The sequence below is a fragment of the Carettochelys insculpta genome, chromosome 6 (genome assembly GCF_033958435.1).
Source record: "Carettochelys insculpta isolate YL-2023 chromosome 6, ASM3395843v1, whole genome shotgun sequence".
Taxonomy (NCBI): domain Eukaryota; kingdom Metazoa; phylum Chordata; order Testudines; family Carettochelyidae; genus Carettochelys; species Carettochelys insculpta.
The window spans coordinates 68,854,577-69,897,249 of NC_134142.1; the positions used below are offsets into that span (position 1 = coordinate 68,854,577).

Genomic DNA, 1,042,673 nt, shown 5'->3' on the forward strand with positions numbered 1-1,042,673 from the left:
ACCATGACAGACCTATCATGACTGGGCCAGAGACATTCTTCTATCACTCAGTTGGTCCACCTACTTTTGAACCTCAAAGCTTCTGAAAATTTCAAGCTCCCCAATTAGGATACACCCCTTCTCAGACCTCCTAACGCAGAAGAGGGGAAGAATCATGCTATCTCATAGCCTGGTGTTTGGACGGGCATTGGAAATAGAGCACTCCTGTTCAGGACCCGTTCAGGCGATCCTTACCCAAAGTAGGCCAGATTCGACTGCGCGTTTTCTACCTAGCTAAATATCAATGCTCCTCTAGCTGCGTGCAGTATAATCAAGCCTCTCTAGGCACTGCAGCTATTTCATTTTAGATTGTCTCCTGGCTTCTCTTCAGATTATATGTATCTTACGTTTCTTCAAGTTAAATGCATTTAGCTGTCTTGCTGCCTAATTTTCCAAAGAGATTAAATCTTTCCGAATGTCTCACGAGCCTCCATCATCTACCACACTAACATAAAGTGTCACTCTGAAAAGTGATTCTGAAACAAGGCATCTTGAGAGACTACCTTTGTCTCCCAGTCACTAGAGATCAGATCTGCATAGTTTACAACAGGGATGGAATAGACTATCTAGTTACATGATAAGCATCTGCAGGCTGGCTGGTTCAGGCAGGTTGGCTCAGCTTCTGTTCCCACTCCCCGCCCCTGCAGCTCTGCATTTGTCCCCACCAAGGGGATCAAACTCTCTCCTCCCCCTCCTGCCCCTGGATGCTCTATATTTAAAATGCTGAGTCTGAATGCAGGCTGTTTCAATGTCTGTCTCTCCTGCGGGGATCAGGCACTCTCCTCCCTCCTGCCACTATGTACTTAAACGCAGATCAGCAAGGGAGGGGGCAGGTGCATGAAAGCCTGATCCCTACGCTGGGGACAGAAGCTGAGCCGCAGGGTCGGGGGGTGATTAACCAAGTAACTGACAGAAATTTTGGTCCTCAGTTACCAGATTACTTGCTCTTTGACATCCCTAGTTTGCAAATAGAAATGTTTTTTCTAACCACCAGTCCAGCAAGTTCAGCCTGGAATCTGACCATCAAGCTGGCAATTCTTTCCATGAGACCCCTGGGCTAAACAGAGTAAAAAAGTACCATCTTCTTTGCGTTACTGAAAACAGCAGCTATGACTCTGACTACTATTGAGGGGCAGACAGATTGACTGAAGTGTTCAAAGCATTTTACAAAGCATGGCAGGCACCTCCCCACGTAACAGATGGGGACAATGAGGTGCAGAGAAAGGACCCAGTCATGCTCGCCCAGTGACAGAGCTGGGAAGCAAATCCACTACTCCTCAGGCATCGGTCCCTGTCTTACCCACTAGCCAGTATTCAGACAGCCTGTCAGCCACCTGGGACAAAGAAGGACTAGCAGAGCTGTGCAGAGGAGGCATCAGAAACCAAGGACTAAGATCAGAGCTGCAGTCAGTAGCTGGACGCTGGAGACAAGCAGGAGGGCAGGCACAACATCCCACAAGCAGGATGCAGGCAAAGTGAGCTTCAAGATGAGCAGGAAACAGAGGCAAAGCACAGCACATTGTGCCTGTGGCAAGAACAAGGCAGCACAGGGATGAGTACTAAATAACCAGCATGCAACTGCTGCTATCTTAAGAGCCGGCCTGCTGGCCCTTCCAGCCAGTTAGGGAGTGTGGCCAATTGAGTGGCCTGTACTAATGAAGTTGCCTGGAGTTGCTCTGCTGCAGCTCCCCGCACCCCAGAGTAGAACCACACTTCAGTGTTACCAGCAGCTTGCGCCCACTGTCTGCCTTTTCCTCCATATGTAAAATAGCATTGCTCTTGATACCAGTGCATGGGATATTCACTGCTCGCTCTTGACTCCGAGAAGTAGCTGTGAGCTCCGAGTGTTTCCTATTACTCATGTAGTCTGAGAGCAGTAGCAGTGTTAGTCTTTTGCTTTGCAAAACAAAGCAAGCAGTCCTGTAGCACTTTAACGCCTAACAATGTTATTTATTAGGGCATGAGCTTTTGTGCAGCTTTCTCTCAGTTCTGCTCCAGAATTTGAAGAAGTGGGTCTTTCCCACCAACACTCACCACCTAATAAATAATATTGTTAGTCTTTAAAGTGCTAGAGGACTGCTGGTGTTGTTTCCCTATTACTTAGCTGGTTTTTACTCCATGAATGACTTTGCCCCTTGACCTATGATTATTTATTTTCTGCTATAGTCATTTATAAAAGACCTTTTCAAAAGGTGCTTGAAAATGGAGGGAGAACACAGTCTGTTTCAGGCAGCACCCTTATCTGTTTTCATTAGCCCTTCTAATGCAGGTGCTGACTGTATTCTCACATGCAAAATCATTAGCAATTAAAACCACTTGGTGGGGTAAAACTTTAACCCAGCACCTCAGCAGGGCTGAAGGTGAGGGTAGGTGTGCAGTAAAGCACAGAAATGAGTGCAAAGGGAACACAGGACTTGTTCTCTTTGGATTCAGCTCAAGCATAAAGTGTTTGCTAGTGCTTGCGATGTGGTTGTTCAGCTGACAGGAAGTTGCAGGTGGCTTCTGAAGAGAGAAAGGCCACCGCCCCCCCCCGACTCCCCAGTCAGCAAGTTCTGCTGGAAGCAGAGTGGAGCCTCAATGTAGTAATCTTACTGTAGCTATTGCTTAGGTTAGGAGAAGGGGCTGGGTGCCAGGAAACAATAGTGTCTGTTTTCTGAAGCTAATTTGAGGCACCATTGTCAGCTGCAGAGTAAGGCACAAGGGATCCCTCTCTGGCTGCACTGGAGTGTGGCCACATCTGCTTAGGATCATTAGCATTAAAGCTGGGAGACTATGCTGAGGTAACATCTTCCTGGGCTGCTGCTCTAAACTTCCACAGCACATGACAAGCTGCTGGCAAACAATAATCAGACACTCACTCGCTTTTCCTAAGAGTGTTATTACCTCCCTTGCATCTCTCCTACCCTCCAGTGTACGTAGCAGGTATTCTCAGCCCAAGGCAAGGCATAGGCTGCTAGCATCTTTGCTCTGCTTAATTCATGGGTGTCCAACCTTTTGGTTTGCCTGGGCTGCACTGAGTGAAGAGGAATTGTCTTGGGCCGCATATAAAATATATAATATAGTTAATGTATATAAATCACATAATAATGTTAAAAGTTTACGATCTTGTGGGGCCGCATTACTAGCTGTCCAGGGCCGCATGTGGCCCGTGGGTTGGACACGCCTGGCTTAATTCATCTTCCTAGTGGTTCTCAGTCTTACTGTAGGGCAAAGGCCTTCTCTGTCCACCCACCCAGCCAGGCTCAGCTCACTGCAGGCCTTCTTCAGCACTCCTATTCAGCCGTCTGTGGTGGCTATTTGTAAGCCCCGCTGCTGGGCACAGATCTCTTGAGCGTTCTTCCCGCCCATTCATCCATCTCCACCATTCCTAGTTCCACTGCAGAACAAGAGCCAGTTTGGAGTTGCTTTTCCTGCCCCTCCTGTGGAAGGGCTTTCTATCTCCTGACCTGCTTGCTGACCACCTGGCTCAGCTACATCTGTGGTAATGGAGTTTGGAATCTCCATTTTCATCTGAGCCCCAGTATAAACATGACCTTCATCTTCTTAACTAAGTGACCCGCTTTGTCCGGTCCATCGAGCCCAGATCATGGCCACCCGAGGCAACTCTTTCCCCCATGCAAGCAAACAGCTCAACAAAGTTTTCCAAGCAAACTGTACATGCCACTTTTAATTTCAGGGCCAAATCCTGCAATTCTCCCCGATAAGGTGGAAACTCCATAGGACAAAGAAGTGAAATATGGAAACTCGAGTCTTTGAATTGCTATTGGTGCGGTAAGTTTGGATCAAGGAGCTGTGGCCTGGATGGAGGCCCGCTTTTGGCTAGAGAAGGACATCTTGACAGTGATGTGATGTGGAAGGGGAGTCTTTGTGCTTGAAAACAAAGGCTGCTCTATACCAGCACTGAGTGCCTTTGGGCTGATTTGGAAGTCTGGGTTGCATGGAAATGTGCAAGCAAAACGAGAGTAGGAAATGAAACGGGAAAAAGACACCCAAAAGTATTTTGGCGGAAGGGCTGGATTTTGAAACACTTGTGATCATACCTGCCCTTTAAGCTAGACAGCGGTCTTTCATGTGTGCTAAATATATCAGAGAACGTCACTGCAATTCCTGTGTAATATAGCTAGCCTCAGCAAGCATACTGTACCAAGAAACTGAGTGGTTTCTGGGCCACTTCATACATGATAATAAGGTTAAACCCTTCAGCAAGCCTGGTCCTAACACACATCATCTCAGCCCTAGCAGCAACCACCAAGCGACCAAACTGACATGATCCATGAACTCACTATGAGCAGCACCTGAAGAATCTTCCTATGCTGGCAGCCACGCCTGCCTGGGTTAAACTGCCTGTACTGAACTTTTTGGCATAGTGCTAGAGGAGGAACAGTAAGAGGAAGTAGCCCAAGTGACTTTGTTTCTGTTTCCTCTGTCTTCTGCCATTTGGCAAATGATGACAGAGCAGGTGGAGGTGGCTTGAGTCATTGTCAGTTAAAAAAAAAGATCTGATTTCTTTATAACTGCATGGAGGGAAAAAACTCATTTACTTGTCTGAGGGAGAGGAGAAAAAGTACTGCTTGAGATGTGATACAATGCTCAGCGCCATAATTCCCACCCCCCCCGCCCACAACTTCAGGGGGTTTGGATTCAAAGACAGAAGCTAGTTGCTGCATTCAGATCTGGATTTGAAGCTGAATTCCTGCTTCCCAAGGTTCCACTGAGATGGTGGGAGATACTTGGTTCTGGGTCATCTCTAACTGCAAGGCACAGAAGTCCTTGACAATCAGCGTGCTTGACTGCTGCATTGGTTCCTGTGGACAAACACAGCAGCTGGCTCTGGCTGGTTTTGTCTAATTTAATCTGGGGTGAATTTTAGGGCTCAGGGAAATGAGAAATTGGATACAGCAATAAAGAGTGCAGGCCATTTGCTGTATGAGGATCTCCAGATTGTTCTCTCTATGATCTGTTCTTCTTACCCCAGGTTCTCCAAAATAGCTTTGTGCTTCAGTCGAGACATCCAACTCCCCAGTTATTCCAGTCTTGGATATTCCTCTGAAAAGAGACTGACAGTCATGTTATTTTGTGCTGCAGTTTTGTGGCTGAGCCCAAAGGAGATACAATGGATTAAATCTGATTTCTGTGTTGAATGCCCTTCAGTCTCCATCCCCAGCCCAATTTGCGCCGTTGATGCATTCGTTATTAAAATCTGCATTTTTCAATCCGTTTTAATCATTGCACTTCACCTTTGAAATTAGGGCATCAGCTGAAAAGCGAGAGGAGTAATCTACTAACTTTGCACTCCTTGAGGGTGGCATCCAGTCCCTCCTTTCAGTGAAAACATACTGCAGTAAGGCTTGGTAAGTCCTGACTCTACACCAGAGTTTCATCCGCTCCCCCGACTCGGCCTGTCCAAGAGAAGTGTGGACAGTTTGGCTGGACAGGCTGAATAAGAGAGGCCATTTAAACTCAGTCCAGCACACGTAGAATGGTTTTATTGGTGTTGGTTTTTGGTTTTGTTTTACAGTATGTGCCTAGAATGATTTTGCGGGCTTGACATATGCAATTGGTTGATCAATGTTCATTCTTTCAGAGAATGAATGCACTAAAACTCAGCACTCGTTTTGACTGCCACAGCCATAGTTTTGACTTAATCCATTCGAGTGTGTCTGCGGTTTCTCTACCAATTTTCAAATGTTGCCAGCCTCCAAGAGAATTAAGCAAAGCTGACAAGGAAAACTGATGAGCCAGAGACTGAGGATCTTACTCTCCACTGGCTGTCACATTGTGGAGGCAATTGTAGCTGTACAAAGTCAGTTCTAAGTGGATATAAAACACAACAAATGAGAATGATCCAGCGGTGGCATTTCTTATCTACTTGGCTTTCCCCTTCCTCATGTGTAACTCTGCGTGGGGCCAGGCAGTGGGGTAGCAGGCCTTAAGGGTAGCTAGAGCTTGCAGGAGTTGTGTAAGCTGGCCCCCAAAAGAGTTCAGTGCAGAGCTGCTGTGGGGGTGACAGTTAGGAACCAAAGAGAGCGTCTTTATTGCCTATTCCTTGGTCAGTTTAGACATGGCGAAAAGGGCCCAGACACTCTGGTCTGGCTGAGCTGTGTTTGGTGCAATGCCAGAGAGGCTTCAGCAAGGTGACTTTGAGTCTTATTTCTGACTCCCTGAGCTGGTAACCAGCCCATGTAACTTCTGGTCCTTCACGCAATTTAAAAACAACAAGAAGTCCTGTGGCACCATATAGACTAACAGATGTTTTGGAGCATAAGCTTTTGTCGGCAAAGACCCACTTCCTCAGATGCCCACAAAAGCTTATGCTCCAAAATATGTTAGTCTATAAGGTGCCCCAGGACCTCTTGTTGTCTTTGAAGATACAGACTAACACGGCTACCTCTCTGATACACACAATTTAAAGAAGTCTCAGGACAGTTCTATTTTAGGGCAGCTACCTATGGCCCAAAGTGGCATTACAGTAGCAGGAGATCAAATGCACTAAGTGGTAGATCTCGAACCAAACACATTTTTCTCTGGGCATATCTCCTATGTTGGGTTTGGCTTCAGTAGCTCTTTGCAGACTGGAGATTGCCTTACGCTGGGGCAAGCCCAGGTCGACGGTTCAGTTTAGAGTTGCCTTATAGATTTACCAGGACAGCTAGTTCTAAAAAGGGACAACCCTGGGAAAACCTGGATAGGCAGCCCTTGTTAAACTGGGTTTGTGCACCTCTTGTGTTGTGCCCTCAGAACTACGTAGAGAAGACTTCACAAGCTGGCGGAGCTCGTCCAGAGAGTTCCAAGTCCCATTGAGGCATGTAATGTAAATTCATTGCTGCCTTGCACTGTAAGTGGTGTGTTTCTGACTCTGCGTGGAACCTGACCTCTGCATAAGCAGCAGTGAAAACACGATGTGCTGTGGGGAGGGGAGGCTTACAGGAAGCATTGGTAAACAATGTGACTAATTTCAAACGTCCTTACCTGAGAAGTGGAATGTTTTGGAGAGCTCTCTTAAGAGATCTTGGTGGCTCTCAGCCTACTTGCAATAGTCCTAGAGTGCTTCCCACCTTGGCACCGAAGTGATTTGGTGCTTGTTGTTACTGTTCATCATTGTGAAAAAAAATATATCAATTTTAAATGATGAGACATTGGGAGATAGGATGACTTAAGGGACTGGTAAGATCTGAGAGAGCTTTTCAGCTCTAGAGCTGAGTTCTGGTCCTGCCCAGGTCCTACAGAGGCTGTTCAGTAGCCCTTGCCAAGTGGTCTTAATGTCTAGAACCTAGTCTACACAAAAATTAGGTCAGCTTAACTCCATCGCTCAGTGGCTAGTGTAGGTGAGCCAGCCTAATCTCCTGCATAGCCATCACCAGGGCAATGGTAGCATTTTTCTCTTGACCTACTGCCTCTCTGAGAGGTGGATTACCTTTGCCCATAGCAGTGTCTCACTGGTTTAAGTAGTGACTACACTGAAATGCTACGACATTGCTGTTACAGTGGCAACTGTGCCACTGTAGTGTTTTAAGTGCAGACATACTCTTACAGCCCACATCACAGGGCTCTCTGGGACAGTCACTGCTAATTGGCCTCTTGCTGGACTGTCTCAGCAGAGAGAGAGAGGAACGAATGGGTCATGGGGATTCAGTTCCTCTTTCATCACTGAGGGGGCTCGCCAGCTCCAGTAAAGGTGGAAGAGGGAAGCTTGCATTCCTTCTTCACATGCTGTACATGTCCTAGAGATAGGGTGAGCATATCTCCTCCACCCAAATATGAGACAAAGGGAATGATGCTGTCCCAGACAAAATGGGACAGATGGTCACCCTACCTGGGAGTCAGGAGGTGGCTGACCTATGGGCACTGCCACCCTTCCAGAGAAGCCCCTGGCTTCCACCAACTGAGGGGGGCCCCCGGGCTGCTGCTCCAGCTCCCCCAGTGGAGGGTAGCTGGGGGGAGCAGCCACAGCACAGGTCTGGCTCTGGCTCCCCCAGCCTGGGGGAGGGCGGCCACGGCACTACAGGGGACCCGGTAAAAGCAGGCAACAGCCACAGGAAAATACGAGGCAATTCGCCCCTTTGACAAAATAAATCGGGACACTATCCGGGCATCCCAAATACAGGACTGTCCCACTGGAACTGGGACCATATGGCCACCCTAGCTAAAGATACAGGACATCAGTCCCTGGGGATGTCTAGCCAGCATCCCTCAGCAGTACCTAAATGTATAAAATGGTGATATCATGAAAGAACATTGCTAATACAGCAAAGTGGTCATGGTAGGGTTAACTAGCTGATCCAGAGCATTATAGGATGGAACCACGCACCTTCTCTCTCCCTCCCTCCAAATGGAGCCAAGGGATGTTTTTCTCCACCACGGCACCGTGATGCAGCCAAACGAGGCAGCAAGTTTCCAGTCTGCAGTCCAGTGAGCGAGGTGCTCAGCTGAGTGAGCGCTATACAGAAGCCCAGACTGCTAGACACAACTACCTACGAAGGAAGGCCCGTGTTTCAGAATTTCCCTCAGGCCGTTCCAGCAACTGAAACTTACAAAAAAAGACAATCCCCTGACTGAAGTTAAATGTTTGCAGAAAGGCATTTCTCTGTCCCCGCCAGGACTGCATGGGTAGTAGGTCCTGTAAAAAAGAATTCTCACCCCAGCCCCAGCCCCAGCCCTTTCACTGTAGGGGACCAGCCTGACTCATTCCCTTTTGTTAGCACTATATGGATGGGAATGTTAACAAATTCTTAATAAGGCCCTTCTGGACAGAATCAGCTTTTCATGTTGGCAGGATGCTGAAGAAGCCGGTGGCTTGCCTCTGTGTTTCCCAGGCCCGGCGCCAGCAGGGGCTAATGGGACAGCTGCCCAGGAGCCCAGACCATTTAGGAGGGCCCGGGAGGCCCCAGCCCCCACTAACAGCACAGTGGGGCTCAGGCAGGCTTCCTGCCTGTCTTTGCTCCACACCACGCCCAGAAGCAGTTGCCACCATCTGACTGGCCCAGTGGAGAGGGTCTCCCTGCGTTGCCCCCTCCCCAAGTGCCGCCTCTGCAGCACCCATTGGCTGGGAACTGTAGCAGTAGCGCCTGCAGGCAGCAGCACTCAGAGACCCTCTAGCCACTCCATCCCACCTTCCGGGAGCCACTGCCCGAGGGGTGCACCGGTTGCTTTCAGGAACTAACCAAAGTAAGGGTGACCCCCCAACCCCCTCCTGCACTCCATTCCCCCACCCAGCCCAGACCCTCCATCCAAACTCCCTCTGCGAGCCTGTACCATTCACCGCCTCCCACACCCTGCGCCCCCACCATCTGGCCCGGCTTGGTGAGACGAGTGGAGGTGGGCTAGAGTAAAAGAGAGAGGGAAGGCAGACGGACTGAGTGGGCATGGGGCCTCAGAGACAGGGGGGGACAGGGGCATGGCCTCAGGGAAGGGATGGGACGGCGGGCAGGGTAAAAGGCTTTGGGCCAAAGTGTTTAGATAATTGGCAATCCTAGCAGGTGGGCACCCGACCACCCCCCCGGCCATGCCAGAAGACTGCGCACAGCAAGTGCAGACAGCCGCTTGCTACGCACCAGCCAGTGCAGGCACAGCATCGTCCAGATTTCAAGTGGACTGAGTCTGCACAGGCTCGGCTTGGGCACGCGGGCGGGTGGGGGTGGGGGGGCATTGGCTGTTCTGCCCAGAGGCCGGGAAGTGCTGTTGGCTGTGGTGTCATTGCCGGGCTCACTAGTGAAGGCACGGCAATATAGGTCACCCCCCAAAAAATTATGCCATCGGGTGCTATTTTGCTTCCAGTTTCCTGTCAGCCCATTTGCCCGTGAGACCTTTGGTAGAATGAGTTGCCTTGTCTTCCACTGGTGTGGCTTAAACCTCAGTAAGTTCCTGGTGGAATGCAGTGCCGGGTTTTGCCATAGCCTCTGCGGCAGAGTCTGGGCGTCTCCTTCGCTGTGCCGGTGTCTCGTTGGAACTCACCACCCCAGGCGATGCGACGTGTGTCTCAGGTACCTGGTAGGTTTGGCTTCACTGATGCGGTTAAATTAAACAAAGAAGCATAACGACAGAAGCAGCAGTAGGAAGGACTGATTTCCCCTGCACGTCTTATGCCTCATGCCAAGTACAGCGTGAGCACAGGAGGCAGACAGATTACGAGCAGCGGGTTGTGGCTACTCCCCTGGCTGCTGATCCTAACGGGTGGTCGCACTGCTCCGTGCTCTGAAAACAAGGGAGACGATGCCCCTGGCAGGTTGCACTGGTTTAAAATGCCTTCTCGATGCCCCAGTTGATCTGTTTAGCGCTCGGCAGATGAGGAGGAGTCACTGTGGTTCTGTAACTAGGCCCATTTGTGACGTTGAGCCTAGTTACACAACCGGTACTGTTCATATCACAGTAATGGCCATTAACTGAAGCCCAGTATGACATATGGCGGCCAGTTCAACGCCATAGCAATGGCCAGACAAATATGTCTGCACGATAAAGTCAATGCTCTCTGTCTCCCCAGCTCTTACCACCCACCAGCTTGCTCTGACTCTAGCAGTCCCTCAGACCCAGACACCCTACCGCTGTTTCGCAAGCAGTGACCTCCCGCTGCGCCACCGGAGCTGGAAAGCCCTGGGGACAACAGCAGGGGAGGTATGAAGAATAAAGGAGGTGGATGGAGCCCATTACTGGCTCTCAGTGCTCTGCATTCGGTTGACAGGAGGGAGGTTCACACAAAGCTTGTTTGGTTTGCCTGAGAAGACACTTGGTGCGTCAGAGCCCGGTGAGGCACAGCAGCAAAGTACAAGCACTTGCCTGCTTCGACACTCCTGGCTCCCACAGGCTAACTGCGCCCTCCTTCTTCCAGTACAGCACTGCATCACAAAGCCAGGCAGGCCTCAGAGAACTGCATGTCCTGGGTGTTGTTAACCGCACTTCCCCTGCTGGTTTATTTTGCTCCTGTGCTGAAACAGAGGCTTGGCTGGCAGAGCGAGGAGGAGGGGTGGTGCTTTCTAAAACACAACAGCTTTGGGCAGGTGAGGCAGCTTTGCTGGCTCAGCTTGCCGCATGCTGGTTCTTTATGGTGAGTAGTCACAGGGTTTGTGCAGGCCTGTTGAGGGGGGGTGGGGCAAAGGGGACTCCCACTGCCCCTGCTAGTACAGGAGCAGGGACAACCAGAGCCCTAGGCCCTTTAAATCGCCTCCAGAGCAACATGCAGCATGCTACGGGCAGCTCACAGGGCGGGCTGCAGAGTGGGCTGGGCAGCCACCAAAGCCTCCCGGCAGTTGTCCCAGCCCCACCCTTTTCGCCTGAGGCCCCGCCCCTTCTGAAAGTGCAGCGCCACCCCCCACGCACCTTGCCCAGAGCCTGGCAAGTCCGTCTCCCCTACCCCTTGCCATTCTGCACCCTCCCAGCTGCAGAGGTGCAAGTGCAATGAAGCAACTACTCTGCTGTAGCACTTCAGTGAAGAGGCTACCTACTCTGACAAGGGCTTCTCCTGTCAGTGGAGGTACTCCACCTCCCCAAGAGGAAGGAGCTAGGTCAACAGGAGACGTTCTCCTGTCAATGTAGGCCTGTCTGCACCAAGAGTTAGGCAGCATAACTGTGTCATGCAGGGAAGTGGGTTAGACCAAGGTAAATTGCTAATGATAAAGCTATTAAAAAAGTAACTTGGAGCTTCTTTTCTATACATAGGCGTCCCATACCAGAAAAGATAACCTGCCCACCTAGTCTGGCGGCTCTTGCCTCCCAAAATGGCCTATGATGGGGACTCCCCAGGAGGACCTCAAACCTTCACCGAGTCTCTCCTGCAATATTATCCCCTGGGGACGGTTAAGAAAACAAACTCTGCATTGGTCTTCCCCACCTCCAGATTATAGATTCCCGAATTACATCGTGCCATCTGATTGGCTGAGCTGTTGATGTAAAATTTTTGTGTTAATGATCTCCTATAGGGTATTTTTAGCGATGCTTCTATAACTGCCAGCTGAGACTGCAGCAATGCACTGTGCACTTTAAATGCATCTGGAGGCGCTGCAGGACTCTGGGACTCATTTCCCATCTCTGCTCTGAACCAAAATAGCCCACATTTCATAGAATCATAGGGCTGGAAGGGACCTCAGGAGGTCATCTAGTCCAGCCCCCTGCTTCAAGCAGGATAAATTTGGTGGCCTTCAGGGTAAGCTACAAAAGATAGCTATCTGAGAAGGTTTTTGGAGAGAGCTGTGGGTGGCTTTCTGGAGCCAAGAAGGGATGGAAACAAGGATCAGAGCGGTAGCCGTGTTAGCCTGTTTCTTCGAGAACAACAAGTCCTGTGGCACCTTATAGACTAAGTCCTGTGATGATATCAGTGGTGTAGACATGTGAGCAGAGTTGGCAGCGGGATTTGTTGCAGGGATTGGCTCCAGTCTTAGAGTTACTGTTTTGTAGGTGAGGACAGGCCTGCCTCCCAAGGTCTGTGAGAGCAAAGGATCATTGTTCAGGATGGGTTGCAGATCGCTGATGATGCGTTGGTTTTTATGTGCTTATGAACTGAATTGCTGCTGAGACTGTTAATAGCATGTTAGGGCACCTAAAGTCCTGGGTTGCCCTTTTTTTTTTTAGTTATGACAAATAGACATAAAAGACCAGATGCATCCATCATACAGTCTGTTAGAACTACTGATTGGCTCATCATAAGCTGAAACAAGATCACAAGAATAGCAGTGTGGTGTTGTGGTTACAGTAAAGGACTAGGTATAACCATTGCAGTCTGTTCCACATTGGGCCACTGTCTCCAGGGCCTCCACTCCCACTCGGTAAAATGTGGGGACATGACGCCCCCTCTTCAAAACACCTTGAGATCCTTATTTAGAAAGTATGATAGAATGGTGTTCATTAATTTTTACCATTGGGTGTTTAAAATTTCACGACATGAGCTAATCTTCAGCGGCCTTAGGCGAGACTACCTTTGACACAAAAAGGCCGTACACAGTACTTAGAGAAAGTTACATCACACTTCAGCTGCACTTGAGGCACTGGTTAAGTTACAGGAAATTTTAGAAAAAATAAGGATATAAAATTACTTTTAAAAACTTCCAGATGCAGCTGGAGTTAGCCAAGAATCCAGAGAAGAAAAGCCAAAGGCCAGCTGACTAGATCGCATTAACTCATGAGCAAATCTGGTGTTCTTTGTTCACAGCCACTGCACTTTTGGATGACATTCACCACAGGGCAAAGGAGCATCAAAAGAACTGTGCACTACAGTAGACCTCCCGAGATATGTGCACTCAAGAACTCTACCTTGGGGTTAACGCAACTCAGTGTCAGGGAGCAGGTGCCTACTGCTGGTCAGTTTCTCTGCTCTTGTCAGTGGCAGCAGCCCAGAGTCAGGCTTTCAGCTGCTGCTACTGACAGAAGCGGAGAAACTGACCAGGGCAGCTGCCCCGATCAGTTTCCCACCTCTGCAAGAGGAGGGGAGCTAGGAGTCAGACTGCCACCTGGTCCCCAGCTCCCCTCCACCCACTAGAGCCAGGAAACTGACCAGGGCACCAGCCCTGGTCAGTTTCCTGGCTTTCCCCCCCACCAAGTCGTGTGGGAAATTTCACTCAAGCGGGAGTTGTGAGAACACAACCCCCGCATAAGCTGGGGAGAGGGGGCTGCTGTACTCGTGTCTTTCATAAGCCCTTTCTTTGATGCTTAAATGCAACCAAAACCTGCTGCATAGACTTTGGGCCTGGCCCTCTATGCAGGTGTGATGCTCAAGCCTCGTGCACTGGTTTGCATTTGCCAGTCACCAGTCCACTGAAGTGGGCTACACCTCTCTCAGCTGGGCACGCGCATGCTGGCATGCCGAGGAGAATACCTCCTTTTAAGAAAAGCTGCATTTGAAAATGAAAGTGTGTGTTGGGAGGAGGGGGCCGGGGGGAATCTTTTTCAGTAGCGTGCTCCAAGATGGCTGTCAGCACTACTGTGCAGCTGAGCTATCATCTGTAACAAGACCAGGACTCTGAATTTAAATATATAGCTGCAAAGCGTTCTTGAGAAACGAGGGGTCCTTTTAAAGGTGGCACAGAACGCCTGAAAAAACAAGGAGTGTTTGGCACATAACTGACCTGACTGTAAAATTACCATTTTTAGAATTTCAGGAGCTGCAGAGACTATAAACAGTTCTGCAAAGGCACCTCCGTCCATGCCTGCTGTACAAGCTGCTACTCCAGTCCCGAGCCCGTGCAGCTCTGCCAGGACATCTTAATCCCGAGCTGCAGCATTTCCTGCTATTTGGCCTCCGTATATTCCTACCAAAGCAGCTCTTTTTTCACTGTCTCTGCCTTCCTGGCCTGCCTTTCCCCATCGCTAATGCATGGACATCAGTCATGAGCTACAGCAGGGGTGAGCAGGGGTGTTACGCTGGGCCCCTCTTTTCGTCCCCCCCCCACTCCTCCCCCGCCAACCTGTCTACTGTAATCCAAACCGACAGAAATTTCAGTTGTTCATCTGAAAAAGTCTAAGAAAATAATTAGGTAGAATGTAAAAACTTTATTAAATCAGTATATCAATGTGAATACACATACATAAAAACAGTAATATTCTTCCACATTTTTAAAGAGATGAATGAGCTTGAGACTCAGCAGCCAATTGTGCTGCACCCCACTTATGAATTTTTACCCTCCCCCCACTTTGTGTACTCCAATCTACAGGCCCCTCTGTGATTCCAATTCTTTCCCATCTATAAACTGTTAATCATTCTGAACTATTTATGGGTTTTGCATCTTAAACCAGGTTTGAACTGAACTCTTCAGAGGTGAAAGCATAATGCCTTACCAAGTGTGCCAACCAATCCTGTCTCTAGCCTAACAATATTTTAATCACAAAATCCAACCTCAAAACCCACAGCATTTTCAGTTAATGTATTGCATCACCACACAACTGAAAACAACTCTTTTTTTTTCAACCACCCTTGTTTTGTTTAATGTGAATCATAAACCATGGAACTTAACCGATGGAAAAGACCTTGACACACATCCTCTCTCACTTATGCTTGTGTACATCTGGAGCAATTCCACTTTCTTTAGTGCCCTTGTTCCAAGTGCAAATAATAAACACACAGTCTAACAGAGCAGAATCTGGCCTGTAAGGCCTTAGAGACCTGCTAGTATCCATGCAAAATGCCTAGTATGGGTTTGGTAGCGAGAAAATATTCTTTTGCTCAGTTCATTTTAAATGTTCTAAGTGACTGAGTTTTCACCTCTTCCCCAGAAGACTATTCCGCTGCCTAATAATAGCTTTCACAATTAGCTTCTCTTTCCTGATATTCATCCTACGTCTTCCTTTGTTTGGTTTTATCTTAGTTCTGGTCATGCCCTTTGGTTCACCGGATGCAGCATATAATAATCATAATATTTTGTTCTTTTGGAGCTCGGTGGGTCTTAGCGAACATTAATTAATCTGACTGCACAAGCATCCTGGGAGGTGGGTGAATATTGTTTTGTGCTATTTGTTTTACTGATGGGAAACCTGAGAGCCAGAGAGGTTAAGTTCATGCAGGAAGGTTGAAGCAAAGCAAAGAAATGGATCTTGAGCTTCTGACTGCCAGTCCTGAGCTACAACCACAGGGTCATCCATCCTCCTCCCATGGTGTTCTCTCCCTTGTGGAATCTTTGGACATTTCACAACCCGACAGAATAAATACTGACCCCTCCCAGCCTCAGTGGCATCTGGCTACAGCTATGCTAGGACAATAGGTGACGTCCAAGGAACATGCTCCATGTTTGGATTGCTTAAGGGCTCGAGGGAAGGACTGAAAATTAAGGGCCGGATATGACCTGGGGTAAAGCCGAGTTTCTCTAGCTTTAAATCAATGTGACTAAAAGCACAACTGGGCTCCACAAGCCTGAATCTCCTCTCACTTATGTGTGTATAAAGGAGAAGTATCTCCCCAGAAGAAAATGGAATGACACCAGTGTATGGGAGAGGAGAAACGGGCCCCTGATTATGGCTGTGAAAGTGGGGAACCATGCCTTCCTTTGCACTTTGCACCAAGGCCAGGAAGAGGCCCTAGACCATGCTAATACACACAGCACACCAGTAGGGGCAGATTGCTGGGCCATATCCCCACCTGCTTCTGAACCACTGGGGAGTATGTGCAGAACCCTTCCAAGGGCATTGCAGTGGGTGAGTTCCTCCTGTGAACTGGGAAGCTCTCAGGCACATTATGCCTGCATGAAGTGCCCCAGGGCAGTGCCTCTCCAGCACAGGACTATGCCTAAATGGTAGAGATCAAGTTCCCAATGGGGCTTGATTGCCACCCCCATATATGGGAGGTTAGGCTGGACATGATTTGTGAAATGTAAGAATTTCTGAACCTTCCTATTTGGGGTTTTGCAAAATTAGAGCCCACAGATGCTTTTTCCTCTCTTGCAAAGTAAACCCACGTTTTTCTCAAGGCTGACTCACTGTTAAAACAAAATGTTTTTCTAACTAAAGGGAAGTCTGCACTATGTGTTAGAGATAAAAGAACCTCCTCCAAACCAGGCGGGTGTCCTACATATGATATATTGTGCTGTTTCTTTTTGTAACAGAATCTCTCTCTCCCGCTCCTCCTTGTTCTCAGTCCTTTGTATGTATTTTGTACTCATCACAACTGTGGCTCTATTTTTCACCCTGCTTTTCCGGATCATTTCTCTCTGCCCCTCTCTCTGCCCATTTATTCATCATTTCCTCTACTGCAAAGCAACCCAGTAACATTTGCATTTCATTTTAACTTTCAATTCCTTGGTATAGAAATGGTTCAAAAAAAGACAAACAAACTCACCAATCCTTAATGTACAAACACAACGAAGCTGATGGAATTATTTTGCATTGTACAGGAGGATGGATTTAAGTGAAGTGAAAGTAAATTACACAAAGAAACTGTTGGCTTGAATAACAGAAAACAGCCTCACTGAGTATTGTCAGACTGAGGAATAGTTAATTTTCTCAAGGGAAATGGTTGAATCCTGTCACATGGAATTTTAAAACTAGTCAAGGAGTTTTGCTTTTTACTGTAGTATAGTGACAAGTCTGCATCCTCTCCTCACACAAGAGACTAGGGCTACGTCTACACGTGAAGCCAACATCGAAATAGCTTATTTCGATGTAGCAACATCGAAATAGGCTATTTCGATGAATAACGTCTACACGTCCTCCAGGGCTGGCAACGTCGATGTTCAACTTCGACGTTGCGCGGCACCACATCGAAATAGGCGCTGCGAGGGTACGTCTACACGCCAAAGTAGCACACATCGAAATAAGGGTGCCAGGCACAGCTGCAGACAGGGTCACAGGGTGGACTCAACAGCAAGCCGCTCCCTTAAAGGGCCCCTCCCAGACACAGTTGCACTAAACAACACAAGATACACAGAGCTGACAACTGGTTGCAGACCCTGTGCCTGCAGCATGGATCCCCAGCTGCCGCAGAAGCAGCCAGAAGCCCTGGGCTAAGGGCTGCTGCCCACGGTGACCATAGAGCCCCGCAGGGGCTGGAGAGAGAGCATCTCTCAACCCCCCAGCTGATGGCCGCCATGGAGGACCCAGCAATTTCGACGTTGCGGGATGCGGATCGTCTACACGGTCCCTACTTCGACGTTGAACGTCGAAGTAGGGCGCTATTCCGATCCCCTCATGAGGTTAGCGACTTCGACGTCTCGCCGCCTAACGTCGAAGTTAACTTCGAAATAGCGCCCGACGCATGTAGCCGCGACGGGCGCTATTTCGAAGTTAGTGCCGCTACTTTGAAGTAGCGTGCACGTGTAGACACAGCTTAGGTGAGTCAAGTAGGTTTTTGTCATGGTAAGTATGATTTTTTACTTAGTAAGAGGTACGCCACAGATAGAGAAGACTGTGATCTTAAAGATGGGTCAGAGTTTTGCTGAAGGTGGAAAAAAAAGTTGTTTGTAAGGCTGACATAAAGGTTGATTCCATGAATTAGATGCAAAACAGAAACAAACCAACTGATGAGGTCAAGCAGAGTTTCAGCTTAAAAGGTGGCCTACCTTCCATTCATCACCAGAGGGGAGCTGTCCTCCGGATTCTATATTAATTCTTTTAAAAATACTTAACAATTGAGTTTAATATGAAAAACACAGCAGTGGAGGAAATGCACATAGATATTCTTAAGTGTCCTGTGGGAAAAGTGGTACATGGTGGATATACAGGAGGTCTGCCCCTGGGAAACTTTTGTCAGCATATAATAAAGCAGATGCTTATCCTGGAGAAGACAAGACTTGTGGTTAAGGCACTGGACTGGGCCTCAGCAGATCTGGATTCAGGTCCTAGCTCTGTCACAAAATTCTCTGCGATCTTGGACATCTCCCAGGGTGTGAATCTCACTTTGCTCTGGCCCATGTATACAAAAGGGCTGGAGCAATATAGTCTAGAGGCCCTAAATCTACATGCCTCATATAATTGGAGCAGGATTCCCCTGGCACTGCAGAAATCATCCGTGGAGGGCCTTAGGGCTATCCAAGTTAAACCAAGGGCCTCTTTGGGTAGATCCCAAAGTGTTACAGCACAGAGCGTCACCTTAATCCTTCTGCACCTCACTCCCCCAATAGGAAAACGGATACTTCCTCTCGCTCTCTTTAAGATCGTAAGCTCTGTGGAGCAGGGACAGTGCTTTTGTATTACTTCTGAGCAGTTCCTAACATCATGGCCTCTCACCTTGGCTGGGTCCTGTAGGCGCTGTTATAATACAAGCGTAAATTAATAATAATCTGGTACCATGTACAAGCTCAGTTCTACCAAACACCAGCGTGGGGAGAAGCAGCAGCCTAGCGCACTTTTTGGCAGCAGTGAAGAAATGATAACCTTCTGGAACGTGTGCTGGAAAGGACTTACTTTATTTAGTTTCTCTCCATCTCAGCGGCAGGGCTCTGGCTAAAATATTTTTAGAACGGGCAGGCAAGATGGGCCCTGAGGGCTGGATCCGGCCTGTGGCTGGCCCCTAGGGCTGCAGAGGGGAAAGAGCTTCTGGTACTGCCCCATCCCCTCAGGAAATTCTCTCAGCTCCTATTAGCTGGAAACTAGCCAATGGGAGATGAAAAACTGGGCTGTATTGCCCCACCCCAAGTAAAATCTCTCAGCTCCTGTTGGCTGGATGTACAAAACTGACCAACAGGAAATGAGAGATTTTGCTGAGGGTAAGGACAGTGCAACACAATTTCTTAGCTCCGATTGGCCAGTTTCTGGCCAATCGGAGCTGAGAGATTTTGCTGGGGGTTGGGAGCAGGACGCCCTCTCCCCAGCATAGAGAGCCACATGGAACAGCTTTTGGGCTGGGGCTGCTGGCTGTCAGGGAAGCCTGCCTGAGAGTGTTGGTGGCCAGGAGCTGCTTAGATGAGCACCTTCTGGACAGAGTCTGTTTCTGGCACCATACGCCAATTTCTTCCCAGATCCTGCATCCCCCTCGAACTCCTTCCCCAGGCCAGAATCCTCTCCGTTCACTACACTGCATGCACTGCAAAGGACGGATAGTAAATGAGGCAGAGGAGTACAAGACCAGAAATGATATTCTCTTGTCTTGAGAGTATATTTTTGCACAGGGTACAGGAACCTTTAGGCCATCCTTGCTTGAAAGACACATGGCTGGTCTACACAAACACTTCATTTATAGTAGGCTGGGATGTAAATCTACCTCGCAGTAGCCTATCAGGTGCCAGTGTCTGTGAGGATTCCGTGGCTGCACACTAAAAGTTCTGTAAGAGCCTTCATCCGCCACACTGCCCCCCCTCCCGCCCCCCCCCGGCCGCTTGGAAACAGGAGTAGATCAAAAAGCACTTGGGAACTTGTAGTGCATGAGCAGGGGCCACACAGACACTTCACACAGGGTAGATTTCACAGCAGCCTGCTGTTAACTAATTAGACAGGTCCAAAGACTCTGTTAAGACCTGTGGTCATTACAGTAAACCCTCCATCTAATGGACTAACAGGGGGAGAAGATTCGTAGAATCATAGAGCAATAGAGCTGGAAGAGACCTAAAAAAGCCTTAGAGTCCAGCCCCCTGCCCTAGGCAGGACCAAACCCATCAGATCAGCCCAGCCAGGGCTTTGTCGAGGTGCGACTTAAACACCTCCAGGGATGGAGACTCCACTGCTTCCCTGGGTTGACCATTCCAACGCTTCACCACCCTCCTAGTGAAAAAGTTTTTCCTCATGTTCAACCTGGACCTTTCCAACCACAACTTGAGACCATTGTTCCGTGTTCTGCCATCCGTGACCGCTGTGAACAGCCTCTTTGCAGCCTCCCTTCAGTAAGCTGAAGGCTGTTATCAAGTCCCCCCTCAGTCTTCTCTTCTGCAGACTAAACAGTCCCAATTCCCTCAGCCTTTCTTCATAAGTCATATGCTCCAGCCCCCTAATTATTTTGGTTGCCCTCCGCTGGACCCTCTCCAGTGTATCCACATCACTCCTATAAATGGGGGCCCAGAACTGGACACAGTACTCCAGATGCGGCCTCACCAAAGCTGAATAAAGAGGAACAATCACTTCTCTGGATCTATTGGCAACGCTCTTCTTGATAGGTTGTCCGCTATCACTGAACGTCCATTATATGTGAGGGTTTACCTGCCCACCCACCCCTGCCAGGCTCCCCCAGCCCCAGTCTTCCCCCCCAAAAAAACCCAACCCCTGCCACTCTCCAGAGGAGCTACTGGACCCCGCCGTGTCACTGGAGGTGCTTAGCAGTGCAGCTGGCGGTGTTCCGCTGCGCAGCTGGAGCCACTTTGTTGCATGCAGCTGGATTGGCCACTGCATGGCTTGGCGGAGCCATCGCCGGAGCCCCCGGGTACACATGGAGGCTCTGACAGAGGAGGTGGCAGCTCCTCCAGGTTGCACCAGCAGTAAGTCTTTTAATTTTGTGTGTGTGGGGGGATTTTACGGATCCCAGCAGACTTCAGGAGCAATGGGGGGTGGGGGGGCAGCGGAAGAGCTTTGTTCCCAAAGTCTGCTAAATGGGGGTCTGTAAAAGGGTTTAGTGTACTGCCATAGGCCTCATGGAACAGATGGGTTTAGTCACATTGAGAATCTAATATCCTAGAGTGATTCAGCCCTTTCCAGGCTCAGGTTTTATGGCACTTAACCACTCTGCACAGCTTCTTTTGTATTCCAGACCTTCACAAATGGCAGTCTAAATTCTGCTCAGAAAAGTGTCATTTTTGCTACCCAAGTACCTCAGTCATTACAACTCAGTTATTCAGCAAAAACAACATGGAATTTACACCAGTGTACATCAGTGTATTACACAGTGTATCTACACCAGTGACATCATCACAGGACCTAACACCACCTATACCATCAGGGGCCCCGTTAACCTGCACATCTACTAATATAATATATGCCATCATGTGCCAGCAATGCCCCACTGCAATTTACATTGGCCAAACTGGATGGTCTCTCCGTAAAAGAATAAATGGATATAACTCAGTCATCAGGAACAGTAATGTACAGGGGCCTGTGGGTGAACACTTCAGTCTCCCTGGACACTCAGTGGCAGGTTTAAGGGTGACAGTTCTGAAACAAAAGAATTTTAAAAATCAAATGGAGAGAGAAATCTCTGAGCTGCAATTCATTTGCAAATTTGACTCCATTAACCATGGATTAAACAGAGACTGGGAGTGGCTCGTAGCTTACAAAGGCAGTTTCTCTGCTCCAGGTGCTAATAGCTCCCCATTAGACTCTGACAAAGGCTCACATCCTCCTGTCTGATCTGACTTGTTTTTTCCTCTTCTGATAAATACTGTTGATACTGGGCCATTTCCACCTTGCTGAATAGACCTTGTCAGCTCTGGCCCTCCCTCTTACTGGGACCTCACTCTTTAAATACCCCTCTGAACCTCCCCCCCCCAACTCATGCATCTGATGAAGCTGGTCTTTGCCCACGAAAGCTTATGCTCCAAAATATCTGTTAATCTATAAGGTGCCACAAGACTTCTTGTTGTTCAAGGAGTTTAGTGGCACCTTAAAGACTATTTAATTATGGCATAAGCTTTCGTGAGCTGCAACTCACTTCATCAGATGCATATACTGAAAGAAAAAGGAAGAGCTAGTAAGGATACAGAGATTGGAGCATTAGAACAGAGCTATTTTGTTCAGGGTGGTTTTGGAGAAGAAGGTGAGAGAACCTAAAGTGGAAAATTACTTATTGCAATGAGAGCCATTCTCAGTCCCTATTCAGACCCAGTAGTGTTGTGAACTCTTAATATGATAACAAAACAAAACAGCAGTCATGTACCACTTCAAAGACTAACAAAATGATGTATTAAGTGAAGAGCTTTCGTGGGAGTGACCCATTTCTTCAGCACTGTAGCATTTCCAGTCTAGACTCAGATATGCAGTACAGAGGTCCAAAAAATTACAATATAAACTGACAAATTAAGTACATGAACTGAAAGAGAGGGATGGGGCTTGTTAGTGCCTTGCCTGAGATCATTACAAACATCGAAGGAAGGTAAGCAATCCTTGTAATGCAAGAGTAGGAATGTATTGGAGGGGTAGCCGTATTAGTCTGGATCTGTAACAGCAACGAAGGGTCCAGTGGCACCTTCCAGACTAACAGAAAAGTTTTGAGCATGAGCTTTCGTGAGCACAGACTCACTTCATCAGATGCTGGTCTTGGACCAGGTCTATTCAGCAAGTCTTGGACCAGCATCTGATGAAGTGAGTCTGTGCTTATGAAAGAAGCTCATGCTCAAAACTTTTCTGTTAGTCTATAAGAGTAGGAATGGTGTCCCTGACCTCTGTTTGCCAGAGGCTGGAGATGGATGGCAGGAGACAAGTCACTTGATCATTGTCTTCGGTCCACCCGCCATCTGGGGCACCTGGCACTGGCTACTGTCGGCAGACAAGATGCTGGGCTAGATCGACCTTTGGTCTGACCCAGTAATGGACATTCTTATGTTCGTATGAGATAATTGTTGTCTTTGTTCGTACCAAGTGTTAATGTGTCAACTTTGAATAAGAAGCCCAGTTCACAAATCTCCCTATGTAATCTATTTTTAAAGTCTCCTTGTTCTAGGACATATTTTCTCAGGTCTTTAACAGAATAGCCCACACCATTGAAATGCTCACTGACCCGCTTATGTGTATTGGGATTCCTGATGTCTGCTCTGTGTCCATTCATTCTTTAGTGAAGTGTTTGCCCGGTTTGTCCAATGGTTGGTAGCAGAGGGGCTACCAACACCAACAAACAGCATGACACAATATTGTGGCTTGGCAGCCAGCGATGTTCAAAACTTCCAAAAGACAAATATCCACTTTGTGATAGAGAATGAGCAAATGTTTAATCAAAACCAGCTGTCTTAGCTGTGCAGTTGTTCTCTACAATATGAAAAAAGCCATAATTTGGCTCAGCAGATCTGTTCCTCAGTTTTGATTTGCCTCTCACACTGGTGTAAATCAGGAGCAGTCCCCAACCGAGTCAGTGGAGTTACACTGGTGTAAAACTTCTGTCAATGAACTACAATGCAGGTGTGTATTCAGACACAGCTGCTGAGGTTAGTGATAAAACTAAGGTGTTTTTTTTTACAACTGTTTACTCCTCTAAGCTCTGCTGAGTCAACCCAGCCCTGGGGAGTGAACTGGAGCCTGTTTCCCAGTACATAATAAGAGGCAAGAGCTGATTGGGAATTTATCTTCTCAACTCTTTTTTTAATGGAAAAATGCAGTTTTTGCTAACTAGGACTATTCCATAGGGCAAGTTTGATATTGCTGAAGGTTTTTTTAAATATCTTTGTGGGGAAAAGCCTCATCAAATATTTTTATCTCTGGTTGTGCAGATTCAGACTGAGTATTTTGTTTGCTGAACAAGATGTAAAAATTTCATTTCAGGTTGATTCAACATTAATCTGTTCGCTTGAGTTGCTGCCTCATGGGAATTACAATTCAGATGCATCATTATGCCCATTCTACAGGCCAGCCTCCTAAATGGACTAAGTCTCCCATGATGCACTGTGGTCAGGTATTGTTCATGATGCATTGTGATGGAAGTCAGTACAGTAAACCCTTGAGTTACTGCAACCCCCACGTAACTCAAATTTTCATGCCAGTCAGGGAGGAGAAGGGAACCAGGCTTCCAGGAGCTGGTAAACTGACCAGCCCACTAGGCCAACTGTGGCAGCCTGGTTCCCAGCTCCCTGCTGCTTGCAGGACCTGGGAAACTGACCAGCTCATGACTGGTCAGTTTCCCGGTTCCCACCAGTGCAGGGTAGCCAGGAATCGGGCTGCTGCTTGGTTCCCAGATCCCTGCTGTTTGGTGGACCCAAGAAAGTGACCAGCCATGTGCTGGTCAGTTTCCCGGGTCCTGCAAAGGACGGGGCGCTGGGATCTAGGCAGCAGCCTGGCTCCTGACTCTCCTCCACTTGCTTGAGCCAGGAAACCGACCAGCCCACCATGGCTGATCAGTTTCCTGGCTGCTTCTCCCTGCCTTCCCCCAGCCACGCAGCTGCCAGTGGCACTGCTGGCGGAAGGCAGGGAGAAGGGGCTCTGAGCCTGCCTAGCTGCTCACAGATGCGGGCAGCTAGACAGGCTGAGAGTGGCAGAGCAGCTTCAAGGCATGCTTAACTCACATTAAAGTGAGTTATGCACAAAATGAAGCTGCGTATTTTGAGGGTTTACTGTAGCACTTTGGACTGGAAGTTATGAGTCTGAGTTTCATGTAGGGACTTGATCTCACATCCAGTGCTGACACTGCAGTGTAGGGTACTGTGTATGTATGTAGCACTGTGCAAAATACCATTCACTGGATATGTCAAACCTGCAGTGATTTTGCTATTGAAGCTGGATGTAGTCCATTGCTGAGTGCCTGAGAGTTCCATACAGGCACTGCACTTCTGATGTCTAACTTATTGCTTTGGGATCTCTAGAGTTATGAGAACTGCTTATAAACAAGCCACATTTCTCCTGTGGCCAGGTTGCCTTCACAGAGCAGCTCCAGTGTGATCTATTCCTCATCCAGTTCACTTAGTCACATCTTGGAAACAAAGCTTGAATGAGAAAAGTAATTTGAGAGGAGGAGGAAAGAAAAGCAATGCCCATGGAGCTTGGCTGAGGACTCACATCCCCCACGTGAAGAACCAGGCAGCAGACTTCCAGTATTCCAGATGATGTAATGTTAGTTTAAAGGCAGCACACACCTCTGCCTCTGTGGGCTGATGAGCAGAGCAGGCAGAGGCAAGTATACACACAGTCATTTCCAAGGCCGCTAGCTAGAAATGGACCTCTGTGTATATACATAGCAGTAACCACAAACCGTATCTGTCTGCTTAATGCTGCAAAGGAACGTTCTGCTTTTTTAAACCAAATAATTCCATTTTGCCTGTGGGTTGCGAGGAAATAGGAGAAGATGGAAGCAGGAGTCAGCTTGTTCGTCATGGAGGAAATAGCATACATTTTGTAATGGATGTATTATATATTACATCTTCTGAAGAGAATATAAAACCTAGACCCTGAGCTCTTGTGGTCATTTAAGATATGCTGGTGCTTTTTTTGCAAGAGTAGCAGAGCTCGTCCTGTTGTCATGTCCAAATTCCAACACAGGTAATTATATTACACCACTCTAAATTCCCTCTTCAGTTTCAGTCTGATATAATATTAACCAACTCCTATCCTCGCCTGTTTGGTAGTGTTGCTGTTTGGCAGCATCGTGGTTGCTGTGTTCCATCCCAGAGGATGCTCATTTCACTTGTTGACTAGCAAGTATGTAAAGGGTTCAGTTGTTTCTGTAGAGTGTGGCAGTAGCAACCATTATAACTCTACTTGCAGTGCAACCTCCAGAACAATGCCCCTGAAATAAGAACATAAGAATGGCCACACTGGGTCAGAGCAAAGGTCCATCCAGCCCAGTATCCTGTCTGCCAACAGTGGCCAATGCCTGATGCCCCAGAGGGACTGAATAGAACAGGCAGTCATTGAATGAGCCCTTTTCTGTCATTCATTCCTCCCCTCTCACAAACAGAGGCTAGGGACACCATTCCTACCTACCCTGGCTAATAGCAACTGACGGACCTAATTGCTATGAATTCATCTAGTTCCTGTTCAATTCCTGGTCTTAAAAAATAATTTTTTTCTGCTCTGATTTTTTTCCACTTAGGTCTTAAGACCGTGTTCATTTTTCTAAGACCATATGAGTGACACTTATGAGCCATGCTTGAGACTAATCATACACCCATGTGTAGTACCCAGAGGCACTGAGACCCCATCTGGGGTGAGTGAAGTCTCTGCTCTACAGCCTCACTTGAGAGCCAGCTGACCTTCAGCTCATGTGGTAGAGTGCAGGGCTTTAGACCCTATGCTCACAGGTTCTATTCCCTGGTGCCAGCAACCCAGGTCCATCAGCGTTACATATGTAACCCAGAAGCACTGAGACCATTGACAAGGGAGGGTGAAGACTGCTCTACAGCCTGGGCTGGGAATGAGTTACAAACCAGCTGACTCATAGCTAAGGCTGTACAGCAGACTTCACTGTGCCTCAGGATACATCCATGTCCCATATAAGTGGATGGTAGTGACTCTTGCTTAATTCATGTACATTCACATGTGTTCCAGTGACTGTGGATGAATTTGGTGAATGCCACGTAGGAGCTAAATGGAGTTTAACCAACTGTTGCATATGCTGTAGTTTCACCTGAGCTCACAGGAGCCTTCCTGGCTTGGAGGAGCCAAACTAGAGGGCTTCCTTCAAGAAGCATTTCAGTGCCCTCCAGGGTGAGATAGGTGCTTCACTCACAGCTGTGCTTAGTCTGGGCTGATGTCATCTTCAGCATCCAGACTGGAGTCTAGAGGGTAAGAAGATATTTACATGCAGGGCCAGGAGTAAATAGCAAAAGGATGGTGAACAAGAAAGCACTGACTGAGGCAGGGGGTGAGCAAACTTTTTACATTGGACCCCACTTTTTGGCCCTGCAATTAGCTGCCCCCCCCCCCCACAGCTGTCTAATGTAATCCAAAATACCCTTTTGGCACATGTAAGTATGTGGAATGTAAAAACTTTATTGATTGGTATATAAAGGTGAACACCCCCACGAAAGCTCATTACCCAGTAAGTCATTTTGTTAGTCTCTAAAGTGCTACATTGCTGCTGCTTTGTTTTGTTAAAACACAAAAACAGTAACAGTTCAACATTTTTAATGAGATGGATGAGCCTGAGACCCAGCAACCAATCGTGCTGCATCCCTCTTACAAAATTTCACTCCCCCCCTTGACTAAAGAACACCCCCCTCCCTCTCTCTCAACTAAAGAACACTGCTGAGGCTGCAGATGCATTTCCATAAAAGCTGGACACAGAGGAGAGAGAGTGGAGAAGCTTTCCCATCTTCTGAAGTGCTAGAGGGACTGGCTGCCTTACTTACATAATTTCTGAAGTGCTAGAGGGACTGGCTGCCTTACTTACATAAGCCCTTGTGTGAACACCATAATCACCTGGGGGGGTGGAGGGAGTGATCAGGGTCTAGAATCCATAGAAATGATTTTTAACCCTTAACAGTGTCTTAAGTTGCCCAACGCACATATAAAAATAATGGTATACTTGTGGTGTAGTGATCCCCTGGGTTTGGAAGCTGCCAGAAATGCCATTCCTCCAAGTTAGAGTAAGAAAGGCCAGACTGTACAAGTTACCACAAAATATTTTAAGTTGTTTGCTTACGAGCCTTAACTAATTTTTCAGGGGTCTATCACTTCTTGACCCGGCCCAGCATGTGAGATGAAAGAGACTGGTGTGGTATGTGATATGATGTTAAGGGAACAGAAAGCAAAGCCTTCTTCACTGGGAGCCTGCAACTCTGAAATGTTCTGTCCCCCCCACAGACAGCACCAGAGCACATTAGCAATATCCTTCAAATGGAGTTCTGCTTGGAAAAGTGGTTCTGTTAAAGCATTTATGGCAAAGTCCCATGAAATGTCAGAGGTATGAACTCAAGAGAACACAACAGACAATAGCATTATACAGAAATTATTCTTGAAAGTGATAGGGTTGACTAGAGTATCGCACTAATTCTAGAGAGTTTATGAAATCTCTCAGGAAATAACCGTATACCGTTTACAGAGAGTTAGCACAAGTATAACTGATAAGAAATTTAGTAAACAATTTCATTGATGTTCAAGAAAGCACAGACTCTGCAGCTCACTTTCTCTGCTCTGTTGGCTCAGCAGGGGTAACTGGAGCAAAAAAAAAGTAAAATCTGCCTTCTGTCACGACTGTCAACACAGCTGAGTGTAACTCTGTGCAAGGAGCCGATGTGTTGAGTGAGATGGCACCATTTTTAACACTATATTTTAAAAGTAAAGCTGCGCTTTCAGGGTGAGGCTCACAACATTCATGTTTCCTTTGTAGTGGGATTTTGTTTGAGAAGAAATTTTAAACGTTGTTGGCAAATATATAGTACCTTTGGGGGAATGGATGATTATCACAGTGTCACAGACATTAATGATTGAAAAGGCCTAATTCATCGTCTAACCCTGAAAGGTGACTGGAGAGAGAGGTTACTAGTAGAGTTCCTCAAGGACTGTCCTTGGGCCCATTCTTATTTAAGATTTTTGTTAATGAACGTGGTACAACAGGGGTGCTGTTAAAGTGTGCAGATGACACAAGGGTGGGCAGTATTGCCAATATGGCAGAGGCCTCAGGTATCATACAAGAAGTTCTGGCCAACTTTGAAAACTGGCATAACAGAAATGGGATGTAATTTCAGAAGTGCAGGGCCTTGTGTGGCACTATGGGCTAACAGCAAGAATATTTTCAGGTAAGCCAGGGATATATTAGTTGGAAGTGCCAGAGGACGGGACAGACCTGGATGAGGTCAAGGACAAGACTGAGCCACCAAGGTGATGGAGCTGTGAAAAAAGGTTAAAACAATCCTGGGAATCATCAGGCAAGGTATTTCTGGTAGAGACAGGGAGATGTTATTACCATTATACAAGGATCTGGTGAGCCCTCATTTGACATATTATGTGCAGTTCTGATTTCCTCTCTTTAAGAAAGATGAATTCAAGCTGGAACAGGTGCAGAGAGAATTGCTGCCAGGGGGATCAAAGGAATGGAGCGCCTACCGTACGAGAAGAGACTTAAGGAACACGGCCTTTGTAGCTTAACAAAACACTGAGAGGACCTATGTTTGCTCTGTTTAAGTACATCAGAGGCATGGGCAGTGGGTGATGGTGCAGCTACAGAAAGCAAGTTCTGCCCCTTCTCCCCACCTCTGCCACAATCGTCCCATCTCTCCTGCTGCTGCCCCCAAGCATGCCTGACCCCAGCTCTCCTTGGCAGCTGGGGAGCCAGGCCCAGAGCCTTCCCTTTGGGAAGGCAATGACTTTGCTTGCTTGCATTACCCACCTCCCATGACCAGAAGGGTAACACCAGGGAGGGAGAGGAGTTATTTAATGGTCAGTGTCGGCGCGAGAACAAATAGATACAAATGATCCCTCAGGAAGTCTGGGTTTGAAATCAGAGGGAAGACATTCTGGAAAGCCTTCCAAGGGAAGCAGTGATGCAAAGGACGACCTGAGTTAAGTTCAGGGAGGAGATGATATTGCCAAATTGTCTACAGTGGCATATGGCCCATTCACAATGGCCATTAGTAAATACACCACTGGCCTTCAGCCTGGGCAAACTGGGCCCCAGCCCAGGTGCAGTAGGCTGGGGTGTGGGGAGGAGGAAGATGGTTGATGCAAGGGGCTCGGGTTTCTCCTTGCCTACAGTTGCTGGACTCCTCTCTTCTCCAGCCCATTCCCTGCGCTGCGCCGGTGGGCATCTCCCCAGCCCCAGCTCCTCTGATCCCTCTCCCACTCATTCTGCTGCCGGTTGGCTGAGGGCTCTGGCTCTGCCCCCACCCCAGGCAGCTCAGAGTGGCATGGCATTGGTGGGGGTGGCAGCCCCGGAGCGCAGCAGAGCAGAGCAGAGCCTGCCCCCGCCCCCAGCCTGGGTCTCCAGCGGGTGCCAGGCCAGGGCCAGGAAAAGCAAAACTTCCAGAAGAGTGAGGCGGGTAGAGGGGAGTCAGGTCAACTGGAAGGTGGGACTTAAAGCCACAGTGCAATCAGAGGCTTTCACACTACCCTTGTGCGCGTGCACACACACACACACACACTGACGCTGGCTTTCTCACACACACACTTCCTCTGTCTCGCACATTGTTACATGCACACTGTCACACGCACACTCCGGCACACACAGACACAAACACACTTGTATTACTATTGTTATTTACTCCTTGGGACTTCCTGTCAACACGCTGGTGGTGTCTCAGGAATGGCTAGGGGTTGTGGGAGGGTGATTGGCTTTGGCAGGATGCAGGCCCCATGAGCCAGCATGAAGCCTGCCTTGAGCCACAGGCCAAATGCCAGGAACCACAACCCACCGCAGCCACACAGAAGTGAGTGTGGCAAGACACCATCTATCAGGCCACCTTTGCATTTGCGGTTCTGTGGAGCCTAGCCTAGGGATTTGCTAGTTGCAGCAGTTACTCCCTGTGATGTTATCTAATTTAAACATGACCACGTGGAGCGTTTTCGCAAGCACTGTTATTTATGAGCATCAGGCTCTTGTGCAAAATGTGGCACGTTAGATGTCTATGAAAAGGTTGTGATTTGCTGGATACAATTACGCAACTTGTAGGCATTCATCATTTTTGTTCTTAAAGTTATGGGTAGCGGCTCTATACTTGCATTTTTGTGTTTTTCAGCAGCGTGGGGCACGGGTCACTTGCTCGCCTGAACTAGAGTGAACTGTGGATTCTCTGTAACCCAGCCAGCCGTTATGGGCCCATTACAGGAACAGGTGACAAGCCCCTTCTGGCCTTCACGTCTATTAATCTAACACTCCCCTCCACAGCAGTGACTATTATTCCCTATCTTATTATTAGTCCCTCGTTCTTTAAGTAGGAAGCAATGCAGCCCAGTCATTTCAACAGAGCCTAGAGATGAGGCTGTGTAGTGTTCTAGCCCTGGTCCTCTGGACTTTGAGCAAGACACATGCTCACTCTGCCCCTCTAGTCCAGGTAAGAAAAGGGAGACCATGACGCACGCCTACCTGTCCAGGCTTGTTGAGGGGACAATAGGGAACTGTCTACAAACACTGATGAGTTTAATATTTATAACAGCTAAAGGTGCCTTAGGTCACTTTGAGCTGCGCTGCTTTGCAATGGGAGTAGCTCAAAACGCAGAAGGGAACTCCTAATGTGTGGCAGCAGAGTCCCCGGGAATACGTAGTGTGTGGGAGATTACTGTGGAGCACCTTTACTCCCCAGCTTGCTGGGCGCTGAATGTTAACGCAGACCAGCCCTCAGATAGCCGTTTTAAAGCACAATGAACTGCTTAGCCTGTACTTTAATCTAGCTGACTTTTAAACGTCGGCTCTTTTTGTTTGGCTCCTGTGCCAGCCTTACATTGGGCTCCTATGTGAGTACAGAAACCTACAGCCAATTCAGGAGCAAGGTCGTGTGATGGGACACCAGTCTCAGGTATATTAGTGGCGTTCAGCTCACTCCTTCATGTAAAGCTTTCAAAGCTGTGATTCCCCTCTTATGGGCCTGAGTCAAATCCCCCTGCAGTGCATGTAAAATCCTGACATGCTGATTGGGCAGCATTTTGCAGTCTCCTTGCCCAGATGTAAATGACTACATAAGGTGCCACACTTGGAGGGTCAGAACTAGAGGGCTGGGCTCCAGGACCAAGTGGGCTCCAAAAAAGAAAGAGAGCAGGGTCCTTTCTGTTGCCGTCCCTTTGACAGATGACAACACTGATGTTATGAGACAAGACTGGCCTCATTAGTGCATCTGCTCCTGGTGACTGTGTGAGGTACCCAGATGGGCACAATTCCTGCCCACTCCTTTCCCCAGCATAGGAACACGGGACTCTGAAAGCCATGGCTGCAGAAAGTTGTGACGCCAAACAGAGGGGCCCAACGACCAAGCATGAAACGTGTTTAGCTGGGCCAGGCTGGCAATAACAGTTTCCTGACCTGACTCATTGCGTAACACCACAACTGAAGCTGGTAGCAAGACAGTTAAGTTTGGTGTCCACTTCAAACCCAGTGGTGTGACACCACCCGAAATGCATTCCTTCCCAGCACAAAGAGATGGTTCCTCCCAGCTCTTGACCTTTCTGCACATAGGTCCCCAAAAATCTCTTCCTGATAGATTCCAGTTCCACCAGACTTTTTACTCCTCTTCTCCTACCACATCTGGTTGCTACGGTATGTAGAAACCTGATTTCATTTCTGTGTCATACCCTTTAAATTCGTTAGTCCCAGCCTTTCTATGCTCCCAGTGTTCTAGAGTGAAGCACAGAAGGACTGAATTAGGAAGTGGGCATAGACTAAATCCCCAGTCTGATCTCTCCTTACCACTCACCGATTGGCCCCCGAGACCCTTTCTGCTGTACCATTGTAGACACACTCAACATTTAGGACTAAATGTTAAATTTCAGGGTGCACTCACACAGGGGATCATGGGTTTCTAAGCCATCCACCTCCTACTCTCGTCCAATGTCAGTGTGTGGTGGGCGGGGGCGTGGAGGGAGAAAGGAAGAGAAGAGAACATGTGTGCGTGTGTGTGTGTGTGTGGGAGAGAGAGAGAGAGAGAGAGCAGTCTCCACAGGACACTGTTTCTCTCCTTTGCTCCAAGTTGACTCTCTCCTCTCGCCCTGTCCATATTCCAGCCTGTATAGTAAAAGGCTAGTGACGATAACTTCCCCCACAAAGGAAGAGGGAATCAGGGACCAAATTGTGACCTGTCTGGAGCAGCAAAACCATATGCAGTCCTTTCTTGGGACTTGTGTTAGCACCACGATGTAACTACAAACATAGCGCGGTCTGGCTGCTGACTTCCACTGGGGCTCATCTCTAGAGTGGCTGTTCAGATTGGATAAACACTAGAAATTTGGATGCTTCTGAAAACATACGCAAAGTAGCTAAACCGCCTCAATTTGCAAAACTGGGCTGGCAAGCTCAAGAATATGCTGTCTCTCAACATTTTGGGTATTTCCTAGTCAGGCCAGAAATATCACAAGACAAAGCTTCTCTTTAAGCACTTTCACTTCCTCCAGACAGACCCAAAAAGTGCAGAGGCAACAGGAAAATGAACCAACGGGGGTTTGGGGTGGGGTGGGGTGGAGAGAGAGAACATTGCATTACATCTTCAAAACTTCAGAAAAGAGTTAGATGTTTAGGTCAAGATGGCTGAAAGGCAGCATCAGCGTTGACACTTGGGAGAACCTTGCCCAGGACCGTCCCCAGTGGAAAGCGGTCATCTGTGACGGGCGTGATGCAATTTGAGAGGTCCCCGCTGCAGTGCAGAAGACAAGAGGCTGAGCAGGAGAAAACAGCAGTAAAAACTGCCCTGCGCCCCTCCAACGGCTACCAGCACCGGCACCTTCCGTGATAAGCTCTGAGGTTCCAGAACTGGGCTGATCAGCCATCGATGGACTCACAAACAGGAGGGTGCGATGAAGATGTTCTACTCATTATCGAGTGGCTGCAAATCTTTCACCTGTCTGGTGTGAACAGAGTTCTCAGGGTTCATTCCACTCGTGTTCCCTACAGTGGGCAGGCCAGTAACGGACTCCAGACAGATTGCAAGATGGAGACTGCCCATCTCAGCAGAGAGGCCTCAGACTAAATGAGCCAAGGAGCCTGAACTTCTCTTCCTGTCCTAGAGGTGCTCCCTCTTGGGCAGCATTGTGGCACGTGGCCCCAGTCTATGTTCTCCATTTCTAACAGTCTCCAGGACTGTCAGCCCTTCTCTCTAGCACTAACTTCGCTTGTATGCAGAGACTTTCAGGAAATGGGTTGATCTGAGTCATAAGCCCAGGTTTTGGGGACCCTTCTTCCAGCAGAACTGCATGACCCATTCCCTGTGCTTTCTCTACCCCAACTAAAGTTTGTTCTCACCCATTTCTTTCTCTGCAGCTAATTAGTAAGTCCTAGCCAGCATGCTGTCTGGAGCTGGCAGTTCCCTTAATCTCTCTGTTGCTAGGGCACACCGACACGCACCAGCGGTACTAGGTCCAGCGTGATGTGGGGGATTGTGGTGAGAAAGCGCTGATCAAACAGAGTCTGATTAAAAAAAGAAAACTCCGGCCCTTTTCCCCGAGGCTGAAAAGTTCACAATGGGGGAAAGCCCCTGGAGAATGATAAGGCCTGAAGGAGCTCATTAAACTGAGGCAAGCTGAGCTGACTTATCTTATCGTCCCCCAGCATGGACAGCTCTTTTATCAAAGTGGGAGAGTAGAATAATGCCTTGATGAACCGCTCTGCACAAAAAAAAAAAAAGTAATTATTTTTCTGAGGGTTTTTTGTAATGCATCTGTTTAAATATTTCTGAAAAAGTGAATTGAAACCCTGGTGAAAAGTACCAGACTCACAGCGTTGGCAACTGCAGGCCTTGGGTTTGGCATTTAGAGGTGTCATAACCTGTACCAGTTCTAGCCAATCAAAGCAGCCTGTTTCATAGGGAAAAAAACCCCAGGAATATATAAATATTTAACTCTCAGCAATTTGAAGTGCGGAGATGGTTAGGGTCAGGTCTGAATTCAAAGTAAAGGTTTCAGGTTGTGGGGGAAGTATTCTTTTATGAATTAGATCTAGTTCAGCCAGATATTATTTCACTCAGGTTTAAGGAGGTAAAAAGATCTGCACATTACAAGAGGGTGCTGCCTTGGGCAAGCAGTACTTAAAAGTAAGCCCTAAGAGAAGAAGGCTGCAAGACACTACGATACCTCTCACCCTGTCATGTACTCCCCACTGGAATTCTTCCTCCCTCTGCTAGAATGCCTCCAAGGGCCCCCTGCCACTGTATAGCATTTCTGCCACCTCCAGCTTGCTGCCCCCAATGGAGCCGGTAGCATAAAAGGCACCGGATTGTCCTGATGGAAAAGCAATCCAACGCTGCGAATAGTTACATTAATGCGTCATACACAGAGCCCTTCTTCCCTTAGTACTTCCACCCCTGTCGACAACTCATGTTTCGATTCAGTGGGGTAGCCGTGTTAGTCTGCAGCTTTACAAAAACCAAGCAGTCCTGTAACACCTTAACAGCTAACCATTTTATTTATTAAGTAATGAGCTGTCATTGAAGCGGATCTTGCCTAATAAATACAATTGTTAGTCTTTTTAAGGTGCTACAGGACTGCTTGTTTTTTGTTTTGTTTTTGTTTTTTTTTGGTTTTTTGTTTTTTGTGGTTTTTTTGGTCTCAGTTCACAACTGTGCAGCCACCCAGCTGTTTGGGAAGGTGAGACACGCAAACCTCTGGCTTTGCCTAGAACACATACAATTACGTATTTCACCCAGATACTTTCCCTTTAGGTCTTTAATGTGCAAATCCCTTTTGGTTAATCCCTCGCCCCTCCCATTCTGTGTAGTCCCTCCAAACCCCCAGCAGTAGCAGCAAGCAGGGTCCCTTGTTGAATAGAGAGGACAACATTTTCTACCCAGCAGCCCAGCCTGAGAACAAAACCTGACTGTCTGATCTTTCAGGTCTCAGAAGATCTCTGTGCAGGCTGGTGTAAGACAAGCCATTCCATGCGAGGGCTTTCCTCTGAAAAGGGAGTGGATGGTGGAAAGTGCAAGCCATCGGCTCCTACCCCTTGCTGACTTGGCCAAGCCTATGCTACAAATGCTTGCCAGCATAGCCAGGTCAGCCAGAGGTGGGGTTAGGTGTGATTTGTGACTAACATAGCTGCACTTTTGCTGGTGTCCCTTATTTTAGTTGGTCAGGGACAGGCTTGCTGATGGTGGGGGGCACAAGGGGCCCCTGAGAAACACTGCAGTAGTGAGGGAGTGGGTGTGGCTGTGACGGAGTGGTGGGGGCAGCACCTCAGCCTGAGGGCTGACTTCCCTTGGCCCTGCCCCTTTTGCTCTTGGCCCCGCCCCTTCCAGAGTGCAGTGCCAGGGCCTCCTCCCACCTTGCCCCCGGGGCCTGCAGCAGCTGTTGGGGGCTGCTGGCCGGGGAGTGAGGCTAGAATGAGCTGTGCCAGCCAATGTGCAGCTTAACTGGTATAAGCTGCGTCCACACTGTGTTCCAGTAAAGTGCACCTAGCGCAGGCCTGAGAAAGCTGGAAATGCCACCAGGGAGAGATTCCACTCACTAGGGACCCTTTAATTAGTGCTGGTCCTTCTCAGACATATGTACATGTATGTATGCGTGTGAGTGCATGTATAGACACCAGCACATTCATTCAACACACATTCATGCTCCCTCTCATGCTGACTGGGGCAAATTCAAGCTCAATGACAATTTAGTTACTTACCGAGATAAAAACTTGGAATAAAGAGTGGGATGACTAAGGTCGTTCAGAGGTGGCTCTCAGCCACCAACCCAGCGTACATACTGGGACTGCATTTCCATTGCCCCGGCTTCAGGAAGTGTAATGATTTACATTGGTGTAAAGTGCATGTTAAAGGCCTCTAGTCTGCTTTGGATGTGTTTTACACCCACTCTGTATCCCACTTTCCGCTGGGGTAAGTCACACAAGATGCAGAACAACGGAGAAGCAGACCTATTGTATTTGAAGTTTGATCCCTGTTGCACCCATTTGTAAGTAGTATCTAGTCCTGATGTATTGGTGGGCTGCTCCATAATGCAAAGCTGTCTCTGCTTTCTTCCTCACTTTTCCATCACAAGCCTTTTGTGATTCCCACTAGCCTGAAAAAACGTCTTCCATGCACTCCATCACATGCCAGAAATTGTGGCTGAGAGGTAGTTTATGCGCCAATCTGTTCTGGTACATGGGTTGTATGTACTCCTTCCTAGGTTCCCCCCCGTGTATTGTGCCTTCCAATAGCAGAGGGAACATTTGCAGCGTTGGTTGGAATGGCACCAGAAACTGCATACTCTTTTTCTGCCCATTGATTAGCAAGGGGAGCTTGCTCTGCTGCCTTCTTGTTGCTGGAATTCTTGGACACAAGAGCCTTGTCTACACTAAAAAGCATTTGCTGGCAAATCCTCCCAGCAGGGATGCAGCTTATGCCAGCAAGAGTGCTTTTGCTGATCCAGCTAATAACAGTTTCCCAACTGAAATAAACACTGGGACTTTTTCCTGGCATCGCTGTGGCTACACGAGGGCTTTTTTCAGCATAGCTATGTTGGTGAGAGGTTGATTTTTTTCGCACTTCTACTGCAGCGGTGCCAGAAAAACTTTTAACTGTAGGCCAAGCCCTAGCAGAGTTTCTTCTGGGGACTTATTCCAATCAGAGCCATCATCTGTTGAAGAAGGGCCTAAGGCTCCACATTAATAGAGTGGCATAGGACAGTACCATGAAATTGGTTTGGCGGGAGTTTTACTGAGGGAGGGGGTGATAGGTCTCTGGTCGCTGTATTATAACTGAAGGCCTGCAGGCACACGCACACCCAGCGTTCACTGGCCACCATACGCAGAGGTGAGACCTCTTTGCCTAAAGGATATTTTTAGTGTAAGCAAAAGTCCCAGTTTTTTGTCTCCTGTGGACAGCTACAGGTTGAAACTCCAAAATCTGCAATTCTCTTGTCTGGCAACGGATGTGATCTGGCAGGACCACAGATGTTCCAATCAGAGAATCTCAGGGGTGGGGAACAGCGAGGGGCAGCTAGACCAGTGTCCAGAACCCAGGGCAGGGCAGCCACAACTGGGCTGGCGGCAAGGCGGTGAGAGGCAGGGCAGCAGCAGCCTGGGAGCTTAGCAAGAGAGGGCATCCCAGGAGCAGTGGCCAGGGCTGGGGAGACGGCAACCCAGTCCGGGGAGTGGCAGCTCGCAGGGGCTCTTGGCAAGGTGGGTGGAAAGCCGCAGCGCAGGGAAGCTGCAGCTGGGGAGTGGGTGCCTGGGGCCAGGAACCAGCAGCTGGGAAGCCATTGCCAAGTCCAGGAAATGGCAGCTGGCCGGTGAGCCACAAATGAGAAGCCTGGTGGAGGCGGCGGGAGGGCCAGGAAGCTGCAGGTGATAGCTTGAGGAGAGCGCAGGAGTAGGGGCTAGTACACCAGCAGGGAGGTACTGACCTCCAGAAAAATCCCTGGTCCAGGACCACTCTGGTCCCAAGAGTGCTAGGCCTGGGAGGTTCAACCTGTACTGTCCAGCAAGCAGCCAATGTAGTAACATCTGGAACTAGACACAGATAATGTCGCTTGAAGCAACATTTATGTCTCCTTGGATTTCCAAGCAGCAATCAGGAGTCAGCTGGCCCCCAAAACATTGTACCCAAGAGACCTTCCATGGAGTTTCAGGGAAGGTGTGGCACTACTCTTCACTTTCTTGCCTCCTGCTCTTCAGCCTTCAGGCTTTTGTGCTGTTCTCACACACAAGCAGAGGGGATGGTCTGGTCCTATATTCATTTTCACTTCCAGCTGCTATCATAATACGGGGCCATGTGCCCCACACACTGCTGGATATAAAGCTCTCTCTCATTATCCATAGGATGCCCACCTATCTGAGTGTCCTGCAGGACACAATTATCATACTGAAATTTCATGATGCTGAGGTGTGATGTCAGGCTGCCGAGAGCCCTGAGGCTCTGGTTTCCTGAAGGAGTGCTTTCTTCAGATGGTCTGCGGCTGTGTTTTGGCCTCCAGCCTTAATCTGGCAGCATGCTCATTGAGGTCAAGAAGAACGACCAGCATGAGGACTTTAGGATCTGAGGTGCCTAGCAGACACCTAAACAAATGCTCCGATTTTCAAATGTACTGAACAACCAATGGCACTGACTGACTTCGTTATCTTCACTGACTTCCATGAAAGCTGTTATAGGCTTAGCACTTTTGAACTACCAGAGAAGAAGCTGCCCTTAGGGAATCCCTCCACGTTTTATTCTGAAACCAACAGGGTCTTGAACAGGATTTGGAAAGTTCCTGGCCCAGTTTTGCTCTCATGAACATCAATAGCAAAATTCCCACAAACATCAGTAATACAGAGATGGATCTTTAGTGAATCGTGGGCTGTGGAAGCAAAGTCCAGAGGTGGCATTCTGTAGGTGGTATTAGTTAGACCAATAATGGAATATTTTTCTGTTGTCTACACTTTAAAAAGGCTGTTGACAAATTGGAAGGGGTTCAGAAAAAAGCAATGAAAATAACTTGAGGTCTGGAAAACCCTTATTATTGTGAGAGACTAAAGAAGCTCAGTCTATTTAGTTTATCCAAGTGAAGACTAAGAGGTGACTTGACCATGGTCTGTCAGTAGCTACTTGAGGAAGAGATTTTTATTTTTATTTTAGTAGTAGAAGGCTCTTTAATCTAGGAAAAGCATCATAAAGCCCACTGTTGGAAGTTGAAGCTAGACAAAAGCAGTCTAGAAATGACACATTTTTTTAAAGTGAAGGTAATTAGTCATTGGAACAATTTGTTTATGGGTACAGTGAATCAGGATGGGATACTTTGTTAAAAAATAAGCTATAGCTCAAGCAGAGATTGTGACTTCGATGCTGTAATTAATTGCTATGTGAAATTCTATGGCCTGTGTTAAGCAGGAAGTAAAACTGGCTGGAGCAGCTGCTGTGGGGCCTGGAATTGTGTCAGAAGCAAGGAACTGGGGCCAGAGATGCTGAAACAAGCTCTGGGAGGAACCTGCAAACCCTCCTTCCCATCCTGAGACAGGGCCTTGATGGCCAAGCCTCCACACCTCCCTTTCCCTCCTATCCCACTGCTTCTCCCTGCATACCATACGATTTAGCTCACAAGCTTGTTTTCAGAAGCTGTCAATAACTGTGGGCACATGTTGCAATCTTTGGCTTTGCTGGCCATAGTCAGTCTTTGACCAAGATGGATGAAAATTTAGGAACATTCTTGCATTTCTGTCATCATATCATCTGTGGCTGAAATGGCAGCTGCTGCTGCAAAGGACACAGGAATTCTAGGAAGAATGTGGATGGGAAGGCAGAGGACTCATAGCTAGGCAAAGAGCCAGGTACTTCTACTTTTCCACTGAGAATCCACTCCTGGCACTCCCTTGTTGCATGCCTTCGGTATCACCTTGTGTTCCAGCTATTAAATTGAAGTGAATCATGCCTGCCTGTAAAGAACTGCAGCACCCTCTCAAATTCACCTCCTCCTTGGCGAGAGAGAGAGAGAGAGAGAGAGAGAGAGAGAGAGAGACAACTTCTTCAGCTCTCGCAGGCTCATCAAGCTCCTTAAAAAGAGCCCCCTTAAAAAGAACACCAACAGATTTCCTGTTGTTGCAATGAATTACGCCAGCATCTTCATTAGTAAGGAGGAACCTTTTGGTATCACAGTGTAGCTAGAAAAAATGCGATAGATTAAGCAGAGCTAGAATTTCTCCTGGCACGAGTTTAGCATGATTATGCCACTTGTGAAAAGTGACGCTATAAATGATTTCAGATGAGCTCCCCAAACACACAAAACCAAACAATGCTCCCAATTCCACCATCTCCTCATTGGCACTGTTGGCCGGCTGAGAAGGGAGTCAGCAACCGTGAAGCCAAGGAAAAAGCCAGGGCGGGGGCTGGGGAGAAAGATCTGAACACTCCTACTTCATCATATCTAAAATCCACATCTGGCTTAGAATGCTGCAAAGGACTGTGTGTTAAACAGCTACTAATTAGCAGAGGGGGACGTTAATTAATATAGACTAGCTACATAGGTAGCCAAACAGTGATTGAGAAGGTAGAAGCAAAGAGTGTCATTTTGATTTTCCTTATGCTCGTGGAATTACCTCAACTGACACTGAAATCAGAGGCATTACACTGGTGTAACAATGAGGCAAACTCAGAATCAGACCCCCCCCCGCCCCTTTCTTCTGGGGGAAGCAGAACCCTTGACACTAATACCAGTGAGCTCCAACCAAACCGTAGTGATCCTGAAGACAGAAGCAAGAGCTACTGAAGGAGCCAAGGCTTGTGGCTGTGGAGATTTTGCTGATTCCCTCTTTGAACGAAGACAGTACGGGCTACTCCTTTCATAAGAAACTGCAGAGGATAGTACCACAGGGTCATTGCAGGCATGGCCCTGCTTTGTGGTGGTACAGAACTATACTGTCACAAGGGAACTCCAAAGGAAAGCAAGGCTAATCTTAGATTTCTTTTTTCTTTTTTTCCCTAAATGTGGCTGGCCCTTTCTGTTGTGGAGATGTGTTGCCATAGCCTTGAAAAGTAAATCAATGTAAACCAGTCACTAGTGTTGAAAGTCTGCCACTGTGATTATTCGCAAAGTTCAGATATTACCTACAGTCTCCCATATAGCCATCCAAAGTTGAATTTTGTGGCTCACGTAATCCAGAGAGGTGCTTTCTTCCCTTTTGGTTGGAACCACAGATCAGTATGGAGCAAGAGGCAGGCAGTTGCTGACAGTGCTAAGGCTACTGCAAGCTCTTTCCCAGCCACTGGCAAATAGGAGAGCGGCTGGCTGTGCTGTTTTATTTCTGAATTTTCTGCCAGGTCATTTGTTAGTGCTCTTTTTGCAAGCCTTTTAAAGCAGTTTAATTTGAGTTCCTCGCACAAGCTGAGGGAAAAACCAGCACCCCACATAGAAAAGGGCACAAGCAGGAGGGACAGACATTATTTTTCAGCTTCTAAAGACAGTTTTTGCAAACAACAGAATAAAAATAGAAAAAGCTGAAGCCCATTTAAAAGCAGTGGCTGACCTAGCAGCCCTGGAAAAAGAAGCAGAAAGCAAACAGTGAAATTCTGAAGCCTGTTGATGCTGCATCATAATTTATTGCAGGTTCCAAATTGTGAAACCTCTCAGCAATGTGGGACAGATGTTATGGCAAGGAAAATAAAACAAACAGACAACAGGATGGGAAATGTAGAGGAGATGAAGTGACACCATGTGGTAATCCCTATGGGAAAACTGCATACAGCTTTCCAAGAGACTGTACTGGTGAGCAATTATGAGTCTAAGCAAGTCATATACATAAGGCCACTAGAGGTCTATAATCAATTCTGTCCAATGTCTGCAGTGAGGTGTGTCTCAGGGGCATAGGCTGGGGCTTGGTGGGTAGGGGGGGATATTTCCATCCCACTGTCTTTTAAATGAGCCCTTCACTAACTCTCTGTTCAGAGCTATGTGTACCAAATGAAGTTTTGATAGCACCCACTCTCCTATGGCAGTATAGCAAAGGTAACAACAAGAGGATAATTAATTCAGCAGGAGGAATTCCCACATGCAAAGGTCTTAACCCAACAGCAGAGGGAAGGTGTTAAGCACAAGGACAGAGGTGCCAAAGCTTCTGCTTGCATTTGCTTTTCTTCACTCAGGCAGCAAAGCAGGGAGGTAAAAATTAAATGTCAGCTATAACTAGTGGTGAGTGAACCTCAGAGAGAGACGCACATTTGGCTAAACAGCCAAAGTTTGGCTGCACATATAAACCAGGCAGGTCTGGTAAACTGGGCTGACACCTTGTGGGGAGCAGCTGTCTTGGTAGACTCCCCATACTTCCTGATTCTGGTCCAGAAGGAAGTGCCATGAGACTAGCCTATCACGGTATTCAGCACTTCCACTCCCTGCCACAACCAGAAGGCAAAGGGTGCTGTGCAAGGCATGAAAAAAGGGAAGGGAACATTTCAGGACTTGGAATCCATTAGAGCACTGATGGAAAGTTCAGGGCAGTTCTTCTTTTGTCTGAACTGTTTTTCCCTTCGCCGACCACAACCTTTCAAGTTCCGGCACCTCAGAGGAGCGGAGGAGAACGAAGGGAGTGGAAAGAGCCAAAAACTATTCAGCAGTGCCCAAAAAAGATCCAGGCGCCGATTTAGACCTGCTGACAGTGGCTGGAGCTCGGAGCCCTTTAAATTGCTGGTAGAGTGCTACGCAGCGCGCTCTGGGTGGTACTAAGGGCTGCAGCCAGGGCCGGAGGTGCACTCTGGGCAGTGCTGAGGGCTGCCCCATCCTCGCCCTTTATGCCTGAGGCCTTGTTCCTTCTGGGAGCCTGGTGCTGGCCTTTCCTCCACCTGGTCCCTGGGCCTGACAAGTCTGTTGCCCCCCGCCCCCGGCCCTGTGCAAAATAGACAGGAAAAATAGCCAATAGCCTTTTGAGAGACAGTGGTTTGAGTAAGAAACTGAGCATCTGGGCTCCTCGGTTTTGTTCTCAGCTCCGTGGCTGACTCGTATGGTCTTAGTTGAGTTGCTTAGCCTCTCAGCCTCAGTGCAATGCTCTGTAAAATATGAATGGCATTTCACCGGGCTTGATGAAGTCGCAGTAACTGCAGCTCTAAAATCCTCTGAGATATTTGCATTTATGTGCCACACAGAGGCCTGGTTATCTGATGAGTGACACCTTCCCTTTAAAATGCCACTTCCACCATACGAGTAATCTCAGTGGGCAGAAGAGAATGGTGGTCAGGACTGTCTGAATGAAAGTCTTGCAGCTGTACGGGAGAAGGAATGGGGGAGGGAAAGTTTGTTTTCTTTATTTGATCTGTTCCACTTCAGTCATCTTTGACCTTGATGAAGATCTAAAAATGTAAGTACTGGGGCCATTCGGAAAGGCAAGAGGAAAAAGCAAAACTAGCTTACGTATCTCTCATAAATCTATCGCACATGTACGGGAAATATATAAAAGCATGAGCAAGCACGGTATATGAAGCAAAATATTATGTGATTCTGCCGAGTTCTGCTGAACTGCAGTAATTCCATGTCATCACAGGGACATCTGTTTATAAAATACAGAGAGTGAAATTCTGGCTCCATTGAAGTCAGAGGCAAAACTCCCATTGACTTCATCAAGGACAGGATTTCACTTATATCATTTGCCCTATTTCTTTAACTCTGTAACTAACAACACCACGCAGCAGAAATCACTTTACAAATCATATTCCCTTTTTGCTCTTTACAGTTTTCGTTTGCTTTTCACAGGCTTCTCATCTAGCTTGGCCTTGCCCTTCTGCCTGCACCCTGAATCCATTTGTGAGAGCGGGGCCTTGAAAGTAGTTTCTGCAAGTATGGTTATACTCTCCCTTGTGAACCGAGCAGGATTTTGCTGAAGCCATTATTAAAATAAAAATTCCACTGTGGGCCTTGGTGTATGGACGTGCAATGCTTGATTTCCTCACACTGCAGTTCCTTACACCAGGGCTGAAGTTGCCCTCACGTTACTTGACGCTGCAGCAGGGAATTTTTGTCAGGCAAAATGGATTCAAGTTAAGAGCTAAAATTCCACTCTTGCAAAATGCTGACGCTTCTACAACACTTTCAAAATAGCGTTGCCTTGCTTGGGGAACTAACTTGCTAGACCACATCCACGTGGGGTGTCATATCCATGCTTATAGAAAACCTTTGACAATTCACCATTTTTAAAAACTGTTGCCTCACGTGAGACAGCGTAGTCTAGCCTGGGCGCTATCTTTCCTTTCACCCCCACAGGCCGACCCTTCTTTGGATGCTAAATATCACCTTCCTACTCCCTGCCGTGGAAAAGGTCAGCCTCCAACATACCCACTGCTTCTTAAAAGGGCTTTTCACCTTACATTGTTCTACAGAGCTCAGTGAGTCACTGGAAAAACTGCATGTGACTGTTCTGTGACACCTCCCCCACAACACACACACACAAGTGTCCTATTCACACGTGCAGGCACACACGGTAAACACACACCCGCAAACTTCCTATTCACACATGTACAGACACACATGATAAATGCACACACATGTACATGCCTTGCACGCGGACCCACTCGCTAGTACACGTTCTAAAACACACGTCTATTTTCTCTCTTTATGGGAGTTTCCACTGCAAGCGGAAGTCTGAGCCATTGGTACAGGAAGAGCACATTCTGCCAACAGTTTGGAAAGAAGAAGTGCTGCCGGTCAGGAGCAAGACAGCTAATTTGAGCTTAGAAGCCTTTATACTGATGTATTTTAAGTCTGCATTTACTGGAAGGGCCCATAACTGAGCTTCCAGAACACAGGAATATCTCAGGCCTGCTCCTGTTTCCATTTAAATCAGTGGCATTAGACCCATCATACATAAAGGGTGTAATACCTATTCCATGACATCTACCAGGCACCCAGCCCTCTTGCTAACAAGCAGCTAGATCTTTTAAAATTGTATGTATACCATTTCCTTCTGTGGAGTTGTACAGGAAGAGACCCAGTAAACACTTGGACAATTCACATTAGCATGGGCATGCTTAGCAAAATGATATGCTTATTTCAGTTGGGTCATGATTCTATGGCAGTTGGAGGCAGACAGCAATGAGGAGATGCCTTCATGACTGTGGGTGAGATGAAGTGCCTCATTGACAGTGCTGAGAAAGACAAGTTTAAGGGGTTTTGCTACTGTGTCACCTACTGGTCCCAGGGCTGTCAGTGCAGCACATTCATGTAGAATAGTACTTCAGCCCTCGCTACACAGAAGTCGCCAACTAAAGTTCAAAAATCAAGGGAAATGCTCCCAGACAAAAGCCTTTATGAAGCTGGAGTTAAGGCTGAATGTATGTATCTGTGACCCATCTGAGCATTGTCTTTAAAAGTGAAGAAGCAAACAGCCTCCCATTTGCCCATTGGCACATTTTTAAAAATTAATTAAATTAAATGAAATTATTTATCGGTGGTGAAGTACTGAAAGTGTGTTTCCAAAAACACAGGCTGTATAACTGGATTCATGGCCATATGTTGCCAGGAGTGAGAGTGACCTACTACATGTCCATGATAGCTGCATGTCCTGGGAGGATGTAGAATCAGTCCAGCTTTTTGTTTAATGGCACTTTGATAACTGGCTGGCATATAAAAAAATCGTAGCACCCAATCCTAGTCACTGCTGAGCGGGCCATTAAGAATGAGGGATGGAGATGAACTGTCTTGCTGTGCTATTTGTCACATCAGGAATTTGTAAAATATATTATTTTTCCCCTGTGGACTTTGTATGACCTTAATGACATATGTAGTTGGCATAATCATTGTAGCTATGGCTACACATTCGCGGTAATACCTCTCTATATCTCCACATTTCTCCTCTAACTATTTCTCCTTATCCTTTCTGGCTGCTTTTCTTACCTCATTGCATTTCACCCTATATTGCTGTTCTGCCATCTCAGAGACATCTCTTCTGATCTTCAACACTTTCTTCTCTTGAACCAGCTTAAACAAAAAAGTGTTCATGAACAGGGAGAAGATTGTGCAGTGATGGGCGAGATACTGCACCGACCTATACAAAGCATAGTTGGACCCAAGTGTCTCATAGAGACTGACTGAAGAACTGAAAGAGATATCTGCACCGAGCATCGAGAGCGCGACTGATATTTTGAAGGAGGAAGTAGAAAAAGCAGTGAAATGACTAAAGAACAACAAGAGCCCTTGTTGGAAATGATAAGATCACAGGAGAGGTGATCAAATACAGTGGAGAAAACATGATTCAGGAAATACACCGTCTGTGTAATATAGCACGGAAAGAAAGGAAGGCGCCTAAGCATTGGACAAGATCAGTGCTAGTGACAATACCCAAGAAAGGAAGTACACTGGAGTGCAAGATCTACAGAATGATTGTCCTAACGAGTCATCTAGGCAAGGTGTTGATGGTGATACTGACTGAGAGACTAAGGTCGCGGACAGAAGAACATCTAGCAGACAAGCAAGCGGGGTTCAGAAAAGATAGAAGTACCATACAGCAGAAATTGACACTAAGACTGATGGCGGAGAAAGCTCAACAAAAGAACAAAAACATTTACACTTGCTTCATTGATTTTTAAAAGGCATTTGACAGTATAGATCAGAAAGTGACTTGGGCAGTGTTGGAGTCATGCAGAGTGGATAGAAGACTGATATGGCTGTTGAAGGATATCAGTGCCAATGCGGAGGCAGCAGTGAGAACATGTGGAGAGTTGGGAAGTTGGTTTAAAACAAGTAGAGGTACGAGACAAGGAGATCCAATATTGCCAAGTATCTTCATCGCATGTCTGGAGAGAGCAATGGACAAGATCAAGGAAGAGGTAGAAGGGGTATCCGTGCATGGGAAAAGAATTAACAACTTAAGGTTCACAGATGATATAGTTATCATTGAGGAAGATGAGGAGAAGCTAGCGAAAACGGTGCAGGTGTTAAACAAAGAAGGGAAGCGGTACGGACTGATTATGAACATCGATAAAACAAAAACAATGGTATTTGGAGATCAGGAAATAGGAAGGAAGATCAGTGTGGATGGTATTGAACTAGAAAATGTAGAAAAGTTCCCATATCTGGGGAGCAACATAACATATGATCTAGACTGTAAGAAGGAAACAGTGACTAGAATAGGGAAAGCAAGAACGAGTCTGAAGGTAATGGACAAGATCTGGAAAAGCAAAGCAATTAGCTTAAGAACGAAGCTGAGTGTCTTAAAAAAATGTGCATTCAGCAGCATGTTGTATGGATGTGAGACATGGGTGATAATGAAAGATTTGAAAAGAGGAATATTGACATTCAAAAGGAGTTATAGAAAGATTCTGAGAATAGGATGGATGCAGAAGGTCACCATTGAGGAATTATATAAAAAGATACGGCCGAAAGAGAACCTGCTGCAGAAGGTTATAAAATGGAAGCTACAGCTATTTGGGCATATCTGCAGAATGAATGACAAATGAAAAATCAAGACCCTGGTATTCAGCATAATGGATGGTTCAAATAGGAGAGGCAGACCCCACAGAGAATGGATAGATGATGTAGTAGATTGGTGCAGAGCTAGTCTACAGAAACTAAGCCACTCTGCACTGGACAGGGAAAGATGGAAGGAAATAGTGAGAGAGGCATCAGACACCAATGGGGGCTGAGCCCACGGTTATTGATGATGATGATGGCTACACAGCAGTTATTTCAAGATAACAAAAGAACTTTGCTAGCATCTACACTACATACACACTATTTAGTGGCAAGTATCAGAGAAGTAGCCATGTTAGTCTGTATCTTCGAGAACAGCAAGAAATCCTGTGGCACCTTATAGACTAACATATTTTGGAGCATAAGCGTTCGTGGGCAAAGACCCCCCACTATTTAGTGGGTGTGTTATTTCGAATTCTGTAACCTTCATTGTAGGAGGACTAACACCTGTTTTAAAATAGGTGCTGTTAAGACAAGAAATATCACTTTTTCAAAATAAACCATAATGGCACCAGTTTGAAAAAAGGCAGTATCCCTGTGTCTACACGAGCCCCTTCCTTTCGAAAGGGGCATGTTAATGAGCGGGTTCAAAAGATGCTAATGAGGTGCTGCAATGAATATGTGGCACCTCATTAGCATAATAGTGGCTGCGGCGATTTGAAAGTGCACCTTTCCGAATTGCGCGCCACCCGTGGAGACGGGACCTTCCGAAAGGACCCTCCCCCCCCATTTTCGAATGCCCTTCTTCCTAACACCAGATAGGAAGAAGGGCTTTCGAAAACTAGGGTGTCCTTTTGGAAGGTCCCGTCTCCACGGGCGGCACGCGATTCGAAAAGCCACACTTTCAATTCGCCGCGGCCAGCATAATGCTAATGAGGCGATGTATATTCACTGCAGTGCCTCATTAGCATCTTTCGAACCTGCTCATTAACATGCCCCTTTTGAAAGGAAGGGGGTCGTGTAGACCCAGTCTATGTGTTTGGACATGCTATTTCAAAACAGCTGAGTTGTATTTCAAAATACAGCCTTGTGTGTAGCTGTGTAATTTCAAAATAAGCTAGTTTGGAATGGATTATTTCAAAATAATGCTGCTGTGTTAACATAGCCTGTGTAAGTAAGATTAAAGCATTCTTGTTTCTGTGGCCCCCTGATAAGATGGTACCACTGTGGAAGAATAATGAAATACAAGCAAATTTCTGTTTTTTCTGAGGACCATTGATATGAAAGACAGAGTTACAGCCATGCAGGTACCTAAACGGTGAATAATCATAATTTTAAATGATTGGGGTTAACTTTAATTTAACATTGAATTCTTTCGGGTCAATGATGATGTGGAATGGAGCTTTAACTGATTTTTTGCTAACTGCATTGTTATGGTAATTATTTTTACTTGTCAATTACTGATATGCACTCTACTCTCAAGAAGATGTTCATCTTCCCAAAGATTTTTTGTGTCTTGCAATCTACTTCTACTATCAAGCACTGCAACTCCATTACCAGCCCTGCTTCCTAACTGGAGATTGCCAGGGAATGATGGTCAGACTAGTCAATTCACACAAAACTTTCCAGAAAGGTAAGTTTTTCCAAAAATCAGCCAACATTTGACACAGAGTTGGCATAAAGATATCATGTGGGACCTGAACCTTGTCTGAATGTGTGGAAACTCAGTTCAATGCAGGAGGAAATGGTGTAAAAAAATAACTGTAAGCAATTTTTGTCTGCTTCTGATCCTGGATCGGCTGTGAGCTGGGAAGGTCTCACGGTATAAAGGGGAACTGTCTTCATGACAGTTTAATATATCCCACTGCCAATGGCCTCAAAGACTGTTTCAGTAGCTGAGGATCGGCCACCTGCCCTTCCCCTGGCCCCAAACTCATTCACAGGGATGAAGGTGATACTGTAAGGTTGCGACATTCGCAAGTTAAATGTTTGTGAAGTCAATTATTTGCAAGGGGCTGCCACTTCCCCGGGGTTCCAGAGCTGGAAGCTCTGGAAGCCACTGCTTCCTCAGGATTGTGGGCTGGGAGCACCGCTAGCTGCCATGTCCCTGGGGCTCTGACGCTAGGAACACCGGCAGCCGCAACTTCCCTGGGGCTCTGGAGCCAGGAGCACCAGCAGCCACTGCTCCCCTGGGGCTCCTAGGGAGGAGTGCCAGTGGCTGCTTCCCCAGGGCTCTGAGATCCAGCCAGGGGCACGGCACGGCCACTGACTAGCTTCGCACGGCTCTGCCACCGGTCTCTGCCTCCCGCCCGGCTGCTGCCCAGAGCTGCCCTGGAGCCCAGCCGGGGTAAAATGAGATATGCCAAATGATATTTGTGAAATGCAACATTCGCAAGCGTTCTCGACACCGAACCCTCACAAATGTTTCGACCCTACTGTATTGGTATCTCTGTGCCAGCTCTGTGCCACCAGAGGGCCCCTACATTGGGTGATCCTCCTGTGGCTGGCTCTGCTGACTTTAGGTGTAGCACAAAACAGGAGAGGGTCTAAGTCACTAACTTCACTGGGGTTGCACTGGATACATGCAGAATTTGGCTTATATTATCCATGCAGACGAAAGAGGCAGAAATGATTGGTTGTATATCAAGTGCATACTGTTATAATCTGCAGTGGAGGATATTTGTTTTCCCTCCCAAACAGAAAATTCTGCTCCCTCATGGACGTACAGTGTAGTCACGGCATCCATCCAGGACTACAGACTGTTTTCCAACAGGTTGTGGCAGGTGGGTAGACAAGTATGTCACAGCTATAGCCATCCATGCAGGCCAAAAGCATTTCTTTGACTAGAAACTGAGCAGGAGAGAGCCCTGGATGTGCTACCAAACTGCAGAAGTGAAGAGCATTACAGAGTTCTGCCAGAAAAGTTGGTCAGTGGGACCAGAAGACGTAGATGATGGAAAATCCTGAAGTATTTTGCAAACCCCACCCCCTAGAAGACAGTAACATCTGGTCTGGAATCATCCAGATTAGGTGAACTTCCATGTTCCTATTCCGCAGGGTTGGCTCAAAACCAGGTTCTCTCCAGGCAGATCAGCTAATGAATTACACAGCCCGTCTCTAAAAATCCAAAAGGGTCATTTCCTTTACCCCTTCTTCCCCTTCACTTTGTAGCTATCAGTTCTACTTTCATCCTCCAGGACTTCCCAGTTGGCTGTCAGTGCCATTATGTAGTGACCACCAGCCAGCATTTTTTTACCAAGGGTTCCCTTGTCTTGGCATTCCACCAGCTACAGTACCTTGCTGTCACCCAATCCTCCTAACAGATTCTTTATGCTCATCATGCAGTGTTGAAGGCTCCAGTTCGGTTCTTCTGCCAGCACCTCATTGTCCCAGCTCAGGATTACCCGTTAGGAGTGTCTTGCCCCATTTCTGACACCTCCCGGCAGAAGCAGAAAGCTGAGAGCACCATTTATTTTGGAGGCCTCTGTTAATCCTCTCTCCCCTCTCTCCCTTGATTTACAATATTGCAGCTGGTTCCAACTTGCGATAGCAGGATGGCCTCTGGGTGACCCTGGATTAGTATAAATATTTTGCTTTTATTGGAAGGAAATGTGACATACATTTGAGATGGAAGTTATCCAGAGACTGCAGACCTGGGAGCCAAGCCTCTGGGAAGCACACGCAGCGGTGGTCTCAAGGTACTATCCTGCCGAATGCTTTAGAAGTCTAAGCCCCCTTTCACCTTATAAAGGGTTGTTTTTAGAGTCAAAAGGATTTGCCTTTCACTGATGGCACAGAAGCAGTTCAAGGTTAGTCCAGCAACACGTCTTGTGCTCAGGCACAGGCAACAAGAGGCTGCCTTGCATTTTTGTATCACTCTGGCCGTGTCTACACTAGCCCCAAACTTCGAAATGGCCATGCAAATGACCATTTCAAAGTTTACTAATGAAGCGCTGAAATGCATATTCAGCACTTCATTAGCATGCGGGCGGCCGCGGCGCTTCGAAATTGACGCGGCTCGTCCCGACGGGGCTCCTTTTCGAAAGGACCCCACCTACTTCGAAGTCTCCTTATTCCCATCTGCTCACAGGAATAAGGGGACTTCGAAGTAGGTGGGGTCCTTTCAAAAAGGAGCTCCGTCGGGACGAGCCGCATGGCGGCGAGCCGCGTCAATTTCGAAGTGCCGCAGCCACCCGCATGCTAATGAGGCGCTGAATATGTATTTCAGCACTTCATTAGTAAACTTCGAAATGGCCATTTCAAAGTTTGGGGCTAGTGTAGACATGGCCTCTGTGCTTCTTAGTAAAAACTGGGGCACACAGAGCTGCACCAGATTTCCATGGCTAAGGAAAATGGAGAATGAAGAATTAGCACTGGAAATGAGTGTAGTATATGAGAATAAAATTGACCTAGGAGCCAAGAAGGCCAGGCCTTATCAAATCTTGGCTCTGCCACTGACTTCCTGTGTCACCTTTGCATATTCACTGCATATGCACATGGGTGGGACTGTCAAAAACACCTCAGTGATTCAGGAACACAAGTCCCCATGCAAGTCACTTAGGAGCGTTTAAGATTCCCACCTTACAACTTTAACTAGTTAGGAGACGACATCTGCCAGACAGCTAGGAATACCAGGCTTAAAGTTATAAGGCAGCTAGTACCTAAAGCTTTAGACCAAAGCTTTAATCAGGTGGTAGGCACACGATTACATGAGTTTACAGTTCTGCTTTTAGCATGGACAGGAGCAATATAGATTGCAACAGAGGCCAGTGACCCGACAACCAGTTGGTGTAGATGGGGCCTGTAGTTCTCTTCCTTATGGTAAGTCTACACTGAGTTATTAGCTACTAATGAGGTGCTGACATGAATATGCAGCACCTCATTAGCATAATGGCAGCCATGCCCGTTATTCAAAAGTGCCGCTTTCAGAACGCATGCCATCCGTGTAGCTGCAGCCTTTCAACTCCCCCCCCGACTTCAAAAGCCCCTTCTTCCTAAAACCAACTAGGCGCTTTCGAATTGTGCATGGCTGCCGCTCATGCTAATGAGGTATTGCATATTCATGTCAGTACCTCATTAGCATCTTCCGAACTGCCTCATTAACATGGCGGGGGGGGGCACGTGTAGACCCAGCTTCAGTATAGCTATTGTCTTGGGCAAGAGCTACAGTAGTGCAGTTGCACCAGTATTTCTGCTGCTCAGTAAGCGTAGCCAATGCCTTATTCATATGAGTTGGAAAAAATCCAGTGGCCGTCCTGATGCCTCAGAGCATCGAATGCCAACAAATATTACGGTGCTTACCGATGGGCAAAGTGGCAGAGGCTTGTTTGTGATAGGCATCCAGAAGTTCATAATTTGAGCCAAATCTCTTGAGTTTGCAAAACTGGACAATATCTCACTTTCATCATCTCATCTTCTGGGATCTCCGCACTCCCCAGGCAGCAAGACTCTTCACAGACAAAGCCTGTGTATCTCAGGTTACCTATCCCTATTCTACATTAAAGACTCAACAGTGGGTAATTTCAAAGTGAACGTCAGTGGCTTGGCCCCCTGTCAAGGCCTAAGAAGAAACAGACCTGTTTACAGGACAACGGTCTTCATACACTAAAGCCGGGGCTTAGCAAAATGTTCAGTGGTGCGTGGACATGCTTTGAAACTGTAGAGACATGCATTGATTTTTTAGGAGTATACACAATTAAAGTTAAACAAACCCCTGACGTTCTTGGTCTTGCTGCCGAGAATCAGCACTTCATTTTCTATTTATGCGCAGAGACAGTCTAAACAGTTCTGTAGGCAGCCACTGACTGCATCATACTGATTCCTGGATGGAAGCCCTTAGAGATGAATGCCTGTCAAAGGAATTAACCCACTCCCCACCGCCAGCGCTCTGCCAGGTGAAGCGCAACAGGAAAGGAAGGTGATGCAACAACCACACTGAGAAATGGACATTTTCATCAGCAAAGACATGTTAAAAAACAAAATAGCATCTGCCACAGCCCAGGTCTCAAAGAATGCGCCTACGTACTTGGTTTAGTTTTTTTATGAAGCAGGATTTAGCCAGTGGGATATATAGAGCCATGGGAATGCGCTGAGCAATACTTCATACACATTTAGCAGAAAGTTGCATCTTGGCAGGGGTTTAGACCAGATCCTTGTGGCACAGACGGAGAGTTATATGGGCCTGTGGAGCCTTGGCACCAGAAATATTCCTGGCTCAGGGCTGGACTCCATCACTACCTGCATGAACTCCCAACCCCCAGTGGCACATTGCCTCCCTGGCTGCTGCCCCTATGTGATTTGAAATGTCCTGGGGGGGGCGCCACCACCCCTGGCAGCTCAGTGGGGTTAAAACAGCTTTTGGCCAAGCGCACACCGTGGCTGCTGGCATGTACGGCCCTGTGGCTGGGGTGCTGTTGTCCTCTGTGCACTGTTCCCAGAATCAAGTGCAGCACGTCACAGAGACCCTGTCCTCCAACCCCTCAAGCTGTGTCCTAACTCGTGTTCCTGCTATTTTTTTCCATCTATGGGCGGAATAAATTGTGTTATGTGCACCCAGGTATGTGCAGACGTGCACCACCAGTGGAAATGCACCACCAGTGGAACATGTCCTGATAATCAGCTGCTCAGCACCTAACACTCTCCTGGGCAGCCTCACCCAGTGCTCAGCTTACAGGGAACACTAGTTCTAACACCAATGTGCTGCTGGTGATGACATCAGAGCCCCACCTGGGGCATTTTAAATCACCTGTGGGTGGCAGACAGGGCTGGGAGCTGCATGGGGGGACAGCAACTGGAGACCATGCCCCCCCCAGGAGCCATTGCCAGAGGAAGGTGTTCTAGGTAAGTGTGCCCGAATCCATTCCCCTACACCCCCTTAGTGCCCACCACTTTCTCCAGAACTTGCTCCCTGTTCCTACCCCCTGTTCTGGCCCCAAACATCCTCTCCCCCAGCCCCCAAGCTCCATTTCAGAGCCTGCACCCAGGACCCCCATCCAGTGCCTCAGGCCAGAACCAGCACCCACATTCCCTTCCAGCACCTGTAGGCCAGACCCCATACCTGCACTCAAGCCTCACAGCGTTCTACTCCTTGCCCATCCTGCACTTCAATGCCTTCCCCGAGTCTGCCTCCCTCCTGTTCCCCAATCCCCTGCTCTAGGCCAGAATCTGCACACAGCACCCAAACTCCCTCTGAGCCCATAACCTTCCCCCATCCAAACTCCCACCCAGAGCCCATAACCTTCCCCCATCCAAACTCCCACCCAGAGCCCATAACCCTCCCCCATCCAAACTCCCTCTGAGCCCATAACTCTCCCCCATCCAAACTCCCGCCCAGAGCCCATAACCCTCCCCCATCCAAACTCCCGCCCAGAGCCCATAACCCTCCCCCATCCAAACTCCCGCCCAGAGCCCGTAACCCTCCCCCATCCAAACTCCCTCTGAGCCCATAACCCTCCCCCATCCAAACTCCCTCTGAGCCCATAACTCTCCCCCATCCAAACTCCCGCCCAGAGCCCGTAACCCTCCCCCATCCAAACTCCCTCTGAGCCCATAACCCTCCCCCATCCAAACTCCCTCTGAGCCCATAACTCTCCCCCATCCAAACTCCCGCCCAGAGCCCATAACCCTCCCCCATCCAAACTCCCGCCCAGAGCCCGTAACCCTCCCCCATCCAAACTCCCGCCCAGAGCCCGTAACCCTCCCCCATCCAAACTCCCTCTGAGCCCATAACCCTCCCCCATCCAAACTCCCTCTGAGCCAATAACTCTCCCCCATCCCAACTCCCGCCCAGAGCCCATAACCCTCCCCCATCCAAACTCCCGCCCAGAGCCCATAACCCTCCCCCATCCAAACTCCCGCCCAGAGCCCGTAACCCTCCCCCATCCAAACTCCCTCTGAGCCCATAACCCTCCCCCATCCAAACTCCCTCTGAGCCAATAACTCTCCCCCATCCCAACTCCCGCCCAGAGCCCATAACCCTCCCCCATCCAAACTCCCGCCCAGAGCCCATAACCCTCCCCCATCCAAACTCCCGCCCAGAGCCCATAACCCTCCCCCATCCAAACTCCCGCCCAGAGCCCGTAACCCTCCCCCATCCAAACTCCCTCTGAGCCCATAACCCTCCCCCATCCAAACTCCCTCTGAGCCAATAACTCTCCCCCATCCCAACTCCCGCCCAGAGCCCATAACCCTCCCCCATCCAAACTCCCGCCCAGAGCCCATAACCCTCCCCCATCCAAACTCCCGCCCAGAGCCCATAACCCTCCCCCATCCAAACTCCCGCCCAGAGCCCACAGCCCTCCGCACAACCTAAATTCCCTCCCAGAGCCCATAACCCTCCCCCATCCAAACTCTCAGAGCCTGAGGCAGATGTAGGGAGCGGGGAGAGAGTGAATGGGGGAGGGATGCAGGCTCTGGGATTCCTGGACACCATCAGATGAAGCGGGTCTTTGCCCACAAAAGCTTATGCTCCAAAATATCTTTTAGTCTATAAAGTGCCACAAGACTTCTTGTTGTTCTGGACACCACCAAAATTTTATAGCCCTTTCACTCCCGCCTTGTGGTTCCTTCTATCCTTGTAAGTCTGATACTACCCAGTAAACTGAGACAGAGTAAATTGTTAGGATCAAACCATCGCTAACAAAGAAATTGTGGCTATACTGTTTTGGGCTGTGCTCTCACCTCAGCTCTTGTCACTTACACCAGGGTAGGGTTAGGCAACACACAGGTGGGAAACTGCAAAAGAACACCCAGCTGGTTGCAGTGGCATGAAGGGATTCAGTCAGTGTCGTTCGTCCCTCTGTGTTAGTACAGACCAGGAGCTGGCATGGCTCTAGGGGCTGCTGTGGTGCTGCAGGTGCAATGTGATCTGCATCTCAGGTCCTTGCCACTAATGAGTTTTAAAGAGCACAAGACTAAGTGCATTAGTCCCATTATCATGAATTCCTTGGTCCCATTCAAACGTGTGTAACTACAGTTCACCTGCTGAAACCTTCCCTGAAATTTCAGTTCTACATCATATTTCAATTCTACGTCAAAAGTCAATCCCACGTCTTCTGCCTTTCTACATCAGGTATTTCTTTGGTATCTAGACCAATAGTAGCTAAGCACTTCTCCTAAACCATTAAATATCATTAATTTGGATTGTTAGCTTTAAAAGGTAAATTCATATTGAAAATGGAGAAAAGGAAAACTTTTTCATATGATGAATAGTTAGACCATGGAACTCATTGCCCCAGGAAGTTGTTGAATCCAGCAATTTAGCAGGATTTATAAAAGGACTGGCCATGTATTGGTTATCAAGAATACCCAGCCTATCCTAAGTACCGATAGAATTTGGCAGGGATATTAATCTTATGCTTCAGGGTTTAGGGCAGTCTCTGACTATTAGAGACCAGGATGCGATCTAATATGCAGGGCAGGTTATCTCACAGCTCTCTACTACAGAGTTCTTACACCTTCCTCCACACCACTGAGTGCTGACCACTGTCAGAGACGGGAACTGAAATAGACAGGCCCCGGGGCTGATGTACTAAGGCAATTTCTGTGCCACATTTCATCCCAGAGGTGACTGCACTTCAGTGGTCAGTGAAGTGATTCTTGCCTGCAAATAGCTACGGGGGAAAAAGTGCTAGGTTAATTATGTCAGGGACTGTAACCCTACTATAAAGCCATGAAGCCATTAGAGTTACTAAAATTGCGTTCTGAGTTGGACCCAGTAGAAGGGACTGACAGATACAGTTAAATTAGTTTATTACCTCATTGAGAACAATAGTTGGTGGGAAATTAGTGGCCCATTCCAACCCAGTGGTTAAGGAGGTTAATTGAATTCTGCTGGGCTTCTTTTATGTTGCAGAGCACAAGGCCAGTAACCTACTTTCTCGACAGCAGCAGGTATATGGGGTCTGATTCGCCTTTTACATACTCTAGATTTAATCTGATGTAACTCCATGGACTTTAATGCAGTTACACCTGGCTTATATCTGGAGAGGAATTACAATACAAACCATGTAGTTGTAGCTGTTTCTAGCTCTGGCTCTTGGCAAGACAAAGTGGGGGGTGGGGGGACAAAGTAATATCCTTTACTGGACCAACATCCTGTCCATAGGACAAAGTGGGGCCAGCGTCTCAGACCTTGCACTTTTGGGGGTTCCATGGTGGCTGCCCCAGGTATCCTATGGATGGGAGGGGGCACGTTATCTGGGGCAGGACATTGGCAGTAAGGGCAGGCATCAGCTGCTCCTCCCACACCCCTACACGCCACGAGTGGCAGCCTGCTCTGTGCCATGGCCTCCTGGCTCTCTGAGCCCCACTTCTCTGTGGGCAGCTGGGAGGCCTCTGGGAGACCTCATTGGGCCAGGAGGATGCTGTGGAGTGCTGCATGATGAGCGTGTTTGTGGCTGGGGGGCGTGGGCTGAGGCAGAGGGGAGGAGACCTCCTGCTGCTGCTGCTACTGCTGTCCACTGCCCACCCACTGCCCCAACAAATTTCTGGCCAGCCTGGTCAGGGAGGGGATCCGGGTGGAGAAAGGGTGAGGCCGGTGGGGTGGGGGTGCCCAGGGTGTCACACGTGGGGGGGCTCCACCCTCCCGCCCAGGATGCCCTTGAACATTTGTTGATGAGAGTGAGAAGCTTCTGAGCTCTGTGTGACTCAAAAGCCAGTGGAAGCCAATAAAAGATATTATCTAATCCACTTTGTCTCAGAAAAAGAAACTGCAGCCTGCTGGAGGACGCAAGAACCATTTCACTGCAGTACCGAAAAAGTATCACTGCCTCGGGGTAAACTTTGCTGCTGGTCTTCCTATTTTTACCCAGCCTTGGTCAAATCTGTGACAAGAACCGTTGGCAGGTGCGTTTTGTACATTAAAAATAGACGAGCAAAAATTGGCCAGAGTCCATGTCCATTTAGTTCTCTTGCAAGAAGGCAACACCTCACTCCTGGAGTCTAAATATGCCTGGGCCACTTAAAAGGCAGGAGGATGTGTACATTATTACAAATTAGTGATGGGATTCAGCCACCAAGTTGTGATCCAGAACTAAAATTCCCCAACATTCGGGGGCGTTTGGATGTTGGGGCGGGGGAGTTCTTTCTGAGCTTTACAGAGGCAGGGATCAGCCATGAAATGAGGATCTGGACCTCACGTTCCAAGTTCACATCTATCTGTTATAAATGTCTCTGATACAGTGGAAGAGTTGCTTTCCTTGCAGCAAGGTTTTCCCCTCATGGTTCACATCTAACGCAGAGAACAAGAGGAAATGTGCACACACTGAATGGACCTAGCCTGTGAGACAGAAGGCATGAATCATGAATGAGGAGGCAAGGTACCTTAGAGACTTGGAAGGATATTTGCAGAAGGGCAAGCTGGAAGGGCTCCCTCCTTCCATTCTCTCTGTTTATCAACAGGATATAGATACTTGAAGACTGTGCCCCTCCTGAAACCCTCATTTTCCTTTGCAGAATAATAAGCTAACAGGTCTTAGCCTGCTGCCTGCAGGGAAATGGATTTGTTATGGAAGGAGTGCCCTGCACTAAAACAACAAACAGAAGAATGGCTGTGTTTGTTTTTCTGTGTGCTGGAGGTGAAGGCGCAGCCAGAGTAGGGTTACTTTCACATCCTCTCCAGTTGATAAGGGGCAGAGGAAGGGCTCAGACTTTCACATACAAACATGCACACAGTCAGATCATAACTGGCCTGGAATCTCTGAAACTTTGGTCCCACGCACACACAATGTGCCCTGCATACTGGCCAAATGGGATTTACAGAACTCCCAGGTGTGCCTGGCTCACCCCCTTCAACCCCCTCACCTTCCTCAGATTACCTCATGGATGACTTGCGAGACTCGGGAGGATAATGGGCTAAAGCAGGGGTGTGCAAAGTTGGGGGCAGGGCCCCTCGGGGGGGGAAAAGAAACTTTGTGAGGGGCACAGCACGATGGGCTGCAGGGTCTCAGGCTCATCCACCTCATTACAAATGTTGAAATAAGTTACTGGTTTTATGTTTGTGCATTCACGTTTATATAGCAATTAATAACGTTTTTACAGTCTACAATCTTATTTTTTTACATGCGCTGAAAAGGGTTTTTTTTATATGAACATAACCAACATTTCCATGGGTTTGGATTAGGTTAGGCAGGTGGGGGCTAGGGGGGGACACCTGCTAATTGCAGGGACAAAAAGTGGGGGCTGATGTAAAATGTTTGCTCACCTCTGGGCTAGATGGCTTCCCCTCTTCCCTTCAGCCTGTACTTACAGCAGGTGATCAGACAGCAACACTGCAACTGTGCTGCCTGCTTCTTAGTAATTCAGGGTAGACATGGGAAAGGAGGCTGATTTACCACACCACATTGCCCACTGCTGCATCCTGAAGACAGGAGGTTAGGTAAAAGTAACTACAAGGCTGAGCCAATGCACACCCCTAAAGAGCAGCTCTGCAGAGGTGAGCTCATGGAGGAGGATGTATCTTTATTCTCTGCTGTATAAGTGCCTTCACCTAGGCCATACACACATATCATTTATACTGGTACAGACACTCAGCCACATATGCCCCCATGCATGCCCACCCTCCTACTGGAGAACACACCTGAAGACACTTTTCTGTGCTTAAATACCTGATACATACACATTTATACTCCCAGGTGTATCTACCTCATAACACATGCAGACATTTACGCCTCTTCAGCCACAGCACATACCCAGACGAAGATAGGTCTGTTCCCATGCAGACCCACCCAACACATGCTCACGCCTACCTATATCAGTGCATAGGCTTCTGTACATAGCCAATATGCTCACCCGTGCTCAGACATATGCAAACATGAAATCATTTTGCTGCACCTGTCTATAATGCATTTATTTCTTGAAATAGCTGACCCTTGAAACCTGCAGGGTGATAGCCTATGGCTGCACTGATGCATGGCTTCTTCTGCACCTGACTTGGTAGGGACACTACAAGGATTTACCAGCTAGGATGAACTGATCTACACAGATCACATCTAGGCGTCAGCCCTCCCCAGTGGGAGCCAGGCAGTGAGAGAGCAGCTCTCTTTGAAATGGGCATTATTTCACACACCAGCGTGATGAGTTATCCCAAGCTAAAACATGCCGGGAGCATTTATAGGCCGATGGTAGCGTAGAGGGATGGCTCTCGGAGCACCTGAGAGAGGCTGCGGTTGGCAGCCGCCCCCGCAGTAAGATATGCCCAACGCAGAGCAGCTGGGAGCAACAGAAAGATTCCAGTTACAAAAAGGCGACCTCCTAAAATAACCGGTTTTGCCTCACAAGTGTGTTCTAAAATTAGGAGGCCAGAGCACTACCTGTGATTGTGGAGCAGGAACATTCCCCAGCAGAGAGTGGGTGAGGCTCTTTCTGCAGCTACAATTAGGAGATTATCAATATTACACCTTTTTAAAAACTGGCCTTTCCACTCCAATTACATCACTATGTATATGGCTCCGAAAGGGCCTAGGCTCAATTAAAGCTTAGTCCCAATTTTGCCATTGCTCTGATCTGAGCCTCTCTCTCTCTGCCTGTCTGTATTTACCTTTGAAGGGTGCTTCTGCTGTAATTCCCTTGGGAACAGTTTAGAATGGCTGACTTCTAGGAGGTCTGCCACACCACACCCCAAGTCACACTTCACAAAAGTGCACACCTACAACTTCTGCTTAACAACACATATGCCAATACCTTTGTTGCTGGCAATCTGTCCACCTCGCAAGAGCTGTTAACCGAGCTGAATTTTTCCATGTATATTATGGCAGTGCCAAAAGGAACGACGCACACTGCATCCAATCCATTGTCCCAGGTGCTGTGAGAACAAAGAAGACACAAGTCATGGTACAAGAACCTTGCACAATCCCAGCCCACTGAAATCCCTAGAGAGTGTGGAATGGTTGTATTAGTACAGTGAAGAGGGGTGGCTAAAGCTGTGCATTATCCACTTACTAGGGCAGGATACGGACATAGCCCCAGTTGTACCAGATCCATTGGGCAGCGTGGAAAGCGTGTTTACACTGAAGATGGGCAATATCAGTTCCATTCGGAAGTATGGAGGCTATAGACGGACATATATACTGGATGGTAAATTGTCTTAGCAGGGTAGCTGTGTTAGTCTCTGGTGTCACAAATAACAAACAGTCTTGTAGCATCTTAAAGTCTAATACATTTACTAGGTCATGAGCTTTTGTGGGTACCACTCATCTGAGGAAGTGGGTCTTACCCAGGAAAGCTCATGACCTAATACATTTGTTAGTCTTTAAGGTGATACACGACTGCTTGTTATCTATGGAGGTACATATGGTATATTAGCCAGCAGTTATATGGCTAACCCTTTTTTCCTTTCCGTTCCCTGAATCTATTCGACAGCCTTTACCAGGCTGAGATTAAATTTGCTGCCAGTGATATGATAGGACCTTCTGCAGAATTGCCTCAGCTCACAGTAGCATACAGGTTCACAAGAGCAAAGCAAGCCTTGTTTGGGTTGTGCAAGACACAACTGGAGCTGAGGATGGGTACCCTTGTGTGCCTCCCTCTTTTGGCTAAACGAACTGGGTGCCCCTGCCTTGTACATAGCTACAATCTGACATGAACAGGGAACGTGATGTCAACAAGCAGGGGAGAGTCCAGGTCCTATCTTCATTGACTGCCTGAGGTCATAGTCAGGCCTGACTGTATTTCCATTATACTGCACCCCAACTGAACGACCAAATAGCATTAAGTTGTCTGAACCAGTTCTAAACAGGATTGGCTTCAGTGACCGCCTCACAGCCAGTTGTGGCTCCCAAAATGTGCTTTTGGCTACACCAATGCACACACATCATTAGTTATACGGTTCTTGATAACTCAGCGGTTGAGCCTTTCATAACCACAGACAGCTGAAACCTTTTCTAACCTCAAGGGGATGATTCTTGGCCTGGATTTTTTACAAAGAGCTGCAAAAATCTCAACAGCCCTGAACTTATCAGACATAATTAGAATGTTCTGAGCAGCTTTTCAGCTGCAAATTTCACATCAGACAGTTAGTCATAGTTATCAATTATTTTTAGTATGATCAAAATGGCTAGGCATTTCCATGGCTTATGCAGATAACAGCTACGTGTTTTTGCATGGGCAAATGTAGCCCACAAAACAAGGGAAACACTTAGTTCAGTCTCCCATTAAATAACACTAGTATAGTTCTTCCAGTGCACGTTAAACATACAAGCTACTGCTTGGCAGCAAGAGCCACTGCTGAAATGCAGCCAGCGCTTAAGTAAGGTGCAGCGTCTCTTTAAACGCGCACAGCAAGAGTGCTTAGCAATTTAGAACAGGGGTTTCAAACACCCGGCCTGTGGGCCATGCCCAGCTGGAGCAGTTCCACAATGCAGCCCAGGAGTACCAGTAGGCCAGGAAAGAGGGGGAAAGGGCCTGTATGTTACTGTCCCTAGGCCTCACCCCCTTCTTGCCACCACCCCACCCCTTGCCGCCATGGCAGCCTGCATTCTGGGGATGTGGCCTTGGGGATTATGGAGGCCGGGGCAAGGCAGCAGCAGCTGTTGGTCTCCCCCCCTTGCACTCCCCATAGTGGCAGGAGCTGAGCCGAAGCAGAACGGGTGAGCGCGCCAAGTGCATTCCACTCCCCCCCAGCACCTCCTCCGCGGGGAGTGTGGGGGGACCTGACCTCTGCTGCCACTCTTCACCAGCCCCCTGTCAACCCTGAGGGCGTGCCCCTGGTGGATGGGGTGCCATGGAGGGACGGGCGGTGTTGGGGAGGGGGCCAGTGATGGACAGGGCCTGTGCTGGTACTCCTGGACTGGACTGTGTGACTTTAGTCTCCTTTAGTCCCACCCTCTGTGCCCCTGCTCTCAAGTGGTGCTGCTTGACACCCGAGCTAGCTGGCTGCTGCTGGGTTATGGGCCAAGTCAGCGTGGTGCTTCACCTCAACCCGATAGCCAGCCCACTTCACAGCGGGGATAGCCATGCTAGGCCACTCAAGTGCAGGAAAGCAGTAGAGTGGCTCAGCTTGCTGCAGCAACAGGAAGCTGGGGATCTTGGGACCCAGAAGTCGCAGTGCCTCAGACGAGTGACTGAAGCAACACTGCTTTGCAGTGTGGGTGCTGCCAGCCCAGTCAGATCAACTTGGGTACTCAGGCTGCATCTAAACTGTGAGATACATTCGAATTCAAGGCAGTTAGCGTGATATTACCATGTGACTGTCTTCACTGTAAATACCCTTACCTCCATTTGGGGAGCTCGAAGATTGATACCATAATATTGTCAGTACCTGCTGGGTGGAGAGTCGAACTGGAATTTAGAAGTTCGAATAAAGGCCAGTGTGGAAGTGCCACGTCTTAAAATGGAATTTATTAGCCTCTAGAGGTGTCCCGTAGGTAACCCACAATGCCCCGCAGTGCTCTGCTCTGGCTGCTGCTCTCTTGGTGCGCGGGAACTAGGTAACAGGAAGACCGTGAATTCAAACTGGGACCTGTGGCTGTGGACTCATGTCTGTATGAGAGCCTGAGAAATGTCCTTCTTTGTTATTAGCGCTGTAAACGCATCTACCCATTGCAATAGCCCCAGCACAGAGTTTGTGGTTCTGGCTCTCTACACGTGGTATTTTTTTTCTGCACTGTCTGTGTCAGCCACGGCCCCACCGCACCATGTGGCAGCACGGCTGTTGAGGAGGTCGTGGTAGCATAAGAAGCTGAGAAACTTCTTCTCAGCAGTTTACATTTGTGTGTGCCCCTCCCACAGGCACCACACAGTCAAGGTCTTTCCCGTGCTCAGCCACACCACTTGGGTAGCCCCCAACACAATAAAAGGATGTGTTTGCCGTTCGGTGCTAACCATGCTGCCAAGCAGCACCATGTCCTAGTTTGCGTGCAGTTAGCGCTCCAAGGGCAGGAAAGAATTTTGGGGGCTTGCAGCCATCGTGGGGGAATCTCCCCTGGTGGCTAAGCTTTTTCAGGGCTTAGCGCCACCCCAGGGAGGGGGGAGGAAATCTGTCATGGTAGCTAAGATTTTTGGGGCTTTACTGCCATCCCCCCGGCCCTGTGTTGGCAACTTCTGTGTAGTGACGAGGGAAGACAAAAATCTTTTTTTTTTTTCCCAGCCTTTTCTATCTTATTTCTTCTAACTCTGCACGTCTTCATGCAAGGAAGAGTGGGTGGAGGGCCAGCTGAGAATACAGATTGTGCACAGAAGCTGTATAATGACCTGGGAACCCAAAAACCCTCCCCTCAGCAACTCTTTATCCCAAATCTTTACTAGCTACTCTTCCTTCATGCTTTTCATTTTCCCTTGTTATTTTCAGGGATCAGATGCGATCAAGGGAGAGGGGACAGTCAGTGGACAGCCATTTGAGAAGACACACGCTGATTTTTATAAAATCCTTGATAACTCAGTTACAGAAGAACATGATTTCTGTTAACTTTGCCATCTTTGTTGATGCCCTGCTTTTCCTTCCTTCCGACTGGAAAAATGGATGGTTGCTTACCACGGGAGGCGAATGAAAGCAATGCAGGGTGGGAAGATGTGAAATACCAGCGAAAAAACCCAGAATGCTATGGGGATGAGGGAACTGTGGGATAGATTCCCACACTGCACTGCTGCAACAGTCAGTGTTTGCCGATTAAGCATGGCAGCAATATCAACTTTGTGAGGAGAATGTGGGGAGGGGACGACAGTCAAATTTGAATTTATAAAACCCAGCCTTACAAAACCAATATTAATAAAATTGAATTTATGTCATAGTGTAGACGTAAACTCAGACTGAGATGCCTCAGTTAGGGCTGCAATTAAGACAAACCTCTCTGTATCATGCCGAGTAGTGGCCTAATCCAGCCCTGCCTGTGATAGGCTGAAAGCATCAGGGGGAAGTCTGCCGTATTTGCATGTGGGATTGCATGTGGTCAGTATTATTTGACAGTGCTTATTCATAAATCTGTTAGCCTCGAAGGTCGCTATAGGACTCCTCGTTGCTTTGGCAAATACAGTGTTATTCATAACTGTACACAAACTCAAAAGTGGTTACCACGCTGTGAGGACATTGCAGAACTGTGGCTTATACTGAAATGGTTCTCACCCCACCCTCCCAAGACAACAGGGCAAGGGTTGTTGAGGGGGTGTCTTACTCTGCCGGAAATGACAACTCTTGAACTGACTGACGGAGACATATTGCATGCGTTGTCAGTAAAAAAGTTTAAAGCAACATAGCACTTATAGTTTACTTATTTTTCTTGGCCAAGTGCCCGCCCTGGAGCTGGAAAAACATGGGCTTTGTCTGCTTGTTTAGTCACATAGTTAAAATAAATGCCTGACTAAATGTCAAGCAATTTCCTTAAGAGAGTTTTTTTTCCAAACTATTTTTTCAATCTTGATTTTACTGCTTAAGATGCCTGGAACCATCCAGTTCTGTGTGCGCGCGCACATGCCTTCTGAATTAAGTATAAAGTGCGCATTGCATTCATGAATGACTTGTTCCCTTTGAACAGCTATGCAGTCATTTGTCTACTGGCAATTGGCACAGAGAAAGTCAGCCATGGCTGTGTTGGGTCGTTCCTATTGATTGCTCATTAAAATTCATTCTGACTAATTGGTAGCTGCTTCCCCCTCATTCAGTCCAGCTCAGTCGGGTGATTAGAATTCAGTGCATAAGCAGAATGCCTGTTAATATTCTCCTCGCTCACTGGGAGAAGTCACGCCTCTGTTATTTCCATGCAGGGTTATCTGGGAGGAACAGAAGTTTTCATCTTGCATAGATGCGCTGACTTTGAAACTTTTCACTTAAAGCCAGATACATTCACCCTGCAAACAGTAAAGAAACATATGAATACAGTGATAAGTGCTGACTCCGTGGCTGCAGTACCAGTACCGTGGAAAAATTAGCAGCTGCTCAGCTCCTACCACTTGCTAAGCTCCCTGTTTGCTCCCCACCTGCCACTCGCCCAGCAGCCCTGCTGAACAACTCTTCCCCTCCCATCCAGCTCCTTCCCCGCCACCCGCCCATCACTGCAGCAGAGCAGCTGTTTGGTGGCATTCAGGATGCTCCTGGAGGGAGGAGGAGCTTAACATCAGGATGCTTGGGGGATGTGGAACATTTGCAGGGGCAGTGGCACAGGTCAGACACACACTCACCCACCTAGAGGGAACATTGGCCCTTATTAATACACATATCATAGTTAGAGATGGACAAGTTGGTTTTAACAGGCTACATTGGGCTTTAGGCAATCTTTGTTAGAGCTTGTTTTAGGCCTGGGCAAAGGGTGGAGTTGTGGAAGTAATGCTCAAACAAGAAGCCACTCGCTTGCCAGTGTGGTGATGTAATTTGAGACATAGGCAATGCACTTGTAAAGCAGAACCATCAAAAAAGCGAGGGAGGTTGTTCTTCACTTGATTGTTTTTACTGAGTGAGGATTGGGAGAGTGTCTGAACAGACTAAACACAAAAGAAAACAGGTGTTTACCTTGCAACTTTAGGACCTCAATTGACTGGCAGGGCCTTTAAATGTACATATATTTTAATAATTGCACCTAACCCTGTGGGTGCAAATGTGGGGTTTTCACCTCACATGGAGGTGCCATATACAGAGGCCAGCCAGCTGAACATTTGGCCCTGAACATCACTACCATACTGCTGAACCTCCTGGGATGCTTTGTGTCACTAGAGTGGCGTTTCTGCTGGGACGTATCAGTCCATTGGCAATGTCTTCTAAATGAGGCCCTGGCACCTTTGTAATTGTCCAATTGTGAGTTAGTGGCTGAAAACTGCTGTACATTATTTAATAACCATTCCCTTTAAGCCATCCAGTCACTGCCAGTCCCTCATTCAAGCCCTTCCACACCCACATCTCTTCTGTGTAGCCTCTCACTGTCAATATCCCAACATAGTGAAGTGGAAGACAGGAGATACTGGATCATATTCTGGTCATATTGTTTACTGCATCTGAACTCTGATGTGTAATTTGTTACATAAGCCCTCTGGCCCTAGGACTCCGTATTCTTTGGTGATTATATAACATACTGTGGTGCATTCTAATGAAGATGAATGTTCATGGTTCAGGGGAGTTTTCCTCATCAGATAAGGCATTTTTTAAGGCCCTTTATGTGGCTACAGCCTAGAATTGTTCTTACTGTGCTGGAGAAGAGTTGAAGGGCAACAATACAATTTTGGGAACGCCACTTTGGTCTTTCAGGACCTTAGAGAATTGTCAGAGCCGCAGCATTTTCAAATCCTGCTCTACGGTTGGCATTTAGATCTTGGACTGCAGCTCAAGTGAGCTGGCACGGAGGGGGCCTGAGCGACTAGTGTCATAACAACACGCTGCCTCCAAAGTTTTCCTGGGATTGGTCAGGAAAACATTGCAGTAGATCCAAGAGATGAAAGACAAAAAAGGTCAGTAAAAAAGCTTAAACATACAACTTTCATCTTACTGAGCTGGCTGTCCCGTAAGTGCAGCTATCTTGGGGAAGCAATGGCTGTGGTGACCTTGGACTTCTATGGGCTTGAGAGAGAATGCCACCGGCAGTGTGGGTGGAACTCACGCATGACAATGAATGGGAAACAAGAGGGGCTAAATGATGTAAGACATATGTGTGCTTTGCCCCCTTGCTTAGCCTGTCAACCCATGGTCTAGAATAGTACCTAGTTATCAGAAGGCTGATGTCATTCAGCTTCCAGCTCTGCTTGCCAACTGTCTGGGGAGACATTTGCCACCGTTAAGCCACCCACTTGCTCATTGCTTGGTTTCTGCAGCTGGTTTTGCAACACAGAAGAAAGGCTGGGGCATCAGGTGTTTCACAATAATGAAAAGAAAGTAGAGCTTCAATAGCCTGAGAACTGGTAATGTGTCAGCAAGCCTCTTAAAACAACCACAACAAGAACATAAGAAACCATTCTGCTTGTAACAAGTAGAAATAGGCAATCTTATACTATGGGAATATACAACCAGCTTTGGTGTCACAAGTTATTGTACTCAGTGGGAAACGTCTGTCTTGCAAAATAAAAGGCTCCACCATGATCAGGTCTTGCAGTAATGAGGTGACAGCTTTTCAAATGAGATGGTTCACTCTCGGCCTAGCTGCACATGTGATGAAAAAAAGGTAAGGGCTGGTGTTAAGGCACCTAGGCTCAGTTAGCTAGAGGTTGATTCATAGTCAAAAGTCAAAAGTCACATCATGAAATAACATAGGACTCATCTAGATGAGGGAACCACCAGTTGCCATGATGGCTGCTGCAAGGGGGAGGGTGAGTGTAGATAAATTCATGGAGGCTAGGGCCACTAATGGATGGGAATTGTGTCCCTAGCCACTGTCTGTCGGATGCTGGAAGTGGATGACAGGAGAAGGATCGCTTGATGTCTTCCTGTCCTGTTCACTCCCTCTGGGGCATCAGGCATTGGCCACTGTCGGAAGACAGGATACTGGGCTAGATGGACTGTTGGTCTGACCCAGTATGGCTGTTCTTATACTCATGTGTGCGTGTGTGTTGAACAGGCATATAATGGACTATTCACAGATTCTGCGGCTAGATAGGACCATAGCGGGCATCCAATCTTTATTAATGGTCAGTGATGGCAAATTCACCTTGACTGCAGGTAAACTGGTCCAAAGATTAATTACCTTCCCTGTTAAAAATTTACAATTTGAATGTGTCTAGCTTCAACTTCAAGCAATTGGCTCATGTTATACCTTTCTGTGTGAGATTAAATATCCCCTTGTAAAGTATTTGTTCCCCAAGTAGGCACTTAGCAACTATAATCAAGTCACCTGTTAATTTTTTCTTTGAGCCTGTCACCAGAAGGTGTGTTTTTAAAATCCTTGTGTCTTTCTCATGGTTCTTTTGTGCACCTCTTCCGCTTATAACCCTTATTGAATTTTGGACAGTAGCAATGGACACAGGATACCATCAGTGGTCACACCAGTTCCAAACACAGAGGTAAGGTAATTTCTTTATTCCTACTCAAGTGGCCTTTTGACCAGTGTCAATCTAGGAGCTGATGTTTGGCTGCTTATCCACCATGATCACCACATTGCTTTCAGAGTCACTGCCTCCCATTGTGTAAGTAGAGCCTATGGTTTTTGTTTCCCTATGTATAGATTCACGTTTAACCATCTTACAATACATATTGTTTGCTCTAAATTGATGCTATGCCCTTTGAACTTTGTGTCGTCTGTAAACATCCATGACAGGAGCATGGTATTTTCCACTGGGAAGCATGGGTGGCTTTACAATCCTTCACATTACACTACGGAACAATCTTTTATCCTCCTTCAGGGCTGAGGCTAGAAACAAACGATATTTTTACTTTACATTAGGGCAGGTCTGGAGGTGCGTGTTTTGCTGGCCTCCTTAGATGAAGTGGTGTTGACTAGGGCTGCTGGAGACCAGCTCTTTGAGCAGCTAGCCTCCTGTTCCCAGCCTTTCCTTACAGCAGTGGGAGTGTGGGCTTCTATAAGAAGTTAGCACCCTAGTAAACAAAAATCAGCTCCCTGCAAGGCAGTGACTGGCTGATAGCTATGCAGGAGTCCTCCCCTGCTTTTTGCATTGGAGTCATTTGTTTCTTCTCCTTGGCTGTCAGACTTCTTATTTATTAGAGCTGGATTTCTTGGTGCCTGAAGCGGCCACTGGTTTATTCGCCAAAGCACGTTGTGTCTGCCCTGTACATTTGTTATCCCTCTGACTTAGGTACTGTCAGCAGATTTGGTTGCTGTTGAGGTTAAACTGAAGACACACCTAGCAAAAAGAGACTAATTAACTGATTTCAGTGCTAAGCTGCAGTCCAGCCAGTGAGAGCATACAGAGAGCCCCAGCTGGCAGAGAAGGAAGCTCTGCATAAGGAATTGCTTATGTACAAATTACACTTTCTAGGATGGCAGGAAACCTTGTTTCCATTGCACATTCTTCACCATTGGGAGGCTGTCAGGTCTCTGTGCAATACAGACGTTCCCTGCAGCCCACTGTTTGTGAACCACTGCTTTCCGGTAAGCCACGGATTCTTATGTTTCTGAGTGTGAGGTATGCTCTGGTAGAGAAGATTATTCTGTGGACGCCTCCCTTTCCACTGGTGATGGTCTGAACCACTTCCTGGCCTGTTTGTGGTCATACAACATCCCTGTGGTAAATGCAGCAATTGCTTGTATGGAAAGTAACAGTAGGAAAACATTTATGTTGCTCAGCTTCTTTGAATGGGATTTAGTAGCTGGAAGCAAGGGGAAGGAGCCAGCATTATTAGACCAGCCAGCTTGCTGCATGCTAGCAGTAACAAGCTCATGGCCTACGGTTTGGGAAACATTCTTGGGAAACAGATGAAGAACCTAACTGGCCTTTTCCCCCACCCCCCAGCAGCCTACAGGGTCAGTTATGGCAGTGTCAGTGCAGCCAACCATTGTCACTCTGATGCGGTAGACTTTTACATAGCCATGGCGCAAAGCAAGAGAGAATGAGTCTTGGGGTGGGGCTGCTGGTTCTGCTACCGCTATAGTGAGACCAGCTCAGTGAGAAGTACCAGAGAGGTAGCTGTGTTAGTCTGTATCTTCAAAAACAAGAAGTCCTGTGGCACCTTATAAGCCGTGTCTACACGTGCACGCTACTTCGAAGTAGCGGCACTAACTTCGAAATAGCGCCTGTCATGGCTACACGTGTTGGGCGCTATTTCGATGTTAACATCGACGTTAGGTGGCGAGACGTCGAAGCCGCTAACCCCATGAGGGGATGGGAATAGCGCCCTACTTCGAAGTTGAACGTTGAAGTAGGGCACGTGTAGACGATCCGCGTCCCGCACCATCGAAATAGCGGGGTCCGCCATGGTGGCCATCAGCTGAGGGGTTGAGAGACGCGCTCTCTCCAGCCCCTGCGGGGCTCTATGGTCACCGTGTGCAGCAGCCCTTAGCCCAGGGCTTCTGGCTGCTGCTGCGGCAGCTGGGGATCCATGCTTCATGCACAGGGTCTGCAACCAGTTGTCGGCTCTGTGGATCTTGTGTTGTTTAGTGCAACTGTGTCTGGGAGGGGCCCTTTAAGGGAGCGGCTTGCTGTTGAGTCCGCCCTGTGACCCTGTCTGCAGCTGTGCCTGGAACCCTTATTTCGATATGTGCTACTTTGGCATGTAGACGTTCCCTTGCAGCGCCTATTTCGATGTGGTGCTGCGCAATGTCGAAGTTGAACGTCGACGTTGCCAGCCCTGGAGGACGTGTAGACGTTATTCATCAAAATAGCCTATTTTGATGTCGATACATCGAAATAAGCTACTTCGATGTAGGCTTCACGTGTAGACGTAGCTATTGACTAACAGATATTTTGGAGCATGAGCTTCCATGGCAAAGACCCACTTCATGCATCTGACGAAGTGGGTCTTTGCCCACCAAAGCTTATGCTCCAAAATCTCTCTTAGTCTATAAGGTGCCATAGGACTTCTTGTTGTTTTACCTCAGTGAGGGTTGCCCTAGTGTTCCTTAGCCTCTGGGACTTGACTAATGAAAGTTAGTGGCTAAGCTTGCACAGGCCTTTCACTCAATTTGCTGCATTTCTCTGGCTTTGTGTAGGGCAATAGTTTTCGAATGCCACAGCCGCTCTACGCCAACTTTGCTGGGAGTGTTCTAGGTAGGCAACTGGAGCTAAGACCTTATTGGTTTGGAGGAATGACAAGAAAACCAAAAGCGAGAGGGAGGGACTATGGGACTCCTGTTGCCCAGTTCTTTGACAGTCACAGCTTCAAGCATCTCTGCTGTTGTACCAAACTGGTTGATGGCATCCATTAATACTGTCAGGCTGCCTTTATTTTTTGCCTATCCACCCAACAGAGTTCAACCTGCTGACACCTCGATTGCCTTAGCTCCCAGCCAGTGGGCAGAAAAGGGCAATGGCGGGGCAGACATGCAGCACTGGCGTGGTGGGACAATGGGAGCTGTCACAGAGCTCCCCAGTTGGGAGCCAGAGACTAGGAGATTATGGAATGGGTGGGCAGGCAAATAGGGACGCACAGAACCCCTGGAGAAAGATAGGTAGCCCTGACTGGGGACACATGGAGCCCCTGGCATGAGGAGGAAGGTGGGCATGGGGATATCGGGGAGAGGCACAGCATGTCTGGCACAGTATGGGAGAATGGGGGCGCCAGTATGGGAGGAGGGGACTGAAGGGCACCCAGGAGCCCTGGCGGGTGAGATGCTGATATGTGGCAAAAGAGGAGTGGGAGGCAAGCAATGCCCCCGCAGTGGAAGGAGGCACACAGAGCCTCAAGTGTGAGTGAGGAGATGTGGTGCAGCTTGCAGGGAAATATCCCTGCAATATAGGAGGTAGGCAGCACACAGGGCACTTGTGAGAGGTAAGGTAAAGGTGCAAGGAGCTCTTGCTGTGTGCAATGAGCTTGGCCTACCAAACCAACAAAGTGTTCTACCCTCTAGTTATGGGCCAGCTGAGCAACCAGACTCCCAGAGCGCATGTGCAGGTGGAGTTTTTACTGTAAGAGGCCATACCCCTCTTGGGCTACGAGCCTGGCCGCTGCTAGTGTCTTGAGCTGCAGCCGGGTGGTCCAGCAGAGTCAGGAATGCTTCCTTTTGAAGCAGTGTTGAAGCGATGCCCATGCATGCGAATAGGGGGCACTATTCTGGAGACATTCAGCTGAGATGAAAATCAGAGACACTCGCTAGTTGGAATGATTACAGAGCCCAACACACTACCAGCAAGAGTTGGTTTGTTAACCCCAATATACTGGCCAAATTTCAACTCTGTTATTTATATCCTTCCAGTGTAAAATTGTCCCCGTAGCAGCATTTGTGTATAGACTTCTTCCCTTCTTGTCTTCAACAGCTGTGGGGTGTTGCTAAGCACTGTTAAGTGGCTGCCATGTTCCACCTCAGACCTGGCCGCATTTCAGTGATGGATGAAGGGATCATTGTGAAAAGAATTTTAAAGCACTTTGGAGCCTTTACAGTGGAAGGTGCTATGGAAATGTACAAACAGGCCATTATCTTAACTCTGGCATGAGGTCACAAAGAGGAAAAGGACACTAGCAGGTCATAGGCCCGGGGGCTGTAGTGGGACACAGAAGAAACGGGAGGAAGCTGCCTTTGAGTGATCTAATTTTCTCTCACCCTCTTTCCTCCACAAGTGCTGGAATGAACTGACACATGCTGATCTGGCTCCTGACTGGCTTCCAAAGTTGTTTGCACAGTGTGAGAAGCCTTCAGAAAGTCAGTTTAACTCAGTATGTGCCTTTCTGCATATCTGCTCACAGCGCAGTTTGGAGAGGGGAGGAAAAAAGAAATCACTGAACTACGAATCTATAGTGGTGCCCTTTGCACAATAAATATATCCTGCTGGTTTTTTGTTTCCCCATACTGGAAACAAATCTGTTCTACCGGCCATTCGTTTCTTAGAGGGAACCTGACCCAATTAGTGCAGGAAGTGGTTGGAGGATTTTACTATTGTTCTTCAGGCTACGTCTCAACTGTAGGCTTCTGTCGGGAGCCCCAAGGCCTCCCAACAAAAGTCTGCTGCGTCGGGAGCGTTCTGCCAATATCCCTTCTTTGTTGTGGAACAAGGAAGACAGGGATGTCTCAGCAGAGGGGGTTTTCCGAACCTTTGGCCCCAGGTGGCCAGGCCAAATGTTGGGAGAGGCTTTCCTGACAGAACTGTTGGCAGGAGACACGCAAATGAGTTGTGCAATTGGCGTACCTTTGGCCAACAGTTCTCGGCAATCTAGACATAGCCTCAGAGACAGAAAGGCGGTGGCTGCAGCAGTATAGTTGCAAGACGCGTAGCATGGGATGCAGCAGGAACTGAGTGCATCATGTGTTTGCAGGGCCATGAAATCACAGGAGTAGGGTTAATTGCCTTGCAAAAGCAGGATTCTCCTGCATCGAGCTTGACTGTGACATGCATGCCTTCACTCGCTCTGTGAGGCAGTCGTGCAGAACTGGCTGGTCCCAGCAGGAACACCGGAGAGTTTGTACCTCCAGTTGTTTTGACTTGTGCACCAGCCCGTCTGAGGGGAGCCAGTGCAGAGGGGTCAGCAGGGCTCTGGCCTCAGCTCCCACCATTCGTTTTTGGCCTCTTAATCCCAAGGGGCAGTAGCAGTGAGCAGGTGTGTGTATGTCTCCTAGGGGATGAACAACCAGGGCTGTTTTTCAGGGTGTGCTGAGACCACCACCACACTGAAGGGGAAGTGTAACGATTAAGGTCTGAAAACCACACTGAGGGGAGCTGTCAGAGAGATACAGTGTGTGAAGCCGTATCTTTTAATACCACCCCCCTGCACTTTGCCTGGCTATTAGCTTGCAAACAGCACAGCTTCAACAACCCTGCACACAGTAATGCTCATAAAATACGTTAGCTCCTTAGAAGTATTAAAAAGGTTAGCACCCCCACCCCTCACCATAAGGTTCCTGTAATACAGGAGGAACCAGCTGAACAATCCTTCTCAACCGTTAACATGCGCTTCCCCTCTCTATCCCCCGCCCCCTGCCAAAACAACAAGGGGTTTTAAGCCTAAACAGACCCTGGCTGTTCCTTGGAGACTTGAATGCTTCTCCATGGAATTTTCCCTGCCCTTCAGCCTTTTGTAGTTCTGAAAGGTCCTGAACTCAGGCATGTGACTGTAAGAACCAGCGCCAGCATTAGGCATAACAGACTAAGCAATTGCTTATGGCCCTGAGCTCCTCGGCGGGGTGGGCGGGGGTGGGAGGGAAAGACAGATCCATTTGCCTTTGTTACAAGTGGGGGGGAAGGAGACTGTTCCTGCTTAGGGCCCCCTGGGGGCTGACACTGCTTCCAGGAAGACACTTCTGCATGTGAATCTGCTCCCAAACATTTACAAGCGAGTCACATGAAATGGGTAGATGCTAGCTCAGCAGGACCTTATTGACAAGCAGTGGTGGCAGACAACGTTGTCCAGCTAAAAATCCTCCCTTCAGTTTAAAGCAAAAAAGCCTCCTCGAAGTACTGAACAGGAATATAACAGCCGGGGAGTTTCTCTTCCCCACGAGGCATTTAGGAAATTTTGTGAAGTGACCCATTGAAATGGAAGAAGCAGCTTGGCAGCTGTAGCCAGGACGACTTCCAGAGAAAGGAGTGTGACTGAGCGGGTGTGTATGCCGAGCGCTTGGTCTTCTCCAGCTCGCCCTCCTGACTTGCTCAGTAAGCGGGAAGATAATTTTCCATCCCACTCTTGGCCTCTCCGAGGAGACTGCCAATGGGAGCGTCAGTAAGTGACGTATGGCATGATGGTTTTGTGACGTGGGCGCTTGTCTTTAGGAACTGGGTTGAGGTTATTCACAGTGGTGGATTCCATACAGGGCCCTGGGACTCATGAGTAGGAATCTCAGCCAATTTGGGGCCCCTGGAAAAAAATCTCTCCCACTGCTGCCCTGGTTCTGGAGAAGCTTTCACTCTCTACCACAACGCTGCGGCCAGATCATCTCTGGTGGGGTTGCGGGGGCAAGGCTGTGGGGAAGGGGAAGTATCACAGAGCAGGGCGGTGGGTGGAATGGGGTGGGGCCCTGGGGGAAGAGGAGGAACACAGTGGAATCATGGGTGGACCCAGAAGCACAAGAGTTGGGGCAGGGCCACCCCTACACTGGAGTCTCCCATTTGCTCCATCCCAGGGTCCCAACAGACTTTAATCTGCCTCTGCTATTGTCTCATTTTACAAAGACAACCAAACCCTCAGCAAATGTTGATGACTTTCACTATCAACCTTGGCTGGACTGGAGCAGCCCTCCAGGGAAAACCTCTGTGCACTGCAGCATTTGGTTTTCTCTTTTTGAGCATTGCATGGTGTGTTCAAGGCTGTACCAGAGGAAGCAGAGAAGCGCATGCTGAAAAATGGTGGCCTCCTGGTTTCCTGGAAGCTAAGTGCTTGTGAGGCCACTCAGGACAGATTCAAATGCTGCCCTGCAGATTAGCAGAACACCCATACCTACATTTGTTTCTACAGGTGGTACCTATTTGCACATGCCTTGGTGCACATAACACATAGATGGAAAAGATTAGAGGGAACACTGATCTCCATCTGATACCAAACAGTTTTGCTCCACTCGTGGAGGGGGACAAACCATTCCCAGAAGAGGGCAGTCCAGTTCCAAACCAGATGACTGACCTCTCTAGTAGTGGAGAAATCACTTGCATTATGCATGCAGAGAATCAGGAGACATGAACTTGTAATCCCAGCTCAGGCCACGTCTACCCTACAGCAGTAATAAGTCTACCTCTTCAAGAGCAGAATACTTCCATCAATCTAGCTGCATCGACAGTGGAGGTTAGCTTCCTCTGTGTCACACAGGTAGCAAACGTTTTGTTTCCCTGAGCACTGTAGTTAGGTCGATCTAGTTTTTAGGTGTAGACCAGGTTTGGTCTTGAACAGGTCATGTTTTCTGATTCTGTTTTCCGACGTGTAAAATGGGGAACATGTCTTTAAAATTGGCATTTCAGTCACTTCCTTTCTTATAGGGTGTTGTGAGGTTAGTGAATGTGAGGTGTTTTGAAGATGGAAAAAGCTGAACCATGTATACTAATCTTGCAGGATTCAGCCACGAGTAGTGGGGGACTGCAATCATTGTACACTTTCCCTCTCAGCCCTGAAGTGCTATAAGCCTACAGTTACATTTCCCTGAGATACACGATACAGGTTAAGAGGATTCTAAAGCACATCATAGGAGCACGAGCTGCTGAACTGCTGTATTTTAGTCAGGGCAACAGGTGGATTCAAGAGTTCCCTGGAGATTTTCATGGCTATTTTAAGACTAACTAAACTCCCACACTTGAGAGTGGGTCTTCCCAGTTGGGAAACCTATTGGCAAAGCTGTAGTGGGTAAGATGGGGATGCATGCACTGCCTCTGCCTGAAGTGTGCTTATTTTAGAGCACCAATCCGGCACCTTTCTCTAGAGTGTTAGCTAAATTAACCAGAACCAAGACAGAATTTTCATACATCTAAATATACTGTGGCTGCTCGTGTACAAAGAATAAGAACGACATTCAAAGTCACCCAGTTCTGAGGTAAAAGAAGAAGCAATTTCATAAAGTTCTTCATAGGAATTTAAAGAAATCACATTTGGAAAAATGTGTGTTATGCCTCTCTCCAGCTGGGACATACTCTTCTTTAGATGGATTGTTCTAGCTTGATGGTATCTGCGGTGGAACCAGGGAAGCCATTTTTCAAGATACTGGTCCTCACTCTTATGGCTTGCAATACAGGACTGGAGCCTTCCCAGCTGGCATCTAGATGGTCCTTTCCCTCTGAAACACACAATGGAGAAGAACTACGAATCACTGTGTGCACTTGGATCATGGCTGGATGGTAGCACTTCTCCTAGTGGAAAGACAAGACATACTGTGCACTTCAGCAAATTAAAAATCAGTTTTACCCAGGAAAGCAAAAGACATTGGACTTTGCAGTCACAGCCAGTTTCAGACAGGCTGAAGCTGAATGTATTTAATTTTTACCTTTCAATCAGTGAATAATGATCATGTCTCCAGTAGCCAGACTGGCTGTGCTGAGGCTTTGCAGTCACTGGATTGTTTGGCTTGGGTGGAATAGCACATGCAAAAGTTCTAGAAGTCTAGCTGCGGCTTCTCGTTTGTCTGGTTGGCATTTGCTGCATTTATGATGCTCCTCACAGAAGCAAACTTCCACACTGGGCATCAAGGCGGGAGGGTTAAACTGCCCCTTCCCTGATTCCCCCTTTGTCTATAAACCAAACCTTACCTTGACCCAATCCTTTCAATCATTCTTCACTTGATTACACTAAGGGCCAGCTCCTGAGATGGTGTAAACTGCAATATCTCTATTGAAGTCAGTGAAGCTATGCCAGTTTGCACCTGCTGAGGATCTGGGTCTCTGTATATCAGTCGAAGTCCCAATTTAAGATGCCCCTGAAGAGACCTCTTGCTAAGTGGAATGGGTTACTTCCCTATCATCTACCCAATTTCCGTATTATGGCTTATAGTCCAAAGGTAAACGCTTTAAAATTTGGGGGACCAACAGGGCTCGCAGATGATTTTCCAACATTTGATCAAACTGTGTGAATGGTTACCAAGTACTGGTGCTCACAAACATCTGCATCCACCTCGAAACAGGAACAGTTAAATGGATTGATGGACTTCTCTAAATGTAATTTTCATAAGTATATATTATCATCCTTTGCATCAAATGGTAAGACTTGGTCACAAATGAGAAGCTTTGGAACAGAGCAGAACAAGAACTACTTGACGTTCAAATCAAGATAAGAAAGAGGGGATGGCTAGGACACACTCTCAGAAAACCATCATCCAGCATAGTCAGTCAAGCTCTCAAATGGAACCGCAAGGCAAATGTAAAAAAGGAAGATCTTGAACATGGACAAGATCTAATAAGACTGAAGGACAACAGCTGGGGTACTCCTGGAGTCAGCTAGAAGTTTTGTCCCGAGATGGAGTGAAGTGGAGGAGGCTTACAGATGACCTATGCTCCACCCGGAGTACCAGGCTTTAAATATATATATATATGTATGTATGTATGTATGTATGCATATATTATCTACCAAAATGCAATGAAATATCTAATTTCCCACAGCAGATACTGCCCACTGGAGCACTATCCCTAATGCCTCCTCCCACAGTAGGAGACAACTCAAGAGGTTTCTCCCACTCCCCTTCTCTTTGCAGTGGTAAAGCATATCAGTATCAGAGAAGCCTTTGTCTATGGTTTCTGGCTTGTCCATAACATATGCTGTTAGACACTCTGGTCACCGTGGAATCTAGGGGATGGGTTCTCCAACTTCATTGTAACATGATCCCTTTTATACAACAAAAATGAGGAAATGACTCCAGGAGGAGGGACTGAAGCTCTTCCTCAGAGGGTGGCTGAATCTCTGCAGAGCTCACCTCCTTTGTCCCCTAGGGAGCAAAGTTTGCCACTTCTGTGCTTAACTGGGGTCTTAGAAAACTAATCTCTGTGGCTGATTAGGACTTTGCCTTGTGTCCTTGGCTAAAAATGCCACTCCGCTCAGTGTTCTGCCTGGCTGCTTCCCCTGCAACCCAACACTCAATCCTGTTTCAGTGGAGCTGGACATATATAGCTTATGAAGTTCTTGGAGAGTAAACATGCTATAGAAGAGTAGAGATGTTATATTATTACAAGTAACTGACAGCACTGTTGTCTGTTGGGAACAGATAATCATAATGAGAGCCCTCTTTAAGATCATCTTGATCTATGCTGTAGGCAGATGAAGAGGTGAGAGAATGAACTGGAAGAGGCCCAGCAATTATCAGGACCTAAATATCCCAGGTAATCATGAATCACCAGTCAGATCACGTCCTCCTGTTTGACAGAGGAATTAGACTGAAAAGACCTGTTTGCTGCCAGTAATTGCACTGCAAGGTACCATAGTCCTAGGCAAATATGCACTTCTGATCATTCAGACAAGCTCCATTGTGGGATAAAAAAGCACAGTTCTCTCAAGGACCCTGCAGAGCAGTCAACACCTGCATGAGCCAATCACTATTGTTCTCTATTAACGCTTTGAAGAAAATCAATAAAGCTGAGTGAAAGGAGGCAGGCAAAAGGTAAGCCGATGGATTGACAGGGGCTAGGAGAATACAAGCGCCAGCTGAGGTGGCAGTTCAGAAGGGACCATGTGTCAGACAGGACATACGTCCTTTCTTGTGGCTAATTTGGAGTTTTGAAGTGAAGAGACTCTCCACTTCTTTCTCCTCTCTGTCTGCCTGATGTCATGCTCTGTGACACCCAGACTAAGTCTCAGTGTACACTAGAAACATTTTGCTGGTATAACTAATACCTGTCCACTGCAAACCCTTCTAACGTAGCTGCAGTTTACACAGCAAAGAAGTGTTTTAGCCAATAGATTGGCATAAGCTCTACCACAAAAGAACTTTTCCCCCCAGCATGACTAAGTCTACACAAGGGCTGGTGCCAGTATAGGAATGTCACTAAAAATTACATGCACCCCTCTCCCACTCTACGTAACTGAACTGGCAAAAAATCACTTGTAATGGGTCCTTTTCACGTCTATCTTGGATGTGCCTCAGAAATCAGTGCAGTGGTCTATGGGCCATTTCTAGCTTTGGAAGAGGAATGGCTGCAAATGACTCATCAAAATTGGAGAGAGAAGGTAGGTGAAGTAACATCTTGTATTGGATCAACTGCTGGTGAAAGAGACAGGCCTTTGAGCTTGCACAGAACTCTTCTTCAAGTCTGGGAAAGGTACTCAGGCCTGGTCTACACGAGTGTTATGTGGACACAAGCAGCTTAGATCAACCTAACTCTGTAAGCACCTACACTAAAATGTTGCTCCTACTGATGTAACTCTCCTGTTGTGCCAACAGGTATAGCACTTAGGTCAATACAGCATTAGTGTAGACACTTTGTGGCTTACATTGACTTTTGCTGGTTTTCAGAAGCCAAACCAAATTCTCCTGATTATTTTTGATAAATGGGGAATGTCTAAAAACCCAACAATGAACAACTCATATCTAAATAGCAAACGATATGTGATCCTGAAATGGTGGATAACTTCCTCTTTAATATGTACAGTGCATGATACTGAATCTGTGTTTTGATTGTGTTGCTAATGAAGTCTTGAGTTTGAAAAGGAAGCTTGCAGCATTCCTGCTGTGAAGGGCAACACGCATTTTAAGAAAGAAAACTGAAATTAAACGTGAAGTAAAATTGGCATAATTAAAGTGGGCTTGGGAGTGGAAGTCAGGAAGACAGTCACACAAACACACACATGTAAAGTGTGAGGAAATAGAATATATAAAATGTTTGTGAACATCCAGCAGTAAACATGTATTGCTTTACAATTCATTGTGTGTGTATTTTTCTTAAAACAGGCGTTACAAAAAGTATGGTTTGACATTATTAATTAAGGACCATCTTATAGTCACATGCATTGTGGCTCCTGAATTATTCATTTTTGTCACTCAATTCGACAAAAAAAGGCTCTTCTTGCTATTTTGGTTGCCGACCCCCACCCATGGATAATACCATATTTTTGACTTTTATCATTTTTCTGTGGGAGTTCATTTAAGAGTGTCTTGAGTGCCTGGTTTCACCCACATAATTGTTATTGGGGCACATGTCGTGATAGGCATGTGTAGGACCCAACGATCTTGAAGGGTATGTTGTGGAGGGCATTAATCATTGCGGCAGCAGAGATACGTCTGCAGGTTTAGCATCTATTGTTCTGGCAGACTCTGGCGCACTTTGAGTTGGTCTGTCCTGGATTGTGAAGAGCTTGCTTCAGATGATGAGCTTGACAAAGTTTGACTGCTTGAAGGCCAGAAATTTAGCTCTGACACTATTAATTACAGTTCCCAGACCTGAAGAAGAGCTCTATGCAAGCACAAAACCTTGTCTCTCTCACCAACAGACATTGGTCCAATAAATGATATTACTTCACCCATCTCGTCTCTCTCATATACTGGGCTCCACATGACTCAGCAACACTGAAATCACAAACTTACTGCAGCAGTAGGTTGGGGAAGGGAACAGAAACCTTACAGGATTGTGGCTGCCCCAAAGACTACACTAATAACCCCTTAAGAGCTGCCATGCTAAACCATTCTACTTCATGTCCTTTTCCCATTTGCAAGTTACAGCACCAAAACCCTATCTAATAAAAAAATCCTGCTAGAAAAATTTATGTTTCCATTAACATGCTTCCCTAGCAATGTACTGATGTCTGTTTCTGCAAGAAAGGAGTTAAACAAGCACTATTTTCATAATGAACTTATTCCAACATTCTTCAGCGATGCCATTAAAGAAAACTTGTAATTTCACACAAATCAACTTTGTTTTGGTCCTGGGTATTGTATCTCAACAAGTCTAGTCCAGTAAAGTAAGGTTTTTCTGTCTCCACCTCCCTTTCCGTTTGCTACAAAGAGCCAAAAAAGTTAGAAGATTTTGGAACCATGTTTAACTATCTCACTTTTAGAATGACGCACATCAGGCTTGTTGTGTATAGTTCATTTAAAATGTTGTAGAAAAATTCTACCTTCACCCCAGATTTAGCCTACCAATGTGAATCTGCTGTGACTACTTTGTGAATTCCATAAGCCCCCATTCTCTGCTAAGCTGGTTTGCTAATGGAAATGCCATTGCAACTTCCACCGTGGAGTGAGGACTACTATTCCATAGTCATACTCTTGCAAAGTCCAGCATGCTTCTAGAAGCAACAGTCTTTCACACCAATGAATAGTACACGTAGGGAGCTGTTATTTCTATGGAAATAAAAGTATCCAAGTGTGTATCCTGGCATGGTGAGAGACTGAATCTTTCAAAGCTTTGTAAAGTTGTAACCTGGGTAGCTTAGAATCCGTTTCAGGGCTTTTTCCTTTGCCTCCGTGGTTCAGCTGGTTTAACTGGAACTGAATGATTACAGGACCAGGGTATGACGATGTAACCCCTTCTTGAGGCTACAGGCAATTGCAGGGTATCTGTTGTACATGCAAAGCAACTACAGTTTAAGATTGTCTGGGTGAGGTCTTCGGGAATTTCCCTACTTTATGTAATCTTTTTCTGTGTCTCAACTTTCTTTGTTAGCATGGCCAGGAGGCAAAAGAGCAAGCATGGCCCTTGCTGGTGTTTCTCATTTTCTCCCAGAAAGCAAAGACGGCGATTGCTCAGTGACCTACAACTAGCTCTCAGCTTTCAGATTATCCCATTCCAGGTGGATAACACCTGGAAATGAGGAGGGTTTGGCAACTGGAGGGAGTGAGATAATGCTGGGGTGTGCAAAGTCGGGGGCAGGCCCCCTCGGGGAGGTGTAAAATTTCATAAGGGGGGTTACAGCACAATCGGCTTCTGGGTCTCAGGCTCATCCATATAATTAAAAATGTTGAAATATGTTACTGTTTTTATGTCTGTGTATTCACATTTATATAGTGATTAATAAAGTTTTTATGTTATACATACTTATGTTCTGACACATGCCAAAAGACTTTTTTTTCATATGAACGTAACTGAAATTTCCATCGGTTTGGATTACATAAGACAGGTTGCGGGGACCGCGCTAACTGCAGGGACGAAAATGTTAAAAACATAAACATTTTGCTCACCCCCAAGGATAAGGGATTGGTTCTGTGCTGGGGCACTGCAGAAGTGCTCGGCAGCCAGGAAAATATACACATGCCAGCCCCCCAAATACAGCTTTGCCAAAGCATCTCAACTCTGACTGACAAGCCACCTGTTCTTAGCATCCCCAAGCAATTCTGTTAATTCACCTCAAGCATCACCTGCAGGGTCTTTCTGATTGTAGGCCTGGGCCCTCTCCTGAACAAGTACTACTAGTCATGCTGAAGCAGCAACGGACATTCACAAATGTAGGCTAGGATGAAAACAAAACCACGTTCACTTGTAACTTAAACGAGCTGAAGTCCTGCAATCAATGTCTGTGACACTGGTCCATTGGGCAACATTAAGCTTTAGTGTTAGTCCCAAATGGAAGATGAATATTTCCAACCGCCACACAGGCTGTAGGGGACAGGCACCGTTACTGAAAAATGCAATTACATGGAACTAAAGCAAGGAAGGGAGGCATCATGCCATTGATTGGCAGGAAAGGTGCTGCACGTGGGTAAGACTACAGGTGATATACTGTGTTCAGTGCCGGATAACTCACAACGAGGAAGATGAAGGTAAACTGAAGGGAAGTCAGTAAATGATGAAGCGGCTTAAAGAACTGAGCCAGAGTGTTTAAAATGCTCTTTTTTGGGTTTGTTTGTATTTATGCCTGTTTAACACTAATGTATGCATGCACATGGCAGAAGGGGTATCTTTATTAACTATCCAACCTATCGCCCTTTCTGTTAAAATGTGAGAGGTCTGAATAAAGTTCAGTGAGGGCTCCCCACAGGTTCCCTCCCCCACAAAGAAAAGCCAAGGGAAATTAGCTCTGACAAGGAAGGCAGTATAGTTTAGTGGGTAGGGCTTTGACTGGCGACTCAGAAGCTGTGTTCCATTTGTGGCTATGCCTCTGGCTGGCTGGGTGACTTCAGGCCTGTCACAGTTCGCCCAATGGCAGCATAGGGATAATGATACTGATCTCCTCTGATACGTACTTTGAGCACTACAGATGAAAAGCACTGTGAATTATTATTGCCAGTATTTCTAAGGTAAAAAAAACAAAGACCAAAAGCCACCTCCCAGGCCTTCTTGCATTGTTAAAAAAACTGTTCAAAAGAAAGGGCGGACAGATAAGTATAAAAATAAAACCCTTGGTGGGTCACTTTAACTAGGAGTAGAGGGGCAGGGATGAGAGTGGGGCCTTAAGTTAAGAAAAGGGTGGCTCTCAGGAAAACCACCTGAAGGTGAAGTGAGTTGTTAGATAGATAGCGAGTTGCTGGATAGTCTCCCATTTGAAACTCACTTTGTTTGAAATATTTAAAACTAAATTGTTCAAAGCACTAGCAACCACAGTGTAAGCAACAATTTTGCACTAGCCCTGAGAAGGAGGGCACTGGACAACCTACTAGATTTTATTCATTTTTAATATCTATGATTCTAAGAGAGCTTATTGATCTTTTGGCTAAAAGCAGCTATGCTCGCTATTCTTATCAATAGGATACAGGTAATGCCTCTACTAGGGAGGTGATCTTGCAATCTCGAAGATGCCAGGTCAATACTACAAACCTATATTGGTATAACTATGTTGCTCAGGTGTGTGAAAAATCCACGTCCTTGAGCAACATAGTTGTATCATACCCAACCCCCGCAGCCCATATAGATAGCACTCTGGTAACAGGAGAGCTTCTACTGCCAACATAGCTACTGCCTCTGAGGGTACCTGAAGACAAGCCCTGAGTGATTTCTAAGTCTTTTCCAGCCCTAATTTCTATAATATTAAGCTAGTGAGCAGTTTGCCCAGAAACATACCATGATTTTTGAACTCAAATGAAGTACGTGATATAAACAGTAAGATTATAAGACAGAGAGCTGGCAGTGAAACTTTACAGGTCAGATTTGCCAAGGTGGGAACTGTGAGTAGATTGGGGGAATCTTAGGCCTTGTCTACACTAGAGTAATTCTGCAAGCATTTTACACTGTTGCTCACATCAGCTCAGCTTCACTGGTGATAACAGTGGTGGCAACCCTAGCACAGAGACAGTGGTTCCACCCTATCCTTTGAACCTGCTCTGAAATCCATCTTCTGAGTCCTGACAGTGCTTACTGTCAGTGTTTTGTATTATGGGGGCGGCGTGGGAACAGGCGCAGAAGAAGGGCAAGCACTTTAAGATAGACTTTTTTCTTCCTCTCTTCTGTGTCTCTAACTTTTGTTGATATCTAAAAATGATTATAAGCCGATTAAGATGGTGCTCGTGGGCTACAGCTCTGTCTTACTCCCATTCCTTTCTACATCTGTGCAGGGCTTCAGACTCTCTAAAAGGCTCCCACCCTTCATTACTTTCATTTGCATGGCTAGCAGCAATTAGAAAGGAAAGGCCCAAACACGTCCAGTACTGGGTCTGTTCCACCAATTCCAAGCTGTGGGGTGGGGAGGGTAAAGGGAAGAGAGATAGAGAGAGACCCTTGGGGCAGGATGAGTTCTGAGTGTTTTATCTTATCTTTTACATACTCAGAAAAGAATGTAAGGGCTTGGCATGACTTACAGCTGCAGTGGAGTACAAGGGAACCTGCTAAAATGAGGCTTAACGTTTCCCAGAAATGCCCTTACAAATATTGCCAATACAGAAATTAATGGTACCAAAATTCCCATACCTTGCTGCCTTAGCTTCAAGGAAGAGAGCATTCTGCACTACAATTAGGCCTCATCATCTTCACATAATTCCCCCTACATTTTCTCCTAATCCTCTCTAGTTATTTCTAGTAAAAAGAAATTCCCAGGCACCCAGATTTAATATGCAACATGGAACTAAAGTGGCAAAAGAACACATCTGGCAAATGAAGACAGGCAATGAACCAAAATGTTCCAAAGCAGATGAGCCTTTGGATCCACAGACTCTGGAGAGGGCAAGGGTCTGCTGTAGGAAGCACTGTATAGTGCAATAAGTTTATGAATTTAACAGAACTCTGCTGGGAAAAGTGGGGAAAAGTAAAGGTTTGCTAGCTTTAGCAACACATGGCATGGATGGGTTTGATTCATTCCGGGCCAGCGTGGCTGACGACAGGTAACAGTAAGAAGAACCAATTCAACCATTTCAGATACGTGAGCTTGTCTGAAAGCACCGATGTATGGAAAACAACTGGTTGCCTTCTGGATTAAAGAAAAGCATCAGAAGTCCCTCACAGATGAGTTGACGGGCAATTCAGAAAACTATGACATAACTGTACTTATGTTATTCCTGATCTGATAGCTGTTTGGTCATCAGGGGTGTCTGTTCTCATCTACAACACCTAGTAGTGAAAATCCATGTTACAATCACCAGGCTCCATCTATATTAGGAAAATTTTTAAAACTACTTGAATGTGAAGACTTAATATAGAATATAAGATTAGGTTTATGCAGTTCTGGTCCGCCATCAATGGACTAACAAATAGGTGGGTGACATGAAGACATCCTACTCATTATCAAGTGACTGCTAAGAAGAAGAATTATGCAGGTCTGACTTGCTTGGGTAAGTTAGCAGAGAAAGCCACAATGGTAAATGGTATGTTTTACCCTGGCACAATGTGTCTATATTAGGCATTTGGAGGGCAAATTATCTAATGTAGATGAGCCCTCAATCTGCAGCATTCTTAAAAGGTAACTGAAAGTCTCATATATACCAGTATAACACTGGCATGCATGCAGCACATACCTGTGGGATAGAGTCAGGTCAAAGCTGGCCCCAGATTCTTTTTTCAAAACCCCGACCCCAATTGAAATGTTTCCATGACACTTTTTTTTTTTTTTGGTTAAGAGTGGCAGTGGGAACAGGTTGGTTTTGTTTGCTTTTTCGCAAATAAACATTCCCCGGCAGGGTTCACCGCAACCCAAACATTCCAGTTCTGTGCTAGAGCTTGAGAGTCAGCAAGCGAAAATGAATCATTTATTTTCACTGATCAAGCAGACAGAAATAAAAAAGCACAAAGGGTGAAGAGAAAAAAGGACAATGAACAGCTCCATAAATTGTAATCATAAAGGAGTTGTTTATAACCTGAATAACTGATTGTGAGCCTGTGTCCCTTGAAAATTAATTTTGCCAACTGAGGATTTGCATGAGAAGTATTAAGTCTTAGAGACCATCTACACTTCAGCGCTGTAAACAGACCTACTGCTTGATTCCCATGCTGCTTTCCTCTGCCCTTACACACAGGAGAAGCAGGAGGGGATGGGAAATCAGAAGAAATCCCCCTCACCGCCTTCAAAGCTAGAAAATGTTTTGGAGTTGGGGAAAACCATGGAGACAAATCCCTCATTCTTGGGACAGGACAGTTTTAAAGCTATTTAGAAAGCAACAGGGTGAGTCTTTGTTCAAATCCTCTCAATAGCTTCTTTTCTAAAGAACAGGGAATTTGCTTTCAGTGTACTGCTCATCTCTTGGGTCAAGTCCATAGAAACCAGCAACCAGCACCATAAGAAAACTGAGACAGAAAGTGATAGAGACTAAGTGGGAAATTTTTCTCTAATGTAAGGAAGTCTATTGAGTTCACTACATTAAGGATGAATTCTGCCCAGAGTGGCATTTATCACGTGCGTGTGTATGCAAGTTTGTGTATACAGACACACACACACTTACTTGCTGGATCTCTCTGGAAGACTCACATACAGATAACACTACAGTAAAGGAGTTCTAAGTAAAGGCCTGTCTGGAAAGGATCGTCTGTATAGACTGATCCAGTGATAGATTAGCCTAGCAACTGCACAACGGGGTTTCTCAAAACAGTAAACAGGAAATGGTTAAGTAAGAGCAGGTGGAGCATGCTGACTGCAGGAGCAAAGCAGGAAATAGCTGAGTGTCTGAATGGATGCAAAAGAATGCTCTCCCTCTCAGCCCCTGGGCACTTGCAATACGCTCACTCCTCCTCCACTCCTCCCCTTATCTCCACCAGCCCCGAAGTCATAAAGCTTTCAAGGCAGCAAACACCTTTTGCCTGAGTAATCCGCCCTCCTCAGAATTTCAGAATCAGAGAACACTGCAAGGAGCTGCCTGGAAGGGAGAAGAGAAGGAAGATCCTCTTACTGACAAGTGATAAGTCAGAAACAGCCCGGGGCGTGTGAGAGGCCCAGCTGTGAGGAGCTAGAATGGCATCAGGGGTACAGCCTCAGGTGCTGGGGTCCCAAATGTATTTACTACAATAACGAATCAGAGAGAACCATTTCTGTAGCCCCTTTCATTCCACCGCATGCTCTTTAGCAGCCAGGCTCACTCACTGCTGAAATGCAGTTTCCTCTGGGGTAGAACACAACAGCTGTTCAGTAGCTCACAGCAACACTATTACAACCTCTCATTCCCCTCTTGCACTCAAAGTCTCCTTTGTGCTAAATCTAGCCAAGCAAATTGCTGGAATCAGTTGTCAGGTGAAAGGACTTGCTTTGGGTTACCATATTTGAATTTCAGAAAAGAGGACACCCCTGAGAGGAAATACATGTGTATCAGTATCTACTAACTTACGCTGTATTAATGTGACAAGTATCAAAGAGGTAGCCTTGTTAGCCTGAATCTTCGAGAACAACAAGAAGTCCTTTGGCACCTTATAGACTAACAGATATTTTGGAGCATAAGCTTTCGTGGGCAAAGGCCTGCTTCGTTCAAAGTCTATAAGGTGCCACAGGACTTCTTATTGTATTCACGTGTTACAGTAGATATACGTACTGTATCCCTCTTAGGGGTGTCCTTTCGTTTGAACGTTTAAATATGTTAATCCTAAACCGCGTGTCTTTTTGGCTGGGAGATCTGGAAAGCCAGCTCTACACTAAGGTTGCTAGAGAGGTATATCTGTGGTGCCAGACCTGTGCCACTGTGACTCTGCAGCAGTGACACAAAATACTGTGGCAGAAGTGGTATTTCCATTGCTGTAGCAACACCATGTTTGCAAAGGACAGCAGCTAGGTTGCTTGAAATAGTCTTCTGTTGACCTAGCTTTGTTTATACCCAGAGCTAGGTCAGCATAATGGTGGCAACGCCAGGGTGTGGAATTCTCCCTGAGTACCACTGCTCTGTTGAACTAAATTATTAATCGTGCACCAGGCCTAGAATTCAGTGTGGGTTTTGGCTCAGGAACTTGAAGGGGATCCAATACACAACACGATTCCTTGTGGAGCTCTCAGGCTCTGGGGGGGGAGTGACTGCTGCTGGACCTCTGCAGGGACTGCAGGACACATATCCCTCCTCCACCAGCCAGGTCTGCTGGCTAATGCAGATGGTTGTCATGTCTTCCATGTACATCAATCATGTAGCAATTCTGACCTGGTCTCAATGAATTAAAAGGTCCAGGGTTAGAAAGGGTTTGCAAAAAGAGTCTAAAAGTCAAGTGTAGATAAATCACCCTTACCCAGGGCCATCCCTAGGGGGGAGCAGTGTGTGGAGCAGCTTCCCCCAACCTGCCCAAAGCATGGGATACCTGGGGTGCCTGAGACACAGGGCAACCTCCCCTCTGCAAGTCCCCACCTCGGTTCTGCTCTGCCCATGCTTCACCCCCACTCCAACCCTTCCCTCCAAACCCTACCCCTGCTCTGCCCCATCCACCCCCACTCCAGCACTTCCCCCAAACTCCACCCCCACTCTGTCCCTTCTGAGCAACATGAGCTGGGGATTACTGGGGGGCCTGGCATGGGGCAGTAAAGTGGAGTGCAGCGGGCTGGGAGATGGTTGGCAGGATGGAGCTGCTGCTCCAGCTCCTGTTGCAGTGGTGAGCATGGGGAGAGGGGCAACCCCTGCTGCCATACTGCTCCAGGCCCCACCAGGTTATCCTCCAAGCCTTCCTGGGCCCAGCAGGTCCTTTCCATAGAACGGTTGAAGCAGTCACTGCACGGCCCCCCAAAGTGTGGGACCTGGGGTGGCTGCCCCGAATCATCCTGTGGATGCGACCAGCTCCACCCTGGTCTATTGGGAACCCAGGCTTTGACTTCACCAGCTTAGGCCTTGTCCACTTAAAACGTTCGCTCAACCAAAACATCCTTCTAGTGCAGTTTACACCACCAAAAATGTTCTTTTGCTAATATAGCTTGTACCTGATCCCCAAAGGGACTAAACGCTCCTGGCAAAAGCTCATTTTTGAGGTATACCTGCATCTACCCTAGGCCTTTTGCTAGTTCAGAAATGTCACAAAAATATCAAACCCTCTAATGCTCATTGCTACACTGGCAAAACTTTTAAGTATAGCTGAGCCCGACGCTTTGGCCACACTAGTCTTTTCAAACATGCTAGTCAGCACTTGCAACCCAACACCTTCTAACATCAAGCCCTTTAATCACACAAATGATGGTCTGCCAAACATTTGGCTCTGGCTCACCACAGCCCAGCAGGACCCTTGGGCAGGTTCCCTGGGTGCACACACTGCTCAAAGCAGCTGGCTGCTGGGGCCAGTGTGCATGTCTCTGTACGGCATGTGCCCCTTGGTGGGAGGGGAGCAATGGGTCCCCACATGCTGCATGTGCCCACAAGCACTGCTCTTGCAGCTCCCATTGGCTGGAAACTACGAAACCGTAAAAAAGGTGCTGGGAGTGAGGGCAGGACACGTAGTCCCCAAGTCCCCCCAAAGCATGCACTGTCCAAAGATGCTCACACTGGCCCCAGCAGCTGGCCACTTGGAGTGGCTCTGGCCAGAGCCTGCACCTGGTATCCCAGTCCCCTGCCCCAGCTCACAACCCCCTCCTGCACCCAAACTCCCTCCCTGACCCTGCTCTCCCTCCTGCAACCCAAACCCCTACTGAGAGCTCCCTCCTGTACCCGACCTCCATCCCACACCCCGTGCCCCTTCCATGAATATTGGAGAAAAGCACAGCTCCCACCCCCTGAAATGAGTAGTGCCCTCCCCCGCCTTAAATCTTAACCTAGAAAAGGGTTCTGGAGATTTCAAAGCTAGTTCATCTTTCTCAGTCTCCAGTGGGCAGCAGTCCTCGGCACAATGCCCTGCACAGCACTTACCCCCATGCTATACCCTCCCACTCCTGCCCTGTGGACAAACAGAGAACTTTGGTCACAAGAGGTGTCAGTCTGGCACCTCCCAATGCAGCTCCTCCTTGAGGCAGGTCTGACTGGCACCCTTCAGGTGCTGCATTAATTTAACACATGCTAGAGTGCACACAGGACTCAGCCCACCAGTTAGCTTGACAAGGGCACTTCCGGGGACTCAAAACTGGACAGTGACTGTTGGGAAAAATGATACCGGAGCAGTGTGAATGTGAGCAACACAGGGAGGTTAACTGAGCTTTTGCGAATTAAACAGAAATAGGGAAAAACGTGTCCCCCCCTGCTCCCTTGGCCACTGCTTGCTTCCCACCACCCTCATCCACCTCTCCTCTCTTATTCGCACACTAAGGTTGTCCAAAAAAATTACAAGAACGAAGACCCCTGACATAATTATAGTTTGCTGGGACAAAAATCACAGCCGGCAACAGTAATTTCTCTAACACTGGAGACAAACACAGGATGCAGCACAGAAAGCTAATCACTGTATTTTCACTAGGCCCTGAGTCTAATCTGTCATCAGTTGAGAGGCCACTGACTCCAGCCACACACTTGAATCTGAGCTCCTTGACCTACCCCACATTCTAGAAAAAGGCACTGGTGGAGGGATGGTTTGTTTCTATCCCTTTCTTGACCTCTGCCACAGTGATACTATAACTTCAGTGTATTGCTTATCTCTACTCTGTACTTACTATCAGACCCCCTCAAAGGCATGCTTGAAGGGGCTCAAGTGTTTGTTTTCATCTTACATGCAGAACTGGGAGTGGTGGAGTGACAGTGATTGCATTGCAAAACTGTAATTTGGGCCCGGCAACTTCAACGAGATTAATCATGAGAATGTAGTGTAGCTACCTCCTTCTAACACAATTGGTTCCCCAGCCCCTTCTGGGTGATAGGACATCTTTGTGCTTTATTTGCCTTATAATCTGCTTCTGTATAGTAGATTGGCTACAGAAACTAAGCCACTGTGCACTGGAGAGGGAAAGATGGAAGGGAATAGCAAGGGAGGCATCAGATACTAACGGGTGCTGGCCCCATGGTTGTTGATGATGATGATGAAGAATAGAACATGGACATCCAGATGTCTAAACAGTAAGAAAGAGGCAGGAGGGCACAAACCAGGACAGAGAGAAGCCAGGCAGATGGAGGAAGAGATGGTGGGTACTGACTAGGTTAAAAATAAATTGCTGGTAGAGACTACACAGGTCAGCAGGGATGGAACAAGGCTACTTATTTCAGGTTTGGTAAATATAAAATATGTACCAAATGGTTTTCAGTGAACATAGAGACCAATTTTGGGTTTGCTATGAGAGTGCAAATGGACTATACATCTGTGCAGGGGGCCAGCTCGGAATCACCAGTAAACATGTGGATATCACCATATGGCATAGTGTCAAGGCCTTTAAACTATAATACTCATGGGCCACAAGAGGGAACTGATTATGTCTATTTCCAAGCCATGCCATTGTGCTATAAGGGCATGAGTGAGCAGATGTATCCAACTTTCATATTTGTGCCCATCATCTGTAGCCTATTTGTATTATCAAGTACACAGGCTGTGCTGGAAGAGATTGACTATGAGGATTATGTTGTCCTGAGCCATGTAATGGGAAGAAACAAGGTGAGAGTTTTATGGCATCACATCTGGTGTCCTGAGACAACACACTTGAAATGACTGCCACCATGCAGCTGTGGCTGTTTGGTGTTTGTGTCAGTTCTTTTTAGGGCGTCATACATGCTATCTATGTACAGGCTGAATTCCAGTCTGAGATTCGTCACATGTGTACAACAAGTTTATGTACGGCAACTTTGTGCTGTGCATCTTTCAGTGACGGGGAGAATAGAGAGCAGAATGTGGTGTCTTGGAGTTGAAGAGAGTGACTCCCACAGGCAAGACACAGCAAAGTATGGAGATTCACTAGAATAAAAGACAGAAGATGAACACAGGTTTGCAGCCTACAGTTTATTCACCCACAAGGTTAGGGTGAGGCAAAGGAGTACGGGGTGAGTGTTACAGTTACGGAAGAGTAGGAGGTGGCAGTAGTGGAAGTTGGGGGAAGGAAAGTTTGACTAGGATTTAATGTCAAACAGGGCTAACATGGAGGCTTTACAGTGAAATTCAAATACAGGAAGTGACTAAGTAGCTGCGGGGTAGCGTTCAAGTTAGATTGGGTGGGATGATATTGGCTCTGAAGGGCTGACAGAATGATAACACTTGTTTTTTTGTCTCTAAACTGAACTATGACTGTGAAGAAATGAGCAGATGGCAGTCAGAGACTGTTCAGTCCTAAATTATACCTGCATTGAACAGACACTCTATCTGCACTAACATGGGATCAGTTTTACAGTTGTTTTCTGACTCTAACAAACCTCTATAGAGTCTGCTCTTGTGACTCAGTGGGGCTTCTTTGTGATATCTTTTGGAGCAATGTGCCGGCTAACAAAAATTATTATAAACTCCCAGGGGGTACTTTACTCTTCTGATTTTGGATAGTTTGCAGACAGGTGCAAGATAGGAACTCAGTGTGAATGACTTCTGGGTGTGGCAGGGTGTAACAAAAACTTCTCACTCTGTAGAAGACTGTGTGTATAACAGTATTTTATGGTTGGCTCCAACTACTAATGTGTCTTTACAAAACCTAAGCAATTCTGTAGCACCTTAAAGATTAACAATTTTATTTATTAGGTAATTAGATTTCATTGGTAAGACCCACTTCAGCTCATTACCTAATAAATAAAATTGTTAGTTTTTAAGGTGTTACAGGACTGCTTGCTTTTTGTGAAGCTACAGACTAACACGGCTACCCCACTGGGACCAATGTACCTGTTTGGCATGAAGGCCCTTCCCACCCCCCAAATGTTTTTGGCCTATATGCAGTTGATATTTTTATTTCCAAATTAAGACCTAAAAATTGCCCCCAAAGATCCACAACATACTCAAACATCTGTGCGCAGACAGCTCTGATATACATTAGAGTGAGACTGGTTACTGTCCAGCCTTCATTCTCCCACTCCGGATGCATGGATCCACTAAAATTATGGCATAAATACAAATTTTACAGCATATGCACTTTCAGTCAAAGATGGTATCAAAATCTGAGAACTCAAGTTTGCCAGCAAGTGTATTGGCAAGGAGGGAGAGGAAGGTGGAGGTGGCAGACAAAAAAACGTGATGGAGTAAAGTCCTTTTCATCCCTAAATGTGAGGAGTGTTTGATTATATGGTTTTTGTTTAAATCAAGGGAAGTTTGAGAACAACCCGTCACCTTGTACTTTTGTACCTGCTCAGAAAACCCCAGAATTGTTCTTGTGCACTGGGTTAGTTTAGTCTGTCTATTCCATCTTCAAAGGGGTTTTCGGGGGTAGAAGCTGAGGAAGTGTGAGAACTGTGAAAGTTAACCCTATTCTCATTAAATCTTTGTCCTCGCCGGGGCAAGCATGCAAGTGAAGAGAATAGACGATATGCATGAGCAGCTGAGCATTTGTGACCTCATGACCTTTGAGTGTTGTATTCTGGGAAATGTATTCTTCAATTGATATGCTTTTTATTCATTTGTCTTTTCCTGTCTCCTTCTGTGACACCCTTGTATTTTCTTTGGTGCTCCTATGTTGTGGTCTCAAGAAAACACAGATATCGCTGGACTGAGCATTCAGAGAAAACCTTTAATTAAATGTTTGGAAATAGCCCCCAGTAATGCACAGGGTTGGGAAAGCAAACAGAACCATGTTCATTCCTACCCAGCCGTCCTTTCTCAGCCCTGCTGTGGCTTTTGCAGCAGTGCTCCTGTTCACTCATCTCAGCTGTTCCCAAACCATTGCAATGTGAACACAGTGGTACTGGGAGGAATGTAACAACTGATCCATAGCATATTGATCCTACTGGGTGCTCGGGTGTAGTGCACGCTCAAGTTAATCAGCCAAGCATTTTATCCCACTTGCAGTCTTAGAGAATATTTCCTCGTTTGTGACCATAAGCCAAGTCTCAATGTCCGTACTGAGACAAAACCTCAACAGAATTGCACAAATTAGCCATACACGAGAGTGGAGAGAAAAAGCAGGGCCCCAGGGAGTGTTGGAGGATGGTGGAAGGGCAGGGGCAGATGCTTACTGAGCTGAGCCGGCTCTTTGTTGGGCCCTTCAAATCAGGCCTGTGCTAACACCCATTGTAGTTAATGGAAAGACTCACAGTGACATTACTGGGCTTTGGGTCATGATCTTGATCGGAATCTTTAAGGTACTCAGTGAAAGGTTCTCCCATTGGGCTCCCTATTGCAGTTGTCTTTTATTCTAAAATTTGCATCTGCAGAAAAGACTTCCTAAAGTTCATTTAGTTTTTAATGATGGTGGGAAGTCAAGGAAGATGTGTCAGTGAGTGTGAAGATGACAGATAGATCAAAGAGGGGAAAGAACACACCTCCCTTGTTCATCCACTGCCATATACACCGCTCTGTCATTGCTGATGCCTCCGGTTGAGACCATTCTGGTCCTATTGGAATGAGGTCATCGATGCAAAGAAGCATGGCACACAGTGATTACGTAACAGGAATGGACTAGTCTGGGTGTGATTTGTGGGAAAGTGTGTTTTGTTTTTCCTCGTACTGTCATAAGTGAGACTTCTGCTCCCATTTTAACAAGAGCTGGCATGAGCTAATGCAGCTGCACAGATTTTGTTTTACTTTACTTATTAAATGTTTCTGGGCACAGATTAACTTGCTTTGTTCAGATTTATTACTGTTTCACCTGCCTTGAAATGGTAGCTGCAGGCCTTCTGATGAATGGATTGGCAGGTTGAATAGTTCTGACGTTGCATTTGTATTCTCTCCTAATAGCTGTTGTGTAACTCCTTACACCAAATACCTCACAGCAAATCCCAAAAGGTATTCCTCTCTTCTCCCTGCTGCAGTAACAGAACAGGGAGAATAGTTATTTTCTTCTGTTCTATGAGGGAAGGACACCAGCAACATAAAAGTTGTGCTCAGTCCATTGTGTCATTGTGCCTTTTCAAGAGGCTGAGTTTTCATGGAGACGGTTACATTGTGTGGTGATTTTCATTATACAGGTACCAAAATTGCTTAGGCATCTCAATGGCACTGATCATGGAACTACTCAGTGAGGTTGACGGCAATGTAAAAGCCGTTCTCCCACCAGCCATGAATACCATGGGGCAGGCACTGTGACAGATCCTTGCTTCCCCAAGTCTTTGTGTTCTGCTCTCCACAAAGTCACCTCATTATCTGTCTTCCAATCCCTTCTCAAAAGTCTTCTTTGCTGTGATGACCAAATACAAAAAACTTGACACTGACGAGGCTCCTGTCATCCAGAGACTACCGCATATCCTGCTGACTAATAATCTCTCACCGTTCATTTACACTACCCTCTCTGAATCCATCTGTTGTCTCATACTTAGACTGTTCTGTGTTTGTACAGCACCTAGAACAAAGGGGTGCTGGTCCATAATTAGTACTATGGTAATACAAATAATAAATAGCAAAGTATAATAATCTCTTTTTGATTTGATTAATAATCAGGTGAAAAACAATGTTCAGCCCCTCAGATCAGACCCCGGTCTTTAATAATATTGTGGGCGCTCAAGCCAATGTTTCTGATAAATGTTCTCCACAGTGTTTTCTTGGGAACGGATGGCTTGAAGTGGGCACAAAGAGGGAAAAAGTCATGTATTTTTGAAGTTCTTTTAACTAGTTTCTCCTGTCCTTATACCAAACAGAGAAGAGGATATGTGTATACAGTATTTGTGTATATAGGATACATGTATGTGTTATTTATGTACTTTATAAATACCATCAGCATAGACAAGAAAACAGAGGAAAGAAAAAAATAAAATAAACTAGGCCTTAAATAATCTGGAGGGAGAGGCTGAAAGACAGGGGCCACAATAACTGTGAGAAGAATGCCAAAAGTTAATCCCTGGTATAATACATTGGAGGCCAGATTCACGTGGTCAGAGGAGCTGCTCTTGTAAGATTTATGTGAGTTTTTTTTCTCTGTGAACTTCAAGGTAGACCTCAACTAGTGACTGCTGCATTCCTCACAACTCCCTAGCACAACCCACTGCTGCCTTTCCAAACTGCCCTCTCATTATCCAATAGCACATTTTTTCCACAGCATTAGGTGCTTGTTTTTACATGCTTGCTGCAGTACGAGGCTTTTTTTTTCTTAAACTAACTATAAAAACACCTGCATTTTATTAAGGCTCAGGAGCAGCATTCAGCCTCTCCTTTTTCACAGATGGTGTTGCCATTAGTCAGGTTAACCCTTTGTCAGTCGTATTTGCTCTGGAGGTGAAATTTTTGAAGCCTGCATAACCTGAGTGTATGTGACAATCTACACTGATTTGGGAGGAAAGGAATCCATGTCAGTCCTGAGGCCTCTCTGCAGCCGCCAATCCAGATTAAGTAGTTTGGAGTAGCACCCTCAAAATCCCCCATTCAGTTCCCTATCTTCCCCAACCCAGAGGCATATCCAGGAGCATGGGAGGGGTGCAGAACAGCCAGTACCTAGCTTCTACCCTAGTGTCCTCTTTTGCACAGGGAGCACAGCAGAGGTTCTAGTCAAAAGTGCTCTCTGCCAGCATATGTCACTCACCAGTGCGGAATTTTCTTGCCAATCCTCCTAGTTCAACAGGGAGAGTTCCCAATTTTCGCATAGAAAATTGGAAGAAGAAATGGGAAAACTTTAATGGCTCTTCCCATTTTCTGTCCTGTAGTTTAAAGAATGTGACAATTGAAAACTTAAAAGATTTAAGACCTTCTCAGAGCGTTTATTTTATCTAGTTCTGTTTCAAGTTACACAGGAGCTATCAGATTCCAGTGTCCTAAAGTGATTTTTAAGTGTTCCCCTTTCTTCCCCACCCACTATAAAAATTAACAGAGAGGAAGCCACTATAAAAATTAAGTCTTCATATCTCTGATATGCCAGTATGTTTGCTTGTACAAAGGCAAGTGTGGACTGTGGTGTGTTTCACAAGCAATCCCATAGCACCTTAAAGACTAACAAATTATTTATTAGCTTTTGTGGGTAAGACCCACTTCATCAAATTGGTGCATATAATTAAAATCCAGGGGTTATATAGCAGGAATTGGGAAAGGAAGGAGAAGGGGAAAAAGGCGGGGTGGAAGAGTCACCTATCATTATTAGCACGAGTGGAAGAAGTTAAAAAAATAAGTGTTTAGTGAAGCTACATACCCTCTGAGACTGTGGTACGTTTGATATCCATTAAAGAAATGTCCACATTCTCAGAAGTTTCTAGGGTCACTGATTAGCCACTCATAGGTAGTTCTGATGATGTACTGTTTCTGATTTGTGTCTTCACGAGAGATGGTGCCTGGAGAGTTGCATGTCTAGCATTTTGGAAACCATTTCAGCTACTCTAGTGTTCTTGGTCATTGAGCTCATTGATAAATCATCATCATCATTATCTTAACAGGGCCTGATCCAGTAAAGTCATATGTCTTTAATTCCATAAAGACAGAAAGAATTCCATAAATTATAGTGCCTTGTTCCCTGGGGCTCTGCAACTTGTGGCAGCAGCTCCTGCTGCAGGGGAGCTCCCCTGTGGAGCAGTTGCCTCATTCCCCAGCACCCTATGGTGGCAGCCCCCACTGCCAGCAAGCTCTGTCATGGGGCCGTTGCCTTGTTCCCTGGTGCCCTACACTTAGGGGAGGCAGCTCCCACTGACAGGACGCCCCTGCACAGGTCAGCTCTCTCATTCCCTGGCCTCCCACGCCTCAGTGAGGCAGCTCCTGCTTCATTTTCTGGTCACCCCTGCTGGGAGGCTTTGGAACACCCCCACCACCAGGGGTTCTGGAACTCCCATCCTCCATTCCCCTTTGTCCCAGGTGGAGACATTGGAGGCTGCAAACCCTCCCATCCCTGGTGCCTCACCCTGGAGCAGCAGCCGCCATCATCAAGGAGCCCTGACGTGGGACAGCAGCCCCTCTACCATCTCTGGAGGCAAGTGTCCCATATTTGCCATAGGGCAGTGTGGTCACCCCACCTAAGATAACAAATAAGCAATCAAGTAGCACTTTAAAGACTAACAAAATAATTTATTAGTTGATTGAGCTTTTGTGGGGCAGACCCACTTCCACTCATCATCTAATAAATCATTTTGTTCATCTTTAAAGTGCTACATCGCTACTGGTTTGTTTCGTTAGAATACAGACTCACACAGCTACGTCTCTGCTACTATCTAAGATAGACAGAATTTTATTTTGTTTATATGCTGATTTGGTCATTTACATTAATTCACACCTAGAGCCAAATACGCAAAAATCTGCACCGAAAAACTGTGCCTACAAAATACACATACATATCCACTATGAATAGTCTCAGAGGGGTAGCTGTGTTAGTCTGTAGCTTCATAAACAACATCATGTAGACCCTCAAGAGACTAATGTAAATATGTGTTAGAATGTGCATACCAACTCTTTAAAGCTTGGTCTATACTAGGGAAATAAGTCAATTTCAGATATGCAACCCTAGCTACAGCAGGGATTCCCAGCCTACGGGCTGGGACCCAAACATGGGTCACGACTAGATTTGTTAAGGGTCGCCAGGAGCACGGAGCTGCATGTGGCTCTTAAAGGAGCCATTTGCAGTTCCTCAACGCTGCCACTTCCAGAAGCTCTCTCTATCAATTGATAAGCAATTATGCATTACAAAGACAGCTTCTCCACCTTTGATATTCATAGCCATCCCAATCAAGCCACCTCACAGACTTTTGCAGTAAGTAATTTTCATCCCCCTTTCCCTGCTTTTGCCCTGCTTCTGTTCTATGGAGCTGATTTGTCATTTTCATTTTTTGTTTGTATCTCTCCCCAGCCTCTGAGTGTGACCCCCAGCCTGAGTGTGACTCCGCCATCCTGAGTGTAATCAGCCCAGCCCCTAAATGTAACTGCCCCCCAGTCCCTCCAACCTCTGAGTGTGGGGTTTAAGCTGGGGGAACTGGTGGTGAGCAGTTTGGGGATGAGGATTTTCTCCCACTACAACTCAGATCATCTATAATAATACAATAATAATTAACTATAATAAAAGTAGTATTATGTTATTGTTATTATTAATGCATTTTCCCTTTTCCTATGAAATTACTACTACAAATATATGAACATGAGCGGACGCAATCTTATATTCTTGCTGCAGTTGCAAAATTAGCTAGTTATGGCACTGCTCCTCCATTTTTGAATTGCCTTGGGTCACTAAGTCTTCCTGATTTGTTAAAATGGGCCCGTCTGGCAAAGATTGGGAACCACTGAGCTACAGCATTTTCTAGAATTGACTTACTTCCCTAGTGTAGTCTGAGCCTCTTTAGTCTCACATCGAAGTTCCTTACTCAGTGCAATAGCATGGAGTACAGGGGTTTACGGCCGAGCCCAAGGAGCTCGATTTTGCTGTGTCTTCGCCAGACATGCAAAACTGAACTCTAGAAAATCGACTGCAGTGCGCCAATCTTCCGGTAAGTATAGATGTGCCCTTAGGCTATGGCTATACTAGTATTTCCTCTTTTGAAAGAGGCATGCAAACAAGGTGCAGATTTACATATCTTGCAACTCACTTGCATATTCTTCTTTTGAAAGAGCTTTTTTCAAAAGAAGAAAAGCAGTGTAGATGCGGCTCTTTCAAAAGTAATCCCCATTTTCGAAAAAACCCTTCTTCCTATTTCTTTTTTTAGGAAGAAGGGTTCTTTCGAAGATGGGGTTTACTTTTGAAAGAGGCACGTCTATGCTTCTTATCTTCTTTTGAAAGAAGAATATGCAAATGAGGTACCAGATATGTAAATCTGTGCCTCATCTGCATTTTCAACTTCCCTCCTTTACACGCCTCGTTGAGGAATGCTAGTATAGGCATAGCCTTAGAGTTTGCTCAAAGACAAGTTGAGAATGCAGGATTAGCAGGCACAATTTTAAGAAGGGGGAATTTTCAATATCTGGGTCATGATCCACGAGTGCCTCATTTTCAATGCAGTATAAATACATACAAATTAGAAATTTAAACCACTTTCTGAAATGTATGTAAATAACCTTTCAACATTCTTTTTAAAGTAAATCTGTATAAATCTAACATTCAGTTGAGTTTAAACAATTTTACTGGCAGAGAAACTGTTTATATCACATTTGCTCATAAACTGTGGTTTGGAAAGATTATCTGAGATACCAAATTGGAGAATTATATGGCATTACCACTAATTTACACACAAATGTAAATTGAATTCCTCATGCAGTGTATGAAGCTGTATTACACATTTTAACTTATTAACTCAGTGTTTATATAGCCACCTAAACAGATTTGTTTTCCTTCACAGTCATTTTCAAAGAGTCCCTTAATCAGATGCACAACCAGAGATATAAACCACGGGCTGGCATAGGTCTGAAGGAGACTCATGGTCATGCTTCACAGGTGGCCCATATAACATGTACTTTATCATTCTGATGTTATATTTGTTGAGAAATGAGGCATTCTCTGGAATACCTGGAAAAATGCAACATTTCTTGAGTTCATTTCTTCTAGTGTTGCCAGGCATCCCGTTTCTAACTGAAACATTTGATTGAAAAAGGCCTCTGGTGGCTCCGGTCAGCACTGCTGGCTGGGCCATTAAAAGTCCAGTCAGCTGCACAGAGGAGCTAAAGCAGGCTCCCTGCCTGCTCTGGCTCCATGTGGATCCTGAAAGTTATAGGCACGTCCAGCTTCTAGACATAGGGGCCACCAAGGGTCTCCACATGCTACCTCTATCTGGAGCACCATGCGCACAGCTTCCATGGGCTGGGAACTGTGACCAGCGGGACGTGAGGAGGCGGCACCGAGCTGCAGGCAGTACACAGAGCCCATAGGAACCAGAAGGACATACCAGCTACTTCCTGGGAGCTGTCTGAGGTAAGTGCTGCCGGAAGCCGGTACCCCTCACCTTCTCTCACCCCCCAATTTCCTGTCCCAGCCCCGAGCCCCCTCCACCCTTCCAACACCCTCAACCTCAGCCTGGAGCACCCTCTTGTACACAAATCCTCATCTCTAGCTTCACCCCAGAGCCTGCACTCACAGGCAGAGCCCGCACTCCTGCACCCCAAGCTCATGCACCAGCCCAGTGAAAATGAGTGATGGTTAAGGAAAGCAAGCAATGGCGAAAGGGAGAGTGAGTGAGGTCTGGACCTCACAAGGGGCTGAGCAGGGCAAGTGTGTTTGGTTTTGTGAAATTGGAAAGTTGGGATTCTTAATTTCTTCATGGGCGCTGCGGAAACATTTCCCGACACAGGTATCATATAGTTAGAGTTAGTATCTTTTTATCATAGAATCTAGCAATGGAAAAGCCTTATAGCATTCGATCTAATCTCTTTCCTGACATTACACAAGTGTTTCCTATCCTATGTCTGGTACAGGTTTGTCTAATTTGAAGGTCTCAAGAGATCATGCTTCCATCACCTCCTTTGGGACATTATTCCATAGTTTAATGGCATTAAAGGTAAGCAAATTTTCTTTTTCTTAATCTGATGCCATTACTCTTATGCCACTTAACCTCTTCTCTTAAAATCTATACACAGGAATGCTCTACTATTTAATTAAAATCCATCAAGTGGAACTGTGGTCTCATTGCAATCACTATTAACCACTGGCTAGAATTTACTTTCCCTTTGCCTTACAAAATACTTGCACGTCTACCGCATCTTTCATCAGAAGAAAGCAATGTTCTTTAGAAACATTAAGTCTCATGTCATGATTTGAGTTAGGTGTTAGCTATATGTTATATATGACTACACAGAGTTATGGAGAAGTCGATATATGGCTTGAACTAGGTCATAGAGTGAGTCAGTGGCATCAGCTGGAACACAATGCACAAAGTCCCCATGCCCAGTTCCCGCTGTAAATACATGTCCTGAAAACGTCAGACCTTTGTCATGTGGTATATGGTTTGGCCAAATCTGATTTGCGCTGCTCACATTCTTGAAAAATGACTAACGACCATTCAAGTTAATTAAAAAAGAAAGAAAATCTGAAAAGTTGTATCTGTTTCTTCTGCAGTTTCCCCTTTGAGGCTGACTTTAAAAAACACAATAGATATTGGCAAGCTCAAATAAACTAAAATAGGGAAAAAACCAACCAGCATATCTTGAGTGATTACTCAGCTGGGGTCCATTGACAGGAAATGCAGCTGTGTGACTAATAGGCCTGACTTTCTCTTGGCTTCCTTCCCTCTTCTCCAAGTTCTTGTTTACAGCCCTGCCCTGATGCGGACAAACGCACATGCACATAGCGTCTTTGCAAGAGGCAACGGCAGTAAATCTTACCAAGATTGAGGACTGTATCCCCCACCTATTCTTTTCAGCCTTCCAGGCTCTTGACTCACACACTATATCTTCCCCTGCTCTGCTCAGCACGTGTCTAGCAGGTCTTTGGTCGTGCGGGAGGGGAAGGAGTATGTGAACCACATTTATAACATTTAACTCTGGAACTCATAAAGGAAGGGCTAATTCCAGCTAGGAATCCAGGGGCCTCCTCAGATTTATGCCTTTTTTTTTTTAATGGCCATTGTGCACTCATAATCCATGGTGACTTTGCTGTAAGCACAAACTCTTGTGAGACTTGATAGTGTGTTCCCATGGAAAATGTAGCTTAAAGTGTTTACATTTGGTCTAGGTTGCAGGTGAGCACTAGTGTGCTTCTGTGGGAAAGAGATGGGTCAGAAACTGAACAACAGTTTAGAACTCTCTTGAACTTTGGGGGGAGGGGAGATCTGGATCTCAGTATACCGTACGAGCAGGCCTTTGTCTTTGCAATGTGCTGAACTAACACCCTGGCCGTGCTGTTTAACAGTAAGTTACAAGAGTGCCTCTGATACCGAAGGGTAAACAAGTGGGATCCTGCTGTCTTGTCAGAAAGAAATGGGAGCTGCATGTGTTAAAGGACTTCACTATTAGGGCCTGCAAGGAGTGAAGCCATGTAATGGAGAGCATGTGTGAGGTAACTGAGTCTGCCAGCTTGCCATGCTACTCTCTAAATCCAGCCAATTATTTCTGAACAGTTTGCTCACTGGTGTGGGGGGTGGGGGACTGCACTGTTGTGAACAGAACTTTACGTGCAAGTAAGAGGCTAACTGGTGTAATCTTAACCCGATTGAAGTCAATGGGAGTTTTGCGACTGACTTCAGTGGGGCTTTTATTCAAGGACTCTGTCTGTTTGCCTTACCAATGAGAATTAGCCCACTGACTTCACTGGGTGTCATATGGCAGCCCTTGACCAGGGCACCCTCTTGTATTAAACTGCAGCACAAGCAACGTGGCTGCCTCAGTTTCCCCTTCAGTGTTTTCCTGAAAATAGTGCAAAAGGTTTTTCTTTAGGAGCTCATTTATTACACAACAAAGTTATTCTTCCAAAGAGTTCACATACAGCTCCAGCATCTCTCACCCCACCCACCTCTCACATACCCCAGCGTGCAAATCTCTCTGGCTCTCCCACTCAGAAGTACAGCAGGCATCTCCCTCTGTCGCTCTCAGCCTTCCCTTTTAGCCCACTTCTGCCTTCTGTGGCCTGGGTTCTCTGCTTCAGGAAAGTCAGCAAGCCTGCCTCTTCCTCTGCTGGCTTCCTGGCAATTCCTCCATCTAACCATCTTCTGCTTCCTGCTGGTCCCCCCTCCAGGGCACCACACTGTAGCTTTTTCAGTCTCTCTCCTGCGCTGAGAAAACTCTCACCTTCCCTTTCCTGTCCACCATCAGGGACCACTAAGGCAGCTCTCACCTGCTGCTGCTTTCTGACTGACTGCATAAGCACTCTAAGGCACCTCTGATTCTCCTGGTCTCCCTCACACATCATTGGGCCCATGTTTTAAGCCCAGTCTGGATGAGCTGCTGAGTCAAAAGTGTACTGGCCTTTCCCCTCTTCTCCCTTTTCCTGAATGAGTTAAAAAAGCAGGATTTTGCTCGAAGTCTGACGACTGTATGTAGCAAGACAGCTTATCAAATGGTGGTGGATTTTGGAGACTGGAAAGCAAATGAAAGCACTCAAGGAACTGCTCTTCAGAGAGCATTAGTTCCAAGGAATCCAGAACAAGAGGCAGGGCTCACTGTATTTTTACCATGCAAATTCATTGTGTGCCTCTCTTCACTTTGGGAAGCAGAAAGAACATTGGTTAAAAGGGCTATTGTTGAGGGGCTAAATTAAAGAAGGTAGGTGGAACACTTGGTAAGCTTTGGATGGAGGCTGCTAGAGAAATGTAGAGTGTTATTAAAATCTCGCAAAGTTGTACTGCTGTTCTTCAGAGGGACAAACTGGGTGGCTTATGGCACAAAACGGAAACGCCAATAATTGCTGCACACATAAAGCCACCATTTCCCTTTAATTTCAACTGCACGTACAGGCATCCACAGGCTCACCAACAGCACAGGGAGGAGGGTGGGGCAGTTGTCCCTAGGCCCAGCATTTCAAAGGGACCTGGGGCTTCAACTGCCTCCGCTGCTACTTTGGCAGTGACAGTGGCCAGAGCTCCAGTCCCCTTTGAACTGCTATGGCAATGCTGCTCCGGCTTGCATGCAGCTTGGGGAGAGCTGGGGGGAAGCAGTGACGTGATCTGGGCAGTGCTGACAGATGACTGTTCCTGGCCCCGCCTCTTACAGGGCGCGGGGCTGGGCCCACCTTGCCCCAGGGCGGCAGTTGGCACTGCTGGACATCCATGAAGTATTCTGGGATCGCTGAGGATAAAAGATATTATACACAGGAGCAAGTTAATATAGCCTACCTGATCTGAATAGAAACTCCCATCGTCCTTTAATTTCTTCTTGGACTTGTTGATCTAAGCAGACTGCAACTGCAGGTCTCTCTAGGGTTGCCAAGCATCTGGTTTCTGCCTAGCTGGAAAGGAACCTTGGTAGCTCAGATCAGCACCACTGACCAGGACAGTAAAAGTCAAATGGCAGTGCAGTGGGGTAAACAAGCTGCCTGCTCAGCTCCATGCAGCTCCTGAAATCTCTAACTGGCTCCCACACACAGGCATGGACAGTCACAAGGGCTCTGAGTACTGTCCCCATCACAAGCACCAAGTCTGTAGGTGGCATTGGCATAGGAGCTGCCTGAGGTAAGCACTGTTCAGCTGGAGCCCGCACCCCATACTTCTGCCCAACCCTTGCCCCAGCCGTGTCTCCCACATGTGCCGAACCCCTTGACTCCAGCCCAGAGCCCCCTCCTACGCCCCAAACCTCTTCTCCTCAGCCTCACTGCAGAGCCTACTCCCCCAGCCTCAGTCCTCACCTCCCCACGCCCTTCCCCAGCCCACAGCCCCTTCCCACACATTCTGTGGGATCATGGCAGACTGTTTTCGGAAAAGCTGGCAGAATGAAAATCCGAGGATGGGAACAATTACAGTGCACACTAGAGCAGGAGTGTGCAAAGTAGGGGGCAGACCCCCACGAAGGGACATGAAATTTAATAAGGCGCGCACAGTACGATCAGCTGCTGGGTCTCAGGCTCTTCCACTTCATTAAAATGTTGCAATATGTTACTGTTTTTATGTCTGTGTTTCACATTTATACACCGATTAATAAAGATTTTACATTCTACCTACTTATTTTCTTACACGTGCCAAAAGGGGTTTATTTTTCATATGAACATAATCAAAATTTCTGTCAGGTTGGATTACATTAGCTAGGTTGGGGGACCCTGCTAATCGCATAGATGAAAAGTGGGGCCTGACGTAAAAAGTTTGCTCACCCCTGCATTAGAGTGTGCCTGTTTTCACCAAGTAGTCATGTTCCACTACACTCTGATGGTCAACATGTGGCTGCCAGCATTTTGGCTATATTAACATAGTTCTGAACTCAGATTCATGAGTTCCATGTGCTGAAACCCACTGGACAGTAGAAAGAGTTTTTCTAGGACTTCAGACCCACCCTGCTTTCATTTTCTACTCCCACACACCCTCTTCCCTAAAATGCCTCTCCCCATCTTTAACTTAAGGAATTCAAACAGAAGCAATTTAACCCGCATGTTAACACCTCCACATTTCTCCCATATAATATGAGGTGCACTTTAAGACCATTTGTTGATTTGTTTCCATCCCTGCTCTAAAATCCTGATTACTGAATTAAGCAGAAATAAAAACGAAAAACCAAAACAACAGAAAACCTCACTGAGTTGCCTTCTGGTCAAAATGGGGATATCAGGACTACTGGAGATAATTTTAGCTGTCCTCTACATATATTGCTTTGGCCAGGAGTTGAACCCAGTCTCATGTGTGGGAGGCAGGAATTTTGCCACTGAGCAACCAACACTCTAATTTTAGTTTTTCTGCAGCTGCACTGAAAGCAGCATTAGCACGAGGCCTAAATGAGGTACCTGTGCCTTTGATTTGCTGTTGATCTTGTGAGAGTTGTTTACTTTCTCCGAGCCAAAGGCATCCTCAGTGTGACTCCAGTGACTTACATGGGGGATGAGTGAGCTCCCGTACCTCAGTTTCCCCACATGTAGCACAGGCACAGTAATACTCTGCCATCTCATGGGTGGATGTGAGGGTTCACTGATGTTTGTGAAGACCTTTGAAATCCTGGGATGAAAGGTGCAATATTAGTGCCAAGTTATCTACGCCACTCCTCCATTTTTAGTGACACTCCCTTGCTGTGCTGCTCCTGTACCTCACATTCCTGAATTAAGCTTGCTTGAGGGATTTTATCCCATTTTAGTTTAAAATCATTATTTGCTTCCTTAGAAAAGATGCTGGAATGCACCTTTAAACATTGCACATTTCTAATGTCCAGAGAGCTTGGACCTGAGGCAATTACCTTCACCAGACCCTCCTCCACAGTTCTCTAGTACATATAGAGATGAAGATTAGAACTGTCTACGTGAATCTTTTGGATGGGTAGATGTGTCTCCCCACCCTTTGGCCATACTAATCACTGGATGTATTTCAGCATTTTGCAGACTAGGGCTACATCTACATGAAAGGCTTTTCCCAGCAAAACTAGGCTTTTTTCAGGAAAAACTGTGGAGCGTCTACATGCAAAATGCGCTTTGTCACCAGTTTGTCGAGAAAACCCAGCACATCCGCTGGCAGCTTTATACCTCTCCCCGTTCAGGTGTAACACCTCTCTCAACAGTCTTCTGTAAAAAAGCAGTCATGTAGATGCTCCGGGGCCCTTTTGTCGACAGGCAGGGCTTCCGGTTCACCAGGCAGCCCTGTTTGCAGAGCTTCCGGTCAGCGGTTCTGTTGAGAGAGGACTAGGCAGTCTGGCTGCTCTCTGTTGACAGAGCGGATTGCTCTTTCCATCTGCTTTTATGTGTAGACGCAATCTGCCACCAGAAGTTTTGCTGGGAAATCCCTTCCAACAGTGACGTCTGTTGACAGAGGCTTCTTGTGTAGACATGGCTAGGTTGTTCTAAACTAAGGAAATCATTGTGCTTGGGCTGTGCTATTGCAAAGGGTGCAAAAGAGAATTTTTGAGTCCATTCCAGCAAGGCATTGTCCAGTGCAGAACACTTGAGTTCTAAATGCTGATACCCTTGGTAGCCTTGCAACAGGGTGACCATATCTTCCTGTCCCAAATACAGGACAGGGAGATATGGAGGGGAGGGGCGGCTCCACCAAGCCCCAGGGAGCTGGAGAGGAGGAGGCAGCCATCAGCCCTCCCCAGGAACCACAAGGAAGGGTCAGCTGCCACCCTCCCCCCTCAGCCCTGGGGAAGCTGCAGCCGCCAGTGCTCCCCGAGCCCTGGGGAAGCAGCAGGGACATGGCAGCCACCCAGGCTCCCTCACTTTGCCGAGGCTCAGAGAACTCCTGCACCTGCACAGCTGCTTGCAGAAGAGGTCGGCTGCGGGGAGGGCCCAAATCCAGGACAATTAGTCCCTTTTAAAAAATAAGTCGGGATGCCTTTTTGGCATCCCAAATACGGGACAGACAGTCACCCTAATTTGTGAACATAACCCCTTTCAGTTTCCTCAGTTCAGAAGGGGGAGAACAATAGTCTCCTATTTCACAGGGGTTCTGTCATCTTCATTTCTTCAGCGTTTCAACAACATTTTGCTCGTGCGAAGTGTTACTTAGGATGCATTTTACTATTTCATTGCAAATGGGAAGAGATATGATGGTCTGGAATTCCTGATGTGCTGCTATACTCGGCAATTAGTAAGAGCTAGTGCACATTTCTGCTATCTTTTATACTAGTTAATTACACAGCATAAGCAGAATTCATGTACAGCCTTCCCCTGCTGCTGCCTTCCAGTTACGGAATGGAGGGTGATGGGATTTGAAAAGCAGGTATCAGCTATGCAAATGGAAGTGAGGAAGCTGCTGTTGGAAGCTTTGAAATAAATCTGTTCTATACAAACTCACCTGCTTACTCGGAGCAGCTTTATGTCTGGGTGACAGGGCTCCTCATTTACAGTGTGACCAAGCAATAACTCCTAAACTTCACAAATGGCAAATACATTAAAGCACATGCTAGACACGATGGCCATGTGTACTCAATGTAACCCTTTAATTTCTCACTCTCTTTCAGTGAAACACAGAGGCAGAAAGAAAACACCACAGTAAAGGCCACATGAAACAATCAGTTGGAGAACAAGGTTGTAAAAATTGGCAGCTGATAGAAAATATTGCGATGAATGATCATTTTCACTAGGGCAAAGTATACTGGGCCTCATTTACAGTAGTCCTATTGTGGCTTTGTGCTAGAGAATTTTCAGAGTACCAAGATGCCAGCAGATATATAGTTGGCATAGCTGGCTCTGTGTCACCCTTGAGAGAAGTCCTTGGGACAGGAGGCTGGGGACATTCCTCGGAAGGAAGGAGATACTCTGGGATATTCTTTTATCCCCATCTAATCACATTTAGCAGGATGGTCCATAAGGGCAGCTGGTAGTTGAGGACAACATTGGGTAGCTCTTGAATTGCTGCAATCTGTGCTACTTCTATTATTCCCTCAGTCATTGAGGGAGCTCACTTTAAGTATAGGGATGAATCAGGCACACCACCTCCAGCATTCGTCAGTTCAGGTACTACTGCTCACAAGGCAGGCCAGACCTGCTAATTATGGATGGTCAGAGTTGGCAGTATCGCCCCTTGCCCACGCAATCAAACTGGGATAATTACAATAATTCAGCAACAAAAATATCTGAATGTGTTGCCAAGCTGGATAAAGTGCAAGGTGTTGTCATCTTGATGCGGCAAGAGATCTTTCCAGGAAAGGCATTTGCACCAGGTTCAGCTGGAAATCTACTGGGCAGAAGATTGTTTCTTGTATGTTTTCGCTCTATCATGATGGAGGTGGTCTTGCCATTTTAAGGCCAAGAACTGTGAGGTTCACCCGCACGTAGTCAAAACACCCAAGAGGCCAAGGCTACGAGTTCCTCAAAGAGGTCAGTTTTTATATAGTAAAGCAAACAGTTGGCCTAATCAAGTTTTTTTTCCCCTAAGGCTCTTGGCATCTGGCCCTGTTATTTGCAATCTTTAATTTGTACTGTGGCTTCCTTTTCCTTACTCCATTCTCACTCAGCTGCAGAAATGTTCAATTTTCCCACACGCTTACCTCTTGATTCCACCTCTTTATGGAGTGTATTTTGAACCAAAATGCACCTCTCTCCCACACAACATTGCTGTTACCTCACTGTTTATTCTTGTAAATTACTGCCTCAACACAAGGTTATGGAAAAAAAAAAGGTAAAGCCCAAATTCATCTCTGGAGGAAACTCAATGCCAGTCAGAGTTACCTCCAGGGATGAATTTTATCTTACACTTACAGGAATGAACTGTCTGTCACTGTGGTGAGCCCTCTCCTGAGTTATTTGTTCAATTGTGTCCCTGACTGGGTGTTTTTGTCACAGTTCAGCAGCCTGGTCCTAGGTTAAAGCAAGGTATAATACAGTTCCCCCATTTGGAGGGTAGACTCAAAAAAAAAAAGTCACTGTTACGAGTGGGTTTTTCTTGTCTCCAAAGCAAACGGAGGAAGAGGATAGCTCTTTTCACAATTAAAACAGCTCCACAATTCAGGGAAATTAATCCTTTCATAATTTCTAAGATGCAACAGATGAAGCCAACATATATAAATCAACTTTTCAATGAAAATCACAGCAAAATCCAAATGAAAACAAATACCAATACAGCATTAACTTGCTAGCAAGACAGAAACCGGATGGCACATAGATTCATAAAGAGATAGGAACTCATCTTGTTCTAGGCCAAGTCTGAATGTAGTCCAAGCTGTTAATAACCAAAAGGTGTCGTGCAGTGGGCAGTTGTGGCCTCTGTGAAATGAGTGGGTGGGCTCAGTCCAGCTCCTGATGGACAGGTGTCATTACCCCAAGTAGCACTAATTGTTCCCCTTGTCAGTCTCCACAAAGAGACCATGGATTGAATGGGCTGAGCCAAACAGTTTGGGAAACTTAGAGAATAAACAAGTATCAGAGAGGTAGCCATGTTAATCTGTATCTTCGAGAACAACAAGAAGTCCTGTGGCACCTTATAGACTAACAGATATTTTGGAGCATAAGCTTTCGTGGGCAAAGCATAAGCTTTCGTGATGCATCTGATGAAGCGGGTCTTTGCCCACGATAGCTTATGCTCCAAAATATCTGTTAGTCTATAAGGTGCCACAGGACTTATCTTATAGCTGTTCTGGGCTAGCAAAGATTTGGTTTATCAGAGCAGTCAGATACTCTAGTACTTTCACCAGTACTAAATTCACTACAAGAGAAAATAGTTTTTCTCAGGTTTTCTTAAAATTTTTCACAGTATAGAACACATCCAACGTTCAACACTGGAACAGACCCTCAGCAGGTGTAAGCCAGCATACAGCGAAGCCAATGGAGCGTCACAGATTTGCACTAGCTAAAGATTTGGCCAGTTGACTTTTGGAGCCAACTCCCCTTCTGTTTGGAATGAAAAGCCCAAATGCTGAGAAACTGAGAGAAATTAAATCTGTACATCATGTTCATGTGCAAAAGCACTAAGGAGTGTCTCCTCACTGGATGGAAGCTGGCATAATAGAGCCGTTATTAGAACTATGCTACAGTAAAATAAGTTGGGTGAGTCAACCAGCAGTGCTTCTAATCTCTACTGGCTGCCTTTGCCGTCCCTAGGCTCCCCATCTATTTTTATTTCTCCTTTTTTAAAACATACTTTATGGTTTACAAGCAATAAATCTAAGGATCTCTGGTCTCCTGTGCATTCTCTTTCAAACAGGCTATTCAGAAGTCAGGATTTAGGATATGGGCCACTGGGCTTTGGATTCGGACTGAAGGAATAGAGCAGCACCAGGGAGCGGAGCAATGACAGCAGAGTGCAAGGAGCATGAGAGTAATTGCCATTTGCAGGACTATGGCAAGTCAGCAGGAGACTGGCAGTAAGTGCAAAAAAGTGTGACAAGAACTCCATGAGAACAGCATTGCTTGGAAATGCACAGCACTGGCTGCAGCTGGCAGGAGTGTGGTACGCTCTGGCAGAGCATGGGGTGGCCTTCCAGGAACGGAGCACTGAATTTCAGTCCACAGGAGCACAGCAGTGGCTGCAGCCTTCCTGTAGACTGTGCTGTGTTCTGGGACTAAAACTTGCCCCTAACTCCCTTACTCCTGAGCCCCGTTCAAGGGCATAGGGCCTTTATTTCTCCTTGGCAAGACATGAGAAGTTAGAACCAAAATTCTAAGAGGGTTTGTAGGGAGCAGCTGGATAGAAACATTTACTGTAGGTCATGGGTCAGATTTTCCAGGCATCTGCTAGGATTTGGCATGTATCTACAGATAGCCCTGTGTTTTAGGTATGGCAGTCCTACCCCATCTCTGGTCAGTTTGTAAGTGGTGACTGACTAGGGTTTGCTTCTCTCAGCTCCTATTTTAGCTTCTGTCTAGAAGATGTGCAGAAAAGGGAGAGCCGGATAAAGGAAAGGTGTTCTGTGCGCAGTACTCTTCCTGAACCGGACACTGATATGGATTCTCTGAAGAATCTGTCAGCAGAATGAACAGAGTGAGGAAGGAGAAAGGATGAGCCCAGCTCTCTGCAACTCCCAAAGAACTTTTCTTTTACAGAAATTTCAAGATAAAAATAGAAGGGTTTGCGGCTTGTGTGTCAATCAGACTAAAAGAGAGTTGTGAAAGCCTGAGAGGCTTTGTAGGGAAGAACACAAAAGGTTGGGTTGTGCTGGAAGCCATACCATCTTCTTGGCTCTGCAAATTTGGGGCCCGAAAATCTCACTTTTCATGCAGCATGTTGGTGCTTCTGGGCCCTGGCTGAATCAGGAGTTCAGAAGCAGTTACTAATGTGAACTAAATCTGCTTTTTCAGACCAAATTCATCATGACAAGAAATGCTCTCCCACAGATAGGCAGCAGCGCATTAGCCCTGTTTTCTCTTTCTGTAAACTGAGACAGAGAGCTTAAACTGTGATTTGCTCAACATCTCATAAGGGGTGCATCTACACTAGGAACTAACTTCGAAGTTAGCTACAATGTTAGGCACCACTTCGAAGTAGCCAGCAGAGAGTCTACATGCATTTTCCCTTACTTTGAATTAACTTTGAAGTATGGAGCCCAACTTCAAAATCCTTACTCTTCCCGGGAATGAAGTAGTGCCCTACCTCGAAGTTTAACTTCAAAGTCAAGTGTGTGTAGACAGTCAACTTCAAAGTTATTTTTGTAGTGTAGACACAGCCATAAGGAGTCAGTGATGGAGTTGAGAACAGAGGCTGAGTGACACTAGAACATCACCCACCTCCTCCTTTCTGGATTCATCCAAATTTTTCCTGCCAGTCTGCATGGAAAAGTCTTTCACTTAATCTGAATCCATTTGCTCTGTCCTATGGGGTGTGTGTTGCTCATTACAAAGCGCTGCAATAAGAGGTTTATAAGAGTCATGTCCTCCCTTAGGGCCATTGATCAGGAGTTGTTCTGACAATGCAAAGCTTTTTATCTTCTGTTTCACTGGCTGGGTGTGCAAGCATTCTGCTGCAAAACATATGGGTTAAGCTCTGGAATCAGGAAGAACATTCCTGCTTCATCATGCCATGGAGTTGAATTAGATCGCTAATATACCAGCTGTTATTTTTCTAATTTATCTCCAGACTCCTTAAATACTTTCACTACAAACACATGCATCACTAGTTACCTGAAGTTCTTACATGCCAGGAAACATCTGTTAACTCAGTACTGAGAGGGCTGGAATATTACACTGGCTAGGAGCTACAGAGATAGGATGCTAGCACACAGCAGGCTCTCTTGTTTCAGGCCTACACGCTTCAGGGAGCAAGGGAGAAGGGGAAAGGGTTTTAATTTCAGACCTTCACTTTCTAGGTGCCCCCAAAGGACATACACATTTCCTACATAGAGTTCAGTCTGTTTGCAATTAAGTCCCTCTCTTTGCTTATTTCCGGAGAGATTAACAATAACAAAATCAACTTAATCTTGGACTTTTTAAGATAAACAAGGCCACTGTTTCCTGGAGTATAAAAATACTGATCACGTTTATGGATCCTGGAAGGCTGAATTTGCCTTGTGAACTTTTTATGTTGAACAAATGTTAAGTTACAAAGAGATAAGAAACAGCTGGGTCTCCATTTTTAGAACTGAAGAGAGTTTTCAAAGAGATTATCTTTGCATTTCAATTTTAATCAAATTTAGTGCTAGTGAAAAGGGACAGATGTTAAATCCTGGAGACTGCAAACCTCTGTTCATATAGAGAATTGATAAGGGAAGGGCAGTAACAGTGCAAACCTCACCCCTCAACTTGCACTAACAAGGAATCAGCTTCTAAACTTGAATGGTTGGCTCAGTTTTCATTATAGTTCAGTGTTTGTACTTTCTGTTGAATGCTAGTAAGGTGCCCACTATATGTAAACCTACAGGGAAAACGTGAATCTGGTTTTTGTGACATGGATACATATTCTCACGAACTTGATTGAATCTACTCATTTTATAGTGGGATCTAAATTGCCATCAGCTGTCAACAACTTTTAGTCAATACCAACCTGGATAGGACGTAAATTGGTGATCTACATCTGATAGCTTCTGCCTCTTGTTATCGGCCCCTGAACTGCTCAAGTCCTTCCTCATTTGCAGAGATTATCCAGACTGTAATGACAATAATTCATATGTTCTTCTAGTGATTGCACAGCTGTGATTTGAAATGGAGTTTAACCACCAACGCTGCTTGTTAGTTTGAGGATAGTAGGCAGTTAGATAAAGATAATACAAACTTGAGGACTAAATTCAGCTCTGATGTGGATGTAACTCCCACTGAATGGATGAAAATGGTGCCCATTTGTGCTAAATCCGAATTTTGTCATTGGACTGGACTAAAGGCTTAAGCCAGCACCTACTCCTTCATCTTGAAAATTCAATCATAGTACATATGTTTCATAAATTCAATTACTAGTTTGGAGAACTTTTGAGATTCCAGACAATCATGTCCTTCTGATTACCGACTTGCTTTTCCCACTTCTGAATTCTCACATAATTTTAGAGTGTTCATATTGAGAGCAGATGCAGCCAGAAACCAGCTGATTCTGCTCCTGGTTAAATCAGTGTAAATGTGAAGTCAGTTAGCTGAAGTCTGTAGGATAAAGCCAGTGTAAACAAGAGAAGAATCAGGGCTATAGGCCAGATCCCCAGCTTCTTTAAATTACTATCATTCTACGGAAGCCAATGGAACTCCATGAGGATCTGGCTTTTAATCTCTAAGTACAGATGTTTGTGAGAGATCAATTGTTAAAAATCATGTGAGAAGGACTTACAAAATGTGCTTATAGTTGTAGGCCAGTACAAACACTTTGAAGACCAGTACTGTTTTCAAAGCGCAGCTTCCAGGCAAATAATCAAAATGAGCCATCATAAAATTCGTATAGCAGCTCTGGTCTCCCAGGTAAGGGACTGATTGGTGGAAGATTTGACAGCTGAGTGAGGTAAATCGGATTAAGGCACTACGCATAGTGTGGGAGAGTGAGATTCTGGCAGATTTTGTAGTTGGGAGGGATTATTGGGTACCAGGGTGCAGGAGATTTAAATGTGTGTTTGTGGACTGGGTATCCACTTGACAGGGCTGGAATAGCTGGGATGCTGCAGGTTAGAATTAGGATGCATTAGCTGAGCAGCGGGGTGGGGGTAGAGGGAAGCCCAGAACTAGAAGAGGATTGCTGTTTGAACTGGTAGAACTACACAGAAGAAGCCTGTACAAGGCCCGTCCATGCTCCACCTGACTCTGGCTGGTCATTAGTGACTCACTGAGTGAACACTGAATGCCCCTCCTCCCAAATATGGAAAAATATTCAGATGGGTGATGCAGGGAGAGAAGATTACGGTGCACCTGATACCCCTTCAAACAAATGGGAGCATTTACTGTTGGATAATGCATTTCTTGGGATTCTTACAGGGCTGTTAAAGAGGAAAGAAGAGGGGAAAGGGAAGATGGAATAAAAAATAAGGTTTATATAAAAACAGAATATGAAAGAAGTGGCTTATGCCACTGAGCTCTGCTGTTCCGCACTTTCTACAAAGCAGGACAGTGGTACCTGGAAGTAATAGTGAAGTGTACAAGGGGGAAAGACTGCTTCTTGCCACAGCACACCTCCCATGAAGATAGAAGGATCCCTCCATGACAGCATTGATTCCTTTGGCTACCTAAAGAGCAGGGTTCAAGCTTGCAATCCTTGCTGAAAAGAGCAGTCCCCTGGAAGTCAATGGGACTATTCAAATGACTAGTCATGGGAGTTAGGGTTGCAGGACTGGCCCCTCATTTGAGTGGAATAACTCCCAACACAGGAAGCTGTCCTTACCCCTTAGCTAATCTGCCGAGGACCTAACAAAAGCTCTGTTATGCTGCATAGAAAAGAGCCATATATAGAAGTCAGAAAATAATGAGTGCTCTTGGAAAAGCAGGTCAAGAAGTGATTTTTTTAAATCTGTTCTTGGAAACAGATGATGCTCTTGACCCCTTTTGGCTCTCAGCCATGCAAACAGCAACTTGAAGAGGCTGGGGTCCCTCCCCTCACCCCAACCGAATGACAGGAACCCATAAATCTATCACTGAGAGATTCAAGTCTCTGAACTCTGTTCTTCAAAGGCAGCACATTTCCAAGAGATTTGTTTAAAAAAATCGGCCCGTGCTTCAAACACGATTTCACAAAAATTACAGTACCAAGCAGGGAGAACCCTGCCTACCTGGCCTACTACTTTGGTCAGCAGCCAGACCATGTTGGGCTGTGAACTTTCCAGCCCTCACAAACTAAACAGAGTCAGGCCAGGTATGTGGCTGGAAGAATTCCACAGAAAATGAAGGGTGTAGCAGAAAGTGGTGTTGATGACTCAGCTGGGGACCATCTCGAGAATATTTCTCAACTCTCTTGTGGAGAAATAAGCTCTAGTGACCCCAGGATAGCACATTTCTGAGTCTGCTTGCTGCTGAAAATACTACTGGGGACAAATTGGGTGGGGTTGACGATGGCCAGAACACCTGGCTTTTAAGAACTAAACAAATAACAAGCAGTCATGTAGTGCCTTAGAGACTAAAACATGTATTAGGTCATGAGCTTTTGTGGGTAAGACCCACTTCCTCAGATGAATGGAGTAGAATAAATAGAATCCAGGGTTTATATAGCAGGGAGACAGGGGGAGAGAAGGAAAAAAGTGGGGATTACACCTCACAAATAGGACCAGTTGATAAAGCAAATTAAGTAGAACATGTCCCATTTGTTAGTCTCTGAGGTGGTATAGGACTGCTCGTTATTTGTGAAGCTACAGACTATCACGGCTACCTCTCCAAGAGCTAGACAGTACATACACTCAGTTCAAAGTGGCTACAAAACAACCATCAAATGGCAACAACTTTCAGGTGCTACTAGAGCTGGACAAGTGATCAAGCAGTCAAAGTTTCCATATGCCATTATCAGTCCTCAAGAAAAACTAAGCAGAATAAACATAAAAGTGCAAAGGAGAGGTTTTCATGCTCTCAGACTCTTAAGTCAACAGGTTTTTGCAGGGAACGCTGCTTGAACATGGGCACCAATGATTTCAGTCAGGTTTCTGCAGAATATAGTCAGAGGAAGATAAAGGGGACCATTACTGCCCCTTTTCACTCCACTCCCACATTTGTGTGAGGTGTACCCCTCTGGCTCCTGACCACTGCCCTGAGAGATGGGACTGTGATGGGAGGTGTCCCAACCACCATGTGGCCCAGATGCGATATGGCAAACAAAGGAATGGATGACCCTAAGCCTTCTCTATCTTGTTGCTACCTACTCTCGGATCCGGCCTCCCATCTTCCACCCTCTCCTCATTCTATTTCTTTGGCCCATGCTACACCCCCCTTAATTCTCTCCCTTACCACTCATCTCTATTTACCCACAATGCCTTCATTCCCTCTTTCCCTGCTATCGACCCACATTCTCTCCTCCTACTCCTCTGAGCCAATCCCCCCTCATTTTCCTGCACTCTCACAAGGCCCACACACCCAACACAGCTCCAGCGTTCCCACACCTTCCTTCTCTCTCTGCTCTGACCAATGTTCCCTCTATTTTTTTCTATCCGTGGGCAAAATAAATTTTGTTATGGGCACCAAGGCCTATGCAGATGTGCACCACCACATTAGCACATGCCGCCGGCTGTGAGCGCTCTGGTAACCAGTTGGGCGGCAGCTGAATCTCTCCTGCGTGCCCACCCAAGCCATCAGCTTATAGAGAGCACTGGCTCTGACGCCCTCGTTCTCTACCCGTCCACCAAAAAGTTAAAATCACCTGAAAGTGTATGAGCAGCTCATATGGGGTCGGAGATGTGTCAGTTCAACCAAATGACCCAACAACTTGTTTTCCTTTGCCCACACTCAGTTCCATTGTGCAGGACACCCGATTACGTCATCTGTCTACCAGACTCTTTCATCTTCCCTCTGTTTAGAAGTGGTATCAAGGAAATCAACACTGACTACAGTTACATCAGAACCTGCAGGTGGAGTTTAGAGCACTTTAAAATGCCAGTCTCCTAAGGAGCCTCTGTGGAGTGCAGGCAGAGAGCAAGGAGCATGCACGACACCCATTCTCTGAATGACCACAGCATGCTGCCTTCCACCACCCCACTGCCTGGAAGCAATCTTGCTTCAACATAAGCCACATCTTGCTGCCCATGCACATGTGTGTCTTTCAGGCACATCAGTTTGGCATGTTCTAACCTTGAGTTCCAAACTTCACCCTTAATTTTTTTTCCAGTATGAGTTCCCCAAAGTGCAGTAGCTGAGAGGGAGATCGGTGCTATAATTTGAGACTCAGGTGTGCACAAAATGTCAGACAAATGAGAACTGTAAAATGCTTTTATTTGGGGGGAGGGCTGTACCCCTAGCTCCAATGACCCCAAATTTGGACCACTGAGACTGCACCCTCAGTAGGCACAGAAAATCCAAGTTAGCATGTAGATTTCAGAGTACTTAGAACAGTTCATCTTTAACAAGAAAGCCACACAATTTTAACTACTGGCGAGCAGGGACTGCTACAGTCAACCCAAGTTTTTATTTACAGCGTGATATGCTTTTGGGTAGCTAAAAAGGGGTCTGTCTTAAGAGTACATTTACTTGAAACATGGGAAATGACTGCATAGCAGGGAAGCCCAAATATTTTCAATGAAACATATTGTATAGAGTAATAGATACCTTGTTACTGTGACTGTCCTTAAGTCAACAACTTCACAAAACAGTAGAGCTCAAAATATATCTTCATATTTTTGTGAACGACAGTAAAACCTTGCTAATGCCAAAACTCCAAACAAACACAAAACCAAAGTTCTTTCCCCACTTCCTAGCAAGGATCTGAGGTCAAATTGTGGCTAGTCCTCATATGAGTATGCAAAAATTCTTCCTCTTCTACAGCTCCCTTGCAAGGGCAGTCCCACATTCTCCTATCCCTGTTCCCCTAAATATAATCAATTCAATACACATGCCTATGCAACAAAATTCCCTCTCTGCCTGCCCACCTCCCTCAAGTTCAAAATTTCATATTTGCAATACTTCCGCTTTCTCCAGCTCTGGCTCAGTGCAGCTTGAGCCACCAGTATTTGAGGAAAGGTGAACAAGCTGATTTTTTTGGAACATAGCCTAAACTTAACAGGCTCAGACTATACAATGTATAGGTGAGTGCATGAGAGATCTTCAGTTTCCCATCCAAGCCTCCTGCTCCTGAAGTGGAACTCACATGCTCGACTCATTCACAGTAATTGGTTTGTACCACCTTTTTATCTGTTGTATCCAAGACTCTTTTCACACAAGGAAATGGGTTAAAAACTCATTCTTGTTCAATACTGAAGCTGAGATTCTCTGTCATTGGACCAAAAGCATGATTGTTTTAACAAATGGGCTTTTGTAAACACCCTCCAGATCATCTGTGCTCCAGTTGTTAAAGTCTCATCAGGTTCCCACTGGACTCATGGGTATTGCTTGACACTCAGCAAAAGCCAGAACTATTTTTTCCTACGGTTAGCTGGTTGGAAGACTGTGCTGTTTCCTTACAGATATAGACAGACCCAGTGATTCAGACATTCTTTACCCCAAACAATACCACTGCGATATGCTCTAGCTGGAACCAATTGTGAAAGCCATGCAGAAACTTCAGTTGACTCAAGTTGTGTTTGCCTTTAACCACACAAGTGCTCAGGATGCCACATTTGGTCCCCAAGCAATTCCAGATGTTCTCCAAGATCCTACAGCTATTTTGGAAAATTGTAGTGAGGTAAACCAGGCTGTCTCAGAGATGACTAGTCTGATCCACCGAGACAACTGCATTCAAGAGAGATAAGCCGTGTCTACACGTGCATGCTACTTCGAAGTAGCGGCACTAACTTCGAAATAGCGCCTGTCACGGCTACACGTGTTGGGCACTATTTCGATGTTAACATCGACGTTAGGCGGCGAGACGTCGAAGCCGCTAACCCCATGAGGGGATGGGAATAGCGCCCTACTTCGAAGTTGAACATCGAAGTAGGGCACGTGTAGCCGATCCGCGTCCCGCAACATCGAAATAGTGGGGTCCGCCATGGCGGCCATCAGCTGAGGGGTTGAGAGACGCTCTCTCTCCAGCCCCTGCAGGGCTCTATGGTCACCGTGTTCAGCAGCCCTTAGCCCAGGGCTTCTGGCTGCTGCTGCTGCAGCTGGGGATCCATGCTGCATGCACAGGGTCTGCAACCAGTCGTCGGCTCTGTGGATCTTGTGTTGTTTAGTGCAACTGTGTCTGGGAGGGGCCCTTTAAGGGAGCGGCTTGCTGTTGAGTCTGCCCTGTGACCCTGTCTGCAGCTGTGCCTGGCACCCTTATTTCGATGTGTGCTACTTTGGCGTGTAGACGTTCCCTCGCAGCGCCTATTTTGATGTGGTGCTGCGCAACATCGATGTTGAACGTCGACGTTGCCAGCCCTGGAGGACGTGTAGACATTATTCATCGAAATAGCCTATTTCGATGTCGCTACATCGAAATAAGCTCCTTCGATGTAGGCTTCACGTGTAGACGTAGCCATAGTGTGGCTTCCAGATTCCATGGTGAAAATCTCAGGTGCTGGACATTTGCAGTGGCAGATCCTTAACTGTGCAGCACCCTACCAAAAGAGATCAGGAGACACCCAAATCTTTCTATCCTTAGACACCTTTCTTCCTGAAAGACCACACTGTTCTCAGTAACAGTAGATGACACTGCCTCTCCTGAAGACAAACAAAAGCAGTTCTATTTAGACAAACGTATAAATGATGGAAGGTTAAGAACTTGGTGTTATCAGCCACTTTTGCTGCTATTTTTTAATTTGTACATGTGGCCTCTGGCGTGTGTGATGATAGGTTCACTAAAAATGCCTAGACAAAGAAAAACAGCTTGGATGTGTGTGTTATATTAAGCCACTCGTGATTTTGCAGCTGGCACTGCTCCTCATATAAGTGGGAGCAGCGCTTCTAAATTTCAGAAGGGGATCAAACTGCAGTCAAGTATTTCAAGCTGTATTTCTCCTGTGTGATCTCTCCCTTCCTCCTAACTACCTCTCCTCCCCCAATCCTGAACATTCTTTGCTTCTTTGGTTATACTGAAGAAAACATCTGTAAGTGTATCTGTTCAAGGTGAAAGATTTTGGCAACAACTATTTTTCATTGCTTGGCTTAGAGGAAAATAGGATGAGGGCTCCCCCCTCCTCAGTGAAGAGTAAGGGAAATTAGATCTGAATGCAGACAGGCCAAACAGACCGCTGCCCCACCTGCCCCATTAAGGGAAAATGGAATTGTTTTGCCAGGGGATTAAACTATCTTGCAGAGACTGCAGGGGAGTAACTAGGAGTAATGGAATTAAACAAATATAAAAGGACTATTTAGATGAATATCAGACACATCTTCCAGACAGTGAAATGTGTTAGGTCAGTCATACTCTCCCACAGGAAATGGCAGACACCCTATCACTTAGGATATTTTAAACTACGCTTGGAATAACACTAAAAAAATATACAAACAGAACATCCCTGCACTAGCAGGAGATGGGCTGGATGATAAGGCAGATGCTTTCAATGTTTAGATGCTACAATACTGAAGAGAACTGGGGTTCCTTAGAGAGCAAAGAGAAAAGAGTTGATTTATTATTACTGATTTATATAGTGACTTTGCCAAGCTGTATGCTGTGTGCTTGTGCAGCCGCTCAGGAGAAATTCAAATGCCGCCCAGTTGATTAGTAGAACACCCACAGCTAGGTTTTGTGTTTCTGCTGGTATTGAACATTTGCACATGCCTCAGTGCTCATAAAAATTATTCCGCACCTGGATGGAAAAAATCCACACGGGGTGGAAAAGATTAGCAGGAGTATTGATTGCCTTTCTCAAGCATTGAAGTGCTTTACAGATCTACAGATAACAATGCACAGGCACAAGCTGGAGTTCTGCCTGGCAAGCAGTCATTAATTTCTCTTCTAAGTTTCAGTGCAATCTGCAGCACTCAGTAAGGCAGGGCTTATCTACACTGCCTCTTTACTGGGCTGTAACTTTCTCACTCAGGGGTGTGAAAAAACATGCATGCACACACCCCCGAGCGCAGCAAGCTACCAGGCTGTAAAGCACCAGCGTAAACAGGCTGCCAGTGCTCTTAGCTGCTCCCCTTACAGAGAATGTGAGGAGAGTTCTTTCCCAGCACTGGTGCTGTGACCACACTGCTGCATTACAGCATTACTGTACGGTATTTGAAGCTTAGAGTGCCCACAGAGCCATAGATGCCACCAGTGGCTCCTTCTGAGATCAGCTGCGGACAGAGAGGAGGAGAGATGGAATCATTTCTGGGCACACTGCTGCTCGATTCTGTGGATGGCACCAGATTCCATGCTTGCTTACATGTTCTGCAACTGGATAAAGGACCCATTCATTCATCACTGAATTGCAGCCACCTCTGGGGTGTAATGTGGTAGCTGTTTATAGCACACAGAGGCTACGTCTACACTAGCCAAAAACTTCGAAATGGCCATGCAAATGGCCATTTCAAAGTTTACTAATGAAGCGCTGAAATACATATTCAGCACCTCATTAGCATGTGGGCAGCCGCGGCACTTCGAAATTGACGCGGCTTGCCACCGCGCAGCTCGTCCAGAGGGGGCTCCTTTTTGAGAGGACCCCGGCTACTTCGAAATCCCCTTATTCCTATCAATTTTGAACTGCTGCGGCTGCCTGCATGTTAATGAGGCGCTGAATATGTATTTCAGCACTTCATTAGTAAACTTCGAAATGGCCATTTGCATGGCCATTTCGAAGTTTTTGGCTGGCGTAGACACAGCCAGAGACACTAAGTGGTATCTGGTTGGAAGTGAAGCAGAAGAGCAGGTTTAATGATTTACGAGACACCTGAACAAGAAAGATCAGCAGTCCCAAACTGCTGAATTTTAAAGGTAAATTAAAGGCCAGAGTAGAACTCAGGGACAAATCTAGACTTCACTCCCCTCCCACAGCCATTACCTGCCTGTCCAACTGACCTCAGAACGGTCAACTTTCATATCCCACAAAGCTCAGCTTTTGCCATAAATGATATTCTGTTGTATTAATCAGGCACATGTTCCCCAAATTAGAACCAAACTAGTGTCTTTCAAAATCTCCTAGCTGAACAGGGAAATAGGTTAAACACCTAGCATCTGTCTGACAACTGTCATCAGAACTGGCATAGCAGATCACTGACAGGTGAAGCTGCAATGTCATGGACATGTGGCAATACATATACCCAGCTGCCTCTATGATCCTGCTTCCCTTCTCTGTCAGCCCTTGTCCCTGATCTGGGCAGGCCTCAAATTCATATTACAGCCTCAAATGCTGCTAATGCTATCAATGTTTGAAAAAAGAGCTCATCTTGAAAGAAGACAAAAAATCAGCTCCCGTCCCAGTATCACAGCTGTCTACTCTTTCCCACCATGTGTTCCTGAAATCTGGGGCTGTTCCAAATGCTAAATGCACTGGAAAGCATATTCTTGGTCCAGCTGTGATCTGATCATGAAGCATTGGCTGTGGGTGAATCAGAAACCAACCAACAGGCAGGCAAACAATGTTTGCCTTGTTACAGCCTCGGTGTGACCATCGCTCACAGCTCGCGCCCCCCCCAACGCAATCAAACCAGTTTGCACAACACTGGGGAAGGCTTACGTAACATACCCGGAGTGTTCCTTTCCTGCCAGCCCTGCTCTGAACTGCAGCTATTGTCTGTTCTGAACAGCATGCTGTGTTGTAAAATACACGGCCTAGGGCTTGTTATAACTTCTTTGGAAGTAGAAGAGCAGCAAACCAGCCACTGATCTGATATTTACAAGCTGCTATGGCAGCAGCGCCTAGAACCACTGTCACTTCTGGAGTCCCAAGGACTTGGAAGCCTCCTAGGAAGCTGGTGTTTATCTGCTCACCAGAGTACTGAGCACATTGAGAAGATGCACAACTCCTGGAAACCAGACAGTGTCTGGTGGCATAGTTCTGCTGTTGTTTTAGACATTATATATTGTGCCGTTAAATAATTATTATTGAAAAAACAAAAGCATCCAGCCACATCCCTCAGTTATTCTCATCTGGCTTCAAAATCCAAGCAGGGCTAGGCCAATTCTTGGGAACAGGTGCTGCAAGATGTGGGCTTAGTGGTTCAGTAGGAGTCATGCTTCTGAGACAATAATGAATCATTGGTGCTAGGAGGCGGGAGATGCTGTCCTCTGGGTGAGACTGAGGCCCTCACCACATAAAGACAATACAAATTCATATGCATTTTACACAACCTCATGAGACAAATTTAACCTTGTGGTCCTGGCCAGATTGTTACTGTTTATAATGTGGCCACATATAGAGTTCCCAATCAAAGACTGAGGACCTACTGAGTTAAGTGCTGTGTGTGACTACCCACCCGCACAAACACAATGAAAAGTCTGTCCCCAGCACATTCTGCCAACCAAAATCTCCCCCGCCACTCCAACTTTGTTGAAATACCAGATCAGCTGTCAGCTGTTATGTTGTCCTAGATAGGTGACTGCACTTCAGAGGTGGATAAAACCTCAGGTGTATGCTCTGAGTACTGGGATAAATTTCTAAATCACTCCAGGATCCTTTGAGATGAAAAGATACTACAAAATGCATGACAAGTATCAGAGAGGTAGACATGTTAGTCTGTAGCTTTGAGAACAGCAAAAAGTCTTGTGGCACCTTATAAACTAACAGATATTTTGGTGCATAAGCCTTCGTGGGCAAAGACCCGCTTCATCAGATGCATGAGTCAGATGATGAAGCGGGTCTTTGCCCACAAAAGCTTATGCTCCAAAATATCTGTTAGTCTATAAGGTGCCACAGGACTTTTTGTTGTTCTACAAAATGCATGGAATTTGTTAACAAATGATAAAATAAAATAAAAAGGATAGATTTATACCCTGCCTTTGGGCAGCTCAGGCTATGTTGAGGACAGACATATTAAATATTCTGTACAAGTTTCACTTCACTCACTATCAGAATAGTCACTTGACTTACAAGACAGACAAGACGATAAGAACCCCATCGCAGAACAGACATGGGTCAGGCAGTGAACAAGGATATTTCTGTTCATGAGATTTCTAGGCCAGTGCTGCAGATCTGGCACTTGGAATATGCTTCAACTAAGTTTTCACAATGAATAAGTTTTCAAACTATGTGAGACTTATCCAAAATGAACCTACTGCTACAGTTCAAGTTTGTATCAGTGTTTCCATCCTTATCATATTTTCAGTCAGAAACTTTCATATTGTTTCTGACATATTTGAGACTTAGGCCTAAATCTTCCAGTCTGTCCAAGATGCAGTAGGAGTGGGATCTTCCTACATGGATCACATTGCAAGGTTTGAACTTAAATTATTAAACCCACCATTGTAAGGAGATAAAAATTAAAATATCTATACCTATAATGATATTTTAGCATTGTGATGAAAAAATGGTGTAAGTAACCAAGGAAGAAAATAACCTACACAATGGTACATGAGTGGGGAGAAAAAACTGCATTCTGCAAAGGTAAGTGCTGTTCTTGTTCTTTACTTGTTGCACTGAATCCAGGAACTTTCTTTTGAATAATTTTGTGCATGTGTTTAAGTGCATGTGCATGAGAGAGGGAGAGTGAATTAGCTTGGAATGTTGTAAGGATGTATGCCAACATCTTAGCATCTGGAAAACAGACATGAGGACTATATTTAGTGCACAATGACTTGCAATAATTTCGGGGGGGTGTGTGAAAATGAAGTAAATTTGAAGTTGGCAGTCATGTAAAAGCATTATAATGAAAAAAAAGAACCAGGCTGGAAAAGGAGTAAGGTAAAATCAAAGGGTTACATGTTGTTATAAGGACTGCTGGAAAGCGAGTCACTGTACAGAGTTAACAGACATTTACAAATATGCTACAAATAATGCATAGCTCAGTATAAATACTGAACTATGCTTGGTCCTGCTGTAAGGGCAGAGAAATGGACTTGATGACCTCTTGAGGTCCCTTCCAGTTCTACTATTCTATGATCCTAAAAATAACCACCCAAAAACAAATCTAAAAAATATTCCCAGCATAGAATAGTTAGTGCATTGATCTATGATGCACATGTACTTCTCCTTTCTCTGGTAAAAACTGTAAATGTGTTCCTTCACTCAGACTTCAGAAACTTTTTACATAAAGTAACTGCATCTACAGGGATTCTGCATGGGAATATTATGCTGAGCTGAGAATGCTTTGGACATTCTTTGTTAGGTATGTATATATTACTGTGCACTCTCCTGGGCATACTTATAAATAGATTACTAATGTAGTTACACACTGCCTTTTATAGAGACATACTCGAGATGAAAATGGCATAAATATTTTCTAAAGTCCCTACCCATATTACTTATAAACTGTGGAATGATTAAAACAAAGAATTTTATAATCAAGTTCCCATTTCTACCATTTATGCAGTTCATTTATTTTTCATGGGTAACTGGACTTTGGACCTAAGTAATTTTCACCCTATTTCTAGTCAGTTTCACTTTCTAGTTCTCTGGTCCTTGTCTTCATCTCTGAAGGGAAAAGTTTAAATAAAAAATGAAAACTGTTTTCACCAGCCAGAAAAAAGACATGAAATAATACTTATTCCTTTGTGGTTTTGTGTAACTTGCACTCTACAACAATTCTCACTTCACAAAGGCAGTGTAAAAGCTAAAGTAGATTACATTATAGACCCAATAATATAAAGGGGTCTTACTGTGAATAGGAATCAGACCCACAAAAACTGAATGATCCACCTGGGGACCAAATTAAGCTAAGTGACCATGTCATTTATTCCATTCTATAATCGCATTGCACAGGTACAATGACTGCACAAGGTATGCAACAGCAGAGAGTCAGGCATGGTGAGTATAGATGTGACACCTCAAACACCAGTGCAAGTGAAAAGCATTGCCTCTAAAGTTCAGGTGAGCACAGCAGCCATTTAGTGGCACTGGAGAGACAACATAGCAGTTTTGGCTGCTTTAGCCTGCAGTATTCTGCTTGTGTACAACATGTACTGTGTCACTTTTTAAGGAAAACTTTTAATTTTAGATAATCCAAGCACAACACCCAGATTTACAGATACCTTTTCTTACCACGTGGTTTGAACCGGGATGCGAATTTTCTGGGTCATTATAGGGGCTCTTTTGCATACTTGGCTTAATCGAATTCTTGGGTACCCCGCCCCCGCCCCTCTACTCTCTGATTTGCTCACCTTGATAATTTTTTTTCTGATTAGTCAACCTTGATTACTATGTTTGGTTCTCTGTGCCTTAAATATTGAGTCTGTTCTGGTATGGCTATGGTCTGAAGAAGTGGGCCTGTCCCATGAAAGCTCACCTAATAAATTATTTTGTTAGTCTTTAAAGTGCTACTTTACTGCTTTTTTCTTTTCTTAACCTGTGTACCACATCAACCTTTATTTCAAACATTAGCTTGAATAAAAAATGTTTACATAAAAATACGCTCCCTCCTGTCTTATTTGTCAGCTTTTTCTAGTGTGTATGCTTTTGAGATGGTAAGCCTGGATTGATCGGAGACTGGCACTCTCCATCTGTCTTCAATACAACTTCAAAATTCAAAGGAACGTGAATATTCATTTATTTGCAAATATCAAAGCAGGTAGTCTTTTTATTTTCTTTAACATCTTTATAAAAATTTCAAGACGGTGAAAGGTGTCGGAGTGACAATTCTGAACATGGATGCCTTCTGTTTATGCATGCAACACATATCACTTAGGCAGCAGCACTACATATGCTGCCCTGACAATGCCCTCAGCCCTGACCCAGAGAGCTGCTTCTCGGACTGAAAGGGGAGTAATATCGCCATGACCCATTTAATCCTTTCCATCTCTGCTGAATCTGCCAGCCATGCTGCCAGCGTTGTGACGTGCATGTCTGTTTGGAAGTAGAGCAAGACCAAACCAACCCACTTCACAGAAGCCACAAAACAATAACTAAAATACGTGCCTTGTATTATGCTGCCAACTATATGGAATGCCCCCCATACCCTTCAACATACACACATTTAACAGAGCTGACTAACACATGGAGAAGAATTGGTATAGGATAACAAGAGGTCTATCTTTAGAACTATAAATATCCCAAAATGCTGGGCATGGGGGAGCAGGCATTAGGGTAGTGCTTGTACCTTTGTGTTTGCAAATGAGCAGGGGAGCACAAGGGACATCCCAGGCAAGTAGAGAAACGTGTGATAGTAAAGGATAGGTCTGGGGAAGTTGCTGGGCCTTAAAAGTAAATGGGGAGGGTGAGGCAATGGGCATGGGAGTGCAGTGGGCAAGGGAGATGTTTGGAGTAGTCACCAAACCACAGAGTAGGTACGGCCGTTAGGGTAGGGGCGGAAAGTGGAAGAATTGCCACTGGGTATAAGTGTGCACCTCTGTGGGAAGAGTGAGAGACTGGAGTCATGGAACTGACTGGCATGGTGCCCAGCCCACAGAAGACTAAGTGAGTGTGTTGGTATTTTGCCCTAGTAGGAAAACTCTTCACTGCTCCAAAGACTGTTTTCTTTCGATAGCAGTGCCTCTATCTTGAGGTGCTTTAGGCTAGGTCTACACAATGCCTTAAGATTGAAATAAGCTAGTTTATTTCGAGTAGATTTCAAAATAGGCAATTCCGGCACGCGGTGCTGTCTAAACAGTGCCACGTGCCGAAATATAGCACTATTTTGAGGCATCCCAATACTCCTTATGCAATAAGGTATACAGGGATGCCAGAATAGCGCTCTTGAAAACTGTTTCGCGATAACGGCCGCGTGGCATAGCCATGGACAGCTATTTTGGGATACCAAAATATCCCAAAATAGTGCCCACCATCTATACATAGCCTTAGAGACAACATAGCCCCCTCTGTTCTCCACAGATTTCCTCATTAGGCTGGCAGAGACAAACTGTGGGTGGAGGGAACTCCCTTATCCCAGACTCCAAGGTCAATGAGACCTAAATTTCAAGTATTGCAAATTAAGGCTGGTAAAGAGAAGGACAGTGATGTCTGGTTTGATTTCTGTTACCACAGCCTTCTTGTTTTAACCTCTGAGGTACTCTTAGAACCAGGACTCCTGTCCAAAAACAGTCTGCTGAAGTCAGCAGAAGAAGAGGATTTACTGTAATCAGTGCTGCAGCATTCCTTGGTGAGTCAGGCCAGCTCCCAAACTGTTTCCTAAGAGATGTATACAGCCCCAGCTGGGTGCTCTTTGTAGTTCTGGCAGAGGTCAGCTCTGTCTCTTTGCACTCTTAGTTGAAAGCCACAAATCAAAGCAGCAAATGTAGTCCAAACAATTCCCTGTACTGTTCCAGAAGCAATTAAGAGCAGTTTGCTTTGTATACTGCACCCAGGTGTGAGTGAGCAAATACTACCCACACAGAGCAGGCAGAGCAGGGCCACAAGAACAAAAATCCCTTTGCTGGGGATGTGACGTAGGCAGTCCAGCAGCAGGCCAAAACACTGGAGAATGCACTGCAGGGAATAAGCCGAGCACCAGGAAGCATTTTGTAGAAGGCACACTAACAGACCTCTCCCAACTCTTGAATGAGGCAGCCTCTTTATTATGAGCAGTCAGAACTCCACTTAATTTCAAATGATTTTGCTGGGAGTTTGGATTTTACGTATTCAGTCATCATGTGACTGGCCTGAAGAGATGGAAGCAATGGTGATTTGTGAGGCAGGCTCGAGTGGGGGTGGGAAGGGGGAACTGGGCACATGTTCCCCCTCAGCCTGGAGAAGGGCCAGAACAACCCCTTTCTATCCCCTCCCTGCCCCTTCCTTCAGAAGCACCACATTACTTGCAGTGAGTGTGGGGGCAGGTGCTGGGGGGAGGGGAGAAGATGGTGCATGTGACCCCTTGTGCACTCCTCACTCATCAAGGGGACCTTTGTAAAGTGAACCATCTCTTTTTAAACACAGCACTTCTTGACAAATAACCTTTGGCTGTCCCCATGTTCTTGTGTTCCAGATCCTCCACAGGGGCCGCAAAAAGGGACATACACATACAATTACTTAATGGAAATAGATAATAGCACACGACTGTATCTCTCACCAAGGTTCAAAGGCAAATGTGCCATGAATTCCACATGTGCTCAGTGAACCAGCAGTGACAGTAGAACTATGGCTAGGATTCTGCTGGACTTTCAAATAAGAAACCCCACACTGACAACCAGCACTAACTGCTCATACAGGTCAAGAACTGAGCAGATCAGCACCTGGATACAGGATTTTCTTCATGCATTTTCTCTGGGCCAGCGACAAGGCACTATATGGATTACTCTCCAGCTACCTGGCACCTTTATACCGTCACTGAAACTTGTGCAAAATATCACCATGCTGGTCTGGGAGCCCTTTACATAGGTATAAACAAATACATAAGATGAAAGAGAATGAAAAATCAGGCCTTGTGGAGAAGCCTATGCTGCTGAGCCTCTGCCTGTTTTGTAGCTAGCTGACTTTAGTCCCCAGGTACATTAATCCTCCCCTTCCATATGCCACGTGTTCCTTGAGAAAAAAATTAAAGCAAACCTAAGCAATTATGTTTAGTTAGTGCTGGCCAGAAAAGCAGAGCTGAAGAATCCCCACTCTGGCACAGCCGAAGCCTCCTGTACAATAGAAAACTTACCTGTTACTGACAAAGGGTGTCAATGGTAAATACAGGTGCCAGCCACAACTTAGCTGTAAGGTGAAGGGTTACCCAGGACTTCTGAAATGGTGCTGAGCAGTTCTGCTATGCTTAAACTGAAACCCCTCTTCACCACTAGCTGACATCTGTACCAGCTGCTGGCATCCATTGTCAGTAATGGTGAATTTTTGTAATGTAGAGGAGACTTGTGTGTACGTAAAAGAGACTAACTTTACTTCAGCAGGCATAGGATAACTTGCCATCCTAACATGGAAGAAAAACAGAAAGCCACCTGTGCACACTCCACATTAACTGCTGATAGTGGGCCACATCCCCCATGACTGAACAGACCTTGTCAGCTCTGGCCTCCCCTGGATTGAGACTCCTCCCCTTTTTGTAAGCTCATATATTTAAACCCTCCTCTGGGACCCCCACACTCATGCATCCAACGAAGAGTGTCTTTACCCACAAAAGCTTATGCTCCAAATTATCCGTTAGTCTGTAACAGGACTTCTTGCTGTTTTTGAAGATACAGGGTAACTTGGGTACCCCTCTGTTACTTGCCACCTACACACGTACTCCTACGCTTTAGGGTTGCCAAGTGTCAGGCTTTCAACCAGCATCTCCGGTCAAAAAGGCAATGTGTCCCTTTGGCTCCTAAGCTGAGGGATGCGTTTGTGGGGGGCCTCCATGCACTTCCTGACCCCACAAATCAGGTCCCATTGGCCAGAAGCTGCAGCCAATGAGAGCTGAGGGGTGGTGAGTGAAGCAGAGGCAGCATGCACTACACAGAGCTGCCTGGCTGTGCCTCCGCCTAAGAATTGAGGGACATGCTGCTGCTTCTGGGGAGCCCCCACAAAGTAAGCACACCCAAGATCATGCTCTCTGCAACCCTCCCATACCCCAACCATGAGCCTCCTCCACGACCTCAACTCTGTACCCGAGCTCAGAACCCCTACTACACTGACGTTCCCTCCTGGACCTGCATCCCACACCCCTGCCCCTGCCTGGACCCCCTCCTGCACTCTGAACCCTTCGTTTCTGACCTCATCCCAGAACCTGCACCCTGACCCACAACACATAGCCCTTCCTACACCCCAACCCTCGCCTCAGTCTGGAGCCCTCAAACATCACCCCCAACAAAAGCTCATTTCTGGCCCCACTGCAGAGTCCACACCCCAGCCAGTGGCCTCACCCTTTCCTACACCCTAATCCCCTGCCCCAACCAGGTGAACATGAGTGAGCAAGTGAGGGTGGAGGAGAGCAAAAGAGGGAGGGGGCGGAGTAGGCTGGGGTCGAGACCTCAGAGAAGGGGTAGGGTGGGGCAAGGCTGCCCAGTTTTGTGCAATTAGAAAGTTGGCAAAACACACATTCTCTCTCTCTCTCTCTCTCTCTCTCTCTCTCCGACTGAACACCTCAGCCTCTCCTGAAAGGACCAAACTGTAACCTTTCGTGGTGATTTTTCAGGCTAATGGAGTCAGCTAAATGTGGGGATCTGGTTTAGTAAGGCTAAAGAGAAGCTTGCTGCAGCTGAGCTGTATTTAGAATGGTGGAAACATTAATCCGCCTCGTTTAAAAAATGTTCTTCCTTTATTGTATGTCCCACATAAATAGCACGCGTCCCTCACCTTATCCTCAGAATGGTTTCTATTTTCCAGCTATTTGGCATGACATGCTCTGAGCATGAATCCAACTGCCTGCAAACAATCTGCTCAAGGTAGTTTGAGAACTTATCAGGAGCATCTTTTGGTGTATTTTACAGGAAATTCCTCTAGCATCTTACACTGCAGTCAGATTACCTAAAACACAGAGAACTAACCTATGGGCCACATTCGTCCCTGAAAGTTACACCAGCAATGAAGAGTATCAGAGAGGTAACTGAGTTAGCCTGTATCTTCAAAAACAACAAGTAGTCCTGCGGCACCTTATAGACTAACAGATAATTTGGAGCATAAACTTTTGTGGGCAAAGAGCTGCTTCTTCAGATACACGATGTGGTCTTTGCCCACGAAAGCTTATGCTCCAAATTATCTGTTACTCTATAAGGTGCCACAGGACTTCTTGTTGTTACCAGTGATGAAGACTGGCCCCATATGTTTATTATGGCTCATTATCAACTTCTGTATAGTGATGGGACTTTCAAGAATATGGTGATTATGAAAAGCCTAAAATTAGCTGTAGTAATTTAAATGGGCACAATTCTCCACTCTGTTTGAACTCCACTTGGATGGCATGGGAGGAGGACAGGGTAGAGGGGTAGCCGAGTTGGTCTTATTTTCAAAAAACAACCAGAAGTCCCATGGCACCTTACAGACCAACAGATATTTTGGAGCAAAAGTTTTCAAAAGCTTATGCTCCAAAATATCTGTTAGTCTATAAGGTGCCACAGGACTTCTTGTTGTTATTAAGGATGCTAGTTGTAGTTCTCGGACTCTTAGGGGCCTCACTGTGATCCAAATGAGGACAACAGGGAAGCAGGGACTTTATGCTAGGGGAGGTTAGAACACAGTGAACTCTGCTCCATCCTTCCTCTTCTTGCTCCTGCTGCTGGGGAGTGGGTGAGGAAATGGACAGCTGGTGATTCATGTTCACCTATGCAGGAAGGCTTCCCTCTGGCTAGCTGGGGCTGCTTTAAAGGCATTTTATGCATGGCCAGTGGGTATAATAGGCAGGGGAAGGCCATGTCTTCCCAAACTGCCAGCCTGGCCTCACTGAGGCTGGGGACATGCTGTCAGAAATCTGGGGCCACATGCTACCCCTTCCCCATGCTCCAGCTGGGGCCAAGGAAGACTAAAGCCACATGCTGCCTTGGGGCCAGCGAACACTAAAGCCACACGCTGCCTGCTTTTGGGCCCCTGCAGCCCCTTGTGCTCTGGGCTGGGCCAGGAAGGCTGAATTTTCATGCCATCTGCCTTCCCCCCATGTTCTTGGGCTGAGGTGGGGGGGCGAGGGGGAGCCATGCACTGCCCGCTGGGGGGAGGTGGCCTGCCCTTACAGCAGGGGAGTGCTTGGCTCCCATAGGGCCCTGGGCAGCAGGGCAGAGCTTCGAGCTGCAGGGCCTGGAGGCTTGCCCCCACCCACAGCTCTAGGTTCACCTGCTGCTCGTGATTTTATGCTTTTACATGGCCTTAGTGGACCGAAGTGTCCCATCCCAATGTTCTCATTAACTAACCAATGCTAGGTTTTTCTGTTAAAGCATTTCAATTTCTTATCATATTACACCTTTGAACTGACTCTCAAACAATTAATCCTTCAGGCCCTTTGCTCGTGGACAGCAGGAGTCACACTTGTCTGAGGCCTCAGCTGAAAGGAAGTTAACTGGGTTCCTTAACTCGGTCCTTAATCTAATCACAAAATCATGACACAATGTGGCATACTTGAGCACCATATGCAGTTTCCTCTCAAGAGAGACCCAGAACCGCATAGCAGAGCTGCTGCTAACTAAGCCACTGCACCTCAGAGTTGGACAGGTGGGATTCCAGTAAGAAATAGCAGGGCAGGGTGCACGTCAGGACTGAGGCTTGCTGGTGAAGCAGCCTGGCGGGGGGGGGCAAAACTGACAGAGCAGCAGGGAGGTGCAGCATGGTATTAAAGCCGCAGTAGCAGAGCTGTGTGAGGAGGAAGTTTGTGCTGCCTCTGCAAAGGTCGTGGCTGGCTACAGCCAACAACACTCTCAATCTTTTACTTTCCTGCATGCCAGACATCTAAACATGTTGAGAAAAACAAGAAGCAAAACAATAGGTGACTGTAGTGCGAATAATAAAGGCTTGACTTCCCTCTTGGAACTTGACTGCTGTTCATAAACTGCTCCAGCTGCGCTCTCACGGTTTGGGATGTCAGCAGAGCTTCTCAAGTGAATTACAGCCTTCTATTCATTATGGAGCCATCTACTGTATCCTTTCATATGCTGTATTGTAAAAACCAGGGGGGGTGCTGTATAGTAAGGACAGTGTTATAGTTTCTCATCTAGAGGAGTGGGATCTGTAATGGTGTGATTCCATTATGGTGGATTTTTTTTTTTAATGTTTTACAATGCATGTCATGGTGGGAGGTGCTGGTTTCACAGACTTGCAGAACAAAGTCTGCTGTTTATTCCAAGAGCAGGTACAGTGCAGCTGGCATGAAACTGCCCTGTCCCCCAAGATGCCCTCATACAGCTATGGGCAGATTTCTGGCGGACTAAGGCTACGTCTACACGTGCCCCAAACTTCAAAATCGCCACGCAAATGGCCATTTCGAAGTTTACTAATGAAGTGCTGAAATGCATATTCAGCGCTTCATTAGCATGCGGGCGGCCACGGCGCTTCGAAATTGATGCGGCTCGCCACCGCGCGGCTCGTCCCAACGGAGCTCCTTTTTGAAAAGACCCTGCCTACTTCGAAGTCCCCTTATTCCTATGAGCAGATGGGAATAAGGGGACTTTGAAGTAGGCGGGGTCCTTTCGAAAAGGAGCTGTGCGGCGGCGAGCTGCATCAATTTCAAAGCGCCGCGGCCGCCCGCATGCTAATGAAGCACTGAATATGCATTTCAGCACTTCATTAGTAAACTTCAAAATGGCCATTTGCGTGGCCATTTCGAAGTTTGGGGCTAGCGTAGACACAGCCTAAGTGTTTTTCATTAATGTAACAGAAAGATAATTTGGCTACGAAGAACTGACTGAAAGGCAAAGGGCCAAATTCATCCCTCAGGCATGTTGTTTGACTTCAGTGACATTACCCGAAAGGTTAAATATGGCCCTGTATATTCAACCAAAGTGCATCTCTCTGTTCATGCCAGGCCTGCTCCATGCCTCATGAATCCTGTGCTAATCAGCTTTAATTTACCACATTTTGTTTCTCTTTAACATTAATGTAAGAAGCTTAACAAGAATTTGCCTAAGCTTTGGCTATAAGGGTACCTGCTGCAGGTTCGTTTGTTTTTTAAATGTGAAATTATTTATTTTAATGTCTATACAACAACAACAAAAGGAAGCCAGGTTGTGGCTGCCCCTTATGTTGGTATGTAAACCATCTTCACTTCCATCTAGCACTGCCATGTAGGGCACAGCCAGGACTGCAGCTCCCTGTACACAGAGACTGTCTCCCCACTGATCTCTGTATGTGCTAGTCACCTCATAAGGGGCAGGGAAGAGCTGTGGTCATATCCCCCTCTCCCATTCATTCAATCAGCCGGCAGTCTGTGCTCCCATGACTGGGGCTGTGTCTGCTTTGTGGAGAGGCTTTAGGGCTGTCAGCTGAGCATCTTTCACCAGCCCCAAATTCTGTTTCAAGTGAAAAAAATATATTCATATATTGCTTCCTTGTTTCTTTGAGTGTCGAGGTGGGAAAGCAATTATAGCACCAAGGTTCTTGAGAGGGCTCCTTGGAGCCTTGACTAAAACATTTTCATCCAAAGATATAGGGAAAGGGAGATAGGGCTCTGACAGAATTCAGCCCCACTCTCAATACCACTAAATTCCCCCAGAGACTCAAAATAATTCTTTAAAAGATATTTTTTTTTGCCTTTTTAGTGGGCCATATTGTACCAAGCAGTTGGCATTAAACTCATCCCAGGGGAAGACATCTGCAGACTCTCTTTCCAAGCCTTCAACTCCACTCCTTTAACAAACGATACTCAGTGGGGCCTGCATTATATTAACAACAAACTTGGTAGCTGCTTCAGGAACAAAGCATAAGATCTACTCGAAAATGGCAGCTTTACACTGGTTCGTTAGCTGGATGGAACTGCCTCCCCCTTTTATTTTTTATTTTTTAATTAAAAATGTTTTTTATTTCAATATGGAAAGAAATAAGTAATCCCCCTCCCTCCTTCCTTTCTATGAGCAGGCACAGCCCTGGAGCACTGGAATTTATCACATCCCCTTTGCTAGGGGGCACTGTCATAGGTTTCTGAAAATACTGGCAGTACACGAGTTACATTAACTATCTGAGATCCCATCAATAAATGTCAGGGTGAAAATCCTGTCACATATCGATTACGGTTATTCTATATATGGGGTCATATTTCCAGACATTATACAGATAAAAATTTCACTGTTTCAACCAAAAGAATTAAACGTAATAAGGAAGACAACTGAAAACTTCCAGTGCCCATCACCTTTGATTTCCTAAAGAAAAGACATACTGAGATGAGCAGCATGACCCAAGGAAATGGCCTTCCAAGGCAGAGATCTGCATAAGTGTCCAGTCTGTCACCCGCTGTTTGGAAGAAAGAGTCACTCTTGACCACATCACACCAGGAACTTTTGAATTAAGCTTGGCCTATTCAAGGCAGTTCCAAAAAGAAAAACCTATTTAATTGACAGCGCAGGTTTTGTTTTTATTATTAAGACAATTTGTCAAAGAGGAGAGTCAGAAGAGGAAGCTGTAGATTTTGCAGAGCCAAATATTTACATTGTCTAATAAGGACTAAAATATCATATTGAGCCTTCACGCTATAGTCAGAAAGGAAGTCAGATTATAGCACCTTTCACATTTTTTAAGACTGATTTGTTCAGTGTGTTAGATATTGCTAGAGATACAGTGGTTGACTTGCCCATAGAAGGGATTAAAAACAAGTTTATCTTCCTTATAGAGATTTAACCTCTTAAATTTGGTACTCTCTGATCTGGACCATGGATGCTGCTGGACAAGAGGAGTCCTGGGGCTGAGGACAAACCAGCATCTGCAGGGCAGGGACTTGGGCCATAGTAGTGACCGGCAGCATGGCCAAGGCCAGAGATGGAGCCCCTGCTTGCTGGAGCCCTGTGGCAGCTCCAGAAGTGCAGGGTGCCCGGAGTCCCAGAGGAGCAGGAGGTTGGGTCTGCCTGGAGCAGAAGTCCTGGGCCTCCCCGGGTCCAGCAAATTCTCTCATTCGGAACTGGAATTAGGTTGTGACCAGGCAGGTGCAGCCTGTAACACTGTAGCACTTTCTTAGCTCATATTCTAGGACATGGCCCCTGTTCCAGATCATCCACATATCATAAACATGAATGCATTCAAAACTTGGTCCTCATAAACGATGACAGTTACAGATGAAGTGAGGGTCAGAAGAGTGACTCTTCCTAATAGCATTCACACAGTTCAATGGATATTTGCTCCCACGACCAATTTGAGTTATCAGGTGAGATCTCACTGACGCGACCCTCTACTGAACGTGTGGATGGGAAAAATTTGCCTTAAATCCAGTATGTTTGGTTACCTCAACAATCATCTTCACGGGTTTAAGACATCCATGCACTTAGGTTTGGGGAAAGAGGCAGCTTGCAAGGGCCAGGGGGAACCCCCATATGCAATGTTACATCAAACGATGGAGTGGGATATGGCAGAGAGGAGAAAGATTGCGTTAAAAGGCTTAGCAGCTGAGAGAAGGCCAGGGAAGTTGGATGCCAGAGGTATTGGAAGCTGGAATGGGATGGGGGAAATCTAGCACAAACAAAAAAGGAGCTTATAGAGGTTTTCATCAAAAAGGGCTATTAAGCCATGCAGAACCCAGGTATACGGGGATGAGTGGCTGGACTAAGCCATTTTCCAGGTATTTGTAGAGCTGGGCTGGCAGTATACTATTAGTTTCAGCTGGGATGTTTTGGGAGAAATTAAACAAACTGTAGTTGGAGTATAACTCGAGACCAGGGAGTTACCCACGGACCCCCTCCTCCAAAGGCAGGATCACAATTCACTTGCTTGCAGAGTGTAGAACTGCCCTACCAAAAGCAGTATTGTGCCTGACATGTTGGGTGATGGCACAGTGGGCTGTGAAGGTGTGGACAGAGGAGCATGTTGCTGACCTGCAGATGACCTGGACTGGGACGTGTGTGAGGGAAGCTGCAGAAGATGCTTGTGCATTGTGTAACGTGTCATCAGCGGCAGAGGAGGCACCTTTATGAAGTCATAGCATGTCAATATGCATCAAGGAATCCATGATGAAACGTGTTGCAAGGTTATGGGAGTCCCCTCATTCTGTCAGCGACGGCAATACAAAGTTGAGGCAATTTGTGGGAAGGTTTTGGGTGTTCAGTATAGAATGCCAGGATGTGTGTGACATCTAGAGAATGACGCACTCACTGCCTGTTAGCAGCATGGGGTTGGGGAAGAACATGGGCAGAAAGATATCCTGATTAACAGGAAATTGAGAGTCCACTATGGGGAGCAAAGTAGGGTGCAGACACAGCTGGACAATATCTTTGTAAAACACAACATGCAGGGTCTTAGGCAAAAGCACCCTTAGATCATAGACCCTGCTAGCAGAAGTTATGGGCACTAGGAAAACCATCTTCTATGTGAGGGGGCAAGTGGCCGTGGATTCAGATGGAGGGCCCATGAGCTTGTTTAAAACTAAATTAAGGTCCCACTGGGAAACTGGTTGCGGTACCTGCAGCAAAAGCCTGTCTAATCCCTTAACGAAGTATCTGACTGCTGGTTTAGCAACCAGCAATCGACCCTTCACGACTGGATGACTGGCAGAGATGGCTTCCAGGTGTATTCTTACAGATGATGTTGCGAGACCCTTTTGCTTGAGGGAGGATAGGTAGTCCAGGGCAGCAGTAGAGAAGCCTGCCATGGAAGTACACCCACTGTGGGGAACAAATCAAAACATGTTTCCATGTTGCCAAGTAAGAGGCACGGGAGAAACATTCCTATTCTCCATTAAGATCTCCCTTACTGGGACTGATCACTGGAGATCCAAGGGATTCAACCATGGAGTTTCCAGGCCATGAGATGGAGGGACCCCAGGCTGGCATGTAGGAGCATGACATGTTCCTGAGTGAGGAGGTTTCACTCAGGTGTGCCCCCCGCCCCAAATATCTCTGAGGCACTAGTGAACCAACACCATTGTGGGTTGTGGCCTGACCAAGGGAACTCCCGCATAGACTACCTGAGGTTGAAGCCACCACTGTAATGACTGGAAAACAAGCAGTGGGAGGGTCACAACAGTGTCCAAAGAGTCGCTACTGGATCTGTGCGCTTGTGCTAACCACACCTGCAGGGCTCTGAGGTGCAGCCCGGCACTCTGGACTATGCATGTGCACACAGCCGTGTGTTGTAACAGTCTCATCCAATTCCTTGCTGTTGTCATTGACAGAGGGACTTGATGATGCCTTTTATGGCCTGGAACCAGGTCTTGGCCAGAGAAGCCCTAGTTAATGTGGAATCTCTGAGGGTACTCATGAACTCTAACTTTTGTATAGGTCTCAAAGTGGATTTGAGTAAAATCAGAGAAAGCCCCATTCTTAGGGACATGGGAGGGATCAGGGCCACATGCTCTTTGACCTTTTCTCATGATTTGGTCTTGATAAGTCATCCAGGCATTCTGTGAATGCTCAGGGGGCTGTTGAGCATCTGAACAGGAGCATCGTGAATTGGTAGTGCTTGTTCCCTACCAGAAAGTGGAGAAACCTTTGGTGGGCCACAATGATGGCACCTTTCATGTCAAGAATGGCATACCAGTTCCCCAGATCCAAGAAAGGAATGATGGAAAGTAGGGACATCATCCAGAATCTCACCTTCTTTATGAAATAATTGAGGTTTCAGAGGTCTAGGTTAGGGTTAAGCCCCCTCTTGGCTTTGGGAATAAGGAAATAACAGAGTAAAAAACACCCTGTCTCTGAACTCCTGAGGAACCACTTCTGTTGCTTCTATTCTATTGCTTCTACAGGAGCAATTGCACCTACTGTAAAAGCGACAGGGAACGAGGTGGGAGAGTAGAGGGCACAGAACTGGATAAAGAATCCTGAGTCCAGTGTACTCAGAATCCAGGGATTCAAAGTAATCTGGGTCCAGGCATGGTAGAAATGGGACAGCTGGCTCACATATGGGTAAGGATCTGGGAGAGTAGCTGGTACTCCATCCTTGGGTGCACCTTCAAAATGGACCTTGAACTCTGTTGCTGTTTCATGGAGCCCTGCCCTTGGTCAGTGGAGGAATGAGACTGCTGTCTTCTACTATTCATATCCCTAATGACATTCTCCCTGGGTGGTCCAGCATAAAAATTTTCCAGGGGCTAGGGCACAGAAGGTTTTCTCTGGGGCACAGATGTGTGAATCCCCAGAGAGACTTGAGTGTGGCCCTCAAGTCCTTCAAACTGACTTAGGCAATAACGGACTCTGTCTGCCAGCCCCTCTGCCTCCGTGCAAACAAATGCTGGAGACTCACCAGAGCTGCTGCCAGGGCCAGAAGAGCTGCTGGAGTGGCTGGGGCTGGAGGGACCACTACAGGGCTGGGGCTACCAGGGCCAGAGGAACTGGTGAGGGGCTGCGGCATGGAGCAGGAGCTCTCCTCCTCCTGCCCCATGTGCGTGGAGTATGTCAGCGCCCGGCCGCCGCTGTGCGCAGCGGTGCTGAGCAGAGCAGCAGCCATGGTGTCGGAGGCTGCTGCCTACTGGCAGGCTGTGGGTGGCCATGCTCTACCTTCGCACAGGCAGCTCGGAGCCAGGGGCTGGAGGAGCCACAATGCTGAGAGCTGCAGGAGATGGAAGGAGCCAGGCCAGCATTCAGCTGCATTCCTGGTAATTAGGAGAGGGAGATGGAGGTGTGAGGGGAAGAATGGGGCAGGGGCAGAGGACAGGACTGAGTGATGGGTGGGGAAGGTCAGTGCATCGTCCTACAGTACAACCATTTGGAAATAATGGTCTTGTGGCATTAATGGACACCGCTTCCCCCATTAGTCCATTTAATCGAGGGTTTACTGTATCGAGGAAAATTAAAAAGACTGCTACACTGGTACTTGCAAAGCAAAAGCAAGTAGCTCTGATGACTGTCACTGTCAGTAAGAGGGAACTGAGCAGTCGGCAGAGGAATATACACCACTGTACTGGCACCACTCCAAGGGGTCCCACAGCCAACACATTGGTACCAATAGGGAAAAAACTTCTGACAATTCTGCACATGGTGCCCACATACACCTATCAGAATGGACACGAGCAAGCACCAAAGAACCATCACGTATTTGGGTTGGTTGCTGGGTAAGATTATTTGAACCAATGGGTTTTAGGAATGAATAGGCCCTTTTCTCTATGCCTGTGTGCAATTCATTCAGTGCTTTGGAGTTTCATAGATTTTTATTTAATGGTTAAACAAAAGCATAGCTGTTCACCTTGAAATGGTTCAAATTACATAATTTTGACACAATATTTAGATTTGCTTAAAAGGGGAGTTACAAAGTCAAACATGACGAGATATGTTTGCATGAGAAGTGAAAAAAGTTGAATGAAAACAGGCTTGTTTTACAGTGCATTAAACGTTCTGCTGCAGTGTTGAGTTTCCAACATATGAACATAGGACGAGGCTCAGGAAGAAGGAGAAAGTGAAGCTGACTAAAACCAGAAAAGGAAATGGTGCAGAGCTGCATGAATAACTGATTTTTGTGCTCAGTGGCTGGTGGCATGGGGAAGGAGAGGAAGTGTTCCAGATAACCCAAAAACCAAACCAAAAAATATGAAAAAAAATATTGGGTCAAATATATTTAGTCTGACCTGAAATAAGTTGTGGTGCTATCCCTTTGTACCCTGGGCTTACAGCACCCAGCTGGGCTGTGAGGAATCGAGATTCAAGTCCCTCCTGTGGAACAGGGACTTGAATCCAGATGTTCTGCTCTCCCACACAAGTGCAGTTAGAGCACTTTAAATCCAAATGCCCAGCTGCTTGTCCCTTATCTGAAGGGCACCTGAATGCCCTGATGAATCTAGTGCCTCAAAAAGTAAAGAGGTTTTGTTTCAAAAGTCTGGAAGCCATTTGTTTTCATTTTTCCAAACTTGTCTTCCCCCAGCAAAAACAAAATTTGCCAAAAATCTACACAAACTCACTGAATATATTTTGATCACCCCCAAAATCACATTTTTCAGTGGAAAAAAGAGTTTAGCCCTCCAATTTCTCCCAGGTCTAAATCCAAGCAGTCTATGTTCCATATGAGATAGTCACAAAAACTGAGATGTCACCAATGGGCTAAGCATCTCAGATTTTCTTCTTTGATCACAGGATTGCTTATTTCAGTCACCCAGATGAAGCAGAGTCTCTGTTCACATGCTTTTTAGAACTTTTCAGGAAACACCATTAACTTCAGATTTATCCAGAAAGTCCCTGCTGTAGTAATAAGAAATGCCCCTTCTGGTCAGAGAGTTACCAGAGTTAGGCTCAAGAAGACTATTACATGATCTTAATGATGAGAGCACATATCAGCAATTTTCATAGTGAAGGATCCTAAAGCAATATGGGATCACTCAGCTATACTGAAGTGCAGCCATCACTTAAGTGAATGCAACTGCAGTTGAATGGGTATAGTAATGCTACAGTATCTCAAACAGAAAGTTAAACACTTCAATCTACAGGAGGATTCTGAACAGGCAGGACAGTCACCCAAATTAGAGCGTGGCCAGACAGTGCAAAGAGCAAATAGCGTACTGGCATTTTTAGAGTGCAAAGTAGTTAAGAGACTTTTTTAAACAGCTAATCTGAGACAGGAGCGCTGTGCTGCTGGAGGTGCTAATGACTCTGTGACTATTGGGTCAATACTGAATCAAAGGGAAAATCACCACCAACTGAGTTACCAATACTCTTCCTGTAGCCCCTAGGAGTTTAACTGGCAACACCTGTCATGTTGAAGGCCCAATGTTGCCTAGCTATCAGTGTAGGACAAGATCAAGATCATACAGTCAGAGATGGTATGTGTTCAACAAGTTTCAACAAAGGTATTCATTGCAAGAAAAATGCACTTTAAAACGATTTGCCTATCCTGGCCTAAACAATGACTACACCCATCTTGGCACATTCTCAGGAATGGAGCTGCCATGTCAGAAACCAAACTTGGCTCCTCACTCCAGTTATTTTCTTTGGCTTTGATGTGTATTAAGGTGGATGCTAGGGGTTATAGAAACAGGGAGATGGAGGAGTCAATGGGAGGACTTGCCTGAGAGGCAAAGAAATGGGAGCCATCAACATGCTACCAGTCCAGCCCCATCCAATCTGCCCACAATGTGCTGCTGCACAGACTTTGCAGCAAAGCTGGCAGATTTGGCACTGACATGGTGTGGAATAGTCAGCAGATACTGAAAACAGAGCCAAAAGAACAAAGAAGGGCTTTATAGTGCAAGGCAACACCGAAAACCATGTGTCCCAGCCAGCCCCCATGCATAGAGTGTTTGCTGGAGTACATAGTAGAGTACATTCCTCTCATCTGAGTACATGACAGTTTTATATACCAGGTACATGGGGAATTTTTCTTAACCCGTTCATTGCTGTAATACAAACATTCAAGGAACACGTGACAAGAAAAGGGGGATCATTTCTACCCTTTATCTCTCTCTCTCTCTCTCTCTCTCACACACACACACACACACACAACTTAACTGCAATCAGCTGGACAACACATGTCTGCTGGATACCAGAATTTGGCCATATTTAAAAAAGAGCGTTCTTATCTATGATGTTAACAACTGCGATAATTAGACATGAATAGATTTAAATTGAATGTACTTTTCACCCCGATGTTGTTTATTTGCAGCACTCAGCTTGTCTTATGTAGTGACACTAGATGAGCTGTGAGGTCTTTTTGTTTTCAGTTTGGGTAGGATCATTTAATTTTCTTCCCCACAACCTAAAATGCAGAACCTATGAATTCAGTTTGTCGCACCCTCTCTCCACCTGTTACCTCTGTTAGTGATGATCTTACTGGTTTTGATGTACAGACCTATGTTCTTCTGAATCCTGCCACCCACTCATCAGGGTGTAACTTAACTTCCTCTCTGAATTTGGAAGTTCTCCATCCCCCTTTGCTCCTTCCTGGCAAGGGTCACCAGGGCAGCTTGGAAGGAAAATTCTAAGCACAGAATCATCATTTTAATCATCACTTGCCAAATAGTTGAAGACTTCCAAAAATAAAAACACAAATATATTTAACAGTAATTATATTGAAGAGGAGATATAAAGAAGGTTAAACACTATTTTCAAAGTCACCAGGCAGGTAACACCCATACATTTCCCCAGTCATGGGCCCTGTGGTAGTAAATGTAAAATAAAGCGTCCTTTTGGCACACAAACTTTGTAGGGCCCCTTGATGACCTGTGAACACAACATCCTCTGTGCAGCAGTCAGTAATGTGGCTGGCTGGGTTCAATACAGCCCAAAAGATTCTCAAGCAGGGTAAGCTGCTTAATTCCCCTGCAGATTTAATAAGCATCAGGTAACAAAATCCCTAAACACTTTACTCTCTGGCTTGAGGGCATAGTTCAGCGAAGAGAGGATCTTCCAAACAATATCCCTGACTAACTAAAAGACATTGCACTCACAAGTCTGTGAAGGATCTTCAGGTTCAAAGATGGCTCTGGACTCCTCTTGCACCACAGAGGGGCTGCTGGCAAGTGACTTCTTCATGCAGGAGTCAGGCTGCTTCTGATACCAGGACTTCCCCTCACCAGAAAGGAGTGCAGACCTCAGAGTGAAGACTACAGAAGTGTACTAAAATCCAATCTCTAGTCTCCTACTCCAGGTCTCAGACACACTCACACCAGGCAGCCAGCCAGCCCTGGCCTAGCAGAAACAGCAGTGGTGCCTGATCTCACCTAAGGGGCTGGAGGGCTAACTCAGCCTGGCTGGGGTAAGTTTTCCCCAACAGCGGAAAAAAAAAAAAAAAAAACCACTTTCAAACTGGAGAGGAGAAAATCTTGGAGAGGGAAAGGGCCGAGCCAGGGTCTGCAACATGTGGCTCTTTAACGGCTTCTTTGTGACGCCTGATGCTATAATTGCAAAGTTAAAAAAAACCCTCAAGATTATTTTTGATAAACTGTCCTGCAATAAACATGTTTTGCATTACAAATCATTGTGTGTGCGCACCGTTCTTAAAATAGGGGTTACAAAAAGTGTGGTCTGAGGTTATTTATTAAGGACCATCTCGTATTCACATGCATTGTGGCTCTTTAATTATTGAATTTTTAACTGAATTTTTTAAAAGATAGCTCTTCTTGATATTTTGGTTACTGACCTCTGGGCTAAGCTGAGAGATCTTGCTTTCTGGTCCCTGGAGGCCAGTGTGGGGAATCCTGTAAGCAGATTTAGGACTACTCACCAGTCTCCCAGACAGACAGTCCTGTGCTTTCCCTTGCTGGCTTCAAACTGCTTCAAAATGGCTTCTCCTGTCTCCTAAGCTCCTAAGGAAGGGCGTCTCATTCCCTGTTGGTTGCCAAGCAGGCTCTGAATCATCCTTGCCCTGCCCTTCCCTTCCCTTCCCCTCCGCAGACCAGAAACAGTGCACCTCTCCCTGAGTTCCCAATACATCCCAGGAATCTAGGTATGCTCGGTGACAGATTTCAAGTACATTCAGTCTTAAAGCACAGGAGCAGAGCCCAGGAGACATAGGTTCTGTGCTCACAAGTGGTTTGGTACAGGACTTTGTGCAAGCCACTGCATTTCTCTGTGCCTCAGGTTCTTAATCTGTAAAATGGGGATAATTCCTCCTTAATAAAGAGCTTTTAGATCTATTGTGAAAAGTGCCACGTAAGTGTCAGGTGGAAGTCTGAAATCAATGGGCAGACCCAGGTATCTAAGACATCCACAGTGTCTTTGAGGGACTGAGCCTTAGTGTTGCAAAATATTTTGGATCACTGAAAGGCAGTTTTTCCAAGAAAAGTAAATTACTGTTTTTTCTGATGCATTAACCCAGGATGGTAAATTTCTAACCCAATGATGATACAATAAAACTTTAATTACTAAAGATTTACTACAGCATCTTTCATAAACAAACATTTTACAAAGCACAAATTCTTAGCCCTTGTATGAAGTGTTTTTATGTTCTAAGTATCTGATGAAACCCTATTTAATTAACCTCCTCAGACCTCCTCCTTATTTACACATTTAACATGAGGAGAAACATAGGTGGGGAATGCCTGTGTGTTAGAGACAGGACTAGATTCAAGAATTCTTGATTCCCATTCTCATGCTCAAATATGCCAAACAAAGCTTAGCTTCTTGACAGATACCCAAGATTTGAAATCAGGTGGACAGACTCGAAGGGTGTTGACAGATGCTTGTAGAGAGAGGGAAGTCTGATGTGAGATGTGTGTATTGTGAGGGTAGCAAAGAATCACTGAGCAAGGCTTTTGCATGCCTGTGAAGGGGTTATATAACAGGGAGGGTGATTTTTGGAGGTGGTTGAGAATAGGCGCAGAAGTAGTCTTTGTACACATGAACAGTCAGGCACTTACTGGAATATTCTGCACATGCTAGATGTGTTACAGCATTGGAGGTGTGGACAGATGAAGATTTCAGATAAAATGGAGCTGAAGGGAACCGGCGGCAAATATGCTGGGTGACCACATGTTTCTAGCTTCAAGTGCAGGATTTCCTCACCTTATGAATAATTTTCCTGGTAATACTAGCAATTATTACTTAACAGTGCAGTCCCTAAAGGGCCAAATGTTTATTAGCCGGTCTTTTCTTGCAGGGGCTTTTAGGCCAAATTTATAGTTTCCCTGCACCTTGGGCAGTCAGTTAGCCCGGTGAAACCTGGATATAAAAGCTACCAAGTAAATCCATTGGATTTTACGCCCACATTCACAGATTCCAGGACAAGAGGGACCATTGTGGTCATCTAGCCTGACTGCTTGTATAACACAGGCTGTGTTCAACGCTCAGCTTCCGGCATAGGCAGCTGCCCAGGAGAAATTCAGGTATCACCCAGCTGAACGGCAGAGTACCCACAACCACCAGCATGTGTTTCTATTGGTGGTGCACAGCCACACATGCCTTGGTACATATAACACAACTTATTCTGCCTGTGAATGGAAAAAAATGGAGGTAACTCTGAAAACACTGGGATGGATAATCAGCTGAACAGCTCTGAACAGAAGCTTCCAAAAGGGCTAATTCAATCCATTGAGCACATTCCCCCTCGCGGCAACTCCGGAGCGTTAAACTTCAAAGTGCCAGCTCGCGCATGGCCACGGCTCACCCGCCGGAACTTCAAAGTGCCTGGGCAACCTCCAACTCCCTTTACTCCTCAAAATTTTGAGGAGTAAAGGGACTTCGAAGTACCCCGGGCACTTGGAAGTACTGGTGGGTGAGCCATGGCTGCACATGAGCCGGCACTTTGAAGTTTAATGCTTCGGAGTTGCTGCGGGGGGGCGGAGTTTGCTTAATGAAGTGCTGCACATGCAGCGCAGTGCTTCGTTAATAAACTCCCAACACCCTACTTACCATCCTCCCTTTGAAGTGGGGAGCTAGTGTAGACATGCCCTTTGTGTCCCTTAACTTCCCTTACAATTTTCTACAACTCCCAGCTTCTGATATATTCTTCACTGGCAAATTCCCTTTTCTTCCATTTTTATGTATTTTATTTTACAGCTACCTACATTTTCCATATAGACAACATTGTTTTTTAATCCAATGGTCTTTGCCCACATCTAATCACTGCATAGAGCACAAGGCACCATAGGATCAGGCCCTCTTCATTTACAAAACCTCCTTTCAAGCTACCTTATTGAACACCAATTTTCTGGCTTATGAGGAGTTCTGAAGTTATACCTGATACTTATTCCTCATCCTGGGCTTGTGCCATCATGCTCATCTCCAAAGCCAGATATCAGATACCACAAGCAGACAGTTACAAAGTCAGGTGAAGTGCAAGCAAGAAGTATACGCAAACATCAGAGCAACAGATCTTGTTTCCAAGCTAATGCTTCCAGCTATAAAAAGTGAGAACTGCAGAAAGTGAGATACATTTACAAAATTGTCTCTGAAAACTCCCCTTTTTAGCATTTTCCCGCAAACCAAATGGTAGTTCTTTAAAAAGTATATTACCTATGAGATCCTTACAAAGACATCGCATGGGAATGTTTCCTTTTTTTAATGATACAAGGGGTCATTTTTTTGGACGACACATGGACTCCATATGGAAAAATATACACTTCATAAAACTGTATTGTACAGACAAGACCCTCTATGCCCCAGCATTGCTTATTCATCATAATTTCTTCTTTCTGCTGCTCTGTAATGGATTACCTCTTGGAAATAACTTTTTAATTCTCAAATGGAAGCATTATCCATTTTTATAAGCTTGTTCAATACCTGTACTTTTTAAGAAAGACATGATCGAGCACACATACGATTTAGCATTCAGCACCATCCTTCTTGAAGCAGTGCTGTCTTGGCTTAAAGATCTATTGGGGCAAATGGAAAGGCCCAGAGTTGGGTCATATCCTTCCCCTTAAAGCAATCCCAATGGACCACGGTGGGAGGTTGCTCTCTGCCAACAGAACTCTCAATTGTAGGCCCCCTTTCCAACGCTGGCTTTCCAAAAGGCTTTGACCCCCTCCTGACAGGTGCAGATCTAGACACAGTATCTGAGTCTTGAGCTTTCAGGACCTCCGTCTGGAATTAATGTAATAGACTGTACATGGAAAGACCTGAAGTCTCCAGTTGGTCCTATACACAGCAGCTCACCCATTAAACAAGTCATTGTGAACACTTCACCCCAATGCTACTGACTCTCCTTCAAAGCTTTCAGTGAGGTGGATTTGAAGCATCTTATGGTCAAGGCCGGGGGCCTGAGCTTCAGTACTCCCTTAGGCAAATCTGACTGTCTTCAAAACACTTCAATCTGCCTTTTTGCAACGGCTCTCCACCATTATCATAAAATACAATATATATAACAAACTGCTCACAGTCTATTGTGCAATACAAATAGGGGAATGTTAGGTAAGAGATAATCTGTATGTTTACTGTATACCACCATAGCGTGCATCTACACTACAGCTCTGTTTCGAAAGAACGTCTTTTGCAAGAGAACATCAAAAGCTGCTCTTTCGAAATGGAGCCTCCACACACATCAGTGGGGACTGAAGTTTCGATCTGTTATTTCGAAAGGCCCCCCCAGCACAATTTTGAAAAAGAGAGTCCACACACACCAGGGTGCTCTGTCGAAAGAGCAGGGGCAGGAAGTGCCATGGACAGGGTCACATGAAGGACAAGCCCTTCTGGGGCTGCCTCCCACCACCCACCGTCCCCTTAAAGGCCCCCCCACCCCCAGACCTGTCTCCAGGCAGAGAAGAGAGAGAGAGAGCGCAGAGTGGAAATCTTGGGCCCTCATGGACCCCGAGCAGCAGCACCCCAGCATTGAGGCCATGGCCTGCGCACTGGTTGTGGTCCTGGCCACTGTGCTGCAGCGGCTCCAGGTGGCCGCTCTGCTAGTTGCTCTCCCGGAGGCCATCCTCAGGGTGCGATGTCCCCAGCCAGTCCCCTGGGTCACCCACCGCCTGTGGAGCTTCCCCACAAGCAGTGACTGGTGGGAGCGGCTGGTGCTGGAGGACTAGGGTGATGACGAGTGGCTACAGAACTTCAGGATGACCAAGGGGACATTCCTGGAGCTGTGCCACTGGCTTGCCCCAGTCCTCCACCACCGGGACACCCGCATGAGGCCGGCACTCCTCCTACAGAAAAGGGTGGCCTTCATCCTATGGAAGCCAGCTACCCTGGACAGTTACTGATCCATTGGTCACCAGTTTGGGGTGGGCAAGGCCACCGTTGGGGCTGTTCCCATCGAGGTAAGCTATGGCCAGGTCACACGCACACTGCGTGCGGGGAGCAGGGGGCAGGGAGTGCCCTAGCAAGGGGCCCTATTGGGGAGTGGTGGGGGCATCCCCCACCGGTGACAAGGGTGGGGAGTGGTCGGGGGTGGGTGTGCAGGATGCAGCCCAGGCCACACTTATGAGCGCACCCTCTCACCGCCCCACAGGTTGTCCGTGCCATCAACAAGGTGCTCCTGCAGCAGTTGATCCATGTCAGGGACCTGGACGACACTATGCGGGGCTTCCAGGAGCTGGGCTTCCCCAACTGCTTCAGAGCCCTGGATGGCACCCACATCGCCATCAGGACCCCGGAGCACAGTCGTAGGGCCTATGTGAACTGGAAGGGCTACCACTCCATGGTCCTGAAGGTGCTCGTCAATGCCAAAGGCCGGTTCCAGGACATCTGTGTGGGCTGGTCTGGCCGCGCCCATGATGCCAGGGTTTTCAGGAACTCAGGACTGGGACGCAGCATGGCCGAGGGGACCTTCCTCCCGCAGCAGGAGCTGCCCATCAGGGATGCAACAATGCCACCGTACATCATGGCAGATGCGGCCTACCCCCTGCAGCCCTGGCTCATGAGGCCATACACGGGGCACACCCAGCCAAGCCAGGACCATTTTAACGAGTGGCTGAACCGGGCCCGCAATACTGTGGAGCGGGCGTTCAGCCGCCTGAAAGGGCGCTTCAGGTGCCTCCACATGAGGCTGGAGGTGGGCCTGGCCAACGTCCCGGCAGTGGTCAGGGCCTGCTGCACCCTGCACAACCTCGTTGAGGCAAGAACGAGCCCCACATGCAGGCGTGGGCTGCTCAGACGGGGCACGGGTACGAGCAGCCCCCTGCTGCCCTGTGCCACCTGGCCCAGCAGGATGGGGTGTGTGTCTGGGAGGCCCTGTGCCAGGCCTTTGAGCGTGGCGCATGGTGAACCCCCCCACCTGCACACACACACATCACCATCCTACACACGCACGCACACATACCACCACACTGCACACACCCCTCCCCACCACACATGCACAGGGGACACGGGGTGGAACACAAAAATAAACATTTTATATAAATAACAAAGCGAGTCTTCTTGACAACTATTTACAGGGAGGTGAAATGGGTGGTGGGGGCAGGGGGTAAGTATTTACAGGGGCGGAGAGGCTCCGGGTGGGTTCCCAGGAGTGGGGCAGCTTAGCGCTCCTGGGGGCTCGATGGGCATGATCCCCGTTGCCCATGCCTTGCCCACCCCACCCCCACCCTCCCCTTATCCGGGGGCCCCACTGGGGCTGGGCTGGAGCCGGTGCCACAGGCAGGTAGGGACACACCTGGGGCAAGGCCTCTGCGGGCTGTGCGGGGTCGGCAGGCGGGAGCAGGGGATGGGAGCCACAGCCTCCCCCTGGCCGGCCCTCGCCAGCAGCATGTGGGCCAGCTGGACGAGGTTGGCTGGGGACAGGTGGGTTGGGATCAGGGCAGCAAGGTCAGGTATTGGGGGCGGTGTTCACTGCAGGTGGTGGGTTCGAAGGGTGGACCGGGGAGTCGAGGGAGGCTGGAATTGGGGAGGCCGAGTGGGGGGGGGGGGGTTGAAGCAGGAGAGGTGTGGGGGCAGGTGGGTGATGGGCGGACGGGGGATGGTGAAGTTGGGGCAGGAGGGGCGGTTGCAAGAGTGGGTGGCAATGGGGCGGCGGTCGGGGCCTGGCAGCCTGCCACGGGCTGGGTCAGGGTGTCGAGGTTGGCCGTCACCCAATACCAGGCCTGTCGCTCCATCTCCAGCCACTCCCGCAGCACGCTGGAAAGGTCCCGCAGTGCTGCGGTGTGAGCAGCCTCCCCTGTATCCTCCTCCCCTCCCAGGTGGCGCTGGTGGACAGCCCGGCGGCGGGGTCCAGGTAGGTCCCCCTCACCCTCGGTGGTGGGGCTGGTCCGGCCACTGGCTACGAGCTGTGGAGACAAAAGGGGAGAGCGGGGGGAAGGCCATGAGTCCCAAGCACTGAACCTTGTGCCCCCACCATTCCCCACCAGGTGCCTTGTGATGCCTATGTCCCGGGGTTCCCTGCGTGGCTGCCAAGGGCACAGGCTGCCCCACGCTGCCTCCACAGCCACAAGTCTGTGGTGCTGTCCCACCCACGTGGTGCTGAGCGCTGCGTGTTGCCCCCCCCGGGCCCGGGGCATGCAGCTGTCTAGAGTCCACAGGCCCCGGGGTGGTCGGCACATGGGGGGGCTGCGGCAACCCTGGGTGAGACTGGATGTCCCCTCCTCAGTCCCAGGGTGGCTGGTGTGTGGGCCACCTACTTGTGAGTCCCTCCAGGAAGTCGGGTGTGGTACGGACACATGGGGCCTGGCTGGGATGTAGATGACGAGGGCCCCCTCGATTGAGCCCTCATCTTCGGTGGTGGTGTCCAGCCTCCGTGGGCGCCTGGTGCTGGGCGTGGGTCCAGGATGGTTCTCCTCTGTCCCCGTCTCCTGCTCTGCTGCCAGGACCATTGTGTTCAGCAGCACGGCCGGGGGTCCCGCCTCCTTGGGCCCAAGGAGGTGGTCCAGATCTTCATAGTAGGGGCAGCTGGTGGACGCTGCCCCTGACAGCCCGGCTGTGTCCTGGACCCTACAGTATCCCTGGCGCAGCTCCTTCACCTTAGACCTCACCTGGTCCGGGGGCTGGGTGGGGTGACCCCGGCCGGTGAGGCCTGTGGCGAGGTGCTGGAACGCCGCCGTGTTCCTGCGCCAGACCCCCGTCTGGTGCAGGATGTCTTCATCTTCCCAGAGGAAAAGGAGGTCCCGCACCTCAGCGTAGGTCCAGGAGGGGGCCCGGTGCTTGGGGGCTGGCTCTCCTCCTGGGAGGACTCCGGGGTGGGCGGGGGTCGTGGGCGCTGGCCATGGTGCTGAGGCGGGCTCAGCGCTGGCTGGAGCATTGTGACAGGGAGCAGCTGTGCAGCAGCGTGGGCTCCCCATTGCCTGCACGCTCTCAGCTTCCTGCCTGAGGGCTTCCAGGAGCCTGTGTCCTGAAACGCGGCTGGATGCTAGAACCATAAAGCTCCGCTTGTGCTGGGAGTGGCGCCGCCGCCTGCCAGCTGATTGCAGCCAAGGAGGACTCGCTCTTTCGAAAGAGCGGGCTGCAGGGCGTCTACACATGCACTCTTTCGAAATAATCTTTTGAAGGAGGGTGCTCTTCCCATCCCGGGATGGGAGGCCTGACTTTGAAAGAACGGGGGAGTTCTTTCAAAGTTAATTTCGAAAGAGCGCCGTGTGTGTAGATGCTCCGCGGGTTCCTTTGAAAGAACTCGCTCTTTCAATCTGGATTTCGAATGTACTTGCTAGTGCAGACGCACCCATAACGAGGACAGAATAGGCAGACAAAAAAAACAGGCGGGAAAAAAGGATGCTTGTCTAATGTGTCAGAATTAAACAACTGCCTTCACATCGCACTAGAATATTTTCTGAATCACTTTCCACTTGGCAAGCATTGATTCCCCCACTCCCATGTTTCAACTGGCATTGAAATGATCAGACTTAGCAGTTTTCCCTAAACATCAACAACTTATGTGAGACTGGATTCTGACCAGACACCTCTGGTTTGAGCATTAAGCCCTGGTAAAGGGTTTGTTAGTTAATTGCTAGAGCAAAATCAGCCAAAGGAGCATAAAACAGTGTGGCTTTGAGAGCTTCACACATGTGATGGCTAAGAGCTCCTCCCTCTTGATAATGCAGCAATGGAACAGCAGATATGCTGTGCACAAAACAGTTATTTAGAATCCATGGGGGAAAAATCCTTTGAACTAATCAAGCTACTGCTCCTCCAGGCTGAGAAGAGAGATTGTGTGATTGTTATTTCTATTTTTAAATACTTTGGATATGCTCAGACACCATGGTGATAGGGGCCATTTAAGTACCCAGTGAGGGAGAGGAATTTTCCCATCAGATAACTTTAAAGTTGGTAGTCTGAACTGAAAAATGTTACAGCATCCATTGAGACAAAGAATTTGAGTAATTTTCCAAATGTGTCATTAAAAAGCATGAGGAACACTGAAATAATAAACAAGGCCTTGCAGCCACTTTTATACCAAATACTGGACTTAATTCAGAGAGATGTGCATGCACTACTCTCGCTGATTTAATCTGAAGAAGTGGGTCTTACTTGAGAACCCTCTTTACTTAATAAATAAAATTGTTAGTTGTTAAGGTGCTACAGGACTGCTTGTTTGTTTGTTTTGACTTAATATAAGTTGTCTGTGTCCATTGTTTATCCCTCTCACCCCCAATCACACAGATTTTGCTTATTTGATTTTAAAAGGACTCTTGGAAGAAATCTCTCTAATATTCAAGTTTCAAATAAACTTTACCATAGAAAGATTAAAAAAGTCTTTTAAAGATTCTGAGTTCTGCTGCAGTCTTCCGATCTGTATGATGTATTTAATGACATTGATCAACCACATAGGGAAACTGTGATGTTTAACTGATGTTTCCAAAGTGGTCCAAGAACTTAAGGTGAAAGACACTTTGGAAGAGAAGATGGTCATGTGAAGCTTCAATGAAAGTGAAAAGGGATTTTGAAATATTCAGAGGATTAATCCAAGATTAACTGGAGGGTACAGGTGCATATGATTTCTTTTCTTCTTCCTCATTCTTCTACTCAAGGTATTGTGTGGGTGGGTGTGTGTTTGTGTGTGTGTTACTAATTTGCACATGAGGAGGACGGAGGTTTATGCTTTCCCTCATCAGCTTCATCTGGACTAAAATCCACCTTTGTGAGAGTGCTTGTATAAATTTACAAGGTGAAAAAGGAGAACCATCTCAAAGGTCCTATGCACGTAAAGATATGCAAGATAAAGCAATGGTCCATGCCACAGTAAAGCTACCAACAAGTCTTGAAAGAAAAGTGAAAAAAAAAATTCAAGAAAAGTGGAAAAAAAGAGTCAATCCTGAGACAATAGAAAAAAATTTCCATCAGGTTCCTCTATTTGATAGCCACTCCCACTCTGTCACTGAACGTACACTGCACTTTTCAGATGAAAATCATAGGCTATGTCTATACTACGAGATAAATTCAAACTTATTAATATTGATACTGTAACACTGGATTTTATAAATTTGAATTTGACTATCCTCACCTCCCCACGTGCTCCTCACAAAGTTGACTTATTGCTGCCACACTCAGCAAATATCAACTGTTGCAGCAGTGCATTTTGGGAACCTAACCCATGGTTCCCTCATCCCTGTAGCATTCTGGGTATGTTTGCTGGTATCTGACATCATCTTCCCACACTGCATTGCCCTCATTCCCCTCCCGTGGTAAGCAACTATCCATTTTTCCAGTCAGAAGGAAGGAAAAGTAGGGCATCAACAAAGATGAGAAAGGTAGCAGGTATCAGAGAGGTAGCTGAGTTAGTCTGTATCTTTAAAAACAACAAGAAGTCCTGTGGCACCTTAGAGACTAACAGATTGTGGAGCATAAACTTTCGTTGGCAAAGACCTGCTTTGTCAAATGCATGAGTCGGGGGAGTTCCACAGGAGGGTTTAAAGAGGGAGTCTCAGTCAAGGGGAGGGTCAGCATTGACAAGGTCTGTTTAGTCATGGAGGATGTGGCCCATTATCAGCAGTCTTTCTTCCGTACCTGAATTATCAAGGATTTAATAAAAATCATCCAGCATGTGCCTTCCCACCTGGCCATCCACTGACTGTCCCTCCTCCCTTGATTACATCTGATCCCTGAAAATAACACAGAGGCAATGAAAAGCATGATGGAAGAGTAGCTAGTAAAGATTTGGGAAAAAGAGTTGCTGAGGGGAGGGTTTTTGGGTTCCCAGGTCATTATACAGCTTCTGTGCACAGTCTGTATTCTCAACTGGCCCTTCACCCACTCTTCCCTGCATGAAGGGGTGCAAAGTGAGAAGAAAGAGGATAGAAAAGGCTAGAAAAAATATTTTTGTCTTCCCTCTTCACTACACAGAAATTGTCAACATGGTGGGATGGCAGCAACACCCCGAAAATCTTAGCCATGGGGGAAACTTCCCCCAATAGCAAGTAGCCCCCCCAGTTCTTTGTTGGGGTGGGGGGTCTCAGGGTGGGCCAGCTGAAGTAGTCCCCCCAGCAGCAGCAAGTCCCCCAAAAGCTTGGCTGCCAGGGGAGACTTCCCCCGGCAGCATAAAGGCCCTGAAAATATTGTTGGTGGGGGGCCAGTTGAAGTAGTCCTGCCATTCAGCAGAAAGCCCTCAAAAATCTTAGCTGCCAGGGGAGATTTCCCCTCAGCGGCTGCAAGCCCCTGAAATTCTTTCCCACCCTTGAAGCCCACACTGCGCACAAGCCAGGACATGGTGCTGCCTGGCAGCATGGTCAGCACTGAACATCAGTCATGTCCTTTTATTGGGTTGGGGGCTATCCACGTGATGTGGTTGAGACCCCAATGGCATGGCGCCTGGGGGCAGGGGGTGGGCATGCACAAATGTAAACCGCTGAGAAGAAGTTTCTTGGCCACTTATGCAAGCACAACCTCCACAATAGCCTTTGCTTCCACGAGGTGTGGTGGGGCAGCAGCTGGCACAGGCAGCACAGAAAAAACAACAGGTGTACAGTGACAGACCCACTAACTCCGTGCTGCGGCTATTTGTAATGGGTAGATGCACTCACAGCCTTAATAGCAAAGGAAGAAAGACATTTCTCAGGCTCTCATACAAACACGACTCCACAGCCACAGGCTTCCTGGTCCTGATTTGGAATTCACAGTCTTCCTATTACCTAATTCTGATGCATCTGGAGGGCAGCGGCAAGAGCTGAGCATTGTGGGGAACATAAGGGACACCTCTGGAGGCTAATAAATTTGACTTGCAGACATCCACACTGGCCCTTATTCAAACTTTAAAATTTGAACTTGACACTACCCCCAATAGGTACTGATATTATGGTATCAATATTAGCGCTCCCAAAATTGAGCTAATGGTATTTACAGTGAAGAAAGTCACATGGTGATATCGAGCTAACTGCCTTAAGTTCGAATTTATCTCATATTACAGATGTAGCCTCAGTCTGCTTTACAGATTATTAAAGGAGACGTCACACCCCATCAGTTGGATATTCAGAATTTTGCAGCTTGAAAACCTAAAAGCACAGGAGTTATTTGTCCTGCCCAAGGACGCAAAACAGAACGTTGATTGTGCTCCTTTACTGTGAAGTAAGGGACTGAGGTTTCTGATCCAAACACAAGTTTAAGAATTAAAATCCATTCACCGAAGCATTTTCTGGCATTTTTCTTGTTTTCAAACAAGAGCATTTCCTACTCCTGCTCGATCTCATTATGAAGTCATAATGTAGCATCTGTAATTCACACTGTAGGCTAAGAGATAGTTTGGAGCATAAGCTTTTGTGGGCAAAGACCCTCTTTGTCAGGTGCATGAGTGCTCATGCATCCGATGAAGTAGGTCTTTGCCCACAAAAGCTTATGCTCCAAAATACCTGTTAGTCTATAAGGTGCCACAAGACTTCCTGTTGCTCTCGAAGCTACAGACTAACACGGCTACCTCTCTGATACTTGTCACCTCTAATGTACTATTACCTATGAGCCACTAGTATAAAAATGACATGTTGACGTTCTATCTAAGCGTCTTAAAGCATGTTACCAACATTTGTGAATGAAGAGATTTGCCTAGAGTTACCATATGATTCAGTGACAGATCCAGAGCAGAACCTGACTTCCAGTCTTATGACTTCCAGTCTAAAATACATATCTCAATTCCCAAGATACTTTTAAGGTTTTACAAACATGAGAAAAGGGAGACTGGGGGGAGGTGTGCTAGTGTTTGCTCTTTCTCTTCTGGGCTGTTGGGAGGTGAAGTGGTTCCTCCTGTTACATGTCTTTCAGTATGGGGAAAGGAAGGGCCAGGGCTGGGGGAGAGGAGGGGTGCCACACAGCCTTGTTTTCGTCTGGTCTCTTTTTTCTTGTTTTGCGCCAAACTTTCCTGGCTCAAGCTGACAAAGCAGAAAACATTCCTGAAATGGAGGTTCTGCTCATTCTGCCTGCGACCGAAGCTGCGACGGCTCAGAATCATTGCACACGAACATGGCTGCAAACAGTCCGCAAAATTTTAATAGACTGCAGAAGTCTGAACTCAAAGATTTTCCAGTTGTGCTGCTGTAAGCTCCCTTTTTAAGCTGGCCAAAGAGTGACAGTCCCTCCTGCAAAGCTCTGCTCTCACATAAAGCAGAGTTTGACATTGCTTTTTGGACATCTAAGAAATGCCAGGGCTGTGAACAAGTGATCTAACACTCCTTTATCCTCACTGCGAAGTGTCATAAAGAGGTGAGACTTGTGTTTGGAGGCTCTCTCGTCCCACATTGCTGCCAATCCCTGTGAAGAAAGGCGGCACGCCTTGGAGCTGAAATCCTGCTTAGCTCTGTGTCCAGCCTACTGTACAGAACACATGCCATACCCTGATCCTGTTGCAAAGGATGAACAACAGCAATTCAACAGAGCAAGCGTTTGATGTAATGGATTCCACTCAGGCACGATACGGACCCTACAAAGTCCTGTGAGGGAGAATCCTGCAATTTACAAATCTGTACTGTTTCTCCTTACAGGAATGTTTTACTGCCAGTAATTAACTGAACCCCAAGCCACCACTTCAAAGTTTATCACAGGTGGCAATATACACCTGGGTGAGAGCTGGTCAGTGACTTTGGCTAGACTCCCATTCAATGTCATCGGGAGTGAGGAGAACCAGACTCGGTGTCCCCAGTCTCAGTGTTCCGGCTGTCACCACAAGAAGATACTTGTTCATTACGTAACTGCTAACTTAGCTGCTCTGACCCAGAAGAAATGGCAGGAGGAAAAAAGTTTCTCAAAATTTAGGGTATTTGTTCACTATACCTGGCTGAACCAGGGCTGGCCAGTGGCGTGCGCTCCACTCCCAGATTCAATTCCTGGGCCTGGTTTCTCACTCCCAAGCTGGCAGGGTCTGGGTGTTGCAGTGGTCAAGCTCAGGGGAAAATACAGAATTTGCAAAACCAAAACAGGCCCATCAAGTCTGGCGTTAACAGAAGCCACTGCTTTGTGCTTTAGAGGAAAGCAAACTAAACAAAGCAAAAACCAGAAGTCCTGCCATAATGCACCCAGCCTAGCATGCAGTAACTGAGGAAGCAGCATCTCATGTTATTTACAGCAAACTCTGCTGGTCAATGAGACAGACTCTAAAGGGAACCCTGCTTCCAGTTCGCCTTTCTGTAACAGATTAGAGGTTATTAACCATTGGGGAAGGCAGGAGGGGATATCCCTAGGAATTGAGAGGGTGCCCCACAGGGCGTAATGAGATAAGACAAGTGTCCAAGGTAAGTTCTCGCTGGTCTGTTTTGAAAAGTTCCTTCCTCTTCCCCCTGCCCACACAGGCTCCAGTTATGACAGATACATTTTTCTTAATCAGCAGTGTGCAGCCAGTCAAAGACAAGGCAGCTGAGTTTGGGCACAGGGAGGGCAAAGAGCTCAGGGAGAGTTCAGTATACGAAGGGTTAAAAAGCATTCCCACTTCAGCTTGGCGCCAGAGTATAGATTACTTCCTTCAACAACAGCAAGTCATTATGGGGGGATTGTCTTCTTTCGTCTGCAGCTGAGGGGCTCTCTCTTGCAGAAAGCACAGCAGGAATAATCCAGCAAGGTCAGAGAAAGGGTCAGGGATCAGAGGGCAGGACAGGTCAACACTAGGTACCCAGAACTCTGAGCCAGTGGAGTGAGGGAAAGGTCTGTTTCTGTCTTCCACAAGCCCCCTGTTAGAAACTTAAGATGCACTTTGGGAGCAAGTTGAGTCACGTTAACCTGGAGTAGCAAGCAGGAGGCACGTCTGCCCCACGGTTCCCAAGTGCAAAAGGAGGGAGGGAGGGGAATGGGAAGACAAAATGCATTATGTTGACTGGTTTGATGGTGTTTTGTTCTGTATGTGATGGACAAGTCCAGATGCATTGGGAAGAAAAAGAAACATGCTGTCTTCTTCTGCTGCGAGTGTTGCGCATGCACAAATTGTGCTTAGATACGCAGAGGAGGGAACCTGGATGAACGACGCAATGAAGGGAAAATGGGCAAGCTAAAGGGAAATCTCATTTCTAGAATTTAACCCACAAACACATTTTTCCAATCCAGGAGAAAGAACAATGCACAGCAATTAGAGAAAGGGGCTGGCAGCCAGTCAAGGGCTCTTCAGTTTTATTCCCTGCTCTGCCACAGATTTACTCAGCTTGATTCTTCTCTTACATAAACATCCTTCAGGATTAGCTCTGCTGAAGCAAACGGACTCACAGACCCTGTGACACACAAAAAGAGGAGAATCAGGCCCGAGATAATGCTTCCAGTCACAGAGTTGAAAGTGCCTCCCCTTGACTGCTTAGTCAAAGCAGGAGTCAGGGTGAACCGGTGTGGAGAGAAGCTGCATTTAGATAGCCTAGGAATAGCAGGGCCAGAAAGAACTATTACTACAGAGTCCTACCTGCATCTGGAAACCTCTAAAAAGAATCCCCCTTAAATCTTCACAACAGTCCTGTTCTTTCTCCACCATGAAAGGCATTACACTTCCTTACGTGGCAGTAAGTTCAGACTTCCCTGCTCTTCACCTCCATCCAAACATCATACGGGTTGAATTTTCTAGTCTGTGACATTCAACTAATTTAAAATTAAGCAAAGTGAGCTTGCCCAACCCACTGAAGGGCTTCAGTTCTACTACAGCTACATTCTCACAAAACAAAATAATAAAGAGGTGCACATGCATGCACACACATACACAAGATCAGAAAAAAACCTCCACATCTTATCTTAAATACACACACTTCTGAGCCTATTAGAGGAGAGAACAAACAGAAAGGAACTCATAATTTGCCCTATGAGATTAGGTCTATCCAATCTAAAATCCTGTCTCTAGCAGTTTAGGAGTTAAGAAAAAAAAAAAAAAAGAGGCAATGGGGATAGAGAGCGATTCCCTTCTTTCTTTTGCCTTTGACAGCAGCACAGTCAACTCTCACACAAGACCCTTTCTCCCACAAATGCTGGCTTCCCTTTCTCACTCTGATCTCACTATGGATTCTGGCCTGTAACTGGCAATCTAGCAATAGGCAAAAACTGATATTTGGCTCTGGAATGAAACTTTTTAAAAGTTTAGGATTGTTTGCATGAGGGGTTTTGATTGAAACCATTAGTGAAATAAGTAATGAAATGCAAAGTCTGGATCCAGAGCTGCACTTCCAAGAATTCAAGTGTCTGGATCAGGGTTCACCTCTGGTAGACAGATAAACAGAAAGCAAGGGGTAGGGAGGAAAAACACACCAAACGGGGAATAAAAGACATCCTACAACAAAGCTCTAACTCCTTTGAGAAGTTGTGATGTCAAGTTACAAAATTCTTCCCCTACTTATGACTACATAGAGTCTGGTTAGGAAGTTTTCCACAAGCCCCCATGTGTGAAAGGCTGGGGTGAGGGGAAGAGAGAAAGAAAGACTTCATTGCTGTTACAGACAGACAATGTACTGTGAGTCTCTTCTTATCATATTTGGCTTCTGAAGAAAGACTTTCCTTTTCCTCTTCCCTATGTGTCATCAGACCTGAGACTAACTCTTTTGCAAGAGAAGAAAGCTGGTTGTTGTCTCTGGGCCAAAAGGTTGCACAGGTTAGAAAAAAACCTGGTGCTAAATTCTCCCGTGCAGGCACGACTCCATTTTTATACACGTAAATCTTGGCTTTGAAGATGGCATGTTTTTAATGACCCCTTCTGCATAATGGCTGGGCTTTTTGTTGAAACTGGGTCACACTGTTACCTTTTCCTCCTTGCTGGGACTATTTGCTGTGTCAGTTTGTGTTGCCTGTGCGCACACACCTCCTCTCAGCCAGAGGCTAGAGTTGGAAAGTGTTACTGGCTTTGCCTCAATCTCCTTTGGCAGGATCTACCCTTGAAGCAATGAAGCAATTTTTGTGATGGTAAGGAGGCCGAGCTGCCACAGAGGGACACAGAGCTGCTCCAGTCCTCACAACTAACTGGATAACAGAGCTGCTCTGTCCCTCACAGCCACAGGGACATCCCTTTCAGACATCAGAGCTGCCCCATTCTGCCGCACAGTGAGGACACTGGGCTTCTCTCTTCAGCAGCCACAGGGACACAGAGCAGCCCTGCCCCTTGCTACCATGGAGATACCAAGCTGCCAGTACAGAATCCTTACATTTCTGACAGCTTTTCTGCCTCTGGAATAGTTCTGGATGTGCACGTGAATGTAATGTCTTCCCTTGCCCTTCACCTCTCCCCACCAACTCCCTCACAAATACCTCAGCTCTTCTGATAAGGCTAAAAAGGCAGAATTTAGCAAGACAAAGAGAAAGGCACCAGGAAGACCATAAAGAATTTGCTAAGCTCTGGGGTCCTCAACCTGTTGGGACTCCTGAGGCACAGTTCTATTCCAGAACACAGTCTGACTCTGATCTCAGAGAAAAGGCCTTTAAATGTCAGTACAAGGTCCCCACCCATTTCCACATGAGCGACATCTCTGTCCAGCCTTATTTATTACCCTGATTAGACTGTACATGGTTTAGTGTGCACTTAGACTGGAGTTACTCAGCCTCTTAAACCTACACTGCAAGAAGAAGGGAAACCAAAGTTCCGTTTCCATGATGCTGTCCCTTTCTGCTGAGTTTGAACTCTCTGGCCGTATAATTACCTGAGCTGAAGGAGGGGTTGCTGTCTTGTCCCTGACCTTGGGAATAAATGTCGGTCTTTTGTCACCCCCATTAGAACATCCTTTGTCTGTCCTGCTGCCCTCTTACCCTTGGACTGGTTGCATACCTGCTAAAACAAATAAGTGAAGGGCTCAAGTTACAGCTCAAAACCCAAGAGCTGATCAAAGATCTTCACAGTCCAGAGGATGAGATAGGGGCCTACTAGGACTGCCATTGCATTTTTTTGCAACAACACCTCAATTAGCTCAAACCCAAAGACCTCATGGCTCCAGAAATTCCTATATGGGAATATGGGCCTGATAACAAAACAAAGTTAAGAACCTGGATAAAAATAACTCCCCAGCAACCACAAATGAGAGGAGCCACTTAAGTGCTAGTGTGTACGTTAATAATACTAACATCCTATTTTTCATCTTCAGATCTAAGTGATGTACAAAAGAAGGCAGTGTCACTACCCCCATTTTACATATGTGGAAACTGAGACACAATGGGGTGAAGAGATTGCTCTTCTGGGTTGTGTTGGGTAATGAAGAGAACTGAAAACAGACCTGCCCAACCCACAGTCTCCTGAATCCCTTTCCAGTTGCTCTATCCACTAGACAATACTCTTGCTCTGTTAAATTTTAGAGTCCTGGTTGTTCCGTGCACACTTCCCTAACCCCTCTCTCTTCGATTATATAATGCAGAGCTGTTGGCAGTTCCAGCCTCTCGAAATGAAGCTGCAGCAGATTGTCCTAAATTAGTAATGGAATTAAATGCCAAATGCACTCAGAGTAAGTTCATCCTACGGGGATCAAGCTATGCACTGCAGGGGCAGCAGAAAGAACTCACTGTTGCTGGCACTGGTGCAACTCCATTGCTGGTAGTGAGAATGCTATTCTACACTGGATGCCAGCAGCTACCAGTGTTTTGATCACCATGCAATTTGGACATGCTCACAAATGACTAAATGACACAGCAGCTGCCTGGAGCCCTGCATGCATTAAAGCTGCCACTATTTGTGTCACCAGTGGCATTGCCACTGTAGTAGTACCAAGGAGCAATTTAATGAACGGAGCCAGTGTCTGTGTGAAGTTATCTCCTTCCGTTCCTTGTTTGACACTAGCTTCTGCTCTGGCCCATCAGCTGACAGATGAACAGCCTGGAACCAGTTTTTTAAACTAATTTCATGGGCATGTAACTCTGAGTGTCACTGAAACCATAAGGAAAGGTTTGCTTTGGGCTGCTTGGATGCACAACAGCCCTCTGCTGCTCCTAGTTTATTTTGCTTTCACGATTTCCTTCTATAGTCCCTCATTTCTGTTCTGTTAATGGGCATCTCTTTCCTCTTCCCCCTCTTTCTCTCCCTCCATTTGTGTAAGTCTCATTCCTACACTCACAAGCAGCAGGTCCATGTCCACCATTTTATTGTCAGGACCATCAATAATGGAGGAGCAAAGCAGGCAGCTTCCCCAGGGAGCCCAGTGATTTAAAGGTCCTGGGGCTCCTGGTCACTGCTGCCACTACAGCGGACCCTTTAATTTGCCATCAGAGCCCTGGTCATGCTGAAAAGCTGGCACTAGGAGGCTGACCCTGAGCGCTGCTTCTTCTTTCCCCACCTAGGGCCTAGCGAAGTCCGTTGGACACTTTGTTTATTGTAGATTTGTCCCTGACTAGCTTGGCATCACATCCTAATTTATCATCCAGTTTCCTTCCTCCACACTCCCACAAGGCCACTGCATTTCATTTGCAATTGCAAAGAATTACTTGAACTTTGCAAACAGGGATGATAGTTTGGTCTTGGTGCATTTTTGTACACCAGCCTTTGAACTCTTTTTACGTGTTCACCATTTACAGCAACAGAAATGGAGAACAGAGCCTGAAGTACTGCACAAGCTGCCTGTCCGTTTGCTTTCATTGGCAGTAGATGCTCCAGCGCAACATGTTCATCTGGGAAGCTGTAAGCTGGGGTCAGGGAAAACTGCTGGCCCCATTTGGCTGTACAGACATTGGCAATCGTAGTTACAAGTCAGGCTTGGCCCCCTATAGCAGGCAGCAGACATGTACAATTGAAAAATCTCAAAATATTTTTGGTCCATTCGCACTTATCAAATATCACATCCTAAAACCAGAAATTTGTGTAGGATCCCATCCAAAAAGAAAGGGATTTCAAAAATAAACCCAACCCTACCCTTACAGCAGACAGAATTTCTGGCCTTTTTTGAGAAGTTTCATGCAACTCCCAAAGTTTATTCCTCCCTCCCTATGCAGTCTGGCCAGAAAGAAAAAGAGTGAAAAGCAGATTTCTGGGTACAACTGAAAACCACGAAATGTCCTCTATGTATATGCTTTGTAGTACAACCATAGGTTTTGTTGTTGTTGTTGTTGTTGTTGTTGTTGTTGTTGTTGTCTGGAGATATAAGAAACTGGCAGTTGGTGATTCTGAAAGACTATGAACTACAAAGTTCGGGGCTGAGGTGGGTGTGGGCCAAGCTGAGGTTTTCCACTGTGCTGTACCAGATGGGTTAGAGGAGAATGCATCTCTTGAGACCTAGAAAGGTGGATTCTGAAGCAAAGTTCAGTGAACATTCCCCATCTCCAACACAGTAATTAAGGTGGTTTCAAATACCCAGTTTATCTGAGCTAGAGGATTTTGTTATGCTAGAATCTGTACTAACGATCATGGCTGTAAATACACTGTGACTCTCAGGTCCTGTCAAGCCAAGCTTTATTTTGCTAGGCCAGCTCATTCTCTTCAATTAAGTTTCCTTCAGATCCTTAAAAAGCAATCTTCAGCTAGATAATTTCTGTAAGTGAACCTTCTTATACACAGTCCCACCCTTTGCAGATTCTTACTTCAAAGCCTATACAAACAGCCATTCCTTCTCCAAATCAGTCACTTGTACCAGTAATTCTCCTCACAAGATTTTCTGGCTCACCTTCACCTCAGAGCCTCAGCCTGCCAGTGCTTCCTGGTTTCCTTCTTGTCCATTTGGTTTTCTGAAGCAGTTCCCTCTCAGCAGTAATGCCAGTGGCAATACATTTGCAGTAGTGCCCGAGGATTTCCACTTCCTGGAGTTCCCGCTACGTGATACAATGCCCTCCCCTGTTTCCTTCTGCCCTCTTTTCTAAGAGTCAGATAATTAAGGTTCACCTCTTTCCTCAGGTGTGTGAGAGGTGGGGATGGGGGTGGGGGTTAATCAGGCAGCCAGGCCAGCTTCCAGACTCCGCAAAGGAATATTATCCCTTACTCCAAGTGATTTTAAATATAACTCAGTACAAAATATAAGCAGGGGCTAGTATGATTAAAAGCACAACACCTGATACGGTTAAATGCAAGGACTGTCATGTTTAAAACCATGTTAGCTTGCTGTGGTTATCCCAAATGTTAACAAGACTAGTTGACACAAATTTTAAGTGAGACTATCCTTCTCTGCACTAAGTGCTTAGCACAGTGTTAGTTACACATTATCATATAATCTAGTTTGTCAGGGTAGACATCTCCAGACAAGTTTAAACATGTGCTGACTGGCCACGGTTAACCCTATATTACTCTTTAGAGACAACCATGACCAGAGTAATATTTTTAAACATGATTATCACTGATTATAGTAAAGCAAAGTAGTGTTTAATACTGTCTTAGTTATAGGTCTCTGCACTGCACAGCTCATGCAAATTATCTACACTTATTACTCTTCTCAAGTTTGTCTTGCTCGAGTGAGAGCAGCCACACTGCAAAATAACACAAGAGATGTTGTGTATATACTGGAATGGCATCCACTTGTTTGTGGCACAAAGATTTCTGGGAGCATATCCCCTGGTTCTTTGCACTACAGCACAATAGGAAATTTTGGAAGAACTTTTTTGGGCCAAACTTTGACCCCTAGCTTATGCCTCCATCAGTGTCACAATATCCACACTGCTATTTTTATCATGCTAGCATGAGCTCTGCTACCACAAGTTTATCTAACCAGGCTGGCAGGCTGCTGCATCGTAGATATACCCATAGTTTATACATTTTCTAACACGATTTCTCCCAGTATAGAAAAGGCCTCAGATAAGATCACAAAATGAGTAGGTATTTTAGTCCTAGGACTTTAAACTGGAAATGCTAATTTAAAAAAAACTGGACAGACTACCCTAGCTCAGGCTTCCCAAGTGCTGAGTAGCATGGAATGATTTACTCCCTGTGTTTTACATATGACATTCCTATTAATAAACCCAAGAATGTAAACTAAACAGTAATAAGTCACCCAGACGAGATGGCATTCACCCAAGAGTTCTCAAAGAACGCAAATGTAAAATTGCAGAACTAATAACTGTTGTTTGTAACCTAGCCTTTAAATTAGCTTTTATAGCAAATGACTGGAGGATAGCTAATATGTTACCAATCTTTAAAAAGGGCTCAAGAGGTGATCCTGGCAATTACAGACTGGTAAGTTTATCTTCAGTACTGGGCAAATTGATTGAAACTATAATCAAGAAGAGAACCGTCAGACTCACAGATGAAAATAATTTGTTGGAGAAGAGTCAAGATGGTTTTTGTAAAGGGAAATCATGCCTCACCAATCTACTAGAATTCTTCGAGGTAGTTGAAAAGGATGTGGACAAGGGTGGTCTAGTGCACATAATGGTCTATTTAAGTTACACGTAAGTTATATTTTTAAATGAAATCTAACTCAATATCAATATCAACAGGACTACAGTGCTTAAAACCATATCACCCGATCAATTTTAAATACAAGAACTGCTTAAAACGACGTCACATTGCTGTGGTTATTCCAAGTATTAAAAGATTAGCTAGCACAATATTTAGTGAGACTATCCTTTGCATTAAGTGCGATAAATTAAGAGACAGCATTTTTGACAGTCTTCTGACCAACGAATACAGCAACAAAACTTGCTATGTAGCCTTAGGCAAGTCACCAAATAGCTTGTCACCTCTGTTTACTCATCTAAAATAGTAATAATAGTACTAACTAGCACTGTGGAAAAAGAGTGATGAATCGGGCAAACATCTGCACTAAGAAATAAAGTTGAATTTATTAAAGTTGGCTTTTTACCGCTAGAATTTATAAAATCGAAGATGTGTGTCTGTAAATGTCCAGAAAGTCAACACGGCATGTCTCCATTGCCTTACCTACATTCGACTTTATCAGCAATACATTGTGGGATTTTGTGTCACTGGATTATGGAAAAAAATGTGCCGCAAGTGCTTGTGGGTGTCCAATGTCATCATCTCAGAGTGCAATGCTCCCCCCCCGCCTCACCCCGGAAAACAAATGGCCAGCCCAAGGAATTTCGCACAATTTTTTGCGCCATTTTTCCCAAAGCTTACCTAGGTTACTAGCATGGATCCTGAACAGCTTAGGGTTGTTGCACAGTGTATTATGGCTGCTTCCTGAAGTGTCGTACAGTATATAATTAGACAAAGCTAGTGGGAGGATGAGATGGATGCAGATGATTTGGATGATGTTCAAGAACTGGAGAACAGGAATGCAGAGCTGCTGGCTGCCCTGGATGCATTGCTTGCAGTAGAGCACCAGTTCTGGAGATGTGAAACCAGCATGCACTGGTGGGACCACATCGTTTTGGAGGTCTAAGATGACCAGCAAGGGTTGCAGAACTTCCACATGTGCAAGGCCACTTTCACGGAAATTTGTGATTTTCTGTCCCCCGCCCTGAAGTGCAGTGATACCAGAATGAGACCTGCTTTGACAGGCTTAAACCTGTCTTAGCCACCCCGTTTCCCCCACCTACTTCGCAGGAGAGTTCCAAGCTGCCGCTGCTGACTCCCGCTGCTCCTTCATTGGGCCAACTCCTTCTCTGCCTGGCTCCCTCCAGCCCTCCTACTCCCATCCTCCACCTGCAGTGTGGGCAGTTCCTTGCCCTGCAGGCTTAAACTGTACTCGGTTTAATTGGTTTTAGGGCATGATCCCTCCTGTCAGCTGTTAAACCAATTAAATTGAGTTCCATTTCAGCACCACAGGGCAGGGACTGGGAGCTGAGGAGTCGTCAAGTGGCTGCTTAATAGCCTAGTTGACAACACTAAGACAATCTAATCACAACCCATAGGTTGGGAATCCCTGCCTGAGAATGAATGGGTCTCTGTTTGACTATCACTGCAATTTCTGTTTTCCAAGGCCACTTTTGGCTTCTGATGGATGACAATCAATCAACCTCTGCAGAACATAAGCTATTATTTACACAGACCATTTATTTGCAGACATGTTAAGGTCTTGACTGCTTACGGATGGCGGTGGGTGGGAAGGGTTTGAAACAAAACCCTATAAACTGTAAAGCAAATTAAAAACTTTTTTGGCAGCTAATGGCCTGCTGGGGATGCTGTTCATCCCTGTAAACTGTGAAGTGCAGAAAAAAAAATTCCTTGGTGGCTCACGGAAGGCTCAGGGCAGGAGGAGTAACCCTGTAAACTGTAGCGCACAGAGAAAAACTTACTTGGAGGAGCTTCATAAATCCTGTGCAAGGATTGCAAAGAGACATCGGCCTCCTAAGAATAACAGAGAGTGAAAAAGAAAATATGCTCATACTGTGTGAGCACAGGGCTGGAAAATGTGCCAAAATACTGGATGGTGCCATGATACCAGATTACTTACTGGTTGCCCAGCATGGCAAGGTGTACTATTGTGGAAGCTGCAATAAATCAGACCTCCCCAAAAACCTTGTTCAAAAAACAAAAGAGTACCTGGCTGAGCCCTTTATGAAAATCCCCAAAAAGGATAAGCACTCCATCCCCAGAAATATTAACAAGCTGTTCTAAGGGGCATAAATCCAACATGCAGTTTAAAAAATATTCTCAGCAGAAATAAACCTATACCCCAACCCCACCACAATCCACTCGCAACATTCTAAAAAAACATACTCACCAGAAAAGCCCTCAAAAGCATTGATGGACCCTGGAGTGTCAGGTGTCGACAAGGGGACTGGCTCCAGGGTGACAAAAAGCTACAGGCTGGTACGAGCAGCTTCCTCAAATGACTGCTGACTGTTGGCATCCTCCTCTTCATCCGCCTCCACCTCCTGCTCCCCCTCTCGACTGTCACTGGAGACCTGAGGAAAGTCTCCTGAAGTGTCTGTGCTAGCCTTGGGGACCAGGGTTGAGTCCCTCCCAAGAATGGCATCGAGCGGCTCATAGTAGTGACACGTCTTGGGAGATGACCCAGATTGCCCATTGGCATCTCAGATTCTGTGATAATTCTGTCAGAGCTCCTTTATTTGGACCCGTCATTGCTGAGTGGCCTGGGCATACCCTTTATCAATCATGCCCTGCAAAATCTTTTCATAAATGTCCACATTTCGTTTGTTGATTCTCAGTCTGCTTAGCACTGATTCTTCACCCCACACAGAAATGAGATCCAGGATCTCGTTATAGCTCCATGCTGGAACTCTTCTGCGACCCTGAGAACTAAGATCAGAAGAACCCTGAGTAGTCATGATGGCTGGATGTGGTGGCGAGATGCGATGTGATAGATGGTTCCTGAGGTGCACTCCACACTATCCACACTGGTCAGAAAGAAAATGAATTCAAATTCCTGGGATTCCTGTTACCTATTTCCTGTAAACCTGGAGAGCAGCAGGGGTGGAAGTGGCCAGAACAGACACCTGTGGGTCATTGTGGGATACCTGTGAGCCTCCTCTGGAGGGAAATAAAATTGATGTAAAGCAACACTGTTTCCACACTAGCATTAATTCAACCGTTTAAATTCAAACTTGGTGTTATGCTGCATCAGAAAGTCGATGCAAGAATGTTGACTTTAGAGCTCCTTAAAATTGACGTAATGGTATTTGCAGTGAAGCCAGTCACATTGTAAAAGCAAGCTAAGTGCCTTAAAATTGATTTTATGATGTAATGTAGACATAGGCTTTGTCGTGAAACCAGCTACCATTTCAGCTCTGGCGTTCCCCTTTAATGAGACCCCCTCTTTAAATCCTCCTCTGAAACCCCCACTCATGCATCTGACAAAGCGGGTCTTTGCCCACGAAACCTTATGCTCCAAAATATCTGTTAGTCTATGAGGTGCCACAGGACGTCTTGTTGTTTTTGAAGATACAGACTAACATGTCTACCTCTCCGATACATTTCATTTTAGACACCTACCAAATTCCTTCAATTTTGTATTTTTGCAAAACTGAGTAAAATGATTCTTTTCATTTTCATTTTGACACAATTTTTCTGCCTACTCCCCTTCACTTGAAAATGATTCAATTTCTGGTAAAAAAATCTGAAGAAAACATTCATAAAATTTAGCATATACTTACTGACATTACAAGAGTGTTTGCATTTGAAATAAAATGCAATCTCATGCTCTCTCCCAGTTCAAATATTTAACTGCAAACATTTTAAACGCTTCTTGAACCTCACAGGGGACAGTGTTGCTTAATTAGTCTTTATATAGTGCTTTCAAAATACTTGGATAGAGATGATTAGATGTGCAAAATAAAATAATCAAGTCTCTATATTTTCTCACAGCAGGTCCTATAGGACCTAGGAATCTGGTCACTGAAGACCTGTCAAACTGGCAAGGGACTACAGGGTCAAGTGGGTACAGCCATAGCACTGCAATTTCTCATTCTTCAGAAGCTCTTGTCAGCCCCTGTCAAGTGATTTGTACAATCCAGCATATTTTCCCTCTGACTGGGGAACATGGGATCCAGTGATGAGCCCCCACTCATGTGCTTGCTTTCTGTATAGGAACCCTGTAGTCTTTGGAGATCTGGCCTTGCTAATGCTTTCAGCTGCAATGGGCTGTTGAGAAGCTAAGGAAAAACGAAGAAAAAAATCTGCAGATGAAAGTCTGAGCCAGTGTTTTCCTTTCCAAAGTGCTGTTACATTCCTGTAGGCCTGTGGCTTCCTGCATCCTGCTGGAGTTTTTCTTTTCTTTTTTTCTTTTTTTAAATCCTCTCTGTGATATCTTAAGAGGCAAATGTCCAGTACTAACAGGAGGCCTTTTGTTCTCTTTATTTCTAAGTGGACTTTAACCCAGTTACCACAGACTGACTCACTGTATAAACAAACAAAATAAAAGCTCTTCTGTTACGTCCCTCTGGACAGGTCAGAGACGCGTTATGCTCTGTTTCTCTCTCCACTTCTGGAAGTGTCACTGGGTCCAGCCTTACATTGCAATAATAAGGACATGATTTTTGCTGTTCTTTTTAAATATGGCCTGGTAATTCTGACAAGCTGGTATCCCTCAAGTGCTGGGTTTTGGTTGGCAAAACGAAGGCACGAGGCATATATCTTTGGGTAATGGGATGAAACTAAGGAAAGTAAATGTAGGCTATCACAGAACAGTCAGTTACTGGGCTAACTGGACCTCTAACCTGGTCTCCTCAAGCACACACCCTACGACTGCGGTGTCCAGTACACTGTCTGTTCGTCACATGTAGTGAACTGGACAGAGCGGTGTGGCAAAGCGGCTCGTTAGAGCCACACATGTGGAGCGGCCTCTGTCCCTCCACACAAGTGCCCCACGACTTGGCCAGTAGCAGAAGCAGTGCCTCCTGAGGCTCGCTCAGGCCCATGGGATAGTTTGCGCAGCTGGGCGAGTCACCAGCAGTTTGCACGTAGATTGACTAGTTGGAGGTGGCGTGTGGGGGGAACTAGCTGGGGTGTGCATGTGTGGCGATTGTTAAATTTCATTTGGACACCACTGCCCTATGAAGTCTCAGACCTCGAACTTCTTCCTTTGCTGGGAATGGAATGGAATTAGACCAAGCCTTGGCTGCAGTCCCCAGCAGCTAGCTGTGATTATCTTAGCATGTTCTTGCTAAGTTCCATACCTGTAGTCCTTTCCCTTCCAGGAGCTAAGACAAGTGGTGTCCAGTCACCAGACACCCTTCTTAAAGTATTGTGTATTTAGAGGTCAAACATCCCCAAGAAAACAAACTGTAAATCAGTAAGCAGTCTCTATGCACGCCAGCTTTCCCTATGGTTTACTCGCCCTGGGAAGCTGGGGAAAGACCCAGCTGATTTCAGAGACCCTGCAGTTCAAGTGCCTGTGTTCCATGCCCAGGTGTATCACATTCACAATTCCCTCACTCTTCCCAGATGGCCTTTCGAACTGTTTACTGTTTCTTTGATCTCTAGGCTCTCAGCTTGGCAAAACTGCAGTGTAACATTGGGAAGGAGCAAGGAAATTGGCCATTATCTTGTAACTGACCCTCAAGCATTGGAAGGTTGCTGATCCAGAGCCATTCTATTACTTTTCTGCTTGTTTATCATCAGCATCTCTATTAAGATAGACCATTTCATTCACACAGAAAAATCACATCACTACCGCTAACAACCTCACTGACCAGCTTACACACAGTGTTCATACAATTATCACATCTCTGTATTCTTAGATCATAACATAGTAGCTCCACATCTGTCATACTGTCAGACAGTAGATCACATGCCAGTGGAAGTGATGGGATGCCTATTTGAAACTGACCCTAGTCCTGCAAGGAGGGAACCAATGTGGTGTGTAACTCCTGGTGGGAAGGAGTAGCTGACCAAATGCTTATGGTCTGGGTGGGATTTTGGAGACGTGGCAGTTTAACACCACTTTGGAGATTTTATGTTCCTAACACAACTAATAGCCCCTTGAGGGCTGCTCTGAGTTGTGCCAAGGGCCATTCTGGCTGCTGGTGATTGTTAGAGTACAGTGATACTCAGGCCATTCCCCTTTCCCCAGGCTCTGTCCCTTGTGCTATGAGTGGAGAAAGGAGTGGCACAGAGCCAGCTGTGCTGCCTTCATGCCACCTGGGGATTCCTCCACACCAGGGTTGTCCACGGATGATTGATGGCTTTAGAGTCCCTTCACCCCACCTGAACACCACATTTACACCTGTGCATAGTGAATGGAAAGTGGGTGTAGACTGTTACCATTGTGATCTGATAGCATTTTGCACCCAATTTGAACTCACTATGCCCACATGCACATGACATCCTGGCTACGTCTACATGTGAAGCCTACATCGAAGTAGCTTATTTCGATGTAGCAACATCGAAATAGGCTATTTCGATGAATAACGTCTACACGTCCTCCAGGGCTGGCAACGTCGATGTTCAACTTCGACGTTGGGCAGCACCACATCGAAATAGGCGCTGCGAGGGAATGTCTACACGCCAAAGTAGCACACATCGAAATAAGGGTGCCAGGCACAGCTGCAGACAGGGTCACAGGGCGGACTCAACAGCAAGCCGCTCCCTTAAAGGGCCCCTCCCAGACACAGTTGCACTAAACAACACAAGATCCACAGAGCCGACAACTGGTTGCAGACCCTGTGCATGCAGCATGGATCCCCAGCTGCTGCAGCAGCAGCCAGAAGCCCTGGGCTAAGGGCTGCTGCACACGATGACCATAGAGCCCCACAGGGACTGGAGAGAGAGCGTCTCTCAACCCCTCAGCTGATGGCCACCATGGTGGACCCCGCAATTTCGAAGTTGTGGGACGCGCAATGACTACACGGTCCCTACTTCGACGTTGAACGTCAAAGTAGGGCGCTATCCCCATCTCCTGATGAGGATAGCGACTTCGACGTCTCGCTGCCTAACGTCGAAGTTAACTTCGAAATAGCGCCCGACGCGTGTAGCTGTGATGGGCGCTATTTCGACGTTAGTGCCGCTACTTCGAAGTAGCGCGCACGTGTACACACGGCTCCTAAGATGCATAGGGCAGTGAAAAACCACCTTTACACTGCTCTGGTCTTGATGGTATTTTGAGTACTTCTTCCTTCCCACACTGTCCTAGAGAAGCCTGAGGAATACTCTAACTGGCCTGTAAGAGCCATAAGAGGCAGAAAACATAGGCCAGGACTGGCATAATGTAGAAGAGGACTACTCCACCCTCCCCTTTCCTTGCTATGATGGTAGCATGGAATCTATATGGCATATAATTCCTTATGTTGGCTCTGTGTCACTGCAGGATTAAACCTGTGTCGCAGAGCTCCTCCCTAGGTAATTTGAACCAGTTTTGCAGCCACGGTATATGGACAGTTTGACTTGAAAAACTGCACTGTGCCTGCAGATCTGACCTAGTATCTCACCTTGGAGGACATGGAAGGCACAGCGATATCTGAGATTCACATGGCCGCTTCTGTAAGACAGTTTCCATAGGAATCTACTTTAATTTCCTGTCTATATCCAATTTTATTCAGAGTTTTGAACCATAAATGTGGGTGTGTAGGGCGTCAGTGACTAGCAGAGGCAAAAACACCTGTGTTCTTGCAGACACACCTAAATTGTAAGCACCATTAATGTCATGTGACTATAGAAATGTCAGCCTCTTCATGTTGCCTGCAGAGCTGTCATATTAGTAGAACTTTGTGGTAAACGAATGCCTTACTCACTTGGAAATCTTTCAGATAATGCATGGTAGATGCTAAACAAGTACCTTTTCACATAAGGGTCTGGTGAAGTTTTTTTTCATCATGAGATAAGTTGTAGGATAGAAATATACTGGACCCTGCTACAGCCCACCAAATTAGTTATGGGTTCTTGTGTAGCTATCTGTTGTACGTATTTCTTGTAATACAAGTCACAGAAGCCGCTCACTGGTAAAGGGAATGCAACTTGAAGTCATCAGTTAGATCAGCAAATGTTTTGTTTTTTTTTAAGCAGGTTTGCCTATAATACATTTAGTGATACTAGGGTTTACAGACCTACAGTCAATGACTGTGTGCTCTCTGGAGGATGTCCCAGGATGTCCTGTACTTCTGCTAGTGGAAAAAATACTTATGTTGTATCACTTCCTGCCAATCAGCTTCATCAACAGAAGGAGATTTTGTAAAATGTTTTAATCAGCCTCAGAAATGGGGTTCTGATGTTTCTCCTTTATGTTGTTTTCTCTCTGTGCTTCTCTCAGTTTGGACAAGGGTATCTTGACTATTTTGACTATCGACTTCTCAGCTTTTACTGTCTGGATCTTAGGCATGACAGAGAGAGAGAGAGAATGAAAATAAAGGGCACACATGAGAGGCTCAGGAAATGTGAGTACCATAGCAAATGTGTGTGTGTAGTAGAGTGTGTGTTGGTACTGCACAACAAAAATGAGGTGTAACAAGTATATGAGTGAGAGTGAGAACATGCAAAAGGATTCTGTTGGGGGAGAGAGAACTTGATCCTGTCACAAATGCTTCATCGTGTTTGACATCTACTTCACCTCTTCCTTTAGTTCTGTATATGCAAGAAAAGGCCTAACTATCACACTGGGAGCTTCCAATATCTTATACTGGGCGAAAACCAGCAGTAAATGGTGGTTTCAGTTACTCACTGGGTTGATTAAAAATGGGAGTAAGTGTTGCAGAAATGTAACCTGTAACCACAAGTTTGGTAGTCTGTGGGGATCAATTTTATCACTGAAGCTAATGAGAATGTATCTCTTTATATTGGCGCAGAATTTGACTCTTGGGATGGATCAAACATAAATCCGAACAACTATGAGCATTGCTTTAATTTACACATGATACTCAACTGGCCCCTTGCTAAGCAAGTTGCTCTCAGTTTGCAGTCCGACTGAATACCAAATCATTACAAATTTCTTCACTTTACCATCTCATTAAAAGCCACTTTTTGACTAATTCACACCCACTGTGCAGTTTATATTGTATTTATATCACTGGTCAATTTGGATTTTCTAAGAGTTATACCTGCTAACATCTGACTGCATGTAGCTGAATTCAGCCTACTATGTGCTCAGTTATGAAGTCTGAAATGGTTTGAATGAGCAAACTTAAGTAGCAATCTAGGAAACCATAGGGGAGTAAGCTTAATTCCTTATAAATACCACAGACACTTGCTTCAAGCTAATCAGGCAAATTGCAGCTTCTTTCTTGTCTGATTCTCATATGCAACTGGGGAAGTTTGGATAGCATAGGGCTTACAGCCAGCCGATGTGCTATTTTCTCTGCATGTACACAGGGGTCAGGAGATGGGGAGTGTCCTTTCTGCTATTATTAACTAGACAATGGGGCTGTAACTGTAAAGCCCACAAAAAAAAAAAGAATAAACCTATTGTGTCTCTGGCTCGTTTCCCACATTTCAAAGACCACGAAGCCGTAGCAGCAGCATCTTTGCCCCTGGGTTACTGAGGAGGCAGACTCTTATGCTTACTAAAGGATGCTTTTCCCATATAAAACAAAAAAGGCACACCCATACAAAGCCACGACGTGCATATTTAAAGCTTCTGCTGCTGCAAGGTCAAACACATTAAAAACAACAACAAAACATTGGTCCTGCAATGTTAGTAGAGACCCACTTGCCCATCTCTCCCATTCCAACCCTTACTCTTCTTTCAGTAGTGTGAGGCCCGGGGTTTACAGTATGATTAACCGGGAACCAATGAGATTTCTGCTGTCCCTCCTTCCAGTTGGCTTAACTGCTGAGAAAGAGCCTGGTTCTGCAGGGAGGCCGGCAGCAGCGCTTGAATAGCCTCTAAAGCATTCATTATCTCGCTCTTAATTACATGGCAGACATACTGCTGCCTCTGCCTGCATGGGAACATTGCATCACATTAATCAGCAGAGAGCTGTACCAGGATGAAAGGGGCCCCTTGTCTATGCTCTTTGCGGTGGAAAAAGGGGTGGGGGGTAGAGAAAGGGAAGGAGAATATTTATCAAGCCCCAATGGAGGAAATGCACAGCAGGTGGATCCAAATCCAGTCCCAGGCCAGTTCAGCACATTAGCTTGCCTCTACCCTATCCCTGTATTGGCTTCCATCACAACTTACCAACCCTACTTGTAATGAGTTCCTTTTGCTCATACATAATGATGGATCAACAGCCCTGGAACCTAAAATCTTCCAGCCACAGAACAGGTACAGCAAAAACAGCAGCAGGACATGTTTCTCCTCACACCTCTAGGAACGAGTGGGAAGGAAACTCTCCCCAGCCTATTCAGTCCATGAGCCACTGTGATCAGCCTGCCAAGAAAGATAGTGATTTGGGCCAGGTATGGTGGAGATTCTGGTAATACTGACATCTGTCCTTTGGGACTTCAAAAGATCTGCCCCGCATGCCTTACAAGAAAACTCTCATCTCACATGGACACTGGAACAAACATCAGATGATAACTTAAGAGAGGCTGTCAACTTAGATCAGATTCAAACTGATACCTAACCTACCAAACTAATACCATGTCCCATTAGCTATTATTGAACCATTCTATTCAATGTATTATTTTTAAGTGAAGTCTTGAAATTTGAGAGGACCTAACTATTTGTATGGTTGGTAGGACATTTACAAGAGTCCTGCATTTATACAGTGGGTGAGAAATTGCTTTGCGCTGACTCCAAGGGAGGTCTAAGGTATCTACATTTGCAGACATTTCAACCAGTTAAAACTGGGAGGAGTCCTGTGAAATACCAGAGTCAGAGTGGAATACCAAGTGGCATGCTCAGGCTGTGCTGTCTATTGATCTACGTTGACATGATGAGGATCAGGTCAAAATGGTTTCCATCCCTCAGGAAAATAAGGGAAGGTAACAAAAAGTGTTTTAACATACAGTACTTTGCATCCATTGATTTCTCTTGCTCGCTTCAGAATAAAAGAACTTCTTTTACTTCAGAACTGCCCTCTTTGTTTTTAAAATGCTACTGAAATTTGCACTAGCCTTCTCTGTTCTCTTTATAGTCCTCTTCCACTTTTCATATGTTGCACTAATCTCTGGCCAGTTACTTCACAGTCTCACCCCTGGTGGTGAGAACCTCCTTTTTTCTTCCTTGTCTAATTCTCTTCCTTTTTCTCTTTTCTGCTATTATTCTATTTTCAGTATTATATTTATAATAAAACACACTACTGAAATTGTATTAATGATAAAAAGAAAATTAGTTATTTGATTATAACCCTCAACATTGCTACTGCTAACAGGCACCTTTGAAACGCAATGGGTGGATGGATAGCATATGTACATGAGATAGGAGAGGTAAGTGATTTTCTTGACTATTTTACTGAAAAGCATTTGAGATGCAGTTTGTATTAATGATGCTGGACTAAACCAAGGCTATGTTATACTTATTTTCCTTAGGGCATATGCAATTGGGCAGATCTAGTATCCTATGAGAATTTTTTCCAAGGGCTCACTAGTGATTTCTATTTTCAAGGGAATCACCAGTGATTCCCCACCCTCCCACTACAGATGTGCTAATAGGAAAATTCCAATAGGCAAGACATCATTCAGTCCATTTCTAAGCCTGATGGATCCTCCTTTTGTCAGACAAAAGCTTTCTATCCCTCTAAGCCTTTAATTTATGCAAAAAACCTATAGAAAAGTTGATATCCTTGGCAAGCACGCTGAGAAAGCAACTTGTCCCTGCTTCCAAACAGGCTAGGCAGGGGTCATTTTAGCCTGTTTAAATTGCCCTTCTGTTCACGTTAATAGTCTCTTATTCGCAGAAAGTGTAAACAATGTTGTTTACCGCTCCCTATTCTATGGGAGCACTCAGTTGCTGAAGGAAAACTGTTCATAGTGCAAAGAGATTTGTTTGCTGATGGTGGGATGAGCATTTCTCAGAGTGTGGGGAAATATAACAAACCTGTAAAAGTGAAGCATCACTCAAGGATTCAACCACACAAAACAGGGTTTGCCAAAAGGCTTCAGCCAGTCTAGGGAGCTGGGAAAGTTGATATATAACGGGGAGAGGTCTGAGCAAACCGTCAGCATGCAGACCTCTGAAAACAAAGCATCAAGTTCCTTGGTAAGTCTGTTTATGTGCTCCATTTGCCGTTCTTGCAGATCTTTGCTGTAGGATAAAGGATCACAGTTTGGTATCTTCTGCTGAAACCTGAAGCGAAGTTAACCTCCGTAGGAAAAGCAGGGTGCTGTAGTGGAGTAAGACCAGGACTGGGAGCCAGGAATTCCTGAATTCTAATCCTGCCTCTCTGCTAGCTTGTCATGTGACTATCTGTAATATACTGTTTCCTAAAAGTAATGGCAGTAACAAAAACAGGATGTGGTTAGGATTCATGCCACTAGCATTTCTAAGGTGTTTGTAAAACATCAATCTCTGTGTACTGAAGGGGCACAGTTACTAACTTTTCTTCCATTGTATCAGTAAAAAGACATTACCAATTCCAGTGGTATTACCCATTAAAATTATACAGAATAACCACTCCAACAGTAATATCTTACTAGGTAGAAGCTAAAAAACCACAAAACCAAACCAAACTGCTTATTGTACAAAGTTTTAAAATGAACATGTTACAGTGAAAAGTGACTGACTTCAAATTATGAAAGTCCTCAATCCACATAACAGGTGCAGCAGAGACAGTGACAAAGAAAGCTTCTCCCATCCTAGCTTAGTGAGAACTGTCTCCATTCTGTACATAAAAAGACCCACTGCTAGGCGAAGGTAGGTGTACGTGGGAAACTTTACTGACTTCAATGGCAATTGTACCCACCTCATGCTAGGGTATGCATTTGGTCCACCCTCAAAATAAATGATTTTATGTTTTCAGTATTGTAGCCCTTTGAGAGAAACAAGGTGGGTAAGATGATATCTTTTATTGGACCAGCTTCTGTTGTACTCAAAAGCTTCTGTCTCTTACCCACATAAGTTGGTCCAATAAAAGCTATCACTCTCAACTAAGAACCATCTGCTTTATAGGCACAGCGGCTGATTTTAAAAAGGCCTAGAAACAGGTTAGCATAAGGAATGCTTGCACCATCATTGCCATGCTCCAGCTGTTCACAGGCAGAAGACTCCAAAAGCCAGAATCTGTAAAAGGCCACATCATTAAAACCATCATTGCTTCTGGTTCTTTTGTTGGGCAGTCTCAGAGGAGAGGCTAAGAAACAAATGGACTGCGGACTGCAGTCTGTACTCTAGACCTATGATTACCCTAGCGAGTTTTGTCAACAACCTTCTGCCTCTCCCAGATGAGGAACAGCACCTTTTGTTGACAGGTTCAGTCAACAGAAAAGCTGTGTGGACACTCTGGGGTGGTCTTCTCTCTACAGATAGTGCGTCCGGGAGAATGGGCAACCCTCTCTGCTGTGCCTCCGGGTGTCTGTTTTGTCGAGAGAATGGCCAGGCAGTCCGGCCACTGTTGACAGAGTGGAGCACTCTTCCAACTGGCTTTTGTGTGTAACCATACTCTGTCGACAAAAATTTTGCCGTCAAATCTCTTTCAACAGTGACTTCTGTCAACAGGTCACTATAGTGTAACCATAGCCGAAAAGTTATCCCTTCAGGCAGGGTAATGTGAGGGGCATAGGAGTTTGCGAAGATGTTACCTGAGATATACCTATAATGTAGATAAATGGGAGACAACAGCCTCCAGGCTATCCATTCAGTACCTTTCACCTACAGCAGATTCACACAAAAATTAAAAGCTCATTTGAAACATAGCTGGAAATATCGAATCCTGTTCAGTTAGGACAAGATATTCACATTTACAGCGATGGACAATAAAACCCAGCGAAGAAGAATTACATTTCTTAAAATGTACTTCTGTAGCAGTATTCCAGTTCTGAAGAAGTGGGTTTGCCCCATGGAAACTCAGCACCTACTAAATTCTGTAGCAGAAGGAGATAAGGAGGATTTGCAGTGCAGGTTTGCTGCAATAACTATGGAAGGGCCTGGACCAACCTATCCCCACACACCCAGTTATAAAGAACTGGCTAAGATCATTATGTCCTTTTCTCTGTCCACAGAGAAATGGCTTACTGGAACAACCCAGTAATGAAATCACTCTTTTAGCTTAATTAATAGAGGCCACATTTGATGCCAAAGGTCACAGACTCAATCCTTACCAATGACCTCAGTGCAAAAACACCCTTAGACTCTAGCAATACTTGGGTCTAGATCTGCTTTATGTAGCTACAAAGTTTTTAGCATGGGCCAGTCCAAAACCCAGACCCCAAAATCCTCGTATGCTCAAATCCAGAAAGAAATCTAAACAAAGAGTAGGCACACCTCCAACATTCTTAGTTAGTTACCATAAGTAAATTTCATCAATTGAAAGCTTAAATCAGATTTATAAAAAAGAGAAAAGAGGAGGAAATGATAGACAAGTAGTAAGTATGAAAAATGGTTAATGCCACACGAAGTTTCCTGAAGAGGAAAATGCATCCAATTCATGAATCAGCAGGTAAAAATATTTTGCATATGATTCAGTACACATCATTTACATAATCTTTTTCCAAAATTTAATCCAACCAGTTGCCAGATTTAAAATGGTTAAGTATAACCAGACGGCAAGAGTTTGGCCTGTATACATTACACAGCGTACTTTTTGGGATTACCTTATCAACAGTGCAAATAAATTGGTTTAGCATATTTAGACCACCCACAATTGTCTGAATAATATTCATTTTTAATTTATGGTCTGCTAAATCACTAAACCTGCAGCAGTTGCATGTCTGTCTGCAAACAAACAGCAATTGCTAAATCTATTTCCACCAGTTATTATTACTTATTGTTATTTGTTAAGCATCAGCAGTGTGGTAAATTGTATGCAAGATACAAATGCAGATGGAACTAGGGTCCTTGCACATGGCATAGAAGGGGAAAACTTGAGACAATCCATTGTCTATGCTTATGTCGACTTTTTGGATTTTTGAATAATTAAAGATGCAAATAAACTGGTGAGGATAATGAGAGAGCGTGTGTGTGTGTGTTTGTGTGTGTGTGTTTTATGGTCTCTGGGTATATGTGCATGCACACACAGGAAAATGCTCAAGTCCTCAGAAGTATGAGAGGAAAACATGGATTCACTTCTTAGGGATGTGTCTACCAAAATATTAATAAGGAGAAGGTTGGAATGTAGTTGTACATAATTCATTGCTCCTAGGACAGAGGGGGAGAGGGAAGAATGGAAAAACAGTTCATAAAGATGCCAATAGTTTCTAAACAGAAACATCTGTTGATGTCTTAAAAACAGTCAGGCCGTCAGCAAGCCCAGCAACAGGAAAGCCTGTAGTTGATCACTCTTACCCTCAGTGAGAACTGTGAGCTCTTGCCCTTGGGATCAATATAGAGCTTCAGGACAACTTACACAATGTATCACATACAGATCCTTTCATAAAAGGGAAGGAGGAGGGGGAGAGAAATACTTCTCATATTCAGGGAAGGCAAATGATTATTTGCAATGGAAATGTTCAGGAAAAGTTGCAAAAGAGCAAGCGAACTTGCAGAGGGCAAAAAAAGACCTGGTAGTTAATTCAGTCTCCGCCGAAAGGGCTAGGGCACTGTATTTCCCAGTTTTTCAGTATGGTATCTCAGATCTCATTTTAAATCTCAAGTGATGTTGCTTTTTCCAGTCCCCCTTGGCAGAGCATCCCAAAAATCTCACAAATTTTCACTGCCTTCTACATTACTGCGTCTCCCTTCATGATATTTCAACTTTGTTTTCTTTTATCCCTCTTGATATTCACCACTATCCTGGGACATCTCAGTTGCAAACAATAGTTTGGCCTTCCTTAATGCAGCTCATTCCCTCGCCTTCCTAACAAGGCTACCTCTCTATGACTATTCACCATGCAAGCCTTCCCTTCTATATTTGAAGTACTGTAAATTACAGTATCTGTGTCCCTTTGCTGAGGCCCGAACACAGGGACTCAGCTCTGCTAGGTCCCAAAAAGCCCACTAGAATGGAGATCAGAACCACTCCACCTCAGCAAAGAGGCCAGGTGCTAAAGCCTCTGCACATCAGAGTTCGGAGCTGTTCCTAATCCCTCCAAATCCACACACTGCTCCCTGAACCCCAGTAGCTGGCAGCTAGTCACTTACCGTAACATGCTAAAACTTCAGCTGATTAATGCCTAGTAAAGGAAACTATTCACCAAGCAATTAAAACTTTAATCAAAATTTTAACCAGAAAGTTCATAAAACACCATTTTTGTTTCAAAACCAGCATTCCAACAGCCCATATTAAGCATGGGGAGTGGGCAACAATACACACAGGAATATTTGAGATAATAGAGCCTTCTGTTTCAAAGTTAATGGTGGCTGAAAAAAACGACAAGATTTTTATTTTACATTTCAAAAAGGGCTAAAGTTTGAGTCCTTAGCTTTTCAGAAGCATTTCTCTTGCACATTTGAAAAAAAATCTCAGTTAAATGCTTCCCTTCCCTTAAACTGAGCACAGTCATTTTCATACCATTTGCCTTTCTACAAAAAGTTGGAGGAGAGGCGGGGGGTGGTGGGATTTCAACATATGGCTTAGATTGGAATTCTCACTGCAGTATTAACCATGGAGACACAACCAGCTCCTCCATCACCGCAACAGAGAGGGAGCAGGCAAAGCTGGAGGAGTGTGGCTAAAGCAATCAGATGTTCAAACAAAGAATTCTGCAGTCACAAATCCAAGATTTTTCTTATTTGAACTTATTTAGATTCTGCATCCCAAATTCCCACTTGGACCTTAGTGCTTCATTTTCACCACTGAATGTTAAGTTCCTTCAGTGTTCAAGGATGCTCGCTCCCAAGATGGCTATTTGCCAGCTTGACAAGCTTCTCCCCATTTTTTTGTTAGAAGAGGAAGGGATTGTCAGCACTTGAAGCTCCATTGATCAGTTGCGGTAAGATCATCCCCTGACTTCATTTTTCTCTCTGAACAAGTCCTGATCCAAGGAAAACTACACCAATGGATGATTGCTTGTTAGGCAGTGAACTTCTTTACTCAACCAATTTTGGAATCAACTACTTGTACACAGTACTGACTGGGATCTGGCCAAGGGTTCAGACAATGGTGCTGGAGTTGCAGCTACACTCCCAGGCTTGAAGTAGTAATAACAAACACCAAATACTGTACATGGTCTCCACAGTTTCCATTATCAGCACCCCCTAGTATAAAAATTGTTTCAACTTCCCTGGTTCCAGAAGGCAGAGGTAAAAACACTGGACTCAGCCTTATCACACAATGCTGTTCAAAACATTGACGAAAAAGCATCACTGCCAGTTTTGGCCTTCCTTTGAGGGCAGGCAGCATGGCTTTAGCTTTGTGTGAGAGGCAGAGGGTCATGTCAAAGTCTAAGAAGGAACAAAATGGTTCAAGCTGCTTCTAGCTTCCTGCTATTCCCACTGCTAGCCTCCTACTGTTCACAACCAGCTGCTTATAACCAGTCTGGGCTCCCGAAGACCCTATTTCTCCACAGCACTACTGGCAGTGCACAAGCAAGAACCGTCTACAAGCAATGGTGGAGGAAAGGGACCTTTTATCTTAGTATTAAGCCTCTTAGAAATGGAACTGAGGCTCCACTCAGATTTTATTTCACAGTCGGGCAGATTTAACACTGTCCATTGGATCAAAGATATAATGCACTCTTTCTTAATTCTCACTGAGCCCTTCATTGCTCTCTAAAGGGCAGAAGGGCTGCTGCACTATCTTCTTATGTCAGTCATTACATACAAGGAACCAAGAAGTTCACCAAGGACCAAAAGCCAGTTTAGACTCCATCACCCCTCCCAGAGTGCAACTTCTGACTCTTCTAATGCCCCTTTACTCCCCTCTCCTTCAATGCTCTAAGGCCACATCTACACTACAGTGATCTTTTGAAAGATGATCTTCTGGAAGATCTTGCGAAAGAGTGCGTCCACACACAAAACGCGGATCAAAAGAGCAACCTGCTCTTTTGAAAGAGCACAACCACACAGCCCCCGCTCTTTCAAAAGAACAGACAAAGGACTGAAAAATCCTGCACCATGAGGATCGCTCTTTTGAACAAAGGGCCCCTGGAGCATCTACACATACTTTTTTTCTAACAACTCTTTTGGAAAAAAGCACTGTTCCTCATCTGTGAGAGGAAGAGGGCCTCTGGAAGAAGCACTGCATACTTTCAAAAGGAATTTGAGAGTGCATTTTGTGTGTGGACGCTCCACTTGTCCTTTTGGAAGACAGCCTGATTTTCTGAAAGGACTTGCTAGTGTAGACACGGCCTAAAGGAAGCAGCACGGCTGTTGACATACAACCCCTTTCTGTAATGACTAGTGCAAAAAGGGCAGCTCCACATTGGCACTGATCCTGCCTTCATCTCACTGCATTCATTGTCCATGAGAAGAGAAGCTCGAATAGAAGGGAGTTTGGAGTGCAATAGGGCAATAAAATTAATAACTGCTCTGAGGTTCTTTCATGATCAGTTGAGTGTGCATGAATCTAAGGAGGACCTTCTCTTAACAATGTGTGGTGCTGACAGAGACAGTCGTGGAACAGAAAAGGTTACTTTGAGGTAAAAGTGAAATATTATGAAAAACAGACCTACCAAATGTTGCTTTACACACACAGATCCACTAGCATGGACACAAAAAGATCTCTATGTGTACATACTGTCCCACTGACATCAATCCGGGATTTACCATTCCCTTCAATGGGCAGAAGATCAAGCCCTGGACAAGAGAAGGGGAGGACTACTGTCCGGAACTTTTTACTTTGAAGCAATCGATCCAAAAACTTGCTAATGAAACGAGCAATTTATCTTAACAGGTTTGAAATAATTTAGCTACTTAGAGATGCCAACAGGCCTGAACTTTACAGGATCTGATTGCAACAGATTTGTCTTCATTTCATATTCCGCAAGTTGCAACTATTCCCAAAATTACTTCATGCCAGCATAATGTTGGCATATTATGACATAGGACTTTGACAAGACACTCTTAGATCTTCTTGTGATTTTGTTGTATTGTGATATGATGTCACTGTAATATTGCACATCCATGTCATGACAATTTTGTCATGATGCTATGGTGGGATGAGACAATATAATGGATTTATTTTAAAGAATAAACTGCTGCAAGTGTGAACCCTAAATAAGTCTAAACATTGTGGTACAATTGGCAGGACCTCCTTGAACGTAAGGGGCATTTCAATCTTTTATCTTTGCCTAAGGAGGTATTAAACAAAACTGAGCCAAACATTAAAATGCCCTCAAATGTATTACTTATTCAAACTTATTCATGCCACTTAATAAGCATGGGCTGATCACAAATATGATTATTTAATTACAGCTGTTTTTCACACTGGGTCTGTTATAACTGATCAGGCAAATCACGCAATATTGTTTCTCTTTCCTGAGTGGATGATGACTCAAGAATTCCAACGTGAATTCTCTCATGTGACTTTAAAATACAGTTTCCACAGATGTCCATGCACGTGATTGTGAAATTTGTTTTCTATGGGCAGTCATGTCAATAAAACTTGATTGCTCAGATGTTTGTATTAAGCTAATTAAATATTAATAGAAAATGTTGTGCAGTATCTGTACATGTTTTTCATGTAGTTTCCAAAGTAGCATGCCCAAAGCAAAGCTCCCTGAACACACTGACAGGAGTTGAGGTGGTAAGGCCTTTCCTGCAAACAACATCACAACTAAAGTACATTTGGTGTTTCAATAAGCAGCCAGGCAGATGGACTTTTTTGGGCAACACAGCTGTGTTGGTAATCAAAGCCCTGCTATATACAAGTGAAGGTGAGGTGATAGCTGCTAATGTCAGAACAAAGGAGAACACCAAGTGATTATCCAGAGAAATGAAGCTATTCTATATTTTATACTCTGTAACAGTTTGTCCTGGAGGATCCCAAAGCAGTTTACAAACTAAATAAAGGAATCATAACATCCATCACTGAAATACTGCCATTTCTGTGCTGGAATGCAACAGCTGTTTAATAATGCACAGCAACACCACACAACAGTTTAGGATACGAAGTGGAAAAATAATAGCATATCAAATTGAAAACTGCATGGGGCATTTATGGAGTAGAATGTTATTCTTCAAACTAATGTTTGAATGGTTAACAGTTGGGAAAAAGTGCTCGGGGATCTCTAGTCACCAGATGTGGTCAAGACTCTAGTTTGACAGCTCCTCTGAAACCTGACACCTCCATCCACTCAGTGGCCCCCAAACAATGTAGAAGAGAAAAGACAAATGAGTCGGAATAGATCAACCTGTGCCATCCAACGTATGGCGTGGAAAGGTTGTGCCTGGTACCACAAACTCTGACAACCTGAGCAATTTGTGTTGGAGCCACAGAGAAAGGCAAAAGAAAAACCAGTGTAGTTAAAAAACAAACCAAAGAAAAATAGCAAAATCCCTGGACCCTGATTTCCACTTCTCAAAGTGCAAGTGGCTTCTCTTGGTTCCTCCTGTGTTGTTGGTGCTCTTCATAAAAACAGCCATAACGAGTCAGATGCAAGGTATCTGGCCTAGTAGTATCCTATCTCCCAACAGCCAGGTAGGCCCAGAGGGAATGAACAGACCAGGTAATCAACTGATCCATCCCCTGTCACCCATTCCCAGACTGACAAACTGAGGCTTGCATGGTTTAGACTTCAAGTCTCAGCTAAGTCTTTGTAAAAATTTCTAGTTGTCTTCGATTCATGCTTGCAGCTCCCTAGTAGCATTAATGGTAAATACACACTGAGGAGAGAATGGACCCCTTAGAACAAGACATGACATTATAGATGATTGGATGAGACTGGTAGTTGGATGGGGAGTCTTTAATCACTACAGGTCATTGATTTACACCTAAATCAGGCCAGCATATTAACCAAAAGGTGCTACCACCTAATGACCATTAGGCAGCCTATCTGAAATGATTTGGGTGTTTAGCCCCACTGTGACAGATGCGTATACGTTATTGGACCACCACCACAACTGGCACTAACTGCCTCACCCCTTAATGGCTGTTTCTGAACTGACTAACTGGGCTCAGGCAACATCTCCTTGTCCCCTAGATATGGTCCCTCCACAATTTAGAATTGAGACAGGTTAGCAAGCCAAGGAGGAAAAGCTTGCCCTGCTGTTCTGCTGATAAACAGAGGAATGCATCAGCTTCCAATGCAGTCAGGGCAGCATTAAAGTTACTTAAAAAATTAAATGGGAAAATGTAAGAATGTTGATGTTCCTGAGAAGGGAAGTGAGACTTGCGTCCTTTGTAAAAACAGCAAGATTCATGTGTCTGTAGCTTCAGCAATGCTCATTTTTTTTTCAGTTTAAAAGTATCCCCAGAAGCAGCCGCTTTCATTTGCCTGTCACAAGCTTTCCTAGGGGGCATGGGAAAATAAGCCTATTGTGTCTGAGGGCCTTGAAAGGGAAAGGAGCTTTGTGGGGAGGAAGGGGTGAGAGAGCAGAGTTAGATCTCAGCTTGAAGGATGGAATTAAACAGAAAACAAACACACATCACCCCTCTCCAACAGACACACACATATACCCCCACCCCTTAAACTCCTAGTGAACTCTGAAATCCAAGACTGGGCTGGTTCAGGAGCCTCTGTGTGTGTGTGCGCGCACGAGAGAGAGAGAGAGAGAGAGAGAGAGAGAGAGAGAGAGAGAGAGGGTGTGTGTGTGCGTGTGTGTGTGTGAGAGAGAGAGAGGTGGGGGGTGCCCTCAGGAAAAAAAGAGTTGTCAAAAGCCCAGGCCAGCATCTGGCTTTTTTGTTTCTGTTGAGGATTTTATAAATATTTGGAAAGTTGCGTGGGGTATGGGGGAGGGAGGCGAGATAACTTTTGGGCCCACACAGCACTGCAGTTTTCAAGGCCTGCTTTTCATTAGCATTGCCTAGCAACCTACTCATCTGCTGCAAATCTCATCACGCCTCAGCAAAACATCTGCAGCATGCTACTCTTCTCATTTAATAGCAAAGCTGCCATAATCTTTCTTCCTTTTCCTTTTTTAAATAGAAGATAATTCTAATACTAATAATAAGAATCCAGCACTGCTCTTCCTGCTACCCTACCCTAATCAACTCTCACTCATCCAGAATGTTGCTGCCTTCCCAAGTATGACGTGTTCTGACTTACAAGTACCAACTGCAAAGGGAAGCTTGAGTCCAGTTTACTTTTCCTGCCATGCATGATAGAAGAGAGGACTGTATTGCAAGCTGTGTGCCGAGAAAGGGAGGTGGTGAGACAGGAATCAGAGCAGCTTAAGCCAACCTCTGACTTCAGATGCTGTAACTGAGACTCCCCAGCAAGCAGGAGAGAACTGGTTTCATCTGGTGTGGCATGTATGCACAACGGAGCCCCATATCTGCTTTTGAACTTGACTGTCTGTTGTGCTGTAGCTGATGTGTTCTACTCCAAGACAGATGCAAAACAAGGCAATGCTGTGGAATCTCCCTGGGCTTTGCTCATCATGTAACTACTGAAAATGTCACCCCTTAGTAGGGGGAAGTGGTCAAACAAAATAACACTTGTCCTAAGCATGTGCCCCGAAATCAAACCCAGCTCAAAAATTTCCATGTTTGTTTGTTTTTAAATATCTGACATTTGAGATAAGTTCCCCTGCCTTCTTTTCAAGCATCTCTGCACTTTCAGATTCCAAAAGGAAGCACTAAGATACCACAAAAAAGACCACACTCTCAGTATTCCTGAGCGGGCCAGAAGCAAAAAGACCCTGAAATCTTATAGGAAAACCTGTTCTCAAGAGATTTTTGCAGATGAAAGAGAGGCAGATACACAAGGTCCATACCCGCCTCCCATCACCCTCTCTCTCCTTTCACCTGTTGGATACTTTTTAATTCCCCCTCCTCCCAAAACAATGAAGTTCAAAGGCGCTATTTTGAGGATCACTCCACATGTCCTGATAGCCTGCCTAACATGCTCTCAGTTTTTTCTGCATCCTTACTTGTAAATCTTGAGCTAACCTATGACTGCTACATCACCCTCACCCTCACGCTCACCCTCACCCTGCTGCATGTGGAATCTTCCAGAATAACAATCGCCATGTTTGGACTGATCCAATAATTTTAATTGTTTCCTTTTTCCCTTGGAGCTGTCTGAAATTTCCGCAGGCTCAAGGCAGCATTTCTTGCATCAGATATTATAAGGGATCTCAAAATCTTTAAACAGGGCTTAAGCTGCTTGGAACAACGGCATATTTGTAGTATTAGATGAAAGTGTGAACAGAATAGGTTTATAGCTGGTGAATAGAAACACAGAGCCTGAGTCGCACCTAGACCCCTCCTTTTGGAAGGGGCATGATAATGAGGGATTTCAGCAGATGTTAATGATGTGCTGCTATGCAAATGCAGCACCTCATTAGCATAACGGCAGCCACACGCGTTTCAAAAGTGCCACCTTTGAAACACACGCTGCCTGTGTAGACAGGGGCCTTTCGAAAGGAACCCCTGACTCCGAAAGCCCCTTCCTTCCCATTTGGTTTTTAGAAGAAGGGGCTTTCGAAGTCCGGGGAGGTCCATTCAAAAGGCCCCTAGCTACACAGGCAGCATGCGTTTTGAAAGCTGCACGTTCGAAATGCATGCGGCCACCATTATGCTAATGAGGTGCTGCATATTCATAGCAGCACCTCATTGGCATCTGCCGACTCCCTCATTACCCTGCCCCTTCTGAAAGAAGGGGGCTAGTGTAGACGTGGCCAGTAGGTATGTCTACACAGCAGCCTTATTTTGAATAATGCTATTCCAAAAGAGCTTATTTAACAATAATGCTGCTACATACAAAATGCATTTCGAAGTAATCCTCCGCTATTTCAGAATACAGTGTCTACACACATTGGCAGTGTCTATACTTGCATTCCTCTTTCAAAAAAAGCATGCAAATGAGGGAAATTGAAAATGCAAACAAGATGCAAATTTACATATTGGTCACCTCATTTGCATATTCTTTCAAAAGAGCTTCTTTCGAAAGAAGAAAAACAGTGTAGATGCAGCTCTTTCGAAAGTAAACCCCATCGTGGAAAGAAGGGCTCTTTCGAAGGTGGGGATTACTTTCGAAAGAGCTGCGTCTACCCTGCATTTCCTCTTTCAAAAGATACTCTTTCAAAAGAACATGCAAATGAGGTGCCAGATCTGTAAATCTGACACCTCATTTGCATTAACAATTTCCTTCATTTGCATGTTTCTTTTGAAAGAGGCATGCAAATGTAGACACCGCCAGCAGAGCCTATTATGAAAGAGACGCCCTACGGCATATTTTGAAGTAGACGCTATTCCCTGTCTGCACAACCTCTATTTTGAAATAGGTTGAAATAGGTGCTTGTGCAATGAGGTTTACCTATTTCGAAATAAGCTAACCACCGTTTCAAAATTATTTCAAAATAGTGTTTGCATTGTGTAGACATTAAGGACTGTTATTTTGAAATAACTTTGCTGTGTAGACATACCCAGAGAGACCTGGACTCAGAGGAATCTAGACTAAAACTGTGTTGCCAGTGAAGAGCAAATAAGTGTGTTTGGGGGAAGGAAGGTTTCTTAAATTGTGGAAGATGCTTCATTGGTTTGAAAGAAGATTGCACATTTTACACTACAGAAGATTCTTCAAACCCTACAAGGAAGTGAGCGCTCAGATCACCAGGTTTATCATGGTAGGAGGCTTACTGTCATCAGCTATTCCAGGCTCTACATGAAAGCAAAGTCCTGCCAGGCAGCCCTGCCAGTAGAACAGTCTAGAGCCAAATCAAAAGGATGGCTGCATAACCCGGAGAGAGAACCCTGAGGAAGCTCAACCAAACTCCGCTATATCCTCTGGCAAGCACTTCAAAAGGTTTCATGGAGCAACGTGCTCACAAGGAGATGAAACAAGACCCTTCACGCACCATTTATTGCACCTCACAGGGAATAACTGCCAGGTTTCGAAAAACACATCCACCTTCTCACTCCAAACAAACTTCAGCAGCGCTACCAGCTTCAGCACTCCTCATGCTGCAATCTTTTCCAGAGTCATCAATCAGGTGAAAGCCATTTTCCCTGTGCACATACTGTGCTCTGAAACCAGTATGGGCTGGCTCTGCTCCCACAACCAACTGGAGACAGGGAAGCGCCAAATACGTTCTATGGGAAAGGAAATACAAACCCCGTCTTGGTTGTTTAATTTGTTTAAAAGTATTTCTTAATCCTCATTGGTTCACTTGTTGACATGGAGTTATATGCTTCATGTTGATGACTCATGTTTAAAGAGACAGCGTCAAGATGAATAACTTGACAGTTTCCTACACCCACAGGAGTGACCCCTTAGATGATTAAAAAGCTATCTGACCTTTCACCACTGAAGCAAGGTTTTGTGGTCATTGAGGGGTGGAGCATTTGGAATTTCTGAGAGGAGCAAATCTAGCCTTGTTTCACCTCCTTTTTCTAGGAACTTGTGCTCCTCCCAGAGTCTGCTCTCGGGTCTTGATCCTTACTCAGGATTAAGAAATAAGGAGTGTGAAATTAGTTCAGCATGGGGTGGGTAAGGAGCAGCATGAAACCAAAGCAGTCTGTACAGGGATGAAGAGCTAGATGCCAAAAGGAGGCAAGTTGGAAGTGCAGTGACATTTGGCAAATTATGTGGACAGCCACTGTTGTCTTCTCCTGCTTCTCCACCGGCTTTGTTTTTGGAGTGAAGCACAGTGATTGCTCTTTAAAATATTTTTCTGTTTTGAATGGTTCTGATAAGTCTGAGAGCCCTATACTAAAAATGGGGAATACCAGTTGAACTGGTAATTCCTCTCAGACCAGGAGAAACAGTACACTATCAGTAAAATGGCAGCTTCCACTGAAAGAAAGCTAGGTGACACACTCAATCTCTCTCTCTCTCTCTCTCTCTCTCTCACACACACACACACACACACATGATATAGCAACTAACCATTTTTGTAGTTTTCCTTTTATTATGCCACTGAGAACAGACTTTCAGAGTATTTTGTAGTTTGAAGGAAAATGTTTGTCAAGTTGGCAGAATATTAGCTAAGAGCAGGAAGGCGCCTGAAGCCAGTTAAACAAGGCTATACAGGTGCTGTTGCTTCAAACTGAGGAAAAAAATAAATGATCACATGACTGAGAAAAATAATCTGATATTTGGGACTCTTACTGCATGCATGTCAAACCACAAGCTTGCTTTAGAGGTGCTGCCCTCCTTTAATTAGCCAAACAGCACTTTGACAATCTTTTGTAAACTGTGGTTTAGAGACATGGCCATATGCAAAACTGAGGTCTGCACAGTTCTTAGAACCAGTAACTATTTGTGTACATTTTGGTAAACTTTTAGACAGCCATGCCAAGGTAAATCTAACATACTAGTGGGTCTGAGCTTTGGAATAGGTTTTACATTCTCCAAAGATTTCACAGTTGTCATTTTAAAAAGTTCCCATCCCCATAAATCAAGACAGTTTCAGTTTCTGGTGTAAAAGTAGCAAGATGAAAAAATTTTAAAAGCTGCCATTATCACAACACAAAGCCTTAGAATAACAGGAGTTGGGTGCAAGCTTGACTAGTATTATCACTAGAAATGGGCCAAACCAAACCCCACATCTGAACATCCCCAAACTTTAGAGAAAATTAGATCTGGGGTAGATACAAATCTAGTCATCACCAAGGAAACAGTCCTCCTGCCAAAAACTGTATGTTTACCACTGCTGTTAGCTTTCTTAACACACTTGAGCTGCGCTTTGTGAATGTATCTAAGCTGCGGCTGGGAGCAAGCATCCCAGTCCAGGCAGACGAAAGTCACACACTCATGAGGCTGGAGCTAGTACACTAAAAATAGCAGAATGGATATTGCTGATCTGGTGGAGAGTCGGGATAGCCACCTGAGCTCAAGCCAACAGGGCCTGAGTTTTAGAGACCAAGCTGCCACCCTAACCACAAAGTTCATACTATTATTTTTAGTGCCCTAGCTCAAGCTTCACCGGCATGAGTTTGTCTATCACCACTGGGAGGCTTGCTCCCAGCTGCAGTGAAGACATACTCAGAGAGATAGATGCAATCTTACAGAGGAAACTCAAAAACTGAAGTTTGAGCTGGCACAGAAATAAGTTTAAATTAACCTTTAAAATTATATGTGGCTCACACAAAGTTGTCCTATTTGTGCTGTGCCTGATCTCCCAAAAGGCACTGTTCTGGGAAGTCAAAGATACCAAAAAAAAACCAAAACCCACCTCAGTGATTGCATGGAAAAGGTTCACAGGGAATTAGATTAGTCACAGGTAGGGTTGCCAACCCTCCAGGATTGTCCCAGAATCTCCAGGAATTAAAGATTAATCTTTAATTAAAAATAATGTCATGTGATGAAACCTCCAGAAATTCATCCAACCAAAACTGGCAACCCTACACAGGAATTGGGATTGTTTTCTTGCTTGTATATCACATGGTTTCAAAATTCCCCCTTATTACATCATTTTATTATATATACTCAAAGCACAGGGTTTTGCACAGAACTTCCTAAGATGTTTGAAAAATAATCTGAATATAAAAACCCCACCACGCAAAGCAATAAGCCAAACCCCCAGAAATTCCATCCTGTGGAAACATTCTGACGCTCATATAAGTAGTAAGTAGGACTGAGACGGTAAGAGATACACAGCACAGACCATTACTGACTGTACTAAACGAGTAAATGATTGAAGTGGAAGGATGTTATCCTCTCTGTGGACCAGTCACCAGAAGGGAATGAAACACACTAGTGCCAGATGGCAGAGGAATGCTGAGCATCAAAAATCCTGGCATCAGTTTGAGTTTCTGGAGGCCAGCGTGCACTCTGCTGGTTATACAGAGACCTCCTCTGTCCCTGCAATCTGTTCATCTCAGCTACTGCCTCTATCCCAGCCACTGACTATCCTCCCTACTCCCATTGTTCCCAGCCTGTACCTGTCCTACTCCACATTGCTGCCAATGCCAAAGTTTTAGTTTCTGTTGACTGCGTACAAAGTGTAGCTTAAAGATCAGCAATGACAAATTTCTCCAAACTCCCTAATTTTTGCCATTACAGAAGAAAGTCACCAAGGTTGGCCAAACTGTGCAGTAGCCACATTTCACTCACCTGCGAGTTGTATCATGGTTTGATACATCGACCCTGTTTCCCCACTAGCTACCCCCCTGCATGACTGGATAGATCCCGTAGCCAACAGGAAGCCCAGATATTCCAAGGTCAGTGGCAGGGTGGACTGATATAAATCACCAACAAAAAAATTAAAGCATGTTACCAAAAAGTTAAGACAGACTGCATTTAGAGTGCACTTAATTTTGGAGTAAACCCCACTGAACTCACTGGCACCTCTTTTTTTTGAGAAAAAAAAAAGTATAGATTTACCCTTGGAAAAAGCTGAGTTCTGCTGAAGTAAAATAGGGAAGATATGTATGGCATCACCATTATGGTCTGTGACCATGACTTTGCAAAATAAAGGGCATGTATTATGCAATATAAATTACAGTGGCAACTGGCAATTTTAGATTTCTCTTACTGCACCCTTTCTGTACTGCATATTTGAGTGACAGATTCTAAACCTAGTTAATTAATTAATTAAACAAGCCTTAAGGATTAGCTCAGATATACCTTTCTTCTAGCAACACCCAACACAGAAAATATCTTGGGAATTTACTTGTCAAATCACACTTATACAGGATGAACCTCTCTAATCCATCATCCTTTGGACTTGATCGGTGCCAAATGAGAGAATTTGCCAAACTAAAGGAGGTCAATAGAGTCCAGCAGCATTACCAACATGTCCATAGCTTATTGGGCTCTCAGAAAACATTTAAGGGTAAATTACAGATAAGCAACAGCACAGAATGCTGAGAGCCAACCTGGTGTCTATAAACAAATTTTATGGGACCGCGTGGAAACTTGACCACACCCATGATAAGTAGATATCCAACTAACTAAAACCATGCTGGATGACAGATGTTGCCTGACAAGAGAGGTTCGACCTGTACTAAACGGCAGACAGAGACTCTTGAAGAATGATGCATTGCAAACTGAATTATTTAAGTTACTAATCACTAGATACACTCAGCTATATCCACTTCTTCATCCACATAATTTTCTCCCAATAAGCAGTTTTCTTTATGATGTTTCATCCTTGGACCTAAGCTCTGAATTGGCTTCTTGCACTTGACATGTTTTCTTTTTTTACCCAAGAATGAATGTCTTCAACATATTCTCATTTAGGGTCTCTCTTATGCCCAAAAAATATGGTAGTTCTGTTGCAAAAGTGTGGGGAATATAGAAAACTGTGTGTGTGATGAATACCGTCTTCCCCTTTTCCTTCCAGTCCACTCCAGTATTCCTTTCAATGCAGCCTCCATCCTTTCCTTAATGTTGTGTGTCTGTCTTTAAGACAATGTCTTAACTAACTCCTCTGCCATGCTTGGGTAAGGTCCACCACCACATATGCACAGAACAAAAAAAATCATAACCAGTTTGTGTCTGTCTTTACACATGTTGGCCATGTCTACACCAGCCAAAAACTTCGAAATGGCCATGCAAATGGCCATTTCGACGTTTACTAATGAAGCGCTGAAATACATATTCAGCACCTTGTTAGCATGCGGGCGGCCACGGCACTTCAAAATTGATGCGGCTTCTTTTTGAAAGGACCCTGCCTACTTCAAAGTCCCCTTATACACATCTGCTCATAGGAATAAGGGGACTTTGAAGTAGGTGGGGTCCTTTCAAAAAGGAGCCCCGTCTGGATGAGCCACGCAGCGGCGAGCTGTGTCAATTTCCAAGTGCCACGGCCGCCCGCATGCTAATGAGGCGCTGAATATGTATTTCAGCGCTTCATTAGTAAATTTCGAAATGTACATTTTCATGGTCATTTCGAAGTTTTTGGCTAGTGTAGACGTAGCCGTTGCCGTTATATTTTAGTTTGCTGAGAAACAAAAATTAAAAGAAAGCCCAGAACTAAAGAAGCAAGAGTGAGTAGTTAGGCTGAACAGACTAGAGCCATTAATTCACTTTATGAGATTGTAAGTGTATATGCAGCATGTTTGTGATGAGATTTAATTGAAACTGTTATTTTAAATGAAAAATTTAGTATTTTATTGATGATTTTTTTAAAAAACCAAAAAAATACAATTTAAATGAAAAAAATCTGATGTTTAATTTTTTTTAAAATCATCGATTTTTATCTATCCTAGTCTGTGGGACTTTATTCTCTACAGATCTTTGCCACATGGCTTCCAACGGCCAATGTAAGGAGTCAGAGTTGGTCCAGCTGTGCATGCATCTCAATGACAGCCCATTCAAAAGGCCATCAGTTTGCAGAAAAGATGCAAGGACTAAGGAATAGTAACTTCATGTTGCTTATGGTAAGATCTGGGTGATCTGCAGCCTTAAAAGTTGCCTATTACCAATTCAAGATTTTTTTGTCTATGTGGCCTTTCAATAATAGCCTAATCAGAAAACAAAATAAAACCAAAATCTGCATCACTTGGCAACCCTGCCACTCCTCCCAATTTGCATTCAATTCAGGCAGTTCCCTTCTTCTCCAGCTCTCAGGGTGCCAGCCAGTGGTCTCTGTAAGCTGAGCATTTAGGCAGCCACCCGGGAGAATTTCAAATGCTGTTCAGATGATTAGTAGTGCACCCACAGTTACTGGCAGCGCACATCTGCACATGCTTCGGTGCACATAACAATTTATTCCACACATGGATGGGAAAAAATTAGAGGGAACATTGGTGCCAGCAAGTGGAGTACTGAGAACACAGGAGAAAGAGACTCTCTACTATCAGTTCTGGCACCACAGGTGTCCCTAGCAGCAGGGAGAAACAACTGGAGAACAAGTATTTCTCAGCCCTAGGGTAGAACATGCTCAGTGATAAGAAAATCTTTTGAGTCTTATAATTTGGCCAAAGTTGGATAGGTGTTCATGAGGACAAGAATAAACTCCTCTCTGGGAGAAGGGAGACTCACCCTTCTCTCCCCAACCCCCCAGCCAAATTCCCAAACCCTCCGCCATGCATGGATGGACCAGCAATAGTAAACAAAATGTCTCTAAGAACTCAGCTTTGGCAAAACAACATATTTCCCCTAAACTCATTCTCAGAAATTGCTGCTGTTTGCAAAAACTAAAACACCAAAACACACCCCTCCCCCCATCCTAACCCACAATCTGAAACAGAGACATGGCATGGAAACCTGCAGCTCAAACAGTAGAAGCTTGGCAAGTTATATAAGCTGCTGAAAACTGGCTCATATCATGGAAAGAGATAGGAAAACTTGACTATAGGTGGTGCTACCAGCTCTGTCTATAATAAATAGCCATTCCATTTCTGGTATCTGTGACAGCAACAGCAAAAACAGAATTGCCCAGAGGAGTCTGAGGGAGATGTAGAGTACCTCTCAGATACAGGAGATTACTGTACTTATTTACGGGCTAAATGTCCCCTGCAGCTTGGAGAGTGGGGCCAGTTCTGCACATACCCTTTGCAGATCATTGCCAGGGCTTTCAGACTAACAATGCCCTCGCCTGTAAGCGCTATTTTTGTCTTTGCAAGTGTGAAGATAAGGATTCTCTCTCCCCATACTCCCCTCTTCCTAATTTTCCTTCTGAAAATGGGACTTTTGGGTTCAAAGGCTATGTCTACACTATGAGATAATACGACTTTAAGTCAGTTAGCCCAATTTTTCCAAGGGCCTGTCCTTGCTGTAAATTCCATTAGCTTGATTTATGGAGCATTAAAATCGACATAATATCGATATCATAATATCATAGTAAGCTGACCGGTGTAGTGTTCAGTTTGAATTAAAAATTCCAAACGAAGAGTAGTGAGGAAGCACCATGTCTTTAAAGTATATTCATTAGCCTCCAGACATGTCCTGTATGTGCCCCACAATGCCCCACAGTTCTCCGCTCTGGTCTCTTCCATCTCCACTGCTCTCAGGTGCGGAGGAATTAGACAACAGGAAGACGGTTTCAATTTGACACTGGAAGCCTATGGCTAGACAGTCATGAGAGGCTGAAAAGTCCTCTCTCTTTTTCTCTGCTATTAGCATGGCTGTGGGGTCTGCGGTTCTGTGTACACCCCTGCTAGCTGCCTTTTTTTTGTGCTATGCTGTGGGTGGGGATCATGCTTGTCTGATAGGACGAGAAACTTCTTTTCAGCCGTTTACATGTTGTGCCAATCCCCATATTTCCTCCCTTCCCTCCCTGAGAGGCACCACGCAGCCTGGAACTTTCCTTCACATGCATCACGGGGAAGCTAGTCTGTAGATAGGGGTTGTGCTTGGATGAGAAACTTCTTTTCAGCCATTTACACTTTGCCCTGACCCCCACATCTCCTCCCTTCTCTTCCACCACTGGTACCATGCGGTTGGGAACTTTCCCACGTGCAGCCACATCACATGGCTTGACCCTGAACCAGTAAAGTGATGTGCTGTGCAAGGTGCCAGGCAGCCAGGGAAAGTCTCCCTGGTCAGTTATGATTTTGGGGTAACAGAAGAAAATACTTTGTCACTAGAATGGCTGTCGTCTGAGAGGAAATTTTTGGATGGGCTTTTGCCAAAGGCTGTAGCCAGGGAGGTCTTTTAGCTGTCTGGCGGAAGTCTCCCTCAGAGGTCATGATTTTCAGGACTGGCTGTAGGTGGGAGTCTCTTAACTGCCTCGGGGATGTCTCCATCAGCAGTCATGATTTTCGGGTGCTGGCTGTAGCCCTAACTGTTTCAGTGATTCATTGCAGTTTCAGTGTAGCACCCGTGTCTACTTAATCATATTCTTCTTCTAAGGGTCTTCTTTTCAAGGAGGCCTAAATCCAGATTCAGGTCCAAACCTAGATCAAAGCCTAGGCACACTGTTCATAGGGGCCGGTGGTGGGTCTTCCTGGGTGGTCATGATTTTCAGGCCTGGCTATAGTCTGGGGTCTTTTAGCTGCCCCACACCGTAACTGTTTCAATGATTCACTGCAGTTTTCAGTGTAGCAGCTGTGTCTACTTAAGAATATTCTTCTTCTGAGGGTCTTCTTTGCCAGGAGGTCTAAATCCAGATCCAAACCTGAAAAGATCCAGTACTTTTGCATCTCGTTTTCAAAAATCTTTTGGTTGGGACAGGTTTACTATTGTCCCCTCCCCTCTTCTCCCCTACTTCTCAATTATAAAAAGCACATCACTTACAAAGGTAAGCGAGACGCTAGTCTGGAAAAAGGGACATTTATTTAACATGGCCAGGGAAAGAGGGGAATGAAATGTGGGAAGATGTCATCAAATACCCACATCTACTTGTGGGGCATTTTTTTGCCATGCCACAACAGTGAAAATAGCCAGACTGCTATGGGGCTCAGGGAACTGTGGGATAGGTTCCCGCAATACACTGCTGCAGCACTCAATTTAAGCTACTAGTGTGTGGCAGCAATAAGTTGATTTTGTGGGGAACAGGTGGAAAGGTGAGGATGCTCAAAATCGAATGGATAAAACCCAGCATTAATAAATCAGTTTTAACAAATTCGATTTTAGCTCATAGTGTAGACGCAGGCAAAGGGAGGGGAGTGAGGGTAATGCAGTCTGGGAGGATGACAGTGGGTGCTATCAGGGCACATTTGGTTAGAAATTCTGTGATGCAGACAACTTAAATGTCTCACTGGGGAAAAGTATCAGAGAGGTAGCCAAGTTAGTCTGTATCTTCAAAAACAACAAGAAGTCCTGTAAAAGCTTATACTCCAAAATATCTGTTAGTCTATAAGGTGCCACAGGACTTCTTGTTGTCATTGGGGAAAGAGACTTCTGCAAAATGGCCATTTGTTTTGAGGGTAATGCATTGTGGGAAGATGATATCACACTCCCACAAGCACTTGTGGGGAATTTTTTCCCACAATGCAGCAGTGAAAAAAACCCAGAATGCAAAGGGGCTCAGGGAACTGTGAGATAGGTTCCCATAGTGCACTGCTGCAACAGTCAAACTTTGCCGATTAACGGGGACACACTAAGTTGACTTTGTGGGCAGGTGCGGACACTATTTGGTTTTATCAGTCAAATTTGTAACAATGGATTTTATAAATTTAGCTTTATTTCTTAGTGTAGACGTACCCTGAGTTGATGTAACAGACCTTAAAGTATCAAACAGCTACAAAACCCTGGTACTACTAGGCAACCTTTCTCCACTATACCTGTTTCCTTCATGCTTGTAAACTGGCAGAGTAAGAAAATGTACAAGGACTTTGGTCTCTCTGCACTTCAAAGACTTGTAAATTGCAATATCCTGCCTGGAGAAAAGAATGGAGTGGAACTGGCTTTGGGTGTGGGGAGGAGAAAGGAAGTGCCTGTGATTTAGAATATAACTGGTATATCCAGCAGGTCTAATTCTTGCCCTATCAGCCTTGACACAATGTGTCCCTTTCCTTCAGCTAGTTTAGATAAACAGGAAAGAAAAAAAAATCACTGTTTGCCAAATGAAAAAGGACCAAACCAGTTAGGAGGAAAATCCTTATTGTCAAATGTTCTAAGGGAGATTTCAAATATACTGTATGAAAACTAGGGGTTTGAAGAATGGCACTGCCACTGCTCCTATGACCTATTCATATAAACACCACCAAAAAGTAGATAGCAGCTTTCTTGAAAATTATGATATAATAAGAATTCTTTGAAGTTCTAAAAGCACATGCTGTCAGAGCCTCTAACTTCTTTGCAAACACTAATTAGTGAGGCCTGTGAAGTTCGTACATATTACTATACCCATTTTGCTGAAAGAGAAAGTGAATCACAGAGGGTTGAAGCAACCAGCCAACATCTCCATGGCATAGCTGAGATTAAAACCCAGAAATCCCACTCCCCGCAGCCTTCCTCTCACCACTGAATTGCATTGCCTTCCTTTATTAAATATTCTTTAATTACACTCGAATGCCTGGACCATATCCAAGAAGTAGATGGAGCCTGGTAAAACAAAGCGTAAGACCTGCTCCTGCCTCTACCTGCCAACCTACTTTCTTGTGGATTTTCTGCTAAAGGTGTGGGTAAGGAAGAATTACTACCACTAAAAAGGGACATTCTGTAGTTGAGGACTGTGAAAAACGCCCCTTATCAATGAGTTTGTCTCTCTGGTCCACAGGTCACAACTGAAAATATAATTCAACCATCACTTCAGAATGATTTCGACTCTCTTGTGTTAGAGAATTCTGTTTAGTAGCTCCCTGAAGAAAATGAGTTAAATTCACTACTGGCGCTAATGAGCACAGCTCCAAAGAAGTCGGGGTAACTCATTTACGCAAGAGGAAAATTTGCCTCAGTGAATTTAATCTTTTATCAAGTATTTGAGCCAGATTTTATCATTTGGATCTTACATATAAATAGGCTGAACAGATTTATTAATTTGGTCTGTTGTCCCACATTTTGTGGAATACATTTTCTCCTTTTATTGGGTTTCTGCCTATTAATAAAATTTAGCAATTTTATAAATTAACTGATTTACTTCCCCCATCCTTCTGAAGTAGATACAGGTTGAACCTTTCTAGTCTGGAACTCTTTCATCCAGCAGCATCTGTAATCCAGCATGGTTTTAGTTAGACAGACAACAATTTATCATGGATGTGGCCAAATTTCCTGTGGTCCCATAAAGTTTGTTTATAGCCCCCAGTCCTGCTTCTGTGTTCTGTGCTGTTATTCAGCTGTAATTTACCCCTAAATGTCTTCTAAGAGTCCAGTAAGCAGTTGAAGTGTTGGAAATGCCATTAGACAATATTGACCTCTGGGGGCCAGCAAATTCTCTTGTTTGGCAATGGTCAGGTCCAAAGGGTGCTGAACTAGAGAGGTTCAACCTGTATTATTAGTTCTAATAATAAGTTAGAGCAGTTAAAGGATTTGTCCAAAGCCATTCCATGAATTGGTAGCAGAGCTATGATAAAAATTCAGGAGCTCCAGGTCTTTATTCATGTCATTTAGCCAACATACCATGCTGCACTCATTTAAGGCAGCTGTGCTGTATGATGCATTCATAGAACCATACAATCATAGAACACTAGACTGGGAGAGACCTTGAGAGGTCATCAAGTCTAGTCCCCTGCCCTCATGGCAGGAACCAGCACCATCTAGACCATCGTCGATAGATGTCTATCTAACCTGCTCTTAAATATCTCCAGTGATGGAGATTCCACAACCTCCCTAGGCAATTTATTCCAGTGTTAACCTCCGTGACAGGGAGTTTTTCCTAACGTTCAACTTCAACCTCCCTTGCTGCAGTTTAATCCCATTGATCCTTGTCCTATCCTCAGAGGCCAAGGAGAACAATTTTTCTCCCTCCTCCTTGTCACCCCCTTTTAAGTACTTGAAAACCGCTATCATGACGCGTCCAAGTCTTCTCTTTTCTAAAGTAAACAAGCCTAGTTCCTTCAGTCTTCCCACATAGCTCATGCTCTTTAGACCTTTAATCATTCTTGTTGCTCTTCACTGGACCTTCTCCAATTTCTCCACATCTTTCTTGAAATGCAGTGACCAGAACTGGACACAATACTCCAATTGAGGCTTAATGAGTGCTGAGTAGAGCAGAAGAATGACTTCCTGTGTCTTGCTCTCAACACTCCTGTTAATGCATCCCAGAATCATGCACTGGTCTTTTAAGAGGTTCATCCATAAAGGACTCACAATTCAGAGGCCTTTGTGAGTGGAAATTGATAGAAATGTATTAATCTGAGGTCCTATTGAACCAAAATTCACACCACAAAGTCATCATTATTATTAATTGGAGAGCTTGTTAGCAGTCTGTGCAGAGGTGCAAAGGACCCTCCCTTTATCATTCTAGCTGGGCCTTCCATAAGCAGGGTTGAGGTATGCTCTTAGAGCAGAGTGAAAAAGTTTCTCTCCCACTGCCTATGCTTTAACTGTTCTGGGGTTAAGAGAGGACTTCCAGGAGCTGTTAAACCAGTACTTTCATTTTCCCTTATCCTTCATTGCCACACACAGCTGGATTCCCACTGGGCTCCTTACATTTCTTCAAGAAGGAGTGGCTGCTGTCTGGGATTCTTGGCTTGTCTCCTCCTGACATCCGCCCCTTGCATCTCTGACCCTATACCTGCTTCCTTTCCTTAAGCTCAATTGACAGCAGTACCTTTGTGGCCACTCCTCTTTGACGCAGTGGCCAACACTGCTCCCAAGGGAGGAGCTTCCCTTGTGAAAGTGGAGGTCAACTAGGTGAGCACTTTCGTTCATGGCCACATAGTCACTCTAAAAATGGAAATAATATGAAAGAATGGAGAGAAAAGAAAATTCAAAGATTAAAATTAAAAGAAAATTCAAAGCCCCAGACAGAAAATGTTTGCCTGGCCGTACAGAGGTTGCTAATTCTGACATTGCACAATCAGTAGGTAGTGTACAAAAAACTGGAGACTGTGGCTCAGAGTCATCCGTTTGTTAATGAATCGGGTTTTGGAAAATAAGCATTGGCACACCATTAAAAATCCCCGCCACATTATTGTAGTAGATTGAACATTTTTCTTCACAAAATCCGACTCCAGAGAGTAACGGAATGGGCTGATGCTCAACACTGAATAGCAGACATTTGTCTGCCATTACAAATTGATTTCTGGTTGGGAGAGGATGAGGGTGGAGAGTTGATCCTGTAGCTGTTTTTTATTAATGCATCATTTGAGACTGGAAATAAGGTTATGCTTTAGTGTTTTGGCTCCTGATAAAAAAGAAAGAGAAACTATGAATTTTGACCAATCTGAGAATTTCAGTTTCTCCCCTCCTGAAAATAACATGACCCATGGCCCATTTTTCAAGCCAAATTTCAATCCTTTCCAGCCAGCTGTCAGGAAACCACAGAAGGTGCTCAAAAGAGCACAAGAAATGGCTGTTTCTAATCTCAAGGAAAAAAAAAGTGAAGGAACAAGGCAGCTACTTATGGCAGAATGTTATTTTTTCTTCAGTCCCTGCCTGCATATTTTCACAACATGTGTACTCTGTTACCCCATCACTTCCCTGTTTTCCTTGGGTAAATATCTCTGCTTTAGCATAAAAAAAGCCCAGAGGTACTACTTGTAAGGGCTGCACTCTCCTGGAAATGTTGTTTTTAAACTGAGCACACACACATCAGATACAATGGACACATTTCAAATTGGGAGTTATTATGGATGCTGCTTTTCGCTTGAACTCTCCAGCTGCTGGAGGGTTCGTAGACAGGATCGTCCTTTGCCAGAGCTTGGGGTTCGTGGTGGGGAAGCATGACAGCCCACTCTGAGAATCCAGAGCATTCGGTTCTTTCCCAGTGCCAAAGATCAATGATGCAGATGGGGCACGTCAAGCCACTCCAACTACTGGGAAGGAAGGAAATCTTCCTGGGTATGGAAAGCACACTCGTGTTGTAAAATCAAATGTAAACCCTCCCCTAATCAAAGAGAAAATAGCTCTGCCACCAAGCTAGCTAGGGGCAACATAGAGGCAGAAAGAGTTACGACTTGATAGCACATTGCTGAGCCCTGATTCATGGCAAAGAACTCACAGATGCCTCTGAGAGACAAAACAAATGTGGCTTTACAGGTCTGGGAAAACCTTGATTTACAAATTCTTTGCAAGGGGGCAATAAATACATTTCTCCCAATACAACAAACACTACGTCATGATTGCCTGCATATCATATAGACAATCTCACCTCTCCACCTGTAGTTAAGTGTGGTCCTCCTGCAGACAGCAGGGTTAGATTACACATGTGATGTACAGGAGGAATAAGCACAGAACTGGGAATTATGATGTTCTGGATCTAATCCTGGTTCTGATACGGACTTTCTCACCCAGATTCCCAGGCCACCTTGCCCAGCCAGCCTGAGTCGCAGGCCGCCCCTTCTCATCATCCCACTTTTGAATCCCTTCTCTTATTCAAGCTTCCTGTCTTGACTGCCAGGTTCCTTCACGATTCTGCCTCTCCCTGTTCATTCACTCTTGTCTTTTAAAACATTACTTTCCTGTCCCCTGTTCCATGAAGAGTGCCGGCCTCAACCACGCACCTACTCCTTACTCCCAGAAGTGTCATACTGTGTTCCAGGTTGCTCTGTCAGGTTTGTGTACTCCTCTTTAACTGATCTCTAAAGCTGCTACCTTCTCCTCTTTCAAATCTCTTCAAGAAACACTTGTGTCACCATGATTCATACAAGAAACTGGCTAACACATGACAGCAGAGCTGAGGAACAGTTGGGGAAAATGGGTATCTACACATTGAAATGACAGAAAATATCAAATATAAATTGATTTGTAAGAAACATACACATCAGATTGTTTCCCTCTTCCCAGCGTTTCATATGCTGTTTGTCTTCTTAGACTGTAAAACAATGGAGTGATTCCATACCACGACTATTTAATAATAATAATAATAATAACAATAAATTTTTCTTCCAATCACATTTGCTTGGAAAAAAACAAAGCTAACACTTCTAGATACTGCAGGGGAGATTCTAGCTGCTGCTGTATGCAGGCTGTAAAGCCAGATCAGCTGGCTACCCAAGTATTCACCTGGTGTGTCAGAATCCTCCTGGCACAGGACTGGTGGAGCTGGCGCTTTGCCATGCCTTTCTACCCCACCACCTGGACATAAAGCATAGAAAGTGTGAAAGTACGTGGCTGAGAATATGGGTGATAGCTGGATACCTCTTGAAGGCAGATGCATGATAGCTCCAGTATTGAGGATGCTCTATCTTGTGCTGGGGGCCAAACTGATTACCCAGCTAATCATAACATTGGAGAGATTAAAGCCACCTTTGCCATCTCCCCTCTGAATCCTGCACGGAGTGGGGCTTGGCTGATACTACAGACTACCTAGAAGTCTTGGTATCTAACAATAGTACTCTACTAGAGACAGAAAAATCCAGCATCATTTGGTTTTTCAAATTTTTGTTATTAGCGCTTAACATTGAAAAGACACAACTGTCTTAAATCAAAATTGACTTCATTCTCTCTCTTATCACAGAACAAAATGAAAAAATCAAAATGTTCCATGTTTGGGAACCAAAGAAGCTCTAAAAAGTTATATAGAGTAGAACCCACAAAGTCTTAAAACAGCTCTCCAGCTCAGAACATGCATTTATGTTTTTATAAAACGCAGTATGCAAAATCTCCAAGCACAGTTAGGAATACAAGCAGCTTACATTTTTATAGGACCATTGATATGGGTCCCACAATGCTTTATAAACTTTACTAACAGATTGAACAAACTAGATCACTTCTGTGGGAAGTATTTTATCCACTGGAAAAGTGCAGCTATCTCTGTAATGAAACATAGCAGTGTTTTATAAGAAAGAAAACCCAGGATCCAATTAAAATTACAGGGTAGATTTAGGACTTGCAGGAGTATGGGGCAACATAGACTATAGGCACCAAATTGAATTTTATTAAAATTAAAAAAGCAATGTAGACAGCTTAGCTAAATAGCAACTAAGGGTAAAAATAATGGGGAGAAAGCTGTAGTATATCTATTTACAAGTATTAGTATCTAACACATTTAAACCCCAAATGGTAGAATACGGCTATGTTTACACCAAGCAAAGTAAGCTGACCCACAGATGCTACAGCAACTGCATAGCTACAATCATCCTATCTGTGCTCAGCTTACTTGGTTATCCCTGAGCAAGGTCAATGGGAGACTTTCTCCCATCGACCTCTCTTATGCCTTGCATCTCGTGAGGAGTACAGGGATTGACTGTGATCCCTAAAAGGTCGATTTTGTGCGTCCCTACTAGCCATGCAAAATTGAACCCCGAAAGATCGACCCTGAGTGGGTCGCTCTTCCTGGATAGTGTATAAGTAGCCTGATAAGTTAACTCCAGGGGTTGAATGTAATTGGGATCATAGCATAAAACTGGGATAAGGGAAACTGTATGTTACAACAATAAAAACTTGTTACTGGTATCAATCAAGAGAATGGACAAAGCAATGGGAAACATACTTCAAGGAACCATTCTGAGATAGCTAGAGGGTATGACTTAGATGATCCAACAGGCTTTTCCATCTACAATTTTGGTGAGTATGTCTGCATTGCAGTTAGCATGGGTGATTGGCAGCTAGGTTAGCCTAATCTCAGTCTTAACAGCCATACTCCAAAACCATACTTGAGTGACTCTGTCTTCACTGGTGCTATAGTCACGTCTACTCCCTCCCAACCCTGCATGTGTCTCTTGGGTTCTATCTGCACTAGAGCCAGAAGGTGTGACTTCCAGTGCAAGCAGACATGCCCATCCTAGTTCTGACCAAGCTAGCAAAAGAGAAGTATAGCTGCAGAGGTGGAAGTGATGGGAGGGGGATTAGGGATAATAGCTGGGTAAGAACCTAGGTTAACTCTTCAGCGCATTTACAATCCAAAAAGCACAATGCCTGGCTGGGATTAATTAAAAAAAGAAAAAACAAAACATTTGTAACATATGCTACCGAGCAGGGCATGCCAGTAAGAAAACACAGCAAGACGAGAACTAGACAACAGATCGCCAAAAGCGGATGTCTGAAATACTGCAATGAAAGTATATGGGCCCAGACTGGAATGCTGCTGCAAGGGCCTGCGGATTTAGAGGATTGCTACTTTTCAGGGTCGTATGTGAGACCTTCCATCAGCATACTTTTTCACTTAAAATTCATGTATTTAGGCTTGAGCAACACAGCCTTGTAATACACAAAGCATGAGTAGCCTAATGAGACCCTTAAAATGGCTTCTTTTTGTCCTTTTCCCAGTCAGTTAAGCTTGGGTCACAGATCACTCTTCTCCAGGCTTGCTGGTCCAATATTTGATCCGCATCCACTCCATCTTCCTGGGCACAGTTAGTCTATAATTTTCTAAGTTGTTCTCTTGTTCTTGGCCCACATGTCCTTGTCTCAAGTGCTTTTCTAATGGAATTTCCTTCATCCTTACTTTGTACAGGCCCATACCACCTCCAACCTCCTCTCTTGCATCTTCTCTCTGATGCCATGGATCTCAGTCTCATGCCTGATAACATCATGCCACACAAGGCACAGCAATGTCACCCCTCTCACCCATCCTCAAACATCTCATTTCAATATCTTCAAGTCTTCTCAGGTGCCTCTCTTTGGTTGCCCAACTCTCTGATCTCCACAGAAAAGCTGGTCTTACTATGGTCTTGCCTGAAATTGACCTCTGAATAAAGGTAGTGGAGGGAATTCAAATATTCAAGGCATCACAAAGCAATTCCCCAAAAGAGTTCTTAGAGTGACCATGTCTACATTTCAAGCAAGCCTTCATGTTCTTTTCCAGCACTGATTTCACAACATTACCTTCCTCCTTTCTGGAAAGGACTAGAGAGAAGAAGGAAAAAAATCCTGAATATGCAACCACAGCTGTTAAGGAACACCCAGAGATTGATAAGACCAATTTGAAAAGGTAAGAGAAAAAATCCTCTCTCAGTCTCACAGCAAACATCACCAAATGCCAGATCGCTCATGCCATAAATGGTAGCTTACTCCACCCTCACAGGACCAAGCAATACTGAAGATGGCTGAGTAACTTGAGTGCTGTGAATCAGTTTTAGAACTTGTAACATAGGAGAAACATTTCTGATTTGTGTGCAGTCATGCCATAGCCATGTCTACATTGCCTGGAAATACCAAGGAATGTTTCCCTTATTTTTGCACGCTATAAAAATTTATTTTCAGAATAGAAATAAGGCTCACCAGACAGTATGCTTCAAGACTATCACAGAGCCTATCATTACTTCTGCAGACATACCCAAGTTGTGCTAACCTACTCCAGAAACACTTTATATCAACCTTTACGATCCCTGACAAAACAAAACAAAACCTAAAACTCTATAACGGCATTGCTCATTGTGCTTTAACCAGGATTTTTCCCAAGTTTAAACTCTGTATCTGAAGCCGTATAGTCTGTACACCAACAAAACGTAGCAGCAGAAATGTAGCACTTTAAATTATTTTGTTAGTCTTTCAAGTGCTACATTTCTGCTGCTTTGCTCTGTATCTGAAGAATTATTTAAAACTAACGCGATCTAATTCAGTTTGCCCATGGCCAGAAGTTTTTCTATCGATGCCTTTTACTGATAACTGCATTTATTAAAGTATCCCTTGCAAGTGCATTTAAATACTACATTACTGCCATTTCAGCCTTCCAGTTCTTAGAATTAAGGTAGTCTCTCCTGCTTGAGTTTAGTTTCTCTACAGTCTACTGTGAGTATTTAGAACAGCACTTGTACACATATCTACAGAGAGCTGACATCATTTGCATCAGTCTCAAAACTCTAAAAAAAGAGACTGAATTTAAAATATGTCTAACTTCAGCTATATTCTTAGACTTAGAACTCTGTGAAACTAGTATTAACTAGTGTAAATCAAACATTGTTCTTACCACCGGTCCCACCCTGCAACTCTTTGCAATCAGGGAATCTAAAATTACCATTTTTACAGCGTCTGCAGCCGAGCCAAGTACAAAACAAGATGAATAGCTGTGACGCACAAGGCAGTGTGTAAAAGTATGCAGCTGGGTCTGTGAACAATATAGGCACTCTGTACTAAAGCTCATCTAATGCCTTTCACAGACCAAAGCAACAACACAAAAAAGGGGGTGGGGGGGAGAGGAAGGAGTGAAAAAATTCCAGTAAGATCACTGAAAACACAGCACAAATCCCAGGCTGCTCTGCTAATGGGCAATTGAAATGACTCACAAAAGGACTAGTAGGGAATTCAATTAATTAGGGACATGGCTGCACTGAGGGAAGGAGGGAAAGAAAAGAATGCTGTGATACAAGAAACTCACTTCTTTCCATTCACTTGAGAAAAGGTCTATAAGAAAATCTCAAGGGAAGAAAAAACTAAGTTCCCCAAGGCAGGGCCCCCTGTTAGGGTACCATTTACAAAGGGAGGCCACAGGAAAATCTTGGATTCATGGAGAGACAAAGGGACAGAACAGCGCATCTCCCGCTCTCTCAGTCCTGTATTTCTAAAGAAAAAGTTCTCAGTGTAAAGGAAGTAAAGGAATAAAATCTGTGAAATCAATCAACTCACGATCTGGACCTGCAGTTGCTAGTACTCATTTACTGAAGAAGTTTGAAGGGAGGAAAGGAAACAGGGAGGGATTCTTTGGCGTATGTTTATTTGATGCTGCTAATGCTCTGCACGCCTGATGTACTCCCCTCTCCTCAAGAAATAATCTGAGGAGGTGGTAGGTTGGGCTGGGAAGAGGGAAGTTGGAATTAAAATGGAGAGAACAGCTGCTTGGCTGGAAGAAGAGAAAAGATGATGTGGGAAAGAAGAGTGAAGTCTGATGGCCAGAGAGATCAACAGAAGTAGAGGAAAAAGGAAAGTGAGAAAAAGGAAGAGGTATGAGGCAATCGGGAGATGAAAGGTGAACTGGGAAAAGGTGCAAGACAGATGGGTGAGAGAGATGAGGAAGAAGGGAAAATAGTGGGAAAAAGAAGAGAGTTAGGGCGGAATGACACATAAAGAAGAATTAGGATATAGTATCACAATCAATTTGCAGTTAAAAATCTGTAATGACTGTTAAACTAAACAGCAGAGTTGATTCAGAGCCCTTTGCTGACAAACACAGAGCACAACCAAAACTTGGAAGCTTAAATTTGCATTAATACTAGAAGTTTAGAAAGTTTTTAAGTACACACATCCTCCAGGCACATATTTAAGTAACACCTAGTGGTGGAGTAATAAGGGAAGAGGACTGGACTGAACTATTGGTAGTTGAGGGGAGCTGGTCAGAAATTTTCCGACAAAACTAAATTGCATCAGAAAATGTCAATTTGTTGGGACAAAATGCTTTGTCAAATCGACTGCAGATCTGACCAACCTTTTGCTGAAACAGGCAGCCTGCCAGAAGAAGCCTGGCAGCCCAGGGAGACTGGGCCTTGGGAACTGCTAGATGTCCTTGCTCTCTAGCACAGATCAAGCCAGCCAAAGGGCCCCTAATTGGAACTGGGACTCCCAGAATCGGCCAGGCTCTTTGTTCCACTTTACTAGCTGTCCAGTAGCTAGTATGAAGTACCGATGGTTACTGTTCGCCTCAATGAACTGATCATCACACCATACAGAGAGCACTCATTAGGCCTCTTGCTCGCAATGTCAATACGCAAGCTAAGGAATGGGTGGCCTGTGGAGGCTTAGTATGCTCACTTTCCTAGGGATCAGGGAAGCACAAGGAAATGGGTGGTGTGCTCCTGTTCGGGGGGTGGTGACAGAATTGCCAGGCCTCTGGGCAAGTGTGTGGGGAGTGGTGGGGGGCACTTGTGCTGTGCTCTGGGAATGGCCAGAGCCTTGGGTGGAAAAGGCAGGGTTATAGGCAGCCAGTCTTGAGCTCTGCCCAGACTGTGCCATACCACTGCCCAGCCTGCCCTTTGTGTGCTGCCAGTGCTCCAGCAGTGGTTTAAAGGGCCAAGGGGCAACTGTCCACCCTGCCCCCCATTAACAGGCCTGTACATCCCCTCCCCACCTTTCAACAGCAGAAAAACATACAAATCAAACCAGAGTTCTCAGCCAGTGAATGGGACTTTAATGTTATCACCATGCTAAAGGAGTTTCAAAGGAGCAAAAGTCTGCGTGAACAGACTATACATATTGAATCAGACCAGGCAGAGAGACAATGTTTTGTACTTAAGATGGGTTGAATGGAGAAGGAGGACACTCACACCAGTTAGGCTATATTAACAGAAATACTTTTCTACTAGAAGAATGGTGGCCACAGAGGGGTATTGCACCAGTTTAAGTTCATTGTTTATTCTACCAATTTAGTTAAATCCGTGAGAAAAGTTAAACACTGACAGAACAGCCTGAGGTAGTTTAGATCTATGCCCCCTCATGACACTACAGAGTGCTGCGCTGTTTAAGATGCCATCTTTTAGCAGAGGCGTAACATGGAGATCCAAACACATGGGATCACTGAAGACCTCACGACTTGTTTGCAAAGGTTAAGTTAACTTTGGTATTCTGGCCAAATCTAAATTTATTCCAGTTTCTAACTGGCTGGGCAGAAATACTCAGGTCAAGGTCAGGGGTTACAGGAATTACACAAAGTGCCCATTCAAAAGCCGTACCTGCTTATAATACAATAAACATCATATAAAAATTATAATACAGCATTTTAAAAGCCAGATGAGTCAGCAAAGCCCTATAGCAAAGTCATGCTAGGTGGCCAGACCCCACTACAAACAATACTCTGTTCTGCATCAAAGCCCATTCTTTACATGCCCTCCCGCTTCAAATGCCTGGTGTGAAACAGACCCAGAAGGTCAACTGCAAATCTGAACTGCCCCCGAAGTTTAATAGGGCTCTATATAATTCTATCTTTTTATTGTGTCTTGATCCAATTACTCCAACAAAAATTACAGGCGAGGCCAACATAACCTTGAGGCTATCTGGATTCATTTTACATCATTTATGTTAGAGGCTTCCCCCCAGCCTATAGATAAAAAATGGTAAATGGAAAAGAATTAGCTTCTCTCCAAAATTAAAATAAATTCCTTGTATCTTTGTAATTAAGTCCCATCCCATATTCAGCCAGCTGAGGGTGGCAAAGAATGACTTTTCTGTATTCCACAATGTCTTTTTCCCTCCATGGCCCTATTCGAAATCCCTTGTATGTATTTAATCACCCATAGCCAAGCCTGGCTAATGAAATGTAGGGCCTTGCCCTGCCCTGCCCCTGTTGCTATTTCTAGTTTGGCTCAGCATGTCCTTTGCTTGATAGTTGCAACAAAACAAATGGGCTTTTCTTCCCCTATGGGGTTTAAAGGTCCTATCGGTGGCTGGTGGTTAGAGTAGGGCCGCTGCAGAATATGGAGTGAATGCTTACAAACACTACTGTGCAAAACGACTGCAAGCACAGAATAGAACACAGCAAAGAAGGCCTAATGGCCTTGCCTTTGCTTTACAGCCTAGCACAGGCTAATGTTCACTCCTGCCCAACTGAGGATATTTTCTGCCTAGAAGATCAGCTTTTAAACAAGGCTAGCCAAACTAGCTACAAGGTTCATTTATGAGGCCTTGATATTGATGGCCCAGTCATGGGTACTTTCCACATCTGAACCTGCTTTTTAAATGTTTTTCTCTTTTGTCCCAGCTGCTCTTGCCTTTTGCCAAGGCAGTAATTTAAAATATGCCTTGCCTTCCTTAGTTTTACCAAATAAGCATGATCCCACCCACAGACCCTTAGGAGACAGGGAGGCTGAGATAGCTCTTTGCCACATGATGTTGCTTGTCGGAATGACTAACAGGAAAATAAGAGGCAGAAATCAGTTTCCAACATGCGACAGTATATGCTAGATGCTATTTTAGCTCATGAAAAGAGGCCTCTGATCTTGTTTGTCTCAATTTTTGCATGCCTACCTTGAAACAACCAGGGTCCAAGTTTCAGAAGTGGTAAATACCCATAAATTCTACTTAAAGCCAATAGGGCAAGGACCATCTTTTCATTCTATATTTATACAGTGCCTAACAAAATGGAGACCTGGTCCATGACTAGGCTCCTATATGCTACTGAAACCCACATAACATAACAAATAAAATTTGCAAATGCTCTGAGGGATCTGAATCAAACCTGTTACTTCAGTTTTATATTCATATAACTCCACTGAAATCAGTGGTACCATAGTACCATAAAACTGGAGTAATACAGCGATAATGTCCAAAATGCCCTGTATTAGGTATTAAAGCTAATCAAAGCAATTAAATAGAAGCAGCTCTTGAAAATTTCTTTCTGAGCTTCTCCCATCCTCGACCCCACCCCCACCATTTGGCACCGGCAGACCTCAAAAGCAATCTTGTGAAAGGAGACACTGGACATAAGAAATATGACTTAAGTCCCTAAAACCAGGTCTCTTATTATTAGCCTCTCTGCATGTGCTGGAACTGACTTCAAAGGAATTAGATCACATTTATGAGTCTGGTTCTTTGTCAGCTTTACTCAAACAGGTTCAAGCTGCAACATTGCACCAAGTGGAAGCAGTAGGCGGTATAGACATTGTTTTGGGGGACATAATGTTAAAAGCATGTTTGCAAGCACTAGAATTCACACAATATTGTCCTGTCATCTTGTATTCAATATTTATCAGAGTTTTTAAAGTCTTCTGTTGGTAAAAGTTTTTAAAAATGATCTTTTCCCACTCTCAATAAGAGAGAGAAACTGTGGGCCATTTTCTACTGTGTTTTTTCCATCACTCTGGCAACAAAAAGGGGCTACAAAACTGCCTTAAACAAACAATGAAAGAGGATTTTCCCTTGGCATTGCCAGGAAATGGGTTTGCTGGGAGCATGGCCACCTGAACTTCAAGCACTCCACTTATCCCACTGATCTAAGGGCTTCTTACAAGGCAGGGTGCACTGGAATAAATTGCCTATGACGGTTGCAGAATCTCCATCACTGGAGATTTTTAAGAAAACGTGAGAGCAAACACCTGTTAGACATGGTCAGAAAATACTTAGTCCTATCTTGAGTATGGAGAGCTGCACTACAAGACCTTTCAAGGACCCTGCTAGTCCCACACTTCTATGATTCTATCTTGATCTGGTCCTGAGTTCTTTCTCTTTGCTAGAGGCCTTGACCAATGCTTGATTGGAAGATTACCAAATGTCATCACAAGGGGCTAAAATCTGAGCTACAGATCTCCATACCCCAGGCACTGGGCAAGAAAGGGACAACAGAAACACAGAAATGTAGAGCTTGAAGGAACCTGCAGAGGTCATCCAGACAGCCCCTGTCATAAAGCAGATCCAAGTAAGTGGAATCCATCTGTGATATGTATCAGAGAGGTAGCCGTGTTAGTCTGTAGCTTCGAGAACAACAAGAAGTCTTGTAGCATCTTACAGACTAACAGATATTTTGGAGCATAAGTTTTCGTGGGTAAAGACCCGCTTCCTTAGGTGGGGGGGTGGTTCCAGAGGGGTATTTAAAGAATGGGGTCCCAGAAAACAGGAGAGGATATGTTTTTGTCTAATCTACTCTTAAAGACCTCCAACAATGAGGTTTCTACAACCTCCCTGGAAGCCTTTCCTGAGCCTAACTACTCTTATAGTTAGATAGTTATTCCTAATATCTAACCTAAATCTCCCTTCTGCATATTAAATCCAGTACTTCTTGTCCTATCTTCTATAGAATAGAACAACTGATCATTATTCCATTTATAACAGCCCTTAACATGTTTGAAGATTAGTAGCAGAGAGGTATCCATGTTAGTCTGTATTCCAACAAAACAAAACAGCAGAAATGTAGCATTTTAAAGACTAACAAAATGATTTATTCGGTGATGAGCTTTCATGGCACAGACCCAAAAGTTTTGTTTTATATTTGAAAATCGATATCAAGTATGTCCCCTCAAACCCTGACTTCTTTTCTCAAGACTAACCACCCCAGTTTTTTAAACTTTCCGCAGAGATAAGGTTTCCCTTTTACTGTTTTTGTTGCTCTCCCCAGACTCTTGTATTTATTCACATCTTTCCTAAAGCGTGACTCCCTGAACTGGACACAATGCTCCAGTTGAGGCTACACATGTGCTGACAATTTCAGGACAATTTACTTTAATTTTTACATATGTCACACCTATTAAAACACCCCAGAATGATATTAGCAATTTTTGCGACTGCATCACATTGCTGACTTATTAAGTTTGTGATTCACTATAGCTTCCAGATCTTATTCAGCAATTTTACCACCTAGCCAGTTATTCCCCCTTTTGTGGATGTGCATGTGATTTGTCCTGCCTAGACATAGTATTTTGTTCTGTCTTTGACTGAATTTCACTTTGTTGGTTTTAGTCGAATTCTCTAATTTGTCAACATCATTTTTAATTCTAGTCCTGTCCTCCAAAGTGCTTGCAATCCCTCCTAGCTTAGTATCATCTGCAAATTTTATAATCAAACTCTCCATTCCATTATCCAAGTAATTAATGAAAATGTTGAATACAGTAGTGCTGAATATTGAGTTCAATATTGAATCTTGAGAGACCTTCTGAATACACCTTTCCAGTTGGACAGTGAACCATTCATAACTACTCTGAGTTTGAGCTTTCAGTCAGTTATGTCTCTTGGTTGGTGTAACTCCTTTTGTCCCTTAGCCCTTCTGATTTTGCCATGACATGCTTGTGCTATTCTTTTGTACTTCTTCACAATTTGTTCATGTTTCCTTTTTTCATAGGGTTCCTTTTTATTTTCAGGTTTTCAGATTATTTAAGAGCTCCTGATAGAGCCATATTGGCCTCTTACTATTTTCCTTCACATTGATAACATTGGCAGTTGTATATTTAATATTAGCTCTTTGAGAAACTGCCAGTTCTCCTGAACTCCTTTGTCCCTTAGATTTTCTTCTCATAGGGCCTTATTATACATTCCCTGAATTCGTTAAGAATGTTATTTTGAAGCCTGTTGTCCTTCGTAATGCTTTCAATCCCTCTTTGCTTAGAATCAAGACATCTATTTTTTCATGACGACTTTCATTCAAATTGTGTCTCAGCTTCAGATTTAGAAACAATTCCTCCCTCTTGGATAGAATCAAGTCTAAAATGGCTGTCCACACCTCCATCTTCTGAAACAAAAAACTGTCCTCAGTGCATTTCAAGAATTTATTAGAAATTTGTGTTTTGCTGTATTACTCCTCCAACAGATGTCTGGGTAGTTAAAGTCCCCCACGACTACCAAGTCTTGTGTTCTGGATAGTTCTTTCATTTGTTATAAAAATGCCTCACCCACCGCCTCTTCCTGATTTGGTGGTCTATAGTAGATACCTAACCTGACATCGTTCCTATTTTTCCCTTTCTATTTTTGCCCAGAGACTTCAACTGGTTTTCTTCTCACCTTCTTCTGGACCTCAGAGCAAGTATGTACATTACTGATATAAAAAACAACACTGCCTTCATTTTACCTTGCCTATTCTTCCTGAACAAGCTATACCTCTCTATACCAATATTCCAGTAATGAAATTTATCCCATTACGTCTCCGTGACATCAGTTAAGGCATTGACTGTTGAATGCTAAGCTGCACCTACCCAGGCAAAACGATAAATTTAACAACCATTAAATCTGACTATGGCTGATCTGACTATGACATAATTTGGCCAGCCAGCATGGATGGGCCAAAGGTCTAAAAATAAAACGTATACTTTTGTACAATTTAGTAGATTGGGCTAACACGTCTGGAGGATTTATTTTTTTATAAAAAGTGTTCTTATAATAAATTTGGCCACTGTCCAGAAAATATATCATAGCCAGTTTTGTCAAAATCAGGTTTAGCTAGGTGTTTTAGTAGTGCAGACACGGTCTTAAAGTACCTCCATTTTCATCTCTTTCTAGCAAAGATTCCTCCATGAGTCCCATTTTGATTTCTTGAGTTTCTCAATTATTTTCTCTGCTGCCTCTTCACTTTGTGTATTTTCTTTCAGCTATTTTCATTGTGTTTCTCTACATACTTATTTCCCTTCTTTTCAACATTATTTTCCCCTGTGAACTCTTCTTGTCCTTGCTTTCCATGTACCCCATCCCTCTGGAACATATTAAGGCCCCAAATTTCTGTCATTCCTAACTTCAACTTCCCCATTCCTTCAACTCACCTCTTCTCTTTCATACTCCAGATTTGATTCGCTCTCTTCTTTTCCACTTCCTTCTTGCCCCCAATGCCCTACCTCTGATTTATCCAACCTGAGTAATGACAGTCAACATAACTAACATTCCCCCTTCAATTTCAACTGGAAATTCCTTCCTTTGCCAACCTAAAAGATCATTGTCAATTGTTGCTGCCAGAGTAGAAGGCCTACTGCATTTCAAGGGCAGGTGAGTGACCACATCTATTTAGTTGGTAAATTGCTTTGGGATCCTCCTGAAAAACTATACAAGCCAGGTCCTCAGCTGCTGTAAACTTATAGAACTGCACTCATTTCAAAGAAGCAACTGTAGAAATGTGGAGTTAAAATGCTGAGCCAGGTAACTTACCATGCAGAAGTGGGTGTGAAATAAGACAGTATAGTCCAGGTGGAACTCTGGGGAAGGACTGGACCCAAACTTAATTAACCGCCTTCTCGCTGTAAAGTAGGCAGGTTGCCAGCCTAGGCTTATGAAGTAAATATTAGCTCAGGCCTAGCCATACCTGCTAACTTGGGTATGAAATACATCATGTTTAGATGTTTTTCTGTGTAAACAGAAGAGCAGCAACACTTGAACTTATCAGCCAGGCAGTAAAGACATGCCACGCTATAATATCTGGGGGTTGGCCTGTCATAGCACTCACAACAATTCCTTAAAGTGAAGTCACTGGCAATACCTTCTGTACAGTGACACCGAGCACTGGGTTATTTGCTGGGCAATGTGCTCTGCAAAAGAAACTACAGGAATTTCTCCATGAACATGCAGTAAAATCCATCGCTGCACTAGTTGCCAGGACAGTATGAGAGAGCATCTCTGAAATGCAATGTAACACAAGAAGGGAAAGTAACAGACAGATAGCTGTGCTAGTCTATATACTATCAGAACAAAAAAGCAGTCCAGTAGCACTTGAAAGACTAACAAAATAATTTATTAGGTGATGAGCTTTCATGGGATAGACCCACTTCTTCAGATCATAGCAAAGTTTCATTTCCCGGGATCTGATAAATACACAGTAGACACTAAAAAGTGTTATTAGAATAATTTCAAGAAACAGTGGCATTTACTCATCTCACAGATTCCCTCACCACATAAGAAAAACGGGTCAGACATTGCTTTGTGACTTGCTCCGAAAGCAGAAAGTTATTTGTAAAGAACTCAAAACTGATAAGAATTCTGTTGGCTCTTTCTGAATAAACGCACCTTTTGAGACGTATTATTTTTACAAAGGCATGCTAGCAACCCAAATATTAATCTGATGTATAATTTATGATAGCCTGGTCAGTTTTGCTTTCTTGTCCCTTTCACGTTCTGGTCTCATGAAACACCACAAGGGTGTTGCAGTGGCATTTCCAGTACTTCATGAAAAGTTTTTAATCCTTAAAAACTGGTTAAAATGACCTTTTAAAAAGTCTGTGCAAATGTGTATATTAATATTCATTCTTTAAAAAAAACCCTTTTGGCCTAAAATAAATTAATCATCTCTCTTTAATCTTTCCAAAAGTGGGACAGCATTCATACCTCATGATCATTTCAAGAAACATCTAAATATGCAAGCTTCTTATTACCTAGTGTCAGCAACTTGGTTAAAGAGCGAAGAATACTGTACAGGTCAGTTTTAACAAACTCTCAGTGAAGCATTGTTTCCTTTTTCTCCCAAGCAAATTGCCCAGATACAGGAGTCTGGTAGATGGGAGCCCCTCTCTGCCATTGCATACCCGTTTGCTTAAATTAAGCCCTTGATGTTTGTCATAATTCAAAAATTCAGCTTCTTCACAGGAGTACAGTTCAAGAGAAACACCCAGCAATGGGGGATGCCTTATAATCTAACTCCTGACTTCTAAACCGAATTTAATTATGTAGGTGGAAATGCAAACACATGAGGGCCCCCCAGCCCTGCTTCTGTCTTCTCTTAGTACCACAATAATGTCTTCAAAGAAAACAAACGCCTCACCACATACGGGCTAGGGCCAAAATAAGCTGCCTCTGCAGATGTAAACACCCGGAAATAAACACATTGTCTCCCCCCTAGCCCCCAATAACATGAGTCAAGCTAAAGGGAAACTGGGCACTGTGCTAGATGCTGCACTTGAAAAGCTTGTCCCTCCAGTCTGGCACAGAATGAACTACTGTTCTTTTTAAAAAATCCCCTGCTCTTAGCAACATTTGTTTTTCTAACTGGTTCCCAGAAACCTCTTGGGGGCTCCAAATGCAGGAAAAGTAATTACTGAATTACCTTGGCCTCAGCCACAATGTCAACCTTGTTAGGCTTGGTCTGTGGAGACAGCCAGATTCAAACAGCTGCTGCTGCTACAGCATTTATTTGATAAGCCTCATAGTTCACTAACATAAACTTGATCCTGCTGACCTGAATGAAGATGAAAAGAATGGGGGGAAGAGGGGCGGAGCAGTCAGATGAGCACATGACTCACTGGCCCAGCAGTATAAGGGCCTCTTTCCCTGCAAGCTTCCATTTCTTCTCTTTCTTGTTTCCCAGCAAGATCTTCAGAGAGTTGGTTTTCCCCCTGCAGTTATGCAAGCAGATGTGGAAGGGGCTAGGATTCCCATGCCATATACAGCTTAACTGACAAGCACAGGATCAATACAGGAATTGTTCTAGCTCTGGTTGCATATGGGGCCTTCCAAAGCGGACAGAATGGCTGCACACACACTTGTTGGCAAGGGGGCATGAATTGAAAGGCTTGCTTACCAACAAAATCCGTTAATTAACAGTAATGGGGGGCGTGGGTAGACATGGGTTGGGAAACACTAAGAGCAACAGATTAGAACAGTTGTGGGAGTGGGAGAGGACATTGACATTTCAGTCTTATTTCCAAATGGGTCTCTTTTACTCGTACAGTAAAGAAAGAGGAAATGAAGTACAGGTCAGTCATGCAGACGCTCATACACTCTTCTCCAGCTGAAGTAGCAGTGCATTGTACCTAAGTGCCAAACTATATTGGGAAGAGACAGAGGAATGAGGGGAATTAGGAGAAAATAATAGGGAAGAATACTCCTAGTGATGTGCTTTGTGTGAAACACACAACACAGACCTGCTGATAGTGGGGAGGAAAACAAAGCCCCAAAAATATCTTGAGTTATGGCTTTCCCCCACAGAGGACTCCCTGCTTACTCTCAGACTCGCTCCCCAAAAAGCAGTGGCCCTTCCCAACATTTCTGAACTTTTACTCCTGTCCCTGTCTACAGGGTGCAGGAGCTTGGCAGCTGCCATCCAGGAAAGGGGTGAGGCCACACTACAGGACTGACCGGATTTGCAAACCCTGCCAGAAATCAGACAGGGAGCATGCCCCTGCATGCTTCCCCTACATCGCCATTGGTGTCAAGCATGTAACTCTCCTGGCTAAAACTAGATTGCTGATTGGCCTGATCTTTTCGCTACACGTAGGGCGTTAGAGCTGCATTACTCGGAAGTCTATGAAAGCACAAGCCTGAATATCTTGGTGTACCTGACTGTTGGCACATCTACTAGACTTTAAAGTGCTACTTGACTGCTTTTTGTTTTGCGATGTGTGTGTGTGTGGTTGCTCTGTAAGGTACGTGTATGGTACTTGGTATGCTGGGAATATGGTTGTGTGAATAGTTCCCTGGTAGGTAACTAGTAACAGAAAAAAACAAAAAAGCAGTCCAGTAGCACTTGAAAGACTAACAAAATAATCTATTAGGTGATGAGTTTTCGTGGGACAGACATACTTCCTCAGACCATAGCCATACCAGAACAGACTCAATATTTAAGGCACAGAGAACCAAAAACAGTAATCAAGGTTGACAAATCAGAAAAATATTATCAAGGGAGCAAATCAGAGAGCAGAGGGGCAGAAACTTGGGGGGGAGGGGAAGACTCCTTGATTAGCTTGATAACTATTTTTGGTTCTCTGTGCTTTAAATATTGAGTCTGTTCTGGTATGGCTATGGTCTGAAGAAGTGGGTCTGTCCCACAAAAGCTCATCACCTAATAAATTATTTTGTTAGTCTTTCAAGTACTACTGGACTGCTTTTTTGTTTTCATAGTATATAGACTAGCATGGCCTTCTCTCTATCACTAGGAACAGATAAGCAGGTTTGGCTAACATCAAAGCCATCCCCAAGCTTTTGTTTAAGCTTGCCAAAAACCTGCAGCACTCTGAACCTTGGTGCATGGGTAAAAATGTTCAAATAATTGTTCCTTTTTACTATTTTTCATATTTCTGCTGCCTCTGGATTTCAGAAACTCTGTTCCTTTTAGGGATGCAGATTGGGAAATGACAAATAACAGGACACAAGCGCTCTCAGTGCAATTCCAGCCCAAGTGGAAATTGAAAACTCACAAGAAAACTTGTCTGAGTGATTTCAATCTGTTGGGGGTAGAGGGCGTCTTTGCTACAATAATAAATAATAATTTTGTAAATTTGAGAGGTCCAGATTAAGTGTGACAGATTATTAAACCTTGAGACCTTCCAATGTTAACCCCTCGCCATCTGGGACCCACAGGATCAGATAGTAGTGCTAAATGTGTTCAGAAAACTGATGACTGTCTGCATGCAGCACATAGTACTTGAGTTCTTTGAAAGCTGTATAACTTTGGTTTAATTTTGGTTGTTGGGTTTAGTGTGGTGCTGGGTGGCATTGGTGGCCTCTGATGTACAGGAGGTCAGACTAGATAATCCCTTCTGGCCTTAAACTCATGTTATGATTCAGATTACTACTGAAAGGGCAGACGGTTCAGCAACTTTTGCTTTTCCATATTTGTCTGTACAGCTCACCAGGATTGGTACCATAAAACTAACAGCCGCTAAGTCAAACAAACAAAAATACCTCACCGGCCCAGGAGCTGGGTGTCTATAGAGGTCTCCACTTCACAAATGTGATAAGATACAATATAGGACAACTAACTGACTTCAACCCAGGCTAAGAAATCTATTGTTTGACTGCTTAGGAGAACAAAAACCTACAAGCACTAGCCTACAAAATCTTGGAAGCAGTCAGTGACTGACAGATACAACCAACCAGGTGAAAATGAAGCCTGGTCTGCCAACTTAGTTTAATTGAAAATTCAACTGAATGACAGAAGAAAGGTAAAATTTGTTCATACGAGCTGCCATATTTCTGAATTCTTCTTTCTCAGGATCCAACCAACCAACCCCCTGTCAAGCAGAAGGATCAGATGGGGGAAAAATCTCATTGTGCAATCTTCTATCCCCATCAAGCAGTGAGATTTTAGAGGAATGGGACAATCTGTGGTATGTTCTCCACATCCAGACCCAGGACCTAAGGGGAAGCCTTCAGACTCTGGGGGCCTTGCAGTTGCTTCATTGCTTACAGATGGTATATTCATCTTGAGCAGGCTTCTTTTAAGGAAGACTTACAAAAATGGAATTTGCAAGATACTGTGATGAGAGATAAAACTCCTCCCCCAATGGAATTCTGTAGATACGACAAATTATGGAATTCTCTTGTGCACTGTTTTTCCCGCTTGCTGTTAATAAAGGCAATGGATTGCTCTGGGTGTTTACACATGCATCACACAGCAGCTTCCCTCCATGACAACCTAAAAATATTCCTCTCTCCAAAACACACAAGTATACCACATGACAGAAGCCGCTTGGGAGAGTTTGTATCTAAGGTTAATGCACTGCTGAAACCATCAAAAAGGAATATATTTGAAGCAGCTAGCTTGAACTGTCTGTTACATACATGAAGCACAATGCGGGGAGCTCAAGTTGATAGCTCACCAGTTTGTTCTGAATAACACTTAACTGTAGGCTGCAACAAGGCGAACAAGAACCACCGGTGGGTGACCTAATGTGCAACTCATTCAGAGCATACCCGAGCGAACATCCATCTGTTCACAATGGATATTTCTGCCTAAAGAAAAAATACCACACTTCAGATTCTTAAAATAAATCCTCCCCGAAGGCGCCACTTCCTCTTCTGTTAACAGTCACCAAACCAGGAGAGTGGCACTCACTCTCAGTCACATGAGTGCATGGGTGTGTGAGAGCATTTAGCTGCAGCAGCTGTACGTACATATGCTAATGTATGCTTGTGTCAGAGACTGAGCTCCTGAGAGTATAATTTCTCTCTCCTGCTTGCTCTAATTTTTTTTAAAGATAATTTTGTGTTAGTGAAAAACAGCAGACTGTGAATTTTGGACACTGAAATCCATTATTTATCCTCAGAATACATACAGTATGGACAACAGCAGTGCAAGAGTCCGTCACATCAGTTCCAGCCAATGCACCTAAGCACTGACCTCTTGGGTACCAGGTGTTCATTCTGCATGGAAGCCCACTGAAGCCACCTGTACTGAGACATAGTCATGACCTTTCTGTTCTATCATAGCCACAGGAATCTCCAGGACCAAGATATGACAGCATCTCTTCCATTATACTGCAGCCAGGGGTCAAGGTGGGCTGGCTCATGGCAATCCCCTACTTCTTTCATTGTTGCATTTTGTGCTCTCAAATTTCAGCTTTCATTTAAATTTAATGCAATGAAGTTCTCTGCTCCAAAACAATCCCTTTAAACCATTTAATTACAGGCACCAAACTCACTCAGACCTCCAGAATAGGAATCCAGTTGTTTGTCAATGAGGGCCAAACCGCTAAAGCTGGCTTACACAGCACTACACATGCTTTATGTTTGGTAAATTAGCTTTAGGAAGAGAATCAAAATTAATTAAAACCACATGAAGATCCACTCCCTCTCCTCCCCCTGAATCCCCCATCAAGAGACAGAGGCCAGTTCAGTCTAATTTAGTCCAATGTTTTTGTTTCCTAAAGTCTCAGTGTTGGGTTTAGTCCATTAATAGGCTGCAGCTGATTTTAATCTAGACGAGCTCAAGTCTTCTCTCCCTTTTGGTTTGAAAAAAGATTAAAAATTGTGTATTATATAAATAGAGGAAAATGAAAAAAGATACCAGAACAAGTAAGAAATCTGCTCTCCATTAGCCATCTTGCTGAACAAGCCCATCATCCAAGTGCAGCTGGGAGTGGAAGTAGGTTGTGCGGAGAAGAAGAAAACATACAAACAACTAAATATTCTGGCGGTATTACACCTAAATGCCCTGGTGATGGTAACTCTGGTAATGACTGACAATAACCACCAGAAAGACAGATATAAGAAAAGACTCCAAAGGTGGGAAACTGGATGACCCAAAGAGTGGTTTGAGCCTTTTTCATCCTGTCACTGGTTAAATTCACATGAAGTTGGTAGAGGCTGAAAGCTTTTATCCTTTGATGTCTTTTTGGGGGCTGCTATGAAGTGTGTTTGTGGTAACAGGCTACCTCCTAGTGGATAGAAGTCAACATAAAAAAGCTGCCACTGTTACTGGAGCTAACTGTCTTCCTTGCAGGCAATCTTAGTAGACAGGCTTAGGGCTGAACAGGGCCTTTGAAGAAGTTAGACAAAATTATCTAGATGCACCGTCTGATAAATTGGGAGATGAGTCAGTATCATGTCTGAATTCTGGATGTTTTTTGACATTTTATCATGAAAGTATGGTGTAATGCAGTGTTTCCCAAACTAATTTGGCCACGGAACACTTTTGGGCTTGGAATATATTGATGGAACACATCCAGGCTGATCTGAGGTGGGAGTGGATTGGAGTGTTTTACACTGAAAAATTGCCACATGGAACGCTCAAACGTTGATTTGAAAGGGTTAGGTTTTTAGATGTCTTATTTTACAAAGATCAAAAAATAACAAGAGAAGATTATTTGAATGAACAACTAATGTCATTATGATAGGACAGTTAGGTACCGTATAATTATGTATAAAAATTAAAAGTTAAGTACAAACCCAAACACAATATCAACACAACAGGTGAAAGAAGGATGGTTCGTGTTGTTCTTTTGTACAAAAATAGAAAGAACACTGTTGCTCAAAAACGGACTGTTCTGCCTTAAAGATTAAAAATCACTTTTGTGAAAAAGAAATGCAAAACAAATTAGGTATGGAAAATATTTTTACACGTTGTGTTTTTATACATTTGTTATTTTTACAGACAACTACTGGAAAATAACATGAGTAACATGTGACAGTTTTTTAAATGGGAAGAGTGTTTTTGCCATCTTTTGATCACAAATCCACTTAATGTTAGGAATGATGCTGGAGAGTTGGATCCTCCTATCAGATGCAGCATCACATGATATCTCTGAACATGACTCATGCTGAAACAATCCAAATTGACTCTGATTGTTTTGGCACAAGTGTCATAATAACTATAATATTATTAATGTGTTATAAATATTAATACCTACAATCTAAGTACTAGTCAAAACCTTAGTATTTTTGAGGCACACATAATTTCATATTTGCATAAAGATTTCAGTCAATTTTAGTTATATAAGAGAAATACCAAGAGTCTGTTATTTTTATTATCTCAGAAGTGTGACATTGAGTGCTAATTTTAAAGGAGCCATTTTAAAATTAAATATAACTCAAACTAATTAAACAATTCACTTACGAAGTTTCAGAAAAAGCATTCTGAACTCAGAATAAGTGCTATAATTTTTGAGACAATATGCTTGTTTGCCATACACAACAAAGGTGTTAGATAACTACTTTAAGTGCAAACTTCATCTCTGCCTTAAGAATGGCACTGCAACAGATATATCTGCATAGAATAATTAAAATACTAGTAAAGAACATGTTTGCCTGGATTACAATCAGTTACTTGAACTCTGTCACACACAAGCATTCCATGCATCTTTGTTAGAGTGCTAACATGCCTGGATGTGTAGCAGTAAATTTTCACTCTGTTCGAAACAGGTATATGTAACTAGAAGGATGTTGTAGGAGATCTCTGTATGTTTTATTTGTGTAGCTTTTCTTGAGTTTGACCAGTAGTGTGTATTTTTGTGTGTGGGTAACTGCGGGAAGGGTGGACAGCTGGGTGAAAGTCTATGACAAAAGAAATCTTCTCTCATTTCCTGCCTGTGTTTCATTCATTAATGAGTGTTCTGGATCATTCTCAAGATTTCTTTATCTGTTGTCTTGTCTGTAACAATGGGCACACTCAGCAGGGGAACTGTTTGCTTGTCTTGAGAGTTTATTCTGCTGGCCCAACTGCAGCTGTGTTGGATACTGAGTGCCTGGCTATAAACAAAGCTATATTTTTGCATGCTTTTTTGGATAACATAAGAGCAAGTCTATGTCCAGATGTGTTTGCTAGAGTGATCTGTTTCTCCTTTCTTTTAATGAATGCATATCTCAACATCGAATAATAAACTGAGATCAGGATTTTCTGTGGCCTTTCTGAATGTGATTTTTGTTGGAGGGAGAACATTAATTAAATGAAGTGAATTCTCCCCTGCCCTGTTCCTTCCTTATGTCATATTCCTACTGATTCCATTAGTATATAGTAGAAGCCTGTGAATCTGTTGCAACCAAATTTCTTCTGAAGCAGAAAATGTCTTTATAACTAGCCTGTGGGTAGAAAAAACACTGTTCCTTCAGGAAAATCATTACATGGTTTGAAGGAAAATGCCATTTACTAGATTGTTTTTTTTCCCCCAAACAGAGCAGCTTGCTGTCGTCTTCACTTTCCAGTGTACCTTGAAAGGTTTCCTCTGGGCAACCAGTTTATTCTTTGTTTTGGGATTAATTGCAAAAAAATTCTCGCTCTCTTCAGGCAGGTTTCAGCAGGGTGCCCCATAACATGCTACTCTGTGGACAGGCCTGGTTCCTTTATAAAATCCCAAAGCAAGTAGCCTTATGCTGTATTCATGTTTTATGTGAGGATAAAAAACAAATTTGTGCTGCTTTCAGCACATACAGCTGAGGCCATTGAAAATTCTTCCATTGTGCCTGTATCTAAATGTAAAAAGCAGATCCCAGCACCATATTACACCTCAGTTACTGAGTTAAAGCCCATATCTGAGAGCGTTGTGTGTGCTTTGGGGCAGAAATGCCTATTAATTTATATTTAAAATAACGCGTGAGTCAGTCTTCCTCTTCTGTTTCATAAAACTGTCTTCTCCAGTGGGGCTGACAGCCACCACAGGCTGGGAGGCACCACTCTGTGCTCCAAAAGCAGTGGAACCTTGGGGTGAAGGAGCAGTTAGCCCTTAGCTCTACCCAGAACAGCACTGGGCCCTCCTCAATAGCCCTCAGAGCCAGGTGGGGTGGTGGAGTTGCACTTCTGCAGCCTTTCATAGGGGCCTGAGGATGTGCAATTGCTCTGCTTGCTCCCCCACATCAACAAGCCCGCTCTTCTCTCTACATTTAAATCCTCCTGCAAGACTCTCCCCAAAAACCCTTCTTCCAAAGAAATGCTTTGAAACTGTACCTTCCAATCACTGGTTATCTGGTATGTTTTATGGCTGCTCAGGAATGCTTATTTGTGTGAGGCTAATCCTGTCAAAAAGTGATGAAGTTGGTCTCTAGAAGGAAAGTCACAAGGTTGTTGCTTCCCTCTGAATTTCCTACCTAGGAAAGCATGGAGGCCTTATCCCAAAAGACGCTTCTCCTGCCCTTGCCAATGATAGGAAGTGGAACGAAAGCATTTCAACAGTAGCTAAAAACATTACTAGGTATACGACACCAAAGAGCTACTCTGAGAAGTAACAATACCAAAGTCAGACCTCTTCTCAATAGATCTGCTCCCTGAATGTAGTCACAAATTTATTTACTGACTTAAGTGGCTATCGGGTTGTGCTACTAATTATTCCAGCTAGCGCTACAGAGCCAACACAGGTAAGAGAGGACAAACTGGATAGGGTGATCATATTCCCCTAGGCTAAATACAGGACACCCTGGAGACGTGGACTGTCCCGGCTAAAAAGGGAAAGATGGTCACTCTGTGTCAGGCAATGGCTGCACCCTTCTTCCCACCCAGACCTCTCATCTCCAGCCTGCTCCTGACCCCCTCCCCCACTGCTAGGCTTTACTTCCCACCCAAACACCAGCCCATTTCTTCACCCTCCCTCCCACCCAGACCCCAAACACCCACCCCCAGCTTGCTCCTGCACCCTCCCTCCCAGCCAGAACTCACACACACGGCCAGGCCCACTGGAGCTGGGGAGACAAATAAACCTGCAGCAGGTTCTTCAGGGCTCAGTGCTGCAGACTCCAGAGGGGCTCTGGCTCTAGGCGCACACCGACAGGGCTCCGGGTTGGTGGGGCTCCTGCCCTGCGGGATGTCGGGCGGGGCCTTGGCCCCACACAGTACAAGGCTTTGGCCCTGGCCCTGGCCCTGTGATGCGGCGAGGGCGGGGGGGAGGGACAGGGGTGGTTCTGCCCTCACACCATGCAGGGCTGTGGCTCCAAGTCTGCAGCAGGGGCCGCCCCAGTAGGACTCCAGCAACAGCTCCATCCCAGCCCTGTGGCAGGCCTCTGGGAAGTGGGTTCCAGCCCCCTGGGAGGTCCAGGGGGCTTCAGCCCCACACCATATGGGGCTCCAGCCCCAGCCCCTTGATGTGGAAAGCACTCAGCTCCGGCGATTGCCACAGCCCCGCACTGTGATGGTCCCAGCTCCCCTGCTCTAGCCCCCACTTTCCTGCCCCCCAGCTCCATCCCCAACCCAACCATGAGCCCGAGCAAGGCTGGGCCTGGCAGTGGCTTCCCAGTGGTGCAGCAGGCAGGGAGCTACATTTTAAAAATGGCAGTGACCTGAAAAAAAGCCCTGCAAGTCTCTGGCCAGCACATGGAAAGGTCAGTGGGGGAGGACCAAATACGGGACAATTAGTCCCATTTAAAAAATAAGTAGGGATGCCTTTTTGGCTCCCTAGATACTGGACTGTTCCACCAAATACAGGACAGATGGTCACCCCAAAACTGGATTGATTTCTGTTACGCACCTTCAACAAAACTGTTTACCAAGGCTATGTCTACACTACAAGATAAATTTGAATGTATTAAAATTGATTTTGCAATGATAGGTTTTATAAATTTAAATTTGAATATCCTCATCTCCCCACAAATTCCCCACAAAGTTGACTTATTGCTGCCGTACAATTGCCAAACATCGACTGTTGCAGCAGTGCATTGTGGAAACCTACCCCACAATTCCCTTACCCCCATAGCATTTCTGGGTATTTTTGCTGACGCAGCACGGGAAAAAAATGCCCCACAATTGGTTGTGGGTATGTGATGTCATCTTCCCACATTGAATTGCCCTCATTCCCCTTCTGTGGCAAGCAAATGGCCATTTTTTCAGAAGGAAAGAAGGAAAAGTAGGGAATCAACAAAGATTGCTAAATTAACTGAAATCTCTTGCTTATATAATTGAATTGCTTTTCATAAGTGAGTTATCAAAGATTTTACAACAAGCAGCAAGGGTCTGCATCTTCTCAGCTGGCCCTCCCTTGATTACAGAAACATGATCCCTGAAAATACTACAGGAACAATGCAAAGGTTAGAGAAGCAGTAGGATAGTAAAGGTTTGGAAAAAAAGAGATTTTTGTGAAGCAGTGTTTTTGGCTTTCTAGTTTATTACACAGAGGTGCCCCACATGGGGGATGGGGCTCACCAAATTTACACACATATAAATGCTTTTGTGCCCTGGCATCACCCAGGAGTCTGTATCTTCTCAGCTGGCCCTCCAGCCACTTTTCCCTGTGTTAAGGGGGCCAAAAACTGAAGAAAGAGAAAGGTAGGATAAAAAATAAATGAAATATAAAAGATTTTACAAAAGCAGCAGGTGTCTGCAATGGGCTTAAACTGCAGCAAGGTGTTTGTGTCTGTCTTTCCTTAACTGGCTCTCCAGCCACATTTCCCTGTGTTCGAGGGCGGGGAGGAGCAAAGCTTGAAGAAAAAGGACAAAAAAAGATTAGGAAAAAGATTTTTTTAGCTTCCCACTTCACTACACAAAGTTGTCTAATGCAGGGGATGGGACTTGCCAAATTTCAACAAGTGGCGTTGCTCAGGTGAAGGGGCCAGCCCCAACTGACTCTTAGGGGGCCTGACCCCCTCATCCCATTGGGGGGTTGGGTTGGGTGGATCAGAGGATGAAGGTCAGTTGACAAGGTCCCTTAAGTGTTGCTCTGGGGTATGGAGTCTGTGGCTGCAGAGCCAGTTGACATGGTTCCCCCCACGGCAGCAAGCCCCTGAAAATCTTAGCTGTCAGGGGAGACTTTCCCTCCGGTGGCAGCAAACCCCTGAAAATTTTTTTTGTGGGCAGGGGGGGCGGGGTCCATGACTTGAAGCCCAGCTGAGATGCTCCCCAGACAGCTGCAAGCCCCAGAAAATCTTAGATGCCAGGGGAGCTGTCCCCTGGGAGGCAACAAGCCCCGGAAAATCTTTTCTGCCTTTGAAGCCCTCACTACATGCAAGCCAGGACATGGTGCTGCCTGCCAGCATGGTCCACACTGAACAGCAGGCATGTCCTTCTGTTGGGTTGGGGCTAGCCATGTGATGTGGTTGGGCACAGGAAAGCTCCCAACTGCATAGCACCTTGGGGGAAAAAGGGGGGGCACCACTGCACAAATGTAAACCACAGAAAAAAAGTGTCTTGGCTTCTTATACAAGTAGGAGTGTCTTCCCCAACAGCCGAGCTGCCACATGGTATGGCAGGGCAGGGCCCAACACTAGCATTGAAAAAAAAATCCAAGTGCTCAGCTTGCAGAAGTAGAGACAGACCCATGAACTCTGTGCAGGGGATATTTTTAATAGGTAGATGCACTCACACTGTTGATAGCAAAGAAAGAAAGATGTTTCTCAGCCTCTCATACAAGCATGACCCTACAGCCACATGCTTCCCGGTGCTGAATTCAAATTTGTGGGCTTCCTGTAACCTAATTCCTGTGCACCTGGACAGCAGCAGAGATGAAAGCAACCAGAGCGAAGCATTGTGGAATATTCTGGGATATATACGGTATACCTCTGGAGGCAAAGGAATTCGATTCAAAGACAGGGCGCTTCAACACTAGACTTCATTCGAACTTTTAAACTCAAACTTGATGCTACGCCCACCCCCTTTAAACAATGTTATCATATTGATCTTAGTGCTCCCTAAAATTGAGCTAATGGTGTTTACAGTGAAGACAGTGACATTGTAGAATTGAGATAACTGCCTTAAATTCAAATTTATCATGTAGTGTAGACACAGCCTAAGTCCTAATCACAAAATAAACCAGTAAAATGTGCATTTAAAACAAAGGCATAACTAAAGGCATAAGCTAAAGCCCATCATGTTGTGAAGTTGATACTAAGGGCATAATCTGGCCTGCAGAACCTTTATTGCTGGTGTTGGTATGTCAGATGGAAAGAACCCTCCTTCTCTCTCAGGCCACGTCTACACTACAGGGATCTGCTGAAAGATGATCTTCCAGAAGATCTCTTCTGGAAGATCTTCTTTCAAAAGAGCATGTCCACACACAAAAAAGAGGATCAAAAGAGCAATCTGCTCTTTCAAAAGAGAGCATCCACACAGCCCCTACTCTTTGAAAAGAATGGGACAGGAATCGAAAAATCTGGCACCATGAGGATGGCTCCTTTGAACAAAGGGACCCCCGAGCATCTATGCACGCTTTTTCCCAATTCGTTTTGGGAATAGTGGAATTTCAAAGCGTGGAGCTTATTTTGACGTGCCCATGTCTATATAGCCAGTCTGTGTTTCGAAAGCAGTACTTTTGAAGCGCAACTGGTCAGTATTATGCTAATGAGGCACGGAATATGCATGTCAGCACCTCATTAACCTGTTCTGAAGTGCCTTATTAACATACCCCTTCCAAAAGGGAGGGGCATGTGTAGACATGGCCTTTGAGGGTTACCAATTTCAAAATTATGTACCTATTATATTGCTATTTCGAAATCTCATGTGCATAGTGTAGATGACAGCTCAGTTATTTTGAAATAATGACTGTTATCTCAAAATAACTGGGTCGTGTAGCCGTAGATCAAGAGATGAAGCGTTTGTTGCAGAGTTGCCAATTACAAAAAATAATTGTAAATTGAACAGTTTTGTTCTGGATTTTCGGAGACCCACTAAATCAAATAATGCCACTTTATCTTCCAGAAAACCACCTAAATTCCAGTAAAGTAACAAAAGATGAGTCTGGACTGACCTTCCATTCCCACACCTCCGTCTGGGTTTTCCATATCCTACTTGCACTTTGAAATTTGACATTTAAAGAAAAGAATAATTAGTTTCCAGAAGGCTAATTCCTTAGGTGGGTGGTCTCAGTTAATTTTTTTCTTTATTTTCCAGGGCAGTTAAGAGTTTTCTTCCATTTCTGTGCTGAATTTTGTGGTTTTATTTTAGAACCACAATGCCCAGAAGAAAACGGTGCATTTTACAAATGTTTCCTATAGTTCTAAATATGAGGAAGATCAATTGCCTCTATAAGTACATTAGCAGTATAATGTAGACATACAATTTGAGCTCTGCTGCAATCCTTTTACTTTGGTCGCTTTTATATACAATGAGTCTATCTTGGCCTGTTTTTACAATACTCCTCAAGTGGAAATAATGAGATTGACTCTTAGCAGGATTCTAAAGTATTTTGGATTCTAGATAGGATTCTGCCAGCTTCTCTTGATAATGCTTTTCACTTTGATGGTAGCATACTACCTTATTTTGGCTTTTTATTGACTAGGTACAGGACTAGGTAAACCTGTTTGTTTTCACTTAAATACCCACATTAAGAGAAGGATGCTGATATGTTCTTCACTTTGCATATTTTTGACATGTTTACTGTTCAGGTGACTTCTGAAACATGTGCAGAATCCTGAGATAATAAGCAATTTACTAAATGATAGCGTTATAAACTTTAGCAAGCAAACACCTCTAACCTATGTATGTGACGCCAAACATTTAGCATGTGAAATGCTGAGCCCAGCTATGCAGTGGGACTGCTATGTGAGCACACTGAGCTTCTGACCCTCAATGCTGACGTATCGCAGACATAAAACAGTGCTTTCCTACAGCCCATATACCTGGAAGGTGAAAGATGCATCCAAGTTAATCCAGAGGTCAGTGCACTTTCCATGTGTGCACATTTTACAAACAAGGGTCTCAAACATTTTATGATCAAAAATTAAGCTAATGGGTGTCATTTGGAAAGCAGCATGAGGACACAGACTGTTCAAACACCTCACGATATAGGACTGCATATTTTGGCTATGTCTACACTACGAGATAAACTCGAATTTGACTATCCTCACCTCCTCTTCACAAAGTCAACTTATTGCTGCCACACTCAACCGCCAAACATTGACTTGCAGCTATGCGCTGTGGGAACCTATCCCACAGTTCCCTCATCCCCATAGCATCCTGGGTATTTTTGCTGGTATTTGACATCATCTTCCCACATTGCATTGCCCTCCCTCCGTTCCCATGGTAAGCAAACGTCCATTTTTCCCGGTGGAAGGAAGGAAAAATAGTGCATCAACACAGATTGCCAAATGCACAGAAACCTTTCCTCTATCAGGCTGTTTCTACACATGCCACTTTCAGCCTGAAATATGCTAAGGAGGGCGGATGCAAATTCCCAGCGCCTTATTAGCATAAGGTCACGTGATCTGGAGTCCGGAAGCATATTTTGGGCTGTTTATTAGCATGCCACTTTGGGAGGAAAGTGGCATGTGTAGAAACAGCTTACTGAATTGCTTTTAAAAACCATAGCTGTAACTGAATTACAAAAGATTTTACAAAAATCATCAGGTGGGTGTCTTCTTGATTCGCCCACCACTGATTGTCCTCCCACCCTGGATTGCATCTGATCCTTCAATATAATATAGAGACAACAAGAAGCATAAAGAAAGAGTGGCTCGTACAGATTCGGAAAAAAGATTGTTGCTAGGGGAGGGATTTTAGGTTCCCAGTCCACTATACAGCTTCTGCGCAATCTGTATTCTCAGCTGGCCCCAAATGCTCTTCCCCACATGAAGGGGTCCAAAGCTGGAAGAAAGAGGCTAGAAAAGGCTAGGTAAAAACAGTTTTTGTCTTCCCTCTTCACTACACAGATGTTGCCAACACAAGAAATCGGGGATGGGGCTCGCCAAATTTCATTGCCATTGTGGGGTGGTTTGGTGTCTGGGAAGTCGAATGGCCAGTTGACATGGTCCCCAAAAATCTTTTTGGGCTGTGGGGTGCAGAGTCTGTGGCTGAAGGACCACTTGGACCATACCCCTCTGGCAGCAGAAAGACCCCCAAAATCTTAGCCACCAGGGGACACTGCCCCCCGGTGGCAGCTAGCCCCTTGGGTCCTTGTTGGGAATGGGGGCATAGGAGAATTTCAGTGGGGGGCCAGTTGAAGTAGTCTCCCTGGGCAGCTGCACACCCCAGCAATTCATAGCTGCCGAGGGAGATTTACCCCTGGTGGCAGAAAGGCCTGAAAAATATTTTTGGTGGGGGAGGGGCAGTTGAAGCAGTCCCCCAGGCAGCTGCAAGCCCCCCATATTCATAGCCGCCAGGAGGGGAATTCCCCCCAGAGGCTGTAAGCTCCCGAAAATCTTTCCCACCCTTGGAGCCCTAACCACATGTAAGCCAGGACATGGTGCCACCTGGTAGCATGGTCAGCACTGAATGGCAGGCATGTCCTTTTATTGAGTTGGGGGCTACCCACATGATGTGGTTAACAGCAGAAAAGACCTGGGCTACATGGTGCCACCTGGGGAGGGAAGGTGCTCACGCACAAATGTAAACTTCTGAGAGGAAGTTTCTCAGCCTCTTATGCAAGCATGACCCTCACCACAGCCTTGCTGCCATGTGGTGTGTCAGGGCAGTGGCTAGCACCAGGCAACGCAGAAAAAAAATACCAAGTGTTGAGACAGAACCACGAACTCCCTACAGGGGCTACTTGTAATGGGTAGATGTGTTCGCAGTGCTAATAGCAAAGAAAGAAAGAAAGAAAGAAAGAAATTTCTCAGGCTCTCCTACAAACATGACCCCACAGCCACAGGTTTCCTAATCCTGATTTCAAATTCATGGTCTTCCTGTTACCTAATTCCTGTGCACCTGGATAGCAGCAGCCAGAGCAGAGGACTGTGGGGCATTGTGGGATACAGACAAGACACCTCTGGAGGCGAATACATTTGATCTTAAGACATGAAGCTTCCACACTGGCCTTTATTCGAACTTTTAAATTTGAACTTGACACTACATCCAGCAAGTTCCGACGATATCATGATATCTGTATTAGTGCTCCCTAAATCAGGCTAATGGCATTTACAGTGAAGACAGTCACATGGTAATATCAAGCTAACTTCTTTACATTCGAATTTATCTCATAGTGTGGACATAGCCTTTGGGGCATAACAAGGCTTCTGCCCCACTATCTAAACCTCTGACCACTATAAAGACAGAGTAACTGGATTAGACTGTGTCTATGCTAAAGCATAAAGTGGATTTTAAGGCACTTAACTCGGTTTTACAATGTGACTGTCTTCACTGAAAATACCATTAGCTCAATTTAATGGAGCGCTAAGGTTGACTTTCTCACCCCCCCACCCCCATTTTGAATTTTCAAGGTCAAATTAATGCTAGCACGGAAACAGCGTAACTTTAAATCAATTTTATTGGCCTCCAAAGGTATCCCACAATGCCCCAAACGTGTCTATTCTGACCACTTTCACCTCTGCTGCTCTCCAGGTGTGCAGGAAGTAGGTAACAGGAAGCCCAGCAATTTGAACTCATTTTCTTTCTGGCCAGTGTGCGGCTCACATCTAGCCATGATCTCTCAGGGTCACAAAAGAGCCCCAGCATGGAACTATCAAGAGAGCCAGGATCTCATCTCTGTGTGGGTGGAAGAGTCTGTGCTGAGTAAACACCAGGGATGCTAAGCAGTACTGGCTGAAAATCAAGCTCCCTCTCACCCACGTGGCTGCTGGAGTGTGCACACCATGTCTGCAGACAGCGAAATGCCCTGTCCTGTGCAGGGTTTCAGTGCTTGAGAGGGCTTCTTCCCTGCACAGGATTTAGCAGGAGAGGCTGAGAATTTTTCTCTGCTTCACATTTTATGGGGCTGCCCACCTCTGCAGGCGGCATTTACATTTTTAAGCTGTCACTGCTGGGAGTGTGATTCATTAGTGACATTAAAAAATAAGGTTACCAAATGTATTTCACCTCCTTTGGTCAGTTCTGGGAGCAAGCCCCTGCTGCCACCCAGCCAGTCATACAGCCTGGCTCATTAGGACTACAGAAGAATTTGACTGGGTGGCGGGGGAACACACTGTTGCCATACAGCCAGCCTGGCTCAGGAATCATTGAGACAGCAGCAGAATGTGACTTGGGGTGTGGGGAGGGGACATATAGAGTAGGTGTGGCTCAGGGGAGGATTTCATAGGAAGGAACACAGTTTGCTTTTTAAAGAACAATAACCTTGTTACCAGATGAGTTCTGGGAGCACCCAGCTGACTGAACCATTTCAACAGGTTGCTCAACTTGTTTTCTGCATTTCACATTTGTACAGGGAAGCTTCCCACCCCAAGGCACCATGGGTTAGTGGGCTAGCCCTAGATCCACCACACCATGTGGCGGCTGGGCTGTGCACTCCATGCTTCCAGACACAGGCATGTCCTGCTCTGCATGGGGTGAAGTCTTCTTCCCTGCAAGAAACTTGTTTCCTCTGCTTCAGATTTTATGGGGCTTCTCCTCCCACAAGGCTCCATCCTCCTGGCGGGCTAGCCCCCTCCTTCCCACCATGTGGCTAATCCCCCTCAATCCCACACCACATGGTGGCTGGCAGTGATGACCATGCCTGCAGACAGCACCATGTTCTGTCCTGCGTGGGGGTTCACTGCATGAGAGGGCTTACCTTCATTGGGACAGACGCGGAATGTGACCGGGGGGACATAAAGCGTACTCTCCTTTCCCAACTTGTGTGGCTCAGGGGAGGATTTCCTATGACCGAATGGAGCTCGGGGGCTCTCTCTCTCCTTTCCCTCTCACACATAGGATGTTGTTAGGGCTAGGGCTTCTTTAGCAGAAGAGGCAAGGGAATCCATTATTTCCTCAACTTTTCTATCTTCTAATGCTTCCTTGACCTTTCCTTCTCTTCTTGAGCCACTATTACTTCTGATGGGTTGATGGCTCCTCCAGCAGCCATTAGACACCAGTGCCCTCTGGGATTCTTTCCTTCTTTTCTATTTAATCTTGGGGATTGATAATGAGTCTGGCGTTAATACTTCCAACAATCTCCTCGCCTCATGTTGGAGACGTCAGTGCAATGGTCTCCCTAGAGCATTCTTTACTTCTTTGTGGTAACGACTCTCAGATTTCTGTCTCTCTCTACTTCAGATTTGGCTACTTTGGCCAGACACACTATCACTGCACTACTACTTTTTCATTGTATCTTCTTTCCTTCAAATAATATGAAGTCTTTCCCTAGTCTCATAAATCCTGTTTGGTGTGTTTTCTCCAGGGGAAGAGACGTTATCTAGTAGAAAGCAACACCCTCTGTCATCCCTTTTCCTCTTTTGAGTCATGCTAACCACTAGACACCTATGCCCTCTGGGATTCCATAGTTTTCATTCTTTCCTTGAGAACAAAATGAAGGTTTTCACTGGTTGTATAGACCCACTTTGTTCCATTTGGGTATCACAGGCTTCAGCTGTTGAAGCGCACCTGTTTGGTGTATTTTCACCAGCAGAAGAGAATTCTGAAAAATGGCTGTTCTCCACTTCACAAATTTCTCCCTCTCTCTAGTTCAAACTTGGCTCCTTCAGCCCCTCTCTCTCTTCACTTGAATTTAATGTCAATGTGAAGTCTCTTAAAAAGAACTTTTGTAAAAGATCTCTTTCTATAAAGATGATTTTCTGTAACAAAATAAAAAAGCCTCCTTCTGTAATGCAGACGACTCAAACAATTTCTCTTATCAGGGAAAGAGACTGCTGAAAAGTGGCCATATGTTTTCAGTGGCGGGGGGAATAAGCGCAATGCACTCTGTGAAGATGTCATCAATCACTTGTGGGGCATTTTTTTCCCATAACACACCAGCAAAAAAAAACCCAGAATGCAACGGTGCTGAAGGAACAGTGGGACAGGTGCTCACAATGCACTGCTCCAACAGACGAACTTTGGTGACTTAGTGGGAATGTATTAAGTCGACTTTGTTAGCAGGTGCAGACACTCAGCTTTGACTTTATCACGTCTAGTTACAAAGTCGACTAATAAATTCGACTTTATTTTGTAGTGTAGATGTAGCCTCAGATAAACCCAAGGCCAGATTAAGACATATACACCATAGAGCAATTCCCCGGCTTTTGTAGTCATATGATGACATCAGAATCTCAGCCTTCATTTAATAAAAAAGTATCTCCCCTTCATGGCTTCAAAGAAAATTTCAAAATTATGGCTTAGTACAACTGATGGTGCACCTACTTTGTGAATCTGCCACGATCCCAAAGCAACAGCTCAGAGACAAGGGAACTGCTCTCTTCATCATGATGGTGAGTTAACAACAACTCTCACTACGCTGAGGGGCCCATCACTGCACTCCAGAGGATTTACATATGTACGCCAAAAGAATGCAGTGGGTCTGGCTCACTCACCCAAAAAGATATACTCCTGATGCTGGGATAGGTATTGGGAGAGTCCTACAGCTCTTGACACTGTGGGTCAGAAGGTAGGTCCCCCGTATTCCAAGCGGTGGACAGTCTATTGAGGTGGGAAGGGGCCACATTCTTGGAGGGAGGGGCGGCAAGGCAGAGTAATGTGGGGGCCTAAACCTTCACATTACCTGAATACGGCCTTGAATAAGTCAGAAGCACTCAGGTACTTGAATCTGAGCTTTGGTGTAAGGCCTGCTCTCTAGATAAATAGTGTGCACAGCTTATGCCCTAAACTATCCATTTTTGCCACCTAGAAAGGGTATGCTACAATACTCCATACTTCCTTGCATTTAAAGGTAGGGTAGCCAAGGGCCATGAAGACTGCATCCTTCCTCTTCAGCCTGATAGCAGAATCTCTTCCTTCCTTTTGCACACAGTAAGAAAAACACTGTTCAAACAATAAGAGTAGGTGCTTTATTATGATGCTGTCTTAGGAGCAGAGCCATGGTCAGTATTATCTTGTACTTTGTTTTGTTTTAAAGGAAACTGTGAATGGTCCTTTGAGTTGCTGGCATTTTAGGGTCAACATTACTTCTACTTCCTTTCTTTTAAAAGTTTTTTTTACCAACAGTATGTGCTACTACGGAAAGGTTGAGTTACACAGGGCCAGTCAACCAAGGTCTTGTGCCTGCAGACTCCAGGAGTAGGCCTGAAGGCAAAATGCCAGTTTAAGGTGCAAACCAGAATAAAAGACGGTTTATATCCTACTTCTCTGTAAACTGGTTCAGCTGCTGCATTTAGACCTCAGTTCTAGTACTTGCCAAACTGAAAAGTTAAAACATTTCTGTAGAATTAAATAGATATCGTGCTTTTTTTCTACAGAAAAAGGTACCAGAACTCAAGCCCCAAACCACTCCCCCATCTTAACTCCCTCCCCCCGCAGCCCTAAAGTGCCCCCCTATAGCTCCCCAGTAGCCACAAACCATTTCCCTAGAGCCCCACCTCCACTCAGCCTGCCTGCACAGCCCCAGCTTAGCACCCTCCCCAATCCACCCACTTCCCCGGCTTAACCCCACACACAGCCCTGGCTCAACACCCTGTGTGATCTTGGCTCAACCCAATCCCCAGCTCACTTAAAAGAAACAGGAGCTCTCTATTTCCCACCAAACAATTAAGCACATGAGTCCACAGTTCAGATTTGATACACGTAACACATAGAGGTATTTTGCAGTCAAGTTTCCCTCTTTCAAGTCAGTACTTGCAATAGGTCCTTTCCCTTTACATCTACTCCCTGGTCTTCAGGTCTTATTCTTCTTTTCTTTTTCTCTCATTTTCCCTCCATAAGGATTGGGACCAAAATCCTTATCCTCTGGTCTATGCCTGGCACATGGCACAGCTTTCATCTCATGGCCTTCATATCCATACATTCTTGAAAAATTCTACTTGCCAAGGACAAATAGTTATTTTGGTGAGTAAGATATTCAATTTTTCATTATCATTGGTCATTGTAGCAAGGGCAGGAGAGTAGATCTTGTGCCTGAGCTGGTATGTTTTCGTTACAGTTATAATTTCTTCCTTCTCACGAAATCTACTCAAGGGCAAGAAGAAGCTTCAAAACTTCAGAGCCTGGAGTGTGCTGACTTACTCTCCACTAGTCTGTCTGATCCACACAGAGATAACCATCTCCTAATCAATGGTCCATCAGCTGACTCCCAACCTGCACCCTCCCATCTGATGCTGTATGTGCTATTTCTTACAAATATCTGGAATATTCCACTGACCCTAAGATTATGTCTACACTAGACATAGCAGTCAACTGCTGATATGCAATTTTAGCTACACAATTGGTGTAGCTAAAATCGACCCGTCAAAGATTGACTACTACGGCTGTCTACATGGAAGAAGGTCGATGGGACCATTTTCTCCCATTGACCTTCCTTAATCCTCAGCCGCTCGCCAGGAGTTCCATGGTCAACTTTGACCCCAGAAAGTGCCATTTTGTGCATGAGCGAAACAAAACTCCGAAACATTGACCCTGAACAGGTCAATCTTTTGAGGCAGGGTAGACCAACTCTAAAAAGTTGTCAGAATCTACGCATTCAGTAACTACATTCTATTCCATTCCTGTACCAGACACTCAACAAGCTGCCAGTGAATTGTTACATACAAGCAGCTACTATTTCAGAGGTATAGGGTAGAATACTTCAAACAGAATGCTTAGTGACATACTGCAAAATGTACTTAAATGCTGTTTCAAAATGTTTCATCTGATTTTATGGATTGAGATAAAGAATAATATATAGACTGGATATGATACTTTTCACCTCAAAACACTTTAGAAATAATTAAGCAATATTACTCCTATGTAACTGACAGATAAACTGAGTCACGTAACGATTAAACAATTTACTTAAGTGCCTATGGTCACACAGCATATCGCCTTTAGAAGTGAGTTGAGAAAGCAGGTCTCCTAATCCTTTGTTTTATGCTCAGTCCACTAGGCCACAATTCCACTGGGCACTACTCCCAACCCTAAGTACCTTCTCCTGCATAGCTACATACAGCTGTTCAAAGTGGAGGGAACACTAACCATTACACTGACATTTTCTGCTCTGATTCAGGTCTAGGCCTCCATTTAAAAGTTCTGCCTGCATAGCTATGCTAGGTAGGAGTGTTAAATGAGAAAAACCACGTAGTTGACACAACTATTCCAACAAAAGCCGTAGTATTGATGCAGTTATGAGGTCAATTTTTTTTTTTTTGGCCAGTATACTGAATTTCATTTGAGGAATTGCTTACAGATAAACTGGCAAAATGCCAATCTACGTAGCTCCTGCACTCAGCTGCTTTTCTGGTACAGTTATTCAGTACCAGTGCAAACAAGGCCTCAGGCAGTCAGGAGACAGGAACCTATACTCTCCTTACATTTTCCCAGCCCCCTTTTTTCAAAAAAAATCCCCTGCAAAAGGCAAACCTCTACTTGTCTCTCCCTCAGCAAGTGGAAGCTCTATTGATCATAGGCATCATTAAGTTTTTCCACTACCTTCAATTCACTTGACACAAGGTTACTGAGGGTTAGTGAGGATCAGTTCTCTAGTTAAAGTAGCTTCCTCACTACTCAAAGAACTACAGGAGGTTATGTACATTCTGTACAGCTGGTGATAAATCGGATTCCCCATTATCTGTTTGCCCCTACATGTTAAAGTAAGGGTGCCAAACTGACAGTATTATAGCCTGAAGTCTGTATATCAGACAAATTAGGAGGCTATGGACACTGAAATATAGGAGAGATGCATAAATCACCTCAGTCAGGACTCCTTTTGCAAGATCTACCTGCGTAAGACAGAAACTGAAATAAGAAAGTAAAGGAAGTTGCAATCTGTTAATGCAACATTGTTAGTTGTAACCCCAGATCTAGATAAATCCATTTACTCTCTGCCATGGGTGGCTTTGATTTGTGCAGATTTAGCTTGTGTGCTGGAGTTTCTGTTGTTTTTGGGAAATACAGCAAGTGGCAGTGCCTCTGCAGATACAGACAGCTAGGACTGGCCATCAGGCTGTCTCCCCATTTCATGTTCAGACTTGATGGAAGAACATAATTCACTGACTTTCCACACAAAGCTCAAGGACAAGTCTGAAGTTGTTTTTACTCCTGGCCACTGCTTGTGACAGTTTCCCTTCAGGAAGTAATGGAAGTGAAGCAGCCTGCCTGATGGCTGCATAGTTTGTTAGTACTCTATACTGCTATGGTGTGAGGGAAGCTCAGTTTCAATTGTTGGTCCATCACTGCCCAGGCCATTAGTCTCTGAAGACTACCCAGGAGAGGGGGAGCGCAAGAAACTTATTTTTCAAGAAACAATCCTTCTGGATGATTAAAAACCCTATTTCACAGATCACAAAAGGAGTCCTATCTTGTCACTCTCAAGTGGAAAAACAGTAGCCATGAAACAAGGCCACAAAGAAGTGGGGAAGTGGGCCTCAAAGTCTGGAAAGATGTGGAACAGCCTTCAGCTCAAATTGTGCCCTGTATGTTGAAGCCTGTGATGTCCTCAGGTGCATCTCTATACTTGGCAGGGGCCAAGTTATAGAACTACATGATCCGCACTTTAACTCTCCTAATCTGGCGTCTCTAGATTTTGTTACTCTCCAGGGCTGTCTACACTACAGATTTTTGTCAACAAACCTAGGGTTTTTGTCGACAAAACTCGCAGAGCATCCACACACAAAATGCATTTTGTTGACAGAAACGGCTGACAAAAAAGCTGTGTAGATACTCCAGAGGGCCCTTTTGTCAACAGAGTGGGTCAAAAGATCTATCTGCTTTTATGTGTTGTTGCAATCTGTTGACAGAAGTTTTGTTGGAACATCTCTTACTAAAGTAATTTCTGTAGACAGATGCTTCTAGTGTAGACGTAGCCTAGGAGTATATGGGATTGATTTTTCAAAAGTGTTGAGCAGCTATATCTCCTATTGACCTCAGTGAGTCTGCTTCTCTGAACGGCAAGTCAAGAAAGCTCTGTATATTTGGAAGAGCTGTAGGAAAATAAAAGGACTATTGTGTGAGAGTATGAACTGTTTAAACGTTGCTAATGGGTGGTACACCAATCCCTCCCTTTTCAAATGTATTTCACCTCATGTTTTGTTTGGTTTTCCTGTTGATGCATCCTGCACCCTCCAGTGCTAAGCTGGCGGGATCCAATTCACCCTTCCTGATGTGTGGAATTTAAAATAAGAGACCTCAGCAATCGGACATCCTCAGCATTTCCAGCTATTGAGCGCAATCATGTGCACTGTGATCCAATTTCAGCGCAGAGGAGAAAAGATATATGCAGAAATATTCTCCCTGCACTGCTACAGGGTAGACAAAAGAAAACTAAACAAACAGGATGTGACTCTCACTAAGGGACCAAGGCAGGCAGGATATGGGCCACAAATAAATGGCTACAATATGTGTGCATGTCTCGCTGTCTGCTTGCTGTAACTGTTCTGTTCACAGCAAAAATACTAAATGGAGTAAGCAAAAGTGAAGACAATTTGGTAATTTGCTAAGACCTTTTCCCTTGAAAATTAATTTAGTGCTAGTAAAAGTTCCACCCTGACATATCTGGTTATAGAAGCGCTCTGTTTATACAGAGAATACATAGAGCCTCGGCAGAAAAAATGTTTACTTCCCCTGCACTGCCCAGACAATGAGTCCGACCCCTAAGGAGAAGGGTGCATTTCTAAGAGTGAATGCTGGATGCTTGGCAATTGGAAAATCACACCACATATTTTGACTTTATTTTTCTGAACAATGCACTCTTCAGTCCTATTCTTTCCAGGGTGTTACAGTCTCACAATAGCATGACTGCATCTACACTAGCAAGTTCTTTCAAAAAACACCAGCCTCTGAAAGAAGCCGCAGAGCCTCAACACACAAAATTCACTCTTTTGATCTGAAATCAAAAGAATGCAGCACATTTTCCTGTGGCCTTTTTCCTCTCCCAGATGAGGAAGAGCACCTTTTTCTGAAAGATACTTTCAGAAAAAAACATGTGTAGATGCTCTGGGAACCCTTTATTCAAAAGTGCAGTCCTCATGGTGCCAGATTTTTCAATCCCTGGCCCATTCTTTCAAAAGAGCAGGGTCTGTGTGGATGCTCTTTATCGAAAGAGTGGATCAATTTTTTGATCCACTTTTTTGTGTATGGAGGTGCTCTTTCAAATGAAGTTTTTTTGGAAGAGATCTTCTGGAAGAACTTCTTCAACAGATTGCTATAGTGTAGACATAGCCTATCAGGGCGAGAAAACAAATCAAAGCAGGGTCATCCAACAAACTTCCACTGGTATCACAACTTTCTATTCAGGATTTCTCTTCAAATACGCAATACTAGGGTCTGTCTCCCAGGGTCCGGCCATCTCTTACACTGGGAAGCTCATCTAACTACAGCAAGCTATCTCAGTCTCTAAGCCTCAAACAGGTATCTCCCACATCAGGAGATGCAGGCTTCTGCTCTCGTTCCTAGCCACCCCTGAACTGGGATAAGCCACCTCCTTTTATCTCTTCTCCCTGCTTGACATCTACTGGAGATGTCAGGGGGAAGGACCAGTTGGATCCATGGGCTTTCATTAATACCCGTCTTTGCCAATATGGGACTTGTCCCATCGCAGCTATGTATTCTGGTCCCAAAGCAGCCAAAATAATGTCAACTTGTGTGATAAGATTTTTTGATCTTTGAGCAGTCCAGTTTGAAATATCAAAAACAATGGGATTTTCACCATATCACTTTGGAGACTATCCACATTCTAAGCCTGTGGTGTCCAATATGCTCCCCATTCACCACATGTGGCAAATGGGTCAGTGGAGAGTGGCAAAATGTGGCTCAGGAGAGCTGCACATGTGGGACACCCCTCTGGCCGCACTGTGCACACACCCCACCACATGGTGGAATAGGTGCCTGGCAGAAGCAGCAGAGGCAGCTCCCCCAGCCTCAGTGGACTCCAGACACAGCGCAGTTTCAGCCCGGGGTGGCTCATGCAGGGTGGCTTCGGTGGGTAATCTGAGGGGAAGGTTACCTGGCTCAGTGGGGGCAGCACCTGGCTGTGGAGAGCCCTGTGGTGATCCATGACATTTCTTTTGGACACCACTGTTCTAAGACAAACTGGGCGGTGAGTTAACATTTAAACTAAACAAAGTCCCTAAAGCTACAAAGGTGCTGTGTATGCAGTTGAAATGCAAATCTTTCTTGAGGATAGGAAAACTTATGGTTGGCAGTTAAAACAGAATGACAACATGGGCTAATCTAGTTTTTAAGCAGCACTACAAAAATGATGGAATGAACAAACACTAAAAATTTAGAACATATTGGTAGCAATCCTACTATATGCATGAGGGAAAAGACCAGATGACAGTATATCTTTCCTACCTCTTACTTTCATGATCTTATGACACGAAAACACAAGTCTACCCCAGCTGAAAAGGATTTTTCAGACTTCCAGTTTCCTGGCTTCATATTCAGGACATTGCTAATTTGAGACTGTTTCAGCCATTAAGCGTATTTGATGACATTCTACAAATCTATAGCACCAAAAAGCTGTAATAATGTAACATCTTCTATGTTAAAACCTGAAAACTGCTGATGTAGCCATATGGGTCCACTAGATCTTGAAATTATTCTCCATCTCATATTTCCGTTCCCAGCAGGATGCACTGACACAAATCATAGATATTAGCTGTCGTCAGTTTGAGACTCATCTGTTATGTCCAAATCCTCTTGGAAGTATAATATGGCAGCATTTACTTCAATATTTTTTTACTGAAAACACATGGGAACAGCTTATTTGGACCAGGAATTCACTACCAATAGAATAATAAGGGAAAGTTTCTCTCTAATCTAATCTGAGGTTGAGAGAATAGTTTTCTTTTGGAAAGTTTGCAGGGCATGTGAATCATGTCTTGTATTTGGACAGGAGGTTGGGGAGTGAAGGAATTTGCAAAATTAAGACCAAGCTCTATAGTCATTTTCATCATTGTAAACCAGGAGTAATCACATTTAGTTCAGACTTACAATGTTCTAAATGAGAATGGATTTGGCCTTCAGTTTTATGGCATGAAAGTACTGAGGAGTCTTACACAGCTGAGAGGGGCAAACAGGGACAATAGAATCAAAATAACACAGAAACTTAGGGTCAGATCATGCTTCCTTCACAAAGATCTGCCCCTGTCATAGATTAGGAAAGGCCCTCCTGGCATGGATCTTATAACCTAGTCCAATAAATGTGAAATGGAGGATCTGTATATGAAGAAAGGGAGAAGTGCATGGCGGGGAGGCAATACAAATTTTCCTCCAGCCCCAAAGACTGGTCACTCTCTGCACTGCAGCACCCTCTTAAAGAAGGATCATCAGGAACAGCGCCAGCGCAGGAGGCTTTACCTCTGTTGAAGAGCTGGACTTCTTATTTTGATTCATTTTCAGTGTTCAAGCCTGAGTGGTTTCCAAAACTACCACTCAAAGTTTATATTAAACAAACATGAATATAGCCTTCAATTTAGAATTTGTAAAAATGTAATAAAAATCTAAATGTTGAGACATTGGCCTTGACTGAACAAAGCACTTAAAGACATGTTTAACTTTTAGTACACAAGGAGTTCCAGGGGCTTCAGTGGGATTGTCAACATGATAAAGTTAAGTACATACTTAAGTACTTTGCTTGACTGAGGCAAAAATTATCTGATTGTGACCTAAAGTTGACAAAAACTGCATTACTAGGTAAAAGCATGATCAAAGTCCAAACAAGTCTAACATCTAATTAGTGTACCACCATAAAGGCTTTATCTTTTCAGTAGGAAGTATTTCACAATCTTGATTTGACAGATTTTCTTATTTCTAATGGATTTAACCTCATCAAGTCCAAAATATCACCTATCTATCTTCAAAATTAAGAAAGGTGTCTCGTCTTCATCTGCTCATTGCCATTTTTACCCAGTTTCACCTTTGAAATAAAAACACTTAGATCCTTCTCCTCTTCAAGAGCCTTGATTTTGTAAACTAACAATTGTTAATGCTTTCTGTTTCTGTTATAGCAAATCTTTCACAATGATCAAATTCCCAATGTCCAATGGGGAATGTAGCAAAAATAATTTAAGTCCACAGAGACCCTAAGAGAGTTAGATCCAGCTTTATCCACCCAGCTGGGCTGGAAATCACTGACTGAACCATACACAAATCTGTTACCATCTCAATAGCAACAAACATGCTAATTCCCATTAATCTGTCTTCCATCCCCTTGAGTCAACAAGCACAATTCTGCTTCATTTTGTAGGTCACATCCACTCTGTTCTGGACAAAGTTCACTATATATTAACAGTTCTTCAAATGAATAATGTCTTTTGATGTAGTAAACTCTTGTGTATCGTTCAGACTCACACAATACAATGCAGACAATGCTGCCCTTTCTCTCAGGATGCTTTTTCTCCCTTTCTAGCCATTAACAAAACATTTCCGTACAAAATAAAATGCACCACCTTTCACCTGATTAGGACCTTTAATTTAGCTTCAATTAGAGCCCATTTCTAGCTTTGTCAGATTCCTGGGCATTTATTTGTAAACTGTGCTAATCAACATGGAGAGAAATTTAGAACAACAACTAAACAAAACGTTACAAGTGACCACAATGCAAATTGAAAGTTCACCCCAACCATCTATTCCAGTCCCACACTCAGCTCAAACTCTTGCTGCCCCAGTGAAGAGGCTGGGACTACAGATAGACTTTACAGCATGTTCTAAATGTCATCCGATCTAGTATCCTGAGGACCAGAGAGGAAAAGGGAGGTCCCATTACTAGATATTAAAACTAAACTATATTAATTATAACAAACACAGTCACATTTAGCTGTTAAAAAATCTAATAATGTTTTCTCTGCCACCCCAAGACCTGTTTACGGAAAAATAAGGTGACAGGATCTAATAAATAAAACCACCAGAAAGAAAATGCCATTTTTATATTTTAAGGGCATGTCTACACTTGAGCATAAAGTCAAATTTGTTAAGGCTGAATTTTTAACAGCTATTATAAAGTCGAATTTGAGTCTCCTAAACTGCTCACAACATCTATTTAGAGTGTCCCCACAGGGTAGCCTAAGTCTGACTGTGGAAGCAGTGCATTGTGGGCACCTATCACACAGTTCCTGCAGAACCATTGCATTTTGGGATTTTGTGGCAGTGTCTTGTGGGGAAAAAAAAAAAAAAGTCACCACAAGTGGTTCTGGGTTTCTGATGGCATCATCCCAGAATGCATTTTCCTCACTTCCCACTTTTGGCTGAAAACAAACAGCATTTTTGCTTGGTTTTATGTTGACTGCCATCCATCATTACAAACGCTAACATAGATACCAAAACACTTCAAAGTTTGTTGCAGTGTTTTGTGTTCAGTTCCCACGCTGAGACACAGGATCTTCTGAAGACACTGCCCATGCAATATCTGCTCATTGCTGCCAAGCACACCTATGGATGTGAGGATCTGGGGAGAAGCATCATGAACTTTCCAGCAGCACTGGAAGCACTGTACAGCATGGAGCACAGGTTCTGGACCCATGAAACCCACTCAGACTGGTGGGATAGCATAATTTTGCAGCCATCGGACAATCAGCAGTGGCTGCGAAACTTCCACATGCATAAGGCCATTTCAAGGAACTTTGTGAAGTGCTGTCTCCCACCCTGAAGCACAGTTATACCAGAATGAGACCTGCTTTGACAATTGAGATGAGTGTGGTGATTGCGCTGAGGAAGTTTGCAAAGTCAGACAACTACCCTTGTCATTGCAGCCTGCTGTATTCTTCATAACATTTGCAAGTTGACAGGGGGAAAGTTTCATGCCCACGTGGGGGCAGAGGCAGAGATCCTGGCAAAAATTAGCAGCAGCCATCCCCAAGGGAAAACAGGAAAGCCCAAAGGCACTGAAAATCAAGGATGCCTTCAAAACCAAGTTTGTGAGTGACCATAAAGAGAGAGTTAACTGCTCCCTCAATCCATGCTGTTTCCTTGCCTTCCATGAAACCCCTCCTCCAACTGCATGACAACCATCACTACCTACCCAACTCTAAAGCATGTTAACCAATAAACAAACCTTGTTTTTATGAAATATAATGTCTTTATTTAGGGGGAAATAATGGCAGAGTGGTGGGTAAAGGGAAAACATAAGGATAATAAGATCATGATTTGTCATAGGTTAGCCTTTTGCTGGGGGGGTGACTTTGTGGGGCTAGAATGCAGGGCTCTCCATGAACTTCCCCACTTTGTTCTGGGTCCACAACGAGAGGAGGAGGTGGAATGTGTGGAGGGAGGAGATATGGAAGTAGGGGCATAGATTGGATAGGGATGCAGAGCCAGAAACAGGGGAGTGGACTGACTGGTTTGGAGGAAGGTCTAAAATGCTGGTGCCTGGAGTGGCTGGAAGGATGCAGTGACCTGTCCAGGGGAGGAAAATGAATGGGATAAAGGTGTCATGTAACAATGGTGCCTGGAGTGGCCTGGGGATACAGGGCTCCTAGAAGGGGGAGGGAATGTGTAAGGATAGACTGACATGTAATGGAGCATGTGTTGGAGGAGGGATTGCAGAGTTCTTTGTCTTTGTTTTCTCAAGCACTGTTTCAGTTAAGGCAGAGGTTGCTGATTGTGATTTCTCAGTCAGCAACTCAATCAACTCAGTCTGCCTGTTCGTTAAGGACAGGAATGAAGCATGCATTCCTGCTTGACAGTCCATCATAGTTTTCCTCCAATCAGTCAGCTCTCCTTTTTCCTTCATTACAACATCAAAATAACTCTCCAATGTTTCATGCCAGGACTTCCTCCTCCTCCTCCACATTTGGGGCACTGGGACTGGGGCCTCTCTGTCATCTAGCAAGACCAAGTCCTGACAAAATAAATGTAGACATATTAATGGCAACTCCACCATGAAGCCATTGAGAATTCCATGCCAGTCCCAAGCCTGGATGAAGGAGGAGGGTTGGTCAGATGTGTGTCAATGCACTGACTGTCAAACAACAATACGAATGAAATCTGATGCCAGTAAAACTAAATGTTAAAAGATGCCAGCTCGGACATCGCCCAGGTAAACAAGGTCCATGATACCAATTGATCGATCGGGGTTGCAGGGAGAAGATTATGCAGCGATGGACGAGATATTGCACCAATTTACACAAAGCACAGTTGGACCAGAGTGTCTCAGAGAGAAGAATTGAAAGAGATATCTCCCCCAAGCATTGAGAGTGAGACTGATATTTCAAAGGAGGAAGTAGAAAAAGCAGTGAAATTACTAAAGAACAACAAGAGCCCTGGAAATGATAAGATCACGGGAGAGATGATCAAATATGGTGGAGAAAGCATGATTCAGGAAATACACCGACTATGTAGTACAGCATGGAAAGAAGGGAAGGCACCTAAGGAATGGACAAGATCTGTGCTAGTGACAAGACCCAAGAAAGGAAGTACATTGGAGTACAAGAAGTATAGAATGATTGCCCTAACAAGTCATCTAGGTAAGGTGTTGATGGTGATGCTGACTGAGAGATTAAGATCGCAGATAGAAGAACATTTAGCAGACAAGCAAGCGGGGTTCAGAAAAGATAGGGGTACCATACAGCAGATATTGGCACTAAGACTGATAGCGAAGAAAGCTTGACAAAAGAACAAAAATGTATACACTTGCTTCGTTGATTGTCAAAAGGCATTTGACAGTATAGATCAGAAAGTGACTTGGGCGGTGTTGGAGTCATATGGAGTGGATAGCAGACTGATAACAGCTGTTGAAAGAGATCAGTGATAATGTAGAGGCAGTGGTGAGAACATGCGGGGAGTTGGGAAGTTGGTTTAAAACAAGTAGAGGTATGAGACAAGGAGATCCAATATTGCCAAGTATCTTCATCACACATCTGGAGAGAGAGATGGACAAGATCAAGGAAGAGGTAAATCAAGGAAGGCATATCTATGCACAGGAAAAGAATTAACAACTTGAGGTTCGTGGATGATATAGTTATCATTGAGGAAGATGAGGAGAAGCTAGTGAAAATGGAGCAGGTGTTAAACAAAGAAAGGAAGTGGTAAGGGCTGATTATGAACATTGATGAAACAAAAACAATGGTATTTGGAGATAAGGAAATAGGAAGGAAGATCAGTGTGGATGGTATTGAACTAGAAAATGTAGAGAACTTTGCATATCTGGGGAGCAACATAACATATGATCTAGACTGTAAGAAGGAAATAGCGACTAGAATAGCGAAAACAAGAGCGAGTTTGAAGGTGATGGATAAGATCTGGAAAAGCAAAGCAATTAGCTTAAGAACGAAGCTGGGTGTCTTGAAAACGTGTGTATTCAGCAGCATGTTGTACAGATATGAGACACAGGTGATAACAAAAGGTTCAAAAAGAAAAATATTAGCTTTCGAAAGGAGTTGTTATAGAAAGATTCTGAGAATAGGATGGATGCAGAAGGTCACCAACAAGGAATTATAAAGGAAGATACAGCCGAAAGAGAACCTGCTGGAGAAGGTTATAAAACAGAAGCTACAACTATTTGGACATCTTTGCAGAATGAACGATGAATGAAAAATCAAGACCCTAGTATTCGGCATAATGGATGGTTTGAATAGGAGAAGCAGACCCCACAGAGAATGGATAGATGATGTAGTAGATTGGTGCAGAGCTAGTCTACGGAAACTAAGCCACTCTGTACTGGACAGGGAAAGATGGAAGGACATAGTGACAGAGGCATCAGACACCAACGGGCGCTGAGCCTACAATTATTGATGTTGATGATATTAATGGCATTGTCAATAGCAACATTTTTATCTTTACTTGGAACAATGACCATACTGACAGAATGAATGGCTGGCTGTCTCTATGGGAGAACATACTGCAACTGCAAGATCACGCTGATCAAGATGACTCTGAAGACTCCAAAAAGCATAATTCCAATCATAACAATTTAAGTTCTTCTGTGGCTGAGGTTTACCTTTTACACCATGGTAAGCTATCTTTGGTTCACGGGAAAAAGTTCTGCCACTTGTTCAAGCCCAGCCTTTGTAAAGCAACACTGAGGGGGCAGTGAGGGCACCACACGCCCCAGCAGACACCAGCCCAGCAGGGAGTGGGTGGCTGCATCACAGTATTCTTAAAGCACAGCCTGGATTTTGAAGTGGCTGCTCCAGGATTTAAAAAAACTTTAAAAGTTACTCCAGGCACACACGTGAACCAGGGGAAGGTCCAACTGCCCACCTGACTGGAGGAGGGGTATTATTGCCTGTTGCTTTGTTTATAGCTGCATCTGGATTTTAACATGGCTGCTCCAGGAGTTAAAAATCATTAAAAGTGAATGCAGGAGCACACATGAACCAGGTGAGGGTCCAACTGCATCCAGGGACATTCTGTTCAGGTACAATATTGGAAAATTTGCAAGAATGCTCTGTGGAGCCATGCTTCCAGATCACTTACTGGTGACTTGGCCCAGTAAGATGTCTTACCATGGAAGCAGGAACAAATCAGGTATCCCAACAAGAGGAGAATCCAAGTGTGCCTGTCTAAGATCTTGAGTGAGATGTCCAAATAGGATCAGCGCTCCATCCCCAGGAATATTAACATGCTATAATAAGGGAAATGGGCATAGACTCTCCATGCCACGACTGCAACATACTATTATCAGAAGGAAAAAAGCATACTTACCAGAAGTGCCCTCTCCAGGATCTGGGTTTGCCTCCGAATCTGCCTCCTGACTTAAGGGAACAGGCCCTAAGTCAAATGGGCTCTGCTTCTACACTCAATTGGACCCCACTGTCAGCCACCTCTTCCAAATCAGGCCACTCTTCACCATCCTCCAGAGGAACACTCTGTAAGGAGGTTGAGTCATCTTCTACGGAAGAGGTTGAGTCTGTCCCCAGAATAGTGTGAAGCTCATCATAGTATCAGCATTTCTGGAGGCCCCAGACCAACCATTTACTTGTTTGCATTTCTGGTAGCTCTGCCTCAGCTTTTTTATCTTTATGTGGAAGTGCTGAGCATCCCTGGTGTAGCCTTTGAAAATCATGCCTTGTGATATTTTAGCATAAATATCAGCAATTCTTTTGCTGGCTTTGAGGTTGAGGAAGATAGCTTTTTCCCCCCCACACTGAGATGAGGTTTGAGATCTCCTGGTGGCCCCATGCTGGGGCCTTTTTGCAATCCTGGGAACTCCTGGCTACAAGTACCTAGGTGTGCTGCAGAGATGCGATCCACATGTCTGCTCACCACACTGGCCAGAAAGGAAAGGAAAGCTAATCAAAATTCCCAAGCTGATGACCACCGCTTCCTATCACCTACTTCCTGCTCACCTGGAAAGCAGCAGAGGTGGAGTCATGACCAGAAAAGACACATCAAAAGGCACTGTGGGGTAGTTTTGGAGGCTAATAAAATCAATTTTAATAATGCTGCCACCTGCACTTTCATAGTTTGATATTGCAAAATTGACTTTTACGAATTACTCCCAGGGAACTCAGCGTTAAATAAGTTGATGTTAGAGCCTCTTAAAATCAACCTGCTGAGCGCTGGGGTATAGATTGATGGTTTATAAATTTGACCTTAGGCCTTTAAATTCAATTTAATCTCCTGGTGTAGACCAGACCTCAGATGAAGATAGATAAGGGTGACCATATTTCTCAATGCTGACTACAGGGCACCTGGTAAAATTACTTGCATTCAAGCAAGATCCATGGCAATCAATCAGAACTATGCAGTACTAATATTCTAATTAATCTTAAGTAGACTGATCCTCCATTAGAAAGAAATACTGTGCTTTCTTGATCTTGGTTCTGAGATGTTACACCCAGACAAGTTGGGAGATACTGGGACACCTTTAACAGGTTTGTCAACCAAAGCTATTTTGCCCAATCACCCACCTGACTGGAAGTGGGGTATTATTGCCTGGGTCCAATCCTTAACAGCCTGTTGCTGGCTGTTGAGGTGATCCCCACCTTTTACTGCCTAGTCTTCAATACTATTCTGGAGATCAGGGAAATTGACAGGAAGGCATACAGGATTCCTCAAGACCACATGCAGAGAAAGGCATCTGATAATGAGCCAAGGATCATACCTCCCCTAGGGCAGGAATTCACACATATGATGTTATCTCTACTGCAAATCAGTGTGGTATGGGAGCCCTTCACTGAGGGACTATCAGCTTAGGGTAGAATTGCGCACCAACCACTTGTGCCTGGTCACTGTATGCTTCCTTAAGAAGTCTACTAGGTTGTTGCTGGCCCTGGAGGTGCAGACTCTGGAGTTGTTCCATGTTGCTAATATCATATCTGGAGCTACTGATTTCTTGGCACAGACAGAATATTCAGACATCCCCTTGCTTATTTATATAGTACACTGCAGACATGTTCTCCATCAAAGGTCTGCAAGAAATAGTGCTGCAGAACAGGTACAAACACTACGACAGATCTCAGCTCCAGGATATTCATATGTAGTTTTAGTAGGCCTGATACATGTGCCTTGCATCTGCAGATGGCTCAGGTGGGCTCTCCAGCCTGTCCATGAAGCATCTGTAATAAGTGTCATAGTTGGAATGGAGGCAAAGAATGGAATACTTTTCCAGCTACTGTATCTAGCTGACATGCATGCTATTGCAGAGTTTGAGATGGTGTTCATGTTCATAGGATGTCTCGATAGAGCACATATAAATAGCTGTGAGGACTGATGGTGAAGTCTGGCAAGCAGTGTCATGAATGTACAAGCTGACATGTGGCCTAAAAGACCCAAAATTGTATGCATCTATTTACTGAATTTGATTTTAGTCTGTTTGCCATTGACAGGAATGTTCAGAATCTGTCCTCTGGCAGACAACCTCTGGTTGACTGAGTGTCTATCATAGCCCCTATAAACTCTGGCATGACAGAATGTGAGAGCTGAATATATGTTGTTCAGAAGAAATTAAAGTTGAAGAAAGGGGAAAAGGAAGTATGTCTCCTCTTGAGACCAGCCTCTGACTAGTCAGTTGTGTAGGTGCTACTAGACTTGGGATTCTCTACCTCCTTAAATGCAGTGCCACTACCGCTTTTCATTTTCTGAACACTCTTTGTGCTGTGGAGCACCTGAAGAGTAGAATCCTAGAGTGGTAACAGTTAGGCCCCACTGTGATAGGTATTTCTTATGGGTCACACAGATGGCTATCTGGAAGTATGCATAAATCAAGTACTGTGAAGCAGTCTCAAGTTTGGAGACCTGGAGGTAACTGTTACAATTCATATATGTGTTCCTTGAGTCTTCTCAGGGGTAGGAGGAATGAGGAAATGTTGGGAATAGACTCCCCTTCACCCAAACTCTGATTGAATCTCTCCTCCAGGTCCTAGAGAAAGCAACTATGCCACTTCTATTTGCAGCAGGCTTTTGTTCAAAGAGTTCAAAGGACAGGAAGGAGGGTGGGATGGATACTGATATTAAAAAAAATTGTAGTCCTGTATACAGGAAGTATAAGAGCACCTAGAGCATAAGTTGCACTGATACATACCTCAAGAACACATGATACACAGGTTGCCTCCAAAGTTGACAGTTCTGAAACATTTTTTTTAGTTAGCTTAGTGATCTCATGTACTTGTGAGCAACTCAGCAGTAACTCTAAATGGCTTTTCAATTGAGCGGAGAAAAGCATAGCCAACGGCTGGAAGCTGAAGCCAGACATATTCAAATGAGAAATAAAGCACAAGTGTTTAACTGATGGTTAAGTCTGGAAAGCAGTGTCATGAATGTGTGGTTCACCACTGGAATAGATGGCCAAGGGAAGTGGTGAATTCTCCGTATCTTGATGCCTTCAAATCAAGACATGCTTTTCTGGAAGGGATGCTTGAGTCATGCACAAATTATTGGGCTAAATACAGGGGTCATAGTGAGAAATTATATGGTCTGTTTCATACAGGAGGTCAGACTGGATGATCTAATGATCTTTTCTGGCCTTAAACACTATGGGCACGTTTACACTAGAATTAACTTCGAAGTTAACCGCGAAGTCAGGCAGTACTTCGAAGCAGCCAGCAGAGTCTACACACATTTTCCCTTACTTCCAAGTCCTTACTCCATTCGATGTTTAACTTTGAAGTAGGGTGCATGTGGATGCTCAAGTTAGAAGTTATTTTTGTAGTGTAGACATGGCCTATGAACATATATAATCCCAAATAAGTAATTTCTCACCCCAGCTTTCATCTCACTCATAAATATTTTGCTTTTTGTTTTGGCACCTTTTCTAAGGAGTGAATTATTTCACTGAGCACTGAGGTAAGCTACCTGGTCATAGGTAAAAAAACATACTAGGTTTGTCCTTTGGGGATGGGGAAGGAAGATGACCATTGTTCTGCCCAGTCATTCTTTTAAATACTGCCCTCTGACTAACAGAAAGGAACCTTGGGTTGGGAGGAAACAGAGACAATTTCACAAGCAACAGAATCTGTATTAATGTTGAACCCTCAGTTATGGTACCTTATCTCTCAGAATGTTACAACTCAGCGTGTGATGGTGTATTTCATATTCTTTATGGAAATACGCTTACGAATATGAATATGCCTATCTCCAATATGTTTTACACAAATTATTTCATGTAAAATATTATTAGAAAGCTTGTAATCTATGTGTATAGTATGTGTGTAGTCTCTTTGTATGCATGTACCATTTCTAGATCTGAAATTAGGAATACTGACAGTGGATTTATTATTGAAGCTTCATGTTAGGAAAAAGCTATTTCCAGCCCATCAGGAACAACAATGAAGAAGCCATATACAGTGCTAATAGAGCCCATTAGCAAGAGACAACTGAGTTGGGGAGAACTGGTCTCCTGCAGATGTGGTACAAAGACATATGTCCACGTCACCTGGTGCTGGAATCCATCTTGAATTTTGTAGTTTTCCACTGAGGTGTTAGGGAATTGAATAAAGGCTTCCCATCCTAGGAAACTTCTATATAGGTAAGAGAAGGAAACAATGATTGTCATTGGCTGGCTTTATAGACTTCCTACTCCTTCTCCCGTTCCTTTGGAAGAAAATATAAAACAAACAAAAAGGCCACTATGAGAGGGGTAGAGGGAACTTCTGGACCCAAGTCCGAAAGGACATCTCAGACCTAAGAAGAATTTTTCTGAAATAAGAACTTGGTTGAGAAATTACGATCTGTAACAAGTTCTCTTAAAGTTTTAGGCTTTAGCTGGTGTGTTTTGTTTTATTTTGCTCAGTAACTTACTTTGATTTGTCTGCTTTACAGCAACCACTTAAATCCTATTTTTTAAACTTAGTAGTACTTGTTTATTATTAAACCCAGTTTAAATAGCTATTACCTTGTGAGGTATGTGGGAGAATAACAACTATGCATCTTTCTCTTTCAAAGATAAAGGGGGCAAAGGATTTATGAGCTTGCTCTTCGTAAAACCTTCATACAGAGCAAGATGGATTTATCTGGGGTCCTGGGCTCTTTGGGGCTGTGCTCCTGGGTGCTGAGGCAACTACTTTGACTGAGCCTTCCCAGAGCCGAGCAGATTTCAGTTTCTGTGTTCCTCCACTGTGGACCATGAGCCCAATTCTGTCTCATCACTGAACGGGACCCCACGGTTATGGCTCAGAACAACAGGATGGTGGCGTGCCTTAGAAGGCAGGCTGACAGTCTCAGTAGTATTTCAACACATCAACTGACAATCTCAAAGGGATCTCTGACTAAACCCATCGCAACATGTCTAAAATATGCAGCATAAAACCAACATCTTCTGATTCAGCTCTTCTTCCTCATTGTGTTCGCTGGTTGAGTCACATTTACCAACTTTACAGACAAACATTTGTTTCGTTTAGCACCACTGAAATCCCACAACTATGGGAGAGGAAGCTAGAGCCTATTTGGACTCACGTACCAGAAACAGAATTGTCAGGTAATCACTACCTAAAATAATTACCAGATTTGTGTGTGAGTCTGAAAGAACCCAAGTTGATTTTCTGATGCTAGGAGGAGTTATGCCACTAATGATTAGAAAAATAATCTTTTAACTTATATACTAGGAAGGGAATACATATAAAAAAGAAACTTTGTGGTGGTGTTATTTTTCTTTTTAACAGAGCTACTTTCCTCACTTTAAGTGCAATGTTATGTTACTTTTGGGGACGGGGGCCTCAGGCAATACAATCTGAATCAAGATTTCAAAAACCTCAACATTTTTGGGATCTTCAGATCCAGGCTTTTGGTTTGTCCAATTACTTAAGCCAGGGCTGTCTGATCTGCAGCCAGCACTGGATTTTGGAGTTACAGTTCAAACCCATGAGCAATCTACCTTATATTATGTCGTAAAACTAAAGTGTTTTTTCTGAGTTTCCCACCCACCCAATATGTGCACATACTCAGATGCACCCCATATTTAGGTTAAGGATGAGGAGGGCTGAAAGCTGTCTTTCTTGCTTAAACCTCTGACTAGCCATCCTTGTTTTCTCATTGTCAAGTTGTATTTCTTTGGAGTGAAAACAGGAATAAAAGAAGGAGTGAATAATTGGATTCTTTTCAACCCTGAACGCTTCAAGTTTACAAAGGCAAAGAAGTTTCTCTCTGCAGTGCCCTTGGGCAGCTTGAGACTCTTCTCAAATGATATAAGGGGTGTGGTTTTTCCTTCATCAGAGCACCGCTGAACAATTTTCTAGGCTTATATTGAGGCCATGAGATCCAAAGAGTCGAGGCAAACAGAGCAGCAATTTGCATCAACAAAGAGGATTTTGATGCACTCCTCCAAATGGGCAGCATTACCATGTTAATAGCCGTTTGCTCTCAGCCCTCTTTTCCTAAGGACACTGGAGACTTTTGCAAATGGAGAACAGTTCCGCTTTCCATTTTAATTGCAATAATAGCTAAAGAAATCTTTAAACTACATCAAATAGCAGCCTGTGAAATCCCTAACTAGCTGCACCGCCTCTCCTACTATTTATTATCCTCTGGCCCATGGAGCAAAAGGAGGCAAAGAGCAGGAACACTCTTCCTGATTTTAGCCTACTTCACATATTCTAATCCCTCAGAGATGTCAATGGGAATTGCTTGTGGAGCTGTTAAATCAAACTTTCACTTGGTTTTTATTCCCCTCTCATCCTTTACAACCAAGGAGCTTCTAGATACATTTCCAATGTCAATTTGTTTATAGCCCCATGGTTAAAAGAGTAATGATGGGACCCCCACCGTTAGAGGAAAGAATCTAGGGCATTTCATTTCAGACAGCTGCTGTTTCTCACCAGTTCCCACACTCATCCCCTTGTTTTCTTGTCAGACTCCCTGAATGTGCTCCCCTTCCTGTCACTGACTGTCAGCACAACAAAGACTCAGAGGAAAAGCTGCCACTGCTACCAGCCAACGTGGGTTAGAATTCATTTGCTAACAGTAGGTTGCATTTCAGCCAGCAGCACAGGTACCCTTTCTCACCAGATATGCCTCAGCTATGGGCCTATTTGTCGTCCACTGCCAGCATCTAATCCTTCTTGAGCAAGAAGCACAGTTCCACCTCTCTCAGTTACTAGCCACTTTTCAGGCAGCACCCTTGTCTCCCCCTGTACTAGTACACCCCACACAAGGTGCCTCTTACCAGTTTCTTCTTGGTGAGCTCGTTAGGTATCCTCCTATCTGACATTCAGTCATTTCCAAAGGTTTTGTCCTTCCTCTGAGTTTTGAGCAGTACCAAGCCCATTTTTCAAAAACAACAAGAAATCCTGCCACAGGACTAACAGATATTTTGGTGCCACAGGACTTCTTGTTGTTTTTGAAGATACAGACTAACTCGGCTACCTGTCTGATACTTAAGCCCATTTTGGTGCTCAGAACACAATCAATGAAACAACAACAGTTTGTGGGCTGAATGTAGAATATACCTTCCCTGGAATAATCCCAGGCAAGTAAATGAGAGACTACTCATTTGAGAAAGTATTCAAACATGTAAAGAAAGAATTCACAAGGAGAGCATTAGTGCTTAAACCCCATTTTTTAATAACACTGAGCTCGTTAAAAGGAACCGAGAAGAACAGAGGTGGGTCACACAGAAGCACAGACTTGGATTTAGAACTAAAGTTCAGACATGAGTCCGGTCTCTGATTAGGAGGTTAACTACTAAATGACATTGTCTGTGGCAAATTACGAAGGTAAGCAAGACGCTGGTTTCCTCCCTATCTTTTAATTACAGTCAAGTCTTCACAGCAATAAGACAGGGAAAATAGTTACAAGCAAACAAATAAGGATTTGAAATTGTAAATGGCTGGTAAAAATCTAATACGTGGCTAAGATAAATAAGAATTTCAAACTGCATTGTAGAGATGTTTAGATTAATTTGGGTTTATCTTTTATCGCCCTTTAAAAAAACATGACTTAACTAGGGCTGCTTTTACCCATAAGCAGAATAGGTACCTGTATAGGGCACCTGAAAATTTGGGGCCCCACTGGGTCTTAATGCCCACCCACCTGCCCTTCCTGTCCCTGTTCTGTGGCTCTTCTTCCTCTGGAGAGGATCTAGCTAACCTGAAAGCGAAAAAGCCTGCCAACTCCTTTGGCAGACACTGAACCTGCAAAAAAGCAATTCAAGTGGTAATGAAGCTATTTGACATGCATTTTTCAACCCCAGGTATATACTGCCAGTTTCTGAATTTACTGTTTCAGTTCTATAGGAACTTAGTTTAAAATTTGCTTTAAAATATTTCATTCATGTGCTGCTGAAGGTTATAAAAGCACATCTCTAAAAAATCATCTCCTCCCCCTTCATTAGGCTGCCAATGGTTATGGGGCACATACATCCTCATGATGTCCCTGGAGTAACATTTTACACCCAGAGACAACGGCAAAAGGGCAAAAAGCAACTACCATATCCTTGCAACACTGCAGTCTAAAAGCCAACTGTGAGAGTGCCCTACTCCACAACCATGGTAAATAACTAGGCCAATTTCTTTCTCTGAAAGGGCCGGATCCAATCAACGGGGAATCCATATTCCTGACCAAGTAAAATAGACTAAAATAAACAAAAATATTCACCAAACACTTCCAAGTTCTTTGGGAGGGAAGGATTTTCTGGGTTAGTGTCTGGGGATGGAAACATCTAAATATGGATCCACTTTGCTAATTATGAACTTTGAAAATACCTGGGACAGACATAAAATAGCCCTTTCTTTTGCTCCATATGGGCCTAAAATATCCACACCCACCCCTGCCAGCTGAAACCCCTTCAGGCCCGCTACCAGTATGGAAGGGGACGGTTGCCCCCAGGCCTCTTTGAAACACTGTGGAGTGATGTGCCGCCCCTCTGCGCACGACTCTCTGAGGGTGGGGGCAGGGCTCACTGCCCTAAGCCACACCCCTTCCATCATTGGCCCCACCCCTTCCAGGGCACAGAGCCGCCCCTCGCTTCGCCCCTTGTCCCAGCGCTGCTCCGCTTAAAGAAGAAAAGTTGGCCCTGACTTCTGTAGCCTTTTTAGGTTATGGATACCAAAGAAGACAGATTAAGCTTCCAGCATGAGCAAAAATACCTTGGATAGATTGTTCAGCTGTTTAGAGAGCAACTAGTGGATCCCACAAACCAGCACACTACTGAGTCAAACTAAAGAAAATGGATACGTTCCAGTGAAAATCATCTGAGTATCCTTCTTCTCTGACTACTGTGTATATCATTAGTATTTATATCGCAATAGGTAGCATCCACAAGCCCCAATCACAGGCCAGGACAACACAGTGCTAGGTTCTCTACAAACAGAACAAAAAGACAGTCTTTGCTTCAAAGAGCTTACAGTCTTAGCTATCACAGATCCAAGCTTATCCTAGGAGAATCCAGCCACCGATAAACGCACCATTGGATCTGGCAGTAATTTATTTATTTTTTTGGGTGGGGAGTGGGATTTAGTCAAATACAAGGGTTATGATGCTTTATTGGATCAGATAAGTCAGTGATCTCCCAATCAATGGAGACTGAGGTATTACAAGACTGAGGTTGTTAAACAATATTAGCTCCACAGCAAGTCAGATTGCTTACATCTGAATGCAAGGGACAGCCACTGTTAAGTCTACCTTAAGAACTCAGAGTGGTATATTGGCTCTGTTAGGAAAACGGATGGAAACCAGTAAGATCAGATCAGCAAAAAAATGGATTCAGTATAGTGAGCAGGAGGTTTATAGATCAACAAATGATCATAGCACTCCATGTCATATAGAATCATGGGTGTGTTTATGGCCAGATGACCGTCACCTGAAGGTGATCAGAACAAAACACCCATAAGAAAGAGGAATGATTATGATCACCTGTGTTTTCTATTCATAGAATCATAGACTCACAGAATGCTAGGACTGGAAGGGACCTTGAGAGGTCATCATGTCCAGCCCCCTGCCCTCATGGCAGGACCAAGTACTGTCTAGACCATCCCTGATAGACATTTATCTAACCTGTTCTTAAATGTCTCCAGAGATGGAGATTCCACAACCTCCCCAGGCAATTTATTCCAGTGTTTGACGACCCTGACATTAGGAACTTTTTCCTAATGTCCAACCTAAACCTCCATTGCTATTACTCTCAACCTAATGGCTAAAAGGGGACAATACGATATTGCATATATTATCAAATTTTAACCTGTATATTTATCTATGAGAAGTCTGTCTACATGCTACTAGAGTACATGGAGGTATGCTACCACAATAATTTGGTTTTACCTTGAGTGAAAACTGAGGCTTGCTTAATGACCTCATTGCACTTTTGCGCTCAGATAGATGGCCATATACACTAACACAATAAACAGCAAGATTGAGACATTCGTGAGTGCAACATTCGTGAATTCAATTATTTGTGAGTGGCTGCCACTTCCCCAGGGCTCTAGATGGGGAGTGTCGTGGTCCTCTGCTTTCCCAGGGCTCTGAGGGATGAGCGCCGGCAGACAGCACTTCCCCAGGGCTCCAGGGCCGGGAGTGCCAGTGGCTGCCACTTCCCTGGGGCTTCGGAAGGGGAGTGCCGGCAGCTGCCACTTCATCGGGGCTCCTAGGGAGGAGGGTTCTGAGAGGGGAGTGCCGGTGGCTGCAAACCCCAGGGCTGCAGGTGGAGCAGTGCAGGGCATGGGTGAGGCCAGGGAATGGGGCTGCGGTACATGTGCTGGAAGTCGGGCAAGAAGGGGCCCCAGCTCCAGCAGCCACAGTGCCCACATGCCCCACACCACAGAGGTGGCTGCTGGCCCCAGCTCGGCCTATATAGAGTAGGGCACGCAACCCTACCTCCAGCCAGGGCCACTGCATGGCCACTAACCAACTCCCCACAGCCCCACCACCGATCTCTGCCTCCCCCCGCTGCTGCCCAGAGCTGCCTGAGAGGCCACCAAGTTCTTCTCCCACAGACAAGGCAAAATGGGATAAAAAGATACTCGCAAAATGTTATTCATGAAATTCAACATTTGCGACAGTTCTCAACACTGAACCCTCACGAATGTTACCACCCTACTGTAATTCAAGACCATACAATGAAAGGAGCAGCAGGACTGTGTTTGTCAGCCATCTTGTTCCAATACATTCTTTTAATTAGTTATCAATGGTACCATTTTAAACAATCGTGATATCTTTTGCTTTCAGCCTACTTAAATCACTCTTTGATTAAAAAACAAAAACAAAAAACTTTGTGATCTTACCTTGAAGAACCAGACCAGAATTTTCAATGGTGTAGAAGAAAGATGAGAATGGAGCAACAGGAGATTTAGCAACCAGGATCTGTAGAAAAACAACAACAAACCCCTAAAATGTATTGATTATAACTCATATTTGTGGATTAATCTTTGGGGGATTTACTTTTCTAAAGCCACTACCATCAATTAAAGTAAAAGTTGCAGCCTGCTACGGAAGGATTATAAAAATGACTATTGATACCTCCCTTCAGTTCTAGGGTAACCAAGATTATTATGAAAAACAAGAACATACCATTTTAAAAGTATTTATGGGTTTTGCAAGAATTTCACGGAAATGCACAGTTCATGGAAACTGCACACTCTATGCCCATTTCTCTATTTCTCACAAGTGTTTGTTATCTCTAGTTAAATATCATGACCTCTCCTGCTCGTGTATCCACTTGTATCCAGAGATATTCAGCTGAGTCAAGGTTGGTGGCAGTACCAATGCTTGGCCTTCTGGAGGGTTTTCTGCAGGAGAACTGCTTTAATCTCCATTGAGGGCTCCACCGAAGCATGTTCTAGCCATTCTATGTTCCATGCCAAAGCCTCTCACCTTTAAGTCTGTGCTGCTGTACTGTGTGTCCACCGACAGCAGGCAGAGTAGAGATGCTTTCTGTTACTGCAAATTTCAGCCTAGTGTTTGACTGTGTGCATTCTCTAATCTGTAATCAGGTTTAGGATGCTTCAAAGCCCAGTTTTAGAGCTATTTTAGCTTCACTGACTGCACATCACTGAAGCGGGGATGGGCTGAGGCAGAGCTCTAATGAAAAACAAGAACAGACTATGCCAACATTTTAACATTATTTATGGGTCTTGCAAGAACTTCAGGGAAATGCACAGTTCATGGAAACTGCACACTCTACCTCCATTTCTCCACTTATAATTAAGGTGGAGAGTTGTACTACAACGTACTAATCACCAAAGCCTGATGTAACACTGTTTTTTGTATTGCTGGTTGAGGATCACTGACTGACAACATACATGGGAAAAATAGAAGAGATTTTAATCACCTCTCTGAAAAGTGCAGTTCCAAGGCTGACTTTAGCAACCACCACCTGGAGGGTGATCAACCCAAACCTGAACTAAAGTTTCCTTCATGGACTCTGAAGAAGAAGTTGACATGTGAACTCTCACTACTTTTTTCCTCCAAAGAAAGGAAAGAAACTGGAAATCATTCTCTCAGCCTTTGGTTTTCAGAGCAGTGATCTCAACCCTCACAGCTCATGGGGCCCCATTAACTGGGCTACTGATCCAATTCATGCTCTAGTTCCCTTTAAAAGTGGTGCTTTATACACTGTGATGTCATGCCCATGTATCTATTATACCTGGTCTGAATACGTTCTATATATATTTTTATATTAATTCCTCTTAGCAACCATAATAAGGCCCTCCTGTTTTAGAGCCCTTCTTAAAGTCCTGAAACCATGTATTTTATAACACCCTACTTTTCTCTCTGTTTCAGGATGTGCAAAAAGCATTGCTGTTGCTCAGTGCCTAATAAATAACATAGCCAGGTACAGAGTTATTTCTCGAAATCTGCCTGTTTATGATACTTGATACAGAAATGGCCTGATGTGAGGATGTATAGCGCACCTACAGCTCCCATTAACTTCAATTGGAGTTGCGGGTTCTGAATATTTCTGAAAGTAAGGAACCAATTCAACGACGTATGTGTAAAGAATAAAGACAAAATGGTTAGAAGCAAATAAAAATAAAATAGATTTTCTAGTGGCTAAGACTCAGCTACAAAACATAGGCAAATATTTTGGCCCAAGGGCCATATCAAGGTATGGACGTTGTATAAAGGGCCATGAATGTGGTGGGACATGATACTGCTTTGGGGAGCTGCCGGGAGAAGAAGCAGCCCCAGCCCCAGTGGGTGCTCATGGGCCAGATTAAAATGGCTAAAGGTTCAGGCCAGGGGTCAGCAACCAAAATACCAAGAGGAGCCATTCTTTTCGAATTTGGTAAAATAAATAAATAAATAAACCAGTAATTCAAGAGCCTCAATGCATGTGAATATGAGATGATACTTAATAAATAACATCAACCCATACCTTTTGTCACCTGTTTTAAGAACAGTGAACACACAACGATTTGTAATGTTCCGAAACTTTTTAAACCTTCTGTTTCCTCACACATTGTGTGTGTGTGTGAGCGTGTGTACCACTGTCTTCCTGACTCTCACTCTTATCTACTTTAATTATGCAATTTTACTTCACTTTTAATTTCAGTTTTCTTAAAATGCATGTTGTCCTTCACCACAGAAATGCTGCAAGCTTCCTTTTCCTTTTCAGAATAAAAACTTTATTTGCAACACGATCAAAACACAGATATGGTATCATACACCACAATCCCTGCACATGTTAAAGGGGGAGTTATCTAATGTTAAGAGATCACCTATCGCTCGCTATTTAGATATGAGTTGTTCATTGTAGGGTTTTTAGACATTCACCATTTATCAAAAATAATCCAGAGGGGTTTTTTAAGCTTTGCAGTTACAGTGTTGGGAGCCACAAAGAAGTCCTTAAAGAGCCGCATGTTGAAGACCCATAGTTTAGGGGATGTGTGTGGGTGGGAGGAATGGGAGGGGCTGCACAATAAGCCACATGTACCCACCAGTATCACTCTCCAGCCCCTACACACACTGTCAGCACTGTGTACCTTCCAGGTAGAACAGGGGCAGTCCTACCCCTCCCCCGCAGTGGTGCGACCCAAGTGCAGTGCAAGCTTCCTTAGGCTGCACCACTCCAAAGGGGGGCTGCCCCCACATTCATTGTAAGTGGTGTGGTGCTTCCACAGAAAGAGGCGGGCAGGGGCAAGAAAGTGCAGAGAGGGTGGGGCACGGGTAGAGTAGCAACAGCAGGAGAGAGGCAGGGGTTGGGCACGGGCACAGCAGAGGTAGGGTTGGGAAAAGTGGCTCGTGCCCTCTCCCTGAATCCCTGCACTAGTCACCTCTGGCTGAAGGGGTTAATGTGGCCCGTGGCCCATAGTTTGGTTTAGTTTAACTTGCTGTAGTTTAACTACAGCCTTAGTTCAAGGTAGATTTCTTATTAATCTTTTTACCTCCAGTCATGGCTGACATTTTCTGAGTCAGAACTTCATACATACAAAGGGCTGTTTCCCCATGTTTTTCTGGATGAAAAATCTTTGCCTAAGCCAGTTCAGGGACTTCAGCCCCTTTGGAGAAAGGTCCCATATTTCTCAGATTGCAAAAGCTTTGACTTCTTGTGACTGTCCTATGACAGATGTCAAGCTGGCTACTTCTCTCACCTTAAGATTTCTCAAAGTTACTGCACTGTCCCCAGACCCAGTATGAGCTCATGCTGTTTTTACCTTCTTCTGGATTTGCATATGCAAATAGAGTTCCTTGTTGATTTGCATATGTAAATAGAGTGTCTGTTTCTTCTGGTCCCACTTTACTTAATTTCACTAGGGACAGACAGATGGCTGCCTTCCTTCCTCTCCAGGGGAAACTTTCTTTCTCGTTTTTTGATCTTTTTGACTTTAAAGCCTAATATTAGTGAGTATCCATAATTTCTCATATAGTGTTAATACATACTTTTTCACAAGTCATCACTAGTGTGCCCCCACCTTGTGTACGATACTTACACGGCCCATTTTTGAAACACTGGACTGGGACAGGGCACCTAACACTCCCTTTTCCATAGTTGGAGTCCCTTGCCATATGGTTCTGGACTGCTCTTAGGTTCACAGTATTGCATGGCACAGTAAAAGCCCAGGAAATCTCTACTGTAGCTGTGCTCTGTCTTATAAGTCAGCACACATCATTCAGATGCCTAAATCCAGTCTCATCATATTCTGAAAAAGGCAGCAAAAAACATCATCCTTTCATCTGGTCTTTAAACCTCACCATTATAATCCGTATTTTCTCCACCTGCAAAGCTAGATTCAATCTTATGATTTTCAGAATCTATATAATGTTTGTTGGTGCTGCAATTTACCCTCACAAGCATGGCACGAAATTAAGATGGGCTCACAAATACAGCATGCACAGCCAAAGGACATAGGGTCAATCACCAGTGCCAATGTTTTGCTTGAGCCCAGCGAGGCCCGTAAAGCCATCTCAGGATGCAATGTAACCTTTGTGACCTGCTCTATGCAGGAAAACTGCAATGCAAGCATTTTCCCCTCCTGCACATTAATTACTTCTCTTATTGTAACAAGCGGCTGGAGAAAGACGTGTCCCAGATCGCATCTGTGATGCACCCTGGTGGTATCAGAATTCCCTTTCCTGTACTTCCTCCCCACATCATGCACTTGGGCGTTCCAGCACTTCTCATTTGAATGGGGAAGGAAGAGAAGGTGTCATTATGTTTGTACTTACCACGCTTCTTGTGATTGCATACTACTAGAGCCTCAAAACAGAGCTCATTCTTATTCATCTGGGCTCAGATGAAACAAAAGAGGGTATGTCAGCTACCAAAGTCTCCAAGCAGCCATTACTGCAACTGGGAATTGAAGATGTCTAGAAATATGCACCTCTTGCCCCCTTTTGTCTAACCATACTTGCTAAGCTGATAACCTGGAAGGGAGGGATTGTAGAGGAGGTGCTCCTGTCACTCTGTTCCATTGTAGGATCATTTTACTCTGGCATAACGTCCAGTATTTGGCTAAGGTGGCTCGTGTCAGTTTAACAAAGCAAGAAACAGTGAAGCAACCGACTCAATAAATTCAATATCGTTATTACAAAAAACAAAACAAATATTCAAAAATATGCCTAGGTCCTAAGGAACTGAACAAAGCTACCACAGGTGAGCATCCTCAGCTTCCATATCTGAAATAAGTAGCAGACTGAGTAGCACTAAATACAATTATCCCTCAAAATGCGCGAATTTGAGTTGTGCTTAACTTACATTAATGCGAGTTAAGCGCAACTCAAAATCCCACTCTCCCCCCAACCGGCCCTGGCTCAACCCTGCCAGCCCGCGCAGCTCCGGCTCGCCCCCCCCCACGTGACTCTGGCTCACCATTCGTCTCACCTTGCCCCACTTCAATCCCCCTGTGCAGCCCCAGTTCAAACACCCTCCACCCCGGTTCACCTCCCCCCGCCCCCACACTGCTCCGGCTTACCATCCCCTGCACATAGCTCTGGATCACACACCCCGCACGCCTCGCTCCAGCTCACCACCCCCACATGGCTCTGGCTCAACCCCCCAAGGGGCCACGCAGCCCTGGCTCACCACTCCCCTGAACCCCTAACCCACCCCAGGCTTCACTCCTCTGTCCCCCTCCCCCAGTCCCAACCCACTGCCAGGCTTGACCCTCCTCTGTCCCCCTCCCCCAGTCCCAGGAGTTACCTTTCAAAAGGAGCTACAGGTGTTCCTTCTGCTTCCCCAGCCACGGAACACATGTTCTGCTGGGCAAAAAAGCTGCACTCCTGACTTATGCAAAATTCAAGTTATGCAAGGGTGCATGGGAACGCGACCCTTGTATAACTTGAGGGACTACTGTATTTCAGTATTTTGGATGCATCCAGTGGATTGTAGGAAACATCCATGGAAAAGGCTAAGTCTAGGCATACCACATGCACCACAGCATGCAGCAGATACTGTTTCCAAGAGCCACCTTTTACCATCTCAATGTCTACAAAAAATATTCAACAAGATGACGGTATGAAGACCCCTCTGGTTTGGGGCCAAACCAGAGAGAAAGGTGGAATTTGTCCAAAGAAAGTTGTGACTGTGGCATGAAAAAACATTTTAACATATAATAAAAGAAAATGCCACATAGCAACAATGGAGCTAAAATACTGAATAATTTATCATCCAAAACCAGATAACCCTAGAGACTCTTTTGAAAATACCAGGGCCTCGAAATAAACAATGGGAGAAATTGCTAGGAATAGTCAAGTGCTTTATACTAAATTCCTACCACAAATGTGCAAAGAAACTACCCCACCAAAAAAGTTGCTCCAAAAGCTGGAGGCCCAATTTTTTAAAAGATATTTAGGCTTTGTTCTGCTCCCCACTGCAATGCCTAGTTGGCTTAGGAGTCTACATGGTGCAGTCATTGGTGTTACAGGGGTGTGATTTCTAAAGCACATAAGTGCATTGTGCATTAATTGGTACGTGCAGAGCATGTATATGTAGACCAACATGTTAGCATGCTTTAGAAATCACACACTCAGAGTGCACCATGTCGTTCAACTTAGACAAGTTCTAAAACTTGAAAGTCAATGGGACTTAGGCTCCTAAGTGTCTGAATCATTTCTAAAAATTAGATTAAATTTCCTAAGTCAGGTGGGTGTTGCAATGCTGAGGGAAGCAATGCTTAGATTTCTTAAAAATGTGGGCCTGCATGGTTACAAAAAGAGATACCCTCAAACACTGATTATGTGAAAGAAACTTTTAATGCAGGTTCCTATTTTGCATTATTTTGGCCAAACAAATCAGTTACACCGACAGCTGATGCCAGACAAAACAGATCCTTCTAGTCCTTTGTCCCTTTTACTTTCCAGACAATGAAACCCATCAATACTTTCCGTACAGTATTCTGGCTTTGAAACCAAAAACTGACTTTTTAATAGCCTCTCATTCCTTCGCATGTCTTCTTGAATAACATATTAGTATTAATGTGCTGGCCCTGTAGAAGCCATAGAATAGCAGGTTTTGACAGCACTTGCTTTTTTTACCTAAAAAGCTGGGGTAAATATTATTATAGCACATTCCAGCGGAAGGCCAGAAAGCTTCATGTTAGGCTTCTCTGCGGGTAGCTTTAACCTACCCACCACCACCCTTTATGCTAAGTTTTCTTAGTTGTTTTTATTTCCTTGAACAGAAAAGCTTTGTCCTTTTGATCAGGAACAGATTTTTTTTTTTCCTGCTAGATTTACCCCCATCTTATCTTTTGTATTCTGTGACTCAGGAGTGACAGGTAGGAAGGGGGAAAACCCAAATGACATGCACACATACTTACACAAAGGATTTTTAATGAATAACAAAATAATAGTTGTGACCACTCCAACATGCATTTTGAAGGCTGTGTGTCTAAAATGCATCAAATGTAGTAGATGTCGGAAATGAGTCTACCTCTGACCAGCACGGCTATTTCATCTGAAACGACCTCAGAAAAATCAGTCTGTTTTGTTAGCCATGAATTCCCAACAGAACTCTCTCACTGCATTACTGACAGCTACATTTGTCTGGAAGAGAGTAGCTGAGAACTGAGAAGGAAACCCATTGAACTGGCAATGTCATTCAACAGGGAAGTGATTATATTTGAAGGTTCAATTAGATGCATGTACTAATAAAACCAGCGCAAAGCAAAACAAATCTTTCCTCTGATTGTGCCAAATGTCTGGGACAGACAATCCTCCTGCCAGAATTCTGCTTATAAGGGATTTAGGAGAACTGTTTTTTCAGCTGCTTCAGGGCCCAGTAAAAGTGAGGAAAACAACTAAGTGGATTTTGCATCAAATAATTCTGACTTTTTTTTTTCTTTCTTGATGCTTGTATCTTCTGTCCCTTGTTGGGTTTCACCTGCTACTTTAATGCATAGGGACTTGTTATGTTCTAGAAATGCAAATCACAATGCTGGAATGAAACAATTAAACATCAGTTGTTACTTTGGGAGTGGTTTACATTTTTTTTAGGCTCTCGACTCAGCTTCAAAGGCCAGTTCCTTAGCACAGATGCTTTGTGCTGCCCCAGAACACTTGGAAAGGTGTCTTAGAGAAGCACTCAAATATACCATCCGAAAGGGGAACCCTTGAATACTTACAGACAGCACAGCTAGTTCTATGCCAGTCACTTCCCATTCACCTCCATAGAGGGAGCATGCTTTAGGACAGAGTAGGACTATTTCCAAGGCAGGAGAAGATAGAACACACTGTGTGCTGCCAGATATTTACCCAGTACCAAAATCCCTGTGGGTCTCAGAGTACAAATGCTTGGATTCTCCACTCAGCAGACCTAGTAGGTGGCCAGCAGAAGGCACTTGATAGGGTCTGTGACACCTCAGCTGTGCCATTTTTTTCTGCATAGACTCTCTAGGGGTCCTGGAAACAACCACGGCTAAGGGAAGTCCTTGGTAGAATTACTGTAACGGTCCCACTTTATTAGGGAACTTGACTAGAACCACTGCAAAAACACTGGGACCTTGTGTAGGTGGTACTAATCTCCACCAAATCCCCTAGAACAGGGGTGAGCAAACTTTTTATGGGGACCCCACTTTTCATCTCTGCAACTAGCAGCCCGCTGACCTGTCTAATGTAATCCAAACTGATGAAAATTTTGGTTACGTTCATATAAAAAAACTCATTCAACGTGCGTAAGAAAATAAGTATGTAAAGTCCTTACTAATCGGTACGTAAATGTGAACACACATTCATAAAAAACAGCAACATATTTCAACATTTGTAATGAGATGGCTGGGCCTGAGACCCAGCAGCCGATCATGGTGCACCTTGCTTATAAAAATGTCACACCTCTCTGAGGGGGTCCACCCCTCACTATGTTGGCCCTGTCCTAGAATGTACCAGTTTGACGTCTTTTCTGCAGAGATGGATGATGATGATGTGAGAGAAGAGGGGAAGCTCACAGAAATTTTTTTGCCTTGAATCTCTTCCTGTATTTTTTTTCTGCCTGAGGGTGTGACATGGGCCAATGAATAACGCATGAAGCAGCATGGTGTACTGAAGTAACTGTAGGATGTATAACTCCTTAGTTATCATAATTACCAAGATCTGAAGTGTGACTTTAAAACAGCCCTGTATTGTATGGTATGGTGATACATCACCCTATCCAGAGCTCTGATATTAATTCAGCCTCCCTGAGACCCAGTGTGCATGGGAAGCATCACTCCTGATATGCCCCTGAAGGGAGTTCAAGACCCTTTCATTCTCCACAATCAGACGACTCTGTTGGTTTGGATGGAAAATCATCATCGTAATAGCTTTGTCACTCCAAACTCTCAGCCAAGATCTGATATTGTCACTTATCTCAAACAGTTCCTTGGGAGTATAGCATGAAGACAGGGGAACCACATTAGGTGATGTTCCACTGTTTGCCCAGGGGCATTTGGGGTCATTCTTCAGCCCCCACTGGGTCTTACTGTCACCAGTCCTTGCCACTCTGTCTCTCACATTATTTTCATTTGAAGTCAGTGCCTAGGGGAAGCTATTTTGGAAGAACCAGATTCTTCACATTCATTGACATTTCCTGCCATTTTGTTACTCTGTAGCCATCCAAAGTGGTATTTTGGGGTCAGATATTTTCAAAGACAAATCTTTTTCTGGACATCAGCCTCTTGAGCAGGGGTGGGCAATGAGTGACGCGGGCTGGCCCACCAATTCCCACAGCTTCTATTGCCCAGAAGTGGCAAACAGGAGCTGCAGGCAGCTGTACCTGCGGGCACTCTGGTAAATAAAGCATCTGGCAGCCAGCCGGGGCCAACCATGGTGAACCACTTCCGGCCTGTGCATCACTTATCGTCACCTCTGCTCCTGGATGACGAAATGTGTCCATGCAGTCACTGGCACGGATCATTCATTTGTTTTTTGCTTCTGCTGTCTACTGAAAGCATCCCACATCAGTGACGGTGCAATCCCATGAGACAGGATTACAATAAACTCTTTGATAACCAGCATTGGCAGAACCGGGAGGTTGCCAGATAATCAAATATTCTGGATAACAGACAAGTATTGGAGGGGTAGCTGAGTTAGTCTGTATCTTCAAAAACAACAAGTAGTCCTGCTGCACCTTACAGACTAAGCGATTGTTGTTCTCGATAATAGAGAGTACTCATGCTGGGTGGGAGAGTGGAGCAGCCTGTCAGCTGCACTCACATGCAGCAGAGAGGGACACAGGGCAGCGCTGAGTAAACTAGCTCCCCCAGGGGCTGGGGCATGGCTCACGCTTCGTACGCAAAGCCCTCTGCTGACACCACTTCTCTGCTCAGCAGACACCAGGCAGGAGGGTGGAGACAGCAGAAGAGCCTGTCAGCTGCACTCACACATGGCATGGAGGGATGCAGGACAGCAGAGAAATCAGTGCTGAGCACTGCCCTGCATCCCTCCATGCTGTGTGCGAATGCAGCCAGAGGGCTCTTCTGCTCTCTCCACACTCCCGCCTGGTGCCTGCTGCCCAGAGCTGCCCAGCTGTGAGTTATGCCAGTTTTTCAAGTGTGCTAATTAATCAAACAGCAGTTAAACAAGAGTTCACTGTAGTGGGCATCACTAGGAGTCAAGTTTAAAGGTCCTTTGATAATTCTACAGTCTTGAGTTCAGCATCAATTTTGGGTGTATAACACAAGCATGACTACACCTGGACACAGGGTCCCACATCTGAGTAACAGACTGGTTCCTCAAACACTGGTTTCGCTTGGACTGGAGGCATGTCAGGTGGAAGGGCACCTTTGTGTTCTATTAGGGGTGGAATTCAGGAATGATGTATGCTAGTATTTTTCAAGTGCTCTCAGGGAAACATTTAAAATGTGCTCAGCATCCTCAAATCTTTCTGACTGGGTGGAAAGCTCTTTAAACTTAAGTGTAGACAAAGCCTCTGTGTCTTTTGCAGGCACACGTCTGCTTTCATGTCAGTCAGCCTTCTTTACAGAGAATCTCTTCACCTAAAAACTGATGATTTTGTGTGCTAATTCTGGTGGCGGATTTGAAAAGATCCTCTCGGGCAAGGTGGTGGGACAGGACCCCACATCTTCTAGGATGCCATGAGCACTATGGAGCACACAGAGGAAGTATGGCAGGTCTTCAGTTGTACCCTGATGCTCTGAAGGGCCTGGGCTTCTGGAATATCTTCCCCCACTTTGTAGACCAATGAAACACCAAGGCACAATCTGCCTAAAATGATTTCCTAGAAAAATGTCATGTCTAATTTGTCCCTGAACTTCAGTGCTAAAACTGGGTTTCATTAAGACCAGGTTAATACGTCACAACTCAATAAAATACTTTATAGGGCAGTTTAATATATCCTGTATCTTCCCTGTGACTATCAATGAACTATCATCTGTCACACGCGGGCCCTTAAAGTATCTGAACTCTTGTGTATGGAGTAGGGGACCAGTACAGATGTTGCAGCTAAAGCCAGCAGTAACTGATGGGAGCATACCAATGCAAGTGCTGATCATACCTGTTACCATTGCTTGTTCTGTATGGAGGCTGCTGAATGGATAGGTATGGACGGCAGAGCTGAGCCCAACAGCGCCAGTCTGAAATGCTTATGCTTGCCCACTCGATCCTTCCTCGAGAGTACTGAGACCTTGTCAGAGTTGCATTTCTTCTTTTGAACTTTGGAGGGAAAATATTCCAGAAGTCCATGCCCTTCAGAGCAGCAGGATACAACTGAAGTCCTGTCATCCTTCCTCTGTGTGCTCCATGGTGCTTTCTTGCTTTACGCAGAGCTGCAGTCAGCAACCCCCAGCATGGGTGCCAAAAGTGGCATGCAAGTCAATTTTTATAGGCATGTGAGACGGGAGCTCAGCATAGCCCCTCCCACCACACAGCCAGGCGCTTGCTCGAAGCCTGCGGATTGACAAAAGACCAGCTAGCGCTACCAACCACCACCTAAAGGGTAAAGCTCTGCATTTTAATTTATGTATTAACAAAGCCATTAAAAGTAGGACTATTAGTGACTTTAAAAAGTATCACTGGCACTCGGACGATACGTAGAGGTGAAAAGGTCAAATTTCGGTGCTCCACCTCAGAAAGGTTGCTGACCCCCGATGCAGAGGATAAAAATGTAAAAAGCACCTAAATGCTGCTTTTCGGAGTGACATAGACACCTAGGAACCCCAGTTTCATTGAAAATCAATGGGGCCTAGTCTCCTACATGCTCAAGTCCCTTTTTGAAAATGGGACTTAGATGGTTAAAAAATTCTGCCCTTGGTCTATAACACACCGGGGCCCTGGATTTTTGGTTCCCAAGCACTACTTAATTGCAATTAATAAATAACATTATTTTCTTCTTGCAGGTGCAGAAATTGGAGTATAAAGGCTTTAAGAAACATGTCTCTGTTCACATGGTAAGCCAATGAGAAAGCCAAAACTAGATCACCTTCCTTCATTATTAATATAATGTATCAAGGGTCTACCACATGCTTAACACTCACCAAACCAAGGAAGAAGTTACAGTATTGCTCCAATTAATTTCCAATCTTAAATGAAAGATGACAACATTACTCACTTACATTCATACCCATCATGGTGACATGAGGTAGTAGGTGAGAGATTACCCAGTGAAGGGATTTAAAGAGAGGAGTGATTCGTTCAGAAGGATGGAAAAGAAAGATGATTTTAGCAACAGCGTCTTGTACAAACTGCAATAGGGCATCCATATGAAATACAGCAGGCAAGAGGAGAGTTTATTGCATTCAAGATGAGAGATGGGGATAGGTGCTATGGATGGAGAAATCAGAACAGATTTAAGAAAACAGAAGAGAAGAAGGAGCAACAGTGAGTGGATGAAGGTTTGAATAACTGAGTGAACTCATGTGGGTGAAGGGAGAACATAGGAATGGAACATAAGATGGAATCATCTGAGGATAAAAGAACTTAACACCATTCCACAAATATTAGATCAAGTCCACTTTTCAAAAGATTAGACCCCCAACCTCCATTAGTTTCTAATTGGAAGCAAAACATATTATTACATATGCAAAATAACACCCCCCCTCCAAAAAAAAAAGCGTTATCAAAAGCAATTTGTTAGTCCAGCTCTTCCTATAATAATGAATCAGATCAAAGGCAATGATTCTACCAAGGGCATCATTTCAGCAGGTGTGGGTGGGGTTGCAGCCCCATGTAGCAGGATGCTCCTTGCTCTTCTTCCTGTTCCTCTGGTTATCAGGGAGTCAGTGGAAAGTACACAGCTTGCATGAATGTCCCCTCTGCCCCTTCCCCTCACCAGCCCATAGTGAGAGGAATGCAGACAAGCTGTGTACTTTCTTCTTGCTCTCTGGCTGTTAGGAGAATGGGAAGAAGAGCAAGCAGCATCCTGGTACGCATGGCTGTAGCACCCCCTCTGCCCTACCAAAATGTCACCCTTGAGCTTTACTAAAGTAAATGATTCCTGCACACACGTGGGTAGGCCTTCTCCCACAGGAGCGTGTCAATACTCACAAAAGTGAAAAAACAAACAAACGAAGGAGAAAGAAATGAAAAACAAGAATCCTCATGAACAAGAGGGTCAGCTCCTGGAGAGAAGATATATTGTAAATCTCAAGTCTTGCCATCCATGGCTGCTTAGCTCCGCCACTGATTCACTGTATGACACTTGGTAAATTACTTAACCTCTGTGCCATGTCTAGGGTCTGGAATAGCAAACTCTGGAATGTGGACAGAAACCGGCAGCAATTTCCCTGTTAAGTGACAGTGTGGAAATCTTCCATCAGCCAAGAAATATGCTAGGGGCTGTATATACCATCACACCACATTCTTCCTCATATATGGGATACAATTAAAAGGTTAAAAGGCAACAATATGAGAGTTCATTTCTCTCCAAAACCAGTTGGGTCAATCCCCTCTTTCCCACTCAGAAGAAACAAGGGCATAAGTTTTGGAACCTGAGTTCTCCACCATGTCCACATGGCTTCATGCAGATATTACCTATCATCAGGATGCTCTCTTTGGACACTGACGAAAAGTAATCTAATTCTCCAAACCTAACACTTTTGAATCTATTTTGTTCACACAAGTGATAGCATTGCATGAGCAAACCTCTCTAAATGGCTCCAGCTCGCGTGATGTGTGATCTGACCGTAGACATCCAGTGAGGGAGTCCTAGCATGAGCAAATGTCCTGCCATTTTGACATGCTTTTGGCTTCAGCCACTATGAAACAATCTCTAACCATCCTTGGATTCCAGAAATCCAGCTTCACTGGAAAGACACCAGAAAGAAAAAGCTCAAATGAACAACAAACATAGCCATAGAAAAACAAACTTTTCCAAGAACATGACCCACCCTTTTCAGTACTGTGACATGCCCCAAATCCTTCACAGTGTACAATGGGCCAAATCCATAAAAATTGTTCTAGATGTCCTGTTTTCTTCGTTTCCTATTTGAGAGTGTAAATAGAAACTTTAAACTTCAGCATCTGCCTTTCACTAGTCTGATGCACTCAGAGATTCACAAACATGTTGTTGGAAGAAAACTGTTCTTAGTGATGGTAAACATTAAATGCCTCTAAGGTTATGTTCTGATAAGCATGCAACATTCCAGGTGTTTTATCCAAATCGTGCATTCAACACCCCAACTTTTAAAACTGGTCTGGAAATCTCACGAAAGCAGTTTGTCTTGAGAGTACTGTCTCTCCTTCACACCAGAAAGACTAACAAAACATAGACGCATCTTATTTTTAAGCTTCTTGTTCCAACCCCCATACAGAATAGAGAACAGATTCAGACCTAGGTCCTCCACGGCTCTTTATGAAACAATGTGTGAGGAAAGCCATGCAGCTCTATCCACACTTCTGATGTGATAAATAACCCAATCCCCATGAAATTCCCTCTTTCAGAGCCACTTCCTGTCTCTGTGCATCATCCCTTATAAACCTACTTTGTAAATTGCAGGTTGATGTCTTTTCCAGGCTTTCCAGGCCATGTAAATTGCATGTTGACCTTTTCCTGGCTTTCCAGTCAATGTAAAGAAGTCTCAAGAGGCCAAAAATATCATAGAAAGACTGATTATGGCAACTCCTTCTGCTGTAATATGGTTCAGGCTTCATAGCCTCTGGTGAACCTCGTACATATAGTGGGGATTCAGGAAGTAAAGCATTTACCAAGTGGGAAAGAACACTTAGGCTGTGGCCACACTTGGCCAAAACTTCAAAATGGCCATGCAAATAGCCATTTGAAGATTACTAATGAGGTGCTGAATTGAATATTCAGCGCCTCATTAGCATTAGGACGCTTCCGACTGCAGCACTTTGAAAGCACACGGCTCGGCACAGCTACACAGGGGTCCTTCTCGAAAGGACCCCGCCCATTTCGAAATCCCCTTATTCCCCTCCGCTGAGAGGAATAAGGGGATTTCGAAAGGAGCGGGGTCCTTTCGAAAAGGACCCCCGTGTAGCCGCACTGAGCCGCACGCTTTCGAAAGCGGCGCTTTTGAAGTGCTGCAGCCGGAAGCGTCCTAATGCTAATGAGGCGCTGAATATTCAATTCAGCGCTTCATTAGTAATCTTCAAAATGGCAATTTCGAAGTTTTGGTCAAGTGTGGCCACAGCCTTAGGGAATTCAGTCTGTCTCAGGTCCTTGGTATGAAAATGAAACAAAAATAAGACAAGGGGGAACTGCTCTGACTGGCAGGAGTGTATGCATGCAGTGTGAGGCTCCTAAGAGTACATGCCCATACGTGGCTGCATACTGCAACTTGCACAGGTCTGAGGTGTCCACTTGCACCGAGAAAAATTAAAAGTACAAAGTTAATGTGGTTTTTTCAGACCCTTCTGAAATGTTTGGTTTGAATTTGGTTCTAGGAACAAAACAAGGGATATACGTTTATCAAATTGATCAATCCAGCTTAAGTTCTGACATAACAAATGCTACCTTACCACAATGAACTTGTGTATTGAATAAGACATGACTACTGTTGAAAAATTGATTCAACTTTGTAATTAATGACTGTATCACAACAAGTACATAGACATAGATTTTACATATGCATACAATTATGTACCTGTACGTAAAGTTAACATGTACCATTACTGGGCTTCTTATTTTCCTCATCTTGGCAAGCCTCATTAATAAGTACGTTTGTCGTTTCTACTGGAGGAAAACATGGCAGGGCCAGGGCGGATGGTCCCCTCAGAGGGAGCCCAAACAAACAGAATGGTCTGCAGGACAATCACAGGCAGCTGGGTGGCAGATGGCTCAGCTTAATCGGGGCCAGCGGACTCCATGACTGGGCTAGTAAGAGGCCTTTAAAAACCCTTCACAGGGGGAAAGGTGGGGAGAAAATGTGAGAAGTGAGCAGAGAGACGCAAGGACACCAGAGTAGTGGGAGAGAGCAGGTTTGAGAGGAGCAGAAGAGAGCAGCAGGAACACCAGAGACCACAGAGGGAGAAGGAGGGGCTTCAGCGGATGAAGAGGGGGGCCTTGCGACTGCTACAGCCTGGAGAAGGTACGAGGGGGAATCGCCTGGGGAAGCGGCCCAGCGAGGACAGCTGCTGTGTCAAGGGCTAAGGGAGTCAGCTCCTCCCACTAGCAGCCACAGAGGGTCCCTGGGCCAGAACCCGGCACGAGTTGGCAGGGGTCAGGTTCCCCCCAGACCACCCCTCACCCGAGTGAGGGCCCAATGGATTGAATAGAGGCCAGAGGCCCAGGAATAGGACTGACTTTGTCACAATATGTGTACTTTCATATGTAAAATCTCCAGTGCAACCTCTCATTCCCTGGTTTTTAACCTCTGACAATCTTCAAGCAGCTAACACATTGCCCTTTTCTTGCATATTTTCAGGATTTTGCTTTCTTTGGGCATCTAAGTGATGAAAATTTAAAAACTATATTGTTGATACATAAGATAAATCACTCCAGAATTCTCCCTGCTCCTTGAAGGTTGTCAAGCATGCACATTTTCTATCTCTCCCCGCGACACACACACACTCACTCACCATCTCTAGACATGACTAAAAACAACAATGTGTTTCATGGTTTCTTGATGAGAAGCCACAAACTAAAATTCCCAGACACTGGCCAGGAAGAAATGGGATTCAACCAAACCCTAGACCACAACATAAATATTTTCACCCACAGTACTGGCTGCAAAAAGCTTTAAGCATGAAACAAAAAAAGTTTTCCAACTTTTTTTTGAGCTCACTCCATCGTTTTCCTAAAAGTAAAGTTCTTGGAGAAGATTACTTTGGAGAAGATCTAACAATAACAATGGCGAACTCACAATAAGAATGAGACAGTAATTTTATTGTATCTTAGGCATCAGTAAAATATACTTCTGGTCCCATTGGACATTGCATAATAAGGACACAATAAAAATCATAATAGATGTTGGGTTTGTGGGGCTGATAAAAGCAAATGTAATCAAACACTTTGGGAGTGCCTTTGGGTTTATGCATTTTGGGAAAAGGTGATAGGCAGTCTTAATTTAATACTGAATTTGAATATTTTCTGTTGTGAGAATTATTAACAACAGAGATGTTATCAAGGCAAATAAACATTGCGTTAAGGGCAAGTTTAGCGGCCTTATGAAAATGGAAAACATCTGCACTGCTGAATGTTCTACATTGGTTGAATAACTTTGGCAAATCATTTCTTTAATAAACATGAAGAGCTTAGGGAGAGTTGAGCTAAATACATTTTTGTTGAACTACTTTGTAATTTTGTTATTTGAGGTAAAGGAAAAAGCTTTCCTTCAATGTAATTCTTTTATGCATGATACAAACAGCAGTTATGTGGTCTTGTAAGACCAGAAGCAGCACCCTAGATTCATTGTGTCTGAAATGTCTTGATAATAAATGTGCCCAGGAGACATTCATCAAAAATGAACCCTCTCTTGTCACTGTATAAATCAAGGGAGACGTAAAGCCTCCTGTCACAGAATTACTGGAAATTATATTTATGTCTAAAATGGTCAGATACTAAACTATGGTGACTGGTACTTTAGAAATTCAGGAAGGCATATCACATAATTTATATACCCTATCTATTTTTTAAACAAATTAAATTGTTGGGCTCTATGCAACCCAGGTGAGGATGGGGGGGAGATATAATCAGTGAAGACTTCTCTTCTAAACTTTCCCTCTCTCACCCTTTACCAAAAAGGCAGATTGTTAGTTACAACACATTAGGCTCCATATAGCTATCAAATTATTGCCTTATTACAGGAATATTAATTAACTCCACTAGTTGAATTGGAAGCCAATTCTACCTATTCACATCTCTTTATAGAATAATACTTTCTCACAATTTTTCCCTCAATTTTCACCGCTGTCCCCTAGTTTTGGTCTTTCCAGTGACTTCAGATAGATGTAAACAAAGGTTTAGAACATCACTGTCTCAGTGCAAGGTAAGAATAATACAAGAAAAATTAGCACAACCTCATTTCTAGTGACATTTAATGGGAGGTCAGATCTAATGAGAGAAACAAATGGAAGCTGAAAAGAATTTAGCTGATTTTCTAAGTTCTTCTGAAGTTTCGTCTCACTCTGGAGAGTTACACACATCAAGCTGTATCAAGTCCAATGGAATTCTGTCCTAGGACAATGAACAGGATGTTTCTCCGGGGGGACATACTGAAGAAGAATCTGGTTAGCGCTATCAGAATATGCCAAAATACAAGGAAAGCCACATTTCACTCTCCTTTCTCCAACTGCCCAAAGAAGGAAAGGCTGAATGGCTGCAGTTATCCAGTGTATTACATCAAAAGCATACCCATCTGGAAACAATGAACTCCACATTAACTGAAGCATATGATATTAATCTTAATATGTATGTAGGCGTCAAATCCACTGGAGGAAAAAGTACAGGCAGAAATAACATGGGTGCAAACTCAGGGACTGGAAGAGTCAGATGACTGATTACATAAGACAGGGTCTTTTAAATTTACATCAAGTAATCTCAAATATTTTGACCATGTGGACCGCATCTTAATTAAAAAACTGTGTCATGGACTTCATGGGATTTCCTGCCCACTCTTGAGTGTACAGGTCATTGTCTTCCCATTTACAATCACATAACATCCAAATGACAACTATAGCAATTAGTACATGGAAATGTAATCCTAGGAAAATAATGTATTTTTAGCTTATATTTAGTGCAGTGTAGTTGGTGGAAATGACAATGACGAGGGTGACCAGATGCCCTGTTTTTAATGAGGCAGTCCTGTACTTAAGCCCCCATAAGAGTGTACTGACAGTTATTTAAAAACAGGCAAATTGTTTTGTGTTTTCTCTCTCTCCCCCTACCATCATGTAGTGGAGGGTCCTGCTGCTGGCCAGATCCCTGCCTGTCAGTGATGAGAGACCAGTGGCTGCTGGTGAGGATGGATATGTTCAATATCTTCTTCAATGATTTAGATAATGCCATAGAGTATGCTCATCAGGGTGGTCAAGTACTGGAATAAATTGCCTAGGGTTGTTGCAGAATCTCCATCATTGAAGATAGTTTAGAACAGGTTGGATAAATATCTTACAGGGGCGATATAGATGGTGCTTGCTACTACCCTGAGGGCAGGGGACTGGACTTGATGACATCCTGAGGTCCCTTCCAGTTCTAGTATTCTATGATTCCCCTTTATGCCTCTACCCATGTATTGCCTCAGGAAGGCATGGCACCAGGTACCAGGATATGCTGGCAGGGAGGATCAGGTTGGTCAGTCACCCCATCCCACATCAGAGAGGCATATGGGAGTGTGTGTGTCATTTCTGCCTCATGTGAACCCTAAAGCCTTAAAGGAAAGAGGTATATAAAAATCATCCAACTACGAAGTATTTCTTTTTCAACAAGGAATCACTCAAGTTGATGTTAATTTGAACGTTTGTACTGCATATTCTGATTGATTTGCTGTTAAACATGTTTGAATATGAGTAATTTTACCAGATCTCATATTCAGTATGGGGAAATGGGGTCACTCTAATGATGACCACCCCACACCATATAACCAACCAACATCCCCACAGGTCACCAGCGACGCCTGTAGACTACTGTTAGCAAAGCACGGCTTTAGGTCACTGCTTTAAGTCCAAACTTGGATTGCAGTTATTAGAGCTGTCAACTCTGTAATATTTAAGAACTGGATACTCCAGCAGGAGTGCCATAATCTCCCTCTCCCTACCTATCCACTCCCATGACACCACCTCTGCCCAACCTAGTCCTTCCCAAAGCTCTGATAATTGCTCCCACTTGAGGAGACTTGAGTGATTCAGGTGAGGCTGGCGCTATTATCCCATAAAGGGCTGGTCACCTTGTGACAGCCCTGTGTGAAATGAGCTAGTGATCTCAATTCAGTTTCAAAGTATTTTTTCCAAACAAAATCACAGCTAAAGGCACAAACTGACATCAGTGACAGGAATTCAGATGCCAAGGATGGAAGAAGCTAAAAAGAATGGACTCCCTTCTCACCCCTAAAGATGGTTCCATGAGGCCAAGAGAACTTGGTATTGCCTGTGTGGTACCTATTCTAAGGAAACACATTGGTACTCAGTCACTAGGACTGTTAATGCAGCATCTTTCACTCACATTCATTTCACTTTAAAAACATTAATGCAAGTGAAATCCCTAGATGACAGAGTGCATTAGAAGATGTGCCCCTATTGTTCTTGGAAAGTGGGGAAATTTGCATTATCTAAATCTCTCATGAATGACTCCAGCCCTTTTTATCGTGTTGGCACTGGGTGAGATGACTCATCCAGCACTCACCTTTCAGGAGATAAAGCCACAATGAGACTGTCTTGCACTACATTGAAATATCTGCCCATCTGAAGCTCAAAATCCTCCCTCTCCATCAATGTGGAGAAGGGTATGTATAGCTTTTTGCCCCTCCCCCAGATGCCACTTGCACAAAGTGGGTTTTGAAATAAAGAAGTTTATTGACTATGAAGGGTAAAATTTAAGAGTTCACAAGACAGAACAGACCAGATTACCACAGCGAATAAACAAAACCCACAAACTGAGTTTAACACACTAGGCCTGCATGTACACTGAGCTGTAGTGCCGGCAGCTTGATGCAGAGGAGGGCTCTCAAAATGCAAATAGTTGATCATTTGCATATGTGTGTGGCTAATTTGCATATTCATACAAGATTGGCCTGCCAAAAGAGACTACTGTTGGCAGAAAGCAAGCAGTGTAGATGTGGTTCTGCTGGCAAAACCCCCCTTTGTTGGCAGCCCCTTACCCCTGATTTTTTCCAGGCATAAGAGGCTGCCAACAAAGGGTTTTTTTTACTGGCAGACCCACATCTACACTGCTTGTTTTCTGGTAGCAGCAGCCTCTGCTGGCAAGGTGAGCTCATGTAAGTATGCAAATGAACTTGTGAATATGCAAATGATAATCCCTTTACATTTTTGAGAGCCCTCCTCTGCATCAAGCTGACGGCACTACCGCTCAGTGTAGATGCAGCCTGGATAGATAAGATATAAATTAGCAGATTCTCACCTTGAGTGATAAACAGGCTGGCTGACTTTTAAGGTACAAGCTGCCTCGGCTTTCCCATGTTTTCATATACAGTCTAAAAATCCTTCTAGCGTAGGACCATTACTTCAACAGTTCAGTCTTTGCTCCTCTGGTGTTCCCAGGTGTGTTCTCTTACGGAGAACGAGGCTCCTCATGATGGCATTATCCCCATTTTATATATTCTGAAAAGTTGTTTTGCTGTGACCTGGGCCAAACAGTTCCCAATGTGTAGGGCTATCTCTGAGAGGTTTCTATTGTCCCCCGTTCCAAGAGTAATCCTTGTGTGTGTTTCTTCAATACACCATTAACATTGTTTGGCCTTTTTACTGTTGGATCTGAAAGGCTGCTTGTGGGTGTTTTGCACAACGTTTCACTAACACACACAGCCAAATTTAATGACTTCACAAAAAACAATATCACATGCAATCTAATGGAATATTAATGTTTAGCAGATCAAGACTTTAAGACTGATGCCTCACAAGGCATACGTTGTACAAAATAGCTCTTAATTACATGACAAAGGTGAGTACTGGGATGTCAGTGTCACACACACTATCATTTTTGTTGGTATAACTCATGTTGCTAAGTTGTGTGAATAAAACACCTCACTCAATTGATATGTTACATTGACAAAAGCACTAACTAGTATGGACAATGCTGTCAGTAGGAGATGCTGTGCTCCCAAAACAGCTACCGCCATTTGTGTGTGTTGGAGGTGGGGAGGGTGTAATCTTACAAGGGTGCAGCAAATAACTCACTAGTGTAGACATGGCTTTGGATCTTCTTAATGTCAAACATGTTTGTGGTAAGACCTGGAGAAGAAAGTAAACCCTAGGTACCAGTGCAGTTGGCAGGGGAGCTGCATAAAGTGTGAGATCTTACTGTCATTTATCGGAAATAGCACAACCAAGAACCTTACTGTTCACCTCTAGAATCCTTCACGTGCCCTCAGGCTCCTTACAGAGCAGGAGACTGTCAGCAGGAACCAGCACAGATAGTAACCTCTCAAAAATCAAAAGGATGGGTGTCGGTACATTGGTGGAACTGACAGCTACTGTGGGCGGGACCTGGCTCCATGCCCCTGGGAGAGGTGAGGCGGGGTGCTGCCTAGGGCAGTGAGCCCTTAGTGCCTCCACACTGCAGCGCTGGACACCCCTGTCCCCGTCACAGCTGTGTGGAGCAGCAGAGCAGCACTGCCAGGGTACGTCAAGACTCCCAGAGTCTCAGGCCCCTTTCAAATGCCAGGCTCCAGGACAATTGCCCCTTTTGCCTGCTCCCATGTTGGTGGGCCTGCGGGACACCAACATTACAAATCTCTTTTCTGTTTCCAGACCAACTAATGCTGGGACAGCGCTCGTGTGTGTACCTGCACCTACAGAGGGAGTCTCCTTTTGTATTCACTGCTGAAATTGGCTGCTCTCATTTCCCTCCTGTACTTTTTAGCTGTTTCATACCCTTGCCAAAGGCCAGGTCTCCTCAAGAAACTTCTGCTGCTATGGTAATGTCAGCTGGGGAGTGAGCTATGTTCTGCAACTTTTCTATGCTGGCTAAGCCCTAATGTACCAAAGTTATATCACCATAAAGCCTCAGATTCTGCCTCTTCACCACCCCTCCCCTGCTTCAATCCCGCCCTACCACCTTACCTTTTCCCCCAGCAGTGGGGCCCAGAAGTTACATGAGGATGAGGGTTTGGTGCTGGTAGCAGCAGGGGTCACCTCTGCTTCCCTCCGGCACTCATCACCTTGGAACTACTGAGGAGAAGTGAGGCACAGAGGGTCAGGAAGAACAGCATAGCGTGGCACTGACACTCCCGCTGCCCGTGTGGTGAGTGCTTTGGTGTGGGGAGAGAGAGGTGACCCCTGCTTCCTCTGCTGCTCAACCAGTGGCCCAAGGTAACCCTGCTATCCAGCCCCCTTCCCCACCCCAAATGGGGTCTGGGCGGCCATCCTAGTTTGTCCTATGGGTGGGACAGCTCTGCACATCATGTTGTTTATACAGAATTCCTTTTTTTTACTTGAACTGTATTGCAGCGACTGTCTATACCAAAGAACAAGACTAATTTAGCAAACCTTTTCAAAAATAATTCAGTCTTCTCCAGGTTCAGATTTCTTAATTAAGTGAGAAGTAAAAAGATTCTGGTAAAGGACAGGAGGCAGTGAAATCTGCCAAGACATTCCATGTGTAAACAATTCTGGCTATTATATGGGTGTCTTGGAGTGATGGTGTTCCAATTATTGATGGGAAAATATGCCCTTAAGCTAATTCCATTTTGTTTTCAGGATGAGATGACAATGAAGTACAGTTCAAGTCAGAAAAGTGCTTCCCTTTAAAAAAAAAGCATGACATGACTCCATATTTATTTTCTCTCAGTGCAAACAAACCCAGTGAACAAGCCAAAGAAATTATTTCTCTAACTGGAAACTCAGCCATGTGTCTGAAAACCAGATAGGGTTTCCTCCAACCACCCCTCCCTTGCTCCTCTCCCTTTTTAAAATGTTATTTTAGTGAATTGTGAATTTAGTTTTTGAAAAAAGTGCTGGATTGACAGCACTGGAGACTGAAGTCCTATGTTTATGATCAAAAGTCCTCTATTATTCCCTTCGTACCTTAGCAATGTGTTCCAGTCCTATCCTGCTCAGACCAAACATGGTAGATGCCTTACAACAAAGACCATACGGCACAGTCCCTTGCATCTAAGAGATGACAAAGTTATTTCACAGATCATGCAATGAGATGGTAAAGCAACAAAACAGTAGGGAAGATTTGGGTAAGGAAGGACAAGTCAATACATTATGCTTATTCAGCAAAGGCTAATACACAGCACAGAAAAGTAAAGGGTTTATTTTTGTTGATACAAAATTTCAATAACAATACACTAATGTCACTGTTGGCTCATGTTTTTTGTAGTCTTGGTGGCAGAAGTAAGTCTTCTGGAGGGATATTAGTGAGAAGGCAGGAACCTTACAGAACATCTTTAAAAAGGATTCCATATACAAATGAGCAGGATGGAAAAAAAAAAGGCCTGAAGATGGACAATGAGAACTGAAGAAAGTATCTCTACTCTCTTTCCAGCTCCTCATTCTGACATCTTGATAAGGTCAGATAAGAGTGGAGGGGCAGACTTTGGAAAGACACAAGAAGAAGCTAAAATTTCAAGTAATGGCAGAAACCCAGGAAAAAAATTTAGAGAGGATTTGGAGAATGATTCAAGAAGGCTGAACCCCTCTAATCCAGCACCCATGGGACCTGACCTGTGCCAAACAAAAGAATTTGCCAGACCATGGGAGGTCAATATTGTCTAGCAGAATTACCAACACTTCCATTGCTTAATGAGCTCTTAGAAGGCCTTTTTGGGGTAAATTATTGGTAAATAATAGCACAGAACACTGACAGCCAGGACTAGAGTCTAAAGAGGATGGAGAGAGTCTGTTCTCAGTAGTGACAGATGGCAGAACCATGAGCAATGGTCTAAAGTTACAGAGGGGGAGGTGTAGGTTGGATATTAGGAAAAACTTTCACCAGGACAGTGGTAAAGCACAGGAATGCATTACCTAGAGAGGTGGTGGAATCTCCATCCCTAGAGGTTTTTAAGTTCCAGCTTGACAAAGTCCTGGCTGGGATGATTTAGTTGGGGTCGATCCTGCTTTAGGCAGGAGGCTGGACTCGTGACCTCCGGAGGTCCCTTCAGCCCTAGGATCCTATGATTCTAAGACTAGTGACTGTAAACAAACTTATGGGACCCCAGGAAACTTGGCCATACCCATGATAAGTGGTTGTCCAGCTAACTAAAATCATGCCAAATTATAGATGTTGACAGATGAGAGAGTTTCAACCTGTAGTAGTTGTGTTTCAGTTCTCTGTGGCTCAGCTTCCTTAGTTGTAAGATTGAAATAATATTGACCTGCAGAGCAGGGGCGTTGTCGAAATTAAGTACGAATGTTTGTACAGTGATTTGAAAATGTCATGCCTTGTGTAAGTGCTAGAGATTAGATCATAAATTCACATCCATCAAAGTTGGCAGTGACCCAAGGGAATTACCAGCTAAAAGCTGTCTGATTGGTCTGTGAGAAGTAACTTGGACATTGCAGTTCAGTTACTAGTGGACGAGTGTCCAAAACACAGCTGTTCCCCTTTCTCGGTGGGTTTCGGCAGGAAGGCTCAGGACTGAATGACTGAACTTGCCTCACACCCTAGAGCTGTTCCCACTCCTTGTCTGGAACGCCCCACATCAGTAGAAGTGGGAGTTGAGAAGTTTGCACAGCTGCTGCCTCTGCTTTCTCTCTTCTGGGAATAAACAGTTTCCAGGGCTCTCAATCTGGCGCCCTTCACCCGCATAAAATTCACTTAACTTTTTCTAAAAAGCGGATTAAGTGGAAGACAGAGTGAAACACACAATTCAATTCTGTTCTACCCCCTTGTAGTGAGGGCCTTTTCCTAGCTCTTTAGGGTCTTATAAATTACTCATCAGTGTGGTCTCTGAGCTCCTGACTAAATGGTCCATAGTTAAGACTGATATAATGTAAACATTTTTCCTGTGTAAAAGCCTCTCAATAACAGGAGTAGCCCATAAATCCAGCTCCATTTAGTGTAGACAGTACTCAGGCAGTGTTTATGTTATGCATACATCCCACACAAGTCCATTAGCAGGGACAGCTCTTTGCAAACAGCAGAAGCATGAACAAACATGTATGTCATCACAGTGGCCTGATGATGTATCACTTCTAGAAACTTGTTCCTGTGCCTTTCACTCTACTTTACTGAATTATTTGCATTTAGAGCTTTAGCTTGTTTAACCCTGCACCACACTGTTATATTAACCATACTTATTTAATTGTTACACAGTACCTTAACACGTGCAACATCATTCTGCTCTCATACAGCTCACTGTATGACTGTATCTAACCTGCAGATAAGTGGAAGTCTTCGGCCTATGAGACTACTAGCTGTGAATCTCACCTGACCCTTTTTTAAGAAGACATAATTGTTTAAAATGCACTTTCACATACTGTGCAATCTTATTATCAAACTTTATAATTAGTCCTTGAGTCCAAATACAATAAAGTTCAAGGGAGACAGGACACAGCCATCGTCTACCTGTCCTAGAGAAAGGATCTACCACAGACAGAAGGTAGTAGGGGTCATAGAACACGTATTAATATTCCCTCAAAGTTTCTAAACTTGCCATTTTTTGAAACTTAAAGACCAGCAGAAACATCTTGCCACACAAAAAGCAAAATGTAAACAGATGGAGACAAGGTGAGCAAAGTAGTATCTTAGTGGGCCAACTTCTATTGGTGATAGAGACAAACTTTTGAGCTTACACAGGGCTCTTCTTCAGTGGCACTGGCAAATCACTTCACTGTTCGTTCTTCCTTGACAGCAATGATTTTGATGAGTATGAGAGAAAAAAGAACCCTCCTGTGAATTAAAAGTAGGGTGACCATATTTCCCTATACCAAATATGGGACATCTGGTAAAATTGCTTGGACTTCAGCAAGTTCAACGGAAATCATCAGACCTAGGCCACACAAATGTTGAAAATAACTTTGTTTACTGAGTAACCCATTAAAAAAGACATACTACTAATAGGTATAGGTAATAACTAATAGGTAAAATAATTTAAAAAACGTATATTTTAACTGAACTGAAGTTAGCCAGAAGTTTATAATGGACAATGCTATGTGCTCACAGTTTCTAATGCAAAAGCTTTCTTCTTGTCTTGCAATGAGTCACACAGCAGTCCCTCGAGTTATGCAAGGGTTACGCTCTCACGCACCCTTGCGTAACTCGAAATTTGCGTAAGTTGTGGGGGGCAGCTTTTTCCCCAGAAGAACGCACATTCTGCAGCCGGGGAAGCAGCAGAAGGACCTGGAGCTCCTTTTGAAAGGTAAGTCCTGGGGTTGGAGGGGGCAGTGGGGAAAGGTTAAGCCTGGTGGTGGGTTAGGGCTGCCATGGAAGTGGGGGAGGTGGAGTTGAGCCAGAGCTGCATGCGGGGGGTGGGGAATGAACTGGAGCTGAGTGTGGGGGGTTTGAACCAGGGCGGGTGGGGGAGGAGGGGTTGAACTGGAGCTGCATGTGGGAGTTTTGAACTGGGGCCAAGGGGTTGAACCGGGGCCACGTGTGGGGGTGGTGAGCTAGAGCCAAGCCGGGATGGTGAGCTGGGCTGTGGGCGGTTGAACCGAGGCTGGGGATGTTGAACTGGGCCACAGGGGGCTGGGTGAGTTAAGCCAGGGCCAGGGGAGCAGAATTCTGAGCTGCGCTTAACTCACACTGACTGGCCGGGCGTGCAGGAATTTACCAGCTATAACCATGCACAGCTGGGAACAGGGCTGTAGCCCCATGGGAGTGGCTTCTGGCTGCCCCAGGGAGCTGGGAACAGGGCTGCCACCCTGCCCTGAAGGGAGGGCTTCCCAGCTGCAGAAGGCAGTTACCCCATGGTGTGTCCTCATTCCCGCAGGTAGCTGCCCTGCAGCGCAGCAGGGATGGGGCGATCTCTCCACAGAGCTCTCCCTGGCTGGAGGGGCAGCTGCCCCAAAGACAGGTGACCAGGTCCCCTTAAAATCTTGAACAAGGAGCAAGTGGGGGGACACACACTACCTCCTCAGCCCAACATACCCTGCATTGCCATATGACAGGGCCCGAGGCTTTCCCTCCTGCTGATTCCTCCACACCTGGCCGGTCAGTACATGCTGAATGTGTTCTCCAGCCAGCACCTGGCACCCACAGCTGTGGCTGTGCTGACTTGGGGAAAGGGCAGTTCAGCAGAGGGTATGAATATGGGTGTGAATATTGTTAAAATAAGTTGGAATGCTTTTCTGACACCTGAAATATGGGATTGTCCCGGTGAAAATGAGACAGATGGTCACCCAACTAAAAGAGCGCAAACAAACCCAATGAGTAAGGAGAGAAATGCTACTACCTAATCTCCAAGAGACATTGCATGTGGCGCTCATAACTGCACTTCAACCCACAAACACGGTTTCTAGAAAGCTACTGTTGATGATGCTAATGCAGAAAAGACCTTTCACACCCGGAAAGTGCGCTTGAGACAAAACAGTGAAGTAAGGTTAAACAGAATCAGTCACTCTACAACTTTAACTTCATTGGAACAACGAAAATGGGAGCAGGAAGGGAAATAGCACAATTCTCAAATAGATATAGACAATAAATGATGTGAAAAGTATTTCCAGGTTCTTATGACGGTTTAGCAAAGGAGAGTGATTTGTCTTGCTGTGCTGTAATAAGGAGTTTTCTTTTCCAGTTATGTAATTGTGCAAGTTCTACAAGCATGGGTAAAATAATCTTCTTGGAAAACTTCTCCCTCTCCTAAACTGAGTGCTACACAGTCTGGTTTAATCAGGTTGTAAGCCTGGTTCCCTAAACCTGCTTTGAGGTCTGGGGACAAATGGGTGTTAAACTGCGATGGCACACTTTGAACTTATGTTCTTCACAACACTGAACCATTAAAGTATAATGTTCACCTAGAAAATGTACTTCCTGTACTTGTGCTGAGCATGATCGCCACCCAGGCTAAATTCAATATTTCTAAAGCCCTACCAAATTCACGGCTGTGAAAAATGCACCATGGACTATGAAATTTGGTGTTTTGTATGCTTTCACCCTATACTGGGTGAAACCAGGGAAACCAGCATTTCTCAAATTTGGGGTCCTGACCCAAATGGGAATTGCAGAGTGGTCAGAAACTTATTTTAGGGGGGTTGCAGTATTGCCACCTTACTTCTGCACTGTTGCCTTCAGAGCTCAATGGCGGGAGAGCAGTGGATATTGGTTGGAGGCTTAGCTTTGAAGCCAGTGCCATGGCAGCAGTGCCATCTTTACTTCCGCAGTGCTACTGGTGTTGGCTCTGTCTTCAGAGCTTGGTTTCCAACCAGCAGCTGCTGTTCTCCAGCCAGCAAGCTCTGAAGACAGCAACATGGCAGCAATTGTGCAGAAATAAGAGTAGTAATACCACAACCTCCCATTATAACAACTATGCAAACCCTGCTGCCAATTCCTTTTTGAGTCATGTCCATTAGAATTTCAGCACTGTGAAATTTTAGATTTAAATAGCCAAAATCACAGAATTTACTATTTTAAAAATCCTATGACCATGGAATTGCGTAAAATGCATAACGAATTTGGTAAGGCCCTAAGTATACTCAATTTCTTTAGAGTTAATCTGAACACTTCACCTCTTACAGAATTATGCCCATCTCTCTAAAATATCCATTATACTCCAGTTCCCTAATACCAGTTTAAAAACAGTATTAACCACACATTGCCCCCTGTGATGGGCACTTATTTCCTCTCTTCTTTGCAAATGCAGTGTGGTTTATTTGCTTTCTCTCTTTCTTACTGAGAAGCAGCCAGCCTGACAATAACGTATCTTACTCCCCTCACTTACTATCAGAACCATGTCAGCAGATTCCTTAGAATGAAATTAGTTAACTTTTTGCTCCAGTGGCTGTAGAACAAAAACGTGTAGGTTCTCTCATATGTTTAATGATCATTTCTCAGTCATTGGCAGAATAAAAAACATTTTAAGAAACAAGGTGCATGAGGTAATATCCATCCAGAAGCTGGTCCAACAAAAGAGATTATCTGACTCACCTTGTCTCTTTCATATCCAGGGACTGACATGGCTACAACCACAGTGCACGTAGACAAGCATATATAAAACCAACCAGAAGTCCTGTGGCACCTTATAGACTAAGAGATATTTTGGAACATCTGACAAAGTGGGTCTTTGCCCATGAATACTTACTGTCCAAAAAATGTGTTAAGTCTATAAGGTGCCACAGGACTTCTTGTTGTTTTTACAGATACAGACTAACATAGCTACCCCTCTGATACAAGCATATCTAAAGTTTGGAAGACTCGCCCCTAAAACTATTTGCAGATCACTTTTTCATTATATATCTCCACCTCTCCAACAAAGATCATGGTCATCAGTCACAGGACTGCAATGCTATTCATACAATAGAAAGCAAATGAGGTTAAGAACAGCTGATCTGTAACCAAGGTCGCCCTGAAAGAAATGTCTGATACCTCTTTGACCCAGGGATGTTATGTGCTTCTTTTTATGAGTCACAGTGGAATTGCAGCTTTTTAACTGAATCAGGAAAACTGCCATGTCACCCACTCTAGCCTGTGAAAGTCCTATCCCCTATCTTACTCCAAAACACATCCTCTTTGCAAGGAGCACAAAAGAAAAGGCATTACTATCACCACCACCTTCCCTCTGAGGATCTTAAAGAGCTTTATGGCATTAATGAAATACGACGTGTCTCACAACTCTCCTGCATGGTATAAAGTAACATAAGAACATAGTAGTTACACACAGATTATCCCAGTGGTTCATCTAGTCCAGGACCCTACCTTTAGCAGAAAAGAAGAAAGTGATAAAATAGCATGTTAGTCTTAAAACCCTGGGTGTGCCAGCTCCTGATAAGAATCCATTGGCCCTGGGGCAATAAATCTCAGAGCCTATTGACTAACACACCCAGATGTGGAGAGACCAGACAGCCGGCTGGTGGGAGCCCACAGCTATGGCAGGACCTCGTGGCAGGACAGAAAGCGGGCCCTAATTTAATTCAAACTGGTTCAAATGTTTTATTTTTATTAAACATCAATTCAACTAAAGCACTCAGGAAAAACGATCTTCATTAAGGAGTCAATTAAGGTCTAAGGAAATATGTTCTACAAGTTTCCATAAGTCCACCAGAATTTCTCTCAGGTGAAAAGAGTAGTATGTTTTACACCTGTTTTGTACATCAGAAAGCAGAACCAACCCCATCTCTTCCTGCACTCCTCTGTGAATCACATTTAAAATGATCAGGATACAACAGGCTTCTCTTTACATTGCCCATAGAGGAACCACTACTCCATGTAGCACAGAAAGTAAAGCAGAACTAGGAAGAACTTGAAGATCAACTGTATTCAGAAATGTGCTTCTGTACAAATTAAATTATGGGTTCCATATTTATTTTTCAATGACTCCAAATTACATGTGCCCACTCAGAGTCAAAAGATGTTTTCCCCCATCTTTCTTTCATACAAATTCAACCTGGAATGTGAGAATCCAGCCAAATTTTCTGCTGCACACTGTACATCATTCCCAGTAATGAAGATGCTGAAATGAGAACTTCACTGATGATGTGCATAGAGGAATCACTCATATTATTTGTATGGGCCCTGGGAGGCTAGTAGAAGGAACCACTGGTTTGTGGTAGTAAAATCAGATGCATTGACTGGGAGACACATGGGGAGCAAATATGAGAAATAAAAAGGTGCAAATTTTACATAGTCATTTTTCCAACAACAACCTGACTTCAAGGAACAGGAACTCAGTAACTTTGGAAGGAGTGGCAGGATCTCTGGAAAGAGTTGTATTGGCATAGCAATGGAACACGCAAACCAAAGAGAGTACAACCACAGACATCCCAAGGGAATACATTACATCATGAGTTTTGCTGGCCTCTCAAAAAGGAAACCTATTTGTGCTAAATTCCAATTTTTCACTGGTTTTCTCAAAAAATAAAAAGGCGATTTTGCAAGCAAAAAATTCCACCACATTTGACAACATTTCGTAGTGAAAATGGTGAGTTCTCTCACTACTGCAAATACGACCCTTGAAAATTTCCACCATGTCTGCTTTTCTGACGTCTGCAGATGGAGACAGGAAAATTTCACTTGCACATAGATGAGAAACTGTAGAATGAATATAAATACTCACAACAGGTGTTTTATTCAGGGCTTGTAGAAAACCAGGCAGTATATAGCACGCAGGGCACATGCCCTACATCACTGAGAAGGTCCTCTAAAGGCAAGACTCCATCTCCAGAACATCAATGCTCTAGACAACAGGGTGTCAAGGCCCTCAAGGAATGCCCCCCACCCAAAAGAACTGGGTGCCAATGCACTCCATTAACCAGGGGAGGAGAACCTTTTTTCCAGTTGGGGGCCATCAAACCACAGAAAAATCAGTTGCGGGAGTCACACACAAATGAGAAACAAAAACCAACCAACCAAAGCTCACTGATCTAGCTCCCAACAAGCTTGGGGCTTTCCCTGGCTGCATGACCAGCTCGTGGCTGTGCTGCAGCCCTGTGGGGCAAGGGTGGTGGGGTGCATGCCGAGGCTCAGGACTTCCCCAGAAGGGTATGAGCAGGTGCTCATGCTCCAGCCCTGGGAAGGGAAGGGTGCCAAGACTTGCAGTGGACCAGATCCAAGCAAGCTGGGGGCTGGCTCCAGTTTGCAGGCCAGAGATTTCCTACCTTGCCATAAACCAGGGGTCAGCAACCACAACAGCAAGAAGAGACTTTTTTCCCCCCCCAAATTTGGTAAAAAAACCTCAGTAATTCAAGAGCCACAATCCACGTGAAAACAAGAGGGTCCTTACTAAATACCATCAAACCATACTTTTTGTAACCCCTTCTTGAAGAACAGCGCACACGCGATTTGTAATGCGATACATGTTTACTGCAGGATGCTCACAGACTTGTTACATATTCTATTTCCTCACACTTTACATGTGTGTGTTTGTACCACTGTCTTCCTGACTTTCACTCCCAAACCCACTTTAATTATACCAATTTTACTTCATGTTTAGTTTCAGTTTTCTTTCTTAGAATACGTGTTCTTCACAGCAGGAATGCCACAAGCTTCCTTTTCCTTTTCAAAATCAAGACTTTATTAGCAATGCAATCAAAACACAGATACAGTATCAGATCCCACAATGCACTGCACATATTAAAGCTGGAGTTATCCAGTGTTTCAAAATCACATATGATTTGCTATTTAAATATGAGTTGGGCTCATTGTTGGCCTTTTAGACCTTCACCATTTATCAATTTTTTTTTAAACTTTGCAATTAGAGCATTGGGAGCCACAAAGAAGTCCTTAAAGTCCCCTGCTATAAACTATAACTCCAGGACAAAGGGTCAGCACTCGCACAGAGCCATCTCTGAACCAACAGGCTGGAAGTCACAGTGAGCCCATCCCCTAAGGCAGTAATTGCCAACTTTTTCAATAACAAGGCATACTTTAAAGTGCTACATTTCTGCTGCTTTGTTTTGTTAGAATACAGACTAACACAGTGACCTCTCTGTTACTATGACCTACTTCACTGAGACAAACAATTCCAGGGCACACCCATTTTCTTCAGCTGAATCAGCGGCTCATAAACATCACATTTACTTACATTTACTATGATTATGGTCTTACTAGGGAGGTTTGCAACACAGAAGTGCACACAAGAAGCTAAACAAGAAAAAAATGCATTAATGTTTCAAATCCACCACAGAATACGCTGTCTTACACAGCAAGAACGGACACTTTTTCAAAATCTGCTCAACGCTATGTTAGGGCTGTTCAGTACACGAGTAACCACTGAAAGCAGGCTCTGCTCCCTGCCAGCCTGCTGGAGCCAGGACATGGCACTGAAGCCACATCCCAGCTCCAACTAGCTGCTCCCTTCCGCTTGCTACAGCAGGGATTAGAGGTGTGCCACTCACCAACTCGTTTGGACTGGGAAGCAGCATTTCAGTTGGCTCTTGGCATGAATGGAGTCCTGCGGGGTTGGCATTTCCCCTCACGGTGGGTCTGTGCAGAGCCACTGTGGGGGCGGAAATTGAGGAACCCCTCACCAGCTGGCGCTCAAGCAGCAAGGCTGCATTGCTACTTGAGTCCCAGCTGGCACGGGGTCGTCAATTTCTTCCCATGGTAGCTCTCTAAAGACCCACAGTGAGGGGAAAGTAATGAAATTTCATGACACACTTGGACTATTCTCATGGCATACCACTGTGCCGCAGCACTCTGCTTGAAAACCACCGCCTAAGGCACAACGTAGGAGGGTCTGGGCACTCAATTGTTTTTTCCCCTGATGAGTTCCTCACCTGTCGTGTATGCAAGTCATGGTACTGCAGTATGAGCCTGGTGTTGACACTGTGACTCCATGTGTTCCCCAGGGCTGCTGTCACATAGCCAGGTTGCCAGTCCTTGCTCTCAGTGGCTCCTGAAACTGGAAAAAAAAAAAAAAAAAAACAAAAAACTTATGAGTCCAATGTGTCATGAGCGCACCAGGGATGGGTTTCATTGAGAAATCTTTGTCATAAATCTTAGCTTATTTCACAAACTAAGCATTCATATGAATAAGAATTCTGTGTTTTCAACTGCACGAACTCTCAACTTTTTCTTAAACGTTCTCTGCTTTGTTGGCATGAGTCTGGTGTAAGTCCCACGCCTGCAGCATATTACCATAGGCTGTCATTATACTGCACAGCAGAGTCTGATTTCCAATGCGCATTACTATATTTTTCTAAGTACATGGTTATGCTCCATGCAGAAAAAACACTGATAGACCTTCAGGTACTGGAAAAGAAAATGGAGACCCAAAATTATATGTATTATGTGTTCACCAGAACAGAACCATGCTCATTCTCTTCTTCATCTCCTACACCCACTTTTCTCTAAGCCTATTGCTTCCATGCAGTCCCAGCTTCTGCAGGTCTGGAGAGAAGGGAGTGGGCCAGCAAAGAGTGGTTATTAAAAGGAATCATGAAGGAGGAGGTTTATGGAGCATAATGTGGAGCAAGGAAAGATAGCACTCATTCCTCTGATTGCAAAATTAAACCCTACCCCACGTTACGAGAAATCTAACTAATTCTATAAACTTGAATTGATGTCAGATGTCTCCAGAAACTAAGTCTACTCTTGCATCAGTACCAGTAATACTAATGAAGACAATGGAGTTACATTAGGGATGAGACTGGTTCCTCCCACTGGAAGTTTGATTTTGGATTCTTCTTATTAGTGTGAGCTCTGTAGAAGCTTTGGTGAAAATGCGTTCAGCATACTCTGAACACATCAGCTATGATGACTCAGGAGAAGGCATTTCAAATAACATAGCATGACCTGACTTGTTCAACTACCATGTCACTTGATATTTTTAATTCCCAAAGAGCCGACTGATCCATCTATAATACTGGCAGATGCCCCACCTCTTTTTCTTTTGAATATCACATGTTCTATCCAAGATGGGGTAATATACAGTTGATCTGAGTTCACTCCAAGTGGTAGATCAGTAAAATAAAGGACAAATTGAAGAGAGCTCAGAGAAGTGCAACAATGATTAAAGGGAGTAGGGAGAGACAGATTATATGAATAGAGAGATGAATTATTGAGATAGTCCAAGAGATTATGACCAAGAGTATTGGGCTGAAGATGAATAAAAGGAAAATTATAATGAATGTCAGGAAATTGTCTGGCAGATTTATTACACAGTGGAAACATTTCCCAAGGACAGCAGTGAAATTCCAATCACTTGAGCCAATGAAAACAAGATTGGGCAAAACCCTGGACAATATACTGCAGGGAGAAATCCTACTCTTGACATCAGGTCACTTTAAGTCTTTTCTTCTTCAGCTTCCAGGCTGGTATAAAAAATAATTAAAACTGTCTTCATGTTCGCAAGCATGGAGCAGAGAGAGCTACTTTACGGGGCCATGCACTATGTCATATTTAAAACTGGGAAACAGAAGTTGGATTGAGAAAAAAAGAGGAGGGTCCTTTATTTGCTCTCCACTCAAGACTCTAGAATAGCTGGATGTTCCTGTTAAAATGATCACCAGTGACATCGCTAACGAGGACAGTGAATTTGTACCCGTAGGGTTCTGAACTAGTACGACACTGAGGTGAAAATGGCAGTTTACACTTCAGCTAGAATTAGTATTTCAGGCTGCCTGCAAACTCAGGACCAAAGACAGCCGCACTTTTACATGTGAAAGGCTTTCTTCACAACTGTGTAGGGCAGAAATGCTGTTGGGGGTGATTTTTTTTAATTTAAATGCGTACTCTGGAAAAATTGGTGAGGTCATCAGGGAAATATTAATGACGAATAATTGCCAGTAACTTGTAAGGTTTTCATAAAGGTTGGCAACTTGCAAATTATGGTAAATATAATACATTTGTTCTTGTATTAAGCAGGCTTTGAGGCAGAAGGACATGGAGTCCATCCTGTGCAGAATAAGTTTTTATGTGCACCAGGAGTAGACACCAAAAACCTTGCTGTGGGTGCTCTGCTAATCAGCTGGGCAGCATCTGAATCTCTCCTGAGCTCACAGCTTGCAGGGAACAAGTCTATGACTCATACACATCAGTGGCATACATTAATATTCTATTGACATCAGTGCACTGACTCTCTCTCTCTAAAACATTTGAAATCAGAGGTCCACACACAACATTTATTACATTTCTTATCAAAGGCAATGGTTAGGTATGAGTTTATACTCTATACTCCTCTGAATTACTTCTCTCTTTGTATACAAATATAGCAACGAAGGGTCCTGTGGCACCTTATAGACTAACAGAAAAGTTTTGAGCATGAGCTTTCGTGAGCAAAGACTCACTTCATCAGATGCTGGCGCAAAGACTCAGAGCAAAGACTCACATCTGATGAAGTGAGTCTTTGCTCACAAAAGCTCATGCTCAAAACTTTTCTGTTAGTCTATAAGGTGCCACAGGACCCTTCCTTGCTGTTACAGATCCAGACTAACATGGCTACCCCCCGATACTATACAAATATAGTATCTTACTTCCACAGCCAACCACCTTCCCAGAACATTATGTGATCTGATTTGAAGACAATTCACAACAGCACTATCCTACTCTGAGGACGGCTTTTCTTTATGCTGATACATGTCAAACTTTCACTTGGAGGCACACCTCCAGAAGCAATAACAGCAAAAGCAAATGGGAAGTTGAAGTGCCAGGAATGCTGTTCTGTTAGTTTAACCAATCTGTATTGAAAAGGTACATGGACTGATAACATTTTCTCTTTCTAGAGCTCCAGTACAGTGACTGAATATGGTTTAATGTCTAGAGCCACAGCACAGGAGGGTTGAGATCCATGCCCAGCTATGCCATTCATTGACCTATTTCGTGACACTGAGCAATTTATTTACTGCATTTCATTAAGACTTGCAAAGTGCTTACAGATCATTGGACAAAACACTCTATATTAGGTCAAAGGGTATTACACAGCTACTGCTTGATGGAAATGATTGGAAAAAGAGGGAGCCTTAAGATTTTCCAGCCCACTCACAGCCATGTAGAATAAGGTGAAGACCTGCATCCAAACTACATTGTCTCTTTTTAAAATCACAGCTAGACATGGGCAAGGGGTCACCTGTGGGTTTTGAACTGACCTGTCAGAGTGACAGGAGCTTTGCACCTCTGGTATTAGTTATTGTGTGACAGAACATTGCAACAGGTCAATGTAAACAGGAAGGCTGAGTTGGGCAATGAAACAGTTAAATGTCTAAGGTCTGAGATAAGCAGAAAATACTACATTTCTCTCCTGGATCCTTGCAGACCCAAAACTCCCACTGATGCCAACGGGAGTTCTGAGGGTGAACGGAAGGCAGGATCAGCTCACAGCAGTTTAAAAGAAGGCAGGCAAGTTAACTGCTGTAGCATCTTTATTTTGTAAAGGAAAAAGCCTACTGTATCAGGCTGTGTCAGCACCTGTCAGGAAGACTGTTTGTGTGACCCACTTTCCAGCAAATTATCTTCCATGCGGTTATTCAAATTTATGACTCTGTTGCAAAGAGGTTATTAAAGTTGAAGCAATTTACAGGGCAGAACTTTTACAGGGTAAAAAGGAATGCTTTGCAGAAAATATATTTATTTTAAAGATACTGTAGGTCTGCTGCAGACTTGTACATTAGGCAACAAACAGGAAGAAAAATTAGCAAGTGGTAAGCTGAGCTGAGAGGGGAAACAGAGCCAACTTTGTAGGAAAGTTCAAGGATGTCGAGCATAGACATTCTTTCCCTCCTCCCTGTACCAAACACCAGAAGACAGAGGACGTTTCAGAGGCAGGAAAGAGGAAATGGATGGAAAATGGATCAAAACTGAAATGCACTGTTGAAAGGATTTTTATCTTTTCTATTATTTCAAAAGTAATTTGATCATTAATGAGCTCATGAAAGGATGCAAACAAATGTTTCTATGGTCACACACACCTCCCTTCCCTGCATTCTCTGCCTCTCCCTCCCATCTCCAGTGCTTTCATATCTGGAGATTTTTCTACCAGATCAACCTGCAGCTGGGCTCAAAGACACCATCAAACTCACAGACGAGAGACAGATAACAGAAGTTGTCATTTTAACTCTAGGTTACTGATCCCAACCCAGCTCCTGTATAATATCAGTTGCAGGTCTCAGTCTACAGCATAAACCCGCTCTGGCAGCTGGTACTGAGTACCTCGCTGGCAACAACAGTAGGAAGACCAATGGCAGACTGGCCATAAAGCATGTTCTGTCTTGTCCTCCTTGAAAGATGGTCCCTCTGGTTCAGGAGTAAGGTGAATTTTGGCCCATAGAAAAAACTGGATGGGTCACACATTGACACAAGTGAAAACAAAGTTTTTTGTGGCTAAAGTCAGTCTATGGCTTTCAACAGCCAGAATAAAAAATAAACAAAGGAATAAAATTCAAAGTGCAACCCAAAATGCTGCATCCAGCAAAATGATGAGGCACATACAACTGAAGTAAGACAACGCTCGTTTGTCCTATGACGTGTCAGTTGTACATGCATCAGTCTCCATGCACTGGCATCTGGTGCGAATTATAACCGTTGGTCAAAATGTATTGTTTTCCTATGAACAAAACTAAAGCTAACCCAAACATCTCTCACCGCCCTGCACATCAGGCATATACTGCAGACTGGTGCAATTTGGCACGGTTTGTGAAACCATACTCTCATTTATCTGTGCTGGTGATAGCAGGAATAAACTGACTCAGAGGTTGCTCCTTCATGCCTGGCTCCAGTGAAAGATTACCACAGATGGACTCTCAGGGACCACCTTCCACAGAAAGGGGAGAGAGCCATACTTTTTGAACTTCTTTTAACGTAACCAAGAAACATAGCTATTTCAGGGAAGGTGGCAGGGGAAGGTAACTATGAAAATCCCTCAAATCTCAAGAATGGGTCCATGTGGTGAAAATGTTTAAGTAATACTCAAGCCAGTATTTTCTAAACAAAGAAGGAAGGCTTCTTGCTTGTTGCAGCCAGAACCTTTAAATGTAAAGGAGGTTCCCCGCAGCCAGAGTGCAACTGCATTCTTGAATTTAAGATAACCTGTCCCTTCCCAGTTCAACTTCTCCGAGCAAATGCATTCTACCCTTCCCCCATTTATATGCAAGTTCTTATCCTTCCTGAAGGGCAAATCACCACCAGCTGTGCCCAGTTCCAATAGCCAGGCTGTTCTGCATTCACTGAATGAAGTCAAACCCTCAGCAACTGGGATTAAAATATTTCCCCATAGCACAAAACATGGGGTCTTTTCACAACATGACCCCGAAAGAAACGGAGGAAAATGGTCTCCAAAGTAGTCAACTCTGCCATCTTTCAGCAACAGAACATTGCCTAAAAATAAAAACTTTGAAAACCACAGAGAACAAATTCACAAATGAATTAATAGGCTGAGCTGAGCAAAAATGGCACGGTCCCAATTAAGAATGAAAGTACTTTCCCTCTGTGCTCAGACAGTGTGGGTTTCCAAAGCAGGAGCTGTGGTTCACTGGCAGAGCATAAAAAAAAGACTTCTCTTCACCTGTACTGTACTTTACTTAGCCTGGATTTTTTGGTGCAGGTCTCTAATGATATCAAAAGAAGCTATTTCTCCCCTCCAGCTTGACCCTATGCAAAAAGGACAGCTATAAAGCTATCTAATGGTGGAAAAACCCAATACCCCAAAAAAGCTATAGAACCTTGCGAGCTTTTACATGAAGTCATTAACCACAGTGCCCTTCTACCTCCCACTCCCCGTCCTCTGCCATTTTAAGCCCTTTGTTTTGCAGTATGTACATTAGTCAGGACGGAGCTTGATTGCCTTGCCATCCAGTAGCGATGATCTCATTCTCTGAGTTGGCTGGCCAAGGTGCATTCCATACCCTTTATGTGACATGCCCTCCTCTGTCAGTCCACACGGAACTAATAGGCAGTGCGTGGGAGTCAAAGACCGACAAACTCACATGCCAGACCAGTAACCATAAACTACAGACACAGCAATAAAAATCCCCTGTCCTTTCACCATTTAAAATTATTTGCACAAGGCAAAATACTGTGGGAGGTATACTAAGGCACTATCAAGATCTAAGCAATAACCAACCACTAAAAATACAGAGGCAAATTTTATCCGTCATTATACGTACAGATCTATTAGAATCAATGGGAAAGGCAGAATGTGGCTCAAGGCATGGGTTTTTGTTTTGTTTTTTTGGGTGCAGGGGAGGAATCTACAAGAGAATAATATATTTACTGACAAAAAAAAAAGCAAGTTTGAGAGATGGTCAGAGAGTGGGGAATTTTCTGCAGAAAATTTCTTCTTTTAATTGAAAACTAAAAATCCTTCCTCTGAAAGTTTTGAGCTTTTGGCTGAAAACATTTTGTTTTTCAGGTGTTCAAGACTTTTCTGTTTTGGGTTTGTTTTTTTTTTTAAATGAAAAGCCAACTTTTTCCACAGAAAGCAAACACGGCAAATTTCTTCATTCAAAATCCAGTTTCAATTAAAAAAATTGAGCAGAGAGCCTTTTAGCACTGCAGATGCTACACAGCTATGGCAGAGCATGCTGCAGTCTATTCTACCTAATGCATGGTCAAGAGAAAAGAGAACTGCCAACTATATGGCAATTGCTGAACATTTACTAGTGATGATGATGAAGGGAATAAGACAAAGCCAGATTTCCACACAGTGGGTGCCATTTGTGGAGCCAGTCCTAGTCACTTGGCATCAGAGAGAGAAAGTGACTTCAACGTCATTTTCTCAGTCTCTTTTATTCACCTTTATTTTCTTATGTGGCAGCTCCTAGAGTCCGCAGCTACATTGTGTGAGATACCATTAAAAAACCAACCTAAAAGAGGGTTCCCACTCTCCCAAAGTTCATAGTCACGTCTGTGATCATGGCTACGTCCACAGTATGAGCTATGGGTACAGCTTCCCCTGCTCTTGCATATGTGCACAAGCTAGCAGTGTAGCCACAATAGCATTAACAGAGGTAGCAGAGGCACAGCTGAACTTGAGCACAAATCTGCCTGAAAATGGAGGACATGTACTCAGCATGGCTCAGATGTGCCTCTGTTGCTATTACCCATGCTACCACAGCGACACTCCAGTGCAAGAAAGACGACACATGACGAGGAAATCACACCGCTTGCTCATAGTGTGGATATAGCCCACTACTGAGGTTTAAGACTCTATGCTCTTGCTGATACTTCCCAACCTAAACTCATAATCCTCGGTAAAGAACAAGGGAAGAGAAACAGAACACACGATAGGCCAGCAAAATTATTTATGAGTAGGATATATTTAATTCTTTTCTATAAGACATCTGAGGCTCTTTAGAAATAAGTTGGGACCTGAATTCAGTGTTAGAATATGGGATGGGTCTTTCACCAAACAAGATAAATGATGTTTTGTTGTTAATTTCATACCTCTCAATGCTCACCAGCATGTCCTTGGCGATCACTATGTTTTGAATTAGGAAATTGCAACTTGTGGCATCAGTGGGTTCAGGTTGATTCCATTTTGTTTTGAAAGTCGGTGAGAGAACAAGTCCTCAAATCAGTACTGAGGCTCCTGTCTGCTGACTTAACAATGGTCTGACTTCTTGCCAATCTACTAGCCCTGAACAAAATGGTTAGCTCTCAGGAGCTCAGTGGAGGAGTGAAGATAGCTGGTGGTTTAGAGCACCTGAAGCAGACCCAGATCTGAGGAATCCAGAGAAACAAGATCCTAGGGAGCTAATGCTTCTTTTCTCCACTTCAAACCTGCTAGTCCTCTTTGACAATACAGTAAATGACAAACCGATCAGATTCCAGGGCTCCAATATGCCCACACTTCTAATGGAATACTTGCAATCAGAAGTACTGGGTTAGTTGACGTGGTGAGGGCGAGCACAAGAGGATACAGTAGGTTGGTCATAGAGGGATTCCTCCTTATTACCAAGAATAAACCATTTATACACTAACTAACCTCCCCTCCCAGCCTTTGTCTGAATAGGCATGGGGAATGCTTTTTTTTCCCCCTAATATTCTACTGGTTTACACCATCTTCTGAATGACCAGGGCTGACCCTCCCACACTGTAACTTTCTCCTTTCTTTCCTTTTTTGCTGCCAAAATCTTCCTGACATCATCCTGTCCCCTAAAAACCACCCCTATTTCTTGTCCTACCATTTAATTCTATCTTTTCAACAGTAAAACTATTTCCCAGTGTGCACAGTCTTCAGAAAGAAAGTCAGAATTTTGTCTTGTCTACACAGAGACAAGATGCACAGATGCCAAATAATCCCTGTCCAACCAGGGCATTTGGCAACACTAAGGCCCTGTGAACTGGAGAATGCTTTTAATTATCATCTAATCAATCATGCTTCAAATTACCACTGGATTTTTTTAAAATGGCCCCTTAAGTTAACTAGACAGATCATGATGATAATCAGAAGTGCATGTAGGGGGTGAAGCATTTGACTGCTAGAATTAATGTGTTCAGGCCCTTAAAGATAGATTAAAGAAGTGAGGTTTAGTACTCATCTGTCAAGACAACTGCAAGCTCCCTGGCACACTGTCCTGAAGACCCACTGTGTATGGCATATGATTTTTCCAATTGAAGAATATTTAATGCTGGTTAATCTCAGCAGCTCAACTGTGTCAACGTCTGCTAGTGTTTTCATGTCATCTGGACATCCCTCTTCTTAAACTTCCCAAAAGAGCTTGTTGCAACTCTCTTCCCTGACAAAGGAAAAGGCAGTTTGAAAAACCTGTGTGTCTATTGTCCCAATAAAGTGTAAAAGAAGGGGAGATGGGCAAAACAAAAAACTTGCCTGGGATTGGCGGGTGGAGAGAAGAGAGACATATTTTGAAATTGCAACAACCGTAAGAAATCCTACGGGATGCTGCTCACTACTCCATGGGCATCTCGTGACGCCACAGTGTGGACTTATAAGAAATCCTAGGTTTATATTTTTTATTAATTATATTTTGGTGAAGAGGTGACAGATTAGGAACCTTAGACTCCAAAGACCTCTGTTTATCCATGGAACTGGTACAGTGCAGGCAGTGGCAGTGCAAACTTCCCATAGTTTTTAGTGCAATCTGGCACTAAAACTCAAGTTTCGTTTGAAAGGCTGTGAGTGAAGTCCATTCCCTATTGCACACTGAATCCTTGGCTTCTCTGTAGAGATGCTCCACAAGATGACCAGTTAGTACCCACTGTGATATGGATGTTTTTAACAGAACCATCTTTCTTCTTGGCAGCAGACTGAGGCTTCCCCAACTCATTTAATGGAGGTTAGCAGAAGTTATCAGCTAGGAAAATTTATTATGGATTGTTGTTAACTGAGCTGGAGTTGAACCTGCAATTTCAATAATCCATTTACCTCCATTTGGGACTATTTCTGCACTGTTCTATCTCTGTAGTTACATTCTCAATAAACAACAATTTCTAAAAGCCTAGAGTGAAACGGTTTCTGATAAAACACAACACTACACTAGGCAACAAAGACTTAACTATTTAAAAAGGCAATGGTAAACTGCACTTGAAAGATGTGCAGTTCTCTATGCAAAACAGGCTAACTTCCTCTGTTTGCTTAATGAGCTCACGTACATCTCTGAAAGTGTGGCCCTAAATGTTTTGAGAACTTATCACATAGTTCAGAATTTTAAAATTTTTTTAAAAAGATGTTACAAAAATTACTGCTGGGCTTAAATAATAAGAATAATCACAGGCGGGAACGAGCTGTATAGTTTGGATCATTATCAACATTCCTTCTAATCTTTTTCATTCATGTGTGAAATAATTTTTATGTGCACCGAGGCATATGCAAATATGCACCACCAGTAGAAACAAAACATAGCTGTGGGCAGTCTGTTAATCAGCTGGGCGGCATTTGAATCTCTCCTGAGCTGCCACACAGCACACAGCTTACAAGGAACACCGATCGGAATACAAACTCTTCCCAATACAGGGGTTGATTGGACCTAGAGGAGTCTCTCTCCAGTCCACAACCTGAAGGCAGGAGTCAGCCAGATGTTTTGGGTCTCGAGTAGTATGCTTGCAGATTAGGGGGTCTTCGCCTTTGGAATTCAAATTTGGCCACTCTTTCAATAATATCCATCGCATACACTACGTTAAGTGAATGTTATACAGGTTGTACTTCCTTGGTCCAGAAAGGCTGGGACCTGATGGGTCCCAAACAAGACAATTTGCCAAACCAGAAGAGGTCCCTGGCAGGTCCATAGTCCCAGCAGACACCATGCCTTGTCCCCACCCCCACATCTTCTGGACTGCTCACCCAACTGCTGCGTGGGTGGCTGGACTTTGGCTTCTGCCAGGCAGACCCACGCTCCTGGCTGTCACGACCTCGGGGCTGTGCTCCCTGGGGCTACTGTGTAGTAGTCAAAAAACTTGGCCCTGGTCCTGCGCTGCTGCAAGGCAGCCAGGAAATCCCAGCCCTGGTGCTGTGCCACTGTGGGGCAGCCAGGGAACTCCGATGCTGCTGTGAGACAGCTGGGGAACGCTGCCCTTGGTCCCCCACTGCTGAGGGGCAGCCACAAAACTCAGCTCCACTCCTGTACTGCTGCAGGACAGCCAGGGAACCCTGGACCTGGACCAGCACTCCTGCAGGGCAGCTGAGGACCCCTGGCCCTGGCCACCACATTACCACAGGACAGCCAGGGAACCCAACTCCTGGTCTGTGCTGCTGCAGGGCAGCCAGGGAATCCCAGCCAAAGTCTGTGCAGCCACAAGGCTGCCAGGGCACTCTGGCCCCAGACCACTGCCAGGGGCTTCACCCCAACCCCCATGCTGCTCCCAGCTGGACTGCCAAGTCTGCTGCCCCTCTTGCCGTTAGGCTCCCGTGCTCTCTGGTCAAGCATGGCCACACATGTTGTCAGACCAGAGAGTGCTGTGTTTTGGAGGTGCGACCTGTAGTTGCACAATTAAGAAGTTAAGCATCAGGAAACACAGAAAGTAAGGTTACACTTGTAAATGTAACTATGCCCCTTGCGTGTACGCAGAACAATAGTCTAAAAAATATAACATTGACCTTAACTGGAGAATGTCCCATCTTGTGTATTCTGCCATCAACATAAATATTCTTAACACAGTTTTTGGTAGAGTGTCCTCGGTTTAAAAAGTGATAGAAAAACTTCACAGGGCAGAACGATTTGTTTCGGCATTACATTAATGTCCTATCCCATGCATTGTATGAGGTTTGCAGGAATAAACCTGCAAACTTTGGCAGCTGGGCAGCTTTTATCTTATGGGATATACAATAAGGGAAGCAAGGGGTCTCTGCAGGACTGTTTCATTCACTGCACACCTTAAATATTTTCTTTTATTGCATAGCTGTGCAGTCACACATACATGGTCTTGTTTAGCTGCACACTTTAAAAGACTAGTAAGAAAATGTAACTGCAAAATATATTGAACATGTACAGATTCTAATGCTGTACATGAGTCAATTCATTCATTTACAAAGCAGAATTTGTGCGTTTTCAAAAGGATGATGATGAAGGATGAACTCGTAGTTAAGATTGATAATAAGGGGTTCTGGAGAAATGATCTGAGGTAAATAGGATGAAATCAATAAGGACAAATGCAAAGTACTCCACTTAGGAAGGAACAGTTAGCTGCACACAAACAAAATGGGAAATGATTGTGTAGGAGCAGTGCAAAAAGGGACCTGGAGATCATGGGGATTACAAGCTAAATATGAGGCAACAGTGTGACACTTGCAAAAAAAAGCAAATGTCATTTTGGGATGTATTAGCAGGAGTGTTGTAAGCAAGACACAAGAAGTCATTCTTCCACTCAACTCTGCACTGATTAGGCCTCAGATGGAGTACCGTGTCCAGTTCCAGATGCTACATTTCTGAACATATGTGGACAAATTGGAAGAAGTCCAGAGAAGAGCAACAAAATTATTAAATGTCTAAAAATCATGACATATGAGGGAAGACTGAAAGAACAGGGTTTGTTTAGTCTGGAAAAGAGAAGACTGAGCGGGGACATGATAGCAGCTTTCAAGTTCCTAGAAGGTTGTTACCAGGATGAGAGAGAAAAATTATTCTCCTTAACCTTTGAGGATAGGGCAAAAAGCAAAGGGCTTAAATTATAGCTAGGGAGGTTTAGATTGGACATTACAAAAAACTTCCGAACAGGGTGTTTAAGCACGGGAATAAATTTCTAAGGAGGTTGTGGACTCTCTATGATGGGAGATTTTTTAGTGCATGTTAGACAAACACCTGTCAGGCATGGTCTGGACGGTGCTTGGTCCTGCCAAGAGTGCAGGAGATTGGACCTGACGATCTCTCGAGGGTCCTTCCTGTTCTATGATTCAGTTCAGCTCATAGCCTTTCCAGGAGAACTTGAACAAATCACCTCATTTCTCTGTGACATAGGTCTTCATCTATAAAATAGGGATGACAATATTTGCGTTTTCCCATCCTGTCGTCTTTGCATAGACTATAAAGTGATAGGTATAGGGGTGACCTCTTTCATAGCACAATGGAGTTGTGACCTTAACAGAGGGTAGAAGGCATTATAACAACAGTCATGCTCAAAAATATAAGAATCGCTTTTATCATACACCTACCAAATAAATTAATCTTTGGACAGAACTTAAACCTGGAAATTTTTAACCTGAGAAGATGAGTGTTTCACTGACAGGCCACAGAGGACTAGAATGGAAACACTTATGCAGCCTTAATTGCAATTCCTGTTATAATGCAAAAAATATCCCATGCCAAGTATTTAACTGCACTCTGCATCATCCACCTAAGAAGGACCCATGGCTGCTCAGAAGAGAACAATTCATCTCCATCTGAATCCAACTGCTCATTTGACTGCACTGAACTTCACTCTCCTGAGGTGTGTTCCATTTTTAAACACAAGTGAAATAAAAAGTTACAAAATGTCACTTTTAAGGCTTGAATCAGAGAGGGGCTGAAGCCCCAACAGGCCAGCCTGAGTCAGAAAATTCAAATAGAAGGGGAGGGTGGGAGAGAGAGAGTATGCACCAGAGAGTGAAGAATTGCTGGCTTCAAATAGCAACATTGTCCAAAGGAGTGAAAGGGAACAGATGGCCACAGAGAATGCAGCCTCAAAGCTCAGAAGAAAAGAGCTATACTGACAGATCTTGCTGTTTCCCATTCAAGCATGAACACTCTGGCATGGAGAGTTAAGACGATACAAGGAATGACCTCTGTTCCCAGCAACTCACTATGGGCAACTGGCCTGTGAAGATCTCTGAGAAAAACTACATGAGAGAGAGGGAGACAGACAAACAGATATGGCAACAAGCCCAGTTTTCAGCCACCAGAAAAAAAAATCACCAAGAAACAAGAAACAAAAAAACCCCAGAAGGGCTAGAAACAGCTGCCTTTTCCTGGCTCCAATGCAGAGTATTAGAAGGAATTTTTCCAGCTTTTCTCATCTTCCTTTTCAGAGCAAGCTTTTTGGAAGGATTAGCCTCAAGCTGCTGGTCTTTGCCCTGATTTGAGGTGAAAAAAAGGACAGATCAGAACTTGTCTTGCTCCATGAAACCAGCTTCGTTTAATCACTAGGCCCTCCCTTCCAGCTAATTCATAGCCACTTTATAAACATTTAAGCGCAAAGCAATAATGTTAATGCTTCGGTCTTGCATGCAGCACTGAAGGGAAATTTCAAGTAGTGGCTCCCACATTAAGTGTAACTTCATCCCTTGCTCAGGGAGTGGTACTTGCTTGCATAGCACTCAGCAGTTACACCATCATATATAAAAGCAGGGAGAGTTAACACTCACTGTGGGAAATAGCTCATAATGCCCTGTGCTTTGTTTGTGGTGATTCTTAATTACAATACAGTAAACCCTCGAGAAGCGCAATTTTGATGTGCACTTAGCTCATATTAACGCGAGTTAAGTGCAAATCAAAACTACTGCCACCCCCCCCAACCGCCAGCTCCCGGTTTCCCCAGCTGGGAGAGCCCAGCCAGCACACTGCTGCTGGCAGCACATTTTCTGCCAGCTGGGAAAAACCGTGGTGCAAGCAGCCGTGTGCCCCGCCCCTAGGAGAAGCCGGGGACTGCGTGGCTGCCCCCACCCAGCTGCCCACTCCCCTAGCTAGAGGAATTCAGGGAATCTCGCCATTCCCCCTCCCCAATTTACGCAAAAACTGATTTACACAGAGGTTGCCCAGGATGCAACCATCGCGTAAATCAAGGGCTTACTGGATTGCACCAGCAGTTGCTTTCATTTAATGGTACTGTGTATTTAATATTCGAGAGTGACCTGAGCTGAGAAGTTCATCTTATACCCACATCAAAAATTCAGAGAGAGGCCCAAGCCATAAAGTTTAAACTTTCCTAAAGCCTAAGAGGGTGTGGCACAGATCTGCATTTCTAGTATGAGCATCTCTCTAATTTATATAACTCCTGATATTTTTCAGGGCATCATGTAAACATTAACCATTAAATACTCGTGATTCACTTGCAAGGCGGGGAAGTAAGTAAGCACCACCTCAATTTAAATTTCCTCCTTTGCAATAATAAAGGGAAAGGATAATAGAAAAATTGTGGTGACCACATATTAGATGTCACAGCAAAGAACTGCAAGTGCTGCACAAATCACCCATGCTAACTGTGCCTTTGTTTCACCATCTGTGAAATGAGTTATAATATTTATGATATATTAGAGGGGTGTGGAAAGGGATTCTTCAATAAAGTCAGTGAACACTTTGAAGTCCTTGTTTACAGCAATCCAATTTACTGATCGCCACCAGCGCCCTGTGCCGCATGCTCCAGGCAGTGCTGAGAACTGGCTGTCTCAGTCCCACCCCTTCCACCTGTATCCCTGCCCCTTCTGGGAGCTCAAAGATGCGCCCGCCCCTTTGCTCAGGGCCCATCAGTTCTGTTGGCCACCCTGTCTATAGGCTATCTGCACAGTATCACATTTACTTTGCTAGAAGTGATACACTGATCAGTTATAAATGTGCGACTCAGAATAGCAATTATTTGTCCGGTAAAAAGAGTCAAATATTAAAAGTAAAAAGACATTATTTTGATTAACTCAAACAAAATCCAATCCATTTTTCTTTATCTTTGGTTTCTTTAGAATGCAAATCCCAAGACCATGATAATTAAACGGTTATTTCAAATGCTGATTGGCTAAGTATGAATAGTTGGCCCGTCAATTTGCCATCCTTCCCTGTGTTTCTCTGCGAAATGACTGTGTTCAATAGATCTTGTTTTATTTTAGTTGTGTGTGTGTGTGTGTTTCTTTGTCTTACTCATGCTGATGCAGGGAGCAATGTTCACAAATTGGATCTGCCTTCCAATTTTCAGGACAGGTGGCTCCCAGTATATTCCCACACATTCCAAGTATTTTTAAATGTTCCACATCTGTTGTCTAAAACAATTTAAGTTCTCTGCAAGAACCGTGGGAGATGAAAAAATGAAAGATGTATAACATGTTAAATTAGCACTTATGCCGCACATGAGTTCTCCATCATCTCCACAAGAAGACAGATCTCATAAAAGAGCTCACCCACCCTTTATTATGCTATACATTTACTGAAAATTCCTACAGAGCAGCAGATAGCATTTGTCTCTTTATGACACTGATCACACATATATCCATGATCACTGTCATAAGATGACTTTTCACGTTGCCTGCTACTCTACAGAAATTTTTAGAAATGTATATATGCCACATAAAGTGCACTACAAACTTTACTGACTGAAGAAACCACTGTGTGTGTAAATATACACATGTTCTGGGTGGGATTTTTCAAAGATTGTCTGTGTTGGTCTAACTCTGTCCCCATTAAAGTTAACGATAACATACCTACACAACCCTTCTCTCACCAGTGAAATGGGGCCACTACTCAGTGTCTCTTTGGCACCCCCAAAACTGGAGCTGTTAAAGTAGCCCCAGCTGTGAGCAAACTCTTCCTAAGCAAATGTTGGTTTTCCCTAAAAACAAAAAGCCCTCACAACCACTACAGACTTTCTTATCAAAGGAGAAAAAAAATCAACATTTGGTGATAGTTTATTCAGAGCTGTTTTAGATGACTGGGCAAAGAAAGGTTAGTGGATAGCTATCACAGAACATCATAAGTTTGTAATAATTTGGCAGTCCTTTTGATCTATTCTCTCCTGGATTTGCCATGCTAACCAAATTCATTGGCTTATTTATCCCTAGGAATGAAAGTAACAAGTTTCATACAGGTACTGTTGTATTGAACCCCACTCACAGATGGGGGTGGGGGTTTGTGGGTTATAATATGACAGCACTTGAAAGAAATTTGAGTGTCGGACATTCAGGACAGGTCTTGGGGATGGGGGGTGTTCAGGAATCAGGGCAGGGTTTTGGGTTGCAGGGGGTGCAGGAGTCCCGGAAGGAGGTTCAGAGGTTTGGGAAGCTCAAGGTAGGATGTAGGGGATGCAGGGGTCTAGGCATGGGTGGGGGGGCTCAGGGCAGGAAGTGTGGGGGTGCAGGAGCCAGGGCAGGTAGTTGAAGAGTATGGTAGGGCTTAGCGCAGGGGATTGGGGTGTGGAGGGGCTCAGGAAAGGGGGCTCGGTGTTTGGGAGTGGGGAGTCTGGGGCTGCCTGCAGCGGTGGAGACCACACTGACCAGCTGCCCAAGCATCAGGACTGGAGCCTAGTAGCACTCTGGCCATGTCACCCAGTGTGCCAGCAGCATCCAGAGCCCCCTGTCTCTTACAGGTGCACTGCAGCAGAGTGCACCACCTGACTTTCACCTTTGTTTACTCCTCTCCCAATGACGAGTACACATTTGAATAGTATTTAAAAAACTATGCAAGTTACCCGGGGGATTAAGAGGGAAAGGTCAGGTGAGTAAATATGTATGCTCCCGTATGCCACACAATTAGCACTATTGAGATGCCACATCCTACGTCTGCACAAGTGCAGATGTTGGACAGACATCTCTGCTGCCACTTTCCTTGTGCTTGCTCTGCCAAAAATATTTTCCCTGAACTGGGATACAGTCTTTCCTGGAGGCAAGATGCACTAGAGTTTCCAGGCTTAGCTAGCTCAGTTCCTGGTGCTGGCAAATGTGACATGCTGCATGTCATGTGCCTGTAGGGATTCAGACTTAAAACTTGTAAAGACTAAGCCTGTCTGAAATCCTGACACCTGTTCTCATTTTGGCAGACACTACGTTTGAACACACGGCATGAGGAGAAAAGTCCCAGAAGTACTGGAGGGGAGAGAAAGCTCAGTGGTCTGAGTATTGGCCTGCTAAACACAGCGTTGTGAATTCATCCTTTGAGGGGGCCATTTAGGGATCTGGGGCAAATAGATTTAAAAAAAATTGTCAGGGAGGATGTGCTGTGAGGGCAGGGGACTGGACTCGATGACCTCTGAAGGTCCCTTCTACTTCTATGAGATAGGTATATCTCCATACTGAGCTAGTACAGTCATTTTAAAGTCCTCAATATATTTGTTTTAAAAAAAACAGCCCTCTGTAGACAAGATGTTAGAAATGGGAATGTTGTGGGAAGACTGTGCTTCTCAGACATAGCAGAAAGCTCACTGTGGAGGTGACAGAGCTTCCTGGGGAAGGAGGCACCATCCAAGATCACGGATCAACTCACACAGGAATTAACAACCTTCACAAACCTCATCACCTTCTGTTCCAAGTGGCTGGGGGATTTCTCTAACAAGAACAGAGTGGAGTATATATTTACAACACAAATGAAACACTACGCTCCATCCACACTTGTCTTCTGGGGTAAAGGATGAAAGAGAATGAACCATGCATTACAGTTGTTAGTCACTTTGCTTAATAAACTAGGACACTATGCAATAAGAAAGGAAGGGGATGGGAACCCAATGTAATAGAATCAGATAAAATCAAACTAATCTATCTAGAAGGTGTTGAAAAGCAGATGTATTTATGTTAAATGAGGGCTGACAACAGAGGAAACACTGCATTATGCCATCCTAACTTAGAGCAATTGCAGAGTGAGATGACACTTAACGCCATATTATACTGTTTGACTGTGCTACTCCCAAAACTAGACTGGCTGTTCAGCAACCTCTGACCCCAGTAGTACCATGAAAAGGCTGGTGATGATGTTTCCTAAGAATGCAAGACGTCTCTGCCTTTACAATATTCATGTTCTACATACACCAGGTAAGGTGCCAAGAGCAAAAAAACAGAGCTGACAAGCCAAGCTGTATATGTGATGCCCTGAATCAACTAAAGTTGGAAGGCACCAGAGTGAGATGATGGCTAGAAGTGTAATCACGGACTGCTGGCATCATATGGAGTGTTCTACATAATACATTTGTTGGAAAAAACAGCACCTCAACCCTCCTTAGCAGAAGCACAGTGACCTCATCATTCTTTCTTAGTATGAACAACACCGCCAGATTTCTAATTTTTGTGAAGGAGCACTGTGCCCAAGTTCACACTATGTCTAAAGAGTAACACAATGGCAAAAACACATAGAATATGGACCCAATGGGTACCTGCAATGCACCAGTACTGCTGTTAAACAACTTCTGCAGCTATCGAAGCTGCCTTTTGCTGAGATTTGACTACATTTCTCTTAAAACAGCTCAAAGTTCTTCACACTGGCTAGAATTGTACACTGAGATAACTTGATTAAAAAGGGAGTGGTGTAACTCCCGTGGTATCCCAAATATGCTTTCCAAGTGGAACTCATGGCATGGTATGAGCCCATGATGTGAGAAAATACTTGAGCAAAATTTCAGATAAAGAGTAGAACTATGGCATGAAGCCAGCTGAGGGATGGTGAGCTATATACTACTGTGGACATAAACTATACCTGAGTTTTCCTTTTTAGGGCCCTACTTGAAATCTTGTCCAGCTCAAAGCTCTCAAAAAGTTATTAATATCGATAGACATTTATGCTTTTATAGATAGTAGGTGAGATCAGTTTGGGGTTTCAGCTTGCTTCCTCCAGGCACATGTCATCATTGCCAAAACTACCATCATTCTTAATTTTTGTGTTGGCCAACTCAGAGAGACCCATGTTTGAATTCCCCCAGTCTTACGCATCTTGGCTTCCATTTGCCCTATCTTTTGTCTCTCGTGTCTATTTAGATGGAAAATCCCTTGGGGGTAGAAATTGTCCATTATTGTGTGTTCACGTAGTGCCTGGCACAATGGCACCCTAGTGTCAGCTGGAAAAGAAAGTTACTCACCTTATGCAGTAATGATGGTTCTGTGAGATGCGTGTACCTGTGGGTGCTCCACTGTGGGTGTAGATGCATCCTAGCGCTGGCACTCAGAGATTCTTCTATAGCTGTAGTTTCCTGCACTGTGCATATGAAGTACTGCCTTTTCATGCTATCTGGCATTCCTTCTCTACCTTAGCAAATAGAGCAGGATGCTCAATAGTGGGGGAAGGAGGGAGGGAAGTGGAGCCCCCCACAGGGGGGACTCATCTTAAAGAACCATTGTTACTGCACAAGGTGAGTAACTTCCTTTTCTTCTTCGAGTAGTGACCCCATGTGTGCTCCACTCTGGGTGACTATAAAGCAGTAGTCAAACTTTGGAGATGGGTTTGGAACCCAGTACCGATTAGAAATGACGCAACTGCTTGACTCACTTGAATGGAGGAAGCAACTGAAGATGAAAGAGCATGCAAAGAGATGAAAGAGTTGTGCAAATGTGTTGTTCGAAGACTGCGTCACTGTCTTGCCTTTGTCTGTAAGGGATCCATTCTTGAGAAAGGCGGTGGTGGAAGATATAGCCCTGGTAGAATGGGCAGTACCAGCACCCGGAAGATCTTTCTGGTGAAGAGCGTAACAGGTGTGTGTGCAAGTGGGGATCCACTTGGACAGCCCTTGAGAAAAAATGGGATGGCCCCTGGATCATTCTGCAAAGGACAGCAAGAGCCAAGGAGACTTGTGCCATGGCTTCATGCAATCATTGTTGAAGGATAACATCTGATGAAAGTCCAGGGTATGCCACACCACATCAGTGTCTGGTTTCGGGAAGAATGCAGGCAAGTGAATAGGTTTATGGATATGAAATGAAAATGGAACCTTAGGGAGGAGCTTAGGATGAGGGTGAAGGGTGACCCTATCCTTGGTAAACACCATATAAGGAGGTTCAGCCATCAGAACAGCAAGCTCCATGACGTTCCTGGCAGATGTGATGGCAACTAAAAACAAGATCTTCATCGACTGATGGAGCCATGAACATGTCGCCAGGGGTCCAAAGGGTGGCTTCATGAGGTGGTGAGTACAAGGTTAAGGTCCCATATAGGGACCAAAGGATGTACTGATGGAAAAGCATTTTGCAGACCAGTCTAAAAGTGTTTGGTGATAGGCTGGGTGAGGAAGGAGATCCGATCCTCCGCTCAGTGGAACACTGTCAATGCTGTGGCTTGCATCCTGACAGCCCTGAGGGTTAGACTTGACTCACACACGTGCAGGAGGTAGTCAAGGAGGACAGGAAGGGGTCAGTGCGAAGAGGCACAGGGTGATTCACACCCAACCACTGGGAGCACTGCATTCACTTGTAGAGGTAGGGTTTGCAGGTTGACGCCTGTCTGCTGTTAACAAGATCCCTTTTCACCCCCCTCAGAGCATGCGATTTTGGCATGCTGGACATATGAAGGAGCCATGTGTGGAGACACAGCCTGAGTGGATCAGAGTGAAGGGTGTTGCCGAAGTCCTGGGACAGAAGGTTGCAACAGAAAAGGTAACTTGGACAAGAACAGCTAATGGTAGAATAATAACTAACTAACAAACTAAACTAACTCCTCTTTGTTTCAGCCAGAGAGAGTGAAGCTCCATCTGCTGCTGAGGACAGTAGAGCAGTACCTAAAGGGGCCCACGCTGTGTATGTGCCAGACAGCATGAGGAGGCACTACTGGAAATACGTGGTGCGGAAAACCATGGCTATAGAAGAATCTCTGAATGCCAGCAGGAGGATACACCGACACTCAGAGCAGAGCACCCATGGGGACACCACTCGAAGAAGAACTGTTATAAAATACTGTTAAGCACTGTTAAATAATAAATGGTAAATAATAATATAAACGTGGGTCTAGGTATTATGCTGCGTGTGGGAATATCTGTAACAGAAGAATGATGGGCCAGAAAGAAAAGACAAATATCCAACTGGAAGGATTTTTTTTTTTTTTAAATTCTGCTAGGACCTAAATATTTCAGATCTGTCATTCATTTGCTTTGTGAATTGAGGAGAGTATACAGTATGTGATTGCACTCACTAGAACTCAGTCTTGGAACAATGGCTATAACCCACCACTAGCGAAGTGTTCATCATTGGTTCGTTGAGAGTTTCAGTCATACAGCTGTAAGGTCCTTTGCAGTGTCTACGGGTAAGTAGTTTAGAGACATATGCTAAATAGTGTTTATAAAAGTTCTTTCTCCTCACTGATTGTAACATGTCAATGTATCAGAAGATGCTATAAACACATCACTTTAATTTTTCCATCTTTTTATCAAGGGCTACCTTTTGGTTCCAAACTCCCCCTCCCCAAGTTTCTCTCAGCCTCCTTCTCAACCAGACCCTTCCTCTCACCTCTCCTGGGCATAAGGAACCTGATGAAACTGGAGTCAAATTGAGTTCCTGGTGTTAGAAGTGAAAAAAGTCTGAGGGGAACCCCAGCAAGCTTCAAATGTGCAGCTTTCATTTGTCTCTGCATTGCTCATATGAAGCATTTAACCAGACCTGCTTGGCCCCTATCTCTGTCTTCCTGATTCCTGCAGGTGTCTTGGGTTTCTCACCAGTATCATCACAGAGTAGCATACCCCAAATAAAAAAACACAGTAAGAGACCTAACAAAGAACCACCATGGCTAAACAGCCATGTTAAAAAGGCAGTGAGAGAGAAAAGGGCAGCTTTTAAAAAGTGGAAGTCAAATCCTAGTGAGGAAAATAGAAAGGAACATAAACACTCCCAAATTAACTGTCATAATGTAGTAAGAAAAGCCAAAAAAGAGTTTGAGGAACAGCTAGCCAAAAATTCAAAAAACAATAGTAAAATGTTTTTTAAATACATTAGAAGCAGGAAGCCTGCTAAAAAAGCAGTGGGGCCCTTGGATGATAAAGATATAAAAGGAGCGATCAAGGAAGACAGTGCCATTGCGGAGCGATTAAATGATTTCTTTGCTTCAGTCTTCACGGCTGAAGATGTTACAGAGGTTCCTAAATCTGAGCCAGCCTTTTTAGGCGACAAATCTGAGGAACTCACTCAGATTGAAGTGACATTAGAGGAGGTTTTGGAATTAATTGATAAGCTGAATAGTAACAAGTCCCCAGGACCAGATGGCATTCACCCAAGGGTTCTGAAAGAACTCAAATGTGAAATTGCGGAGTTATTAACAGTGGTTTGTAACCTATCCTTTAAATCCACTTTGGTACCAAATGACTGGAAGACGGCCAATATAACACCAATATTTAAAAAAGGCTCTAGAGGAGATCCTGGCAATTATAGACCGATAAGTTTAACATCAGTACCAGGCAAATTAGTAGAAACACTAGTAAAGAGTAAAATTGCAAGGCACATAGAAGAGCACGAATTGTTGGGCAAAAGTCAGCATGGTTTCTGCAGAGGGAAGTCGTGTCTGTCTAATCTATTAGAATTCTTTGAAGGGGTTAATAAACATGCGGACAAGGGGCACCCAGTGGACATAATATACCTAGATTTCCAGAAAGCCTTTGACACGGTCCCACACCAAAGGCTTTTATGTAAATTAGGTGGTCATGGGATAGGAGGAAAGGTCCTTTCATGGATCGGGAATTGGTTAAAAGACAGAAAACAAAGGGTGGGAATAAATGGTAAATTTTCACAATGGAGGGGGGTAACTAGTGGTGTTCCCCAGGGCTCAGTCCTGGGACCGATCCTGTTCAACTTGTTCATCAATGATCTGGAAAATGAGGTAAGCAGTGAGGTGGCAAAGTTTGCAGATGACACCAAGTTGTTCAGGACAGTCAAAACCAAAAGGGATTGTGAAGAACTACAAAAAGATCTCAGCAAACTGAGTGATTGGGCAGCAAAATGGCAAATGAAATTTAATGTGGGTAAGTGTAAGGTAATGCATGTTGGAAAAAATAACCCAAATTACACGTACTACATGATGGGGTCAAATTTAGCTACGACAGATCAGGAAAGGGATCTTGGAGTTATAGTGGATAGTTCTCTGAAGACATCCACGCAGTGTGCAGCGGCAGTTAGTAAGGCAAATAGGATGTTAGGAATTATTAAAAAAGGGATCGATAATAAGACAAAAGATATCATACTTCCCCTATATAAAACTATGGTACGCCCACATCTCGAGTACTGCGTGCAGATGTGGTCTCCTCACCTCAAAAAAGATATATTGGCATTAGAAAAGGTTCAGAAAAGGGCGACTAAGATGATTAGGGGCTTGGAAAGGGTCCCATATGGGGAGAGGCTAGAGAGACTGGGACTTTTCAGTTTAGAAAAGAGGCGATTGAGGGGCGATATGATAGAGGTATATAAAATCATGAATGGTGTGGAGAAAGTGAATATAGAAAAATTATTTACCTTTTCCCATAATACAAGAACTAGGGGACACCAAATGAAATTGATGGGTAGTGGGTTCAAAACTAATAAAAGGAAATTTTTCTTCACACAGCGCACAGTCAACCTGTGGAACTCCTTGCCCGAGGCGGCTGTGAAGGCCAGGACTCTATTAGGGTTTAAAAAAGAGCTTGATAAATTTTTGCAGGTCAGGTCCATAAATGGCTATTAGCCAAGGATAAAGTATGGTGCCCTAGCCTTCATAACAAGGGCAGGAGATGGATGGCAGGAGATAAATCACTTGTCTTCTGTTCTCCTTCTCTGGGGCGCCTGGCATTGGCCACCGTCGGCAGATGGGATGCTGGGCTTGATGGACCTTTGGTCTGACCCAGTATGGCCATTCTTATGTTCTTATGTTATGTTCTTATGAGGGAGATAGCTTTTCTCCCTCTTCAACACACCTGTTCTCTTTCCTTGCTGCCTCCAGCTCCAGACAGCACTGTCTGAGGGTACAGCAGAAGCAGCACCTGCTGGGGGAAGGACAGAGGAATCAGCTATTCCACAGGACCCTGTGATGGGATACCCCTGAGGCTGTCAACCATCTCTAAGAAGAGATGTCAGGGGAAGTAAAAGAGAGAGCGGTGCCTGTTCACCCCGTTGGGGAAAGTATGAGTGGCAGTGTTGTGATGGAACTGTGTTTTGAAAATGCTGAGTAAAGGTAACAGGCACTTACCATTGGGCCCTAGAAGACCTGGAAATTAATACAGAAACTGCATTTGGTTATGCTTTAGACAGCACATGGAAGAAAACATACAATTTTTCCTACAGGTTCTGAGTTACCATGTAAATCTGATTGTATGCTGGACCTCACACTTTTGGTGGTCCAACGCAGGCCAGTTTGTGTTCAAGCACCTCCTGGACATGAAAGGGAATGCGCCTCGCTACAGCGTCTCTCTTGGTAACAGAGCATGACAGAGATGGAACATCTTTAAAGTGACTGGGGTTATATGTAGGAGCCAACTGTTCCCAACCAGGCCCAAAGAAACAGCTGTCAACTGTAAAAGAACACTGTCTATTGAAGGGAAGACTGTGCAAGTGGCCTTTTGGCAAAGTTGTAGCTACAGCACAGCAATCCACCAAGGAAAGCTGTGTAGATGGAATTTCTGAACAGCCAAACTGTTCACTTTCTTTGGCATTTCCTCTTTCACAAAATCATTTGAGCAGTGCCACCACTGTCTTCAGCAGGCAAAACAGAACCTGGCTGCACAAGAATGGCAAACAACCCAACGTGGTACAGCTAGCAGCTTCTGCTGTGGAAAAAACTATGGTCTAACTGGCCTGCAGACAGAATGGTCTGTTAACCTGGAGATGCAGATGCTTCTCTCTCTAGGTTTGGCTCACATTCATTATTAGGGATTAGCAAAATATGGTGTCTGATCAAGTAAGTTAACAAAACAGAGACAGATGTTAATGCAGTATCTTTGCAGCTTATTTATTGCAATGCAGTTGTCACATACTTCTCCACTGCACTCTAACTATAGCTTCCTCAGGGAAGAGTTCTTGAACAGTGCACAATCAGGTCCACACCATACAGTGATACAGGAGTGTCACATACATTATTCTCTAATCACTACAACTACTAATTTTAAATTAAAAGCAAATGCATTAATTTCCAAGTTACCTTACAGACAATTTTAAGAATTAGCCATTAAATTAGAAGATACCAGCTTGACAGTCTTGGGCCCAGACTGAGAAAATTGCTACCTGGCATAGTGCCTACTGTGGTGAATAACCCCATTAACTACAGAGGCACTATTCATGGAAGAAAGCATTCTGTGTGGTAGTAATTATTTCCGGGATTAGTCCCTTGTGCTGGAAGCAGGGACTTTCCAGGTGTCTGGTTCTACTGGAACAATTTACCTAGGGATGTAGTAAATTCTCCATTGCTTGACGTCTTTAAATCAAGACTAGAGATTTTTTTCTAAGAAGATGCTGCAGCTCAGCCAGAAGTTACAAGCCCAATGCAGAAATGACTAGATTAGTTTCTATGTCCCGTGTTAGGTTGCTCAAAGTAGATGACCACAATAGCCTGTGTTGCCCTTAAAATCTATTAATCTAGTTCTCACTGAAGCCTGGTCCCTGAACCAATTTGTAAAAATATTAAAAAAGTCATCACATACAGGATTTAAACATTGGTTTTATACATGCTCAGTATGAAAAACCCAGTAGTCCTCAATTTAGAACCATGGAATAACATACACACTAAACTAAATTATGCTCTCATTCTCATCCCTGAGAAGGGTGAAATTTAGCACATAATAATGAAGTTGGCATAAAGCTACAGCTAGATAACTTTCACTATTAATTTTCACAGTTGCATACTCATGAATTGGTACAACCATGGCAGTAAAATGCAGAATAACTGAAGAGATTAAAATGCTAATCGCTTTTAACTTGTCTTTTCAAACAATAAACTCCCAGAGCAAATCAAACACGATTAACAACTAAAGTTACAATTTCAAACAATCAAAAGTCAGGAAACAGACAAGTTCTTACTTTGCTCACTTGGCACAGGTGGAGATAACATTACAATATAATGGGTTCATTTCAGCTCTTAGGCAGACAGGCTTGTACCACTATCAGTGTGCAACAGTAATTGTAGGGATGCACTAGTGCAAAACTGGATCTCACAAGCAAAGTGAGTAAGGCTAAGTCTACACTTATGAGGTAAATTCGGATTTAAGGCAGTTAGCTCAATATTACCACGTGAGTGTCTTCACTTTAAATTAACTCAGTTTAGGGAGTACTAATATCAAGATTACACCATCATCGTTACCTGATGGGTATAGCGTCAAGCTTGAATTCAAAAGTTCGATTAGACCAGTGTGGAAGTGCCAAGGCTTAAAATCAAATTTATTAGCCTCCAGAGGTCTCCCATATGTGCCCCACAATGCCCCCCAAGTACTCCGCTCTGGCCACTGCTCTCCAGGTGAGCCAGAATTAGATAACAAGAAGACCGTGAATTTCAAATCGTGACCAGAAAGTCTGTGGCTGTGGGATCATGTTTGTATGAGAGTCTAAGGAATGGCTTTCCTTCTTTGCCATTAGTGCTGAGATTGCGTCTACTCACTACAGTAGCTCCAGCACAAAGTTCTTAGTTCTCTCTCTAGACTTCCTTTTTTCTGCACTGCCTGGTGCCATCCGCTGCCCCACCGCATCACGTGGCAACAAGGCTATTGTGGGGGTTGTGCTTGCATAAGAGGCCGAGAAACTTCTTCTCAGGGGCTTGTATTTGTGCCTGAACCCCTCTCCCTCCCTCACAGGCGCCACACCCAGTCGAGGTCTTTCCTGCACTCAGCCACATCACATGGGAAGTCTTCCCCGGCAGCTAAGATAGTCTGGGGAAGTACTTCAACTGAAACTCCCACTGAACCCCCCCATGCCCCTAGCATGGGACCAGTGGGGCTTGCCGCCGCTGGGGGTGCAGTCTCCCCCAGCAACTAAGACACTCAGCGTCCTGCTGCCATCAGAGGGAAGTCTCCCCCAGCGGCTAAGATACTCAGGGGCTTGCTGCCACTGGGGGGAAGTCTCCCGACAGCTAGGATACTCAGGGGGACTATTTCAACTACTTAAACATTTCAACCATCTCTGCAGCCTCAGAGCACAGCAGCCCTACTGCCAAAAATGTTTTTGGTGGCTTGCTGTCCATTGCAGACACCTGTTGGTTTGATATTTCTGCTGTAAAATCTTTTTCCTAACATTTCCTATGTGTCTTCATGCTTTGACCTTGAAAAAAGACCACAGGGGGAGGGCAAACAGATTCCTGTTTCTGTTATAAGCTCCATGTATGATATTTTACTGCAATCCCCCCATGTTGGCAATGTCTGTGTAATGAAGAAGGAAGTCAAAAATCTTTTTTCCTAGACTTTTCTATCTTCATTCTTCTAACTTTGAGAATACAGTCAGAGTCCCTGTATTATCTTCCGGGATTGGATGCAATCACAGGAGGGGAGACAGAGTGGATTGCCAGTTGAGAACACAGCCTGTGCACAGAAACTTATATTGCACTGGAAAACCAAAGACTCTCCCCCAGCAACTCTCTTTTTTTTCGAAAACTTGCCTATCTTCTCTTTCTGCAGGCTTTTCAGGAGCCCTGTATCATTTTCAGGGATCATATGCAATCACAGGGACACTCAGTGGATGGCCAGTTGAGAATTCAGCAACAGAAGAAAGACATTTCTGTAAAGATTTTTGCCATCTCTGTGGCTGCCCTACTTTTCCTTTCTTCCAATAGGAAAAATGGACATTTGCTTAGCACGGGAGAGGAGTCAGGAAAATGCAATGTAGGAAGATGATGTCAACAACCAGTGAGCACACCCAAGCTGCGTCTACACGTGCACGCTACTTCGAAGTAGCGGCACCAACTTCGAAATAGCGCCCGTCGCGTCTACACGCGTCGGGCGCTATTTCGAAGTTAACTTCGACGTTAGGCGGCGAGACGTCGAAGTCGCTAACCTCATGAGGAGATAGGAATAGCGCCCTACTTCGACGTTCAACGTCGAAGTAGGGACCGTGTAGACGATCCGCGTCCTGCAACGTCGAAATTGCTGGGTCCTCCATGGCGGCCATCAGCTGGGGGGTTGAGAGATGCTCTCTCTCCAGCCCCTGCGGGGCTCTATGGTCACCGTGGGCAGCAGCCCTTAGCCCAGGGCTTCTGGCTGCTTCTGCGGCAGCTGGGGATCTATGCTGCAGGCACAGGGTCTGCAACCAGTTGTCAGCTCTGTGTATCTTGTGTTGTTTAGTGCAACTGTGTCTGGGAGGGGCCCTTTAAGGGAGCGGCTGGCTGTTGAGTCCGCCCTGTGACCCTGTCTGCAGCTGTGCCTGGCATCCCTATTTCGATGTGTGCTACTTTGACGTGTGGACGTTCCCTCACTGCGCCTATTTCGATGTTGGGCTGAGCAACGTCGAAGTTGAACATCGACGTTGCCGGCCCTGGAGGACGTGTAGACGTTATTCATCGAAATAAGCTATTTCGATGTTGGCTGCACGTGTAGACGTAGCCCCAGAATGCTATAAGGGTAAGAGAACTGTGGGATAGGTTCCCACAATACACTACGGCAACAGTTGATGTTAGCCAACTGAGTGTGGCAGCAATAAATTGACTTTGTGAGGAGAATGTGAGGAGGTGAGGATAGTCAAAATCAAATTTATAAATTCCAGACTTACAAAATTTACATTACGAAAGTCATATTTATCTCATAGTGTAGACAGACCCTAAGTTTTGAGACAAGCCTATTCAAGGGGCACATGAAGAGTACGAACAGTATAACCTTGTATACATGTATTTCACTTATTCCCATAGTTCTCTTGTAGTCTGTTTATGAGTGTCCCGGTGCTATGCCCACCTACAATCATCTATTCATACATTGAGTAGACTAAGTGTTGCCAACAGTCCCGGGACCCTTTCTTCATTGGAAAACTGAACTGTCTCCTCCCTCCCACTCCTAGTGGAAGCCCTGTACTGTAGACTGAAGGAGTCCTTATACCAATTAGTGTTTGCAACAGAAATCATATGTTACAAGTTAGATGACCATCCATCCAGTATTGGGTGGGACGGTCCCATATTTGGGATGCCAAAAAGGCAACCTGACATTTTTTAAAAGGGACAAATTGTCCTGTATTTGGGCCCTCCCCGCCGGGCTTTTCTGCCAGCAGCTAATAAATAAATAAATTTATTAGTCTTTAAGATGCTAAAGGAGTGTTTGTTCTTTGAGAAGCTACAAAGTAAGGCTACGTCTACACTATGAAAAAAAGTTGATTAAGGGGCTGGAGCACATGACCTATGAGGAAAGGCTGAGGGATTTGGAATTGTTTAGTTTACAGAAGAGAAGACTGAGGGGTGATTTAATATCAGCCTTCAACTTCCTGAAGGGGAGCTCTAAAGAGGATGGTGAGAAACTGTTCTCAGTGGTGTCAGATAGCAGAACATGGAACAATGATCTGAAGCTAAAGAGGGAGAGGTGTAGGTTGGCTATTACGAAAAACTACTTCACCAGGAGAATGGCGAAGCACTGGAATGTGTTGCCTAGAGAGGTGGTGGATTCACCATCCCTAGAAGTTGTTAAGTCCTGGCTTGACAAGGTGCTGGCTGGGATGACTTAGTTGGGGTTGATTCTACTTGAAGCAGGGGGTTGGACTAGATGACCTCCTGAGGTCCCTTCCAGCCCTATGATTCTATGATAATAAGTTGATTTTTTACCACTAGATTTTATAAAGTTTAAGCCGAGTGTCCACATCTGCTCACAAAGACGACTTAGTGTGTCCCCATTAAATCACAAAAGTTTGACAGCAGCAGTGTATTGTGGGCACTTATCCCAGAGTTCCTTCAGCGCCATTGCATTCTGGGTCTTTTGCTAGTGTGTTATGGGGAAAAAATGTTCTGCAAGTGGTTGTGGATGTGTGATGTCATCTTCACAGACTGCATCGCCCTCATTCTCCCCCTGCCCTTGAAAAAAAAATCCATTTTCCAGAAGCCTCTTTGCGCAATGAGAACAATTGTTTGAGACGTCCACATTACAGAAAGAGGCAGCTTTCACAAAAGCATTTTTTCCAAAAGACTTTAAATTGACATTAAATACAAGTGGAGAGAGAGAGAGAGAGGCTGAAGGAGCCAGGGTTGAACGAGAGAGAGAGAGAGAGAGAGAGAGTTTGTGAGCCTTCACCACACAGAAGCGAAGAACAGCCATTTTTCAGAAGTCTCTTCCCCAGTGAAAATACACCAAACAGGAATGGTTCAATACGGATCTATGTGACTAGTGAAAGACTTCATATGATTTCCAAGGAAAGAAAATACAATGGCTTGAGACTGTAAAGTATGGAGTCCCAGAGAACACTGGTGTCTGATGGTTAGCGTGAATATAAAAGAAAAAGAGGAGGAAGACAGAAGGCATTGGTTTCTAGTGGTTAGCACCTCTTCCCCAGTGAAAATACACCAAACAGGAATCTATGCACGTGTGAAAGACTTATTATTATTCACAAGGGAAGAAGACACAATGGAAAAGTGACAGTCTAGTGGTAGTGTATCTGGTTGAATGAGCCAGGTTTGAAGGGAATGGGGAGGCGGGGGAGAGAGAGAGAGAGAGAGAGAGAAATTTGTGGGTCAATCACCACACAGATGTGACGAATACTCTAGGGAGGCCAATGCACTGACATCTCCAACATGAGGCAGGGAGATCATTAAAGTACTAGCTCCAGACTCATGATAAATCCCCAAGACTAAACAGAAGGAAAGAATCCCAGAGGACACTGGTGTCTAGTGCCTGCTGGAAGGAGTCGTTACTCTGCCAGAAGTAGTAGTGGCTCAAGAAGAGAAGGAAAGGTTAAGGAAGCATTAGAAGACAGAAAAGTTGAGGAAAGCATGAAGGGATTCCCTTGCCCCCTCTGGTAAAGAAGCCATAGCAACTGCCCATGTGAGAGGGGGCAGGAAGAAAGACAGCCCACAAGCTCCATTCCATCATAGGAAATCCCACCCCAGGCCACATGATTTGGGAAGGGAAAGTACTCCATATGTCCCCCCGGTCACATTCCGCGTCTGTCCCAATGAAGGTAAGCCCTCTCATGCAGCGAACCCCCACACAGGACAGAATATGGCACTGTCTACAGACATGGTCTGCACTGTCCAGTCACCATGTAGTGTGGTGAGGTGGGGACTACCCACGTAGAAGGGATGAGGGGGCTAGCCCGCCAGCCACATGATGCTGGGGGGCACCCCCTATAAAATGTGAAGTGGAGAAAAGTTTCTCGGTCTCTTCTGTTAATCTCGTGCAGGGAAGAAGCCCTCTCAAGCGCTGAAACCCCACACAGGACAGGGCATGCTGATGTCTGCAGGCGTGGTCCACACACCCTAAAAGCCATGTGCATGTGTGTGGGACTTGGATTTTCACCCAGCACAGCTGAGCATCCCTGCTGTTTACTCAGCATGGATTCATCTTCTGACACTGAAATGAGATCTTGACCCTTCTGATAGCTCCATGATGGGACCCTTTTGCGACCCCGAGAAATCATGGCTACATGCAATCGCCACATTGGCCAGAAAGAAAATTAATTCAAATTGCTGTTACCTACTTCCAGCACATCTGGAGAGCAGCAGAGGTGAAAGTGGCCAAAACAGACACATTTGTGGCATTGTGGGATACCTCTGGAGGCCAATAAAATCCATTTGAAGTAATTCTGTTTCCACACTAGCATTAATTCAATCTTTTAAAATCAAAGTTGGCATTACACCGCATTGGAAGGGCTAGGCAAGGAAGTCGACCTTAGGGCTCCTTAAAATTGACCTCACGGTATATTTGCAATGAAAACAGTTACATTGTAAGATCACGTTAAGTGCCTCAAAATCAACTTTATGTTTTAGTGTAGACATAGCTAAACATGGCTACCCCTCTAAGTTTAATTAGGCCAGTGATCTTGCCCAAGGTTTAATAACAAAACCACACATTGTTTAGTGGTCATCCTGAAATTTCTGGTTTGCGATTAAGCTACGTATTGGCTGCTAATCTTCAATATTCTAGTTGCATTTGACTTTGCTCAGTTTTTTCCCAAATGAAAGAAGAAATCATTGGAAAGCTCTGGCTATTTTTACAGAATCCCAGTGAGCTAAGGAGTGACTCTTTCACTGTATCTAATTCAGGTCAGTGAGAGGCTCATTGCCTTCAGGAACAACCTAAGAAAAATACGAGCTAATTTACAACATGTAGCTGTGCAGTCAGACAGGAACAACAATTTAGGACATGCTTGTTTGGAAAAAAAAAAAAAAAAGAACAACCACCCTGAACAGGCCAACCAAACCCAGCAGCATATAAAGGACAGTTAAAATATAGCGATACACCAAATTCCTAATGTCAATATTTATACTAACATACCTAATGCCTTCAGAATGACAGAATCCAGAGATAGTCACTGAAGGACTGTGGAAAAAATGGGGACATTACCAATGTGCAGTGTGGTGAGTTCCTTCCCATCCTAAACGTGTTCTCTGGTTCAACTCTAGGAATGTGAACAAGGATCATAATTGTTATAGTGTTATTTTCATTTCCTTCAGCAGAGCATTGGTGTACTTAATATTTAATAACTATCAAACCCTTTTTATAGCTGCTTACTTGTGAATCGGGCTAATACTTTTATAAAAATCACAAATGTTATGGAATTACAATTATTCTTTGGATCATGACTCTTCTAACTCCATCCCTGCCGTGCCTTCCCACAAAAGGAAGCTTTGGGGTTTGTGTGATGGGCTAACAAAGTTTTCTTATCATACATGAATGGGGAGAATACAAATGATACTGTAGGGTGCGAGAAGAGTTTGTAATGGTCTCACAAGAGCAGTCTCACCCCTCTGTGAACCTTCAGAGGAATCCTATACAAAAGCATGCTTGCCAATTCTTCAAGGCTACACGCTGCAAAACAACTCATCCTGCCCCACAACACCTGCGAAACAAGGCTTGCTTGCCAAGACTTCATGACTACACTGGCAGTAGGCCACAAGAGATAGCGATAAAAAACACATGGGCAGCTTTAAGCAATCTTATGTCAATGAGTTCAGCTTTATCAGCTAGTGTTAGAAGGCCTGTTACAGAGCCTCTCCCCGAGTGAAGCTCTGGCGCGTCGCGTCATCCCCCACGGGTGACTGCGGCGTCTCCGGGGCTCCTGTCGCGGGTGTCATGCGCTTTCAATAAAAACAAATATAGCACTCGCCTTCTGGGTGCAGCCTCGTTTCTGGGGAACCTGCGCCTGGTTGGCTACAGATACAAAACTAAACATTCATATACTGTAACATCTTTAAATTAATGTGTGTGAAAATGAAACTGTGGATCTTCAACAAGAGTGTGCTCATGTGCGCGAGACCTGGCATACTAAAAAGTCTTCAAATCACAAGCTTCAGACATTCCTAAACAGATGCCTGAGGTACATCCTTTACATCAAGTGGAAAGACTTTGTCACAAATGAGGAGCTTTGGAACAGAGCAGAACAAGAATCAATTGATGTTGAAATCAAGAGAAAAAAGTGGGGATGTCTAGGCCACAACTCACAGAAAACCACCATCCAGCAGAGTCCATCAAGCTCTCACATGGAACCTGCAAGGAAAATGCAAAAGAGGAAGACCTCGGACAATGTGGAGAAGGTCTACTGAGATTGAAGGACAACAACTGGGGTAGCTCCTGGAAGCCAGCTTGAAGTTTTGTCCCAAGACAGAGTGAAGTGGAGGAGACTTGTAGATTATCAATGCTCCACGCAGAGTACAAGGGTTAAGTAGTAGTGACATCTTTAAAGATCCTTAAGCATTTTACAAAATTATATACTGAAGCCAACATCCATTTATTGAACTGTAGATACTGTACTTTAGGTTGGAATGCCGTTGTTTAAGTTTGACCAACAGTGCTTAGCAGTTTGGGATGAAAGTGCAGTATTATATCGTAACAAGAGCCCCAAGATATCTGCATTCTACTTGCTCGTATCTCAGGTTAAGGTGATGTTGAGTGGCAGGGAGCTGGCACCTGGCTCCAGGCTGCCAGGCACCAGCTCCCTGCCACTCAGAGGTGCAGGAAAACTGACCAGCTACTGCGCTTGTCAGTTTCTCAGCTCCTGTCAGCGATGGCAGCCAAGAGCCTGACTCTTGGCTGCTGCCACCGACAGGAGCGGCTGCTGCCCCGAGAGGAATGGGGAAACCTCTCTTGTCAGGGGCCGCAGTGCAGAGTCAGCTTGACTATAGGCTGCTGCCTCTGACAGGAGCAGTTTCCCAGTCATTGGGAGTGGGGGGGGAGCTGTTGCTTGGTTCCCAGCTCCTCCAACTTGCGCGAAATTTGAGTTACGCGAGGTTGCCCAAGAACACAACCCTTGCGTAACGTGGAGGTCTACTGTATACAGTTGAAATAAATAATTTATGTGAGCAAAATACACAGTGAAATCTATGCTAAAAGTCACTCCTTACCTGTGAATACTTGCCTGGCAAATAAAATTTTGGATACAGCAAAACTTCTACCATATGTATGACAATGAGTAATCCCTAGTGGTAGAAGTCCCTTTTCTGAGATATGTCTATACTTACGGGGGAGGTCAATGAGCCGTGATCGATTGTCCAAAGACTGATTTTGCCACATGCGTGAAGACGTGGTAAAAATCTTTCTTTCTGGGCTTGACCATTGACTCTGGTACTCCACTTTACCATATTGAGTAAGGGACACCAGCATGAGCCCAAAGAGCCCCAATCTACATTAAAGAAGGAAGCCAATACTGATACATCGATTCTAGCTATGCCAATAGCGTGGGCAGAATTGCATATCTGGGATCAACTTTCATCCCTAGTGTAGATGAGGCCCGAGTCTCTGGCAGGCAAAAATTGGCAGTCATTTTTGGAGACTTAGTGCCTATTTTCTCTTCTTTTGATCCTCCACTGTTTACAACTCCTGAGTTTCAGGTTTGAATCCTCTGGAAAAAACTGAGTTTCACCTAGACTGAATCAAAACCAAATAAAACTAAGAAACCACAAATTGGCCCAACTATGCTTGAAATGTCTATGACCTTTAAATGAGCCTTTTGATGAACCTGGTCTGTTTTTGTAACAAACTCCAAATGCTGGCAAGTTTTATGTATCTTTGAGTTTTCTGGAAAGCATCTCAATTCTTTAAATCAGGGGCCAGGGTCTGAGGCCAATACCCCTCTACTCTATTACTGTAGTAAGTGCCATAGATTCTTTAATGTCCAGAAAGGTGTAGGAACTCAGCTTTGCTTCACATCCAAAAAATGGCATCCCTAGCAGCAATACTCCCCCTATTCTATACTGGAGGACAGACACTAGCTCAGTACTGCTTGGTGCATTTGGCCAGGCCTGTGAGACAATTTTTTGCAGTTCTCCCAACCCAAACATAAGCAGTTCCTGCGTACAATTATCACACTCCTAAGTACAGAGCTGGGTTTGGAAGTAATTTGGAAGTAATTAATGTCTGTTTTTTTTTCCAGATACACCTCAAATTTACCTGATTTATTTCACATTAAATATGCATTTGAGATATCTTTGGATCCCACTATCTCCTGTTAGTTGAGACCAGCTGTTTGCATCTTTACACCACCGCAATTAGTTTGCATTAGTTATGTTTTCAAAGCTCTCTTTGCAAGCTAAAAGGCCACATTTTTTTAAAAAAGTTGAGATTCTTTCTTACTTTTCTAGTTCCTACCAATAAATGCAGCCTGAAGTCACAGGCTTCACAGGGACCAAAGGCTGGCTCTGCAGTCACATACATCATTTTCTGCAATATTCTACTTTTCCTTGGAGGTTTCCCATTCATAGCAAAACTGAGCCTGAACCTGCTCATTCTGTTAAATCCAATGGAGCCACAGCCCAATGTGACACTGCAAAATGTGCATGGATTCAGACACCTTTGTATTAAATGGCTTTTGTGGCTCACTTAGCTGTCCTTTAGCATCTAACCTGCAGCAAAAATTCCCTATTACTGTATTTGGTGTCCTGCAGTACAGCAGACATTCTCCTTAAGCATTTTAATCAGTGATGCAATTTCTGAGTACAAAACTGCCTCAAGCAATCCAGTGGAAGATAAACTGCATGAGATCAGCACCAAACCATGCCTCATCCCCAGTGGTGGTGAATCATGCACCTTGTTCAGACCAAACATCTCCTGGATAAAAGGAGGTTTGCAGGGGAGCGGGACAAGGAGTGTTACTGACAGGATGATATCTTTTGGTTGTAGATGCCAATTCAATGCCTGGTGGGGAATAGGGCAGGAAAAGAGAACTTTAAGTTGCTGACCTAAGGGTATGTCTATACTTACCAGAAGATTATCTCATTCAGGGTTTATCTTCTGAGATGTGATTTACTGTGCCTAGTGGGGACGCCCTAAATCAAACCTTCAGAGCTCTACTATCGACCCTGGTACTCTTCACAGTCGCCAGAAGTAAGGGATGTTGACAGGAGACCTTCTCCCATCAATCTTCTAGTCTGTGAACAGCCAGATAAATCAATCTCAGCTACACTATTATCATAGCTGGAATTTGTATCTTAGACCGACTTAGTGGCCCATCATAGACTTAACCTAAGTATGTCCCAGCCTGACTCACCAGCAAGGAAAACAACTTTTTCCAGCCCCTCTCCCCAGCAATTTAGTTTCTAAAGCATGTAAATTACCCTGGATCTCAGCATCATAAACATCTGACTCCGTTCTGTTGCACTTAAAGCCCACTCAGTACTCTAAAGGTGTGGTGTTCAATATACTAGCTACTTGCCACATGTGGCTATTTGGCTGTTTGAGTGTGGCTAGTTGGCTTGAACAACAAAAAAAAAACCCTCAAAAATGGTTGCATTCATTTTTTTTTAAATCAAAACACAAAATATTTCAGAAAATAAAGAAGTTCAGAAGATATTTCTGAAGTCTAAAGTCACTTTCCATTAGTTTGACCCATCTGCTGGACGGAGACCTCTGGCAGCTGGTGGAATACCTTAAATCATCACACATCATCATAAGCTGCAGCTTAACTGGAGTTTTATTCCTGCTTTTGAAAATTTACATTTTATTTTCTTTTTCAGAATAATGTGGCTAGTTCGCTATAGCAGTAGCCACTATAGTGTCTACTACTTCAGAAGTGGTTGGACACCATGGCTCTGCAGTGTGCATGTTGCACAAACATCATTTGTTTTGACTTCTGGAAGAGGTAAAGGAAGGAACCATGTGAGTGGAAAGGAATGTATGCAGTAGGAGTAAGGAGAAATATTGCAGTTGAGATGAAGTGGCGGGGTAGGGCAGGTCACTGGGAGGAAGTGAAATATGAGAGTCAAGCTCGGCCATGGAATAGTGGCAGACTGTCTGGAACTAATAAAGCATGGTAGGAAGCAGACAGGACAGTGAAAGATAACGTGTATCCAGTACTCTGGTTCATGTGGGAAAGGCAAAGTAACGTTTCTCACTTATGTGTCAACCACCATGGGGCAGAGGCCATTTTACATATTTGAAATCTGTGTGGTTTTTTTACTTTGATTAAAATACTGTCAAGATACTAGAATAAGTGCATAGAATGAACACCAACCAACATTTCATTGCATCTCATTTCTGACATACCTGTAAAAGTAAAAGAAATCTCAGACAAAAGCCTATGTAATTTATGGACTCTCACATATGGTTTTCACAGCTTATTCCTGAGATCAAAAGAGTATAGTTTAGTAGTTAAAAAAGAGAAGCTAAAACCAAGACCTTCTGAGTTATATTATAATTTCTACCTCTGATTTACATGTGCCCCTGTACAAGGTATTAACAATTGTGTGTCTCTGTCTGTTCCTCTGCAAAATGGGTAAAATACTACTTCCTTAAAGTATTGCATGGGAGTGTTGTGAGGCTTCATTTGTTAATGTCTACAGAGTGCTTTGAGATCTTTGGATGAACTGTGGTTTATGAGGGGCAAACTCGTATTACTTTGAACTTTCAGACTTCTAGTCAAAAAATAGAATTTTATTCTAGGAGATGTTTATAAACTACCTTAGTAAGGCACTTGTAAAAAAGTAAAATCCCTTAGATTCATGGAAAGAAGTGACAAGTAAGTTTTTAAAATTCCAAGGAGCTGTCTCAATATTGGGCTACCAGATGAGCTGGGTTATGAGCTGGGTTATCTTACTTGTACTTTGTTGTCACCAGGAAAAGCAAATGAAAGGCTTCATTATTTCTCAACCACCTGCCACTTCTGTACGCACCACAGTTTTAATAAGTACAAGAGAAAATGGGGTAATTAAGACTTTACTTCCAAGTAGTCAAAGGAAAGCTGCCCAGCCCAGTTCATGCTTTGTGTGACTCAATCATCTCACCATTCAGGCATGCTAGAACCTGGGATTTATGTTTAGGCCCAACTCTAGAAAAGATGAAAGTCATCAGTACTGTTTACTTGTCAGACTGACTTGGAGCACTTCTTAGTCTTTTGGGTAGATGACAATTCCTGTCCTTTGCTTCTGCTATATCAGCACTAGCCGGTCTCTCCCTAGTTAGATAATAAAGGAGGGAAAATTGTGGTGGCTTCATCTGTAATTCTCTTCTTTTTGCCTTCTGTGGAAGCACTGTGATTTGCAAACATTTAACTACAGGTTCTGTAGAGTAAGCTCTTGATGACGGACTTTGACCAGTAAAGGCATGGGCAAATTCCCCCTCCCTGCACTGGGAAAGATGGCTGTGCCATAACAGAAGGATGGAAATGTCTCCATTGTTTCCTTCCTCTCAGGTCTCCACTAATGGATAGCAGCTTTCCATCAAGGGCTCCTCAGAGAACACAGTAGGAATGCACCCAATCAGCACACACTCCAGTGGTTCAGGCTAAGGCCTGATCATGACCAACATACCTACTTTTTTGGCCACTCTATCCCTCACAACATCTGAGACAAAACTTTCAGCTTCCTGGTTTATGCTGGTGATTAGTGGTATGAACAAGTTTCAAGTAAAACTGTTATAAATGCAAAATGTAGAGTTTAACCCCAAGCAGCCTGGTGGGTTTTTAGAGGCGTGTGGGGTAGTACTTAGAGGATTTGCCAGATATAAGCCTGGTGATCCAGTATTCAGCGACAGCCACATTGGAAAATGAGCACGGAACCAGGACATAACAGGATGTAGACTTGGACACATACTCTGAGTAAGTCCACAGACCAGAGTCATGAGAGGTCCCTGGAGAAAGTCAGAAAACTGTCTAGCTTATGGTGGGGTTGGGTTTTGTTTTGTTTTTTAAATGGAGATATACCTATTTCATAGAACAGGAAGGGACCTTCAGAGGTCATTGAGTCCAGTCTCCTGCACTCACCGCAGGACCTATCATCATCCCTAACAGATATTTTTTAAATATATTTGCCCCAGATCCCTAAATGGCCCTCTCAAGATTGAACTCATAACCCTGTGTTTAGCAGGCCCATGCTCAAACCACCGAGCTCGTTCTTCCCCACAACTTATTTATTTCAATTTATTCAGACTGGATTAGTTTCTAATTCACTCCTGGTACAATTCACTGCTGATTTGATCTGTAAAGACCTTTATATGGTTTTATAGTTTGGGTTCTGGATCACAGAAGTAGTTTATTTCTCTGGTAATTCATCTGAGGGCTCCCAGATTTCTCTGCCAAGAAGCAGGTGCTCTTAGTGCGGAGCCTTTGACCCAGAGAGTCCTTTCTCCGTTTTGTGCACAAAGCAAAGCTTAGCTTTCCTCTGAGAAGAGCCTTCCACAAGCCATGTCAATTTGCTGCACAATGAAGCAATAACCAGGATTTTGAAGGAAAGTACAATTTCCCTCATACTAGTGCATTCCAGTTGCTAACTCACTGCTCACAAATTCTGCACCGTGCCCTGCCCCATCAAGAAGGAGCTTCCATAACTACAGAATTCAAACTTGACACTGTAAAATAACAAAGATTCTACTTTACAGCCTTTCCTGCATTTCATAAAGAACATTCCAAGCACTCAGAAGAGAGATGTTTTTATGCCCCAAACTCCTGTGAGTGAAATGTTGCAGATGAAATCTGCCTGAAGTCCATGTATACACTGAAGTTATTAATCTCTCTTTTCTATATTTGATATAAGCCCAAGGGCACGTGGGATAGTGATCTAATTACCCAACTGAAAGAATCGCCCTTTTCTTTGAAACAAGTTCATAGCTACAAAATTTTGTTCCACCAATGACTTTTTGTTTCATTCAAACAAGGTCATGGAAGAGGCCAATATCTGCCAAGGCCAATAAGGGTTTCATTTACACTCTTGCTAAATGCAAGCAACATAAGAATCTCTTGAGAGCTTTAAGAGGGGTGTGAGACAACAAGCTCGTTATTTACTGGCTCCACAACCCACCATTGCCAGATTTTTTGCTATTTCACATTTTTGGTCACCACAGTGTATTGCTCCACTGTGTGTCTTGAAGGCATGGGTGGGATTTATTAACATGCCCACAGCCTCAGGGGATATGCTCAGGGTTTACCTGACAGATAATTCTTGGGGTTTTTGCATTTGAAGTAGGCTGATGGTGTAAGAGTAACAATTTTATACCTTGTTTATAATGAGTTCTACAAGCCAGTTACTGATTAACTTAATGGGATCTGTTTTATTATTGTCCTTTTTCTCTTTTCTAGTGCACAGGTTTGTGCTTGAAGTGCAGAAGCTATCTAACTGTGGAGATCGTTCGTAGCCTACCACAACATTATTTAGTAACACTGGAGGCTTGCTAGCACAAGGCAGAGATGAGAAAAAACAGACTTGAGTGGCGCTGTTACTCAGGATGTCAGGTCATAAGGCCCAGAGTAGGGACCTGTGTCAGACACACAAGACAGGAACCACTGCTGTGGGATGAGCACAGGGCAGACTTGTTCTCCAGACCCCTCCCCTTTGCACTGGGCCAAGATTAGGGTTGCTTGGGCACAGGGTGCTTCTGCAAGCTGACCGTTCCCCCTTGACTACAACTCAAAATCACATCAAAGAAGAGTGAAGTGTAGCACACCTGTTGAATCAAGAGGCTACATACACATATTTCTAGAAAACTAAGGGACATTTGCTATGTTTGGAGGGTGTTTGGTGACTGCAACAATAACATTTAAGCATGATTGAGAGAGAGGAATTTACAGACATTACAGTGAAATTAAGAACTTCACAATCCAGTTCCCAAAGCATTCAGAGTTTACCATCCAACGTAGCTAAAATAAAAAATGTTAAGTACAGAAAGTGAATTAGTAGACTGAGCAATTTCATTTAAAACAAATGATGGCTGTTGATTAATTGCAGTTAACTCATACAATTAACTCCAACAATTAATCAAGATTAATTGCAGTTTTAATTGCACGGTTAAAAAACAGAATACCAATTGAAATTTATAAAATATTTTGTGGATGTTTCTATATTTCCAAATTAAATTACTTTGATTTAAGCCCACAATATAAAGTCTACACAGCTCACTTCATATTATTACAAATATTTGAATGGTAAAAGTGAAAAAATAAATAGTATTTTTCAATTCACCTCATATAAATACCGTAGTTGAATCTCTTTATTGCTACATAACTGCATTCAAAAATAAAACAATGTAAAACTTTAGAGCCTACAATTTCACTCAGTCCTACTTCTTGCACAGCCAATAACTCAGACAAACAAGTCTGGTTACAATTTGCAGGACATGATGCTGCCCACTTCTTTTTTAAAATGTCACCTGAGAACAAACATTCACATGGCACTGTTATAACTAGTATTGCAATGTATTTACAAGCAATATGTGCTAAACATTCACATGCCCCTTCATGCTTCAGCTACCCTTCCGGAGGACATACATCTATGTTGAAGCCACTTGTTAAAAAAAATTGCATTAATTAAATTTGTGACTGAACTCCACGAGGAAAGAATTACACATCTCCTGCTGTTTTACTTATATTCTGCCTTATATTTCATGTTACAGCAGTCTCAGATTTTGTAAAATGAAAGGAAGGTACCAATTGTAAACTTCTAAAGAGTTTCAGCACTTGATCCAAGGTTAAAGAATCTGGAGAGCTTTCCAAAATCTGAGAGGGATGAAGTGTAGAGCAGAAGTCTTAAAAGTGCAACACTGATGCAGAAACTACAGAACCCAAACCACTAAAAATAAGAATATCAGCCTTCTGATAGTGGCATCTGAAAAGGAACATGCGCTGATTTACACTACTTTGAATCATCATCTAGCAGAACTAGTCATTAACATGGACTTATGTCCTTTGGAACGGTGGGTGACACATGAAGGGACATACGAATCTTCAGCATATCTGGCACATAAATATCTTGCGCACCAGCTATTATTATTATTAATGCCAGTTCTCACTCTGAGATCACATTATCTGCTGGAAATATAAACAAACTTGCTTGACCAACTGGCTGTATAAGAAGTTGGACTGAATGGACTTTTTATCCTCTACAGCTTTACATTTATCTTTTTATTTTTAAATGCAGTTATTTTTTGTATAAAATTCCATATTTCATTATAAAGAGATTGCACTTCAGTACTTGTGTGAGAAAACTGAAAAATATTATTTTTGGTTTTTACAATACACATATTCGTAATAAAATTAAAGTGAGCACTGTGCACTTCCTATTCTGTGTTGTAATTGAAATAAAAATATTTTAAAATGTAGCAAGCATCCAAAATGTTTAAATAAACAGTTTTCTATAATTATTTAATATTTGTAATCTCTTGACATCCCTAAAAAAATACCCCAAAAATCAATACAGCTCAGTAACTACTGCTGAATACCCATCATCCTCACCAAAATGGTCTCCCTCTCCATGGCCCCATCTCTTGCTATCCACTCATCTATTGGTACTTTGCTTCTGCCACAAGGGTGATAACTACTTAACATAAATTTTTATTAGGTATCAGGAATATGTCCTTTTCTGAAAACTGTCTCTTCTTCTCGCCTCTTTTAGTTAAGTGTAAAACTCTCTTCCTTCCAGCATTCCAAGTACTCTGTGGAACAAAATTCTGTGGAATCCTTCTGCACCTGTCAGGCAGATGCAACTGCAATGCACAGACAAGCTAAGTGAGATAAATATTTCAAGAAGGAAAAGTTAACATTCCTTTGACCTATCTTGTGCACCCCAAAAACTCTGGAGGGAGATATAATCCCACCCAGATTATTCCATGAGGTGGTGAAATTTACCACGGACCTGCAGGGCATAGCTGCCACAAATGAACACAAACTAAAGAGATGCAACACTTGGTATTGCCAGGGTGACAGCAGAATTTCCTCAACACATTAGATCTTGTATAAAAAATAATTACAGTAGCTCTTTTGCTAACTTGGCTTCAAATTACCAATGAGGCAAAGGCTACTAGTGAAGACAGGATACCAGATTTGACGGGCCATTGATCCAAACAGATGTAACAATTTGTTCTTTAATATTTTATAATGCTTTTCTGTCCTCTCATATGCTGAGCACTGATTTAATTTGTAAGAAGAATGCCTTCACAGAAGGTCACTAATCACTAATTTTCTGGTTACAGAATTTTGCTAAAAATTCACAAAGGAGCATTCACCTAGAGCAGGGGACCAAACAAAAATAGCAGTGTGTGTCTCTTTTGGCAAATTATGTTACCTGAAAGCCTGGTGCCCTGCCAAGCTAGTGACTAATAAGCACATAGGTTTGCCTTGAGCGTTTAATTGTGTCACAAGCTTAAATCTCAAATTTTGCGCTTCCAGCTAATTTATAGCTCTCACATTTTCAGAAAGCTCTTTCTGCAGGACTCTGACAACTAGCTTCTTCAGAATGGTCTGGGGAGTGTAACAAGGTGGCGAGTGGAGGCTGGAAGAGCAGCAGGATGGCTAGACAGAAGGTGGCAGGATGGATCATGGCAGGACAGAGCAGCAGTGGGATAGGGATGACGTGGTATAAAATGGCTGTGTGAAGAAAGGGTGATAGGGCAAGCGAGTAGAAGTAACATATAGAGATGGTGCAAAAAGAGGTTTGTGGGAAGTGAGAGTTATGCCTTTTTTTCCAAGTGATACTAAGAGTGATTCGGTTTCCCTATTGTGCCTGAGTCAGCAACCCCAGAAAAACAGATGTGCACTGAGTGTGGAATCCCAACTTTTTTTAGAACAATCTTTTCTGTCACAGCCAAAGACCCCAGCAACTGGCTCTCAGGTTTTGGGGGCAGTTACAGAATTTTAATTCCACGACATCCTCAGATTGGAGAGGCACCATCTTTTTTTAAAACTTTTTCTTTGACTATTGAGTTGATAAATAACTGCCCCTTGGGTTTTCCGGCAACTGTGGGATAGCAAATTCACTAAATCGTCATTCTCCTGACATGCTTAGTTAGCAGACTCTGCTTAGCAGCATACAGCAAGACGCCTGTGCTTAGCAGCATACAGCTAGATGCCTGTGCTTAGCAGAGGGGAGCTGAAGATAGTTCCCCCCTCCCCTCCTTGCTTTCTCAATGCAGCTTTTCTGATATCGTTGACCAGATGGACTCTGGATTCTAATAGCTGTGTGAAAAGGAGAAGGGAGGTTTCCTGATGTGCTCAAGCTGAATAGAAAACCCACCTCAGGCTGCAACACGCCAAAAGTTGGCCATTAAAAAAAAAAAAAAAAGAGAGAGAGATGCTTTTTATCAATTGAAGCCACAGAGCATTTCACGCTGGAACTATGTGCAAAAGGATTAAAAATACCAGAACAAAACACACACACAACAGGCCTCCCAGCACTACTGAAGGGGTTTATTTTAGATGAAAGAAGGACTCACATTGCCCCTTGTGAGAGATCATTGTCCCCCTTTCTGCTACAGTGTTCTGTGAAGCTGTGGGAAACAAATGACCCCTGAGCCACAGCACTGCATGTAACTGCAAAAGAAAAGAGAGGGGGTGGGGAGGCAGTGCTGCAGGAGGGCTAAGTCCTTGCTGTCCTGTCTTCCAATGCCATTCCTACTGAGCTGTCCCCATCACAGCAGGTATTTGTCTCACATGCTCCAGAATCTTCAATCGCAGCCTAGTCAGCAGTTGGGTCAGAGTCACAGCGCCTGCAAAAGCAAAACACGCTTCTCTGCTCTTCCTGAGACTCTCTCTATTAACAAATAGCTCTCCTATCTGGCCAGACTTACCAGCTGCTCAAACTTGAGCATCGCAGTGAAAGAACTCCAGTCATTGCCATTTTTAATTTTCATTTAAAGCTGCTGTCAATAAGAAAATGTGTCTCCCATTTCACCAGGCAGGAGTGTGAGGAAAGGACAGCAAAGAGCAAAAGAGGAATGTGTAAACAAATGAGCTGTGTTCTGTGTGGATGAACAAAGGAAAAGTAACAAAGTGAAAGTGATCCAGCCCCGGCAGCCAGAGAGCTTGGGATCTGGGGAGAGTGAGTGAAGAGGAAGTAACGATATGGCCCAGAGGTGCATGTTGCGGGACCGTTTCACATACAGATGCAGCCCTATGATTCTGTGATTCTGTGCACTCCTTGCTTGCTCTTCTCTAGTCCTCTCATTCTTCATTTCTTTGGTTGCTCACTCCTCACACCCTTCAATAATGTCAAAACATGCTATGAAACTTTCAGTGGGCAGTAGCAGGGTCCATACGGCCTGTGAATGTGCAGCAGGCTTGTACGCAATAGAATCACACCACAGCCTGCTGCACACTAAATCTCCATACAGACAGCTCCTGATAGATGTTCATCTGCATGCTTTGCTGCTCGCACTGGCTTGCTCCTCATAGAATAGAGAGTTCAGTTCAAGGTCTCTGCCCTGTTAATCAAAGGCCTCTATGGATTGGGCATCACTACCCAAGTGACAGCCTCCATGCCCTCTGCAGCCCAACAGCTGCTGCATTCCATTGGAACCATTGAAGTGTTGACTAACAGGAAGGCTTGGAGTTCAGCAGGAGGCACACCGCTCACAAACTCTGGAACTCATTCCAGGAACAAATAAAGAATGGCACAAACTAATTGCTTTCAGAGCCTAAGGCAAAACTCATTTCTTCAGTTTAGCTTTCCCTTAATGTCATCACAACCACCAATATAACACTCACAATCAGAGTCAAGCAAACAAGCTCGGAAGGGTACGAGAGTTTCAGATTTCTAACTTTCAGCATTTAGGATGTGCTCAGATACTCTGGTGCTCAAGGGCACAAATATCTTGGGAGAGAGAGAATTTTTAAAAAAAAAGACAACTAACAAATTATTCATATTATTTTCAAAATATAATGCTCTTTAATGATGGATGCTCTTTGACTGCTTTTTACACTTGACTTAATTTTGAATCAGTTTCACTTTCAGGCACAACAACAGTATCTACAAACACATTTGGGAAATGTTTAAATCTAAACAAAAATGGTTTTCAATTACTTCATTCTTAAGTTCACATAAACATTACGCTGCATAGTTAGCTTTTCAATCCTTTTTTTTAACTTAATACACATACAACCCACATTTGAAGTCCAAACTACAGCACTTCCCTTTCAATGAGTTGAATTAAAAATATTCCACTTACATAGCACTTGCTATCAGAGGATTTAATAGCTTGCTACAGTTTTTATTTATTAACAGATCCATTCTTTTATAACAGAAATCTTATAAAACTTGTTTTGCAATTTGAATAGAGATAAATGTGTATATACACACAAGCTGTCTCTACACATGCCCCCTCGTTTTGGAGAGGGCGCGTTAATGAGGCAGTTTGAAAGATGCTAATGAGGCACTGATATGAATATGCAGCTCCACATTAGCATAATGGTGGCCACATGCAATTCGAAAGTGATGCTTTTGGAACACACGCCATCTGTGTAGACAGGCGCCTTTCGAAAGGACCTGCCTGGACTTTGAAAGCCTCATCTTCCTAAAACTGAATAGGAAGAAGGGACTTTCGAAGTCCAGGGAGGTCCTTTCGAAAGGCCTACATTTATACAGGTGGCATGGGTTCCAAAAGCGACACTTTCAAATCGTGTACGACTGCAATTATGCTAATGAGGCACTGCATATTCATATCAGCGCCGCATTAGTACCTTCCGAAATCTCTCATTAACATGCCTCCTCTGAAAATAGAGGGAACTCATGTAGACACAGCTACAATTATCAGTTGGCCGATAGAAATCCTCAAAGTTGTATTGAGAAGAACTGCTATCAGACACTTTCTTAAACTTTGTGGTATTGATTACACATACTGGTTGATGCTTTTCTGTTCTGTCTCACAAACTGATACCATCTGTTAAAGTCATTCACTGTCTCATGTTTAGGTCCATAAGTTCTGGTGTTCATATATTTAGAGGCATCACTTATTTAGTAGTTGTACTATCAAAATGCTACATAATATTAAGCTTTTCTCATTTTCTCAATTATTTTCCTTTTTTTAACACCTTAATTTTGAGTTTATTTTTGACTATTATTGAAGAGGTTTCTCCTTTCCATAGTTTGATAAATACTTTTGATTACAATCAGGTTCAACAGCAGGTTGCCGTCACGGCCTTTCAACAAAGTCCAAAAAGTTCTACCAGACTTCTAAGTAATCTTTTTTCCTTCTTCCCTATAGAACCCCGACTTGAGGAGTTAGTAGCTTGCCATCTCTCTCTCAGATATTCATTATCATCTCCGTTGTATAAGAGTTGGAAAATGGAGATTAAAGAGGTTTGGGCTAGATCCTGCCTTGCACTTTTGTGGCCACACAATGTAAAATAAGGATAAGAAGCCCCCTCCCCCACTGTATGGCCATGTAAGGGCTGTACAGAATTAAGCCCCTGAACAACAGGAACTGTGGGGCTGCTACCGAGACGTTTTCCAGGGAGTGACAACACCCCAAATTGGGGAATAGGCAGAGCCATAGCTGCCTTTATCCTCCACGGGGGAGAGTACGCAACTTTCCTTGAAAAGCTGTAGCAGTTTGTGGTTCATGCACTGCACCATAGAGCTCTAGAAGGGCTCCAGTATTCTCCAGGGACAGCACAGCTCTGCATTTCCCCCCAGTGCAGGATTGTTCCAGTTTCCCGAACAGGTTCAAACTGACACAAGGTCCCTCAGGAAATGTATGGCAAACCAGATCTCCAGATGCCCAGTGCTTTAATTTCAGAATGCTACTGAAAGCGTGTGTGCATGCACTTGAGCTGGTTCATGTATTTATGTATATCAAGTTTACATGCAGTGTTAGAAACCAACACTGCAAACAGCACGGAGTCAGTATCTGAGCCTGGTGAAATGAAAGAGATCATAATATTTAGCATTTATACCATAATCATTTTTGCAAACAATAATTAAACAATTCAGTTTTACTTTCTAGTCAAAGTGAAATGAAAAAACAAACACCACAAAGGCAGAAATAAACAAGATGTTTAGCAGTCTTTAAGTCTTATTAACCTCAGATATCATCAGTAACAGGTAGAAAACTCTTCTCATATTTTATTTTTAGGCTACCAGTGGTCATTTAAATAAGCTAATATGATTGGGAAAGAATTTAAATGATTGGGCAACCTATAAAACATTTGTTGTCTAAAATTAAAAATACCTGGTGAGGGATAGAAAGTGCAGAACGTTTTAGCTAGATATCTACCTCCACATAGTATTCTATATTAAATAATCAACTAGACTAAGCACAGTCTTCAAAAGACACTGGGTCAGAACTATTGGTCCTGTAACTAGACAAATTTGAACTTAAAACTGGCACAATTGGCCCTGGAAGGATCACCACAGGACAAAAGTGATACTAGGGGAGCATAGAGACAATGAAGAGGTCTCAATATAATCTCCCTCTCTGTTGGTTGCATAGCTGTGAAAGGGAAAAATGTTGTTGTGGAAAGCAGCCTGGCTAAGCAGCCCAAATGGTAAACCTATTCTTGGTCACATTTTCAGATGTCATTAGCAGCTACTGCTTGAAATAAGTTAGAACCTCTGTTGTGGGGTTGATGCAATGTGTCGGACATCAGGATAAGGGAGAGAAATAAATAGCCTGCTGACCCATCCAAAGCACGTCCCATGTCTTGAGACTACACAGTCCAGTGTCCGCATTGTTTACTGAGTCCCTGCACTCGGGGCAGTACATCCCAATGGCCAAAGTCATCCTATGTGGTCAGAGTAGCATGGTCCAATGGCCACAGTCACTATGAACTGTGCAGGTCCAAATCCCTCAAGGAGTGTGATGGCCAGAGTATGGGAAACCAGGCAATCCTTCTCTACTGGGTTCTGACCCAGGGCCTTGTCAGTGGCAGACTCACCTGCCACCAGCTTGGCAGGTATCCACATGCAACACACCAAACCTTTTAGCCAGTTCTAACAGCTTTTTCTCCTTGTGGTCTCCTGGGTCTCTTCCAACCCAAGCCTATGGAACCTGCAGTTTCCATGGTCCAGTGATCTCTACACCCAGTGTGACATCCTGTCTGGGTGCCTCAATATAGTCCCATTTGGCCAGCCTCCAAGTCCTGGAGCGCAAATGTTCCACTGTTGAAGCTTGCTGTGCACCTCCTCCTCCTCCAGTGGTCAGCCCAGACTGAGCTACTCTCAGGCCTTTTATGGTCTGGTGCTAGCTGGAGCACACCTAGAAAAGCAGGAAGGGCCTGGCCTCTAACTACTGGTGTGCCAGCATTTCGCTGATACAATCCATCACAAACTCTTAGCCCCCATCCTTGAAGGAAATCTGCATAACACCTTCAAATGCAAGCTGGGAGCATAAGTTCACAACTCTGCTAGACACTAAAAACCATGGACTTACAGTGACACTGCTTTGCAGCTCATTACAATAATTATTAACACACCCTACTGCCTGCTTACCCATAATTGCCTATTTCATTTTAAGAGGTCTGCTAAAGCATGTGTGAGCCTCTTATGCTTGATAATCAGCTCCAACTTGAATTTACCTTAGACATACTGTTTAACCTCTCCAGGCCCAAGAAACTCTGTGAAACTAAAACTAATGGAAGCTGGTCCAATAAAAGATATAATCATCTACCTTGTCTCTCTAAAGTAAATTGGAACACCTCATGAACTGCACACAGAGCAGCCCAATGTCAGGGAAAGGGGAAGGTGATCTGTACGTTTTTGTCATATTCACTCAAATTGAAGTCCAGGCTAGGGAGTCCACCCAATGTGGAAGGTGTCTTCTGGTAGAAGCTTTCAGGAAGCAGGTGGTGGAGCTACAGGATGAGGTAGCCAGGCTTAGGAGTATTCGACTCCATGAGGCATTCCTGGACAGTACTCATGTGGAGACAGCTGAGGTTAAGATAACTGTCCCACCACAAAAGCGCACTGACACATCATCAGTGAAGGTGGAGATGCCTCGGGAGGACACTGGCAGCTGGTCTCTTCTGGCAGCAGGCAGTGCTCCACTCCTGCTCCCAATCCTCCCACTGCAGTACTGGGAAACCATTATGCCATTCTGTATACAGGAGATAAGGAATCACTCCCTACAGCAGAAGCAGAGAAGCCTTGTACCCCAAAGCTGGGAGGTCTGTTGCCATCGCCAAGAGGAAGAAACGAAGGGTAGTGGTGGTTGGAGACTCTTTTCTGAGGGGAACACAGGCACCCATCTCTTGTCCTCACGTCATCCCAGAAGGTATGCTGCCTGCCAGGAGCCCGTGTCCGAGACATTAGGGAGGTGTTATTGAGGATTATCTGGCCTACTGACTACTACCCTATGCTACTCATCCGTGTGGGCATGAATGATGCTGCAAGGTGTAACCTTGAGCAGATCAAGCATGACTACAGGGCTCTGGGAGTATGGGTGAAGGAGCTGGGAGTGCAGGTGGTGTTCTCCTCAATCCTTCCTCTCAAAGGTAGGGGCTCAGGCAGAGGCAGGTGTATCCTGGAGTGAATGCCTGGCTGCAAGGATGGTGTCACCAAGAGCGCTTTGGCATTCTCAATCACAGGATACTGTTCCATGAAGGACTGCTAAGCAGGGATGGAATTCACCTTTTGAGGAGGGAAGGATGTATTTGGATCGAGACTGGCTAGCCTAGTGAGGACAGCTTTAAACTAAGTTCAATGGGGACAGGTGACCAAAGCTCACAGGTTAGTAAAAACCTGGAGACCTGGGAGCTGGGTTAGAAATGAGAGGGATCATGGGCTATAACATAGAAAGAGAGAAATTAGGAAGAACTGGGAGGCAAAAGCAAGTCAGTATCTTAGATGCCTATATACAAATGCAAGAAGCATGGGTAATAAGCAGGAAGAACTTGAAATCCTAATAAACAAACACAACTATGACATGTGACAGAGAGATAGCTATGTTAGTCTGTATTCTATCAAAACAAAAAGCCGTCATGTAGCACTTTAAAGACTAATAAAAGACTAATAAAAATAATTTATTAGCTTTCATGGGACAAACCCACTTCTTCAGATCATAGCCCTACCAGAACAGACTCAACATATATAAAACACAGAGGTCCAAAAATTGTTATCAAGGTTGACAAATCAGTCTGTCCCACGAAAGCTCATCACCTAATAAATTATTTTGTTAGTCTTCAAAGTGCTACATGACTGCGTTTTTGTTTTGCTATAACTATGATGTAATTGGTATCACAGAATCTTGAAGGGATAATACACTTGATTGGAATATTGGTATAGAAGGGTACAACTTAGGAAGGACAGGAAGGGTAAACTGGGAAGAGGTGTTGCCTTATATGTCAAAAATGTGCACATCCAAACTGAAGTAGAGATGGATGTAGAAGACAGACATGTTGAGAGTCTCTGGGTTACGTTAAATGGGGTGACAAAACAAGGGTGATGTCATGATAAGGGTCTACTACAGACCACCTAGCCAGGTAGAAGAGGTGGACGAGACTTTCTCTAAAGTCTGGACATTAACAAAATTATCCAAAACACAGGATTTGGCATTGATGGGGGACTTCAACTATCCCAACACATGTTGGGAAACTCGAGCAGCAAGGCACACACTATCCAGAAAGTTCTTGGACTGCATGGATGACTATTTATTTCAAAAGGTGGAAAAAGCTAATGGGGAGGAAGCAGTTCTCGATTTGATTTTAACAAACAGAGGAACTCACTGAGAATTTGAAAGTGGAAGGTAGCTTGGGAGAAAGCGACCATGAAATCACAGAGTTCATGATTCTAAAAAATATTGAAAGGGAGAACAGCAAAATAGAGACAATGGATTTCAGGAAAGCAAATTTTGGTAAACTCAGAGAGCTGGTAGGTAAGGTTCCCTGGGTAGCAAAATTAAGAGATAAAACAACTGAACAGAGTTGGCAGTTTTTCAAAGGGACATTATTAAGGGCCCAAAAGCAAGTGATACCACTGCAGAGGAAAGATAAAATATATGGTAAAAGACCACCTTAGTTCAGCCAGAAGATCTTGCATAATCTCAAAATCAAAAAGGAATCATATAAAAAGTAGAATTAGGTGAAATTACAAAAGATGAATATAAGCAAACAATACATGTATGCAGGGGCAACATTAGAAAGGTCAAGGCACAGAACAAGCTCAAACTAGCTCGAGATATAAAGGGTAACAAGAAGTCATTCTATAAATATATTAGAAGCAAGAGGAAGACCAAGGACAGGATAGGCCCACTATTCAGTGAGGAGGGAGAAGCAATATCAAGAAACATGGAAATGGCAGAGGTGCTTAATGACTTCTTTGTTTCTGCATTTACCAAGAAGGCCAACGGAGAAAGGCCTAACTTAATGCATGTTAGTGGGAAGGGGGTAGGTGTAGAGGATAAAATACATAAAGAAATATAAAATTTCTTAGAAAAATTAGATGTCTCCAAGTCATCAGGGCCTGACGAAATGCATCCTAGAATACTTAAGGAGCTGATAGTGGAGGTTTCTGAGCCTTTAACTATCATCTTTGAAAACTCCTGGAAGTCGGGAGAGATTCCAGAAGACTGAAAAAGGACAAACATAGTGCCCATCTATAAAAAGAGAAAAGCTTCTGCAGTGAGATGTTGCCAGTGCATTTCAATTACACCTTGCAAGGGCTCTAATATTATCCCACTGATACTGTATTCAGAGCTGAATGGACACTTACAATCAAGTGCGTAAGACTTTGAGGCATATTTCCAGTAGTAGCTAAGGTGAGGCCTGACATCACACACCACGTATGATAGACCAGTTTAGCTGCTTATTCTCTTGTGGTGGACTTATTTAAAACAAACACCAACCTACTACAGAATGAAGTACTTGTCTGAGTTGAAAGCAGCCCAAGGATCTTTTACAGCTTCAGCTGGGAAGTACCTAAGCCAGATACTCTCATTCAATAAGGCTGCATGCTCTTGCACCCTATCTTGGACCTAGTGATAAAGAACAGAGCATAACTTTCACATGGCTGCCCCGTCCTGAGAACTGTCTAGAAAAAGCATATCCTCCTTGCCTCCCACGCTCTTTGTCAGAACTTGGCAGTGGTGAGGTACACAGCTAGAGGGAGACTGGTTGTATTTCCAGGACTTTTGCTTTAAATCCCTAAGGCTATGTCTAGATTACAGCGATTTGTTGACAGAAGTTTTTGTTGGAAGATATTGTCTGACAAAACTTCTGTCAACAGATCACGGCCAAATTGCCAAGCAGATCACAAGGGTGCTCTGTCGACAGAGTGGTTGTACTGCCCGGATGCTCTCTCCACAAAATGGCCAACCAGAAGCACAGCACACAGGGCTCCCCGGTGTCCCAGAAGCCCTGCCTATTGATGGACAGCCTCTCAGAATGTTCAGGCTGGCTTTCTGTTGACAGATCCCAGTCAACAGAGGAACTATGCCTGTTAGGGAATGGAATAGGACTATTGTCACGTGGGGAACGGAATCAGACTGTTGACAAAAGTGTTGCATTCTGCCGATTTACTGTTGATAGAACACGTTGGGAATCCGGACGCTCCCAGGGTTTTGTTGACAAAACCCTCTAGTGTAGATATAGCCTAAAATATTAGTCTGGGATTCTTTCAGAAGGGTTTACAAGACTGTATTGCACCCTTTGGCAAGCTAATCTACAAGGCTTTTATGACAAAAAGTCAGGTAAAGCTATGAAATTAGGTTTCCACCAGGAATGAGTCTCTTCTACAATAGAAATACCAGATGCTAAAAGAGCTAGTCCACAAGGACTAAAAGGTGACCCAGCATTGGGAAAGGGTGTCCTTTCAGGTGGATGAGATAGCAGCAAGGCACCTTCTTCAGGGGTCAGTGATTAAAGATCCACTTTACTATACATTCAGTTAAGAGATGCAGAGAAACCTAAAGGACCTACCTCACACCACTGAGAAGCTGTTTGAAAAGCAGGTGGAATTCTTGATATAGAAGGAACAAACCACACTGGGAGCATATGCACTTCCATATTTGGATGAGGAATTCACTCTGAAGTGTGTCAAAAATAAATCAATGCCACTACTAGGAAACTGGGATCACTAAGGTTCATGTTAAACTACTGAAAGTCCCAGCTTATCATCACTGGAGCACAATAAAACATGCCCTGCCCTGGGAGAGATTCCAGGGCCTCACTAGTTTGGCAAAAAAGACACGTATAAGGCAGCAAGTGACAGCTCAGATATCATGGATTTTTGCCTTAAGGTTACTCCATACTAATTCATTGAACCCTGAGATTTCAGCTGTGTTGATCACAAATGGTTCCATGCAGAGGGACTCTATGGTGAAGGTATTTAGAGCTGATTTTCAGGATCCATGGGAAACTGAGAATATTGCATTTTTATCTTATATGGTATCCACCAGCCTTTAGAGTGGATTATAATAAAACTGTGTTTGCAGTTTCCAAGCCAGCAAGGTGAAAAAATAACTCTTACCACAGAATAAACAAACTATCCACAAGTGAAAAAAGAAACCACTTCAGCCACAAACTAAACAGAAAACTAAAAGGTTTTGAGTTTAAATCCTAAGGAGCCTATAGATGAGCTTGTGCCTCCTGCAGAACATGAGACCATCTCAGCCTCATACTTCTCAACAATGAGGAACCTTCTTTCAGTCCTCTGAAGTCTCAGGCCATTTCTACACAGGCAAGATCTGCCAGAAGAACGGTGTCTTCTTCCAGAAGATCTGGGGAGCGTCTACACAGGCAAGATGCTCTTTCGGATTTCTTCCAGAAGAAGGTGCCCCCTCTTCCGGATTCTGCACTCTGCTTCAGAATCAGGAAGAGGACCTTCTTCCGGAAGAAGCCAGTTGCCAGGGTGAGCCACGGTGGATAGTGCCCCAGCCCTGGCATCATGCCCCAGTGCCCGCCATGGTGAGTGCACGCAAGCCCACACGGCGGCCTCCCCTTGCACCTGTGCATCCTGTGGGTCTGTGGAGGGGGTAACCAGCTGGGGGGACTGAGGCCATGCCACCCAGGTCCCCGATGTGGCACTGACTCCCCCCTCTACCCTCACCCCCTCTCTCTTAACAGCGGTACCATCTGAGGGCTGGGGCAGCCGGACGAGGAGCCCAGGGCCTGCCAGCCCCATCCAGACCAGAAGACCCAGCAGCCCACCAGCTGGGCCCACACCAGTTCCCACTAAGTGGCGGCCACGGGTGTGCCGGACCCACTGCAGCTGCCACAAGGAGGAGGTTGCAGCCTACAGGGAGGCCCTCCGCCACCAGAACACCCTCGCTGAAAGACGGCTGGTCCTTGACAAGGCCGAGCTATGAGCAGATGGAAATAAGGGGACTTCGAAGTAGCCGGGGGTCCTTTCGAAAAGGAGCCCCGTCTGGACAAGCCACGCGGTGGCGAGCCGCGTCAATTTCAAAGTGCCGCAGCCGCCTGCATGCTAATGAGACGCTGAATATGTATTTCAGCGCTTCATTAGTCAACTTCGAAATGGCCATTTGCATGGCCATTTCGAAGTTTTTGGCTAGTGTAGACACGGTGAGGAATGGGCTTTAAAGAGATCTACAGCATTTCTGGAGATGGATGAATGTAAACATCAAACAAAACCGATTCTGGAGAGAATGGGACCCGAGAGTACGGCAATCCTTGAGTGCCGTGTGTGTTTTAACATTGGACTACTACACTTCCAGAAGAAAGGCAAACAAACAAACATTCTACTCTTTTTCCAAAACTGTAAGTGACCATAGGCAGGAAAAGCTATTTGATTCAATCAGTCTGAAAATTGTGCAACACTTGCTGCAAACTTGAATTTCCAACCTTTCCATGGTTACAGAAAGTCCTGTTAAAGAAATCCTAAATCCTGTGCCAATTATATACTCCATACAACCCCCTGAAATGAATGACTGAAATATGCATTTTAAAAACAGTTTTTACAGATCCGTGGCTCTTTTTAAGCTCATGTTGCTGGTGTTCCTCTTACCATGGAATGCTATGTCATGTTTTGCATTTTGACTGAGGCCTTGTTTGATGCACAGTTGGATTGAACTGAATGGCTTTGCCATTTGAAGGCATTCAGATGGTTTGAATTTCTTTTAGGATGATGTTTAAGTTACAGTATTTAAGTAAGTTAACAAAGATGTAATATAAATATTAAAGAACATATATGACAAGAACTGAGAACATTTCCATGGTTTTCTAATGTAGACACTGATTCTTCCAATCTTACCTTCTATTACATTCTCCCAGTCCAAATGTTCAAAGTGGTGGATGGTTTCCATTTTGATCATACTTCCCCCCCAAATTATATTTAAAACACTTAAAACATGTTGTTCATAATATGGGTAATATAAAGTAACATGTATAGGCAAATATGGAAAGTAACCACAAACATAGACTAATTAAGACCTACTGACAATCTAGTAATTCATACAGGATATTCAAAAAACCTTTCAATATTAAGAGCTAGCAATGTACATGGTGAGCCCTGCAAATCCAGACATCCACTTTATATACACAGATATCAGCATCCACAAATGTCAATGTGGATAAATGAAGCTCATTTTTGTGGAATAGTAACAGAGAGGAAGCCGTGCTAGTCTATACAATATCAAAACAAAACGCAGTCAAGTAGCACTTTAAAGACTAGCAAAATAGTTTTTTGCTATTTTGCTAGTCTTTAAAGTGCTACTTGACTGCTTTTTGTTTTGATTTTTGTGGAGATGGCTGTGGATGCCAATACAAGTTTTGTATCTAGAACTCTGCAAATTTGCAGCTACCCACTTTATATCTACAGGTATCTGAAGCCGTGGGTGTCAATGTGAATATCTGTGGCTCATTTTTGTGGACATAGATTCGAATACAAATTTTGTATCCATTCAGGGGTCTATGTATATGGGAAAATAGATTTTAAAAGTGGATTAAGATCTCGAAGAAATTTAAGCACATTGGTAACCAAATTAATTATATGCACTGAAAAAGACAGGTACCTGTTTCTGTAACTGCTGTTCCTTGAGATTTGTTGCTCCTGTCCATGCACCAGTGCCAGAAAATTTTTCCTCCGCAGTATCCATAGAGGACCAGCTCCAGCACCAGTATGGTATGCACGTCACACTATGTAGGGCACCACTGGAACCCTCCCTTCAACAGTCCCTTCTTGCTGGAAACTCCAACAGAGGGGAACATGTGGGATGTTGAATGGAGATGAGCAACACATCTTAAAGAACGCCAGTTACATAAATAGGCAACTGTCTTGTCTTCTTCGAGCGCTTGCTCTTGTCCATTCAACATAGGTGACTCCAAACAGTATCTGTGAAGGCAGGAAGGCATTTAAGGACATGCTGAACCCAGCATCACCTCTGGCCTTCTGTGTGACAGCATAATGGGATGTGAACACATGCACAGAAGACCATGTTGCAGCCTTACAGATGCTCATACCTGTGGTGGCAGCTCAACCCCTACCAAGTGATAGCATATTTTGATACAGAAGGTGATTCACCTGGAAATCCTCTGCAAGGACACCCAATGGCCCTTCGTATACTCAGCTATGCCACATACAACTGGGAGGATTTACAAAATGGTCTATCCACTCAAGGTAAAAGGCAAGAGCCCACCTAACGAGTGGAGATGCCATCCCTCACTCGACCTATGAGACTTAGAGTCAAAGACCAGAAAAAAAATATCCTGATCCATGTGAAAGACTGACACCATCTTGGGTATGAAGGCAGGATGAGGTCTTTGCTGAACCTTATCCTTATAAAGGTGGTAATGTAGGTTCCAATGTGAGACCATGACATTTGGGCACTGTAGCCAGACAGAATCCCCCTGCTCTACTCCATCTTGCCTCTCTTAGGTGCCTCAGAGCACAAAGGATAAAGGGAACAGCACAGTCTTAGATGCCTGGGAGCACAGATGAGCTTATCTCAAGCACAGTCTTTGATGCCTCAAGAGCACAGATGTGCTGCCTCATCATGACCCTGGATGGAAGAATACAGATAAGAGGGCTAACAGGCCCACTGATGACCACAGGGCCTTAAACTGCCCTTGGCTGGTACTGATAATTGACATGCCTGCACATCATCCCAGGAGAGGAATCTCCCACCTATACGAAAAGAATGTCCTGTCTTAATGATTTAGTTAGCTCTATCTTACAAGTGTAAATTAAGTTGCAACTCCCTTGTAAGAACTGGCGTCACAAAGATGAACCAGTACAATTAGCACCTTTAGATAAGGAAGAGTGTATGTGACCCAAGAGGTATAAAGAAGGGTCCAGCAGCCCACTCTAACTGAGCTCCAATTACCTATACCTGCTGGTCGGGTAAGGTTATTGCCTCCCAAGGACCCAGTGGACGCCCTCCTTGTATTCTTCTTCCCAAGGGATTGAGTGAAAGACGCTGGCTACGCCGAAGTCTGAGGACACAGGGGTGAGAATTATACCTGCAATGTATTTTGTGCACATTTAATAGTAAGAGCTCTGTAGGCTGAGGCATTTTGTCCTCAAATGTGTAACTTTCATTTGTAATCTAATTGGTATACCATATGTATCATCCTACTAGTAGTTAAGAAGATAGAGCAATAACCTTGTAACCATTAAGATTTCTTATTTCTGCTTTTAATAAATAGTAACCATTTAAAACTTCAGCCTGACTCCTTCCAGTTACTGTAACTCAGCCAAACACAAAGAACCTTAGCCATTTTGGCTACATCTGCCTGGTCAGTGGTAAGGTGCAGTAAAAGCTGAGCGCTGAGTCATGTCGCCTCCACGGGACAGACTCCTGGGGCCCCCATCAGCCTCCCTGGCTGCCTGCTGTGAAGGGACAGTTTGTCCTACCAGTTAAAGACTCGGGCGAAATAAGCTCTCTGCACCAACCTTTGGGGCATCCGTCAGCCACCCTGGCTGCCCGCTGCGAAAGGACTGCCGGTCCTAGCAGTTAAAGACTCGGATGTAATAAGGCTCACAGACCACTCATTACCCGGCCATCGGCTAACAGGCACTCTCCTGGCTGATGTAATTGCCACTAAAAAGGCCATCTTTGCAGAATAGGGAACGAGGGAGCGGGGGGCCCATGGCTCAACAGGAGGCCTTCTCAATCTAGGGAGGACTAAGCTGAGGTTCTACTAAAGAAAAGAGACTGGGGTGTGAGGGAAGAGCCACTTAAGACCTTTTAGGCATTGAGCTATTGTTTCACACACAAAAACCGAATGACTCTGGATCAGTGGATAAAATCCTGAGATCGCAGCCAGGTGCACCCTGATTGAAGCCAGAGAGAGACCTTCATGCTTCACATGAAGACAGTAATCAAGGATTGTTTGCAGGGGGCCCTGAACAGGATCGACACCTCTGTGAATGGCCCACGCTGAAAACCAAGTCCATTTTGCTGAGTAGGTGAAACTGGTAGATGGTTTCCTGCTGTCCAAGAGAACCCATCTAACTTCCAGAGAACAGGACCTCTCCTCAGGATTCAGCCAGGAAGTTACCATGACATAAGGTAAGGGACAGGAGGAGGTATGGGTGCAGAAGCTGACCATGGTCCTGTGACAACTGATCTGCCTGGATTGAGAGCAGGGGGAAGCTGCTGCACTGAGACACTCATAAGAGTGCCGTACCAGTGCTGATGCAGCCATATGGGAGCAATAAGGATGACATGGGTCGCATCCTGCCTGGTCTTTTGCAGGACCTTGCTGACCAGTGGGAATGGTGGGGAATACATAGAAGAGACCTTTGGAGCAAGAAGGGAGGAAAGCATCCACAAGGGAAACTTTTTTTCTGACCAGTCTGGAGCAGAATTTGAGGCATTTCATGTTTTGCCTGATTGCAAACAGATCCACTCAAGGAGTACCCCACACTTGGAAGTGTAAACCCACTCATAGTGAGATGAGAACTGCTCAGCCAGTTTGCCACAGCATTCTTGGCTTCCAGGAGATGCCAGACTTCCAGGGAGATATTGTGGAGAACACAGAAGTCCCAGAGCCGGATCACCTCTTGGCACAGGGCTGCAGAGTTGGCCCCTCCCTTACTGTTGAAATAAAACACTGGCTGTATTTGTCTGTGAGGACTTGTACCACTCTCCTCAACAGTAGGGAAGGAACGCTTCATAAGATCTCCGCACTGCTCTGAGCTCCTTGATGTTTATGTGATGGCTTGCTTCCTGGAGTGTCCACTGGCACTGCATTTTGAGTGTACCAACGTGGGCGCCCCATCCTTGGTTGGAGGCGTTGGAATTCAGCTCTGTAGAGTGGGGTGGTGTCTGAAAGGGTATGCCTGCTAGGATGTTCTCTGGTACAATCCACCACTTGAGGGTGTGGAGGTAGCGACCACCTGATCTACGGGACACCTGGCCAGTGAACATACTGAGGTTAGCCACAGTTGCAGCAGGCACATCCTGAGACTGGCAAAGCGCACCACTTATGTGCACGCTACCATCTAACTAAGGATGCAAAGGCAGGCTCTGGCCATGGTCAGTAGTGTGGCTGATAGCTATGTTATGAGGGCTTTGAGAGCCTTGTACCTGTTTCACAGGAGGCGCGCTTGACTTATGGTCAAATCTAGGATTGTGCCTACATACCTGATTCTCTGCGCCAGAACTAATGATGACTTTGTCATTTACTAGGAGGGCCAGACACTGATGTGTAGTAAAAGAGCCAGGTTGTCTGGGACCTTGGCCTCGGAGCGCACTTAGCCAGATGGTCACAGAAATAGGGATACACCTGGATCCCTTGACGCCTCAGGTAGACTGCTAAAGCTGACATGCACTTTGTAAAGATCCTGAAAGGCTATAGCCAGGCTGAAGGGGAAAAGTGTAAACTGATAGTGCTAGAAAATGTCTGTACTCCTCAAAGATCATTAAGGCTGCATCACAAGAAGCTAAAATCGATTTCATTAAAATCAATTTATTAACGCTATGTTTTATGAATTCGATTTTGAGTATCCTCACCTTCCCCCAGGCTCCCCATAAAATCAATGTATTGCTGCGACATACAAGTCACCAAAATCGACTGTTGCAACAGTGTATTGCAGGAACCTATCCCACAGTTCTCTAAGTCCTCTAGCATAATGTCTATTTTCACTGGTGCAGCATGGGAAAAAAAATCCCCTGCAAGTGGCTGTGGGTACCTGATGATATTTTCCTACATTTCATTTCCCTCACTCCCCTGCTGTGTTAAGCAAATGTGCCTTTCTCCAGGCGGGATTTGGCTTGCCTGTATAAGAGATGTGCTTTTTATAATTGAGGGGAGGAGAGTATTAGTAAAGTGCTTAGTAAAGGTTAGAAAAAAGATTTCAGGTTTCCCAGCGGACAGGTTTTCAAAACAGGATGCAAAAGCACTGGGTCTTTGGAGGCTGGGATCTGGATTTAGACCTCCTTGCAAAGAAGTTCCTCAGATCAATAATTTTGTCTCAAAGGCCAGAGCCAGCACAGGGCAGCATGAGGCGGGTCCTTCCTGAACTAGGCAAAAGGTGCAGACCCTCTTGGACTTGTGGGGCAAGAAGGATCTACTCCAAGACACCACGATGAAGCACCATAATGCCCAAGCCTATGCCGGATGGCCACCACCCTGGCAGAATGAGGCTACTCCCGACTGCAGCATGGAGGAAGTCCAGGAGAAGGTAAAGGAGCTCTAGCAGGTCTACATCTGGGCCCAGTATGCTGTCTGACACTCCAGGGCAGGACCCACCACCTGCCTCTATCACCAGCAGGCCCAGGCTTGGATCTAGGTTTATACCTGGCAACGACCACCCTCAGAACAAGAATTTTCATCCTTGCAACCACTGCAAAGCCTGGAAATGCACATCTAAGTAGTAGATGTGAGCACAACACTGAAAATGCAACTTATCATAAAATCAGTTATGGTTCAGTTGGTCGATGAAAGCCTGACTTGGAGAACTGTAGTAATTGTAGAGCTACTACATTGCCCTCAATGGCCTTTGGATAAAGCTCAAGCAAAAATTTGTTCTGACTATGGCCAGCCCTGAATATCATGTCCACTAAGGGAGACTTCCCCAAGACGGCTAAAAGACCCCTGATTATAGCCATCCCCTGAAAATCATGTCCGCCAAAGGAGACTTCCTCTCAACTGCTAGAAGATGCCTGGCTATAGCCAGCCCCCAAAATCAAGTCTGCCAAGGGAGATTTCTCCCCAGGTGGCTAAAAGACCCCTGACTTTAGGCAGCCCTGAAAATCATGACCACCAAGGGAGACCTCCGCCAGGCAGTTAAGAGACCCCTGATTATAGCCAGCCCACTGCCTTTGGATAAACCCCATACAAAAAATTTGCTCTGAGAGGACAGTCACTCTAGTGACAAAGTATTTTCTTCCGTTGCCCAAACATTGAGTCCACTGAGGCAGACTTCCCCCAGGAGGATAAAATATCCCGATTATAGCCAGCCCCGAAAATTGTGTCCACCAAGGGAGACATCCCCGCAATGGCTAAAAGACCCCCGACTATAGCCATCCCCCAAAAATCAGGCCTGCTGAGGGAGCTTCCCCCCAGGTGGGCAAAAGACTTCCCCCCCGACAGCTAAAAGACCCCCAACTATAGCCAGCCCTGAAAATCATGTCTGTTGAGAGGGTGGACAAAAGACCTGGGTGGACAAAAGACCCTCAACTATAGCAAGCCCTGAAAATCATGTCTGCCAAGGCAGACTTCACCTGGGCAGACAAAGACCCCAGACTCTAGGGGAAATCATAAAATGTAGCTCCTTTCCTTTTCTTCACTTATGTGACCTTCCTGTTAATTGATTACTCAGCTGACTCTGCATTCTGTGATCGAAGTGTAAGTCACATTGATTTGCGCTTTCCGCATTAAAAGCACCACAAAATATTTTACTTTTGTCAAGACAAGGGCAAGTTTAGGATACATTATATATGAATTGTAAGTAACTTTGGAAAGAAGAGTGAACAAAGGTGAGATTGCAAAGAGCAGAGCTACTTTATTCAGCAAATCCTGAACTAAATTCAGCTCTGGTGTAAAACCATTTGAAATAAGAATCATACCAGAGATTAATTTGAGTCTCTTTATTGTGGAGTTCTCATGAGAATTACATAAACAATATGAATCTTGCAGTGACCAAGTTAAAAAACAGTCCATTTTGAAACAAGACACTAAATAAATCTTGCATTCCTTGCCTCCTCAACACAAGCAGATGAAAGCAAGGAGTACATAGCTATAGCCTCTTTTGAATTATTCCCAATGTCTGTCAAAAATGACAGTGAATGGTTCTTCTCCTTCTCTCTAAAGGATTATGTCAGTGGAGAATGAGAATTCATAAACAATTTACTAGCTGAACCCCTCCAACTGAGTCCTGGAATATTCTCAAATCTGTTTTCCTATGGATTTCTACTGAAAAAATACAGGCCAAAGATATTAAAAGTGACAAATGATTTTGGAGGCTACATTCACACCTTAAAGGAGACCAGTTTTCAGCAAAATGCCAAGCAACCACACTCAAATGAAGATTGGCTTAAGGTTTGTCAAATCACTGGTCTTGTTTAAAAATTTTGGCCAGAATGTGTAGGGAAAATAGCTTCTAGCAACATGAAAAACACAGTGCATATATACATAGATATATAACATTTAACAAGAATGTGATTAGAATATATGTTATAATTAAGGCCCTACCAAATTGACAGCCATGAAAAATGCATCACTAACTGTGAAATCTGGTCTTTTGTGTGCTTTTACTCTATACAAAACAGATTTCACAGAGGAGACCAGCGCTCCTCAAAATGGGGGGTCCTGACACAAAAGGGAGATTCACAGGAATCACAAGATTATTTTAGGGAGTCATGGTATTGCCACCCTTACTTCTAAACTGACTTCAGAACTAGGCAACTGGAAAGCAGTGGCTGTTGGCTGGGTGGTGAGCTTTGAAGATGGCACTCCACTAGCAGTAAGACTGGTAATACCACACTATGACACTCTTCTGCCCAGCTGGCTTCAGAGCAGGGTGACTGGACAGTGGTGACTACTGACTGAGGGCCCAGCTCTGCAGGCAGCAGCATAGAAGTAAGGGGAGCAATACCATACCATGACATTCTTACTGCTTCTCTGCTGGTGGTGGCAGCTCTCCCTTCTGAGCCAAGCTCCTGGCCAGCAGCTGTCAATCTCCAGCTACTTGGCTCTGAAGGCAGTACTGCCAGGATCAGCAATGCAGAAATAAGGAAAGCAACACCAACAACCCCACCACCTCCCATAATCTTGCAACACCTCCACAACTCCTTTTTGGGTCAGGACCCTTACAATTACAACACAATGATTTAAATAGATTTAAACAGCTGACACCATGATAGTAATTATTTTTAAAATCCTGTAACTGTAAAATTGACCTAAATGGGCAGGTATTTGGAATTTCGTAGGGCCCTAGCTATAATGTACTGGCCTTTTGCTTGAACTTACTGTTTTTATTCTTCATTTCTGTGCACCTCCTTGCTTCCTAATTCCACCTGGGATCTTTCTGCTACCATAAAGAGTGCTTAGTTTTTCCAGCTCAAACAGAAATAAGTAGTACAAAAAAAATCTCACAATAAAATACTCTTTGGTGAGACTTACAGCCCAATTTTATAGACAAGAAATGCAAACAAGCATCCACACTTAGCATTACTCATCTGAAACAAGCTTCTAAACCTCTTAAGTTTACCCTGTCACTATATGTAAAACCAATAACTAATATCTAAACTTGGGATGCATGGCTAGATTTTAGGCTCAATTCTTATTTGCAAAGAAGTAATGGTCTGCCTTGAATCCCTACATGGGTTAGCTGGACCCTGGGCTAAATCACACGGGAGTAGATCTTATTTCCACCTTGGAGCAGGTGGGCAGGCAGTAAAAAGGAAGGGGAAGGGTGTGCGCGGAGTATTTGTCCCACCTACTCTACTCACGACAGTGTCTACGCCAATGCAAGAAACGGTATTAACTCTTAAAGCGTTATACTACCATTATCACCCCCCTATCCTGCCAAAGCAGGGACAAATACCATCATATAGATGTGCCTCCAAATCACAATACCTTCTGGGGCTACTCATGTGGCTTATGCCTCATCCCTTTCCCTGGGATATGCCTGTAGTCTGAATATAGCCCTTGCAGCCTCAAGCAGCTTTGACCAAGACACTTAAACCAGATCTAATGCTACAAAAAATCACTGCAGGTTTTGTCACAGCACTGTGTAGCTGGAGAGATCTAGGCTATAAATCTGCATGGATATGAGCTAAAGCTTGACCTGACTTTTAAAATTCAATAGTTTCCATTACCCCAAAATGAGCTGGTCTCCATGCTTGTGATTATTGTATAGCCATGTTGTTGGACACAAAACACCCCCCTGTTCCTTGTTCTGGTAATATCAGAATGCAATTTGTTGGACAGATTCTATAATCCACAGATGAAGACAGTTATAGGTCTTGAGTTTATCCTGCATAAAAACAAGCCCTAATAGTCTAGTTCAGCTCAGACATAACAAACGGAAATGGCTTTAAATTATCCTTCCCTCGAGACATGATTTCATAAGAGAACAAACTCTATATGTGCACAGACAGATTTCCAATGTAAACATGTGGTGGAAGCTAAAAATCTACACTGAGTTTTAGAGCATGAATATAGCAATGGCAGATAGGGGATACAATTTCGAAGTCACCGTTTCTTTCCAATTCACAGCATATATTCTTTTTTGCTGACTACACTTTGAACTCTGAGAAATATATACATCTTTTTATAGTTACTTTTTAACAAGGATATTAATGGTCTCTATTTCATTTTCTTATACACAAGCATGGCTGGGATACAAAATCTACAAAGTTTGTGTGTTAATCACAAGCAGTAGCAAACTCATTTGTGACATCTGACTGCAGACGTAAGTTATCCTCCAATTTTTCAGAGAGGATGGTGTATTTTGCTTTGTTATTTTAGATATTAAATCAGTCAACTTCTGGCAAGAAGACAAAAATAGCATAAATATATACATGCCCCAGCATAAAAACCTAAAAGTAGTTTTAGCATTTTGTTTCTTGATTAACAGTCAGAACAAATAATCAAACTCACCACTAATTTTATTTAAATGTAACACCAGATAGGTTCAAGACACTAATTCTGCTGAAAGAAAACCACTGCCAGCATAAGCCATGTTTTACAGATACTGCATATTTCACAAACCGAAATGTTATTATCCTAGAGTGCTACATTGTCTTATGCATTCATTCACAAAGAAACTGTCTTGCAGACATCATTATTTTAGGGTGTAATCTTATCCGCTTTCCTACATTCAAACAGTATTAAGCCAGGGATAGTACTCAGGGAGACTTTTTTTTTTTTTTAAAGAGGAATCCAGTGTGTTGCAGCACATGGCACTAATGGTTGGTTATTCCCAACCTAATGTTTAGAGCACGATTTGTCCATCACTTTTCTGGGTTTGACCTTTCAACCTGCACCCACTTACTTTTAAGCATGTGCGTAAGTAATTTGCTGAGCAAGGGCCTAAAGCAAGTAGATTTAAATTTAGCCATCTGAGCATGATATGGGACTTCCTGTGCTTAGAACAGTTGAGTCTGTGAAACAAACTGATATTGAACCAAGGTATTTTGCATTAACTCAGGAGTACATTTTCAAAACTGGCCATCTAAATTGAACTAAAGGAATCTTCAAAAGAAACTAACCACCACCACCACCTCCCACAGGCTGACAGGAAAAAAAAATTATGAAAGTAGAAACAAGACAAGGCTCTAAAAACTGCCGTGAAATATTGCAGAGAAATATTGTAAAAGGTGGGATGCAGCATCATAGGATGAAAGGAAAACAAGATAAATGTGTAGGTTTGATTGCAAATATTATCTATCATTAAGAACTGCTGGATTAGAATGTCTATGCGAAGGAAAACCTATTCCTAGAGAACAGCTGACTAGACAAATCACTGGACAGTAGATATGAGCGAATCAATTTTACCATAGACCAAAAAAATGCATCAGACAATCTTTTCCACCTCACTCTTCTATAAAAACCACACACACACACACACACACACACACACACACACACACCCACCCACCCCTCTTTTAAGATATGTGACCTTTACTCATACCTGCCTTGGGAGATGTTGAGGTGCGCTCTGGGGAGGATAAATGGCAGGCATACAGCCTTTACTATGTACTATGCCAATGTTCTGTGAACTGAAGCTGTCAATCAAATGAGATGGTGGGAATCTAGTTTAAGACTTATCAAACTGTACCAACATGCAATGGCAATACGACTACTTCTGAAGTTCCCATCCTCCTAATTTTCAGGCACTTTAAACCACATTCCCCTCTACCCACAGCTAGAAAAAGAGACTAGGGCTTGATCCCTCAATTCCATGATTTAGCCTGAATAGACATGTCTGTTGAAGCCATATTTATATTCTAAAAATAAAGTAGGCTTTTACTAACAACCTTAATTCAAAAAGCTTTCACAGAAAAGCCATCCATATAGGTACATATTCTCTTGTACCTGAGGTCCCTTATGTGTCTATGTAGAATGCATTTATGGACAATGAAAGTTACAGCTGTTACAAACATTCACCTCTGAGGGGGAAAAAACATTCTTTTGAAAGGAAATTGTGGGCTAGAATTTGCTCCTCTTGTGCTTTGAAGAAAGTAACTTGGTATGGTAAGTACGGAAACAAAGTTCAAACTGAGCACTAAATTTCAGATCAACACAAGAAGCTAAGCACAGACCTTTACAAACACTAGCTGGGAGGTTGCTTGAATGGTACAAAATGATTCCCTTTTAAACATTTTCATGTAATTTCACAGCTGGGGAAAGATCCTACATTAGCAACACTGGAGACAAAGTCCTCTCTCTAATCCAGAGAACAGATACAGCATTGGTAGCAGCAGTGAAAGTTTTCCCATCACACTTGCTGTGGAGACAGCACCTCAAGAGGTGAAAACAGTTGAATTTCCTGAGCATTGATAAACCATTGGAAGACACCAGGCAGCCAGATGGAGGAGAAAGACTGGCTATTCCTCTTCAAGCTCATGTTATCAGACTATGTGCAGGAAATAATGGGTGAAATTCTATGTCCCATTACAGGAGTGCAGACTAGGTGACCACAGTGGTCTCTTCTGCCCTATGAGTCTATAAATGAATGAAAATCAGGACTTAGAACTAGTCCTTTATTGTGTAATAGGCTGAAATTAAAACCTATGATCTCAAATTCCTTGAGCTTCAGGGAACTGAGGCCAGAGATGTGAGCTTGCCCATGTACGTCCACTAATTACTGCCTATTTTATCTCAGCATCATATGCCTGTCCTGTTTCCATGTACACAGAAGACAATAATCAAACTAAAAACCTTCAATTCTGGGAGGTTTGACAAAGATGTTTGCAAATTAGGCAGAAAAGGCCTAAGGCAGGCTGAAAAAGTTAAATATTATTATTTCTATTGCATTATAACATTTGGATCCACATTTTGGCTGAAGGTTGGCTCTAGTTTTGAACATACAGTAAAAATATAAAGAGTATTTTGAGAGGACAGAGAGGAAGACGAAGATGAAAAAAGATCATGTTTCCCAAACTCTCATGTTGTAGCTCTCCAGTGCATACAAAATTTCTCTGCTAAAATCATCTTTATTCCTCATCATTTTAACTATGTCATTGCTTTCCTTTCTTGAAACTCCCCTCTAGCTTCCTCTCCATTACTGCATGAAATTCAAGCTTCTTAGCAGTATCTTTAAAGCCCAGCATATATCCAACTCTCCCAACTAATCCACCCTTCTGTCATTGCATCTGACTCCACCCAGATCAGCTGCAGAAATGGCAGCTGCATCTGCCATGCAGTAATTTCTCAAATAAGTATCCCCTGTGCTTTCGTCCATGCCATCCCCTAGGTAAAGTACTTCCTTCCTGAACTTATCTCTACACTCTCACCGTTTTGTGACTCGTTTTTTCCAGTTAATATGAGGAATTTTGCTGACTTACACAGAGTAGCTCAGCCTCTCCCCATTGTATGGGATGTGCTGTCCCAGGCTCACCAAGGAAAGAAGAATACAACTGGTTTCATTTTTCTGAATGGGACCCTTGGCTTTCAGAGGTTTGGGAAATCACAGTCTAATCTAAGAGACAGACAAGCACCGTACCGATCACTCTGCTTACACTCCGTATTCTTTGCCTCCCTCCCTCCCCTTTGCCACAGCTGGTAGTGGAGACAGGCGCTCCACCAGCTCGTTCAGGGCAGGAAGCAGCATTTCAGCTGCCTCCCAGCACAAACAAGTTCCTATGAGTTTGACATTTCCCCTCAGGGTGGCTCTGCAAAGAGCCACTGGGGGCAGGTGGGGAGACTTGACAAACCCTGTGCCAGCTGGGACTCAGGCATCTTTGCTGTTGAGCTCCAGCTGGCATGGAGTCATCTCAAACCCCCCTCCAACCCATGGTGAGGAGAAATTGAGGAAATTTCATGGTACAGTTGGACAGTTTTCACGGCACACCATTGTGCCACTGCACACTGGTTGAAGAGCACTGCCATGGGCCACAGCTCAGGCAGACCACGCTTTTTGATGTCTGGAGCTTGCAATGAATGCCTTGCAGCACAGATGGCGCCCCGATATCTTAATATCTGTTTGTCTGTCTTCAGATTCTAAACTCCTTGCAGGTAGGGTTTGTGACTTTGGACAGTTCTGAGAACATCTTGGGCACTAGCAGAAATAATAATTATGATAATCGTGGGACTTGGATTTCCTCAGACACTGAATTCAAATAGCACCACTGTCACACTGGTAGCTGAAATACTTAAAACCATTCTCCCTAACATGAATAATCACAGAAGCCCCACTATCTGCAATGGGACATATATACACTTTTGCCAATCTCATTAAGAAAAGATTATAAAGATGAGCAGGAAAAGCTGCAACCCCAGGGAAAAAAGGATCCATTATTCCATGAACTGGAACTCAGTCAAAAGGAAGTTGAAATCACCACTTCACTGAGAGAGGTTCTTTGGAAAGGCAGTTATTTTTACAGGAACTGAAGGTATCCAAGAGAATTTTGACAGATGACAGGAACCAAATCCAAAAATGAGATGCTAATTACAATGATATAAAAATGAAAGCCACTGTTCACTGACTCTCCAACCCTTCCTCCAGATGCAGCAAGATCATGAAGCATGCCATTTGCGGGACAGCTATATCTTCTTTCTGAAGGCAGCAGAACCACAGGGGAAGGTTACTGCTAATCTGAATCCTATTTTCAAGGATAGCAGGTTTGGGCATATTGGGAAGAAAACCACTAGCACACAGGTTCCCCACTCTGTAGAGAGAATAATTCCTCTGACTCCCTCCTCATTCATGAGTCTTACTTCCTCCTGTTACATAAGACAGATCTTTCCTTCACTACAAGCTACTTTTTGAACATAAGAAAACTCAGAACAGATGAATGGGAGATTTTTGTTCTGTTTATTAACAGCAGCTTAATGAAAAATCAACTGTTTTAATTTTGACTGAAAGTGGAAAAACACTACCACAGGAAGCTGTCCTTAGGTATAAATAGTTCTGCTGCACGAAACATAAAGACTGTGTTGTGCTATCACATAACAAAGCTAAGGAGACAAGGAGAAGCCATTTCAGAATCTCTCTCTCTCTCTCTGTGGCCTCATCTCCCTAACCCAAAATAAGTGAAATTAAGTCACTCCAAAAATTACATATGGAGGATCACTTATTTTCTGTTCTTTGCTGTATGCTTGCTATATTCAGTGCTTCATTTTAAAGTTTCCATTTAATTGTTTCAAGAATTTTTATATCAGCAATGGAACACCACCCAATATCATGCGCACATTTTCAGTGTTGAGGGATTTCAGACTGATTTATTGGCTTCAACGGGTATTTCATGGCTAAAATCCTAAGGGATGGTACTGATCTGTAGGTTGCCATCAGTGTAGTAAAAGACTAGATTAAAAAAAAAAAGAGTAAAAATATCTCAGGCCAACCTAGTGATGCCCTTTGAAACCATTAGACTCAACTTTTAAACACAGGTATCTAGTGAGGGGTCTAATTTTTTATTGTGTACCTAGATCAGATGTGGGTTTGCATCAACACTAGGGAATATATATCCACAGGCCACTCCTGAGGCATAACTCCTAAAAAAGGTAGTGCAGTGTCAGTTTTATTGCCTCAATGCAGAATTTAATCTTCTACCCTGTTCACACACAGTGAGTGACTGTGATAATATAAAGTCTCCCTCACTTACTTGCTATAGCAAGGAGTTTCTGGAACTTCATACCCAAGCTTTAGCAAGCTTTGTCTCTTTCTACATAAATTATACCAACTGATTTGTGTTACTGGGCAAGCTGCCTCCTTTTCCCCATCTGTAAAATGGAGATAGTATCTTATTCAGCAGCCCCATAGAAATGTTTTGAGAATTTGTGCTTGTATGGTGCTTTGAACATGGAACTCATAGGAAATCTCAACAGCAGGTCAAAAGCTTGTGGTCATAGTGAAGAATTGCCTTACCCATAATGTAATCCACAACACTGATGGTAACGCATACTGATAGCTCAATGGAAGGGGAACTCTGCAGTCTCAATGCCTATATTGGAATTCTCTTGTGGCAGAACAGAACTCCACTATTTTGGGGAAATTAAGCACTAAATCACTAATCACTGTAATAGACCTGAACCTCTTAATCTGGCGACCCTGGGAAACAGTGTGCCAGATTAAAAAATGTGATGGGCCAGAGAGGGTGCTGTGGGATCTTGCCATGAAGAAGGGTGGGAGTGGGGTGCTTACCTGGCACCCTGCTTATGTGGCTCCATGCCCCCCCAACCACTATGGAAGTGGCAGAGACAAGCTACAGGTGAAATACTGAAGTTTGCTGCTGGTCCCCCAGCTGGCAGGGGAAGGGGAACAGCATTGTGCAGAGTCACTTCCTCCTTTGTACCACAGGTGTTCCCAGATTAGGGCCACCTGGCGCATGGAAGTTAAAGTGTACTTTAAAATGGAAGGACTATCTCCCTCTCACTATTACTACTAAACCCTTGTACTCCACATGGAGCATAGGTCATCTACAAGTCTCCTCCACTTCACTCTGTCTTGGGGCAAAACTTCTAGCTGGCTCCAAGAGTTACCCCAGCTGCTGTCCTTCAACATCAGTAGACCTTCTCCAGGTTGTCTGATGTCTTCCTCTTTTGCGTTTGCCTTGCAAGTTCCATGTGAGAGCTTCACGGACTATGTTGGATGAAGGTTTTCTGAGAGTGTGGCCTAGTCATCCTCACTTTTTTCTCTTGATTTCAACGTCAATTGATTCTTGCCCTGCTCTGTTCCAAAGGTCCACATTTGTGATGAAGTCTTGCCATTTGATGTGAAGATGTACCTCCGGCATCTGTTTATGAATGTCTGTAGCTTGTGATTTGAAGAGGTTTTAGTATGTCAGCTCTCCATCCATCCAAGAGCACACTCTTCACATTTGTGTTGAAGATCCACAGCTTCATCTTCACCGATATTATTTGTGAACTCCATATGGGACGGAGAATCTTAAATGCAGCTGTTGCTTTCCCTACCTTGGCTTTGATATTCTTATCTGTTCCTCCATCTATGCCCATAATGCTCCCCATCTAGGTAAACTGCTCCAGATCTTTCAGGTCAACCCCTCCCAGTGTGACAGTGATGTTGCTGGACTGGTTGATCCTCACTGTCTTGGTCTTTCCCTTGTTAATGCTCAGTCCAGTCACTGAGGCAGTTTTGTCTAGTGTTATGACCTTTTCTTTCATGCTTTCATGTTGATGCGAAAGGAGGGTGACATCAGCAAAAATCAATGTCCTCTAGCTGTTTGAAAAGTGTCCACCGAATGCCTTGTTGATGGCCATCTGTTGTCCTGTTCAGTCTATTGCGATCAAGAACAGGAAAGGTTACAATACGCACCCTTGTTGCACTCCTGACAGTATTCTGAAGAATTCTGTCAAGACACCATTGTGAACAACTTGGCATGTTGAGGGCTCATATGGTGAACGAATGAAGTTAATAATTTTGGATGAGATGCCATGGTGCTGCAGCAGTTTCCACGAAGTGTCTCTATCAATGCTGTCAGAGGCTTTTTCAAAGTCTATGAAGGTTATGTACAGGAGCAAATTCCACTCAAGCAACTGTTCTGTGATCACTCTGAGAGCTGCTATTTGGTCAGTACAGGATCTCTCACTTTGGAAGCCAGCCTGCTCTTCCCTGAACTGTCTATCAATTTCTGTCTTCACTCTCTCCAAGAGAATCCCATTGAGCATTTTTCCTAGAACAGACAGTAATGTAATGCTCCTCCAGTTCTTGCATTCCTTCAGGTTTGTCTTTGTTTGCAAGCTTGGTAAGGTAGCCATGTTTCCAGTATTGTGGGATCTCTTCAGTGTCCCAAATTTTCCCAAATCGATTATACATCATGTTGACAGATGTCTCACTACCTGCCTTGATTACTTCTGCAGGAATGTCATCTGGATCAGGTGCTTTTCCACTTTTCAGATAGGCAATGTCTTTTCTGATTTCTTCTTTTGTAGGTCTCCTGATGTTAATTTGCAACAGTATATTTGCAGGTAGTAACTTGGGAGTTTCCATGTGGGCAGGGCAGTTTAGTAGCTCTTCTTTTAGATTACTTGGCACACATCCCTCCTTATCCTGTATTGGCACATCCACTGTATGCTGTGACTCAGCTAGCTTCCATGTGATGTTATAGAGCTCTTTCAAGTTTCTCTGTCCTGCAGCTTGTTCAGCTTGCTGTGCATGGGTTTTCACAAAGTTCTTCTTGTCCCATTTTACAGCCTTTTTAACTTTCTTTGTTGGCTTCTCAATACAGTCTCTCAGCTTCCACCTTTGCTGCTCCTGTTTTGCTGTTGTGGACTACTGCTTTTCTGCCTTTCATTCCTTCACTTTACTCAGAGTTTCTGTTGTGATCTATTCTTTCTGACACCTTGTCCTCTTTCCCAAATCTTTTACCACAGGTTTCTTTTCAGGCTGTTTTGATGTGTTCCCAGATTTGTTCTATGGTAGCATCTTTCAGGACGAGGTTTGCCAGAAGTGCATATCTGTTGGACAGCTCCACTTGGAAACTCGCTCTTGTCTCTAAATCCTTCAGCTTCTCCGTGTTGAATCTCAATCCCCGACAGGTCACTTTGGTAGCCTCTCTCTTGAGCTTGAACTTGAGTTTTACCATGACCAAACGGTGGTCTGAACCTAGATCAGCTCCTTTTCTAGTGCGGAAGTCCTGCATCAATCGTCTGAGAAAACTTCCAATGCAGATGGGATCAATCTCACTAGACTATTATGAATGCAAGTGCTAATTATCTAGGGTATACTTATCCCAATGACAGTCTCTTCACAAGGATCATTTCTTTTAAAGAGCTGACTGACTGGGGAATAAGCCTACGGCATTTGATGAATTCTTTTTACTTTTATTAATACCATTTAGGATAGTAACTCTCTGCCTGGATTGAGGGAGCCAGCCCAAGGCAACTGGACAGCAGACTGGCATACGCCAAGGAGGTAGGAGGTAATCAGAGTTTGCACCCCGGGAGTGTACCTGAGACACCAGAACTAAAGACTGTTTGGATTCTGCCCAAACATAACAGGCTTGAGAGCAAGTGAGATTCACAGGTTGAGTCCAATACAGCAGACTGATACACTCCAAAAATACTTCTAAATTTTGTAGAATAGAGAAACAGGGTAACTTGTGAGCCCTTCACTGGCACCATGTTTGTTATAATTTAGCAGCCACTAGAACCCAACCAGAGGAGCAGAATGTGTGTAACTAGGTCTTGCATGCTTTGTATTCTAAGTAAACATGATTATTTTAACATGCTTGTGTGGTTCCTCTGTATTCTGTTTGCTGCATAAAGAGCACAGGACCACAATATTTCTCCTAAAACTGCATTACACTTTCTTTTTCATTATCTCCTTTCACAGCTCTTGACGACCAAGGAGAGAGAGTGCATATGTAATCCTGACATCTTTCTCCTTTATCATCATGTTCCTGTCTCCTGCATGATTAATTCAGACACATCACTGTCCTGCTCTTGTGGCATCATCAGAAGTGACCATAATTTCAGACATTTAATTGTTGTATCTTTGAATGAGACAGGCAGGAAGATAGGCTGGGTATGTAAAAGAAAGCCATTGTTTACACATATATTCCTTGTTAGCCAGCAATTAGGAAAAAGAAAACATTAAAACCACAGGACAGGTTAACAGAGGCAAATATTAGGGGCTAAATTTTCAGAACTACTAGGCATCCACTACTCCATGTGAAGCCAATGGGAGCTGTGTGTGATGGGCAGTTCTGAAAATCAAACCCTAGGTTTGAAAACATTTGCCAGTGTTTAGTTGCATTTTTTCAAGCACTTGTTGTATGAATGCAGTAAAAAGCAAGATGAATTTAAGACTAGACTTGAGTTACTAATAATCTCTGCAGTAATCCAGTTTTTTTGGCTCAAGGGACTGGTAATGGGATACAGAGCATTTCACTTCTAGGTCATTAGTACAAATATGGCTCAAGTCAAATGACTGGATATTCTGAGAAACAGTGTATTTCACCTTTAGACCACTGGTCTGAATCCAGTACAGATCAGTAGTAACCAAATGTTTTTTGCCATATGACAGCTGTTGAGTGCCCAATGCAAAATGAATGCGTGGTTTCACTGCAGTTGCTAATGTTGCTACAACACAATGAGCCGCCTTGATGACGATCTTGGAAGAAAGGTAGAAGACCGAATGGGTATCTTCTTATTCAAAGAGGAGTCTCCAAATCAAAGCAGAAGTGTACTAGTGTGGTGGTGAGCTGAGGGGAAATCTGATAGTCTCTAAGGTGCTACAGAACACCTCGTTGTTTTTACAGATACAGACAAACACAGCTATCCCTCTCAGATTTTCCAACAATATAGTAAGAGGGAAAAAACTATGGCTACTGACAACTGCATAAGAGCTCTGTTTCCAAGATATACCTGAGGGGCACGGAATGGGAATCCTAGGCACCATACGAAGTCGAAATCACAATGTGCTACTTCAATACTCAGTTTAGTAAGTGCCAACGATGGGCTCTGTATTACAAGCCATAAAAGAAGAGAATGACCTTGCCCTGAGGAATTTACAATCTACACTAGCAGCCAAAACAAGAATGTACTAGATAGTGTTTGACCAACTTTTTGATACCAGAGACTGGCTTGTTGCCTTCCCAGCTGAGTCAGGGAGATCTTAGGGACCGGTGCCAGTCCATGCAACAGTTGTTGAGAAACACTTCATTAAAAGACCCAGAAGAAAGGTGGCAGGTTGAAGTATCTTTCTTTATGGTGTTGTGATGGCTGTTATTGTCACAGGTAAGCACCTGTGAGGTCTCTCTGTGAGGATCTGTAGAAAAGGTTCATGAATGTGATGACCCTGGAGAAATGGAAAGAAGCCAGACACAAAAAGAAGCAGAAAAGGTCAGATATTTGTTTTCTTCAGAAGCTAATTATCGCTAGTAAGAATGAGTGGACCATCATTACGAACCTCTAATATTTATTCTTATATCCTATGTGCATCAGTGTTACCAGAAATTCTCTATTACAATGAAAAGGGGCTGTTTTAAAACAAACTGCAAGTGCAAAATATAAAGTTTATAACAAAAGGCAGCATCAAAGACAGAAAGATATATTTAGTGTTCTAAATAGATAATCAGGTGCTCACAGGAAGTCTGATTTAGGTGGCTAAGGTAAGAAAACCCCACACTGCTTCAAATGCCTGTGACGCAGTCTTTTCCATCTGTGTGTAAATAGGGCAGGTGATATCACTAACACCCTGTACCACTTCACTCTGAAGGTGCCAAAGGAGGAAACCACTCTGTAGAGAGGAAGCGGTAAACTCAGTATAAAGAGGCTGCAGGTTTTCGCGCATATCACTGCTACTAAATTTTAAAACAGCAACATTGCTCTAAGGATTAAACATCTGACACTAAACAACAAGTTCACAAAGGATTTCAATGTGGCTATTCACAGGAGTGAGTGAATAAGGGAAGAGGGATCAAATGTAGGCCCCAATTAAACAGAGTAACTACAATATTGTTTTCCACTACCAGATATATCTGACAAAAAGCAAATCAGGTGTCAGGTGATTTCGGAGGGAACTAAGAAACAATGTTGCACTCAGTTTAAACTACAGCATATGTTATTTAGTTCTTCCCTTCTCTTTTCACAGTACTGTGACATATTGTAAGTGGATTTCTGCCCACATCTTCCCCTCAAATCCTGATGCCCAAGAGGGGGCCAGACAAACTCTAACAGCAGCTGGACTGGCCTGCCAGAGGCCAATCTGCTGTTTCAGGATTGTTAGCTGGCTCTACTGTACTCCCTTAAGGATGAGAGGGGCAAGAGTAGAGCACATATGGCCACTAGCGATGACTTTAAACTACCCAGGGGTTCCCCTACATGTTATATAAGAGGAATTCCCAGGTGACTTTTTAAATGATTTTCCCATCTCCTTAGCAATGCACAAAGGGGACAAAGCCAGGGCACGACCCACAGCAATTGCTAGTCCAGATTAGGCTGTTGCTTCATTGAGTCCATTACTCCAATCCTACGAGTAGCCAAGCTGTTCTCAGGAAGGTGAGGTGGGAGTCTGCTGACCAGAAAGCAAGGCAGGCAGCTCCAGAGACATAAGCATACCATGCTGATGCCATTTTGGTAGGAGCTTACAAAATGTTTAACTGTGGAGGAAAACAGTCAGAAATGTTGCAGGTTTGTGTTATTCTGTTCAAGCAACAGACACTGTAAAATAAACTAGAAATCCCAAACAATAACTGGTACGTGTTCTGCACATAACCTGGGCAGGCTGTGAACTCTCTCTCTCCCTGTCACTATCTCTCACTGACTGATACTAGATAGCTTGGATGCACGGAGGCTTAATCCTAAATTCCAGTTTCACCTATGGCCTCCATTCACAATGTGCTCTAGCAGGAACACACTCATTGCACCGACAGTTCTCTGTAACTGTTGAAGACTAAGTAATATTTCTGTAGAGTCTCTTCTTCAGCCTCGTGCCTGCCTCAAGCGGCAAACAAGGTTTCTACAGCAGGGTGCAGCGGAGCTTATCAAAGATCTTCACAAATGTTAATTAAGCCTCAAAATGCAGCCTGGCAAACTTCCTCCCCTCTGCTCAGTGGTAAAGTAATATTAGCAACCTAATTTTCACTTAGGGAAACTGAATTTTAAAGGGATAAGAGACTTGGCAAAAGTCTTAGAGTAATTTGGTGGTATGAGCTGGGAATTAACAGACCCCAGGAATACTGACAGTCATTAATCGTTAGACAGACTGCCACACTAGTAATCGCTCAGAAATATAGTGTTCACCTTGTGTACATGGTGTTTTTCCATGTTCTGTGTTGGTATTATAAGCTGCCTGAAGTACAATTGCACCAAGATGTTTGAGTGTAAAATTAAAGGGTCCTGTGGAAAAATGGAGCAGACGTACCTGTAACTGATTTTCAAGATGTGTGATCCTGTCGGTATTCTACACTTGGTTACGTGTGAGCAGCAGTCACCTGAGACCAGAAAATTCTGCATGTAATGTCTGTTTGTCCATGCCTGCACCCTGGATCTCCTTGTGCTCAGTACTGAGGGCATATGGGGTAATGCAGACCAACTACCTCTCCACTTCCTTCTCTCCTGTGAACCCAGTCACAATCTGAAGCAGAGTGGAAGGAGGGCAGATAGTGGAATACAGATACGGATCACACATCTCAAAGAATCTCCACTTACAGGTATAAGTAATCTCCATTTCTTCCTCAAGTGCTGGTCGCCGTGTGCATTCCACATGTGGGTGACTGGTAGAAAGTAGTCAGTAGGAGAAAGATGGGTGGATACAGGTGGTTATAGATTCTTGGAATCCTACCATCCCAAAAGGTGTGCCTGAAGAAGATACGTGTGTGAAGGTGTATATGGACTTCAGGTTGTCACCTCACAAACATCCAGCATGAGGACTTGTTAAAGAGATGTTACTGAGACTGCCTGTACCCGAGTGGGGTGAGCCCTCACCCAGGGCCATCCCTATAGGGCTGCGAGACCTCAGATAACTCCCCCACAATGCCCCAGGTGTGAGGCCCATGGCAATAGCCCCATTGCAGACAATGCGACCACCTCGCACCACCCCATCCTGCTCCCTTTCCTGAAGCCCCCTTCCCTGAGAAATGTGAACTGATGGATTACTAGGGGCGTAACACGGGGCAACAGCAGGGGTCTCCCTCACCATGGCACTGGGTGCAACCCAGCAGCATCCTCTGCTCTGCCATGCTGCCCTCGCTCAACCTGCTGCATTCTGTTTCACTGCAGCGGTGGAAAGTAGAGCACTCTGGGGTCAGGGCGTTCTGGTACCTGCTGCGGCAGGGAAGCAGAATGTAGATGCCTGTGAGAAGTCAGCACAGCATTGCTGAGCTAGCTGCTGGGTTGTTCTGGCTAGTGAGGAGGGACAGCGAGGCGAAGTTTGTCATCTCAGTGCAGTGCAGTAACTATCGTTCTTGGAGATGCATGTCCCTATGGGTGTTCCACTGTAGGTGCTGGGCTCATCCCGGCACTACAGATCGGAGACTCTTGAAAGCTGTATCCAGCCGGTCCACACATCTGCAGTCACTTCGTTCATGATCTTTTGACCACACACACGGTCCAGCTCCAACCCGTTCCCAAACTGCTCCAGAATCTGAAAAAACAAACAAGGCAGACACTGCAGTGGGGAGGAGGGTGAGTACTGGAACATCCATGGGGACACACATCTTGAAGAATAGTTACTGCACTGAGGTGAGTAACTTCATTTTTTTTTCTTCGAGTGACGTCCCCGTGGGTGCTCCACTGTAGGTGACTGCCAAGCAGTTCCCCATTAAATAGGAGGACGGAAAGGAAGTCACAGTGTAATTGACGTGGAAAAGACTGCTGAGGCCAGCGCGGTGTCCACAGCTCATTGGTTCTGAAATACATAGTGGCTCATGAAGGTATCTTTAAAGGGAACTCCCTTTAGGAAAGCCGTTGAAGCCACCACTGCTCTCATGGAGTGAGCCCTCAGTTGCACTGGGAAAGGTACATGTCTGAAAATGTAGCTCTGGGCAATGCACGCAGTAATGATGTTAGCCATCCATTGAAATGATAGGGGCTCACCCCAGAGTGCTCCACAAGTGAAACCAGAAGCTGGTCTATTTTCTGGAACGATTTAGACTGGACCATATGAAGGGTGAGTGCTCTGCACATGTCTAGGGTATGTAGTGATGTCTCCCATGGCGACGCATGCGGCTTAGAATAAAAAAACAGATAAAACGATTGGTTCATTGACATGGAAGTCCAAACAAACTTTAAGAATGAAGGCTGGGTGATGTCTTACGGTCAACCCATCCTTGGTGAAGATAATGTATGAAGGCACTGCCATGAAAGCTGATATTTCACTGACTCTACAGGTGAACTTGATAGCAATAAGGAAAACCACCTTCCTAGTCGGTAGTTACAGATAGGTGGCAGCCAAAGGCTCGAAAGGCAGCCCTGTCAATGCCTGGAGTACTAAAGGGAGGGGCCAGCTTCCCTGGGGGGTACATATTTGATAGCCCCTTGAGGAATCTTTTTGTAATGGGATGGGTTAAAACTGAAAAACCTTCAATATGTCCTCTGAAAGCCGTAATTGCCACAAGATGCACTCTCAAAGTGGTAAATGTCAAGACTAAGTCTTTTAAGTGTACTATATAGTACAGGAGAGCATGGAGAGGCGATGAAAGCGGCTCCACCTGCTGTACTGAGCACCAGATTGCGAATCTACACCATTTAGTCTGTGTCTTCAATATGAAATAAATTCAAATTTATTTATATCGATTTTCTAATTTTGGAATTTATAAGTTCAATTTTGACTATCCTCACTTCAAACCTTGCTCCCCACAAAGCCAAATTATTGCTGCCACACACACATTGGCTAACAGCGACTGATGCAGTAGTGCACTGTGGGAAGCCATCCCACAATTCCCTCATCCCTGCAGCATTCTGGGTATGCTCGCTGGTCTTGACGTCATCTTCCCCCATTGCATTTTCCTTGTTCCCCTCCTGATCACTGAAAATATGTCTATCTATTGGAAATAATGCAGAAGACACTCAAAATTACAAGAAAGAATTTTTGGTTTCCCCACACATTATGTTGCCAACACAGGTGCAGCAACTGTATTCTCAACTGGCCACCTCCCTTCACCACAGAAAAAAGAATATTTGGTCTTCCACCAGCGGCAGCAAGCCCAGGTATGGGCCAATGTGGGGGAGGAGGGTTGGTGTCAATGGACGACCAGCTGGGGTGGTCCTCCCCCATGGCAGCAGCAATGCCTCCAGTATCTTAACCATCGGGGGGAGACTTCCCCATGGCAGTAACAAAGCTCCCAGTATCTTAACTGGTGGGGGAGACTTCCCCACAACAGCAGCAAAGCCCAGAATATCTTTCCCACTCTTGGAGCCCTAAACTCTCAACTGGCAGCATGGTCAGCACCAAACAGCAGGCACATCCTTTCATTGGGTTGGGTTAGGGCTACCCACATGATGTGGCTGAGCACAGGAAAAATCCAGACTGTGTGGCACCTCTGGTGGAGGGAAGGCGGTTCACACACAAATGACAACCACTGAGAAGAAGTTTCTCAGCATGTTATGCAAATACAACCCCCAGCACAGTCCTGTTGACACGTGGTGAGGTGTGACAGGGGCTGGTGCCAGGCTGTGCAGAAAAAAACCGCAAGTGTACAGAGAGTTGCAAACTCCCTGCAGGGGCTTTTTGAATGGGTAGATGCACACAGCCCACTAACAATACAGAAAGAAAGAAGACATTTCTCAGGCTGTCATACTAACATGAGCTCACAGCTAAAGGCTTGCTGCTCCCTCTTGGAAAATCAGTCTCCTTCTGTTACCAGAGAGCAGTGGCCAGAGGGTAGCAGTGACTGGGGCACTGTGGTTTACATACAGGACACCTCTGGAGACTAATAAATTTGATTTTAAGACGTGGCACTTCCACACCGGCCTTTAATCGAACTTCTAAATTCGAGCTTGACATTATACCCATCAGTTAACTGCAATATTGTAATCTTGAGATTAGTGCACCCAAAATCAAGCTAATGGTCTGTACAGTGAACACAGTCACATAGTAAACTTTAGTTAACTGAATTAAATTTGAATTTATCTCATAGTGTAGACACAGCTTTAGAAAGGTAAATAGTCTTGGTAGTCTGTTGCCTACTGCAATTCAGAATTTCTCTGACCTCTGCAGAACAGCAGAGTTCAGAGTCATTGAACCAACTAGGAACCAAGCTGTAAGGTGCAGTGTATTAGAAGATGCTGGAGGGTTCCTTGATTCTGTGTTAGAAGGTTCAGTAGATGGGACAGAGGATATGGAGGGTAAGGCGACATTCATTGCAGGAGGGGACAATCAGTGTTGTCAAGCCCAGGTGATGGCCACTAATATGGTTGTCGCATCTGCCTTGACCTTGTGAAGGACTCTGGGGATGAGAACAATGTGGGGGAAAGGAATAGAAAAGAGGGCCCTTCCATGTAATTAAGAATGCATTACCTACCCACCCATGTTCCACTCCTCCTCTGGAGCAATAACGATAGCACTTCTTGTTGCGACAGGTGACAAAGTGATCGATGAGGGGAGTTCCCCAGTATCAGAAAAGAGATCAGACATCTCCACCATGATTTGGTGCAAAGTGTCTGCTCAGCGAGTCTGCAGCAACATTGTTGAGTGCAGGCAAGTAAGAGACCACAAGCCTGATGTCATTCCAAATGCACCAATTCCAAAGTCGGATTGATTCCACAGAGGGAGCATGAGCGCACCCCTCCTGGAGATTGATGTGGTACATTGTCATGACATTGTCTATTAAGATCTTAACTGTGATACCATGGATGTATTGTTGAAAATGTTGGCAAGCTCTAAGAACTTCCCTGGGTTCCAGCAAATTGATATGAAGTAGACAGTCCTGAAGGGACCATCAGCCCTGCATGGAAAGATTGTCCATCTGAGCTTCCCAACCTAGTAGAGATGTGTCCATGTAGGATATCCAGAAGTTTATGTATCAGTAATCGTGACCTTCCTCAAGTGGGATTTCAAGTTCAACAGCCACCCTCTACATGTCACTTGTTACTGCCTGCGGCTATCAGACAGCAATGACAAAGTTAGAGCAATTGTCTGTTTGGATGATCAGTCTGTCAGTACTATTGGTAATTAGTGTACACTGAGTAGACTAGCATATAAAACACAGTGACCACTAAGAAATGTATAAATTATATTTCACCTTCAACCAACTTGTCCTCATCTGTCCCTCTACAATCCAAGTATCAGAGGGGTAGCCGTGTTAGTCTGGATCTGCAAAAGCAATGAGGGGTCCTGTGGCACCTTAGAGACTAACAGAAATGTATGAGCATAAGCATTCATGGGCAAAGACCCACTTCATCTACAATCCAGGTTGACGCTAACACCACTCCATTTTGTTGTAAGCACATTCTTTCCATTGCTGGCCTAAGAGTTTTGTACTGGGGTCAGCCCAGCACGTTTTGTGTCTCCCCACCAGTCATTTGTGGTCTCTGGGGATCCAGTCATTAATTAAATTGTCCACCTATTGCCTTACCTGCTTTGCTTTGTACATTCCTTTCACTAAATTCATCCCGTGTACACCTTCTCATCTCTTCATTCTATATGTGATCACAGAGCAATATCTTATTCCTTTGCCTTTCCATTCCTCACTGGCTAACAGCAATTTTTTCTAGGACTGTAAAGTATCACTGTGTCTTGCATTTGTCAAATACAAAAAAGCACTCATTGGAGATTAATGCTGTATTCAATGTGTTCAACAAAATAGGAAACCACTCAAGGAACATGGACCTTTGGGAAGAAATTAAATGCAATTGTTCAACATGAATGACATTATTCAATGTTCTATGTACAATTATACACAGAGGAGTTGGACAAGGTGACACCTTCTCACCAAAGCTGTTTGCAACAGTATTAGAGTCACTGTTCAAGAAATTCAATGGTGAAGAAGGAACTAGAATTGACCAAGAACAGTAAGCACATCTTGCCTTTGCTGACAATTGTGTAGTACAAGCAAAGGACACAGTGGAACCGGAGAAAAATTGTAGCAGTTGTAAACACTCTCCTGGGACGTTAGGTTGGAAGTGAACATGTCAAAGAGAAAGTGGATGTAGAGTGTGCAGCAGAAGTCATCACTGTAAACGGCAAATTAACTGAGGAGGTCGACAGATATAGTTATCTGAGCCAGCAGCTGAACACCGACAGCTCATAGGAAGGGGAAAGCTGTAGGAGGAAAAAGGCAGGTTGGGCAAGTTTTAACAAAATATAAACATACCTAAGGGATGATGAACTGCCCATGGAAAACAGGAAAGAACTATTTAAGTCTACTGTTCTGCTAGCCACATTACACAGAGCTGAAAGCTGTTCAAGGACAAAAGCAGAGGAAGAAATTTGCATTTAGCAATAATACAGTGCAAAGAAGCTTCAGACATAAATGGGGCCAACTGCAGCCATGTGGTGGTAAGAAGTGAAGAGGCACTCAGTCTGAACCTCCCCTTACACATCTGGCACTGAGTGAAAGCAGCACCAGAGTTGCAGACCAATGGACACTAGTTGTAAAATTTTCAGGCCTCAGATGCACAGCACATATGCTTGTGGGAAATACACAAAGACCAGCACTTGAAGAAGAATGAAACCTTGCAAAAACAGCAGCAAACTGTCCTATACTGTGCATTCCTAAGTAACCAAAAGGCAGAAGCTAAAAGCATTTTAAACATGATTTTGGCTTCAGACTTGTTATAAATAAATGTAATTATTTAAGAAACAGACCCTGCATCATTTACAGTTTTCTCAAATCCAGCTGACAAAACCTAGTCCAGATGTTTTTTGTGAAGGAACAACAACAAGCAACAAAGCCAGGCAAGAAATCGAAAACTTAACAAGTGGAGAAAGCATTAAGATGAAGAGTGGGGGGCAGAGAGAAAGAGGAGGAACCTGCCTGAAATCTGATGATATTTTAAAAGCAACACAATAGTTAAATTATTTTGTGTATAAGACGACACATTTATTAGAGTTTTTCCCTTCAAAGCCACAGGGGTTTGGCTAGCAAAGCCTGAAATTGTTGTTCCATAACCTTTGCTTTTAAATTAAACAAATGACCTCAGATTTTGGAGCAGCTTTCACTCAGGGGAGAGTAGTCCATTTAGAGAGTGCCAGAAACATATTTAATTGATACAAGTCCCAAGAACTCCTCAAATGAGTGCAGGTGTCCTGCACATAGATTTAAAGGAAATTACTAAAAGTTCATGGAGCTTCATCAAAATGTGAGACGTGAAGGGAGGAACATGAAAGGCTCTGTATCAAAAGGGTAAATTCAATTCAGGAGATATTAATCTGATTAGCTAAGAGGTACTGCAAATCGGATATGCTCCATTGTGCACCATATCCAACCTGGACAGATGGAGGAGCTTTTGTGCTCCATTTTCTGACATATAATTAGTTTTTCAGAGGTGATCATGTTACGGATACAAAGTTAAAAAAAGTAATTCAGAAGTAGCATATACAGTACTAGCTTGTAGCAAGAGGCATTGCTAACTTTTATTTCCTTGAGTCACTCTGGAAACTGCCTCCATCAGGAGATGACTTTGCTGTTTGTGTTTCAGCCTGAATGCTCCCTACACCTGCCTGACAGAAAACCAGTCCAGCAACATCCCTAAACAAAGAGCCCTATATAGAGCTTTGAAAACCCAGACTTCCGCAGACTGCCAAACTCAGGCAAATTTTATAAATTACAGCATTTTATCTAAACTATGAGTAACTGTCAGACTCTCTTAGCTCTCCTTCTCTTCTGCCATATGCCCTCCCACCCATCACTGGGAGTTACTAGAATCTTTGAATGTATGTAAACAGAATAAAATCTCCTTTCCAGTCAGGCTCCTCCTTCCTGACTTCTGTTTCAATCTATTGTTTTCACTACCATGACTGCGAATGATGAAGTCATGGACACTGGATTGTGAAATCAGTAAACAATATAGGCAGGCTGGTGGAAAACACTCATTAAATGGTCTCAGAATAAATAAATTTGTTAGTCTTTAAAGTGCTACAGGACTGCTTGTTTCTTATTAAATGGGTAAGTTCCTGTTTGACACGCAGACAACCCATTGGTAAGGAGAGATGCTGGGAAAACAACAAAAAACCCAACTTGTCAAGAAGTGTCAGTGTTTCTTCACAATATTTAGAATCTTATTATGGCACAAAAAAGGAGTCACAGGTCAAATAGATGGGACAATGGTACTTCCAACTCCACAGATGACCACCCAAATTCTAGGTGGCTCCAGATTCTTAAATATATTAATTTACCACTGTTCTCATTGATTTATCTGGGCCGACCATAGTAGGGAGACCTGGAAATCTCAATTTTGCAGATTGCTGCAGGCACTATAGCCACTGTCCTATTGTCTGGAGTGGCACATGAACAAGAATGGCTACCTCAGATCAAACTATCAAAAACAGGGCAGATATCTCAACTAGCGATATGTTCCATAATTAGATTTCCCCCAGCCAGTAACAAATTGTGAATCCCTGGATCACTATAAGAGTCTACTATGGAGTCACAGTCCCCTCAGTCACTCAGACAAACTGTACTTGGTAATAAATTGTCATTACACCAACCGCTCTGCTCCCCCACACACCATACTCAAATTGTTTCCACTCCCAAGAGACCAGTCATTTACCCCAGATCAGCTGGTACCCTGGATCTTATACCAGACCCTTACAGACAATATGGCAATAAATTATTTAAAGGTCTATTAACTGAGAAAAAATAAATCAGGGTTATTTACAGGTTACAGCAAACAAACATCCACACATCAATGAGTGACGATCTAAATCCAAAGAGTGACAGAGTTGTAGTGATATGCCAATTCAAAGAGTCTTACAAGAGGTAGCCCCTGGGAAATTCTGGCTTCAGTTTGGCTCCGGCTCAGTCAGAGTTCAAATGGAAGAGATATGGAAAATTTTCCTGTAACCTTTTGTTTTATTTCCATCCTTCAGGATGAGCTTCCCTACATGTACCATTTCCCAGGTATCATAGGGCCATTAACCAGTCCTTTGTACTGCAACTTTCCCATTTGCTTTTGAGAGTCCTTCTGGACTGGTGGACGACCGTATTCCCTATAAGCTGAGATCTTGAGCAGCCACCCAGGAGAGATTCAGGTGCTGCCCAGCTGATTAGCAGAAAGCCCACAGATGCCCACAGCCAGCAGCATGTGTTTCTATTGCTGGTGCACATCCACATGTCTTGGTGCACATAACAAAACTTACTCTACCCATGGACAATAAACATTAGAGGGAACATTGGTGGGAGAGGGGGCAGATGACTTGTATGCCCAGGTTAACAAATTCAGAGCAAACATTCTCAAAGTTATTAGCAAAGCTTCTTCCAATTTTTCACCATTAATGGTCGGTGCGCTAGCATAGAGCAGCCCTCAGTGTTTTAACCACCATATCCTATAATTCTGCACAAAACAGGATCTAGGTAATGCTATGGTTAAAACCCCTGTGGATGCTGGATCCTTGTTGTAGTAAGATGGAAGGCCTAAGCCCATACAGCACGGGCCTGGTGTGAGGCCTGAGGCCTAGCAACAATGGACAAAACATGGCTCAAAGCAAAGCCAAGTTCTTTTAGTAGAGGCCTGCCTGTTGCTCACAGCTTAGCTCTGCTTTGAGCCATGTTTTATCCATTGTTGCTAGGCTTCAGGCATCACACCAGGCCTGTGCTGGATGGGCTTAGGCCTTCCATCTTACTACATTTGCCTTACCTAGAGCTTGGATCAGTGCTACAATGGAAACATTGCTACAGAGGATAACTTCAGATTTAAAAAGGCTACTGTAGACAAGGCCTTAGTACAGCCATGCTATGAAGATTAATTTATTTTAATCTTTCTATAAATCAAGTGTCCAGCAGTTTGTTGTTTGACTCATTTGTATTAGAGTAAGACAAGCAGCAGACAAATCCAATGCACACCCCGCTACATCCCCAGTCAGTGTGTGTAAGATCAGCTGCTTCACAACCAAAGGGAGGGCTGATAAAATCTGCCCATTTTGACTATAGTAAGAGATGAGCCATTTTGGTTGATTTTTTTTATTTTGGTTGAATTTATCCTTTTAGGAGCAGCCCAGCCCGGGAAAGAAGTTCACTCACATGCCAGAAACACCCCCAGCTCCAATGTCCAAAGAAAGTTAATGGGTTATAAACATGCATGATTTAGGACAATAAATCACAATTACAATAGTAAAGCAGGAAATCCACACACTATAAGCAGAAACACCAATACAGTCATTTTGATTACAAATAAGGGGAAGAGTAAATCATATGGTCTGCCTACAATTAACAAGGAGTCACATTTTCAAACATCCTGCAGTAAATCCAGAGCAAATCCAGCTGGAAACCAAACATGGAAGTGGAACCAGAACACAGGCATGAGACTTTGAAGTCTCTTCCCTCTCCCTCACACACACCCATCAACCCTGGGCCACTCTTGAGTGGTCTCATTTTGGAGAGAGCCATATGCTGTAGGGATTACTGTAGGTCAACTGCCAGCCCTTCACTGGGATGTTTTCTCATGCCAGTAAATCCCTCAAAGCCTACTCCCCTAATGAAAAGAGATCAGTTTCTAGTACTCTATAAACTCCATAGAACACAGGGTCGGATGCTAGTGACATACAAAGCCTCAGTTTTAATTCTATTTCCCTTACCTGACTCTTACCTTATGTGGTATTGCAGGGGTTCTGGGCAAACTGCTTAAAACTGGGCCACTTACAAACCAGGCAAGATTTTCTTTATCAATAAGGCAAACAAAACCAGCCACAAAAGAACATCTGCAGGCCCCACTGGCCAGCCAGAAGCAACACAAGCAAACCCACCAATTCTCCAGCTGCTCCTAATGCCCAAGCAGTAACCCTTCTTAATTCAGGTGAGTGGCTATGAAAGCCTATTTTACCAAATCCACACAGATTCTTTCAGCCCCCAAAGGGATCAGCCACATCTCCAGGTCAACATATAGTTAGACCTTGCACAAAACAGCAGGCTGTGCCAATCCTTTAGCATCTACAATATAAAGGTTTACTAACAAAGAAAAAAGAATAGGGTAAGAGAGAAAGTAGTATATCAGATACATCAATTAAAGCTGTCACTGCTGGCCAGTGGTGTTACATGCCGATTTCTTAAAAGTCTGATTACATCTCATGAGAGACAGGACCCCAGTTCACATAGGCTTAGTTCATGAGGACTGAAGACAAAATGGTCGCTGCCAGAGTCATATTTATAGACTACCATGTTGGGGGCAGGGAACCCTTTTTCCTCCACACAGGCAGTGGAGCATCACTGTCCCAGATTTCTGAGATGTGTATTTGACATTTGAGTCATCATCTCGGCTGGGAGGAGACCATGCCTCCCATTGTGAATCCTTAGCTCTACAGCATTTCTAATACAGATATTGACCTAATATCCATACCTACATTTACAAACATGGCACAGATACACAAATAACAGATAGATTCAGCGCATTACCAGCTTTCATTAGACACCTCACTTGCCCCACTTGACACAAGATTTGGTGCAAATTTAATACAACGGTCACAGAAATGTCTTTCATTTTTAATTTCGTTTTTTAAATTTAAAAATCCAGTAACATCACAGCCTATGTATATACAGAGCCGGGAACAGTACTTCCTGAACATTTTTTAAACAGAATTTAGGTGGTCAGTGAAAGCCAAACTGTTTAGAGTTTAGAAAATATATCTTGACCTTGGGTCCTGTCTTAAGTTAGGAAGTATGATGAGGACTCATCATGGCAAACCCCTCACATGGTAAAAGCATGATATATAAAGGACAGGACCATAGTTTAAATGTGTTCAAAATGTATGCCATAATTCTAAAAACTCAAATCACTTAATTTTCCTTTGGAAGTCTGAAGTGTTTATTAGTTATTAAAAATGTAAACTCTTCAGAATGAAATCATAACAAATCAGGAAAACAGGGCAGCAAATCTTTTATAACATCTTGGTACTTGAGTACAGAGCACCAGGGATATTCTTAAGCCTGAAACAAAGGAGTCTCTGGAAAGCACCCGGTGAAAATTTTTCTACCCGTTCATTCAGAATAATGTGTTTTATTACAACGTTCATTTTTCTGCTGAACAGCCCTGTTCCAATTTGCCATTGGCATGTGTCACTATCCATTTGCTGAAATGCTGCATGAAAATTAGGAGAGCCAGAGATGACCACTTGGATGATCATCAAATCTTACTGCCCATCATACCCATCAGAGGTCCTGTCGTCTGCATGAATACATGCAATGTAACTTCCAACAACAACCGTTCTAACTTGTTCCAGGAACTCTAAGTATGGTATACATCACTTATGGACTTCAGAAAGCTGAGATTTAAAAAGTGAAAGCTTTGTAGCCACTAAAACAAATTGTCAATATCACCAGTCAAAACATACAAAGTAAATATCTTTAAAGAAAACTTCTCTAAGTTCTGGAGCAGCATTGTCTCTTTTCCTTCCATACATTTTTATACAGTAAACTCTTTCATATCCAGCAACCCTGTCCCGGGGTGCCAGACATTCCAATATGCTCTGGGCAGGCACCGTGTGGGGAGCCACTCTGGGAAGGACCCTGCTCTGGGTGGCTCGCACATAGCCGCACCACATGGAGAGCCATTCAGAGAAGCTTGTGCATAACCATGCCATGAGCCACTCTGGTGGGGACGCCTTGGGCAGCTTGAGCATGGCTGAGTCACAAGAGGAGCTGCTCTGGGAGGAGGGAGTTGGATGGGAGAGCGGAGGAGCTATCGGCTGTACACACATGGGATGGAGCAACAGTTAATTGAGAAGTCCAGTTGTTTGACTACCAGGTAAAACAGAGTTTACTGTAAAAATAAATTGAAATACTTTATCATCAATTTGTGTGTACAGTGAAATTGATGTTTATGAGATTTACAGATAAACATCTAATCCTTCCAAGCCCCCCCCACTATTCAGTAAAGGCATTAATCTCCATTAACCTTACTGGGGTCTGTTCCCTCTTCAGTGCTCATATGCAACTCAATTTTAAATGGCATTTTTCCTTTCTCCAAGTGCACATGTAACTCGAAACTGCTTTGGGCTCTTTCCAACGGCAGCTCTGTAAGAGTTGGTTACACAAGTTCCATTAAATTAATGGGACATACTCTCTTCTCCCTGACAAATGTATGTACATAAATCCAGCTAACATTATAAGGCCTATTAAAGGGAGAATATAGTCAAGACATCTTGATGGCTGCATAAATATCTGTCACTGAAAACAAAACAAAACAAAACAAAACAAAAAACAAAACCCACAGGTGTTTCTCTCCTTACTCTCCAAATACACATAGTAATCAGAAAGTTAATGCTCACGGATTCATATCCAAAAAGGTAGACTGTTTATGATTTGCCCTTTTAATAAAAAAGGACTTTAGTTAAATTGGATAATGGCTGACAAATTCTCAGTATTTCACAAGATGCTAAGACAAAACATTTCTTCTGCAGAAGAAACTTGTATAAACCTGTCCGTAAAGTTTTTAAGGTGCTTACAGCCATAATATTAAGAGAGTAATCTAATGCATGTCCAAATGTTAAAACAAAAAGCAGTCAAGTAGCACTTTAAAGACTAGCAAAATAGTTTATTAGGTGAGCTTTCGTGAGACAGTCTCACTTCTTCAGACCATAGCCATACCAGCACATACTCAATATTTAAGGCACAGAGAACCAAAAATAGTAATCAAGGTAGACAAATCAGAAAAAAATCATCAAGGTGAGCAAATCAGAGAGTAGAGGGGCAGAAGGGGGAGGGGGAGGGCGTCAAGAATTAGATTAAGCCAAGTATGTAAACGAGCCCCTATGACCCAGAAAATTCCCATCCATTCAAACCACGTGTTAATGTGTCGAATTTGAATATAAAAGAGAGTTCAGCAGCCTCTCTTTCCAGACTGTTGTGAAAATTCCTCTTCAGTAAGATGCAGACTTTTAAGTCGTTAACAGAATGGCCCACTCCATTAAAATGCTGGCTGACTTGTTTGTGGATCAGGAATGTTTTTATATGTGTTTTGTGCCCATTAACTCTTTGTCTAAGAGGCCGTATCTACACTAGCCCCAAACTTCGAAATGGCCATGTAAATGGCCATTTCAAAGTTTACTAATGAAGCGCTGAAATACATATTCAGCGCCTCATTAGCATGCGGGCGGCCGCGGCACTTCGAAATTGATGCAGCTGGCCGCCGTGCGGCTCGTCCCAACGGGGCTCCTTTTCGAAAGGACCCCACCTACTTCAAAGTCCCCTGATTCCCATCTGCTCACAGGAATAAGGGGACTTCGAAGTAGGTGGGGTCCTTTCGAAAAGGAGCCCCGTCAGGATGAGCCACGTGGCAGCGAGCCGCATCAATTTTGAAGTGTCGCGGCTGCCCACATGCTAATGAGGCGCTGAATATGTATTTCAGTGCTTCACTAGTAAACTTCGAAATGGCCATTTACATGGCCATTTCAAAGTTTGGGGCTAGTGTAGACATAGCCAAAGAGTTTGAAGTCTGTCCAATATACAAAACATCTGGGCATTGTTGGTACATGATGGCATATATGATGTTAGTTGAGGAACATGAGAATGTGCCTGTGATTCTGTGAATAACCTGGTTAGGTCCAGTGATGGTATCTCCAGAATAGATATGTGGACAAAGCTGGCAGTGGGCTTTGTTGTAAGGAAAAGTTCCAGGACTGGTGTTCCTGCAGTATAGACTGTGGTTGTGGGTGAGAATCCTCATAAGGTTGGGAGGTTGTCTGTAGGAGAGAACAGGCCTATCACCTAGAGCCTTCTGGAGTGTGGCATCCTGATTAAGGATAGGTTGTAGGTCTTTAATAATTTGTTGCAGTGGTTTGAGTTGGGGACTGTAGGTAATGACCAGTGGTGTTCTGTTCTTGGCTTTGTTGGGCCTATCTTGGAGTAGCTGGTCTCTGGGTATTCATCTGGCCCTGTCAATTTGCTTTTTTATTTTTCCTGGTGGGTAATTCAGGTTTATGAATATTTGGTAAAGATCTTGTAGTTTTTGGTCTCTGTTAGGAGGATCAGAGCAAAGCAATTGTATGTAAGGGCTTGACTGTAAACAATGGCTCTAGTTAGGTGTGCAGGATGGAAGCTAGAAGCGTGTAGGTAAGTATAGCTATAGCTTCCATCCTGCACACCTAACTAGATCCATCGTTTGCATACTTGGCTTAAGCTAAATCTTGACTCCCCCTCACCCCCCCCCTTCTGCCCCTTACTCTCTGATTTGCTCACCTTGATAATTTTTTACTGATTTGTCCACCTTGATTACTATTTTTTGGTTCTCTGTGCCTTAAATATTGAGTCTGTTCTGGTATGGCTATGGTCTGAAGAAGTGGGTCTGTCCCACCAAAGCTCACCTAATAAATTGTTTTGTTAGTCTTTAAAGTGCTACTCGACTGCTTTTTTGTTTTTTAGAGCATGAAGAAGCGAAGTGATAGTGTGAGGGTCTCCATGAATCAAAGATGAGTCTCTTGCCTTGCCCTCTATACTAAATTTCTTAGCCCAAAGGAAGAAAGGGCCTACTTGGGCAGGGCTCTGTGGTAGCTTCCAACCTTCCACAAATTGGAAGTCCACTGTTGTTCCGTAGTCTAATACAGTTTAAGATCACTGTGATGAGCAAGACTGAAAGGACATTCTAAGTTCACTGTCACACTTATGAATTTAATTTGTGATTGTGCTTGGCATGGTGTGGTAGTTCTCTTCCTCCTAGGGCCATGGCTGCCTGTTGTCATGCCGTGGCTCTCCATGCAGGGCAGTTTCATGTCTCTCCCCTTCAGGGGTGGTCCATAAACAAAACGTAAGGGATCAACACAAATAACCTGGATTAGTAAGGGGAGGAAATGCTGCATCAGGTTAAACAAATATTAGAAGTAGATCAATTTGTGCTTGTTTTAAAGAGAATGAAAGTGAACACCAGTCTCTCCAGAGCCAGCAGAAATCTACAGAGCAAGTCAAGGAATAACTCAACTTTCTCAAGCAAGTTTTAAGTCAGCAATTAGTCAAATGAGACTAAAGAAACCTGACAGTTTCCTCCCTATCTGCCTCCCTTTTCTTATGCCTTTGTATCTCCAAAGAGGGTATCTCCAAAGAGGGCCTTTGTATCTCTTCTTGTCCACAGCAACATGCTCATGACCTTTGCCCAAACAAGATAGGGCATTTGTTTGATCTCTGCAAGATTTTGGTTCTGCAGCTTATCAGAGAGACTTTCAGTTTAGATGGGTCTTCCAGTGGGTTATATCATCATATCCCCTCTATACCACAGTAGGGCTACGTCTATACGGGGATGCTACACCAAAATAGCTTATTTTGATGTAGCAAAATCGAAATAAGCTATTTTGATGAATAGCGTCTACACGTCCTCCAGGGCTGGTGCCGTCGACGTTCAACATTGACGTTGGGCAGCAGTACATCGAAGTAGGCGCTGCAGGGGAGCGTCTACACACCACAGCGGCCCAGATCGAAATAAGGGTGCCAGGAACAGCTGCAGACTGGGTCACAGGGCGGACTAGTACTTCCCGGGCAACAGCAAGCCACTCCCTTAAAGGGCCCCTCCCAGACACATGCAGCCTGCACAGCATGTGATCTGCAGAGCCGCAAGCACGCACACCCTGTGGAAGCAGCATGGACCCCCAGCAGCAGCAGCAGCAGCCGCCGCCGCCAGAGGTCCACACACCCGCCCCTGGAGGAGCAGTGCTTGCCCTGCTTAGTGCCATGCAGGAGGCAGCTGACCATCTTTTATTTGAGGAAGATGAGCTGCCCCCAGGGGAGGAGGAAGCAGCCCCAGACCTTGCTGCCCTCCCAGCCCCGCCCCGCCACACACGCTGCCGGCTGTGGAGCTACCCCACAAGCACGGACTGGTGGGAGTGGCTGGTGCTTGGCGAGTGGGACAACGACCGCCGGCTCCGGAATTTCTGGATGAGCCGGCAGACATTCCTGGAGCTCTGCCAGTGGCTCACCCCTGCCTTACCGCACCAGGACACCTCCATGCGACGTGCCCTCACGGTCGAGAAACGGGTCGGCATCGCTGTCTGGAAGCTGGCCACTCCAGACAGCCACCGATCCATAGGGCAGCAGTTCGGTGTGGGCAAGGCCGCCGTCGGGGCTGTCCTCATGGAGGTAAGAGGACCCGGGGGGGGGGGGGGAAACCAGGGGGGAGCCCGGGGGGGGAGCCCTCAGGGGGAGTGGGGGAGCCCAGGGGTGGAGGGCCAGACACACCCTGCACACCCCTCACCGGTGCTCTCTCATGTCCTTCCCTAGCAGGTCGTCCGCGCAATCAATGCCCTGCTCCTCCACAGGCTCGTGAGGCTTGGGGACCCGAATGCTGCCATCGCGGGGTTTGCCAGACTGGGCTTCCCAAATTGCTTTGGGGCTCTGGATGGGACCCATATCCACATCCGTGCCCCGGAGCACAGCAGAGGATGCTTCCTCAATAGGAGGGGATACCATTCTGTGGTCCTCCAGACCTTGGTGGACAGCCGGGGCCGCTTCCTGGACATTTATGTTGGGTGGCCTGGCAGCACCCACGACGCCCGGGTCTTCAGAAATTTGGGCCTGTGCCGCCAGCTGGAGGCGGGGACCTACACCCCCCAGCGGAAGATCCCTGTGGGGGACACCACCATGCCTCTCTGTGTTGTCGCAGACACGGCGTACCCCCTCCAGCCCTGGCTCATGCACCCTTACACGGGCCATCTCACAGCCAGCCAGGAGCGGTTCAACACGCCCTTGAACCATGCACGCCAGGTGGTCGAGCGCACTTTCGGCCACCTCAAAGGGCGCTGGAAGCGTCTCCTCACCCACCTGGATGCAGGGCTCACCAACATCCCCCAGGTTGTGGGCGCGTGCAGCGCACTCCAGAACCTGATGGAGAGCAAGGGAGAGGCCTTCTTCCAGGGCTGGGCTGTGGAGGCTGGCAGGGCCGACGTCCAGCCACCCGCTGCCCCCAGTCGCCAGGTCGACTCTGAGGGGATCCAGGTCCAGGAGGCCCTGCAGGCCCATTTTGACCAGCTTGCGGGGTGAACGCTGGCAGGGTCAGCTGCGGGTGAGCCACCCACTGCACACCCCCCCATCCTCCAAAACACTCCCTGCCCCCACGCCCACACCACAGAGAACTCAAGAGCACACACCCCCCCACACACTTTTCTTTGAAATAAATGGAAATGTTCTTTCAAACAAAACAGTGCAACCTTATTATTAACAGAAGAAAAGGGGGGAACTATGTACATGGTGGGGCAGCTACTAAAACAGGGGTCCAACAAAAACTATTTACAAATGGGGGAATATGTACAAAGGGCGGGGGGCCACGTCCTCAGCCCCACACCCTAATGTCCAGTGCCCGGTGTTGGGGGGCGCGACCCACATCTCGGCCGGAGCCCTGGTCGAGGCTGGGTGGGGGCCAGGAGAACCAGCAAATACGGCCGGCCGGTGTCCGCAGGCCCATGGTCCCCCTCGGCAGCCGGCCCCAGGGTGGCAGACGGTGGAGGGACAGCAGGTGGAGCGGCGGGCAGAGCGGAGGGGGGGCCCAGGTGCTGCGCAATGCGCTCAAAAGTGCGCATGAAGGCCCCCCAAGCCTCCTGGCACCAGGCCAGCACTCGCTCCTGGAGCTCTAGCTGCCGCTCCTCCACCTGCAGGCGCCGCTCCGACACCTCCAGCTGACGCCGGAGGGTCACGAGCAGCTGGGGGTCTGTGGCTGTCCGCGGGTGGCTCCTCCATCGGCCTCGTCTTGGGGCAGGTCGGTGCTCCGCCGAGGGGCTGGCCTGCTGGGATGGCCCCGGTGGGCTCTCCGGGACCACGGACACCTCGTTGGCGCTCTCCGGGCCCTCCAATGGTGCAGATGCAGAACACGGGGGGCATAAGAGTGGAGACAGCCGTTAGTGTGGGCCCTGACCCATGGCCCTTGTCCCCCCACCCCTCTGCTGCTGGTTCCCCATCCCCGTCCCCCGGAGATGCTGATGATGATGATGGGTGTCCCACCCCCTCCGGGGGACCCTAGGTTCCACTCCCCACATCCCGAGGGATGGGGCATGGCGCTGTCCTGCTGGGGGGCAGGGGCTGATGCACTCTTCTGAGGGACATGCCACTGCTGTCCTTGGGGCCATGGTCATCTGGGCGTGTGGAGGGCCCTGGTCACGTCTCCTGTCCCCGCCCCTTAACCCCAGGGGTGTGCACCGGGGGGGGTTACATACCTGACGGTCCGCTCCCACATCTGGGGGACACCCATTGGGTGGACGCCCTGCTGGAGTTGCAGGACGGGAGGGTGATTCGGAGGCCCCTGTCGCTGGAGGAATCCCCATCTTCCTCCTCCGGTGTCCCAGGGATGGGCTCCTGGGTGGGCCCCTGGGGTGCAGGGCTTACCTCCGGGGCGGACTCTGTCTCCGGGGCCTGCTGGGGCTTGTCGGCCGAGGTGTCAAGAGTGGCCGGGGGTGGGGGGGGGAGGTGTACCGGGGGCCCAGGATGGACCTGAGCTGCCTGTAAAAGGGGCAAGTGGCGGGGGCGGCCCCAAATCGGCTGGCCGCGTCCCGGGCCCAGGCGTAACCCTGCCGCAGCTCCTTGAGTTTACTCCTGACGTGGGCAGGAGTGCGGGCAGGGTGACCCCGGGCAGCCAGGCCCTCGGCCAGCTGAGTGAACGCATCTGCGTTCTGCCTCTTGCTCCCCATTACCTGGAGCACCTCCTCCTCGCCCCAGAGCCCCAGCAGGTCCCGGATCTCGGCCTCCATCCAGGAGAGGCCCCACTGCCTCTTCCCTGGCTAGCTGCCAGCCTGGGAGCCCTGGCTCCCCTTGGGGGGGTGCCCTGGGGGCGCTTGGGGGGCTGGCTGGCTGCCATGGGGTGCAGGATTGTGGCTTGGGGCTGCTGAGGCCTGTGCAGGCTGGGCACATAGCAGTGCTGCTGCCTGCACGAGCTCTCAGCTTCCTGTACAGAAAATAAGGGGGCAGGGAGCTTTAAGGGGCTGCTGCACGCGGCCACCATAGAGCTCAGGGGCTAAAGAGAGTGTCTCTCAACCCCTCAGCTGATGGCCGCCATGGAGGACCCCGCTATTTCGATGTTGCGGGACGCGGATCGTCTACACGTGCCCTAGTTCAACATTCAATGTTGAAGTAGGGCGCTATTCCCATCTCCTGATTGGGATAGCGACTTCGACGTCTCACCGCCTTACGTCGATTTCAACTTCGAAACAGCGCTTGCCACGTGTAGACGCGGCGGGCACTATTTCGAAGTTGGCACAGCTACTTTGAAGTAGCTGGCTCGTGTAGACGCGGCTTAGGAGTGGCTTGATTATTCCTAAACCAGGAATGTCTAGTCTTAATCCTGATCATCTCCACTCATGGGAATGTACAGATTCCTTTGCATCTTGCAGAATAAATAAGCAGTAAAACAAAGAAATGAATTAACTAATAAATTATCTGTATTTTACTTTCTCTTCTGTTCAGAAAACATCCATGCAAACAGATGGCATTTTTTCTAATTATTTTTCACGCAAAACTATTAAGTAACTTTTTTAGAATGTTGTTTACCCTGCACCTTGCTATTCAAGCTTTGCTGCAAATATGGGATAATGTGGTAAAGGAGTGTCTAGGTGGATGGAAAGAGATTAGTGAATTAGTAGTTTCTATTCCTTGAATGGATGTGCATTTCCTTTGAAAATACAGATTTCTGGGACAAATAGTCAAGGAAACCTATTTTAGAATTTGCTTTCCACTGAGATTCAAACATGCAAGCCTCGAATTCACTTTCTCCATGAGTGCCTGTGGTGACACAACCCAATCATGTGAATGTTCGCAAAAGCAATATGGAAAAGATAAACTATGGCCACATGTGAATTTAAGCATGTGAATACTAATCACAGAAAATGTTTTGCAATAGTTAAGCTCTACTTCTAATATGTTTAACCTGATGCAGCATTTCCTCCCTTTACTAATCCAGTTTATTTGTGTTGATCCCTTATGTTTTGTTTATGGACCACCCATGAAGGGGAGAGACATGAAACTGCCCTGCATGGAGAGCCAAGGCATGACAACAGGCAGCCATGGCCCCAAGAGGAAGAGAACTACCACACTATGCCCACCAGCAAAGAGATGCTAAGCAGTGAGCCTCCCTCAACTGTCTCCTTCGATACACTGCAAACTTTAGACAATAGGGGGCTCATAGACACTGGCCCTGGGAGGACAAGCATAAGGTGTTCCAGAGTGCCAGACCCTTGTGTGGCCCTCAGTGGGCCCTCATCCAGATCCCAGTGGAGTAGAAAGGATAAGGCTCCCCTACCAATTGCCCCTCCCACCCACATGCTGAAGGTCCCATGCTCTGACTCCCACAAGCACAGCCTGTCACACACCATCACTCAGACATTTTTTGATTTCAGAGCTGTAAAATGGGCATGATACTTACTTGCATCATAGGGGTGTTGGTAGCTTAGCCCATGCATGTTTTTATAGACATTTGAGCTTGTTAGCTGATAAGAACAATAAAATTGCAAAGTAGTAGTAGTAGTAGTAGTAGTAGTAAGTTGTTTGGTGGTAATACCAAGTAAGTTTGGAGGGTGTCAGTCCAATTCCCCAGTGTCCACAGTGCAAAAACCAACATGACAGCTGAATCTCTTGATGGCAGATTAGAAACATACCAAATGGGTCTGAACTCCTTTTTCACTCTCCGAGTTGGTCAATATAAGGCAAGATAGTGGTAGTTAGTGGAAGAATTTGTAGGACACACTTGCATTTTTGATGCATGTTTTGTCCTGAAGCACCTGAATGAGGTGAGACTATTGACTTTTGAATTTGATTTTTTTTTAATTAAGTGAATTCATGCTGCTGAAAGGTGCTATGGTGACACTCATGCGATTTGAAGATTTCTGTTTATTTCCTGAACAAAAACAAAAGTTCAAAGCAATGGCATCAGAAAATTTAGACACACATCTAACTCCCAATACCATCCATGATAGCTGGATTTATGTACATACATTTGTCAGGGAGAAGAGAGTATGTCCCATTAATTTAATGGAACTTGTGTAACCAACTCTTACAGAGCTGCCGTTGGAAAGAGCCCAAAGCAGTTTCGAGTTACATGTGCACTTGGAGAAAGGAAAAATGCCATTTAAAATTGAGTTGCATATGAGCACTGAAGAGGGAACAGACCCCAGTAAGGTTAATGGAGATTAATGCCTTTACTGAATAGTGGGGGGGGCTTGGAAGGATTAGATGTTTATCTGTAAATCTCATAAACATCAATTTCACTGTACACACAAATTGATGATAAAGTATTTCAATTTATTTTTACAGTAAACTCTGTTTTAACTGGTAGTCAAACAACTGGACTTCTCAATTAACTGTTGCTCTGTCCCATGTGTGTACAGCCGGTAGCTCCTCCGCTCTCCCATCCAGCTCCCGCCTCTCCATATTTCACATATAATAAGGAATCCAGAATATGCTGATGAACTGAAAAAGTGGTGAGTGATACCCTATACTTAAGAGCCCTGCATGGACATAAAACTGGTGTCCACATCCATGTTTGAAAAAAATGATCTGTGTATATCCACATTGGAGGATGTGGATAATGGCAGACACAAAGCAGATATCCAGAAATTTCAGGGTTCTACACACAAAATTTCACATCCACACCTGTATCTGCAAAAATGAGCTTCAGATACCCCTGGATCTGCAGAGCACTAACTATATTGCACAGACTAGGTGACAAAATGCCTCAATTCAATGCTTCCTGTAGAAGACTTTCTACTATTTAGCAGGACCTCTTGAACATCTTTTGAGTAAGTCTGTTCATGAATGTCTAGTCATGGTGCATTCATACATTATTTGAAGAGACTGTACACTTTAAGTAAACTTGATCTTGGGAGATGAGCATTGAGTCAAATGGAAATTAAATTAGAGGTTTCACAGACAGCAACAAGAGAATAGAGGACCAGTGCTTATGTGTCTACACTGGGCAATAAGTATGTACACTAGCCTGGTTCTGACCAGCATCTGATGAAGTGAGTCTGTGCTCACGAAAGCTCATGCTCAAAACTTTTCTGTTAAGTCTATAAGGTGCCACAGGACCCTTCATTGCTCTAGCCTGGTTCTGTTTTCTTTTTAACAACACCTGTCTACAGGCTGTGGAATTCTCCTGTGATCACTGTGAGAACTGGTGTAAGGGCATAGCTGATCAGACCCACCACAAAGTTGCCAAAACTCAGAAGGAAAGTGGAAACCACCTAACTATATCCTGCCAAGTTGAAAATTTGACATCAGCTCAGCAATACTATTTGAGAAACCCACTAGAGGAAAAACCTTGCTTGCGACAGCAGAGGGGGCCTTTAACGCAGCTAAATTCTAAATAGGGAACTAAAGTACAATTTTCTGCTGCATGAGGTATGGGCCCAGATATTCTTGAAATAGCTAGGAACTGCCGTTACCACAGAAGGTGGTGAGTAGGTCTGAATTAGAATTACCTTTTCTTCTCACTGATGGATACACAGAGAAATTAGTGCTATTATTATTGCATGAAAATGTGTAATTATTGCTTCAATTTCTATTCAAAATGCAATGTCCCAAAATTAGTATAGAAAGAAAATGCAGTATTACATGAAAGGTGTTACAAGACATGATGTGCTTGCATTACATCAATGTAATATTGAGCTCTGCAGCTTGAGTCACTGTCCTTGAACAACTTGTGTATAACTCAGGGGACACAAATAAAGTTTATCCTTTTCTGACTTGTGGAAAGGTGTTTCTCTTTTGACTTTTTGATAATTACAATCAACGAACAGGAGCATAGGATAAACCATATCAGATCAAGACAGTGGTCTGCTCCATATGTTGCCTCTCACAATGGCATCAGAGGAAAAGGGAAAACCCTCTAGTGCACAAGGCTAATCATGCATAAGAGATACCACAGAGGAAAATACTAGAAAACTTGACATTGCAAATTTTTGTGGACCCTAGTAAATGTAGTTTTTGGTTAAAATGGAAGATTTTCCCCATTAAATGATGGAAGTTACAAAGGAGTTTAAAAATGTTTTTGAACTCTGGTTATATTGTATGTTATGCTTAATAACCATAATCCCACATGCTCCCATAACCACAATACTATGTGCCTCTGAATACATACAGGACACTGCAAATGACAGTGGGGATTTGTGCCAGTATCAAGCTTCAGTTGTGATAAAATGAAACTCATACCTTCAAACACAGACAAGTTATCAACTGGAGACACTGGGCCTGCTTGGATATCAAGGCCATTGCTCAGCCGTGTGGTAATCTGATTTGTCAAGATAACCTGCAAGTAGGAGAGAAAATTAATTATACCTAATGGAGGGCTACCAGCAGCCCAAAAGAGGACTACAATATACAAAGACAGACAGACATCTCCATACTCTGATCTTCATCAAGTTCATTTCTTCTAAAAATTTGGAGCTACCTGTAATAGCTTGTCAAAAGGATATATAGTAAAAAGCACAGCAAACCAAAGAGATGTTCAAAGTTAATGAAAGACAAAATGCTACCCACCCTGTATACCTAGATTGCCTTTTTTCAAGAGAGACCGTAATGGAGTATTGCCCCAGAGAAGTAGCGTTGCAAGGATTTTCCATTTTCCCCTTTTAGCACCTCCATTTCCCGTCATTCTAGGACCCTGCTAAGTCACCTTTCAAGTTCAGTCCCCTTCTGGGAAAACAAAAGTTCAACTTAAAATCCAAACGTACAAACTAGAGGCCCTGCTGCAGCTCCACTGGCAAGCAGACGTTGGGCTTGAAGAAAGTTCTAGACAGAAGCCAGTCGTAATACACAGCCAAAGTGTATGGGCCAGGCCCCACGCTGGCCGTGGGAGGGGTGGGTCTGGCACGATGCGGGGGAGGCCATGTGGAGGCTGGGCTGGGTCCCGTGCTAGCCAGAAAAGGGGCTGGCACTGTCTGTACGGGGGCTCCATTGGGGGCTGCACTGGCCAGGGAGGAGCTCCATTGGTGGGGCTGGACTGGGCCCCAAGCTGGCTGCAGAAGGGGCTGGGACCGGTACAGTGCAGTGGAAGCTCCATTGTGGGGCTGGGCCAGGCCCTGCACTGGCTGGAGAAGGGGCTGGGACTGGTTCGGTGCAGTGGGAGCTCCACTGGGGGGGGCGTGCCATGCGAGCACTAGGTGGAGGAGAGGCTGGCATGGTGTGGTGGGGGCCTCCATCAGAGCTGAGCTGGGCTGGGCGAGGCTAGGCCCTGCGCTGGTTGAGGGGAAGGGCTGTGCCTGGCACAGTGTGCCAGGGGTGGGGGAGGGGGAGAGACCATGGTAGAACATTGCCCAGATTGGCTGCAACTGACACAGTGGAAGAAGGCACAAGGTTTGCCTAAGGGCTGCTCTAAGTTGCACACAGCTACAATGGCTCCATGAGGCCCTTTTGGCAGCTCGGCAGCACATAGGGTAATGACACCAAAGCACTAACATGATTCCTGTGCCAGGTACAAAGAAGTGGATTGACAAAGAGCTGGCTCCTTACACTTACATTCTGACTGCTTTGTGTCACTACAATGGCATCCAACAACATGGCACAGAAGGGACTGTGGATCTTTTCCAGTTGGAATAATCATAAAAATTATGCCCCATATGCTTGCAGGACTGGGTGTTAAGGTTCATTGTGGAAGTTTTTTACAAAAGAGAAACCTCAGAATTCAGGCTGTCAGGCAACAATCTGGTACACAGCACTAATGTCACTATCATCACAAGACCCCCAGCACAGAGCAAATAGCTCAGACAGCCAACGGAAAACAACCTATTCAAGACAATGGATGAGTCAGGCCCCTAGAAATCAGTTTTGTGATTATATCAGGATAAACCACAATACAAATGGTAAGCCAAAGTCCAAGGCACAAGCTTGATAGAATCTTACAGAAAACTCCAAATAAAGAGAGGCAGATGTAAAAAGGAGGGATTTCACATCAACATTATACAGTTTGAAAGGAAAAACTGCAATGATTAGTTGTAATACTGAACATTAAATAAATATTTGTTATATGTATATATGCATTCCAGCATGGTATGATGTTTTTATTGGTACAAAGTTTGCACTGACCACATTACTCATATGTGTCAAAGGCACCATGAGTGATGCAGTCAAACCAAACCTGGGCCAAGATAAACAAAATATGATGGCCCAGTATACAGTTTATGTCACACATCTGAGAGAAAAGCTACTGTATTTAATTTTTTTCAAATTAGAGGTACCATATTTCATATCCTTCCCTTCCAATGGATTCTATGGGCTTCAAACTGAGAGAAAACAAGTAATTGCATAACTGGGCTCTATCTTTCAGGTTGTTCAGCTCTCCCTATGTCCAGGAACCTTGTGACATTTTTGGATGGAGGATTATAATCATCTTCACTGTTTACTTTATAAACCAGCCATTCTTCCGATTCTGGCTTTCACGGGATTAGAGTTCAGTTTCTCTCTGGACAGATCATGAGGGATCACTCCCCATTTACAGCATCTGTAAAGTGACTGTTAAAATGGTGCATTTTTATTCAAATAATCTGGCCCTGATTTAGGGTGGTAACTAAGCATGTGCTCACATTCCATCGATTTCAATGGTAGTTGAGCATGTGTTTAACTATGTAACATCAAATTCCGCTTCAGGTCCACATGTGCAACCCCAATGCCTGAAAGGTCTACCCTCAGTTATAGCTGTGTATCTCCAATGTCATCAACCAGTCGTACAATTCTGAGTCCCCTACTTTCCCAGTCCGAGCCTGATTTTCAAGGTTGAGTACTCTTGGCTCCCATTGGCTTAAATTCGAATTGTGGGCACTCAGCAAAGGATGGCAGCCTGGCCAAAGTGTCTCAGGCTGGGCAACAAAAATAAATTAAGTCCCAGGAATTAGAGGACATTTCTGAAAATGGAAGTTTTCAAATACAGGCTAATAAGTTTAACACAAAACTCCAAACAACATACCCACACACAACTATCTACTATCAAAACAAAAAAGCGGTAAAGTAGCACTTTAAAGACTAACAAAATAATTCTCAATGTGAGCAATTTTTTTTTCTGATTTGTCAACCTTGATTACTATTTTTGGTTTTCTGTGCTTTAAATATTGAGTCTGTTCTGGTATGGCTCTGGTCTGAGGAAGTGGGTCTGTCCCATGAGAGCTCATCACCTAATAAATTATTTTGTTAGTCTTTAAAGTGCTACTTTACTGATTTTTTGTTTTGATAGTATATAGACTAGCACGGTTTTCTCTCTATAACTATGCACTAGCTATAGTAAGAGGTTTTACCTTCCTAAAATAGGACTTTAGTACAGCAGGTCATCCCATTTGTAACAGTGGCAGTGACATGAGGTTTCTCAGCACACAGACTCATCCAATTCAGTAGCCAGAATGCCATCCCCACTTTATTCTGGCACCAATAGGCCACAACTATTAAATTCCCTCAGTGTCATCTTCACCGGCTCGAAAAGCGCACTTAGTCACCACCTCCTGATCCATATAAATGGTTCACCAGCAACTGCTGACCCTAACAAACAGGTGTGTGAGGGAGTCACCTCAGCCTGAGGAGAAGGAGAGCTTCAGGTAAACAAAGGCTCCATCTACACTTGCTGGGAATTTCAATGGCTTCTATGCAATATTAGGTATGCCAATTACGAATCTAAAATCGATTTTGCAGCTGTCTACATTGGTCCCTGTCTTCACTGCAGAATGTCAGCAGGAGCACCCCTCCCGCCAACATGCCTTAATCCTTGAAGCTCGCAAGGTGTTCTGGGTTTGATATTGATCCCGGAATGTGGCGTTTCACGCATGAGCAAAACAGGGCCCCAGAAGATCAAACCTAAGCATTTGATCTTCCACAGCTCGCGTAGACCTAGCCAAAGGAAGGGCAGTAAGACATGATAGTGGTGTCACACTTAGGCTACGTCTCCACGTGCCCCAAACTTCGAAATGGCCACGCAAATGGCCATTTCGAAGTTTACTAATGAAGCGCTGAAATGCATATTCAGCGCTTCATTAGCATGCGGGCGGCCGCGGCGCTTCGAAATTGACGCGCCTCGCCGCCGCGCGGCTCGTCCCGACAGGGCTCCTTTTCGAAAGGACCCGACCTACTTCGAAGTCCCCTTATTCCTATGAGCTGATAGGAATTCCTATGCAATTCCTAATATTGCATAGAAGCCATTGAAATTCCCATTCCTATGAGCTGATAGGAATAAGGGGACTTCGAAGTAGGCGGGGTCCTTTCGAAAAGGAGCCCCGTCGGGACGAGCCGCGCGGCGGCGAGGCGCGTCAATTTCGAAGCGCCGCAGCCACCCGCATGCTAATGAAGCGTTGAATATGCATTTCAGCGCTTCATTAGTAAACTTCGAAATGGCCATTTGCGTGGCCATTTCGAAGTTTGGGGCACGTGTAGACACGGCTTTAGAGACAAGGAAGAGCACGCACCATACTTCAGGCAAGTCTCACAAAACCTAGTACTGGCCTGCCTAGAAGGGCCAATATATCACAAAGCACCAAAGCTAGACATAAAATGCTGCATACACGTAGAAAGCTGGAAAGGTCAGGATCTCCCTCTCATCTTTTATATCTCTTGCCTGCAAGATGGCACCTCTCACTATATAGTGCTTCCTAACATCAGACTGATTTGGGGAGGGCGAAGTGCCTTCAACTGAATCACCATATAACTTTCTGAGATTCCCTTTGGCAATCTACCATCCAAATATTTATGATGCTTTCCTCTGTTTAATTCATGAGATTTGCCTAGGGTGATCAGATGCCCCATTTTTAAAGGGATAATTCCATGTGTAAGCCCTCCTCCAGGTGTCCCAACTTGGACAAACTGGCCTGTATTTTTTGTCTCCCTCCCCTGACCCATTAGTACTGGTTGGTCCTGCTTGTGGCTGGATCCTTTCTCTCCAACTGCTCGCCCACTGGTGGCAAGTGGGGGTGGATGTGCCTGGCTGGTGGTAGTGAAAAATGCAGTGCATAGGGGGCTGGCTGCTCCTCCTACCAATCCATCAGTAAAGCCCCTGCTGTGTGCCAGCTCTTGGCAAGCAGGGCCCTCTCCCCATCCTGTTTGGGGCACAAATATGCTACAAATCCTGTTTCCCCAACCTGTTTCCAGTTAGCACTTCTGTGAGCTATGACCACAAGCATGGGCAGGTGCCAGATACCAGCTGGTTACATGCTGCCCACTCATCATGCTCCCGCTTCTTGCTGTCCTCTCCCTGTTTTACCCCCTTCCCTCCATCCACTTTCCTGCTGCTCCTCCACCTCTTTTGGCTGGGCATCCTGCTCTCAGTGCTTGGGGGAGAACCAGTCCCTACTCAGAGCCCTCAGCTCAGATCACTAACAGCCTGGCCAGAAGGCTCCTTCTCCCACTGTCTCTGGCTGGACTGGCACCCTGGGGAAAGCCCAACATCCTCCAGCCCAGGGCACTGGCCAGGAGAAGCCAAGCCATACGTGTGCCAGAGCTCTGCACTGTGCTAGGATGGGGAAGTCTCCCTGACTGGCAACTAAGATATGGACTAGTGGGGGACGTGAAGTGATGCAGCCTATTCATGCCCTGAACCTGCAGGCTTTACAGCAGCCCTTGAGGCAGGTACAGTCTTCCTCCACCTTACAAGGGTAATTCATTCCTGAAAAGCCCCTCTTAGGGCAAATTCTCTTAAGTCGAAAATGTAATTACCATTAATTTCAATGGGAAAAAAAGTTATGCGTTCCTGAGCCCCCAAATTTACACCCATTTATGCTAAAACACCACCAAATCCCATTAAATCTGGTGCAAGGGGCAAGGCAGGGCAGAGCAGAGCACGGGGAGGTAGCCCGGCCTGAGCGCAGCTTAGGTTAAGTGGGGAGGGGGCGCTGCCAGGGGCTGGCCACGTGGGGAGCTAGGCAGGCACAGGGGGCCCCCAGCTGGCGAGGGGCAATGCCTCGCTCATGTGGGGCTGCACGGCGGAGAGGCCCCGCCGGTGGCAGCCAAGGAAGCAGCAGCAGGTGAGCCAGGCACTAAATGGGAGGGAGTGCCGCAGACGGCGAGTGGCGCTTGAGGCACAGCTGCGCAGGGCGTACAGCGGCAGCCCCCTAGCCGCTCAGGGGGTGAGCAGCAGCAGCAGCAGCAGCAGCAGCAGGGCTGGGATGGGCTGTGCACCCAGCATCCACATCTCACAGAGCGGCGTGATCTACTGCTGGGACTCGGACAAATCTACCTCCCCGCACCAGACTGCCACCCTCTCGCAGGACGCCGCTGCCCCCCTGCACGGCCTCTTCATCAAGACCAATGCGGCCAACTCCATTCCCTCAGTGCTCGCCTACCAGTGCCACCAGCCTCCAAATCGGTCCTCGTAAATGCGAAGAAATGCCTTGTAAGCTGAAGTAGGGGTATTGAATGAAACTCCTTGTAAAGTCGAATTCTCATAACTCAAATGGGCTTATCTCGAGGTATGACTGTACTTAGCACCCTCTTCACACTTGCTTCTCCCCTAATCTGACCTAGGTCTTGCCCCCAGGGAACATGGGGCTGCTTCATTACCTAGGCACCCTTCCTCTGCTGAATCACCCCTCTGCCATGTGCCCTGAATCCTCTGCAGTCAGGTTGTGTGGGCCCCGATGCACAATGCCTCCTGCCTGTGCTGTAGTCTGGAGACAGGAGGAAGCTGGGTTGTACCAGTCACCAGCGGTAGTCTAGAGGTGTTAGCTGCCTTTCAACCCTGAAGCTCTGCAAAGACACAGGTCAGGTAATCCCACCTCACCTCCCTGACTCCCTTGTCCTTCCTTGCAGCTGGAAGCAGCTCCTGCACCTTCTCTCCTGCTCAGTGCCAAAACACTGCTGCTGGCCACATTGAACTCAGGCAGAAATCTGGGGTGGGTGGGCATGTGACCTTGCGTATACCCTGCACACTTTTTCTCAGGAAGATGCAGTGCCAGGTATCAGGACAGTGCCAGTCCAACAAGTTGTGCCCACCCACACATGGAGGACAGAGTTCCAGGCTGGGAAGTTGAAATCAGTCAGTCCTGCCCACCTCCCCAATATGGTAGAGGTGTATCGGGTTCCCATGTATATGTGGAAGGGTGGGTGTCACACCCCTGTCTGCATGAACCCTAAGCCTTAAAGATAATATAAATAAAATGAATTCTACTAAGCCAGGTTCAGTCCACTTGTTTTAATCTGAATGTTTGTACAACCAATTACCACTGAGCATGATGGAACACAAGTAATTTTACCAGGATCCCAGATTCAGCATAGGGAAATATGGTCCTCTAGATGTGCTGGAATCATAGGCCAAGTGGGTAAAGGAAGAGTCAATACCTTTTGTTGTGGGCTCTCCTAACACATAATGTACTTCAGACCACGCAGCCCTGGCTTCAACTTCAGAGCCATAACTCAAATTACTAGTCCATTATCTTCCAACAGAGCTTTCAATAGGGAGAATTCTGTTATGCCAGATTTTAATGCATGAGAGAACCTATTGTCTGGTATCAATTAACTTCACAAAGCTGGCTCTCTCATTCTTATTAATCATTACAGAGAAAGGCAACAGGAAACACTACCTTGCCTCCTCTAGCCCCAGCTAGCCCTAGACGTATGCAAAAGGTGGTGAGCTGTGTTATATTTATCTCTTCCCTGTTCACAGTAAAATCAAAGTAAGGGGCTTCCCCAGCCAATGACTGTACAAGAACAGAAAACACCCCCTGAAACAAGAACTAAACTAAAAAGGTCAGCTGGATAGGTCAGTGTTGCTGGAAACTTGTCTCACTCTCCTGCTGAGTTCAGTGAACCACTGCTCATTAACCTTTGAACATGGCCAATTTTAACCAGTATGACTAATAGTTTAACAAGTGAAAATTTACAGTTGAGGTAGCAAAACATAAGAGTGCAATGATTACTGAAAAGTTTATTTAGATATAATCAAATGATAGAGCTGTTTCTTGGAAAAGTTTGATCTTCTTAATATCTAAAAAAATACTTTAAAATTTATTTCTCCCATAAGAAAGCTAAGTATTGGTAGCATCATATAAGCATTAGAGTCTATGCTCTTTGGGGTATGATCCACATCTTCCTTCCTGTTGCATGTGTTAAGCACTATGAAGAACTAAGGGTTAAAGAAATAATTAACAATCCTGTATTACAGATAGAGAAACTGAGGGACAACAAAGGCAAAATTTTCAAACTTGCCTAGCGTAAGGTATTTAAGGAATATTTAGGCTTCTAAATCATTTTCCTGCTTTTCAGAGGTGTTGCCACTGTAAACAGGAATATGAGGGATCAAGCTTCAAAAGAGTGTAGCTATATTTATAGATTAATCTTATTTACCTATATAAGTTACCTGAAATGCACATCTATTTCTTACGCTTTGGCAACATTTGCATAGCACATCATAGTAACAGAATCTATCCCAATTTAACTGACTTCAGGAGTGGCTGGTGATTTCAAAACAGATCAGAAAAATTGAAATACTTGTTAGGTGCCTCAGCTCAGGCACTCAAGTTTGAATATGCTGGATTTAGTGAACAGCCTTTGTAAATTTAAAATCCCTGCACAGCCTGGACGTGAGCTGGCCTAGAAACTAAAATACGACTGCTTTTATACGGAAGAATAAGCAATCTATTTTTTGTTTGGTTATTTATATAGTATAATTTCTAAAGTACTCCTCCTGCCCTCCCAAGGACCACACTGAAACTACTAAATCTGACTTTGTCATCCTTGTAAATGCAGTTAAGTAAATAAGTCATTCTCTGTAAACTTGTGGTCTCAGTCTCCTTGTTGGTTTATTGCAAAATTAAAGGGAGTTCAGCACAGAGCCATCAATCAGTAACCAGTGGAGGTATAAAGCCTTTTGGAATGTACTGAGAGGAGGACAAAAAACCCACTCATGAAATGGCTGTTTGTTAAGAGAACAGAATAAAATTTCCCACTTGACATACATCATCATTTAGGAAAACTCTTATTAAAGGCTTCCTGTTGAGCAGGAAGAGCAAGCAGAAAAACAGAAGCAAAAATCTAGAAGGACTCTGTTCTTCACCAAGATGTACGTGTGTGTGTGTTTCTAACTGCACAGACCAGCACTGCAGTCAGAGATCAACTGGTACAAGTAACCGTCACTCTGCAAGGGTGGGATGCTGACTCAGCGTGCTGGGGAGAGGGTACACAAGCTTTTTTAATCCCCAACATTTCAATTTTGTCCCTATTGGGCATATCAGAGTTTAACATTCTCCATTCCAGTCACTAAAGAAGCAACTTTCCTTTTCCCTAGAGCCGAGCTTTTAATATACTGCATTCAAATATAGTCAGTACTATTTACAAAGGACTTAAACAATGATCACCATTGTCTAGGTTCTGATGGAAGGAATGTGCACAAAGCAGAAAAGGAACCAGCCCAAAGCCAGATGGGGCCAGCACCGGGGTTAGAAATGGAAAGACGCAGTGGTGACAAAAGAGAGGTGGGGCACAGCTCAAAGAATGATGAGAACTTCATCCCTCCTGTGGGAATCTGTTAGAGGTTTGTTTGTTTGTTTTTTTTTTTAACTGCAAGGATGACTAGCATTCAACCTCTGTACAAGGGGAGCAGTTGTATCCCAGGTAGTATAGGAGATGGAGAAAGGGGATACTTACTGATGACCCAAAAGTCAAACTAGACCCTGAATTAGCATTTCCTTCGGCTCCAGCCTTTCTTCAGGTACAGTCAGTTTTAGTAGCCACCTGCCACAGAGACTGTTGAAAAATTGCCCATGACCTCAGAAAGACTTACTGTAAATCACCATCCTAGCAGCCTTTCAAAAGAAAAATCAGCACTTTCTTTGGACTGAGGAAACAAGGGGCACAGTTAGAGAAAAGCTGGAGCTGAAGTATCAGAACCACCAAGCCAGGAGTTACTGACAGAACTCAAGAGCTCAGAGTTGGGAGGATGGGAAGTCATGCTGCCAAGAGAGAAACCAGGTTTATGTGACCAACAGCCTCTACCATTCGAAAGACAAGGTGGGTGAGGTGACATTGTGGTAGACCAATTTCTGCAGATGAAAGGGACACGCTTTTGTGCTTATGCCGAGTTTGTCTTCTCCTCTTTGGCATCTGTTCTTATGTCAGAGTTTAGATAGCCCGGAGGAAGTGTGTTTGGGAGAGAACTGTTCTAACGAATTAGGTCCAAATACATGTGCTTATATCCATAGGTGACACAAGGGGACTAGTGGGAATGGTCTGGTGCCCTCAGCAGGAGTATGGCCCCCTCACCAGCAGTGGCTGGGCAAGCAGTACAGTGCAGCCCAGCTCAAGACTCTCCTCCCACTACATCACTTGGGCAGGGAGTGGGGAGGAGAGGCAGGATTCCCCTCGCACTCACCAGTAATGGCTGGGCAAGCAGTGCAGTGCAGCCCAGCTCAAGACTCTCCTCCCACTGCATCACTTGGAGAGAGCAGGGGGAGTAGGGGCAGGATTCTTCTGGGGAAGTGGAGTGAGCTGGGGCCACATTGCTCTGCTTGTCCTGCTGCTGCCAGTGCAACTCCCAGACCCACTAGTCCCCTGAGTTACATGCTTCAGAGGAGGGATAGGAGGCAGGGCAGGGGTAGAGCAAGGACAGAAAGGTGGCAGAGAAAAGGTGGAGCCTGGATTGGAGGAGGGGGACTTGGTGCACTATCTGCCACCTACACCAGTTGCCACTGTCTATATCCTTCATATCCTCAGGAAATGTAAAATCTCTCTTGGCTCCTATGAATCAAATACACAGTGACAAAGCAGACTTTCACCCTGACCAAACCCAGAGCAACAAAAGCACTTCCCTTCACCACAACAGCTCAGTTCACTCCTCCCAGGTGTCCATCTAGTCTTGTACCTAATCCCTGGCCAGCCCCACTAACTCACTAAGGGAGAACTTGTCTCATTTTTTTCCTAGCAGCTACATGGGAATAATACCTACTGAACTATGTCAAAGGGGCACCTTCCAACACAGGCCCCTGACTTATTGTAAAGCTGATACATGACGTACTGGCATTCTTACTGGTCTCTGAGAAGTATATGGGAAAGACACTTCCTATCACAATATGCACACAGGACCAGAAAAGGTACAGCACGCATCAACAAACAATGTCAACACAAATCTTGAAATTCAAAGGACAATCCAAGTTTCTATGATACGGTACTAAATTTTCACAAGATAACTTTATATTGCTGCATTTTGACTCTATATTACTATGTGATGGCACAATGCACTGATGCACCTATGGGAACTACCATCGAAACATTATGCCAAAAAGTCAAAAATAAGAACAGCCAGCTCTGAAAGACCATCAGCCAGAACTAGAAAACTAGACAGCATGGCAAGCCCTTGAAGCCCATGGGACTAATCACATACTCAAAATTAGACACGTGCTTTAGTGTTTTGCTTAATCAAAGCCCAGATTTGAAAGGGCTCCATAAGCAATCCTTTTATTTGCTGTAGTGAGAGCGCTAGATCACAGAGGGAAATGACAGGATGCTATGCTCCTGTCCGAATGAGCAGACAAGCTGCTGTGTTCTGCCCCTGTTGCAGTTACCAGAGGAGTTTAAAGGAGGGGTAGCCAACACGTGCCCTGTGAGCCAGAATGCAGCCCATAGAGCCTTTTCATCTAGCATGCAGAGACGGCAGCGGTGCCATTTTGAAAGCCGGATGTGGGACACGTGGTCAGCAACCTGCAGCTCCAGAGACACATGTGGCTTTTCAAGGAGCCATTTGCAACTCCACATGCTGCCACTGCTGACTCTTCCTTCAGCTCCCTGCCCTGGCATGCTGAAATAATGGAACTCAATTTAATTGGTTAAATGGCTGACAGGGTGGTGGGAAGGATCTGGCTGTTAAACCAATTAAATTGAGTCCCATTACTTCAGCACGCCAGGACAGGGAGCCGCCCATGCTGCAAGTCAGGGAAGGGAGTAGAAGGGCTGCGGGGGGAGCCATGCAGCCATACTGAGGGTGTGGCAGCAGCCCAGCAAAGGTGCAGTTGGGGGGGCAGCAACAGCACACAGAGCTTCTGTGTGAGGTAGGCGGTGAGGTGGCGAGGGGGTGGTTTGGAGGTGAGAGGGGTTAAGCCTGGGTGTTGGCAGGGGGTAGTTTGAAACACTTGCGCTACATTTTACAATATTAATTGAACAATGATGCCTCAAAAATGTGCATGTGGAGAAAATCTGAACCACCCATGTTATTGCAAAGTGACCTGTCTGATGTTTTAATGCAGTTAAGCCTGGGGGTGGGATGGGGGGACAGGCTGGGGCTGAGAGGGGGTTAAACACGGGGACTGGGGGGGCAGGCAGGTGCAGATTTAGGGCTAGATTGTGTTTGGCCCCCAGAACGTGTAAAAAATTGCCACGTGGCCTCCGATGAAACAAGGTTAGCCACTCCGAGTTTAAAGGAATGCATGATAAAGAACGCATTACGCTAGTCTTACCTAAACATGACAAAGGCAGAGTAATTCTAATGAGGCCCACATTCAAGAGAAATGGGTGGATGTTTTTAGAGATGACAAACAACCACCACTCCTGACCAAAGAAAAAGCACAGGCCTCCATGCTGAGAGCTGACAAGAGAGTCACCTACAAATTCAATACCTGTCTCCCCAGAAATGGGGGCAATTCCATGAATTGCAGGCACCCACAAACCAGCAAAAACAACTCAAATATTTCCTTTCCCCAGGAGCACTGGCCCTCTTGCCTTAGCTGAGTTTATCTGTGTGTGTTTTCAGCTGTACCTCATGAAAACAAAAAAAGGCGAATAGACAGTTCAATAGCGAAACAATACATAATGAGTAATGTCTCAAGGAATTGTACTGACACAATGAAGATTTAGCACTCAGGACAGTTTGCCCAAGGCTGCTGGCAGAAACCGATCGTATTAAACTTCCATGATGGAAGATGCAACTACTACTTTGCTATTACCTCTCATCCATCCAAGTTTCTCCGCTCTTCTCCTTCAGTAAGGCAATTCTTAGTGACACTGGCTACTTAGAACCACTGGGCTTCACTGTGTATAAAGAGGAGACGGAGGAAACCCAGGAACTTTTCAGAAACAATACATCCAACTGGCCACTGTTTTTAGCTCCAATTTAGTCTGTTTTATACAGGAAAAGTACAGAGTTATGTAACTCCATTCCAAAAGCCCGCTGGAGGGGTTGAGACTGGATGCAAGTCTGTGCCAAGTGCTTAAAAATAATCACAAAAATTAATGAAAGTTCCACAGGAAGAAACAAAACAAAATATAAAAATATGCAGCTGTCAGGCAGCTACATGTCCTCAACTTGAAACAACCACCACCCAGAGATAGCCTGAGGTCTTTTGCCTTTCCTCTTCTACGCAAGGAATACAGCCAACACAAATGCACCCGTCATTGTGCTTCTCAAGAAGTTCTATGTGCCTGGACAGGCTTCACATCCAATTCTCTGTGCTTCTGCAGCCTGTACCGACCTGTTTGCAGAGATGTGTGCAAGACATTTTCCCATGGGCCAGGGTGACTAAGGTTGCCAACCTGCTTTTACACCATGTCATTTGCTGAGAGCTCTGGGTTAGTTTGAATAGACCTTACTTCTCCTCTGGAAATCTTTGTAGAAGGTCTCAGCTTTCTGAATGAAGCTCTTTCCCTTGAAGTTTTGAGACTACAATAAGGCAACTGATATTGGCCAGACTGGAGTGCAAGAGCCTGCAGTAGGCAGTTCTACTCTGCAGCCAATTGTTCGAATAAAATCTGCTTTATTTTCAAATAAGTAAAAGTAATATGGTAGGTTGAATGTGAAGTTTGTGGCTAATGTACAATTTTCTTAGCAAAAGAGTGCGCTTACAAATCACACTTAAACCACTCCTTATTCCACACAAGTAGCTTTGTTTTAGAAGACTGAACTGCTCAGGAGATGGATAGCAGAGTTGTAACCCTTCAGTGCTAGGACTTCCATTTCAATACCTCTCAGGTTAGTAGTGACTAGAGATGTTCTCTTTGCTACAAAACAGTGTGACTTTTTCCAGCTTACTCCAAGTGATTCTCCTCACTCTCTCCAATTTCACTTTCCTGTGGAATTTCAGAAGACTAGAAATGTTCCAAATGAAACACTAAAAAAACCTGAAAACTCACTTTTGCTTAGATGTTCATGTCTACTAATTTTCACCAGTGGGTTGGGTTAATTCCGGCTCTAGTTGATGTAGTCCAGATCTGGGCATCAAGTGCTCCTGATTTTTTTCCCCATCTCTGCTGATGACTGTCCTTAATAATTCAATAATTTGCATTTTTACAGCACTTAAACATTATTTAATCAGGCCTCTCTACACTCCTATGAAATAAGTAATTACCATTACCTTTATTTTATAGATGAGGAAACTGAGGCTAGGAGAAATTAAGTTACTTGCCCAAGAGCACCGTAAATGAATGTCAAAGCTAGGCTTAGAAGTCAAGTCTGTCTTCCAGACCCCTTCTTTGACCTCTAGATTATCATTTTCTCACAATTCTTTACAACCACAGTGGACTCTGAGCTTCCTTAGGCAAATCACCTCCTCCCTGTGTCATTTTTTCCTACTAGCTACATGGGAATAATACCTACTGAACTATGTCAAAAGGGGCACCTTCCAACACAGGTCTCTGACTTATTGTAAAGCTGATACATGATGTACTGGCATTCTTACTGGTCTCTGAGAAGTGTGTGGGAAAGACACTTCCTATTATAATACGCACACAGGACCAGAAAAGGTACAGCACACATGCTACAGCCCACAATTAGAATAGATTAATTTGCCTCTTTACCGCCTAGGTTCTGGGCTATTCTGGGGACCAATAAGGTCTCTGGCATAAGTCAGAGTAATCTTCAGTCCTACTCTAATTTATAGCAGTTTTCTTCAACTGCCCATGGACAAATTTCCCTTGTGCCTCATTGCCCCTCAGCAGTCTCCTACACCAGGGACTGCAAAGGAAACAGTGTAGAGTTATATACACTGTGCAGTGGGCATCCTTCTTGTGGACAGCAGTGTAAAGAAGGTGCCAAAGCTAGCCCACGGACTAGTTTTGAGATAAATAACTTTGTACAGTAAATGTAAGTACACTCATCAGGTCTACTTTAGGGTAGGAAACTTGGAAGAGGTGTGGGCAGGGCTAGTGTAGTTTCATCTTAATGGCAGGATTTCACACCATACATTCCCAAAATTCACAAATTGCATGCAATCTGTTCTACAATCTAGGGAAGTCAGACATGAACAGCTGACAAGTAATTCTCCACACTTGGGTACACAGACGTAAATTAATCTAACAACAAACATCAGAGAGGTAGCCACGTTAGTCTGTATCTTCAAAAACAAGCGAACCGGGTCTTTGCCCACAAAAGCTTATGCTCCAAAATGTGTGTTAGTCTACAAGGTGTCACAGGACTTGTTGTTGTTTCTAACAACAAAGTACACACAACCGCCTCTTCACAATAAGGCTTCAACACCTATTCAACACCTCTTTTTGTCTCCTGGTTTGGGAATCTCCAAGTTTCTGTGATAGGCAGTAGAACTAAGATAACTGTAGGGAGGTTATCATGTATCTTTGTCACTCTGAGCACTGTTCCATCTCTGCCGAAGCGATTTACAATATTCCAGACCTCTTGGGAGTTTCAAGTCACCATTTTAAAAAGTTAACTTAAAAGATTTTTCTCTCTCTTCCTCAAAATACAAAATTCCCTCAAATCTCAGTGGTGCAAAGGTCAGGCAACACTCATTTCAGCACCAATGATATGCCCAACATGGTGTAATCTGTTAGGGCCTGGAATGGGGACTTCATACCACTGGAACAGGGAATTTCTTCAGCTTTCCACTAGGATAACTAGCATTATTTCCAGCCTAGATTTCAAAGTTCCTTTAATATAAAGTTGTGATATTTTTATGCAAAGAAACACTGTTTAGGTATTTTTCACTCTTTCTAAAGTTTGTACAGTTGAATGGAAATAACTAAGACAGCTAGTTTTGTAAGCAGAAAGATATTAAAATTTAAAGTTCCAGTACAATTTTTAAAATATTGTGAAACAATCCTAAAGCTCTTGTCCAGCAAAATATGTGTCATATGCAGATTGTGTATGAGGTGGTGTGGGTTGAAGGCTTTATCTTCAGAGGGGTGATATGGCTAGTTTCACCATTTATGTATAATGTGTCCATCCCAAATTCCTGGGGCGGGGGGGAAAACAAGTGCCATTGTAACTGGACCATCACATACTCCGTATACGGCCTATACCACACGCAGAAGCATATAGCTGGACAGCTCACAAAAGAGCAGAAGACAGACCTGAGTTTACAGGATTGCTTGACATGCATGTCTTATCTAACATTACCCGGAGGAAAAAACGGAAGTGTCCAAGTTCCCTTTCCTGACAGAAAACAAAAACAAACAAAAAATGGTCTTATTGGTTAAGCTATTCTGGGGTTTCATCAGAGGCACTTTTTTGGTTCTGTGGCTTATTTCTAACTCCCTTTTTAAGAATCACAGTTAGTACTTTCCCAATAATACTGGGACTTGTTTCTTGTAAAAATGACAACCTCCTATTTATTAATTTGCCCAGCAGACAACTAGTCTTTACTGTGGAAATGTAAATTATCCAGACCTCTGAAACTTAGAGCTCAGGATGGAAAGTGAATTTGGAAAATGCAGAGAGTCATTTTTGTGCTGAAAATGCAGCATGACACTTCCTGTCTGGGTTTTCCTCTTGCATAAAAAAATTAAAATAGCAGTTGAGATTGTCTGAGAAACAGCTCAGAACCATCAAAAAGAATGATCCCTACAGTCACTGCTATAAATATATGGATGAAGGACAGTGTGGGTGAGGTGTGCATGGCTATTGACTATACTGTACCACTGAATGTCTAAAGGACGGCAGGTTGCTGGGCTGTTTGAGCCAACACTTCAATGGCAATATGTGAAACTCAACTGAAAGACTGTTAAAAATAAAGCCTTCATCCCACACCACCTCATACACAGTCTGCATATGACACATATTTTGCCAGACAAGAGCCTTAGGATTGTTTTACAAAATTTTAAAAATTGCACTGGAACTTTAAACACACGCAAAAAACTTGATTCAAATTCTACTGATTTCCATGAGAAGGGTCAATAGGAATGATGAGTCTGTCCAGCTGACACATTCAGAATTAATGTATCATGATTGAAAACAACATAAACCTTATTACTTTTATTCAGTACATACCTCTCTGCATACCTATTTTCATTTCTTTTTTTTTCTGTCATTTAAAATTCACTGAAACTACAAGAAGTTTGTGGTCATGAGCTCTAGTAAAGTAACTACGTTGCTTCAGGATTAGGGATACTATCCTTTAGGGTAAGAATTTGTGATGGTGCTAGCCATAGGACCTTTCAGAATTCCAAAGGGAATCCTCATGAAGAATTAAATATAGAGTTAAGTTCTGCTCTAACTCCAATGGAGTTACATAGGATAAACATCTGAGCAGATTTTCACCTATTGACTCTCTTGCTAACTATGTATAATGGCAACAGGAAAAATATCCAGCATTTCCTTGTTAATAGGCTAGGCTTTTGCAGAGTTGCAGGAATGAATCCTCAAGAGCTAACAGCATATTATACCATCTCTTTTGCTTGTTGCTAAACTTGACAGGTTAGTGCTTTTCTTTGGCATCCACTGCATTTGCTTACTCCAAAGTCTACCTCACAAAACCGCAACATAGCTAGATTCAACTAGCAGTCTCTTCTCAGGAGAGGCCCAGTACTGGACTACCAAGAGATGCTGCACATTAGTACTGAGGTACATTGGTTAAGTTGTGTGGTGATACAGGAGCAGAACAGTAATTTATGTTGTAAGACTGGAGAATTGAAGTGCATTGGTGGACCCTCATGAATCCCACATGACTGGAACACCAGCTCATGGTACCTGCCAGAAGGAGCGCAGTGTATTGACAAAGATGTGTGGGAACCCAGCAGTGGGACGCAAGACAGTGCCACAAATCAGGACTGACGTATATTGGCAGAGATGTGTAGGAACTCAGTACTGAAATACCAAGGGGGAGCTGCAGGTTAGACTGAGGCTACATCTACACTACAAGATAAATTTGAATTCAAGGCAGTTAGCTCGATATTAGCACATGACTGTCTTCACTGTAAATACCATTAGCTCGATTTAGGGAGCACTAATATCGATATTACAGTATCATCAGTACCTGCTGCATCAAGTTCAAACTTAAAAGTTTGAATAAAGGCTGGTGTGGAAGCACCATGTCTTAGAATCAAATTTATTAGCCTTCAGAGATGCCCCGTATGTACCTCACAATGCCCCACAGTGCTCTGCTCTGGCCGCTACTCTCCAGGTGCACAGGAATTAGGTAACAAGAAGACTGCAAATTTCCACTTGGGACCAGGAGGCCTGTGACTATTGGGTCATGTTTGCATGAGAGCCTGAGAAATGTCTTTCTTACTTTGCTACTAGCACTAAGAGTGCATCTACCCACTCAAATCGCCCCAGCATGGAGTTCACAGTTCTGTCTATACCCTTGGTATTTTTTTCTGCACTGCCTGGTGCCAGCCTGCTGCCCGACCGCACCACATGGCAGCAAGAGACTGTTGTGGGGGTTGCACTTGCATAACAGGTTGAGAAACTTCTCAGCGGTTTACATTTGTGCATGCCCCCACTCCCTCCCCAACAAGTGAAGTGGGTCTTTGCACTAAAGCCACACAGTCAGGGTCTTTCCCATGCTGAACCACATCATGTGGGTAGTCCCCAGTCCAATAAAGGGATGTGCCTATCGTTCGGTGCCGACAATGCTGTCAGGCTAGCACCGTGTCCTGGCTTGCTCACAATTAGGGCTCCAAGGGCAGGAAAGATTTTCAGGGACTTGCAGGTGCTGGGGGGACTACTTCAACTGGCTCCCCACTGAAATCCTGCCCCCCACTCCCTTGCCCAAACAAGGATTTGGATGGCTAGCTGCTGCCAGGGGGAAGTCTCTCCCGGTGGCTAAGATTTTTGGGGTGTTGCTACTATCCCTGGTGTTGAAAATTTCCATGTAGGGAAGAGGGAAGACAAAAATCTTTTTTTCTAGCCTTTTCTATCCTCTTTCTTCTAACTTTGCACCCCTTCATGCAGAGAAGAGTGAATGGAGGGCCAGTCAAGAATACAGACTGTGCACAGAAGCTGTATAATGAACTGGGAACCGAAAAACCCTCCCCCCAGCAACTCTCTTTTTTCCAAATATTTACCAGCTACTCTTCCTTCATGCTTTTCATTGCCTCTGTGTTATTTTCAGGGATCAGATGCAATCAAGGGAGAGGGGACCATCAGTGGACAGCCAGGTGAGAAGACACACACTAGTTGATTTTTTATGAAATCCTTGATAATTCAGTTATGGAAGAAAGAGATTTCTGTTAACTTTGCCATCTGTGTTGATGCCCTGCGTTTCCTTCCTTCTGTCCAGAAAAATGGACGTTTCCTTACCACAGGAGGGGAATGAATAGCAGCTGCCTGCCTACGCCCAAGTCTAGCTAACATTTATCGTGAAAACTACATTCACATCAAATGTTTGGATACATCCTAACTTTGCAAAATGCCATGTGTGAGATAAGCATTGCAATTTCTGCAGGCATAATGGCAATTGCAATATAAGCTTCAATCTATTCTGTTCTCCTGAGATCACTAAAACAAGAATCAACTAGAAAACGAGTTGTTGGAATTAATAGCATTAAAAAAACCCTCTTGGCTACTCCCCAGAATTATAGAGGACAATCAATTGACTGTAGTTTGTTTTGCTTTTTGCCTGCAAACATTGTCACATTTTGAACAAACCTGACCTGCAGAGTAAACATAATGGCGGTTTCATGCATGTATACAGAGTGGAGCTGTGCCTGTGTTTATCTATAATACAACTCTTTTGTACTGTATATGCAGTGATCAAAGATATACATGCAAATTTATAAGCACATGGACATAAAGGGAAGTCTGATATTTCATCTTTAAAACACTTATTTAGCAGAACATTTTATCTGTATCTCACTGTAGAATTTAAGCCAGTATAAACAGAAGAGCTGATGTGCTGTAGAAAACATTTTGATGCAATAGTATCACAGTACTGTATATTTGGGGGGGGGTTGCTGAAGGTTTTTAAGTACAGTATGGAAGTTCTTATGCATGTATTGGGGTTGGGAAGGGAAAATGGAGAAAATTTGACCCTCTTTATAACTCTCTACTGTAGTGTACTAACCATGGCTGTGAAATGTTGGTTCCCTATTAAAATAATCATGTGTGTGCGCGGAGGGGGTTAATGTAAGGTTTAATGTGTGGTTCTGGTGTGGTGAATTTCTTCTGTGGTTCTCCTGTGGAGGGTGTTTCAGAGAAGTGCCAACTCTTTTGCAAGGCAGGGAAGACTTTGGAAGTTCCAGGGTGGGGAAGGTTATGAAATAACAACAACCAGTATGAAACATACGAGCTAAGAGAAATGTAGCCTGTTAGTCAAAGTAGGAGCAAGGGGCACAATTCCTGGTTTCCAGTCTCAGCTCTGTCACTGATTTATTGTGTGACCCTGTGAAAATTATATCTTGCCTGTGCCATGATTCACTTAGTTGCAATATGCAGATAAAAGTTAGCTATCGTCCAGGATGCTGAAAACTAAATAAATAGGTCCGATTTTGATGTCAAACCAATTTTACACCTATTAGGCTAATTCAGGAATCAGTTGCAGATGTGGGGGTCTCTCTCCACTGCAGAAATGTGTGGGAGTGTGGGAGTGTGGGGGTGTGTGAGAGAGAGAGAGAGACAGAGAGAAATATCTGGTATTTCAGAAAGTAAAGCTCAAATCACATCAAATCAAAACACCCTGGGAGCCTAGGGGAAGCTCAGATTCAGGTGTGAGCTTTGGCTGACCTCTTTAATAGGCTGAACCAAAAATATCAGAGGAAAACTTTCCCAAAATTTGGATGTCTTACTCGAACTCTAAGCTCTGTGGCTCAGGGCCGCTTTATAAGTATTTTGAGAAGTATAAGAAATACTGATGCAGAAACTGAGGCAACCTCAGTTTGAGGAGGATCCTGAAAGCTAGAATGGGGATTTTGCAATGGATTGTTAAATAGTCAGGAATCCACTGGAGCATGGTCACCTGGAAGCATGAACATATTTTACGTGTAAAGAATGAGCTTACAATGCTGACAGACCACAGCAACCAAAGACAGGAGATGCAGGAAAGCATGTCAGCACCAATTTGCAAACATCTACTACAATGTGATTTCAGAAAAGTCGCTTTCTTGTTTAGGTTGACTAATAACAAATGTAAACGAGGAGAACAGAATGACCAGACCTCTGTTCAATTAAGAGAGCATTTTTAGGACGAGACAGGTCATAGACCTTGTTGCTGGAGCCACAGAAAGGGTGCATCATTTCTGGATAATTAATGATGACCTGTGAGTTCCAGGGTCATTCTCAGGTCATCCTCCTTCTCCCAACTAGTCATTTATTCCCAAGAAATATCATGCATAATTGTCTCCCTTGTCAGAAAAAGAAACTGAAGACACTTGAACTACCTGAACCAATCTCTTCAGTTTATTGTCTCTTTTTCAAGTGCCTCTGTTTAACGCTGTTGTATAAATTACAGTTATGTGCTTATCCAGCTCCTTCTCAGTTCTGAGCACAGAAATGCCAGCCAAAAACCTCAGGAGTTCTAATTATGCCATCAACAATTGGTATTTAGATAGAATGAGGCACAAAGACACTATACATAAAATATGGTTAATACAGGTTGAACCTCTCTCATCCAGCACCCTGGAGACCTGACCAGTGTCAGACGAGAAAATTTGACAGACAATGGAAGGTCAATATTGGCTAGCACATTACCAACATGTCCATTGCTTGCTGGGCTCTTAGAAGACATTTAGGGTAAATTACAGCTAAATAACGGCACAGAACACTGAGAGCCAGGGCTGGTGGCTGGAAACAAACTTTTTTGGGACCACGGGAAACTTCACTGCACCCATGATAAGTGGTTGTCTGGCTAACTAAAATCATGCTGGATTACCGAGTTTGCCAGATGAGAGAGTACAAGATTAGAGAGGTTCAACCTGTACTTACTTCGCAACACTCCTGTATGGTAAGCAAGTGCTGAGCAGTAGCATATCCCCACCTCATTGTGCCGGTACATGTGACAGGACTGTCTTGTAATTCCCTGTCAGGCTACTTCTCCACTAGCCCAAAACTTTGAAATGGCCATGCAAATGGCCATTCTGAAGATTACTAATGAAACACTGAAATACATATTCAGTGCTTCATTAGCATGCAGTAGGCATTTGCTGATAGGAATAAGGGGATTTCAAAGTTGGTGGGGTCCTTTCTGGATGAGCTGTGGCAATTTCGAAGTGCCGCGGCCACCCGCATGCTAATGAGGCGCTGAATATGTATTTCAGCACTTCATTAGTAATCTTCGAAATGGCCATTTATATGGCCAGTTCGAAGTTTGGGGCTAGTGTAGACACGGCCTCAGATGTAATAAATTTAAGACTGCTATTACAAACTCCCCTAAATCAAGGAACTGAATATTGTACACTATAGCTAAGATGTGACTTTATTTCTCTTAGAAACTGAAAATTATGCTGCTGTATTTTAAGCTGAAGAGTACAAGACATTTCTAAAGCATTAAGGCCTTGTACCTGAGCCAATCGGAGTATGTTAATTGTCTCTCAGCATTCCATTTAGCCTGTAATAAACAATGGACAAAGAAAAGTAATCCATAATCAAAACATTTTAACTAGGAATACCAAAGAAATGCATACAGTTCCATTAGTTGTTGCCAGATTGCAACTGCTGACTTGAGGATAAATTTAACATGAGCACTATCACATATATTGTGACACATATTGTGACAAAGGATTATTCCAGAAAAATTAATGGACTAAAAAATCCCCTACCTGATACCATCAGTTCTGAATGGTGGATAAACTAAGTAAGAATAGAATACAAACCAACTGACTATCTAAGGCATCTCTGTGTGTGCGTGTGCGTGAATCCAGAGCTGTCAGCTAAGAGAACAACTTTTCCCCATTGGAAAGGGGTGTTGTTTAACTGTCCCCTTTCCATGTAAGGAGAGCGCTGGGGACAAGGAATTGGAGGCTGGTTAGTGCAAAGCTCATGTTTCAGTTCAGAGGGCACCTGGTGAATATTTCCTTGGCTTTAACCTGCATTTCTTTGCACCTCTGGATTTCCTAAGACTTCCATTGAACAAAGCTGGAAAACTCAGACAAAACCAAGGTTGGCCTGCTCTTGAGTTGAGACTATATAACAGATTGTTTTGGAAGAAACAGACATAATCCTTTTTCCTCCTTACCTTTTTATGTCTTTTGGGGATAACCTGCACTCTTCCCTTACCTTTGATGTCTTTGGGTGACTACTAATAGCTCTTTCCTCCACTATAGCTGGCATCTTGGGGTTGAGCTGAGAGGTCTTTCATCTCTGCAAAAATCCCCCATAAACATAACCTGTGAAGCAGGTAGTATATCCCCAACCTCATTCTTTAGTGTAACCAGGATATAGTCTTCTATTCCCTGAGTTTATTGCCTCTCCATTGCCACTGCTGAGAATGCCCTCCCAAGAGGTGCGTTGTAACATGGGGAAGGTAATCCAACATATCCGAGCTTCAGATTCTCAGATATAATAATACCTACTTTAAGAATGTCTGATAAAAGCTGGGGCTAGTAAGACAAAGTATTATCATGTCTTCCTCAGGTTCACCATATTCATTTTGTGTGTCGATAAATCATATTAAAACATAACCAGAATCATGTCTACAAGGAGTCTTTTAGACAGTATATTTATTTACCAGAGAAGTAGCCATGTTAGTCTGTATCTTTGAGAACAAGAAGAAGTCCTGTGGCACCTTATAGACTAACAGATATTTTGGAGCATAAGCTTTCGTGGGCAAAGACCCTCTTCATCAGATGTGTGAGACTTCTTGTTGTTCTCTTATTTAATTACAACTCTCTTTCCTCCACCACCCAAGGATACAAAGGCTTTTACCATTGTTGAATGGTTATGCAGTCTTTGTGTGGTTATAATTTTGACGTACCTTATTATACTATGTATTTCGTGTCACTCTTGTAAGGAAACTATGGAAAAGGGTTTGGCTCAGTATGCTCTCTCTAAATCTTAGTTTACCGCTGGGGTTAGCTATTTCGATTTAGGATCCAGGATGATTTTGGGGGCATGTAGGTGCACACAAAACCAAGAGTTTCTGCTACTGATACATCCTATATCACATATGAAAATCAGAGAGAACTGCTCATTTCCCAGTTCCTGTTACCAGTAGCTTAGTGGTTAACACCTCACCCTGTCATGTGGAAGTCCCAAAAATCAGTTCTCGTATTTCTAGTACTTTGGATTAATGAGCAGCCGGGATTGCTGAGGAATTTTGCTTAATCTCTTAAAGCAATAGGAGTATTTTGCATTATTGAGCAGCATCTCCTCTGGCTAATCCAGCAGCAGAATTCAAAAACTGGCTAAAAAGCCAATTAAGCTTTTTTTTCATTTGACATAACAGAGTTGCAGACTAATCCTAATTGATAAATCAATTACGTAAGAGAATCGGCTGCAAAATGGAAATGTATTTTAACAAAGCTCCTGTTACTGTTGAATTTGTAGTGCAAATAGACCTAATTGCAGCAGAACAAACTTTACCTACCTTAAGGCATATGATGTGGAGTTGTCAAGTTGCATGGTTTTATATTTAATCTTGTGATATATGGTGGCTTTTGTGAAGCACCAGCTCCTAAACTCATTTGATTTTTGCAAGAATCTCAGCTTCCATTTTCTTTAAAATCATTACTTCTCCTGGTGTCAGAGAAGAGCTGGAAAACAAGAACCTTCAAGACTCTGATTGGAAGGCAAAATACCTCCAAATTAATTTATTTAAAAATAATCTCATCTTTAAGCCAATCTGATGATTTTTGGAGGCCTGCATCATGACTTTTGAATATTTGGATTTCGTGATTCTGTGTTAGGTCTCAGATGGAAAAGATGTCTTCCAACCTTGTCTTTAATGTCTTCAAAGAGTTGTGATATTTAAGTAGAATGGCAGTATGATGGGAAAAAATATTTGACATGTTTACTTATTCAAGCACCTTTATAGTAGAACTAACAACTAGCTCTATTCAGGTTCTCTCTCTGCCTGCCATTTTCCTTCCTGGCAGGAATGTTCCTGAATCTAAAGCCAGGTAAATGACATACCCATAGAGATGCAGGAATCCACTGTACTGTATTTCAAGAATCTGAGCTATTGTTAAAACACGAGGTATTGCTGAGTAGAGACAGGCCTGAGCCATGAAGTTCAGATCTGTCTCTCTCTAGAGTTACCCCCCAAGAATTTCATGCAGACCTAAAGAATGCTACCACTGCAAGGTAACAAATGGGGGAAGTTAAGGCATTTCTTTCCTCTGTGTATTATTTTACTCCACAAATATGTATGCTTTCTTCTTTTCAGTAATTCATCTGAGTGTATCTATTTTCAGTGAATGCAACCAAGACTCAGCAAGAAATCTTAAAAGAGATTTGGATTGGCAAGTTAATAAATCATTTATATAACATTCAAAGCAAAGACTAAACCAGGGCATCCCTCCTTCAGAAACATCACCTCATATAACATTTTTCACCTCAGACTTCAGAAATGAAAAGGAAGCCACAATTTTTTCCACAAGCACCAGAAGATATCAAAGAACGTATCTAACAGACCATTCTGAAACTTTGTCCTTGAACAACACACACTGTCAGGCCTGTTTGACCTTGAAAGAGTATGTCTCTCTCACACTGATCATGCTCTAAAGCTTTGTATGTATCTTTAAAAATCTAACACCAAAAGAGATGCAGACACAGACAAAGACTCTGATTCAGGAAAGAACGCACATGCTTAGTTCTAAGCCCTTGCTCAAGATCAACTGATTTCAACGGGTTCAAGTGCTTCCCTGAATCAGGGCCAGCATGAGTTTTTCTTAGAAATTCAAATGGACGATAATAATACATTTTTGGCACCATGCACACAGCTTTACTTAATACCCACAATAGTGGAGGTACTGTTAGACAACAAAATACTGTGGGCAGACCGTGCATCTACCTGTAAGCATAGATTGCACATAAGATATTAAGAGCCCTCCTGGACTGCAAATCACTTGTCAAAAGCTCAAAAAGAAACAAATTATTAAACTAGAACACTTGGCAACAGCAAGGGACTTTGGCATAAGACATTACTGGAAAAGAGAAGAATGACAAAAGTCAATACCTGGCTATAAAGGAAGGACAGACAAGGTTTCATTATACCTAAATGATTCCATATAATCCACTCACACATAGAGTCTAAGTAGAAGATAGCACAGTGAAATCTTCATTAACATAAATCTAAGTAATTACAAATATACTACTGATCTGCAGCTGAGGAAAAGGATATTTAGTGCAAAATGTTGTGGAAGATCAAAGGGGAAGTACAACAACAGTATGATGAATAACTTCTCATCTAACCATACATAAACTGGTCAAATGTCAAAGAAAAAAGGGTTTAGAGAAGCAACTTCTCAAGATCTTAAATGACTGCTTCTCTGGAATAGCAGGGGTGTGCAAAGTGGGGGGGGGTGGTATTTCGTAGAGGGAGGCCCAGCACAATCAGCTGCTGGGTCTCAGGCTCATGCATCCCATATTAAATGTTGAAATATCTTACTGTATGTGTATACACTCATTCCTCATTAAACAAGTACTTTACTTACGAGCACTCACTGAAACAAGGGACACAAATACTTACCTTTGTTCACTAGATGAGTGAACTCCCCCCGACTAATAGGAGCCTAACCCCCTCCCCACAGACCCAACCTGCCTCATCCTGAACCTCCATGGTCCCAACCTGCCTCAGCCTGAAACCTCACCAGCTCCACAGACCCAAGCTGCAGCAGCCTGAACACCGTCCCCCCAACTGGCTCCACAGCCCCAACCTGCCTCAGTCTGAACCTCCCACTCTGGCTCCACAGCCCCAACCCACCTCAGCCTGAATGCCCTGCCCTGCCCGTGGACCCAACCTGCTGCAGCCTGAATCCCCTGCCAGCCCTGCAGACTCAACCCACTGCAGTCTGAACCCCCTGCCAGTCCCGCAGACCCAACCCACAGCAGCCTGAACCCCCCCACCATCCCCATGGACCCAACCCACTACAGCCTCACCCCCTGCCCGCCCCATGGATCCAACTCACCACCAGGTTTTAACCCTCCCTCCCACCCATTGTCCCAAACTGCCCCCAGCCTTTAACCCACCACAACCCCTCGCAACCCAAGGTTCACTTACCTTCAAAAGCAGCGCCACATTCTGCCACTGCTTCACTGAGTTAAGAGCACTTGGAACAAATCAGAGACTTTTACATGTATTTTAATGGGAATTTAGTGTCCCTCTTACAAGTTTGCATCTACAAGCAGAAATTTGGAAACCAATTGTGCTCATATAGCGAGGGATGAGTGTATACCAAATAATAGTTTTTACATTCTACACACTTATTTTCTTACACTTGCCGAAAGGTTTTTTTTAATATGAACATAACCGAAATTTCCATCAATTTGGATTACATTAGACAGGTTGCGTGGGCTGCTAATTGCAGGGACAAAAAGTGGGGCCTGACATAAAAAGTTTGCTCAGCCCTGACCTATAGTATAAGAGGTTCTTCCCTATGTAGTCCCAAGAAATTCAGAAGTTGAAGCACTATAGTCATATCACTAGAAAACTAACCACAACTTCATAGCACCCAGGGAGAAAAACATACAACTAACCTAGCTGCATTAAACTTTAGAAAGAAGAATTTCAAAGAAAGGGAGATTTCAAACTAGACAGAAAGGAAGCTAGTGAAAAAGGCTCTACAATCAAAATTAAACACACATACACACACACACAGTAGTTTTGACACACAGGCTATCTAAAGGCATATTGTAAAAGTCAGTAGACCTAAATGGCAAACTTCAAGGAATCATTTGAGCTAGACAAGTAATTTTCAGAAAATTTAAATCCAAATCTAGTGTAGTACATGGAAAGCAAACTAAGCTTCAAAAGTAAATAGGTAAGAAAGAAATTTTGAAGGCTATGATGGAACTTGAAGAGAAAATATCCAAAGGCACAATAACAAACAAGAAAGTATTAAAACATACTGCATGGAATAAGCCTGAGTGAGGATCCATGAGTCTGCTGTATCACAAGGGAAAACAGGTAGCACTCAAGGAGAATAAGGATCATGCAAAGAAATTAAGTGATTTCTTTGCATCAGTCTTCACCAAGGAGAATGCTGGGGAAATACCTGATTCGGACCTACTTTTTTTGGGAAACAAAGATGACATAATACCAGCAAATATTCTACTGAAAGGAAAGATGCTAGATCAAATGGATATGTGGAGGAACAACAAATTACTAGGAGTGGATAACATACAACCAACACTGACAAAACTTCTGTTGAGTGGCTGGGCCGCTAACAAAAACATGCAATTTCCCATAAAAATCAATTATGATTGAGCTGAAGAATTGGAGGTTAGCAATGCCACACTTCAGAAAAAGAAAACGAAAGCGCTGTAGCGATCATAATGATAATACAGACGAGCCAGTCTTGCTCAGTGCCAATGAAACTGGCTGAAACACTCCCCAATGAGTGCTCTTTTTGTGCAAAAGGTAAACTAAGCCTTTTTTAAAAGTCTAACATCCTTATTCTGCTGCTCTCACTCCTAACTTCTTTATAATCATGAACTCCATCCCTTCACGACCATTTTCACACAAATTGCCTGTTTTATTAAAAATCTGGCAATGGGTTGAGCAGATGACAAACTATTTAGCATAGTCAATACTAGAGTGAATGATGATGTAAATCAGAGGGGCCTAGTATAGCTATATTAGTGGGCAATAGTGACACTCTTTGAAGCTGCTCAGAGTTTTAGAACATGAGAAGAGAGCCCAGACAGATTAGTGGGCAGAGTGCAGAAGGGTTGGTATGAAGTGTACCTTAAATCTTATTCATCTCATGACTATCTCACAAACACACACCTCTCATCCCCCTTGTGGTACATCTCATTTAGATTCTTTACTCTTTGATTGTCAAAAATGTTTTCATGTTAGTTTTCAATGATAGTTTATATCTTTATATAACTGACAGCAGTATTAGCCTGTGGCTTGCTGGTGCAGACAGAACAAGTGTTTGTTGGTAACAATCACATAGCCCACCTTTTTTAAGAAAAAAGGAATGTATGTATTTACATAGAAACACAAACCTTCTAAAATAGTATTTATTCTAAATTCAGCATGTTACTAACAATGAGTGTTCTGCAGCAATAAACCACAGGTATAACTCTCTTGGAAAACATTCTAGAATATAAAGTACATGGTGGCATCACAGAAACAAGGAGCAAAGAATTACAACAAAGATAAGTAAAGAATATCTTGCAGCATCTGTTTTGGAATTGCATCAGTGCATTTTCTGTTAAAAGCATTGTCTGGGGGTGCCAATTGGTCAGATTTCACATGGGTACATCTGTTTTTCTCTCGTTTGTAAATTCGCATAAGGAATGATCGGGTAAGCTACGAAACTGATTTTTGATGCAGTTATTCTGCCACCTACTGTTTGCATTTGTGGATACAGTCAATATTTTAATGCAAGTCTTTTCAACTTTAAATCAATAACCCTAATAAAAACAAATTCATTTTTTCTACAGATGTCATTTTAAAATACAGCTATTTCACACTGTCTGTAAAAAAAACCTCAACACATACTAGTTATTGTCAGAGAAAAGGCCATAAACACAGTAACCTATGCAAAAGAAACCTTTTCCCTTCCTATTTCCCTTTCAGAGTTTAAAGATATCCACTGCCAAAGTCAGCAACAGTAGAAATCCAACATTTAGGTTTTCTTTAAAAAATACAAACAATAATGAAAAACTTTGTTATGATTATGCTAAGATTACCTCACAGAAAACAGTTCTTTAGGGAAAGTCATTCCCCTGTAAGGCTGTGAATACAAACACTGCCAGATAGTGCTGTGAAAGACAGTAGCTTCATTTAAAAAACAAAAAATTGAAACTGACTAATCTAAATGCACTGTCCCAGCTGATGAAGTGCAAATGAAGAGAAATTGCATTAATGGAGAAAGGCAAACTATATTTTCCCAATCCTTTCATTTATAAGAATCTCAGGTGTTGCTAGCAACATAACTAAGGATTTATCACATCTGACAAATTCCCTTTATAACTGGCAAATTACAAACTGTCTACCAGTTAGGCAGAAAAGTATTCAAACCCCAGCAACCTCTGGTGTAAGTTGCCATCATCAATCCACATTAGCCAAGAGAACACACTGCTCATTTTCAGCACGGCAACAAAAAAGGTGACTCCATGACACATAACCTATTGGTCTGGAAAGTATAATCCTCCCTAAGGCAACGGGATTTTTACAGCAGAGGATTTAACAGCATTTTCACTCACCGGGACAGGATGACTGCATCTACACTACAGAGTGCTTTCAAAAGGCAATATTCTGGAAGGCACCTTTCGAAAGAGCGCACAAGCACCCAAAACCGGACCGAGCCGCTCTTTCGAAAGAACAAGCTAGGAAACGCTGCAGACTGGGTTGCATGGCGGATAAGCCTTTCTGGGTCCCAGAGCCAGCCATTCCCTTTACGCTGAGGGCTCCTCTGCCAGGATGGAGCTATGCCAGGATGCCTCAGACCACATGAATCCTATCCAGCTCCCCAGTGGGGACACCATGAACAATGCGATCAGACTGTTGGCCACAATTGTTCTCACCACTCTCCACCTCCCTCCAGAGGCCAACCCCCGTCACAGACCTGCAGGCCCTTGCTATGAGGCACCATCCATGTCCCATCCCTTGTGCCATCCAGCACTTGTGGAGCAACCCCACCAGCGCCAAGTGGTGGGACCGGGTGGTGATGCTTGACTGGGATGATGGTTGATGGCTACAGAACCTCCGCATGAGGAAGGAGATATTCCTGTAGCTGTGCCACTTGCTGGCCCCCACCCTTCAGCATCAGGACATGCGGAAGCGGCCTGCACTCCTTCTGGAGAAAAGAGTGGTGATCTCCATATGGAAGCTGGCCATCCCAGACAGCCACCACTCAGGTGGCCACCAGTTCAGGGTGGGCGGGGACACCACCAGGACTGTCGTACTGCAGGTAAGTGATGCTCAGGTCACACACCCACCCTGGGGAGGGGAGGGGGGATCCTAGGCAAGGGGAACCATCAGGGACTGGGAAGGGGCCCTGGAGGGGACAGGCGAGGGGCTGTGGGAGATGTGGACTGGGGATAGGGGGCTCCAGGGCACCCCAACATGCACTCACAGTGCACACGCCCTCCATCTTATGCAGGTCATCCGAGTGATCAATGCCATCCTCTTGCGTAGAGTCATCCACATCAAGGACCTCGACAATACCATGGAAGGATTTACTGGTCTGGGCTTTTCGAACTGCTTCGGGGCCCTTCATGGGACCCATATCCCCAACCGGACCACAGCGTGGGGCAACATATTAATAGAAAGGGGTACCACTCAGTGGTCCTCCAGGTCCTCAGGGATGCCCAGGGCCACTTCCTGGACATTTGCGTGAGATGGTCCGGGCAGACCCATGATGCCCAGACCTTCCACAACTCCTGGCTGCGCTGCAGACTGCAGAAGGGGACCTATATCTCCCTGCGGTACCTCCACATTGGGGACACCACCATGTCCCTATGCATTGCGGCTGATGACACTTACCCCCTGCACCCATGGCTCATGTATCCCTACACTGGACAAACCAACCCCAAACCAAACCAACCCCACATTGGAGCAGTTTAATGAGTGCCTGAAGTGGACCTAGGGCATGGTGGAGAAGGCCTTCGGCCGGCTGAAGCGGCGCTTCCACTGCCTCCTCACACGGCTGGAGGTCAGCCTGCGGCATGTGCTCGCAGTGTTGGGTGCATGCTGCACTCTCCACAATATTGTGGACAGCAAGCGCCAGCACATTGTGCAGGGGTGGGCCGCCGAGGCAGTAGCCGCATATAAGCACCATCCCATACGCGTCGTGCAGGGGTGGCAGCTGGAGGGACATTGGGTGGGAGCAGCGTGGTGGCGGAGGGAGAGCAGGGGAGGTGGCAGGTGGTGGGACGGGCACCAGGTAACTGTGGGTGAGGGCCTGTAGGGCCCCAGCAACCTCACCCCAGGCCTCACACTGCCACCCCATGCCCACCTCCTCGAGCTCCAGCCACCGCTGGAGCACAGCGTTCTGCTCCTGGATGGCTGCAGTCTGTGAGGCCCAGGGTGTTTGAGTCGCCAGTCATCTACCTGTGGGTCCTTCGAGGACTTTGGGGGTGGCCCGGCTGGAGGGGTCCTGGCTTGAGGAGCTGGAGGGGATCTCAATGACCAGGGCCCCCTCCTTGTCCGAGGATGTCTCTGGCTCCTGGTCACAGGGCCTGGCTGTGGGTCCTGCCTGGCCACTCGGCGCCAGCTGGGCCTCTGCTTCAGGTGCCGCCATGTCTACCATGGCCTCCAGCTTGGCAGCAGCCTTTGGCCCCACCAGCCGGTTGAGTGCCTTGTAGCGAGGGCAGCCAGTGGGCACTGTCACTGAGCAGCCAGCTGCATCCCAGGCCAGGGTGTACAACTGTCGCAGTTCCTTAACTTTCAACAGTACTCAGTCAGATGACCAGGGGGGTTGGGGGTGTTGTTGAAGGAAGGTGGCTCATTGAGTCCTGCTGGCAGCCAGATGACGGCCGCAATATTCCGGTGCCGGACAGTGGTGTGGAGGAGCACCTCCTCCACCCCACACAGCCCCAGCAAGTCTTTAATCTCCCCCTTGCTTCAGGAGGTGGACCTATTTTTTGGCCGTTGGCTGCCTTCCAGGGACCCCTATGGGGGCTCAGAGGGGGACCCCTGTACGCACAGGGGTCCTGAGAGTTGGCCATGGGGCTGGTGGGGTGCCTCATTGGGCTCTAGCATCGCCAGGAGGGCATGCTGCTGCTGGCTCATGCAGCTCCTGCAGCCAGCACCCTCTCAGCTTCCTGCCACGGGGTTTCTGGGTTGCTGTGTGTTTCTACGCTGCCGGACGCACCAACCATAGAGCTCCGCTTGTGCTGGCAGGGGCATTTCCACACGCCAGCTAGCTAGCGCCATAGAGGACTGCTCTTTCAAAAGAGCAGACTGCAGACCGTCTACACTTGCCTGCTTTCAAAAGAGGATTTCAAAAGCAGGGAAAGAGAAAAGCGATTTTGAAAGAAACTATTTTCAAAAGAGCACTTTGTGTGTGTAGATGCTCCCCAGGATCTTTCAAAAGGAGCGAGTGTACATGCAGCCGATTTGTCCCTTTAAAGGAGAAATCCTCTTCTCTCTTATTTACTGCCTACATACAATATATTAATTCAACTAGTTCAAAAACTCTTCTCCCTACAATGTCGTATCAGAGGTTTCCCTACATGATTGAACCATTATAGTCATGGGTGGTCTCCTGTTCAAATACTACCATGGCCTAACTGCTCATTATCTTAAATTGACATGTTCTGTCATTCATTTACAGTCCTACTGAAGGCTTGTTATACCTTTTAATTTTTGGCGAGTATCCATTGCCTTCTACAGTAAACATACACTCCCTCCTTTAGGTTATCTAGGCCTTTGATTTCCTATTGCCTAGTATACATTAGGCAAACTAACATTACCGTCTAAAAAGTGACATTTTCAGCAGCTTAACATCCCTACAATGAAGGGCTTAGAGGAGGATATTTTTGTCTTTTTACTTTTTTGGTCAAGTATACAGATTAACTGTCAAGACAGCATCTCTGCATCCTCCTGACAGAATTCTTCAGGAATTTCTAGAATCTATGGATAAGATAGAATGCCAGAGGAAACCCCAGCCATATGTACAGAATGCAATGTGACCAGCAATGTTTCCAGCAAACTCTCTGGTACAGTAGGAATGCAGTGATGGATTTACTGGCTGGATTTACAAGTTTTATTGTTGTTTGCTTCCTTTTCTTCTAGCAGATTGGGTTCATTACTGAGCCTGATGCCCAAATCTGTATTTTTATTAGCATTTTTAATTTCAGATTTGGAAATAATACCAAGAGTTTCTATATTATGTACAATAATATTCTAGGTATGTAGGTATTTATATAAGCCCCAAAACCACAGTATCAAAGAGACGAAACTTCAGCGAGCTAGGGAAGTATTACTGTTCTTGTTTTTATGGATAGGCATCTTGCCCAAGGTCACCAAGGATGCTTATAACAGAATCAGAGCTAATCCAGACCTCCTCAGTTCCAGTCCAATGCCTTAAGGAGAGCACCCTTCCTTCATTATTAACATTAATAAGCTTGCAAAACATTACTTTCACGAATTCATAAAAAGTTTAATTTCCTAGAACAATGCATTTTAATAGCCTTGAATTTAATGAACGCCTGTCTACTATTCAGAAGTTTTAATGGAATGTCACTGTTTATACACTGAGTACATTTATTCATTCCTGATTTTGTTTTCCTCCATTTTGTGTAAATATCTGTAGTTATGACAAATATTTTTGAGATTACTCAAAGAAATCATGCAGATGTTTTAATTTTTTTCAGTTCACGAATGTCTCGACTGAAATTACAAAAAATAGAAGACAAATACCATTTTTGTCTACACTGTTGGCTTCTAATTAGATTATGTTTTTTTTTTACAGAACAGCTATATACCATATTTTGTTATTTCATGTGACAGTGCAAAGGAGTGCTATTTTCTTTCAGAATCCAACTATGTAATCTTTGCTGCTGTCAACAAGATAAAGAATGGGATTCTCTTACTCTGAAATGCTGGCTCATTTATTGTAGAATAGACTTGATCCAGTCTCACCCTGTGATTTGATCATTTTGTTCTCTGACTGAACCAATCACACTGATGTTTTTAAAACACAAGGAAAGTTCATTTCAGCTTTGAAAACAAAATAAAGCTAAATTCAAACATTTTGTAAGCAGAGGCCAATCCACAGAAATTAGCTGATTTATATTATGACAAAGTAGACTAGTGATTCCAAATATTCAGTGTCTTCAATGTGCTAGTGACATGAGCCCCATATGCTAGATTTCTATGGAGCAGGCATGAAGGCACCCCTGGAGAACAGTCATTCCAGCTTAGTCTGCTACTGGAAGAGGGGCTGAAGAAAAAATGGAAGTCACTTAATTAATAATCCTCTACAATTTCAAAACCCTGTGAGACATTCTGTAACACACCCACACCAGAGAATAGGCTAGACTGCCTTTCCAGGGGTTTCTATTTTTGGTGATTTGGCTGTGACAGAACATAGCTCATATGTCCAGGATAGGCTTCTTTTTGCAGGAATGGGCTTACGCACCATAGCAGCAAAACAACATTTGCACGTAAAGCAAAAGAGCTTAATTGAAAAGCAAATGAGGTAATTTAACTCAGATTTTAAAATTATATAGTAACAGAAGTATCTCATGCATTATATAGCTTTTTGCATATAGACAGATTGCAGCAGGCTTTACAAACCACTCGTAAAGGGACTGCTACTTTATCCACCAGTAAATTGCAGACACCTCTGTAGCTGAATATGACAAATACTTAACAGGAAACAGCAACCTGTCACTACAGTTTTGAAGACGAAGCAAAGCATACCTTTGCTGAACTAAACAGCAGAATTTTAGGCAAGGTGGCATTCAGGTCCTGAATTGGAATTTGTGCATAACACCTAAGCTTTGTGTAAAATTCTATTTACTGACCAGGCCCATTTGCTCCTTAGCCCATGAACTCTAAGAAAAATCACAGCTTACAGTGGCATGGTTCCATATTTAGTACATTATACACCTTACTTTTGGCAAACTCATCAAAGTAAATGAAGTAACTCTTTAATGGATACATCTTAAAGGATCTGAGGACCTTCAAAATAAACTCACATTTCATAATACATATGAAAAAGCGTTTTTTAATTAACATCCTGTTTTGAATACATGACTGATCAGCAGCAGCCTCTGGCAAGAGCCCAAAAGCATCTCAGCACAGCATGCCTAGACACTTTTGGCACTATATCCCCATTTCTCTGTACACCAATAAGAAACCTATTTATTATCTACTCAGCCTGATCTACAGTGCAGTGCAGCCAGAACCTGAAGTTATTTCCTCAAGACTTGAATGAGTCAGGGCATGCAAATGACTCATCCACACAGAGTTTTACAAGTTGCAAGAGGGCTGAACTCTAAGGGCCATCTGAAATGAGGATTGCAACATTTGGAAAGTCAGGGGTTTTCCAGTGGCTGAAAGTATTTGGACATCTTATTTAACTCTAGAGCTTGTGACAGAGCAGAAAAAGCCATCAACCGTTGTTCACCTTTGAGCTGCATGCAGTTAGCAGCCAAAGCAAGCAGAAACAAAGCTACTGAGCCAGACTAACTCTTGGTAGTGCAACGTGGTATAAATTCTATCTCCCTGCACCAGACTCACTTGTTGAGCTGTGAAGATATTTGTCATGAGCAAGAGCAATAGGATATTACCACCTTTCTGTCATTATTTTTGGAGGCCCTAATTAATACACAAACTTAGGCCCCAAATGAAAAAAACTAGTGATCTATTCCAATCTCATTTGTTCAAACTACCAAACACAAACTCATGGACTTGAAGGCTAGAAAGAGCTATCATGACCATCTAGTCTGTCTGACCTCCTGCACATTGGAAGCCACAGAACCTCACACACCCACTCCTGTAATAAAACCATAATCTCTGTCTAAGTTACTGAAGTCCTCAAATGTGAGTTGAAGACAAGAATCTACTATTTTCTCTAATTTAAACCCACAAGTCATCTATGCCCCATGGTGCACTGGATGGCAAAAAAAGCAGTGTCTGTGCCAATATGGTCTGGATGGAAATTCCTTCCCAACCCCAAATATGGCCATCCGTTGGATCCTGAGCATTTCACAAGTTCTACCAGCTAGATACCCAGTTAAGAATTCTCTGTAGTAAGGCAGGTCCTTCCTAGTATCAGCCACTGGAGAGAATTTTGTATGTGGACTCTCCTCTTATTCTTTCAGAACAGCACCTGCTTTTTCTGAAAGGACTTGCTAGTGTAGACGCAGCCATATAGAGAAGTCTTAAGAAATGGATCCCTGACAAAGGAATAGAGACATATCCAGAAGAAAACTCAAGCATCTCAAATGGTAAAAGGTAGAAGAAAGTACGAATAGCCATAATGGGTCAAAGCAAAGGTTGGACAGTGGCTAAAGCCAGATGCCCCAGAGGAAATGAACAAAACAGGCACCCATCAAATAATACATCCCCTGTTGCCCATTCCCAGCTTCTGGCAAACAGACACTAGGGACACCCTCCCTACCCATCCTGAATAACAACCTTTACTGGACCTATCCTCCATGAATTTATCTAGTTCTTTCCTGAACCCTCTGATAGTCTTGGTCTTCACAATGTTCTTTGCAAAGAGTTCCACAGATTGACTATGCATTATGTGAAGATTTACTTCCTTTTGCTTGTTTTAAACCTGTTACCTATGAAATTCATTTGGTGACCCTCTAGTTTAGTGGTGTCCAAGAGAAATTTAATGGATTGCCACAGGCCCCCGCTCCCCCAAGATTACTAACTGGAGCCCGATCGGACTGGACAAGCTGCCTCCACATGCTTGTCCCACCATGTTGTGTGGTTTTCCGGAGCCACTGAGGTGCATTTTGCCACACTCAGATGCCCTCAGCCTCCTTCAGCCATGACACCTTGAGCCTGGAGTCCCCCGACCTCTTCAAGGGACCCTCTGTTAAGTGTGCAGCACGGCACATACCTCAGGGCAGGAGGGGGTGCCTACCCCCAGGCGCAAAGGTGACAGCTTGACCCTAGAAGTGCCACCCCAGAGTGTGCCCAGCATGCCTGAAGATGGCAACCAGTACCCGCCCCCATGGATGGCACTAAGAGCTGCACATGTGTGAGGCTCTGGGCATAGCCAAGCTGCACCCAGCTCACCTGCCACCCACATAGGGACTCCCCCCTGCCTCACACCCCATTCCCTGCCGAGGAGCAGAAAACCCCACCAGCCCCATGCCCAAGGCATCAGGGAAGCCATGCATGGCATGGACCACCTTGCAAGACACATGTGCCACTACTACAGGAACATGCTTGTCCCTTGGGTCATGGGTAGGGGCAGCTGCCCACAGGGGGCATGGGGTAGGGCAACCAGGGCCAAGATGAGGGAATGATCCTCCTCCCTCTCTTCCCCACCCCCAAACCCTTACAGCTGCGGCATCTGAGGGTCGGGAGAGCCCCAGAACACCCTTGGGGTTGGCTAGCCCCATGAAGACCAGGGGCTTCAGAAGCTGGGAGTGAGGGCTGAGACAGCTGGACCAATGCCACCACCAGGATCCAGGCAGGCTTGTAGCTAGAGAGCCTGACACCGCAGCTGGGAGGACAAGGCCACCTCATACACAGCCACCCTCCACCACCCGAGCACCCTACAGGAGCATAAGCTGGCACTCAACAAGGCTGAAATGGCCTGGCAGAAGAACACATGGGCGGAGGTGGTGGGCATGCTCTGAACCATGTGAGGGTCCCCCACAGAGCTGCCAGCTGAGCCTCCCTCCCCACCTAACCCCTGCGCCACCCACCCCGAAGCTCCTGAGACCCTCGATGCCCATCTGCCAGCAGATCTCTCACCTGCCCCCCTATGGAGCCTCATGGCCTGGCTCATGGCCAGAGTGGTCCCGGCTGAGGCAGCCCCTCCCCTCACAAAGGCTGAGCACCCAGCCCCCCAACTCCCCGTGCTCCTGGCCCCCTCCATGCCCTGATGGGGCCCCCACACCTGGGGCGGGAGGGGCTCCCGCAGCCATCAGGGCTTGCAGCCCTCCACTCCCTCCCTCCAATAGCGCCTCCCTTGTCCTTGGCTCCAAGTCTTCCCCCAGATTGCGATGGCCCTCCCTTCAAAACCCTCGCAATGTATATAGTTACTCCCTTCACACATGTAAATAGTTAAATTCAGTTTATATTTTTCTACAGTTTCAATGTTCAGTAAAGTTAGTTGTTTGCAACACCGTCATGTCCCCAGTTATTGTGAGAGGGGGAATGATGAGGGGTGGATAGCGGGAGGAGTCTGTGGGGGGGGCGCCCATGTGAGGGTCACTCCAGATCATGGGTGAAAGCCACCCGGAGGACTTCCCGAATACGGAGCCCATTGTGATAGACCTGGAGGTTCGGGGCCATTGCAGGATGCTTGAATCTGGGGCTGATCTTGGCCATAGAGCCCTGAGGGAAGATTTCCTCCGTGGCCTCCATGAGGTTGAGGAGGGCACAGCAGGCACCCATGACCTGGGGGACATTCTCCACCCTGATATTGAGACATGTGAGGTGGTGTTGCATTCACTCATTCAGTCTCTGTTCATCAGTCAGCCACTCGCAGTCCTGGTGAAGGCAAAAGGCCTCTTGAACACTGAATTTATTCATCTGTTGTAATACATCATTACAAAGAGACCTTTTCACCTTTGGAGCACAAAGCACTGTACAATGGAGGTCAGTATTATCATCTCCTTTTCACAGATTAAGCAACTAACACATAGGGATGGAAGTAACTTGCCCCATGTCACTAACAGGCCAGTATTAAAGCCAAGAATTGAATCTAGGTCACATTTGGGCCCCAGTGCAGTGTTCAGTCCTCTAGGCTGTATTGTAAGGCAATGGTTTCTTGATCACAGCCTTGATTCACTTGGCAATGCAATCTGTTGGAGAACTGACACTAATTAAACAAGTCCCTCTAGTTTAATATACAAGCGAAATCGCTAAGGATCATCATCACAGATGACCTCAGAGATCATATATATCACACAGACTTCCTGGTCTCTGCCCCTTGTGGTTGGTGACAGTCAGACAAAGCACTCAGTGGGCTAAATATCAATTGACAGAATGAATGTCTTTTTCAAGGAAGGCAACTTTCAAACCATGCTGAACCATATACTACTCTGGTCAGACCTAAAGAATCCAACGCTCAGTCCCAATGATTTCATGAATTACAAAACCCTGTCTTTACAGGGACAGCTGCTGAAAGTTGACCACCACCTGAGCTCCATGTACATCTTTCTCAACAATTACAATACTCCTATCTTTGGTGACAACAACAGATGGCCTCCTCAGGGCATTTGACACAGGAAATCTTTCCATACAGAAGCTCTGTATAACTTTCATTTTCTCTAGTACTGTAGATAAGCATAGGGAAACTAGAAACAGTAAACTAAGTATGAGTAAGCTGGTTTCAATGAGTCCTCTCAAACAGATTGGGCAATTTATCTTCTTCCCCAGGATCACATACAGAAACCAGCAAAGCTCAGTCCTATCTCCTCTCTATCATATTTGTATCCAACATGTACATATACACACATAAATATGCATGTATCAGAGACTTCTGAGAGAAGATGTAGCTGGAAAGTCTGTTGTGATATTCCCCCAGACTCTGATATGCTGAAAACACTCATCCCATATCTCTTATTCAATAGATAAGACAAGCGCTATCACACAAATTTCTCAATACCTCAGAGAAATAATCACATGGATGAAGGTCAGCAGGCTTGCGGCAATTTAGGTAAGACAAAGGCAATGCTGGGAAGATCAAAGAAGACACAAAGAAATTAGCCAGAACACTGATTCTTGCCTTCTACTCACGCCACATAACCCATATAATCAAAAGTAATTAATTGTTTCAGAGTTATGTTGGACTCAGCATAGCTTCTGGACAGAGACTACAGCAGCAGCAAACAGTAGCCTTCTTCCACTTTGGTTAATCAAGAGATTATGCTCATTCCTATCAAATAAAGATGTTCTAACTGTGCTTCATGCTCTCATCACCTCTACGATAGACCACGGAAACAATCTCCACATAGAGATAAAGGTGAAAGTTACATAGCAAGTTTAATTTCTACTACAACCCTTCTTATAAAACAGAGAAGACTGGCAAGAACATATCATCCGTGTATACATGACTTAGCTCCCCATTTGTTTCCAAAAATTTGAAGCTTTAGTCCTAGTTTCTAAGGCTCTTAATGAGCTAAAACTCCATTACTTAAAAAAAAAAAAAAAAAATCTGCTACTAAGATACAGACAATGAGTTTGCTACATCTCACAAACTCCAAGATAAAATTGGGACAAAATTTCTGAAGCTGGGCCCCAGTCATAGACTTTCTGCTTCAAGTTTGACTGCTTTTGGAATGCATCGCAAAGCCCATCTTTTTCACAAGAACTCCAAGAGAGCTCACAAATGAATGCATCTTTCTTCAAATAAGTTTCAGTAGAAGTCTGCTGAGTGCAAGAGCAATTCAGACTACAAGAATCCTTTTTGATTAAATTGAATGCTTCCTTTATTTTTTTATTTGTCGTCAAGATATCACAATGATCGGCATATTATACATCCATATCTTGACTCTTTGACACAAACTTGAACTGAAGGGGGGATGTAAAAGATGTCCTTTCCAATCTTTAGTAAGTATTACTTGTTCCACCAGTGCTTTTCCAACGTACACAGACCACAATCAAAAGTAATTAAGTAGCACAAATGAGCCTAATTCAGAAGAACATAACAAAATTAAAGCATGTGCTTATGCCCTATTGACTTCTGTAGAATTACTAGTTCAAAGTGGACCACTTTCCTAAGTGTTTTCCTCGATCGGCACCATTGTTTATTAAAATTAAAAACAATACTGATCTCCTTATTTAAGTATTTTAGGATATTCAAACCAAAAGATTTAATGGTTAATTTACTTTTTATTTTTTGCATTTTCATTCAGCTTGGATCAGCTCTACTGTGGTTAATTTTCTAGACATTTCTAGTCAATTCACTTTCGTATACTTTCACAACATAGAAACACTGTTGTGGCAAACACTCAAAATGCCTATATGGTTAGAGACAAACATTTCAAATAGATTTATTAAACAAGATGGAAATATTTCTACTGGTTTGAGGTTATGCAAATACATATTTTTGCCAATACGGAAGTTAGGGCCATATTAGGAAAGGGCTGGACAACTTTATGACCAAAAGCAACATTGTAGTTAAATACACTGAGAAAGGGTTAATCAAATCTCATGACTGATAGCATAAATGATTGTCCAAGACATGAGGGTTGCATCTCTCCCCACCCATTCTTTTATGTTCTGATGTACAAGGACAGCACAAGGCAGGAGAGGGGCTGTTGCCTTACTCCGAGACAAGGAGGATACAAAATAGTCTGATCTGGTATGTTAAATTCTACTTCCATAGCCTTTACAAACTGAGAAGCAAGCTGTGGCTTTTGTGATGAGTGGGTGGTCATGTTCTAGTTCCTAAGATCCATATTTCTATAGCAGAACCTCCCCCATCCACAGACTCATTGCAATTGGCAATAATTGCTGCCTTTTGTAGCGTCCAACTGATCAAGGTCTGAATAAACTTGAATACCAAACTCCCTGCAATCTCTACAGAGCTGGTCACTGTTTCATAGTGAGGTATACTGGGAAGATGACGACGTGTGAAGGGAGGAAGGCACTGTACCTGAACTGTGAATAAAAATAGGGGACTACAATCTCTGGGTTATTAATCCAACGCCTGTTATCTCAACTAAAATCAAAAGAATATGATTTCTCAACCTGAAGGCCATACCCATTAGGGGAATAAGAAAACATCCACGGGGGGAAAACAGTTCTCCCTTTCTTTATAGCTAGATGAGAGATCCTGAAACCTTATTCTGCAGTTATGTGGATCATGGTTTGGAAAAGTTCAGCCTTTACAGTAGATTATTAGGGTATTCAGTAGAGGAGGGAATAAGCCTATCAGCATATAACACAAACTATAGTATTGGTGTTAGATTAAAATTTGTTTGCCTAAAACACTTTGGAAAGTGAAATATTTTTATAAAACTATTCATAGATGAAAACAATGCTTAAAAACAGGTTTTCTGCATTATGGAATTGTGTTTCAAAGGTTATTCTTCTGAACGTAAGCCAAATACTACAGCACTTTTTAAGTTTGATTTCAAACTTAATACACTGCAGACTTTCAAAACACATATACCTTTAAAGGAAACCATATGGTGAAGGCAGAGTCTTGCTTTTTCCTTAACAGCATGGACTGGTTCAGTCTGAAGCTAAATTTACAGAGGTTCAAAATTGGATTTGTAGATCAAGCAAACATTTTCCATTTATTTAAAAAAAAACATATTCACTTAAAAGTGTGGCTATGGTTAGGTATCTCATCCTTTAAGCATGTCACATTTTTACTTGATATATCTGCACAGTGTGTCTTCAATAGCAGTGCACAAGTGAAAGCAAGCATGTGGTCCTATTAACTCAGCTGTGTCCTATACAGCTACAGAAAAGCAAGATGGATTCTGGGGTGCCGCCACCATAACTGAAAGTCTTCTCAGCTAATTACCAGTTGTTAACTTTGAAAAGGATGCACATGAAATACCTTATTTTCAAACAAAGAGTTTAAAACACAAGTTCTCAAACTGAGGGTTCGGACCCCCTGAAACCACACTTTGGATCCAGCATTTATAATGGTATTAAAAATATAAAGAGTGTTTTTAATTTCTAGGGGAGTTGCAATCAGAAGCTTGTTATGTGAACAGGGTTATCTGTACAAAAGTTTTAGAGCCACTCATTTAGAAGAGAGAAAAAGCGAAACTGCGTGTTTCAATCAGATTTTCCTGTTTTGTTTTTTTTCAAAGTCTCTCCCGATTACCTGTGAAAGACATCATCAATAACTAGGCAGAGTGTCTGACAACTCAGATAAAACTCTGAAACTGAAATGAAAAATTAACTTTTTCCTCAAACCTTTATTACACTAAACTTAGGTAGAATTTGTAACTATAATTGGGAAAAAATTTCAGACTTTTTTTTTTTTTTTTTAAAGTTTATGAAGATTTCCTTATGAGACAGAAAGATGCAGCTGGATTCTTCAGGGCCCAGGAGAGCTTGTGGTGCTGGCAGAAAGAAGAAACATTTTCTGATTTCACTGAACACATTTGTTGCAGAAGATTGCAAAATAAATGCGTATGGGACCCCATCGTGCAATTCTGGAAGTCACTATTCAGAGTATAACACTTCAATTTGAAAATTAACATACTAAAAGTCTAATTCTTATCCGAAAGAAATATAGCAGAACAGTTAAATCTGAATAGATCTGTGAAGTCAGAAAATGGTATTTATTTTGGCCGTGGCCTTTTAAAGTAAAATTAACAAAGGCAAAGACATCTTCATCTAGCACTGCTGCAGTACTCTTAATCCAGCCTTCCTGTGTTTAGACATTGCATTACATGCAGCCTCTATCCATGGGAATTATTTGACACCAATGACTGCTATATATCAAGAATGAGGCACGTGGTAGTACTGGTGCACAAAATTCAAAGGTTACCTATTACAACTATTCATATGTTTGACCCACATTAGCCTTGTCTATAGAGAAAGTGACTAGGAGAGGAGATCTTTGTTTTATTCTTGGCTCTGTCACTGACTCATTGCAATTCTGTTTGGGTACGTCTATGCTGTAGTAGACAGACATGTGGCTGGCCCATGCCAGCTGACTCTAGCTCACAGAGCTTGTGTTAAGGGGATATTCAACTGCAGAGTAAACATTCAGGTTCAGGCTTTAGTCTGAGCTCCCACATCACGGTTTCCTAGGGCCCAGGCTCCCGCAAAGCCCAAACATTTACACAGCAATGAAACAGCCCCTTAGCCTGAGCCCCAGGAGCCCAAGTCTGCTGGTGTGGGCTAGTCATGGCTTTTTAATGACAGTGTATATCGTCACTGCAGCTGAAATTGTAATTTCCAGCTGAGAGAGCTGTATGCCTGCTAGGTTTGATAGAGCCAACATACTAAAAATAGCAGTGTAGCTGCCACAGTGTGGACACCAAGACAGGCTAGCTGCCTTAAATACAATCCCTTCCAAAGACCCTGTGTATGTACTTGGGCAGCTAGCTCTCCCAGCATACTGTGTTGAAGTGACCACACTGCTATTTCTGATGGAGCAAAAAAAAGCTTAATCAAAGCTAGCACAAATATATCTACCCCTGGTGGAAATTATTCACCCAGCTCCACTGAAGACATACCTTGAGTTCCTCTGTGCTTTATTTTTGTGAATAAACATTAACAAGTTTATGACATCAAGGATCATTGAGCAAGGGGCAAATATTGACTGACTTAAAAACAGAGGGAGTATTTTTCTTGACAGACAATAAAACCTCTTGTTCACCAAAATCAGATAGCAAGATTAGCATGTGCTGTTTCATGCATTCAAAATGTCTTCATCAGAAATATCTGATAACTCTGTTACGGCTTTGTATTTAAAAAGTATATCTTTGTCCTTTCAAACTAGTATTCTATAGTAGAGATGAAATTAAAGTGCTTGGTTAAAAAAAAATTATTTGCCACCTGGGACAGATTTCAACACAGAAAGTCAAAATTCACTAATTAGTATGTATTTTTTCTTATTAAATTATTTCTAAACCTCTTGGGAGGTAAAGGATAGAAGCCTATTCATTAGCTACATGACTGTGTTTGGTCAGTGATGAGTTGTGACTTTTCTCTATAACAAAAATACTTTAGGGATGCTGTGAGGCTTAATTTGTTACAGCATGTCAAACACTTAAGACATCCTCAGATGAAAGGCATTTTTAAACTAGGAAGGTACAGCATGTAAAGAAAAACAAAACAGCACAGTTATTACAAAATCTGATCATATGTTGGAAAGTAATGATACAAAACATTGTAGCCAGGCTGCCAAGAGCTTACTGGCAGATCCATTTGGTCGGGCACAGTAGAGGAAGGGTAACTGAAACTACTCGATATCATCTAACTTCCTGTAAGGGCGTATGTTCACCCCTTAAGTCACTTGTGGAAAAAATAAAGCAAAACAGTGCTAACCTTATGTAAACAAAAACATGGTATTAGGATCTGATTCAACTCCCATTAAAATCGATGGGAATCTTTCTATCTACTTCCAGCACAGATGGATTGAGCCTGTGGAGACCATGATTTATGAAATGGTGAAAAGTCATTTTAGATTTCAAAAATTCTTTCACTTTTCACGTTACATATATTTCTAAAAAGGGAAGTGTTTTGTATTTTGTAATATGACAAGCCCATAGCATTCATACAAATGTGCAAAGCCTTTCACCTTTAAGAACTTCAAAGTGTTTTACCTACTGTGGGTCCATTTCTGCAGTTCTCCCTCAGAGAAAACATCCACTGAAAACAATGGATATCTGCCTGAGTAGGGAATGGAGAACTGAGTTTTAATGCAAAAGATCTGCATTTGAGCTAACTATGGACTTTTGTAATATTATGAGAATCCAGTATGCACATGAAAGTTTTCAGTCTCCACCAGAATACAGCTACCTCTAGCTTTGAAGAAAGTAGCTCTTCAACACAACATTACTCAATAATTTAGGGGAGAAAGTAAAAAAAAATATATATTATACACGGGCAAAATGCAGCATAGCTTCCACTTAGGAAATCAGTCAAGAAATCCAGTGCGTATTTTAATTACGGTAACTATTCTGATTGTTGATTTCATAGCACACCAAAACGACAGCATGTAAACTAATCAGGGTTCTCTAGTACTGTGCTATACTGCTGATTCCCAATTTACTGACTTACTAATACCATTTCCAGCAGCACAAAGTGTTTGTCTGGCAATCTCTCTTAGTCTTTCCAGGTACTGGCATGACCATCCTCTTCAGATTCGGAGATATAGCAAGATCAAAGCTTGAGGTTGTGTGTCTGCAGGCAACTTTGACTATGGGGTCAGGGAGCTGGCAGGAAATGACCACCCATGGAATATTGCATTTTTCTGGACAAATGAAAGGTAGTTATGGGAGGAGGTCACACTAAAGCAAAAAATCCCCAATTAGATAGCTGAAGGCGTTTATTTATGAGGAAAGATTTAAAGAAGTAAATATGTATAGCTTTTCTAAATGATAACTTAGAACATGGGAGAAGAGACATGAAAACAGATTAGAGATATTTGAAATGTGTAAGCAGTAAACAGAACTATTTAGGACAATAAAAAGAATTACAACTGGATAAAATGAAGAATGCAAATGTATCATGAAAAACTATAACATTAAATCCATTAGGCTGTGGAAACACCATAATGCACACTTAAATATTAAACCAGTCATTACATTAGGAGATGTACTGTAGAACAGCAGGATGATGGACTAGAAATCTAACTGGTCTCTTCTAGCTTTTAACTTCCAGGAACAGTACTTCCAATAGGGTTGTATGAAACACTGTTTAAGGAGAAATGTGCTATGTTAGTGTATACAGGTCACTAAAAGCAATATAGATCACACAAGTTACTGTACTAAACAAAAAAGCAGTCCTGTAGCACTTTAAAGAGTAACAAAATAATTGATTAGGTGAAGAGCTTTTGTGGGACAGACCCACTTCTTCAGAGCTGAAAATTTCTACAAGTGGGTCTGTCCCACAAAAGCTCATCACCTAACTTTAAAGTGCCTCAAGTTACTGTACTGTACTTACTGTAGAAGTTGATAATTTCACAATTCCAAGAGAAAATGGCTACTGTAAGGACAAATTTAAAAGATTGGAAATATTGAAAGCAATGTTCTTTTGGGATTGAAGATCAAGTGCCTTTCAAAGTGGATGGGAGGCTGCAGACAGGAGAGTTTAAGAGGGAGTTTAACAGGGGGAGGCCTACAATGGTCAGGAAGATCTGCAACACCTGTGCCAGAACTGCTTCTGTTTCCTCCACCTGTGCCTGTAGCCAGACCATAGATGCCTCTACCCAGATCCTGGTGTGGTTTTGCAAGGACTGTGGCTTGCAATTCCCACCTACTGATATCCAGATTGGGGGGAGCATCCAATGTGAAAGGTGCCTGCTGGTGGAATCGCAGGCAGCAGGTGGGAGAGGTGCAGGAGGAGGTGGCTAGGTTGAGGAGTATCCAAATCCATGAACAATTCCTGGATAGTATTCAGTGGAGACAGCTGAGGTAGCTGTCCCAGTACACAAGACAGCTGACACACCACTGGTGGAGGAGGAGATGGCCCAGGGTGGACGCTGGCAGCTGGTTACTTCTGGCAGCAGGCAGTGCTCCACCCCAGCTCCCAACCCTCCCACCATCGTACTAGGAAACCATTATGCTGTACTTGATACACGAGATAAGGAATCACCCCTGACAGCAGAGGAGAAGCCTTGTACCCCCAAGGCTGGTAGGTCAGCTGCCACCACTGTGAGGAGGAAACGTAGAGCGGTGGTGCTTGGCGATTCTCTTCTGAGGGGAACAGAGGCGCTCATCTGTTGCCCTGACATTTCATCTTGGGAGGTATGCTGCCTGCCTGGGGCCCATATCTGAGACGTTACGGGGGTGTTGTCAAGGATTATCCAGCCCTCTGACTGCTACCCCATGCTACTCATCCATGTGGGTACTAAAGATACTGCGAGGTGTTACACTGAGTGGATCAAGAGTGACTACGGGGCTCTGGGAGTATGGGTGAAGGAATTTGGGGTGCAGGTGGTATTCCCTTCAATCCTTTCTGTCAAAGGTAGGGGCCCAGGCAGAGACAGGTGCATCCTAGAGGTGAATGCCTGGCTGCATAAATGGTGTCACCAGGAGGGCTTTAGCTTCCTCAACCACAGGATGCTATTCCAGGAAGGACTGCTAGGCAGAGATGGCATTCACCTTTAGAGGAGAGGGAAGACCCTATTTGGACACAGACCAGCTAACCTAGTGAGGAGGGCTTTAAACTAGGTTCGACGGGGACAAGGGAGCAAAGCCCACGGGTAAGTAGAGAAGATGGAGACCTGGGATATGGGTTGGAAATGGGAGGGAGCACAGGCTATAATAGCAGAGAAAAAGGAGGGTCAGGGCAAAACTGGGAGGCAAGATCAAATCAATATCTTAGATGCCTATATACAAATGCAAGAAGTATGGGTAATAAGCAGGAAGAATGGAAGTGCTAATAAATAAATACAACTATGACATTGTTGACATCACAGAAACTTGATAGGATAATACAGATGATTGGAATGTTGGTATGGAAGGGTACAGCTTGCTCAGGAAGGACAGATGGGAAAAAGGGAGGAGGTGTCGCCTTATATAGTAAAAATGTACACACTTGGACTGAGGTGGAGATGGATATGGGAAACAGATGTGTTGAGAGCCTCTAGATTAAGCTAAAAGGGGTAAAAAAACAATGGTGATGTCCTGCTAGGAGTCTACTACAGGCCATCTACCCAGGTGGAAGAGGTGGATGAGGCTTTTTTTTAAACAACTAACAAAATCATCCAGGGCCCAGGATTTGGTGGTGATGGGGGACGTCAACTATCCAGATATATGTTGGGAAGCTAACAAAGCAACACACAGACTATCCAATAAGTTCTTGAACTGCATTGGAGACAACTTTTTATTTCAGAAGGTTGAAAAACCTACCTGGGGGAAGCTGTCCTAGATTTGATTTTAACAAATAGGGAGGAACTGATTGAGAATCTGAAAGTGGAAGGCAGCTTGGGTGAAAGTGATCATGAAATCACAGAGTTCACAATTTTGAGGACGGGTAGAAGGGAGAACAGCAAGATAGAGACAATGGATTTCAGGAAGGCAGATTTTGGTAAACTCAGAGAGCTGGTAGGTAGGGTCCCGTGGGAAGCAAGACTGAGGGGAAAAACAACGAAGGAGAGTTGGCAGTTTTTTCAAAGGGACATTATTAAGGGCCCAAAAGAAAGCTATCCCACTGTGTAGGAAAGATAGAAAAATATGGCAAAAGACCATCGTGGCTTTACCAGGAGATCTTGAGTGATCTCAAAATAAAAAAGGAATCATATAAAAAATGGAAACTGGACAAATTACAAAGGATGAATATAGGCAAACAACACAGGAATGCAGGGGCAAGATTATTAAGACAAAGGCACAATATGAGCTCAAATTAGCTACGGGCATAAAGGGAAACAAGAAGACTCTTTATAAATACATTAAAAGCAAGAGGAAGACCAAGGATAGGGTAGGCCCATTGCTCAGTGAGGAGGGAGAAACAGGAAACTTGGAAATGGCAGACATGGTCAATGACTTCTTTGTTTCAGTCTTCACTGAGAAGTATGAAGAAGGAATGCCTAACATAGTGAATGCTAGTGGGAAAGGAGTAGGTTTAGAAGATAAAATAAAAAAAGAACAAGTTAAAAATCACTTAGGAAAGTTAGATGTCTGCAAGTCACCAGGGCCTGATGAAATGCATCCTAGAATACTCAAGCAGCTGATGGAGGAGGTATCTGAGCCATTACCTGTCATCTTTGGAAAATCATGGGAGACAGTAGAGATTCCAGAAAACTGGAAAAAGGCAAATATAGTGCTCATCTATAAAAAAGGGAATAAGAATAATGCAGAAAACTACAGATCAGTCAGTTTAACTTCTGCGCCAGGAAAGTAATGGAACAAGTAATTAAGGAAATCATCTGCAAACACTTGGAAGGTAGTAAGCTGATAGGGAACAGCCAGCATGGATTTGCAAAGAACAAATCATGTCAAACCAATCTAATAGCTTTCTCTGATAGAATAATGAGCCTTGTGGATAAGGGAGAAGCAGTGGATGTGATATACCTAGACTTAAGTAAGGCATTTGACACAGTCTCGCATGATATTCTTATCAGTAAACTAGGCAAATACGACTTAGATGAGGCTACTATAAGGTGGGTGCCAAACTGGCTGGATAACTGTACTCAGAGAGTAGTTATTAATGGTTCTCAATCCTGCTGGAAAGGTATAACAACTGGAGTTCTGCAGGGGTCTGTACTGGGACAGGTTCTGTTCAATATCTTCATCAACAATTTAGATGTTGACATAGAAAGTAAGCTTATTAAGTTTGCAGATGATACCAAGTTAGAAGGGGTTGCAACTGCTTTGGAGGATAGGGTCAAAATTCAAAATGATCTGGACAAATGGCAGAAATGGTCTGAAGTAAACAGGATGAAGTTTAATAAAGACAAATGTGAAGTGCTCCACTTAGGAAGGAACGATCAGTTTCACACATACAGAATGGGAAGCAACTGTCTAGGAAGGAGTACGGCTGAAAGGCATCTCGGGGTTATAGTGAACCACAAGTTAAAATATGAGTCAACAGTGTGATGCTGTTGCAAAAAAAGCAAACATGATTCTGAGATGTATTAACAGGTGTGTTGTGAACAAGACACACGAAGTCATTCTTCCTCTCTACTCTACACTGGTTAGGCCTCAGTTGGAGTATTGTGTCCAGTTCTGGGCGCCGCAGTTCAAGAAAGACGTGGAGAAATTGGAAAGGGTCCAGAAAAGAGCAACAAGGATGATCAAAGGTCTAGAGAACATGATCTATGAAGGAAGGCTGAAAGAATTGGGATTGTTTAGTTTGGAAAAAAGAAGACTGAGGGGGGGACATGATAGCAGTTTTCTAAATGGGTGTCATAAGCAGGAGGGAGAAAACTTTTTCTTCTTGGCCTCTGAGGTTAGAACAAGAAGCAATTGGCTTAAACTGCAGCAAGGGAGATTTAGGTTGGACATTAGGAAAAAGTTCTTAACTGTCAGGGTGGTCAAACACTGGAATGAATTGCCTAGGGAGGCTGTGGAATCTCCATCTGTGGAGGTATTTAAGAACAGGTTAGATAAATGTCTATCAGGGATGGTCTAGACAGTACTTGGTCCTGCCATGAGGGCAGGGGGCTGGACTCGATGACCTCTCAAGGTCCCTTCCAGTCCTAGCATTCTATGATTTCAAAGAATACCAGATAGTGTACATAACAACATCTGGATCACTGAACCAGGACAGAGAGGAACAAGACAACTCAAGCAAACATGGAGACGTAGGCATGGGATAATTTGGCCAAGGACTCTTGGAAACTCTCCCCAGCGTACATTTCATGGGATCATTAAAACCCACTCAGGACAAACCTGACCTCCCTTTTAAGGGCTCATTGAAATGACTGATACACATGACTGTACAGTACTTAAGCTACCATAGAATGACAGAGGATTGAGCTGACGATGCCAGGATTTCAACCAGTGGTTCCGGGAAGTCTGAATATATCAAACCTGGTGAATAGACTCTAAAGCCATCCAACCACTAGCACACTGTGTTAGAAATGTGGATGTTCTATAAGGCTTTCTAACTGCAAATTATATCAGGTTAAAAAAAATGTTATTTGAATTCTGGAAGCTAATATGGAAAAGAAATATTTGCTAGCTGTTGAGATGTTTTTCTTGTTACTTCTAGCCCGAGAACTTCTGTGAAGGTACTGATGGAAAAATATTGATAGTAGTTCATGTATCTTTCCATTTTCAGTAAAAAACACTTTCTTTCACATTCTTTTCATGTAATTTTACAAAATGTGCTTTGCAAATTCCCTCTAACCTCTAACATCCTGTGCAGTAGTTCAGCACCATCCATAAGAAAAGCCTCTTTAACTTACCAAGGAGTAATTGGTATCAAGTACAGTACAAAGTATTTTTGGTATAGCTTTGGTGTGCTACTACAACCATTTTCCATCTAAGGCTAAATTTCTAATTAAAAAACTGCTGTCACCTCAAGAAAAACTTTGAAAAATTATATATTTACAAATACTTTTACACATATTTACACTATTATACAAGTCTGGTAAAATTTTTGGTTCAAACTTGTTTTTTAAAACTGATCACACAATACAGAAATATACCAACAACAATTTTAACCCACAAGAGCAGCATATAACCTGGTCTAGTAGTGAGGGTGTTAGCCAGACATTTGAGAAACCCGGGTTCAGTTGCCTGCTCCAACACATACCATGAATAAATCACTTAGGTCGAGAGTGAGGAAGCAGTACACATATCCAGATGGAGAGAAACAGTTGCCAAGGGAACTGTTTAACTGCAAAAAGTGCTGCGTGATTTCAGACATCTACAGAACTCAGCAGGAGATTTCTGAATCACATTAGATCCTAAAATTGGGATTTAGGTGCCTAAGTAACTTTGTAAATCTAGGCCTTAGACTCTGGGCCTCAAATCCCTATCTGCACAATGGGGATTATAGCACTATATCAACAAGTACATTAAAAAATGGAAAGCTACTCAAATACTACTATAATGGGTACCATAGAAATACCTCAAATCTCTGTGTAGATAGATTGATTCTATGAAGAGATTCCTTCTTGTTTTATATTTATGTCAACTAAAGGAAGAATCATATTTACCACTAGCCATAGTAGAACCAGATTATGATTGCTTTACATTCTTTAAATCTCCAGCAAATACACTGAAGCCAGTAGAAATACTCTAGACCTAAACTGGCAAAAATAGTATAAAATGGCCAAGCACGTACAGTTAAGACACTTTACTAGCTATTTGTTACTACCACCACCAGTAGGAAAACAGAACTTAATTCAGAACGTAGAGCTAGATATATACCACCTCTGGGGAAAAGCAACTATAACAACTTTGAAGTAAAGTCTGCATTATACAGAAAAGTGTACTTAATGATTTGTACCATATTTATTTGCCCACTTTACAGACAGGTTATAAGAAATAGTTACTTGGAAGCACTCTGAAGACAGAAAGAGCTGAAAGAGTGATAAGGTTTTAGGGACAAATCATGGTCTGCACTCAAATTGAGAAGCTGAGCTGTGTGTTGATAAGACCCACAAGACCTATGGAAGCAAGAAGTATTCTTGGTTACTGAGGGGCAGTGGAACTGTTATGCTGCCCTGTCTCCTGGTTACATTCAGTCATGCTTCTGCCATGTCTTCCCTTCATGGGGAAGCAAGAGAGGATCTGTGTAATAATAAATCTTCTAATCCTGTGAAACCACGCTGAATCCTTGAGAATCTGCCACAAAATTTTTCACCAAACTGGACTCAGCAATCCTATACATCCATAGTACTTGTTGGGTACAGAAGCTCTGCACAAGTTCCACAGTTGGTCCCCTCTCCTCATACAACAGAACACCTCCCCACCTGTAGCAGGATGTTTGTGTGTAGGATTGCCCTAACACCTCTATTACCAAATATATTAGTCAGAGGCTTTTTTCTTTTTTCAGTAATTGTCTGAAAAATCTGGTATGAAAAACTTGACCGGTAATACTTATGTTATTAGGAGAACAACAACAGCAGGAATCAGTGGCACAAGTCTTTCCTTCCCATTTGCTACCAATTTCTCCTGAATAAGATTTAAGCTATCCAAACTTTCAGTTCTATAGAGAAAAAGCTGTGGAGAAAACTTACACATAACACAATCATTTGGGAACTGGGAAACACCTACTTTAAAAATTCTTCTCAGAATGAAGTTCTTAAAGTGATGGGTGCCAGAGTACAAATAACACAGTCAATAAAAACAGGAACAGGATGAGTTAGCCCTGCAGCTCAGCTGATTCATCACATTGTATTGATGTGTGATGCTTGCTTCATTCAATAAAAACAGGGATGGGACTACATATAAAGTATCACTATTTCCAGGACAATAAATAGAACATGCATTTACATATGTATATTGGGTAGTGACAGAAAGGTAGCTGCGCTAGTCTGTATTCTATCAAAACAAAACAGCAGTCATGTAGCACTTTAAAGACTAACAAAATAATTTATTAGGTGATGAGCTTTCGTGGGACAGAATGTACTTGTATATATATGGGATTTTGCACACACCAGTTTTGGTGCACACAAATGTACAGTAGGGTCTCAACATTCATGAACTTACAGTTCGCAAATTCAGTTATTTGTGAGTGGCCACTTCTCTGGGGCTCCGGAGCACGGAGTGCTGACAGTTGCTGCTCCCCCCCAGGGCCCTGGGCAGGGAGCACCAGCAGCCACCCCTTCTCCCAGGACTCCGGGCAGGAGCGCTGCAGCTGCTGCTTCCCCGGGGGCTCTGGGCAGGAGCCCCAGCAGCCGGGCTCCAGGCAAAGTAGCTGCCATATTCGCAAAATTCAACATCTGTAAGGGTTCTCAACATGGAACCTTCACAAATGTTGAGACCCTCTTATATTTATACCACTGCACACAACTTTCTTTCAAAATCCTGGCCCACAATTCAATATTTACATATCCCCTGCTATTACTGTAGCATTTCACAATCTTGAATTAACATATTCATCCTTACAACACCCCATGAGACACGAAAGTACTAACATCCCCGCTGACACTGGTGATGTGTGAGGGAGGCCAGGGGGGCCACATGAACCCCCCAAATGCCATGTTTGGAAGGGGCAAGGAGCCAGAGCCTCTGGGTGGCCCAAAAGACTAGCAAGGAGATCTGGCACCCAAAGCAGGGGGTTGGTCCCCCTCTTACCATCAGTGGCGGTGGGGAAGCATAGCAAGAGAATACCTCAGTGGTTAGAGCACTGGCCTTGTAAACCTAGGATTCTGAGCTCAGTCATGGAGGGGGCCTTTCAAAGGTATGGGGCAAGTTAGGGAAAAAAAAATCCACCAGTCAGGGATGGTGGTAGGCCTTTCTGTGAAGGCTGAGGACTGGCCTTGATGACCTCTGGAGTTTCCTTCAGTTCTATTATATGATTAAGGTGACCATCTGTCCTGTATGTGGTGGGATGGTCCCGTATCTGGGGGAGTCCCTACTTATTTTTTAAAAGGGACTAATTGTCCCGTATTTGAGCCCTCCCACATTGACCTTTTCCGTCAACAGTTGCGCAGGTGCACCTGCTGGCAGGTGTCACTTCCTCGAGCCTTGGAGAAGCAGGGGGAGCATGGGTGGCTGCCGCTTCCCCCAGGGCTCCAGGGCCAGGAGTGCCAGCAGCTGCCACTCCCCCAAGGCTCCCAGCGGCTGCTGCTTCCCCAGAGCTCCCAGGCAGGGCCAGAGGCTGCCGCCTCCTTCCCAGCTCCCCAGGGCTTGGCGGAGCCAGGAAGAGACACTCCTCAAACCCACCCCCCATATCTCTCTGTCCCATATTTGGGACAGGGAGATATGGTTGCCCTAGATATGACTATGAGCATGGCTCAGCTCCACCAGCTGCCCAACACATCCCTTGGGGATGGGAAAGGATTGCCTCCTGCACTCACCGAGGGGAAGTGGAGCAAAATTGCTGCAGATGAGTATGAAGGGCCAGACCCTTGCTGCTGGTACCAGCCCCCACCTGTAGTCCCCTGGGCCCTGTTGCTCAGGAGAGGCATTTGGGAGAAGTTGCAGGGTGGGGGCTGGAAGAGATGGGGCAGGAGCAGAAAGGGCATTGTCCCGGCCCTACCCCAGTGGCACTTGAGGAGTCATGTGGAGGGAGCAGTCACGTGGCCAGTGTCCCCTGTGGCCTTCCTAAAGAGCCGCCTTTCCCCACTGAGGCATATAATAGGTACATCACTTTAATAATTTACCCATGTCACACAGTAGCATCTGTGGCAGAGCAGGGTCTTGAACCAAGGTCTCCCAAACCCTGAGACAGTGCCTTAAGCACTGAACAGTACTGCTATCACAGTTTACATACAGAAACTGTTTGATTATTGCACGTGTATGTGTGTGTGAATTAGCTGACTCTGCACGTACACAATTCTCTGACTCACAATAGAGCATGTGAAAATGTGCGTCCACGACATGCACGTAATATTAAAAATGTATCCTTATATATCTCTCATGTTCTTCTCCCACATATCTTTCCCTTTTGTAGAAATGGGAGATCAGCTTGTGCAGACAATTTGAGTAAGGTCTAAAATGTGGCAACACAGCTGCTGAGAAAGGACAGACATCTCATAGGTAATGAGAAAACATTAGGGCTCTCCCTGATAGCTCAAGATAAGTAAACCCCAAAGTCTGAAGCTTAAATTTGGTTCACAGGAGTATTTTATAAGTTTAGCTGCTTAGCTGGCTCTGACCCAAACAAAATATTCAGTGATGTTGCAATGTCTAGAGTTATGAAGAGTAAAGTCCTTGATCAACAGAAAAGAACTGCTCAGGCAACAACACTATAAGCTTTTCCACCCACCCCCACCCATGTGAGGCAACCTTGACCTAGAGGGATAAACCTCTAGGGATGAGACAGCAATTCAGTCTCCCACAGCCCATTCAGTCCTTTCCAGAATTCTGCTGAGATAGCCCAATAAGAGGCCTAGCGCCAGCCAAAGTAGGGAAACCTGTTCTTCATAAAATCACTAACTCATTTCACATAATCTACAAAACTGCCATCAGAGGGTAAAAAGCATCAGTCCTTACCAACCTGGGCTTCACTTGAAGCAAAAATCTACAAATGAAGGGTTACTTAATCCTATATGATCCCCACAACCACCCAATCTCTCTTTCCCTTTACATTGTCAATAGCCCTGACCCACATCAGAGAATACAGTTGAAAGGAACTGGTTAATATTAATGCTGTTAAAAATCCCTGTTCAAAGCTTCCACTATACTTCTCATTTTCTCAGTCTCACCCATACCCAAGGTAAATATCAGTTTCATGGACAAGTAGAAAGGTGCCACAAAAGAAATCATTTAAAACAACTGAAAGATTGTTAATGCTTTTTAACTCCAACCCTAAAGCCTGAAACTTGAGTAGAATTAATTTAGTTTCTTTAATGAATTCCTCTGCTTCTGTCATGTGGCTAATTCACCACATTTCCTCCTGCTCTGATTATTAAAGAGAGAAAAACAGCCAGTATAAACATCAAAGAGCAGAGATTACTCGCTTTTGTGGCACTAAGATGTTTTCCAAAGCTGCAGGTACAAAATTACCAGATAACTTCCTGATTCTTTGGTGGAAAGGGCATGAAAAATCTAGCCATAAGCAATCACTCTTTCACACAGCGGCTTTCTGCACACAATTGAGTCTGGAGAGCTAGTACCTGAAGAGGCTGCAAGAAGGGAGTTACAATAGAGAAGGTAACAGATACTCACCTCTTAAAAGTACAAATTGCTCAATAGCTCTTCAGGACACAGTTCTCTCATCCATTTTCCTCAAAAGAAAACATTCCCATTCAGTCAATGGTTAATGGTCTATAATTATCCCAGGGATGTGCACTTTACAAACCAAATATATTGAGTACAATAAATGTGTTACTTCAAACTAAAACAAAATGCTAAATTACTGCTCAACTCTGGTGCAATCCAAACAGACAGACTGCAAGGGAAATAAACGAGTTCTGAAACCTGCTGGGCTACATCAGGCAAAAGGTTCTCTATCACTGGGCACCCAAAATTACTGGGCACTGGAAATTCTAAGTTGTTCTGTGCCTCAGCTCCTCACTGTTAAAATGTGAACAGTTTCTCTATTATGAAATGGTGCATTATTACCTGGAGAAAGGCCCCAATGTTAAATCAATGATGAGGTGGTCCTTTGCAAACAAACAAACTTTTAATTACTAATACCAAAACAGAGTCTTACTCCAAAATGGGAAGTGGCCATTCCTAACATTTCCTTAGTTCCTGCCCATTTAATCCATCTGCTTAAGTCCAAACACTGCAAATTCCATAGGTGATTTAACTGGGTTAAGCCAATCCCCACATCTTCAGCTCAAAGGTGGCAATTCTCTCCTAGCTACTACCAAGAAAAACCCTCCTGGCGTGTCCAGCTGCGAAACAAAAATCATTGATAGAAACAAAACCCTCCTGGGGAAACATATGAAGGTAAGTCCTTGAGAGAGCTCCCAAAGACCCACAGGTGAACGAGGCCTCCAAATCCTCCACTCCTGCCAAGACCAACATTATTCCTTATACACATATGTACCCAGCAGCTCTCTGAGGGCCTGAGCCAAAGCCTAATTAAGTCTATGAGTGTGTTAGAAGATCTCTGATCCGTTTGCTCCCAGGTGATTCTTCTGCTACACCCACACTAGCAAAACATTTAAAATGCTGACCTAGAATCAAGCTAGTTAAGAACACATAGCTAAAAGCGCATAAGTTCGGTAATTTACATGCGATGTAGTATTTGAAAGTGAGATAGCTCTATAGTGCCTGCTTGCACTGATACAGATATTCTGCTGGGTTGAGTAATGAACATGGCTTTGTCCAACTGATGAGTAACTCAGGTTATTAAGCGGCACCTGGGTTGAAATTTAACTCTTCTGCACACAAGGCATGTTATAAGTCTGGAAAACCAGCAATGTTGCAAGAGTAGGAAATCCCCATGCTATTGGCTTGTATAAAAATCAGTCCACAGCGTAAGTCTAGAAACAACAACTATCTAACAGACAGCAAACAACCATAAAATGTTGTCCAAGTGTTCTCAAGGTTTCAGAGCCAAAGACTGAAGTTATTACAGAATCAAGATAACTTTACTACCACACCCCATTGGGCAAATGCCTGCTTGTTGTCATCTGGAAAGAAAAAAAATGAATCAATATTTTCTTAAGCTACACCCTTGAAGTTTCACTCTCCACTCAGCTTTTGTGGGCTGGGTCCATTATAACATGACAATACTGGACAAAACAGCTGAATTAAAATCTTGAACACTTAGAATTGCATTAAAATATTAACTATGATTTTTCTAAATACCAGTGTTGATGCAAACTCTACCCAGACTCTTTGTCTCTGACATCATCTCCAATAACAGACATTCACTATCTGGAATTTAATAGATGATGAATGAGGCAGAGTAGATTCCAGCTTTGTTGCTCTCTTATAGCTGTATGAGATCTGCCAGGTTAATGAGAAGAAAATATATAAGTGTGAGTAAAACCAGTATACCTGACTTACAAGATACGTGGAGTAAGACAGGAATCAGTCACTTTTCTGAACAACCAACACTTTCAACGCACAATACTTACTACAAAAAGGAAACATATTTGATTTGATATTTCACGCCCTTACTTGAAACTGAATGAGTTCTTACCCCCTGTCCTTCCTCATATACGACTTAAACCTCCAGTCACCAGCGTCCCCCCTCACAGTCCCCTTGGCATGCACACCTAGTACTCCAAATCAGCATAAATGACTACTGTTGAGCAACTTAAAATATCTTTCAAAGAGAAAAATCAGCAGTACCCACAGCAGGTCCTATTAGGACAGGGAATGAAAGACCAGAACAAGCCATCAAACCTTATTTATGCACATGGCAGCACTGAGCACCACCCACTAGGCATGTTTGTATTGAGGATGTTCAATGACAGACAAACTCTTCCATTTTCTCACGACCCTGAGTTTACCCATACGCTCACAAGTGACACACACACAGAGAATGAGAGCTAGGAAGGAAGGATGGATGGACTGATAAGTAAATAAATAAATAAAAACTTGGCATCTGTATGCTTCTTACTGTATTTACCACCCCTCCATACATAGGCTATGTGTACACTACTCCCTGCCTTTCAAAATGGGGGTGCTAATGACACACTTTGGGATATGTTAATGAGGCACCACCATGAATATGTAGCACCTCATTAACATAATGGCAGCCATGGTGATTCAAAAGTGTCACTTTCAAATTGTGCGCCGCCTGTGTAGATGGGGGCCTTTGGAAAAGACCGCCCCCCAGGTCTTCGAAAGCCCCTTATTCCTAAAACCAAATAGGAATAAGGGGCTTTCGAAGACTGGGGGGGTCACTTTCGAAAGGCCTCCGTCTACACGGGTAGCGTGCGATTCGAAAGCGGTACTTTCAAATCCCCACAGCTGCCATTATGCTAATGAGGTGCTGAATATTCATGGCAGTGCCTCATTAGCATCCCCCTTTCGAAAGAAGGGGGCTTGTGTAGACACAGCCAAACAGACATGCCTTACTTCCGAAATAGTCCCAGGGGCTTCAAAGAGACTGCTCACAGAGGGCAGTCAGAATGATTTCTAATCCTATAACAACATGAGTACACGTGACAGAACCAGGCCCTAAGCAAACTTATCCACCAGCCAGAGAAAAGGGCCAGATCCAGCACAACTCCTGGTGAAAGTTCACAGGCTTCAGCAGAGTTACACTAGGAATGAACTTGGCTCTCTGGTTATAGCTGAACTTCTCCTATGTTTTCTGTTTCAGTTTCAAATTTATGCAAAAACTTCACATAAATTAAATAAAGAAAATAACCTGAATAGCATATAAATGTTATTGCAAAACTGCCCTCTGTGATGTGAACACCTGCTTTTGGTCCTGTTCAGGTTTCCATTCATGCACTGTATATACAAAAAAGGTGTTTGGGTCACTGAATGAATCAGAATATTGGAACCAAGCCAAACATTACAAAGAAAAGTTAGATTGTGAAATATTATAGGCCCTGTTTAGCAAAAGTTCCCACCAGCTGACCGTATACCCACTGCTTGGTATTGAAGTGCAAAGTATTTCTCTTTGGGAATAATTACCTCCTTGAGTACGAAAGTTCATCTTGACACCAAGCAAGCTAAAGCCCTGGAATGCATTAAATAGAGCTGCTATCTGAGAAGCAAGATGGGCAGAATTTTACTTACAAACCTCTCCCAACATCTCCCTATAAAATCTCAGTTATTTAGCAGCTTAGAGAAATGGCGCAATGTCCTCAAAATGCTGATCACATTGATTACCTTCAAAAGTCCCCAGATAAACCCAGATCATTTCATCTTTACTACCTCTGGCAATGCCATGTCTGATTTGGTTTTGGATCATGTGGCAAAAGCTTTTCAGAATCCACCCTATTCACTTTCATATTAACATGCTCTCACAGAGTGCCTCTTGGTATGACTAACTGGTGTCATGGTATGCACAATATAAAATGAAGTAACTACTTCAACACAAGCACACTAGACTGAAGCTTAGGGAATGTTCTCATTTTCATATTTTACATCTTGCTGGCACTAAGCTGTTCCTGAAACAGCTGTATTACAGTGGACTGGCAGGTCTACTACAGTTAGGCTATGTCTATGCTTGCCCCCTACTTCGAAGGGGGCATGGTAATCAGGCTGATCGGAGAATACTAATGAAGTGCTGCAATGAATATGCAGCACTTCATTAGGCTAATTCTCCCTGTGGCACCTTCAAAGTGTCACACTTTGAAGTGCCAGCATGCCGTAAAGCCACGGGAACTTCTAAGTGCTTGAGCTACTTTAACGTATCTTTACTCCCCAAAACTGAAGGGAATTTGACTCTTTGAAGTTGCTGCCGAGACAACTGGCCTAATGAAGTGCTGCATATTGATCGCAACACTTCATTACTATTCTCCAATCAGCCCAATTACCTAACCCCTTCAAAGTAGGGGGCAAGTGTAGACATACCCTTCGTGTTTAAATAACCTTTGTTTTTAAAACTGGACTTTAAATGCTCTAAAATCTGCATAGTTAACAAAAGGAAAGGGCATTCCTCCTTTACGATTGTTCTCACCACTCCCCATCCTCCAAATACTCACTGCTTCTCTTTTTCACTCTCTGAGTTGAGCACAGACCCGATGGAGAAGGCCACTGGAAAATAAGCTGGAGAGCTGGGTGATGCACACAAACACATGATCAAAAGAGTATGGCCACACACAGAGATTGTGAAATTAACTCTCACAGGAAATATGGACGGTCACAAACTTCATCCCCTTTCACTTCAGGTGCAAGGGACATTTTTTTGACCTGCCTTCTCTAATATAAACAGAGTGGTTTGTGCATGCAAACAACATCACACATACTCAAACAAAACAAAACACTACCGCACATGCAATTTTCCCCTGGGAAGAGAATGAGAGACGCTAGTCATGTCATTCAGTGCACTACTAAAAGGTGCTCAGGTATAATAGTGATGAGTGCTGTTTCACAACCTACATAGACTAGAATGGGGAAACATGCCAGATGTCAGGAAGAACTTCTGAGTGGAACGTAGACTATGGGCAGACCTTCCATGACAATCAACACTGTATTTTTTTCCCCAATTTGAACCCTGTTGATAGGTATTCTCCATCAAGTCTGTGTGTTTCAGAACAAAAGGTGCAGCTGCCACACTATTTTACACCACCATGGTGTTAATCAGCAGCAAACCACATTACACCATAAAGTTATTCTTGCAGCAGACCTTATCCTTGTTAACTGACCAGGAGATCAAAGGACATGGCTATTCTTTGGTTGGGTATCACGGAATGTATCTCTATTTATCAAAACAATTCTTGTATCAAGTCAGTGCCCTCCAGAGAGCAACAAAATACTTCAGAGAATGAGAGTGAGCAAAACCCCATCACAAATGCCCCCCAAAAGTCCAGCAGATGCCACATAGGGAAAACAAGGCCACTTAATGAATTTTGCCGTTGTCATTCAAAGACATCACTGCCTCTCCAGAAGTTCTCTTATTAAGCTGGGAAAAGCAATATATGCCTAATGCCACTAAAAGGGTGTTGCTAGTCATCAATATTTAAAAGCTCCAATGGGGAAAAGTGCTCCTTTTTTTCATGCTGCTGAAGGAACTTGGGCAAACTAAAACATCCTAGCTGGAAATACTGTAATTCACACTCATACAAGGTCTGAAAACAACTCTCTTTTCAGCTCCTGAAAAAAAAAGAATTCTTGTACACACTTCAAAGTCTAATCCCGAGGCTAGATTATAAAAAGGCCCAGAGAGTTTTTATTTGAAAAGCAAGGTGGGTGAGGTAGTATCTTTTATTAGACCAACTTCTATTGGTGAAAAAGAGAAGCTTTCGAGCCTGCACACAGCTCTACTTCAGGTCTACTTTTATGCATCGTAAAAATTGTAGTTAGGTGAACTAAGGTAAATGTAATCAAATTTCATGTTTCGGGGCATAAACTGATTGCTGCAATGATCAGAACAGGTACAGTGTTGGGTCTGACAGATCAAAATAGCATAATGACCCTGTGTACATGTGTTATTTTAGGACAGAGTGGAGAACAGATGTTTAAAGCTCTATCCTAAATTGTATGAAAAGCACTTATTCTCTGTACTTCCTAAAATGCCATTTTAATAATGTATTTTTGTTACTTGAGTATGCCTTATATAGAAGCTGAATCTGAAAATCCACGTAAGTGCTAGGGCATCTGCACTCTTTAGAACAGATGTGTGTTTCAGTTTGTACCTGCCAAAACAGCCTCAGGACAATCCCATGGCCAGCCTCTGCCTACGTGCAGAAGGAGACAAACACAATGGCTACCAGCCCAAGATTAGAAAGATTACAAACATAAAAGTAGTTTGAGTGGTTAATCTGCTACTACAGCCGCAGTTCCTGGGTGTAATAGAGCCCTTACTAATGATGTCAAGGTTGTGCACATGTAGCCACCCAAGACATGGGAATAAAAGCAAACAATTTTTGGCACTGAAATTTACCTCGGAGACTGTTTAGAGCACACAGGTAACTAAGCAATGACTCAAAGAGAGTAGAAGGTTGAGGTCACTCCTCGGCCAGACATAACTTTAGAAAAAACATTTTAACTCTTTGTGTTACTTTCTTGAAGTGGTAGCTCATGGCAATTCCAAAACAACACAGCTGTATCTCTCTTTTAAACCCGAATGTAGGGCATGTGAAAAAGGGTATTTCTGGCCACAGAAACCCTCCTCTACACTAGAGAATTCTACAGAATAAATTCACACAAAAGCTGATTTTCACTGATCAAGTTGAAACTATGCAAGCATCAATGGCAGCCCCGTTGAAGACAAAATAAGTTGTGGTGTCTTTCAGCATTTTTACAACCATCCCAATTAAAGATATGTCTCTGCTATAGGAGACATGCCTACACATTTTTGTACATGACCCCTAATTCCACTAATTAACCACAGAAGAGGTAAATAGGCAAGTGGTATGAAAACTTTCCCTCCTAAATAACCCACTAATGTGTGGAAGGGTGAGAGACTAGGAAAGGGATAAACAGTTACCCTTCGCATGACATACTAATTTCCCTGATAAGCTTTATCTACATCAAAAAATCCTTTCCTCATAAGGCTGTTGTGTTGGTGTGGACAATCTAGATAATGCAAACTGATTAGTCATTAAAGTAGGTTTCAGGTGAGGTTCAGTACTTCTAATGTAACACAGATCATTAACACACAGGAATAGGGACAAAACCACATACACTAACATTCTTGATAAATAGGTAGCTTATGCTAATCTCTCAGTATACATGGAGAAAACATCCTGTCTGATGGAAGTAAAATTGGAAGTATGATGTTTTAGTTGCTGGGCCATGCTTCCTCCAGCTTCCATTGACCAGGAATGGCAAACCGCAGTCGTTGAGAGCAGTCAGCAGCCTGTGGATGCTGAAGTAAATAAAGAGTCTAGCAGCCCACTTAGACAGAGATTGGAACCCTGCAGCTCTGGAGCCACACACAGCTCTTTAAGGAATCATTTGCAGCTCCCTCCCCTGTCACTGCTGAAACAGTAGAACTAAACGTAATTGGTTTAACAGCCGGCAGGGCAGCAGGAGGGCGGCACTACCTCATGTTGGCCAAGCATGAACACTAGTGCCAGTACAATGGGCACCTGTAGTTCAAGCTGTACAAGATCCTCTGCAAGAAGGGTGAGGAGCCACCCTACATGCAGCTGGATGAGCTCATTGGCTGAGATGGGTTAATCCTGGGGATGAGGGTGGGTGGGTTTGGGACCAAGAGGTGTTAAGCCTGGGGATGAGGGGGACAGGTTTGCAGGGTAAAGATTGGGGATGGGGGGGGACAGATTTGGGGGCTGTGGCAGGTAAAGCCTAGAGATGGGGGAGGGGCTAAGGGGGGTAGAGCCTGGGAATGGAGGCAGGTGAGGCATGGAGGGTTGATGCAAATATTGCTCCTTTCTGCTTAAGAGCCATTCCCCCAATTATCTTTGCTACAGAACTTACCAAAACAATCTAAACTAATACTTAGGGACTCTGCAATGAGGGCAGGGGGCTGGACTCGATGATCTCTCAAGGTGCCTTCCAGTCCTAGTATTCTATGGTTCTATGATTCTATGACAATAAACCTAACTCAAGACAGGACGACTCGACAAATGAAAATGTTGGTGAAATATAGAGTCTTAAATCACTGTATTTGATACCACAGTAATAAGTTTGTTCAAAATACAGAAATACATTAAATAGATCTATTGTTTATCAGGTTACTGCTTCAAGTAAGTTGAGGTTGGTATTAACCATTTATCTTTATTCTTTGTAGAAGATGTGGTGACCTATGCAATAAGAGCTGATGGCTGCAATCCACTTCCTAGGAAAGGAAAATCACCAAAAAAAAAAAAAAATCAGTCAGCACCCTTGATAGCAGCATGAGCAGAGAAGTCAAGAATTGATTGTTCCACACAGACTAAATTGTGCTGAACTGCCTTGAGACATACTGACAGGATACTGGGGGAAAAAAAAGTAATGCTGTCCCTTCTGCACTCATTCTGCTGGCAGAGGATTTCAGTGTCTGTCAATTTGGCATCTTTTAATTACTAGAAAATAAAGTCTGGACCTTGGGTAACTTAGATTTATAAAACTGGGGTTTACCTTCTAATCCATTCAAATTTCCATTTCCACAAGTGAAATATAAATAGTTAATTGCCTCTTTAGCCTGTTGATCATGGTCCTTAACTGTCCAAATGGGAGAGCTGATACCCCATTTCTATTGACCCCTGGCCTAGAACTGATTAAACAACTGTATGGATGGGCATTTCATTCATTCCTCACCCAAATGTGGAGGAGGTGGTCAAGTACCAGGAATATATAATTAGAGGATATATAGCCTCTTTTAACAAGCAACTTATAGTAAAAATATTTTTTGAGTCCACTACACCACCAATCTTACTAGTGGAGTCCAAATATTCTTGATAGATGTTTACACAGGTGATATGTAAGAAAAAAAAATCAGTTCCCACATGTGTACCTGACATTTTCATTCCCCACTTACTCAGATGTCTAAAAACTGTGATAAAATGCCACCTATTTTTTTCTTAGAACTAAGTAAACAAGCTACAATAAAGGCATGACTGAGGTAGTGAATGAGGCCATAGAAATTAATAATTAATAGGGTAAGTGTCTAATTTCTCTTTCACAATGCAGGTCTCATTCCTGGTGAACACACCCTGCAAGTACAAAAAGTGTCAGCCACTGCAGAACAAGGAAAGGAATAGGGAGGTATTCCCAAGAGTTCAAACCACTCAAATTTTTTATGTTAGCCTGAAGTCTTCCCTACAGCTTAAATGACTGGTCCCAAACCCAATGCACCATTTAGTTTAATTGATAATGTCTGCTCATGAGAGGCTCAGGTTGACCGTAATTAGAGTGCTGCAGGTGAAAAATTATGAAACCAAATGGCATTTGGTCTCATTACTAAAATAGCCAGGGGTTCTAACAGTCAAGAATGATTGCCATAAAATGAGCAAAGCTACACAGAGTTTGCTGCTAGAACAATCAGTGGTGCTGAAGGTCAGGAGAGAGAGGCATTGGCAGTTTTTTGGGCCTCATACTAAGCCAGCACGGAGCTAAGCAAAGCAGGAAAATGTTGAAACACATTGGCAGATCTGTGTAAAGAAGCCAAAGCTCAAATAGCAAAGGGCTGGTGGGGGGGGGTGTTGTTCTCAGTTCAAAACAGAAAGATTGTTCCCACACATAAATAAACTAATTCCATGTGTGGGTGCTCTTATTCTGGAATAGAAGAGTCTTATTCTAAATTAGCTTAATCCATTTTGGAAGTGGATTTGTTAAAGAAGAATAAAACGTTGCTGGAGTTGAGTGGGTAAAGCCTGAACAGTGCCTTCCTGCACTAGGGTTGTTTGGAGTCAATGTTATTAATCCTTCAATGTCATGAGACCGAAATTCGCTCACTAAAAAGCTTCTTTTGTACTAACTGCATGCCAATATGATAGCATTCCATTATTTCTATTAAGTTAATTGACTTATTTTGGAAAGATCACTTAAGTAGATATGACTCATTCAAACAAACCACTTCTAAAAAAAATGGCTCATGCTGTTAAGATTCACGAGCCCCTTTCCTGTGTGACTGTTGAAAAGTCTGGATTAAAGACAGGGAGGGGAAAGGCATGCAGCACTAGGCCATAACCAATTCAGCCCCCATCAATCAGCCTATTTATAATAGCGTTTGGATGACGTGGTCAGATTTTGAGAATGAATGTTGTTAAATGTGAATTCCTCAACTGATATGTAATAATGTTCCATTTAGACCCCAGCAAACAGTCTAGAAAAGGGAATCTTTATTTGATGCCTATGAAATACATGTGTGTCTGGGTTTTAAAATGAAGTAAATTATCTAAAATTAGAAACTGCTGCTATGCAGCAGTAACCATTTCCAAGTTATTTATCACTCAATGGTATACAGTACAAATGACTAAAAGGCAGAAGCTTTGGAGTCTAGCTTTGTAGGCAAAAAGCTGCCCTTCGAATCACAGTGCCCCGGCTGCCTATACTCCCTCATAACCAATGTTCCCTCTAATTTTTTTTCCATTCATGGGAGGAATGCATTTTGCAATGTCTATTAGGGCACGTGCAGATGCACACCAGCAGTGGAAACACGTGCTGACGGCTGTGAGCACTGCGACTGCTCTGCTAATCAGCTGGGCAGCACCTGAATCTCTCTTCAATGGCCACCCAAGCACACACAACACAGGGAAATACTGCTCTTAACCCTCATCATCATAGACACAAGTTGAGCCAGACCATTGGTCTATCTAATCTGACAGTGAGAAATACCTGAAGATTTAGCGCAAGTATAGAACACTAACAACCCAGGACCTGTTGTGCAATGCCCTGCTTAGGAACAAATTCCTTCCTTATCTCATATTCAGCACTTCACAACTGGCCAGCTAGTTAGTGTGAGGGTATCACAAAAATAGCAGGACACCTTAATCCCTTTTTGGAATCTGGACCAGTTAAGTCATATAGATACAATATAAAAATGGAGTATTTAGGCCAATGGTGGGCAATCTGCGACCCATGGGCAACATGCTGCCACTGGGATGCCACCTGCAGCCCTTGGACCCCCTGCTTACTCCCCTCTCATGCACTGGGGCACTGGAGACCCACACTTCCTATTCTTCCTCCCCTCTCCCAGCACTTTCAGAGCCCCACAAATTGCCTGCTTCACACTCTGTCCCTGCTCCTCTTCCCTCCCCCTGCCCCACCCCCCGGCGCTTGAATGGGCACAAACAGCTGATTTGCAACATTCCAACTCTGGATGGGAGTGGAAGAGCAAGGATGGAGTGCAAATCAGGCAATTTGTGAATCCAAAAGTGCTATGAGGAAAGGGGTGGAGTTGGAAGAGTGGGGATCCACTGCCCCAGTGCATGAGAGGTACGTGGGAGAGGGGGATAAACAGGGAGTCTGTGGGCCAAAGATGGAGCCGCAGACCGCTGAGGCCTACTGAGATAAAAAAGGGCCATTCATGTGGCCCATTGACTCTTTTTGGTTGTGCATCGCTGATTTAGTCTCTGCTTTTCCCAATGTGCACATCATCTAACTCAGAGGTCTGCAATCTGCAGCTCCGGAGCTACATACAGCAATGTAAGGACTACTTTGGGGCTCACAACACTATAATGGCATAGTGGAAAAAAAAAAAAGAAACCTCCCGATTATTTTCACTAAACAGTGAACATCTAAAAGCCCACAGATGAACACCACATCTAAATAGCAAACAATGTGTGATCTTGAAACATTGGCTAACTCCCCCTTTAATATGTGCAGTGCATTGTGGGATCTGATACTGTATCTGGTTTGATTGTGCTGTTAATAAAGTCTTGATTTTGAAAAGGAAAAGGAAGCTTGCGGCATTCCTGCTGTGAAAGGTAACATGCATTTTCAGAAAGAAAACTGAAATTAAACATGAAGTGAAGTATGACGAAACAGAAAAAGTAAAAAGTTTGTGAAGGTCTGCAGCAAACATGTATCATGTTACAAATCATTGTGTCTGTGCTGTTCCTAAAAAAGGGGGTTAGAGAAAGTATGGTTTGACATTATTTATTAAGGACCATCTCATACTCACATACATTGTGGCTCCTGAATTAGTGAGATTTTACCAAATTCAAAAAAAGTGGATCTTCTTGATATTTTGGTTGTCAGCTCCTGATGTAAATCACGTAGATGAGGGGCAGTCACGTCGGTCCTCTGCAGTCCGCAAACATTTTATTCCTTTGCCGTACAATCTTACACAATTTTGGCCAACAGGTTTCAGTTAGCAACAATGGTATGTCTACCACAATAGGGTGCGTTATGGCAGAAAGGGGGGGCTGATTTAAAATTTCCTTCTCCTGTCCTTTCTTATGGGGTAATCAAAACGTGAATTTCTATAAACATTATGCTGTACTTCTATATGGGCACAGTAACACATTATGAGACAGATCGCCAATATCTCCAGGAATCAGGTTTGTAAAATTCATGAACACATGATTATTAAGGGAGATGAAGAAAAACTGTTCAACCATTCTAAATCTGTTACATCATCATGAATGCTTTGGAAATTAAGAATAATATGAAATTTTAAATCAGTTCTGTATGCAGCTTTAAGAGAAACATTGAGGCAGTAGCTCCATATCCTCCCCCTTTACTGGGACCCCAACTCTTTAAACACCCCTCTGAAACCACTCCCCTACTCATGCATCTGATGAAGCGGGTCTTTGCCCACAAAAGCTTATGCTCCAAAATATTTGTTAGTCGATAAGGTGCCACAAGACTTTTTATTGTTCTCTCCCACAGTAATTCTCAGGAATCAGTGGACAAAACAATGTACTTATTTAAAACCCTTGTGCCTATATAGTCATTTCATTGATATGATGGGTATGTATATCAATCACACCACACCACCAGTCACATTACAAAATACAAACCCATCAAGAGACAATGGAAGGCCATCCAGGTCAAAGAGCCAGAGGAAGTGGGTGCAAACCATGATTGCAGGTAGGGCACGTTGACCCCTGTGTGACCTAAGATAAATCTAAAGGAAATAGCCTAATGATAAACATCAAAGACCTAGCACGAGCAGGTAGAAAGCAACAGAATGACTCAGTAAGGGAGACTCAGTGGGTGGTGTTATCTTTATTTTGCAGTTTACATTGCGACAGTTTTTTCTGACCCTTTCAGGGGAGCCCTGAGCAGCTGTTCACCTGCTGCTATCTCTCTCCCATCCCAACATCAGCCCCCACTTCCCCCTCCATAAACACACAAACTGTAATCCTTGACATTTAGGAAACTGGCACCTCAACTGATTTATCATTATAGCTGGCCTACATTTGCCAGAATATATTCTCTCCTGAAATAGGATAGATGTATTTAACAATGAGTATAAGTGTGGTAGTTTGAGTATTACACTCGAAGAAACAGGTTTATACTCTGGAGGGACTGGGCAGCACGTACCATACCATTGTCTCCCTTAACTTCTAAGGATATGCACAACTGGCTGGAATATTACATAGCCTTTGCACCTGCATCACCCTGAATGGTCTACAGGCAGAAATGGAACCTTTCCTAGGACTCTCTTCTTTTGCCCCTGGGGTGAGATTGTTCTGTAACTCAATGCTATGCCGTCCTATGCCTATTTTACAGGCAGACTCATCTCCTTCTGAAGAACTGAAGGGTCTTTTTAAGTTAAATTTCTATCAGCCATATGGTTGCAAAGAAAACCCACTAAATGTGACCATGTGAAAGTCTGCCTCAACAATCCTGAAAGGCTGAGTAAGGGGCCTGAGAATTGCGAGCAGCCCTCATGCTGGTGTAGTGTTAAATCTGTGTTTAATGAGGATTACTTAATAATGTTTCCACTGAAGTATATTTCTGTGGATTGTTTAACAGGAACATAAAATAGTTCTGGGATTTGTGGCTGGCATTAGCTGTGGGAGGCAACGGTAACTAGCACGGTCTCTTTTTTGCTGTTCTGAACCATGTTTGCAACGCTGGTCTTTGTATTTTTGGGCAGGTTTTAGTTCTTTGATCCAGCCCATCCCTAATGCAACTGATTCCTTTTCCTCTCTATCATGTTATCATGCCATGCTTTGGTATCCTTTGGAATTCTTCATTCTAATCCTCACCATACCCTTACTATGTGACCAAAACCGGAACACCATGACCCAAAACCCTCTCCTTTTCTGAAGCTACAAGACCATGATGCTTCATGGGCTATATATCGCGTATATCTCAGTTTAGCTCCTAGGGGACTGGACAAGTACAAATTGCAAGCAGTCTTAACAGGGGCCAGAGACAATTCTGCTCTCAAGCCATATACCAACCAATGATCTCTCCAAGTTCTGGCTAGGGCAAAAATGCCAAGAAGCAGCATGGGGTCACAGCCACTGTTGTACCTCTTCTGTAAATGGAGAACTTCAATCTCCACAGCAGTCAACTTAGCATTATCACCAGCACTTACCAAAATAGAATCCCTCAAAACTCACAAAAAAAAAAAAAGCAAAACCTGAATCTAATCAGTCACCCTAAACGTTTTTCTTGCACTAGGAACACAGTGAAAGATACTAGTATTGATCAAACGCTCAAAGATCTTGTGAAATGCACTAAATCCATAAAAGAAAGAAAGGTTCCTATTATAAAGGTTCTTTCAAATGGCATGTACTTAAAGCAGTTTTATGGCATTGAGCTGACCTCCAAAGGTAACAGTGAACGAGGTTACAAAGTTAATCTGCCTCATTTGTTTACTTTGTCTGATTTACTTAAGACAGGTACCTTGAGTGTCTGAAATACTTTATCTGACCCTGGGAAAGAAAAACTAAAAGTGTGTTGTGCTTTTATTAATAGATAATATGCAAATATCCACGAAACTATCAAACGAACAACAAGAACCTTTGGCCACTGCTTACCAGAAACAAAATTAGCACCGGCTGGCAGGTATTTATCACATCTAAAAACAATTAACTATGCACATCTGGCATATGTTAGCAGAAATGCTATGGCAAGTGTTAAAGAGGGCTGTCTCTCAGTGTTTTTAGGCATCACCTTCAGATTGCCATTAGAATGCAAGCCAGATTCTGAATCATACTCACATATTAGAACATACATAAGAATGGCCATACTGGGTCAGACCAAAGGTCCATCCAGCCCAGTATCCCGTCTGCTGACAGTGGCCAATGCCAGGTGCCCCAGAGAAGGAGAACAGAAGACAATGATCAAGTGATTTATCTCCTGCTATCCATCTCCTGCTCCTGTACTGAAGGCTAGGGCACCATACTTTACCCCTGGCTAATAGCCATTTATGGACCTAACCTGCAAAAATTTATTGAGCTCTTTCTTAAACCCTAATAGAGTCCTGGCCTTCACAGCCTCCTCCGGCAAGGAGTTCCACAGGTTGACTGTGCGCTGTGTGAAGAAAAATTTCCTTTTACTAGTTTTGAATCTACTACCCATCAATTTCATTTGGTGTCCCCTAGTTCTTGTATTATGGGAAAAGGTAAATAATTTTTCTATATTCACTTTCTTCACATCAGTCATGATTTTATATACCTCTATCATATCGCCCCTCAATCGCCTCTTTTCCGGACTGAAAAGTCCCAGTCTCTCTCGCCTCTCCCCATATGGGACCCGTTCCAAACCCCTAATCATCTTGGTCACCCTTTTCTGAACCTTTTCTAATGCCAGTATATCTTTTTTTGAGGTGAGGAGACCACATCTGCACGCAGTACTCCAGATGTGGGCGTACCATAGTTTTATATAGGGGAAGTATGATATCTTTTGTCTTATTATCTATCCCTTTTTTAATTATTCCTAACATCCTATTTGCTTTACTAACTGCCGCTGCACACCGCGTGGATGTCTTCAGAGAACTATCCACTATAACTCCAAGATCCCTTTCCTGATCTGTCATAGCTAAATTTGACCCCATCATGTTGTACGTGTAATGTGGGTTATTTTTTCCAATGTGCATTACCTTATACTTACCCACATTAAATTTCATTTGCCATTTTGCTGCCCAATCACTCAGTTTGCTGAGATCTTTTTGTAGTTCTTCACAATCCCTTTTGGTTTTGACTGTCCTGAACAACTTGGTGTCATCTGCAAACTTTGCCACCTCACTGCTTACCTCATTTTCTAGATCATTGATGAACAAGTTGAACAGGATCGGTCCCAGGACTGACCCCTGGGGAACACCACTAGTTACCCCCTCCATTGTGAAAATTTACCATTTATTCCAACCCTTTGTTTTCTGTCTTTTAACCAATTCCCAATCCATGAAAGGAACTTTCCTCCTATCCCATGACCGCCTAATTTACATAAAAGCTTTTGGTGTGGGACCGTGTCAAAGGCTTTCTGGAAATCTAGGTATATTATGTCCACTGGGTGCCCCTTGTCCGCATGTTTATTAACCCCTTCAAAGAATTCTAATAGATTAGTTAGACACGACTTCCCTCTGCAGAAACCATGCTGACTTTTGCCCAACAATTTGTGCTCTTGTACGTGCCTTGCAATTTTATTCTTTACTATTGTTTCTACTAATTTTCCTGGTACTGATGTTAGACTTATCGGCCTATAATTGTTAGGGTCTCCTCTAGAGCCTTTTTTAAATATTGGCGTTATATTGGCCGTCTTCCAGTCATTGGGTACCGAAGCGGATTTAAAGGATAGGTTACAAACCACTGTTAATAACTCCGCAATTTCACATTTGAGTTCTTTCAGAACCCTTGGGTGAATATCGTCTGGTCCTGGAGACTTGTTACTATTCAGCTTATCAATTAACTCCAAAACCTTCTCTAATGTCACTTCAATCTGGGAGAGTTCCTCAGATTTGTCATCTAAAAAGGCTGGCTCAGATTTAGGAACCTCTGTAACATCCTCAGCCGTGAAGACTAAAGCAAAGAAATCATTTAATCTCTCTGCAATGGCACTGTCTTCCTTGATCGCTCCTTTTATATCTTTATCGTCCAAGGGCCCCACTGCTTTTTTAGCGGGCTTCCTGCTTCTAATGTATTTAAAAAACATTTTACTATCATTTTTTGAATTTTTGGCTAGCTGTTCCTCAAAATCTTTTTTGGCTTTTCTTACTACAGTATGACACTTAATTTGGGAGTGTTTGTGTTCCTTTCTATTTTCCTCACTAGGATTTGACTTCCACTTTTTAAAAGCTGCCCTTTTCTCTCTCACTGCCTTTTTAACATGGCTGCTAAGCCATGGTGGTTCTTTGTTAGGTCTCTCACTGTGTTTTTTTATTTGGGGTATACATTTAAGTTGGGCCTCTAGTATGGTGTCTTTAAACAGTTTCCATGCAGCTTCCAGGGATTTTAGTTTAGTTACTCTACCTTTTAGTTTCTGTTTAACTAGCTTCCTCATTTTAGTGTAATTCCCCTTTTTGAAATTAAATGCCGGAGTGTTTGACCGCTGCGGTGTTCTTCCCAACACAGGAATATTAAAAGTTATTATATTGTGGTCACTATTTCCAAGCAGTCCAGTAACAGTTACCTCTTGGACCAGATCCTGAGTTCCAGTCAGGACTAGATCAAGAATTGACTCTCCCCTTGTGGGTTCCTGTACTAGCTGCTCCAAGAAGCAGTCATTTAAGGCATCAAGAAATTTAATCTCTGAATCCCATCCTGAGGTGACATGTACCCAATCAATATGGGGATACTTGAAATATCCTACTATTACTGTGTTTTTTATTGTGATAGCCTCTCTAATCTCCCTTAACATTTCAGCATCACTATCACTGTCCTGGTTAGGTGGTCGGTAATATATTCCTAATGCCATATTCATATTAGAGGAATGAACTGTTATCCATAATGATTCTATGGAACATTTTGATTCCTTTAGGATTTTTGCTTCATTTGATTCTATATTATCCTTCACATATAGTACCACTCCGCCACCCGCACGACCTGTTCTGTCTTTCCGATATAATTTATATCCCGGTATGATAGTGTCCCACTGATTGTCCTCATTCCACCATGTTTCTGTGACGCCTATTATGTCAACTTCCTCCTTTGATATGAGGTACTCCAGTTCACCCATCTTATTAGACAGACTCCTAGCATTTGTGTAAAAGCACTTTAAAAAACTACCACTATTTATATGTCCGCCTTTCACAGATGCATTGGATTTTTTTATATGCGATAGTTTCACATCTGATCTTGCCCATATATTATTTCCCACGTTCCCTATCTGACTAACTTCTAGGGAATCCCTATCTATGGAGCCTCGTGTAAGAGAAGTCTCCGTCCGATCCAGGTGCTCCCCCGCACCAATTGGCTTTCCCCCACCTCTTAGTTTAAAAACTGCTCTACGACCTTTTTAATGTTTAATGCCAGCAGTCTGGATCCACCTTGATTTAGGTGGAGCCCATCATTCCTGTATAGGCTCCCTCTACCCCAAAAGTGTCCCCAGTTCCTAATAAATCTAAACCCCTCTTCCCTACACCATCGTCTCATCCACGCATTGAGACTCTGAAGTTCTGCCTGTCTATCTGGCCCTGCATGTGGAACTGGAAGCATTTCAGAGAATGCCACCATAGATGTTCTGGATTTCAGTCTCTTTCCTAGTAACCTAAATTTGGCCTCCAGAACATCTCTTCTACCCTTCCCTATGTCATCGGTACCGACATGTACCACAACCACTGGCTCCTCCCCAGCACTGCTCATAAGTCTGTCTAGATGCCTCGAGAGATCCGCAACCTTAGCACCAGGCAGGCAAGTCACCATATGGTTCTCCCAGTCATCACAAACCCAACTATCTATATTTCTAATGATCGAATCCCCCACTACTAAAACCTGCTTCTTCCTAACAGCTGGCGCTCCCTCCCCCAGCGAAGTATCCGCGGCGCGAGAGGATACCATAGCACCCTCTGGAAGGAGGGTCCCAACTATGGGATGGTTTCCCTGTGCTCCCATTGACTGATCTCCTTCCCTGAGCCTTTCATCCTCTGTAACAGCATCAGGACTGTCAGATTGGAGGTGGGACAGCCCTACTATGTCCTGGAAAGTCTCATCAACAAACACCTCTGCCTTCCTTAGCTCCTCCAGTTCAGCCGCCCTGGCCTCCAAAGCACACACTCGGTCTCTGAGGGCCAGCAGCTCCTTCAATTGAGCGCACATATACGCCACCCGCCCACAGGGTAGGTAGTCATACATATTACACTCGACACAATAAACAGGATAGCCCCCACTCTGCTGCTGGGCTTCTGCCTCCATTTCCTACTCTAATTATATATGAGGGTTTAATTAAATGTTTCAGATAGAGGTTGTTATAAAGGATTTAAGTTTAAGGGCAATAGAAATCACTGGATCCCTCCAAGCTCCCCCTCTCAACTCCCCTCTCAAAACTCCCTCCTGTTAGCACTCACCCTGTTCGCAATCACCCGGTCGCAAAGCTCCCTGGTCGCTTGCTAGTGGGGTTTAAGTGCTCGGCCTCCTGATAGCTCCTCCTTCTGCCTACAGCTCAGCCAATCAGCACACGGTGTTTCAATTCAAACCCAATCAAGACTCTCAGCTTCCAACTGCCTGTCTGAGCACACGGCCTTTCAAACAAACACTCAGCTCAGCACTCCAAACAAACACAAGACCAGAACCCCCAAACACAAGCAGCCACTTACCCCAAGGTGCTTTAGTTTGCTCCTTCCTTCTCCTCCTCCAGGAGAGCCTCTCAAAATTCCCTCCTGTTAGCACTCACCCTGTTCACAAGTACCCGGTCGCAAAATTTTTTTATTTTTTTATATTGCAAGTATATTAATTTTATTTATTTTATTAATTTTATTTATTTATATAAATTTTTTTATATTGCAAGTATATTAAGCCATGTCGATGTATTTTTTCTGCCTATTTTATTTTGTACTAACGTTTAAATCAGAAATGTACTCTAATTAAAACCTGGGATCCTGAATTTGGGGGTATTTCACATGTAGATCCTAATCAGAATTTTGTGGCTTAATCACAATTCTCATTTACATTTTATGTACACCATTTAGGAAATGGAAATACATTTCTAAGTACCCATGTATGTTTTATAACTTAGCAGCATCCCCGCATGTATGATAAATGATATTGCTTTTGGTCAGTGAAGTGAGCATTTTTTTTTATAATTTTTTTTTTTTTTTTTTATAAAATGCATGTCAGTTCCCGCAGTTCAATAAGATTAGGTCATATTAAACAGTTTCTTTTTAGCTGTTTACAATTAGATAAGGTTTTGGCATTTTCAATCCTTCTACTTGTAATAGGAATGTTAATGAGGGAGGAGGGGGTGTCACACACTTTGCTTCTTCATCTCCAGGCTGCACTCTCTGCACACTACGGGCTTCTTGCATTCCTCCACTGTCCCCCTTAAGTTGTGTGTGTGACCCTTTCAATGTCAGTGGCTCCCTGTTTCCCCAACTTCTGCCTTCATGCTAGGGGATCTGTGTGCTCCTCTTCCCATCTCCCTCCATACCTACTATCACAGGTTCAGAGTAATTTCTCCTGTATTTCCCTCCATGGTTAGTCCAATAGTCCCAAGTCAGATCTCAGGTCTTTAGTCATCACCTTGTTTTGGGTAGGGAGTGGATCCTTGTAATCAGGAAGTTTAGGGATGCACTGACTACTGCCTGACACTGTAATATACCTAGCAGGCTAGTCTGCCCAAAGGTGAGCTTTGCTTTATCTCAGGCCAGGTCTGCACTAGGGAAATTATATCAAATTTACGAGTGTCTTCACCACAGCACTCAATAGGTCAATTTTAAGGGGTGCTTATGTGACTTTGGTAATGATGAATTCACTGAGAGTGACTCCTAAAAGCTGATTTTTCAGTGTCTACCTACACAAGGGCAAACGGCAGCATTATTAGAATTGATTTTATTAGCCTCTGAAACTATCCCACAATGCCCCTCAAGGTGTCCTTTCTGGACATCACTTCACCTCCACTGCTCTTCAGGTGAGCAGAAAGTAGGTGAAAAGAAGCTGTGGTCATCAGCCTGTGAATTTTGAATTCATTTCCTTTCCTTTCGGACTAGGGTGGCAAGCAGACATCAAGAGCACACCGCTGCAACCCACGTAGTTGCCGTCAGTTCACAAGGTTGAAAAAGAGCCCCAACATGGAGCCATCAGGAGATCCTGGACCTCATCACAGAATGGGGTGGGGAAGAAGTGCTGATCTTTATGCAAAGATATCGCAAGACATGATTCAGAAAGGGTATGCCAGGATGCTCAGCAGTCCCGTGTTAAAATCAAGGAGCTGAGGCAAAATTACTAAAAGTGCAAAGAAGCAAATGGTCAGTCTGGGGCATCTCACCAGAAATGCTGCTATTATGATGAGCTTCCTGATATCCTGGGGACAAACCTAACCACCAGAATACACATGGGCTCCTCAGCAACATGTTGCTCAGCAGGATGATGAAGCGAGGTCTGAGCTGTTGGACAAGGAAGAGGTGGACGACAGTGGGGTGAGTTCAGTGGAGAAGCTGATCCTGCAAGTCAGGACTTGGAGCCCATCCCCTTATCTCAGGAGGCAGCTTTGGAAGCAAACCGGGATGCTGGAGAGGGCACTTCTAGCAAGCATGCTTTTTTCTACAGATGATATTATGGTGCAATCATAGGGAGAGGATCTATTCCCATTTCCCTAAGAACAGCTTTTTAATATTTCTGGTGATGAGGCACTGATACTGTTTGGACATCTCACTGGACGTCTTAAACAGGCACTTTTGGATTCTCCTTATGAGACTTTTGGGAAGACCTGACTTCTTCCTGCTTCCAGAGTAAGACACCTTACTGAGACAAGGCACCAGAAAGCGATCTAGAATCATGGCCTCACAGAGCATTCTTGCAAATTTTCCAGCATTGTGACTGGACAGAAAGGGCAATCTTTCCTTATCCCTTTTTCTTATTCTGAGAAGGCTGATGTCTCCTTTGGAAACCTAAAACACATGGGAAGTTTCATGAGTCAGTAATGATTTTTTGCCTGAGACACAACCCAGCGCAGCGCAAAACTCATACAGACTGACTGGCTTTTAAACCATAGCATGGCAGCCCTCCTGGCTTCCCCACCCACCCTGGCTAGCGGGTGATAGGACCCTGCCCCATTTCTTCCCTTTTTTATGGGAAGAAGGATTCTTTTAAAGATGGGGTTTACTTTCGAAAGAGCAGTGTCTACACTAGTTTTTTTCTTTTGAAAGCAGCTCTTTTGAAATTAGAATATGCAAATGAGGTGCCAGATATGCAAATGTGCATCTCATTTGCATTTTAATTTCCCTCCTTTGCATATCTCTTTTGAAATAGGAATGTAAGTGTAGACACAGCCTGTAGCTTGGAAAAAGAAAGTTTTGTTTATTACTTAACATGCTTTGGGGTCCATGATTTGGTGTTAGGTGTAGTGGTGAGGGATGTCACACAGTTGGAGGTGGTTTTGCATGTAAAAAAAACAGCATGGGTGTGCAACTGCAACGAGGGGTCCTGTGGCACCTTACAGACTAACGTCCTGACGAAGTGGGTGTTTGCCCACGAAAGCTTATACTCATACATTTCTATTAGCCTAAAAGGTGCCACAGGACCCCCGGTTGCTTTTGCAGATCCAGACTAACATGGCTAGCCCCCTGATACGTGACAGCATGGGTGTGGAAGAGATATTAGTTAAGAGCAGGAGATTCAGGACCCTTCACACTCATTCATAACTTTGTTTTCAAGGCATCCCTGATTTTCAGTGCCTCTTTCTGGGCTTTCCTCTTTGTGATTGTGTTCAGATGCTGATAATTACTGGCCAGGAGATCTGCCTCTGTCACCCACAATGGCATGAAATTCTCCCCCTTCGCCTCACAGATGTTATAAAGAATACAGCAGGCCCCAATGACAAGGTAATATTTTCTTCACTGAGGTCTAAACAGGTCAGAAGGCACTTGAATCTGGCTTTTAAATGGCCAAAGACACATTCTACCACCATTCTGTACCTGCTCAGCCTGTAGTTGAAGAGCTCTTCGCCGGGGTCCAGTGTACCTGCATATGGCTTCATGAGTCAAGGGAACAAGAGGTAAGCAGGGTCACCAAGAATCACTGTGGGCATTTCCACATCCCCAATGGTGATTTTCTGGTCTGGGAAGAAAGTTCCACTCTGAACCCTTTTAAACAGACCACAATTCATAAGTATTTGCATGCCACACACCCTTCCTGACCACCCCATGCTGATGTCAGTGAAACGACCTTTGTGATCCACCAACACTTGCAACACAATAGAAGAGTACCCCTTGTGGTTAATATATTCTGAGGCCTGGTGATCCGGTGCCAGGATGGGGATGGGTGTTCCATCTATGGCCTCGCCACAGTTAGGGAAACCCACGGCAGCAAATCTGCCCATTGTGTCCTGCACATTCCCCAGAGTCACTGTCTTTCACAGGAGAAGCTTAGCAATCCACTTGGCTTCCAGTACAAGTCCCACTGTAGATTTGCCCACTCCAAATTGATTTCCCACTGACCAATAGCTGTCTGGTGTTGCAAACTTCCACAGAGCAATTGTCACACGCTTCTCAGCTGCCAAAGCAGGTCTCATTCTGGTATCACTGCACTTCAGGGCAGGAAACAGCAATTCACAAAGATCTATGATAGTGGCCTTATGCATGCTGAAGTTTTGTAGCCACTGCTGATCATCCCATGTCTTCAAAACAATGCAATCCCACCAGTCTGAGCTGGTTTTGCGGGTCCAGAACCTGTGCTCCATGGTGTACAGTGACTCCAGCGTTGCAAACAATTCTGCAGTCCTACTCTCCAGATCTTGACATCTGTCAATGCACCCCACATCAATCCATTCAATTCTCCACAGGCATTAAGTTCAGAATGTACTGCATCACAATGTGGGAAGTCATCATAAAACACCACATCAAACACTGAAGCATCCCCAGATCCATGTTATTCTTTGTAATGGTGGGTGGCAGTTATTGCAAAAGTAAAACGTAAAATTCTCTTGTCCATTTCTTTTCAGCAGGAAGTGAGGGAAATACAGTCTGGGATGACGACATCAGAAACCCAGACCCACTTGCAGTGACTTTTTCCCCACAAGACTCTGGCACACAATCTCAATATGCAATGGGTCTGCAGGAACTGTGGGACAGGCACCCACAGTGCACTGCTGCCACAGTCGAACTTAGGTAATCTGATTGGGAAACACTAAATTAACTTTGTGAACATCACCAGACACAACTTCCACTTTATAAAATCTAGTGTTAAAAAGTCAATTTTAGTAAATTTGACTTTATTCCCAAGTGTAGACATATCCTCAGAGTGCAACAGCCAGTGCATTAGCAAGAACTAACATATACAAATCAGCTGAACCAGAAAGAAGGCCCTGAGCCAGCCTTTGCATCTCTAAAGCCTTTTCTTTGTCTGACTCTCTGAACCATTATATGTCACAAGGGATGGTACATCTGGGGGTGTTCACAACCTAATTCATCTAACTCTTCCTTCAAAATGTTTGGTTCTTGAAGGAGCTGTTGCAGCCCTTCCCCTGGAGTTGCATATAATCCTTGGCTCACAGTGACACATAAATAAAGCACTGTGGTTCCCAAAGATTTTACTTGGGATTATATCATCTGTCACAAAGGTCTTCTCCCCCTTGCTAGACATTGTGTGCTTGTCCCCATTTCCTACTCAGCCTCATCCCAGGGGCTGTATGTGGCCTCCCTGCCTCCCTCCATACCCTATTGTTGTTTCATATTCTCCCCTCCCGCCATGGCAAGGGATGTGTCTGTCCCCATTCCTCCCTTCTCTATGTGCCAAAGGCCCTGTGTGTTCGCTCATCCGCAACTTTCCTAACAACACTGTGGGTTCCTCATTCTTCCCTTCCATCCATCGTTATTATTTCCTTTTTTATTAGGGACATAAGTTACTCAGGGTTCTATGATTTTAAACTGAAAAGATGGGTAGAGCTGAGTTGAGAAGTGTTGTTATGCTGGAAAGTATTAATGCTTGACATTAACTTCGGTCAGGGGCTCTCAACTTTTGCAGACTACTGCATCTCTTTCAGGAGTCTGATTGTATTGCATACCTCAAATTTCACCTCACTTAAAACTACTTGCTTACAAAATCAGACATAAAAATGTAACAGCACACAATTAATGAAAAATTGCTTTCTCTCTCATTTTGTCAGTATTAAACTGTGGCTTATGCCAGCTTCACTAGTGTTATACAGCAAGGAAATACCCTGATAACCTGAGGCATCCATTAGAAGACTGCTCCATATTCCACAAGGTATGCATACCCCTCATTGAGAGCCACAGACCTAATTCTTTGATCCAGGAACAATTGCAGATCTGGTTACAGTTGATATATGTGGGTCTGTGTGCAGTAAACCAATGTTATTTTCTCCAACCAATAATATAATATCTACCAATAAACCAGGTAAAAAAATTAAATGTACTCATCTACATACCAACACCGCTTTTCTCCTGCACCTTTCATCTATTTAAAACCTTATTTAAAACCTCACACTTCTACCATAAACACATAATGCATAGTACATATAACCTGTGCATGTATGTTAATCAGGAACACCTGCCATTGTTGCTGAGGATATAATTAAGGTTTTACAGTTTTACTCTCTGAGAGATTAGTATGTTTTGTTCAACATTGAGTAAAGAAAGGTTACTCACTGTAGTAACGGTGGTTCTTTGAGATGTGTCCCCGTGGGTGCTCCACATTAGGTGTCGGGCTCGCCCAGCGCCGCAGATCGGATCTTCCAAGCAGTTTCTGCCGGACCATGCATGCGCCGGTGCGCGCTGCTCCCTTGCGCGCTCCTGGCCACATGCGTGATCTAGTCCCCGCCAGTTCCTTGACCAAACGCCTCGGATGCTCCTGCAAAACACTAAACTGAGATCCGAAGCGGGGAGGATGGGCGGGTAGTGGACCACCCACGGGGACACATCTTGAAGAACCACCGTTACTACGGTGAGTAACCTTTCTTTCTTCTTCGAGTGCCCCCGTGGGTGCTCCACATTAGGTGACTACCCAGCAGTAACCCAAGATAGGAGGTGGGTAATCGGATTATGTGCAGCTTGTCCTCGAGAGGACCGCTGTCGAGAGACGGGTATCCTCTTGGAATACCCTGTGAAGGGCGTAATGTTTGGCGAAAGTGTCATAGGATGATCAGGTCGCCGCTCTGCAAATGTCTTTTAGCGCAACGCCCTTGAAAAACGCTGTTGATGCCGCCACCGCCCTAGTGGAATGAGCCCTGGGCGTGGCCAGTAAAGGAGTCTTTTTGAGTTCATAGCACATTTTTATGCAGGATACAATGTGCTTCGAGATTCTCTGCAAAGAGAGACCTTCTCCTTTTGATTTGGGAGCGAGAGAGACAAGGAGTCTATCCGTTTTCCGGAAGGACTTGGTCCTGTCTATATAGAAGGCTAGCGCCCTCCTCACGTCCAGGAGGTGTAGGCGCGCCTCTTTGTTAGAGTTATGAGGCTTTGGATAAAACGAGGGTAAAACAATAGGTTCGTTAATATGAAACTCAGAAGAAACTTTAGGAACAAAGGCTGGATGCAGCCGTATGGTTACCGCCTCCTTGGAAAAAACAGTGCAGGCTGCCGTTGCCATAACTGCCGCAAGCTCGCTCACCCTGCGAGCTGACGTGATTGCGAGAAGAAAGATCGTCTTTATCGTAAGGAGGCGGAGGGAAACCGTGGCCAAAGGCTCGAACAGTGCTCCCGTTAGCGCATTAAGCACCAGGTCCAAGTTCCACGAAGGTGGAAGCGGTTTCCGAGGGGGGTATAGGTTTACCAACCCTTTGAGGAACCTGGTAACCATGGGATGGGTGAACACCGTGGGCCCTTCCTCTTCGTGTCTGAACGCCGAAATGGCGGCAAGGTGGACCTTTAACGAGGATAGTGAGAGTCCTCCTCTCTTGAGGTCCAGTAAATACTCTAATATTACAGGTACAGGCACCGAAAGGGGGGCTAGCTGTTTGGTAGAACACCATGCCGTGAAGGGAGTCCATTTCTGCTTATAGGTCTTCCTGGTGGAAGTCCTCCTGCTACTTTCTAGGACTTGTTCCACTTCCTCCGTACATGTGCTCTCTAGGGAGCTGAGCCATGGATTAACCACGCTTGTAGTCGCAGGCCTTGGGGGTGCGAATGCACTATGGACCCCTGGGCTTGCGTGAGCAGATCCGGCGCCACCGGAAGGGGTATTGGTGGACAGTCCGACATGCGCAGGAGTAGGGGGAACCATTGCTGTCGATCCCACGTTGGGACTATCAGGATCATTCGGGCTCCTTCCCTCCTGGCTTTCTGCAAGACTTTGTGGATCAGCACTGTGGCAGGAAAGGCGTAAAGCAGGGGGCCCCTCCAGGAGATCACGAATGCGTCCCCCAGGGACCCCCGTCCTGCCCTGGAGCAGAATCGTGGGCACTTCTTGTTGTGTTGAGTGGCAAACAGGTCTATCTGGGGAAAACCCCATGCATGAAAAATCGGTCGCAGCAGATCGGGACGGATCTGCCACTCGTGCGTCAGTGCGAAACGCCTGCTCAGCTGGTCTGCCTTCACATTGTGAGTGCCTGGTAAGTACGAGGTTTTCAAGGTTATATTGTTGGCGATGCACCAGTTCCACAACCGGACTGCTTCTGCACATAAGGCACGGGACCGAGCTCCTCCTTGCCGATTTATATAAAACATGGTGGAGGTATTGTCTGTACTGATCCCAACTACTTTGCCTTGTATATGGTCTCAAAAGTGTCTGCAGGTGTTGAACACTGCTCTTAGCTCCAGTATATTTATGTGCAGTGACTGCTCCATGGAGGACCACAGCCCTTGCGTCACCTCTTCGCCCATGTGTGCTCCCCACCCTATGAGGGAGGCATCTGTAGTAAGAAAAAACGATATTTGTGGTTGGTGGAAGGGTACCCCTGTTAGCAAGTTCTTGGGGTTTACCCACCATTGCAGGGATTTGCGCACCTCTGTTGTGGGCGACACCACCTTGTGAACGGTGTGTGCTGCCGGTTTGTATACGCTCGCCAGCCAGTGCTGCATGCTGCGCATGTGTAACCTGGCGTTCTGTACTACGAACGTCGCTGCTGCCATGTGGCCCAGCAGCTGTAAGCACGTCAGAACCAGCACCGTAGGGCTGAAGGTGATGACTTGCAAGAGGGAGCCGATGGCCCGAAAGCGTGTCTCTGGTAGATACACTCTCGCTGTAATAGAATTTATGCGTGCCCCTATGAACTCTATGTCCTGTGTGGGGTTTATCTTTGATTTTGCCAGATTGATAACCAGGCCGAGCAAAGAGAACGTGCCTGCTGTGACGCGTATCATGCGTAGTACCTCCTCCTTCGAGGCCCCTTTGAGTAGGCAGTCGTCCAGATACGGGAATATAAATACCCCCTGTCTGTGCAGGTAGGCTGACACCACTGCCAAGGTCTTGGTGAAGACTCTGGGGGCCGAGGAGAGGCCAAACGGTAGGACCTTGTATTGAAAATGTTCTTTGCCTACCATGAACCGGAGGAATCGTCGGTGAGCCGGATGGATAGTTATGTGAAAACACGCGTCTTGTAAGTCGAGGGCTGCGAACCAATCTCCATCGTCTAGTGCCGTAAGGATGGAGGCGATTGTGATCATCCGAAAGCGTTGCTTGCGCAGGTACCGGTTGAGGCCTCAAAGATCTAAGATGGGCCTCCAGCCTCCTGTCTTTTTCTCCGTGAGGAAGTACCTCGAGTAGAACCCTTTCCCTTGCAGTTGCTCCGGCACTCTTTCCACTGCCCCTATGAGCATGAGATGGTCTACCTCCTGCTTGAGCCTCGCTACGTGGGAGGCCTCCTGGAGGTGGGGCCTGGGTGGAGGTCGTGGCGGTGGGAGCGACTGGAAGGGGATGGCGTACCCCGTGGCTATGATCTCCAGCACCCATTTGTCTGTGGTGATCCTTTGCCGCTGGTCATAGAATGGTCGGAGGCGATGGTGGAATAACCGCTTCAGATGACCTTGTGCGATGTTAGTGATGGCGCAGCCCTGGATCTGTGTGTCAAACTTGTGGCCTTTGGCCCTGCCCCGAGGACGCACGGCTCTGTTGGGAACGTCGCCTGGGAGTTCTGTACTGCTGGTGCTGTTGATGTCGCCCTCGCTCGTAACCCCTGTGGTACTGGGGACGCTGTTGCTGGTACTGGTACCGTCTTTGTTGAGGGTAGTACTTTTTCTTTCTGTATGGAGGGGTGTAAATGCCCAGGGTCCTAAGTGTGGCTCTTGAATCTTTACTGGAATGGAGGACCGAGTCAGTTGATTCAGCAAACAGCTTCTGCGAGTCGAAGGGAAGATCGACTATCTTTGCCTGCAGATCCCTCGGTATACCCGAAGTCTGGAGCCAGGACTCCCTTTGCATCACCACTGCCGTAGCTGTGGAGCGTACTGCTGTGTCCGCAACATCCAGGGCGATCTGAACTCCCGTCCTCGAGGCCGCATAGCCTTCTTGCACGATGGCCTTGAGCGCCGGTTTCTTGTCCTCTGGAAGCGAGTCCATGAGGGAAGTTAACCTAGTGTAGTTGTCGAAATTGTGGTTCGCTAGATGTGCTGCATAATTTGCCATTCGCAACAGTAGTGTGGAGGAGGACTAGACCTTTCTGCCGAACAGCTCTAGCTTCTTGGCATCTTTGTCTGTTCCCCGTCTTGAATTGAGATGTCTGATCTTTGTTGCAACGACTCTGCCACCTAGGAATTTGGTTGTGGGTGGCTGAACAGGAACTCCATGCCCTTCGCCAGCATGAAGTATTTCTTGTCCGCTCTCTTGTGGACAGGTGGAATAGTCGCAGGGGTCTGCCATATCGTAGTGGCGGACTCCAAGATTGCTTCGTCAAGCGGTATTGCTATTTTGGAGGAGGCCGGAGGTCTCAGATTTTTGAGGAGCTTATGGTGTTTCTCTTGCACCTCTGCTGTCTGGATGCCTTGCGTGAAGGCCACCCTTTTAAACAGTTCTTGAAACTGAGATCATCCGGAGGATGGACGTCCCCCGGGGCCGTAGCCTCGTCCGGGGAGGAGAGCGAGGAACCACTAGGATACGCCTCTCTGGACCCTTCCGGTTCCTGTTGGGGATGGTACGTCCACTCGCTGGAAGCTTGCAAGGGAAAATCTCGGGGTTCCATAACCAGTTTCCCCTGAGATACTTGAGTCTCTGTCCCCGTTCGCGATTGCCCTCAGGGATACGGGACCCTCTGTGGGGATCTTTCCCTGGTAGACTGCCAGTGGTGTCTATGCCCCGTGGACGACCATGGCAGCATGGGCACTGTTCTTGGGAAGGTGACCTGGACCACTCCCTTGGTGCATACCCCCTGCGTCTGGGGGAGCAAGATCATCGAGAGACCTGGGACACTGGAGAGAGCAATTTGTGATAGTACTCCAGTGGCTCAAACCCCAAGAAGGGTGAACGTGGTCCCAGCCAGAGCGAGGCTGGTTGTAAAAATGGAGAGGGGGCTCCGGGTAGGCTAGGGGGGACCCCTGCCTTCTAGTTGGAGTCTGCAGCATGAGCGGAGGGCTGAGAGAAAGCAACTCTGCAGCCCTGTCTGGAGAGGGGCTGCGGTGCCTTGTTTTCTGTGCAGCCTTCCCCCTCCCTTGAGGGGGTGGCTCCGCCCCCTGACGTGCAGGGGATCTCGGCCCCGTCCGCGCCGAGCTCGGCACGCTCATGGGCGGTGCCACGCGGGCGGTGTCCTCCGGTGCCTGCAGGGTGCATGCCTGCGCGCTCTGCACCGCCGGTTCCCCGGGGGTCGGTGCCGCTGCCTGCGGTGCCGCCGCCTGCGGTGCCGCCAGTACCGGCGCTTGTTTAGCCGCCGCCCTGCCTGCGGTGCGGGGCGGCTGTTTGATCATCCGAGGCTGAGCCGCCTCCACGTGGCTCTCCGTGCTGCCGCCGATCAGCTATTGCTGCGGCTGGGGACTGTGCGCTCCTCCCGTCCCGCTCGCTGTTGCTGCCGGCAGGGATCGGGTTGGGGGAGACTTTCCTCCGTTTTTGCGCTGATGGGGTGAGGGAGGCAGCTTTCCTTTTATGGGCCCCGGAGGGTCCCTCCTGCTGCGGCCGCTCCGGCACGTCTGGCTGGAGGGCCTTGTTGAATAGCAGCATTTTAAGCCGCATCTCCCTGTCCTTCCTTGCTCTGGCTGTTAATTTTGCATAGAAGGAGCATTTCTGCGTGACATGGGACTCCCCAAGGCACCTTATACAGTGACTGTGCCCATCAGACGCTGGCATTGCCTCTCGGCAAGACTCACGTTTCTTGAATCCTGAAGAGGACATTGTTGGTGAGTCTTTTAGTTGTTAATGGGGTACTTAGCACCTTCTCTGTGCTGTTTTCCCCCTCTCGGATAGCCTGCCGCAGCAGGAGGGCTAATGGCCCTAGGCTCCTGGCCTCCAGTGCTCCGCTTGTTACTAGGACTGGACTATATTCCATCCCGCTTGTTGTTTCTTGTTGTTTTGTTTTTTTTTTTTTTTTTGAAAATAACAACTGGTTAACTTAACAATAGCCTAAGAACTTGAAAACTTTAAAGAAAACAGCTAAAAACCATTGAATACACTAACCTGGCCGTAGCCTAGTCGGATTCCGTCTGCAGCCGACGGCGGTTAAGAGGAACTGGCAGGGACCGGATCGCGCACGTGGCCAGGAGCGCGCAAGGGAGCGGCGCGCACCGGCGCATGCGCGGTCCGGCAGATACTGCTTGGAAGATCCGATCTGCAGCGCCGGGCGAGCCCAACACCTAATGTGGAGCACCCCCGGGGACACTCGAAGAAGCAAGTTTCTTGTGAAGATATGGAGTCTATCATATTCAATGGAACTGTTTTATGGCTATTAAGGTTAAGGGGTACCACATAGTATGGGACTTTCTTGCAGTTTATTTTAGACTTAGAGACCTAATATTTAGCCATCCCTGAGTTCATCTAAATGAAGCATTGTTTAAGAGATTATCATACACTATTAGGTGCAGTACAGCGTTTTAAACTTTCTTGTGAAGTAGCTACTAATCAGAAACAAAGTATCATACTAGGTTGGCCAAAAACTTATGTTAGAACCGCATTTACTAAGTTAAACATACATGGCTATATTAGAAGCAACAACAGTCTGACAGTTCAGATTTTATACATTACTCCTCATGTTAGCTCTTCATCTTACAAAATACATAACTGTCCTACTGGTAAACTTTTCTTTAACCAAGAGAGAATGAGATCACTAATCTTTCACCCTTGGAGATTTGAATTCAGATGCTGGAACTGTGAATAAGAGTCAGGTCTTGTCCTTAATGAATCTCTGATACAACATTATCAGTCACAGTCAGAACAGGTTTGGGATATGAACAGTATAGGATTGCTTAGATCAGTACATAATTGGATTAAAAGACCTAGAGTGGGTTCAGAATTGGCACAGTAGGGCCGCGTCTACACATGCACGCTACTTCGAAGTGGCGGCGCCAACTTCGAAATAGCGCCCCTCACGGCTACACGTGTTGGGCACTATTTCGAAGTTGAAATCGACGTTAGGCGGCGAGACGTCAAATTCACTAACCCCATGAGGGGATGGAAATAGCACCCTACTTCGAAGTTGAACGTCAAAGTAGGGCACGTGTAGACGATCCACGTCCCGCAACATCGAAATAGCGGGGTCCGCCATGGTGGCCATCAGCTCAGGGGTTGAGAGACACTCTCTCTCCAGCCCCTGCGGGGCTCTATGGTCACCGTGTGCAGCAGCCCTTAGCCCAGGGCTTCTGGCTGCTGCTGCTGCAGCTGGGGATCCATGCTGCATGCACAGGGTCTGCAACCAGTTGTCGGCTCTGTGGATCTTGTGTTGTTTAGTGCAACTGTGTCTGGGAGGGGCCCTTTAAGGGAGCGGCATGCTGTTGAGTCTGCCCTGTGACTCTGTCTGCAGCTGTGCCTGGCACTCTTATTTCGATGTGTGCTACTTTGGCGGGTAGACGTTCCCTCACAGCGCCTATTTCGATGTGGTGCTGCCCAACGTCGAAGTTGAACGTCGACGTTGCCAGCCCTGGAGGACGTGTAGACGTTATTCATCGAAATAGACTATTTCGATGTAGCATGCACGTGTAGACGTAGCCTAGGTGTTACAAGTTTGGATGCAAGCTTGATAGCAAAGCTGTTAATGAGAGAAGTCCCCTGGGAACACACATACTCTACCTACCACTAGCCATTACAGTATTAATAGTTCCTATGATCGTGGGCATTCAGTTTGCCTTAAAAAAAAAATTAAAAACTCAACCAAACAAAAATACTTGCTTCATCCAGTATTATACTCAGCTTTATGACTTAAAAAACAGAACAAACTCATCTCTTTATATAACAGAAATTTCCTAACACTCATAGGCACAAACTGTTGTTACCCCGGCACTTCAATGTAATGTTTTTAGCACATTTTTTGGACTGAACACAGTAGCGCAACAGTTTTCTGAATTCAGAGCAGCTGTAACCACTGGGATCCAACCCTGTCATATCCACTGTACAACTTGGTTTTTTAACTTTGATTTCTCTGTAGTGTCAGACCAAATAACCAGCAGCTCTAGGATATGAAACGCATTCCACAGGGAGAGAGAGAAGCAGGCACTCTCCTTGTATCACAAAGTCCCCATTTTGTAGAAGAAATTTAGCAGCCTATCCCACGAATATTCATAACATCCTCTGGACATTATTCCTTTGGCCATTTAAAAGCCAGATTCCATAAAAACTAGAATACCAAACCTTGCAAGAACTATCATTGTACAATTTACTTCATCCACACACCAGTCACTAACTGAAAAGCATTTGTAGGACTAATGGGTACGGGAGGAGGAACAGGGAGGGAAGGATGTTAATAAGCACTATGCAAACATAAGATTGATGAAAGTCAAAGAATGTTAACCTTAGTCCTGCAAGCTTCTCTTTTCAATCCCTTAGAAAAGTGGTGGGGAACCTACAGCCTGTGGGCCACATCCAGCCTGTAGCTCGCCTGGATTCAGCTCATGGACTCAGCCTGGAGGGGGGAGGAAATGACTGTGTGCCCTGCAGGGAACCACTTCCTGCAGGCACTGCTCCCCAGCTGCTCCCATGGCTGAGAACTGCAGCCAATGGAAGCAGCAGGGTAAGTGCCTTCAGAGATACATTCCACACAGAGTGCGTAGCTGCACGGAGACACCTGCACCCTCCTGGTAGCTATGTCAGGTAGGTAGCCCAGTCCCCAGCTGCCTCACACAAAACCCCTCTCCACCAGTCCCTGCACTTCTGCCCCGCTCCCATGCCCCCCATCCTACCCAGACTCTGCACCCTCATCCGGCCTGCACATGCACTCTACCTCCCCGGCCCAGACCCCACACCCTTACAGCTAAGCCTGCTCCCCATCAGCTTCCTCTCAGACACTGAACACCTCATTTTTGGCTCCTCCTAAGAGCCTAGGGGGGCCTTCATCAAATCTACTAACCTTGGGCCATCAGAAGAGTTAATCCAGCCCTGGGGTTAAGTCCTCAGCTAGATCTTGAGGAGAGTGTCTTTCTTTTCTCCTTCTCAGTTGGTCAGAGTGTATGTGTGGCCCCCAACTGATTTTTTGGTTTGTAAGTGGTCTCCAGCCCCAGAAAAGTTCTCCAACCTTGCCTTAGAACTCTGTCAATTCACTTTCAACTTCAGTACCTTGACTCTTGAGACTGCCTTCAGCAGGAAAAAAGGGCTACACTAAAAATATACTTTACTTGTACCACCAATGTCACATCACAACTGCATGGCTTTGGATACTGGCTACCCACTTGGGCCAGAAGGACAAAAACATGTCTGGTTGATGTTGTAGAAGAACAAGAGGCAGAAAATTTCATTTGTTCTTTAACTTCATCTAAATAGTTCTCTATTTTGATATATAAAATATATTTAGTGCACACAAGTAAAGTGATATAAGCTGTATACCCGATCCATTGTGTGTTGTTAACACACAATCTAAATTTGATTAAATATTTGTTTAAAATATAACTGTGAGACATGATATAAATTATTAAGACATACATTTGATGTGAAAGGAAGACAATAGACAATTAGTCCAAATCTAATTAACAAAATTCCCATGTGGCTGTACATCAAAAGCTATCTGTTTAAGGTGTTACATATTCTTGGAATTTGCCTTTTATAACAACGTATCAGGTAAGGCAAGTACTTCTGTTTAACCAGAAACTCCAAATAAATGACTTATTAATCTTAAAATATGAGTTACAAGGCAGTTAAAAATGAAGTCTGTCTTTCTGTTGTAGTCCATAAACCAAAGGATCAAAATGCCATTTTGAAGATTCATGAAGAGAAGAGCACACGTCAGAAACATCTGCTGCACAAGCTTGACTACAGAAGAAGAAAGTAGTTGGTTATATCATTACACAGGTCCTAGTTCTGAAAACACAAGTCAATTTATATACAAGTAGAATCCCAATGAATACAATAAAACTACTTGTGTGTAAGTTACTCAAGTATAAAGTGGTTGCAGCATCAGGGACCTAATTTGTTAAATGTATGGAATTTTAACTTTCATCTTTAAATGTTTAGGAAACAAACAGCAATTTATTTTTGAGAAGCAGAGGGAAAACCCAGACTAATTTCAGTTCTAGCCTCAATATGAAAATAAATAGTTCCCTGGCTTATGGTTGTCACTAAGTGCACAATACAGTTCACTAACTGTAGTTCTGTGTTTGCATTACATATTATACTAAATTCTAGCATGCCAAGTGAGGTGCTGAGATAACACAGAGTCAACCTATTATGCCAGCCTCGGCTCCAATTAAACCCTGCCTTGCTGAATAAGGCAATAAGGCCTCCTCCAGCAAAGCACACAAGCAGGGCCACACCCACATGCAGAACATTTAAACACTCAGAACATCTCTGGTAAAACTCATCTTAAGGGACTTGGTATACCACCCAGATGTTCACTCCACTTTCTTAGGGTACAAACCCAAAGTTAGATGAAATTTGCCTCCTCAATGTGAAGGAAGGTATGCACGACTCTTACCCACCTCCTCCAGTTAGAAATTACATAAACTAGGGTTACCATATTTGAATTTTCAAAAAAGAGGACACCCCAGTGAGGGAGTGTGTCTGTATCAGTATCTACCAGCTCATTTATTAATGTACTATATACACTATGGTGTTTCTGTATGCCCCCCCACCCCCCCCCCACACACACAGGGCTTGTCTACACTACCAACCTCCTTCAAAGGAAGGATGGTAATCAGGGTGTTGGGAGTTTATTAATGAAGTGCTGCAAATTCCGCCCCCCCACCCAATGGCAACTTGGAAGTTTTAAACTTCAAAGTACTGGCTCACGTCTAGCCGCAGCTCACCTGCTGGTACTTCGACGTGCAGCACTTCAGTAGTAAACTCCCAACACCCTAATTACCATCCTTCCTTCGGAGGAGGGTAGCAGTGTAGACAAGCCCACAGAGTAGTACATTAACACGTGAGTTGGTAGATACTCACTCTCACTCAGAGGGGTCCTCTTTTCTGAAAGTTCAAATATGATAACCCTACATAAACTGAGTTACATTATAAACAAGAAATAAGTTTATTAACTATGAAAATATGTATTTTAAATGAGTGAAGAGATAGCAAACAGAACAAAGCTGATTACTAAGAAAATAATACAAAGCATGCAATCTAAGCTAAATTTATTAAAAAACATGTCTCAATAATAATTTTTTGCCCTAGATATAGTTTAGGTAGAGTCCATCACAGGCCAAATGCCTTTTTAGCAGTTCTCCCCTAACAATACATGGCCTTCAGTCACAGTTCATTTGTTGTCAGGTATTCTCAAGTATCTCTTTGGGTGTGAAGGCAAGAGGTAAGGCAAGCCGAAGACCTCACTGGTTTCCTTCCCTGCCTTATACAGAATTTCCATAAAGCAGGAAACCCATAATATTGTATGTGGAACAGTTTATCAGACCAAGAAGTTGGTTAGCATATCAGATGACAAGATCACCCAACTCTGTTGTCCAAAAGTCAATAGCAGTATGAAATGTCCCCAGGAAGGTCAAGCAAATTCGAAGTCCATTGTACTAGCTGATGGGCCATTAAGCCTGCTCTGGCTTTTCCATTTTAGTAGCTGAAGCATCAGAATGAGAGTGTCCCAAAGCAGCAACTATGAAATACAGAAGATACAAAGGCCAATATTCCTAACTTCGTATACAAACATGATGCAAATGCCCACAAACGGGATAATCATATTTAGTAACTCATAACCTTCCCAATGATACCATACACAATCCATCTCACTTGTGACATACACACATCATAATTTTATTTTCATAAAGCATATAAATGATACATCACATTCTGTTTTTCAGCAAAGTACTAGGGCATGAGAACCGGTACAAGTTGGTGCTGTATGTGCAAAGAAACCACAGAACAGGAAGCAACAATTGTCTATAAATCATTAATGGGCGGCATCTGAAGTTTTGCATTTAACTCTGGATACTTCAAAACCAGAAAAATGGAGATAAATGAGAAGAGTTCTGAAAGAAGGAGCAGAGAGTAATCTGGAGACTGGAAGCATGAATTAAAAAGGCTAAATATGTGTAACTTGGCTAAACAATGACTAGTAAAGGACACAACAGTCTGCAAGCATTTTGAGGTTGTGAACATTAATGAGAGAAAATAATTTTAGATTGATACCAATATTGCCAACTTTCATGATTTTAGGAGTCTCCAATATTTAGTATTTCCATTGAAGTCCCAGTTCCAGGAGTCATGAAATTAAATAAGAATCACAGTTTTCATTAAAAGCAGAGGAAAAGCGGTGGGAGAGAGGTGAGCCTCCATCCCTTGTGGCTGCACAAAAAGTCACAAAATGGGAACTCCCACAGACTCAAAAACCAGAAGGCAAACAAAAAGGACCTCAAACTTTATTACTTTTTAAAATCTCATTATTAAGCCAGTCTCATGACTTTTGAATGATTGGGGCTAGCAGTGCTGTGAAACCAGGAAGTATAACTAAGAGTAAAGGGATGAATTAAAACCAAGTAAAATATACAATCAGAGAAAAACTTCACAGCATTGAGAGACCTATTAAACTATTGAATACTATACCAGGAATAGTTGTGGAAGCCTTATTGTTTTGGCTATTTAATACTGGTCTAAAGAAAAGTGTTGGAAACTATATGGTAGGAAACATTAGGCTCCACAATAGCATAATTGATTTAATAGAACTCTCTTCTTCCCATGATTCCCCTTCCTTACCCTCTATGAATTTCTTAAATAAAAGCACTGGAAACAGGAGTTGTTTGTAAGGATACTCTAGCTATTTTATTATTCCTGAGATACCACAAAGTTACATTTCTCATGTTGGAGGAATTCAGAGAGGCACTGTTCTTGGTATGTAGATCAGGGCTGTGCAAAATATGGCCCATGGGCTGGACCCGGCCCAGCAAACTGTTGGATCCATGCCCGCCCCACCCCCCGCCCACCTTCTGTGCTCAGCACCCAGAAAGGCCAAATGTAGAGACACGTATGCATCTGTGAACACTGACAGCCCAGGGGAGGAGAGGAAAGGGATCTCAAGCTGCCCCTGCCCCCAACAGCTCCCATTGGTTGGTTTCTGGCCAACAGAAGCTTCCTGTTTGTGGGACAAGTAGCATGTGAAGTAAACCACCGCCCCCCCCCCCAACTCACTGCTCTCAGTGTTCAGTTCAGAGCAACACACATGGCCCCTACAGCTGCTCTGAGCATGTGTGGTGGCATGAAAGGCAAGGACCCTAGTTAAGGTACGTGCTAACTGCTGGCTGGGAGCCACCCAGGTAAGCATCTCCCAGCCACAGCCTGCTTCTGGCACCCCAGCCTCTCCCTTCCCAAACCCTCTGCCCCCAACACCTGTATCCATAACCCATATAATCTAAAACCTCTGCACACATACCCCTTCCTGAACCCTAAACCACCTCTTACACCTCTTCTCCAGGTCAAAACCCCCTTCCAGACCTTGCACCCCAATGTTCTTCCCTGGTCACAACCCAAATCCCTGCACCCCACTCCTGTACCTCTGCCCCAGGTCACACCCCACTCCCAGGCCTACACCCTCCTCTTTCAGGTCAGAATCCTCTCCTTCATCCAAACTTCCTGCCAGATCCCACATGCTCTCCTGCACCCCATTCCTTTACCCCAAGAGTCCTTCTGCACCCAACCTCCCCCGCAGACCCCACACCTCTGCCATTAATATAATGGAAGAGTGTGGCCCTTCACTACTTACCAAATTATTGGTGTGGCTCCCCATCAAAAATTACTGCCCACCCTAATATAGAGCATTAAAGGAGCACTCATCTTTTCAAGAAAGACCACCAAACCTACAGGAAGCAACCAACTGTAATTTCAATTGTAGTGGTTGTTATTTCCAAAACTGAGATGCAGAGTGAAGATCAGGTTTTAAAAACCCACAAATATCCTTAAGGAGTATACTTTATACTGTGAGACTTAAACAGAGGAGAGCATAAATTGCTCAAACTTCTGACTCACTCCAGTTTATTTTGACATTTGATATTGTACGTCTGAAAACTCTCGCACTCTGCAGCATTCCATAGGCTCTCTGTTTATTTTTGTCCTTTTAAAGGACATAGTAGAAATGAGGACAAAAATGGGAGATCTTACGTAAAACAAGGTCACTCCCACACCTTGGCTCTGCAGAGCACACAAATGAAATCTTAATATTTAAAAAAAAATTTTTTTCAGAGAAATGCCTGAACTTTAGTTGGATGCTATTCAAACAGCAGGGAAGGACTAAGTTTTCCGACGGGTCCAGAGACAACAGCCATCTTACCTGGTGCAGTTTTTTGGAAGGTAACTATGGAGTTTTCCTGAACATAGAGGAGAAAATAAGTTGATGTTTTCCACTGTGATCTGTCCCTGTAACTCCATCTTTCTTCCTACTCTCACGCTACGTCTACACTACGGGATAAAATCGAATTTATTTATATTGATTTTCTAATAGTGGAATTTATAAGTTCGATTTTGACCATCCTCACTTCCACTGTGCTCCCCACAAAGCTGAGTCATTGCAGCCACACACAAATTGGCTAACATCAACTGATGCAGTAGTGCATTGTGGGAAGCTACCCCACAGTTCCCTCAGACCTCTAGCATTCTGGGTATGCTCATCGGTCTTGATGTCATCTTCCCCACTGCATTTTCTTCAATCGCCTCCCAATCCCTGAAAATATGTTGATTCCTGGAAATAATGCAGAGAACCTCAAAGTTTAGAAGAACAAATTGTTGGTTTCCCCCCACATTACGTTGCCAACAGAAGTGCAGCAACTGTATTGTCAACTGGTCATCCACCGAGTACCCTCCTCCCATGATTGCATGCATGTGATCCCTGAAAATAATGCAGAGTCCCAGACTGTATTTTAATGTTAGAAGAAAGAGGATAGAAAAGTGCAGGAAAAAAAATTTTGGTTTCCCCCCAGTGTCAGCAAGCCCTGGTATGGGCAAAGTAGGGGTGCAGTGGGGGGTCCAGTTGAAGTAGTCCTTCCCCAGACAGCAAGCCCCTTAACAGCCAGGGGAGACTTTTCCCCAGTGGCAACAAGGCCTGGTATGGGTGAAGGGGTAAGTAGTTGGGGGGCCAGTTGAGATGGTCCTGCCCCACAGTGGCAGGAAAGTCCACAGTATCTGAGCCACCAGGGCAGACTTCACAACAGTAGCAGCAAAGCCCAAAATATCTTTCCTGCCCTTAGAGCCCTAAACACGTGACTGGCAGCATGATCAGCACCAAATGGCAGGTACATCCTTTTATTGGATTGGTTGGGGACTACCCATGTGGTGGGGCTAAGTGCAGGGAAAGACCCAGACTGTGTGGCACCTGCGGGGGAGGGAAGGGGGCTTCCAAACAAATGTCAACCGCTGAGCAGAAGTTTCTCAGCATGTTATGCAAGCATGACCCCCCCGCCCCCAGCAGAGCCTTGTTGACAAGTGGGGCATGGGCTGGAACCAGGCAGCGTGGAAAAAAAATAGCAAGTGTACAGACAGAGCCCCATACTCCCTGCAGGGGCTATCTGAATGGGTAGATGCACTCACAGTGCTAATAGCATAGAAAGAAAGAAGCCATTTCTCAGGCTGTCTTACTAACATGAACCCACAGCTGAAGGCTCCCTGCTCCCGCTTGGAAATTCAGGCTCTTTCTGTTACTGGAGGGCAGCGGCCAGAGCAGAGCACTGAGAGGGGCACTGAGGGTTACGTACAGGGTACCTCTGGAGGCTAATAAATTTGCTTTTAAGATGTGGCACTTCCACACTGGCCTTTAATCAAAGTTCTGAATTCGAGCTTGACGCTATACCCATCAGGTAACTGCAATATTGTAATCTTGAGATTAGTGCATTCAAAGTCGATCTAATGGTATTTACAGTGAAGACAGTCACGTGGTAAAATCGTGCTAACTACTTTAAATTCGATTTTATCTCATAATGGAGATGCAGCCTCTGAAATCCCAAGTTTCATCCAGAAAAAAAGATAGAGAGAATCCACAAAGGGGAATAAAGTGACCAGAAAACCCAGAGTTAGGGCATCTCTGCACCAAGTGTGACGCAAAGTAGTCACAAAGCAGCTAAGGAGCTGGCCTGTACTGTTCCAATTGAGTGAAGTACAAAGTAAACAGAATTTCAAATAATGAAAAATCAGTTAGAATGTTCAGCTCTTTCAGTTTTGATAAACTGCTGGGTAATTAGAAAAAACGATCTATTAAAAAAAAACTAATATAGAATGTGTCACACATCTTACATGACACGTTTCTTTTTGTTTGTTTTTAAAGAACAGACATAGCCCCACACAATATCCTGTAGCCTACGGGAATGCATTGTGAGCTGTAAGCTGTGAAACCATTCATTCTAGTCAAAGCCCTCTGACTGCTGTTAATATTTATATGCACTGCACAGGGCCTTGAGGATGGCAGCTACCCTTTCCTCACTCTATAGACAACATAACAGAGGTTAGACAAAGTTATTTCAAGCAGAGATGAGAATCGAACTCCTGTTTCTTATATGAGAAACCGAAGTCATTTTGCCAATTATCTTAGGACACACAAGCCTATGTAGACCTAAATTAACTCTTTGTCCCCATCTAGTGTTAGCCCATACACAGATTTATGAGCCTACTACTACCTCCACATTCCAGCACTTGTTTTATTTTTCATTCGTAAATTGTGTAGCATATTCTCTTCCCTTATTTTAGATACAGGAAACAAATATCTTCCTCGTAGTGAAGACATGGCCTAAGACATACACTGATCTGAAGTTGGTTGTTCAAAATTAGGACCTTCATTAGTCACTCTCTGCTGAGCCAGTTGATGGATTCTCTAGGGCTCCCTTTCTCACTGTCTTAATCTTCCTTCACAGAAAAAGCCATCAGCTTTCTTCATGGCACTATTCCCTCTTAGCCTTTTCCATACTGCATCAAAAGCACTACTCTAGGAGTCTGTGATTTATACCAGAGGAGTATTCAGAGACTGCATAACCTGGGTCTAGATGTGGGAAGAGGGCAATGGGAAGTAACAACTCCCACTCTGACCCCACAGAGATTCCAAGGAAAAGAAAGTACAAACTGATGGTGCTTCACCTTTTGGATAGAGCGAGCCCCACCTGAAGGGCAGCTGGAGGGGGGTCCCTGATAGCACATTTCTCCAATGAGGAAACATAACAGCCAGGGTGCCACAAACACTACTGGGTTCAGATTTGCAAAGTTCAGATTTTCAAAGGACTAAGATTTAGCCAAACAGCTATCACAGAAGGTTTCTCAAATTATCTTCTTGAAAATCTCAATCCAGAATCCTGGCCTTCGGTGGAACTTTCAATACCGAAAATCTCTGAGAAAAGTCTCATACACGCCACTACAGAGTCAGAGTTAAATTCCACCCACATGTGACAGGGCAATGGGGGAGAACCTTTGCATGGAAGCGTAGGAGAGGTTCCCTTCCACAGTGCTCTCTCACTGCAGGAGTGGCTGATCAGGAGCTCAGATTAAAACTTTACAAATGAATCTCTACACTGAATTTTTCTTTCGTTCGGTTCCAGTATTTCTGAGGTGGGAGTCACTTTAAGTTCCAGTATTTGATTACTGTCCACCCACAGCACAGATTGCTAAATGACATTTGGCTCATAATGATTATTGGTAAATGTATAACTAACTATAAAAATAAACATGACTTGACAGAGGTCCCTGAAAACTACCAAGCAGGCATTAGCTTTCAGTAAGGTGTCTTAAGTATGAAGACCTGTGCTGTGTTAAGCCCCTTGCAATACTACGCTTCAAAATACTGTCTCAGGGCCAAAGTGTGAGAACTCTCCCTGCTCCCAGTTCAGGAGATAAAGTCACCAGGATCAGTAACTACATAATGAACCTCTCTAGTCCATCTCTCCCCCGTCTGGCAATATCCATAATCCAGCATGATTTTAGTGGGCTGGATGACCACTTATCATGGGTATGGCCAAGTTTCCCATGGTCCTACAGCCACTAGTCCTGGCCCTCAGTGTTCTCTGCTGTTATTTAGCGTAATTTACACTCAAATGTCTTCTAAGAGCCCAGTGAGCAGAGGAAGTGCTGGTAATGCAGTTACACAATACAGTAAACTCTGTTTTAACCATATTCAATCAACCAGAATTCTCAAACAACCGGGAGCAACCACCATCCCAGCACCTAGGCTGGCTCCACCAGGTGACTGCACTGCTTGCAGCCACCTCCCTCTCCTACTTCTCTCCTGCCCGTTGGTCACACGTGGAACAGAGGACTCACTCTGAATCCAGCTGCCACCTGAGGAGAGGCACATGCCTGGTGGAACCCCAGCGATGGAACGCCCTTGAGCTGGCAGCCTGGAACAAGGCAGCCCCACCAAGGGGAGGCACTGCATTAGCTAGTGGAGGCTAGGCTGGTGCAGGGTGGGCTGTTTCAGCTATTGCGGGGCTCTGGAGAATCCCACGAGTCCCCCCAAGCATGCGGCTGCTGACAAGCTGAAACCAGAGATGGCGATCCAGTCACTGGAGAGCAACATGCTGACCTCAGGGGGCACAAGCAATGGCAGCAGGAGTGGCATGGTGAAGCCCCACTGCAGGTTGCCCAGGAAAAAGAGTAACTGGCAAAGGAGAAGGGGTGGGACAAGCTGCTGCACTGGCCGAGCCATGAGCTGGAGGAGCTTCTGGCCTGCTGCAAAGCAGCAAAGGAGGAGCCAAACAAGGATACCACTGCACTGCAGCAGGAGCAGGACAACAGTGCCCTGCAGGTAGTCATGCAGCCACATCAGGAACCAGGGCAAGGCACCTCTCCACCATCCGGAACTTTAGAACATCTGGCAATCTCCTGGTCCCAGGGCTGCCAGATACAAAAGAGTTTACTGTATTGAACTCAAGTGGTCGGGCAAACTCTCTTGTTCAGCACTGGTCAGATCCCAAGTGTGCTGGACTAGATAGGTTCAACCTATACTCACTCCAGTGTAAGGTAGCAGTACATTTACTGCTACGTGACTAGAAATTATTCCATGAAGATAAACTTCAAAATAACAAAACAAAAAATCAAACATTACCACCATTCCTTAACTCCTTTTGAGCCAACAACATAAAACCGCAAAACGCTTGGATCAGAAAAATGTGAGGATGCAGGAAAACAAAAGGGAAAAAAACCCTCCCCTACTCACAGATAAGGTCAAGCCACGTTAAAATTCATAGACTCAGAATCATAATGTTAAAAGGGACCACAAGGGTCAGTTAGCCCAGTGGCTCAACCTTTCCAGACCTCTTGCAGGAGTCTGATTTGTCTTCAATACTCAAAGTTACACCTCACTAAAAAACTACTTGCTTACAAAAATCAGACATAAAAATACAAAAGTGTCATAGCATATACTGACTGTAAGAGTGTTTACATTCTCATTTTACCATATAATTATAAAATAAATCACTTGCAATATAAATATTGTACTTTTCAGTGTATAGCATATAGAGCAGTATAAAAAAGTCACTATGAAATTTTAGATTGTATCAGTTCTGATAATGATTTTTATGTAGCCTGTCATAAAACTATGCACATATCTAGATGAGTTGAGGCATGCCCTGGAAGACATTTGCATGTCCCTCCTCCCTTCAAGAAGCATGCATACCTATGGTTGAAAACCACTGATCTAGTCTAACCTTCTGTCAAGATGAATTTGTTGTGTCTAAAACATCCAAGACAAATGGCTATCCAGACTCTTAACGAAAACCTCCAGTGAAGGACCTCCCCCAAATTCCCTAGGCGGATTGTTCCATGGTCTTACTGTTTTTATAGCTTGGAAGTTTTTCCTTAGATTTAATCTAAGGCTGTGTATACACTGAAGAGTTTACAGCAGCATAGTTGTAGTGATGCAGCTGTGCCACTTCAGATCTTCTGTGCAGGTTCCCTATGCCAATGGGTGAGAGCTTTCTCAGTGACATAAACCATCCCACAAACTGTGGTAGCTATGCTGGTAGGAAAAACTCTCTCACCTACAAAGATCTGTGCACACTAACACTTATGCTCACCTGGGTAACGTCACTCATGTGTATGTGTTTGGAGATCATACCCCTAAAGAGCTTTTTTTTTTTCTCCCTTGGAGTCTGGCAAATAGGAATCTAATATTTTATCAGACTTCTTATTTAACTGTCTCTAATACATACTCATTTGCTGAATGACTAATGGTTGGTTGGTTGCTTGCTTTTAAATAGGAGCATCATTTTTTAACTTGCCCTGATAATTAAGTGATGTCATTCACCATGCACTGAAAAACTCAGCAAGCATGCTGCAAAGTACAATGATTTAAAAGACTTAGGTTCTACTCCAACCTCTGCTACTGACATGGTTCCTGGTGGGCATGTCCCTACATGTCTGTCTATGCTATTTCATCATCTGTACAATGGAAATACTAATAAACTGCCTGATGCAATAAGGCTGGAGTCCAAATCTAATTCATTAAGGTTTGTTAAAAGCTCAGTTAAAACTTGCAACAGTACAAAGAAAATATAATCCAATTTGTGTGACAGAACAATCATTTCCAGGATTGCCGTTAAAAGATCCTATTCTATTTATAAAAATTCCCTGGCAATCAAAACTGATAATAAAAGGAAAGTTAATTTTTAAAAAGAGCATGTGTTTAAAATTCCCGGAAGTGAAGCTCTGGAAGATTCACTTTGCAGTTCGGTATTTACTTACTACTGGTAAAGATGCTGAAAAGCAGATCTGAAATCAAAGAGGTGCTTCAGATAGTTTTCTGTGGTGGAGTCTCATTTTGATAAGTTCCTGGCTGATATACAGAGCAAAACAAGCAACAAATTTAGCCAGGCTCAGACAAAGAAAAGAGGGGCAGAAAATCTTTTGAAACAGCTTATTTCTTTGCATCAAAACCATGCTGAACGCAAATAAAGGGTAATAAATACTTTTAAACCTTCTACTCCATGTATTACTGTCACTCAGTTGATGATGTTAAGCACTTTGAGCACCCAAATTCCATGTTTCTTTAAAAAATAATTACTCTTTCCTTTGGAACAAATTTGTCCTAATAAAAAGCCACCGTTAAGGGCCTTCTGCACTGTGAAAGCCCCACTTGCATCCTTAAAAAGATGCTGAAATGCTACAGTGTCATGCGCCAGCCTTCTGAACAGGGACAGATTTCAACTTCTGTAAATGTTCTCCAAATCGCATCCACATATAAAGTTTTACAAGTTCTACTGAAAAGCTTTTAAAACTAATCTTCTTTGTATTGTGATTGCCTCATAAATCAGGTGCATAAATATCAATTTAGGGACCTACCTTTAGGCTGTTATTTTTAATATCCTGGCCACATTTTCCCTAAAACTATTCAGAAACAGAGATCAATATTCCAAAGTGGATAGTCTGGTGTTGTCAAGAAGATAATTCACATGCTATCATTCAACCTGAAAAGATATTCCCAACAGCATCCTTTAAAAAGGTGGCTGAGGAATTCTGTAATAAAAGGAATACAGGACAGTTGGGTGGTACACTGTGAAATAACTGATTTATTTACTATAGTGACTTCCAAAAGAGTGTTCAGGAAATATGAAACTGTCATACCAGCAGTCTCATTAAAATTGAAGAGGCTGACTGGTAACTTGGCACTGTTATTCTGGGAGTCCACATAAAACTGTTATTGATTTTTTTATATACAACATTAGGCTTCTTAAATCAACAGAGCCTGAGTCTCTCTCATCAGTAGTGACTGACACCCAGTTTAGGTACTGTATTAATGAACCTGACCAGAGGCCTTCACTTACTGAGGCAAGTTAAAACTGCTGAGCATATATCAAAATGGAAAGACAAAAGGTAATAAAGTAGGAAGAGAAATTCTATGCTTCTGAGTGACCTAAATTCATCCATATTGCTTCTTCTAAATGTATCAAAAGAGTTTCATGTGGAAAAAGCTGTCTGGCAGACAATCAGAAAGAAACCAAATCTCCCATAAGGCTTTCGTAAACAAGAAGCAAAAGAATGCAGATAGAAACTTGTAAAAAGAATGACAAAATCTGCTAGCTCTATTTGCAGGAGTTTCAAGGAAGGGCAAACACAACAGTCAAGCTCTCTGGAGATGGACAGTGGGCTTTTACATCTGTTTCCTAGGTCTACAGTGATGTTAACAGAAAATGATTTAAAAAGCTATAAAAAAAGGAATGAAGTTTACCTACGCCTCTCTAGGATCATGAGACATTTTTCCACAACATTGTCTGTGCTGCCTTTTACACCTGAGTAATTTGGCAGATTAGAGTGATTTTTTAATGGTTTTATTCATTTTAATTTAATGGTAGCAGTTAAAAATTCAAATGACATTGCATTTCTTATGGAATTTAAAAGGCTCCTCTGCAATCTCCCCATTATAGCTACACCACAAGCATTTCTAATATTTCATCTTTTTGAACAATTTAAAAAGCCACCCTTAAAAAAACATCTCAGTCACAGAAATGGCTGCTTTTCTGTCTCTGCTCTGCCCACAAATGTCTACTTTATCCTAAACTCACACTTTACTGTGTTCCATGGGCAAGTCAGTCTAAAGTTACACACAACTATAGGATCCGATATTGTGCCAACTACAATAACTAGATATAGGAATTTTAGACTATTGGAAAGGGGAGTGTGATGGGTTGAATCACAGGGACTTCTTGGAATTGTCACCCATGTGCAGGTCATATCACTGAGACCACCAATCTGCCCTTGGGGGCACTCCACCACTCTGTCATGCTCGGTCTCCCTCAGCCAAGGTATAGAAATAAGGGCAACAGCTCTCCAGCAGAGAATGCAGGTGCTGGGACCAAGGCCATTGACAAGATCCAGGAAAACAGCCCCCAAAGAGGACCAAAACCCCAAATAAATCTGCCTTATTCTATATTGAAGTCTTGCACAGAGAAAGCCAGTAAGTTTGCTCTCTTTGTCAAAGAAAGAGAGATACCCACAGCAGTTGATATGCATATGCTGAGTTATGCATATTCATATTCTTAAGCTAATTTTCTTAAAGCACGGGGTGCCCTGACATGGAGATTTCTAGATTTTCCACTTGACATACATCACTGGTTGCTAAAATGGTATGTCCCAAGATATCCAACTCATATTTATACTGGTTTGTGCTTCTGAGTTTGCTCTTCCTGGTACCTAATCTTGTTAGAAAAATTATTTTAAGTGTAGTAGATTTCCCAAGCCACCTATACACAGAAGATGGCCACTAAAACTGTACCCCAGTTGTTAACTCTTCTTCAGAGCTATTCCAAATGTGAATAAAGTACAAGTGGGAGGCTGGAGGACACATGGATATGCAGACATCTATATGGAACAAAATCTTTTCACTGCATTTGCTTCACTTATGCTATGTATTTCTCTTATAATGCACTGTTACTGCAGCCATCTGGGTCCCAGGATATTAGAGACACAAGGTAGATGAGGTAATTTTTTGGACCAACTTCTGTCAGTGGGAAATTGATCCAAAAAAAAAATTATTACCTCACCCACCTTGTCACAAATTCAGACCCAAGACAAGCTCTGAGTAAACTCCAGAGTTTGTCTCCCACCAACAGAGGTGGTCCCATAAAAGATACTGCCTCATTCACTTAGTCCCTCTAACGTATTTCTCTCGATATCTGTTAGAATTTCCCAGACACTGCTAATCCCTGACTACAAGGGAACTTGCCCTTCCAGCTACCATCAGTATGACTTACCACTACCATTTCTGATGCTCTGACTTTATTTTATGCCTGTTATCTTTGGAGACATTAGGTTATACTGAATTAATTCTGGACAAAGGAACATAACACTTTCAACTTTTACACAAAGGTACTCAAGGGCTCAGATCCCCAGATGAGCCCAAGGACAACACTGTTCAACTGTGGGCCCGCAGAAGAGCAATAATCACTTTCTGCTGATCAGGCATGTAATAGACATTACAACAGCATACCCCTAAATGTGATCCTGTCATAAATGAATGTGCCCCATTAGAAACCCAAAGCAACTGAACTGCATCATATTATCTAGGCCTAAGAACACAGCATGTGAACATGGTATTAAACAGAACCACAGTTAAGTCCTACCATTAGAAAGCAAGAAATATGACCCTCTGACTACCAGTATATTTTGGACTGATCATCCTTTAACCCATGCTATTATTTGCTTACAAAGTTCAAGTAAATATTACGCTAGGGACTGGGTCGGGGGGTCAAAGCAGTGCTGTGTTCACAAATGCTGCATTTCCAAGAAAGGAAAACCAGATCAATGCAAGCACCTCAAAAATATTTACATTTCATGAACAAACCAGCATACAGGAGTCACCATACACGAAACAAAACTCACGGCTGAGAATGGAACCCACAGTGATTTTTATCAACTCCATAGTAACACACAAATCCACTCATCTGATTATGTGAAAAATCTATTGTGGCCTAAAATTATGTTTTTAAAATTATGAAAACTACTGAACTAATTTGCTTTTAATTAATCTACTAATAGTGTTCTACAATTTGAAAATCTGAGGAAGTTTTAAGTGGTGGAAAGACAGAAAGCATTATTTCTACTTTTACTAGGCAAACAAAAAATTATGGCTAAACTCCAGCAATTTGCTTTTAGGAAGACGATAGTAAAAGTATAACTGACAAGCATCATAAAGATTGTAGACAAGCATCATCCTGTTAAACCTCTTTAAAAACAATATCTTGTTGGAGGTAATGTTTGCTGTTTACTGAAGCTCTGGTTGTTAGGGGTTACTACTCAGATCCCATTCTTCCATGACATCAGCAGCATTTCAAAGGGAACATGCGCCAGTGAGTTTTAGTAATGATTGTAGCCTCCAAGCATTGAAAACCCAGCCAAAATTCATGACACCTGCAGCCCAGCTGAGAAGAAGAAAAATCAAAGAGAAAGGTGCATTGTGTGTGATTTCTGACTTGATTCCTAGTTAATAGTAAAATTGAAAAGACAATAACAAGGGTTTTGTTCCTTGGCTTTCATTTCAATTTACAATGGTCAAAACACAAATCCTGAAAATTTATGAGCAATACAGATGTGTAAAAATTATTTGATCCTCTGGGATGCTTCAATGACTGATACTACAACTATTCAGACAAATTTTAATCTAATTTCAGTGGCATTATACCAAGAATACACTCTCTCTCTCTCACTCTCTCTCTCTCTCTCTCTCAAAATTTTGAAGAACTGTACTAAGGCTGAAAAATCCAGCACCCAAAAGTTAGGAAATGCTAGAATTTAGGTTGCTTGTGCCCCCTTATGAAATGTTTTATAAAACAGTCCTCCATTACAAGATCATATACTATTTTCACAAGATCCTTGGCTCATTCACTGCACGAGATGCCTAGAGCTCACTGAATAAGCAGCTATGCAATATTTTGTTCTTTTCTCATTGTTCTGTGTGTTCCCCCAGTCTGAATTTATTGCAGCCTATAAAAATCCATCTCTGAAAACAGAAATATTAATTTCCTCATGTGTTTTTTCCTACGGTGTTCATCACCACAGGATCCGTGTGCTTCATGAACACTAATTTATTTTCACAAAACTCCTGTGAGGTGATACGGTGGCATTATTATCCCTATTTTATAAATGGGGAACTGAGGAAGAACAACTGTCAGAAATATTCACTAATTTTGGATGCCCAATCTGAGGTACCTAGGACCGATTTTTCAGGGAATTTAGCATTATATAGAATTTCGTATGTTCAAAGCACAGCTCCCATTGTTTGCACTTCCAGCTGTGAGTGCTCAACACTTCTGTAAATCAGATTCTAGCATCTCAAGTCAAGTATCCAGAAAATGAGAAATGCCCAGTCACCACCTGTGAAAATCCTTGTTTATTTGACTTGCCCAGCATCACATAGGAATTCTGTGCCAGAGGCAGGGATAGAATTTAATTCTCTGGAACAACTGTCTCAACCATGAGATCACCCTTCCTTTGCCTTCCTCCAGCCTTGTTCACTACACATCTTCCAACTCCTGGAACAAAGAGACTCACTCTGTCTGACTGCCTCCTTTCTCTACAAATCCTGATTCATCCTCATTAATCATGTTTACAGTAGTGCCTCAGGACCAATCACGCATGGGGCCCCACTGTGCTAGGCACTGTACTGAGAGTAGCAGATGGCCCCTACCCCCAAAGAGAGTGGGTACAGACCCTTCCGCCTCTTTCCTTCCATCCTGCCCTCTACCAGTACCGTATCCCCTCCACCAATGGTTCTTTGTCCCAGTTCAGTTCTTCTCCCCTGGCCAGTCCCTATCTTTTTTATCGCACTCTGCATGAGGATTAATATCAGGGAGTAGCCATGTTAGTCTACATCCACAAAAACAACAAGTCCTGTGGCACCTTATAAACTAACAGAATTATCTGAGCATAAGCTTTCATGGGCATACCTGCATCTGATGAAGTGGGTCTTTGCCCACAAAAGCTAATGCTCCAATAAATCTGTTAGTCTACAAGGTGCCACAGGACTTCTAGTTTTTAGTGTGAGGATTGTGGGAGAGGCATATTATGGTTATGAATATTTTGTCTGCCTCTCTCTGTTATTTGGCTGTTATGGTGTGGTCTGCCATACAATGACAAGGAAATCAATTCCTGCAGGAGTTAACAAGGTCATAGGAAAGGAGTCCCCAGAGAAAAAGGCTAGCCAGCTAACCAACATGAAACAATGACTTGACTGTTCTCTTTGATGGTCTACCTCCACCCTGATGTGCTCATCATGGAAGGGTAAGGCAGTCCCACAGAAAAGAAGAGGCTAAGCTATTTTAAAGAGAGACACTTCCCGAAGCTCATGAGAGATGGTGAAACCGAAGCAGCACCTACAGGGATGTGGAATGCCTTCATGGCCTGCCTCAGCTTAGAGGCAAATGTTAACCTTTAGCTAAGACTTGTTAGGTCCCATGAGTCTTTTATGGTTTTTATTGTTATAACCCTTTTTTTCTCTGAATAGTATTTTCCTTTGGTTAAATAAATACATTGTTTTGAAGCAAATATTCTGAATCACACTGAATTAATCTAACGGTCACAGGTCCTGAAAGGAAGTCTCTGAAAAGTGTCATACTCACCTAGGCCCATTGAGGAAACTGCTGGTAAACAAGTGTGTTGCAGCCCAGAAACCTGGGTCTGTGATCATGGAAATCATAGGATTCCACCATGACTTGAGACTCGAGTGAAGACACAGGGCCTGTCATTTGAGCTTACATTCAGGAAAGGTCAACAAAGGAGGTTGCCAGTTACACTGTAACTGTGACACCCACTCATTCTGAGTCTCTCCCTGACTCCTGTTCCCAGTCTTCTTGCTCAGCCAGTCCCAGTTCTCACCTCCTATGTCCTTCTCTTCTCCTACCACTAGCCTCCAGTCACCCCTACTCCTACTGACTCTCCTCCATGTGTCCCCTCCTCAGGGTTGCCATACACTCTCAGGGCCCAAAACTTCCCCACAAGATCTTTCTCCCAATTTCTTTGCTCACCCTCAAAGTTGTCTCCCTGCCCCACCATCTTCTTCCCTCCCTGGTTCCCAATTCCAATCTCTTTTCCCAGACAGAATCATTTCCACACCATCCTTTCCCCACTTCCCCTCCCTGGCTCCCACTCCCAACCTCCCCACAACACATAGTCCTAGTTTCCCATTCCCTTCCATCCATCAGCCTCCAATCCCAATCTTCTTTTCCCACTCTGTACCCGAGATCTGGTGGTTGTCCTCTCTGAATATGACCCAGGAAGCTTTTTCCTCCACATTGCCTTGGTCCAGCAAAGACGCAGAAGAGACAGGCTCCCTCCTTTCAGTTCTGGGGCCCAAACCCAGATCCAGAGTAAGAGAAATACAATATATTTCTCTGTTGAGTGTTTCTCTGGCATAAATTAAAGCACAAACTAATTTAACCAGATTAAATATCAGCCTTTCCCATGGTTAACAGCCACTTTGCATCACAGTACCAAGGCAAAGCAGATCTGGACCCATTTGAACCAGCCACGAGATCACCACCTCTGCACACAGGGAGCCTCCAGCAGTACAGAGGCAGCACCACTGCTCCTATGTTTCTCTTGGCCCTGTGCCCTACAGAGATGGTGACTGGAGAAAGGCTGTGGAGCACTTTGACTACCCTGAGTTGTCATACCCAACTCTTTGGAGACAAGAAGAGCTGAAATCACTCAAAGCAGCCTTCAGTCTGCTTCAGCTGATGCTGGGGTAATGCCTTGGCAACAACTAGAGCAAAGTCAGAGATACACAACGGTGGTTTAAAGCTGTTTTTTTGACACCTCAGCCACGGCCAAGGATCAAAGCCAACACTAGAGAAAGTCACATGAAAATGAAGTAGGGGCTGCAGGCAGAAAGGAGGTACTGACTCCCACATACACAGAGGGAAAGGAAATAAACAGCAAACATACAAATCAGGAGGGGCACGAATCACATTACAACTAATTTATTTTCATGTCATCTCCTTGTTTCCTGGATACTGTTCCAGCAACACTTATTCATGTATACCACACTAGAGTTACTGCACAGAAGGCGTGGGGTTGGGTGGGGCCAGGATTAAGAAGATAGGTAGGTGGTTTATGAAAGGATCTTTAATGTACGTGAAAAAGCGAAGGAACCTCTGCACAGCACACAGACTGAACCTCAGCTTCTGATGCAAAATACATTATCTAGCCACAAACTTGCTTCAAGGGCATATAGAAAATGCCCTTGATGATGAGAAAATGAGGAAACTTCTTCATCCAAACCACCAATGCGAACATTTTAAAATATGGAATCAACATGTAAAGAATTTAAGGTCAGACTAACTGTAAACATGGCTATGCAAGCAGGTCACAGGATACAATTTTTGATGACAATATTATAGTCTTTGTTTTTTAAAACAAAATCCTCAAAAGCTCATTCAGAATAGACTACATACAAGGAAATTCCTTTAACGAATTGCCATCTGGTTTTATTCTGTGACAACAGGTAAGAATTTTTTACACCTCAAATTGATTTAAAAAAGTCCAATCTTTGCTAGTAAAATAGCCATCATCTTCATATTGCAAGATTAGAACGGCACAGACATTACAGTGCTGGAGCATGCGCCAGAAACAGGCATACCCCAGCATTTTGGTCAAACAGCAATTGTTTCCTTCAGGGAATCTTCTCACTCCAATCCAAACAACTGGACATTGCAAATGGTTGATTTTGCAGCCTAGCACACAGTGTTTATGACTGTCATTTTAAATTAAGCCCTTCAAATCCACAAAGCTTACATGTTAATGAAAACCAAGGTGTACACAAGTGGATTTAGAAAAAGTCACCATTGTAAAATATCTGGAAGTTACAGGGATAATTTTTCGCTAAAAATATTATACCCCCAAATGATGACAGTTATTCTTCCAGCTGGAAATGGAGGGTTTAAACAGATCCATTAATGATCCATTACTGCTTCACCAAAACTACAACTGCACTATTTTGTACTGCCATCCTGTCATCTCTCAAACTAAGCTCTGCCAGTCTGGCTCAGTACCTGGATGAAAGCTCCCCTTCATTGCCACACTGCCCCCAAGTAACAAGCAGATGCTGCAGGAACGGGTGTTGAATATATATATGAGGTACTCTTCAGTGACCCCATGTTCCAGGACAAATTTGAGGGTGCTGGCTTTTTCAGATGAGATAAAACTGATGCCCTGTTTTCATTAGAGAGATGAAAGCCTGAATCCTGTAAACCTATATGAACAAGCTTAACTACAAGTATGAGCAGCAACAGTTAACTGCTCATAAAAGAGGTCATAGAACTGCATAGTGCTATTACATTTATCACCTTTTAGTTTGGTAACCAACATATAACAGACGCATTTAATGTCTTCTGTATTATTCTATTTAATAGCACATAACAAAAATAAAAAGTTATGAAAATGTTTGTAAGTCTGTTGAGTTCTCACAATTTTGCAGAACTTATATTCCATATGCAATTTAGATTTCACATATACTCTGCACATTAATCACGCCAGTACAAACACAACAGAAAGTGAGAATCCACCTTCTGCCTACTTCTTTTTAATACTTACACAAGCGCCATCTCCTCAGATGTTTATATACCCAGCACATAAAGAAAAATGCCTGCTCCCTTATTTAGTCATCTAATAATGGAGCACTTTCAAGACGTGATGTGTTTTAAAAATAAATATACAAATGTTAAAGTTGAATATCAATACTAAAGCCTTCCCATTCACCAGAACTTAAACCCACACCCTCCCCATCCTACTCACCCACCTGCCCTTCCAGAGATAGCATATGAAAAATATATAAGCTTTGCTACACATGGGCAGGCCAACAAATTGAAGTTCTGGAAAAGAATGAGAATGTGTACCAGTGTTGAGGACGCTAAAAATTTCCAGCTTCCAGCTCTTAATTGTTTATTCACTATGCAGGCTGGACAGTGAAGAAGTGAGGTTGCCTTAGTTTAGATAGTTATATGTGGTAGGGTCTTCAGTGATTGTGATGATGCAAACACACATGCTTAAAGAAGGAAACTGCAACTCTCTCGCAGGATTCACTATAAAAACTGAAGAATGAACTCTTAATGAGGCTAGAGTCAGTGCACTGTTTGAATGGTAGATAGTTGGGAAACATGGTGCTCAAATGATGAGTGAAAAGTAAACAAGAAAAAGCACCCTCCTGATTATTTTCTACACACAGTGTTTGTCTTAAAACCCAAAAACAAACAATTCATATCTAAACAGCAAACAGTGTGTGATCTTGAAATGTTGAATAACTTCTCCGATCATCCTCTAGACAAAGAAAAGGTTCAGGAGTGAAAGTCAGGAAGACAGTGGAACAAATACACACAGAAAATGTGAGGAAAGAGTATGTAAAAAGTTTGTGAATGTCCTGCAGAATCGGAATCACACTACAAATCATTGTGTAAGCGCTGTTCTTAAAACAGGGCTTAGAACATGTATGGTTTGATATTATTTATTCAGGACCATCTTGTATTCATATGCATTGAGGCTCTTGAATTGTGGGGTTTTTTTTTTATTAAATTGAAAAAAATGGCTCTTCATGCTATTTTGGTTGCCAACCTCTAGTCTAGACCATCCCCAGTAGATGTCTAGCTAACCTGATTTTAAATATATCTCCAGTGACGGAGATTCCACAACCCCCTCTTGGCAATTTATTCCAGTGTTTAACTACCCTGACAGTTAGGAAGTTATTCCTAATGTCCAACCTAAACATCCCTTCATGAAGTTTAAGACCTTGGCTCCTTGTCCTATCCTCAGAGGACTACGAGAACAATTTGTCCCCCCACTCCTTCTAACCTCTTTTAGGTGCTTGAAAACTGCTATCATGTCCCCTCTATGTCTTCTCTCTTCTAAACTAAACAAGCCCAGTTCTTTTAGTCCTCCCTCATAGCTCATGTTCTCTAGACCTTTAATCATTCTTGGACCTTCTCCAGTTTCTCCACATCTTTCTTGAAATGTGGTTCCCAGAACTGGGCAATACTACAACTAAGGCCTAATGAGCAGTGAATAGAGCAGAATAATGACTTCCAGTGTCTTGCTCTCAACATTCCGGTTAATGCATCCCAGAATCATGTTTGCTTTTTTGAAACAACATCACTCTGTTGACTCATATTTAGCTTGTAGTCCACTATGACCCCTAAATCCCTTTCCGCAGTATTCCTTCCTAGACAGTCGCTTCCCATTTTGTATGTGTGAAGCTGATTGTTTCTTTCTTTTCTAAGTAAGTTTTCACTTACTCTTTTTGTATTTTATCCTCTACACCTACCACCTTCCCACTAGCATGCATTATGTTAGGCATTTCTGCATTGTCTGTCTTGGTGAAAGCTGAAACAAAGAAATCATTAAGCACCTCTGCCATTTCCAAGTTTCCTGATACTGTTTCTCCTTCCTCACTGAGTAGTGGGCCTACCCTGTCCTTGGTCTTCCTCTTGCTTCTAATATATTTATAGAATGACTTCTTGTTACCCTTTATATCTTCTTGTTACCTTTTATATCCCTTTCAGCTTGTTCCATGCCTGGGCCTTTCCAATCTTGCCCCTGCATACATGTATTGTTTGCTTACATTCATCTTTGTAACTTCTCCTAATCTCCACTTTTTATACGACTCCTTTCTGATTTTGAGATTATGCGATCTCCTGGATAAGCCAAGGTGGTCTTTTACCATATTTTATATCTTTCCTATGCAGTGGCATAGCTTGCTTTTAGGCCCTTAATAATGTCCCTTGGAAAAACTGCCAACTCTATTCAGTTGTTTTTTCTCTTAATCTTGCTTCCCATGGGACCTTACCTACCAATTCTGAGTTTACCAAAATTTGGTTTCCTGAAATGCATTGTTTCTCTTTTGCTGTTCTCCCTTTCACTATTTTTTAGAATCATGAACTCTATGATTTCATGGTCACTTTGTCCCAAGCTGCCTTCCACTTTCAAATTCTCTGTGAGTTCCTCCCTATTTGTTAAAATCAAAGCTAGAGCCGCTTTCTCCCCATTGGCTGTTTCCACCTTTTGAAATAAAAAATTGTCATCCATGCAGTCCAAGAACTTTCTGGATAGTCTGTGCCTCACAGTGTTAGTTTCCCAACATACGTCTGGATAGTTGAAGTCTCCCATCACTACCAAGTCCCATGTTTTGGATACTTTTGTTAATTGTTTAGACTTCAGCAAAACTCTTATCCACCTCTTCCACCTGGCTAGGTGGTCTGTAGTAGACCCCTATCGTGACATCCTCCTTGTTTTTTACCTAGTTTAACCTAAACCAGAGACTCTCAACATGTCCGTCTCCTGCATCCATCTCCACCTCAGTTCAACTGTGCACATTTTTGATGTAGAGGACAACACCTTCTCCCTGTTTACCCTGCCTATCAGTCCTAAGTCGTACCCTTCTATACGAATATTCCAATCAAGTGTATTATATCCCACCAAGCTTCTGTGATACCAATTATGTCATGGTTGTATTTGTTTATTAGGATTTTAAGTTCTTCCTGCTTATTACCCACACTTTTTGCATTTGTATATAGGCATCTAAAACACCTATTTGCTCTTGCCTCCCAGTTCTGCCTAGTCCCTCTTTTTTCTCTGCTATTATAGCCCATGATCCACCCCGTTTCCAACCCAAGTCCCAGGTCTCCATGTTTTTTACTTACCTGTGGGCTTCGGTCACCTGTCCCCGTCAAACCTAGTTTAAAGCCCTCCTCACTAGGTTAGCCATTCTTGAACCAAATATGGCCTTGCCATTCCGCAAAAGATGAGCCCCATCCTCGCTTAGCAGTCCTTCTTGGAACAGCATCCCACGATTGAGGAAGCTAAAGCACTCCTGGCTGTACCATCCTTGCAGCCAGGCATTCACCTCCAGACTTCACCTGTCTTTGCCTGGGCCCTTACCTTTGACAAGAAGGACTGAGCAGACCACCTGCGCTCCCAACTCCTTCACCCATACTCCCAGAACCCTGTAGTCATTCCTGATCTGCACAAGGTTACACCCTGAAGTACCATTCATGCCCACATGGATGAGTAGCATGGGGTAGTAGTCAGCAGGCTGGATAATCATTGACAACGCCTCCATAACCTCTTGGATACAGGCTCCTGACAGGCAGCATACCACCCGAGCTGACATATCAGGGGAACAGATGGGTGCTTCTGGGCCTCTCAGAAGAAAGTCTCCCACTACCACTACCCTACGTTTCCCCCTCATACTGGTGGCAGCAGACCTCTCACTCTGCAGGGTACAAGGCTTCTCTGCTTCTGCTGCATGGGGTGATTCCTTGTCTCCTGTATTCAGAACCACAAAACTGATTCCCAGTACCCTGGTGGGAGGGTTGGGAGCAGGAGTGGAGCACTGCCTGCTGCCAGAAGAGACCAGCTGCCAGTGCCCCACCTGAGGCATCTCCTCCACCGATGGATGGTGTGTCAGTACTCTTTTGTGGTGGAACAGCTATCTTAACCTCAGCTGTTGCCACATGAATTTTGTCCAGGAACTGCTTGTGGATTTGGATACTCCTTAGCCTAGCCACCTCCTTCTGTAGCTCTCCCACCTGCTTCCTGAGAGATTCCACCAGAAGGCACCCTCCACATGAGAGGGCACCCCTAGCTTGGAGTTCGGTAAGTGGGAATTGGAAGTCTAAGTCCCCACAAAACCACACCAGTGTCTGAGTAGAGGCATCACTGGCCAGGAGGTTTGTCCTTCATCAGCCTCAGGAGGTCTGTCTGACTACAGGTACAGGTGTAAGAGACAGGAACAGTGCTGGGACAGGTGTTGCAGGTCTTCCTAACCATAGAAGAATCCCCTCTCACACACTCCCCTCTAAAAACTCCCCTGTCTGCAGCCCCCTTGTCCACTTCGCTCCCCTGGTCGCTCTGCCTCTGACTTTTCAAAGCCTTCAAACCTAAGTCAGGCTTTCCACTTCGCTAGCCACACAAGGGAAGGGTGATCCTGAGGCTGATCAAGGGCAATCAAGGGGAAAACGGATCTATCCCTCACAGACACACAACCCAACTGCCACAGTAACAAACTGCAATCATCTGCAGGCAGAATTCAAAACTTCCCCAGTCCCCAATATGCAACAACTGTCCGCAAGCTTAATATAGAGGGTTTATTGAATGTCTTTGGACCTAGACCTCAGGGACCTCGGCCCTGGCCAGGCTCACCCCCAGACAGCTGGGTCTGTTCCTCTCCCAGTGCTCCAGCTGCTCCTTGTCCTCAGTCCAGCCACTCCTCCTTCCAGCGATGCCCCCATGGCCCCTTTCTCATCCTTAGTGTTCCATCCCAAGCAAGTAAGCCACTGTCTCCCACTTCCACCAGCTCTTCTTTTTCCTCCCTAGCTGGGCAGATCCCCAGGCCCTTCTCTCTTCAGCTCATTTTCCCATCATTGGCAGGATCTGGCTGCTCCTGAGCTGGGGGGTGAGGGAGCCCAGGCATTGGCCCAATCTCCAAGCCATTTGCCAGGTCCGGCTGCAAGATTATGTCACACTTAGTCCCCTATACCAAAAAGCCCCTTCCCTTACCTCGCTACACACACAGCACATGGGGAAACTGAGGCATGCACAATGTTCCTGTAAAACACTAAGAGAATCCCCTACTTCATGACAGGGGGTCTCTGAACTTCCTTCAGGATCTCCAGGAGAAGGACTGGTAATGATGGGGGCAGCAGAGTTAAATTTGTATATGCAACATTATAATTACAAAGAAAGATGCCTTTCAAATGCAACCTTCATATTCTTTCAATGTTTTTATATTTATGTTTCCATGATTGTTTGCTGTGATGATTTTTTTAAGCATTAGTGTGCATTTGTCAGACAGCATTTGAACACACTAGTCTGCACAAAGTGTGGTAAATGATTTAGGAGCCCTTGCTTCTCTCACGTCACACTCAAATCTAGCAAGCAGAAGGGTGCCCTCGTCCTTCAAAATGTAACCTCGCTGGACACATGGAGAGAGTCAGGACTCCAATGGAACATTGCTTGCTAAAACTGTAAAATACAAGTAGTCCTAATCTTATCACTTCCTAAAACTGACAGGGCTTTCCTGATCTAAAACTGTCCTCAGGATCAGAACAGAATCCTAGATCCTAAGAGGAAGAAGAAAAGGGCTTTCCTGACTATAATCTGACCAACATTTTCACTAAGTTCTCTCACCTGGCATACATAATAGTGAATGTTTCCTTCCTCAGGACCACTTAAAAAAATCAAACAAACCCCAGCAGTAATTACCTGTTCATACCATGGCTGAAATACAGTTGTCACCAGGTTTCCTTGACCATCATGAATAGACATTTTTCACCAAGGCCAAACTGTGCTCACACAACCACTCCAGAGCAAATTTTATAACCCACTGAAAACAAAGTTCTTTGAAAAATAACATCTGAAGCCATCTGACTTCAGAACAATAATCAAACAGCATGTGCCATTCATACAGGCAAATCAGCTCAGTACAGCACAATGCAACCCAACTAATATAGGAAATTGTTCCAGGACAGTTAGGATGAGAACAATTCATTTCCACATGTATATGCGTATTGGTTCCCCTAACCAATCTCACTGACCCTGACTTATCCTGCCCTATAGCTCTTGCCTGGGCATGCAGCAAGTCAGGATAGGGAGGCAGAGGACACAAATAATCTTCCTTCCCTTCACTGTTCTGTGCCGATTGCCAAGTTCCGAAGCCTTGCCTTCCTTTGATATATATAAGGTAAATATTGATCTCAGCTTCAAAATAGCTCCTCATTCTAAATATCCAGATCCAATTCTAAGCATAGGAGCATCTGTAATACAATTGTTAATATTGGCAGAATGCACTGAGCCCACTTTTTTATTTTTAGAAAGACAACTGTTAATCTTACAAAAGTGTTTTTCCTGAACAGATTTAATTGCCAAAATGTTTTAAAATAGAACAGAAATAACCACCTTTCTTTGTGATTAAGAATTTGGTACTGAATGCCTGTTTAATCAAAAGTAGCTATTCTATCTGTAGTGGGCTTTCTGTAATATGCAAGGATGATGACAACAAGCAATTAACAAAATGGAATAGGAAAGCCAACATCTAACTCATGTAGTTCTGCTCTGCGAACCAGAGGGTGACTGATAATTGCTTTTGATTACTAATATCTTGCTGTATTAGCAAATCAAGTAAGATACGTGCATGAATCAGAAATTGAGATCAAATTCCCTAATATTTCACCTCATATTTTAGCAACTCTAGATCTGATTCCAATTCTGCATCAAGCAAGTTTGGCCTCCATTTTCAATGTCCTCTTCTGTTAGGATAGAATCTTAGATCCAGACATCTACCATACTTCGGAGGAACTCAGATCTGGGACAGGTTCCATTCCTGAACTATGCAATATAGGCTCAACTGTAGGTCAATGACAATGGAAAAAGTGGTAGTTATGTCTGTTGTTTCTCTCTTCCTTCCCTCCCCTTTTGCAAAATATCAGATCCCTTAATCTAATCAGAGCACTGCTTTATTTAGAGTTGTTGAGTGTAAATAGTATTTGGATGAACTTTCATTATTAAGCGAGAAAGTAAGATTTTTAGGTACGGTATAGAGTTGAGGAACAGCTCTCAGCCACAGATAAATAATTAAGAAATTCTGAAAATTAATCACGCTAGCCTGAGAACAAATTGAAAAGAGAAAGGGGAGAAGATTCTGAGCTAAGCTGTCTTTCTGTGCAGTTTTGAGCGAGCGTTGTTATGCCCAGCTGAATAAACAACTAATGGACTGAATCTGCGAACAGCAGCCACTAAAGAGCTTGCTTTAGATTACATAACATATTCACTTTCAGTTCCCCATGAAAAAGAATCACCAATTGACTTGGATCAGCATCAGGACTAGTTCAGCAGAACCATTTCCTTAAATAAACACACTGCCTGTTCTTAGGCAGAGGAGAACAGAATGGCACTCAGTCCATCTGCTATTACTCTACTTTTCCCCTCTCTGCTGGAATATTTGTGTTTAGGAGAACACAGTCTATTGGGACATATAGTCCTGTGCCTTAGTTCTGATGAGGTCAAATTATTTTCTTAGCTTATTCTACCTCCCTAAAGAGGAATTCTTTGTGCAGAAGGTAAAAGTAACAATAGCAGCTTCTCTTTCAATAGTTTCTTTCATCCCAATGAGCCCCAAAACCACTTCACCCACTGTAATACAACAAATCTCTTGGGTGGAACATGACAGCTGTTCAGCAGTTCACAGTTAACAACACACAATAGTTCAGATGGGAAGTGACAAAGAATACTGCTGTCAGCAGTCTTTTCTCCTCTACATCTTATTAGTGATGATTTTAAGGTTCAGCTTCTGGCCCACTCCTGCCCATTTCTTTATACACTCATATGCATCAAGGACCTTGGAGGGAACCAAGTCCTACAACCTTCCAAACAGTATACATTTTGGTTTGAAGCAGCCTAAGGATCATTGTGTATCAGAATAATGCCAAAATGAAGAAGAGGTGGGAAGCAGTACTGAAACACAAGCCAACATGCATATGCAGTTAATTATAAGATAGGGAAGTGTGTGTATATTAGAAGGCAAGGGATGTCCAGCATAATACCACTGGCAAAAGCAATCAATACATGCACATATATTTTATGTGGGACTGCCACTTTAACTGGTAATGGTAGTGGAAGGGAGGGGTATGTGGGACAGTTACCAAATGCCTTATGCAAAGTTTCTGTCACCTGAAATACCAAACTCTAGAAAAACCCTTTCTTTCTCGCACAAAGAGAGTTCAGATTGCATGCTCCCCTTATTACCAAGTCTCTACCTTCCTCTACTCAGGAATCAGAAGAAGATAGTGAAGATAAGGATTTCTGTTTATGCTGTGATGATCCTGAGTCTGTGGCATGATTTTCAGGATCAGATGTCAGATGAACTAAGTAGAAAAAGAGAGGTCAGAATCAGTTGATTGGAAGTTATCAGTCTGGATATGGTACAGGTTGAACCTCTCCAATCAGGAACGCTCTTCTCCGGCAACGTCCATAATCTGGTATGATTTTAGTTAGGTGGATGACCACTTATCATGGGTATGGCCAAGTTTCCTGTGGTCACATAAGGTTTCTTTACAGCCACCAATCTTGGCTCTCAGTGTTCTGTGCTGTTATTTAGCTGTAATTTACTCGTAAGTGTCTTCTAAGAGCCCAATCAGCAGAAGTAGTGTTGGTAATGTGCTAAACAATATTGGCCTCCCATGGTTCGGCAACTTCTCTGGTTTCACGCTGGTTAGGTCCCAAGGGTGCCAAACTAGAGAGGTTCACCCTGTAGTTAAATTCATGTTAGTGGAAGACATAATCCAGGAACATAGTTCAAAGGGATGGAAGGGAGAAGACTAAGGACAGAGCACCAGTGGAGGTCAAGGATAACGCATAAAGGGAGAAGGTGAACCAAGAAGGATGACAATGATGGACTGGGTAAGAAGGTAACAGGAGAACTATTCAAGCACTGAGTCATGGAGGACTATCACATAGAAAGGAGAATGTGACTGAATGTTCAGTGTAGCAGATAGATTGACGAGGCTGGAGTTCAAGGAAGAAGACAAAGTCTCCTAGAATGAGGTCTGTGGCTATGCTGTGGGCATATCCCACACTACCCATAACAGACACATTCAACCTGAATGCCTCTGCAGTTTACTGAAGGCAAGTATAATTCTCCTTACGGTTAAACCCCTGCAACACCAGTCCAAAACCTACAATAAATTCTAGCTCATTTACATGACCCACTCTGATGGAATATTATCCTCCTAGTTAAGATATAAACCACTGCACTTTCCATAACATTCCTTCTTTCAGAGGGTCTTCTCCTTCAATCATCAGCAGTTTCAAGATATGTCACTTAACATGGAAACACTGCAGACAATCACTGAGGGCCAAACGTAGTCAGCTGGTGTACCAAACTGGGCCTGGGGCATCAAAGGAGAACATACATCAAGAAAGGGAACAAAAACAAAAGATACTATTTTTAAAAAATGCCTCCTGTGAATTCTGATGAACCTTTTCAGGATCCCATGTGCTAAACTGAATCTGAGTTCTTCAGATTTTTTTTATTTAGAATTTAAAGGCAGATGGCCATAAAAAGAAATGTAGCATTCAGATATTGATAGTAACTGATCAGATCAGATATAAACAACATCAAAGAGCAAGCTAAATGGAAATATCAGAACACCACATTCATGCTTTCACTCTCCCAAAAGACTTCCCAAGGCAATGATTTACAAATGCAGAGCATAGTGTGATGGTCTGCCAACACAACAGCAGTTCTGTGCTTCACAATCACTTACATGATACTTGTGACACTAGATTCTTTTATGGTCAGGAAGCTGAGGTCATCCCTGACTAGTGTTACAAAGTTCTGAGAGATCTTCTATTTCCACCCAGAATAGTCATCAAAGAGAGGCAACTATATATATTTTTAAATACAAATAAGCCATTACGCATTTAAACCAACAGTCTATCTTAATAATAGCATTATTAGAAACATTATTTGATTTTCACTAGTCAGATGCAGTCACGTGAAAAATCACTTTCATCTGTTAATAATTTCATTAAACCAGAGCTGTCCAATAACTGAGCAAACCTGGGATCTAACATACAGAAGTAAGGGGGGCTTCTTGCCTGCACACTCCTTCACTGGAGCAGGTGGGTGCAAAGGGTAGTGAATGGCAAGACTTTTAATTACATCTCCAAATTGTCCCCCATTCCCCAGTGTAGCTGAGCCAGGGAAGAACAGTATAGGATGGCACTAAAGTACCACTCAGCAAAAGAAAGAAAGAAGCCTGCATAAACCTGTGGCATGTAAGAGTCTCTGAGGGCTTGTCTTACACGCTGCCTCAGGCTGCACCAACTGGGGTGTAAATTCTAATGCACACTAACATGTTGCACATGAACTGACCCAACTAATCCCTGCTAGCAGGCACTGAAGTTCTCCAGCGCATGTAAACATAGCCCTGTTTGAAATGGGTCCATAACAGGCGTCCAACAGGCAGCCCATGGGCCAGAATCTGGCCCACAGAGCCTTTTTGTCTGGCCCATGGGGCCAGCTGGTGCAGAGTCCTGGCAGCTGGAGCGCAGGGTGAGAGGCAGAGCCCCAGCAGGCAGAGTGCCGAGCCACTTCCGGCCCCAGGGGTGGAAGAGCCCACAGCTGGGGCCCAGGGTTGGTGCCAGAGCAATTTGGCCTGCAAGGGGGTTAAGCCTGGGGGTGGTTAGGGGACAACTCGTGGCTGTGGAGGGTTTAAGGCTGGGGGGAATTTGGGGCTGCAGGAATCTTAGACTGGGGCAGTTTGGGGCTGCGGGGAGTTTAAGGCCGGGGGATGGGCAGGAGACAGTCTGGGGGCGATTTGGGGCTGTGAGGGGATCTAAGGCTGGGGGCACTTTGGCACTGCAAGGGGTTTAAGCCTGAGGGAGTGGCTGGTTGGGGCTATTTTGTGTTCTGCCCCCAGGAACTTGCAAGAAAATTTCCATGTGACCCCCAGTGAATAAAGGTTGGACACACCTCTCCATAGCAATGTGCACTAGGGAGATGTCAGGTCCTACCAGCAGGGTACACATGTGGCAATTAGTGTGCCACGTTAACACAATAGAATTACACTGCGGCTGGTTCAGATAAGGCACTATGCAGTCAAGCACTGAGTCACGATTTCCTGGGGCTCAGTTAGTGAAGCACCATCCCTTGCTGTGGGCTGTGCCTAAAGCCACAGTCTTTGCCTTTAACAGTCTCACATTGTATATCAAACAGCATCTCCAGAATGGAAAGAGCAGCTGGAGGGCTGTCCTTGGGACAGTCTCATCTCCAGAAAGTGAATGACAGCTGGAGATACCCTTGGCCTCTACAGAAGAGCCACAGCAAGAGAGTGGTGGTGCTCTACCCCTCATCTGTGGGACTTTGACGCCTCCCAAGAAAGGGTAGCTGGAGGGCTGCCCCAGTTACATAATATAGTTACCATAACTAATCATTTAATACACTTCCATAGCTTTATAAAACAATGGTTTTAGGTTGTTTTTATTGTGTTTCATGTAGTTCAACTGTAAGGCTTTATTGTGCACAGTTATACAGTTTCCTGAAGTTTTTTAAAAGTCAAATGATTACCACAATTTCCAGTGCATCTTCATTGTAACTTAAGGCTTCTTCATCCCCACCCCAGTACTTCTTAGCAGGTTAAAATACTATGTAGACATTGAACAAATACTTGCAAGGTGAGCAAATCTGACCACCGCGCCATAATAAAACCGCCTTTTTTCCCCAACTTTTTTTTTCTTTGAGGGGGGCAGTGTTTCTTCCACAGAATAGTATTGTTGGAGAGTAAAGTATAACAGTGCTAAAAAACAAAGCTTCGTTTCCTAAGTCACATACAGACTTCTTGCAGAAGTTTTCAAGATTTAATAAAGCAGTATGGCAACATTACTGGGCAATTCATTGTGTTTTGCCTGATACCCAAAGCAATCCCATTCTGATTTCAACTACTGGAAAAATGTAGACTCCCATTTAAAATGTTAAGGGAGCCAGCCAGATGGAACATATAACCCTGACTAAAAACCCTCCTGTTCTTCCATTAGCTATAGGCTTTTTTTGAAAAAATCTTTTTTCTTTCTTTTTACTCAGTTTAAAAGAAAATCATCTCTGTTTTAAGGATCACAGTTTGACAAATCTTGAAATTGTTGAAGTTTGAAGGAGAAAGACCTCTGAAAGCATTTTGTTTAAATATTGATAGACTATGATGCATTTGATCATGTAGAACAGACAATAGTGGCTTGAGTGAAGGGCACAGACCACAGAATATCATGCGGAATACTTCCCCATCCATTACGCTTCTCAGCTCTACCAAATGATGATTTGAACAACCTCTCACTATTCCAGAGTGTTACCTGGCTCTGCAAAAGCATCTCAGTCCTGATCTACATCCTGCCTTCCTCTCTGCTACTGGGCTCTCCCGATCCCTATCTCAGCTCTGCCGACACATCTCCATCCAAGCTATGCACCTTCTCCTAGTGTATGGCTCATGAACACACACTGTTCTGCAGCAACCACTAAAATTCAAGGCTCCAGGACTTAATACCAAATAATTTGAGGACTTTAATTTTTATTTACCATCACAGCTGGCATTACGATCCTCTTCCCCGCAACCCAAATATGCTAATACAGCTCCATCCTATCTTGCAGCCTCTCTGATATTTTGATCTTTTTGTCTGAAGCTGTATTTCTCACTATCGCTAACATCAATGCAGCTCAATCAATTGTAATGCTAGTGGAGATGGCATCCCAAACAGATGACATCATTTTAATAACTTAGCCTTTTAAACCTCCTCACAAACGATTAGCAAAACATGGCAGCACAGCCACCATGTATACCTCAGCTGCAATATCTCTCCCACTAGAAGACCAACTGGAAAGCTGCACCAATGCCAGCCACAGTGCGAATTTTACCTAAAGGAAAATTGTGAAATGCAGTATTCTTGAGTAAAAAGTTTCTGATGGGATAGCATTGTATGATAACCCAGTACATGGTGTTATGCTATTTTTCCAGCTGTCAGCCCTGTTTATTTAAATCACAAGCTTTCCTTGGGCAATGCATGTCTTTTACCCCGCATCTAAACAGCATCCCACAAAAACAGGTGCTGATCCTGACTAAGGCCTTCATTCACAGTCAGAAAAACAAACAGTAATAACTGTGTGATACACAAAGGGCTTGTCTACACTACTACCATTCTTCAAAGGAAGGATGGTAATTAGGGTGTTGGGAGTTTACTAATGAAGCGCTACGGTGCACAGGCAGCACTTCATTAAGCAAATTCCCTCCCGCAGCAACTTCGAAGTTTTAAACTTCAAAGTACCAGCATGCATCTTGCCCGAAGTTTAAAACTTCGAAGTTGCCGTAGGGAAGAATTTGCTTAATGAAGTGCTGCCTATGCACCGCAGCACTTCATTAGTAAGCTCCCAAAACCTTAATTACCGTCCTTCCTTCGAAGGAAGGTGGTAGTGTAGACAAGCCCAAAGAGTAATAATTTTTAAGACTTATATAGGAGTGGAACAACTTTGTGCCTTTGAAAATCAGCTTGAGTTTGTTTAGCTAGCTTGTTGTGGTTTTCAAAGAGGGCTTTTAGGGACTGATACATGGTTTAAAGGATGGAAATTGTATTGGAAGACATACAATTTGATCGGGGTTTTATAATTGTTTAATATAAACACAGTAGACCCCCAACTTTCGCAAACTCGACTTAGGTGTTTTTTTATATTAACATGAGTCAAGTCAAGGGGGGGACCCTGCTTCCCTGTGCCCTGCCTTGCCACTTACCCCTGCAGGACCCACCTACCAGCAATTCACTGCTGGCCAGCTTGGGGTCTTCTCAGGAGGCAGCCCTGCCTTGCGGCCGCCTGGGACTGGACCATTGGGTGCGGAGAAGGGCAGGCGCATCAGGCAGGGCGCACAGTGGAACGCTGGAGGGGGCTTGTGGCCCCCCTGCTCCAGCCAGCAGTTCTAGCTCCCAGTGCAGATGGGTGGGGGCTGGATTAGGGGAGGGGTGGGGCTGCCTGCTGCTCCAGCCCGTGGCTCTGGCTTCCCCTGTGGGTCGGAGAGGAGGGATCAGGTTACAGGATGGGGGGGGGGGCAGGGCCACCTCCTACTCCAGCCACCTTACTCTTAGTGCCAAGCAGCCATGGCACCCTGCCACCCCCCAGCCTTCCCCTCCCCACGGAGCCTTTAATGGCTCAGAGACTGCAGCAGCCAGCAAGAACAAAGCATCCCCAGTGCTGCACATGGTGAGAGTGCAGGGGTCACTCCCAGCAGGGGAGAAGAGGGGGCAGCTGCACATGCATATTAACCCAGGAGGCATGGGGGGCACTGGGGCCACCACCTCCTTTTGTGCCTCCTGGAGCTGGGTCTGGCCCAGTGGGCTGGACTGGGGCTGGGAGGGCGGGTACGGAGTGCTGTGTGCTGGCCATCCTAGCTCTGTTGCTGTGGGGGATTCCCTCGGACCCAGCAGCTACTTGGGAGGTGGAGCTGGCAGCCCCGCCCCTACCTCACATTGTGCAAAATTCGAATTATTCCTGGTTCCCCAGCAACGTAATTCTCACACAAGTCAGAGGTTTACTGCACTGTATATAGGCCAAAAGGTTTCAGTCAGAGTCAGGGTCCAACTACATTAGAAGCTGTACAAACACAGAAGATGACACATTTTCTGCCTCCATGAGTTTACAATCTAATTAAAGATAAGAGCACATGGGAGCACGACAAACAACTGGAGTAAAGTATGAAATCATGATGATAAGATTACAAGTTCAAAGGCTTGAAATGTGGAGAACTTGATGGTTTTTTGTCTATTCATTTTCTACTGTGACTGACGAGTGAATAAAATGACATCACTGAAGTAGTATTATTGGAGGACTGGTTGTGACACACTTGCACTGGAGATATGAGTTGACTACCTGTAATACATGTCCTCTTTGGAGTTAAAGAGGCATAAGCAACCCTAAAATACACACAAAGGTCCAAGTTACATTACTAGGACTTCCACGGAGCTATTCATTTATCTATATATCAACAGAATTTTTTAACTATACCCGCTTTCTCAAAAACCAAAAGTGCCAGGGAGTTCAATGGGGCTTACTACAAAATTCTAAGCACTCTAAGCATAGTCTCTTTGATTTTTTTAATCTAAATCAATTATTTAAATCGCCTTGATTTAAATCAATCCATCCTGACAAATGAACTAATACTAAGAGAAAAAAGTTCCCAAATGCACAATGTTCCATGAACTTGAGCACTTGATTGAGGTTTCAGTATACTAGATTACAGCCTGGTGTTACCAGTTAGTCACTAAAAGTTCTTTCTGGAATGGAGCATCACAGGATAGGCTTGGATTCCAAATTTGGCAGACTTAATGTAAGTTACCAGGCTTTGAGTTATTTGGCATTTACACACCTAAAATAGGCTGTTCTCCAAAATCTCATAAACTTGAAAGAACATTGGTCTGTCAAATACACATTACTGTCTGTCTCCACCCAACTGGGCTGCCTTGCCTCTCTGGCTGTCTCTAACCTTTCAGCTATAACCATTTTGTTGGCACTCTTTTGTAATCTCTCAGTTGGAAATGTTTCCATAACCGCCAAAAACTGGAACGAAATTTTATCAGAAGCCAATAAAAACTGGGTGACCAGTGGTTTGGCTTGCAGTCCATAGTTAGGAGGAATCCCATACTGGTCAGGAGAAGACTGGAGAAGATGGACACATGACTTACTAGGCTTTTTCCATCTGTAGTTTCTGTGCTTTTATCATCTGTTTTCACTGTCACAATGTAAAAAATATGCAAACTGGTGAAATATTTGCTCACACAGCATCAAAACAGTTTTCATTGTAGTAAGGAAATCACAGTTAAGCACAATGTTGTCTCTAGTAGGTTAATTATTCTTTTATGTGGTAAATAATCAGTAAGAGAGACAGACTAACAGATCACTCACAAATCTGGTTTAAAACTCATAAGCTCAAATTGCTGGTGTTTCTCTCATTTCAGATCAGAAGCTTGTTGCTATGAAGTTCTAAACAAACTGTCTCATCTGAAACTCATATCACAGCTAAAAGAATTCCTGACCTTATAGAAAACCAAAGGGCAAAGAGTATGCAATTAAGTACAGTGCAGGTAGGTATTTTAGGATACCTTACATTGATTCCAGTTTTGCAGCATTCTGAGGCCTTTTCACAGTATATTCTGAAATATATTTCTGGGCTTCAGAGGAAAAATGGAAGCTGGGGGACAACATCCATCAACTCTCCCACTGTATTTCCAGAAACTCTCCCGGTGCTCATGCCATGTCTAAACTACTCTATCACCACAGATGAAGCCCAGAACTCTACTTTACTAAAGCAAAATGTCTTGTGTCAGAAGGTTCATAGGAGGAAATCTGGGGGTTTGGATGGCTGAATAGGAGACAGTTGATGTTTCTAGCACTAGAGAAGACACAAGAAATGTTCCTAATTCAAGACTGCACTTACATATTTCTTTAAGCACATGTTTAAGTGTCACTGAACTAAATGGGATTTAATCACATGCTTAAGTACTGTCTTGAATGGGAAGTGATTTAAACATGCATTTAAGTGCCTTCCAGCATCAGGACCTTCAGGTGTGTAATAAAAAAACATGAATGTGATGCCTCTGCTGGAATGCATATCAGCAATGCAAACAGTTAATGTAACTATTTAAACGGTCATAACTTGGCTTTCAAGCTTCCACCTTACTCTAGTTCAGGTCTGTGTGTAAGCTCATCTCTTTTACCACCAGAAGTTGATCCAATAAAAGACATCGCTATATCCTCTTTATCTCTTTACTCATTTTTGCCATAGGCAATTTTTGTGAGGCATGAACAGCCCTTAACATAGCACAGAACTGAAACATGAAATGTGGGTTTTACTCTTGGCTGTATTCACCATGTAATCATGAACAAGTCACTTTCTCTCTAAAATGTGGTTAATAATTACTTATCTTACATATTGTCAGGAAGAGTACTTCATTAACATTTGTAATCCTAAACTGTTGAGACCAGCCAGTAAAGGACAAGGTAATATTTTGTATCCTTTCTGAACCTTTTCTTTTCCTAATATGCCCTTTATGCAGTGATTCTCAGGTCTTTTTCTTATGAGATTACAAAGTACAGAGAGCTTTACAACAGTCATCTATCTCAGGACACTATAATAGGAACAAACGTGAAACTGTCACTTTACAATTAAAAGTATCAATATTTATACATATTTTTGTAGTAGAGCTTCTCCATGCCTAAGGAATAGGGAGAGTTAATTTTAGAAATAAATGAGCTCTACTAATCAACTTTATCCTCATAAATTAAACCTAGTAAGGGCATTAACAGTCAAATATTTGTCTTCCTATGAATCACACCTCTGGTAATAATTAATGAGTAGTGACATGGAGGTCACTAAATGCTAAATTTCAGCTTCTCTTACAAATCTAGCAGGGATGACCTTTGCTGTGATTTATGGCACTATCTTCCCCATGCTCTAGGACAGAGGCTGGCAACCTGCAGCTCTGGAGCCACATGTGGCTTTCTAAGGAGTCACTTGCAGCTCTGGACACTGCCGCCACTGACTCCCCTTGTGACAGGCGTGATCTGTCTGTTAAACCCATTACATCTAGTTCCATTATTTCAGCGTGGGAGGGCAGGCAGCTGCCCATGCTGCAGGTAGGGGAAGTGAGCAGGAGGGCTGGGGGGAAGGGAGCCAAGTCTGCCCTTGCAGGAGCAGCACAGCCCCACTGAGGAGGCTGGGGGGAGGCGGCGGCGGCCATGGAGGAGCAGCAGCAGCAGCAGCAGCAGCGTGTGTAGCTTGTCAGCTGAGGCAGATTAATCCTGGGGATGGGGAGGGGGTGGATTTTGGCACTGAGGCAGGTCAAGCTTAGAGATAGGGGGCAGTTTGGGGCTGAGAAGGGTTGAGCCCAAGGATGGAGGATAAAGCTGAGGGATGTGGGGGGGGGAGATGGGTGGGAAAGCCTGGAGATGAGGGTAACTTAGCTTTCTAACTAGTACAAATCATTGTATGTGTGCTGTTCTTACAACAGGGTGACAAAGTATGGTTTGATGTTATTTATTAAGGACTGTCTCATAGTCACATGCATTGTGGCTTTTGAAGAATTGATTTTGTAACTGAATTTGAAAAAATGGTTCTTCTCACTATTTTGGTTGCAGGCCCCTGCTCTGGTAGGTACATAAAGCTTGATCATTCATATATTTAGAATAGCCATGTGCACATACCTGTATTTGTGTGTTACCTGCTACTACTATATTTCCATCTATATACACTGCATTTTCTTTTCTCATTCTATTTATTTTGGCTTTAAATCATCCAGCAAATATTTCACAAGGCAACTAGAAAAGGCAACCTTATTTTGCTCAGCAATGATGGAAAAATAACCCCAAAGCTGCCCCTATCTCACCAGGCTTGCTGTTAACAGAGTACAGCTGGAATGCAGCTGGAACACAGCTGTCACTTGTTATTTCCCAAGTTTGCACTAAAACAATGACAGCTCAATAAAAGGATAATTTCCCCTGAATTACAGAGACATAGATTTGAGACATTATATGCAATTAAAAATTAGCCAAGAACCTGAGGACGACAATAACCACAAGCTTGAAGAGCTTGGAATTTTGGTCGTGGTCTGCTCATATACATCTACTCATGTAGTACACTCTTCCACCAGCTATACAGGTTTAATAACAATAATATTTTGCACATCTCAGTGCATCCTCATCAAACTCCTCAAAATACTTCGCAAACAATAAAACTCAAATACCTGTGAAGGTATCTATTTACCAAAGTGCTGACTGAGACTCAGGGTGGGCTGATTTTGAAAGGTACTGAAATTCAATTTCCAGCAGACTATCAAGCAGCTGGAAGTGGTATCTATAATTCAAAGCCAAGGGTTTGTGAAGTGACAGGTGAACTCAAAGAAGCTTACATCTTTCACTTCTGCCACACAATAAATTTGCATTTTGCATTAAGAAAACAACGTGAAGAAAGTTTATGGCAAACAGGCAGCAGTGAGAGTATGAAGGATCATTCCGAAAAAATACAGAATCATTGTAGGTTTTACCCACACTTTTACTCTGAGAGGAGATGGACAACTATTCCCAGCAGGCCAAATTCATATCTAGAGCAACCCTATTTACTTCAGTAGAGTTACACAAAGAATGAATTTTGTCAACATGCATCTGATTTTAAAAAGCACATTCTCGAATTTATGTAATAAGTTCTTATCCCAGAATTTCACTAAAAGTAGCGAGTAATTGATAACTTTCTAGTTAGATCACAGCAAAAACGTATTTGTTCCAACCACAGTAACACAAGATCCAGACATCAATTCACTAACTTATCATTAATCTGCAAATGTCTTCACATACAAATACAGGTTGAACCTCTCTTGTCCAGCACCCTCGAGACCTGACCGATGCCAGACGAGAGAATTTGCCAGAAAACGGGAGGTCAATGTTGTCCAGCAGCATTACCAACACTTCCACAGCTTACTGGGTTCTTAGAAAACTTTGAAGGGTATATTAAAGCTAAGTAGCAGCATGGGACACTGACAGTCAGGAATGGTGGCAGTAAATAAACTTCATGGGCCTGCCTGAGACTTGGCCACACCCACAAAAAGTGATCATCCAGCAACCTAAAATCATGCTGGAATGCAGATGTTACTGGAAGAAAGAATTCCAGATTAGAGAGGTTCAACCTGCTGGAATTTGGATGTGTAGATTTGCTCTCCCTTAATTATATCTCACTTAGGGCTATTATTCATTATTTTTAAACTATAAAATGTCCAGTATAGTAAAGGTCGGAGAAAAAATTGTTTAGTCACAGAATATTAGGACTGGAAGGGACCTTGAGAGGTCATCGAGTCCAGACCCCTGCCCTCATGGCAGGACCAAGTACTGTTTAGACCATCCCTAATAGACATTTGTCTAACCTGTTCTTAAATAATCTCCACAGATGGAGATTCCACAACCTCCCGAGGCAATTTTTTCCAGTGTCTGACCACCCTGACAATTAGCAACTTTTTCCTAATGTCCAACCTAAACCTCCCTTGCTGCAGTTTAAGCCCATTGCTTCTTGTTCTATCCTCAGAGGCCAAGAACCACCAGTTTTCTCCTTCCTCCTTATGACACCCTTTTAGATACCTGAAAACCGCTATCCTGTCCCCCCTCAATCTTCTCCTTTCCAAACTAAACAAGCGCAGTCCTTTCAGCCTTCATTCATAGGTCATATTCTCTAGACCTTTGATCATTCTTGTTGCTCTTTTCTGGACCCTTTCCAATTTCTCCACATCTTTCTTGAAATGCAGTGCCCTGAACTGGACACAATACTCCAACTGAAGCCTAACCAGCGCAGAGCAGATCGGAAGAATGACTTCTCGTGTCTTCCTCACAACACACCTGTTACTGCATCCCAGAATCATGTTTGCATCACACTGTTGATTCATATTTAGCTTGTGGCCCACTATAAATCCTAGATCCCTTTCTGTCATACTCCTCCCTAGACAGTCGCTTCCCATTCTGTATGTATGAAACTGATTGTTCCTTCCTAAGTGAAGCACTTTGCATTTGTCTTTATTAAACTTCATCCTGTTTACCTCAGGTCATTTCTCCAATTTGACCAGATCATTTTGAATCTTGACCCTATCCTCCAAAGCAGTTGCAACCCCTCCTACATTGGTATCATCTGCAAACTTAATAAGTGTACTCTCTATGCCAATATCTAAATCTATGATAAATCATTAATGAAAATGTTTAATGGCCTATTCTGATCATTCCTCCCACCTAAATTGTCCCCAGCTAATGACTTTCTGGGATATACTACCACAGACAGGTAGAGCACAAATGAGTTAACAACGACAAACAGTACACATATCAATATAAAACATCACATTGCGCACTAAGCTGACTTTTTACAGAGGTAATACTTCAACACTGAAAGCATTTTTGGCACATTTAAGGTCTGAGAAGAATGAACTTTATACTTCAGGAGGATCAGACCTACAAAAAAATGTTTGCTCACCTTAAAAATAGTGCTCCCTTTAATAGTATTAAGCACACCTCTTTTTCAAAGAGATTGATGTTATCCTATTTAACATATGCAAAAAAATTCAGCAACAAAGAGGTGATAATTTGCTCAGGATTAATGACTTACTTAACTTAAACCCTTGTCCTCCAGGCCACCTACACTGGACAAGTCAAAGGGTAGAGACCAGATAAATTTGGTCCCTCTCTCCCTGAGGTAAAAGGGGTTGGCTTAGGGTTAATAACCCTATCCGTAAAAACCCAAAATTACGGAAACACAATCTCATGATTGATGGCAAAACACTAAATTGAATTTAGTAGTTCTCCAGGGCTACGTCTACACGAGAAGCCTACATCGAAGTAGCCTATTTTGATGTGGCGACATCGAAATAGGCTACTTCGATGAATAACGTCTACACGTCCTCCAGGGCTGGCAACATCGATGTTCAACATCGACGTTGCGCAGCACCACATCGAAATAGGCGCTGCGAGGGAACGTCTACACGCCAAAGTAGCACACATCGAAATAAGGGTGCCAGGCACAGCTGCAGACAGAATCACAGGGCGGACTCAACATCAAGCCGCTCCCTTAAAGGGCCCCTCCCAGACACAGTTGCACTAAACAACACAAGATACACAGAGCCGAAAACTGGTTGCAGACCCTGTGCATGCAGCATGGATCCCCAGCTGCCGCAGCAGCAGCCAGAAGCCCTGGGCTAAGGGCTGCTGCACACGGTGACCATAGAGCCCCGCAGGGGCTGGAGAGAGAGCGTCTCTCAACTCCTCAGCTGATGGCCGCCATGGTGGACCCCGCTATTTCGAAGTTGCGGGACGTGCAACAACTACACGGTTCCTATTTCGACGTTGAACGTCGAAGTAGGGCACTATTCCCATCCCCTCATGGGGTTAGCGGCTTCGACGTCTCGCCGCCTAACGTCCATGTTAACATCGAAATAGCGCCCAACACGTGTAGCCGTGACGAGCGCTATTTCAAAGTTAGTGCCGCTACTTCGAAGTAGCGTGCACGTGTAGACACGGCACAGGAGTCCCAAGTCCTCAGTTCTAAACTATAGGGAGGCTACAAACAATTAGGTATGGGACTGACTCCAACTTACAAATTAATAACAAATACTGGATATGCTGAGACATACTGCAAAAACCTTGGGAAGCAAATATAATCTTCAAAGGGAAACAACTTATGTCTGGCCTGAAACTTTCATCCTTTACAAAAAGGTAGGACTATACATTCTAACAGGTACAAAACATTTTCAGGGGGTTTCAAATTTTTTTTTCTAAATAAAAGCAGGATTTTGCTATTTTGAAATGTTCCCCACTATTACTAAAAACCAAAACATAATAATACCATCCTAGTGTATGGAAACCAACAAGTGGAGTATTTGTTTTTTTCTTTTTTTTAAAAAAAAGGTAATATTCACTAGCCTAATTTCCCCATTCAAAATCAAAGAGCTACAAAATGCAAACAACCTACATAAGTGATGAGGAGTAAATTAGATATTTAAAGTCTTTCAGTTTTATTACCTAACACAGGGGTGAGCCAACTTTTTATACCAGGCCCCACTTTTCATCCCTCCAATTAGCAGCCCTCCTCCCACCCCCAGCCTGCACCCTGAGAATGAAATTTCGCATCCCCCCACTTTGCTTGCCCCGATCTAACACAATACTGTTTAACAAATTGTGTGTCTGATTGTGATGGAGTGAGGGGAGTGCCTGTGTGAGACTCAGGCTGGATGTGAGAGACAAGCAGAGCAGCTCCCAGTGGCTAAGGATGACCCTGGGGCTACAACCTAAGCTGGAAGGTAACACCTCAGCCCTGAACAAAGAGGAGGGAGGAGCCGAGCTGGTTTTTGAATCGGGCACGGCAGTTAGAGGCTTGCGGGGAGAGGGAGCTGGAAGGCAGCCAGCCTGAGGAGGGGGAAAGCTACACCCCAGAGGGGCACCCCTCGGGCTCTTCTCCCCAGGACAGATTGGAATGACTGTCTCTAACTGCTGTACTGACGCTTCTATGAGAAGCCAGGCATCTGTTGCCTAATAAACCTCCTGTTGCACCTGCTGAGTGAAAGTCACTCCTGCCAGCAGACGGGATGCAGTGCATGGGGACCCCCAGACCCCATCACACTGATCTAGGAATAATGTTTTGTAAAAATATTAAGCGAGCTCCAAGCAGTAGCTTTTCAGATTTCTAATATGGAAATATTTCTAAGACAAGCCATGATGAGAGCCTTCCTTCCAGTCAAGAGCATGCTCAGTACTTCCAAAAGAAGTAGAGGTGTGTGTTAATAACAGAGCCCATAGGTTGTTCATATTTACATCATGGTTTGGGCTCCTTAAGAATAACGAAGGCATAATTTTCCTCTTTGATATTTCTCCTCCCCCCAAATCTAATACTCAATGTAGTTTGGTGCAGGACAAAATCTGAAACAGAAAAATGCCAAGCCATGCAACTTCTGCTTTTCAAACAGCTGCCCCTTGAGTCTACCTTAGCAAATGAGGCTACATCTACACTATGAAATAAAGTCAAATTAATTGATGTTGACTTTTTAACAATAGATTTTATAAAGTCAAAGATGAAAGTCGACACAGTGTATCTCCATTGCCTAAGCTAGATTGGACTATGCCAGCAATGCACTGTGGGCACCTATCCCACAAGGCCTGCAGACCCTTTGCATTCTAAGTTTTTTTTGCCCATATGTTACAGGGGGGAAAAGTGTGTCACAAGCGCTTGTGGGGGTCTGATGTCATCATTCAAGAATGCAATTCTTCCCACACAACCCCCACCCCAGTGTTGGAAAACAAACGGCCCAAGGAATTTCATGCTATTTTCCCAAAACCTGCCTTTGGCTCATGCCACTACACAGCACTAGCATGGACCCTGAACTGCTTAGAATCATTGCATAGTGTGCTATGGCCACTTCCCAAAGTGTCCTGGAGTATTTTACTAGAGAAAGCCAGCAGAAGGATGAGATGGATGCGGATGATTCAGATGACAATGAAGGACTGGAGACTAGGAATGTGCAGCTGTTGGTTGCACTGCATGCAGTGGAGCACTGGTTCTGGAAACATCAAACCAGCACACTGGTGGGACCGCATTGTTTTGGAGGTGTGGGATCACCAGCAGTGGTTGCAGAACTTCCACATGCAGAAGGCCACTTTCATGGAACTTTGTGATTTGCTGTCCCTCACCCTGAAGCACTGTGATGCCAAAATGAAACCTTCCACAGTTCACAAGCAAGTGTGAATTGCTCTGTGGAAGTTTGCAAAGCCTGACAGCTACCAGTCAATGGGAAATTACTTTGGGGTAGGCAGATCTACAGTTGGAGCCATGGTGATCCAGGTAACCAAGGAATCAATGCCTGTCTTCTGTGGAAAACCATGAGTCTGGGAAACGTGCAGAACATAGTGGATGGCTTTACTGCTATGGAGTTTCCTCAGAGTACATAAACCACAAAAGGTACTTCTCCTTGGTGTTGCAGGTGTTGATGAATCACAAAGGTCATTTCACCAACATCTATATAGGATGGTCGGAAAAGGTGCACAATGTGCACATCTTTAGAAATTCAGGTCTGTACAGAAAGCTCCAGAACAGGACTTTCTTCCCAGTCCAGAAAATCAAGATTGGTGACGTGAAGATGCCCACAGTGATCCTGGGCAACACTGCTTACCCTCTGCTCCCTTGGCTCATAAAGCTATACATAGGCACCCTGGACTGCAGCAAGGAGCACTTCAACTACAGGCTGAGCAAGTGCAGAATGGCAGTAGAACGTACCTTGGGCCATTTAAAAACCAGATGCAGGTGCCTTTTGACCCACCTGGATCTTTACAAAGCCAACATCCTCCCATTGTTTCCATGTGTTGTGTTCTTCATTACATTTGCAAATCAAAGGGGGGAAATTTCATGTCAACCTGGGTGGCAGAGGCTGATGCCATAGACAGTGTTTAAGCACAGCTGGACACAAGGGCAATCAGCAATTCACATACAGAAGCAACAGCAACCAGGGAGGATTTGAAAAATAGCTTTATGAATGAGCAGACAGCCAGATGAAATAGCTGCATTTAACTATTGTGATATCAGCCCCACTCTCTGGAATGATGTGCGTTTGAACTTTATGAAAGCGCCTCCAACTGCATCTCACCCCACGTGAACAAATAAATGACATTATGGTTTTCATAACCAAAATCTTATTTAGGGAGTGAGGGTTAAGGGGTAGGAAACAGAAGGGACTCCTGGCATCCTGTGTGGGACAATCTGAACCTTTTGCTGTGTGGAAAGGTCCTGGGGTTGGACCATCAGACTGTCTTTGCTTTGCTCTTCCCACATTTGGGGCCCCCGATGAGGGGAGGTCGGGCAACACTTAGCAGAGTTCAGGTAACAAGTTGAGAAGGTCACATAATTCGAGTTCTGTGGTGGATGGCCCTCTACAGTTCCAGCAGGGACCACAGGATGATGGTTTGCTCCTTGACAACTGTCAGGAGCTCTGCTGAATCCTTGTTCCTGCACTGGAGCATGCTTTCCCACCACTGCTGGGTCCTCTTTCTGCCAGCAGCAGCTTAGGCTTGCTCCCTCTGTGCCTCTTGAGGCCACACGGCAGGATGAGATCCTGTTTTGATCTTTTCCTGTAGCGCATCACAGTGACTTTGTCTCCCCCATTCACACTGCCTGTTGAAGACAATCAAGGTCAAAATTTAGATATAATTTTCATATGTGACACAACACACTGACCCATACAATGAATGGGTCTTTGCTTGACAATCACTGCCATATTTTTCCCTCAAGGCCACTTTTGGCTTTTTAAGGATGACAATGAATCAATCTCTGAAGAACAGACGCTGCAGACCATTTAATTGTGGACATGGTAATATCCTGATGGCTAAGGGAGAGGGTGGGAGGTTGAAACAAAGCCCTGTAAAATGTAAAGCACAGAAAAAAAATTGTAGGTGGCTTCTCCTAAATCCTGTGCAGGGAAAAAGACATTTAAAGTGGAGAATGCCTCCGCAGGACATGTTGGTGTTTAGAAACAGGACAGCTGCATTGGGGGCGGGAGGGGTGGGAAACGGGTCAAGCCCACCAGCCACATGGCAGGGTGGGTGTGGAGTCAGCCCTGTAAAACGTAAAGCACAGGAAAAAAACCTCTGGCAGCGCCTCATAAAGCCTTCACAGCTGTGTAGTTGTGGGGGAGACGGAAGCTGTCTAACAGTGTGGTGGGAGGGGAGAAGGCAGGAGAGTCCACCAGCTGTGTGGAGGGGGGAAATGGAGAGCCCTCCAGTCACGTAGTGCAGCAGGGCAATTCTAGGAAATTTAAATGGCCAGGGAGCTGTGTGATAATGTTAAGGGGGCAAACTCCAATGAAATGTCCCATGCTTCTTCTAGGTTGCAAAAAGAGACATCAGCCTCCTAAGAATAACAGAGAATGAAAAAGAAAATATGCTCGTATTGCGTGAGCACAGGGCTGGAAAATTTGTCAGAATGCCAGTTTATTTACTGGTTGTCTGTCATAGCAAGGTGTGCTATCATAGAAGCTGGAATAAATCAAGACTTCCCTGAAAACCTTGTGCGAAAAATAAAAGAATACCTGGCTGAGACCTTTATGGAGATCTCCAAAAAGGAAAAGTGATCCACCCCCAGAAATATTAGCAAGCTCTATTAACAAGAAGAAATATTAACAAGGGGCTTAGATCCCCCATACCTAACCTGTAACTGGCTTATAGCAGTTTAAAAAAATATACTCACCAGAAGAGCCCTCTGCAGCATTGCTGGACTCTGGAGCATCAGGTGTTGATGAGGGGACTAGCTCCAGGGTGAGGAACTGCTCCTGGCTGGCAGGATCAGTTCCTCAGGCATCTGCTGACTTGCAGAGTCCTCCTCTTCATTGGCCTCCGCCTCCACCTTACCCTCTCAGCTCTCACTGGAGAGCTGAACATGGTCTCCTGAGGAGTCCATGCAATCCTTGGTGACCAAGGTTGGGTCCTTCCCAAGAATCGCATCAAGCTGCTTGTAGAAGTGGCATGTTTTGGCAGCTATTCCAGATTTCCTGTTGGCTTCTTTCATTTTCTGATACATCTACCTGAGCTCCTTGATTTTGACCTGGGATCGCAGAGCGTCCCCTTTCTCCATCATGTCCTGGGAAATCTTCCCATAAATGTCTTCATTTCTTTTGCTGGTTCACAGTTTGCTCAGCACACATTTGTCACCCTACATAGAAATTAAACCCTGGATCTCCTGATGGCACCCTGAGAACTCTGATCAGAACTATAACCCTGAGAACTCATGATGTTTAGATGTGATGGCTCCTATGGTACACTCCTGAGGAGTGCTATCCATGCTGGTCAGAAAGAAAATGGATTCAAATTCCCAGGCTTCCTATAACCTACTTCCTGCACACCTGGAAAGCAGCAGAGGTGAAGGTGGCCAGAACAGACACATTCTGGGCGTTGCGGGATACCTCTGAGGGCCAATAAAATCGATCTAAAGTAACACTTTCCACATTAGAATTAATTTGGCCTTTTTAAATTTAAATTTGGTGTCATAAGACAGAGAATATCTTATTGACCTTATATAAAACCACGGTATACCTACGCCTTGAATACTGCATACATACCTCATCCTAAAAAAGATATATCGGCATTAGGAAAGGTTCAGAAAAGGGCAACTAAAACGATTAGGGGGTTTTGAATGGGTCCCCTATGAAGCAAGATTAAAGAGATTAGGACTTTTCAGTTTAGAAAAGTGGAGACTAAGGGGGGATATGATAGAAGGTATGTAAAATTAAGAGTTGTGGGGAGAAAGTGAACAAGGAAAAATTATTTACTTGTTCCCATAGTATAAGAACATGGGGACATCGAATGACATCAATGGGCAACAGGTTTAGAACAAATAAAAGCACATTCTTCTTCACACAATGCTCACTCAACCTGTAGAGCTATTTCAAAATGCACTTCTGCGTGTAGCAGCATTATTTTGAAATAAGCTATTCCAGAATATCTTATTTCGGAATAAGGCTGCTGTGTAAACATATCATAACAGTCCATTTGGAATTCCATTCCTAGATACACTGTGCACAGGCCAAAACGCAGCAGAGCATTTATTTTTCATAGTATGACTTCCAGGCCCTGACCTTACCCATAATAAAAGATTGCGTCTTCCATCTAGGAAAACGGTACAGGCATAAAAGTCAGTTTTTAATAATCTGATCTAATGTACAATATGGCTGAGGGCACACACCTGAAAATCTATTTACACATAAATAATACCAGGAACTATTTACAAACCAAGAGGTTGCATGATTGGGCCTTAAATTATTAATAAAACTTTCTTTCTATAAAATGTAACTACTAAATAAGATGCCTTATTATCTTTCTGACAATCTATCAGGACAGGTGCACAGTGTAGCAAGCAGACTCTCCGAAAAGATGAGGAGTTTCTCTCTCTTTGGGCACATTGTGTATCTTTTTCTGGGACTTCGTTTCATGTCAATTCAGTATCCACATGATACTTTATTTTATCAGAGCAAGAGGACCAGAGATACCAGAAAAGCTGACTGCCTCTGAATTCCCTAGCTCTGAAAATTCTCACTGGCTCTTGTGCCTCTGGCTGCAGTTCTTATCTTCATGCCTTGATAGATATCATCCAGCTGTGCTTCCTGTTGTACTTAGAAAGACTAGAAAGGCAGCTCCCAGGTTTACACAGATGCTTGATTCACAGATTTTGAAATATTTTCTTGGATTTTAAATACTATTTTGAAATGTTCTCAACAAACATATATATATATAGAGATATATAGATATATAGCTATAGATATAGATATAGATATATATAGATAGATAGATATAGATATAGATATAGATATATTTTTGGTGGCCATTTAAAGTAGCTCTAAAATTCACTGCAGCTTTCCTTTAACAAATAACCTTAAGAGCTGTTGCTTCCTGCTGTACAAGCTTGAAGGCCGGACATTCAACCCGATTACCAGCACCCTATATAAACACATAAAAACACTCATAAAATGCATTCCTGTTTTAAAAGCAGAGAGATACGAATGAATTAATAGTCTACACTGAAACCACCAAGATATTATTAAAGTTTATTCAACCTACAGGGGTTGTATCAAACCTTAAATCACCCCCAATCTCAATATGCATCAATAGACTCTTGTGTTTTGGCTTGCAACCATTTAAAGTGGTGTAAGTGTCAAGTTCTGCTGCAGAAGCCTGCTGGTCATGCCATGCCATGAATAACAGACTGAAAGCAGGAAAAACAGTTCCTAAATCAAATCCGAGCTCTCGGGAATAAACACATTTCCAAATGATGTAATTATAACAATATGTCACTCTGTTTAAAAAATAATATGACTGAATGAAAAAAGAATTGAATGGGTGGGAAATAATAACAAAAATGACAACAGCATTTTATGCCATATTCTGCCTGTTTCCAATCAGATCAGTCATAAAAAACTGCCCAAGGGAGGGGAAAGGGAGGAGGAGGAGGCGGGCAATCAAGGAAATTTCTGCCCAAGACCATCTTATGTGCACCAAGGTCACATTTGACCTTGTAATACAAATAAAGTAAGCCAAATGCAGTGTATACAGAACCTAGGAAAGAAAGGCTGAAGTAAAGCTCAGATTCATATAAACATACATGGGGGGAACTTCAAGAAAGGCAAACGTTCCATATCCACAAAATAAGTAAATGCCAAGGCATTGGGGATATACTCATAACAATTTATTATTTTATTTTTCCCCATAAACATACTACTCTGGTGAAAGATGTTGGTTTGACAGCATTTAATTTAGTTCCTTCTAGGACATGAGAAGCTCCAGTCCCTACTCTAATCATTTGGTCTGAAATCTAATTTATATGGGTTTAATACTTCACAAATGAACAGACTGTGAATATTTATCTGAGAAATTTAGCTACATATATGGGTGTGAACAAATGGAGTGATACTGCCTCCTAACATAACAGGTTCACACCTGAATCCTCAGTGTGGTTGTAAATCTCATTATCGGCTCCAAAATGAAGCCATTTCGGTCTGTCAAGCATGTATAAAGCCCACTGTGGCTTTGCAGAAATCCATTTATAAGTACATTGTGTATCATTATTTACCCAATTAGCATATGAGTAGAAACTTGGAGACAAATTCGCTTCTGGCAATAACCTCTACCTATCTCAGAGAACTGGAAGAGACCTTGAGAGGTCATTGAGTCCAGTCCCCTGCACTCACAGCAGGACCAATATCACTATTCCTGATAGATTTTTGTTCTTTGCCCCAGACACCTAAATGGCCTCCTCAAGGTTTGAAGTCACAGCCCTGGGTTTACAAGGCCAATGCTTGAATCATCTCCAGTTTCTCTGAAGTCAATGACATTGCATCAGCTTACATTAGTGATGAAGTTATGCCTTGATGGCACCAGCAGGAGATTACACTATTCTTGTTTAGTTTGGTAACAGTCTTGCTGCTCTGAAAAATACAGCAACTTTGGAACATATCTAGCTATAATGAGGAATGAAAGCAGAGGTAAATTCATCTTCTTTCCTGCCCAGTCCCCTCCGTTTTCCAGCTTCTCAGGGAAACCCTTGAAGCTTTGTAAGAAAAAAGCCAGGTGACTATTACTACACTGATCACTCTTTTTATATATCATACCCCTTTCCCCCCAATCCTTCATCTGTCTTTGACCTTTTGGACTGTATGCCCTTCCTGGCAACTGGAATATTTTGCATCCTAACACAATATAAATCAACCAGCAGAACAGGAATGTTTCCCACCTGTGGTTTACATTCCAGGAACCACTCCACAAAGTGCAGAATTTATTTATTTTCCACGCTTTGAGGGGCTTGTCAAGTTAGCTGCCAAATTCAGATTTAATCAGTTGTCCCCATTTGCTTGGCAGCTCCTAATGCAAGAAACTGAAAACTCTTTCACTTGGTTGAGTTCTCTCAATAGCAGAGCTGGCATTTCCTCACACACCTTCATTTAAGTGGAACAATAACAATATCAGGTTCACTTCTGACAACAGCACTAGTGTTTTGTGGTACTGTCAGTCCACCTGTCAAGAGAAGGGCAAACCTGAAAATGTATAGACTTCCCAGGAATGTTTTTTTCTCCACAAAATCCAAGAGAAAAAACAAGACATTGGCTTTTTAAAGCAATCAGCATCCAAGCATATCAGGATACTTTATAATCACAAAAAAGTTAGCATCATAACTCTCCAACCCACACAACGTGTGAGGCAAATCAGAATTATTACTGACATCGTACAGATGACTATACCAAGGTTCAGAGAGGACAAGTGTCTTGTTTAAGGTCACACAATGACCAAGCAAAAAAGTTGAGAACAGAATTCAGGAACCCTGACTCTCTGACCTGCTGGTCTAAATAAAAGGGTCTTATTCATACTGGGAATTAACTGTACCTTTCACACTAATGGAGTTTATCAGATTGAAACAGAGGTAAACTCCATAAGTTTACATCCTGGCTTCTCTTGTTTGCTGTGCTGCTGCTACTATCCCAGTGGCTAAGTCTACTGCAATCATAGGCCTTAACTGTAACATCAAATTAATCAGGAGTGTATTCTGCTGCTTCTAATATACCTTCTCTGGTGTGTCATAGTAATTTTGAAAATGAAGTAGTCATCTGAATAGTGATTGACAGGATCATGTGCACATATAAAGGACAAGATTGCAACTGCCTCTGAATGCGGATGCATAGTGGGGATAGAGAGCGTAAGGCAGCATAGGGACTACTTCCCCAATTTGTTTCCAGGGACACACGCCACCCCAATGCAGGAAAAGCAGAGACAGGACTATGATCCTGCACTTTCCACTCCGGATCAGGCTACACTCCTCTAGGAGACCAAAGTATGTGCACACTTTCTGTACATAATCCCAACCACAATCCCTCCCTGAGCTACTCTCCAGCAGTGCAGCTCCACACTATCTGGCAAGGCAAGTCAGAACTTACCTTATGCAATGCAGTCCTAAGTGTGCAGAGAAATTAACAACCCTTTTTAAAAATTTCTGAGATTCAGGCAAAATTCTCAAGGCTTGGGACAGCAGGAAACATAACTCCATGAATTTAAAAGCAGGTTCAAAACAAACAAGAAATTACAGATCAATAAGTTTAAAGGCGAACTTAAATTGCTTAGGAAGGTTATGGGTTTAAAGGTAACTACAAAGGGTCACAAAAATTAACAAGCACATGAGTAAAACTTCCAAAAGGAAAAACCATCTGCAGGTACTTCGACAAAATGAAATCAGCAGCACTGTATTTTAATTGAATGTGAGAATGATTCCGTTCTTTACATGGGGCAGAATCTCAGCTGCAGTCTTCCTATGGGAAGGATGTGACCTCACAACCAACAACCCTTAGGAAGAGACATCCCTTCCCTTCTGAACGTCCATTCTTGTTCCTTCATAACATTTCCTAATATTTTAACTTCACAATGAAATGACTTATGCTTAGTTTCAACATAAAAATGATTTAAAATTTTTCAAAAAGGCCTTTAACCAAACTAATTAGAATGACTTTTGAGTAACATGAGAATGAAAACTCTGACTATGTCTGCACTAGAAACATCTGTCTACAGAAGTTACTGTCGGAAGAGATGTTCCAACAAAACTTCTGTCGACCATCGCATCTACACATAAAAGCGGATCGATCTTTTGATCCGCTTTGTAGACTGAAGGCCCCCCCAGGAACATCTACAGTAGATGCTCAACTTATGCAGGGGTTGGTGTTCCTGCACAACCCAGCATAAGTCAAAATTCATGCAACTCAGGGGCCCCAGGAAACTGACCAGCACTGCAGTGATGGTCAGTTTCCTGTCTCCTGTGAGTGGTGGGCAGCAGACAGCCTGGCTCTGGGCTGCCTGCCACTCACAGGACAGGAAAAACTGACCAGAACTGATGTGCTGGTCATTTTCCCTGCTCCTATCAGGGGCAGTAGCCTGACTCTTGACTCTGCCGCCATGTTGCTCTCAGGCACAATTCAGGCATAAGGGGCTGGTGACAGACAGGGTTTTTGCCAGCACAGGTACATCTACATGGCCTGGTTACTGCCAGTAGCACCCTCTGCTGGCAGCAAGATCTCATGTGGCTATGCTAATGAGCTGCTGGAATATGCTAATGAGATAATATGCTAATGAGCAGTCATTTACAATTGCAATACTGCTCATTAGCATGAATCTGCTGGCAGGACACCTCTGTGTAGACCAAGCCATACTACAGGGGCAGGCCCTGCTATAGCATGACAAACACAGACTAACCAAAATTAATCTTCCTTTCTCTTAGGATGTGTCTACACATGCCACTTCTTCCGGAAGCAGCATGATAATGAGGCGTGGATGTAAATTTCCCATGCCTCATTAGCATATGAGCATGTGGTTCAGAGTCCAGAAGAAGCTATTCTGGGCTTCAAAATACACGTGCAGATGCACGGCCTGCAGGGATCTTCCTGAAGGAGGGTTTTGAGGAAGAAGGGTTTCTGGAAGGAGGGTTTCCTTCCAGAAGATCCCCACGGGCCACATGTCTGCACATGTATTTTGGAATCCAGAAGAGCTTCTTCTGGGCTCTGAACCAAGTGCCCATATGCTAATGAGGCACAGGAAATTTACATCTGCGCCTCATTAGCATCTTCTAGACGGCTCATTACCATGACACTTCCAGAAGAAATGGCACATGTAGACACAGCCATAGAATAAAAATAATCCTCTTTTAGTAAACAGTTTGTAATTTATAGCAAGTACATTACAAGCAAAATACACACATCTTATAATGCAGGCTCAGGAACCTCGTGTCAAGTTAGAGTCAAAACACACTGTAGTCTCACAGCAACATTATTTTACATCTGTACTGACTATGGTTCATCTCTCTCAAACCCAGGAACGGAATTAGATAAAATTGAAGACACAGCAAAAATCAGTGTCTGGTGGGGGACAGAGCACCTCCTGTCTCTTTCTATAGACTCACACTGACCACTACATGTGTTCAGACAAGCTCTACCAGAGACACAGTTGCTAAAAATGTAGACTTTTAATGATGGAAGGAAAGGATCAAAGCTCTGAGGGCAACTCCCTTGGGAAGGAAAGAACTACATCATATTTATTGCATCTGTCAGGCTTGATGAGCGAGTTGTCTTAATAATAATAATAATAATAATAATAATAATAATAAAACCCTCCAAGAAAGCCAGTTAACATCAAGCGAATCCACAGCTAAGCATAGGTCAGAGCAGCCCTGATGCTGCTTCAACGTTAGGGACTATCCCTAGCAGGCCATGAGAATGGAAAAATATAACCGTAGCTTTGAAGTCACTTTTTCCTCAACCCCCTGATCTTGCTCTGAGTGGAAGGATCTGAGTCTTGGTGGGAAAAAAAGAGATTCCATTAGTCATATTATGAGGCCCAAAAGTATCTTGGTGGTCCCTTAATATGCTTAATAATGTCATGTGAAAATATTGTCCCATTTTAGTGCAATTTTTTAACTACATTTGGTGAATAAGGGCCACAAAGTTCTTCACAACACCAGAGTTTGGAACATTTATATTTTTCCTTTCCATGACTAAAGGATGTTTGCATTTATTAGCAAAAGATGCATTACTACCTGAGAATTCAACCAATGCACTTACCTAAGCTGAAATTTCCTAATTATGGTGTTCCGCCCCACAAACACAACATAACATTTTCTTTGTCCAGTTTTTAAACACAGGGTTCGGATCAGACACTGTCAACAGAAATGCTATCACTATATATTGATTTATTCAAACAAAGCACGTGGCACAGTATCATCTTTAGTGCTTTTCTTATCAACGTGATTTGCCACTAAATTGGACTTCTACCAAATGCTCTCTCTCATCTCCATGAGATGCCTTCTTGTGCACAATATGACATGACAAAAACACAGAGCAACATTTTTAGCAGGTACAAATGTAGGTTGCTTTGTTGACTTCAGTGAAGCTATGCTGATTTACACCAGCTGCGGCCAGATCCTCAGCACACACCACGAGGGAACAGCATATGAGAAAAGATAGGAGACATAAAAGGGCAAATTTACATTTAATTCAGCAACAAATTTATTATTACATAAATTCCTAAGACACCCAGAATCTAAATCTGGGAGAACTTTTTAAGATCAATAGCATATAATCTTGTCTTACATATAGGCAACATATACTCAGGTAACCCCTTCTCAAAAAAGCAAACTTTCTGTCAAGAAAACAGAAGAATGCCAGCCAAAAATTAGTTTAAAAGGTGTGCATTGTAAATAAGGAAGCCACAGTACAGAGGCTATATCTAACCTCAGCTGTTTGTCTTCTAATAGTGAGATGACAATACATTCGCACATAGCAGATGTTCTATAAAGCTGTCATAGGAACCTAAAACATAACATTATTGACGGATGTTTGCAACCCTTACCAAGTAATCCTGAGCTGTATTCTGAATACCCAAGTAAGAATCAGAATTGTGGAATTTTTCCATCCACAGAACATGTTAACCTTTTATCAAATGGTTCTTCCAATTTATCAAAAGAGCCATAGTCGGAGGGAAAAAAGTAAGTAAGTGACACCATTAGCAAGGCCTGTAATGGAATAGCACTGCATTGAGGTGGCTGCATGGATTTGTTCCATCAAGAAGCTGTTTGAAGCCCCATTATTATTCTTTATAGCAGACTACCAAGCTTTTTAAGTCTTCAATATATGACAATGCAGTCACCCCCACGGTGGCACTAGCTGCCAAACTTAGCTCTAATAATAAAGACTGAGTGCTATTGTGAAACACATGAAAAAAATATATAAAAAAATATGGATATACATATCTCATAGAGCTGGAAGGGACCTTGGGCAGTCAAGTCCAGTCCCCTGCCCTCTTGACAGGACCAAGCACTATCTTTTTTTTTTTTAAATCTCTTTGTCCCAGATCCCTAAAATGGCCCCCTCAAGGACTGAGCTCATGATGCTGGGTTTAGCAGGCCAGTGCTCAAACCACTAAGCTATTCCCTCCCCTGCTATGAAAAGATTTACCCCATGCCTCATTTTTTTTAACCTAGTAGGATCAATCTTTTCCATAAATAAGCATCATGAAAGATGAGATGGAAAAACAGAAATGAAAACTGCAACCAGCATGTCTGCAACTTGGGGACCATTTGGTCACCTGCTTTTCACTGGTATCAAAACCCAAAGAGTAAAAAATGAATGCAGAACTGACTGAATAAGACAAAAGGCAAGTGGAGATGTTGCAAGAGAAAAATTAACAAGATTTCAGTGGAAACAAGTAAAAAGGGCAGGATTTGGGTTAAGAGATCTTTTCAAACAAACAAAAATGTTGCACAATGAAAAGCCATTCTTAGTTTCATCTAGATTCATTTACAAAAAGATCTGTTGAGTGAGGGCTCCTTAAAGAGCATGAATACAGAAAGGAAAATATAACATTTTACCCACATTCACAATTCAATGAGGACAGTAAAAGCCTGTTGCTATTAGTCAATTTGCTGAGGTTTTTAATTGTCCTGTACAACTTCTACTCTTACACATGCAGGGACAGCCAAAGCTGAGCCCTGAAGACACTTCAGGATTGTCTGAAGACAAAAATACGAATACATCAAAACATAAATAAAGGGCAGGCATGCAAATAGTTGTCCTGGCATAACGGGCAGATGTAGCAACGTGAGACTGTTTCCAAAATACATAAGGAGAAAGGTGGAAAAATTAAGAGCTTTGGGTAAGAAAGAAAACGGCTTTCCAGCTATGGCATTTGTGATCCGAAAGGGTCTGAATGATAAAAGATATTTGCTTGTACTGATATTGAAAAATTGGACTCAAGGGGAAATGCAAACAGAGCTAAAATGATGTTGCTTTGCACTTCTACAGCACCTTCCTTCTTTAAAATTATTAATGAACTGAGACTTATAATGCTGCTGTTAGATAATGATTTTATGGATAGGAAAACTGAACCATAGAGAGGCTAAATGACTTAACTACACTTATGTAATAAGTCTACAGTAGGAGCCAGACCTGAACCCAATTCTTATATTTCTACTCCCATATCTTAACTGCAAGAACACCCTGACTCACTGTAATTACGAATCCTACAAATGAAACTCTTGCAAGGGTTCTTTTTTTTTTTTAAACAATCCCTAAATATACTGTTTGAACTTTACAGGTAGTTTCTACGGCAGCCCCCAATAGAACCTCTTCCATGGCCAGCGTGGGGCCTGAGCCAGCCCCACACAAACAGAGCCCACCCCACCTCCCACCATACCAGTGTCATCCCTCCCTTGGGCAGCATGGTGCTCAGCCCATCCCCCAACAGAGCTCCTTCCCCAGCCAGCACAGGGCGCAGGCCAGGCATTTTGGATGTGTATTACAAGTGTTTGTCTACAACTTTCTTCCAGCCGAGCTGCAAATAGATCTCTAGTTAATTATTATATTTTTAAACAATTGTAATGCCCAAATTAACAACACAAATAACAAGAATTGTATGGTTGTGAATTGTGAAAGATGCTGCATTTTCATCTGTGGAAGATCAGTTCACCCATTTATCTTCCAAGCAGGTGTAACAGACAGCAAAAATGTAAGCTACTCCCAACAAAGTCTTGCGTCCCAGTCCTGGTGGGACTACCTCCATGACTTATTCAAGTATTAAGCCTACCAGAGGAGGACCAATTAGCACCAAGTGTGCTAACGGTTTTAGGACATTGAAACCTGTCTACTAGGCTCTTGGCTAAGGCCACTGAATTGATTTTCCAGAATGCTGCACAAACAGCAAGTGGTAAATAGAAGGGTAATATTTATATTCTGGGTAGGAACAAAAAAGAACAGATATATGATATTCAATTATTGAAATATCAAGTTAAGATATATTTTCTTTGTGTATAGTGACCCAGGCATCCAATCAGCTTCTTTACACATCTCCCCAGACGACAGAAATGTCTTGTTTGTATTTCTGTCACAGCTTAGCCCAATCCGTCACTCTAGGCAAACACCAATTTTTGGTGAATGGCCCCAACCGCCATGTGCTGTTAAGCCCTTTTGGCCCAAGCAATGACTGATCATTATTTTAGTTCTGGGTTTCTCAGGCATATTCTCTGGTGAAGACCACATACCTGACACCTTTTGGGGGAAAGCATAACTCCCCAGCCTAGCTGTCTTGGACCCCAAAACCAGTCCCACAGCTCTCCCCAGCCATCAAGTGCTTGGACTTGTTCCCCCAGAGTCCATCTGCCTGTAGGAGCTCTTATTTCCTAGTGACACCATTTGTATCAGAACGAAGGGTTGCCATCAGAAAACTTCTTCATGGGGATTAGTGCACAGCAAACCAAGGTATAGCTCTGTAATCTAATACGCACTAAACTGCCATGTGGACCCTTCTACCAGCACACTGTCACTTCTTTAGGGCACTTTGACCTCAGTCTCGATATGGCCAACCCTTCATTCTGATACATTAATCCTCCATAGCAAATGCACTCTATTGCCCTTTGTACAGTAATAAACTGGCCCTCCCAGTTTTTGCCAAAGCTTATATGACATTATTTCATTCTGTGAAGGGTGCAGAAATAGAAAGGCTCTGCTTCCAAAACACTGAAAGAACTCTATGACACCACTGTTAAGAAAATCCAAGAAAACTATAAACATCAATGCAATTGTGAAAACTTAAGCATTGCATTTATTCATGATTTAGTGCAAAGTTATCCTATAGAAGCACACAATGAGGAGCTGCACTGCCATTATCTGGTTACAACAAAGGACTAGGAGTCAAACTCCTGGATTCCATTTCAGCCTGTTACTGATTTAAAATATTACACTATAAAAGTCACTTAACCCATCTTCCATTATTTAACTATAAACAAAGTAAAATAATTGCTTAATTAAAGTCATTGGAAAATTAGAGATCGACTGATGAAAGATGCTGCATATTTATCAAGTGCTGTCACTTGTGCTAATAAAATGAACATATATTTCACAAGAATTTGATTATTTTGTTTTTGAGTGCTACCTCCTTTTCAGTATAATTTGTTGAGGAGAGAATAAGAGCATTAGAGTAACAATGATGAAGTGTGTCACAGCTGGAGTGAGTGGCAATACCCAGCAAAAAGGTACCTAAGACTGTGATTCTCAAAGAGATGTTTGTATCCCTGGTGATATTCAGAAGTATTCCAAAGTATTCCATCAACTCATCTAGATGTTTGCCTAGTTTTACAAGAGGCAACATAAAAATCATGAGAAAAATGACTTGTTTATATTGTACTATATATATATATATATATATATATATATATATATATATATATATATATATATAAAATAGAATTTAATGTTAGTACAATATTTTTATTCCAACAGATTTAATCTGATGGTAAAAATAAGGAAGTAAGCAATTTTTCAGTAAAAGTATGCTGTGGCACTTTTTTACATTTATGTCCACTTTGTAAGCAGTTGTGTTTTAGTGACATGAAACTTAGGGTATGCAAAATAAATCAGACTCCTAAAAGGTACTCAGATTTGGAAAAGTTGAGAACCACTGACCTAAGCATTTTCATTCTTAAGGCCTTTCTTCTGTCATGTATAACTTCAACAAATTTTCTCAGTGAAATCTCTGCTTGGAAGAGATTTTTATTTTTTTTTAAAACAAGAATGAAGATGGTAAAGAAAAATTGCCTTGATTTAAAATGTAGCCATTTGTGGAAAAGCTTGAGGTTGGCTTAAAGTTTTAAAATGCTGGCACTACAACCTGAATCTAGCATCAGATTAATTTGCATGTTCTAATGAAACTGGTAAATTTACCTTCCACTTTTTTCTTATGTGTTCTCTCTCAAATTCCTTTCAGGCAAATATTTTTATATTTCAATATTCACCTTAATGAATATGGGTGATATTTATGCCTTTTGGTACGCTTACTATTTAATTCACTTGCGCCTCGTTTAAAAAAAAAAAAAACCTTAAAGCCTTAAATAATAAGTGCACCAAATAGCATATTATTTTATAAGACAGATATGTCGTAAACATAAATAAATATTTTGGTTGTTTTTTCACATATATTGATCTCATTTACAACACAGTGTGCAAAGTATATGATGGTCACTATATTCATTTTTATTATAAATATTTGAAATGTAAAAATAAAGTATTTTTCAGTGCTCTTAATACAAGTACTATAACACAATCTCTATTACAAAAAATGAAGCTTACTCACCTTGCAGTAACTAGAGTTCTTCAAGGTGTGTCCCCCATAGATGCTCCACTCATGATCTTGGTGCCGTTGGAGTATTTGCCAGCTGTCCCAATGTGAGTCGCACACATGCAGTGCCAATCTCATACACCAGTGAACAATGGATGGTGCATGCACGGCCCATGCCCTCCGTTCCTTCTCTGCATCAGAGGCCACAACTCTGAAGCAGAGGGCAGGTAGTGGAACACCCATAGGAGCACTAATCTTGAATAACTCCAGTTACTGCAAAATGAGTAATCTCTGTTTCCTCACTGTGGGGGCGCCACTCATAGTGACCACAAAGCAGTATGCAGCCAGTTAGTGGGGCTTCAGTTTTATAGAAAAGCTGCTAAGACTGTTCTGCCTACTCATGTGTTAGCTATTGGGCCCCCTGTGAGTTCATAATGCTATATGAAATTGTGCTCTGATGCCCACATGGCTGCTTTACAAATGTCTGCCAGTAGTACACTGTGAAGGTAGGCAGCAGAAGTAGCAACAGCTCTTGTGGAGTGTGCTCCTACAGTTGAGGGAGGTTCTTTGTTCGTTAATTGGTAACATGCAATTGATGATCCATTTGGACAGTCTCTGGGTGGATATTGGCTCAGCCATAAGTGCTGCCATTTCACGACTCAGCGAAGCAAGAGATTCAAATGGTTTATTCATGAAGGCCTGCAGCACTGAAGTTAGATCCCAGGGAGCAACAGAAGGTCCAACATCAGGATGCAGAATCCGGAGTCCTTTAAGGAAGCGCTTGATGGTGAGTGTGCAAAGATGGAAAAACTATCCACTTTTGAGTGAAAAGTTGTAATTGCTACTAAGTGTCCTCTCAGGTAGCTGAGAGTCTGGAATGCTTAAGCTCCAACAGATAGTCCAATATCAATGGGAGAGGAGCCTCACGTGGTCACTGTGTCAGGAGGAGCACCAGGCAGTGAAGCACTTCCACTTCTGTGCGTAAGTGGAGTAAGTTGAAAGTTTTCTGCTGTGCAGTGGGGTGTGCTGTAGTTGTACCAAACATTTCAGTTCTGCATTCAAGAGCCATGCAGGAGCTAAGCCATAAAACAAAATCTGGAGAAACCTGGGTGATATTTTGATTCCATTCCATACATTACGAGATCATGCTGGAGGGGAAGGAGGATTGAAAAACAGATGGACATGAGTGTCAGGAAAGGGAACCATGACTGTCTTCGCCATACTGGGGTTATCAACACGACTGTGGCTACATCTCTACATATTTTCTTTACCACTCTGTATAAAAGATGTATAGGTGGGAGTGTGTACAGGAGACCTTTGTCCCAGATGATGAGGAATATGTCTTCCTGCAAGATGCAACCTATCCCAGCTCAGGAGCAAAAGTGGGCTCATTGGAATTGTGTTGCATGGCAAAGAGGTCTGTGTGTGGATGACCCCATGTGCGGAATATTTGATGTAGAACTATGTCACAGTTCCCATTTGTGATGTTGTGGGAACTTCCTGCTGAGCACATCTGCAGTGGCGTTCAGCATGTCAGGTATGTACAGTGCCAAATCAAGATGTTATGTTGCATACAAAAAGTCCATAGATGTATAGCCTCCACACATAACGCATGGGATCTGGCACCACTTTGCCTATTTATATAGAACATACAGGCCACATTGTCATGACTCTCACATGGGAGTTCTGAAGCTGTTGCAGGAAGTGATTAAATGCATTCTTTATTATGCAGAGCTCTAGGATATTTATTTGAAGGTTCAACTCCATGAAAAATCATTGGCTCTGCACCACTTGGTCCTGTAAAGGTGCTCTCCATCCTAGGTGGGATGCATTTGTAGCAAACTGTAGGGAGGGTTCTCTGTTGCAGAGATTGTCAGCCACTGACCACCATTTAAGGGACTGTTTGACCTGACTGGAGACTATGTACTGGAGAGACTTAGGGTGTTTGTGTGGTTTGAACACTCTTCCTATACAACGTTGTAGGCATCACTTGTGGAGGCATGCAAACAAGTGGTTCCAAGAGTAGTTGAAAGCACTTATGAGTTATCATTTGAGGATTGGCGTAGAGTGTGTGTGTACATTTCAACATTTCAAATTTGCTTTGTGGGCACAGGGAGTTGGTTTGTGCAGCCTGAAGTTTGGCATCTGAATTAAGGATGTTGTCTTTGTTGGTGGTAAAATGGTCTATTCTGGGTGTAGTAAAGGGTACCTGGGCCACTGATATGGGTGGTACAGGTAACTGAATTGCCTCCTTCTGGTGGAGGGAGTATGTATGCCTAGGATGTGTAGGGTAGCTCACGAGTCCATTATATGAACTTGGTTTTTCCTGTGAGCAATTTGTCACCGTCAAAAGCTAAATCCTCTACTGTTGACTAAATCTTGTGAAAAAAGATTGTTTTTAAAAACCATGAGGATCTGTGCATTACAACTTGCTGCTGCCAGGTATCAAGTTGCCATATCTGCAGCATCAAGAGCAGCTTGTGATGCTGTGCAGCTTATCCTTTGTGCTTCAAATACTATGGCCTGGAATTGTGGCCATTTAGCCTCCTGTATATCCTCAAGAAAGTCCATCGGCTTAGTATAGTTTTTACATTTGACCAAAAGCACTGAGTAATTAGCTACACGGAATTGAAGTGTGAAGGATGTGTCTACCTTGCAAACAAATAGGTCAAAGAATTTGCTGTCCTTATTGGAGGGAGTGGAATGGTAGTTGTTTCGTGCATTGCTGGGCAGCATCTATGACACGTGAGTATGGAGACAGATGAAAAAATAGAAATTCAGATCCCCAAGGTCGTACGCTATATTTGCAATCTGCTCTCTTACGTGTTGGTGGAATTGATGCTGGAGTCTGCCATATGTTCTTGGCAGGGTCCAAAATTGGCAGGTTGATGGGAAATGCAATTTTGTAGGCTTGAGCAGTTTGCAGAATGTCCATGAGCTCAAGTTGCTTTTCAGAGACTTATTCTAAAGCTCTTGAGTTCTGTAGCTACCCTTTCAAATGTGTCTTGGAAGAGAGAAAAGTCATTAGCAAAAATAGGTGGCAGTGGCATAATAGCCTCATCCAGTGATGATGAGCAGTTGTTTGGTGAGGATGCATCAGGAGCTGGATCATCCTGGGTTTCTGGTTCTGCATCCTCTATTTCTGTGAATGGTTGGGTCATGATGTGTTGCAGGGATCTGCAGTGTTCCCATCATGGGGTTGGACACTTATGGTGCTTGCTATAGAACCCCATGGGCTCCTGCATGGCCACTGCACAGGACATGGGATTGGAGGTAGCATCCAGGGTGCCCGTATCATGGGTCATTTTGTGGTAGGATGATCACGATGTCGCTCAAGCTAGAAGTGATCAGCTTCTAGTGGATGAGAGATGCTGTCACGAGAATACAGCTCCTGCATCATCTTTCTCATCACTGGAAACTTGCGATCGGAGAGGGGATGGGATGTGGGAGGCAGTTCTCAGAGGAATGCCCATCCCTAAAAGCGGAGACTGCAGGCTTGAGGCTACTGTTCGGTACCCACACAATGTGAATGGTCAGGGTGCTAATGGTACTAGCGCTGGCATGTGAGCTGCCGAGAGCTGCGTCAGTGATGAGAGCAGTGCAGATGGTGTCAGTGCCAAGGCTCCATGAGGGTATATCAGTGCCATGGTAGATTTTTGGCACCAGTTTTGTGTTCAGTACTAAGAGTGCAACTGTAGAACCAGACAGCTTAGGGCCACGGTATGCAATATGTTGGCCGCTCGCCACTTGTGGCGAATACGACACAAAGGTGTGGTGATTCCAGCTCTGGAGAGGCATGCGGCTCTTGAAACCCATAAACGTGGCTCCCCCTAGGGCTGCATATGGAGAGTGCCACCCATCCACCCACTCCGCACATGCAACCCACAGCTTGGAAAGAGAAGCGTATGGCGGTGCCAGCTGCAGCTCTGGCCCTGGTGACAGCAAGTCACCTGCATTGATTTAGTACAGGGACGGTTTAGGGTGCCTGGCTCTGGGGAAGAGGTAGGACATTTATTTAGAGCAGGCTGGGAGTGCCTGGCTCTGGGGGAGCCTGGCTCTGGGGAAGGCTGTTTATTTAGAGTGGGTGGGAGGACTGTGGCAAATATGGAAGGAGGACAACCACAAGTGTGGCAATCTTTGAATTCCTTTTGGACAGCACTGGCTCAGATCCTGTTGCCTCGGTGCTGTGCCTATGTTTGACAGTGGCAGAAGTCTTCTGCACAAGAGCATCATATGTGCTCACCTTCAGCACTCTCAGAACCACTGAGGATGACCTGAGGATCACCACTGAGGTGACTTTTTTTTTCTTGTCGTTTGATCACTGTGAGACAGGGAAGAACTCCTCTTTTCTGAGGCCATTTTGGGCTGGGGAGATCAAGGTGGAGAAGCACATGCCACTTGTCCCAGATCTGATGCTGGTGTGAGACTTTTCCATCAGTATTAACTTGAGACTGAGGTCTCTGTCAAGGCGAGGCTGGGTCTTCAGTTTGCTGCAGTCAGTGCATTTTTGGGCTACATGTGACTCGCCAAGCAGCAGACGCACTCCGAGTGTCTGTCAGACACAGGCGTTGCATATCAGCATGTGGAGCATTGCGCCAAGGGAGAATTTCTTTTCAAGGACGTTAACACAGAAAATGCAACTAACTCACTCACCCTAAACTTTAATACTACAAACTACCTAACTAAAATTATCCTATTGCAGGAAGATTGTAGAGCTCCATCTCAGGCCAGGCACAGTTGAGAAGGAACAGAGTGCAAGCTGTACATGTGCTGTTTCACCATTCAACAATGCACGAGATCGGCACTACACGAGTGGCCCACATGGGGACTGCTGGCAATTCTCCAATCTGGGCACTGGGATGGCACCAAGACCAAGAGTTGAGCACCTGCGAGTGGAGTACCCACAGGGATACCTCTCAAAGCAGCACTGAATTTACAAATATAGACTTATGTACCAAGATAACTCTATTCAAAATTAAAACAATGTAAAACTTTAGAGCTTACGAGTCCACTCAGTCCTACTTCTTGTTCACCCAATCACTCAGACAAACAAGGTGGTGATATTTGTAGTAGATAATGTTGCCTGCTTCTTGTTCAATGTCACCTGAAAGTGAGAACAGGCATTCATGTGGCCCAGTTGCAGCTGACACTGGAAGATATTTACATGACAGATGCCCTGAAGATTCATATGTCCCTTCAGGCTTCAACTACCATTCATACCATGCTGATGATGGTTTTTGCTTGACAGTGGGGGGTGGCAACAGAATTACCATGCCACTGACCCAAGTGTGGGAGCCAGCTCCACACTCCCAGAAGGGGTAGAGCCTTGAGCAAAAGAGGTGGGGCTGGATTAGCCTCCGGCTGCCAGCCCTTCAGCACTGCCTCGAGCACACCAGGTGGGAATCTGGGGCCTCCCATGAAGGATTCCAGAGGCAATTTAAAGGGCCAACAGCCCCAAGCTCTTCTGAATTGCCAGGCCCTTGCGCAGTTGCTCCCTTTGCTCCCCTGCTGCTTGATAATGAACTAAAGCAGTGCAGACCAAGGCATATTCATTTTCATGGTATGAAGAAGTGGGTCTGTCCCACAAAAGCTCACCTAATAAATTATTTTGTTACTCTTTAAAGTGCTACTTGACTGCTCTTTTGTTTTGATAGTGTATAGACTAGCATGGCCCCCTCTCTGTTGCTTTTGTAGTTAACACTTCTTTACAGTCTCCATCTAAACTCAAACTGGTAGATGGATACCACCTCAGTGAAACCAAGTGGTAAGGATGTTAATTCCCTCCACAGGTTTCACGCATTTTAAAATCAATCAGGAGTTCAGTGGCACCTTAAGGTTACCTGTGAAACCTTACACAATTTAAAGGAATGAATGAATAACCTTTATCCACAAAAAATGTCAGTAACAAATGTCTTGCAAGTGCTTTCTCCGACAACATGTGTGTCAGAGAACAAATATAGGGACCTTTGTTTTGTACTTTTTCTTCTTCCCCATAATAAATCCACATAAGCCTTTCCGTAAAAAATGCAAGCAATTTTCAATCCAAGTCAGCTAATTAACTTGACAAGGTTTAAATATGCACTCCACTTGCAAATGACCCACCGACCTCCTTTTTCTTACTCCCTGTATGTAGAAAGGAACCATTAATACATCTAAGCCAAGCACGCTATACCTACATGTCAGTCTTATTGCTTTCACTTCATAATCTCCTGTCAAACATTTCCAACAAAATGACAGGAAAAGAGAAGAAAATGAGATGTGAACTGTGATGTGAGGCAGAAGTACTTCTGATAGTTTAACCAAAGTACAGGAGGTATGCAATAATAAATAAAAGCAGTCTCAGCAATTCATTTTGGAACATGATTTTTATAGTGACTTGCAACATCAAAACTTTAATTTTATAAAAATAATATTGCCTATGCAACCATACACACAATTCCATATATAAGTTTGAAAGCAGCAAGTCCATTAAAAGCCTTCTGTTAAACCCTCTAGAACTATTAAGAGGAATTAGATATTCCCAGTTCATTTTTTGAAAAAAAATGAGGAGCCATGCTCAGCTGGCTTCCCCGTCCTGCCAATCCCATGCCTGGGGCTGCCAAGATGCCAGTACTCAGTACCAGCAAATACTGGCCCAAAAAAAGCAATGGCTATTCCTTTAAAAACAGGTGTAACTACTTTAAGGGAAGTGAAAATTATTCCTGCAAAGTTTCAATAATCTAAGATTGTTTTCAAATGCCTTAAATGCATTTAAACTAAAATGTTATTGATAATACTAATGTTGGTGTCCAGCATAGCTCTGAGGTAGCTGTAAATGAAAATGAAGTAGCATATATTAAAGTATTAGAAGCTGAATTTTAAAACCCCAAATACGACAATTAGAACAACAAATGTTCTCTAAACAGATCATAATTGTTGAAGAAATTGGAAAAAACTTGTCCAAAGGATTGGATTAGTTACAGTAAGTAATCTGGAGCACTGAACTCAGACCAGGATACAAAAGAATTATGGAGAGATTAACGTTGTATAAGCTGTCATAAGGTTTATAAACCTATGACTCAAACTGCATAGTTATGCACAGGGTAAACTGCCTAATCTTCCTGCAGCAGATTTTATGCATAAGGCTATATACCGGATCCTTAGTTTACCAGATGGATCTGCTGCTGTGCACTATTTCTGCCTTTGACAAAGCCAAGCAGATAAGAACTATCATCCAGAACAGGTCCAGAGTCAAAGTAATAAAAAAGGACAAAGACATGAAATGATTATATCTGGGATGAAATCAGTCAAAATTCAAAATGGTATTTGGAAGATATGAAAGTCAACAAGGGGAAAAAAAATTAAGAAATGAGAAGAAAACAACAATTACATTAACAGCTAATCATTTAGGTGACTTCACTGGTAAAGATGATCCTAGGTCAAGTATTTGTTGCAAGGGAACTGATGGGAAAAATGCAAAAAGAGCAAGGAAAGATGTCATTACTATTATTGTATTTAGGGAGCATGTGAAAAGTTTCTGCAATCAGCATCACCTATGTGGTAGTAGAATATTTTAGGGAGCAGGCTGCCAAATCAGAAACTGAACACAGGAACTGGAGAATAAGTTGAACTAAAGGAGCACCGATAGTGACCACACAAACTAAGTCATCCAAACAATGGGATCAATTCTAACCTGCTATTATTAAAAAGAAAAGTGTCAGATCTGTAAATAACAGGCCTGCAATAAACTGCAACAAACTTTGGAACCACAAATGGACAGCAAAACAAATTGGAGAAATATGTTGCATGGTACTTCACATGCCCAAGTGAGTCTCCTAAATCTAGATTACAAGAAAAGACATTCATACACTACCTGTGCAAAATCAAACATTCACTGAACTAGCAGGAGCGGAGGGGAATCTTGACTTTGAGAAGGGAATGGAGCCAATATTGTTTTGCTCGTCCACAGCTCGTCTATTCGGGCGTCCTTTTGAAAGGACCCTGCAAACATTGAAATCACTTTATTCCTATCAGCTGACAGGAATAAGGGGATTTCGCAGTCTGCAGGGTCCTTTCGAAAAGGAACCCCATGTAGCCGAGCCATGTGCAATCGAAAGCAGCACTTTCATTTCAGCACCTCATTAGTATCCTCTGATTGGGCAATTAGCGTGGCCACTTTGAATTTTGGCCAAGTGTGGCCACAGCCACAAGGTGAATTATATGTACCCTTTTTATTAAGCAATGAGCAAGCAAAGAGACCTGTGATTGGTTTTACCGCAAAACCAGCATAAGAACATAGGGGGTGCATCTACACTACGAACTAAGTTCAAAGTTCAAAGTTAACTTCAAAGTTAGGCACTCCATTGAAGTAGCAAGCAGAGAGTCTACACACATTTTCCCTATCTTCAAAGTAGGCAACCGAACTTCAAAGTCCTTACTCCATTTCTGGGAATGGAGTAGTGCCCTACTTCGAAGTTTATCTTCAAAGTCAGGTGTATGCAAACACACTACTTCGAAGTAAGCAACTTCAAAGTTATTTTTGTAGTGTAGACACAGCCAGAATGTAGCATAACAACTCAGACAAATAGTCATTCTAGCCCAGTAACCCATTTATGACAATGGTGAGTACTAGAAGCTTCAGAAGAAGGTATAAAAACCCTGCAGACTAACCAGTACGTGGAAAATAGTTCCTTCCTAACTCCCATCAGTTAATAAGATGGTTTATGTCCTGAAGCATGTGTTTAACTCTACAGGCTCCTTTAAATTCTTTCTACTCTAACTGCAGATGTTTTCCCTAGCCACACACAATGGGAATTCAAAAGGAAGCCATCATAATCAGGCACCCCAATCCCATTGAAATTCACTCGGGCTCTCTGATTCACTTAAATTGTACATTTTCAGAGCATGGAAAAAGCCTCTTCCTTTTTGTTTATGGGCGGCACCTAGCATAGCCAGTCCCTGACCTCAGTCTTCCCTCTAGGCCCTACTGTAGAAAGTAATGAAATAACATCCTTATAGTGAGAGTGTGAATATTTAGGTCTGCATTATCTTAATGTTCAGTAAAAGTGGAATAGTATGATATTTCAAGCAAAAAACCTTAGCTACCTTTAGCATAGCACCATCAAGGCTCTTACTGCTGTTTTAGAAGAAAACAAACTTATCGCTGTTTTAGATCATCTTCAGTATTAGAACTTCTCCTAATTATTCAGCCCAAAGAACAGAGGCCCACTCCCTTCAATTCTTGCGAGCATCACAGGCAGATCTGCTTGTAATTTTCTAAAAGATCCACCATGGCAACTAGGGACAGGTTGTGCTGCTGAAGAAGGAATTTCTTCAAAAGTGAGGTGGTTGGTTACTGATGTAAACAAGAAGGCTTCTAGTGGCACAGAATGCTCAATCTATTTGGGAAGACAGGGAGCTGGAGAATCTGTGGCTAGTTTAACTGAAATTACTAATACATATAATGAAAACAGTATGCCACCTCAGCAACCCCCTGTTTGGAGATCGGCCTGTGCTTCTATTGCTTGTGTGTTTCCCTTTACACTCCTCCTGGGAGAAGTGAGGAAACTGAGCTCAGTCTTCTTGGACCCACCAAACGTGGAAAATCTACATCACCCCCAACGGTGTATGAGGACACTCATTCCCTTATTTTTACTGAATCAGTGATTTCTCATACTGAGTCACAACTGAGAGAAATTACAACTTCCACTGTTGCCATCCAAAATGGAGGTCGCCTTATGAGCTTGGTTTCACAAGACCAAAAGCAACATTTTCATGCTTTTTTTCATCAGATGAAAACTTTTAGGAACAACATGCTTAGTCTGAGGAATGGCCACATTTTGTGCCACTCCATATATAACAAATCCCTCATTACCACAACAGGCAATGAATGCGGAAACAGTTTATTCTCTGTACCCTTCATAAGCGATGTCTCAAAGCCTGGAGTGTGGGACAGAGAGAGCTTGCTGAAAACCAGAGGTAATGGTGTGAATCTGCGTAGGGATAGTCTGTCCAGGAGGGAGTTTGTGGGTTTGCTTTTGTTTGCATAAACCATCAGAAGTGGTGTCAGGAAGCTTGGGGCTGAGAGAAAGACTGTACCTTAAGGGTTGTTCAGAGTGAGTGAAGCTACCAGAAATGCTGGGGCTGGGTGGGAGACTCCTCCCACTGCACTCTTGCACCCTATTAAGTTAGCTATATACTTTTCCTGATGCTTTTCCCTGTGGACCCCATCCTATTCTCCAAGCTAGCCATGACCTATAGAGGGGCAGCGAGAGTCAGGCTGCCATCCCTGACAGGAACAGTTTCCCAGCTCCTGTCAGGGGCGGCAGCCTGGCTCTTGGCTGCTGCTACTGACAGGACTGGGGAAACTGACTGGTGCAGCTGTGCTGGTCAGTTTCCTCTCTCCTGTGAGCAGTGGGCAGTCCAGTTATGCTCTTGGCTGCCTGCCACTGGCAGGAAGCCAGAAACTGACCAGAGCTGCTGTGCTGGTCAGTTTCCTGGCTCCCCTGAGTTACCCAAAATATAACTTATGTGGGGTTACACAAGAATGCAACCTCTGTGTAAGTCGGGGGTCTACTGTATTGTAACTGTAAACAAAGTTCTAACTGTAGCTGCTTCCACTCATTCTTGTATTTCACAAATGCATATCAATTAAAGGTTACATGCACATGGACAAAAGCAAAACAATGATGTTTAAAAAGCTCAATGGCTTGTCAAAGACATTGCATTATTTCTAGGTATACGCAACACCTTTTTGCCCTAGAGACACTGGGTAAGGTCATTCTTCATGGTGGCACAATAGTGGTGGGGGTAGGGGTGGTATCATTTTGCTTGTTACATCAACCATAAAAACACAGTTTTCATAATTTTAGTACAGTAAATCATATTTCTGCATCTATCATTATTGACTTTGGAAATGCAAAAAACCCAATTAACGTGATTACCACCTAATCTCTGGTCTTGTGGTTCATTTCTTTTTATTTTTATTGGTCCAACAACAACAACATTTTTCCAACCACATCTACATTTCTCTCTCATATTTATGACTTACTTTTGAACTTAAAACTCCATGTCTTTTCTGCAGAAGCACTAATGCAGCATTTCTCAGCTATGGCCACAAGCAAGCAGCAGGGACTTTTCTTGCAGCCCCAGCCTCCTAGGTGGTGACAGAGGGCAGAGGAAGCCTGGCCCATCCTATACAGCCACGAATGGAGGCTAGATCCTAACCCCCTCTGGAGACACAAATACTGGAAAGGCAGACTGCTAGTGAATTCTCCACTTCCTCTTCTGTGGCAAGCAAAAGGCTCCAGCCCTGGACTAACCCTCTTTAGTTCCCCCTACTCCCCCCAGCTGCCAACACCCCCCATCCCTTTCCACTGTGGCACTCACTGCCTCTCTCCCTTACCCCATCAGACTTAATTTGTCCTTGGGCTTGCCAGGGCTAAGTAACTCTGCAGTGGGCAGCCCTTGGTGGGGAAAAAACAGGTTAAGAGCTATTTAAAAGCTAGATGCACACAAATCCATGGGCCCAGATTTAATGCATCCAAGGGTCCTGAGGGAATTGGCAGATATCATTGCAGAGCCTGTGGCTATTACCTTTGAAACTCGTGGAGATCAGGAGAGGTCCCAGATGATTGGAAAAAGGCAAATGGTGTGCCCATCTTCCAAAAAAAATAAAAGAAGGACAATCCAGGGAACTATAGACTGGTCAGCCTTACCTCAGTCCCTGAAAAATCAAAGAGGATCCTCAAGGAATCCATTTTGAAGCACTTGGAAGAGGGCAAAGTGATCGAGAGTAGCCAACATGAATTCACCAAGGAGTGACTGGGTCTGTGGACACAGGGAAGTCAATGGATATGATGCACCTTGACTTTAGAAAATCTTTTGATACAATCTCCCACAACATTCTTGCCCATATGTTAAGGAAGCATGGATTGGATACATGGACTGTAAAATGGATAGAAAGCTGGCTAGATGGCTGGGCCCAAAGGATAGTGATCAATGGGTCTTTGCCTGGTTGATGGTCACTTTCAAGTGAAGTGCCCTAAGGATCAGTTCGAGGGCCTCAATTGTTCAGTATCTTTATTAATGACCTGGATGAGGGGATGGGTTGCAACATCAGCAAATCTGCAGATGACACTATGCCAGAGGGAGAGGTAGATACACTGGAGGGTAGGGATATGGTCCAGAGTGACGTTGATAAATTGGAGGATTGGGACAAAACAAATCTGATGAGGTTCAACAAGGACAAGTGCAGAGTCCTGCACTTGGGATGGAAGAATCCCAAGCACTGTTACATGCTAGGGACCACCTGCTTAAGTAGCAGTGTAGCAGAAAAGGACCTGGGGATTACAGTGGATGGATATGAGTCAACCGTGTGCCCTTGTAGCCAAAAAGGCTAACAGCATATGGGGGTGCATTAGAAGAAGCATTTCCAGCAGATCTAGAGAAGATGATATTCCACTCTATGTGGCACTGGCAAGGCCACATCTGGAGTATTGCATCCAGTTCTGGGCTCCACAATATAGAAAGGATGTGGACACTGGAGCAAGTTCAGTGGAGGGCAATGAAAATGATGAGAGAACTGAAGCACAAGACCTATGAGGAGAGGCTGAGAGATCTGGGCTTATTTCGTTTGCAGAAAAGAAGAGCAAGGGGCAATTTGATAGCAGCCTTCAACTTCCTGAAGTGGGGCTCTAAAGAGGGTGCAGAGGGGCTGTTCTTAGTAGGGGTGGATGGCAGAACAAGGAGTTATAGAGGAAAAGGTGTAGGTTGGATATTACGAAAAACTGTTTTGTGGTGAAACACTGGAATGCTTTACCGAGAGAGGTGGTAGAATCTCCGTCCCTAGAGATTTTTAAGTCCTGGCTTGACAAAGTCGTGGCTGGGATGATTTAGTTAGGGTTCATCCTGCTTTAGGCAGGTGGCTGGACTAGATGACCTCTTAAGGTCCCTTCCAGCCGCAGGATTCTATGAGTCTATTTAAAAAGTGATATTAACAAACATACAATCATATTTGTATGCTTGTTAATATCGCTTTTCACAGCAACACATTTACTAGCTAGCATCTCTTACAATTTGCAACTAAAAAAACCAAAATGAACAACAGAAGAGAGAAAAAAGTGGAAAAAAAGTGCAAAAAAGTGCAAAAAGCCTTATTTGGGTTTATATTCTATTGAGGTGCAGTAAAGAATAGAGACAAGTGTACATTATTTTTATTACTGGACTTGTAAAAAATCCCAGCATAAACTGCAATGAATTGGACACACATATGTACATATCGGTCTTTCCTAAACTTATTTAGGAATTTCAATAAAAATGGAAACAGTGGCCACCGAAATATTTGTTGTGTGAACCCCAGTTCTAATGCACATACGTACAGCAACTCACATCAGTAACGTTAATACTTTTTAGTATGCAAAGTGCTTTATTAACATCTAAGCTGTAACTACCTATAATTTTCAATTATATAACACTAACTGTACAGGTTGTACCTCCCTGTGCCAGTACCCTCAAGATCTGAGCAGTCTCTGGACCAAGGGAGGTAAATGTTCTCCAGCTGGCCTTCAGCCCCCAGGCCTGGGCTCTCCTATGACCACCAGCCCCAGACACTTTCCAGATGCAGCCTGTGGCTTGCTGGACCCAGCTGTAAAGCTGCTGGTTTCTAGTTCTCGGCCCTGGACTCCACTCCACAGGTCAAGCCAAAAGACTGCCAGCTTCCTATTCCTAGCTGCAGGCTGCTGGCTTCCCAGCCCATCGCAGTTCTCCGGCTGCAACATGCCACTCCCCAGCCCCAGCTGTGGTCTGCGGTGCCCCAGCTGTTGTCGGTCCCCATCACCAGCACTGCCCAGGCCAAGACTTCTACCCACTGGACTTTGAGCTGTTTTCCAATCCCAGCTGTCCAGCAATATCCATGGCATGGAAGTTGTCAGACCACAGACTCCTGCATTAAGATTGTAGAACAGTAACAGAGAGGTAGCCTTACCAGTCTGTACTCCAACAAAACAAAGCAGAAGAAATGTAGCACTTTAACGACTAAGAAAATGATTTATTTGGTGATGAGCTTTCATGGGACAGACCCTCTTCTTCTGAAGAAGACTATAGCGCTTTCAAACCAGTGGACCAATTCTTTGGGAAGATACTGAAATGTTATTTAAAAAAAAGTAACAACTGATCACTTTCTCCACAGCTGCAAAGTTGCCCAAAAGCCAGCTAATAAAGCCACTAGAGGAATCCCTCAGCACAGAGCCTTTGCCAGTCTTCTTCACCACCACTCCCTGTGAACAATGTAGTGTGGGGTAGCAATCAGAATCATAGAACCGGAAGGAACCTTTGAGAATTCATCAAGTCCAGTCATCTGGACTTATGGAAAAGGTCCCTTTTACTTGGCTAATCCCCAGGGGCCAAAATAGCACTGTCGGCTGCTAGGTAGCTTGCCTATATTAAGATAATCCTCCAATCTGCTCTATTTTATGGCAGGAAGCAGAAGAACCACAGGATTAGGGTGGCACAAATACAGCTGAAGGCTATCTTTGCACAGACCCACAAAATGCACTGAGTGTTCCTCGGTTGTGGCTCATGATATGGTCCAACACATCAAAATTATTAAGCTACTGGGGCAGATCTTCAAACAATGTACATTGGTCACTAATAGAGCTATGAGAATTTTCACCAACTGCAAACATGCCACATATTTTTTAAAAAGATAAGTGAACACACAATACAACTAAAATAGGTCATGAACTTGTATTTTGAAAGCACATAGCACTAATGCAGTATTAGAATTCAAATCTCTGTACACCAGTATACTATCAATAGTTCCTCAGTTGGAAAGATGCATGGAAGATTTTTAATAAAACAAAATGTTACCAAAAATATAAAATAGAAAGGAATTTGAGACATTTTCGACAGCAATTTCTCTACATGCCCCAATTCTAAGTTACCAAGCATGAGAACAATTGTGTTTAGTAACTTAATTAGGGTGTCTGTTTCTCCATTTTTATTTCTTTATGTAGATGCCTTTTTGGAGGAAATAAATGCAATCCTGTACAATTTTCCTGGCATTACTCAACAATTAAAATATTTATGTTCTCAGAACAGGAAGTCGATGAGCAGACTAAAAAATTTTGGCACTCTCATTCTTCTCAGCATAAACACATATAATACAGCTGAATAATTACAGCCATCAACCTGCAAGTGCTTAACTCTGAGCATGGAGTATTACAAGAGCTAAGCAGCTGTATGTTCAAGAAGGTAAGAACGGCCACAATAACCCAGTATCTTGTCTTCCAACAGTGTCCAACAGCAGGTGCCCCAAAAGGAATAAACAGAACAGGTAATCATCAAGTGCTCCCTCTCCCCCGTCACCCATTCCCAGCGTCTGATAAACTAGGAACTCCTCCCTGCCTGTCCTGGCTAATAGCCATTGCTGGGGCTACCCTGTATGAATTTATCTAGCTCTTTTTTGAATCCTCTTATAGTCTTGGCCATCACAAAATCCTCTGGCAAAGAGTTCCAGAAGTTGACTCTGTGTTATGTAAAGAAATGTTTCCTTTTATTTGTTTTAAAACCTGCTACCTATGAAATTCATTTGGTGACCCCTTGTTCTTGTGTAATGAGGAGTAAAAAGCACTTCCTTGTCTACTTTCTCTACACCAGTTATGAATTTATAGACCTCAATCATCTCTTAGTCATGTGTGAAGATTCTGGACTTAGAGCAGAGAACTGAGATATGAGTCTTTTAACATTGCGTACTTCTTCTGAGAGATACTTTCCCTAGCTGTAAAACAGGGACATACCCAAAACAGAGAGGTGTAAGACTTAAATGTTTGTACAGTACTTAGAAATCTTCAAGTATTATTATTATAAATTGAACCTTGCTAATTCTGCAGTCTCTCAGACAGCAAACTCTGTAATCTGGCATGCTTTTAGGTTAGCCAGATGACCATTTATCATGGGTGTGACCAAGTTTCCCATGGTCGCCTAAAGCTTGTTTACAGCTACCAGTCCTGGCTCTCAGTGTTCTGTGCTGTTATTTAGCTGTAATTTACCCCATATGTCTTTTAAGAGTATTTATTTCCAGCCCAGCATTATCTCCAGATCTGAAGAAGGGGGTCTGCCCCACAAAAGCTCATCACAAAATAAAATTATTTTGTTAGTCTTTGAAGTGCTACATGACTGCTTTTTTCTTTTCTAAGAGCCCAGTCAGTGTTGGCAACGCTGCTAGACAATACTGACTTCCCATGGTCCAGCAAATTCTTTCGTTCGGCACCAAGGAGGTCCCAAGGGTGCAGGACTAGACAGCATCAACCTGTACCATATACTTCCTTTATTAATAAACAGATCTTTAAAAATCACGTCCTGTGTACACTACAGCTCTAACTTTGTTAGCCAGAACAGTGAGAAAATACAGCTTTTTCTAGCAAATTGCTAAAATGCTTCACCTATCGTCAATAGACGAGCCCTAACTACAACTGTCTACATGACGAGATATATTCAAATTTCAAGGCTTTAGTTCAATATTAAAATGTGAATGTCTTCACACGTAATACTGTTAACTTGATTTATTATGCCATAATGCCAATTGCAGAATATCGATATTGTGTGACAGATATAGCATATATTTCTAATTTAAAATCTTGAATCAAGGCAAAGGTGGAAGCACCACGTCCTTAATTCGAATTTGTTAGCCTCCAGAAGTGTCCCGTATGTATTCTGCAAAGCAGTGGCCCTCCAAATATGGCCATTTCGTTGTGCGCTGCTGTCAGGTTGAAGGAGGAAAGTCAAAGTAAGTTTGGGTTGCATTTGAATTAAAATTTTAACTGGAATTTAGCAGCCCAGCCCTGCAAATAAAAAGGGCGCCCATTATGAAAAACATCCCTTTGCCCATTGCTGCATCAGTAGACATTGTAGCACATCAGTGGCAGTTATCAGTAGCCCTGTACTGCAAACATGAGCATTCAGGGTAGTGATGTGACTAGCACATCTCAGGCTCGCAAGAGAGCCCCAGCTTGGACCCACGAGAAGATTCTGGACCTCATTGCCATTTGGGGAGACCAACTGGTGACGAAGAAACTTTGGGTGGCCAAGAGAAACACGTCCATCTATGATTAGATGGCACACAACATGCAGTACTGGGTGGAGGTGAAAGAACTCTGTCAGGCTTATCAAAAAGTCAGTGAAGCCAACCAGCAGTTGGGGCAGCTCCACGGACCTGCTGCCATTATCAACAGTTCCACATGCTTATGGGGAGCAACCTCACCACAGAGCCCGGACTCAATTACTACACTTGTTGAGGCCCTAGTATGGAGTTTGGGGTGAGCCCAGAGGAGCAGCATGGCCTGGAGGAAGAGGGCAATGGACAGGAGGAAAGGAGCAACAAGAATGGACAGAGGAAGTTGTTCTGGACAACCCGCAGCACTTCACCATAGAGCTAGAACCGGTCCCCTCCACAGCATTCCCCTCCTTGCTGGGACCCTCCATGCCGACCCCCAAGCCCTCTGGAGCAAGCAGTTCGGGTGAGTCTTTATTCTGCATACCAGAAGCGGGTTGTGAGTGGGTATAGCTATAGGGTTTTGCATAGGTACAGATTTGCTAGCTGTGCTTCTGTGCCATGCACAACAGTGTGTTAATGTTTCGTGGGATGGAGCACTTCTCCTTTTCAGAGATCTCCTCAAAGGACTCATCCAGAAGCTTTTAAATTTTTCATGAGATTCTTGGGCAGGCCTGACTTGTTGCAGCTTCCACAGTAGCACACCTCGCCAAGCCAGGCAACCAGATAGCAATCTGGTGCCATGGCACTACACAGCATTTTAGCACATTTTCCAGACGTTTGGTCACACAGCAGAAGTAGCTGTTCTTTCTCCATAGCTGTGTCTACACGTGCACGCTACTTCGAAGTAGCGGCACTAACTTCGAAATAGCGCCCGTCGCGGCTACACGCGTCAGGCGCTATTTCGAAGTTAACTTCGACGTTAGGCGGCGAGACGTCGAAGTCGCTAACCTCATGAGGGGATCGGAATAGCGCCCTACTTCGACGTTCAACGTCGAAGTAGGGACCGTGTAGACGATCCGCGTCCCGCAACGTCGAAATTGTGGGGTCCTCCATGGCAGCCATCAGCTCGGGGGTTGAGAGACGCTGTCTCTCCAGCCCGTGTGGGGCTCTATGGTCACCGTGTGCAGCAGCCCTTAGCCCAGGGCTTCTGGCTGCTGCTGCTGCAGCAGGGGATTCATGCTGCATGCACAGGGTCTGCAACTCGTTGTCGGCTCTGTGTATCTTGTGCTGTTTAGTGCAAGTGTGTCTGGGAGGGGCCCTTTAAGGGAGCAGCTGGCTGTTGAGTCCGCCCTGTGACCCTGTCTGCAGCTGTGCCTGGCACCCTTATTTCGATGTGTGCTACTGTGGCGTGTAGACGTTCCCTCGCTGCGCCTATTTCGATGTGGTGCTGCGCAACGTCGATGTTGAACATCGACATTGCCAGCCCTGGAGGACGTGTAGACATTATTCATCGAAATAGCCTATTTCGATGTCGCCACATCGAAATAGGCTACTTCGATGTAGGCTTCTCGTGTAGACGTAGCCCAAATGTTAGTTTTAGGAGGGTGATGGCTTCTTTGGCAACCTGTGGAAGCATAGGAATTTGCATTTTTTTTTTGTTTTGTTTTGTTTTTTTTTAACATGCTTCCTGCCCCGTGCATTGGCCTGCAGCAGCCAGCAGGCGCTCCATTCCCCACTCAACAATGCGATTTGCAGACTCGGGGTGGGGGTGGGGTGTTCATCCTGCATGTCCCTTTCCAACCAGCATTTCTTTTCATTTTTCACAAACAACCAGGGCTAAGGCACCGTGGAATAGGCAACCACAATGCAGTGCTCACACTGTCAAACTTGCACAGGGCAATGAGTACGTGGAGATTTGACATGGAGAAAAGGTGGGTTGAATTTCAAGAAGCTCTGTGGATGCTTTATTCAAATTCATAATATCAAAATTAAGTATCCAAACTTATTACATATCGATTCTATCTCGCAGTGTAGACACAGCCTATGTTATAAAGAGTTCAAAAAAAAAAAAACAGTGCTACAGAGCTACCCATTGCCAGCAACCTTTATCATGCTTAAGTCTTCTTACTAGCTAAAAGATAAATGGACACAAATTGGACATCAAGAAAGGTAACATACAAAAACCAGTACAAGAACACTTTAGCCCTCCTAAACACTCAGTAACAGATTTAAATGTAGCCATTCTACCAAAAAAAAAAAAAACTTCAAAACCAGAAAATAAAGAGAAACTGCAAAGTTGCAGTTCATTTGCAAATTTAACACAATCAAATTAACACTGAGTAAGGGCTTAGAATGGTTCTCTCACTACAAACGCCATTCTCCCTCTCTCTCTTTTCTTGTATTCATACTACCCCATCAACTGCTAGGAGAGAGCCATATCCATCTTAACTAAATTGGCCTTTTTAACATTGGTCCTACACTTGATAATTCACTCCCCTCTTTTGATGTGTGAGAGAGTGAGCGTGTGTGTGTGTGCGCACGTGCGCATGCATACACACATACATAAACACACACACTTCCCCAGATCTGGACCCTGAGGCTTGAGGCTACCCTCCCCAGCATTCAGCAGGACAGGAATAGTGGAGCCCCAAACCTTATGGGCTGGAGTCAGGCAAGCTAGGGCTGGATCTGTCAGTTAGGGAGCAGGCAGCACCTCTGTGTGGTGCCACTGCCACTCACCACTGTACCCTCCAGTTAGTGAGGGGGAACAGCGGCAGCACCGATGTGTGGAGACTTTATCCTGCTGCTCTGATTGGGAGAATTCTGGCCAATCAGAGCAGCAGAGGATGGTGCCTGGGAACAGAGTCAGAAGGAGCAGAGCCAGTGGACACAGAGCCATGTGAATCCTATGATGCTGCATAGGTAAGCAACCCCCTACCCCATCGCTCAGACCCCACAACTCTAGACTGCTCCTGCCCAGAACTCCTTCCCACCCTCTCCCACCCCAGCTCCCCATCCCGCTCCTGCCTACTTCCTTAAAGACCCCTCAGCCCTGCCCTGAACCCTCCCTTCCGGATCCTGCATCCCAAACCCTCCCGCATACTTCCTCCTACCTAGACCCCATGCCCTCAGCCTGCTCCTGAATCCCCCTCCTGCCCAGGCCCCCCATCCCCAGCCTGCTCCTGCACCCTCCCTCCCACCCAGACCCCAAACTCCAAGGCCACATGCTGGCAAGAGCCCACAAAATTTACTTACCCTTCCTGCCCCCCTCCCCCACCCCAGACTCTGAGCTGGTATGCAAGAGGAATGAGAGCAGTGTCTTTTTTTGTGTCAGGTGTTTTAGCTGGGAACCACATCAGTGAGAGTGAGGTTTCTTACTCCCTCGTGTGGCCCCGACTCAAAACAAGGTTCCCCACCCCTGCTGTGAAGAAATAAGTTAGTTCTTTTCTCTTTTGTTTTTTTGTTTTTATTCGTTTCTGTTTGTGTTTTGTTGGGTTTTTTTTTTTTGGTTGGTTGGTTTTGCTACTGCTGACAGAGATGTTTCCACAAAGAAAGGTTACTCACCGTAGTAACGGTGGTTCTTCGAGATGTGTCCCCGTGGGTGCTCCACATTAGGTGTCGGGCTCGCCCGGCGCCGCAGATCGGATCTTCCAAGCAGTTTCTGCCGGACCGTGCATGCGCCGGTGTGCACCACTCCCCCGCACACTCCCGGCCACATGCGCGATCGGGTCCCCGCCAGTTCCTTGACCAACCGCCTCGGATGCTCCTGCAAAACACTAAACAGAGATCCGGAGCGGGGAGGATGGGCGGGTAGTGGAGCACCCACGGGGACACATCTCGAAGAACCACCGTTACTACGCTGAGTAACCTTTCTTTCTTCTTCGAGGCTACGTCTACACGTGCCCCAAACTTCGAAATGGCCATGTAAATGGCCATTTCGAAGTTTACTAATGAAGCGCTGACATGCATATTCAGCGCTTCATTAGGATGCGGGCGGCAGCGGCGCTTCGAAATTGACGAGCCTTGCCGCCGCGCGGCGCGTCCAGACGGGGCTCCTTTTCGAAAGGACGCCACCTTCTTCGAAGTCCCCTATGGGAATAAGGGGACTTCGAAGAAGGTGGCGTCCTTTCGAAAAGGAGCCCCGTCTGGACGCGCCGCGCGGCGGCAACGCTCGTCAATTTCGAAGCGCCGCTGCCGCCCGCATCCTAATGAAGCGCTGAATATGCATGTCAGCGCTTCATTAGTAAACTTCGAAATGGCCATTTGCATGGCCATTTCGAAGTTTGGGGCACGTGTAGACACAGCCCGAGTGTCCCCGTGGGTGCTCCACATTAGGTGACTACCCAGCAGTAACCCAAGATAGGAAGTGGGTAATCGGATTATGTGCAGCTTGTCCCCGAGAGGACCGCTGCCGAGAGACGGGTATCCTCTTGGAATACCCTGTGAAGGGCGTAATGTTTGGCGAAGGTGTCACAGGATGACCAGGTCGCCACTCTGCAAATGTCTTTTAGGGCAACGCCCTTGAAAAAAGGCTGTTGATGCTGCCACCGCCCTAGTGGAATGAGCCCTGGGCATGGCCAGTAAAGGAGTCTTTTTGAGTTTGTAGCACATTTTTATGCAAGATACGATGTGCTTCGAGATTCTCTGCGAAGAGAGACATTCTCCTTTTGATTGGGGAGCGATAGAGACTAGGAGTCTATCCGTTCTCCGGAAGGACTTGGTCCTGTCTATATAGAAAGCTAGCGCCTCCTCACGTCCAGGAGGTGTAGGCGCGCCTCTTTGTTAGAGTTATGAGGCTTTGGATAAAACAAGGGTAAACAATAGGTTTGTTAATATGAAACTCAGAAAGAAACTTTAGGAACAAAGGCTGGGTGCAGCCGTATGGTTACCGCCTCCTTGGAAAACACAGCGCAGGGTGGCATTGCCATAACTGCCGCAAGCTCGCTCACCCTGCGAGCTGACGTGATTGCGAGAAGAAAGGTCGTCTTTATCATAAGGAGGCAGAGGGAAACCGTGGCCAAAGGCTCGAACGGTGGTCCCCTTTTCGCATTAAGCACCAGGTCCAAGTTCCACGAAGGTGGAAGTAGTTTCCGAGGGGGGTATAGGTTTACCAGCCCTTTGAGGAACCTGGTAACCATGGGATGGGCGAACACCGTGTGCCCTTCCTCTTCGTGTCTGAACGCCAAAATGGCGGCAGGGTGGACCTTAAACGAGGATAGTGAGAGTCCTCCTCTCTTGAGGTCCAGTAAATACTCTAATATCACAGCCATAGGCACCGAAAGGGGGGCTAGCTGTTTGGTAGAACACCATGCCGTAAAGCGAGTTCATTTCTGTTTGTAGGTCTTCCTGGTGGAAGTCCTCCTGCTACTTTCTAGGACTTGCTGCACTTCCTCCGTACATGTGCTCTCTAGGGAGCTGAGCCATGGATTAACCGCGTTTGTAGTCGCAGGCCTTGGGGGTGCAGATGCACTATGGACCCCTGGGCTTGCGTGAGCAGATCCGGCGCCACCGGAAGGGGCATCGGTGGCCAGTCCGACATGCGCAGGAGTAGGGGGAACCATTGCTGTCGATCCCACGTTGGGACTATCGGGATCATTCAGGCTCCTTCCCTCCTGGCTTTCTGCAACACTTTGTGGATGAGCACTGTGGGAGGGAAAGAGTAAAGCAGGGGGCCCCTCCATGAGATCGCGAAGGCGTCCCTCAGGGACCCCCGCCCAGTCCTGCCCTGGAGCAGAATCGTGGGCACTTCTTGTTGTGCTGAGTAGCAAACAGGTCTATCTGGGGAAAAACCCCATGCATGAAAAATCGGTTGCAGCAGATCGGGACGGATCTGCCACTCGTGCGTGAGTGCGAAACGCCTGCTCAGCTGGTCTGCCTTCACATTGTGAGCGCCTGGTAAGTACGAAGCTTTCAAGGTTATATTGTTGGCGATGCAGCAGTTCCACAACCGGACTGCTTCTGCACATAAGGCACGGGACCGAGCTCCTCCTTGCCGATTTATATAAAACATGGTGGAGGTATTGTCTGTACTGATCCCGACTACTTTGCCTTTTATATGGTCTCGAAAGTGTCTGCAGGCGTTGAACACTGCTCTGAGCTCCAGTATATTTGTGTGCAGTGACTGCTCCGTGGAGGACCACAGCCCTTGCGTCACCTCTTCGCCCATGTGTTCTCCCCACCCTATGAGGGAGGCATCTGTAGTAAGAAAAACCAATATGTGTGGTTGGTGGAAGGGTACCCCTGTTAGCAGGTTCTCGGGGTTTACCCACCATTGCAGGGATTTGCGCACCTCTGTCGTGGGCGACGCCACCCTGTGAACAGTGTGTGCTGCCGGTTTGTATACGCTCACCAGCCAGTGCTGCATGCTGCGCATGTGTAACCTGGCGTTCTGTTCTACGAACGTCGCTGCTGCCATGTGGCCCAGCAGCTGTAAGCACGTCAGAACCGGCACCGTAGGGCTGAAGGTGAAGACTTGCACAAGGGAGCCGACGGCCCGAAAGCGAGTCTCTGGTAGATACGCCCTCGCTGTAATAGCATTTATGCGTGCCCCTACGAACTCTATGTCCTGTGTGGGGTCTATCTTTGATTTTGTCAGATTGATAACCAGGCCGAGCGAAGAGAACGTGCCTGCTGTGACGCATATCATACGTAGTACCTCCTCCTTCGAGGCCCCTTTGAGTAGGCAGTCATCCGGATACTGGAATATAAATACCCCCTGTCTGTGCAGGTAGGCTGACACCACTGCCAAGGTCTTGGTGAAGACTCTGGGGGCTGAGGAGAGGCCAAACGGTAGGACCTTGTATTGAAAATGTTCTTTGCCTACCATGAAAAACCAGAGGAATCGTAGGTGAGCCGGATGAATACTTATGTGAAAATATGCGTCTTATAAGTCGAGGGCTGCGAACCAATCTCCATCGTCTAGTGCCGTAAGGATGGAGGCGATTGTGATCATCCGAAAGCGTTGCTTGCGCAGGTACCGGTTGAGGCCTCGAAAATCTAAGATGGACCTCCCGCCTCCTGTCTTTTTCCCCGTGAGGAAGTACCTCGAGTAGAACCCTCTCCCTTGCAGTTGCTCCGGCACTCTTTCCACTGTCCCTATGAGTATGAGATGGTCTACCTCCTGCTTGAGCCTCGCTACGTGGGAGGCCTCCTGGAGGTGGGGCCTGGGTGGAGGTCATGGCGGTGGGAGCGACTGGAAGGGGATGGCGTACCCCGTGGCTATGATCTCCAGCACCCATTTGTCTGTGGTGATCCTTTGCCGCTGGTCATAGAATGGTCGGAGGCGATGGTGGAATAACCTCTTCGGATGACCTTGCGATGGTAGTGATGGCGCAGCCCTGGATCTGTGTGTCAAACTTGTGGCCTTTGGCCCTGCCCCGAGGACTCACGGCTCTGTTGGGAACGTCGCCTGGGAGTTCTGTACTGCTGGTGCTGTTGATGTCGCCCTTGCTCGTAACCCCTGTGGTACTGGGGACGCTGTTGCTGGTACTGGTACCGCAACATCCAGGGCGATCTGAACTCCCGTCCTCGAGGCCGCGTAGCCTTCTTGCATGATGGCCTTGAGCACTGGTTTCTTGCCCTCTGGAAGCGAGTCCATGAGGGAGGTTAACCTAATGTGGTTGTCGAAATTATGGTTCGCTAGATGCGCTGCGTAATTTGCCATTCGCAACAGTAGAGTGGAGGAGGAGTAGACCTTTCTGCCCAACAGCTCTAGCTTTTTGGCATGTTTGTCTGTTCCCCCACGTTGCGACGACTCCACCACCAAGGAATTTGGTTGTGGGTGGCTGAACAGGAACTCCGTGCCCTTTGTCGGCACGAAGTATTTTTTTTTTTTTAACGCTCTTTGTGGACTGGCGGAATAGTCGCAGGAGTCTGCCATATCATAGTGGCAGACTCCAAGATTGCGTCATCAAGCAGTATTGCTATTTTGGAGGAGGCCGGAGGTCTCAGATTTTTGAGGAGCTTATGGTGTTTCTCTTGCACCTTTGCTGTCTGGATGCCTTGCGTGAAGGCCACCCTCGTAAAACAGCTCTTGGAACTGTTTGAGATCGTCCGGAGGATGGACGTCCCCCGGGGCCGTAGCCTCATCCGGGGAGGAGAGCGAGGAACCGCTGGGGTACGTCTCTCTGGACCCTTCCGGTTCCTGCTGGTGATGGTACACCCTCTCACTAGAGGTTTGCGAGGGAAAATCTCGGGGTTCCATAACCAGTCCCCCCTGAGATGCTTGAGTCTCTGTCCCCGGTCGCAATTGCCCTCGGGGGTACGAGATCGTCTGTGGGGATCTTTCCCTAGTAGATTGCCGATGGTGTCTATGCCCCGCGTGGTAGGTGCGACCATGGCAGTATAGGCACTGTTCTTGGGAAGGTGACCTAGACCACTCCCTTGGTGCATACCCTCTGCGTCTGGGGGAGGGAGATCGTTGAGACACTGGAGAGAGCGATTTTGCATAATAGTCCAGCGGTTCAAACCCCAGGAAGGGTGAAGGTGGTCCCAGCCAGGGTGAGGCTGGTTGCAAAAATGGAGAAGGGGGCTCCGGGTAGGCTAGGGGGGACCCCTGCCTTCTGGTTGGAGTCTGCAACATAAGCAGAGGGCTGTGAGAAAGCAACTCCATAGCCCTGTGCGGAGAGGGGCTGCAATGCCTCCTCTTGTGTGCAGCCTTCCCCCTCCCTTGAGGAGGTAACTCCGCCCCCGACATACAGGGGATCCCGGCCCCGTCCGCACCGAGCTCGGCACCGCACGTGCGGTGTCCTCCGGTGCCTGCAGGCTGCGTGCCTGCGCGCTCTGCACCGCCGGTTCCCCGGGGGTTGGTGCCGCTGCCTGCGGTGCCGCCGGTACCGGCGCTTGTTTAGCCGCCGCCCTGCCTGCGGTGCGGGGCGGCTGGCTGATTATTGGAGGCTGAGCCGCTTCCACGTGGCTCTTCGTGCCGCTGCCGATCAGCTGTTGCTGCGGCTGGGGGCTGCTCGCTCCTCCCGTCCCGCTCGCTATTGTTGCCGGCAGGGATCGGGCTGGGGAGACTCCTCCGTTTTTGCGCTGATGGGGTGAGGGAGGCAGCTTTCCTTTTATGGGCCCCGGAGGGTCCCTCCTGCTGCGGCCGCTCCGGCACGTCTGGCTGGAGGGCCTTATCGAAAAGCAGCATTTTAAGCTGCATCTCCCTGTCTCTCCTTGCTCTGGCTGTTAATTTAGCACAGAAGGAGCATTTCTGTGCAACATGGGACTCCCCAAGGCACCTTATGCATAGACTGTGCCCATCAGACGCTGGCATCACCTCTCGGCAGGACTCACATTTTTTAAATCCTGAAGAGGACATTGTTGGTGAGTCTTTCAGTTGTTAAACGGGTACTTAGCACCTTCTCTGTGCTATTTTCCCCTTCTGATGGCCTGCTGCAGCAGGAGGGCTGATGGCCCTATGCTCCTGGCCTCCGGCGCTTGTTACTGGGACTGGATTGAAGCTGTCCCACTTGTAGTTTGTTTGTTGTTTTTTTTTTGTTTGTTTGTTTTTTTGAAAAATAACAACCGGCTAACTTGCAGTAGCCTAAGTACTTGAAAAACTTTAAAGAAAAAACAGTTAAAGTCATTGAATACGCTACTTGGCCTTAGCCTAGTTCGGATTCCGTCTGCAGCCGACGGCGGTTAAGAGGAACTGGCGGGGACCGGATCGCGCACGTGGCCGGGAGCGCGCGGGGGAGTGGCGCGCACCGGCGCATGCGCGGTCCGGCAGAAACTGCTTGGAAGATCCGATCTGCGGCGCCGGGCAAGCCCGACACCTAATGTGGAGCACCCACGGGGACACTCGAAGAAGAATAATAGTCTTCTGTCTTTTTGCGGGAAATGAAACTCTTCTTCCTGATTTTCAGAATCATGTGTGAACTGATGGCTCAGATAATTCAGAATGGTTTTGCAACTCCTGCAAGCTTGTGGAGATTCTATTCACTGCCGAGACTCCAAATCATAACTTGCTCAGCCACTGAGCATTTGCAGTCACTTCAGACAATACACTCTTCCATCCTTTTCGGCCTGGGAGATGTGCCAGATTTGAGTCATCTCCCAAATCGTAGGTCCACATCACCTGCAGGAAGTAAATGACTTAGCATTAAGAGAACTCTGCCTGCTGTTCAGACAGGATCTCTGACTTCACCAAACCATCTTCATTCTCAGACTTCAGGATGTGAAAGTACTGTAGCACGTTGAGAATTTGGTTTCCTTCACAGTAACAAAAACAATCAAGATACTAGAGCAGTTAAGCCTTGGAGGCCTTGTGACCGCATTCCGTGACATGTTTGATAAATATGGAAATAGTGAAAAGTTCTGACTTGTTAAAAACTTTTAGAATCTATTTAATTCACTCCTTGGCCTGAACATGCAGAGACTGCTGACTCGGCACACCCTGGAAATCTTTACTCACATTCCATCAGACACACATTGATAAGACTGATGGAACAAACAACAGACTCAGGACTCTTCAAGCAATGTTTACCCTGATTCACAAAGTGGGACTCTCCTGTTAATGTTGACATAGCCATTTTTGTGAGAAAATGTATGCAGATGAAAAATGTAAACTAGAATCTGAATGACTAGAGACAACTTTTTAAAAGAGCTCAGGCTGTTTTGGGTTATGAAGCACTACACTCCAAAGTCTATTTAGGGTAACTGAGAAAAATATCAGTAATGACGCTACTGCTGCAAAAGATGAACACTTGGACATTTTTGTTCACAGGTCCTAATTACTGAATGTTACTATTTTTATTCAATTACAGAATTTCATTAGCAAAAGGTCCATGATACATTATAATCAAGTCATATGATAGTTCAACATAGCATATCAAGTCATTTCTGTAATATATTCAGCTTTCAGACTGACCGTACTTGTGTTTTAATATACCTTTCCATCAGATTTATTATCCAATGAAGCTCATATTAAACTGCAAGAAAATTATATTGTTTCAGATGGAAGAAAGACATAATATAAAGAAAAGTCCACTGCCTAAATAGTATAGGTAGTTCGTCGTGTCCGACGATGATGTCTTGAGCTTGCACAGGCTCATCGGTTGTGGACTGCCTACATACCACTCGGTGCAACTACAGTTTTGCTGAAATTTGCAAAGCGCACCACAAGTTGTGCAAAGTAAACCGTCTGAATTGATGAGACATGTATGTTCCATTGGCTGTGCATGTTGGCTTTTAGATGACTTATTAAAACAACAAATATATTTTAGAAATGTGTGTCCATCTCTTTGTCTACCCATGAGTCAGTCTGTTCAAAAATTCCTCCTAAATGATAAGAGCTAGAGCCACCAGACTGGCATGCTACTTCCTCTTTTCAGAGCTTAAAGCAAAGTCTGGGTTCAGCTGTGCCAGGATAAAGAGGATGTGCATGGAATTTGATTGTTTCATATCAAAACAAAAAGGAGTAGTGAGACAGCAGGGTCAGTTATACTTACCCATGACCACAGGGGAACATCAAATACCAGAGAGTTATACTCAGGAGTGACCACACAGGGGCAGCAAGTGCACGCCAGTGATTACATTAGCCAGCAACATGACCACCACCATCCCAACCTACCTCGGCCACCAGCCCTGTCACTCCAGCCTGCCTGTGGGAGCAGTTGCTGACCGCCCCACAGCCCTGGGCTGGCCACAAGGCACCTACATAGACCCCACTGGCACCAGAGAGTGCACGTTCAGACCAGGCTGGCCCAGGGAGAAGCCAGCAGCAATGGTGCACAACCCTGCCCCCTGTCCGAGGGAACAGACAGCAAGGGTGGGAGGTATGAAAGGGTGCTTGCCCGCACTCCCACACACTCCCACCACACACACCAGGAAGCGCTGATGGCCTGTGTGGAACCCAGGTGTCCTCAGTGAGTGCTGGCAGGGAGGCTGCAGACCAGAACAGACTCAACATTTAAGACACAGAGAACCAAATGATTTGTCCTCCTTGCTTACTGTTTTTGGTTCTCTGTGTCTTAAATATTGAGTCTGTTCTGGTCTGGCTATGGTCTGAAGAAGTGGGTCTGTCCCACGAAAGCTCACCTAAGCTGCGTCTACACGTGCACGCTACTTCGAAGTAGCGGCACCAACTTCGACGTTAGGCGGCGAGACGTCGAAGTCGCTAACCTCATGAGGAGAGAGGAATAGCGCCCTACTTCGACGTTCAACGTCGAAGTAGGGACCGTGTAGACGATCCGCGTCCCGCAACGTCGAAATTGCTGGGTCCTCCATGGCGGCCATCAGCTGGGGGGTTGAGAGATGCTCTCTCTCCAGCCCCTGCGGGGCTCTATGGTCACCGTGGGCAGCAGCCCTTAGCCCAGGGCTTCTGGCTGCTTCTGCGGCAGCTGGGGATCTATGCTGCAGGCACAGGGTCTGCAACCAGTTGTCAGCTCTGTGGATCTTGTGTTGTGTAGTGCAACTGTGTCTGGGAGGGGCCCTTTAAGGGAGCGGCTTGCTGTTGAGTCCGCCCTGTGACCCTGTCTGCAGCTGTGCCTGGCATCCCTATTTCGATGTGTGCTACTTTGACGTGTAGACGTTCCCTCGTTGCGCCTATTTCGATGTTGGGCTGAGCAACGTCGAAGTTGAACATCGACGTTGCCGGCCCTGGAGGACGTGTAGATGTTATTCATCGAAATAGACTATTTCGATGTCGCAACATCGAAATAAGCTATTTTGATGTTGGCTGCACGTGTAGACGTAGCCCTAATAAACTATTTTGCTAGTCTTTAAAGTGCTACTTGACTGCTTTTTGTTTTTACATCCTTTAATGTGTCACTTATTGTATGGCTGATTTTATATAAGTACCACAACAAAATTACAATAAAATTTAAACCTGTGAAATAAGTACATTTCTACAAAACATACAAATTGTACATCATTGGGTCCAATTTTGCTGCCATGTTACAGATACACACTTAAAGAGAGCTACACTTTGGGCACCCAAACGTGCAGAGTGGGATTTCTGCTGAGGATAAATGAATGATGCCTTTTAAAACTCTTTCTGTGGAGGCCCAGATGCAGAATACAAAATCAGACAAGATTCAACTATCTGCTCTCCACATGATAATGCAATTCTCTAATTGCTGATTCTTCAGCTGGAATATATCAGAGATCCCATACACAAGTTAAACCCATGGGCTCTGCCCAAAGAATCCTCCCTCAAGAGAACCCATAGGGATGGCAGCCTCACACGGCTAATCACTTCCAGATTGTTCTTGAAGCCTTATAGATACAGTAGCTCCCACAACCGAAGCATAAACATACGCACACCATGGAGAAAAAGGGCAGACACATCTGTCCCATCCCTGCTTCTTCTGTGGCTCACTCCTTCCAGCATGAGTTGGAAGAGAAATGATTGTACTGATTCCTTCCTGCCATCCCACAACGGTTCTGCTGTGTTTATAACTTGTTTGTCCATGTAAGCAGTAAGATTTTGCCCTTCCTGAGCAGAAGAGTAAAGGGTAAACTGAACTCTCCATAAAAAAAAAAATGGCTCAGAATTCTATCTAAAAGTAGGGTGTCAAGTAGTTAGAACAGAATATGACAATCACGAGATTCTGTTCTTATGTGTACTGCAGGAGTACTGCATGACCTTGGTGTCAGTCACTTATTGACTCAGTGCCTCAATACGCCCATTTGTAAAACGGAGATAACGCTGCCAACATGGCATTATAAAATGCTTTGAGATTCCTGGACGAAAGGCATTATATAAGTGCAAAGTATCAATAATGTCAATGATACATTACTACCCCCCACACCCACAAACCTTTGAATAAAGTAAGGGGTTGCGTGTTAGATCTCTTCCCATCTCCCATATCTGTTATCTTCCCTTGACCTCCACCTATATTTATTAATAGAGTATTCAGTATGGGACAAATAGAAAGGTAGTCATGTTAGTATGTATCTGCAAAAACAATGAGGCCTCCGCAAAAACAATAAGAAGTCCTGTGGCACCTTACTGACTAACAGTATATATTGGAACAAAAGAAAGCAGCAGAAATGTAGCACTTTAAAGACTAACAAAATTATTTATTCAGTGATGAACTTTCATGGGGAAGACCCACTTCTTCAGATCAGCTTAATTTCCAATAGAGACTGGCATATGCAAGTACAGAAGACCAAAAGGAAAAAAAAATTGCAATAAAAATTGACATCAAATAGGATAGAAGGAAGAGGGTGAGAGGTGGAGGGATGTTAACTGTCCTGTCCTGCATATATCGGAGCTTTCATGGGCAAATACCCACTTTGTCAGATGCACTGGAGTGGCAATTCCAGAAGCAAGTATAAATACACAGGCACATGACAAGAAGGGACTACTACTCAAGAGGAGGGCCAGAGTTAATGAGGTCAATTCAGTCAGGGAGGATGTGGCCCACTTCTAGCAGCTGATGTGGAGATGTGAACACCAAGAGAAGAGAAACTGCTTTTGTAGTTGGCCAGCCATTTCCAGTCTTTTGTCAAAACTGTATTGATGGTGTCTCATTTGCAAATGAATTGTAGCTCTGCTCTAATGCTACAACAAGGAATCTGTGGCACCTTAAAGTCTAACAGATTTATTTGGGCATAAGGTTTCATGAGAAATCTCCCTTTGTCACTTCATGGGCAAAAATGCACACGATTCCACACTTTTTATTCAGTGTCTCTCTCAGGCTGTCTACACTACAAGATTAATTTGAATTTAATTTGAATTTCTTAATATTGATTTTGTAATGCTGGATTTTATAAATTCAAATTTGACTATCCTCACCTCCCCACGTGCTCCTCACAAAGGCAACTTATTACTATCACACTCAACTGGCAAAGTGTGACTGTTGCAGCAGTGCATTGTGAGACCCTATCCCATAATTTCCTCATCCCTGTAGCATTCTGGGTATTTTCACTGGTATCTGACATCATCTTCCCGCATTGCATTACCCTCATTCGCCTCCTGTGGTAAGCAAACAACCATTTTTCCAGGCAGAAGGAAAGAAAAGTAGGACATCAACAAAGATCTCCAAATTAACAGGAATCCCTTTATTCTATAACTGAATTACTTTCTAAAACTGTCTGGAACTGAATTATCAAGGATTTTATAAAAATCAGCATCTATGTGTCTTCTCAACTGGCTTCCCACTGACTGTCCCCCCTCTCTTGATTGTATCTGATCCCTGAAAATAACACAAGGACAGTGAAAAGCATGAAGAAAAAGCATACAGTGAAGTTTTTGAAACAAGAGGGTTGCTGAGCGGAGGGTTTTTGGGTTCCCAGTTCATTATACAGCTTCTGTGCACAGTCTGTATTCTCATCTGGCCCTGCACACACTCTTGCCTTCATGAAGGGGTCCAAAGTTAGAAGAATGAGGACAGAAAAAGGCAAGGAAAAAAAAGGATTTCTGTCTTCCCTTCACAGAAATTGCCAACACAGGGGATGGATCTCGCCAAACTTCACTGCCATTGTGGGGCAGTTTGGTGCTTGGGAGGTTGAATGCCCAGCTAACATGGTCCCCAAAAATATTTTGGCTTTGGGGTACAGGGTCTGTGGCTCAAGGGCTACTTGAGCCATTCCACCAGGCAGCTGCAAGCCTCTGCAATTCACAGCTGCAGGGGAAGACTTCCCCCCCCAGCGGCAGAAAGGCAGCGAAAATCTTAGTTGGCAAGGGAAACTTCCTCCAGTGAAAGGTAGCTTCCCGGCTCCTTATTGGGGAGGTAGGTATGGGGGAGTTTCAGTGGGGGGCCAGTTGACATATTCTCTCCTGCAGCTGCAAGCCCCTGAAAAATCTTTCCCACCCTTGGAGCCCTAATCGCACACAAGCCAGGACATCGTGCTGCCTGGAAGCATGGTCAGCACCGAATGGCAGGCACATCCTTTTATTGGGTTGGGAGCTAGCCATGTGATGTAGTTCAGTGCAGGAAAAACCCCAACTGCATGACGCCTTGCGCGGGTGGGGGGCACACAAATATAAACTGATCAGAGGAACTTTCTCGGCCTCTTATGCAAGCACAACCCCCACAACAGCCTTGTTGCCACGTGATGCAGCAGGGCAGCAGCTGGTGCCAGGCAGTGCAGAAAAAAATACAAAGTGTATTCCATGCAGGGAATATGTGTAATGGATAGATGCATTCACAGTGCTAATGGCAAAGAAAGAAAGAAAGTTTCTCATCAGCCTCTCATACAAACATGACCCCCCCGCCACAGGCTTGCTGGTCACAATTTGAAATTCACAGTCTTCCTGTTACCTAATTCCTGCACACCTGTAGACCAGTGGCCAAAGCGGAGCAATGAGGGGCATCGTGGGGTACATATGGGACACCTCTGGAAGCTCATAAATTTGATTTTAAGACATGGCACTTCCCTAGTGGCCTTTAATCAAACTTTTAAATTTGAACTTGATGCTACACTCAGCAGGTACCAACTATATTATACCAATATTAGTGCTCCCTAAATCAAGCTAATGGTATTTACAGTGAAAACACAGTCATGTGGTAATATCGAGCTAACTGCCTTAAATTTGAATTTATCTTATGTAGACAGAGCCTCAGATTATTTTACAGCATAGTAGTTTGAGCAAACCTCTAAATACTCTCCTCCTATTGTTTTTACATTAATTCCATTCATATTGCCTCTTGTAGTTTGTGTTTTTACTTATGAAAGATATTTTCAGAAATGCAGACACACCCAACAACACCGAATAGGATTTGGAAGTTTCACAATTCTTCCAAAATATATCCTGTAAACAAGGAACAACAATTGAATCCCAAAGACCTGATTGAAGACATGGAATTTACAAGAGCTTTATATTCTCATGCTTCTGTATTATTTCTAGATAACCAGTTGTATCACCACAGTTGATCATAGCATTCTGGTTGCAAATAAGTTACAAGAGGCTATGAAACTGAAAAATAAAACAAAACAAAAACACAAATAGCTTATTTGTAGGCAAATGTTCCAACAACAAGAGTTCTGTAATCACAGGTCAGCTGGCATGGGCTAGGCATAGGCTCTTATCTGCAGTGTACGCATACCATAAGACTTCTGGTAATGAGCATGTTTGGTTAGATAAGGAGAAATTGCAAGGGACAATACGAGCATATGTGTTTTCAGTTCATTGCTCACTTTGCACTTTAGAGAAGAAGCAAAAAAGCACCTTTATTATTACTCTCCTTCCTCCATCTCTCTGATGCATTTTGAGCATGTGCACATTACTTTACTGCAATAGCACAGAACACAATGATGTTGGGAACCAATCGCAAAGTTATAATTTGTACATATAATCACAACGTAAACGTCGATCCAGTAAAGCTAAAACTTACTTCATATACTCTTGTGGAAAGGGTGTTTGAACAGTTGCAACCGTATATTTCTTCCCTTCATTTATTTTCACATTTTAGTAGCGTTTACCACTTAAATTGAAGTTTGAACATTTTCCAAGTCTCATAAGTCTCATGGAGAATTCTGATTGGTGGATTTACTAGTAAAATGCAAAAAACTGCACTGCTGTTGATGGTAGATGATGCAGAAGATCTACTTATGTATAGTACAATCAGTCCACCTTGCAATTAGTAACAAGGAAGGAAGAAACCAATGAAGTCAAATGAAAATGTAACTTATTGTATCCCTACTGGAGCAGAACGTGAAATAGATTTTTTTTTCATTTGGTGGCTGAAACAAGCAACAAAAACTTATTCGGATTGAATGAACCATTACAAAAATGTTTTGAAATGAACTGTAAAAATTAAATGTCTTTACTTCCCTTCAGCCAAAGACATTTGCCAAATTCAACCCAAACTCTCAAATAGTTATGGTATCCTGAAAATGCATCTCTCTGCAAAGCTAATACTCGCAGAAAAAAATTCAGCTAGTTCTAGTCCCTGTATTACTCTGGAAAATATATTTTCACAGGTCTGATGAACCTAGAATATCATAAGACTTGTTTCATTAAATATCAGTTTAAGAATACATGCAAAGCTGCACCAACTACATTGATATTACAATTAAAAACAGATAGCTGATCTAAGCCAGCTGACAGGGCTTGGGTTAAGAGACTATTTAATTGTGGTACAGATGTTTGGGCTCAGGTGGGAGCCCAGGCTCTAGGACCCTGAGAGGCAGAAGAGGCCCAAAGCTTGGCCTGCAGCTCAATCCAGAACATTTAGCCAGAGGCCCAAGAGCCCACAGGTATCTAATTGCAATACAGACATATCCCCAGTGACACCCACACCTGATACTTGAAAAGGCATCATTCACACTTCAAGCAGCAGAACATAAAGAAATTCAAATGAAATTCCTAGAGCAATGCACAAAGCACATGGCTACGATCAACATAGTTAAACAAAGAACAGATTATCATAAAATAAAGAGTTTTTAAAAGCAACAAACAAAAAGCGTGTCAGTGATGTAGCAGCTGCCTAAGTTTAGAAAATGTCCACTATTCAGGCAAACATGCAGAAATTGTAATAAACCCAACTACTCTGTAAATATGTACAAAGAAAGAAAATGAATGAATGAAGTGTGTAACGTAATTATTCAACAAGCAGAGGTGAGGAAATGTTCATAAACACAGAGATAGAAGCAGCAAACTCAAAAGAATGGCTGATAAAACTATAAAGAAATAGTCTACATATGGCATGCAAAATAGACAGACACATAAGTGAACAACAAAACGATGGAGAACATATTAAACAAAGTATAAAATTTGAAAAGTCGAGGATGCAATTGAAATTCTATTGTTAGGAACACATTCCAGTTTGAGGCATGCATAAATAGTCATTGAGGTACAAAGCATGATAGTAAAATGAGACAGCTTATAGTATTACAGGTTGAACCTCACTAGCCCAGCACCTTCTGGACCTGACTAGTTCCAAACCAGAGAATTTGTTGAACCAGGAGGAGGTCAATATTGTCCAGCAGCATTACCAACTCTTACCAGGGCTCTTTGAAGACATTTAGGGGTAAATTAGAGCTAAATAACAGCACTGAAGCCCAGAGTTGCTGGCTGTAAACAAACTTTATGGGACCACAGGAAAGTTGGCTATACCTGTGATAAGTGGATGTCCAGCTAACTAAAATCATGCTGGACCAGGTATGTTGCTAGACCAAGGAGCACCAGACTAGACAGGTTCAATTGTGCCTCAAGGAGAGCAACTAATTTTGAGTTTACACGCCTGTAGTGCTTGTCTAGTCAAAATGGAATAAATTGATGTGAAACGGCTAACCACATCACAGGGGAGGAAGAAAAGGCAGTTAATGTCAGCTGATGACACACTAGACAAGGTTATAAGAGGATAAGAGTCTTGGTATAATGTGCCACTCAAAAGTGTTGCAAAACATAGTTCTAAGAGTCAAGTAACAACGAACATATAGAGCTCACATAATAAAAGAATTTTGAGATTCAAGGCATCTAATTTATACCAGCAACCTCATACCAAGTTGTGCAGTTTCAACAACTTACATGAGAAAACATCTTCACGGGGATACAGAATGGCTACAGAGCACAAAAAAATTTGAAGATTTGAGGAATGCACTAACATTAGCACTAGTGCTGCAGTTCTTTGCCCTTTGAATGAGACCATGCTCTCCAAATATATTTCAGAATTGTATTTCTGCAAAGTCAAGGGACTGAATAATTGTCTGTAATGTTTGCCGAGAAAGCCATAAAAGTAACAGAGATGTCATATACATGCATAAACTGAAAAAAAATACATACTAGTCTTTGCATATGCCTGTATAAAATTTCATAATTTGCTTTATGGTTGTAGTGTCAAAGCTGAAACTGAACACACATCTGAACTATAAAGGAAATGACCACCAAGGACACAGTAATTACTTTTGGAAATACAAAGACATGTTATTATGGAGTTCCAGCCAGAACATCACCTATTCATTTTAGACGTGATGTCAAGACCATATGTTGTGGTGAATGACACACAATAACACCTTATAAAAATCTGATAAAAGCATCACATGCGGTCCCTCCAAGGACATGGGATGGTCTGGAAAGATTAGCAGCCAAAGATGAAACAATACAGGCTATAAACGTAATGTAAGAAGAAATCAAATCTTTCCACATTGTGTTCATGAAGTCTCTGTGGATGATCAAAACCCGCACAGTAAGTGAATAGCATCTTTTCTAGTTGATATTCATGTGCACATTGTGGGGGGACAGAATGAGCATGTATGTCACTGATAGTCCCAGCACAGCTCAGGAACTCCATGTTCTCAAAGCCAGTAATTATTTCAGTGACATTAGCAATCCTCACTGCCTATTGTGGATAAAACACAGCAGTAATTGCCTCAGAAATCTTTATCGTCAAAGCACACATAGTTGGCTTAGGTGGTTAGCCACTGACCTGTCTGGGACAGGCCAGGGCGAAGCAAAGGGGGCAACTACACTCAGACCTTTTGAAGTGCTGTAAGACTGGAGGTACAGCACAACGGTCTGGGTGGCCCAAAGGGATGATGGCCTTTGTCCCCACCTCTTTTGCTCTTGGTCCCACCCCTTCCTGCATCACTTGTCTGCACTACACCATGCCTGCATGCAACCTGCATTATCTCCTTAAAAAGTCATTTCACTTGATTCCCATGGCAACTTAGTATTCAAAGGCCCTATATCTGTCTTTTGCTGTCAAATACATATTACATTAAAAGTGACAATGGCTGGAACAGGTCATTGTCCCTGAACTAGATCCACAATTTACATTTCCACAAATGGACTTGGGAACGAGATAAGCTCCTCCATAATATGCCACACATTAATTTCTGAAACCAGCACAGGTTAGTGCAACACTGAAAACTATGGGATACGTCCCTGAAAATCTTAGCAACTAATCTGGATTTAGTGCGGTGCCATTGTGGACGCAGCTTCACGGGTATGTCCAAAGTTTGACCTTTTTGTGTGGTTGTTCACACCTGGGCTTAACTAACCCAGGTTCCCATGTCTGGAGAAACTCTGCAGTGAACATATATCTTATATGTCAGTGTTACTCCATAACAAAGCATAATCAAGAAAAGCAGAGCTGATCCTGTGTGCAGTCTCTGTGTTTGAACATTAATAATTTAATTACAACTTAACTTCTTAACTTTTTCATCAATTCATTTTGATTATCTCAAAAATAGTGTGTGCTACTCTCACAAGGTCATTTGGGACAAAAAAGAGATATTTTAAAGGACATTTTTACAAATTATAACAAACTAACAAATTGTCAAGAAAACCATTCTACACTAGAAAAGTGCTATAAGCTTGAGGAAGATAATAGCATTCATATAACAAAGAGACTGAGTCCCTGCCTTAAGCACAATATGAAATCAACCTTAGCTATTACTGATGCCCCCACAACAATGATGGGAATACATTTACATACAGCATGTCTCTCCTATTGGACAATTAACATTTTAACTTGGAAATTTTCTTTCAAAACAGATTTAAATAACCAGGGTGGGGATGGGCGAATTAGATTTAACCAGTAACCTGTCCCCACTTTTCTCCAGACAGTGAGAGGTTAATATTAGACAATCAGAAATGCAAAGTTACTGTGGAATTTCCTCTGAAGAAACTTGCACTGTAGTGTAATGAATCACTTGGGACACAACCTATAGAAAGAACATACTTGCAAAGTGATTCCTGCTAGGAGCCAAAGTTAAGTGTTTCCAGAGGCAAACATCATTGTATTCTCTGTCTCCTGTATTCCCAGCAGAACCGCAAGTTACACTGATCCCAGACTCAAAGTCTGCTCTTCTTGTGTAGTCCTCCCCAAAAATCAGAATCCTCTCTTCCTGTCTTCAAGGGAAAGAGATGGAAAAAAATTAAAGACTTCTAACAGAAGAGGTTCAGTATATCACACATCCTTCAGGAGTCCTTCTGTAACCCTTTTCCATCATGAAACACAAAACCATCCCAATGCCAGAGAAAGATGAAATACTGTAAATTCCATACATTACTCTTCATCAGCATTTATATTGTAGGCATCAGCTTAAATTTAAGTTTCTTATCCATGTCAGAATTTGATACCATCCTAGACTCTGACTTCAAGAAGAACTGGAAAGTTGTCAGATGAAGAGATCACATTACACATTCTCACCCTGGCGCAACTCATTCCCAATTTTTGGGCAACATTTTCAAAACTGAGTACTAAAAGCAAGGCCCCTGAGGTTTTTTTTAAGCACCCAGCAAGCCTAATTTATCAAAGTACTTAATACCAGAGCCTCAAATGAAGCGACTGGGGGCTGCTGAATATTCAGCACTACAGAAAATCAAGTTATAAATTTAAATATGTACATATATATTTGGAGCCTAATTTAGGCACCAAATTTTGAAAGTCTTCGCCTGTGAGAACCTGCAGACAATCCCAAATAAATACCACAAAAATTTTACAGCACATGACACCAAGAGGTAGTCTGTACATTTTAGGAGGCAATTCAGTATCTGTGGCCACTTCGTCCTGCTTTTAGACAATGTGTGAAGAATACTAATATGATGACTGTGAAATGCACACCTGTTCATAACAACAGACTGAGACACTGAGGTTTATTTAATTAAAATTACTGAGCAGCCATCCCATTTTATCATTATTAGTAAATATGCTCTGTAATTATAGGTAGGGCTGGTGATGCTACCTAATAACATTGCCTGACACTTCACCTTGTAAGAACCTGTTTTAGTTGTTCAATATACTGTTAAAATTTAACTTCCAAGCAGAAATTTTCCATGTTGGGTGTCTACTTCAAGCTGAACTTTTCTCTTCCCAACCATTTCCAAGAAGGTGGGGGTAGGGAAAAATAAATTGAGAAGAAATAGATCTGATGAGGAAGCAGAGTGTGGTGGGAAGAACTTGTACTGGCCGGGCAAAGAGCCAAAGAAAAGGAGCCATGATGTGGGTGGGGAGCAGTAAATGAGGTACTGAGCTTGGATGTGGACACAAAGAGAAGGACTATGAGTGGGAGCCAGGGGGGACAGGAAACACGGGTGAGAGAGTGACTGGCCATCAAGAGTAGGTGAAAAATACATTGGACAGGAAGACCAGAACTCGCTAAGGAAGGAGATTAGGACTGGATGGATGAGGACAGGAACCGGATGAGGAGCCAGAGGCACAAGTGATAGAACTTGTACAGTTTAGAAAGGGTCAGAAAGGAGCAACAGGCAGAAGATGTGCCACCTAGACCACAAACCTGGAATGGAATCCTAGATTCCTGTGTCTCACCTTTGCTCTTCTATCAGCAAATACCTGTAAAGCTCTTTGGTTCACACATAGTGGTGGTTCTCAAAACTTTAGCAACCCCAGGGGCCCCATTTTAATTTAAAACTTTTGGGGGCCTCCCTATTCTGCCCTCCACTGAGGTCCAATCCCTGCCCACTCCATCACTACTCGCTCTGTCTCTCCCCCAGCCTCATTCACTCATCAGTCCGGGGGAATGGTGTTGGAGTGTGGGAAGGGGGTGAGGGCTCTGACTGAGGGGTGTGGATGCTGGGGTGTGGCCATTGATGAGCAAGGTACAGGAGCAGGCTCTGGGCTAGGGCAGGGTATTGTGTGGATACAGGCTTTGGGAAGGAGTTTGGGTATGGAGGTGCAGGTTGGACACAGGAGGGAACTCAGGGCTGGGATGTGGGAGGCTCCAGGTGCTGCCCCTGCAGCTCTCACTGGTCGCATTTCCTGGCCAATGGAAGCTGTGGAGCCAGCCCTCACGCAGGGCAGCACACAGACTCCCTGGCTACCCTTGTGCCTAGGGACCTGATATTCACTTCTGGGAGCCTTCCAGAAGCAAGGTAGATAGGGAACCTGCCTTAGTCCAGTGAGGAGGAGGAACTGATTAGCAGAGAGCACAGACTCCCCAGAGCTTGGTTTGAGAAATACTGATGGGATTATAGCCTATTACTGCTATCATTTACTTAAGTCAGAGATCTTTGAGGTTAACCGAAAACAGTGATTCTCAATAGGGGGCATGCACGCAGCTGAGCTGTAAAGTGACTGCTTTTGCAGTCACTCAGAAGAGAGTCAAATGTTTCCCAGCTGATTAGCAAAGGGCCCAGGGCTAAATTTTGTGTTCTGTTGGTGGTGCACATCTGCACTTGCCTCACCACATAAATTTATTCTGCCCATGGATGGAAAAGATTAAAGGGAACATGGATACATATAAGTCTTCCAGTGGGCACATTAGCTCATCTGTCTAGTTTTACCAAAAGATAAATAAAAAGCACTAGCAAAGTCAGCACAAACTAATATTTCACATCATGATTTGTTTAGATTGTGCCTTATGCTATACACAGCAATGTAAGTACAATGCTTATATTCCAATTGATTTATTTTATAAATTATGTGGTAAAAATGAGAAAATAAACAATTTTCAGTAATAGCGTGGCACTTTTGTATTTTTATGCCTGCGTTTGCTACTGCCTAGTATTTAAGAGAGATGAAACTTTAGTTACACAAGACAAATCAGACTCCTGAAAGGGGTACTACAGTGTTCTGGAAAGGTTGAGACACACTCATCTAAAAGGTCTCAACTTTACTGATGCCCCATTTGCCTGTTGCTATGATGATGAAGGGTGGAATTTCTGTCTTTTCACAAGGTTGCTTTTTTAAAATCTGGCAAATTACACAAACGTTATGATTGCAAAGTCAAGCACTCAGGAATAAGGAAACACCAAAACGATAGTTGCCTGTGCAACCTTAATTCCCCACCCCATGTATGTGTATTATCATAGAATCAGAGGGCTGGAAGGGACCTCAGGAAGTCATCTAGTCCAACCCCCTGCTTCAAGTAGAATCAACCCCAACCAAGTCATCTCAGCCAGGACCTTGTCAAGCCAGGACTTAAAAACCGCTAGGGATGGAGAATCCACCACCTCTCTAGGCAACGCATTCCAGTGCTTTACCACCCTCCCGGTGAAGTAGTTTTTCCTAATATCCAACCTACACCTCTCCCTCAGGTCATTGCTCCTTGTTCTGCTATCTGACACCACTGAGAACAGTTTCTCACCATCCTCTTTAGACCTTCATTTCAGGAAGTTAAGGTTGCTATTAAATCACCCCTCAGTCTTCTCTTCTGTAAACTAAACAATCTCAAATCCCTCAGCCTCTCCTCACAGGTCAAGTGCTCCAGACCCTTAATCATTTTGGTTGCCCTCTGCTGAACCTGCTCCAGCACACCCACATCCTTTGTATACTGGGCTGCTCAAAACTGGATGCAATATTCCAAATGTGGCCTCACCAGTGCCGAATAGAGGAGAACCACCACTTTTCTAGATCTGCCCAAAATGCTCCTCCTAATGCACCTCAATATGCCATTAGCCTGCCTGGCTACAAGGGCACACTGTTTACTCATATCCAGCCCTTCATCCACCGTAACCCCTAGGTCCCTTTCCACTGTACTGCTGCTTAGCCAGCCAGTTCCCAGCCTATAACAATTCTTGTGATTCTTCCATCCCAAGTGCAGGAGTCTACATGTCTCCTTGTTGAACCGCATCAGATTTCTTTTGGCCCAATCCTCCAATTTATCCACGTCACTCTGGATCCTCTCTCTACCCTCCAATGAATCTACCTCTCCCCCTAGCTCGGTGTCATCCACAAACTTGATGAGGGTGCAATCCAGTCCCTTATCCAGCTCATTAATAAAGATGTTGGACAACACCGGCCACAGAACCGAGCCTTGCGGTACTACGCTTGAAACCAACTGCAATCCAGATACTGAGCCCTTGACAACTACCTGTTGGGCCTGACTGTCAAGCCAGCTTTCTATCCATCTTATAGTCCATGGATCCCATCCACACTTCCTTAACTTATGGACAAAAATGTTGCAGGAAACTGTATCCAAAGCTTTGCTGAAGTCAAGATGTATCACATCCACTGACTTCCCCATGTCCACAGAGCCTGTTGTCACCTTGTCATAGAAGCTAATCAGATTGGTCAGCCACAACTTGCCCTTGGTGAATCCATATTGGCTACTTCTTCCAAGTGCTCCAAAATGGATTCCTTGAGGATCCCTTCCATTATTTTCTGAAGGACTGAGGTAAGGCTGACCAGTCTATAGTTCCCTGGATTGTCCTCCTTTCCCTTCTCAAAGATGGGCACTACATTTGCCTTTTTCCAGTCATCTGCGATCTCTTTTCCAGTCATCTGGGATCTTATAATCTATTATGATCACATACTATTTCTCCCATGTCCTCATTCTCTGCGCACGACAAATGGAGCTCTGGGATGAATCAGGGTCATATAATGAAGGAGACTTGACTGTAGGAATCCTGTATCTTTTGTTGCAAAAATCTGAAGGGGGCACAGTGCACGAGGCAAAGGACTGCAGTAAAAGAAATGACAGAGTCCTAATTAAGATGGTTGTACCCTGCCCTGAAGGACAGGATCCTATACATTCTTCTACCACAGAATTCCTATCTGATGTTAGGTTAAACCAAAAGTTTTCATAGGTATTCTCTAGTGGTGGGATTTCATTTTCTGGGTTCCATCCCGGGGTCTGATAGCAGAAGTGCTGGACGCTTACAACTGAAAGCAAAGTTAAGAGCAGCTGACTGACATTTTAAATGTTACCTAACACTATGTACTCTGAAAAATCTAGTCCTAGATGTCTCACATTGGGCACCGACATTAATGAATATTTTGGAATTTAATCACTGTGCCTCAGTTCCCCATTTGTAACATGGGGATAATAATACTCCCTCAACACACAGAGATTTTGTGAAAATTAATTCATATTTGTGACACACACAGATTAGAGTGAGGCATAATAGACAAGCTCACAAGGAAATTAATTCTGTCTTCATAGGAAAGTTTGAATATTAGACACCGAATAAGGCACGGGGTCGCTCAATGAACAAGAAGAAAACAAAATACTGATCGGCTGTTCACTAAACATGCACCGTCCATCCTGAGCACTGAGTGAAGAAAAAAAGTCCCACAGGAAACAAACCAAAAACATCTAACATCATGTTATTAAAGACTGTACCATTATGCAAATTTACACAGTGGCACAGGCAAACCAAATTCTGGCACCTCCTAACTTCTCAATGCTTGACTTTGCACCCTTATTAATGCCTTGGGTGTTTTTTACAGCATCTCATCATTCTGGTCTCTAAGCAACTGATGTGGATGTGAATGGCTGACCTCCAGGTAAAAAGCTTAATATTATATTACCAGTTTGCACCGACAGTCAGTCCACAAAGTAAGAACTCAGCTATGTTTCTTTCCTAGGTGAAACACACTTGTATCTTTTCATAAAGTAATCTTCAGTGTTTTCTGTCATTTAGCTTGCCCTCCCATAAGGCATTAAAATTTGACCATCAGCAAATATGGTTGGCACCTGTTAGACTATTCTAAGTGACCTCATTTTCCTTAATCTTTAGCTGGCTAAAGTTACCGTCTCAGGACAAAAGAAAGAATCTAAATATCTAGAGTAATGTTTTAATCAAGAAAGCAAGTGAACAAGGAAATATGTTCCTGATAAAGCAGATATGTTTCACATGCAATAACAGACCACATTTCTTTTCAAACTATCCAAACAACAGAAGCCTCATCTGTAATTCACAACAAAGATTTTCTTGGAAGAGCTACCATTCTATTGTGACATTGTACTCAGAACTGTCCATCATCTTGACTCTATTACAATCTTTTCTCTCATATACACACAGCACAAGGTATATCAGACTGAGCGAGATAATTCTTTGTTTTACACTCCTTATTTATAACACCATCTTGAGAGGTACAATCTGTTTCCTTATGAAGATATATTTCCACTAAACTCACACACTGGTTTGTTATTGAAGGGTTGCTTACGAGTATTGGCCTGCTAATTCTGGTCTGCTAAAGGAGATCATGAGCACTGAACTACTTGTTTTAGAAAAGTTTATAAACAGTTGGTTTGACTAAGAAAAACACACTAAAATAGGATCAGGAGCTTTTAAATTACATACATGAGAAAAAAAAAGTAGATTGCATTTGGACATGACAAAGTTGACAATGTCCCTTTAACTATGACTCAAAGAAGAAACACAAAAAGATGGGTAATCAGAAGAGACGGATCTTTGTCCTGGTTCTGCCACTGACGGTCTACTCTTGGGCTAGTTGTTTAAACTCTCTGTGCCTCACTGACTAATCCATAAAATGGGAATAGGAATTATTCCCCATCTTTCAGGCATTTTGAGAGACTTCATTTGCAATGTTTTGAGATTCTTAGATGAAAGGCACTACTCAAGACCACCTATTAAAGATTTCAGAAAATATAACACTGCTGCTAGGTAAAATATGATTTGTATTATCTGCAGGACAAATTCATTGGGAATGTTTCTATTCAAGAGTTTCATTGACTGCATCATAAACAAAAATTAGGCCAGTGTTCTGGAATTTCCATTACTGTTTGGTGCCTCTCTGCAGTCGACACAAACTTACTTAGCACTCCTATCCCACAGGGACCTGAATGTCTGCCTGAAACAAATATGATCTTCATGCATGGGCTAACAGCATCGCCAGGTGTCTACATAGATACATCTGTTTGTTTATTGGGATTCAAGACAACCTACGATGATTGATAAAACATTTAGCATTTAGAACTTCTGGTGTCAATACTTCACAAGAAACACTTTATTATTCTTGGCAAGAGACTATGGAAACTGGTAAGAAATGGCCAGGATACCTTCATATGTCAGTGAACTGGAATGTTTCAGGGAACAGTTTCTCTTGTAAATTTGTCTGCACCTAGTTTAATCAACAAAATTTGCGGCTGTTAACAGGTTGCGCCTCTATATCCCACACTTTATAAATAAACTTCTTAATCAGTATAGAAGTGCATTCAAAATCCAGTTGTTTTAACTGGACTTTGTACAGAAAATTCATAACTGTAATGAAATTAATCATCAAAAGAAATATCACAACCTTGGGCTAGCTGCAGGAAAACTACGTTCCTCCAGTTTCCAAGGCTGTACAGAGAAGTGTACAATGGGGACAACAGACATACCATGGGTTTCTTGATCTCTGGAAGAATATGCTCCTACCCCTTCTAACACCAACTAAATTTGGAAAAAAAACAGACATGTTTAAGGCACTACACCAAATCAGAGGGAAAACTACACAGATGCATAACTGTGTGGAAAGGGGTATATTTTTTGACTAGCAAAGTTACATCAGTAAAAGCCTTACTGTAGACAATTATATCAGTATGAGACACTTCACCAAGAAGGAATAGCTATAACTGATAAACATTTTTGTACTAGTACAATTGTATCTACTCAAGGGTGAGCTTTTTCAGACACTTTTAATTATGGTGGTGGCATAGATAAAGACACAAATTTTTGAAGTGTACAAAATGCCAAAAGACCTTATCAAAAAGTCATACGTAAAGTCTTTAGAGTTATATAAATAGCATTGGACTGAATTAGAATAGAGTGAATAGAGAGTGACTGAATTACCATATGTTAACAAAAAAAACGAAAATCGTGAGTACAGAGCCAACTGACCAAAAACACCCAAGTACCTGTCTCTAAATAAACACATCCAATGTGCGTGGGTTATTTTGTATCGCCAGGTGAGATGTTTTCATATAGTTGTCAAAGATATTTATGCTGAGAAACACTCTCTCTCACAAAGCAAGTGATGAAAAATGCTCACATGGCAATGGTGGCTTTGTTTAGGCTTTGCAGAGAACTGTTCGGAAACAGTAGGCAACATGCTTTTACAATTGGACTTGTAGAGAAAAGAGATTCAAATAATTTCCATTGGTACAATCCTTTTCTCTTATGTTGCCTTTCATCTCAGTCCATCTTACAAAGTAAAAGATAAAGTAGGCTTCTTTTCTCCAAAGCTATAATATAGTAGCAAATTGATGTTGGTTAATAATTCCAGAATTTATTATTCCCTATCCTATTTCATTGACATGCACATCCCAACATTGAACAATAGGATTTGCATCAGGCAGGAGTCCTTTGTTTCATTTTGACCACCTCCCAACTACTCATGGAAGAGGACATGGTTTAAGACTGATTCCAGTATCAGGTAACAGTCAAATGTCTCCGAAAGACCCCCCGCATCTCCATACTTCATGGGCTAAGCCACACCACCCCCACAGAAAGGCTAAGTTTCATTGTCTCTTTGCTAATGGGCTACTATAGCCCTAAAGCAGGGGTAGGGAAACTTTTTTGGGTTGGGGGTCTGCTGACCCACAGAAAAATCAGTCAGGGGACCTGGCTTCAAAGTGAGGAGAAGGAAAGAAAAACTTCATGCCAACGCTAAGGGGAACTTGCCACAGCAAGCACAGTTTTGTCCATGGAGGCCTAGTGTGCTGGTATCAGTAAAGACTATTTCCTGAGCACTGGCATGGAGGGGATCTGACCGTGACTTAGAATTCTGCTCATGTCCAGGAAGGGAGGGATGGAGTGGGCTGGGGTGCTCTTTGCCTGAGATGGGCCCCATGAGCTTGGTGGAGAGTGGCAGCTTCCTGACACAAGTCTGTAGTAATTTGCTGCCTTGTACCCTTTTTGCAGGATGGGGACAAGTGGCCCCTTGCTGTCCTCCTCAGTTTTAATCAAAGCTCAAGAGTAGCAGGGCTGCCAACTAAAGGATGGTGCAGCTGAGGCACTATGCACTGAGGCCTCAGTGTATGATGCCAACTCCAATCAGTGCACCAGGGCCAAGGTTATGGCTAACAGCTTCAGGAGAGCATGAAGCCAAATATCCCATTCTTTCTTAAACCTAAGCTTAAAAGACTCACAAATCTTTCAGCTCTCACTGACCTGTGCTTTACTGAGGCAGCGTAGGCAACTCCTATGACTGGCACAGACCATTTGCGAGAATCAAGAATTCAAACTCCAAGGACAGGTTTATAACCTGAAGGGGACCACCTGTTCTAACCACTACTGCAAGTAAACTAACTGCAAAGACAAAAGCCAAGGTTACAGCAGGGTTTTTCCGATGCACCATCACTGGTGGCAAGAAGGAACCAAGGGTGGTGGGGAACACACAGCACCCCTTAAACTGCACCACTGAGGCACCACTCCAGCGGTCATTTTGGCACTCCCATGCAGGTACAGCTAAGGAAAAAGCTCTAACACCAATACATGTGGCAAATACACACACCTTTTGCAGAATGGACATAAGCAAGCACTGGAAAAAGAACACAGGCTTACACACCATACTCCTAACAAGGTCTACAAATATGATACATGTATACATAAGGGAAATCATATTCAGTAGATTATAACTTTTCCAGTGATATCTTTCATGAGGTATTTCACATAAAGTGTATTCCAGTTATGTCATATTCCTATTCATAAGAACATTTTTATAAAACATACAAATTGCCCTGTCACTGTAAGTATATCACAAGTTTCTGGAGCAAAAATAAAATTTTAATTCAGTAAGCGTCTCCCAGAATGAAATGCATTGGTATGTTTGTTAATGCTCACACTTTTACTAAAAATGTACTTTCTCTATCCTCTCCCCAACAATTCACAGTGTGAAATAAGTTCTGTATTTAACATCTCTCCAATTTTACTTGAAGCTCTGTAAGCGGCTCTGTCTTTTTCCTCACAATTGCTATGGCAGACTTTAGCAATGTTGAGTTAATACGTTTGACTAAAATCTGCCCATCCATGAATAGTCAGAGAGGTAGCTGTGTTAGTCTATAACTTAACAAAATAAACAGCAATCTTGTAGAACCTTAAAGACTAACAATATTTCCTTGCAACTAAACCCATTGCCAAATCTGTCCACATATTTACACTGGAGATACCATCACTGGACCTAACCATGTCAGTCATGTGATCAGGGGCTCATATTCCTGCACTTCCACTAATGTGATATATGCCACCATGTGCCAGCGATGCCCCTCCGGCATGTATATTGGGCAGACTGGACAATCACTTCACGAAAGAATGATGAGACACAAATCAGACACTGAATAGTAACAGAGAGAGAGCCATGCTAGTCTATATACTATCAAAACATAAAAGCAGCCCAGTAGCACTGTAAAGACTAACAAAATAATTTATTAGGTGATGAGCTTTCATGGGACAGACCCACTTCTTCAGATCATAGCCATACCAGAACATTAGGAATCTGAATACACATAAACCGGTAAGTAAGCATTTCAATTTGGCAGGACTAGCCACCATTGAACCCTTAGTGCTGTGCGTTTTAAAACAAAGACATTTTAACACCTGTTTACAAAGGGAGACATCTGAATTGGATTTCATTTTCAAGTTTGATACCTATCACCACGGATTCAAAGATCTCAATTATTTTATGCATTACAAGGATCATTTCCCCACCTTTGATATTCACAGCAATGGCAGGGGATCCCACTTTACTTAGCAGACACTTGCAGAGGCTTTTTTTCCCCTCCTTCTCCCTCATATCCCCCTTATCTAGCTGATTTGTCAGTTTCTTTTTTTTTTTCTATTCTTTTTTAAAGCCTTCTTCTCGAAGTTATCAGCTAGTCTCCAGATCTGAAGTAGTGGGTCTGTCCCACAAACACTCACCACCTAATGAATAATATTGTTAGTCTTTAAGGTGCTGCAGGACTGCTTGTTTTTGTTTTCAACATCTGTGGTGTCTTTTATATGTGTATGTTGGAGGGACACATTTATGTTAGCAATTGTTTCCAAATGTGTGCTAATGACACAAAGACATTAGAATCTGAGCAAACTGGATTACTCTAGGTAAGAGTGGGAAGAGGAGTTGTCTTGCAAAAAGAGCTTTTGACAGTCACATTGTTAAGAAATGCCCACCAATCTGGGTTTCAAAGAAACCCCCTTAAATCTGCAAAATGAAAGACTCACTAGAAGCAACAGGAACCTCTCTGATACTCCTTGTACAGGTTCAACTTCTCTAATCCAGCACCCTCTCGTCTGGCAAATTCCATAATCCGGCATGATTTCAGTTAACTGTATGACCTCTTATCATGGGTGTACCAAAGTTTTTCACCGTACCGTAAAGCTTGCTTCCAGTCACCAGTCCTGCTCTCAGAGTTCTGTGCTGCTATTTAGCTGTAATTTACCCCTAAACGTCTTTTAAGAACCCAATAAGCATTGAAATTGTTGATAATGTCCTAGACAATATTGACCTCCTGTGGTCTGGCAAATTCTCTCATCCAGCACCAGTCAGATCCTGAGGGTGCTGGATGAGAGAGGTTAAACCTGAACAGTCACGTCTGCAAAGAAACGCAGGGGTGGGCAATAATTTTTGGTTGTGAGAAGGGAACACGCCAAGAATTTGGAAAGTAGTCAAGGACTGCACTCTTCCACGACCTCAGTAGAGGATGTGTGGATTTCAGTATGAAGGTTGGGTGCAGAAGGGAGCTGGGGTTAAGAGACTGAGGCACAGGAGCATGTGTACAGTCTGGAAGGGAGTTTGGATGAAGGAGGTATTGTGACTTAGGGTAGGGGTCTGGAATGCAGGAGGGGGTCCAGGAGTTTGGGTTATGACCTATGGCAGGAGGGGTTTGTGACCCAAGGGCAGGGGACTGGGGTGCAGGTCTGGGAGGGTGTATGGGTCCAAGAGGAGGGGTAGAGAATATGAGTGAACCTCTTCCATGACTGCAGCAGCTCCCACAGCTCCACACTGTTGCACATAAAAATAATTCTGCACACGGACATAAATTAGAGGGAATGCTGATCTCAGGTCGGGATTCTTCCAAGAAGTCTTGCTCCTGCTTTACAGGAAACACTGGTGAGGGAACTCTGATGGATATTCTTCTGAGAGGTACTGTATAGTCATGCTTGCATATCAACCACTGCAAGACATGCCACCCCACCCCCGGCTCCTCAGCCAATTAAAAATAGAGCATAAAAGACCGCAGGCTAAGAACTGATCAGTGGAAGATGTGCTCGCTGGTCAGTATTTGGAATAAAGAAGAATTTATATAGACCCTGGAGGAGCTCCATGTAGGGACGCAGTGCTGTAGGCAGAAATAAAGGAAGCTGTTGGTCAGCTAGAAGGATATGAGGGTGACAACTGTTGCTTACCAGAAGTTTTAAGATGGATTAGGAGAAGGAAGGGTCTTTTGCCACAAAAGGGAGGGATAGAATGATGTGGAGAGTGACGTAATGGAGAGACAGAGAAGCAATGAATCTGGAGTTTGTTTATTTTACTCTTCTGCTTAGAGGCACCATCCCCAGGGGTCTACGAGTTAAAGAAAATATAAATGGAAAATGAATTCTTGACCACATGTAGTAACTGTAGTTCCACAGATTTACTTCCATTGTGTCCTTATAGGTCTTTGGCTCCATCAACAATGATAACCAAAAGGCTGCTTGCATGTGTATTCAATGATATGGGCCCAATGATCATAGCAGACCTCACGAGGTTCCTCAAAGACCACAGACCAGATAAGGATCGAAAGCACCTGCACAGGTTTATTGCAGAGTAAAGTACAACTACAATTATAAAGCAGACTCTACTGAACCATTGAGCTTATGTACCTGCCACAATGGAATGATTCAGGCTATGTCTACACTAGACATAGCAGTTGACCGCTCGTATACCAATTGCATAGCTAAAATCGACTTAGCAGTCAACTGCTACGGCTGCCTACATGGAAGAGGGTTGGTGGGAGCATTTCTCCCATCCACCTTCCTTAATCCTTGCCACATTCATGGAGTTCCAGGGTCAACTTTGACCCCCGGAAAGTACAGTTTTGCACATGCATGAGACAAAACCCCAGAAGATCAACCCTGAGCAACTCCAGGGGGCACCGGAGCTGACACAACAGACACCACTCACAGAATACTTCCCAGAAGCAGTGCTTGGGGAAGGCAAACACACTGGAATGAACACGAGCAAGCACTTGAAGAATACATTTCAATGCACAATACAACAGATTAGGTGAGGAATTAAAAATATAGGTTGAACCTCTCTTGCCAGCAACCCTGGGACCCGAGAGGTGTCAGACAAGAGAATTTGCCAGACTACAGGAGGTCAATATTATCTAGCACACTATCAAGAATTTTAATGCTTACTGGGTTCTTAGTAGACATTTAGGGGTAATTTATAGCTAAATAATAGAACAGAACACTGAGAGCCAGGACTGGTGGCTAGAAAACTTTATGGGACCCTGGGAAACTTGGCCACACCTACAATAAATGGTCATCCTGCTAACTAAAATCATGCCGGATTAAGGAGTTTGCAGGTGAGAGAGTTCCCGATTAAAGAGTTTCAACCTGTTTATCATATCAATACAAAATTTCACTCTTATGGCTCCATTAGGATACTTAACTGTACTTTTTGCAAATACTGAAGGAAAAATAAAAGGCTAATTCTTCTCCATAACCAAACATATTTAGATTCCTTCCTTTATATACAAATAATTAAATCTGGGAAAAGAAATGGTAGTACATCATTTAGGTGGCAAACCACAGTATTTGATATTCGCGTTCAATATTTATGTTAACTGTAATATAGTACTTGCAGCAGTATGCAAAAGAATCCATAGAGAAAAATATACCCCACCAAGTAAATATAAACACTGACCAAACATATAGAAAATGTAATCCCCATGGCCAATTTCCAAACGCAGAATGGGCTACACTTAAATTGTTTTTCTATGGTTTATATCTAGTCACTGCAATTTTCCTCAAAAGTCAACACAGAGAACTTCTTCAGAAGAGTAGAACTTTAAATTCCTTTATTGTCCATTTAAAAAATGTAAAGAAAAAACATTTAAGGTAAGGTTGAAAGATTAGGATCAATACAACATATGTGAACACCAGATTTTGCTGGACTTTCCTTTACATTGTTTGATTATTGCTGTTTGGATAAAAGGCAATTGTGCTTAATTGTAATCTGGGTATTTTAATGGTAAACTGCAATTGCACCGTGGATGTTACCTAACCAGTATTACAAAAATGTTCCAATTTCAGTCATTCCATTGAGTAAACTTTGGCTGAACTACCCTGATCATTATTTCACACAGAATATAATTGCCAAACTTTTCAAACACACACGTACCATACCACACTGTGTAGAATGTCAGCCATTACTTTTAACAAAGACTTCACTAGAATATGTGCTGAGTAAGCAACGTTTTGTTTTAGGTTTAAATAAAGGGGCCGTGATGTGAATTCTAATTTGATACTCTGATGTAAATCACACAAGTTAAATTGTTCCAGAGAGTGGCTAGTTAAGGGGCCTTCTGTAAAACCTTTATACTGGACTCCCCTATAGCGTTTACTCTACCGGCAGGATAAACAGTTCCAAGACTTCTTTGAAATCTGTTTATCATTTAGGCAATTCACTGTTTCTCCCCTTTTGGCACGAATATTCTCTAAATTAAATGAATCATCGTCTCATATGAGATTTTCTAGTAATACTTCTACAAGGTACCTCTTCAAAGACCTCCTACCCCTGCAACAGAAAACAGAAGTTTCATTTGTGGAAGTCTGACTATGTTGTCTAGATATTTTAATAATGGTTTGCGTTCTGCATTTCTGAGAAACAGCTATTATTAACATTTTAACTTGCAGCTGAGATCAGATTAACTCTTGAGATAACAGCATCTGCTTTGGTTCTGATCTTGCTGTAGCATCTGAGCATTTAAATTTGTATATCTGGAGGCAAGGTATTCTGGAAAAAGGGTCTCAGTTCTGAGACTCACTCTTTGATTTCTAAATCTGATAGGGTCAGAGTTCCCTGTAAATTATTTCTGTTTACTAAGTCTTTTTCTGACAGAGCTACTTGAAGTAGTGATAGTTTCGGTAAAGGAGTTATGTATGCTTTCATTAGCACTGTGTATTGCACCTAGATCTCTAAATCTGGGAGAAAGGTGTAATCACAGGAGGGCCTCAGAAAGCCTAACACTATAATCAAGCTCCAAGTCTAAACCTATCACACTTTTGTCTGCACTTGGATGCACATTTACCAGTTCATTTTCTTTACAAACACTTGGTTTATTACCAGTCACAACAAAATCAACTGAATATGCTAAAAACACACACAGAGATTGATGCTGGACAGGGGTGCAGGTTTTTTAAAATTTGACATTCTGAATTAAGCTTTTTTGTTTAATGCTTTTACTTCCATAATTTCACACAATTTTAATGCAGCAAATTGTAACTACTACCAATAAATATGGGGTAGAAATATGGATCTTTGATTTTTATATGCATGAAGGACAAACTCAGAAGTATATTCCATTAGTCACGTTTATATCTGTTCCTCATGCTCTGTGCTCAGTGTATACCTTGACACATTTTTGGGCCTCAATTTCAGGAAGTGCTGAGTACCAATCACCTGAACATAACAGACTTCTTGCTGAGCATCCAAAAATATCTGCATAGTTATGGCAGCTGTATTCAAGCAACGAGAAGTCCTGTGGCACCTTATAGATTAACAAATATATTGGAGCATAAGCTTTCGTGGGCAAATAATGTCTGATGAAGCGGGTCCTCACCCATGAAAGCTTACGCTTTGTTATATATTTGTTAGTTTATAAGGTGCCACAGGACTTCTCGTTGTTTTTGCGCATACAGACTAACACGGCTACCCCTCTGATATTTGTATTCAAACTGAGATTCTTCCTGAGAGTTCCCCAGAGTGCCACTGAAAGCTGAAGTATCAAAATTGCCCTTTCAACAATGAAGCTGATATGTAGCTAATTTTTTTTAACCTTGACAATGTGCTTTAATACTGGTATTACTTCCTCCTCAGTGCAGCTTAAAATGTATGCCGAACATGCATGTTAATAATTTAGAATAAATGATTGCACCTGAGAATTTTTATATTTTTGCTGTCTCTGCATTCTCAACTGGCACCTACAATACCATGAATGCAATATTTTGTGAGTTTCTTTTCAGACACAGAATAGTCTTATGTGGAAACATTTGCTCACATGACCTGTCAGTGACCATCACTAAATTATTTCCCTTGTTCGACCAACCATCTTGCACTAACATCATTGTTGAATTTTGCAGTTCCTCCTTTAGTTTCTCCACTCGCAGTAGCAAGCAAGTGGACCTGCAAGCTTCAACCTGTCTGGAGAAGTCTGTCCAAAGGGATGAATTTCAAGAATTCTTTAAATTGTTCATTTTTGTTGTCTCTGAAGGTAGCATTAAAGGTGCAACTTTCTTATCAATTTCCAGACATTTTTATGACAATCACTGCTTGAACTTTGCCACATTTGGTGTTGATTGCTGAAGAACTGCTGGGATGCCTGGAACAGAGACTTGAATTTTCATCCTGGCTATACTTTGATGACAAACAGTGCTGAAAGTGTCTCACTTACAGGACTGTCAAACTCAATTTTAAGCTGTTCTACTTCAATAGACAGTTTTGCTCATTGGAATCAAAATTTGATCTTGAAAAATCAAAATAACCCATTTTTATGCACTTTATTAGAGGAATTTCTTCTATCTTGCTACTTAATTCTTAACAGTGTTTTACTTCATAAGATTTCTATTGTCACTACGTAACTCCATTCAGTCCTTGTTTCCTGTTGCTTCCCTTCAGCTGTATGCATATAAATGCATATACTGATGATTGGTAATTACTAAAACTCAATTGTGTACTTGAAGTAGTGTAGATCAGCAGGTACTAGTAGCATGACAAGCATTTAGTGAACCTAAAATATGCCTGAAATATAGGATGAGCTTGTAAGCATCTTAAAAATCTGCATGATCAAATGCCCTGTTCTTTTCCAGAAGTTGCAAGCCACGCCCCCTAACAGTTCATAAATCTGTATTGCCCATATTGCAACAATGGATTCAACTCATTAAACTAGTAGTTCTCAACCCACAGGCTACTTGCTGCTCAAGAAGCACACAAATGAGGCCCATGTGATACCCTCAGTGCCATACAGGTAGTTTATATATTGTGAAGATGTGACCCATGTAACAGACATGGGTGGAGGCTAGAGCCCCCCTTTGGGGACAAGAGCTCCTTGCTTCAGTCCTTTTGCTCTCAGCCTTCCCCCTTGGCTGGACCCACAAGCTACCCCATCCCTTAATCAGAGAAGCTTCTAGTGTCCCCCAACCTCAACCAGAGGAGCTGTGGGCCAGTCACAGCCATGCCTCCCCTCCCTTCCAGATCCAAGTTACCCTAGGCCAGGGCTTCCCAACCTATGAGTCGCAATTACATTTGAAAAGGGTCACCGGCTAGGCTGACCAGCTCCCCAGCTGGCTTTTAAAAAACCATTCACATTGAAATGGTACAGCCAACAGGCAGTTAAACCAATCAATTAAATTAAGGACCATTTCAGCCATGCAGAGTAGGGAACTGCCCGCCTGCATGTGAAGAGCTAGGGAGCCAAAGGAGCAACACCAGCTCAGGTGAGGTAGCTAGGACAGGGCAGGGTATTAGGGGTTGGCAGGCTTAAGCCTGGGACAGGGGACTGAGAGCCCGTCAGGGCTCTGCGCTCCTGTCAGCTTCCAGCTGGGATGCCCAGTCTGGCACTGCTGGCCCAGGGCTCCAGGAGTCGGGGGCCTCTGCAGCTGGCACTGCTGGCCCAGACTCTGCACCCCAGCCAGCTTTCAGCTACGGGGGTCAGGGGTCCTGCAGCTAGCACTGTCAGACAGGTCTCCACACCCCAGCCAGCTTCCAACCACAGGGGTAGGGGGTCCTCTCCACACCTGGCCAGGGGCCCCATGGCTGGCACTGCCAGACAGGGCACTGCGCCCCAGCTGGCTTCCAGATGCAGGGGAGCAGGGTGTCCCCTGTGTCTCCCCTAGCTACTTCCAACCCCTGAATGACTCCCAGTCCCTGAGTGTGACTCTTCTAGCCCCCTCCATCCCTGGAATGAGACTCCCCTGGCCCCCTCCAGCTCCTGAGTAACTCCTAGCCCCTGAGTGAGTCTCCCTTAACCCCCTCCAGCCCAAATGTGACTCTTCTAACCAGAGTGTGACACCCCAGCCTCACAAGTGTGAGTCAGCCCTCTCTAGACCGAGTGGGACTCCCCTAGCCCCCTCCAGCCCCAGGTGACTCCTAGCCTCTGAGTGTGACTCCCCTAGACCCCCTCCAGCCCCTGGGTGACTCCTAGCCCCTCAGTGTGACTTTCCCAGCCCCCCTCTAGCCTGAGTGTGACTCCCCTAGTCCCTGACTGCACGGTTTCAGCTGCAGGGGGACCAGTTTGGGGATGAGTGTCTTGACACCACCACAACTTCAATTAACTATAGTAAGTGTAATGTTATATTATTAATATATTTCCCTTTTTCCATGAAATAACTATTACGTATATATAAACATGAAGGAGCAAAATTTTATATTCTCACCTCAGATACAAAATTAACTAGTTATGGCACTGCTCCCGCTCCCCATTTTTGAATTGCCTTAGGTCACCAAGTCTTCCTGAAATGTCAAAGTGTATCCCCACCTGGAAAAGGCTGGGAACCACTGCCCTACAGAAAAGCATCTCTCCAAATGTGTTTTTGATATGCCCCTTGCAGTTTCTGGGGTATCTGAGCTTCCTGGGTTCTTCAATACTCTGCCTGGAGTCCAGGGAGATTACCGAGGAATCTAGGAATCTGAACAGCACCTGCCACCCTGGAACCTGCATGAGGCATCAAAGTAGAAACTTCACTGACCATCTCTGGAACTGTGGATCTGGTAGCCACAGTAGCACCAGGGCTTGCAGAGCCTGCCCTGGCCTATTATACCTGCCACGCATGCATAGAGAACTGTATATGCAGCCAGCAATGGTAAATAAGATGAGAACCACTACAATATATACTTTCCTCTCTCTAATTACCAAGGAGTCTTCCCATTTCCATGCCTTTCTAGGTTGCTAACACTTTTATATCTTTCTTATTGCTTTCTAATAGGCCAAAAGAGCATAAAAGGTGCGTTGATATACTCACGATATTCCTTTTAATTTTATGGAATAAAGCTGTCGGGCTAAGATTGAAATTACAGCCTAACATGTATTTAATATTTTTTGGCACTAGAAATGTTATGTTCAAGTAAATATTTCAGAGTGACAGTTAAAAAATTCAGTACTGACATTGTCAGATGTTGATCAAACACTCAAAAATTACCCAACATTATTAAGGGAGCACTGTTACTATATTTTATCAAAGAGAAAGATATGTGGTGATTTGATCACCATCTATAAGTTACGACATGGGGTACAGAAATCTAAGACACTTCAAAATAGCAGAAATGAGTATAATCAAGAACCAATGGCTAGTAACAGAAATGTGACAAATTCATATTAGTAATAATTAAGCAAAATTTTAACACAGATTAAATATTGGAACATCTTACCAAGTGTAGTGGTGAATTCCCCATAACTGGAAATTTTAAAAAAAAAGATTAGGTGTTTCTTTAAATAATGTACTCTATTGCAATCATAGCTAATGGACTTGAAACTGAAAATAATTTAAGCAGGCCTCTCGAGGTGCCGTCCAGTCCTAGTATTCTATGATTCTATGAAATCTTATGGTCAGTGTTATGCAGTCAGACTACTAGGAAATCACAGTAGTCCCATCTTGCCCTAACACTTACGATTTTATAAGAAAACAGGCCGGGTAAACAAAATCACAACCCAACTGTTCCCTGAGTCAGCACTGAATCCGTGAACTCAAAGCCAGGGAAATCCTAATCATCTGAATTTCTCACAAGTCAAGATTCTAGACATTTTGAATAGTTTAGCATCAAGCAAGTTTCAGATTCCAGGGGCAAATATAGGATAAACTCAAGTGGAAGACTCCACTTGCTCCTGCCTTTGTTCAAGTCCACAAATAGCTCCAAGACCTTTTTTGGTGGTAAAAACACCTGGTGCAGTTTATTTGTATTAGTTTCCACAACCTTTATACACTATAAACCCTCAGCCATAAGCTCCTGAGACAAACAGAAAACAGTATTCCGCTTCTTCCCTTTCCCACTTTCTGCCTCTGTTTCTTCCTATCACCAGACCCTTATCCTAATTAACATCTTAGTTCTCTCCTCCAACCACCAATTAGGCACAGCTCTCCTTAGTGACCTCTGCTGTAGAGCGAACAAGTCTTGTGGCACCTTATAGACTAACAGATATTTTGGAGCATGAGCATTGGTGGGCAAAGACCCACTTCAACAGATGCATGAGTGGGGGTGTGGTTTCAGAGGGGTATTGAATGAGTGGGGTCCCAGTAAGAGGGAGGGCCAGAGCTGACAAGGTCTATGCAGCAAGGTGGAAATGGCCTGGACATTCAGCGGCAGATTTAAGGGTGACAGTTCTGAAACAAAAAAAATTTAAAAATCAAATGGAGAGAGAAACTTATGTGCAAATTTGACTCCATTAACCATGGATTAAACAGGGACTGGGAACAGCTTGCCGCTTACTAAGGCAGTTTCTCTGCTCTGGGTGCTAATATGTCCCCATTAGACTCTGACAAAGGCTAACATCCCCCGTGTGATCTGACTTGTTTTTACCTCTTTTGATAAGTACTGTTGATACTGGGCCATTTCCACCTTGCTGAATAGACCTTGTCAGCTCTGGCCCTCCCTCTTACTGGGACCCCACTCTTTAAATACCCCTCTGAAACCACCCTCCCACTCATGCATCTGATGAAGCAGGTTTTTGCCCACCAATGCTCATGCTCCAAAATATCTGTAAGTCTATAAGGCGCCACAAGGCTTCTTGTTGTTCTCAAAGCTACAGACTAACACAGCTACCTCTCTGATACTCTGCTGTAGAGTAATTTGATTTGCAGTGACCAGAGTGATTCAGCACTTGCTCAGCTTCGGCTGCCCAGCACACTGCCACATCAAGGTTTTAGATATACAGGATTTCCCTGTGATAGACAGCAACGAAGGTTCCTGTGGCACCTTGTGGACTAACAGAAAAGTTTTGAACATGAGCTTTTATGAGCACAGACTCACTTCATCAGATGCTGGTCTTGGAAATCTGCAGGGCCAGGTATAAATAAGCCAGAGCAAGGGTGGGGAAAACAAGGTTAGCTCAGTCAGCAAGGGTGAGGCTTACTACCAGCAGTTGATCTGGAGGTGTGAACACCAAGGGAGGGGAAGCTGCTTCTGTATTTAGCCAGCCATTCACCGTCTTTGTTTAAGCCTGAGCCGAAGGCGTCGAATTTACAGATGAATTGTAGCTCAGAAATTTCTCTTTGGAGTCTGGTCCTGAAATTTTTTTGCTGTAGGATAGCTACTTTTAAGTCTGCTACTGTGTGGCCTGGGAGAGTGAAGTGCTCTCCTATGGGTTTTTGTATATTGCCATTTCTGATATCTGATTTGTGTGCGTTTATTCTTTTACATAGAGACTATTCAGTTTGTCCGATGTATATAGCAGAGGGGCATTGCTGGCACATGATGGCATAAATTATATTGGTAGATGTGCAGCTGAATGAACCCACGATGGCGTGACTGATCTGGTTAGGTCCTGTAATGGTGTTGCTGGTGTAGATATGTGGGCAGAGCTCGCAACAAGGTTTGTTGCACGGATGGGTCCCTGAGTTAGAGTGACTGTGGTGTGGTGTATAGTTGCTGGTTAGGATTTGCTTCAGGTTGGCAGGTTGTCTGTGGGCAAGGACTGGTCTGCCTCCCAAGGCCTGTGAAAGTGGGGGATCATTGTCCAGTATACAACCCATCCTGGTAGTAAGCCTCACCCTTGCTGACTGAGCTAACCTTGTTATCCCTACCCTTGCTCTGGCTTATTTATATCTGGCCCTGCAGATTTCCAAGACCAGCATCTGATGAAGTGAGTCTGTGCTCACGAAAGCTCATGCTCAAAATTTTTCTGTTAGTCCACAAGGTGCCACAGGACCCTTTGTTGCTGTTACAGATCCAGACTAACACGGCTACCCCTCCGATACTGTCATAGACAGAATTTCTCATTAATTCATCTAAAGATCAATCTGCATTCTATATTTAGGCAATATTTCTACTTATGTCTCCAAGAATATACCAACTACTGGCCTTTTATCACATGTCAAGAGATAAGAATTCTGTTATGCCACATTTCAGTCTGCTTAGTGTGTATGTTTCAGGTATACATACCTTCATTATTATGCCTGTTTCTTTCAGATAAAATCTAATGTTCCAGCCTGTGGAAGATTACTTTCTTGCATGTGCATTAAGTATTTGATTACTTAATAAGTGCTTCAGATTTGGAGAATATGATGTGTTTGCACAGACTCATCTGTTATTGGATGAATTTTATGGAAATTATAGACGTTAAAATCTCACCTATATAGAATGTCATCCTTTATCTCTCTAATTGCAAATGTGTACTCCTTTGTCATTTCAAAAGGAATAAAATATGAATTTGGGAAAAAAATGTGTAGGAGTAACATGCTCAATGAAATAGGATATTCACTAGGAGGGACATTTTTCCAAAAACTTGAACCAAAATTTTAGGATTTGTTTTAAAATCTTACAGTATAACAGCAAGCTTTTGTGACTGTATTTTAATTTAAATAAAAACTTTGGCAGGGTCTACAATACAGTGATCTTTCAAAAAATGATCTTCTGGAATATCTTTAGAAAGAGCGTGTCCACACAGAAAAGTGGATTAAAAAGAAAGCAATCTGTTCTTTCAAAAAAAAAAAAAAAAAACCATCTACACAGCCTTCGCTCTTTCAAAAGAACAGGCCAGGGATCAAAAAATCTGGCACCACGAGGCCCACTCTTTAGAACAAAGGGCCCCTGGAGCATCTACATACACTTTTTTCCAAAAGAATCTTTTGAAATAAGGTATTCTTCCTCATTTGGGAGAGGAAAATGGCCTCTGGAAGAAGCGCCACGTTCTTTTTGAAAGGCATTCGAAAGAAAACATTTTGTTGTGGACGCTCCGCTTACTCTTTTGGAACAGGGCCTGATTTTCCAAAAGGACTTGCTAGTGCACATGTGGCCTTTGTGTTTACTTTTTAAACACTGGAAACCTGAAATACAGCAGTATTCCATTAGCTCCTGAGAATAAGGAAATGATATCTTTCAATGGAAAAAGGAAATCAGGCATGTCTAGTATCACTATCTGGGGTGAGTGAAGTGTTAAAATTAATTGGATAAATGGTGAAAGACACTTGTATTTCAAAATTCTTTCTGATTTAATAAGCTCAGTTGTTAAAATAATTACTTTTTAATATGGGGCTGAATACTCGGCCCTAATAGGGCTGCTTTGCATCACATCAGCAGCGTAATAGCTCCTCTAATGGTAATCTTTGAAGCCAGATGAGTATGGGAATCACTGGGACGATGAAGTGCTGACAGACACCTTTTCCCAAGGAGCTAAGTGCAAGAGGCCATAAATTACAGAATCCCTTATATTTCTCTAACTATACTAGGGGCCAAATCAGCTTCCAGTGGCCCTTAAGATTAGGGGAATATAAATTCACATACAGCCAACTATATCTCCCAATTTTGTGTCTCCTACACCATTTACTGCTTGATAAGACCAGAGGATCAAGACCATGATTTTTAATAGTGCCCTTTTAACACAGAAGAGAACAAATGTGTATCTCACAGAATTAGATTTTAATAGGAAGAGAAATATATGAACAAATCCGACTTTGAAATGAGATCGAAACAGCAGCTATTCAAAAGAAAAACCTGAATTTAGTTAACAGCACATGCTACGAAACCAGACAAATATCAGTTCAACAGTTCAAAATTTAAATTCCCCAAATAATCCCAGTAAATACATGAGGCGCCTTCTAATTTTCCATTCTCTGAGCCCTTGCTCTGCAGTACAGAAGCTTGAACCTCTTCCTAATTTTTCTTAGAAAAGTGTGGGTAGATGACTTATCCAAGAAAATGTAGATTTACACATCATAAAATACCACAAAAATTGGTCAGATAAAACAGCAATTTTACATGCACATAACTTTCATTGGTGGGTGAAAAGCTCCCTTTGGTATGTGTGTAGTTATTACAAATACTTAAAGTTTGTAAAGAGTTTAGGAATCCACTTAAATGAAACACAACCACCTTTGTGGTAGAATGGAGATACAATAAACTCTTTCATACCTCGCATTCTATTATCCAGAACTCTCAAAATAACCAGCATGTTAACCATTTTAGTTACATTTTCCCTAAGTACAGTATAGTGAAAGTAAATACGAATGAATACAGTCTAAGTGTACAACGTACAATATTACTGTTGTTGGTACATAAAATATTCTGCACACATTTTTGTTTAATATCTAATTTTGTTTTTCTTTAGTGTTAGGTAGTGCTAGGTATCTCTCTCTATTATCCAGAATATTTGAATATCCGGAAATCTCCCAGTCGCAAGGCTGCCGGATATGAAAGAGCTTATTGTACTACTTAACAGCATACTTCTGCACTGTACAACAGTTAGAAAAGTGACTGAAGACTACACAGAAGTCAAGGAGTTCAAACTTATAGATTACACAAAACTGTTACTGGATTTTTTGTTTTTGGTAGTAAGACAACTTATACTCAATATCATGAAAAATGCTGCTTACACAAGGACAATTTTAGTTTGCTATAAGAACTTTAACTTTGAATTTCCTCTCGCATGTATTTCAATACTTAACATTTCATAACCAGCATTTTATATTTACAAATGGTAAGCCACTACAGCAAAAATCAGACATCTCAGTTCTGTTAAACTCCTCACCGACACAAGACAGAGACTTGTATTCTTTGTCTTTATACTTCTGCCAAAATGTTTGGCCATAAGCATAGCTTTGAAGCACAGTAAGCATCAGACCACATGAATTGTTCATTATTTAATACCTGCACTGCTCTGAGATTCTGACACTTTCTACTTTGACAGTTTAAGGCTTAAAGCCAGTGCTGCAAGGTTGCCGGAGGGAACATTTCTGGGCTAAATCATTTCATATGGCATTACTCCACATCAAGACAATAAAACACTGCTCCCAGGTTTTCCCTGAAGACCAAGTTCATCCTTATTTGTTATTGTGGAGAAAGCACACATCTGTTAGCATTTAATATGACTTACGCAGCATTCGCAAGAGGGCTTTTAAAAAAGGTGATTTTAAAAGCTTTGTCTGCAGCTTGCGACATTCCACTTTCCTTTACCAGATCACTGAAGTCCAACTGTATTTCTGTTGCAGTAACCATGGAAAGAAGTATCTCTACCCTACATAAAGTTTCTACGGACATGAGAAGAATGGTGGAATTTACCTGTAAATTTGTTTTTCCACCCCTTGCCCCCCAAAGTCCTCTATGTCAAAAAGGTAGGTTTCAGTTCTCTTACCAGTGGATGGAGATAGCAAAAAAGAAACTAACTTGTTATTACTCCCCATACAAATGGAGTTGACTGCATCTGCTCACTTGATTACCAAAGCAATAACATTTCTGTTATTTCTAAAGAAATACTTAATTCCCCCCCCCCACAAAAGAATTTCTATACTTCAGCAAAATAAAGTTGAGTGACATTTCTGGACTATGAGACAGAGATCTGGAGATACCAAATTAATAGTTAAGTCCTATAGGTAATACGACAGTCCAGAGTGTGAGAATTTCAGCAAGTACCCACCCCTAAGTGGGCAAAAGGTGAATAACTGAGGGGGGAAAAGAAATATGTTCACCCCATAATTAAAGTTGATTAAATCAAAGAGATTATTTGGACCTCTATGGTTTCACAATCCTAAATTCAAGAAAGAACATGCAAGCCATCAGACTATCAAACCTGGCAATGAAAGCATGCTTATTTGGACAGGCAATAACCTTGGGCTCAGTTGTGAAACATGGTGATTGCTCAACTTCCATGACTTCAGTGGGAATTGTAGGTGAACAGCACATCAGGACTCAGTGCTGCTTCTGTTTTATCATTGGGTTTCATAAGGGAATTAAAATCAAAATCAGAACAGTGATTCAGAACTGCAGACACAACTGGAGCAGATTATTATTGTGAACAGCCATCAGTGCCACTGTGCCTTTGTCTGTTATGCCTACGTTAAGTACTCAGTCTTTTACAGTCTTAGACTATTTTTTAAATGAAATTGTTATAGGTACTCAGCCTTTTGACACCATATTTTATGACAAGAGCAGAACCAGACTATAAATTGACCAAGAACGTGCTGCCTCTTGCTCCTTACAGCTTAATTATAAGTTGCTTTCTGAATATTCTGGCCATTAGTTAGAGCAGCAGTGTCTAATACACTGTCAGTTGGCACAGCAGGGGAACGGGACCGCCAGATGTGTTGAATGCAGCTCAGGGGAGCTGCACATTTGGGGCACCTCTCCCACCACTCCATGCATGCACCCCACCATTTGGCGGGACAGGCATGAGGCGGCAGCGTCAAGGAGGCTTCTCCTACAACCAGCTAGAGATAGGACAGCTCACGTGGGTTGGCTGAGCGGCTTGGGGACTGGGCTGAGCAGCACGGCTGAGCAGCTCAGGCAGCTCAGGGCAGCTCAGGGCAGCGCAGCCAGCTCAGGGCAGCGCAGCTCCAGTAGCGGCCCTAGTGAGTCACTAGCAGTTTGAGGGGAGTAGTTTAGGGTGCCTGACTGGGGGTAGGGGAGGATGCCTGGCTTGGGGAAGAGCAGCACCAGGGGGCCTGTGGCAGCTGGTGAGTTTCTTTTGGATACCACTGAGCTAGAGAATAACAAAGATGAGCAGCGCCCTTCATAACGTGCAAAATCTGCTAACCCTTCCTAGTAATTATGAGCAGAACCTCAGCTGTGCCTTTACACAGACCAAGGAAAACTGAAATATGGGAGATACACATCCAAAATGTAAAGGCCAGGTCCTACGCTGGCTGGGGGCAGCGCCATTGGAGGCGGGCCCCATGCTCAGTGGCATTCCCCGTGCTGGCCAGAAAAGGTGCTGGGGCTGGCACGGTGTGGGAGCAGGGGCTCCACTGAGGGTATGAGCTAGGTCCATTGGGGGCCCTGTCCAGGGGAGGGTTTAAGGCTGGCATAATGCAGGGAAGGGAGGTTTGTTGGGGGGCTGGACCTGGCCCCATACTAGCTGGGGAAGGGGGTGGGGGGACACAGTGTTGGGGGGTGGGATATGGTTGTACCTTGCCCAGACAGATGGGCACAAAAAGAAATTATATCGTATATGATAAGTGTGCATTGAAATAGCCACGATGTTTCACATGCAAGTCACCCTCAAAATTCAAAATCAAATGAGACTTGAAAAAGTCAGTCACAGAGAGGTAGCCATGTTAGTCTCTCTTCACAATACAAAAAAGCAGTCCTGTAGCACACTAAAGACTAACAAAATAAATTAGGTGATGAGCTTTCAAGGGGCAGATCCACTTCTTCAGATCTTTAAACAGCACTGAAAGTGAACTGGCATGACAAATACATAACAGAGAGACAAAGAAATGAAAACTGACAAATCAGCTTGGGGGAGGTGACAAAGGTTGGGGAGAAGGGAGAAGAAAATTACTTACTTGCAAGAGTCCATTAAATTAAGTGACTTGCCTGAGATCACTACAAACCTCAAAGCCAGGGAAGCTGTCTTTGTAACACATAAGGTAATCGCTATCTCTATTAAGACCAAGATGCAAAGTGTCGAATTTGAGAATAAACTTCAGTTCAGATGTCTCCCTTTCTAATCTCATGTTCAAGTCTCTTTGTTGTAGGATGCACAGTCTCAGCTCTTTAATATTATGGTCTACTCCACTGAAATGCTCACTGACAGGTTTGTGTGTATTCAGATTCCCAGTGTCTGACTGTATCCATTCATTCTTTGGCAAAGCCATTGTCTGGTCTGTCCAATATATATAGCAGAGGAGCATTGCTGGCACATATAACTTTACTGGAGGCTCAAGAATATGAGCCACTGATCGTGTAACTGACATGGTTAGGCCCAATGATGGTGTCTCCTGAGTAAGTATGTGGATAAAGTTGGCAATGAGGTTTGTTTCAAGAAAGTTCCAGGATTAGTATTTCTGTATTACGGCATGTGGTTGATAATTTTCCTGTGGTTAAGTGGTTGTCTTGAGGAGAGAACAGGCCTCTCACCCAGACCCTCTCAGAGTGCAGCATCATGTTCCAGTCTAGGTTGTAGGATGCTGATGATGAGCTGCAGGGGTTTGAGTTGGGGGCTATAGGTAATGATAAGTGGTATTCTGTTATTGACTTTCTTGGGCCTATCTAGAAGTAGTTGGTTTCTAGGTATGCATCTAGCCCTGTCAATCTACTTCCCCACCCCACCCCACCCCACCCCACCCCCCCCCCTTTTTTTTTTTTTTTTTTTTTTTTTAACTCCTGGGAGTAATTAAGTTTTACAAACGTTTGGTAGAGATCTTGAAGTTTTTTGTCTCTGTCAGTAGGATCGGAGCAGATGCAGTTGCATCTAAGGGCTTGACTATAAACAATGGATCCTGAATGTATCCCAGATGGAAGCTGGAGGCTTGTACGTAAATGTAGTAGTCAGTGTTCTAGTAGAGAGTGGTACTGATTTGGCCATTAGTGATTTGCACTGTGGTGACCAGGAAAGGGATCTCTCGTGTGGAATGGTCAAAGCTGAGATTGATGAAGTTGTTAAAATCTCTGTGGAATTCTCCTCTCTTTACCATGGGTCCAAATGGTGAAGATGTTATCGATGTAGCATAAGTAAAGAAGAGGTAACAGGGGATGAGAGCCGAGGGAATATTGTTCTAAGTCAGCCATAAAAATGTTAGCATACTGTGGGGCCATGCCAGTGCCCCTGATCTGGAGGTATAAATTGTCCCCAGATCAGAAGTAGTTGTGGGTTAGAACAAAGTTACATAGGTGAGCCACAAGATTTGCCATGGTAACATCTGGGATAGTGTTCCTAATCATTTGTAGTCCATGTTTATGTGGAATATTGCTGTTAAGAGCTTCTACATCCATGGTGGCAAGGATGGCATTAACAGGTAGGTTTCAGATGGTTTGTAATTTCCTCAGGAAGTCAGTGGTATCTTGGAGATAGCTACGAGTGTTGGTAGCATGGGGTTTGAGGAGGGAGTCTACATAGCTGCATAGTCTGGTAGTAAGGGTGACAATACCTGAAATGATAGGGTATCCAGGGTTTCCAGGTTTATGGATTTTGGGAAGCAAATAGAACAATCCAGGTCAGAGCTTAGAAGGCGTGTCTGTGTGAATTTGGTCCCAAGTAGAGGCAGGGAGTTCCTTAAGAAGATGGTGTCTTTTTTTTTTTTTCTGTATTCTACAGTGGGATCAGAGGAAAGAGGTATGTAAAAATCTGGTGTTGGAGAATTGTCTAGCCGCCTCCTGCTCGTGACTACAGCACCCCCTTTGTCATCTGGCTTGATTATAATCTCAGGTTATTTTTGAGACTCTGGACAGCATAGCATTCAGAACGGCTGAGATTGGGCACCACTTGGTGTTGTGGACACACAATGTCAGTTTGTGCACAGTTGTGGAAGCATTGACTATAGAAAACCAAGGTGTTGTTACAACCATCAGGGGGAGTCCACACAATTCTTCTTCTTTTGGTGATGTTAGGGGGAATCTAGTGGGACAGCCTGATGTTCATTGGTGTGTTGGAAATATTCCCTCAGACAAAGACACGAAAGAAGGCTTTGACATCACCACAAAATTGTATCACGTTCGTGGGGTAGGTTGAGCAGAAAATACCCGGGATAAGAGAGATGCTTCTGCTAGGCTAAATCTGTAGCTGGAAAGGTTAACAATATTATCTGGTGAGCTGAGATTGTTACAGTTGTAGTATCCCGTGGTATGAAGTAGTGTAGATAGTTTATTGTCCTTTCTTTTTGTAGGGAGTATAAGTATATATTACAGACTTTTTGTCGTGTATTATTAAAGTCCCTCAATGTGGCATCTTGTGTGGATGTTTGTTTATTGATGAGAGTTTCAAAGTTTGAGAGGTCACTCTTGCTCCTCTCCAGCTTGTTGTTCAGTCTACTGATCAAGTGGTTCCTCAGTTTCTTAGAGAGTGTGTGGCATAGTCTCACTATAATCAGTGTGGTACTTTGATTGCAATGGGCTTTTCCCACTTCCAGTCCCTTGGGTGAGTGCAACTAAAGATTTGACATTCATTAGTTCTTTAGAAATCCAGCATAACACCACTTAGGTATGACAATGAAAGTAAAGCTTATGTCTTTATTGTTTTCCATTAATTCTCTAATTTAAAGAGGCAATTTCTTCGCACAAAACAATTATGCCAGAATAAGGGAGAGAATAAATAGAAGCATGCATAGTTATGCCAGTATACTTCCCCAAGCAGATATTTATTTCAGAATGAAATAGTCTTTTTCCAGGTTAATGTCACTTTGAGACTGGTTTAATTAATGCCAGAAAAAGCTGTTTATTCCAGAGTAAGGGAATCCATGCGGGGGAGTTCCTGTGCTATAACCATTCTGGTATGATTACGTTTGCTCTCCTATAGAAAAGCCTTAAGTGGTAGAAGTTGCAAATTGTAGGACTGAGACCAGGATGGAAGGGGCATTACTTTTCTTCCCAGAAAAATCTTATGTTTGGTCTTGTGGCCTTTATTTTATTTATTTATTTGTTTAAAAAGAAAAAAAAATACAGCCATATGTAAAATTCAAATCTGGATTCTGAACACTTTGAAGCCCACAGGTGTTTATATGCAGGATGTTAGTGCAGGTTCAACACCACATGTGACAAACACCCCAAGCTGATGAAAGACAAATTAACTTATGACAAAAGTGACAGATTGCAGGAAGGAATAAGGCCGCAAACTTCAGTAAAAAGATCCTAGGTGAGAAAGACTTTAGCCGGTGGAGAGCGGAAGAACATTTTCATGCACTATCAGCCCCAACTAAATAGTGGTGGCAGATTTCAACTGTATTTTTCTTTGTATGAAACCAAAAACAACATTAAGTTGATGCTGAAAGCCTTGTGACCAAAGACAAGGCTTTGAACAAAAACATACCTGGTAAAAAACTAAATTGAACAATAGTGTTGAGAAAACTAAGCCAGTCAAGGTGACCTTGTGCTTGATTCTTGCAGCAGATGAAGGCTATAAATCTTTAATTCGTGATGGTGAGCAATATGGTTTGAAGCACAAGCAATTAAGAACAGCTTTCGGTGAAAATTGGAACAAAAATCCAAGTACAGGAATGAGTCTTTGGCAAATTCCACTCTTCCAAAATTGATCCTAAAAAGGGCACTAACCTGAAGGGCACTAGCCAAAAATTTTGGAAAGCTAGGCCCCAACTCAATCAGCCAGATTCTGCCCAGTTCTCTTCCACCCATTTACCAGGCATATATTCACCAGAGTTCTTCTCTTTTATGAAATATGTTGTCACTCCTTGCACAAAGAAGTTTATCTCCACAATCTGCTGTTGAGATATCAATTTTCTATTTTTTTTTCATTCTATTCAGACCACTTTAACTATTATTTTTGGATGATAAGCTCTTCAGGCAGGGTTAACCTCTTACTTTACGTTTTTACAGAACTGTCATGGGGTATGCTACTCACCATTATGGCATCTCTAGTGGCTCATAAACCATTACCTGTCATACTTATGATGCATCGCCTTCTAACTCCAAATATGATTCTGCGACAGGGCTACTGGTCTTGTAATTGGGGAAAGCAACAGACTTGATACATCTTGATTTTAGTAAGACTTTTGACACATCCTGATGACATTCTGCTAAGTCTCTCCACTTGTAATTTAATGAGTGGCAAAACGCATAATTGAGAAGTGGCTGAATATTCCTTACTGCTTTAGAGATATATGAAACCCTAAACCTACAGTGAAACTCTCTTTACATTAATACTGATTTTACATACCGAGCAAGGGAAATGTATTCAGATGGCACTGTACATGTCTCACTCCAAATACTGAGTATACTAAATTTAGTAGATACAGATTCACCACATTTGAAAACTGAGGGGAAAAAAAAGAGAACCAAGGAAATTATAGCTCCATAAACCAAACTTCAACAACTGGAAAGATACTAGAACGAATTAGTGAAACAATGAATTTGTAAGCACCTATAAAATAAGGGTTATAAGGATCAGCCAGCATGGATCTGTCATGAACAAACCATGCCAAACCAACCAAATTTCCTTGGTTAGTAGGATAGGTGGATGGGAGAAAGCAGCAGACTTGACATAACCTGATGTTAGTAAGGCTTCTGATACAGTCCCACATGAACTTCTGCTGAACCAGCTAAGAAAATGTGGTCTAGATTAAATAAATTCAAGATTGGTGCACAACTGGCTAAAAGACCAGCCTCAAAAAAACAGTATCAATGGTTTGTGGTCAAACCAGTAACGCATATCTAATATGGTCTGTTTTGACAACAGGGCCTATAAATTTACCCTAATGGTAAACTCAGTTGTAAAAAGTATGTACAAAGTTCACAGAATGTTCCAACTACCTAGAACAACTAATGTTAAGGAAAAAAAAAAGTACAAAAACCCCAGCTAACTAAATTAATCTAAACCAAAAACTTACTATTGTTCAAAGACTTAAAATTGCACGTTTAAAAACAAGAAATGTAAAGACAAAAGTTCATATGGGAAAATGAGCTTAAAGCTTAAATCAGTAGATAACATAATATTGAAATTAATTATTCTACCCTTCACTCCCTTTTGGGGTCCTATTCTACAGTTTTCCTGACCAAAATGGGCAAAAAAGGGTGAGGATTTACATAATACTGCCAACTCTATCAGCTTCAGCTACATCCCAAACACCACCTGAAATTACAATTACCCTCTCATGCCACTTAAAAACTGGCAGACTTTTGCTTCTAAAATTTGGCTTTAACAATAACAACAGCAATAACATCTCCAGCACACCTCAATTAAGTTCTCTTTTCCTCAAAAAAGACAGTAAACCTACCTTTAATACCATCTACAAGAGTCTCAAACTATGGAGTTTTCCTACTAAAATCTGTCTACAGTTCAAGAAAAAAAAAAAAAGACACTCTACCCCTCCTCCCACATGCATCCCTGTGGATTTACAAATGCTACCAACAGCTACCTAAACGGTAAAGCTCTGCATCTTAATTATTTATTAATGAAACTGTTTTAAGTAAGACTATGAGTGACTTTAAAAAGTGTCTCCAGCACTCGGACTGCACACAGAGGTCAAAAAGTCAAATTTTGGCACTCTGCCTTAGAAAGGTTGATCTGTATATAAAGTGATGCACACTGTTTAATACTGTTTAAGGCTAAATGCAAACTGATTTATGTTTGCCCAACTTCTCTGTCTACATTAATATAACAGATTCTGCAAGGGTCAAGCCTTGCTGGTCGAGCACTATTCAGTATTTTCCAATAATGACTTGGATAACGCAGTGGAGACCATGCTTACAAAATGTATGGAGGACAAGCCAGAGGGGTTGCAAGCATTTTGGAGGACAGCATAAGACTTCAAAACAACCTTAATTAACAGCTTGGAGAATAAGTCTGAAATCAAAAAGATGAAACTCAATAAAAGGAAGCAAAAAAAAAAATCAAATGCACAACTACACAACATGGAATAGGAGGATAGGCAGCAATATTGCTGAAAAGAATCTGAAAGTTATAGCAGATCACAAATTGAAAATGAGTCAACAATGTGATACAAAAAATGATAATGTATTAACACAAATGTCAGATGTCAGACATGAGATGCAACTGTCACACTCTACTGAGCACTGGGTAGGCCTCATCTGGAGTACTATGGCCAATTCTGAGCACTATACTTCAGGAAAGATATTGACAAATTGATGAAATTCCAGCAATAAATGTGACAGTAAGTTTAGAAAACCTGACCTATTAGGAAAGGTTTAAAAAAATGGGCATATTATTGAGAAAAGACGACTGAAGGCGAACCTGACAACAGGATTCAAATATGTTAAGGGCTGTTATAAAGAGGATTGTGATCAATTGTTTTCCCATGTCCACTGAAGGTAGGACAAAAGTAATGGGCTTACTGTGCAGTAAGGGATATTTACATTGATTATGATGAAAAAAATTCTAATAAGGGTTTTAAGCCATGGAATAGGTTTCCAAGAGAGTACAGACTCTCCAGCATTGGAAGTTTTTAAGAACAGGTTGGACAAACATCATTTAGGGAGGAGGTAGGTTTGTTATCCTGCCTCAGAGAAGGGGGCTGGACCTGATAACTTCTCAAATCTCCTTTTCAGATCTATGATTTTCTGATTCTCAGTCTACATCTACACTACAAGATAAATTTGATTTATTACATTTGATTTTGTAATGCTGGGTTTTATAAATTTGAATTTGAGTATTCTTACCTACACACAAAGTTCCCACAAAGTCAAGTTAGTGCTTGCCAAACACCAACTGTTGCAGCAGTGCATTGTGGGAATCTATCACAGTTCCCTCAGCCCTGTAGCATTCTGGGTTTTTTTTTTTGCTGGTGCGGTATGGGAAAAATATGCCATGCAAGTGGTTGTGGGTATGTGATGTCACCTTCCCACACTGCATTGCCCTTGTTCCCCTCCTGTGGAAATCAAATGGCCATTTTTTCAGAAGGAAAGAAGTAAAAGTAGGAAATCCCAGGAAAAAGAAAACCAAATAGGCTGGCATCGGAGGGTGATTGAACCGTGTAAACTGACTGCTCAGCTGCTTTTCCCCCATTGAAAGAACACCTACATTATTACTCCCTTCAGGTGCAAGTTTTGCCTGAAAAGACAACTAGCATGCCAGGCAGGGGACTGTCGTACCCACATGCCAGAATGACTCTGTGCTCTGGGATCACTGAGGTGACTGTACCATCTCAACTGGTCCCTCAGCTACTTCTTCCCCCTTGAAACCACAGTATGGTCTGACATCTTGGCTTCCCAAGAGTTGCTCATTGAAAGAAAGCTACAGACTAACTGTTAATCCAACTTAAAATCACATGCTGTAGATTCAATGGTTGAACTGCAAATAATAATGGAAACAATTCAGTTCACTGAAAACAAACAGAGCTTTCTTGAAAGAGAGCCAGATTTCTGAAGCTTGCTTTGGTACAATGGTTCACTCTATAGGGTAGGGGTGGAAGCTGAGGGACCAGCTGACATGTTCCCTTCAGGGGCTTTCTCCAGCAGGGAGGAGAGCAACGCCAAATATCAATGAATGAGGAGCCCAAGGACTTTCTGCCAGCCACCCCCCCACCGGCATGTACTGTCCCACCAAAAACATAAAGACTGTCTCATGTTGCCTATGAGGGGCCATCTGGGCCTCCCTGCTACCCCACCCCTGCCGAGAGACAGCCAGCCCCCTAAGATATTTCCCACCTTTGGAGCCTTCACCATGTGCAAGCCAGGACATGGTCCTGTCTAGAAGCATGGTCTGCACTGCACCACAGATACATGCTTTTATTGGGTTGGGGGACAGCCACCTCATGTGGTTGGGTGGGGAATAGACCCCCAACTGCTGAAAAGAAGTTTCTCAGCCTCTCATACAAGCATGATCCCCACCCCCACCCCAGCCTAGCCACCATGCGGTGTGGGGGGGCCGAGGCTATATCTCAGCCTCTCCTGCTATATCCTGTGCAGGGAAGAAACCACCATCCCATGCTGGGTCTGTTTATTCATGGATAGATGTAATCCCTGAACTGTGCATAATGAAATGAATTCAGAATAGGCCCAGATACGCACTTAAGTTTTCCAGGCTTCCTGGTGCTGAATTCAAATTTGTGGGCTTCCTGCTACCTACTTCCTGCATACCTGGAAAGCAGTGGAGGTGGAAGCGGCCAGAGCAGACAACCATGCAGCATTGTGGAATACACATGGGACACCTCTGGAGGCCAGTACGCTCATTTTAAATAAATGCTGTTTCCACACTATCATTAATCTAACCTTTTAAATTCGAGCTTAGTGCTACGCCAACTCTCATAGTTGGTGTAATAATATCCACCTGAGCGCCCCCTAAAAATCGACCTAAATGGCATTCACGGTGAACACAGAGACATTGAAAAATTGAGCTAATTGCCTTAAAATTGCCTCTCTCATGTAGTGTAGACATAGCCTCAGATACGAGATTAAGATGTAACAGGAGTATGGTATTTCAACTGTCCAAACTGAACAGAAATTGGTAGAACCAATGCCCTGTTATAACAAATTGTTCAGGATAATACTGCTACTTTGGTTTATAAGTCTTTTATTTTAAGAAAAAAGTGTAAAGAACTACTTGTTTTAAAAGAAACAGGTACATAATTACATAGGATTTACAATCTGATTTTTAAAAAGGTAAAATTTAGGGCCTTTCAAGTTAGAGTGCATTAAAAATTCAAGGTGCTGAAAAGGTCAGCATATGTTATCTTTGTAATCTCTGAAATTTCAAAACTGATGTGAAGATAACCCAAATAAGAGGTTACCAACAGGCTCCCTTTCTGTAGTTTTTGTAAACTATATCAATGACTACTTAAAATGTGCTTATTAAAGTAAATAAAAAGCCTTGAATGTACATGAACAAACATGTATTTAAATGCAAAATGAAATTATTACAGCCTGAGGTTCACTAACCAGGTATTTTTATTTTAACTAAGGAGGAGTAATCTCCTTTTCAGTGATCAAATTGCTAAAGTAAAGAAACTGGTGCATATTTACAAACATAATAGAGTCTGAAATACAACCGAGCTCTTTAAACCAGGCAAGAGCAAAGCAATGTAAAGATCTGAAATATACCCAGAAATGCTGAGACTTTATATCCAGCCTCCCCTCATGCCTTAGTAATGCAGTGTACATACCCCAGGTGCAACTGAGTTCTCTGTTCAATAACCCATGCAATATTTCAGTTTTAATTCTGAATGTCTTATCTTCGATTTTAGATTTAAAAACCACATTTATTTTGGTTGCATACATTTCCATTCACCTCATTCTCAGCACCTTCATCCCCCTTGCAGTACTAAAAAAAAATGATAGTTAAGGAAACCTCTTTGATTTGGGCTCATTTTAAAACTTTGAGGTTATGATTTCTAAAAATGATTGCATATTTCAATTCCTAAGTCCCTATTTAGCCACCCAAACAAGCGGCCTGAATTTTCAAATGTGATGAGCACCCAACTATTGATTTTAATGGCTTTGGATCAGGTCTATGAGGAGTGTTCCACAATCTAACCACAGATTAGTGTTTACACTCACTGTTATCCTCTGAAACCTGTCCCACTGCTTTAATTATTGGAACTTACAACGCCCAAAAGTCAAACACACTAAGTACCACTTAAACATTCAGGAAAAACAGCGCTGCTTCCTTTCAGGTTCACAGACTGCAAATGAATCCATATACCATTTGTTCTGGTTAACTTTGTTATGAAACCTTTTGGGGGTTTAGCCCTGTGGGCACATTGAAATCATAACTAAATAAATCATTTCAGACAACACAAAGAAACAACCTCCACCACTCACACCCAGGCGCCTACAGGGAGAACGGTGTCGCCCAAAGAAGCATACAAACTTATGTTGCTTCAGTTATTAATCCTGAGCCAATTTTATTTTAATCTCAGTAAGTGCTGAGATTTTCAATTCTTTGACAAGTAAATGCATAAACCCTCTGTTCCCCATTCATCCCAAAAAAAAGAGAGAGAGAGAAGAATCAGCCTGAGCCTCCAGAGCTCAAAATCTGATAGTACTAAGGATATTAATTACAGTAAAGACGACTGCATAAATATGATTTAATTATACTTGCTTTCCACATTTGCCTTTCAAAACAAGAGACATGAGAAAAGAAATGTAAGTACATTCCTTAGTGGTGAAGGACAACTAATAACTGATGGCATCAAGAAAGCTGAGGTGTTCATTGTTTCTTTTGCTTCAGTCTTCACTAAAAAGGTTAATTTTGATCAGACATTTACCACAGGTAAAAGTAATGGGCAGGGGGAACAAGTCAGAATAGGAAAAGAACACACTAGTGAATATTTAGGTAGCTGTTCAACTTGGTAGGGCCTGACAAAAATTCACCTTAGGGTACTTAAACTAGCTGAAGCTATCTTGGGACCATTAGAAATTATCTCCAACATCTCAGACGTGCACGAGATTCTTGGGGACTGACAAAGGAGACAGAGTACTTATGGGGGGGGGGAAGAGAGGATCCAGGAAATTATAGTCAGTCTAATTTCAATGCCTGGAAAGATACTGGAAGAAATTATTTAATAATTTATACATAATAGGGTATGAAGTAACTGCCAAAACGGATTTGTCAAAAACAAATCACCCCCAAACCAAATGAACGTCCTTCTTTGTCACAATTGCTGGCCTAATGGATCAGGGGAAAACTGTAGACATTGATCTTGAATTTAGTAAGGCTTTTGAGACTGTCCCATGTGACAGCCTCATAAGCAAAACAGAGAAATGTAGTCTAGATGAAGTTCCTACGAGGTGGGTGCACAACTGGTTGAAAAAACTGTATTAACAGAATTGTTATCAATGGTTCAGTGTCAAAGAGGGAGGACATATATAATCAGATTTTGAAGGTGTCTATCCCAGACCTGTTACTATTTACTATTTTTAATCATGTGGATAATGGAGAGGACAATACACATACAAAATGTGCAGATGACATCAAGCTAGGAGTGGTTGCAAACACTTTGGAGGACAAGTCAAACAAGCAATCATGTAGCATTTTAAAGACTAACAAAATAATTTATTAGGTGATGAGCTTTCGTGGGGCAGGCCCACTTCTTCAAATCTGGAGCTAGCACTGTACCAGAAACAGCATGATGGGTTTCAGAACATACAGCAAAGCTGGTGGCTGACCTATGTAACTTTGTTCTACCCATAATTATTTCCAGTCTGGGGACAACTGATACTTTCAGCTCAGTGGCATTGCTATGGGCACCCGCATGGCTCCACAGAATGCTAACGTTTTTAATGGTCAACTTACAACAACAACATTCCCTCTGCTCTTGTCCCCTATTACCTCTTCTTTATTTATGCTACATGGATGACATCTTTATCATTTGGACCCATGGTAAAGAGACTCTTGAAGAACTCCACAGAGACTTTAACAACCTGCACCAAACCATCAATCTCAGCCTTGACCATTCCACACGAGAGATCCCTTTCCTGGACACCACAGTACAAATCACTTAATAGCCAAATCAATACCAATCTACTGGAAACCCATTGACGCTACACTGACCTGCAAGCCTCCAGCTTCCATCCAGCACACACTGCACAATCCATCATTTATAGTCAAGCCCTTAGATACAATCACATCTGCTCCGATCCTACTGACAGAGACCAAAAACTTCAGGATCTCTACCAAGCATTCATAAAATTTAATTACCCACAGGGAGAAGTTTAAAAAAAAAACAACACAGATTGATAGGGCCAGACGAATACCCAGAACTCAACTACTTCAAGATAGCCCAAAAATATCAACAACAGAATATCACTTGTCATTATTCTTAGACTCCAGCTCAAGCCCCTTCAGCTCATTATCCACAACTTACAACGTACACTGGAATATGATGCTACACTCTGAGAGACCATCAAAACAAAAAGCAGTCAAGTAGCACTTTAAAGACTAGCAAAATAGTTTATTAGGTGAGCTTTCGTGGTCGCACGAAAGCTCACCTAATAAACTATTTTGCTAGTCTTTAAAGTGCTACTTGACTGCTTTTTGTTTTGATAGTGTATAGACTAGCACGGCTTCCTCTCTGTTACTATTCTGAGAGGCCATGGGTGAGAGGCCTGTTCTCTCCTACAGACAACTACCTAATCTCAGGAAAATTCTCACAAGCAACTACAGGCCATACCACAGTAATATTAATCCTGGAACTCTTCCTTGGAACAAACCACATTGCCAACTTTGTCCACATATTTATTCTTGAGACACCATCACTGTACCTAACTATGTTAATTTACAGGATTAGGGACATACTCATGTACCTCAACCTATGTTATATATACCATCATTAGCCAGAAATGCCTCTCTACGATGTATTTTGGACAAACTGGAGAATCACTTCACCAAAGAATGAATGGACACAAAGCAGACAGGAATCTGAATACACATAAACCTGTCAGTGAGTATTTCAATAGAGTGGGCCATACTGTTAAAGACCTGATAATATGTTTTATAACAGAGATTAACAGCACATTACAAAAGGAGGCATCTGAACTGCTATTTATGCTCAAATTTGATCCATTGAGGCTAGGTCTTAATAGAGATAGCAATTACCTCACGCATTACAAAGGCAACTTCTCGATCTTTGATATTCACAGCGATCTCAGGCAGAACACTTGGTCAGTAATTTGCTCCACTCCTCCCCACCCTTTGCCCCCCCTTTTGTCCTATGTATCTGATTTGTCAGTTATTTCTTTTTTTTTTTTTGGCGCAGAGGGAGGGGAATATATCCGTGTTATAAAACTGTCATCCCATTTCCAGTACAGCACTATCTCCAGATCCGAAGAAGAGGGTCTGCCCCCAAAAGCTCATCACCTAATAAATTACTATTATTTTATGATTCTTTAAAGAGCTACATGACTGCTACCTCTCTATTACTTTGGATGACAGTATTAGAATTGAAAATGATCTTCACAAACAGGAATATTGGTCTAAAATTAAATTCAGTCAAGTGCAATGTACTGTATTTAAAAAGCAAGTAATCAAATACACAACTAAAAGTAAGGAATAGCCAACTAGGCAATGGTAGAGCTCAAAAGGATCACAATTTGAGTACGAATCAATGTGATGCAAAAAAAGACTAATATTTTGGGGTGTATTAACATGTGCCTCATAAGTAAATCACATGCAGTAACTGTGCCACTTTATTCAGTACTGATGAGTTCTCAGTTGGAGTATTGTGTCCAGTTTTGCTCACCACGCTTTAGGAAAGATGTAAATAAACTGGACACAGTTCACAGGTCAGCAACAAAAATGATGAAACGTTTAGAAAAATGTATCTGTGAGGAGAGGTTTAAAAAAAAACATGTATATTTTATTTTAATCTTGAGGAAAAAAACATTTAGTGAGCAATACGATAATCCTCTTCAAATATGTTAAGGGCAGTTATAAAGAGGACAGTGATCAATTGTCCTCAACGTAAACTGCAAGTATGACACGAAGTAATCAGGCTTAATCTGCAGCAAGGGAGATTTAGTTTAGATACCGCAGAGCCTCTGTTATGAAATGATCGATCAGTGACATACCTCATTCAGAACATAATCAGCCAAAAACTGTACGGCATGCTACTGCGTTTAACAACCTAACAAATAAGGAAAAGTTTAGGAAAAAAGATTTGAAAAGATATGGAAAATTTGTGCTTCTTTAATTTAAATTAAGACAGTTAAAAGCAGCATTTTTATTCTGACCAGTAAAGTTTCAGAGCTATATTAAGACAATATTCCATTGCAAACTTTTGAAAGAACCACCATAATATTTTGTCCAGTTACAAACATTTCAGAGTTATAAACAACCTCCATTCCCGATGTGTTTGTAACTCTAAGGTTCTACTGTAACAGAGAAAACTGTCTAACTCTAAGGCAGGGACTGCCAGCCTCTGGGTCGGGACCCCCACATGGTCGTGATTAGATTTATTAAGAGTCACCAGAAGCTTGGAGCTGCATGTGACTCTTAAAGAAGCCATTAGCAGCTGCTTAATGCTTCCATATCCAGCAGCTCATCACAAAGACAGCTTCTCCACCTTTGATATTCACAGTCAACACAGGCAAGCCACTTAACAGACTCTTGCAGCAAGTACTTTTCACCCCCTCTTCTTTTGCCTCCCCTTCTGTTCTACGTAGCTGATTTGTTAGTTTTATTTTTTTTGTTTGTATCTCCCCCCAGCTCCTGAGTGTGACTCCCCCAGTCCCCAACCCTCCAGCCCTTGAGTGTGACACCCCCCGAGCCTTCCCAAAGCCCTTGAGTGACTTTCCCCAGCCTTTGAGCGTGACCTTCCCAAGCCCCTGAATGTGACCCCACCCCCAGCTCTTGAGTATGGGGTTTAAGCCAGAGGAGTGAGGGGGGGTGAGCAGTTTGGGGATAAGCGTCTTTTCTCCACCACAACTCAGATCAACTATAATAACTAAAATAAAGTAGTGTTATTTTATTATTAATGTATTTCCTTTTTTCTATGAAATAACTACTATGAATATATAAACGTGAGGGGGCACAATTTTATATTCTTGCCTCAGACACAAAATTAGCTGGTTACAGGACTGCTCCCACTTCCCCCACACCCCCATTATTGAATTGCCTTGGGTCACCAAGTCTTCCTGAATTGTCAAAATGGGTCCCCATCTGGAAGAGGTTGGGAACAGCTGCTCTAGGGAGTTGTAAGAGGTTATGGAATATCATCACTAGATGTTGTTAAGAATGGGATGGGCAAACATGCATCCCTGACCCCAACTCAGGCAGTTCATAGAATCACAGGGCTGGAAGGGACCTCAGGAGGTCATCTAGTCCAGCCCCCTGCTTCAAGCAGGATCAATCTCCACTAAGTCATCCCAGCCACGACCTTGTCAAGCTGGGACTTAAAAGGTCACTCTAAGTGGGTCTCTTCCCTCAGATTCCCCCTCATCCTTTATGGTCCCCAGGTGTGGCCCTGCCCTCTTAATCAGCCAAATGGGAGCACCTGTTCTGGCACAAGGAGCTGAACCTACTTAACTGACTAAAGACAGTGATCCTGTGAAATCGCCATAATTACCTGGACAATAGGTACCACTGAGACGCCTAAGAGAATCCTAGACAACAAACAGACCAATCAGAGAAAAGATGGCCTGTATAACAGGAGGGATGGTGGTGTTCAAAAGAATTACATATTCACAGTGGTTCTCTCTTGGAAACATAAGCTTAGGTTTGCCCAGGTACAGGTTTAGCCAGTTGCTCCTCATCCAAGAGCAGGTTCTGGCAAGTCATTCAGAGAGTTGGTATATGGGGCAGTAAACAGTGTTTAATCTGTAGTGGAAAAGTATCAGGGCTCGAGAAATTCTTTTACATTCATAACTGATGCAGCAAGCCCACTGATGCTGGGGCTATGAAATACCAAGCGTAGTGGTGCCAGTGCTCAGCCCTGGAACAAATTAAACACTGGCTGTACCTGTTCAAAGGCCTAGAATAGTTATTGAGTCCGTTAACTTTCATGGCCACTATATCTTTCTCTTCCAGACTAATCTGGGGTCAATTTTGATTCAGATCACACCAAAGACAATTTTGCCCTTGTTCACATCCTATGCGATCCTCCTTTCAATTAGGGCATGAAAAGGTGGAAGTCATGGCACAATTTAAATCCAAGTATTTAAATAGCAATTTTGCCACACACATTTAAAATGGCAGGACAAAGGTCTGGAGAATATAAAGTCCTGAACTGGCTCCTGTAGAAGATACAATTAGATGTCCCTTGGGTCTTTATCGTCTTTGCTTTTGACTTTCAAACTGCATTCATTGCAATCTGGGCCAAATTTCTCCTCCTTTTGCATTGCTATCCTCAGGCTTTAGCCCAGCAGAACCAATGCAGTTCTTCTACAAAGGGGCTCTCTGTGGAACCCTTGTGTCTCAACACTTAGAATTTTGGGGTGATGGGGAAGGGGTGAAACCGAACAGGTGAGAAGCAGGGAATGGGGCCGGCAAATATGCTGCTACATAGAACCAACAGGCACTTACATATAAAGGTTAGAGGCTGGCCCATTATTTAGGCATTAGGGAGGATTCCCCTCTTTTGCTTAAATCTGACTCAGAGATCCTCGGTCCAAACAAACCACTCAGAGTGCACCCTGGCTATCAGAAATTCTATCTACCTCCAGTATGAAGAGCACATTTGATCATCTCACAAATTCTGCAGCCATGAGCAAATTTGAAAGCATCACTTTTGCCAATACTCAGGGAAAGGTCAAAAAGTTGACTTTGCATTTGTCAAATAATCATGATGAGACTTCCTCATGCTCACTTACGGAAGTAATACACTGAAATGGACCTGTGCTTTAAACTCTGATAGCTTATAGAAGGCAATGATGGATGCATTGTCCAACATTTCTATCTCATCTGTATGTGTGTTTAGTAGAGTTTACTCAGAGGTCACAAATGGTTAACTTCACTTATTTAAACAGCAACTGTCTGAATCCTAACAACCAAATTTGTTGCATTTAATGTAACTTTAAAATATATAGCTTTTCAACTAAATGTAAATAATGAAACCTAGAAGTACAATGATCAGAAAAATAAACTATTTGTAGAATATATATATTTAGAACAGAGTGCCCTTCTTCTAAGGAATACATAGCATGCCTATAGAAATGTGCCTATATAGTAGCTCCCCAAGTTACATGCTCCTCACAAACCCAACGTAACTCAAATTTCACGCAAGTCAGGGGAGATGGGAACCAGGCAGCAGCCTGGCTCCCATCTCCCCATCGCTTGCAGGACCTGGGAAACTGACCAGCACATGGCTGGTCAGTTTACTGGGTCCCACCAGCACAGGGGAGCTGGGCAGACAGACTAGACAGTGCAGTTTCTCCCAGCTGGGAAAAACCACGCCACAGCAGCTCTCTGCCCGCCAGGCTCCTCCAGCTGGGGGAGCCCGGTGGCCAGACAGCCACTGTGGCGAGGCTTCTCCCCTGCTTCCCCTAGCTGAGGGAGCTGGGGGCTGGAACACTTTGGATTTGTAATCTGTAATACAGTTAAGATTGCAACACCCAAACTTTGACACACATCTCTTTTTCTGATATCCAAATGCAAAGCTCATTTAATTATATATGTGCGATTCCATAATTTGAAATTAAATGGAAACTAGAACGTGACAAAATCAGAGGTGAAAGAAAGTTGATGTACCCTGGTGCGCCACTCTGGAAAGAAGGCAGCAGGCTGGAGCAGTCTGGAATAGTAAGGAGAAAAGCACGCTCCTAACTCCCTGCAGGTTGCCATAATAAGCAGCAGGCAGCCAGGCTGGCTAAAAGGGTGGCAGGAACACCTCCCCCACTAGGCAGAGACTGTCCCACCCCCATCACTATTCAGGGAGAAGGCAGGGCTTGCTGCTTGCTGTTCCCCATCCATCGCTGTCCAGGAGCAAAAGGAAAATGTACAGTTTTCCCATAATCCTCTCCCTCCTGGCTGCCAAGGGCAGGTGCAGAGGAGCAAGTGACCCATGCTTTGAACTTTCCCCTTGCTCCCTGACAGTGACAGAAGAGAAAGAACAAGCAAGAAGCAGCATTAGGAGAAGTCAGGTGGCCCCTGTCCCCCAACGCACCCTTGCCTCCTCATGTGTCCTGCATGCCTAGCCCCTTCCCTGATCCCTGCACCACCACACTCACCCCAAACCTCTTCTCTGAGCCCCCTCAAGCCACCAGCTCCTATTCCTGCATCTCTGCATACCCCAGCCTTGAGCCCTCCCACACACTGCAATCCCCTTCCCTCACACTCCACACCACACCTAAATGTCTTATACTTATTGTCATAACATATACACCCCAACTGCCTGCCCAACAGGAGCAATACAGCAGTCCGTGTAAGAAATTTAAGTTACTTCAGTAAGGCCTAAAATTTAGGATTTTTAAATAGCTTGTTTTTTCCAAAATGTAAGACTAATATTATTATTTACACTGCAGCAGCTTTCCAAAGCCTCTGTGAAGATCAAGGCCCCATTGTGGTAGGCACTATCCTGACACATACAGGAAAAAATAAACAAAATACATCACAGCAGAATTTACAATCTAAGACAACAAACAATATACAAAAAGGGTAAATTAAAGGATATACTATGCAATTTTAAAACATACATGTAAGAAAAGTGATTGCCCTCCCCCACTGTCCCTCAATCTAGATATTAAAGTCAGAAGACTTATTATACAAGTCACAAAAAAGTGCTTCCATAATTATTTAAAAAAAGAGAAAAAGCATTCCCCAGCAATGTTCACAACCCTAATATGAATAATTCATTGTCATGCTACATGAAACTCCAAGAGTGAAACTGATTATAAATTGAACCTCTTTAGTCCAGTGCTCTTGGGACCTGACCAGAGAATTTGCTGAACCACAGAAGATAAATATTGTCTAGAAGCATTACTAACGCTTCCACTGCTCACATTTAGGGGTATATTTGAACTAAATAACAGCACAGAAAACTGACAGCCAGACTGGTGGCTGTAAACAAACTTTAGGGGACTATGGGAAACTTGGCCACACCCGTGATAAGTAGATATCCAGCTAATTAAAGTCCTGCTGGACCACAGATGTTGCAGGACCAGAGAGAGTCACACTAAAGAGGTTCAACCTGTACTCTACTTGCATTATCTAAGTTGAGAGAACTGCAATTTAAACTAACAGTATCAATGGTAACAATTAGATTCCTAACATTTTCTTGTTGTAACCTAAGAGAGTATTTACATCATAGTAAAGGGAATTTTTTTTCAACACAGAATCTATTTTAACTTAACAGCACACTAAGAAAGAACAGAAAAAGAAAGAAAAGCCAAGAACTCCCCTCTTCTCAGCATGCTTTAGAAATGAGTGAAGTTAAGCAGCATATAGTTGTGGGGTGCTGATCTGGATCTGAGTTTAACTGACATTCTAGCTCAAAGGAAGACTAATTAAAACATCAGGTACAGGGCGTACAGTTCCAATCCTTAATTATGCCAACTGGAATTTTAGTAAACCTCAGGGCTTTATTAAATACTTTACTTTCAAGATTCCAAATTAGTTCACTTCTTCCACTTCTGAAGGCACCAATGGCAGGAAGGCAGCCTGGAACTAAAATGAAGTGTATGTGTGTTCCAAGGCAGTCCTTGCATATGGATGTGCATTTTAGCCAATTGGCTGGGCAAAGAGGTGCCTTCTGTTGGTGCACATGGAAGCCTCATTCAAAGAGAAAAAAGGACTGTATGTACACAACTAACACTCTACTAAAAAAAGTTTTCTTTAGGTCTCTGCACCACAGAATATGCTGCTTTTGTTTTTGTTTTACTACGTCTCAGTGCCAGTTGCCCTCCTCTCCAGAGCACTTTAGTACCCACAGATATGACACACTCCTCCTCTGTCCAGGGATTAGTCAAACCCAAAAACCAAATCAAAATGTTCCCAATAATATTAACTGTCACTGACCTTTACTATTTTGACACTATTACAATGTGTATCCTTTTGAGGAATGCTGCAATTACAAACTGTCACATAAATACTTGTTAACCAATTACAAGCATCTCCACCTAATTAGTCTCTTATCCAAAACAACTCAATAAAATGAAAGAGCAAACAGCTAAAAAGCTCTGCCCTCTCACACAAAGGCTGTTCTACAACCACTCTTTCAGCTTGGACAAGTTGATATCTACAGCATCACCTTACAAATGATTAGCGCTGGCAGAATGATGGAACACCACCACCAAGACAGAATATCTCTGTGAAATAAATTTGGTAATTTCAGACCAGTGCATAACAGATGGGTGTGTTCATCCCAAAAAATCAACAGCACTGCTTGGAGAAAGAAATGCCAAAGGCATGAATGAACAACAGAGACTGAGTTATCCTCTTATCCCGAGAAGATCAGAGTTGAGCCACAGTGGCAGAACACTATGGGAGAAACTTCTATTGCCACTTCAGTGTTCATGGCTCTTAGTTTAGAATCTTTCACCAGTACTGAAAAGTGGGTAGTTGAAAAGAGATAAAAGACTACATCGTACTGCCAAGAGAACAACACTGAGGGTAGTGCTAAGTAAGTGCTTGGAGTAGCCTCATCCCTGTATTTTACATTCTGATTAACAAAAACACTGAGAGACACGTAAGCCAAAACACTGGCATTCAGACATGGCTAAAACAAGAGAATATGTTGTGCAACACTCTGTTTTATGAAAAAGTTTTATTCCTAAAAGCCCACTGTTAGAAATGTCTGAAACTGTTACTGCTGTAAAGGGTAGAGGCAGAGGGAGTAAGAGCAAGATCAGGAAACAAAGAAAAGAGCACTGGAGAAACTGATGGAAGAAACAGATTATTTTCTTAAAAGGCTGGCAACATTTAAAAAGGAAATGTGCATAAAACTAGCCCCTATATATTTATTGGTTCAAACTGAAAATGTCTTATTTTCAAACAGGTTAATGGGAAGCAAACCAAAGATTCTGAGAAAATCTGTTGGGAATTGAAAAAGATGTTTTGTTATCTTCTAGGGAGCGTCTACCTTAACAAATGCAAAAGCTTTTAAACCACTCGCCTGAAGAAATGTTGCCTGTTTAACAAAAGTCTGCTTCAAGAGCTGAGTTAGCATTAATCTCAGTATTTTCCAAATCAGAACTAAAGCGCCACCTACTGCATCTGTTTAGGAGTTCACGGTTTCTGCTGATGAAACGTCAGTTACACCCACAAAAATCAGCTCTTTCTATGTCAAATAAAATTTTTGATTTGGTATACCCAGTCTCCAGAGGTGGAAAATATACCCAAAAAGGTACTTGAATAAAAAGACGCCTACTGAGAGTGGGAGGTAACTTAAGTACAGGTCACCGATGTCCCTCTGGAAAACTATTTGAGTAAAAGTATGTACGCGTACATCACATTCTTTATTGTATTCAAGTAACCAGAAGTGAAAACAGCGGTGCTTTTCCTCAAGTAACTTTTGGGTATTTTTTCCACCTCTGCCAGTCTCCCTCACCATCCTAAAACATGGCATATATGTCAACAAAGCTCTGAATTCACTCTTCTGAAACAAAGAACTCAAGTTATCTTGATCCAGGTCAGATCTTCAGAATCTCTCACACTCACTTTGCTTCTGTCTCAGCATTTTCCTCTGCTTCACTCCCTCCTCGATCTACTTCTATAGTTGATCATGTGTTATTGGGGCCACTAGGAACAATGCTATCCAGCTTCCCTCCCTCTCTTCCTCCTCCTCTCCAAACCAGGGGACACCTTTGTCACAATGCTCTTTCATCTTCTGAGTTGAGATCATAGAAATTAGAGATGGAAAAGGCCCAAAGTGGAACCATTGAAATGGCAGCAATTGTCAACAAACACAATCTAGTGGTGCTGGAGCTATCACTAAGCAGAAATTTAGAATAAGGAGTATAATATCTCAAATATTCTGGTAATGAGGGTGTCAAACTGTGTTACAAGTGTAATCTATCACCTTAAAATCTCAGAAGTTTTGCTGGTCTGTTGCATGCCTGTAAGTAAACAGGCCTGATCAGAGTCAGTTTGCTGACAGAAAGCCGCAAAGTAAGGTGGAGTGAGTTGTGCCTTGCTACGCTAGGGAGCAGCCTATTTTCACACATGGTTTGAGTTCCTGTATTTTCTCATTCGGAAAGACAAAATAAAGTAACAATTGTATTGCAATCGTCCAGCAACAGTATGTATGTTTTTAATTAAACTTCTCTGTGCTATGTCATGAAACACAGCAACTTTTAGCAAACCATCATCATCAACCACCATTGGCACAGTGCCCAGTGGTCTCCGATGCCTCCCTCACTATTTCTTTCCATCTTTCCTTCTATCTTTCCCTGTCCAGTTCAGAGAGGCTTGGTTTCTGTAGACTAGCTCTACACCAGTCTCTGTGGGGTCTGCCTCTCTTATTCAAACCATCCATTATGCCAAATACCAGGGTCTTGATTTTTTGTTTGTAATTTATTCTGCAGATATGCCAGAACAGCTATAACTTCCGTTGTATAACCTTCTGCGGTAGGTTCTCTTTTGGCTGTATCTTCCTATATAAAACTCCTCCTTGGTGACTTTCTGTATCAATCCTATTCTCAGGATCTTTCTATAACAACTCCTCTTGAATGCCAATATCCTTCTCTTCAAATCTTTTGCTATCACTTATGTCTCAAATCCATACAACATGCTGCTGAATACACATTTTCAAGGTGCTCAGCTTTGTTCCAAAGCTAATCGCTTTGCTTTTCCAGTTCTTATCCATCGCCTTCAAACTCACTTTTGCTTTCACTATTCTAGTCGTTATTTCATTCTTACAATCTAGATCATACATTATGTTGCTCCCCACATGTGAGCTTCTCTACATTCTCTAGTTCAATCCCATCTACACTGATCTTCCTTCCTATTTCCTTATCTCCCAATACCTTTGTTTTTGTTTTAATTGATGTTCATAATCAGTCTGTACTGTTTCCCTTCCTTGTTTAGCTCCTGCACTGTTGTTGTTAGCTTCTTTTCATCTTCTTCAATGATAACTATATCATTTGCAAACCTTAAATTGTTGATTATCATCCCATGCACAGATATCCCTTCTACCATTTCCTTTATCTTCTCCATCACTCTCTCTAGGTGCATGATGAAGATACTCGGCAATATCGGATCTCACTGTCTCATACCTCTACTCATTCTAAACCAACTTCCCATCTCTCTGCATGTTCTCACCGCTGCTTCCGCATTGTCGCTGATATTCTTCAACAACCATATCAGTCTGCTATCCACTCCGTACAACTCCAACACTGCCCAAGCCACATTCGGATCTATGCTGTCAAATGCCTTCTGAAAAATGAACAGTACAGAGTAAGAAATCGAGATATTCTGTAAAGATCTGACAAAGATGCTGGAGGAGATACCAAAGAGATGTGTTGATCATCTGAAGAGATTGGAAGGTGAAGGTCGGAACAGATAAAGGTTGGGAGAGAGTCATGAGAAGGTTTGGATAAGGAGAAAGAAACAAAGAAGGCAAGAACTACTAGAGTTTGCTATGAAGCATGAGAGAATGATCCGCAACATGAGATTCCAGCAAAAGGACTGCAGGAAGTGGACATGGTGATCGAATGATGAGAAGTCAAAGAACATGATAGATATGATCTTGATATGAAGAAGATGGGTAACATCAGTACAGCAGTGCCCAACTTTCCAAGAAGTGGTTATAGACTCAGACCAGAGTCTAGTGATCTGAAACATCAAGATGAAATTCAAGCAAAAGTATAAGACACAGTAAGAAAAGAAGAGACATGGCAAGGCTAGGCAAGGAAGAAACAGAGAATGCATACTGAGCAGCACCCAAAGAGAAGATTAGGAATGCAAAACTTCAAAGTGCCGACATGCCATATAGCGGTGAGCACTTCAAAGTGCCCACCCTACTTTGAAGTGCCTTTACTCCCAAAAGCAGGGGTCATGGCCATAGAGAGGTATTACAGTGAGTGTAAGGCTAGGGAGGGGCATACGATGATCAGGAATATTAATAGGAAGTGGTAGCCGAAGCAGATGGTGACCAAAGACGAGAATGACAAGTTGCCCTTGAATAAGGAAAAGATTAGGCAGCAATGGACGAGACATTGCATGGATCTCTACAAAGCACAGTTGGACCTGTGTGTCTCAGAGGGACTGCTCAAAGAACTGAAAGATATTTCCACCAAGCACCAAGAGCAAGACCGATATTTCGAAGGAGGAAGCAGAAAGAGCAATGAAACAACTAAAGAACAACAAAAGCCCTGGAAATGATAAGATCATAGGAGAGATGATAAAATACGGTGGAGAACGTATGATTCGGGAAATACACCAACTGGCTTTGTCTACGCTGAAACAAATCTTCAAAATGGCCATGCAAATTTCAAAGATTTGGGCTAGTGTAGACACAGCCACTATGTATTACAGCATGAAAGGAAGGGAAGGCACCTAAGGAATGGACAAGATCTGCACTATTGACAATACACAAGAAAGGAAGTGCATTGGAGTGCAAGAACTACAGAATGATTGCCTGAAGTCATGCAGACATGGTGCTGATAAGGATACTGATGGAGAAACTGAGACTGCAGATAGAAGAACTTCTAGCGGTCAAGCATGCAGATTTCAGGAAAGATAGAAGTACCACACAGCAGATATTGGCACTAACACTGATAGGAGAGAAAGCTCGATGAAAGAACAAGAACATCTACAATTGCTTCATTGATTTTTCAGAAGGTATTTGACAGTATAGATCAGAAAGTGACTTGGATGGTATTGGAGTTGTAGGGAGTGGATAGAAAACTGTTAGTAAATCCTGTATTTTAATTGTGATTGTTACACTAGAGTCAATCCCAACCTACTTCCCACAGGATAGGAACACAGATATAAAATTGCAAGGACAATGAAGGTTTTTGCTATCCTCAATACATAACCTTAGAGTTACCTGATACAAAACATGTGGTCGCATGACAGTTTGAGGATTGTATTCTGAAGTTATCCTGGGCAGCCATTCAGGAGACAGAAACCTCCACAATGATGGGTATAAATGTGTTATCGGATATCGTTCCCGTTCAGAATTCATAGCCTTCATTTTACTATTTATCAATGTTGATGGAAACTTGTCCATTCATACCTTGGCAGTATGACTGCAATGCATGATGGCCTTCTGAGGAAGACAGTAAGCTTGAGAACAGATGTTATTCTGCATTCATGGTTAACCTTTAAATCAGAAGATGGATCTTTTGTAAATCAGTTTCTGATTTTTCTTATACAGTAAGGTCTCAGAGTATGCAAGGGTTCAGTTCTGCATGCCCTCGCATAACCCAGAGTTCACATCAGTGAGGGTCTGGCTTTTTCCCTGGCAGAACACTCTGCTGCTTCCCCGGCTGCAGAACGTAAGGTAAGTCCGGGGGGGGGGGGGGGGGGTGCATTTGGGGAGGGTTAAGTCTAGCAGTGGGTTGGAGCCGCGGGAGGCATGCAGGGGAGGGGGCTAAGCCTGGCCTGGGGTGAGTTAGGGATGCAGGAGGGTGAGAGGTGGAGTTGAGTCAGAGCCACACAGTGGGGGGTGGGGGCGAGTCAGAGCCACACGGTGGTGTGGGGGGGGGGAGCCAGAGCCATGCAGGGGGTGGGGGAGAGAGCCAGGGAGGTTGACCCAGAGTCACACCTGAGAAGTGGTGAGCTAGAGCCAGAGGCAGGGATGGCCAGTGAGCAGGAGCTGTGCGTGGATGGTGAGCCGAGAGGGGTTTGAGCCAGGGCCGGTGGGGAGCAAGTTAAGCACAACTGGAAATCGCACTGGCATGTAGAATGAAACACTTCATATTGCTCTACTAAATAACCATTTTGTCACTAACTTTTGGTGTTCTGTGACTTGGGCCTGGTGACAAATCTGAAAACATCAAAACCAGGCCCTCAGCATTTCAACATTTTTCTGAATATTGATTTCTGAGGTCAATCTCATACATGGTTATCAACTAACAGACTGTGCCCAGACTTATAAAATACTAAATGTAACCCTTCCCACTAGTGGATTCCAAAATAAACACCAGGCTCAACACGTGTGATTAAACTAAATTTCATTTCCAAACTAAACACTACACCATGAGCACAATGCAGGGTTTAAGATACCACAAATATTCTGCAGTGGTCATAAGGTACACACAAGCAAACACATGACCAATTTACAACAGGAAATTTGGCAGAGAGGTAAGGAAGGAGCCTGAGGTTTGCTAGTTTCAATGAAAACTGATATAATACAATGCATGCCTGTGAGAAACTGATTCCCCCAGCTCCCACCCCTACAGCCCTGGTGTCTGAAATTGTACACAACTAGGAAGAAGATCCTGCAAAGATTTTAAAAGCACTGAGTGGATAAGTGTTTGGTTTGTCAGCTCAAGCACTTTCCCTGTCACCTATCAGTTGTGTTTTGGTTTTATGACATTGCCAGAAGGCTCACAGATGGAAAATACGTACAGGTCTTGTGAAAAAACACTTCCCCTGAAAAAAACCACCTAATTTCAATTCTCACTAAACAAGGGATGAGAACATCTCAAGCAATGTATTAAATGCATTGTCTTCAATTACATTAAACTTATGAAGATGAACTTAAATGTAACTGAAGTGGCAACCTTTGGAGTGAAGATAGTTGACTATTCTGCACTGGAGTAGAAGACTGACCAAGCTAGTTAATTCAGACTCAATGTGGCTACAGACACTATGCCTGGCACCTCTTGATGCTTTTGCCACAGGAGTGGACTACTGCACACTTTGATCTTCCACTCTTGGATTTTACACAGCTCTATTATTAATGCACCTTTATCTTGATGTGCAGCAAGTTTCGCTATTCTCCTCCTGATCTTACAAGCAGCTCTAACAATTTACCTCAAATCTGACCTCAAATTCTGTTAATCCAGGACTGGTTCTTTCATAGCTCTACCAATAAAGGACAATCCTGATTTATTGCAATCACTCTCTTATTCTTCAAGTCTGGGCCTTTGTGTACAACAACACTCAAACCCTTGAAATGCTGATACCTCTGCAACACACAAATGTTTGAAAAAGTACAGAAAGATGGTTTTAATTTTTTTTTTTTTGTTAGGGAGAAGGTGATTAAAACTCTTACTTCACTTTCTAAATTCTTTTCTGCCAAACAGCAGGCAAAACACCAGCAATCCTTTATACCTCTTTTAGGTCATTTTCCCTTTGAATTTAAAGAGTTGCATGTTGAAAAGTCTCCATCTAGTGGCTACTTTTCCTATGAAAGAGGCATCAGCAATTATCCAAATGTCATTTGGGGCATCAAGTATCTTTGGATAATGAGAAAATTATCAATAATTAACTATGAGGGCATGGAATGTTTCAGATAACAGGAAACTTTGCATAACAATTGTGAATAATTAAGATAAATGTATTTGATTTTATAAGAGGCTAGTAAAAAAACAACCCTCACACCCAATTATGCTAACAATACCCCTAAATGTGAATTCATTTAATCTACAGCAGGCTTTTACAGTATCCCAGGTACATATTTATCACCTGTGCCAATGGTGAAAGTTAATTCAAATTACTATTTCAGTAATGAGGAATTCTACTATTATTTGATAAATGCTAGAACCAGTGGCCACAAGCAGAATCAGACCGTAATAGACAATCTCATGAGAAAAATTGGACGCTGAAATTCTATTAAAAAAACACACCATCTCATTAAGTAACTGAAAACACATGTCAAGAAATGAAATATGGATGAATATGGGATGGGGCTCTCTCTCAACATCAGGAAACTAATCATGGTATGCCTTGAGAGTAAAGCTTATATTCACTGTTTGTGAAACTTTCGTTCTTTTTGCAAATTTCAATCATTTCTACAGTGTCTGATTCACAAAGTAGTTTTAGGTTCTTTAAAAGTTGTAATAAATTTTTAAAAACCAAGTGGATTGTTTTGAGTTACATTTTGTCTTATAGTTCTAACAATTCAAATTCCTTTCCTGTAGTTTAAGATATAAGCAGAAACCCTGGATAAAATTATTTTCCTGTAAGTCATTGCCATCCCATCCATCAATGCACTTGTACAAGCAATACACAGGGGGAAAAAAAGTCATGCAATCAAAATATATGTCATCATCTTAATAATAATAATAATAATAATAATAATAATAATCACCACCACCACAAAGACAGGAAAGTTTTAGGATCACTGATATCTCATGTCTGGGGCCTACCAAATTCATGACTGTGAAAAATGTGTTGTGGACCATAAAATCTGGTATTTTGTGTGCTTTTACACTGTATTGTACAAATTTCACAGGGGAGCCCAGTTTTTTCTTGAATTGGGGGTTCTTATCCTCAACCTCCCCCCCCCACCCCAAGTTTGAGAAATGTTAGGGGAGTAGTGGTATCGCCACCTTTACTTCTGCACAGATTTCAGAGCTTGGAAGTGGGAGAGTGATGGCTGGCTGGGCACCCAGCTCTCAAGACAGCAGTGCAGGTAAAGATGGCAATACCATACCATGCCATCCCTACTTTTATGCTGTTGCTGGCTGCCAATCTCCAGCTGCTCCGCTCTGAAGGCAGAGCTGCCACAAACAGCAGTGCAGAAGTAAGTGGAGCAATGTTGGCATCCCCTCCGACAGTAACTTCGCAGACACCATCCCCAAACTCATTTTTGGGTCAGAATCCCTACAACACCACCACCATGAAATTTCCATTTTAAACAGGTGAAATAATTAAATGAATTGTTTTTCAAATCCTTTGACTGTGAAATTGACCAAGATGAACTGTGACTTTCTTAACATCCTGCTCAAGTTTGATTAATTCTGATGTGGACGCCATTAGTTAAACTCACTGCCCACCCACCATTTTCATCCCACTTCCTGAGGAGATAAAAAAGCAAAAATCTCTAAGCCAAACTCAGCAAAATGCAGCTTTGAAGCAAGCATTTGAATCTGCCGTGGAAGTTTCTGTGCCAAATTCATCGATTGAAAAAAATGGTGCAAATTTGGTAAGAGTATGGATGTAGGTTCCAAAAATTGTCTAACATGCACAAATTTGGTATCCAATGTGTGAGCAAAATGAGTAACTTATACAAAGCGGGAGTGGAAAGGTGCTAGACATTAAGAAAAGTCATTAACTGGATGGCCCAATCCCTGCTTTAACTAACACGCACACCTCATCAAACACTTTCAGGGGTAATTCAGCCTTGGAATAAGTGAGTGTGTAATTTTCATTTAAGTAATTTTGCTTCTATTAAGATATCATTTCACCTTTCTGTAAAAACTGTGAAAAGAAATATTTTCAATGACTGAAGAGATATTTTGGAGGCACAAAGGGCCTTATACTTTGTGGCATCATTTACACCAGTATAAGGAGATTGCAAAATACACATAAATTACAGTAAGCGTTCAAAATTTTGTAATATACAATATAAATCAGAATTATTGAATGCAAAAAAAACCTTCACATAATCAGGGGTTCTAGTTAGGAAACACAGTACACTTTAGTTTCAGTACTCTGTGCTTTGATCCTAAAGTACAGATTTCAAAGTCTGTTAGCAATTCCCACAACTTTAAATAGGCAAGAGGCTTCACTAAGGTGCAGCAAAAAGATGTGACAATTACAATCTAGGACTTTAGCATAAAGCATTTATGTACTGGTCAGACTTTACATAGACTGACAGTTATTCTGTAACCAAGACTTCAGTGTATAAATGATAATTTAGGAAGCTACAGTTTTACTTAGAGCTTTTGATCATGTAATAAAGCATGACAAAAAGTTATCTAGTTTATATATTTAGGAGTCTAAGATTGAATCGTAGCATTTCAGGGAGTTTTGCTTACATAATACATAACACAATTTTATAAACCAGGCATCTTTGCTATGTAGCAAATTACATATTTTCTAATTATTTTTCTTTACCCTTTTTCTCTTTTATATCCAGCTAAACTAACTGGCCTGAAACAAAATGTTTGTATGAGGAGTGAGAGAGATAAGGGATGGGAGCCGAAGTGGAATTAGAATTCTACTGAGACTGAAATGCTTAGAGCTCTGGTACAGTGTACTTTATGCAACAGTATCCAAATTACAGAGCATATATCCAATTACCAAAAACATGAGCCTGTTGGAGTATGCAGGTATTACAAGCTGTCAGCCCTTGGCAGCTCAACGGGCTACCAACTGACCACTGGATGTTATCTAGTATTTCTTGAAAACTACTAAAATACACAGTCCATTTGACAGATGTCACAGAGCTATTTGTATTTTTTACAGTTAAACACAGTATACAAATTATCAATTTGGCTGCCATATAGTTTACTTGTGCAACTATGTAAGGTTAATTTAGCAGGGCGCGCAAGACTATTTTCACACATGGCATGCAAATGAAATTCAAATGCAAGCAAGCAAGGCTCCATAATGTATGCTCAAAACATCTTCATGTCCATTTCATTTCGGCAACCACAAAGCTGGGTAACTGAAAAGGGGTCAGAGCCCACATGGAAATGGATTACAACACTGCTCTGCCAAAGGCTGCATCACCCCTAGACTGCTGGGAAATGTCTTAATGAGTGGTGAACATATGAATGGAGGATCAGATGGATACCATACATATGTCCAGAATGGGAACCTGCAGTGGGAAGGCAGCTGAGAACACTTGGGCCCTGGTGAAGTGAGCAATGAGCACCAAGTGAGCACCAAGGCTGGAACTTTGGCAAAGTTGTAGCAGGCCTTAAAGTACAACGTGATGTATGCCAAGATGCACTGTGATGAAACCAGCAGCCCCTTTCTCCAAATCTAGGGCTGTCTTGCGGGAGAGACAGGCAATCAACATGCCCTCTTCTCTGATAGCAGAAAATTCTGCTTGAGCATCCCAGGGGAGGAGCTCTTGGAACTTAGCCAGGGATATCCAGGAGCTGTAGAAGTACTGACTCAGCACTGCCAGTGATTGGTAATGTGGAGTTGAAGGCTCTGGCCCAAAGACCTTACAGACAAAAAGGTCAAACTTTTTTGGTTCCTTGGCCTTTGGGGTGGGGCCAGGTTGCCCCGTCTCTCCCTGTGAGAGGGTCAGTAGGGGGACATGTGCATCTCCATGGAGGTGCCACTCCAGGGGGCTCCACCACTTACTCAATGGGTACTGCTAAGGTAAACCCTTCCAAAAATTGTGTACACACTAACAACACTTTATCACAGAAAAATGAGCACTGCTGAATTAGCATTATAATTCTGTCTTATTTATGTCTTATAAATAATCCAGGTAACAGTTTTTCAGATTTTTGTTTCCTTCTGGGAACTGATCGCTTCCCTAGTTAAAATCAAATTCACTATTCCCACTCCCCTCTTATATGTTCCTCTAGCAGAGACTGTGGCCTGGATAAATCAGATTACTAAAGCAACTGATAACTTTCCTTTGTAACATTATTAGAGAATATAACTCAAAATAGAGCCCACTCCCTAAGGAGGCTCATTCATGAAAAACCAAAAATAGCATTATTTCCCAAAAGGATCACGAGACAGGCTGATAAGCCTTTTTAAGATTCATGGTGTTACCTCTTCCTGCAGCCCACAGAAGGTGCATTGGGATAGAAGTGATAAGGCACCTCTGTTACCCCTCCAAGACACCCCACTTTCCATTTCTTGCAGACCTCCCAAGGTTCACAAGAATGAAAAATACTATTTCTGCATACCAGAGAAGATACATGGAGGTGGACACTTGAGTAAAGGATTAGAGCAGGGTGGAGTACCTACAATCCATGGCTTGCATGGATATGGCTCCCAAGGCTCAGGATTCCCCCTACCACCACACTGGGGAGCCCACGCTGGCACTCCAACCCCAACTTTTCCATTCAATTCATCTCTACTGACCTACTTGCAAATTGAGACTTTTTCAAAGGCTCCTAACAAAGAATAGTTTCATTGTGAACAAAACATTTCTCTAATCTTGTCCTCAAGAATTGCTGAATCATTTTTACAGGAAAAGTTAGAGGTTCAGTCTGAAGCAGATACCAAACATGCAAAATTTGACCCTGAACAGGTAAAGACTGGCAAAGTTATACATTAATGTAAATAGTGTTTTATACTGATGTCAAACAATTTTAAGAATAGACTACCAACTCTATGAATTTAGCCTTATAGTCCCTACACTAAGTAAAGAGGTGTTCTAGTTTCAGTCAGTGAAATCAAGACACGTTCAAGTTAATAGATTTGTTCAAAACCACTGTGAGCCGAGGGGAAATTACAGTTCTAATCCCAGCTCTGCCAACTTCATACCTGCACATTTGCTTCCTTCCTGCAACTGTATCTGAACCTATGCGAATGTTAGTTTTTAGCAGGATCATTTACACTGTAAAATGGAGAAAAAAACACAATGGGGTGAAAGTTAAAAGCAAATTAAAAAATGACTTTCCAATATAACTTTAAACCACCTCTTTTTATATACTTCATCATGGCATAAAAACAGGAAATACTGCTCTAGTGGTTTTCATTCCTTCTCAATAATATTAAAAACTTTATGAGCTTAAGTATTCCAAAAGGAACACTGCGTAAGGCCATAAACTGCAGAAATGTACATTCTCCAGAGGTTCATAACAAAGAACGCATATTGAAATAGTACTGAAAATGGTAATTACATTTTAAACAGTCGTTTTCAACTAACACGAAGTTGGGCCTTCTGAGAATAATTTTTTAACAACCAACATCAGAATACAAAGGCATCTCAATTTGCTTTTGTAGTGACATATCCAGTAGTAAATCAACTAATTCTTCTTTATTAAAAAAGCTTTTGCACAATACTATGGAACATAGAAATACAATACAAATATGACCAATGTGCCAACAACAAATAATTTAGTGAAAAATTGAAAAATGTAGAAAAAAGTAAGAACCTTGCTCTTCAGTTGACAGATTTCCCCTCAAGCTTAGTTTTCTTACTGTACATAATTATGAAATGGGAAACTGATTCCAAAAAATATTTTCCCAAGGTGAACCCTATATAAAAGTGGGGTATTTTCATTGTAATTATATTTACCAGCTTGTAAAAAATCCAAACAATGTTTGTTTTGAGTACACTAGAAATGGCTAATGAAAAACAAAAACATACGGCTTCAGATACCTGAATAAAAACATTACAAAACATTTATAATGTGAAAGAAAGAAAAAATCATGCAGTTGAATCTAAAATGCTTTACATGATTTCTTAAAGCATTTGTTACAGGAGCTGTTGAAGTGCATTAAAAGGGGTCCATCTACTCCAAAGGAAAATGTATTTGAAAGTCATTAACACACAGTTCAAATGCAGCTCCTGTTGTCCTGTTTTCTAACACAGTTTGATTCCCTGGTTGGTAGGGACGGTGCCAAAATGTGTTCAAAGCATATGCTCAAGATAATATTGTTTTTCATTAGTCCAAGTATGGTTGGCTTTAGCCTTTTGTTAGTCATGTTTTGAGAGCTATATCTCTTAATGATTTAATCTGTAGGAGTCTTTCCACAGAATTAACACAAAACACCATAAATCAAATGCCTCAACACTTTGAATTTATATATCACATGTCAAAAGATCTTTGTGCCCTTAATATTTATTTAACTTCGTAATACAATTATGAAGCAAGCAGGTATTCTTAACCTAGGTTATATTCAGAGAAACTGACACAGTTTAAATAACTTTACAAAGGTCACGCTGGCAACAATGGAAAAGCTGCAAACAGAACCCAATCTTCTGTCTCCCTGACCTGTAATTTAGCTACCTTTAACTCATAATCACAAATAATATTTACTCATCAACTTCTGAGAATCATGAAATTTCAAGCCCTTACAGTTACGAAGATAACCTTCCAAATGCGATTGTAAAGCAACAGTACCTTCTCATCTTCCTGATTCTGAAGAGGTACTCTTGGAAAAAGCTAAGAAGCAGCAGAAGTAACTTCACAACTGCTATTAAGAATCCTACAAGGAATTTATCACAACTCATGTCAAATTAATTAAGCTATGCGTGGCAACAGCAAAGTCAAACACTGGAGTTATTCACCTAGGAGCAGAACTGAAAAACCTGATAGTGAAGAAGCAATAGAGCATCAAAAAGAGAACTCACTTCCTGTGCAACAACCAGATGGCTGGGTTCAGACTAGATTAGAACACTCTATCTAGGCAGCAGCCAGGAGGCTGAGCATGGGGGAGAAGAGACAGAAACCTCCTTCGGCCATCTCAATTCTCCCATAGTTGCTAGACTTCAAATTCATTAAACCACATACCAGAGGTTGATGTAAAAGACCAGATTCTCTAGAGGTTCCAAGGAGAGCACTCTGCTTTCAAGACCAGCATTGGCCAGTAGCTGGTAGAAGAGGAACTGAATTCCTCATTGAGTTCTTACCTGTGAAACTAACTCTTTGAAGCCAAGTTGCACACAATAATTTCTGGGTAAAAGGCCTGGTCCTCTGGCTAGCACATGACTGGTACATTTTTCAAACTGATAGTAAAACTTCTCTGTTTCATCTTCTTCATGCCTCATTAACCAAACAAACATTTGTATAATATAACCTACAGAAACAGTTCTTGGTTTTTAGAGAGACTCAAAAGGGGCATAGTGAGGCAGGAATTTAGAACAACATAGGTTTGTTCAAGAAAAAGATAGTGGACACAACAACAATAAGCAACTGTGATTATTTGTGTAGCATTAATAAGGTGCTCTGTAGACAAGTATGAAAATGCGATCCCACCCAGCTTACAAATCAGACATTGCTCAATTAAAAGTCATTTGAAATTCAGCTTTATTAATACCTCTCTGTACAGTTGGAAATACCAGAACACATGGGTTATTAATGTCACAATAAAGACAAACTACCTAATTTTTCCCAACTATTTCTGCATATTCACATACAGTGGCAGTGTAGTTTGTTTTTAACTCAAACTCTTTCCGGTTTTATTTGGGCCTCCCCAACACACATTATTCAGAGATACGGTTTACAGAGCTGCTGACAAACATGACTGTGAAGTCACTAGAAGGAAAGTAAAGTGTTAAGGATAATACCAAACTTACTGATCGAAATAAAAGGGATGACTTAACATAAAAGGGAAAAGAAGATTCAGGGTTCAGTTTGAAGATCTTCCTCTTGCCCAAAAGAGCCATTTTTATTATGGAGGCATTTAGCTGTAGGAAGCTGAAGGACAACACACATTTATTTGGTTAAAGTACACGAAAGAAGGGGACGGCAAAGAGTCACTGCAGGCATCAAATGATATGTAAAGCTGAATCATTTTTTTGAAAATAAAAGTTTGCAAAACCAGAGAACCAACAGAAATTTTCCACTAATTTTTCAAATTATCACAACAGCAACCAATTGGATTTAAACCATCCCCCAGGATTCATAAAGGGAACAAAAAGCACTATGATTCTGCATGAGGGCCAGAAAGGGAAACTGACCAGACTATTTAAATTATGTGTGCTGAGAAATAAAAATGTAAACCTGGAACAAATAGTGACAAGGAAATTGCCTTTTTTAAACTTCCTATTCTATCAATTTACAATGTCAACCTCAAATGAAATAAAATGTGTTTATGAAAAAAAACGTTTTCAACCAGAGCATTGCTTTATCTCTCATAATTATAGTATATAAAATGTGTAAGAGCCTGATCCCAAAACATCCCACTTTCATTAGCATTATATACATAAATGACAAAGGGAAATCTCTCCATCTTGTTAAATTATTTCACTTTCCCTGTCTATTTGTCCTTAGTGGAAGGGGGACTGCCCCCTCACTTTTTAAGACAAACTAATATGCATTTTTCTTATCAGCAATGTTAACCAATGTCCTCAACATGTGCAGTAGGACAGTTTGCCCAGATTTGAGAAGAGATCGTCCATAGTGTTTAGGACAAAGCACTAGGAGACAGATTCCGTCTGTGCTGTAAGTTAACGGTATTACAATATAATGAATTTCGTTCTAAGTTTCTCAGTTTTCCTTTTTATTTATTAAACAAAATTATTCCTATTATTTGCTTTACAGCTATCATTTAAAAAAATGCTATCATCTAGAGAGAATGGCTCAGCATCCACGTGCATTTTATGAACTGCTACTACTAAACAGCAGGATAGCCCATAGAAATTAACATTTACAGAAGCTGAGCAGAATCAGCTAAATAGAAAAACTACTTAAAAACTTGGCACAAGAAAATCAGTATGATCAGAATTATTCTTACTATAGATTCAAGTCTAAGTTCTCTTTTTGTCATTGGCATAATGATACTACTAGTTTCCAGATTGGTATGAGCATCATATGCACTTCACATAAAAATTAACCTAGGCTGTAAAACACATCAGTCACATACTCTCCCTGGGAAAATTACTCAGAATCACGTAATGCAAGAATGAACATTTCTTTTAATGTAATTAAGTAATGTCTCCAAACCTTGGCATAATATATTCTATGGGATATACACACACAACAGAAACAAAATTCACTCAACCCTAAATCACAAGTGTCTTGGCTTCCACCTTCAAACAGCTAAAAATAAGATGTGGCTTACTTATAAAATGGCTTAAAACACATACTTATATTGAAGCATTCTGTACAAAATGGAAAAGCAAAAGAATACATACAAGAATGCAGTTTGCTGTGGCATACCATACTCAGAAGACTCAGATACATACTCCATGTTAAGTTAAAATAATACATCCAAAGATTCTCTCAAGGTGTTTAGGCTCTGCCATTTTTATGCAGGAAATATTTCTTTTGCATCTGAGAGACTATCACCACTGTTTAAATATTTTAGCATAATAAATATTAATAACCCAGTGACCAACTAGCATAAAACTTTACATATTATTAAAGAATCAATACTAGGTGTACTTGTTTGGATCCAAATGCCCTTTTATACACCATGCTGTTGATTTTCCTTTTTTTAACAGCTTTTATGAACACAATAAAAGCTTTCTATATTAGTTCATATTGCCAATGTATTCTACAAACAGATTTATTTTAATGATTGTGTTTGTATATCAATATCAAATAAAAATGCACTGAAAGAATATTATGTTTATAAAGTAAAGCACTCAAAAGTTATGAATTAATTTAGGCCTCTTATGCACATTATGATAGGACCCCTGCCTCATTTAGAGCTCAATAAGAAACTATTCCAGTGATTTTCAATCTTTTCTCATTTGTGGACACCTACAAAATTTAGAGGTACTGATTTCTTTTGGACGCAGCACACAGGTTGAAAACTAATGAGCTATTCAATATTTTCTTACTTCACTGTTTAATCCATGGCCCCCATTCCTTACCTACTGCACACAACGCACGTGGACAAAAGAGGAACTGAGACAGAGATTAAGGTCAAAAGGTCACTAATTCCAGGTGCCCTAGAAACTGATTTTTCAAATCATACGTTATTTTTGCTGTGTCCACCCCTCTGTCTGGGCAAGGTTCTACTAGGCTCCCCCTGCCACACCATGCAGGGCCTGGCCCACCTCCTTGACAGCCAGCTCCCACCCCACCCCCACACCATGCCAGCACCTGCCCCAGCCAGTGTGGGGCCCAGCCCAGCCCCCTGATAGAGCATGCACACACACGCATGCACACAGCCCTTCAACCACCCAGCACAGGCCCAATAGAGCTCCTTCCACGGCCAGCGCAGGGCCTGGCCCATACACTTCGGATGTGTATTAGAAGTATATATTTATAACCTTCTTCTGGCACAACTTCCGCTAGCAAGAGGAGCTGCAACTGGGTCTCTAGTCGTACTTTATATATTCTAAGTACAGCTTCCATGCTCTTCAGTTGCAGCAGTGAGTGCTTAGTGTTTCTGCAGTTCCAACCCCCAGAGACTCAAAATGGGGCACCCAGAAAATGAGGACCACAATAACAATAATTCTAAGATTTATAAATTAAAAAAAATAGGTTAGACTGTCAATCTAATTTGACCTCCCACATAATAAAAGTTGCAAGACTTCCCGGAATGAATTCTTGTTTAAGCCAGAGGACTTCTTTTAAAAAAAAATACAATTCCTGATTTTAAAACTTGCAGTGGAAAATCCTCCGCAATCTTTTGTAAATTACTCCAAAGGTTAGTTACCCTGAAAGCTCAGTCTTATTCACAGACTGAATTTGGGTAGCTTCAGCTTCAAGCCACTGGACCTCATTACACCTTTATCAGATGGTGGAGCCCTTTCTTACCAAGTTTCAGTTCCACGCAGAGGTGTTTATAGATTGAATCAATCAGCCCTTAATCTTCTCTGTGATAAACTAAATAGATTGGAAGAAATATTTTATAATAAAAAAATCGAGCCCAATCTGTTTGATAATCTTACAGCTTCTCTCTAAACCCTCTCTCATTGGAGTCCTCATTTAACCTTTGACTCCGCTCCATGACTCATTGACCCAGCCTCCTCTCTCCCTGACCCATTTCCAGCTTCCCCATACCACATGTTGATTCTCTCCTCTCCCCTTCACACACTGGTACCTAATCCTGGTCTCCTTGATTAGCTAGGCCCAGTCTCCCCCCTTTGCTTCCATCAATCAAATCACAAGAGGGGAAGGGGTTGAAATTTAATTGATGGGGAGAACACTGAGATTCAGGCCCAGTCCCCCTTCTCACAGTTCCCAGGTTTTTTTGCTCAAAGTTCCTGCTTTGGTCCCTTCACCCTCATCCTAGTGTCTAGCTCCCAGTGCCACTACCACCAATTCTGCCTGTCAGGCCCATCCTCCTTTCCCCTCCAGTCTCAATCTCACCAGATTCCTTGTCTTAGTCTACTAATTTCCCTTTCCCCAGTTTAGTTTTGTCCCGTCTGACTTCAAATCAGAGAGCTTCCTCCTCCAGGCTGTCTGGTTACAAGCAGGGAAATCATTAAGAGCACAAGAGAAACAGGCTCCATGAAGTCCCATGAAGGAGCAGGAACTTCTGGCTCAACATGCTAACCCTGCTCAGTATTGGTGCATGTACAGTCTGGTTATAAATGGTCTCTTTTCAGCTAAAGCTCACAACCAGTACTCATCCTCACCCTTGACTTGTCAGCCACCTCTGACACCATGACTGTGTCTACACTACCCCTCTACTTCAAAGAGTAGGGTGTTGAGAGATTATTAATGAAGTGCTGCGCTGCATATGCAGCACTTCATTAAGCTAATTCTCCCCTGCGGCAATTTCCAAGTGCCGGCTCACTTGTAGCCACGCCTAACCCACCGGTACTTCGAAGTGCCTGGGCAACTTCAAGAAGTAAAGGGATTAAAGTTGCCCAGGCACTTCGAAGTACCAGCAGGTTAGCCACAGCTACACACGAGCTAGCACTTCGAAGTTTAACACTTCAAAGTTGCTGTGGGGGGAATTAGCTTAATGGAGTGCTGCATATGCAGCGCAGATCTTCATTAATAATCTCCCAACACCCTACTTACCATCCTCCCTTCGAAGTAGAGAGGTAGTGTAGACAAGCCCCATGAGTTACATCCTTCTTGAAATCTTGTCCTCTGTCTTGTCTTTTCTGACTCTGCCCCCTTCTGAGTGTCCTCCTCCCTCCTGCTTTCTTCTCCTCCTACAGATTCTTCAGTGTGTCCTTTGGATGATCCTTCTGAGCCTCCTCCACCTTTCTGCAGGGTTTTACAGGATTCTATCCTTGGTCCTGTTCTCTTCCGTCTATTATCTCTGGATAATCTCATTTGCAAACAAATTCAGCTATTATCTCTATACTGACAACCCAGAAATCCACCTTTCTACTACAGAACTATCTTCTGTCCAAAATAAAATTTCAGCTGTCTCTTTGACATCTCATGGTGTTTTAACCCTCAGGTTGGCATGGCTAAAATAGAGCTCTAAGCCTTACATTTGATCTCCTTTCTTCATCACTGTATAGACCAACATCATCCTATCCGTCATAGAGGTTTGTAACCTATGTGTCTTTTATCAATTCCAGTCTCTCTTGGTCCTCAAATCCAGGCTATGTTTACATCTTGTAGAGTCTTCCTGTATTACATTTCTAACATACAACCTTTCATCTGGGCTCTCAATCTTTCATCTGGATTACAGCAACATTGTTCTCACTGGCCTTCAGAAAGAAAATCTTGCCCCACTCGTAACCATTCAAAATGCTGTTACAAAGATAATTTTCCTAGCCCATGACCTGGGCCACTTTGCCCCTTCTCTGAATACATCAACTGAGTCTGCAATAAGCCTGTTCTTCACTTTCAAGTAACTTTACAGCACAGTCCCACCGTACCTATCATCTCTTATTGACTTTGTGTGTTCTTCCATGCCAATCCTGATGCTTTGGAAACACCCTCCATAAATAACTCCTCTCACCCCACCCCTTTAAAACTCCTTTTCCATAATGCCTGTTAAAAAAACTCAACATCATCTGGTCTTCACTGCCTATCAAAACTGAACATTCATTATTCCTTACACTCCCTGTCCATCTGCATCCATCTGACGGATCTTATTTTTTATTTATTGTGACAATGTGCACCAGCATGACAGCTCAGGTCAAAGCCATAGGCCAATGCACTTGTGTCTGAATATCAAAGGAAGTGTTAGTACTTGTTCAGAATAATTCACTCACTTGCTAATAAAAATAAAGAGATTCTGAAGTTTGTGTATTTGCTTAATAGTGTCCAGATGCCTGTTATTACATTACATTTGCATTGCATGTACCCTGTAACAGCTAAAGTTTGACACCTGTTGTACTCTACCATCCAAAACCAATCTTCTTAATATACTAATTTACAGGAGAGTCTCCTGTCTGTTGTGTATTGTAAATTTAAACATTTTTAATGTAACCCAACAAAACTCCAGGCATACATATTCAGACAATAAAAGGACAGCTGTGTTCACCATATAAACTGACATAAAAACTAGTCATTAAGATGGTAGATAGATGCAAGGAGTAAAAGCTATTAGGACTATTTTCACTTAGTCCATTTCTAAAGACAAATATTTTAACCATGATAATTCTACTCTCTGTACAAGATACCAACAGCAATTAGAATAGTAAACTAGCCACTGACCAGTTCATACTGGCATTGAGGTCTACTGGTGTTAAAGTAACATGTTAGTGAATTTTTCATGCTTTTTAAAACAGTTCTGAAGATTTTGACACACTCCATTTACATTTGTGTTTGAAATTGTGAAATTAAAATCTCTCCTAGTCCAAAACTGCAAATGCCAAGTTTACGGACAGAATTCTAAACCTCTGTATTGAAGGCTTTCTAATGGAAACCAAGCAGAACCTGAACTCAAGAAAGGACCAACAGACAGCAGCTATTACACATACATCAAACACTACACCAGCAGTGTGAAACCCCTGGCCCATTGTCTAAATCTGCACAGCATCTTGTCTGGATCTGGACCCCTAGGTTTAAGGCTTCCTTGCCCAGCATCCGGCCTGAGGCAGGACGGGGAGTGGGGAGCCCAGAGCTTAATGGGCTGGGTCAGGCAATGCAGGGCTGGATCCGGACTGCAGGCTCTGCCAGGAGTAGTGGGGGAGAAGGGCAGAAACAGCTCTGCACGGCACTGCTGCTGCTTTCCCCTCCCCTCAGCTAGGGAAACACGGTGCCAGAAATTGTTCATGCAAGGGTCTCCCCACTTCTCCCCTTGGCTGGATTTTGGCCAACAGGAGCAGAGGAGGGAGGTACCTGGGAGTGGCGGTGAGTGCAGAGCCAGTCAAGAGCCTCCACATCTCTCCCATCCCCAATCCCCTTCTGCATCCAATCTCACTCAGACCCCCACCCCATTCCTGCACCCCCACAGCCCAGGCTTCCCTGCCCTCGCAAGTCCACTCCTTCACCCCATCGCCAACCCAGCCTCCCCATCAAAGTCCACTCCGGTGCCCTCTCCTGCCCAGCTCTCTTCCCCCTCCCCATCCACTCCTGCCCACCCCAAGTCTGCTCCAGTCCTCTCCCTTGCTCCCGCACCTTCCCCTGCTCCACCCAAAAGACAATCTACTCCCAGCCTGCTCCTGAACCTTCTCTCCTGGCCATACTCTGCATCCACCCTTGCTCCTGTACCCTCTTTCTTTGCAAACACCCCACCCTCAGCTCCCTCTTGCACACTGAACACTTCATTTTGGCCTCACCCCAGATCCTACAGGGCTCACACAATCTACTAACTCTGGGGCCCAAAAAGAGTTTATCTGGCCTATGGGAAGACTGGAAGCTTGGGCCTCTCTGCCTCATCTCTCCTCCTCCCCTGCCACAGGCCTGGAGTATCAGGAAAGTGAAGTATTTCAGTCAAGGGGTCACATCAGTAAGAGCTGGAGGATCTGGGGGAGTTGCCTCTCACTTGTATGTCCTCGACTGATTTTTCTGTAGCTCAATGGCCCCCAACCCCAAAAACATTCCCAACCCCTGCACAGCAGTTATGATACGCTAAAGAACATTAAATGGTGAAGTTTTCCTTTTTTTTTTTTTTTACACCAACTCTAAATGGTTTACATGGAGTTTAAAAAGCCCAGAGGATGAAACGAACAACTTAAGCATACAATCCATAACTTTTTCATTCGTTCAGTATATCTGTAAATTAATAGAAGCTTCGTGAATATTAATATACTCTCTCCCTGTTTCTAAGCAGGGCCATAAGCGTAGTCTCTGGGTGGCTCACGGCCACTTCCAATTTACCATTTTAACCAACTAAAAATCAAATTTAAAAAAAGAATTAAACATCTTCCAGTATAAGTTTTATAACTTTTTTTTTCTTTGGGCCAGAGAACTGCATCACTTTTTCCCTAAAAATTAATAAAAAGTGTCATTAAATACACACTTACTTGCGTACTTCATATTTTTCCTGGCTTCTTTTTAGCTCTATAAATATCATTGGGTGTGGTAACTTGGGACATTACATTTGCACACAATTTTAAAAGGCACAGATGTAGCATTTTTTTAATTTTATCAAGATATCCAAATGTCTTGATACAATATTTTATAGAATAAACAGAATCCAACTCTTCTTGAGCTAAGAGAGCAGATTCTTCCCCTGACATAGCCATAATTCTGACTGAGATGTCAGCTATACAAATCATAGAAGTTACAGATGTACAAGACCTCACATTTCTGAAGTCACTACTTTAGAAGTTTACTCTCTTATACTTTGACTATTTCCATTGCTGGAGCATTTCTGATATGACTTGGCAACTTTTTTCCATTCTCAAACTGATCTTAATATAAGAAGAAGGTTTTATATATAAGTTCCACTTCTTTCATACAAATCCATTACAACTTGTGATACCACTCTGAGCAATTTCACCCAATCCTGGTACAGTACTAAAACTTTGCAAGAGTGATATTGTAGGCTTACTGATAAGCCTGTGTTGTGGTGCACTGTTGCTAGTTACCTCTGCACTTTAATTCATAAAGGCAGGGCACTACTGCAGATCCCAAACTCACAACCACAACAGTTGGGCCTAGAGGATCCAAATTTCATTTGAGACACCACAAAATATAAATGGAGGCACAGGAAATTGACCATAAATGGGTAAGACGGATCAAAAAGCACTGGAAGTATTGCTGAGGACACAACAACAAAACTTAAAGAACTGAATGAGCTATGTGTAATTGAAACAACACATAACAGACTTACAAAAAAACCTAAAGGAAGTGAAACTCTGAAAAGGAAATGCGAGGGAGAATCTTGTAAACCCATCTCTGAATTCTGCAACAAATACTAAGGAAAACACAATAAAGTCACCAACTGAATATCCAAATAGACTAATCTTTTTCACAAATATGCTTACTACATTTGGCTTGTCCACCATGTTAAAATATCATTTATTTTTCATATTTCTGTCATTTTCATGCTTTTCTGATTTTATGATTTGATACTATGGGTCAGAGATTTTTTTTTTAAAGAGGGAGGAAGAAAAAAAAAACACACAACAACAAACTTACTGGTATTGAAAATTCCTCAGCCACATACTTCAACAAGGATGCTTCTCTAGCCAGAAGATTACTTCTCTCCATCAGGTTGCCTTGAAGTTTCATATCAAACTCCTTTCTGACCACCGAAGCAACAGAGTCAATTATTACAAGCTTAACCTTCTTAGAAATGATTTCTTCTTCCAAAGTCTCAATCCTTTTTAGGGAAAAAAAAAAAAGTGCACAGACTTAGGTGAAGCAGTAACACTAGACAGCAGGGTGTCAATTGTATACGTACTATGGTTAACAAGTACACATTCACAAAAATATTTTATAAACATAAACCTGTTGCAACAAATTCTACTAAAATCTTTACAAATGGCCATGTCCCCCATCGACAGGCAACCTTGCTGGGTGATAGAGATATGGAAGGGGGAAGGAATCCTGCTCCATACCCACTACAATAGCTCAGACTGCCGAAGTGCCTGGATCCCAAAGTACTCCCTTCAGAGTGGAGGTTTGAGGACTCACGTAATACGGATCTACTATCCCCTCCTCTGTCCCATGCAAGCACAGGGGTAATCAGGGAGATATGTGCACAGGGAGATGGTACCAAGTCTTCTTCTCTCACACAGTAGAAACATCCCATTTCTATCAAGGTAGGGCCCCTCTATAGCAACAAGGCTAGGTCCCTTTTGATGTACTGGTAATGTAATATGTGTGTCAAAATATCTTTGGTTAATAATACACTAATAATTCATCCTTTCTGATTGGGCTGTAGGCAGTACATAGAATAAGTACTCTGCCACAACACCATTTGCAGATACACCCAAGAAGAGTAACAAGATGTTCTTGCCTAAGTTCCTCATAAGTTATACAGCCACAAAGCATCCAATTAAGTGCTACTCTAACACTCAAGGCTGAGGCAGAGAGAGATGTTATCACCCAACATCAGACCTGATAGCAGGGAGAGATACCCATCCCACCAGTCCCAGCCCATTCCTGGACCTGCTGTGGAGAGGTATCCCTCCTCCAAGGGTGAAACTAACTAATTTTTTAAACAGGTACTCCACTATTGCAACTCCTCAGAGGTGACTCTAGGGGGAGGTTAGAAACTTGTGTGTGGGGTGGAGTGTGGGAGGCTCAGGGCAGAGGGTTTGGGTGGGTGAGTAGGGGTACAGTTAGGGGAGGGGCTGGGGACTGTGACACAGGAGTCACAGGGTTGGGATTATGAGAGGCTTGGGGTTGGAGAGTAGGGCTGGAGGCATGAGGAGGGGCTCAGGGCTGGGGGGATGTAGGCGTTGCAGGATTCAGGGCAGGAGGATTGATGAATGTTGGAGGTGGACCCTACGGGACCAATGTGGGGGGTTTGCAGCTGCCCAAAGCCGTGACTGCAGTGCTGCTGCTTCCCGTTTGCTGTGCTTAGGTGGGGGGAAAGTGTAGCCCTTGCTGCATTCCCCCTCTGCTCCTCCCCAGGCAGCTAGGAGGGGAAGGAACACAGCAGGGTCTGCACTTTCCCCTTACTCCGTAGTCACAGCAAACATGAAGCAACACATGGGAACCCCACGCCCCCTGCAGCCAAGTGCCCCACCCAGCCAACTTCTTGCCAGAGCGCCGCACTGGAGCGCACCAGCTTACTTTCACCTCTGCCCTCCTCTGACCCCCATCCAGCCCAGCCCCAAGGTGGGGGAACTGTTACCCGTCCCTCAGCCCAAATCCAGCCCCAGCCCCAGGGAGAGGCAGCTCTTCTCCCAGCCCTAGTGCTACCGTGGGGAGTGAGCACGAGAGGGAGGGGGCGCAAGTCCTCTCTTCTCACCATAGCCCTGGAGACAGTATGCACCTGTAACTGCCTATCCCTGGGCTCACTCCAAAGCCCAGTCAGAGCTCATTCCCCACTCTGAACCCCAACCCTCTACCCAAGTCCTGAGGCCTTCATCCCTGGCCCTGGCCCAGACCTTGCAACCCCAACTGGAGCCCTCCCACCGCCACAGCACTTCCATACTGGTACATATAAAAAATTCATTCCGCATGTGTAGGAGAAAGTAGAGGGAATACTAGTCCTTGCCATGTCATAACCTCTCCATGATAATTAACAAGCTAACAGAGCATCATAATTTAAAAGGCTTCCTGGTTGAAAGTCATGAATGGGGCTCCTTTTCTATTTGCAGGAAGACCCCAACATCTCCTTTTCTTCCTCCCACAAAGTGTAGGGATGGAAGGAAGAGCCTCAAGAGCATAGCCAGTCTCCTAGGATTTCGCAACTTATGAAGAAAATGCAGCAGCATCTTTCACATTCAATTCGTTTCTGCTATTTCTGATGTTAAATTACATTTGTATTAAATTTTTGGACCAGTAAAAACTATTTGTTCTTATTTTTAATTTTAAATATTTTTATGTCAATATTTTGTGTTTATTTTAAATTACAAATTGAATTTTTTTTGTTGTGGGGGTTGGATGATGGTAAAGAAGGACGGGCATGAGGGTTTCTCAAAAATCAAAAGTGGGGCATGATGTCAAAAAGTTTGGGAACCACTGCTCCAGAGGAATATTCGGGAGGCACTTCCATGATTTTGCTCACCCTACCCTAAAGTTAGCGAGAGCAAGCCAGGTGCCACTCAGATGCACAAACTCAATACAAGCTGCCTCAGAGTTATGAAGAGATTTCTGCAGACCACATTTTGCTGGCTGGGTATCAGACTTGAATATTCATTGGTCAAATACTAACCAGATATCCCAGAAAACTTCTTCAAAATCTTCAGAATAAAGGGATCAAATACATCCATCAAAACATAGGGTTGCTGATCACATTACACTGATTTTATCTAGTTAGAGTTGCCTAGTTATTCAAAATGTAAAGGCCCAAAGAAATGAACTAGTGTACATAAAGCTTGCAATGTAAAACATATTCATGACAGACCATTCAGCAATTATGGGCATTCCAAAGCAAACAATACCTTTTCAGCACACTGTCACAGGTGAGCTCCGGATAGACGTGAATACTACGGGTCATTGAAAACAACTTTTCTTCTGTGACAAAATAACTAGGGAAACGGTGTTCTGCTATCTCAACCAACCTGTCAAAATCCAAAGGACACATCATGGCAAATTCCGGGCTAACAAGACAGTAACCCAGTAATCTTCCTGTACCAGTCCCACCACCCTGCCCACAAATTCAAAACATACAAAGGAAGAGAGATACTTGATGAACTAAATAAAAGAAGACTGAACATATGCAGATTTAAACTTATTATTTGACTTCCTTTTCCAAGAAGGAAGTACCTTCTAGTGGTTAGAGTGGAGGACTAGAAGTCAGGTGATGAGGAGTGTATTCCCAGCTATGCCACTGAGTCACTACTTAAGTTAGTGAAGACACCACTTCTCTCTGTTAGCTCCTCTATAAATAAAATAAAAGTAGTAACATTTTCTCAAGACAAAGGAGAATTGTGAAATTTAACTAGTATATGCATGTCTATACTACAAAATTCAGCAAACCTAGCTCAGGTAAGCATACATCTGCCACAGTAGTTATATCATGGTACATATCCATATTTTGTTCCTTGTGCAAGAGGTGTGTGTCTTTTCCAGGAGCACTTGCACTAATTATACTGTCAGGATAGGACATTGTGGGATGGTGTCTAAAAGGGATTAACAGTCAGTCAATGTATGCAACACAATGTCTACACTGCCAACGAAGTAACCTAACTACATAGACAATGACTCCATGCATCTTGTGGGGTAGAGTTATTAAGTTAGTGTAGTGGGACATTTATGTCAGCAGGAACAAAGCTGTAGTGTAGACACACGCAGTTAGATCACTGTAAGCTGCCTTGACCTAAATCTGTAGCGCAGACCAGGCTAGAATGAAATACACTTGCCCCCAATTTCAAAGGGGGCATGTTAATCAGGGCGACAGGAGACTACTAACGAAGTGCTACGGTGAATATGCAGCACTTCATTAGGCTAATTCTCCCCCAGCAACTTCGAAGCGTCAAACTTTGAAAAGCAAGCATGCGTGTAGCCGAGGGGGAGAACTAGCCTAATGAAGTGCTGCATATTCATTGCAGCACTTCATTAGTAATCTCCCGTCACCCTGATTAACATGCCCCCTTTGAAGTTGGGGGCAAGTGTAGACAAGCCCTTTGAGATCCTTGTACAAAATTAACCACCTAACTGCAAAGTTTTATTGCTATAGTTCTGCTTATCGATGATATCTGCCTTTAATTAAAATCTGCTGATGATCCAAGATTATCAGCTTTTACGCCACAATCGTGTGGTAAAATCATAAAGCTGAGTTTGTATCATCACAGAAATTTCTTTGGCAACAAGCTCATGTCATAAATCCAGAATAATGACATCACTGTTAACATCCAGCAGACAAAAAGGTGGGACTGGGAGGAAGAGCTCTTCATTCAACAGAAACTTAGTAACAGCAGCACAGATACGGAGAGTTATTGACAAAGTCAAATGTCTTTTCAAGTAGGAGCTGTTTTAAAATTTTGCTTCAACATGAAAAATCTCTCAGATGAAGACCTCTCTGGTTCTGCCAGTTATCTTATTTAAAAAAAAAAAAAAAAAAAACGTGAAAGCCTAAAGCAAAAAAGGAAAATTTATTTTTCAGGCCACAGTGAAAGACGGACAGCTCCAGAACCTAAAATTTTTCAGATTATCCACAAAACAAAGATACAGTACATTCAACCAACCAAGATGTTACCCAAGACTGCTGGCAGGAAATTGTGACTGGGCACTAAGGCAGATCCAACACTATCATCACATTTCACATAGGCCACTGTTTCCCAACTTTTCTGATGCCAGGGCAAACTTCCTAAACAGATATCAGGGACCAGCAGCAGTCCGTGGACCGGTCATTAAAAAAAAATGACTGATATTTGAACAGTTTATTTAAACACTAATATTTTAAATATATTAAATAAAATACATTTTAAAAAATGTATTTATATATATATACACACACACACACACACACACACACACACATTTAGTATATTTAAACATTAAAAAATACTGATACTGAACAGATTTCAAATTATACCAACTTTCAGATAGTATTCATAGAATCATAGAAGAGTAGGACTGGAAGAGACCTCAAGAGGCCGAGTCCAGCCCCCTGCCCTCATGCCAGGACCAAGCACTTTCTAGACCATCCCTGAAAGCCATCTATCTAACCTCCTCTTAAATATCTCCAGTGATGGAGATTCTACCACCTCCCTTGGCAATTCGTTCCAGCGTTTGATCACCCTGACAGGAACTTTTTTCTAATGTCCAACCTGAACCTCCCTGATGTGATTTAAGTCCATTGCCTCTTGTTCTATCCTCAGAGGCAAGGAAGAACAAGTTCCCTCCCTCTGTCTTATGACACCCTTTTAGATACCTGAAAACTGCTATCATGTCCCCCCCTCAATCTTCTCTTTTCCAAACTAAACAAGCCCAATTCTTTCAGCCTTTCTTCATAGGTCATGTTCTCTAGACCTTTGATCATTCTCGTTGCTCTCCTCTGGACCCTCTCCAATTTCTCCACATCCTTCCTGAACTGCGGTGCTCAGAACTGGACACAATACTCCAGCTGAGGCCTAACCAGCGCAGAGTAGAGAGGGAGAATGACTTCTCGTGTCTTGTTCACAACATACCTGTTAATGCATCCTAGAATCATGTTTGCTTTTTTTGCAACAGCATCACATTGTTGACTCATATTTAGCTTGTGGTCCACTATAACCCCTAGATCCCTTTCTGCTGTACTCATTCCTAGGCGGTCCTTTCCCATTCTGTATGTGTGGCACTGATTGTTCCTTCCTAAGTGGAGCACTTTGCATTTGTCCTTATTAAACTTCATCCTGTTTACCTCAGACCACTTCTCCAGTTTATCCGGATCCTTTTGAATTATGACCCTATCCTCCACAGCAGTCGCAACCCCTCCCAGCTTGGTATCATCTGCAAACTTAATAAGTGTACTTTCTATGTCAATGTCTAAATCGTTAATGAAGATATTGAACAGAACCGGTCCTAAAACAGACCCCTGTGGAACCCCACTAGTTATTCTTTTCCAGCAGGATTGAAAACCATTAATAACTACTCTTTGGGTACGGTTATCCAGCCAGTTGTTCACCCACCTTATAGTAGCCCCATCTAAGTTGTATTTGCGTAGTTTGTTGATAAGTATATTATGTGAGACCGTGTCAAATGCTTTACTGAAGTCTAGGTATACCATATCCACCGCTTCTCCCTTATCCACAAGGCTCGTTATTCTATCAAAGAAAGCTATTAGATTGGTTTGACATAATCTGTTTTTAACAAAACCATGCTGGCTGTTCCCTATCACCTTACCACCTTCCAACTGCTTGCAGATGATTTCTTTAATTACCTGCTCCATTATCTTTCCTGGCACAGAAGTTAAGCTGACTGTCCTGTAGTTCCCGGGTTATTCACAGCATAGGGCACCACTACATTTGGGGGACCAGTGTCTACGCAAGTGCATACATTGGTATCCCTATGGATGGTCCTGGGTGACCTGTCCCCTGTTGTTCATTCCCAGCTTTTGGGAAACAGAGGCTAGGGACACCATCCCTGCTAATCCTAGTTAATTGCCATCAATGGACCTATCAACCATAGGCTTATGTAGTTATTTTTTAACCAGGTTATAGTTTTGGCTTTCAGAACAGCCTTTGGCAAGGAGTTCCATCAGGTAGACTGTACGTTGTGTGAGGGGGGGAAAAAATTCCTTTTATTTATTTGAATCCTACACGCCAACGGGCTTAACAGGCTTTAATTAACCAACCGCTAAGTTCATTTGAATAGTAACAGAGAGGGAGCCGTGCTAGTCTATATATTAACAAAATGCAAAAGCAGTCAAGTAGCACTTTAAAGACTAACAAAATAATTTACTGGGTGAGCTTTCATGGGACAAACTCCTCTGCAGCTACCGCAACAGCAGAACTAAATATAATTGGTTTAACAGCTGGCAGAATGGCAGGGGTGATCCAGCCATTAAAGCCAACTCAGTTTAGTTACATTATTTCAGTTGTGGCAGGGTAAGGAGCTGCAGAGAGCCACTCACCCACCCCACTACCCGAGCGGCCAAACCCTTCCAGTGGGTGTGGCTCTGCTCACCCCCTCCCCCACCCCCACCAATGGAACACCTCCATGCCAGCCTTCCTTCTGCTGGGCGAATGTGACTGCCCAGCGTAGGCTCCCCAGCCAAGCCACAGACAGATTGTCCTGGGGGGCCACTGTGGGGCTGAAAGGGGTTAAGCCTGGAGATGGTGGGTTGGGTTTGCAGTATGGGGGTAAAGCTTACGGATGGGGGGGCAGATTTGGGGACTGAAGGCTGAGGTGGATAAAGCTTGGAAATGGGGGGTGGATTTGTGGACCAAAGAGGGTAGAGCCTGGGAATGGTGTTCTGCAAAATTCTTTCAAGTTTAAAAAGGTTCTGTGGCCAAATAAAAATTGGGAAACATTGATGTAGTGTATGTCTGCCCCCCAAAAATTTCCCTGCTAACTCCAAAAAAGAAAGGTTACTCACCGTAGTAACGGTGGTTCTTCGAGATGTGTCCCCGTGGGTGCTCCACATTAGGTGTCGGGCTCGCCCGGCGCCGCAGATCGGATCTTCCAAGCAGTTTCTGCCGGACCGCGCATGCGCCGGTGCGCGCCGCTCCCCCGCGCGCTCCCGGCCATGTGCGCGATCCGGTCCCCGCCAGTTCCTTGACCAACCGCCTCGGATGCTCCTGCAAAACACTAAACAGAGATCCGGAGCGGGGAGGATGGGCGGGTAGTGGAGCACCCACGGGGACACATCTCGAAGAACCACCGTTACTACGGTGAGTAACCTTTCTTTCTTCTTCGAGTGTCCCCGTGGGTGCTCCACATTAGGTGACTACCCAGCAGTAACCCAAGATAGGAGGTGGGTAATCGGATTATGTGCAGCTTGTCCCCGAGAGGACCGCTGCCAAGAGACGGGTATCCTCTTGGAATACCCTGTGAAGGGCGTAATGTTTGGCGAAGGTGTCACAGGATGACCAGGTCGCCACTCTGCAAATGTCTTTTAGCGCAACGCCCTTGAAAAAAGGCTGTTGATGCTGCCACCGCCCTAGTGGAATGAGCCCTGGGCGTGGCCAGTAAAGGAGTCTTTTTGAGTTTGTAGCACATTTTTATGCAAGATACGATGTGCTTAGAGATTCTCTGCGAAGAGAGACATTCTCCTTTTGATTTGGGAGCGATAGAGACTAGGAGCCTATCCGTTCTCCGGAAGGACTTGGTCCTGTCCATATAGAAAGCTAGCGCCTGCTCACGTCCAGGAGGTGTAGGCGCACCTCTTTGTTAGAGTTATGAGGCTTTGGATAAACAAGGGTAACAATAGGTTCGTTAGTATGAAACTCAGAAAGAAACTTTAGGAACAAAGGCTGGATGCAGCCGTATGGTTACCGCCTCCTTGGAAAAACAGCGCAGGGCGGCGTTGCCATAACTGCCTCAAGCTCGCTCACCCTGCGAGCCGACGTGATTGCAAGAAGAAAGGTCGTCTTCGTCATAAGGAGGCGGAGGGAAACCGTGGCCAAAGGCTCAAACGGTGGTCCCCTTTTCGCATTAAGCACCAGGTCCGAGTTCCACAGAGGTGGAAGCGGTTTCTGAGGGGGGTATAGGCTTACCAGCCCTTTGAAGAACCTGGTAACCATGGGATGGGCGAACACCGTGTGCCCTTCCTCTTCGTGTCTGAACACCAAAATGGCGGCCAGGTGGACCTGAAACGAGGATAGCGAGAGTCCTCCTCTCTTGAGGTCCAGTAAATACTCTAATATCACAGCCATAGGCACCGAAAGGGGGCTAGCTGTTTGGTAGAACACCATGCCGTAAAGCGAGTCCATTTCTGCTTGAAGGTCTTCCTGGTGGAAGTCCTCCTGCTACTTTCTAGGACTTGCTGCACTTCCTCCGTACATGTGCTCTCTAGGGAGCTGAGCCATGGATTAACCACGTTTGTAGTCGCAGGCTTTGGGGGTGCGGATGCACTATGGACCCCTGGGCTTGCGTGAGCAGATCCCGTGCCACCGGAGGGGACATCGGTGGCCGGTCCGACATGCGCAGGAATAGGGGGAACCATTGCTGTCGATCCCACGTTGGGACTATCGGGATCATTCAGGTTCCTTCCCTCCTGGCTTTCTGCAACACTTTGTGGATGAGCACTGTGGGAGGGAAAGCGTAAAGCAGGGGGCCCCTCCATGAGATCGCGAAGGCATCCCTCAGGGACCCCCGTCCCAGTCCTGCCCTGGAGCAGAATCGTGGGCACTTCTTGTTGTGCTGAGTAGCAAACAGGGTCTATCTGGGGAAAAACCCCATGCGTGGAAAAATCGGTTGCAGCAGATCGGGACGGATCTGCCACTCGTGCGTGAGTGCGAAACGCCTGCTCAGCTGGTCTGCCTTCACATTGCGAGCGCCTGGTAAGTACGAGGCTTTCAAGGTTACATTGTTGGCGATGCAGCAGTTCCACAACCGGACTGCTTCTATACATAAGGCACGGGACCGAGCTCCTCCTTGCCGATTTATATAAAACATGGTGGAGGTATCGTCTGTACTGATCCCGACTACCTTGCCTTTCAGTTGGTCTCGAAAGTGTCTGCAGGCGTTGAACACTGCTTTGAGCTCCAGTATATTTGTGTGCAGTGACTGCTCCATAGAGGACCACAGCCCTTGCGTCACCTCTTCGCCCATGTGTGCTCCCCACCCTATGAGGGGGGCATCTGTAGTAAGAAAAACCAATACGTGTGGTTGGTGGAAGGGTACCCTTGTAAGCAGGTTCTCGGGGTTTACCCACCATTGCAGGGATTTGCGCACCTCCGTTGTGGGCGACGCCATCCTGTGAACAGTGTGTGCTGCCGGTTTGTATATGCTCGCCAGCCAATGCTGCATGCTGCGCATGTGTAACCTGGCGTTCTGTTCTACGAAACGTTGCTGCTGCCATGTGGCCCAGCGGCTGTAAGCACGTCAGAACCGGCACCATAGGGCTGAAGGTGAAGCCTTGCGCGAGGGAGCCGATGGCCCGAAAGCGAGTCTCTGGTAGATACGCCCTCGCTGTAATAGAATTTATGCGTGCCCCTACGAACTCTATGTCCTGTGCGGGGTCTGTCTTTGATTTTGTCAGATTGATAAGCAGGCCGAGCGAAGAGAACGTGCCTGCTGTGACACATATTATGCGTAGTACCACCTCCTTTGAGGCCCCTTTGAGTAGGCGGTCATTCAGATACTGGAATATAAATACCCCCTGTCTGTGCAGGTAGGCTGACACCACTGCCAAGGTCTTGGTGAAGACTCTGGGGGCTGAGGAGAGCCCAAACGGTAGGACCTTGTAAGTCAAGGGCTGCGAACCAATCTCCATCGTCTAGTGCCGTAAGGATGGAGGCGTTTGTGATCATCCGAAAACGTTGCTTGCGCAGGTACCGGTGAGGCCTCGAAAATCTAAGATGGACCTCCCCGTGAGGAAGTACCTCGAGTAGAACCCTCTCCCTTGCAGTTGCTCCGGCACTCTTTCCACTGCCCCTACGAGCATGAGATGGTCTACCTCCTGCTTGAGCCTCGCTACATGGGAGGTCTCCTGGAGGTGGGGCCCCGGGTGGAGGTCATGGCGGTGGGAGCAACTGGGAGGGGATGGCGTACCCCGTGGCTATGATCTCCAGCACCCATGTGTCTGTGGTGATCCTTTGCCACTGGTTATAAAATGGTCGGATGATGGCCTTGAGCACTGGTTTCGTGCCCTCTGGAAGCGAGTCCATGAGGGAGGTCAACCTAATGTGGTTGTTGAAATTATGGTTCGCTAGATGCGCTGCGTAATTTGCCATTGGCAACAGTAGCGTGGAGGAGGAGTAGACCTTTCTGCCCAACAGCTTTAGCTTTTTGGCATGTTTGTTTCTTCCCCCACGTTGCGACGACTCCACCACCAAAGAATTTGGTTGTGGGTGGCTGAACAGGAACTCCATGCCCTTCGTGGGCACGAAGTATTTATTTATTTTCGCTCTTTTGTGGACAGGCGGAATAGTCGCAGGAGTCTGCCATATCATAGTGGCAGACTCCAAGATTGCGTCATCAGCGGTATGCTATTTTGGAGGAGGCCGGAGGTCTCAGATTTTTGAGGAGCTTATGGTGTTGCTCTTGCACCTTTGCTGTCTGGAAGCCTTGCGTGAAGGCCACCCTCGTAAAACAGCTCTTGGAACTGTTTGAGATCGTCCGGAGGATGGACGCCCCCCGGGGCCGTAGCCTCATCCGGGGAGGAAAGCGAGGAACCGCTGGGGTACGTCTTTCTGGACCCTTCCGGTTCCTGCTGATGATGGTACACCCTCTCACTAGAGGTGTGCGAGGAAAAATCTCGGGGTTCCATAACCAGTCCCCCCTGAGATGCTTAAGTCTCTGTCCCCGGTCACAATTGCCCTCGGGGGTACGAGATCGTTCGTAGGGATCTTTCCCTAGTAGATTGCCGATGGTGTCTATGCCCTGCGTGGTAGGGGCGACCACGGCAGTATAAGCACTGGTCTTGGGAAGGTGACCTAGACCACTCCCTTGGTGCATACGCTTTGCGTCTGGGGGAGGGAGACCGTCGAGACCCTGGAGAGGTGGTCCCAGCCAGGGTGAGGCTGGTTGCAGAAATGGAGAAGGGGGCTCCGGGTAGGCCAAGGGGGAGGGGACCCCTGCCTTCTAGTTGGAGTCTGCAACATAGCGGAGGGCTGTGAGAAAGCAACTACACAGCCCTGTGCGGAGAGGGGCTGCAATGCCTCCTCTTGTGTGCAGTCTTCCCCCTCCCTTGAGGAGGTAACTCCGCCCCTGACATACAGGGGATCCCGGCCCCGTCCGCACCGAGCTCGGCACACTCGAAGTCGGTGCCGCATGTGCAGTGTCCTTCGGTGCCGGCAGGCTGCGTGCCTGCGCGCTCTGCACCGCCGGTTTTCCGGGGGTCGATGGTACCGGCGCTTGTTTAGCCGCCGCCCTGCCTACGGTGCGGGGCGGCTGGCTGATTATCGAAGGGTGAGCCGCTTGCACGTGGCTCTCCGTGCCGCCGCCGATCAGCTGTTGCTGCGGCTGGGGGCTGCTCGCTCCTCCCGTCCCGCTCGTTGTTGCTGCCGGCAGGGATCGGGCTGGGGGGCATACAGGGCATTCCGGCGTCCACACCAAGCTCGGCACGCTCAAGGGCGGTGCCGCACGTGCGGTGTCCTCCAGTGCCGGCAGGCTACGTGCCTGCGCTCTCTGCACCGCCGGTTCCCCAGGGGTCGGTGCCGCTGCCCGCGGTGCCGCTGGTACCAGCGCTTGTTTAGCCGCCGCCCTGCCTGCGGTGCGGGGCGGCTGGCTGATTATCGGAGGCTGAGCTGCTTCCACGTGGCTCTCCGTGCCGCCGCCGATCAGCTGTTGCTGCGGCTGGGGGCTGCTCGCTCCTCCCGTCCCGCTCGCTGTTGCTGCCGGCAGGGATCGGGCTGGGGAGCATACAGGGGATTCCGGCCCCGTCCGCACCGAGCTCGGCACGCTCGAGGGCGATGCCGCATGTGCGGTGTCCTCCGGTGCCGGCAGGCTGCGTGCCTGCGCGCTCTGCACCGCCGGTTCCCCGGGGGTCGGTGCCGCTGCCTGCGGTGCCGCCGGTACCGGCGTTTGCTTAGCCGCCGCCCTGCCTGCGGTGCGGGGCGGCTGGCTGAGTATTGGAGGCTGAGCCGCTTCCACGTGGCTCTCCGTGCCGCCGCCGATCAGCTGTTGCTGCGGCTGGGGGCTGCTTGCTCCTCCCGTCCCGCTCGCTGTTGCTGCCGGCAGGGATCGGGCTGGAGATACTTTCCTCCGTTTCTGCGCTGATGGAGTGAGGGAGGCAGCTTTCCTTTTAAGGGCCCCGGAGGGTCCCTCCTGCTGCGGCCGCTCCGGCGCTTCTGGCTGGAGGGCCTTATCAAGAAGCAGCATTTTTTTTTTTTTTTTTTTTTTTCTCTTGTTTTAAAGCCTGAAGAGGACATTGTTGGTGAGTCTTTGAGTTTTTAAGTGGGTACTTAGCACCTTCTTTGTGCCGTTTTCCCCGTCCGATGGCCTGCCTTAGCAGGAGGGCTGATAGCCCTAGCTCCTGGCCTCCGGCGCTTGTTACTGGGACTGGCTGAGCTGTCCCTCTCCTAGCTTGTTCGTTGTTTTTTTTTTTTTTTTTTTTTTTTTTACAAAATAACAACCGGCTAGCTTATAGTAGCCTAAGTGCCTGAAAAAAACTTTAAGAAAAAACAGATAAAGTCGTTGAATACACTACTTGGCCTTAGCCTAGTTGGATTCCGTCTGCAGCCGACGGCGGTTAAGAGGAACTGGCGGGGACCGGATCGCGCACATGGCCGGGAGCGCGCGGGGGAGCGGCGCGCACCGGCGCATGCGCGGTCCGGCAGAAACTGCTTGGAAGATCCGATCTGCGGCGCCGGGCGAGCCCGACACCTAATGTGGAGCACCCACGGGGACACTCGAAGAAGAACTAATATGCAAAATGGAAAACATTGGGAATGTAGTTTTTAGTTGCAAACTTTATTACATATTATGGAGCCATGTCCAGTGGATAAATCAGAATATCATAGACTTTGCCCTTTAGTTTTCCCATTTGCAAAATAGCTCTCTACCTCACAGAAATGTGATGCTTAATTAACAGACATTTGGAAACCTTCTAGTGCTGTGTGTTTAAAGGTACCAGAGAAACAAAGTACTATTTTAGAAACATATTTCTTACCTTTCAGCACCAAATGCAGACTCTGTGTCAATGTATATAACAGCCCCATCTAGTCCTCCCATGCTGATAGGGAGTGTAGCCAGTACACTCATCATAAGACAAAACTGAGTTTTGCCACACCCCGATGGGCCAGTTACCTAAAAAGAAAAGCATTCACATAGACAGATGTATCACGCATATTGGGGAAAGCGCATAATTCCATTTTGAATTATGGTCCTTGGGCCAGAATAAGCAGTTAGGACTCCAGGTACCCTTCTTCAATATAAAGCACTGTTCCCACTGATATCAATAAGGAGTTTGCACAAAGGTCAGACAGACTATGGCCTCTACTTGATAACTAAACTTGTCATTCTGCATTTGTTTGGTACCTTATTATCACATTCAGCATCACTTGATGAGAAAATACATTGAGTTTTAGTATTATTCCTGCCTTTTGTTTCACTTCCTTACAATTCTTTTTCTATTTCCCTCCCACCCCCATCACTGAGAGTCTTATGTTCTCCCCCCCCACACTGCCTTCCCTTGTGACAACTCCCAGTTCTCTGCACTATGGGCTTCACTCTTATCCCCTTTCCAGCTGTTAAAATGATCAGCAACAAAATTACCGCGGTTATTGAAGTGTCATAACATAATCAAGCTTGAAATCTGAAATTCCAGTGAAATTATAAAGGGAATCAAAGAGTTCACACCCCAAATCCCTGTTTCAATCTAAGCCCACAAATAGTAATTCCGGGAAATTAGTTGACACCCCCCCACATGCACACGTCGGCCGCACCCGTGCAGTTCACTTGACATTTGAGCAGTCCCGTGCCTACTCTGGCTGGTGCCCACCAAGTTGCTGGCTGCACTCTTCTGTCATGGCCAGGGCTTCCACGTGCCCACCTGGTAGTGTTGCCAACAGTCTAATCAAGCAAATCCAAAGACCCATGCTCCCCAACTTGCTCTGCTCTTTCCCTGAGGACATGTCCCTGTCCCATCCCTTCTTCAAGCCCCCACCCCACCCCCGGTTCATTCCATCTCCCCTCCCTCCATCACTGGCTCTCCCCCACCCTCAATAATTTTCATCAGGCTGGGGCAGGGGATTTGGGTTCAGGAAGGGGTGAAGTGTGCAGGCTCTGCAAGGAAGTTGTGGTGTGGGAGGGGTATGGGGGGAGATGCAGACTCTAGAAGGGATTCTGGGCGCAGGATGGGGCTGAGTGCTCTGGGAGAGAGTTTGGGTGCAGGCTCTGGGCAGGGCTGGGGAGATGCGATGCAGAAGTAGGAAGGCTCTTAGATGGGTTTGGGTGTGAGGGGCAGGTTCTGGACTGAGACAGAGGGTTGTAGTATGTTGCATATTATTTACCCTGGGACAACTGAACAGGTTTTCTTTGTTTATTTTTATAGGGTCTTGAGGAGTTAATTCTACTTCGGAGCTACCCAGGAAATTAAACATTCGATTACTTAAGACTGTATTACCCAAGTTTTTGCTTAAATTATTTAGTCAAAAGTTCTGATATTTGACCACAAAAATGCAGTTATGATTTAATTTCTAAACTAAAGTCCAGCAGTGAACTGGAAAAAAGTATCAGAGCCAAAACACTGTAAGTCATTTGCCTCTGGCACTCAAAGAGGACAAGATTTGGCTGCAGAAAATACCACTGAAATCCTCTCATGGTTCATGTATTCAGATTCCAAATTTCCAACCACCATTGCTGTTGCAGAGCATCGAAGGAAGGGCAAAAGCATTAGCCACACCAACTGAGAAACACACGCTCCCAGAAACAGTTTGTGAGGAATTTTCCCAGACTTGAACCTAATGTCTAAAAGCAAAAGTATCCCAAGTGCAACATTCAGGACAACTGTTTCACGACACAAGGAATTCCAGTATATAACTCACAAGGATGCTCATTTGAATAGAGGAGGTGTAAATCCAAGAGACTACAGGTTTGAGGACCATGTGACTTAAAGTATTATAGACTGGGATCTCAACTCTTTCTACACTACACCTCTGTAATGAAGCGGCACCAATAGAGTCAGGATAAACTTACACTAACACCTATATAGATGCTAAATGAAAAAAGTAGCAGTCTCGCCAACTCTTGAGATTTTAATCACAAATCCTGCAATACCACCTGGTGTTTTGCTCTATACTCCAAGATCCTGGAGCCAAGTGATTAAATGAAAGTCTCAGCCTTTTGCTATTTTGGAGAGGATTTTTTAAGCATTGTTTTAGCCTATACTTGTGAAGTAAAGCCTGAAAAAGTGACCCAAATTCTCCCTAAAGATTCAAAACCCAGAAGGCAAATAAAAAGAAACCCACATTTTCTTTCACAAATGTTGCTATTTCAAGTCAGTCTCATAATCTTCAGGGGCCTGACTTGTGATTTTTTTCTTAATGTTTAGGGGGTGGGAGTACTGACAACACAATATAATCACCCTGATACATCAATGCCTCCGAGGCCAGCACACTGTTGTAGCACGGATTCCAAGCACAATTTCAGACTCAGCCAATATAGGGTGACCATAACACCCTGCCCCAAATACAGGGCAGAGAGATATGGGAGAGAGGGGAGCCTCCTCCCGGCTCCACTGAGGTGCAGGAAGCAGGTGGAAGCCACCTCTGCTGCTCCCAGCTCCCCAAGCCTCCGGGAGCCGTGGAGCGGGTGGCAGCCACTGATGGTCCCCCAGCTTCACCAAGGCCCAGGGAGCTGTGAAGCGGGTGGCAGCCACTGATGGTCCCCCAGCTTCACCGAGGCCCAGGGAGCCGTGAAGCGGGTGGCAGCCACTGATGGTCCCCCAGCTTCACCCAGGCCCAGGGAGCTGTGAAGCGGGTGGCAGCCACTGATGGTCCCCCAGCTTCACCCAGGCCCAGGGAGCCATGAAGCGGGTGGCAGCCACTGATGGTCCCCCAGCTTCACCCAGGCCCAGGGAGCCATGAAGCGGGTGGCAGCCAACGATGGTCCCCCAGCTCCTCCAAGCCTCGGGGAGCTAGGAGAGAGGCAGCAGCTGCAGGTACTCCCCCAAGCCTCAGGAAGCTGGGAATGAGGCAGCAGCTGCTGGTGCTCCCCCAGCTTCCCAAAGGTGCAGGGAAGCAGAGCACCAACTTACCCTATTTTTGGTGGGCCTCCTGCTTTCTCCCTCTTCCTGTGGCCTCTACATGCTCTCCAGCCAGCAGCTTTGCCTGCGCACACTGCTGAAGGAAAAGGTCAGCCTGTGGAGGCCGAATATGGGGCACTTAGCCCCTCCTAAAAAAATAAATCGGGACACCTTTCTGGCACCCAAATTCCGGGGCTGTCCCACCCAATACAAGACTCATGGTCACCCTAAGCCAATATATTGTCTCTTTTGCTCACCTGTACTTTGGTATGTCATTTAGTCAGTAATATAATACATCAATTTAATGTACTGTAAGTACCTGCATTTGGCATTCTGATAATTAACTCAACAGGAAAGTGGCTTGAAAGATCTATGAATCATTTAAATATTCATGTCCAGAAGAAATTCTCCAAGCCCACCTTAGGAAAATGTATGCCTCTGGCACAAAGTGGACACATCTTTTGCTATTGCAGAGACTCTTTGTGCATACAGATAAAGGTATATATACAATATGCTGAGGGCTGATTTAGTTACAACTGATCAGGAAAGAGATCTTGGGGTTATCGTGCATAGTTCTCTGAAAACAACCACGCAGTGTGCAATGGCAGTCCAAAAAGCAAATAGGATGTTAGGAGTTATTAAAAAAAGGATAGAAAATAAAGAAGAATATCTTACTGACACTATATAAAACTATGGCATGCCCACATCTGGAATACTGCATACAGATGTGGTCTTCTTACACGAAAAAAGATATTTTGGCATTAGAAAAGGTTCAGAAAAGGACAACTAAAATGAATAGGGGTGTGGAACATGTCCTATGTGAGGCACAGCTAAAGAGAATGAGCAGCAACAAAGGGTCCCGTGGCACCTTATAGACTTATAGTGACCCATAGTCTATAAGGTGCCACAGGACCCTTTGTTGCTGCTACAGATCCAGACTAACACGGCTACCCCTCTGATAGCTAAATAGAATGGGACTTTTCAATTTAGAAAAGAGAATACCCAAGCGGGGGATATGATAGAGGTATATAAAGTCATGAGCGGTGTGGAGAGGGTAAATAAAGAAAAGTTATTTACTTGTTCCCATAATATAAGAACTAGAGAACACCAAACTAAATTAATGGGTAGCAGATTTAAAACTAATAAAAGAAAGTTCTTCTTCACTCAGCTCACAGTTAACCTGTGGAACTCCTTGACAGAGGAGACTGTGAAGGCTAGGACTATAACAGAATTTAAGAAAGAGCTAGATAAATTCATGGAGGTTAGGTCCATAGAAGGCTACTACCCAAGGGTAGGAATGGTGTCCCTAGCCTCTGTTTGTCAAAGGCTGGAGATGGATGACAGGAGACAAGTCACTTGATCATTGTCTTTGGTCCACCCCCTCTGGGGCACCTAGCACTGGCCACTGTCAGCAAAAGGGTTACTGGGCTAGATGGACCTTTGGTCTGACCCAGTAATGGCCATGCTTATGTTCTTACATCAAAAATGAATATAAATGACTTCTGGTCCTAAATTCTATGACTTTGTGACACAGAATTCATAATTTATCTTAACTCAGGCAAAACTGTCATTGACTCAGCAGGCACCACTTGTCTTTCACCTCTTTCTTGAGCAAGGTCAAAGATAGTAACTAGCCAATTCCTGCAAAATCTACTTTCTGCCTATATCCAAAAGTCTTACTTCAGGTAAAGGTATGGCATATATTGGTCAGGTTGAAGGACAATCACTTCATGGCTAAAGATGAGCATCCATGATAATGCTATTAAATCACTAGTCTTTTATATTGATCATGATCAAGTACGGGTACGCAACATGGTGTGAAGCATGTTCGTTCATCTTTGATCCCAGAGCCAGGACAGGCATTTTTTCCTTATCCTCAAAAGCTCACTCACAATTTTCATAGCTCACTCCTGTCACTTCTCCTTCATAATCACAGTACAGATTGGGAGATACCAGTGGCTCCAGTGTTAATTATCTGACAAAAAGTAGCCCTGCAATCTGCTTCTCAAACATTTACACTGCTGTATTCACCCACTGTCCAAGTTCCTGGATGAAAAGCATCTATTTAACCAGATGAGTTATCATGTTTACTTCTAGACAGACAAAATTATTTTAAGGAATTAAGTGCTCAGCCTCTATTGAGGACACCTGCACAGTCTCAAGATCCTATCTAACTCAGTGCTGGTCCTGCCTGCCCAAAGAGCAACTGTTTCATCTTTAGCCAGCTATGAAACATTGCCCTTTTTCCTTAATTCGGGCTAAGCCACAGTTCTGATCACTTTCTGGCTGAAATGTTGGACCACGACCCCTCTTATGGCCAATTAACACGACTAGTATTGAAACCCATATCTGAAAAAAACCTAACTGATTCCTTGAGGGACAAAATAAATTTGCAAGATACCCTCTTAACCAGCTCTGTGGAGATAAACTGTACATCTCTCTATACCTGAAGCAGAAAGAAAACAGATTATTTTTGTATTGTTAAGATCACAGCTCCAACCATGTTATATAAAGCATTTACTGAACTAGAACCACAATAGTTTATGTTGCAAACCTGTTTTCATTCCAGACTGTTTTCAGTCACTTATTACTTTCATACTTCAAAGGTGATTTCTTTTTAAATTTGAGCAAAAACACTTCAGTCGTGTTGAATTACAAGGATGGAAAAATATACTTTTCCCTGTGATAAGATTACAAAAAAAATGTTTTAAAATTATTTGTACAGCTCTACCACCACAATGTCTGATCTAAAATTTGGCAAGGAAAAAGCACATATTGAGTGAAAGGAACTGTCAGTAATCCAGAGAAAATTGGTTTGGACTTGACTGAGCTCTGAGCATCGGAAAATTACATACTGAGTAGTAGGGTTTTTAACTTACTTCAAGTCCATTGTAAAGGAAGCTTACTTAACCACACAGTGAAATATCTAGTCAAATATATTGTTGATTCCTATGCAATTTCAATTGCTTAGGAGACCTCCTTAGCATCTCCTCAGCTTAAAAACTGCAAACGTTGGAGGACGTGTGCATGAGTTGAGGAGAGCAGGCACTTGGATACCTCAGTGATGGGCAGAGCACAAGAAGGTAGGTGATTCCTGAGCAACTTCTAATCCAGTGGTTCAAAATCTTTTCACTAGTGCGGACCTCCAATCACCCCATCAAACCGTTTGTAGACCCCCAAAGCCAATTCTAGCCACTATGTACAATTCATTAAAGGAAAAAAGAAACAACATAGATTTTAAGGCAGCAAACAACAACATTATTGGAAGATATTAATAACTGATTGCAATTTTGCAATTTATTTAAAACCTATTTTCTATTATTTTTATTTATCTTCTTTTTCCCCTCATGGACTCCCTGCAAGACCCTCACAGACCCTCAGGGGCCTGCAGAACCTAGGTTGGGAACCACTGTTCTAATCTAAGTTGCTTACTGGTTTAATGCTTTCCTCAGTCTCTGAATGATTCAAAAAGTACAAGAAGTTTGAGGAATTTTGTGTGTAACTTATATTGCAAAAGAGGGTTACATCTATGGATCTTCTAATGTGAACCTCTCAGTGACATTTAGCCAATTCTGTCACTGCAACACTACAAATGACAAATTGTAGAATTTACATCAATTATTGGCAACTTTTTGTAAGACGGCATAGTTTCTAATTATTGGATAATGATGCTCTACTTTAAAACACTTGCAAGCACATAATGACTATGTTAAAAAAGCTTTAAATTTAAAAGGCAGAAAACAACGTTTACTTTCAATTTTAATACTGTTCTGTTGCGTATACACATTACAACACAGTCCTACCACATTACACTACCACATATTTTACAAATAATAAAATTATACAATATTTTTACAGCCTTAGCTACATGATTCTTCTCATAAGATATTCTTCATCCTCGCATACTTAGATTTTTGTTTGTTGCAATGAGCTATTATATCTTTAGTGATCAGTAAGTAAGCTAAGGTAGGCAGAGGACGAGTGATTTGCCAATATCATGTGGCAGGTCTATGTCATACCAGGAATAGAATTATGATTTCTAATCTAGTGCTCTAACCAGTAGGACATGCTATGGTCCCATTCTATCTGACAAATGTAATTTTGTAATATAAATCCACAAAATTTAACTTTCCTCACTGAAAAGAGTCAGTGAGTAGTGAATTCATAGCACAAAAAATGTGAAACGTTCACCACTTATGATTATTAGGACATGAGGAGAATTTTCAAATTATTTTTTAAGGAGAAAATGTACTCACTGACTAGTCTTAAATCTTCTTCTGTTTTACCTACTTATAACAGTGAAAGCAAAACATATTTAACCTACTGGATGAATGGAGAAGAGTCACACTTACATATTTTAGATAGACAAATCCTTGGGACACAAGCTGTCATTTATTATATGTTTGTATACTGTCAAAATGGACCCCCGTTTGGTTGTGGCCTTGAGACACTACTTCAGTAAAAATATTAATTTTACCTCTGTGAGTGATCCACAGGGCACTCCACCATGCAGGGCTTTATCCAAACCATTTAGGGTAGTGGGTAAGAAGGCTGAGGATGGATTGATAGCTCTTTTCACTTTCATCTCATATGCCTGCAACAGCAAAAAATATACCAAAAAAATGCTTTATTCAGTTAGCAAGGGCAAATTCTGGCATTTGCTTTCCAGAAATCTAATATGATTTAATACTTCCCCACAAGTATACTGTACGAGTCCTAAACTATATTCTCATCCTTCCTTGTGTTCTTTCTCCACTTGCCATCACACATACACTACTTTAAATTTACTTTGTGGTGTCAGAGTGTATTGGATACTTTGAGGTTTTCACACTCCAGCTTTAAACTTCCCCCCACAACATAGCGTCAAATTGTTAAAAAGTGCTTTACAATAAATTTTTGAAAATGAAGCTTTTTTTTTCCCAAGCCCCCCCTTGGCCAACACATGCTGCTTTGGACCTGCCAAACTACTACTTTTGAACAAGTAAATACTAACCCTGTGGTCAACAAAGCTGTGTAAAACTTTCACAGTGAAACTCAAAACCAAGAAATTGGCTGACTTTGAACTTGGCAACTCAAAACCATTTGGGCTCACTAAAAGGCTGATTAAGATTTGCAAACTGTTTGAACAAACCTGGGTCAATACCAAAGCCTATTATAGGGTTTGGTTTTTTTTAAGTTTTGAGAGTCTGATCAAGTGAGTATGGCACCAGACCAGCAGTCAGGACATCGTGGTTCTTCTTCCAGACAATTTAAGATATGAGGCCTGTCATTCGTGCATTTTGTGTCTCAGATTTGCCATGTACTGGACAGGAGATCTTACCAGTTAATATTTAAAAAGAACTTGGAGATCTTCAGCCAAAAAGGTGCTAGAGAGTGGAACTGCACAAAGTATATAAAAAATATCTGTTTTGACCTTTTCAAGGCACAAAACACTGAAAAGCAAAACTGGCTCCATGGATGTCCTGATGGATTTGGGTTCAGATACTGGAAAAAGGAATGCACAGAGTGAAAAGGGATCTGCGCATATTTTTTCTTTAGTACAAAATTATTTTTTTTTAAACTATGACATTTTACACTAGTTGAGGATCAGCCTCATACAGATTTTAATGATAAAGGTGATTATGATAATCTAATCTGATTTCTCGTATAACATAGGCCATAGAATTTCATCCAGTAATTCCTGTATTGAATTTAAGAAATTGTGGTTTTGCTAACATCTTTTAGAAAGACATACAGTCTTGATTTAAAGACTCCTAGTGAAAGCCAATTTACCACATCCCTTAGTAGTCTGTTTACTTTGAAAAATGTTCCATCTTTTTTCCTCATTTGAATTTTTCTGACTTCAGCTTCCAGCCACTGGATCTTGCGATGCTTTTGCAGGCTCAAGTAGAATTTTCTAGTATCAGATATCTTCTCTCTGTGTAGATACTTCTTGGCCACAATCAAATCACCTATTAACCTTCCCTTTGATGAACTCAATAGATCTAGCTCCTTAATTCTCCCACTCTGAGAGACATTTTCCAGACCTCAGACATGTGACGTTTCCAAATCTTCTTCAACTCTAGAATATCTTTGTACTACTATAATTTTGTGCCCAATCTGTATATAACCATGCTGAGACCTCTAAAGCTTTTTTACTCAGACTCATCATTTCTATTCTTTCGTTCCAGGATCACCCTAACCACATCAACACACTGAGTTCCTGTACAGTTGCTTACCCAACCACAACTCCAAATCCTTGGCAGAAGCATTGTTTAATCAGAGACATCCCAAACTTGTTGATAAAAATATTCAATGGGGTGGTCTGAGAACCAGTCCCTATGGGACAATATTAGAAATACCCTCACCACGTGATGATTCCCAGTTCCCTATTGAGATTTATGAGCCAGTTTCAATTCATTTAATATATGTGCAACGTTGACTGTTTAGCACTAATTCTTTAATCTGAATTTTGTGACACCACGTTAAATGGCTTGCAAGTTAATTATATTAGTAATTACTTTTCACAAGGTTGTGAGTGTGATTTCACGTTTATTTGACAAGACTAATGTTTCAAAAATACTTGTACATTGGCATTAATTATATTTCCTTCCTTTGCAAACAGAAGTCCTGTATCAGCCAATAAGCTATTTTTTTCTAGGATCAAAGTTAGGCTAGTCAGGTCATCCCATTTAAACTACTGAATATTGGCTTTCTTCCAATCCTCTGGCATTTCCCCAGTTGCCCAAGAGTTATTAAAAATTCAGACATATTATCTGGACAGATGCTCCTTGACCAGCTCTTAAAAGTGCAGTGAAATTCACCTGGACCTGCACTGCCTTGGCATTCCCTTTTCTCTCCGCCATCTTCCCTTCATGCCAGAAGCAGGCTACTATCATAAGTATATTTTCTTTATGGCTAGGAATATAAAATAGTCTAATTCAGACTTGTTCTCTTAGAGTAGCCAAAAGAATCCAGTGAACGGTAATGCACCCCACTTCTCCTGTCTCTCTTCCTCCACTCCCATCAAACCTCTAATATCAGATGCATTACCTTCATGCCACTTTGTATTCCAGTTTGCCTAGAATGAGAGAAGGTAAGATTCCCCAAAGTGAGCAAAATATAGCTTTTAGTTTTGTGATCACTCTGCTCTTTGACAACCATCATCAGCATCTAAAACCCAAGTTCTGTGGGCATCGATGTTCCTGCCCTTCGCTAATCAATGGTAATTTCAGCTGCGAGACTCAGATTGGAAGCAATTTCTTTAAAATTCTCAAAAGGTAGAAAATAATTCCATATCTCCTTGAGTGGCTCTCAGCAGATGTCACTTACATGCAACTTACTTCCTACTGTAATAACCTGAAGAACTTACTTAATCATTAAAATGCCTAGATAAACTCACTGCATTCTAACAAGAAAGATTTTCTCCTTACACACATCTGAACTAACCGAGAGGTAGCCATGTTAGTCTGTACTCCAACAAACAAAGCAGCAGAAATGTAGCACTTCAAAGACTAACAAAATCATTTATTCGGTGATGAGCTTTTGTGGGACAGACCCACTTGATCAGATCAATTTCATTTCCAATACAGACTGACATTTAGAAGTACAGAGGACCAAAAACAAAAAAAAAATTTGGCAATAAAAACTGACAAATCAAATAAGATTGAAGGAAGAGGGTAAGAGGTTAGGGGGGGAATGTTCATTTTCCTATCTGAGATAATTACGAGCATCAAAGGAAGGGAAGCAGTCCTTGTAATGCATGAGGTAATTGATGTCTCTGTTCACACCACGTGTTAATGTGTCGAATCTGAATATGTACTCCAACTCACAAATCTCCCACTCTAATCTGTTGTTAAATTAGAATTTAACAACAGATGAAAGCGAGAGATTTGTGAGTTAAGAGAACATATTCACATCTCAACTAAGAAATTAATTGTCTTACAGATTTGATTTTAGCAAGGAAAATAAGCATAGCCTGACTTGAGCCTTATAATGGAATTCCACGGTACATGTCTTGGATAGCACACATCTCATTTTATTTGCAACAAACACGTACACCCGTCCCTTGTTTAATGAGTACTTTATTTATGAGTACTCGTTAAAACGAGGAACATACATACCTACCTTTATTCACTTTATGAGTGCACTTCCCCCACTTATATGAGCGGGATCCCTAGCCAGGGAGACCCGCAACCCTGCGGCTGGATCAGCTCCAGCCATGAAGGCCCTGGCTGGGGACAGGGAGACCTGCAGCTGGAGTCTTCTCCCTACCTTCCCTCAGGCATGCAGCTGTTTGACAACCCTTCGGCTGGGGGAAGAGAGGGGGAAGGCTCTCAGCCTGGTTCCTTCCTCTGCAATGGCGGGAACGTGAAACTGACCAGCCATGAGCTGATCAGTTTCCCAGCCCCGCAAGCCATGGGGAGACTGGGACCAGCCTGTCCCTGATTCTGAGCTTCTGCCACACTGGGAGCCAGGAAACTGACCAGCCCTGGTGGTTCCTGGCTCCACTCCCCTTGCAGGAAAATTCGAGTTTTGCAGGGGTTGCACAAACAACCCCTGGGTAACACCAGGGTTTACTGTATTAGACCACCCACCTGCCCTGCAGACCTCACCCTCGGCCAGGTTTTAACAGCCTCCAGCCTTAAACCTGCCCAGCAGCCCCAAACTTCCTCCAGTCTTAGACCCCCCGCCACCAGCAGTCACAAACCACCCCCAGCCTCACAGCCCCCTAGCAGCCCCAAGCCGTCCCAACGCTAACACACCCCCAGCAGCTCCAAACTGCCCCCAACTTTATACCCGCCCCAGCAGCCCCAAACATCCCCCAGCATTAGACTCTCCCTGCAACCCCAAACTTCCCCCAGTGTTAGATGCTGCATCTCTCAAAACTTCAGCCTTAGACACTCCTCCTCCCGCAGCCTCTTCACCAGGGCTGCTAGGCTGAGTGGCTCCCCCAGCCCTTCTGCTCCCAGCAATTAACTCAAGTATTTAGGTTTCAGCACCTAGGTATAAGGTGATTGCTATCCCTAGTCATAGAGATAACTGCTGGAGATGGCAGCTATCACTATTGATAGATATCTGCCTAAGGCAGTAGTGTTAAGAAACTGCAAATGGCTTCTTTAACAGCCACACGCAGCTGGAAACTGCCCAGCTGGCGACCTTCAACAAATCTAATGGGACCCATGTTTGGGTCCCAACCCACAGGTTGGGAATCCCTGCTCTACATACATACACTACATCCTATTTCTGGTGCCAAACTATTCAAATACATCAGAAAAGAACCTAATCTCGACTGGTATATGTCAAGTTACAAGCCCTTGGAACAAATTTGAGACTTTTACATGTCTTTTAATGGGAATTTAGTGTCGCTCTTATGAGTTTTCGCCTACGAGCAGAAATTTGGGAACCAATTGTGCTCGTATAGTGACGGATGAGTGTACTACACTATATCCTTGCTAAATAAGAAGGAAAGCGACTATAACCTGATTTCATAACTGGATCATTGCAAGTATACTTACTGTGTGCATTTTGGGCGCACAGGCTAAGCTGACTTTGCAAAGAAGCTTCTGCACATTCCGATAACTTTGCCCAGTCACTTTCATTAGTTCCAAGAGTGAAAGACACAGAAAGTCCTGAAAGATGATTAAAAGAAACAGAGTTCAATCTGGGGACTGAAATATGGAACCAGATTGTATTCATTTAATATATTTATAAATGATTAGTTTCATATGTCAAATTCTCCCATGGTACAGTTACACTAAGCCTCATGCAGCTCTAAGGAGTCATTTGTGGCTCCAGACGCTGCTGCCACTGACTCCTCTGAAACTCCCTTCCCTGCTGCCACTGAAACAGTAGAACTAAATGTAATTGATTTAACAGCTGGCATGGCAGCGGGGGGATCTATCTGTTAAACCAACTGAATTTAGTTCTATTATTTCAGGGATGGCAAGGAAGGGAGCCACAGAAAGCCCTTCACTCACAAAGTAGCCAGCACGCACACAATGGGTGTGGGGCAAGGGGAGCCAATGGCTATCCAGAAGGAAAGCCAGACAGGTCCTGCAGTTCCTGCATCATGCTCACCTTTCACTGGCTGCAACTGGCCTCTCGTGTTGCCATAGGGTGACCAATGAAATTGGGCCCTTAGGACTAGAGTTCGAGGAGCAGCAGTGGCTATGGTAGTTTTGTCCGCCATGTTGCGTGAGTGCTAACAGGAAGTGCTAACTCAGGCAGAGTTTGTTCAGGTGGGGTTAGGCTGTGGGTCTCTTTGGGTGGATGGGTTAGTCCCAGGTGCCGGTTTGGGACTGAGAGTGGTTAAGCCATATATAAGACTGTTATTACACAGGTCTGCAAAATTCTTTCAAGTTTGAAGAGTTTCTGTGGCCAAATAAAGTTGGGAAGCACTGCCACAGACCAACTCAAATGATTTCTCATCTTCTAATTATCAGACGTAGGAAGATCCTATAACTGGCTCCATATCAGACATCCACTCCCACCACACCAGACAATGTCACAGAACACCAGATTAACAGTTCTGAGCCAAAGAGAAGAGAATGAGAAACATCATTATTAGTTTCATTTTAATATGACCAACTTCACTTTGGATGCATCTACACTAGGAACTAACTTTGAAGTTAGGCACATCATCAAAGTAGCCAGCAGAGAGTCTACACACATTCCCCCCCACCCCCCGCCTTACTTTGAAGTTAACTTTAAAGTACAGAGCCCAACTTCAAAGTCCTTACTCTATTCACAGGAATGGAGTAGTGCCCTACTTCCAAGTTACTTCTGTAGTGTGGACACAGCCTTTGTGTTCTATTGTGTTGCCATATGTGGTTAAACCATTGTCTTGCTCAACCCAAGTTGCACCTGTATTTGATCAGTGAGTGAAGCAATCTCTACACTGCTTAGAATTTTTGGGGATGAAAGGTGATACATAAAGGTGAAGTATGAACTTGCTGGGAAGTCATATTTCCACACACATTCAAGACTACACTGTTACAGGGCAGCAAGCAACACAGGTGTGAAAGTGCCACATAACCCAACATAAAATAAATCTCAAGTGAAAATCTCACCTGACAAGTAGTGATCTGATGCCGACTCAGCCTGTCACAAAGCTCCTGAGATAACCCTGCTCTTCTTAATTTCTTAGTGGCCATGCTCCCACATCTAGTGAACAGAAACACAATCACCAGACAGCAAAACAAACCTAAAAAAGCTACTTGCAATACCCACACAAACAGTAGCAACACAAAACCACAAACACACTCTCTAAAGGACGGAAACATATCACACATTATAAATCTTTGTACTATTGGAGTATATACATGGTCAAAGAGCAACTCCTGTTAAATAAGGATTAATGATAGCCAAATACAAGTCACGCACTTAGGAACAAAAAAAGTAGGTCATACATAAGGAATTGGGGACTGTATCCTTGGAAGCAGTGACTGAAAGATTTGGGTAGAGAGTTATAGAAGATAATTATCTGAACCTAAGCTCCCACTTCAATGCTGTGACTAAAAGGACTGATACAAACCTTGGATGTTTAAGCAGGGGCATAATGAAGCAGAAGTAGGGAGTATATGATACTGCTTCAATTGCTACTGGAATAGTGCGTCCCCAATTCAAGAAGGTTGAGAGGTCAGAAAAGAACAACAACAAAGATTAAAGTATTAGAAAATATGCCTCAGTGAGAGATTTAAGGAGCTTGATTTATTTAGCCTATCAAAAAGAAAGTTAGGGACTGACTTGATCACAGTCTGTAAGTGCCTAAATGAGGAACAGAAATTTGCTAACAGAGGCTCTTCAATCTTGCAGGCAAAGGTATAACACAGTCCAATTGCTGCAAGTTGAAACTCGTCTGTGAATGTAATTAACCACTCTTTCCAGGGCAGCGGTGGATTTTTTACCACCTGTAATTCTCAAATGCAGGTCAGTTGTTTTTCTTTAAGATGTGATCTAGGTCAGCCATAGCCACTGGACTCAAGGCAGGAATAATTCAAGGAAATTTCATGGCCTGCATTATGCACCTCAGACTTGAAGATAAACAATGGTCCCTTCTGGCCCTTAAATCTTGCAATTAACCAGAATATTACAAATATACCATTTTTCATTTCTTTCTACTCTCTCAAGCACAGCATTAAAAAAAAGATACTAGCGTGCCTGGAAATTGAAAAACAGATGCGACAGATCAACTAAACCATCTATATGTCTTCCTACCTACACATATATTAAATCATTTTGTTCTTTCAAATGCAATATCCTGGGAATATTCTTTGTGGATTTGTAAAGAGGACTTCAAAGAGACTGGACCTTCTGAAAGTTTCTCATTTATCATATCAAAACAAAAAGCAGTCAAGTAGCAATTTAAAGACTAGCAAAATAGTTTATTAGGTGAGCTTTCGTGGGACAGACCCATTTCTTCAGACCATGTGGGTCTGTCCCACAAAAGCTCACCTAATAAACTATTTTGCTAGTCTTTAAAGTGCTACTTGACTGCTTTTTGTTTTGATAGTGTATAGACCAGCACAGCTTCCTCTCTGTTACTATTCATTTATCATAGTGAACTTGGTGCACGGCGAGACTACTCTTGGGATTATGTTAGTTTTGTGTGAATACCCATGCAGTGCAGAAATTAATCAATGGAATTCACTGTTCTGTACTTCACTGTAGAGTCTCAGAGCTCACAACATATACATCCAAATGACAAAGATGTAAAAGTGTTATGGAAGAACTACATTCCTCCTGCAGCCACAGAGGACATCTTTACATGTTCAGTGTTCTACAACAAAGGCTGTAAGTGTCCTGGGGACTGAGAAGAGAAAGTTGGTTTTAAAATCAGATTTGCCAGTGGTTAAAAGGACAGTCATGAAAAGAATCAAATTAGTAAATATTTTTTCCTGTTAATGCAACATCCGCATGCTCAGACCATAGCTCCAGAGGACTAAGTGACTTTTGTATATCTCACATACTGCTCTTGCAAAACCCACATGTCAGGTCAGATCTTCTGTTACTCTGCTTTGTCTCAGGAAGACCAGAAAACAATTAGTCACAGAAATACTATCTATAACCCCTGGTGAACGGCATGACAACAGACAACGGGACAAGAGCTGCTGCCATAGCACCCTGAATGAAAAAATAACCCTACTCAGATGGCAGTATAGTTAAAAAAGTCACTTAAGGCTATGGCTACATTACAGAGATGCAGCTGTGCCACCATAGCACTGCTAATGCAGATGCTTTAAGACAACAGGAGAGAGCTCTCCCATAGATTTATTTACTCCAGCCCACTCAGACTGCAGTAGCATGACAGCAGGGGAAACTATCCTGCGGGTATAGCACTGTCCACACTTTGGCTTAGGTCACAAAACTTACATCACTTGGGGGGTGTAACCTACCTTGCTCAGGAAAGGCTTATTCACACCCAAGTGGCATAATTTAAACCAACAGGAACTATAGTGTGTACACAGCCCCCACCCAGTCTAAAGCAGCAGTGGGCAGCCTGTGGCCCTCAGGCTGCATATGGCCCACTGAGGTTTCACCTACAGCCCACAGACCGCCCCCCCCCCATCTACCCTTTTCCCCACGTGTCTTGCGCACTGGGCTACCACACTTCCTACCCCACCCTCTCTGCATTTCCAGAGCGCTATGAAGCCACGGATTTGCACACTGGGCTACCGCACTTCCTACCCCACCCTCTCTACATTTCCAGAGCGCTATGAAGCCACCAATTTGCACTCTGTCCCCTTTCCTCCCAGGGCTGGGGCACCACAAATCACCGGATTCAGAGCCGTTCAAGCTCTGCGAGGGAGGGGGACAAGTGGACCAGACTGTGAATCACAGTTTGTGGCACTCCAAGAGTTCTGAGAGGGAGGGAGAAGAGCAGGTCAGCGCACGGCTTTGATGCCCCAATGCACAAGAGGCACGGGCGGGGGGAGGGGAGGGGGAGGTAGACAAGGGTTACTGCAGGTGAAATCCCAGGGGGCCGCAGGCTGCTGCAGGCCACTTAGGTGAAGGAGGCCACTCATGTGGGCCCCTTACTCCTCTTGGTCGCCCATCGATGGGCTAAAATCTAAACGCAGTTTCCACCAGCAGAGCAACAGCGAATGAGGGGTCCTACCGGTGCCGCAGCAGAGCCGGGGGGGGAGCCAGCTGCTCCCTCTGCCCCCGAGGGAGGAGAGGGATACGAGGCGCCCACACACCCCGCCCTGCCGCCCCCCGCAAGGCCCAGAAAGCGGTAATCAGCGAGTCCCTCCACACACCCCCAGGAGAACAGGCCGGGGAGGGGCGCCCACCTTCTGCCCCGGCCTCACTTCCCCGGGGCACAAGCGAGGGTGCCCCTCCCCCCGGCGGCAGGGGTCCAGAGCACCCCAGCAAAGCCGGGCCTAGCGCCGCCTTCCCGCGCCGAGCGATGTCCCCTCCTCCCCGGCTCCCCCATCCAACTGCCACCACGGCCCCGCGCCCTGACCTGGCAACTTTTTCAAAGTCTCCCACTTCACCAGAGCAGGAGGAGGAGCCGCCGCGCAATATCCATGGCAGCGATTGATCCGTTACCTTAAGCCGCCTACCAATCAGCCGCTGAGGTATGGTTTAGCCAGGCGCGGGGCGTGCCGGGAGGTGTAGTTCTTTGGGAGAGGGTGAGCAGCCGCGCTGCATGGGGTTGGGATGAGGCCTGGAGTTGGCAGAGTTTGCTGCCTGCAGTTAGTGCAGATTCAGATTATAAATGCATATAAAATAATCGTCATGGGTGTACACCAGGTAGCACGTAGCTGTCTCAAACGCTTGGCTAATGGCTTGGCTAATGGCAGACTGACTCATTTGCAAGCTTTCAATTTCATTAATGTCCATTGTGTCCAGTTCTGATGCCGCATTACGGGAGGGATGTGGAGACATTAAAGAGGGTCCAGAGAACAGCAACAAGAATGATCAAAGGTCTAGAGAACATGACCTATGAAGGAAGGCTGAAAGAATTGGGCTTGTTTAGTTTGGAAAAGAGAAGACTGAGGGGGGACATGGTAGCAGTTCTCAGGTTTCTAAAAGGGTGTCATAAGGAGGAGGGAGAACGCTTGTTCTTCTTGGTCTCTGAGGATAGAACAAGAAGCAATGGGCTTAAACTGCAGAAAAGGAGATTTAGGCTGGAGATTAGGAAAAAGTTCCTAACCGTCAGGGTGGTCAAACACTGGATTAAATTGCCTAGGGAGGTTGTGGAATCTCCATCTGTGGAGGTATTTAAGAACAGGTTAGATAAATGTCTATCAGGGATGGTCAAGACAGTACTTGGTCCTGCCATGAGGGCAGGGGGCTGGACTCGATGACCTCTCGAGGTCCCTTCCAGTCCTAGTATTCTATGATTCTATGATTACAACATGAGGGACGAGAACTGTACATTAAACTGTTTGTGAGGAAATTGTCAGATCAACCTTCGGGGAATTCTGTAAACACCCACAAAGAAAATATTCAAGTAGTAGACAAAGGCAAAGGTTGTGTTTAAGGTCCAAGGCAGTGTAGGATTATAACTGATTACACAACATTAAAATGGAACAGTGAACAAAAAAAGGAACAGTGCTTCAGATTATACTAACTGCTTTAAGGAGTCCTCTCTGGAGTTTAAAAAGAAACATGATTCACTACACGATCAGGTAAGTGATTTGTCATCATTTGAGTCTCATCCAATACAGTAAGGTAAAAATAAGTGGTGGAAATCTCCATCAAGCTCCACAGCTACGTCTACACTAGAGTGCTACTTCGAAGTAGCATATTTCGAAGTAGTGACACCAAAATATGCTACTTCAATGTGTTGCATCTACAAGCCTGCTGGGGATGGTGCTGTCGATGTGCAACATCGAAATAGCAATGCGGCACGTCAAAAGGACATCAAATAGGAGCATCTACACACACAAGTGGCCCCTGTTGAAATATGGGGCCAGGAAAGCTTGCAGACGGGGTCACAGGGCAGAGAAGCATATCTGGGGAAACAGCAAGCTGCTCCTTTAAAGGTCTCCTCCCAAACACACTTGGCCTGCACAGCACGAGGCCTGCGGAGCTGCCACAAGCCCCACAGACAGAGTGCCCACAGACATATCCTCCAGCTTGATATCCTGCAGGCCACCACCCATGGAGCAGGCACTGGCAGCTGCGGGGGTCAGGAAGAGAGGTCGGGGCGTGGGTGACCAGGCGCACCCTGCACACCCTCACGGGTGCCTATGCCCCCTCCCGCAGGTGGTCTGCACACTCAATATCCTGCTGCTCCAGAGGGTCATCCGAGTCAAGGACCTGGACGCGGCCATCGTGGGCTTCGCTGCAGTGGGGTTTCCAAATTGCTTCGGGGCACTCGACAGGACCCGCATCCCTATCCACACCCCAGAGCACAGTGGTGGACGATTTATAAACAGGAAGAGCTACCACTTGGTGGTCCTGCAGGCCATGGCGGACAGTCAGGGCCAGTTCCAGGACATCCATGTGAGCTGACCTGGCTGCACCCACGACACCCACATGTTCCGGAACTTGGGCCCATGCCACCGGCTGGAGGTGGGGACCTACATCCCCCAGAGAGAGATCCCGGGGGGGGACACCACTGTGCCCCTCTGCCTGGTGGCAGATGCAGCATATCCACTCCACCCCTGGCTCATGCACCCCTACACAGACCACCTCACTACCAGCAAAGAGCAGTACAACGCCCAGCTGAACCATGCCCAGCAGGTGGTTGAGCAGACCTTTGGGCACAGGCTGGTGGCTCTGCCTCCTGGCCCGCCTGAACGTCAGCCTTCCCAATTTCCCCCGGGTTGTGGGCACCTGCTGCATGCTCCACAACTTTGTGGAGGGCAAATGGGAGGCCTTCATGCCATGGTGGGCAGTTGAGGCCAGCACAGGCTACCCCCAGCCAGCCACCACCCCTAGCCACCAGGCCCACCAGCAAGGGGTCCAGGTCTGGGAGGCCTGGGGCGATATTTTGATGGAGGACCCCAGTGAGCACCACCTCGGCCACCCCCAGCAGGCCTCCTGGACACTGCTCCCACCACCAGCATGCTGCCTCCCCAATAAGCGCACGTTACACAGGGGGTGGGGGGTTGAGAAAAATAAAATTGTAAATATATCGTAAATCATTTGAACTGTGTTGCTATGTATTTTGGGAAAAAACAATTATCATAATTATTTACATGGAGGGGGATAACTATATACATGAGGGGGGTTAATTATTTATAGAATGAGGGGGCACGTGGATAGCCCGGTTGTTGGCCAGTTACTCTGGGGTGGGGGTGGATGGGTGTGACCCCCGCTGGGTCCAGGTCGCAGGCTCCTCTCTTGTCCAGGATCCCCAGCAGAGAGCCTGGAGGACCAGCAGGTACAGCATTCAGCCTCAGCAGGCTCTTTTCCTGGGCAGGCTAGAAAGGGGGGAGCGGTGGGAGGTGGCAGCCAGGCCACTAGCTCCTCGTAGGAGGCAGCCACCCTGTTGAAGGTGGCTGTAAAGGCCTCATAGGCCTCCCAGTGCCAGGTGGGCTCCCGCTCCTCAAAGCGCAGCCACCACTCCTCAATGTGCGCCTGGTGCCAGCAGGCGGCAGCCACCTTGGGGTCCATGCTCGTTCACCTCTGGCTCCAGCAAAGGAGAGCCCATCCCAGTGCCAATTGTGCCCCTGGGTGGTCACGGTCCGTTGACCCGTGGGGGTGGGGGCGCTGTCCAGAACAACTGATGGCACCCTGCTCCCGTGGCCCTCAGATGGTGCATCTGTGGCAACGGGGAAAGAGGAAGGCCACGAGTACTGAGCCCTGCCCCACGGCCCTCACCCCCCATCCCCCTGTGGGCACCAGGTCCCTGTCCCGTCCCCCATCCGTGGATGCGGTAGCTCTGTGGGCAGCCCCTTTGTATGGTTCACCACCCACCCGCTCCTGGGAGCAGGGCACGGCACTGTCCGCAGGAGCGGGTGCTGACAGGCTCTGGTGGCCGTGCCACCGTCCTGGGGCCATAGTCTGCCCGGGCCCTGGCAAGCCAGGGTCTGCTGGGAGTGTGGGGGAGCCCCCAGTCACGTATGGTGCCCCCACCCCATGCCCCAGGGGTGTGTGCCCTGTGGGGTACGTACCTGAGGGTCCACCATCATGGTCAGGGGAAGCCCGTCGGGTGGATGCCCGGCTGGAGCTGTGGGAGGGGAAGTCCAGCACCAGCTCCCTCTCCTCACTCGACCACTCCGATGGCTCTGTGCCTGGCTCCGGCTCTGGCCCGGGGCCTCCAGTCCAGGCTCCAGTTCTGCGTCCTGCTGGGGCTCCTCAGCTGCGGTGTTGAGGATGGTCATTGGGGAGGAGGTATCCCAGGGGCCCAGGATGGCCCTGAGCTCCCAGCAATAGGGGCAGGTAGGGGGGAGTGGCCCCCCGATTGGCTGGCCGAGTCCCACACCTGGGCACAACCCTGCCGCAGCTCCTTAACCTTACTCCTGATGTGGTCAAGAGTACGGGCAGGATGACCCCGGGCCTTCAGGCCCTTAGCCAGACAGGCAAACATGGCTGCGTTCCACCACTTGCTCTCCATTACATGGAGCACCTCCTCCTTGCCCCAGGGCCCCAGCAGGTTGCGGAGCGCAGTGTTGGTCTAGGAGGGGCCTTGCTTCCTGCCCTCCTGGGTGGAGGCTTGAGAGCCCTGTGATGGCTCGGAAGGGGAGCCCTGGGTGCACTCGGGTGGCTACATGGTCGCCATTCCTCTCTGTCAGCTGCTGGGGGTCTGGCTGAGGTGTGCAAGGACAGCACATACAATGGCTGCTGCCCGCACGGTGTCAGCCTCCTGCCACAGGGTTTCCAGGTGTGTGGGGCTTTAAGAGCTGCTGTGTGGACAGACCATAGAGCCCTGCAGAGGCTGGACAGCATGTCTCCACGTCCCAGCTGACTGCCACCATGGTGGACCCTCGTATTTCGAAGTAGTGGGATGCGGTGCTTCTACACATCATTTTTGGATGCTAGACGTCGAAGTAGAGCACTATTCCCATCTTCTCATTGGAATAGCAGTTTCGACCTCTCCACGCCTAACATAGATTTCAACTTTGAAGTAGCATGCGGCGTGTGTAAATGCGAAGTGCGCTATTTCGAAGTTGTGCCTGCTACTTTGAAGCAGCACTCCAGTGTAGACGCACCCCACATTATTTGCTCAGAACCCTAAATGAGTGGGGGAAGATTCAGAGCCTAGACATGGGTGACAAATAAAAATAATTTGGTTGATCTCTGCAGAATTTGGTGTTACCGGCATCCTCTGCTCAGAAAAAGCCATATAAAAAAGATGTAGCACAATGCTAAAACATACTCTGTTCAAATTCATTTGATAATCTATCACTTTCCGTTTACTTTACATTCTCCTTGCAGTTCAGTGGCCAAAGTTAGTCTTTATTGTCGCTTTTCAAAATGTTCCTATTGTTGCTGGGGCAGAATGGCTGCCACGCCCTGCCCCAGAGTTTCTGCATTCCATTAGTGGGTGAGCACATACAATGCCTGTATATACAATTTACAAAGCCTCTGAGAGCATTCAGGGAGACAAGCAGTATAAAAGACAAGGAGCAGTGAATAAGTAAGAGAAGGACTAGCTTTTCATTCAAACTCAGGACTTGGAGTCAGAGAAGTTCATGTACATGACCAACCCTGTCACAGGCCTCCCTCTTCAGCCTAGGAGAAATCCATTAACTGTTCTGTGACACATGTAAAATAGGGATAACAACCACCTACGGAAAGCTTGTGAAGCTTAATTAACGTTTACAGTGTTCTTTGGAATCCTCAAGTGGAAGGCATCTATAAAGTGAAAAATATTATTTATATTATATATAGTATTCATCATCATAATATTTATACATGTTCAGCCTCTCTGGTCCCATCCCAGCCATGATCTGTCAGAACCACAGATGTTGCTACACCAGAGAGCCCCAGCGGCTGGGAGCTGGGGCAGGCTAGTAATCTGGCTGGGGCTGGGGCTGGGGCCCAGAAGCCGGTGGCCAGGAGTGGAGCTGAGCCGGGAGCAGAGCTGAGCTGGGAGGCTGGCAGTAAGGGGGCTGGAATTGACCTCCTCTGGTCAGGCAAACTACCTTGTTCAGTTCTGGTCAGGTCCCCAGTGTACCGGTCCAGGGAGGTCCAACCTATAATCCGAAAATGTATCTCACTGATTGAGAAAAATATGTTGACACCATTTGCAATTAATATGCAGGGAAACATAGACCATGAACTGTATGTTTATGCATGTGTAGTAGAATAAAATATATCTAATGGAGTTGAAAAAATACAAATGGCCAGTTTAATACTTTATAAAACCAGCAAGTCCTAACAATGCAGTGAAGGATATGACACAGCAAAAGGTCATAAGAAAACCAACCAACATAGTTTCAAAAAGGGCTAATGAAACACGGAGTTCCCATTATGAATGAAATGAATTGGCTTAAATGAGAAATATCGAAGAGGAGGAATAGGATAAAACAAAATAAAAATACCAAGCAACATGTCAAATACATAGACATACAGCCCAAGATAATAGCTAGTCAAATGAGGAAAGGAGAAAGGAAATGGAGGAAGATTGCCACCTAGTGTAGTAAAAAGCTCTGCTTACACCTTAACATATTTGTTAGTGTTTAAGATGGCACTGGACTCCTTGTTGTTTTTGCAGTCAAAAAGGAACTTTAAGATGGAATTGATAGGGGTTGGACAAGGGAGGGAAAGCTGGGTGCATATTCTGGGGTGTGGGGAGGGCCACTAAGACCCAGTTAAGGCAATCAATCTGGGACATTATATCACTGTCCCAGTGCCCACTTGGAGAGGCAGTAACAGTTTTCCCTGAGGTCTCCTTGTCCTCTCCAGATGCAGGGCTCGCCCTCAGCTCAGGAGCAGCAGGGTTCTCTTTTCCCCAAGAAAGGCAGGGCAGTCAGAGTACCAACGGCAAATGCACCAGTACGTACTGCAGTATATGGGTAGTAGCTGCAGGACCACTCTTCTCTTCCTGTCGCATAGTCACCACTGCAAGTCAGTGTTGACAGGACTCTCCCAGGAAGTGGTGATTGCAGTTAACAACACCTCAGTAGGATCCAGAGGTAAGTTTAGCCCTCTCAGAACTACTGTTCCCAACCATCTGCAGATGAAGGCAGAGACAACTGCATTGATTACATTTGAGGCAGATTTTCAAGTTTTTCTGAACATTCTGACATAATTGCATGCCACCACCATGGTCATCAGAATATGGGTGCACAAAACAAACTAAAGTTCGCCTATGCATACAGACACCGTGGCCATCAGGAGGCATGGAACCTCAGGCCTTCAACAACAAAATCTCAGGTCTCTAACTCTGATGCTAAAGAACTCCTTTAGCAGCAGGAAGCAATAGCAGACTGCGTCATTGCTAGGACCAATGGAAAATGTGCTTATTATACTCACCAGCTCAAATTATAATTCTACTGGTTTGGGATATTTTAGCCCCAGTGTCAGCAAAATTATAAACCACTGAAAACAGGGTCTCACAATGGGAGTCATAGATTCATAGAACCCTAGAACGTGAAGGGAACTGAAGGAGTCATCAAGTCCAGTCCTCTGCGCTCAGAGCAGGACCAAGCACCCTCTAGATCATCTCTGACCGATGCTTATCTAACTACTCTTAACTACCTCCAGATGCTCTCCTAACATAACGTGCACAATAATTTAACCCAGGAGTCAAAAAGGTTAATAAGTTCTGATATGCCCATGAGCAAAATGGTGGTCAGCAGGGGTGGCTAACGGTGCCTGGCTGTCGTATGGTGAAAGGTTTGCCATTTTGATTTTATATTTGCTCTGCATTTCAAAGTTGGGGGCTTCAGCTCTAGGAGAGGTAGCAGCACACTTGGGCTGCGTCTACACGTGCACGCTACTTCGAAGTAGCGGCAGTAACTTCGAAATAGCGCCCGTCACGTCTACACGTGTTGGGCGCTATTTCGAAGTTGAAATCGACGTTAGGCGGCGAGACGTCGAAGTCGCTAACCCCATGAGCGGATGGGAATAGCGCCCTACTTCGACGTTCAACATCGAAGTAGGGACGTGTAGACGATCCGCGTCCCGCAACATCGAAATAGCGGGGTCCTCCATGGCGGCCATCAGCTGGGGGGTTGAGAGATACTCTCTCTCCAGCCCTTGCGGGGCTCTGTGGTCACCGTGGGCAGCAGCCCTTAGCCCAGGGCTTCTGGCTGCTGCTGCTGCAGCTGGGGGTCCGTGCTGCATATACAGGGTCTGCAACTAGTTGTTGGCTCTGTGTATCTTGCACTGTTTAATGAAAGTGTGTCTGGGAGGGGCCCTTTAAGGGAGCGGCTTGCTGTTGAGTCCGCCCCGTGACCCTGTCTGCAGCTGTGCCTGGCTCCCTTATTTCGATGTGTGCTACTTTGCCGTGTAGACGTTCCCTCGCTGTGCCTATTTCGATGTTGGGCTGAGCAACGTCGAAGTTGAACATCGACGTTGCCAGCCCTGGAGGACGTGTAGACGTTATTCATCGAAATAGCCTATTTCGATGTCGCAACATCGAAATAAGCTATTTCGAAGTTGGGTGCACGTGTAGACGTAGCCTTGCTGGCCTGGGGCTTAGGGCTTCAGCCACACAGGAATTACCTGCTGGGGATCTGCACTTCAGTCCTATGACAGGGTAATGGGGCCAGGGCAGGGTCTGGCAACCTACCGCTCCAGAGCTCCATGTGGCTCTTTAAGGAATCGTCTGCAGCTCCGGACACTGTAATGACCCTGCCCTGCCATTGCTGAAACAATAGCAGCTATCTCCAGACTGGCCAGCACTCAACTCTCCCTCCTCCCCCCTCACATCTGGCCAGGTCAGGACTCTGCAGCTGGTGAAGCTGGCCAGCGCTCAGTTGGGCAGAGAGGCAGGGGCGCTGGGGGGTGGGGTAATGGCCCTATTGCTGTGCTGCCTGGGCTCAAGCAGAGCGTGGTGTGGCAGGCTGCAATGCTCCTGCTCTGGACGGGTACAGAGAAGTTTGGGTGTCTCCTCCCCCCCGACACATCTCTCGTTCCTTTTCCTGACCCAAAGCTGGGCTCCTCCTGGCTCTCTTTAGCCATGCAGCATCGTCCCCAGCATCGGTGTTCTGACCCCTCACGCCTCCATGCAAGCCAGGCTAGCAGTGTCTCTGCCACTCCGCTTTAGCTCCAGGATTCCCTGGGTGTGCAGCAGCTTCCTGTACCCACCCCGCATTGGGCCCAGTGCATGCTGGGTCTGCAAAGCAGCGGTTGTCCGCTGGGCCCACTGCTGCCGTCTGGCGGGGGCAGTGGCGGTACAGACATCCTCACCCTAGGAGAGCCTGCGGGATATGCATGTAGCACATCACTGTCAGTATCTCAGGCGATGCACTCTCTGTTGTCTTCTTTTACAGGCCAGTGTATCTCAATGATCAGTCGGTGGACCAGTATTGATCACTGAAGTCTCCCTGACACAATTTAAGAAGGCAGCAAGCCAGTCCCTGGTGTCAAAAAGGCTCAGATAGGAGAACTGGACATATGGTTATGCAGCCATAACCCTGCCACCAAACAGCGCTTAATGATTTGAACCAGCTCCAAGAAAATAAGTTCTGTTAGCTAACTGAACCTTCTGCTGTTTGGGAACCACTATTTGCTATCATTTATTACATGAACAGTAAGCATGATTATAGACATAATTATGTTGAGAGCCCTAATTCTACAAATGTCTTTAAAAGCACGTGGAGTAGATGGGGCCTAGATCCTCTGTGCAAAAATATCTTATTCTGGCATCATGGGGGCAGTCTTTGTCCTAAAAAGAATGTAAAACTTTGACATTATTTATTAAGGACTGTCTCGTATTCACGTGCATCGTGGCTCTTGAAGGATTGACTTTGTGACTGAATTTGAAAACACAGCTCATCTTGCTATTTTGGTTGAAGACCCCAGTGCTAGGGTCTTCTGCCTGTGGGGAGGAAGGTCTCAGGGCTCCCATCCTATGGGAGGTACCTGCCGGGGTGTCCAGGCTTGCCACAGGTCTCGAGACATCTGCCACCATTCAGGGCTTAAGCTCCATGGGAAGCAAATGTCCAAACTCCAAGGACCCCAGCTCCTTGGATAGACGATGCATGTGGGTTCACATGCCCCATGTTTTTGCAAGGGTTTGCTGGCCCTGGTAGATCACATATTGCCACTGGAACCTGTTCCTGCCAGGTAGCTGCTGGAGCCAGCAAGCTGGGAGCAGTTGTTTTTGCTGCTCCTTCTTTGCCGGGAGCTAAAGCAGTGACCCTTCTCTGCAGCACCCAGCTCTTTGCTGCTGCCTCTCCCTTTGGAACTAGAACCTGGGAGCTGCAGGAAGTGGCTGCTGAGAGTAAGTAGGGGTGTTACTCAAGCTACTGGGGAGAATCCAAACCTTTACACTGGGTCTACCCAGTCTTAGCAGCCAATTGTCTCTTGCAGGAACCTGTAACCGCACCACTGCATGGCACCCAAGCACCCCCACTCCCAGCCTGGTCGGAAGAGAATGGCGGGAGAAGCAGGGGCTTCATGAGACGCGCTTTAAATGTAAAAGAACCATATGTGGCTTGACCACCCTTAGTCTACGTGGATATTACTGGGAAAACGTAAGGAGGTGTTACTGAAACCATATTGCTGGACTGAGCTTGGCTGTTTTGACATCTGGGTGGCTCCTTGCACTCTTTTTTCTGTAATAAACAAGAATGAACCATTTTGCTGTGAAGATTCAAGCAACTAGATCAAGAAGCATTCCCCTATTTCCCTCCCAGATATCCCTGTTTACATCTGTAAAGATGATGGAAGCAGGAGGATTGAACCTGTGACCTTAGGGGCCACATACTACTACTGCACCAGCTAAAAATTAAAAACCAGCTGCATAACCTAAAAGCCAACCTTTGAGCTAAGGCTGTACAGCAGACTTCACTCTCCTTCATCAGTGGTCTCAGTGCCTCTGAGTTACACACTTCCCTCAGCTGAGGAAGCACATCTCACACTTTAGAGACTTCCCAGTTGTTGGCCCCACATGAGCCCTCACTTGTAATGTGCAAGGATGCGCCCTTGTCATTGGCAGGTGGGACTGAACCTTCAGCCTGAGAGACTAAAGTCATGTGTCTCTACTACATGAGCTAAAAGCCAACTCCCACTTAGCTAAAGCTGTAAAGCAGACTTAATTCTCCCTTGTCAGTGGTCTCTGCCCCTCTGTGTGACAAATCTGTTAAATGCTGTGTGCCTTCCTTCTTCCCTACTTCCTACTGCACAGTTGATGTTACCAGTCCAAAAGAGAGTTATTTTTTAAAAGTATGTAAGAAGTTTTAAATATCCACATATTTGCTTCTCAATACCCTGTCAACCAAGCCTAGGACGGACTCTCAAACCTTTTTCAGGGGTTACACACATTTGAATAGGGCCCTAGTGTGGGAGTCAAGAGGCCTAGGTTCTAATAACAGCTGTGCTTCCTTTTTGTCACCTTGGCCAAGTAGCTTAAGCTCTCTGTGCCTGTGCTATCCCACCCACCCTTTTTTCCTGCCTTGTCCTTATAAACTCCTCAAGGCAGAGACTCTTGGCTGGGCTACCTGGTGGTATTACTGGAATACAAATAATAAAATCATGGTAATAAAGCTGAGAACTACTTACATGGACATTGAGTCTTACGGTGCACTATTTCAAGGAGCTTCCATTAAACTGAGACTCTGGAGTGACATTGCCGCTAAGGAACAGCATAACAGCAACAACAAATGAGATTTTTATAGGAGCAGAGCATTCTAACATCAAACATACCAATTACCAGCAAGAATTCAATGGTAATTAGCGTGCCAAAGGGCAAACCAATGGGGAATGAGCCTGATTTGAATGAGGGAGGATAGAAAATTTATCAGCTTTTGTCAGTGTAAAATTCCCTCATCATTTGGATGACTTTGCTGTGCTCCAGCTATGCAAAGGACAGTACCCATTCAGCAACTTCCTGAAAATGAATCAGCATAACCGCTAAGACAGCTGACCACATGTATCTTCAGCAAACAATTTTACACAGTAGCACAAACTATCAGATTATTCAGCCAATTACAAAACAAGGGTAAATAATGTCAGACTGCCTATTCACTCAAACTGTCAAGATTATCTTATTATTATTCCTTTTGAGTTAAGCAGTATGGAAGAAGAACATTTAAGCACATGCTCAGAGGACACACAGTCCATACCTCAGAGCTTACTATCTCAGAGCCCTGTTTTTGCCCCTCTGACTCCAGCTGGATGGCCTTTGTTTAGGAGTGTACACCCAGAACCAGTGCTATTCAGCATCAATGAAGAAACAGACTTTGTGTAGCCAGACGAAAAACATTTCAGTCAAAAAAAGCACAGGATGACTCAGAGGTTGGACCATTCTTCAGTTTTTTCTTGCTGCCTAGAAATACTCTAGGGCCACATCTACATGGGCAGCTTCTGTCAACAAAACTGGGCTTTGATAAAAGTCGCCAAGTATCTACATGATTAGAGTGCTCTGTCGAGAGGTTGTTGACAAAACTCAGCTGTTTAGTTGGCAGCGTTATTCCTGTTTCCGATCAGGCATAACGCTTCTGTCAACAATGTTTTGTCAACAGAATGCCCGTGTAGACACTTCTGTCGACAGAGAGGGCTTCTGATTCCTTGGGCAGCCCTGTTTGCAGAGCTTCTGCTCAGCCATTCTGCCAAGAGAGGGTAAGGAAGTGTGTGACTTGCTCTTTTGATCTGCTTTTATGTGTAGCAAAATGCAAAATTCCACAAAGGAATCCACTTTGGTCCATGAGGGAAGGGCAGCATTCTCCCTATGGACGTCCTCCCTGGATGAAATGCAGGTCTATTCCCAATCCTGCACATCTCCACAGGAGGCCAGTAGCATCCTAGTCAATATCTGCACACCAGCTAAAAAACCCTGGATACCCATCTCCACTGCCTCGCAGTACAGCTCCAGCCAAGCCAAGTCACCAGGGCTTCCCCTGGCTGCAGTTGTCTCTGGGAGACAATTTTTGTAGTTCTGAGTTTGTACTGCACCTAGCACAATGGGATGCTTGTCCATGACTAAGGCTTTTAGGTCCTGTGGTAGTACAAATAATAAATAAGAGGGACCCCTCTACAAGTGGAAGCTGCAGATCTTTTTTGTTTGTTTGTTTGTTTTTTGTTTTTTTGCAGATGATCCAGCTCCTTGCTTTCCACCATACATGCAGAGGACTGGAAGTAGGGGTAGCCCACTATTTAGTCCAGCACTATTCAGCTGCACTTTGCATCCCACCTCCCAAAAAAGTAAGTTTGGCTTTTCTCCTTTCTTACCTACTTTTTTAAAATGAACGTTTGTATCGCCTGCCACTTTGCTAAAGCAAATCAGAACATTGCAGCTAGTAGACAAGAAGGTGCATTTTCTGTGCACAAGATAACCAACTAGTTCACACCTTAAGCTTTGAACAAGAGCTATTGATTAAAGGGAGATCTGTGTTTATTCTTCGACCAAGGCACAACAGGCTAAATCAGAGGCCTCAAGGATTGTTCCACATTTAGCTTTTTCTCCTCTAAGCAGATTGCCATCTGGGAGCTTCGTCTTACTTCGCTTAGGGTTTTGTTTGTGGGTTGTTCCCCCCCCCACTTCTTATCAAAGGGACAGCAGCATTCCTTATTTATGTGTGGGGGCTTTTTATAGCTTGGTATTAAATTCCAATCTAATGAGGAGCCTGTAAACCGGTGGCAGGGCACCATTATAATCACCAGGGATTTCTTATGAGGAGAAAATCTTTACTATCATGTATTTAGTAACTACATATTTTATGTACGAATAGAAAAAGAACCAGACCAACTCTCTTCTCTCACACTTTCTCTCTTCTGTTCCCCAGCCTCCCTTCTTGTACTCTGTCCCCTGACACCTGTACAAACTGGGGTTATCCTCTGTGTACTGGAAACAGGCAGGGCCATGTATCATGTCATGGAGCCTCTGTTTTCCTGAAGATGAAAATGTGTGGGGGGGTAATTTGATCAAGAGAACATGGACTTTAAATGACATTTCTAGCCCTTCTATAGCACCTCCTCCCTAAGAACCTCAAAAGTCTTTGCAAATATTAATAAGTTATTTAAGCGTTGTAAATCCCTTGTGAATTAGGCGGGTATCGTGGTCCCCATTTCACAGGTGTGGAGAGTGAGCGCCACAGAAGTAAAGTGCCTTGCCCAAGGTCACTCAGTCAGTCATTAGCAGTGCTGGACATAGACTCCAGTACTCCTAATTCTGTAGGGGGTGGGCAGACAATTATCCATCCCTTAAATACTGGGTGAATTGCAGTGTAAATACATAATTCTGTGTGTCTCTCCTCTCCTAGCAAGTCTGTGACAGAACTTGGAAGGAAAGCTATGTCCAGGTAACGATGACTTCTCGGGAATCTACACAAAGATTGAATCTACACCTTTTTGAATTTATCTGCTTTGAAACTGCTGGTATACACACAGTTCAATTCATTGTAGTGCACTGGTTCTCCTTTTATTGCAAGCTCTGGACTCTTCTTTCAAAGGGAGCAAAGGGTTTGTTTGCACAGCCCCCTAATGCAGACCGTTGGGGTGTGAGCTATACATCTCAAGTTGGGAATCCGCATAAAGAAGGCACTCCATGGCTACGTCTACACGTGAAGCCTACATCGAAATAGCTTATTTCGATGTAGCAATAACGTCTACACGTCCTCCAGGGCTGGCAACGTCGATGTTCAACTTCGACGTTGCGCGGCACCACATCGAAATAGGCGCTGCGAGGGAACGTCTACACGCCAAAGTAGCACACATCGAAATAAGGGTGCCAGGCACAGCTGCAGACAGGGTCACAGGGCGGACTCAACAGCAAGCTGCTCCCTTAAAGGGCCCCTCCCAGACACAGTTGCACTAAACAACACAAGATACACAGAGCCTACAACTGGTTGCAGACCCTGTGCCTGCAGCATGGATCCCCAGCTGCCGCAGCAGCAGCCAGAAGCCCTGGGCTAAGGGCTGCTGCACACGGTGACCATAGAGCCCCGCAGGGGCTGGAGAGAGAGCATCTCTCAACCCCCCAGCTGATGGCCGCCATGGAGGACTCGGCAATTTCGACGTTGCAGGACGCGGATCGTCTACACGGTCCCTACTTCAACGTTGAACGTCGAAGTAGGGCGCTATTCCGATCCCCTCATGAGGTTAGCGACTTCGACGTCTCGCCGCCTAACGTCGAAGTTAACTTCGAAATAGCGCCCGACGCGTGTAGCCGCGACGGGCACTATTTCGAAGTTAGTGCTGCTACTTCGAAGTAGCGTGCACGTGTAGACACAGCTTATATGAGTGGCCCTTCTTAATAACTAGGGTCCGAGCATTTGTTTCCAACTTCCAGCTGAGAGGGGGTCAAGACCCTCAACTCCAAATTAAAGCAGCTGAGACCCACAGCTACTTTTGTGTGTCTGTATGAGGGAGACATGGACAGCCCAGAGCAGGACTGCCCCACAGAAGCCATGCTTGCAGTGGAGAGGAAGAAACAGAACAGCCACATACAAGAAGTTATTTGTGCAGGATGACTGCATCCTCTGTTGACTTCGAGGGGCCTTTCCTTGTGGAAGACTTTAATTTGTCTCAGCCCCTGGTTCCCTCTCCCAGTCCCCTTCTCCCATAGCCAGTGCTCCATGTGCCGAGCTTTACATCTGTCCCATTGCATTTTACTGTGCTGGCTTTCAACAACACCCTGCACTCCACTCTTCTAACTGATCATTTCATTGGAGACTCAGTTGTGGATTGGAATCCCCAGAATTCTTTCCGTCTCACTTTCCCTGACACTAGTTGCTTCTCTAGCTTTGTCAGCACCTACGTTTTGCTGCTGTACAATAATGCCAGCAGTATTGTTGAGTTGAACAGATCGGTGTATGTTGCCTTGTTAATTTTTTCTTGGAGGAAATCCTTCATAGAATAGAATACATACCAACTACCTTTCCTTTTACGTGAGAGTTCACCTTCCTGATCATGGTGAATGTTAATTTCTAGGCCCAAACAGGTGTATTGTTCAACTTCTATTTGTTCTCTCTTGCCCACTAGTTGTGCTATTGGCAGGGCATCGGACCTCATATATTTAATTTTACAGATGCTCATTTTCAGTCTCACTGGGCTGCTCTTTAGGGGATTCTCCTAAATATTTGCCCAAAGTGCCAATAATAACGGACAGGCACCTTCTAAGTATCATTTGTCATAAGTCTACATCTATAAATAACATAGAGGTAACATATTTTAGTGGAAATGGGAGACACTTACGGTGAAGGTCAGTTTCTTCATCCTCTCACATAGAAGGTTCTCACTACTAACTCATCACCATCTGACCCAGACTCCACCCAATTTAACACCTTCCTTCTATGTAAAAGAGATAGAAAAATGTTGTTGTTAGTAGTCCTAGCCCCAATATTTTAGCCACTGAATGGGTACAAGGACTCCACTGGTGGTACATTGTATCTGCTAACTGATGGCATGGGTGATAATGTCATCAGACTGATTCTGAACAAACCTCTCCACAGAGCTGGGCTCAGACTAAATCCCTCAACCCATCCACCCAAAAGTGTGGAGAAATTCAGATTTGGATCCAAATTCTGCATTTTGGACCTATCTCCACTTCTGCAGCATGGACGCCTTTGCTTTCTCACCCAGCAGTATTTTAGAAATAGATGTTTGGTCTATGTTGTTCCACTATGACTTCTTCCGAGATGGAATTCTGCAATACTGCTGCTAGCCAGTAAAGGGTCAGTTGCCAGGATAGCACATTCTGACCCACAGTTCAGACATCCAGCCATATATTCATTACTTACTTTACCCTCTTACAGTACATGGAGACCAGCATGTCTATAGCTGGGGTCCTGCAAATCTGCAGATATCGGTGGATCTGGATGCAGATAGCTTCAGATCACTTTTGCGGATATGGATTCAGACACCACTTTGTATCTGTGCAGGGCTCTATCTATAGAATAAATGGAGAATGGGATTATTTTTGGTATTTCAGTGGTCTTTAAGAGTGTTTTATGTACAAGCATTTACATCCCTCCCTTGGCAATGCTCACTAGTTTACCAAACCATATTTATGACATCCCAGCACATTAAAGCTTCTTGCCATTTACCTTTGATTGGTATTAGTAAAGTGTGCACATGGAAGAGATGAAGGGGCATTTTGTATGTGAGAGTCAGCTGCAGCACTTAGCTCTGTGGTGCTTGAAAACTGATCCCTGGGTAGGGCTTTGAGATGCACCTGCTGAAACCAGCTCCTTTTCTAGCTCAGCTTTCAGCACTCTGAATTAAATTCTGACCTCCTCCTTTCATTTTTCCTTTGTGTCTATTCAAACATAAGGCTGATAACTTCAGAGAGAGCTTTGCCCGAGTCAGTGCAAGGTGGGTGTGGAGCGTTACCTTTCCAGTCTGGTAGCCTTTTATGCCACTTGCCTTTGGTGTAAATGATGATATAAGGTGCAGGGCAATAGAGAATCCCGTCTTGAAGGAGGATTCCAGAATTCGCCCCTCAGCCAAGAAAATAGGAGCAAGTTCATGTTTTAGTATAGCCTTGACTTGATGCCTAGTTTGTGAACAGGTGTAATAGCCGGAGGGTGTTTTAAAGGGTTGAGCTCAGGATTGGAATACCAAGACCTTGTGGAACCAGAAGCTCATATCCCCGGAGGGTTCAATCCGTTTTTAAATCCTTCATTATCTGAAACAAATAAATTGAACGTCAGGCACAGCGGGAGTATTTTGGAACACGGCTTAAAAAGTGGGTTCTTTTCTAGCCTATGTGTGCATTAATGAGCCCACAGAACTTTGTGCAGTAATAGAAGTTTGCTGCAGCACGTTTTTCTTTGCTGCCTGTGTTGCACAGGGTACTACCTGCTGGCCGCTGGTGACTTCTTTACTAGATACATCTGCATTTCAATAGTAGCATTGTACTGTGATACTCAAAAAATACCTGTTCCTGCAAACGTCTGCTGGGGCAAGTACTCTTGACTGAGGTATACAGTCCCATTGGAATCCAGAGGGGCAGAGACTGTGTATGTAAGAATTGCTCATCAGAAGGAGGCTGTTCCCAGAGCTTGGAATGAAAGACACTATAGAAATGCAAGATATCTGAGTAATAATTATGATTCAGTTATAAAAGTCGCCTGGCATTTGAGGTACATTCCAAAGGCTTTACCACTTTCTGGGTGTCAGAGAGTCACCAGCTGACCTCACTCAGGAATGCCCTGTGTTTTACAGGTATTTGCCCAGTAACCTTACCTCACCATCCTTACTGAGCCAGACAGCCAATCCAGTGCTATCCCTCTGCCATGCTGGCCTTATACATACCATCTGCTAGGAGACCTGCTGTACATAAAGAATTACAATCCTTTGGCAATGTCTGCTGCATGTGCTGTGTTAAAGTCTGAATGGAGCTCAGCCATCAAAGCTCAAATCCTATAATGGATCAAGAGGGCTTTAAGGCAAAAATAACCTGATTCAAAAAGAGTCTTACACACAAAACAGTATCTTTCTGTTGGAATATGTAGGGTTCTTTTTATCTGTGCTCTGCGCAATGACCCAAGAGATTTCTGTAGCCCCCAGCAGACATCTCACCTCCTTTTGTGCCCTGTGAAAATAATAGCACACAACAGATGGAAAACAGAGCTGAGTTTAGGGAGATCACTCTAATGGTATTACACACAAATCCCTCTGTCCGCTGGGAGCTGCCACGCTGGGGAAGTTGGAAAGTGCTTTACTGATCGCACAGCTGACAGAGAATGTCTGTAAACTTTGGGGTCACAGATGAAAGCAGTGTCTGGTATGTATTTCTATTGCACCAACGCTCAAAATATGGTATACGCTTTACAAGCACAAAGGCAGATGCAGTCCCTGCCCTGAAGACAAGGAAAGACGTAATGGGGAGGAAAAGGGCGCAACATACAAGCAGAGTGAGCAGAGACAGGGTAAGAACATGACTTATCAGCAAGATGTTTGTGTTATTTTGGGTTTCTGCATTTAGTTTAAATGCAAAAAATTCACTGCTGCCCAACCTTCTTGTATACTTTCTTACCCAGCCTCACTTCAGTTCCAGTATTCCTATTTCTCACACCCCTGTAAGTGATCCCTTCACTATTAAAAAATAAACAAGATTGTTCATAGGATAAACAAGTGAAAGGGATCAGTTAATCACTGGTTTGTTGAGGCCTCTGAATGCAGTGGGAAGCATTACAGTGCATTACCCTCAGGAAAGCCATTCTATTTGTGAAGGACAGCTACCAGATGAGTGGACGGGAGCAAGATGATAAAGAGGCATAGGTAGATAAATAGGGAAAGGCAGATTTGTGTGGGGCCTTGAAGGTTATCGCATGAAACTTCAACTGTACATGGAGAGTTAGTGGAACAATTCAGATGGGGTTGTAAAGGACACGGTAAGAAAAATGTATAAAGAAATTAATCTTAGTGGTTTTTTTGTATGGCCTGGAGGGGGCAATATGGGTGTCGGGGAAGAGAGAAGGGGAGACTAAAGTAAACAAAACACGAAATTATGATGGCCCCTCTGTATGGTTTAACTGTATAGCCAGAGAAAAAGGAACAGGCCGTAAAACTTGTCATCACTTTACAGTTGACTTAAAGAGAACCTCTGACTCTAATCCCATCCACATGCAGATCCTCAACTGAAGTGTGATGGTGTTTTAACTCTAGCTGATTGGTCACTAGGGCTCCTGGGATATCAACTGATGTTTAACTTGGCAGCTGCTGCCACAACCACACTGCAGTGTGGACTCAGTCTAGCACTACTCAAGGGGCACTAGTCTTCCAATGTCTTTCCACAATTCCTCCCACCCATGTGCTCAGCAAGGGTAGAGAAGTTTTCCCGCAGTTTCCTGGGAAAGAACTTAGGCTGTTTCTACACAAACGGCCCAAAATAGGCTAATAAGACGCGGATGTAAATTCCCCATGCCTCATTAGCATAAGGTCACATGACTTGGAGTCTGGAAGCCACTCTTCTGGACTCCAAAACAGCATGTAAAAGCATGGCCCCTGGAGGGTCTTCTGGAAGGAAGTCCTCCTTCCAGAGGCCCCTTCTTCCTGAAATAGCTCTGCCTGGTAGACATGGCCCCATTGGGAGGAAGAGGGAAAAGCTCACCCAAGGAGTTAGCAAGGGATAGAAAGGCAGGAGGAGAGCCAGAAAAAGAAGAACAATCGCTTGAAATGGAGGGTAAGTTGCAAAGTAGTGGGGGGATGATCTATGACGTCAAAAGCAGAAGGGTAAATAAGGATATAGCAGAGGACTGCCAAAAAGTAGTCAGAGGTGAGAGGAATTTTGGCTGAGTGAGGAAGAGGTCATGAATGAAGCAGAAAAGTAAACTGCTGGGTCAGTGAGTTTGGAGGTTAAAGGAAATAGGGAAATGGAGGGATAATTGGCTGTACATAGCATAAGCCAAAGTTTGTAGCAGCTTTATGATAGGGGCGGGAACCCAGAAACTCACATGCAGTCTTTGCCAAGAACAAAATGCTGGGCCAATTTCATTTTCACGATAGCACCAGGAGATACACTGCCTTTGGCCCAGCAGTAACCACTGCTTTCCCAGCTACGTTAGGGCAATCACAGCCATGCCACCAGGGAGGGTGCTGCCTTCACTATTCATAAAGCTTCAGAGGCACCACTGTCTTTGTCATAAGCACAATGCCAGGGCAGTGCTGCCTTTGCAGTGAGCTTAATACTGCTTTCACACTGTATTATTATGACTGCCATGTTAGTTACATTCACTGTCTCTGAAGAACCAGACTAATATCCCACGGATAAATATCTCTGCAGCTAAAATATCTTGCTATCGGCGAATCCACGCACCCCTTGTTCAGATGTAGATGAGATTTGTTGGCTGTATACAGTATTTGTTGATGAATTCTCTTCTCCGTTCTCATGTTGAATAGACTAAATTAGCAGAGGAGGTTATCCTTATGCTGTGAAATTGGCAGAAGAAACTAGGTGGAAAGTGACAAAGATTCCTTATTACCATGCAGGGAAATGCCGGGCAAATTCTTTTTTTTAACAGAACAGAGTTTGGGTATTTAGTTGTGTCTCTAGGGCTTTGAGAGACATTTTAGAGTCATAGAATTTAAGGACAGATGGGACAGCTTGGAAAACTTTACTCTAGCCAATGTGGCCAATTAAAAAACAGATTTCCATTTAGCTCAAACTGATGCATGATCTGTAACAAAGCTGTTTCCCTGTAGCTCAAGGAAGCTTGTTTTGCATTTTTTCCAGGCATTGATTTTTTCCAGGCATAAGGGGCCACCAACAAAGGGTGTTTCTGCTGGCAGAACTGCATCTACATTGCTTGTTTTCTGGTGGCAGCAGAATCTGCTGACAGGGTGAGCTACATGGATATGCAAATTAGTTGTGTGAATATGTAAATGAACCACTATTTGCATTTTCGAGAGCCCTCCTTGGCATCACACTGCCAGCAGCACAGCTCAGTATAAATGCAGCCTGTATCTAAACCACAACTCTTTTCTAAGGGTCTAACTCCACACTAAGAAACACAAACTCCAAACATGGAGATTTCAAACCTAGATATGCACAGGAACTTTCCCAAATGCTGTGTTTCAAATTCAACTCATTACAGATGTAGGATTAAACTGTGAACTGTCATCTTAACCTAGCTCTAAGTGCTGGGCTTTGATTTGGGCCAGCAAAAATAAGGCCTCACTATACTAGCGCAGGCCATTGACCTAAATTATGCTACTTCATCTACAGCTGAAGTCAACATACTTAAGCCTGCTTACCACAGTATCTTCACTGTGGTAAGCTGACAGCTGACGCTCTCTCATCAACTCCACCTGCTCTTCTCATTTTGGTGGAATACCAGAGTTGATGGGAGAGCATTCGGCAGATGATTTATTGCATCTCTACTAACCAGGATAACTTGATCTCTGGTGGATCGATAACTGCCCATTGAGCCAGTGGGTAGTGAAGCCATGGCGTGAGCTGAATGCATAGGCCCTGCTTACTTTTAATCTTCCTTTATGGAAGGAAGAGTTACCATAAGGCAGGTGTCGAGCATCACTGAAGGGATTGCAATGCATCCTCACCTTGTGCGCTCAGCTGGAGAGCAAACAGATTGATAGGTGACAGAGGAAAGGGCTTGCATTCCGTTTTGCAGATACCAACACAAACACAGAATGACAAATTCAAATTCAGGGGTGTAAAACTAGGCCTTTAAACAGGAGTGTACTGCACCCTGATTTTCAGAAATATGAGCACTTCTGACCCGCGCTAAAGTCTGTGGGAGCTGAAGCTGATCTGCAATCAGCCCACTTCTATTTAGCTGCCTAAACGAGGCTATAGATATCCAGCTGTAGGTGCCTGTGTCAGGGCTCAGCCACTACCTCTTGCCCCTGGCATCCTCTCCAGAACCCCCACTCCTGGGCAAGCCCATTCCTAGGGTCCTTTCTGAGTCCAGTAACTTCCAGTTGCTGGTGCTGCTCCTACAGCTAGCCACTGATGCAGAGCAGACACCCAGAGCACCGCTCAGGGCTACAGTGCTTGTGTACCTTCACGTGGGGTGGATCAGTTGCTGCCTGGAGCTGAGCTCTACCAGCCTCTGCTCGTGAATGAGCGCTCCTCTTGTTCTGGGGCCAACTTCACCCTGGTAAGCTCCCCTTCTGCAGGCAGTGTGTGCTGTGCAGGTGCACTTATTGGCACTGCTTGCGTGGAGGGACACCAGTTCAGTTTGCCAAGGATGGGAACACCTCCTGTCATGGTACCGGTGGTTGAAAACCAGGTCCTTAGTAGATGAGCGTATGGAAAGGGACAGATTGCCAGCATGGCTGGCAGAGAAACAGGACCAACAGTAACAGCTGCTGTTTGCAGATGGTGAGTGATCCAGCAACAGAAGCAGTGACATATAGCAGTTCAGTAACAGCAAGAATATGAACTGATATAGCAGATGGTCACCTCAGTATATCCAGTAACCTGGCTGGTTGCCCCTGACTCAGAATACTCACTGAGAGTACTCCATTGAGGAAGACAGGGTGGGCTGGCAGACACAATGGACCTAGCTAGCTTGTTTTGAATCAGACACGGCCCTGCTATAAATTTGCTGTTCCCTTTGCTTGCCGGTTTTGCCTACCAAGGAACTACGTGCAGCTTGCTGCCAGGGTGGCCCTTTCTGATGCAGAGTCTGGATGCTTATGTTTTCAGCTGTAAACTTTGATAACTGTGCAAGACCTTGAGCAGCTTGCCATATCCGATGCTGTTCCAGGGGTCTAGCACGTCTAACACAGTAACAGAACCAGAAATGTACAATACAGGCTACAGAGCAGGCCAAGGAATTAGGGTATGAAGGCTTTGCAGAGGAACAAAGAACGGATGTGCAGTAGTTATAAAAGTTGAAAGCACCAATCTAAATGCAGAGAAGGGTACTATGAAGGTAGATACCCAGAGCTCCTTCATAAAACAAAAAACATCATGGACACACCTGTTATAGGAGACAAAGCTGTTCCTTACAGCCTCACAGCAAGAGCTTGTCTCTTGTCTACACAGCAAATTTACAGCACAGCAACTTCCTGCACTCGGGGACTTTGACTGCACAATAGCATATCCATAGCAAACTGGTGTGTGGCACATTGGTGTGTTGTAGATTTACACCTTGGCTTACCACATAGTAACTCAACATGTAAATATCAAAATGTTCTGAGCATCAGGTATTAAAAATGCTCTCTGGTCGACACGTAATCTCAGCTGTCTTCATACTGCTACAGTCTCCCTGCAGACTTTCTTTCTGGCATGCTCCTGGATTGAATCTATCTGCACGGTAAGTACCTCCCTCCCTGGCAATGAACTGGTACAGACACAAGGCTGTAAGATCTTTGGAGTTATAACTGTGTCTTCATACGTGTACAGTGCCTAGCCTGAGTGCCAAAACAGAGAATAGGGTTTTAAAGAAGGTTAGGCCCTCCCACCTTTTAATTTCCTTCAAGGTAAGTGGTGGGGGCAGCAGCAGAAAAGGAGAGAGCAAGGGAATAGGGCCTCCTGGGAAGAGGCAGGGCTTTGAGGGAAGGGGTGGAGTGGGGCTTCAGATGCTGAAGGTACTAGAGAGTTCCAGCAAGCAGAATGTACCCTGATCATGACTGGGGATGACAATAACGCAGAGATTCAATACAAATAAATAGAAATAGTTAATAAGACCACAATCAAACATTACTAGGAAAATATAAGAAAAGCTAAGGCAGAAAACGTAAGCTACCGTGCAGTACTGTGGTTCAGATAATGAACTGTACCACACAATGGACAGAAATACTAGGGAAATGGCAGTAAAAATGAATAGTCAAGAACAGCTACTAATCATGCCAGTGTTGGTATCCAGGGACAAAAATCTCTGGGCACAATTGGACTGTATTAAGAAATTTAAAGATACAGTGGTTCAGAATAAACCAACCCTAGCACCAACGGGTTGGTTTAGTTATGATGGTTGACCTCATGAAGTTCTCACCCAGCCCTTATTTGTGCAGTTGAAGTCTGAGGGCCAGATGCTCAGTTGGAGTAAATCAGTATAGTTTACCTGAAGCCAGTAGAGGATCTGGCCGTATGTGAAGCCTTCAGAATTTAATCAATGAGCAGTACTGGATAAATGAGAAACATTTAGCAATAGCCTGAATACCCCTCACCTGGTCTTACCTTAAACAGTCTTTGGGGTCATAGTTGAATGACGAACAGCAAATTACTCCCAGCTCAGCTCCAGGTGTCAGGAAGTCTGTCTCATCCCAGGATTTTCATGGGCTGGAATTTGCTCTCCAAATCTATAATCTTTGGAGAGGGTCAGAGAGAGAAACCCACTTTTCCAATGTTGAAAAGAGCTTTGAGAGCCATGGAGGGCCCCTGCTTACACACGTGAGCAACTCTCTCCATTTCTGAGCTTTTGTCTCTGTTAAATGAGGATAATGCTGACCTATATCACAGGGCTAACATGAGGGTTAATGTGCACAAAGCACTCTGAGGTCCTTGGAAGGAAGAAGCCTCAAAAAGATTATGTTTTAATATTATTACTTGAAACACACTCCAGGCTTGTCCTTGTGGGTCCCTGCACTATGTGGTGGTTTAAAAGCAGCCTCAGAGGCCCACTGTGTTTCTCACTGTGCTTCCTGTACTCACAAGGGCTTGGTTCACAGCATCACTGGGCCATTCTCATCATTGGCTAGTCCGAAAATACAGTCTTTCAGGGAGGAGGCTTGCTCCTTGCCCGCTGCCCCTCTAGGGCTGGCCTGTTCTGTGGGGTTGTCTGGAGGGAACCTGGTCTCCTCCCACACATCCCGGGTTCCAACCCAGGGACACTAGGCAGCTCTGGCAGGAGGTGCTTCCCTCTCTGGGCCCTCCTAGTGCCACAGGCTACCTCCCTGGGCCACTTCTGCCAGACCCCCTTGTAACACAACTGCAATACCTTCCTCCGATAGCTGCAGTTCTTCTCCCTAGTGACTCTTCTCTCTCCAATCTATCCTCTATCTCCTCCTCCCTTCTTCCTGGGGCAAGCCTTTTTCAAGGGCTCTGTAGGCCTTCATTGGCCTAGTGTTGCAGGCTGCTCCTTCCTGGGCCTTAGTCCTTGGGAAACATGAAAAGACACACCCAGCTGCCTATATATCTCCCCTCCCACAGGGTGCTGAAGCTGCGTGTGGGCCTGGGCCTGGGCCTATCACATACTCTACACAGAACACCACTAAAAGCCTTTTCCTGATTCTGTTGGCAATGGGGTAGCCATTATTGAAATCCGACTCCCTCCTAGGCGGTAATGGTCAGAGGGGAACATTCTGTTCCAGGGATTTGTTCTATTTCCCTTATTGCAGGAGTGGAATGTAAAGAATAGCCCTGTGTCTAGTACATCCAGTGATACAGAAATCTGCAGGGTTTTATGCAAATAATGCAAAGTTTAAGTTTGCATAGTTAATATGTAAGATCTCATTTGCATACGTAGCCTTTAATGAACACATTTGTATTTTCCATGCCTGCTCCCACACACGGTATCATGGTCACCCAACCCCCACGATAGGCATGTTATAAGCATCTGTTAAAAGAACTTTACTCGATACTTAGGTGCAGTAGCGGTGGAACAGTTTTTGGAGTGGATATGCTGAGCTGCATCTTCTTTGCCCCATCCAGGCCCATCACTGCCAGAGATGGGGCTGGCAGCTAGGACCCTATATGCAGGGCCAGCAGCCGAGCGGGACCCAGGGCTATCAGCAGGGCCCCTGGGCAACAACAGCAGGCTCAGTGGCCAGGAACCTGGGTGGCAGAGGTGAGGGGCTGGCAGTAGGAGTGCAGGGCCACTGGGTGGTACAGAGCCTTCTGCACCCTTACTTCCCATGCCTGTATTGAGGCACCTTTAATTCCTAACAAAACCGAAGCTTAAATACAAACTGAAGTCAAATATGCAGACTCATTGTCTGAAAATAGCACTGGCTGACAATCCGATCAAGTCTCATATCAGAAATGCTGACAGCCACTAAGGGAGGGAAAGCGAGGAGCCCAGACACCATGGTGAGGGAATGAGAACTGCCCTGCTTCAGACAAATCAAGAAAAATGCCACATTAATACCATGATATATGAGACTCCAAATAGGCCCCAAGCAGGAGGAGCCAAGTTCCCTCAGTGGCAGACTCTCTCACCCTGGAGCTGTTTCAGACTCACTTGTCCAGCTCTTTAGCAGCTGGGAATTGTAGGTGCCATCTCCAGCTTCTGTTATGCCACCACTGTGGGTTCTGTTCTTGCTATTTCTCTCTCACCCTGCGAAAGCCCCTTCCCTGCTTCGCACAGGAAATGAACAGCTTGAGATCTGACTTGAGGTGAGGGTGAGCCGCTCCATCCCACCCTAAGCTCTCAGCTAAGTGGCACCATTCATAAACCAGAGCAACTTGGCTGAAACCATGAAGATGAGGTGCAGCCCAGCCCCCACCCCTTATCCAACCTCCCATACCCCTTAACTAACACCTTGGGACACCCATCCCCTACCCAACCACCACTGCTCCTGCCCCTTGACTGCCACCCCAGGTACCCTGCCCCCATCCAACCTATCCCCTGAACATGCTGCCCAGAACGCTGGGACTAGCAACCCTGCATTTGTGTTGCCTGAAACATTGGAGAAGCAGCGTGGCAACTGCACCACCCAGGCACTGGGGGAGCTGAGGCTGCAAGGAAGGAGAGAAGAAGGGGAAGGGCTGGGGACTACCCACCCATGCTTTCTACACTCCCTGGGAGTTGAGCTGGCTCCTCTTGGCAAGGCTCTCCTGACCCCACTTCCAGGCAGGGCTCAGGAGCCAAACTATAGAGCCCAAGGGGCATGATATGGCCCACAGCCTATAGCTTATTCCCCTCTGACGTAGGCAACCCCCTCTCTCCTTTAGACTGATAGAGTGACACACTTTGCAAGTGTGGGTTACATGAAACAACGGTACGAGGTCATGAAAAGTCAAGTTTGGGGTTGTAAGAGACAGACATGTAATTAGCTAGTTGCTAAAACGTGAACTTGGCTTAAAGTTCTCATCAGGTCCATGACCTTGCCTGATAGGGTGGATGCTGAAGCAATTTGATGGAACTGTAGGACGAGCAGTTGACTTGGAAGGGCCTTCATGAAAGCAGTGACGCTTTTTGTTAATATGGGAGAAGTGGGGATTGTAATAGGATCTTTTGGGTGTATTGATCTTTGCAGGTGAGAGGAAAAGAAAAAAAAAGGAGCATTTTGTTTGCTAGTACAGGATTCTGGTTAGAAGGGAGGAGGACTTGAAAGCAGAGGGCACAATGGTTTGAAACTTACCTCTTGCTCGGTATGCTATATCTATTCAGAAAAGCCAGGACAAGCGAAAACAAAAAGACATTTTGTTTAAACTCACCTGAAAGTTTCATCTTACTAATGACTTGTGTACTATAGTCACAATGCAGAGAGGGCAGGAGTTCAAATTAAACATGAGTTTCCTTTCTCTTCAGTGCAGGTTTTGGTAAATTGGTTCCTGAAGACCAAGGCTGCTGCACACAGGTCGTCTCAGGTTACCTGCTTCCCAATTCCAAACCTATTCAGGCTTTCTTCGCTTACTTTTATTTTTAAACAACTATTTGTAGTTCAAGCAAAGCCTTGACTGGATTATGTCTCTGCAAGTGGGATTTCAATTACAAAAGACACTTAGCCCAAAAGCGGCAGGAAGGCTTATCAGAACCTGGTACGTAGGTTTCCCCGTAGCTAGACTGTAATCTGGAAATTAAACAGTTTAGCTAACTCTGTGTTAACATCAACCACTCTGCACTGGCAAGTTCGTCAAAGCAGGAATGATAACCACACTGGCATTAGAGCCAGTTCTCTTGCACAAGGCACCAGTGGGTATGTTTTGTGAAATGCTTGAGGATCCTTTGGGATAAAAGATGCTCTTGAAGCTTAAGATAGAAAAGCCCAGAGTGAGGCCTGGGGGATAAATATGGCCCATCGTATCCAGAAATACAGCTCTGGGCCACCCTCTCCCAGTAGCGCCAGAGTGAAAACAAAGCTGATAAATCGCAAGTTTTTATTGCTGGTGAACTCAAACAGGCAATTTTAATCTATTGAAGATACATGTACAAGCAAATATTAGGCCTTTTGAAGGGAAGGGGAATAAATTTTGTATGATTACGTTTCTGCAAATTAGGTACAGCTCTTAAGGTCCTGAGGAGCTGCTAATGTGGGCCTCACTGCCATGCAGTTTGGGCTCTGTGGTAAAATGTTGTCAGTAGTATTCACTTGTATTGAAGCGGAGATTAAACAGAACGGGTAAATTGCTGATAGCAGACATATTGCCCTTCTGAAAGAAATGGGACCTGGGTGGTGTAGCAGCAGATACACGTCCAGCTTTTCAGAAGTGCTCAGCACCTGCCCAGCAGGTGTAATCAAAAATAGGGCACTCAGCACTGTTGGAAATCTGGCCAGTGGTGTCTTTATTGCAAGGTAGAAGGGTGTCATAGCATTAAGAGAAAACCAGTAGCAGTAGGAGGGTGATCCAGTGGATGTTACACAATGATATATGAGTGTACTGGGCCCAATCCCTTTCCTGGCATGCAAACTGCAGGTAAAGTGCACTTCTTAGGCCCCCATGAGGGTGCAAGAGCTGAGCAGGATTTGTCAGTCATTGGTGAAAAATAACCTTGAATAGATGCCAGAACTCTAATGTAGGGGTTACTGGAGTTTCATTTACATGACATATCCACGTGCTACAGGCCACTCAGGGACCACTCCTTATTGTGAGCCACTGATGATTAAGCAGCTGTGCAAAAAATCAGAGCACTCGGGGAGTTTCTAAAGCCAAAGAACATGTGATTGAGGTGCTGGTCACCACTATGGATAGCTGCTCCATCACAGAGTTCTACGTGTACCTACTGTGGGGTCATTGTTTGTGCTGCCCATTCACTAAGCCACTTAAACCTTCTTAGTGTTTCTATAAGGGCAGCGTTCCAGTGCAACCTACTCCAAGGGGAGGGTGTGACCCGATGCAGATATCTCCTGCTGTGGGGAAGGAAGAGCTGCACCAGAGTTAACTGGTGAGCTCAAGGGTTCCTTGGATATAGACACTGTGGTTAGTCACCCTCCCACCATCTTTTTGAATGCACCTGTCACAGTGGACAGGCACATCTCAGTTCTTGCCTGCATCTCATCTGCCCCATCCTCAAATCCAACTCTACTGCCAATGGGTTGTCCCCATCATACACCCAAGATGATTATTATTTTGTTGAGATGTAAATCTTTGAAAAGATCATTTACCTAGTTGATAAACTGAACCTACTGTTTCTTTGATTTCATGGTACTGGAATCACAGCATGGAAAACACGTGTCTAGTTTCTGTTTTTCTTGGTTGGTTTAGTTTAATGAACTACAAAAAGGGCATACTAATACCTCTCTCTATGTTCTGGGTCCTGCAGGAGGCACTGCATACCACAGGACAGAGCTCATTAACTCCTTGCTGCCATAGTTTTCACATGCCCATTGCCGGCAACGGATGTCATGTGACATGGGGCAGGAGGAGGAATAAAATGATTGCATTCGGTGCAGTACAGAAAAGATTAACACTGTGTGTTGATTCTTGTTCAGAAGCAGCAGCATTACCAACAAACAATTCCATTGATAGCAACAGAGCTTCTTTACCCGCTGGAATGGAATTCCACAGACCAACAGGCACGTTTATGGGCGGAGTACTGGCTAGAGAGAACCGTCACGGACCAGCATGGTATCACCAGCCATTTCCAACACCACAGAAAAGTGAGACTCCACATCACACTCAGATTCACATCTTGAACCAAATTCCTCACTGGTGCAATGCCACTGACATTGGTGGAACGACACCTGGAATTCATCTGGCCCCCACATACCTATTTACGGCACACCCTCCTCATAAAGCTGTGAGTGAGAGAGAAGTCTGTCACTGGGACACTGTATCCTTGTTGCTTATGCCCACAACTAAGAAGAGTCCTCAGAACAAACAATTTGTGGCTGCTAGAGCTATGCATCCTCCATGCCACAATCTCCCTCATAGCCTCAGGATTGTTCCCAAGTAGCTAAATTTTAAAGTAACCCGGCTGAGATAGCTCTAGAATGGAGCAACGGTACTTTGCAACTATCCCACCTTCCTGCTGCCCACCCCTCGCAAACCAAACCTGGCCTCATCTGGAGGAAATTGAGGAATAGCCCTCCCGTGCGCCTTATAAAATGCTATTTTTAACATACTTTCTGAACTGAGCAGAGAAGTACATCCTGTGCCACCCCAAATCAGGTTTATGGCGAGGGTCTGCTGGACTGAGTTTAAAGCAGCATTTGGGAAGGGAAAATAAAGTCAGTACTCAGAGGAGAACACTGGGCAAATATGACACAAGATGAACTGGTGCAGGAAGGAATGAACATAGGCAACATAGTTTGTCCCAGAGGACTCCAACTGATTCCTGATTGCTGTCTTAGTCAAATGAAGACTTTGACATCAGGCAGTGCAAGGGACTGCAGTCAGAATTAAATCAACAGCATCCTTAGTGACAGAGAAGTCCCTGGGAAGGGAGGCAGACAACCCCAGGTGGCATCTCCATCTCCATTGGGTTTGTCTGGTTGGAACTGGAGCTGGAGTTTGGAGCAGCCCTTGTGGTGAGTTCCGCTGTGAGGGGAAGACTTCGGCTCTCTCTCTCTCTCTCTTTGGCCACTTTGCCACGATTCAGATTGCACAGAGTATGGTGGATTTCACCCGGCAGAAAAGGCCTTTTTACTTATAAAAAGGAGTTCAGGAAACTCTTGAGTGAGGATCAGGACTGAGAATTCAAAAAGTAACAGTTTCATATAAGTCCAACAAGATGTCCAGCACCATAGCATAGTGTGGTGCAATAAAGGGCTTCAGGGGAAGGTCAGGGAGACCAAAAGAGGGGATGCTGTCTACCTCCCCAGTAGAGTGCCACTGTTGGGTCATTCTCAACAGCAGATGGATTTTCCTTGATCCTGCAGCATCTCAGGTCCCATGGGAGGTATTGGTTGAAAGCAAGCACCTGAATATTGCCTATTGGAATAAGCCAAATCACTAATTTAGCTGGGGCATCCATGCCCATCCACTAGTTTGTTTTTTTTTAAACACTTCACGTGTAGCGTTTTCTCTCACGTCTCCACATAAAATTCAACTAACAGAACTCTTTTTCATAATAAGTTAAAAGTCAGAAACTATCTAACCAACAAGTAGCTGACATTGCTTCTTGTGGAGAAAAAAGTAAAATCCATAGAAAATCTATTGGTTTCACTTTTATTCTGCTATATCCCATGCATGCCCCCATCAGAAAGGGGATTGTGTATCATACAGGAAGTGTCTGTCTTTGAGACCAGTTGACAGTTTCTGGGGCATAGGTGCGTTCTCTGACTTTCAGCGTGGCATCGGGATATTATTCAATTGGTTTTGACATGGCCATTGGCCAAGGCAATTGTGGCAGTGGGGTCCCCCGGCTCAGCATTTTCATCAAATCGCAAGCGCAGGGTGTTTCTGATCACCAGCTGCTCCATGATGAACGCTGCACAGAACCACGGGATGGCATACTCGAGAGTGATGAGACCCATGAAGTCAAAATCAAATTGTGAATAGTCCCAAGGGCAGGCATTAAACTGGCGCAGGATGAAGCCAGTGGTGAACTCCCAAAGGTATGTCCAAAGGGTATAAATGAGACATCGCACTAAAATGTTACATTTGTCCTTCAGATACAGGTACATCTTCTCCACGATGAGGATGGAGGTGCCGTAGATGAAGAGTGCCCAGACGCTGGTGACACCTGGGAACTTCCAGTTAAAGTTGACCACAAACTCCCAGGCAGCCGTGAACATCACCTCACAGAAGTAGCCATGAATGGCATACAGGTACCACCGCGAGAAGGCAGTCAGAGGTTCTGCAGCAGCCATCCTGCTACACAGTCCCCAGCCAGAACTCTGAAAGGAACAGAGACAGGCAGAAAATCAGTAAGTACATCACCAGGTCACATCTCAATGGTAGGAGTATGAGTAAATTAACCACATGGATGAGACAGAAATCGAGAAATGAGCCATTTCCCTTTTGATGACAGGGTTAAGCAGAGATGCAACAAATTTTAGGTTGTTTCAGTCTTCCCATGGTTAATTTTAGTGTGGTGGAAGCTAACAGAATGGTGATTAAGAGGCTGGCAGTCAGGCAACAGAAAGGCAGGACTTCCACACCGCTGAATTTTACTAAAATAAGACAGGAGATTTACATCAGACACTTCACTGCTCTACAGAGGAAAAAGGACTGCAAGCTGTCTAAACTCCTGCCTGCCACACAGAGCCACAGCAGTGGTGCCACTAACTCAGCCAGCAATATCGTCAATCTGTCCAGCTACACACTCAGCTCAGCAGAAGAGTCTGCTCTTTCTCGGGGACTCTCTTTTTGCCCCACCAGCCGCACAAACATAATACAGTTCTGCGGTGATCTGGAAGCCTACTTTTGCCGTCTCAGACTCAAAGAATACTTTCAACACAACACTGACCAGCACACCGTTACACAGACACCCTCCCAGCAGCACAAGAAGAATAACTCCACGTGGACTCCTCCTGAGGGTAGAAATAACAGTCTGGACCTATATATAGAATGCTTTGACCGACGCGCACAGGCAGAAATTGTGGAGAGACAGCATCGTTTGCCTCACAACCTCAGTCGTGCAGAACACAATGCCATTCACAGCCTCAGAAACAACCCTGACATTATAATCAAAGAGGCAGATAAAGGAGGAGCTACTGTCATCATGAACAGGTCTGACTACCAGAAGGAGGCTTCCAGACAACTCTCCAATACCAAATTTTACAGACTACTTTCCTCAGATCCCACCGAGGAATACACTAAGAAACTACACCATCTGCTCAGGACACTCCCTACACAAGCACAAGAACAGATTTATACCAACACACCTCTAGAGCCCTGTCCGGGGCTATTCTACCTACTACCCAAGATCCACAAACCTGGAAATCCTGGACGCCCCATCATCTCAGGCATTGGCACTCTCACTGACTGGCTGGTTATGTGGACTCTCTCCTCAGACCCTATGCCACCAGCACTCCCAGCTATCTCCGAGACACCACTGACTTCCTGAGAAAACTGCAAGACATTGATGACCTACCAGAAAACACTATCCTAGCCACCATGGATGCAGAGGCTCTCTATACCAACATCCCACACAAAGATGGAATAAATGCTGTCCGGAACAGTATCCCTGATGATGCTACAGCACATCTGATGGCTGAGCTCTGTAACTTTATCCTCACACACAACTATTTCAGATTTGGCAAAGACATATACCTTCAAATCAGCGGCACAGCTATGGGTACCCGCATGGCCCCTCAATATGCCAATATTTTCATGGCTGACCTGGAACAGCGCTTCCTTAGCTCTTGTCCACTAACACCCCGTCTCTACTTATGCTACATTGATGACGTCTTCATCATCTGGACCCATGGGAAGGAGACTCTGTAGGAGTTCCACCGGGACTTCAACAACTTTCACCCCAACATCAACCTCAGAGCCCGGAACAGTCCACACAGGAGATCCACTTCCTGGACACCACGGTGCTAATACACGATGGCCACATCAATACCACCCTGTACCGTAAACCCACTGACAGCTACGCTTACCTTCATGCCTCCAGCTTCCATCCCAGACACACCACACGATCCATTGTCTACAGCCAGGCACTATGATATAACTGCATTTGCTCCAACCCCTCCGACAGAGACAAACACCTACAGGATCTCTACCAAGCATTCCTGAAACTGCAATACCCACCTGAGGAAGTGAAAAAACAGATCAACAGAGCCAGACGTGTGCCACAAAGCCTCTTACTACAGGACAAGCCCAAGAGAGAAACCAACAGAACACCACTAGCCATCACCTACAGTCCTCAGCTAAAACCTCTACAGCGCATCATCAGGGATTTACAACCCATCCTGGACAATGATCCCCCACTTTCACAGGCCTTAGGAGGCAGACCAGTCCTTGCCCACAGACAACCTGCCAACCTGAAGCAAATCCTAACCAGCAACTATACACCGGACCACAGTCACTCTAACTCAGGGACCCATCTATGCAACAAATCTCGTTGCCAGCTCTGCCCACATATCTACACCAGCAACACCATTACAGGACCTAACCAGATCAGCCACACCATCGTGGGTTCATTCAGCTGCACATCTACCAATATACTTTATGCCATCATGTGCCAGCAATGCCCCTCTGCTATATACATCGGACAAACTGGACAGTCTCTACGTAAAAGAATAAATGCACACAAATCAGACATCAGAAACGGCAATATACAAAAACCCGTAGGAGAGCACTTCAATCTCCCAGGCCACACAGTAGCAGACTTAAAAGTAGCTATCCTACAGCAAAGAAATTTCAGGACCAGACTCCAAAGAGAAATTCCTGAGCTACAATTCATCTGCAAATTTGATGCCCTCAGCTCTGGCTTAAACAAAGACTGCAAATGGCTGGCTAAATACAGAAGCAGCTTCCCCTCCCTTGGTGTTCACACCTCCAGATCAACTGCTGGTAGTAAGCCTCACCCTTGCTGACTGAGCTAACCTTGTTATCCCCACCCTTGCTCTGGCTTATTTATACCTGGCCCTGCAGATTTCCAAGACCAGCATCTGATGAAGTGAGTCTGTGCTCACAAAAGCTCATGCTCAAAACTTTTCTGTTAGTCTGTAAGGTGCCACAGGACTCTTTGTTGCTGTTACAGATCCAGACTAAGACGGCTACCCCTCCGATACTTTCCTGCACAGTGCATTGCCAGGAGGACTTGGACTGAGCTGGTGCTCAGTGGCAATAGCAGAGCTGAAGGGCAGCATGACTATAAATCAGCTTACTGAAAATAAGTAATACTATGAACAACACAGGAAGAAAACATCCTTGGATTCTGAAAGAAGTAGCACTGACCTCCACTTTTTTGAGTCCCAGGCAATTATGGGACAAATGAGGCAAGTATGTTATGAAATAACTGTAGACCCTTCTGGTCTCCCCTAAGGTTCATGTCCCAGAAATCTCAGTTTAGCAAACAGGATCATGTTTTGTGGGTGCCCTTTTAATTGGCTAATGAGGGAGACAAAGGGGAGTGTTTTCAGCTGTTAAACCTGACCCCGTTTAGCTGATCTGCTGCTGTACATTAAGGAACTGGCAGATACTAGATATCTGGGATTCAGGGAAGCACTTGATATAACACAGAATTGCCTGATTTACTGTCCAAAGGCACAGAAGAGCTAGTGAAATACATTCAAATTTGGCATCTGGACCAGGAAGCATAAAGGGTGAAAATAAAAGGGAAAGCTGAGGATTAGAGATATAGTCAGTCATGTGGAGTGGGGGTTTGGAACAAGGACCCTGTGTTTGTTTACTGGGGAAGAGATACAGAACGAGATGTGAAAGTGGAGAAAGCTTTTAAAAGGGAATAACCTCATGCTAAAGTTTTACCTTTCCACTGTAGACAATTACCATTACAGTAGATTCCCAACCTACACTGAAGTTGCATTCTTGGCTGCCTCCCTGCAAGCTGAATTTTCAAGTAACTTGGGAGCCAGCGCTGGTCAGTTTCCTGGCTCCCAGCTCCCTGCCACTCTGGGAGCCTGGCGTGGCTTCTCCCTGGCTTCCCCCAGCTGATGGAGCCAGGCAGAAGCTGCACCACCGTGACTGCCAGCTGGAGGAAGTCAGGCGGATAGACAGCTGCAGAGTGGCTTTGAGTTGCACTTAACTCACATTATCGCAAGTTAAGTGCAACTCAAAATCATGCATTTAGGGGATTTACTGTACATCCTTCATGTATCCATAGAGTTTTATCTTGTCTTAACCACTGGTTAGCCACATTGTCCCAAGTCCATCCTGATGTAACTTCGTTGACATGAGTAGAACTACATGAGAAATTAATCTATTTCACTTTAAAAAAATTATCCATAGAAGGTATTTTCTCGCATCTCTTTCTAACTTCATTCCTCAGGCACCCTCTGATCCTGACAGCTTTATGGTATAAGATCCCCAGAACTGACTGCAGTGCATCAGGTGTGCTCTTACCAATGCTTTACAGAGAGAGTGTAAAACCTACCTGCTCTGCAACATGATGCCTCTCTATACAGTATGAAGCTGCATTCGAGGGGACATGGCAGTGAGATAAGGATGTGTTTGGGAAAGAAGGAAGACTTCCAAAGGAAAAAAGGCGTCCAATTAATGTACAAAGGGAAGATGGCAGAGGGAGATTTACCTAAAAGTGGCACGAAGGGAAGGATAGAGGAGTTTCGTCTGCTGTTTTTGTCTGAGAAAGGAGAAGGAGCTGTACATAGGGAAGACAGATGAGTGCCCATGACCCACTCACTCTTGTATGAGAACCAGTAAGATAACCAACCAACACCCACTGTCATGATGTTTTTTGTGAAGTGCACACCTGCCCCATTAGACTATGAACGGAGACCCACAATCACAGGATGACTAGCCCCTTTCTGAGATAATGGGTCTAGCCTCGCCTGTGCCTTGGCCAACCCTCCTTCCCAGGAGAGTAAAATTAGTGCACCCACATAAAGGGTATGTCATGTGCTTAAAACTCAGTCCAGGCCTAGAGACAAGAGAAGACAATGGAAATCTAAACGGTGGAGAGAAGACAGACAGAAAGGAGACTGGCTGTCTGCCTCGTACAGCCCCAGAGGGCTTGGGGACCACCCGACCCAAAGAGGAGAAGAGGTGCTTTGTGAATTAGGGCTGGAAACTGGCTCTAAACAGAGTATAGGTACTCAGCAGGAGGGCCGTGGGAATCTTCAATCATGGAGAAGAACCTGTGCTTTAATGATAACACAAGCTGATGGCCTCAAGACTCCTGAGCTACCAGGGAACAAGGTTTGGAAATGAATGGCCAATGTGCCTATATTTCAATACAAAAGATCCCTCCTCACTTATTGGGGTATCACTTATTCTAAGTATTCTGGCATCGGAACAAACTATTGCAAGAAGCCAGAGGGGGCTGAGGACAGGATACCTACAAAGCTACACCATGTTCCCACTAACCTATTTAAATAGGCTGCTGACCATTCTTTGTGTGCTACAGTGTCAATATTGAACTGGTTTACCTTCAAGTGAAAAGCCACGAGAGTCATTAGAAAATTCTGAGCCATCCAGATCCCAACTGAAGGATGATTAATCAGCCAAGAAACTCTGAGGATCAGAGGGCAATGGGGTTGTTGCCTGAAATGCGTGTAGGTGTAACATCTCCACACAGTCCAATGACATCTTCAGTGCAGGGTCTGCCATTGATGTCCCTGAGAGTGACCACTGGCACTGTCAGTTTACCTATGTGCTGCTACTTGGTTCATTCTCAGCACAGCTGAGAGGCCTGGGCCAATGAGTTTCCAGATCTTGCCACCATTTTTCATGCAATTTCATAAGCAAATTGATATATATGCACCCACCAATTAGAAGCAGGGGAAGCCAGGACAGGATTGTGTGAGAATCTGGGTCTCAGGGAGAAAAGCAGTTTTAAGAAGGATCAGGGGAACTATTCCTATCCAGGGAGGACAAAGCAGAGGGAGCTACCATGGTTTGGAGAGGAGAGATATCAGGGGAGTCCTCACAAGAGGGAAGGACACAGTCTGGGGCTGACGTTTTTCTAAGCCATTTGCACCAGGCTTTCTAAGCTTTCCCCCAATCTGTATGAACTGTGTTTGCACTCTGGTGGTTGAGAACTCCCACAGCCCCAGTGCTTTCTGCACACTCAGGTCTTCCTTTCCAGCAAGTTCAGAAATGTCTTTTCAAAACGCTCTGTGGCTTTGCAAAACAAAACAGAGCAAGAGAAGCATTATAAGGTGCAGTAAGCACCCTCACTGAAAGTCACAACAGCTTCTGTTCAAGTCCTGATGCCTTATGCCTGCCCTGTGGCAAGCAAACATTCAGGGGGCTATGTCCATCTAGAAGCACTCCCTTTTGCTGGTCAGATTTGCTGTGCAAGTGTGTAACTGCAGTCTAGCCCAGGGGTGAGCAAACTTTTTTACATCAGGCCCACTTTTCACCCCTGCAATTAGCAGGTCCGCCACCACAGCATCTGTCTAATGTAATCCAAACCCATGGAAATTTTGGTTATGTTCAAATGCAAAAAACCCTTTGAGCACATGTAAGAAAATATGTAAAATGTAAAAAGTTGTGTTAATTGCTATATAAATGTGAACACACCTACATAAAAACAGTAACATATTTCAACATTTGTAATTAGATGGATGAGCCTGAGACCCAGCAGCCAATCGTGCTGCACCCTCCCTTACAAAATTTCACACCCCCCCGACGGGGCCCTCAGCCCTAGCCGAGATTAAAACTGCACTCCTTCCAGTGCACAGCCAGCATTCCCACAGCTGCGATGTTGTGCTCACCGATGAAAGTAATTCTTTACTGATATGTACTCCATAGCTATCCCTCTGTAGGTTAGAATTAATTTGCAAATGCGGCACATTTAACCTTAACAGAGAGCTCAAATATCTTATACATCACAAGGGCAATTTCCCCAACTTTGATATTCACAGGAATGGGACACATCCAACTTAATTTGCTCTATAAAATGATCCTACAAGTAGCCCTTTAAAGACTAACAAAATAATTTATTAGGTGATACACTTTTGTGGGGCACACCCACTTCTTCAGAGCTGGAAAAGAATTTCCAGATCTGTAGCAGTGGGTCTGTCCCACGAAAGTGCATCACCTAATAAATTATCTTTTTAGCCTTTAGAGAGCTATGTGACTGCTGGTTTGTTTTGTGAAGATACAGACTAACATGGCTACCTCTCTGTGACTAGTCCTACTAGTGACAGATAACCTTCCTGCTTCCTCCACCCTCCCACCTACCTTCCCTCCTGGCTATATAAACTTTGGTGTAGAAAAAATGGAATCCAGTCATCTGAGGAAGTGGGTCTTACCCAGGAAAGCTCATGAATTAATAAATCTGCTAGTCTCTAAAGGTTCTACTGCTTGTTGTTTATGAAGCCACAGACTAACAGGGCTACCACTCTAAGACCACATATTTCAAGAGAAAAAGCACTCAAGTTGCACTTTGAAGACTAACAAAATAACTTATTAGGTGAGCTTTTGTGGGACAGACCCACTTTCTGTCCCACAAAAGCTCATCAACTAATAAATTATTTTGTTAGTCTTTAAAGTGCTACTTGACTGCTGTTTTGTTTTGATAGTATATATACTAAAACAGCTCCCTCTCTGTCACTATATTTCAAGAGAGTATTGAAGGTGAAGGGGGCCATTCACACCTCTCCAGTCACCCCAGGAGGTGGGCGCAGAGAGAGAGAAAGAAAAAGAAGGCAACCTGAGGTGGGGGAGCTGGTTGTGGGCTATAAATTAATTCTTATAACAAAATTTTTTGTTTCCTAATTGACCAGATGCCGTCACTGCTGTTCAAGTTAGCACTCTGTCAGAGATGAATAGTAACAGAGAGGAAGCCGTGCTAGTCTATACACTATCAAAACAAAAAGCAGTCAAGCAGCACTTGAAAGACTAGCAAAATAGTTAGTCTTTAAAGTGCTACTTGACTGCTTTTTGTTTTGATTCTGTCAGAGATGGTTTTCATAGGAAGTTGAGTGGAAAAATAGACCAATTATTCAAGGCTGTGAAACTGGCACCTTTCTCCAGCATTTGAGTCACTTTACATTTCAAATATTTAAAGCAAAGAGGTCCATTCAAACTTAGCATGAAAGCACAGCAATAGCCAAAGGGTTAAGTCCCTTCTTTTGTTTCATTCATTGTTATAGCCCTGTTGATCCCAGGATATGAGAGAGACAAGGTATGTGAAGCAATATTGTTTATTGAACCAACTTCCATTGGTGAAAGGGAGAAACTTTCATGCTATACATAGGTCTTCTTTAGGTTCTTTTGCTTCAGTTTTCACCGAAAAGTTTATCAGTCATTGGACAACTAACACAGGAAACATTAGTGTAAACTGTGTAGGACCTCCGGCTAAAAAGAGAAACAACAAGGTTAAGGATTACTTAGAGTACACCTACCCTTTAAAATACTACCACAGCTGAGCTCTACCCCTGCAACTAGGTCACTGTAGCCCTTTAGCATAGATCACCATAGATCACGCCAGGCAAGTTAGATGTCAAGTTGGCAGGACCTAATAAAATACATCCTAGAATACTTAATCACTAATGGCTTGAAGATCTCTTCAGCCAGCTCCTTATTTTTGAGGCTAGGAAGAGATCCCAGAGGGCTGGAAAAGGGTAGATATAATACCTATCTATGAAAAGGGAAATAAGGACAACCCAGGGAATTATAGACCAGAGAGCTTAATTTCAGTACTGAGAAAGATAACAGTGCACATAATTGAATAGTCATTTTGTAAGCAGCTAGAAGGTAAGTAATAGTCAACATGGAGTTGTTCTTGCAAATCAACAGAGAGGGTGATAAGCCTTACAAGCCTTGTGGTCCATGTGCGTGCATGCAGATGTGTGGAGGAAGCATCAGCTTTAGTAAGGTTTTTGATACTGTCCCCCATGACCTGAGAGGGGAAAACAGACTTGCAAGGCCTCTGGGCAAGAGTGGTAGGGGTGGGGGTGGCCAGCCCTTAGTGCTGCTCAGACCATGCTGTGCCCCACTCCCACCCCTTGACACCCTTAGCATCCCCCCCCCCCAAGAACAGATGGCTTGGGAGTCTGGCCACCAGCAGTGGCTGGGAGTCCCTGGCCCTTTTGAATCATTGGGCCCCAGGTTGTCCCCCACCTTTCATCAACAGGCCTGCATTACCTCATAAGGAAACCAGGCAAATATAACCTAGACAAACCCACAATAAGGTGGGTGCACAACTGACTGAAAAACCACACTCAGAATAGTTATCAGTGGTTCACAATAAATCTGGAAGGGCACATGGAGTACAGTTCCACAGGGATCTGCCCTGGGTCTGATTTTAGACAATAGTCTCCATAAATGATTTGCAGGACAGCATAGGAGATACTTACACTTTTTGCAGATGACACCACGCAGAGAAGTTCGCAAGAGCTTTGGAAGATGGGATTAGAATTCAAAACAGTCTGAAATAAATAGGATGAAATTCAATATGGCCAAATGCAAAGTACTTCACTTAGTGCAGGTCTACTCTTGCAGCTGCTCCACAGTAGCTCTTCACTGAAGATACTACTGGGAGAATGTCTCCTCAGCGTAGTTAAGACACCTCTCTGAGAGACAGTAGCTATATTTACAAGAGAAGGCCTCCCATCAGCATAGCACTATCTACACCTATGGTTAGGTTGGTATAATTGCATCACTTGAGGGTAGATTATTCACAGATGTTTTAAAAGCTATGTCTACACTAGAGAGTTTTGTCAACAAAGCTAACATCTTGTCAACAAAACTTGCAGAGCATTCACATTCCCAAGGTGTTCTGTTGACAGTAAATTAACAGAACTCGGAACTTTTGTTGACAGCATTCTGCCATTCCCCCGTTAGGCAGAGTGCCTCTGTTGACAGAGATCTGTCAACAGAAAGCCAGCCTGGACATTCTTGGGGGTAAGGGTGCTTCCAGAACACAGGGCAACTCTGTCTGTTGTGCTTCCAGTTAGTTGTTTTTCTGAGAGCACGGCTGGGCAGTGCAGCTGCTCTCTGTCCACAGAGCGAGTTGCTCTTTTAATTCAAATATCAGTCTGGCTGCAATCTGTCGACAGAAGTTTTGTTGGATTCCAGGAGTAACTTCTGTTAACAGATCATTCTAGTGTAGATATAGCCTTGGTCTAGGGCTAGCATTAGGAAGAAACAATTGCCTGGCAGAAGTACTACAGAAAAGGATCTGGACACTATAGTGGATCACAAACTACATATGAGAATGTAATCCTGTTTCAGAAAAAGTATCATTCTCGGACAAATTAGCAGGAGTGTTTTAAGCAAGAGGAGAGAAGTAATTCTTCTTATCTACTCAGCACTGATAAGGCTCCAGCTGGAGTACTGTGTCCAGGTCTGAGCACCAAACTTTGGAAAAAAGATATGGACAAACAGAAGAAAGGCCAAAGAAGAAGAATAAATATCGTTAATGGTCTAGAAAATATCACCTGTGGAAAAAAGCCACCGTTTCAATCTTTTGCTTAGTCTGAATAAGAGAAGGCTGAGAGGGGACAATATGAAAAGATTATTAGAAAGAGGGTGATAAATTGTTCTCTTTAATCACTAAGGATAGGACAAGAATTAATGGGCTTAAATTACCACAAGGGGTATGTAGGTTAGAAATCAGAAAATCTTCCTAACTCTAAATCAATAGAACAAATTAGCTAAGGAGATTGTACAGTCTCTGTTATTGGAGATTTAAAAGAACAGGTTGGACTCATTCTTGCCTCATTGCAAGGGACTGAACTAGATGACCTGTCGGAGATCTTCCAGGCCTACATTTCTATTAGTCTATGTTTTATCTGAACAGGGCTAATTTAGGGCAGCATGTTCTATCATTTTCCTTTTAGGACCTTACCAATCTTCTGATAGAATGAGAGAGGAAAAAAAAGTTAGTATTGAAATTACACATCACCCTCCCCAGCTGCATACCTGGGAACAGACGGTACTGAACTCCCTTCCTTGCCTGGCAATGTCTCTGTGGTTAATCATAACATTTGCTGACAGGACAGAAGCCAAGAACCTCTATGTGCAATTGACAAGGGCACTTTCAAAGCAAATGCCCAGTAGTGTAAATTTAAAGGGTTGTGTTACTGAACAGAAACCCGATTTTAAGATCAGAGCTAGATTGTCTGGTCCGAGACTGCAAGAAAAGGGTTACTGTCATGGCAGTGAGATTGTTTCTAATACCAGTTCGCCACTTGGGATTTGGCTGTCAGCCATTACTATGATGGGGAGGAGATACGGAGGGAGAGTCTGATGCTGTGGTCCAAGCCAGGCAGGTAAATTAAAGAAAAAAAGAATAATCACACTGAATCAACAACACACTCTCTCTAAAACCTCTTTCCAGGAAACAAATCTCTATTCAAGCTTGTTTGACTTTGGTAGAGCAGAGGTGTCCAATATGTTCGCTATTCAGCACACGTGGTGAATAGGACACTGCGTTGTGGCGAATCTGGCTCTCGAAGTCTTTAAATGCAGCTCCTCCTGAGAGCTGTACGTGGGGAGTGCCATCTGCCCACTCCATGTACGCACCTCAGCACTTGGTGGGAGAAGCACATGGCAGCTCCAGTGGCGGCCCTGGTGAGTCACTGGCATTGAATTAGAGGTGGGGATGCCTGGCTCTGGGGGAGGGCATTCAGTTAGAGCTGGGGGCGGGGGTTCCTGTCTCCAGAGGGGCAGTTAGTTGGGGGGGGGCAGAAATGTGGCAAATACGGAAAAACAACCACAAGTGTAGCAACCTTTGAATTCCCATTGAACACACTGTGCTACAGGAATACGTGCACACTCTCGGGGAAAAATGGCATCTGTCCGCCTCACGTGCGACTAGAGAGATGCGCCAGAAAGTTCGAAGTGCGAGTGAGCCAGTTCTTCCTTTCCGCTAATTCACTGGGAACAACAAAAGATATCTTGCCCCTGTCCCACCCAATATTTTCACCACACAAGTAACAGTTCCTAGATGCATAAATTAAGCAGTCCTAGACATTTTCCCTTGTGAGGCCCACTCTCCACCTGTGGACATTAAGAGCAGGCACAACTCAGATACTGACATTCTATTCTGCTGCTGGACACTATCCGTTGCCCAAGCTGTTTCCAGGCTAGCGTAGTGAAGTGATCAGAAAGTGTGGTGATGTGGAACTGACAGCTGAACAGATTTGCCAAATGTAAGTGCACTAGAATAATGTGTGTCCTGTGCGTGTGTGTTTGAAAATGCAGAACATTGGCTGCTTGCTTGTCAAAGCTCTTCTTCATAGAGGCTCTTGTGTTGACATGGATCAAAGCCCAATGAGCAGATCTGTGCTCTCTCCTCTAAAGATTCTCCCAACTCTTTTACACATACATACACTCTCTCTCTCTCCCCTCCCCTCCCTTCATGAGACATTTCTTGAAATTAGTAGGGGACCGGAGGCTTACATTTCCCAGCTGGCATGTATGTATGTAAGCACAGGTGAATTTTAACAAGGTTGAAGTTGGTTCCTTATTTATAGCTCCCAGTCATTTATTCAGATTTCTTTCTCACTCATGACTACATTTAAATGTTTAAGGAATTTCAATAAGATATGTGAGAAAAATTGAGTAGGTTCATGTTTTCCAGAAATCGCTTTTTGACATATAAGCAACGCCCCAAACCTGCATTGTTGTAATTGTTTCTTGATATCTGTCTCTTTCCCACTCCAGGACCCATACTTTTTCAATCACTTCTGGTGTCTTGTCCAGAACATCCTGCAGCTGGTAACAGCAGATCCCTACCAGTCTCTCTAATCTGTCCCAGAGAGAATATGAATACACTAAAAAAGAATGATGACTGAAGAAGATTACATGAATCCAATTACCAGCTAAGCTGACGGAGTTCACTCGTGGATTTTAGCGGTAATACGCCTCCATGCATGCTGCCCAGAAGGCACTATTCATTGCAAAGGAGCAGTAAGGTAGTCCCAACAGGAAAAACATGAAGATACCATTAATTCAGTGTTTTTACTGACTAAGGGTGGAAAATGGCAGTAAAAGGGGATAAAGCCTGCACCTTCCAATCAACCCCATCTACAGGCTGCAAAACGCAAAGCAGAATAAAAACCACAACTAAGCCTGGCACATAAGAACATAAGACCGGCCATACTGGGTCAGACAAAAGGTCCATCTAGCCCAGCATCCTGTCTGCTGACAGTAGCCAATGCCAGGTGCCCCAGGGGAGGTGAACCAAAGACAATGATCAAGCGATTTGTCTCCTACCATCCATCTCCCGCCTTCGACAAAAGGCTAGGCACCACACCTTACTCCTTGCTAATAGCCATCTATGGACCTAACCTCCAAATATTTATCGAGCTCTTTTTTCAACTCTGTTAGAGTCCTGGCCTTCACAGCGTCCTCTGGTAAGGAGTTCCACAGGTTGACTGTGCGCTGTGTGAAGAAAAACTTTCTTTTATTAGTTTTGAACCTGCTACCCATTAATTTCATTTGGTGTCCTCTAGTTCTTATATTATGGGAACAAGTAAATAACTTTTCTGTATTCACTTTCTCCACACCATTCATGATTTTATATACCTCTATCATATCGTCCCTCAGTCTCCTCTTCTCTAGATTGAAAAGTCCCAGTCTCTCTAGCCTCTCCTCATATGGGACCCGTTCTAAACCCTTAATCATTTTAGTTGCTCTTTTCTGAACCTTTTCTAATGCCAATATATCTTTTTTGAGGTGAGGAGACCACATCTGCACGCAGTACTCAAGATGTGGGTGTACCATAGTTTTATATAGGGGAAGTAAGATATTCTTTGTCTTATTTTCTATCCCTTTTTTAATTATTCCTAACATCCTATTTGCTTTACGGACTGCCGCTGCACACTGCGTGGATGTTTTCAGAGAACTATCCACTATAATTCCAAGATCCCTTTCCTGATCAATTGTAGCTATATTTGCCCCCATCATATTGTATGTATAATTGGGGTTATTTTTCCCCAATGTGCATTACCTTACACTTACCCACATTAAATTTCATTTGCCATTTTGCTGCCCAATCACTCAGTTTGCTGAGATCTTTTTGAAGTTCTTCACAGTCTGCTTTGGTTTTGACTACCCTGAACAGTTCGGTGTCATCTGTTAACTTTGCCACCTCACTGCTTACCCCTTTCTCTAGATCATTGATGAATAAGTTGAACAAGATTGGTCCCAGGACTGACCCTTGGGGAACACCACTAGTTACCCTCTTCCATTGTGAAAATTTAGCATTTTTTCCTACCCTTTGTTTCCTGTCTTTTAACCAGTTCCCAATCCATGAAAGGATCTTTCCTCCTATCCCATGACCACCTAATTTACATAAGAGCCTTTGGTGTGGGACCGTGTCAAAGGCTTTCTGGAAATCTAAGTATACTATGTCTACTGGATCCCCCCAGTCCGCATGCTTGTTAACCCCTTCAAAGAACTCTAATAGATTAGTAAGACACAACTTCCCTTCACAGAAACCCTGTTGACTTTTGCTCAACAAATCATGTTCCTCTACGTGTCTGACGATTTTATTCTTTACTATTGTTTCCACTAATTTGCCCGGTACTGACGTTAGACTTACCGGTCTATAATTGCTAGGGTCTCCTTTAGAGCCCTTTTTAAATATTGGTGTTATATTAGCTGTCTTCCAATCATTGGGTACTGAAGCTGATTTAAAGGATAGGTTACAAACCACTGTTAATAGTTCCGCAATTTCACATTTGAGTTCCTTCAGAACCCTTGGGTGAATACCATCTGGTCCCGGAGACTTGTGACTGTTTAGCTCATCAATTAGTTCCAAAACCTCCTCTAATGACACTTCAGTCTGGGACAGTTCCTCAGATCTGTCACCTATAAAGGATGGCTCAGATTTGGGAATCTCTCTAACATCCTCAGTCGTGAAGACTGAAGCAAAGAAATCATTTAGTTTTTCCGCAATGGCATTATCTTCCTTGATTGCTCCTTTTATGTCTCTATCGTCCAGGGGCCCCACTGCTATTTTAGCAGGCTTCCTGCTTCTAATGTACTTAAAAAACATTTTACTATTGTTTTTTGAATTTATGGCTAATTGTTCCTCAAAATCTTTTTTGGCTTTTCTTATTACATTTTTACATTTAATTTGGCAGTGTTTATGTTCCTTTCTATTTTGATCACTGGGATTTGACTTCCACTTTTTAAAAGATGCCTTTTTATATCTCGCTGCCTCTTTGACATGGTTGTTAAGCCATGGTAGCTCTTTTTTAGGTCTCTTACTGTGTTTTTTATTTGGGGTATACATTTAAGTTGGGCCTCTAATATGGTATCTTTGAAAAGTTTCCATGCAGCTTGCAGGGATTTTACTCTAGTTACACTACCTTTTAATTTCTGTTTAACTAACCTCCTCATTTTTGTGTAATTCCCCTTTTTGAAATTAAATACCAGAGTGTTGGACTGTTGTGGTGTTCTTCCCAATACAGGAATATTAAATGTTATTATGTTATGGTCACTATTTCCAAGCGGTCCTGTAATAGTTACCTCTTGGACCAGATCCTGTGTCCCACTCAGTACTAAATCAAGAATTGCCTCTCCCCTTGTGGGTTCCTATACCAGCTGCTCCAAGAAACAGTCATTTAAGGCACCAAGAAATTTTCTCTCTGAATCCCTTCCTGAGGTGACATGTACCCAGTCACTATGGGGATAACTGAAATCCCCTATTATTACTGAGTTTTTTAATTTTGATAGCCTCTCTAATCTCTCTTAGCATTTCAGCATCACTATCACTGTCCTGGTCAGGTGGTCGATAATATATCCCTAGTGCAATATTCCCATCAGAGGAAGGAATTGCTATCCATAGCGATTCTATGGAACATTTTGATTCATTTAGGATTTTTATTTCATTTGGTTCTATATTATCTTTCACATACAGTACCACTCCGCCACCCGCTCGACCCACTCTGTCCTTCCGATATATTTTATATCCTGGTATTACAAAGCAACACTAACACGGGAACCATGAAAACAGAAGCTCTATATTCACAGTAGACGGAGGGATGCTTGCTACTCTATGCATAACTGTACTGCATGGCTGGGGGTGTGTGAAATGTCAGCAGCAGAGCGCTGCACGATCAACTGCTGGGTTTCAGGCTCGTCCGTCTTACATTACTGTTTTTACATACCTGTATTCACATTCATATACTGGTTAATGAAACTTTTATATTCTACCTACTTATTTTCTTACACGTGCTGAAAGTTTTTGGTTTTTTTTCCATATGAATATAACCAACATTTCCATTGGTTTGGATTACATTACGCAGATTGGGGGGCCCCGCTAACTGCAGGGATGAGAAGCAGGGCCTGATGTAAAGAGTTTGCTCAGCTCTGCTGTGTGGGATCTATACTGCGTGCATGCACACACTCACACCCCGTTTTTATGTCTGCAGGCAGCCAAGTACCTATATGCACTCTCATGTCTGTACCCTACGTTCATATAAGCACCAGCAGGCCTGTACCCACATTCACAGGTGCACCAACATGTGCTGACAGACAAGAATGTCCCACCCCACCCCAAGTAGTTACTTAGGTGTGTGCCACTCCTAGGAGTGCTCATAACCATGTGCTCATCCATGGGTCTATGCACACTCACATGTAATCCCCCAAACACTTGCATAACCCCCATACAGTCAGACTATAAGTGCATGGACCAAGTTTTTGGAAGTGTCTGCACAGAGCCTACTAGAACAGGTTTTGATTTTAATCTTCCGATTGCTACAGCATTAAATAATGCATGTGTGCTTGTCTGTGCAATCCAGCAGCTTATGAAGAATTGCTGGGAGAGACTGACTCCATGGATAAACTATCAGAGAGGTAGCTGTGTTAGTCTGTAGCTTCAAGAACAACAAAAAGTCTTGTGGCACCTCACAGACTAACAGATATTTTGGAGCATAAGCTTTCGTGGGCAAAGACCCGCTTCATCTGATGAAGCGGGTCTTTGCCCGCGAAAGCTTATGCTCCAAAATATCTGTTAGTCTATAAGGTGCCACAAGACTTTTTGTTGTTCATGGATAAACTGGCATTTCATTCACAGCCAGCCCAGCTACTCTGCAGACAAACTGCAGGCACAATATTAGAAACAAGGTTTTAATTCTGGGGGGGGGGACTTTTCTGGATCAGGGGCCACTGACCCAGAGAAAAATCAGCTGGGGGGCCACACAAAATGAGAAGCAAAAACCCAACAGAACCTTCACTGATGTGGTCCCCAAATGAACCACAAACACAAAACAAAAAAACAGAGCCTAAGGGGACCAAAGCTAGTACATTTTGTGGGCCCCTCTAGGTTCTGGAGTGGGGCCAAAAATGAGTTCAGTGCAGAAGGGGGCTGCCAGAAAGTGGGGGGGCAGGGGTCTGGGCAGGAGGGAGAGTGCAGGAGCAGGCTGGGGGAAGGGGTCTAGGCAGAAGGGGGTGGAGGAGGGTTTGGGGTTCAGGGTCTGGAAGGGAGAGGTCAGGGTGTAGGTGGGGAGCCCAGGTGGGAGGGAGACACAGGAGCAGTCTCAGAGGGCATGGGGCCTGGGCAATAGGGGTGCAGCTTACCCGTGCAGCACTCTTACAATGCACATGGCTCTGCACCTCCTTCCCACAGCCCAAACACCATCTTCCACTGCTCTGATTGGCCAGAATTATAACCAGGGCAGAGGGCTAAAGCCTCCAGGGAGTGCTGCCGCTGCTGCTCCCCCTCCACTCACCCCATCTGGGGGAACAACCGTGAGCAGCCGCGGCCCTGCCCCAAACCGCTTCCTGCCCCCCACCCCCACCCCAGCAGAGCCCCTGGGCTGGATCTGGGCCAGCTTGCCTGATTCCAGCCCGTGAGACTCAGGTCTCCACACCCCCAACCTGCTCGGGAGAGGAGTCCTGAGCCTTGGGGCCCAGATCCATGGAAGCTGCAGTTCAGAGCCAGACCATGGTTTCCCCACCCCTGTTTTAAATCCTTCAGTCATATGTGGGGGGTTATCAGAAGCAATCATGTGAGTGAGGGGTTAGCTCCTGTTAGCAGCCCACTTTAGACCCCAAAGGCTTCCTATCCACCACTGAATGGCATGGCCGGGGGGAATATTCTGGGGGTGGTCGGACTGTCGCTTCTTGGCAGTAAGGTAAGGAGGCGGCCAGCATAACAGTAGCCAAAGGAGTCAGCAGATACTGACCCATGCTACGTGAGGAGTGTATCAACCTTTGTACCTCTCACCCATGTGATGTGATTGGGAAGAAGAAATGAAGTTCAGTCTGTTATCAGCACTCCTGCATATGACTATTATTGCATGGTTTCAATAAGAAGGGTAGGGAGACTTCAAGAACATGGCTTATGTATCTCTACGACAAGAAGATGCTTGAAAATTTCAGGACCTTTTAATAGTCCTGTAAAAGCCAGACTCACATGAAAGACACGTGAAAAAACAGATAAATCCCATCCACCTTGGGAGCCTAATGTACACAAGCTTGAAATAACAGACTCATAAAAGATAAGCCCTGGATGTCCCTACTAACAGATGTGACTTTACCAAGAACCATTTGTCTCAAAGCCTTTGGTAGCTTCAGCTGGATTTCAAAAGGCACATATTTCACTGTTCTTGTTGCTTTAGATAGCGAGAGCCCCGCAAATTCACAGATACCCACATATCATTTTTGCAGACAGTGGATCTGGTGCAGATACAGGTTTAGTAGCTGTACCAGACTCTATAGATAACTTGTTAAACAAAAGTTATTCTGTGAAACTGACTCATCGAGGGTTACCATATTTGAACTTTCAACAAAGAGAACACGCCTGAGAGGAAGTGCACCAGTATCTGCCAACTCACGTCGCATTAATATAGCACATTAATACAATGTGAGTTTGTACTGAGAGATACACTTCCTCCCAGAGTGTCCTCTTTGTTGGAAGTTCAAATATGGTAACCACAGACTATTTCTCAGGAAGTAGATTCTGTTTATATCACCGGTTTGGTCATTCAAAGTTTGCCTGTTTGGATACCTCCAGGTGCTCATGTGGGGAAGGACCAGTGTAATTCCCAGGGGAGAAAATTAATAGCACACACAGGGAGCCTAACACCTTGCCTACGCTGGCAGAGAGTGCCTGCAGCTACACACCACACTGAAAAGCAGGCCATGTCCATGCTGTAGTGTGCAGCTACACTCAGGGGTGAAAGGCTTTGGCAGTGAGACGCTGCTCTGCTAAAATAGTAGCATAGGCAGAAGAGGCACTGTTGGGTAGGGCACATAGAATGCTGTGGCTACGTCTGCACTAGCCCAAAACTTCGAAATGGCCATGCAAATGGCCATCTTGAAGTTTACTAATGAAGCGCTGAAATGCATATTCAGCACATCGTTAGAATGAGGGCGGCCACAGCACTTCGAAATTGACGCGGCTCATCCCGACAGAGCTCCTTTTTGAAAGGACCCCGGCAACTTTGAAATCCCCTTAGATAGGAATAAGGGGATTTTGAAGCCGCTGGGGTCCTTTCGTAAAGGAGCCCCGTCTGGACGAGCCGCGTCAATTTCAAAGTGCCATGGCTGCCCGCATTCTAATGAGGCACTGCATATGTATTTCAGCGCTTCATTAGTAAACTTCAAAATGGCCATCTGCATGGCCATTTAGACGTTTTGGGCTAGTGTAGACACAGCCTGTGTAGGTTACACAGCCTGTGTAGGTTACGCATCCTGATGTATTCACCTAAGCTGGGGTCGGCACCAAAATAGCAAGAGCCATCTTTTTCTAATTCAGTGAAAAAAACTTAGTAATTCAAGAGCCACAATGCATGTGGCTACGAGACAGTCCTTAATAAATAACATCAAACCATACCTTTTAAAGCCCTATTTTAAGAAGAGCACACACAATGATTTGTAATGTGACATGTTTACTGCAGGACGTTCACAGACTTCTTATATCTTCTATTTCCTCACACTTTATGTGTGTGTGTTTGTGCCACTGTCTTCTTCACACACACTCCCAAACCTCCTCTCTCTCTCTCTGGAGGATGCTAGTGGGAGTTATCCAATGTTTCAAGATCACAGATTGTTTGCTATTTAGACATAAGCTATTTGTTTGTGGGCTTTTAGAGGGTCACTGTTTATCAAAAATAATCAGGGTTGTTTTTTAATTTTGCAATTATAGTGTTGGGAGCCGCAAAGAAGTCCTTAAAGAGCCACAGGTTGCAGACCCCAGGCCTAAGTGGTGCCTCCCTGCCTGCACTGCTACTTATGCCTGTGCCAGGAGGCACACAGTGTACGCACTTTACACACTGCTGTAAATGCAAAAATGCAGAAGCAGCATGATGCTAGCTAAGGGTCTGCTTCAGCTCTCACTGAAGTGGGGTGTATAAAGGCATTTGCCCTCCTCCGATGCTTGGTGTCTGGCCTGACCCCATCCTACAATGAACCCGCATTGTTGACCGCCGAAAGGAGCATGGCTAGGCTTTTCTGCTATTGCTTGTCTCCAGCTGCCAGAACGGCCCCTTGGGGACAGGGCTGTTTTAATTAAATACCAGACGCTATTTTTCCTGCACTAGTGGCTGGGACCATTAGCTGCTATAGTGACTTAACAGAGCCGGTGGATCCTCCTGCACTAGGGGAAATCCTTCAGCTGTTGTCCAACCCATCTTTAGGGCTATTTTGCGTCACTGGAGCGTCACAAACCACCCATATCCGATAGGGGAATCCATTTTTGAGTGTCCCCACTGAGTATGTGCTTGATTCTCAGAGATGCTGAGCGCTCACACCTCCTTCTTGGAGCAGTGGGTGTGGTCAGCTCTTCTGAAAATGAGGCCCCATGTCTGTTAAGAAGGGCACCCAAATATTGTTGTAAGCAGAATTAGTAACCAGTTACGAAAAGTTTGAGCCTAAATACTGTATTAGCAGATGGCAGCCAGCGTAGCAATCAGCAGAGCACTATGTACATCACGGCTCAGCAGTTTGTTTTTGTGAAGCGATGAATGAATCGTAGAGCTGACAGCATCCTAGAAGCACTGCAGTCCCCATCATCTTCCACACTGCCATGGAAGCCACCAGACCTCAAGGGCAGACACTATCAAGATCAAGCCAGCGTCATCTATTTCATACGGGCTACGTCTACACGTGAAGCCTACATCGAAGTAGCCTATTTCGATGTAGTGACATCGAAATAGGCTATGTCGATGAATAACGTCTACACGTCCTCCAGGGCTGGCAACGTCGATGTTCAACATCGACGTTGCGCAGCACCACATCGAAATAGGCACAGCGAGGGAACGTCTACACGCCACAGTAGCACACATCGAAATAAGGGTGCCAGGCACAGCTGCAGACAGGGTCACAGGGCGGACTCAACAGCCAGCCGCTCCCTTAAAGGGCCACTCCCAGACACACTTGCACTAAACAGCACAAGATACACAGAGCCAACAACAAGTTGCAGACCCTGTGCATGCAGCATGAATCCCCCGCTGCAGCAGCAGCAGCCAGAAGCCCTGGGCTAAGGGCTGCTGCACACGGTGACCATAGAGCCCCATATGGGCTGGAGAGACAGCGTCTCTCAACCCCCCAGCTGATGGCTGCCATGGAGGACCCCACAATTTCGACGTTGCGGGACGCAGATCGTCTACACGGTCCCTACTTCGACGTTGAACGTCGAAGTAGGGAGCTATTCCGATCCCCTCATGAGGTTAGCGACTTCGACGTCTCGCCGCCTAACGTCGAAGTTAACTTCGAAATAGCGCCCGACGCTTGTAGCTGCGACGGGCGCTATTTCGAAGTTAGTGCCGCTACTTCGAAGTAGCGTGCACGTGTAGACACAGCTATGGTTAGTTAAACCCATTCAGAAAGCCCCATGGTTCTTTCGTACGTGTATCTTCTTTCTAAAGAGAAAATCAGTTCCATCATCCCATCCTTCATGAGCAACCCTATAGCTGACCAATGTGAGCGGGCCAATATTCAGGACCAACCCTACAATAATAAACCAAAGTGTTCAGCCCAGCTCTTCTGAGCAATGGTGATAAAAATCAAAACCAGCGTCCATGTGCAATCGACTGGCACATTTGGCAGTGAAACACTTATCAGCTTTGGGAGGGATACTCTGCTATAAACTCAGTGTGACCTCCTGCAAGTCTGCTTCCTCACAGATGAGGATAACAAGACTTCCCTCCCCTTCAGAAGTCCTGTGCAGCTTATGGCATTGACCCTTATACAATGCCTGGAGAGCCTCAGACAGAAAGTGTTAAGAGAGAAGTGTAAAACAGGTATGGCGTTATGCTTCTAGAAAGTTAGAAATAGAGAGTACAGTAGGGTCTCAACATTCGCAAACTTACCACTGGTGAATTCAATTATTCACAAGCCCCAGACAGGGAGCGCCGCTTCCCCCAGGGCCCCAGGCAGGGAGTGCTAGCAGCCGCTGCTTCCCTGGGGCTCTAGGCAAGAGCACTGGCAGCCGCTGCTTCCCCCGGGACCCTGGGCAGGAGCGCCACTTCCCCTGGGACCCCAGGCAGGAGCGCTGCAGCTGCTGCTTCGCCGGGGCTCCGGACAGGAGCAGCTGCCATATTTGCGAAACTTAACATTCGCGAGGGTTCTCAACATGGAACCATCACAAATGTTGAGACCCTACTGCAGAAGATTGCTTTTTGAAACGACGAACATGACAGTCTCTGTTAGCTTGTCCTAGGCAAACACAGGAAAATCAGGTTTCTGAAATGCCATCTGTTACTTCGTGGTAAACAAGCTGGCAGTTTCCAATCCCCTTTAGTAGTAAGGGCACAACTGGAGGAACCAAATTTTCTTGTCTCTAGCATTTTCTCTCACCCACCTTCACGAATACCCTGGCAAAGGCAGCATGCAACTTTCTTTTAAAAAATCCTTCCCATTGGATAATGTATTATGCCTATGACAGAGCTCCAGGATAAGATATGTCTACACTAAAGTGTTTTGTTGACCAAATGTAGACAAAACCCAGGAAGCATCCAGATTACCAAGGCTCTGTTGACAGTAAATAGGCAGAGTGCAGCCGTTTTGCCAGCAGTCTTATCCTGCTCCCCACAAGGCACAATGCCTCTGTCAACAGAGATCTGCCAACAGAAAGCTGGTCTGGACATTCCGGGAGTCCCTCTGTCAACAGGCAGGGCTGCTTGGTGCCTCAGGAGCACTATTTGCTGTGCTTCTGGTTGGCCGTTTTGTCGACAGCGCAGTCCAGCTGCTCTCTGGCAGCAGAGCGGATTGCTCGTGATCTGCTTGGCAATTTGTTGACAGAAGTTGTGTTGGAAGATATCTTCTGACTAAAGCTTCTGTCAACAAATCACTGTAATCTAGACAGCTTTACAGCATAAATTACCCTTCCAGGGACTTTCAACTTTATTGAACCTTTTACCATCTCAATATTCCCGAGGGTCCTGAAAATAATACAGCAACAATTGCTTACCCTTTTGTTCTCCTGCTAGTAATTATGTAGCTCCTTCATCCACACCCCCACACCTCCAGTAAAGCACATTTTCCTGCTGCCACACTCAAGTTCCTCCAAAAACCAGAGCAGGAACCTTTGTATCAGCTGACATTAGAGACTCCTGAAATGCCAGGTAATAATCCTCAAAAAGCATTGTGGGTGCGTCTACACTAGCCGGCTACTTCGAAGTAGCCAGCACAATGTTGAAATAGCACCCATCACATCTACACGCTCCGTGTGCTATTTCAACATTGAAATCGATGTTAGGCGGCGAGATGTTGAAGTTGCTATTCCCATCCGAAGATGGGAATAGTGCCCTACTTTGATGTTGAAAGTCAAAGTGGGGTGTGTGTAGACGATCCGCATCCCGCTACTTCGAAATAGCGGGGTCCTCCATGGTGGCCATCAGCTGAGGGGTTGAGACGCTCTGTCCAGACCCTGCAGGGCTCTATGGTCCCCACACGCAGCAGCCTTTAAAGCGCCACGGACCCAGATTTCCTGTGGCAGGAAGCTGAGAGCATACAGGCAGCAGCACACGCACGTGCTAGCCCTGCACGCTCTCTACGGACCCTGACCTGAGCACCCAGTGCCATGGCATCAAGCCAGCCCCATAAGCGCCCCCAGGGCTCCCCTCATGAGGGGACCCAGGCACCCTCAGCAGCCAAGTGGGGGGCCAAAAAGAGACAGAGCCACTTCTGGTTGGAGGCTGAGCTCTGAGACCTGCTGGGGCTCTGGGATGAAGAGGAGGTGCTCCACGTGATGGGGAGCAAGCAGCAGAACGCAGAAGTAAGAAGTAAGATCACATATGGAGTAAGGTGAAGGAGTTGCGGCAGGGGTACGCCCGGGCCCGGGACTCAGCCAGCTGATCTAGGGCTGCCCCTGCTGCTTGCCCCTATTACAGGGAGCTCAGGGCCATCCTGGGCCCCTGGGACACCTCCTCCCCCCCGGCCACCCTTGACACCACGACCAACGAGCCCCAGCAGGCCTCGGAGCCGGAGTCTGGCCCGGAGGCCAGCCCTGCACCCCGGGGCCCACCCAAGGAGCCCCCCTCAGGACAGCAGAGGAAGGGTCCAGCAGTGAGGAGGGGGGGCTCCTCATCGACCTCCCCTCTCGGAGCACCAGCCTGGCGTCCACCCACTGGGCTTCCCCCGACCGTGGCAATGGATGGTCAGGTACATACCCCACAGAGCACACACCCATGGGCCACAGGGCGGGGGCACCAGACACAACCGGGAGCCTCACACAGCCTCAGCAGACCCCAACCTGCAAACGTCCAGCCACAGTATGGTCCCAGGATGGCGGCATGGCCATCAGCGCCCGTCAGCACCCGCGCCCATGGACAGCACTCAGCCTTAACCCCGGGGGCGAGGGGACAATGCCATGGCAACAGCCAACAGGGACATCAAACCCACCAATGGGGACAGAGACCCAGCACCCAAGAGGGGCCGGTGGGAACAGGCCACAGGCCAGGGCACTGTACTAACAGCCTTCCCCTCCCTCTCTCCAGCTGCAGCTTCCGATGCCCCAGGCAGCCAGGCACCCTCCGTCGTCCCCAACAGCCCACCGGAGGTCAGCCACTGCCAGCGCCCGGAGACACCCCCCAAGGGCAGCGGGATGGTCCTGCCACCGCCAGACTCTGGGGATGGCCCCTGTGGACCCCCAGCTCCTGGCAGCTCTCCGGCAGCAGATGGAGGTGGCAGAGGAGAGACTCCGCTTTGACCGGGAGGAGTCCACCCGGTGGTGGGTGGCATGGGAGGATTTTATGGGGGTCTTTTGGGACATAGCTGGGTAATCCAGCAGGCTGTCGCCCAACTCCCGCCCCCCGCTGCCCCCTGGACCACCCTCCCCGCTGCTCCACCCAAGGCCCCCTGCCGCACTGCTTGCCGCCCCATCCACCTCACCACCCGCAAGCTCCACAGAGCCCACTGGGGCTGAAGACCGGCCAGTGGAGGCATCCCGGCCGTACTTGCCGGTCCTTCCAGCCCCCAGCCAGCCACGCCGGGGACTGCAGACATGCGGGGGAGGGTTGCGAGCCATACCCGTCGGGGGTGGCACCCCTCTACCTCCACCCCGGACTGATGGGCCAATGGCTGAGCTGTCCGCCGGGCCCCCATGTATATAGTTCTCCCCCTTTTCGTATATTGGTTGCAGTTTCTGTTGTGAACAAAACAAGTTATCAGGTTTCAGAAAAAAAAAAGGTTTTATTTTCCAAAAAGCTGGAGGCGTGTGATTGTTGAGGGGGTGGCATGCGGGTGTTGGGGGCGGTGTGCGGGCATTGCCGGCTGTGTGTTGGGGGGGTCTTCTGGGGAAGGCCAGGGAGGTGCTCAGGGGTCTGCCTGATCGAAGTGGGCCCGCAGGGCCTCGTGGACCCGTACCCCCTTATGGTGGGTGCAGCGGCTGGCTGGGGGAAGCCCGTGCCGGCGTCGACCACCCAACCCGGATGAAAGCCTCCCCCTTGCTCTCGATGTTGTGGAGCGTGCAGCACGTGCTCACAACCTGGGGGATGTTTTGGAGGCCGATGTCCAGTCGGGCAAGGAGGCACCGCCAGCAGCCCTTCAGATGGCCACGTCCTCTCCACCACCTGGCGGGTGTGGTTCAGGTGGGCGTTGAACCGCTCCTGGCTGGCGCTGAGGTGGCCAGTGTACAGGCACATGAGCCAGGGCTGGAGGGGGTAGGCTGCATCCACCATGAGGCAGAGGGCACGGTGGTGTCCCCCAGAGGGATCTCCCTCTGGGGGATGTAGGTCCCTGCCTCCAGCCAGCGGCACAGGCCCGAGTTCCTAAAAACACAGGCATCGTGTGTGCAGCCGGGCCAGCCCACGTACATGTCCTGGAAGCGGCCCTGACTGTCCACCATAGCCTGCAGAACCACAGAGTGGTAGCCCCAGCAGTTTATGTATCTTCCTCCACTGTAGTCCAGGGCACGGATGGGGATGTGGGTCCCATCCAGGGCCCCGAAGCAGTTCGGGAACCTTATGGAGGCAAATCCAGCAACGGCTGTGTCCAGGTCCCCGAGTTGGACGACCCTCTGGAGCAACATGGTGTTAAGAGCACGGACCACCTGTGGGGAGGGAACACAGGCAACCATGAGGCTGTGCAGGGTGCCCCAGGGCCCTTCCCCCAGGCCCCACTCCTGGGCACCTCCCCAGATACCCCACCCGCCCAGCCCCTCCCTCCCTGGTGCCCTTCCCTCCCCAGCCCCACACCCAGCCCCTCCCTCCCCCCCCAACCCCACACCAGGCCCCCCCCACCCCCCAGTGGGTGTGTGCCCGGGCCTTCTTACCTCCATGACAATGGCCCCAACCACAGCCTTTCCCACTCCAAACTGGTGTCCCACGAAGCGATAGCTGTCTGGAGTGGCCAGCTTCCAGACGGCTATTGTGACCCTCCTCTCGACAGGGAGGGCGCACCACATCCGGGTGTCATGGTGCTTCAGTGCTGGGGTGAGCCACTGGCAGAGCTCGAGAAGGGTCTGCCGGAGCATGTGGAAGTTCTGGAGCCACATATCATCATCCCAGTCCCACATGACGAGCTACTCCCACCACTCGGAGCTGGTGGGGTAGCTCCAGAGGCGGGGGAGCAGCTGGTGAGGGAGGAAGAGGGGAGCCCGGTGGTCAGGGCTGTCCCCGTCTGCCTCCAGGGAGGGCTCCTCTGGCAGGAACCACTGTGCGGCCTCCCGGGCAGCACCTAGCAGGGCGCTTGCCCCCTGGATGACTACCTGGAGGGCCTCCTCTTCCTGCTGCTGCTGCTGGGTGTCCATATCTGCTGTGATTTGGTCTGCAAGAGAGTGGCTACTGCTCTGCAGACCTCGTGCTGTGCAGGCCGGGTGTGTCTGGGAGGGGCCCTTTAAAGGAGTGGCTTGCTGTTGCCCCGGAAGGGCTAGTCCAGCCTGTGACCCGATCCGCAGGCTTTCCTGGCCCCTTACTTTGAAAGAGGGTGCTTGGGTGTGTGTGGACGCTCCGCATTTCTTTCCAGGGAGGCTCCTTTCAACGTTCTCTGTCGCTACTTCGACGTTGAACGTCGATGGCACCAGCCGTGGAGGACGTGTAGACGATATGCGTCTAAGTAGGCTATTTCGATGTTCTTACTTCGAAATAGGCTACTTCGACGTAGTGTGCTAGTGTAGATGTAGCCTTTGTGTCTCTTTCCAGCACATGTCCTTTAAAAGTCTGCAATAGAGTGGTTCTACCAGATTTAGCCTTAGGTGATACAAATATCATACAATTTCTGGACAGGGATGAAAGGAGGATGGGAAAGGACACACTTCAAAAAACCTATTGATTGTTCATTAAAATCCGTCCATTCCTTGCTACTATAGATTGTCCCCACTGACCTTAAAATTCCTTCCTCCTTTTCTGATTGGGTCCTACTAGGCCAATTCTACTAAAGGTTCTTACTGCCTAATAAAAAAAAAAGACAAAAAACCCAAAAAAACAAAAAAACCCCAAACCACTGAGAAGGGAATCTCCACCTTAAAACAAGCACGCGTGCAACTCAATAACTCTTTGCAGTTTTGTCATTGGTGGGCATGTGTGTTAGGAAAGAGCCATTGTGTTTACAGCTGGGAAAGGTAGGTCCCCTAAGCAGTTTCTGTTGGAATAAACTACTCTCTGGCTGGGTTCCAGCCATTATCTTACCACAAGGATTAGTTCACTGCTTCCGTGGTTTGCAAAGTGTATGATTAGCAGTGGAAACATATTGTACGGTCAGAAGAATTAGTGGTGAGTTTTATTCTCTATTACCTAGGTGCTCTTCAAGGCAGACATTTGAAAGTAAAAAGCAATTAGGAGCCCACAAGACCTAGTTGCTATGACATAGGGACAGCCCAAAGAATAAGGAGGGAAAGAATCTTTAGACTTACCTTCCTGGGAACCTGGGAAAGTAGTTCCTCCACAGCAAGTCTACCTCCAGGGCTTTGGAGTGTTATGTTCACGTTTGCAAAAAAGTCATAAAATGCCAGCAAATCAGCACTGTTGCATTTTACTCAACATCACATTCACTCTGCCATGATGAAAAATACCCAAGACGCAGAACAGAAGAGAGCAGGGCCTGGAAGGGCAGCTGGAGTGAGAAAAGATTCATAAGAAGGAAGGAAGAAATTCCCCAGTGAAGAACAGCTGCTTGGTGCTACACAGTCAGGGAAATGTGGCTCTAAAGCCGGCTTAACTAGCCAAAGGAAGCTCCTCCCAGTGCAAGGGGGATATGCTGGTGGCACAGAGCCAATGCAGGGGGTCAGACACTACCCTTCTCCCTGCTGCCTGTATAGCAGGAAAATGATGGTCTACCCAGGATGTCTTGGCACTTGAACTCTATTGATCTTTAACTGCAAGTTTATCCTGGGGCTATTGCAGCCTGGTGTAACTTAGGGCACCTTTCTTGCTCCTCTGAGTGAACGGGACCAGCCTCTGCACAGAGCAGTACTACGTCAGGGGGCACAAAGGCGAGATTTAAGCCACCTTTGCACAAGCACATGCTGCCACCCCTACCTGCACCCTCTTCGTTTTGGTTTGGGCCAAGGTTCTGGCCCCCAGGTTGAATCCCATGTTGATTCTCTCTCAGTGAGTTCTAGGACCAGCATGCTCTGCCCATGGATCTAAAGATCATTTTTCTAATGGCTGGTACCATGAACTCCTCCTAGTATTGCAGAATCCAGCCATGCTTTTCTACCTTTCATATTCTTTCCAGAAATAAAGATTCTAAAAATGAAACTTAGCTGGCAATTCAATTCGGATGGGAACGTCCAGCCCTTTGTGAAGCTAGCCTGCAGTTTCCTGGGGCATTGAAACCATCCTGAAATAACTTCAGGGCTGACGCAACTTCACCACATTATGACAAGTTATCTGCAATACATCCTCCTTGAAGTACTGACAACTTTGTCTCAGAGGGCAAAAAATCTATAGGGTTGCTAGCACAAATCCCTTTCTCAGCCTTTCACAGGGTGAGACAGCAGGGTTTTAGAAGTGTTACTGAATGGAATCCCTTTTCTAGAGGGGCACAGAATGCTATCACGCTGAACTCTCACTCCTTAGCCATGAGTTAGCACTTCAACATAGGAGCCAATAGCCATGATCTGAAGGAGGAGGACAGCATGGTCCTGAAGAAGGCAGCCATGCAGTGAGCAACAGAGACTGGGATTTGAGCCCTATCACATAGGAGTGATCCGTGCTGGGAGGAGGGGAGAATTCCTGAATTGCTGCTTTAGATTCCTCAGAGCTGCTAACTACGGGTCCATAACTCTATTAAGCTGTGTCTACACGTGCACGCTACTTCGAAGTAGCGGCACTAACATCAAAATAGCGCCCGTCGCGGCTACACGCGTCGGGCGCTATTTCAAAGTTAACATCGACGTTAGGCGGCGAGACGTCGAAGTCGCTAACCTCATGAGGGGATCGGAATAGCGCCCTACTTCGACGTTCAACGTTGAAGTAGGGACCGTGTAGACGATCCGCGTCCCGCAACGTCGAAATTGTGGGGTCCTCCATGGCAGCCATCAGCTGGGGGGTTGAGAGACGCTGTCTCTCCAGCCCATGCGGGGCTCTATGGTCACCGTGTGCAGCAGCCCTTAGCCCAGGGCTTCTGGCTGCTGCTGCTGCAGCGGGGGATTCATGCTGCATGCACAGGGTCTGCAACTCGTTGTCGGCTCTGTGTATCTTGTGCTGTTTCGTGCAAGTGTGTCTGGGAGGGGCCCTTTAAGGGAGCGGCTGGCTGTTGAGTCCGCCCTGTGACCCTGTCTGCAGCTGTGCCTGGCACCCTTATTTCGATGTGTGCTACTGTGGCGTGTAGACGTTCCCTCACAGTGCCTATTTCGATGTGGTGCTGCGCAACGTCGATGTTGAATGTCGATGTTGCCAGCCCTGGAGGACGTGTAGACGTTATTCATCGAAATAGCCTATTTCGATGTTGCCACATCGAAATAGGCTACTTCGATGTAGGCTTCACGTGTAGACGTAGCCTTAGTGTCTCAGTGACCACAAGATGAAGGCACAGAAGGAACGGAGAGGCTGGGAGCATGGAGCTTGAGCCCCTGTCATTTGGAGAAGGCTACAAGACAAAGCAGATAAGTGATCTGTCCTGAGGCAGAATATTAATGGAGGTAGGATGGGGAAGTGCAGTGATTGTGCAATGGAGAGGCAAGAAGGAACACACAGGAGGAAGTGAAACAGAAGAGCCATGTCTACACGCGCACGCTACTTCGAAGTAGCGGCACTAACTTCGAAATAGCGCCCATCACAGCTACACGTGCTGGGCGCTATTTCGATGTTAACATTGACGTTAAACGGCGAGACGTCGAAGCCGCTAACCCCATGAGGGGATAGGAATAGCGCCCTACTTCGACGTTCAACGTTGAAGTAGGGACCGTGTAGTCGTTGCGCGTCCCGCAACATCGAAATTGCGGGGTCCTCCATGGCGGCCATCAGCTGAGGGGTTGAGAGACGCTCTCTCTCCAGCCCCTGCGGGGCTCTATGGTCACCGTGTGCAGCAGCCCTTAGCCCAGGGCTTCTGGCTGCTGCTGCTGCAGCTGGGGATCCATGCTGCATGCACAGGGTCTGCAACCAGTTGTCGGCTCTGTGGATCTTGTGTTGTTTAGTGCAACTGTGTCTGGGAGGGGCCCTTTAAGGGAGTGGCTGGCTGTTGAGTCCGCCCTGTGATCCTGTCTGCAGCTGTGCCTGGCACCCTTATTTCGATGTGTGCTACTGTGGCGTGTAGATGTTCCCTCGCAGCGCCTATTTCGATGTGGTGCTGCGCAACGTCGATGTTGAATGTCGACGTTGCCAGCCCTGGAGGACGTGTAGACGTTATTCATCGAAATAGCCTATTTCGATGTCACTACATCGAAATAAGCTATTTCGATGTAGCGTTCACGTGTAGACGTAGCCAAGGTGTGTTAGTTCACACATTATATAGTGGAAGGGATCACTACAATCATCTAGTCTGATCTCCTGCATAATACAGGCCACAGAACTTCCCTGACTTAGTTCCTGTTTGAACTAAAGCAAGCGTGCCTTTCAGCCAAACAGCCAACCTTGATTTTAAGATTGTCAGATCCACTACAACCCTCAGTAAGCTGTTCCAATAGCTGCCTACCCACACTGTCAAAAATGTAATCCCTCCTTTGTGGGGGTCTTGCTGGGCTGGGCGGGGCTACCTGGGAGACAAGCTGTGAATCGACCCCCACCTTTGCTATATGTAAATAGACAGTCACCTTTGGAGATCCCTTCTGCATTTGCTTCTCTGGGGCTATTACAGGGCCAAGGTAAACACAGGAATACCAGAATACTTTAACTTGCTTCTGATCACTTCCTACCAGGCTCCTCTGGACAAACCTGCCTGAGAACCTCAGCAGGCCTGGAAAGCAAAGGCCATTTTCCTCTCATTGCTGGGCAGCTGATGGGTCAGTAAGAGCAAGCTGCCCTTAAGTATCAACAAGGCATCCACTGGAAGGAAGAGCACAATAGAGCTACAGAGCTGCTGTATGCCCAAAAAGAGGTGATCACAGAGTAAAGATACATTTGAGCAGTTTAGTCCCTCAAATTTGAGCAAACAGTTGTGTTTAAAAGCCACTTTAGAACTACTTTAATCTTTACCACTCAAGAAAGAAATCTTGGTGTCACTGTGGATAGTTCCCTGAAAAACAGCCACGCAACATTTAGCAGCTTAGAAAAGACAAAATGGATGGGGGGATATGCTAGCGGTTTATAAAATCGTGACTGGTGTGGAGAAAAAGTTAAGGAAGTCTTATTTATTTACTTCTCATAACACAAGAAGTAGGGGGTCACCGATTAAGGCAGCAGGTTTAAAAACAAAAGAAAGGGAAGTATTTTTTTTCAACCAATGAACAGTCAACCGGTGGAACTCCTCGACAGAGGACATTGTGATCGCCAAGACTAAATAGGGTTCAAAAATGAACTAGATAAGTTCCTGCAATACCATTACTTATTGATTGACCTATCAGCCACAATGGGCAGGGGTGACATTCCTAGCCTTTGTTTCTAGAAGCTGGAAAGGACAACCGGAGCAGTGTTCTCTGTAAGCTGAGTGCTGGGGTGGACACCCCCGAGGGCTTCAGATGCCACCCAGATGATTAGCAGAACACCCACTGCTGCTCACTGCCAGCAGCACATGTTTCTACTGGCAGTGCACATCCATGCATGCCTTGGCAGCCATAAAAACATATTCTGCATATGGAGGGAGAAAACTAGAGGGAACACTGGACTGAGGATGGATCCAAGTTTCTCTGTAGGCTGCACATAGCATGACCACCCAGGGACTCAAGGCTGCTGGGCAGAGAGCTGCCTGCCTGGGGTAGGCACACAGCTACACAAACATCTCCTTGATGAGGGCAGAGCAACAGTTTCACCCAGCTGGTAAGAAGGGAGGGAGGGTTCCTTGTGATTCACCCCTTGTTGGAGTATTTGTCTTCCATATCTATAAACTGCTTACAATATATTTATTTATTCATTTATCGCTAGGCTTTTTGTTTGTACTGGTGGTGCACATCCACACACAATCTCGGTATTGGTCTTGCACTTAAACTTCAATCTGCCCAAAAGATAGTTCAACCTGCCCCAGGATGGAAAATGCTAAAGGAACGTTGGCTGGATCACCTGATTACCTGTTCTGTCCATTCCGTCTGGGGCACGGGGCACCGGCCACGGTCAGAATACAGAATCCTGGGCTAGATGGACCATTGCTCTGACCCGGAATGGCTGTTCTTATGAGTGTCTTGTTCATGTGTAGATAGCATGGGAGGAATAATTTCAAACTGGATTATTGGACAGCTACTCATTGTGGCTCCTCCCTGGCAGGTCAGCACCATTCTGCTACACTGGGTGCAGGAAGGAAACACAGTAAGTGAGGCAGGGACTGGTGGGAAGATGACTGGGTATTTTACTGACTGCACCGCATCTCCACTTGATTGGTTAAACTATTGGACAGCCAGAAAACCCCAATTTAAATGGTGTTCAGGCAAGTCAAGGTGGAGAAGAGCCCGGTACGGACAACAGACCTGCTCAGGGAGGTAAAGGAGACAGTAATTTCTCTTGGTACAAGCCACTTTTTCCAGTTTTATTGCAAGAAAGTTAGTTGTAGTTTCTCAGATAAGAATTTCTGTGCTGGACTACTGCAATCCTTCCTTGTGTTCACAGTGCAACGGATGCTGGGCGCAGATAAAAGATAAAATTGTTGAGGTAGGATAGTGACATTCATGCTGTCCATTCTACCCTACAAAATTGACTATGCTAGTAAATTGTTCTTACATACCCATTTTAAAATAGTTTCCACTAATTTGACATTGCTACCTGAACTGACGGGGCAAAAAGTTGATTCAAACAGCCTCTGAAAACCTTTCTTAGGGCTAACTAGTTTTAAAAAGGTTTTTTTAAGCTTAGTCTTTTGTAGTGTAAATGGGGTCTTAAGCCTTAGCCCCATCAACCAGCAGAAACTATACGCACTCTCACAAAAACACAACTATTTGCATTGTGTTTCCTAAGATGGATGGATAAAATACAAATATTATAGATCAACTTTTAAAAAGTTTTCAAAATAAGTGTGCTAAACTTCAAGTATACGTGAACAAACATCTGATTAAGTGGGTTTTACCCACAAAAGCACATGACCTAATAAATTTTGTTACTCTCTAGGGTGCTACCAGACTGCTTGTTATTTGTGAATACTCCTTTGTGTTGTCAGTCCTTTTTGATTGTGTCTACTGCCAGATACTCCACAGCAAAGAACAAACATCCTTATCATTACAATAGCATTTATAGTACAGTACATCTGGACCATTCAACCAATTTAGGTGCACCATTGTACTAAGCTCTGTGAAAGCATATAGCAAATGATAGCCCCTGTCCCCAAGAGCTTTCTGTACCAAGAGTGTTTTAGTGCTGGATTCCTTTTAGAAAAGTGGGACTTCGAAAGCCAAACATCCTGTAAAAACAAGTCCTGTGGCACCTTACAGAGTAACATATTTTGGAGCTGTCCTGTCTTGTCGGACCCTCTCTCCCTTCCCAAAGAACACTTGTCTCCCACTCTCTGGTTCTCTTAGCTATGTTTCAGTCCCACTGACAGACACCACGCTTTTCTATAATCAAACCGTTGTCACAGTTTATGCTATTTGGCTCTCACGGTTCGCCTCAGCAGAGGAGCCAGTTTGCCTAAGTTGACGGGAGTTCTGAATTCCTGCTCCTGTTTCTAAAGGCAGGTCTCTTTGGGGTCGCATTGAGGTGAACTGCTGTAGGGAAAGTGGATGCAGATATTGTTGGTGCTTTGCTTTCTTTTGTATAGGCAGAACACATGACTCTTCCAGGCTGCCAAACCAACACCATTCACACAAACACTGAACTTGCTTTACAAAATCATTAGCGTCAGTCACTCAGGGGTCCTCAAGACATATGAGCAGAGGGGCAACAGAGATCTACACTGCTGTCAGTTACTTTAATCTGACCATCTCGGTATCAGGCTGTGATCACATCCCAGGGACGGTTTCTAACTGCGCATCTTCTTGTTAAAAACAAAACAAAAAGCACACCACACACACACACACAGAGCAGAACATTGAGACATAATGAACCTTGCTTGCTCCCTTGGGAAGCTGATTTTCAAGGCACTCCACAGCATCTTGGAGGCTAAATCCCCACACAAAAGCTGCTCCCACTTGGGTGGAAGCTAGAGAGAATCGAGTTCTGCCGATGTGCATGCTACCTAGCAGCTTTCTCTGCACGGTAACTTCCAAGAGGAAGTGGGGTGAAAGCTATTTCCTGCCTGCAGAATTCTCTGGCAGCTGCAGTCATTTTTAGTTCATGCCACTTAAGAAATTTAGACCCCCAAAATTAGGTTTTTCAGAAGATAAAAGACCCCTGAGCACCTTTAACATTTCAGTGGAGTACCTCAGAGAGACAAGGGGGTTCCTCCTCTTGCACAAGGCACTCAGCCCATAGCCTCCTGCGAAGGAAGACATCAGCTGCGGCTGCACCACACTCTGCAGTGGAAGGAAGACACACACCACTGTGGCGAGCCTGCAGCACTCTCAGAGAAGCTCTCAAGTCCAACGAGATCACATGCCCCTTTAACTGAACCACCAGCTGACCTCGGCCCGTTGAGCTGTAATATAACTCTTACCCAGGTGGCATATAACAGGTGTTATACGGAGAAAAAATGGTCCCAGCTGGCCATGACATAGGTATCCTGGGCTGATACTGACTCTGCACTGTTCTGTAATAGGCATCTCAGAAACGTGTGTATTTTCTGCCCTTCATCTTGCCATCCCATTGCCTACCGCAGTCATGGTCAGCTGAACTGCAGAGTTCACTCTTCAGCCCCCGAGTTCTACTTAGCAGTGGACATAATTCATGCCTCCTTTTAGGAGAAAAGAGCTAAATAACTGCTTCGCTCTTTTTTTTAAAAGCTCCATTTATTTGGTAGCTGAACACTAAGGCCCTACTCCTTAGTGAGTGCACATGCTTAGGAATGCTGATAATTGCACAGAGACACATTCACCGAGGCTCTCCCTCTCACAGATCACTATTATGCCTTGGTATCATTCAAACTGATCACTTACTCACCTGACAGGTAACTGACTTATGAAGTCTAAGTAAACCTTTGATTTCAACACACACCTATTGTACAATGAGACTGTTCCTTTATCTTCTTTTCATGCTGGACAGCAACTAGCACAATGTCCTTCTGGGCAAGAGTCTGAGTGAACATGGAAACAGTAGCACCTAACTGCTATGGGGATAGGCCCCTGAAAGCTACCTAGACTAGAGTGCCATTTCTAAACCTTGGTGAAACACTCTTTGGTCCTCTCCACACTGGCCAACCAAACTATGTTTAAAATTAGCCTGAATTAGTTTTAACTCATGTTTAAAACAAAACCTGTTAAGCAAACATGACAGCTGTTGACTCAGAACAAGAGGAACAAAACGCTGAGCCTGTGTTGTCCCAGGGTCTACAGAGGGACAAACATTTACAGCTTCAGTGACTGAAGCCTAGAGTCCTGGTGGGTCACGCATCTCAGATTGCACGTTGACAACACAGGAATGGCAGGCCTTCGGCATTTTGCCCACTCCTCTTTTCAGGTAGGCCTCTGCATAGTGCTAAGGGGCTTACATGAAACCTAGCAAGTACTGGATGCTAGAAGAATATATTGTGTTATGTCATCAATTCCAAGAGGCAAGCAAGAATTCAGCCATTCAGCATCATCCACACCCAAGGGAAGAGATGCTGATAAAATCCACGAGTAGCAGGCTACCTATGAATCACCCAAAAAAAATCACTAATTTTGAACTATATGCAATCCATCCTTATATTGTATAGCAACAGAGAGAAAGCCATGCTAGTCTATATACTATCAAAACAAACAAAAAAATCAGTCAAGTAGCACTTTAACAAAATAATTTATTAGGTGAGCTTTCGTGGGACAGACCCACTTCTTCAGACCAAAGCCATACCAGAAGAAACTCAATATGTAAGGCACAGAGAACCAAAAACAGTAATCAAGGCGGACAAATCAGAAAAAAAAATTATCAAGGTGAGCAAATCAGAAAGTAGAGGGGCAGAAGCAGGGGGAAGTCAAGAATTAGATTAAGCCAAGTATGCAAACGAGCCCCTACAGTGACCCAGAAAATTCCAATCCCAGTTCAAACCACATGCTAAGGTGTCAAATTTGAATATAAAAGAAAGTTCAGCAGCCTCTCTTTCAACAGTGTTGTGAAAATTCCTCTTCTTGATCTTTTTTTTTCTGATTTGTCCACCTTGATTACTGTTTTTGGTTCTCTGTGCCTTAAATATTGAGTCTGTTCTGGTCTGGCTATGGTCTGAAGAAGTGGGTCTGTCCCACGGAAGCTCACCAAACAAATTATTTTGTTAGTCTTTAAGGTGCTACTTGACTGCTTTTTTGTTTTTATATTATATAGATGCCTCACAGAGCCTGAATCTCCACTGCACTACATCATTGTACAGTCATTTACACCTGAGGAAAGTCAATGTAAAAGACCAGCATTCAGAGATTTTGTAGCTTTTTACACTCCCTTTCAACTGAGCCTTGTGCTGACTTGCAACCTATAAAGTGAGCAGTCTGGTTTCTACATCTGAGATGAGTAAAGTCCAAAGCACAGGAAAAAAAAGCTTCAGTGAAGCAAAAATATTACTGTGTTATTAGTCAGGCAGTTAAGGGAACGTTAAATGGTGTGTGTATATATGTATGTAAACCTACATACGGGAAGCAGCTGTTCTGTGGCATGCAGGTCAGAGGTTTGTGTTCAAAGTCTCACTTAAATCATCATCTGTGTACTCTCCTGATCTTGGCACTACCCCTGACCAACCTAGCTCCCCACCTTCAACAAATTGGAACCACCTGTAGTTTGCTTAAATTAGCTGTTTGTAAATAGTATCAAGAGAAGAAAAAACAGAACAGAGAATTGGAACAGCAACAGGAGTGTCCTGACCACGCCTGTTTCCTCTGTCCTCATTTCCCTCCCCTGCCGCCCTCCCCCAGCAGGATCCTGTATCATCTCTGCATCACTATTGAAGGAATATTCTTGCCCTGGGGTGATCCTCCCAGGGCCTGTCCTACCAGCTGTAGGGACAGTTTATGCCAGCAGTGTGGGACAAAGCAGCTGTGCTACAGCGGCAGGTCTGGACCCTATTTTTTTATCTCAACGGCAAGCTTTAAAGTAACACAGACAAACTGCTTCAAAGCATTTTGAGCAGCTAAGCACTGGCCAGTAGGGGGTGGGAAGAAGACAAGAAAAAGAGCTTGCCAAACCTCTTTGCTCCAAAGAGGATAAGAGAGGTAGGTACAGTGCCTGCCAGGAGAGAGGAAAAGCACTCTGGTGCTAAACAGACAGAACTGAGCTTTTCATATGCACCACTCAGACGAACAAGTCAAACAAAGGTGGGAGCTGCCCCATGAAGAACAGCTCAGTCTGCCTTTGGTCACACCTAGGACAGCCCACTCAGAAGAGCAACCATTTGGTGGGTCTTATGGAATGGAAGGTGTGCGCTCTTTATACCAGTTGTCAGCATTTATTCCAGAAGACATGTTGGGCCACTCAGCTCTGGGGTTGACTCTCAGCACATCATGCTCACAGGACACTCCTGGATAAGGTTTTCTGTCTCCTGGGGGTCCACGTCCCTCCTTCTGAAGGTTCCAAGATCACCTGACTTTCAGGTGCTTTAACTACAAATGGGAGTGGTCTGTTGTAAACCAGATGCACTGGACTTTTGGAATCTTATCAACACTCCACCAGGCTAGGAGACAGTGTAAGGTCTTTGAACAAGCATTTCCTCCTTCCTGGCAAGTGACAGCAACACGGTACCACCCTTCCATATCTCCTTGTGACTGGAATAAACATAATAAGGTGCACTGGCACAGCTTGCTGCATGTTTGGAGTTTCGGGACTCAAGTTATGGACATCAGACAGGTCAGGGTTGAGGTACATGGAGAGAAGAGTGAGTCCCAGGACTGGAACCCATGATAATGCTGCAGAAAAACCATGAGCTACCTTTGCAGAGGTGGCCCATCGTTTGGGCAAAGGAGGTGCTGCAGATCCAGACTGAGGAGCCCTGGCAGGGGATGGGTACCACAACATGAATACCAGCTACAGTACAGTGTCTCTCTCACACATAAAATATGCCATTTTGTCAGCAATTTAGGTAGCAAAAACTTAGGAGGATATAAAGAGAAGACCTGCAGGATTCAGGGAGAGAAGAAAAGGGACATGTAGGAATCAGGGCTGTGGCATATTTATGGAGTTGGCTGAAGGTATCTTATACTACCAGCAAGTGTGCTGGCCCTAGTCATACTAGCTCTAAGCACAGAGTCAGAGGTCATATGGTTGAGTGGCCAGTGCACCTACCTAACACCTGTGGGATCTGGGTCCTCATCACAGCTCTGCCATGGACCTGTTGTGACACCATAGACAAGTCATCTAGTCTGTCCTTGCATCAAAGAGCTCACTGTATAACGGAACAAGACAGGCAAAAGGTGGATTGGAAACTGAGGCAGGTACCACCTCTAGATATATAGTACAGCACCTAGCACTGAGGAGCCCAGGAGCTTGGTTGAGGCCTCCAGGAATTACTGGAATAGAAATAATCCTTCATTTTCACAAGCACAGAGTTCATACTGAAAATAAAGCGCACAGTTGTTCTGACAGGGCCCTTGACGAGGTGACTCCAAGAAATGTCCTCATTTGTTCAATTTCCTGCATCACATGGACTCTTAAACTTAGCAAAACATTTCTTCTGGAGGGCCCAAACGCACATCTCCAAGCCAGACACAGGCATTTGCATTTAATAGCATGTTCAAAAACAGCTCAGTACAGCACTTAAGAACAAGTAATTAAAGGGAATATCACTGCAGTACAGCCTCTCATTAGCAGTGTAATTAGTCTGTTGAAAATAATTAACATTCCCTTCCACAAAGAGAACAGAGGACCTATTACATTCATTGCATCAGCTCTAAACAAGTGAAATGAAGACCCTAAAAGAGGGTCTTTCATTGAGGGAGATGGAAAAATCATCAATGTTCCACACCTAGGAACAACAAGAGAGAGGCTTCAGGACAGGAGGCTGCCACCCGACCTGAATTCAACCTGTGCAGTGACGTTAGGGCTCAGAGATCAGTGCAGGCAAGTGGATATGGGGGATTGGTACATGTGTGATTGGTGGATGTAAACATCTTAGCCTGTGATTGGTTGATGTATGTAAGGTGTTTGTGGGTAAATGCAAGTGGTAGCAGGTGCATAGCACATATTGAAGGCCAGAGGTGAAAGTAAGCTAGTGCACCCCATGCTCTGCTCTGGAAAGAAGGAGCTGGCTGGTCAGGGCACTCAGCTGCAGAGGAGATGGGGTGCGCTCTCAGCCCAGCTCCCAGAGCTCCCCTACAGTCCGCAGTGCTATGCAGCAGGCAAGTTAAAAGGGCTCCCTAGGGGCACCCTACCCCCCAGTCTGGGACTGCCCCAGCCCGGAGCCTCCCTGCCCAGAGCACCATTTAGGCAGGGCAGAGGGAGCTGCAGCTCACCCCCCTCCCCCACACCTGTGATGCATACCAGGATGCTGCCTGTCACTCTCAGGGAGCGAGGACAGCACTGTGCTGCATTTCTCTCTCTCCTGGATGGGGTTGGGAGGGGAGCAAGTCACCCACACTGGGGGGGACTCTTCTTGTTCCTTGACAGTGCCGAAGAGAAACAGCAAGCACCATCCTGGTACCAATGGGGGGGCACCTTCTGACCCTGCCCTCCCTAAATAAAGCGCTTCCTCCCCGCCATTCCACCTTACACACACACTCACCCCTGCCTTGAGCCCCTCTTCTCACACACCCAGTCCCCTGCCCTGAGCCCCCCCCACACTGTCATATTACAGACCCCTGCAATGGGTCTGTTCAGCAGGGGTGAGAATGACAGTATCTGTAAGAAATGTAAGTTACTTTTACCACTGCATAAGGCTCTTTGTTGCTTGCCCTCTCCCCGCCTTAACAGAAGTATCATCAGGAAGGACATCTCTAACTAGTGTCTGTGATTTGTATGGATGTGATTGATACTTCTGGTACTGTACAAGTCAGTGTGACAAGAGGGTGAGTTGTAAATGTCAGTTCATGTGACAGGGGAGTGCCTAACAGAGCCACAGGCAAATGTATGTTTGTGACTGTTGTCTAGTCAGGTGCGGGTGCGCGCCAGTGAGAGAGGCAAAGGATATCACTCTCCTTCAACACTGCCTTCCTGAACTCAGCCTTTCAAAAACGGAGTGGCATTATAAAGTCACTTCTTAAACCGTTATGTTAGCTCAGGGACATTCCCCACACGCAGAGAAAAAACAGAGAAACCCCCAGTCTGTGCCCTTTCATCCTGCAAAAAATTGACAAACCACTGGCTGTAAAAATGAAAGATCCTGCTCTCAGGCTCTCCAGAAAGCCAAGTGTAAAATGTTTTCATTTTCAATTACTAACTGTCAGATCCACTCCTCCACAAACAAAATTTCCCAAATGTCAGCAGTCATAGCTATTAAAAAACACCCCCCCTAAAAAAAAAGAAAATACTAGAATCCACAATTTCATGACCTACATGTAGCCTGAATCAGCCCCTTTGACTCACATGTGTGTGCATGTGACACAGAAGCAAGTATGTCCAAAGGCTGTACCTGTAATCAGTGACGATGTACTGAAGGGGTTAGGTATGTGTCTATAATTAGGGCATGTCTGAGATTGGTGTGCTTGTTCTGAATGCTGAATATTAACCAAGAGGTAGCTGTGTGAGTCTGTATTCTAACAAAACAAAAGCAGCACAAATGTAGCACTTTAAAAGCTAACAAAATGATTTATTCAGTGATGAGCTTTGGTGGGACAGACCCACTTCTTCAGATCAACATCCTCCACCCCTCACTGTCTCCCCTTCAGTCCTATGTACTTGATTCTTCTTGGACCTCTGTACTTATAGATGCCAGTCTGTACTGGAAATGCTACTGATCTGAAGAAGTGAGTATGTCCCATGAAAGCTCATCCCCGAATTAATCATTTTGTTAGTCTCGAGAGTGGTACATTTCTGCTGCTTTTGTTTTGTTCTGTATGTAATGGGGGCCAGTACTAATAGATTGTAGCAAGTATGAGAGCAAGGGATATGGGTCACCCTAAATTTATAATATCACTGTTGTTGCTGCAGAACCTATTGTATCATCTCAAAATCCATATTAAGCTTCTGTTGCTGCTTCAAAAGACAAGCATGTTGGGAACCATTGGCGTGGACAGTTTGTTCAGGGAACGTAGCAAACAATTAACATAAGTACCAACACCTGCTTGTTTGGGGATTTCTGTGCATTTCCCCTGGTGTGAGTGTTGAGCAATTATAAACCATTAAGTGGTACTAACATGAAGCTCAAAACCAAAAGCACAAGGGCTCCACAGCTACGTTGTTATGGAAACCAACCAGACAAATCAAAAGCCCAGCTTGGTTGGGCTGCCTCTCTTTTGCCCAATAAGCAATGTGTTCTTCCATGGCATTGTTTCCCAAACTGTCACATGTATACCACCAGTGGTACTTGAAAGGATTTCAAGGGGTACATGGCAGAAAATAAACTACTTAAAATCAGGAGATAAGTACTGGGACGGTACTGGAGAGGGGCATCCATTCTTCCCTTTCCAAACCACCTGACACCCATAAGCACACATGCCATTTCAATTTGGTGCCTGGTCCCCCAGTCCTCTTTATGGATCCTTCCAGCCTTCTCCCCCACTCTACCATCAATAATCCCTTTCTCCATGCTCTCCAGTTGCCCATCGCGGAGGCTCTTGTCCTTACCTACACAGACAAACCAGAAGACACTCACAGCCCTTCCACCCAGAAAATCAGCATGCTATCTCCATTGGCCTGATGAACGAGTCAAGTCCAAAACATGCATATCCCATCAGATGCCTCAAGTTGAAATCTGTGAAGCATTTTTCAGATCAGAGAGGGTATTCTCTTTACCAGTTTGTCATCTGGGAGACAAATTATTTGAAATGTCCTTGAGATGGTAGATAGTGCAAAAAGCGCAACACACAAGGGGTTAAATCCTTGCCATAAGTGGAGAGTCACATCTAGAGCTGCTTTGATTACAGAGACAGAGAGATAGCCATGTTAGTCTGTATTCTATCAAGACAAAAAAGCAGTCATGCAGCACTTTAAAAGACTAACCTAATAATTTATTAGGTGATGAGCTTTCGTGGGACAGACCCACTTCTTCAGCTCATAGCCATACCAGAACAGACTCAATATATAAAGCACAGAGGTCCAAAAATTGTTATCAAGGTTGGTAAATCACAAGAGCAGAGAGAAGGCAGGGGTGGGGTGGGGAAGTTAAGTGTTAGATAAAATACCAAAGAATGTAAAAGAGTCCTTTATAAAGAGGCATTCTATAAAAAGGACTCTTTATGAAGGACTCTTTCACATACTTTGATGTTTTATCTAACTCTTAACTTCCCCACCCCACCCCAGCCCTGCCCTGCCCTTTCTCTGCTCTTCTGATTTACCAACCTTGATAACAATTTTTCTGATTTGCAACCTTGATAACAATTTTTGGACCTCTGTGCTTTATATATTGAGTCTGCTCTGGTATGGCTCTGATCTGAAGAAGTGGGTGTGTCCCACAAAAGCTCATCACCTAATAAATTATTTGGTTAGTCTTTAAAGTGCTACATGACTGCTTTTTTGTTTTGCTTTGATTACAGTGAGGGAAAGCCCTCCAAGGCTACGTCTACACGTGCACGCTACATCGAAACAGCTTATTTCGATGTAGCGACATCGAAATAGTCTATTTCAATGAATAACGTCTACACGTCCTCCAGGGCTGGCAACGTCGACGTTCAACTTCAACGTTGGGCAGCACCACATCGAAATAGGCACTGCGAGGGAACATCTACACGCCAAAGTAGCACACATCGAATAAGGGTGCCAGGAACAGCTGCAGACAGGGTCACAGGGCGGACTCAACAGCAAACCACTCCCTTAAAGGGCCCCTCTCAGACACAGTTGCACTAAACAACACAAGATCCACAGAGCCAACAACTGGTTGCAGACCCTGTGCATGCAGCATGGATCCCCAGCTGCAGCAGCAGCAGCCAGAAGCCCTGGGCTAAGGGCTGCTGCACACGGTGACCATAGAGCCCCACAGGGGCTGGAGAGAGAGCGTCTCTCAACCCCTCAGCTGATGGCCGCCATGGCGGACCGCGCTATTTCGATGTTGCCGGACGCGGATCGTCTACATGTGCCCTACTTTGATGTTCAACTTCGAAGTAGAGTGCTATTCCCATCCCCTCATGGGGTTAGCAACTTCGATGTCTCACCGCCTAACGTCGATTTCAACTTTGAAATAGCGCCCAACACATGTAGCTGTGATGAGCGCTATTTCAAAGTTGGCGCCGCTACTTCGAAGTAGCGTGCATGTGTAGACGCGGCCCAAGAGTCTGTCTGCAACATGGAAAAGGCCTTCTGGGACAATAGGAATTCTGAGGGATGTGGGGGAGAGATGGGTAAATGCTGATGAAACTAATTGGCATCATCCTTTGACCAGAGCTAACGGAGTGCTTTCATGGCTGCTTTAAGTGCCAGAGCCGTAATAGGAATAGGATGATGATGATGAATAGAGTGGTTGGAGGAAAACCAGCAGCAGGGAAGGAGTAAATTAGAAGAAAGGTCTCTGCAGCATAATAGGCAAATTCTGGGCTGAGGAACAGGTATTAGGTTGATAGCCCTGGAAATCAAAGCCATTTTTTCTCCTTTGTGTGGTGCTCTTCCAAAAAAGCCTCACTCCTGACCCAAGAGGATTTTTGGTGGAGGTGGAAAGGGAAAAAAAACATTCAGACTGTAGTCTGGTGTATCTTTAGCCACCCTCCGTAGGCTGCCAAAAAAGCAGTCAACTGAGATGTGGCCAATTGCAAATGAGCTGAAACAACCATCTCACTTCATATAAATGGCTGTGGCACATCCATTTAACATCTTCTCTTCCATCGTGACAGCCTGGGCTAAGAAAAATCCTTACTCATGTCTTGGGAACTCTTGACAAGGGACACCCAGACTGCTCTCCTGCAAGTCCGTTTAAAAAACCACTTAGCACATAACTAGCTTTCAAGGTGCACATTCCCCTCCCAAAGCAAAGAGCCAACTAGCTCATCACACATCTCCTTACAGAAAACAAACCACTACTTTCTAGCTTAGCCCCTGCTCATTTACTCACCCAGATAGCAGCTAATCCCACTGCTTGCAGGAGGAGCAAAGATCGCACAATTGCTTTCTTGGCCTGGGAAACTTCAGCACAACATTCCAGCAGACACAGCTTACAAGAGCGCAAGCCGACAGAAGTGGCAATCAGAGTCTGTAGGGTTTTGTCCCAGTGGCTTTGGAAGTAGATCTGCATATTCAGTGACTAGAACTCAGAGCAGCAGAAGTGGATGGAATACACAGGAGGCCTTTGAGGGATGAATTATTCATAGTCTTGTTCAGCTGCCAATATCTGTTTTCCTATGCCCACACAGCGCTTGATTTTTGTTTTAACAGTAATGGGAGACGTCTGCGCTTCCTTTGATGGTTCCTGAGGGCAAGTGATAAGCAGCACTTGCACTACTCATACCAGCTTTTTTAATAACCTTGCTCACAGCTCTACCACTGACAACACTTGGATTCATTTCAACATCTCAGTCCACCAGCAGCTTTCTGAGGAAGCCTGCTGACACCTGGTTTATTGTAACCTTGCTACAATGCTGGCCTGAACTTTAAAGTTCAGTTAATGACAATTTTTTACCAACTGAAGCCCTATTTTCAGCTGAGCAAAAGGACACCAAGATCACATGTGGAGCCCTAGGCAACAGTTTATGTTGTTTATTCATATCAACATGTCTGCAATCAACCTCATCTCTTTCCAACCCCAGCTGATGGGGATCCATGAAAATCATCTAGTCCCCAACTGCAAATTCAGCTGGACAATGCAGTCCAGCTGTGCAATGTAAAAATGCAACTGTTAATTACAGGAGACGTATCTGTGGGGTGTAGGAGAGATCGACTGAAGGGGTTAAAGGATATCCCAATATCAATTTGGTCACAGTTTCTGCCAGTAGAAGCAGTAAATGATGTCACACTCAAAGATCTGCTAGCGGGACCCTCTAAGAACAAGCCCATTGGGACAGAGCATAAATCCAAGGAGCAATGGAAAGTTGGGTCCATGTGAGTTACATATAGTCCACATGGAGATATTAGAGGGGCTGCCTAGTTATAAACAGAGTGAAAAGATAAAGACCAGGAAGCACTGCAACAATAGGCGCTATTAATGAAAATTGGTCCACACTACAGAATTGCACTAATGCAGCAAGTAATCAGTGGGCTTAAACTGCTGCAGGCTGTAACAATCAGACAATTTCTTGTTTCAGATGCAGAAAGCACACCCAGCCCCACCAAGCATTCCCTGCAAGCACTGCAGGGTCTCTGGATCATTGCCCTGGTGTCAAGCACCTCTGCCTGATCAAGGACCTAACGTTGACCATGTTCGTCTACCATGCTGAGTCAGTAGCATTTTACTCCCACTCTGCCATTAATGTAAATGACTACACAAGACAGAGCAAGGATGAACTGAGCCAAACGAACTTATACCAGTGTCAAACTGGAGTAACACAATGGTGAATCAGGAACTGAAATCATACATCAGCTCTTTTGCTAAGCCAGGAATAGAATCCAGATCTTCTGACACAGCCCTGTGCTTTACCCACAAGCTATCGCATTTTTCATCTGCTGTGTTCCTTTAGTCCCTAGCTAGTGTTCACTGTGCTAAATTTTACTGGCCCTGAGTGCACCTGTTTATGCCATATTAAAGAAGCAGTGACACCACCATATGTTTAAGCAACCACCTATGAGTGACCAGAACAATGCGATACAAAAGCAGAGAAAAAAAAATCAGAGGCAGCGTGACCCAGTGGGCAGGGATGGCACTGAAACTCAGGAGAGCAAAAGCCTATTCTGTGCTCAGCCACTGACCTACAGTGTGACTTCAGCAGGTCACTTCAGCTCTCCACCTCTGTTTCCTCTCACACCATCTTTTTACATTGTAAGTGCTATGGTTGCCAGGAAAGTTAGCTGAAATGCCCTGGAGATGGTAGATATTGCAAAAAACATAAAAGTTGTCTAATCTGAAGATCAGGAACAAGCATAGGCATACGAGAAAAGGGGAGTTTAAACAGAAGAATAACATGCACGTCCAACTTGCCTAAAAGCCTCACGATCCCCCAGAGACTTAGGAAGGCCCAGCTTCTTCAGAATCTCCAAGTAAATGGGTTTACTGTTCCCCACAGACAGCTCCCTAACTAGCACCTCATCTTTGAGCACGGAGTCTTAAATTTTATCATCTTTTGCTTACCAAGGATGAGACCCAAACGATTAGTCTATGTAACAGGGCTGCATACAAGGACATCAGTAATTCATTAATTACAGACCAACCTCGAGTCCTTCACAGTAAGCTCCTAGGACCACGGATGTTAACTACCTTTTTGTAAAGCACCTAGCACAAAGGGGTCCCAGTCACAGCTGAGGCCTCTGGATTCTTTTGTAGCCCAAATGTAGCCTTCCTATCTCTTGGGGTCTGAGCCACTGCTCAGGCTACAGCAGGGAGTCAGTACACCCACCAGACATTTGGTCGGGCAGCCTGGCCTTCAGTTGTACAGTTACCCAAACAATAGTTTTAACCCTCCTTCAGTAGTTTGAGCGAGCCACCAGACACCTGGTAGCTCAGACCTCCTGGTGAGGGGTGAACAACAACAACAATCTATGACTGTGGGCTAAACAATTAAACAGGCTATAGTGCCAGCCTTCTGGCCTCAAGATTAGAGTCCCATCATCCTCCATATGAGACAAAGATGGGCTATGGGGGAAGAGAAATCCAGGCCCACTCTCCTCCACCAAATCCCAGCTCAGGGGCTTAGGTGCAGCAAGCAATCCAGGCCAAGGTTAGCATGAAGCATGCGATAGCGGCCTGGCATCCTGGCAACACAACCAGACCAAAGCCTCTTTTCCCTTGGCTAAGTCCTACTGCACTGCTGGTTGCTGTTTGGACTCAGCTTTCAGTGTCAAAGTCAGGTGGAGCTGTAGTCCAGGCTCTCTGAACGGATGACTGTCTCTGGCGCAGTGGTGTGCCTTTATTTTCTGCTCCTGGTCATGAGTTCAGTTGAGGGCTCACCTCCATGGGAAGGAGGTCTGCCTCCCTCCCTGATCCAGCCCCAAGTGAGCTGGACTACAGGACCCTGCTCTTGCACTTTCTCTGGAGAGGGCATGGCAAGGTTAGATGGTGAGGACAGGGTAGTTGGAGTTAACTCCTTCTGTACTAGAGACTGCTGCGTCTCTACAACAACTAATAAACAATAAATTGTTGCTAAAAATCAGCACTAAAACCTCATAACTCAGAAGTTTTCCATACAGTAGTCTGTTGCCCTATTTTACTGTCCAGAGGAACATAAATGTAGCAGATAGGTGACTAAGAGCCAGTATGTGAAGGATGACATTGTCCTAAGTTACCCAATACAAGCTGAACCTCTCTAGTCCAGAACCCTTGGGACCTGACCACTGCCAAAGGAAAAGATTTGTTAGACCACAGGAAGTCACTATTATCTAGCAGTGTTACCAACACTTCCACTCCTCACTGGGCCCTTAGAAGTCACTTAGGAGTAAATTACAGCTAAACAACAGCACAGAATACTGAAAACCAGGATGGGTGGCTGAAAACAAACTTGATGGGACCACAAGAAACTTGGCCACACCTAAGATGAGTGATCTGGCTAGCTAAAATCATGGTGGATCATGGGTGTTGCTGGACAAGAAAGAGTGCTGAAGTAGAGAAGTTCAACCTGTTGTAGTAGTTCTACAGATGTAGTGCCTAGCAGTCCAACTCCCATTAGGAACAGTACATACATATCATTACAGGATGGTCCCTGACCATCCAAAGGCCTGTCTACACACGGAATATTCCTGATGTGTCATCATCATCATCAACCACCATGGGCTCAGCATGCATTAGTGTCTGATACCTCTCTCACTATTTCCATCCATCTTTCCCTGTCCAGAGCGGAGTGGCTTAGTTTCTGTAGACTAGCTCCGCACTAATCTATCCATTCTCTGTGGGGTCTGCCTCTCCTATTTGAACCGTCTATTATGCCAAATTCCGAGTCTTCATTTTTCATTCATTATTCATTCTGCAAATGTGCCTGAATAGCTCATGGGAATAAGGGGACTTCGAAGTAGGCGGGGTCCTTTCGAAAAGGAGCCCCGTCTGGACGCGCCGCACGGCGGCAAGAAGCATCAATTTCGAAGCGCCGCTGCCGCCTGCATGCTAATGAAGCGCTGAATATGCATTTCAGCGCTTCATTAGTAAATTCTGAAATGGCCATTTGCGTGGCCATTTTGAAGTTTGAGGCACGTGTAGACACGGCCGTTATGTTACTCCCCAGATATGTAAACTTCTCTCCATTTTCCAGTTCAATCCCAACTACACTGATTTTCCTTCCTATTTCCTTATCTCCAAATAGCTTTGTTTTTGTTTTATCGATGTGCATAATCAGTTCACACTGTTTCTCTTCCTCTTTTAGCACCTGCACCATTTTCGCTAGCTTCTCCTCATCATCCTCAATGATAACTATATTATCCATGAACCTCAGGTTGTTAATTCTTTTCTGTGCACAGATATCCCCTCTACCTCTTTCTTGATCTTGTCCATCGCTCTCTCTAGACATGTGATGAAGATACTTAGCAATAATCAGATCTCCTTTTTTCATACCTCCACTTATTCTAAACTAACTCCCTGCACAGTCTCACTGATGCCTCCACATTGTCAGTGATATCCTTCAACCACTCTATCAATTTGCTATCCACTCCATATGACTCCACCACCACCCAAGTCACTTTCTGATCTATACTGTCAAACACCTTCTGAAAAAAATCAAAGCCAAGTGTAGATGTTCTTGTTCTTTCATTGAGCTTTCTCCACTATCAATCTTAGTGCCAATATCTGCTGTATGGTACTTCTATCTTTCCTGAACCCCACTTGCTTGTCCGCTAGATGTTTTTCTATTTGCAATCTTAGTATCTCCGTCAGTATCATCAGCACTTTGCCAGATGACTCATTAGAGCAATCATTCTGTAGATCTTGCACTCCAATGTACTTCCTTTCTTGTGTATTGTCACTAGCACGGATCTTGTCCATTCCTTAGGTACCTTCCCTTCTTTCCATACTATATTATGTAGTCAGTGTATTTCCTGAATCATACTTTCTCCACCATATTTAATCATCACTCCCGTGATCTTATTTCCAAGGCTCTTGTTGTTCTTTAGTTGCTTCACTACTCTTTCTACTTCCTCCTTCGAAATATCAGTCTCGCTCTCAATGCTCAGTGGAGATCTCTCTTTCAGTTCTTCAATCAGTCTCTGAGACACTTGGGTCCAACTTCACTTTGTATAGATCAGGGAAATATCTCGTCTATTACTGCACAATCTTTGTTCTGATCTTCGACTGCCACCTGCTTTGGCTGCCACTTCCTATTAATATTCCTAATCATTTTATACAGCTCCCTGGTCTTACATTCATCGTAATACCTCTCTATATCTTCACACTGCTCCTCTAACCATTTCACCTTATCCAATTTTCTTTCGGTAGCCAACTTATCGACCCAACCCTGATCGCTCAATTGGTGTCGCGGACCTTGTTTATCTGGGTGATGTCTGAGCCGGCATCTTTTTATCATTTCCGTGTACCAGCATCAGATTTCATTCGTACTGCTGTTTCATAGTCAGTGCATCATCGCTGATCTGACCAACCCTCCTCCTCTATCCAGGCTTGGGACTGGCATGGAACCTCTAGAGGCTCCATAGAGGAGTTTCCTGATGTGTGGACCCACTTATTTCAGAATAAGATTGCCTTGTTTGCCCATTAACCTAAGCAGGAACAAAGCACTCTTATTGTGGCAAAAAAGACTGTCCATGCATAGAGTTAAATCAGAAATAATTACATGTGCAGGCAAGCCCTAAGTATCAGATTATACACATCCTGGGATTTTCAGAGGAGCCTAATCAATTTAGGATTGAAATTCAATGGAATTTGTGTGCCTAACTCCCTTAGTTTCCTTTGAAAACTTTAGCTTTAATTTATACAGCAGTGATCTTTAAAAAAACTCCAATAATGAATGCAGATCAAATGACTAAGCTCCCCCCCAACAAAAAAACTCCCACCACAATTTACACAATAATTAATAAGAATAAAAACATTTAATTAAATCAATGTGCCATGGGAATTAGAGAGACAGATTTGGCACCCATTTCATATTTATGTAGATAGATGTAGATCTAATTAGGCTTCTGTTTCAGAAATAACATTGCTATTATAATAAGACTGTGTTAGTAAATCAGATATGGAAGAGGCCTTTCTATTGTAATTGGGTTAACTATGATTTATAATGTCATATTTTATAATGTTTTTAAAAATGGATTTGTATGTTAATTTTACTTTGTCTCAGTTGGCTGTAGGGTTTGGTATTTAACTGTGTAAGGCTGAGATGCAGAGAAAACATACAAAACAATGCACCCCAAAACAATGAGAATATTGTGAACATTTTAAGATAGATTTGGCTATCAGTCCATAATTAATTTTGTAAAGAAAGAAAGGCAATATGAACAGAAAACTTTGCAATTATTCAGAGCTCCTTCAATCTGCAATTCCGTCCTCATGCCTGGGAATGTATTTTTCCACTCATAGGGAAAACGCACTGCTTTAACTAATGGCTGTGGCTCCAATTATTCACTTAATTTTGCCATCTTTTTAAAGATGAAATAGGCTTTATCTATTGAAATAGTTCCTCTGCAAAAATACCCTAGTGCTCCTGATGGCCAGGTTTGATACATAATACCTGGGAGGGAGGGAAAAATATCTTACAATAGAACTTAGCCCATCATTTTAAAAATTGGACACTTATTTTGGGTGTCTTGGGCCTGCTTTTCTACTGACTTGAGCAGCAATTGTGCATTGCTCAACACTTCTGAAAAATCAGATCCAACGTGTCTCAATTCAGACATCCAAATTCAGTGGCTGCTTTTGAAAGTTTTGGCCACAGCATGGATTTCTTGGTCACTGCTTCCATTCAAACTAGTAAGAGTTTTGCCATTTACTTAAATGGGATGAGGAGCTGACCCAGAAGCAGGAACAAAAATCATGGTCATAAATTTATCTTCTGAAAACTAGGTTAGTGGGAGGGAGGAGGGAGCAGATCCCCACAGACATTTTTTGGAGTCTGTAACCCCATTCATCCCCATTTAAGATCCAAGAGAAAGAAGACTGATCTTGATATTTCAGGAAACAAGAGCAGGAGCAACGAAACCACCAGTTCTATCCCCTTGACCAGTAATCCTTGTTAAGCTTGTGGAATTAAGACATCCTGGGACAGTGCTGAGAAGAGTGCCTCCACTGCCATTTGAAACCTCAGTGCTCAAGGAAGCAGGGTTCCTCATTCAGTAGTGGGCACATTTTACCTGTGACTCAATTGTAACCAATGGCCTACCACAGAATGAGGGGGCAAAATGATGCTGGAACTACCTCATTTCACTACAATAACGTAGCTGCATTGCAGTACAGTCTGTACAACTTTAAAATAGAAGAGCATAACTGCATCGGAATAAAGGTATTTGAAAAATAGTATATTACACTATGGCTACGTCTACACGTGAAGCCAACATCGAAATAGCTTATTTTGATGTAGCAACATCGAAATAGGCTATTTCGATGAATAACGTCTATACGTCCTCCAGGGCTGGCAACGTCGATGTTCAACTTCGACATTGCGCGGCACCACATCGAAATAGGCGCTGCGAGGGAACGTCTACACGCCAAAGTAGCACACATCGAAATAAGGGTGCCAGGCACAGCTGCAGACAGGATCACAGGGCGGACTCAACAGCAAGCCGCTCCCTTAAAGGGCCCCTCCCAGACACACTTGCACTAAACAACACAAGATACACAGAGCCGACAACTGGTTGCAGACCCTGTGCATGCAGCATGGATCCCCAGCTGCCGCAGCAGCAGCCAGAAGCCCTGGGCTAAGGACTGCTGCACACGGTGACCATAGAGCCCCGCAGGGGCTGGAGAGAGAGCTTCTCTCAACCCCCCAGCTGATGGCCGCCATGGACGTCCCGGCAATTTCGACGTTGCGGGACGCGGATCATCTACACGGTCCCTACTTCGACGTTGAACGTTGAAGTAGGGCGTTATTCCGATCCCCTCATGAGGTTAGCGACTTCGACGTCTCGCTGCCTAATGTCGAAGTTAACTTCGAAATAGTGCCGCTACTTCCAAGTAGCGTGCACGTGTAGACACAGCTTATATCAGACAAAGTATTGAGCAAAGCAAAATAGTTAAGGATGCACGTTCAGCCTCCTACCTGGAGCATATAATAAAAATGTAAGGTTCCAAAATGTTTTTTTTTTTTTCAGTATGTAATGAAGTTGACAACTTTGTAGTATCAATGCTTAAAAGGTGAGACAGTTATGAAGGCATCTTTTGATAATGGTGATGGGCTCATCAAGGTACAAAGAAGTGAAATCCAGTAGTGTAGGCCAGGCACAAGCATCTTTTAACTGAAGCATCATGAAAACCTATTAGGAATCCAGTCAATCACTAGCGCTTGCACTGATACACCACAGCTGGTAGTTGTTGTAACATGGGCACTAACATTCCCAATGTAGGTAAGGCCTGAGATCACGTTTGCAGGATTAACCACTTCTACTGTTCACCAAATAAGAAAACCTGCAGTAACCATACAAAATGGGAGAGTCAATTCTTGACCAAACGTGGACGTTTCTGTATTTCTTCAACATATTTTTCCTGTATTTTGATTTGTTTCCTTTTCTTCAAAGTGCTTTGCAAAACTAATCAGTACACACAAGAATCCAGTGATAAACTCTTAAGTACTATTTTACAAACAACATGTAGGCAAGGAGCAATTACCTAACTTGACCAAAATTTCTCAGTGAGTCACTGACAAAGCTAGAAACAGAAACCAGGTATTCCTGGCTCCCAGTACTGTTCTCAGAAATTCAAACTGCTCTTATGAAAATACTGTTGAGAGCACCTTTTTCACAGTGTATTAGACACCCACAGTTCTTCATACGCCTTTTCCAAACTGTATTCCAACCAGCAGGGGATCTGAACTTTTGTAAACATAGAGTAGCAGGCAAAACATATTCAAAGTGGAGTTTTCTCTAAGAAAGCCCTGAATTCGAATCTGCAAGTAATCTGCAATGTGCAGCTACTACACATTTCCCACCTACCAAAGAGAACAATTCCTCTACTGTACATCTCAAGCCAAATCTGTATAGCTGACATCATCTTCTAGGCGCAAATTATGAAAGCAAACAATCCTAAATACCACGTGTGACAAATCCTTTTCCTCAAACGGAACTAGGTACAGTAGCCCACATGACAACTTCAGGCAAGGCCTTGGGAATCACAACAGTAGAGTTTCAGAGCCCAGCATTTCTCTGTAACTGCCTCATTGCTGCCCCCCATTTCACAAAACAGTGGGGAAACGTCTGCATCATTCAAGAAGAATTAGAATGTCTTCAACTATTTCCGTGGCCGTTTGCCATAAAGAACAAAATCTGACTTTTCCTGTGCTTGGACTAAAAGTTAAGCATGGAAAAAATTAGACTGCAATTCCTCATATGATCTAGCTAAGTTAAAAAACAACATTTGAAAACCAAAAAGTTTCCTGTGTTACTTAAAAGGTCTTAAATGATTTTTTTTTGTTTATATTGTTCATTCCATTTTTTCTCTGCCCAACAATGAAAATAAACACAAATGGGTCACTTTCACTTTCGTCACATTTGTGCTCCCAAGCACCAGCACAATGCTGCAATGTTTGGATTGCAAACACTGCAGAAAGGAACGGCTCTTTATAAAATTTCCTTTTGAATTGTTTTAGAACAACCCAACCATTTCTACTAGTCGTAGGTTTTATAAAAAACCTTTTTGACCACAAATTTAAAGTCTGCTGAGCTCATTTGATTGTGTCTTTAAAATAACATTTAGCAGGATGCCTGCATCTACAAAGGGAAGTTCTGTTGATAAAAACAGGGCTTCTGTCAACAAAACTACAGTGCGTCTATGCAACTAAATTGCTTTGTAGAGAGTCTGACAACAGAAATCACCTGTTCTACTGGCAGCATTATCCCTGTTCCCAAACAGGGATAACAGCTCTGTCGACAGCGTGCCTGTGTAGATGGTTCTGTTGACAGAGAGGGCTTCCGGTTGCTGGGCAGCCCTGTTTGCAGAGCTGCCATTTTGCTGTTCTGTCACCACAGGGCAGTGCAGTCTGGCAGTTGTCTGTCGACAGATCATGTTGGCTACGTCTACACGTGAAGCCAACATCGAAATAGCTTATTTCGATGTAGCAACATCGAAATAGGCTAGTTCGATGAATAACGTCTACACGTCCTCCAGGGCTGGCAACGTCGATGTTCAACTTCGACGTTGCGCGGCACCACATCGAAATAGGCACTGCGAGGGTACGTCTACACGCCAAAGTAGCACACATCGAAATAAGGGTGCCAGGCACAGCTGCAGACAGGGTCACAGGGCGGACTCAACAGCCAGCCGCTCCCTTAAAGGGCCCCTCCCAGACACAGTTGCACTAAACAGCACAAGATACACAGAGCCTACAACTGGTTGCAGACCCTGTGCCTGCAGCATGGATCCCCAGCTGCCGCAGCAGCAGCCAGAAGCCCTGGGCTAAGGGCTGCTGCCCACGGTGACCATAGAGCCCCGCAGGGGCTGGAGAGAGAGTGTCTCTCAACCCCTCGGCTGATGGCCGCCATGGAGGACCCCGCAATTTCGACGTTGCGGGACGCGGATCGTCTACATGGTCCCTACTTCGACGTTGAACGTCGAAGTAGGGCGCTATTCCGATCCCCTCATGAGGTTAGCGACTTCGACGTCTCGCCGCCTAATGTCGAAGTTAACTTCGAAATAGCGCCCGATGCGTGTAGCCGCAACGGGCGCTATTTCGAAGTTAGTGCCGCTACTTCGAAGTAGCGTGCACGTGTAGACACAGCTGTTGTGTGTAGCAGCAATCTGTCGACAGGGGTTCGGTCGAGATTTCCCCGTCTCTCTGTCGACAGAGGCTGCCCATGCAGACGTAGCTGAGGAGGGGTAGGGTGTTCACTAAATAAAAGTGACCAGTTTTTATAAAATTCGATCCACATGCACAAGAGAGGTAGCCGAGATAGTCTGCACCTTTAAAACCAGCAAGAAGTCCTGTGGTACCTCATAGACTAACAGATATTTTGGAGCATGAGCTTTCGTGGGCAAAGACCCACTTTGTTAGAACACGTGCTCTATCATGAATGCCCCTCAGAACATATTCTCATTGTCTGATTGGTAAGCAAAGGCATGACGCTATTGCCTAGCAACTTGTCTGAGTAACCTTTTTCCAAGTGTCACACACGCTTAAATGTTGTCACAATCATTTGTCATTCTTATGTTGCTTCACCCAATAAAAAAAATTGCTGCCACATATAGCCCATTTAATCTCTTTACTAGAAACCAAGTAGGGTGCGTCTACACTAGCAACTATATTCAAAATCCAGGTGGGAAGACCACGGTCTTTTGAATGAACCCACAGAGCATCTACACACACACACAATGCTTATTTTGAAAGAGAGCAAGTGTAGATGCTCCGCAGCCCGCTCTTTCGAAAGAGGGAGTCCTCCATGGCAGCAATCAGCTGGCTGGCAGCAGTGCCACTCACAGCACAAGCAGAGCTCTATGGCTCCAGTGTCTGGCTGCGCTTTAGGAAGCAGGCTCCCAGAAACCCTCAGGCAGGAAACAGAAAGCATGCAGGCAGTAGGGAGCCCACTCTGCTGCACAGCCTGCTCCCTGCAATGATGCACCAGCCAGTCCAGCGCCCTCCTCAGCACCGCAGCCAGTGCCCCCAACCCCTGCCCACCTCAGGGGCCCCCCAAGGAGGGGAGCCAGCCCCCCAAGCACCGGCCCCCTCCTGGATGGAGGCCGAGCTGTGGGACCTCCTCACCCTCTGGGCAGATGAGGAGGTCCTACACCAGACAGGGGTCTGGCGCAAGAACGCAGCAGCATTCCAGCACCTTGCCAAGGGCCTCACCAGCCAGGGTCACCCCCACCCAGACCAGGAGAGGTCCAAAGTGAAGGACCTGTGCCAGGGATACTGCAGAGCTCAGGACACAGCCAGGTGGTCAGGGCAGCACCCACCAGCTGCCCCTACTACAAGGGCCTGGACCGCCTCCTTGAGCCTGGGGACCCCCCAGCCATGCTGCTGGATACCCAGACCTGGAGACAGAGCAGGAGCCCGAGACAGGGACTGATGGGGAGGACCATCCCAAACCTGTGGCCAGCACCAGGCACCCACTGAAGCTGGACACCACCAGCCATGACGAGGGCTCAAGCGAGGGGGCCCTCATCATTGACATCCTGTCCAGGCCATCCAGCCAGGCCCAGTTGGCCTGTGCCTCGCCCAACTTCCCAGAGGGACTCTCAGGTAGGTGGTGTGTGCACCAGCCACCCCAGGGACTGGGGAAGGGACATCCAGCCCTACCCAGGGTGGCCGCAGTCCTCCCACATGGCTGCCGCCCCGGGGCCTGTGGACCCCAGATGGCTCTGTTCCCTGGGCCCGGGCAGGGGGGCCAATGCATGGCACTCAGCACCATGCAGCTGAGACAGCACTACAGTCTGGCCGGCTGTGGAGGGATCGGGGGCTCCCCAGAACATGGGCATCACAGGACACCGGCGGGGGGGGGGCGGGGCACAAGGTTCTATGCCTGGGACTAAGGGCCCCTTCCTGTCTCCACAGCTCCTGCAGTCAGCAGCTGGAGCAGCCCGACCATAGAGGGCAAGGGGGAGTGGCCTGGACCCCATACCATCCCCGCACAGGCCTGCTGCCGGGCCGTCCACCGGTACCACCAGGGTGGGGAGGAGGAGATGGGAGAAGCTGCCCACACCGCAGCGATGTGGGACCTTACCAGCGTGCTGTGGGAGTGGCTAGTCATGGAGCAGCAGGCCTGGGACCAGGTGCCAGCCAACCTCAACGCCCAGACCCAGGCCATGATCAGCCGCCTGGCCCCGACTGCTGCCCCATCACCACCCACTCCCACAGCAGCCCCTCCCACCTCCACCCCACCATCCCCCTCCCACCAATTACCCATCCATCCTCCCACCTCTCCAGTCCCCTGGTCAGCCTCCCCCCAGCCCAATCTGCCCTCCAACCCCACCCTCCACAGTGAACACCCCCCCCCCCCAAAATGCCCAACCTCGTTGCCCTGGTCCTTATCCACCTGCACCCGTCTGACCTCATTCAGCTGGCCTGCATGTTGTGGGCCAGAACCAGCCAGGAGTAGGCTGCGCCCCCTGCCCCAACCCCGCAGAGCCCACAGGGGCCTCACCCCTACCTGTCATGCCACTGGCCCCAATGGGGCCGCCAGACATGGGGAAGACACAGGCATTGTGGATCGCACTCATTGAGCCTCCTGGAGCTCCACAGAGGCCCACCTGAGGCTGTTCTGCCCCATCCCTATAAATAGTTACCCCCACTCCCCCCATTACCTGTTCCACCCCACCCCTGTAAATAGTTGCCTCAAAAACAAGGTTGCACACTGTTATGTACAGTAAAGAGTTTATTTTTGTGTTCGACCCCATGTCCCCTGTGCATGTGTGGTGGTCGAGGGTGTATGCGTGCGGGGGGGGGGGGGGGGTGTCACTGTGCTCCCTCCTTCAAGGCCTGGCACAGAGCCCCCTGGATCCACACCCCATCCTGCTGGGCCTGGTGGCATGGGGTAGCAGGGGGCTGCTTGTACCCGTGCCCCACCTCAGCAGCCCACCCCAGCACAAATGGCTCCTGCTTCGCCCCGACAAGGTTGGGCAGGGTGCAGCAGGCCCCCACCGCTGGCTGGACATTGACCAGGCCCACCTCCAAGCTCATGTGGAGGTACCTAAAGCGGCTCTTGAGGCAGCCAAACACCCGCTCCACAGTATTGTGGGCCCAGTTCAAGTGCTCGTTAAAAAGGCTGTGGCTCAGCTGGGTGTGCCCTGCGTATGGCCTTATGACCCAGACCTGCAGAGAGTAGGCCACATCCACCACAATACAGGGCGGCATTGTGGTGTCCCTGATGTGCAGCTCTTGCCAGGGGATAACAGTCCCTTCCACCATGCGACATCCCAGGCCCAAGTTCCAGAACACCCTGGTGTCATGGGCACGGCCAGACCAGCCCACACAGATGTCCTGGAATGGGCCACTGGCATCGACAAGCACCTTCAGGACCATGGAGTGGTAGCCCTTGCAGTTTACATGGGCGCTGTGACTGTGCTCTGGGGCCCTGATGGCAATGTGGGTACTGTCCAGGGCCCCAAAGCAGATGGGGAAGCCCAGCTCTTGGAAGACCTGCATGGCATCATCCAGATCCCTGACATGGATCAGCTACCTCAGGAGCACCTTGTTGGTGGTCCAGATGACCTGCAGGGCAGTGCGGGGGCCCGCTCGTGAGTGGGGCCTGCGATGCAACGTGCACACCTCTCCCCACCCCTGTCCCCCGTGGGGGATTCCCCACCCCTGTGCCCAATGGTGCCCCTTGCTGGGGCACCCTCTGCCCACCCCTGCCCGCCTGCAGTATGGTTGTGTCCTGGCCCTGGCTTACCTCATTGAGGATGGCCCCACCGGTAGTCCTGCCCACGCAGAAGTGGTAGCCAACTGATCAGTGACTGTCCAGAATGGCCAGTGTCCACAGGGCGATGGCCACCCTCTTCTGCAGGGGGTGGGGCGCTGGTCATACAGGTGTCATGGTGCTGGAAGATTAGGGCAAACCAGTGGCACAGCTCCAGGAATGACTCCTTGGTCATCCTGAAGTACTGTAGCCACTCGTAATCACCCCAGTCCTCCAGCACCAGCCGGTCCCACCAGTCGCTGCTTGTGGGAAAGATCCACAAGCAGCGGATGACACTGGGGACTGGTTAGGGATGCCCTGAGGATGGCCTCCAGGAGTGTGGCTAGCTGGATGGCCACCCAGAGCTGCTGGTGCACGACAACCAGGACCGGGGCGAGTGTGCCAGCCATGGCCTTGATGGGGCAGAGAAGGGGCTGCTCAGGATCCCTGGATGCCTCGGAACAGGCTGCTGGCCCTTGGCATGTGCAGGCTGAGGCTTGGGGTGGGGGAGCCCCTTAAAGGGGCAGCATGCGGCAACCCCAGAACGGCTTGCCCACCATGCGACCCTGCCTGCGGCACTTCCTGCTTCTGTACTTCCAAAAGAACATCCTGGCTCGTGTGGCCACTCTTGCGAAATTGCACTCAGGGACTTTTGAAACAGCAGATTGAACCTTCGATCCCCATTTGCCTGTGTGGACGCTCCCTTTTGAAAGGAAGGTTTTCAACATTCCATTTCGAAAGCTGTCCTTTCAAAAGGGAGCTGTAGTGTAGATGCAGCCATAGGGCTTAGTGGTTAGAACACAGATCTGGGATTTAGGAAATTCTTGGATTTTTATACCTGCCTCTCATGGGTTGTGCGTTATCAGGTATACAAATCAGAAAATGATTTACCCATCTGTAAAATACGATTGATAACACCTACCCCACAGAAGTATGGCACAGCATTGTTACGACTGATAACGAACACTCCCATTCTCTAATAAAAAGCACTAATTACTGGCATTGGTACATACTGTAGTTCGGTACTCTCCACATTTCTCATCCTTGCTTGATCAAGAGGCAATTCTGTTGTCATTATACTATATGAAAAACAGGTTCTTATAATTTCCTTCAGTGCTACTGCAAGTACCAAAACATGACAAGAACATCTCTCCTGTCAGAATGTGATACTCTCCCTCATTTCCATCCATGGGATGTAGCTGAGGTGTTCCCACTTACAACCCTGCATACTCAACGTTTTCATGTTCTTCCCTCGTCATCGATCCATGTTTCTACTTCTAGTATGCTTTCTTTTTGTGTTTACGTGAACTAAAGATTTCTCTGTTAAGCCAAACAGGTCACCTGTCATATTTGCAATTCCTTCTGCACACTGGGAAGGTTTATTCCTGTGCCCTCCACAAAGCTTCTTTAAAATACAGCCAACTCTCCTGGATTCCTTTCCCCCTCATATTAGCCTTCCAGGGGGATCGTGCCAATGAGTTCCCTGAGGAAGTCAAAGTCTTCTTTTCTGAAGTCCAGGATCCATATTTGCTGCGCTCTTTCCAGGATCTTGACAAGAGGAAGAACGCAACCATATCATGATCTCTACTGCCTAAGATACCACCTATTTCTACTTTCCCTGGCCAAGGTTTTGTGTGTTTGTGGGGTTTTATTGTTGTTTTTACTTTGCTTCTTCTCACTTTTGTGGCTCCCAACTGATTCTTCTGTGGGTCAGTGGCCTGTGACCCAAAAGAGCTTTCCCATCCCTGCTCTACAGGTTAGCATCTGAAAAGCTCAACTGCTTAGGAAGTCTCCATGTTGTTTGGAAATAACATTCTCCTTTAGCTGAAACAGCAAGAACTTGTGCTTTGGGAACAGGTGGGGGGTGGAATCTGAATTCTCTCCCTATTGTGTCTGTGAAGTTTTGAATGCCCACAGAGAGCAGAGTGGCCACAGTGAAGTCCTACATCACTATGGAAATGTTACCATACCTCACTGTCTTACGTATCTTGCTATTTCATATTAGATCTCATCCTGATGGATTTCAAAGTGTTTCTCAAATTATTCACCAGATCCTGCAGGCCCTGTGCTGGTAAGCTACCAATTAAAGGCTTCATTGGGCAAAGTGCCTTTGAGAGCACTGCAAGATCAGACCCTATGTTTATTCTGATCTGCTTACATTGCATCCATCAAGCCACTACAAGAAAAATGATATAACACCAAAAAGCACAAGGTAGATTCTCTTCCTCAAGAATTTACCTGTAACAGCTTTCCCACAAATCAAGCAAAAAGCCTGTGAAGCTACATGGTCCCACCAGGCTGCCCTGAAAATTAACTGGCTGGGGCTTTGTTAAATTAGCAAGAGAAGCATATTCCAGAATGGCATACCCTCCACTGAGAATGCCAAGCAGACAGACATTCAGACCAATGGATTATGAACAAATCGAAAAATAGGAGTCTGAGGTAGCCAGGAACCACACAGCATGTGGTCACAGACTAATTTTGCAGGTGGGACAGTAAGGGAGGGGTCATTGGATTCATAATTAAGATGCACTGAATTTCAGTGGCATCACCCTCTGAAAACCCTTACCTCCTCTCTTGCTCCCCAGTGCCAGGTCTTCTGGCACGACCAGTCACAGTGTTGATAAACACAATATCATTGGAAACAAGTTTAGCTAGATTTTAATCTCAGGAACACAGTGATACTTACCAGGACAAGCTGAGCACAATTATGTAGCTATGTATTCAAAAGAATGTTTAATTATATCTAAATATAGACATGTCAAACATCCAGCTCTAACAAAAAGTTGAATTGTGGTCCTTGGTTAGCACAATACTGTTACCAATTAGTGCTCAGAATACGTTATCCAATTCATTTTTTTAGTGTGACATAGCTGCAAATGGAACAGTTTCAAGTTCATTCACCACCACAGCAAATAGAGGACCATTAGTGGAATTACCACCCCTCTTTGTTATTCCAAAAAAGTTGTAATGAGACACTGATGAAGACATCAGTGTCCAGCTAAAAGTTACTGGACTCCATCTGCAAACACCATCCACAAAATTAAGTTACAAAATCCTTGTTTTTACTTTTTGTCTTGATCTCTATTTTTAGGCATAAATGGAGAGATGAAAAGTATCAAACAGCAGCAGAATCTTTGGAAAATACCATAGTGAAGGACCCACCACTCATGGAAGCAGCATGCCCATGAACTAACTTTGACCCAGCTAGTGGAGGAAGCTCATCAAGCATCAGAAGAAAACTGAAGCTGCTGGGACAAACACCAGCTTTGAGCATGTGTTTGCTGCTTCTTTATGCAAGGAATGTAGAGGCAAGAATTTGAGGACTGTGTTCTTTACAGATCACTTACATGGAAGGGGAAGAGTTTCAGTGTGTCTCTGTGTAAATAAATAGCTGCCTTGTTTGCAAGGCCTGCTGAGTAGCAGATGAAGCAGTGGTGTTTCGCCTAGCCCTACGGTAAACAACTTGTTGTAAAGTCGCATCTTTTGTTATCATCCAGTGTAAGAACTGTGGACTATCACCAATGTTTGAAATTATTGCGAGGATACAAGGCAGTCATCACTGTTATGAAGATGTGGATCACACAGGGCTCCCTCAGCCCAGTACTGTGGAGCAGAAATAGAGAGCAGATACTCGCTGAACTAGCTGGTGCGGATTCTTTATGCCACGCAGTCATAAGTCTGTTTCACTAGTCCTTCCCCCCACTGCTCAAAGATAGAACTGAAGCCCAGAACAATGCTTGCGTCTGTAGTTTTTCTGCAAGAACCCACTCTGGTGGATACTGAGATTCTTGTGGGTAGGTGCAGAGCTGAAATCACTGGGTTTGCCCAGTGCCAAACCCACAAAGCAGCAGGCAAACAGCTGCTGGCAGAGATCAGCAGACAAGCGGCTGGCAAACAGCTGCTGGCGGAAAGCAGTGGACAAGCGGCCGGCAGGTGATCTTGCCCTTGCATGGTAAAAGGGCTCCATGCTGATGTACCTGGAGAGCTGAGGTGGAGGTACACTCTATAAGTGGAAGTGTGCAGGCAAAGAACTCTAAGCAAAGGAGCTCAGCTTAATGGGGTCTTGCTTAATGGGGTCTCTCTTTCCCTTGTTTAGGAATACTGCATGTGTTGCTATATAAATTTATGTTAGGCTACTGTTATTAAACAAGCTGTTTCTAGCTCAGACTCTGTGCTTGCAAGAGGGAAAGAACTGTCTTTACAGGCACCCAGCAGGTAGGGTGTGATTGTCCCAGGTTACCAGGTGGGGGCTCAAGCCAGTTTGATAGTATTATTTGTAACAGTATAACCAATATGGTTTTTCTATAGCCATATTGAGAAGCCTAGAGCTTTTTTGCAGCCAGATTAAAGAGCAGCAGCCGTTAACTGTGAAGGTACAGGTCACATACTCACATTGCATCTACATTTCAGTAAAATAGTGTCACATCAGGCTGTTAAGAAGACCACATCCTAATGTCACCCACTGTCACCAGGTAAAGAAAGCAGATCTCAAGATGGGTAAAGAAAACTTAGTTAACAGCATTTCATCTTGCAAGCAATGATTTAGCAATAGCTGAGATTGTGGAATCACCATTCTATGATGATTGTCTTCACTTTTCTACTGTCTTCTGTCTGGTTTGTAATTGCTTCTGTCTGCTGTATAATTAATTTTGCGAAGTGTAAATCAGTTAATGTGGTGGGATTTGATTGGTTAGGTAATTCTGTTGAAGTATGTTATGATTGGTTAATAAAATTATACTAAAATAATTGGTCAAGGTATAACTAAAGAAGACTCAAGTTTCATTACTTAAACTGGGGTCCAAAGAAGGAAAACAGCAGAAAAAACTAAAGTGGGAAGGAACGAACGAACACCCTAAGGGAAGAACCTGGGAGGACAAACACACTCTTCCCCCCCCCGACACCAGAACTGCCAGACCCCGAGGTGTAGCAACCAGCATCCAGAGACTGACTTGGTCTGCTCCAACAGGGGAAGTTTGCCTGCTTTATCAGGATTGGTGAGCATAATACTGTGTGCTTAGCATGTGTTCTGCTCTCTTGGTCATTGTAAATAGAGAATAAGAATATTACCGTGTAAGGCTTTTTCAGTGGCACAGATCCTGCATACCCACAGGTAATTACATCCTGAGCCCTCGGAATTGGGTAAGGGTGGGAGTTTAAATTAACAGGGTCACACCTTGAGCCCTTCTGCTTGGGTAAAGGTGTGAGTGTCCCTGAAGTGTGGAAGAGATAAACAAATTTGTGTGGGTAACATTTTATCACAATCCCCCTAGGAACTCAACCTGACTTTTCTGGCAGGAACCCTGCTGTTAATGGCAGGTGACATATATTTGATCTGTCAGGATAGCTAATTGCAATTTGCACCTCATGGCTCTGGAAGACTTTGTGACTATGATCCCTGTAAGACATGCCACTGCCAAGAGACCATTAAGGAAGGAGAGGGGTGAGTAAAGATGGAGCGGAGAGGCAATAAGGCATGGAGCAGAGCTGAGGGAGGTGTCAAGCATGCATGCACACTGGCTAGATCAGAAGTTGGAACCTAGGATTGAGCATATCCAGGACTACCCTTGCTTTCAGGCATGGAGGAGTCTTGGGAGATGGACTGATCATACCAGTTATACCAGAAATATCACATGATGATGCTCCTTTCAGGTAGCGCAGGGAAGGGATTAATCTCTTCCTAATATAACTTGAACCCAAGTGAGCCAATGGGAGTGGAGTGACTTTTCTGAACTGAGAACAATTGCAGTTTAAGGGGTCTTTTGTCTGCTAGGAAGGCAGAGAGAGGACGGAGGAAGAAGAAGGTCCCCTAAGCAACTGAAATGAATCCCATAAATATCCTGGCCCTCTCAAAATCAGCCATAGAGATTTAAGTAAAAGGAAAATGTATAGTTAAGTAAGATCAGGTTATGATTATTTTGAATTTGGTTGGACTGTTTTCTTGTTGCCTTGTTTTGCTGCTCTTCTTTTTTTTGCTCGTTTTGTTGCTTTGACTTGATGTTTTCCCTCTGTAACTGTTAAGTTGAATCCCAGGGAAGTATTTTTCTCTGACTGCAACTCTGTGATTTATCTTCTCTTGTTTTGTGAATAAATTACTGTTTTTAAGCAATTGATCTGATACCTGTGTCCTGACCAGTGTCTGAATATGTATGCCTTGGGCTAGAAAGCCAGCTACTAAATTACAGTTCTTTGTTCTCAGCTCTCTCTGGAGGGAAGGTTAAGAGCTTAGGGGTGCCCCCAAGGGAATATATTCCCAGGTGTGTCTTTCTAGGTTAAGGGGGTTTTATTTTACCTGTGTGGTGGCAGCATATCTTCCAGGGGATCAGTGACCTTGGGAAGTTTTAAAGTGAAGCCTGTGTATAGGCAAGGTGTTTTCAGTTTTTACAGGCCTACGCCTTCTGCACTCAGAGTGCTAAAGTGAGGACAGAGTCCTGACGGAAGGGTTACATGTATTTTACTCATCAGGCTAGCTAAGTGCAATTTGCACCTCACAGCTCTAGAAGACTTTGTAACTATTATCCCTGGAAGGCAGGCCACTGCCAAGAGGCCATTAAGGAAGTGGAGGCGAGGAAGGTAGAGATGGGGTGAAGTAGGGATGGGGCATGGAGCACAGCTGGGAGAGGGGATGTCAAGCATGCATGCATGCATGCTGGCTAGGTCAGAAGTTGGCACCTATGATTGAGCATATCCAGGACTCACCTTGCAATCAGGCACAGATGAGTCTTGGGAGATGGACTGATCATACTAGTTATGTGAGAAATATCACACTGTCATGTTCCTTTCAGGTAATCAAACGCTTGTGTGTGAAGAACACATGTTCACCACTCTGCAAACTTTTTGCTCATCAGCCTGCCTTCCATGGAGATGAGAGAGTGTGGCACAGATAAGGATCAGCTTGATGTGTTTAAACAGGCATGCCCTAGCCACAGAGGACATTAATGACAACTTTGGTAAATAAATGGCTTCACAGCTCCCTGTCAAGGCTAACTTCCCTGGGATTAGCCACAATCATTTTTTTAATTAAGTTTAGGCAATGCATCTCTGTGTTAAAGTATAATTTTAAAAAAACTGATTTTTAAACATTCTCAAATTTGTAACTACATACTTGTGGTACATTTGTCAGGTTTGGTAACATTGTGTTCGTGAAGAAAGGGTTTTTGACTGCACCCAATATCACCCATGTTTGCTCGTGCTATTAAAATTTCCATCAACTAGAGGGCCTGAAGCTGGAATTGGGGAGGGGTCTGCCACACCACAGCAGAAGACACCACTGAAATCACACATCTGTAGAATTTTACAAGCCAAGTGACAGCTCCCTTACCATTCTATCACTAACATGCCATGGAATGAGATTTTTCCTATGTTACACTCTCAGGCTAGTACAGTATAGGCTTTTATAACTCTAAAGCAATACCTTGGAGAAGATTTATGGAGCTAGACCCATATACTGTTTTAGAGTTTGCTCCCTTGAATTTTACGCCCATGACACATGTACAGAGGTCGTTACAAGCACCAGTGAAGTGCAGTCACCTCTGAGATGGAGCACTGCAACCACTGGACAGCACAAACCATTCAGTCCCTTCCCTTCCTCTAGCACCAAGAGAGCAGCAAAAGACAAGAAGAGAAGTTTGATTTCCAGAGTTTCTTTATAACAATGGACTTCTGGCACACACTACCTTAATGCAAAACAAAAACACAGATCTGAGAAGGATGTTCTAGGAAGAAAGGAGCCCATGGATTGATGGGGAAAGCTGGCCAGTCTTGAGCAACTCTAATCTAATAAGTGCTCATTCTCCATCCTTCGGCAGCTGAAGGAAAGTTTACACAGTAGAGAAAAGGCTGAAAGGACAAGGCCCCCTTTATACGCTAATCCAACTTTTGTGAAGAATGTGAAAAGGAGATTGTGGAAGCAAGGAGGGTTTAGGAGTGGAGTTGCTCTGCGCTCTTGTGCTTGATCTGCTTAGCTGGGTTCAGAGACAATACGCAAGCAATAAGGACAAAAATCCTTCCTTGCATCCCCCACCCCACAAGAACCAGCTCTGATTCCCCACCCTGTGTGGGATTTACAGTGTACAAGAAAGACACTGAAAGCTGCCCAACTTCCCTTTGGGCTAATATTGCATTCAAATTAGCTATGACCATGCACACATGCAGCCTGGGACATAACTTCAATCTGCTGGACTCTGTGGAATGGGGTGGGGAGAAGGTGTTAGGTGTCTGAGCTTATGGACAACCCCTGACCTGTAACAGGCATCAATGGGTGTATCACTTACTTAGCAATAAACAGGAACGAGGCATGCTAGTCAACCAGGAGGAGGCACATTGCTCCAAACTGGCACAGATGCTAGTATCTGTTGCTGCAGAGCTGCAGCTTTGGCCCAGTTTGGCTCTCTTTCCTACTCACTATCAGGCAATCACCATCTAAACTTCACATCACAAGCGTCCGGCACAGATGGTATTTGTATCCTTAAGTGCAGATATAGGCAGAAAAGCAATGCTGTAAAAGACACTGTATTTATCGCTTCTCCATGACAACAGGAGATGGCTCACTTGGTAAATTGCTCTGTTCTCTTCATTCCCTCTGAAGCACCTAAGCACCAGCCACTGTCAGAAGACAGCAGACTGGGCAAGAGGGATATTTGGTCTGACCCAGTATGGCGATCTTTAGGTGACCTCCAAATCCAGCTGGCTGAGTTTTCAAAAGAATGCCAGCACAGCAACCTTCACCTAGGACCTGAGAAACCAGCCGAGTCTTTTTGCTACATTATCATGGATAATGGACAGAGTAGAAATGGACCAGACAACTCTGTTGCTGACTTATAGAGCAGAACAGACTCCAGTTCACACTGCTCTATCTGAATTGAGCTTGCAGAGTGAACAGGAGGGAATATTTGTTGTGATGATATAAGCAATGAACCTTACTCAAATATATATTTTTGGGAATCAGAGACTGGACACAAAAGTGGGCCATTTTTACATACCCCTTTGTGGACTCTGACTAGCAGTTTTTGCTCTTGAATTAAATAAATATGTGAATATTTAGTTCTCTTGGTGCTAAATCACAGATAGGCTCTCTCTGAAAGGGGGAACTCCCGCTGCTGAAGTCTTAAAATTCATCCCCAGCGTACTTCTGTTTAGATCAATACTAAAACCTCTCTGTAGCATCTTGCTTCACTCTCAGTCCAAATCTTACCCTGACTCCCAGTGGTAAACAACAAATTCATTCAGAGCCATTGACCCTGTTTCCCCAGAATAATTAATCTGAGGGGGCAGGAATATTTTGCCCTTTAATTAACATTATCTTTTTTTTTCTAGTCTATCTTGCTGAGGATGGCAGGCAGTTTGGTACTGCAAAACCATATCTGGAAGGCCTTTGACTTGACCTCTCCCTTTCTAGGCTCGAGGGGGTGGTACAGGGAACAGGGGCAATTGGATAGGTGGTGGAGGATCGAGGGGAGACAATCAGGAGGTCAGATAGGATGCAGAGGCCAAGCCACACCTGGATGTTTAGGGAAGCAGACTCCCCTTGCCTTCCCTATGCAGTCCTCTATACAATTCTGAACCCCAGTGTGACCCCAGGCCAAAATGCTTGCCTGAACCCACCTCTGGATTCAAATATTCCAGTCTTCAGAAGATTAACCTTTCCTGTTCTCTGCAGACAGCTCCACCATCCTGCCTATCACTCAGGCCCATAACCTGGTTATCATCTGCAAGCTGAATTCCTGTCTATGTCCTCACATCCATGCTATATTTAACTTTGGCAGATTCCTTCTGCGTAAGGTATCTTATCCATCCACATAGCTAAAACCTTGTCAAGGCTCCCATCATCTTCTTTTGGAAGAGATCATTTTCATAACCTATTGCTTTGACCATATCACCTCTTTATAGCTCTCTGTTAGCTTCCTTCTCTACCATATCCAGTGTAAGTTGCTTACCTTCATTTGAGGCCCTTCAGAACCTATTCCTATGATATCTACCAGCTCACATTCAGTACTGAAAGGTTGACCCTTGCCTCTGATTAGTCCTGGAAGCAGGCCTTCCATCACACCTTTTTTAAATTTTCAAAACAAGCACTTTTTATTTTCTCCAGTGCTGCTGCTACTCACATATGGGAGAGAAGCTACCTGTAAACATCTGCAAAACTAACTCATGAGCCTCCTTCAAACCCCTCTTTTTTGTGATAACTACAAATAATTTGACAACAGTTAGACTGCTGGAGGTCATGCTGACCAGTCCTGTCTCATTGCTTCCCCATGTGACCCCATCTGTCTGTATCCAGCTGTTCTCTCTTTTGTCTTAGACAGTAAAAGCCTGGTTATCTGGCACTCAGATAACCAAATGTGCTGGTTAACAGGCATGCCAGATGGGGGCCAGCCGCCGCCCAGCCAGTGTCTCAGCCAGGACGAGTTCAAACAACAATAACAATGGGGCAGCTTCATAGACTAGCCTTACGCACACAGGATCCTACATATCTACTTGGGCAGCTTGCCATTTGTGCTGCTGTAATAAGTCATTATTAATCAAATAGGTCAATCATTTATTCTAGTCTTGTTTGTGTTTGATTAGGGCCATAACTGGACCTTAGTTGTCTCAGCTCTGGAGTTTATACTACAGGTAGTACTATGACCAGGGCATGCCACTGGAGGGGCAGCTGAAGTGCAATTAGGAGGTATGAATGCAGCGTGGCTGTGGACATACCTGACCTAGCTTTGACCTAAGCTGGATTGAAGCTAATCCAAAAACCCAAGGCTATTAAACCATAGAAGCACAGATGGCAGACACTCAAGTAGTAGGATCCTGGTTGGGCAGGGCTAACCTATGAAGCTCCCCATTCTTACCTGAGCTAGCTTAGGCATGTGTCCAGGTGCTACAATCAGAACTCCTGATTGCAACAGAGATAAGAGGCAGAATTCCTATGCCTGTTTTTGTTCTGCCACTGATTGGCCATGTGACCTTGAGCAAATCACTTACTTTCTGTATGCCTCAATTTTCACTCATCTGTAGATTAGACACAATAATACCAGCCTCCCTAACAGTCACATTGCATCAGACTCACCAAGGAGAGAGTAAATATCTTCCTCGCCTGCCTGCCATTTAGCCTGAGTAGGGGGAGAGAAGCTAACTTTTGTTCTTCTATCATCTTTTATTAGGAGGATCTCAAAGCAGTCTGTGTCTGTACAGCATGCAGCACAACAGGCTCCTGACACTGGACTAGAGTTCCTGGGATCTATAACAATAATGTCTACATTAGCCCCAGAACTTCGAAAGGGGCATGTAGTGAGTCAGTATGGCCTCCTGCAGACCCGGAGGCAGGGGAGACCATGCAGAGGCCCTGGTGGGCGGGGCTGGAGCCAGGAGACCAGAGGCCCGCCCCTCAGAGGGCGGGGCCAAGAGCTAGAAGAGCCAAAGGCGGGACTCAGGACCCATTTGGGCCTGGGCCTCCGAGTAGGGAGGACGTGCCTGCACGAGCTCCGCAGCACCAAAGGGAGAGGGCCTGCTGCCGCCCAGCCAGGCCGGAGGAGCAAGCCCCCAGAGGCTCCAAGCAATCCCGGGTCCATGTGCCCCAAGGGGACTACCCGGACTTCCCAGACCTACCAGGACCTTCATGCCGGCGGAGACCCCCCGCCTTGGAAGAGGCCCCAGGAGCGGGCTGCCCCAGAGTCCCGGCGGATCCTTCCAGCACTCAGATCCAGGATCGCCTCGGGTCTCCTGTATTACCGCCGCCCGACTACCCTAATGACATTGTTATGGACGACTGGCCGGAGCCCCCGAAGGTGGATGACCTGGAGGAGACCGACCTAGGGAGACTCCTTGACCAGATGGACTGGGACCTTCCGCCAGCAGAGGCTGAGGTAGGAAGTGGCCCGGGGAACGACGCTCACGAACCAATGGCAGTGTGTTGTGGTCTGGATCCCCACTGCCGGGGTTGCATGTGAGCGACCCCCCGGGCCGGGTCGCAGTGGAGTGGGAGGGCCTGCGACCCCCTACCCCACCTCCTGGACAGGACCAGCCTGTGCTGGGCCTGCGCTTAAGCCCTTGTGTTGCTGCCCTGCCCCAAACTGAGGGCTGGGCTTGCGTTTAAACCCTTGGGTTGCTGCCCTGCCCCAAACTGAGGGCTGGGCTTGCGTTTAAACCCTTGGGTTGCTGCCCCGCCCCAAACTAAGGGCTGTGTCCAGAACTGTGTTAGTACTTGGGGACTGCTGCCCTACCCGGGACTGAGGGCCGGGCCTAGAGTTGTACTATTACCTGGGAACTGCTGCCCTGCCCTGGACTGAGGGCCGGGCCTAGAACTGTACTATTACCTGTGAACTGCTGCCCTGCCCTGGACTGAGGGCTGGGCCCAGAACTATATAACTCTTGTGAACTGCGGTTGAGGGCTGGGGCCTGTATGCTGTTGTAGCGGTGAGCCGCTGACCACCTGAACTGAGTACGGGCTGGTGCTCTAACCCCCTTTTTGCTGCCGCCCGCCCTAGGCCAAGGGGCTGGGCGTCTCTGGACTTGTTACAGGGCATGATAATGAACCTAATCAAAAGATGCTAATGAGACGCATCCATGAATATACAGCACCTCATTAGCATAACGGCAGTCACAGCATTTCAAAAGTGCCACTTTCGATGGCACATGGCTCGTTTACATGGCCACACGCTTTGAAATCCCCTTATTCCTATAAGCAAATAGGAAAAAGGGGATTTTGAAGCATGCGGGGCCCTTTCGAGAAGGGCCCCATGTACACGAGCCATGCGTGATTGAAAGCAGCACTTTCAAAATGCTGCGGCTGCCGTTATGCTAATGAGGCACTGCATATTCATGGCAGTGCCTCATTAGCATTTTTCAATTAGGTTCATTATCATGCCCTTTTGAAGTTCTGAGGCTAGTGTAGACATAGCCTAAGTGAGTCTCAAGGCCCATTATCCTTTGCTGAGAGGTAGCATTAATGAATGGTTAAAACCAGGGATTGGGAGGCAATAGCTGGGTTGTAGTCTCAGATCTGCTACTGACCACACCTCAGTCCCCCCACTTTTTTTGTGTTTAAAAAAAAAAAAGGTGTTTCTCAGATGGAAGCATCCTCTACGTAAGTGCAGAATAGGCCATTGATATACACACCACCACTCAGGCAGTAGATTCCCCATCATACCGCTCCCCTTCACCGCCAGGAAAAAACTATTACACTTCAGTAAACTGGGTCATTGTAGCTCAGAACATATTCGCTACAGCCACATGCTATCTATGCATGCAATATGTTGGACCTGCTAATTATGATCCCACTTCAGGGAAGTACTTAAGCTCAGGTTTAAATCCCATTGATGTAGATAAGACAGAAGCATGCACTTAATGTGTGGTACCTATGAAGGGCTTGCCTGACTTGTAGAGAGCAGAGGCTGTCACCCTTACAGGTTTCGTTGTTAACAACTGTTGTTTTTCTACCCACTCACAGATTTTTGAAAGTTTCCCTTTGGGATAGACTAGCCATCATCAAATTATCTACCACTAGCAGGTCCCTGACCAATGCAGGGTTTTAAGGAATGTATTTGCATACCTGAAAACGAAAGGATGTTGTGCTCTGAGCAATTTACTTCTTTTATGGGCACTTGATAAACCTACTTCAGGTAATCAAATTCACTAGGCTGTCTATGAATAATTTCAGCTGCTGGAGGGAAAATAAGAGGATCCAGTTATTAAGCAATGCAATAAACTGAAAGGAAACACTGAATCTGGGAAAGCTTCCCTGCCTCTGGTGGGAGGGAGAGCAGGACTAGCTTCTGAACTTTAGCTCCTATGTGACGTGAGTTTGGGAGTCCAGAGCAAAAGGATGCCAAACCCAGACCGGGAAGCCCTGGCATGACATGCTGGCTCAGACGGAGGTTAGGAGAAGGGACTGCCAATATCCCATCCCTCACAAGAATCTAAAGGCAGATTTGAAAATCCTAGTACCAAGACCTAGAACGGGTAGAAGCCAGGTGTTCTACTCTGTTGGAACTGCTGCACATTTTCCAGTCCAAACAAGGGAACAAAGGCTAGCAATGGAATAAGCTTCCTGCAAACACCAAGATTTGGAATAATTCTTTGTTTTGGGTCAGCTGAAGCATTTCATTTCAATAAAATCAAAAGGTTCCACTGCCACTTCAGCCTTATGAAAACCACCTGTCCTAGCAAAGCAAAGGGTGGCACTGGGCAGAGAAAATTGAGCGCTGCTCCTCAAAGAAAATAAAGGGGGGGAACACACCTGGATAGCGTTCAAACGCCCTTTCACGGGTTCCCCCAAACAAAGCTCAGACAGGCAGCAGACACGGCTGTGCAGGTCACCGCTGCCCCGTTTCCTCGCGGAAGAGAAGGCGTTAATAGGGCGCGTTGTGCAGCCGGCTCAACAGAGGAGCCCGGCCGGGGCAGCGCTTTGCAGCGTAGCGCACGGGAATCTGTCCGTGCCCCTCATCTCAAGCAGCTCCAGCTCAATGCAAAACACCCACCGCGCCGCCTGCCCCAGCCCGGCCTTTGGCGGCCGCGTGGACAAGGGGCGGGATGGTGCTGAGAGCCACCGAACGAACGTGCGACCCCTGGACGCGAGAATCCCCCCTCCCCCCCCAGCCCCGCTGGCGGACGCGGCAGGTGCCCGGCCGGATCTCCTGTGCGCCGCCGCGGTCCGCTCAGCCGGTTGGGGCGCGGGGGCAGGCTCCTGCCCTTCGCCGGGCTGCAGCGCCTGCCAGACGCCCCACGCGGACGCCGCTCCCAGGAGAGGGCGACGGGGCCCGAGCGGGTGCTACAGCAGCAGCCCGCTCCCGGCTGGCCCCGGCTCCCCCCACCCCAGCCTATCTGCGCTGCAGACAGCGGCTCCCTCCCGCCGCGCGCCCTGCCCCCCGGCCGGCCGGGGCCAGCCCGCTCCCCCTCGCCTCCCGCGGCCGCCGCGCCCGGAGCCCGTTTTGTTCCGGGGTAAGCGGCTCCCTCCGCCGGCAGGAAGCGCCAGCCCCAGCGGCCGGGCACCCGCATCCCAGCCCGGCTCAGCATCCGGCGGCACCTACCCGGGCGGCGCAGGGGGCGGGGAGCGCTCGGCCTGGGCCTGGATCCGGGTCCGGTTCCGGCTCCTGCCTCTCTCTCCCTCCGCTCAGCCGCGCATGGTGGCCCTCGCCCGGCCGGGCGGCGGCTGGGCTCCGTGTGCCAGGGACACTCGCCCGTAGCATGGATGCGGTTGCGAACTGCACATGCTCGCTCCTGACAGGGGCCTGCTCCCGCAGCAGCCTTAACCCCTGCGCTGCCGGCCTACGCCAGCTCCCGCCGCGGGGAGACGCGCGCGGACCCGAGCGGAAAAGGCAGCTGCCTGCGGGCCTTCTCCCCTCCCCCCTCAGCTCTTCCGCGCCCAGCCGCTGGCGCCTTCCGGGGTGACCTCCCAGCCGCACTTCTCCCCCGTTTACCCGGGAAGTTCGTACGCGAAGGCTTCGCATCCTCAGTAGCTGAGCTGCAGCCGCCGGTGGGGACCAGCTGGGGGGCGGTTAGGAGCTGCTGGGCCTCCTCCCCACTCAGGCTTCTGGGCCCCCCAAGGCAGGTGACTGGCTGCCTGGGGATGCTTCGGGGTCCTGGTGCTACATGCTGTGGTTGCCATGAGGGGCCTTGCAGGAAGAATAGCTCCTCCCTGTCCCCTCATCAGTATTCCAGTGAGGACATAAGCTCCTGGCTTGCCAAGGCCACAATGTGGGCCGCGAGCCCAAAACAAAGGGTACAGAGGTAGAAGAGAGCACCTGGGTAACTCAGTCTTGTTCAGGCCTCAGTCATTCCCTCTAGCTGCTTAAGCAATCTCACCAGAACAGGTTCTAGGCCTTCTATTGAATGGCCACTGTAGTACAGCATCTACCACCATTTTCCCCCTCATGAGGGTACATGTTTCATAGAATTGGAAGGGACCTCAGGTGGTCATGAAGTCCAGTCCCCTGCCTTTTTAGGCAGGACCAAGCACTGTCCCTTTCTTAACATATTTGCCCCAGAGCCCCAAATGGCCTACCTGAAGGATTGAACTCATAACCCTGGGTTTAGCAGCCCCTTTAAGAACTTCTGCTTCGGTGTCTCATCAGCTTCTCAGGCCCAACGCCTTTCATTTGCTCTTTCCCAGATGAACAACAGAGTTAGTCAAAAACAGAACTCCAAAGACCTAAAAACAAACACAGTATCATCAGCTCCTCATAACCTCCTAGTTCCTGAACTTCCCCAGGTTACTGCAGCCCTGCTGTTTCTGGTAGTCTCAGCTAAACTATGCGCTCCTACAGCCTTTTATACTTGACTCATGAGTGGATGTTTTTCCTAAAAGGTATGCTGTATTTCAAACTGTAATGAGTTTAGAGAAGTCCTGTTCCCTGTGTTATTTAGGAGGTGAGACTACAATGACTGTGCTCCCCTCTGACCTCTGGACAATGCTGGGAGCACAAAGTTAAAGTATCTGATTGAGAAAGAAGATCTCTATAACTATTTTTATGTCTCTACATTCTGATGGCAGTAATGTATAGCCACAGGAGCAAGGCAACATCAGGTTTGTGCTGGATAGAGGGATGTTCTTTAATGAGGGACCATCAAGATTCTGCCACAATGGAGTGTCTATCAAAGACAGCTTCTTTAGCCCAGAAGCGTCAGGACCAGCAAGTACTCAGCACCAGACAGATATCAGCCAATAACCCCAGATTGGACTGGAGAAGAATATTGCGTTATTAGGCTCTCATCACTTGGATAGCTCTATGTACAGTCTGTCAGAGTCACCTGACCACATCAATTTCTCTACAATAACAAGGTATGAAAAACATGGAACATTTTAATGGGGAAATAAAATTTAACATACAGCTAGTTATAACTCAGTGTCTGACCTTTGCAAGATGGGATATTATTGCTATCATTAGCATATGGTGGTTGATTAAAAAAGTTTTTGAATAAATTTCAAGAGAGCTGAAAAAGAGGTTGCTTAGATATTACAGAGGTGCACCTTACATGTCTAGCAGATAATAGATTAGTAAGAAAGAGGGCAGCAACCTGATACATATATTACAATTTATTATTAAGTATTATTTTTCAGAAAATATCCAAGACCATTTGAGGGCATGATAAGAAAAGGAGAATGCCCTGTGGTACTGGAGAGGTGAGGGAAAGAACAGTGAGGATTTGAGGCATACTACAGTTAAGTGAGAGAGGGAGAGCTGCGTAGGAGGGGCTCAGCTTTAGGCTAAGGAGAGAGTGAAAGGAAACAGTGGGAGAGGAGGAGATAAAGGGGGTGAGGGCCATAATGAGCGGGTAACAGCAGGAGGATGAACTCCGAGGAATGGAGGCATTACACTTCTGATAATGCCTCTCACACTTCCACTCTTTCATTGGCAGCCATGCATGCTTCATGGGATCAGAGCTTGAGAAGGTCTGAGATGTTAGGATGTTGGAGGAGGACAGAGCATGGAACTGTCTATTTTTTGTTACAGTAGCACTATCTCTAACAGAACTGACGGGCAGATGTCTGGTTGAGTCAAGAGAGTTTGCAGCTGAACTAACTACTTGAGAGTCCCTTCCCTGGCTGGTTTTAGACAGCCACTGGGATCCAGCCATAGTTACTTTGTAATGGCACAACCCTATTAGTCTTTTAATTGTCTGAAGGCTCTTTTAGGGGAGGTAAGTTCTGAATTTCTGATTAATTTTTTTCCTTTTGTAACTATACTTAGTCTTTCTGAATTTGCCCTTATATGTTTGAGCTGTTCTTTTGTACACCTTATTAGCAATTCATCCATGTTTCCATTTTTGTAGTATTCCTTTTGGATTTTCAAGTCTTTAAAGAATTCTGATGGAGCCATATTGCCCTGTTACTACTTTTCCTATCTTCCCTTCAGCCTGGGAGAGTTTGCTGTTGTGCCTTTAATATTGTCTCTTTTGAGAAACTGCCAGATCGTCTGGACTCTTTCTGTCTCTTACAGTTTATGTCTACACAGCAGCCTTATTTCAAAATAAGCTATTCTGGAATAGATATTCTGGAATAATTTATTTTGAAATAACACAGGCCGTTTCTACACATGCCACTTTCAAAGAAAGTGGCATGCTAATAAATGGCCTGAAATATGCTAATGAGGCATGGATGCAAATTCCCTGCACCTCATTAGCATAAGGTCATGTGATTTGGAGTCCGGAAGACGTTCTTCTGGACTCCAAAACTCCATTTAGAAGCGTGGCCCCCAGGGGGTGTTCTGGAAGGAAGTTCTTCTTCTGGAGGCCCCTTCTTTTCAAAACTTTTCAGGAAGAAGGGTCCTCCGGAAGAAGAACTTCCTTCTGGAAGACCCCCTGGGGGGCTGCCCTTCTAAATAGCGTTTTGGAGTCCGGAAGAGCGTCTTCTGGACTCCGAATCATGTGACCTTATGCTAATGAGGCATGGGAAATTTGCATCTGTGCGTCATTAGCCTATTTTGGGCCGTTTATTAGCATGCCACTTTTGAAGAAAGTGGCATGTGTAGAAACGGCCACAGCTACATGCAAAATGCATTTCGAAATAGCACGTAGTATTTTCAAAAGAGGCATGCAAATGAGGAAATCAAAAATGCAAATGAGGTGCAGATTTACACAGCTGGCACCTCTTTTGTATATTCTCCTTCAAAAGAGCTTCTTTTGGAAGAAAAAAAGAAGTGTAGACGCAGCTTTTACAAAAAGTAAATCCCATCTTCGAAAGAACCCTTCTTCCCAAAAAAAAAAAAAAAAAAACGGGTAGGAAGGTTTCTTTCAAAGATGGGGTTTACTTTTGAAAGAGCCACGTCTACACTACTTTTTTCTTTCAAAAGAAGAACATGCAAATGAGGTGCCAGATATGTAAATCTGCACCTTATTTGCATTTTACATTTCCCTCATTTGTGTGCCTCTTTCAAAGGAGGAATGCAAGTGAAGACACAGCCCAAAAGTGTTCTTTCAAAAATAAATCAAAAGAATGTGGCGCTCTTTTTGAAATTACTCTTCCTTTCGAAAGCTTCTTTCAAAAGAAAATGTGTGTCGATGCTCCCCAGGGCCCTTCATTCGAAAGAACAGTCTTTATTTTCGATCCCTGGCCCATTCTTTCAAAAAACCGGTGGCTGTGTGGACGCTCTCTTTTGAAAGAGCAGATCACTCTTTTGATCCACTTTTTGTGTGTGGACGCACTCTTGAAAGAAGTTTTTTCGGAAGAGATCTTCTGGAAGAGCTTCTTTCGAAACATCTCTTTAGTGTAGACGTAGCCAAAATGAGGTTTACCAATGTCAAAATAATCGCTATTTCTAAATAACTATGCTTTGTAGACCTACCCTTAGATTTTCTTGCCATGCTTTACCTACCAATTCTCTGAGTGTTGTTATTATTATTATTATTATTATTATTATTATTATTACTATATAATCATCTTTTCAGAAGTTTATTGTTCTCATTCTTCTGCTTATCACCCTTTCCTTAGATTCGTGAAATCTGTCAGTTCATGATCACTTCAAGCCAACTGACTTCATCTTTCAGATTTGCAGCCAATTCCTCCTTGTTATTCGAGAATACAAAAAAAAAAAAGACTTTGCATTTGTTTGAACTTTAAATGAAAACAAAAGATTTCCTTGTTTCTGTTTTGGATTTATTGCTGAGCAACAGAAAAGCAAATATACTTTGAAATTACAGATATTGCAGGGATTGGTGGTAGCTCTATTTTCTGTTATTTTTCAGAGGTTTAACAAAATGCAAACATTACTTTTGAGATGAGTTGGTATGGTTGCTGAAAGGGTCATTCTGCAAGCCAAAATTCAATTCAGTGCAGTTATCTATTTTGAGAGGCAGTATGGCACAGCGGATCAGGCACCAGAATTCAGCACATCTCAGTTCTGTCTCCAGGCTTCATGTGCTTGTGCCTCTGTTTTCCTATCCATAAAATGTGACTTTTGTCCATTGTAAAGGGCTTTGAGATCCATGGATATAAGGCACCGCATAAGAGGGTTTGAGGAGTTTTCTGTAACAGCCATCACTACAGTGTTTCCTAGGAGTTAGAGCAGAAAATTGGGCATCAAAATACCTGACTCTTCTACTGATTCATTAATGACTCTGATCTAGGTCAGGAAAATGAGAGACTGACAGATAAAGTGAGTTTTCCAAGATCGCCCAAGGCATCAGTCATAGAGCTGGGATAACTATAGCAAGTAAATAGTGTACGATATTATTCTGTATGAGACAAAGAGATATAGGAAGGCTGTTCAAAGCTAAGCACTGCAGCTTGACTCTTGCATTTTTGATGTTGAATACTCCCAATGAACAGCTCATTAATAAACCACAGACTAAGAATGATTTGAATAATGAATACATCTGTGACAAATGGAAGCTGCTCATGTCACAAACAATTCTGAAGCAGCTAAGTTTATCAGATATATTATTTACAACAAATTATTAACTTATCTTTTCTTCATTTTGCCTTTTCTCCTGCAGTTTCTCTTGCTGATGAGATTCTTTACTTTCTCACTTAAACCATTATGTGGAGTTGCTAACAGCTCCACCCTACAGGGGCATGAGGAAATTCATGTACACAGATATGATGGGAGTGCTTTAGGATGAAAGTCATAACAAGACAGATTTTTAGAGGTATTTAGGCTATATCTACACTAGAGAGTCTTGTTGACAAAACTGACAGTCAATCAACAGAACTTGGCGCTTCTGTCGACAGTGTTCTGCCATTCCCCCATCATGCAGAACACCTCTGTTGACAGAGATCTGTTGACAGAAAGTCAGTGTGGATGTTCCAGGGAGCCTTCTGTTGGCAGACAGGGCTTGTGGGACACTGTCTGAGGTACTTACAGTTGGCTATCTTGTCAAGAGCAGATTGCTTTTTCGATCTGCTTTGCAATCTGGCCACAATCTGTTGACAGAAGTTTGGTCAGAAGATATATTCCAACAGTAACTTCTGTCGAAAGATCAGTGTAGACATGGCCTTAGAGGCCTCAAGATGCAGATAAATGCCTAGTGAGATTTTCAAAAGTTGTCTAATGCCTACTGAAATTAAAGTGAATAAGAAGCTAAGGCACTTTTGAAAATTCCATTAGGAACCTATCTGCATCTCTGGGTACTCAATGACCATTAGAAATCTGACCCACGATGACTACAAGATGTTTTCCATTCCTAGTGTGAGTATCAACTTTCATTCAACAGTCCGTTCATTTTTTACAACTCAAACTCTGCAAGTTTTCTCTCAGTATATGTGCACATCCAGTCTTCTCCACACAAGAAGCATGTGTGTGTCACAATCAAGGAAAGAAATCTCTGCAAGGAGGAACAAGGGAAAGTAGAGGTATGGTTACTCAATGAAGAACAGGTCACAGCTTGAATAGTGACAGAGAGATAGCCGTATTAGTCCGTATTCTATCAAAACAAAAAAGCAGTCAAGTAGCATTTTAAACACTAACGAAACAATTTATTAGATGATGAGCTTTCGTGGGACAGACCCACTTCTTCAGATCATGATGATGATCTGTAGAAGTGGGTCTGTCCCACAAAAGCTCATCACCTAATAAATTATTTTGTTAGTCTTTAAAGTGTTACATGACTGCTTTTTTCTTTTGATAGGTTACAGCTTGTGTGATGAGACCTTGATATTGCAAAGTCTATTATAATGATCTACCAGGCAATGTGACCATCTGCTGAGCTAAGACAAATAATTGCTCTGTGGACTTTGTCAATACTCTGGTCTTTCCCATTAGTTACCTGAGTACATTTAATTCATTTCATTATCATTAAGTGGCTCTCAAGAACAGAACAAATTGAATATTGTATGTTTAGCTCATCGTCCACAGCTCATTAAATCCTAATAATTAACAATAACTTTCTCTTCCACATCACCATACACCCAAGGATCTCAGAGACGCATTGCATGTAAGGCCTGAAGGGACCATTAGATCTTCTACTCCAGGGGTGGAGAACCCCAGGCCTGCAGTACAGATCCATCCCACAGCTTTCCTGGATCCAGCCCTTCAGGCTTGGGGCTCCCCACCGCAGTGGGGTGCAGGGCCCCGAGCCTCACAATCCAGAGTCAGGCAAGGTGAGGCCAGATTTGGCCCATGGGTTCTAGCTGGCAGGGACAGGAAGTGGCTGCTGCTGACAGTCCCCCACTCCCAGTTGGGGAATGGCAGTGCAGCCCTGCATGTAGAGACTTACCCGCTGCTGCTCTGATTGCCTGGAATGTTGGCCAAGCAGAGCAGCTGGGGTTGTGCCTGGGAGTGACAGGAGAACTGCTCCGGGTAAGCACCCCCATTGCCCAGACCCTGCAATCCCAGACCCCCTGCCCTCACCCCACTGCTCTTTTGCCCCCCTCCTACCCACAGGTCCGCCAGTAGATCATTTCTGCTCTTTTTCCCACTCAGTCTCCCTTTCTCCCTGTTTCTGCACCCCTCTCCTGCCCAGACCCCCAATCCACTGTACACCCCTTCCCGTGGCCCCTTACTCCGGTTTACTTCCTGGCACCCCTCTCCCACAGTGAATCCCTCATTTTGGACTCCACCCCAGAGCCTAAGGAGGGCCACAAAATCTACTAGCTCTGGCCCTGCTAGGATCTGGGACTGGCGTGTGAGGGGAAATTAGGGGAGTGTCCCTTTTTTGTTTGTTTTCAGTCGGGGACCATGTCAGTGAGGTGGTTTCATGGTGTTTTTTTTTTTTTTGGGTTTACTACTTCTCTCGTGTGTGGCCTCCAACTGTTTTTTCTGTGGGTTATTGGCCCCCAACCCAAAAAAGGTTTCCCAGCTCCAATTCTAGTCTGACCTTCTGCAAGTCACAGGCCGTTAAATTTCACCTACTTATCTCTGTATTAGGTCCAATAACTTGTATTTCACAAAAGCATATCTTCCTAAAAGACACTGGCTGTGCCTATACTACCTCCCCACTTCGAAGGGAAGATGGTAAGTAGGGTGCTGGGAGTTTATTAATGAAGTTCTGCGGTGCATATGCAGCACTTCATTAAGCAAATCCCCGCCCCCTGCGACAACTTCGAAGTTTTAAACTTCAAAGTACTGGCTTGCGTCTAGCTGCAGCTCACCTGCCGGTACTTCGACGTGCCCGGGGTACTTTGAAGTCCCTTTACTCCTCAAAATTTTGCAGCTAGACACAATCGAGTACGTTGCCGCTGGGGGGGAATTTGCTTAATGAGGTGCTGCATATGCAGTGCAGCACTTCATTAATGAACTGCCAACACCCTACTTACCATCCTCCCTTCGAAGTAGGGAGGTAGTGTAGACAAGCCCACTGAGTCTTGATTTGAAGCTATCAGGAGAGGAAGAGTTTTTTGAAAGGGGGACATAAGAACATAAGAATGGCCATACTAGGTCAGACCAAAGGTCCATCCAGCCCAGTATCCCGTCTGCCAACAGTGGCCAATGCCAGGTGCCCCAGAGAAGGAGAACAGAAGACAACGATCAAGTGATTTATCTCCTGCCATCCATCTCCTGCCCCTGTACTGAAGGCTAGGGCACCATACTTTACCCCTGGCTAATAGCCATTTATGGACCTAACCTGCAAAAATTTATCGAGCTCTTTTTTAAACCCTAATAGAGTCCTGGCCTTCACAGCCTCCTCCGGCAAGGAGTTCCACAGGTTGACTGTGCGCTGTGTGAAGAAAAATTTCCTTTTATTAGTTTTGAACCTACTACCCATCAATTTCATTTGGTGTCCCCTAGTTCTTGTATTATGGGAAAAGGTAAATAATTTTTCTATGTTCACTTTCTCCACACCATTCATGATTTTATATACCTCTATCATATCACCCCTCAATTGCCTCTTTTCCAGACTGAAAAGTCCCAGTCCCTCTAGCCTCTCCCCATATGGGACCCGTTCCAAACCCCAAATCATCTTAGCCACCCTTTTCTGAACCTTTTCTAATGCCAATATATCTTTTTTGAGGTGAGGAGACCACATCTGCATGCAGTATTCAAGATGTGGGCGTACCATAGTTTTATATAGGGGAAGTATGATATCTTTTGTCTTATTATATATACCTTTTTTAATAATTCCTAACATCCTATTTGCTTTACGAACTGCCGCTGCACACTGCTGTACTCAGTATTCCAGTACTGTTCTTACCAATGTAGTGTATAGAGGTAAGATCACCTCACTTCTCCTGCTCACTACTTCTTTGCTTATACATCCATGGATTGCTCTCACCTGGAGCTAGGTGGGAATTTTTTAAAGAATTTTTTTTTGTTTTGTTTTTTCATTAGAAAACACTGATTCATCTAATCCAGCAAATTTTGTGGGAGGATAATGTTTTGATGAACTGGCTGCTGAAGAGTGGTGAACTTCTGAGGTCTGTGGCCCCACAGCAGTCCCTGGCACGTTGATAGCCATGGGACAGGAACCAATGGCTCTCAGAGTCCACTGCTCCAGGGAAGCCAAGCTGTGCAGTATTATGTCAAGGTATGGGACCTTTGGATTTATACAATCTCGAAGTTCTGAGAACTCCAGAGGAAGCTGGGGATCAAAATGAAATGAAAATTGGAGCAGTTTTCAGAACTTCCTATCTGCAGAAAATTTCAAAATTTCTGGTTCAGAACAAAAGCTTTTCTGAAGTGTCAGAATTTCCCAGAGAATGGAAATTTTGGAGTTTCAACCAGTTACAGAATTACACTAGGAGCTCATGTTCAGGTGCTTCTCCACTATGAGCCCTGAATCCTTTTCAGAGTCACCTGCTTTCCAGGGTTTTGTTCCCCATTCTGTATATTGGATCTGTACTCATTGTTCCTCGATGAATGACCTTGCATTTTCTCTGTTACAATGTATTTGGTTCGAATTGGCCCAGCTATGCAAGCAAGCCAGATCACTTCATATGGCTGCCCTGTCCTCATCATTACTAACCACTCCACCAATCTTTGTTATCCTTCCCACATTTATCAGAAGTGATTCTCACAACAGCCCTGTGAAGTAGATATGCATTAATATGCCCATTATTCAAGCAGATAAACCAAAGCACAGAGAAGTTTGTCCAAGGTCAAACAACCAATCAGAGGCAAAACTGGGAATAAAACTCAGGAGTCTTGACTCACAGTCCTCTAATTAGACCATGCTTCTCACTGAGGGTAATAAAAAGATGTCTAACACATTACTGTAGTGTTGTCTTCTCTTTATACTGTGCACTAGGGCAGCTAGCCATCTTCTTTCCCCAAATATTTAAAATCTCCTCTATTCCCAATGCCTCTGTCCTATGATTTGAGGAAGGCGAAATGACCAAGGCTGTGGTGCCTGATGGACGGCCTGACAGTAGAGCTGATCTATTCCAGCATAGCTGTACTCTCACCTCATGTTAGTTAAATCTGCTTTCAAGTCATTTTCATAGTACAAGAATAATCTTTCTTGGAAGGAAGCCTGAAACTTTCTGTTTGTATAAGCAATTCTGGCCATTCTTAAACCAGATAGGAAAAATAATTTTGGTAAAGGACTGTTTTAATTCCCAAATGGATGAAGAAAAGCCACTAAGGTTGGAGCTGCCACCTGACAAAACTCTTGAGTCCCCAAAGAAGGCGGTCTCAGAATCTGAGTGAGACAACCGCAGTGAAGAGACCCATGATGTAGAGAGTCACTGTACAAGAAGGTTCCCAGGGGAATTTATTGCTGTCCAGAGTTTCAGCTCTTGTGCAAAGAATGGGATCTCTCTTGCTGTGATCCAGGACATACTGTGAGGTCTCAATTCACAGAGATGCCTGCGATCAAAGAGAGTAAAAATGAAACCCTTGTGCTCTGAGGTGGGAGATGGGACAGGCCATCATAATCAGGAGCAGAGAAACATATCTAAGTTCTGGGTTTTAGTTAGCCATCTATACAAACACGTACATACAAAAATATAATAGTACATCATTATATTCACCTCTGCCCATTCAGGCCCCAGCTCACCACATTCTTGCAAAATAGATGAAGCTTTGGTAGCGGACTGTCATGCTAGTCAAAGAACTTCAAAGTCCAGATTCTTTTTCTGAGAACACCCTGCCAGGAGACTTGTCCAATTTAAATCACAGAACTGTGGGCTTCGGCACCTCAGACTGAACACAAGTGTTGTGGTGGCATCATGTGAAGAGAGAAGCAGTCTTTCAGGCAAAAAGAAACGCTTGAGAGCTACATAGCGCAAAATCAGCATCTTAGTCTTCACCAGAAATCACCTGAAAGATAGTGCAGTGCATACCCCAGTGTGCATGTGCCGCGTGCTGTCTGCGAAAACTACCACTAAATGGAGGGGTAGCCAGCCACATGTGCAGCTCTAAGCTCCAAGGCAGTCTCAGGGTGACAAAGGCATTGGACACAGCAATGAGGTCTGCATCCAAAAGGATGGTGTGCAGCCTTTCACCAAACCCAGACGAAATACACCATCTTAGCCACTGCTGGCATATAAGATCCATAGAATACAAAGCTGAGGAACAAATGTAAGCTCTCTCAGGCAGAAGATGTAATACATTCTCCACGATGCCATCCGATTGGTTCCCCAGTCATCAAGATTTACTTCAGTAAATCCTGGCTAGGCACATAGTCACTTAATTGTACCATCTGACACTAATCCAGTAGATATAGGCTGGGTCTACACTAGAAAGTTTTGTCGACAGAAGGGGCCACAGGGAGCATCTACACACTTAAAGCATTCTGTCAACAGAGTCTTGACAGAACTCTCTATTTTCCCCAACGGTATTAGCCCTCAAAAATTTGAGGCATAACAATCTCTGGACAGAGTACTGTTGACAATAGTGCAGTGTAGCCATTTCTGCCAACAGAGACAGGGTTCCGGTTGTCATTCCGCTTTCTGGCATCAGAGGGGAGTTGTCTGTTGACAGACCTAGCTGTGTGTAGATTCAATCTGTTGATGTGTGCTTCTAGTGTAGACATAGCAATAGAGAGCTGGGTGACACTCATATCTACGTTTCATGTCTGCACTCCATTTTTTTTTTTTTGAATAATGATTGTACCAAATAGTGAAAGGAATTTCTAAACTATAAACACCAACCAGATTCTGGAGGCTCTGTAGCGCCAGAATCCCTCTTCAATTCTGTCTTGGCCTAGAGGCAACAACCTTACCACAAGATGTTTATTTGAGAGTGATGTAGTTGGGATCTCATGCTGTGTTTAGGGAGAGCTTTCAAGTCTCTGTAGTAAAAGTAATTGCTGTATAACAAATTCACAGTCATGGTGAGTTTGAAGGCTACAGCAGGGACAGAACTTATGTCTTTCTGCTCCTATGTCTCTACCATTTGACCTAAAGAAAAATCTCAATAAGTTGTAATCAGTCAGGGCCTCTGACACATAGTTGAGAATGCAACAGTGTATACTTACACACAGCCGAAATAATACAGTAGAACCTCATTGATGTGGGGACTGAGAATTACTGAATTCTGTGAGTTACTGAATCAACACTATAATAAGGAAAAACAATGCATCACAAAATGACAAGAGTAGTGGAGGTTTTGTTATTTATGATAGTTCATAATAGTCTATGAAATGTTGTATGGTACATTTTGTCTTTATAATGTAAGACCTCCTAACAGCTTTGTACTGTAATATCTTTTCTGAGATGTGAAAAGAGCTGTTTGCTTTGAAGTGTTTGATGTCCAATTGAGCAAAGTGCAAATTAGTCTTTCATGCTTTGTACTTCTGCACTGAGTTTCATTCTGGGATCTCAGAGGCTTTCCAGAAGTAGAAAGACAAGGTGGGTGAGGTAATACCTTTAACTGGGCCAACTTCTGTCTCTCATTAACAGAAATTGCTGCAAAAAAAGATATTACTTCACATTGTCTCTCTGATCTCCTGGGAACAACATGGACACAACGCTGCATTCCTGACTCCAAACAGCCTGCTATAAAAGCATGCAACTTCACTGAAATTTCACCAGAATACATATTGCTCGCTCTCTCTCTGTCTCTCTCTCTCCCTCCCTCTCTCTCTCCCCGCCCCATTTTACTAATGGAGAAATTTGTGTATGGAGAAGTTAAGCCCATAAAAGTGGCCACTGTCTTTGGGAACCTCAATTTTGGTGCCTAACTGCAGACATGTAAGATATCTCATATATGGCATCTAAAAACTGAAGCAATTAACTAGGACCAAAATCATGGAGAACAACAGAAAGACAAACAGGACCTTGACTTCCTCATTGCTAATCCTCTGCTTTAATTCCTAGATATGTTGATTCCTATGATAGAATCTAGCTAGCTGTTTGTATAATATTAAAATATAGAGCAAGAGTGGCCAAACCTATTGAATTTCTGAGCCACATACAATAATTTTTAAAAGTTCAAGAGCTACAAGGCCCTCACAACCCAGCCTGCAGGGTGGGGCTTCCAGAGCATGGGGCTTCAATCCCATGGAGCAGCACCTGCTGGGGCTCAGGACTTCATTTCCAAAGCAAGACGCCCGCTGGAGCAAGTACCTATCTGAAACCAGGTGCCCCAGTGCCTCCCCAGAATGGAGTTAAAGCCCTAAGACTCCTCTCCTCGCAGGGCATTAGCCCCTACCCCACCACCATAATGCATGGCAGAAAACACAAGCTCCCTCCCCATCTGGTAGGTAAGAAGACTGGGGAGAAATCTGGGGGGGCACAGCAAGCCACACTTTAAGGCTATGTCTACACTAGAGAGTTTTGTTGACAAAACCCACAGAGCATCCACATTCCCAAGGCGTTCTGTCAACAAATGAGTCATTCTGTCAGTAAATCCACAGGATGCGGCACTTCCGTCAACAGCATTCAGCCCCTCTCCCATGAGGCAGAACACCTCTCTCAACAGATGCTGTTGACAGAAAGCCAGTCTGGACGCTCCGGGGGGCTTTCTGTCGACAGACAGGGTTTCTGGGACACTAGGCAGCCCTATCTGCTGTACTTCCGATTGGCCATTTTGTCGAAAGAGTGGCTGGGCAGTTTGGCCGCTGTTGATGGAGCGGATCTCAACATGGTTGGCAATCTGGCCACAATCTGTTGACAGAAGTTTTGTTGGAAGATATCTCCCAACAGAAACTTCTGTCAACAGACCACTTTAGTGTAGATATCACCTAACTGTAAAAGATCTGCATGAGGCTCAGGAGCCACGTTTGGCGTTGCCTGATATAGAATCTTCCTCAGATTTTTCTTTAACCCCTTCTCCCTGTTCTGATAAGACAGAAAGATTCCCTGCATCAAGCTATGCATTGAAACTCATTCCTCTTTACTGTGGAAAGCTGGGGCACTATGGAGAAACCATGAATAATTGCAGCAGCTAGATGGCACCAAGAGACAGCTTCACAGGACTCTTGTGCAGTGCAATGAATGAATAAACTGCTCTGGGGATGTCTTGCTTCTGAACTATAATCAGAGAGCTTTAAACACAGCCCCAAGTACTCCAGAATGTATTTTAAAAAAATTTTAAAAAAATCTGTTTTATGAGACAACAAAAGATAACCACTTACTCAGATTGATATAGCAAAATTCTTGTAACTAGAGACACAGGGGAAATATAAGTAGAAACATTTTCTGCTTTCATCAGAAAACCTGTAAACTGAAGACCTGTTTTTAGCAACCAAAATCAATTTTTTTCATCTAAAAAATCATAACAAAATTTGTCTTTCCAACTAAGAATTGAATTTCTTTGTGGAAAGCTGATATTTTCTAAAAGATATTCATGTAGTTGCAAACTTTATTTTCTGTCCAAAAGTTTCAGCAGAAAATGTACTCCCCATTCTTGCAGTTACATACAGCAGATGCCAATGCGTGATAAACTCCATGGAAAAGCTCCATAGTTCAGAGATCTGAATCCTGGAAGGATCACTCAGGAGGGCACCCCTGGGAGATTCTCTTTGCATTGGACTCTCTTTTTCCTCTGGCCCAATTTTTCCGTTCCAGAGGATTCCAAGGGATTTATTTCCCTTATGATTACTGGAAAAGTCACACCTGTGCTTAAGCACTGGCTCTGTGGGTGCTGCAGGGCTGTGGTACTTGTGGGGGACACTGAATGTGTACAAAGCACTCACTGATTCCAATCTTCCCATCTGCCCCTTCCTCTCATTCCTCTCGTCCACCTGTGGCCCCGTTGACCTACTCTGTCCTCGCCCTCCCAGTGGTTCTGGAGCACTACAAACACTGTTCTGTGCTGTTCAGGAAGCTGTGGGAGAGACAGGGAGGAGCAGAGATGGAGTGCACTCAAGGGAGAATGTGGGGTGGGGCTGGAAGCTTGGGGAAAGGGGAGCAATGGAGGCAAAGGTGGGGGTGGAGCAGTGGCAGAATTTGGGGCAGAAGCAAAGTGAGGGTGAGGCCTGGGCCTGAGCAGGCTGCCAAGCACCAGCCTCGCTGGAGGGGAAGTCGGCACCTATGTACCTGTGAGTAAAGTCTTGTCTCTCACTTGGCATTGGCACTAGATTCCCGGAAGAGTGAGAGAATGGACAGCGTCTGGAATCCATACCTTCCACCTGGCTATGTATTTTCTGTTTGGAATCTGTCCTTTTGCCCTCTCACCCTGAGTAGGTAGCCTTGTAAAGAATCCCATTGTCTTTAAGCTTGGAGCTGCATGGGCCCTTTCTATTGGTCATCTGTCTAGAAATTCTCTCCAGCTGTGCGGGTGTGAACAGTTATTGTTATTTGTTGTTAATTGTCATTGTACAGTTAGTGATAACCTGTAGGACATGGGGAACAAAATGCAACTACTGACACAGAAAGAGGCCTTCAAACAAGTTGCCTTTTAAAAGTTCTCAGGAGTACTCAAATCAGCCCTGGCCAGAGGAATGAGAAAAGAGGACTGAAACTTATTGGTGAGTCTCCAGTCGCCGGCAGTATCGATGAAAAAACTCTTTTTGAATTCAGAGAGTTAACAATTTTGTCCCAGATTGCCAGCAGCATAAGAGTGCTGCCTGTAGGGTCCTTGCCAAAACGAGGTCTGCGAGGGGATGGATAACCCCACATTGGAGAGATACAGGTGTAGAAATAACCCTGGGCCCTGGAAACCCCAGTCTCTGTGGCTCCTGGGGGAGGTCCGTTTGGAGGAGAGATCTAAAAGTAGGGTGACCATCCATCCCATATTTGGGACACCAAAAAGGTGTCCTGACTTATATTTTAAAAGGGACGAATTGTCCTGGATTTGGGCCATCCTCCCCAGCTGACCTTTCCACCAGCAGCTGTGCAGGTGCAGCTCCTTGCCAGAGTCTCTTCCCTGAAACTCTGGGAAGCAGCTGGGAGCGTGGGCAGCTACTGCGACCCTGTTGCTTCCGCTTGGCAGCCCGCGGCTGCTGCTTCCCAGGGCTCCTGGGGCAGGCCGGCAGCTGCCACTTCCCTGGGCTCCTGGGGAGCACCAGCAGCTGATTCTTCCCTGGGGCTCCCGGGGACGGTTGGCAGCTGCCACCTCCTTCCTGGCTCCCTGGGGCTTGGTGGTGCTGGGAGGAGCTGCCTCTCCCCACCATAGCTCCCTGTCCCGTATTTGAGACAGGGAGATATGGTGGCTCAATCTAAAAGAGAGTCTCTTCAGGACAGCAGAGTGGTGGGAGACGTGAGGCAAATAAATGCTCACTGCTCAGGAGGAATTTTGCAAGGAGGGCATCCCCATGGGAGGGCTGCTCCCTGAGCTCGGACTCCCTAGCTTGCTGGGGCTTGTAAATCAGATAGCCACAGGGAAAGCCAGCAGCCAGAATACACCACAAGGAGGGGCCAAGTGGTGAGAAGAGACCCAGGAGAGATCATTAACTGGGTCATAGGTAGCAGACATTTATCTTAAAGTGCTCAAGAGTGCCCTTGGGCATGGCTGGCCCTATCCCTACATAATTTGTTGGAGTTGCTGTTACAGACTCTTAGTAGGAGGTGATGCTACCATCACAGACTCTAGCCTCTGTGTGGGGAGGCTCTCCCCATTCACAATATTGCATGATCAAATATTTAGATGAACATCTTTATAAGTGGCCATGTATTTGAGTGGCATGATTTTGGCACAACCTGTTGGAAACGCTTTTGAGTCCCATTTCCAAAAGCACTCAGGTCCCTCAGCTCCCCTTGATGGCACTGAGACTGTGAGTGTAGGGTTGCCGGCTTTCTAATCACAGAAAGCAGAACACCTTGCCCTGTCCCCTCTCCTGTCTTGATGGCCTGCCCCTGCTCCACCCCTTCTTTGAAGCCCCAATCCACATTCACTCCATCCCCTGTCCTTACGTTGCTCGCTCTGCCCCACCCTCACTCATTTGCTCATTTTCACCAGGCAGGAGTGGGGGATTGGGATTCCGAATGGGATCAGGGCTACAGGTGCAGGCTCTGGGGTGAGGGGTTTTGAGTGCAGGAGAGGCCCTTCCATGCTCTGAATCCCTTGGCCTCAGGCCCAGCCAGGAGGCCTCTCCTGCACCCCAAACCCTTCACCACCCCAGAATTTGGCTTGGGGTAGAGGAGAGGCTCTTCCACACTTTTCTCATTCCTCTGGCCTGGGCTGATCTGAGCACTACTGAGGCACTGTGAAAAGCAATTCGTTTGAAGGCCTCTTTCTATGTCTATAGTTGCATCTTGTTCCCGATGCCCAGCTAGGAGGGCAGGCTCTGCGGTGGTGAGGGGCTTGGGATGCAGGAGAGGCCTTTGGGCTGGGGCTAAGGGTTTCAGAATATGGAAGGGAACCTGGGCTGGGGCAGGGGATTGGGGTACAGGAGGGGAAGGAGTTGAGGGCTCTGGCTGGGGATGCAGACTCTGGGATAAGGACAGGAATGAGGGGCTTGGGGTGTAGGAGGGGACTCTTGGCTGGGAGGTGGGGATGAGGGGTTTGTATGGTGGAAGGGGACTCCAGGTTGAGGCAGGGAGTTGCGGGGTAAAAGCAGGCACAACACATGCTCTGTGCTGGGGTGCGAGGTCTGGGCTGGGGCCAAAATGAGGGATTTAGGGTGAAGGAGGGGGCTCTGGGCTGGAACAAGGAATCAGGGTGTGGAAGTGAGTGTGGGCTCTGAGAGGGAGTTCAGGTGTGGGAGGGGGCTCAAGATTGGGGTAGGGGATTGGGGGGTGCAGGAGGAGGTTTGGGCAGTGCTGACTTCTGGTGATTCTCAGGAAGTGGCAGCATATCCCTCCAGCTCATAGGCTGAGGCATGGACAGTGGGCTCTGCATGCTGGCCCTGTCCACAGGCACTGCCTCTGCAGTTCCCAATACTCAGGGTGGGGACAGCATGTGGCGCCCCCGTGATGTTTTCTCAGCTTAGGAGCTAGCGCGACATGCTGGCTGCTTCCTCAGAGCCATGTGGAGCCAGGTCAGGAGCCTGCCAACCCCACTGTACTGCCAGCTAGACTTTTAACAGCCTGTTCAATTGTGCTGACTCAAGCTGCCAGGGTCCCTTTTTGACCTGGTTTTCCAGTTGAAAACTGGACACCATGCAACCCTATGTAAGTGCTTAGCAGCTCTAAAATCAGGCCAAAGATGTTTAAAAATGGTCAGCCAGAAATGGAGGCATGCCTTATAAGTGACTGCTTTTAAAATATTGGCCATATTTAAAAGGCATCATTGAGGCTCCTCTATTTTTCTTCTTTTCCTGGCATTCTCCCAGAAATCTTACACTGCAAAATGAAACAGATGCAGATCAGAAATTCACCACCCACCCTCCTCTGTCTTATTTCATCCTTGAGGCCTGCTCTCTATCTGATCACTGCAGTGTCACAAGTTGATCCATGGACACTTTGCCTGGCCCTGAGCAATGAGGGTGTCGGGACAGCTCTGGGGCCCCTGGAAGGTGGGGGGCTAGGCAGCCGGCTCTCAGCACCACTTGGACTGACTGTGTGGGTCTCCAGTGGTGATTTAAAGAATGGAGGCAGCCCAGAGTCCTAGCCCCTTTTAAATGGCCTGTCAGCAGCCCAGCTACCTAGTAAACTCACTTGGCATCATTGTCTTTGCCTAGCAGCACCACTTAATCCCTCTTGCCAGAATGAACTGCTGTCTGCAGCAGTATCCCCACCATGGCATGGCACAGTAGAACTCTCCGTACCAGTTCAGAGAGGAAGGTACTAGGACTGGCACTAAATCTCAGGCATTCTGCTGGATGTGAAAACAAGAGCACTCCCAGACACTGACCTATTTATTCTTCTTCTTTGCTAGGAGAGCAGTGTTTGTCCTCCTGCTCTCTTTGTGAGTCACCATGGAAACTAATGAGAAAGGAGTCTCTTTCAAGGGGATCCCCAAGAAGAATGGCTCAATATCACTGTTTCCTTTTGGCACAGTTGTCTGGGACAGTGTTCTAGCTGTCACAGTCTCCAGGGTTATTTACAAGAACCTGAGAATGACCTCTCCTGGGGGATTCAGGCATGGGAGAGCTCAGCAGGGGCTCTCTGTGCAAACACTCTCCTGCCTCCCCACTCCTCTCTCTCCCCTTCTCCCACGAGATAATTCCTTCCCACCACAGATTTCTCTGGCAGGACTAAAAGATACCAGAGCAGGGAATGCAAACATCTGGCAGTTGCTAGTCTGACTCCTGTGTCAGATCAGGAAGGGAGCCAAAAGCCTTTCCAACAAAGCCAGCCTATCTCTTACTAGATATTTTCCCTTCTCTTCTCCCATCTCCCGCCCAAAAAAACACTCCAACCTGCTAGTTCCAGTGAAATTGAATTCAGTACATAGGGATTCTAGAGCAAGGAATTCTGCTCATCTCCAATTCCTGGTCTGCTCAGGGAACTTTACTTGTTTAGCATGCTTTAACTTACTGGCGTGACTGCTCTGAAAATTGAAATTCCCTATGGATCCTCTAAGCCGGTATATGGGCAGCAACACATTCTCTTATACCTTGCCCAAGCCCTGATCTCCCAGAAACACTTGCCAGGTTCAGGAGAGAGTTCAGTCTCTGGCGTCCACTCAGGCTTTGGCCTTTGTAGGGGGAGGGTCAGAAATGTAAATTGTATTTGTAGGTTTTGGGGTATCGCCAATCTGGCTATGTGAAATTGGACTGGGACCACCACTGCTTTTTGCATCAGTCCCCTAACGGTCACCTGATCATAACAGCTTTTGCTTTCTACAGAATGGTCTGAATTTGAACCAGCAATCTAGAACTGAAAAGTTCTATGCCCTATTCCTAGGTTCCAGAACCAGCGACATTTGTAATGCCTCTTCAGCTGAGTTTGGGCTTAGGCCCTGATGGAGTTTCTCCTCCCATGGGCGGTTACATGCAGTCTTGACACCCACTGCAACGGAGCTTGATACAGTTTTTCCATGCAGTATGTAATGTGTGACGTCACTTACACAGATAGTATTTACCTCTGTAGCTGTGGACTCACAGCAGGGTGCATAGAGCACACTGATAGGTGAAAACTAAATGTGCTGCTTACCACCCAATACCAACCATACCATGGTCACACAAAACAAATATGCTACCAAGTACCATTGTCCTCCGCTGCCTGTTTACTCCCACATTGCCTGCTCCTCTTCTTTACACATCCACAGTTTTGTCTTCACTGCTAAAAAGGTGCTTTTTTAACTTGAAGTAACTAATAAGTGTGAGATATTCTGAGATTAAAAACACACTAAAGACTAGGCACTTTAGAAAAAATTAATTTTATCAGGAGGTAAACCAAGAAGTAAATAGTCCTATATGCCCATCAGGGTTTGATCACAGGGAGTTTGCCTTGTAAAAACTAAAGTGCCTGGTCTTCACTGTGTTTTTACCTTGGGATAGATAATTTGTTCATTACCCACAAGGTAAAAAGATAAAAAATACCTTCTTCAGCAGTGAAGACTAGGCCTGTAATAAAGGTCTGACACACACAGGCATACTGTTAAGAAACAACTTTATTTCCTAATCCCAGTGTTATGGTCAAGTCACGATAAGAATTACTTGAAGTCTGGAAAACATATCAAAATAGCGAGAGTTTGAAGAAGCTCCATTTATTTCGTGTATACAAAAGAAGAGCAAGACTTGATTACAGTCTGTGCGTACCTATGTAGAGAGGTGATTTCTGGCAGTATTTTTTCTTTCTAATTTGGCAGAAAAGGGCTTGACATAACCCAATCTAATGCTTGGAAGTTGAAATTAAAGCAATTCATATTGGAACTAAGGTGCACTTTTTGACAGTGAGGACAATTAACCACTGGAATAACTTTCCTAAGAATGTGGTAGATTCTCCCTCACATTAAGTCTTTAAGCCAGGACTGGACACCTTTCTGGAAGCTATGCTACAGCTTAATTAGAAGTTACGGGCTTGAAGCAGAAATGACCAGGTGAGGTTCTGTGGCAGTGGTGGGGTAATCTGATTGCAGGCCACAAAACATTTTGCTGATGTTGACCATCCAGAGGCACTACGCCCCACAGCTTCCAGTGGCTGCAGTTCATCACTCCCAGCCAAGCTGTGTCAAGCAGCAGCCACCACCTCTCTGCAGCCCCTTCACTGGTAGGCACAGCCCCAGCAGTTCGTATTGTCTGGGAACAATGAACCCTGGCCACTGGGAACTGGAATATGCCACCCGCAGACCGTCAATGAAATCAAAATGTCTTGCAACACATAACTAGATTACCCTTAATGTGGCACACAGGCTGCAGCTTGCCCACCACTATTCTAGGGGCTGAGTTTACAGGCTATCCCCTTTAGTTTACTGGGTGGACTTTGGTACGTCTGTATGCAGAAGAAAGTCAGGTCTAAACACAGAACCAAATATCCTCAGACTACTTAGTTTAGGTCACCCATATCTAGTTTGCAGCAAAAAGACTGTGAATTCTGATTGAGATGTTGCACCTCTGTAGCAGTTACCTTAACAGCAGAGGATCAAGATTTCTTCTACCAATTAAGTAGTTTATAATAACAGCAAAAGTTCCCATCAGCATGGCTGGCTGCAAAGTAATTTTCCCACATTAAATCACACCAGCTGACATGCACATACTTTTGAGGTGCCCTGCTTTTGAAGTCAACATGATCTTGTCTCCAAGGGAGTGTGGTTTGGCAAAAACAAGCGTGACTTGCTGGAAAATATGTACAAGTGCAAAGTAAATGGTGTAATGTGTTTGTAAGGACAATGCCATGTAATGCTCCAAAACCTAAGTTTAGACTGCTGTTTAAATCGTCCACCTACTACAGAAGCAGAATTCTGAGATAACATTAAATAAACAAGGTTTAGATAATATCATTGATTTAGGGAAGAACAGGGAGGAAGAAAGGAGCTAAACCAAATCTTACCACTCTAAGCAACAGTACACATTAAACCACTCAGTAACACCCAGGTTGCAGTTCTGCAACCCAGGAATGGCCCTTGATCTATCCAAGTTCAACTGTAGTCTCCTGTCTCACTATCATAGCACAGTTCAGCTGGAATCCCAGCAGAGAAACAGTTGGCAGCATGCCAGGCACTCAGTACTAATAGAAAGGCTGACTTGTGTGATGAAATCAATAACATTAAAAACAGTATTAGATCAAGATTTTCAAATTCGGATGCCTAAATCCACACTTGGGCACTTAAATAAGTTTGATTTTAAAAGGCGTTGAGAATCTAGCCGCTTCCATTGACTTGTGGGGAAGCTGTTAGGCTTACAAAAGTTTCTGGATTTCAAGGACCACTTAAAATATTGATCAAATCTGGCAGCCTGTCCTGCTACACGAGAAAGCAGACAATGATCCAGTGGTGCATGAGAAAAATAGGAAGGAAGCTGAGCTGAGACAGGCAGAGAGCTGGGCAGAGGTAGACAAGGAATGGCAAGAGACAGAAGGTGAGGGCAGGGACAAGTAGGAATATGATCAGAGACGGACCTGATGATTATGACATTACCACTTTCAACCCAAAGACATTCCCCGAGTGATTCCCATTTCTGCTGCTAACAGTACCCAGAATAAAAGGACTCTGGTTCCTAATACTGTGTTTATGTTAATCATTATTCCTGTTGGTTAAAGTATTGTAATAAATAACCAGTGGCAAGGTGCCTAAGAATTCCCCAGAGAGTGTCCTTTAGGGGAGAAAGGAACTTCTTGTGACTGAGCCGTTCATTTTTGTCACCCTGGTCCAGGTTCATAGAATTTAAGACCAGAAGGAGATCTTTACGCTCATCTAGTCTGACATTCTGCACAATACAGGCCATAAAACTTCACCCAATAATTTCTCCATCAAGGGTATACTAGCAGAGCTATAGAAATGTCTCTCTCTCCCCCCTAGCTTAGTGTTGTCTGCAGACTTGCTGAAGGTGCAACCCAGTCCCTCATCCAGGTCATTAATAAAGATGTTGAACAACAAGAGCCCCAAAACCGAGCCTTTGGGTACTCTGCTTGAAATCAACTGCCATCCAGATATTGAGCCATTGACCACCACCAGTTGGGTCCGACTGTCAAGCCAGTTTTCTATCTATCTTATAGTCCACGGATCCAATCCATACTTCCTCAATTTATGGACAAGAATGTTGTGGGGGTCTGTCTGATTTTATGCACAAGACAGACTATAGAACAGTGGTGGGCAACCTGTAGCCCATGTTGCCGCCCATCAGGGTAATCTGATTGCGGGCCACAAGACATTTTCCTGATGTTCATTGTCCATAGGCACCACCTCTGGAACTCCCAATGTCTGTGGTTTTTCCTTTCCCATCTAAGTGGAGCTGAGAGGGCAGTGCCTGCCGGTGAAGGGGCCATCAGAATGTCCTGGCTGCCATTTCCTGCAGCTCCCATTGGTCTGGCATAGCAATCTGTGGCCATTGGGAGCTGTAGAGGGCAGTGCTTATGGACATGCAACATCAGAAAAATATCTTGCAGCCCATAATCAGATTACCTTGATGAACTTCAGGTTGCCCACCACTGCCTTAAAAGCATGCACAGAAGGCTGATTTTGTATTCTCTCCAGCAGTGGGCAATAGCAAGCAGCAGACACACACACCTCAGACAGCTAGCCTTCTAGTGCTGTTTCAATAACAGACTCTGCCCTCGTGTCCAGCAAGTGTGTTCTGTAGATCTGAAGAGGTCTCTGCTAATGCCTAGCTACCTCAATAAACATTTGTTATGCTATAAGGAACACCAGTGTTCCTTATAAGTTGTGCACTTGTGTGGCTGCTCAAGAGAAATTCAAATGCTGCCCAGCTGATTAGCAGAGCACCTTTAGGTAGGTTTTGTGTTTCCATTAATGGTGCACATAAAATTATTCTGCACACGAATGAAAAAAATCTACACGTGGATGGAAAACATTAGGAGGAAGATTGGTTGACATCCTAAAAGCTTTGGAGAGCATGACTTTGTTTTCCGCAGACTTTATGCAAACATTGTTGCAGCTGGCCTGAGCATGCAGGGAGGGTAGGTTCCTCTACAGGACTGTTAACCAGAGGTAGACTTCTTCTAGAACATCCAGCAAGCTGCAGCAAGCACTTACCTCATCTCCTTTCCTTGCATGTTAATGCCACCTGAACTCAGGTTATAAGCCCTTTGTTAGACCCCAGCCTCTGCTGCTCCCCACCACTCTTTCACTTGTATGTACAGTGACCTGCAATGAAGCATGGAAATTTGGAGGAGGCTAACACCCAAGCCGTACTGCTGGCAACTGTGTATCCAACTGAACGGGAGGTGAGCTGTGATGACCAGCCAGGACCTTAGGGTGCAGGAGTTGGCTGCAGTACACTATTTCTGCACAGTTCTGGGAACTGCTCTTATGGGTGAAGGACTTCATGCTGCTGGTAGGATTCTCTGGCCAGACAAGGAATCAAGGCTGGACTAAGCTCCGCATATACCAGGCACAAAGAGTCTGTCTTCCAGCCATTCCTACTAGGTCGGGGGAGTTCCCCAGCCTGCCTAGCTGTGTCCAAAGCAGCCTTGGGGGGCATTTGGTGGTGCTGAAGCAGACTGGTGAACCTGCACACAACGTAGGCCAATGAAGACCTCCTCTGAAGCCGGTGGCCAAGGAGGCAGCTCAAAGTGGCTGAGCCCCAGTCACTGGGGGCCATGGAGAGCAGGGGCTTGTTTTCTTCATATCTACCAGAGGTGGGAAAAGTACCCGAAGGATTACTTGAGTAAAAGTTTTTGCAGACAAAGACCCACTTTGTCAGATGCATGAGTGGGGAGGTTTCAGAGGAAGATTTAAAGAGGGGGTCTCAGTAAAGGGGAGGGCCAGAGCTGACAAGGTCTATCCAGTCAGGGTGCATGTGGCCCATTGTCACAGAATCACAGGGCTGGAAGGGACCTCAGGAGGTCATCTAGTCCAGCCCCCTGCTTCAAGCAGGATCAACCCCTACTAAGTCGTCTCAGCCAGGACCTTGTCCAGCCGGGACTTGAAAACCTCAAGGGATGGAAAATCCACCACCTCTCTAGGCAATGCATTCCAATGCTTCACCACCCGCCTGGTGAAGAAGTTTTTCCTAATATCTAACCTACGCCTTTCCCTCTTCAACTTCTGACCATTACTCCTTGTTCTCCCATCTGACACCACTGAGAACAGTTTCTTACCCTCCTTTTTAGAGCTCCCCTTCAGGAAGTTGAAGGCTGCTATTAAATCACCTCTAAGTCTTCTCTTCTGTAAACTAAACAAGCCCAGATCCCTCAGCCCATCCTCATAGGTCTTGTGCTCCAGACCCTTAATCATTTTTGTTGCCCTTTGCTGAACCTGCTCTAGCAAATCCACATCCTTTTTACACTGGGGGGCCCAAAACTGGACACAATATTCCAGATGTGGCCTCACCAGGGCTGAATAAAGAGGAATAACTACTTCTCTTGATCTGCTTGAAATCCTCCTCCTAATGCACCCCAGTATGCCGTTAGCTTTCTTGGCTACAAGGGCACACTATTTACTCATATCCAGCCTTTCATTCACCATAACCCCTAGGTCCCTTTCCATCGTACTGCTGCTGAGCCAGTCGGTCCCCAGCCTGTAACAATGTTTGGGATTCTTCCGCCCCAGGTGCAGGACTCTTCACTTCTCCTTATTGAACCGCATCAGATTTCTTTTGGCCCAGTCCTCCAATTTATCCAGGTCCCTCTGGATTCTCTCTCTACCCTCCAACATATCTACCTCTCCCCCTAGTTTTGTGTCATCCGCAAACTTGCTGAGGGTGCAACCCAGTCCCTCATCCAGGTCATTAATAAAGATGTTGAATAACACCAGCCCCAGAACCGAGCCTTGCGGCACTCCGCTTGAAACAGACCGCCATCCAGATATTGAGCTATTGACCACTACCCGTTGGGCCCGACCATCAAGTCAGCTTTCTATCCATCTTATAGTCCAAGGATCCAATCCATATTTTCTTAACTTATGGACAAGAATGTTGTGGGAGACCGTATCAAAAGCCTTGCTGAAGTCAAGGTATATCACATCCACTGACTTCCTCATGTCCACAGAGCTTGTTACCTCGTCATAGAAGCTAATCAGATTGGTGAGGCAGGACTTCCCCTGGTGAATCCATGTTGGCTACTTTTGATCACCTTCCCCTCTTCCAAGTGCTTCAAAATGGATTCCTTGAGGATTCCCTCCATTATTTTCCCAGGGATTGAGGTAAGGCTGTTGGGTCTATAGTTCCCTGGATTGTCCTTCTTTCCTTTTTCAAAGATGGGCACTACGTTTGCCTTCTTCCAGTCATCTGGTATCTCCCCCGATCTCCAAGAGTCTTCAAGGATAATGGCCAAAGGTTCAGCAATGACTTCTGCCAATTCCTCAGTACCAGTGCATTAAATCCAGACCCATGGACTTGTGCACATCTAATTTTTCTAGATGGTTCAGAACTTGTTCCTTCCCCACAGATGGCTGCCCCCCACCTTCCCATACTGCATCATCTAGGGCCATCATTGGGAAGTTGACTTTGTCTGTGAAGACTGAGGCAAAAAAAGCATTGAGTACTTCAGCTTTTCCTGCATCATCTGTCACTAGGTTACCTCCCTCATCCAGTAATGGCCCCACACCTTCTCTGATAACCCATTTATTGTTCACATGCCTGTAGAAACCCTTCTTGTTATCTTGTTATTGTCAGTTGATGTAGAGTTGTGAACATTGAGAGGAGAAATCAAGTCAGTTCACTGGGGGAGATGTGGCCCATTATCAGCAGCTAATGTGGAGATGTGAACATCAAGGAGAGAAACTGCTTTGTGCCGATAATGGGCCACATCCACCCTGACTGAATAGACCTTGTCAGGTCTGGCCCTCCCCTTGACTGAGTCTCCCTTTTTAAATCCTCCCCTGAAAGCCCCCCCTCACTCATGCATCTGATGAAGCAGGTCTTTGCCCAGAAAGCTCATGCTCCAAAATATGTTAGTCTATAAGGTGCCACAGGACTTCTTTTTCAAAATACAGGCTAACTCGGCTATCCCTCTGATACTTGGGCAAAAGTGAGACTGCTTTCAAGTCTGGGTACTTGACTACAATAACGTGATGTGTGCGCTTTGTGGAATGTGATGCGTGCACTTTCACTCATGTACTTTTCCAGAGGGACATGGGTGACTTGTACTTAAGTACAGCCCCCCCCGTACTTTTACTCGAGTAACTTTTGGGGTACTTTTCCCCCACCTCTGACATCTCTTCACGTTTATCTCCCACCCAGCCCGGGGCGCGGCCTGCGTGGGGGCGGGGGCTGAAGGCTGGGTCCAATCCCGGCTCTTCAGTGTTTCCGTTCTCCTGGGGCCCCCCCCCGGCCCCGGCGCTGGAGACCCCGCCTGGCCCGTTGCCTCCCGCAGGGCCGGGGAAGGGGTTAAAAGCGCGGGCCCGATGATGTCAGTTCCTGTGGCGCGGGGGCGGGCTACCCTTGCCGGCCGAGCCGCGCTGAATGGGACGGGAGCGAGCAGCGCCTGGCTGCTGGGGCGTCCGCGCGGGAGCGCGGCCCCGCTCCTGAGCCCCAGGCCGGAGGGCAGCGGCAGGGAGCCTTTCCCGCCGCTGCTGTGCCGCGCCGGCCGGCCGGCCGGCTCGTGGGCTCCAGCCGAGCAGCCTGCGGCAGGTGAGGCCAGGGGCGCGGGCTGCTGGCCGCGGCCGGTCCCGGCACCTGACTGCAACGCGTCGGGAGCGCCGGGCGCTCGCTGCTGTGCGCGGGGAAGCCAGGCGGGGGTGGGGGGCGGCGTGGTGCGAGCTGGGCGCTGGGACCGCGGGCGGGACGCGGCTGTAGCTCCGCGGAGGAGCCTCCGGCTGGTGCGGGGCGCCCGTGCGGAGCAGCTGACAGTGGGGAGCCCTCAGCCTGCCCCACCCCGAGCCGGACTGGAAGGGGGCGCCGAGCTGTGGTGCGCACCCGCGCCCTGCGCCTGCTTGGCGCATCCCAGCCTGGCTGTACGCGCTGCGGGGGAGGGCACGGGGAGAGCTGCCAGCCCAGGAGCGGAAAGCCGAGGGACGGCGGTGCTCTGTGGGGCCGGGGTCACCTGCTGCTGGGCCAGAGGCGCGAGGTACGGGGGAGGATCAGCGCTGAGCTCTTTCTGGAGACTTCCCCGGTTCGGCTGGACAGAGCCAGCGCCGTCCCGGAGTGAAGGCTTGGGAACCGCGCGCTGAAGCGCGCCTCCAGGGAGACACTCTGGGGCATTGTTCGGGCAGTTCCGTGTATTCCCGCTGGAGTCTCTTCTCGGAGTCGAACACCCCCCCACCCCCGCCAGCAGGGACCGCTTAGGCAGGTGCTCGAGCGTGGGGAGATGGCAGTAGTATCTCTAGTTTTCATTTTTGTCGGGAGTAAACAAAATTCACAATGCATTGGACTGGATCTTCCTAATACTCTGCATGCTCCGAGAGCTGCATTCTAAAGCTTTTACCATCTTCTTGCGTAGTCGCTTGTTCTGTGTCCTTTTCAACAGGCTTTTAGTGGAAAATGTGGGAGCTTTCTCGTTCAAGGCTAGAATATGAGAAAGTTAGATACTAGGAGTCACAAATTAACCACGATGTTATGACTCTGATTTGTATTTTTCCCCATCTGGAACTGGACTTAAGTCCCCTAGTTTTTGGATCTAGAGTTTGGAGTCAGACTAATTTTTGCTGTTAATCAAAAACTTCTTAGGTGTAGCAAAGATTTTTAAAACGTAGGTGTCTAAGGATGGGTTCCTAACTCCTTCTTTATGCATTTCAGTATGTGTCCTGATGAAAACAGTGTGTTTAATATCTGATAGCTCTCATTGATATCAGTAGAAGCCTGCTTAGAACTTTTGAAAATCAGGCCACTTAAAGTTTCTAACAATGTATTTAATAACCTAGGTTTAGAAAATCTTTCCCCTACTAGATTAAATAGCAGCTTTCTAATTTCACAAGTACTTAGAAAGCTGTTACGTCTGAACTTTTAATTAACATTTCTATTATTTTTTTTCCTCTTAGTGGGATTAGGCATTCATTGGTCTTAGCTTTGTAAAGCAAAAATATCCCAAATATTTAATGGGTGGCTGGGGTGGGGTGGGATGGGGTGGGGGGGCATCAAATCAGGAAAAGGAACAATTCAGCCATATAATTAGATTGTGTGGATTTTCCATCACTTAGGCTTTAAATCCAAACTGGATATTTTCTAAATGATATGTTATAGCTCAACCAGAAGTTACGAGCTACATGTCAAAATTATTGGGTGAGGTTCTATGGTCTGTGTTATGAAGGAGATCAGACTAGATGATTATAACAATCTATTTTAGCCTTAAAATCTGAACACATGAAGATGTGAGGCTAAAATCTGTTTAAACCTAGTGTAAAAAGAGATCAGAATTTCACTTATGATCTCTGTCCAAAGAGCCATTTTAGAACAGAGTTAGGGTTAACTTCATTGATAAGGCAGCAGAGTTATACAATGATGTTTAACCTTTCATTACCATTGCATGCTCATGGGATTTTGAGTAATGGTGTCTGTCTCCAGTGTCTGTATCAGGCACAGTGATGTAGTAGCAAATGTGTCTAGAGGGCTGTGACTAAATGTATGCATGTGGTATGGGACCATGGTATGGATCCTGTTGCTATATTTATTGCATTGGGTTGTGCAAAATGTGATGTGGAGAGGAATTCACATTCAGTATAGTTTTGGTTCTGGTTGATTCTATGGGGATTCCCCCACACTACAATACAGATCCTAAGCAGTGTAATTCCCCTGTATTAAATGAACATGCATTCTGACATGGAATTCTGATTTTTGAGATCATGTGAAAATATGGGTGGGTGAGCCCCCAGTATGGGGGGGGAAGAGATGCTGGGGGACTCAGAGCTATATCCATGGGTTGGGGTGTGATGATGGGGGCTCCCTTGGCTTCAGCTCTGCTCCAGCTGAATTTAAGCTCTGCTCCAAAGTTGTTTAAGATTTAAAAATGAAGGCAGAATACAGGCCTGGCCTAGAATAGGAGATTAAGTTGAATTTAAGGGTCTAAGGTTGATTTTTGTAAACCATCAGTCTACACTCCATTGCTCAAGAGGTTGATTTTAAGGGGCTCTAACATCGACTTTCATAATGCTGCTTTCCCTGCGAGTAACTCCTAAAAGTTGATTTTTGCAATATCAAACTATACAAGTGCAGATGGCAGTGTAGTTAAAGTTGATTTTATTAGCCTCTGAAACTGTCTGACAGTGCCCCTTGAGGTGTCCTTTCTGTCATCACTGTGCCACCACTGCTCTCCAGGTGAGCAGGAAGTAGGTGGCAGGAAGCAGTGGTCATCAGCCTGGGAATTTAGGTTAGATTTCCTTTACTCTCTGGCCAGCATGGTGAGCAGATGTGTCAGTCGCATATCTGCAGCACACAATGTAGCCATGAGCTTTCAGGTTTGTGAAAGGGCCCCAACATGGAGCCATCAGGAGCTCTTGAACCTCATCTCAGTGTCTGTGTGTGTGTGGGGAAGGGGGGGGGGCGGGAAGGAAGCTATCCTCCTCCAGCGCAAAGCCAACAAAAGAAATGCTAAAATATTGCCAAGCATGATTCTCAGAGGCTACAGCAGGGACACTCAGCAGTGCCATGCAGAGATCAAGGAGTTGAGGCAGAGCTACCAGAAATGCAAACAAGCAAACTGTCGGTCTGGGGCATCTCCCCAGAAATGCCGATACTATGGTGAGCTTCACACTATTCTGGGGACAGACGTAACCTCTTCCCCAGAAGATGACTTGACCCCTCCTTACAGAGGGTTCCTTGGGAGGATAATCGAAGCGCGTCCTGATTTGGAAGAGGTGGACAAAAGCAGGGTCCTGTAGAAGCAGAGCTTGAAAGCCAGGAGCTGTTTCTCAACTTGGAACCCATCTCCTTAACACAGGATGTGGCTGCAGGGGCAAATCCAGATCCTGAAGAGAGCATTTCTGGTTAGTATGCTGTTTTTTTTTCCTACTGATAATAGTATGTTGCAGTTGAGCATAGACCCTCCACCCCACATTTCCCTTAGAACAGAAAGCAGTCAAGTAGCACTTTAAAGACTAGCAAAATAGTTTATTAGGTGAGATTTCATGGGACAGACCCACTTCTTCAGACAGACACTTCTTCAGTCTGTCCCACGAAAGCTCACCTAATAAACTATTTTGCTAGTCTTTAAAGTGCTACTTGACTGCTTTTTGTTTTGATAGTGTATAGACTAGCACGGCTTCCTCTCTGTTACCCTTAGAACAGCTTGTTAACGTGCCTGCGGATGGAACGCTTATTCTGTTTGGACAGAAAGCTAAGGTCTTAGACAGGCACTCTTGGATTCTCCTAATGAGACTTTTGGGGAGATGCTACTTCTTCCTGTTTCCGCAGTGAGACACCTTACTGCACCAAGCCACAAGTAAATTATCTGGAATCATGGCTCCACAGAGCACTCTTTTAAATTTTCCAACATTGTACCCAGACAGAATGACCAGTTTTTCCTTGTCCCTTTTTCTTATTGTGATGAGGCTGATGTCTTGTTTGGCAACCTAGAAGGCATGGAGAGTTTCGTGAGTCAATAATATTTTTGCATGTGACCTACCCAGTGCAGACTAAAACTCATGCATGAAGCTCATCGTAGTATCAGCATTTCTGGGGAGATGCCCCAGACCAACCATGAGCTTCTTTAAAATCCAGGCACTGCGTTAAGCAGCACGTGCTCCTAGGCAACACCCCCACTATGGACAACCCCCCCCGCCCCCGTCTGGTGGGCAATTGGACCTTCCCCTGGGTCACGTGCACGCCTGGAATGACTTTTAGTGATTGGTGTTTTTTAAAGACAAAACAAAACAAAAAAATTCTGGAGCAGCCTCCTTAAAATCCAGGTGCTGCTTTAAGAATGCTGTGATGCAGCTGCCCACTCCGCCCCCCCTGCCTGTACTGGCATCAGTTGGGACATGCAGCACCTTTCTGCCCCTCCCCCAATATTGCTTTAAGAAGGCTGGGCTTGGACAAGTGGTAACATATTTTTCCTGCCAACTGAAGATCATTTACCATGGCGCTGAAGGTAAACCTCAGCCACGGAAGAGCTTAAATCATTATGATTGGAATCGTGCTTTCTGCAGTCTTAAGTCACCAGAACGACCTTGGAGTTACAATATGCTCTTCCATAGAGACAGCCATTCATTCAGTCAGTATGGTCGTTGTTCTGAGTGAAGATAAAATTGTTGCCATTGACAATGCAATTAATATTTCAACATTTATTTTTGCAGGACCCAATCTTGCTAGATGACAGAGAGGCCCTAGTCCTACCCATCAGAGGCTGCGCCAAATGTGGAGGAGGAGGAAGAAGTAGTCCTGGCCTGAAATGTTGGAGGGTTATTTTTATGTTGTAACAAAGGAAAGCTGACTGACTGGAAGAAAACCATGATGGACTGTCGGGCACAAATGCATGCTTCATTCCTGTCCGTAATGAACAGGCAGACTGAGTTGATTGAGTTGTTGATTGAGAAATCACAATCAATTACCTCTGCTTTAATGGAAGTGGTGCTTGAGAAAACAAAGTCAGTGAACTCTGCACGCACAGCCCAATACATGCACCAGTACATGCTATCTTATCCTTACAGATTACCTTACCCTTTTGGGGGCCCTGTGTCCCCAGGCCACTCCAGGCACCATTGTTACATGCCACCTTTACCCCATTCATTCCTCCCCTAGATGGGGAGCTGCTCCAGGCATCAGCATTTTATAACTCCGTCAACCCACTCAGCCCACTTCCCTACTCCTGGGTCTACATTCCCCACCCCCCATTCCAATCTATGCCCATCACTTCCATACCTCTTCCCTCCACACATCCCTCCTCCTCCTCTTGTCGTGGACCCAGAATGAGGGGGGCAAGGTCATGAAGAGCCCTGCACTCTAGCCCCACAAAGTTACCCAGCAGGAGAAGGCTAACCTACAATGAATCATGACCTTAATATCCTTATGTTTTCCCTATACCCACCACTCTGCTGTTGGTGCCCCCTAAATAAAAAAAATATAATTTGGAAAACTAGTTTCATTTATTAGTTGGTGTGCTTTGGAGTTGGGTGGGTGGTGGTAGTGGTCATGTGGTTAGAGGGGGATTTCATAAAAGGCAAGGAGACAGCATGAGTGGTGTAGTTGGGGGGAGTTACAGTTAACCCACTTCAGGCTCATTCACAAACTTCATTTTCAAGGTATCCCTGATTTTCAGTGCCTTTTTCTGGCCTTTCCTTTTTTCCCTTGGGGTAGGCTGCTGATTATTTGTTGCCAGAATATCTGCTTCAGTCTCCTGTGCAGGCCTGAAATTTTTCGCCCTTGACTTGCAAATGTTACAAAGAATACAGCAGGCCCCAATGATAAGGGTAGTGTTTTCTTCATTGGAGGGTAAGCAGGTCAGAAGGCACCTGAACCTGGCTTTTAAACAGCCAAAGGCACATTCTACCACCATTCTGCACCTACTCAGCCTGTAGTTAAAGAGCTCCTTACTGGAGTTCAGGGCACCTGTGTATGGGTTCATGAACCAAGGGAATAAGGGGTAAGTAGGGTCACCCAGAATCACAATGGGCATTACCATGCCCTCAATCTTGATTTTTCTGGTCTGGGAAGGAAGTTCTGCTTTGCAGCCTTGTAAACAGACCAGAATTCCTAAAGATTTGTGCATCATGCACCATTCCCAACCATCACATGTTAATACCAGTGAAATGACTTTTGTGATCCTGCAACACCATAGAGAAATATGCCTTGCAATTAATGTACTCTGAGGCCTGGTCATCCGGTGCCAGGATGGGGGTGTGCATTCCATCTATGGCCCCACTATGGTTAGGGAACCCCATGGCATCAAATCTGTCCACTATCTCCTGCACGTTCCCCAGAGTCACTGTCTGTCATAGGAGAAGCTTATTGATTGCCTTGACTACTGGGACGACAGCAGTCCCTACTGTAGATTTACCTGCTCCAAATTGATTTCCTACTGATTGGTAACTGTCTGGTGCTGCATGCTTCCACAGAGCAATTGTCACACGGTTCTCAACTGTCAAAGCTAGTCTCATGCTGGTATCGCTGCACTTCAGGGTGGGAGACAGCAGTTCACAAAGTTCCTTGAAAGGGGCCTTGTACATGCAGAAGTTTCACAGTCACTGCTGATCATCCCATGGCTGCAAAACAATGCAATCTCGCCAGTCTGAGCTGGATTCTCAGGTCCGGAATCTGTGCTCCAGGCTCTGCAGTGCTTCCAGTGCTGCCAGAAACTCCACAGTGCTTCTCTCCAGATCTTCACATCCATCAGTGCCCCCAGCAGCAACGAGCTGATGTTGCATGGGCAGTATGTTCAGAAGATACTGCATCACAGTGTGGGAGCTGAGCATGAAATACTGCAACAAACTTTGAAGCAACTTGGTATCCATGTTAGTGTTTGTAGTGTCAGATGGCAGTCAATATAAAACCAAGTGAAAATGCTGTTTTTCAGCAGGAAGTGGGAAGTGAGGGGAATACATTCTGGGATGATATCAGAAACACAGAATCACTTGCAGTGACTCTTTTTCCACACAAGACACTGACACAGAATCCCAAAATGCAACAGGTCTACAGGAATTGTGGGATAGGTGCCCACAATGCACTGCTTCCAAAGTCAGCCTTAGGCCGCACACTAAATTAACTTTGTGATCAGTTTAGGACACTCAAATTAGACTTTATAATCTCTAGTGTTAAAAAGTTGACTTTAACAAATTTGATTTTGTTCCCAAGTGTAGACATACCCTCAGAGGTGATTGCATCTAGAGCAGTGGTTCTCAGCCAGGGATATGTGTACCCTTGTTGGGTATGCAGAGCTCTTCTGGAGGGCACATTAACTCAGTGTTTCTGAATCTTGGACTTATTTTATGTTCATCTATATTTTTTATTTATCCTTTGTGCATAATCATAGGTATGATGACAAGTTTATTGCCTATAGGCAGTTTCATCCAACCAACCAGTTGCAATTATGTTGTTTAAACAAATGTGTTTCAACGGTAGAAAAAAAGTGTCTGAAACTTGTAGGTATTGTGGATACTTTTTTTTTTTTAATATGAAAAGGGGGTACTTCATAAGAAGTTGAAAAACATTGCTCTAGAGGACCAAGTTATTTCTGTCTGGCAATGGTAGAGTGAAAGCTCATGAAAGTTCAAGGATTTTGCCTCACTTCTTGAATTCTTGTTCTCTCACTTAGGCTCTAGTCCAGCAAAACACACTGTAAACACAAGGTCCCATTAAAGTAAACTGGACTATAAAGTTAAGCATGTCCTTGAGTGCTTTGCTGGGTTGCAGGTTCAGTAACTAGGAAGTCATGTCTTTGAATGTTTTTGCCTTTTCTGTAGCTTCTTGTTCTAAGGTTATAGAAGGAGGCTAGGCAGCACACATCAGTACATTATTGTAATGTTGCTTGTGGCATCTAGGTGGCTGAATTTGATGATTCTACTACATTTTGTGTGTGAGATGACATGCGTAAGTTTGGAAAACAAACCTTAAAAAATCAGAACTGTACAAGCAGTCACAGAGAGCAATAAAGCAGGTCAAACACAGGGTTTTTGAACCTTGGCTGTGATCTTATAAAGTTCTGTATTAATCTCTTTAGATGTGAACAGGACTTAGTATTGTGGATGTTTTGTCTTTCACTTCTTGTTTGTTCCCACTGAGAGACGGAGGAATCTGTGTACATTACAGCAGCAGGATTTTCTAGGTAATGGGCCCAATGTTGCCATACTAAGATAACGCACTATATCATTCCTGAAAAATGTTCTTGGGATCTCATACCTGAGGAAACTGGGGTCTGAATCTTCAAGCATCAAATTACTATGAAAATAACATTTCGACTGCTGGGCTTGTACTTTCCATCTTCCTTTGCTCATCCAACCTTACTAGCATCATTTTATGAGGTTTCATGATAATGCATCAAAATGTTTTCGCTACCACTGCTTAATTTATGGTGAAAAAGATGGCAGGGCTCAAGATGGGCAGCCAAAAAGTTGCAGCTGCTGACTGGGCACCCAGTTCTGAAAGCAGCATTGTCATCAACAAGAATGAAGAAGTTAAGGGTGGCATTGTATGGTATTTCCACCCTTATTTCTGAAATGTGGCTGACTGTATTACCTTCAGATGAAGGTGGCTGGAGAGTGGCAGCTGCTGGCTAGGAATCCAGAGGGGTTGGAACTATGAACTTCCTAACCTAGAGTTGCTGGGCTCAGCTCTGGAAAACCTGGGCACAAATTAAGCACTGGTTGTAACCAGAGTTTCCTCTAACTTTTTTTCATCCAGAGGTAGAATAAATTTTATGTGCACCAAGGCATGTGTGCATGTGCACCAGCAATAGAAACAGATGCTGTGCACTGTGGGTGGCTGTGGGCACTCTGATAATCAGCTGGATGGCACTTGAATCTCTCCTGGGCAGCTGCCCAAGTGCTCAACTTACTGGGAACGCAGGTTGTAACACCGGGGTGTGTGTTTAGGGGGTGAGGGGCCAGGGTATTGTGAGTGAGAACTTTTGGTCTGGATGGGAAAGTGCCGACCGACAGCCTTGGATATTGAAACCCTCTATCTGTGTAATGAACAGCGGTACAAGTATACCATGCTTCACCACCAGTCCTGGAAAAGACCACTTGCAGGGTATGAAAGGAAGTCAGTATATGACCCCATTCAGTTCAGCCTCTCTGCTGAGACTGCCAACAAGACCACTTCTTAATGATAGTAGTGCCAAAAGTGTGTATGATAGGGAGAGCTGGCCACTGGGAACTGAAGTGAACTGCAACAACCAGCTCATGCCTGAAGATAAAACTTGAGTACCTCATTGCAGCCTGGGTAGGTACTGATATGAGTATTGTTCATGCAATTATCCAAAAATTTAAATTTCAAATAAGTTATTTTACTTTCCATATTTTCATGATGTCTTAACAAAGGTGGATAGGGGTTTTTTATTACTCTTCCATTTACAGGTTGGGAAGCATGGGGGTGGAAATCAAGCACAGAGAGAGAAAATGATTTTATCCTAGCATGAGTCAATGTCAGAGCTGGCAGTAGATATTCCTGTGTCTTCTCTGTAGCACCTTTAGACCTTAAACCTGCAGTGGAGGATTTAGATTAAAAATGTACTCTGCACACACAATAGCAAGTAAGCTCCCAAAATCCCTGCTACTACTGCTTAGATCAGCTGCATTCCCTCTATGTGCAGTAACTTTTAAGATTTTTGAGGCTGCCTCTCTTTCTGTTCTCAAACAGTAACAGGTAGCTGTGTTAGTCTGTGCTCCAACAAGACTAGTCTTTAAAGTGCTGCATATCTGCTGTTTTGTTTTGTTCTCGAACAGTTACTTTCCATTGTGAAGAAATCAGCAGTTGTAATACAAAGGTATATTAGGATACTGTAGGTCCCCTAAATCCGGGGAAATTGGTGTCCTCCAGGTGGTTTTTCATCCTCCTTGGCTGTCAAACTAGATTGGCTAGCTGTTTGTTTTAGTAAAGAAGGTCACATGATATTATTTCTGTTTCTTGATTATGACTCACTCCAAGAGTTCTACCCATCACATGTAAGTATTTGTGACTGAAAATTCAGAATAGTTGTGGAAGGTGTGTAATGCTGTAAATTCACTGTTTTGGCAACCATTCCTGCTGGTACACTTATGCACTAGAATATATCTGGGACTTGAATGGTGTTCAGTCAAATGACAAAACAAATCCCAAGTTATAATCACACAGATCACTGCAGTCTGATTCATTAGGCTTTGGGAGAAGCTTAATTTCCTCTATTCTCTGCATCCCTTGAATAACTCCCTGCCAAAGGTTTGCCCTGCCAGGACTGTGGTCATGCAGGAGGCCATTTAGCCCCTGGCCTCTTAACAAAGTGGATTTTCTGGCAATGTGACCTGTCCATGTCTGCCCCCGTCCCCCAACCTCCTAGTTTTCCCTACATCCCAGGTTTTCATGCTTAGATACACACTGGCAGATTCTGGGAAAGGCTGCAGTGCAGAAGCAGTCAGAGAAGCTAACTGAATATCAGGTTTCTCAGAAAAGGGATTAATAAGAAGACGGAAGTTATCATATTGGCTCTGTGTAAATCCATGGTACACTCACACCTCAAATATTATGGTCAGATCTGGTTGCCCCATTTCAAAAAAGGATCACCTGAGGCACAGAGGAGGAAGCAGCTCTATGCGCTGCTGCACCTCTCTTCTCCCTCTCCTCCTGCTGGGGAATGGCAGCATGCAGAACTGCTTCCCTTGAAGCTTGGAGTGGTGCCTGAGAAGAGCAGGAGACATGGGCCCATGTGTGCCTCTGGGATCAGGGCACCAAGTAAGCATCCATTCCGCAGACGCAGCACCTCCCCTCCGGCCTGGCAAATCCTTTTAATCTGGTGTATCCTGTTTCTCAAGTGTATATTGGAACTGGAAAAACGTACAGAAAAGGTCAACAAAAATGATTAGGGATATAGAACAGCTTCTGTATGAACAGAGTTTAATAAAATTGGGACTTTCCAGCTTGGAAAAGTGACAAATAAGGGGGGATATGATTGAGGTCTATAAAATCAAGACTACTGTACAGAAAGTAAATATGCAATTTTATTTATTCCTCATAACACAAGAACTAGGAGTTACCAAATGAAATTAATAGGTAGCACGTTTAAAACAAACAAAAGACAGCGTTTCGGTCGACAGTGGACAGTCAACCTGTGGAACTCTTTGCCAGAGTTTGTGAAGCTCCAGTCTACCTCAGTGTTCAAAAAAGAACTAGATAAACTCATGTAGGACGGGTCAATCGATAGCTATTAGCCAGGAGAGTCAGGGATACAAAACCATGCTCAGAAGTGTCCCTAGTCTGTTTACCAGAAGGTGGGAATGGGTGACAGAGGATGGATCACATGCCTGTTCTGTTCACTCCTGTGAAGCATCTGGCACTGGCCACTGCCAGAAGAGGAAACTGGGCTAGATGGACCATTGGTCTAACCCAGTAAAACCATTTTTGTTAGACTTATGGGATTGGAAGAGGACTTGGGAGGTCATCAAGTCCAACCCCCTTCCGAAAGCAGGACCAATCCCAATGAAATCATCCCAGCCAGGGTTTTGTCAAGCCAGCACTTCCTCTAGGGAAGGAGATTCTCCCATCTCCCTAGATAACCCATTCCAGAGATTCACCACTCTCCTAGTAAAATAGTTTTTCCTAATATCCAACCTAGACCCCTCCCACTGCAACTTGAGACAATTGCTCCTTGTTCTGCTCTCTGTCACTACTGAGAACAGCCTCTCTCCATCCTCTTTGGAATCCCCCTTCAGGTACTTGAAGGCTGCTATCAAATCTCCCTACTCTTCTGTAAACTAAATAAGCACAGATCCCCCAGCCTCTCTTCATAAGTCATGTGCTCCAGCCTTCTATTCATTTTTGTTGCCCTTTGCTAGACTTTCCAGTGTGTCCACATCCTTTCCATAATGGGGGCCCAGAACTGAATGTAATACTCCAAATGCAGTCTCATCAGTGCTGCATAAATGGGAATAATCACTCCCTAGATCTGCTGGAAATCCTCCTCCTAATGAACCTCAGTGTGAGGTCAGCCTTCTTGGCTACAGGGGCACACTGTTGACTCATATCCAGCCTCTCATCCACTGTAATCCCCAGGTCTTTTTCTGCAGAATTGCTGCTTAGTCAGTTGGTTCCCAGCCTGTAGCAGTGCTTGGGATTCCTCTGTCCCAAGTGCGGGACTCTGCATTTGTCCTTGTTGAACCTCATAAGATTTCTTTAGGCCTAATCCTCCCATTTGTGTAGGTCTCCATGAGCCCTATCCCTATCTTCTAGTGTGTCCAACTCTCCACCTAGTTTAGGGTGATCCACAAATTTGCTGAGGGTGCAATCCAACCCTTCATCCAGGTCATTAATAAAGATGCTGAACAAAACCAGCCCCAGAACCAACCCTTGGGGTACTCCGCGTGATACCAGCTTCCAGCCAGACAGAAAGCAGTTGATCAGTACCCACTGAGCCTGATGATCTAGCGAACTTTCTGTCTGCTTCATAGCTCTCTCATCTAAGTTATACCTCTTTAGCTTGCTGGTAAGGTTACTGTGGGAGACCGTAGCAAAAGCATTGCTCAAGTCAAGGTATATGTCATCCACTGCCTTCACCATATCCACAGAGCCAGTTACCTTGTCAGAGCAGGCAATCAGGTTGGTCAGGCATGACTTGCCCTTGGGGAATCCATGTTGACTCTTCCTGATCACTTTCCTCTCCTCCAGGTACTTCAAAATGGATTGATTCCTTGAGGGTCCCCTCCATTATTTTTTCCTGGGACTGAGGTGAAGCTGACTGGTTTTCTGGCCAGATTCTCCTCCTTTCCCTTTTTAAAGATGGGCACTACGTTTGCCTTTTTCCCCCCAGTCATCCAGGACCTCCCCCCAATCATTACAAGCTTTCAGAGATAATTGCCAGTGTTCTTCAATCACATCAGCCAACTCCCTCAGCACCCTTGGATGTGTATGATCCAGCCCCATGGATTTATGTATGTCCAGCTTTTCTAAATAGTTCTTAACTTGTTTTTTCTCCACTTAAGAGCTGCCCACTTCCTTCCCATTCTGTTCTGTCTTGTGCAGCATTCTGGGAGCTGACCTCATGTGTGAAGACAGAGGCAAAAAAGCATTGAATACTCCAGCTTCGTCCACATCATCTGTCACTAGGTTACCTCCCTCATTCAGTAAGGATTCCATACCTTCTCTGACCAGCCTTTTATTGCTAACATGTCTGTAGAAACCCTTTTTGTTCCTTTCACATCCCTTGATAGCTGCAGCTCCAATTGCACTTTGTCCTCCCTGATTAGACTCCTGCATACTCGAGCTATATGTTTACACTCTTCCTTAGTCATCCATCCAAGTTTCCACTTCTTGTAATCTTCCTTTTAGTGTTTAAGCTCATTAAAGATTTCTCTGTTAAGATTTCTTGCTGCCTACTGTTTTTGCTTTTTTTACTGAATGTCAGAGTGATGTGTTCCTGTGCCTTTAGTAAAATTTCTTTAAAATACTGCTAACTCTCCTGGACTTCTTTCCCACTCATGTTCATGTTCCCAGGGACCTTGCCCATCAGTCATCTGTTAGAGGATCTGATTTAAATGATGACATGCCACAGTTTAGTGGTTCTGCAATTTCACTTTTGAGTTCCTTCAGAACTTTTGGGTGAGTACCATATGGTTCTGTTGTCTTATTACTGTTTAATTTATCAGTTTTGTTCCACAACCACCTTTAATGATACTTCAGTCTAGGACAGTTTCTCAGATTTGTGACCTAAAAATGATGAGTCAGGTATAGGAATTTTCTCCACATCCTCAGTCATAAAAACAAATGCAACTAATTGATTTAATTTCTCTGTAATGGCCTTATCATCCTTGAGTGCTTCTTTAGCATCTTTGTTGTCCAGTGACCCCATTGATTGGTTAGCAGGCTTCCTGCTTCTTATAGGTTAAAGCAATGTTGCCATTACTTTTTCAGTTGGCTAACTCTTCCGTCACATTTTTTTTTACCTTTCTCATTATACTTTTGCACCTCGTTTACCAGAGTTTATGTTCCTTTCTGTTTTTCTCAATAGGATTTAAATTCCACTTTTTAAAAGGATGCCTTTTGCCTCTAACTCTTTCTTTTACCTCATTGTTTTGGGACAATGACATTTTGGAGTCTTTTTTTTGATTTGGGTTATATATTTAATTGAATATCTATTACGTTATCTTTAAAAGGTTTCCATGCAGGTTGCAGGGATTTCTTTTTTTGCCACTGTACCTTTTTAATTTCTTTTAAACTGGAAGTCCTCATTTTTGTGTAGTTAACCCCTTTAAGAAATTAATTGCTACCATGATTGGCTGCTTTGGTGGTGTTCCCCCTCCCTATTTCAAGAATGTTAAATTTTATTGTTTTATGGTCACTATATTCACCTCTTGGGCAGATCCTGTTCCACTTAGGACTAAATCGAGAACTGCCTCTCCTGCTGTAGGTTCCAGGGCTAGTTGCTCCAAGAAGCAGTCATGTGAGGTGTCAAGAAACTTTCTCTATCCCTCTCATCCTGAGATGATGTACCAAGTCAATGGGGGATTTCAGCTGTCTCCATATTACTGTTGAGGGTGTTTTTTCTTTTTCTATGAGATTTCACTGCCACTGTCACCTTTCTGGTCAGGTGTTTGGTAGCAGTCCCCTACTGCTGTATTCTGGTTATTCAAACATGGAATTATTATCCATCAGAGATTCTATGGTATGGTTTGAATCATTTAATTTTTTTACTTTGACACCTTGCTTTCATCACATATAGTGCCACTCTCCTACCAAAATGATCTATTCTGTCCTTCTGACGTATTTTGTACCTGGTATTACTTTGTCCTCTTGATTATGCTCATTCCACCAAATATCTATAATGCCTATTATATCAATACCGTCATTTATGAGAGGCCAGCAAGTTCACCCATCTTAATTTTGAGACTTCTAGCACCTCTGTATAAGCATTTTTGTCAGCCGTTATATGGTGTAATTGAACGTGACTCTTTCATGTTGCTCTTTCCCATCAGATTCTACCCATATTCTAGCTGTGAGCTCTATGAGACGTGCGTATCTGCCTTAATAAATCTTCCCCTAAAGAATGTCTGTGTCACGGTGATGAACCCCTCTGCACCTGTTGGCTTTCCTTTGGCCCTTAGTTTAAAACTTCTCTATGAACTTTCTAAGAGATGGGGGTTCAATTGAATGTTTATCTAACATTCACTAACAGCTCACTTCTGTATGGTTTTATGCTTATGTGTTTTTGACTGTGACACTCTCGCTGCTGAGCAACCTTAACATTAATAATGCTTTGTCTGGTAATAAATTGATGTTGACTACCAGTGCTAATGGCTGTGCTAGAGTTCTTGTGTTAAAGGTAGGATTGCTTCAAGAGAACACAGCACAATAACATGGAGGAAGCCTACACTATTCAGCAGCCTAGGTAGTAGGCTAAAGCCAAAAACTCTAGGAGATGGCATTTCACCTACATGCTCTTGGGCAGGGAGAAAAACTCTCTGCCAGGATAGCCAGTTTAATTTTGTATTTTTCTTTTCTCAGTGTTTTTAGAGCATCTTGGAGGATCTGCCGAAGGAGACAAAGAGCTTTGCCATGGCAGAGCTTGCAATGGATAATAGCAGTTTTGTGGATTGGCAGAAACGGTGTCTTGCACTGGAAACCCAGCTCTTCAGATTTCGCCTGCAGGCTAGCAAGATCCGAGAGTTACTAGCTGAAAAGGTGAGGACAAAGCTACGTATTAGAAAATATCTACCTATCTATTAGGAGGCTATGTGATGGCATCAATGAGCAAGAACAATCCATCAATTGTAGTACATGGACTTTGGACCTTTTACACTTTGGTCACTTTAATAATATAAAGAGTTTTATGGTGAAATGGCTCCCAATGTGGTATAAAGTGGTATTAGTGTAATTGAAAATTGGGTCCTGTGCATCTGATTTACTGTAACATCAGACTCACATTTGGTGCAAAAGCTCCTTGATAGTTCAGAGGAATTTAGTACAGTAAATTCCTACTTTATGCATCTTCAGGTTGCACAAAACTCACTTTAATGCGAGTTTCACACAACTTGAAGATGAGTGGCTGTCAGCTTGCCTAGCTTCCCGCAGCAGTGAGAACCCTTTCCCCCTGCCTTTCCAGAGCAATGCTAGGCACTACTCTGAGAAGGCTTTTAGCTCACCTAGCTGCCTGCTGCTGCAGGCAGGCTAAAACCCCCTTCCTAGAGCAGTGCTGCCATCAAGCTGACAGCAGCCCTGCTCTGGGAAGGTAGGGAGGAGGATTTTAGTTACCTCAGCTGCCCGCTGCTGCAGGCAGCTAGAGGGGCTAAAACGCCCTTTTCTCCCCACAGAAAGAGGTCACCCCCCATAGCCCCAGCTCAGCCCCAATAGATGCAGGGCGCTCCCAGTCCTAACCCGCACGTCGGACTCCCAGCCCCTGCTCACTACAGCCTTGCACGGGGCTTGGGCTCCAGCCCCCTGCCCACCACCCCCTCGGACCCTGCTCCAGCCTCCCCAGAGCCCACCTTCAACACCCACATGTCCCAGCTTAACTCCACCCTCCCATCCCCGCCCCCTGCAGCCCTAACCCACCCCAGACTTAAACCCTTGGCCCAAATCCCACTACTCAAGCCTGCCCCCACCCCTGACTTATCCAAAATTTGGGATACACGAGGTTTGCAATGTGTCCTGAGGGACTACTGTATTTTGCTTTTTCTGCTGTGGAGACCTCTGTTCAGATTTTGTTGCAGGTCAAAAATGAAAGGAGTTTGCCAGGCTCATCCCAGGTTGTTGTTTGTCTCCACCACCACAAAGTCAGGCACAACTGGCAATTGTTATCCAGGCAAATAACTCTGACTGCTGCAGGTCAGATGCAATAGCAGAGTTGATGCTGCAGGTCAGGATTAGGCTGATGTTAGAAGAGCTCTTGGTGTTCAGAACTGTGCTGCACTGTGACATTTATGTCAGATTCTAGGCCCGAACAATCAAGGGGAACTACCACTTTGCACTGGGAGGCATTATCGAAGCTGTAGATGGAAATCTTGCACAGCACCTTTGTGTCTTGAAATACGACTTTAGTCTCTCTCTCACTTTCAGGTCCACTAAATTTAAAAGAAAAAGGGCGGGGGGGCTGGGGAGCAAGTGAGAAGCAGTTCTTGCAGGTGATATTCTTTGGTGTCCTCTTTCCCTTCCCAGGTTGGATTTCTTTTTCTCTGAGATTGTATTTTTTAATTAATGCATTCATGTTTTGAAGAAGGAAAAATCATCTGTATGGAAAGTGAAACTGAAATACTTTGGTAACAGCAGGTTTATTTGTGTTCCGCAGAAGGCTACAAGTCAAAGCTCATTCCTGGCACTCTTCATGTGAAATAATTTTCTGTTAGTGTAGCACTATTAACTGCCTTTCTACAGATTCCCACAAAGCATAAAGGACAGGATTAACCTTTAGAAATTAAGAATGGTACTTCCAGCTACATGCAGTTTTACTGGGACTTCTGTTTATTAGCCTCGTGCCTGATTAATTCAGCTTATACTTTCTTTTGATTCCCTTATTGGATCCAACATGCGGGTTACGATAATCTACGTGCGTTTAGCTAATCAGTTATTTGTATGGGGTCCAGTTTTCTTCAGTCAGAGCTAAGTAACGGCAAGCTGCAAACATCCTTGCACTTAATCTGTCCCTGATGATAGTTGTGACTCTTATTTGTATATTCCTTCAGAAAGCAGGGCTATCTCAGCCCATGCAGTGACTTTCAGCCTCACTTTCATTTTAATTACCTATGCAAAGGATTGGCAATGGGTTTTGCCAGGCCGTGGGTTGGGGGACCTTGCAGGACCCTGGGCAGTGATGGGGAGAAGGCTTGGTGTCAGACCTCAAGCAAGGGGAGGGATTGAGGCAGCCAGTTAGTGCTGCCCTGATCCTGCCTCTGCTTCTCCCAGATAGCCCACAGCACCTGTGTGGGGCTGCAGTGGTGATTTAAAGGGACGAAAAACTCTGATCCTTTTGAATTACTGTGGCAATGACCCTCTTTGCTCCCTCCCTACCCATCATCAGCCCTGAGTTTGCACTATCATGGTATAAAGCATTCAAGGCCTGCTCACGCCACACTTCCTACAGGTCTGAGAAACTCTCATCTCACTTCGTTTTGGGAAGGCAGCTTCTGAGCTGAGCATCCCTGGGACATGTCCATGGGTAGGGTTACCATAGAAAAGAGAGGACACCCCTGGCAGGGAGTGTATTTGTTGTATTAATGTGTTATACTATATCTAGTTTATTAATACATGAGCTGGTAAATATTGATACTGATACACTCCCTCTTAGGAGTGTCCTCTCTTTTGAAAGTTCAAATATGGTACGCCTTGCAGTGGGGAGACTTTCTAACCAGTTTTAAAGCCAGTGCAGCTATACAGGCTTTGAGCACTTCATAGAGCCCAAGCATAGGCCTGCTTTTGAGGCAGCCAGATCAGCTTTTATAACACCAAAGAAATCTAAGTCTTACATCTGTGTTTAAAAAAAACAAACCATTTCTTAGTTTTTCCATGGAAATTCTTAGATTATCCACATCAAACTAATGAAGCTGTTTGTTAAATTTCCTTCTGGGTCATGAACACACCGTAAGCCTGTTTGACTCTACCCTTCACAGACGTTTGAGGAAAAGCATGGCCAGGGCAGTGGGATAGAGTCATTTTGCTTGAGAGAGCCTCCATTACAGAAGGGGAAGTGACTGTGGGGCTAATCCAGCCCTTCAGTCAAACCAATGGGTCCTTTGTTCCCTAATCTCAACTGTTTGGTATAGTGATCAGGTTACTCTGTAACCAGCTGTATGGCTTTGTGATGTGGTTTGCTGAAAGGTCAAAGAGCCCCCCATACACTTAATGCATATCAGGACGGAAGAAGAGGGGAGGACAAGGTAAGGATCAGGTTTCAGGACTTGAATTTGCTTGTCCAAGGGAAATTTTACAGTACACGGTGCCCCTGTTCAATTTACATTTCACCATCTGAGCTGGTTAGGTGGCCTCATGCACGTGTTCCTAATCTCTCTGAATTGGAAAACAGTCTTGCAGACTTACAGTCTCTTACCAGTCCTGTAGCAACTCTGGTAATTGCTTATTTGGAAAGGAGATATTAGGGGAACATTTTTTTTTACGGAAGTCAATAAGTGTTCTTTTTGAGGAAAGGAATCCTACTGTCTGTTTTTTGTTTGTTTTTGTCTTTATTTCAGCTCTTCCTCCCTCTGTCTGTCCTGCTCCTTTCTCTTTTCCCAACTTCTGTCCCACCTCTGCTACCTCTCCAAACCCCTATCCCTGCCTCTGATGAGAATGTCTTTTTCTCCTTCACAAAACAGGTTTCTATTCCAGCTTGTACCTCTCCTTCCCATGGTCCCTGGACATTCCTCACTTTTTGGCGGCTGGCTTGTCCTCCTTCTCTTCAGCTACTATTACAGTCCTCCTGGCTCTTCCTTACCATGAAGACTCTGGACAACATAAAAGCAGCTGAAAACAAGGAGGACCAGCATGATGTGACTGCCCAGCATTCTGCAGGTGACCAGGAAGTGCCTCATGGATACCCTTGTAGTCATGAACCTCCATTTGGGAACCACTAGCTTACGTTAAATGAGTTAGCTGGGCATGTAGGGGACAAATGCTTACAAATATTTCCATTTTTTCAAGGGAAATAAGTTAAGCAGCCATCCCTTTTTGCATTTACAGCCTGACCATTCTAGTACTGAGATTCTAAAAGTGAAATTGACCAGTTTAGCATTACTGAACAACTAAAGTGAAGTGAAAATGGTGTGATAAAATTGGCAAGAAGTTTTATAATATTTGATATTTTTTTCTTAGACTGTAAATTCTTAGGGCTAGGGCCAGTCTTTGTACAATTCTTAGCACAGCGGGGTTCTGGCCCATGACTAGTCTGTGACCTGGCCCCAGGTGCTATGGTACTACAAATAATAGTGAAGCCTTGCCTGTTAGCATCAAGATAGCATTAAGAGAATCTCTTCTTTCAAAAATGTGTGGCCCCTGTAGCATCAGAAAAAAAATATTGAAAAAGTGACCCACTTCTTATATATTATTTTTGCTATATATAGGGTTGGTCTGTCTGGACAAGGTTCTACCATGTTCCCCCCCGCCCCACACACTGTCTGGGCAAGGTTCTACTATGTTCCCCCCCAACACTGTGCTGGCCCCAGCCTCTCCCCTGGCCAGTGTGGGGCCCAGCCCAAGCCCCCAACAGACACACCCTGCACTGTGTGAGCCCCAACCTCTCACCTGGCCAGCACGGGGCCTGGCACAGCCCCCCAGTGCAACCTCCCTGCACCATGCCAGCCCCTTCCCCAGCCTGGGCAGAGCTCGGCCCAGAACCCCAATGAACCCCCCCCCACACCATGTCAGCCCCTCCCACAATGGAGACCCCCCCCCCCACACACACCATGCCAGCCCCAGCCCCTTCTCTGGCCAGAATGGGGCCTAGCCCAGCCCCCTGCAACAGACCCCTCCCCACCATCTGCCCTAGCCCTTTCCCTGATCAGTGTGGGCCTGGCCCAGCCCCACCCCCAACAGAGCTCCTTCACTGGCCAGCATGGGATCCAGCCCATATGCTTTGGATGTGTATTACAAAAGGTTTCTGACTAGAATTTTCTTGCAGCCCAACTTCTGCTTGCAAGCGGAGCTGCAGCAGGGCCTCTAGTGTACTGCTGACGACTCAAAAGCCAGAAGGGAAATAAAGTAAATTTTGGTTTTTAAGCCAATCTAATGATATTTGGGGGCTGGTCTGATTCATGATTTTTGTACCTTTGTGCTTGGCTGTACTCCACATTTTACTGTGCAAATAAGAGGAGGTTTCTGGGTACAGTTAAGGAAATCAGTCCTGGGTATCTTTGCTTAAAACCAGGCCACTTACAGCCCCAGGCTGGGATTTCCTTCTCACTGAGGCAAATCCAACTAGCCACAAAAGTACCTCTGCTAGTCCCGCTGGCCAGTCAGAAGCCACACAAGCAAACCCACAGATTTCCCAGCTACTATACCAGCCCAGAGCAACAACCCCCAAACTCAGTTGAGAGGTCCTTAAAACCTATTTCGCCAACACCCCAAAGATTCTCCCAGGCCCCAAAGGGTCCAGCCACAGAATATGTACTTGCATCTTACCCAGATCACCGAGCAAATGAGAAATCCATTAGACTCTCTAAAATCTAAAGGTTCACTGACAAAGAAAAAATGAGTTAGAAAAATCGTTAAAGCAATACTTTACATACATCAATTACAGTTATTGATGCAGACTAGCAATGTTCTATGCTGAGTCATAAAAGTGTACCCCATAAGGGGTATGATTCCAGGTTACATATTTTTGGAACATAGATCCTTGGAACAGGAACAAGAACAAAGACAAAGGCCAAGATGGATGCTGCTAGGCCCATTCTATAGTTCTCTCGTGTGGAGGGAAAAAGCCCTTTCTCTTTCCCATCAGGCACGGGAGAATGGGAATCACCTGACCAGGTGGGCTACTGTGCTGTATTGCTGTTTGTTGCAGCCCAGGAGGAAAGTCCCTCATGTGTGTATTGGCCCTCTGAGCCTTTGTTTAGTCCATTATCTTGGCTGGAGTGGAGATCCACCTCCCATGGTGAGTCTTAGCACTAAAACAGTTCCAATACAGCTACAGAGCTAAAATCTGTAACTTTACATGCAAACATGGCACAGACATATAAGTAGCATACATTGATTCAGGGCATCCTCCGCTTTCATTAGATGCCTCACACGGCCCCCCGACACAATGTTTGGTGCCAGTAGATACAATGGACACACAAAGTGGCTTCCATATTCAATATAAAAATCCAGTTATGTCACACACCCCATGCAAAACTGATGCAGGAAGGGATGCCAGTAACATCACTGAATGCATCTCAGGGCATTCCCATGTTTTGCTCTGGGTCCCTACAGCTTCTCATCCAGTATTAGAAGTACCAATGTTTGATTTGAATTGTTCATGAAAACATTGCTTGTCAAACACAAGCTTCATCAATGCAGTTACAGTCTCATTATATCCTACTACCAATTTAAAACAATGCTCAGTTGGAACAATAGTGGGTGAGGTCTGTTTTTGCAGCATGGCTCCCACGTATCCCATGTGTTCATGCCCAGAGATGCACAAAAGAGTGAATTTATCTATGCAGGTTCTGGCAAATGTTTGGAATTTAGTAATTATCCAGTAAATGAATATACAAATGTCTCCTGTAGTGTATGACCCTTGGTATTTAGCCATAAAAGCAAAATAGTCGTGTGCCTCAGTTTCCCCTTCCATACCCCACAATAGGTTTGGAATGCTCCCTCTCAGGTGAGAGGTTACAAGTCTAGTTACGGGCAACAACAGTGATGTTTCAGAAGTACAAAGACCTTCAACATATAATCTATGCTTATACATCAATGTCAACATGTTACATGCTTTTTTGAAAACACTCCGTGCATGGTTCACTTTTACAATTTTTGGTAACAGCAGCACATTAGTCACAATAGCTAACATCAATAGGAAGAACAAATTCATAGCATTTGTACATTCATATTGCGTCTTGTTACAACACAACCTTGGTGTAACATTCTTGAGATTCTGGCAAGGCTTTCAGACTGAGTAATCTATGGTGCTGTTTGTAACATAGGGAATGTTTATAAAGTTAATAACCTAGTATTCTTTCCATGATGTTTTGGAGAGGGGAAGTGGAATTGCACTTTAAGTTAGAATTTGACAGCCTGATTGACACAGACACTTAACCATATGAGTGATGTTTCTAAGATGTGGGTGTTTGCAGAATGAGACCCGTAGTAAGTGTGTCAAAGATAACAAAATACTGTCTTTCAGAAATTCTGCATTCTCTTCAGCCCACCATAGACACTAGACAGAAATTGCTAGGTTAGAACATGTGCACATCAGCAAGGGATTGTGTGTCTTTGGTAATAGGATTTCTTTCTACTCTGAGTTTCTCTCACACAGAGGGGGATAATCATCTGTTGTTGAGTGACATGGCAGACTGTTGCCATGGCAGCATGATGACCTGGTTACAAGTGAGCTGTGGGCCTCTCAGAAAAAAGATACTAGAAAGCTGAGCAGCAAATTAACTTTAACCCTTGGTTTTTATTTTGAACACCTGACTAGACACATGAACAGAGGTCTGTTCATGTACCTGGTAGGAAGGTGGTTCTTCACCTTTTATAGGTACCAGCTGGATGGCTTCTCATTTCATTGTATGGAAGAGGGATGCATCTTACAGCAGTCCTGGGGAAACCCTCTTATACTCTGATGTTTAATAAGGCCATGGGCTTTGTCTCAGCTTCATTTGGAGATATTTGAATGACACATCTGTCTGTAGCCTATGCAGGAGATAGTATGAGCTAATGGTGAAAGTACAAGAATGGAGTTGAAAGAGAGGCCTCTCAATCCTGGTTCTCCCACGGATATGCTGTGTGATTAAGACAAGTCACTTAATCAGTGTGACTCAGGTTCCCTATCTGTATAATTATAAAGTCTTTTCGGATCCTGAAATGGAAAGAATTGTAGAAATGCTATTATTAATTCCCCTAGGAACGTCAAAGAGTTCTACAACAGGAGCATATGAAGTGTCATTCCAGTGCCTGTGAGATAGGTGATACCAAAGATGGGCTAAGTGACTCTTAGACGCAGTAGCAGTTTTGCAATACAGTGAACCCCCGATTTATGCAGGTGTTGCGTTCTTGCGCAACCCTGTGTAAGTCAAAAGTTGCGCAACTCGGGGGAGCCAGGAAACCGACCAGAGCAGCAGTGCTGGTCAGTTTTCCTGCTTCTCTTGAGTGATGGGGAGCTGGTGCCAGGCACCAGCTTCTTGGTACTCAGTCGCGTTAACCTGAGATACACATAAGTTGCGTGCATGTTTCTCGGGGGTCTACTGTACATAACAAAACTACACAACAGGTTAGCCTTCAGTTCCTGTATAATCAGTCCATTTTAAGCTGCCTGGGACATTAGAATGTCAGAATTTAACTTATCTGAAATTTAGCCTGGTCTTCTCACCCCTGCAAAAAGTGCTGTGAAATCTGTCATGATTACAAGTGGTTGTGATCTCAATTTTATATCCCTCAAAAGTCACCAGTTAGAGCAGTATTAAGCCAGCTATCATGTTGCTGGGGTATTGGCTCAATACCTCTTCAGAGGGAAGAGAAGCCCATGCTAGCTGAAAGATTGTGGTTTTCTTGGTAGTCTCTTAACAAAGTATTGATGTGGCCACCAGCCCTGTTTGTAGGAGTTAATGATATCGCAGCAGGAAGTGTTAAACCGGCAGGAATTAATAGATGGTTTCATGCCTACTATGCCCAGCAGCCCTGGGAAAGGCCCAGGATGACAGAATCCCAAAAGGTGCACCCAGCAAGACAGTATGTGTGCATTTTGAACTCTCATGATTCGACTGAGCATGGAACTGAGGTGAGAGTGCTTCCATAAAATTAAGAAGTACAGGGACAGAGAAATATCCATCTTGTGGGTAAAGGGCAGAGCAAAAAAAGCAATTTCCTTCACAGGCTCCAATGCAAAGTCATCCAGCACATATTTGTTCCGCATTTAAAGAGTCCCCAGTTTTCATGTAGCTTATATTGGTAGACGTCAGATGCTATTACATTTGGTAGTGGTTATTCAGTAGTCTATTGTATGACAAATGTATTGAGGAATCTCCTGTCTTAGTAGACATAAGTTAACATCACAAGACCCACCAATGTCACTGACATTAAATGGCCTCCGTGTTGACTTCTCTGCCAAGACTACCAATGACTGATTGGCCATGGAATCAGAACATGTACAGCATGGGCAGTTACCAGGCAAGCTTTCATAATATTGCCCTGCTGAACTAGTCCATCTAGTCACCTAGCAGGATTGCCTTTACAAGCTGGAGAGTAATTAGGCTCCATGACCCATTAAAGCTTTGTCCTCTATGCTGAGAGCTCTAAAAGTGAGATGAACTCCGTGTTCATTATGATATTTTATGCTAGCCCTAGCAAACATTGTTTGGTGTATGCAGTTTTGTTTGTTGTTTGGTCATTGATATGTGTGCATGCACACCTCTCATACCTTCCATTCAAAGATCAATATGGTTCACACAGTAATTAAACTAGGGCTCACAATGCCTCTTTCAGACAGGGAGTAATATTATTCTCATTATACAAATGGGTACATGTGTGCTCTGAAGATTTTTGGCACCATATTTTCAAGAGGGCAATAATTTTAGGTCATCAGCTTGAGATGCTTAATGCCCAATTTTTCTAAGGACCTGACCTGCAGATCTTACTGACTTTGGTTCCCCTTTATGCTTTGTCCTCTGTCACACATCACTTTAGAGAGGAATACAGTCCACATATCCCTACTCTTTGGTCTGTGCTCAACTACAACTGTCTGTCTGCTATCTCCTGGATATACCGGCAGCTTCATATGGGAAAGTTGTCTTGTGAGGCTTCCAACATGTTTTGAAGCTATTAAGAACTACCACAAGGCTACACCCAAACTCTGGGACCATCTCAGAAAAGTCTCTCTTGTTCCTACCACTCTTTTCCTAGAGCGATTTGTTTTCTAATCCTGAATTATTCCTCTTTCTCACCTGAAGCAGCTGACCAGAAGCAAACAGCTGTGCACAGTGCTGCCAGCTGCAGCTTTGTACTTATTGCTTTGTTCATGCATCCTGTGATATTGGACCCTGGATTCCAAGGGTTTTGCTTTAAACTTGTTCTGTGCAGGCCCAAGAGTTTGGGGAAAACACCTGCCTTTTAGGGAGTTTAGCTTAACTGACTCTTTTCATGCTTCACCCCTGCTATAGAATGTATTTGGAAGAGGGGATGGGAAACATGTGAGTCAAACAGTAGGCCAGATTACTAAAGCATTCACCACTGACATTGCTATAGTAAAGCAAGAGGGATGGAAAGGTCCATGTGTTTCCTAGTTGCTGTCTCTGGCCTCCAGGTTTTCCTTGCATGGTGTCAACTTTCTAGGGAAAGGTTATGGGAATGGAGCAAGCTCTCAAACACAGCCTTTTGAACACCAAAACTCTCCAGGACACTATGCTACAGGTCTGTGTTCCTCTCCGATGGGAGGATCAGGAAGTGTGCAAATACTACTTTGTTGGAGAGAGGAAAGTGGGCAGGAGCTGGCTAGGACTGGCTAAAGCTTGAGCGGGATCAAAGCTGGACAGGCTCTGAAGGAAGGAATCCTTGACAATGCTGAATGTTGTCATAGAACAGGCTAAAGCCCAGGGGAGAAACTGTTGAGGAAGAGAAATAATAGCAGAATGTTATCTGATAAGCTTGAGTCAAGCATCAAATGTAGATTTTATTAGAAATGATGGGAATTACAGAACAGAAGGAAAACAAATACAGCCCTGAAATTAAAAAAAAAAAATCCCACTCATTTTTAGGAGAGAATAGATGTAAACTTTCCACTGAGGCATTTCTGAAAACCTAGACCCAGCACCTTTGTACTAGTGAAATTGATTGGGATGCTCCTGTGCACATTTCCTAGATCTGAGGAAGAGCTTTGCTTAGCTGGAAAGCATCTCTTACTCGTCAACAAAAGTTGATCCAATAAAAGATATAGCCTCACCCACCTTGCCTTTCTAGGATATATTAATCATACAGTAACCCCTTGAGTTATACGAGGGTTGCATTCTTGCAACACTGGCATAACTCGAATTTTTGTGCAAGTTGAGGGGAGCCAGGAACCAGCCTGCCACCTGGATTTTGGTTCCCCTGGGCTTGCAGGAGCTGGGAACCAGGGAGCAGTCTGGTTACAGTCTCCCCATGGCTTGCAGGACTAGGAAACTGACCAGCTCATGGCTGGTCAATTTCCTGGGCCCACCAGCTCAGGGTAGCTGGAAATAAAGCTGCTGCTTGGTTTGAGACTCCCCGCTGTTTGTGGGACCTGGGAAACTCACCAGCAAAGGGAGCCAGGAACCAGGCTAAAGAGCCTTCTCTCTCCCTTCCCCCAGCTGCATGGCTGTCAGACAGCCATGTGGCTGCGAGGAAGGGAGGGAGAAAGCTCCAGCTGCAGGGCTGCGGTTCTCCCCAGCCAGGAACCCCACAGCTGGCTGTGCAGAATCTCCCAATCTTCCTCTCATGTGAAAGCAAGATATATGCAGGTTGGATGTGCACATCTCAAGGCATTACTGTATTCATCCCTGTGCTGCCACAGAAGGGATTAAGGCAGTTTGGGCCTCGTCTGTTTTAGGGGGTTATGAGAATTGCTTAAGTTGTGCAAGGGCTGAGCCCCAGCTTCTCTGAGCTTGTTGTGTCAGTTATGAAAGTTTAAAAAAAATTGCTTGAGCTCCATCACCTCTTTCATTATAAATTAAGTAGCAGTTATAAAGAGAGAGGAGGGGAGGGGAGAAGCATGGCTTAGTTCAGAGCAGCCCTGAGCGCTGCCCTAAGTTATGCCCCGACAGGGTTTTTGAAAAACACAATCACTGGGAAACAGATCTGCCTAGGATATGCCCCATCCTGGTTTATGCCCAATGCATTTTTGGCTGCTGCAGACACAGCACAAAAGTTTCAGAGCCTGATCATTGCTTCGGACAGGGTCCCATCTACCATGAGTATATACACTAATAGGGCTTACTCCTGTGCTATCACAAGAGGAATAATAAACTCAGTTCTCTGTTAATAATTATGTGAATCTGACCCTCTGGTTTCATTATCCCACCTGACTGAAATGCAAACTGGAAAAAAATGCACCTTCAACAGTGAAAAATAGATTAGTCAGTGATGAACGAATGTTAGAGCATGCTGTTAGGATGTGCTGTGCAACTTGCTTGTCAGCTTTTAAGAGCTATGAACAGGGATATATGAAGAGAAAAAATAGGACAATCTTTTAAATGGCAATGAAATTATGGATGAGTTTAGTAGAATTTAGAAGGGATGAAATCAACATAACTTACAAATCTTTTGTTAGGGAGCTGAAGAAAATATTCAGAAGTAATGGAATTTAATGGAGTGAGGATTTTCTGGGGATGGTTTTGAACTTGTCTGTAAAATTCAACAGGGTATAAATCATAGAGCCCTGCAAATTCACAACTATCCATTTTATATATGTGGGTATATGGATGCAGATATCTGCAACTCATTTTTGCAGCTCTGGATGTGGGGTATGGATACAAATTTTGTATCTGTGCTCTAATAATTCACTGTCCGAGTCTAGAGAAAGATTATCCTTTTCTATTAACTCTGCAGAGGCTCTGTAATGGTTTGAAATAATAGTATTTATGTAAAAATACCCCTTTGTTTTGTGATACAAAAAGGGCCTATAGGAACCAATGTGTGTTTGTTGCTGGGGTGCCAAATCTTAGTTGAATTGTCCAAGAGAGGATCTAACCCCTTACAAAGCCAATTATATTTTTGGCAAAAATGGGCCCGATGCCACATTCTAGCATGGGTAACTGTTCTGCCTCTAAATGTTCTCTGCAGTCTCATTTTATCCTTCCACAGTTATGTAGTGTGTTAAATAGTTGTGCCATTTCACTCTAGACACAGTTGTGTTTCACTGAAGGTGCAGGGATCCTTGTTGGTTTAGGATTAACTTTCATGCTGTTTAGTCGAGCAGAGACTGCTTCAGTTATGGACCAACAGGTTAAATTCTTAGGGATGAAAGGTTCAATACAAATGTTCTACCATCACTAACCTGTAGGTTTTGTGAGATTGGGGCTGTTTTTGTAGCTGAACTGCAATATTTATGTCACCTGCTGGAGCTGTATTCAGTTTTATTTGCCTGTTTCTCCCCCCAGTGATTCACTGTTTAGAGAAAGCTGGGAAACAATGGTGGGCTCTGTGCTACTTGCAGGGACAATCCACCAAATATAAATTGCAGAGGTCGGGTCAGGGCACCAGGGATGTTCCTTTGACCCATGTGATGAATGATAAAGCTCACTAATGAGAAAGCAGTTCCTGCACATTCAGAAAGGGTAGAAGGGTGGGCTGGGGGAGATCACAGGTCTTTGTTTCCTGGTCAGAGCTGTGCACTTAACCCCATGAATGCTAAAGATCAGAGTTCCTGTCAGAGAAACCAGCAGCTTGTGAGTTTAAAAAAGTAATGATTCTGCTCAATGTCAAATCTTTTTTTCCATCTGTGAAGATGCAGGAGCTGGAGCACAGAGTGATTGAGGCAGAGCAGAGGGCTGAGAATGCAGAGAAACAGGTAAGAGGTTCTGTAACACTGATACAGTTATGACCCTGACACAGTTATGAACCCGGCAAGTCTGCGCTCTCCACAGTCTCCAAACCCCTGTGCAGAGTGCTTCCAGCATTGTGGAGCTTCCCTGGGGGAACACTTACAGAGCAGTAAATTATTGTTTCTGATCCTGCCTCACCACCTTCTTGCCTGAGTTCCTAGGGTGGCACTAAAGGAGTTATGCGCAATGCATGATACCTACATTTCAGTTCTGCGACCCAAAGCATTTGAAGAGTCCTGCAGCAAAGCTGCACCTTTACCTACAGATCTGTGAGGCACAGGCAGATAAGTCAGTGGACAGACTCACACAATATGTCCCCACTTGACCACAGAGGGTTACTGTAGGATTGAAGTGCAATGCTGTAGCTCCATAGAGGCTGTAAAACAGTGCAATATACAGAAGTGCTGTTAAGAGAGTGACTTATTTCCTGGCCCCAGTATATGGCATTGCTCTCAGGGTTACAAGCTATTATACACCAATGTCGTGTTGCAGGGGGGTCAGCATCCACTGGCGTCCGTTCCAGGGGCCTAGGAGTAGAGTTATAGTTGCTGCCTCAAGTCAGGATTGACATGCATTGGCATAGCTATAAGAGGGAATCCTGCATTGCATCAGGAGCACCAGCTCAGCTAGAAGCATCCCAGCCCCCCATACGGTGACACTCTATAGCATATGAGGTTAATAACTAGCTGGTCCCTGTCCAAAATGTCTGGGTTGCTGGCACCATGCTATCAGAGGCTCCTCTCCTCCCCACTTCTCTCTGTGAACAGCTCATTGTTGAATGCTTAAATGATAAAGGAGTGAGGAGGCAGGGATTGAGTATGGGACTACAACGAAGGCTATTGTGGAGGTCACTAGACCCCTGGTGACTGAATTAAAAGGCAGTGGCCTTGATTCAGCCTTGCCAACACAGGGGTGGCAGGTGCACTTCCTGAACCAGCAGAGAGTTGGCATTAATGCAGCTCTCCTCCCCAGCTGTTCTGCCAGGACAGCAGTTTTACGTTCCAGCCAAGGCTCTGTAGGAAACCCACTAATATAGGCTGGACCCTCCTGTCAACTCTAATCACTTTGTAGGAGAAACCAGCCAGTTCTGCACTTCTGGCAGAGTGGAGGTTGTTGGTCACGTGTGCCAAAGTGACTGACCCTCACTCACCTCACATGCTTTCCACCTGTCAGAGGCCTGCAGCCCAAGCTGTGCTGCATTGCACAGGCAGAACCCAAAGAAATGACATGGGCCCTAAAGCTTGCTGCCTTTCCAACAGTCCCACCCACATCAATATCCAGGGAGAAGTGGCTTTTCAGTACAAGTGCTTTAATTACACCCAACAGTTTTAGGAAGTGGAGCTGCCCCTCTCACAAGCAGGTATATTCAGGGTGAATAAGCAGCATTTGGCAAATGAAATGGGCTCCATATGGAGGTTAGAGTCTTTTGTTTTCTTTCACCCCAGGAGTCTGGCTGTTTGGACTACTAATTCAATGGGCTCCCACAGCTGCCATCCTCAATTAAAGAAACTACATGTTTGCAGTCCCTTCTCTGAGCCTCCAGCACAGAGTCAGCACTAGGGCATCAGAGCGGCGGGAGGGGCTTTCTCTTTTTGTTATAATCATGCTGACCTCTAATGAAAACACGTCTGATTCAGTGGGCTAAGCTTTCTGGCTGGAATGGTGGGTACTGTCTTTCTGATTCAGATCTAGGGAGAAGCACTTTGGTTTTGTCTAATGCAGAGAGACAAGAGGATAAGACATAGCTTCTGCAAGTCTGAGGTGAGGGCTTCCCAGTGGAACCTAAGCTGGTCTCTCATGCAGAACCTGTGAAGCAGCCTGGTCATTGCCAGCATTCAGCCATGCTGGCCCTAATCTTTGTCAAGACAGAGTGGCATTTTGGAAAAGCTGATTAGAGAAGTATTTGCAGCTCAAGTCTTACAAGACAATGATACTGGGTATTTGTCTCTCGTTAAGTGTTGTAATTAGATGGCCGAGTTAAGGTGAAAGAGGTATGTTTGTCTTTGGTAAAGGACATTACCACCTAGCATAACAAATTATTTATAGACTTTTCCATAAGGACATTTCACAGGGTTAGATGATGGCAATAGCAGAAATTAGACACACAGGCTTGCAAAAGAAAGTAGTACAAGTTGAACCTCTCTCATCTGGCACCTTCGGGACCTGACTGGTGCTGGATGAGAGAATTTGCTGGACCACAGGAGGTCAGTATTTTCTAGCATATTACCAACACTTTCAGTGCTTACTGGGGTCTTAGAAGACATTTAGGCTTAAATTACAGCTAAATAACAGCACTGAACACTGAGAACTAGGACTGGTGGCTGTAAACAAACTTTATGAGATTACAGGGAACTTGGCCACAGCTGTGGTAAGTGGTCATCTGGCTAACTAAAATCATGCTGGATTACAGATGTTGCCGGATGAGAGAGTTCAGGATTAGAGAAGTTCAACCTGTAGTATCTTCAGAGAGTTGCAAGGAAAACTCAGATTGTAGAGCTGGATCCAAAAGCGCTGAAACTTTGTAATACAAAAGAATTCCTAACTGTTCCCATGAATGAGTGATGGCACCGATGGGGACAGACATCCGTTCTCACCCAGCTGGACCTCTGCAGCATTTGACATTGTTGACTGTGAGATTCTGCTGTCTCTCTTGAGGGGAGATAGTGCTTATCCAGGGTAATGTGCTTCAGTGATCTGAGCCCTTCCTGCAACCTCACTCCCAACAAGCAGTTATGAGGAAATTAAATGCCCCCCATCCTGTGGAGTTCCACAAGGATTGATTTACTCTCCAGTCTTTCATGTCCATATGGGCTCACTAAGGATATGTCTACAGAGTTCTTTCAAAAGGTGATCTTCTGGCAGATACCTTCTGGAACATCATCTTTTGAAAGAGCGCCCCCACTGCCCGTAGTTATTACATTAAAACTGAGTACAGTAAACCCTCAAGTTACGCAGGGGTCATGTTCCTGCAACCCCAGCATAACTTGAATTTTTGTGCAGTTCGAGGGGAGCCTGGAACCAGGCTGTTGCCTGGATCCCAGCTCCGCTGGGCTTGCAGGAGTCGGGAAACTAACCAGCCCACCAGGACCCTGGTTCCAGACTCCCCATGGCTTGCGGGACTGGGAAACTGACCAGCTCGTGACTTGTCAATGTCCTGAGACTGCCAGTGCAGAGGCTCTGGGAACCTGGCTGCTGCTTGGTTCCAGGCTCCACACTGCATGCAGGACCTGGGAAACTGACCAGTTCATGCCTGGTCAGCTTCCTGGTTCCCACAAGTGCAGAGCTAGGAACCAGGCTAAAGAGCCTTCTCCCTCCCTTCCCCCAGCCATGCAGCTGTCAGACAGCCATGCAGCTGGGGGAAGGGAGGGAGAAGGCTCCAGTTGTGGGGCTGTGAGGTCTCCCTACCCCCCGCCAGGGACCCTGCAAGTGGCTCTATGGGGTGTCACCGCCCCCTGTGCTCCACCCCAGACCCCTCTTGTGTAAAAGCGAGGTACGCACATGTTGAATATGCATATCTTAAGGCATTACTGTATCTTCCAGGTCAGAGTCATGGAAGAGAAGATGAAATTGGCTAATATGAAAACCAGCGAATCAGACAGTACATCATACAGAAGATATCAGGAGCTGCTGGGCACAGTGCAAGGAAAGGATGATCTCATCAGCAGACTGGAGACACAGCTAGAGAAACAGGTAAAGCCATCTGGCCCTGGGAGATCTTGTAGCATGCACAGGCCATTTGGACTGAGGAGAGTGTGTGGTGCAAGGCTTGGCTCATCTCCCCAGAATCTGTGGGGATTTCACAGGTCAGCAGTCTCCCGGCTGTTGGGGTTACCCAAGGCTTTAGGAAGATAGATTCTTCTCCTTCCAAGGAGAAATACAGGGATCCAAATAGCCAAACCAAAGTTGCATCTGCCCCAGTTTGAGCACTATAGTGGCTGCTGCTATTGGGAACTAGCCACATTATTCTTAAATATTTATTTTTGTTCAAACCAACTAGCCACACTCAACTGTCCAAATCGTCACTAGTGGCATGGGTGTAGGATAAAATGAGTAGCTGACTATATACAGATGAAAATCTGGGAGACAGGATCTAGTAGTCTAAGCTGGAATTAGGCCAAAATGTAATGGGCAGCAAAACAAGTACTCTGGGGTCATTACCCTAAATTTGAAAAAATGACTTAGAAAATCACCAGACACTTTAAAGGGGTGTGATAGTCAAAGGCCAGGTGAGCAATAATATTTAAGTAAACTTCAGTCCTGAGACCACTTTGACTGAATGGAAGTTACAGGGCATCAGCCACTCCTGCTACAGTAACACACTAAGAAAATCATGACTGTATTCCCCTAATGCATTTAATCCTTTCTTTGCCATAGAAGCAATTGAGGGCTGAGGAAGCTAAAATTGTTCAAGACAAAGCTGCCAAGATCAAAGAGTGGGTAACATTTAAGCTAGGAGAGGTGAGTCTCCAGCCTATTGCCAGCTCCTGGGGGGTGTGGTTGGGAGTGTTGATTCTATATGTTGTTAGAGTTGCAGACTGAGCTCTTTGGATAGACAGTACAAGCAAGATATTCACTGCCACAGAGGAGTTCGTGTGCCACAGCACACAGCTCATAACGCAGGTGAAACTGCTGTCATAGTAATTTAGTACAATTTACTGATTTGGACAAAGTTTGCCTAAGTCACTCTGTAAACTGTTGCTTAGTTGCCATGACCAGATTTCCACTCCAAGGACTAGAATTTGAGGTAAATTGTTTTCTCACTCAGAGAAGGCAAAAGATTTCACCCCTACCTTCTGCAAACCCTACCAAAGCAGCACATGGGGTATAGCCCCTTGCCACTCTTCCTTAAAGTTGTAAGTTTATCTAACACTTTTTTCCTCTAAGATGGTATTCTCTGATGTTTGCCATTCCCTGCTATTCCAAACCCCTCTCAGCACCTGAGCCTTTATCTCTTTCCAGTGCCAACTGAAGTCAATGAGATTCTTTCCTTTGACTTCAGTGAACACTGGATCAGATTCCTGCTGTCTCATTTCAGTGCATTTTTTAACTCCGGGGAGTGAGGCTACACGTACCCCTCCAAACCTTGGATTTCTCAGTTTATTTCAGGAAAGAAGTTGGTAGCATGGTGCTTTACACACATAGGAGGAGCAAGGATTCTTCATGGGGAACCTTGTGTTTGAGCAAGAGTCCTCAGTCTCTTAAGTACTGCCTGGATTACTTCCTGTGATGGGCGTCTTTCCTCTCCCACGAGTATATATGTGTGGGGTATAATGTCATATCTTTGCTGCCAAGTCCCTCCTGGCACAGATGAGCTCCCATTACAGTGTGTGCATGAGGAAGGAGAGCAGGAACTCCCAAGTAATAATAGTTTAGCTGTCTCTTTCATATCAATTGTTTCCCAAAATATCTTACAGGTAGATTATAAATAATAGAGAAATGATGAGGTCTGTGCAGGAGAGAAGTAAGGTACTTTCCAGGGATATTTGGGAGGCGTGAGGAGCTGCAGAAGAGCTATTCCAAGTGGCAGGAATTTCTGCTGAAAAGGGCTTTGGAGCATCAAGTTAAATGTATCTCTTCTTTTTCTCGTTCTTATCTTGTGACTTAATTGTAGTTAGAAACCTAAACACTTCTTTATGATGAGGAGAGTGTTTAAATATTGTTTTCAGTTTTTATTATTATTGTTTCATAGCTTGAGCTAGAAAATTACCACCTGAAAAACTGTAATCAGAGGCTGACAGAGCAAATTGAAGCCCTTCAGGATGCACTAAAAGGTAAACATGTTCACCTTAGAATTGTAACCTAGTCACCAGATGAGGGCTGGCAATAAGGAGCCATGGAGTAGTAAGTCTGACCTGGGCAAGTGGCATAACCTCTGTTCCTTGATGTGCCAGTTTTTGAAATGTGAATTATAATGCTTACCTGTGGGACTTAATTACATCCATGTTTGTGAAACCATTTGGATGGAAGAAAACACAGATAGCAAGTGGCTTTTATTGAAACAGTGCTGTTTGTTGTGTTCCAGTGCACACTGAATCTTGGATCGTTCATTTAGGAGGTTGATACTGGTTCCCATTGGTGTGGTTGGTCCTTTTGCTCAGGCAGTCATTGACAAAACCTTCACTGATGTCAGTAGTGCAAGATCAAGTCCTTGATAAATTTCACTATATTTCCTCCCCTGGTAGAGGCATCCATATTGCCAGAGAGCCACCATCACAAGTGATGTAATTGGACTTTTTGCTGACCATGTTAGTAGAGAGGAAGTGAGGACTGACTGAGCTAAGGAGACTGACCTTCCCCCATTGCTCTGGGCGAGGAAGGAAAGCATTCCCTGTGGCACAAGGCTGAGGCATTTTGGCAGATAAGGGTGGAAGGAGCTTACATTGGGTATGCCTTTGATGTACTTGTTCCATAGGTGCTGGAATGAAGGTTCCTGCTGCACCTGTGGCTTGAAGTAATTTCTACAATATACGGGATTTACAATGTAGTTCAATGGCTCTGAGCACCACCACAATGCAAATTTTTCTAGCTCCCAAGCCAATTCTGTGGCTAAAGAGAAGACTTTATTTTCTAGGACTGTGAATCCAGCACCTTTCTTCAGAAAATAATGGACTGTTAAAAAGAGAACGTCTCCTTTTCCACAGTCTTACTAGCCTTAAGTTCATTGCATTTAAAATAAAATCAAGAAATGGAAGCAGATGACCTAGATTTGCGCAAGGGAGATTGAGATATTAGCAGAAGAGAAATGCTCCCTTCCTGAGATGTTTCATGCCTCTGCCCCCACCCCTCCAGCAGTAGGGAAATTGTGCAAAGTTCTTGCCAAATCTCAGTACACTTCTGGTCAGGTGCTTTGCAAGGGGGTTTCTCTCTTCCCTTCTGGCTGTTTACACAGACAGAATGCCGGTAAGCTGTGTTAATAATCTAGTATTAAGTGTTCTCTGGACCCCAGTCCATTGAACGGCAAACAGCTCAGCACTGCCCTCCCTTTCTACCCCCTCCCCCACCAGCATTACTGCACAGACTCATTGTGCCAGGCTAGACTGAGAGGCCCTAGTAGACAGATAAATCCATTGTAGCCAGCCATGCCGATATTAACAGCTTCATCTCCTGGCATCCCTGGAAGCCAGGAAACATACTAGTAATATTTCATATGAATAGCTGTGTTGCAGAGCTGCACTGATGTAGGGGGCAAGGAGATTTATTCAGGGATCACGTTAAGACTAGGTGAGTGTCCCAGTCAGTTCCTTGTGCCTATAGGATCTGGCACTGATGGTCCTTGTTTCTTCATATCTAGAAAGAGGACATACCTGCCCAATAGAGCACCTTGCCTTCCATCTGCAGGGCTCCTTAAATAATTGCCAGTCCAGAATCCCAAAAAATATTGCTATTCTGGGTCTAATCTACGCGTATGCAATTCAAAAACACTCATTCTGCATAATTTGCCTCTTTCTGAGACACTCCCATACCCACTCATGATCTCCTTCCCTCCCTCCCCTGCGTCTCAAAATTCAGTCCTGGGTGTTGCCACAGGAGAGGCTCCAAGCCTCCTCCTTCCAGTTTCTAGTTCTTCCTGGCTGCTGGGCTGGGCAGACTGCAGTCTTCTTCCCCTACTTTCTCAAGATATTCAGCGGCTTCTTCTCCTATTCCCTTCTCTTGTCTCACCGTTTATAATACCCAGATATCTTCCCTTATATCCTGTTGAGCAGCAGGTAATCAGTCACAGGTGCACAGGACTTCATATCCTCTTAAAGGGACAGTCACCCTGTGACATATCTCAAGAATGTGAGTTTAGGCTGATATCCACAAAAATACCTAGGGGCCTAAGCCTTAAGTTTAGACATGTTAAGTCCCTGGACTGTTGCCTTGTGGATAAACACTTAAACGGTCATGGAGACAGAGCGAGAATGGTTCTATAGCTCGTTGGTTAGTGTGCCAATCACTCCTTATCATTACTTATCCATAGAGGACCAGCTTCAGGCACAGAGACTGAGGGAGCCCCACATGGCAATATCCAATAGCTCAGCAGTTAGAGATGTGTGTTCAAATTCTTTGTGCCCCTCTGGCTGGGGGTGGGAGGTGTTGAACCTGGCTTTCCCACATCCCCAGTGAGTGTTCTAACCAATGGGCTAAAAGTCATAAAGTAGCTGGTACCCCTCCTCCTAGACCTTTTGCGTAGATTGAGGCAGGCTGCAACGAAGCCTCTTTGGGATATAAACTGCTTAACTTCAGGGGGCTGGTCTCTGTTCAGGGATTTCTAAGCAGAAATAGGTGCCTCCCTGCAGCCCAAACTGAGGTGTGAAAAGACTTGAGAGCAGCTTCTCACACACCCCTGACATCAGCATCAGCAATTAGCTACCCTAGGTGGCACACTGCTTAGCAAGCTGGCTTTGTGGCTCACACACTAAGGTATCTGTTTCTCCTCATTCATTGTAAAGAGACCCTAGGCACTTAACTCAGGCTTTGTAGATTGCAGCTTATTCCTATGATTTTCTAGGATCCTAAAAGTTAGGTGCCATGACACTCAGTGCTTGTCCACGCTACCATTTTGCTTGCTGTAACTTTCTTTTGCCCCCTGAGTGCAGCATTATAAAGCTCCACCATAAACAAGGTTGGAGGTCACACTGCCACTGCTGTTAGTTATGCCCCTCATGGTGGTGGTTACTTGATGAGCTATCTCCCTGTGTCAGTGCCATGATCATGCTACTGTGTTAAAGAGCAACCACAGCTGCACTGTAAACTTTAGATGTGTAGACAAAGCCTCAGCACTGCAATGCTTAAGTCTCTTTGTGGATCCCATCCTTATTCTCTCTGCAACTGGCAGTAATTTCCCCTCTCCTTTGTCCTCTTCTCCATCTGTGTGCTGTTTCAATGTGCGTTGTCCTTATAAAGACCCTGTTGGGTTTGTGACATCTATGACACTCCAACAACATTATCAATGAATTATTGTTATTCCTAGATATTTGTAGACATAATTTCTTTCTAAAGCATCTTGGAAACTCACTCTTTGGGACAGACAACACAATAAAAATATTGAGGTTATCAGAAGACCTGCAATGGTCCATGCAATTTCCCATTCTCTTGCACGCATTACACACCTTTTTTTTGCCTGTCAGGATTTTGCAGATGGTCCAGAAAGGAGCATCTGAAATTATTAGACATTTAGGGGCAGGGTGAGGGGTTTTTATCTTAGGAAAGATTAAAAATGGTAAGGAGCCAGATCATTTCTTTAGCCCTCCTGGGCAGAAAGGATGAAACCTTAGTGTGGGGGTCTGCAACCGAAACAGCGAGAAGAGCTATTTTTTCAAATTCAGCTACAAACTCAATCCTTCAAGAGCCACAGTGCATGTGAATATGAGATGGTCCTTAATAAATAACATCAAACAGTGGTTTTCATCACCCCTTTTTAAAAACAGCATGCACGTAATGGTTTGTACCAGTTAGAAAGTTTGTTACCCCCATCTCCAGGCTTTACCCGCCTCAGCCCTCAAATCTGCCCCCTACTCCCAGGCTTTACCTGCCCCATCCTGCAAACCTGCCCGTATCCCCAGGATTAACTCTCCTGAGCCCCAACCTTCCCCCTCTCCACCCCCAGGCTTAACGCCTCTGAGACCCAACTGCCCCCACCCACCCACCTGCAGGCTTAACTTGCCTCAGTGTCGACAGTTCTGCATCCCCCTGCTGCTCCACATCAGCTCCTCCTACTACTCAACACAGTTTTGCGGCTCCTGCAACAGCAGGCTCAGCCACCCTCCCTCCTGCTCTTGCTGGCTTAGACTTCCACCCAAATGGGGGCTCTGTGGCCAGCTAACTTTCTCTTCTGTGCTCCCTGCTACAGTTGACTGCTGAGTGGCTCCAGCTGCCACTGCTAAAACAAAAAAAACTAAATTGAGTTGGCTCAATGGTGTGCAACTGAATTTAGATTTTTGTTTAAGTGGTGCAGCCTCTGGAGCAGAGTTTTTCACCAGTTTGGTAAAGCATTTTGGGGTATTAATTTGGCCTACGAGTGCTATGTAAATATGAATTATTATTTCTGTCTCCACTAATCTAATCATAGTTTGTCTTTGTTTCCCTTTGCCACCTGTAACTCACTCTGCATCTCCTGAGAGCAGGATCAGGGTCAGTGACTGCCCACCAGAAACCCACAATCCTGCATGTTCCCATAAAGGCAAGAGGTCTCTTAGGAGGCACATGGCCTTCCCATGGATGTCCCTGAGTTATAGGGGTTTGTAAGCCAAACCTCTTGCAGCTGAGCAGAGATACGCCGTCCTTTTCCATGCCCTCAGTGACACAAGTAGAAGGTATCTGTGTAGTTCAGATAGTCTCAAAGACACAGTGTGAAATAGAAGTGATGGAACAGAGAGATTATATAGGCATTAAATAAAGGAAATTTGGAAAGTCAACCAGGCATACCTGTTTATCCCATCTTGTAACACAGCAACACATGGAATGAGAACATAAACCTGAAAAGGAAATTCTTATGAACAAACGCTGTTATGCACTTAAGGGACTTACTGCCACAAATATGACTGGGGAAAATAATTTAGATTATAAAGGAATTAAGCAGAGATTAACATCTTTAGCTGCTGGTGGTAATTATGAAGGCTCTCAAATCTTTATGCTTCAAGGCATCCACTCCTCAACAGCAGGGGACAGAAGGAAATTGAGCCAGATAAGTTGCTAGTTTAATGTAATGTAGCTCCACTGAAGTCCAAGGGACTATATTAATTTATGCCAGCTGAGGTTCTGATCATTAAGTCGCCTGTGACATAATGTTGCACGGGTATATAAGGTACAGGTGGCATTTCTCTTCCCTCTGGTCAACTGGATATTAGCTTTTGTCAGAGAAAGGACACTATCGTAGCTGGATCATTTATCTTTTCTGAGGAGTATATCTCCACTGCATCTGGTCACGAGCCTCCCAGCCTGGATCTAAAGACTTGTTTGTAGGATTCATGCTGCTCTGCTACAAATAGCTGTGTAGACATTGCTTTGACATTGTGATTTGGGCTGTAGCTCAGGCGCTCAAGTCTACCTCTGCTTCCCCTGTGCTGGAGTGCCTGAGCCACTACAGCTACATAGTTATTTTTAGTCAGTGCTTACTTTGTAATGAAAGAGGTGCTGGGGTTTATGCATTTAGGTCCTGGGGCTCAATCTGTTTTGTTTTGTTTTTGCTTTATTAAGAAATGGCCTGCCAAGGTGTCAAGGTGCAACCCTGACAAGCCCTGACACAAATTAAGCACTGTTTTCAGTATGAAAATGCTATCCCTGCTACTGTAATGTGAGACCTTTGCTGGGAGGCTTGGTCCCATATGCCGTGTAGATATAATGAGTAGAGTGTCTGACAGGAATTCATCCAAACAAGTAACATTTTGGACAAAGACCATCTAAAGTACTAACCATCTTTTTTTTTTTTTTAAAAAAGACCTGACAACCAGCCCTCCCAGTGAAACTCTTTGGAGCAACAGCCCATTGGTGCCCAGAATGCTATTGTCTCCCCCACTTGAGAAACCAGACCAGAGTTCTGTGCTCCTTGGGACGAGCATCAAGCAGGAGTGTCAGAGAACAGCTGCTAAAAGTGTTTCCCCTACACCAGCTATGATCCTTGTCGATAACGCCTCCATTGCAGAAGAAGCCAATAAGTCATTGCCCTCCCAGAACATGCTGAAGGTCATCCCTGATTCATCAAACTGGAAGCTTTCTGCAGAGAAAGATATGTTCCCCACTGTAATCTCTGACACCAGCTCAGGATGCCCTGATCCCACATCACTGGACTCTGCTGTTGAATCCACAAGTGTCCTTGAAGCCCTGGCTTTCCAGTCTTCCTTGGGAAGAAACCAGAGCCCTCTTAGCACCTCAGAGCAGAGGGCATCAGAGCTGGGCAATTCCTCAGATGAGCTGAGTGCCAAGTTCCGTTCCCACAGGCTGGATGACTCATCCCCAGGAGAGATGATGAATACTCCTGATGGCTGTCTTCCAGCTGCAGAGCCAACGCCATCGTCCATCACTTCAGCATATCTGACCTTTCCAGGGAGGGAATATGGCCTAAGCAATAGTATGACTCTCCCAAAAATCCGGACACCCACTTCCCCAAGAGATAGTATCCAGCTAGCAAAGAGGCATTACAGCCAGCCCCAGCCAGGTGTCCATCGCTTCCATCATGTACCAAGTGTAGAGACTGACCCCTTCCAGCCCATAACAGCCTCAAGTCTCTGCGCAGCTCCAGTGGAGGAGACGGACATTGATGATGATGAGCTGCAAGAAAAGATGGAGACAGAAGAATGTCCTGTGGGAGAAGAGGCTGGGGTGTGTGTGGAGATTGATCAGTATCCTGGTTCAGCTAAAAATGAATCTGGGAATTCTGAACCTGGGCCGCTAGACTCAGGAGACAAACCTCCCACTCCTCCACTGCACAGGCTCCCATCCTGGGTAAGAAACGCAGATGACACAACATACTCTGTTCTGCTCACTTCTCATCCGTAGGTGCTTGCCTCTGTAAATAATGATTAGACTTATATTGCCGAGGTGAATGCACACCGTGATTTTGGTCTGGGCTGTTTGGCTCCTGACAACCTTAGTTAAAGATGGTTGCTTTGATAAGTTATTAAGCCAAATAGTTCCAGATAATGGGACGTACTGGTCAAATTAGCATTTTTTATTTTTTTCCTTTCTTTAAAAAGAAAGGGGGGAGCGCAAAAGGTTCACTGGAAGTAGTTCCCACTAAAGAAACATTAATGGTGAAAATTCAAACCCAAAAGTTGAGAAATGCAAATTCGCAGTTGCAGGATCACCCTTGGTTCTGTCCCCTGTAAAATTATAAGCCAGAGAGAAGGCAGTGGGAGAAATAGCACTAGGGCAGGCTGTTGTAGGAGACAGCATCAGAAGGAGCTGTCACCATTAGAGAACATTTCCTAGCTTCTCTCCAGAATCTGAAAAGGAACCAAAGATTTCACAGTCTGAACATTACTGTCAGCGAAAGTAAAGTGTGGCTCTAACAGAGCATGTCTCATCCCCCTCTAATGTCTACCCCACATATAAGAGAACTGCCTACAACCATCAGAGAGGTAGCCATGTTAGTCTGTTTCTTCGAGAACAACAAGAAGTCCTGTGGCACCTTATAGATAATAGATATAAAATATCCGTTAGTCTATAAGGTGCCACAGGATTTCTTGTTGCCTACAACCATGACTACCAGTTACTTTATTAATTTAAATGGCACAAGTTGCAGGGCAATGAGGGATCTAAATGTTCCAACCCTGCTGATGGTTTTTATTCAGTTTGCTTCTTTTAAAAAAAGAAAAACAGGACATTCCATACACAAGCTGCATGAGAAGAAAAATTTTAAGGTTGGAAAGTCAGGCCCTCAAAAGTCAGAAGAGGTCAGAATTAAGATTGCTTGTGCAATCTTAATTTGGCCCTCTTGTGCATTTGCTTTATGATACAAAATCAGCTATCTCTAAATTATGAGCGAGGGATGTAATTCCCCGCTCATATACGCAACCCTCACTAGCTCTAATTGAGCTAGTTTGAGTATGGGCATGCAAGATGGTTATCATGCCTCCTGCTTTGTCATGCAGACTTAGCCTTTAAGTATGGATCTCACAATTTTTTCTGCAGGACTCCTGCCTCATTCAGTGTTTAGCCTGGACCTGCTCTGGGGATGAATCAGACTTGTACTGTGAAGGATGCTGTTGTCTGTAGGACTCTTGCCTGACTTGTTGCAGAATTTGGGAGGGGTGTGGTGACTGAGGTCAGGGACTGCAGGAAGAGAAGGGATAGTCTCATGGTTAAGGCTGTTAAATGCTGACCTGGAGAACTGGGTTTTGTCCCCGCTTCTGTCACTGAGTTCTTGTGTGATGCTAGTGGAGTTGCTTTGTCCCTAAACTGCACAACATGCTCACCTAGGGAGCATGGCGTAGCAGTCAGGAGCAGGCCAGTGTCCCTTGGGGCAGGCAGGGAGCACCCCTCTGCCTCGCTCTGCCCCTGGCTAGCTCCAGCTGCAGCTCCCCTCTGTCCCCAGCCCAGTTCTGTCCTCATTCTTGCTCTGACCCTAGCCAGTTCTGCTTCTAGCCCCAGCTCCTCCCCCATCTTCAATTCCTCCCTCAGCTCTGCCTTCAGCCCAGGCTTCAATGGAAGGAGCAGGGGCTCCTAGACAGATTCCATTTAGTAGTAAAGGGGACATGACAGGAAAAGTTTGGGAAACAGTGACTTAAACCCTATGTTTCGCACGTGGTCACTAACTGTATTCCTTTTTTCTAGATACCCTGGTGTCTGAGTTGCAATAATGCTTAGCAGTAATAGCTGCAACTGAAGTCAGTGGGAGCTGTGCTTTGAACCTGTAAAGTGCTATGTAATGCTAAGCTCTCTGAAACATCAGGTGCTAAGTGTCTCAAGTTGGGCACCCAAAATTAGTGGACACTTTTGACCTTAATTGTTCTGGGCCTCAGTTTCTCATTTGTAAAACACCCTCTCATCTCACAGGGGTTTTGTGAAGACAAATCAATGCTTGTGAAGCACTCAGGTACTGTAGTGATTGATGAGTGCCAGAGAAATTCCAGAAGGAATGTAGAGCCTGACTTGAACTGTATGTGTTAAATGAAACATCGGGCCACCTAATGAACAACGAGGAGAAACCAAACTATTGAATAGCTGCTCATTCAATAAGTACAGTAAACCCTTTCATACCTGGCATCCCTGGAACCAGGAGGCTGCCAGATATTCAAATATTTTGTATAAAATAGAGGTAGCCAGGCACGGGCAATGGCTGGGTCCAAATGTAGAGAGCCCTGCACTGCCTGGCTCCAGGGCTGTCTTAGTGGAAGGTGGGTAAGAGAGAAGCAGGGACCAGATGTGGAGAGCGCCATGCTGCCTGGCTCTGGGGCTGTCTTAGCAGAAGGCAGGCAGGCAGGCAAGAGAGAAACAGGACTGTGCCCAGGGGCTTGGGCACCACCAGTCAAGAGCTGTTGCAGTGGGCACTGCATGCTTATCTTCGTCTGTGCGCTGTAGCTGGTGAGTGGCTGACCCAGACTCATGTCCCAGCTTAGATAGGGAGGGAACTCACCGAGTCTCTGGGGGGAAAGCCATAATTGCCACGTACACAAACCAGACCACCAGCTTCTGCGATTCAGTCAAGCACTGGGGAGGGGGTGTTTGTAACAAGTGGTTGGAGGTTAGTTCCCGTGGTTTTCACCATGGCACTGAACTCATGCACAAAGCAAGACACCCTCTTTGACTTACTTCTTTTGACTCTAGTGTCTACATGTTAAAATGCTGGTTATTGAAGAATTCTGGATGGTAGCTGGTTAAAACAGTTTGCTGTACTGTGCTGTGCAGTGATTGAGGCAGGGGTCCTATAGAAAACAGTATGTGTTCATGTAATTAAAGACTGTATTATAATGCACATGCACATGGTTAACCTGAATACTGGAATAGCCTAAATTCTGAGTTTTCAACTTTTCAACCCTAATGCTGTTTTCATGTAGGTTTTTTATGTGTAATGTTATATATTAGACATACTTAATTATATAGGGATAAAGCATGGGGGTGCAGAATTAAGGAGCATCTTCCAATCTTAACTCTGCATTTACCCACGTTTGACTCCTTAATTTCTCACGTTGCCTTAAGTGTCAAATTTTCTTTCCCATGGAATTTGTGTCATTTATGAAGCTCTTTGATATCTTTAGAGGTGAAAGGCCATCTCTTTGGCAACTCAGACCTAAGGTTTAATCAAATAATTCCATCCATTGCCTCCATTCCCTTGGCAAAGAATGGGAATCTTTCACACCTGTTGATTCTATTATGGCTGTTCACTTTAGATCTTTTTAGTACAGCTTAATGGATTGTTCATGGCAAAGAAATCAGCACTCCTAAATTACGATTTAAGCTGATGATTGAGTGTAGGTGTCCCAGCTTGAGGATGTGATCTTTGCAGCACAATCAGCAGTTCTGCTGTGAGTCAGGGGATGGCACTGGATATCACATCTACTATTCCCTACCAAACACCATCCACCATGCCACCAGTCAGGTTCTCCTTAGAGATCATTTCTTTCATAGGTGGTGCTGCTGGTCAGGACTGAAAAGGAATGTGAGGCCATTAGACCTGAACAAGTGAAATTTACAGCTTGATTGTTCTGTTCTGGTGCTTTGTCTGATCACTGCCCTGTATAATGCTACTTTTCCAGGAGAGTCGGATCTATGCGGTAGCCAAATCTGGCATGAGGCTGTCGGAAGTGGCCCTTGGAACTGACTCCCCCAGCTGGAGTAAGTTCAAGATAAGATCCATCTCGAGGGGGGCTGAGGCTGTAAGGCATTAGCCTCTGACTGTTCATGTTGTTGCCCTTTCTTGTCTGTTTTCAAATCAGATCTCACCCTGAGTGTCAGCCAGGCTGAGGAAGATATCTGGCCTTAGATGGGTATGTCTACACTGCACTTCAGAGCAAGCCTTCCAGCCCAGGGCCATGGATTTGTGCTAAGCAGGGTTTATTTAGTGCACTAAAATAATTGTGTAGATGTTGCTCTGACTCTGGAGTCTGCACATGGGAGGGAGAGCTGCAACGTCACAGTTATGTTTACACTGCTGTTTTTATGAGTCTGTGGACTTGGGTTGAGAGACTTGCCCCAAATTCCAGCGCAGAAATACCCTAAAGCACCAATCCTTGTTTTTTCTGACCTCTGTTTTATGTAACTTCTATGGAACCCCCCATTTAGCTCCTTCCCCACATATGACAAGACACTTCTCTGCACATGCTGCTTTTGTATGCTTACCTGCCTGTGATCTGCTCTCAGGGTGACCCCACCATCACCTTCCATCTATTTCTGAGCTCCCACAACCTTTGGTGACCTACCAATATCACAGAAAGCCAGGCATGGAACTGTTCAAAATGAAGATGGGAAGAGCAGTTAGGGACTTAATTATCTGGCATGGATCTCTGGTACTGACTTCCTTGGATATAATGCTCTGGCTCGCAGCTCTGTGGTATGTGTGTGAACCTTGATTGGTTGACCCCATGTCACTAAAGGCATTGAACAGGTCTAAGACTAGCCCTGGGCCAACAAAGTGTGGAGCAGTGGAATACCTTTCTTGTATGCTCTCTTAGTAAAGTGACTAAACAGTCTCACCATATTTCAGCTAAACCATGCTCAGATATGCACCTCTCCACCAGAATGCTAGTGTCTCCTGGTGCTGCCTCTCACTATGTCGTTGACTGTGTCTGGCTGCCATTGTCCTGGGGAGGAATGCGAGGGTGGGTGAGTTATCTCATAGGCACAGTGAAAGAGGAAGTACTGTCACCTTTGAAAACTTTACACAATTAGTAATTCCCACAACCTTTGCATGATCAAGTCTTCAAGGAAGACACCACTCCCTCACCAGTTCATCTAGTTTAGGTTCCCTATGGCTACATTAGTGCCTTCACACCTACTTCCCTCCATTAAAACCTGCTGTTTTTCACTAGTGCCTTTGTTCTCTCTCTGAATTTTCTAGTTTCAAATTTTCCATCATGTTCAGCGTCTGGGCCATTCACTTGCCTCATCTACAGAAATGTTACATGTCCCGTCTACACCATGTTGAAGGGGGTAAGGGATTACCTCACCTTTTCTGTTAAGCAAAGAATGGGGAGTTGGCACCATCTTGAGAGTAGCATGGAACAATACTGAATTGACAAGAAGGCTTGAGAATGCCAGGTAGCCCTTCAAATGGACAGGCTGCAGTGGAATAGCACATGCCATGCACACACATGGTATTGATTGTCATTTAAAATAATTTTTAGCTTTGCCAATCTGAGGGCAATATTGGCAACTTGCTAAGTCCCTGAATACACCACTGAATTTGCTTAAAGTGAAACTTAAAGGTTCAGTCCACTGAGACTACAGATCCCGCATTCTGGAAGGATGAAACCTTGATACATGTTTGAGACCAGGCAGTTCTTGGTTAGTGAGGTGGTGGAGGCTGGATTGTGAATGAGAATGAAACAGAAGATCGATTGGGTTTGTGGAGCCCTAAAAAGATAGAGAGACTCAGGAATATGGGACCTGGAAATATGGCCTGGAGAGTCCCTGGAAAATGAGAAATGAGATGGCTTGGTGGCAAGTGGGGAGAGAGGGTCTGCATAGCTGTGAAGAGATTAAACTGGCCTGTTTTGTTTGTGCTATCTCTTTTTGAATTGTAGCATGTGTTTGTCATTGGAGATCCTCCTTCCTTACATTCTAATCCTGAAGGCTTGTTTTCCAGAAAGCCACCCAGATCAGCAACGTTCCTTTCTCAGATGAGTCCTCGGGCTCTGATGATGACTGCAGCTCCCATGCCAGCTTCAGGACCTCCAATGGTGGATCTGAGATCAGAAAGAACAGCATTCCAGGCAGTCCTCGTGCTGTGAAACGAGGTAAGTTGAACCCAGTAAAATTGGGAGAGTAGGCAGTCTTGGGCTGCCAACCACCACTCAGGAGAAAATGGTCTTCTAAAATAGTTCTTAGTCTGCAGTGGAACTCTGACGCCAGTTTGGGGATCTCTCCATTTGATTGTTACAGCCAAATGATTGTGGCATGTAAAACCTTGGAATTAAGAGCATTCCACATTAGTTGTATACTAAAAACAAACAAGAATGCTTCTGTTTTTCTCAAGGCCATTTGATAAGCATGCTAGTGCCAACTCATGTCAATTAAATTGTTGGCTTCTACTATCTCTGTCACAAGCTGGTAAATTTTGCACCAGAAGCCAAATGGCACTCAAAAGGTGCAATTTTTTTTTTCTGTCTTTGGAGCACCAGATACTGAGCATCTTAATCAGTGTAAGTGAAAGCGAAAAACAGGAGAATGAGAACTGACTAATGGATCCAATCTAACTTTCCAGAAAGCAGCACAGTCATTGCTAATGGCAAACAGTAAACCTGAATTCTGTGTATATGACTTACAATGGTCTTTTCTCATTCTGTACTGGTTAATGTGTCCGTGTGCCACTGGAATCTAGAAGCAGAAGGATTGCAGAAAGTAAAGATGCACTTCTAGTAACCAGTTGAGTTTATCCTTTAGATCAAGTGAAAGGCTTGTGATTTGACAGCACAGGTTCTTGAGTGTTATTAGGTAAAATCCTCATGTGTGGTTTAGGTAGCATCTTACCTGTAATTAGGCATCCCTGAATTCATTACATTATAGAATTCCTTCCCCCTCTTCTGAAGAATGAGTTCATAGGCTTGGGTGTTGAGTTTGGATGTCCAGGATTTCGAACAATATCTGATTGGTTTGCTCATGTCGAATGAAGTACTTTTGTGATTGAATTAGAGGCTTTCGCAGAGAGTGCAGGCTCAGGGAGCAAGTTACAGATCTCACACAGATACTGAGCATGTAGGATTCTCATTGTCCCTTAATTCCTGGCAGGCGTATCTGTGTCCTCGCTGAGCTCAGAGAGTGATTATGCCATCCCCCCTGACGCCTACTCTCTGGAAGGTGACTATTCAGAGCCAGAGCACAAGCTGCAGCGGACATCTTCCTATTCTACTGATGGTGGAATCTGCAGTGTAAGTTTTGCACCCCTTGGACTTCAGTTTTGGATGAGGATACAGCACTGATCCTGAAAGAGGAATGGCAAAGCTACAGTAAATAGGTTCATCTTCCTTGCTGATTCAGACTGTTGAATCAGTTTGTCTCTGACAGAAGTCACTGCCTGATACTTCATAAGAATGTGGAACCTCCATGATGTATGTGGCCAGATGTGTGGTGCTGAGTCTTTCCTGGCCTTCGGGCCATCAGCCTAAAGTTTGATTATCCCGACCATTTTTCACCCATTTGAACAAAAACAAGAAGTTCTTACTCTGGAAACATTTTGGTCTAGTGATTTAGAGCAGTGCTTAGCAACCTTTATCACCTCATGGCACACTTCAGCACTCATTATAATTTCACTGCACACACAATATATATAACCCAATCTCCTCCTCCTCCCTCAGAGCCAGACACCCCCTGTCCCCTGCTCTAACCCAATACCCTCCTCCAGAACCAGGAACCCCAACCTGCCTCTCCCCACCCCCAATTCTAACTCAGTGCTGGTGACTCACCAGAGCAGTTGCCACTGTTCACCCAGAGCCACCACTGCTGCCACCACCCCAAAGCTGCAATGTGCTTCCCTCCAAGTGGTGGGGCACATGTGCAGAGCAGCAGACGACACTCCTGGCGCTGGGCTCTGAGGCATACTAAATGTCGCTTCATGGCACACCATTGTGCCACAGCACACAAGTTGTGAAGCACTGATTTAGAGCAAGAGCAGGAGTCACAAGACCCAAATTTTATTGCCAGATCTGCCACTGACTCATTGTATGATGTCAAGTCAGTTTTATGGGCCCCCATTTCCTCCTGTATAAAATTTGGGGTGGGGGTAAAGATAATTGTACATCTCTGTAAACAGCTATTACCCAATGAAAAATGTGTGTGTGTATCTATCTATCCATCTATAAACACCCATTATTATTTATTTTATTGTCACTGGCATGGGCTTGATTCTGCAAGCCCAGGTACATTGTGCTGTATCTATGAGACTGGTGCTGTGCAGCGACTACATAATTCCTGCCTAGCAGCAAGGGGAAGGACAAAGGGGGAAGCACATGGCTTGGTGGCATGAGATGCATTTTGTTTAAGGTTCCATGTCATCAACTCAGCCACAAATTATAGACTTCACACAGGAACCACTTAATCAAATTCTATGCCTGTGTGTTATTCAGGAAACGAGATGAGGTGATCATAGTCCTGTAAGGCCTTAAAATGCTATGAATTTCTCATGAGTGTCCACTATTTACACACCTCCACCCTTTTTTTCAAAACTCTTCTATTTGCAAGTAAAGCAGTATACATGCAAAAGGCTTGATACTTGAGAGTTGAGCTACTGCTACCTAGAACTTATCTTTACTTCATGTTGGAAGGGTGCTTAGCACATTGTACAGGAAAATAGTAATTTGGAAACACTGGAGGCATTCTGATCTTGTGATTTAGAGTAAACTTTTTACACTGGGCCCCACTTTTTTTCATCCCTGTGATTACATTAGACAGGTTGTGGGGCTCTGCTAATCTAAATGGACATATATTTTGGTGATGTTCATATGAAAAAACCCCATTTGGGACATGTAAGAAAATATGCATGTAGAATGTAAGAACTTAGTTAATCAGTATATAAATGTGAATATGCATATATTAAAACAGTAACATATTTCAACATTTTTAATAAGAAGAATGATCCTGACACCCGGTAGCCGATTGTGCTGTGTCTCCCCGCTTATGAAATTTCATACCCCCTGAGGGGGCATTCCCCCCAACACACACACTTTGCTTACCCCACTTCAGAGCAACAGAGCAAGAGTTACAAGACCCAGATTTTATTGCCAGTTCGGCTGTCGTGACTCAGGTAAGCTTTGAAAGCATGACCAGTCCTGCTTTCGGGTACCTTCTTAGTTGTGTGACACAAACACCATGTTACTTAGCAAATTCTTACTTAGCATGGTAGCAGCAGATTCTCTAAGTTCTATGCAATGATGTGGGTCCAAACATGTGGCAATTTGAACTGGAGAGAAGATGTTGGATGCTGGGACATGACAGATGGCGTCCCTTGGTGTGGGCACTTCTCAGTTGCTTTCATTGTGGGCATAGGATAATCCACATATCCTTTATCCTCCAGGAGCCCATGGAAAAGTCAGGCTATTTGCTGAAAATGGGCAGCCAGGTGAAGATCTGGAAGAGACGTTGGTTTGTTCTAAGAAATGGACAAATCATGTACTACAAATCTCCGGTGAGAAAGAAGCAGACTCTTACACCAGTGTCAGATACAGGGGGGAAAGGCTGTTGGAAGTCCGAGGTAGCTTTATGACCCAGTGAAAGGTACCACAGTGATGGTCCTGGCAACTGAAGTCCTGTCTCTATTCATGTAACAGAGACAATGTGAGTGGCAGCAGGTAAAGGCTTGGCCTTCTTCCTATCCTGCCAATGCGCCTCATCCCTGATCCTGGGGTACAACCCCCAAGGATGAGGGGTGTCTCCATTCAATCACTGGTTTCTCTGTTCAGACAGAGGGGCTCTGTGGAGTGGTAGGTGTTTTAAAGTAACAACTTACGTACTAGGAACTGGCTTGAGACCTGTTGACTATGTCGAGAATCTTTCGACAGAACGCAGCAGTTTTCCCTGCAGAGTCGTATCTTGATCCTACAAGGGGTAGTGTAGCCACTCCAGGGGGTCCTCTATCAACAGAGAGGGCTTCCGATTCACTGGGCTGCCCTGTTTGCAGAGTAAAGAGTACTGCAGTATGTATACACGAGGCGCTGTTTTGTGGTTGCCAGTTTAATTTTTATTTGTCCTCAGTTTAAGTGCTTAACTGTACAATGTTATCATGTTCTTTCATAAGATTTCCTTGGAGAGTAGGCACCCCAAAAATCTGCTAGCAGGATCTCTTCATCCAGTATCCTCACGACAAAAGCGGTCAACGTGAGATGTGTCACAGGATGGGTTATGTGTACGTGTACGTGTGGGCAAAACACTATAGTGAACACTTAACCCATCATAAGGGATGTTTCTTCCTCACTCCCACCAGTTTGTGGCTGGCTTATGACCTGAAACATGAGTGGGTTTTAATTTATTTTTTCATTCTGCCTATAGTAATTTTAGATGTCTTCATTATCCAAAAGCCCTCATTCTTTTAAAAATCGTACAAACTTTTGACCTCACTGCTATTTAATGCCAGGGAGTTCCATAAAAAAACTTGGATAAAAAGTTTCCTTTTCACAAACTTAAATTTCTTGTCATTCAAGTTAATGTAAAAAGTGATAGTCAATGAAGTGTAAACAGGAACAACAAATTCACCACTGTCGTATCATTCATTTTTTATCTACATCTCCTCTCTAAACCATTGCAATCTTTTTACTTTCTCCTCACCGAAAAGTCTTTCCGGGCCCCTAATAGTTTTAGTTATTCTTCTCTGACTTTCCTCACGTTTTCGGTGCTAGAGGAACCAGAACTAAATGCACTGTTCCAGGTGAGGGTGCACCATCCATCTTTGTAATGGCATTACAATATTTCCAGTGTTCTTTCCCATTTCTTTATTTTTCCCCTCTTTTGCCATCTGCTACACATTTAGCAACTGTTCTCTTTTAGCCACTATTTTATGAAGCTGTTCAAAAAGATAGGAAATGGGGTCTCTTCCTTTACAGCAGCAATGCTAATCACTCTTTAACGTTTCACATTTTTCAGAGCGTTAATAATTCTGATTTTTGTATATATTGTTTCAGACATTTTTCCTGGTATTCAGGTAAGTCATACTCTTGCAATTCCCAGTTGCATTCCTAGTGACCTTGTTATGATCCACGCAGTATTTGCTACTTCCAATCTTCTGTCAAACAGCTTGTTTTGATGAGAGATTGCATAACTTTGGTAGCAGCTCACCTAGTTCATTCTTAAAAATTTCTTCAGAACCCATGAATCAGTTTCATCTGCACCTAATGACTTGTTGCTCTTACATTTATCACTTTGTACCAGCATCTCATCTGAAACACATCTACAGAAGCTGAGGAACAGCCTCTGTAAAAGGAAATTACTTAGCTTCTCTGCAATGTCCTTGTTCTCTTTAAAATTTTCTCCTTACCTTCTGGTAGTCTAGCAGATTCCCACATAGATCTTCTGGTTCTTAGAAACAAATTAAATCATTAATATTTTGGCTATTTGTTCTTCAGTTTCCACTTTGCACTCCTAATTTCTATCTTACGTTTTACATACCATTATTTCAATTTCTTTTCTGTAGACAACTTAAGCTCGGTTTTCGTTTTCTGAAGGCTTAACTATTTGATTCAAATAGTGTCTGACTTAAAGACTGAAAAAGGAAAACTATCCAGTTCTGTAACTCAGAAACACCTGTCAGTCAAGGGTAACTGGAGCCTATCAATATCGCAACTGAAGTATGTACGTGTACACCAGTCAGCCAAAGGGCAATTAACGCGTTAGTTTTGCATGGATTTACATACTTGTGTAAGAATGTACCTTGAAAGTGAAAAATGGCATAAAGGGCAAGGAAAACTTATGAAAGAAAATGTTAACATTACACAGTTACGCACTTCAAACTTAGGCCATATGAAAATTAAACTGGCAACCGGGGAGCAAACTCAAAAGTACAGGATGAAATTAAGAAGTGGAGTAGAATTTTTGTTAAGAAAGTGCTGATCATTTTTAAAAAATGGTTAATTTCTGGTCATCCTCCTGGGGGCTTCCTAGTGGAAATGGTCATGCTAAAGGAAATGAAAAATTAGTCTTATCTGCTAGTAGTTGCTCTGTTACTGATAGCCACTCACTGGGGGGAAAAATAGGTCAACTCTGATGGTATTATTCAAAAAAAAGGGAAGAGGCCTTATTATGGAAAAAACAATGCACAATTACATATTCCGCAAAAGAGGCAGAACAAAGAGATATTTAGATTTTAGTTATTGTTTACTTGGAGTATTGTCACCTGCAAAACAGGAAGCCCCCAAAATGTAGCACACCTTTCCATTTTTTCTGTTACTGACCTCTGATAGACCTATCTAGTCTGTTAAAAGCACGTAATCAGGGATTTTACTTAGAAAAACAAAACACTAAAATGACATATCAAGGGTAGCATAAAGATGCTCATTCTGTAACAAGTTAACCTGTTTAAACAGAGATCTGATTGCTATTACTGTATATTATGTTTCTATAAACAAAAGTTCATTGTTGTATGATTCTTGTATTGTCTCTAGCAGTTACATAGCTGTGATCTGTAAATCTCTAAGGACTTCCTAAACAGAGAAATGGTTTTAAATAACAAATGTCCTGCTCATCCATCTCTGTACATTCCTCGTTAGCCTCGTGTGGGGATATTTCTTATTGGGGGTGCCTATGTTTATGGGTGTCCTGTACTTAATTTTTCCTCAGAGCTAAGTTCTCATCAGCCCAGTGGACGAGGCACCTCTTAGTCTCTCCCCAGGGTGGCATCCACAGGTTGCCTAGCATGCATCCAGGTGTGATGTCTCATCTGCCATACTTCTGGCTCGTAAGGCTCGTGCTGAGCCTTCTGAAAATGTTTCCTTTTTCCACAGAGCGATGTTATCCGCAAGCCTCAGGGGCAGGCTGAACTGAATTCTTCTTGCCAGATCATTCGGGGTGAAGGGTCTCAGACATTTCAGGTGAGAATTGCCTTTTGATCTTCCACATAAATACACATGCAAGGATGTAAACAGAGCTGGGAGGGTGAGGGGGTACCTTCCATCCGGATGGAGTACTTGGTTGTGATCGATGTGTACTAACTCTTCTGGCTTTTATTTTCCTTGCATTTCAGCCTAGGGAGACAATCATTTTTGTATAAAAGTGAGTAAAGACCTGAAATGTAAGCTAAAGCTCAAACCCAGCTTTCCAATGTTTAAAGAAGTTCAGATAACTCTGCCTCTCTGCAGCATTTCTTTCTGTATTGTACAGCCAGCACCTACTTGAGAAAGATTAAGCCTCTGTGAGAGAAACTTACTGTGCTGCTTCTGGGCCAGCCAAAAACAGGGGCTCCAGGAATCTTCTTGGTGAGACTATTCTCAGTAGCTTTGGAGAAACATCTACAACTTGGAGTTTATCTGAAAACTAAGTCTCCAGACCATTTGAAGTGTGCTCACCACCAGCCCCATTTACTTCTCATAGGGCAGGCCATCAATGTGAGGTGACTTCTTTGTAAGGGACATGAGGTATGAAAGCCTCCCTTGCATTCTGAGTCATTCTGGCATAGAGTGAGCTCCCATCTGCCCTTCTCAGACTGAAGTTAACTGAGAGTGTAAATATCTTATATTCATGGAACCTCTTCTATTTCACAGGGCCTCAAAGTGCTTAGGAAGCTCTCAAGGGCAGAGGGCAAAAACTGGCAATAAGTATGGCTGTATTAAAAAAGAGAGCCATTATTGCACCCACCACAAAAATGCATCCATCTCTGTAGTGACACACAGCAGCTGTTTAATAGCCCTGAGCAATATTTCAGAATGGGAGAGGAAATTAAGAATACTCTGTTCAGCAAAAACATGGCATGCGGGGAGGTGGGGAGATGTAAAAATGCCAAATGTAACCATTTGAGTTTGGTAAGGGACATAGAGGTTAACTCCTCTTCTCTTATAAAAACGCTGTATGACCCCTTGACTCAACATCTGAAGGAGAGATCACATGTGAACAGATTGTGACATTTCCCAGTCTCCTTTCTCTCCAGCTCATCACTCAGAAGATGACCTACTTCCTTACAGCAGACTCTCCCAATATCCTAGAAGAATGGATCCGTGTCCTGCAGAGTGTTCTCAAGGTGCAGGTGACCAGCTCTGCTGCTGTCCCTCAGAAGGATGCCAAATCCACTGTGAAAGGCTGGCTCACCAAGGTAAGGTGGCTCTAGTACAGTCGGTCTCTGCACCCAAAGGACAGACATAGCCTTCTCAGGTTTATATACTGATGGCCTGCCAGAAATGTGTGTGTTAATTCTCTCTGGAAACTGGGGGGATAGAGAGAGGCAGAGGTGTAGATTTCTGAAGTTCAAAGGAGCTGGAAAAGAGGATAGGTGCTGGACCTAGGGTGTGGGGTGGTACAGCTTGAAAGGCTTCTGTTATATACAGGCAAAACAGCACAAATGAAGCACTTTAAAAACTAACAAAATGATTTATTTGGTGATGAGCTTTTGTGGGACAGACCCACTTCATCAGATCAATCTCATTTCCAGTACAGACTGACATTTGTTAAGTATAGAGGACCAAAAACAGACAAAAAAATTGCAATAAAAACTGACACGGGATGAGGGGTGGGGGGATGTTGCTGTCCTTCCTGAGATAATTACGAGCATCAAAGGAAGGGAAGCAGTCCCTGTCATGCGTGAGGTAATTGCAGGGGTTTAAGTTGGGAGCTATAGGTGATGACAAGTGGTGTTCTGTCCATCTCCATCGTCAGAGCTCGCATCTGCTCTGATCCTACTGACAGAGACTGAAAACTACAAGACCTCTACCAAGAATTCATAAAACTTAATTACCCACCAGAAGAAGTAAAAAAAAAAAAAAAAACCAAATTGACAGGGCTAGACGAATAACTAGAAACCAGCTACTTCAAGATAGGCCCCAGAAGATCAATAACAGAACACCACTTGTCATCACCTGTAGCTCAAAACCCTGCAACCTATCATTAAAAACCTACACCCTATTCTTGATCATGATGCTACACTCCAGAAGGCCCTAGGTGACAGGCCTGTTCCCTCCTATAGACAACCTTCTAACCTAAGGGAGAATCTCACCAGCAATCACAGACTACACCACAGTAATACTAATCCTGGAACTTTTCCTTGCAACAAACCTTGCTACCAACTTTGTCCACACACTTATTCTGGGGATACCATCACTGGACCTAACTATGTAAGTTACAAGATCAAAGGCACATTCTTGTGCACTTTCAGCAACATTATATATGCCATTATGTGCCAACAATGTATTGCCACTATGCATGTGAGACAGACTGGGCAAAACTTTCGCCAAAGAATAAAGGGACACAGAGCAGACATCAAGAAACTCAATACATATAATCTGGTCAGTGAACACTTCAGTGGAGTGGGCCATTCTGGTAAAGACCTCAGAATTTGTGTCCTGGAGCAAAAAGAATTTAAAACAGATTAGGCTGAGAAATTTGTGAGTTGGAATTCATATTCAAATTCAACACATTAACACGTGGTGTCAACAGAGACATCAATTACTTCACACATTACAAGGACTGCTTCCCTTCCTATGATACTCGTAATTATCTCAGGAAGGACAATTAACATCCTCCTTGCCCCTCATCCCCTGTGTCAGTTTTTATTGCCTTTTTTTTTTTTTTTTTGGTCCTCTGTACTTATAAATGTCAGTCTGTATTAGAAATGGGATTGATCTGATGAAGTGTGTCTATCCCATGAAAGCTCATCACCAAATAAATCGTTTTGTTAGTCTTTAAAGTGCTGCACTTCGGCTGGCTTATTTTGTTGGAGTACGGACTAACGTGGCTACCTCTCTGTTGTTATATACAGGGTTTACAGTTTGATTCAATGGCTCTCAGCAACCTCACTATACAAATTGTTCCAGCCCACCAGGAAAGAGGATATCCTAATTATATACAGTGAATAATTAAACAGAGCACCCTGTCGGGATAAATTGATCCTCTCCAATAGTACAGTGCAAGACAAATGCAAAATTTTTCACAATTAAAGAAAATGCTTTTGTAATGTGACATATAAGCTGCGTCTACACGTGCACGCTACTTCGAAGTAGCGGCACCAACTTCGAAATAGCGCCCGTCGCGTCTACACGCGTCAGGCGCTATTTCGAAGTTAACTTCGACGTTAGGCGGCGAGACGTCGAAGTCGCTAACCTCATGAGGAGATAGGAATAGCGCCCTACTTCGACGTTCAACGTCGAAGTAGGGACCGTGTAGACGATCCGCGTCCCGCAACGTTGAAATTGCTGGGTCCTCCATGGCGGCCATCAGCTGGGGGGTTGAGAGATGCTCTCTCTCCAGCCTCTGCAGGGCTCTATGGTCACCGTGGGCAGCAGCCCTTAGCCCAGGGCTTCTGGCTGCTTCTGCGGCAGCTGGGGATCTATGCTGCAGGCACGGGGTCTGCAACCAGTTGTCAGCTCTGTGTATCTTGTGTTGTTTAGTGCAACTGTGTCTGGGAGGGGCCCTTTAAGGGAGCGGCTTGCTGTTGAGTCCGCCCTGTGACCCTGTCTGCAGCTGTGCCTGGCATCCCTATTTTGATGTGTGCTACTTTGACGTGTAGACGTTCCCTCGCTGCGCCTATTTCGATGTTGGGCTGAGCAACGTCGAAGTTGAACATCGACGTTGCTGGCCCTGGAGGACGTGTAGACGTTATTCATCGAAATAGACTATTTCGATGTCGCAACATCGAAATAAGCTATTTCGATGTTGGCTGCACGTGTAGACGTAGCCATAATTTGTGAAATATGTTGCTCTGGCATATGATCAAGAAAATTATAAGATTTCAAATGAATTGGACACTTATTCATAAGAATAGCATTGGCAATTACATTAGTTTTCTTGCTTCAGGACGAACTATGATCACTACTTTGGCTCAGGAAAGAATTTTTTACTCTTGCCCTAGAACAGTGTTGCACAAGATGCATTGTGGAAGAGGCTAAGATTTTGTCACGCATATTTTTAAGTAAAAGTCAGGGACACATCACAAGCAGTAAAGATATATTAATGGAAACCGGTGACCTGTCCATGACTTTTAAACTAAAACAATGCTGAGAAGCCCTCAACACACCCATAGGGGCTAGAAGCTCCAAGTCCCTGCGCTGTAAGATCTCCTGCCACCCTTGGCAGCTGGAAACCTTATGGGCCTGAGCTCCCAGCCCAGGGGAGCTCAAGTCACAGAGATCTCTGGAAGTCATAGCCATAATTATGGGGCTCTTTAAGTCTTCCATTGGACAATGGCCAGTGCAGCATAAAGTTTGGCTGGTCTGTAGCTTGCTCAGGGCAATGGTTCTCAACTTTTCCAGGCTACTGTACCCCTTCCAGAAGTTTGATTTGTCTTACTTAATGCAAAACTTCACTTCACTTAAAAATTATTTGCTTGCAAATTCCTATATAAAAACGTAAAAGGTTCACAGCACACTGTTAGGGAAATATTGCTGGCTTTCTGATTTTTATCATATTGCAAAATAAATCAGTTGGAATTTAAATACTGTACCAGCACTGTAGTATGTACAGCAATACAAACAAGTGATTTGTCCATATGAACTTTTAGTACATACTGACTTTGCTGCTGCTTTTTATTTAGCCTTTTGTAAAATGAGGCAAATATCTAGGTGAGTTGATGTACCCCTGGAAGATGTCTGCTTGGTCTTGATTAGAGCCATAGGAGATAGATCACCCGACTACAGGGGCCATTGGTATGTTCCTGTGTAGCAGGGTAAAGTCCATTGGTCTGCTTGGATGGGGGCATTTCCCCATTATTTACAATTTTTCATTCATGTATTTTGCATGTTGTATTTCAGAACACATTAATGACCAATCACTTTGGGTAAAATTTTTGAAACTCTCTCAGGACATGGGAATGCTGCAAAATAAAACCCACAGCACCAAGTCATGGAGCCTGGATCAGTTGAGTGGACGTTGAGCCACAGGGCTGAAAACAGCAGTGTAGACACTCCTGTTTGGGCTGGAGCCCAGGCTCCAAGATCCTCCCATCTCACTGGGTCCCAGAGCCCAGACTCTGACAATACATCTCTGGTTTTAGACCTGCAGCCCAAGCCATTTGACCTGAGCTCAGATTCAGTGCTACATGTTTTCCTGGCAGTGTAGGTGTGCTCTCACTTACTTAGACACCTACATTCCATCTTCAAAAGCATTTAAGTGGCTTAGGTATTTTTGAAAATGTTTCCCTGCATTTGTGCACGGATCATGAAAGAGAGATTTATACTAGCTCAGAAAAACTAGTATAGAGAACCTTCCAACAAGGGATTTGAAAGGAAAGAAAAAAAATCCAATAACTACTGCTGGCAGTGTAGTAAGATCCAGTCCCTAGGTTGAAATCTTTCATTCCTTTGTCCTTCCTGTAGGTGAAGCATGGCCACTCTAAGTTGGTTTGGTGTGCACTGATTGGGAAAACCTTTTACTACTATCGAAGTAATGAGGACAAGGTACTTTGTATTCCTTCTGCTATGTCTCATAGTTTCTGACTTCCTTTACCTACTGTCCCTTCTTACTCCAAAAACCCCATACTCTTCCTCTTCATTCCAGTCCCAACTAGCACCTCCCACTATGCAAAAATGCCTACCTCTCCTTCTAGAAATACAAATACATTAATAATCTTCAAACGTACCAGAGACGCATAACTAACAAAGCAGGTGCCTACTATTTCCCAGATTACTCCATTTCTGTTTCTACGACTTCCTTTGTCTTGGTGTATTTTTAACTTGGTAGCTGTGGCAGGGATTGTGTTCTCCAGCCACCCCCTGCACTTTCCTCACAGCTCTCATTGGTGTTTGTGGGTAGTGCCCCTCCTGCCATCTCCCAAGGGGCACACACATGTATTTACTAGCAACAGCTGGCAGTTTTGAGTAGTGTGGGGCCATCATGGCATGCAGGCAGCCTGCCTGAGTTCCCTGCAGTGCCGCCAGCTGAGAGCCACCTATGTTAAGCGCTTCCTTGCCATCACCAAGGCCTGCAGCTGGCAACCCCTTCCACGCCCAACCCTCTGCTCCAGATCAGAACCCCCTCCTGCACCCAAACTCCATCTCTGATCCATGCCCTCTCCATTAATATAGGCTAGTGGCTACTTACCAAATTCTTAGCATGTCCCTTCCCTACAAAAATTATTGCCCACTCTACCATATACCATTTGTCTGGCACTAGCCTAGGATGGGATTTTTAGTACGCCTTTTACCGTACCACCAACAGTCTTTGTCAGGATCAGGGACCAGTTGCATTGGGCACAGTATAGTGAGGGACAGCTCGTTCCTTGCAGAGTGTATAATATGAAGTAATACAAGCTGCACCTGAGGGAGGTGATGGACAGTTGGAAAAGAGACAGAACACAGCAGCTTGTGAATGAGGTCTTCTTTTCATTCTATAAGTGTACAGTGCCGAGCACAAAGGGCCTGTGACAGAGCAGCAATGTCTTGAACACCCCTTTGTGACAGGCCATGGCATGACACATACACCTGTGTTTTCAGTTTCCCCATGGTCCAGTCATAACGCAGATAATCTATCTTGGCCCAAGGCACCCAACAGGCCCTAGAAGATTTCCATGTTCCTTCCAAGGACATCATTTCTTTCCCACCAATAATTAATTTGTCAACCCCGAACGCTCTGCACTTGTTCCCGGTCTCCACTGCCCAGGTCCTCTGCCTGAGAATTCCCTGATTTTAGTTTCATTCTCACAACACTACGCTGATAGCCCCAAGCCCAGGCTCCCACAAGAAAACTGCTGGCAGAATTCTGCCCAGAGAGGCCTCCCTGCCTGCAAGTCCTATCCCTGCTAAGGGAATATCTCTCCATGACAAGCCTTGTTCTGGGCTCAGCTTACCACTGCCCTTCACAGAGGTGTGCTGCAAGAGACCTTTCCAGAGCATTCCACTGACTAAGGCTTCCCTTCCCATGTGAGTTCTTCCCCGGGGACTCACCCTCTAGTATTCACCCTTGTGTTTCAAACTCAGATTCCTTTATTCGGGCTGGTTGCTCCTCTAGTTCATAAAGCCTCTGTAGACGCTGTGCTGTAACTCAGCAGGGGTTCTGTCCAAACCTCATCAACATGTTTCACCTTTTGCTCTTTCCACAGGTTCTCTGTACAGCTCTCCTCTGCTTCTCCTGGGGAACTCTCCTTTTTTTTTCCTCAGGCAGCTCTCAGTTGCCCTTCTCTGAATCTCAGCCTGCTATCAGGTAGCTGTCACCTGTGCTGCCCTTCTCCTAGAGCCCAAGTACCCGTACTTACAGCCAATTAGGAGATACCTAATGACCCTACTCCTTAGAGAGTCCAGTCATCTAGTGGTAAGGGCCCTAGCTCCTGACTGGGCTTCTAGTGCTTGTACAATACAATAACAATAATGAGAACAGGATAGTGAAGTACTTTAGGCTCATGAAGGAAAAGTGCTACAGAAACGCCAAATGATACTATTGCTTTTATATTAACTAGCTGGATGTAGAATTACAGTTTAGTTCTTGCATTTTCTAGTGCTCCAAGCAATCTGACTAGGGTTTTCTGTTTTCAGTTTCTTTCTTTTTCTCTCCATCTTTTCTAGACAGAGTGAGAATATTTATCTTAGTTCATTTCTTTTTCACAGTGTCCTCTGGGGCATTTGCACATCCACAAGTCAAAAGTGGACGAGGTGGACCGTTCCTGTGACTCTGATGAAGATTATGAAGCCACTGCAGGGGGCCTGCTTTCCTCCCATTACACGTTGGTAATTCACCCACAGGATCAGAGTCCCACCTACTTACTCATTGGTACTAAACATGAGAAGGTATGAGCTGGTGTCTTTGGAGAGCAGGGGTAGAATCATAGACTCAAAGAACTGGAAAGGACCTCAAGAGATCATCAAGTCCAGTTCCCTGCCCTCTTGGCAGGACCAAGCACTATCTATGCATTTTGTCATCGTGGGTGATTGGCTGGTGGTCTGTGAACAGGTTTGCGTTGAGCAGGTTGGGTCACAGGCCAATAAGTTTGAGAACCATTGTCCTAGACAATGGGTGGGTGATCCATAGAGCATGGTGCTCCGCTGTCCCCAACTCAAAGAACCAATCCAAATTTCACTTACTCCAGCCCTCATGACTTGATGAATGATGATAAACTCGAAACAGCTAGCTAGCCCACTGACAAGCCATAGCTGGCCTTTGGTTAACTTGGGTGAGCCAAAAGTTGAGTGAGAGAGATGTATTTACTCGTAATAGTTACCCATAGCTTTTGGAACTGTGATGGCTGATCATCTATATAGTTGACAATAAGAATGTCACTGGATTTCCAGCATCACCTGTACTTTTCATGCTAGTCTCTTCTTTTTCCCCAGGACACCTGGCTGTACCATCTGACAGTAGCAGCAGGCAGCAGCAGTGCAAAGGTGGGCACCGCATATGAACAGCTAATAGGAAAATTACTGGATGCAGAGGGAGACCCACGTAAGTAGACTCCCAAAATGTCTTTCCATTGTTGGAAAGGGTGAGAAATAGTTCTCTCTCTCACTGGTTTGAATCCAGAAATAGAGTAGAAGAAGGGATGGTGAAATAAATCTGTAGTGGATAGGGTGCCTTTCACTTCCATGTATACAGTAGCACATCAGCAGAGGATTCAAGCAGTACAGTGAACCTGGGCTAATTAATCAAATTAATTTATGAAAGCAGCTGCAGCTCCTCTTACATTGGAGATCAAACTACAGTAAATATTGAACACAGAAAATTAATCCAAATCTGGGATGGTCTTAGTAAATAAGAATTTAAGAGATAACCATCTGAGTCTGACTTCCTGGCACTGTTTGCTTTGAGTTTCATTTACCCATGTATCATGGCTGCATGCACATACACACACTCTCTCTCTCTCTCCCCCTCTCTCTCTCTCTCTCTCTCTCTGTCACACGCACATGCACACGCGCACACACACACACACATCCTAGCTCCCCATTGCAGCTTACACACAGACATATCCCTGGATACACACACAAAGCCACTTACATAAGTTCCCTCACACATGCATATAGTGTCTTGTGCACACATATCCACCTACTTACTCTCTTTCCCCTGTAGATACATTCCCAACATATCACACAGAGGGTGCGTCTACACTAACCAGCTACTTCGAAGTAGCCGACACAATGTTGAAATAGCATGCGTCGCGTCTACACGAGCCATGTGCTATTTCGATGTTGAAATCGATGCTAGGCGGCTAGACATCGAAATCGCTGTTCCCATTCAAAGATGGGAATGGCTCCCTACTTCAACATTGAACGTCGAAGTAGGGCAGGTGCAGATGATCCACGTCCCGCTACTTCGAAATAGTGGGGTCCTCCATGGCAGCCATCAGCTGAGGGGTTGAGAGACGCTCTGTCCAGCCCCTGTGGGGCCCTATGGTCACCATGCCCAGCAGCCCTTAGCCCAGGGCTTCTGGCTGCTGCTGCAGCTGCTGCTACAGCTGGGGGTCCATACTGCATTCACAGGGTCTGCAATCGGTTGTCGGCTCTGTGGATCCCATGCTGTGCAGGCTGAGTGTGTCTGGGAGGGGCCCTTTAAGGGAGCGGCTTGGGGCTTTACTGGCCTCTTATTTCAACGGGGAGCGCTTGTGTGTGTGGATGCTCCGCATTTCCTTCCAGGGCGGCTCCTTTCAACATTCTCCGTTGCTACTTCAATGTTGAACGTCGGCGGCACCAGCCCTGGAGGATGTGTAGACGATATGTGTCGAAGTAGCCTATTTCGATGTTCTTATGTCAAAATAGGCTACTTCGACGTAGTGTGCTAGTGTAGACATATCCATACTGTGGTAGCATACATGTACACATATGCTCTCACACCTCTGAATACACACATGCTCTCTCCTGCACACCCATATATGTATAACCTGTCTCAGAGCTTTGGTCAGTGTGCCACTGATAAAGATCCTGATAGTGTATCTGTTCCACAGAATCGGTCTCTCACCTGCATCAACAAATTGAGCTGCCTCCCACAGAAACCCAGCCTATGTGGTGCTCTCAGATGACTTGGTGGCAAACCCTACAGCCCACCTCTGCAGTCACCAGGCATTACTTGCTGGCGTTCATAGCTTCTTGGTCACTCTTAGTGCCATGACTTTACTGGAGTCATTAGAGTGACACCAAGGGTTAATACGTCCCAGGCTTGCCCAGGCTCTTTTTCTATAGGGATTGGAGGGAGGTGCGCTGACCTTTTAATAGACTTACACTGCTACGTTCCTGAAGCTGCATGTCTTTACTTCATCTGCCACCCAGAATCTCCGTTGTGGAAACACCCCATGCTGTGCTACAGTAAGGATGGGCTGCAAACCTCCCTCACTACTCTGCCATCCGAAGCGCTGCAGACTGAAGCCCTCAAGCTCTTCAAGGTAATTAAAGAACCAGTATGATGGATTTCAGATGTTCTGCACAGTTATTTTAGGGAAGGGTAAGCTCTGTGCATGATTGCTATTTGCCCGTATTCTTGGTACAGATGGGGTTAGTGTGTCAGTTGTAACACAAGGGGCCAATCTGCCTACCAGCTGTATTTTATTCTATGCAAAGAACCACTTGGAACATCACTCTTTTTTGGAGTGGGAGAACCAGATACCTCAGGGCCAACTTCTGTACTGTGGGACTTGTCTGTTTCCTTCTCCAGTAGCAGCAGTGAACGGAGATGAAACAACTTATTGCCTGACTCCCTCATGCTTTCCAGGTGGGGATGAGGAGTAGGCAACTCATCACCTGATTCTCACCCCTCTTTCTCTACTTTGGGTCCTGAAAACATTAAGGCCTGGTCTACACTAGGAAATTAGGTTGGTATAACTATGTCTTCTCAGGTGTGAAAAATCCACATCCCTGAGTGATGAAGTTAAACCAGACTAACCCCAAAATAGACATGGCTATGTCAATGGGAGAATTCACCTGTTGACCTATCTACCTTCATGGGTAGCTGGGTTGCTAGAATTCCTCCCATCTGGCATAATTAGTGTTGGCACTGAAGCATTACAGTGGTGCAGCTGTAATGTTTTAAGTGTACAAAAGTTGTAAGACTAGAAGGCAAGAGTGTGACTAGGTGATAAAGGATTGCTGAGGGAAGCAGGTAGAGTAGTGGAGAGAGTTCTTCCAAACAACTCCATTTAATGACACATGAGAGATATGACAGAGAAAGTTGTGCTGGGGAGTTAGAGCCATGGATTGACTCAAAACTGGATTCTAAGAGTGGGAAAGATCCTTAACCTCTGTACCTCTACAAAATGGGATAATAGATCTTTATTAAAAATCCTTGTGATATATGAATAGTCTGAAACTCTGTAGCTTACGCTAGTCTTGCTGTAGTATTTGGGGCCATTACGGTTGACTGTTGCAGTGAGCTGGAAGCCTGGGAATCTGTTCCTGCCTTTTTTGCTGTGTAATCTTGCATGATTATAGCTTTCTGCATGTGCTACAAAGAATGCTCTACTTGAGAGGTAGTCTGTTTATGCAGCATATAGCGTGGGGAGAAAGTTCCTCTAGAGGAGAAACTTGGCAGCAGAGGTTAAAGCACAGGCTTGGAAGTTAGGAGATCTGGCTATTCTCCCTGTTTCTGCCACTGAGGTGCTGTGATGCTTCGGAAAATTCACTTCACTCCACATCTGGAGCTGGAATGTGTTGTGAGGGGAAAGTCAAATATTTTGTTGGTGGTGGTGATGGTGGTTGTTGTTACAGATGCTAATTTTCCTTTTTTGAAGTCCTGTCAGCTGTTCATCAACGTCCCTGTGGAGGCGCCGTCTATTGATTACCATGTGTCACTTGCCCAAACAGCCTTGCAAGTCTGTCTGACACATACGGAGCTACAGAATGAAATTTACTGCCAACTAGTTAAACAGACTAGCTGCCGGCAGCCCCAGAACCACTCAGATATTCAGGTGAGCTCCTCTAAGCCACTTTCATGCTCCAAGTTTTTTTTTTTTTAAATCCGTATTTTGAATAATTGACAATAGGTCTGCTCCCCGTAAAAGACTGTAAATACTTTAAGGTTCATAGAGGAAAAAAAACCTGTTGTACAAAAGACAAAATGAGTGCAATTTACTTGTAAAAGCATACTTAGAGTAAATGTTCAACTGTTCATCAAAACCAAGTTCCAAATATTGTTCATTTGCAAAATTTAGTTGGTGCTTTGTTTTGTACCATCTCTGATAGTGATATAATTAGCTGCAGGTTGAGAATCCTATCTACTACAATAGACTGTGCCTTACAAATTTTTTTTGCTGCATAAGTTACAACTCCATACAGGTAGTTAGGTCTCTAACTTGCATTAATTTCAGTGGAAGTGGGAGTCCAAATAAGTTTGTGGATCTGAGCCAAAGTGTCTGTTGGATTCTTGATCGCAATATTCTCAGTTCAAATCATGTAGTAAGCAAGAACAACCAGAGGGAGATGTGTATGAATAATCTGAAGTCATGAAGAATTCTAAGAGTTCTGTGATCTGTTTGAAGAGAATAAAAAAGCAAAATTTGCTGAACTATTATTTGGGAATTATTCACACAGCTCTAATTACAGTGGTTGAGATTTTGAGAAGTGAATTGTGATTTGGGGTGCCCTGACTTTTGGGTGCCCAACTTGAAAGGTCAAAGAGGCCTGATGTTCAAAAAGTGCTGAGCACCTGCCTGTGAAAATCAGGTCCCCTTAAAAAAGTCTCAAGTTGCACACCCAGAAGTCACTAGTCACTCTAAAAAATGTTGGCCTGAGCATCTTGGACGAGTATAACTGGCAACAAGAGCAGAGCAGGCATAACTGCACCTTATTTCCTGGTAACCCATTTCTCTTCACAGTGCTGGCAGCTCCTGGCTTTGTGCACTCCTCTTTTCCTCCCTCAGCACCACTTTCTCTGGTATATCAAACAACACTTGCAGCGGCACGCAGACCCCAGGTAAATAACATCCCACTTTCATATTTCACTGGCTGTTTTGTCTCAGAACCATTCTGCAGGATTGTATTAAGGCTCACACAAAAGTGTGTTGGGGATGGAGATGAGTAAGATGCTTTCCCCAAGGTCCCAGGTTGTCCTTGTTCAGAAATCATCTTTCAGGCACTTTTGACTCGCTTTTTGCTAAGAATGTTTCCTAGTCCAAATGACTGTTTATATAAGACAGGGAGGGAGTATAAATGTGGGGATAGGAAAAGAGGGCTGTGAGGAGGACATAAAAATTAAAAAAGCTAAGTGTCTCTGGGTTAACAAACCCAAACTGATTTCCAGACAACCTCCCACCAGGTTCTCTCAGCCCTTTTATCCTTTTAGTAGCAATTATGCTTCATAGAGAAGGGTTATATGTTGCATAACAATCTAACCTTCTCCCACTCTTTCCCACAAACAGACCAACAAGAAAACAACCAATTAAGTCTTCTTTAACAGCAATAAGCCATTCTAAGGTGGACATTTGTTGTCTGTTGATGGATTTCTTGGGTAGTTTAAGGAACTTGCACTTTAACTTTGAGGTTCCTCATGGGGCATGCATCAGTGACCAGATAATATGCACCCTGTTGTTACAGAGTTTATTGCTATATGAAAACTAAATGTGGGTAAACAGCTTTGGTAGTGTTACCATATTTGCACTTTTGAAAAATAGGACACCTCTAAAAAGGAGTGTATTTGTATCAGTATCTACCAACTCACCTTGTATTAATGTACCAGATATACTATAACACATAAATGCCATGTGAGTAGCTAGATATACAGATATACTTCCTATATCAGAGTATATATTGTATATACAGATATGGTATCCTCTTTGTTGCTTTGTCCTTTCTAACAATCTCCGATACGACATTTGTCAAAAACTCACATCAAAACTCTCCTGTGGTTGGAAAGAGTCTGTGTAATCTTTCTAGACAATGATTTTCATTTTCTTTCCTGCTGCCTTTGCACTCGCTGATTCCAACCAGAATTGGAAATACCAAAAGGTGTACTCACACAGTATCACTATTTCAGTTGGAAACAGAAAATTCTGTAAATCTTACAAGTTAATCTAGCATCCAGCCTCATTTTTCAGTCCAAAGAGTCCTGAGTCTGAGTCCTAACTTGTTTGTATTTATCTGCATAAAATCTAATATCCAACTCCATAGAGGTGAATTAGGACACTGGCAAATATACACATTTTCCCATGAGTAAGATGCCTGTGGGGGGCGAGACACTGAGGAGAGGAAAGGATAATGGGTACAGTAAGTGTACCTAAAGCTTGTGTGTGTTGTCATTCTCTCACTCTGGGATTAGGAGTGAAATAGGCAAGTATGCTATCTACTGTCAGAGGTCTGTGGACCGCACATTGAACACTGGAGAACGGGAAGCCAAGCCCTCAAGAATGGAGATTGTATCCATTTTGCTGCGGAATCCCTTCCACCATTCACTCCCCTTCAGCATTCCAGTGCACTTCATGAATGGCACCTACCAGGTAAGACAGAGATGCTGTGTATCTCCCACGTAATTGAATCTTACACTGGAGTCTGGCTGTCTTTACATTTTTTTATCCACTTGTGGCTAATTCTGTCCCCCAAGATAGACTTATTTAATTATTTTAATCTCTGGTTCCATTTCAGGTTGTGGGTTTTGATGGCTCCTCAACGGTGGATGAGTTCCTCCAGCGGCTGAACCAGGAGACGGGCATGAGGAAACCATCCCACACTGGGTTTTCCCTCTTCACAGATGATCCTTCTGGAAGAGATCTGCAGCACTGCTTGCAGGGCAATGCGAAGGTAATTCATAGAATCATAAAATCACAGAATTCTGGGGCTGGAAGGGAGCCTCCCCACAAGTCCCATCTAGACAAAGCAAGAGTTAAAGATTAGTAAGGAACCTAGAATTTCACAGAAGTAGAACTTGCCTTGTCTTAACTAGAGTGTTAGGTGGCATTAGTCAGAATGTGCGGATTAGTACAGTCTAACATCACACCTTTAGATACTAGTCAAGACAAGTTTGTGTTGTGTTGTAGGGTTCTAGGTACCTCTAATTCAAACTCTGTGAATGGACTGGCATGTACGCGTGTGCACTCTCTCTCTGCCTCCCTCTCGATGCCACATGCTTCCCGCCATATTACTAAACGAGTCCTAACTTTCTATTGACAATAGTGCTGCCAGTGTAGGAGAGTACCAGCATTTAAGAAAACATGAGAAGTTTCGCTCAGTGCAAGAAGAGAGCTAGCATCCAGAGTTTCTGTGTGTAGATATCGCCCAGACTCCAGATAGACAGACAGATGGCTAGCTGATTATCTTGGAGACACAATGGCTGCTATACCTTGCAGAGACTAAATTTTGTCAGAGGAGAGCCCTTGTTGGCATAAGGGATGCACTTGCATCTCAGGGCATGCCTGTATTTACTGGAAAATTGACGCCCTGGTGTTCAATCGTCTGAGATTTGATTTAACACATGTAGTGGAACCGCATTTAACTGAATGAATGGGGTACTGCTGTTCACCCCATTACTCTGTGAGGAATAAGGGACGTTGATGGGAGAGTTTCTCCAGTCGACCTCCTGCTGGGGGCACAGCAGCAAAAATCAATTTAAGAAATGTTGACTCCAGCTATGCAGTTCTCATAATGGAGTTGCGTATCTTACATCGATTTTTTTCTCCTAGTATAGACTTGCCTCAGACTCAACTTACGTCACCTAGAGGAGCAACACTAGCAGCTTTTGAAGAGAACTGGCATCCCAACTGCAGGGAATGTGTTGTTGTGACAAAGGCAGAGAGCATCAAGGGTTAAAAGTACTTTACAGAATAGAAAGAAAAGTGCCACGGTGAACTCCAAACGGGATTCTTTTTTTTTTCAGCCTGAGATGGGTCATATGATTGTGAAGTGTGCTGGTGATGGAAACGCTGTTTAGGAAGTAGGGATGTTAGAGGGGCCAATGGGGTCCTAGACAACCAAGGGCACTGTCTTAACTGGTTTGGGTATTATCCAAGGGGTCCTCAAAAGTTAACTCAAGGAGTAGGGTTATTTGATCAGTTATGCCAAGTAGCCTCTTACGCTCTTAATTTGTCCATTATGTTATGTTATAAAGCAGCTTATTACTGGGCTGTTTACGAAGGAGTAGAGTGTTTTGGAGAAGGTAACTGGAACTGTTTTGTTTGTTATTTGAGAGCATGTGGGTGAGGGAATATCTTTTAATGGACCAACTTCTACTGGTGAGAGAAATACTTTCAAGCCACACAGGCCACTTCTTCACTTCTGGGGCTGCGTTTACACTATGAGATAAAATTGATATATAATAAATTCGAATACTTAATCTTGATATTATGAGTTTGAATAAAGCATCCACAAAGCTTCATGAAATTTGACCCACCTTTTCTCCATGTCAAATCTCCGCGTCCCCATTGCCCCATGCAAGTTCGACAGCATGAGCACTGCATCGTGGGTACCTATCCCACAGTGCCTTAGCCCCAGTTGCTTGTGGGTGTTTCATGTTGGAATCCCAGAATTCCAAGCACTATCCCAGAATTCAGTTTATTACTAACCACATGAAGAAAGAACTGGAGATCATGCCATTTCCTGCTGCAGCATTCCAGTGCAAACATGGATCCACAGACACTCCAACTCATAGCACAGATTGTTTTGGAAACCAGAGCGGCTGTCATGCAATTTGTCCTTCAATTCCAAAGCTCAATGACACTTTTCTATCCTACTGGTGCGACTGCTGATGTTGATGGTGATAATGAATATGGTGCTTTGGAACAGCAATTGTGCCAATTGTGTGTTCAAGAATGCAGAGCTGGTAGTTGCCACGAATGCATTGATGACAGTGGAGTGGCGTATTTGGACTCGAGAGACCAGCAGACACTGGTGGGATCACATCATTTTGGAGTCCTGGGATTACCAGCAGTGGGTGCAGAACTTTCGCATGCGCCAGTCCACCTTTATGGAACTTTGTGATGTTCTGGCACCCAGCCTGAAGTACAGCAACACCAAAATGAGGCAGGCTTGAACGGTACAGAAGCGAGTGGCCATTGCACTGTGGAATTTACCAGTCGGGGCAAATCAATTTGTGGTGTGCAGATCTACAGTGGGGTCCGTGGTGATGGAGGTGGCCCGTGCAATCTGTTGGCATCTCATCAGGAAGACTATGACTCTGGGACTCATAGTTGATGGCTTTGCTGCCCAGGGGTTTCCTAACTGCAGTGGGGCAATAGATAGCATGCACATCGCCAGCATGGTCTTTGACCACTTGGCTTTGGAGTATATCAATCGAAAGGGGTACTTCTCCAAGGTCATGCAGGGTTTGGTAGACCACAAATGTCGTTTTACTGACATCAATGTTGGCTGGTTGGGGAGGGTTCACGACGCATGCATATTCTGAAATTCGGGACTGTATGGAATGCTCCTGGATGGGACTTTTTCCCTGGTCGGAAAATCAAGATGGGTGACCTGGAGATGGCCGTTGTTATATTGGGCGACCCTGCTTCCCCTCTGCTTTCCCATCTGATGAAACCCTACACAGGAGCCCTGAACCCCAGCAAGGAAAACTTTAATCACAGACTGAGCAGGTGCAGAATGGTAGTGGAATGCACCATTGAACATTTGAAATCGAGGTGCTGATGTTTATTGACCCGTTTGGATTCTTCTTAAGCTAATGTCCCCACTGTTATTACAGCATGCACTATTTTGCACAACATATGTGAATCAAGGCAGGAGACTCTCCCATTTATCTGGAATTCTGAAGTGTAGGCAATAGGCAGGGCTTACTCACAGCTGTCTACACAAACATCCACCAAGAGCAACGCTCAGGCTGTAGCAATAAGGGACGCTTTCAAAAACAGGTTTATGACTGATCTGTAATGCACATGGTACCTATGTATGTTTCTGCCATAATGCCAATGAATCAACCATGCTGTAATGAACAAATGCTCTTTTTTGGTGGGAGGGGGTTAAATTAATAAATAGAATGTGCTGTGCTTTCAGTGCCCCTACCCCCACCCCGCCTGGTTTCCTCAGCCGCATGTCTGCTGCGGACAAGGGAGTTTCACTACCCAGTTGTGCTTTCAGCGGCACTCCTCCTCCCCGACCCGCCGGTTCCCTCAGTTGTGTGTCTGCTGCGGACAAGGGAGTTTCACTACCCAGTTGTGCTTTCAGCGGCACTCCTCCTCCCCGACCCGCCGGTTCCCTCAGTTGTGTGTCTGCTGCAGACAAGGGAGTTTCACTGCCCAGCTGTGCCTTTAGCAGGACTCCGGCCAACGGCTATCAGCTGATGCCCTGCTGATTTGGGAGTCCCCCTGCAACTGAAGCAGGGAGCACTGGATCGCCATCTGCTCAGTAACGGCCATTATGAGCTTTTCCGCGACCTCGGTCTGCTTTGCCACGACCTCAGTGTGCTTTGCCGCGGCTTCATTCATCTTTGACAATTGCTGCTGCAGGTCAAGCATTCTCTCGTTAAAGTTTACTTGACTCTGAAGCCATTCAGCTGTACTGTGACGCTGCTGAGCAGTGTCCTCTGTCAAGTTCTTCTGCTTTGCCTGAGTGTCTTGCATGTGCTGCAGGATCATATTTTGTTTGCATTTCCTGTGTCTCCTCATTTTCTCTGCAACACTGGACATTGGGTCTGGAAAATGAAGGTCAAAATTAAGATACAATTCACATAATGTGCTTTGAAGTGCAGTGAATGGATCTTTCTGTATACTGTCACTGAAAGTATACTTTTCAAGGACACACGGGTTATTAAGGATGGGACAGTAAGTGTGCATTTCACAATACATCACTTGCCATCACTTCTCCAGCACATTGCTTTGTGGACATGGTAAGTTATAAGCAATTGTCCTCTTTTGGTGGGAATGGGAAGGTCTGCAAAGCAGGGGCCGCCACCAGGATTCCTGTCTGGGAGTCCTGTGGCAGTGACAAATAGACGGCTGCTTGTGGGGCTTCAGTGCACAGTAAAAATAGTGTAAAGAAAACAAAAATATCCAAAGAAAGGCTGGAAGTAAAGGGACATGGGAAAGGAAGAGCACAGCAGAGGAGTCCCCTGCGTGGCATTCCTGAGAACTGCAAACAAATGGTGCTTGGTAAGGGACATTGGAGGGGAAATGCCCGGCAGAGCCTGGCAGCCACATGGCGCCTGGGTGTTCTGCAAAATCAAAAGAAACGCTGGAGAAAGGGGGATTGGGAGGGGAAACGCCCAACAGCAATGTGGTGGGGGTGGGGAGGGTCATGAAAAATTAAAAGAAATGCTGGTTGGAAAGCGACATGGTGGGGGAAAACCCCCCAGAGACTGCAAACCATTTTGTGGGGTGGGGGACGGAGCACCCGCCAGCTGCTGCAGGCCAATGTAAAGGGGCAGGAGGCATGTTAAAAAAGAAGAAAAACAACAAACAAACAAACAGATGCAACGTCCTGTGCTTCCGTGGGTTGCCAAAGAAGCCATCACTCTCCTAAAACTAACAGATATGGAGAAACAACAGCTACTCCTGGTCTGTGACCAAAAGCCTGGAAAACGTGCTAAAATGCTGTGTGGTGCCAGGACACCAGATTGCTATCTGGTTGCCTGGCATGGCAAGGTGTGCTACCGTGGAAGCTGCAACAAGTCAGGCCTGCTCAAGAACCTCGTGAAAAAAATACAAGAGTGACTGGATGAGGCCTTTCAGGAGATCTCCAAAAAGGAGACATGCTCAATCCCAAGAAACATTAACATGCTGTCCTAAGGGGCACAGAAGCACAGCTAGAAAACCTGTATCTATGCAAAACCCTATAGCTATACACACCCCAACCCACTTCTAGCATGCAGAATAAAGACTCACTCGAACCGCTTGCTCCAGAGGGCTCGGGAACAGGCATGGAGGGGCTGCTGTGGAGGGGCCTGACATGGAGGGGAATGCCGTGGAGGGGCCCACCATGGAGGGAACTGGTTCCAGGTCTGTTGTGAAGAGCTCCAAGCCGTCCGGGACAACTTCCTCTGTCCCCTGCTTGTTGCTCCTTTGCTCCTTTCTGTCGTCTTCTTCCTCCAGGCCGTGCTGCTCCTCTGGGCTCATCCCAGAATCCATACTAGGGCTTCCACAAGTGTCGTAATTCACTCGGGGCTCCATGGTGGGGTCGCTCCCTGTAAGCATGTGGAGCTGTTGATAATAACGGCAGGTCCGTAGAGCCACGCCTGACCACTGGGTGGCTTCCTGGACTTTTTGATAGGCCTGATAGAGTTCTTTAACCTTCACCCGGCACTGCATAGAGTCCCAGGAGTAACCTCGGGCTGCCATCTCGTGCACCATCTGATCATGGATGGACACATTTCTCTTGGCCACCCGACGGCTCTTCGCCACCGATTGGTCTTCCCAAATGGCAATGAGATCCAGAGTCTCCTGGTGGGTCCAAGCTGGGGCTCTTTTGCGAGCCTGAGACGTGCTAGTCAGATCACTACCTTGAGTGCTCATGACTGCAGTACAGGGCTACCAATAATTGCTATCGATGTGCTGTGATGGCTACCCATGTGGTGCAATGCAATAGGCAAAGGGGTTTTTTTCGTAATGGACGCCCTTTTTATTTGCAGGGCAGGGCCGCTAAATTCCAATTCAAATTTTAATTCAAATTCAATCCAAACTTCGCAGGCTTACTTTGACCTTCGTCCTGCACATCTGACAGCAGTGCACAATGAAGCGGCCTTACTTGGAGGGTCACTGCGTAGCTTTGCAGGATACATACGGGACACTTCTGGAGGCTAACAAATTTGAATTAAGGGCATGGTGCTTCCACACAAGCCTTGATTTGAGATTTTAAATTCAAGATAGATGCTATATCCATCCCGTAATACTGATATTCTGTAACTGGCATTATGGCTGAATAAACTGAGTTAACAGTGTTACGAGAGAAGACTGTCACATTATAATATCGAACTAAAGCCTTGAAATTCGAATTTATCTTGTAGTATAGACGCAGCCTGGGAAACTGTGGACAGAGTGCCATAGGGTTACAAGGTGGAACAGATTGTTTAGCACAAGTAGTTAGCACACATTTCAAGGGATGATTCATGGAGAAATGGACCGTTAGCACCTCTTCAGTCATAGAGGGGAAAATGAAGAGGGAAAGCAGTTGAGGAGGGTAGTGGTTTGTAAAAAGCCATAAATCCAGTGCTTTGTTGGCACCTTTTTTCAGAGCAGACTGGGAGCCAGAGTTCCCAGCGGCCCCACAGCAGCATGGGGGGCTGTGAGGCTGGAAGGTAAAGCCCCCACAGCAGAGTGGAGCTGGGAGCCGGAGCCCCTGCTTGCCCTCAGCAGCAGGAGCCAGAAGCTGGAGACCCCACAGCCCTTCAGGAAGCCCCTGCCATGGGAACCCAGCAGGGGTGACGGAGGGAGGTGAGGAGTCATACCTGCTCCTCATTTTTTTTTAAACAAAAGAAACACTGCATAAATCCAATGTTTCTATTCAGTCCCTGATTTTTAGTGCCTAGCGAAATTAGGAATTTAGGCTCCCAAGTTTATCTTTTGAAGGCGCTGTAGCAATTTCCTCTAAGAACAAGGATTGGGAGACTAGATACAGTGTGATCACTTTGTGAAAGATGGTCGTCCACAGGTAACGTGGTGTTTTCGTCTTTTACCATTTTTCTGTGTGAATTTATTAAAAAGTGTAGTGATTGTCTAGTTCTACCCACACATACCCACATAGTTGGAGGCATTTAGTGCACTGGATAGGCCGCATATCTTTTAGACGTTTAGGACATATGGCTCTTGAAAAGTATATTGTGGGGATGTTGATCATTGTAGCAGCAGAGGTATATCAGCGAATTCTGCATCTATTGTTCTAACAGGGTCTGGTGCCACTTTGAGTTGGTGAATCCTCAGATTGCGGAGAGCTTGCTTCAGATGATGAGCTTGGAAAGGCTGCTGGGTTGTTTGAAGGCCAGACGAGTCATTTGTTGTTAGAAATATGTCTGATATAGAAAGGTTTGGAGATATTCAGAGCCAGGATATATATTAGAGATAGAGGACATTTATGGAGTTTGCACTGGACTGGAATTCACATTCAGACTTTCCCCTGGGTGTGGATCCAGAGGTTTCATTTGGGCCAATCTCTAGTTACAGTTATTATCCAGCTCCCCTGCCCTACCCTTGGGGAACTGGGGATGTCGGATAATCAAATGTGCCAGATATTGGAGTGGTGCTGTTGGCCCTGTTCTATCGTCACCACTCCAGTCAGATGGACAGTTGGCTCCTGGCCCTGCTGCCACCAGCCCAAGCGTGACAGCTAGCCCCCAACCCTGTAGCTGCATCATAACAGCTAGCCCCTGGCCCAGTTGCTGCTGCTGTCGCAAGCTGAGCAGCCAGCCTCACAGCTGCCAGCCTTGGCCTTGGCTCCTGGACCCACTGCTGCCTCCCCAGCATGGCAGCTAGCCACTAGCTCTGCTGCCAGCAGAGCTTGCAGCCAGCTCCACAACCACTGACCAGGCAGCTGGCCCCTGGCCCTACTGTTGCTGCTACCAGCTGAGTATCTGGTCCTGCAGCCACCCTGGCAACTGCAGTTCTGTATGTTTTATATGATCATATGCTCAGTTAAACAGTATGAGCCGCTGGCAGAGCAGGTGCCGGTTAATTGAGCGTGCAGGTTATCTGAGTTCTGGATAACCTGGCTTTTACTGTAATATGTGCTTTTTAGCAGTAGAAAAGGTCTGGTGGAATTGTATGTCAACTCCAATCAGCTGAATGTGTTCTTGAGCCGGTTTGTCCTTCCTGAACCCAAATCCCAGTTTATTTGGTTACTTCTCATTCAGTCTTTGGGTCACCTTGTCTCACTGTGATGTCTTTACAGATCTGTGATGTTATTTCAAAATGGGAACAAGCCTTGAAAGAACTACATCCTGGCAAATATGAAGGTAGCACAAGAATAGTGAAGCTGACCTATAAAAACAGGTATTGTGCATAGTTTGAGGGAAACAACTTGGGTCAGATAATGAGGTTGGGTGTAAATGTAAAGCTACCTGTCTTTACTTTCAAGGCTCCTCATGACCTATTCCCACGTATCATTTCTCATTTAGTACTGAAAAGTCAGTTCCCAGGTCCAGTGGGCCAATGACGTCAGCCTTTATCACCACAAAGTTTTAAAACAAGCATCTTTGTGCTGCCCCTCATACCTGGGAGAAATTCTCCATAAATATGTGCAAAACTAACTAACCAAATTCAAATCTATCCCTAAAACACTCCTTTGCAGGGAAGGCCTGCAAAAAATTGGCAGTGGTTAGGGGCCTGGTATCCTGACTAATATGGTATCAGTGTTTCCTTGTATTTCTCCTGTCTGTTTCCACATTTGTCTTTGGGTTTGTCTATATTAATGCTTTGTCATCAAAACTTTTATTGGTTGTGTTGTGAAAAATACACCCTGAAAAAATTTCAGTGACAAAAACACAGATGTCAACAGTGCTATACTGGCAAGAGATGGTCTCTTGCAGACATAGCAGCCACTGCTCATTAGGGATGGTTTAATTATGTTGGCAGGAGACCTCTCTCCCCGCAGCATAGAGCAGCTATCCTTACAGTAACACAGCTGCACAAGTTCATCTGTGCTTCTGCCTGAAGTGTAGTGTAGACAAAGCCTTACACTTACATTGTTAGTTCTTTGGGGCAAGGACTATGCGTTCTGTGTTTGCATAGCACCTAGTATAGTAGAAGTTATCATCCATTACTAGGGCTCATGGGTTCTGTAATACAGTGGTTCCCAACCTTTTTCAGTAACGTCACACTTCAATGAGACAAACAATTCCCAAACACACCCACGTTTTTCAGCTGAATTGATTCCTCAACTTCACCCTTCTCCACCAGCCTGTGGGATCTGGGATGTGGCATTTAAACTGAGTCCCAGCTCCAACAGGTGCCTGCCCTCCCTCCTTTCCTGACACAGCAGGGAGGCAGGATGGGCTCCCCACCAGCACCTATGCGCCAGGAAGCAGGATTTTAGCTGCCTTCCTGGCTGAATGGGCTTCTGCAGGATTGGCATTTCCCCTAGCAGTAGCTCTGCAAAGAGCCACTGTGGAAGGGTAGAGTGGGGGGAACTGACCAACCCCAAGCCAGCAGGTACTCAGGCAGCAAGTCTGGCATGGGGTCATCAATTCCCTATCCCCACCTCCACCTGGTGGTTCTTCGCAGAGCCGCTGTGAGGGGAAATTGATAAACTCTGTGCCAGCTGGGACTCAAGCAGCGTTACTGCTTGAGCCCCAGCTGGCACGGGGTCATCTGTTTTCCCCCACACACATGGTGACTCTGCACAGAGCTGCAAGGGGAAGTTGACTTAATCTTACGGCACACCAGTCTGTTGTAACACACCGGTTGAAAACCACTGCTGTAATATAAATACATGAACTATTCCTGATTAGCTTAATCAATGTTTCCATTTATTCAAGAATAAGTGTGTCCACATATGGAGTTAATTTTGAATAAAACTCTTATATTTTGGAATAAAACTTTCCACACATGGAGTTGATCAAGAATGGCTATCCCAGAAAAACTCCATGTGTAGACAAACCCTTGTTCTGGCTGCATTCCAGATATGATGGAGTGCCATGGAGGGGGCGGGAAAGGGATATATGGGCCAAAGATAATAGACTTGGAACCCAGTAAGAACTAGATACAGTGCAATACAACTAAAGATTTGTATAGCTCCATCCACGCAAACTAGATCCTGAAAGAGCGTAAGAAGGAGAGAGAATTGGGAAAGCATAGCTCTCATTGTCAGGAGGAAAATTAATGCAGTCTGAGACTTGTACTGTCATTCAGTCATTGGGGCAAGGAAAACAGAAAAAATGTTCTGAATGGCAGAAGCTGCACAGGAGAAGACTTTTTGTGTAACAGTAGGGAATGCTAGATGAGGTGGGAGACAACACCACAGGAAGAGCTGCACTGAGCTGATGAGCCTCATATACTATAGTGTAGCAGTTGGGGAACATTTCTCGGGCTGGGGCCACTGACCCACAGTAAAAATAGTCAGGGGGCACACATGTGAGAATCAGAAAAAAACAAAACAAAACCGTCAGTGGCGTGGTGTGGTCCCAAATGAAAAACGGGAAAAAACCCTTCCTTCATTCCATTCCCCTTGAACACTAGCCCCTGGAGCCAGATTTTGTAGGTCCCTCTAGACTCTGAGGTGGGGCCAAAAATGAAGGTTTAAAGACGGGAGGAGCTGCCAGGAAGCAAGCTTGTGGACTGGGGTCTGGGTAGGGGGGAGAGTACAGGAGTGGGCTTGGGGTTGGAGGGTCTGAGAGGCTGGTGGGTGATCTGGGCAGGAGTAGGATGCTGGAGAGGGCTGGGGGTGAGCAATCTGGGTGGGCGGGGTACAGGAATGGTTTGGGGGTCACAGGGTTTTCTGTAGGAGAGAACAGGCCTATCACATAGGGCCTTTTGGAGTGTAACATCATGATCTAGAATAGGTTGTAGGTTTCTAATGATAAGTTGAAGGAGTTTGAAATGGGGGCTATAAGTAATGACAAGTGGTGTTCTGTTATTGACCTTCTTGGGCCTATCTTGGAGTAGTTGGTTTCTTTTAATATTAAAGTTTGTCATTATATATTACCACTTGTCATAGACAACCTCCTAATCTAATGAAGATTCTCACTAGCAATCACAGGCTACACCACAATACTAATCCTGGAATTTTTCCTTGCAAAAAACCCCGTTGCCAACTTTGTCCACATATTTATTCTGGGAATACCATCATTGGACCTAACCAAGTTAATTACAAGATCTGGGTTCATTCTCCTTTAGCTCAACCAATGTTATATATGCCATCATGTGCCAGCAATGCCCCTCTAAAATGTACATTGGACAAATCGGGCAAACACTTTGCCAAAGAATGAGTGGACACAGAGCAGGCATTAGGAATCTCAATACACATAAGCCTGTCAGTGAGCATTTCAATGGAGTGGGCCATTCTGTTAAAGACCTGAGAATATGGATCCTACAACAAAGAGACTTTTAAAGCAGATTACTTAGGGAGATTTGTGAACTGGGGTTCATACTCAAATTCAATACAGTAACACTTGGTATGAACAGGGACAGCAATTATCTCATGCATTACAAGGACTGTCTCCCTTCCTTTGATGTTCATAATTATTTGAGGCAAGACACTTAACATCCCCCCATCCCCGCCTTCAGTTCCATGTATTTGATTTGTCAGTTTTTGTTGCAATTCATTTGGACCTCTGTGCTATATAACTGAGTCTGGACTGGAAATGCTATATATCTGAAGAAGTGGGTCTGTCCCACAAAAGCTCATCTCCTAATACATTAATTTGTTAGTCTTTAAAGTGCTACATGACTGCTAGTTTGTTTTGTTTGAAAAGGATGGTTATTTTAACTCTGCGGCAAATTCCCGTCACCTGTTTCTGCATTGCATTTCTCTCCTTTTTAGACTGTATTTTCGAAACCAGGCAAAAGGTGAGACAGATCGAGAGCGGTTGCTGCTGGCCTCCCAAGTTAGCAGTGAAATAGCCAGTGGGAGGTTCCCTGTCAATAAGGAGCTGGCTTTGGAAATGGTGGCTTTGATGGCTCAGGTGAGCAGCCAGACTAATCTGCTGTTGAATACTGGTATGAGAAGTGGTATAGAATGTGGCTGCCAGGGCATTGTTCTCCATCCCCTAGGGAAACCAGTGCTTTTCGTTTTGGACTACCCAAAGACATTGTATCTTGTGATGTTCTTTCTCTACTGCATTTACTTCTGTTATGTAAAGAACCTGGTGCTGAAGGATAGGAGAAAATTCACACTTCTTTCCCCACAGGCTACAATGACCCTGCCATTTTCACATGCTCTACGATAGGTACAAGTACTATTGTGCAGCTAGTTGGACTACACATCAGCCAAGCTATATGGTGCATTATCTCAATTAAGCAATTATGACCAGTACAAAAGGGTTGGTGCTTCTTCCCAAACTCCTCACATGCAGAATGAGTTATGTTGTGGCAAATCAATAACCCCATAAACTGAAACTAAGCTAAAGAGAGGGGACAAGGTAATCTGTTCCAGCTGTTTGTGCAAGGAGTTAATCTTTGATGTTATTTTCTGCTTTGATGGCATGTATGCATCCATCATTCCCTCAAGGGAACTCTATTCTAGCAAGAGCCTTTGGAAAACACAGCCAGCCTGGGAAAGCCCCAAAACAATTTTGTATACCAACTCTGATGGAGATATTAAAATATCACTGTTCTGATCTTAGCCTAATGGTCTGAGCATTCCCTGCTATAGTGCCATCAGCCTAGAACCTCACTCTGGAAAAACATCTTGCAGGGTCCTAAATTAGGTCTCCGTATGTACCATGTTACTGTTGTGGGTTTATTCACATTGTATGGCAAGTGGTGGCATGAAAGTCAGGGCATACAGTTGTCTACACTACGGTTGGGTCTGCACGGAGGGGTATTGCCAGCAGCTTCACGCTAATGAGCAGTCTCACAATTGCAAATGGCCACTCATTAGCATACTGGTGCAGCTAATTACCATAGCTGTGTGAGATCTTGCTGCCAGCAGAAGCTGCTACCTGCAGTAAACAGGCCATGTAGATGTGCCTCTGCTGGCAAAAACCCTCTCTGTCGCCAGCCCCTTATGCTAGGCTGTGAGGGTCATGCTTGTATGAGAGGCCGAGAAACTTCCTTCTTTATTATCAGCACAGCGATTGCATCTAGCCCTGAAAAAAGAGCCCCAACATGGAGTGGTGGCTTCTTTCTGGCACAGAATATAGCAGGAGAGGCTGAGATTATTTTCGCAGCACTGGCACCAGCCTCTGCCCCTCTGCACTAGGCTGTCGGGCTTGTGCTTGTATGAGAGCTGAGAAACTTCTTCTCTGCGGTTCATATTTGTAGAGAGCCAGTCCCCTCCTCCCCCACAGGCGCCATGCAGTTGGGGGTCTATCCCACGCCCAACCACATCATGTGGCTAGTCCCTGACCCAATATAAGCATCATGTCCTGGCTTGCGCATGGTGAGGGCTCCAAAGATGGGAAAGATTTTTCACAGGCTGGTTGTCACTGATAGAAGTCTCCCCTTACAGCAAAGATTTTCAGGGTCTTGCTGTTGCTAGGGGGGAGTCAACCCTCCAGGCTACTCTCCCACCCACCCCTGACACTCCTGGGAGACTGTGGGAGGGCCAGTTGAGATGGCACAGTCACCTGGATGATCCCAGGGCAGTATGACATCTCCTTCCTGGCGCACTACACCTTTTGAAGCCAGACAGTTTGGTTTTCCTTTGCCTGGGACTCCCTACTTTTCTTTCTTTCTCTCTGAAAAAATGGCTGTTTGCTTTGAATGGGAGGGGAATGAAGGCAATGCAATGTGGGAAGAGGACATCACATACCCACGACCATTTATGGGGCATTTTTTTCCCCACACTGCACCAATGAAAATAACTCGGAACATGACAAGGCTGAGGGAACTGTGGGATAGGTTCCCACAATGCACTGCTGCAACAGTCGATGTTTGGCAATGTAGTGTGGCAGCAATAAGTCAACTTTGTGGGAAGTTTGTGGGCAGGTGAGGATACTCAAATTCAAATTAATGAAACCCAGCATTAAAAAATTGATTTTAATAAAATCAAATTTATATCATAGTGGAGATGTAGCCTATGTCTCTTACAGGACTTTAACTGACCTTCTGCAGTGGCCAAAGACAATGATGAGTCTGCTCACTAAGCTAGTCAGAGACGAGTAACGTGAAGAGCACATTTCTTAGACAAAGAAGGAGGGCAGGTTCTCCACCTAGTTCTAATGGTGTTGGAATGCAGCAGGGCAGGGAAACTCAGAAAACTAGTTGTGACTCTCCAATCATTAATGGTGCTGAGGAACCGCTTTAATTTGTGCCATTGCCATAAGATCCCCCTAAAACTTTATCCCAGTGAGGAATCTCCTCCCTACTTAGCCCATACCTTTTTCTTGGGGATTCTGGGAGACAGCTGGCACAGGAAGGAACGGAGCCACTTATACCAGTAGAGTTCCCCTAATCAGGGAGAAGACACTGCTGTCAACTTTGCATTGCAGCAGACTGAGCAATCTTGCTTCAGTTGTCTACAAAGAAGCTGGTTTCTTATTGGGCAGTTGAAAATACAGCAATGCATAGAGATAAGCTTTCCAGCATATGGTGTGGCTGGCCCCAGTCTGGTTTTATTCTTCACAGAATACAAAATTCTTCTTCGAGTGATGTCCTGTGGGTGCTCCACTGTAAGTGCTGGGCTTGTCCCCGCGTCGCGGATCAGAGACTCTTCATAGCTGTATTTAGCCAATCTGCGCATGCGCTGCCGCTGCGTCTCTCCATTTGCACTCTTTTAGTCACGTGCGCGGACCTGGCTCAAGCCAGTTCCTCTCAACTGCCCCGGCTGCAGATGGAGCTAACTGCCTCTCCTCAACTAGATGTCATGAGACTGTTTATTGTCCTTCAAACTTGTTCAAAGTTCTCTCTCTTGTTGGTTTTTGGTCCATTCGTTATTCCTTTAAGTTTAAAAAGTTAAAGTTAATGTTCCAGTTGCACTTAGAGCTAAGTTTCAGTTGTTCCTTATTACCGATTGCATAACCCGGTTTATGAACTGTTTGTCTGGAGCCCTTCTACCATGCCAGGATCTCAGGGTGCCAAAAAAGTGGACAATGCCACGAAGCAATGCCTGCCTTGAACAGTGACTCGGAGTGCATAAGGTGTTTGGGAGAGGGTCACATCCCTCAAAAGTGCCGGCAATGCACTAAACTAACGGTCAGAGCTCAGCACGACCATGAGATATGCCTGAAAATGATATTGTTTGACAAGGCTCTTCCACCCCCAAGTGAAGAACCTCCTATGGCTCAGGACCAGCCTATATTGAAATGCAGGGCTTCGTCTTCAACTGCCCTGCCCACCAAGAATCTAAGACTTTATCCACCTGGTCATTGCCTGCAATCTCGCAGAGCACCTCTGGAGACATATTAAAGCCCGGCACTTGCAGCACCACTTCAGTAAAGCCTAAGCCAGCCATGAGCAGTAAGGTGTTGAAGCCCATGGCACCACATTTAAGCCCACGAAATCTTTGCAACCAAAGGTGCCAGCCACTTCAAAGCACCCAGTTCCGAGTCCACCGGCACCGATAACAGTTTCAGCACCAACTCTTGCGGAGCCGACACTGGCCCCAGTGGCACCAGCCCTGACATCTGCACTGCCGGTTCAGCCTTCCCCGTGCCGACCTGTGGCACCAACATTGACACCAGAGGTTCCTCATGACCCCACACCAAGAAAGGCACCGACTAAGGCATGGCACCGCAGTCCTTCCCTGGGTTTGCCATTGCCAGCTTTTTCACCAGCCTTCTCTCCATCTCAGAGAGGTTCAGCACCGAGATCCCTCCCATACAGTTGGGATGCTTGGAGAGACATAGCCCACGCTACTCTGAGCTGCGCAGACCACCTTCCCCCTTTCTATTGGCAGCTTATTGCGGCAGGAGGCACCAACATCTATCCCCCTCGCCATCTCCATCTTCTAGGATCTCCTGTAAATCATCCTACTCATACTATAGAGGTCCCTCATGGGACTGACGCAGAAGCTCGTACAGGTCACTATGCTCCCATCGCTCTAGTAGCTGTTACCACCACCACTATTACTCTCCCAGCTGATATTCCCCCAGCTGGGAGTCTTCTGATGGGTCTCGATCCTGAGATCATTCTGTGTCAGGCCATGTTTCTCCTTGGCTGTTACATGCCTCAGCTCTATCTCTGCCGCCATGGTCCCCATCACCTCAGAGGCCGCAGGCGGAGATGACACTAGTGTCAGATGCAAATAAACAGGAGCTGGTAACGTCCCCCCCAGCTCAATCATCCTCGTTCCCAGACGAAGCATTCATCCCAGGAGATGTTATGTCCATGGATGGCATAAAACAATTTAATGAGCTATTTAAGAGAGTGGCTGTCAGCCACGAAGTTCTTCTCACCAAGGTTCCAGAAAAGCAGTGCAGACTGCTTAGGAACTTGCAACCGGCTCAGTCTTCCAAGGTGGCCATACCCATGGAAGAGGGCATCTTGGAGGCGGTTCATTAAATATGGCAAACCCCCACCTCCATTCTCCCTACAAATAACACTGGACAAGAAATACTTTGTTCCCCTCAAGGGGATGGAGTTCCTATTACAATCAAACTGATGGTCAACACTGCGCTCCATGGGTTGCGCACCTCCCCCAGTTCTGCAGAGCATCAGTGGACAAGAAAGCCAAGAGACTTGACATCCTGGGCAGGAAACCATACTCGGCCACATTATTACTTCTCATAGCAAATTATGTGGCCCTGCTCTCGAATCACAATTTTGATAACTACTCTAAATGAATGCCTTTGTTAGAGTATCTGCAAGAAGCAAAAAGACGTATCTTTAAACCTGTGGTGAAGGAAGGCTATACCACCACTAGGACAGCAGTCCAACTCTCCCGAGATGTAGCTGATACAGCAGTGAGAGCCACAGCCGCAGCACTAGTCATGCGCCACGCATCTTACTTACAAGTCACAGCAATACCTAAGGAGATGCAAGCAAAAGTTCAGGACCTGCCTTTGGATAAAAAGAAATTATTTGCTGAGAACAAAGATGCTGTCCTTCATTCCAGCAAGGACTCCTGTACAATGCTGCGCACTCTGGGAGTGTATACCATCCCTTATCAGAGGTGACACTATCTCCCTTACCAGATGCGTTATGAAGCCCGCTTCTACAAATCTCCTCTGTTTCAACCATCCAGACCTTACAATCAACCTCGTTCCCAGCAGAGGCCGCAAAGGTGCAGAAACCAAGGCGGATGTAGCCAAGCCTCTCAGTCAGCCAGACAGCAGATTTGATTCATGGGTCGAGAGCAACAAAGTCGCCACCGTCACCTCACAGACTCCCAGAATATTCCATCACAGGTTGAGGCCCTTTTCAACACCAATGGGCATCCATCACCACTGACAAATGGGGACTGGAGAGTGTTCGCTCAGACTATGCCATCCCGTTCATCAACGTCCCACGTCCCACACCACCTACCCTATCCCTCTTCAGGGACTCCTCTCATGAGAGCATGCTACATGAGGAAATGGGTCAGCTCCTCTCTATAGGAGCCGTGGAACAAGTTCCCCACAACTTCGGGGCAAAGGGTTTTACTCCCACTACTTCCTCATGCAAAAGAAAAGTGGTGGCTGGAGGCCGATACTAGACTTACGCCTGCTGAACTGGTATGTGAGCAAGCAACAGTTCAAGAAGGTGACACTGGCCTCAGTCATCCCAATCCTAGACCTTAGTGATTGGTTTGCTGCTCTTGACCTCCAGGACACCTACTTTCATATCACTACTCATCCTTCTCACAGATGGTTTCTATGATTCATAGTGGGGAAGGACCATTTCCAGTACAGGGTACTCCCCTTTGGACTTGGTGTTCTCCAAAACCCTGGCAGTAGTAGCGGCTCACTTGTGTCGCCAAGGGGTCATGATATTCCCCTATCTTGATGACTGCCTCGTAAAAGGCCCTTCTCCCGTGGAGACCACATGTATGGTGTGTGCCACACAGTTGGCCTTTCACTCTCTAGGCTTCCTTATCAATGAGAAAAAGTCAACTTTCCAGCCTACAGAGAATCTGGAATTCATCGGGGCTCGACTCAATGTGACCACGGCAAAAGCATATCTGCCCGTCCACAGGTTCTAGACCATCCAGGACCTTGTGGAGATCCTCATGAGCAGCCCTACTGTACAAGTGGTCATATGCCTCAGACTCATGGGACACATGGCAGCAATGACATTCATGGTACAGCACGCCAGACTCCATTTTCATGCACTACCACACTGGCTGGTTACAGTATACAACACTGCCCACCACAGCCTTCACCGCACAGTGGTCCCTCCCCCCCACATCATGTCCTCACGTCCTTACTTTGATGGTGGAGCAAGGAGAACCTTCTTTCTGGGGTTCCATTTCACCCCACGCAACTATCCCGGCTTATTGCCGCAGACGCCTCCCTCTTAGGGTGGGGAGCCCACATGGACACTTTTACGATTCAAGGGTGGTGATCCCTGCAAGAATGCCTACTTACTGCACATCAGCCTTCTAGAACTCAGAGCCATTCTCCAGGCCTGTCAGCACTTCCAACAATACATTCAAGGAGCAGTGGTAAAAATATTAACCGACAATGCGGGGACAGTGTATTATATAAATTGCCAGGTAGGGGCCCACTCACATTCCCACTGTGCAGAGGCAAGTTGACTATAGAATTGGTGCATTTGCAACAACATCACACTTGTGGCATCTCACTTACCTGGACTCAGCAATGTCGCTGCAGACTCTCTGGGCAGACACCGTGCACCAGATCACGATTGGGAATTCCACAGCAGGGTAGTCCACACCCTCTTCCAATGCCGGGGTACTCCCCTCATTGATTTCTTTGCCACCTGTCACAACAGGAAATGTCACCTTTATTGCTCCAGAGTGTGAGTGGGACAGGGATCATTAGGCGACGCATTCTTGAGGTCGTGGAAGGGACCTCTCTCGTATGCCTTTCCCCATGCAGTTCTTGTACCCCGGGTACTTAAAGCCAGAATGGACGGGAATACCCTGATACTAGCGGCCCCAGCGTGGGCACGGCAACACCGGTTCCTACTACTGCAGAGGGTGTCACCATACCCTCCGTATCCTCCCCCCGTCTTACCGGACCTACTGACACAGGCGTGGGGATTCCTACAACATCCTCAGATTTGCAGATTACATTTTATGGCTTGTTTCCTAGCTGGTTCAATGAGTCCAAGCTCCTCCGTTCCGCAACAGTCAGGAACATCTTAGAACACAGCTGGAAGCAAACTGCTAGAACTACTTATCTTTTTAATGGTGCAGCTTTGCTAATTGGTATTCACTACAACAAGTGGACCTGGCATTGTCTTCCCTTAATGCCATCTTGGATTATATTCTGCATTTAAGAGACTCGGGGTTGGCACTGGCCTCCTTAAGAGTGCACCTTGCGGCAATTGCAGTGTTTAAGGGTCACATCAAGGGGTTCTCAGTGTTTGCTCACCCAATTACTAAGAGATTCCTTAAGGGACTCATAAATATGTACCCCCCATGTAGACCAACTCCTCATTTGTGGAGTCTTAATCTAGTTCTACAGGCATTGATGAGACCGCCATTTGAACCCTTGGTGACCATCCCCTCAAGCTACTTACCAGGAAGGTAACCTTTCTTCTCGCCATTGTATCTGCCCATAGAGTCGGCAAAATATCAGCCCTCATGGTGGAACCTCTGTATACAATCTTCACTAAGGATGGAGTAACCCTTAGACACCATCTGGCCTTTGTTCCTAAAGTCTCCTCCAACTTTCACATCAACGAACCTGTGTTTTATCCTAAACAGCATTCATCACCACAGGAAGCAGTACTACACACTCTAGATGTTCACAGGATGCTTGCCTTTTATATAGACAGGACCAAAGCATTTTGGAAAACAGTATGCTTGTTTATATCATTGGCTGAGCACTCCAAAGTTGAGCCTCCATGATCCCAACAGATAGCTCATCTCATTACCGCCTGCATCGCCCAGTGCTATTCTTCCAGGCAGACGCCTCTGTCGATGCAACCATGAGCACATTCTATGAGAGCTGTGCCAATTTTGACAGCTTCCTTAAGGGACCATCCCTCAGGGATACCTGCAGAGTGACTACCTGGTCATCCCACGATACTTTCGTGGGATACTACACTATCCGAGACAGATGGGCTGTGAATACTTTGCTAGCCACAGCAGTCCTTTCTGCTCCATTTATATGGTGACTCCTTTTGTCTTCTATTCCCTCCTCCATTTACTGGGGAACTGCCCCACGGTCACCTATAACGGAGTACCCACACGACATCACTCGAAAAAGAAAGCAAAGTTACTCACCTTGGTGCAGTAACTACTGTTCATTGAGATGTGTGTCCTGTGGGTGCTCCGCTACCCACCCTCCTCTCCACTTTGGAGTCTGCCTTGTTTGTCTGTTCTCCTTCACACATTCTGGAGCGGTTTTGAAGAATGGGCTTGAGCCAGTCCGCACACGTGACTAAAAGAGTGCAAACAGAGAGATGCAGCAGGAGTGCATGCGCAGACTGGCTAGATACAGCTATGAAGAGCCTCCGATCTGCAGCACCAGGATGAGCCCACCACCTACAGTGGAGCACCACAGAACACACACCTCGAAGAATGACAGTTACTGCTCTGAGGTGAGTAACTTCGCGTTTCCTGGACAGGCCTATGCCCGAGAGTCACTTGCTGTCTATGGAAAGGATGCTGATGCTAGAATTTGTCACTTTTCACTGTGCTATAAAATGAAACCCCTTAACATTCTGTTGCAGGTGGAATATGGGGACTTGGATCGACCAGTGTCTTCAAGCCCTGGGGGTACCCCACAGTCCAAAATGCAACATATTCTCCAACACGTCTTGGACAAATTCTATCCCAAGCGATACAAACAACACATTACCTCTGAGTATCTCAGGTGAGATTAAGTCTGGCCGTGTTTGATTTAGATAAGTCTCATTGTGATGTGACAAATGATCATGATACTAAGGCCCTGAGAGATGTTTTTTCCTTGAGAGAAGATGCTACCATATGGAAATAGCTACTATATGAGATTTTGCAGCTACTGTTGCACAGTGGGGTTCTGGTCATTGGCTGGGACTCCAAGGAACTATCACAATACAATTATGATGTGGAAGCAAAGAACCTCTTCATATCTGGCACAAGCATGGCATAAGATTCTACCAAATCGCTACATTCACTAACATTTTGATATGTGGTGCAGTGGGTGAAGTGAATCTTATATTTTACACAGACACCAACAACAGAACATTATTAAGGTCGCAAAGTAGGGTTGCCAGCTCGCTACTTACTCAGGCCCTACCAATTTCACAGCTTTGAAGAACACATCATGAACTGTGCAAAAAGCTTCTCCCTGTGAAATCTGATGTCTCCTTCTACCTAGAAATGCCCTGTCAAAGGGGCCTTCCTACCTCGGACTCGATGGGGGAAGTACAGGACCTGTCTCTCCCCTGCAATCTGCTGTGGGGGAGATAGGGGGCAGGGCAGACCCCCTGACGCTGAACACTGTGGGCCTGGGCAGCAGCTTGAGGTTCCTGCAGCTGTGTGTGGGGTGGGGATGCAGAGTTTTTTGCAGCTGTGCAGCGAGTGACAAAGTCCTCCCATGCGGGTCAGGACTAGGAGCAGGGCACCCCTAGCTGGGGTGCTTCTAGCAGCACAGGGAAAAGCAGAGCTGCTTCCACCTCTTGGAACCTTTGGCAATTGCAGGAAGTTCTGTGGTTGCTGCCCTCAGAGCTAGACTCTGATGGCAGCAGAGAGGTGAGAGTGGCATTCCCAAAACTTTCCCACGAGAGGTTTGCATCTCCCCCCCCGCCCCCCATCCCCACACCCTTGTGGGGCGGGACCCCAAAGTTACAATACTATAAAATTACAATTTTCAAATCCTATGGCTGCAAAACAGGCCACAATGGACCATGAATTGGGTAGGGCCCTGGTAATCACTAGGCTCACCGATGGGAGGGATAAAGAGGGGAATTGCATGGGAACCTGGCAATTCAAAGGGACCCGGAGCTCCTGGTCATTTCCAGTGCAACAGTGGCAGTGGCCAGAGCCCTGGAATCCTTTGAAATGCCACAGAAGTGTGGATCCACGTGGGTTTGAGAGCTCGGGGGAGGGCCCAGCACTGTTCTCCAGGAGACGCTAAGGGCTAACTGCCTGTGGCCTTGCCCCATCCTGAGCATGTCCCTTCTGGGGCATGGAGCTGGCCCCACATCTCATCCCCATGCCTGCAGTGGCTGTTGGCCCCACTGTTAATCAACGCAAACCCAAAAACCCCTGCCCTGCCTGTGTCCCTGAATCCCCACCCTGCTCACTCCATCTCTTCTCCCTCCATTGCTCACCCTCCCCCACTTTCACTGGGATGGAGCAGAGGTTTGGGGTGTAGCGGAGGGGTCTGGGCTTTGAACTGGGGCCCAGGAGTTCAGGGTGTGGGAGGGGGGCTCCAGGCTATACCTGGGGCAGGGCACAGAATCATAGAATACTAGAACTCTTCCAATCTGTCCTCACCCGAGTCCTATTTTTCCCCACCCATCTCCTCATCTCAGTTCTGTCCTCCTTGCTATATTCCATGCTACCCTGTCCCAGTCTCTGCTCTTCAGGCTTCTCAGCGTAGGCCCTGCCTCCTTGCACAGGAAGATCTAGTTTCCCCATTCTTCAAATCCCAGTCTCCCCTGACTCCCACTCCCACTCTCCTTTCCCATTCCCCACGCTTCCTGCGATCTGGCTCCCCGTCTCATCCTCAGGATCTACATCCAATCATCCCCCCTGCTCCATCTGCTTACCCAGTTTACACCCCACACCTCCACCTCATCCCAGTCTTAGTTCTCTCCCTGCACTCCAACTACTTATCCGATCTGTCTCTCCTCCCCCTGTTCTGTTCTTCCTCAAACACTGCTTTCTAATCCCAGATTCCTTATCCAGCTAATCACAGTCTTCCCCAGCTCCTTTTTGAATCTGTGTCCCTTCCTCCTCTGGTCTGTTTCCCTTACTGGGTCTCAATCTCCCCTGCCAGCTCCTGCTCTTAAGTCTCTTTGCCCAGTAACTAGGGTGGTCATTGAGAAGACAGGAGAAGCAGACTCCTAGCTCTCATCTTCAGTGCTCACTCCATCCTGACTCAGAGCACCCTGAAATCTGGTCCTGGCCTAGAATGTGCTCAGTCACTCTCTGAGGATAGCACATGCACACTGTGGTCACAGATAGGAGCTGTGAAGGTCTGGAGCATGCTCGTTTGCTCTGTGAGAATGGCATATATGCAGCCTGGTTACACCTTGGAGCTCTGAGCTAGTCAGGCATGCTCAGTGAGGAGGGAATCTTTGGAGCATTTAGTAACTAAAACTGAGAAAGTCCCTGAGCACGTGTTTTATGATTTGACCAAATTGGGGTAGATTTTCAAGGGGAGCTAAAAGGCACAGCCTAACACAGATGCTGCTCAATTGCCAAATTTCAAATCCCTGATCCCAAGTATGGGTCACTGGATCTTTTAACAGAAAAGGCTACCAGATGTTTTTTAACCTGTGTGAGAGAACATATTCCACCCCGCCCCCGCCAACTACTTTTACGTGAGTGAACCATTTAGCTAAAGTTTTCCAGAAAGATTCACCATCAGGCAGATGCTGAGCCTGGAAAACTTCAGCCCAAATGGTTAATGTCTGACAAACTTCTAAACAACTGAATAAGAGTTTATCTTAGAGGCTATGCCTAGATTACAGCAATTTGTCAACAGATGTTATGTTGGAAGAGATGTTCCGACAAAACTTTCGTCAACAGATCATGGACAAACTGCCAAGTGGATCACAAGAGCAATCTGCTCTGTCGACAGAGAGCGGCCAGACTGGCCACTCTACTGGCAAAACGGCAATCTGGAAGCAGTGCAGATAGGGCTGCCTGATGTCCTGGAAGCCCGATCTGTCAAGAGAGGTCCCACCAGAACATCCAGACGGGCTCTTGACAGATCTCTGTTGACAGAAGTGTTATGCCTATTAGGGAGTGGGATACAGCTGTCAACAAAATTGCTGCATTCTTGTAATTTACTGTCAACAGAATATCTTGGGAATCTGGACACTTCCTGAGTTCTGTCAACAAAACACCAGTTTTGTTGCCAAAACCCTCTAGTGTAGACATAGCCAGGATGTGCTGGGCAACCTAAATAACAGGCAGTGGTACCAGCTCTGCCTGCAGTAGTTTGAGACTCTTCCAGCCCTTCAGCATGAAAAACACTGTATAAATGTAACGTTATTTTTACTATGAGTTCTTTGAAGACAAGAAAGAGCATATGTCATTATGTAACTTGGATTCCCACAGGCAGCTGGCTGACAGGCTGGCTACAAAGTGGATGGTGCTACGGGGATGCTCTCCACTAGAATGCATTAGAATTTATTTGACGGTGGCCCGGAAATGGCCTCTCTTTGGAGCCAAGCTATTTGCTGCTAAGGTAATCAGAGGTGGCTTCCTTTTAGAGTACTTTGTTTCTTTACCCCCAAGTTAAATTTGTTCAGCTCAGCTGCTGTTATAATCTTTGCTAAAACAACTCATTTCCTTCGGGAAACTGGTAGTTATTTAGAGGCCCCGCATTTTCCATACCATTCTGTTGAGCTGACCAAGCTGTATTTAGTTTCCCCTTTGTTTAGCCAGACTACAGAAGACAAATATGTTTTAGAGACATTAGAGGATGCTAGAGTGCCACAAATTACACACTGAAGCTCTTAGGAGTCAGAACTTGTCCACGTGGACACAGAGTATGGAACAAGCTAGTGTGGGGCAGATATATATTCCAGCTTGCTGCAAACTGTGTTGCAGACAAGTCCTTTTGGATCAATACTATGCCCTTGATGACAAGGGACAAGATGGTTTAAAAATAGTATTCCTGAAGTAACTGCCAGTGGATGGGAGGAGAGACAGGAGGAGGAAAAAACCTCAGCAAATCAGACCCCGTAGCTGGTAGAAATGGAGAAAACAGACTTTTCAGCTCTGCAGATAGCAGCACTGTGCAATAATTCCTATTCTCCTATTATATGAGGAAGGCAAGTGGTATTACTGTCCTGACTGTACAAAGAGAAGTTGAAGCACAGATTGGAAAGTGAATTTACCCAAATATTAAATGCCAGTACCAAAGCCAGAAATAGAACCAAGGAGTCCTGGCTTCTAGTAGTTTCAGCCCTCTTAAATGGAGAGACTTATTCCTAATACACCTTCCCCTATCAATAGTAACAGAGATAGCCGTGTTAGTCTGTATTCTATGAAAACAAAAAAGCAGTCACATAGCACTTTAAAGGGTAACAAAATAATTTATTAGTTGATGAACTTTCGTGGGACAGACCCTCTTCTTCCGATCATAGCCTTACCAGAACAACGTCTGTTCTGGTATGGCTATGATCTGAAGAAGCGGGTCTGTGCCACCAAAGCTCATCACCTAATAAGTTATTTCGTTAGCCTTCAAAGTGGTATGTGATTGCTTTCTTCCCATTTTAAGTTATGTTTACACTGCAATTGTGAGGTGTGACTGTTGACCTGAGCTAGGTCAGATCAAGGTGGCTCACTAAAAATAGTAATGAAGATGCAGGAGCACAGCTGACAGAATGAACTATGCACTCGGGATCGAAGGCAGGCTTACATTAGGATGATTAGATTGTGCTGCCACAGCTTCTCTGCTATTTTTAGTGAGCTAGGTTGTGTTACATCTACATGTGCTGCAATCACAGCTCCTAACTGCAGTGTAGACATACCCTAAGGCCAGGTCTACACAGAAAAGTTATATCAGCATAGCTGCATTGGTTAGGAGCATGCAAAAACCCCACAGCCCTGACTGACATAGCCGTGCCAACATAACACTCTGTTGAGACACAGCTAGCTCTGTGTAAGAGGGCTTCCGTCATCACAGCTAATTTTGTTCAGGGAGGTGACGTTCCTATACTGACTGAAAACTCCCCAGGCCAACAGACTATGCCAGTACAGTCCCCATCGTGTAGTATGCCCTTAATTATATACAGTAGTCGTGACCTTTTGGTCTCTTGCTTTGAGGTCAAATTAGATGACTTCCTGAAATAAAATCCTAAAAGTACAGTCCTTCTGTGCAGTTGAACTGGAAGTCTCCTTCAAGTTCAGAAAGCATGAAGACTTCCTTAAAAACTGAGTGGCTGTCACCAATAAAAATAAAAAAAAAAGGATTTGGAGTCAGTGGGGTTGAAAAGCAGAAGATACAATAATTCCATCCAGAGTGTGAAGAAGAAGCTATTTGATACCTTTGTGATGGCTACAGTGCCAGAACTATGTATTAACCAAAACAATAACACTGCACAGAGTCACACGAGAAATCAGTGGTATTAGCCATAACAATAATGCTCACAGTATCCCGTGTTTAGCAAACAATGACATGTTTTTGATAAAACAGACATTCTGATGAGATTAAAAACCTTTACATGAGCATGATCCATGTCAAATCATTTCCAGTTAGTTCTTAGAGTGGTTTAATTTAGAGCATGGAATTTCCTTCTCAGGAACCTCTAGTCCCCGGAATAGACCTCAGTCCATGTCATGACTCAGTAACAGCACATCTTCAAGTGGTCACACACACAATTAATTGCTAACACCACTGTCCTTCTGGCTGGAATTCTGATGGAGATAGGTTTGCTACCCCTCGCAATATTTCTGGCATGTTATAAATACTGTACACACAAAATGAATATGGGGACACTGGATGGCTCAGGGAACTGGCCTAGAGGGCTTTTCTCATCTGAATCACTAGTTCAGAGATAGCCTTGTTTGACAGTGACCATTCCTTTCTGATAGCCCATGTAAAATGCATTGGCAATCTGAGTCTACTTCTTGGAGTATCACCACAACTGGCATTAACTGGCCTCTTGGCAATGTCAGCCTAGGACACTGAGCTGCAGTACTTTGTAACTTGGGGACAGAACTGAAGTACCCTGGCAGAAGAGTGTGGGGACACCAGCATTGCTGCTGCCCACAGAGTACCTGCTCTGTGGAAGAACAAAGGAGGTCAGCCTCAAACCCTGTTGTGATGGATGCAACATAAGAACCTGAATAGAGGACTATAGCTGTCAAACTGCAGCCTTGGACCAGCATTACATTCAGTTGTTAGTATGCTGACTTAGTTTAATTTTTCAAAGAAAACAGATTTTAAAACCAAGAGCTTATGAATTCTTATGAACAGGGTTATATAAATTATTGGGATCAATTTTACAAGATGGGCAACGAAAAAGTAGCTAGTACAAATTAAATAATTCAGTCAGGCTAGCTAATGTACAGGAACCTCAGTCCCCACCTATCCCTCCCAGCTTGTCCTCAATACCTCTAAAATACGGTACAAATCTTATTTTTGTGATGCTGTAGAAATGTCTGAATTAGTTATTTCTTATGTCCCCAGCCTGTCCTGCCTTCTCCCTTGGAAGACTGTCCTGTTTGGATAGCTGTGAATGAAGATGGCATTAGCATACTGGATTACAACACTATGGTATTGTGAAACATTTTGATTCAGAAACATAACCATCACACACATTCCCACAATCTAGACGCATTAAATAAAATCCTGGACCTACTAAAATCAGTGGTAAACCTCTATTGACTTGAAATGGGTCCACGATTTGATACACGTAAGTTAGAGATGGAAAACATTTTGGCTGTGGTTATGCTAGCACCCCCCTTTCAAAAGGGGGAGGCTAATAAGCCACTTCGGCAGATGCTAACGAGGCGCTGTCATACATACGCAGCACCTCATTAGCATAATGGTGGCCACATGCGTTTTGAAAGTGCCCCTTTTGAAATGCACATTGCCAGTGTAGACAGCGGACTTTTGACAGGACCCCCAGACTGCGAAAGCCCTTTCTTCCCATTTGGTTTTGGGAAGAAGGGGCTTTCAAAATCTGGGGGGTCCTTTCAAAAAGCCCGCCTCTACACTGGCAGCATGCATTTAGAAAGCGGCACTTTTGAAGCACACATGGCTGCCGTTATGCTAATGAGGTGCTGCATATGCATGCAGCGCCTCGTTAGCATCTGCCGAAGTGTCTCATTAGCCATCCCCCTTTCGAAAGGGGGGTGCTAGTGTAGCCATGGCCTTTCTGTATTTGAACCCTGCACAAAGATACAGGAATGATGCTGCTGAGTCAGAGTGGCAGATTCAATTTGTTAATTACTACCAGGATAGTAAAACATTTGACCTGCTTCTCTCAGAGCTGCTAGGCACTGAGCTTGAAGGGAAACCTAAGAACAGCCTAACAGAATCAAGCTTACATTGAGATACTTAACTTTAATATCTGAGTGGTCAATACAGTCAGACCCCAAAGGGTAATAAATTTGGACTATAAACAGTATGTCTACATTTTATTCAGAGCAGCAGAGCTGCTTACAGCAGTTTTCACTGCTGGGAATCTGATGTTGTTTAGGCAAATGATGAGCACTCTTTGGGGAGACTTTTTTCCTTTTAAAAGAATCTAGTTGCTGATTCAGCTTTCTCTCCGTTGTCCGCAGCACTTAAAGCTATCTTACGCGTACGCATCTGTGCTGACTTTTGGAGGCTGTCGTGATGACTTCATGATTGTAGTCAGTCAGGGGAAGGATAAGAGTTCTGGGAAAAATAGCACTGAAAAACTACTTTTCACAATGGCACCTCCAAAGGTGGGTATAAAACAAGCAGCAAAATGGGTCCTACGGGAGCACAAAAACTATATATTAAAACTAGCTGGGCCTTTAATGCATTGCTGTGCTCAGTTTCTCTGCAGCTGAGTACCAGAAACCAAAGCACATTTTCCTGCTAACTGATATACCTTTAATAATTTTCTTTCTCCAACAGATTGTGGAGGTGACTCTTCTAATTGTCAGCTACATTAATTACTCTGCACTGACACCCCTCCTGTCTCCCTCACCTCCGTCTCTGAGCATCATCTCACCACTGAACACAATGCCAACTAAAAAGCTCTGGGAGACTCAAAACCAGTGTTTCTTTCCTTCTGTGCCTCGTACCACTAAAGGGCCTACACTGCTCTGAGGGCTTGTTCTCAGTGCTTTTGGGCTTCTGTGAATTCTTTTTTTTTGCAAGCCACACAATTTTGAGTTGAGGACTGTCATGATTTTGCTATTTGTTTACCCTACATAATGCAAACTACATTTCTCTCTCCTTAGTGTGGTATGAAGTATGTTTAGAAGTAATAGCTTTCCTTTTCTAAATATTAGATTTGAGGGCCTGTCCATATTTCTTCTCTCTGCTACATGCTATCCTAAACATTGTAGCTAAAGCCACCTTCCTTCCTTGCTGTTCCAATCGCACCACTCCCTCTGAATCCCTTGACTTGCTTTTGCACTCCTCCCATGTAGAGTTGCCAATTTTCATCAGACATATTCTTGCGGGTTTCCATCACACGATGCAAGGTTTAATTAAAGATTTATCCTTAATTCCTGGAGACTCCAGGCCAATCTTGGAAGGTTGGCAACTCTACATGCACCTCATGTTCATGCTGCTTTTTCAAGCATGTCCCTTCCCATTCTGTGCTTGGCGCCTTGTCTCAGGTCACCATTCCCTTTGAACTCTCTTGCGTCCTCAACATATCCATTTCAGTAATCTTCACCATTTGCCTCCTCATAGATAGAGCCTGTCTGACCCACCTCACTTTTGAATTATTAACTCACCTGTCATTCCCCTGAATGAGACTGTCAGCAAGTTGGACACAGGACTTTGCCTTTTGTGTGTTTCAGTCGTAACACACAGTGATGAGAACTGTGGCATGAGCCTTGCGCGAGGATACTTCTTACTGAATACGGCCAGTAGAGTTCCCTCGAATGTTTTTTCCATCCATGGGTGGAATAAATTTTTTATGGGCACCAGCATGTGTGTGGCCATGAACCACCAATACAAACACATGCAGCATGCTGTGGGCACTCTGCTCATCAACTGGGCAGCACCTGAATCTCTCCTGGGCAGCTGCTGCCCAAGCGCTCAGTTTACAGGGAGCACTGATGCTCAGTACGACAAGTTCTATATCTGTGAATCAGAAAAATACCTGCACCAACACAGGACAACTACCAGAGTGTAAAGAATAAGAGTTTTACAATGACTATCATATAGTTTAGGTACAACACTAACCCTGCACTCTGGTGGTGAAGGTCCTCCATGTCCCAACGAATTGTTGGTGGTATTTAAATTCACTATTGACAAGCCTAAAACAAGAGCTAAATGAACCAGTCTTTTTTGTGTGACCTACAATATTTTATACTACTACAAATGAGCTTAACCTCACAATTGTGCTCACGCCTCAAGTGTGACTTGTTGTCAGATTTAAAAGCAGATGCAGCCCACAGCCTGTATGGACCTGTGGTTTCAGAAAGATCTGGAAAGGGTAAAAAATAAAGTTAACTAGATGGAAGAGAAACTCAGCCAACAAGGAGAGAAATGTCCGTCTGCCTTTGAAGAGCACGTTACAGAGAAAAAGGAGAGTAAAGGAGAAGTTAATACTGGTTTAGAAGAAAGGACCGGGCAGAAATGTGGCAACATCTCTGCATTTTGAGGATTTAGCAAAGACTGAATAGGACTTAGCTTTCTAACGAGGTCCTTACGTCTGTGGGACTGAATTACCATGGGGTGCCCTGCTGCTCTGTAAAATGGGCACAAAGCCAGGTCTCCACCATGGAGCTGAGTTGATCATGTGCAGGCCCCTGCCAGACCTGTGCTTTCAAAGACTCTTGGTGTCAGCCACTATATTCTATGTATTTCAGGGTGTGTTTGCTACTGTGCAACATTACTTCACATAGATTTCTATGAATTGGGAAGGGAAGGCAAATGAGTTTTGTATTTTAATGTCTTCCAACAACTGGTATAGTGTTTTTTTGTTTTTGAAAGAACTAGATCATGCTAATTTCATAGGTGTAGTTATTTCCAAGTCCCAGCTTCTACCATACCAGTAAGGTAAGGTGAAGTGGCTAGCCAATATATATTCCTAAATACTTTCCTTCAGGTCATGCTAACTAGTCCTGTTTCACCACTCCCAAAGGGACTCTGTCAAAGTTGGGAGGGACAAAATGTGACTTTTGTTTTAGAGGTTTCACACAGATTTCTTAAATTATTCTTCCAAAGACACATCAATCTACCTACGTAGGTTTTTATACTGCACTCAATTTTCTAGCTTTCTAAAAAAACTTTAAAAATTAAATTATCACCTCTCCTGCACCTACAAACAATTCTATAACTAGTTCACACTGCCTAGCTATCCTGGGCATCCCATAAAAAGAATCCAGACCCCATAAGCAATTCTATAATTACAAATGGGTTCTTCCATTCATAATGAGCAAACTGCCAATAACAAAATAATGCACATAACCTACTGCCCATCAGCAATCCTGCAAACCACCCAGCTCTCTACAAGCAACCTTATGACAACAAGCCCACATATACGAGTGCATTACAAAAAAGAAAACAGGTTTCAGTTTCAAGCGTCCAATAAGCTTAGGCATAAATACCGAAGAGCACAGACCCAAGGAAGTTACCTTGTGTAATTGTAAGCAGTTCCTCGACAGAATCCTTTTAGGGCTCTATGATATACAAAAGCTAGTGGGCTGGTGAAAGTTTGTGCACCAGAACCAGCAGGCTGGAGCTGATAAATCTGAGAAGCTTGATTTGCACATATTGTAATTTACCCAGTTTGAATGTGCGGGGTGGGGTGGGAGGGAGTGTTTTCTATCAGATTGTTGAGATGAGCTTTCTGAGCCAAAGAATAATTTTGACAAAGTTTTGATTTTTTTTAGCCTTTTAAAAGTGGCAGATACAGTCCGAAAAGTGACTACATATCTTGACACTGTGGTCTGTGGTATTTATTCACGCTCTGTAATCCCAGTATAAATGTGCCAATATGAGTCAAATGAGGTTTTCTTCCCCAATTTCCTGCACTGCAATCCAGCTGGCCTTCTGCATTATCACCTGCAGTAAAGGTTCTTCGGTCCAAACTGAGCTGTCACTTGTGTTAATGATGCACAAGGCCCTATGGGAGTGACACCTGTTACAGTAACACTCTGATTCACAGACACACGGGAAGAGCAATGTTGACTAAGAATGGGGCCATTTTTTCTGTCATTTTTTTCAGCCCATAACTGCACTTTAAACGTGACAGCATGGCATGTTGATCCTTTAGTGAGTATTCACCAATACTTGAGCTTTTCAGAGACTATCCTACTTTGGTGAATGCCACCATATCCCTCTTATTTATATCTTTCCTGAATATAAAAAAACTGTGTAGATAGCTTAACTATTTTTTGATTCCTTGGTATAGATTTTATTTTCATCAACACTCTTGGCAATGACTGGACATGTTCTAAAGTGCAAGACGAGACACTGAATAACAAAAGCCTAACTGCTGTGCTGCAGGTAAAAGGCTGTGAGATACTGTGAGATTTTGTTGTTGTTCTTAATAAAACTGCAGTTGTCAGTGACTCCAGCTGTGTTTGCTTCATTATGTCATAATCAGCCTTTCTCCAGCAATTTGATGTCAAATTGTGATTTAACCTTTTAAGAGCTAAAATCAGCCTGGACAGAAGCAGGTATTTTAGAAAGATGACCTTATTTACCTAGGTTTCAACCTTCCCATTCTGATCTACTCTTTTTCTCCAGTGGTACTCCAGCTCTCAGTGCTTGCGGGGCGGGCTGTCACGGAGTGATTTTGGCCTCCAGCTATGCCAAATGAAGTCCACCACTTTTGGCATTAAAAACAATCTTCCAGCACTCTCCAGAATAGGTAGTTTCCCCCCTCACAGGGCTACAAAATACCTTCACTGTCACTGGGCTACAGGTCCTCATCTTCCTGGGCTCAACAGCCTACTTCCCCTACTGGCACAGAACCCTAAACAAGGGACTTTCTCCCACTTTCACTTAGAGTCCCAGCCTGCCCCCACCCCCAACTGAATATCAATGCTCCTCAACATCCTTCTGCACTGTTTTGCCCAGGCTACTTCTGGCAATGCCTCTCCTTAAGTCTTTTTCTATCCTGTCCCTCGACCTCTCTCAAATCTTTTCCCCTGATCTTTTCTACCAGGTGACCTGGATATGTCCCAAGGCCTCCTACCAAGCAGAAACTGTCCCACCTCATACCTTCAGTCCCCTCTCTTACTGAGCCACAGGTGCTTCTTACATAGTCCTGCTAGTCATGTAATTCCCCTAGTGCCAGGGCCACCAAACGATCCCTCCTGGCCTCCCCCTCTTAAAAGGCCAAACTCAAATTGTGCTTGGGGTCAGAGCACCAGTCTTAAAGAGTATAACTTCACCAAGCTCAGTGGAGTGCAACCTGCTTACACCAGGGCAGGATTTAGCTTTTGAAGTTTGCACAGCTCCAGGTGTGACTTCAGTAATTAAGACACAAATTAAACTATGAGTGAAATTAAAATATGAGTGAAACTAAAGCACAGAAAGATTGAGTGACCTCAACAAGGCCTCTCAGAATTAAGTAGTAGAACTCAGAGCTCTTGACTTAATTGTGTTGCCAACTCGCCTGACCAGCTGCCATTTATAGCAAGGGTGTCCATCTTGGGAAGGTTGGCAACACTCAGTGCTAACAGTTAATTCACATGTAATAGGAAGGCATGTATTTCTAAACTGAAAATGGAAAATTTTCAGAGCCAATGCCCTCCGAGCTGCTGGCACATAGCATGCTGACACACTAAGCTTTCACATTATGCTACTACCTGCAATGTGCTCCATTTTTATGTAAATTATGTGTGGGCCTTAGACTCCTAACGATCCACTTGACATGTCCTTCAGATCGTCAAGGTTTGAGCTGCACATTTTATATTACTGTAATGAGTTTCCAAAACCCCCATACCTTTGGGTCATAATAGCTCAGGATATCCAACACACGTTCACACCATGAAATACTCCCTGGGACACGAGTTTATAAAAGTCTATAAAAACTTTATTTACACACACTCTTGACACATTATCAGCAGTAGACTTCCCCGCACATGCAAGGAGTCCCAAATATCTATAGGTGGCCTTCATCTAAATGAAGTAACCAGTAAACCATCCAGAAAACAAAATGCAACAAGTTTGGCACTTTCCTAGGCAAGTTTCCATTCTCTTAACTCTCATCAGACAAGAGAAACAAGAGCTATGCTCTTTGCACGTCTGCTGGGTTTTGACTCATTTATGGAGCATACTTTCTTTTTTAAATCAATGCTTTAAAGAATTCCACAACAAAAATCTAACACAAATATTCACTATATAGGGCATTTGATGTTTGTTCTTTGTGGGTCTACTGAAAATCTGGCCTCAGTTGCAGTGTGTGCTCATCAGAATTTGTTTTAGGATGTATTAAATGAGTATAAATTTGTTGCATGATCTCCCCTTATCCAAGCCCCTCCTTCTCTTAGCAGGGAGGGAAATGCCATCTCTGACTCCAGTCTTGAAAAATTCTCAACTGAGTTGAATTAATATTTTGGGCAGTCAAGTAAATTTATCATTAATTTTACATCATCATCTTGACAACAGCAGATTTTGTGGATGGCCTAAAAAATTATCCATACAAGTGGCCCACTAGCAACATCTTTCCCTGCTGCTGGACCTTGGTCTACATGCACCAACTCGTTAACAGAAAACTGCAGGTCTGTTTCAGTTTGGGGTTCATTTCTATATACAATCTGTCTTAGTTTGCTGTGAGTTTTCTATCTTGACGAATTTTTTTATTTTAAAGTTCTGGTGAAGTCTTCCTCTGCTCCAAGATTTCTTGACAACTTCGGTACACTTCAACCAGACAGTCTAGACGTGGCTTGGAGCTCTAGAGGCCAAGGAAAAAGAGTCAGGCTCTGGGCTGGCTTCTGAACAGTTAGCATTTTAATCATCATCCACAATAACGGAGGAAGTTATAGAAAGGTGGCTCCCACAAAGCAAGCGTCCATTGACAAGTATACACAGGGAACTGCATCTGCAGTAAATTACTGTCCTGAAGAGATGATAGGTCTAGAAAGTGAACTCATCTCCTACCCATGCAACTTGAAGTGATCCATCAGACTCCAGGGAAAGGCTCAGGCAGAGTGGAGGGAATGATTATATGAGCATAGCCTGTGCTGTACCTGGCCTATACCTTCAGTTCTCAAAACTGTCAATTCAGTAACTTTAAGATTTAGGACATTCACTTTTTTCTTCAAGTTAATTTGATGTTACGGCTGAGATTTCAAATACTCAGAGGTTAGAATAATCAGGTTGGTTGTTCACACAATTTGTATCATTTGCACATACAGCATTCTGCCTTACTAAATCTGAGCTTTAATTTAATGTCTCAGCATACATGTGCAATGGTGATAAAACCACAGCTTTGAACTTCTACCAATAATATATCAGTAATATTTTACCAATTTTCAATTCTTTGACTTTCCAGTAATACAATAGTAACATTTCTTCAGAAGCTCTCTACGTGCTTTGCAAACACCAAATAAGCTTCAAAATACCCTTCGAGTAGACACACCTCTCTTTTTTTATTGATGAAGTAACTGCTTCAGTTGAGAGGACCTGCCCAAGTTTACACACTAGAACAAACAACACAGGAGGAGGAGTAATTCTGCTAAATTCAGTGGCTTAATAGAGCCCAGTAAATGAGAACCAGATGCAGGGAAAAGAAGAGAAAAATGTGACTGCACGTTCTAACAAGTGCATGTGTTTAAGTGAAATACACATATATATCAGATGAAGAGATGGGAAATGAATAATGCAACAGGAGATGGAGCAGTCTTCCACTATCAGAGTATTTACAAGAAATCAGAAGGACCTTTCATCCAAGCATCTCAAAATACTTTATGAAGATGGCTAAGTGTATGGCATTCTGTAAATAAATAAAACTGAAGCACACACAGTGAGAGGATTTTTCCCAAATATGCCTCTGAATGCAGAATAAAAACCAGGTGTCCTGATTCTCAGTCTCATAACCTAATCTTTAGCCCACACTTGCTTACGTATAATTTTCCTCCCCTAGTTATCTATTAAATAGGTACGCAATGGGAATCAGCTTTCCTCACACCAGGCCAATGTTCCTGGGTCCTGCCTGGGAGGATCTACCTTTAATAAAGGGGAGTTCAGACTGCACATTCCATAACCTCTACCACTACTGTCCACCGGAGAATAGAAGTGGACTGTAATCACCAACTCATTCCAGAGACATGATCACTAACTGGCAGTCACATGATAATGATTTCCTGTCACTACTGACCATGGGTAAATTAAAACCAACAGAGTATCCCATTCCTAAGCTCTGAAGTGATACAATCCCCAGAGCTTTATGAATTTTGAGCTCACACAATAACACTGAAGCCTAAAGTCCACTTAAAAGCAACCTTTGTAAAGGCTTATGGCAGCTGAAAAAAAACTATAGGTCAGGTCAGTTCAGACATGTTAGTTGGTTCAGTGAGATAGTAAATCGTATTCATTAAATTGCCTTCTCTGAAGTCAGCATAACAGAGAAATATAGACTCTGTACAGCAAAGGCAACAAGGTAAGAGGTTACTACTCCTATTAAAGTGTTTGTGAATGCACCCTAAGCAAGATAGATTGTCTTACGTGAGTATTACTGAGCGGACGCTGAATTTCAAGACTAAAGCAGCTCATTTACTACCTACTTACGGGGGTGGTTAAAAGAGAACCAAATACAAGTATCAGGTATACCCCTGGAAGTAACATTCTTCAGAGCTGAGTGGGTAAGAAAGACCACAACAAAATGTAAGCATATGCCTTTGGCTGTGGCATTGACATCACAGTCTGATGCCAGGATTCTTGGAAGAGCTTTGTGAAATGCATTCATTCCTTTTTCTGATTTTGGATCGGCTGAAGAGGTTTACTTCATTAACATTTATGTGGATCTCTGGCTACCATCAGCAATATATGTGGCTGAATCAATGCTGAATGCAATTTAGTTGTAACCCATAGACAAACTGTGTTTAGTAGTAGTAGTAGGCATCCTTCAGTCTGCATAGACTATGGATCGCGCCCTTTAAAGTTTCAATTGAGGACTTCATTTACAGCGTCTATTGTGACTATAAAGACCCACACGAGAGTGACAGTCCTTGCTGCATCTCTTGCAGATGTAGTGGGTGTCTGGCAAGTCCTTATTGTGCTTTCTGTGCGCTCGCTTCTCCTCTGCTAGCTGTCTGATCTTCATCTCACCCTTCTGAAGGCCCTTGTGTAACCCCTGCCTCCATCTGCTGCGGTCGTCTGCTAGTTCTTCCCAGTTGTCCAGCTCGATGTCTACCTCTCTGAGGTCTCTCTTGCAGACATCTTTGTAGCGCAACTGGGGGCGTCTGGGAGGTCTTTTGCCAGAGGCTAGCTCACCATACAGGATGTCTTTTGGAATCCTTCCATCATTCATCCTGTGGATGTGGCCAAGCCAGCGGAGTCGATGCTGCCTGAGGAGGGTGTGCATGGTTGGGATTCCAGCTTGCTCGAGGACGGCGGTGTTGGTCACTCTGTCCTTCCGTGATATTCCAAGGATGCGCCTGAGGCAGCGCAAGTGGAAGACATTCAGCCTCTTTTCCTGGCGGGCATACAGGGTCCAAGTCTCGCTGCCATAAAGGAGGGTGCTGAGGATGCAGGCTCTGTAGACTTGCATTTTGGTGTGAGTGTACAGCTTGTTGTTATTCCACACTCTCTTGCTGAGTCTGGACAGAGTTGTGGCCGCTTTTCCGATCCTCCTATTTAGCTCAGTGTCCAACGACAGGGTGTCAGTGATGGTGGACCCGAGGTAAAAAAACTCGTGGACGACCTCTAATGTATAGTTGTCAATGCTGATTGGTGGGGATTCAGCAACATCCTGACCGAGTACGTTCGTCTTCTTTAGGCTGATGGTAAGCCCAAAGTCCTTGCATGCTTTGGAGAACCGATCCAGCAGTTTTTGAAGCTGGTCTTCTGTGTGAGACACTACAGCAGCATCGTCTGCGAACAGCATGTCTCTGAGGAGGACTTCTCGCACCTTAGACTTAGCTTTCAGCCTTGCAAGGTTAAACAGTTTCCCATCAGATCTTGTGTGCAGCAAGATGCCCTCTGTTGAAGATCCAAAGGCATGCTTCAGGAGGAGCGTGAAGAAGATCCCAAACAATGTCGGAGCAAGCATGCATCCTTGTTTGACGCCGCTCCTGATTCTGAAAGCATCCGATAATGCGCCGTCATATTGGATGGTTCCTCTCATGTCTTCGTGGAATGACTGGATCATCTTGAGTAACCGTGGAGGACAGCCTATCTTGTGGAGCAGTTTGAACAGACCATCCCTGCTGACCAAGTCAAAAGCCTTGGTCAAGTCGATGAAGGCTATGTAGAGTGGCTTTCTCTGCTCCCTGCACTTCTCCTACAGCTGCCTTAGAGAGAAGACCATGTCAACGCTAGACCTCTCTGCGCGGAATCCGCACTGCGATTCGGGGTACACCCTCTCAGCAATCTTCTGGAGTCTGCCACGGATGAAGCGAGCAAACAGTTTACCAGTGACACTTAGGAGGGAAATTCCACGGTAGTTGTTGCAGTCGCTTCTGTCTCCTTTGTTCTTATACAACGTTACAATGTTAGCGTCGCGCATATCCTGTGGAACCTCACCCTCTTTCCAGCACAGGCACAGTAGCTCATGTAGGGGTTCCAGGAGTGCGTCCGTGGCACATTTGATTACCTCTGGTGGTACACCATCCTGACCAGGGGCCTTTCCTGCTGCAATGCTGTCGATGGCTCTCTTCAGTTCATGCACAGTCGGTTCTTGATCCAGTTCGTCCATTACTGGTAGGAGCTCGACGGCATCGAGGGCTGTGTCAACCACAACATTCTCGCATGAGTACAGCTCGGAGTAGTGCTCAACCCAGCGCTCCATCTGTTTGGCTTTGTCAGCGATGACTTCACCAGATTTGGATTTCAGAGGTGCCATCTTGTCCTGGGTGGGTATTAATGCCTTCTTCATACCCTCGTACATTCCTCTGAGATTACCAAAGTCGGCACAGGTCTGGATGCTGCTGCATAGCTGGAGCCAGTGGTTGTTGGCACAGCGCCGGGCTGTCTGCTGTACTGTTCTTCTGGCCTCTCTAAGTGCTTGCTGGGTACTCTGGCTCGGTGAGCATTTGTACTCCAGGAGTGCAGCGCGCTTCTTTTCAATGACTGGAATCATCTCATCAGAGTTAGCTTCGAACCAGTAGATCGTGTTTCTAGCTCTTCTTCCAAACACCGACAAGGCCGTGTTGTAAACTGTATCCCTCAGATGTTGCCATTTGGATGTCGCATCGGCACCCCCAGGGCCACTGTGCAGATTTTCCTGGAGGGTCTCTCTGGACTTTTCAGCTTTCTCCAAGTTTGCCGTCTTTCTGGCGTCAATGCGGGGCCTTCCAGCAGGTTTAGAGCAGTACAGCTTCTTGGGTCTCAGCTTGAGCTTGAGCTTGGAGCAAACTAGCGAGTGATCTGTGTCACAGTCAGCACTATGATAGCTGCGTGTCAGAAGGACGTTTTTGAGGTTATTACGCCTAGTGATGACCACATCTAGTTGATGCCAGTGCTTCGAGCATGGGTGTCTCCACGACACTCTGTGCTGTGGCTTCGTTCAGAAGAATGTGTTTGTGGTGCACAGTTCAAGGAGACGCTGTCCATTGTCATTCATTTTTCCCACACCGAAGTGTCCTAAGCAGGAAGGCCATGAGGCCCAATCAGCTCCAACTCTTGCAGTGAAGTCACCCAAGATGTATAGTTGTTCACGAGCAGGTATTTGCGCTACAGCAGCACTAAGCACTTCGTAGAACTTGTCTTTTATTTCTGGTGTGGCATACAGGGTTGGAGCATAAGCGCTGATCAGGTGGACAGGACCGGCGCAAGTTTGAAGCGTGATCTGAAGAAGTCTTTCTGATCCGCCCATGACTAAATCCACAATTTGTAGAAGGGTGTTTCTGACAGCAAAGCCAACACCATGCTCTCTGGGTTCTTCTTGGGCTTTACCCTGCCAGAAAAAGGTGTAGTCCTCTTCCTTTAGAGATCCCAAATCTGCGAGTTGCATCTCTTGCAGTGCAGCGATATCAACTCTGAGCCTCTTCAGTTCCTCGTTGATGACAGCGGTCTTGCGGGTGTCACTGATGGCCTGAAGATCTTCAGTCAAGCCGGTCAGCATGGTCCGCACATTCTAGCAAGCAAGCTTAAATTGTTGATGTTTCTCATTTCTTGTTGATTTTCTTATTGGTTTGCCTGGTGCCCAAATTTCAGTCACTTGTCAGGTTCAGGAACCTTAAGCCTCACACACCCAGCGAGGCAGGTGAACTGTGGCGGGACAGTACCCTATTGGCTGGGGGCTGCCCAGCTTGAGGCGGGCGGTGACTGTCCAGTGAGATGCGAGGATCTCTCCCACTGTCGAAGGCAACCCCTGGCGCTCGTTCTCTACTCCAATCGAGCAAGAGCTTATAACCGGAATCTGTTGCCTCCCGTGCTGACGCAATGCTGTTCAGCGATGCCGGAGTACCTCTCCGGGTGCGAGCCTGGGCATTTATTATGGAGACTCTGGGCTGCCCAGACACCAGTGTCCCCCTCTCGGCTTTACTGATATAGTCCAAAGGAGAGGATAACCTCCACGTCTGGTACCAGCTCAGCTGCAGGAGTTGCCGGGACAGTGCCAGAAGTTGACACCGAACCGCCTTCTACTACTACTACTACTACTAAACTGTGTTTAGTAGTGATTCAGAAACCACAGCTAAAACCCGACACTCAGCTGCAGGTAATCTGCACAGGTAGAGACAGCTTTAGAGCAGGTATGGGCAATAATTTTTAATCGGTGGCCACTCCAAGAATTTGGTAAGTGGTCAAGGACCACACTCTTCTGCGATATTAATGGAGGTGAGGAGTCTGGGGTGGAGGTTGAGTCCAGAAGGGAGCTTGGGATAAGTGACTGGTGTGAACGATCTGAAAGCAAGTTTGGGTAAAGGAGGGGGTTGTGCCCTGGAGCAGGGGACTGGGGTCGGGGAGAGGCTGCAGGGATTTGGAGTGTGAATTTTGCTGAGGCAGGTGCAGCATGCAAAGCCTCTCCCCTCCTCCCTTGGGACTGGCAGTATTTAGAGAACTGTTCTGAACCCAGAGCACGGGCAGGGAGCCTGATGGAGGCTCTTGCAGGCTGCATGCAGTGGCTTGGCAGGCCACATCCAGCCTGCAGGCCATGTTTTGCCTGCCCTGCTTCAGAGCCCTTATGTTATACACAATATAAAAACATGTATTGCTATCTGAGCCGTCCCTTGGGTATGGTGAATCGGAGCAACCACTTCGGTCCTCTAGCTTTGTGGGGGGCCTGCACTTCAATGTACATGTGTCTTGAGGGACTCAGGGCCCAGCCAGAGAATGAGACTACAAACAGACACCAGATAAGCTGAGCAATACAAAACTCAGCAATCTTGATTCCTGAGATGACTAGTGAGCTTCTTCTGGGTTCAGATTTGCCTACATTCCTAGTCCTACACTAAGCCAAAAGTGTTTTCCCCGGACTAACTTCTATGCCCCTGTGGCACATCCTATAAAGTGTTGTAGGAATCAAGCTACCAGACTTTGAAGCGCATCTCAGAGAAAGCAGCTTCAGTGGACTGAGTGTGAGATTCTAGAAAGAAAAATTTGGCAAATCCCAGTAATACCAACAACAATCTGGATCTGTCCACAGTCCATTTGCCTCTCACCTGAAAGAGGGGCACCACCTCAGATACCCTGTGAGGTTCTCGAGGGTCCTGGAGAAGGATGCACAGATAATAGATAACTTTTTGCTAAAAAACAAAAGCAAAAAACAACAAAGCATGACAATGTTATATTATACTTTAAATTATCAGTCAGAGGGGTCTTGTTCCTAACAAAAGTGGCCAGAGGGATGGGGTAAGGCAGCCTGAGATGACTCAGCACCAACAGCTGTGATTTAAACCCAGGTCAATTTTTGTTTTAAAAAGCTGTGGTTTCCTCTCACCTCCCAGTTGTGTGTTACCTAGAGATACCAGGAATGCCCTGTCTTTCCTGGTTTTGCTGGAGGACCTCTTAAGTTGCAATATATGTAATACCAGAGCCTTCTTTCCCTTTTAACCGAAAGGCTAATGGTGCCGCATTTTTAACAAAGACATAATTTTTTTTCAAAATGTTCATTAGTCACCATAATTCTATGTGTATTAAAAAGTACTTTGAACAGTTAGGCTAAAAATTCCTTTCACTCTTACCCTTTTGACTCATGATATCATTTCACTAATTCTCCAGTTATCACAGGATTTCTTTCCTATAAAATTATATCATGATTGAACAGAATTATGCAGAATCAAGAAAAAAATTGTCCTGCTTTGCACTAATTACTGCCAGTGACCTCCTGTCAGTAGAGACATTTTGTTGTTTAGCGCAGCACACAGTCTTTCAGACTAAACTATCTGAATATAATTAATGCAAGAAACAAAAACCCAACAAATTTTAAAGACTTGCAAGCCTTCTTTATCCATCAAAGTGAAGCAGGAGGAGTGCTCAGTTCAGTTGCTTCTTTTGCAGATCATATTTAAGAGCTGCATGGCAGTGCTAAGAACTTCAAGGGGGTTTTTCTGTTATTTACTCCCAAGAAGCCAGGTATTTCCTTTCTCTACCAATCAATTGCAAACGTGTGCGCTCTCAAATGCTTTTCAGAGGACAAAGGAGTTCTCCTTCAAGTGTTTCCTGTGGTGCTCTGTGTAGATGTCAGCGCATCCCAGTGCTGCGGCTCAGAAAGCTTTGCAGAGCAGTGTCCCCTGTCCCTGTGTGTGTGCAAGAGCCAGCCAGTGACGTCACCGCACTGAGGAGAGAGCGTGTGGCATGGCTCTCCTCAGTTCCTTTTCTACCGGCCTTGGCTGTGGATGGCTGCAGAGCAGCTCTTTCCTGACTAGAAAAACCAAATATTTGTGCTTAGCCTTCCTCCTTTCCCTCATATTATTAATAGTTATTTATTTTTAAATCACTTTTACCTCAGGGAAAAGTGCTGCCACAGATGTGTCCCCATTGCGAGGCTATGCTGGCAAGGGCACAGAAGGAATGTGAAGCACGTTTCAAAGTGCTACTTTGGCAAAAGTCCCTCTCATTCACTGGCATGCCAAACAACATGCAGGTGCAGCAAAAACCCTCAGACCAGGCAGCTACATCACCCTGCAGAGGCTCCCAAGCTGTGAAAGCTTCACCAGCTCGCTCTCTAGCCAAGTTGCCGGTTTCACATTCTCTGGTGCCACCCGTGTTGGGTACCATACAGGGACACAGGTCCTCCGCAGTAAGGAGATCTGAGGGAGAGACCAAGCAACCCACACCAACGGCAGCCTCTGAGGCATCTGCTCCTGAGAAGCAATATATACCTCCCCCAGCAGTGCCTGCGACCTTGGCTGCTGCTCTGGATAACGTGTTAGACATAGGAAGGCACAATGAAAAACACGACATACCCACAAATCCCTCAGCTATGCTCAACAATGTTTGTGTCCTCACTGAACTCTCTGGGGCACGAGCATGCTAGCACCTCACATACTGCCCCTCGCTCACCTTCACCTTCCCCTCAATCTGAAGGCAGAAGCAGACATAGAGGCAGATACTCACTAGCTTGTTCACCTCCATCCTGACATTCATATAGGGACCATCCCTGTCAGCCTTCCCCTTTCTGGATACACCACCCATGGCCATACCCCATTCAACAGTTTCCACTGCACCGGAGTCCATGGGATATCTAGCATAGCCATCGACATCACTCATCCCACTCATGCTGCTCTAGGCATGCTACCCCTCAGCATGAGCACACACCTGGGCGCCCTCCTACAATGTCAGCACATACCTCACTGGCTAATCCATCATCTGCTGTTTCACAGACAATTTCTAATGCTACGGAGGGGTTACCTCATTCAGACTCTGCGGCTTCTTCCAATGGTCACAGGTCTATATGAGATGAGGTGGTTTTCCAGATTTCCCCCTCTCTTCCAACTGATGACCTAAGCATTTCCAGGAGCTCTTTAAAAGGGTTGGCCAATCCCAGGATATCATCCCGCAGGAGATGCAAGATAAACAGTATAGGCTGCTCATGATTCTGTAACCACCTGCACCCTCAAAAATACCCCTACCTATTAATGAACCTCCAAGGTCCTCTGGAAAATCTGGCTTCTATCTTCCTCACCAATCACAGGGCACAAAGAAAGTATTTTGTTCCATCTAAGAGCATTAATTTTCTTTTTTCACATCCACAACCCAATTTCTTGGTTGTGGATTCAGTAAACCACAAATCCAAGAACCCTCAGTTTAAGTCTCTTCCCACTGATAGAGAACATAAGCATTTAGATTCCTTTGGCCATAAGCTATACTCTTCAGTCACGCTGCAGGACAGAATTGCAAACTATACTGCCTTTTTAGCCAACTATGACTATACAAACTATAGCAAGTTACAAGACGTGATGCAAGACTTGCCGGACACTAAACACCCTATCCTGCAGCCTATAATTAAGGAGGGCTTCTCAATTGCTAAAACTTCCCTTCAGGCAGCAATGGAAATGGCTGACACAGCTGCTAGCATCACGGCCACTGCAATAATTATGGAGCATAAGCTTTCATGGGCATAGACCTGCTTTGTCATGCATCTGACAAAGTGGGACTTTGCCCATGAAAGCTTATGCTCCAAAATATCTGTTAGTCTATAAAGTACCACAGGACTTGTTGTTTTTGAAGATACAGACTAACTAGGCTACCCCTCTGATACTTGTGAGAGTTACGTGCTGGATGGCATGGCTCTTATCTTCACGCATTCCACATGAAATTCACTCAAAGATGGAAGATCTCCCCTTTGATCGAAAGCAGCTGTTTTCCAGCACCACTGATGAGATGTTACATTCCATGAAAGACCCCAGGGCAACAATGCACATGCTGGGAATGTACTCCCCTTCTTGGAAGGGGCACCATTAAACTTCCTTCCATAGATCTACAGAGCATAACTATTCCTACTACAGAAAACTGTACAGGCAACACGATAATATCCCTAAAAATAGATCTAATGGGGAGGACACATCAGGGCTAATCATCTACAGCCCCCCGCTTCCCCAAAACGTCAAATTTGATGGCTTAGTCGAGGATCCGAGTGACAACCCTTTAAGTCTAGTGCACTCTGGTCCCACTTTCCAACATCAACTGAGGCCCTTTTACCATCAGTGGACCCAAATTACATCTGACAAATGAATCTTAGATATTATCGGAGAAGGTTACACAATTCCTTTTATAAATCTCCCCCTTACCCATCCCCCTACCCTGTCCCTCATCAGGGACCCATCTCACAAGCCCCTCCTACAAACAGAAGTACAGAAACTCCTTACTTCAGGTAGAAAAGGAACAGAAGAGAGCTACGCCACGCACTCTCTCCTCAGTGTGGTGATGTCACTGTCTGGCTCCTGCGCACATGTGGCGGGTGGGGTGGGGACGGACGACAGCTCTGCAAAGCTTTCCAATCCGCAGCGTTGGGATGCACTGACACGTCAGAGAACCACTGTTACCGCGTGAAAGTGAGAAACTTCTCCTTCCTGCAGCCATGCCACCCTGAGCTGAGATCTTTTCAAATCTTACAAGCCAAGCACAGTGGGACATGGTCTACATTGGAAGGGAAATTTTCCAGGGAAATAGACGCACCTGCACCACATATTTCATCCCAAAACACTAGACTGACCATGCGCCTCAGTCTTTAAGGCCCTATTTGCAGCACAATCAGAAATTAATGCCAATAATTTGAGAGGCTAGAAGTTACTTTCCCATAACAGCCTAAACAAAGTCAGAAAACCACAGAAATAATGAGATGTATCGTGGTCTGTCTTCTGATTTATAACCATTTGGTGTGCCTGACATCAGGAACAACACTCACAAGAACAGCACGGGAGGCAAAGATAACAATTGCTGACCTAAATTTGCTCTAAAATAATACACCACTACCAACTGATTACATCAGGGATAAATCTGGCTGTTTGAGTGTCCTCTTTCCAGCAGGTTTCAGAGTGGGAAAAAAATGGTACAATGGGGAGAGAAGTCAGGAAAAAAGAACACAACACTGGTGAAGCTAAGGTCACCACACCAGTCCAAGAGGCTTAAGCCTTTGACAACCAAATCTGGCCATTCCATTGCCCAGTTAAAGCAAGTGTCCCTAACCACAAGCACATGGGAAAACATCAGATGCAGTATTGGTTATTCAGTACAAGAAGAAATGCTATATGAGGTGATTACCATATAGATGGCCTCATTGATGACAACATCCTTCACTTGGCTCATTTCAATGAAGGCTGTACTCTCCTTGCCTGAAGCATAGCATGATGTCATCTGGATGCCAAGGGAACCAATGACTAACAGGGACTCCTGGTCAATTTTCACAAAGTGCAGGTACACGATCAAGCCGATCAAGGTGATAAATATAGCAGCAGAGAGCACCATGCTGTTCTGTAATGAAAATCAAGCAGGCACATAGGTGTCAATCCTGCTTGTAATGCTAAAGGTCAGATATTTATGCCTGTTCTTTTAAACCTGTCAACAGTCTTTGAAATCTTTGCCCACCAAGTCTTGTTGACACATGCCCAGGATTATGTAGACAATATTGCTAGTGGAGTTCTCTTTCTTTCCTCTCGGAAATGTCTGAGAGAGTTCTCAGTGATCACTTGTCTTACCCCAAGACATGTCTTCTGCGGGTTTTCAGACACTCATCGCTCCAATTCAGTGTATATGATCTGGCTCCCAAGAATACACTATACACCACTCCACATAAAAAGATATGCTTTCTGCCGTGGAGGAGCTTATAAACTAGCGGAGGCTTCTTGGCAGATGAGATCAGAATGTGGTTGTCATGCAATCCTGACTCATTTTAATCAAGTGAAGATAACAGAGCATCTTTGCTTTCCCAGAGCCTGAATGAGCCCAAGATTTGGGATGTGAACTGGCAGAGATCAGCTCAAGCAGCATTGCCATAATACTTTAGAGTAAACTAACCCTCAAAACAAAAAAGCAGTCAAGTAGCAAGTCAAGAATTAGATTAAGCCAGGTATGCCAAAGAGCCCCTATAATGTCCCAGAAAATCTGCATCCCGGTTCAAACCATGTGTTAATGTGTCGAATTTGAATATGAAAGAGTTCAGCAGCCTCTCTTTCCAAAGCAGACTGAAAATTCTTCTTCAATAAGACACAAACTCTTAAGTCATTAACAGAATGCCCCACGCCATTAAAAGGTAGACTAACTGGTTCGTGGATCAGGAATGTTTTGATGTCTGTTTTGTGCCCATTAACTCTTTGTCCGAGAGAGTCTGAAGTCTGTCCAATATACAAAGCATGTGAGCATTGTTGGCACATGATGGCATATAAGATATTAGTTGAGGAACATGAGAATGTGCCCATGATTCTGTGAATAACCTGGTTAGGTCCAGTGATGGTATCGCCAGAATAGATATGTGGACAAAGCTAGCAGCGGGCTTGGTTGCATTATAGGGGCTCTTTGGCATACTTGGCTTAATCTAATTCTTGACTCCCCGCTCTCTGATATGCTCACCTTGATAATGTTTTTCTGATTTGTCAACTTTGATTACTGTTTTTGGTTCTCTATGCCTTAAATATTGAGTCTGTTCTGGTATGGCTATGGTCTGAAGAAGTGGATCTGTCCCACGAAAGCTCACCTAATAAATTATTTTGTTAGTCTTTAAAGTGCTACTTGACTGCTTTTTTGTTTAGATAGTATATAGACTAGCATGCCTCTCTCTCTGTCACTAAGCTAACCCTAAAGATCTCTTAACAGCAACATCAGTCACTCTTCTTGAACAGTGATTTGCTAGAAATGGCACCAGCTTTCTAAGTTCACACTAAGTTTACTTTGCCTTGTACCACCATATCAACTGAAGTTAGATGGAGTGAGTGTTCATGTTCACAAGTCCCTACATTTCTACATTTGGGGGCTAGACGGACTGTCAGATCAGAGACCTTAATCATGTCCCTAATTAATTCAACAGAACCAAGTACGTTGCCCTTGAGCAAACATATTTAACGGGATCATAAAGTTAAAGGGCAGAAGATGCTATTAGAGTACACAGTCTGATCTCCTGTATAATATCACACGCCACTGAGATTTCCTGCCTTCTCCTGTACTGAACCTAATAACTTCAGTTTGCCTAAAGTGCAGCTTTCAGAAAGGCACCCCAAAGTCTTGATTTGAAAACAGCAAGATATGGAGAACCCACCACTTCCCTGGTCATTTCTTCCATCAATTACTCACCCCCCCCCGTTAAATGTGTTTTATGTCTGCCTCTGACTTTCAGCCAGGGCCTCCTTCCTGTTGTCCCTTTCCTGGCTAAGCAGACGGGGGAGGAGGTGCTGACTGCTGCCCGGGTGGGGGCGTGGGGGCAGAGGCGTTGTGGGGCAGCCGGCTGGGACAAGGACAAGAAAGGTCCCTGCTGGGCCACAAGCGGGTTTCTAGGTTTCCGCGCAGGCTGGAGGGGGGGGCTGCAGCTTGGGCGCGGCGGATAACCGAGCGGGAGGCAGGGCCCGGGGCCCCACGAGGGCTCCCCTGGCTGCCGGGGGATTTCGGGCAGAGCGACCCCCGGACGGCCGAGGCAGAGGCGGCTTCGGGGCCCGCGGCGGGCAGGGCGGGGGCTGTGGCGGCAGAGCCCCGCGGTACCTGGCTGAGCAAGAACAGTCCATAAGCCGCCAGCCAGACGGAGCAGGTAGCGGCGCTCAGCGAGCGCAGCTGCAGCCGGGGGCAGCGCACCGAGAACTCCCGGCAGGAGGCGCTGTGCTGGCGGCGCTGCAGCGTGATGCGATCCCCCGACACGGCCCGGTACGCCACCTCCTCCTCCATATTGCCCCGCCGGCCTCCCGGGAGCACGGAGCAGCCTTCCCGCTGCGCAGAGCGGCCTCGACAGCTCGCCGCTCTAGCCGCCTGCTGGCGTCAGCTCTATGGTGCAGCGCTCTCACCTCCGGCGGCGCCGCCTGCGTGCCCCTCCACGCGCCTTGGGTCGTGCCTCGCCCGCGCGCCGCTGCACTGCGGGGGGGAGGGGAAGCGTCGTTGTGAGCCCTGCTTGAGGGGCAGCGGCCCGAGTGAGGGGCTGTGCTGCCCTGCGCCGCATGAAGCGTCCCGTGCCCGTGATCACAGCCCAGCGCTGCTGGCCCGAGCCCCCGGCTCTGGCGCCTTAAACAGCCGCGCTTAGGGCCGAGTGAAGCCCGTTGCGCCCAGCGCTGCGGAGGGAAGGGTCGGCGGCCGTTAGCTGTAAATCGGAGCTCCCTTGAACCCCATTTGGCAGGTGCTGAGCGCAGCCGAGGCAGAGGTAGGCCAAGGGAGGCCGCTGGGGTGCCGCGCGCAGGGGTGTGGCTGCCCCAGCTCCCCAGATGTGTTGGAAGTGGCAAAGGGCAGCAGAAGTGGTTAGCGCTCGTGGATGGCTTCCCACTGAGGGGAGAGTAATAGAATCGGGACCGCTCCGCTTGGAAGAGAGATGAGGAAGTGGGGTGGGGTTACGATATGAGAACTCCATAAAGTCATGAGTGATGCCCAGAAAGCAAATAAGGAGGCGTTATTGATACATAACACAAGAGCTGGGGCGGGGGGGGGGTGTCACAAAACGAAAGTAATAGGGAGCAGGTTTAAAACAAAGGATATTATTTTTCCCAAAACCCCCAGGCAACCTATAGAACTCCTTGCCAGAGGACGTTGTGAAGCCCAAGATTATGTCATGGTTCAAAAATATATAAATTCTTGAAGGATCGATGGCTATTAGCTAGGATGGTGTCAGCCTCTGTTAGCTAGAAGCTGGGAATGAGGGAAGGGAGTGGATCACTTGATTATCTATTGTGTTCGTTCCCTCTGGGTTAGTCTTTAAGGTGCGACAGGACTGCTTTTTCTTTTTTTTCTTTTAACTGCAAACTAGTACAGGCTACCCTTCTGAGATAGTTGACATTAGCTACTCTTGGAAGACAGGAAACTAGCTAGATGGATCCTTAATCTGACCCAGTACAGCCATTCTTATGACCCAAGCAGGCAGAACCTTGTTGACTTCAGTGGTGCTTTACACTGGTATGTTTCTCTAGTCTCAGTCATAGCAGGCTCATTATCTGGGCTTGGCAAGAGTATCTCATAAGGACAGCTAGTAGGAGCTTGCCTGAGCCATAGAGAATCAAGCACAGACCAACAGGACAAAACCCATCCAAAGGTGAGATTCTGAAAGAGATACCCAGATGTTTTTCTGGCTGTTATGAAACCCTAAGGAGCCTCTCGTAAACTGTTTATAGTTAGGTCTACATATTTTTCTGAATATTTGTTTATTTTACAATCCAAGACTATGTTAGAATTTCAAACTGTTCCTTTTTGTGAACATCATATTTATCTACACTGAATTTTATCGTTATAGTGTGCCTGAGTTGTCTATTTTTAATGCCTCTGAAGTTTCTCAGTCTTCTGTAGTCTTTGACTAAATAATTTTTTGGCACGTGTACTTTTTGCCAGGTCAATTCACCCTGTACTCTAGGTCTTTGATAAATAAGTTAAAACTGGTTTTAGTATAGATAATTGCAGTATCCTCTTACTTGCTTCTTTCTGTGATTAAAAACTGATGACTTATTCCTATTTGTTTTCTATCAATTCCTCTTTGTTTTCTCTTTCTGTCAATTACTAGTACTTAAAATAGCTTTTCTCACACCCTGTATTTAGTTTTCTTAATCACACTTTCTTACAGGAAACCTCATTCCAGCATTTTTTTTGAAAGCAGCTAAACCAATAATATCAACTGATTCTTCTTTGCTGACCTCAAAGGATTCTCCTGAGTTAAGGGATGTGATTCTCAGTTACACCCTTGATTAACTGAGTCTTGTATTGTGTTTCTCTAGATCAGGGATTCCCAACCGATGGGTCGCCATTAGATTTTCTAAGGGTGCCAGCTGGGGATCGTCGAGCCGCATGTGGCTCTTTAAGGAGCCATTTGCAGCTCCTGCCACTGCCACTTCTCTCTACTCCAGCACCAGTCCCTGCCCTGAAGCACTGAAATGGAACTCAGTTTCATTGGCTTAACAACTGGTGGGAGGGGTCCAGCTGTTTAAACCAATTAAACTGGGTCCCATTTCAGCACCATGGGCCAGGTGGGGGAAGACAGTAGGAGGGCTGGGTCAGAGCTGTGCAGGGGAGGCGGTGGCGTCCCAGCGAAGGAGGAGCAGCAGCAGTGCGTGGAGGTCATGTGAGCTAGGTGTGTGGGGTGTGTTGGGGCTGAGAGGGATTTAAGCTAGGGAGGGTAAGGGTAAAAAAAAAGGGGTGCTTTTTTCCCAGGGGAGAACCTCTCCCTGCCCCATTTTGAATTGCCTTGGGTCACAGAGTCTTATTGAATTGTCGAAAGGGATCCCTGTCTTGAAAATGTTGGGAACCACTGCTCTAGATGCTCTTCTTTAATATTGCTTCAGACAGTTACCCAAATAGTGAAATAAACTTACTGACATTTAAATGTCAAGCTTAACCATAATGCTTTAAAATATAGGCATAACGTTGCCCACCTTCAAGTCTTCAGGAATACTAGCTAACTTAAACTGTAAATTACATGCTTTTGTTAGCATCTCACCTACTTAATTCTTAAATTTCCTCAGAACTTTTGAATGAATATTCTTTGGGCCTGATGACTTGCTGCTGTCACCATGTCAGCAAAGGTATCTCCCAAGGAGTAGATGAGAGGGAACTGAAATCATTATGCCTGGGAATGCTTGCTGCAGTGGTATTTATGAAATTAAAAGAATTAAAGTTAGTTGAAGTTTGGGACCTGTTGACCCAGCCACTAACAGCTGCTCCCACTCCCCTGCCATTCCCCCCTCCTCTCCCGTGCTCCCAAACCAGCCCTGACAGGGAACCCAAACCCATGGCTGGAGGGGAACGCAAGGTTGACACCACTCAGGATCCCCTTCTGTGGACTGAGGCCCCCCAGGCTCCTGTCCCAGGTCCCCCCATCCAAGTTCTTACGGTTCCCACCCCCATCCCAGGACAGACAGACAGACAGAGTTCATTGTTTGTACATAGTTTGTTCTTACAATGTTTATTTTTAACACGTTTCTCTTTGTTAAAGTAAAAAAGTTATTTGACCAACACCTTCATGTCTGTGGTTATTGTGTGGGGCTTGGGAAGGGATGCGGGGGTGAAGGGAAGGGTCATGGTGGTGTTAGCCGGTGGCCAGGTAATGTGCGGTGAGGTACCAACTATGCCCTTGTTACCATCCAAGTCTTTAACTGCTAGAGTGCAGGGCTCCTTCGCAGTGGGCAGCCTGGGTCAGGCTGACGGATGCCCCGGGGTCCTAAACACCCGAGTCTTTTACTGCTAGAGCAGGGAGCTCCGTTGCAGCGGGCAGCCAAAATTGATTGACGGGTGCCCAAATAGTAGCACTAAGAGCCTTTCCACACCCGAGACTTCAACTGCTAGGATGCACTGTCCCGTCGCAGTGGGCAGCCAGGATTGGCTGACGGGCGCCCCAAGAGTCTGCCCCGTGGAGGTGGCACAACTCTGTGCTAGGCTCTTAGCACTCTCACCTATGGCCAGGCTGTGGTAACCAAACGGTTAAAGTTCTTTTTATTGTGCCGGCTGTGTTGCAGTGACAAAGAGTAACAGCAGTCAGGCTTAGATCTTAACTAGTTACAAGTTTATTAAGCTACAGTTTATGAGCATGCAGTTACAAAAGGCTATTGTCTACTTCTTATATGCTAGCAGAGTACAGGTGTTAACAGGTTACATTACAATTCAATACCATGACATCCTAATACAACAACATCTATCTATAGAGCTCTAATTCTTTAACTGTGTGCACCAAAAGGAGACCTTAATGTGGGTATATCTTACCCTCCTTGCATCTCTTGATACCAGCATAGCCAAGCCAGGATCGGTCACTCAATTCCGCGGAAAGACGAATACGAGGTTGGGTGTCCCCAGTTGCAGACTTCGGGAGGCAATCACCTGACCCGACCAGCAGGTAGCTGGTGAAGATGCACTCAGAGTCAGAGTGCTGCTGGGTCCATCTTTATACCCCTTGCGTCACGTATCCTCTTTCTTATCTATGGTGCCAGATCGTACTGGTCTGTCTTTTGTGATGCCAGTTTTTACAAGGGCAATTCTTACTTAATTTGCACTTGTAAGACAGGAGATAAGCAATTTTGGGAGTACAGGACATTCTTTTGCAAGGGTGGAGATTTCTCTTCTGGGATGGCTGTGTGGGTGCATCACTCCATTAATGCCAACCAGGGTAATTTCCTGAGGCCCTCCTATTGACAGTTGGCCTGTTAGCCTTTTATCTGTACTTTCTGTTTCTCAGGGTCACGATGAGCTAGCACATCTGGGCCTCTGTGGGAGACATCAAAGACTGTGTTGTCAGCAGCTGTTCCGTGCCCTGTGTGCTTGTGAGGCACCTCAGGAGGGGCAGCAAGATGGCTTGTAAGGGGCAGACCTTTGTCTGGCTACAGGTGGGGACAGGGTAGGTCTGCAGGCCTGAGGCCTTTGCTGGAGGTACCCTGGGGTGGGTCAGTGAGGGCCATGGGAGAAGCACTCCCTCAGGGTCTTGCAGATCGACAGCCCATCCTGATGGGCCTGGTGGACTTGAGCTACGCCGAGCTGCTAATAGTCATGGCTGGCGTCCACCCCAATCCCAAGATGAAGGTCTCCCACTTCCCCTCCACTATGTTGTGGAGAGCACAACATGTGGCCACAACGTTGGGTATGTTGTGCTCCCCCACATCCAGATGGGTGAGAAGGCACTGAAAACATGCCTGCAGGCCACACAGCCTGCATTGGGGCCTGGTTGGGTTGGGCATTAAAGAGTTCCTGGCTGGGGTCCAGCTGCCTAGCGTAGGGCTTCATAAGCCAGGGCAGGAGAAGATAGGCCATATCTCCCCGAATACACAGTGGCAAGTGCACATCCCTGATTGCCCACTCCCCCTGGGGCCATGAAGGTGCCCATCTCCATCCTCCAACACAGGCCAGAGTTGTGGAACACCCATGCATCATGTGCTCAGCCCGACCATCCAACATAAGCATTGATGAACTGGCCATGGTGGTCGAACACTGCCTGCAGCACAATAGAGAAATATCCCTTCTGGTTGATATACTTTGCCACATTGTGGTCCAGGGCATAGATGGGGGTGTTGATCCCATCAGTAGCTCCGAAGCACTTGAGAAAACCCAGGGCGGCGAATCCAGCCACCACTGCATTCATGTCTGTGTGAGATGGACAACCCCCTGCAGCAGGAGCATGTTGATGGTTGTCACAACCTGCAGAGAGAGGGGACCATACACACATAGCAGGGACTGAGGGAGGGAGTCCGCAGCCCCACCCAAGCTTTCTAGGGCCCCCCCCCCATGAGGTCGCCCCCTCGGAAGTAGGGCTGTGCAAGGGTGGAATGGCATAGTCCTCTGGGGATGCAGCTTCTCCACCCCATTGCTTGCACTCCTGACCCTGCTCCCAAACGGTCCCCCTGGGGCAGGACACTCCCCCATCCCTCCATGCAGGGGCTGTAGCCCGAGAATGCTTTATGTCCATGAGGCAGGCCCCAACAATGGACTTCTCCCACACCAAACTGGTTCCTCACAGCATGGTAGCTGTTGGTGATGGCGAGCTTCCACAGGGCAATGGTGACCTGCTTCTCCAGGGGGATGGAGGGCTGCAGCTGGGTGTCCTGTCTCTAGAGGGCAGGGGAGAGCCAGTCACAGAGCTCCAGAAATGTGTCCTGCCTGTGGAAATTCTGGAGCCATTGCTGGTCGACCAGCTGGTCCCACCAATGGGGCAAATGCAGGTGGGTCCATATGACAGCAACAGTGTGCTCCTCAAAAGGGGTGTCAGGCTTGCCAGTCCTGAGGAAGAGAATGGCCATGATAAGGTTCAGCAGATACTGAAGCACATCTGGATGGGGCTACTGCAAACCGGGGAGCTGCTCTGGCACTATGGCTAGCTAGAAAGCACTGTGTCCCTCTCAGTAAGCATTGAAGTCTGGCTGTTGAAGCTATACAGTCCCTTGTGGAGGTAGGCAAGTCTCAGCATGGGCAGGGAACAAGTATTGGGACGGGCCCTTTAAGGCTGCACCTTGCCTGGGCTCCCAGAAGGGATTGCTATCCATGCGACCCCATCTGTGTGTGTATGTGTGTGTTGTGGTATCCTCTCACACTGAGGATGCCTCTCTGGGGGAAGGAACTCTAGTCAGTAGGAAAAGGCAGGTGTTAATAATGGGAGATTTGATAACTAGGAACGTAGATAGCTGGGTTTGTGAAGATTGGGAAAACCGTATCGTGACTTGTCCAGCTGGTGCAAAGATTGCAGATCTCTTGAGGAATCTAGATAGACTTATATGTAGCGCTGGGGAGGAGCCGGTGGTCATGTTGCACATTGATACCAATAATGTAGAGAAGGGTAGGACAGTCATCATCATCATCAATAACAGTGGGCTCAGCGTCCGTTGGTGGCTGATGCCTCTCTCACTATTTCCTTCCATCTTTCCGTGTCCAGTGCAGAGTGGCTTAGCTTCTGTAGACTAGCTCTGCGCCAATCTACTACATCATCTATCCATTCTCCGTGGGGTCTGCCTCTCCTATTCAAACCATCCATTATGCTGAATACTAGGGTCTTGATTTTTTGTTCGTCATTCATTCTGAAAATATGTCCAAATAGTTGTTGTTTCTGTTTTATAAACGTCTGCAGCAGGTTCTCTTTCAGCTGTATCTTCCTATATAATTCCTCTGGTGACTTTCTGCATCCATCTTGTTCTCAGAATCTTTCTATAACAACTCCTTTCGAACACCAATATTCTTCTTTTCAAATCTTTCGTTGTCACCCATGTTTTACATCTGTACAACATGCTGCTGAATACATGTTTTCAAGATGCCCAGCTTTGTTCTTAAGCTAATTGCTTTGCTTTTCCAGATCTTATCCACCGCCTTCAAAGTCGCTCTTGCTTTTGCTATTCTAGTTGCTATTTCCTTCTGACAGTCTAGATCATACGTTATGTTGCTCCCCAGATATGTGAACTTGTCTTCATTTTCTATTTCAATACCATCCACACTGATCTTCCTTCCTATTTCCTTATCTCCAAATACCATTGTTTTTGTTTTATCGATGTTTATAGTCAGTCCATACTGCTTCCCTTCTTCGTTTAACACCCGCACCATTTTCACTAGCTTCTCCTCATCTTCCTCAATTATAACTATACCATTCGTGAACCTCAAGTTGTTAATTCTTTTCCCATGCACAGATATCCCTTCTACCTCTTCCTTGATCTTGTCCATCACTCTCTCCAGATGTGCAATGAAGATACTTGGCGATATAAAAACGTATACACTTGCTTCATCGATTTTCAAAATGCATTTGACAGTATAGATCAGAAAGTGACTTGTGCGGTGTTGGAGTCATACGGAGTGGATAGCAGACTAATGTAGTTGTTGAAAGATATCTGTGATAATGCAGAGGCAGTGGTGAGAACATGCGGGGAGTTGGGAAGTTGGTTTAAAAGAAGTAGAGGTACGAGACAAGGAGAGACATCCTGGAAGCCAAATTTAGGTTGCTAGGAAAGAGACTGAAAATGCAGGACCTCTATGGTGGCATTCTCAGAAATGCTTCCAGTTCCCCACGTAGGGCCACATAGGCAGGCGGAAATTCAGATCTGAATGAGTGGATGTGACAGTGGTATAGGGAGAAGGGGTTTGGATTTATTAGAAACTGGGGAAACTACTGGGATAGGAGGAGCCTATACCAAAGTAGAATGAGACTGTTGGCACTTACCATTAAAAAGGTCATACCACAGTTTTTAAACTAGGAGGTGGGGGAATGCCAATTGGTGCAAAGGAGCACATGGGTCAGATAGAGACTTCTCTTAGAGGAGAGAGATGTTCTACGTTTTAGCCAGGAGGAGAGGCTGGAAGAGGATAAAGTATGGGCCAGAATCAGAAAAGAAACAGTCACATGAAAAAGAATCTAATGTATGAGGAAAGGGCAGATGAATAAATAGCAACAAGCTTTTAAAGTATTTATACACAAATGCTAGAAGTCTAAATAATAAGATGGGTGAACTAGAGTGCCTTGTATTAGAGGAGGATATTGATATAATAGGCATCACAGAAACCTGGTGGAATGAGGACAATCAATGGGACACAATCATACTGGGGTACAAAATATATTGGAAAGACAGAACAGGTTGTCCAGGTGGGTGAGTAGCACTATATGTGAAAGAAAATGTAGAATTGAATGAAGTAAAAATCTCAAATTAATCAAAATGTTCCATAGAATCTCTATGGATAGGAATTCCACACTCATATAAGATTATAGCAGTAGGGATATATCATAGAGCACCTGACTAGGACAGTGCTAGTGAATATGAAATGCTAACAGAGATTAGAGACGCAATCAAAATAGAAAACTCAGTAATAATGGGAGATTTCAATTATCCCCATATTGACTGGGTACACATCACCTCAGGATGAGATGCGTAGATAAAATTTCTCAGTACCTTAAATAACTGCTTCTTGGAGCAGTTGGTACAAGAATGCATAAGGGAAGAGGCAATTCTTGATTTAGTTCTGAGTGGAGTGCAGGATCTGGTCCAATAGGTAACTGTAACAGCACTGGAAATAGTGACCGTAATATAACATTTAACATTCCTATGGTGGGAAGAATATCTCAGCAGTCCAACAGTGTGGCATTTAATTTTGAAAAGGGCAACTATGCAAAAATGAGAAGGTTAGTTAAACAGAAATTAAAAGGTACAGTGACTAAGTAAAATCCCTGCAAGCTGCCTGAAAGCTTTTCAAAGACAGCATAATAGAGGTCCAACTTAAATGTGTACCCCAAATTAAAAAACACAGTAAGAGACACAGAAAAGAGCCTCCGTGGCTTAACAACCATGTAAAAGAAGCAGTGGGAGATAAAAAGGCACCTTTTAAAGAGTAGATGTCAAATCCTATGGCAGAAAATAGAAAGGAGCACAAACATTGCCAAATTAAGTGTAAAAATGTAATAAGAAAAGCCAAAAAGGAGTTTGAAGAACAGCTAGCAAAAAAAATCAAAAAGCAATAACAAAATGTTTTTAAAGTACATCAAAAGCAAGAAGCCTGCTAAACAACCAGTGGGCCTCGTAGACGATCGAGATAAAAAAGGAGCACTCAAAGATGATCAAGTCATTGTGGAGAAACTAAATTAATTCTTTGCTTCAGTCTTCAAGGCTGAGGATGTTAGGGAGGTTCCGGAACCTGAGCCATCCTTTATAGGTGACAAAATCTGAGGAATTGTTCAAGATTGAGGTGTCATTTGAGGAAGTATTGGAACAAATTGACAAACTTAATTGTAGCCAGTCACCAGCCAAATGTCTGTTGCATAAATTCAAAGTGAAAAGCAGTCATCTTTTAAGGGCTGTATTTAGTGAGTAAAACTTTGGAAGAAAAGTGTAACAAGTTAAGGAAATAGATGCAAAACTATAAAGATAAGCTTAGAAACATTGAGAAAGAAAGTCAGCTGAGAAAAAGATTATTATTATTATATTATTGTTGCTACTATTATATATGTTGTTGTTATATATTATTATATTATAATTGTTGCTTATATTATTATTATAAGACAAAAGAGTTATGGCCCCCAAATTTAGTAGCTAGTGAGGTCTTGGGAGGTGTCTTACCGAACAATGAAAATACAGTGAGTAATTTAAGAGGAAAAAAGTATGTGCAGTTAAAAGGATTTTTGTGCAAATTAACACTGCAGAGCTGAGAGGGGATGTGATAGTTGAGTGTAGTGCAAGAAATAAAGTGTTAAAAATGGAAGTGATCAAATATTAGAGATGTTGATTTTTAAAAAAATGCTTGCTTTGATAGTGAATCCCAGTAACTGAAGTACAGCTCTATATAGTCATGCCTTAGTAATGAAACAAATTATGTAAAGAGATCAGGTGGGGACCCAGATACCTTTACACATGTTCAGAAGGAAAAGGGTCATTCCAGGGTAATGTGTCCATAAATAATCAACTATAATGGCTGCTGCTGTCAAAGTTAACAGTCTGATTCAACTATGGAGAGAAAAAGTGGGTGAGCATGAAGTACTAAATTTCATTGGGCCAACTTCTGTTGGTGAGAATTTGTAAAACCCTACTTTCTGTATTTAAAACTAATTGGCTTCTAAAAGATTCCACGAAAATTCCATCTAAAGCTTTCATTCAAGATTGTAAAGCTGTCACACGCTCTTTGGGCAGCAGACACCATCTCTGGGCAGTCTTAACTTTGCTAGTTAACAGTTCAGGTGTCTTGGTGCTATTACAAAGTTTAATGTTTTAAAAATTAAACTATAAATGTTAAATATATACCAGTACATGCAAATAAGGAACAAAAGGGCACAGGTAGAATCAGGATCGTGGGGAGAAGCCCAGGATCCTTTTTTATATATATATAATAAAGCAACAGCTGTAATAACTGCAGAAGAAAAACAATATAGTTTTTCTTCTGCAGTATATATAATATGTGTGTGTAAATATAATTGAATCTAGATGGCTATTGTGTTATAGCAAATAATAAGTGAAAGTTAAATTATGAAAGCATTCCTATGGAATATGCATGTATATAGTAAAAAGGGATAAAAGGAATGTAGACAAAGCATACTACTTAACTAAAATCCTATCCTAGCTACAAGAGGTGCATATTCTTTTTCAGATGGCTGTCTCAAAAAAGGGGTTCTTAACTCTTTTATCCAGGAGCAGTACATAAGTTAAATTCTGAAAGGTGGTAGCCTGAGGCAGTTGATGGGTCATCTTATCACCAGAAAGGGATCAGTCACAAGATTTGGTTCTGGAGATCCCCTTGTTCAGGCTGAAACTGTGCAGCTCAAATATAGTACATACTCAGCCAAGTACACTGCATTGCTCATGTGTCAGAGGCATTATCACTCTGTAATGAAGGACAAGTACTGGTTAGTGAGAGAATGAAGACAGAAATTGATAGACTCCTCAGGGAAGAACAGGCCAGCTACCAAAGCGAGAGATCTTGTACTGACCAAATGGCAACTCTTGGAGTGATCACAGTACAGTCGCTTGAGTGGAACTCTCCCCATCTCTTTCTTACTTTCCTGTTCTTGATCAGAATGGACTGGATTATGAGCAGGACAACAGATGGCCATCAATGAGGCACTCAGTGAACACTTTCCAAACAGCTACAGGACATTGATTTTGCTGATGATGTCGCCCTCTTTTCACACCAACATGAAAGCATGGAAGAAAAGGTCTCAATGCTAGACAAAACTGCTTCAGTGATTGGACTGAGCATTAACAAGGGAAAGACCAAGACAACGAGGATCAACCAGTCCAACAGCAACACCACCACACTGGGAGGGGATGACCTGGAAGATGTGGATCAGTTCACCTACCTGGGGAGTATTATGGACAGAGACAGAGGAACAGATAAGGATTTCACTGCCAGGATAGGGAAAGCAACAGCTGCATTCAAGACTCTCCATCCTATGTGGAATTCACAAATAATATCTGCCAGGACGGAACCGTGGATCTTCAACACAATTGTAAAGAGTGTGCTGTTGTATGGATTCAAGACCTGGGCTGTGTCTATGCTAGCAAGTTCTTTTGAAACATTTTTCAAAAGAAGAGGCTCTTTTGAAAGATCCTTCAGAACACCTACACACAAACAGCATTCTTTTGCAAGTAAATTGAAAGAATGTAGCGCTCCTTTCAAATTTGTGCTTCCTTTCCTCTTTCAGGAAGAGCACCCCCTTTCAAAAGCTTCTTTCAAAAGAAAATGTATGTAGACACTCTGCAGGCCCTTTTTTCCAAAAGATCTGTCCTCATGTGGCCTGGGTTTTTGATCCCTCTCCAGTTCTTTCTTGAGAGCAGGGGGTTGTGTGGATGCTCGCTGTCAAAAGAGCTGATTGCTCTTTTGATCTGTTTTTTGGTGTGTGGATGCACTCTTTTGAAAGAAGCTCTTTCAGAAGAGATCTTCCGGCAGAGCTTCTTTTGAAAGATCTCTGTAGTGTAGATGTAGCACTGGTATACTAAAAAGTCTTCAGGTCACAAACTACAGCCATTCATAAACAGATGCCTGATGTACATCCTTCACATCAAATGGCAAGACTTTGTCACAGATGAGGACCTTTGGAACAGAGCAGGAAAAGAACCATTTGAAGTTCAAATCAAGAGAAAAAAGTGGGGATGGCTAGGCCACATTCTCAGAAAACCATCATCCAGCATAGTCCGTCGAGCTCTCAAATGGCACCCGCAAGGAAAACGCAAAAGAAGAAGACCTCAGACAATGTGGAGAAGATCTACTGAAACTGAAGAACAACAACTGGGGTAGCTGCTGGAGTCAGCTAGAAGTTTTGTCCCAAAAGAGAGTGAAGTGAAGGAGATTTGTAGATGACCTATGCTCCACTCAGAGTAAAAGTGTTTAAGAAAGTCATGTCACTGGTTAGTTGGTACTTTCAAGCTCAGTTGGTCTGTGATGCTTGGACAGCATACCTCCCTTTGTGGAGTATGAATTCATTTTGTTGTGCAGACCTCAAGCTGTTGTGTCTCAAGCCCTTTTATCCTATATATAGGAATTAGCAGGTAAAGTGGGTAAATCAGTGATATATGTGGTTAAGATAAAAGCTTATTCCAGACACAGGACGTGGGAAAAAAAATCCACGGAGGAAGTTGTTGCTAAGGTGGCTGTGGCTGTGGGTCCCACCATTAAGATTATCCAATTGTTACTGTTACCATCCAAACACAAACAGAAAAGCCTGATTCAGAATCTTGTAATGTTACTGATCCAGAGTTAGCCGCTACTATTCAAAAAGTAAGGCTTGGGGATTTAAACCATTAAATGATTAACAACCCCTTTGTTAGGGATAACTTGTTCAGTGAAGGAAATTATTTGCCTTCCTGGGTTTGCATTACTTTACAGACCTTTAAAAGGGAAATGTTCAGATTAGTGCAGGTGCTCCAGGGGCCCAGTATAACACAGGTAGTAGAACCTCAGATTTACAAACATCTTAGGAATGGAGGTTGTTTGAAAGTCTGAAATGTTCATAGTTCTGAAAAAAGCATTATGGTCATGAGTGGCAGGTAGGGGAAGCTGGGGGAGGCTGTGCCTCCACCAACAGCCAAGAGTAGCCCCACCCCTAAGTCCCTGTTTTGGCTGTGCCACTGGGGACAAGGGTTTGCAGCCATGTTGCTGCCTTCCTGAGCTGGGTGGGGTGCCACTGCATGCTCTCTCAATGCTCCAACGTTGGGGGACTGCCCTGTGATATCCTTCCCAGTGCCCTGGGGCTAGTTTAACAGACAAACAAAATATAGATTGGCAATTGGGATGGAGTGCTGGTAAAATTAACCCCTGAAAATATCCATTCTGGTACCAAGGTAGGGAGGCCCCCATTATATAATAAAAGGGCCAGCCTTGCTATTTATTGTATACAAATAGAACTAGGACCTAGAAGCAAGGATCAGTAGCTACATGGTACTCAGTTAAAACTGTTCAGAGGTTCCCACTAAGAGTGTACAGAAATTTTGTTTTTCAGGATGTTTGTTATGTACAGACATGATGAGGTAATTGTGCATGAGACTTCCACCTTAGTTATGCAAGGAACATGCCAGGATGAGGTGGCCTATTTGTAAGTGTTTTGATCACTTGCTTATGAATACTTTACTACTGCACTGAGTGTAGTGATTGCTTATTTTTGACTTTTAAGCATGTTAACAGCAGTAGTACAAAATACCATTTGGCCTTTGAACTGAAAGGTATTTATGGTTAAATTAATGTCTTGTGTGTCCTATATTAATAATTTCAGATACAATTAATATGTGGGTGAACAATAGTGGGGTGGAACAGGGGTACCAACGAACCAGTTCAGACGACCTAATTCTTGGGTGTGTCAGCTGGTGAAGACTGAAAGTAGCAGAAGACTCTTGTCCCTGATCACACTGTAACACAAGCCCCTGCTTTGAAATATGGGCTTGAAGTCTGAAGCAAAAAACTGGGGGAAGGAAACAATGGTGCAGAGAGACTGAAGCAAGTGGAAAATAATAGAGTTTGTTAGAAATACGGGAAAGCTTTAGAGAGAGAATTAAAAAAGAAATAAAAGGGTAACCAACAAAGCAAATGTGAAGACAGGTTAATGAAAAGGAAGTTAGCCAGAAATGAAACTGGACAGAAATTAAAACAATGTCCACAATTATTTTTATTAAACGACTTCCATTTTGACAGTTTGGAGTTCCAGCAAGGTGTGAAGAAAGTGTTACAACCCTGGTTACTCTGACAAGCAGAGAGCTGGGAAGGAAACAGGAAAGAGAAGTCATGTGTAAAGTCTGGTCTACCCTATCTATATCAGTGTAACTGTGACTCAGGGATGTGAAAAATGCAGGCCTCTGAGCAATCCTCTTTGTAGATGGTACAATTCCACCCACATAATTGCTGGTAAGTGAATGAATCGTAACAGAGAGCTCTCTGATGGAGACTTGGGCTAGGTCTACACTGGCCACATTTAGATTCGATCTTCCAGGGTGCCGATTTGTGCATGCGCAAAGTGGCACATTCCAGGGCCAGTCCTTGCAAGCCACAAGGATTAAGGCCATTCCCTTCCACATTCTGCAGTGAAGACAGGGACCAATGTCCATGGCTCTAAAACTGATTTTAGGTTTGCAACTGGCATATCTAAAACTGCACAGCAGCCATCGACATTCCCGGTAAGTACAGATGTAGCCTTAGAATTGGTGCATTTAGCTCTGCAGTGTTTTAAGTGTAAACATGCGCTCAGGTGAAGACGGCCAATAGCGGAACAGCACTGTTGACGTTGAAATGGGGTGCATAAACTAGGGAAGGGCTGCCATGCCACATGCAGAGGCATTTCCCTGGGCAGGGGAGAGGTCATCGTTATTTGAAGTCATAGTGACCAGCGGGGTGAAGTTACTCCACAGGTAAAACTAAGCTAATTGGCGAGCATGGTGCTTAGGGAATAGCCCTGGAAAGGAAGCGATGGTGGCGTCCAGGGCTGTAGTAGCTCCTGGAAGAGACGAGGCCACTGGAATGCGAAGGTTGAGCACCTTCCAGGCAGCCGTCGGTGCCTATCAGCGGCCCCTCTGGTCGCCTGCATGCAGCACATGTTGCCGCGTGGCAACGTCTGTCCTTGAGTCTCTCCCGTCCTGCCTCCGGGGGAGACGGGGTTTGCAGCTGCAGTTTTCAGCAGGCGACAGAGCCCAGCGCGCGGCGGCGGGAGACTCGAGGCCGGCCAGGACAATGTGACTGGCAAGGGGACCCGGGCGGGCCGGGGCAGGAGAGTGGCGCAGCCGAGTCCCGAGAAGAGCCCAGATCGCCGCGGGGTGGGGGCGGGTCTCCGGGAGCATGGAGGGGGGCGGGGAGCTGCGGCGCGGATGCCCCTCGCCGGCCGGACCAGCCCACCCCAGCCCCAGCGTGCCGGGCCGGGCGCACGCACGGCGCACGCTGCCATTGGCCAGCCGGGGAGGGCGCCGCGGGTGTGTCCCGGGGCGGGGAGCCGGTTTCTGGCCCGGCGCCGGCGGGGGGAGGTAGCGGCGCTGGCGCGGGTTAAAAGGAGCAGCGCGGCGGTAGCCAGCGGTTCTGCAGCATCATGTCTCTGCGCAGCGGCTTCGCCCGGCTCCTGCGCAAGCAGGCGGACTCCGCGCTGCAGCTCTCGAAACCCGCCCACTCCGTGGCGCTGATCGGGGCCCCGTTCGCCAGGGGGCAGGTGAGGAGCAGCGCTGGGCAGGGGAGCCCTGGCCCCGGCCCGCCGGGGGGCACCTCACAAAGGGCTCGGGAGTTCCCGCCACGCCCGAGAGCGGCGCCGCGGCAGGGGAGGCTGCGCCCGGCCCGCGCGGGGATCGTGGGCTCGGTTAGCCGCGGCAGCGCATTGTCTCGCTGTCCCCGGGGGAGACCCCCCCTCACCCCCGGCTGCGGGGCCGGGTTGACGCCGGGTTCATTATCTGCCAGCGGCTGTGGCGCACGTTGCCGCGCCCACGCGAAGTGCCCTGCGGGGGGGAGCGGGGACCCCAGCGCGCACTGGAGACCGCTGGGGAGGGAAAGGCCTCCCCCAGGTCGCCGCTCGTGTGCTCGCGGCGGCTCCTGCCGGGCCTGGGAGCGGCCCGCCCCGCGCCGGCTCCTAACTTAGCCCCTTTGTCTTACAGAAGAGGCGAGGGGTGGACCATGGCCCCGCTGCCATAAGGAACGCGGGGCTGACGGAGCGGCTCGCCGGCTTGGGTAAGGGTCCCCTGCAGGAGCGCCGGGGTGGAAGGTGGCCGCTGGCTGACGCCCCTCCATCCTCTTCCTCTTGCCTTAGCTTGGCTCATTTAGCTGGACTATGAATCAGCCGCACGCCCCGAGCTCTGCGCACGAAGGGGTGGGCGCCTTCCTGCCTCGGACTTGTCTCCGCCTTCTCCCTGGGAAGTAAGATGTGTCACCAAACCCATTATCTCTGCTGGCCTAGCAGCAGAGGGGCTGGGCATTGAATGGACCCCAGAGGCTGAAACCAGCCTGCAGAGTATTAAAATGTTTCTCTGTGAGAAGGGACTTGCACAGAGGTACCATTTGTAGGCATCTGCATATAGTACAGTTAACTGTACAGTATGACAAAAAACTGTACCTTCACAGGGGAGGCTTTGGTACACAGCACTGGTGTCCAAAACAAAATTTAGCAATTGTCACAGCCCACCCCTCCACCCCTGCCCACAGCCAGGCACCCACCCTTCACCTCGCTGCCCTTGCACGAGCTTGCAGTTAGTCACTCACCAGAATCAGCACCTGGAGCCATGCCCTGCCCCGCCCTGAGTGAGCTGCAGTAGGAGCCACTTCTGCTGCTGCTGCCAAGCAGTTGTCCCACCAGGTGGTGGGGCACATGCATGGAGGGGTGGAAGGTGCTCCACATGTGCAGCTCTAATGAGCCACTTGGTCACAGCGCACTTTCCAGTGCGTATTGGACACCATGCATATTCAGCGGTGTTTGGTGGTCCATGTAGAAATACCAATATGAGTAAATGGAATAAGTTAAATTTCTTTTAAAAAGCCAGAAATGAGTGAAAGTACTACTGAGGAGCTAGTACCATCAACAAGTGAAGGGGTTTTTTTGTTTGACAAGAAAATTTTCCTAGGGGTTCTGCATAAAAATATTATTGTTTGGTGTTCTGTAGGCTCAAAAAGTTTAAAAATACCTCTGTACAGAAGCTGGGGTGTGCCAGACTGAACAATCCAGATTTTGGGGGGTGTAACCTGAACCGCACGAATAACTTCCTTAACTCCTTTCCGGCACTGCTTCAACGATTGAATACTTGCCTCAGCCTCTTAATAATAATAATAATAATACCTATCCCTGTTCCAAAAAGGAATCCAGAATTCTCTGAAGAAAACCTCATGTTTTAGCCTGTCTGTGCAAGACCAGAGACAATTTCAAAACAAAGAAAAAAGCAGTCCAGCAGCACTTGAAAGACTAACAAAATATTTATTAGGTGATGAGCTTTCAAGGGACAGACCCACTTCTTCAGATCTGAAGAAGTGGATCTGTCCCTTGAAAGCTCATCACCTAATAAATTATTTTGTTAGTCTTTCAAGTGCTGCTGGACTGCTTTTTTGTTTTGATAGTATATAGACTAGCGCGGCTATCTCTCTGTTACTAATCAAAAGAAGGATATGTTTGTTTGTTTTTTTTGCATTGTCTTTGGGGCAAAAACAAATGACTGGTGTTGTGTCGTCTTAACAATTTACGGCCCATTTCCTCTTAGCTCCAGAGTTAGTGAAAAGAATTTTTGTTGTTTTGACTATTTTTAAATTTGTTATGGATTGAATTTTTTTCTGGTCAGTTTGTATGTGTGTGGTGGTGATGAAATGGTGCATTGTTGTAACCTTATTGATCCTACCGGATTAGACAAGCTGGGTGAAGTAATAATCTTTTGTTGGACCAAGCTTTTGTGGGTGCAAGGGAGACAAGTTTTACAGCTTCCAGACAGCTCTTTCAGGTCAGACAAAAGATAGATTGTTGTAACTAACTAGGAGGTGGAACCGATTGTTTAGCATAAGTACTCAACACATTCGAAATGTAGAGTGGACGGTTAACACCCCTCCAGTCTTAAGGGGATCCTGAGCCAGGGTGCTCCCTCCCAGAGGGGTGAGCCAAGCTTCTAGCTGTCTCTCCCCTCACCCCCCGCCCCACAACCCCAAGGGAGGAGATAACCCATAGCTTGGGGATCTCTTCTGTAGCTTGTTAAGCTGGTTCCATTCCTTGGGACTTAGTGTGTGGACTGGATTGCAGGGCAGACCTTAAGGGATTGATTCAGGATGCCTGTATGTAAATCCTATTAATACTAATTGCTTGCATAGGTGTATGCACAAAGGGGAGATTAATCCCTTAATCACTAGAAAAGCTATGTGCTCGTCTCTTCAACAAGGAGTCCTATTCTGGCAAATGTTTTCCAGATTTTAATATACAATGTTTATCCTACTCAGCTTTTTATGGTTTAGTACTTAGGGGCAGAATAGGTAAACATCTGTCAGGTGCTAGCACCTGCAGTGAGTTGAGGGCACCAAATTTGATGACCTGTGAAGGGCCCTTCCAGTAGTATGAGGAAGAGTGTTTCAACGGTGAGAGCACTGGCTTTGTGTAAACCAGTGGCCATGAGTTCAGTCCTTGGTGGAGCCTCAAATGTATTTCATGATAATAGCTTTCAAGTAGATCAAAAGCTCCAGTCAGCACTGTTAAGTATCTATAAATGAGTTGCCTGGTACCACCTCACTCCCATTTTGCATCATGCAGTCTAGATATGAGGCACTGTTAACAGTAGGGCAACCATATCTCCCAATCCTGGACAGGGAGATATGTGAGGAGGGCAGGCTCCTCGTGGCTCCTCCAAGCCCCAGGGAGCCAGGAAGGAGGTGGCAGCTGCCCACCCTCTCTGAGCCCCAGGCCATGGCAGCCCCTGGTGTTCCCTGGGAGCCCTGAGGAAGTGGCAGGGACAGGGCAGCTGTGACACTTCCCTCCCCACCTTCCCTGAGCCCCAGGGAAGGGGCAGGGACCGGGTAGCCGCCCATGCTCCCCTCGCCCCCGGGGAAGGAGAAAGTAGGCTAACCTGCTCTCAGCGCAGCTGCTGGTGGAAAATGAGGGAAGATTAGTCCCTTTTCTAGAATAAGAAGGGACGCCTTTTGGCATCCCAGCTACGGGACTGTCCTGCCAAAAACGGGATGGATGGTTGCCTTAGTTAACAGCCCTTGGGCATATCAGCATGATAGAAAAGCAATTGATGGCTCTGACATCCTGAATTAAAAAGTTGGGCTGGAGAGCCCTAAGTTACCTAGAATGTCTCAAACTCGGAAGTTACCAGACGTGACAGAAGGACCTACTGCTCGAGGGATTAGACAGCTCTTCAGAACAGAGTTGGAGACACCGCGATTTATAGCTTGCCTGGATCTAGCTCCTGAGGCTTGGGGATCCCCTCCCCAGCATCCAGTCTGCCGCAGTGGGGTTTTGGCGCCCTGAGATTTGTGGGTCAGAGTCAGGCAAGCCAGGGCCGGATTTAGCCCACAGGCTCTGCCTGCTGGGGCAGGAAGAAGTGCTGCCACCACCGCTCTTCCTCCCTCTTCCTTTGGCTGGGTCAATACAGCGAGGCCTGGAGAGGCTTTCAGTCTGTCAGAGCAGCGGTTGGCGGTGGGGGGTGCCTGGGTGCAGCCGGAGAAAAGCCTCTCCGGGGAGCTGCCGTTCCCCCATCCAGGGGATGGGTTGGCAAAGGTAAGTGCCCCCATTGCTCAGATTTCCTCCTTCTACCTTGCTTCTCCACTCTCTTCCCACCCAGACCTCCCACTCCCACCCTGATCCTGGACCCTACTCCTGCACCCTCTTGACCACCCATACTTGACCTGTTCATGCACCCTCCCACCTGGACCCCAAACACCTCCCCCCAGCCTCCTCCTGCTCCCCCCTCCAATCCCACACCTGTTCCCCAGCAGCCTTCTCCCACACACTGAACCCTGAAACACCCCATTTTTGGTCCCACCCTGGGCTCCCAGAAGAATTAATCTGGCCTGGGAAAAACCCTGAACCTCAGTCCCCATCCATCCCTCTTCCCCGTACCTGTGGTGCTGGAGCATGAGGGGAGTGAGGTGTCTCAGTCAGGGGCCACATCAGTGAGGGTTTGGGTTGTGTGTGGTGGTTATTTTATTTCTTTTCCTGCTTCTCACTTGTATGTGGCCTCTGTCTGAGTTTTCTTTGCATCTATGGACCCAGAGTTATCTGGCTTGTGAATGCAAAACTCTTTGCCCAGGCAGGGAGGGTTGCCTTCAAATAGCATATCTCATATTTCAGTTTTGTTGGCAGGTTGTACAAAATCCAGCCTCAATAGAAACGACTGCATGACATTGACAGCTAAGACTTGAATGAAAACTCCCACTGTGGGCACCTTTTTTGGTTTCGTTTACATTCGTGGTGCCATGCCCCTGCCCCTTTCTGGGAGAAGAGACATCTGAGTCCTTTGGTAGTAGAAGTGCTATAATTTTTGGCAGTAAAAATGAAACTAAGTATAGTTTTGTGTCCAGCTCATGTAGAAAACCCCTCAAAGGTGAACAAATGGCAAATGCTTTCTTCTAGACACAGGTCCTCAGAGGTATTTAGGTGCCTAATTTTTGATTCATTTCCATAGGAGTTAGGAGCTGAAATACTTTTGAGGATCTGGGCCTTAGTGTTTACTAACTTAAATATCAATAAAGCGTGGAGGGGATTAATTTTTTTTCTTTGTCTTTAAACATTAAAAATTGTCAGGATCTTCTTTTGTTGCTACCGTGCCCTTTTTTTGAGTTTGATCTGAGCCGCTGTTCCTTTATTCATGTCTGTTGTTGTGTTATTGCTGCTTAAATTTCTGTAGCCCTGTTGATATTAGGGTCAGGTGTTGTAGACTCTGTCAGGAGGAGCCCTTATTGACAGCAATAACAGATTTAACCTGCATCCACGGGGGAGCTTTTTACATGGTACTGAAGAGACAGCCATTGTCCTGTGGAGGAGCAGGATAAGGAGGAAGTCCCTGAGCAAGAGGGTGCTTTTGTGTTTTAGCTATCCTCAAATGAGGCATAAGGGGCTGAAATTAAGCAGAGGCTGTTATCTTTTTCTGCTTGGCCTGGCAGGAGGGCTCTGAATACACAATATTGCTATATTCAGTATTATTCGATGTTCCTCTTAACGGGACCCCACTCTTTAAATACCCCTCTGAAACCACCACCACCCCCATGCATCTGATGAAGCGGGTCTTTGCCCACGAAAGCTCATGCTCCAAAATATCTGTTAGTTTATAAGGTGCCACAAGACTTCCTCTTGTTGCTCTTAATATTGCTATAGTTCCCCTCTTCTCATCTTTTTTTTTCACATTCCACCAGTGCTCACTGAAATCTCAGCTATTTTTTATTAATTTGTATCTTTTAAAGGTTATATTGGATAATAAGGTGAATTTGCAACAGCTGTTGTGTGTACGGTACTGTTATGATGAGTCTAATTTTCTGGACCTGAATTCCACTATTAAGTGCCTGATTCCCTGCAAAGGAAGTGAGAGTGACTTAAGACACTGAAAACCTCATTCAAAATCATAGGACTCTTGTCAAAAGAACTAAGTGATGCCCCTTCTTTCTCGCCCCATCCTCCAGCCACTTGCCTCTAGGTGGGTAGAAGGAGATAATATTGTGGAACTGAAGGCTTGTCTGCATTTTCCCTCCCATAAAAACGCCTTTTTTTTTTCTAGGGTGGAGGGGGGGACACAAAACCACCTAATGTTTACTCAGCCAAGCAAGAAAATTCAAAGAGAGGGCTTTTCCCTTGAAAAAATATTTCTAGCTCTGCCAATTTCTTTTGACCCCCTCCCATTTCAAAGTTGGAAAAGAATGTGTGTGACCAAAGCACTTCTATTATCGGCTCAGCTGAAGGCTCCTTTTGCAATGCTGTGGCTGTGAACTGTGGCCGCAAAGCTGTGGCTCTATGAAAGCAATTTTTCAGCATTACTTATTTAAGACATTAGAACATTGAAATAAGTAACATTGGGGGGCGGGGGGGGGGGAACCTGTGGTGGAGACTTGCCTGAGTCACTCCTGAAAGAGATGTGCTAACACCAGGTAACTGAGACATGTACAGCATCACAGAACATCAGCCTCATGTTAATGCAGCTTTTGAAGCATTCGTATTCATTGTGTGTCCCTAGTACAGTCACCATAGATGTGAGCATGCATGACTGTTGCCAAGGAGGTTTTTCTATATGGTGCCCATACTCTATCTAGTTTGGAATGGGGCACATGCATGTTGGTGTGCATGCATGCCAGGAGATCATATATGCCAGGAGCATGACTTGTCCCAGTAGAAGAAGGTGCAGCAGAGGGTGAATTCCGTGGGTATGTGGGAGCCAAAGTGAAAAGGCTTCTGATTCATTCTTCCGCTGTAGTAACATGAATTAACAAACTGCAGTATTAATTAAAAACAAATAAAAGAAGCTTATTTATCTAGGGATGGGAGAGATTAAGGCTCTTTCTTACTGGAAGGAAGGTGGGTGGTTTTTCTTCTAAATCAGCATCTTAAAGTGATCAGTTTTCCTTGACATAATAAAAACGGGTCCCATCTAATGCTCTGGAGTGGAGGTAGTAAAACGTGCGACTCGTACCTCCTGAGTCCTGATGCATCTTTATGCTCTGGATGCTGAGGCATGTCTACACTGCAGGTGTGAGCATGCCACGCAGGCAGGGTAGACACACATACACTAGCTCTATATAAGGTAGCACCCTAAAAACCAGGCTGAGAATTGCAGCGTGGGTTAGCTGCCCAACATTCACTATTTTTAGCGTTCCAACCTGAGCAGAGCTAGTGCATGCCTATTGGTGCTGGGAAGCATACTCACACCTGACATGTAGAGGAGGCAGGGTGTGAGAGTTCAGCATGTGATTTTTTTTTTATTCCCCTTTTACCACCCCGGTTTTTCAGATGTGCTTGTGCCGGAAGAAGGGCCCAGAGTGCTATAAATGGTTCTCACTCAACAGCTTGCCTTGGGATGGTGACTTTAAACTTTTCAGTCTGCGTTGCCCCTTTTCCACCTCACCCTCAATAACTGATAATTTTGGGAGGGAATCTGCAATCCCTTCTTTTCAACCTTAACCCCCTGCACTCACGCTCTCTCTGCCAGACATTGTGAGGAGTGTTTGCTCTGGATAGTGCCCCCTGTAATTTCCTGAGCCTCCTTCCTATGAAGTCTTGAGCTCATTCCTTTGCCTTATGTCTGAGGTCACTTCAACAGGGATTGCTGTAATGACCTACTTGGAGGGACTGCTGTCTCTCGGTAGCTGGGGCGCAGGCTGCTTTCTCAGCTGTTCCCTTCTCCTACTGAGAGAGGGAGGGATGGAGCCAAAAGGCAGAGAACACCCCATCTTGCATAACTTGGCTGAGATGAGTCTGAACCACTTATCTGCCTTTCACCCTCCCAGCAACAGCAAAGAACAGCCCCTTGCAAAGACATAAATAGATTTCCTGGGGTCAGCTCAGGCAGGAGGGCTAATGCACCAGAATCTGGAGCCAAAAGCTATAGGTGAGGGAAGTTTAGACCTTCCTTATGTTACCAGTAAGTAAGCTTGGTCCAATTTAATGGTTTAATAACTTTGACAGATGTATATTTTTATTTGGTTATAATTATTAATGCACATAATTATGGGTTTTAGGCATTTATTTATTAAATTTTTCAGAGTTGCTGAAAATTAATTGACTGCCAGTGGGGTTCAAGAAGTTAAAACTTTGTATCTGTTAAAACAAATTGTCGACATCGTATGTCTAATGCTACAAAGCACAAACAACAAGGACTCCAGGGCACTTTAAAGACCCAACACATTTATTTGTGTGTTAGCTTTCAACTAGTGGTTGTATTTCACGAAAACTTGTGCCCTAATAAATTTGGTAATCTTTAAAGTGCCACCAGTCTTCTGGTTTTTTCTGAAACCGACTAATGCTACTTCGCTGTAACCTAGACAAAGCAGGTAATCCTTAAATCAACTGATCCTGCCTGGTTTTAGTGTTCGCTAATTCACTAAAAAAGCCTAATTCAAAACTCACTGGATTGGACTCTAAGCTCTGAAACAGCACTACTTTTACTTTTGTATCTGTAAATTTCAGTTACTACTGATAAGATTTCCATCCACTAAGTGTGTGAATGGTGAAATTGTGTTTACTGTTACCATCTTTCCAAGCTTGCAAATAACCATGGATGAGTTTGTGAGGCCTATACTCAACTTGATGGCATTCTCTGTCTGTTGTGCTCATTCTCCCACTGGAAATTAGTGTTGATGCCCTGAATTACTCCTATCCTAGTCAGAAAGAAAAGACCTAGGCTTCATCTACATTACAGAGACCTTTCAAAAGAAGCTCTTCTGGAAGATCACTTCCGAAAGAACTTCTTTCGAAAGAGTGCGTCCACACACAAAAAAGCATACCAAAAGAGTGATACGCTCTTTCGAAAGAGAGTGTCCACACAGCCATCACTCTTTCAAAAGAACAGGCCAGGGATCAAAAAATCAGGCCCCTTGGGGATTCCTTTTTTGTGGGGGAAGAAAGGTCTGCGAAGCTTCTACACGCATTTTCTCTCAAAAGAAGCTTTCAGAAGGGGGCATTCTTCCTGAAATGGGAAAGGAAGAGCGATTTCGAAAGGAGCGCCACATTCTTTAGATTTACTTTTGAAAGAATGCTTTTTGTGTGGTAGATGTTTCGTGGGGTCTTTCGAAAGAGCCCCCTTCTGAAAAATCTTTCAAAAGAACTTGTTAGTGTAGACACAGCCCTAGTGGGGTAAGGAAGGAGGATGCAGAGTCCTCAATGGCAGTGGTTGGAGGGTTCTGGCAGCAGAGGGGGAATGAATTGTAGAGTCCTTGCAAGATATGGAGCGGGGAGTCTGACTTGTGGGGTGGAGGAACAGGAGGCCTTTGTGTGGACATTGCTTTGGTATACAAGAGGTAAGGGGATATATAACACACAGTCAAACTTTTACTGTTAATTTTGTCTGTCCAAAATGAGCAGTGACATTCCACTAGCCTACAGTGATATTTCTTGAGAAGGTTTGAAGGCTCTTGACCTCTGCAGTCATTTGCAGATGAAGTACGGACCCATAGCAAATGTAAATCCACCAATCTCCTTGTCGGTGGCATTTCCAGCTCCCTTTCCTAACAGAGGAGGAGACCCTCCCCCCCCCCCCCCAAGACCTTAGAAGCTTTAGTTTGAGCTACCACTGCCCTGTTCCCCTTGGGGGGGGCACCTCTCTTGTCCTTGCCATGAAGGTCCCTGCCTGGTTCTTGTGTGCTGACTCAGAGAGTAGTACGCTGTGTGGGTGCCCATGCCATGGGGGAGGGTTTGTGTAACACAGAGTGAAGTTTTGAAGATGTGCCTAAGCTTCAGAGTGTGTCTGGATTGCTAGAGAGGAGAAATAGCTATGAAGTTTGGGTCTGGCTCTGACCTCCCAGTTTAGCTAGGTCAGGGGTTGGCAACCTGTGGCCCATTAAAGAGTCATTTGCAGCTCCTGGCACTGCTGCCACTGACTCTTCTGGCTCCCTGCCCTGCTGCTGCTGAACTAATGGAACTAAATGTAATTGGTTTAATAGCTGTCAGCGATCCGGCCATTAGACCAATTTAATTTAGTTCTGTTATTTCAGTGGTGGCAGGGCAGGGAGCCACCCATGCTGCAGGTGGGGGACCTGCTACACCCACAGGAGAGCTGAGGGCAGGAGTGGCTGAGTCTGCCCCTTCTGGAGCTGCATAGCCCTGCTGAGGAGGAGTGGCAGCAGCGCACTCAGCTGGAGGTGCTTGTTGGCTGAAGTGGGTTAAGCCTGGGGTGGGTTTGAGGCTAAGAGGGGTTAAGCCTGGGGATAGGGGGGCATGTTTGGGGCTGGGAGTTAAGCCTGGAGATGAAGGGGGTGGTTTGGGGCTGAGAGGGTTTAAGCCTGGGGGTGGGGGGTAAAGCCTGGGGAGGCAGGTTTGCAGGGGATGGGGGGGCAGATTTGGGGGCTGAGGTGGGTACAGCCTAGAGATGGGGGCAGGCTTGTGGGCCCAGGGTGGTAGAGCTGGGGGTGGGGGTGGGGGTGGGGGAATGAGGGTTAATGCGAACATCTCTTTCCTGCTTAAGAGTCAATTCCCCAGGCACAGCGTTTTCCTTGTCCTCATTTGCTCTCCAGTCTGGGGGTGAAAGTAACGTAAACTTTCTAACTGGTACAAATCATTGTGGGTGCTCTGTTCTTAAATAGGGGTGACAAAGTACCATTTAACATTATTTATTGAAGATGGTCTCATAGTCACTTGCATTGCGGCTCTTGAAGTATTGATTTTTTTTTTGTAACTGAATTTGGGAAAAAAAAAAGGCTCTTCTCGCTACTTTGGTTGCAGACCCTGGGGCTCGGTAGAGCAGTAGGGGTAAACAATGACGTGGGGGCTCATGGCCTGGCTTGTGGAAGTAGAGGCATACTTTGACAAGAGAGAGTGCTGTGATGCTGGACTCCTCATTCAGATAGTAGCAGAGTTTCATTCTGGTAAGTTTTGCATGGCAGTTTGTAAGTTCTGTAGAAGTAGAGCAACGTAGCAGGGAAAATGCACCTGCTTCAGAGCTGATGAGCCGAAAAGGTGGGAGGGCTGTACTCCTTCCTGCTCCTGCCCCCATCTTGGTCCCTGGCCCCATTCTTTCCTTCCTTACCATATCAGTGCCCTCTGGGAGCTAAAGCCCCACTGCCAGCCCTGGCTCCTGGTGGCGATGCATGATGTGGGAAGTTTGGGGCCCACTGATGTTGACAGGGAGATGAAGATGTTGGTGGCCACCAGTCCTTTGGTATTGTCAGCCATTGCTAGCTCCAAGGGGCTGCATCCATGTTAGCCATGATGGGCAATATTTTCAGAAAAAGACATTTTGGACGAAGGGCTCCGCTGTAATCTGATGCCTTGTGATCATTTCACCTGTCCTACAATGCAAAATAAGGTGATCACACTTTTCCAATATGCTGTTAATCAAAGGGCCTGTTGATATTAGAAAGCTTTGTCATTTCAAATATACCAGCATAATTAATGTAGGGAAAACATCCAGGAGTGGAGGTGGTAACAGCCATATAAAAGTACTTGTATCAGCGTGCTTTATTTTGTTTCCTGAACTTGAATAAGTTATATTAATGTAAACATTTTTGTCCATGCTGCAGCTTGTAGCAGTATAATTACATCAATAATAAATAAATAGACCTGCTCCCCAACAGGAATGGTTATGCAGATTGAACGTCTCTAGTCTGGTGTGCCAGATATCCACTTATCAGTGATGTGACCAAGTTTTCCATGGTCCCATAAAGGCTTTTTACAGCCTCCAGTCTTGATTGGCTCTCTGTGCTGTTATTGGCCGTAATTTACACTTAAATGTCTTCTAAGAGCCCAGAAAGCAATGGAAATGTTGGTAATGCTGCTAGATAATATTGACTTCCCATTGTGCGGCAAAATCTCTCGTTCAGCACTGGTTATTTCCCAAGGGTGCTATACTAGAGAGATTTCAGCCTGTACTGATATAACTTTCAAGTTGTAGACCAGCCCCAATTGGTATTCAAAGGCTAGTTGCATCCAGTGCAGTTGCCAGCAATGAAAGCACAAATATCAGGAATCTGAATGCTGGCTAAATAGTCAGTTGTCTGCTCCATAGCCCCCTTTATTACTGGGAGAGGCTCTTTATTTGTGCTTTGAAGTGGAATTTCCTGTGATGTGATGTCTCCTTCGTTTGGTGGTGAAAATAGTCTCTGCCTCATGATTCTTGGAATTTTTCCCCTTGGGTTTGTCTGTATTCAAATTGCAACAGTTCAATGTCAAAATTTTGTTTAAAAATTGAACTGCATTCAGATGTGTGGAGGTTCCTCTTCCAATTTAAAACATTACATCAGTTTAAGAGAAAGTGATGTAAAACAGGAGACTGTATTTCCTAATTTTTCCTCCCATGTTTTGCTAAGATGACTTAAAGCCTGGAGTCATAGCACAGAGAGCTCTTAGGTTTTGTTGCCAGTATCTTTCGTCCGAAAGCACTTTACAGTGTTTATGTATATGCGGATCAGCATACCCATCACAAAAATTCAGCCATCTCTGAAATGGAAAGCAAGGGGAAAGAATAGCATATCTAATTTTTTCCCACATATGGGTTAATGGGGGCAAAAGCGTTACTTGACTGGATTTTGTCTTCCTTCCTTCTTTGTTTTTTGTGCCATGGAATTTTTAATGACCATTTATTGGATGAGACCCTGGTTTGGTGTCTCAACCAAAAGGCTCAGTTATAGGAGGTCTGAAAAAGCTTGAGCTTGAGGGTTTTTTTTCAGGTGCCCATGAAGTGTAGTTTTTGGGTGGAAGGGTCAGATTTTAGTGAGAGCCAGCCAGCCAGCCAGCAATATCAGAAGGAACTGGGGAAACCAACAAGAAGTCTTGTGGCACCTTATAGAGTAACAGCAACCAAAACACAAATATCAGGAGTCTGAATGCTGGTTAAATAGTCAGTTGTCTGCTCCATAGCCCCCTTTATTCCTGGGAGAGGCTCTACTTATTCTTTGAAGTGGAAATTTCCTGTGATGTGATTCCTTCCTAGTTTGATTATTGTTCATGCCTGGGACAATGTGTAATCTTATGTAATGGTAAAGAATAATAAACTTGTTGCTGGAAAGAGATTCATTATAGTGGGACTTGACATGGCTGCCATGTCTTTGATAGGAATATGCTGGTTGGCTGGCTTAAAAATCATTGTGGGCTTGAAGAAAAGGGAAGCATCTAACACTGGGGCTTGGACACTCAGAGAAAACCCAACAGGGTTAAACAACCCAGGAAAATGAGGAAAGGTGATATAACATGGATGTTAGAATGGTCATTACAAATGTTCATTTACATCTTCTGGCTTCTGCCACCTTCCAGGAATTTCTGCCCAGACAAGCTTGCAGAACTGGCTACCCTGATATCTGGAGGTGCCGGTAGAAGGCTTTTACATCACAGCATAGTAACATTGTCATGTTATGTCACAACACATTGATTGGCATCGGAATATCTTTTTCTGCTGTAATTCTACAGTGTAAATGTTTCCTAAGCCTATACACTTTTTTTTTTTTTTTTTTTGAAGTCTTTGACATCAGCTGGCCCACACTCAGTAGGATACTTCCTCATATGGGAGGGATGTGGTTGCAGGATCGGGGGAGGTTGGGAAGTTTTGGTGAGCTAGAAAATACCAGACTTTGTGCTCTCCAGGTTGTCCGCTTAGTTTGAATTGTAGTTCACAGGTTTGGCTGTAGGGTGGGGAAAGACTGTGGAGATTGTTTGGTGTTCAAACACTAATTTAACAAATAGTTCTCTTGAAAGCAGACTTCATAGGGTGGCTTTTTTTTTTTTTTTGTTTTTTAAACAAAGTGGAGTGAGAGCATAGGGCTCAGAATTCTCGTAGATGAGATGGCACTATTAAATCATTCAGTGCATCTCCCCATCAATGAATTCTTTTGCCCACAAAAAATCAGTGGGTGTTATTTTTATCCTCATTTTAAGTTTATCAAGCTCTGCTCCTGCTTCTAAGAGTCACTAAGATGTGGAACAGTCTCCTGCTGAAGAGGCAATCTCTCCTGCTGTCGTTCGGCCCTCTTGCTTCACCACTGAACATGCAATCCCCGGATGTTGTGCATGTGGGCCGGATGTTGTGCATGTGGGTGTCCTAGGGGAAAAGGCTTCTCTTTCTGCACGAGAGAAAGCAGAGAAAAATCTCTCCTATTGACAGGAGGGTGAAGATGCTTCAGGACAAGCTTCTTTGTGAATGGTGCGTAACGAATGACTCATCCACCAGCTCTTTAATCACGTCCTCTTGCTGACATTTATGTGAAAGTGGCTGCAAAGCATACATAGATGTGCAAGTAGAGACCAGTGCATCCTGAGCTCACCACTCTGGCATGCCAGCTACCAAAAAAGCTGAATTCATTATTTTTGTAGAGCTCAGGGTCCCTGCTCCGCTCTGCGGGATGGTGGGTGTGCCACGTTTAAGATGGTTTTTATAGCTCACCTTTTGTTTGTCTCTTCCCTATGAAAGAGGGCCTGTGCATTTTGCCTGTTAGTGACTCATCAGGCAGGCACTCAGGGCAGTAGACTGAGCTGCAAGGGCCACTGCATAAGCAGGATCACTGTGTGTGAGCAAACAGTTATGTAATAAAATACAACAGTAAGTTGTCATGCAGGCATATCCTGCTTTGGTATTCTGCAGTTTGCCTTCTAATTAAAAAATCCAAAGGAGATTGTGAGTGAACAGAAGGTCATTCTCCAGTTGCCTTTTAGTCTGCTGCCCCTTTCACAGCTCCTGGAAGTATCTGACTGCTGAGGTGTTGTCTAAACTTACCTTTGCGGTGGTTCTATTTCAGCTACATGGATTAGGTGACTGAAGTAGACCTACATATCACAGTGTCTTCCAGGCAGTAAGGCTGGCAGGGGCTGCTCTCCTGTTGATGCCAGCTACTCTGTTACTTTTGCTGAAGTAGCTGCATTGATGGGAACTTTGACAGACCACTCTAGTGCAGGCAGAGCCTTAGTGTGGGATCCCCATTCAATTCCCAGTACTCTTGTCCCTGCAGTACAAAAAAAAAAAACACCTTTGTGGCAGTATCAGCAGAGAGGTCGTGAAGATTTCTGGTGCTCTCTAGAGAGGTAGCTATTAGGTCAAGAATGAACCAAGTTAGCAGCGTGGTGCTGCTGCATGCACTGTACAGGTGTGGTTAAATGGAGATTTCTCCTTTCAGAACCATCAGGCCAACCACTTCTGTCAGAAATAAAATTCCTGTGAATCCATATAGTGAAATAATCTCCTCATGATTGTTACCTTTTATGGGAGCTAAGCCAATGAAATGCATTAGGCCAAGGAAAAGGCTGGGAGTGAGTATAACCATTTACTAACTAGTCTGCTAGGACAGTATCTTTCTGCACTAGCCAGGGGATTGAGCGTATGCACCAAGAAGAGTCCTTAATAGTTTGATTAAATGTGGTCATGCATTAGGTACAGGTTGAACCTCTCTTGTCTGGCAACATCTGTAATCTGGCATGATTTTAGTTAGCTGGACAACCACTTATCATGGGTGTGGCCGAGGTTCTTGTGGTCCCATTGTTTATACTCAGCTTCCAGTCCTGGCTCTCTCTGTTCTGTGCTGTTATTTAACTGTAATTTACCCCTAAATGTCTTCTAAGAGCCCAGTGAGCAGTAGAAGTGTTGGTAATGTGCTAGACAATATTGACTTCATGTGGTCTGGCAAATTCTCTCATTTGGCACCAGTCAGATCCTGGGGGTGCTGGACTAGAAAGGCTCAAATTGCATATATTGATCTAGATGCTTACTCTGATTTCAGAGCTGACCAGTTCAGGTCAATTTGTCCTGTCTCTTGGGAATTAAGGGTTGGACTTGCTTGGATGTCTGGATTTTCTTTAGAGGAGCTAGGACATGTTTGCTGACTTCAGTGTGTAAAGTAGGCATCTGTTTGAAGCTTAATACCTTTTTTTTTTTTAAATTGGTTTGGAAAATAGTCCTAATGTCAGATGGAAAGAATCACTAAACCCTATCTAGGTGTCATTTCAGGAGTTAGTGCGATGTTGATCCTCTGTGTTCTCTTGTTCTTTGTCCACTCCAGGTTTAAATGTCTCAAATGGGAGTGCATTCTCCACCCCCCTGGAGATTATTCCACTGCCAAATAGATTTTACTGGTAGGACATTTTCCCCCATATTTAAATTAAACTTTTCATTGCTCAGTTCCAGTTCATTACTTTTACTACTGTCCAGTGTTTCCTACTGACTTTTTTTTCCATCCACATGTGGAATAAATTTTATGTGCACCAAGGCACTTGCAGATGTGGACCACCAGTAGAAATGCATGCTGCCAATTCTGGGCACTGTGAGCACCCGGCTAATCAGTTGGGTGGAATTTGATGGCTGGCTAAGCACTTGGCTTATAGGAAACATTGATCCTAACCCCTTGGATTGCTCTGACAATTTTTTGTTCCACCACTTGGAAGAAGCATGAAGATCAGAACCTTGACTGAAGTCTGGAGTAACTTTGTATTTAAACAGGCACTGCAAAGATGAAAATCTGGCTTTATGGGATCATTATTAAGAGTAGCGTGATAGTGCCTGGAAGCCATAAGTAAACCTGAAGCACCACATGTGCTAGGCACTGTACAAACATTAAGAGACAGGGATGATGGGAGAATGCTTTTATCTTGCACATTGTTAGTTGTTTTTCCTGCTACCCCGCCCACCACCGCCCACTCTCACCTCTTTGACTATTGGAATGTTTTGTGTGTGGTTTTTTTTTTTTTTAAACTAGTCATGCCAGCATAAATGTGACAATTTCACTCACATTCCCTCACCCCAAACCACTGACCAAAACCTGTAACAGAAACAACACCCTTCCCGCAAAAGAGAGAATCCAGTTTTTATCCAGAAACAAGGGGAGAGCAAGATGCTGCATGTAATCCACTGGTATAGTCTCAGGTAGTGTAATGAATTTGTTTGACACAGAAGGCTGTTAGATACCGTGGTAATTAGTGGCAGCACATTTTTGGCATTCATCTCTCCAACCACAAAAATAACCTAAAGCAAAACTAAAACACTTTGTTTGTGGGTCGCTTAAATTTCAGGTTCCTGGGCAGTAATTTAGGCAGTATCTACACTCTGAGAAATTTTGAATTTAATTGTTAGCTTGTTTTTTTTTTTTTTTTTTTTTTTTTTAAACCATGTGACTGTCTTCACTGTAAATACCATTAGCTCGATTTATTATTTTTCCTTTGGGTGCACTAATCTCGAGATTACCAAGTCGCAGTTACCTGACAGGTATAGCATCAGACTCAAATTCAGAAGTTCGATTTAAAGGCCAGTGTGGAAGCACATCTTAAAAGTGAATTCAAGCCTCCAGAGGTGTCCCTTATGTAACCCACAATGCCCCTTTCAGTGCTCCGCTCTGGCTGCTGCTCTCCAGTAACAGGAAGAGCCTGACTTTCCAAGCGGGAGCAGCGAGCCTTTAACTGTGGGCTCATGTTAGTATGACAGCCTGAGAAATGGCTTCTTTTTTTTTTTTTTCTATGCTATTCAAGCTGTGCATGCATCAACCCATTCAAATCGCCCCTGCAGGGAGTTCTTGGCTCTGTCTGTATACTTGCTATTTTTTTCTGCACTGCCTGATGCCAGTCCCTGACCCTCCTCCGTACCACGTGTCAGCAAGGCTGTGCTGGGGGTCATGCTTGCGTAACACTCCAAGAAACTTCTTCTCAGCCATGGACACTTGTGTGCAAACACCCTTCCCTCCCCAATAGGCGCCTCACAGTCTGGGTCTTTCTGCACTGTGCCACATCATGTGGTGGCCTCCAACCCAACCCAGTAAAAGGATGTGCCTGCTGTTTGGTGCTGGCAATGCTGCCAGCTGCACGTTTAGGGCTCCGAGGACGGGAAAGATATTCTGGGCTTTGCTGCTGCCATGGGGAAGTCTTCCCCAATGGTTAAGATACTGGGAGCTTTGCTGCCGCCATGGGGAAGGACCACCTCAACTGGCCCTCCCTTTGCCCATACCAGGCCTTACTGCCACTGGGGAAAAAGTCTCCACTGGCAGCTAAGGGGCTTGCTGCCACCAAAGAAAGAATACTTCAACTGCCCACCTTACTTCACCCACCCCTTCACCTGTACCAGGGCTTGCTGATGCTGAGGGGAAACCAAAAATTCTTTTTTTTTTCCCCCTGCAGTTTTTGTATCTTCTTTTCTTCTAACATTAAAAAACAGTCTGGGACCCCACATGAAGACTCTCCTGAAGACCAATATAGTATATGGGGAAACCAAAAATTGTTTGTTCCTACATTCTTCTCAATTTAAAAATCATTCTGGGACCCTGCATTATATTCAGGGATCCCATGCATGTGATCATGGGAGGTGGGGTACTCAGTGGATGACCAGTTGAGAATACAGTCACACCTGTGTTGGCAATGTAACGTGTGGGGAAACCAAATATTCTTTCTTCTGATTCTTAGGGTCTCTACGCTATTTTCAGGCACTGGGAGGAGAATGATGAAAATGCAATGGGGGAAGATGGTGTCAAGACCATTGAGCATACCCAGAATGCTACAGGAATGAAGGGTAGCTTCCCACAGTGCCCTACTGCAACAGTTGATGATAGCCAATTTGTGTATGGCAGCAACAACTCAACTTTGTGGGGAGCACAGTGAAAGTGAGGATGGTCAAAATCAAACTTATAAATTCCAGTATTAGAAAATTGATATAAATAAATTAGATTTTTTTTTAATCTTAGTGTAGACATAGCCACAGTGATGCAAAGGTCAGGTGTACATGATGCAGGGGAATTTTTAAAAAATACAAGTTTTCTCTTTGTTTTGACTACCTAAAATCCCAGCCTCTGGTGTTTAAATAATATAGCTAGTTGAGAAGAGAGGGTCTTAGAGGTTCCAGGAGCAGGCAAAGGTTTGCTCTTTGAGAGTATTTTCATGTAGTCCTCTAGGCACACATTCTCAGCCAAGACTGTTAAGTCACCCAGAGAAATCTGAGCCAGGCTCTACGACTATGGAAAGCATTTGATGCATCAGAGACAGGGATGTTGCTGGAAAAAGTCAGACTGCTAGACTATCCCACAGGGGTTACTTACTGTCATGCTTATTCTTGCTCCAAGCCAGAACAGTTTTGTAGTTACTTTTATATGACTATTTCCATAACAAACGCAGGAAATGGAGTGAAACCCTTCTTGAAGATGCTCTTTTTTTAAAAAACATTTTCAGGTTTATCTCAGGGTGGCTGTGAACAGTTTTGAAGATATTGTCCTGGTTCTGATCTTTCTGCAGTGCCCCATTGGAGTGTGCTGGGGTCAGTGTTCCCTGTAAGCTGAGCTCTTGAGCAGCCAACCAGGAAATATTGCTATAACACCCTGCAGCTTAGCAGAGCGCCCACAGTGGGCAGCATGTTTTTCTACTGGTTGAGTACATCTACACAGGCCTTGGTACACACAACAAAATTTATTTCTCCAATGGATGGAAAAAGTTAGTGGGAATGCTGATCAGGGTTCTATACTCGCTCAGGTTCTAGCCATCTGGATTGGGGCTTAGAGAATTTCAGCCCTTCAGCTCCATTCCTTTAGTGTCATGCCCCTTTCAAGGGCTCTGAGGCAACAAAGAAAAGTATACAGCCAAGGAAAACAAAACAGACATCAGCAGGCCCAGGTAAGCCTTTGGCTTCTCTTCCTTTTAAGGATGGGGGGGACAATCTTGGGGTATACCTTCACTATCCAGAAGATTGACCTGGTCAGCGTCAATCTTCTAGGATTCATTTTCACGCACCTAATGGGAATGTGCAAAATCAAACTATCAGTCTCACAAGGAGTCGGGGAGGTTGATGGGGGAGTTTCTCCTGTCAGTCTCCCTCCATCAAGGATAGCCAGGTAAGTCGATTGTAGAGAAGTTGGTTCCAGCTACAGCAGTCAACTTTAAGGTCTAGTGTAGACTTGACTTCAGTTAAATCACAGTCCAGCTCTGTCTGGTGGTTAGCAGCTGCAGGGAGCCTGGCTTATTCACAGGCAAGGGTGCAGGCTCCACTGTCCTTCAGGCCTCTCCCCAGAATTCAGGGACTAGCAGTCTGTCCTTCTCCTAGAGCCCCTGTTACTGTGCTGAGCTTCTCCCTTTTGAATTCTTCCTCCTCTCTTGACACAACTTTTAAGTGCACCAGGGTGGGGCCAACTGAGTAACTCCTTAATGGTGTGACTCCTTAGACCCCATTCCAGGCAGGAATGGGCTGTACTCCACCATCCCAAGAAGTCACATTTATACTGTACTGATAAATACCCTTTTAAAGATGCAGGCCTGATTTTTTTTTTTTTTTTCTCCCCTTTATAGTATTTGGCAATGGGGCTTCTAAAATTGCCACTGAATATGGTGATAGTCACTGGGTGAAAGATCTTAGCACCGTGACTTGACTCCAGGCATTTAAGACTTCTAAATAGGCTGGTGTTAGTGAAAAAAGCTTTGTCTTCCTAGGTCTGCAAATATGGTGGGAAGCTGTAAATACTGAATTGGCAAAATATGATTGGCCCATTGGCTATTTAACCTCTAGCAGCACCCAGTAAACTGCTCCATCAAAGGAAAGAGCCTCATAGTGCACTCAACAAGTTGCAAAGTTCTACAGACTATGGAGAAGAGCAGAAATCCTTGTTTTATGCCCTTTATACAATTGACACCTGAGTTACACCTAGGTTGCGTTTCTGGGCACCACAGGTAACTCAAATTTTGCACACATTGGGAGGAGACAGGAACCAGGCATCAGCCTGGCTTCCAGCTCCCCTCCACTTGCGGGAGCTGGGAAACTGGTCAGGTTCCTGCCTCCAGCTCGCGGAGGGCAGCTGGGAACCAGGCTACCACTTGGTTCCCAGCTTCCCGACACTTACAATTTTGACTTGCGTTAATGCAAATAACGCATAAGTTGAAATCATGTATGTCAGGCATCTACTGTACAAGCATTCTTACATCATGATTACGACAAACATATCATTGCAGACTACGCTGTTTATCTCACATAGGACCTAACCCAGTTTCCTTTAAACATAGTGGATAAAAGTTATCTTGCCTTCAGCAGAAGATGGATCAGATCCATAACTTCTAAATACCTTAACCTTCCAGGGAACACCTTCTTTATAAGAGTTGCATCTACAATGTTCCTCGATGGAGAGAGGGGACTACCTGAGGAAAATCCTGGACCTAGTAGGGTGCATCTACACAATGAGCAGTAGTTTGTGGTAATGCACCTGAGTCCAAGTTGACTGACAGATATTCACGCTCATGTTATGGTGCAGAAAACACCTGAGCAGATGTTTGAGCTTGGATGTTAAACTTAGTGAGTTGGGGGGTGAAGGGAGAGACAGGCAAAGGGGGAGCAAGCTTAATCTGTAGAACTTCCTCTCTCAAACAGTGTTTCTTATACTTGAGACCATAGAACAGCAAATAATATTTTTAGGCAGAACACCTATGAAAATTTTCTTCATCTATATCATCACATGCTCACAGAACACCAGTGTTCCATGGAGCATAGTTTAAGAAATACTGCTCTAGAGTAGCCACTTATCTCAAAGTGGCTGGTCAGGCAGACTTGAGTTCAAAGTTTTTGTCCAACATACAGGACTAGGAAGAATCCTGAATGTATTTCTCTGTTCTTGTGACACCACAAGGTTCTGAGCAATGTTAAAACATGGCATGTAGGCACAAAATCATTCTGCATGGGCACAGACTGTCCTCTAAGAGAGCAAAAAGGTGGCACTTGTGTCTCTGGGGCTTTATACTCTGCATCCTGTGCTCACTTTTCCAGCAGCCCTCAGTTCTGTTGCACTGTATAATAGGCAGGAAACTACCTTTCTGTATCTGCTTTCTCGGTGCCACTGTAGGTCACTTAAACATACTTGGCCATCTTCTGCCTAATGCATATTGGTACACCCAGGAAATTCCAACAGATCTAGAGACATGTTGTTAAAAACATTCTAGTTGTGACTCTGTACTGTGGAAAATTGCAATAATTCAGAGGCCATCAGCCCAAGTCACTGGATACTTGTTGACTGGCTATGTTGCCTTAGTATATTTGTCTTCTTTTTTTCCAGCCCTTCTCTTTCCTTCACTGTCCATGTAAATAAACCCTAAAATGGCAGTGCTGTTAATCGTTAGTGGATAGATGTGTGCACATCAGGAGCTTGTCTTTCAGGAAGCCATCTCTGATTACTTGTTCACTCAGCAACCCTCACCGTCTGTTGAATGTGTCTGAGCATTACATAGCTCACTGCGCTCTGCTTTGCCCAGTGGGCTGGGAGCTCTGAGGTTTCACTAGGTAGCTTAACTCCAGCCAGAGCTGCCTTGAAAACTGAGAGCATAGTTTGGGGAGCACATGTTCCTTTGGGCACAACCTCTAGTCATTGCCTTTTTGGGTACTTGAATCCAGACTTAACCCACCTTTCCTTTTGCTGCTCTGTGTTCCCAGGTTGCCAAGTGTATGACTTTGGAGATCTGAGTTTCACTCAAGTGCCCAATGATGAGCTGTATAACAACCTGGTCAAATACCCACGCTCTGTGGGATTGGCCAGTCAGGTGCTGGCTGACTCAGTGAGCAGTGCAGTGGCTGCTGGACATAGCTGTGTAACTATGGGAGGTGACCATAGGTGAGTCAACCTGGACAAAAGAGTAGATTGAATGCCATGCATTGACCTTAAGCTGGGCGAAGAGGAGTAGCTCCCTTTGTCTGTGTAAATCAAGGCTGAGATGAAAGGCCAGGGAAGCTTGAGAGGTAAAATGACTGGAATAGACATGGGGCGGGGGGGGGGGGGGGGGGGTGCGGCAGCAGAGTCTGATTGGTGACTGCCAGGTGAGCCTGCTAGGTAAGAGTGAGATGGGGTTCTATTGCTGTCTTTCTTGACCTGGGACAGCAGGAGGTTAGAGCGGCGAGCTCCTGGCAAGAGAACCTGAAGGGAGGAGAGGAAAGCCCTGCCCTGTATCTTAGTACTCCTTTGGAGTTTTATGAACGATAGCCCAGTCACGCCCACGTTCACATGATGATGGCAGATCTTGTTTGGGAAAAAACGGTATCATGCGACTATTGGCTATATGATGAAATGTGACATGCTTGCTGCCTCACTCACCATAGTACCTGAAATTGTTCAGTAAGGTGTGTATTTTGCTGCCTTCAGTGAAAGCTTGCTCTGTACTCTTTCAGCTTGGCTCTTGGTTCCATCAGTGGCCATACACGGCAGTGCCCTCACCTGTGTGTAATCTGGGTGGATGCACACGCTGATATCAACACCCCTCTCACAACTCCATCTGGAAACCTCCATGGACAGCCAGTCTCCTTTCTGTTACGAGAGCTCCAGGATAAAGTAAGTGACTCGAATTTTGGTGTGGGGGTGGTTACCGTAGAGCAGACTGCTATAACGTCAGTTCTGGTGAAAGGTGCAGGCTTATCAGCTTCTGAGACTGAGCTCCTGTTTAGTGCCAGATAAGAGAGGAAGTTACAGGCGTCCTATATATATATAATTTACTAACTACTAGTGCTGAGAGAGAAATGCCTTATTTGGTTCTTGGCCTCTTTGTAGATGGTGCCACCTAGGGGGCACTTGCAGCCAGGGCTGTAGTGGGTTTTGTCTGCTAGGAACTGGACTGACAGCATCCGCTTATGTCATGCAAGTTGTTTGATATGGATTTGAAGCTGGAGGTGAGAGGCTTCATGGCCCATTGGCTCTCTCTTGGGCCATCCAGTTGCTTGCACTAAAACAAACCTCATGTATCAGTCTCCTAATCAAGCAACCCGCCACTGTGTGGATCCTGGACATTCTGGTAGTCAATACACAGACAGCCGTAGTGCGTAGGCAGCAGTTCTGTCGCCTGAAGGAAAAAGGAAGCCTCCTGGTGCCTGAACCTGTAGGAGCAGTGCCAAGTTCATTCTTGCATAGCTTTCACGCCTTTTTATACTCCCTTCTTCAGCTGTAAGTGGAATTGTTACATATTTTGGCCATCTTGAGGCCTGTCGTAGGCAGGTCAGAGATAGACTGTCCTGATATGCTAGTGTAGCACTAGATCAGGAATCTGCAACCAAAATAGCAAAGTTTTTTTGTTTTTTTTTTTAATTTGGTAAAAACTCAGTAAAACAAGAGCCACAATCCATGTGAATAGCGACAGTCCTTAATAAATAATTTCAAACCATAGTTATTGTAACCTGTGTTATAAGAACAGGGCTCACACAATGATTTGTAATGCAGGCAGTTCACTAAAGTTTTTACAGCTGCTATTTCCCCACACTGTGGGGCTGTGCGTGTACCACTCTATTCCTGACTTTCACTCCCAAACCCATTTTAATGGATACTTCATGTTTAATTTTTCTTTCTTAAAATGCGCATTGCCCTAAACAGCAGGAATGCTGCAAGCTTCCTTTTTCCTTTTCAAAATCAAAACTTTATTAGCAACACGATCAAAACACAGATACAGTATCATATCCCAGAATGCATTGCAGGTATTAAAGGGGGAGTTATCCAACATTTTGAAAGCACATTGTTTCCTATTTAGATGATGATCATTGTTGCTGAATGTCTCAAAGCCTGTTGATCAAAAAATTAATTGGGTGCTTTTTTTTTTTTATTTCCCTTTGCAATTATAGTGTTGGGCGCCACAAAGAAGTACTTAAAGAGCCATATGTAGCTCTGGAGCTGCAGGTTGCAGACCCCTGCACTAGACAGTCTAGTAAATGTTCTCACAACTCAGGGCTGCTTATAACCTACTTGGCAAAGTGCCCAGGCTGCTGCTGACAGTGGCCTGCTTCTGCAGCAGTCAGAGAAGAGGCTCAGTGTTGGTACACCTAAGGCCTCAGTTGCAGTCCAGGAGCCTGTGTACAAATTCTATAGCATGCCATAGGAGCTGCCCTTGTAACCCAGCCCAGTGCCTGGGGCATTTGCAGCAGGAAGTCTGCTTCAGCCTACAATTTAGGTTAAGGCATTGGAGTGAGGTCACCACCTGCAGGTTCAGGTGTGTAGCTGAAAGTGCAGTAAATCTCTCTCTTCGCAGTATCTTACTTTGTCAGTATGTCTAGTCAAAATGCCTGGGGCAGCTGGAGGCTACACATCAGGCTGGGCCTTAAAGGCAGGATGAAAAAGTTTGACAAAAGCATTTGGAGCTACATTACACACACTGGGAAGGAAATTATAGAGCCAAACCACTCTGAGCAGAACTCCCATGAGACCCTGCAAGCCAACCTAGTTCTGTTTATGCATGGGGAAACCTCCACAAAGCAGCTGTAGTACAGCCCAAGGGACCAGAACAAAGGTCTGAGATTCTCTATACTGAATAGCATAAAAACATAAGCTGCCAGGTGGGGAGGGAGCTTCTCCTTCGCACAGATCTGACCTTAATAATTCCTGTTTTTGCCTGGGGATGCTTTTGAATAATCTTCTTCTCTACCTGAACAGTTTGAGCTGCAGCTTTCTACAGCAGGGGGCCTGCAGTAATGCCTTTGTGCGGTTAGTAAACACTCAAGCAACTCAGAGGAGATGGCCCCAGTTAACGTAAGACCACTTCTTCATCGAGTGTCCCCGTGGGTGCTCCACAATAGGTGTCAGGCTCGCCCAGCGCCACAGATTGGAATTCTTCCAGCAGTTTCTCCTGGATCGCGCATGCGCCGGCACGCGCCGCTCCCTTGCGCATCCCCGGCCACATGCGCGATCCGGTCCCCGCCAGTTCCTTCTCAACCGCCACTTGCTGCAGACGGAATCCGCTCAGGCTATGGCCAGAGTCAGATTAGACAGTGTTTCTACGTGTAAATTGTTGGGTGTGTTTTTTTTTTTTTTTTTTTTTTTTTTTCAAAAAAAAAGAGAGAGAGAGAGAGGACAAAGAATATTTTAAAAAAAAAAAAAAAAAAAAAGTGGAGAAGAAGAGGGGACGTGAAAGCCAGTAGGCCGCCCGCTGCCCTGCAGGCCGGGGTCCACAATTCGGGTAAACAGGCACGGATAAGGTGCTGAGTACCCTATTAACAGTAAAAGACTCACTGAGATGGCTTCTTCAGGTTTTAAAAAGTGTGAGTCCTGCCGTGAAGCTATGCCGGCCTCCGATGGGCATAGTGAATGCATCCGATGCCTGGGGGAATCACACGTTACCCAGAAGTGTTCCTACTGTGCCAAGCTCACAGCCAGGGCAAGAAAAGACAGAGGAATGTGTCTTAAAATGCTCTTGTTTGATAAGGCCCTCCAGCCAGACGTGCCGGAGAGGCAATCAGAAGGGCCCTCTGGGTTCCACAAAAAGGCAGCTTCTCTGACCCCCTCGGTGCAAAAACAGAGGAAGCTCTCCCCAACTGGATCCCTGCCGGCGGTCTCAGCGAGCGGGACGGGCGGAGCACACAGCCCCCAACCGCGTATTCAGGCAAGCGGCACTGCGGCAGCGCACGTGGCAGAGGCTCAGCCTCTGATTACAAAACAGCCGGCACGTGCAGCGCCTAGAGCGGCGGCCAGGCCAGTGCAGGAACCGGGGGCACGGCCACAGGCAGTACCAACGGTGCGGGGCCAGCAGGCACGGAGCCCACAGGCACCGGAGGACGTTATCCGCGCGGCACTGCAGCTGAGCGGGCAGAGTGCGGCGCCGACAGCAGGGCTGAGATCCCCAGCGCGGCGGGGGCGGTGCCAGCCCCGCAGGGGAGGGGAAAGGCAAGCGCAAAAACCCGGCACCGCAGCCCTTCTACGGACAGGGCTGCGCTGCTGCTAACAACAAGCTCTCCCCGTGCTACACACGCCGCCCAGAAGGCCTGGGTCTCCACCGGCCTGTCCAGAACCTCCTCCGTTCCTCCAACCAATGTCACCATGGCTGGGGCCACCTTCACCCTTTCTGGGATTGGATCCGCTGGAGTACTATCACAAACCAGTGTCACCGCTATCTGTGTCATCGCGGAGGTCTCGCTCTCCCAGACATTGGGGGTACACACCCCGAGAGTGGTCCAGGTCTCCATCCCCGGACCCGTGCCCGTGCTGCCATGGTCATTCCTATCATGCTGGACACAGACACCCCAGGCCGACACCCAGGGGCAGATCCCCCCCCCCCCAGCCAGCCAATACCTCCGTGGATGCTCCCAGGCGGGGATGGAAACTCAGTTATCTCAAGGGGAGTTAATTTTAGAACCCTGAGACTTGCCTTCGCAATCCTCCAGCGAGCAGGTACACCATCGACCGCAGGAACCTGAGAGTTCAAGGGAGGTTTACCCTAGTGGTTCCTCCTCCCCAGCTGAGGCCACGGCCCCCAGGGATGTCGCTCCCCTGGATGACCTTAAACAGTTTCAGGAGCTGTTTAAAAGGGTGGCTTTCACGCAAGGCATTCAAACGGCAGAAGTGCAGGAGAAGCATCACAAACTCCTGAAAAATTTGAGACCCCCAGCTTCATCCAAAATAGCTATCCCGCTGGACGAAGCCATTATGGAGTCAGCCACAACCATATGGCAGACTCCGGCGTCTGTTCCGCCTATGAATAAAAGAGCGGAAAAGAAGTACTTCGTCCCGGCAAAGGGCATGGAGTTCCTCTTCAGTCACCAACAACCGAACTCACTGGTGGTTGAATCGTCCCAACAGAGGTCAAAGACTTCTCAGTACAAATTGGGGGGGATCGGACAAAGATGCCAAGAAGCTAGAGCTGTTTGGTAGGAAGGTATATTCCTCTTTCACCCTGCTATTGAGAATGGCAAATTATGCAGCACACCTAGCAAACCATAACTTCGATAATTACTCCAGGCTTACTTCTCTCATGGATTCACTTCCGGAGGATAAGAAGCCGGTGTTAAAGGCAATTGTGCAAGAGGGCTACACCGCTTCGAGGACGGGAGTCCAGATCGCCCTGGATGTGGCAGATACGGTGGCACGCTCAATGGCTACAGCAGTGGTCATGCGTAGAGAATCCTGGCTCCAGACATCAGGCATCCCGAGGGATCTACAGGCGAAGATCGTGGATCTTCCCTTTGACAAGCAAAAGTTGTTTGCGGACTCAACCAACTCGGTTCTCCACTCCAGTAAGGACTCGAGAGCTACACTTAGAACCCTGGGTATTTATACCCCTCCATATAGCAAGAAAAAATATTACCCTCAGCAAAGACGCTACCCGTACCAACCACAGCGTGCACAGTATCAGCGGGGCTACGACCAAGGGCGACATCAACAGCAGCAACAGTACAGAACTCCCAGGTGACGTTCCCAACAAAGCCGTACATCCTCGGGACAGGCCCAAAGGCAACAAGTTTGACGGGCATGTCGAGGGCTGCACTATCACTACCATCGCGCAATGCCACTCATCTCATGTTCCGTCATCGCCTCAGACCGTTTCGCTCCCAATGGCAAAAGATCACCGCAGACAAATGGGTGCTGGAGATCATAGCCATGGGTTACGCGATCCCCTTCCAGTCGCTCCCACCGACGAAGCCTCCCTCCAGGCCCCACCTCCGGGACGCTGCCCACGAGGCGAGGCTCAAACAGGAGGTGGATCACCTTATGTTCATAGGGGCGGTGGAAAGAGTGCCAGAACAATTCCAGGGGAAAGGCTTTTATTCACGCTACCTCCTCACAGAGAAGAAAGCAGGAGGCTGGAGGCCCATCTTAGATCTTCGGGGCCTCAACCACTACTTGCGCAAGCAATGGTTTCGGATGATCAGTCGCCTCCATACTCACGGCACTGGACGATGGAGATTGGTTTGCAGCCCTCGACTTACAAGATGCTTACTTTCATATAACGATCCACCCGGCACACAGGTGCTTCCTCCGCTTCGTGGTCGGCAAGGAACACTTCCAGTACAGGGTTCTTCCATTCGGCCTCTCCTCGGCCCCCAGAGTCTTTACCAAAACCTTGGCAGTGGTGTCAGCCTACCTGCACAGACAGGGGGTATGCATATTTCCATACCTGGACTGCCACCTACTGAAAGGAACCTCAACGAGAGGTCCTACGCATGATGCGCGTCACAGCGGACACGTTTTCTTTGCTGGGCCTAGTCATCAACCTCGAAGTCAAAGACCGACCCCACACAGGACAGAGTTCATAGGGGCACGCATAAACTATCACAGCAAGGGTGTATCTGCCCAACGCCCGCTTTCGCGCCATCAGTACGCTGGTGCAAGTCATTACGTACAGCCCCACGGTGCCGGTCTTAACGTGCTTACAGCTGCTGGGCCATATGGCAGCAGCAACATTTGTGGTACAGAATGCCAGATTGCACATGCGAAGCCTACAGCATTGGCTGGCGAGCATCTACAAACCGGCATCCCACACTATTCACAGGGTAGTGTCGCCCATGACAGAGGTGCACAGATCCCTGGCGTGGTGGGTAAACCCCAAGAACTTGCTAGCAGGGGTGCCCTTTCACCAACCACATTTCTATTTTTCTTACTACCAACGCCTCCCACGTAGGATGGGGAGCGCACATCGGTGACAAGGTGACGCAAGGGCTATGGTCCCCTGCGGAACAGTCACTGCGCATAAACATACTGGAGCTCAGAGCAGTGTTCAACACCTGCAAGCATTTCCGAGACCACATATACGGCAAAGTAGTTGGGATCAATACAGACAATACCTCCACTATGTTTTACATAAATCAACAAGGAGGAGCCCAATCCCGTGCCCTATATGCGGAAGCAGTCCGACTGTGGAACTGGTGCATCGCCAACAACGTTACGTTGAAAGCCTCATACTTGCCGGGCGCTCACAACGTGAAAGCAGATCAGCTGAGCAGGCGCTTCGCATTCACGCACGAATGGCAGATCCGCCCCGATCTGCTACGACCGATCTTTCATACATGGGGGTTTCCCCAGATCGATCTGTTTGCCACTCAAGAAGTGTCCCCAGTACTGCTCCAGGGCAGGAGTGGGGCGGGGGTCCCTGGGGGACACATTCATGATTCCATGGAAGAGCCCCCTACTTTACGCGTTTTCTCCCCCCCCCCCCCCCCCAGCGCTTATCCACAAGGTTTTGCAGAAAGCCAGAAGGGAGAGAGCTCGCATGATACTAGTAGTCCCAACGTGGGATCAGCAGCAATGGTTTCCCTTGCTTCTGCGCATTTGGACCACCCACTGCTCCCCCTACCGGTGGCACCGGACCTACTCACGCAGGCCCAGGGGTCCATAGTGCACCTGAACCCTCAGAGCCTGCGCCTACAACCATGGCTAATCCATGGCTCAGCTCCTTAGAAAGTACATGCACGGAGGGAGTACAACAAGTCCTGGAAAGTAGCCGAAGGACCTCCACCAGGAAGACTTATAAGCAGAAATGGACTCGATTCACAGCCTGTTCCGCCAAACAGTTAGCTCCCCTTGCTGTTCCTATACCAGTAATACTTGAATACTTATTGGACCTCAAGAGGGACGGACTTTCATTATCCTCACTAAAAGTCCACCTCGCCGCTATAACAGCTTTTCGGCATACAGAGGAGGGGCCCACGGTATTTGCCCATCCTATCGTTACCAGGTTCTTGAAGGGGTTGGTAAACCTGTACCCCCCTCAGAAACCGCTTCCACCATCGTGGAACCTGGACCTGGTGCTCAGCACGCTCACGGGTCCACCTTTTGAACCATTAACCACGGTTCTCCTACGTCTCCTTACGATAAAAACAACCTTCCTCCTTGCAATTACGTCAGCTCGCAGGGTCAGTGAGCTTGCAGCAGTTATGGCAACGCCGCCCTGCACTGTATTCTCAAAGGAGGCGGTAACCTTACGGCTGCACCTAGCCTTTGTTCCAAAAGTTTCATCGGAATTCCATCTTAACGAGCCAGTAGTTTTACCTGAAGCCTCACAGCTCCAGCAAGGAGGCACGCCTGCATCTCCTGGATGTGAGAAGGGTGTTGGCCTTCTACATCGACAGAATTAAGTCCTTCCGGAAAACAGACAGGCTTCTAGTCTCTCTCGCTCCCAGGTCAAAAGGAGAAGGTCTCTCTTCACAGAGAATCTCAAAGCACATTGTATCCTGTATAAAAATGTGCTATGAACTTTGAAAGACTCCTTGGCTGGCCCCGCCCAGCGCTCACTCTAGCAGGGCGTTGCGTTGAAGGAAATCTGTAGAGAGGCAACCTGGTCATCCTAGGACACCTTTTGCCAATCATTATGCCCTACATCGGGTATTCCAAGAGGATACCCGCCTCTCGACAGCAGTCCTTTCGGGGGCAAGCTGCGCATAAACCGATTACCCACCTCCTTTCTTGGGTTACTGCTGGGTAGTCACCTATTATGGAGCACCCACAGGGACACTCAATGAAGAAAGAGAAGTTACTCACCATAGTAACTATGGTTCTTCGAGATGTGTCCCCGTGGGTGCTCCACCACCCGCCCATCCTCCCCGCTTCGGATCTCCGTCTAGTGTTTTTCAGGAGCATCCGAGGCAGTTGGTCAAGGAACTGACGGGGACCGGATCATGCACGTGGCCGGGGACGTGCAAGGGAGCGGCGCGTGCCGGTGCATGTGCGATCCAGGAGAAACTTGTGGAAGAATTCCGATCTGCGGCGCCGGGCAAGCCCGACACCTATTGTGGAGCACCCACGGGGACACATCTCGAAGAACCATCGTTACTACGGTGAGTAACTTCTCTGTACTGTAATGTGCTTGAGAAGTCCAGCCTGGAAATCATGGGGTCAGTTAGCTTACCTCCAACCTCTAATTATGCCTGCTACGAGAATGAGGGAGACCCTCCTCTGGCATGTTTTGGGTCCTCTTTGCTGCTCCTAAGGAACAGAGAAACCTGTAAGACAAACAGCTGATCTTCCCAGTTGCTTCCAAGGGGGAAAAGCCAGGATGCCTTCACAATAGGGGCGAAAAGGTCAGTAGCAGCTTGTAAGGGAAAGTTCAGGGGCTTGTCTTTTCCTGGAGCTGTCCTGGCTGTGCATCTGAATTATCAGATGGGATTATGTATGAACAAATCTTTTATTTGTACTAAGGGCTAAACACAGGCTGGGGAACCTTTCTTGCGTTAGGGCCTACACAAGTGAGAAACCACCCACAAACCTGAGACCCCTCACTTCCCTTGCACTCCAACCCCATCTGTGGAGGAGGGTGCAGGACCAAGGTTCAGGGCTTCCACCAGGCCAGATTAACTTTACCAGGAAGCTTGAGGGGTGCAGAGCCATGTGTGTGCCTAGGGAGCCATGTAGATTGGTGCATCCCCCAGCCTATGTCCTGCCCAGACACTGCACCACCCCCCGCCCCCCCCCCCCCCCCCCGCCACTCATCCTACTTCATTTTTGGGCTATTCTCATGCAGTGTAGGGGGTAGGGGCACAAAAATCTACTAGCCGTGGGCCCTGAAAGAGTTTTCCTGGAAATGTGTAAAACCACTCAGGCTTTAGTTAACTCTTGCGTGCATGCACACACACACCCCCCATTGGAAAAAAAAAACAGTACTTACGTAGGCATATGTACATGCAGTTTATAAAGAGATTTCCCACATTCTTCGTATCAGTCTTGTCCAGTTCTTTGCAACCCCCCCCCTCCGCCCCCTTTACAACTTATTTACATCCTTGTGTGAAAAGTACTAAGTGCAAAGAAGCAGCCCTTTTCAGCCCACTGAAGTTGACCCTACTTGGACTGCTCCTCCTCTGGCACTTGCTGCTACAGTTTTATTCCTCAGGAAGTCTGCTTTCTAGCTCAACTTTCATAGAAGTAAGGTAGCCCCCTTTTTTTGCAAAAGGCATTTCAATGCATGCAACTTCCATTTATTTTCACATTTGTTGAGCTACCCACCTTAATGGTATAGTTCTCATGGGCATCATTATGACCATGTAGTGCCTCTAATGCACAGATCTAAGTGTTTTAAAGATAGCTTGTCAAGTAGTTGTACTCATCTGTAAAATAGGTGTACCAGAAGGAGAAAAGTCAAGTAATCAATGATAGAGCAAGTTATTGATACAGCAGGAATAGAACATGGTCCCTGTTTTATCACATTCTATGCTTTCCATATACTTTTAGGCAGACAGACACATAAGACAATACAAGGTACTTTATTTTCAGACCCCCCCCAACCGTGATGAATTGAAGACATGTTTATGTTCCGTAAATGCTACTGTTTGCCTTAGAACTAATAGTATGCGAATGGCAAAGTAAGTATGAGGAAGTCTCAACTGAGCACAGTGTTCCCAATGTGCTAGACCTTGTCTTTTCGCTTCCAGGAAGATTTTACTTGGGGAAGAGAGGGTAGCATGAGGAAGTGAATAAAAACTTTGTGATTCCCTAAAATTAATTCCATGGAGAACCAGCTGCTTGTTAAATATGTGCTCCTAGATGACACAACTACCTCCCCCTTCTGCTCACAGATGCCTCTGCTGCCTGGTTTTTCATGGCTAAAGCCCTGCCTCTCAACATCTGATATTGTTTACATTGGTCTGAGGGATGTGGACCCTGCTGAACAGTAAGTGCAGGACCGCTGGGGTGAGGATGGCTTGTTACTGGTGATGTTTGGGAGCTGCATGTTTGTTTCTGAGAAGGTGATTATAGTTAAATGGCCTAGGCTGATAGCAAGGAGCTTAAGCAGGGATGTGGTCCCTGAGCCTGGGGGGCAGGGGCAGGGGGAATGCTATGCAGTCTGGGCAGGAGGGAGGGTGCAGCAGCAGGCTGGAAACTGGAGGGGATGTGGAAGGGAGGGTGCAGAAAAAGGCTCAGAACAGGCAATCCAAGGCAGGAGTGGAGTGCATGAGCAGGCTCAGGCTGTGGGGGGTCTTGGTGGGAGAGGGGTGCAGGAGCAGGCTGGGGTGGTGTGGGTCTAGGTGGGAGAGAGAGTGGCAGAGGGCTGGATTCCAGCCCTAAGATTCTAAGAAAAGTGCAGGGTCTGGGGGGGTGGCAGTGTAGATCTGGATGCAGGAGCAGACAAGGGGTGCAAGATCTGTTCCTGCTACTGGTGTGCTTCTCACCATCCCCACCCCCACAGGGCTCTGTGCCCCAAACCCCTGCTGCCAAGCACCACCAATTCCAGAGAGAGCAGCAGTATGAAGCCTCCAAGTAGGCAGCTGAGCCTACTGCTGCACCCCCTCTCTCCCCCCCAGCTGGGAGAATGGCAGTGGAGGTCCCCCCACTAGCTAAGTCTGCTGCCTGGATCTGGACTGCAGCTTACCTGATCCAGCCCTCAAGGCTTAGGGCACCAAACCCTCCACCTAACTGCCAGCAGCGGTTTCCTCACCCCTGGGTTTAAGGTATTCAAAATTTGAAAACTGATACATTTAACAGCTACATTTTGAAGAACTATGACATCCAGTATTACTCAATGAGAGATATTGATCGCCTTGGAATCCAGAAAGTTATGGAAAGGACATTTGAACAACTAATGAGCAGGTAAGTCCTCCCTGAAGATGAGCAGAAGTTGCACGTGTCAGATAAGACAAGTGCTGTAAGCTGTTAATCTCTAACCTGTGCAAGCCTGAAGTGTTACTTTACACACCATTTGCACATCAACACTTTCTCTAAACTATTCAAAAAGGAGCATTCAGTTACTGCTGGTGAAAATGTAGCTGGGTGGCACCTATATCCACAGCATAATTACAGCACATGTGGCAACTTCCAATAAGTGTACTTCAAGGAGTGCTGTCCAGTCTGTTTTAGTCCTTGGGTTTGCTGCTGCCATGGAAGTTACTTCACATTGGATCCTGAATAGCCTTAAAAATCAGTGACAGGCTGCTACAAACTGGGGCTTCAACCACATGTTGAAGAATCTAGTGCCTGCCTATTAAATTTAAGGAAGAAGTTGTCTGCACCCTTTGAATCATTTGATTCAGCTGAGACATATGGGAACCATAGATCTTGGCTAGTTTGTGCTGTCAGTTCACAGCCACAATGACTCTGGCACACCAGCCTGCCAGTGTATTCAATTAGTCAGTTAAAGCACCCATTGGAACTTAAAGCTTTTTTTAAATAAATACAGCCAGCTGCCTGTCAGGTTTGGCTTTCCTGCCTGAACCTCTCCTTCAGCTGCCTTTTGCGCTAGAGCTTTCCCCATAAAGATTGAGCTAATGCTCTCTGCACTGTTCCCTGTAGCCAGACAGCATGGGCTGGAGTGCCAGAGCTGTACTTACACTGAGTCCAATGAGGTAGCAGGGACAGCCTGACATGGCATCTGAGCTAGGAAGCCTGGAGAGGGGAGCAGCAATTGAGGCTGGTGGACTGACTGGTCAAATGGCAAGCTTTCCCCACTCCTGGCATGTGCTTTAAGGAGGGTGAGGGAGAAAGTAGAAATTTGCCTTGGAAAGTTTCCAGCAGGGTTTAAACAGTGGGGGAAAATGAAAATATTTTGCCACAGAATTTGGTTATTGTGTCCTATAAAGTATCCTGAAGCAGAGTTGTACAAATAGCAATACACCAAGTCACAAACTTTTGTTGTGTTTTCCCCACAGAAGACAAAAACCAATTCACCTGAGCTTTGATATTGATGCTTTTGATCCTTCACTAGCACCAGCAACAGGAACTCCTGTTTTAGGTGGACTAACGTATCGGGAAGGCATGTACATTACAGAGGAAATACACAATACAGGTAGGAAGCAACCAGCCATTTTTGACAAACTCTAATCATAACACAAGCCACTTAAACAATAGCTAGTCCTACCGTCAGAAGAAGTTACCTATAACCTTCTAAGACATTAATAGTTCACATTAAAGCAGATTTGGATTTCAAGTTGTTTCTCTATAACCAGTGTGATTGGAGCTAAGTAATAAACTTTACACCAGTGATTTTTGAAGAGATGGTATAGTAGCTCAGATTGCTACAGATCATACTTCAGATAGCAATGATTAGATAGGGTCTGACTTCCAGAACTTTAGATGTCTAGTTTTGCATCTAGTGGGTTGTTGTTGTTTTTTTTTTAAATAAAGTGTGATGTTTTACACATACCCAGGTCTAGAGATCAGGTGCTCATCCAGTGAAGTGATCCTAAAACCCAAGGCTCAAGCTTCCATTGAACTTAAAATTAGAAATGGGGGCTTAATACCAGTATAGCATTCTTCTCCTTAACTCCATTTTCACCATCTGACTATCCACTGATCATGCTTGTGTGGAATACTTTTGCTGTCCCAGAACACAAGTCTTGTTAAATAAGACTCTGCTGTATGTACAGTAAGCTTTAAAGTACCTTCAGTTTTTCAAAATGGGGCTAGGACACCTTACTTCAGCTATTATATGCATTTAGTTAAAATATTTTTAGGACCTTTATTCACAAGGCAATGTTACCATATCATTGGTTATTATCTTAACTCTCTATCCAACATCCATCTAGGTGTGCTCAGGTACTAGATAGAACTGGAGCAGAGCTGAATGTAGGTCACAAGTTGAATATTAATTGGACAAGCTGTGTTACCAGACTTCAGCCCCCTGCCGTATAAATCGCTAGACACATAACTATGGGAATCAGTGGCCCAGTTTAATGCCAAATAGCCAATTGCTGGAGGAGGAAAACAGTCTTTTTTAGACGTTAAAACTTCCTCCTGCATGGTTGTAAGACATTTTGAGAGAGTCAAGCAGCATTGCTTTTCTGGGTGTACAACCAGACAGCTGCACTACCTCTACTCACAGTGAAATTGGCAGGATTAGACAGTCATCCATCTCAGTGTTTCATTTGCGTAGTCAGTTACTGCACCCTGATATTTCTGCTTCTTGGGAAAGGTGTGACAGTTGCACAACTGCTGGTCATAAATGTAGACAAGCTCTGCCTCCAGTAAAAAGTGAGATGCTGCAGCAGCCTTTCAGTTCTGTTCTTGAAGTTGAGTAGTCACATTTGACAGCTAGTAGCTAGAGACGGTCTTTGGACAGGATCCAGCACCTGCGTGCTGGTTGGAATTCTAGCACTTGAGGGGCTTACCTTTTCCTAGGGTGGTGGAAAACCCAGGGGTAGGGAAACAAGCCTCAGGCTAGCCAGTGACTAGTGGAATTCAAGCCTTGGTTCTACCACAGTACTCCTGTGAAACTACACGCTGGGGCAGTACACAGGCTGCCCTGGTTCTGAGTGCGTACGCTCCTGGGCTCCTGTGCCTGCTGTTTGATTGTTGGTTTTTTGTCATCTTAGGATTGCTTTCAGCTGTGGACCTGGTTGAAGTAAACCCATTGCTTGGAGCCTCTCAAGAGGAAGTGAACGCTACAGCCAGTCTTGCAGTAGACGTGATAGCTACGTGCTTTGGGCAGACAAGAGAAGGTGCACATACTGTTTTTGATGAACTTCCAACACCCAGTTCACCTGACGAATCAGAGGGTGAGGAGCAAGTGAGGATTTAGGACTCCCAAAATGTTGGAAAACACTTCACATTGAGCATTCCAGGGCTCTGCTGAGGCACTTAGATTAATAGTTGTCAAACACTGAGTTTTACTTTGTTTTTAAAGAGACTAGTTTTCCCTTTGACCAATAACTGCTGTATGATGTAATTTTTATTCATTTCAGCAATTAGATGTAAATTTAGCCAAGTAATAAAACACTTGTTATTGTCTGTTACCATTACTTCAGTTGTTGTCATTGCATTTTCCTTTTGGCCTCCGTGTCTCTCGAGAGTCAATTCACTTGAAAAATGCTGTCAGAATGGTGTCACAGCATTTTCACAGTTGGAATAAATACCCACTTCTGGAGCTACTGCCAGCCCGTTTCTCAGCTACATCCATGCATAATTCTTGATGCACATGGGAACACCAACCTGGGCTCTACCAGCTCAGCTCTTGTGGAAGAACTTATAGTACACCACACCTCCGAGGATGGCTAGTTCCAGGAGAATGATGACTGACAGCAGCAACTTGTTTGTCATAACTCTAGAAAGAGAAAAACGAGTTTAGGACCAGGATGCCTACGACTCTTACCTAGGAAGTAACAACACTTATTAGGTCATCGTGATAAAACCCCTTGAACATGTAGGACTGTCCTACTGCATATGCTCCCATCTGCTTTTAAAACCACTTTCATGCAAGCACTTCAGCTTAAATCTAGATCACCAATGAAACTTAAGTTAACAGTTTTTCAGCTATTAGTTTCTCCCAGTTACCAAAAGTTGACTTCACCTTTAAATCTTTTAATTAAGCTTAGCATACTTCCATGGTAAGAATTTTCAAAAGGAGGAAGATGGGATTAAGCAGGGCATCCTCCATCAAGTGCTGCTTTCCAACCATCCTCTGGAACTTGTTTACATTCTCCATTTTGCTATGCTGCAGTCTCTGCTTCCACTTCATCTCCCTCAGGTAGCAGCTAACCATCCTTTTTGACTTCCCACTGTGACTACCCCATGTCTACCCCTTTGGTCTTAAATCAGAGGTATTTTTTTTAGGAGCAGAGATTCACCAAAGAGGGCTGAGTGCAAGGACCACATTATTGTATATTTTCTTTGAAACCCTCTGTAAACTACCTTTTGCTCACACATCAAAATGCATTTTAAACAAAGCTATGAGGATGCTACAGTATTTTTAGTCAAGGGCCATTTTAGCAGTCTTGCACTTGAACAGATAGCATCCAGAGTCCATGGTGGACCATTGCGATGATCTAGTCTGACCTGTATAAATAAGGACATAAAAATTCCTCATCATAATTCCTTTTGAACAACAGGGCACACTCCCACCTCTGTCACTGCTTTCCCCCAAAATGGTACGACTCATTTTTTTCCTTTTTATATCCATGGGTCAACTTCAGCAACACCCAGCCAGGAGGCTGGCTGGACTTCCAAAAGCCTTGTTAAAAATTAGCTTCCTAAGGGAAAAACTGGTCAGCATGGAGGAATGTTAGTGGAGTGTACTGAGGACCTCCATTAGCCTAGTGTTTCTGCTCTAGAACAGAGGGTGAACACCACATGATATTGACAAGGTGGGTTATTTTGAAGTTCTCAACAAGTTTCTTTGACCGTGGGACTCTGTTTCGGGAACAAGGATTGCTAAGAGGAGATGGGAAGAACATCTCTGCAGGCAGGCTTGCAAACCTAGTGAGGAGGGCTTTAAACTAGGTTCATCGGGGGATGGTGACACAAGCCCTGAGGTAAGTGGGGAAGGAGGAAGGAACAACAAAGGAGGACTATTTGTTTGTTTGAAAGGAGAAGGTAAGTCAACCAGCTAACTATCTAAAGATGCTTGTACACAAATGCAAGAAGGCTGGGAAACAAACAGGAAGAATCAGAGGTCCTGGCTTAGTCAAAAAGTATGAAGTGGTTGGAATAATAGAGACTTGCGGGGATGACTTGCATAACGAGCAGAGTCATGGAAGGGTATTAAACTTCAGGAAGGACAGGCAGGGAGGAAAAAGAGGAGTTGCACTGTATGTGAGAGAGCAGTATGATTGCTCAGAGCTCCAGTATATGGAGGATTAAGAGTCTTCGGGCTAAGCTTAGAGGCAGTAGCAACAGAGGTGATGTTGTGGTTGGTGTCTGCTCTAGACCACCAGATGAGGTAGATGAGGATTTTTTTCAGACAACTAAGATGCTTCCAAATCACAGGCCCTGGTTCTTATGGGAGACTTTAATCACCTGGATGTTTGTTGAGAGACCAATATAGCAGCAAATAGACAATCCAGGAAGTTTTTGGAGAATGTTGGGGATAACTTCCTGGTACAAGTGCTGAAGGAACTGACCAGGGGCCGTGCACAGGTTGACCCGCTGCTCACAAACCTGGAAGAACTAGTAGGAGAAATAGAAGTGTATTGCAGCTTGGGCTGCAGCGACCATGAGATGGTAGATTTTCAGGATTCTGACAAAAGGAAGAAAGATGAGCAGTAAAATACAGACCCTTGATTTCAGAAGAGCAGACTTCAACTCCCTGAGAGAACTGATGGGATTCCCTGCAAAACAGATATAAAGGGGAAAGGCGTTCAGGAAAACTGGCAGTATTTTAAAGAAGTCTTATTGAAGGCACAGGAACAAACCTTCCCAGTGCACAGTAAGAAAAGCAAACATGGTAGGCTATCAGCTTGGCTTAACCACAAAATCCTCAGCAAGCTCAAACTCAAAGGGATGTGTACAAGTGGAAACTTGGACAGATGACTAAATAGCGTAAATATATTGCTGGAGAATGCCAGAGAGTAATCAGGAATGTGAAAGCACAATTGAAATTGCAACTAGCAAGGAATGCGAAGGGTTAACATCCCTGTAGAAGCCCTTCTTTTTAACAGTGAGGGTGATCAGAGAGGGTGTGGGGCCATTCCTGGATGAGGGAGGTGACCTAGCAACATGATGCAGGAAAAGCTGAAGTACTCAATGCTTTTTTTGGCTCTGTCTTTACAAATAAGATCTGTTCCTAACCTACCACACTAGGCAATGCAGTATGGGAAGGAGGTGGGCAGCCCTCAGTGGGGAAGGAGCAGGTTAAGAGCTACTGAAAGCTAGATGCACACAAATCCATGGGTCTGGATTTCATGCATCCAAGGAAAGTGGCAGATTTTAGTGCAGACCCTTTGGCCATTGTCTCTGAAAACTCATGGAGATCAGGAGAGATCCCAGATGATTGGAAAAAGGCAAATGTAGCGCCCATCTTTAAAAAAGGAAAGGAGGACTATCCAGGAAACTATAGACCATCAGCCTTACCTCAGTGCCTGGAAAAATTAGAGAGGATCCTCAAGGAATACACTTTGGAACACTTGGAAGAAGGGAAATGATCCAGAGTAGTTTACATGGATTCACCAAGGGCAAGTCATGCCTGACCAATCTGATTTGCATCTATGATGAGGTAATGGGCTCTGTGGACGTGGGAAAGTCAATGGACGAGCTATACTTTGACTTTAGCAAAATTTTTGATACAGTCTCCCACATCATTCTTGCCTATAAGTTAAGGAAGCATGGGTTGGATACGTGGACTGGCTTGACAGAGGGGCCCAAGTGGTAGTGATCAATGGCTCAATGTCTGATTGGTGGTCAGTTTCAAGTGGAGTACTCCAAGGATTGGTTCTAGGGCCAGTACTATTCATCTTTATAAATAACCTGGATGACAGGAGGGATTGCACCCTCAGCAAATTTGCAAATGACACTAAGCTAGGGGGTGAGATACATACATAAGAGGGTAGGGATAGGGGCCAGAGTGACCTAGACAAATTGGAGGATTGGGCCAAAAAAAATTGGATGAGATTCAACAAGGAAAAGTGTAGAGTCCTGCACTTGGGACGGAAGAATCCCAACCACTGTTACAGACTGGGGACTGACTGGCTAAGTAGCAGTGCAGCAGAAAAGGACCTGAAGATTATAGTGGGTGAGAGGCTGAATGAGTCAACAGTATGCCCTTGTAGCCTAAAAGGCTAATGGCATACTGGGGTGCATTAGGAGAAGCATTTCCAGGAGATCTAGAGACGTTATTACTCCCCTCTACTCGGCAGTGGTGAGGACACATCTGGAGTACTGCCTCAGTTTTGGGCCCCCCAATACAGAAAGGATGTGGACGCATTGGAGAGGATTCAGCAGAGGGCAACAAAAATGATTAAGAGGCTGGAGCACATGACCTACGAGGAGAGGCTGAGAGATTTGGGATTCATTAGTTTGCAGAAGAGAAGATGGGGGCAATTTAATAGCAGCCTTCAACTTCCTGAAAGGGGGCTCTAAAGAGGATGGAGAGAGCCTGTTCTCAATGATGACAGATGGCACAACAAGGAGCAATGATCTGAACGTAGAGGGAGAGGTGGACATTAGATATTAGGAAAAACTACTTCACCACAAGGGTGGTGAAGCCCTGGAATGCTGTACTGAGATGGGTGATGGAATCTCCATCCCCAGAGGTTTTTAAGACCTGGCTTGACATAGTCATGGCTGGGATAATTTAGATGGGGCTGATCCCGCTTTAGGCAGGGGCTGGACTAGTGACCTCCTCAGGTCCCTTCCAGCCCTAAAATTCTATGATTCAACAAATGTGAGTAGTTTGGCACCCTGTTAGCACAAGGTAACACTATTATTGAGACTCTGAAACTAAGTATCTGCTGCTGATTGTTTTGGACAGTCTTTTTAAGCTAACCATGTGTTAGCAGGGGACAGAACAGTGCATGCTACAAGTATTCTAAGCATATAGTACATTCTGGGCAAGTCTACACTAGGGAAATAAGTTTATTTCACATACGCAATTGTAGCTATGGCATTGCATAGCTAGACTCAACTTACTTCCCTAGTGTATTCAGAGCCTCTTTAGTATCGCGTCAACATTCCTGACACCACACGATAGCACAGATTACAAGAGTCGACTGCTTATTCCAAAAAGGCAGATTTTGCTGCATTTTTCACCAGATGCACAAAATCAAACTCTGGAAGATCAACCGCAGCAAGTTGATCTTCGGTAAGTATAGATTTAACTTCTGCCTATGAACACAGTTGCCAGCTTGTTACCCTATCTCAAAAGCAAGATTGAGATGAGGTTAATGGATATATAGGATAGAAAAGACTATATAAGGACTGCATAGTTAGATGGCTATGAAATGAACAGTAGTGCACCATTCAGGAATTTAGTTTAATGATTCCAAAGGAAATAAAGAAAAAAGAAATAGGCACTGAAATTAAGACACCTTAATTTCCACCTTGCACTCAGCTGTGACTAGGTACCTTTCCAAGATCTGAAAGACCTCTTTGTGGCTCCAAAGCTTCTCTCTCACCAACAGAAGTTGGAATAATAAAAGATATTATTTCACCTGTCTTGTCTCTAATATTCTTCAATGAGCAGGTAGTGAAAGATGCCATTGCACTTAAAGGCTGGGGATGGGGTAGGAGGGATAATGAAGAAAGATTGCAGCTCAGTGTTTCTCAATCAGGGGTATGTGTCCCCTTGTGGGTACAGTGATGTCTTCTAGGAGGTACATCAACTCATCTAGCTATTTGCCTAGTTTTACAACAGAGTACATAAAAGCCACTAGCAAAGTCAGTACTGTCTAAAAGTTCATTCAGACAATGAGTTGTTTCTACTACTGAAATGTAAATACAATAATTCTATTCCAATTCATTTATTTGATAGCAAGATGGTAGAAAGTCAGCATGTTTTCAGTAATAGTCTTCTGTGACATTTTTACAAGTTTAAGTGAGGTATAGCTTGGTGGTATGCAAAACAAATCTGACTCCTAAAAAGGGTACAGTATTCTGGAAAGGTTGAATGGCACTTGTTTCACGACCTCTGGTTACTTTAGGACCCTGTTTCTCAACTGGTGGTATGGTATGCGAGGGAAATCTGGGGGTAATTTTTTTTTTTTTAAAAGGAGAACTTCACCAAATAAAATGTTGAACAACACTGTTGTAGCCCATTTATCTGGGCAAATTTCAGTTATGTTCTGTTTACTGAAAATCCTTCTGCAGTTTGGCATTTTTAATCTCCTTCGCTGTGTGCTGTAAAAGTGTGCACTGTGCTATCAGAAGTGGCTGCATTTGGGTACTGGTTGAGGCAATTCCTGCACAGTATGTAGGATTCAAGCAGTAAAATACTTTGAGATTTAGAAGAAAGGCTTAGTTTTCCAAAGCTTGGTCATTAGTGGAGCCTAGCAATGCATTAAAGTTTTAAAATGTAAGTAAGCTCATCACACTACTCACCTTCTCGATATGGAACGCAGGATCTTCCGGGTTTTGCTTAAGTTTTCACTTGTGTTCACTAACTACAAAGAAAAAACAAAGTAGTGTCCACTTATGCTGAAGGGAAATAAGGTACAGAGCCAGCCAAACCTTGTACTCTGAGTCAACGTGTGCCTGCAGTTAGTTGAGGGCACAACAAATTAACCAACCAGAAGACCTGGGATCAAGAAGTGCATGTTACCATCCATCCATTCACATTTGTCAGCACCCTTGGTAAGTGGATCTGTGTCCTGGCTGTCAAAACCGCTCATTTTGCCTGGTGCTTTCACGGAAGTCAAGTTGTACAGATTGTAAAGTAAACAAACAAGCTAGACCAGCTTGTTGATGCCAAGATTAGTAGCTGTCATTTTTTCAGGAGCAGAATTCATTCATTCATTTCACATAAAGCAGCAATAGGACTCCTAGTAGACATAGGCAAAAAAGGATTTGTGGAGGCAGATCTGTCATCACTCTTGGCACCTTTTTTAAAATAGTTACTAATATCCTCTGCTCACAGCTCCAGAGGAGCCTACAAGTGCTTTTAAACAAACAGTTCTAAACATCAGCTGTTCGTTAAGGGAGCATATACAAAAATATAGTGAGTTTGTATTAATTGCTATTTCAAGAGAGACCAGTGTAAGAAAGCACTTAACTGCATAACTGCATGAACAATTTTCGTAGGATGGTATAGCCAGAGGAATGTATTAACTCTTAAGTTCAGCAGAAAAATTAGCTTTGACAGATGTAATGTTTAGGAACTCTAGAACGTTCAGGTTACTGGATCAACTTTATAGCGTTGTGTATTTTTATGGCCTGGCCACTGATTGTATTCCTGGCTCAAATGGATGGTTCTTGCAGGAACTAAAGTGAGTGGGAATTTACAGTCATCACTCCCCTAATGTTGAAGCAATTCAGTTATCAGGACTTGTGAAGTTTTCCCTTCCAAGGAAATGAGTTGCCCTAGTTTAAGGGACCTAACTGACAGAGCTATACAGACCAACCTACTCTAGGACAGGAAATCACAATAAATCCAGTATCTGATATAAAAAAATTAGAATATGGGGTAAATACACAATGGGCTAGAGGTGCAAGTCCCAGCTTGAGGAGATAAGGCTGTGCAACTTTTAAGCAACCATGCTAAAAATACAAACATAGGAGCCACAACACTGGATTCTGTTTTTTCTTGTGCAACAATATATTAGTTTACCAAGTTTCCATTACTTGTGTGCAAATCCACTGAAGGCAGCAGGACTGCAGAAATACAGGCAAAAGTCCAATGAATCTTCATGATGGTGACACTACTCAGAAATAACCAAAGCTCAAGTGCACACAGGCTTAATTTGCAGAGGCAAGAACATGTCTTCATTTGTTAAGTGAGCAAATTTCATAGACCCTGGACACAATGAACCATCCAGCATGAATTAGTCTTTTCAGAGTGGAACTGCACTTAACGTTTTGCTCAAAAAAGACAGACTTTAAACACTGGAGCCTGTCTTTTACATCAAGTTTGCATGGTTTAAAAACCACTAGTAATAGCTTACATTAGTTGTTGGGCTAATTCATGCTTTAGCTTGAGGGAGATGGAAGAGATCTTTTGGGTCATCTCGCCCATCTCATTCACATATACAGTCAAATTAAAAAAACTGATTTCCTCTTGCTTTATAGTATCAGGGTGACAAAAATAACGTTTAAACAGGACACAGGCACTAGCACAGGACTCGAAACCAAACTGAAATGAACTCAAGTTCCATTCACAGTTCATTCCTTGTATACAGTTCTCCACTCCTACCAACTGCTCCATCTTCCCACATGTCCAAATCATAGCTTTTGTACCCAGGAAGTAAACATCTGATGGAAGCACCCATATCTCCATAGACGTGACAGCTCCCCACAGGCTAATGTCAGGCTTGTACATTACAGTGCCAATCGCTTTTACACTCACTCTGCTTTTGGTGCGCTCCAACTGCTCTCGCTGGTCCCCAAGTTCCTCGATTATCTCTGTACCGATCTGATCCGTCTCTGCAGCGATCCGGTGTGAACGGTCAATACTTTGTGTGGCTCGGTTCAGGCTCTCTGTCCCATGGAGAAGCAATGCCCTCTGCGACTGCAAATGAGTCTAAAAAAATATGTTTTTACTGTTTAGCTATCAAACGGGGGAGCAGAAACATATTTGCTTCTGCTGCAGTCTAGGACTAATGTGCACAGCTTTATAGACCACATTCCTATAATAGTGACAAGACCCTTTTAGGTGAATAGAAGCAGACAAATCAGTTTGAAAGTAGCTGTCCAAGTATGTCAACTCTATTACGAAATATTAGCCCTTACTACAGATTTATCTGCAACATTTAAATACACTCATCCCTCGCTATATGAGCACAATTGGTTCCTAACTTTTTGCTTGTAGGCGAAAACTCACAAGAGGGATGCTGAATTCCTATTAAAATACATGTGTAAGTCTCTGATTGGTTCCAAGTGCCCAGAGTGGCAGCAGGTGGCACTGCTTTTGAAAGGTAAGTGAACCTGGGGTTGTGGGGAGTTAAAAGGTTGGGAGCAGTTTGGGGACGAGTGGGAGGATTAAAACACAGTGGTGGGTTGAGTGGGGGGCGGCCAGAGTTCAGGCTGCTGCAGGTAGGGTCTGTGAGGCCAGCAATGGGGTTAATGCTGTGACGGTTTAGGTGCACGGGGCTGGTGGGGGTGTGTGTGGTTAGGCTGCGGCGGTTTGGGTGTGTGGGCCAGCACGGGGGGGTGGGGGGTTGTGTGTGTGTGTTAAGTTGCCGCAGTTTAGGTGTGTAGGGCTGGCACAGGTGTTTAATTTGCCGCAGTTCAGGCGTGCAGGGTCGGCAGGGGTCAGGCTGTGGCGGGTTGGAGCCTCAGGGAGGGAGTATAAGGCTCGTATTACTGGGGGGGCGGAGTTCACTCGTCCAGTGAACAAAAGGTAAGTATGTGTCCCTCATTTAAGCGAGTATTTGTAAATAAAGTACTGGATTAACAAAGGATGAGTGTATAGCAAACTACAGCAAAAGGAGAAGGAAAGACAACTCAGGTTATGTCTACGCTCACCCAGAAGGTCTAGAGCAGCTACGCAATTTTTGGTACACTAATTGTGTACCAAAAATCGACTTTCCAACTATTGACTTACATGTCTGTCTTCACAGCAGAAGGTCAACGGCACCACTCCTACTGTTGACCTTCCTTAATCCTTGTGGCTCATGAGGAGTTCCAGGGTCAACACTGACCCGAGAACATGCTGTTTCACGCTGGAAGATCAAACTAAGCATCAATCTTCCTTATTCAGTGTAAATATAGCCCAACTCTTCTCTGGCTCTTAACTTATTTAAAAAACAGATTTCTGCATTTACATCCTTTATTACCACATCCATAAATTCAAATAAGTCACTGCAAGAGTTTGAAATATGGAGCATGAGATGTGGTTCCAAATTTTGGTTCATTTGCTTTTCCCTTCTCAAATTCAATTGTGTCCCACTCCCTCAATCAAGGATAGCCTCAAAAAAAAAAAAAAAAATCAGTCGATTGGGACTGGAACAGAAAATTCAGGACTCTCTTCTTGACTACATCTGTGTCTGTTGTAATAATACAGGGTCACTGCATATTGCCACAAACTAGAAGGATCTGGAAAAAAATCTCCAGTAAATGGAAAAACTGGGACTAAGGGTTCTCCAGAAGAGCTCCTACAAGACAGCAAATGCATTCTCTTTACAAAAACTATTCTGGGAGCAAGAAAAGCTACGATTTACTCTGTCCCATCACTTCCACAAATTTAGGGACAAAGATCTGCTCCAACAAGCCAAGAAACAACAAGCTGTTGTTAAACAGAAAGAGGCCTGGTGTAGGCAAACCCTTGTTTGACACTACAAAACTACAGTCAACATAGGGATTAAAGGATCATGTTAAACCTAGCAAAGACATGAAAAACAAGTCACAAGTGAAAGATCAATCAGAGCTACCAGTGCTACATGAGAAATGTTTTTAAAAGATTCTGGTTAGGAATAAATGTCACATTTCCTTTCCTTCATCTCACTTCCCCCTGCCACTAAGGGATATTTAAAAATAGGAACCTTGTTTTTATCTGCTTCCTTTTATCCTTACCTGAAGTCATTCTTTTATCAGCAGCATTCACAATTGGTTGCTGTGGAGATTTTTATGAGGTCACACAATCAGAGGATTACATGGGAACAGGCAGCGGCAGATGGAATGCCTAAGCCACCAAGATCCTCTTGACATGCAAATAAGTAGCCCTGGTCAGAATGAGCCAGTCACTGACCTTGAAGCACAACAGATTATTTTCCTAAAGTCTTTTGCAAGGTTTAATCTACCAACCCATAGTCAGGTAGCATAAGAGAGTCAACAAATGACTCATGAGATGCAATATCCAGAGAAATCAAGGGTAATGCCTCAGTCTTCAAAGTCTCCTAGCTTCTGATCTGGTGAAAGGTATTCTTGAAGACTAAAACAATCCAACCACAGGCTAAGTGCAGGATGGACAGCACAAGTCTCCCCCACAGTGCCTCAGAGCTGTAAAGACTAAAGAGGATTTCAATCTCTATAGTTCAGTCATATATTACTTTAACTGTCTACAGTAGGGATGTAGCCTTAACTGTCTAAAGTAGGGATCTAACTAACTGGTTAACTACACCCTAAATAGATGAGGCTTATTGATCATGGTAAACCGGTAGGGGCTACAGCAGCCCACTGCCCACCAGGGGTACGTGGTTTCTCCAGCGGGGAGGGACTCCAGTGCAGTCCCTGTCTGCAGCAGTCTGCCTGCAGCCATCCCTTCACCTAAGTAGACTGCTCTAGCCCAGCCAGGCTGGAGTGGCCCCCCCACCACAGCTCAGGGATGCTCCATCCAGGTTGGAGTGTCCCTACCTGCAGTTTTGAGTGGATTGATCAATATGCTACTTAGATTGTTTCTTACACGTACCTGGACTATTTAAGTGTATTTTTAAAAGCTAGTTTTATCATTGATCCTACATGGTGCATTTAAATTCATATACGCACATCACTCACCTTGGACAGTGAAATGAAATTGGTCATTTAATTTTTTTTTCCTGCACTACTACAGTTGTGTTTTCTGTGTTGTAAGAGACGTTTAAAAAAAAAAAAAGTATTTCAGGATGTTTAAATGAAATTCTATAATTAGAATTTTTTTAAAAAAATCTTGAACCAACTGCTATTTAAGAATCAAAAAGCAAGTCATTTTGAATTTACCCACTTTAATCAAGAACCTCCAGGTACCATTTTTCTCTTGTGAGAAATATTCCCTATTATGCAACTCCCATCACACAGAGTAGATTTACAGATAAATTATATGAGCTCAGAAACTAAGGTGGGTGAGACAAGAACACTAAGGGCTTGTCTACACTACCACCTTCCTTCGAAGGCAGGATGGTAATTAGGGTGTTGGGGGTTTACTAATGATAAGCAAATTGCTCCCCACAGCAACTTCAAAGTTTTAAATTTCAAAGTACCAGCACGCATCTAACTGCGGCTCACCCGCTGGTACATCAAAGTCCCCTTACTCCTCAATGGCAGCACTTCGTTAGTAAACTCCCAACACCCTAATTACCATCCTTCCTTCAAAGGAAGGTGGTAGTATAGACAAGCCCTAAGAGTAACACAGCTAGGGACAGCTGAAGTCACTTTGTAACAATGCTGAGCCTTTAAAATATGGTAACTATCAGTTTGACTACTCACTTGCTGCTCATTTTCCATGGCATAGACTCCAAATTTTGTGTCCCCCCGACTTCCAGGGCCCAACCCCAAATCTGTGCTTTTCATTTCTCTCTGGAACATGGCAAGGTCTCTTTTGTAGGCCCGGATCCTGTTCATCATTTGGTTGCGGAAGGACACTGGGGCATATTTCAGTTCTTCTTCCATCTCTCCCAGCTTTGACGAGAAAAAATAGTTACAAAAGCACCACATTCATTCTGCTGACACAGAAGATACTCAAACTATGCCCAACTCCAAGCTATACTTGCAACTTCACAGGAGGTCAGGGGATGAACCTATTTTGTGAGGGAGGACATTGTAGCTGCCCTCATTAATACAGAGGCATAGCACACAAGTCCAGCAACCGCTTGGCTCAAAATGGAGTACTGCATAATAGGCCAGGACTCTACATCAATCACACCTTCACTTAAACATACAGGGCAACCAGACTTCATGATTCCACAGGGTCATTTAGTCTAAACCACAACATAGGGATCATACTGTGTGTAACAGCCTCTCCCCCCCACATTTTTTTTTTTTTAAAAGGGAGGAGTCCAAACTTTAAGACAAGTCCCAACAGTTTTGTAACATCATCACCAAGAACATTATCTAAATTAAACTCTCAAATTTACAATTTCACTTCTTTCTGTGAAAATAGGGAATGAGACATATTTGTCAGGGTAATCCTGTCACCATTACCTTACCATAATTTGATTTGCATTGTCCTTCACCAGTGTTCCCTGTAAGCTATGCACTCATGCAGCTGGTCAATAGAAATTCAAATGCTGCCCAACTGAATAGCAGAGCGCCCATGGCTAGGTTTTGTGTTTTTACTGGTGGTGCACATTAGCGCATACCGCGGTGCATGTGGAAAAAAATTATTCCATACATGGATAGAAAAATCTACACATGCCTAGAAAAGACTATAGGGAACATAACAGAGCAAGATACTAGTGTACACATGGTTGTACTGTGGTACAAGACATGGATTGGGTTCTTCAACAAGAGAGATGAAAATCAAAATTAAAGGGTTGATTTTCAATCGAGCATTTTAATAGTTGTACTTTGTCTCTTTTCACATGTTTAAACAGTTTTAAGTTGGTGCCAACTTTCCCATGACATCTACACAAGCAGAGATAGGCCTCAACCAAACTTCCTGACCTGAACTCAGACTCAGGAATACTTCTGAAGAGGACTTGTCATTAAAGCTGGTTGAATAACTGATTTTTCAGTTCACTGGCAATTCCAAACAGTTTTTTAAAAAGCAGTTCACCCAGAAGTTTTCTGGAATGTTGTGCAAATAAAAAACAACAACAAAAATCTCATTTCTGGTCAAACAAAGAGCTTCATCACAAATTTTTGTCCAGGTCTCTCTTGAACCCTGAGTGGGGAGCATACATATGTCATTGTGTATAGATATCTACACTAATAACCCTTTGATGGATCAGGAAAGAAAGGTAACCACTGCAAGATGCATAGTTTAAGCCCAGAAAGGACCATTAAATCGCATCTCTCCTCAGGTACATCACATGCCATTTCACCCAGTTACCCAATATAGAACCCAATAACTTGTGTCTGGCTAAAGCATCTCTTCCAGAAAATCATTCAGTCTTGATTTAAAGCTCTCAAGACATGGCAACCCCAGTGTAAATTGAGGGATTACTATGTTACGTATTTATGGAACAGAAGAAATTTAACGCCTATAGAGCAGGCAACATATGGCCCATGGGCCGAATCCAACTCACCAGGACATTTAATCCAGTCTTCCTACTTCTGGCACTGCACCCCAACTCCCTCCCAGACCCTGCAACCACTCCTACACTCCTCCCCCAGGCCAGAATCCTCTCCTAAGCCCATACCCACTCCCAGATCCTGCACCTCAATACCCTGCCCCAGGTCACAACTCCCTCCTTCACCCAAATTCCTTCTCAGAGCCCTGCTCTCTCCTGCACTTGTATCCCCTATCCCAAGTTCCCTACTACACCCAACCTCCATCCCAGACCCCGCACCGTCTCCCTGGACCACTTTCCAAAACCTTGCAGTGCCCCTCCCGACCCAAAAAAAAATTATTGCCCATCCCTCCTACAGAACCACAGCTTAAAGAAAGAGAAAAGAGGAACAGCTTTGCATCGCTTTACATCTTCTGTTGCCCCAACAATCCTGCATCTAAATACTCTTCTCACGGAGGCTCTGCACATTCATACATATGGGTATTGTGCCACCCAGTGCTGCCTAAAGCTGGAACCTTCTCCAAGCAGTGTCCATTAGAGTATGTGCCCTTCTGCATCTCCCTTCAGACATTCCAAATGTTCTGAGTGTAAGGCTCCACAGGGGATACAGTGTCCTCGCTGACTCAGTTCCCTCCACCTGTGCACCACACTGAAATGACTGAACCACTTCAATCCATCTTTATATAGTTAAGCATAGACTAGTTTTTAATATAGCACTAAGTTTAGCTGGGTTAGTATATCTGGTAAGATTCGGTTCTATGGCACAGCTGAACTGAAGAAAAAGAAAGCCAGGATTTAAGAGTCTGCTTGTGCCCAGCTGTCTTCCTGGAGACAGTGTGATGCTGGCTGCAGTACCTGGGGTTGTGGAGCAAAGCTGTCTGAAACCAATAGTTCAAGCACTACCTTCGAGGCCTCCATGCACTTTGCTTTCTCTCTGTAGGTAGTGATGGGGCGCACCCCAAAATCTTCATGCCCCATGGGTTCTTAGAGCATCCCCCATCCCCTGGGTACTTGTTACCAGGTTCTGTTACCAAGGTCAGATTTTGGTGCCCTTACACACACTTAGGCATAGTACCTTCAGTGCCCGCAGCCCTTATACCAACGTTTGTCCTTCAGGTTTGGTATATAATCCCCACCCCAGCTCCCCACACTTTGAACTCTTAGATGTCCCTAGGTATATGCCTAATTGGCAATCTGAGCCGGTACAAAGCAACTTGTAAGTTTTAACTCAGAATGAACACTTTGCTTAGTATCACTGCACTTAGATATATTTAGTGAAAACAAGAATACATTTGTTACCAAAGAGTCAACTAACAGTAAGAAGGAACATCAGAAGCAAGTGACACAGAAAACAAAACCATAACTTGCCTTCTAGAGACTAAACTTAATGGGCTATCCTCCCATATAAACACTTTTACTTCACCTAAAATCCTCTGCAGTATTTTCAACCAAGGCTGGCTGAGATCCCACTTTCATAAACACAAATAAGCCATCCGTTTAATGCTACCTAGATGCAGGGTACTAAGTGTTTTTCTGCCTCTTCTCATGTGCTTCGGGTGTGAACTCTGGAAAACAGAACATCCAGAAGGAAAGCAGCCTTCCCTCAGGCCCTTCAGATACTGAACATGGTTGTCAAACTGTAACCCAAGAGCCTCCAGGTCAGTTTAAAAGGGGGATGCAGAGGTGTTCCAGGTAGCACATTTTCGTGTCGGTACTTTCTGGTACTGAGTTCTGGCACCTCAGCAGCCCCAACTATGGGATTGCCTGTGGGTGGAGGCCAGGGAGCTGGCTGGCTATTAGCTCCTCTTTTTCTTAAGGGAAAAAAAAGGCACTGGTCACAAGAGTCTCTGAACTCTGGTATGTGCATTCTAATTCATCAAAGAATCTTATCGAAACAAAAAAGCAATCCAGTAGCACTTTAAAGACTAACAAAATAATTTATTAGGTGAGCTTTCCTGGGATAGACCCACTTCTTCAGACCATAGCCATTCCAGAACAGACTCAATATTTAAAGCACAGAGAACCAAAAACAGTTATCAAGGTGGACAAATCAAAAAGATTTTAATGAAGATGGGCAAATCAGAAGAGAAGAGGGGTGGTAGGAGTGGGGCGGAGTCAAGAGCCAGATAAAACGAAGAGTCCATATAATGGCCGAGGTAACTGGCATCCCAGTTCAAACCATGTGTTAATGTGTCAAATTTGAATATAAGAGAGAGATCAGCACTCTCTCTTTGCAGGCGATTCTTCATAGAATCATAGAACACTAGGACTGGAAGGGGCCTCGAGAGGCCATCGAGTCCAGTCCCCTGCCCCGACAGCAGGACCAACCACTATCTACACACCATCCCTGATAGACATCTATCTAATCTGTTCTTAAATATCTCCAGCGAAGGAGATTCCACAACCTCCCTTGGCAACTTATTCCAGTATTTGACCACCCTGACAGTTAGGAACTTTTTCCTAATGTCCAACCTAAACTTCCCTTGCTGCAGCTTAAGTCCATTGCCTCTTGTTCTCTGCTCAGAGGCCAAGAACAACAAGTTTTCTCCCTCCTCCTTATGACACCCTTTAAGATATCTGAAAACCACTATCATGTCGCCCCTCAATCTTCTTTTTTCCAAGCTAAACAAGCCCAATTCTTTCAGCCTTTCTTCATAAGTCATGTTCTCCAGACCTTTTATCATTCTAGTTGCTCTTCTCTGGACCTTCTCTAATTTCTCCACATCTTTCTTGAACTGGGGTGCCCAGAACTGGACACAATATTCCAGCTGAGGCCTAACCAGCGCAGAGTGGAGCGGTAGAATGATTTCCTGTGTCTTGTTCACAACACACCTGCTAATGCATCCCAGAATCATGTTTGCTTTTTTTGCAACAGCATCACACTGTTGACTCATATTTAACTTGTGATCTACTAGAACCCCTAGATCCCTTTCTGCTGTACTCCTTCCTAGACAGTCTTTTCCCATTCTGTAGGTGTGAAAGATTATTCCTTCCTAAGTGCAGCACCTTACATTTATCTTTATTAAACTTCATCCTGTTTACTTCAGACCATTTCTCCAATTTATCTAGATCATTCTGAATTATGATCCTATCCTCCAAGGTAGTTGCAACCCCTCCCAGCTTGGTATCATCTGCAAACTTAATAAGCGTACTTTCTATGCCAATATCCAAATCGTTAATGAAGATATTGAACAGAACTGGTCCCAAAACAGACCCCTGCGGAACCCCACTTGTTATGCTTTTCCAGCAGGATTGAGCACCATTAACTACACCTCGCTGGGTACGATTAGCCAGCCAGTTATGCACCCACCTTATTGCAACCCCATTTAAGTTGGGCTTGCCTAGTTTGTCGATAAGAATATTATGCGAGACCGTATCAAATGCTTTACTAAAGTCTAGGTATACCACATCCACTGCTTCTCCCTTATCTACGAGTCTCGTTATCGTGTCAAAAAAAGCTAAAGATTCTTGAAGTTCCCTTTCAGTAAAAACAGAAACTTTCAAGTCATTAACAGAATGGCCCACGCCATTAAAGTGCTGGCTGACAGGCTTGTGAGTTAAGACCTTTCTGATATCTGTTGTGTATCCATTCATTCTTTGTTGAAGATTGTTACCCATTTGCCCTACATATGAAGTATGTGGGCATTGTTGGCACATGATGGCATATATGATGTTGGCAAAGGAACAAGACTGTGCCCATGATTCTGCGAATAACATGGTTAGGTCCAGTGATGGTATCTCCAGAATAGATATGTGGACGAAGCTGGCAATGGGGCTTGTTGCAAGGAAAAGTTCCAGGATTAGTATTATTGTGGTATAGTCTGCGGTTGCTGGTGAGAATCCTCATAAGGTTGGGGAGTTGTCTGTAGGAGACAACAGGCCTGTCACCTCGGGCCTTCTGGAGTGTTGCATCCTGATTAAGGATGGGTTGTAGGTCTTTAATGATTTTTAGGTTTTTTTTGTTTATTGGAAAGGATTTTGATCAAGTGGTTCCTCAGTTTCTTAGAGAGTGTGCAGCATACACTCTCACCATAGTCAGTGTAGTATGTTGACTGTAATGGATTTTTCACTGTCAGTCCCTTGGGTACAATGTCCATTTTCTTGCATTTAGAGAGAAAGATGATGTCTGTGTGGATCTCGATGAGTTTTTTCACGTATTTGATGGATCTCCGTTCCAAACAGCTGAATATAGCGCCTTGCTTGTTGAATAATAACAGAGAGATAGCTCTCTCTGTTACTATTCAAAGAATCTTGTGTGAGATCTCAAGCGGAAGCCAATGTGACTGGTCATCAGCCTCATTGTATATGCACATTTTGTGTAAGGAGTTAAGTCTGCACCAGAAAATTATGTTCTTAAGCAGGTCATTAAAAGGTGTCATACCTTAGACTAACTCCTATAGATAAGGAACTTAGATACAAGTCTCTCTTTCAGCATATAAATTAAACTTTGTAAAACTAACACATTTATATAGGAAGTCAAATGTTAATGAAGAGAGGAAGTAAACAGAAAGACCACACAGAAATAACCAAGCCACATGAAATTATCCTATCTGTGTTTAAAGATAAGGAGCTTTGGATGAATTTCTAGAAGACTAAGAAAACTACAGCTGATTCTGCTTAAAGCAGCTCTTGCAAGTAAACCCTCATTTCAGATTGTCCTCAGATCAGAAATTTACTACACCAGGTTCTACCATTCTGGCTTCCTCCAGCAACCCTAAACTGTGTACAAGTCCCAAGATGATGTGATTTTAACAGATAGATAAATCTGAAACCAACTACTGAAACTTAAAGGCACCCTTGGCAGGAAAAGGTCAGCTGCCTTCCAAGGAAATTAGAGTCATGTCATGACCTTCAGCTGCATTAGTTCCAAAAAGGATGGCCAGAGAAAAGACAGACATTTTTAGTGATGCCAGACCCTATGCACCACACTTACTGATTCTGACATGGCTTCCAACCCTTAAACTTAAAGTCAGTTCCAGTTCTGACTTTGAAGTAGATCTCCTGATTTTGTACTCTTCAGGTTGCTGGGACTGGCTCCTTCCTCTACCCCTGTTCTGGGACTGCACTTGAATCCAAAGACATTTTTTTTCCTGTAGTAGCTGATGCGTACATTCCGGGCATTACACTTAAGTTATGGACCTATGGCAAACAGGATTCACAAATTCTGCACTCTGCTTCCTCTTCTTGGGTAAAGAACACAAATTAATGTATTTCCAGATCCATCCATACCTTCTCTTAAGACTTCTGCAGGGTTACCACATAGATTTTTCTCATCTTTTATTCCTCAACCTCCTCCAGATCCCTTGTTGTCTCACATAAAAGACATACTGGTTCAGAGGTCCGATTCTCATTTAGAAAGAAGAATTAAGAGACTTGTTTTTTCATGACTTCTCAGCCTGAGTGCCCTCACTCAATTGCTTCTCTTATGGGTATATTTCCAGATCCTAACTACTGGAGGGACTGGCAGTCTGGGGTTCCACAGCCCTATGGGATTCCGCCACAGGAATACTTCAATCACCCTTCTTACGCATGGAAAGACAATGTCTTATCTGGTGAAGATTTGATGTGTGGGCAATCCTTGGACCCAATTCTACCACATCAATCTGCAGGCAATTATATCAGTTGTGCCTGACAGTTTCTGAAGAGGAAAATGCAGAAATATATCTCCTTTGTGAACATGAACAGACGGACACCAACTCATCCATCAAGCTGGGGTTCTCTCTTACAGTCTTGCAGTTGGAGGGTGGGCATTTCAGCCACTCCTCAGGGCTTTTTTGTCTCTTTAGGCAGTAGGATACTGGTCTGCTCAGGTGGTGGTCCAGGTTCCTGCAGAAGGCTCTGCTACCTAGAAAATATGCCCATCTCCTTCTCTGGTGCAGCCCCACTGAGCAGGGCCTTCCGTTTATACTTCCAGCCCTGCCCTGGTATGGGGGATGGAATTAGATTCACTCCACCCACCAGGGGAAAGATAGAGGTCCCTTGCTCTCAAGCCTAGAGAGAGAGGCCACTCCACCTCACACCACCCTGAGGCCACCAAAAATAATCATTGGGAGAACTGCAGTCTTAGCTTTTAGAAATGCTCAGTGCAGGAGTGGAGCAGGGCACACACATATTCAAATGTGGGGTGTCACCAGCCAGCACAAAACCAGAAGTGTGACTCTGCAGTGTCATCTCAAAGAATTCCAATTCCAAGTAACCAACTTTTATTTTTACTGCTCTGCTGACAACAGGTTTAGGATAGAACACAAGGAGAATGCCCAGGATCTATAACATGGAGACAACTGTACAAACCCTGTAAGAGGAGGGGTTTAGACTGCTATATTCAAGTGATTCTTGGATACTATGACTAAAATCGAAGATGGTGAATTCCTGCTTTACACTTCTCTTTTTGGGTTGCCCCCACCATACCCCTCTCCCCTGCCCCCCGCCTTCTCAGTAAGATCAAGAGTTCTAAGAATTCTGATTGTACCTGCAGCACTTTGTTTCGCTTGGTAATTGTGAGGTGGCATTTGAGTTTAGTGCTAGTAAAGAGTGCAGATTTGACAATCTTGGAGAATGGAACCATGTTCACCTATACAGGTAGATAAGAATGGCCACACTGGGTCAGACGAAAGGTCCATCTAGCCCAATATCCTTTCTTCCAACAGAGGCCAGTGCTTGACGCCCCAGAGGGAGCGGTCAGAACAGGTAATCATGAAAGCAATCCCTCTCCTGACATCCATTTCCAACCTCTGACAAACGGAGGCCAAGGACACCATTCCTACCAATCCTAGCTAGTACCCATTGATGGACCTAAACTCCATAAATGTATTTAGTTCTTTTTTGAACCCTGTTGAAGTCTTGGTCTTCAAAACCTCCTCTGACAAGGAGTTCTACAGACCTACTATGTACCAGGTGAAGAAAAACCTGCCTTTCTAGTTTTAAACCTGCTGCCCATTAATTTCATTTGGTGACCCCTAGTTCTTTTGTTATGGAACAAAGTAAACCACTTCTCCTTATTCACTTTTTCCACTACAGTCAAGATTTTATATACTTCTATCATATCCACATTTAGTGTCCTTTTTTCTAATCTGATAAGTCCCAGTCTTTTTAATCTTTCTTCATATGGCACCTGTTCCAAACCCTCTAATCATGTTGTTGCCCTTTTCTAAACCTTTTTCCATTGCCAATATATCTATACAAAATAGGAAGAAGGATTATTTCAAAGATTGGGTTTACTTTCAAAAGAGCTCCATCTACACTGGTTTTTCTCTCTTTCGAAAGCAGCTCTTTTAAAACAAGATTATGCAAATGAGGCGACAGATATGTAAATCAATGCCTTATTTGCATTTCTTCATTTGCATGTCTCTTTTGAAAGAGGAATGCAAGTGTAGACTCAGCTTTAGTTTTGTGAGATCTTTTTGAGGCTCTTCACAGTCCTTGATCTTAACTATTTTGAACAGTTTAGCATCAACGGCAAATTTTGCCACCTCACTGTTGACCCCTTTTTCCAGATCACTTATAAATAAGGTTGAATAGGGTTGGTCCCAGTACAGACCCTTGGGGGACACCTCTAGTTACCTCTCTCAATTCTGAAAATTTACCATTTATTCCTATCCTGTTTCTCCTGTCTTTTGACCAGTTTTCAAGCCATGAAAGGACCTTCCCCTCTTATCCCAGGACAACTTATTTTAAGTAAGAGCCTTTGGTGATGGACCTTATCAAAAGCTTTCTGGAAATTTAAGTACACTATATCCACTGGATACCCCTTGTCCACATGCTTATAGACCACCTCAAAGAACCCCAGTAGATTAGTAAGGTATGATTTCCCTCTACAGACACCAAGTTGACTTTTCCGCAGCAAATTACGTTAGTCTACGCATCTGACAATTTTATTTTGTACTATAGTTTCAATTAATTTGCCTGGTGCTGATGTTAGACTTACTGGTCTGTAACTGCCAGGATCACCTCTAGAACCCTTTTAAAATACTTGAGTCACATTAGCTATCTTCCACTCAATAGGTACAGAAGCTGATTTAAAGGGTAAATTACAAACCACAGTTAATAGTTCCACAATTTCACATCTGAGTTCTTTAGAACTCTTGCGTGAATGTCATCTGGTCCCCAGTGACTTAATTAAGTTTATCAATTTGTTCCAAAACCTCCACTAACAATTCCTCAATCTTGGACTATTCCTCAGATGTGTCAGCTAAAAAACAGAAGATGTGCCCTCCACACTAACCCCATCATGCGACTGATTTCTAAGGAGAAAGGGAAATAAGCATATGCTGCCATGCCATTTGGGCTTTAGCAAGCACTTCTCCCCAATATCACAATTCCACCCAAATTCTTACCGTTTCATTCGCCTCCCTTTGTTTCTCATCATATTCTCGAATTAGTTTCTTCTTCTCTTCTGAAAAAGGAAATGGAAAAACATCAAATATGTTTCAAGGAAATTAAAACAGAACTGAAGACAGTATAGAAAGAGAACACCAGACTAAATTAACAGAAAGGCTGTGGTCACACTTGGCCAAACCTTCAAAATGGCCATGCTAACGGCCAAATCGAAAAAATACGAATGAGGTGCTGAACTGAATATTCAGCGCCTCATTAGCATTCGCATGCTTCCGGCCGTGGAGCTTCAAAAGCGCCGCTTTCGAATACACCTGGCTTGGCATGGCCACACTAGGGTCCTTTCTGAAAGGACCCCACACATCTCAAAATCCCCTTAGTCCTCTCAGCTGAAAACTTTCCAGATCTGAAGAAGTAGTGGGTCTTCCCTGGGAAAGCTCATCACCTAATAAAGTATTTGGTTAGTCTTTAAAAGTGCTACAGGATGGCTTTTTTGTTTTGTGAAGATACACACTAACATGACTACAGCTTTGTGACTATTTTCCAGAAGACAGAAGTTTAAGTAAATGTCAAAGTCTTTAAAATAGTTCCGTTTATTTCTGTAAATTGTCTGATTTCTAGTTCCCTTTCAGCCAAAAGCGAAATTACATCACAATACCATGTTTGAATTATAAGGCTTTTGACACTGACTTGAGTTGTCAGCTAATAAAGACAAGTTATAATCTCAAATACTGCAAAAGGCAATTACTCTAATCACAGTATGACCCATACCAATAGCTGTCAGTGCCAACTTCATGGTCCTTTCCAGGTACTGTGACAATAGATTCCTCAATGCAGTAAAAGTACATAGGATTTTAAGTGAAATCAAATGCCAGAGAAAGTCAGAAATAGCTGCCAGCAAATAAAAGTGAAAACCAGCAACTAGTGAGTTTGGATTCATAGCCTGTGTGACAGAGATCATCTTAAACAGAGCTATGTCTAGATTGCCGAGAAGGGTCAGCAAAAGATACGCAAATTGCACAATGCCTCTGTGTATCTTTTACCAACTGTTCTGTCAGGAGATGCTTATCCGACATTTGGCCCACCCAAATGGGGCCAAATGTCTGAAAAAGCCCCTCTGCCAGGACATGCCTTGTTCCTTGTGGAACAAGGTGTACAGGGATGTCCGCGGAAGACTCCCAACCATCAGATCTCTACTGCCAGAACTGCAGTCTGTATGTCCACTCTGTTAATAAAATTGCTGACAGAAATTTTGTAGACAGAAGACTGCAGTCTAAACATCGCCACACAGTCTTCCAACTAGATGGTGACTGACCCGCTCCTTGGTTAGGATCTTTCCCATAAGTCTAAAGGTGCTGGTGTCTTTGTCCTCTTAGGTAAGAGAGCTGAGGGTTAATAGAGAACTTCTTAGGTCAAAGGAACTCTGTTCTCTTGTTTTATAATCTATCAAAAAATTTAAATGGATTCTTCTGTAAGATACTCTCCCCAAAGTAAAGTTCATTCAACTGTGATATAGGCACCATGGAACCTGGTGCATCTTTCTCCCACTGCTTGTGTTTGCTGTCTTTTCCAGTCATCTCTTCCACTGCTGTCTGAAAGACCTTGTTCACTACTTTGTGTAAATTGAGGTAAATATACAGTCCTTTGTTTACCACAAACCTGTTTAACAACTTTTGTCTAAGCTGGGGTCTGGTTTGTAATGGGCTATCATCTTCGTAAAGGGCAATTCATATTTTACCATGACATTACTGACCAGCAAGTTCTTAATTTTCCCACGATACCACACAAGCCATATTTTGTACAAAGGTTATTACAAAAGTAAGTGGGATTTGAACATAGGGGTACTTTTGGTCACACCTCTCTCATAAGTCACACGGAGCTAACAGTGTAGATATAAATATGTTTAAAAGTATTTCTGGAACAGTGCAGCTCAGAGAAAAACATAAGAACCTTCCATGGCGCTGCTGCTCCTTCAATGATGCAAGAAACTGCCCAAAGTATTTGAGAAAACTATTGGCTGCTTAAACAACCCGACTTCTACTTTTAGGTGGATGCATATTACCAGGGTTTAAATTTTAACATGCCTCATTATGCTCATTCCAAAACCCTTTTCAAAGCCGTGAGAATCAAGGCACATACACAACAAAATGCAGTCATATCATGACTGAAAGGTGATCACAGGAGAAAACCGCACAGCAATATGTAGACTAAATTAGCCGACTAGTAGTGTAGAGTTAATATACAATTTGATACAAACAGGACTTTGAGGGGTAAAAATTTCTGTTTTTGAAAAAAGCGTCATTGCATTGTTAATGACCATGAACAATCAGGACCTACCTGAGCCTCATAAGTTTCACAAAAGGTATCTTTAGCTTGTGCTTCCTAGTATCACGCTAGGGCATTGCTTTATTGCTAACAAAAAAGAAGAGCATCTCTTAATCGCAAGGATTACATACTAAGCACCATGGGCTTACATCCAAGAGAATACTTCTGATAAGATCCCACACCTTTGGTGTTTTTAACTGCGTGTAAATTAGAACCTTCCTCTTTGTAAAAGTTACTGAATAGTTATGTACAAGGCTATTTCCAAATATAGTTAGAGCTTCGCATTTAACATTTTATTACTCACTGCCATCTCCAACAGGCTTTTGGCAATAAAGAATTTGAATAATTTGTGTCCAATTAACATCTAAATCAACCCAAGGTTGATGCCGCTGGTTTGTTCAACTTCTGAACGTGGCAAAGTGTTCAATCTAGGTTCCTTCTTTGTTCCCCTCAGAGTGCCTTCCAACACTGTAAAATGACAAGTTATTTCTCACCCTCACATACACCAAGCCAGCTAAGGATGGGATCACTGGGGATTCAGGAGGGAAGGCTGGGTTGAAAGCAACTAAGTCTGTTTTAATATCAAGCAAGATCCATTCTTCTCCCTCTCTCCCCCCACAAATATTTCGTTCTTTATGTTGATAATAGACTGGTTCCAACAGAACATAGCCATTTTGGAAGGTCATCATAACACAAGAGGTAATTCTTCAAACAATTTTATGGAGATTTTGAAGAGGAGAACACAGACCTTAAATTCAGTATTCAATGGCGAGTCATCTGACAGTGAAACACTGGAGTGTTGTGTTCTCAGCAGCCTGAGACTCAGCATATGAACTATGGTACTCTAAACAACCGGTAGGTTTTTATGAAGTTTATGGTTATATATTAAGTAAAGTAAATTACTATAATTAATCCTGATGATCACATGAACAACAAGTGCCATGGAACAAGGCCTATTTTGCATTAATTGCTCTTCTGGCAAAGAAAAGAAGTGAGCAGACTAGAGTTCTTTGTCAGGCTTCTGGAAAGAAAGGGAGCTTCCTGATTGTGAAGAGATTCCTTCATATTGTTAACATTCCCCTTGTCAGGTCACTTCCTTTTTTCTCCAATACAATGAGAATTCACCAGATAAATTAAGAAGTCACCCTCCTCTTTCAGAGAGATTCTTCCATTAAGGAATATTTTTACCTACTTATCAGTAACTGTTACAAACATTACTAAAACTAGGAAAAAAATGAGAAAAAAAGCTATTTGCCAGTATTACTTTACATTCAGGGTTTTATTTAGAAATATTCTGTAGATTATGTGGTCCCACAGCAACAAGAAAGAGAAAATAATTTAAAAATAGGATAGCACAGCAGAAAAATTACTGCTCCTTATTAATTCATTTGACTAGATTTCTGCCTAACAATCTTTAAGCAAGATTCCACAGTTTCAGAAGGGAAACCTAGTGCAGGGGTCTGCACCTGAAATGGCAAGAAGAGCCATTTTTTCAAATTCAGTTACAAAATCAATCCTTCAAGAGCTGCAATGCACGTGAATACGAGACAGTCCTTAATAAATAATGGGAAACTGTGCTTTTTATCACCCTTATTTAAGAACAACACACACACACACACACACACACACACATACTGTACCATTTAGAAAGTTGTTACCCCCTGCCTCCAGGTTTTACCCACCTCAGCCCCCAAATCTGCTCCCAGGCTTTACCCCCACCATCCCACACCCAGGTTTAGCCCCTCTGAGCCCCAATCTCCCCACCTGCCCCCAGGCTTAATCCCTCTGAGCCCCAACCTCCCCCCCCCCCACACCCAGGATTAACTCACCTCAGCGCACAGTTCTGCCATGGCCACAGCCTTCCCCCCATTGCTCCCCACCACCGCTGCCACTGCCTCCTCTTCCTCCTCCTCCTCGGCAGGCTGCAAGGCTCCAGCAAGGGCAGGCTCATCCACGCCTCCTCCCCAGCTCTCCTGCCAGCTGATTTCTGCCCACTTAAGGCAGCTCCCTGCTCAGCTGGCTTTCACTTCCAGGCTCCCTGCCCTGCCACCCGACAGCTCAGCAGCTCCAGAGCTGCTGCTGTTTAAATGGAATTTTTAAACAAATAAGTTCTGTTTAAGTGGCGGATGCCTCCATAGCTGCAAGAGGAGTCAGTGGCAGCAGTGTTCAGAGCTGCAAGTGACTCCTTAAAGAGCCGCATGCTGCTCCAGAGTTGTGGATTGCTGACCCCCAACCTAGAGTAACATTAAACGAATAGCAAGAATTAGTGTTCTTAATGATTAACCTGTAAGTCTCATCCTAAACGGGTCTGGAGAAGCCCCCTGGTCAGTGTAGAGGGCACTCCAATATGGCTGGAGCAGACCCTGTCTCTGGCGGTCTAGGAAAGGGGGGCAAAGAGGGGGAGCCATTCCAGCTCAGCCGGGCTAGAACAGTCCTCCTGTCACTGACAGGGCTGCTCTGCCTGGGCTGGAGCACACCAACCCACAGTAGCTTACCCAGGGTGCACTACAGAAAGGGGATGCTCCAGCTGTGCTGGAGCATACCCATCCACAGCGCCCCCACGAGCAGGAAAGCTGCAGCTCACTGCTTGTTTAATGTCTAAGCAATTAAACATAGCGTTTAACTGGTTAATTCATTAAACAGGATTTTTTCATCCCTAGCAGCAAGACTTTCTCCATAGAAGAGTGAAGCTCTGGTGCCACACAGAGCGTATGTCTTCTGTTAGTGTTGAAACTGAAGGCCCAAAGTATACAAGTACTTACTCAAATTTAAGTCCTGTGATGTTCATGGGACTTCCCAAAAGGAAAAATCATGCATAAATGCTTACAGGCTTGGGATTTTAGTTAGGCATGCTCAAGAGTGAAGCTACCAAAACTGGCAATAACTAACCAGCAAAACATAGCAAAGCCAGAACTACTGAAAACCTACATCTCACAGTGCAGTCTCCAAGATAAGCAACCAACAGCTGCAAAGGAGAACAGAATTAACTCAAAGAGCACAAATGGTATGTGAGAGCTTTGTAGTCAGGGACACGCTAAACAGGAGTTTAGAGCTTTAAGCAGGAGTTCAGAGCTTAGTGACTGGTTCTCGCCCGACAACTTTAGAAACAGAAGAACTTTATTTATCAATAGAATATGCTGAGACAGGTGCATCCTAGAGGTGAATGCCTGGCTGCGTGGATGGTGTCGCCGGGAAGGCTTAGGTTTCTTTGACCACGGGATGCTATTTCAGGAAGGACTGCTAGGCAGAGATGGCGTTCACCTTTCGAGGAGGGGAAAGACCATATTCGGACACAGACTTGCTAACCTGGTGAGGAGGGCTTTAAACTAGGTTTGCCGGGGACAGGGGAGCAAAGCCCGCAGGTAAGTGGAGAACATGGAAACCTGGGAGATGGGTCGGAAGTAGGAGGGAGCGTGGGCAACAATGTCAGAGTAAAAAGAGGGCCAGGAAAAAACTGGGGGGAAAGTTCAAATCAACGTCTAAGATGCCTATATACCAATGCAAGAAGTATGGGTAATAAGCAGGAAGAACTGGAAGTGCTAATAAATAAACACAACTATGATATCATTGGCATCACAGAAACTTGGTGGGATAATACACATGATTGGAATGTTGGTATTGAAGGCTACAGCCTGGTTAGGAAAGACAGACAGGGAAAAAAGGGGGGAGGTGTTGCCTTATCTATAAAAAAATGTACACACTTGGACTGAGGTGGAGATGGACATAGGAGATCGATGTGTTGAGAGTCTGTGGGTTAGTTTAAGAGGGGTAAAAAACAAGGGTGATGTCCTGTTAGGAGTCTACTACAGGCCACCTAACCAGGTGGAAGAGGTGGATGATGCTGCTTTTTTCAAACAACTAACAAAATCATCCAGAGCCCATGATTTGGTGGTGATGGGGGACTTTAACTATCCAGATATATGCTGGGACACTAATACAGCGGGGCACAGACTATCCAATAAGTTCTTAGACTACATTGGAGACAATTTTTTATTCCAAAAAGTTGAAAAAGCCACCAGGGGAGAAACTGTTCTGGATTTGATTTTAACAAATAAGGAGGACTTGGTCGAGAATTTGAATGTGGGAGGCTGCTTGGGTGAAAGTGATCATGAAATCATAGAATTCACAATTCTAAGGACTGGTAGGAGGGAAAATAGCAAAATAGAGATGATGGATTTCAGGAAGGCAGATTTTGGTAAACTCAGAGAGCTGGTAGGTAAGATCCCATGGGAGGCATGGGAGGAAAAACTGAGGGGAAAAACAACTGAGGAGAGTTGGCAGTTTTTCAAAGAGACATTATTAAGGGCCCAAAAACAAGCTATTCCCCTATGTAGGAAAGATAGTAAATATGGGCAAAGACCGCCTTGGCTTAACAAGGAGATCCTGCATGATCTCAAACTAAAAAAGGAATCCTATAAAAAATGGAAACTAGGACAAATTACAAAGAATGAACACAGGCAAATAACACAGGAATGCAGGAGTAAAATTAGAAAGGCTAAGGCACAAAATGAGCTCCAACTAGCTACAGGCATAAAGGGTAACAAGAAGGCCTTTTACAAATGTATTAGAAACAAGAGGAAGGCCAAGGACAGGGTAGGGCCATTGCTCAGTGAGGAGGGAGAAACAGTAACGGGGAACTCGGAAATGGCAGAGATGCTTAATGAGTTCGTTGTTTCGGTCTTCACAGAGAAGTCTGAAGGAATGCCTGACATAGTGAATGATGGTGGAAAAGGGGTAGAGTTAGTTTTTGAAATAAAAAAAGAACAAGTTAAAAACCATTTGGAAAAATTAGATGTCTGCAAGTCACCAGGGCCTGATGAAATGCATCCTAGAATCCTCAAGGAGCTAATAGAAGAGGTAGCTGAGCCGTTAGCTCTCATTTTTGGAAAGTCATGGGAGATAGGAAAGATTCCAGAAGACTGGAAGAGGGCAAATATAGTGCCCATCTACAAAAAGGGGAATAAGAACCACCCAGGAAATTACAGGCCAGTCAGCTTAACTTCTGTGCCAGGAAAGGTAATGGAGCAGGTAGTTAAGGAAGTCATCTGCAAGCACTTGGAAGGTAGTCAAGTGATAGGGAACAGCCAGCATGGTTTTGTAAAAAACAAATCATGTCAAACCAACCTGATAGCTTTTTTTGACACGATAATAAGACTCGTAGATAAGGGAGAAGCAGTGGATGTGGTATACCTAGCCTTTAGTAAAGCATTTGATACGGTCTTGCATAATATTCTTATTGACAAACTAGGCAAGTCCAACTTAAATGGGGTTGCAATAAGGTGGGTGCATAACTGGCTGGCTAATCGTACCCAGAGAGGTGTAGTTAATGATGCTCAATCCTGCTGGAAAAGCATAACAAGTGGGGTTCCGCAGGGGTCTGTTTTGGGACCAGTTCTGTTCAATATCTTCATTAATGATTTGGATATTGGCATAGAAAGTACACTTATTAAGTTTGCAGATGATACCAAGCTGGGAGGGGTTGCAACTACCTTGGAGGATAGGATCATAATTCAGAATGATCTAGATAAATTGGAGAAATGGTCTGAAGTAAACAGGATGAAGTTTAATAAAGATAAATGTAAGGTGCTGCACTTAGGAAGGAATAATCTTTCACACCTACAGAATGGGAAAAGACTGTCTAGGAAGGAGTACAGCAGAAAGGGATCTAGGGGTTCTAGTAGATCACAAGTTAAATATGAGTCAACAGTGTGATGCTGTTGCAAAAAAAGCAAACATGATTCTGGGATGCATTAGCAGGTGTGTTGTGAACAAGACACGAGAAATCATTCTACCGCTCTACTCTGCGCTGGTTAGGCCTCAGCTGGAATATTGTGTCCAGTTCTGGGCACCCCAATTCAAGAAAGATGTGGAGAAATTAGAGAAGGTCCAGAGAAGAGCAACTAGAATGATAAAAGGTCTGGAGAACATGACTTATGAAGAAAGGCTGAAAGAATTGGGCTTGTTTAGCTTGGTAAAAAGAAGATTTGGGGGGGGGACATAATAGCGGTTTTCAGATATCTTAAAGGGTGTCATAAGGAGGAGGGAGAAAACTTGTTCTTCTTGGCCTCTGAGGAGAGAACAAGAGGCAATGGACTTAAACTGCAGCAAGGGAAGTTTAGGTTGGACATTAGGAAAAAGTTCCTAACTGTCAAGGTGGTCAAGTACTGGAATAAGTTGCCAAGGGAGGTTGTGGAATCTCCCTCACTGGAAATATTTAAGAACAGATTAGATAGATGTCTATCAGGGATGGTGTAGATAGTGGTTGGTCCTGCCGTCAGGGCAGGGGACAGGACTCGATGGCCTCTCGAGGCCCCTTCCGGTCCTAGTGTTCTATGCTTTGCACTGACTGTCCAAGTTTCCCCCTCAACACTCCATGAGTGCATCTCTTCTATTTAGTTAAGACCATCTTAAGGGTCAGACTTCAATGTACATGTCCCATTCAGTTCTTGGCCTCTTCTAAGGACACCAGGAAGAGGACTAATTAGTTCTGGCTGTTACAGTAGATGAAAGGTTAGAGGCAGAAATCTCTTACTCCATTACCAATCTCTTGGTCTAGCCAAACCGCAGCATTGGCCCACCTGCTTTACAAAGAGAGAGAGGATTTCTGTTCTGAAAGTTGAACAGCTGCGTCCCTGGAACCTCCAGGCTGAGTTGACACCGACCGTTTCTAGTTTTAACCAGATAGTCACGTTTTCAAAACATCGCTGATCACCACAAACTAACGATATCAGAGTCCCGACTCCGCCAGCAAGAGGACTGGGAGGGACCGGGCATGGCCGTGAAGGGGCGGCGGGGAAGTGGATGCAGATGCGGCTGTAGTCAAGGGAGGTGCCTTCAAAAGTCAAGCTCTGGACGCCGCGGGGTGCTGGACTGTCGCGGCTCTGCGCGGGCTCCCACAGCAGCTGCCTGCCGTGCGCTGCTGAAAGCTAGGAGCGCTCTATGGCCGTCCAGTGACAACCAGCACTAGGGGAGCGATCCCAAACGCGCCGGCCCGACCCGGCCCCGCTCTGGGCTATTCACGGACACCGGCGACGTCCCTGAGACCTAAGGGCTCCGGTCCCCGCGCTAGACGCGGAGGCGACAGAGGAATTCCTGCTCCCCCCCCCCCCCCCCAACGTAATAATGGCCCCGCGCGCTCCCTCACCGGCCGCGCTGCCCCGCAGCCTCTCCGGGGTGCCCCGCAGCTCCGCGTGCAGCCTCCGGAAGATCTCGTGCAACCGCTCGAAGTGCTCGGATGAACCGGAGCCCCGACCCCCCATAATGGCGGAGGGGAAGACAACAGCGACTGCCCTTTCCCGGCCCCCGCGTCTGTTCCTAGGCTCCCGGGCTCCTCGCCGTCTCTTCACAAGCACTTCCGGGACGCGGGTCGGAACCTCATCGTTCCAGCCGCTCGTCACGCCCAGGAGGATGGGACCCATAGGGCCTGATCAGAAATCACTCAGCATCTCGGGCAACGACCTCCGGCCAGGAAGTTCACAGCAGCATCCCACCTCCGCTTTGCGAGAGCCACATTCGGGCTCTGAGTCTCAGGTCCCGAATGCGACTAGCGCGGTTCTACGGATCAGGCACTCTCGCTGGCACCTCAGCAGGGAGGCCCCGAGACTCCATGCCGCACATTGCATGTTGGGAAGTGTAGTCCGGCTGTGGGGAGGCTCCCCTGAGAGTCACGGGACTTTCAGAAGAGTCTCACGCAGTTGGAGGTTGCAAACTTGCCAGTTAGGCTGTGCTGTAGGGCGGGCGTCCTCTCGGCTGGCTGTTGCCATTGATCCCAGGGGTGCGAGTGGGCTCTGCCCTGGCCATTAGGGGAGGCTTCCAGACAACTCTCCAATACCAAATTTTACAGGCTACTTTCCTCAGGTCCCACTGAAGAATACACTAAGAAACTACACCATCTGCTTAGGACACTCCCTACACAAGCATAAGAACAGGTTTATACCAACACACCTCTAGACCCCTGTCCGGGGCTATTCCACCTATTACCCAATATCCACAAACCTGGAAATCCTGGATGCCCCATCGTCTCGGGTATTGGCACTCTCACTGAAGGACTGTCTGGTTATGTGGACTCTCTCCTCAGACCCTATGCCACCAGCACTCCCAGCTATCGCCAAGACACCACTGACTTCCTGAGAAAACTGCAATACATTGATGACCTACCAGAAAACGCTATCCTAGCCACCATGGATGCAGAGGCTCTCTATACCAACATCCCACACAAAGATGGAATAAATGCTGTCTGGAACAGTATCCCTGATGATGCTACAGCACATCTGATAGCTGAGCTCTGTAACTTTATCCTCACACACAACTGTTTCAGATTTGGTGACGATATATACTTTCAAATCAGTGGCACAGCTATGGGTGCCCCCATGGCCCCTCAATATGCCAATATTTTCATGACTGACCTGGAACAGCGCTTCCTTAGCTCTTGTCCACTAACACCCCGTCTCTGCTTATGCTACATTGATGACGTCTTCATCATCTGGACCCATGGGAAGGAGACTCTGTAGGAGTTCCACCGGGACTTCAACAACTTTCACCCCAACATCAACCTCAGCCTGGAACAGTCCACACAGGAGATCCACTTCCTGGACACCACGGTGCTAATACATGATGGCCACATCACTACCACCCTGTACCGTAAACTCAGTGACCACTACACCTACCTTCATGCCTCCAGCTTCCATCCCAGACACACTACACGATCCATTGTCTACAGCCAAGCACTAAGATATAACCGCATTTGCTCCAACCCCTCTGACAGAGACAAACACCTACAGGATCTCTACCAAGCATTCTTGAAACTGCAATACCCACCTGAGGAACTGAAAAAACAGATCAGCAGAGCCAGACGTGTGCCACGAAGCCTCTCACTACAGGACAAGCCCAAGAGAGAAACCAACAGAACACCACTAGCTATCACCTACAGTCCTCAGCTAAAACCTCTACAGCGCATCATCAGGGATTTACAACCCATCCTGGACAATGATCCCCCACTTTCACAGGCCTTGGGAGGCAGACCAGTCCTTGCCCACAGACAACCTGACAACCTGAAGCAAATCCTAACCAGCAACTATACACCGCACCACAGTCACTCTAACTCAGGGACCCATCCATGCAACAAACCTCGTTGCCAGCTCTGCCCACATATCTACACCAGCAACACCATTACAGGACCTAACCAGATCAGCCACACCATCATGGGTTCATTCAGCTGCACATCTACGAATATAATTTATGCCATCAAGTGCCAGCAATGCCCCTCTGCTATATACATCGGACAAACTGGACAGTCTCTACGTAAAAGAACAAATGCACAGAAATCAGATATCAGAAATGGCAATATACAAAAACCCGTAGGAGAGCACTTCACTCTCCCAGGCCACACAATAGCAGACTTAAAAGTAGCTATCCTACAGCAAAGAAATTTCAGGACCAGACTCAAAGGAGAAATTTCTGAGCTACAATTCGTCTGCAAATTCAATGCCCTCAGCTCAGGCTTAAACAAAGACTGCGAATGGCTGGCTAAATACAGAAGCAGCTTCCCCTCCCTCGGTGTTTACACCTCCAGATCAACTGCTGGTAGTAAGCCTCACCCTTGCTGACTGAGCTAATCTTGTTATCCCCACCCTTGCTCTGGCTTATTTATACCTGGCCCTGCAGATTTCCAAGACCAGCATCTGATGAAGTGAGTCTGTGCTCAAGAAAGCTCATACTCAAAACTTTTCTGTTAGTCTATAAGGTGCCACAGGACCCTTCGTTGCTGTTACAGATCCAGACTAAGACGGCTACCCCTCCAATATTATGTAAGGAATGTGGCAGCAGGAATGCAATGCTGCTGAAGGGTGGGAGGAATGTGTCTCCCAGAGATCATTTGCATGAGAATGCAAAGGGGTGCATGTGCGATACTGAGGCTGGGAGGAATGTGTCCCCCAGAGATCATTTGCATAAGAATACAATGGTGTGCATGTGTGATACCTTTCAGGCAAAGCCTAATGGGTAGTAAGTAAGCCATGACATTTGTCTATTGTAAACACATTGTTGTAAAATCACAATTTATGCTGACACTCAGTGGCCGTCTCTACACGTGCCCCAAACTTCAAAATGGCCACGCAAATGGCCATTTCGAAGTTTACTAATGAAGCGCTGAAGTGCATATTCAGCGCTTCATTAGCATGCGGGCGGCCGCGGCACTTCGAAATTGACGCGCCTCGCCGCCGCGCGGCTCGTCCAGACGGGGCTCCTTTTCGAAAGGACCCCGCCTACTTTGAAGTCCCCTTATTCCCTGGGAATAAGGGGACTTCGAAGTAGGCGGGGTCCTTTCGAAAAGGAGCCCCGTCTGGACGAGCGGCGCGGCGGCGAGGCGCGTCAATTTCGAAGTGCCGCGGCCGCCCGCATGCTAATGAAGCGCTGAATATGCACTTCAGCGCTTCATTAGTAAACTTCGAAATGGCCATTTGCGTGGCCACTTCGAAGTTTGGGGCACGTGTAGACGTAGCCAGTGTGGGAGTTGTGGGAGTTGTGGGATCTCACCAATGCTCTGGGTTGTTGTGGGGGACAGGGCAGTTGCCATAGCTGCATAAGACATTGATTACACGGGGCTCCCTGGTTTAAAGCATTGTAAGAGAGTAGGGGAGGGGTACTAGTTGATCCAGGTTGCTGAATGCCTTAGCCATATAGCTATAAGCTGGCTTGACTAGTCTTCCCCACCTGTTGAAAGATAGAGCTGGATACTAGGGTTTTCATGAAACTCCACACTGGAGATATTGAGAGCTGATGTTATGAAGCAGCTGCTGAGGCCATGCAGAGCTGAAATCACAGGGTTCTGCCTCAGGGCGATCCCCAGCAGTTGCTGGTAGGAGGAGCAGTGGATGGTGGCGACTGGCAGACCAGCCAGCAGGTGGCACTCAGTGTGATGCTGCAGACAAGTGGACAGCTAGTACTGCCCTGGTGATGTATCTGTGGGCTCTGGGTCTGGGACTGCACCGCAAGAGGTCCACCCTGTAACTGTGTGTGGGGAAAGGGCAAAGAGCCCCAGCAAGAAACTTGGTTCTATAGCATCTGGGGATGGTATCTTGTTAAAGGGGTTTGTCTCTCCTTTGCTTAGATATACTGCATCTGTCACCGTAAACTTGGGGTAGGTCATTGTCATTAAATAAGCTGTTTCTATCTCAGAGACTCTGTGCTTGCGAGGGGTGGGGGGGGAAGAACTGCCTTACAGGCACCCAGCAAGTGGGGTGAGATTGTCCCAGGCCACTGGGTGGGGGCTTGAGCCGGTTGGTTGTATCTTTGACAGGAACCCCCTCGGAGCTGAACCCGGCCCTTCTGGCAGGCACCTGGCATTAAGAGAATGGTTATACTTGTATTTAGTGGAACCCTTAAAATACTCAAGTATCAGAGAGGTAGCCATGTTAGTCTGCATCTTCAAAAACAACAAGTCCTGGGGCACTTTACAGACTAACAGATACTTTGGAGCGTAGGCTTTTGTGGGCAAAGACCCGCTTCATCAGATGCATGAGTGGTGGGGGGCAGTTTCAGAGGATTTTAAATTCAATAGGTAGCCAAATAAATAGACACGGGTTTGGAATTCAACTTTTATTTATGCACATTCTTTTTCCGTTCAAGAAAACTGTAGCCCGTTCAGGCTCCCGGAAGGGTTCCTCCCCTTCTGGGACAGTGGGCGGCCATTCAGCCCCACTGCCGTGAGTACCAAACCCCCTTGTCGCTAGTTCTGGGGGTTTCCACCTTGCCTCAGGTGGGTAAGAGGCAAACAGTTCAAAGCCCCCAGCCTTACTTCAGGCAGGTGCTGGGGAAAATTAGCTCTCATCAGGGCCTAGTCCTAGGTCAGGGCAACAGCAAGCCCGCAGTCTTAGGTGACCCCAGGCCCTAGCTCAGGGCAGGGTGGCAAACACCAGAGAGATCCCAGGCCCTGCAGAAAGGTGGGTCTGGCCCAGGTGCAGGGCAGGGCAACAAACACACACAGTCTTATAAAGGGAGTCCAGGCCCTAGCTCAGGATGGGGCAGACACAGACACTCCACCCATGCTGGCAGAGAGGTGGGGTGGGGTGACTGCCAGCAAGTGGGTGGCAGGGGTGACATGGGCCCACCCACTCCATCATGTCCTGGCCCAGGGGCCCTGGTCACAGCAACACAGTCTGCTGCGTGGGTCAGAGGTGAATCCAGACCACAACACACCAACCTGAGGTCCTTTAACAGTACTCTCTACCCCTGGGCCACTCCGTCTCCCCCCTTATGGCACATACCCTCCGTTCTGCCGACTTCTCGGTGCTCACAGGTTCCAGCTCCGGTTGGGGTCCAGGGGCTTGCCTGGCTCAGGGTGCAGGCATAGGCCAGTTCTCCCACCGCCTCAGGCTGGCTTGGGGTGCAGGCTGAGGTGGATACTCTGATCAGTCTCAGTGTCTGGCTGGTCTTCTTCAGTCAGCAGGTTCTGCTGGGTTTCCCAGCGCGTCAGGATCGGCAAGGCCCCAAGCGGTCCAACCCAGGCCTCGGCCTCACTCAGCCACTCCTCCACCCCCAGGCTGGGAGCCCAGAGCCATCCTTTGGCTCCCCTGGAGGCTGGCTCCTGGTAGAGTCCTCAGGCTACAAGGCAGGGAGTGCAGAGCCATCATCTGGCTCCTCTGGAGGATCAGTGCCAACTGAGCCCTCAGACCAGGATTTTATGGCCCTGATCCCACTGCCTGACTTCCAGTCAGGTGACTGGAAGGGCCAGGCTCCAGGCAAAATGGCAGCTGGAAGGGTACCTCCCCTTCTGGGTAGTGGGGTGGCTGCTCCATAGCACTACAAAAATTATCAGAAAATTAGTAACAATAATAGGGTCATTGTTATATGGAAAATACAATTTTTTCATATTTTAATGGGAAGGGTGTTTATTTTCTTCACAAATCTGTCCCGTGTCAGAAATGATGCTGAAAAGCTGGATTCTTGCATTAGGTGCAGCATCAAGTCTGTTCCTATATTTTGTTTTTGCTGTAGTGTAATTCAAAATTCCAATTTCACAGACATATTTTGTAACAAAGGGAAGAAGCTCACAAATTGCATGTTTCGCCACATTTAGGTACTCTGGAATCAAGTTGCTCCAAACATTAATTAATGGAATTGTGTTTAAATTTCGTTTAAGCTGGTAATCAGAAGTCATGTTGATTAGGCTCTGGTATCTTAAGCTGATAAGCCAACTGGCCCGGCCCAAGAATTGTTGTCGTTTGTGGGAGGAAAGTATTCAAAAGAAAGGAGTGCAAGTCATATACAAAGTCATGGCAGATATCTCCAAGGAGAAAGGAACTGGTTTCAGTCAAAAAGTGATTGAGCGTAGGAAAGCAGCTAAAGTTCTTTTCTTCTACAGACAATGCCCAAAATTACAGTGTACACAATTGTGACTACATTTTCTCTTTTATGGTGAAAGTGTTCACATTTCTTCCTGGCAGAGATAGATTAACTTCATACAGCATAGCGAATATTTCTGCAAAGCGTACACGAGTCTCAGCAGCCAACTTGTCAAACAACCAGGCAGTTGATGTTTGTGATCTACAAAATAAACTAATACTTAATAATTGTGATGTTGGATTTTTACAATAAGTGTTAACCCATTGTATATAGTGGCACCAAATCTTGTGCCAGGTGGGCCAAGTGAGGTGTCTAATGAAAGCTGGTAATGCCCTGAAACCGTTTATGCTACTTATATATGTGTGCCTTGTCTGTATGTGAAGTTATGGATGTTGGCTCCATAGCTGTATTGGAAATGTTATAGAGCCCAGGGTACACAATGGGAGATGTGGTCACCGCCCCAACCAGAATGATGGACTAAACAGAAGCTCGGATGTCAGATACATGTCTCAGGAATTTGGGACATGTCATCTGGGATGCAGCCAATGGCAAAGTGCCACAGCAGCCCATCTGGTCAGTTGACCTGGTCTGAGCAATGGGACTGAGATGAGATGCTCAAGAGGTCCATTCCACGTGCCATGTAAATGGACTGGGACATGCTGGCAGGTGGCTCTGTGGGAAGAAGAAATGATTTTTTCCCTCCACATGAAAAACTGTAAGATGGCCGTAGCAATGACCATCTTGGTTCCAGGGTTCCAGTTTCCTGTCTCCACTCTCCAGGAACTAAACCTATGTGACCTGGGATTCTCCCCACACAATGGGATGTGTTTTCATAGACTTTCAAGAAAGCATATGACATTGCTGGACTACATCAATAGCTGTAATTGATGTATGTAAAGTATCGCTTTCATAATTTTTCTCTCTCACCCTATTCTTTCCTTTTTGTTAATCAACTTTTAGATTTAAAATTCAAAACGATTAGCACAGCCTTCTGTTTTGGGTAAGATCCAAATATATACTGATCGGGACTGTGGCTGGACCCTTTGGGGCCTGAAAGAATCTGTATGGATTTGGTGAAATAGGTTTTAATAACTTCTCACCTCAGTAAAAGGAGGCCGCTGATCTGGGCTTTTGAAGCACCTACAGAATCTGTGGGTTTGCTTGCGTGGCTTCTGGCTGGCCAGAGGTATTTTTGTGGCTGGTCTGGTTTGCCTTAGTGAGAAGGAAATCCCAGCGTGAGCTGTAAGTGGCCCAGTTGGAAGCAATATACTCTGGGTTAGTTCCCTTAGTTGTGCCCAGAACCCCTGTCATATTACAATGACGAAGTTCAAGAAAGTCTTATGAGCTCTTTCCCTCACAATAGCCACTTCACCTCCATATGTTGAAGGAGTGCTGTGTGACAACTGCTCATTTCTTTGCACAGAACTTTTAACAGTCATGATTGTTGTGTTCTAGTTTTTATGTACTTAATTTACACTGCCTCGTCCAGAACATTTTTAAGAGGCATATTCTTAACGGCAAGAACTTGTCCGTGGAAGACAGTGACTGCTTATGCAGTTTTGAGCCACACCTCTGATTTCGTGTTACAGCTCCATCTGTTTTCACAGCTGTTGACCTGATGCTGTAACTACACACATCAGTGCATTTTTCCCAACTAATTTTCAGTTGTTAAATATTTCTTTACCAGCTGTATTGCTCTGTAAGGATTTGCATATTAGCATGTCCTCTTAAATGCTTTTCTCAGACGTGTAACGGACAAACAAGTAACACTGTGAGCCTCTTTGCATCAAGCGGACTCATCCAGCTGGAGTGAATATGCATCTCAGAATCACAGTCAAGAAGCTAGCTCTTTCTTGATGTCAGCAGCAAGATTTTGAATGCAACATGCAACAGTATGGCTTGACAGTGCCATTGCTTCCACCTTCGTACTGGATGGGTCATCAACCATATACATCACAGTATCTTTTGCACATGGCTTGGCTTGATGAGTTGTTCTGCAATTGCACGCAGTTCTCCAATGAGTGCAGCCCGCTTTGTAGGATGCTTCTGTTGCCTTTTTGTTGTCCAATTTAGCGATTTTCATCACTGAGAGCTTACTGTTTGAAAGATCAGGGAGGCAGCTGTGTTAGTCTGTAGCTTTGAGAACAACAAGAAGTCTTGTGGCACCTTACAGTCTAACAGATATTTTGGAGCATAAGCTTTCGTGGGCAAAGACCCGCTTCATCAGATGCATGAGTGGGGGAAGGGGTGATTTCAGAGGGGTATTTAAGGAGTGGGGTCCCAGTAAGAGGGAGGGCCAGAGCTGACAAGGTCTATTCAGCAAGGTGGAAACGCCCCAGTATCAACAATACTTATCAAAAGGGGAAAAGACAAGTCAGATCACACAGGGGGATGTGAGCCTTTGTCAGAGTCTAATGGGGAGCTATTAGCACCTGGAGCAGAGAAACTGCCTTTGTAAGCTGCGAGCCACTCCCAGTCTCTGTTTAACCCATGGTTAATGGAGTCAAATTTGCAAATAAATTGCAGCTCAGAGATTTCTCTCTCCATTTGATTTTTGAAATTTTTTTGTTTCAGAACTGTCACCCTTAAACCTGCCACTGAGTCTCCAGGGAGATTGAAGTGTTCACCCACTGGCTTCTGTACATTACCGTTCCTGATGTCTGATTTATGTCCATTTCTTCTTTTACGGAGAGACTGTTCCGTTTGGCCAATGTAAATTGCAGTGGGGCATTGCTGGCACATGATGGCATATATTATATTAGTAGATGTGCAGGTAAAGGAGCCCCTGATGGTATAGTTGGTGTTAGGTCCTGTGATGATGTCCCTGGTGTAGATATGTGAGCAGAGCTGGCAGTGAGGACTGTTGCAGGGGCTGGTTCCAGGCCTAGAGCCACTGGTTTGTGATTTGTAGTGGCTGGTGAGGATGTGTTTAAGGTTGGCAGGTTGTCTGTAGGCGAGGACAGGGCTGCCTCCCAAGGTCTGTGAGAGTGAAAGATCATTGTTCAGGAGGGGTTGCAGATCACTGACGATGCGCTGGAGAGGTCTTAGGTGGGGCCTGTATGTGATGGTCAGTGGTATTCTCTTGTTTTCCTTGCGAGGCCTGTCTTGTAGCAGGTGGTTTCTAGATACCCATCTGGCTCTATCAATCTGTTTCCTCACTTCCTTAGGTGGGACATCCTGTCCTCACCTATAGACACCCTGTGCACTCCCCCACTCCCTCCCCGTTGCTTCTGCCCATGCCTGCCC

At 44.7% G+C, this 1,042,673-nt stretch overlaps 6 protein-coding genes and 3 long non-coding RNA genes across 14 annotated transcripts; 5 read left to right on the forward strand and 4 right to left on the reverse strand.

Annotated features, from left to right (window-relative positions):
* Positions 1 to 77,331: 77,331 nt before the first annotated feature.
* RAD51B (RAD51 paralog B) lies at positions 77,332 to 697,363 on the reverse strand. 3 transcript variants are annotated; one of them, XR_012645976.1, is made up of 12 exons: positions 697,183 to 697,262; positions 693,961 to 694,054; positions 692,407 to 692,520; positions 687,387 to 687,503; positions 679,835 to 679,971; positions 669,075 to 669,194; positions 666,154 to 666,337; positions 403,602 to 403,698; positions 300,938 to 301,062; positions 300,244 to 300,302; positions 266,905 to 266,983; positions 260,194 to 260,214 (listed from the first exon to the last, which is right to left on the reverse strand). XR_012645976.1 is itself a non-coding variant. In XM_074997206.1 (11 exons), the coding sequence occupies exons 2-11, from the start codon at positions 694,042 to 694,044 to the stop codon at positions 77,482 to 77,484; spliced, it is 1,194 nt and encodes a 397-aa protein (XP_074853307.1). In that variant the 5' UTR covers positions 694,045 to 694,054; positions 697,356 to 697,363; the 3' UTR covers positions 77,332 to 77,481. The 3 variants fall into 3 exon arrangements, 2 of the variants coding, with proteins under 2 accessions (XP_074853307.1, XP_074853306.1); XM_074997206.1 differs by lacking the exons at positions 260,194 to 260,214; positions 300,244 to 300,302; positions 697,183 to 697,262 and adding exons at positions 77,332 to 77,618; positions 697,356 to 697,363; XM_074997205.1 differs by lacking the exons at positions 260,194 to 260,214; positions 300,244 to 300,302 and adding an exon at positions 77,332 to 77,618 and having other exon boundaries at positions 697,183 to 697,254.
* On the forward strand, positions 102,098 to 152,466 carry LOC142014534 (uncharacterized). The gene is made up of 3 exons (XR_012645977.1): positions 102,098 to 102,337; positions 102,838 to 102,920; positions 151,711 to 152,466. It is a non-coding gene; the product is annotated as an uncharacterized LOC142014534 (long non-coding RNA).
* LOC142015402 (uncharacterized) lies at positions 177,094 to 180,230 on the forward strand. The gene is made up of 3 exons (XR_012646146.1): positions 177,094 to 177,179; positions 179,511 to 179,667; positions 180,057 to 180,230. It is a non-coding gene; the product is annotated as an uncharacterized LOC142015402 (long non-coding RNA).
* A 27,993-nt stretch (positions 697,364 to 725,356) lies between the features above and the next one.
* On the reverse strand, positions 725,357 to 918,901 carry TMEM229B (transmembrane protein 229B). Of its 3 annotated transcripts, XR_012645978.1 has the most exons (3): positions 803,581 to 803,718; positions 738,323 to 738,394; positions 737,199 to 737,321 (listed from the first exon to the last, which is right to left on the reverse strand). XR_012645978.1 is itself a non-coding variant. In XM_074997208.1 (2 exons), exon 2 carries the CDS (start codon positions 729,233 to 729,235, stop codon positions 728,732 to 728,734), a length of 504 nt encoding a protein of 167 aa, XP_074853309.1. In that variant the 5' UTR covers positions 729,236 to 729,262; positions 918,766 to 918,901; the 3' UTR covers positions 725,357 to 728,731. The 3 variants fall into 3 exon arrangements, 2 of the variants coding, with proteins under 2 accessions (XP_074853309.1, XP_074853308.1); XM_074997208.1 differs by lacking the exons at positions 737,199 to 737,321; positions 738,323 to 738,394; positions 803,581 to 803,718 and adding exons at positions 725,357 to 729,262; positions 918,766 to 918,901; XM_074997207.1 differs by lacking the exons at positions 737,199 to 737,321; positions 738,323 to 738,394 and adding an exon at positions 725,357 to 729,262 and having other exon boundaries at positions 803,581 to 803,744.
* LOC142014538 (uncharacterized) lies at positions 831,145 to 836,658 on the forward strand. Its single transcript, XR_012645979.1, has 3 exons — positions 831,145 to 831,325; positions 834,438 to 834,612; positions 835,921 to 836,658. It is a non-coding gene; the product is annotated as an uncharacterized LOC142014538 (long non-coding RNA).
* PLEKHH1 (pleckstrin homology, MyTH4 and FERM domain containing H1) lies at positions 846,761 to 931,713 on the forward strand. Its single transcript, XM_074997210.1, has 28 exons — positions 846,761 to 846,922; positions 860,319 to 860,381; positions 863,956 to 864,105; positions 864,790 to 864,873; positions 866,105 to 866,186; positions 871,835 to 872,838; positions 876,591 to 876,669; positions 877,892 to 877,983; positions 878,639 to 878,789; positions 879,781 to 879,920; positions 882,062 to 882,172; positions 885,477 to 885,563; positions 886,616 to 886,777; positions 890,988 to 891,068; positions 893,211 to 893,390; positions 893,934 to 894,042; positions 895,857 to 895,969; positions 897,311 to 897,487; positions 898,394 to 898,491; positions 899,833 to 900,010; positions 900,156 to 900,311; positions 908,331 to 908,431; positions 911,919 to 912,060; positions 920,822 to 920,964; positions 924,366 to 924,495; positions 927,448 to 927,534; positions 928,548 to 928,694; positions 928,870 to 931,713. The coding sequence occupies exons 1-28, from the start codon at positions 846,797 to 846,799 to the stop codon at positions 929,062 to 929,064; spliced, it is 4,368 nt and encodes a 1,455-aa protein (XP_074853311.1). The 5' UTR covers positions 846,761 to 846,796; the 3' UTR covers positions 929,065 to 931,713.
* A 2,239-nt stretch (positions 931,714 to 933,952) lies between these two features.
* On the reverse strand, positions 933,953 to 948,899 carry PIGH (phosphatidylinositol glycan anchor biosynthesis class H). Its single transcript, XM_074997209.1, has 4 exons — positions 948,664 to 948,899; positions 946,240 to 946,449; positions 941,697 to 941,780; positions 933,953 to 934,825 (listed from the first exon to the last, which is right to left on the reverse strand). Exons 1-4 carry the CDS (start codon positions 948,841 to 948,843, stop codon positions 934,736 to 934,738), a joined length of 564 nt encoding a protein of 187 aa, XP_074853310.1. The 5' UTR covers positions 948,844 to 948,899; the 3' UTR covers positions 933,953 to 934,735.
* Positions 948,900 to 964,472: 15,573 nt separating this feature from the next.
* On the forward strand, positions 964,473 to 1,001,939 carry ARG2 (arginase 2). Its single transcript, XM_074997212.1, has 8 exons — positions 964,473 to 964,693; positions 965,130 to 965,202; positions 986,982 to 987,159; positions 987,711 to 987,870; positions 997,791 to 997,885; positions 998,698 to 998,802; positions 999,858 to 999,994; positions 1,001,520 to 1,001,939. Exons 1-8 carry the CDS (start codon positions 964,577 to 964,579, stop codon positions 1,001,723 to 1,001,725), a joined length of 1,071 nt encoding a protein of 356 aa, XP_074853313.1. The 5' UTR covers positions 964,473 to 964,576; the 3' UTR covers positions 1,001,726 to 1,001,939.
* A 139-nt stretch (positions 1,001,940 to 1,002,078) lies between these two features.
* VTI1B (vesicle transport through interaction with t-SNAREs 1B) lies at positions 1,002,079 to 1,033,561 on the reverse strand. Of its 2 annotated transcripts, XM_074997215.1 has the most exons (7): positions 1,033,231 to 1,033,561; positions 1,023,764 to 1,023,822; positions 1,013,686 to 1,013,877; positions 1,009,913 to 1,010,086; positions 1,007,953 to 1,008,014; positions 1,004,197 to 1,004,249; positions 1,002,079 to 1,002,247 (listed from the first exon to the last, which is right to left on the reverse strand). In XM_074997215.1, the coding sequence occupies exons 1-7, from the start codon at positions 1,033,502 to 1,033,504 to the stop codon at positions 1,002,240 to 1,002,242; spliced, it is 822 nt and encodes a 273-aa protein (XP_074853316.1). In that variant the 5' UTR covers positions 1,033,505 to 1,033,561; the 3' UTR covers positions 1,002,079 to 1,002,239. The 2 variants fall into 2 exon arrangements, with proteins under 2 accessions (XP_074853316.1, XP_074853315.1); XM_074997214.1 differs by lacking the exon at positions 1,004,197 to 1,004,249 and having other exon boundaries at positions 1,033,231 to 1,033,521.
* Between the last annotated feature and the right edge of the window lie 9,112 nt (positions 1,033,562 to 1,042,673).

What these genes read in the sequence shown, in the direction of transcription:
- PIGH (XM_074997209.1), bottom strand. Translation starts at nt 948,843, where the DNA reads ATGGAGGAGGAGGTGGCGTACCGGGCCGTGTCGGGGGATCGCATCACG. An exon ending in GACTGTTCTTGCTCAGCCAG is followed by an intron (nt 946,450 to 948,663) that starts GTACCGCGGGGC and finishes TTTTCATTACAG; the next exon opens with AACAGCATGGTGCTCTCTGC. An exon ending in TCAATGAGGCCATCTATATG is followed by an intron (nt 941,781 to 946,239) that starts GTAATCACCTCA and finishes TTTGTTTTTTAG; the next exon opens with CAAAAAGTTATCTATTATCT.
- VTI1B (XM_074997214.1), bottom strand. Translation starts at nt 1,033,504, where the DNA reads ATGGGTCCCATCCTCCTGGGCGTGACGAGCGGCTGGAACGATGAGGTT. An exon ending in CCATGGAAAATGAGCAGCAA is followed by an intron (nt 1,010,087 to 1,013,685) that starts GTGAGTAGTCAA and finishes ATATTTTTTTAG; the next exon opens with ACTCATTTGCAGTCGCAGAG. An exon ending in TGGAGCGCACCAAAAGCAGA is followed by an intron (nt 1,008,015 to 1,009,912) that starts GTGAGTGTAAAA and finishes TTTTCTTTGTAG; the next exon opens with TTAGTGAACACAAGTGAAAA.
- PLEKHH1 (XM_074997210.1), top strand. Translation starts at nt 846,797, where the DNA reads ATGGCAGAGCTTGCAATGGATAATAGCAGTTTTGTGGATTGGCAGAAA. An exon ending in TCATGTACTACAAATCTCCG is followed by an intron (nt 882,173 to 885,476) that starts GTGAGAAAGAAG and finishes CTTTTTCCACAG; the next exon opens with AGCGATGTTATCCGCAAGCC. An exon ending in TCACAATGGCACCTCCAAAG is followed by an intron (nt 928,695 to 928,869) that starts GTGGGTATAAAA and finishes TTTCTCCAACAG; the next exon opens with ATTGTGGAGGTGACTCTTCT.
- RAD51B (XM_074997206.1), bottom strand. Translation starts at nt 694,044, where the DNA reads ATGGCCACTAAGAAATTAAGAAGAGCAGGGTTATCTCAGGAGCTTTGT. An exon ending in CCTGTGGATCACTCACAGAG is followed by an intron (nt 679,972 to 687,386) that starts GTAAAATTAATA and finishes TTTTCTTTTTAG; the next exon opens with GTAACTGGCCCATCGGGGTG. An exon ending in CTGAGGAATTTTCAATACCA is followed by an intron (nt 403,699 to 666,153) that starts GTAAGTTTGTTG and finishes TCCTACTTGCAG; the next exon opens with GTTATCTTGACAAATCAGAT.
- ARG2 (XM_074997212.1), top strand. Translation starts at nt 964,577, where the DNA reads ATGTCTCTGCGCAGCGGCTTCGCCCGGCTCCTGCGCAAGCAGGCGGAC. An exon ending in TACGAGAGCTCCAGGATAAA is followed by an intron (nt 987,871 to 997,790) that starts GTAAGTGACTCG and finishes TTCTGCTCACAG; the next exon opens with ATGCCTCTGCTGCCTGGTTT. An exon ending in AGAGGAAATACACAATACAG is followed by an intron (nt 999,995 to 1,001,519) that starts GTAGGAAGCAAC and finishes TTGTCATCTTAG; the next exon opens with GATTGCTTTCAGCTGTGGAC.
- TMEM229B (XM_074997207.1), bottom strand. Translation starts at nt 803,739, where the DNA reads ATGCTACGGGCGAGTGTCCCTGGCACACGGAGCCCAGCCGCCGCCCGG. An exon ending in CCGCCCCCTGCGCCGCCCGG is followed by an intron (nt 729,263 to 803,580) that starts GTAGGTGCCGCC and finishes TGTTCCTTTCAG; the next exon opens with AGTTCTGGCTGGGGACTGTG.